At 42.5% G+C, this 1,153,433-nt stretch overlaps 2 protein-coding genes, 1 non-coding gene and 2 pseudogenes across 4 annotated transcripts; 4 read left to right on the plus strand and 1 right to left on the minus strand.

Moving 5' to 3' along the window:
- Nucleotides 1-9,403: 9,403 nt before the first annotated feature.
- Nucleotides 9,404-446,106, minus strand: LOC126483695 (uncharacterized). Of its 2 annotated transcripts, XM_050106783.1 has the most exons (16): nt 445,587-446,106; nt 374,332-374,488; nt 328,137-328,281; nt 85,492-85,610; nt 78,567-83,211; nt 75,843-76,041; nt 61,809-62,044; nt 60,244-60,418; nt 48,372-48,763; nt 46,838-47,007; nt 46,489-46,670; nt 43,029-43,140; nt 40,603-40,782; nt 32,961-33,059; nt 16,350-16,493; nt 9,404-10,751 (listed from the first exon to the last, which is right to left on the minus strand). In XM_050106783.1, the coding sequence occupies exons 2-16, from the start codon at nt 374,479-374,481 to the stop codon at nt 10,671-10,673; spliced, it is 7,029 nt and encodes a 2,342-aa protein (XP_049962740.1). In that variant the 5' UTR covers nt 374,482-374,488; nt 445,587-446,106; the 3' UTR covers nt 9,404-10,670. The 2 variants fall into 2 exon arrangements, with proteins under 2 accessions (XP_049962740.1, XP_049962741.1); XM_050106784.1 differs by lacking the exons at nt 328,137-328,281; nt 374,332-374,488; nt 445,587-446,106 and adding an exon at nt 156,051-156,178.
- Nucleotides 239,434-239,508, plus strand: Trnat-agu (transfer RNA threonine (anticodon AGU)). The gene has a single exon. It is a non-coding gene; the product is annotated as a tRNA-Thr (tRNA).
- Nucleotides 446,107-446,438: 332 nt separating the features above from the next.
- On the plus strand, nt 446,439-525,212 carry LOC126483708 (repressor of RNA polymerase III transcription MAF1 homolog). Its single transcript, XM_050106801.1, has 7 exons — nt 446,439-447,277; nt 454,945-455,091; nt 477,246-477,402; nt 483,576-483,700; nt 487,508-487,627; nt 518,140-518,221; nt 523,641-525,212. The coding sequence occupies exons 1-6, from the start codon at nt 447,195-447,197 to the stop codon at nt 518,207-518,209; spliced, it is 702 nt and encodes a 233-aa protein (XP_049962758.1). The 5' UTR covers nt 446,439-447,194; the 3' UTR covers nt 518,210-518,221; nt 523,641-525,212.
- A 144,834-nt stretch (nt 525,213-670,046) lies between these two features.
- LOC126485322 (5S ribosomal RNA) lies at nt 670,047-670,164 on the plus strand (annotated as a pseudogene).
- A 70,220-nt stretch (nt 670,165-740,384) lies between these two features.
- LOC126485773 (5S ribosomal RNA) lies at nt 740,385-740,502 on the plus strand (annotated as a pseudogene).
- The last annotated feature ends 412,931 nt before the right edge of the window (nt 740,503-1,153,433 follow it).

The following is a 1,153,433-nucleotide window of genomic DNA, read 5'->3' on the forward strand; positions in this document are numbered from 1 at the left end:
GCCCAGTAAAAAGCTATAGTGGCCAAACCTACCTAAGGGTTGACAAATTTTTTACCTAAGTTGACAATGCAGAAGTGTCCGCCTCAATAGCTGACTGGTCAGTTGTCAGAATGAGATGCAATGGGGCCTGGGTTTGATTCCTGGCTGGGTCGGAGATTTTCTCTGCTCGGGGACAGGGTGTTGTGCTGTTTTCATTATCATCATCATCATCATCATCATCTCACCCCCATCAATGCGCAAGTTGCTGAAGTGGCGTCATCTCAAAAGACTTGGACCAGGTGACCAGTCTACCCAATGGGAGGCCCTAGCCACACGACATTTCATTTCAATGCGGAAGTATCCATATGCTGTCCCTTGCATTGATGGTTTCTTTATTGTTGAATAAAAGTAGCTTGAAAACCTGTGAACTACTGGAACTTTTGTCCAGAAAGCAGCTTAAATCCATTCCAACAATATGTAATATGTACATTTTCAGTATGCTCAGCAAATTCTGAAAACCTGATGTGATGCCACTGTCATGTACAGTTTTTGTAGCCTAGTTGGCTTTGTCACCTAATGGCCTAAGCCAGGTGACTGAGAATTATCAGCTACCATTCTCTGTTATATTGATTACAAACAATTTAAGACGGCACTATGTTCAGAAATTGCTCCGGCTGAATATGTCATAATGCTAATTTCCCAGTGTTCTAGGCCACTATGGTGGGCAGCATTCCACATTTGAGTGTACTAAACTCTGAGAATTATATTGTTTCTGTTCATTTACTTTATGGATATCTGATTTTAGATGCTTCGAATAAGTCTGAGAAGTTGCCTCTGCTTATTTTCTCCTCCAACTGAACAACACAAAATCTTCAATAATAAGTCATGTGTATCTATAATACACAATTAATAATCATGTCAAAGCATGGTAATCACATTGATAACAGATTTAGTGGTGTTACAAACTGTGTATCGAGCTAATTCAGATCAACATTCAGTCGGCTGAAGCTAAAAATTTTGATACTCAGTGAATTCATCGAATGGGTTCATTTTCTGATCAAAATCTATTTCTAGCCACTGACATTCATACAATATTGGCCATATGAATGATAGATAACTATTGGTTATATAGCAACTAAGGAACAGGTATGGATCTACTGATTTTAAACATGGCTTGTGTATCAGCCTCTCTGATCCTACATTCAAACAGCTCCATAATTCACTTCATGGGTTCGAATGCATCTCATTCCACATAGAAGAAATTCAGGCAGTTGCTATGAATGGATCCTAGAACCTCAATGTTATTAATGATTAAATGCTACATGGTCGGGAAATTCTGGAACTACAAGTTAGGAAATTTAAGTTGTAAGACTTTCAAATTAATATGCTGTAGTACAGCTCTTTTACAATTGATACTCACTATGAAAAGTCCGCTTGTTCTAATTTGCACACTTTATTAATAACTAGCTGACAAACTCGGCATTGCCTGGTTACTTGTTTTGCCAATTTTCTATTAGAAATGAAAACAAAAAACCTAGTGGAGTATATAAAAAAATTTTCATGTCCATGTTTTCATGAAAACACATGGAGTTATGAAGCAACCACACAAAGAAATATGTGTAATGTTCAAATATACAATATACAAATACAGTATCCAAATTAAGAAACATGATCTTGGACAGTTTCTGTATACTGGGCTCAACTGCTTTGCAATTTTGTAAACATCTCTGTGGCCACACCTATTCATAGCTCTACAGACAGGTATCATTTTCACATACAGCCATTTGCACTTCACAGATGGAAGCTGTCAAAAGTTCTGCCAATTGTCAGGGATTGTTGCAGATGACTCAACTGCAGGGAGTGTCTTCGTAGTAAAGAATATATGTATTAAAACTTCTTGCATGATGTGGCATTTTTTCATGTAATGATATATTTGTATTCAGACACATGTGGATTTTGTCAGTGAAATATGTTGCAATATAGTTAGTAGCACAGAAGTAATATTTTTAAACATCATGCATGATGTCGCAGTTTTTCATGCATCTCATTGTTTGTGACATCATTTCTCCTCAATTTTGATAGGTAGGTGGTTCTTACTCTCACAGTGATTGTTGCATGACAGTAAGGGATATGTGTACAAAGTTTGGCTGAAATCAGCTTGGTGGTTTTGTAGGAGATGTGGGGTGGGATTTACAAAACTCTAACACTCTCTCTCTCTCTCTCTCTCTCTCTCTCTCTCTCTCTCTCTCTTATAATATATCTGGATTCTAGTTGGAATTTCAGATATACAGTGGACAAATCCAACACTACTAAGTGGTCCCGGCTGAAATTTCCCGAGGAACACTGAAGGATATTCAGAGGGGTAAGGAAGGAGCAGTATTCATTTACTGTCCAGTTTCCACAAATATTTTATGTGGGTACATTTAACAATTAATTGAAGTCAAGATAGTAAATGAATGGTTTACATTGATAAAGTCTTAATCATAACCTCTAAGATTATAAGTGGTGTTTTTTTTTAACAGCTCTGTGTATGTGAACAAGATGCATATATTTCTTCATCTTCTGGCAGTTAATTTCATACTGGACAACAGTGCAACACTGGCTCACACATCACCATCTGTATCCAAAGCTTTCCAACTCTCAGCACATCTTCTTTCAATTTAACAATTTAGAAGAATAATGCATGACAACAGGGATTTAATATTTTATTGTTACTTGATCATCACTAAATGTGATCTGCATCTTATTCTTTGGAAATACACTACTTGGTCAAGTAGTAGATGTGGTTCAGACAAAAAAAACACACAGTGTATTCTTTGATAAAAATAACTTTGTGACTGATGTTTCAGTGAGTCACTAACCAATCATATTCTTCCTCATGTGCCACATGCTTGCTGTGTTGCCTGTTTTGTAGGTACACATAGAGAATTAACTAATGTGGCTGGCAACACTGGTTCCCTCCACTAGAGTCTGTCATTTACAATGTTATTTTAATTGGAGTATAAGTATAATGCACAGTAGGTCAAAACAGCTAAATTCCTCAGTTGGCTTAGATTCCCTCATCACACATATAACTAAAAAGGCATTCAGTCTTAAAGTGAAGTTGAGGTCCCCCATGTGTCCTTCGGGAGTTCTGATTACGAACCTGGTGTGTGGGCTCTCAGTTTGGGACATGGCTGTAATTTCTACAACTACATCTACATAGATATGGTGCTTGGCAGAGGGTACCCTGTACCACTACTAGTTATTTCCTTTCCTTTTCCACTCCCAAACAGAGTGAGGGAAAAACGACTGTCTGTATGTGTCCGTATCTCTAATTTCTCATACCTTATCTTCGTGGTCCTTAGTCACACACACTGTATGTTGGCAGCAATAGTACTGAGTTCAAAAGTCTGTTCTTTAAATTCTCGTAACAGTGTTTCTCAAGAAGAATGTCACCTTTCCTCCAGGGATTCCCATTTATGTTCCTGAAGCATCTCCATAACACTTCCGTGCTTTTCAGATCTATGGGTAACAAATCTAGCAGCCCGCATCTGAATTGCTTCTATGTCTTCCTTCAATCCAATCTGGTACAGATCCCAAACACTCAAACAGAGCTCAAGAGTAGGTCACACCAGTGTCCTATATGCAGTCTCTGTGGTCTTCTTTACAGGTGAACCACTCATTCCTAAAATTATCCCAATAAACTAAAGTTGACCGTTCGCCTTCCCTACCACAGTCATGGTCATTCCATTCATATCACTTTGCAGTGTTACATCCAGATATTTAAACAACTTGACTGTATCAAACAGGATGCCAGTAACACTGTATCCGAATATTATGGGTTTGTTCTTCCTACTTATGTTTTTTTCACATTTAGAGCTAGCTGCCATTCATCACATCAACTGGAAGTTTTGTCTCAAGTCATATTGTATCTCCCTACAGTCACTAAACTTTGACACCTTACCATACACCACAGCATCATCAGCGAACAATCGCAGATTACTGCCCATCCATCCACCAAATCATTTAGGGTATATAGAGAACAACAACAGTCCTGCCACACTTCCTTGTCTCTTATGCACACTCACCATCGAGGACAACATTCTGGGTTCTATTACTTAAGAAGTCTTCAAGCCACTTGCTTATCTGTGAACTTATTCCATATGCTCGTACCTTCATTAACAGCCTGCAATGGGGCACCATCAAATACTTTCTGGAAATCTAGAAATATGGAATCTGCCTGTTGCCCTTCATCCATAGTTCGCAGTATATCACGTGAGAAAAGGGCAAGCTAGGTTTCACAAAAGGGATCTTTCTAAAATCATGCTGATTTGTGGGTATTAGCTTCTCAGTTTCAAGAAAGTTTTATAGATTCAAACTGTGAATATGTTAAAGGATTCTGCAGCAAACTGAAGTTCGGAATATTGGTCTCTAATTTTGCAGGTTGGTTCTTTTACCTTTCTTATATATTGGAGTCTCCTGTGCTTTTTCCCAGTCACTTGGGACTTAGTGCTGGGTCAGAGATTCATGATAAATGCAGGCTAGGTAAGGAGCCAATGGTTAAGAGCACTCTTTGTAAAACCAAATTGGGATTCCATCCGGATCTGGTGATTGATTTGCTTTCAAATCTTTCAGGTGTTTCTCCACACCAGGGATGCTTATTACTGTATCATTTATACAGGAGTCTGTCTGATGGTTAAATGACAGTATGTTTGCATGATTCTTATGTGTGAACGATTTCTCGAGTGTAAAATTTAAAACTTCTGTTTTAATTTTGCTATCTTGAACTGCCACATCAGACTGGTCAACAAGGGACTGAATGGAAGCCTTAGATCCCCTTAGTCTATTTTCATAGGACCAAAATTTTCTCGGGATCTCTGCCATATCTTTTGCTAAGGTGTGATGGTGGTGGTAGTTGTATCTTTGTGCACAAATCTTTTCGCAGATACGTGAATCTGTACTAACTTCTGCTTGTCGTCACTTGTGCCTTCTCTTTTGAGTGCAACAATCTCTGCTTCCTCTGCATCTTCCATATTTCACTGTTAAACCATGGTGGATACATTCCACCCTTTATCCTCTTACAAGGCACATAACTTTCCAGATTGTGATTTACAATCTGCTGAAACTCCTCCACATCCATCTAACTAGAACAAAGTGATGTTAGTTCACTGTCTAAGTGAGATGCTAACAACTGCTTATCTGCCCTGTCTAGCAGAAATACTCTCCTAGCCTTCTTGACTGATTTATTAACTTTAGTAACCATAGCTGCTGTAATGACATCATGATCACTAATCCCAGTTTCTATACTGACATTGTCGATAAAGTAGACAGTTTTCAGAAAACATGTTAAAAAATATTTTGTATTACTGTCTGTCTGTAACACTTCCCCCCCCCACCCCCCCCCCCCCCCCTCCTGCCCCTCAATGTGGCCAAGGATTTGGACCACCAATGCAAATATCTAACGTCCAGATAAGCAGCGATATGTGTACAAAACTGTGCTGAGATACGTCATAACCCAAGGGCCATAAGAGTCTGAGACAAGTAATGTGATTAAGCCGGTGCTCCACCAAGGCCTGATCCCTAGGTTAGTTATGAGTTCCATACTTTCAGTAAGCATTTCATGGCCTTACAGGGACTATCAAGTACATTTGAGCTTTCTTTGTTAAAGATTTTTGTATGCCTATGTCAGTTGGATCCACTAGAGAGGAAATTGAGTGTCTATAGACCTATGTGTGCTACATACCATGTGTGAGTTTTGCAGGTGTGTGTCTCATATAACAACCTGAAAATAAGATTTACTGTGTTGTTTGAAGACTTCTGTTTAAAATACCTGATACTGAATTCTGGTGAAACGTGTGATTAACAAGTCTGGTATCACCTACATGTTCTGCATGGTTTGTATTTTTCCTTTTTGTAATAGGAAACCTGTTTCTCAGTGCCCTTTTGACCACAGAAGGTTTTATGAAGGTAAAATGAAACCTGCATTCTCAAGTACAGTGCAGAAAACCATGCTCCGTCTCAAGTCGTGAATGGAATAATGCAGTTTGCTTGCACTGTTCAGTCAGACAACATGCCCCAAATGTGATCATTTCAAGCACATGGACCATGTGCACATTGTTCCCTTAGGGCAAGGAGGATCATCAGTATGCGAAGTTGCTTGCCAAATTGGCTTACACCACAGTGATGTCATTTGAACATTCAATGACTATTGTGAAATGCACAACAGTGAAACTGATCTCCTTCACATAGCAGCTGCTCACAAGCATCAAGCTGATGACCACTACCTGCAAATTATGACTTATACAGAAGATACCTCAAGGAGAATGCAATGGAACAGTGTACTGCCTATTTGGAGGCAACTGGAGGGCTGTGTTGTTTCAGATAGTATACAACCATCTCTACACAATCAATTTGGTTTATAGGTGTCCAATACCTACAAGAGTGTCACATTCTCAGGACCATCATGTGTGATGAAGTTGGGCAAGATAACACTTGAGGTGGAACATGGCACAGTGACATAGAGTTCTCTTCAGGGACAAATGCGGGGTTTGTCTGACACCTGATGTCTCAGCATGCAGTTCTACAGGTTCAGCAAGAAGTTCAGTCAGTCATGTCTTGTGCCAGTACTGTGTATCGATTATGGATGCATTTTGTGATTACAGATGATAATTTGAGATTTGTGCAGCATTGAGATAGGACTCTCCAACCTACTGCTGGGTTCATCTTTCAATACGATAATGCATGCATTCTCCAGTAGGCAGGAATCAACTGAATGGAATGAACTGTTCTATCTGCCGATATGGAACCAGCTGAGCCTGCTTGGGGACCAGTTGAAATTTGCAGTGCATTTATCTAAGAAACTCTTCCCACACATTGGATGACCTCAGAAGTGCAGCCATTGACAAGTGGGACAGTAACTTCTCAACCACCTTTTGGACATGAAACCAAGGAGGAGCCAACCATGAATGCACATGAAATTGAACATTACTCACCAATAGGTTTGGATTTCACAGGTATTTAGTTATTGTTTTGTTTCCATTTCACAGTAAATACACATTTTAGTTTCACAAGATTTTGTTCCTTCAGTCCCTGCTCCCCTTGGTTCTAAGCCCCTACATGCTCACAAGTATGAATGAGGTGCAAAATGTTTTTTAAACAGTTCATTTACATCACAACCAGGAAAATGTTTTAGATGTGTGATCTTCTGTAAGACATTCTCTTATTTTGTATCGTGTGATTGTATTAGTAACACAAAACTCAAATTAATATGCAAGTGTGGGGGAAGGGACGTTTTTGATGACATTCATGTCAGTATCATTCCTGTCTATGTAATTCGTACTTATTACACATTAAGTTGCAGACAGGCACAATTAAAATACACTTACATGAAGCTTTCTGCCACAGCCTTCATCAGCAAAAGAGAAAAACACACCATTCATAAACACAAGCAAGCACATATCATGCACACATGACTGCAAACATCAGCATCACAGGCAAGAATGCCTAAAGATGGAGCAGGGGTGCAATGTGGCAGGAATGGTGTAAATCAAATGGGTATGGTGCAGAAATGGGCAAAATAGGTGTTTATGGTTGGGAGAGGAGCTGGATAAGTGAAAAGACACTTAAGAAATGCATAAAAATGTGTTAGGGCATGCAGAAATGCACACTGATATGCAAAAATACACACAGGTATGTAAAAATACACAAAAATATGTGAAACTGTGTGAACAAACAAATGGATGGACACAGAACGATGACAGACGATCGAGAGAGACCTTATGACGACAACACGCAAGAAGCAATGGGGGTGACAGAGACAACCAAACAAATCCAAGACGTTCACTATTAACGAAATGAAAGAACGATAAACACGCTGTCTTGTCGAGGCAATGTGTCGAGACTCACGCAACAATTAGACTCACTGGCTGAGTGAGAGGCAGGCGCTTAAATACACAATCAGGGGCGCCGTTATTGGCTGGTGGGACCATGTGTTCCACTGTGGCGCCCTCACACTAAATGTGGGCCAGGAGGTGCGCGCCCGCCACGGCTTACAGCACGATGGTGCAGAGACCTCTAGGGGTCTTCGATGTCCATGATGTCTGGCGCAGATTCAAATTCCGTGGTGCGCGGTACCAGAGTTGTGATAAGTGAAGAGAGAGGGAGGGGGATGGGTTAGGTCAAGCATCAAAAGTTGATGTGACATGGGTAGGTGGGGAAAATAAAATGCTAAACTATATCAGGATGAGGGATGAAGTGGGATCAGTAGGAATAAATATAACTATCAGAGGAAAGAATCTGGAGCATCAGATGCTCCATCAGCAATCCACATGGTCACGAAGTCCATGTTGTGTGTGGACAATTGTTGATACAGAATGGCTTGGAAGTCGATGCGGTTCAGAATGCAGTGAATAACACAGGAAAGAAGAGAATGGACAGAAACTGGGAAGAGTAATGCTAGTAGAGAAGGGTAACAAAGGAAAACATCACAGGATTGTAGGGTAGAAGAAAAGCCATTTGGCAAAATCAAACAGTGGAAACTCTAGGTAGGAATATCAGCAATGTAGGAAAAAACAGATTGCTACTTACTGTACAGAAGACACATTAAGTTGCAGACAGGCATTCTGGCCCAGGATGCTGAAGCTGGCAGTTATGTGTGCACGAGGTGTGCTCAATTGTGTGCATGAATGGCATGTGTTTCTCTTTTGCTGATGAAGGCTGTGGCCAAAAGCTTTATGAAAGTGTTTTTTAAAATTGTGCCTGTCTGCAACTTAATGTGTCCTTTTTATGGTAAGTAGCAATATGTTTTTTCCTACATTGTTGATATTCCTACATGGTGTTTCCATCGCTTAATTCTTACTTATTTCACCGTGTCTGCTTGTATTTATTGTTCTCATACAATTTCTCCTTCCTCTTTCCCAACCAACCAACCAATCATCAACATATCATCACAATTTTCTATATATGTCTCTTACTTAATTTTACCATTCATCCTCATGTTTGCCATTTTACTACCTTTTTTTTTCTCTATTTGAGTTATTTATTGTCTCCGTTTACCTATGCATGTATACACTAACATTCATTCACTTTCAATCATTCAGATTTTTAGTTTCATCCAATTAGTTTTAGTAACACTGATGTCTCTGTTGCATAAAGTCACCACTCCTCTCTGGACTTCAGTAGGGTCTACCACATTTCTAGCCATCATGCCTACAAATATCTTCTAGGAAACAAAGTGTGTAAGTCTATTAAAATCTAGTTAGTCTTTTGATGTGTTAAGCATTGTCTACTCTACTTCCTGTCTCTTTATTACTTACCACTTGTCCCTTCCCTTGAGGTAATATGCTTACCATTTTCCCTTGTCTATCGTGCACTGTGGGGTGATGCCAATCCAAAAATCACTTTTATGCCATTTTAATATTGTGATTATTCATGAGGCGATGTATCATAAAATATGGTTTTCATTTTATTTACATAATTATGAAGGGCCATATCTGTACCACATTAAATATATATTTATAAAAAGATATAAGAAACAGGCAGTGAACATTATTTAGTTCATAGGTTAACATTCACAAGTGATAAAGATAACCTCCTGTTCTCTCAACACACATAAGTTATCTGTTTAAGAGTCAAAGTGGTACTCACAATAAAAATTGTATAAAAGAACCTTAATTACCTAATTTCACACAAAACACAGCTTAGGGTATTATCACAGACACAATTCTTCCATTTAAAAAAATTCTATTTACTAAAGTTGCAATGTAATAATTACAGTCCACATTTATCACTTGTTCACAGTGAAACACTGAAGGTTGTCATTAACTATACAGTTGATCATTTTTATACAAGAAAGATAAGACTACATTGTCTCACAAGCATTCAGTCTTTACATTCAAGAGAAAAAAATGCAAAATGTCTCAACAGCCAAACTGGATCAGTTCCACTTGCAATTGAGTGTATCATTAGCATTTTGAGCAGATGTATCAAGTGCAATGTACACAGGTACACACATCTCAACTAGTAACACACCACATGCAAAGTTTATAAGGATTATACATTTTCATTCATGACTTCATCTTGTTCTCCTTGTTTGAAATTACTAATCGCAAAATAGACAATAATTCATAACAATTCCATTTTGTTGTGAATACTATTTGTTGCAAGCAGACAGAGAAGTCAAGCTTGTAATTGTAAACATAATGTTTCCTGTTATCAGCAGTAATGTAATAAATCTGGACAGTCGTCTACAGTTGGAAATGTACACTCACTTAAAATGTAAAAATTCAGCGTCATACATCAAACACCATAGAAATGCACCTGGATGCTATACCCCCCATTACATAAAAATAATCTATATGAAAACAAAAGTAATTATTGGAAGAAGGAAAATAATTTCAGGATGACTGACATTCATAGAGCATACAGCCAGTTCACTGTTGTGTCTATTCCAACTTTTATCATTTACCTCTTGCATCACTGAAATGATTCCATTTTAATTCTTGTGGCTTTTACTAGAATGCCTCAATTGAGATTCATGTTGAAATTAAATTGTTGTACGATTTGGTTAGCTACTCATTTGTGGAAATTATTTAGTGGTGAAGCAGCATTTTGATAATGGCTGGTCTGATACCAGCCCTTGTACCTATTGAGTGAGGAGCATGTTGGAGCTTCCATACCTCGCCATACATTAGCAAGATGTAGACTGCCATTTAGTGGCAGTAGTTACACTTTGGATGACACTTTACTCCATTTACACCACACTGGCATCCACCACTTGTGTCTCCTTTCCCCTAAAAATGAAGAAAAGAGAATAAGTAGGAAAGTTAGGATACATTACACAATTTTCACATTTACTTCACAAGTATTGTAAGTTCAGTATGCTGCCTTCTAAAGGATGACAGAATCATTGTGTGAAACCCATTTATTTATTTCTCCCCCCCCCCCTCCCCCGAAAAAATCAATCTCTTTACTCACCTAGGACTATGCACTGTTGAAATTTAAAAAGAATCATTTTCTATAATACAGAACAATTTTCTTGTACTGTTACCACGTAAGTTTGATGACATTCTATGCTGCTATTGCACAAGCTAAATGAACCCATGGGAGATCAAACAGCTCTTCTTTTCTATTTATTCAAGTAATCCCTCTCAGCAACAATCCATGCTAATTATCAAGACTTCAGTCTTTAACGTCCTTGAAAGAAGCTGATATTTTCCTCTGCACAGCTAGCTCAATAATGTTGTTTCATGTTAAATCATCCTCTATTGATCCCTGTAGATTTTTGTTGGTTGTGACCAACTCCAGTGAAGAGTTACAGACAAACAGAATCAAATTTTACACTATTTATTCTTTTGAGCATTATGTTTTGGTCTAATGCCATTTTTTAATCAAACACTGACCACTGCAATTTTGTCAGAGCTCTGTCATAAGATATATATGACCTCTGAAATGGAATGTTAAAAAAACTTTTTCAACTGATAGATCACTATTATAATATGGTTTCAACAAACAAAGAACAAGTAAGTTCTTGAGTTTATGTAAAACCATATGCAACTCACCATGTGAAGTAAACACTGCTAAATGAAGTTATATAGGAGAGGTGTCAGTATATTTTCTATGGAGAGATCTAAAGGTCTCTATGTATTTGTTTATTTATAATCTTAGGTGTGTGTAAACATGTACTCTTCTCCATAAGTGGTTGCCAGAGTTCCTAACAGATATACATTGTAGCAGCACCATTTTACCAGAGTCCCCTGGGTCTTGAGAGATAGAGGCTGTGTTGGAAAAAGAGCACTCTAACTGCCATGGTGAAAGGAATTGCTCGATGTGTCACATAACTGATTTGTCAGATGCTGAAGTAGCTGTAAACGTGGCACATGAATTGAGGATGGGCAAGATGCCTGATATTAAGGTGAATTAATCATGGCTATCTTAGAGATCATGCAGGCACTGGACTTTTCATGTCAGCCTTCAATAACATATCATTGGTGTCTCATTTTGGTGAAAACAGCAGCCACCAGAAGCAGCTGCCATGAACAGTAACACATTGATGAAGGGGTGACAACTCACTATAGCATATTGTAATAACTAATAATAGATAGCGTGTCCACCATGCAACAAAACAATCAGAATGCTAGACTATAAAAAAACAGAGGAGCCTTATGAGTCAGAGCCACCATCTCAATTTGGAGCACAGAAATCACCCCGTGAGCATACTGTCATCCCATCTTATACAATAGATGAACATTTAAGCAACATGTTGGAGCCTATAATTTGATTTGAGGCATTGTCAACAGAATGTCATTGTTATTAGCACAGACACCAAGCAGTCAGCATGTGTAGTGATCAGTGTAAGCAGTTCGACAGTGCCGTACAGTGATATAAATTGCATTATACGGAACATAGTAAAGTTTCTGCTAATGATTTGTTGCAATGTGGCTTAAATACTATGAAGAATCAGATAAAAGTATTTTTATAGAAGTGTACTATGTTCACTAACAAATGGTAAGTGTTGTTACAATATTTATGTACACACAAACATAAATTATTATCAAAATATTTGTGACTGTATCAACAAGGAACTGCAGTAACATTATGAAGCTGAACTGTGCTTCTTGTATATAAATGTGGTTTACCAACAATACCAGCCAGTACTTATAAACTGTACTGCCACACATACTATTAACAGTTACCAATTGTTAAGTGCAGTGTGAGTGTATTTTTGAGTTATTCGGAAATCATCTTGCCACCTATGTAGTTAACACCTACAGTTACAATCTGTTGCGATGTGGATGTGGATGGTTGCACCTTATCATTGAAAGGGAAGTGGCTGACATAAATTGTGTCATGCTGTGGTTGGAAATTAGTTGAATAATTTGGAAAGTCATGAAGCAATGCATGCCACTTAGCGGACAGGGTACCATTCAGGCAGGTTGTGAAGGAATTCTTGTGTGGGAAATGCTGGCACAGACTGAAATGTGGCTTCTGTTAAATTTGACATTGCATCTTGCTGGCAAATGATGTACATCTATTTTGTTCATCTACAGCAGTCGTCAGGCAACCTGTATCTTCAGCAACAATGTGCACTACGCCACTGCTCCTAAACTGTGTCAGAATTGTCAGAGGAACATTCTAATAATTGTGTTCTGGGATGCCACAGTGCGGGATGTCTAAGCTTGGACCCAGTTCTGACCAAATTTCATTGAACTGTAAGCGTTGGATAAGTGGTAGTGAATCATGTTGTATCCACAATGCTTTAAGTGTCTCATGGAGTCATTACCATGTGATCACAGTCTCTTGAGTGCATGGTTTATTTCCACATGTCCATACTTTCACTTCTACTTCCACAAACAATTTTATCTATTAACATTTCAGTACCATTAGCAAAACTTCCAACCTGTTTGAAGAACACCCCCCCCCCCCCCCCCCCAACCTGATATTGACACTTATTATTCACTGTGGACAATTTAAAATGATTGTTTTGGAGCAACATGTTTCAATTTATTTTCATGGGTGAAACATGTCGCTGATGGAGCTGCCAGCATACAGTACAAGGAAACCAGAGTTTCACAGATTTATATTTTATGTTTGTCTAATACATTCACAGTTACCCAAGACGGCAATCGTGTGTGTGAGTTGCGTTCGTGCTGGCATGTGTCTGTGTTCTTTTACATAATATTGTTACTCACCATAAATTTTTATTTGATTCTAATGGCCATTTATTCACCCATATTATATATGGAAAAACACAACTTCACAATAAGGTCAGAGCATTGTAGGACACATCAAACCTAGTAAAATTTTCCAAATAACAATAGGTTGGAAGTGCACAAATGTTGAGCTACAGCCATAAAATGACATAGTTGTTAATAGTGAAATCTAAAAGACATGTTTTTGCAAACTTACTGAGAGTATGAATCAACTTTTATTATAAGAAGTACAGCATATCAGGTAAGTGGGAACAAATCCAGTAGTGAATGAGAAGAAAAGAAATAAAATTTCATTCATTCTTTTTCTCTCAAATCACATTTTGTACAGTAAATGCTCTAATTTCTGCTTCCAGCAACCCTGCATAGTTGACATCATTGTGTAGTGACACTGCCCAGTACTTCAGCAAAAAAAAATAATAAGTAGTAGTGATAAAGCCATCATAAAGTATTGCTTTAGTGGCCAGAGGCCAGTAGCCACAGTGTGACAACAGGTGGATAAGAATAACATACACTTAATGAGATTGCAAGACAGGGTTAGCTGAGGTCAGCAGACAACCACTGCACAGTAGTAATGACTGTAGCAGGTGGTTGATGTTTCCACACCACGGCAAGTCTCTTATTATGGGCAATGTGATTAGGTGCCAGGTTTTAGTGAAACAAGTACACCTTGAAGTGATATAAATGTGAGGCAGCAGCACTTCTTGTCAGCAGAGTCCAGCAGCAGCAGCACCACCACCACCACCACCACAGTGCCAGGGCCATACCGGGTAGAAAGGCAACTAGGCCTCTTCACCAGCAGCTATGTGTTCATGGATGGGCTGCACATGCTGCCACCAGCACTAAGTTCCTTGAGGGACTTGGTGCGACAGCTCCACCAACCTGCCATCTGCACCTGTGGCCACTGGCACTGAGTTCCTCCCTGGAACTTAATGCCACAGCGCCAGCCGACATCTGACTCCTGCCAGGGGTAGTCGGTCGAATCCTGTTCACAGCAGTCTCCGCATGCTACCATGGTAGCCACATGAAGAGCCGAGGGGCTGTCTCTGGCACTAACACTGATGGAGCAGTAGTGCACTGCTGACGTCACAACTGTAGCCTACACACCATCCTCTCACCAGGATGAAGCTGCCATTTGTACGTTAGTGTTGGCCATGGTCAACAGAGTGAAGCGTGTTGTTCCTTGCCAAATCATGACGAAGCATGTACAGAGATTGATTAAAAGACTCCTTTATTGTCAGCAGTGTTTCTACAGGGCCCTCCAGCTCGTCACCACCACTACTCACTCTGAGTGCAGTTGCTCTCTTCAAATGAGAAATGATTGGTGCTCTGTCTCAAGTTCCTGGCATGTTGCAAATGATTGTTGCAGCCTCAGAAATTCTTGTGACCACCTCTACATGAGTGAAACAGATGACTGGTAGGTGGAGTCCTTCACGAAGCCCCACACAACAAGTAGTTCAGTAGTGTTAGATTAGATTGTCTGGGAGGCCATTCGGAGCAGTTATCACACATGACCTACCTGCATCCGAACACTTCATTCAAATGTTGCCTGACTGCGGGAGTGAAAAGTGGCAAACACTGCAAATAATGGTGTCCATTTAGTTTGTGGGGCAGAGGGGATAGGATCACATATCCAGTCAAGTTGTTACAGGGGGATTTTCATATGCCTACTGATGATGGTTATGGATGTGTTACATACTGCTTCCCTGATGAAAAATAGCCTCATCCATAAGCAGGATAAAGTGGGGATAGTTCATATTGTTAGGACACTGGTGCTACCTGTATGCCCAGGCGCAAAATTTTGCCTTCCTTGGAACCTTTTACTTTCAAAACTTGGATCTTTTGTGCATGGTAAGGATGTAAACCATTGTCCTTTGTGAGATTCCAACATGACACTGAGCTTCCTGTTTTGTTACTCTGATACTGATTTAAGGCATTGTTCTGAAATGCTGGAGCACTTCATCAAATTCCAGACTCCTCTGTTCTTTTCCATCTTGATTTGGCCGCTTAAGGTGCAAATATTCACTTTTATCTCAAGCAGTGCTCCACAACCCTAATAGCAGACTTCTGTTGGGGAAATGTTAAGCATACCATCTTCTTACACCAATAGGATTGCATCCTGCTTCTCTATAAGCTGTGTGAATGTCAGCTAGCATGTAGTTTTGTATGTGTTCATGATAACTCCAGTGCAGTACAATACTCAGCAACAAGTGTGGTGAAGCATAACAACAACAATATAACACAGTAGAAGCATGGCCAGACAAAACCAGACTGCTAGAATCACCTAAAAAAAGTTCACTTACCACACAAACTTTCCATACACTCATCACTTATTGACTGCTGTTTTATAGCTATGTTTCCACAACAGTGCATTTCTGACACAAGGTTCGAAGGAAAATTATGCTCGATTTGACATTGCCTACCTGCTCTGATCACATTATCAGACTGTTTCTCTCCACATTCATATCCTCAGCTACGTATTTCTGGCTGGAACCTCACACAACAAAAATCATAATGTTTTCATACTATTGTCTTATTTAAGAGTTCTATTAAGTGTAGCAGTGAGAAAACAAAATTTCATAGTTTTGTAATAAGGAAACATTTATGTGACCAGAAATCATGTACTGTGGTGACAACAGAAGACAAATATCACTCTGTGCGTGTAGACAGGTAGTTTCTTACCCCTGGGCCCCAGCGAGGTCCTCTCGTCACCCAGCAGATCTCAGTCTTGCACATGGAACATCTCAACCAGTCACATCCCCACTTCTTCATCAAAACGACTTCGCAAGTGGGACAGCTCATTGCTTCCCCACGCTCGAGCATTTCCTATGAAACAAGTGCACATAAGCATTAAATTAGTTTGAAATAATGGCTACAAAAGTATTTGAAAATTTTATCTGTCTAACATAGATGTTCTCAGTAATACGTGGTTAATGTTATGAAGATCACTTCTTTAGACTTTGGCAACCTGGAACACTGCTGACACCAACATAAAAAATAAAATTCAATAAATTCATGCTAGGAACCTGATCCATAGTTATGAACTTTTGTTTGCCTGTATTATCTACTGACAATAGTAGCTTACTGATCTCCATCTCTGGTATTCAGGACAGTTATTTTCAACAATCAGCTCAGTGGGGGTATAAAATTACAAAGCATTATTTATCAGTTATTTATCTCTCATACATTTGTTAATAAAAAGTTTGTAAAATGTTTACTTCTGTTATTAACTTTTGACTGACTGAAGTCTCATTTTCATTTTCAGTGTGGATTCATCTGTTTTGCAATGTGTTATTATTTTGGTATTTTGTTAACTTACTGAGTGGTTTTGAATGTTGATTTTTGTCATGGTTCAGTTTAGTTTCAAATTCAATATGAGCAATGAAATGTACAGGTCTCATTGTATAACTCAAGTGCTTTAGTTTAGTTTAGTTTAGTTTAGTTTAGTTTATTGAGCACCCGTTTTATCATGTACAATGATATGGGATTTGTCATATGTTACATACAGAAAAAATATGAATAACAACATATTATGTAAAAACTATCAGTGAATAATCTGAATTAAATATATAGGCAAAACAATTATAGCTTACATGATATAAATTTGTAACAATATAGGACACAAATAAGTTACATATATTCTGTGTATAATGGACAGCAACAAGAAACAATGATTATAACACTCTATATTGACAGATTAATTAATTTTTGTGTGTACATAAAAGAGTCTACCCCACAACACAAATTTGTATATGAGTAACTTATAAGATAGGTGAAGGCACGCTATCTTTCTGAAGAATTCATATATTCACTAACACTGTAAAAACTATTACTGATTAACATTCTTTTGAGTTCACTTTTAAAACTGCTCAGCTGCTGAATCCTTTTTATTTTTAAGGGAAGAGCACTATAGAGAATTTTGGGTGGTATATTGCACTCTTGTTGTATTGGGCTTTCTTATGCACTTCTCTGTGAAATTCATTACTCTGTCTTGTTGTATAGTCATGGAACTCACTGTTTAAAGAAGAAAACTGGGGGGTGAGACTTCAGAAAGCATATACTTTCATAGATGTAAATGGATGGAAGAGTCATGATTTTATATTCCTTGAAAATTTCCCTACATGGATCTCTAGGTGCAGCTCCTTTTATGATTCTTATCGCTCGTTTTTGAATAATAAAGGAGCGTTTTGCCTGACTTGAATTGCCCCAAAATATGACACCATATCGCAAAAGACTATGCATAAATGCATAATATGTACACAATACTGTTTGATCACTGCAGCAATTTTTGAGCATTCTAAATACATAGCAACATTTACTTAACTTTTTATTGAGCACATCTATATGTTTGTCCCATTTTAGATGCTCATCTAACCAAATTCCTAAGAATTTTGTATTTGGCGTTTGTAGTATGTTCTGTTGGCCTAGCTTCACAGTTATATTGGGCTTCATATTATTTGAAACATGTCTGAGTTGCAGATACACACAACTGTTACACATTATAGCTTTCAACAAAGAAAACACACACTCATGCACACAAGGAGGCACACCTCATACATACATCACTATCACCAGCAGCTTCAGTCTTTGCTGAAGTAGGGTCTGGCTGAAAGCTATAATTTGTAACAGTCTTTTCATAGTGCCTGTGTGCAACTCAATGGGTCATCTTCACGGTGAGTAGCAATCCATCCTTTTCCTTATATGTAACAATCAATCCTTTTCCTTATATGCAGAAATCTATCCTTTTCCTACTATAGTTGATATTTCAACCTGAAGTTTTCGTTCTTTATAAACCTGAATTGATAATTAAACATGTCACATTCATGTCAGGACTGTTATTCTGAAGAAACCAGAAAATACTAGCTGACATTATGCTGGATACCACTGTCACAATGTCGGCAACTAATGACAACCTATCACAACCAATTACAGTTCCTTGTTGTAAACCACAAATTAGTGCATCACCTATTATATTTCACTGCCAAAAATGTGCTTTAACTGCTTGCTCTGCTTAGAAAAATTGTGGTTTGCATGGCGTGTTCTTTTGGTAGTCAGATGTTATTCATGCAGTCACAGGTATGAAGTTATCCTTTCAAAAGTGATCTGACAGATAGGATGAGCAGTAATCTGCAACTGTTTGCTGATGATACTGTACTATATGGGAACACATTGTCATTGAATGATTGTAGAAGGACACAGGATGACAGACAGAATTTCTATTTGGTGTGATAAATGGTAACTTGCTCTAAATGTAGAAAAACGTAAGATTATGCACATGAGTAGGAAAAACAAGCCTATAATATTTGAATGCAGTATTAGCAGTGTGCTGCTTCACATGGTAATGTCTATTAAATATCTGGGTGTAATGTTGCAAAGCAATATGAAATGGAATGAACATGCAAAGACGGTAGCAGGGAAGGTGAAAGATAACTGGGTTATTGGGAAAACTTTGGTAAAGTGTAGCTCATATATAAAGGAGATCACATATAAAACACAAGATCAACCATTCATGAGCATTACTGAAGCACATAGGATCCCCAACAGGTCAGCTTTAAAAAAGACACTGAAGCAACTCAGAGGTGTGCTGTCAGATTTGTTACCAGATATCAGTATTAGGGAGATGCGTTGTGAATTCAAATGGTAATCTCTGGAGGGAAGACTTTTCATGAACCACTCCTGAGAAAATTTAGAGAAGGGGCATTTGCAGCTGAGTGTACAACAATTCTACTGGTGCAAATGTTCATTTCACATAGGACCTTGAAGACAAAATAAGAGAAATCTGGGCTCGTATGGCAGCATACAGTCAGTCACCTTTCCTTCTCCATTTGTGAGTGGGACAAGAAAAGAAATGACTAGTTGTGGTACAAGGTACCCTCCACAATGTTCCATATGGTGGCTTGCAGAATATATATGGGGATGTGAATATCTTGATGACCCTCCCCCAATTTCCGTGCCAACAGTTAGTAATGCCTGACTTTCTCTTGGCTATTTCTAAATGCACCTATAATGAGCCCATTTCCCTTTCACTGTAGCTGAGATTTAATTGAAAATGTGGATTTATGTATAAATGGTTTTATTTTGTCAGTATCTTCCAGATAATTTTCTGACATGGCTTGCCTGGAAATGTGACATCGCTCATTCTGTCTTCTTGAATTATTCACTGTGAAGAAGCCTGCTAAATGGCTCCTTTAACACCCTTATATTACAGAGTCCACTGAACTGCCAATCCAATGTCTCAGGTGCAATACATCACCTACAAAATTTTTATTTTAATTGCTTGGGTAGCTAGCAGTTAAAATGAAATCTCGCACCAGCACCTTACAGAACCCTCAAAAGTTTTTATTTTTGAGAAGGTGCAAAAATTGTTGTGAGGGAAACACACATCACACAAACATCTAAGGCAGTATCTCATGTTTGTGCTTTAGTTCAATTGCAAGAAAAACATTCCTTTATTGAACTACTCTCACAATTTCTTCTTTTATTATCAATTTGTGTCGTTGAATGTGCTATGACAACTTTACTCACTTGTGCATTCACTGCCATAAAGCTTTGTAGATGAAAATGCTTAATATTTTATTTTTATCATTATTGTTTCTTATTCTTTACTGATGATATACAAATGTGATATATTGTTTCTGCTGCTACAAAAACAGTGCTAGTAATTCAGAAAAACTTTATCTTTCCATTATCTTCACAGTTTAGGGTCCCAAAGCACATTTACCATACCTGATCTTTTATTACTTGCATTCAAAATAAGTGTAAATTTCACCACTTGTGAACAGGATCATTGTAACTGTGTAAGCTTTTCCAGAATAGTAATTCATTGTGTTTTTGTTGGGTTGGCTGCTACATCTTAAAACAAACACATAATACGATGGAACTTCAATTTTATGTTTTTCACAATTCTACACCATAAATTTGTAGCCCCAGTGGAAAACCCATAAGATCATTGCTAAAAATTCCCTGATTTTACATTTCTCCCTATTAAGGTTTACCTTGATTGTAAGTTCTTACTCAGTGTCTCACTTAACTTCATCCTGTCTTCTTCCTATTGACATGTGATGCGACTGAACAAGTTATAAGTGGCACAAAAGACTGATGGTTTGCACCACGAGTGATGGTGGAGTTAGAGGAATATTTTAGGGCATTGTGGACAGGGTAGGCATGGGAGAGGAAATGCTGACGTAAGCCACAATTGGTGTTGCCAACACAACTTGCAACATTTAGTTTCACGATGCAGTTATGATACAACTACTGCTCAGTTACAGTGGTAATGGAAAAACAATACAGTCGACTTAAAGGAGGAGGAGATTACTGTTTAACGTCCCGTCGACAACGAGGTCATTAGAGACGGAGCACAAGCTCGGATTAGGGAAGGATGAGGAAGGAAATCGGCCGTGTCCTTTCTAAGGAACCATCCCGGCATTTGCCTGAATTGATTTAGGGAAATCATGGAAAACCTAAATCAGGATGGCCAGATGCGGGATTCGACTTAAAGTGTTCTGGACCAAGCCAATATGCAATGAAGTGGCCCGGCCACCACCTTTTCTTGTGCCACTTATAACTCAATCTCATATTTCTGCATTTATTTCCGATGTACTGTATTCACCAACAATATCAATTGTCAACCTTTAAATTCAAACACTTAGTCTCAAACAATATACTCTGTCATAATTGAGGAAATGCATCCATTTCTGGCTAGTGAACTCTTATTGGCTGGTGACTTGTTAAGTCACCCAATAGCCAGCCCAGCCACGACACCACACTTAACAAATGTAAATGAGCTCACCTACTGGATGTGTGGAGAGGGCAGTGGCCTTTCAACAATGGGAGTGTATGTAGGGCTGAGAGTACTTTGTGAAGTGCTGAAAATATACTTTTTGTGCAGATGATATGCTATGACAGAGATGTCGCACAGAAATAGAACACGGGTCTCACTATAGCACATTTAAAGACTTTCCTCTTCAAATTTGACACGATACAATTGCAACAACTATATACACTAGTCGTGTATATACTTTTCACCACGCATGTCACACTCTGTAGCTCGTAAAGATTAGCAGCAGTGATAGAGGGCATGAAGTGAAACTGTAATGACGGAGCTTTCTTTCAGATTTACATTTTACACAGTGTACAGAAATTCACTGAGCCAACTTCTCATACGCTAGTAATGTCAGTTGGCGAAGTAAACTCACTTTTTCATGTCTGTATTTCTCTCATCAAGCCTAAAATAAAACTTTAATAGTGGTGAGGATATGAAGTGCAGCTCATAAGAAAAACATTAAACAGTAACAGCAATGGTGACAAAGTTTGTCCTTAAGCAGATGTCCACATTTATGATTATGATTTAACAACTTAGCTGCTGTGATGTTTTTGATTTAATTCGTATGGTCATCAATTTTTGCTTTTTTCTTCATGAGCACAAGGGATGATCTCTCAAAACATGCGTTTTGAACTTATAATTTGCGGTCGTAGCATGTCGGAAAATAGCTCAATTGCCTTGTACCCAGTTACCAATTTTTATTTTTTGATGAGTTTTTACTTGCTGTTACACATTTCTGTTTTTTTTAACAATTGAAATTCATTACCACAAATTATTTTATAAACATTGTCTTGTATATTTAATTTTCTCCCCTTAGAAAAATTTTATACAAAGTATTGGAGAGGACAGCAATTTTTAATCATATATGCCAATTACATGTATTTTTGATCTATTTTGTGGGAAGGGGGTTAACATTTTCCTCAATTTTGCATTTTTTTAATGTGTGGACCACATAAAAATGTAAAATAGGGGGTTTCACTGTATTACAACTATCAAACTAGTTGCCATCTTCAGATAGCACACAGCAACAATTCTTTTGTTGCTTAACATCATCAGTTTACTGACTCCTGTTCCCACCTAGAGCTTATCTCACTACTTAGTATTTAAGGTCCTGCATCATTAAACAACTTTACAATGATCTTATACAAAAATACACAGGTGAAATAACATTTATGAATGAAATGGCTACATTGCACTAACTTATGCAAAAAAGAAAGTAAGTTCTGTAAATAGCAAAATATGCTATAAAACATCCATATTTTGCTGTAGTACACAGTTTTGCATTTGTTGGCACTGCAAGGTCTCTGTACCATACATATTATAAAGTCCCACATGGGACACTTCATATTAGTGTATGCTTCTAAATTTGCACTGATCGTGAAAGGAAATGGTGAGAATAGTATTGTTTATGAATGAAAAGTTCAAGGGTTTCCAGCCACATCAAGTAATTAAAATTACATGAGCTTTCAGGCACGTACTCCTTGGCCACTGTCAAGTGGTATGACTGCCAGAGGGCTACTGGTGGACCCTTACATACAACAGCTGCTGGCTGTGACATCATTGGTGCTCATGACGTCAGCATATATGGGCATTAGCATGTGCCACAACAGTAGTTTTGTCAAATTTGATCCAGTGATCATTTTCTGAAGCATGCTCAGCTAAAGCGGATTTCTTGGGGTAGTGTAGGCATAAATCCTGCTGTGTTCCTCCCTGCACTACCCTACAGTGTGTAACATTTGTCCGACATAAGACTGGCCTCACTTGCAAGATAGAATTGTAGACCCCAAGTTTTCTGAGACCTGCTGCATCTTTAACAGCATTAACAGTAACATCCAGTTCACCATGGAGGTAGAAAAAGACAGCACATTGCCCTTCCTTTGACGTCTTTGGTTGCTGAAAATGAAATGGATCCCATGGCTACAGCATCTATAGAAAACCTATCACACCAATCTTACTTGCGCACCATCAGCCATCATCACTTAACACAGAAGAGCGCTATGTTACAAATATTGGTGCATCGGGCAAGAATGATAACAGATGCTTATAGCCTGCCTCACGAGTTGAGCCGCCTCTGCCAGGTCTTCAGGAACAATGGCTACAAAGTTCATCAAATAAAGGAAGTGATTTTGAGCAAGAATCACAATAAGATCACCAATGAGCAGCAGGAAAAGAATCTTGCTTTCTTGCCATTCTGTGGCTTCATGTTGGGCAAGACAAGCCATCTGCTTAAAGGGCACAAGATAAAATCAATTTTCACACCTCCAACAAAAATGTGGCAGTTACTGAAACTAGTTAAAGATGCAGAAGGACTCAGAACACCTGATGTCTACCAGATAACTAGTGAACGTGGCCAGTCTTACATCACACAAATAGTACACAGCGTAGCACAATCAGTGCAGGAAGGAACATGATAGGTTTTATCATTTATACTACCCTGAGAAATTCACTTTAGTTTAGCATGCTTTAGAAAATGGTAACTGGATCAAATTTGAAGAAACCTCTGTTGTTGTTCACATTAATGGCTTCTGGAACTGTGCATTTGAAGAAGCCATTGAAGTAAAAATCAACAATAACAACCTTAACAGAGATGGCAGCCTGCAGCTACAGCACAGAATGAGTTCCAGCAATCACATGGTTGAAGCAGGCACACCGAACACAGAGTTAACGTATGCCCATACATGATGATGCAGTGAGCACCAGTGATATCAGTCAGCAACTAGCATATATAGGGGCATGCTGGCAGCCAATGGCAATCGTAGCACTTGACAATGGACAAGCACTGCTTGGCCGAAAACTTGCGTAATTGTATTCACTTGCTGCAGCTGGAAGCCCGAAAATTTTTTATTCAGTGTCACAGTCTCAAGGTTCTGCATTCTTAAAGAATCATTTTTATTTTAAAAAAGTAAGTGGAAACATTTAGATCCTTTCAAATAAGTAGTCTTTGACAACCTGACCTCCTGCTGTAACTTATGAGACATCTCCATCAACATGGAAAAACGCCTGGCAATAATTATGAGGAAAATTGTATATTCTTTTTGCCCTCCAGATGTCTACTTAACAGTCTACAACTGTCCATTTCACCTACACAAAACACTAATATAAGTAGGACTAACACTTAAAAACCTATGTGCAATCCCCAGTTACTAGCCTCCAAAAATAAAGACAGTAACAGACTAAAACTTATAATTAGCAAAACAGAGGAAACAGATCCACCAGCTATCCCTCATCTGTGCCATCCTCACCCATGTAAATGTTGTGTGGATTTCTGCTAGTGCTTTGCACGGTCCTCTACTACTTTAAAGTTCCAACACTTCCTCAAATTCTTCAACACCATACAATTCTTCTCACTTTCTGTATTTGGCTAACTTCCCACGACCACAACTTGTACCAGTTCATGAATTTCCTACACATCCTCAAACAGCTAGAAGACCTTTGTATACACTACAGCTGCTCTAAAGTTGAATCTCTACACTTCTTTGAGTTATATGTCCTTCAGCATCCTGACCTGCTGTTAAAATATTAACACATCCCACCTGCCTTGCAACACATCCTACATGCCTTGCATGTTCTCATACATCCTAACTATCTCTCTCTCTCTCTCTCTCTCTCTCTCTCTCTCTCTCTCTCTCTCTCTCTCTCACACGTTGGGTAGCAGTGGAGCAGTGGTGGCTGGTAGTCATCTGACGTATCAACATGAAAATATCATTGCTAGAATATTCATTTAACACTCAATAAACTAAAGCAGTTGCAGTTATGCTCAGAGAAGTCAGTATCCCCAGGTTGTAAACTGTAGGTGGCCTGTGAAGAGGTGCAACCCCTGGAATTGTCGCATGGCCAGTAGAGTGATGATGACACTAGTGAACTTGCAGGGCAATGATCACAGCAGTGTATGTAAGGACTGTGCTTGCACTGCAGACTAAAGACTGCTGAGGTGCACCAAATCACACCATGAATGCTGCGTGGATGACATGGCTCATAGCAACATCAATGTCTGTCACATGAGCAATGCAGGGCAGTTAGCAAGGAGTCTGCCTACACAAGCAGTGGTAGATCCACAGAGTATGAGGCTGACAGCAGTTGAAGTAGGCCCCTAGGTGGCCTGCTCCTTGGAGAGCACTAAGTCTGCAGTGCTGGCTTCAATGCAAACAGCAGAGACCAGGGACACAGTTAACAGTGATAAGAGTCCAGAGGTGGTGACTTGCTCACCCATGATGACTTGCAGAGGATGGAAGGCCACCCCCCCCCCCCCCACCCCCCTCCCTCCCGTGACTGATAGCTGGCAAACTGCGATACCTTTAACTAAAAATGACAAGTATTTATACAGACTTGACCCTTACTTGTTTTGCTGCAGCAGCCTTTTCTATCATGTCTGCCACAGCACAAAACTGTGGCTCGGACATGAAGCAACAAGGCCAGCAATGCCACAGCGGCTCTGCCTTTCTGCTATGTCAATGCTATTGTAACTGTGGGCTTCTGGTCATTTGCAGCCTGTGGGAATCACCTCGACATTTTGGGGCCAGTATTTGTCATATCTGCAAGTAGCCCTTGATGTAACTGCATCGTGCCAGCTCCAGCCTGATCCGCTTTCATGGCCTCTTGCATTAGCTGTGACAGTAGCAAGGTAGAAAAATAGTGGTTGTGCTACACACCTTTACTTTTTTGCAGATCCACCTCCAGATCCTATAGCTTGATAACTTTATAGAGTACATTCAGCTTTCCCCTTACAACAGTCATATTAAACCACAAGGTTCACTGCTGTGTACTTAACCTAAACGTCATTCCCATTAAGATACCATTAGCTTATCTTCTTTACACACATGACCATTACTCCATAAAATTTACCACTTGTAAACTGGCAAAGTATATTGGTAGAGTTTTTACTCTTCACCCATTCCTAATGACTACTTAACAATAAATATATTTATTCAATAAATTTCTTATGCTTATCAGGAGTGCCTATACCAAATTTTGCTTAACTATTCCTTACTGGCTGTGTGTAATCTAGTTCATTGGCAGTTGGTCTACTGGAGTTTCATGTGGCTTGGTAGTTCTCCATCTAACGAAGATGAAGACTGCACAAAGCAGAGTCTGAGCCACCACGGTGCTGAGCTACGAAGGTGTTAAATATTGTGACACAGCTGAGACTGTGTGGTGCTGGTTATGTCAGTACTGCTGCATGTGTTGAAGCAACTGCCCTGCAGAAATGCATCCCTCCCAAGCAGCTATAGGTGTTCTGGACTTCCCTCATTTTTCACACATGAACATAACTCAATTGACTCATCATACAAGAAAGCAAAAATAATACTGGAAGAATCTCTCCTTCAAACAAATGTCCTTGACAAATCATGTTTTCACAGTGTTGCGATTCTACTATTTTGTGGTCAGGTCATGCCCTTACTCAACTCAGACATTCCCTGAGGAGCTGGCTACTGCTGAAAGAATTCTAACCACCTTCGAGCATTCTGATACAATGGGCTTGTGATGTGAGTCACATAACCAGGTCATGTGGCGCATATAGGGCACTCCTGGGCACATGTTTCACAGCTAGCTGGCTGCATGCTGATTATCACATCAGCCATCTGGACCTTGTCCAGTAATGAGAGGGGCGTGGTCGCTACTTTACGTAGGCAGAAGACAAAAACCTGAGAGAAATTAAGTGTTTATTTTGATAGTCTTCTTCCTCCAGGGTACCACAAGACCACAACTTTGCCACAGCTCCCGGCTGCCAGCCATCCTGCATTGAAGCCCCCCCCCCCCCCTAACCCCAGGGGTTGGCTTCATTTGACATCAGCAGTGGGACCTTTTACCCCATCACCACATCATTTGTTGACAGCAGAATGAGCAACAACACATACAACTGCCATCTGTGGAAGAAGAAGAAGATGCAGATGAATTTAGGTTCACTTAAAAGAAAGCTATATGAGGTACTGACACTGACGTGTGAGTGGATGAATTCATGTGGGACAAACTGGAAATTTGAGCTGGGTACAATGTGTTATCCGTATAGTGTTGTTATTTATTATAGTGCTATTATTTATTAATGTAAAACTCATTGTAATTGTTTTATAAATTTTTGACATGTCTCCTATACACAAACCAAATGGATTGCAAATGTATGTCATGAGATGAATAAAACACAATTCACTCAACTTGTGTAGAGTTGCAGTGTCATCAACATGTGGTGAAGAGAGTGCAGTAATTTTGTTTGACTGTGAGTATCATGGCAAGCCACGGGAGTCTTTCATCAGATATGTAATTATGTTTATGGGCTCAGTATGGGGCAGGTAAACACAGGCAGATTTCTATGGATGTGGAAATAAGAATATTCATTTTCACAAGAGGTGTTATCACAAGCTAGAGGTTTAGTTCACTCACTAGTAGTATGCAAGCTGTTAACCACAAGTAATGAATCACAAGGTGAAACTAATGAGTAGCCACTGTTCTCGTAATTTGAATTTGTTTTGCTGCATTTATCGAATGGAATTCTCAGGGAACCAGAGTATGAGGATTGTAGTTTGCACTGTTTGGAAAGGCCAAAGGTATAGAGCAAGGAATACGGCCTGTAGGTAAGCATGTAAACTAGTGAGAAATTTGCAACAATAGTACATTTAAGCATTCTTAGCATTTTTGTGTGTGTAGTTTATAAAAGGTAGGCATTAAAAATTGTAAAAGCCAAAGTGGATAAGTTACAAGTGGATAATACAAAGTTGTCTGAGAGACTGGAAGCACTTCAGGAAAGGCAAAAGGAAATGGCTTAATGCAAAACTTTGGAGTTTACAGAGGAGGTGCAGAGAAGATTCGATGATTCTTGTATTGAAAATCAACATCAGGACATGAGGAATAGGATGATTTTAGAGATGATAGGGAGAAGGAGGAAACTGGAAGGGAGTGAGACAGGTCTGGGGATAGTTTGCCTCTTCATGCAGTACATCCAACAACTGTTAATATAGATGAAACTGTCACTCTGGTAAGGGGTAAGACAGAATTTGATGACTAGTGGGACAAGTTGTTGAGAGGGAAGATGACGCAACTAGTCAGAGTAGTGACATTTTGCAAATTCCTTGCAGTTTACACAATGTACAGAAGAATAATATTGTTAAAGTCAAGGAAAATAATATAGAAATAGGAGCTCTGATACCATGTGGAACTGTGGATTTTGGGGTAGAAAAAGTGTGGTCTGTACCAAAGTGAATAAGTGTGTGGATAGCAATGTGGGTGACACAAGTGCATTAATGTCTATCCCACTGGGGTATAATGAGTGTTGCTTATAAACCAAGGTGCTTGACCCAGATGGACAGGGAAGAGCATGTGCTGATGATTTTCACGATATGCAGAGTGGAACTGCTGCTGCTGATGTTATTTTATATGCTATGAGAAATGCAAGGAAGTTTTTGACAGTTGTGTAGCAGACGTTGTGGTCAAAATGATACAGACACATACATTTATTTCCTTAGAAGCAAGGTAAACACAGAGTAAGAAAGAGTTGAAGATAGAGACAATAGGGCTGAATCTGTTGAGGAAAGTAAGCCTGAGGTTTGCAGTGTTGCATTAGTGCAAGGGCTAGATCACAGCCTTGTAGAGCAAACTGCTGATGTGAGTTGCAAGCTGTTTACAATGTCACCACAGTCTGATATGCATGGCGAGTGTAAAGTAGGTGAAGAGTACAAAGCAAACCAGAGAGTAAACCTTCAGCAACGGGAAACTGTTACCAATTTAGAGATGTCATGAGATACATCTGCCATATGGGACAAATCAGTTAAAGTGCTTGCAAGTATGCTAAGATTTAATTCATATGATATAGTGCCACTAAGCACCAGGAAGTTACTTTGGATGGGCAAGGAGTACCAGAAAATCAAGTATTCCTGGAGAAATTCAGTCTGTGATGAGCACTACAATGAGAGTGATAAGTGGGACAATGTTTGGAGTACTGAGTGTGGTAGTACCATATGTGGTTCATGTGTGAGGACAGGTCCAGAAATATGCTTTCTAGGAAAGAAAAAGAGGAACTATTGTTGCAGGGGGAAAGTTCTGAAAGATGTCCCAATATTGGAGGTTAAGAAACCAATGGGTAGACAAACAAGATGCTAAGCTTAGGAGTTGAATGGAGTCAGTCCACCTTCCACGTATCTTTAAAGGTGGTATGTTAAGGATAATTTATTAAGGGTGAAAGAATTCCTTATTGGGCATTTTTGGTTTTTCTGTGTGTGTGTGTGTGTGTGTGTGTGTGTGTGTGTGTGTGTGTGTGTGTGTGTGTGTAAGAACATGGCTACGTGCATATAGTAGTGAAATATGTTTAGGATAATGAGCAGAGCTTTGGGTCCTTGAGTGACGTTGTGAGATAAAGCTACATGAGGAGAGATTCCAAGGTGATGATAGCTGTAGTGGGTGTATGTGAGATACTGTAAAGTGAATGTTGATGGAGGAATGTATTCCCTAGAACTTAGGACAATATGACACCACGAACAAGGTAAAATGATCAATGGCAAATGACTAGCAGGAAGTAAAAAAGTAAAGGCATGATGTGATGCGTGTTCCAAGTCAACTAATAGGCTATTAAATGGAATAGTTTTATGTAACCCAGTAGTGTAAGAGGAAATCTACTAAATAAGATTTGTACTTTTAGTGCAGCCTCTGATGCTTGTGAGTGAGCCTTCCTGACACTCTTGTAGTGGAAACTTGCTCTGTAACAGTTATATGGTGTTCACATGACTTAGGAACCTATGTTATAGATTGGTCTTAAGTGGGATCTCAGGAGTCTGAGTCATCCTGTACAATGGGTCATTGTAGCACCGCTATTTTGTGGGCAAGTCTGTGGGAGTTTAGTGGTAAAGCTTCACAGTAGCAGCTGGCAAGTGTGAAGTGTTGGCATTCACAGCAAGGATTGGCCAAACTCAGCTCTGAAAAACCTGCCAGTGCAGCAGTGAAACACTGTTCTTGCAGCACAGGCAAGGGGATTTCTCCCAGACAAACTTCAGTGATGCTGTCAAGAATCTGACCAGAAGCAGAGCACTGACATAACAGGTGCCTGTATAAATAGCTATTATTTTGATAGCTCATTCATTCACAGCCTAGCAGTACTATCAGGAAACAGGTGCTATGTCTGACAAGGACAACATGGAGCCGCCAGGCAGTCACGAGTTTGGTTCTCCATTGTAGTACCTGCCTCTTGTTGCCATGGTGCGGTAGAGTTATTCTGGGCCCACCCCATCAACGAGCGAGACTACTGCCCAGTGAAGCAGAGGGCTGAGTCCCAGACATGGCAGCCCCCTTCCACCATCCCCAGTGTAGACACAGCTGTGTCTTATGTCCTCGTTCGCTGGGACACAGCCATTTGCCGTGGAGCTCGCTACTGTTGCAAAAATTCTGACTGCCTTTGGGTGCTGCTGATGCAGTGTACTTTTGGCAAAACTATCAGCCAGGTCAAATGGTAGTATTATTATAATACTTCTCATCATAACTTAGCTTCACCTCTTGAAGCACTACACAATGCCAACACTGTATTCACTTACACACGATGAGCCACACCACTTGCTCATGATAAGACATATTGCCTATACTACCCAGGTGAAAACTAATGTTCATATCTACACATCCTGAGAACATCATCTGAGTTTAATTATTTTCTTTCACAAATGAAAATAGAATTAAAAATCTGGCAGAAGATGCACTGACTCAACATGATACTCTGGGTAGGGGTAGGGGTGGTGTGTGTGTGTGGGGGGGGGGGGGGGGGGGGAAGTGGGCTCACTCACCCCAGTGGATTTAGATGCTGCACACTGCAGATACTGACATTTTCCTGGATCCAGCTACAGTCATTAATCCCACCACTTGTAATGGTTGGGAGTGGTCGACATCCACAACAGGCTGTGGTACTGAGCTGTTAGTGTCATGAAGCCAGCAGTACACATCCCTGTGTGGGGTAGCAGTGGAGCAATGTGTGCTGATGTATCAACATGAAAACATCATTGTTAGAAAATTCACGTGTTACTCAATAAACTAAAGCAATCATCATGATGCTTGGAGAAGCCATTGTTTCCAAGATGTAAGCTATAGGCAGCCTGCAAAGAGCTGCGACCATCGGAAGCATCATGCAGCTGATACAGTGATGATGGCAAAAAACTGGCAAGGACGCCGATCAGAACAGCGAGTGACAAGGAGTTTGTCCACAACGCAGGCTAAAGGCAGCTAGACTGCATCAGACAATCCGTACTGAGGCACAGAAAATCATTTGGTGGACCCAGCAAGGATGCGATGGCTCACAGCAGCATCAGTGTCTGCCCACAAGAACAGCAGCAGGCAACAATGAGTTTGCCTGCACAAGTTATGGTGGCTGAGTGGCTGTACAGCCCCATGATTGAACTGTAAACCCACAGGGTAGGAGACCAGTAACAGCTGTCTGCCAGTTGCAGGGCTCTAGCACTTGTCTCAATGCAAACAGCAGGGATGCAGCTAGCAACGGCACAGTTGAGAGGCAGTAACATGGTAAACCACATACAATTGTAGACCATTGTAGATCCTTGCCCCCCTTCCACAATTCCCCCCCCCCCCCTTTCCCTGGAAGCTGCAGACCACTTTTGACTAAAAATGACAAGTATTCATAGGGACTTGGTCCATCTTTGATTCGCTGCAGTACTGGCTTCTATCATGTAAGTCACAGCAGAACCGTGAGTCGAATGTGAAGCAACCAGGTCATCCATGCCACAGTGGCTCTGCCCTTCTGCTGCATCAATGCTATTATGCCTGTGATGCCTCTGCTCTGTTACAGCATGTGGTAACTGCCTCAAGACTTCGGAATCAGTACTTGCCTTATCAGCAGGTAGCCGCTGATGTAACTGCATCTTGCCATCTCCAGTCTGATCCACTTCCATGGCCTCTTGCATTAGCTGCAGCAGTGGCATTATTTTACTCAGCCATGTAAAAAGCAGTGATGGCACTACAGTACCATCAGTTTTATTCCCACCAGTAAAGTCCAATTATATAATAGTTTTTCTAATAAATAAAGAACATAAAATCCTAAAACTCTTTTTACTGTGGCAGAGATTTGTGAGACACAATTACATTCTTGTAGTTCAACTGGTTCAATTTGCACAGTATGACCCCTCGGTTTTCCACCTTCCATGTAGCAAAGCAAAATAATTTTGTTAACAATAATCATCTTCGATCAAATATTCTCCAGTTTGTCAATAACTCTCCTCCTCAACATTTTTCTCACTGTGTGTGTCACTATTGCAACTAGTGAGCAAGCAGTTACGTGTTGTGAAGTATAGCTAAATATTTCGTTTCGGGGTGAAGGGGGGGGGGGGGGGGGGGGAGAGGCAAAGAAGATTAAGATTATCCCATTATAATTTTTAGAACTTTTTTTCTGTTTACAATATTTTTAATGTGCGAACTTGTAACTATTTTCAGCTTTATTTACTTACTTCCAAAAAATCAAGACAAGTTATTACTTGATCTTATTTTAAGAAATATACCTCAAGCATCTCCCTGGTTCTTCGAGCTTCAGCATTGGTCTCTGACTGCTGTTTCACTTGCTCTTGATATTGTCGGCAGTTAATTCCATCATGAATTGCCTGGAAATTTTTAGAGAAAAGCAATATTATTGTAGTAGGCATTTTTATTATCCATCAACAGATTCTGTTACAAATTATCTCAATTTTTAGGTTGAGAAGATATGCCACAAATCATACTTAGTAGGAAAAAATAACCATTAAAGACAGGACTGTCTCACAACAGCCTAATGGTGTCAGTTTTATTCATAACATACACAAACAACTTCATCTTTGTGTCTCATCAATAAATTAAATATATTGTTTTATAGGCTTAATATTTAATACAATCCACCCAGAAATGAAGGTAAGGAAAACAAACACTTACCCTCAAAGCATTTAGTTTTTTTAACTTTTTAATGTAAAAACTGATTAAGAGACTGTACTGCTTAGTTTCTTACGATAAATACAGCTTCTGTATTTTGTCTTGTAATTTGCACACTTCTACTCATTGAGTGTCTGGTATTTGGTGGTTGAAGTCCTAATCACGAGGAAAAAGATATGACTAACTTGTTATAGTCCATAATCTGAAAGATAAGGGTAAGGTTTCCTAGCAAACTTCCATTTTAAGACACGAAAAGCTGAAGACAGGCTGATTAAAAACAAATTCAGAAGAAAATATACTCTAGAGCATGAGACAGAATTTTCCTTTTGGCAGAAAGCTCACACAATTAATAGAAATTTGGTGTGGGCGGCTCAGCCTCTCCTCTGTATCGTGAGTAGCAATAATAGTGTCATTAAACCACTAACATCACTGTTTCCTGATTCCATGGATGGTGACCACTGAAACTGTCTGTACTTCTTTCATGATTTTACTTATATTATTATGTGTGAATGCTGAGTATGTGAAAGCTGCAGTGAGAACGTAATGCTAGGTCATTCGGTTACTTATATGTACAAGAGGAGGAGGAGGAGAAGAAGATGAAATAATGCCCACATTTCATTCCAGCCTGCTGATCTGGCTACAGAGAAAGTAAAAGTAAACATTTCCTTGTTGTTGTTGTTGTTGTTGTTGTTGTTGTGGTCTTCAGTCCTGAGACTGGTTTGATGCAGCTCTCCATGCTACTCTATCCTGTGCAAGCTTCTTCATCTCCCAGTACCTACTGCAGCCTACATCCTTCTGAATCTTACCTCCAAAAATGGAATTTTAAAGATGGGTAAGAGCAATTCCATGAAAAGAACTGAGATTTCACTCACAATTGTTCTGCCTATGATTCACACATTAAAGATAAACTTAAAAAGGAAATTTCTTTGTCATTGATGGTAAACACGTTGAAATTTGAAGAGAAAGATTGTCTCTGAACGAAGGAGCTTTTTCCTGTTTACCAAAATACCTATCCAATAACATCATTCTGGGGAAAATCATAAGTAAGACAACCACATAACAGAAGCTGTGGCAGAAAAAAAAAAAAAAAAAAAAAAAAACCACAGAAGAAGTTGTAATGTCTACTCCCAAAAAAATGGCTCAAATGGCTCTGAGCACTATGGGACTTAACATCTACAGTCATCAGTCCTCTAGAACTTAGAACTACTTAAACCTAACTAACCTAAGGTCATCACACAACACCCAGTCATCACGAGGGAGAGAAAATCCCTAACCCCGCCAGGAATCGAACCCGGGAACCCAGGCGTGGGAAGCGAGAACGCTACCGCACGACCACGAGCTGCGGACTGTCTACTCCCATGCAACAAATTGTACAGAACGAATCACTATGACACTAAGCAACATTTTTACTTAAAAAATAAATTGTAAGAAACTAAGAGTTGTGTGATTATGAAACAAACAGAGAAAATCCTAAACTAAAATTTACTGTGAAAGCAACTTGCAGACAAAGTGGAAGATGGCACTGCCAAAATCCCTTGATTATTATAAACTCAGTAAGAAACAGAAAATCATAATTGAGACAATGTTAAAAAATGAAAATTGAAAAATTTGTTCTGGATAGCATGTGCTTGCTGCTTCCTTCAAATACACAACCCTAGAGTTTAGAAAAGTGTCTTAGTAGCTGATACGGAAATAAAATATATTCTGTGGAAGCACCTGAGTATTATTTTGGCAACAAGTTGATGATAACAAATGCTTAGGCCTGCAGGTTTCTTTATAAACTTAAGCTTCAAAAAGGATTGTAATTAAGTAACACTTTGCTAATTTGGGGGAACAGACTCCGAATGATTGTAATGATGAAGTTCTGAATCTTACTCTAATGTTTGTTCCTCTCCCATGTCACTGGATTCAACAAGTTCCAGTGCAATTACTAATGACATCATCTCACAAACACTGATTCAAGTGATTATCCATCAGGATGAAGCTGGAACAAGAACTACTGGATTCATTTCAGATGTTGATCAACTGAATGAAAATTGTGTTGGAATTAGTGATATAAAAGACAAAGTTACTTGCTCTACACTGAACACAAATGACAAAATAAACATGTTCAGGTGCCATTTGTGTAATGTATAAGGAATAATTTTCATGATACAATTGATGTACTTTTAATGAGGTGACCAACTATTATTTTTACTAACAAGTTTGTCAACAGGATTAATTCCAAGCAACTGCTTAATTAAAAGTTGGCCATAACTAATGTCCACTCCACTTGGATCCATAGCCAATGGCATAATATTCTTCAGGGAAATAAAAGCTGTAGGATTCAAAGGGAAAAGAGTAAATAGGAACATACACAAAGAATGTTATTTTAAACTGTGAGCAACCACAAAGTTCCACATTTTGAAAGAAATAGCCCACAATTGCTGTGAAATACTTTCTACTGAAAGTCATGACCAGTTTCGTGCCACTCGAAGATGCATTCTCAGGTGACAAAGATTCTTTTTAACAAGTTAAGCCTTGTCTGCTGCCACTCAACCACCTTCCAGCTACTTGCACAGTTCTGCTACCCCCTTAATTTTAAATGACTACTGCATTTAGTGCACTGTTTGCTTACAACTTGACGTACATGATGGGGAGTAGCTCTAAGGCTAAAAGAATTTTTATCACTTTAGGATGCATCTTGTAGAGGTGCAAAGCTGATCATAATTTAATTTATTTTTAGTTATTTATTTATCCATCCACAGATAATAAATATTGTATGGATATTGTCTCTTCCCCCCCTCTCCCCCCCTCCCTCCCCGCCAAATAGCTGTACCATAGGTGCAACCACAATGGTGGGGTATCTGCTGAGAGGCCATACAAACGTATGATTTCTGAAGAGGGACAGCAGCCTTTTCAGTATTTGCAGGGGCAACAGTCTGGATGATTGACTGATCTGGCCTTGTAACACCAACCAAAATGGCCTTGGCTGTGCTGGTACTGTGAATGGCTGAAACAAGGGGAAACTACAGCCATAATTTTTCCCAGGGGCATGCAGCTCTACTGTATGGTGACATCCTCTTGGTTAAAATATTATGGAGGTAAAATAGTTCCCCATTTAGATCTCCGGGCAGGGACTACTCGGGGATGTCGTTATCAGGAAAAACAACGCTGGCGTTATATGGATCAGAGCATGGAATGTCAGATCCTTGAATTGGGCAGGTAAGTTAGAATATTTAAAAAGGGAAATGGATGGGTTAAATCTAGATATAGTGGGAATTAGAGAAGTTTGGTGGCAGGAGTAACAGGGCTTCTGGTCACATGAAAACAGAATTATAAACACAAAATCAAATAGGGGTAATGCATGAGTGGGTTTAATAATGAATGCAGATAAGCTACTATGAACAGCATAGTGAACACGTTATTGTAGCCAAGACAGACATGATGCCCACGCCCACCACAGTAGTACAAGTTAACATGCCAACTAGCTCTGCAGATGAGGAGGAGGCAGAGGAAATGTATGATGAGATGAAATAAATTATTCAAACAGTTAAGGGAGACAAAAATTTAATAGCCATGGGGGACTGGAAATCGATAGCAGGAAAAGGAAGAGAAGGAAAAGTAGTAAGTGAATATCGACTGGGAGGAAGGAATGAAAGAGGAAGCCGCCTGGTAGAATTTTACATAGAGCATAATTTAATCATAGCTAACACTTGGTTTAAGAAGCATGAAAGAAGGTTGTTTACATGGAAGTGACCTAGAGACACTGTAAGGTTTCGGATTGATTATATTGTGGTAAGACAGAGATTTCAGAACCAGGTTTTAAATTGTAAGACATTTCCAGGGGCAGATGTGGGCTCTGACCACAATTTATTGGTTCTGAACTGCAGATTAAAACTGAAGAAACTGCAAAAAGGCAGGGATTTAAGGAGATGGGAGTTGGATAAACTGAAAGAACCAGAGGTTCTGACAACATTGTTAGTCCAAATGCATATGTGAATTTTATGTGAAATCATTACAAGGAAATGGAACATACAACTGTGTATGCATAAGCTTAAATGGATGGTGGCACAAAAAATTGACTTAAAGCTAAATACACATAGCAGACAGTTTATATTTATATGGGGATGCATAGAAAGTGATGTAACAGTAATATATATGGGCTTTCAATGCACAATGGGAATTAAGAAACTACAACAAGTACAAACTATAGGCTTATTTCTGTATAGTCCTAACACAACTGACTAACAATTAAATTTATTTCAGTATATAAGACAAGATTAAGAATAGGTAAAAATAAATGTAATGTGTTATTTGATGATTAGTGAAAATGTGTTCTTATTTATTTGGGAAGGTATTTTGGATAGCAATTGTATATTTGTCTTGAAGTACTCATCAACAGAGTAAAAGGTGTGTGTGACAGTTAGTTCTTTTACTTTCTTCCTGAACGACAGCCTTTCACTATTTCTTATGGTTATAGGAAGTTTATTTTACAGCTGAGAGCCTATATTCCTGACACCAGCTTGACACCTACTTAGTCTTTGGAGTAGCAGATGAATGTTCAAATTTGTTCTTGTACTGTGCTCATGTATATTCCTATTTCTCGTGAAGAGGTGTATGGTGTTTTTTTTTTCAGATAAAACTGTTTCCATTATATAAATACAGGATACTGGTAAAATTTTCAAGTCTTTGAAAATTGGCTTTGCTGATAATCTTCGATGTTCTTACTTCATTATCTTTCACAGCCTTTTCTGCATTATAAAGATGTTTTTGTACGATGATCCCCAGAAGGGGATGCCGTATGTTAAAATTGAATGTATTATGCCAAAGTACGCTGTTTTTAATGCATCTATGTTGCATGTTTGGATGAGGATTCTAAATGCGTAACAGAGGCTGCTCAGCTTATTCAGTACTTTTTCCCTTGCACATTCCATTCCAAAGTGTTATCTATCCATATTCCCAAAAATTATGTTGCTTCTACTTGCTTGATTTCATGGTCTTCTATTAGTATTGGTGTCATTTGAATAGGGTGGTTTTTTGATGGATAGAAGAGCATGTGGACTGCATTCAGCAACAGTTTATTTCTCTGAAGCCAGGGCAGCAGCCTCCCCTTTGTATTTGATATTTGATCACTCATTTGTTGCACTGATGTGCTACTGAGCAACCCCAGAACAGAGCCTTGTGGCATATCACAAGTAATCACAGCTTTGTTAGAGCAAGTTCTTTCTTTGCTAGAGACTTCAACTACTTGCATCCTATTTGATAAGTGTGGCTCAAACCATTGATTACATACACTTCGGATGCCATATGTGTCTAATTTCTGAAGAAATATCTGTTGATTAACCAAATCAAATGCTCTGGTTAGGTCAATGAACAATCCAGAGGAGAATTCTCTGTAATTGAAAGAAGAGAAGGTTTGGTCACAGTGCAAAAAGGTAATCTTTGACAGATCTGTGCCTGCTAAACCCATTTGATGTTCAGAAAATCAGTTTTCCTTTATTCAGGAATTCTAACATGACTGCACATGACTTTTTCAATTACCTTTGATTCTGCTGGTAGGAGGGATATTGGCCAACAGTTATTTACATCACGTGGGTCACCCTTTTTGAAAACTGGGAAGACTTTTGAGATTTTGAAGAATTCCGGAAAGAAGCCCTTGCTTAATGAACCATTTATTACAAAGGGATCCAGCAATTTCTGTGTCAATATTTTTATTAAATGAACAGGTTATTTACAACTTGTATAGAAACAAGACTACAGTCTGGGGAAAAAGAAATTTATGGCACAACTTGAGTGAAAGAAGGGACCAACAGATAAAGACACAACTGAGACATGAAGGAATTATCAGTTTGATAATGGAGTGAAGTGTGTTAAGGTAAAAACTGAAGAGAGAGACCAAGGGATGAATACAGTAAGCAGATTCAGATGGATGCAGCTCGCTGTAGTTATTCACAGGATAGAGTAGATTGGAGAGCTGCATCAAACCATTCTTTGGACTGAAGACCACAACATCATAGGATTCATGAATATTGGCTCAGTTTTTTCAAAACCAGTGAAACTGGAAAAACGAAGAAGGAATACATGTTGAAGTAACACTGGTGAACCACCTTCATTTTAGTACATGAAGTTTTGGGATTGCAGCAGTATAATGTTGGCTTCTTGGGACCATTCATTCAGCCATCTTCAGGTGGTGATGGCTGAAAGGTTATTAGTCAAAATATCGTGGCAAGAAATTGACATTATGTGGCTCCAATACAATCCTGAAACTTCCTGGAATACTCTTTATGCCAGGAAACTTTCAAGAATCATCTTCATTTTTGCCAATCACAATGTATTGTTTGCCCCTATTGCAGATAAATTTCAGCAACCCTGAAAACCTATTATACTAAGACTACACATAATATTCATTGAACATACCAATTAATAATGCAATCATAGCATTACTTGTAACTGTTGAGCTTTTGTATTTAGGGCAGTTGAGGTTGAATTGACAAGCAACCAAATGAAAATAAGAGTAAAAATGGCATGGAGTGCTTTTCATAAACTAAATAAGGTTTAAAAACTAATATTTCAAAGAGACTGCAAAAAAAAAAAAAATTTATGATTAGTGTGTTACAGTTATGACTTATGAGTGTCAATGAAGGACCATTAGCATGAAAATTTCAGTGAGCAGTGGAGAAATTCATGTTGGCAATTATTAGAAGAAACAAGGAAACAAACAAATGGATTAGGAAACAGGCTGAAGTGACAGTAACTAATACGAAATTCTTGCGAGTGGATCTTGTCAAGCAAATATATGTTAGAAGGACTAGAGAAGATCTTTGCATGAGTCCACAGTTACACATCCCTTACTCTGTCAGTGGACAAGAGGTCCACTATCAACAGCAGTATATGGAGGAGGAATATCATCATCATCATTATCATCCTCCTCCTCATCATCATCGTCATCATCAGTTCTCTGATACTGATAGCATCTGTAACATGACACCATTCCCTCTTAAGCAGTTTCTTCTCTTTGGCCAAACAGAAGAACATGGTTCAAAAAGCTAGTGGCCTGTCGTTTTTTTCATATCTGTCTGTTTTTAAGATGTAAGCTCTTTTTTTTTTTAAAAAAAAAAAAAGAAAAACTTTATTTTAATGTAGTTTTTTATGGAGATCTCTTTTCAGAGATTATGATTGTTGACAAGGCGGTTAAATATAACATTATGGGAAAGTTAAAAGAATCCAAATGTTCATGTGACAATTACTATTTCAATTTACCTGGCATGTCAGGCAGTTGGTTACAGAACACACTGGACAGCGGAACTCGTTAACATTGTCTTCAAAAATACACCATCCTTTGCAGTCAGGTGTTTTACAGTGAAATGCATTTCCTATTTTATTTTCTGCTTGTGCTACAGATTTGGCCAAATGCTGTTCATACATATCGGCAGGCACGAGCTGCAAACAAAAGAATGTGTAATTTACTATTTTTCTTCATGTATTATTTTTTTAAGATAATAACAGTAGTTTCTTATAGTGGACCAACAGCCAAAACAGAGGCTGCTCTTTGTATAACATGGCATCATGGAAATCACTTAATCTCAACAAGAGACACGCATGCAACGAAACATTTACTTTGCCTGAAACACAATTATTCCCTTGAAAGCAATAAATACTTCTACTGAAAATAATTTTTCTGATCTTGTTTGTAGTTAGATACATTGAATTGGGGCCATATTAGTTTTGGTACACTGTATTTAAAAGAAAATTCACCTGAAAAACTATAAAATTACAAGGAGACAGAAGGAGTGGCTAACACTTACTTTCAGGAGGCAAAAATTCTAAGGACCACTTACAGATATTGAAGCAGCCCTTTTTTCATGCAGTTTTGAAGCTAATTTGGATCACTTGATAACTGTTATGTCATCAGGTAGGATCCATATTTTTAATTTCACCTTACGAGCTCTGCAGTGTGATTATCAACAACTTCACATCAAAGTACTCACTAATAGCATGTCCATCCATTGGTAGTAACATGTATTATCAGTTTGTTTAATTTCAATTGGTAATATTCATTTACAAATGGTTGGATGACAAAAAAAGCATCAAATATAATCTAGTTTATAATGTTAGAAACCTGTAACAGCTCTGTCGATTGTCAGCTTCTGTTCCCATGGATCTGTGATTGTGCGTGAGAAAAGAGGCATCTTGTGGACATATCTTAAGTCTGGAATTGGTGCACATCAAAATGTTTCTAACTGTTACCACTTAAGGTCAAGCAGCTCTATGGCCACATAAAACCTTAGCAAAACCTACATCATTGACAAAAAGAAAACCCAAGTTCTACACTGCTAGCCTATTTGAAAACTTGGTCGTGTGACCCACTGCCCTATACAATACAGCAACTTACAACTTGAGCACAGCTTATTAAGTAAGGCATATTATAACATTTATACATTTTAAAAATATTACAACACATACGCTTGGTTCATTAGCAGCCTCATATCTCATTATTCAGTTTCAGATGTAACAAAATAACTGGCTTTATTCAATTCTATACACCCCAAAAAGAACTGGAGGTAGCCTAGTCAACTTGACAACCTTATTCACCTTCGCATTGCAGTCCTGTGTTAGTCAAATGATGACCTGGAACACATTAAATTATCAAAGTCTCTTTAATCAAACATATGGATTGTGGGATAATGGAAAGCACTCTCATTCTGGCAATAATCACTCATGTACATGTGGAGAAATATTTGTTTTGGCAGCCTTGTCCAGATTATTTGTTTAACAATAATAGAAACAAGCTCATTTTCCAGCTGTAATCAAGATGTATGGAACTGTGTGTGACACATGGCATATATTGTGTATCTGTATCATTTGTTACTAACTTTACAAACAATTTTAGTATAAATGTTAATAACTTTGTTAATAATAATTTTATACACAGCCAATAGTTTTAGTGATCTTGTCTCACTACTGTGAATTCAATGCTATCTTAAGATTTTTTATAGCATGTCTTGGAGCAGGTTTAGTTTTTCAGTAAATATTCAAGTTTCAATTTTAACATTTTGCCTCACTCCCTTAAGCATGCAGTGGCAGCATGCACTCCCCTTGCCACTTCCAGATATCCATGTCGCTGACCTGCTGTAACCTGCCGAGTGGCCCCCATGTCTGTTCACAACTAGCTGCAATAACCTGGGTGCTTTGCCCATCATCACATTTGTCTTATCTGGCCCACGCTCTTCACATCAACTTTCCAGGGACACAACATTCAAATAATTGCTCTGCTTTTTATATACAGTTTTTAGTGAACTCGCTGCTTGTAATGTCACATACTTATCACCGTACTATCTTTGACCTACTACTTTCTTTGATGCTCTTGCTTCAACTTTGTCATTCCCGATTTTTACAAGAGGTGGGTCTCTCTCAGTCTGGGGTCTGAATGACCAGTCCCTCCTTTCTAATCATCCCCATTCTCTCTCTCTTAGCTTCCTCAACAAACAGTTATGGAACGTAGGATAATGTTTCTACTTTTGTAAGTATTTACCAAAAGTATATATACACAGTCTTGGGGCCATCAGTTTTAGTTTTGGTCATTGTGGTCAACAGTTAGAGAGAGCAATCATCTTCCAATCAGACGTGGCAAAGAGGCAAGACTCTGAAAACTGAAGACAAAACAATATTATAGAAAATTTACTTACTGCTTTAATTTCTCTTTCTTGAAGAACACAGTCACAAGCATAGTCTGCATCCCTATAAGGACACTTAACTTCTGCCTCCTCACTAAACTGTACAGTATTCCTTAGGCACTGTCTGCAACAAAACACAGCATAAATGCAACATGAGCCATCGATGATGTGCCATTCACAACTTTGGTATGCAATATTTTAAAGACAGTAATAAAATGAAAAATGAGTTCACCTATGAATTTATTTGCCACCAACAGAGCAATTCAATACAGAGCCTCATTCACTTACTGCTGTAAGATTACTTAGTGCACTTAAAAAATAATCTCATGATGATTACCTAATGACAATTTGCAAAGATCATAAACTGAGACTATAGTTGAATTTTGATCCTCATTTCTATTGTGATTCTGTTATTTCCGTTCAATCATTCATGGTGGGAGGTAAATGATAGCAGAATTAATGCTGTTGCCATATATCAAACACTACAATTATGTTCAAACAACAGTTATTTGATCTAGTCTTACAGTAACTGCATTAATTGATCACATGGCCAGGCACTCTCTGTTTCTACTTTGCCAGTTACCTGCATTCCACAGAATTCATTTTATGAGTTTTGAATTATATATGAATTCTGTCTATGTAATTAAACTTAATTCACAGTGTTACAAATGTGTTATTCCACACAAAGTGGGACAACAGATTGAATCCTCATTGTTTAAACTGTTCTCAATGGCATTGCCATTTATGGCCTCATTTTCAATTCTGTGCAGAAAATGTTTAGCTCATAAGAAGACAGAAGTTGAGTATTACCAAAAAATAATGTATTGCAATGAATTGCAACATTTAGATTATTATTAAATAATCAATGGACCTTCTAATCTCATTACATATTGACTTTCCTGTGCAACAATGTATCTACCTATGTACAAGTAAGATGAAGACGGCTAATAAATGGACCAATTAATACTGCAAATGCATTTAAAACTATAAGCATTCGCCACACACCTTTATTTGCCTCTAGGTTTTCTTGTTCTCATTTGGTAGAAGTCAAATGCTTGGTCAAATATGATATCTGCCTCAACAAACATCACCTATGCTGCCAAACATCACTTTAGGACAGAAACAGCCACAACAGCAATATCAAATATGTCTACCATTAAATATATATTTATATTTATACACCTTTGTCAATAAAAAACTTTCAGTGATATGGAATATCTATTTATGCACTTGTTTTGTAGGTAAACAGCACAGATGCAAAGAATGCATGTCCTCATATCTCAGTACACAAACAAGGCAGTGCTTACTTCCTTCATTTGCTCCTCTCTCTCTCTCTCTCTCTCTCTCTCTCTCTCTCTCTGTGGCTGTCGTAGTGCTGTCTGAAGCCATCTATCTCTTTCTGCTCCTCATACCACCTTTTCAATGAAAAGGACACATTACTGCATTTAAGAAATGCTTCAGTTGTATACCAACATGTGACATGATGATAAGGAGACCATTATTAGAACTGACTTTTGACAAACTGAGTGACATACTAAATTGATAAGATAGTTGAGCTCGTGGAATTACATTTTGCTGGAGACATACGAGTCTCAACTTTATCTTTGACAAGGATAGAAGCTGAAGCAATGAATTAAAATTTCTGCAATGGCCAGGCTTGAACCCCAGTCTCCTGCTAACAAGGCAGGTGATGTGTGGTGGTTAGCACATCTGCTGCATAAGCAGGAGACCTCTGTTCAAGTTGGCACAAATTTTAATTCATTGCTTCAACTTCTACCCTTATCGATGATATGATAGTGACATAAAACTCTGCAGACTCACGACAAAGCAACGTCAATTTCTGTGACTCCTACATGTAACTCATTAATATCTTACTATAAAAACGCATACTTTCTCATTTTATGGTCTTGATGGTTCACTTGCCTTGTCTAGTTATTTAATGAATTAGTCTTAGCAACATAAGAATTGGCATGTGGCTAACACAAATCCAAGGTAACCAATTACTTTAAATTTCCTGACAGATTAAAACTTTCTGCAGGGATTCCAAATTCAAGTCTTGTCTCTCATGAGAAACTCTCTTATCAACTACTGAATATGTTCTATTACCAAACACAAAGCTTTAATGTGAAATCCCTCGTGTCTTCCCTAGCTCTACACAGAAGATCTTCTGCAGACTTCGCTGGATTCTGGGAGAAAGGACACAGCAGAAAATGGCTTCCTCAACATGCTTCAAATAATTTCCATAATGAAGCTTTGTCTCTGCAGTGGTATGTGAATTTTAATGAAGTTTCGGATGACTTATTTGGTAATAAAAGTTAGATTACAGTGTGCGCAAATGCACGCACATGAGTGCGCGGACACACACACACACAAGAAAGGTGACAAAATACTGCATTTTTAGGTGCTAGTTTGGTGTCACAGTTACATCTGACATTGAGAATGACAGACTATCAATATTTCAAATGGTGGTTGCATTGTTATTGTTGTGATCACCTCATAGTTACTAGTGATACAAAATATATAAATATAGATGGGAGTTTTTCTGGAACACATTGTGGACTACCTTGACCAGGATATTGCTGTTACTAAGCAGGAAAAATGCACATAAAATTGTTTAATCACACTGCATACATTTGAAAGATAGGTGGAAGCATCAAATTTGACAGCCAAAAAGTGCAGCCTCTGGCCAAGCTGCCATCTGAATAATGTTGTGCAACCATATTAATCATCCAAGCAATGCACAGCCTTATTTCCATCACTTTGTTAGTGAGACCTTAGTTTGTATTAACAGTAAAATATAGAGGAGTCATTGTATGCATGTATTAACATGAATAATTGTTAAGATGTTGTAAATGGGTTTAGTATTGTCACCAAATTGAAAAAAATAGTGTTAATCAAAGCTAAATGAAAACATATAACACAAAAGAAACCGACAGTTCATTAGTGGACACTTATTGAACAAAAAAAATCTATTTCAGGCAAATAGTCCAAAGCAAATACAACAAATGAAAAATTAGCCTGTTTTAAATCTTCTCCAGAGATTAGTTTGCTTTGATATGTGACATCTCTGTTTACTTCAGCTGTCCATCATGAAATGAAGCTTCAGTAATAGTATAATAATAGAAATTTCTGGTTGGAGACAATATAAAAGGAAATGGGTACAGGCAACTAGTTGTATGCAGACGAATGGTGCCTAAAGTGTTAGTGATTACCTCATCTTTATATAAATGAGTGTGGATCACCGAGTATTGTTCTGTTTTCATTTTTTGTTTGAATTTTTAATAATGTATTTTTATGAAATGGTTTTGTTGTTTGAAAACATATTCTTATTTTTTGCATTTGCAGTGCTTGCATTCCACTCATATCAAATAAATTAGTGCACCCATTTATGTGTTTAGCGATAATTTGTAAAACACATTCCACACAGTCAAGAGAGTTTGCAAACTTAAAGATATTGTTAAAAACAATGCACCTGCAGAATACATGAAGGCATTCTCGAAGAATTACTCCATCACCAGCATTATATGTTACAAGACAGACAGAACAGTCAAAAGCTTCAGTGTTGGGAACCAGATCTGTGTTATCCAGATTTAAGAGTTCCTGATAATGATGATTTTGTTTTTGCTTCTCAACATCTTTCTCTTTTGCTGCTGCCTGCAAATAGTGAAATATGATGATGCAATGATTTTATGAAAAACTGTTATGCACGGCAGTATTGTAGATTTATCACAAAGATAATTTTTAATATCAATTATTTCAAATAAGGAAATACACATTCATCAAAACATATTTAACTTCCATAATAAGAACCGCATAGTAACCTGCTGCATTTCCTCATCCAGTTTTTGCTCACGTCTCATTCTTTGGAATTCCTGTTCATTTGCTCGATATTCTACAGGGACCACATATCGTACAGGTCTTTCGGTTGTACAAGCAGCGCATCCTGGTCTTGTAGGAGAATTGATTAGGGTGCAAACTGGACATTTCCATCCTGGCACGAAGAAGAAGAAGCGTAAGTTCACTAGACAATGGCTTCCACTATCTGCTAATGTTAGCTGCAACACTTATTACTAATAGCTGAATATTGTTCCAAGCTGACAATGTAAAGCTAACAAAGAACACAACAATAGCTTCATTGGGTCATGTTTATGGATGGACAGCAGGACAGTATAAATGATGCTGGAATGGAGGCCAACTCAGAAAATACTCAATAAAAATCCCTGAAAGTGATTTGTTAATGTAAAATATAGCTTCCTTCATGAATGTTAGAAAATGTAGACAAATTGTCCATGACAAAGCATAATACCGTTGGTCAAACCAAGATTCATTCAGAGTTGGATCCCATAAGAAGAATAATGTATAATTGCAGCTAAAAAAGGATTAATATAATCATTGATTCATTAGCATATTTCCTGTACATTCCACCATTAAAGAAAACCTATAGAGATAAGAAACAAAGCAAAGTATAGAGAAGTAGCTGCTGGTGTGGGGGAACCTCAAGCGCTAAGGGATAAGGTTGTGAGAAGGAAGGGAAGGGAGTGTTACATAAAAAAATTTGGTATTAGAGACAAAACCAAGGTGTTTTGCCTTGTTCAGTTGGCTGGTGACAGTCCACATGACATTTCATCCCACGCGGTGTGAGCAGGGACAGAGAGGATGTGAAGTGCAAAGTTAATAAAAAGGAATTGATATTAGTATCAATTTTATATTAGTATCAAATCCACAATTTTTGGGGTCACAGTTTAATTGGTGATAGCTTTGATGACATTTCTCTGCTAGGAATATGGTGGGTGCAGAAAATGGATGACAGAAAATTAATAAAAAGAAAGACAAATATTAGTGTCATACACAATGTTCGGGAATGACATCAATATCCTGCACTGGCTGTTATTGTTATGATTAAACCATCCTTTTATTTCGTACTGTCCACACTAATCCTGACAATAACAGCCATTGTGGCAAACTGATATCATATTGCAGTTTGATATTCGACAACATTCAGGGTTGATTGTTGATACTCCCAGTGACACTTGACCAACAAGAGCCAGTGCAGGGATGGGGGTGGGAAGTCAGAGTGATACGTAAAGCATAATTTTGGAATTTGTGGAACAATTTCAACTCGATTTTGGATAGATATCAGCTAAACTAAGTTTGTTTTTGTACTACAGATGGAATTCATTCCTTTACATATCTAATGTAATATTTTGACAAATAAGTAACTGGGCAACACGGGATAATCAGCTAGTAATGAAAAACACACACACACACACACACACACACACACACACTTGTTTCTGAGGTATCTACCATATTACATAGTGAAGGACAAATATGAAATCAAAAATCAAAACATACCTAAATTCATGGTATCAGTCTTCCTCTCCCTCACACTTGTATTTCCTATTTCATCAATGTGAGGTGCAGATGGTTTTGGCTCTGGAAGTGGTGATACCTTTGAGCGATCAACATGGATTTCTGAAGGTTCTACTACAACAGGTTTCTCATGCACCACAACAGCTGTTGCACCTATCAAGCCTCCTTCATCTGAGTCTTCGTCTTCCTCTTCTACTTCCTCCTCCTCTTCAATTTCCTCTTCTTCCTCTTCCTCTTCATCTTCTTCATCTTCCTCCTCTTCTGCAACATGGTTTACTTTGGGAACTTCTTGCTTTTCAGATGCACCATTTTGAACTGTTTGAGTTACTTGCCTTAATCCTTCATTCACCAACACTTTCTTAGTCTGATCAGGGCTGTAAAATTAATGTTGGTTGATTACTAAATAAAGACTTAATAACAGAAAAATTCTTGCATTATTTATTTGTACACATTAGACCTGCTACTTTCAAGAAAGCTGACTGATGTCAAGAAATATGTGAGGGACAGTTGTACCACTGATTAATAAAGTAAATGGCCAGTGGTCATGGGAGAGTTATCTCATTTGAAGATGTGCTGTGTAAGTCACCTGAATTTTGCATCTATATGTAGCATATTGTGTCAGTGTAGACACAATATCCGAGCAGTCTGTTGCGGACAGGTGTGTACTGAATATGATGAAATGTCATGTGTGAACTGATTTTGAATATGGGGTGATGACTGGTGCAATGCAACAGGAGATTACACAAAAATACAGGTTTTCAAAGTCCACAGTGTTCTAGGCTGGGTCTTCAATATTGCAAAGACATACATGAACAGCCAAACAGAATGACCAGAAGTGTCTGACAAGCAGACATAATGTTGCCGCTGCAGAGCCGTAAGAGGCTATCGATGGTCAGATTGCTGCCGATCTGAATGTGTGACATCAGGAACCCATTTGTATCATAACTGCACAGAGACAAATGCACCACAGATGGTTGAGTAGCTGATGACTGATATCACATCAAGTGCCTTTTCTCATAACTTTTGCCTGCTTAGTAAAGACTGTCATAATTGAGATGTAATTATAAGCTTGCATGTTTCAACATCACACATGTTTCAAGGCAAAAAGATATAGCAGAAAAAAATGAGGACTAAAGTTTTATTCATCTTAGTAAGATATCAGGGGTGACTAAATGTTTCTGTTATTTAACAAGAAATCATAAAACTTAAGTCCTGTTAAAATGATAGGTATTTGTTTCTGGTATGTAACATGTTTTGCAACATAGACATTTGAGATGAAGCACATGTGTCACTGTAAAGTTTACTGAGTATAAGAGGATAATAAATGATTGATGGCAAAAAAATGCAATAGCCAGGGTTCATAAAGTTGTTATTCTTGGACAGATGATGATGCAAACACAACCACCACACTATTGGCAAATGCTCAACCATTTTCATTTGATCACATCTGGAATGCAATGAAGGAATTTTAACTGTCAATCCTTGACAACATTTGTGACCCAACAACTGCACCTATGCAGTCAGAGACATTGCAACATCTGCTACACATCCTCAATATCTAGGGAATCTCTCCCTCTGACATGGACCACATTATCCCCATATTGAAGCAAAGAAAAGAACCTGGATGTGCTAGATCTAATACACCAATTTTTGAAAGCTCATGCAACAAAATTCTGGAACTATTTGTTAAAAGACAACTGGAATGATGAATGGAACACAATTAATTACTGGAATGAATTTTCACTCTGTGGCAGAGAGTCTACTGTTTTGAAAATTCCTAGTAGATAGAAACTTGTGTTCAACTGGGACTCATAATCTTGCCTTTCCCATGGGAGACTTATGGGACAGGATGAGAAGGAAAGACTGATTTTCGAGGACTGCACTGGGTGAGATTTCAAACCCTGAAAGTTTTGAGGTGGAAGATAGGGTAATAAGCAAGACAGAGCTTAAAAGAATAGTTACAGATACAAAGTGCTGAGACTGAAGAAATTAATGGAAATGAAGGCCATGCGGGTGGCAAGAACTAAGGATATGTTGCAATGCCACAACCCACCTGTGAAGGTCTGATAAGGTAGTGTCTAAGGGAAGAATCTATATGGCATGTGCGGTGAAACAGGCACTTAGGTCATGACTGTCATATTGTAGAGTATGCTCTGCAACGTGTTGCCAGTATACATCGACTGCCTATGGCACCATGTTATCAGCAAGGATGAATGGATGCGCACATGGACAGGTGCACACTGGCAACACGTAATATCCCGTCACTGAGCATGCTCTACATCTTGACAATCATGACATTGATGCTATCTGGATTCTTCTCCCAGGAACTAGCTTCTCAGAACTCCACAGGTGTGAACTGGCATGTTCTTGATTCTCACCGTCCACCAGGCCTTAATTTATGTTAATTTCTTCAGTCTCAGCATTTATTTTCGATAACTATTCCTTTCTTTCCCTTCTTGTCTGCCCCTGGGAGCTGAATGGTAAGCGCTACAGAATGTCAGTCCTAAGGGCCTGGGTTCGATTCCTGGCTGGGTCGGAGACTTTCTTGGCTCAGGAACTGGGTGTTGTGTTGTCCTAATCATCATCATTTCATCCCCATCGACGCGCAAGTCGCTGAAGGGGCATCAAATCAAAACACTTGCACCTGGCGAACGGTCTACCCGATGGGCGGCCCTAGTCACACGACATTTAAATTTATTTCCTTTTTTCACTTCCTTTAGTTTTCTATATCTTTTATTTTCTAACATCCCACCTCTACCACATACAATGAACTTAGCTTCCTGCCCTTGTTGACTCTTGCATGATGTTTTGTAATTCCTGTCTTGCTTATTACCCTATTTTCCACCTATAATCTCTCACTTTTTCAAATGTCATCTGATGCAGTCCCCAACAATCAGCCTTTCCTTTTCGTTATGTCCATTAAGTTTCCCCGGCCAGGGATTCTGGGTGACTTTTCCAAACTCTCCCCATTTCCTAAGTCTCTCAGCCCTCTTTCTTCATCGCTCTTCCTGCCCCTTCAACGCTTCTGCCAGAAGGAGCCACCAGCCCCGAAAGCTTGCAAATTTCCTTAACCTTTATAAATGTGTGCTCTCCTGTCACTACTAGTTGAGTAGTGTTTTTATCTATCCAGTTATATATACTTTTGAGATTGAATTTCTCTTCCAACATCTATTAAATTATTATAATATGCAATCCCTATTACCAATGAACACATCTGTCCAGGATATCTCATACAAATTCCATTGTGTTACTGCATTACTTGACAGTTGGCTACTAAAAAATAGTCTAGTTATCATCTTACAAATAACAAGTAATTGGTATATTGACCAATGACTCTCCACAGAGATGACACAGAGTTCTGGGACTAATTTACAATTCATGACTTGACACAATTTGCCCACATTACACATTTGCTTTTGAGGCTAAAACAAGTGGCAAATGTTTTCTGTGTTTTGGTCCAAACGTGATGGGGTACACATCCTGCCACAATGCGCAGCCTGTACGGATCACAGATGTGACGTCAACTGGATTGTAGCACGATAATTTATCATACCAGCAGATAAATTTACATTGTGAAGAATCGAAATTCTTGCGCCCCATTATGAAAAAATTAACGGAGCTGCAGGAGCTTCTTTTGATCAGTTATCATTTCTCTATTGAAATAACAAGCTAAACATGTATTCTGCCTTACTGCCTTACAACTCAATTCAATGGATGAGCCAGTATTAAATTCCCATCTCTCTTTTTTTTTTCTTTTTTTTTTTTTTTTGTTACTGACTTTGTGCAACATCCATCTGCTCTTGTGACGTGAAAAAGCAAACATCAAAAATAGATTCATGACAGCAGTGCAAATGCAGTGGCAAGATGCAATAAATTATCCTCTGTTGGGTTGAAAATAAATGTGGAAAGTGCCTTCTATTGTCCAGATTTTCAAGCAGAATGGTTATACTCTCTTTCTCAGAACACTCCAGTGTTTAATGCAGAAATAGTGGCTTTCATGCAGGTTCAACAGTTCATAGGGCACATGAAACAAACAAGATCTTGACTGAAACTAACTTGTTACATGCACTATCATTTCTCAACACCCAATCAACACAGAAGGAAGGAAAATGAGGGTTTAACAACCCACCGACAACGAGGTCATTAAAGAAGGAACACAAGTTTCAGAGAAAGGCAAAGTTCATCAGCTGTTCATGTGGTATTGTTGATAGCCTGATTATGTAAATCATGTTTCTTGTTACACCATGTTTATGGTGGTGTCTGGATACACTGTCAACCAGTCGAAGGATTGCTAGAAACATGCACCACATCATGAATTCAGGTGGGCTGGCGTAGCATTATGCTATGGGAGACATTCATCTGAGTTTCCATGGGAGCGGTGATAGTAAACAAAGCCTGCAGACAGCTGGGGACTATGTGAGTATTATTGCAGAGCACCTGCATCCCTTCACACTTATTGTCTTCCCCATAGCATTGGCACCCTCCAGAAGATTTACTGTCAGTATTTTAAGGCAAGAATTGTGTTACAGTTATTTGAGGAGCATGCCAGAGAACTCACGTTGCTGTCTTGCTTGCTAGACTTGCCTGATCCGGAATCGATGGAACACATCTGAGACATCATGAGATGCCACCTCTGCACCCACGGACCACTGGACCGTAATTTATGGCCAAGATTTACATGATTTCTGTATTTGCATGACCTGTATGTGATTTGATGCCACATATTTCAGGAAAACTACCAAGGACTTCATGAATCCATGTTACACAGAACTGCCGAAGTACTGTGTTACAAAGCTGGACCAACAAGCTCTTAAGTAGGCAACCATTCTGTTGTGGCTCATTAGTTTAAATACAAGGAGTGTTCAGTAAACAATGCAAAACATTTTTTTTCCTTGGCTAATTTTGGCTGAAAAAATATTCAGTTTGTTGTGGGACATCACGAAACATTTCTGCTTCAGCCCCACAGTTTCATGAAATACCGATAGGTGACGGCACAATACTCTGTCCGAACAGGCCTCGAAAGGCCCAATGGTACCGACCAACCACCATTTCATCCTCAGCTGACAGGCTTCACTTGATGGGGATATGGAAGGGCATGTGGACAGTAAACTGCTTTCCTGGCCATTCTCAATTTCCATGATTGGAGGCACTACTTCTCTGTCAAATAGCTCCTCAATTGGCCTCACAAGGGCTGAGTGTACTCCGCTTGCCAACAGCACCTGGCAGACCCAAATGATCACCCATCCAAGTGCTAGCCAAGCCCAACCATGCCTAACTTCAGTGATCTGACGGGAACCAGTTTTACCACTGCGGCAAGACCATTGGCTGGAGGCACCATATATACCCTTCAAAATGGTGTCTACATTGGTGGGGTGTTCCAAGCAAACTGCTATAGCTGCAAGCAACCGGTAAGCAGTGCACGGCAGAGAAAGGAGCCGTGACCCTGCCAAGTGGAGGACGACTGGAGGTATTACTAACAATGAACAGACAGGACAGATGAATGTGTAGGGGATGACAGACACTATGGCCGACCAGGACGCAACATGAGGCAAGCAAGCAAGAACTGAGGTGATAAACACGGTGAGACAACAACAATGCAGGAACAGTCCAAACAACGACAGTATGTAACTCAACACATAGAAATCGAATGCAGTACGGCTGAGATGCACATGGGAACTACGGCATGTACCAGACTGCTGGGGTAGCACCGCGCAGCCGCCTAAATATGTGACTGCGGGAATCATGATTGGCCGCAGACTTCACAGGGTACAGAGAGTGTCGCACTCACGTGGTGAGACTCACGGTGCAGGCATGCGCTGGACCACAGAGACCCCTGTGGCATGCATTCGACTACCATGCGTCACGACACCAAACAAACAGCTGTGATTTGAGTTTATTTTGGTGGAAAAACAGAGCATTGCAGACATTCATAGGGGCTTGCTGAATCTCAGCTGAGACCTGGAAGTGAACAAGTGCTTGATGAGTCATTGGGTGAGGCATCTGGAATCATCAGAAGATGGTTGCACAAATACACCTGATCTCCAGTGTGCCAGCCAGCTGCACACAGCTGTGACTCCTGCTATGTTGGGACACCCTCAGGAAACTGAAGAAATGACTTCTGCATGTTTGTCACCACAAAAATGCAAACAAACTGCTCTTTATCCACGATAACATGAGGCCTCAACCAAGCTTGTACACCCAAGAGGAGCTCATGAAACTTCATTGGATTGTACTTCCTCTTCCACCCAACAGCCCAGATGTTGCACCTTCCTACTTCGACCTGTTTGGCCCAATGTAGGACACTCCACGTGATGCAATATATGGATGATGGGGAGGTTACTGATGCTGCAAAATGCTGGCTCCAACGTCAACCAGTAGAGTGGCGCCACGCATACAGCACTTCCCAGTATAATTATAATGGCTTAAGGCCGTCGCACAGAACGAAGATTATGTTGAAAAAGAGAACCCTGAATAAAACCAACCAGATTACAGAAAAAAATGTGTAGCATTACTTATTGAATGCCTTTCCAACTTTGTCTATGTCATGAAACTTATGTAACACCTATAGTCAACTTTCTTGTCAGTCTGTTACTCCTATTCCACAACATGTTGATACAATTATGCAGCAGCGACTCGCGAGTATACATTCTGGGTGTTCACAAATTTTTAGAGTCAGATAAATTTGAATGAGTGAAAGTAATAGGATCTGCTGTATAACATTTGTGTTTATCAACAAATTTATACAACTACAGCCACTGCCAATAATAATAATAATAATAATAATAATAGTAATAATGCAGACTTTGCAAACAACAAATAGAAACAGTAGATCACATCACAAGTGGATGTACAATACTAGCAAATACAGAATACACCAGAAGACATGACAATGTAGCAAAAATAATACATCAGCAACTTGTCATACAACATAAACTAATAAAACAACACATTCCCACATACAAGTATGCACCACAAAATGTCCTGGAGAATGATGAATACAAACTACACTGGAACAGAACCATTATAACAGATAAAACAACACCACATAACAACCTGACATCATACTCACCAATAAAAAGAAGAAATTAACACAACTAATCGAAACATCCATACCCAATACAAAAAATATACATAAGAAAACAGGAGAAAAAATTGAAAAATACATCCAACTGGCTGATGAAGTCAAGGACATGTGGCATCAGGATAAAGTTGACATTATACCAATTATACTATCAACTACAGGAGTCATACCACACAATATCCACAAGTACATCAATGCAATACAGCTACATCCAAACGTATATATACAACTACAGAAATCTGTAATTATTGATACATGTTCAATTACCCGAAAGCTCCTAAATGCAATGTAACATATACCATACAGTTAAAAGGAAGTCATGCTTGATCTAGGTCCACGTCACTTTCCATTTTTAACCAGACATAACATCTGAGAAAGGAAAGAAAATAATAATAATAATAATAATAATAATAATAAGGTGCTTAAAATATCTGACAAAAGAAACAATTGTTTTTATAGAATCTTGTCGTTTTGTACATAATTAAGTACAGTTTAGGGCAATAACAAAGTAATGTGTAAGCTTTCGCAATTCTCCATTTTGCATTTTTGTGTAAGTTGGAGTTTTCATGCTTTTCCAGTTTTAAAAATGTACAAGATCCCCAAGGGATGTATTAGTTCACGAATTTTTTATGTTGAATCCACACAACAACTTGCGCTAACTGTACACTTCCTTGTTAAATGTTCACTTGTAGTTATGCTTATTTGATTTTGGTACTCCCTCAATCAAAGGATCTGTTTTTGGAGGCCTTAGTTCCCTTGCGGCTAACTTTTCCTGGTAATTAACTTTTCTGTTCCCAGAATGAATTATCACTCTGCAGCAGGAATGTGCTCTGATATGAAACTTTCTGGCAGATTCCATCTGTGTGCTGAACTCGGGACCTTTGCCTTTTGCGGGCAAGTGCTCTACCGACTGAGCTACCCAAGTGCGACACATGACCCATCCTCACAGCTATACTTTTCTGTTATCATTTAAAACAGATACAACATAGTTCATGTTTACAATGCACATGAAAGCCAATTCCCACCCAGAAAACAACCAACTCCAAATGCAAAGTGTCATTTGTGGAAATGATTAAACCCAAGTAGTAATGTCTACCAACATGGTCACTTGATTAGATTACAAATGAGGCGCTAAGATCCGTAAGAACCTAAAGCACATTGCCAGCAATCCCACATTTAAGTGAACACCAGAGAAATCAGTGATACAGCTTTTCGTGAATTTTCAAATACGCAATGTGGGCCTACAGCAGAGATAAACCTGACTCATTAAAAGATCAACAGATTTCAGAAGCATAAATAAATCCTACAAGGGAAACTCCCCCCCCTCAGCCCCCCCCCCCCCCCCCTCAGTTTTAGTGGTAAGATGGCCCAGTGACTAGTCCATTAAAAATTGAACACATATCAAGCATGAAAACAGGAAGAAGGTGAAGAAAAATAATAATAATAATAATAATTAGAAACAATGAACAGTACAAGCTTAACAAGTGAAATACTAAGCGCACATTCAGAGGCGTGGCGTCATGGTTAATGGTCGTGGTGTTGTACTGTGAAACTGGCGAGCCATGTAGGAAACTCTTTCATGTCATTTGTTTTTTATTTTATTTTTTTCACAACATTATGTACTGTCCATCTGGTCATTGAAATGTTTGTTCTCTTTCTGTAGTCTTGGCAACAGGTTATAGAATATGAGTCATGTGGTAAGAATGCATTACCATCGCAAGTAAACATGATGAATAGTGAGAGCAGGCGAGATACCACATACCGTATTTACTCGAATCTAAGCCCGCACCTGAAAAATGAGACTCGAAATAAAGGAAAAAAGAATTTCCCGAATCTAAGCTGCATCTGAAATTTGAGACTCGAAATTCAAGGGGAAAGAAAAGTTTTAGGCCACACCTACAAATCGAAACAAAGTTGATCCATTGTAATATGAGACACAATTTAGGTCGAATGAATGACGATACAGCTACAGTAGTTTGGTTCGAGTCGTAAGCTTAGCAGTTAAGCTTTACCAGGTAGCCATAGCTATGGGTCAGGCGCTCTGTCTGTATTTATACGGGTACCCTTCCTTTTTCACGTGCTTCGTCTGGTTTGAATCGATTGCTTATTTTGCTTTGATCTGGTAAGTGCCGTTTTCTTTGTTATAGGTGTTTATGCTACTCTAAGCTGAAAATGCATTACTGTACTGTGTCATGCATTGTTTGTCGCATTCGGATAGTGCGTGTTTATGGCCTGTCGCCGCTCCGGGCATGGCTTGTTTTTGTGCGCGCTACCGCCGCTTAGAATTAATAAAAAGAGAGGAATCGTCTCATTAGTGAAACAATGGCAAGAGACTGCTATTTGTTGTTACTTACACTGCTGCTTTCTTTGATAATGATCAACAAGAACCAAATAATAGACTGCGTATGATAGAACATGTTCTGCACGAGAGTTAGGCGAAAATTTTTCTCCCTTTGAAAATCTTTGAGGTCGCTTCTTTAGTGCACCAAATTCTGCACAGAAATTAGTCATCTTAGATTTAAAAGTCTAGTCAGTTGCCGTGCTCCATTTCTGACTGTATCACTATTAGGTATAAGAATAATACGAATATAAACATGACACGATACGTATATTCTTCCGCGTTTGCTGTTGTCTCACTCTAATTTCGTAGTTTATTAGGCAGACAGGATTTAAATGAGATAGCAGCAAACATGAAAGAATACATGGCAAAATGTTTATATTCGTATTATTCTTATGGTGAAGAGAATAGTGCATGTGATTCACATTTCATCAGGTTCCTATTAGCAACCATCTCTTCTCACAGGTAGGAAAAAATCCAGAACGTAGAGTTGGCCATCTTGACAAACATCCCAAACAGTCTTGCCAGTCAGATTTTTGTAGCTCATTGAAATTCTGCTACATTCAAAGATGAACAATACGGAATTTGTATTTACTTCGTTGGATAATGTATGAAAATAGTCGAAACTCGGGGCGGAGAAAAAAAAGCTCGCCTTCCACCTTTTTTTTTAAATTTATTTATTGACGCAGAGGTTTTGGCACCAGTATTTATCTTTGTACCTGCAAAGCATGCCTGTGTAGCGCTACATATATTCGGCAGCAGGAGTTAGTTTTGGCGGCACGTATCAACATTTTTCAAAACTTCCGCTTGCTTTGCACTCGATTCTAAGCCGCAGGCGGTTTTTTGGATTAAAAAAACAGAAAAAAAGTGCGGCTTAGATTTGAGTAAATATGGTAGACATCTCACAGAAATGAAAACAACAAATAAACAGGTGTGAAACATGTTGCAACAAAAGAATTCAAGAGTTGAAACTTCCAAAACAGAACACAACTTCAAAAACATTAAAAATATGTTTTGACGTGGCACAGAGAAACTGTGATTGTGAAACTGTTGTGTTCATTTTTTGCAGCTTATGTGACAAATTATTACGTTTTCATCATTTCCTTGGGAGTGATCACATTCACATTCACATTCACACAGACATCTCATTCGGGTATGGAGGCATATCTCACTCACTTACCAGGCGTACAAATTAGGTGTGTCAGCATGAAATTTCTATTATATGACACACATACGGTCACTAATGCCATGCGTGTATGGCACACCAGACATGTCTTCTGGTGGAGGATTCGGTTGGCTTGTCACCTTGTCATCAAACATTTGTGGTTCCCATTTGAAAGCCACTTCCTTTCGGCTGCTAATAGAGCAGTTGTGCAGAATGATCTGTCATTGTAAATCTCTCCCATACACCTTGCTTTTGCAAATGGATGTTACACCATGACACAGACACAAATCTGAATACAGCGAATAGTGGAAAAGAAGTGGCATATGGTAGGTTTGAACACAGCTCACCTGCCTGGTAATCCAATACTGTGACCATTTAATCATGTCGCCACTGATCTTGCAATTAGCTCTATATTGCACTTCTTTTCCTTGGGCCGCTCACTGTTTCTTATTTTGCTTTTTACTCACAGTTCAGTACACCTTCTTCCTATTTTCATGCTTGATATGTGTTCAGGTTTTGATGGGCTGTCCACTGGGCCCTCTTACCACAAAATCGGAGGGGGCATGATGGTGAGTTTCCCTTGTCAGCTTCTGTGTGATAAAATTCATAACTTAATATACTATTAACTCATTCAGAAACCCATAAAATAGGTTTACTGTCAGTACAACCTTAACATGTACTGACTTCCGATATAATTTTACTACCGTATGTAGCAAGTGAATTAGCATATCTGAGGAGTCTGCTATCATCTCGCAGGATTTATGCTGAGCAAACGGGAATAAAAGTCTGCTGCAATGTGCTACCACCTGTCAGCATTGACATAAACTTCTAGTTGAGTGTCAACGGCTAACTGTACACATTGTGTGTTGTGCACATTACTAGTCAAATCCGTTCTGTATTTGGCCTGAAAGGCAATTATGTCACGTGAATTGTGCACGCACAAAAGCTCCATAAAACATGCACAACTGAAGGTGTAGTCTCGACCCTGTTACCAAGTTTCAGGGAGTGTTGAGGAGCAGTAGAGTTGTAGATATAAGTGCCATATCTTTTAGACTGCAGCAGCTATGTTGCGTATGACATCATTCAAAGAAAAATTACCAATAAATCCATAAAGTGTCAAAAGTTAGTGTCTTCACATGCTTTTGCACAGCACCTGTCATTGCAGTTGTGCATTAGACAACACTATTCTCATTATACTGAAATATTTAGTGTCATAAATTATTGCAGAATTTCAAACAGAATGCAGGTATAACAGTTAAATAGGAATTACCCTGTCTCTTCATCACTTATTTCATTTTCAGAATCTTCACAGTAGCTGTAGTGGTCCTCCTCATAATTGTAATACCAGCCTCTCCCTGGTTCAGTAGGTGGTGGATTTGCTGCCTGCTGCTGTTCAGGTTTTTCATCAGTCACTGTATTCTGTGCCCCAACTTCTTTTTCAGTATCTGTCAAGTGAAATTTGTTTTCCATTAGGCACTGAATACAGTACAGTTCTTAGTTGCTTAAATTGGAGAGAGGGAAATTTTAAATGGAAAATTGGTACTGTAGCTACTTGTAAACAGACTTATAAGCTTGCATTTTTAAGTGTTCAGAATTCCACACAAAAAGATGCAGGCAAAATATCTATGCAACAAGATACGTATTCTGTTCAACATGAAGTGCGCATTGCCAAAGTGCCACAGCCAGGCAGGATACAAGAACTTCGCCACTCCCATCATGCACTGGTGCTGCTGCTCGCAGTGTTGTTGCAGTTGCCTGAGACTGCAGTCATACGTGTGAGCTGAGTTGAGTTGAGTTGAGTTTTTGTGTGTGTGTGTGTGTGTGTGTGTGTGTGTGTGTGTGTGTGTGTGTGTGTGTGTGTCTGTCGTTGACAAAGGCCTTACTGTCCGAAGGCTTTTTTGTGACAGTCTTTTTGTTGTGCCTACCTGCGACTCAGCATCTCTGCTATATGGTGAGTAGCAACTTTCCTTTTCATAATATTGTTAAATTCAAAAGATATTTTAACAAGGGAGGCACAGAATCTAAATTTTCACAAAACTCACTTAGTTAAGGATTTCTGAACTCCATCATCTAATAATGTTACTTTTCGTATGAATCCAGTGCCAGTGTATTAGTAGTACAAATATTTATTCAAAGGTATCCAAACTACCTAATACATTATTTTCGATAGATTCACTATATTTACACTATGGTTTTGTTAATGTGAATAAACAAAAAATACGTGATGTGCAATACTGTACAGTTATGAGCACATAAATTTTACTATTATTACTGAAAAATTTGGTCTAATACTTTACTTTACTTTACTGTAGAAATACTATTTATTTTTGTCTTGTACTGATAGCAAATATTACCAACTCTGAAGTAATTAAAATGTACAAGTTGTAATAGTGGTAAATACAATTTGTCTCATCCACTAGATGGCTAGTTACAAGTAAATAAGAGTAGATAGTTAAAAGTAAATAAGTATAGGCTTAATAGATTTTCAGAGTTACCAGTCATCAATCATTTTCAAAACTTGGAAATTTGTGCCCAGTAGCCCTACTGAATGTTGTACTGTTACAAAGAAAATCCTTTATTATTGTACCTTTTCAGAGATAGCCCTACATCACTGATCACATGGAGAACCTTTGCATTACTATAAAAATACTAGAGATTAAGTAACAGTTAACTCTCAAATAGTAGCATGATAAACTAAGAGTCTTTCTTTGAAGCTGAGAGAGCGAAAAAGTGATAATGGCTTCATAATTATGAAGCAGACTTTACTTAACATTTCTAACGAACTACATACATTTATGACATTCAGCTCAACAGTCATAATTGTCTCATTCCTACCTGGAGCAACGAGGTATAGGAACAGAGGGCAGCCATTGGCATTTATATTATGCTCCTCCAGAGTCTTAGAATCATCTGATGCAAGCTCTTTTCCCAGTATCCATCGCTGCACTCCAGCTGGAATTTCAAACTCCAATTGGACTTTCTGCTTCAGGTCTGCCACTGTCATTTTGGGTGTAATTTGTATTGGTATAGGACCCTGGTGAGATACCTTATCTTCTACATACATATCCACCCTGAAAAATGTAAATACATTGGGCATTCTGAGAAGTGATTTCACAAAGTTTCACATGTATTTGTATGTCACAAAATGGAAAAATGACAGACAGATAATAAATGACCAAAAGTACCACAGATGTTTACACATCAGGTTAGAGTGATTTTTCAGTTCTCATATTTAGAGGTTGCTAATATAGAAAATGATAACAAACAAGAAAAGACAGAAAAGTGACAGGTAAAACTGTGTCTCACCACAACATATCCCAGACTGGAAAATGAAGTTAAGTATTTAGTGTATGGGCAACATTAAACACTGTCTGAGGTAGTAAAGCAGACAATATTTAGCAACAACAATCAATAAAATTACTTTGACAGATCTCAGAGTTTTCATGTTTTCATGTTTTCATCCTTGTATTTACACACTGAGATGACAAAAGTTGTGGGATACCTCTTAATATCGTGTCGGACCTCCTTTAGCCAGGCGTAGTGCAGTAACTCAATGTGGCAAGGACTCAACAAGTCACTGTAAGTCGCTTGCAGAAATATTGAGCCTTGCTGCTTCTATAGCCATCCGTAATTGTGAAAGTGATGCCAATGGAGGATTTTGTGCATGAACTGATTTCTCGATTATGTCACACAAATTTTCAACAGGATTCACGTTGGGTAATCTGGTTGGCCAAATCATTCGCTCAAATTCCCCAGAATGTTCTTCATACCAGTCACGAACAATTGTGGCCCATAACATGATATCGTTGTTAGGGAACAGGAAGTCGATGAATGGCTGCAGATGGTCTCCAAGTAGCCCATTATTATCATTTCCAGTCAATGACCCAGTCCATACCATGTATACACAGCCCACCCTATTACGGAGCTACTACCAACTTGCACAGTGCTTTGTTGACAACTTGTGTCCATGGGTTCATGGGGCCTGTGCCACACTTAACCTTACCATCAGCTCTTACTGACTGAAATTGGGACTCATCTGACCAAGCCATGGTTTTCCAGTCATCTAGCCTATAACTGACATGGTCACGAGCTCAGGAAAGGCACTGCAGGTGATGTCATGATGTTAGCAAAGGCACTCACATCAGTCGCCTGCTGCTATAGCCCATTATCAGCAAATTTCACTGTTGTAACAGATACATGTGTTGTACATCCCACATTGATTTCTGTGGTTATTTATCTGTTAGCACTGACAACTGGAATTAAACATTGTTGCTCTTGGTCATTAATGAAGCCCATGGCTACTGTGTTGTCCATGGAGAGAGGTAATGCCTGAAACTTGATATTCTTGACACTCTCTTGACAGTGTGGTCTCAGAATATTGAACTCCTTAGCGATTTCCAAAATGGAATGCCCCAAGCATCTAGCTCCAACTAACATTCCACTTTCAAAGTCTGTAAATTCCCATTGTGAGGCCATAACCATGTTGGAAACCTTTTCACATTAATCATCTGAGTACAAATGACTGCTCTGCCAGTACACTGCCCTTCTATACTTTGTGTATGTGATACTATTGCCATTTGAATATGTGCATCCCATGACTTCTGTCACCCCAGTGTATCTGACAATTTGAATCAGCTATTTTTGTGATGGCATTTAAAAGCAGAAGACTTTGTAGCACAGTACTATTAAAAAACTTATGTGACATTCAAAGATTATTGCTATTATTAATTTCAACTGCACTTCAGTAATGTGTGATTCACTGTATTAAACTCACAAAAATAAAAGCAAACATGTGTTCTAGAGAACTGTTATTTATTGCTACGCACGGGAGGTGCATAAGCCACCTTACAATTTGCAGTGGATGGTATCTCATGTACCATTATCATTCCCCCCTCCTCTCCCACATCCAGTTGCAAGTGGCATACAGGAAGAACATCTATGTACACACATCAAAAAAAGTTTTGCATCACCCCGGTTCCCAGAAATCCTGAAGAGAGACGTTGACTGTGGGTATTGTATCACAGACACAGTCCCTTTGACTGTTCAGAGAAGTCACTAAACCCACCCAATGATGTAAACATCCATGCAAAAGCAGCACCAATTAGATGGATGGGGTCCAACACCCGATCAGTTCCGGTCATTCCACCAGGAAGGAAGTACACAGCTCTTGTTGTCTGTAGTTCAACCCTGCCTGGACGGTCAATACTGTCGTTCAATAACATCCGCATTGTTACTTTGTGTCAGGAAGGGCTCTCAATAAGGGAAGTGTCCATGCACCTCAGAGTGAACCAAAGCGATGTTGTTCGGACATGGAGGAGATACAGAGGGACAGGAACTGTTGATGATATTTCTTGCTCAGGCTGCCCAAGGGCTACGGCTGCAGTGGATGACTGTTACCTATGGATTATGGCTTGGAGGAACCCTGACAGCAACGCCACCATGTTGAATAATGCTTTTTGTGCAGCCACAGGACGTCATGTTATGACTCAAACCGTGTGCAATAGGCTGCATGATGCACAACTTCACTCCTGTCATCCATGGCGAGGTCCATCTTTGCAACCACAACACCATGCAGCATGGTACAGATGGGTCCAACAACACGCCAAATGGACCGCTCAGGATTGGCATCATGTTATCTTCACTAATGAGTGTCGCATATGCCTTCAACCAGACAATCGTCAGAGACGTGTTTGGAGGCAACGCGATTGGGCTGAACACCTTAGACACACTGTCCAGCAAGCGCAGCAAGGTGGAGGTTCCCTGCTGTTTGTTGGTGGCATTATGTGGGGCCGACATACGCTGCTGGTGGTCATGGAAGGCACCATACAACACGTGAATGCCATCCTCCGACCAATAGTGCAACCATATCGGCAGCATATTGGCGAGGCATTCGTCTTCATGGACGACAATTCGCACCCCCATAGCGCACATCTTGTGAATGACTTCCTTTAGGATGATGACATCACTCAACTAGAGTGGCTAGCATATTCTCCAGACATGAACCCTATCAAACATGCCTGGGACAGATTGGAAAGGACTGCTTATGGACGATGTGACCCAGCAATCACTCTGAAGGATCTAAGCCGAATCGGGGCATTCTGGACGTGCCTTGATGAACTTGTATCAATGCATCATTGCAAGAGGACGTGCTACTGGGTATTAAAGGTACCAGTGTGTACAGCAATCTGGACCACTACCTCTGAAGGTCTTGCTGTATGGTGGTACAACATGCAATGTGTGATTTTCATGAGCAATAACAAGAGTGGAAACGATGTTTATGTTGATCTCTATTCCAATTTTCTGTACTGATTCCGGAACTCTCAAAACTGAGATGATACAAAACCTTTTGTGATGTGTGTATAAGTCTTTGTATAAGCTCAAACAACTCTAATTTTACCTTCATAGTCTTTTTGTGATACATGTGGCAGAAATCACTGTGTTGTCTGACTCTTCTAAGAATGTATGCTCTGGGAATTTTAGCATTAAACCACACTATGATGCATAATACCTCTCTTGTTCTCACAGCCATTGTATGAGCGTCTCCATATTTTTTGTACTCATTAAATGCCATGCCATGCCAATTTCCTCTACATTAGCAACACTCGAGTACTGACTGAGTGAGTGTTTTGTAAGCTACCTCTTTGTGGGTGGACTAATTTTTTTCAATGAAGCTCAGTTCAACTCCTGCCTATCTTATGATTAGTTTCATGTGGTAACTGCACTTTAAATTGCTCCATATGCTTAACTCCCATTACTATTTCAAGGATTGGCAAGAAATCATATAATCAAACAGTAATGGGTATTTCCATCTATTTATATGTAATACACTACATTTATGTTGGGAGTCAACTATCAATTCTTGCATAAAGTGTAGATCCTCCACACATTTTCCCATTTTCCTAAAATTTTCTAGCACTGCAATTTCTCTACAAACACTGCCGGCAGCTTGAGTGCACTGTTTGCCATTAAAATTGCACTACCATGAAGACAGAACTCAAAATACATCAAATTATAAAACTGGCAGGAAGCACATTATGTGCTTGGCTAATGCAAATGATTAGCATTTCAGTGCAACTGCACAGTGCTGGCAGGAGAAATGGCATTTACATTCTGTATATGAGGAAAGATTTGCACTGGATTTCTTATTCTGAAATTGCGTTTAAAATAGATTGTTTCTGAGAACATCATGTTATTCCTTATTTAAGGAGTATCGTAGCCTGTCGAGATGTAGTTTATCAGTCCACGATATTCTACATCTACATCTACATGATTACTCCACAACTCACATTTAAGTGCTTGGCAGAGGGTTCATCGAACCACAACCATACTATCTCCCTACCATTCCACTCCCGAAAAGCGCGCGGGAAAAACGAACACCTAAACCTTTCTGTTCGAGCTCTGATTTCTCTTATTTTATTTTGATGATCATACCTACCTATGTAGTTTGGGCTCAACAAAATATTTTCGCATTTGGAAGAGGAAGTTGGTGACTGAAATTTCGTAAATAGATCTCGCCGCGGCGAAAAACGTCTTTGCCTTAATGACTTCCATCCCAACTCGCGTACCATATCTGCCACACTCTCTCCCCTATTACACGATAATACAAAATGAGCTGCCCTTTTTTGCACCCTTTCGATGTCCTCCGTCAATCCCATCTAGTAAGGATCCCACACCGCGCAGCAATATTCTAACAGAGGACGAACGAGTGTAGTGGAAGCTGTCTCTTTAGTGGACTTGTTGCATCTTCTAAGTGTCCTGCCAATGAAATGCAACCTTTGGCTCGCCTTCCCCACAATATTATCTATGTGGTCTTTTCAACTGAAGTTGTTCGTAATTTTAACACCCAGGTACTTAATTGAATTGACAGCCTTGAGAATTGTACTATTTATCGAGTAATCGAATTCCAACAGATTTTTTTTGGAACTCATGTGGATCACCTCACACTTTTCATTATTTAACGTCAACTGCCACCTGCCACACCATACAGCAATCTTTTCTAAATCGCTTTGCAACTGATACTGGTCTTCGGATGACCTTACTAGACGGTAAATTACAGCATCATCTGCAAACAACCTAAGAGAACTGCTCAGATTGTCACACAGGTCATTCATATAGATCAGGAACAGCAGAGGTCCCAGGACGCTTCCCTGGGGAACACCTGATATCACTTCAGTTTTACTTGATGAGTTGCCATCTATTACTACGAACTGCGAACTTCCTGACAGGAAATCACGAATCCAGTCACACAACTGAGACGATACCCCATAGGCTCACAGCTTGATTAAAAGTCGCTTGTGAGGAATGGTGTCAAAAGCTTTCCGGAAATCTAGAAATACGGAATCAACTTGAGATCTCCTGTCGATAGCGGCCATTACTTCGTGCGAATAAAGAGCTAGCTGTGTTGCACAAGAACGATGTTTTCTGAAACCATGCTGATTATGTATCAATAGATCGTTCCTTTCGAGGTGGTTCATAATGTTTGAATACAGTATATGCTCCAAAACCCTACTGCAATCCGACGTCAATGATATAGGTCTGTAGTTCGATGGATTACTCCTACTACCCTTCTTAAACACTGGTGCGACCTGCGCAATTTTCCAATCTGTAGGTACAGATCTATCGGTGAGCGAGCGGTTGTATATGATTGCTAAGTAGGGAGCTATTGTATCAGCGTAATCTGAAAGGAACCTAATCGGTATACAACCTGGACCTGAAGACTTGCCCGTATCAAGCGATTTGAGTTGCTTCGCAACCACTATGGTATCTACTTCTAAGAAACTCATGCTAGCAGCTGTTCATGTTTCAAATTCTGGAATATTCCATTCATCTTCCCTGGTGAAGGAATTTCGGAAAACTGCGTTCAATAACTCTACTTTAGCGGCACAGTCGCCAGTAACAGTACCATTGGCACTGCGCAGCGAAGGTATTGACTGCGTCTTGCTGCTTGTGTACTTTACATTCGACCAGATTTTCTTCCGATTTTCTACCATATTTCAAGACAATCTTTCGTTGTGGAACCTATTAAAGGCATCTCACATTGAAGTCCATGCCAAATTTCGCGCATCTGTAAATTTTAGCCAATCTTTGGGATTTTGCGTTCTTCTGAACTTCGCATGCTTTTCCATTGCCTCTGCACCAGCATTCGGACCTGTTTTGTGTACCATGGGGAATCAGTTCCATCTCTTACCAATTTATGAGGTATGAATCTCTCAATTTCTGTTGCTACTATATCTTTGAATTTGAACCACATCTCGTCTACATTTGCATAGTCAGTTCGGAAGGAATGGAGATTGTCTCTTAGGAAAGCTTCTAGTGACACTTTATCTGCTTTTCTAAATAAAATTATTTTGCGTTTGTTTCTAATGGATTTGGAAGAAACAGTATTGAGCCTAGCTACAACGACCCTGTGATCACTAACCCCTTATCAGTCATGATGCTCTCTATTAGCTCTGGATTGTTTGTGGCTAAGAGGTCAAGTGTGTTTTCGCAACCATTTACAATTCGCAGGGGTTCGTGGACTAACTGCTTGAAATAATTTTTGGGGAAAGCATTTAGGACAATCTCAGAAAATATTTTCTGCCTACCACCGGTTTTGAACAAGTATTTTTGCCAACATATCGAGGGAAGGTTGAAGTCCCCACCAACTATAACCGTATGAGTGGGGTATTGATTTGTTACGAGACCCAAATTTTCTCTGAACTGTTCAGCAACTATATCATCGGAGTCTGGGGGTCGGTAGAAGGAGCCAATTATTAACTTAGTTAGGCTATCAAGTATAACCTCCACCCATACCAATTCGCACGGAGTATCTACTTCGACTTCACTACAAGATAAACCACTACTGACAGACACAAACACTCCACCACCAATTCTGCCTAATCTATCTTTCCTAAACACCATCTGAGACTTCGTAAAAATTTCTGCAGAACTTATTTCAGGCTTTAGCCAGCTTTCTGTACCTATAACGATTTCAGCTTCTGTGCTTTCTATTAGCGCTTGAAGGTCAGGGACTTTCCCAGCAAAACTACAACAATTTACAACTACAATTCCGACTCTTCCTTGATCCAAGCATGTCCTGTATTTGCCATGCACCCTTTGAGATTGCAGCCCACGCACTTTCCCGAGGCCTTCTAACCTAAAAAACCACCCAGTCCACGCCACACAGCCTCCGCTACCCGTGTCGCCGCCAGCTGAGTGTAGTGAACTCCTGACCTATTCAGCGGAACCCGAAACCCCACCACCCTATGGCACAAGTCAAGGAATCTGCAGCCAACACAGTCGCAAAACCGTCTGAGCCTCTGATTCAGACCCTCCACCCGGCTCTGCACCAAAGGTCCGCAGTCGGTTCTGTCACCGATGCTGCAGATGGTGAGCTCTGCCTTCATCTCGTAAGCAAGACCGGCAGCCTTCACCAAATCAGATAACCGCTGGAATTCAGAGAGAATTTCCTCAGATCCAAAGCGACACACATCATTAGTGTCGACATGTGCCACCACCTGCAGCTGACTGCACCCTGTGCTCTTCATGGCATCTGGAAGGACCCTTTCCACATCAGGAATGACTCCACCCGGAATGCACACGGAGTGCACACTGGATTTCTTCCCCTCCTTAGCCGCCATATCCCTAAGGGCCCCCTTTAGGCGCCTAACATTGGAGTGCCCAACTACCAATAAGCCCACCCTCTGCGATTGCCCAGACCTTGAAGGCTGAGAATCATCCTCTCAAACAGGGCAGGCAGCTGCATCTGGCTCAGCCAGAGACAGTACCTGAAACCTGTTTGTCAGACGCACTGGGGAGGCATTCTGATCAGCTTCCGGGGACATCTTTCACTGCCTGCCACCCCTTGGAACGACCTCCCAATCAACCACAGGCGAGGGCTCAGCCCCACTGCGGGCAGCACATTGGTCAGTGTCCCACAATTGTCAAGGCAATATGGAGTCAATGGCTTCTGGAAGGCCATATCCCACATCATGAAGGAACTTAGTAGCAATGGTGCACCCAACAACAATAGTGAACACAATGGTGTCACAATGTCTTTTTTTTTTTAGTTACAGCATCATGGTGGATGTATCCATGTGTGGAAGTTTTGAGAATAATAAATAATTCTGCTGGTAAATCTTTCAGGGTATAAGGTTGAGGTCCATGAAAGTCTTCTGTTCCTAACATTTCATCCAGAACTGCATTGGGCATCTTCAAGACTGTTGCTCCTCCATTGAGTCTTGTGGACTAATGGGTCAGACATCTGAGAGTGACATATATACTGTAGAAAAGGGGGCATGGCAGGAGTTACACATGATAAGCAAACATGATCCTTGTCAAAGATAAAACTTAACTGTCGACTGTCATCTTGTCAAAGATAAAAAAAAACTGTTTAGCAATAGTGCTGAGCTACTGCTCATATGTCACTAAGTCACTAATACCAAAGAGGAGACCATGAAACTTTTGCATAAAAATTTTACATCCTGTAAACCTCAAAACCATCTACAAATTTAATCACATTCCTTTCCACGATACTGTATAAGCAACACATAATTTTTTTAAAATTTATATCCTTCCTGGTGCTGCAGTTTTAGTGACTGGCAGTGTACAATAGCATCATTTGCAAACAGCTCCACGGACAAGACGGTCCTGGTAAGCATAATGAGTGGGCACTGGCCTTCCTTCCTGACCTTTGTGCTATTTGCTACAGGGCTCCATCACCTGTCGAACACTGGAGCTCCCAAAGATCAGCTAATCCACCCTCTGTGCTTTCCTCCCCTTTCTGAGATATTGGTCCCAGCCTCTACATATGAGGTGTCCATGCTGGTACTTTCAGTACTAGACAAGATCTCAAATCTATTTTAAAGGCATAATAGGATAGCTGTGCAGCTAATATCCAACTCTGACTTCCACCCAAAAACTAAAACCCTCTCACAGTTCGTGCTGCGTCCCTCCTTCAAGACAGCAACCTGCAACACTCTTGTGTCCCATGGGTGGCCACAGTTCAGGCATCATCTGTCATGAGAGGCACAAGTGTCAGGAAGCCAAACAACAATCCACACTCATCCCACATGTTGCTAATGTTCCAGACAACAACAGCAACATGCTGATTTGTTGCATATTAGAGGCTGCTACTCGGGTAGTTGACTGTGTCTGGGGAGCACACAAGGATTTTTTTAGATTAGGCAACTTTCCGTTCAATACAGATAACAGTAGCAGTAGGAAACTTCTAAAGACACAGAGATTACTGCATAATAGGTGTAAAACAAAGTGTTGTGCAATAGATAGAGAGATGCTGAATGAAACATGTTTGGCTGTCAGGAGAGTAATGGGTTTCTTTACAGTGACTGTATGCTATGGAGGGTCCTTGCTTTATGAACTGTTCTACTGGGTACATGTCTATCCAGTGCACAGTCAACTATTCTTTTAAACTTGAGCCATAGTTTCTGCAGATGCTCCTGCCCTGTGCCGAAAGTTTCAAGATCCTCACAGAGATATTACACTACTGATTTTTTACCCAGGTTACTGAACATATATATCTTTCTGCTTGTTTTAGTTGTCCTTCATACTTTGGTAATCATTGTTGCCACAACCACACCATAGTCACTGATACCAGTTTTGATGCATACATCCTCAGAGAGGATAGTTCTATTTGTTGCCATTAGAGCCAATCTACTTTCTTCATGACTGGTGTTCCTAACTATCTATTCTATGTAGTTTTCAGAGAAGGCATTTAGTAATGCTTTATGGGATGTCTTATCACATCTACCACTAACAATACTGTATTTTCTCAATTAATTGTTGGATGACTAAAGTTTCAAGTGAACATTACAGTATGATTGGGAAACTTGCATACAGGTGAACTGAGGTTTTCTCTAAAGTTTTCGGTTACATCTGAAGAGGAGTCTGGTGGGTGACAGAAGGATTCATTTATTATTTTACACCCATTTCTGACACTCGGTCTTGCCCAAACAATCTCACATGCAACGTCAATTTCTATCTCGGTGGATTTGAGTTTCTTGTCTATCTTGACAACTACACCACCTCCATTTCTCATTTGTCTGTCCTTTGGATATACACTTAAATTTTCCCCAAAAAATCTCACTGCTATCAATTTCAGGTTTCAACCGGCTTTCTTTACTTAGTGTTATGTGAGCTTCAATGCTTTTCAGGAGTGCTTCAAACTCTGGGACTTTGTTGCAAATGTTTTGGCAGTTAACTATAAGGATTTTAATACTCTCACAGGTGGGAAACATTTCTTTTGATCTTACACTGATACTTCTGGGTTTCCTACAGCTATTGTTATCTGGATTGAATGGAGAGTTGCCTAATCTAAAAAATCCTTGTGTGCACCCCAGACACAGTCAGCTACCTGAGTAGCAGCCTCTAATGTGTAATGTACACTTGACCTATTTAGGAGGACCCTACAGTTCTCCATCCTATGGCCCAAGTCCAGGAAGTCACAGCCTAGCTTGTCACAGAATCTTCAGAGTCTCTGGTTCAGTCCTTCCACTACACTCAAACCAAAGGACCACAATCAGTTCTGGGGACAATGCTGCAAATTGTGAGCTGTGTTGAAACTCCATGCACAAGGCTGGTCTTCTCAACCTTCTCTGCCAGTCTCTGGAGCAACCAAGTATGATCTCGGAGTCCAGACGACAGGCATCAATTTTTCCAATGTGTGCTGCAATCCGTTGCTATCTGCACCATGTTCCCTCAATGGCTGCTGGAGTAGCCTCTTCAGCATGTTGAATGAGACACTTGGGTGTACACACTTCTGCTGCCATTTCCCGAAGGGGTACCATCATTCGCCATACCTTTTAACTGATGGTGATTAATAGACCCCCCACCCTTTTGCATTTGCCTCACTCCTCTTGACACCAGACAGAACAGGTTTCTCCAAAAAGGTGAAATGGGTCTAACTGGCTCAGTTTGAGTTTCAGTGAAAGACAGCACCTCAAACACGTTGGTTAGAGGGATTGGTGCAGCACCTTGAGTCCTCCCTGGACCCCATCCACCCTGTATAAGATGCCTAGATCTAGCATTGACATGCCACTCACAATCAAGTGGATGAGAAATGATACATCCTGTACTTTCAGCAGAGGAGACAGGATCCACAGGAAAGGATAGTAATTGAGATATCTCTGGTAATGGTATCACAGGTACACAACTCTTAGAAGCTGTTCCAACACACTGATTCACAGCAGCTGCCAATCGTTTGACAGTAGTCAGGGCAGTTTATAGCTGTTGGTTGCGAACATCAACCAACTCGTCCTGTGTTGGAGAACAGCATTCACAGTGGGGCTGCATACTGGCTGGTGCAGTGTATAACAGGGCAGTGAACAAATAACTTTAAATTAAGCCTGCTGATTATCTTTTGATTTGTTGAGCTAAAAAGTTGCTGATCCCTATACAAATTGAAGCACATACACAAAACGAAATTTCTATTCAGGCGGCACAAAAACCTTTGGTAATAGTTACTAGTTTCCTAAAACCTTTTTGAGCTTAATTATAGATGTTAGCAAATTGAAAACAGAGTCAATTTGTGATAAATGCAGATAATATGTAGGGATAACCCTTTTTAAGGGAAAACTAGATGTAACACAATACATTAGTTAGAATATCTGCTACAGTAACTAAATCACGAATGCCAATTTACTACAGATTACTTGTATACAGGGTGTTACAAAAAGGTACAGCCAAACTTTCAGGAAACATTCCTCACACACAAAGAAAGAAAATATGTTATGTGGACATGTGTCCGGAAATGCTTACTTTCCATGTTAGAGCTCATTTTATTACTTCTCTTCAAATCACGTTAATCATGGAATGGAAACACACAGCAACAGAACGTACCAGCGTGACTTCAAACACTTTGTTACAGGAAATGTTCAAAATGTCCTCTGTTAGCAAGGATACATGCATCCATCCTCCGTCGCACGGAATCCCTGACACGCTGATGCAGCCCTGGAGAATGGCGTATTGTATCACAGCCATCCACAATACACGAGCACGAAGAGTCTCTACATTTGGTGCCAGGGTTGCGTAGACAAGAGCTTTCAAATGCCCCCATAAATGAAAGTCAAGAGGATTTGAGGTCAGGAGAGCATGGAGGCCATGGAACTGGTCCGCCTCTACCAACCCAACGGTCACCGAATCTGGTGTTGAGAAGCGTACAAACACTTCGACTGAAACGTGCAGGAGCTCCATTGTGCATGAACCACATGTTGTGTCGTAATTGTAAAGGCACATGTTCTAGCAGCACAGGTAGAGTATCCTGTATGAAATCATAACATGCTCCATTGAGCGTAGGTGGAAGAACATACTGACAAAACTAAAATGAGCTCTAACATGGAAATTAAGCGTTTCCGGACACATGTCCACATAACATCTTTTCTTTATTTGTGTATGAGGAATTTTTCCTGAAAGTTTGGCCGTACCTTTTTGTAACACCCTGTATTATGCAAAGGACAATGGTAGCTTTTGAAAATTCTCGAAAACTCACATTTATTTGCATTGACATACATTGAAATTCAGTAGTGATGTATTCTTTAGCAGTCGCTCTGAGCCAAAAACGCTGATTTGCTATGAAATAGGTTACATACCCAAAACACTCATACCAACAAGTTTTGTAAGTGTCCAAAAATTGTCAAAAATAACCTATTTCTCACTTAAATAAACAGTGAAATTAGATAATGATTGTTTTGAAAAACCACAGGCCTACTGTTCTCAAAAATTTTAAAAGAGCCCAATTAAATTCAAGTCTACACAACTGATGATAAAAACACATTCTAACATATGTTAGCCTGCGGATGACAGTAAGAGCTTTTCGCAACACTCGTGAATGTTTGAAATTTCACACTACAAATAGGTATTGATGCAATCAATGAACCATTATGCAGAAGTGACATGAACAGTAAAATATGTGAATCTAGAACTTCAAATACAAATACACACAGTCTCACAAAAAGCAAAATCCCAAAGTCGGCTTTTATATATAAATAAAAGGGTGTACTGCATAGTTTTTTCACTTAGCTGTTTCTGTGTACAGTTCTACACTGGCATGCAGAAGGAGAACACTGTAGTGTGAGTTTATCTCAATCAAAATTGCTAAATTATGCAGCACCTACAAAGCACATCTTCTGCCTGTTGCAGCTAACAATGCATTTATAGGTGAATGATATTTGTCAGTTTCCTGCAGGTCTCATTCTTATCCCACATCACACCACAAAGCACAGCCACAGTTGCTGCACTATTTGTGGAATGTGGGGCTCTTTTCCTCACAACTGCTAATTAACTACACAGAGCTTGCTTCCTCCATTCCCTGCATCCCCCACTATCAGCAGTGGTGAAAAAGCTTACAAATGGTACAATGATTTTGTGGCCAAAGCAGCTAAATTTTAATAGGGTTCTGGCACTTAATCCAAATAAATCCAGATGAGGAAACTTTTTTTCCACTTTTGAAATTTGGACAGAAAGGAGAAGAAAGGGTGGACATCCAGCTTCCATCCATGAGGTTCTGGGGCAACGTGCCAAGCCCTCTTGCCCTGTCATTCAAAACCAGTATACATGCCACTACTGATGATGAAATGTTCCACGTCTTTTGGCACTACCTCTTTCATCATAGTAATCACAAACACAAGGATGATACTACAAGATTAGCACACTGACAGTAATCAACTCCACAGAACAGTTACACAAACAAACAACATTAATCCTCAGATTCAACCAAGTAATGTTAAATGCCTGTATTTTTAGAGCTATAAGTAATATTTAAATAACATGAAAACTGTTCTTCTTCATTTTTGCTACAATTCAATGGAGCATATGTTCTGTGATAATCTGTGATAAGTTGTTAAAACAACTGACAAACATTGCAGAAATGCTTACATGATTGACGAAGGACTCTTGTCTAAGGCATGTCGCTGTCGGGTTACAGAGCAGCTGATTTTGAGTCGGGCCAGATCTCTAGCGAGCCCAGCTGCTTGGTGATGCTGCCCGCCCGCTATTGCAGCTTCCAGACGACGCAACAGGCGGTTTACTGCTAAAGTGTTCATGTTATGCTCTGGAGGAGATGCCTGCAGGTCAGCTGTTCAAGATACCAGTAATACTCATTACAGTTTGTCACACTAGCAAAACAATTATGAAACTGATGTGGCAACCTTTCTAGTCATTTTTACAGTAAGAATGTAACTACCAAGGAAAAGGAGAGTGGTTCTTGTAATGGCAAAACACAGGACTCAGAAAATGTACTAAGGAGACGTTACTGGATTTTACATCAAAGGGCAATGTGCAATAGCTACTAAAGCACATACCATTGTGTGAATTATGACTGGATGCAGTACAGTATCTCATATTATCATTCTTTTCTTTGGTTTTAGTTGCTAAAAGTGTACAGTGTACTTATTTTCTCTTTGACCATGTTTCTTTAATTTAGCACTGTGTTAGGCAGTTACACTTCTGTCAGTTATTATACTTGATATTTACCAATTTCTATTTAGCTATGTTGAAACAGAGTACTCCTATGATCTAATTACAAACAGAAAAAAACACATAAATCCAATTATCAAAATCTACACAATTTTTGATACATAATTTAGTACATGTGAGGAAAAATTATGAATATTAAGGAATCTTTCTGTTAATAAACAAAAATGAAAATAATTTTTGATATTACTTTTAAATAACACAAATTATTTAAGTTATCATCATTTATAAGATGTAAACAACACTGATGTAAAATACAGGACGGGCTATAATATGTTTATCAGGATAGATCACTGGTAACCAAACTCATTGAAAATTCAAAGAACAAATCTAAAGCTATATGGGTAGTTATCAAAAATCAAATAGCATGTGAAACCAAACAACATTAAAATATAAACTTATGTTAAAAAGGATAAATGATGTCTTGCCCATCAAAAATTTCATAGACTTCCAACAAAAATTTTGCAGACATAAGTGAACAGTTAGTGAGTGGACTGGAAGAAAAGAACAAAATATCACCTCCATCATCCAGTAGCATAAGAAATGTGTCTACATCAGTGTCCCTCTAACCCACCAATACAGAAGAAATCTTATCTGTTATGAAAGACTTGAAAACAGAATACTCATGTGGAATTAATGGAATACCAGATGCAATTATTAAAAAAATGCTGTCTTGCTTTAGCTGACCCCTTGACACAGTTGTGCAACAGCTCACTGGCATCGGGAACCTTCCCTTCATGCTTAAAAATGGCAAAACTGAAACTACTGCTCAAAACAGGAAACCCAGAAGAAATTTCAAATTATAGGCCCTACTGCCTGTATTCTCAAAAATTTTAGAAAATTGTTTTTTTTTTTTTTTTTTTTTTTTTTTTTTAAATAAGAGATTGTCTGATTTCCTAAATAAACATAAAATTCTCTCTTCCTCACAGCATGGTTTCAGGAAAGGCTATTCAACTGAGTGTGCAATATATGAATTTCTTAATGAAATCTATGCTAAAATAGATGAGAGTGAGTTTGTGGTAGGTATATGCCTTGTTTTATCCAAAGCTTTCAACATCATTGGCCATAATCCCTTACTGCAGAAGCTTGACCAATTAGGAATTAATCTTCTGGGGCAAAACAACAACAAATATTAAACTTTTCAGGATGCAAAAGAGAATATTAAGAATTATTGAAGGGGTAAACAAAAGGAAATCAAGCAGACCCATATTCAAAAAATGTCAATTCTTCCTCTTCCTTGCACTTTTATATACAAATCGTCAGTTTTCATAAAAAAAAATATATTGATAGACACCCAGATATCTTATTAAAAATGAAGATATACATGCATACAATACAATACAAAAATCTAATCTTCATATGGATCAGGTGAGAACAAACATTGTGCCAAAAAGGCACTCTGCATATTGGGATCAAAATTTACAATAATCTGCCTAACCATATTAAATCAGTAAGTAAACTCAGTAGTTTTAAGGCTAAACTAAAGGCATATTTAATTGATTATTGCTTTTACAGTCTGACAGTTTCCTAGAAACCAAACAACAAAAATAAATATGCATTATGAATATTCTACTTTGTACGTCGTCTCTAACGTTTATTGTATATATGATTCTTTGCTAAATTACTTAAATAACTAGTCACTAGGAACACAATACAAACTGTATTTTATGTTGTGAAGACTTGTAAAGACTGAAGGTGCAGTGGATAAGCACATCAAAGTGATAACAAATTGTTTGGTAGAAAGACAAAGCACTTCTACAGTGCTAATCGAAATGCACATACACCTGGACAGAGAGAGAGAACAGTAGTCTCTCTCTCTCTCTCTCTCTCTCTCTCTCTCTCTCTCTCTCTCTCTGTGTGTGTGTGTGTGTGTGTTGATCCAAAAGCTAAGCAATTTATCACCCTTTCTAAGCAGCAGTGAGCTCCTCCATGCTTCTTCTCTTTTTGTTTTGCTAAGTAATGATCTATCCCCACATAATATATATTAAAGATGCAAATTACACATTACTGATCATGCAATATCTACCTAGTACAAAAGCTGAGCACACATGACATCTGAATAGTTAATCACATAAGTAGTTTCTGTGGGATGTATTATAAATTACTGACAATTGGGCCAATGATTACCTTTGAAATCAGCCAGTCCTTTGGGTAAAGTTAGCTGTGCTGTGAGACGCTCTATTTCACTGTTGTCCCCACTGCTACTATCTGCAGACCTGGTACTTGCTTCTGATGCTGCCCTACTGTGGTCCTTCACTACATGGCGAGGAGATTTGGACTTTGGTGACTTCAGGCCAGATGTTGATGGAAGAGGCTGATTACCACTCGAAGGCTGCTTCTGATTTTGCTGATTATGATGCACTGGAATGTCTGTCACCTTAGAACCAATTGAATTTTTGTCTGGAGTTGCTGAATGTCTTGACAATGGTTGAGGTGATATGCTGTTCTTGTCCCCAACACTTGTAGCAGTTGTGGTTCCCTGTGCAATAGAATCAACAGAAGATGGTGGATAGTTAGCATAGACATGTGGCATATTAGTTTCATTACCAGTTTTTGTTGCTTCTATGCTTGCAAAATCTCTTGCATGTATTAGCTCAAATGTTCCTTTGCCAATGCGATTGTACTGCTTGCTTGCTGATGTAAACAAGACACCATCTTTAACTGCAGCAGTAGATATCTCTTCTACTGTTACTGGCAATACAGATCCATTTACCTGAGCTCTCTTGACTACTTGCAAATTACTGTCACAGCTTTTTTGTAAGTAGCTGTTAACTGGTTCAGATGTCTGTTCAACTTTCCGTATAACAGAATTTGTTTGAACAGAGGCTGAAACTTTGAGTGGCTTTGAACCGTTGAATTTGTTCATTGTAATATTTTCTACAGTAACTTCAGAACTGTGTGTTTTACTTGTTTTGATTTCACTCAGTTTTGAAGACCCCTCTTCTGTCAACATGCTATTTCCTCTGCTGGCATGGCTGCCTCTTTGTAGTGGAATCTTCTTAATAGCCCCTTGACCGATGGCAAGTTTTGCATTATCCTTTTCATGATTCAAAACATTGTTGTTTTGCTTTAAAATATCAATGCTGGGTTCTGAAGTCTTTGCACTAGCCTGACTGGTAGTCCCTTTTGGGCGTTTTGGGAGAGAATCTTTCATCTCTTTTAACATTTCCTTCAACTTCTGTTTCTCAGCTTCATCTGCAGGCATTTTTATTTTTCCTGTATATATCCTTTCTGTTTTTACAGACTTATTTTCTTTATTTAAAACTTCTACAGAAGGAGAGTCATCGTATTTACTGGTGCTATTGTTATTGCTTCCAGCCTGACCAAAGAATGCAATTCGCGCCTTTCTTACTTCATCAACATCTGGATCTTCCTGAAGTCCATTGACTGTAGATGAGCTACTGTCATTCTTTGAAATCAACTGACTGGTCTGTTTCTGATCATTCTCTGTCTTTTTAATATCAATGGCAGTTGCTTCTACGTTGCTGGTATCATGTAGTACTCTGACATTTCCTGAAGTAGAAATACTATCTTTTACCACTGTCTGTGAACTGTTTGCTTGGGAAACTGCTTGAACGGATGTTACTCCAGCATCAAGACCCAAAGAATCTTTGCCTACTTTTTGCTTTTCTGAGTTACTTGTCCTTTCACCATTTACTGTTCGCTTAGAAACATTCTGATTTCCACTGGGTGGAAAATATCGTTTTAGTTCCTGCTCCCAGTCAATAGCACCTTTAGGCTTATTTACAACTGTATCAGCAACCTCACTTTTCACTTGCTCTTCAACATTTCTCTTAGCTGGACTTTCATCACTGTCTGAAGTTTTCTGGAGATTTAAATCCTTGGTCCCTGCAGGCCTTTCCTCAATATTAGAGGGTTTCCATTTACCACAAGCATCACATGTAAGCCTCCAACGAGGATTCTCAAGTGTACATCTAGGGCATGCCCAGATTGAAAGCTGTCTTGGTTTATGATCACCTGCTATTTGTAATGCTGTTTTATTAGTGGTGGTGTTTTCAGATGGTTTAGCAGAACCATTACTATTATTGGAGGTGTTTGAGGAAACAGGTGTTGCTCTCTGAGGCTGGTTATTCTCTACAATACCGTTGCTGTGCGAAAGGCGGAAATGTGATTTTTCTGTACTCTTTGAGGATGGATGACCAGTTAATATGGAATTGTCAGCATCAGTGGCTAAAGGTAATATCTCTTCTTGAACATTGGGTATATTTACTGGAAAGCCACCACCCTCAGCAAATACAGACTGATGTACTGTAACAGATGTGCTTGATGTAGCTCCTGAAATTATTGAATTACTGGTGGGTTGTTGTTTCTGTTCTAATTCTTCATGGTTTTCAGGTGTCACTTTACTATCACCTTTAACACTTTCACCAGCAAACGAAAATCGTTTTTCTGTAACTTCCTTGGAATACTGTTTGACACCATCCTTTGAAAAAAATGATGAATTCACTGTCACTTTTGTCACATTACTTATAGCATTGAAAAGAGAAATAAGTTCTCTAGCTGAGCTGCGTTTAGGAACCTCCACATTTTCAGATATGGGTTCTTCAACAACTACATCCAATTTGTTTGCATTTACTTCAGGCTGAGTGTAGAATTTTTCATCATGTGCTGCCATAAGTGCTTGTTCTCGTGCATGTTCCTTCTGCACTATCTCTGCAGCCTCTCGATCGAGCTCACTAATACTTGCAAGAATTGAAACTTGTGACTTCCTCTTCTCTGCTTCTTTCTTTTTTTCATCATTTCTTTCTAACCGTGAAAATATATTGAATCTGCTGCTGGTTACAATGCTGCTTCCATCATTAGATATAGCAACATTGTTTATTCTTGGAATACCAGATTCTGGCATCCAGTCACACTCCTTACTTTTATCTTTATCTTTCTTCTTCTCAAGACTTTTCATAAAATCTTTCTTGAATCCTGTTATGCTATTTTCTCTCGACACCAAGCTCCTTTTGTACCACGGACGAGGTGATACAGGTGCAGCTTTCGAATCTGATGACCCCGAATCTATCTTCGGCATTTCTTTATTAGGTTTCAAGACCCCACGTTCTAGTTTTAAAGAATCATTGCAGACTACAGGTTCATTCTTAGCACCCAAATCTGACCTTACAGTTACAGGAGAAGATGGTGGTGATCCCATACTTCTCCTGTCTGCATGTGCTTTCAGTTTTGCAATGTTAGCAATTAGCCTTTCCTTTTCCTCTTGTGATAACCTATTCTCTGTCTTTTTATCATCTGCCTGTATTTCTTTGTCCTTGCTTTTCTTTGCGCTTGTTTCTCCCGATTGTTCTATTGCTGGGGGAGGGGGTGCTGGTCGCTTCTTTCTACCGATACTTGAAAATTGTGGACTGTGCTTATCTATAGGATCCGCAATACCATTTGTTGAATTTTTATTTACCAGGGGGGGTGGTGGAGCTCTTCGTTTTCCTCTCACATGGCAATATGCACCAGCTCTTCTGTCTTTGCAGGACTCACTAGCACTCCTTTTATGACGTGGTTGATTGAGACTACTCACTTCACCATTGTCCATACTATTTTTGTTATGCTTGTGTTCCAATGTATTTGGAAGGCTGTAGTCATTACACTCTGGCTTCACAAACTCGGGAGGAATTGGAGCTCTACGTTTTTTCTTACCAAGTGAATTTAAACTACCTGGAGGAGAAATTGGAATGACATGATTTGCACCATTCAACACATTTGTTGCTCTCTGCCTTCTTGTAGCAAGGACAGGGCTATCATTTGGAGTGTTCACACCACTTCGTAATATTGTATCACTACCATACAATTGGTACTTTTTCTTTAGAGTTAAATACTTTTCCTGTTCCCTTAATCTGTCCCTGTTAAGAACACGTTTTTTGTACGTTTCTGTTTCAGGTCCAATGGCAATCCACTTTTCTGGTGGATTTGCTGAACCAAACGGTCGATATGCTGCAGGAGTAACAAAAGCAAAACTGTTAACTGTAGCAGTGCTAAAAAGTGTATCAATGCTACCACAACTTGAACTCTGTGTCCGTATCAGTTTTGGAGTTGAAGGGATTGATGGCAGCACCAAACCATCTGCAAAATCCCCAACTTCATCATCTTCTTCATCTCCTCCACTTTTGCCTTTCTTGAACCACCGAAGAAAGGAAAAGAATCCACTTGTCCCTTTCTCTTTGCGTGATGAAGATGAAGTCTGCAGAGAAGCAGTAATGGAAGAATGTGACTCCTTGCTTATGCTTCCAGTGCTCAAAACTCTGCTGCCGTGTGCCAAGGGATCATTTGTGTTGAAACTCTCTAGGTCAATTTCTTCAGATGAATTCATTCTTTTGATGAGGTCACCATTCTGAGATGTGTTCAGAGGTGATTTACATTTACTGACATTTGTCAGTGCAGTACATTGTTCTTCATTTGTATCAAATATTCCAACTGGCTCATAGAAATTACTATAGCAATCATGAAAATCATATACAGAATCATCTTTAGCATCATACCACTGATATTCACTGTAGTCACCTGATCTGCATGTTCGGAAAGATCTATATGATTTTGAAGACTTAAGACTTCTCAGGGATCCACTGTATAGTCTATAACTCTCCTTTCTCACTTTGTACAATGGGGTGGTTTGTGGCAATGTTTTAAAGTCACTGTTCACTTCACACTCTGGCTCCTTTGGTTCCTGTATGACTGAAAGCCGCTCAATTTGGCTTGCTGGGCGCTTCTTCCTTCTGGCGGCTGGTTGTGGTTTGGCACACGGTTCGATAGTCACAGGCTGAAATCAGATTACAGCAAATATCAGCATCACAACTGATGCCCAAATAAAGGTTAGTAGTGGCAACTCCATGCAAAATTTTGCACTGCACACAACCAGCCAATGACAAAAGAGCCAGAGGAGTGAATTTTAAGATGCAACCTCATATTCAAGATGAAATCAGAGTTTTAACAAATTTTATTATGGAATACACATGTGTAACATTAAACAGGGGAAAGAAGTGAGAATTATAACCTCCATGATTTGGAGAGAAATCTCTCTTTTAGATGGTAGCTTATTCATATGCCACAGATTCTGCTCTGCTGCATGCAACAAGCACATCCAAGGAGCCTAAAGCTACAAGAATTTTCACATATAGCAGAATGAATGGCCTGACAAATTTTTCTTCATAGTACAAAAATCACGATGTGATACTTTTTAGGGGCTCATTTCATATTCTGTGGTAAAAAAAACAGCAGAAGCAAAACAAGAAAGCGTCCAGTCAATTATACCTGGTGCCATTAGTTGCAAAAGAATAAATCACATTTGAATGGAAACTTGAGCTAATACAGCTAGTACACTAAGGGGTTTAATTGGAGTTATTTCTGCATAAATGTAGTACTTCAGTAATAGCTATGAAATGGAAGGCAGTAGGTTGTCCATGCTGGCAAAACTAGTAAAATTAACATGTAATGTTTTTATCATGCCAAAATTTTAGTGATCTATTATACAACTATGCAACACCACAGTATTTCAAGGGAATGAAAAACATATGTACACAAATATGTTACTTTTTGTAGGTATGGAAATGAACTTACACATGACATTTACTACTAGCCTACACAAAATAAGGAATGAGAAATGAGATTTAGGTTTACAATGACATGAACAATATTTCATTGTGGCTGTTCTTTGCTGAAAACAAACATGAAATTTGTAATGTACTTCCAAACATGAATTACATTTGCTTGTGTAGGACTCAAGCAATAAACAACTGTAATAATTACTGAATACTATATCACAGAAAACTACAAAATATTAACATGGAACTTGAAGCCGACCAGTCATTTTCTGTTTCCTTCTCTCGCTCTCTCATGGGACCTCTATAACACTGTGACTTGATCATAAAGCATGTTCAGGTGAATAATAATTACATAACTAATACAATAATAACTACAGTGTGGCTGTGTAAGGAATCTGTAGTAGAATAATGAAAGGCTGAAAGCAACATATATCATCATTTTCAAAGGCACACATCAATTCCCAGTCCAGTATATAGATTAATTCTTGATAATCATGAGCAAAGAGTATCATCTGTTTGACTTTTGAACTTGGCAAAAATTCCTTTACCACATAGAAATTGGATCTCTCAGTCCGTAACTCAAGTTTCAACAGTAGGGGCAGTTTGAAGTGGAAAACAGAAATGAGCATTTGGCGTCATTGGCCGGGAGGCCCCTTACGGGGCAGGTCCGGCCACCTTGGTGCAAGTCTTATTACATTTGATGCCACATTGGGCGACCTGCGCACCAGGTGGGGATTAAATGATGATGAAGACAACACAACAACCAGTCCTTGAGCAGAGAAAATCCCTGAACTAGCCAGGAATCGAACCCGGGCCTGTAGGATGGCAATACGTCATGCTGACCACTCAGCTATCGGGGTGGACAGTTTGAAGTGAGAATGCTCTGTCTTTAACATCAAATCTCTGTTTCAAAAAGGGCTGCAATGTCCAGCTATCTCTGCTTCTGTTCAGTAGTAAAGCTGTAATGGATTCATTATGAAGAAAGTTTTCTCTGGTTTACATAACATGTAAGACTTCTAGGCACTGAAATTGGTGGAATCCATGTGTACTCAAAAAGTCCTTCACAAGTAACATGGCAGCCTTCTTTAAGAGCATCTGCTAGCAGCTTTATACTTTGTTCATCTGTTCACATACTTGCTTTCCTGGTCTGGTATCACTGTTTATGTTCACTTGATCATAACAAAGATTACTGGTCCAGTGGAAAAAAATTACTAGCCCAGTGGGAAACTGAAATACAGTTTGCTGTTATACCACTGCAAACTTCAGTTAAAGCACTATAGATTTTTGTTCAGTTTTTGCCATAACCGTTATCAATGCTGCCTGTGCAGCCCTTATTCTTCAACAGTCATGGTACCTGAGAACAAGGGAGGTTATATTTTGAATGTGCACCTCAACACATTCTTCTTTCTCATCCCCATCTCTGTACAGGAACAACAAAAAATGATGCTACAGAGTGCTACTAAGGTACTAAGAAGCATGTAAAGGAGTGTATATCTTACCTTCCCCTGAGGCTGTTCTGGAATTTCTGTTTTCTTTGGTTTAGTTTTATTTCTTGCAGGTGGTTCTGGCTTCCCTTCTGAAGATTGATTTTCATCTCTGCCATGCCGTAGATTTTTTTCTGTAAGCACAGAATGCATAAAATTACATAGCTGGTGAGCTCTCTGTAAACAAAATACTTTTAAGAAAATTAATATTGATTTGGATGTTAATTTCTGTAGTACAGGACATGAGGCATACGTGAGCTACAGCTAAGCTGTTACGTACTTTAGTGATCCTTGGGCCTCAAGCCAGATGAAATGTCATAAATCACACAATAGTACAGATATTTAGCATAATGCTACAATCAGATCATCTGATCTACTGAGGGACACAGCACATTGGCAAAGGTCAAACACAGATAGGATTTGACAAAAGACAAAAGCAATAATGCAATTGCACTTTACCTGCAATGTATCATCTAAATTCAATGGAAAGTGAAAGAGCTATAATGTTTAATGTCTCTTCCATACCCCAGTCAGCAACCTGTACTACTCTGCTCTCTCAAATATGATTTTGGCCTTCACTGACCAGGCATTTATCACACTGGTCAGGAAAATCCACACTTGAACAATGACACAAAGAAATTCAGAGCCATACATGGTTCTCGTAATAAAGCAAATCTGAACATTACATTACCAAAGAGTACACAATAAAACACAATTGTCACTCCAAAAATAGGTGAAACCCATTTGCACTTTTTCACATACCATCCTGAAAGCCACGGCTAAAGGCAATGGTATATTTCTTGACTTCTGAAAAGATTTTGACTAAATACCACCCTACCACCTTAAACATTTGACTGAATGAGGATTGTTTATAAGGTAGAATGCAGTAATTAAGTCTGTTGGGATCTTTGATGATCATGTTGTGTAGTATATTAATGATCTAGCAGTCCTTTTTGCAGATTTTGCAATTGTATGTAATAAGGTACGATCTGGAAGTGCTTCATAGGTATTCAACCTGACTTTGTTAAGGTTTGAAAGAGATGTAAAGATGGGCAACTTACTTTAAATGTTCAGAAATATAAAATGGTGCTTTTTACAAAATGAAAAAAAAGTAATATCCTTGATTACAATAACAATTAGTCAGTACTGGAATCAGTTAACTCATGCAAATACCTGGGTATACCAACCTGTGGGGATACAAAATGGAACAATCAAGGAAATTCATGGACAGAGCAATACATAAAATAAGAGAAAAGCAATTACTCACACACAGAAAGAAGACTGATGCATGGAGCACACAGAAACATAACAGCAAAAAGCATTCACACTAGCTTTTGAGCTCTTGCTCTTTTCTAGCAAAAGCACACACATTCACACACAACCAAATAGATACCAAAAACATGCATTCCTGTGGCCAAAGTGAGACTTATTATTGATACACGATTATTGAAAGCTGTTGTCTGAGCTGACAGAGGTGGGGAGGGGGTACAGGAGAATGCAAAAGTTGGGGGGGGGGGGGGAGATAGTGGGAAACAGGCAGGACTTTTGACAAATGACTCAGCTGCTGCACAACAAGATGAAAGGAGTAAAGAGGGTACAGGAAAAAGTGATATAAGAAGAGGGAAATGTCTGTATGGTAGTGGTGGTGCGGAGCAGGGGGGGGGGGGGGGGGGGGGGGGTTGGGCAAGAGAGCAAGAGTGTGTTGTGGGAGAAGACAGTGCATGGAGAGGAAGACAAAGGTAAAGTGGGAACAGGTTAGTGGGGGTTTAGGCCAGGGAGATTGCGAGAACTTGGGATATGGTGCCAAACATCTGTGTGACCCATCCTAGGATATTGCTCAAGTGTGTAGGATCCCTAACAAATGTGATTGACAGGGAATATCGAACGTATACAAAGAAGGTCAGTGTGAATGGTCCCAGGCTTGTTTAGCATCAGATGGTGGAAAAACTGAACTAGCAAATGCTTACAGGTAGATACACAAGTATCTCTGAACTACGCAGATCAGAATTGTCTCAACAGAATATCCTGAGTTCTCGCAATCCCGTTGGCCTAAACGTCTTCTAATCTGCTCCCTCTGCTGCACTTTACCTTTTCCCTCCTCTTTTCTGTCCACACTGCTCCTTCCTTATGCAGGTTGTGCACTTTCTTCTCCCAGGACTCTTCTCCCCCCCCCCCCCCCGCTCCACACCCCCCCCACCCTTCCAAAATGGGAAATCTCCCCCTCTCTCTCTTTCCCTCCATCTCCCCTTTTCCTTTTCTACCCCTCCCCACCATCTCTCCACTTTCTTTATCCCTCTTAACCTCCACCTTCCTCTCCTTTTTTTTCACTTCTCCCTTTCCCCTCCTCTCCCTCTTCCTGTACCTCTTCTTGCTCTACCCTCTGTACTCCTTTCATCTTGTTGTGCAGCTGCAAAGTTATCTGTCCAAAGACCTGCCTCTATCCTGCTACCCTATCTCTGCATCATTACCTAACCCTCCCCACCTCCATCACCTCAGACAACAGCTTTCAAAACCTAAGTATCAATGATAAGTCTCACTGTGGCCACAGGAGTGCATGTTTGGATATCTGTGCAGTTGTTTGTGTGAGTGACTGTGCATTTGGTAGAAAAAGAGCATGGGCTCGAAAGCTAGCGTGAAGTCTGTTTCCTGTTATGTGTCTCTGTGCTCCACACATTGGTCCTCTGCAGGTGAGTGATTGTCTTTCCCACATTTTCCGTAACTGGAGCAATGTTATTGGATCAGATGTAGGTGAAGTCAGTGGCAGACTTCAAATCACTGACAGGACACTAGGGAAATGCAATCAGTCTACAAAAGAGATTGCATACAAAACGTTTTTGTGACCCATACTAGAAAATTGATCAAGTGTGTGGGATCCATACCAAATAAGATTAATCAGGGGATACTGAACATTTACAAAAATGGTCAGTCTGAATGGTCAAAGGTTTGTCTGGTCCATGGAACAACATCAAGGAAATGCTGAAAAAACTGAACTCTCAGCTACTTGTAAGTAGACACAAATTATCATGAAAGCCCACTTAACAATAGTTCAAGAACCAGCTTTCAAGAATCTAGGAATATACTACAAAACCCTAGGTATTACTCCCATAGGCATCAGGAAGACAAGATTAGCCAAGTTACTGCACACACAGAGGTGTTCAACCAACCATTCTTGTTGTGTTTCACACATGAATGGAACAAGAAAAATCCTAATAATTTATATAATGGTAAGTACTCTCTGCCATGCACTTCACAGTGGTTTGCAGACTGTGGATGTAGATGCACAAAACTTGTTATCTACACAACAGCTTGCTAGGTATTTGTTGAAAAAGGTCCACAGACATTCATATTATTGGCAATTTAAAACTGGAGTCAGCAAGTTTCAGCTGAGCAAAGCATCAAAAACTATCTTAGGCTTGCTTAAAGTCCACCAAGGCAGCAGTTACCATTAGGATGTTCAGCAACCATCAGGGGAAGTAACCATGGTCTCATTATTTGAATTCGGAAGTGCTTTTGTTCCTGGTACAGCTTATGGAACATACTACCCCTGCACTTGTGCCTTCCTCGTCAGTAAGTCAAGACATCTGATGATAGCAGCATGGTATATTACTAAAATATTACATGATTTCTATAGTTCCACCAAGCTGAACACTCAGAAAAGAGTAAGGAAAAATAAGAGTTATTACTTTTGAGGATGCTGTATAGTGAGAGCTGCAAACAGCACACAGATAACGATAGTGTATCTTAAACGAAGGCATCAAAAATTTACAAAACATTGTTTCTGAGTATAGAGTAAGATAGCTACAGACCATAGCAAAAACCATTCACCATTTCATCAACACACTTGTGCAGTATAAATATTATGATTAGCTGTATGCCTATGCATGTGTGGTCAAGTGGGTAAGTGTCGGACAGTAAATCTTGAGCTCTAGTATGCAATCTCAAATCTGTAATAGGATTTTTTCTGTCACTTATCACTTCTTCCACTTCTAGCAGTGAGAAGTGTAAAAGAAAAACACCAAGTTAAACAATGTTAGAGTCTGTGTTCATGTAGGTCCCCCTATAACAGGTTGGGGGTCGGAAAGTGCACATCATCCCCAACAGAGCCATGCCTAGTAAAGTGCTGTATCAGTGCAGTGTCCCAACCAACCTTAAGGTCAAGGACAGCTTTACCTTTCGTGTTTAAAATTCAGTTGGGACCATGTCTGTATCTACACGATGGTAAAGGTTTCCGATTTGCATGAACACACACAGATTGTAAAGAATTTGTTTGAAATCTAGTTCCATTATGGAGTGTTTACTTCAGCACCCAAAAGGCTATCAAAACTGTTTATAATGAACTATAGGAGAGCATAAAAACATTTATTCCTTTACTTAGTTTGTTGCAGTATGTTCCACAAATGAAGGGTTGTGGTACAGAATGTGTCAGTGTGCTAGTCAAATTTAATTCTGATTTCTGTTCAAGAACAAAAGATTAGAGCTCTTGCCCCCTCTCTCTTTTCTTCAAGAGTGCATGCAATACTCTACTCCTTTCTCTCGAAAAATGAAGTGTAGTATCAAGGAGCTATAAAGACAAAACAATGTGTTCCACAATACTGGTTACAGTAATAAGAATTTCATAACTATACGATTCAATGTGAGTTTATGCACAGCAAAGAGTATGCAATTAGTATCCTAAAATCAAACATGTATAAGATACAGCTATTTTAAAAATGGAAGATGAATAAGATTTCCTTTTCTTCAAAGTTTGCAATAATTCTTATCTCAAAAGTCACTGGACATAGTGCTTCAGTAAACCCACAGCATAATTTGGGATACAAAGCCTGAAAATAATAAACATGTTTAATAACTTTTTCAAAAATGATAATTACAGTTAGTCTCCTCTCATCATAGTACACTTGTAAGTATGTTCTCTCGTGCCGTACACAATGGAAAAGTACATACAATGAATACAGACACTGAATTAAAAACCAAGCAGCTACACTGTTTGCCATTAAAATAGGCATGAAGTGTACAACATGTATGGATTAGCATTTCAGTGTAACCGCACAAAGCAAGTGCGATTAATGCGATCTACATTCTGTACATAAGGAAAGATCACACAGCAGAATTCTCACTGAGAAATCACATTTTAATGATGGGTGGTTGTGAGATCATGTTATGCCTCATGTTATGCCAGCATGTGTGAGAATTCAACAGTGGCAGGATGGTGGCCTATCAAAACTGCAGGTTATTGTTTCACAATAATGCTGCCTGCAGAGGTCAGGATCACACAACTGTCATGCATATCAGCAAAAGATGAGATCGAGAGAGCCATACTAAGTGCTTTGCAGGACAATCTCTGGAGTGTCACAGACTATCATTACCTCGCAAATAAAACTCTAGACCCAGTCTGAACAGGCCTCAGATGGCCCAACGCTTCTGGCCAACTGCTGTGCCATACTCAGCCAATAGGTGTTGTTGGATGCATACATGGAGAGGCACATGATCAGCACACCATTCTCCTGGCCGCTGTCAGTTTTCATGACCAGAGCTGCTACTTCTCAGTCAAGCAGCTCTTCAATTGGCCTCACAAGAGCTGAGTGCACCCCGTTTGCCAACAGTGCTTGGCAGGCCTGAACAGTCACCCATCTGAGTGCTCGCCATGTCTGACAGTGCTTAACTTCAGTGTTCTGATGGGAACTGGTGTTACAGCTGCGGCAAGACCATTCGCTTTATCCCACAACTATTGTGGAAATAAGAATCAGTTGGTTCAGGAGAGCCATACTCAGTAGCATGCAAACTTCACAAAATCAGTGCCAAAGATGACATGCATATTCTTCACTCAGTCAAGCAGAATCATACTACCACATCATACACCTTGAGTCATGAAATGGGTTTATTTACAGCATGACAAGTATCCATGTGGACAGTGCGATGATGTCTGGAGTAACGTGGACTTTCAGCACGGCAGTCATCATTGTGGCTTTCTTTGAGGCAGCGGCAGGAGTGAGAGGCATGCTCACAGTATTGCACCCAGTGACAACACTGACCACAGAAGTGATGTTACTTCGTCTTTTCAGTTGAATCCTAGTTCTGGGTACAGCCTCACAATAGACATATCCATGTGTGGAGGCTGCACAGAGAAACTGCATCCATCATCATTATAACAGGCCTAGCACCTAGCATGATGGTAGAGAATGTGGTTGGCTAGGCAACATAATCACGTCTGGTTTGCAAAGCCAGAAAATAAGAGTTACAGAATCTTGAGCTTATAATACCTTTGACTAAAATACAGTGCTGCTTTACTTTCTAATGCTTTCCTAAGTGGAAACAACTCCCCCCCTCTAGAGCACACCAGAATCTTAAGTGACCCCTGGGTAAGCCCTTGACTATATCTTTTATTGATCATGTACAATAATAAAAACAGATTAATATACCTAACATTGCACACTGGAGAAAAAAGGGTTGCAGAAACCAAAAAAAGAAAAACATTCAAATATGAGTGCATTCAACATGGTTTGTGTGGAAATTGTAGCCAGTCACTTTATAATGTTTTTAATACTTTTATTTTCCCCATTAACCAGCTTTCAGGTTGATGCAGGCCCATCATCAGATGGTGGATATTTACAAGAACTTCATACACTGGCAGGAAAAATTGCTGTATCAAAAAATAATTAATTTAGAGTAATGAAATTTTGAGAATACATTTGCCTAGGTAACATATGTAAGTGAGTAACATTGCAAAATCACTAGTTAATGTAAGTGCAAGGTAAGCCATTGCAAATGTGAAATGCTGATACATTAATAACAGGCGTAACTGTCAGGATGTTGAATGCAAGCATGCAAACGTGCATGAATTGTGTTGTACAGGTGTCAGATGTCAGTTTGTGGGATTGGGTTATATGCCTGTTGCAGTTGACAGGGGCAGTTAATGCTGGTTGTGGATGACAATGGAATTGCTGTCCAATGATATCCAGTGAGCTCAACTGGAGACAGATCTAGTGGTTAAGCAGGTCACTGCAACATGTTGACACTTGAAGAGCATGTTGGCTTACAACAGCAGTATGTGGGTGAGTGTTATCCAGCTGGAAAATACCTCCTGGAATGCTGTTAACGAATGGCAAAACAACAGGTCAAATCACCAGACTCTCATCAAATTTGTGGTCAGGGTGTGTGGAATAACCATGGGAGTGTTCCTGCTGTCACACCACAAACCATAACTCCAGGTGTGGGTCCAATGTGAATTAGCACACAGACAGGTTGGTTGAAGGTGCTCATCTGGCCACTTCCTAACCAACACATGGGCATCATGGCGCTGCGACACAACCAGCTTTCATCAGAAAACACAACAGACCTCCACCCTGCCCTCCAATGAGCTTTTGCTTGACACCACTGAAGTCAAAAATGGTGGTGGTTTGGAGTCAGTAGAATGCAAGCTACAGAGCGTCAGGCTTGAGCTGTCCTTGACATACCCGATTTGTAACAGTTTGTTGTGTCACAGAGGTGGCAACTGCTGCTCAAATTGCTGTTGCAGATGCATACAAAGCGCCACAGCCATATGCCGAACATTATGGTCTTCCCTCTCAGTAGTGCCATGGGGCTGTCGGGAGCCCAGTCTTCTTGCAACCGTACATTCCCGTGACTACTGTTGCCAGCAATCAAGCAATCATGTACAGTGCCTACATACCTGCCAAGTCTTTCTGCAATACTGCAGAAGGAACATCCAGCTTCTCGTAGCCCTACGAAGTGGAGTAGCACAGTGGTCCACCCACTGGATTCACATTTGCATTCGGGAGGACAATGGTTCAAAATTGCATCCGGCCATCCAAATTTAGGTTTTCCTGATTTCCCCAACTGCTTAAGACAAATGTCAGGCTCATTCCTTCGAAAGGGTATGGCCGCTTTTCTTCTCCATCCTTCCCTAATCCGAGCTTGTCTCTAATGACCTCATTGTCGACGAGCTGTTAAAGACTAATCTCTTCCCTCCTTCCTCTCATAGCCCTATTACACAATCTCGTTCACATTCAGTGAGGTGATGATAGTGGCATCCTTGTCATGTTAAAGGCATTCTTGACTAACACCAACTCACCATGCCCAATCTCGAAGGTAACTAATGCTCACGACCATTGCAGTGTGTATTTAAAGCAAATCTGTTTGCATCCTCATAGTGGCACTACTAACGCCACTCTTATCCGACAGGTGTGAAATTTGAATGGACATCATCTTGTAGCTGTAGAGACCTGACTATGGAAGACAAATGGCGACTTGTAAGTAGCCATAAAAAAATTTCTAGTCCTGACATCATTAAAAAGTAGTGTAATATCAACTTCTAAATTATTTTCTTGAAAGAAAAACATCAGACTATGCTATACTTTTTTTCCTTTCCCTGAGAGCTCAGAGGGTCCATGGCTCCCCTTGCCCCTGGGCAAGATAGCACTACTTGAATTTAATCATTTCCGCAAATGGCAGTTTGTGTTTGGAGTTGGTTGTCTACTGTGCACGAACTGGCTTTCCTGTAGAGTGTCAACATGAACTCTGTTCAATATGTAATAAGCATTAACAGAAAAGAAAATTATGAGGAAAAGTTAGCCACAAAGAAATTAGCGCTTTCCAGACCAGATTCATTGTCTGAGAAAGTAACAACATTAAATAAATGTGACTACAAGTGAACGTTTAACAAAGTAGTGTATAACAAGCGTAAGTTGTTGTGTGCCTGCAATGTAAGAAATCGCGACTTTCAGCCCAAAAGTTAATTCATTAGCTAATACATGAATTAGGGATTTTGTACATTTGTGTGAAAAAGTGAAAAATCACAAGAACTCCCACTTAGACAAAAATGCAAAACGGATAGTAGTGAAAGCTTAAACATTATTTCATTCTTGCCATGAACTGTATTTAGTTATATATAAAATAACAAAATTTCACAAAAACAATTCTTCCCTTTCTTCAGACAAGCCATGCATATTATTACTATTATTATTATTGTTCCCCTTTAGGAGAGCGATTGAACTTGAATTCATAATTTCATCTCTGGATGTTTTCCTTCTTTGCTTCCCAAAAGCTTATCATCCTCTCAGAATGCTCCTTCTTCGATTTACCAGGTTGGCGTGATGTTTATTCCTCAAACTTCACACTTGTGATTTTATTCCGGCACTCAGTGCAGTCTTCGAGATTTTTTTATGTTGATCTGCTGCAGATCCCTCTGGACTTCTTTCAGCCATTCTGTGCTGCATTTACTCTTTGTTATAATATTGAAAAGTTTCCTTGCTGTTCTGGAGTCTTCCGTCCTGTAGATATGTGTATAAAATTTGGCTCGGTGTTTTCTGATTTCATCTGTTACTGTGTTTGGTCTTTATATAGAGCTCGTTTTGTGGTCTCTTCAGCGAAATGCCATTTTTGTTGATTGCCCCATAAATCTTCCTGAGAATTTTTTTTCTTGCTTTTCTATTTCCCTAATTTTTGAACGACCGTCAATCACCATTGTTTCAGCTGTTTAGATTTCTTCTGAAAGAATATTTGCATCTGTTGAAATGCACTTCTTGTTGTAATGCATCCATGTTAGCTTGTACGCCTTCTGGAGCTTGGTGATTCTTTGTTCATTGGTGATTTGATTTAATCCTGAGGACTGTATAGTTTCTCCGAGGTATTTAAAGTGGCAATTTTACCATGTTTTGTGATTAAAGGGGATTTATTTTCTGGCTGTCTTTCCATATATTTGGTTTTTTCATAACATATCTGTAGTCTGGATTTTTGTGAAATTTCATGTAGTTTTTCCACTGCGTGAATTGCTTCTGTTCTGTTATTGGTGATAATTGCTATATCATCAGTGAAAGCAAGGCATTTTACCTTAACTCGGTTCTCTTTTTTTATATCAATTTGGATGCCCTTTATATAGGATTTACATTCCCTCATAATCTTTTCCAGAACAATATTGAAAAGCATTGGGGATAGTCCATTCCCCTGTCAGACTCCAGTTTTGATTTTGAAGGGTTCTGATATTTCACCCATGAATTTCACTTTGGATGTTGTTCCTGTATGTGTCTGTTCTGTGATTTTTTATGTCTTTCGGTCGATCCCAAACTCTTCCATGACTTTAAACAGGGTTTCACAGTACATTGAATCATATGCTTTCCTGAAGTTGATGAATGTAATTACAGTGTTTCTGCATTTCCTCATTTATAATATTGTCTTTAAGCACCAGATCTGTTCCACACATGATCATCCTTTCCTGAATCCGGCCTGGTATTCACAAATTAGTGGATCTGCTTAGGATTCTGTCCTGTTGATAAGTGCGTTGGAGAGGATTTTGTAAGCGACTGAGAGCAGGGAAATTCCTCTGTAATTGTTGATGTCTGTCTTGTTACCCTTTTTATGTAGCAGATGAATTAGAGCGCATTTCCAGCTCTGGTATTTGCTCCGTCATCCATATGTCTGATATTATATGATGTAGTTTCTGCATAAGTATAGGAGCATTTAGTTTCCAAAATTCAGCAATGATGATCCAATCTTCCCCTGCTGCTTTGTTATTTTTCAACTGTTTGACCATCTCCATAATTTCCTCGAGATCCAGGGCATGTGAGTCTGGGTATGTGAATACTGGAGGAGGATGACAAGTTTTTCTTGGGGTAGTTCGCAGTTGAGGACAGAACTTAAATATTGGGCTAAGATCTTGCAGTTTTTTTTTGTATTAGTTTCCAAAGAACCATCGGGTTTCTTGAAGCACAAGCTAGGCACTCGGTATCCCTGTAAGTTTTCTCTGAAAGTCTTATAGAAATTTCTTGTATTGTTTTTGATGAAATCTTGCTGGATTTCGCCAAGTCTATTGTTGTCATATCCCCATTTTTCTTTTCTAATTATTTTTGAGGTCTGTTTTTGGGTTTTAAGAAAGTTCTCCCAGTTTTCTTCAGTTTTGTGACTGCAAAATTTTTTCCATGCAGTTTATTCAGTTGTCGACTGCCTGACCGCAGGTTGCGTTCCATCAGTGATGTTTCCTGGTGCGAGGGGGTTGTCCTAATTTAATGGATTCCTCTGTTAGTTTCTTCCAGTCTGTTGACTTTCCCTGACTGATTTGCATGATGATTTTTCTTTGTTGAGTTTCAGATATTCTGGATCTGGTTTGGTACTTTTGGGTGGCCTTTTTACCGTTCTGTTGGGTTGGAATTTTGTTTTTATTTGAAGGAGATGATGATCTGATTCAAAGACACCTTCGTGGGTTCTGTTGTTTAGAATTTTTTTTGTTTTCCTTGGAAATTGCGACATAGTCAATTTGGTATTTACCCTGTCTAAGATTGGGTGATCTCTAAGTGGTTCATTTATGTGGAGGTTTTTGAAATTGGGTACTCATGACTTTAAGTCTGAAGTTTCTGCAGAAGTCGATTAGTTTTTCACCATTCTTGTTGGTACATTTGTGTTTGGTATGGGGGCCAGTGGTATCTCTGATTTTTTTTCCTTGCCTAACAATGCATTAAAAATCACCTAATAAGATTTTCACGTGTTGCCTTGGTATTTTATTTGTTGTTCCTTCTAGTGTTTCCCAGAAATTGTCCACTGTTTCAGGGTCAATTTTACTGTGGTGATTTGTAGGGACGTGATAAAAGTGTAGGCTTTATTAGCTGACTTTACTGAAAGCAGGGAGACTCTTTACTGGAAGATGTGAATTCAATAACCGAGTCGAGTACGGAAGTATGAACAGTGAATCCAGTTCCAAAAACTAGTAGTTTGCCTCTCACTTTTATGGAAAGTTTGCCCTTGTAGATCCCATAATTTTCTTTGTTAAAGTGTCCTTCATCCATGAATCTTGTCTCTTGCAGTGCAGTGATTTTCAGGTCAAATTTTCCCATTGTGTTGGTGAGTTGTTTTAATTTGCCTGTTTTATTGAGGCTGTTCACATTAATTGTGCCAATTAAGTTTTTATGTTTGATTTTGAGAGTGTGAGAACGGCAGAACGGAGCAATGAAGAAAGTATAAACTTCCCATTTCTTTTGGAAATTTCATTTTGAAGTGATCTTTTTATATTCATTAATAATTTTGTGGGGGCTTTTTGAATAATGGAAATATGAAAACATTTTAATTTGTCTTACTGATATTTGTGTCTGTTGCTACAAAGTCTGTAATTTCAATTTTTATTGTTTCTTATTTATGTTAAGGTACACAGTCAATTGCAGATGGCCAATATACTTTATTTTTGGCTATCCAGTTCATTAATTTGATTTCATCCTTAAGATATTTTTGTGCCTCCAGTTTATACTTTGCTACATTCACCATGCTTCTGTATGCTGCAAATCAATATGTTGTGGGATGGAAAGAGCAACTGTGCAACAGACAGAACAATTCATATGGAATGTTTTCTTATTACCTTGACAGGAAATGTGTCCTAAAAATGGGTATGAGTTTTATTGTAAGACCTGGCATAAAAATGCACTCATTAAAGAAAAGTAAAACAAGTATTTTATCATAACAGCTACACAGCAAAAGACTAGATAAATGTAAGCAACCAGATGTGTACAAGATCATATGTTCAGAACGTCCCAGGCTTTTACAGTGGTAGAACAGGAAGATCATTTTTCATACACTACAATACCGTGAAAATATGGCAACTGTGTATACAACATAAATCTCAACAGCAACAAATGTAATGGGAACAAACACAACTTGCTAGACATCACTTAACAGATCACAATCTATAACATCCAACCTGCTACTATAAGACTCTTTTGAGCTTTATTAGAGGTTCCAGGGATACACAGACAGCAGATCCTACAACCAGATTATGAACACAGCAGACTATACTTCCTGTATTCAGCAAGGACTGCTTCTACACAAAAGAACCCAATGACAAAATGATAATGCATCAATTCAGGTATGAGTGGCCACACACACACACACACACACACACACACACACACACACACACACACACACACACACACACACAGGCTGAGTGTACAATACCAGTGATCCTGCTACGAGATGCCCACTGTTGTCAAAGAGATCAAAGAGTATGTTATTGGGAAAGCATTCTGCATGGATACACAACACGACTGGTGAACTAGTGTTACAGCCTAGAGTAATATGGGTTCCAAGTTATAAAATTTTTAATGGAGTTCAATCACCTTGACGTAAGATAGACTGGTTACACCACGATTAGTGGCGGACCAGGAAGTACAGTGATGCAAGACAGACGGGCTGCATGAAGCTATAGCCACTGCTAGGGAAAACACTCGTAGACCATTTTAACTAGCTGCTAAGAGAGAATTAAAGCAAGAGTAGCAGAATAAAAGATGCCACATGCTGTCATCACTAGTAAACCGCACATCACAGAATTACGGAGAGCTCTTTACATATCGGAGCCCCAGCTCCAAGTAAGAGAGAATGGTTCAGGTCAATGGAAATGATGCAGTCCGTGTCGATGACATTCCCTTCCGTGATCATATTATTTTAGTAAGTCTTGTCACAGATCAACCAGCGCAGTACAGCCAGCAGTGGAGTGCCGCAAAGCTGAACTCCACTGACGAATTTCATGCTGTGTTACATCAACCACTACTGATTGGAGAGCTGATGAACTACCAGCAGCAGTGCAGTACCAGGTGCTGTACTCCCTGAGTGTGGGATGGAGGACGATGACCAGGCCGGCAGTACTGGGTTTAACGCTTGCCGCCTACACTACACTGTGTGTGGGGTGGACCAGGGAAGGAGAGGCACGGAGTGGGATCGAGTGCACTTCCTCAGCCGGTAGTTTTCCAGAATATTACCTGTAGAAGTATGATTGATGCATGAATAATACTGTAAACTCAAAGAGTGCGCCCACCAGTTGGCGTTACAAATGCAGTGCCTCGACAAAATGGCGACAAAGCAAGAAAAAAACTTTTGTGTGTTGAAATATGCGATATGTGCATTTCAAAGGATTTGGGAAAGAAGCACCATGTAAACAGAGCAGTGTGCATTGTCATCGAAAATTTAGGGGCATTGGTCGTCTCCGTAAAAAGAAAGTACTGTTCGATGAAATGTATGAGATGCGGTTGTGGACAGAGTGAGGGAAAGGTCCATGCAAGCCATGTACTTCGAATACCGTACCAACTGTGTGGGGATTTTTGAGACAGAGGTTATATTTCAAACCGTACAGTCTGCAAGTCGTGCAACAATTAAAACCGGAAGATTATGGGCGGCGTCTTCAATTTTGCATCACAGTGCAGGGAACACTTGACGGTGAATATTTCGCGTCCAGCCTGATTCTCATCGACGACGCAATCCTCCCTTCATTTGGAGAGGTTAATCACCACACTGTGGGAGGGGCACAGAACACTCTCACGAAACGGGGCGCATGAACTAGGGTCGCCGAAGGTTAATGTTTCCTGTGCCGTGTCACAGACGGAGCTGTATGGGCCGTTTTTCTTCTGTGAGAAGTCTGTGACGGGTGTGAGATGTTGGAATTGTGATGTTTCCACAACTGACAGCTGATTCCGAGAATTTCATCTTCAAACAAGACAGCTTCTTGGAGCATCGTTGTTTGTCACTACATAAACGACGACGAACTTTCCAACCACTAGACTGGATGTAGTTGTCAACCTGTGGCTCTGTGCTTTGATCCCTTGACGGGTGAAGACCCGTCTAGATCGCTTGACCTAACGCTTTTAGACTTTTTTTTTCCTTTGGGGGAACATTAAGGACCATATTTACATACACCCAATGCGGAGAACACTGGAACAACTCAGAAAACGCTTCACTGCTGTGGTGACGACTGACATTATACTGAGTGCACTATCTGAAAATTACCTCGAGCAATTAAACTCGTGGAGATAACATCTTGGACCTACTGATAACAAACAGACCCGAACTTTTCGACTCTGTAAGCGCAGAACAGGGAATCAGTGATCACAATCCCTGAATATGGAAGTAAATAGGAATATAAAAAAAGGGAGGAAGGTTTATCTGTTTAGCAAGAGTAATAGGAGGCAGATTTCAGACTACCTAACAGATCAAAACGAAAATTTCTGTTCCGACACTGACAATGTTTAGTGTTTATGGAAAGAGTTCAAGGCAATCGTAAAATGCGTTTTAGAGAGGTACGTGCCGAGTAAAACTGTGAGTGACGGGAAAAACCCACCGTGGTTCAACAACGAAGTTAGGAAACTACTGCGAAAGCAAAGAGAGCTTCTTGCAAGTTTAAACGCAGCCAAAACAGACAAACAGAAGCTAAACGATGTCAAAGTTAGCGTAAGGAGGGCTATGCGTGAAGCGTTCAGTGAATTCGAAAGTAAAATTCTATGTACCGACTTGACAGAAAATCCTAGGAAGTTCTGGTCTTACGTTAAATCAGTAAGTGGATCGAAACAGCATATCCAGACACTCTTGGACGATGATGGCATTGAAACAGAGGATGACACGCGTAAAGCTGAAATACTAAACACCTTTTTCCAAAGCTGCGCAATTCCAACAGGGCAAAGAGACACCCTACACGTCCAGAATTGGTACCTAATGGCTCCAGGAACACTCTTCTGAGTTTAAACACTTCCGTTGGCCACCAAACTCCCCAGACATGAACATTATTGTGCATACCTGGGTTGCCTTGCAACGTGCTATTCAGAAGAGATCTCCAGCCCCTCGTTCTCTTATGGATTTATGGACGGCCCAGCACGATTCACGGTGTCAATTTCCTCCAGCACTATTCCAGACATTAGTCGAGTCCATGCCACGTCATGTTGCGGCACTTCTGTGTGCTCGCGGGGCCCTACGCTATATTAGGCAGGTGTCCCAGTTTCTTTGGCTCTTCAGTGTAATTCTTATTTCACCAGCTATCGATGAATCTTCAAAGAATTACATTATTCCATCTTTAAAAAATCTGTTAGTCGCCATTATAGCGCAGTAGATAACAAAGTTTCACTTGTCAGCTATGCGGTAAAATACTCTCTGCTTTGCATGTTATTGTTTGCCAAAAGTTCGTTTGATTGTCTTGAGCCCTGTTTCAGATATGAGGCATATTACGAATATTTAGCTTCCACTCTACCGTTTGTGCACACAATCGGATGTGAGTGCACTACATGTAACCCCTTTTCTCGAGAGTGGCAATAGATAGAGAACTCATCTCAAGTTTAAGGAAAAATTAAGTATGTTAGCTTCATTTCATAGAGAGCAATATGTGATCTAATATGCACCAAACGCAAACTCGCAGTGACCACTATTTTTTATTGTGAACTATTCGAGTTTCGCACCGTATCTCAATAAACACAGAAATATCACTTTAATTATGACTGTCAACGAAATAATCGACCGTTCATCATGAAGCTGACGAATGAGGCACTGAGATGTGTAACAATCAATATCTTTTATAGAATAGTTTCTGTAAAATCGTTTGAGAAAAGTTGCTGTGCAACAAGCGTCCGTATGCCTCCGTTCTCGCAATGCAGCGGAGGAGTTTCCTTCGTAACGGACGAAGCTCACAACTTAGAAGGCGACAGGCAACTGAGGCAGCCAAGCCTTCGGAATAGAGGGATGGCACTCGCCCAGTGCTCAGATCGAGGGCGTGTTTTTGCAGACGGGCCAAGTTATCTTGTGTGACTCTAGCAATTTATCTCTAACGCACGATGATGGCTTACCTCGTGTTTATGACCTTTCTCTTTATCATTGGAATGACATTTTGGTGCAATGGTTTGTCTTCTACGTGCCAGCCCTTTTTTCTACGATTTCCCTTTCTGCTTGCTTTTATTAATATAAATGCAAACCGTAGCGGCAGCTTACTTAACGATTTCATCCTTGTTCACAGGCACGGTCAACGCTCCACACTTCATGCTCACAGACCACTGTGAACTGGTGCCGCGACTTTCAGTGGCCTGTTCAGAAGTGTTCCCTTTAATTGTGACCGAAAACTTAACGGAGTCAGTCCATACGCACTCGGGCCAAATGGATCACTGGTGTGAGCTTGTGTAATTGTTATTTACGGTTACAACAGGTTCCCGTGTTGCATGGAAGCAGGCCACTTTCCTTTCGGAGTATTGTTCACTTATTAATAACAATCTTTGGATGTTACAGGAAAAAAAGAATGGTCCATCGTTATTAAACTACTCTCATGTAGACTGCAGTGGCGTATTACTACTTTCTAACAGCCACATTTACGGCAATGTTGCTGTATTGTTCAGTTAGTACGGATGAACATTGTCTCATCTAATAGTGTTGTGAGATTGCTTCCAATGTTACTGCAGTGTGTAGGTGAATGTTTTATACGGAACCTTGCCCATGAGCTTTCGGAGCATGAGGCACAGCTATTCTCATTCGGCTCTCGGAGACAACCTCCTGCGAGTTTTTACTGCTGTGCAGTTGCACCATCAGTGTCACGTTTCATGGGTCATCATCCGACTGCCTCTAAAGCTGTTGGGCTCAAAGCGCTAACGGATATAGCGTCCTCTTACGGCAGCGCGCCAACGTACAACAACATTCCGAAAATCTGAGCTGAGTGGTGGCGAGGTGAAGGGGGCAACGGTGAGTTTCGCGGTAGACTTTGCAGGTTTGAGATTTCAAAAATACATATAACAATATATTACGCCAAGATCGCTTAATAATTGCAATGTTCACATTACCTGTTTACACAATTTAGTCTCTTTTAATATGTGACGACCTGCTGTATAATTCATTGACATATTTTATACAACTTCTTAATGTTCGAAGTGCATAACTGTAATTGCTTTATATCATGATGAAACTGTTAGTGGAGTAATCACATCTGAAGATGGCTTTCAATTACCAAAACTGGTAATATGAACTTTCCAATTACTAAGCGATTTTAATGTAACAAATTATTATAAAACCTTAAAAGGTGACATACTTCCGTTTGGCGATACGTCACCTCCTGAACAAATGGTTCCAGTATACCGTTACTAGTCTTCATGTACACTGCACAACACAATTAAAGGATCTTTTTTTTTCGACACACTGTAACTGTCTCCCACTGCCAGTTTCTATCAAGTTTGAAATTTGGCACGGTGCCTAAAACCTTCCTCCCTAGGGAACCCTTTTCCGTTTTATTCTGTGTATATCTATGTCGCCCCCCCTTTCATCACACAAAATAGGAGGGCTGAAAATGCAGAAGCACCCTTTGTTGCTTTGTATCATGTTCAGAGTTCATCGAATGGTTTTGAACGGTCCCCGGTGGTTCCAATCTGTACATGAGAGCAAAAATTGGAGTCGCGCTGTACTCCAAAGGGCTGCGACCGCATTCAGTGGGGATGCAGCCCCGCAGTGTCCTCAGAGAAGTGTTCAAACGTCCGGGGTTGTCAGAAATGTCAAAGGTCGTCAAGAATTTCATCCAGTTGCTTTGCAATGCGAACTGTTGTTTTCGACTGCGAAATGTGTGGGAAATAACGCCCCGAGGAAATGGGTGGTTTCTGAAGTTTATCGGCCATGTTGAAAGAAGCACGCATGTGTGTAACATCAGAACAGTAAATATAAATAATAGCAGGCCTACATGTCAGTGACATGCAGTTGATGTGGCGTTATAATGCATGACCACGTTAGACGTATGTAACCGACATCGTGGCGTGCAGTAATTGTCTAATGGTTTTGAAAATTTGAGCCAATAAAGTGGGTGTTGTGTCACCAACAATGGGGTTGAGCGCAGTATGCATTCGGTTTGTTTCACGTCTTTAGCGTCTGCTAGATGGCTCGTGAAAAGTTGGCAATGAAAGTGCGTCGGATTTTATAAGCTTGTAGTGATGCAGACATTTCTCCTGAAAATGCTATTGCGGATCCTATATAGAGTCCTTGCGATTCAGACGAGGAAGGAAATATTGAGATGGTGTAGCCATTGTAGAATCAACAAATGAAGAATACATCCACGAAAATGGAAATGTGGACTACATGGAACACAGGGGTCATCACGTTATTTGTTTTCACAGCAAGTCTGGTTTGCAAAACCATTTCAATAAACAGTTAACCATTTGATGCCTTTTCTTTGTTTGTAGACAATGAAGTTTTAGATGCAAATATATTGGAAGCTAAAAGATATGCGGAAAAAGTTACTCATGTCAGAGAAAGACTTGTAAAGGTCGGATAACGTAGTTTTAGGCGTATTTATGTGGATGGGTTTGAACAAACGTTGCACACTTCAGGCCCGCTGCTGAACCAGACAAATTTACCAGAACGCAATTCCAACAACCATAATGTCTCGCAGCCGATTTGAAAATCCAATTCTCTTCTTGCATAACGATAAACCTAATTCCAGGGGACTGATTAGGAAAAATGGTTTCACTCATACATGCACTGCACAAGAAGTTCCGCGAAGTATTTTATTTAAAAGAAAAGTTTCTCATTGACGACACTTGACCTTGGACAACTAGACTGGTATTCTGTTAATATATATCCAATGAAACTCACAATTACACTATAAAACTTCTCAAACTCTGTTCCGCAAGGGATCACATGGAATAGCAAAATTTACTACAGTTAATCTAAAGATGTACGACAAGGCACAGCGTCTTCCGAGAAAATAATGTGAAAAACTATCACAAAGGCTTCTAAGCCCCGCAAACTACTATAGAATGCATGGTGGAGAATACTTCGACCTAACTGACGATATCGACCTAGTGGCAAATTGGCAAACTGCCCAGCTTACACCTACGGTTGTAGGAAACCTAGAGGTAATGTCCGTCTGCCAAGCGTGCCACAGGCTGGCAGATTCCGCGTTATGCTAAATTTATTCTGTCTCGCCCAGCCGATCAAGAAAGTTCGAAAATGCTTGGTACATATTTAATGAAAATCTATTATCAATATATCAAGAACGGACTGTCAATGAGGAAAACAGCAGAAATGTATTAATATGTCTGTACATACATCTGACTCGGCAGAAAGAAGTCCCTCCTAGCGAGAAATGAGAGGAAATTCCTCACAGATAGTGGTGTAAAATACCGGGGCATTTATAAGTTGGGGCAAATGCCAAAATTCAGCTTTTAAAGTAACTTTTGCACGTCGTGGACGCCAGTTGTTTCATACCACTGAATCTACCAGATTCCAAATTTGGTTTTGTGTGCACTCTACCTCAATGGTCCCATTGGTTAATGTCAACTATTATTCTTGTCACGTTCAGGTCCATTACATTCTGTTAGTGTCTTACGTCACCAGAAGGGCTGGCAACGTACTTTGCAAATAATTTCGATGGGACCATTTGGGGGAGGGTATACAGAAAACAGGTTTGGAACCCAGCAGATATAGTGGCGCGAAACAATGCGCCTCCACGACATGCAAAAGAGTTCTTTAAAAGCTGACCCATGAAAACGATTGTATTTCCGTTTCTGTCTTTGTAGTAAGTAACTGCAAATGTTTTGTAGTGGAACCACTGTAATCTCTGTTTGACGATTAAGGAGCCAGATACCGCACCAAGCAGACTACGTTTAACAGATAAAAATAAATAAGCCTGGACCCAGAATCGAACCCTCGACCTCCTGCATGCTGACAGAGGTAGTTACCGTACATGTGATTACAGTGTTGCCATATTTCCAATCTTTAAAGTTAATTTACTGCCCGAAATACGCACAGGACGAAATTTTGTGAGAGACAATTTTGTATTGCCAGTTTGTGAGGAATCGCACTGCGAAGTCCGAGTGCGCGAAGTTTTATTCACTACACACACACACACACACACACACACACACACACACTATTGTTTAACTATAGCACCAAATATGGTGCTCACCTGGATAATAATTTTTACAAGTAGTAAAATGAGTAATGTTTCGACGATGTACACCAGTTAATACGAAGTTTTTAAATCTTCATTCTTAAATATAAATTTTAAAAGAGTCGCTTTACTGCAGCACGCTGCCTCTCTATTTGGGTGAGAGACAGCAAGAGGCTGAATACTTTCCCGCAACTGTAAATACCACGAAAGAAATTACGATCTACGAAGACTCACCACGGCGTTGCAAAACATTAAAATGGAATAGCGAAAAAAATACCTGTGCAGCCGTGATCTAAAAGCAGAGCTCGTCGAATGCGGAACAGCATTCCAATCGGTGCTATTATTGAGCATGCTTCGGATTCTACACGCACATTGTACTATCGCAGTCCGGTTAATTTCGTAACAGCGGATTACGCGCAGTGTCGTATTTGGAGACCACTGACCTTGTAGTTTCCCACAAGAAAGCAACTAAATAGTATTTCTGTTAATATAGGTAACAAATGTGATAATCCAATGCTGCTGACCTCGAAAATATCCCTATGAGATTGGGTGGTTCACAGTTGCCTTTTTCTGATCACGAAGATGATGTGCGAATAGTTGAGCTTTTGTACACTGTTCAACGCAGTCTGCTGTGGAGACTGTAGCGCCAGGTTATGCTGAACTACAAAAACTCGTTAACACTACTTATTCTTCTAACTGGTTTGATATGGCTCACTATGATATTCACTACTGTGCAAATATCCTCATCTTAGCCTGGAACAACCGTTTTTTTCGGTTACACCGTCTCTTTTCGTCTCCAGTTTGACAATACAGTCAAAACCGCTCAAAATAACCGGTTGCTGAACTAAGGCCGGTATTACACTATCAAATTTCTTTGTCCAATATCTTTATCAAAGAAATTTGATGGTGTAATAGGGAACTTTGTCAAATGGCAAATATTTTATCAAATCTTAAGGCCTCGCTGTAGATTTGATCAAAGAAGTCGCTTGTCTTCTGTTCACTGCAATGTGACATGTTACCACGTGGAGCGCTAGCATCGCTCCAACGTTCTGCCATCTGTAGTGTTTTCATAAACATTGCCGGTAAATACAATTGGTTTCTACCGACAACTACAAAATTAATAGAGATGTATGAAGCTGATGAGGCGCTTTACCACGTGAGGCACGTTGAATACAAAAATAGATTAAGAAGATTGGAGACCTAACCTAAGCTAACCCAACTCTCTCCAGTAGCAAGGAATCGGAGTGTTACAGTGAGCCTGTCTTCTGGAGATGTAGCAGTTCTTGAGTGAGTATTGTGCTTTTTGATATAAGGATACACTTCACTGAGCACATACAGAAATGTATGCTCATCCATTCTTAAGTAATTGATGTATGACTTGATGTCCTCTACTATAAGCTCACGTAACAAGTTTTGTTGAATGCTTTCATAGTGTCGTCGTAAAACCCACGGCCTCTCACAGGTACGTTTCCTTTTTTTTCCCCGCTTCTCTTCCGCATGTGCACACAGTGCAATTGTGGTACAGTACATGCAACTGCTGCGGTTAATAACAAAATGTTGTCGGAGCCATACCCCGTTTTAGCACCACGTCAAAGATCTTTGTCAAATATATTTGACGAACATTTGATCACGTCTTTCATCATATCTTTAACAAAGAAATTTGGTAGTGTAATACCGGCCTAACCGATTTTCGATTTTTTATTGCTATTACTTCCTGTAATAAATGTGCACTTCGAAAAGACAGAAAAATTGCAGTGGAGGTGAAAGAGTTGGACATCACGATCGATTTGGGGTTGAGACTGCGGCGGAAATCGGTCTCATTGTCTCCAGCAAAGACTGCGAAGGCGAAGAACACAGGTGCGGCAAGAGAGGAGCCGAAAGGTCACAAGTCGATGACTTCTCTGCATCGTCACTTGTGGATGATATCAATTTTTCACTCTGAAGCAGCCACAAAATTAAGGGCTCAGTTATTGTACCCAGCTTATAACACGTCAAAACATTATGGGTATATCAATCAAATTTTCCTTTTCTTCCAAGGAACATTGTGGATGTTTTCTCCTTATATGACGTTGCAAGTTTGTTGTGCCTTTTCTCGTTTCTCATCTCTCAAAACAAACGGAGCATTGTACTTCATGTTACCGTACTTCTCAACATACTTCCAAACTAGGGACGTATCGTTCTGCAATACAACTCACGCCCGGAGGATGATAGCGAGAAGCTACCTTATAGACCACATGGGACAAAGTCTTGCACACTGCACGTTTGCGTGCCTCGTCCTTATAGGACATGCTATACGAGGCAGTTACATTATGGTCTCTGCAGTGCTGTACGGATTCTTTTGTTACGTGTGTATAGCTGGTTTCTAACTATAGGCGTTTTTATTAAAACAGTACTGATCGCTTTCCCCAGTTCCTACAATAATCCTATATTCCAAAGCAATGGGAATTTTACGAATGGACATTATTCCTTTTTTTTTTACAAAAAAATTTTATTTATAAAACGAAATTTTAGCATTGCTGCTCCGGCATATAGTTATTTACGTTTTTCACTCGATTATTAGTAAAAAACACCCGTTATAACCGAAACCAAACAAATACCGAAAAATACCGATTATTCAGAACTAATCGGTTTTAACCGGTCGGTTTTTCCCATCCCTGTCTCAGCGTAGCAACTACGCACAGCATCCTCACTTATTTGTTGCACGCATTCCAATCTCAGTCTTCTTCTGTAAATGTTTCCCCTCTACAGCGTCCTCTAGTATCGTGGAGATTATTGCCTGATGTCTTAACACGTCATATTACTTATTCTAGTTAGTGTTTTCCACATATTCCGTTCCTCGATTCTCGAAAGAACCTCTTCATTTCTTATCTTTGTAGTCTACATAAGTTTCAGCTTTGTTCTATTACACCACATCTCAGACACTTCGATTCTGTGTCCCTGTTCTCTCACGGTTCAAATTCGCTTCCATACAGTGCTGCACTGAACACGTACACTCTTAGGAATTTATTTTTTAAACCAGCATACGCTTATGACGCAGATATTTCACGCATACAGCAAAGCTAAAAGAATCATGATTAATGACATCCGCTACAGTCGTAATACATTTTTATTTTCCAATAAAAGGAAAACACAACTACGTTTCAGGGTAACAATCCCATCTTCAGGTGCATAGAATGTCCATATGAGTCATCTAACAAGGGTGAATGTAGTGATTCCGTGGTACCTGGCATGTAAGCAAAAAGTCCATTTCACATATTCCCAAGCCGGACAGAAAACCAATCGAAGAGCAAGGCAATTGTCCAAGCTTAAAGGTGTCACTAGCAAAGTGACGCAGCCGGACTTTTGCACATCAACGCATACGCACCCATCGCTGTGTGGTTGGTACGGTACTAGAGCGGTGTGAATGCAGTACTGTGTGCGAAAGTCCATCTATCTTGCTTGATGCAGGATTATGTTAGTGACACTCTTAAGCCTGGACCATTCCTTGCTCTGTGAGAGGTTTCCCATCCAACCTACGAACACATGAGATGGATTTTCTGCTTACATGCTGAAGTGTTGGCTGAGTTGTTTAGTACACCCCCAAGATACTTCACATTACATCTCAGCTTACCTATGGAGATAGGAAGCTCCCCCCACCCAAAAAAAACAACAAGATCGTGCAACGAATAATGTTTTATTAAGTGAAAATTACGAGGGATGACGCAATTGAACACGAAAATATGGGCACCGTACCTCACACGGACATATTAACAAAGGGATAGTTAACGCTACAAAAGGAAACTAATTATCACTATAACAATTTGATTTAGTGTCAAAATATATCAAATATGATTTACTTTTTGAATCAAGAATACAAACATTTAACAAGTGAACAAGGGATTGCAAATAGGAACTTCTTCGCACAGATGGGTGGATACATAAAAAAAGGGATATAAAGCTATGTCGAGAATATGGCCAATGATTGCGGAAAAGGTTAGTGATTTAAAGAAATATCTCGGAAAAGCATGAACGAACACGAACACTCTCACCTAAGCGCATGACGGGTGCAACTAACTGGCTGTGAAAGTTAAATTAACGAAACCCCGATGCAAATTAACTGACTTCACACTCCCCTCGCCTAGGTGGATGCAATGACTGCCCACGCTTACCACTCTTAAGCTGCGCGAGTGTAGAAAAGGGTTCCAGTAATGGCTGAAAATTCTAAGTTCAGTTCGACGTCTGCTTTCTACACTAAAGACATTTCGCTCTGTAGCTCTAAGACCCAGCGTACTGCCTCAAGCCCTGGAACAAGTGTCATCTATGGCGCCCTCGAAGCAAACATGTTCTAGTCTTCTCTACGAAACACAGCTGGTTCTTCTAGCGTAGGATGCCAGTATTTGTTGCTAGCAAACCGGGACATTTCTCTAAAATTAACTAAAAACGGCCATAATTTGTGAATCATACACCGGAACATTTTGGGACACTTTTCTTAACGGTAAAACAGTGAAACATTTATGCAAATTACTGTTGTTTTCAATTGATTTAGTAAAATTAGTAATTAACTGAACACTTTATACTGTAATTAATTTAATAAAAACCAAAGGAGGGCATTCTAATGGTAATAACATTTTACAATATTAGTACTGGTAACACAAGAATTTTCTATTTTGAAACATTAATACGAGATACAAAATTGTCTACTGAAACACTGTATGCTGAAGTGCAAAAGTTCACATAATTTGTTATCCTACGCCTCATATTTATCTGAATTCTGAGTTTTGGAGAGAAGATCTTACCGCTTTTGATGCATTCATAAAACATGGAGCAACTCATTTGGTCATTAAAAACACATTTAATTCTTGCTTCGACCGTTAATATTTGTAATCTGTTTCGTTCCTCAGTCTACTCCACATTCATGTGAGAAAATACTCGTTCCACGTTTGAATTATGCCCTGGAATACTGAAGACGAATTCACACAGTTTCAGCAACTGAGAATACTGTTTCTCTCCCAATCTGTCGAAGGGTCCATTTCTCCTGACATGATTTACTACCACAGTTATCGCTATTTTTGTTGATTTCTGATTCAGTGAACTGCTTGAGGAAAGAAAACTGGTCAAACAATAAACTATCATCTACTGACAATCCTCTACATTGTACAAATGTTATTGTCCTTGTCACATTGCTCCACTCAGGTTCTGCATCCACCAACATTTATTTAAAAATGGAAAGCTCATTGAAATTTGTTGACCACTTTTGAAAATAAGTTGTACGAGTTTCATAAAACTGTTTACATCAACATGAGATTTTTGAATTTCACTAGTTAATGCAACCTCGCTGTGATGCAAGAGAGATGTCACATTGAGTGGAATAAAACTTTCTTCTTTACGACGTTCTATGACTCTGCTAGTATTTTCCAAAATCGCAACTACTTCTATAACACTGCTTTCTCAAGTTTAAGTATTTCTCTCTGAAACACGCTCAACTGACTGTGCAGGAACCACAGATATGCTCCCGTCAACGGATTCTGGAGGAGGTTGTCAGAAAGTTAGGTGCCTTTTCTTCTAAGAGGAAGAATGATTTAAGAGCATCATACAACTTAGTACTCTCTCTACAGCAACAAACAAATATAACCACCTTGTTTTTGTATGTGACAACAGTGCATGATACTATGTGTCCATAAACTCACAAAGCTCCTTTCGTACTGTGTATTTGGAGAAGTAATCGAAAAGTTTAATTATAAAGGTTTCTGCGTCAACACTCATCGCGTCAGAGGCTGTCTTGGCAGCATTGTGCAGTATGTGAGCAGGGCAGCCAACTCCTAAAAGATTTTCATTTACTTCACTTTTCAGTCTAACAAATACATTGTTTGCACCTGCTCGTCGCACTCCTCCAAAATTTATGTTAGCACTGTCGCCGGCCGCTGTGGCCAAGCGGTTCTAGGGCTTTAATCCGGAACCGCGCTGCTTCTACGGTCGCAGGTTCGAATCCTGTCTCGAGCATGGATGTGTGTGATGTCCTTAGGTTGGTTAGGTTTAAGTAGTTCTAAGTCTACGGGACTGATGACCTCAGATATTAAGTTCCATAGTGCTTAGAGCCATTTGAACCATTTTAGCATTGTCACCGCAAAATGCAATACACTTACTCTTATCAATTTTGTTATCTTCTAATGCAGTAATGCAGTACATACGTATTGTAGAGGCGGTTTCATTTGGCGGCGGAACTATTTCAAGCATGCCGGCCGGTGTGGCCGTGCGGTTCAAAGAAAATGGTTCAAATGGCTCTGAGCACTATGTGACTTAACATCTATGGTCATCAGTCCCCTAGAACTTAGAACTACTTACACCTAACTAACCTAAGGACATCACACAACACCCAGTCATCACGAGGCAGAGAAAATCCCTGACCCCGCCGGGAATCGAACCCGGGCGCGAGAAGCGAGAACGCTACCGCACGACCACGAGCTGTGGACAGCCGTGCGGTGCTAGGCGCTTCAGTCTGGAACCGGGTGACCGCTACGGTCGCAGGTTCGAATCCTGCCTCGGGCATGGATGTGTGTGATGTCCTTAGGTTAGTTAGATTTAAGTAGTTCTAAGGAACTGAAGACCACAGATGTTAAGTGCCATAGTGCTCAGAGCCATTTTTTTATTTCAAGCAATTACACTTGAATGCCATTCTGAGGTGTAAAACATTGACCAATTAATGGAAATATTTTTTGAGTCTTGTGATTACTCGCTTCTCCAGGTATTGAATAATAGCAGACCAATGAAAGGTCGTCGCGTATTTGTTTGACAATTTAAGGTGCCAAAACTGCTTTCTAAAGTGCTGTTGTTTTGGTTCTGCTCAACGTCATACTCTTCGCTGTGACAGAATCGTTAAAAAGATTGGAGGTTAGCCTAGAAGTACAGTCGACAGATTTGAAAGACATATGCCGGAGTGCCCGTGAGGTTCTAGGGGCTTTAGTCTGGAACCGAGCGACTGCTACGGTCGCAGGTTCGAATCCTGCCTCGGGCGTGGATGTGTGTGATGTCCTTAGGTTAGTTAGGTTTAATTTGTTCTAAGTTCTAGGCGACAGATGACCTCAGAAGTTAAGTCGCATAGTGCTCAGAGCCATTTGAACCATTTTTCAAAGACATATGATGTTTAACGGTATAACACATTGTTAATTCCGTTGCCACTGATTGTCTCTGTTTTGATAACTTTGAAATAAAAAAGCTGTCTTTTTTTTTTAAGTGCTAGCAGAGCACATGTGTGATTTATGCTTTTGGCTGCCTGTAATATCTACTCTTCCTCCATGTGAAATGGAAACATATCACTTACATATTCTACATTCCACTTCATAGTCATGTCTTCCTCGTTTTGCTGAAAGATCATTCTTCGGTATATTTATCTTGAAAGGACACTTTAGCTTTGGCATTTGGAGCTCACTTTACACACACGCAAATATGAGTTACGCACAATGAGCCTCGGACAGAGAACCACGGAGCTGCAACGTCTTAACTGAACTGAATCCCAAGAGTAATAATAGAAAGAAGTGTTACGCGCGCAATAAAGGCCCTTGATAGGCGCTGGCAGGTGTAACAGTCAAACAAAAATCATTATTTTGCTTAACAGTGACAGTTAAAATACAAATCCACGCCAGCATTTGGGATGAAATAGACTGTATTAGAGTATTTCTTTGGCATTTATCCGAAACCGGGACCGTCCCGGAAAACCGGGACGTTCTGGCAATCATATTGTAGCGTCGGAATCTCACCAGCCAACTGCAGCAGACATTGCGACTTCTGACAAATGATAATTTAATAAACAAGTTCAACAATGTCCTACTCTTGCGGATTTCGTTGTGGTTACCGAAGAAGTTCTATTTCTTCTGTGCCGCCTAAGTGAAACTTCCCGTCATGAGCCACATAAAAGCCCCAAGGCTGCCGAGATAACAAGGCACCCACACCATACCAAGAGGAATGGAGATAGAGAGAATTATAAATGCAATCATTGGCAATAGTGAAAACTGCTTGCAGTTCTCATGCAGCGTTATTGATTTGACTTGATTGGCTATTGAGCTCTGCATGTTTAATTAAAAAAAGAAATAACAGGTTCCAGGACAGTTTTGGGAATAAATTGCCACTTCACACTGCCATGTACCAGAAAATCACTATACAAACCGCTGTCGGTCGATTCGTAAGGACATTCTACGCACCTGAAGACGGGATGTATGTCCTGAAACTTGGTTGTGCATTTCTTTAACTGGAAAATAAAAAAAATATTACATATGTAGTGGATGTTATCAATCATGTATAGCATACATAACAGCTGTGGATGTCCTGTCAAGAAGAACATGTGACGTTCAACATATTTCACACATATTTGTACACATATTCCATCCGTATCTGTAGCAAATTTCGCCCTGCAGTTTCATCTGAATTCTGAGGAAACTTGTAAGTCTGTTTGTAACTGTGGTACTGAGCGCTGTGGCAAGATCTTTTGCCCGAAACACGATTCCGTTGATGCATTGAACAACGCAAGTAAGAGACAACTGCGCTTCATTGTTTCAAAGTACTCCAAGTCAACCAATTGCAGAAAAGAAATACCAACAGGTCGTTTTCGGACGTTCCTGCATGTCACCCCTTCTCCTCTACACCGCCAACCCTAGCGGTAGTGAGAGTGTGTTACTTCCACAGTATTTTTATGCAAATAATGGATCATGTACATTGAAATTGCACCAGGCGTCCCTGAGTTACGCTTTTACGCCATGGCTTTTCACCGCAAACCCTCAGCTATGGGGATGCTTGGCTGTATTACAACCACTGCAAATATTTCTAGACGGTATAAAATGACTTATATTTTAAGAATATGAATATTTATATACACTCCTGGAAATGGAAAAAAGAACACATTGACACCGGTGTGTCAGACCCACCATACTTGCTCCGGACACTGCGAGAGGGCTGTACAAGCAACGATCACACGCACGGCACAGCGGACACACCAGGAACCGCGGTGTTGGCCGTCGAATGGCGCTAGCTGCGCAGCATTTGTGCACCGCCGCCGTCAGTGTCAGCCAGTTTGCCGTGGCATACGGAGCTCCATCGCAGTCTTTAACACTGGTAGCATGCCGCGACAGCCTGGACGTGAACCGTATGTGCAGTTGACGGACTTTGAGCGAGGGCGTATAGTGGGCATGCGGGAGGCCGGGTGGACGTACCGCCGAATTGCTCAACACGTGGGGCGTGAGATCTCCAAAGTACATCGATGTTGTCGCCAGTGGTCGGCGGAAGGTGCACGTGCCCGTCGACCTGGGACCGGACCGCAGCGACGCACGGATGCACGCCAAGACCGTAGGATCCTACGCAGTGCCGTAGGGGACCGCACCGCCACTTCCCAGCAAATTAGGGACACTGTTGCTCCTGGGGTATCGGCGAGGACCATTCGCAACCGTCTCCGTGAAGCTGGGCTGCGGTCCCGCACACCGTTAGGCCGTCTTCCGCTCACGCCCCAACATCGTGCAGCCCGCCTCCAGTGGTGTCGCGACAGGCGTGAATGGAGGGACGAATGGAGACTTGTCGTCTTCAGCGATGAGAGTCGCCTCTGCCTTGGTGCCAATGATGGTCGTATGCGTGTTTGGCGCCGTGCAGGTGAGCGCCACAATCAGGACTGCATACGACCGAGGCACACAGGGCCAACACCCGGCATCATGGTGTGGGGAGCGATCTCCTACACTGGCCGTACACCACTGGTGATCGTCGAGGGGACACTGAATAGTGCACGGTACATCCAAACCGTCATCGAACCCATCGTTCTACCATTCCTAGACCGGCAAGGGAACTTGCTGTTCCAACAGGACAATGCACGTCCGCATGTATCACGTGCCACCCAACGTGCTCTAGAAGGTGTAAGTCAACTACCCTGGCCAGCAAGATCTCCGGATCTGTCCCCCATTGAGCATGTTTGGGACTGGATGAAGCGTCATCTCACGCGGTCTGCACGTCCAGCATGAACGCTGGCTGGTCCAACTGAGGCGCCAGATGGAAATGGCATGGCAAGCCGTTCCACAGGACTACATCCAGCATCTCTACGATCGTCTCCATGGGAGAATAGCAGCCTGCATTGCTGCGAAATGTGGATATACACTGTACTAGTGCCGACATTGTGCATGCTCTGTTGCCTGTGTCTATGTGCCTGTGGTTCTGTCAGTGTGATCATGTGATGTATGTGACCCCAGGAATGTGTCAATAAAGTTTCCCCTTCCTGGGACAATGAATTCACGGTGTTCTTATTTCAATTTCCAGGAGTGTATGTTTTTGGAGAGAGAGAGAGAGAGAGAGAGAGAGAGAGAGAGATTGATTTTTGATTGCGATTTTTACTTTAAGTCGCAACTGGTAACTGAATTTTGGTTGCTGCCTCATTGAATGATCAGCTTCTGCACCAGTTGGTGACGTATTACAATTTGGAGGAAGTTATTGTTCTTTAAGGTTTAAAATTCGACTCTGTTAGTTACTTGGTCGTATTGCGGATAGCTTTGAACCGAAGTTTTCGTAGCTTTCCATACCTAAGGGACCACTGTTGTAAGTAAATAAGATCAAACAGCAATCTGCTTTTCGTGAGAAAAGGAGATTGCTTGGCACACAAACTCCCTCCAAACTACATCAAAATTGGTCAGTGGAGTTCAGCACCATACTATTGTACAAGAACATAATCCAATTACTGTAATTAAGAAATTATGAGAGGTTGGTACTTATTGAATGAAAACTATAGAGAATGCTTTTCTTTTCCTGTATTTTAGTGAACTTTGTTCACTTAAAATTCTGTCGATTAATAGACGGCGACGACAATGAAGTTCACCTCCTTTTCCAAAAACAAGATCTTTCTATTGTTCACTTGCAGAAAATTTGTATACATAAAATGTTTGGCAACTCTTACACATACTTTACTCGGTTTTATCAATAAAATATCAATTTTCATTAAATGTAACAATACGTTCTGAATGACGGCCTAGCAACACATCCTCTTTCCACAAGATACAGATTAACAGTCCTCTTTTTTTTAATAAATCAATTGTCTTTTTTTATTAGAGTCCATACTCAAAGATTCACAACTACTATCGTTGCGAGGATTACGCGCTAAAGAGTTTCTTGCTGTCCAGCTGCGCTTCACTTCAAGTACTTTTTGAATCACATTTACATGTACAGTATTTACATACATTACTGAGCTTCTCAGAATAATATCAGGCACAAATTAGTAAAAAAAGAAAAGCAGTAAGGCACACATAACATTACAACGGTAAGTGATACGAATGACAATTATGGTAGAAATTCCTTCAGGCACTATAGAGATATTCTGATATGTCACTGTCCATGAGGCCCTGTACCACAACTCTAAGGGTGAAACGTTATCGTGACTACTGCCAATAAGTCTAGCGACCTCTACAGAAACTATGGATTTGATTCAAATACCGGTCGCTATCGAATATTTCCACATGTCTCGTCTCCTCACAAAATTTGACTGAATTTGCTCCAGATGTTCTTGATTTAAATTTCTATACATAGTAAATAAATAATAATTTTCCTGGAGAGGGAAAGCTTCTGTTCACAACTCAATACGATTTTCGAAAGAATCGCTCGTGCTAAACTCAGCTTGCCCTTTCTCATTGAGATCTTGCCAACCATGGATAAAGGGCAACGGGCGGATTCCATATTCCTAGATTTCTGTAACGCATTTAACACGGCCATACCCGCCACAGTAGCCGAGAGCGCTAATACGCTGCTTTCTGGACTCGGGTAGGCGCGCCGGCCCCGGATGGAATCCGTCCGACGGGTTAACGACGATGGCCGGTATGCCGGCCAGCTCGGATGTGGTTTTTAGGCGGTTTTCCACATCCCGCTAGGTGAATACCGGGCTGGTCCCCACGTTCCGCTTCAGTAACACGACTCACAGACATTTGAAAACGTACGCCCTATTTCATGGCTTACACTACTAGGGTACACTACTTACGTCTGGGGGGTTCGGGGTGGCGGCAGGAAGGGCATCCGGCCACCCTCTGCAACTAACACTACTAAATCCGTAATAACACGGCCGACCCCGCGTTGAAGCGGGACAAAGGGGCAAAGAAAGAAAGAAATTTAACATGGTGCCACACTGCCGACTGTTAACAAAGGTACAAACATATGGACTGGGTTCCTAGGTGTGCGAGTGGCTCGAAGACTTTTTAGGTAACATAACCCTGTACGTTGTCTTCGACGGAGAGTGTTAATCAGAGACAAAGGATCGGCAGGTTTGCCCCGGCGAAGTGTGATAGGACTGCTGTCATTGTCTGTATACATAAATGGTCTTGAGGACAGGGTAAGCAGCAGTTTGGGGCTGTTTGCTGATGATGCTGTGGTGTATGGGAAGGAGGTGTCGTCGTTGAGTGTCTGTAGGAGGATAAAAGGCGACTTAGACAAAATTTCTAGTTGGTGTGAAGAAGAGCAGCTAGACCCAAATGTTGAAAAATGTAAGTTAATGCAGTTGAGTAGGAAAAACAAGCCCATAATGTTCAAGTACAGTGTTAGTAGCGTGCTGTACGAAATGGAATGAGCATGTAATAGCTGTAGCAAGGAAGATGGATGGTCGAATTTGGTTCAAATGGCTCTGAGCACTATGGGACTTAACATCTTAGGTCATCAGTCCCCTAGAACTTAGAAGTACTTAAACCTAACTAACCTAAGGACATCACACACATCCATGCCCAAGGCAGGACTCGAACCTGCGACCGTAGCAGTCCCGCGGTTCTGGACTGCAGCGCCTAGAACCGCACGGCCACCGCGGCCGGCTGGTCGAATTTGGTTTATTGAGAGAATTTTAGGAAAGCGTGATTCATCTGTAAGAGACTGCACATAGGACCCATTGTTGAGTACTGTTAGAGTGTTTAGGATCCGCACCAGGTTGGTTTGAAAGAAAACATCGAAGCAATTCAGAGGCGGACTGCTAGATTTGTTACTGGTAAGTTGGAACAGCTCTCAAGTATTACAGAGATGCTTCGGGAACTCTAATGGTAGTCACTGGAGGGAAGCCGACGTTCTTTTTGAGGAGTACTATTGAAAAAAATTAGAACCGGCATTTGAGGCTGATTGCAGAACGATTCTGCTGCTGCCAACGTACATCTCGCCTAAGGGCCATGAACATAAGATAGACAGAGTAGTGCTAGTACTAAGCCAAATAGACAGTCATTTTACCCTCACTCTATTTGCAAGTGAAACAGGGAAGGAAATGACTGGTGGTGGTACAGGGTACCCTCCGCCACGCACCATATGGTGACTTGCGGAGTATGTATGTAGATGTACATATGTCACCCCTTTACACCCTCATCGCTAAGGGTGGTACGTGGTTCTTACATCCACAGAAACCCTAGCGGGCATTAGCAACAACAACTCACCAAAGTGTCATCGTAATCGGATGAATAGTATGGGATTGAATAGAATACGAACAAACAAATATTCACTGACATGAACATTAGTGAGCATATCTAGGATGCCTTGCAACATGCTATTCAGAAGAGATCTCCATCCCCTAGTAGTCTTACGGATTTATGGGCAGCTCTGCAGGATTCATGGTGTCAATTGCCTCCAGCATTATTCAGACATTAGTCGTCTCCATGTCACGTCGTGTTGCGGCAGTTCTGCGTGCTCGCGGGGGCCCTACCCGATATTAGGTAGGTGTACGTTTCTTTGGCTCTTCGGTGTATGTGCATATATTATATACATTGCAAAAATATATAGCCTATGTCCGTCTGACCGTTAGTTAGGGGCTTGTAAAAATTTGCAGTAACCCGGCAAGAAATTTTCGAGTTGCGGTAAGGGCGTTTCCCATTTATATATTATATATATAACTGTCAAAGTGATCGTTTTGCTATTAAAAACATTTGACGGCGGAACAGTCAGACTAAACGCAATTTTTTTTATTTTCTTCTTCATACCAAAAATACCATTACCACGCACAATTACGAACCGAAGGAAAAAAAAATCAGCTAGATCAGTCGGGCCATTCTCAAATGATGATCTGTGTCAATTGACTATCTGTCTCAACTGATTTTAATTTCCGACTTTTCCGATTGATTTTCCAAAAATGTTCCTTCTTACAAACATTGTCCTGATAGTTACGAACACAAAAATGACAAAAATCAACCAAATCTCTCGAGCCGTTCATAACTGATGATATTTCATACATGCGCCAATTGATCTTAATTCTTGACTTTTCAGATGGATTTTCCAAAAATTTTCGTTTATAGAAACCTTGTCCTGACAATAATGAACACAACAAAAAACCAATTATATCGGTTAGGCCTTTCTCAGGTGACGATCTTTCACACATGTGGCAACTAATTTTTACATATATTACTCGTCCTTCCCTACAGCGTATAACGTATATCTATTTTTCTGAGGGTACTTAACATCTTGCACTACTTCAGACGCGTCTGCAAGTCCCAACACTGTACAAGAGGAGAAATGACGTTTTACTCATCTGTACAAATTAACCAGCCACGTGATCAGAAGTTGGATATTGCTAAACATTAGAACTCTTAGAGGTGCAGCAAATGTCTCCGCAACACGATTTACCGAAATATTTGGTGGTAATAGTGCGAGGCAGCAAGATTTCCTTGTCGCTCTTAACGGAACACAATCTACAGATGTAATTTCCGCAATACCCCAAGTAAGTGTGATAGGACCGCTATTGTTTACAGGGTATATTAATGATCTAGCAAAAAGGGTCAGAAGGTCTTTAAGACTGTTCGTAGATGACGCGGTTGTCTATAAGAAAGTAACAACGCCAAAAGGCATTATCGATTTCCAAAATGATCTACAGGAGACCGATGAATGGTGCACTCACTGGCATATGACGCTGAACGTAAATAAATGTAACACACTGCGCATACATAGGAAAGTAAATCCACTATCGTACAACTACACTACTGGAAACACTATATACCGTAAATGTGTAGGAGTAATTATCCACAGCGACGTTGAGTGGAATGACCACATAAAACAAACAGCAGGAAAGGCAAATGCCAGACTGAGAATCATAGGAAGAACCTTGGAAATGTAACTCATCCAGAAATGTAATCATCCACGAAGGACGTGACCTACAAGACGCTTGGTCGACCGATTGTTAATTATTGTTCATAAATCTGGGATTGTTGCCACGTAGGACTGATAGAAGAGACTGAGAAGATTTTTAGAAAAAGTGGTACGTTTCGTCACGGGATCGTTTAGTCGGCGCGGGAGGGTTACCGAGATTCTCAACAAACTCAGTTGGCAAACGTTACAAGACAGGCGTTGAGCATCACAGAGGTCTACTATTGAAATTTCGAGAGAGCATTTTCCATGAAGAGTCGGACAACGTATCACTTTCTCCCACGTACATCTCGCGAAATGACGAAATTAAAAAAAAATCAAGAAATAAGAGCTAATACAGAGGCTTACCGACAATCATTCTTCCCACTCGCCATTCGCGAATGGAACTGGGAAGAGGGGATCGGCTGGTAGCATCTCTTTAGTAACGTTTCTGCCCATCCAGTCTTTTAGTCTTTGTCTTTAATCACCCTACACGAAAAGTCGTCAAGTTTCCTTATGATTTAATCTTCATTTTTACAGCTTTATTTTCGGTGTGTTGGCCATATAGCATTTTAGGCTCCCGTCATCAGTGACGAAATATATCTCAGAAATGTGGTACCAAGATCATTCATGAGACAATTTGAGACATAGACGGCGCTTACCCCAACACGTAACATTAACCATTGGTAACTAGAGTGCTCCTGGGCTTCAGTATCGATTTTTATAGTTGCGACTGGCAGCGACTGGAGACAAAATTTTTTTTGTACGGTCTAGTTACAGTCTTTCAAAGTCTACCTCTTCAGAATAAGATAGCCGTAGTTACAACAAGCACTGCACAGATATGTTCTCATTATCGTCATCAGCCATTTTACAACCACTTCTCGAAAAGTGCTTTTCCATGAATTATAGTCTTCATTTAGACACATTTATGTTGCTTCTGCGCGCTTTCTGCCACCTATCCGTGTTCTTTAGTCGCCAACTAGGTCGTTTCTTATCTCTTGGTATCCAGCAAAGAGCTTCCTCAGTCCATCATCAATTCTCGTAGCACCTTATCCTGTCCATCTGAGTTTCATTTTCAGTAGTCATAGTTATAATTGCACTACTGCTTGTTACCTGATCCATTCATTTGTTTTCCTGTTGCTCCTACTAATTAGTAACATGCTGTTATCCAATTCTCGCAGAGAAACCCCAAGTTTTTGAGAGATGTATTAAAATTCAGTGTCACCACCATACCTCAAAACGCGTAGCACACATTAACTGCTAAGTTTCAATTTCAGACAAAACTGGAATTTAGATTTGCAAGCTCTATTTAGTTTACGAAAACCGCACCAGGCTATCTAAACTTGTTGTTTAGTGACGTTTCTGTCCATCCAGTCTTTTAGTCTTGGTCTTTGATCGCCCGACACGAAAACTCGTCACGATTTCTTATCATTTAATCTTCATTTGTACAGCTTTATTTTCGGTATGTTGGCCGTATAGCATTTTAGGCTTCTGTCATCAGCGAAACGAAATGGCTTCAGATACGTCCTTAGGTTAGTTAGGTTTAAGTAGTTCTAAGTTCTAGGGGACTGATGACCATAGATGTTAAGTCCCATAGTGCTCAGAGCCATTTGAACCATTTTTTCAGATGCGTACCGCTAACATATATTCCTTATTCGTCTTCCCAGTTTAAAGACCTTGGGTTTATGAGAACAGATTCAATTCTGAATTTCCCACTTCCTCAAGAAGATTAATGGAGGCTGTAGCGTCGATATGTGTGCCCTTCCGTATACTGACACAGGTTTAATCACCATAAACAACCTGACTGTTCTACAGGAGATGGACAAAAATATCAAAACACCGCGAGAAATGCACGCTCGAACATGGATGTAGATGCTTGCCAAGCCTGCAGGTGGTGCTGTTGTTTGACAACAAACGACGCCTGTGCAAATCCCTCAACACGTTCCAAGTGTCAGTCGTGGTGAATTCAGTGTTCCGCGTAGTTTGAATGCATTATGAGAGTTAAGTGAATGCAACTGCGAATACATTTCACGTATTTCATAAAGGGTGTAGTCACCGCAGTGCTTTTTTGCATGTCCGCAGGAACATTTCATCGTATTTATGACCAACACAGGCACTACAATATCGAATCAATTCGCTGACACCGGGCAGCGACTTCCAATTAAAATGTCTCCTCCGTACGGAAATATACATGATGAATGTACGAGTGCAGGTTGTAGACACATAATTGACAACACATGGAAGTTTGGGTCTGGTCATGAGGCGGGCTCGGATAACCTAAAGGAGGGCGATCGCTCACCTTAAGCTGGAAATACGGGTTCGAGCACCGTTCCGGCACGAATTTTCATGTCGTCGTTCCATTATACACCTGATGGTTGTCTGTAATGGCAACTGCGAATACATTTCATGTATTTCCGGAGGTATGTGGCACCAGATAGCTACGCACAAGTGACTCATACTTTTGAGGATGCGGAGACGGCGTCAGATAGCATGCCGGATATGTTCCACCGCGTTCAGAACAGGCGAATTTGGTGACCAAGACGTCAACATCAGTTCACTATCTGGCTCCTTCCTGTGTACTCCAGCTACCCCTGCCCGATAGATATCCATTACCACATTGGTGTGTTCCGGGTTGCATAACCCGCAGGCAAGGCCGGGAGCAGCGGCGAGTATCGATGGTCATTCACAGAGGTCGCCTACAGCCGATGCCACACACACATCGGACGCCAACCAGAGGAGGCGATGACATCACCTAGCTAGAAGAGTTAACGTGCGAGGAGTTCACTATCTCCGACTGCGACGACAAATCGTACGGATCCAAGGTAAGCATCCACACGATGTTAACCTGCGGCCCATGTCCTGCAGAAGCGGTTTCAGTTCTATTCCGAATATAACTGCAGTCGCAGTTACGAAGTCACCAGCAAGTGCCGTAGGCTATTGAGAGATGCCATGCTGGAATACGCTGCTGTAAACAGACTTGTTATTGGAATCATCACAGTCATGGCGCTGCATTGCAGCTACGGACTTAGTCTCGGGAGGATATTTACTACTGGAAGTGATAACTTGTCGCGGATTAAGTTTCCGTCTGTATTGAATACTCGGCGTACCAGAATTCATGTTAAGGTATTTTGTGAGTTGTACACTACTGGCCATTAAAACTGCTACACCAAGAAGAAATGCAGATGATAAACGGGTATTCATTGGACAAATATATTATACTAGAACTGACATGTGATTACATTTTCACGCAATTTACGTGCATAGATCCTGAGAAATCAGTACCCAGAACAACCACCTCTGGCCGTAATAAAGGCCTTGATACGCCTGGGCATTGAGTCTTGGATGGCGTGTACAGGTACAGCTGCCCATGCAGCTTCAATACGATACCATAGTTCATCAAGAGTAGTGTCTGGCGTATTGTGACGAGCGAGTTGCTCGGCCTCCTTTGACCAGACATTTTCAGTTGGTGAGAGATCTGGAGAATGTGCTGGCCAGGGCAGCAGTTGAACATTTTCTATATCCAGAAAGGCCCGTACAGGACCTGCAACATGTGGTCATGCATTATCCTGCTGAAATGTACGGTTTCGCAGGGATCGAATGAAGGGTAGAGCCACGGGTCGTTACACATCTGAAATGTAACGTCCACTCTTCAAAGTGTCGTCAATGCGAACAAGAGGTGACCGATACGTGTAACCAATGGCACCCCATGCCATCACGCCGGGTGATACGACAATATGGCGATGACGAATACACGCTTCCAATGTGCGTTCACCGCGATGTCGCCAAACACGGATGCGACCATAATGGGGCTGTAAACAGATCCTGGATTCATCCGAAAAAATGACGTTTTGCTATTCGTGCACCCAGGTTCGTCGTTGAGTACACCATCGTAGGCGCTCCTGTCTGTGATGCAGCGTCAAGGGTAACCGCAGCCATGGTCTCCGAGCTGATAGTCTACGCTGCTGCAAACGTAATCGAACTGTTCGTGCAGATGGTTGTTGTCTTGCAAACGTCCCCATCTGTTGACTCAGGGATCGAGACGTGGATGCACGATCCGTTACAGCCATGCGGATAAGATGCCTGTCATCTCGACTGCTAGTGATACGAGGCCGTTGGGATCCAGCACGGCGTTCCGTATTACCCTCGTGAACCCATCGATTCCATATTCTGCTAACAGTCATTGGATATCGACCAACGCGAGCAGCAATGTCGCGATACGATAAACCGCAATCGCGATAGGCTACAATCCGACCTTTATCAAAGTCGGAAACGTGATGGTACGCACTTCTCCTCCTTACACGAGGCATCGCAACAACGTTTCACCAGGCAACGCCGGTCAACTTCTGTCTGTGTAGGAGAAATCGGTTGGAAACTTTCCTCATGTCAGCACGTTGTAGGTGTCGCCACTGGCGCCAACCTTGTGTGAATGCTCTGAAAAGCTAATCATTTGCATATCACAGCATCTTCTTCCTGTCGGTTAAATTTCGCGCCTGTAGCACGTCATCTTCGTGGTGTAGCAATTTTAATGGCCAGTAGTGTAATAAATAACAGTTTTTGTACTTGGACTAATTTATTTAATAGTTTCAGAACGCTACACTGACACACTCGTTAATATGAGCACACAACAGTAGTGAGGTCAATACTGACACATTCGATAAAGAATGACAACGTAACAGTGACACGGCTCAACAGTAGAACAGAGCACTTCGCAACACTGCTCAAACCAGTTTAGCATGATTTTGGCCTGGTCACACGGACAGATATTCTGCCGTAAGATGGTATCGTTTACATGGAAGACGAGCATGAAGAGATCCAGGTGGTCGGCAATAATGTTCACACAGAACATAGCTGTCACGATGCCTTCGATTACAACCACTGGCCTCAGAAGGTTACGTGAATGTCCCACACAGCATAATACTGCCGCACCGGCCTGCGACAGTGGCGCAGTGCATGTTTCGAGCAGCTGTTCGATTGAATTGCGGCATATCCAGATTCAAACATTGACCTGCTGTGATAAGAAATATGATTCATCCAACCAGGCGACACGTTTCCACTGGCCCATGATCCAATCTCGATGATCCCGTGCTCACTGCAATCGTAATTGACCGTGTCGCTGGGTCAACATGGGAACACGTACGGGTTGTCTGTTGCTGTGCCGCCGGCCGGGGTGGCCGAGCGGTTCTAGGCGCTACAGTCTGGAACCGCGCGACCGCTACGGTCGCAGGTTCGAATCCTGCCTCGGACATGGATGTGTGTGATGTCCATAGGTTAGTTAGGTTTAAGTAGTTCTAAGTTCTTGGGGACAGATGACCTCAGCAGTTAAGCCACATGGTGCTCAGAACCATTTGAACCATTTTGTTGCTGAGCCCCACTTTCAAGAATGCGCACTGAACGAATCGCTCTGAAACGCTAATGCCTGCACCAGCATCGTGCTCTGTAGTCAAGTCTGCCACAGATAGCCCCCTATACGGCTTCACAGAGCGGGCATACCCCTGACCTCCATGTTCAGTGACGTACAACACCTTGTGGCCTACTCGAGGTTACGCCATCCTTCAACCGCTTTTCATATACATTGAATGTATTCGCAGTTGCGAATACGGACAACCATCAGCTGTGTAATAGAATGACGACAATGAAAATTTATGCCGGACCGGGGCACGAACCCGGATTTCCCGCTTTACGCAAGAGATCGCCTTCCACTAGGCTAGCGCGGAGTGGCCGCGCGGTTAGAGGCGCCATGTCACTAATCGTGCGGCCTTTCCCGCCGGAGGTTCGAGTCCTCCCTCGGGCATGGGTGTGAGTGTTGTCCTTAGCGTTAAGTTAGTTTAAGTAGTGTGTAAGTATAGGGACCGATGACCTCAGCAATTTGGTGCCTTAGGAATTCACACGCATTTGAACTTTCCACTAGGCTAGCCGAGCACACTTCACGGCCAGATCAAAACTTCCGTACATCGTTTACCGTATGTCTACAACCTGGTCTCATACATCCTTTATTTATATTCTTGTACAGGGGAAATATTTTAACAGAAAGTCGTTTGCCCGGTGTCGGCGGATAAATATATGTTTCCTGCGTTGTTCGGACATGCACCCATGCATGCTTGTTCCTAGGCGACGGGCCCTTTGTCAAAGTCGTTTATGCCAGTGATTTCCCCATTTGCAGCCTATGTCATCGCTGGAATGGTTCCCCATTCGTCTCTGTCCGGTTGTATACAGAGTGGGAGGAAGATAAAACTGGTCCGAAAAAATATTTACAATTTACTGACCCAGTATTGGCCCTTGTTAATGAACATCACAGAATATTCTGGAAATGGACACCGTTGACGTTGATGCAACGCTGTGTTCGGTATACCAAACTGTGGGAGACACTTAGCAGCTCTGCCTGAGCGATTGCAGTAACGCTGCTCTTATTGTTCTGCTGTAGCTCTTCCAGAGAGTGGGTATTACTTGAGTACACCTTTGCCCCACAGCAAAAAATCACAGGGAGAGACACCAGGCGATCGAGGTGTCCTGCAGATTGCACTGTCTCTAAGGATTGTCTTCTCCTCAAGGGACACCTCATACACTCGTGGCAAGATTATCATTGCTGTGTATGCTGTTGATACGTCTTGCTGAAAATATTCCATCTTCCGTGAGTTGATCCACTTTGAAACCTGATAGTCAATGGAAGGTAGGATTTGGTTACGATTGTGGACGGGGCCGTAATCAGTTACTATTGGTTGCCTTTTACAGTTACACACATTTATTGTTAAAACAGTAATTCCAGACTCAATATTAAATTTAAAAAATACCACACGTTATTAATGAAGGAATAAACAAGTGAGTAAATAATAGTTTTTACAGTGCGTTACAATTTAGCAAATCAGCATAAAATGCAGATACAAATAACGTATTTACAAAAAAAACAAAAAAACAAAAAACAAGCCACTTTGATCACGGCTGAAGGCCTTACACGCCAAGAATGACAATAAATTAAGAATGTTTAAGAACTAGCTGCAATTTACAACTTAAGGTATTGAAATATTAAAAGGTAAGTGGCCACAAACACAGCAGAAGGTATCAGACGCCAGGAATGGCAGTAAATAAGGTTTTAAGGTTTGCTACTAAATCACAAATACCAAATTATGTTTTTAAAGCAAATGACCACAATCACGGCTGAAGGCTTTACACGCCAGGAACGGCAATTATATAAAAAATTTAGAAACCTGCTGTAAAACAGCAAATACGAGCAAAGGTTAATTAAAAGAAACAAGCAACTGACCACCAAACGGGGGAAAGAAGATGATGGTAAACCTTGTTACACAATCCTTACACTGCCAGATTTATTCCAGAAGGCGACTAGAACTAGTAACTAGACACACATAACCTTTAATGAAGGCATTACAAGGTATGGTAATTAATAATACAATAATAAAACACAAGGACCAGTCACAGACGGTGCTCTAGGAATCGACCTCTGAGAAGGTCCGGCAACAAACACTTTCGCGAACGACGAGATAGGCAGCCAAGAGCTGCATTCACTTCAGACCAGTGGCAGTCTAACGAATGACTGATGATAATCTTGCTGAAGCTACCTGACGTCCGATAAATCAAATGCAACGATGGAACAATACGCCAAAGCCAGAACCGGGGGTCAGCACTACGTCCAGAATACTGTGTTTGGAGCGCCCAGAACGAGAAAGGAATCATTACCACTAGAGTAGAAGAAGCAACAACGGGCCTACAATCAAGAAACCTGTCAAAACTATACGCCTTACAGGACAGCAGCGGCAAGGCGAGGAAACATACACTGTCGTTACATACACTAACCCCCAGGGCAGGCAACTGGGGGGCGTTAGCGGCCACCAGGCAAGAAAAATTACCGCTGGTTGAACTTAACAAATTGTAACAAATTGAACGCAGTAAATAGTAGTAAGAAGTCGAGGAAAGCTAATCAGATCCGTCTTCCCCAAGTACTCCACTCGCTGCTCTTCGCCTCGGCGACACTATGAGCAACACGAACCCAAGTCACTGGAGAATCGCGAGATATCACAATGATGGAGGTTTCTCTACTTGGATTGAAATGCGGTCCTCTTAAAGTTCGATGGATCTGGTTTACGACGAAGTCGTGCACCCTCGAGATCACAGCCCTTTCATCTGGCAGTCAATGCGTGCCGCCAGCGGTCCCGGCGGACCTAGCTCCTCCTGAGTCCCCAACTGAACTGGCCCACTCACACGACCCGGAAAAACAACGACGTCGCTCCAAAGATAGGGCAAGAGTTACTACTTATGGATAACCACCGCTGCTGCCACTAGCGGACAGGCAACGCTTGCGAAACCGAGTGGCGCCAGTCAACACGAGAAGAAGACAAACAACTGCAACCACGCCAACTAAGCGATACCGTCTGGCCTGCAACAGAGGGCGGAAACCTACAGACAGCACCAACGCGAGCCGCAGCATGGCTCACACATATGGATTAAACAGTTTCTGGAGCTACTGGACAGCAATAACAGTCTGTCGAAAGAATCATGTTACAATGCGAACACCAAACATTGCACACCAAACACTAATCTTGAATTTATGCAAGGCCTCTTCAAGGTACGGATGGGGATTTTATCTACATCTACATCTACATCCATACTCCGTAAGCCACCTGACGGTGTGTGGCGGAGGGTACCCTGAGTACCTCTATCGGTTCTCCCTTCTATTCCAGTCTCGTATTGTTCGTGATAAGAAGGATTGTCTGTATGCTTCTGTGTGGGCTCTAATCTCTCTGATTTTATCCTCATGGTCTCTTCGCGAGATATACGTAGGAGGGAGCAATATACTGCTGGACTCTTCGGTGAAGGTATGTTCTCGAAACTTTAACAAAAGCCCGTACCGAACTACTGAGCGTCTCTCCTGCAGAGTCTTTCACTGGAGTTTATCTATCATATCCGTAACGCTTTCGCGATTACTAAATGATCCTGTAACGAAGCGCGCTGCTCTCCGTTGGATCTTCTCTATCTCTTCTATCAACCCTATCTGGTACGGATCCCACACTGTTGAGCAGTATTCAAGCAGTGGGCGAACAAGCATACTGTAACCTACTTCCTTTGTTTTCGGATTGCATTTCCTTAGGATTCTTCCAATGAATCTCAGTCTGGCATCTGCTTTACCGACGATCAACTTTATATGATCATTCCATTTTAAATCACTCCTAATGCGTACTCCCAGATAATTTATGGAATTAACTGCTTCCAGTTGCTGACCTGCTATTTTGTAGCTAAATGATAAGGGATCTATCTTTCTATGTATTCGCAGCACATTATATTTGTCTACACTGAGATTCAATTGCCATTCCCTGAACCATGCGTCAATTCGCTGCAGATCCTCCTGCATTTCAGTACAATTTTCCATTGTTACAACCTCTCGATACACCACAGCATCATCTGCAAAAAGCCTCAGTGAACTTCCGATGTCATCCACAAGGTCATTTATGTATATTGTGAACAGCAACGGTCCTATGACACTCCCCTGTGGCACACCTGAAATCACTCTTACTCCGGAAGACTTCTCTCCATTGAGAATGACATGCTGCGTTCTGTTATCTAGAAACTCCTCAATCCAATCACACAATTGGTCTGATAGGCCCATATGCTCTTACTTTGTTCATTAAACGACTGTGGGGAACTGTATCGAACACCTTGCGGAAGTCAAGAAACACGGCATCTATCTGTGAACCCGTGTCTATGGCCCTCTGAGTCTCGTGGACGAATAGCGCGAGCTGGGTTTCACACGACCGTCTTTTTCGAAACCCATGCTGATTCCTACAGAGTAGATTTCTAGTCTCCAGGAAAGTCATTATACTCAAACATAATACGTGTTCCAAAATTCTACAACTGATCGACGTTAGAGATATAGGTCTATAGTTCCGCACATCTGTTCGACGTCCCTTCTTGAAAACGGGGATGACCTGTGCCCTTTTCCAATCCTTTGGAACGCTACGCTCTTCTAGAGACCTACGGTACACCGCTGCAAGAAGGGGGGCAAGTTCCTTCGCGTACTCTGTGTAAAATAGAACTGGTATCCCATCAGGTCCAGCGGCCTTTCCTCTTTTGAGCGATTTTAATTGTTTCTCTATCCCTCTGTCGTCTATTTCGATATCTACCATTTTGTCATCTGTACGACAATCTAGAGAAGGAACTACAGTGCAGTCTTCCTCTGTGAAACAGCTTTGGAAAAAGACATTTAGTATTTCGGCCTTTAGTCTGTCATCCTCTGTTTCAGTACCATTTTGGTCACAGAGTGTCTGGACATTTTGTTTTGATCCACCTACCGCTTTGACATAAGACCAGAATTTCTTAGGATTCTCTGCCAAGTCAGTACAGAGAACTTTAATTTCGAATTCATTGAACACCTCTCGCATAGCCCTCCTCACACTACATTTCGCTTCGCGTAATTTTTGTTTGTCTGCAAGGCTTTGGCTATGTTTATGTTTGCTGTGAAATTCCCTTTGCTTCCGCAGCAGTTTTCTAACTCGGTTGTTGTACCACGGTGGCTCTTTTCCATCTCTTACGATCTTGCTTGGCACATACTCATCTAACGCATATTGTACGATGGTTTTGAACTTTGTCCACTGATCCTCAACACTATCTGTACTTGAGACAAAACTTTTGTGTTGAGCCGTCAGGTACTCTGTAATCTGCTTGTTGTCACTTTTGCTAAACAGAAATATCTTCCTACCTGTTTTACTATTTCTATTTACGGCTGAAATCATCGATGCAATAACCGCTTTATGATCGCTGATTCCCTGTTCTGCGTTAACTGTTTCAAATAGTTCGGGCCTGTTTGTCACCAGAAGGTCTAATATGTCATCGCCACGAGTCGGTTCCTTGTTTAACTGCTCAAGGTAGTTTTCAGATAAAGCACTTAAAAAATTTCACTGGATTCTTTGTCCCTGCCATCCGTTATGAACGTTTGAGTCTCCCAGTCTATATCCGGCAAATTAAAATCTCCACCCAGAACTATAACATGGTGGGGAAATCTACTCGAAATATTTTCCAAATTATCCTTCAGGTGCTCAGCCACAACAGCAGCTGAGCCAGGGGGCCTATAGAGACATCCAATTACCATGTCTGAGCCTGCTTTAACCGTGACCTTCACCCAAATTATTTCACATTTCGGATCTTGAGTAATGGCGCATGTTATGTGATTTCACATACTCTGAGAGGCTGAACCAGGCCTCATCTGAAGAAATGAAAAACTGAGGATCCAAAAGTCCCAAATCCCCTTCGCCCTGAAACGACCGACAGAACTCAACACAATGTGATTTCACATACTCTGAGAGGCTGAACCAGGCCTCATCTGAAGAAATGAAAAACTGAGGATCCAAAAGTTCCAAATCCCCTTCGCCCTGAAACGACCGACAGAACTCAACACTCGAAAGTTCGTCTGGATGATTACATCTCATTCACAGCGGTAAATCTGTGTGGATATAGATGCAGGTCCTTGTTTGATAATGTTTCCACACGACGATCTCTGAATTCCAATTAGCACAGATAAACGGCGTTGAGTTTTCGTCGGAGTTACTTTCATGCCTTCGTTCACTCAGCAACATTTTCTGAGGTTCGAACTGTTTTCGGATAGTTGCGGATTTTATGGGCTACAGAGCCCGTTCCGCGCCATTTTTCCACTGATTTTTACATTGCAATTTTTGCTGGAGATTTTGCCAAAACACTTCCCATGTTAAAACTCTTGCACAAACAGTTCAGCACACGTTTTCCACGAATTGTTTTTCGCATTACACTCGACGAGGAACACGCGCAGTTTTATCGTGTGCGCTTCAGTCCGGAACTGCGCTGCTGCTAAGGTCGCAGGTTCGAATCCTGCCTCGGGCATGGATGTGTGTGATGTCAAATGGTTCAAATGGCTCTGAGCACTATGGGACATAACATCTAAGGTCATCAGTCCCCTAGACTTAGAACTACTTAAACCTAACTAACCTAAGGACATCACACACATCCATGCCCGAGGCAGGATTCGAACCTGCGACCGTAGCGGTCGCGCGGTTCCAGACTGAAGCGCCTAGAACTGCTCGGCCGCAATGGCCGGCTGTATGATGTTCTTAGGTTAGTTAGGTTTAAGTATTTCTAGGTTCTAGGGGACTGATGACCTCAGATGTTAAGTCCCATAGCGCTTAGAGTCAATTGAACCATTTTTTTCGTGTGCGCCATTTTGTGTTGCATTCAGCCGGTCACTTACGACGTATGCTCCTCGCAACTCACTCGGTCGTAATGACACAGCGACGAAGTCTGGACAGAGCATGCGGCAGATGCGCGCATGCAGAAATGTGATGAGCAGCTCTCCTGTTCATTAAAAACTGGCCGATTGCGAGTACGACTCTCGCAGTGAGTATTCCATTCAAACTTATGTGGCTCACAAAGAAACAAGAAAAACGGTATGCAGCGAACTTTTGGAACAGTGCGAGACTGGTGGAGATGTATTTCTTGGAAGAATTGTGACAGGTGATCAAACATAGCTCCATCATTTTTCACCAAAGACGAAGAGGCAATCAATGGAGTGACATCACGCAAATTCACCCAAGAAAAAAAAAAAAAATTCAAATCCACACCTTCTGCTGGAAAAGTTATGGCTACGGTGCTTCTCGATTCTGAGGGACTCTTGCTTGTGCACATCATACCAAGTAGAACCACCATAAATTCTGATGCATATGTGACGACACTGAAGAAAGTTCAAGCTCGACTGAGTCGTGTTCGACCACATCGGCAAAAGCAGGATGTTTTGCTGTTGCACGACAATGCACGGCAACATGTCAGTCAAAAAACCACGGAAGCGATCACAAAACTCGGAAGGACAACACTGAAACACCCGCCTTACAGTCCTGACCAGGCTCCATGTGACTATCATCGCTTAGGGAAACTGAAAGACTCTCTTCGTGGAACAAGGTTTGTAGATGATGACTCCCTTGTGCACGCTGCCAAACAGTGGCTCCAACAGGTTGATCCAGAATTTTACCGTGCGGGTATACAGGCGCTGGTTCGAAGATGGCGTAAGGCAGTTGAGAGGGATGGAAATTACGTGGAGAAATGAAAATGTTGTTCCTAAAGGATGTATCTACACACTGTTTTCCGGGCGGGAAGGAGCGCCTGGTCCCCGGCACGAATCCGCCCGGCGGATTTGTGTCGAGGTCCGGTGAACCGGCCAGTCTGTGGATGAGTTTTAGGCGGTTTTCCATCTGCCTCGGCGAATGCGGGCTGGTTCCCCTTATTCAGCCTCAGTTACACTATGTCGGTGATTGCTGCGCAAACAAGTTCTCCACGTACACGTACACCACCATTACTCTACCGCGCAAACATAGTGGTTACACTCGTCTGGTGTGAGACGTTCCCTGGGGGGTCCACCGGGCCCCGAAGCGCACAATCACCCTGGGTTCGGTGTGGGGCGGCGGTGAAGTGGACTGCGATAGTCGTCGTGGGGTTGTGGACCACTGCGGCTGCGGCGAGGACGGAGGCTCTCCGTCGTTTCTAGGTCCCCGGTTAACATACAATACAATACAATCTACACACTGTACAACTTTCAAACATGTAGAATAAAAGATTGATTAAAAAAAATAGTGTGCATTTCATTTGGAGTGACCCTTGAATGTCCAAAGCATTCTGATTGGAAACAGTCGTGTACGCCATGGTAGATGAACGAATTTCATGTCCAGCATTCCTGGAATTATTCTACGATTGCAGAGTTCGTAAATAACCGATCTTTGCTCATAAATGTGGCAGATGTTTCTATGGGTGCACACCCTTGGTGTGCGACGCCACGCGTCACATTATTGTAAGGTGAACGAAGTCGTGTAAACCATTTCGTAAACTGTGACCTGCGTGCTTTCATATTTTGGTTTTTTGTATACTGGGCTTCCACAGCGGACATGTGCTATCAACCGGCATAAGTCTAAACAGGGGTTGGACATTGTCTAAAAACTATACCACATCAGCGCAGATTCGAACGGAATCTCTCCTACCTGCTCGTCTCGCAGTTTACTATTCCGTATATTGACCTGGCGACGAGTTATGCTTTTGATAAGTGTCGGCTGTTCCTGTGTCACATTATATGCTGTGAAATGTGAACTACTGAGATTGGAACATCTGTTTATTTATTTTTTATCTTGGGTTAACATCTGTTCGTAACATGTTAAAGAGTTACGGGTGTACCTCCAGCCGACAAAGGAGAACGAGAGAGAGAGAGACAGAGGGAGAGAGACAGACAGACAGACAGACAGACAGAGAGAGAGAGAGAGAGAGAGAGAGAGAGAGAGAGAGAGAGAGATGCTTACGCTAGCACGTAAACTATACGTGTCGGGAAGAACTCTATACTCGTGCGACGCCTGCCTTCGAACTGAACGCATTATCTCGTAATGGAGGAGGGGTACAAATTGAAGTGGATTCTCTTTTCGTGACAGTAATAATGGTTTCATTCATGAATACTTACAGATTCAGAGGTTAGCCCCCAAGTAATAACACTTTAGGTCACCCGTGATGTGTATTGACAGCTAAATGAGTATTTCGCCACGCCTACATCTTTACCTGACCAATGCACAAGGACGCAAACCATCGAATCCCTTGAAGTATATGAGGTAGGTATAAAGGAAAAACTTTTTCTGTAGATAGTAAGCCTTCACACGGTCAGGAAGCCAATTGCTCGAAAATTCGTTCTGCAGCTGCAGGACACGACAATGTTACAATATAAATGATCAATTTCCTCGTCGGACCATTGCTGCCGATAATAACGTATATTTTTAATATATATATATATACATATGAAGGTACTAACTGTTCTCGAAAGAACAGATACCATTGATGACTGTGCAGCTTCTCTAGAACAAATCATAATTAATTGAAACCCTCAGCTGCCGACAGCAAATATCCATCAGGTACATTACGTATGTAGATTGTGGACAGTTGGGAATGTGGGTCTCACAGGAAGCGTGCAAGGAAGAAGCCCCTGCAGTCGCGCTATTCATGTGTGTCCTCGGTGGCTTAGCTGGATAGCCAGCACGGTAGCTCAGCGCGTTCGGTCAGAGCGTTTAGCTACCCTCTGTAATAAAAAAACTGAGTGAATGGATCAACGAACAACCTGAACGAGTGTCATCGGACGTCCGCCACGAACAAATTCAACGCACAATATGGAACAAAATGATATAAAAAAAGACAGATAGAGCGTCTATCATGTAAGCAGGTGATCCAGGGTCCGAGTCCCGGTCGGGGCACACATTTCCAGCTGTCCCCGTCGAGGCATATCAACAACACCTGTCGACAGCTGAGGGTTTCAGTTAATTATCATTGATATTTTCAATCATTCTGTGATCTACTGTATTTTCCCAACGCCCTGGAGAAAGGAAATAATTAAACCTCTATCCAAAAAAGAAACTACCACGAGGCTTTAGAATACATAAGTCACGATCAGCTTTACCAGTTACTTAACATTCTGGATTAATACCAATACGGTTTCCGAAAAAATCGCAGCACCACGATTGCCCTCATATCAGTGACTGAGGAACTGAGACAAGCAATGGGCAAAACACTGGCGGCTATTACGTGCTTTTTCGACTAAGCTCTCGACACTGTCGACTTTGGCATTCTATGTGCTAAACTCAAAACTTTTCTTCAAGTGCTGTGCAATGCTTCCACTCATTCCTTACATACCGCCAACAGTGTGTAATGACCGGAACAAAGACGTCACAATGGAAGAATATACTATCAGGGGCCCCAAAGGATCAGTGTTGGTCCCACTACTTTTCTTATTATATGTTAAGGATGTATCTACTACTACCTCCCACTGCAAATATCATTTACATGCCGATGACCTTCAGATATACCTAAGTGGAAGCCCGACAAATATGCGCGCAGCCATCCAGAACATAAATGCGCACTTCTCTGCTTTATCAGAATGGAGGCAGAACATAGGTTTGAAACTTAACCCATCTAAAGCGTAAACAATAGTAGTTGCTCGCAGAAGACTTATTACTCTTCTGTTCCGAAAATCTCTTCCACCCTTAACCCTAAAACAGCACAGAAGTCACCTTTTCTACTTCAGCAAATAATTTAGAATTCTCGACCGTCACCTAGACTGGACAGCACACACAACTGCCTTCTGTAAGAACGTGTGAGCATCAGTGTATTCGTTACAGAAATATAAAAAGAATACTTCCTCTCGAGTTTAAAAAGAAATTCGTAGGGTCACTAACACTCCCCATCCTCGATTGTGGTGATTCGATGCTCCAAGGACTTTCGTATGAGAGCTCACACCGGCTGGAACTGACGGTGTATGCTTGTGTGCTATTCAATTCTGATGTACGCTATTTCGACTATATCACTCCTGCCAACGAAAAACTATCATGGCTACGTGCCGATAAGCGTAGAGATGATCATACCTTTGTTTGCTGCATCGTCTTCTCAGTTACTGCAATACTTCCTATTTATCTTCAACCCTTACACTACTATCTCAACAACACGGCAGAAATACTCGTTCCGAACAAATTGAAATCCTCTCTGTACCAATACACAACACTGATATATTCTCTAAACATTTTTCTAAATCTTATTTCTCAAAATATTAGAGAAATTAAGATTCTTTCAAACTTCAAGAGATAGCTATCTCTTTTGCAGCTCACTCTTTTCAACCATCCATCCCCATCACCTTTCCCTCCCCTTGTCTACAATCTATTGAAATGATCTTGTTTGCTAGCAAACACTGTCACTTCCATTTCAGTCCTCTCCTTTGTCAGTGTCCCTTCCACATTAAACAAGGCTTCAAAGGTGCTAAACTAATGAACATCATTCTTAATTCCTACATTATTTTATCATCATTATTAGTGTTACTATTATTATTATTAGTGTCAATTATTTTCATTAATAATGCAAATTATTATTATTATTATTGTGATCGTCATGTAATATTTTTTTGTATGTAACGTACCTGCTTATATGTAAGAAAGGGCCTTAAGGCCCTGATCTGGACAGACTAAATAAGCAATCAATAAAATAAATAAATATTATTAGCAGAAATAGAATAAACAAATACTGCTTACGGACGCTCTCTAAAAAACAGAAACGCAGATGCCCAAATTATTGCCTATGGATCCTCACTGCATATTTCTTTCAAACAATGTATTTGTGCTACAGTGAATTTTATTTTCAAACGTGTTCAGTTCAGACTTTGTCACTAATAGAATTGCAAGATTCTTCGGTATTCATCCCAGTTGCGGAGAGAGAGATGTGATGAACTTTTTGTTGAGAAGTGTAATATACAAGGTAATATGTAGGTGGACATGCAACGCCTTGACATTTAGATTAATAAAACTGCGATGCTATCACGCGGTAGTGTATCTTGTAGCCACAGCTTCTTCTATGACTAATACTTTCAAAGCTACAGACACACACACACACACACACACACACACACACACACACACACATTGTCTATCACTACAGAAAAAAAACCATGGCGAAGACATAAAGAAGCGAGTAGCATTCTAGACTTGAGCTGACTTATACAGTCCTATGTCTTAAAGAAAAGATTTTTTAATTTTTTGTGTGTCCTTTGGCGTCAGTTTAAATTTTTACAAAGTAATTGTAGCCGTGTAAGTTGTTTCAGTATCGAAATAAATCATTTTAACACTGTTCAGATGTTGTATTAACAATGTTGGGTCGGGAGATATACCCTCCTTCTGTAACATCGGAAGCGAGAGAGACTGCTAGTGGAATCATTCTCCAGTATTCTTCTAAGAATCTTACATATTATAGCAAAGGGTATGGGTTGGTAAATTGACTAGGGAGCAGAAATTGGTTGAACAGCGCGTAGGAGAACACGGAACAGGAAGTGTAAAAAATCCCATGACTCATAGCTAAAACTGTCTGTTCGCATTCGGCAGAGCTCAAGTTCACTCACGTGTTGGCAAGCATCGTTTAGAATCTCGTGTACTAGGCCGGTGCTGCTAATGCTTTCGTCAGTTCGAGCTTCAGCTGACTTCTAGCTTGGCAATCAGGCGGGACAATCAAACAGTGGCACAAAATAGCCACCGACACACATCATTTCTCCACTCCACTTTATTTACGTCAATAGCCAATTTTCTGACTCTGATGATCTGACACAGCGTAAGTAATATTGTAAGTATATTATTAATTTTATGTTGACCTTCAAATTACATGAATTGCTGTTACTCTTTTACGAATATCAGATTTAAAAAAATGCCGAAACTGAGTAAAATGTGCGTTGCCCACTTTTATATCTGTCCTTCATTACTACAACCGACCTGCTCACATTGGCGGCCACTATCCAAAGTTTCTTTGTAAACGAACATGTTGCTGAGAAACTTATTAAAGTCAATATTTTTGCAAGTGATTGTAGTTGTTAAAATCAGACATTCTTCTTTAAATTGCTGATAATCATCATCAACACTCAAAGCATAAAACATTTATGTTACTTGTACATCAGCTTCACAACTATTTGGTTTCACTACATATCTCGAACCTCTATGATGTAACGCATTAAACAACTGTAAAAATAGGAAATATGTAATTAAAGATTATTCTTTTACATCACTAATGGTCCCTAACAGAAATCTGGCGCACTTGTTTCTTGTGGAAAATTGAATAAAAAGGTAAAATCAGTTACATGACGAAATGATAGAAACAATATTCGCAATACGAAGCATGTTACTGATACGAGAAACAGAAAGTGACGAAAAGTACGCAGTTGAGATAATATCAGTTTTATAGGAAACTGACTTTCAGCATTGAAACTGCGTCACAGAAGGCAGTCAGTAATTTAAACCTCACATTAAATTGTTGTTGATAATTTAGACACATTTAATTTGTTTGTAAAACAGCTGGCACTTCGTAACTTTCAGTACTGTTTATTAACATAAATGATTAGACTGGAGAGATGAATACATTTGGTTAATATTTCACCGGATAAAATTTTTATACAGAGCATGTTATCAATGTCAAGGAAACGTGGCTAATGGCCTACTTGCTATGGTGTAGCACGAATTTAGAGATAATGCGGAAGTTAACAGCAGGTATCTAATCATGGTGTACATAATAAATAGTCTCTGTACGGACAGATATACATTAAATTTCAATCTATCACATAAGTCTTTAATTTATAGAACAAGTATATACAGGGTGGTCCATTGATTGTGACCGGGCCAAATATCTCACGAAATAAGCGTCAAACGAAAAAACTACAAAGAACGAAACTTGTCTAGCTTGAAGGGGGAAACCAGATGGCGCTTTGGCTGGCCCGCTAAATGGCGCTGCCATATGTCAAACGGATATCAACTGCGTTTTTTTAAATAGGAAACCCCATTTTTATTACATATTCGTGTAGTACGTAAAGAAATATGAATGTTTTAGTTGGACCACTTTTTTCACTTTGTGATAGAAGGCGCTGTAATAGTCACAAACATATGGCTCACAATTTTAGACGAACAGTTGGTAACAGGTAGGTTTTTTAAATTAAAATACAGAACGTAGGTTCGTTTGAACATTTTATTTCGGTTGTTCCATTGTGATACATGTACCTTTGTGAGCTTATCATTTCTGAGAACGCATGCTATTATAGCGTGATTACCTGCAAATACCACTTTACTGCAGTAAATGCTCAAAATGATGTCCGTCAACCTCAATGCATTTGGCAATACGTGTAACGACATTCCTCTCAACAGCGAGTAGTTCGCCTTCCGTAACGTTCGGACATGCATTGACAATGCGCTGACGCATGTTGTCAGGTGTTGTCGGTGGATCACGATAGCAAATATCCTTCAACTTTCCCCACAGAAAGAAATCCGGGGACGTCAGATCCGGTGAACGTGTGGGCCATGGTATGGTGCTTCGACGACCAATCCACCTGTCATGAAATATGCTATTCAATACCGCTTCAACTGCACGCGAGCTATGTGCCGGATATCCATCATGTTGGAAGTACATCGCCATTCTGTCATGCAGTGAAACATCTTGTAGTAACATCGGTAGAACATTACGTAGGAAATCAGCATGCATTGCACCATTTAGATTGCCATCGATAAAATGTTACCAAGTGTTCGTCTAAAATTGTGAGCCATATGTTTATGACTATTACAGCGCCATCTATCACAAAGCGAAAAAAGTGGTCCAACTAAAACATTCATATTTCTTTACGTACTACACGAATATGTAATAAAATGTGGGGTTCCTATTAAAAAAAAAAGACGCAGTTGATATCCGTTTGAGACCTATGGCAGCGCCATTTAGCGGGCCAACCATAGCGCCATCTGGTTTCCCCCTTCAAGCTAGACGAGTTTCGTTGTTTGAAGTTTTTTCATTTGATGCTTATTTCGTGAGATATTTGGCCCGGTCACTATCAATGGACCACCCTGTATATTTGTATCACATCATACTGCGTGAAACATTAATCGTGAGCCGGCCGAAGTGACAGCCGGCACGGTAGCTCAGCGTGTTCGGTCAGAGGGCTGCGTGCCCTCTGTAATAAAAAAACTGAGTCAATCGATCAACAACGAACATAAATGGATGTCTTACGGCGTCCGCCCCGAGCAGACACAACGAACAAAACCGAACAAAATGAGATTTAAAAAAAAAAAAAAAAAAAAAAAAAAAGTGGCCGTGCGGTTAAAGGCGCTGCAGTCTGGAACCGCAAGACCGCTACGGTCGCAGGTTCGAATCCTGCCTCGGGCATGGATGTTTGTGATGTCCTTAGGTTAGTTAGGTTTAACTAGTTCTAAGTTCTAGGGGACTAGTGACCTCAGCAGTTGAGTCCCATAGTGCTCAGAGCCATTAATCGTGAATTAATGGGTAAGGATTAGTTGTAACATTGTACGATGACTCTTCATATGACGCTACCTACATTTGCTATGACCAAACACGTCGTCCAGTTACATACCTTTAGTTTTTAAGGTTCGGCGCTTGCACACTAGCATCTTTGTCACGGTCACTTACATATTATCTAAATGTCACCTAAGAATACAAAATTTTGTTATTAATATATCAGTGCCAGTAAAACATTCGCCGGCCGGGGTGGTCGAGCGGTTCTAGGCGCTACAGTCTGGAACCGCGCGACCGCTACGGTCGCAGGTTCGAATCCTGCCTCGGGCATAGATGTGTGTGATGTCCTGACGTTAGTTAGGTTTAAGTACTTCTAAGTTCTAGGGGACTGATGACCTCAGAAGTTAAGTCCCATAGTGCTAAGTGCCATTTGAACCATTTAAAACATTCGCATTGCCTGCTTTTCGCCGGTATGTCTTTTTAGTTATACCAGGTGGTTGAAATTAATGTGCAGCTGCTCATAGAGAGGTCCAGTGTGTGCTGTAATTGAGGTATGGCAGCGAAACTTGGTAGATATTCTAATGCGTTAATGCAGAATCGATTTACTTCGGAAAAAGATTAGTTCAATTTTGGCCACCAGGTGCAAATCTGACGCTGTGAATGCAAGAGAGACATAAAAAAATGTTTTCGTATGTCATGGATTAGAAATAGGACATGGGCAGAAAAGGTCAAACAAGGGAGAAAGGCAAAATATTACTTTTATTATTAATCCAAATTTATACTAATTATTTAATATGTTCACCAGAGGCGTCGATGAGATGCTGTACAGCGCCAGATTTGCACCAAGTGACCAAAAGTGGAACTAATTTTTTTCAGCATAAATTATATCAGCATTAACGCATCAGCATATCTACCAAGATTCGCTGCCATTCTATAATTATAGCCCACGTTGGACCTCCGGAGTAACTGCACTTTAATTATAACAATCCGTTATCTTGAGGTATCGTCTCTTTTTTACTTGAAAGATATAAAACAACGCTGATCATTAATGGAATTCTCGCGTAAGAACATAGCTGAGAAAATGGATCGTTCCGAACACCAGAGTGAAGTAGAGACGATTTTCTTTGGTTTCTTGGCAACAGAACGCCTCGGTTCATTTTGCACTCCAAGCCTTCTAGAAACTATTTTAGCAGGCGACGTCGCGGGAAGTTATAGCTTCGGACTGGCACTAAATGCTTCAGGTCCCCGTCCAAACTATCGCTTTCCCTTCGTGCTACGCTACACTCTCTGAACCGAGTTCATGGTCGTTGCCTAGTATTTTGTCTCCTACACCGAGCCTCGAAGCTAACAAAGCAAGTGTGTCCTGTACTCTGCAAGAACTATTCTTCTCTATGTTGTCCCACAAGACTGATCAAACACAGCCAGTTACTGTTATAATACACGTAGCTTTTCACTCCCTGTAATGTATAAGTGTTTTTGTTTGTCGAGTTTGTTGTATTGCATATTTAATGATATATCTTTCTCTCATGTGTCAGTGCAAGGATTGGCTATCCGCTCTTCACCCGATGTAATTCATAAAAAAAAATAAAAAAAGCCATTTCTGGAGACGAAAGTGGTAACACGTGACAGACAGAAATCGTAGATCCGGGATACAGTTCCAACACGGACACTGGATTTACAATCTGAAAGAAGCTTTCCTAAAGGTCTCCTTCTTCTAGAAACATCTTTCCTTTTCGCCTTTTTTCTCTTATTTTTGAATGATTATTCTAAGAGAAAACAAACCTAATTTGCTGTTCCAATCATCTACTATTCTTTCCTCATACTCAGTGATTCTACAATCAAAAACTTCTCACTGCTACATTTTGGTATATTTCCCATTTTTTTGTCTCTCGTATTCGACAATGAAAATTATTGGACGTTAAAAAAACACGTTCGGCATCATCCCCCCCTTTTCCCCAGTTTGCCTCTTCATAGTAATTTTCTGAGGTTCCAGCGTAATTTTGCATCTTAAAGACATTAGCATCAACACGATTACATACGTTCTGCCATTCATTATTGTATTTTCTTCTCCCCCTTCCCCATTTGTCGTTAACAGTTTTTCATGTGAAATAGAACTGCGCACTCAGGGTTAGGGAGGATTTAGCGTTTTGTTGTGATCTGGAACATGGTATTTCCAGAAATCCTTGGAGCAAGCACGCCACAATGGAATATCATAAGATGCAAATTTACAAGGGATTTGTTTCTAATTCGTTTATAACCTACTGTAAAACGGGCCCGTTTGATTTCATACGGACAGTAATTCTTTAACATGCATGGAAAGCTCTACAAAGGCATAGAAAGTGCATGTTCATTTCACTATTTTGTTGTCTGCAAACCAGTGTAGTTAATATAGTAACCAACAAGTATTTTTATGATAAACATTGAAAAACTCATTTGCATGTTTTATCGGGCGTCTGTGAGACACGGGATGAGACAGTTTACAGCTTACTATGAAATTATTTTGTTTTTAAACATATCTTCTCGCTAGGTGCTAACCGATTAACTCACATATCAGTATAAAATATTTAATTTAATAACGAAAAATAAAGATATAATTATGCACTACATTGAGTTAAGAGTTTATATGAAGAAATTCTAATGTGGAGTGGAAGAAAAAACCCAGAAGGAATAACATGACTTCGTTTGTAATCTATGTTTGCTGTCAAGGCGTTTTATATCATTAGGTAAACTGTTAAAGACTTATATAGACAGCATTATACGTCCATTTGTAAACTAAACTTAGTTTAAATTAAGAATAATGGCGAAAGTCTTTCTCCCAGTATTGTAACGTGGGAACTGTTATTCTTCCTACATTCTAGTTGATAATTTACAACAGATTATCTGAGGAAATTTCTTATCGTGAGTCTATAGTCAAAATACCTTACTCCTTAAACGCCTCTTTTTTAGGCTATCGTGCGAATATTATTCTTACATGTAATTTTTGCAGCAAAAATTTTCGTTTCTCAAAGATAAGTTATCTCAGGATATTATTGAACGAAATAAGCAAAGTATGTCAACGTTATGAGTAGTTTCTCCGCCTTAGTTGTAATGATACAAGGTGCAAAATATCTGGTCTGGGTTAATAACAAATTATCATTCTTTTCTAGTTTTAAATTTCGCCAATGTATACAACCAAAACGTTCTTAGAGTCCCTACGGTATAAACTAGTCTTTCATGTAGCACTAATTGATGTAGAGAGGAACAGACAGCAAATATTAAAAAAAATATTAAGAGACGCCATTTGTAAAAAAAAAATCCTAAATAATTCTTCGAAGGATGAATGTAGAATTTTCTCTGCAGCTGTTTTTCTATTCAAATTGATTATAATAATCGAATACTGTAGAAAAGAAACTTTTTCCTTGATGTGCTTCAGCAGAGAGATCATTTATATGTATGGGGAAAAACAGTATTCATCAGTTAGTTCTTAAATTCCTTGTAATAGGAGCCAACACCTGTTAAAAAGAACCATCTACTATTGCGTAGTAGTAAAGGAGATTTTGTAAATGAAGGCAAGATGTCTTATAACTGATTCATGGGTGTGATTTAATCGTCCATCGAATGTAAGTCTACTGGCGATTCATAGCAATATCGATATGTTGTTGTGGTCTTCAATGCACAGAGTGGTTTGATGCAGCTCTCCATGCTATTCTATGCTGTGCAAACCTCTTTATCTCCGAATAACCACCAACTTACATCCTTCTGAAAATGCTTAGTATATTCATCTCTTGGCCTGCCTCTACAATTCCTCCCCCCCCCCCTCCCGCCCCCACACAAACACATCACACCAATTCTAACTTGGTGATACTTTGATGTCTCAGAATGTGTCCTATCAACCGATCCCTTCTTCTAGTCAGGTTGTGCCACGGTTTTCTTTTCTCCCCAAGTCTATTCAGTACCCCCTCATTAGTTACGTAATCTACCCACCCAATCTGCATCATTCTTCTGCAGCCCCGTATTTCAAAATCTTCTATTCTCTTCTTGTCTAAACAGTTTATCGTTAGCGTTTCACTTTCATACATGGCTACAGTCCATGCAAATACTTTCAGAAAAGACTACCTAACACTTAAATCTATATTCGATGTTAACAAATTTCTGTTCATCAGAAACCTGTCTTGCCATTGCCAGTCTACATTGTATATCCTCTCTACTTCAGTCTTCATCAGTTATTTTGCTGCCCAAACAACATAACTCATCTACTACTTTAAGTGTCTCGTTTCCTAATCTGATTCCCTCAGCATCACTTTTCATTCCATTACCCTTGCTTTGCCTTTGTTGATATTTATCTTATGTTCTCCTTTGAAGACGCTGCCCATTCCGTTCAACAGCTCTTCCAAGTGCTTTGCTGTCTCTGACGGAATTACAGTGTCATCGATAGATATAGTGAAAGGATAAAAAAGGATTAGCCATTGATTTGATAGTCCACCATATCAAGAACGTGCAGTGGCTCAGGGGCGAGTAAAGGTAGGCGACAGTGTGGAAACATGAAGTGCACAATAAAACAAGGCTAAGAGAATCAAAGAACAAGTGAACTAAAATAAATCATTGGTGACGACTTACTAAGAGACATGGGGAGACACTGGCCTCCCAAACGTTAGGACCGAGGATCAGTCCGTCAGGCCATCCTGATTTAGCTTTTACGTATTTCCCCAAAATCATTAAAATCAAACGTCCGGACAGTTATTTTGAAAAGGACAGGCCGATTCTATTCTCTGTCCTCCTGTCCGATCTTGTGCTACATCTCTAAAGATCTCATCGTTGTCGGTATGTTAATACCTAATCTTCGTTTCCTTCCCTCTTGACGCTGCAAAATTGGTGAATTTTATTGCAGCACAACTAGATAAATGGAGAATGTTTTAACCTATGAATGAATAATATTCACAGAGAACTGTTTCTGCATTCGTAAATAATGCACCTGCATCGCTTTGAAGTACACACACTGTCGGTCCAAAAAGCTTAGAGTCTGATTTTATTCCTGGCCGACATCAGCGCAGTAACTGCGGTGGCAGTTTGAACTAACAGCTGTAAACAGGTGTTCATTCAACCAGCCGGTTGTGAGCGGGCAGTGTTCAACAGCGAAGATGCTCCCGTTGTGTATCAACGTGGTTGTGTCACAAAGCGCAATAGAACGACACCTGAGTATCAGACGTACAATGCATTCTACGGGAGTTTTGAAAAAGAGAAAAGTGTGTGCAAATGTTGCCCCCCCCCCCCCCCACCTTAACTGCTGAACAGACACGCGGACAGGTGCCGCGACTTGATTGAAATACGGAACGCAGATAATTCTTTTCTGGAAAACATCATCACAGACGACAAACTGCCTATTGGTTTCTGTCTCGGGTTCTTCGGCCGACGTTCATCTAAAGATTAGATGGCAGTTCGTCAACAAGTGGTCACGAAAGCCTTACTAATTTTGTATCATCACAGATGACGAAACTTGGTCTTAACAGTGTGGCCCTACAACAAAAGGACAAAATGCAGAAAGTCATATGAAGGTTCAACGCTTTGAAGACACAGTCGACATTAGGTCAACGTGACGCACGAGTTGAACAACTTCCCAAAGAAGAGCTTTTCTGACTTTCATTTAGCTGCAATCAAGAAGAACACCTGAAGCATTAAAATCGCCATATTATTACTCCAAACTCTGACCATTTTGGACCGCTGTTTGAACTTGTCCCTGAAGTCCACGTTTTCTTTGAAAGCAACCGCTTTGATCTTGTTACAAGGCTTTATTACACTTACTGATTTCAAAGTCTGAGTAGTAAGAGTGATTTAGAAGTCGTTTAGACTTTACATTCAAACTTTCTGACGGATCATCCAGTTATTAAAAGGCCAGACTCTGGGATAAGCTCATAGTGCAGAAGATACGTTGGTGAAATCTGGAACTCTGTGCAACTTCGCACTTTAGAAAAAAAGGAAAAAAAATGGTTCAGATGGCTCTAAGCACTATGGGACTTAAAATCTGAGGTCATCAGTCCCCCAAGACTTAGAACTACTTAAACCTAACTAACCTAAGGACAACACACATATCCATGCCCGGGTAGGCCTCGAACCTGCGACAGTAGCAACAGCGCGGTTCCGGACTGAAGCGCCTAGAACCGCTCGGCCACAGCGGCCGGCTGCACTTTAGACCTAACTACAAACCATACCAAGGCATGAACAAGTACTTATTTGGAAGGCCTTAGACCGGATTACACCGTCAAAGATCCTTCACAAATCTTTTATAAAAGGTATGATCACACTCCCAACGTTTACAATATTTTTCATAAAAGTACACGAACGACTAATGTGGATAGATTTGGCAGTGTCTAGCAAGAAAATTAGGATTGTGTCAGTATATTCGCATTGTGAAGGGACAGATCAAGCTTAGATGGATAGTTTTTATGACGCACTCAGTGATGTAGTTGTTAGAGTAAAGGACAGGGACAGTGTTCTGCTCATGGGTGATTTTAATGCCAGGATTGGAAATCGAACAGAAGGGTATGAAAAGGTTATGGGTAAATTTGGAGAGGATATGGAGGCCAACAGGAATGGGAAACAACTCCTGGATTTCTGTGCCAGTATGGGCTTAGTAATCACAAACTCCTTTTTTAAACATAAGAACATTCACCGGTATACTTGGGAAGGCAAGGGAACCAGATCTGTCATTGACTATATAATAACAGATCAGGAATTCAGGACGGCTGTGAGGGACACACGCGTATTCAGGGGATTCTTTGATGATACTGATCACTATTTAATCTGCAGTGAAATTGGTATTGTGAGGCCGAAAGTGCAGGAGGTCAGGTCCATAAGTAGGAGGATAAGAGTGGAGAAATTTCAGGATAAGGAAATCAGGCACAACTACATAACAGTGATCTCAGAAAGGTACCAGTTAGTTGAATGTATTCAATTACAGTCATTGGAAAAGGAATGGACGAAGTGCAGGGACACAGTACTAGAAGTGGCTAAAGAGTGTCTTGGAACAGTAGTGTGTAAAGGTAGGATGAAGCAAACAGCTTGCTGGAATGACACAGTCAAGGCAGCCTGTAAAAGGAAAAAGAAGGCGTATCAAAAATGGCTACATACTAGAACTCAGGTAGACACAGAAAGTTTTGTTGAAGAAAGAAACAAAGCCAAACAGATAATTGCAGGGTCAAGCTGCTGGGAAAACATTCTGGAGTGTAATTAGCAGTCTTCGAAAGGGAGGTAAGAAGGAAATGACAAGTATTCTGGACAGGTCAGGAAAACTGCTGGTGAATCCTGTTGATGCCTTGGGCAGATGGAGGGAATATTTTGAAGAGTTGCTCAATGTAGGTGAAAATACGATCAGTAATGTTTCAGATTTCGATGTACAATGGGATAGGAATGATGAAGGAAATAGGATCACATTTGAGGAAGTGGAGAAAATGGTCAATAGGTTGCAGTGCAATAAAGCGGCTGGGGTGGAAGAAATTAAGTCGGAACTCATCAAATACAGTGGAATGTCAGGTCTTAAATGGTTACACAGGATAATTGAAATGGCGTGGGAGTCGGGACAGGTTCCATCAGACTGGACGAAAGCAGTAATCACACCAATCTTTAAACATGGAAACGGAAAAGATTGTAACAACTACAGAGGTATCTCTTTAATCAGCGTTGTGGGCAAAATCTTCTCAGGTATTGTTGAAAGGAAAGTGCGAGTACTAGTTGAGGACAAATTGGATGAAAATCAGTGTGGGTTTAGGTCTCTTAGAGGTTGTCAGGACCAGATCTTTAGCTTACGGCAAATAATGGAGAAGTGTTACGAGGGGAACAGGGAATTGTATCTATGCTTTATAGATCTTAAAAAGGCATATGACCGGGTTCCTAGGAGGAAGTTATTGTCTGTCCTACGAGATTATGGAATGGGAGGCAAACTTTTGCAAGCAATTAAACGTATTTACATAGATAGTCAGGCAGCAGTTAGAGTTGACGGTAAATTGAGTTCATGATTCAGAGTAGTTTCAGGGGTAAGACAAGGCTGCAACCTGTCTCCACTGTTGTTCATATTATTTATGGATCATATGTTGAAAACAATAGACTGGTTGGGTGGTATTACGATATGTGAACACAAAATAAGCAGTCTCGCATATGCGGATGGCTTAGTTGTGATGGCAGATTCGATTGAAAGTTTGCAAAGTAATATTTCAGAGCTAGATCAGAAATGTAAGGACTGTGGTATGAAGATTAGCATCTCCAAAACGAAGGTAATGTCAGTGGGAAAGAGATATAAACGGATTGAGTGCCAAATAAGAGGAACAAAGTTAGAACAGGTGGACGGTTTCAAGTACTTAGGATGCATATTCTCACAGGATGGCAACATAGTGAAAGAACTGGAAGCGAGGTGTAGCAAAGCTAATGCAGTAAGCGCTCAGCTACGATCTACTCTCTTCTGCAAGAAGGAAGTCAGTGCCAAGACTAAGTTATCTGTGCACCGTTCAATCTTCCGACCAACTTTGTTGTATGGGAGCGAAAGCTGGGTGGATTCAGGTTACCTTATCAATAAGGTTGAGGTTACGGATATGAAAGTAGCTAGGATGATTGCAGGTACTAGTAGATGGGAACAATGGCAGGAGGGTGTCCACAAAGAGGAAATCACAGAAAAACTGGGAATGAACTCTATAGGTGTAGCAGTCAGGGCGAACAGGCTTAGATGGTGGGGTCATGTTACACTCATGGGAGAAGTAAGGTTACCCAAGAGACTCACGTGGTTCAGCAGTAGAGGGTAGGAGGAGTCGGGGTAGACCAAGGAGAAGATACCTGGATTCGGTTAAGAATGATTTTGAAGTAATAGGCTTAACATCAGAAGAGGCACCAATGTTAGCACTGAATAGGGGATCATGGAGGAATTTTATAAGGGGGACTATGCCCCAGACTGAACGCTGAAAGGCACAATCAGTCTTAAATGATGATGATGATGAGGAGGAGGAGGAGGAGGAGGAGGAGGAGTACACCGTCGAAGATTTTAGAAGACAGCTTTTATTAAGAATGTTAGCAAATTTCTTTTACTGTGCACCACAGACCTTCGTGTGAACTTCTGTAAGGTCTATAGAGAACTGGAAAACATAAGTAGCCTGCAGTTCTTACAACGAAGAAACAGTCAGAGAGACACTCTGGTATTAAATGAAAGAGAGTATTTCTTCAATCTTAAAACCGATTCATATTACGATTTGTATTTTACAGGAAACTAAGAGTATACGACTGTACTGTAATGTTAGCATTACCGGTACTATAAAACTTTAGAATAATGTAAATTTTATTGGACGTAAACACCAGTATCCGTCGGAAGGTGGTTTGAAAATAATAGCGCTTTACAAGGACCGTTAATATTAGAGATTTTAGGGTTTTGTCTCTTCTGATCGGTAATAGAAGTCGGTATTTGTTATATCCACATAGCAGTAGTAAAACCACAACTACTGCAAAAATAAAATAATGCATCTTAGTACGAAGCAGGGACTCAATCCCCAGTCTTTATATTCATTCGCTGATACCACTAAGGCATCAATTGGAACTATGTAGCAGATTACTGGAAATCTCTTACTTACACTTGAGTATAGCGCTGTTTTCTTATTTATTCCTAGAAGGAATGAACAAAATAGTCATTACTCAAATAGAAGTATTCAAGGAATATGACGTCAAAGCTATAGAAATGCGATTCATCGTGGTACTTTTAGTAATAAACCTGATTTGGAGCTGAACCTTTCTTCCGTCCAGTTTATTGGGAATCTTTCACCTGATTGTTGATGTCACTAGCGGACTACTGTATTCTTACTACCAGCCATTCATTGAGGTACGTAGGCAGCTCCCCGTACTTCATTTCTGCGAAAGGAAACCTGATTTACTACTGATCATCTTGCCCAAAAGAAACAGTTGATAATGAAGCTCGAGGCTTCTGCAAGTGATGCAACTGAATGATAAATTATCCGACTACTATGTTGAGACCTTAGGTACATTCATTAAAAATTCTTTTTTGTGGACTTCTGTTAATGTTTTCGTTGCTTCAATGCAAAATTCATGCCAGAAGCAAGAATTTACTTTTGCCATTGGTGTTTTCTATTTGATTCTGCGAAAGTAGTTGAATGCCATTACCTAGGTCATAGGACATCGATTTACGGGGAAGGTATTATGCCATCATCATAGTGTTCAGTCAATTACAACTTGAAACAGTGCAAGAAACTATGAGATGAGGAAATACGCTGATACTACGTAAGAAATTCTGAGTAGCATCCGCACAAACACAAACAGAAATTAGGAAATAAAAATGGTGACAGCGCTGTAGTTAGGTAATTTAACATTCATCGTCATCACCTTTAGAAACGTCAGTGTTAATTAGTGTTTGTGGACATGAAGGCGGTTATGAATGAAGTTGGTACCTAAAATTTAACTTACGTTTTTGAAGAAAAAGCTAGAATGGTGTAGTTCTATTGCACAGGCGGATAAAGGGGACTGAAGAAACAAAAATCCACTGATCTTTGCGTAGAACAAATTAATTAAATATCTATATAAAACGAAACGAAATAATCTGTTGGGAAGGAGGTGTGACTGTTAAGTCCTCCTTCAAAAAAGAAAATTTACGTCGTAAGTAATGTAATATGCACCAATATCCAAACTCTTCTGCGAGGAACTGATTTACAAGGAGTTAAAGGTAAAGCGGACATCACTCGAAGATTGAGTAGAACCACATGTGCGTTTTACTACGCATGGTGTTGTTGGAAGTAATATGTTTCCATCGCATACCCAACCACGCCGAAGGTTGACAGTTTGGCTAAACACGAAGCATTTCCACAACAAAAAGTAACATTAAGTGACTAATAAATCTTCGATTTATAGTCCGATGCTAGCAATTTTTGTGATAGTAAAACATAAGAGCAATTATGATACATACGACCTATCACAGAAGGAAACACATGCCATGACAGACAATGATAGCACAAATATAGGTTTTTCCACATCATGAAAGACTTTTCTCAGCTTTAGGTCTCTCCTTTCACTGGCATCTTCTGTCAGTTTTCGTAAATTTCATGGTTCTACTCTCACGTGGTGTGACTGCCTTCATTCTGTTTTTAAAAAATGTAAAGGGAGTTCTTCACTGAGAATCGAACTCACAACACTAGGTATTTCAAGACCGTTGTACAAGTCCTGTTTTCCTATAGAATTTTTCCTCTCTATGAAATGATTTATACTTTTTGCCTCTCTCTTGAGATTTTTCATGGCATGAAATTAGTAATTCAGCCAGTCAGACACACTTAAAGATAGGAAGACAGACAGACAAGAAGCCTATGATGGTTTCCAAATGTCACGAAAAATCTAAAGCTGTCAAATTGAAACAGTATTCGAACTACGCCCCTCTCGATTATGGGGCAGTACTTATCTGCTAGAGAGCGAATCACATTGTTAAAACTTTATCAGTGGTTGTTAGTGACACCTCCGTTAAGTTACGATTACTCAAAACGCGATTTTTTTTCTTTCACTCATTGTATAATTAGCACAAGGCTACCGTCCTCATGTGTCTTACATTTATGCCTCACAATTTACAGTGTCACTTGCGTCTTTTTGTACAGGTCGACGATGTTTGCTACTTTGGATATTAACGTGCAAATATTACACTATATTCAAACATTCGAATGGTGTGGTATTGACACGGTGCTATATGCGTGTGTGTATGCCTCACAGACTTTCAAAATACCCAACATCTTCAGTCTATGTAAAAGGACGAAGGTGATTTTTGAACTCGTTGACTAATGTAAGTCAAGAGCAAAGCACTTAGGATGTCTCCGTGCTCCCAAAACGCTTCGTGTTAATTAAAGACAGCCGTCTGCTAGTGATTACTAAGGGGTGGATTATAATAAGTCACAGAAACCTTCATTTCCAGAAGGGAAATACCGTATCGCACCGAACGTAAGTCTCACTTTTTCTCCAAAATTTGGACGTGGAGAAATTAGGGTGCGGCCTAGCTGCACGACCCTACAAATACCGATGTATTTTCGCATCATAGGAACTTCAACTGTAGCACTCGTTCTCTGTTCCGAAATGGCGCCACAGCAGCGCTAGCTATTATTTGTACATTAATCATTCAGCATGAGGTGGCAACTCCATAATGAAACAGTTGACCGCCTCGCTAATGGGAGCATTACGAAGGATAGCTTCGCCCAACACTAATCCCGTATATGGATTTCAACTCGGAGGCCAAGCCAGCTGGTTACCACGACTGGAATTGTGAACGGGGCATGCATCCCAGCACTAGAAGGGCGGTCATAGAACTGAACGTCTCTTATCAGCCATGGTTCAGCTCGGTGAAGCTCAGTAGACGTCACGTTACCTCTCTCATTCGCATGAAGCTGGGAAACTAGGGTTACCCCGCCCGCCTATACCGGTTGAAAATCATCGCTTCTGGACAGTGAGATCATACACAACGGCGGTATCGGATCTGAACCACGTCAAACTCGCGTGTACTGAGCACTCGGACGCGCAGGTCTTGTACAAAAAACTGGTCGCTGGGGGCTGTCCCTCCCTGCAAATGTAACTGCTTTACTTCACCGTTTTGATTTATGTACGTGTTATTTGCTCGCGAACTATTTAAAAGACGCCGGTATCCAACTTTACCACCTATCAGTTGAGTGGATCTTGTCCTCCCACAGTATCAGCTCGGTTCGAAAACAGGGACGCCTGTTTGTGTTTTTACTTTGAATTAAGAACTTATCTGTGTAAAAGACGCCGTTGCCCAGTTTTCAATCATAAGTTGCTGTGAATGTCAATTCTCCTTTGGAACCGGCCAGGTTCGAACCCTGGGTCGTAACTTTTTACTTTTTTATTTATATACCGAACTTATCTTTGTACTTCGCTCTCTTATCATTGTTCAATTCTGAAAACTGCACTAACGTTAACTTTGCACTTATGTAACTACTGCTGGCTGGCTGGTGTTCGTCTTTAAGCGATTTTATTTTATACTAAAAACTTATTTTTTGTACATCGAATTTTTTTATTATTCTACTGTGGAAACTGCAATTACTGTAATAGGCACTTTAATTGCAACTGATATAGATAGTGACTACTATTATGCTCACAATTCCCATGTTTCACACGACAGAACAAGCACAGCTTTTCTTTAACTAATGAGTGAAATTTAGTTTTCACCAAGGAGCAGTAAAGTGGAAAGAAAATCGGCAAGACATCGGGACTAGGCGCTGTTACGATGCAAACTTAAAACTAGCAGTTGTTCGTTATGCGAAGAGAACGTCGAATAGAGAAGCTTTCAAAAGGTATGGTTCAAGCAGTGCTTTGTGTCCAATGCCCTGCATGGTAGTAGCAAGGACAAAGTCAGCGTGACGAAAATAGTGACTGTGCTGAAACAAATACGCGGTGGCCAAATTAACTGTGATATCGGTGTAGATCGGTATGTCTACGTAACTTACATAGAAAATAAAAAAATGCGGTTAACAGTGACCATATTGTGAGTAGTTTTCTAAGTGGTTAATGTGACATAAATGGTCCTATACTTAGTTTTTCTCTTCCTCCTCCCCCCCCCCCCCCCCTCAAAGATCAATGTTGCGGCTTATATTCGGGTCACTGCGGAAGTTACGGTAGTCGTTGGTACCACTGTCAACCGATAGAGGGATGCTGGGTTCGAATTCTGTGTTAAATACTGTACATTTTATGTGATTAAAAGGTCTGGAAGAAGAACATCCTGCATCGCGAGACATCGTGAGAAGCTTCTTGAATGAATAAACAGCGATATTGACACCCAACCTACTAGTTGGTGTCAAATCGGAAGGCTTTCGCTAAGCTCTGATCCACGTGAAAATTTATTTAGAGCCTGTTACGCACTGCTGTGGTTAACTGTAGGTGCGACGGTGACTCCTAATGACACAAGGCACTCGTGCCACCAAAGACGTAATTCGATCAGTACAGTAACAGTTCTCGATCGTAGTGTTCGGTATTCTCACAGAACCAGAGAGCACACGCTGCCGGTGGACGCAATGCCGATCAGCGGCCGACAGCCGAAGATGCCAGGCGAGTCCGCTGCGGTGCGTGCACGCGGACATACCTGTGCGTAAGGCGATGCGTGCGGCGGTCCGGCCGAAAATAGCCGCGCGCGGCGCTGCCCGGGAGGCGCTGTGCCCGGCTGCTGCTGACGCTGCTGCTGCTGCTGCTGTTGCTGTTGCTGTTCCTCGGCGCGGCGAGGGCCCCACTGGCGGCCAACAGTCAACAGGGGCGCCACCACCGCCGCCGCCGCCGCCGCAGCCGGCGGAGGTAAATTTAGGCCCCCCACCCCCCGCTCCGCCGCCGGCTACCACACACGCACACGCGTTGCATTTTTTTGCCCGACCTCCGTACTGTGCTGCCGCGATCGCTGACAAAGAAAACGACCCGCGCGGTCCTAAAAGAAGACGGCTCACTCGTGGATTCTGTTCTTGTGTTCCTCGCCCAACGCCGCAAACCAACTGCACTGTTCATGTCTCACCAGTCTAGTTCCATTTCCAAACAGATCCTGGAAATAAATGACTCTCCCTATGCGCGTTTGCTTACAGCGCCAAAATTTCACAAAAAATAACAATAACTCACAAACTTATTTCTCTAATTTGTTACATTTCAAGCAAGACAGGTCCCGCAACGAACGAGATGAAGTTCTTTCGAGTTCAGTAACTGTCTGTTGATGGCGGTGTGTCGGAACTGAGCAGACGTTTCAGTCTGTGTGTCATCAAATTTTAATACTTGCTGAAATGCTAAGGCGTAGAGTTGCGCTCTACCAAAACTACAATTCGGTAGTTGTGGTATACTACATAAATGACTTAGGATTGCCGGTAGCATTGGTAGAGAAAGAAACACAAATGAATGTATACGAGAGAAACTGGAAACTTGTGACTTACCTTTGGTCTTCATCTTTGTTTCGTTGTTTGTTTTGCGCACAATTAGAACCGCACATCACCAGTGTTGTCCATTGTGTGCATTACAGAAAATAAATTGCATTTTATTAGTAAAAAAAGCAAGCCTAATTTAAGCGAAAGGAAAACACCCAAGATTGGCGATCTTTTACAGAAGCTCGAAATTTAGCGCAGACTTCAATGCGAGATGCGTATAATAGTTTCCACAACGAAACTATGTATCGGCACCTGGCAGAAAATCCAAAAAGATTCTGGTCATATGTAAAGTATGCTAACGGCAAGACACAATCAGTGCCTTTTCTGCGCGATAGCTATGGAAATACAGTCGAAGACGATGCTGCTAAAACGGAGTTATTAAACACATCCTTCCGAAATTCCTTCACCAAAGAGTATGAAGTAAATATTCCAGAATTCGAATCTATAACATCTGACAACATGAGTAACTTAGAATCAGATATCCTCAGAGTAGTGAAGAAACGCAAATCTTCTGGTTCAGATAGCATACAAATTAGGTTCATTCAGAGTATGATGACGCAATAGCTCCATATTTAACAATCATGTAAAACCGATCGCTCGACGAAAGATGCACACCCAAAAACTGGAAAGCTGCACAGGTCACGCCAGTATTCAAGAAAGGCAATAGGAGTAATCCATTAAATTACGAGCCCATATCATTAACATCCATATGCAGTAGGACTTTGGAAGATATATTTTGTTCGAACATTAAGAATTACCTCGAAGAGAACGGTCTATTGATACATTGTCAACACAGATTCAGAACACATCGTTCATGTGAAATGCAACTAGCTCTTTATTCACACGAAGTGTTGAGTACTGTCGAGAAAGGATTGCAAATTGATTCCGTATTTCTAGATTTCCAGAAGGCTGTGCCTCACAAGTGGCTTGTAATCAAATTACGTCCTCACGGAATATGGTTTCACTTATGCGACTGGATTCGTGATTTCCTGTCAGAGCGGTCACAGTTCGTAGTAACTGACGGAAAGTAATCGCGTAAAACGGAAGTGGTTTCTGGCTTTCCCAAGGTAGTATTATAGGCCCCCTATTGCTCCTTATCTACATAAAAGATTTAGGAGACAATCTGAGCAGCCCTCTTAGGTTGTTTGCAGATGACGCTGTCCTTTATCGTCTAGTGAAGTCGTCAGAACATCAAAACCAATTGCAGAACGATTTAGATAAAATATCTGTATGGTGATAAAATTGGCAACTCACCCCACATAATGAAAAGTTTCAGGTCATCGACATGAGTGCTCCAAGGAATCCGTTAAACATCGGTTACACAAATCTAAAGACTAGATATGATTAATGGGATACATCGAGACATTTTGGAGAAGAGCAGCACGTTTTGTACTATCGAAAAGTGGGGTAGAGAGCGTCATGGACATGATACTTTGGGATGGACAGCATTATAACAAAGGCGTTTCTCATTGCTAGAGGATATTCTTACGAAATTTCAAACATCAGCTTTCTCTTTCGAATGCGAAAGTATTTCGTTGACCCGACCTACATAGTGAGAAATGAACATAACAATATAATAATAGAAATCAGAGCTCGCACAGAAAGATATAGGTGCTCTTTTTTTCCGCGCGCGATTCGAGAGTGAAATAACAGAGAATTATTGCGAAGGTGGTTCGATGAACCCTCTGCCAGGCACTTTACCTTTCTGTTAAGGTAATTTAGTTTTCTAGCGCTGTATGATACATCTGCATTGTTTTCTTTATTTTTACTACAACATCCCTTTGTTTCACGTTACAAATAATCAATTTTCGAATAAAACCAAAATTAAATATTGACAGTTTCAACTTCGCTATAAATGCTGATTACTTTTAAGTAACAGATATAAGGATAACTACGTAGAGTAAAGATATTCTGTACGTTAGGTGGTCCTTTATACAGTATATCCTCACTCAGTTTCTAGGCGGTACACAGCTTCCGATTTTTAAGGGAATCTAGTAAGATACAGATCGCGTATATAAAGAAAGGGGTCGCTATGAGGTAACGCCAGATAGGTATGCAACACATCCGTCGTATGGGTAGTACAGGTACGACCTTAACTGACCAAAGTTACAAGGAAAACTACCAGACTCTACGCTTACTTGTGACAGTCTGCGGTAGCCTACAACAGTCTTACGATTCTAATAAGGCATTCAACATATGGAGCGTCAGCTTATAGTACTGTATCTAACAGGTAAACTTTAACAAAAGGAGTTCTCGATTACTAAATATTTCAGCAGGTGAGTTCCAAAGTTCCGAGCTTAGACTTTTCTTGTTTATGACTTATGTGAATGGCTTGCCTAGTACTCTACCATGCCAATCTGTTTTTATGACCCCCCCCCCCCCCCCCCGGTGGTCAGTGCGACAGAATGTTAACCATAAGGGCAGGGGTTCGATTCCCGGCTGGGTCGGAGATTTTCTCCGCTCAGAGACTGGGTGTTGTGTCGTCTCAAATCATCATCATTTCGTACTCATCGACTTGCACCCGACGAACTGTCTACCCGACGGGAGGCCCTAGTAACACACCATTTACATCTTTTCTTAATGCTGACGATATTACTCTCACTAGAATGAAAATGAGTAAAGAGAACCTAATGGAAACGGAGAAAACGATCTTGCAGTATCCAGTACCAGGTCAAAGATAACTAATTAGCTTCAAATGAAGATGAAACTGAAAATATAATCTTATTTGCATCTTACGCAACTTTGACACTGATTGTATGTGCTTGGGTAGCTCAGTAGGTTGCCGGCACGGTGGTTCAGCGTGTTCGGTCGGAGGGCTGCAATAAACAAAGTGAATAAAGGAATCAACGATTAAATTGAATGGATGTCATGTGACGTCCACTTCAACTGCACAGCGTCACAACATTATAGAGCCTCTACCTGCTTGAACAGTCGCCTGCTGACATGCGGGGTCCATGGTTTCATGAGGTAGTCTCCATACCCATACACGTTCATCCGGTCGATAGAGTTTGAAACGAGACTTGTCCGACCAGGCAGCATGTTTCCAGTCATCAACAGTCCAATGTCGGTATTGAAAAGCCCAGCTGAGGCGTAAAGCTTTGTGCCGTGGAGTCAAGCTCATGTTGATGATGTTCCGTTGCATGGTTCGCACGCTGACACTTGTTGATGGCCCAGAATTGAAACCTGCAGCAATTTGCGGAAGGGTTGCACTTCTGTCACGTTGAACGATTCTCTTCAGTCGTCGTTGGTCCTGTTCCTGGAAGATCTATTTCCAGCCGCAGCGACGTCGGAGATTTGTTGTTTTACCGGATTCCTGATATTCACGGTCCACTCATCAAATGGTGGTACGGGAAAATCTCCACTTTATCGCTACCTCGGAGATGCTGTGTCTCATCGCTCGTGCACCGCCTATTACACCACGTTCAAAGTTACTTACTTCGAATCGAGAACAGCTGCCAGCATGAGTAACGTAGAAGTAAATATACTGGGGGTAGTGTAGCAACTTAAATCACTTAATAAAAGCAAGGCTTCTGGTCCGGACTGTATACCAATTAGGTTCCTTTCGGAGCATGCTGATGCATTAGCTCCATACTTAACAATCATATACAACCCTTCGCTCGACGAAAGATCCGTACCCAAAGACTGGAAAGTTGCACAGGTCACACCAATATTCAAGAAAGGTAGAATGAGTAATCCACTAAATTACAGGCCCATATCATTAACGTCGATATGCAGCAGGATTTTAGAACATATATTGTGTTCGAACATTATGAATTATCTCGAAGAAAACGGTCTATTGACACACAGTCAACATGGGTTTAGAAAACATCGTTCCTGTGAAACACAATTAGCTCCTTATTCACATAAAGTGTTGAGTGCTATTGACAAGGGATTTCAGATGGATTCGGTATTTCTGGATTTCCGGAAGGCTTTTGACACTGTACCACACAAGAGGCTCGTAGTGAAATTGCGTGCTTATGGAATATCGCCTCAGTTATGTGACTGGATTTGTGATTTCCTGTCAGATAGGTCATAGTTGCCGCGCGGGATTAGCCGAGCGCTCTATGGCGCTGCAGTCATGGACTGTGCGGCTGGTCCCGGCGGAAGTTCGAGTCCTCCCTCGGGCATGGGTGTGTGTGTTTGTCCTTAGGATAATTTAGGTTAAGTAGTGTGTAAGCTTAGGGACTGATGACCTTAGCAGTTAAGTCCCATATGATTTCACACACATTTGAACATTTTTTTGGTCACAGTTCGTAGTAATTCACGGAAAGTCATCCAGTAAAACAGAAGTGATTTATGGCGTTCCCCAAGGTATTTTTATAGGCCCTTTGATGTTCCTTATCTATATACACAATTTGGGAGACAATCTGAGAAGCTGACTTCGGTTGTTTGCAGATGACGCTGGCGTTTATCGACTAATAAAGTCGTCAGAAGATCAAGTTGTTGTTGTTGCTTTTGTTGTGGTCTTCAGTCCAGAGACTGGTTTGATGCAGCTCTCCATGCTACTCTATCCTGTGCAAGGTTCTTCATCTCCCAGTACCTACTGCAACCTACATCGTTCTGAATCTGTTTAGTGTATTCATCTCTTGGTCTCCCTCTACGATTTTTACTCTCCACGCTGCCCTCCAATACTTAATTGGTGATCCCTTGATGCCTCAGAATATGCCCTACCAATCGATCCCTTTTTCTAGTCAAGCTGTGATACAAATTTCTCTTCTCTCCAATTCTATTCAATACCTCCTCATTAATCATGTGATCTACCCATCTAATCTTCAGCATTCTTCTGTAGCACCACATTTTGAAAGCTTCTATTCTCTTCTTGTCTAAACTATTTGTCGTCCATGTTTCACTTCCATACATGGTGTACTCCATACAAATACTTACAGCAACAACTTCCTGACACTTAAATCGATACTTCGATGTTAACAAATTTTTCTTCTTCAGAAACGCTACATTTTATATCCTCTCTACTTCGACCATCATCAGTTATTTTTCTCCCCAAATAGCAAAACTCATTTACTACTTTAAGCGTCTCATTTCCTAACCTAATTCCCGCAGCATCACCCGATTTAATTCGACTACATTCCATTATCCTCGTTTTGCTTTTGGTGATGTTCATCTTATATCTTCCTTTCAATACACTGTCCATTCCTTTCAGCTGCTCTTCCAGGTCCTTTGCTGTGTCTGACAGAATTACAATGTAATCGGCGAACCACAAAGTTTTTATTTCTTCCCCATGGATTTTAATTCCTACTCCGAATTTTCCTTTTGTTTCCTTTAGTGCTTGCTCAATATACAGATTGAATAACATCGGGGAGAGGCTACAACACTGTCTCACTCCCCTCCCTGCCACTGCTTCCCTTTCATGCCCCTCGACTCTTGTGACTGCCATCTGGTTTGTGTACAAATTGTAAATAGACTTTCGCTCCCTGTATTTTACCCCTGCAACCTTCAGAATTTGAAAGAGTGTATTCCAGTCAACATTGTCGAAAGCTTTCTCTAAGTCTACAAATGCTAGAAACGTAGGTTTGCCTTTCCTTAATCTATTTTCTAAGATAAGTCGTAGGGTCAGTATTGCCTCACGTGTTCCAACATTTCTACGAAATCCAAACTGATCTTCCCCGAGGTCGGCTTCTACCAGTTTTTCCATTCGTCTAATAAGAATTTGTGTTAGTATTTCGCAGCCGTGGCTTATTAAACTGATAGGTCGGTAATTTTCACATCTGTCAACACCTGCTTTCTTTGGGATTGGAATTCTTCTTGAACTCGCAGGGTATTTCGCCTGTCTCATAAATCTTGCTCACTAGATGGTAGAGTTTTGTGAGGCCTGGCTCTCCCAAGGCTGTCAGTAGTTCTAATGGAATGTTGTCTACTCCCGGGGCCTTGTTTCGACTTACATCTTTCAGTGCTCTGTCAAACTCTTCACGCAGTATCATATCTCCTATTTCATCTTCATCCTCTTCCATTTCTATGTATTGACTCTCTATATGCTCCTTCCACCTTTCTGCTTTCTCTTCTTTGCTTAGAACTGGGTTTACATCTGAGCTCTTGATAATCATGCAAGTGGTTCTCTTTTCTCCAAAGGTCTCTTTAATTTTCCTGTAGGCAGTATATATCTTACCCGAAGTGTATCTAAAAGCCGTAAATTCAACTAAATACCTTGGTATTACAATTACGAACAACTTAAATTGGAAGAAACACATAGAAAATGTTGTGGGGGAAGGCTAACCAGAGACTGCGTTTTATTGGCAGGACACTTAGAAAATGTAACAGATCTACTAAGGAGACTGTCTATACTACACTTGTCATCCTCTTTTAGAATACTGCTGCGCGGTGTGGATCCTTACCAGATAGGACTGACGGAGTACATCGAAAAAGTTCAAAGAAAGGCCGCACGGTTTGTACTATCGCGAAATATGGGAGAGTGTGTCACAGAAATGATACAGGATTTGGGCTGGACATCATTAAAAGAAAAGCGTTTTTCGTTGCAACGGAATCTTCTCACGAAATTCCAATAACGAACTTTCTCCTCCGAATGTGAAAATGTTTTTTTGACACCGACCTACATAGGGAGGAACGATCACCATGATAAAATAAGGGAAATAAGATCATGTACGGAAAGATATAGGTGTTCGTTCTTTCCGCGCGCGCTATGCGAGATTGGAATAATAGAGAATTGTGAAGTGGTTCGATGAACCCTCTGCCAGACACTTACATGTGATTTGCAGAATATCCATGTAGATGTAGATGTACTTAAATCTTGATAGCCTGGCATTTTAGCAGCAGTAACCGATCTAACAGCTGCGTCAGACACATGTTGTGTTATATACGCATTACCGACCGCAGCGCTTTATTCTGCCTGTTTACGTATCTCTGTATTTGAATACGGATGCCTAAACCATTTTATTTTCCGCTTCAGTGTGTATGAGTAGGTAGAAGGAAAGATAGTAGAAGACAGACGGAATAGAGATATTTTAATGAAGCAGCTTTTTTTTACGTGCCCTTTACCCCGCATCTTCGTGATTTCGGCATTGTTAATTATCGGATTGAGCAGTGTTAATGGTCGCCATAAATATTTGCAAATCTGTGGGTGAGGCGGGCCGTGGGTTAGTACCCACATCCACACCGGTCCTCGTCGTTAATTCACCAGACGGATTCTGGGGCCGGCGCTGCGGTGGTGGTGGTGATTAGTGTTTAACGTCCCGTCGACAACGAGGTCATTAGAGACGGAGCGCAAGCTCGGGTGAGGGAAGGATGGGGAAGGAAATCGGCCGTGCCCTTTCAAAGGAACCATCCCGGCATTTGCCTAAAGCGATTTAGGGAAATCACGGAAAACCTAAATCAGGATGGCCGGAGACGGGATTGAACCGTCGTCCTCCCGAATGCGAGTCCAGTGTGCTAACCACTGCGCCACCTCGCTCGGTCCCGGCGCTGCCATACGAATCCCACAGTGGTGTGCTAACACACGCGGCTCTCTCTGGGAGGGGGGAATGTAATCTAATAGTAACAGTAATACTAATAAAATATAGTAATCCCTATAATAATTTGCTTACATCAGCACTTAGCACATTGCTTTAGCATAACTTCCAAGAAATAAAGTATCTGAAAAGCACTAGTCCAAAAATTCGAGAAGTTCACGTGTACTGAAACTGATTTCAGAACTACACTATAATACCAGTACTATCCCATAACTGTGACAATGCCAGTTGATAATATAAAATCCAAATATGCACTCACCACTATCAGTGTTTGATTTAGCACTACGATTACAGGCCGGCATACTATGGCTATGTGAGTGTCTAAATGAGAGGAATGCTATTTCTTTTGGCCATTTCCATCTACATTCGAGAAAGATAAGTTAGTTTCTTATTAATTGAGGGACTAAAACTTTGTGCCGGACCGAGGCTCGAACTCGGGACCTTTCCCTTTCGCGGGCAAGTGCTCTACCGACGGTAAGTACGGTCTGCCTGTGAATGGGTGCCTTTATGTGGCTGGTATTACACTGAGGCGACAAAAGTCATAGAATACCTCTTAATATCGTGCCGGACCTCCTTTTGTCCGGTATAGTACTGCAACTCTACATGGCATGGACTCAACAAATCGTTGGAAGTCCTCTCTAGAAATATTAAGCCATGCTGCCTCCATAGTCCACAATTACGAAAGTGATTTTGTGCACGACCTCATCTCTCGATTATGTCCCTTAAATGTTCGGTGGGATTCATTTCGGTCGATCTGGGTGGCCAGATCATTCCCTCGAATTGTCCAAAACGTTCTTCAAATCAACCGCGAATAATAACATGAAATTACATCATTGTTTGGAGGGATGAAGTCCATGAATGGCTGCAATTGGGCTCCATGTACCCGAAGACAACTACATCTACATCTACATCTACATCCATACTCGGCAAACCACCTGACGTTGTGTGGCGGAGGGTACCCTGAGTACCTTTATCGGTTTTCCCTTCTATTCCAGTCTCGTATTGTTCGTGGAAAGAAGGATTGTCGGTATGCCTCTGTGTGGGCTCTAATCTCTCTGATTTTATCCTCATGGTCTCTTCGCGAGATATACGTAGGAGGGAGCAATATACTGCTTGACTCTTCGGTGAAGGTATGTTCTCGAAACTTCAACAAAAGCCCGTACCGAGCTACTGAGCGTCTCTCCTGCAGAGTCTTCCACTGGAGTTTATCTATCATCTCCGTAACGCTTTCGCGATTACTAAATGATCCTGTAACGAAGCGCGCTGCTCTCCGTTGGATCTTCTCTATCTCTTCTATCAACCCTATCTGGTACGGATCCCACACTGCTGAGCAGTATTCAAGCAGTGGGCGAACAAGCGTACTGTAACCTGCTTCCTTTGTTTTCGGATTACATTTCCTTAGGATTCTTCCAATTAATCTCAGACTGGCATCTGCTTTACCGACGATCAACTTTATATGATCATTCCATTTTAAATCACTCCTAATGCCTACACCCAGATAATTTATGGAATTAACTGCTTCCAGTTGCTGACCTGCTATATTGTAGCTAAATGATAAGGGATCTATCTTTCTATGTATTCGCAGCACATTGCACTTGTCTACATTGAGATTCAATTGCCATTCCCTGCACCATGCGTCAATTCGCTGCAGATCCTACTGCATTTCAACACAATTTTCCATTCTTACAACCTCTCGATACACCACAACATCATCTGCAAAAAGCCTCAGAGAACTTCCGAAGTCATCCACCAGGTCATTTATGTATATTGTGAATAGCAACGGTCCTATGACACTCCCCTGTGGCACACCTGAAATCACTGTTACTTCGGAAGACTTCTCTCCATTGAGAATGACATGCTGCGTCTGTTATCTACGAACTCTTCAATCCAATCACACAATTCGTCTGATAGTCCATATGCTCTTACTTTGTTCATTAAACGACTGTGGGGAACCGTATCGAACGCCTTGCGGAAGTCAAGATACACGGCATCTACCTGTGAACCCGTGTCAATGGCCCTCTGAGTCTCGTGGACGAATAGCGCGAGCTGGGTTTCACACGACCGTCTTTTTCGAAACCCATGCTGATTCCTACAGAGTAGATTTCTAGTCTCCAGAAAAGTCATTATACTCGAACATAATACTTCCAGTCAACGGTCGGTTCAGTTGGACCAGAGGACCCAGTCCATTCCATATAAATACAGCCCACACCATTATGGAGCCACTACCAGTTTGCACAGTGCCTTGTTGACAGCCTGGGTCCATAGCTTCGTGGGGTCTGCGCCACACTTGAATCCTACCATCAGCACCTACCAACTGATATCGGGACTCATCTGACCAGGCCACGGTTTTTCCAGTCGTCTAGGGTCCAATCGATATGGTCACGAAGCCACTAGAAGCGCTGCAGGCGAGTTGAGCTGTTAGCACAGGCACTCGTGTCGGTCGTCTGCTGCCATTGTCGTTTAACGCCAAATTTCCCTGGACTGCTCTAGCGAATACGTTCACTGTAACTTCTCACATTGATTTCTGCAGTTATTTCGCGCAGTGCTGTTTGTCTCTTAGGACTGACAACTCTACGCAAGCGCCACTGCTCTCGGTCATTCTGCATTGTCCGTGGAGAGAGGTAATGCCTGAAATGTGGTATTCTCTGTACGCTCTTGATACTGTGGTTCTCAAAATATTGAATTTCCTAAAGATTTCTGAAACTGAATGTCCCATGCGTGCAGCTCCAAGTACCATTCGGCGTTCAACCGGCCGTTGTGGCCGAGCGGTTCTATGCGCTTCAGTTCGGAACCGCGCTGCTGCTACGGTGGCGGGTTCGAATGCCGCCGCTGGCATGGATGTGTGTGATGTCCTTAGGTTAGTTAGGTTTAAGTAGCTCTAAGTTCTAGGGGACTGATGACCTCAGATGTTAAGACCCATAGTGCTTAGAGTCATTTGAACCATTCGGCGTTCAAAGTCCATTAATTCCTATGCTGCGGGCATAATCACGTCGCTAACCTTTTCAAACGAATCACCTGAGAACATATGACAGTTCCCCCAACGCACTGCCCATTTATACCTTGTGTACGCGATACTACCGCCATCTGTATGTGCGCATATCACTATCCTATGACGTTTTCACCTCAGCTCACGTTCAACGTGACAGAAATTGCTGCAGATTTGAGTGCTGGGCCATCAACAAGTGTCAGTGTGCGAATCATTCAACGAAACAACATCGATACGGGCTTTCGGAGTCGAAGGCCCACTCGTATAACCTTGATGGCTGCACGACACAAACCTTTACGCCTCGCTTATGCCTCGCCTGTGCCCACCAACACCGATATTCCGCCCCGATAGCTGAGTGGTCAGCGTGGCGGATTGCCGTCCTACGGGCCCGGTATATTCTGTAGTATATGTAAAAAAAAAAAAAAGTTTCTTCCACTTCTGCTCCACCTATCATGGTGACGCTCCTTCATACTGTCCCACTAAACAGTGTAACTAGAGGAAGAGATCAAACCAGAATACACAATGTGCCTATGTCATCACAAGTGCATCACATACAGAAACATAAACTCAAATCAATGCAACGATGCCAAATAAACTGTTATGCCTGTCCTGCAATGTCTACCCCCCTCAAAAAAAAAAAAAAAAGACGACAAATGGCCATGTAAAAGGGTTTAAGGAACAAACAATAAGAGAAAAACGAAAAAGGAAAATATAAAAACGAAAACATATAAAATGACAATAATATTAACCATCACTAGGATAATAGATTAATAGAAAAATGTCTTTTTTTTAAATGTATCGTTGTTAAAATATTTAAATAAATATATATGGTTACAAAAAAAAAAAAAGGTTCGATTCCCGGCTGGGTCGCAAATTTTCTCCGCTCAGGGACTGGGTGTTGTGTTGTCTTCATCATCATTTCATCCCCATTCGGCGCGCAGGTCGCCCAATGTGGCGTCGAATGTAATAAGACCTGCACCAAGGCGGCCGGACCTGCCCCGCAAGGGGCCTCCCGGCCAATGACGGCAAACGCTCATTTCCATTTCCATTAACACCGACATTGGACTGTTGCTGACTGGAAGCATGTTCCTTGGTCGGTCGAGTCTCGTTTCAGATTGTATCGAGCGGATGGACGTGTACGGGTTTGGAGACAACCTCATGAATCCATGGACCCGTCATGTCAGCACGGGACTGTTCAAGCTGGAGGAAGCTCCGTTACGGTGTGAGGCGTGTGCAGCCGGAGTGATATGGGACTCCTGATACGTCTAGATACTATTCTGACAAATGACACACACGTAAGCATCCTGTCTGGTCACCTGCATCCATTCATGTCCATCTTGCTTTCCGGCGGACTTGAGCAATCCCAGCAAGGCAATGTGACACCCAACACGTCCAGAATTGCTACGGAGTGGCTCCAGGAACACTCTTCGGAATTTAAACACTTCCGCTGGCCACTAAACTCCGCAGATATGAACATTATTGAGCATATCTAGGATGCCTTGCAACATGCTGTTCAGAAGAGATCTCCACCGCCTCGTACCCTTGCGGATTTATGGACGTCCCTGCAGGTTTCATGGTGTCATTTGCCTCCAGCACTACTTCAGACATTAGTCGAGCCAATGCCACATTGTACTGTGGCACTTGTGTGTGCTCACGGGGACCCTACCGATATTTGGCCGGTATTACACTATCAAATTTCTTTGTCAAAGATTTAATCAAAGATGTGATCAAATATTCCGTCAAATATATTTGACAAAGATCTTTGACGTAGCGCTAGAATGGGTATTACATTGTCATCATATTTTTCGTCAAAGTTCAAGAGGGCTGACAACAAGAACTTGTTATTATCTGCAGCAATTGCATATACCACAATTGCAATGTGTGCACATGCGGGAGAGAAGCAGGGGAAGAAAAGGAAACACACCTGGGTGAAGCCGTGAGTTTTATGACGACACGATAAAAGCATTCAACAAAACTTGTTTCGTGAGCTTATAGTGGAGGACGTCAAGTCGTACATCAATTAATTAAGAATGGATGAGCATACATTTCTGTATGTGTTCAATGAAGTGTATCCTCATATAACAAAGCACAATATTCACTTAAGAACTGTTACATCTGCAGAAGACAGGCTCACTGTAACACTCTGATTCCTTGCTACAGGAGAGGGTTAGATTAGGTTAGGTTAGGTTAGGTCAGGTCTCCAATCTTCGTAATCTATTTTTGTAATCAGCGTGCCTCACGTCGTAAAGCGCCTCATCAGCTTCATACATCTCTAGTAATTTTGTAGTTGTCGGCACACACCAATTGTATTTACCGGCAATGTTTATAAAAACACTACAGACGACAGAATGCAACGATGCTAGCGCTCCATGTAGTAACAAGTCAAATTGCAGTGAAGAGAAGACAAGTGACTTCTTCGATCAAATCTACAGCGAGGCCCTAGATCTGATCAAATATTGGACGACATTTGACAAAGTTCCATATTACACCATCAAATATCTTTGACAAAGATATTGGACAAAGATATTTGACAAAGGAATTTGATAGTGTAATACCGGCCTTAGGCAGGTGTACCAGTTCCTTTGGCTCTTCAGTGTGGTAAACTGTTCTTTAGCGGGTTGGGTGACCCTATGGCCCCCTCCCCTTCCCCTTGGCTCTGCGCCTGACCAAGAAGGTGATGTGCGTATTCAGATATGTGATAGAAGGGACCTCTCTGAATTTTCAGAAAACCTAAAACTGAAAGTAACAGGGTAAGCGTCTGCTGATGTTATTCGCGCAGCCCGCCTAGTCCAGATTAACGGCAGCGGGTCTGGTAAACATTTGGGCAACTCGCCCGGCGGGCGCAGTTATCGTGTTAATCCGCTGGCTGGTCATAACGGCCCGCGCGTCACGGCGAGGCCGGACTAGAGGGGGAATATGAAGAGGCGGGCCAGCTGCACAAAAGAAGGGGGAGGGGGAGGAGAAGGCGAGGGAAGCGGTGCTCCGTCTGACGCCGTGTGCGTCACCAGCTGCAGGGGCGTGTCTCCACGATGCCAGCGCTGAAGTCGGGCGCGGCACGAGCTCTCGATCGTTACATCGACTAAACTGTTGAATCGGAATCGATAAGAATCGCCGTTTCAGGCGGACTATGCAGCCGCAGTGATTTCTTAGTAGTTCACGTGCATGTTCCCTGGTTGCACTATGCCCTACAAACGTTCAACAGGAAACGAGGCATGGATCCAAGGTTGGACTTTAGGGGAAGGGGTCACTGTCTCTCACTTTCTGCCTCCCTCCCCTCCTAGCCCCGGATCTACGATATTTCTGAACCGGGGCAAAAAACTGATATGGCGCCCCCGCCCCAATCGAGCGTTTGAGATAGGACGTCAGAAATTAAAAAAAAATCGATTTTTCAAACATATGTTCATTTTGTAGCGCACATATTTATGAAGAATTTGATATACAGGGTGGTCCATTGATAGTGACCGGGCCAAATATCTCACGAAATAAACATCAAACGAAAAAACTACGAAGAACGAAACTCGTCTAGCTTGAAGGGGGAAACCGGATGGCGCTATGGTTGGCCCACTAATCGGCGCCCCCATAGGTCAAACGGATATCAACTGCGTTTTTTAAAAATAGGAACCCCCATTTTTTATTACATATTTGTGTAGTACGTAAAGAAATAGAAATGAAGAAATAGAAATGTTTTAGTTGGACTTCTACGTGATACATGGCGCTGTAATAGTCACAAACGTATGAGTACGTGGTATCACGTAACATTCCGCCAGTGCGGACGGGATTTGCTTCGTAATACATTACCCGTGTTAAAATGGACCGTTTACCAATTGCAGAAAAGGTCGATATCGTGTTGATGTATGGCTTTTGTGATCAAAATGCCCCACGGGCGTGTGGTATGTATGCTGCTCGGTATCCTGGACGACATCATCCAAGTGTCCGCACCGTTCGCCGGATAGTTACTTTATTTAAGGAAACAGGAAGTGTTCAGCCACATATGAAACGTCAACCACGACCTGCAACAAATGATGATGCCCAAGTAGGTGTTTTAGCTGCTGTCGCGGCTAATCCGCACGTCAGTAGCAGACAAATTGCGCGAGAATCGGGAATCTCAAAAACGTCGGTGTTGAGAATGCTACATCAACATCGATTGCACCCGTACCATATTTTTATGCACCAGGAATTGCATGGCGACGACTTTGAACGTCGTGTACAGTTCTACCACTGGGCACAAGAGAAATTACGGGACGATGACAGATTTTTTTGCACACGTTCTATTTAGCGACGAAGCGCCATTCGCCAACAGCGATTACGTAAACCGGCATAGTATGCACTATTGGGCAACGGAAAATCCACGATGGCTGCGACAAGTGGAGCCTCAGCGACCTTACGAGAGGAAGTATAATTGGCCCCCATTTTATCGATGGCAATCTAAATGGTGCAATGATTTCCTACGTAATGTTCTACATATGTTACTATGAGTTGTTTCACTGCATGACAGAATGGCGATGTACTTCCAACATGATGGATGTCCGGCACATAGCTAACGTGCGGTCGAAGCGGTATTGAATAGCATATTTCATGACAGGTGGATTGGTCGTCGAAGCACCACACCATGGTCACCGGATCTGACGTCCCCGGATTTCTTTCTGTGGAGAAAGTTGAAGGATGTTTTCTATCGTGATCCACTGACAACGCCTGGCAACATGCGTCAGCGCATTGTCAATGCATGTGCGAACATTACAGAAGGTGAACTACTCGCTGTTGAGAGGTATGTCGTTACACGTATTGCCAAATGCATTGAGGTTGACGGACATCATTTTGAGTATTTATTGCAGTAATGTGGTATTTGCAGGTAATCACGCTATAATAGCATGCGTTCTCAGATATGATAAGCTCACAAAGATACATGTATCACATTGGAACAACCGAAATAAAAAGTTCAAACGTACCTACGTTCTGTATTTTAATTTAAAAAACCTACCTGTTACCAAATGTTCGTCTAAAATTGTGAGCCATATGTTTGTGACTATTACAGCGCCATCTATCACAAAGCGAGAAAAGTGGTCCAACTAAAACATTCATATTTCTTTACGTACTACATCAATATGTAATAAAAAATGGGGGATACTATTTAATGAAACGTAGTTGATATCCGTTTGACCTATGGCAGCGCCATCTAGCGGACCAACCATAGCGCCATCTGGTGTCTTCCTTCAAACTAGACGAGTTCCGTTCTTTGTAGTTTTTTCGTTTGACGCTTATTTGGTGAGATATTTGGCCCGGTCACGATCAATGGACCACCCTGTATGTAAAACATATATGTTCGAGGAAATGTAAGACACGTTATTTGGTCGTAAGTGTGCCAAAGTGCAATGACACGCTTCTTCACACAACATGCTTCTATCGCACGTCACTGTACTTCGCTCTACGGAATTCAAACGTATACCTTTTCCAGTAGAAGCCATCAATCCTATATTCAGGACAGCGGGAATTAAAATGTCCTGGGGTGCCTCGCCTGGTCTCAGTCGGCCGGTTTGACATCCTATCCCCTTTAAAAAACAACACAATTGATACTGGGTGGGATTATTTGTGACTGGAAGAATCTGAACTTTTCAGAAAATTTACACTCTTTATTGGCTATTGGCTAAAAACTTTCTCTTTTGTGTGACATGAAATTAAGTGTAGGAAACATAAAACCAGTAAAGACAAGAGACAAGCAAGATAGTACACATTTCTTCAATCCTTACGTCTCAGCGTCTGTTTTTTTTCCTCTCTAATCTTGCTACAGCTTTACACGGCGTAATTTCCTTTCTGCGGAAGAATCTAATATCTCATCAAAGTTCATCATATGTTTTGCTACATCAAAACTGTGTGTGTGAATTCCTAAGGGACCAAACTGCTGAGGTCATCGGTCCCTAGACTTACACACTACCTAAACTAACTTATGCTAGGAACAACACACACACACACCCATGCCCGAGGGAGGACTCGAACTTCCGGCGGGAGGAGCCGCGCAATCCGTGACATGACGTCTCAAGCCGCGCGGCCACGAAAAATCAAAATGTCGTTACCAGATTGAGATTCACTCTGCAGCGAAGTGGTAGAGCACTAGCCCGCGAAAGGCAAAGGTCCCGAGTTCGAGTCTCGGTCCAGCACACAGTTTTAATCTGCCAGGAAGTTTCATGTCAGCGCACACTCCGCTGCAAAGTGAAAATCTCATTCTGGAAACATCCCCCAGGCTGTGGCTAAGCCATGTCTCCGAAATATCCTTTCTTCCAGGAGTGCTAGTTCTGCTAGGTTCGCAGAAGAGCTTCTGTGAAATTTGGAAGGTAGGAGACGAGGTACTGGCAGAATTGAAGCTGTGAGGACGGGTCGTGAGTCGTGCTTGGGTAGCTCAGATGGTAGAGCACTTGCCCGCGAAAGGCAAACGTCCCGAGTTCGAGTCTCGGTCCGGCACACAGTTTTAATCTGCCAGGAAGTTTCAAAATGTCGTTGTGTAATACTGAGAAAGCTGTTAATACGAATAGTACCCAACACTGGTGTGGTTTCTTGATTTGATTACGTCCGTTTTGTCACTGTCTGCTGGAAAAAAGGAAATATGTCTTTCTAATATTGCAGCAATTGTAACGCACGATAAATAAGCGAGACTATTTTGGCTCAAATGTAGATATACTAGGCGCATTATAGCTTACTTTACGGATGATTTTTTGGTGACAGATTATGTCATATACGTCGTTGCTCCTATGACATCATGTCATGCTCATAACTTAGTTCGAGGTGTTCATGCTATTTTAGGAGCACGTTACTTTCGAGCAGTTGTTGCAAAGCTCTTATATATAACGTACTTAACAGTAGAAAGATTATAATTATTTTACAGAATTTTCTATTTAACTTGCATGTGATTTTGTTCTCAGTTGTATTTAATTATCGTTCATCATCGGCGTAAATATGACTGTATGTAATTTCTTTAAAATAACTTGTAAATATTTGTTCTGTTATTCTTTACAGACGAATGGAAAAACTGGTAGAAGCCGACCTCGGGGAAGATCAGTTTGGATTCCGTAGAAATATTGGAACACGGGAGGCAATACTGACCTTACGACTTATATTAGAAGAAAGATTAAGGAAACGCAAACCTACGTTTCTAGCATTTGTAGACTTAGAGAAAGCTTTCGACAATGTTGACTGGAATACTCTCTTTCAAATTCTAAAGGTGCCAGGGGTAAAATACAGGGAGCGAAAGACTATTTACAATTTGTACAGAAACCAGATGGCAGTTATAAGAGTCGAGGGACATGACAGGGAAGCAGTGGTTGGGAAGGGAGTGAGACAGGGTTGTGGCCTCTCCCCGATGTTATTCAATCTGTATATTAAGCAAGCAGTAAAGGAAACAAAAGAAAAATTTGGAGTAGGTATTAAAATCCATGGAGAACAAATAAAAACTTTGAGGTTCGCCGATGACATTGTAATTCTATCAGAAACAGCAAAGGACTTGGAAAAGCAGTTGAACGGAATGGACAGTGTCTTGAAAGGAGGAAATAAGATGAACATCAACGAAAGCAAAACGAGGATAATGGAATGTAGTCGAATTAAGTCGGGTGATGCTGAGGGAATAAGATTAGGAAATGAGACACTTAAAGTAGTAAAGGAGTTTTGCTATTTGGGGAGCAAAATAACTGATGATGGTCGAAGTAGAGAAGATATAAAATGTAGACTGACAATGGCAAGGAAAGCGTTTCTGAAGAAGAGAAATTTGTTAACATCGAGTATAGATTTAAGTGTCAGGAAGTCTTTTCTGAAAGTATTTGTATGGAGTGTAGCCATGTATGGAAGTGAAACAAGGACGATAAATAGTTTAGACAAGAAGAGAATAGAAGTTTTCGAAATGTGGTGCTACAGAAGAATGTTGAAGATTAGATGGGTAGATCACATAACTAATGATGAAGTATTGGTTCAAATGGCTCTGAGCACTATGGTCATCAGTCCCCTAGAACTTAGAACTACTTAATATTGTAGGAGCACGTCATTTTTGAATAGTTGGTACAAAGTAAATATCACAATTAGTACAATATTCTAATTAGACAGTACTGAGAACCACGACAGTCTAGTAAAAGCTGCTTTATGGTTGCTTGATGTTTAGCATTACAGTCATCTTTATTAATGAGTGTAGTGATAATTTTACATTCTATGCTTCTGTATCACTTCGCCCTAGAACTGGTAGAAAGTTGTCTAGGAATTTAAAACTTTGTCTGACTGATCTTTTAGATGTATGTACATTTCAATTTCTTTCATTACATCCATGACTTTTCCTTTCTGTAGCTTATGTAATATTTAAGGTGATCCATCTATATTAGATATTTTGTGGTTGGTGTCTTTTAAGTGTGCAGCAAATGTGGATGAGTTATTGTGGCTTATTGTCGTGTGTTCTTTAAATCGTGTACTAAATTTTCTTCCTGTTGGTCCAATACAAAATTCTGGGCATTCTTCACAGTTAATTTTGTAGATTCCTGATTGCGAAAACGGCTCTGATTTACGTGGTATGTATCTCAACAATCGGTTTAGATTGTTAGTGGTTCTGTAACTGGTGTATAGTTTTGTATCCTTGAAACATCGAGTAATTTTGTCGGAAATAATACCTAGATATGGCCATACATCCAAATCACAAGTGTCAGTTATGTATCCAATGTATGAAACTTGCGTTTTAGATACTTGAAAATGTCCTAAGGCCGAAATTGTACAATCGTACAGGAAATAAAGAAAATGGCAGCTGAAGGCTTCAAGATATCATTCAAAAAATTTATCGCAGCTGCGGACCCTATCGCATTGAAAATTATAACAACGCTGATAATTCGCACACCCAATCAGCCACATAAACAAACCGCGATTGGCATTCACCCGTTCGGATTTATTCGGCTCGGCTCGTACAGCCCCGTCCCCTTTTGTCTGCGGGAAAGTTTTTTATTTATAGATGCGATGGGGATTCCGCTGGCAGAGACATCACGTACAGTGTGCACACATACAACAATCAACTTTGATTCGTTCAGAAATCAACCTAGAATGTGTTTAAAAACGTCCAAATATCAACAGAGATGCGTTTCAAAATCATATGAATAACCGATAGACCAACGTGAGCCGAATGCTAGGCGCTTCGTGAACAAGGTTTTGTTCTACCAGAATAGGAATTAGGCGGCTCGTGAAATTGCCGCCCGGGGCAGATACCCCGGGTTGCCCCCTTCGACCTGGGCCCGTCCCCTGCTCATTCGTATAAACTGCCTCACAAAAAAGGGAAGTACCAAGAAGACATGGATGGATGTCTCTGTAACTTCGTACACCTGCGGGTATGTAAATAATTACAGCTGCAATTATCTGTGACAGGTAGATGGAAGAAATGAAGATTATGATTTAACGTCCCATCGATGTCGAGGTCATTAGAGATGGAGCAGAAGCTGTCATCATTTCACGGATGGGGAAAGAAAACGGCAATGTCCTTTCTAAAGAACAATCCCACCATTTGCATGGAGTAATTTAAAAGACGGAACACCTAAATCAGGATAATACGACGCGGATTTCAATCATTGTCTTATCTAACGCGAGTCCAGCGTGGTAACCATTGCGCCACCTCGCTCAGTCTGACAGGTAAAACAGCCACCAGAGATCATTAGTATTGTTCGTGTATAGTGTTATTACCTATCCTGGTATCTAGCCTCAGAAACTGAGTGATCACGAAGATGCTGCGTATTCGTGTGAGACTGCTATCAGCACCTGTTTAAAAGGGCATCACTGTGGGTCTTCATCCAGTCAGTTGAATGAATCATGCAATATACAGATCTGTGGGGCATTCGGATGCGACTGTGGCCCGATGTTGGAGTGCATGAGAAAGTAAAGGCAAGCACACTCGTCATCAAAGTTCCAGTTGGCCACGTCCGACCACGTCGTACTGTTTCACCAAGCACACTGAAACCCCTTCACAACTGCGCCTGCCATCCCAGAGCAAGTAATGGACCCCCTTCAACCTTCTGGGTCATCCCACACCACTGGTCGGAGACTAGATGCAGCCGGACGAGGCTGCCGTTGCACCATAACACAACCCGGCGCATTTAGTATCGTGCCCTGAAACGGAGGGTAGAATGCTGATGCATGACGACTCGCGGTTCTGCAGTATCTCGGGTGATCATCGTCAGCAAGATGGCGGCGACCCAGTTGTCCAATGTTTTGGAGAGCAGCTGGCGTCCTGGTGGGGAGAGCATTTGCATCTGACTTCACGTCACAGGTGGTAGCGACTGAGAGGACTTCGACGACACAACAGTACGTCACGGACACTGCATCCTCATGTGTTATCTCTCATGCGACAGTATTGTGATGCCATTTTCAGTAGAACAATGCTCCGTTTACAATAACACGTGGCTCTATGAACTGTCTGAAGTTAATGTTCTCCCGTGGCCAGCAAGACGCCTATGTGTATCCCAGATATAATGTGTGGGTCAGCAACTCCGTCCCAGTGCCAATATCCACAATATCGAGGACCAGTTACAACGGTTGTGAGCCTTCTGGACAGGATAAAACGAAATAATGACACTCTTCCTAGCCGAATCAGTGCATGCATGCATGCCTGAGGGGATGCAACGTCACAGTTGTAAGTGGGCTCACACTGCCATGTTCTTTATACATCTGACTGGGCTTCACCGCAATAACATCACACACCCTCTCAACCTGTGAAGTTTCAATACGTTTCCTTCTTCTCTTTCGGCTGCTTTATCTTTTTTTCAGGCGTTTACAATTTGCTACACTCCTAACTTTAATGTGTGACAGATACTGTAACAATAACACATATAAAATGTTTTGATATAACAAATGGTCAACGGCCTTGTCGCAGTGATAACACCGGTTCCCGTTAGATCACAGAAGTTGACAGCGCTATTGGGCTTGGCTAACGTATGAATGGATGACCATCGGCGTCTGCCGAGCACTGTTGGCAAGCGGGGAGCACTCAGTCCTTCTGAGGACGATTGGCGAACTATCTGATTGAGAAGTAGCGTGACCACATTGCCGCTCCATATCCACATCCAGTAACGTTATGGGCTGAGGATGACACGGCGGTCGTTCGGTAGCGTTGGGCTTTCCGAGGCCTGTTCGAACTGAGTTAGGTTTTAATATAATAAATAATGCCGTGCTTACATTAATGCTTAGTACATTATTATAGTATAATTTACAAGAACGATAATTTACACGATATAAAATCGAACTTTGTATCAAGTATTTCACTTAGCGCTGCGACTGTGAACACAGGTCTGTAGACATTTGCTATGCGAGCGTGTAAATCAGAGGAATGCTGTTTCTTTCAGTCGTTTCCACCGACGATCAGGAAAGTCAGCTTTTCTAATACATACACGAAAAAAGTTTTGCATCAGGCCGGTTCCCAGAACTCCTGAAGAGATACATTGACTGTAGATATTGTATCACAGACACAGTCTCTTTGACTCTTCAGAGATGTCACTAAACCCGCCCAAAGATGTAAACAACCATGCATGAATAGCGCCAATTAGACGGAGGGGGTCCGACAGCCGATCAGTTCCAGTCATTCCAACAGAAAGGAGGTACACGGCTCTTGTTGTCTGTAGTTCAACCATGCCTAGACGGTCAATACTGCGGCTCGATCGCATCCGCATTGTTACTTTGTGCCAGGAAGGGCTCTCAACAAGGGAAGTGTCCAGGCGTCTCGGAGTGAACCAAAGCGATGTTGTTCGGACATGGAGGAGATACAGAGAGACAGAAACTGTCGATGACATGCCTCGCTCAGGCTGCCCAAGGGGTATTAGTGTAGTGGATGACCGCTACCTACGGATTATGGCCCGAAGGAACCCTGACAGCTACGCCACCATGTTGAATAATGCTTTTAGTGCTGACACAAGACATCGTGTTACGACTCAAACTGTGCGCAATAGGCTGCATGATGCGCAACTTCACTCCCGACGTCAATGGCGAGGTCCATCTTTGTAACCGCGACACCATGCAGCGCGGCACAGATAGGCCCAGCAACATGCCGGATGGACTGCTTCATCACGTTCTCTTCACCGATGAGTGTGGCATATGCCTTCAACCAAACAATCGTCGGAGACGTTTTTGGAGGCAACTCGGTCAGGCTGAACGCCTTAGACACACTGTCCAGCGAGTGCAGCAAGGTGGGGGTTCGCTGATGTTTTGGGGTGGCATTATGTGGCGCCAGCGTACGCCGCTGGTGGATATGGAAGGCGCCATAACGGCTGTATGTGAATGCCATCCTCTGACCGATAGAGCAACCATATCGGCAGCGTATTGACGAGGCACTCGCCTTCATGGGCGACAATTCGCGCCTCCATCGTGCACATCTTGTGAATTTCCTTCAGGATAACTTCGTCGCTCGACTAGAGTGAATAGCATGTTCTCCAGATATGAACCATATCGAACATGCCTGGGATAGATTGAAAAGGGCTGTTTATGGAGGACCTGTCCCACCAACCACCCTGAGGGAACTACGCCGAATCGCCATTGAGGAGCGGAACAATCTGGAACAACAGTGCCTTGATGAACTTGTGGATAGTATGCCACGACGAATACAGGCGTGCATCAATGCAAGAGGACGTTGCTACTGGGTATTAGAGATACAGGTGTGTACAGCAATCTGGACCATCACCTCTGAAGGTCTCGCTGTACGGTGGTACAACATGCAAAGTGTGGTTTTCATGAGCAATAGAAGGGGTGGAAATGATGTTTATGTTGATCTCTATTCCAATTTTCTGTACAGGTTCCAGTACTCTTGGAACCGAGGTGATGCAAAACTTTTTTGATGTGTGTATTTGCTTCTTCATTGGAGGGACTTTCCCTCTCTGCCTTGCCTGACTCAACTTCCTTTGGTTTATCGGTTCTATTAACAGCCTCAAGAAGAGCGTCGGATTTTTTGCCGGCAGCAGGAATGGGCAGTCGACGAATGGTTACCTTTTCCTAGCTGGAATGCTTCCTGCAGCCAGTTCAGTCCACAAGCCCAGCCATTTGCGGTAGCCTTCAAGCGAGCAACTACAAAGTGTGCGGTGTTGAATATAGCTTGTAATTATCTGGAATTCGTTGCCATTTTTCGACTGTTTCCATGCTACTTTATTCTACGAAAATTATTTAACAAATCTGGAAACTGATATATGAAAAAATACGAGGGCTGTCCAGAAAGTAAGTTCCGATTGATCGCGAAATGAAAACCACAGTGAAAATCAGAAATGTTTTATTTGCAACAGTTAGCTACAACTTCTAGCTACTTCTCTACGTAGTCGCCGTTCTGACTTAGACATTTGTCGTAGCGTTGTACCAACTTTCCAATACCCTCATCATAGAAGGCAGCCGCCAGAGCTTTCCGCCAATTCTCTACGCTGGCCTAAAGCTCGTTGTCTGTGCCAAAATGTTGTCTTCATAGCCAGCGGTTCGTTTGAGCAGAGATGAAACTCAGTGGGAGACAATTACGGGCTGTGTTGTGGGTAATCAAACATTTCCAATTGAAACGATGCAGGAACATCTTCATTGCCCCTGGAGAATGAGGCTGAGAATTGTCTTGAAGAAGAAACCGCACGACCGTCATGTAATGTTGGTTGTATAGTTTCAGGGGAAATTTCTCACCAGGCCCTCGTACTTGGCGGGAGACACTATTTTCTAGACATCTTCACGCGCTGACTAAGAGCTCTGGAATGAAAAGAGCGACATAATTCTACCTAGAGTCATACTAGAGACACTGCCCAACACATCTTTGCAAAGCTTTATCGGATTTTCATACTCGTTTCCATTTCGCGACCGATCGGAACTTACTTTTTGGACAGCCCTCGTAGCTTCGTCTGTAGTGGCGCAAAATGGTGGCGGCTTGCGATCTCACCCTCGGACATTGTGACGCTTCAAACAGCAAGGTGTCGACACATGCGGGAAAAAGGCCAGAACTCAGTAGTTTGTGTGAGGTGTAAGGCGGGTTTAATGATAACACACAGGTACCAAATTTCACCGCGATTTTGCCCAAAGCCACGGTGGCTGTGTCACACCTCCCACACATCTAACCCCTCCTCTTGACGCCTCATGGACGGAGGTCAGACATCGCGATGCCCAGTGTTCAAACCGCGCTGTTTTCTTATACATGACCGCAGGAAACATTTCGCACAGTCCACTGCTCAGAATCGACACGAAAAGAAGTCAGGAAGTGTCATAAAGGGCGTGAATGAAATCACCCTTTCCTTTCGGGTATTCATTTTCACACAATTCGCAGTCGAAACCGAAAGTTTACTAATTCAGCCTACCTGTATGGACATTTCGGGGCTCCAACTCCACTGAATATGGTTATTTATTTAATATGCATGACGACACCTGGCTTTTTCAAGCATCATTCGAGCGCCGCGCTTTTGCAGTGCGCCGGACGGGGTGGACGAGCGGTTCTAGGCGCAACAGTCTGGAACCGCGCGACCGCTACGGTCGCAGGTTCGAATCCTGCATCGGGCATGGATGTGTGTGATGTCCTTAGGTTAGTTAGGTTTAAGTAGTTCTAAGTTCTAGGGGACTGATGACCTCTGAAGTTAAGTCCCATAGTGCTCAGAGCCATTTGAATCACTTTTTTTTTTTTCCTGTGCACACTTTAGAAGCAGACTGGCGATAACTGAGCGCACGGTTCCGCATAACATCATGCAATTAACCAAACAGGAAAAATTCGATATATCCGCAGGAAGCAAAATGCCGCCGTTTGGACTGGCCACACCACTGCTTATATTATCAACCATCGTCATACAACGCATGGAGAACACTGTGCATATATGGAACACGAACATGCACAGATAAGAGGACATAGTGAATACGTTCACACGTAAGGTAAAAGTTGAAAATTATGGTGCAGATATGAATCAGCTTATTTAGTTTAGTACAAAACAACGTACCCCAAGAACATGGAAAAAGCAGCAAAACTTACAGAACTGGGCTGTGTTAATATACTTAATATTTCCTATTTTTTTTCCTTTATTTGGCAAGCAGCCAATTTTCGTTTCTACAAGAAGACATTTTAAATCATCAGAAAATTACTTGTCATATACCTAAAGCCAGATATCACTTGTCATACAAACGTGTCACTATTCTTTCAGATACGGAAAGGGTAAGAAAAGTACAAGTAGACAAAAAAGAAAATTTCTGTTTCACAACTATCCAGGAGACGACTATTTTGTGAACAATAGCATAGTATTGCTTGAAATTTAACAGCTCCTGCCTCTACCATTACAAGTACTAACATCCTATATTTATATGCAAGACTAATATAAATCAGACTAAGAGCAGCCGACCAGTTGCAAAGGATAAAGTAATCTTTACCTAGGTTTCAATAGATATAAATCTATCTTCTTCAGAAGACGGCAGTATTATAACAACATGAAGTGATATGTCCTTATCGTTTAGGCAAACATCTGCATAGTTGCCTAAATGATAAGGACATATCACTTCATGTTGTTATAATACTGCCGTCTTCTGAAGAAGATAGATTTATATCTATTGAAACCTAGGTAAAGATTACTTTATCCTTTGCAACTGGTCGGCTGCTCTTAGTCTGATTTACGTGGAACCGTTGCTGTAGCGCAGCTATGTTTAAAGTACTCAAGACTAATATAATTTTCAAAAAGAATATTTCAAGATTTGAAAACTAACCACCCCACTGTGGTTTAATGCATTGGTGTGAGGAATATTAAAGATTCTAAAAGGCTGCTTCATACGATCGATGTGTCGCAATCTGTATACAAGTGATTAATTTGCCTTGTGGTTCAGTGATGGAAATGGAACAGTTTATTACAAGGAAATGAATTCTTGACTTAAAGTACTGTTTAACGTTAAACTATTGGATACAGTGAGAAAATAATTTTGGTGAAGGTACTTAATTCTTATAAACTGTTGACCGTTTTGCATTTAGCGCATAATTATATGTTCTCGTATAAAGAAAATTTTCTTATACAGTAAACTAAAGGTGCCGTGTGTACATTTAACTGTTGGATACAGGCTCAAAAACAATATCTTTGTAAATCTAGCACTTATTCTTTAAAAATGTTAATTGTGTGCTTATTCTGTATGTATGTATGTATTAAAATGTTCATACGTAATTTTTAAAAAAAGCAGAGGAAGGTTGAAGGCATTTTCGAGCCAGATTTAGAACTTCCGTGTCGCAGTGGGAGAAAATGATGGGACTTCAAATAGGTGACCTCTTAATTTTGTTGTGCAGTGTAGATATTAGTGACAGTGGCGTTGCGGAAAAGCTGAAATCCACAATATTCAACAAAGCTTCAGAACTGGATTAAATGCCTGTCAGATTCTATACAGAATTTTCGGCTGACTTAGCCCCTCTTTTAACGATAATATACGGTACAACCGTATAATATACAGTATGGTGCAGGGTGCTTGTGAGTGACTAAAAATAAAAAAATTAAGTATATATTAAGTGGGTTACAGTCTTTTGAAACTTTAGAAGCCACTCCTGAAAATTTACATTTTCTGGTGTATTTTTCCCTAAACCTCAGAAACCACTTCGAGTAGAGTATTACATATATTTCCTGAGTCTACTGAACTAAAAGAAGAACATAATGTTATGCATAATTAAAATAATTTAGGATAACGTACAAAAAAAGTACACAAAATTTTAACCGTGTAGTTAAAAAATTGTATTTCCGAAAGCAGTAGCTAAAATGAAATTATTTTAGTTCAGTAGACTCATAACATACAGTTTAATTTCCTGTAAAAGTTTCATGTCAATAGCTACGGTGGTTCCTGAAATAAAGGGAAGCCAAGTCACCAAATTTAACATTGTCGGGATAGGGCGTTCCAACTCCAATTAAGAACAATATGTGGTGCTCCTTCCTCGATCATCTTTTAGACAACTGCAAAATAGGTATTTTAACAGCAGCATCACAGTTTGTATTTTCTGTCATGAAAGGTGTTGTAAATAATCCATTACAATTCAACAATAACGTCCAGATTAGGAGGAAAAATAACTTCCACTACTCTTCATTAAAATTAACGTCTGCTCATTAAGTGGTGAATACTGCTACCAAAATCTTTGATCAAGTACCCAATGATATCAAATACCTGATAAGTAGCAAAATCAAATTTGAAACTATGCTGAGAAAATTGTTTCTGGACAACTCCTTCTATTTGAAAAGAAAATTTTGTAGGTAGGAACATGTAGCCTGTTTTCTGTGGAAGGATTTGGACAAAGAAGCGGAAACACAGCGAGAAATGCATGGTTGGACATAAAAGCCGGTGCTAGCCAAGACTGTAGGTTCCGCAGTTATACACTACTGGCCACTAAAATTGCTACACCAAGAAGAAATGCAGATGATAAACGGGTATTCATTGAACAAATATATTATACTATAACAGACGATTACATTTTCACGCAATTTGGGTGCACAGATCCTGAGAAATCAGTACCCAGAACAACCACCTCTGGCCGTAATAACGGCCTTGATACGCCTGGGCATTGAGTCAAACAGAGCTTGGATGGCGTGTACAGGTACAGCTGCCCGTGCAGCTTCAACACGATACCACAGTTCATCAAGAGTAGTGGCTGGGGTATTGTGACGAGCCAGTTGCTCGACCACGATTGACCAGACGTTTTCAGTTGGTGAGAGATCGGGAGAATGTGCTGGCCAGAGCAGCAGTCAAACATTTTCTGTATCCAGAAAGGCCCGTACAGGATCTGCAACATTCGGTCGTGCATTATCCTGCTGCAATATAGGGTTTCGCAGGGATCGAATGAAGGGTAGAGCCACGGGTCGTAGCACATCTGAAATGTAACGTCCACTGTTCAAAGTGCCGTCAATGCGAACAAGAGGTGACCGAGACGTGTAACCAATGGGATCCCGTATCATCACGCCAGGTGATGCGCCAGTATGGCGATGACGAATACACGCTTCCAATGTGCGTTCACGGCGATGTCGGCAAACACGGATGCGACCATCACGATGCTGTAAACAGATCCTGGATTCATCCGAAAAAATGACGTTTTGCCATTCGTGCACCCAGCTTCGTCGTTGAGTACACCATTGCAGGCGCTCCTGTTTGTGATGCAGCGTCAAGGGTAACCGCAGCCATGGTCTCCGAGCTGATAGTCCATGCAGCTGCAAACGTCGTCGAACTGTTCGTGCAGATGGTTGTTGTCTTGCAAACGTCCCCATCTGTTGACTCAGGGATCGAGACGTGGCTGCACGATCCGTTACAGCCGTGCGGATAAAATGCCTGTCACCTCGATTGCTAGTGATACGAGGCCGTTGGGATCCACGGCGTTCCGTATTACCCCCTGAACCCACCGATTCCATATTCTGCTAACAGTCATTGGATCTCGAGCAGCAACGTCGCGATGCGATAAACCGCAATCGCGATAGGCTACAATCAGACCTTTATCAAAGTCGGAAACGTGATGGTACGCATTTCTCCTCCTTACACGAGACATCACAACAACGTTTCACCAGGCAACGCCGGTCAACTGCTGTTTGTGTACGAGAAATTGGTTGGAAACTTTCCTCATGTGAGCACGTTGTAGGTGTCGTCACCGGCGCCAACCTGGTGTGAATGCTCTGAATAGCTAATCATTTGCATATCACAGCATCTTCTTACTGTCGGTTAAATTTCGCGTCTGTAGCACGTCACGTTCGTGGTGTAGCAATTTTAGTGCCCAGTAGTGTATTTGACCACGAATGGCACTCGTGCAATGTCCTCAATACGTTGCAAGTGCCAGTCGTCGTCATAACAGTGTTGTGTACAGCTGCGAATGCATTGTGTTGTAATTAAGTGAATTCGAACGTGGGTAAATTGTTGCTGCTCTTATGGTGAGTATTTCCGTAACCAAGGTACACGAAGTGTTGTGTACTTCAAGAGTCACTGTATCGAAAATTTATGCCACATATAGCGAAAGCGGAAATGCATCATCCGCTGAGTCACAACACGGACCAAAGTGTGTGCTGAATGACCGTGACAGACGCTCACTGAAGAGAATTGTGATCAAAAATAAGAGGACGACAGCTGTAAAAGTCACTGCAGACTTGAATATCCCGCTAGCGAACCCTGTCAACACAAGAACAATACAAAGCAAGGAGTTACAGAGCGGGCTGTAATTCCAAACCATTCATTGCTCAAAAAATGGTTCAAATGGCTCCGAGCACTATGGGACTTAACGTCAGAGGTCATCAGTCCCCTAGAACTTAGAACTACTTAAACCTAACTAACCTAAGGACATCACACACATCCATGCCCGAGGCAGGATTCGAACCTGCGACCGTAGCAATCGCGCGGTTCCGGACTGAGGCGCCCAGAACCTCTCGGCCACCATTCATTGCTGATGGAAATTCCCGTAAAGGGAAAATGGTTCAAATGGCTCTGAGCACTATGGGACTCAACTGCTGAGGTCATTAGTCCCCTAGAACTTAGAACTAGTTAAACCGAACTAACCTAAGGACATCACAAACATCCACGCCCGAGGCAGGATTCGAACCTGCGACCGTAGCGGTCTTGCGGTTCCAGATGCAGCGCCTTTAACCGCACGGCCACTTCGGCCGGCCCGTAAAGGGAAAACGTGGTGCTGAAGCCATGAGACGTGGACAGATGTTTGGTCGAAAGAATCTCGTTTCTTGCTGTTTCCAACTTCTGGCCCAGTTTACACACTATGAGTGAAACATGGTGGGGGCTCAGTGATGATTTGAGCAGCCGTAGCTTGCTATACCGTGGACCCCATGGGTACTCTGCAAGGTCGCGTTTCTGCCACTGTTATGTGACCATTTTGGATGATCAGGTCCGTCCTATGGTACCATGTTTGTCCCCCAGTGGTGAAGCTGTGTTCCAACACGATAGGACCCCTGTACACATAGGACTGGTTTTCCGAGCACGAGGATGAATTGCCGCATCTCCCCTGCCCACCACCGTCACCGGATCTCAATATCATTGAGCCTTTGTGGTCTACTTCGGAGAGAAGAGTGCGTGATTGACATCTAAATCCGTTATCGTTGCTTGAACTTCCCACTACTCTGTAGGAGAAATGGTATAAGCTTCTCTTGGAAACCGTACAGGACCTGCATTTATCCATTCCGAGACGACTGGGAGCTGTTTTGAATGCCAACGGTTTTCCCATACCATATTGGGCATGGTGGTGTCCTGCGTTTTGGGTGTTTCCATATTTTTGTCCAGCACCTGTACTTGTCATGGAAAACTCTTGGTTTTCCAGGCGGGTGCCATTATTGAGATACCATGACGTTTCGACGAGTGTCATCATCCCTGTCAAAACGTCGCAGTACCCTAACACTGCCGATCAGCTGGAAACAGGACAGCTTTTCATCCTCACTATACCCTGGAGAAGTCCACGTTGTCACACTCTCACCTACATTATTAATCTAAAAATTGTTTTCTATTACGTGAACTCACGTGTGAATGGTCCGCATGCAGCGATATTTAAGTTATCAGTTACTTAATGCTCTCTAAACGGACGCACACCACGACATTGCAGTGTATCGTGCCAAGTGACTCATGGAACATATAACTAACACTTCTTATGTTTTGCATGATTAAGTCCTTCTGGCAACGGTGCCACAATGAAGAAAGCCGTAATTCACTGTGTAATTTATGTTTCTCCCTCTTCATCTGCAGAGCTACCTTACTCGGCTATACATTTCGACCAACTTGTACCTCTCATTCATCTCCCCCCCACTGGTCCTTTAGTGGTACTGTTTCACAAGTTGGTTGCTTCTTTTTCAATTAGTTTTTCCCATTTCTGGCCTTACAGTTGAATATTCAGCTCGTGCCTTACAGCTTTATTCCTCTATCCGTTTAGTAGAAGAAGACCCTCCAATCTTCACAGGAAAGCCATCCCATCTGTCTGTATATTTCATTTTTCCTTTTGAGAGAGGGCCCAGTTTTCATTGCAGTGTAGTGTTGTAGGCATCGTCACTTGTTTATAGAAATCTACACAGTTTGTGTTTTATATCCTAACTTTGAAACACATAATTTGTGAGACTATAGTGTGAGCTTCATAGATTTGGCGATAAATTTATTTCAATTAACTGCAGCGAAAGAGACTGCCCAGTGTATTTGAAATTTTCTTGTTATTAGGACTGCTGGGTTACTAGGAATAACATCACTGTCTCGAGTAGTTTCTCTTCATGGACTGGACAATAATACCCCTCTGTATCAAACTGTACTAGTGGAGGAATCCCTCGCAGATGAAGATATCTACCGCTATGACTCTAGACCTCAATTCGCTGTAAGGTCATATCTAGTACGAAAGCCGTGAAACAATATAGTGCAACAGCATTCAGGGCCTGACTTGGAATAATTAATGTAGATGTAATATTCTATCGAGGTCAAATTTCACGAGATTTAGTGGGCAATAGTTTAATCTTATTCTTTCATTAGAAATACTGTTTTAATTTGTGTGGTTCCCTATTAGCTGTTTTTTTTCGCATGAATTGTTTCTAAATTTGATCGTTGATGAGGTACTTACAGCGTTCTCCTGACCAGTTCTTAAAAATGGAATACAGGACAGGAGAGCTACTATATAATTTGCAGCAGGCAAGGCGTTCGAAAAATTAATATTTATATTGTTAACAATTGCAGTGGTTTTTCCTCAGTCGCTACCTAAATACTGTTTACAGTGCAGCTAAGGATGGATTGGATTGTTTGGGGGAAGAGACCAAACAGCGAGGTCATCGGTCTCACTAGATTAGGGAAGGATGGGAAAGGAATTCGGTCGTCCCCTTCAAAGGAACCATCCCGGCATTTGCCTGGAGCGATGTACGGGAATCACGGAAAACTTAAATCAGGATGGCCGGACGCGGGATTGAACCGTCGTCCTCCTGAATGCGAGTCCAGTGTGGTAACCACTGCGCCACCTCTCTCGGTTGCATCTAAGAATAACTATTAATGTACTTTGAGAACGCAATTTGTGTTATGGTCTTTAGCCGAACACCTAAATGTTTTAGCCATCTTCAGTCGTCTACCAAGAAATAAAGGAGAGTAACTGTAAATGCACTCGATCGGCCACTGTGGCCGAGCGGTTCTAGGCGCTTCAGTCCGGAACCGCGCTGCTGCTACGGTCGCAGGTTCGAATCCTGCCTCGAGCATGGATTTGAATGATGTCCTTAGGTTAGTAAGGTTTAAGTAGTTCTAAGTCTTGGGGACTGATGACCTCAGATATTAAGTCCTTAGAGCCATTTGAACCATTTGTAAATGCACTCGAAAAAAAAAACCCAATAAAGACGTACCATGAACGAATTACCCAATTGCGACGGAAATCGATAGATGTGATGCACATGTACAGCAAACAAATTACTACAATTTCAGAAAAATTGGATGGCTTGTTCAAGAGAAACAGCTTCACAAATTGAGCACAGCAATAATGCATTGGTGCACCTCTAGCCCTTTTGCAAGGAGCTGCTCTACTTGATACTGATTGATAGAGTTGTTGGATGTCCTTATCAGGGAAATCACGCAAATTCTGTCCAATTGGCGGAGTAGATCGTCAAAATCCGGAGGTGGTTGAGGGTCCTGCTCGTAATGCTTCAGATGTTCTCATCTGAGGAGAGATCCGGCGCCCTTGCTGACCATGGTAGGGTTCGGCAAGCATGAAAACAAGAAGTAGAAACTCTTGTCGTGTGCGGGCGGCCTATATTTTGCTGAAATGTAAACCCAGAACGGCTTGCTATGAGGGCAACAGAACGGGGCGTAGAATATCGTCATCGTGCCACTGTGCTGTAATGGTGCCGCAGATAACAACTGAAGGGGTGCTGCAATGAAATGAAATGGCATCCAGGATCATCACTCCTGGCTGTCGAGCCGTATTGCGGGAGACGGTCAGGCTGGCATACCACTGCTGTCCGAGGCGTCTCAGGACACATCTTCGCTGGTCATTGAGGTTTAGTTGGATGCGGAACTCATCACTGAAGACAATTATACTCCAGTCAATAAGATTCCAGGCCGACACTACCGCAAACGGTCTTTCTGAAACACAGAGGTCAATAACAGTCAGCGCAAGAGGCGCTGTGAGTTGAGCCCAGTTTGTGTGAGCCGTCTATTAAAGGTTCGTGAGCTCATAATAAAGGCAAGGCCTCCGGTCCAGACTGTATACCAGTCAGGTTCCTCTCAGAGTATGCTGATAAAATAGCTCCATATTTAGCAATTATATACAACCACTTGCTCACAGAAAGATACGTACCTAAAGACTGGAAAATTGCTCAGGTCACACCAATACCCAAAAAGGGAAGCAGGAGTAATCCGCTGAATTACAGGCCTATATTACTAACGTCGATTTGCACTAGGGTTTTGGAATATATACTGTATTCGAACATTATGAAGTACCCCGAAGAAAACGATTTATTGACACATAGTCAGCACGGCTCAAATGTCTCTGAGCACTATGCGACTTAACTTCTGAGGTCATTGGTCGCCTAGAACTTAGAACTAATTAAACCTAACTAACCTAAGGACATCATACACATCCATGCCCAATGCAGGATTCGAACCTGCGACCGTAGCGGTCGCTCGGCTCCAGACTGTAGCGCCTAGAACCGCACGGCCACTCCGGCCGGCATAGTCAGCACGGATTCAGAGAATATCGTTCTTGTGAAACACAACTAGCTCTTTATACTCAAGAAGTAATAAGTGCTATCGACAGGGGATGTCAGATTGATACCATATTTTTAGATTTCCAGAAGGGTATCGACACCGTTCCTTACAAGCCTCTTCTAACAAAACTGCGTGCCTACGGAATATCGCCTCAGTTGTGCGACTAGATTCGTGATATCCTGTCAGAAAGGTCACAGTTCCTAGTAATTGCCGACCGGTGTGGCCGAGCGGTTCTAGGCGCTACAGTCTGGAACCGCGTGTCCGCTACAGTCGCAGGTTCGAATGCTGCCTCGGGCATGGATTTGTGTGATGTCCTTAGGTTAGTTAGGTTTATGTAGTTCTAAGTTCTAGGGGACTGATGACCTTAGAAGTTAAGTCCCATAGTGCTCAGAGCCATTTTTGGACCCTAGTAATAGACGGAAAGTCATCGAGTAAAACAGAAGTAATATCCGGCGTTCCGCAATGTGGTGTTATAGGTCCTCTATTGTTCCCGATCAATATTAACGACATAGGAGACAATCTGAGTAGCCGTCTTAGATTGTTTGCAGATGATGCTGTCATTTACCGTCTTGTACAGTCATCAGATGATCAAAACTACCTGCAAAATGATTTAGATAAGATATCTGTATGGTGCGAAAAGTGTCAATTGACCCTGAATAAGGAAAAGTGTGAAGTTATTCACGTGAGTACTAAAAGAAATCAGCTAAATTTCGATTACACGATAAGTAACACAAATCTGAAGGCTCTAAATTCAACTAAACACTTAGGGATTACAATTACAAATAACCTAAATTGGAACGATCACATAGATAATATTGTGGGTAGAGCAAACCAGAGACTGAGATTCATTGGCACAACACTTAGAAGGTGCAACAGATCTACTAAAGAGACTGCTCACACCACGCTTGTCCGCCCTATTCTGGAGCTTTGCTGTGCGGTGTGGGATCCGCATCAGGCGGGACTGACGGATGACATCGAGAAGGTACATAGAAGGGCAGCTTGTTCTGTATTATCGCGAAATAGGGGAGATAGTGTCACAGACATGATACGTGAATTGGAGTGGCAAACATTAAAACAAAGGCGTTTTTCATTGCCACGGGATCTTCTCATGAAATTTCAATCACCAGTTTTCTCCTCCGATTGCGAAAACATTCAGTTGCCATCCACCTACATAGGGAGAAATAATCATCACGATAAAATAAGAGAAATCATGGCTCGCACAGAAAAATTTAAGTGCTCGTTTTTCCCGCGTGCCGTTTGAGAGTGGAACGGTAGACATCAGCTTGAAGGTGGTTCATTGAATCCTCTGCCAGGCACTTTATTGTGAATAGCAGAGTAATCACATAGATGTAGATGTAAATGTCATTGAAGCAGCAGTTGCACGTCGGGTCCATGACAATGATGAATCCGGAGCTGTGAGTGCGCCGGCCGGTGTGGCCTTGCGGTTCTAGGCACTTCAGTCTGGAACCGCGTGACCGCTACGGTCGCTGGTTCGAATCCTGCCTCTGGCATGGATGTGTGTGATGTCCTTAGGTTAGTTAGGTTTAAGTAGTTCTAAGTTCTAGGGGACTGATGACCACAGATGTTAAGTCCCATAGTGCTCAGAGCCATTTGAACCCTTTTTTTTTTTTTTTTTTTTTTTTTTTTTTGAGCTGTGAGTGCGTCTCTAATGACTGCTCGGTCCTCAAGTTCTGTCGTCTCTCTAGGTCGACCTCTCCCTGCCAACATCTTCGAACAGTGGCATCGCTCCTGTTCACATACCGAACGATTCGCCGAGTACTCCAAGCAAATATATTATATTAATATTTACATTAATATTAATGCAACGAAAGTGTCGCTAGGAAACTCTACATGCTTAGCCAACAGTCACATACTTAATTTCTATGCGTAAAACTATCTGCGGAAACATGTTTTGTTAGAAACAGTAATAAAAATTCTGTTGTGAAACACAAGTAATCTTATCTACAAAATAAAAGTTGGATAATAAATAAATAGTCACCGCTAAAATAATACCATAAGATCTTGAATCACCTAATGGGGAGAATGTAATTTAGCTGCCAGTAAAATGGTTCAAATGGCTCCGAGCACTATGGGACTTAACATCTTAGGTCATCAGTCCCCTAGAATTTAGAACTACTTAAACCTAACTAACCTAAGGACATCACACACATCCATGCCCGAGGCAGGATTCGAACCTGCGACCGTAGCAGTCCCGCGGTTCCGGACTGCAGCGCCTAGAACCGCTCGGCCACCGCGGCCGGCCGCTGCCAGTAAGAACGTGTCAGTAAAACAATTCTTTTTCTTATTATTGCGCTCATCTTTCGGAACCTAGTGAAAATAAAATGACCTGGAGCTGCAACAGTTTAGTAAATGGTCATACGGACTTCTGACTAGGCTGTTCCATGTGATGGCACTGACGCTCTAGAGAAAAGAAAATCATTTGCAGACAAGGGATATACCCCTGGTCGCTTCTACCTCTGTAGCGGTAACAGAAGCCCGATGAATGAAGCTCCGGAGACGCACCGTGTCACGAAAATAGGAACTCCGAAAACAACTCGCAGAGACGAGCGACTGCCCTTCTCCTGAGTGACAAATCACCGCAGTGAAAGCTTTTAAGTGCTGGGAACTGCCTGGAGGCGAGATAGCGGAGTTAGCAGCCCACATAGTCCACTAATAAACACCCTGTCGATGTATACCGTCCGTGGAAGAGGCTGCTCCTTCAGCGACCAAGAGAGCGGCAAGCAGTGCTGCTGCCGTAGCTCAACTAGTGTGTTAAAAGTACAACAGGCTCAAGCAGACTCTCAGTAAGGCCGACAGGAACAAAGGAGCAAACAGGTCGAAAGAGTGCGTTTCATGTCGTTCAGACGACCGTTCTTACCAAACATGTTTCTACATCTGCGTCTACGTGATTACTCTGCTACTCACAATAAAGTGCCTGGCAGAGGGTTCAATGTACCACTTTCAAGCTGTCTGTCTCCCGTTCCACTCTCAAACTGCACGCGGGAAAAACGAGCACTTAAATTTTTCTGTGCGAGCCATGATTTCTCTTATTTCATCGTGATGATCATTTCTCCCTATGTAGGTGGGTGGCAACGGAATCTTTTCGCAACCGGAGGAAGAAACTGGTGATCGAAATTTCATGAGAAGATCCCGTCGCATCGAAAAACGCCTTTGTTTTAATGATTGCCACTCCGATTCACGTATCATATCTGTGACATCATCTCCCCTATTTCACAATAATACAAAACGAGCTGCCCTTCTTTGTACTTTTTCGATGTCATCCGCCAGTCCCACCTGATGCGGATTCCACACCGCACAGCGTGGTGTAAGCAGTCTCTTTAGTAGACCTGTTGCACCTTCTAAGTGTTCTGCCAGTGAATCGCAGTCTTTGGTTTGCTCTACCCACAATATTATCTATGTGCTCGTTCAAATTTAGATTACTTGTAATTGCAATCCCTAAGTATTTAGTTGAATTTACAGCCTTCAGATTTGTGTGACTTATCGCGTAATCGAAATTTAGCTGATTTCTTTTAGTACTCATGTGAAGACACGTTTCTTTATTCAGGGTCAATTGCCACTTTTCGCACCATAGAGATATCTTATGTAAATCATTTTGGAAGTCGTTTTGATCATCTGATGACTTTACAAGACGGTAAAAGACAGCATCATCTGCAAACAATCTAAGGCGCGTTCTCAGATTGTCTCCTATGTCGTTAATATAGATCAGGAACAATAGAGGGCCTATAACATTTCCTTGGGGAACGCCGGATATTACTTCTGTTTTACTCGTTGACTTTCCATCTATTACTACGAACTGTAACCTTTCTGACAGGAAATCACGAACCCATTCACACAACTGAGGCGATAGGAACGCAGTTTGGTTAGAAGACGCTTGTGAGGAACGGTGTCGAAAGCCTTCTGGAAATCTAAAAATATGGGATCAATTTGACATCCCCTGTCGATAGCAGTTATTATTTCATGTGTATAAAGAGCTAGTTGTGTTTCACAAGAACGGTGTTTTGTGAACCCGTCAATAAATCGTTTTCTTCGAGGTACTTCATAATGTACGAATACAGTATATGTTCCAAAACCTTACTGCAAATCGCGATTAGTGATAAAGGCCTGTAATTCAGCGGATTACTCCTGCTTCCCTTTTTGGGTATTGGTGTGACTTGAGCAATTTTCCAGTCTTTAGGTACGAATCTTTCTGTGAGCGAGTGGTTGTATGTAATTGCTAAATATGGAGCTATTTTATCAGCATACTCTGAGAGGAACCTGACCGGAGGCCTTGCCTTTATTAAGTGATTTAAGCTGCTTTGTTACACCGAGTATATCTACTTCTATGTTTCTCCTCTTGGCAGTTGCTCTTGATTGGAATTCTTACTTGTAAGATTTTGTTTCATGCGTCATTCGCGATACTAAGTACTACGCAGCTTCTGGTACCCCACGTACAGGGTTCGAGTGAAGTGCTTCGGGGAACACGTGAGTTGCGATTAGTTGTATCTAGTAATGCACTTAAGTCTGCAGGGTGTTTAAAGCAAGATTAACCGTACTTCATTTTGCTATAAGGGGTAGTCAAATCAAAGAAAAAAGACGGTCTATGCCTTCATGGAAAAATGTTTGCGGTTGCCTACGGAACCATGATTGTTCTCAGGTGTTCACCTTTTCGCCAGAAGCAAATCGACGGCCGCAAATGTCTTTCTTCAGGACTCCCAAAGTACCGAAATCGCAGGGGGAGAGATTGGGGCTGTACGGATGATGTGTAAGGGGTTCCCAGCGAACATCTGCTGCGAGGTCGAAACAACTGTGGCAACATGTGAGTGGCCATTACCCTGCAACAGAACGACTCTGTCCGTCAACATTCCTGGTTGTTTGGACTTAATGATGTGGTGCAGTTTTTGCAAAGTGTCCACGTACTGGTGTGCTTTAATTGTGGCGCCGTATTGCAGAAAGGCAAATGGCAGCGGGCCCTTTCAATCAAAGAAAAAGCTCTTCACGCCTTTCCCGGGGCTGGCATGCCTGTTGTTTTGACCACGCTGCAGAAGTTTCGCTGGGAACCCCGTACACATCCTCCACACAGTCTCGGTCTCTCCCCATGCGATTTCCATACTTTTTGGAACCCTGAAGAAAGACATCGTCGCCGCCGATTTGCTTTGAACAAAGAGGTGCACACCTGGGTACAATCATGGTTCCGTAGGCAATCGAAACAATTTTCCATGAAGCCAATGACCGTCTTGTCTCACAGTGGGATAAATGTATTAATAGTTAGGACAATTATCTTTGAAATAATAAACAGTTTGTTTGCTTGTTTCTATCCGTCTCTTTCCCATTTGAACTGCCGTTTATACGAGGTGGTATCCAAAATTTTTGGGACTGGTGCTGCCATATGGAAAGTAGGAGTAGTAGATTTTTGCACCGCTAGTTGGCGAGAGCTGCATATCTGATGAGTCAGTGTGCGGAATGGCATTCAGGTGGGAGGACGTGTTGCGTGTCCACAGGGATTTCCGTAACATTCTGGTGTGTGGCGATTATACGATGGATCCGCGAACAGAGCAGCGCGTGCGTATAAAATTCTGTGCTAATCTCGGGAAAAGTGTTACGGAGACCCTTGCAATGATTCAACAAGTGTTTTGGGGACAGAGCATGATCCATCCCAGTGGAAGAGCCCGGGCTCTCCAAGACCCAAAAAAGCGGGACAGGTGAAGAGCAAAGTGAAAAGCATGATCATCGTTTTCTTTCGTACCAAGGGAATTGTGCACGAAGAATTAGTCCCACCCAACCAAACAGTGAATTTCGCGTACTACTGTGACGTTTTGCGATGGCTCCGTGAAAACGTGTGGCGGCGACGTCTCGAACTTTGGCGTCAAGGAAACTGGCTGCTGTATCACGACAACGCGCCTTGTCACACGTCCTTGCTCACCAGGACCTTTTTGCCAAAAAACAACATGGCGGTTGTACCCCACCCACCGTACTCGCCAGATTTGGCACCTTGCGACTTCGCGCTATTCCCATAACTGAAACTCAAGGTGAAAGGATTCAAGAAGCTTCGATGGCGGTGATAAACACCGTCAAAGAACAGGGCTCCCAGAATACTTTTGACCAGTGGCAGAAGCGCTGGGACCGGTGTGTGCGTGTGGATGGGAACTACTTCGAGGGTGATGGTGACCATTAGTTCAAAGGTACGGTTTTCAACAGATGGCAGCACCAGTCCCGAAAATTTTTGGATAGCACCTCGTATGTTTTCTACATGATGAAAGATATAAAACTGATCTGAATTTTGACTTAAGACATTACAGTATAACGACTTTCTTTACAAACCAACCATCCGATTGTACACCAATATGCACCGATAAACCATGACATTATGACCACTTACTTATTTTGATCCACCTTTGGAACGCAACAAAGCAAGGATCCTGTGTGCCATGCATTCGCCTAGTCAATGGTAGGTTTCTGGAGGTATCTACGCACAGGTCACACCAATCCCGTACACTACAGAAAGCTAGTTTGTAGGCGCGGGAACTACCGCCCGATAGCGTCCCAGATGTGTTTCACATGGCTCACGTCAGCCGAATTTAGTGGCCAAGACATCAGTAGGCAGCAGGAATGTTCGATGTTGGCAAATCGTCGATGCTGATTTCGATTTTATCATCGAAGACTAAACATCGATGACTGATAATATTTGACAACAAAATATCGATTTTTAACATCGATTTTAAATGATGAATTTATTAGAACAGCGTAAATAGCAACATATAATTTCACTCTAAGACAAAAAGCAAAGGTAAAAAGGAAGCACTACGAAGGAATTAGTTGAATGGGACGGAAATCGGTAGATGTCGTTGAGCCTTGCTGCGGCTCGCGTTGGTGTTGTTGTAGGTTTCCGTCCTCTGTTAGAGGCCATACTGTATCGTTTAGTTGACATGGTTGCGGTTGTTTGTATTCTCGTGTTGATTGGCGCCACTTGGTTTCGCAAGCGTTGCCTGTCCGCTAGTGGCAGCAGTGGCGTTATCGATATGTTTGGGGTGACGTCGTCGTTCTTTCGGGTCGTGTGAGTGAGAAGTTCGACTTGGGACTCCGGAGGAGTCAGGAGGGCAATGCGGAAACACGCTGGAACCGCTGACGGCATGCATGCATTGCCGGATGGAAGGGCTGTGGTCGCGAGGGTACAAGACCTAGATGTCAACCGGATCCAACAAGATTTAAGTTGGATGGATTTTAATCCTAGCAGTGAAAACTCCAACTTGTGAGATCTCGCGATTCTCCAGTGACTTGGGTTCGTGTTGCTGCTCGCAGTGTCGCCGAGACGAAGAGCAGCAAGTGGAGTGCTTGGGGAAGGCGGATCTAATTAGCTCTCCTCTACTTCTTGTTACTAATTGCTGCATTCTATGTGTTATGAATTGTTAAGTTCAACCAGCCGTATTTTTCCTGCCTGGTGGCCGCTAACGCCCCAGTGACCTGCCCTGGAGGTTAGTGCATGTAACGGCAGTGAATGTTTCCTCGCCTTGCCGCTGCTGTCCGGTAAGGCATGTAGTTATGACAGTTTCCTTTATTTAGATCGGTTGGTGTTTCTTCTACTCTGGTAGCAGTGGTTCCTTTCTCCTTTCGGAAGCTCTAAACACATCTTTCTGAGGACGTAGTGCTGACCGCCGGTTCCCGCTTTGGCGTATTTTTACATCTTTGCATTTGGTTCATTGGACGTCAGGTAGCCTCAGCAAGATTATCATTAGTCATCTGTTAGACTGCCACTAGTCCGAGTTACCATCTTGTGAAGTGAATGCAACTCTTGGCCGCCTATCTCGTCGCTCGTGAAAGAGTTTTTGGCCTGACCTACTCAGAGGTCGATTCCTGAAGCACTGTCTGTGACTAGCCGTTGTGTTTTATTATTGTGTAATTATTTTATTACTGTATTACCAAGTTACCATCATTTGTCTCACCTGTTTGGTGATCAGTTGCTTGTCCTTTTGAATTAATCTTGTTATTATATTTGCAGTTTTATTGTATGTTTCTAAATTTTTTTGATATAATTGCTGTTCTTGGCGTTACAGCAAGTTTAAACGGTTGAGCTACCAAGTTTACTATCATTTTGTCTCAGCTGTTTGTGATCAGTTGCCTGTCTCTTAAATTAACTTTCCTCTTGCCTTGCTGTTTGATAGTATGTTGTTAAACTTTTTTAATAGTTTCCATTCTTGGCGTTAAAGGCCTTCAGCCGTTACTGTCGCTACTTGCCTTACAATTCTAATGTGGCAATTTTATTTTAGCAGTTAACCTTTAAGACCTTGGTGATCTGTTTGCAATATTTTAACAACTGTAGTTTTTAAGTTGCAACAAGTTAAACAATTCTTAATTTATTGCCATTAAGGCCTTCAGCCGTGAAACAATTCTTAATTTATTCCCGTTAAGGCCATCAGCCGTGAATGTCGTTACTGGTCTTAAAATTTTAATTTGGCAATTGTATTTTTGCAGCGTGCTTTAAGACCTCGGTCAATTGTCTTTTATATTTTAATAACTGTAATTTTAAGTTGCAGCAAGTTTAATCAATTCTTAATTTATTGCCATTAAGGCCTTCAGCCGTGAAACAATTCTTAAATTATTGCCATTATTTAATTTGTTGTCGATTTAAATAAATTGTATGTGATGAAAAGAAAAGCCAACCAATAGTAACTGATTACGGCCCGGTGCACAATCGTAACCGAATGCTGCCTTCCTTGACCACCAGGTCTCAGTCGTATGTCATGTACATGTACAGACAAAATTGAAAATTGGATGATTCACAAATTGAGCAAGTCAATAACCCACTGATCAAAAAAAAAAAAAAAAATAAATAAATAAATAAATAAATAAAAATAAATAAAAAAAAAAGAGGTTCAAATGGCTCTGAGCACTATGGGACTTAACTTCTCGGGTCATCAGTCCCCTAGAACTTAGAACTACTTAAACCTAACCTAACCTAAGGACATCACACACATCCATGCCCGAGGCAGGATTCGAACCTGCGACCGAAGCGGCAACGCGGTTCCGGACTGAAGCGCCTAGAACCGCTCGGCCACTCCGGATCTTATGTAAGCAGTTATTCGGCTTGGCATTGATTGGCAGAGTTGTTGGACATTCTCCTGAGGAATGTTGTACAAATTTTGTTCAACTGGCGTGTTAGATAGTCAAAATCCCTTGCTCCAAGCGTTCTCAGTTGGGGAGAGATCCGGCGACCTGCTGGCCAAGGTAGGGCTTGGCAAGCACGAAGTTGCGCAGTAGAAACACTCGCCATGTGCGCGCGGGCGTCATCTTGCTGTAGTGTAAGCCATGAGTGGCAACAAATAAGGGCGCAGAATATCGTCGACGTACCACCGTGGTGTAAGGCCGCCGCGGTTGACAATCAAAGGTGTCCTACGAAAAGAAATGGCATCCCAGGCCACCGCTCCTGTTGTCGGACTGTACGGCGGGCGACAGGTAGGTCTCTGGGGCGTCTGCAGACACGTCTTTTGCCTGGAATCTCAGTGACGGGAGTACACTTGTCGTCAGTGATGAGTCCCACAAAGAAATGAGCACCGCAGACCACTCAATGAGATTTCAGCCCGCAGACTTGGCCTGAGACGACCTGGACACTGGTACGATACCAACCTGACTGTCGCCTGCCACACGGTCCGCCAGCCAGGAGTGATGGTCTGGGGTGTCATTTCATTTCATAGCAGAACCCCTTTGGTTGTCAACCGCAGCACCCTTACAGCACAGCGGGCACGTCGACGATATTCTAAGTCCCATTTTATTGCCCTTCGTGGCAAGCCATCCTCGGAATCCATTTCAGCAAGATAATGCCCGCCCGCACGCGACGAGAGTTTCTACTGCTTGTCTTCGTGCTTGTCAAACCCTGCCTTGGCCAGCAATGTCGCCGGATCTCTCCCCAGCTGAGAACGTTTGGAGCATTAGGGACAGGGCCCTGCAACCAGCTCGGAATTTTGACTATCTAACGCGCAACTGGACAGAATTTGGCACAGTATCCCCCAGGAGGACACCCAATAACTCCGTGAACCAGTGCCAAGCAGAATAACTGTTTGCATAAGTTGGACCAACGCGTTATTGATTTGCTCAATTTGTGAAGCTCTTTCTCTTGAATGAATGATCCAGTTTTTCTGAAATTATAAAAAATTGTTTCCCTCTACATGTACAGCTAGAATTTCCGACCAATTCGTATAACTCCTTCGCTGTGCATTTTTTTACCTTAGTATGTACATCTAACAACACATTTATTAAACAGTACAAGATGTCTTCAAATAATTAGTTACAGATTATTATTGCAAGCCAAGTAACCTTTATTGATTTCTTTGTAAAAGAAAAACAGTTGGAACTTTGCAAGATCCCCTCGCTTCTAAACTGATACTGTTATTACTCAGCTTAGCCGCGAGTCCGTAGAGGGCGGTATATGTGACGTACAGTATAACTGGTCAGCATTTCCACCTGGAATTCGCGAGTGTAAGTCGGACCTTCCTTGATCCGGCTTGGTGGGTCGTGCCGTCGGATTTCCTCCTACCTGTGCGCGGTGCAGCTCTCGTAAATGTCGTCCCGTGCTGATTCTTCATTGGCGCATTGGATGTCTCTGTCGGTGGAAGCTAATTATCTGAAATTGCTGTCGATCAACTTTGGGGTATCCATTTACTTGAAATTAATATTCAGAATGCCGTAATATCACTTTTATTCCTATTAGATCAATAATGAAAAACTCATGTCACAAACTACTCGTAACCGAGAGCATGGCTATCATCGAACAAGACAGGAAGAGCTCTTAACGCCGACTGCCGACTTTGGTGCGCAGTCCATATCTCTTACTAGTTTCGTCACAGTTCGTGGATTTCCGATCAAGTTCGTACTTACTAAGATATGCCTTTGTTAATGAACGGGTGTGAATTTTAACTAGGCAAAATTATGATGAATAGTTTTAAACATCCAGAGGCTCCTCCTAGTATTCATGTTGTCATAAATGACTTTAATAAACAAAATCGGTGGCTCTGGCGCCAAGATGGCGGTACTTCCCGTCATGTATATTTCCCAGGCTGACGCTTGTTGCTATGGTCCAGCGCCGAGCCCCACCTCACTACGCGCGACATATGGTCGCTTCGTCACCTAGCCAGCCAACGTGGGGAATGCTCTCCGACTCATGGCCGGCTACGGACTACAGCACTTCCTAACTATCCTGAATACATCAATAAGAGAGAATAATTTATTATAACTGGTAAAAATGACTTCCTCGCCTAAGCGGCATCTTACAACTTTCCATAAATCTTTGAAGTCCTCAAAGAAAGAAGTCCGCTTGTTCGTCACGGTGCCATCCGAGATCCGTTGTGCGAACGACCTCATCGATGGATAATCAGTTCCCGCCCCCTCCCGATCGTGCAGATGTTCTTTCACCTTGCCGAAAAGGTGGGAGCCTCATAGTGTAAGCTCTGAAAACCCCCGATCAGCACTCATGTCTCTGCGGCCTTGATCAAATTGTATTCACGGTTTCACTATGGATGACGCGACACTGTATTTGGTCCATATGTCGCCAGAATTTCAAAGGGAATCTGCGTGCAGTTTAAACGTTTTGACCACAAGAATCGTACTGCCTCGCTTACTTCAACTTTGAACTACGTTTCCAGTTGCTGCTCCATTTCACTGCCACCTGTAAAGCGTAACGGAGCAGAGCTGTGCCTGTAGGGTACTTGGAACATGTACTCTCTTCCGACACTGCATCGCTCTTTTTGCGTAATGCTCTTATCGTGGAACTACTTGTGGTTGGTTGGTTCATTTGGGTGAAAGGACCAGACAGCCAGGTCATCAGTCCCATCGAGCTGGAAAGGATGGGGAAGGAAGACGGTCGTGTCCTTTCAAAGGAACCGTTCCGGCATTTGCCCGAAGCGATTTAGGGAAATCACGGAAATCTGAATCAGGATGGCTGGACGCGTGTTTGAACCGTCGTCCTCCCAAATGCGAGTCCATTGTGGTAACCGCCACCTCGCTCAGTAACTACACTATGTGATCAAAAGTAGCCGGACACCCCCAAAAACATATGTTTTTCATATTAGGTGCAGTGTGCTCCCACCTACTGCCAGGTACTCTGTATCAGCGACCTCAGTAGTCATTAGACGTCATGACACAGCAGAATGGGGCGCTCCGCGGAACTCACGGGCTCCGAACGTGGTCAGGTGACTGGGTGTGACTTATGTCATACGTCTTCTGTACGCGAGATTTCCACACTCCTAAACATCCCTTGGTTCACTGTTTCCGATGTGATAATGAAGTGGAAACGTGAAGGAACACCTACAGCACAAAAGCGTACATGCCGACCTCGTCTGTTGACCGACAAGGACCGCGGATAGTTGAAGAGGGTAGTAATGTGTAATATGCAGACATCTATCCAAACCATCACACAATAATTCCAAACTGCATCAGGATCCACTGCAAGCACTATGACAGGCGGGAGGTGAGAAAATTTGGATTTCATGGTCGAGTGGCTGCTCATAAGTCACACATCACGCAGGTAAATGCCCAACGACGCCTCGCTTAGTGTAAGGAGAGTAAACATTGGACGACTGAACAGTGGAATAACGTTGTGTGGAGTGACGAATCACAGTACACAATGTGGCGATCCGATGGCAGACTGTGGGTACGACAAATGCCGGGTGAACGGCATCTCCCAGCGTGTGTAGTGCCAACAGTAATATTCGGAGGCGGCGGTGTTATCGGGTGCTCGTGTTTTTCATGGAAGGGGCTTGCACCCCTTGTTGTTTTGCGTGGCACTATCACAGTACAGGCCCACATTGAAGTTTTAAGCACCTTCTTGCTTCCCACTGTTGAAAAGTTATCTGTTTTTGCAAAGAAATGTGTGGCGCTGGTGCCGTCATATAACAAGTTCAGAAGAAGATTCGTTTAAGTAACGAAAATATAATTGATAGTGGTAACATGTAGTGTGTTAGTTTCCTTTCTTTTTCTCTTCCGACGTGTAACGTCGATGTTTTGTCTTTAACGTCGATGTTACGATGCTTCAAATACTTTAATACTGGAACATCGATGTTTAAACTGCAAGATCGATATTTTGTAAGTATCGATGACAATTGAACATCTCTAGTTGGCAGTGGCAGTAGACAAAACACATTCGGGCCCATATCTGGTCGCGGCCTGTACCGATTCCGATCTAGGGAGGCGAGCGCTCAAGCCCCGTTGACAGATGGCCGCGGGCGGGTCTGCTGGAGGCTGCGTCAGCCGGACCAGCTCTGTTCCGCTTCCTGCTCGCGGGCCGGCGCACAGTAAAAATAGCACCGGGTTACGGACCCCGCGTGCGGACAAACACAGGCCCACAATCACACCGTGCTTTGCGTGGCCGAAAGCGCGAACACAACGTCGCGCTGGGGCCACAGCGCGAGTGAGCCACCCGTCTACGAGGGTAGACACGGCACTCAGTGGCCGCAAGGAGATGCAGACTTGAAGCCGCAGCAGATCGTATGTAGAGTACGTATTAGACGTTGAGGGTTGCACACAGAAATCAAGGCGCTGCTTTAACGTCAGTGCTCTTTCTGCCACAGTTCCATGATAATGATGACGAGTTTGAGAACTGTGGTCACTTCATACCCGTCGACTCGTTCCCTCTTACTAATGTGTGCAGGGGTGTGAGGCTAGTCGTGACTCAGTACGGAAGTAGTGTGCATCATCATACTACCGTAAAGTAGCGGTGACACGATAGAAATGACCGACTTGGCAGGAGATGGGCTCTAATGAAGCTACGTTTTGTGAGATCGTGGAGGGCGTAAGACCACTTTTAAATGATGCAGTGTGTACGACTGCAAATGTGCCCCATAAGAGTAGTGAAAGTTCAATGTTACAGTGCACGTTTCAGACGAAAAAATTACAAATTTCGTCTAGTAAAAAAATTATTGTGATCTTGTTTAGTCTACCTCCACCATTAGAAAAACATGTGAGTTCCATCAAACGCAAACAATGTACAAAATGGTTCAAATGGCTCTGAGCACTATGGGGCTTAACATCTATGGTCATCAGTCCCCTAGAACTTAGAGCTACTTAAACCTAACTAACCTAAGGACGTCACACAACACCCAGTCATCACGAGGCAGAGAAAAACAATGTACAGAGCAACGTCGCTGTTACGTCACTACGGCCAAAAAGGAAACTATATGTGTATATTTTCGGTTATGTCAACTTGTGTTTAGGGGATTATGGGGAGTTGTGTAGGTTAGCATTCATTTCTGTGACTTTACTGACAACGTCGCTGTTACGTCACTACGGCCAAAAAGCGCACTATATGTGTATTCTTTCGGTCATGGCAACTTGCGTTTATGTGCTTATGTGTAGGTTAGCATTCATTTCTGCCTTTACTGAAGACTGCTGTAAATTTAGTTTAACAATTAAACACCGTTGAGAGAACAGACGTCATCCTCGTGTCCTGTATTCTTGTACTGTCGAAGCCGGCCGGGGTGGCCAAGCGGTTCTAGGCGCTACAGTCTAGAACCGCGCGACCGCTACGGTCGCAGGTTCGAATCCTGCCTCGGGCATAGATGTGTGTGATGCCATTAGGTTAGTTAGGTTTAAGTAGTTCTAAGTTCTAGGGGACTGATGACGTCAGATGTTAAGTCCCATAGTCCTCAGAGCCATTTGAACCATTTTGTACTGTCGACACATATATCCCATCGTGATACGCAAACATTCGAGGTCATGCGTTGTCGACGTACACAACATTAGCAATTTTGGCTCTTACTGGCATCAGCTATCCAGGGTTAAAATTTCGTGACACAAAGGGTGATTTTTCTCCACCGTGTACAAACTCTAGGAATTTATCGATGAGATGATTCGGAACAAAAAGGGTCTAATGAACTTATGTCGGAAATGCATGGTTTCCATTTTAGAGACCATTTATTCAACAATACATTGTTACAGAGACTGAGGTCTAATGAGCGCTGTACCATGCAGCTGCAGTTAAGAATATGTGTTGAAAATGGTTTCCATGTGCCCCAACGCATGCGTGTAAGCGCCGTAGAATTTTTTTTTAAGTTTTGGAGATGGCAGCGTGGTCAGTGACCGTTTACAAAGTAGCAGTGCCGAAATCTGTGTCAAAAGACTCCTTTTTCTGCGACCGAGGGCTGCTATTGCTGTGAATTTAGCCGTAGCATTTTCTGTCTCACAAGTTCACATCGGCCAGACTGCATCTGAACAGTGTCAAAGGCAGCATGAATACACTGCTCCTGTGTCCCACATTTGGAATGGGCTCTGCATACACGATGCTTTTGAGATGGCCCCATAACCAGAATAGCAGTTGTTGAGATCCGATGCACGACCAGGCCATGCAATTGGGCCCCGTCGTCCCATCCATCGAGCAGGGAAGATACGACTGACTGAAATGCGTTCGGACGTTGGCGGCGAAAAGGGCTGGAGCATCATCATGTAGCAGCCACACAACCCTTTGAATCATCAATCGCACTTCTTCCAGCAGGGGAGGCAAAGTCACCTGCAAGAAACGGCGATAGTTCCGGCCTGTTAGGCGACGTGGAAGGAAGACTGGTCCCAAAATACGGTCGCTATTTATCCCGACCCACACATTCTGGGTGCACCGATGCTGATGTTTCGCTGTCACCGTGCCATGGGGATTCTGCGTACTATCCCACAGATGACTGTTATGAAAGTTGAAGATATGAAGATACCATTCCTCATCTGTGAATAGGATGCACGACACAAATCCCATGGTTGTCTGGTGAAGAAACCAGTGAGAAAACTGCTGCCGATGTGGAAAGACTGTCGCCAGTAAGCCGTGCACACGCTGTAGGTTCTGATGGTAGTAACAATTGCCATGGAGAATATTCCACACGGTCGTCTGGCTTACCCCGTACTGACGGACCAACTGCCTGGTATTGACACGGCGTTTGCCTTCCACAGTGATAATCAAATTTACCTCCAAGTCTGGTGTCCGAGGACTTCGGGTACGTCCTTCATGATCTGCTTCCTGAAAAGACAAACCGCGAAACACTGTTGCAGACATTGAATGCTGTGGTTGTTATCGGCGGGGTAGGTCTTCTGATACAACCTTGCTGCCCGCCGGTCATTGCCATTTGCCTTTCCGTATGTAAGCAACATGTCGGAAAGCTCTCGATTCGAATACGGAATCATTGTGTACAACGCTATATCACATCCACTACAAGGTGAGTCAGCAAAAGGAGTGAATCGGACACAGTATTACCAATTATTATGGCAAGAGAGGGCGCTAGTGCATGACTATGAGGAACAGTACCCCTCTAGGACGAAACTATGTGAACTGTAATAGACGAGCGCCGGAACAAAACCCGATATATCCACTTTTGCTGTATCCGCGTGTCTGAGCTGTAGGGGAGAGAAAAAAATGGTTCAAATGGCTCTGAGCACTATGGGACTTAACAGCTGTGGTCATCAGTCCCCTAGAACTTAGAACTACTTAAACCAAGCTAACCTAAGGACATCACACACATCCATGCCCGAGGCAGGATTCGAATCTGCGACCGTAGCAGTCGCGCGGTTCCGGACTGCGCGCCTAGAACCGCGAGACCACCGCGGCCGGCTTGCAGGGGAGAGATACAGCAGTAATAATACATGCTGCCACAAAATAATTTTCAGCACAACGCGACATCAAGTGTTTTATGGTGTGTGGAGCCGTTAGAGATCACTATTTGTTACTTTCTGTATTAACAGCAAATGCGGATTTATCGGTTTTTGTTCCGGCGCTCCTCAATTGTGGCTGCATGGTACAGCGCGTATTAGACCGCAGAGTCTTTTAAAGTATGATTGAATAGAGATTTGAAGAACCGTATACTAGTTTCAACATAGGATTACACATCCAACCGGTTGCACATAAACAGTAGGTACATTGACCTAGGTTTCGACACCTACTAGGGGAGTTTCATCAGAATGACATTTTGCTAAATCCTATAAAATAATACATAAAAAATTAGGTATGACAAAAAAGCACATTAACCAAGATGACAATTTTCATGACGTGCAAAAGTTACTTACGTAAAATTATATTGCTAAAAAGCAATGGTCAGAATTTAGAGCAGCTATGCTCAAGTCAAAAATGGTCTCTAGCATGGAAACCATACATTTCCGTACGTAAGTTCATTAGACCTTTTTTGTTCCGTATCCTCTGATCGATCAATCCCTAGACGTTACACACGACAGAAAAAAATCACTCTGAATACTAATCGTCACACCCAACGGTTGCGGAGACAGGAGGCAGCGCCGTGGTTACACTTGCAAACTCGTGTGCTCGCTCTCCTTTCTATCCACACATAGTCCTTTTGTACCGGACATCAAACTCAAACGACGAGTTTTCAGTTAAATGGGCACGGTGACGGCGAGTTCGGAGATGACGTCATACGATCCGTTGGCGAGCTTAAAGCAAGTACCCCGACTTACGCAACCCGTTTCATGCAAATCCAGAGTTAGGCGATTCGTCTGTTTGAACGCCACGCACCTCTGTTCTCAAACGCTGCCTACACAGTATTCAGCTAACTACGGGTTCAGACGTGTTTCGTTGGAACTTACGGGCGCTAAACGGCGAGGTTATCAGCGACGTGTTTCGTGTGGAATCGTTTTATCCACGGAGATGCACCAATTCATGAATTCTAAACATGTCATCCAAATGAAGCAACATTTGCGTCAAACAAGAAAAGAGAAACATCATCTCTGGGATGTAAACTTAGTATTATCAAAGACTTTGATGCAAAAATTAAAATCGATTAACTGGCAAAAATGTTTCATCTACCGGAGTCAACAGTCAGAACAATAATAAATGACAAACAAAAAGTTCTTGAAGCCGTAAAAATTGATCAGTCTTTTAATAGAAGTACAATTCGTAAACGTCGGGATATTATCGCTCACATAGAAAGAATGTTAAAATTACGGTGTGATAAGTAAGGGTGAAAAATTGTGCTATTGATCAGAACAGGAGTTGCTCTCAAGCTAAGCTGATTCTCGACTAATAGAAAGAAGAAGATGAGGGGCCGGTCAAAGATGAATTGTTTAAAGCTATTAACGTTTGGTTTCGCCAATTCAAAAGTCGTCATAATTGGCACAGCATCGCAGGAAGTGGAGAGGCGACAAGCGCTGATAAAGAGACTGCTTGGCTCTCTGCGGAGAAACTCAAGGCGGAAGGAGACAAAGATCGACTGACACTGATGGTTGGCGCGAAAGCAGCTGGTGATTGTAAATTAGGGCCTCTCTTAGTTTATCGCTTAGAAAATCCAAGAGTATTAAAACATAGATCTTAAGCTGGATTACCCCTGGTTTGGAAGTCGAACGCTAAAGCTTGGGTGACAGCTTCTCTATTTTGACCGAGCGAGGTGGCGCAGTGGCTAGCACACTGGACTCGCATTCGGGAGGACGACGGTTCAATCCCGCATCCGGCCATCCTGATTTAGGTTTTCCGTGATTTCCCTAAATCGCTCCAGGCAAATGCTGGGATGGTTCCTTTGAAAGGGCACGGCCGACTTCCTTCTCCGTCCTTACTTAATCCGATAAGACCGATGATCTCGCTGTCTGGTCTTCTCCCCCCCCCCCCCCCCAAAAAAAAAAAAAACAACATCAATCTTTATTTTGAGTGCTTGTTTGGCCATCACTTCACACTTGAAGTCGAACGTTACTTCCATTTAAAACAAATCTCATTTAAAGTGATGCTATTAATTGACAACGCACCGGGTCATCCTCCTGTTATTCTAATTAATTTCGACCCACATGTGAAAATTGTATTTTTGCAACTGAACAAAACCAGCTTGATTCGACGGATGGACCAAGGAGACACTAAAAAATTTAAAGCCATCTACGCGCTCTGGCTCTGAGCACTATCGGACTTAACATCTGAGGTCATCAGTCCCGTAGAACTAGAACTATTTAAGCCTAACTAACCTAAGGACATCACACACATCCATGCCCGAGGCAGTATTCGAACCTGCGACCATAGCGGTCACGAGGTTCCAGACTAAAGCGCCTAGAACCGCCCGGCCACACCGGCCGGCAAGAAATCTACACGGCACGATCATCTGCACATCTAGATGAAGCTATGAGAGAAAACAACGATCTCTCTGTTAAGGACTTTTGGAAGCAATTCAGTGTTTTAGACTCCATGAGACTTATTGGAGGACGACGGTTCAATCCCGTCTCCGGCCATCCTGATTTAGGTTTTCGTGATTTCCCTAAATCGTTTCAGGCAAATGCCGGGATGGTTTCTTTGAAAGGGCACGGCCGATTTCCTTCCCAATCCTTCCCTAACCTGAGCTTCCGCTCCGTCTCTAATGACCTCGTTGTCGACGGGACGTTAAACACTAACCACCACCACCACCACCACTTATTGGACAACCCTGGAATGAAATTTCATAAAAAACTTTAAATGACGTATCGAGAAAAACTGGGTCCATTTTTTTTCACCACTGAAAACCGGGAGGAATCGGCACCAGATCCTGATCAAATTGATAATGTGATTGAAGAAATGGTAGATTTTACTAGACAATTAAATTTAAGAGGTGGATGGTGATGTTCAAAAACTGCTGGATGATCACAGCCAGCAGCTGAGAATTGATGAGCTCATAGCAGTGCGTGAGCGAGAGCAAAACATACAACCTTCACCAGCTGCGACATGGTCGCGTATACAAACAATGATCCAATACTGTCAAATGTTTTTTATTTCAGTCTTTGATCAAAATATGACTTCTTTAGACGGTTTCAGTCCGTAATGACCATTCTCATATCTTTTTTACGCCATGTCCTAAAGTTATAAGGCCATAATGGCACCGTCAAGACATAAAAATATAATCAGCATAGCATCGTCATATAGATCTAAAATAAGGTGTAGAATAGGCCGCATCGTCCACACGGTCATTATTGCAACTCAATAATGACCATGTGGACGATGCGGCCTATTCTACACCTTATTTTAGATCTATATGACGATGCTATGCTGATTATATTTATATGTTTTGACGATGCCACTCAATAATGACCGTGTGGACGATGCGGCCTATTCTACACCTTATTTTAGATCTATATGACGATGCTATGCTAATTATATTTATATGGTTCAAATGGCTCTGAGCGCTCTGGGACTCAACTGCTGTGGTCATCAGTCGCCTAGAACTTAGAACTAATTAAACTTAACTAATCTAAGGACATCACACACATCCATGCCCGAGGCAGGATTCGAACCTGCGACCGGAGCAGCAGCGCGGCTCCGGACTGGAGCGCCTAGAACCGCACGACCACCGCGGCCGGCCTATATTTATATGTTTTGACGATGCCATTCAATAATGACCGTGTGGACGATGCGGCCTATTCTACACCTTATTTTAGATCTATATGACGATGCTATGCTGATTATATTTATATGTTTTGACGATGCCATTATAGCCTTATCACTTTAGGACATGGCGTAAAAAAGATATGAGAATGGTCATTACGGAATGAAACCGGTTATCGTCTAAAGATTTCATATTGTGATCAAAGACTGAAATAAAAACATTTGATAGAACAACCTGATTCTTTAGGCGCATTTCAATCAGAAGGTGAAATGACGATCACTACTGCTGGGTATGGCACGCTAGAGGAACTTGTGCACTCCCCTCCTCGCCAGGTTGAGACCATTATCAAGGTTAGAGGCGGCGTTACACGTTATTAGCGTCATGTCTCCTTGAGGTGACTACTCTTTCGCCTGACATGCTTACATGCGCCTCGTGTACGACATGTAGCCTATTTCCCGTACAACCGATTCAGTACTGATTACAGGGACGTCGTGACTGGCAATCTCGAAACAAGTCTGGCTCCGTGAATTTCGATTGTTTGCGGATCAGAAAGGTTTCATCTACATATGTACTCCGCAGTATAGCGCATGCTGCACGCCGTTCCAATTAACCTGACTGCCAGCCAGCAGCCAGGCGCACATGAACACAAGTGGCAAGGGATGGGCGAGACACTGACTGACACGCGAGCAGTTCAGCGGCTGGGCCGAAGCCTATGCGACAATTCTGCAGTTGCCGAGCACACCTGGGCAGGGTTGCCCACGAGGTTGTACTAGCTGCGTCTGTGCCCAACTGAGCTTTAGGCCCTGCGTTTTTTTTTTTGTGTGTGTCCCGCCACGAATTCCTCTCCTCTGCCAACCTTTTAATGTCAGAGTAGCAATTGCAGCTTACGTCCTCAGTTATCTGCTGGATGTATTCCAGTCTCTGTCTTCCTGTACATTTTTTACCCTCTGTTGCTTTCTCTAGCACCATGGAAGTTATTCCCTTACGTCTTAATAGACGTCCTATCATCCCGTTCCTTCGTTTTCCATACGTTCTTATCCTCGACGATTCTGCGGAGAACCTCATTCCTTACCTTATCAGTCCACCTAATTTTCAACATTCTTCTGTAGCACCGCACCTCAATGGCTTCGATTCTCTTCTGTTCTGGCTTTCACACAGTCTATGTCTCACTAACACACAATGCTGTGCGGGAAAGAAAGCATGTGACCACATTTCTGTATGAGACCGAATTTCTCAAATTGTAGTATCGTGGTAATATATATGCTGGAAGAAGGCATGCGTATATTGGAATGTAGGGTCTGTCAGTTTTGTGAGTATAAGACTCCATGCAACGGATATCGTCTTTCTGGTAACGTCTGCCTCTGAAGTTAGTTGAGCATATTGTAACAGTCTCACACTGCCGCGCGGGATTAGCCGAACGGTCTGAGGCGCTGCAGTCATGGACGGTGCGGCTGGTCCCGGCGGAGGTTCGAGTCTTCCCTAGGGCATGGGTGTGTGTGTTTGTCCTTAGGATAACTTAGGTTAAGTAGTGTGTAAGCTTAGGGACTGCTGACCTTAGCAGTTAAGTCCCATAAGATTTCACACACACAGTCTCACACTAACAAAACACACTCTTGACGAAACGTGTAGCTCTTCACAGTACCTTTTCCATCTCTCCCGTTAATCGAAGTTCGTAAGAATTCCCGACAGACGAACAGTATCCAAGAATTGGTTGGATGAGGGTCTTAGAGGCGGTGTCCTTCTTGCGAGGATTACACTTCCTTATGATTTCCCAGTACAAAAGTGTTGAGGCTTTCGTGGCCACTTGTTGACGTACTGCCTGCAGGCTTTTCTCTCGGACCCTTGAGACGCTCTTTGTTCAACTATTTTTCAAACGTTTCGCCAGCCTGAGCGACTAACGAAATGTCAGAAAAACCATTTAACAAATGGCGGACGAAGTTTTTGAGGTAGAAGCCAGTAGGTAGTACGTGATTCTCCCGATAAATCTATATTTAGCACTTACGTTTCGCATGGCTAGATTTATGTGACAGTTCCACATTAACTCCAGACCGAAACTCCTAGATATTTTGGGGTTATTTCTGATAGCACAGTCAAACAATAACATACAAACTAAGGCCAAAAAAAAAAAAAAACAGGACATTACGAAGGAGTTTGCAAATTGGTCATAAACTGATATTCACACAGGTATCGACGGAAAATGCAAAATTGTAAACTTTGACGGCCGATGCATGAACGTGTGACGTACGAGCGCAATTTCACCGCGCAGCTGGCTAGGATAGTAAATAGGGGATATTTTGATACCACGGCATAAACTCTTTGTTAATTAAGTCCTTGTGCTCATCTGAACGATGATTATGCATCGCTTTTACACTAGGATCCAAAAGATGAGCACAACAATAAAAAGAGTTACGTTACTGGCAGCTAGGTGATCAAGATCTCTCAGTATTACTTTAGCGGGGACTGCTTATTTAATACGCAGCCTTTATGCTATTTATCTTGTAGATAAGATTACACGTCTTTCACAAGACAATGTTTATTATTGTTTTTAACAAAACATGTTTCTCCTGATTGTTTTAGGCATATTCTACGACCTACAAAGAAATAAAATTTGTGATTGTTAGTCTAACAATATATATTTGGTTTTGAAACATGTAGAGTTTCATAGCGGCACTATCGTTACTTAAATATTAATATAAATATTGATACAAAATGTTTGCTAGGAGTAATCGGCGAATCGCTCGATATCTGAATAGCACCGATGCCACTTTTCGACTATATTGGCAGGAATGGGTGAACCATGACCGAACACTACGTCGAGAAGGAAGAGATCGATCTAGACTTGCAACTGGTGCTTCATTGACCATATGAAACCTTTAATAGGCGGCTCACAGAAAGGCAGCTCAAATCACGGCGCCCCTTGCGCCGACTACCATTGACTTCTGTACATCAAAAAGCCCGTTTGCAGTGGTGTGGGGCCCATTCGGCCTGAAATCTCATTGACAAGAGTAGAATTGTCTTCAGTGACGACTCCCACATCGAACTGAGCCCCGACGACCAGCAAAGACGTGTTCTGAGACGCCTGGGACAGCAGTGGTATACCACCCTGACTGTTGCCCGCTATACGGCTCGGCAACCATGAATGATGGAGTGCCATTTCATTTCACTGCAGACCACTTTGCTTGTTATCTGCGGCATCCTTACAGCACAGCAACACGTCGACGATAATCTACAACCTATTTTGTTACCCTTCATGGCAAGCCATCCTCGGAATACATTTCTGCAAGATAATGCCCGCTCTCAAACTGCTTGTCTGCTTGTTTGCCAAACCATACCTTGTCCAGCAAGGTCGCCGGATCTCTCCCCAATTTCGAATGTTTGGAGCATAATGGTAAGGGCCCTTCAATCAGCTCAGGATTTTGACGATCTAACGCGCCAATTGGACAAAATTTGGCTGAACGGTAATTATGCCTCGCTGACAGGCGCGTGAACATTATATGCTTATATGAGCACAGTGAACACATTATTGTGGCCAAGATAGATACGAAGCCCACGCCTACCACAGTAGTACAAGTTTATATGCCAACTAGCCCCGCAGATGACGAAGAGATTGATGAAATGTATGATGAGATAAAAGAAATTATTCAGATAGTGAAGGGAGACGAAAATTTAATAGTCATGGGTGACTGGAACTCGATAGTAGGAAAAGGAAGAGAAGGAAACGTATTAGGTGAATATGGAATGGGGTTAAGGAATGAAAGAGGAAGCCGCCTGGTAGAATTTTGCACAGAGCATAACTTAATCATAGCTAACACTTTGTTCAAGAATCATAAAAGAAGGTTGTATACATGGAAGAAGCCTAGAGATACTGGAAGGTCTCAGATAGATTACATAATGGTAAGACAGAGCTTCAGGAACCAGGTTTTAAATTGTAAGACACTTCCAGGAGCAGATGTGGACTCTGACCACAATCAATTGGTTACGAACTGTAGATTAAAACTGAAGAAACTGCAAAAAGGTTGGAATTTGAGGAGATGGGACCTGGATAAACTGAAAGAACCAGAAATTGTAGAAAGCTTCAGGGAGAGCATTAGGGAACGATTGACAAGAATGGGGGAAAGAAATGCAGTAGAAGAAGAATGGGTAGCTTTGAGAGATGAAATAGTGAAGGTAGCAGAGGATCAAGTAGGTAAAAAGACGAGGGCTAGTAGAAATCGTTGGGTAACGGAAGAGATACTGAATTTAATTGATGAAAGGAGAAAATATAAAAATGCAGTAAATGAAGCAGGCAAAAAGGAATACAAACGTCTCAAAAATGAGATCGACAGGAAGTGCAAAATGGCTAAGCAGGGATGGCTAGAGGACAAATGTAAAGATGTAGAGGCGCATATCACTAGGGGTAAGATGGATAGTGCCTACAGGAAAATTAGAGAGACCTTTGGAGAAAAGAGAACCACTTGCATGAATATCAAGAGCTCAGATGGAAACCCAGTTCTAAGCAAAGAAGGGAAAGCAGAAAGGTGGAAGGAGTATATAGAGGGTCTATACAAGGGCGATGTTCTTGAGGACAATATTAAAGAAATGGAAGAGAATGTAGATGAAGATGAAGTAGGAGATATGACACTGCGTGAAGAGCTTGACAAAGCACTGAAAGACCTAAGTCGAAACAAGGCCCCAGGAGTAGACAACATTCCATTAGAACTACTGACAGCCTTGGGATATCCAGGCCTAACAAAACTCTACCATCTAGTGAGCAAGATGTATGAGACAGGCGAAATATCCTCACACTTCAAGAAGAATATAATAATTCCAATCCCAAAGAAGTCAGGTGTTGACAGATGTGAAAATTACCGAACTATCAGTTTAATAAGCCACGGCTGCAAAATACTAACACCAATTCTTTATAGACGAATGGAAAAACTGGTAGAAGCCGACCTCGGGGAAGATCAGTTTGGATTCCGTAGAAAGGTTGGAACACGTGAGGCAATAATGACCCTACGACTTATCTTAGAAAATAGATTAAGGAAAGGAAAACCTACGTTTCTAGCATTTGTAGACTTAGAGAAAGCTTTTGATAATGTTGACTGGAATACTCTCTTTCAAATTCTGAAGGTGGCAGGGGTAAAATACAGGGAGCGAAAGGCTATTTACAATTTGTACAGAAACCAGATGGCAGTTATAAGAATCGAGGGGCACGAAAGGGAAGCAGTGGTTGGGAAGGAAGTGAGACAGGTTGTAGCCTCTCCACGATGTTATTCAATGTGTATATTGAGTAAGCAGTAAAGGAAACAAAAGTAAAATACGGAGTAGGAATTAAAATCCATGGAGAAGAAATAAAAACTTTTAGGTTCATTGTAATTCTGTCAGACACAGCAAAGGACCTGGAAGAGCAGCTAAACGGAATAGACAGTGTATTGAAAGGAGGATATAAGATGAACATCAAAAGCAAAACGAGGATAATGGAATGTAGTCGAATTAAATCGGGTGATGCTACGGGAATTAGATTAGGAAATGAGACGTTTAAGGTAGTAAATGAGTTGCTATTTGGGGAGCAAAATAACTGATGATGGTCGAAGTAGAGAGGATATAAAATGTATACTGGCAATGGCAAGGAAAGCGTTTCGGAAGAAGAGAAATTTGTTAACATCGAGTATAGATTTAAATGTCAGGAAGTCGTTTCTGAAAGTATTTGTATGGAGAGTAGCCATGTATGGAAGTGAAACGTGGACGATAAATAGTTTGGACAAGAAAAGAATAGAAGCTTTCGAAATGTGGTGTTACAGAAGAATGCTGAAGATTAGATGAGTAGATCACATGATTAATGAGGAGGTATTGAATAGAATTGGAGAGAAGAGAAATTTGTGGCACAACTTGACAAAAAGAAGGTACCGGTTAGTAGGACATGTTCTGAGGCATCAAGATCAAGGGATCATCAATTTAGTATTGGAGGGAAGCGCGCAGGGTAAAAATCGTAGAGGGAGACCAAGAGATGAATACACTAAACAGATTCAGAAGGATGTAGGTTGCAGTAGTTACTGGGAGATGAAGCTTGCACAGGATAGAGTAGCATGGAGAGCTGCATCAAACCAGTCTCAGGACTGAAGACCACAACAACAACAATGAGCATTTGAGCGAGGAAGTGTAGTTGGCCTCCAAGAAACCGGTTAGACTAATCAGTGAATTGTTGTACGCCTGAATAGGAGCTATGCCACCGTTCTATGACGTTGGCAGGAACGGTTGAGCCGTCGCCCAACACAGCGTCAAGGAGGAAGCGGTCAACTCAGAGAGACGACAGAACGTGATGACCGAGCAATGGTCAAGGAGGCACTCAGAGCTGCGGATTTATCGTTATCATCCATCCAACGTGCAACTGTTGTCTTAGTGATCACAAAGACTACCAATAGGCGGCTCACAGAACGGGGACTCAGCCCACGGCGCCCCTTGCACAGGCCGCCTCCGTCACCAACAAGACCGTTTGCAGTGGTGTCGAGCACATTCGACCTGGAATCTCACTGACTGGCGGAGCCCCGATGACCAAACCCTCCCACCCCCCTCTCCCAGATGAAGTTGGCATACCAACCTGACTGTCACTCGCCGTAAGCCCCGACAGCCAGGAGTAATGGTCTGGGGTGTCATTTCATTTCATACGAGAATCTCTTCGGTTGTTGTCCATGCGACCCTTACAGCACAGCGACGATATTCTACATCCCATACTGGGAGTACATTTCAGCATGATAATGCCCGCTCTCACACAGCGAGAGTTTTTACTGCTTGTGTGCGGGCTTGCCATACCCAAGCAAGGTCGACGGATCTCTCCCCAGTTGCGAACGTTTGGAGCATTATGGGCAGGGCCCTCCAATCTGCTCGGGATTTTGACGATCTAACGCACCAGTTGGACAGAATTTGGCACGATATGCCTCAGGAGGACAACCAACAACTATGTCAACCAGTGCCAAGCCGGATAAATGCTTCGATAAGGGTCATAGATGGACCAACGCGTTATTGACTTGCTCAATCTGTGAAACTCTTTCACTTAAGTATATCAACTAATTTTTCTGATATTGTAGGCCGGCCACTGTGGCCGAGCGGTTCTAGGCGCTTCAGTTCGGAACCACGCGGCTGCTACGGTCACAGGATCTAATCCTGCCTCGGGCATGGATGTGTGTGCTGTCCTTAGGTTAATTAGGGTTAAGTAGTTCTAAGTCTAGGGGACAGATGACCTCAGATGTTGTCCCATAGTGTTTAGAGCCATTTGAACCATTTTTGAAATTGTAATCATTTGTTTTCTGTGCATGTACATCACTTCTACCAGTTTCCATCCCGTTCAGATAATGCCTTCGTCGTGGGTCTTTTTCTTGTCATGGATTGTATTTTTCTCTGTTTACGCACATTACAATTTTTATTTATGTTTAGGATCGGCTGGCAGTTCATAACAAGCTTTTATATACATTTGCTGTTATCCGTCATCCAACAATGGTTGCACTAGACGTATCATCATCACGAGAAACTCTGAAGATGCGAAGCATCATAGTTGCGCGTGGTATGAGGTGGGCGGTGTGTGCCACGTTCTGTGCTTACGTCGACTCTCTCGGGAAAGCCATGTTGGGTAACAAGTGACACCGTGTGAAGACATCGGCGCTCCCTGAGTAACGCGTTCTATTTGTGGGTTGTCATTGGAGTGGAGCCACCTTTGAAGTTCTTCAATGGCCTATTCTGGGAGATACACTTGCACTGGCTAGAGATTACGCCTTGTGCTTGAGTGGCACTTACGGCTGTAGCTTACTATGTACTCTGTTAATGTGGAACCGACGTGTCGTCTACACGGCGAGTGGTTTATATACAGAAGTGGAGGCAGTTGACCTTATTAGTTCCCTCGAAAGAAAAACAACATCTGCTTATCAAACAGAACGCAGCTGATCGTCATTAATAAGAAGACATCGTCAACATGTAATGCTTCAGGCGTACTCTAGGGAATTATTACAGGATTGATTTTTTTCACTGTGGATAGTGAACCTTCTAGCTAATGTTTACACTTCGTACAACATCACACGTTAAAAGTATTAATAATTTGATTTTACCTGGAAGATTAGTTCCATGAGTAAGTTATGAAAAAAAGCTACCGACTGCTAAATTGATGACATTTTTCTTTCACACATTTCATTTCTTTTCTGTCACCGGTTTCGATCGTTTTGTTCCTCATCAGATGGCAACAAGGTATTTACGGAACGAAACGTTAATCAGGTGTTGAATGCTTTCTGTGCCATGTTGCTAGCGAAGCATTCAAAAGCTGACTGACAGTGATTTGAAGTCGATAATGGCAATAAAGAGCAAAATTCGCTTAGTGGTTGACAGCTGTTTCTGTAACATATAGTACAACCTCAGAACCGCCATAACATCATCTAGTTACAGAGCAGCTGTAGTCCCAAGGGAGTCATAAAGTAATTACTAGCATGTCTTCGTAATTTTATTAACCACCCCTGGAACCACCAACATTGGGGAGTGTGGACTTGCTGCGGTAGCAATTTATTTGCAGTCATTTTTACTGATTTCCACCTTAGCTGGTTCTGCCCTCTTTCAATGAGTTACATGATGTTACATGATACTAGCTGAGCTAGTACATTTGCTATGTTATGTTGTCCTCCATTGATGTTTACCTCAGCCGCGTGGGATTAGCCGAGCGGTCTGGGGTGCTGCAGTCATGGACTGTGCGGCTGGTCTCGGCAGAGGTTCAAGTCCTCCCTCGGGCATGGGTATGTGTGTTTGTCCTTAGGATACTTTAGGTTAAGTAGTGTGTAAGCTTAGGGATGATGAACTTAGCAGGTAAGTCCCATAAGATTTCACACACATTTGAACATTTTTTTTGTTTACCTCACCTTAAATATCACTACTTGTTATTTACGTCGTATAGTCATGGTATACTGGTTGCGTTTTATTTGAACTTGAGTGTCACTTGTTGTTGTTGTTATTGTTGTAGTGGTCTTCAGTCCAGAGACTGGTTTGATGCAGCTCTCCACGCTGCCCTATCCTGCGCAAGCCTCTTCACCTCCGAGTACCTACTGTAACCTACATCCTTCTGAATCTGCTTAGTGTATTCATCTCTTGGCCTCACTGTGAAGAGCGATCACCCTTCTTCTGTAGTGAAACTGAGAACGAGCACAGTCAGTGATTCGTTTACAAGTCCATATGTTTTTTCCTTCCCACTAAACTGCCCAGTACATTGAGTTTTTCAGATATATTCTTCCCAGGATGTAACAAGACTGTAATATTTCTGGCTTTGAAGCCAACATATTCAGCTACTAGAAGCTCTTCTTAGAGCAGTTGAGAAGGCAGCAGTGGCAAGATGATGTAATGTAGTGTGAGGTACCGATGACAGATGGTTTGAAACTTTCTGGCAGATTAAAACTGTGTGCCGGACCGAGACTCGAACTCGGAACCTTTACCTTTCGCGGGCAAGCGCTCTACCATCTGAGCTATCCAAGCACGACTCACGCCCCGTAAGTAAAGCTGTGAGGACGGGGCGTGAGTCGTGCTTGGGTAGCTCAGATGGCAAAGGTGGTAAGCCTGACATTGGAATTAATAAAAAATAAAATAAAAAATAAAAAAAAATAAAAAAATAAAAAACAAAAATTAAAAAATAGGAAAAAAAGATGGTAGAGCGCTTGCCCGCGAAAGGTAAAGGTTCCGAGTTCGAGTCTCGGTCCGGCACACAGTTTTAATCTGCCAGAAAGTTTCATATCAGCGCACTCTCCGCTGCAGAGTGAAAATCTCATTCTGCCGACAGATGGTTTGTTCGATACGGTTATCGTGAGAAAGACCGCCTAACCTGTGGCCCTCCTCCACGATTGGCTACTGTTTTCGGAAGTAGCGCGCCAAAATGACAAACTTCTGTTATTAATATTAGAAAAACTAAACAGTGAATTTACTTGCATTTCATACAAAAGCATCTCGCACTAGCATGCTATCCTTCCATTATTTCAAAAGTGTTAATTACCAGCATAATAATAAACAACTGCTAAAAGAAAAGACAGGCGAAGCACTTCTGAGCTCTTCGGATCGTGCCTAACTTGTGTGACGGGCTAAGTGGTTCAGCTGTAAGATCAGAGCTGGTTCGGCAGTGTCGGAGGACAGACATATTGTCTGCCTTGGTCGATATCGGTTACAAAATTAATTATCAATCTCTGATTATTTGGACATGTAACTGAGAACAGTTTGATAATAATTACGCAGTTCATTATTTCGTTTATTTTCTATGAAAGTGTAAAGAATTGAGATTATTTGTGATTCATAAAGTGGACTACAGTTGTGCGGTTTCTCGTATTCTGTTAATAAAAAGCGAGTGGCATCCCCTTTAAACATACTAATTCAAAATTTAATTATTTATACAATACCAGCTCCTCGCTAACATTTTATTACAGCCTCAAGGTAACGGACGCACGACGTAAGTGGTGTTTTCTGCGCAAAGGCGAACAACTATAGAAGGATGCAAGTTGGCAAACGTTATTCAAAACTTATTCATTCCACTCAGGCGGTGGAAGCAACTAGGCACGCCACGTGTACTGCAGTCTTAATACAAATGAGATCAGTGATACGTCGTCTGTGGTGACTCAGAGCCGATATGAAGGAGGGAAATGTTCGTGGAAAGGGATTTATCGTACACACTTAAATCCCTATCGCAATATCTCACTCTGTCTCTGCCTCTATTTCACTTGCCGTAAGACATACCACTTGGTCTTCGAACGTGTAGTTGTTTCAGGATGATGGAAGTTGTGACCTTCCCACCAATTCTCGGCGAGATTTGTTTTTGCTGTCACAGCTGGCGTGAATTCAGCACCACAGATCCGGTGTTACATAAGAGATGTGGATGCAAATACATCATCCGTCTAAAAAAGTATAAGCGACTGTAGCGCACTACTTATGGTGGCAGCTTGAAGTAAGAATTGTGTACAATGGATGTTCAGTTGGGCAGTCAGTTGTAAGAAGGCAGTGTTAAATAGCGCACGTGCGACCACAGTGTGTGTGGTTTCGTAGTTTCAAAAACTGCAGTGGAGCCATATATCTAAATCCAGTGTTCAAGACGTTCTCCAGAATGTTTTGAGGAAGAGAAAAGTGTGTGCAAAGTTAGTCCTGCACACCTACACTCCAGAAGAAAAACAACGACGCATGGACTCCTGCCGTGAAGTAACAAATGCAAAACGCCGACAATTCTTTTCCGGAAAAGAATCATTTCGCGTGACGAGACTTGGTGTCATCAATACTAACCTGTCGCAAAACGACCAAGTGCAGAAATTCACATGAAGGTTCAACGGTTTGATGGCATAGTCGACATTCGAGGCACTGTGACGTGTGAGTTGAAGAACATCCCAAAATAGAACTTCTCTGACGGTTTGAATTGGTTATGAGTCGTACTCAAGTTCAAGGAGACAATGTAGAACATCTGAAGCATTAAAACTACCATCGTAACGTTTCGCCGTTTTTTATTAATCCAGTCTCGAATCTTTTTGGAATGACAGGGTGTATGCTTCTGTTTGTTCCCGACAATCTCCTCAAAGTCGAAGATACATAAGTTGTTCTTCCAGGTTCGTTACAACTACTTTGCAGTTTATTTATACGTTGGATTAAAAAAAGAAAGTAACTTCTTAAATTCCGTGAATTTCAACTGAAAAATTTAAATTTTTTTGAGTTCTTGCTCCACTGGTTTTGAAAATTTTTGTTGTCCTTCTGAATTACCACATAATCATCACCTACAACATGCCAGACTAACCACGCATTGCTCCTTTGATGATTAATACAATGCAAATATTTCTGTTACATATGCAAAATAGAACTACCAGCTTACGTGACACATTACTTCCTTGGCGTGACACATCTAACGCCTTCACAGAGTCAATGCACTTTTCATAAACTGATTTTGTTCGCAACATAACTGATCATCAAAATGTCATAAAAATACGCAATAGCTTTATTCATTTTCCCTATTTCTTTACAAGCAACACATTTATTTAAATTTAATTTAGCCTTACATATTCCAATGGTACACATAATTTGACTAGAAGTTTTTTTCCTGAAGTCAGTATTACAACTTAATATTGTTTTGCTTGAAACTTCCTGGCAGATTAAAACTGTGTGCCCGACCGAGACTCGAACTCGGGACCTTTGCCTTTCGCGGGCAAGTGCTCTACCAACTGAGCTACCGAAGCACGACTCACGCCCGGTACTCACAACTTTACTTCTGCCAGTACCTCGTCTCCTACATTCCAAACTTTACAGAAGCTCTCCTGCGAACCTTGCAGAACTAGCACTCCTGAAAGAAAGGATATTGCGGAGACATGGCTTAGCCACAGCCTGGGGGATGTTTCCAGAATGAGATTTTCACTCTGCAGCGGAGTGTGCGCTGATATGAAACTTCCTGGCAGATTAAAACTGTGTGCCCGACCGAGACTCGAACTCGGGACCTTTGCCTTTCGCGGGCAAGTGCTCTACCAACTGAGCTACCGAAGCACGACTCACGCCCGGTACTCACAGCTTTACTTCTGCCAGTACCTCGTCTCCTACCTTCCAAACTTTACAGAAGCTCTCCTGCGAACCTTGCTGACTTTGGAAGGTAGGAGACGAGGTACTGGCAGAAGTAAAGCTGTGAGTACCGGCCGTGAGTCGTGCTTCGGTAGCTCAGTTGGTAGAGCACTTGCCCGCGAAAGGCAAAGGTCCCGAGTTCGAGTCTCGGTCGGGCACACAGTTTTAATCTGCCAGGAAGTTTCATATCAGCGCACACTCCGCTGCAGAGTGAAAATCTCATTCTGGAAACATCCCCCAGGCTGTGGCTAAGCCATGTCTCCGCAATATCCTTTCTTTCAGGAGTGCTAGTTCTGCAAGGTTCGCAGGAGAGCTTCTGTAAAGTTTGGAAGGTAGGAGACGAGGTACTGGCAGAAGTAAAGCTGTGAGTACCGGGCGTGAGTCGTGCTTCGGTAGCTCAGTTGGTAGAGCACTTGCCCGCGAAAGACAAAGGTCCCGAGTTCGAGTCTCGGTCGGGCACACAGTTTTAATCTGCCAGGAAGTTTCATATCAGCGCACACTCCGCTGCAGAGTGAAAATCTCATTCTGGATTGTTTTGCTTGTTAACATGACATATTTTTAAACTTTGGTTGGTTGGTTTGTTTTGGGGGAAGAGTCCAAACAGCGAGGTCATCGGTCTCATCGGATTAGGGAACGAAGGGGAGGGAAGTCGGCCGTGCCCTTTCAAAGGAACCATCCCGGCATTTGCCTGGAGCGATTTAGGGAAATCACGGAAAACCTAAATCAGGATGGCCGGACGCGGGATTGAACCGTCGTCCTCCCGAATGCGAGTCCAGTGTGCTAACCACTGCGCCACCTCGCTCGGTTTTAAACTTTGTTTTGATGCTACAAAAATGGCATCAATATTATTTGTGTGAATACACAATTTCATTGTGTTAGACTTATTTTCTGTGAAGGCCAAACAGTTTTAAGAGAAGCTTATTGCATTTCGTGTACTATGCACTCGAAACAGTGGACCGATATACATATTATCAAAAGGCAACAACTTTTTTGCAAATACATATAATTTACAAGTGCATGTTCCACAAAATGTTACATATATTTGTATTTTCTATGAATTTAATTCATTTTTGAATTATTTATGTAAGATGTGGTCATTGTCTAAGTTCATCAAGCCTGATCCATAAATAACTTATTAAATTGTAATATTTAATTACATATGTGATAACAATCATGGTTCTCAGAGCCATGTCGTACGAGAAATTTCTTTCTTTGAGAAATATTCAATAGCACAAAGATAAAATTACAGTTTTCTACTAGTATAAAGTGAAAGGATAATGTTCCGATATGTATTTTCTCATCTGCGGTCTCTGTTTGCCGACATTTAACCACAAAAACAATATATTGAACAGTGGGATACTAGGCCTACTCGTTCACTTCTTCTCACTTTACTTGTATCTATTTGTGGTGAGATGTGAAAGGTCTTGCGTGCAAGACTGAGGACGATCTCTTTGGTAAGCATTCTCGTGCGTGATACCTGAGCTGGTCGAATGGTTATCGTAAACTAGGTGGCTTGTGTCATGATTGCGTAGACACTAGAATACGCCGGATTTAACAGCTGTTGTGGACGTATCGCGTTGTAAAACTAGTGTATATAAATATAAACCACTTTGTTTTACCTTCTTTAGGAAGCTAGCAATGCATTTGAAATTTTCTCGTTTCCGACTCGGCATTGACCAGGCCACGGTTACCTTTCTGAAACTGATACACTTGCCTTTCTATATCACACCTGTTAAATTTGTATCATCATCATTGTGTGTATTGAACTGGGGACCTAGAAACGACAGAAACGCATCGTTCCGCACTGTCGCCTGATAAACAAAGGAAGAATCTACGGAATATCAGACCAGCTGTGTGGCTGGATTGAAGGGTTATTAGCAAACAGAACACAGCATGTTGTTATCAATGGAGAGACGTCTACAGACGTTAAAGTAACCTCCGGCGTGCCACAGGGGAGTGTTATGGGACCATTGCTTTTCACAATATATATACATGACCTAGTAGATAGTGTCGGAAGTTCCATGCGGCTTTTCGCGGATGATGCTGTAGTATACAGACAAGTTGCAGCATTAGAAAATTGTAGCGAAATGCAGGAAGATCTGCAGCGGATAGGCACTTGGTGCAGGGAGTGGCAACTGACCCTTAACATAGACAAATGTAATGTATTGCGAATACATAGAAAGAAGGATCCTTTATTGTATGATTATATGATAGCGGAACAAACACTGGTAGCAGTTACTTCTGTAAAATATCTGGGAGTATGCGTGCGGAACGATTTGAAGTGGAATGATCATATAAAATTAATTGTTGGTATGGCGGATACCAGGTTGAGATTCATTGGGAGAGTCCTTAGAAAATGTAGTCCACCAACAAAGGAGGTGGCTTACAAAACACTCGTTCGACCTTTACTTGAGTCTTGCTCATCAGTGTGGGATCCGTACCAGATCGGGTTGACGGAGGAGATAGAGAAGATCCAAAGAAGAGCGGCGCGTTTCGTCACAGGGTTATTTGGTAACCGTGATAGCGTTACGGAGATGTTTAACAAACTCAAGTGGCAGACTATGCAAGAGAGGCGCTCTGCATCGCGGTGTAGCTTGCTCGCCAGGTTTCGAGAGAGTGCGTTTCTGGATGAGGTATCGAATATATTGCTTCCCCCTACTTATACCTCCCGAGGAGATCACGAATGTAAAATTAGAGAGATTAGGGCGCGCACGGAGGCTTTCAGACAGTCGTTCTTCCCGCGAACCATACGCGACTGGAACAGGAAAGGGAGGTAATGACAGTGGCACGTAAAGTGCCCTCCGCCACACACCGTTGGGTGGCTTGCGGAGTATAAATGTAGATGTAGATGTAGAACTCTCAGAGGTTCACATCCCCACGAAAGGCCACAACAGTACACCCACACCACCGCCGCCCCACACCGAACCCAGGGTTAATGTGCGGTTCGGCCCGCACCAGTGAACCCCCCTTCCCCCCCCCCCCCCCCTCCCCGGGAACGTCACATACCAGACGAGTGTAACCCCAAATGTTTGTGTGGTAGAGTAACTATGGTGTACGCGTACGTGGAGTGGAGATTGTTTGCGCAGCAAACGCCGAAATAGTGTAACTGAGGCGGAATAAGGGGAACCAGCCCGCATTCGCCGAAGCTGATGGAAAACCGCCTTAAAAACCATCCACAGGCTGGCCGTCACACCGGACGTCGACGCTAATCCGCCGGGCGGATTGGTGCCGGGGATCGGCACGCCTTCCCTCTCGGGAAGCAGCGCGTTAGACCGCGCAACTAGCCGGTTGGGCCATCATCATCATCATATCATCATTATCATCATCATGGTAGCACACTGTATACAAGCTGATGAATTCGACAACTCCTTGGAAAGTTCCCAGAGGTATGAGGCACCGGATGTCTGGACTGGACTGATTTGGGGGAAGAGACCAAACAGCGAGGTCATCGGTCTCATTGGATTAGGGAAGGATGGGGACGGAAGTCAACCGTGCCCTGTCAAAGGAACCGTCTCGGCATTTGCCTGAAGCGATTTAGGGAAATCACAAAAAACCTAAATCAGGATGGCCGGACGCGGGATCGAACCGTCGCCCTCCCGAGTGCGAGTCCAGTGTGCTAACCACTGCGCCACCTCGCTTGGTACAGATATCTACACACAGGTCAAGAAATTCGTGTAAATTAAGGGCTGGGGGTTCGTGGCCACAGTGGTGCTGGCGCCCGATAGCGTCGCAGATGTCTTCCATTAGGTTCAGACCAGGCGAATTTGGTGGCCAAGAGATCGACATGAGTTCACTATCATGCTTCTTACATCACGGTAGCACGGTTCTGGCCTTGTGATGAAATAACACATTTGTCACTATAATACACTGCCATTTGAATCATGTAGTACAGTCATAAACAAGTTGCAGTATTTTAAGTGTATTTAGAACAACACAGGAAACAAATTTTTCGTGGCGAAAGTGACCACTAATAATACCTCTTTTGTTGGATAGGATTTTGTTTACAGAACATTAGTGACTGAGATGCATGATGAAATTGAGAACATCCGCTTGAATCGTGGCTTTATTGTATTATACACACGACCGGTTTCGGGAAGACTATATTCCCATCTTTAGATGTACAGATTTACTGAAACAAGGGAGGATGTAAGGCCGTATGATGGCTCTTCTTTCCGGCCACTCACACCGGCCGCTAGTTTACCTTTTACGGCACGCTGTCCGCTCGCACGACTCCGTGCCAAACCGTCAGTCCTCCTGTTTCACAGTGCACTCTGGTGTCCATGGCACGCGACAGCCTCGCAGTTGACTAAACGAGTGCGCTTCCTGTTGTTCGATTTTAGTGCTTGCCACTTTTGTCCGGTTTTCCACACACATACAGGGTTATTACAAATGATTGAAGCGATTTCACAGCTCTACAATATCTTTATTATTTGAGATATTTTCACAATGCTTTGCACACACGTACAAAAACTCAAAAAGTTTTTTTAGGCATTCACTAATGTTCGATATGTGCCCCTTTAGTGATTCGGCAGACATCAAGCCGATAATCAAGTTCCTCCCACACTCGGCGCAGCATGTCCCCATCAATGAGTTCGAAAGCTTCGTTGATGCGAGCTCGCAGTTCTGGCACGTTTCTTGGTAGAGGAGGTTTAAACACTGAATCTTTCACATAACCCCACAGAAAGAAATCGCATGGGGTTAAGTCGGGAGAGCGTGGAGGCCATGACATGAATTGGTGATCATGATCTCCACCACGACCGATCCATCGGTTTTCCAATCTCCTGTTTAAGAAATGCCGAACATCATGATGGAAGTGCGGTGGAGCACCATCCTGTTGAAAGATGAAGTCGGCGCTGTCGGTCTCCAGTTGTGGCATGAGCCAATTTTGCAGCATGTCCAGATACACGTGTCCTGTAACGTTTTTTTCGCAGAAGAAAAAGGGGCCGTATACTTTAAACTTTGAGATTGCACAAAACACGTTAACTTTTGGTGAATTGCGAATTTGCTGCACGAATGCTTGAGGATTCTCTACCGCCCAGATTCACACATTGTGTCTGTTCACTTCACCATTAAGAAAAAATGTTGCTTCATCACTGAAAACAAGTTTCGCAATGAATGCATCCTCTTCCATGAGCTGTTGCAACCGCGCCGAAAATTCAAAGCGTTTGACTTTGTCATCGGGTGTCAGGGCTTGTAGCAATTGTAAACGGTAAGGCTTCTGGTTTAGCCTTTTCCGTAAGATTTTCCAAACCGTCGGCTGTGGTACGTTTAGCTCCCTGCTTGCTTTATTCGTCGACTTCCGCGGGCTACGCGTGAAACTTGCCCGCACGCGTTCAGCCGTTTCTTCGCTCACTGCAGGCCGCCCCGTTGATTTTGCCTTACAGAGGCATCCAGAAGCTTTAAACTGCGCATACCATCGCAGAATGGAGTTAGCAGTTGGTGGCTCTTTGTTGAACTTCGTCCTGAAGTGTCGTTGCACTGTTATGACTGACTGATGTGAGTGCATTTCAAGCACGACATACGCTTTCTCGGCTCCTGTCGCCATTTTGTCTCACTGCGCTCTCGAGCGCTCTGGCGGCAGAAACCTGAAAGCGGCTTCAGCCGAACAAAACATTATGAGTTTTTCTACGTATCTGTAGTGTGTCGTGACCATATGTCAATGAATGGAGCTACAGTGAATTTATGAAATCGCTTCAATCATTTGTAATAGCCCTGTAGTTTGAAGCCTCCACAAACATTTCATTTCCCTTCCCGTGTTCCTTCTTTTCTAAACCGACTAACCTGATCACACTTTCTTGGTTGTGATTGATTTGTAGATTAAAAAGACTGATCTTGGTAACGTTTCTAAATGAATTACCAACGGTAGTTAACTCTTTTACAATTCCATGTAGACTAAATAGACTTATACCATATTTCCTTCTTTGTTTCTGTAGATTTGTACAGCTGAATAAGGGAATATAATTTTCTCGAGACCGGTCGTGTGCACAATAAAACAAAGTCACCACTGAAGCGGATATTTTCAATCTCGCATCATTTGCTCGTTAATCTTGTCGGAGACTTTTCCCGTAAAACTAACAACTGTGTCGTTCACTTACTGCCTGTTATACTGAAGCAGATATAACGACTATAAATGTCACTCTAGTTCTCGAAATTGGATATATATCTCAGTAACGCGCTGGGTTCAACAGAAAAATAAAATATTGCGGCTAAAATCAGAGTACTGGTAGAAAAATATCCCTCACCTAGAAGATACAATAACGGTAAGCTCATGATAAAATATCTGTTAATGATATAAGGTGTAAGTTGTTCATATCAGTAAAAGAAAGTTAATTGCCGTAGATTAGTTTCATTTCTCGAGGTTCTCATTTTAGTTTCCTCTGCCATCTGTACAAACTTAGGGTCAAAGATATCGCACACCCTGTGTACTATGGCCTGATGAAAATACCATCAGCTATTCACTGCAAATCAGTGCGTGCAAACTGTTCGTAGAAGGGAAAAACTAAATTACGAGGCGTGTCCGTAAAGTAAGGTCTCTATTTTTCACATATAAAACAGTTTCATTGGCAGTGAGTATTACATTGATGGAAGGCTACACTTTCAGCTATTTTTCGACGTAATCGCCGTTGCTCTGCAGCCGTTTACGATTTAGCTCCTCCCCACTTCTCCCGACAGGTGCTACTTGCGTACAGTGATCCGTCTTTTTAGCGCCAAGGGCGCTAGCCCTATTGACATTCATCGTCAGTTATGCGAAGTCTACAGGTCACAACGTATGGAGGCCAAAAACGTGGGAAAGTGCGTCAGAGAGTTCAAGGACGTACAGACGTCCATGACGAACAGCGCTCAGGTCGGCCTTCGGTTTCGGCCGAAACAATTGCAAAAGTGAAGAAAGAAATGCTTGAAGATCGGCTTGTGACAGTTCGCGAACTGTGGCAACGGATCCCAGAAGTCAGTCAGATTACGACTGTTAACATTTTGACCAAACACTTGCATTATCCCAGTTCGATTTTACAAAGAGTACTCTACGGCACTAGCGTGTATTAATCGTGAATCTCTCGCCCAGCGCCCGACTGGAAAAAAGCGCAGGTGACCCCAGTATATAAGAAGGGTAAAAGAACGGACCCGCAAAATTACAGACCAATATCCCTCATTTCGATTTGCTGCGGAATCCTTGAACACATTCTCAGTTCTAATATAATAAACTTTCTTGAGGCTAAGCACTTACGTCCACGGATCAGCATGGTTTTAGAAAGCATCGCTCGTGCGAAACTCAGCTTGCCCTTTTCTCAAATGATGTACTGAGAACTATTTCTAGATTGCCGGAAAGCATTTGACACGGTGCCCCATTGCAGGACGTTAACGAAGGTACGAGTTTATGGAATAACTTCACAGATACGTGAGTGGCTCGAAGACTTTTTAAGTTATAGAATCCAGTACGTAGTCCTCGGCGGTGTTCATCAGAGACAAGAGTATCGTCAGGAGTGCCCCAGGGAAGTGTGATAGGACCACTGTCGTTCTCTATATAAATAAATGATCTGGCTGATAGGGTGGGCAGCAATCTGCGGTTGTTTGCTGACGATGCCTTGATGTATGGTAAGGCGTCGAAGTTGAGTGACTGTAGGAAGACACAAGACGACTTAGACAAAATTTCCAGTCGGTGTGACGAATGGCTAGCCCTAAATCTACATCTACATCTACATCTACATTGATACTCCGCAAGCCACCCAACGGTGTGTGGCGGAGGGCACTTTACGTGCCACTGTCATTACCTCCCTTTCCTGTTCCAGTCGCGTATGGTTCGCGGGAAGAACGACTGTCTGAAAGCCTCCGTGCGCGCTCTAATCTCTCTAATTTTACATTCGTGATCTCCTCGGGAGGTATAAGTAGGGGGAAGCAATATATTCGATACCTCATCCAGAAACGCACCCTCTCGAAACCTGGCGAGCAAGCTACACCGCGATGCAGAGCGCCTCTCTTGCAGAGTCTGCCACTTGAGTTTATTAAACATCTCCGTAACGCTATCACGGTTACCAAATAACCCAGTGACGAAACGCGCCGCTCTTCTTTGGATCTTCTCTATCTCCTCCGTCAACCCGACCTGGTACGGATCCCACACTGATGAGCAATACTCAAGTATAGGTCGAACGAGTGTTTTGTAAGCCACCTCCTTTGTTGATGGACTACGTTTTCTAAGCACTCTCCCAATGAATCTCAACCTGGTACCCGCCTTACCAACAATTAATTTTATATGATCATTCCACTTCAAATCGTTCCGTACGCATACTCCCAGATATTTTGCAGAAGTAACTGCTACCAGTGTTTGTTCCGCTATCATATAATCATACAATAAAGGATCCTTCTTTCTATGTATTCGCAATACATTACATTTGTCTATGTTAAGGGTCAGTTGCCACTCCCTGCACCAAGTGCCTATCCGCTGCAGATCTTCCTGTATTTCGCTACAATTTTCTAATGCAGCAACTTCTCTGTATACTACAGCATCATCCGCGAAAAGCCGCATGGAACTTCCGACACTATCTACTAAGTCATTTATATATATTGTGAAAAGCAATGGCCCCATAACACTCCCCTGTGGCACGCCAGAGGTTACTTTAACGTCTGTAGACGTCTCTCCATTGATAACAACATGCTGTGTTCTGTTTGCTAAAAACTCTTCAATCCAGCCACACAGCTGGTCTGATATTCCGTAGGCTCTTACTTTGTTTATCAGGCGACAGTGTGGAACTGTATCGAACGCCTTACGGAAGTCAAGAAAAATAGCATCTACCTGGGAGCCTGTGGGAAAATATAAGCTAACGCGGAAGATCAAACCTGTAATGTTCGGATACACTATTACTAGTGTCCTGCTGGACACAGTCAATCGTTTAAATGCCTGGGCATAACGTTGCAGAGCGGTATGAGGTGGGACGAGCACGTGAGATTTGTGACAGGGAAGGCAAACGGCCGACTTCGGTTTACTGGGAGAATTTTAGGAAAGAGTGGTTTACTGCTCGAGTGTTTGGGATCCGCACCAGGTCGGACTGAACGAAGACATCGAAGCACTTCAATATTGGACTGCTAGATTTGTTACCGGTAGGTTCGAACAACACGTAACTGTTAGGAAGATGTTTCGGGAATTCAAAGGGGAATCCCTGGAGGGAAGGCGACGTTCTTTTCGTGAAACACTATTAAGAAGATTTAGAGAACCAGCATTTGAAGCTGACTGCCGAACGATTCTTCTGCCGCCAACATACATTAAGCGTTAGGACCACGAAGATAAGACACGAGAAATTAAGGCTAATACGGAGGCATACAAACAGTCGTTCTTCCCTCGCTCTGTTTGCGAGTGGAACAAGATGGCTCTGAGCACTATGGGACTCAACTTCTGAGGCCATCAGTCCCCTAGAACTTATAACTACTTAAACCTAACTAACCTAAGGACATCACACACATCCATGCCCGAGGCAGGATTCGAACTTGCGACCGTAGCGGTCGCGCGGTTCCAGACTGTAGCGCCTAGAACCGCTCGGCCACTCCGGCCGGCAGTGGAACAGGAAATGACAAGTAATGGTATAGGATACCCTCCACCACGCGCCGTACAGTGGCTTGCTGAGTATCTATGCAGATGTAGATGCAGATTATCGAAAGATGTGGGTCTCCAAAATTCTCACCGAAGACCATAATCGACAACGCGTTGAAGCGGCCCGCAGATCCCTGGAGCGCGATGCAGAACAGGACGAGGACTTTTTGGATTCCGTTTTCACTGACAACGAAACCTGTGTACACTACAGGACACCTGATATTAAGGAAAAGTTGCGGTAATGGCAGCATTAGAATTCGCCGAAGCCGCGAATTGAAAAGCGAGGTTCCGTCGTACTTCCGAGACGTGGTGGGAGATTTCTGTGACAAGTGTGTACGAAAAAATGCCACAGTGCATGCAGATGTTCTTCGATCGCATAGCTGAAAGTAACATTCATTGTCAATAAACGTGTTTTCTATGTGAAAGAAAATTGGAGTCTATTTTTTCCGGACACGCCTCGTATACTGACTCCACAATTGATTCGGACAACGAGTCTCCTGGGTCTGTTACATCAAAAATGGCGACGCAAGGCGCAGTTCTAACCATTACATGACGTTTAGATGACCGCCTTCGGTGCGTATCCACCACCGTGTGCGGAGACGTGCGTGTCACGCAGAAGAAACTGTGGATCGGTCGGTCGGTACCGAGTCGTCCTCGGCAGCTGCCAGATGACCACTTATTCGTATTCCGGCGAGTTAGGGCGGGTGCCGTCATTGTCGCAGTTAAGCGCTTCGGAACGAGGGCATTCGCCGTCACAGCCGCCAATAGAGCAGGCGCGACCTCTGCGGGCAGCCTATAGACAGCTGGTTGCGCAGGACCCAATCTGCGCGAAGCACGGCCACTGTGGACTCGTGCGCGTGACGGTCTTTAAACAGGGCTCAAGTATGGGCTGGCACAGAGACGGGACGCGGGTGCACCAGCGCGAAAAGGGACAAATGGTACAAGCCGACCTCCGGGAAGTATCGTATAGACACCGAAGGAACGTACGAAAGTCATGGGATAGCGAATGCAGATATACAGCTGGCGGTAGTATTGCGTACACAAGGTATAGATGGGCAGTGCATTGGCGGGGCTGTCATTTGTACACAGGTGATTCCTGTGAAAACTTTCCGACATGATTATTGTCCCATGTCGGGAAGTAACACATTTTGAACGCGTAATGGTTGCTGGAGCTGGATGCATGGAACATTCCATTTCGGAAATCGCTGGGGAATTCAATATTCAGAGGTCAACAGTGTCATCAATATGCCGAGAATACCAAATTACAGGTATTACCTTTCACCATGTACAACGCTACTTAATGACCGTTTACGTAATTATGTAGTAGATAGTAACTGTTCTCGAAAGAACAGATACCATTGATGATCTTGCAGCTTCTCTAGAATAAATGATAGTTAATTGAAACCCTCAGCTGCCGACAGGTGTTGTTGATATACCTCGATGGGGACAGCTGAAAATGTGTGCCCCGACCGGGACTCGAACCCGGGATCTCCTGCTTACATAGCATGGCATGATAGATGTCGCCATCGAGATATATCAACAACACTTGTCGGCAGCTGAGGCTTTCAATTAATTATCATTTATTCTACAGGACCTGCAAGGTCATGAATAGTATTTGTTCTTTTGAGAACAGTTACTATCTACATATATATAGTTAAAAGCTAACCGCCATTGACCTTCGTCTGTGCGAATGCGCACGATTTGCCCGAACTCTTACGGGAATCGTCACCTTAGTGTGCGCGAGTAATGAGTGGATGGGCGAATATCTATTAGGTACATTACGTATGTAGATTGTGGACAGTTGGGAATGTGGGTCTCACGGGAGGTGTGCAAGGGATAAGTCCCTGCGGTCGTGCTATTCATCTGTGTCCTCGATGGCTCAGATGAATAGAGCGTCTGCCATGTAAGCAGGAGATGTCGGGTTCGAGTCCCGGTCGGGGCACACATTTTCAACTGTCCCCATCGAAGTATATCAACAACACCTGTCGGCAGCTGAGGGTTTCCATTAATGATCGTTTACGTAAGTCGTCAGTGCTAACAGACAAGCAACACTGCGTGAAACAACCGTATAACCATTGTGGGACGTAAGACGAATCTATCAATTAGGACAGTGAGGCGAAATTTGGCTTTAATTGACTATGGCAGCAGACAACTGACGCGAGTGCCTTTGCTAACAGCACGACAACGCCCGTAAGCCTCTCCTGGCCTCGTAACCATATCGGTTGGGCCCTAGACGACTGGAAAACCCCAGCCTGGTCAGATGAGTTCCGATTTCAGATGATAAGAGCTGATGATACGGCCTAGTGTGGCGCAGACCCCACGAACGCATGGACCCAAGCTGTCAACAAGAGAATGTGCAATCTGGTGGTGGCTCCGTAATAGTGTGGACTGTGTTTCCAAGGAAAGGGCTGGATCCTCTGGTCCAACTCAACGAATCACTAACTACAAAAGCTTATGTTCGGGCTACTTGTCCACTGCAACTACTCGTGGACTTCTTGTTTATGGATGACAATGCGCCCCTTCAGCGGCCAAAATAGTTCGCAATTGGTTTGAAGAAAATTCTGGACAGTTGGAGCGAATGAGTTGGCCATCCAGATCGCCCTACATGCATCCCATCGAACATTTGTGGGACATAATCGAGAGGTCAGTTCGTGCACAATATCTTGCAGCTGCAACATTTTTACAATCATGGACGGCTATGGAGGCAGCTTGGCTCAGTATTTCTGCAGGGGACTTCCAACGACGTGTTGAGTCCATGCCACATCGAATTGCTGCACTACGCCGGTCGAAAGAAGGTCCGACAAGATATTAGGAGGTATTCCGTGACGTCATCGCAGTGTAGAAATCGTGAAGCAATACTGACCATAAAATTTCTGTTGAAAGATGGGTTGAAGAAAAGGAAACCCACATTTGTAAATTTAGAAAAGCGACTGTCTATGGTGGATATAATACACTCTTTGATATTGTGAAATTATCAGTGATAAAATACAGACGACAATAGTAAGCAAAATAGAAAATAACTGTATCTAACGAATAATACAGGGTGATTCAAAAAGAATACCACAACTTTAAAAACGTGTATTTAATGAAAGAAACATAATATAACCTTCTGTTATACATCATTACAAAGAGTATTTAAAAAGGTTTTTTTTCACTCAAAAACAAGTTCAGAGATGTTCAATATGGCCCCCTCCAGACACTCGAGCAATATCAACCCGATACTCCAACTCGTTCCACACTCTCTGGAGATGTTAGAGAATTGGCTGTTCCCTCAGCTCGAACAAGAAGCACAACAATTCATATTTCAGCAGGATGGAGCGCCACCACATTGGCACTTCTCTGTCCGTAACTACCTGAACGTCAACTACCCGAGGCGATGGATCGGCCGCCAGGCAGCCCGTGACAAGAGCACTTCATCACTGGCCTCCAAGAAGCCCTGATCTTACCCCCTGCGATTTTTTCTTATGGGGGTATGTTAAGGATATGGTGTTTCGGCCACCTCTCCCAACCACCATTGATGATTTGAAATGAGAAATAACAGCAGCTATCCAAACTGTTACGCCTGATATGCTACAGAGAGTGTGGAACGAGTTGGAGTATCGGGTTGATATTGCTCGAGTGTCTGGAGGAGGCCATATTGAACATCTCTGAACTTGTTTTTGAGTGAAAAAAAAACCTTTTTAAATACTCTTTGTAATGATGTATAACAGAAAGTTATATTATGTTTCTTTCATTAAATACACATTTTTAAAGTTGTGGTATTCTTTTTGAATCACCCTGTATATTGTGAGTACACAGCTCGCGAAATGTAGTAGTTAAACAAAATTTGTATTTATACAGGGTAGCTGCAGCATCCAAACTGCAGTCGATGTTTTTAAAGATTTGATAACTGAAGAATGTTTAAATGTGTGTAAATTCCTAAGGGACCAAACTGCTGAGGTCATCGGACCTACAAACTACATAAACTAACTTACGGTAGGAACAACAAACACACACCCATGTCCGAGGGCGAACTCGAACCTCCGGCGGGAGGTGTCGCGCAATCCGTGACAAGGCGCCCTAGACCACGCGGCCTAACTGAAGATATGAATAGTATTATGACAACTGAAGATGGGCGAATGTCCGAAAGGCGTATTGGCACAAATACATGTATACATAAAAAAGCGTCTGGTTGCTGAATTTCTTAAAAGAATGTAATCTAGAGCCACGGAGTTTAATAACCAGTAAAATGCATAAATTAAGAAAGATATGAAAGGTTTTTCTGTAGCTTGTACAGTAACTGGACACCAGTTATGACATTCGATGCAACGAAAGGGAACCAACAGCCGAGAAGGGAATGAGACAGGGTTGTAATCTATCCTCAGCTTATTCAGTCTGTACACTGAGTGTAACAGAAACCAAGGGGAAATTTGAAAATGGAATCAAACTTCGGGGAAAAGAATTAAAAACTTTGAGGTTTGCCAACGACATTGTAATTCTGTCAGAGACAGGAAAGGAGTTGAGCAGTTCAAACTAACGGATAGTGTCTTAAAAGGAGGTTATAACAATAACGCCAATAAAAGTAAAATACGGGTAATGCAGTGTAGTCGAATTAAGTTAGATGATGGTGAGAGAACTGGATTCAAATGATGTGCTGAAAGCAGAGTTTTGCGTTTGATGGCCAAACTAGCTGACGACAGTAGAAGTATAGAAGAGTATGTAGACTCCCATTAGCAAGAAAAGCTTCCCTAAAAAAGGGACATGTTAACATTGAATTAAAGTTAAAATAATGGGAAGCTTTCCTAAAATTACTTTTGTGGAGTGTAGCTGCGCACAAAATAATGCAAGATGCTATAAATTATTCACATACTTAAAGGCGATGAAAATTTAACTGTGGTGGGAGACTGGGAGACACGAAGAGGAGGAAAAATGGTTGGAAAATATGTACTTGAAGAAAGGAATGAAAGAGGACGTCGGGTAGTAGAATTTTGTAGACAGTATAATTTAATCATCACTAACGATTTAAGAATTGGGTAAGAAGGAAAGTATTACACTGAATGTAAAACGGCAAGTCAGAGAATTCTAAACCAGATTTGGAACGGAAAGACATTTCCAGCGCCAAATGTGGACTCTGAAAGTAATATATTGATAGGAAATTAAGGAAATGGAACCTGGATAAATTGAAGGAGCCAGAGGTTGTTAAGAGTTTCAGAGTAAGCAAGCAATACGCAACGCTTGACTGCAACAAGGAAAAGGAATACAGAAGAACAATACGAATGGGTAGCTTTCGGAGATGAAATAGTGAAGGCAGCAGAGGACCACATAGGTCAACAGTCCTTGGATAATACAGGAAATACTGAATTTAATCGACGAAAGGAGAAAGTATAAGAATGCAGCAAATGAAACATGGGAATGTGAAAACAGGAATAACCATCTTCAGGGTTCCAGTCGGACATGTCTGACGACCACAAGAGAGGATCGCCTAATTGTGTGCTAAGAACATCGTAACACATCCAAACCTACGCGTGACATCCGAGAACATGTAAAGGGCTCCCTGTAAACTTCTGTGTCGTACTGCAGCACTGGCAACCGACTACGGTATTCCCTACATGAATGCGTGATGTCCGTTCTTTACGTGTCCGAAAGAACAGATATCACCATGACTACAGCTGAATCGCATCGATAGGCAACGAATCCACCTCTTCAATACGGATGCACAAACACATCCGAAAATGGTTCAAATGGTTCTATGGGACTTAACATGTATGTCATCAGTCCCCTAAACTTAGAACTACTTAAACCTAACTAACCTAAGGACATCACACACATACATGCCCGAGGCAGGGTTCGGACCTGGGACCGTAACAGCCGCGTGGTTCCGGACTGAAGCGCCTAGAACCGCTCGACCTGAACGGCCGACGACACATCCGATTTCCTGTGGGAATCTCACAGTAGCGACCATGGAGCAAATGAACAGTGACTGCGGATAGGTTGCGCTAGACGGGAGTGTGGGTCGGCCGAGAGGCGCGCTGAGTGAGTCCGCGCGATTGCAACAGACACTGCGTCCGGATGGCGTAGTGGTTAACGCACCTGCCTAGTAAGCAGGAGGTCCCAGGTTGGAATCCCCGGTCTGGCACACCTTTTTGCACGCCGCCGCTGATTCTGGCAAGGGGAAGCCACGACGTAAGGATCACGGATTTACTTCAAACTTTGTACACCTTTAGTTGGTCATCAAAACAACGTAATGTGCAAGTAGTCGCCAGCCGCGGTGGACGAGCGGTTCTAGGCGCTTCAGTCCGCAACCGCGCGACTGCTACGGTCGCAGGTTCGAATCCTGCCGCGGGCATGGATGTGTGTGATGTCCTTAGGTTAGTTAGGTTTAAGTAGTTCTAAGTTCTAGGGTACTGATGACCTCAGATGTTAAATCCCGTAGTGCTCACAGCCATTTGAACCATATTGTTTGTTTGTAAGAAATCATTGTGGACAAGTGATTAGCGATTGTCCGTAGTGAGAGGATCCTAGATGAGGCGACGGTTCGAATCCTGCTAACAACTAGTTCTTAATCTATGTTCTTTAATCACTGGTCACATTATTTAATTTATATGACATTGAAGAAATAATAAAATAAAAAACTGTGTACATTTTAGTGAAGTTGTAGTGAATTACATGTTATCTGTCTATTTACTGCCGCAGGTGTGGCCGTGCGGTTCTAGGTGCTTCAGTCTGGAACTCTGGAACCGCGTGGCCGCTACGGTCGCAGGTTCGAATCTTGCCTCGGGCATAGATGTGTGTGATGCCCTTAGGTTAGGTTTAACTAGTTCTAAGTTCTAGGGGACTGATGACCACAGATGTTAAGTCCCATAGTGCTCAGAGCCATTTGAACCATTTTTTGTGGAGGAGGAGGAGATTAGTGTTTAACGTCCCGTCGACAACGAGGTCATTAGAGACGGAGCGCAAGCTCGGGTGAGGGAAGGATAGGGAAGGAAATCGGCCGTGCCCTTTCAAAGGAACCATCCCGGCATTTGCCTGAAGCGATTTAGGGAAATCACGGAAAACCTAAATCAGGATGGCCGGAGACGGGATTGAACCGTCATCCTCCCGAATGCGAGTCCAGTGTGCTAACCACTGCGCCACCTCGCTCGGTTCCATTTTTTTGTCTTTTTACTATTTGTAATTAAATTTCAATTACGAGGGACAGGCTTGGAAAGCCCAAGCCAAACCTCGATAAATAATGATGCGAATGACGTTATTCAGTAATATGGTGAGTCACAATGTGCCAGACTACAACGTAATGTACAATTACTCGTCTGACGTGCTCTCGACATCAGAAGTTGCAGGATGGTATTTGATATACAGACGTGGAAAACATACATTGAAACGGCATCTACTACATCGAATGACTACAGTTTTCTCGCATTTACTTCGTTGCCATTTTGAAAAATTTTTCTTTCTTCCGATAGTGTAGGTTAAAAATTAAGTTTCAACGGGAGACAAATCGTCGCGTCATAACATGTTGGTCTTACGAACCTCGAACGCTACCCACACCCCCATGAACTCTAACATTTGGCACCTACTCACAGATACATAAGGCACATAACTGCCACGTAAAACTTCTCTTGCGATTTTCTCGGAATTGCCAGAATAGCGCATCTTACTACTTGCATATTACTCTGAAGAGCCAAAGAAACTGGTACATCTGCCTAAAATCGTGTGGCAGAGCCGCAACATGACATGCCATGGACTCGACTATTATCAAAACAATTTGAAACGAGACTCGTATTGCTGGATGGAACTGACACCTTGAATTCTGCAGGTCTGTCTATAAATCCGTAAGAGTATGAGGTGGTGGAGAGCTCTTCTCAACAGCACGTTGCAAGGCATCCCAGATATGCTCAATAATGTTCATGTCTGGGGAGTTTGGTGCCCAGCGGAAGTGTTTAAACTCAGAAGAGTGTTCCTGGAGCCACTCTATAGTAAATTCTGGACGTGTGGGACGTCGCATTGTCCTGCTGGAATTGCTCAAGTCCATCAGAATGCACAATGAATGTGAATCAGTGCAGACATGATGGTTACGTACGTGTCACCTTTCAGAATCGTATATAGATGTATCAGGGGTCCCATATCAACACTCCAAGTGCACACGCCCAACACCATTACAGAGCCTCCACCAGTTTGCAAAGTCCCCTGCTGACATGCAGGGTCCATGGATTCATGAGCTGGTCTCCATACCCGTACACGTCCATCCGCTCGATACAATTTTAAAAGAGATTCGTCAGAGAAGGCAACATGTTTCCAGTCATCAACAGTCCAATGTCAGTGTTGACGAGCCCAGACGAGGCGTAAAGCTTTGTGTCGTGCAGTCATCAAGGGTACACGAGTGGGCTTTCGGCTCCGAAAGTCCAGATCGGTAATGTTTCGTTGAATGGTTCGCACGCTGACATTTGTTCATGGGCCAGCATTGAAATATGCAGCAATTTGCGGAAGGGTTGTACTTCTTTCACGCTGAACGATTCTCTTTGGTCGTCGTTGGTCCCATTCTTGCAGGATCTTCTTCCGGCCGCAGCGATGTCGGAGATTTGATGTTTTACCGGATTCCTGATAGTCACGGTACACTCGTATAATGGTCGTATTCGAAAATCCTCACTTCATCGCTACCTCGGAGATGCTGTGTCCCATCGCTCGTGAGCCGACTATAACATCACGTTCAAACTCACTTAAATTTCGGTAACCTGCCATTGTAGCAGCAGTAACCGATCTAACAACTGCTCCAGACACTTGTTGTCTTATATAAGCGTTCCCGATCGCAGCGTCGTATTCTGCCTGTTTACAAATCTCTGTATTCAAGGTCGCGGTGGTCTAGCGGTTCTAGGCGCGCAGTCCGGAACCGCGCGACTGCTACGGTCGCAGGTTCGAATCCTGCCTCGGGCATGGTTTTGTGTGATGTCCTTAGGTTAGTTAGGTTTAAGTAGTTCTAAGTTCTAGGGGACTGATGACCACAGATGTTAAGTCCCATTGTGCTCAGAGCCATTTTCTGTATTCAAATACACATGCCTATACTAGTTTCTTTGGCGCTTCAGTGTATGTTGTTTTAATGACCTACTACAGTTTGAAATAAATCTGAGATACAAACATCGTGGCCTTCACTTGTGAGTGAAGTCCTAAAGCAGCTGATATCAATTGTCACTATCATTTCCTTTCTCTTCCCCGCCTCCACAAAAATGGTTCAAATGGCTGTGAACACTATGGGACACTTCTAAGGTCATCAGTCCCCTAGAACTTAGAACTACTTAAACCTAACTAACCTAAGGACATGACACACGTCCATGCCCAAGGCAGGTTTCGAACCTGCGACCGTAGCGGTCGCGCGGTTCGAGACTGTAGCGCTTAGAACTGCTCAGCCACTCCGACCGGCTTCAGTTTATATATTGCCGTCTAATGTTTAGACTGCCATTAGCTCTATAACACAAAGGCTGTGTTCAGAGTGATCCTGTGACCGGGAAACATGGATTGCTGATGAAAGGTGTCGTACTTCAAATGGCTCTGAGCCCTATGGGACTTCACTGCTGTGGTCATCAGTCCCCTAGAACTTAGAACTACTTAAACCTAACTAACCTAAGGACATCACTCACATCCATGCCCGAGGCAGGATTCGAACCTGCGACCGTAGCAGTCACGCGATTCCGGACTGAGCGCCTAGAACCGCTAGACCACCGCGGCCGGCGGTGTCGTACTGTGTTGAGCGATGAACCATGGTTCTGCACTATTCCGGACGACCATCTTCGGGAAGTATGGCGCCAACCTGGGGAGCTGTCCCATTCTTCCAATGTTTTGGAGAGGAACAGCGGTGTTACTCCCGGTAACATGGCGTGCGGACCCGTCGGATATGGCTTTAGTTAACGGAATGTAGTGATTGAGGGACCTCTGACGGCACTACAGAACGTCACGGACATTCTGCCTACTCATGCATTATCTCTTGTGCGACAGTATCGTGGTGGCTTTTTTCAGCAGGACAATACTCTCCCCCACATGCCACGTGCTTCTATGAAATGTCTGCCTGATGCGGAGGTACTCAAGTAATCAGCAAGGTTCCCTCATCTGTCCCCGACAGAACATATGTGGGACCAGCCTGGACCAACTCCGTCTGAACACCAGTGTCCACGATATCGAGGAACAGTTACAACAGTTGTGGGCCACCTTGCCCCAGATGAGGATACAACGGCCTCATGAATCCTTCCCAAACCCATCAGTGCATGTAATGAGGCCAGAGGGGGTTGCAACCTGTTTCTGATAAGAGGGCTAAAACCGCCAAATTCTTTGTAAATTTGATGAGTCGGCCTCTCAACCCTTGAAGTTTTCTTCCGTTTCCTCCTCTCCTTTTAGATGCTTCACTTTTTTTACAGGTAGTTTATAAACTTATGCTACATGAAGTGTTGAGTGCTGTTGATAAGGGATTTCAAATTGATTCCGTATTTCTAGATTTCCAGAAGGTTTTTGACACTGTACCACACAAACGGCTAGTAGTGAAATTGCGTGCTGATGGAATATCGTCTTGTTGTCATTTATGTGACTGGATTAGTGATTTCTTGCCAGAGAGTTCACAGTTCGTAGTAACTGACGGAAAGTCATCGAGTAAAACAGAAGTTATTTCCGGCGTTCCCCATCATAGTGTAAAGGGCTCCCTCTTGTTCGTTATTTATATAAACGATTTTGGAGACGATCTGAGCAGCCGTCTTAGGTTGTGTGCAGATGACGCTGTCGCTTATCGGTAAGTAAAGTCATCAGAAGATCAAAACAAATTGCAAAACGATTTAGAAAAGGTATCTGTACGGCGCGAAAATTGGCAATTGATAGTAAATAACGAAAAGTGTGACGTCATCCACATGAGTGCTAAAAGGAATCCGTTAAACTTGGGTTACATGATAAATCAGTCAAATCGAAGGGCCGTAAATTCAACCTAGGAATTACAATTACGAACAACTTAAATTGGAAGGAACAAATAGAAAATGTTGTGGGGAAGGCTAACCAAAGACCGCTTTTTATTGGCAGGACACTTGAAAAATGTAACAGATCCACTAAGGAGACTGCCTAAATTACGCTTGTCCGTCCTCTTTTAGAATACTGCTGCTCCTTACCAGACAGGATTGACGGAGTATATCGAGAAAGTTCAGAGAAGGGCAGCACGTTTTGTATTATCGCGAAAAAGGGGAGTGTCACTGAAATTATACAGGATTTAGGGTAGACATCATTAAAACAAAGCCTTTTTTTGTTGCGGCGGAATCTTCTCACGAAATTTCAATCACCAACTTTCTCCTCCGAATGCGAAAATATTTTGTTGACGCCGACCTACATAGGGAAGAATGATCACCATAATAAAATAAGGGAAATCAGAGCTCGCATCGAAAGATATAGGTGAGCCGTGCGTGGCTCGTGTTCCCGCCATCATGTATGTTACACCCGGTTTTTAACGTACTTCCATCTCAGTACGTTAATTTAAATTACTACTGTCACTGAGGTGCTGCTTTCCCTGACCGTGAGGGGCGTTAGCAGCGCGTATCGAAATAACCCCTCTCGTAGTATCTTTGCTAAAAAACACTAATAATCATCATCATCATCGTAGGCTAGTTCGGATAGCGAGTTTGGGTAGCGAGTTCGGGTCTGCCAGTCAGTTGGAACGCGTCTGGAGTGCAGCCCGGACCTGCCAGTCGGGGAGTTGCAATGCGGCACAAAAGTGCGCGTCATTTATGACGGCGGCCGAGTTTAGGTTCGTTCTGCGCATCTGACGTCACAAAACACAGCCAGCCAATGAACAGAGAACGACGTTGCCAGAGCTCGACTGCAGTACAGAGCACGGACGAGTGTCTTAAGTTTTAGAAACGTTCAGTCATAAATAAAGTAACTGAACGAAAGCAATGTCTTGATAGCAGAATTTCTTTTATATAAACTTTGGAAAAAGCATTATTTATACCAATTGCTTCATATTCTATTAATTAATTAAACCAAACAAGCAATAAGCCTCCTAATTCAGGTGATAGCAAGGAAAGGTGTTTGTACCATTCTCACTAACCTCTTTTTCGCAATAAAGAACAGTGGTAATTGTTTATTTCCTATTGTACTTCGACGAAATATGAGTAATTAATAGTCATACCAACAGTGTGTGTCGGTATTTTGCGTCCTAGTTTGAAGTCCTCCAGGAATCATATTGAATGATGAGCTGCGTTAGCATAATGGTTAAAGTGTTTAGCTGCAATATGAAAGGTTCTGAGTTCAAACCTTGTTCTGTGCTTAATATTTTCTTTATTTAAAAACAATATTGTAGTGTCTTACTTCATGAATTTTATTCGTTTGAATGTAATTTTATGAAATTTCTAGAGGCAACTGAAATCAACCATACGGAAAGTATATGCTATGGACTTTTACCTCTGTAAACTCTTCAAAATTTCGTGCAGTGGTTTACTACATTCAATGCTGCACAATAACTGCGTTGAACATCGAAACAAAATTAAGTCATTTATGGGGGGAAGGTAACAGTCAAGAAGATGTGTAAAAATCAAATTTTTGGGCCAAATAGTTTTTGTGAAATCGAATGATAAGTGTGTCAAAGCAGTCGGAACACCATGTGTCTGCACAGGCGAGCAGTGCAGTGATGACAAAATCGCGCACAACGCGGAACACGGGGAGCACGTCTCTGTACTAGCGAAAGGGTTAATGCGGCCGTGGTGGCTTTACTTCATAAACTGCGCGCTCCCCCCTAAACATAAGTTTGCTTGGCGCGTGCAACTGGCAACGCAGCAATCTCCGCGTGTGGACTGGCATGCGCGAACCGCCAAGGTAAAAGAATTGAACTATAGTGCAGTCGGGTTGGAGCAGCAGTGAGGTCTGCGTCGACATGGCTCGCCCGACCATTGCCGCCGCGCATCACTTGAGCCGGGCCACGGTCTTGGTGGCTCGCCGATTGTTCATGAGTCGGCTGTGTGAGTGCATCGACTCCCGTTTGTTTTTGTGCGTGCTTAGTTACTGTTGGGTATCGGTCTGGTCTTCGTGCAAGTGCCTGTCAGCTTGTGTGTGTAGTTGGTGTTATGTCCACTGACGACTATTTTAGACGTTGTCGGCATTCTGAGTGAGTCGATCGGTTGCTGCGGACCAGGGAAGTTATCCCCGCGCGGTGTTGTCGGCTGGGTTTGCTCGCGGTCCCCGTGCTGTGTCGGAGCGTGTGTGGAGCTGTCCGATCGCTACGAGCTTCGTGATTCACCGACCCAGCACGTCAAAGTCGAGTAGCGGTTTCGCAGTCTGGAACCGCAAGACCGCTACGGTCGCAGGTTCGAATCCTGCCTCGGGCATGGATGTTTGTGATGTCCTTGGGTTAGTTAGGTTTAACTAGTTCTAAGTTCTAGGGGACTAATGACCTCAGCAGTTGAGTCTCATAGTGCTCAGAGCCATTTGAACCATTTTGAGTAGCGGTTTCAACTACCCAAGCCACGTCCATTCATGTTGTGGTGTTCGTTTCGGTGGGTCCCTGTTGGGCAGGTTTTCCTGTGAGCAACACCGAGTGTTTCTATTGCTGAAATTTAGCCGCCATGCCGTGCAATTAACTATATTGTTTGTCTACATTTCGAGAGCACCAGCGGAATGTTCTGCCTTGTGGCCGTTAGTGTTCTGGCTACCTGCCCTGGCCACTAACGTAATTTCAGGCAGCGTCCTTTCCTCACCTGTTGTTGCTGCCCAACATGGTGTGTAGTTTTGGCAGCTAAGTTCACATACGCGTTGGTTTGGGGATAGTGATACTTGTAATTTTTTGGGAGGGCCTTGAATTCTCGTGTACTCCATCGTGGCAAGCAAACGGTCGGTTGGTCGGTCCGTGACTGTCCCTTTGTTGGGTTCGCACGAATTAAGTGTAGTTGGACTCACCACCTGTCTCGCCTAAGTGAACGAGGGCAGACGGATCCACCGAAGACTCCTGGGTGTCGTTCTCTTAATTATCCTTTTCGCAGTCTTAATGTTGTAATTTAACTGTGTTTTATATTTTTAAGTTGGCAAGGTTAGTTGTGGGCCTTCAGCCCTGGAAACATGTTCTCAGAGTTTCCTTCAAGTCCAAACATTATCGCCTTCTGCTCCTGAAAGGTTATTGTGATTTCCTCTCAAAGATTTTACAAGTTACTGTAAGCCTTCCGCCGTTGACGTTGTAAAAAGGAAATTTTTAAACTTAATGTATTGTTTTGCCGATTGTTGCAATATATATTTCCTTTATGTGCAGAATTTAACTTCGCGGGCTTCAGCCATCTTATTGCGTTTGTGGGCTATTAGCCCTGTTATTATTTTAAAAATTGTGGCCTTCTGCCTTCAGTAATCATCATAATATATTTGGAATTTTGAAGATTTAATCCAGCGGCCTTGATCCGCTCCGCATGCTGATCTCGTATATGTATACTGTGTGTCATGATTTTTTAAAATTGAACTTATTCTAAAGCATCTGTTTCGAGGCCTTCAGCCGCGAAGCAAATGTAATTCTTTCAAAAGTGTATTTGTGAACTAAATGATAATAAATTACAATTGTTGAGTGAACCTGACCGACACCTTATTTGGCCCTTTCCACAATCCTAATTACCTGTTCGCCCTGCGTGATTTAGTGGGCGTTTGAATAGGTGTTCGTTGTTTCCGCGGGCTGTACGAGATTGGGATAATAGAAAATTATTGTGAAGGTGTTCGATGAACCGTCTGCCAGGCACTTAAATGTGATTTGCCGAGTACCGATGTAGATGTAGATGAAAATAGTGGCGTGGGATTATCTCATTTACAGAAAGTTGGCGTGCGAAATGACATAAGGAGACGGTATTAGTTCATATTGATGTGCCGAACGTCGTAACCAATATGCGGCATGGTGAGGGCGACAGAAAGCAAAGCTGAAGTCGATATCACATCATCACCAACGCACCAAAAGCGAATCTTAATTTTACAGTGGTCTCTCTCAGGTTAAGAACGGAGAAACGGCATGATTACAATGAAACAGGAGTCGACGCAGGTGCTCCTCCGCCTGCAGAAGCGTTTGTCTAATGCGACGACCATTAGACACCTGTTGTTGATGGTTACGAAAGGAAAATTCAGCGGATATGTTACACGTTTCTCGTAACATCTAGGTGGCCGACTAGCTTAGCATTATCACATCGCTTAACCTTATGAGACACTGCCAAGAGCATAAAAACGAAAAATTTTACAGGTCCCCTTTCGGGCTGAACACAACAGGTGAAAACGTCCTCCGTTTTCAGAATTCGAAACGAACTCTTCTGGATCGAGTACCACTGAAGTGAACTGTCGCACTGGTCTACGTAGGCGCAATATCCTGCACCACGCATTTCTATTTCACCTCAAAAACAACTTGTGTTCACGGCTGATTTCTAGACTTGCTTATGCTAACCAGGCGGAAGGCTGCAGTCCGTAGTTGAGGACGCTGACTCCCGCCCGTGTGGGTTTGTTTAGAAACTAAAACTCAGTATACGCCGCACAAAGTTTACTCCTGCTACCGCGGCGGCGTTTACAGATGCGATACCGTTGAAATAAAGTGTTTAATGGGTTACGCTTTTAAGGTGGCGATCCTGTTTCGTTAGAAGGCTTAATTGGAATTTCTCTGTCACCTTCTGCGATTCACATCCACTTCGAGCCATCCGGCGTGTCTTGGAGGTTATATATCGAACCGCTCTAAAGAGACGGCAGCGGCGCGGTGGGTGGGGTACACGCTTCTTGGGGCAGAAATAGACGGAACCCGGGACCGTCGTGTATCGCGGGTTGACGTCCGTCATCGCCGCTCAGTTTACACGTGGCCGCTGCCCTCTGACAGAAACACGTGGCGCGCAGATGCATCACGTCCTCGTCTATTTGGCGCTGGATACACTCGATTTATTTGAGAGCATGCGCTTCCGAACAGATATACAGGCCGTCGCCGATGGCATCTTTCACATATAAGCCCTATCGTGTTGCTCTCGGAGATACTTTTCCTTTGAAATGCCGAGAGTTTTAAATGACACAAACTAATGGAAAATCGTCATTTTTGTGGTTTCCATCGTTCCTTAGCTGCTTCAAAATATATGGAGGTACACTCCGTCTTTGCACCTAAATGAAATACAGTTTAAATTAATTTTATCCGTAGTGGATTCTGTTGAACTCCGTGACTGTTCCTTTATAGGTTGTAGAAAAATTTCCGCTACCAGTCACAATAAAAGGTTATTTATATTGCTGGGGATCACTGTATAAATACAAACAAATTATTTGCTGGTGACTAAAGACATACAAGTGGGACGATTGTAAGTGGCAATATAAACATGTACATGAATGTATAAACACCTGAGGATGGGCGCAAACCCGAAACCGGTCTTGTGACAAATAAATAACCTTTTATTGTGACTGATAGTGAAAATTTTTCTACAACCTAGAAAGGCAGTTTGTTCTTAGTCATATGCATTTCGCTTCTTTTATTTATGCACCATCTTGTTTTTATATACAGGATAATTCTTTCCACTGTGTATAAACTCTACAGATTGATCGATGAGAGGACACGGAACAAAAAAAGGTCTAAAGGCATGGTTTCCGTGCTGAAGACCATTTATTCAATCATACTTTGTTACAGAGGCTGCGGGCTAATATGCGCTGTACCATGCAGCCACAGTTATATTGAAAATGGTTTCCATGTGCCTCAACGCACGCGTGTACTCGCTGTTTTACACGTCTACATCTACATCTACATTTATACTCCGCAAGCCATCCAAAGGTGTGTGGCGGAGGGCATTTTACGTGCCACTGTCATTGCCTCCCTTTCCTGTTCCAGTCGCGTATGGTTCGCGGGAAGAACGACTGTCTGAAAGCCTCCGTGCACGCTCTAATCTCTCTAATTTTACATTCGTGATCTCCTCGGGAGGTATAAGTAGGGGGAAGCAATATATTAGATACCTCATCCAGAAACGCACCCTCTCGAAACCTGACGAGCAATCTACACCGCGATGCAGAGCGCCTCTCTTGCAGAGTCTGCCACATGAGTTTATTAAACATCTCCGTAACGCTATCACGCTTGCCAAATAACCCTGTGACGAAACGCGCCGCTCTTCTTTGGATCTTCTCTATCTCCTCCGTCAAACCGATCTGGTACGGATCCCACACTGATGAGCAATACTCAAGTATAGGTCGAAAGAGAGTTTTGTAAGCCACCTCCTTTGTTGATGGACTACATTTTCTAAGCACTCTCCCAATGAATCTCAACCTGGTACCCGCCTTACCAACAATTAATTTTATATGATCATTCCACTTCAAATCGTTCCGCACGCATACTCCCAGGCTGCAACAGAACAATTTCAATGGCAGCATGAATTCGCTGCTCCAGTATCTCCACATCTTGAAAGCTTGCCGAAATAGGGTATAAAATTCAGACTGACTACAGCAGGAAAAACATTATCTAAAAACAGAAATTTGTTAAATGTAATACATTTAAAATGTAGGAAGTTTCTTCTGAAGATATTTGTCTGGTCTCTACTTTCGTGCGGAAGTGAAAAGCGGACGATAAACAGTTCAGGCCAGAAGAGAACAGAAGCTGTGTTACAGAAGAATACTGACTACTGGATGGATGGATCGGATAACTAACGCAGTGGGACTGAACTGAATTGGGGAGAACAGAAGTTAATGGCACAATTTCACTAAAAGAAAGGAAGGGCACATCATGAGGCATCACGAAGCCGTCAATCTGATAATGAAGGGAAGTGTGGCGGGTACAGATTGCAGAGGGAGACCACGGGTTGGCTATAGTAATCTCGCATTTGTTATGCAGATATGACGAGACTTACACAGATCAGACCAGCAGGGGCAGCTGCATCAAAACACATCACGGGGTGAAGAAGCTGAAAAGTCCAGAATGAGATTTTCACTCTGTAGCGGAGTGTGCCCTGGTATGAAACTTCCTGGCAGATTAAAACTGTGTGCCGGACCGAGACTTGAACTCGGGACCTTTGCCTTTCGCGGGCAAGTGCTCTACAATCTGAGCTTCCCAAGCACGACTCACGCACCGTCCTCACAGCCTTACTTCCGCCAGTACCTCGTCTCCTACTTTCCAAACTTCACAGAAGCTCTCCTGCGAACCTTGCAGAATTAGCACTCCTGGAAGAATTAGCACTTCTGTGAAGTTTGAAAAGTAGGAGACGAGGTACTGGCGGAAGTAAGGCTGTGAGGACAGGGCGTGAGTCGTGCTTGGGTAGCTCAGATTGTAGAGCACTTGCCCGCGAAAGGCAAAGGTCCCGAGTTCGAGTCTCGTTCCGGCACACAGTTTTAATCTGCCAGGAAGTTTCAGGCTGAAAAGTGTTCGCAAATAGGCAGATGTCAAGCAAAACTATTCCAACCACTGATCTGTACCGGATTGTGGGAGAAGCATGGCTCATGCAGTGCCCTATGACGTCTCGAGCACAGCGCCTCTGAGGACAAACCCCAGCCAAAGCGTGGGCAACGTGGGCAGTGTGCTTGTTGCGCTAGCTGGCAGCGTTTCTGGGACACTCAAGTGCTCGTCTCGCTGCGCCAGCACGCGTCTCGCTTGCCTGCCAAATTCATCAACGGAGAGGTGGTCATCGCCAAATGTAAACCGCGACGATGACAAGTGATATGCAGCAGAGCTGAACTCGAGGGTGATTAACATCTCCAATATTGCTGATGTATCGACCATCTGCTTTGTTGGTGATTTTAAAGTTACTTCTGCGTTCAACTGAATAAATGCAACTTACATTCAGCAATACACGGTCTGTGTTGTATGCTACACGGAGCCGGACAAAGATGTCGATACAGTCTGCCAAGTGCCATCGGCGGTGGCGCAGGGTGTCACGTGGGCTCATCCCGCGATTCTCGAAGAAGAATAATAAGGGGCTGAAAAACATGGGTGCAGCCAGTCACTTGTTTATTCATCGATCGACTTTGTCTCTTCTTCTGTCTGCAACTTAATCGTTCAATGACGACTTAGCGTGTTCCTGGGCAGATGTTCCCATAAAAAGGGGCAGGCTGGGGTGGCCGTGCGGTTCTAGGCGCTACAGTCTGGAACCGCGTGACCGCTACGGTCGCAGGTTCGAATCCTGCTTCGGGCATGGATGTGTGTGATGTGATGTCCTTAGGTTAGTTAGGTTTAAGTAGTTCTAAGTTCTAGGGGACTGATGCCCTTAGAAGTTAAGTCCCATAGTGCTCAGAACCAACCACCCAACCATAAAAAGGGGAAAGGGACTCGCTTGAGGGCGTTCGAGCCCTCCAATTCTACCCAACCCCCACCTCGTCGCTATATTAAAAGGAAAGAACCTTATTCCCGTATGTAGTGATACCACTTCACATCGTTCAAACCCATCGAAAAGGACTGAACAGCTGATCGGGCAGCTATCTTGGCGAAGCATTTCACTGTTGAGAGAGGCATAAACTTCGTCATCCAACCCACCATAAGAACAAAAAACCTCAATTTTTAAATACATTTCTACTTCACAATCCGCTATCAGATTTACGAAATAGTTGTATCATCGAATTTGCGTCATTGGGAACAGCTCCACCTTGGTATTTGTGACTTCAGTACTCTCGGTTTCGATTGTTTTTACTGACTAAATTTACTATCGGCAAACAGAGAGAGAATACAGGAGGTGAATTTGGAAGATTTAGTAATTATTACTTTTTCTAAAAACTAGCAAAACCCCTGTTGCTTTTTGTGAAAAGTACTAGATATGTTGGTGTTATTATCGTTTTCCATCACAATGTTCTCCAATTCTGGATTACATCCCTCCTGCCGGCCGCGTGGTCTCGCGGTTACGGCGCTCAGTCCGGAACCGCGCGACTGCTACGGTCGCAGGTTCGAATCCTGCCTCGGGCATGGATGTGTGTGATGTCCTTAGGTTAGTTAGGTTTAAGTAGTTCTAAGTTCTAGGGGACTGATGACCACAGATGTTAAGTCCCATAGTGCTCAGAGCCATTTGAAACCACATCCCTCCTATTATATTCGTAGTTCAGTTATTGCTTCCGCATCGCCAAAGAAATGTGCCATAAAATTTTAACTGGTTCCAAAGCTAATTTTTATGTGCCATCTAACAATTAATACTAAATTTCAATGCCAGTTTCTAATATTAGCAACAGAATTTCTTCGTTTTGTGTTTCAGCCTGATAAATTAGATTTTTTGACGTAACGTATGCATTATGGAATATAGTACTAGTTACTTAACTGCTAATTTTTTTTGTATATTTCATCATTTTGTACCTTACAACCTTCAATAAGAGAAGGAATTTTCTTAGCCCCAGGCCTCTGAAAGTAATGATAAGGTTACCACTGCTCCTGGGACTTGTTTGTTGCCTCCGATGTGGCGTAGTAATCGCGAGAGTATTGGCATTCTAATGGTAGTCGATGGTTACGTACAGTCTGCATTCAACAAGGCCATCAGCGGCTCAGCAACAAAGACTATCTCTGTAAAGTTTGTCAGCTATTCCGCAGCAATAATTGTACGTATGAAATAAGAGTTCCGTTGTTCACCATATCCCCTTTGGTTTGCATTTGGCTACTCTGTAATTTGCAACGTGGATTTCTTCTCAGTTAACTGAATGAATCATGCGTTGCAATATTTTCCGCTATAAAGATTCATCTATGACAGAGCATGTTGAGCTCGTACTACATTTAAGGTTGATTTACTGCTGGTGAAGTTGTTAGCCTACTTTCAACACAGTAAACACTTGTCAACGTACCACGCTTTTTCGCCATTTTATTGTAACATATCTGGAAGTACTGTGTGACGTTTTTTGAAGGGAATTTGCGAGTTTTGAGCGCTCTATGGAACGAAGAAATAAGTGGCGATTATTCGGCCGTAATTCTTGATTTCCAAATGTATTTTGGTCTATAGAAACGGAGGAGTTAGCATTCAAGTGCGCAGAGAGAGTAGGCGATTACGATTACGACTCCCTTTGTGGGTGGTTACTGTGAAAAGGGCCACTGTACGAACTTTGTTGGGTTTTCGAGTAGGCGTCCAGTACTTCTCAGCACCATTCCTGTATTAGAATGAAGATATTATAGCAATCTTGAGAATATTTATTCGAAGGAATGGACTTTGCTAATTTTTGCAGACTATCTCTACTGTTAATTTCAACCTCCTGCATTCATCCAGTTAAATATGAATTAAACCATTTGTGCACTGTCCCACTCATGCCACAATACTTAAGCTTAACTAGAAGGATTTCATGATTCACACAATCAAAAGCCTTTGAGAGATCACAAAATATCCCAATACGTCATGTTCTGTTATTCAATGCATTTAATATTTGATCAGTGAAAGCATACATAGCATTGTCTATAGGTTAAATTTGAAATTAGCATCAGGTTCCCTGTACACTTCATCCCTAAAAATTTTCAATTGTTAAATCATTAATTGAATACACTGTTTTGGAGGACTGTTTTGCATTACTGTATGGAGCTATGTCATGTACTGTAACTAGCTGTGCATCATCATCAGACAGACCATTCTTAACAGGAAAAGTTTTTATTTGATTAATTTTATCTTGGTCTATAAAACAATTATCTATCAGCGTGGTGCTTTCCTGTACTACCCGAGTAGGAAAATCAATAACTGACGTCAAATCGAAAGTACCAAGTAATACTTCAAGGTCAAGCTTTCTATCGGACTCTTTCAGAAAATCTACATTGAAATCCCCACAAACAATAATTGCTTCCCTCTGTGTAACAGATAGCACAACAAAGAATACAAGTTTTTCAAAAATAGCTGAAAATTTCCCAATGGGGACCTATACACAGCTACAATTATAGAAGACATCATTTAGTTTAACTGAAGTTTGTGTTGGGGAGGGCACTCAGCTTAGGTAGTTCGTGCAGCAATGTTGACCATTCTACTGCGGTGGTGTAATGGTTAGCATTTCTGCCTAGCAAGCAAGAAGACCCGGGTTCGAGTTCCGGCCACCGCACAAATTTTAATTTATTTCGTCCGCTTCGATCATTATCATTTAGTTTAAGCTCACACGCACATACTTCTATATGTTGCTGTACACAAAATTTTTTAGTTTCCAAATTCCTCATATTATGACAAATTTTAACGCCTATGGCAACTCCTCTCTCCGTAGTGTCTCTACTTACATGTGCTGAAAGCTTATATCCACCAACCTTTACCATTTCCATACCTGTGACTATATGATGTTCAGACACGCTAATACATCTATTCCACTCTTAGTTTCTAAATCTTCTAAACAAACGAGAAGCTCATCTACTTTGTTTTTTTACTCCCCTGATATTCTGATGCAATATACTAACATTATTTTCCACTGTGCTCTTATGAGAATCTTGTGACACGCTAACATTATTTTTCACTGTACTGTTATGAGAACTTTGTGATATTTTAACATCTCTAGTATCTGCCTGTCTGAGCTTCTCATTAAGCTTAATTTCAGTCAATGGTGGCTGATTGAACACTAAACTTAACCTAAAAAAGAGGTACACTCATGAGTTTCAGTGCCCACCCCCCCCCCCCCCTCCTTAAAGATTTTGCTAGTATCCCAGCCAATTTACCCTTCCCTTTTCTATTGAGATGCAGGCCATATCTTGTGAAATCCTAGCTACCAATACAATCAACAGGAACCAAACCTATGCCTGACAAAGTAGCCACCCGAAGCAGCTGATCTAACGCCGTATTGACCCTCCTCACAGAGCTGTTCAATTGGGGCCGATCATACCGTATCAAAGCAGGAACCAAGTCGACATTTGTATGGTTCGTCGCTATTGTAGCCCTGATCCCCATCAATACTGTTTCCCGCTTCACCCACAACCACTACATGGTCCTGCTTTGTAAAACCCTTGCACAATGAACCAACACACACACAAACCCAGTCCCAAGCGAATAAGATCCCCGATCCGGCTGGGAATCGAATCTGGGGCCTCATGATAGAGAGTAGCAACGCTAACCACAAGAACACGAGTTGCTGACTCAAACATTAATAGGTTTTCATTTTCTCGTTTAGTTGTGGTCCAGGTTTCTGAACCATACAGCGGTGATTGGGGAAAGAACCGACTGTGCTCTTCCATTGCAACAGTCCTGCCATTCACCTTAAGCGATTCAGGGAAATCAAGGAAAACCAGACTCCGCATGGCCGGAGAGAGACTTGTTCCTCTGCATGGCCGGAGAGAGACTTGTTCCAGCCCTCCGTCATATGAGTCCAGTATCTTCTCACCGCACTATGTCGCTCGGTTCGAAGAAATGACTTTGGCTAGGTCGAATAAATTGACAACTAGCTGTGCTCGTTCTGTGAACTAGTGTTTATGATACCGAATTATGCAAAAGGCATTGACCAAAATCAGCTGGAGCTACAAACGTCATGCTACATCTAAGAGTGCCACAGAGCTCAGTCTTGCTGCACATTTGCCCCACCGCCGAACTATGCAGTCTGAATGCGTGGTAGATGTACAGGGGAAAACTGTGAAAACTCTGCGCTTAAATGACAGTGCAGTGGCACTTCATATTACTTGGTTTTATATTTCACACTTCTCAACAACACAGATCAGAAACAAAACAAGTTTTCAGTATTACTTAATTATTTTTGGTGCGCTAAAGCCGTAACATAATTTTTATCTGGTACAGACTGGTGGCATACGGACAGAAACATACAATTTCACATATTTTCGTACTCAGGTTTCCACGTAATCATGACTTACTTAGTTTCGTAATCGAAAAAGATCTTCCACGCACTTATGTTGATCGCAGTACTCTAGTATTTTTGCAACCAAATTAGAGAGAAATGGAAACTCAAAATGAGAAAAGTAACTATGCGTCCTGAACAATTTTAACGTAAAATGGTATGTCTTTAAAATGGGAATTGCCTTGCAAACTAGTCAGTTACATCCGCACATGCACAACGGCGCTTTCAACTGAAATGGTAAATGGTTTCAAAAACAGCACGAAAGCAGATACACAATTGGCAGTTTCCTCAAAACTAGACTTGTAACTTTTCCAAGGTTCAAATGGCTCTGAGCACTATGGGACTCAACTGCTGAGGTCATTAGTCCCCTAGAACTTAGAACTAGTTAAACCTAACTAACCTAAGGACATCACAAACATCCATGCCCGAGGCAGGATTCGAACCTGCGACCGTAGCGGTCTTGCGGTTCCAGACTGCAGCGCCTTTAACCGCACGGCCACTTCGGCCGGCTAACTTTTCCAAGGTCACAATGAATTCTTTAAAGCTTAGGGAACTGGACAGTGTTTGCCAAATTGTGTTCCTTCTATAACGCGGTTTTCTTTTTAAGTACATCGCCATAAAATGAGTAAGAAGTTGTTTCTCACCCTGGAATGTCTTACTGTGGACAGTCTGCAGCCAAGTCTGTTAAAAATGCAAGGTCTGCAATCCGTTTCGGATATTGTAATTTTCATTCCTGTACTCCTTTCTCCTTCGAAGATTCAATAATAGCGAATTTTAAATCGAAAAATCGTTCCTGGCATGCTGCTTGACTTTACCAACGTACTTTGCAGTAATACAAAGTCTCCATACTCTTCGCTGAATGCCACCAAAAACTGTTGCAACTGACAGTGGAATCATGAGTGCGTGCTTATAAAGTTTACTATTTGTACCACTTCACGTGCTGCATGCCTGCAAATTTTGCACAAAGTGCTTCTTGAAAATTAGATCAATCATCCTATCCGTTGTAATCTTTTGCTCTTACATTGTCAACTAAATCCTTAAATTCTTTCTGCCCATTGCTGTTCCTTATCTATATAAACGATTTGGGAGACAATCTGAGCAGCCGTCTTCGGTTGTTTGCAGATGACGCTGTCGTTTATCGACTAATAAACTCATCAGAAGATTAAAACAAATTCCAAAACGATTTAGAAAAGATATCTGAATGGTGTGAAAAGTGGCAGTTGACCCTAAATAACGACAAGTGTGAGGTCATCCAGATGAATGCTAAAAGTAACTCGTTAAACTTCGGTTACACGATAAATCAGTCTAATCTAAAAGCCATAAATTCAACTAAATACCTAGGTATTACATTTACGAACAACTTAAATTGGAAGGAACACATAGAAAATGTTGTGGGAAAGGCTAACCAAAGACTGCGTTTTATTGGCAAGACACTTAGAAAATGTAACAGACCCACTAAAGAGACGGTCTACACTACGCTTGTCCGTCCTCTTTTAGAATACTGCTACGCGGTGTTTGATCCTTACCAGATAGGACTGACGGAGTACATCGAAAAAATTCAAAGAAAGGCAGCACGTTTTGTATTATCGCGAAATATGGGAGAGAGTGCCGCAGAAATGACACAGGATTTGGGCTGGATATCATTAAAAGAATGGCTTTTTCGTTGAGACGGGATCTTCTCTCGAAATTCCAATCACCAACTTTCTCCTCCGAATGCGAAAATATTTTGTTGACACCGACCTACATAGGGAGGAACGATCACCACGATAAAATAAGGGAAATGAGAGCTCGTACGGAAAGAAATAGGTGTTCATTCTTTCCGCGCACTATACGAGATTGGAATAACAGAGAATGGTGAAGGTGTTTTCATGAACCCCCTGCCAGGTACTTAAATGTGATTTGCAGAGTATCAGTGTAGATGTAGATAGATGGTATTGTAATGTCGTTTCATAGCAAATTTGTAGTACCCTTCTGCGACTGCGTAATAGATATTAAGAAATGTCATCCCCCTCTTCTGTCATTCCTGTTCTTTTTTAAAGGCTCGTGACGGTAGTTCGGTAGTCTGCCTCTTTTTGTGCAATCATCCGCGAACAAATAGCACAGGATGAACAGCGCTGACACGACGATTCTTCCGAACTGAAGAGAGGTCTGCCGACCTAAAAATGCCACACCGCAATATAAATGAAATGTCGCGCTGAACTGGGGGTACTTCTGAGGAGGACAGAGCAAAACCAAGACAGACCGAGCCGTGACCTGCACGCGGTCCGCACCCCCGACACGCGTGAAGTTTGGCACGCTGCGGTCGGCCCTGGTCTACATCAATGGTCAGTGCAAGTGTTCTCTGAGAGCGTACAAATACCAGCAGGGCTCAGTCTGGTGGCACACGGACAAGGACTAATAATTAATTCTCTCTCTCCCTTTGTTTAGCCTTAAAGCAAAGACAGTATATCCTACTGAAACAAACTGATGGTTATAACAGTGGAGGAGAGGGTTCGTCAGTTAAATGTCTTCTTTGTCGCGGTTGTGTTATTACACCGCACAGTTTGATGGTGCGTGTTGCACCATGTCTGGCTGGATGGGAGCGAACATTTTTCGATTATGCTGAAGTATAGGGGAATTCATATTCTGCCAGTAATATTGTCCACATATTGTCAGAAACTGAAGGTGGCAGGGTCAAATACAGGGAGCGAAAGGCTATTTACAGTTTGTACAGAAACGAGATGGCAGTTATAAGAGTCGAGGGACATGAAAGGGAAGCAGCGGTTGAGAAGGGAGGAAAACAGGGTTGTAGCCTGTCTCCGATGTTTTTCAATCTGTATATTGAGTAAGCAGTAAAGGAAACAAAAGAAAGATTTGGAGTAGGAATTAACATTCATTGATACGAAATAAAAACTTGAGGTTTGCCGACGACATTGTAATTCTGTCAGGGACAGCAAAGGACCTGCAAGAGGAGTTGAACGGAATGGACAATATCTTGAAAGGAGGATATAAGATGAACACCAACAAAAGCAAAACGAGGATAATGGCTCTGAGCACTATGGGACTTGAATTCTGTGGTCATCAGTCTCCTAGAACTTAGAACTACTTCAAACTAACCTAAGGACATCACACACACCCATGCCCGAGGCAGGATTCGAACCTGCGACCGTAGCGGTCGCGCGGTTCCAGACTGTAGCGCCTATAACCGCTCGGCCACACCGGCCGGCCGAGGATAATGGAATGTAGTCGAATTATATCACATGATGCTGAGGGAATTAGATTAGGAAATGAGACACTTAAAGTAGTAAAGGAGTTTTGCTATTTGGGGAGCAAAATAACTGATGATGGTCGAAGTAGAGAGGATATAAAATGTAGACTGGCAATGGCAACGAAAGCGTTTCTGAAGAAGAGAAATTTGTTAACATCGAGTATAGATTTAAGTGTCAGGAAGACGTTTCTAAAAATATTTGTATGGAGTGTAGCCATGTATGGAAGTTAAACATTGACGATAAATAGTCTGGACAAGAAGAGAATAGAAGCTTTCGAAATGTGGTGCTACAGGAGAATTCTAAAGATTAGATGGGTAGTAACTAATGAGGAGGTACTGAATGAAATTGGGGGAAGAGGAATTTGTGACACAACTTGATTAGAAGAAGGGATCGGTTGGTAGGACACGTTCTGACGGATCATGGGATCATCAGTTTAGTATTGGAGGGAAGCACGGAGGGTAAAAATCGTAGAGGGAGACCAAGAGATGAATCACTAAACAGATTCAGAAGGGCATACGCTGCAGTAGTTGTATTGTATTGTATGCTAACCGGGGTCTAGAAACGACGGAGAGGCTCCGTCCCCGCCGCAGCCGCAGTGGTCCACAACCCCACGACGACTACCGCAGTCCACGTCACCCCTCCGCCACCCCACACCGAACCACTCTTTCAGGGTTATTGTGCGGGTCGGCCCCCGGTGGACGAGTGTAACCCCTATGTTTGCGTGGTAGAGTAATGCTGGTCTACGCGTACGTGGAGAACTTGTTTGCACAGCGATCGCCGACATAGTGTAGCTGAGGCAGAATTAGGGGAACCAGCCCGCATTCGCCGAGGCAGATGGAAAACCGCCTAAAAACCATCCACAGACTGGCCAGCTCACCGGACCTCGACACAAGTCCGCCGAGCGGATTCGTGCCGGGGACCAGGAGCTCCCTCCCATTCTGGAAAGCCGTGCGTTAGACCGCAGGGCTAACCAGGCGGGCTTGCAGTAGTTACTCGGAGATGAAGAAGCTTGCACAGGATAGAGTAACATGGAGAGCTGCATCAAACCAGTCTCTGGACTGAAGATCACAACAACAACATCGTCAGACAGGCGAATCACATGCATTTAGAAAGGGAGACTTCCTTTGATAGCTTCGTAATTCCGCAATTTTAATTTGATCTATGAAGCAATTATTAGCCTGAGTTTCAGTTAGTTCTCCCAACCGTATGCGCCCGTGAAACTGGAGTAACAATGCAACAATTATAATAATCTAAAAATACAAGGAGTGATTTATTAAGTTAGTATCATTTTTAAGTGGCCAGTGCAGCACAGCGCTCGGCTATCCACGCAAGGAAGAAAAGGAAGATTACAGTTTAACGTTCCGTCCACATCGAGGTCATTAGAGATGAAGCACAAGCACCGACTAGGGTAGGACGGTGAAGGAAATCGGCTATGGCCTTTCTAAGGAAACATCGCGGCATTTGCCTGAAACGATTTAGAGAAATCACGGAAAAGTAAGTCTAGGTGGCCGGACGCGGATTTGAATCGTCGTTCTCTCGATTGCGTATCCAATATGCTGACCACTGCGCTACCTCGCTCGGAGAATGCTGACTAGATGCATGAACTGGTTATTCACGGGCGCCATAACGGAAGCATTCGTCTGCGTTCTTTTATTTGTGACCTCAGCTGACTAGAAAACTCGCGAAGTGTGAATGCGCGCAGTGATACATTTTTTGTGTGCTAAAGATGTGAAAGCAGTCGAAATTCATAGGCAGAATAGGGAAGTTCATGGCGAAAACTCTTTGATTTACGGAACGTGTAATTCCACAGTTTATTATCATCGTCACAGCTTCCCGATCTCAGAGATATGTCCTTTGGCTTCTTTTCACTCCTCGTAGCCGTCTTAGTGAACGGATGGAATAAGAGGTGGTGTCTTATGATGTTATTTTAAATACGCTCAATTACACTAATATGAGTATTTACTTCATTCATTAGTATTATTCATTTTATCTTTGTTCTCAACTGATAATTTTTAATTTTTTTCAGCAAATATTCGTTGTTGGTCGTATTAATACGATGACGCAATGGATCGCCGGCCGCTGTGGCCGAGCGGTTCTAGGCGCTTCAGTCCGGAACCGCGCTGCTGCTACGGTCGCAGGTTCGAATCCTGCCTCGGGCATGGATGAGTGTGACGGCCTTAGGTTGGTTAGGTTTAAGTAGTTCTAAGTCTAGGGAACTGATGTCCTCAGATGTTAAGTCCCATAGTGCTTAGAGCCATTTGAACGCAATGGATCGGCCCCCATTGTCGCAGCACGTGCCAGAAAATAAAACAATCTTCATTCCGTTACATTATAACGAAGCATGATGGCCACTTATGAGCGTCATTTTACTGCAGAGTCAATTGTGACGCCCAAAACGGATTATACATCTTCCCACGGTCAAGTATCGTGTCAAAGACTGGCCTACAGGTTTTGAGGATCTTCGACATTTCTCTCTTTTGCTTTTTATATTCACTGCAATCGATAGAAACAACTTACCAAATGGAAAAATTGATTATAAACAAACGTCAACAGAATTGTCTACATTCTGAAAATATTTAAAATACAGAATTATGAAATGCGAAGTGGACGCTTATTAGTCAAAACTGAACACTTGGGGCAGAGGGTTAATTAAAACTTCCTAGCAGATTAACTATTTACCGTAGCGGGTCTCGAAGACAGGACCATTGTCTTCGCAGGAAAGTGTCCTACCGACTGTGCTGACGAAGCAAGACTTGTGTAGTTTCGCCCGTAGAGCACTTGCCCCCGAAACACAAAGGTTCCAGGTTCGAGTCCTGGTACGACATACAGTTTTAATCCGCCAGGATGTTTCAAATAACCGCACACTCCGCTGTAGAGTAAGTATTCATTCTGGAATTGATTAAATGTTGAAAGATATACAGCTTGTTGTTAGTACTTGCGTTAAGAACGACGGGATCACGCAGATGAGGCCAGTTTTCATAATGTACAGCATCCTTTATTTTAATAATTATATTAGTATTAGACAAAATGTAATACACGGAAATTAATCTGATACTGGTCTGTAGACCCTGGAAGTATTGGCAGTATGACATTGGCTGACAAAAAATGGGAATCATTCAGAATGCAGTCAGATGTCAGTGTAACTTCGTACACGTACACACAGTCGACGATACGTAAATGATTACATCTGCAATTCTCTGTACTGGTAGAACGGCCGCCACAGTGCATTAGTGTGTAATGGTCTGCCAAAGGGAGCTCTGCCGAGTTGTTGTTTGCAACCGAAAGCATATACACTGAAGCGCCAAAGAAACTGGTATAGGCATGCGTATTCAAATACAGAGATACGTACACAGGCAGAATATGGCACTGCGGTCGGCAACGCCTATATAAGACAAGTCTCTGGCGCACTTATTAGATCGGTTACTGCCGTTACAATGGCAGGTTATCAAGATTTAAGTGAGTTCGAAAGTGTTGTTATAGTCGGCGCACGAGCGATGAGACACAGCATCTCCGAGGTAGCGGTGAAGTGGAGACCATTTCAGTAGTGTACCGTGAATGTCAGGAGTCCGGTAAAACATCAAATCTCCGACATCGTTGGGGCCGGAAAAAGATCCTGCTAGAACGGGACAAACGACGACTCAAGAGAATAGTTCAACTTGACAGAAGAGCAACCCTTCCGCAAATTGCTGCAGATTTCAGTGCTGGGCCGAAGACCTACTCGTGTATCCTTGACGACTGCACGACATAAAGCCTTACGCCTCACCTGGGACCGCCAATGCCGACATTGGACTGCTGATGACTGGAAACGTGTTGCCTGGTCGGGCGAGTGTTGTTTCAAATTGTATCGAGAGGATGGACGTGTACGGAAATAGAGACAACGTCACGAATCCACTGACCCTGCATTTCAGGAGGGGACTCTTCAAGCTGGTGGAGGCTCTGTAATGGCGTAGGGCGTGTGCAGTTGGTGTCATATGGGACCCCTGATACGTCTAGATACGACTCTGGCAGCATTCCGAAGGACTTGGGCAATTCCAGCAGGACAATTCAAGACTTCACACGTCCAGAATTGCTACAGAGTGTCTCCAGGAACACTCTTCTGAGTTTAACACTTCCGCTGCCACCAAGGCATGAACTTTATTGAGGATATCTGGTATCCCTTGCAACGTGCTGTTCAGAAAAGATCTCCACCCCCTCATATTCTTACAGACTTTTGGACTTCCCTGCAGGATTCATGGTGTCAATTGCCTCCCGCACCACTTCAGATATTAGTCGAGTACATGCCGCGTCGTGTTGCGGCACTTCAGCGTGCTCGCGGGAGCCCTACACGATATTAGGCAGGTGTACCAGTTTCTTTGGCTCTTCGGTGTTATTAAAAATCACGCCGACAACACCTGAGAGACTGCATTAGTGCTGTTCGTGTTAAGAGCTAATAACAGGCCTGGCACGGTATATATGGGGAGTAAACAGCGACAGATGTCGAGTGACCATTGTGAGCGATACAGAAATGTTACCTACTCGTGTGAGGCCACGTGTCAGCACCTGACAGCGTGGGCTTTCATTTGGCTGGCTATATACATTTGTGGGGCATTTGGATGTGACCGTAGCGGTCGCGCGGTCCAGACTGAAGCGCCTAGAACCGCTCGGCCACACTGGCCGGCTTTATGTTCTCAAGAGTCTCTCTACCTGTGGGCATTTACTAATGAGCATTCATTTTGAAGTACACTAAATGTAATATGGCTGCTATCTAAAGCCATTGGTTGGGGCAATTGTTGCTTCTGTCAGTTTTATGTATGAAAAGAGCCGCTCGGCTTCAGCTATTCTAATGTACCATCATGTGGCGTAACAAGTGAGTACCCCTACCTCACAAATATTTTTCTATTAATATTTTGTTATGTTTATAAAAATAATTTTTGTAACTGGTTATGTACATTTTTAGGGCCCACTCCTTCTGAAGAAGATATTTTTAGAAATATCAAAATCTAGGTCAAGGGTTAATAAAGTTTTGTTTTGCAACTGGCTGGCTGATTTCTTCAATCTCTTCATAGTAGCGTTGTTACTGTATAGGCTACGCAGGTGACATCCCTAATGCTTATGTACGTCCTTATCTCGGTGCAGCGGGTGTTGCATTCGTTCCGTAAGATAGCAGTTGTCGACCACGCGGTGTTCCTCTTGCGGTGAGTATCTCCAATAGCAAATAGTTTAGCGCATGAGTGGCCGCCCTATCTCCCGACCTGAATTCCAGAGTGGGTGTTGGCAGAACACTCCGGACGCCTGTTCCTGTTCGCATTCCGCGTCCCCAGCAATGGTATTCTCTTCCTTTGGAGCCAGTATAAACAACTCCACTCATTTCTATGTGCGATGTATTTGAACTCGGAGCAATCACACTTTATCTCTGTGTGCTGTTCTGACACAACACAGCCAAATGTTTCATTCGAAACATTTGCATACGTTGAACACAGTTCCGTACCTGTAACTGTGATTCTACATTTTCCTTATGCCGGGTCGGATGTTCAACATTACAGTTAATATGTACTGTAGTCGTAATGTGAAAATCAATTTATTTGCCAAGGTGGCTATGTTAACACAATTATTGTACACTACTGGCCATTAAAACTGCTACACCACGAAGATGACGTGCTACAGACGCGAAATTTAACCGACAGGAAGAAGATGCTGTGATATGCAAATGATTAGCTTTTCAGAGCATTCAAACAAGGTTGGCGCCGGTGGCGACACCTACAAACGTGCTGACATGAGGAAAGTTTCCAACTGATTCCTCATACACAAACAGCGTTTGACCGGTGTTGCCTGGTGAAACGTCGTTACGATGCCTCGTGTAAGGAGGGGAGATGCGTACCATCACGTTTCCGACTTTGATAAAGGTCGGATTGTAGGCTATCGCATTTGAGGTTTATCGTATCGTGACATTGGTGCTCGCGTTGGTCGAGAACCAATGACTGTTAGAAGAATATGGAATCGGTGGGTTCAGGAGGGTAATACGGAACGCCGTGTTGGATCCCAACGGCCTCGTATCACTAGCAGTCGAGATGACAGGCATCTTATCTTCATGGCTGTAACGGATCGTGCAGCCACGTCTCGATCCCTGAGTCAACAGATGGGGTCGTTTGCAAGACAACAACCATCTTCACGAACAGTTCGACGACGTTTGCAGCAGCATGGACTATCAGCTCGGAGACCATGGCTGCGGTTACCATTGACGCTGCATCACAGACAGGAGCACCTGTGGTGGTGTACTCAACGACAAACCAGGGTGCACGAATGGCAAAAATTCATTTTTTCCGATGAATCCAGGTTCTGTTTACAGCATCATGACGGTCGCATCTGTGTTTGGAGACATCGTGGTGAATGCACATTGGAAGCGAGTATTCGTCCGGCGTGATGGTATGGGGTGCCATTGGTTACACGTCTCGGTCACCTCTTGTTCGCATTGACGGCACTTTGAACAGTGGACGTTACATTTCAGATGTGTTAAGACCCATGGCTCTACCATTCATTCGATCTCTGCGAAACCCTACATTTCAACAGGATAATGCACGACCTTATGTTGCAGGTCCTTTACGGGCATTTCTGGATACAGAAAATGATCGACTGCTGCCCTGGCCAGCACATTCTCCAGATCTCTCACCAATTGAAAACGTCTGGTCAATGGTGGGCGAGCAACTGGCTCGTCACAATACGCCAGTCACTACTCTTGTTGAACTGTGGTATCGTGTTGAAGCTGCATGGGCAGCTGTACATGTACACGCCATCCAAGCTCTGTTTGACTCAATGCCCAGGCGTATCAAGGCCCGTTATTACGGCCAGAGGTGGTTGTTCTGGGTACTGATTTCTCAGGATCTATGCACCCAAATTGCGTGAAAATGTAATCACATGTCAGTTCTAGCATAATATATTTGTTCAATGAATACCCGTTTATCATCTGCATTTCTTCTTGGTGTAGCAATTTTAATCGCCTGTAGTGTATTACTAATTTCGGCAATTGTATTGCCTTTTCAGGTCTCCAAGAAGAAAATATGCCGAGGTTACAGGCTTACAGTCATATAAGAATTTAGCGGGGCATGCATAACAACTGAATGACAAAAATTACATATCCGTAAACCGAACAGTGGTAGTTACATCACACAGTACTTAAACCACTCTGTCACATTAGGACTATACAATATGCTGTCAAATAACTCTTATAAAGTTCTGCTCATATGGACGAGTACAATCCAAAGTCAAAATGTAATAATAAGTAAAATTTAAATAAAAATATACGATAAGAACGACAAGACATTACAATGACATGCCAGGTGTGCTACCATAATTTGTGTAGAACTTGGATTACGAATGGCATGAACAAGACAGACAAATGCTGCATCTTGCCGGTTCGTGCTATAGTGCCATTCTGGCTGCGAGGAAATAACTGACGACTGGATTTGTTGTATAACGGAAGCTAGAGCTGAGAGGTACCACCAAATGACCGTCGGCACCGCATGATGTCAATTACAACTAACGTTTAACACTGAAATTAACAGAGGGAATGTAACGTCAAAGTATTACACACCAAGTACTCACAACGGCAAAGTTTACACAAATTGTATATAAAGGAAAGTGTCATGAGTGGCTGCCTACGCGATCAGATAAAAATTGGAAACATTTCGTGACGTAACGATGACATAATATATTGAATACATTAACAAATTTACGACATACGATATATATGTAAAAGAGTTCGCCTTAGGGGGAAGCTGAACAGACATTTACAGAATTGTGAAATAGGATTTGACATTATTGGTAGGTTCGCTGCAAGCGAAGGATGACAGTTAACAGTTATGTAATAGGAAACTGTAAAACAAGCGCCTACACAGTGTAGGATAGCAATATAAAATACAATTCATGTATAAAACATTTTAATAGAATAATGTGCTAGTAAAAATTACACATAAAATATACGTTTCATTTTTTTTAATATTCATCTTTACATCAACGTGCCATCACTGTATAACTGTAGACGTTTAATAATCATTTCTGAGAACACAAAGTAGGACTACTTATGAGTTATACTTCTGAGCCAACTAAGCTATATATCTGCAGTGATACCTTACTTTCAAATCGTGAATCACTCGGCATCAACAGCAAAATACTTTTCTATTTAATATTCGTATTTTATCTATGATATGTCGTGAGGTTATCAATTACGTACGTATCAGTACTCTGCATTATAAGTATAATGTTATTTTTATTGTCATAAGATCTACGACATGTTGTTGTTGTTGTTGTTGTTGTTGTGGTCTTCAGTCCTGAGACTGGTTTGATGCAGCTCTCCATGCTACTCTATCCTGTGCAAGCCTCTTCATCTCCCAGTACCTACTGCAACCTACATCCTTCTGAATCTGCTTAGTGTATTCATATCTTGGTCTCCCTCTACGATTTTTACCCTCCACGCTGCCCTCCAATACTAAATTGGTGATCCCTTGATGCCTCAGAACATGTCCTACCAACCGATCCCTTCTTCTAGTCAAGTTGTGCCACAAACTTCTCTTTCCCCAATCCTATTCAATACCTCCTCATTAGTTACGTGATCTACCCACATATGCAACTTAAAAACTTGTTATTAATATTTAGGTGTAATGTACATCACAAGATTACATTCCTGCAACATGCTGATGATTTGGCGAAATCGGAGTGACACTTTTTAGCTCCTGGCCTATGCCCTGCATTAAATCCCAAGAGAGTTCTTATGATAAAGTTGAACGTGTATCACAAATGGAGAATATTAGTTTCATATTTGAAGCAACCGTATGCCGCTACCGGGAAAATAAAGTAGACTTTCTAAGTAACAAGGAAATGAATATTGAAGTGTTCAAAACTGTATGTGCAGCTTATCTTAGCAAATTAGTTTTCACAAGAAGACTACAGTACAAATTTATAGATCGCCTGCTGCACTTAATGATCTTGTCAGGTTACCTCTTCAGTTAATTATTTGACACAGAACTTCTGAGCTACGGTTTTCATGATATTTTACTTAATTTTGGAAACGAGAATGAATTAGCAACATTGTACATCTTCTGATTCCTAAAAGTTATTAACACCATGGCTGTAATTACAAAACACTTTGTACGCTGAAGATACGCATTGCATTTAACATAGAGGTTTCCGACTTCCACAATAACTGATACTCCTACAGTCATACCTCCTGTGTTTTGTGAGGCTAAATTCTGGAACGTTTATATCGAACGCCTTTTGCACAGCATATGAGAAAAACCCGACCAAAGGTTAAACCAGGGTACAACTAGAAACGAACGTAAAAGTGCTGCTGGACATGGTTCAGGAATGGTGCAGACTAAGTAAAGTTTCTATCGCACCTCAAAGTCTACGTATACAGAGGATATCATAATTAATAGCCAAAATTGACACGGGTGGAATTATACCATGACAGAAACAAAAACGTTCTGCAAACAAGCCGTTTGCGATATAACTTCAAATGTGTGGTTACGAAATGCCATTGAGTTCGGTATGAAATATGATCCCAGTTAGTGCTAATGTAAACTTTTCGATTAAGTCCTCATCTAACCGGGCTCAAATAACGCCCATCTCCTACCTTAACAGGAAACAGAAAAAGTAACCTTTAACTGAGAGAAATGTTTGATACATTACTGAATGCAGTATATCTTCAAGAGTTATTCCCGCCTAACACTGTTATTTCCCAACGTTCACGTTAGGTGGCATGTGTAAAGGAATTATTCAAACAGTCATGATGGAGTCGTATAATGGTGCAGAGCGTGCACAATGTTGTTTATGGTCTCGCGAATTCAAACCCGCTATTACAGTTCAACGACAACTCAGGACTAAATATCCCAAGCCACCACCTCAGAGACGAACTGTTGTTATTTGATGAAGCATTTATTAACGAATCTGTCACAGCTGCAGTACATATCTTTGGCGACTAGTTTCGAACCATCTGGTTCATTCTCAACCCTGCCCTGCTTGAGACTGCACTGAATGTGTTTGATCTTAATAACAAACATAAAAAAGGGCAATACATGCTCTATAAAGTGTTCGCAGATGGCTGTCACAATCAACATGTGCCTACGTAGCAGGTCGGAATCAAACTCACTTAGCAGGTACATATTGATTGTGACAGTCATCTGAGAACATTTTATGGAGCATGTATTGCCTTTTTGATGCTTGTTATTAAGATCAGATACTTTCAGCGCCGTCTCAAGTAGGCCATGTTTGAGAATGAACCGGTTCTTTCGAAACCAGTCGCCAAACATATGTACTGCAACTGAGACAGATGTAAGTGGGCTGCTTCTGTGTTGGCAGCGCCGTGTAGCGGTTTGCATTGGATCTCTGACTGCGCTTTCTTTGTAACAGACTCTGTGGCTGGTCGGACTCGTTGTTGGAAGTTAATTGCCAGTACTGTTGGGCAGTTGGAAGTTAGTCGCCAGCAGTGATGGAAGTACTGTTAGGCAGTTGGAGGTGAATAGCCAGCCAGCCAGTCAGCATTGAAATATAGCAATACGCAGTCGTCGTCCACGCTTCCCAAGTAGGTGCATCATATACTAAAAATAAAGGTCAGTTCTATGCCTTAAATAGGCGAACAGTGCAGCCAGGAGTGATATGAGTGCCCCGTACGTACAAAGTCCCATTTTTCTTCTTAAAAAGAGTCTCAGTGTAAATGATATTTCAAAAATAAAAGTACCAAAAGATGTGAATTGTAAGAAGATAAATAATATTAATATTTTTAACGTATCTTTTACATTGCGACTGTTTTTTTTTACAAAGAAAGAAGAAACATTGTACATAGGGGACACTCTCATCACTTCTGACCACAATCTGCATCTATTTGAAAGGCAGCATTGACCTTTACTTTCAGTATATGACTCACCTACGTAGAAAGCGAGCATGACGACTACGCCAGTAGGGTAAGGGACTGAGTATATTTTGAGATTATACTCTATGCCAGGCGCAGTTAGCCTTTTTCACGCACTGCCCGCTTTTGTGTCTCTGTTAATAGTAAAATTGTCTAACTGTCCATTGGTTTCACAGTAATGGTGATTTATAAGGTAGGGAAGTAACTTTACCTTATAAAAATGATAAAACTGAATTACAGCAAGTTAAAGCTTAATTACTTGGCAAATATCTTATTTCAAAATTTTGTAAGAACTTAACTGGAATGTTTTTAAAGCCCCTACCGCCTACAGCCCACCATCAGAGCTGCAACGCACACTAGTAGGCGGTAGCGATCAGGTTGAAACTTCCTGGCAGATTAAAACTGTGTGCCGGACCGAGACTCGAATTCGGGAGATTTGCCTTTCGCGGGCAAGTGCTCTACCATCTGAGCTACCCAAGCACGACTCAGGCCCCGTCCTCACAGCTTTACTTCCGCCTGTACCTTGTCTCCTAGTTTCCAAACTTCACAGAAGCTCTCCCGCGAACCTTGCAGAACCAGCACTCCTTTCTGCCAGGAGTGCCAGTTCTGCAAGGTTCGCAGGAGAGCTTCTATGAAGTTTGGAAACTAGGAGACGAGGTACAGGCGGAAGTAAAGCTGTGAGGACGGGGCCTGAGTCGTGCTTGGGTAGCTCAGATGGTACTCAGCATGTTCGGTCAGAGGGTTACCTGCCCTCTGTAATAAAAAACTTAGTTAATGGATCAACGACGAACTGAAACGGGTATAAAAAAACCAACAAAATGAGATTTAAAAAATGGTAGAGCACTTGCCCGCGAAAGGCAAAGGTCCCGAGTTCGAGTCTCGGTCTGGCACACATTTTTAATCTGCCAAGAAGTTTCATATCAGCGCACACTCCGCTGCAGAGTGAAAATCTCATTCTGCCAGCTATCAGGTTGACTATCACTGCTCTACACCATGTGTTTGCTGTTATAAAGATAAAGAATATGTTGTAAATGTTTTGTAAATAATAATTTTAACTATATATCGAGATCTTTTTGGTCACAGGATGACTTGATGACGGTATTTGAAACCGAAAAAGGTAGCCAAAAATGAAAGTGCGACTATATGTTAACGCAAATATTTTTATTTTTCTGATCTGCAACTCTATCTGAAACTCGTAAGGAATGTCTAATGACATTAGCTCCCTGTACACAAGAGAGACGCTACAGACGTTATCCGCCAGGTCATTTGAGTTCAGCTAGAACAGATGTGGCTCAACCACACTGGATGAGTCAGCACACAGGCGAAGCTTTCCTTCCGTTGGAACAGAACAACAGTTTAACATTGCCGTTGAACAATTGTTGCATCGCCGGCGCCAAACTGTCGGGCGGAAGACCTTGATGCGGCCACCACACGAGCAGTCGTCAGAATTATTTCAGTAACAGTTCCTGCAAGCCAGGCAGTGCGCGAGGAATACCCAGTTGGCGGGCAGCCAATCACCACGCACCAGGTGCTCGGGCGAGGTGCAGTCCTTGGGGCCGCTAATTGAAGTCTAGACGCCCAGTGTCCATTTCTCCTAACCTACATAGCTGGAAGGCAAAAGAGTGGGAAGGCCGCAGAGAGCGAAAGCTAGCAAACACTCTACTCCGAGCACTGACGCACCTGCGACAATAGTGCGACAGCACAGACTTTTCCCTGGCCATGGCTGTACCAGATAGCAGACAGTGTGAAGTACTCTGCATGAGTACTAAAAAGATTCGGATAAAATTTAGTTACATGACAAGTAACACAAATGTAGAGGTTGCAGATACAACTACGTCCTAGGAATTACAATTACAAATGACTTAAGTTCGTATCATCACATGACGAAATTTGTGGATAAGGTGAACCGAAGACGGCGTTTTATTACCAGAATGTTTAGCAGACGCAACAAATCTAGTAATGAGACTGCCTCTATGAAACGTTCCTTCGTCCGTGCCTCAGACCTTTCTAGCGTTACACGAAGTCTAGACTAGGGGGCCGCGGGCATGATCCACGTATTCTTGGCGTTGTGCAACGCGAGACAAACTGCGGAACGTACATTAATTACGCGAGCTCAAAAATGAGGGGAGGAAGAGAGGTGCCGCAAAATCTCATCAAATTTCATTAACAGGGGGAGAGGGGAAGCATAGGGTACAATTAAAACCTCACGTCAGTTTTTTAATTCCAACAATATTATACATTATTATAAAGGACAATATTGGAGTGCTCATTAGTCGTTATGGTACGTCTGAACTGAAGTGAACTAATGCTTTGCTGGCCGTTTTGGCTGAGCGGTTCTAGGCGCTTCAGTCCGGAAGCGCGCTGCTGCTACGGTCGCAGGTTCGAATCCTGCCTCGGGCATGGATGTGTGTGATGTCCTTAGGTTAGTTAGGTTTAAGTAGTTCCAGTCTAGGGGCTGATGGCCTCTGAGCCTCTTTTTACAGAACAAGTCAGCCCTTACTAATCCGCAACAGCCGCAGTGGAAAACAGAAAAGTGTTTCAGCAGAATTCGATGCTTAGAGCCATTTGAACTAAATGCTTTACGAGTGTGCATGCCTGGTATTGCCCGATCTGAAAAAAGTGCCGTGCAAGTGTCAGACTTCATTTGGGGAGTGACAGTCAGTGAGTCAGTAATGATATTCTGCACCGCATATAAAGCCGATGTTATTGTGGTGTCACCGCCAGACACCACACTTGCTAGGTGGTAGCCTTTAAATCGGCCGCGGTCCGGTAGTATACGGCGGACCCGCGTGTCGCCACTATCAGTGATTGCAGACCGAGCGCCGCCACACGGCAGGTCTAGAGACTTCCTAGCACTCGCCCCAGTTGTTCAGCCGACTTTGCCAGCGATGGTTCACTGACAACTTACGCTCTCATTTGCCGAGACGATAGTTAGCATAGCCTTCAGCTACGTCATTTGCTACGACCTAGCAAGGCGCCATTATCATTTGCTATTTATCTTGTGATGCATGTACCGTCAGACCGATGTTCACCAATTATGGATTAAAGTTAAGTATTCCAGAAGCTACGTACCTTTTTTGCTAGTCTCAATTCTTTGTCATTTTCCAGACCTCACGCCAGCCTGCGTGAGTTTAAACGCGTGCCCTTCGGCCTCCCGGCCTAGTGGATTGGCTGTCTTGCCAGTCCACAAAAGTTATTGTGTTCAACAAGACTTTGGATCAAAACGTTTACAATGCATATGTTAAATGGTATGCCGACAAGTCGAAACATATGTGGAAGAGATAGATTAAGCTTCAATCGAAGGACGATAAAGTGAAGTTCACTGACAAGAACTCTCTTAGTGGTCATATCAATAAAGAGATTGAAGAGCTACATAACCATACAGTTAAAAGAAAGGTACAAGCAATGTTGTCTTTCATCTGTAAAGCAAGAAAAGTTCAATATTTAATGTATATAATATACCAATAAAAGGTAAATCTTTTATATCAACAACATCTGTCGGCAGCTAAGGGTTTCGTTTTAATTATCATTTCATTCTAACGAAAGCTGCACGGTCATCAATGATTCTGTTCTTTCGGGAACAGATACCATCTTCATATAGTTAAAGGCTACCCGGCCATTGACCTTCTGTGCGAATGCGCACTCTTTGCCCGAACTCTTACGGGACTCGTCAGCTTAGTCTGGCGCGAGTAATGAGTGAATGGGAAAATGTCTATTAGGAACGCTATGAATGTAGGTTGTGGACAGTTGGGAATGTGGGTCTTACGGGAAGCGTGCAAGGGATAAGTCGATTTAGTCGCGCTATCCTCTGTGTCCTCGGTGGTTCAGATGGATAGAGCGTTTGCCATGTAAGTAGGAGATCCCGGGTTCGAGTCCCGGTCGGGGCACACATTTTTCAGCTGCCCCAATTGATGTGTATCAACAACATCTGGCGGCAGCTAAGGGTTTCGATTTAATTGTCATTTCATTCTAGAGAAGCTGCACGGCCATCAATGGTATCTGTTCTTTCGGGAACAGATACCATCTTCATATAAATCTTTTAGGTATCCGTCATACGGTTAATTCGTTTTGTCCGTCTATCTCTGCGTGTCTGTCTGTCCGAGTACTGCTCATCGTTGGCGTGTTTAAAATGTTGTTTTTACTAATGTGTTCTAAAACACAGTTTAACACTTTCTAAATAAAACATAATTTTATTGAACTGTTGTAATCAATTTTTGAAGCACAGATGCTTTCATTTTTACATACTGTTACCTGATTACTGGGTAAGCCTCATGGGAGGGGGAGGGGCGGTCCCATCACATCTCACCAAATTTCATCAAGAGGGGTGGGAGGGGGTCCAAATTTTAAAAGGAACCCCTCAGGTAATTGACGGACGTCCCCTTACGGTACATGGATTTCATCGAGAAAGTTTCTGGCGGACCCAGATTAATTTTGTGCATTGCTACACATGTAAAATCAGTTTAAACAAGGGTCACCAGTCTCACTCTGACCCGAGAGGCAGGGTTGAACTTTCCACAATGCCAGAGTCAATAACTGAAAGACCTGTAGCTATCTACCATCTTTCGGGTAAAATTCCGAGATGTGGCCGTTGGACTGGAATATGTTCGCTGCCAACAGTTCAGTATACCGCATCCAACTGGCTACAAGCCACTTCTGCCGAAACAGGAATAAAGTTAGAACGTTATGTGAATAAAGTCAGAAGGCAATACGGACAGAAGCACATAAAACACGAATCTCAAATTTACACGGAAGCAAATGAAATTTACTGGTGTCAGTTAACCTAGACAAGTCCGTCACTTTTATCTAATAACACATCCAACTGGCTGAGGACTTCCCTCTCTTCTCTGAGCCTCTTTTTACAGAACAAGTCATCCCTTACTAATCCGCAACAGCCGCAGTGGAAAACAGAAAAGTGTTTCAGCAGAATTCGATGCCCGTCCACAGGACCACACTTTTGAATGCTTTGTGGGCTTTGCGCACTGGAAAAGTAACCTCGTTGATCACGACGGATCACTAACTGTGCAGTCTTCCGGAATGCTAACCACCTAAAAACACAATCTTCGTTCTAGATCGCCCACGAGTTGCGACGTCAGCCCCGCGACGGCCTACTCACCGATTCGGCGAGCTTCAAAATGTTATTAAACATACAGGCCTTCCAGCCAATCAGAAGCAGCAGCAGAATGTAGGCATTCTCACTGGACATTTCCCGCTCCTGCCTACAGCGCACTTGTAAGGTGGTGCCTCCTGGCGGAACATTACGAACTTTTTCTGGAACCGACTGCAAACCACCCACCGTTCCGACTACCACCATTTAAGAGGATTAGGGAAAGCCCTACTCATCACATTCAGCCTTTCCCCCTGCAAGCGGAAACTGGACGAGGCGACTACAAAGCGAAACACGGCTAGCACACATGGGTAACCAGGAAATGATATGTTCACCTTAACTAAACTTATCCGTATTGCTGCGCGGTATGGAACCCGTACCTGATAGCATTCACAGCGGGAAATCGAAAACATTCAAAGAAGGCCAGCTCGTTTTGTATTTTCACGAAACAACGGAGAGACTGTCATGGATTTGATAAGCGAGTTCGCGTGGCAGTCATTAAGAAAAGGCGTTTTTTCACTGCGGCAAGATATTTCCATCACCGACTATCTCCTCCGAATGCCAGACAGGTTTTGTTGACTCCTTCCTTCATAGGGAGAAATGGCAATCTTAATAAGGGAAACCAGAGCTCGCGCGGAAAGATTTAGGTGCTCGTTTTTCCAGCGCACTATTTTACAGCGGAAAGATCGAGTAATGGTCTAGGTGGCTCGATGTACCCCCTGTCAAACACTTATTTGTGAACTGCAGAGTAATAATGTAGATGCAGATGTAGGAGGACGAAACAAGGTGTCGACTGGTTCTGAATTTCTGGGGTGGTTTACGTCAGTGCTTGTGATGACTAGAGCTCACTTATCAGCCATTTATCTTTGCTTGCTATCATTTGATAGAGAGAAAGAGACGTGGCTGTAGGGCTATTAGTTTTTGAGGTTATGACCTAAAATCACGTTTGCGTTGCAGAGGATAAAATGTCACAGGACTATGTCGATTTGGTCTGCTTCATCACCTGCCTTTTCGATTGTTTGGGTACAGTATTTCTGCTTATAAAAAGAAATGTACAATTTAAAACAGTAACTAGCAACTACATACGCTATTTTTATGCCTTTCTGAAATATGTTTTGCAGCTACAGATGAAAAAATACATACGGACTTCAAACAGATTGTCATGGAATGCAAGTGCCTTGAAATCTTCCATTACTGTCATTAGAAGGGAGACGACGAGTACCTTCAGACAATACTAGGAGCAATTGCATGCGGCAAGCAGGGCAACATATCAGCCACATTCCGTAACAGACCAGTCTACGCTACCAACACATGAAGAACTCGTAGTTAACAATAAATAAGGCATAGAGGATACAGAGGCGATCGTGAAAACTTATTTCCTGTTGCGTTTTGTGTCGTGATCTAGGATTATCGTTTGTATAATGAGTTTTAAGACGTTTCAGCAGCGCGATTGGCTGTCATTGTCACTAAGCAAACGTCAGCCCAAGATCCCGAGACAAAGGCCAAGAGGCAGTACGTCATCATATGGCCACGAAAGCCTCAATAGTTGTTGAAGAACGGTTTTTCCAAATCCTTCCCGTTGAAATGCGACATAAGGGTGTAGAGCCGACAAGGCAGCGAGCATCTTATTTCTGTACCAAGTCTACCAACACTGAAAGAAAAATGCAACCGAGCAGCTGTGAAGCGACATTTGGTCGTGTTCTAACGACATGATGATAAGGAAAGGACATATATAAATATTTCCATTAATGACGAAGAGGATGTAGCATGAGTTTACTGCTGAGATTCATTCAGCCGATCAAAAGGCAGAGATGTATGCTTGAAATGTATAAGCTATTCAAAACAGAGCCAAGCAGTTTGCACCTCAGCAGACAAAAATAAATAAATAAATTACAAGAAAATCGAGAGTTCCTCCGTCAGTCTAAAAAGTTTCGAGACTGGATTAATAGAAAATAGTGACAAGATTTTACGGTGGTTTCCATGTTTCAGTTGTTCTACATAGTCTCTCTCTACTTGAGTACGACGCACAGAACATGCATATACGCAAGTAAAACTAAAACTAAACTCCTCCCGAACAGGCCAAGAAGGCCCAACGGTACCGACCGGCCGCCGTGTCATCCTCAGCCCATAGGCGTCACTGGATGCGGATATGGAAGGGCATGTGGTCATCACACCGCTCTCCCGGCCGTATGTCAGTTTCCGAGACCGGAGCCGCTACTTCTTAATCAAGTAGCTCCTCAGTTTGCCTCACAAGGGCTGAGAGCATCCCGCTTGCCAACAGCGCTCGGCAGACCGGATGGTCACCCATCCAAGCGCTAGTCCAGACCGACAGCGCTTAACTTTGGTGATCTGACGGGAACCGGTGTTACCACTACGGCAAGGCCGATATAACCAAGTGAAACTGTCAAAAAAGTTCTTCTTTGGGATGTTGTTCATCTCGTGCGTCACACTGGCTTCAATGTCGGTTATGTCGTGACCCTTCGAGTGAATTTCTGCACTTTGTGGTAGGTTCGTGTTGGTAATACCAAGTCTCATCACCCTTATGATTTTTGCAGAAAAGAATTGTCCGCGTTTTGCATTTCAGTCAATTCGCTTTCTGGGGAATGTCTGGAACACTTGATTTAGAGATGTCGCTCCTTTGCGATTTGTGAAACAACAACGTTGGCACACTACGGCCACACGTCCACTACTTAACACTGCCTGCTCATAACAGAATGGTTCAAATGCACGCCGCGCTCGATAGCCGCGCGATCTCAGGCGCCTTGCCACGGTTCGCGCGGCTCACCCCGTCGGAGATTCGAGTCCTCCCTCGGGCATGGGTGTGTGTTTTGTCCTTAGCGTAAGATAGTTTAAGTTAGATTAAGTAGTGCGTAAGCCTAGGGGCCGATGACCTCATCAGTTTGGTCCCATAGCAACTTACCAAAGTTTTCCAGATTTCCAGATCGAATGCACACCTCTTGTTTGTGTTTGTTGGTTCAAGCTACCACCTTAGTTACTGCACTGACATCGCTTACACGCCAGGAATAAACTCAGTCTCGGAACTTTTTGGACGGACGTTGTATGTCAATAAAATAATAGTTGTCTCATTATCTGAATTGGAAATGCTGTCCAGGACTCGTAGATAAATGAAATTTTAAACCCGAGTCGCTTTGAATATAGTTAATGAACACTGTTACTTTCTTAGGATCACTGTTCTAACCTTTAACTCAGGAATTATTTGCTGCAGTTTTATGCCATCGATTTAATAGTAAAGAAACGAATATCTATGTTAAGAAGAAATGTGCATCATTTTGCCACTCGGGGTCGCCAAAATTTTTTGAAATAGTGAATTCACGGGGATACTAATTACTTTATGTTAAACTCTCTTGAAGACGCTATTCTAGCAATATTGATATGATATAAAATTGTATTAACAAAATGTGAACTGCCCTAAGCCAGGTTTGGAATATAAATTATGTTTTAATATTGAATTTTCTCATGTTGAGAAATCAGAAGAAGCGATCTGTTTTACTTGGTAAAAACTTTTTAAAGCGAAGATCACATATATATTTCTTTATTTAAACAAGCCATTTCGACAGACTTTGCTGTCATCTTCAGGTCTTCATAAATTTTTGTTATAAAACGTATTCATTTTGAATTGCAACCTCATGCCACATTGTCATGTTAGTGGCTAAAATGTAGCACATTTCATAAAGGTTTGTCATAAGCAAAACATTTAAAATCAAAAAGCGCCTTTGTATAATGTGCTACATTTTAGCCACTAACATGATAACTTGGCGTGAGATTCCATCTCAAATTGAACACGATTTATAAAAAAAATTTTTGAAGACCTGAAAATGACAGCAAACGCTGAGGAAACTGGTTGTTGTAAGTAAAGATATATTCGTGCGATCTTGGCTTTAGAAAGTTTTTACCAAGTTTAAGTATGTTGTTTTGGGCCGTGTTCCAGTTTTCCTAAGACCACAGTGTTCGTATCTGCATCAGCCAGTTCACTTCGATTGTTGGGTAAAGGCATTCTCCAGACTTTTTCACGCATTGCAGTGTTCAGCTTTACATACCCACGTTGCTCCAACATTTTTTTTTTCCACCTTAGAGGGGTCGTCGACTCCGCCTTTCTTTATCTCTTGGAATCCAACAGCGAACTCATTGGCAAATTCGCGTCATTACATGTCAAACCAATGTTCGTGTCATTTCCATTACAGTCACAGTAACGCCTCCTTATCCATTTGTTACTATCGCTGTCTCCCCCGGTAGTTCTCAATTCGCATCTCTCTCTGCTGCCTGCTGAGCATCACTACATTTGAATGTTTTCCGCGTTGAACGCTATGTACCACTGTCAAGGTCGCAACCGGTCATACACACTGATTATAAAACTTCCCTTTAACACAAGCTGGACTTTTAGTTTTGAAGACTCTGTTTAGCTTACCTAATTCAGTAAAGGCAATTTTTCTTTTCTTTTTACTTTCTTCTGTCCATCAAGTTGTTGCATACCACTCCCCTAAATATAAAAACTCCAATTGGTTCGATGACTTCACGGTCAATTTTCACAAGTACAGTTACCATTATGATTTTTTCGTTGTGAATTATTTTAATCTTCTTGTAACTGATTTTGAAGTCATCTTTAAAAATTACTCTCTTTAGTTCTTCCACTCGTTGTTGAAGTCTATTGCACTAGATGCAAACGCTACAATGCTAGAAGCAAAGCGAAGGTGATTCTAATATGTTCCTTTAACAAGTATTCTTTCCTTTTTTCATAGTTTCCGGGTTTGAAAGTTTCCTCTAGGCAGGGCTATTGAGAATAGGGCCCTGACTCTTTCTTGTGTTTACCATTGACATTTCATCAGTAACATTGCCAGATGCCAAGTTTCACTTCTTTACAGATGATAAAAACATTACAATAAATTATAGTTTTAGAAATATCGCTTAGCGAATTTTTCATGGACAATAGTAAATGGTTCCTATCTTATACTTTGTCACTAAACTTTGAAAAAAAGAAGTTATATGCGTATAGAATCGTCAGAGATATCCACCGCAGCACATGCCTAAAATTTGAACGCAAGCACATAGAAGAAGTTGACAGTGCTAAATTCTTGGAATTACAGATTGATAACAAACTCAGCTGGGAGGAACATACCACATAACGGCTGAAGCGCTTAAATAAATCTCTATTTTCAATGTGGATGTTGTCAGACATAGACCATGCAAAAATAAGAAAGTTAGCCTACTTTTTAAAGTATGATTTGCTTACTTTCATTCCATAATGTCATATGGTATCGTATTTTGTGGTAACTCAACAAGACAAGCTAAAGTTTTAATACGAATTTTTACTGGTGTGAACTCAAGAACAACGTGCTTCCTTAAGGAATGGGGATAATAACTACTGCTTCTCAATATATTTATTCCTTAAAGAAATTTGTCGTTAAAAGTACATCTCTTCTTTAACCGACAACTCAGTTCATGGAGTAACTACCAGAAATGAAAATAACCTTTACAAAGATTTAATGTCATTTACATAGGCCCAGAAAGATGTCCATTATTCAGGAACACACTTATCAATAACTTGCCAGAAGCCATAAAGAGTTTTAACTACTAATAAATTTCAATTTAAGAAGAGCCTAAAGGATTTATTGAAGCCAACACCTTCTACTCCACTGATGACTTTTGCAACAGAACCGACTGATGTGTAAATGTTACTGAAATTTCAAGTGATGTGAGTGTTACGCACAATTTAACATCTGTAAAAATTCAGGGCAGTAATATTGTCAATCAACAGCCTAAGAATTATCATATGCACCACAGTGTGGTGAACATGTACATGTTTTGTGACATGTTTGTTACTGACTTTTAAGTGAAAATATGTTTAAGAGTTTGTGACTTTTCCATATCCATGAGGGTTATTTCCTGTGGGATATGTGGAACGTACAGTAGCATATCTTTTGTTTTCTTTGTAAATATGTATTGTGTATCCTTGTTTTCTGACATGTTCTGCATCCTGGACAATCTCCTTCTTATGGGTCTTTTGCTCTTTTGCAACGACAAGTTCATCTAATCTGTTCTAATTCAGTCTAGAGAATCGCCTTGCCCAAGTTTTCGACTAAACTTTACGAAGGGCCATCTACACGCTGCGTTTGTTTATGGGACAGGGCAGTTGTTGGCCATGCGACTCCGTGCCCAAATGGAGTCAGACAATAGGAGAATAGTACTAGTATGTGCTTAGCCAATGAAGAGCTGTTATAACTAGGTACGTCTTTATGCCGCTAAGATATGAATTACTCATATTTTGTGGCGGCCATTCTTTCACATTCGGTTTTTGAGGCATATTGATGACACATTTCACTGGCTTCCTCTGACAAGAGATACAACCTAATCCTTCTGGACCCAGAATGTCGCCTTTTCTGTGCACTTTATTCGTCAGTTTCTAGAACTTCTCTTTTTGTTTCACTGCCCTGAAACCTGATAACCTTACTACATGATTGAACGTTATTCTGTTCACTTTATACCTGTCTTGAGGCGACAGAATTTTCTCCAGCGAAAAATACAAAGCATTTAAAACAGAGCTAACATAATTTAAATCCACGCTTTTTGTTGGATTCTTTCACGAAGAAGTGCTTGACTAGTCCTTTTGTAGATCTTCACGGTTTCCATTGCCTGTACACGGTGACAGTTACGATAAAACAGTGGATAACATCAGAGTTTAGTGACATATGTGCTGGGATGGAATACGCTGACATTTCTGCGGAGCCCAACAGAGATCAGGTAGTTTCTTGTTTTCGCATTCGTTGGCTTCACCAGCTCACAAACTGTCAGCTTCGAAAATAACCTAGATCTCGGGCTAAGTTACAGATCAGTTTTTCATCAGAACCAAGTTTTCTGCTGTTCCTTTCTTTGGCTTCGCAAACTCACAACCAGACTATCACATACTAACGTAGCCTAGACTTCGTATGAAGATAGGCACACCATCCTGACACTGGTAAAGGCAGGATAAGTTATCACAAGAAATGACTATTCACAGTTTTTTCAATCTTTCATTGCATATTAAAACTAATGCCTAGAATCACATTCCGTGGACTACAGCCCGCTGTGCTACATTGGTACACGATAAACAAAGCCGGCCGGAGTGGCCGTGCGGTTCTAGGCGCTACAGTCTGGAACCACGTGGCCGCTACGGTCGTAGGTTCGAATCCTGCCTCGGGCATGGATGTGTGTGATGTCCTTGGGTTAGTTAAGTTTAAGTAGTTCTAAGTTCTAGGGGACTGATGACCACAGCAGTTAAGTCCCATAGCGCTCAGAGCCATTTGAGCCACGATAAACAAATTCTTGGTGTGCCTGTATGCCACCTGCGAAAAGCCGTTTATCCCAGCAAGAGCGCCAGGCTCCGCAGAAATGTCTCTCCGTTGAAGTATCACTCCACACAAAGGCTTCAACGCCTAACCTCATTATCCCGACACCAGATTGCTGAGTAATTCACCTTTTTTTATGCAAAGATTCTCTAGTCTTCTAAGGGTGATGTATTTCGTTTACCAAGATGATCATGTGACTAGAACTGAATATGTTTCGGAACACTAGATGGTCTCTTCCCTTACAGTAAGTGTCCAGGCACAGAAACTAGGCACCTTATATACCTCTGGCTCCAGGAGGTTATACGCACCCCCTAATCGGCGACAATGTGTAAGTAGTATGTAAGTAGGCTGTTCAGGTTTTTATGTTGGTAACGCCACGTGGTGATCTGTGTAAGTATTGCTGAGTGCGCTGTGTGCAGTCTGTGGCTGGTTGGACCCATCGTTGGAATATTCGCTTGAGTAGTGTTAGGCAGTTGGATGTGAACAGCGCGTAGCGTTGGGCAGTTGGAGGTGAGCCGCCAGCACTGGTGGATGTAGGGAGAGAGATGCCAGAGTTTTGAGCGGATGATCTGGACGTGTGTCCGTCAGAAAAAGGAAATTTGTTTAATTGGATGTCACAAAGTTATGTATGTATTATGACTTTTGAACGCTATTAAGGTAAATACGTTGTTTGTTCTCTATCAAAATCTTTTATTTAGCTGGCAGTATTGGCGCCGCTGTATTGCAGTAGTTCGAGTGACGAAGATTTTTGTGAGGTAAGTGTTTCATGAAAGGTATAGGGTATTATTAGTCAGGGCCATTCTTTTGTAGGGATTATTGAAAATCAGATTGCGTTGCGCTAACAATATTGTGTGTCAGTTTAGTGACGAACAGAATAAGTAAAGAGAGAAATGTATGATTACGTTCAGCTTTGCTCAGCTGTTTGAAAATCGAATAACGTAGAAGTTTACAGCACAGTCATACTTAATTTTCAAAGGGGACGTCTCAAAATGGAATATGATAGTTGCTCAATAAGAATAAAAAAGACCCAACATGAATGGGACGGAAATCGGTAGATGTGATGTACGTATGTAGATAAAAAGATGACAGTTTCAGAAAAATTGGATGATTCACTCAAGAGAAATAGCTTCACAAATTGAGCAAGTCCACTTCTGGATCTTATGAAAGTAGTTATTCGGCTTGGCATTGACTGATAGAGTTGTTGGATGTCCTGAGTAGCGACAGCAAAAAGATTGAAAACAGTATTACGATATCTTACACTGTTTCAGAAGTATTTGACTCATGCTGTGTAAGAATAATGTCTGTATACAGACACGTTTCCCAACGTGTGTGTATAATGCCATTTAGCATTGACCTTACATTCTAATAATGCGCACAAAACGGAAAGAATGAGAGAATTAATCGTTGTAATGAACTGATTATACCATCGAAGCAATTCAGATACGGGCTGCTAGATTTGTTAACGGTAGCTCAAAACAACGCACAAATATTACGGAGATGCTTTGGGATCTCAAATGGGAATCACCGAAGGGAAGGTGACGTTCTTTCGAGGAGCACTATTGAAAAAATTTAGAGAACCGGCATTTGAGGCTGACTGCAGGACGATTCTACTGCTACTAAAGTACATTTCGCGAGAGGATCACGAACATTGGGGCTCGTATAGAAGCATATAGACAGTTGTTTTCCCCTGTCTATATTTGCGAGTGGAACAGGAAAAAAAATGACTAGTGTTCCCTCCGCGATGCACCATATGGTGTCTGGCGGAGCGTATGTACATGTAGATTCACAAAGGCTCGTAAATGAAAATTATCAACCTTGTTTTGGAGCGCTATTCCATTACAGAATACATTACAGTTTTCACTGATACTACTGTGTCTGTATTACGCAAATACATCTTAAACTCTTCAATTGCATTTTAATTTTTTAAGCTTGTAATTTAACGGCAAGTATTTTCTTAAGAACTCTACAATACCGATATGTTTATAGAAATGTTATCAATTGCAGCAATGCCAGTTTAATAAACTCTTGTCGAGAACTGTATGAGGGAGAGTTACAAAACATGATTGGCAAGGGATTTAACTAAAGCTACAGAATAGGTACCGGTACGCCCTTAACATTTAAATTAAAATAATCGTTTAATATTACTTCATTCTTTTTAGAAGTTAAAAACTTTAACAGTGTGTCTAGTTGTTCCAGAACTCAAAAGCACTGGCTGGAGCCAAATACTTCGTGATTATTACTATGAACTTCGCATGAATTTCTACTTCTATGCCACAAGTTTCAAATGCTCCTTACTGCAAAATCTTTGAGTGTCAACCTTCTTAGATTTTTACTCTTTCTTCATATAAGTGGCAACTCCGCCTTCAACTTTGTTTTATAGAGTATCTCGAACTCCCTGAATGGCTATAAATTGTAACGTATTGTACTTTCTCCACGTGACCATACCGAAACGAAACAAAACTCCACAACCATACCCAACAGCTAGACTACACAGTCTCAGCCAGGCAGCCACGTAACGACTAGTCGCATGCGATTTATCAGACTCTTTGGGAGTTATGCGCGATCAGTGATCGATTGTGCTGTAATCTGCGATGTCTCCAGACTTGTGTCATCTACGAAATGATCGCGCGACCTGGCGGCGGACATCTGCGATTTTTCAGATCATCGACTATAATACCAAAAGCAGCTGCAATGAATTACCGCGCGGTTAGAGGCGTCATGTCACGGATTGTGCGGTCCCTCCCCCCGGAGTTTCGAGTCCTCCCTCGGGCATGGTTTTTGTGTGTGTGTGTGTGTGTGTGTGTGTGTGTGTGTGTGTGTGTGTGTGTGTGTGTTGTTCTTAGCATAACTTAGTTTAAATAGTGTGTAAGTCTAGGGACCAATGACACCAGCAGTTTGGTCCCTTAGGAATTCACACACATTCTGCAGTCAATTGACTAGAGTCTTGACGAAATAAACACGAGATGTATCCGGGAAGTTGTGTGTGGAAACTACCGATAGTAAAATAGAAACGAACGAACCATTGTCTTCGGCAGTGTACTTACTAACCCATATGGCAACTCAATCCTCAAGCAGAGAACCAAGAGATAAACGACGTGCGACAGATGTGTATCTGGTTTCCCTGCTGCCTTCACTTCGCGATATCTGAGCAGGCGACTGGACAAAGCATTGCCACCAGGTGGAGTGTCGTGACTCAGGCGATGTCTGCGTGAGTCACGCCCCTCTACAGATGCCAAGAGCCAGCCACAGCCGTTCTTTCAACTGCACGCAACACCAGTTATAAAGTCAACTAACGAAAGAAACATTGTACTAGCCGCAACGAACAGAGCGTAAATCATACATCACGTATAGATGGTGACTGGGAGAAATAAATCGCTGCACCTGTCCCGTGTCACCTAACAGGGGAAACCCCTTCGATTTAGTGAAAATGGCACAGTGGATAGCCCGTCGAAAACTGAACACAGATCAACCATGAAAACAGGAAGAAGGTGTACTGAACTGTGAAAAAAGGAGCAAAATAGAAACAGTGAACGGTCCAAGCCCATGATGTGCAACAGTGAGCAACTCGCAAGGACCACGGCGTCGTGGCTGTGTGGTGACGGTGTGGACTGCAAAGCGAGAGATCCATGTTTAAACTTCTCTCTGCCACCCCCTTTTTTTACAAATTTATGAACTGTCTGTCCGGTTATTGGAGTGTTTGTAGCCTTGGCAATTGTCATACTATACACTGATTACAGAATAAGAGTCACGGGGTATGAATGTATTATCATCGCAAGTAAATGTGATGAATAGTTCAAAAATGGTTCAAATGACTCTGAACACTATGGGACTTAACATCTATGGCCATCAGTCCCCTAGAACTTAGAACTACTTAAACCTAACTAACCTAAGGACATCACACAACACCCAGTCATCACGAGGCAGAGAAAATCCCTGACCCCGCCGGGAATCGAACCCGGGCGCGGGAAGTGAGAACGCTACCGCACGACCACGAGCTGCGGACTGATGAATAGTGAGAGCGGGTGAGAAGCCTCTACACCTCTCACAGAAATGGAAACAACAAATAAACGGGTGTGATCTATGTCATAACGAAGGAATTCAAGAGACAAATCTTCCAAAACGGAACATGTGTCACTTGTGTAGAGCTTGTAGAACAAACAGGACGTCTGGAGATACTTTACACATCGCTGTTGCAAACGGACGCTACACCGCGATACAGAAACAAATTTGAATACAGCGAACAGACACGTCAATGAGCAGACCGACAGTTCATAATTTTGAAAAAAAAAAAAGTGGGACATTAGGGAGATTCGAACCCAATTGTCCCCTTCGCAGTCCAACACCATGACCACATGACCACAACGCCACAGTCAGTCAACGTCGTTCGAAGTTGCACATGCTAATCTTGGACGGTTCACTGTGTCTATTTTACTTCTGTTTTCTGCAGTTAAGTACACGTACACCTTCTTCCTTTTTGGTCTATGTTCAGTTTTGATGGGCTATCCAATGGGCCATTTTATCACTAGATCTGAGGGGTGTGCGATGGGGAGTTCCCCTTGTAAGAATTTCTTGTCGTCGAAGCAGCTAAGTTTTGCTTTTGGTGCCTTCGGTTATGCTTAAGGAGAAAGCGACATTACAGACTACAAGGAGCTAATAGGCTTTACTCGTTCCCTGCGAAACATGCCCACTTTTTAGAGGTGCTAAGCCTCAAGTAATGATCCGATAACATCTATATCTACGTCTACTGATGGGTCAGAGCATTATGACCACCCTGCTTATTAGCGTGTGCTGGGTCTCCCACGAAACGCAATACAGCATGTGTGGTATGAATTCGACAACTCCTTGGTATGTTTCCCGAGATATATGGTACCAGATGCCTACGCATAGGTCACGCAATACCAGTAAATTACAGGCTGGTGGCTGGTGGGCGTGGAACTGGCGCCCATAGCGGCCCACATGTGTTCCACTGGGTTCAAATCTGGCGAATCTGGTGGCCAAGACATAACGAGAGTTGGCTATCACGCTCTTCAAACCACTGTAGTACGATTCTGGTGGGGTGACACCTTCTGCTGGAATATGCCATCTTGGTTTGGGAAGACATCGAGTATGAAGGGATGCAGTTGGTCCACAACAAGGTTCCCGTAGTCCACAGCTGTCACGGTGACTTAGACTACTGCCACAGGTCCCATGGACGCCCAGATGAATGTACCCCATAGCACAGTACTGCCTCCATCGGCCTGCATCTGTGGCGTGGTCCATGTTTCGAGCAGCCATTCACCAGGTTGAGAGTGTATCTGGAATGGCCATCGACCTGGTGCAACAAGAAAATCGATTCATCCGACCAGACGACGCGTTCGCACTGATCCACGATCCAATCTCTATGATCCCTTGCCCACTGCAATCATAATTGCCGATGTTGTTGGGTCAAAATGGGAAAACGAAGAGGTCACCTGGTCCAGAGGCCCATGTGCAACAGTTTGCTCTGAACGGTGTGCTCCGTCGTTTCCATCTGCACCAGCATCGTAATGTCTCGTCAGGTCGACCCATGTCGCCTCCAGTACTGCTTTACGGAGCAGGCAAACCTTCGGCTTCCACGTTCTGTGAAGACGCGACGTGGACGTCCAACACCCTGTCACCCATTCGTGGTTTCACCGTCCTTCGACATCTTCCCATAAGTGCTCACGACAGCACCAGGCAAACAGCCGACCAACTTCCCTGCTTCCGAGATGCTCGTTCCTAGGTGCCGGGTCACTACAACCTGCTCTTTCAAGTCACTTACGTCAGTGGATTTCCCCATTTGTGGCCCGATCGGCGTTAGAATGATTCACCGTTCAGATCTTCTCCGCACAAAGAAGCACAACTCCAACAGATGGCAGTCAGTCTCGCAGTGCGTTTTGGTCGTAATACGAGTTCCCAGCAGATATACTGAGACACGCTGCCTCTATAGCCGTGCATAATTGCGAAAATGTTGCCAGTGAAGGATTTTGTGTACGAACTGACCTCTCGATTATGTCCCGTAAATGTTCGGTGAGGTTCATGTCGGGCGAGCTGGGTGGCTAAAACATTCGCTCGAACTGTCCAGAATGATGTTCAAACCAGTCGCGAAAAATTTTGGCCCCCTGACGTGGCGCATTGTCATCCATAACATGAAGTCCATGAATGGCTGCAGATGATCTCCATGGAGTCGAACATAACGATTTCCAGTCAATGGTTGATTCAGTTGGACCAGAGGACCCGGTCTATTCCATATAAACACAGCCCACACCATTCTGGGGCCACCTCCAGATTGGACAGTGCCTTACACCTTGGGTCCATCGTCACGTGGACTGCGCCAAATCGAACCTTACCGTCTGCTCTCATCAGCTGAAATCGAGGCTCGTCTGACCAAGCCACGATTTTACAGTCGTCTAGGGTCCAGCTGATACGGTAACGAGCTCAGGAGAAGCGTTGCAGGCGATGCCATGCTGTTGGCAAAGGCAATCGTGTCGGTCGTCTGCTGCCATAGCTCATTAACGCCACATTTCACTGCACTATCCTTTACGTTGCTCGTACGTCCCAGATTGATTATTGCGGTTATTTCACGCAGTGTTACTTGTGTGTTAGCAATGACAACTCTACGCAAATGCCGCAGCTCTCGGTCGTCAAGTGAAGCCACTGTGTTATCCATTGTGAGAAGTAATACCTGAAGTATGGTTTTCTCGACGCACTCTTGACACTATGGATCTTGAATTCCCTAACGATATCCGAAACGGAATGTCCCAAGCGTCTAGCTCCAACTACGATCCCGTGTTCACTGTTAGTTCTCGTCGTGCGGCCATAATTAAGTCAGAAACCTTTACACATAAATCACCTGAGTATAAATGACAGCTCCGTCATGCACTGCCCTTTTATACCTTGTTACGTGATACTAGCGCCATCTGTATATGTGCACATCGCTGTCCAATGACTTGTCACTTCTCGTCCACGAGATTGCATTTAATACTGCTCCATTTGTTTCGCATTTGTTTTTCCAGCAGCGTTAGTTTACTTTTACAGAGAGGCAGAGCATTACGGACAGATTTACCGTATAAGAGTTTACCGATATGCACCTCGTGAGTCGGTTTACTGAATACAGGGGATCAACAGCACAACAAAGCGGTTGCTGAGTTGCTCATGCAGTGACAGTAGCCACATCACAGTACCTTAGCATCTGAACGTTGTTTCACTGCTCTGTGTTGTACGTTTTGGTGATAGCATACTACAGGCTTATTGCCAGCCGGGGTGGCCGAGCGGTTCTAGGCGCTACAGTCTGGAACCGAGCGACCGCTACGGTAGCAGGTTCGAATCCTGCCTCGGGCATGGCTGTGTGTGATGTCCTTAGGTTAGTTAGGTTTAAGTAGTTCTAAGTTCTAGGGGACTGATGACCTCAGAAGTTAAGCCCCATAGTGGTTCAAAAATGGTTCAAATGGCTCTGAGCACTATGGGACTTAACATCTGAGGTCATCAGTCTCCTAGAACTTGGAACTAATTAAATCTAACTAACCTAAGGACATCACACACATCCATTCCCGAGGCAGGATTCAAACCTGCGATCGTAGCGGTCGCGCGGTTCCAGACTGAAGCCCCTAGAAGCGCTCGGCCACATAAGTCCCATAGTGCTCAGAATCATTTGAACCAGTTTTGAACAGGCTTATTCACAATTTCACTGAAACGTAGGTAATTGTCATAACAATTTTTCTGTGAAAGGAGCCATCGGAGACCACAAGCCCGTAGTAACAAAATATGTCTCAACAATCTCAGACCTTTTGTCAGCTTTACCCTATGCATATATTGTCAGACACTTGAGATCGTCCTGTGCGCCGGATTACGCGTGTGGAAAACACTGCCTCCCGATATTTAAGATCTATCCTAAATATTGTTGACCTCAGAAAGCCAAATCCTTGTGTAATCTCCGATTTGATTAGATCAGATTGTATTATATCTCCGGGTGATCCGTTGCAGTAGAAGATTTACACAGTCCAGCTACATTAATGTGATCACCACCCACGTTCGACGCCAACGTGCAGCAACCACTCACAAACAGCAGGTGGCAGGACTAGCAGTGGAAAGTATACAGAGTGGTCCATCTGAAGTTTCGGATGAAATTATCTCGAAAACTATACATCGGGTAAAAATAGTGGTTAAGACAAGTTCATCAGCTCAGACGGGGACATCAAATGATACTACACGTGACCCCGAGCCCCCGCCCCCTTGGGTGGGGTGGGGGGAAACTTTTAAATCTTAAACAGAAACACTCATTTTTATTGCAGATTCGTATACTCCATGAAAAAGGAATCAAGTTTTGTCTGAAAAATTTTTTTTAAACCATTGACAGATGGCGCTGAAATAGAGAAAAATTAAAATTAGGGGAAGAACTCCAATTTATTTAGAATGATCCGAGAAGGACGCATCAAATCGATACAAAGTGTGCACCAATTCTTTCATTACGCCAAATTAAGCTATTTTTACAAAATGTATCCTACCCGCCACAGTTTTTGATGGAGGGAGGCGGAATGGTATTAAAATCTCGTTAGGGAACTCTTCTCATTTGACTGTGTCGCTATGCAAATACGTGTGCATTTCTGCCAATGGCCCTTGGAAGTGATAAGAGGTGACAATGAGTTTTTGGATACTTTATGTTCACCGATGAAGCCACATTCAAAGACAATGGCGAATTAAATCGTCGGTTACTTGATAGGACTGCATTTTTTTTGACCGAAATGTTACTGGGGAATCTTTTTTACAACTTCTCCGCGATGATTTGTTGGAGCTAATGGAAGATGTTGATTAAGAAACTAGGCAACGAATGTGGTTCCAAGAAGACGGAGCAGCTTCCCATTACGCTAAAAATGTGCTGAACGTTTTAAATTTACGGTACCCTGGTCGGTGGATAGAACATGGAGAACCAATTCAGTGGCCTCCACGTCCACCAGACCTAACATCTGTTTTTTTTTTGTGGAGGTATTTAAGAAATATTGTTTATGAAAGACAGCCCACAACCAGAAATGATGTGGAGTAATGCATTCGAAGAGCGTGTGCAGCCATGCCACGAGATGTGCTGCTCAAAACTGTGGACGACTTTCGCAGACAGTGGACTTTATGCATTGAAGCAAATGGGGATAATTTTGAACGATTTCTTCGTGGCTAATTGCATTAATTAAGCACCGCAAATTGTGAGAGGCATGGGGACTCACACCAATGAAGCACCCCATGGGAAAATCATTCTAGGACGTCCATGTCGTTGTTCCTGGGTAACGCTAAAAGTAGTACACCGACCTTTATACTGAGCCATAGTTCGCAGTTTGGCCACGGTAGCGCCACAGTCGGGTGAGTAATGCAATTGTGAAGAGTTTCCTAACGAGATTTTAATACCATTCCGCCTCCCTCCATCAAAAACTGTGGCGGGTAGGATACATTTTGTACAAAAATAGCTTAATTTGGGGTAACGAAATAATTGTGGCACATTTTTTATCGATTTGATGCGTCTTTCTCGGATGATTCTAAATAAATCAGTGTTCTTCCCCAATTTTACTCTTTTCTCTATTTCAGCGCCATCTGTCAATGGTTTAAAAATTTTTTTCAGACAAAACTTGATTACTTTTTTTATGGAGAATCAGAATCTGCAATAAAAACTGAGTGTTTCCATTTAAGATTTAAAAGTTGTCCCCCGCCACACCACCGAGCGAGGTGGCGCAGTGGTTAGCACACCGCACTCGCTTTCAGGAGGACGACGGTTCAATCCATCCTGATTTAGGTTTTCCGTGATTTCCCTAAATCGTTTCAGGCAAATGCCGGGATGGTTCCTTTGAAAGGGCACGGCCGATTTCCTTCCCCATCCTTCCCTAACCCGAGCTCGCGCTCCGTCTCTAATGGCCTCGTTGTCGACGGAACGTTAAAAAACACTAACCTAACCTAACCTAACCCCGCCCCACCCAAGGGGGCGCGGGCTGGAGGTCACGTGTAGTATCATTTGATGTCCCCCTTTGAGCTTACGAACTTGTCTTACCCACTATTTTTACCCGATTTATAGTTTTCGAGATAATCTCACCCGAAACTTCAAAAAAATGGCTCTGAGCACTATGGGACTTAACTACTGTGGTCATCAGTCCCCTAGAACTCAGAACTACTTAAACCTAACTAACCTAAGGACATCACACACATCCATGCCCGAGGCAGGATTCGAACCTGCGACCGTAGCACCGAAACTTCAGATGGACCACCTTGTATACAGGGTGTTACAAAAAGGTACGGCCAAACATTCAGGAAACATTTCTCACACACAAATAAAGAAAAGATGTTATGTGGACATGTGTCCGGAAACGCTTAATTTCCATGTTAGAGCTCATTTTAGTTTCGTCAGTATGTAGTGTACTTCCTCGATTCACCGTCAGTTGGCCCAATTGAAAGAAGGTAATGTTGACTTCGGTGCTTGTGTTGACATGCGACTCATTGCTCTACAGTACTAGCATCAAGAACATCAGTACGTAGCATCAACAGATTAGTGTTCATCGAGAACGTAATTTTACAGTCAGTGCAGTGTTTACAAATGCGGAGTTGGCAGATGCCCATTTGATGTATGGATTAGCACGGGGCAATAGCCGTGGCGCGGTACGTTTGTATCGAGACAGATTTCCAGAACGAAGGTGTCCCGACAGGAAGACGTCGAAGCAATTGATCGGCGTCTTAGGGAGCACGGAACATTCCATCCTATGACTCGCGACTGGGGAAGACCTAGAACGACGAGGACACCTGCAATGGACGAGGCAATTCTTCGTGCAGTTGACGATAACCCTAATGTCAGCGTCAGAGAAGTTGCTGCTGTACAAGATAACATTGACCACGTCACTGCATGGAGAGTGCTACGGGAGAACCAGTTGTTTCCGTACCATGTACAGCGTGTGCAGGCACTATCAGCAGCTGATTGGCCTCCACGGGTACACTTCTGCGAATGGTTCATCCAACAATGTGTCAATCCTCATTTCAGTGCAAATGTACTCTTTACGGATGAGGCTTCATTCCAACGTGATCAAATTGCAAATTTTTACAATCAACATGTGTGGGCTGACAAGAATCCGCACGCAATTGTGCAAACACGTCATCAACACAGATTTTCTGTGAACGTTTGGGCAGGCATTGTTGGTGATGTCTTGATTGGGCCCCATGTTCTTCCACCTACGCTCAATGGAGCACGTTATCATGATTTCATACGGGATACTCTACCTGTGCTGCTAGAACATGTGCCTTTACAAATACGACACAACATGTGGTTCATGCACGATGGAGCTCCTGCACATTTCAGTCGAACCCCAGTACCAAATGAAGAGACTCTTCGTGCTCGTATTGTGGACGGCTGTGATACAATACGCCATTCTCCAGGGCTGCATCAGCGCATCAGGGATTCCATGCGACGGAGGGTGGATGCATGTATACTCGCTAACGGAGGACATTTTGAACATTTCCTTTAACAAAGTGTTTGAAATCACGCCGGTACGTTCTGTTGCTGTGTGTTTCCATTCCTTGATTAATGCACCAGAATGACTTTACCGTACTTCGCTGGCCACCAAACTCTATAGATTAAAACCCAGTCGAGAATCTGTGGGATCACCGCGGTCGGGCTGTTCGCGCCATGGATCCTCAATCGAACTAGGGCACTGAAGTCGGAGAGGCTTCACATCCCTGTAGGTAACTTCCAAATCCTCAGTGATTCTCTTCCTGCACGTCCGCGCTGCAAAAGATGGGCATTCACGCCTTTTCGAGGTGATTACATTAATGTAAGCGGACCGACTATGCAATATTTGTTTTCGTGTGCCTTACGATCTACGATGAAAGAGTAATTTCGAGGGGCATACGGCAAATAGTATAGACACTTATACCATACGTGAATTTCCGGACTTATACTCCCTCTCTTTTATTTTTTAGAAACTTTAAACTTCATTCTTGTTACGATTTACACTACTGGCCATTAAAATTGCTACACCAAGAAGAAATGCAGATGATAAACGGGTATTCATTGGACAAATATATTATACTAGAACTGCCATGTGATTACATTTTCGCCGCGCGGGATTAGCCGAGCGGTCTAGGGCGCTGCAGTCATGTACTGTGCGGCTGGCCCCGGCGGAGGTTCGAGTCCTCCCTCGGGCATGGGTGTGTGTGTTTGTCCTTAGGATAAATTAGGTTAAGTAGTGTGTAAGCTTAGGGACTGATAACCTTAGCAGTTAAGTCCCATCAGATTTCACACACTTTTGCACTTTTTTTTAATTACATTTTCACGCAATTTGGGTGCATAGATCCTGAGAAATCATTACACAGAACAATCACCTCTGGCCGTAATAAGGGCCTTGATACGCCTGGGCATTGAGTCAAACAGAGCTTGGATGGCGTGTAGAGGTACAGCTGCCCGTGCATCTTCAACACGATACCACAGTTCATCAAGAGTAGCGACTGGTGTGTTGTGACGAGCCAGTTGCTCGGCCACCATTGACCAGACGTTTTCAGATGGTGAGAGATCTGGAGAAAGTGCTGGCCAGGGCAGCAGTCGAACATTTTCCGTATCCAGAAAGGCCCGTACAGGACCTGCAACATGCGGTCGTGCATTATCCTGATGAAATGTTGGGTTTCGTAGGGATCGAATGTAGGGTAGAGCCACGGGTCGCAACACATCTGAAATGTAACGTCCACTGTTCAGGGTGCCGTCAATGCGAACAAGAGGTGACCGAAACGTGTAACCAATGGTACCCCATACCATCACGCCAGGTGATACGCCAGTATGGCGATGACGAATACACGCTTACAATGTGCGTTCACCGCGATGTCGCCAAACACGGATGCGACCATCATGATGCTGTAAACAGAATCTGGATTCATCCGAAAAAATGACGTTTTGCTATTCGTGCACCCAGGTTCGTCATTGAGTACACCATCGCAGGCGCTCCTGTCTGTGATGCAGCGTCAAGGGTAACCGCAGCCATGGTCTCCGAGCTGATATTCCATGCTGCAGCAAACGTCTTCGAACTGCTCGTGCAGATGGTTGTTGTCTTGCAAACGTCCCCATCTGCTGACTCAGGGATCGAGACGTGGCTGCACGATCCGTTACAGCCATGCGGATAAGATGCCTGTCATCTCGACTGCTAGTGATACGAGGCCGTTGGGATCCAGCACGGCGTTCCGTATTACCCTCCTGAACCCACCGATTCTATATTCTGCTAACAATCATTCGATCTTGACCAACGCGAGCAGCAATGTCGCGATACGATAAACCGCAACCGCGATAGGCTACAATCCGACCTTTATCAAAGTCGTGATGGTACGCATTTCTCCTCCTTACACGAGGCATCACAACAACGTTTCACCAGGCAACGCCGGTCAAGTGCTGTTTGTGTATGAGCTATCGGTTGGAAACTTTCCTCATGTGAGCACGTTGTAGGTGTCGCCACCGGCGCCAATCTTGTGTGAATGCTAATCATTTGCATATCATAGCATCTTCTTCCTGTCGGTTAAATTTCGCGTCTGTAGCACGTCATCTTCGTGGTATAGCAATTTTAATGGCCAGTAGTGTAAATATTGCCAAAATTAAAAAAAAAACAAGCCATCTTTCAAAGCTTACACATAGTAGTAGCTTTGTAAAGAATCGATGTCAAATGAGGTATTTTTGTATCTACGAGTGAGCTGAACAGTTTCCGAGATATGAAGTGATAAATTTGAAGCTATTTCCCAGAGGGGAAAATTTCAATCGTTTAAAAGAAAATAACATAACTCTGTCTCTAATTAAAATTAAGAACAGCTTTTTCACATGTGACAATGTAGACATCTATACCGTACGTAAATAGAGCGTTTTGCGTGATTTTTCTTGAAGGTACAGTCTTTAAAACGATTATCTACAGCAGAATCGTATCGAGGTGATCGTGCGCCCCTGGCAAAACTGCTAAAGCTGCATCAGCCCCCTCTGCTCGTTCCCTTCACCGTGTAAGTATCTGTCCAGATTTAGAAAATTTTATAATTTTGTAAGTAGGTTTAATGATAATGAACCATCACTGAAAAATTTACTTCATGAGTTATATTGATGAAAATATTGCATATAACGTCTACCTCTACGTCTATGTATTACTCTGCTACTCACAATAAAGTGTCTGGCAGAGGGTTCAATGAACCACCTTCAAGCTGTCTCCACCGCTCCACTCTCGAACCGCGCGCGGGAAAAACGAGCACTTAAATTTTTCTGTGCGAGCCCTGATTTCTCTTATTTTATGGTGATGATCATTTGTCCCTATATAGGTGGGTGGCAACAGAATGGTTTCGCAATCGGAGGAGAAAACTGGTGATTGAAATTTCATGGGAAGATCCCGTCGCAACGAAAAACGCCATTGTTTTAATGCATGCCACGTATCATGTCCGCGGCAGTGTGTCCCCTATTTCACGATAGCAAATTAAATATATAATTACAAATTATATAAATTTCCTTAACAACTTGAAAGTAAGGCAAAATCTGTACTAAATCTTATTGTTTACGGCCACTACTTACATTGGTTTCAGTATGATGTATAACAAAGAAAAGATTTTATTTGCTCCTCATATGTTATGAACACTGCATTATTATTAGAAATAAAAAATTTTGAAATTTGTGGTAAGATCTTATGGGACCAAACTGCTGAGGTCATCGGTCCCTAAGCCTACTACACACTGCTTATTCTAACTTACGCTATGGACAACACACAGACCCATGCCCCAGGGGGGACTCGAACCTCCGACGGAGGGAGCTGCACGGACCGTGACAAGGCGCCCTTGACCACGCGGCTACCCAGCACGGCTTAGAAATAAAAGAAAGGGCTATAAGTGAGAATTGAGAAATTATCTCTTTCCAAGAAATGTCTTTTTACTGCAGTTTCAATTTTCATTTCCTTGCCGTAAGCGAAGCAAACTCGTTGATTGCGTCATTGTAACCAGGTGATGTACCATATTCTATCGACGAGGTCACCAAATTTGACAGCCTACTCGATGTTCGGTAGTTTTTATAATCTTTCATTTGCTGAAACAACGTTGACAAGATGGTGCAGCCAATAACGGCATCAAAAATATCCTCAAAACTATTTCGATGTTTGGATAACTGAATAAGCATCTCTTAACCCATACCTCGAAAAAAAAAAAAAAATGGAAAGCCATGTCAGTGCCCTCCATCTTCATTTAGGGCGTATCACAGCAGGAAATTAAAGTTAGATGAAAGAAGAGATACAAGTGAGAGCTGTTTTCCATACCTGCTACAGCAACCATTCCCTAACTTTCGAGATCCTACAATACTGTAGTGAAGTAGCAGCGAGCACTCCATTGTCGAACAAGAGCGGACTGTGTAGATAGAAGCAATACGATCCAAGCGCACTGTTCCCATCTAAACCATGTTACCGCGAGGCGTCTGCTAGATAGCATTCGTTCCTTGATGGCGCTAGTTGGCCGAAATGGAACTGTGGAAATCACTGTGTGACAACATCGTGCGTTGGCAGTCGCAAGACGGGATAAGGGCTTCTTTTCGTAAGCAGGACTCAGGAACATGACGGATAGCAGAATTCACGTACCTCGCCCGGTTAATTCTTCAACCGTCTTGAGTTCTCGTTTTTCTACAACCTTTTTTCTTTTGAGCGGTCCCTCTTGGCGGGAGCCTATCTCGCCACCGCATCGGTGCGGTCTACATCTACATCTACATTTATACTCCGCAAGCCACCCAACGGTGTGTGGCGGAGGGGACTTTTCGTGCCACTGTCATTACCTCCCTTTCCTGTTCCAGTCGCGTATGGTTCGCGGGAAGAACGACTGCCGGAAAGCCTCCGTGCGCGCTCGAATCACTCTAATTTTACATTCGTGACCTCCCCGGGAGGTGTAAGTAGGTGGAAGCAATATATTCGATACCTCATCCAGAAACGCACCCTCTCGAAACCTGGACAGCAAGCCACACCGCGATGCAGAGCGCCTCTCTTGCCGAGTCTGCACCTGAGTTTGCTAAACATCTCCGTAACGCTATCACGGTTACCAAATAACCCTGTGACGAAACGCGTCGCTCTTCTTTGGATCTTCTCTATCTCCTCCGTCAACCCGACCTGGTACGGATCCCACACTGATGAGCCATACTCAAGTATAGGTCGAACGAGTGTTTTGTAAGCCACCTTCTTTGTTGATGGACTACATTTTCTAAGGACTCTCCCAATGAATCTCAACCTGGCACCCGCCTTACCAGCAATTAATTTTATATGATTATTCCACTTCAAATCGTTCCCTACGCATACTCACAGATATTTTACAGAAGTAACTGCTATCAGTGTTTGTTCTGCTATCATATAATCATACAATAAAGAAACCTTCTTTCTATGTATTCGCAAAACATTACATTTGTCTATATTAAGGGTCAGTTCCCACTCCCTGCACCAAGTGCCTATCCGCTGCAGATATTCCTGCATTTCGCTGCAATTTTCTAATGCTGTAACTTCTCTGTATACTACAGCATCATCCGCGAAAAGCCGTTCCTGTCGCGGAGCGCTGTGGCGGATGCCTGCAGACTGTACCTGTCGCGACAACGTCGCAACTTCACACACTAAACGTCAGATGTCGTCTAATTTAAACTATACTGGCTAAATAAGCTCTCCGGTCGCGCTTTGTAGTTTTCAGGATTACGGTGAGCGACATTACGTTTTGTTTAGCCAGTTTCCGTGTGGTTTTCGAGACTCTTGACAGCGTCCGCGGGTGACAGGCACGTTGTTGTGGGTGGGGACGCAGGCAGCCGGTGCAGGGCCAGTGGCGGCTGTCCTGGCTAGGTGCCCGGGCCGGCGTGTGGACCCCGTGTTGCCGGATCTCCGTGAACCGAAATACACCTTCCGACCACGGCTCCCGCGCTAATGCTCTCCAGTTTTGACTGCCTCCAGCCGTTTTTTGGCCCCCACATTCGTGGAGATTCTCCTCGCCCACCAAACGACCCCTCCGCGCGCCCGCAAACAATGCAACTACTGGGAGTGGCTTCTAGCCCAGAGGTTCTCTCGACGCAGAGGAAAACATACCGTGTACGTGGGCTGACAGGCGCCGGGATTGCTTGTTGACCGACGCGCGGGTGACTCAACGACGCAGCCACCTCTCCAGCGTCATGTTTCAGCTGGACAGTCGGATAGCAGGAAGCGCCCCCGATGCGTCACGTAACACAGCTGTGGATCTACACGCAACTGTTAGATTGCTGACACATCAAGTTCTAGTGCAAAAAAGGGCAGCTCGTTTTGTATTATCACGTAATAGGGAGGAGAGTGTGGCAGATATTATACGCGAGTTGGGATGTAAGTCGTTAAAGCAAAGACGTTTTTCGTCGCGGCAAGATCTATTTACGTAATTTCAGTCACCAACTTTCTCTTCCGAATGCGAAAATATTTTGTTGAGCCCAACCTACATAGGTAGGAATGATCATCACAATAAAATAAGAGAAATCAGAGCTCGAACAGAAAGGTTTAGGTGTTCGTTTTTCCCGCGCGCTAATCGGGAGTGGAATGGTTGGGAGATAGTATGATTGTGGTTCGATGAACCCTCCGCCAAGCACTTAAATGTGAATTGCAGAGTAATCATGTAGATGTAGATGTAGATGAGTCAAGTCAATTCACTAACTACCGGGTTGTTATAATTAAACTTTTCTTATTTAACACGTTATAACACGGTAAAATAATTACCGTACGAGGACCAGACTTCGCAGCATTAATATCAAGAACACGGGGAAGAGAAATAATCCAGACTCACTTCAATTTAAACACTTTTAACGCACTGGTACGGTAATCAGACCATTACATACCGGTACCATTACTGCTACCAAAGGGGCTCAATGTGGCGTCCATAGTCTCCAGAAATGTTCAAATGTGTGTGAATTCCTAAGGGACCAAATTACTGAAGTCATCGGTCCCTGCCGGCCGCTGTGGCCGAGCGGTTATAGGCATTTCAGTCCGGAACCGCGCTGCTGCTACTGTCACAGGTTCGAATCCTGCCTCGAGCATGCATGTGTGTGATGTCCTTAGGTTAGTTAGATTTAAGTAGTTCTAAGTCTGGGGGACTGATGACCTCAGATGTTAATTCCCATAGTGCTCAGAGCCATTTTAACCATCATCGGTCTCTAGACTTGCACACTACTTAAACTAACTTATGATAAGAACAGCACACACGCCCAAGCCCGAAGGAGGACTCGAACCTATGGCGGGTCCACAAGAGCCTGAAAGCGCAGGACTGCATTCTGCACAGCAGAACGAAGCATGCCCGTAGGTATGCTGGCTACCTCTCTTGATACTCAGCACTTCAGATCAGCACATGTGTGAATGTTCCCCTGGTAAACCCTGAACTTCAGGTAGCTCCACAACCACAAATAACAGGGAGTGAGATCAGGTGTTCGTGCCGGCCAAGTATTTGGAAACGATCGGCTGATAATTCGATAGTTTCCAAATGTGTTTCGGAGAAGGAGGTGAACTTCACGAGCAATGTGACGTGGGGCCCCATCTCTCCTGAAAACTGTTGAGTTCAGTGCGTCTCTCTACCGTAGGGCGGGTATGACAAACTGGCGAAGCATATCGCAGTAACGCTGGCCAGTCACACTGCACGTCTTTGGTCACTGAGTGCCAACCTGTTCAAAAAGGAATGGGCCAATGATGAACGTATCCGTGAAGCCACACCATACGGTGACACGTTCAGCATACAGAGGCACTTCGTGCACAGTGACTGGAGGTGAAGATCCCCACACTCGGCAGTTCCGTGTGTTCACCTCACCCGTCAAGAAAAATGAGCTTCGTCTGTCCATAGGATGGTCCAGGGCCAGCCCTCGTCAACTTCAGTCCTTGCGAGAAAGTGGAGAGCGAAGTCAACACGTCCTTGTGCGTCCTGTGGTGCAAGCTGCTGTGTGATATGGATCTTGTACGGATACCGTTTGAGAATACCTTAAAAAGAAATTGATGATAAAATGGTTCAAATGGCTCTAAGCACTATGGGACTTAACATCTGGGGTCATCAGTCCCCTAGACTCAGAACTACTTAAACCTAACTAACCTAAGGACATCACACACATCCATGCCCGAGGCAGGGTTCGAACCTGCGACCGTAGCAGCAGCGCGGTTCCGTACTGAAGCGCCCAGAACCGCTCGGCCACAGCGGCCGGCGAAATTGATAATAATGAGCCCCATTTAATTTCTGGGGTAAGGTGTATGGCTCTAGCAATTTATCATCAAGAATGTCTGCCCCGTTGATGGATAAACGATTTTGTTGCCCTCTTTCTGCAACCGGATAGGGATTTTCATCAGCCTACACATGCTGATTATAAAAGTTCACAACGCGATCTTTTGTGAATCCCGTCCCGTTGGTAAATAAAATCTTCGACGAAAAAAAAAAAACAGTGGATCTGCAGCACACTTCTACAAGAGCCACTCACAGAGCTGCACTCTGCTGCGGTGTATGGAATTGTTGAAGATGGTATGGACACAGAAAGTGTTCATGTGGTACCGCCCAGATAAGAGGACGACTAAAAACCTCGGCTGCCGCCGCCAGCCGTCGCGCACTGGTTCTTTCGTCTTTCGTCTAGTAAATATATCACACGCTCCTCCCTCTGACGTTTGGACCGACTTAGGAAGTGCACTTTTCACCTTTTGGGCTACTAGAGAACCTATGTGCTCAAGACGTTGAAAAAGTCGGGCGAACACCTTATCGAATACTACTCTTGCGACATGGCTATTACACTACTGGCCATTAAAATTGCTACACCACGAAGATGACGTGCTACAGACGCGAAATTTAACCGACAGGAAGAAGATGCTGTGATATGCAAATGATCAGCTTTTCAGAGCATTCACACAAGGTTGGCGCCCGTGGCGGCACCTACAACGTGCTGACACGAGGAAAGTTTCCAGCCGATTTCTCATACACAAACAGCAGCTGACCGGCGTCGCCTGGTGAAACGTTGTTGTGATGCTTCGTGTAAGGAGGAGAAATGCGTACCGTCACGTTTCCGACTTTGATAAGGTCGGATTGTAGCCTATCGCGATCGCGGTTTATCGTATCGCGACATTGCTGCTCGCGTTGGTCGAGATCCAGTGACTGTTAGCAGAATATGGAATCGGTGGGTTCAGGAGGGTAATACGGAACGCTGTGCTGGATCCCAACGGCCTCGTATCACTAGTAGTCGAGATGACAGGCATCTTATCCGCATGGCTGTAACGGGTCGTGCAGCCACGTCTCGATCCCTGAGTCAACAGATGGGGACGTTTGCAAGACAACAACAACCTGCACGAACAGTTCGACGACGTTTGCAGCTGCATGGACTATCAGCTCGGAGACCATGGCTGCGGTTACCCTTGATGCTGCATCACAGACAGGAGCGCCTGCGATGGTGTACTCAACGCCGAACATGTGTGCACGAATGGCAAAACGTCCTTTTTTCGGATGAATCCAGGTTCTGTTTACAGCATCATAATGGTCGCATCCGTGTTTGGCGACATCGCGGTGAACGCACATTGGAAGCGTGTATTCCTCATCGTCATACTGGCGTATTACCCGGCGTGATGGTATGGGGTGCCATTGGTTACACGTCTCGGTCACCTCTTGTTCGCATAGACGGCACTTTGAACAGTGGACGTTACATTTCAGATGTGTTACGACCCGTGACTCTACCCTTCATTCGATTCGTGCGAAACCCTACATTTCAGCAGAATAATGCACGACCGCATGTTGCAGGTCCTATAATGGCCTTTCTGGATACAGAAAATGTTCGACTGCTGCCCTGGCCAGCACATTCTCCAGATCTCTCACCAATTGAAAACGTCCGGTCAATGGTGGCCGAGCAACTGGCTCGTCAGAATACGCCAGTCACTACTCTGTGGTATCATGTTGAAGCTGCACGGGCAGCTGTACCTGTACAAGCCATCCAAGCTCTGTTTGACTCAATGGCCAGGCGTATCAAGGCCGTTATTAAAGCGTGAAAATGTAATCACATGTCAGTACTAGTATAATATATTTGTCCAATGAATACCCGTTTATCATCTGCATTTCTTCTTGGTGTAGCAATTTTAATGGCCAGTAGGGCATTACGCCTAAAGGGAACGGTATCGCATGTAACTTCCAGTTACTAACCCCGTAGCAGAAAATCATATCAGCCACATCACCTATAGAGTAGTATGCTTCCCTTGGTAACAGGTCCAAGGGAAAAGAAAATTTATTGAACCATTCGTGTACAGGACAGTACAAAATCACAATAACAGTAAACATAGAAATCAAGCGATTGTTTATAGGCAGATACGACAACACGATACGTACCCAGCGTTGGAAGTAATTTACTGCGCAATAGCACACACTAACAAGATCGAATTACAGTACTTACAACACGACGCAAACAACACAGATGGTTGTAGACTACGCAATGCTCAGACTGGTGCATACACCAGAGTACTTCGATACAGAGAGACCTGAACATTAGTGAACCCTGTTGGCGGATCACCGAGGCTTTGACTGTGGCCTTACAGTACTTGTTTATTCTATGTTTACCTTATCTGTCATGAGGCAGACACATTCACAATCCAAAGGCTGTAGCCATTATGGACTAGCGTACAAATCACGCGAAGTATGGCTTACCGCGCACATATTTATTGGATTTTTCTTGTTTTGATGGTTACTACCACCTCTCAAAACATGCCACACTCTTTTGAACATCCTGTATGTAACATATGCGCACGCGGACGAAGCCACAAGTAAAAAGGTAGTAAAAAAATAAATCAGTACCTGCTCCAGCTCGGTAAAAAAAACGCACATTCTCCTTACAGACGGTCAGATTTTTTTATCCTTTCCCTGTCCTTCATTTGTGTTGTCCGCCCGGTGAAGCCGGGGCACCCTTTGTACACAGAGAACGAAGAAAGATCTATTATATCTACAGAATTGTGGCACCGACATTTTTTTAAATTGAATCATATACTTTTCCTGTGACAACGGCAACAGGCTTTGAAGACTACTTGAACGAGATAACATGTAAGTGGAAGTTGATGAAGTAGTAACGAGATGACAGCGCCATAAACCACCGTTCAGCCATCAGGAGGAAGAGGTCCCAGAAACATCTTCCTTACCGCACAAATGTAATCAATCACTTAACTCGAAAAAAGAAAATTTCAGAGTAAGTCGTTGTTGAACTGTGGGTACACAGCACAAACAACCGTGTTAACAGCGGAACACCTCGGTGGAGAAAAAAACAAGCGAGGGACGATAGTTGCAAAAATTATTCGAATAATAAGGGTTAAAAGAAAAGGAAGGGTAGTCCCGTTGAGTACAAGCTGATTTGGAACGAAGCACATGCGACACCCAGTTTTGAAATCACTCTCTTTGCTTGTGGGTGCCCGAAGAAAACATTTTAGACACACCGTCGCACAGGACTGGCATAAAGGGCGTCAATGAAACCACCCACTGCCCACCAGGGCACACATTTAACGGTCGAAAGCGGACGTTCGCAGTGCGATGGGCAACAGGAACATGTTCCTGACGACCTTTGACACTTCTGGTACACTCCGAAGTTTCAACCCTTCTCTAAGGGTATTATGGGGTTGCATCCCCATTTAACATGATCGCACCCCTTTGGTGTGCAGCGCGACCGCAATTTTTGGTCTCATGTGCAGGTTGGAACCACTAGGTACCGTTCAAAACGGTTCGACAAAATTCGAACGTGATCCAAAGTAGCAAAGGGTACTCACGGTTTCTTAGCCCTCCTGTTCCGCGCCCTGATGTGGCATAATCACGCAGGACTGCAACGTAAATGTGTGCGTGAATAAAACCGTAAACGGTCCGAGTGAGAACCACTAGTTCAGCAACACCTTCGATGCCACCCACGCAAATTTGTTGAGCACGTCACGAGTGTACATGGTGCCTGAAGGTAGGCAAACCCCACCAAAGTGGTGTCGAACAGGTTGCCTAGACCTCAGACGCTAGAGGAGCCGCCAGGCTGAATTGGTGTCGAAGTTTCTGACAGGTGCATTTGTAACGTGATAAACAAAGTTGCGTTGGGGCACCGTCGGTGTTGCCGAACTGAGATGTCATATAGGGACCCTCTGCAGTTTTATTCACGCACTTGTTAATGTTGGACTCTCGCGTGATCGCGCCACACAAGGACGGAAAACACGAGGGTTGAAAAAGCTTGCTGATTCTGTGGTGTCACCGCCAGACACCACACTTGCTAGGTGGTAGCCCTTAAATCGGCCGCGGTCCGTTAGTATACGTCGGACCCGCGTGTCGCCAGTCAGTGATTGCAGACCGAGCGCCGCCACACGGCAGGTCTAGTCTAGAGAGACTCCCTAGTACTCGCCCCAGTTGTACAGCCGACTTTGCTAGCGATGGTTCACTGTCTACATACGCTCTCATTTGGAGAGACGATAGTTTAGCATAGCCTTCAGCTACGTCATTTGCTACGACCTACCAAGGCGCCATATTCTCCAAGAATGTATTCTGAACAAATAATATTGTGAATCATGTACCGTCGAGAGCGACGTTCATCATTAATGGATTAAAGTTAAGTATCGAACTAATTACGGCCGCTTTCTGAATTCTAATTCCTTGTCATGTTCCACACCTCACGTCAGTATGGTTCTTCCTTCCTCAGGCCAGCCTGCGTGAGCTAAAACGCGTGCATTTCGGCCACCTTTAGTAACACGGTGTTGGCTCGTCTGCCAGCACAACAGATTCGATCATGCTTAAATTTCATTGAATGGTTTTGATCCGTCTGTAGTAGTTCCAGCCTATTTACTAGACCAAAAATAGCGGTCATGCTGAACTCCAAAGGGGTGCGATCACGTTCAATGGCGATGCAGCCCCACAGGGTTCTTAGACACGGGTTGAAACATCCGAGCGCATCAGCAGTGCCAAAGGCTGTCGCGAACATCTCCCTGTTGCCTGTCAGACTGCAAACTGTAGTTTTCGACCACGAAATGTATGGGGAACAATGCCACAGGGAAAGAGGTAGTTTCATTGAGGTCCTTTATGCCACCCCCTGAGGTCTTTTCTTGTTGATTCTGAGCAGCGGTGTGTCTGAAATGTTTTCTTCGGCTACCCGTAAGAAAACCGGGTGATTTCAACACTGGGTGTCACAGAGACGTCAAAAGAAGTGATGAAAAGTGGATAAAAGGGGCTGTAACGGCCTTCTCATGGTGTGACACGTCCACGGCAGCTTTGGTAGAATTTTGGTTTGAATGTGGCATCATTAATCCACCTTACAGCACCCGTCAACTTCTGAGCTCTGGCCCTTTTCTTCACATGTGACGACACCTTGCTGTTTAAACCCGAGGGTGACGTCGCAGGGCGCCACGCTTTGTACCATTACAGAAGATGACTTCAGTAACATTTCAGGCTAATTCCAAACTTATGCGTCGGAATGGGAGATAATTAAGTGGCTTCCAATTCTGTTGCGCAGTGCAATTCACGTTTAAGAAAGTTGGTCCTCAAAATAAATTTAAATCGTTGAGCTGTTGCTATTTAGCTTGTAATATTATTGGGATTTCCGTAGTATGAAAGCTGTGAGTACCCTTGGAAAGGCATCCACCTATCTGTATATTAAATGATCAACTCATGAGATGAGACCTATTCTTTGAAAGACATTTGTTTTATATAATTTACGTAACTGTAAAGATGCGCACCTAGCGCGGACGCCTATACATCGATTGCGCAGTCAACAGAAGCTGAACTGAACGTTCCGCTTCGGTCTAAATAAAAGATGACAGTAAAAACTTTTGTAGATCTTCAGATTTTATCGTACATCTGCTTGTAATGTGAAAGCGTAAAGAAGGTCGTCTTTAAGCCATAAAAGTGAGCGGTCTTGCCAGCGTGCAGACAACATTATTAATTAATAAAATTCGAGTAATTTATGTTCGATACTGTAAACCGGCGAGTTATTGTCATGAAGGTGTTGAACAGTGCAAGAATTCTCTTTAAGGAAGGAGAAAAGTAATGACTGTAATTTGTGACAAAAGCATGAACCAAGGAGACAGCACACGACAGGCTGAAATCTGATCGCACCATACAGTTAGAAAAGTACTTATGTAAGTTATACTGTTTATAAATAAGCCCTAATTGCTTGTGAGAATTGTTTGAATATATTTAGTGTTTATCAGATTTCTTATTCTATTCTTTTCCTTTATTTTTTTTTTACCTCCATGTCATATTATTTTTGTAAATATCAAACAGCCTTTACTACAGCAGAGAATACTTCGGCATCCCGGTCGTAAACAGAAGGCCACTCCTTGACTTCTATACAACTCATAGCTGCCCCATTTATTAATGATTTCATTTGCAAATGCAATTATTTTATTGTTTATTGTTAAAGGTCCCTTAGGTAATTATAAAATTCATACTGATTACGTAAAGGAATCCGGGTCGTTCTTTTCCAAATAATAGAAGCCTTTGCGTAATCAAAAACTTGCCTCCTTCTGACAACAATCAGGAGCCACCCAGAAGACGGACGTCTTCGACCGCTTTTGTGTTTCCTGTGGCAAAGCTGCGCCAAACTGAGAACACGACATTCTAGTATGGAACACAATATATATATATATATATATATATATATATATATATATATATATATATATATATATATATATATATATATATATATATATATATAAGCAGAACACAACGCTTTAAATATGTTCACACCCGTCCGCATTTGGCGTTTTCTTAAGGAGAGTAACTAGAACACATCCTAACCACGAAAAACACCCCTACACCATCTACTCTGCATTTCACGGTTGCCACCATACATGATGACACATAACATTTTCCATCTTGCTATCGGATTGGCGCTGGTTACAGCGCGGTTTATACTCCAAATTACTCGTTACCAGTCATCAATTGCTCAGTAGCGTCGCTCTTTACAACACCTCAAGCGTCGCTTAGCACTGACTACAGAAACGTGGGGCTTATGAGGGGTTGCTCGACCACTGTACCCCATTCTTTCAGCTCTCTACAGTCATTGTGCTAGCTGGACTGCTAGTAGCACGTTGGAACCCCGAGTGATTCGTGCCGCAGATTTCATGCGATTTTTTACAATCACCCTTGGCAATGCTGGACTCTTCGTGTCCGTCAGTACATGAGGTCTGCCTTGTCTTGCCTTAGCTGCCTTCCACTTCACAATCACATCACCAACAGTCGACTTCGGCAGATTTCGATGGGCTGAAACGTCCCCGATGGATTTGTTACTCAGGTGTCATCCAATGACTAGCCCACGTCTGAAGTCACTGAGCTCTCCTGAGCGACGACCCATTCCACTGTTACTGCTTCTCTTTTGACGACACAATACTCTCCCCCCTCCTTTAGTTGGCTCGTTGATTTGGGGAGAGAGGACCAAACAGCGAGGTCATCGGTCCCATCGCATCAGGGAAGGAAGTCGGCTGTGCCCTTCCAAAGGAAACATCCTGGCATTTGCCTGAAGCGATTTAGGGAAATCACGGAAAACCTAAATCAGGGTGACCCTGATTTAGGTTTTCCGTGATTTCCCTAAATCGCTTCAGGCAAATGCCGGGATGGTTCCTTTGAACCGTCGTCCCTCCGAATGCGAGTCCTTTGTGCTAAACGCTGCGCCACTTCGCTCGGTCTCCCCTCCTTTTATTTTGGTGGTTCTGCCTCTCGTGACATCAATTCCGAAATTACACAGGTGTGTCCGCATACTTTTGATCAGATAGTGCATCTGGATTTTGCATTTCCGCAATGGAATTTTCAAGCATTTCCTTATACTAATGGACACGAGGTTGTGTTTGAGCCTTCGGTCAAATTGTGAAAAATTTGTGGGGACAGAATTTATTTGCGGCTAAATGTTCGTGCGAAATCGAATATGATGTGTCTTCGACATCCCCTAAGGAGAGCTACACCGCGTCATAAGACACGTGCCGATCCTCTTTAGTTATGCTGCGCACAGAACGATGTTTCTTTGATACAACAACCTATTTTGATCGACCTTCAAGAAATTCGTCTCTGACATGACCACAATCTCGACTAAATTCCGCAAACTTACTGTGCACACTCTTTTCTGAAGGTGACATATCACCAAAGTTTTTTCAAAAAATTTTTAACTCCTTTCGGTTATCACTCATACAGTCTTACAAAGATATTTCAACATTTAAATGCGTTTTCAACGTTTAAATGTGTAACTGCTCGAAAAATTTAATTATCACTTACCTTCATTTAACCTGAATTAAAATACGTTCAATTATACTGATCGTAGGAAATCATGCATCAAAACGATCACGTGAAATTTTTTCACAAGACTCGAAACTGGATGGGGTGGGGATTGGGTGCGAGGTTCTTTCAGTTAACTTCAAACAGCAGTTTGTTGAGTTTGCCCACAGTGCTCAACGAAATCAAAGTCACAATGAGTACGTAGATATACAATTACAACAAAATATATTTCTTATTTGTGGGTTGCCTGGACAAGGAAAAGTTGTAGGACAAATTCAGGGATATTAAAATCTGTGCCAAGTCTGAGTGCAACAATTTTTATTTGCTCTTTGTGATATACAAAATTCACATAAAATTGACAGAGAGCAAAGTCCTCTAAAATCTCAATGGAAATTACACAAAATAACTAACACTGGGTGAGGGGTGTACCAAATTATGTGGAAGACTGTATGGAGAAAACCCAGCAAAATTCTTCATCTGTGGAGCTCCTGAATTTAAAGTTAATGAGGCAAACGAGACCAAAAATTATAATCAAACAACACATGCTGCATGGCACAACAAGTATGTCGCGAGAGGTTTGGCATATGGATCATGGTACTGCAACGCAATTGTAACGCAATTCTCCAAAAATCAGCCAGGGTGCACCAACAAGCGCCAGATAACGGCCAGGAGACGAATAGCCCAGAAACTTCCTTTTCTGCTCTGAACTCTCAAATTAAAAAAAAAAAAAAGAAAGTCCTCCACATGTAGGGGATGACTCAATGCTATTGACAATGTGACGAAGTAGAATATCACATATTTCATAACGAAAGAGGGGAACTTCCAACTTTTGTGTACAAAATGCATACTGACATACAAGAGTTGGCACTGGCCTGAAACAAAGTCCCACCAATTAGCCAAGTTCTTCAGACCAAACAACTCACTCGACTGGATACAGCAAATATTTGGAGCAAAAGCAATCAAGTTTCTCACGCTGGTCACTTGGCGTCACGGTGTCCGTACATAAAAGGCATAAATGTCATACTTAATTATTCTATTGGGACTGCAGTGGCAGTATGGTGGTTTCTAACCTCGTCGAGGACATGCGCCGTCTCAGCCAACAAAAGCATGGAGCGGGTCAAGGCTTCACTTCTGCTCAACATCCCAGGGAAGATCGTCCCTCCTAATGAGACTCACTGACTGCCTGCTGCCGACAAACAGGAACTAGAGACTTCCCAGCAAGACAAATGTAAATCCTTCCACCCAAGCAAACATGCCCAGCTCTCTCAATATGATAACCACAAAACAGTGGCAGAAAAATGAAACAGTATCACATAGCCATGTTACAGACTGTTTCTTCAAACGCTCACTGTAAACAAACTATTCGGCCATTTTCTGAGCAGCCATTGTGTTAGCAATGACAAATGATAAATATTATAATAATGGTAAAATCGCATTACACCAGCACCATGTTGTACTCTAATATAAAAAATTAAAAGGCGATTCCTTTACCAATCTCCAAAAGACTGGAGCTGATCGTATAGTATACAAATGATTCTCGTACACTATCCTGCAACTCAGGGGCCTACACCACAAAGATCTAAAACAAAAGTTTTTGGTTTCACTACTGTGCTGCGGGACCTCTCATTATCGTTTTAGATGCAGACTTAATTATGTTGTACGGGCTTATTCGGCTGAATTTTTTAGTGGACAGCTGGTACGAATTAAGTCAGCATTCAACTTCCATGCCCTATGCTACCTCTCGTCGAATTCCAACGGTACCAAGTCAAAAACGTGGCACTTCTGTTACCAAAACTGTGGCGACTTTTAAAAGAAACAAACTGAATTTTGCTAGTAGTAAATGAGTTACATTTCTCAAAGGCGAACTCTTCCATACTTCATTTCATCCAATACAAGACCCATGAAAAAAGATTTTTCTAATATGAAGATCGGTCTAAGGCTGTACCTTTCACTTATTATCAAAAACAACAGAATTGAAGTTGATCCAAAACAGTCTTCAAACCTCAGTATTAGAAAACAGTCTAGCAGTACAACCACATATGTTAACTCAAGGTTGATACACTGGAAACGTTTGCTGAGTAACGGAAGAGAGACAGAAAACGGACAAAAATCCTTGTATTAATGTTCGTGAAAAATATGTTTCATATCACCATCAAAGAGTGCACGAGGCGCGTCACGGCACCACATACTGGAGAACATCGTACCCAGCTGATCAGCGTGGATGAGTGCAGGCGCGAAATCATCATCAAGGAGCAAGCTGTGCTACACAACCTGTCTGCCGCTGTTTCTTGCAGAATGATGGGCTATACATGAATGTATGATAACAAGGAGAATTCCGATAACATCTGGTAAAACTGGTTCAAATGTGTGTGAAATCTTATGGGACTTAACTGCTAAGGTCGTCAGTCCCTAAGCTTACACACTACTTAACCTAAATTATCCTAAGGACACACATACACACTCCCATGCCCGAGGCAGTACTCGAACCTCCGCCGGGTCCAGCCGCGCAGTCCATGAATGCAGCGCCTCAGACCGCTCGGCTAATCCCGCGCGGCTGGTAAAACTGTTTTATTGATACACAATCGGCTTCGCGGCCTGAAGCCGCATCATCGTGTGCAATCTACAAGGTAAAGAGTAATATACAGTGCTCAACTTTGTGGATATCAAAGTTAATAACGGCAATATCTAAAATGTACCCAATGTTAGAAGATAGGTGTACACATCGCTCCTAGTCAAATTATATTATTCAGTGAATATTGTCTACATTAAATTGGCAAACGAAGGGTGACAAAGACTTGATCCATTAATTTCGTAAAAACTGCTTGTGAGGTCTATAACTACACGGTCCACCGACCAGTAGTTTTTACGAAATTAATGAGTTAGCTCTTTGCTACCCTTCGTTCGTCAATGTAATGTAGACAACACTCACTGAAGAATACATCTCAGCTAGGAACTATGGGAACACCCATGACCTTATAATATTATATTTTAGATATCACCTTCATCAATTTTAATATCAACAAAGTTGAGACACTGTATATTCCATTTTACCATGTACAGTGCACCTGATTATGTGGCTTTAGGCCGCGAAACCGGTTGTATATTAACAAAATAACAATTTTACGAGCTGTCAGCGGAATTCTTCTCAACATCATGCCTTTCGACAGCTATGGAAGTCCAGAATATAAAATATATGAATGTATTGCAGTCAGTCTTTACCTTGCGTCCATTCCTGACTGATGTAACTCACTGAATTTCACTTAAAGGCGGACAGTTAGATAGCATGAAGCGAAATAGCTATATATCTGTTTTCAGAATACATATGAAAGATTAATTTCAACAGTTCACTGTTCCTCTTTAACGTGGTGTGAGGATTTGTGTGACTGTGTGAATTACTATTTCCACTAGAATACGGTACAAATTTTCTTTTAACTTAATAAATATTCCACGTTTAGGGAGAAATAATTATTCTTTGCGTGTGGCGGATTATTTCTTGGAACTGTTATACGCATGGAGCAGCGGAACTATCATTATTATAGGAAGTACGTGATAATAGGCAGACAGAAGCAAATTTAGGGCCTTAGTAATGCTGTGTACTGTATATTTTGCTATATTAGTCTTTTTGGGTGTTAGGCCCCTTTTTATGAACGATTAGCAGTACTGACATTTAGGTTGAAGCGAGCACTCGGTAACTGGAGACTGAATTTTTGTGTGCTAAACCCCAACCTGTTCGGCTATTAAATACGAGAACCGCCACAACAGGCTAAACATTTTCGTTTCCCTCAGTAATGAAAGTAATATTTTAAGTACTGTGGTTTAATTAGTATTAAGTGAAGCTGCAAAAGAATTAGCCAATTTGATTAATTAAAATTTTCATTTTAATTACGATTATTTCAGAAAGTATTAGATTTGAAATGAATGACGGTAAAAATCTGTTTCGTCCTTTTGTTGTCTTGCATTTGGCTAGCAAACGTGGGAGTTATATCTCTTAAAACTGAAGTTTGCTTGGACATATATCTCAAAACTTTAATCTTTTTTAAAAAGGAATAGTTGTTGATGGCTGTGTTTATAAATCTTCTTGAATATTTTAACGATTTTAGTTTTTTGCTCTCATGAATTCATTAAAACCTAAATGTATACTAACTTTAGTGCAATTAAATAATAAAATTTAAATATAGTGTAACAGGATTTTTATTCTAAACTGCTAGGATGCTGTTTGTGCAGGTAAGCTAACACAGAATTTCTCTAGGTAGCGACCCAATACCAAGAAGTTAAACCTAAAGACCTATACAGCCTAAATACGGCCCTGCGCATACGTACCATACTTTAGTGAGCCTTATCATGTTCAGATACTTCCGGATGTCCCACTGTCTCGGGGGCTCCCATGCAGAAAGACGTTGTTTGGACAGATCTGTGGAGGAGCTGCGCCCGATAGCTATGCAGTCAGCAACGCGCTTCAGCGCACAGCAGCTTACATGGAAACGAATACAGCTTGATCTTACTGTGTGTGATTCCGCGCGGAACAATACATTAAATTCTACAAGAAATGTGAAATAACAGTTAAAAACATAACCTAAACGCAGGTCCATCTCTACCAGTTTCCGAGTAAACATAGTGAAGACAACAGAATGTCATAGACATTTGGGGTGGGACACCTTCAGACAACCGAATATTTACAATTTCAGAAAAATTGGATGACTTGTTCAAGAGAAAGAGTTTGATAAATTGAGCAAGTCAATAACGCGTTGGTACAGCTATGCCCCTCATGCAAGCAATTATTGGGCTTTGCTTTGATTGATAAAGTTGTTTCATGTCATCCTGTGGGATATTGTGCCAGATTCTGTCCACCTGACGCGTTAGATCGCAAAAATCGCGAGCTGGTTGGAGGGCTCTGCCCATAATGCTCCAAATGTTATCAATTGAGAAGAGATCCGGTGACCTTGCTGGCCAAAGTAGGGTTTGACAAACACGAAGGCAAGCAACGGAAACACTCGCCGTTGGAGAGCGAGCGTTATCTTGCTGAATTGTGAGTCCAGGATGGCTTGCCAAGAAGGACAACAAAACCGGGCCTCGAACGTCGTCACCGTACCGCTGGGGGGGGGGGGGGGGGGGGAGGGGGTGCCGCCGATGACAAGCTAAGTGTTCCTGCTACGAAATGATGAAATGACATCCCAGACCATCACATCAGATTATCGAGCTGATGGCGGGCGACAGTCAGGTTGGGATCCCACTGCTGTCCAGATGGTACCCAGGCACGTCTTCGGCGTGCACTCTCATTGTCTTCACTGATGAGTCCCGTTTCGAATTGAGCCCTGATGAGCAGCGAAGACAGGTCTGATAACGCCCTGGACGGCGGGAAATTCCAAGCTGACTGTCGCTCGCCATACGGCCCAACAAACAGGAGTGATGATCTGGGGTGTCATTTCATTTCACCTTTGATTGTCATCTGGGAGACCATTACAGCCCAGCGGCACAACAATATTCTACGCCCCTTTTTGTTACCCTTCATAACAAGCCATGCTGGGCTTACATTTCAGCAAGATAATTCACACCTGCAAATTGTGAGAGTTTCTATTGTTTGTCTTCGTGCTTGCCAAACTATATCTTGGACAACAACGTTAAGCAATCTCTCCCCAACTGAGAATGTTTTCAGCATTAAGGGCAAGGTCCTCCAACAAAATCGGGTTTTTGACGATATAACGCGCCAATTGGACAGAGTATGGCACAATATCTCTCGGGTGGACGTCCAACAATTCCTTCAATCAACGCCAAGTCGAATAACTGTTTCCAAAAGATCCAGAGGTGAACCAACAGGTTACTGACTTTCTCGATTTGTGACGCTCTTACTCTTGAATAAATCATCCAATTTTTCTGAAATGCCGGCCGGAGTGACCGAGCGGTTCTAGGCGCTTCAGTCTGGAACCGCGCGACCGCTACGGTCACAGGTTCGAATCCTGCCTCGGGTATGGATGCGTGATGTCCTTAGGTTAGTTAGGTTTAAGTAGTTCTAAGTTCTAGGGGACCGATGACCTCAGATGTTAAGTCCCATAGTGCTCAGAGCCATTTGAACCCAATTTTCTGAAAGAGTAGTCATTAGTTTCCCTACCCGGTTAGCCGAGCGGTCTAACGCATGGCTTTCCGGAGTGGGAAGGAGCGCCTGGTCCCCGGCACGAATCTGCCCGGCGGACTTGTGTCGAGGTCCGGTGAGCTGGCCAGTCTGTGGAAGGTTTTTAGGCGGTTTTCCATCTGTCTCGGCGAATGCGGGCTGGTTCCACTTATTCCGCCTCAGCTACACCATGTTGGCGATTGTTGTGCAAACAAAAAAAATTCTCCACGTACGCGTACACCACCATTACTCTACCACGCAAACATAGGGGTTACACTCTTCTGGTTTGAGACGTTTCCTGGGGGGGGGGGGGGGGGGGGGAGCGAGGGGGGGAGGGAGGGGGGTCCACCGGTGGCCGAACTGCACAATATCCCTGGGTTCGTTGTGGGGTGGTGGAGGGGTGAAGTGGGCTGCAATAGTCGTCGTGGGGTTGCCGACCACTGCGGATGTGGCGGGGACGGAGCCTCTCCGACGTTTCTAGGTCCCCGGTTAACATACGTACAATACAATACAATCATTTGTTTGCCTGTACGTGTACGTCTCATCTATCGACGTCTGTCCCTTTCGGATAATTGCTTCGTGGTGCGTCTTCTTTGCCTTAGAGTGTAGCTTCATCTCTTCAACGTACCAAACAACACAGAATCTGAACAGTAACTGGCAAGAAGAGTGTAGTGTGATTCGATGAATCGTGATTTGGCCTTCATTCAAATGATGCAGGTAGTCTATTGCAGCAACGGCCCAATGAGGCGATTAACCCGCAGGGTGTGGACGTTGTAGTTCAGCCCAGAAGTGGTTCGGTGAGGTTTTGGGGGTACCATGACTTGAGCGCACTCATTAGGTTACCGCGAACATAAACTATTAAATTTATCTGAGCATTCCCAGCAACTAAGTGTCGCCCTCAGTCTCTGTCGGTCCATTATGGCCAGGGGACATCGGCTAGTATGCACTTTTCAATTCAATAAACTTTACCAAAAGCCGTATACTTTAGGTTATTTTATTTTATTTCATTTGGAAAGCAACCAGCTTCGGCAATTCATTTTGCCGTCTTCAGGCGCCATACGCTGTTTTCGAATCAACGAGCTTATCGTATAGCGCCATAAAACTGGATCCCGTGAATCCCAATCGTTCTTTCACGCTTTCGTATGAATCAGTTGCACACCGATTAGGATTCATAATATCCAGTTTTATGGCGCTATACGATAAGCTCGTTCATTCGGAAAAGCATATGGGGCCTGAAGATGGCAAAATGAATTGCTGAAACTGGTTGCGTTCTAAATGAAATCAAATAACCTGAAGTAAACGGTTGTTGGTAAAGTTTATTGAATTGAAAAGTGTCAGCCTTTCTACATCTTCACGATGAGTGTGGTGTAGAAACTCCCGTCTTCCTGGGCGACAACAGTCGTATAGGGCTGCACGCAATCGCCCCTGCTCTGACGAACACTCTGACACCTATCGAACTCCAATTAGCTCGATAAATCGCCCGATCCTAATCCTATAGAAAAGTCTGTGGCTGGTTGGAGCAGCTGGTGAAATGCAGCAGTCAACATCGCCGTAATCTACTAGGTCCACGAAACCAATTTAATAGAGCGGCTTCAGCCAATATGTCATATGCGAAGAAACCCTCACCGAACAGAAGCCATTATCAGGGTGCGGGGCAATGGGAGGATGGTGTTACATGCTGTTGTTGATATCTCCAGGGGTCATTAATTATTTCTTTGGTGTGTTTATGAAGAAGAAAATCCAAGGAGACAACCGTCGGCCGATCCGGATATGCTCTGCAACGTATAACTTCCCCAGTGTTGTGCGGATGTGCTATTCACAAAAGTGTAGCGGGCTGCATACGGGACGATTTTACGGAGCGCACCTCTCGAACACTTGAGAGGGACTTGCTGTGGCGTCACAAAGTCATTTGCAAAACTATTTTGCACCAGCGACCAACCAATTTTATGTACTATGGATTTTTACAAGGTTTATTATGTTTCAAAGTAGATGTGCAGGTGGTGGATATCCCAAATTCACAACATATTACCATGCCTAATACAAAGTACGAAAGCCGTTGGAATTGAAAACTGGTTCCAGTTGTCTCCGAGTGGATAAATACATGTCCTATATGGTTTTAAATGGGAATCCTATACCATTCTTGCTACATAGTGGCAAGCTCAGGTAACGCTGATGGAGGTGGATAGCTATCATGTATACGTCTCTCCACAACAAGCCGCAAAGGCTCGACAATACTGAGATCTGTTGACTGGTGGCGAGGGGAGATGCGACAGTTCATTCTCGAGCTCACAAGACCAGTCCTGCGAGCTGTGTGAACAGGGGCCCTCTCGTCTTCTAACACAGCATCATCATTGGGGAACGTACATTGTACTAGGGAGGAAAAATGATCACCTAAAATGGCCACATAACCCTTGGCAGTAATGCGACGTTGCAGGGTAACCACGGTTCCCGTGGAATACCGGGATATGGCTGCCGAAATCATGGCCGAACCCCCGCCATGTTTCGCTCTTGGGACGTAAACTCGTCCAGATATTCGAAACAGAGTTAAAAAAGCGTCATCCGGCCAAATAACTTTCTTCCATTCCTCAGTAGTCCAGGTTTTATGTCTTCGGCACCACGATTTCCTGTTACGAAATGATAATTAAATCGACACCCTAGCTGCAAACAGGCGTTGATATACATCATTGGGGACATGTTGAAAATGTGTGCCCCGACCGGGACTCGAACCCGGGATCTCCCGCTTGCATGGCAGACGCTCTATCCATCTGCGCCACCGAGGGCACAGAGGATGGTGCGCCTGCAGGGACTTATCCCTTGCACGCTCCCCGTGAGACCCACATTCCCAACATGTCCACACCACTAATTTGTAGTGCGCCTAGCAGATGTTTGCCCATCACACTCATTACTCGTGGCTGATTAATCTACCAAGTCCCGTACGAGTTGGGGCATAGCGTGTGCGTTCGCACAAGAAGGTCAATGGCCGGGTAGCCATATTTTAACTATATATGAAGGTAGTATCTGTTCCCGAAAGAACAGATACCATTGATGACCTTGCAGCTTCTCTAGAATCAAATGATAATTAAATCGACACCGTAGCTGTAGACAGGAGATCCCGGGTTCAAGTCCCGGTCGGGGCAGACATTTTAAACATGTCCCCAACGATGTATATCAACGCCTGTTTGCAGCTGCAGCTGCAGACAGGAGATCCCGGGTTCAAGTCCCGGTCGGGGCACACATTTTAAACATGTCCCCAACGATGTATATCAACGCCTGTTAGCAGCTCCAGCTGCAAACAAGAGATCCCGGGTTCGAGTCCCGATCGAGGCACACATTTTCAACATGTCCCCAATGATATATATCAAAGCCTGTTTGCAGCTAGGGTGTCGATTTAATTATCATTTCATTCTAGTGAATCTGCACGGTCATCAATGTTATCTGCTCTTTCGGGAACAGATACTACCTTCATATATATATATATCCCCCCCATGAACCATGGACCTTGCCGTTGGTGGGGAGGCTTGCGTGCCTCAGCGATACAGATAGCCGTACCGTAGGTGCAACCACAACGGAGGGGTATCTGTTGAGAGGCCAGACAAACGTGTGGTTCCTGAAGAGGGGCAGCAGCCTTTTCAGTAGTTGCAAGGGCAACAGTCTGGATGATTGACTGATCTGGCCTTGTAACAATAACCAAAACGGCCTTGCTGTGCTGGTACTGCGAACGGCTGAAAGCAAGGGGAAACTACAGCCGTAATTTTTCCCGAGGGCATGCAGCTTTACTGTATGATTACATGATGATGGCGTCCTCTTGGGTAAAATATTCCGGAGGTAAAATAGTCCCCCATTCGGATCTCCGGGCGGGGACTACTCAAGAGGATGTCGTTATCAGGAAAAAGAAAACTGGCGTTCTACGGATTGGAGCGTGGAATGTCAGATCCCTTAATCGAGCAGGTAGGTTAGAAAATTTAAAAAGGGAAATGGATAGGTTGAAGTTAGATATAGTGGGAATTAGTGAAGTTCGGTGGCAGGAGGAACAAGACTTCTGGTCAGGTGACTACAGGGTTATAAACACAAAATCAAATAGGGGTAATGCAGGAGTAGGTTTAATAATGAATAGGAAAATAGGCATGCGGGTAAGCTACTACAAACAGCATAGTGAACGCATTATTGTGGCCAAGATAGATACGAAGCCCACGCCTACTACAGTAGTACAAGTTTATATGCCAACTAGCTCTGCAGATGACGAAGAAATTGAAGAAATGTATGATGAAATAAAAGAAATTATTCAGATTGTGAAGGGAGACGAAAATTTAATAGTCATGGGTGACTGGAATTCGAGTGTAGGAAATGGGAGAGAAGGAAACATAGTAGGTGAATATGGATTGGGGGACAGAAATGAAAGAGGAAGCCGCCTGGTCGAATTTTGCACAGAGCACAACATAATCATAACTAACACTTGGTTTAAGAATCATGAAAGAAGGTTGTATACATGGAAGAACCCTGGAGATACTAAAAGGTATCAGATAGATTATATAATGGTAAGACAGAGATTTAGGAACCAGGTTTTAAATTGTAAGACATTTCCAGGGGCAGATGTGGACTCTGACCACAATCTATTGGTTATGACCTGTAGATTAAAACTGAAGAAACTGCAAAAAGGTGGGAATTTAAGGATATGGGACCTGGATAAACTAAAAGAACCAGAGGTTGTACAGAGATTCAGGGAGAGCATAAGGGAGCAATTGACAGTGATGGGGGAAATAAATACAGTAGAAGAAGAATGGGTAGCTTTGAGGGATGAAGTAGTGAAGGCAGCAGAGGATCAAGTAGGTAAAAAGACGAGGGCTAGTAGAAATCCTTGGGTAACAGAAGAAATATTGAATTTACTTGATGAAAGGAGAAAATATAAAAATGCAGTAAGTGAAACAGGTAAAAAGGAATACAAACGTCTCAAAAATGAGATCGACAGGAAGTGCAAAATGGCTAAGCAGGGATGGCTAGAGGACAAATGTAAGGATGTAGAGGCCTATCTCACTAGGGGTAAGATAGATACCGCCTATAGGAAAATTAAAGAGACCTTTGGAGATAAGAGAACGACTTGTATGAATATCAAGAGCTCAGATGGAAACCCAGTTCTAAGCAAAGAAGGGAAAGCAGAAAGGTGGAAGGAGTATATAGAGGGTTTATACAAGGGCGATGTACTTGAGGACAATATTATGGAAATGGAAGAGGATGTAGATGAAGATGAAATGGGAGATATGATACTGCGTGAAGAGTTTGACAGAGCACTGAAAGACCTGAGTCGAAACAAGGCCCCCGGAGTAGACAATATTCCATTGGAACTACTGACGGCCGTGGGAGAGCCAGTCCTGACAAAACTCTACCATCTGGTGAGCAAGATGTATGAAACAGGCGAAATACCCTCAGACTTCAAGAAGAATATAATAATTCCAATCCCAAAGAAAGCAGGTGTTGACAGATGTGAAAATTACCGAACTATCAGCTTAATAAGTCACAGCTGCAAAATACTAACACGAATTCTTTACAGACGAATGGAAAAACTAGTAGAAGCCAACCTCGGGGAAGATCAGTTTGGATTCCGTAGAAACACTGGAACACGTGAGGCAATACTGACCTTACGACTTATCTTAGAAGAAAGATTAAGGAAAGGCAAACCTACGTTTCTAGCATTTGTAGACTTAGAGAAAGCTTTTGACAATGTTGACTGGAATACTCTCTTTAAAATTCTAAAGGTGGCAGGGGTAAAATACAGGGAGCGAAAGGCTATTTACAATTTGTACAGAAACCAGATGGCAGTTATAAGAGTCGAGGGACATGAAAGGGAAGCAGTGGTTGGGAAGGGAGTAAGACAGGGTTGTAGCCTCTCCCCGATGTTGTTCAATCTGTATATTGAGCAAGCAGTAAAGGAAACAAAAGAAAAATTCGGAGTAGGTATTAAAATTCATGGAGAAGAAATAAAAACTTTGAGGTTCGCCGATGACATTGTAATTCTGTCAGAGACAGCAAAGGACTTGGAAGAGCAGTTGAATGGAATGGACAGTGTCTTGAAAGGAGGATATAAGATGAACATCAACAAAAGCAAAACAAGGATAATGGAATGTAGTCTAATTAAGTCGGGTGATGCTGAGGGAATTAGATTAGGAAATGAGGCACTTAAAGTAGTAAAGGAGTTTTGCTATTTGGGGAGCAAAATAACTGATGATGGTCGAAGTAGAGAGGATATAAAATGTAGGCTGGCAATGGCAAGGAAAGCGTTTCTGAAGAAGAGAAATTTGTTAACATCCAGTATTGATTTAAGTGTCAGGAAGTCATTTCTGAAAGTATTCGTATGGAGTGTAGCCATGTATGGAAGTGAAACATGGACGATAAATAGTTTGGACAAGAAGAGAATAGAAGCTTTCGAAATGTGGTGCTACAGAAGAATGCTGAAGATTAGATGGGTAGATCACATAACTAATGAGGAAGTATTGAATAGGATTGGGGAGAAGAGAAGTTTGTGGCACAACTTGACCAGAAGAAGGGATCGGTTGGTAGGACATGTTCTGAGGCATCAAGGGATCACCAATTTAGTATTGGAGGGCAGCGTGGAGGGTAAAAATTGTAGAGGGAGACCAAGAGATGAATACACTAAGCAGATTCAGAAGGATGTAGGTTGCAGTAGGTACTGGGAGATGAAAAAGCTTGCACAGGATAGAGTAGCATGGAGAGCTGCATCAAACCAGTCTCAGGACTGAAGACCACAACAACAACACACACACATATATATATATATATATATATATATATATATAGGGTGAGTCACCTAACGTTACCGCTGGATATATTTCGTAAACCACATCAAATACTGACGAACCGATTCCACAGACGGAACGTGAGGAGAGGGGCTAGTGTAATTGTTTAATACAAACCATACAAAAATGCACGGAAGTATGTTTTTTAATACAAACCTACGTTTTTTTAAATGTAACAACGTTAGTTTTGTTAGCACATCTGAACATATAAACAAATACGTAATCAGTGCCGTTTGTTGCATTGTAAAATGTTAATTACATCTGGAGATATTGTAACCTAAAGTTGACGCTTGAGTACAACTCCTCCGCTGTTCGATCGTGTGTATCGGAGAGCACTGCAATATACATTGCGTTTCTACAGAATGATCTGCCAACGTTGCTCGAAAATGTCCCACTGGAAACGCGTCGACGTATGTGCTATCAGCATGATGGTGCTCCTGCACATTCCGCCATTAACACTAGGCTGACCCTTGACAGGATGTTCTACGGGTGTTTCATAGGACGTGGAGGACGCATAAATTGGCCAGCCCGTTCTCCTGATCTTACACCTCTGGACTTCTTTCTGTGGTGTACGTTAAAGGAGAACGTGTACCGTGATGTGCCTACAACCCCAGAGGATATGAAACAACGTATTGTGGCAGCCTGCGGCGACATTACACCAGATGTACTGCGGCGTGTATGACATTCATTACGCCAGAGATTGCAATTGTGTGCAGCAAATGATGGCCACCACATTGAACATCTATTGGCCTGACATGTCGGGACACACTCTATTCCACTCCGTAATTGAAAACGGAAACCACGTGTGTACGTGTACCTCACCCCTCATGGTAATGTACATGTGCGCCAGTGAAAAAGACCAATAAAAAAGTGTTAGCATGTGGACGTAATGTGCTGTTCCAGTATCTTCTGTACCTAAGTTCCATCACCGTTCCCTTTGGATCCCTACGTAATTCGGTGCTCTCCGATACACACGATCGAACAGCGGAGGAGTGGTACTCAAGCATCAACTTTAGGTTACAATATCTCCGGATGTAATTAACATTTTACAATGCAACAAACGGCACTGATTACGTATTTGTTTATATGTTCAGATGTGCTAACGAAACTAACGGGGTTCCATTTAAAAAAACGTAGGTTTGTGTTAAAAAACATACTTCCGTGCATTTTTGTATGGTTTGTATTAAACAATTACACTAGCCCCTCTCCTCACGTTCGGTCTGTGGAATCGGTTCGTCAGTATTTGATGTGGTTTACGAAATATATCCAGCGGTAACGTTAGGTGACTCACCCTGTATATATATTTTCGTGTTACGGGCATTTACATGACTGATGCGCGGTTTTGTAATTCCAGCTCACCCTGAAATTCGCTTCTTATGGAGCTCCATTCGTATTGTTTTGGTGCTGATGGGGTTTGCGAGTATGACATTCAATTCTCCAGAGACTTTTGCGGCTGTCGTCCCGTTATTTTTGGTCACAATCCCTTTCAATGACTGTCTGTCGCGATCCCACAACACACGCTATCGTCCACGTTGCGACAGAGCGGATGGCGTTTTTCCTCTTCCTCTGTATGCGGCATAATTCCCCAGTACGGTGCCAAACACATCAGCTACCTTGCTTACGGTAGCACCCATCATACGAGCACAACAATCTGCCCACCTTTGAACGCACTGATCTCCGACATAATGAACTCGCAACTACACACAACAGTTTTCTGACCACTACTGAAACTTACAACGTGGTGAGGACATTTCACAGCTGCCGTTCGTTGGCAAATACAACAGCGCAACCTGTCGTCTTGGTTAGCCCCTGCATTTATGTTCAAGCAAGCATTTCTCGTGGCGCCTCAATACTTTTTGTTCAAATACTGTACATTACCAGCGGGGTGGTAGCGTTGATATCTCGCGACGTTTTGGGAAGTGTCTTACTACCCATCTCTTCGTTAGAAGATGGGTAGTATGATACTTCCCGAAACGTCGCGAGATATCAACGCTACAACCCCGCTGCAGACCCGAGAAACCTTCATCAACAGTTTACCCGGGAAAGCCTACAGTTACATATCCTGTAAGTTACTTTCGTAACTACATTCTTTTTTCCGTGTAATTGTCTATCGACGATAGAATGTGTGACACCTCTGAAGACCGAGCTGTATCGTGTGCCTGGTCACCAGCTGCCAATGTGTCGAAGACCGTCGTACGTCAGAGTAGCACTCATGTATTGTCCTTGGGAGTTCCGTTTTCAGTTAAAGCTTGAGAACTTTTGTTCCTAAAAATGAACATGTATAATTTCTGGTTCTATGACGTATGTATGTTATTCAGTGATTACTGTGAACTTGTGGAGTTACGACCAGCTTTACTGTGAAGTTGTCCGCCCCGGAAGCTGTGTGGTCAGCGCGACAGAATCTCACAATCCTAAGGGCCCGGGTTCGATTCCCGGCTCGGTCAGAGTTTTTCTCCGCTCAGGAGCTGGGTGTTGTGTTGTCCTGATCATCATCATTTCATCTCCATCGACGCTCAAGTCGCGCAGTGGCGTCAAATCGAAAGACTTGCACCCGGCGAACGGTCTACTCGACGGGAGGCGCTAGTCACACGACATTCATAATCACTTTGAAGTGAATAAAAGTTACTGTTGGATGAAGTTGGATGAAGTTTGGCCGGCCGTTGTGGCCGAGCGGTTCTAGGCGCTTTAGTCCAGAACCGAGCTGCTGCTACGCTCGCAGGTTCGAATCCTGCCTCGGGCATGGATGTGTGTGATGTCCTTAGGTTAGTTAGTTTTAAGTAGGTCTAAGTCTAGCGGACTGATGACCTCAGATGTTAAGTCCCATAGTGCTTAGAGCCATTTGATTTTTGATGAAATTTGCAGATCTCATTTATGTGCAGTTAAATATTATCTCAGATTTACTGATTTTTGAGAATAATTTATTTGTATTTTTACAATCTGCGAAGAGAAAATTTCTGTAGATTATTTGAAATAGGAGATGATGTTTGGTTTTTCGAAAAGTTTGAATGTATTTCACACGAGCAACGAATTCTAGTTACTGTGATTTATGGAACTAGATATACAATTCAAAATGAATTTTTCACTCCACAGCGGAGTATGTGCTGATATGAAACTTCTTGACTGATTAAAACTGTGTGCCGGACCGGGACTCGAACCCGGGACCTTCGCCTTTTGCGGCCAGTTTTTTCATTTTGTTCAGTAATGTTCGTTGCGCTTGGTCTGGGCGGACATCACAGGACATCCGTTGAAGTTAACAGTTGAGTGACTTTCTCAGTTTTTTTATTACAGAGGGCCAATGCCTCTCTGACCGAACATGCAGAGCTACCGTGCCGGCATCCATCTGAGCTACCCAAGAACGCGTCACCACCCCTCCTCATAGCTTTACTTCCGGTGGTACCTCATCTCCTACCTACCAAACTTCGTAGAAGTCCTCCTATGAAACTTTCAGGATTAGCAGTCCTGGAAGAAAGGATAATGCAGAGACATGGCTTACTCCCAACCTGTACGATGTTTCCAGAACGAATTTTTCACTCTGCAGTGGAGTCGGCAAAGAAACTGTATGCGTAGCACTTCCTGGCAGATTGAAACGGGGCGTCGGACTGGGCTCGAACCCGGGACATTTGCCTTTTACGGAAAGTACTCTACCAACGGAGCTACCCAAGCACAACTGCTTCAGTGTTAGTCACGCAAATCGCGGGAGAACTTCTGTGTAGTTTGGAAGGTACGAGATGAGATACTAGCGAAAGTAAAGCTGTGAGGACAGGTCGTGAATCGTGTTTGGGTAGCTCAGTTCCTAGAGCAGTTGCTCGCAAAAGCCAGAGGTCCCGCTTTGGAGTTCCATTCCGACACACCGTTTTAATATGCCAGGAAGTTTCATACATACAATTTCTTCGCCGATCTGAGACGGATACGTTAATTTATTGCAGAATGTGTTGAAGAAGTCAATCGCTAGCGCCGTCCCTGCTGATCTGCTACCAGCTTCTCTCTCTTGTTGGTAAAAAAGCTGCAATAATACTTCACAATTAATTTCTAAACCAGTAGACATCAGCGAGCTTGGATAACAGCAGAGAGAGTATCTAAATAATGAAATTATTGAGCTTGCTTGATAGATGGAGAAATCTTTATGTGGATTACAAAACACGGTAAATCGGCAAATACATGAATAAATGAACTTAACGTCATATTGCGTATCTCAGGCACTAGGCAGGCAGGCGCTATGCGGGGCTCTGGTCACAATCTTAAGACTGGTCCATACAAGGAGCACGACAGCGCCTACAGTTTATCGGTCCGTACCTTGTGTCGCTTGCGGGCAGCATATCGTCCACTGAAAGCAAGATTGCGAAGCCGCCGCCGGGTAGCCTTAGTCCTAAGAATACATGCTGGTACAGTGCAGGAATAGTTGTGGAAAGACATACCTTTCAGCTGCATAGGCCACTTGAACAGCTCATATTCCGGCATGACCTTAGCGATGGGAACCAACAGGCCATGCTTCGGCTCGCAAGTGAAAAGGTGTCTGTTTCCCCAGGTTCCATCGATGCCACCGTACGGCAGGGGATTGTCCTGAAAAAACGAAGTAACCTTTAATGGGCTTGGTCGTAATACAGGTTGGGCAAAACAGTGCAGGAGTTCGAAACAACATCAACTGATAACCAAGATACGATCACGCGTAGTGTCTTAGAAGATTTGTTTGATGAATTTGTGGCTTACCTAACCCGGCAAGGACGTTCAACAAAAACGAAAGTAGCATCGAACGTAACTGATCCTCTAATGTTCTCAACATACGTGAACGATTAATTAAGTAGAGTCGGCAGCATTACACAGTTGCTCACTGAAGAGGTTCTTGGTTGCATCCAGTATCATCGTGGACGATCGAAAACAGATTCCGGTAGCCTTGAATAAAACCTCCACTTCATGGAATCAACGACAGCTCTCTCTAAATGTACCAGGTGTAAAACTATGAAACCGGAATTTGGTTGCAATAATTACACGTCTGTTGTATGAAACTGATAAACAATATTTTATTCAAAATAATCTCCATTGCTATTTATATATTTCTCTCACCTCTCCGGCACGCTATGAATTCCACAGCAAAAAACAGTTCTTCTTTTGAAGCGAACCATTCAGCGAGCCATGTTCGTACATTTTCACACGACTTAAAGCGTTGTTCAGCGAGAGCGTGTCCGAGTGATGCAAACAGATGATAATCGGATGGACCCAAGTCTAGACAATAAGCCGCATGCCCTAGTGTTTCCCAACTGAACACCTCGATCGTTTCCCTGACCCGTTTTGCTGTGTGTAATGGGGCGTTATCATGGAGCAATATGACTTTGGTTGCCTTTTTCCATATTCCTGTAGTGTTACACGTAATGCTCGATTTAAATCTGCCAAGGGAGAGGTGATCATAAGAAAAGGACTGAATAACCAACGAAAGGATAACGTTCTATGAGTCCAGGGGTGGTGCCCTGTATTGAGCTGTCAAAGAACTAAGGCGATACTTTTACCTCCTGTGTGCAATGCCGTTTACTCTCTAACCCCACAGACTTCAAAAAAACTCTTAGTTCTACCCCTAAATATTTAAAAGCTGTGACATCCTACTAATGGTGTGCCGCGCGTGGTAGCCGTGCGGTCTAGGGCGCCTTGTCACGGTTCGCGCGGCTCTCCCCGTCGGAGGTTCGAGTCTTCCCTCGGGCATGGGTGTGTGATGTCCTTAGCGTAAGTTGTGTGCAGCCACACCAAAGGTCCGAAAATGAGTCATGCTGTGGCATATATATATATATATATATATATATATATATATATATATATATATATATATGTATGTATAAAATGTGACCCGTGGTCGGGGGGGTAGCGTCTTTGAATAATAATCAAAACGTTCTCGGTCCCGGGGTCGAAACCCACCACTGCATAACTTTTCATTAATATTCAGCATTGGCGGCAGAAGACTTCCGGCATAAGAAGTCACCCTTATTCTACCAACGGCCTTGTCAAAGAGGGTGGAGGACCGGTCAGAGGTTCGGAGCACTCTCTTGTCCTTGGGATGGGAAACTGCCCCTCAACGCAGAAGAATCAGCAACGATCAACAGCATGAGGATGCAGAAGGTAATGGAAACCACTGCATTAAAGACAAATACGTGTATCCGTAGGACATGGGCCCTGTAATTGAAAAATTGTCATGATGATCTCTCCATTGGCAAAAGATTCCGGAATAGTCCCCCATTCTGATCTCCGGGAGGGGCTGCCAAGGGAGAGGTGACCATAAGAAAAGGACTGAATAACCAACAAAAGGATAACGTTCTATGAGTCCAGGGGTGGAATGTCAAAGGCTTGAACGTGTTAGGGAAGCTAGAAAATGTGAAAAGGGAAATGCAAAGGCTGAATCTAGATGTAGTACGCGTCACTGAAATGAAATGGAAAGAAAACAACGATTTCTGGTCAGAGAGTACAAGGTAATATCAGCAGCAGCAGAAAATGGTACTTCGGGAGTACGATTCCTTACGAAGAGGAACGTTCGGCAGAGAGTGTCTTTTGCGAACATTCCAGTGATACGGTTATTCTTATCAAAATCGTCAACAAATTAACACCGACAACGATAGTTCAGGTATACATGCGGATGTTGCAAGCTGAAGATGACGAGATGAAGAAAGTATATGAGGATGTTGAAAGGGTAACCCAATACGTAAAGGGAGAGGAAAATATGATAGACATGGGCGACTGGAAAGCAGTTGTAGGGGAAGGAGTAGAAGAAAAAAAATGGTTCAAATGGCTCTGAGCACTATGGGACTTAACATCTACGGTCATCAGTCCCCTAGAACTTAGAACTACTTAAACCTAACTAACCTAAGGACATCACACAACACTCAGTCATCACGAGGCAGAGAAAATCCCTGACCCCGCCGGGAATCGAACCCGGGAACCCGGGCGCGGGAAGCGAGAACGCTACCGCACGACCACGAGCTGCGGACTAGAAGAAAAGGTTACAGGGAAATATGGACTTGGGACAAGGAATGAGAGAGTGAAATGGTATAATTGTAGGAGGATTCGTTATGAATATGAGGATAGGACATTTCAGTGATAGGGTCGCTCTCACCAGAATCGACAGCAAACTAACACAGACAACAATAGTTCACGTACAGTCGTGGAAAAAACGAGCGAGACCCCTCGCCTTTTCGTTATGCTGATCCGCACAGCTTTAAAGTCTGCCTCACAGCATAACAGGCAAGGCAACGAAGTGCTACCAACATACTATGCACAGGCGTGAAATTGACAAACTATCCAAACTTTGTCAGACTGTTTCCAATCATGCGTAAGACTGTATTGATTGTGATAGTATGTTAAACACAACACGTAAATATAACATATAAATGAAAGAAGAAACGCTAATTAGTATAAACTGTACTAATAAAAATTAATTTCAGCTTATCGAGATAACATAACTGTTTTAGTAAGACGAAGTACCCCAGATCGTTACGAATTAGCAAAATATTATGCGCATTCGGCCGCGAAACGGTCTGTGTCAACGTTCAGACCAGTCATACTGGATTACCGTTGCTGACCTAACATGAAAGTGTGGAAATTTAGCAATGCGTGAAGATTCATAACGAAATTCAGCTAATAATCATCCAGTGTCACACTAAAGTCGATTCAATTATTGACTGAAGTAGAAAAAGTAGGCAGTGACAAGTATGAAATTCTACAAGAGTTTCATATTGACATCCACAGGGCGCCAGTACAGAATAATGGTAGCAATAAAACATATTGGGGCGCGAGAATTTCTTAAAATTGCTCTACTGATAGTCTATCTGCCTCCATCGAGATTAAAACCGAAAACAAACCAGACCTCCCTTGCAGGAGCAAACACCTTTCACTAAGTTAGTAGACAACCCAGGCAAACAGCCCTCTATTATTACCCCATACATGAATAAGCCGGCAATTTCGTATTGAAAATGGCAAAATGATCTGCAGTTTCTGTTGCATAGATCTTTCTGGACTAAAAAAACATGAATTTTCTACCTTTATGTCACCGCTTATGTGACAATCATTCGGGATATTTATCGATATAACAAAATACTGTTATTAGCGAGTAAATTTAGGAGGATAATTCTACACCACCCCAGGAAATAAACGGCGATATAGCTGCCAAACGTATTCTAGAATGTTTCGAATTCTCCACTAGACTCGCCACAGCCAGAAAACATTGATTAGCCGAAGTGTTTCTTAAGCTAGCAAGCAATGGGAATGATCGCACTTCTAAAACGCGGTGGCATTAATACTGGGATCTGAATTACCACGTGTATAGGCAAATGGATTTTATTTGCATTCCTGTAAACGTGATTTGGATCGAAAGCGTAGCTACGATTAATATGCTGATGTATCGACTGTAACTAGAACATTTGAGTAAAGAGTAGGGGGAATTATTTATGCGGCCCTCATCTTCAGTAACTGTCGTAGCTGTTTTCGTTGTTAGGATTTCGTCACCTAAATCGGTAAAAATGCAACCTTACTACTCTCACTTTCTTGACCGCCTATCTGTCTACCCAACCCTTAAAACCCGTTCACCTCGACTACGGATAGACATAATAAGCAGAAATGTTTCGGACTTCCTGCGGTATACGGTCCCTTGGTGGTGTAAAAAAGTGAGCTTCTATGTCAACGCAATCTAAAGATACGGCCGTTTATGTAAAGAAGATTTACGCGAAAGGTCAAGAAATGGCTCTAAGAACTATGCGACCAAACTGCTTACGTCATCAGTCCCCTGGACCTAGAACTACTTAAACCTACCTAACCTAACACACATCCATGCCCGAGGTAGGATTCCAACCTGCGACTGAAACAGCCGCGAGGTTCGTGACTGAAGTGCCTAGAACCGCTCGGCCGCCACCCCCTGCGAAACCCTTTTCAAGTCATGTATAATGATAATATACAGGGTGTTACAAAAAGGTACGGCCAAACTTTCAGGAAACATTCCTCACACACAAAGAAAGAAAATATGTTATGTGGACATGTGTCCGGAAACGCTTACTTTCCATGTTAGAGCTCATTTTGTTACTTCTCTTCAAATCACATTAATCATGGAATGGAAACACACAGCAACAGAACGTACCAGCGTGACTCCAAACACTTTGTTACAGGAAGTGTTCAAAATGTCCTCCGTCAGCGAGGATACATGCATCCACCCTCCGTCGCATGGAATCCCCGATGCGCTGATGCAGCCCTGGAGAATGGCGTATTGTATCACAGCCGTCCACAATACGAGCACGAAGAGTCTCTACATTTGGTACCGGGGTTGCGTAGACAAGAGCTTTCAAATGCCCCCGTAAATGAAAGAGGGTTGAGGTCAAGAGAGCGTGGAGGCCATGGAATTGGTCCGCCTCTACCAATCCATCGGTCACCGCTTGAACCACATGTTGTGTCGTACTTGTAAAGGCACATGTTCTAGCAGCACAGGTAGAGTATTTCGTATGAAATCATGATAACGTGCTCTATTGAGCGTAGGTGGACGAAACTAAAATGAGCTCTAACATGGAAATTTTCTTTATTTGTGTGTGAGGAATGTTTCCTGAAAGTTTGGCCGTACTTTTTTGTAACACCCTGTATACTGTCTAGTGACTGTATTCGCCAGCAACTCAGATCGTTTGATCACGGAACTTTTACGGAGCTACATTCAAATTTTGTTGGAAGTCGTCTGCAATATCCACTTATAAACACCCTAGGAACGTCGTATGTGATATCCACTCCTGAAGACGCTGGCAGATACTGCAGTACCACAACAAGTAGTAATTAATTTATTGTTATTGGTCGATGCATGACACTTTATTTCAGTATCAGTTTAACGCACCTAAGTGTTGTCTATGGATGAAAATAATGAACAAAAAATAAATAAACAGCAAACAACTTCGATGTTCAAATCAAATGTAACTCACATGTAGCATATTACAACATAATTTCGTTGTTACGTCTACATGACTACATCTACAGGATTTATTTGCAATCCAGACTTACGTGGCTGGCAGAGGGTTCATCGAACCGCCTTCGGACTATTTCTCTACCGTTCTACTCTTTAACAGCGTGCGGGAAAAAGGACCACTAAATCTTTTCTTTCGAGCCCTGAATTACATTATAACTATGGTCATTTCTCCTGTGCAAGTTCAAGAGGAAATAATGTTTTGGCATTCAGAACACATGTTGGTGAGTGAAATTTCGTGCAAAGATCTCGCGGCAAAGAAAAACGCTTTTGTTTTCATGAATGTCACCCCAACACGCTCATCAAATCTGGGAGTCTCTCTCCCCTATTTCGTGACATTACAAATCGTGCTACCGTTCCTTGGACATTTTTGCGTGCACCATCAATCACGTCTGTGAAGGTTCCCATACCGTGCAGGTATACTATAGCAGTGGAAGGACAAACGTAGTGTAGGCAGCGTTTTCACTAGACTGTTGCGTATTCTTAGCGTGCGGCCAATAAAACGCAGTCTCTCGTTTGCCTTCCCCACAAAAGTATGTTTGCGATCGTTACAGTTTAAGTTTTACTGGGTACTGAGATGAATAGACAGTATTTCGACTTGTGTTTTGTCATGTAACCGAAAGTTAATTATTGTTACTGGACGCAGATTTTGTGTTTAATGTATTCCTCATTCAACAGAGTACAGTTATGTGTGGTATACCACACGTAACTGTTTCAAAGTATTAAATTGTTACTGATATCATCAAGTTGCGAAATATGGCAACTAAGAAGCGGAATATCAAAATAAACAAACATTTCCGGTTCAAGTCGTTACAGTAGGTCTACTACACAGTTACGTAAATTAAGAGCAAAGCCCATTAGTAGATCGTTATCAGGAAAACCAGCCATAATAATGCAAACTGCCACTACTAGAACGAAAGTTTCGAAACGTGTCAATGAGTAGTCGAGGAAAGTGGACGCATTCTGTCTTCTGAATCGCAACGCACGCCACTTACGAGGGGACCCGCCAAGTGTCATACCCCGATGTTGCTGAAGCTTCGCTCAGTGAAAGAGGGGACAAAAATTTGCGAACACGTGTCTCGGCTTATCTCCAAACACTCGACCGCTTCTGGGAAAACGACGGTCAAAGTTTTCAATGCGCTGTTGCTATAGTGTAGATACCTTTTAGCAGCTGAGCCACCGCTTCAATTGAATCCTTACACGCTAAAAGGTCTGGTTTGTTTTCGGTTCTAATCTCGATGGAGGCTGACAGACTATCAGTAAAGCAATATTAAGAAATTCTCGCGCGCCCCAATACGTTTCGTTGCTACCTTTATTCTGTACTGGCGCCCTGTGGATGTCAATATGAAACTCTAGTAGAATTTCATACTTGTTACTGCCTACTTTTTCCGCTTCAGTCAATATCTGAATTGACTTATGTGTGGCACTGAATGATTTTTGGCTGAATTTAGTTATGAATCTTCACGCATTGCTAAATTTCCACACTTTCATGGTAGGTCAGCAAAGGTAATCCAATATGACTGATCTGAACGTTGACACAGATCGTTTCGCGGCCGAATGCGCATAATATTTTGCTAATTCGTAACGATCTGGGGTACTTTGTCTTACTAAAACAGTTATGTTATCTCGATAAGCTGAAAGTAATTTTTATTAGTACAGTTCATACTAATTAGCGTTTCTTCTTTCATTTATATCTTACATTTATGTGTTGTGTTTAACATACTATCAGAATCAATACAGTCTCACGCATGATTGGAAACAGTCTGACAAAGTTTGGATAATTTGTCAGTTTCACGCCTGTGCATAGTATGTTGGTAGCACTTCGTCGCCTTGCCTGTTATGCTGTGAGGCAGACTTAAAGCTGTGCGGATCAGCATAACGAAAAGGCGAGGGGTCTCGCTCGCTTTGTCCACGACTGTACATGTGCCGACGGCGCAAGCACAAGATGAAGAGAGAGAGAAAGTATATGAGAATATTGAACGGGCAGTTCAGTACGTAAAGGGAGATGAAAATTTAATAGTCATCGGGGATTGAAATGCAGCTGTAGACCGGGGAGTAGAAGAAAGGGTTATTGGAAAATATGGGCTTGATGACAGGAACGAAGGAGGAAAAAGACTAATTGAGTTCTGTAACAAATTTCAGCTCGTAATAGAGAATACGCTGTTCAAGAATCAGAAGAGGAGGAGGTATACTTGGAAAAGGCTGGGTGATACGGGAAGATTTCAGTTAGATTACACCATGGTCAAGCAGAGATTCCGAAATCAAATATTGGATTGTAAAGTGTACCCAGAAGCAGATGTCGACTCAGATCACAATGTTCTGATGATGAGCAGCAGGCTAAAGTTTAAGAGATTAATCAGGAAGAATCAATACGCAATGAAGTGGGACACGGAAGTACTAAACAGTGACGAGATACGCTTTAAGTTCTCTAAGGCTATAGATACAGCAATAAGAAATAGCTCAATAGGTAGTACAGTTGAAAAGGAATGGACATTCCTAAAAAGGGCAGTCGCAGAAATTGGAAAGAAAAACATAAGTACAAAGAAGGTAACTGCGAAGACACCATGGGTAACAGAAAAAATACTTCAGTTCATCGATGAAAGAACGGAGTACAAAAATGTTCAGAGAAATTCAGGAATACAGAAATGCAAGTCGCTGAGAAAAAAAATAAAGGGGAAGTGCAAGGAAGCTACGACGAAATGGCGGTATACAAAATTTGAAGAAATCGAAAAAGAATTGGTTGTCGTAAGAACTGAATCAGCATATATTTGGTGCAATTAAAAGCAAGGGTGGTAACATTAGGAGTCAACGGGAATTTCACTGTTAAAAGCAGAGGAGAGAGAGGATAGGCGGAAAGAGTACATTGAAGGTCTCTATGAGGAGTAAGATTTGTTAATAGAAGAAAAACCAGGAGTCGATTTAGAAGAGAGAGGTGATCCAGCATTAGAATTAGAATTTAAGAGAGCTTTGAAGGACTCAAGATCAAATAATGCAGAAGGGATAGATAACATTCCATCAGTATTTCTAAAATCATTAGGGAAATTGGCAACAAAACGACTACTCCCATTGGTGTGTAGAATGTATGAATCTGGCGACAGACCATCCGACTTTCGGAAAAATATTATCCACAAAATTCCTGGAGATTGCGAGAACTGGCAAGTGTGAGAATTATCGCACACTCAGCTTAACAGCTCATGCATCCACGTTGCTGACAAGAATAATATACAGGGGAATGGAAAAGAAAAATGAGGATGTGTTAGATGACGACCAGTTTGGTTTTAGGAAAGGTAAAGGCACCAGAGAGCAATTCTGAAGTTTATGTTGATAATGGAAGCAAGACTAAAGAAAAATCAAGACAAGTTCATAGAATTCGTCGATCTGAAAAAAAGCTTTTGACAATGTAAAGTGGTGCAAGATGTTCGAAATTCTAAGAAAAATAGGGGCAAGCTATAGGGAAAAACGGGTAATTTACAATATGTACAAGAGCCAAGAGGGAATAATAAGAGCGTATGATCAAGAACGAAGTATCCGGATTAAAAAGGGTGTAAGACAGGGATGTAGTCTTTCGCCCTTATAGTTTAGTTTGTAAATTGAAGAAGCAATGATGGAAATAAAAGAAAGTTTCAAGAGTGGAATTAAAAATCAAGGTGAAAGGATATCAATGATACGATTCGCTAATAACACTGCTATCCTGAGTGAAAGTAAAGAAGAATTACGTGATCTGCTGAATGGAATGAACAATCTTATGAGAACAGAATATGTTCTGACAGTAAGTCGAAGAAGGATGAAGGCAATGAAAAGTAGCAGAAATGAGAACAGCGAGAACTTAACATCAGGATTGATGGTCACGAAGTAGATGAAGTTAACGAAATCTACTACCTAGGCAGCAAAATAACTAATGACCGACGGAGCAAGGGCATCAACAGCAGACTAGCTCTGGAAATATGGGAATTCCTGGGCAAGAGAAGTCTGCTAGCATCAAACATCGGTGTTAATTTGGGGAAGAAATATCTGAGAATACGCGTTTAGAGCACAGCATTGTAAGGTTGTGAAATATGGACTGTGGGAAAATCGGAACAGAAGAGAATCGATGCATTTGAGATGTGGTGCTACAGACGAATGTTGAAAATTAGGTGGACTGATAAGGTAAGGAATGAGGAGGTACTGCACAGAATCGCACAGGAAAGGAATATGTGGAAAACACTGATAAGGAGAAGGGACAGGATGATAAGACATCTGTTAAGACATCAGGGAATGACTTCCTTGGCACTAGAGGGAGCTGTAGAGGTCAAAAACTGCAGAGGAAGACACAGATTGGGATACACCCCACAAATAGTTAGGAACGTAGGTGGCAAGTGGAAGGCCTGCACTCATGTCTATTCTTGTGTGTAAAGAATTCAAAGTAAACTAATGCTTTATGGACATTGCATGAAGAACAAAGGTTTCTTCTGTTGTGCTGTGAAAGAACTAAGGTGGTATCTTTCACCATCTGTGTGTAATGACACTCACGCTCTTACTTATCAGACCGTATAGGGACAGCAAAACAACTGCCAATGGCTGAAGTAGATAGGGTAGTAAATGGAGACTGGCGAGAACAAGAAAAACATTTAGCCAAAAGAAAGGGGAAACATGTTAACGTCGAATATAAATTTAAATGTTAGGAAGCCGAGCTCGGTAATGTCTGTCGGTAGCGCTTGACTCATGTGTAAGCCGTTTTGAATACTCGTGGTGGATGGAGTGTTCACTGCCAGTATTTGCCAGTATGTGGAGGACACGTAGTGACGTAAAGTTCCTGATCACAAGACTTTGCGCCAATGTTCTGGATGAAATTCCAAACCTCTCAGTAATGTCTCGTGAAGTGAGGGTATGTGACACTGTTGGTGGCGATCCGTTCGTCAGGTGGGGACATTAAGCTTGGCAGCTACCTTGTGCTGTTCGAAAGGAGCAGGCTACGCGCTGGCACCGGGTTTCACTATCGCCCTTCCCTTAATTCATAACAACACAAACATTCCACCCTATTGTACAAGCACTCGTCACAGTAATGCACACGACACACACAGAAATGCACATTTGACTCTTCATAGCAGGTCGGCAGAAGGCAACGGCAAGCCACCTCAGCTAGGATCTTGCCTCGAACGGCGGTGCAGGATTCCTACATCTGCTCCCCTACGCTCATTCCATGAGTATGGGAATACTTCAACTAAGAGTTTTGTCATTTAGGCAGCAAGGTAAGTTGTGGTGGCCGAAGTGGGTAGATTAGTAAATGTATACTGGCAATTACAAGTAAAGCATTTCCCAAGAGGAGGAAATTTGTTAACAGCGAATATGAATTTAAACATTAGAAAGCATTTTCTGAAAGCATTTATCTGGAGTTCAGCCTTGTACAGACACGATAAACGCTTCAGAGAAGCTGAGTGTAGAAGACTTATAAATGTGATGCTATTGGAGAATACTGAAAATAAGATGGGTGGATTGAGTAACTACTTCTACATCTACATCTACGTGATTACTCTGCTATTCACAATAAAGTGCCTGGTAGAGGGTTCAAGTGAACCACCTTCAAGCTGTCTCTCTACCGTTCCACTCTCGAACGGCGCGCGGGAAATCGAGCACTTAAGTTTTTCAGTGCGAGCCCTGATTTCTCTTATTTTATCGTGATGAACATTTCTCCCTATGTAGGGGGGTGCCAACAGAAGGCTTTAGAAATGGGAGGAGAAAACTGGTGATTGAAATTTCATGAGAAGACCCTGTCGCAGCGAAAAACGCCTTTGCTTTAATGATTACCACTCCAATTCACGTATCATGTCTGTGGCACTATCTCCCCTATTTCGCGATAATACAAAACGAGCTGCCCTTCTTTGTACTTTTTCGATGTCATCCGTCAGTTCCATTTATATGGATCCCACACCGCACAGCAGTACTCCAGAATAGGGCGGACAAGCCTGGTGTAAGCACTCTCTTTAGTAGACCTGTTGCACCTTCTGAATGTTTTGCCAATGAATCGCAGTCTTTGGTTGGCTCTACCCACAACATTATCTATGTGACCGTTCCAATGTAGGGTATTTGCAATTGTAATCCCTAAGTATTTCGTTGAATTTACAGCCTTCAATTTGTGTGACTTATCGCGTAGTCGAAATTTAGTGAATTTCTTTTAGTACTTATGTGAATAGCTGCACACTTTTCTTTGTTCAGGATCAATTGCCAGTTTTCTCCCCGTACAGATATCTTATCTAAATCATTTTGCAATTCGTTTTGGTCATCTGATGACTTTACAAGACGGTCAATGACAGCAGATGGCTACTGAGTTTGTCTGCTATGTCGTTAATATAGTTCAGGAACATTAGAGGGCCTATAACACTTCCTTGTGGAACGCCGGATATTATTTCTGTTTTACTCGACAACTTTTCGTCTATTACTACGAACTGTGACCTTTCTGACAGGAAATCACGAAATCAGTCGCACAACTGAGGCGATATTCCATAGGTACACAGTTTGGTTAGAAGTCGCTTGTGAGGAACGGTGTCGAAAGCCTTCCGGAAATCTAAAAATATGGAGTCAATTTGACATCCCCTGTCGATAGCACTCATTACTTCATGAGGAGGTACTGAATCTAATGGGTCAGGAATGAAATTTGTGGCACAGCTTGACCAAAAGAAGGAATCAGTTGATAGGACAAGTCCTTGGGCACCAAGAATGTGTCAGTTTGGTAATGCAGAGGGGGAAGTGTTGGGGATAAAGACTGTAGAGGGATACCAAGACTTGATTACAATAAGAAGGCTCATATGGACGTAGTTTGCAGCAGACTGGCGTGGAGAGTTGCATCAGTCCAGTCTTTGGACTGAAGACCACAACAAACACAACAACTAAGAAGCGGTATGAAACGGGACGATCGCGCGAGGGGAATGAAACATTTATACTGTTTGGAAGGGTTCCGGGCAAGACCTGTGTGAATCGTATACAAGTCGATAATGTGTTCAATTCTTGACTACTGCTCTTGCGTCTTTTTCGAGTAGGTGTGACAGCAGGTATAGAAAGAATTCAGAGAACCGCTTGTAGGATTGTAATAGGTCTGCGGCACACTAGAACCCTTCCATCACCTCTTACCATCTGAAATCGGGACTATTCGGACCAGGCCACAGTTTTCCAGTCATCTATGGCCCAACTGATACGGTCACGAGGAGGCGCATTGCAAGGAAGCGTCGTGCTGTTAGCAAAGGCACTCACGTCGGTCGTCTGCTGCCATAGCCCATTAACGCGAAATTTGCCCCACTGTCTTAACGGATTCGTTCGTCATACGTCCCATATTGATTTCTGCGCTTAGTTCATGGAGTGTTGCTTATCTGCTAGCACTGACAACTCTACGCAAACGCCGCTGTTCTCGGTTGTTAAGTGAAGGCTGTCGGCCACTGCGTCGTCGGTGGTGAGAGATAATTACTGAAATACTGAACTCGCTAACGACGTCGGAAATCGTAATCAAGTCGAAAAGCTTTTCACATGAATCAGCTGAGTACAAACGACAGCTCCGCCAGTGTACTGCGTTTTTACACGTTGTGTACGCGATATTACTGCAATCTGTATAGGTGTATACCGCTATCCATGACTTTTGCCACCTTAGTGGATATACATTGCCTGTAAAAAACGGCACCCTAAAGGGATGGAGGAAGTGAAATGAAACTTCGCGGATTAAGAAGGAATGTGACGTTATTTAGGTCATTACAAAATTGTCTCAAAAGCTACAAAGAACCTGGTAGCTTCAGCCCACTTGTCAGTATGGCATTACACCCCTTCTAGTCGGGAACCATGCACTGATGCAGTTGGAAATGGTGCCACAAAGCCATTGTATCCTTTCCTAAGGTAATCTGGCCCCAACCGTAGAGTTGTCGTCGGAGCTGGGTCCACACATATTTTGTAGGAGACAGGTTTGGAGATGTTTCTGGCCACAGGAGTACCTCAACACCACGCAGACAGTTCGTAGAGATTCGTGCCGTGTCTGTACGCGCATTGTACTGTTGAAGAATGGCACTAGGATATCGTCGCATGAGAGGTAACACATGAGAACGCAGGATGTTCGTGACATACAGTTGTGCCGCCAGAGTACCCTTAGTCACTAGCACCGTAACCTGAAGTCACACTCAATGGCTCTCCACACCATGACACCAGGACTAGCACCGCTGCGCCTCTCCAAAACGTTGGAAGAATGGGCTCAGGTCGTCGCCGTACTTGCTGAAGATGGTCATCCGCTGTAATGCAGAACCACGATTCATCGCTGAACACAATGCGACGCCACTCGTCACCAATCCATGCTTCCCGATCACTGCACCACTACAAATGCGGCCATTTGTGTTGTGGATTTAATGGTAGCCTTCGCATGGGACAGTAATTCCCTAGTCCGGCTGCTGCTAGGTTCCGACCAATGGTGTTGGATGACACAGAGTGTTGTAGGAAGTCCATTACTTATTCTCGGATGGCAGGTGCAGATGCGAAGGGTTAAGATCTGCTTGGTCCACAATACGGCGACCCTCCCGTGTGATGGTCAGACGTGTTCGATTCGAACCTTGATGAAGAGTACGCCCGCCCTCAAGTTTCCACGCCGTCCAACATGAGGTCACTCTCAAGTTCGTTACACGATAAATCACATAAATCTAAAGACTGTGAATTCACCTAAATACTTAGGAATTATAATTACTTATAACTTAGACTGGAATGATCACATAGATAAATTCGAGGAGAAAGCGAACCAAAGACGGAGATTTATTGGCAGAACACTTAGAAGATGCAACAGGTCTACTGAAGTCACTGTCTACACTACGCTTGTCCGTCCTCCTCTGGAGTATTCTGAGCGGTATGGGATCCGCATCAGATAGGAGTGACGGAGGCCTCGGAAAAATTAAAAAATGGCAGCCAGTTTTGAACTACCGCGAACTAGGGGAGAGAGTGCCATGGATATGATACGCGAATTTGGGTGGCAGTCATTAAAACAAAGACATTTTCGAAAATATTTCGTTAGCGCCAATAATTTTGCGCCGTTAGTGTAATCAAACAAAAGCTGGCCTTTCCGCCCATTTGTATACAACACACTACATTTATGCTAGATGATGAGAGGTAGTTTGTATGTCTGAACGGATGGCCAGTATGACAAAGTGAAGGTAATGTCACCAATAGTGAAGCAATTAAGGACGTGTGTTCATCACTGGAGACTCAGGATCCACCTCTGTTTCATATTCAAACTGCACTGAGAACTCGTCCACATCCATACTCGTAATCGCTCTGGGGCATGTCAAAACTGTTTACACTTCCGCGCTCATTGTACGCCTTTCTTCGAAGATGTTTTGGTGTATGTGATACCTTTGTCTTCATAATTTCTCTGTATACTTTAAGAAGTTACTAGATATGTCTAATACAAGTCTTTACTATCAAAAACAGTCATGATCACAATTTATTTCTTACAGTGACCGGTTTCGACCACTACTGTGGTCATCTTCAGACCAATGAGTAAAAACCTCCTTCTGCTTGAGTAGTGACTCTCCAGCAGGAGGAGGTTTTTACTCATTGGTCTGAAGATGACCAAAGTAGTGGTCAAAACCGGTCACCGTAATAAACAAAATTGTGATCAAGACTGTTTTTGATAGTAAATATTTGTAACGCATTGATCACTGTTCACTCCCATAATGTATTCAAAAGTAATTAATATAAGTATGCCTTTTAAACGTTGACATTTTGTAGGAAGGTGTAAAAAAGAAAAAAAGAGAAAAGAGAAAAGACGCACACGAAGGAATTATCCGAATGGAACGGAAATCGATAGATGTGATGTACATGTACAGACAAACAAATGATTACAATATTAAAAAAAATATTCAGGAGAAAGAGCTTCACAAATTGAGCAGCTGGTTTGAAAACAATGAGTCAAGGTTTGCTGTTATCCTTCACACATTTAAATGACGAAAGTCATGGACCAGAGATATGCACATGTACAGAGGGCGATAGTATCGCATACACAAGGTATCAAAGGGGTGTGCATTGACGGAGCTATCATTTGTACTCATGTGGTCCATATGAAAAGGTTTCCGAGCTGGTTATGGCAGTATGACGAGAATTAACAGACTTTCAAAATGGAATGGTAGTTGGAGTTAGAAGCATGGGACATTCCATTTCGGAAATCGTTAGGGAACTGAATATTCCGAGATCCACAGTGTCAAGACAGTGCCGAAAATAACAAATTTCAGGCATTAGCTCTCACCACGGACAACGCAATGGTCGCAAGCTTTCACTTAACGACCGAGAGCATCGGCGTTCGCATAGAGTTGTCAGTTCTAATAGACAAGCAACACTGCGTGAAATAAACACAGAAATCAATATGGGAAGTATGACGAACGAATCTGTTACGACAGTGCGGCCGACTGTGGCGTTAATGGGCTAAGGCATCAGAAGACCTACACGAGTGCCTTTGCTAACAACACATCGCCTACAGCGCTTCTCCTGGGCTCGTGACCATATCGGTTGAAACCCTAGATGACTGGAAAACCGTGGACTGGTCAGATGAGTCCCGATTTCAGTTGGTAAGAGGTGATGGCAGGGTTCGAGTGTGACGCAGTGCGCCCGAAGCCATGGACCCAAGTTGTCAACAGGCCACTGCGCAAGTTGGCAGGGGCTCCATAATGGTGTAGGCTGTCTTTCCATGGAACTGACTGGGTTCTTTGGTCCAACTGATCCGGTCCTTGACTGGAAATAGTTATGCTCGGCTATTTGGAGAGCACTTGCAGCCATTCACGGACTTCATGTTCCCAGACAACGCTGGATTTTTATGGATGATAATGTCCCATGTCACAACTGTTCGCGATTGCTTTGAAGAACATTGTGGAAAATTCGAGCGAATGATTTGACCACCCCGATCGCTCGACGTGAATCCCAACGGACATTTAGGGGACGTGAAAGAAAGGTCAGTTAGTGCAAAAAGTCCTGGACCAGCAACAATGTCGCAATAGTGTACGGCTATAGAGACAGCATGCCTCACATTTCTGCAGCGGACTTACAACGACTTTTTGAGTCTATGCCATTCCATTTGCTGCACTACGCCGAGCAAAAGGAGATCCGACACCATATTAGGAGGTATCCCATGACTTTTGAAACCTCAGTATAATGACGACCGTACATAACGGAAACGATCAAAACGACCTGATAAATGAACGTCAACAGAATATAGAGTTTTACAAATACTGGCTAAATAAACGTTATTTAAGGTCACACTTGAAAGCTTTTGGAAACGAGCAGTCTTGTTGTTGCTGCAGTCTTCATTCCGAAGACTTGTTTGACGTAGTTCTCCACGCTAGTCTGTCTTGAGCAAATCACTTCAACTTTGCATTAGTAGTGCGACCGACATCCATTTGATTCTCCTCGGTTTTGCTCTACAATTTTCATTCCCAACAATTTCCGCCGTTGCCAAATCGACTATTCCGTGATACCTCGGGACGTATTCTATCATCCGATGTCTTCTTTTAGTCAAGTGGTGGCACAAATTTCTTTTTTCCCCTTTGCGATCCAGTTCCTCTTCAACAGTTATCTGATCTCGTGTCTAACCTTCAGCATTCTTACGGACGATCATATTTCAAAATCGTTTATTTTCCTCTTGCCTGAACTGTTTACCGTTCACGTTTCACTTCCGGACAAGGCTACACTCCAGACAAATACCTTCAGAAAAAACTTCCTAACTCCTAAATTTATATTTGATGTTAACAGGTTTCTCAGAACCACTTTTCCTCCTATTGCCAGTCTGCTTTTTCATCTCTGCTTCATCCATCATCACTCACCAAATAACGAAACTCGTCTACTACTTTCAGTGCCTCAGTTTCTAATGAAATTCTGTCAGCACAGCCTATTTAATTCGACTACATTCCATTAACCTTGGCTCTGAGCACTATGCGACTTAACTTCTGAGGTCATCAGTCGCTTAGAACTTAGAACTAATTAAACCTAACTAACCTAAGGACATCACACACATCCATGCCCGAGGCAGGATTCGAACCTGCGACCGTAGCAGTCCCGCGGTTCCGGACTGAGCGCCTAGAACCGCTAGACCACCGCGGCCGGCTCATTAACCTTGCCTTATTTTTCTTGTGTTCGTCTGATAATCTCTTTCCAAGACAATCCCCATTCCGATGAACTGCTCTTCCAAGTCCTTTGCCGTCTCTGACAGAGTCACCACGTCATCGACAAAACGCAATGTTTTAAATATTGTCCTTCAACTTTAATTCCATTTCTAAATTTCTCCTCACTTTTTTCTAATGATTGCCCAATAAACAGATTGATTAGCATCAGGAAGAGGCGAGAACACTATCTCACTCACTTCTCAGCTACTGCTTTCCTTTTACGTTCTTCGACTCTTATAACCGTAATGTAGTTTCCGTGCAGTTCTAAATAACATTTCATTCTCTGCACTTTATGCCTGCTACCTTCAAAACTTTAAAGACTGTACTCCATTCAACAGTGTCGAAAGCTTTCTCCAAAACTACTAATGCTACAAATGTAAGTTTCATTTCTTCAGCCTATCTTCTAGTAAGTAATAGGGTCAATATTGCCTCTCGTCTTCTACATTTCTCCGCAACCCAAACTGATCTTCCCTGACGTTGGCTTCTACGAGTTTTTCTAGTCTTCTGTAAATAACTTGTGTTATTATTCCGCAACCATGACTTATTAAATGTTGGCTTGGTAGTATTCACACCTTTGAGCACCTGCATTCTTTGGAATTGGAAACGGGCATTACGCTACAGCAATGAAAGTCGCTAACAAATGTTTCGACAGCCGAGACGAAGAATCGAGCTCTCGAATCGAACTTTAGCAAATTGTGCAGAATGCTAGGGGGGAAGTCCTCTTAGTCTGGGACACTTGGACACGAGGCTTAATGAGAGACGCCACACTGCCAGGTCTGATGTAAGGCACTTCAACTACTGCTTGCGTCATTCGGCACTTTGGTTGTGAGTGGAAGTCTGTCAGTGGAAACTGCTGCTGGTAGACACCTGTTCTAGTTGTACCTAGCCGTTGGACCCAGTCTCGTCGTCGTCTGTACGCTATTTTCGCAACGCCCACCGCCCGGAAATGCTTCCATCCCGAGCATGCCACGCTACGACTTCTCGTTTTATTTTTTCAGCACATCGTATGAAACGCCTGCCAACGACAGGCATCAAAGCATTCTAGTAAAACAGCGCTTGTCAATATTTCAGTTGCCTCATACTTGTAACGAAAATCTGGAAAGCGATCTGAGATTTTCGTTAACATAATGGGCATCTTATTGTTTTCTTTCTCAATTGTAGTATGAGAAAGAAATATATTAACGGCCCCAAAATAAACTTTGAAGACAACAACTGCTGTCAGCCTAGCCACGGTCCAAATTATGTGGAATCAAATGATTAATTATAATATACCCTACTTATTAAGAACTATAATATACAGTATTGATGCTTCACAGTAATATTTATTTTATACTTCGTTGTGAACCGTCTCTCGGCTTTCTAGGCCAGCCTCAGACAACTTTAGGCTAAACAGATATTAAACACAACATCAGCTAGAGTTTATAGCTGTACAAAAATGGTTTTTCCAAATATATGTGGCCTTTTACTATAATATATCTAGAAAAAACACAAGCATAATGAAATTCACAAAGAAGGTATCAACAAATAAATCTTATATTACATTATAAAGATTGAAAGTTTAAAAATATATAGGTAAAAAATGGTACACAAGTGACTACTGGAACATGCTAATATATTATATGGATAAAATATGAGGTGAATGTGATGAACAGGCAAAAACAGTGGGCAGGAGACAGCAAGGAGTCAATGGAATGTTGTCAGGAAATAGTTATACTTGTTACATTATATTATGGTGAGAAAAATAATAGCTGGCTGGTGTTGCTTTAGTAAGGGTGATAATGGAACTGTATTTGATCGCTAAAGGATTAAGTCAGGATTCAGTGATAGATGTTTATTGATAGCCAGTTCTTCAAGTAATGTCAGTTTTCTGGAGAACGTTTCATATCATAAGAATGCTTGTTCAGCAGAGGTGCAATCTTCCTTTTGTTGTCTCCAACGTCTTTCATGTCCAGTCTAGTAGTTATAGGGCTAACTGATTCACCTGCCTGTAATTTTCCACGCAAACTACAGGAAATGCTAAAAATTCCACTGTGTTCTATGTGTGAAATCTGTTTTTTACTCTTGAACAGAATGTGGGCAACAATATTCTTAGCATAAAAATTTGGTGTACATTTCATGGATTTTAATTTGATACAAGTACCTGTGAAGTGCTACCTACATACAGTATTGGGGTGCCATTTGTTGTAGGTGTGATTTAGTACCTTCTGAGGGGGATATAGAATTTCTGTTATCCTCTGCCTCCTCTTTGTACTAACATAAGTATGTTATCAGTTAAGGTGGGACTATAACCAATACTATGTGCAATTTCTTTAATTATTTTTAATTCATTCACAAAACGTGATCTGATTTGTGGTATAAATATGGGGCGAGTTGGGTATCAATGAGAGAACTGGCACAAAGCGTCCATTATTCTCCACAAGGTTACATAGACTTTCAAGAACACCCCTTCCCTGGACACGTGGCGATGTCACTGCACCACTGTGAAAGTTCTGGGACAAATAAGCTAGGGTAAGGGCACTCTCCCCCCGCCCCCCGGGCCAATAAGAATAAGGCTCGCCACCCTCCACCCTCACCCACTTTTATTATTGGAGCCTCGTCACTGTTACTTCAGACTCTTTAAGTGAGGGAAAGCAGAGGAGTTATCCTACTTAAAAAATGGCTTCACTAAATGGAAAAAAGAGTGGTCTAGGGACCGACTTTCGCAGTCATGCAGTGCAGATATGCTGTATACACTCCTGGAAATGGAAAAAAGAACACATTGACACCGGTGTGTCAGACCCACCATACTTGCTCCGGACACTGCGAGAGGGCTGTACAAGCAATGATCACACGCACGGCACAGCGGACACACCAGGAACCGCGGTGTTGGCCGTCGAATGGCGCTAGCTGCGCAGCATTTGTGCACCGCCGCCGTCAGTGTCAGCCAGTTTGCCGTGGCATACGGAGCTCCATCGCAGTCTTTAACACTGGTAGCATGCCGCGACAGCGTGGACGTGAACCGTATGTGCAGTTGACGGACTTTGAGCGAGGGCGTATAGTGGACATGCGGGAGGCCGGGTGGACGTACCGCCGAATTGCTCAACACGTGGGGCGTGAGGTCTCCACAGTACATCGATGTTGTCGCCAGTGGTCGGCGGAAGGTGCACGTGCCCGTCGACCTGGGACCGGACCGCAGCGACGCACGGATGCACGCCAAGACCGTAGGATCCTACGCAGTGCCGTAGGGGACCGCACCACCACTTCCCAGCAAATTAGGGACACTGTTGCTCCTGGGGTATCGGCGGGGACCATTTGCAACCGTCTCCATGAAGCTGGGCTACGGTCCCGCACACCGTTAGGCCGTCTTCCGCTCACGCCCCAACATCGTGCAGCCCGCCTCCAGTGGTGTCGCGACAGGCGTGAATGGAGGGACGAATGGAGACGTGTCGTCTTCAGCGATGAGAGTCGTTTCTGCCTTGGTGCCAATGATGGTCGTATGCGTGTTTGGCGCCATGCAGGTGAGCGCCACAATCAGGACTGCATACGACCGAGGCACACAGGGCCGACACCCAGCATCATGGTGTGGGGAGCGATCTCCTACACTGGCCGTACACCACTGGTGATCGTCGAGGGGACACTGAATAGTGCACGGTACATCCAAACCGTCATCGAACCCATCGTTCTACCATTCCTAGACCGGCAAGGGAACTTGCTGTTCCAACAGGACAATGCACGTCCGCATGTATCCCGTGCCACCCAACGTGCTCTAGAAGGTGTAAGTCAACTACCCTGGCCAGCAAGATCTCCGGATCTGTCCCCCATTGAGCATGTTTGGGACTGGATGAAGCGTCGTCTCACGCGGTCTGCACGTCCAGCACGAACGCTGGTCCAACTGAGGCGCCAGGTGGAAATGGCATGGCAAGCCGTTCCACAGGACTACATCCAGCATCTCTACGATCGTCTCCATGGGAGAATAGCAGCCTGCATTGCTGCGAAAGGTGGATATACACTGTACTAGTGCCGACATTGTGCATGCTCTGTTGCCTGTGTCTATGTGCCTGTGGTTCTGTCAGTGTGATCATGTGATGTATCTGACCCCAGGAATGTGTCAATAAAGTTTCCCCTTCCTGGGACAATGAATTCACGGTGTTCTTATTTCAATTTCCAGGAGTGTATTTCCGCCTGCGGAGCGCGCGTACTTGCTGCTATTTACTTTCAGCGGCCGCCACTTGTGTCGCTTACGTGTACTCGAACCATGGGCAATCCTTTTCGAAACCCCACACTACGATTCACCTTGTGTAATGATTACAACCGACCAAAGGCTTTAGAAGTGAAACGCTTCCAACGCGACGAAGCTAAGATCCCAGCATCTGATATTTTCGGCATCTATTTGTCCATCTTGAGCAATACGATGTACATCAAAGGCGTCAGTGACGTGGCATGTGAACGAATATTTCGTGACACCAAAATGGAGTACGCTTTTGCCACGCCAACGGCAATGTCAGCGCGGTCACTGTCGACCACGCAGGCTAGAGCATATGTACCATACGAGTTTTCGAACTATCGTCTGAGCTCCTGGCAGAAGACGTTGTCGCGGCTTTCTGCCCCTACGGCATTGTATATGGTCATACTGCCGAACGCCGCATGCAGTTCCAAACGTACCCCATTCTTAAGGACGGCCAACACAAGACCTATTCCAGATGTGGCAAAGAAGGCCATCTTAGGTCTGATAGTCTTCAGTGGCGCATCACCCAACTGCCAGCTGCTATCATGGCTCTTCCGACTCTGAAGACGGTTTTACCGATCACCTACACGTCGGCACTCTCTTCTTCTTCCACCGACAGTCGTCAGCCGGACCACATACCAGTGTCCCTTCGATCTGCCATGGATAACACTGGGGTCAATGCATCATGCTCATAATCTGAAGCGACTCTGGCGCTACTACCAACAGCAACGACTGCCGATCCCTTCCCAGCTGATGATATGGACGTCACATCTCTCATCGTCCCCACAGTGGGCTTCATCCCAGACTTTCGCAACTCCCTCACCTCTCCCGACACGAGGGCTGGACATGTAAACAACGTTCATCTAAATGGCACAACAGCAGTCGTTGTACAGTCTCGGAACACAAAATAACTCATCCCTCACCCCTCCCCCCCAACGCTTTCGAGGCCGTCCGTCCGACGAGGCCTTGGAGAACCTACACGACTATAAGAATGACGACAAAGCGATATAGGATCTGGCTGCACTAGTACCTACTCTGCCTGCTCGCCCAGGTGCACCTGTACCAATGGACTCCACCGTTATGACTGCTGCCAAGACGTCCTTGACTCCCACGGACAATGTGGAACATATGGACGCCACGATGGCAGCGCCCTCGATGCCGTAGTGTGACGATGTCGATGATGACCCAGACGGAGCTACCCTAGATTGAGACCTAGTTACGCAGACGCCAACACTGGCATGTGTCATACAGCATGGCCACCACTGCCTCGTCCCACCTCATCTCCCATTGATAGTTACCCTTCACAGTGAGGCACAGCTCCAAATGCACCGAGTAGCAATCATCAACACTAACAACATTAGCTCCCAAGTGAAAATCCAACAGTTGCGAGAGACGATATGGGCGTCTAACATCAAAATCGCACTACTGCGGGAAGTACACTTGGCCACACTTCCAGATGTCATGAGCCATACCACTTATCCCTCCCCTGGTGACCATCTCAGACATGTACCTGATGTCACATACTTTCTGTCTGCTACAGAGTGGCAATCACTATCACGGGGACGTGTATCATCGATGCTTACACCTTCCATCTGCAGAGATGAGAGAGCACACTTCTACTCAGAAGAAATCGACTCTTTATTTCTTGGGCGCCGTGACCATTATTTGCTTGGAGGTGATTAATTGAGTCCTGCACTAAAGGATAAAATGCCCCTCTACAACACCTGTCAAGAACTGCGATATGTCATCTGTGATCTGTTGCTCCGTGACACATGGGAAGTTCGGTATAGTAATGTACCTGGACATAAAAGACAGGTCACTCTGCGCGCCGCCCTGACAGGATTTCTCACACGTGCACTCCAAGGTGCAACTTTGGCCCTTGGCCTTTTTGGACCATTGTGCTTACATCTGCAATATTCTCCTCTCACAACACGTGGTATGACGGAATCGTGCACCGTGAAGTTATACATCTCCTACTTCCACGATCCCGACTGTCTTCAAGACATTACCGAGACGTGGGTGAACAGTGAACGTCGCTTGTAAGTACTGCGCATCCTTGACTTGGTGGGTGTATTGTGCCAAACTTGTCATTCGACGTACCTTGATTCAGTATGGCAAAGAAGCAGCTGCGTGGTACGAGCACACTATCGACTATTTCTACGTCGTTCTCCGCGACCTAGATGCCCAGCCGCCCACCCCTGAAACTCAGAGGGTACACAGTTAAGACACAAATCATGACACTGACACGCCGTAGACTGCGGGAGGGGGGGAGGGAGGGAGGGGGAGGTGGGCGGGGTGATGAAGGCCAGACGCCAAGACTCGGCGGAACAGGAACAACGTCTCTGATGGGAAACAACAATGACAACGACTCATCACCAAGATCTACACCTGTCGTGCCCAGCGCATTTACTTGTCAGACGAAATCGTCAATGCCTTTGTAGACCACTACCATACAATGTACCAGGAGAAGTCGACCAACACCTTTGGAGCTCGTGTTATCACACGTCACAAGCGTCGTCGCTGGCGACGAGGTAAACGAGCTGACGAAGCTGGTTACGTGCGACAAGGTCAACGATGCTATGCCGATAGACATTTATCGCGTCTTGCTTGCGCTAATGGCGCCGCGGGGACGACAGTGTTTCATGAACTGCTGACGATCGACAACGCTGTACTATGAGCCTTTGTCAATAGAATTATTACCCCCATCCACAAACCGACACGGGGAGCGACAACCACACATTACCGCACCCCTAACTCTGCTTAACGCGGACTATAAAATTTTTGCATGTGTCTTGGCGACGCGTTGCGTCAAGACATTCCCTTACATTCTATTCCCGGATCAGACAACTCCGGGTGGCTCAGTTAATATACAGATGGCCAAAGGGGAATGTCGCATTTTAATTGCACTAGCGCCGCGGTGTTTGCCATTGATTTAGACAGCGCATTCGACAAGATGCGCCACAGTTTTCTATTCTCCGTAATAGGCCGAACAGGTTTTGCATCAGCCTTTATTGCTATCATCCGGTGCCTGTACAGCAGTGCTGAATCCTTGATTCAGGCGACCATACGCTGCTCCATTAGGCAAGGCTGCCCAATTTCGACACTACTCTGAGCCATAACTCTAAAGCCACTCATCGGAAGACTGACGACTCACGTTACGACAGCACACTTTTCGTTGTCACGCATATGTGGGCGACTTCCTCCTCCTAATCTGCTCATGGATCGAAACACAGATGGTACTCGATTTGATGCTGCTGCAGTCGTGTGGCTAGGGCCTCCCGTCGGGTAGACTGTTTGCGGGTGCAAGTCTTTCGATTTGACGCTACGTCGGCGACTTGCGCGTCGATAGGGATGAAATGATGATCATTAGGACAACACAACACCCAGTCCCTGAGCGGAGAAAATCTCCGACCCAGCCGGGAATCGAACCCGGGCCCTTAGGATTGACATTCTGTCGCACTGACCACTCAGCTACTGGGGGCGGACACTCGATTTGATAAAGAGCGCAACTCCAGCGGGCAGTACCATGAGTATGATGGCTAAATCCTGAGTGATGCCCATTGGATGTGGCCTCTCACAAGGTGGTTTGGCATCCCTCCCGATACCTTGGTATCATTTTCGCTTCCACCGTGTGCCGTCCCACTGCCATCAATTTTCGGTGTACTCTTCAACTTACCCGCATGGCAGTGCAACAAAATCTCCTCTGCTAACTAGATTCTTTACAATGCTTTGAATACCTCAATCAACATGTGGCTTCCAAGATGGTCCACATGGCGCAGATGCTCCCACTGCCATCGACTGTTGGACACAGCCTCCTGGCTGAATACTTTCCTATGGCCGGTTGGCTCTTGAAGGTCTGCCATGAAACGCCCCTCCTGCTCCCACGATCGGGGGTCCTCGGCCTTCTTTGTACATGACCACCATTTACAAGCAGTGGAACGGGGCCAGGGCCACTTCTCTTACGCGCAATTTGCTGGACATTCTTATGCTCAAGTCCATATCCTAACAGGTGGCAGAGGACACATCACGTCCCGTCTGACGCACATTTCTCATTTCATCTTCGACTTTAGTTACGCTCCCACTCACTAAGCGAGCACGCGCTTTCTACACTCCACTACTGCACTGAATGTCCTACAACGACGTCGAACTCAAACGTCCAACGACGTGGTGGCCCATGGTCTGGCGTCATGTCCACCAATCTTTCCTTCCCTCCAGCATCCAGGAAACAGGGTATCATGTCGCAAGTGGAAAATTTGCCAGAAATCAACGTCTTCACGCAATCGGATTGTCCGACACTCTGACTTGTACGATTGCCCACCCCGTGGACGATGATGCCCACCATCTGACTTGTGCTGCCAATGGCGCCGTCTCGAAACTGGGTCGACAATTCGTCGCCTCCTACCTCCGAGTTTCGCCACACTCGACTGACCCTAGGACTTTTACCCGGTGTGAGGACACCCATTTCAGGATGTTGTATGGGTCAAGGGATGGACGATTCATTACCCCTATACTGATGGCGATAATTCACGCCTTGACTTGTGGCAGTACTTACAAACTGCCACAATGAAACGAACACTGACCAAACTGCCGCACATTCTTTGCCAATTACATTTGGGAGATTTTTACGTCACCTACCCTCAGCAGAATCATGTCACAAGCGGTCGGCACTCCTCCGTCCCCAGCCGACGTCTGAGACTCCCCGCACTATATTTCTATATCATACATCACAGCAGGGTAGGCGCATGGACACGCATGCCTTTCTTTTATGCACTACACCAGGTCAAGCTTGGCATTCCCTCGACTCTGCTGTCCCATCCTCCTTGGCTTCCGCCCTCCTCTCGTGCGCTTCTGCCCAGGGGTGGTGTCTGGGACACCGTGACCAGGCTTCGCATGTTGACCCTTGACCACTCTGCTCCTACGCCGAGCAGGAGGATGCCTCGAAGTCTTACTATATACCTGCCCCTTCTCCCCTCTTTATCCATGGCATCACTCATCTAATCTTCCAGTTTTTCACGTTTGCGGATGCACGTATTTTTATTGCCCCCTCCAAATCTTTATAATGAATCGAAGGGAAAATCATCAGAATGGGACTTCCGGCATAAAAAGTCACCCTCGTTCTGCCAACGGCCTCGTCAAAGAGGGCAGAGGAGCGGACAAAGGTTCTGGGCACTCTCTTGCCCTTGCTGTGGGGAAGTGCCCCTAAAAGGTGGAGGAATCAGCAATTATCAACGGCTTGAGAATGCAGAAGGCGATGGAAACCACTGCAAAATGTTTCAAATGGTTCTGAGCACTATGGGACTTAACTTCTCAGGTCATCAGTCCCCTAGAACTTAGAACTACTTAAACCTAACTAACCTAAGGACATCACACATATCCATGCCCGAGGCAGGATTCGAACCTGCGACCGTAGAGGTCGCGCGGTTCCAAACTGTAGCGTCCAGAACCACTCGGCCACTCCAGCCGGCACCACTGCATTAAAGACACATAATGTGTATCCACAGGATATATAGCCTGTAATTGAAAAAGTGTCATGATGATCTCTGCAATGGCAAAAGTTTCCGGACTAGTCCCCCATTCGGATCTCAGGGAGGAGACTGCCGATGGGAAGTCACCATGAAAAAAAAAGATGGATTAACCATCAAAAAGATAACGTTCTACGAGTCGCGGCGTGGAATGCCAGTAGTTTGAACGTGGTAGGGAAGCTACAAAATCTGAAAAGGGAAATGCAGAGGCGTAATCTACATACAGTGCGTTTGAGCCAAGTAAAATGGAGAGAAGACAAGGATTTTTAGTCAGACGATTATAGGAAAATATGAACAGCAGCAGAGAATGGTATAGTTGGAGGGGGATTTGTTATGAATAGGAGGGTAGGACAGAAAGTGAGTTACTGTGAACAGTTCAGTGATAGGGTCGTTCTCATCAGAATCGACAGCAAACCAACACAGGAAACAATAGTTCAGTTATACATGTCGACTTTGTAAGCAGAAGATGAAGAGATAGAGAAAGTATTGAGATCATTGAACGGGTAATTCAGTTCGTAAAGGAAGATGAAAATCTAATAGTTTTAGGGGATTTGAACGCAGTTGTATGCGGGGGAGTAGAAGAAAGGGTTATGGGAGAATACGGGCTTGAACGAGAGAGGAGAAAGACTAATTGAGTTCTGCAATAAGTATCAGTTTGTAATACTGAATACTCTATTCAACAATCACATGAGAAACGGTATAACTGGAAAAGCCCTGTAGATATCGGACAATTCCATTCAGATTACATCATGATCAGGCAGAGATTCGGAAATCACATATTGCATTGTAAAGCTTACCAATGGAGCAGATGAAGTATCGGACCACAATTTTGGAATGTTGAAGAGTAGGCTGAAATTTAGGAGGGTAGACGGGAAGAATCATAGTGCAAAGCAGAGGGATATGAAAGTACTAGGAAATGAAGAAATATGCTTAGAGTTCTCTTAGCCTATAGATACTGTGAGAATGAATAGATCAGTAGGCAGTTCAGTTGAAGAGGAATGGACATCTCTAAAAATGGGGATCACCGAAGCTGGAAAGGAAAACGTAGGTGCAGAGAAGGCAACTACGAAGAAACCATGTGTAACAAAAGAAATACTTCAATTGATCGATGAAAGAAAGAAGTACAAAAATATTCAGGTTAACTCAGGAATACGTAAATACAAAACGCTTAGGAATGAAGTAAGTAGGAAGTGCAGGAAAGTTAAGGAGAGATGGTTGCGTGAAACATGTGAAGAAATCGAAAAAGAAATGGTTGCAAGGACTGACTCAGCTTATAGGAAAGTCGAAACAACCTTCGGTGAAATTAAAAGCAAGGGCAGTAACTTTAAGAGTACAGTGGAAAATCCACTGTTAGACGCAAAGGAAAGAGCGGATAGGTGGAAAGAGTACACTGAGGGGGGAGACTTGTCTAATGACGCGATAGAAGAAGAAACAGAAGTCGATATAGAAGATATAGCGAATCTAGTATTAGAATCAGAATTTAAAACAGCTTTGGACGACTTAAGCTCAAATAAGACAGAAGGGATAGATAACACACCACTAGAATTTCTAAAATCGTTGAGGGAATTGGCAATTAAACTGCTAAGTGTAGAATTTATGAGACTGGAGATATACCATCAGACTTTCGGAAAAATATCAGCCACAAAATTCCGAAGATAACAAGACCCGAAAGAGCGAGAATTATCCCACGATCAGCATAACAGCTCACGTATCCAATCTGCTGACAAGAATAATATACAGAAGAATGGAAAAGAAAACTGAGGATCGGCTAGATGAGATCAGTTTAGCTTTAGGAAAGATAAAGGCACCAGAGAGGCAGTTCTGACGTTGCAGTTGCTAATGGAAGCAAGGCTGGAGAAGAAAAGACACGTTCATAGAATTTGTCGACCTGGAAAAAGCCTTCGACAATGTAAAATTGTGCAAGATGTTCGAAATTCTGAGAAAAACAGGGGTTAGCCATAGGGAGAGACGGGTACCATACAATATGTCCAAGAGCCAACAGGGAATAATAAGAGTGGACGACCAAGAACGAAGTGCTCGGATTGAAAAGTGTGTAAGGCAGGGATGTAGTCTTTCGCCCCTGCAGTTCAATCTGCACATCGAAGAAGCAATGATGGAAATAAAAGAAAGGTTCAGGAGTGGAAATAAAATTCAAGGTGGAAGAATATCAATAAGATCCGCTGATGACATTAATATCCTTTGTGAAAATGAAGAAGAACTACGTGAGCTGCTGAATGGAATGAACAGTCTAATGAGTACAGAATACGGACTGAGAGTAAATCGAAGAAAGCCGAAAGTAATGAGAAGTAGCAGAAATGAGAACAGCGACAAACATCGGAATTGTGGATCAAGAAGTAGACGAGGTTAAGGAATTCAGATACCTGGGCAGCAAAATAACCTATGACGGACGGAGGAAGGAGGACATAAGAAGCAGACTAGAGATGGGAAAAAGGGCATTCCTGGCCAAGCGGGGTCTACTGGTATCAATCGTGGGATTTAATTTAAGGAAGAAATTTCTGAGAATGTATGTTCGGAGCACAGCATTGTATGGGAATGAAACGTGGGCTGTGGGAAAAGCGGAACAGAAGAGGATCGAAGCATTTGAGATGTGGTGCTAGAAAAGAATATTGAAAAGTAGGTGGAATGATAAGGCAAGTAATGAGGAGGATCTTCGTAGAATGGGCGAGGAAAGAAATATATGACAAACACTGGCAAGAAGAAGCGACAGGATGGTAGGACATATGTTAAGGCATCAGGGAATAACTTCCATGCTACTACAGGAAGCTGTAGAGGGTAAAAATGGTAGAGGAAGACAGAGATTAGGATTCATCCAGCAAGTAACTGAGGACGCAGGCTGTAAGTGCTACTCTGAAATGAAAAGGTTGACACAAGACAGGCATTTGTGGCGGTCCGCATGAAACCAGTCAGCAGACTGATGACGCAAAAAAAAAAGAAAAAGTTAAAAAGGAGGAGCCCGCTCCCTGATCGGCCAACACTCTGCCGCCATCTCTATGGAGCTATCCGTTATCGCGGGTGTCAGCCACTGCTCTCCATGCTTCGGCCCGGCCGGCGTCATTGAATAAGTGATAACCAGCCCAGTGCCCAAGGCATCCGACAGCAATGTAAAGAAATGCACTTTATTAGAAAAAGTGCGTGTAACAGTCCCTAGTGTCCACTCGTGACGAGTCAGAAAGCCTAAAGTGAAATGACGGAATCTGGGGCTTTTGCTACAGTGGGCACCTCCCACCCACGTGTGACCCCCCAACCAGGCTCCCGTCACGATAAAAAGGCAGCAGCTCGACGACACGAGACAGGACCACAGTCAGCACCTCTTGGTCAATTGTGGGCGGTTCTAGCCCAGAGCCGGCCGCTGTGGCCGAGCGGTTCCAGGCGCTTCAGTCTGGAACCACGCGACCGCTACGGTCGCAGGTTCGAATCCTGCCTCGGGCATGGATGTGTGTGATGTCCTTAGGTTAGTTAGGTTTAAATAGTTCTAAGTTCTAGGGGACTGATGACCTCAGACGTTAAGTCCCGTAGTGCTCAGAGCCATTTTGAACCAATCTATCCCAGATAATGATCTAAGACTATGTCATCCTCCCCCTTCCCTCTCTGGTCCAATCAGTACCAAGCTCCAAACCCTCTCCCCAGCCCCGTTTTCTCTCTAGAGCATCGTCATATGCACTCCGTAGTGAAAGGGCGAAGAAAGTTAACCTACTAAAGTGATGGCAAATATCCAGTTGTGATGTTCCTCACTATCGATGAAAAAATTAACCACCATAAAATACGTAGGAGATTGTAGCTGGAGTAAGCGAAAGCACAGTCCAGGTTTGGATTAATTTGCAGCAATCGTAAGAGAACGTTCTTATCGTCCTCGAAGGAACTGGGCTACTAAACATCTATTTGGCCGATCTTTTTTAATGGTAGTTGTACGTCGGCCTGAGACCCTTCGTTTTATCGTTATGTATTAACAACGATATTAAAATACAAGAATAGATACTACCCCAGCATAGCAAAGCGCTAATATATGCTTCCCAATTCGATCCTCTCAATACAACACCCACCCATACACCAATTACATACTCTAAGTTTATAATAACCTTAACATTTTTTCTCATTATAACACCTTACAGTTCTCTACGTAAGTATCTAGACACACACTAGAGGCCGTTAATTTGGGAGTGTCCTCCAGTCGACACGCAGATCGTATTAAAAAAAACAGAGAGAATCCAGAGAAAATTGTCCGTTACAAGCCAAGGACACGTGTGTAGGATTTGCAAGAGGAGTTTGCCTGCAATGATTTTATGTTGCAACTCTTCCATTTGGTCCGTGTTTGCATAGAAAAACAGTAATATCAGTAAATTGAGTCCGCCCTGATGCAAAACACCTTGTTATTCGTTTATTTCTTTATTCTCCCAAACTAGTTTCGGCGACAAATTTCATCATCATCAGTGTTTTTTTTTTTTTAATCTACAACATGCAGAAAATAGCAATGTTATACAAACACCGTAGCACATTATTACATTTTTACTATTCGTTTTTTGAAATGTAGTTTTCTATGGATACTTTCATACTATCTTATCTATTGTATGTTATAGCATGTTTTAAGCAATTATTGTCGCTCTTTGCGACATATTTTCTGTGCGCTTTTTTTCTGTTGCCGTTTTTTACTTAGCGATGACATGATGTTCGCTAAGTAAAAAACGGCAACAGAAAAAAGCGCACAGAAAATATGTCGCAAACAGCGACAGTAATTGCTTAAAACATGATGTAACATACAATAAATAAGGTAGTATGAAAGTAGCCGGCCGGGGTGGCCGAGCGGTTCTAGGCGCAACAGTCTGGAACCGCGCGACCGATACGGTCCCAGGTTCGAATCCTGCCGCGGGCATGGATGTGTGTGATGTCATTAGGTTAATTAGGTTTAAGTAGTTCTAAGTTCTAGGGGACTGATGACCTCAGAAGTGAAGTCCCATAGTGCTCAGAGCCACAACCAGTATGAAAGTACCCATAGAAAACTATATTTCAAAAAACGCATAGTAAATATGTAATAATGTGCAACTGTGTTTGTATAACATTGCTATTTTCTGCATGTCTTAGATTTAAAAAAAACTACTGATGATGGTGATATTTGTCGCCGAAACTAGTTTGGGAGAATAAAGAAATAAACGAATAACAAGATGTTTTGCATCAAGGCGGACTCAATTTTCTGCTATTACAGAAGTTTGCCTGTTTCACGGTTCAGTCTTATAGTTGTCCAGACAAGTCCTTCGACTTGTTACCCGTCTCCACAGCAGTACTCTTCAATGGAGGAGGGACAACATAGATCCCAAGAAATTCTGCAGAGTAAATTTTATGAAACACGAGTTTGAGGTGAGCTCCACGATAATTCTACATCAGCCAACGTATATCTCGCATATAAGGCATGGGAATAAGATAAGAGAGATATATGGTTAAAAAAAAAGATTTAACAACTTGAAGTCTGTATTGCTTAACAATATTACACGCAGAACAGCAATATATGTGAACATTTCCCGCTCTGTTGACTTCCTCCCATGGTATTCGAGAGCGGGCTTAATGGTAGGGCAGCATATATCTCTCCTGTCTGCTTCACTAACCTGGAAGCGGTTCGTAGTTCTCCTGATTGATTGTCAAAGAATCCTTTACCTATATTTAACCTGTGCTAAACACAGTACGTGCAATATATCAAATTTCGACTCAAGTAGAGTATATCCTAAGCTTCCCACCCCACACAGATACTCTGCGAACTTGTCTCCCAGTGTGATCTACATATGTATTTTAGGAATTTAAGCGACAGTCGAAGTACAAGAGCTTTCTGAGACAATTCCAGAGTAAATATATGTGGCCTGTGCCGAGAAATAAGCTTTGTAACATCATTTCATGGAAAGAATAGTTGTCAGTAAATATCCATAAGAGACATGTGCGCAAGGAAGTCATATATATATATACTGTCGAAAAAAAACTAGTACAATTGGAAAGACGACGTCGATTTTGATCCGATGACGGCATATCTCACCTGGGGGATAGTAGATAATGGTTTTAACGTCGTCCGCCAACAGACAGAGTAGTGGTATAGTTATTAGAGCGCCGTCTGCGTTTACCCTTTAATAGGGAATGCTCACAGCCAGAAAGTTCAGTGTGATGCAAACGTGTGAAGGAAGATGGCAACCATGCCACGGAGATGCAGTCGTGCTTCCTACAACTAACTGAGCGAGTTTGAAAGGGGTCAGATTGTGGCCTCCCAAGTGGCAGGAAGGTCCTTTCGGAGAATTGCCATACAAGCTGGACGCGCTGCGTCAGTTGTGAAACGATTCTGGTGTCAGTGGTCACGTGAACATTCTCACACCCGCAGATGAAGTTCTGGACGTCCACGCATTACAGACACCCGCCAGGATCGTCGTATTGCAAGGCTAGCATTGGCAGCCCATACAGCTACCACAGTGCAAATAAGAGGGCTTGTGAGCCCAGACGTGTCAACACGAACTGCTGCGAACCGGTTATTAGCAGTGGGACTACTGGCACGCACACTTCTAGCCCGTCTTCCACGCACGCCACAGCGCGATTCAATTGGTGTCTTCAGAGGATCACTTGCAAGATGGAATGGCGCGCCATGGTCATCAGCGATGAAAGCAGATTCTGCCTGCAAGCAAGTGATGGTCGCTTGCGCGTACCACGTGGACCTGGTGAGCGCTGCCTCCTAGACTGCATTCGTCCAAGACACACTGGACCCAACCCAGGCCTTATGGTCTGGGATGTGCAGTACTACGTCACTCCGTAACAAATGTTCCATTAAAAAAGTATTGTTTTCTAGTACATAATCGCCAGTACTCCAGCAAAGTAATAGCACATGGTGGGTAACGTAGATTTCCACCAAAGAGATAATCTACAGAAAGACCCGTCGCTACAGTTTTCTAAGGCATATACACACCCTGCTAAAATATACCACTGATGTATAATATCTTTTTCGTCTGTGCTACCAACCTCCTTCTATTGTGTAGACTTTTTCAATTAAAAAAACTAAATGCAGACAGAGCACTGCTTACAGTCTTTTCTCACTCGTGATAGTCCGGAAGGTGTACCCATACACCAGGCAACTCTTCTGTATTCTTATCATTACTGCAGAACAAGCATAGTGCTATATATAAGTGTTACATTCGAAAGGGGCCAATGCTATTTTGGTAATATACACATTTTTACTTTAATGTGGTGAATAACTTACTGGACTGAGAAGAAACATGTAACAATATGAGATTTATGTGTAATACCTGTGTCGCCTACACAAAGTTGTTGCAGCCAGTCCACTAGAACATCCGTTTGTTTAACATCTCCCAGATCCAAATTGCAGCAAGACCGGACTTCATGCACTGCTGTAGTTGTTAAATTATGGGACACTGACAGGCACGTGCCGGCTTTCTGTCAGATAACTTTCTTGCGTGATCGCTGCAACAGCAGCCCTAACAATACGGATCAATTGTGTCGTGACAGAATTTGATATTTTTTCTATACAGCATACCCCGATACAACACTGAGTCACTACTGGATTACAGGAGCGTACATGTTGCCTCGGGAGTGCTATCCCCACACTGGATAGCACTTGTTACCAGATGACATCGACCCAAATGAATGTATAATACATACACCGCCTGCAATATAATTCGCACCACCACATGTGGGGTGAATGGTAGTAATTCAGTAGTGTGTCAGGGTTTACTGCATGGGAAAAATATCTGATTATGTCATAACACAAGGCATCTGTAATATGCAATTATAATTTCTTGCTGACACCAGTTTATAGATATCCTTAGAATAAGCATTATACAAAGGGAGTAACTAGAATTTGTGGCACAAACTCTATGACTTTGGCTCTGAGCACTATGGCACTTAACATCTGAGGTCATTAGTCCCCTAGAACTTAGAACTACTTGAACCCAACTAACCTAAGGACATCACACACATCATGCCCGAGACAGAATTCGAACCTGCGACCGTAGCGGCCGCGTGGTTGCAGACTGAAGCGCCTAGAACCGCTCGGCCACACCGGCCGGCTGTATGACTTTAATGTAAGCACTAGATATATGGGAGGGATGACCTCACATATGTGTGCTTTAACAGTTGGAAGGAAATCACACTGTAGAGATATGGTTGTTGTTGTTGTTCTGGTCTTCAGTCCTGAGACGGTTTGATGCAGCTCTCCATTCTACTCTATCCTGTGCAAGCTTCTTCATCTCCCAGTACCTACTGCAACCTACATCCTTCTGAATCTGCTTAGTGTATTCATCTCTTGGTCTCCCTCTACGATTTTTACCTTCTACGCTGCCCTCCAATACTAAATTGGTGATCCCTTGATGCCTCAGAACTTGTCCTACCAACCGATCCCTTCTTCTGGTCAAGCTGTGCCACAAACTTCTCTTCTCCCCAATCTTATTCAATACTTCCTCATTAGTTATGTGATCTACCCATCTAATCTTCAGCATTCTTCTGTAGCATCACATTTCGAAAGCTTCTATTCTCTTCTTGTCCAAACTATTTATTGTCCACGTTTCACTTCCATACATGGCTACACTCCATACAAATAGTTTCAGAAATGACTTCCTGACACTTAAATCTATATTCGATGTTAACAAATTTCTCTTCTTCAGAAACGCTTTCCTTGCCATTGCCAGTCTACATTTTATATCCTCTCTACTTCGATCATCATCAGTTATTTTGCTCCCCAAATAGCAAAACTCCTTTACTACTTTAAGTGTCTCATTTCCTAAACTAATTCCCTCAGCATCACCCGACTTAATTCGACTACATTCCATTATCCTCGCTTTTGTTGATGTTCATCTTATATCCTACTTTCAAGACACTATCCATTCCATTCAACTGCTCTTTCAAGTCCTCTACTGTCTCTGACAGAATTACAATGTCATCGGCGAACCTCAAAGTTTTTATTTCTTCTCCATGGATTTTAATACCTACTCCGAATTTTTCTTTTGTTTCCTTTACTGCTTGCTCAATATACAGATTGAATAACATCGGCGAGAGGCTACAACCCTGTCTTAATCCCTTCCCAACAACTGCTTCCCTTTCATGTCCCTCGACTCTTATAACTGCCATCTGGTTTCTGTACAAATTGTAAATAGCCTTTCGCTCCCTGTATTTTACCCCTGCCACCTTTACAATTTGAAAGAGAGTATTCCAGTCAACACTGACAAAAGCTTTCTCTAAGTCTACATATGCTAGAAACGTAGGTTTGCCTTTTCTTAATCTTTCTTCTAAGATAAGTCGTAAGGTCAGTATTGCCTCACGTGTTCCCTTATTTCTACGGAATCCAAACTGATCTTCCCCGAGGTCGGCTTCTACCAGTTTTTCCATTCGTCTGTAAAGAATTCGTGTTAGTATTTTGCAGCTGTGGCTTATTAAACTGATTGTTCGGTCATTTTCACATCTGTCAACACCTGCTTTCTTTGGGATTGGAATTATTATATTCTTCTTGAAGTCTGAGGGTATTTCGCCTGTTTCATACATCTTGCTCACCAGATGGTAGAGTTTTGTCAGGACTGGCTCTCCCAAGGCCGTCAGTAGTTCCAATGGAATGTTGTCTACTCCCGGGGCCTTGTTTCGACTCAGGTCTTTCAGTGCTTTGTCAAACTCTTCACGCAGTATCGTATCTCCCATTTCATCTTCATCTACATCCTCTTCCATTTCCATAATATTGTCCTCAAGTACATTGCCGTTGTATAGACCCTCTATCTACTCCTACCACCTTTCTGCTTTCCCCTCTTTGCTTAGAACTGGGTTTCCATCTGAGCTCTTGATGTTCATACAAGTGGTTCTCTTATCTCCAAAGGTCTCTTTAATTTTCCTGTAGGCAGTATCTATCTTACCCCTAGTGAGATAAGCCTCTACATCTTTACATTTGTCCTCTAGCCATCCCTGCTTAGCCATTTTGCACTTCCTGTCGCTCTCATTTTTGAGACGTTTGTATTCCTTTTTGCCTGCTTCATTTACTGCATTTTTATATTTTCTCCTTTCATCAATTAAATTCAATATTTCTTCTGTTACCCAAGGATTTCTACTAGCCCTCGTCTTTTTACCTACTTGATCCTCTGCTGCCTTCACTACTTCATCCCTCAAAGCTACCCATTCTTCATCTACTGTATTTCTTTCCCCCATTCCTGTCAATTGTTCCCTTATGCTCTCCCTGAAACTCTGTACAATCTCTGGTTCTTTCAGTTTACACAGGTCCCATCTCCTTAAGTTCCCACCTTTTTGCAGTTTCTTCAGTTTTAATCTACAGGTCATAACCAATAGATTGTGGTCAGAGTTCACATCTGCCCCTGGAAATGTCTTAAAATTTAAAACCTGGTTCCTAAATCTCTGTCTTACCATTCTTACCACCAGATGTGGTGTCAAGACGAAACTGTCATATCCCCTACATGTAGACAAAACTGTGGCATCAAGATGCATAAATTTGGAAAAACTGGCAAAGAGACGCTGGAAATATGCCTATGTCCATGTCATAAAAAAGTGTAGTGGTTCGACGTTAAAATGGAATATTGCAGCATCTTTGAGTAGAGGACAGGTAGCTTGTGTATTTGGATAAAATGTAAAATTTTGGTAGGGAATTTTAACAGAATGGTGATGTGTGACTACATAACATGAAACCACAACTTCGCTGTGAAAGCGGAAAACTACCAGGGAAGCAGTAATGTTATTGTAAACAGCGATAAAACTGTTACATCTTTCTTGGCTAAAAATCGTGATATTACCATACTTGAAGCTTCAATTTCAAACCAAGGAATGTACAGTGTGTTTACCCTTGTAGAAGTCTGTATAAATGCATTAAATACCAAAAACTATTGAACAACAGCCTCTGTGGTCCACTGCAAAACAGGATCTGGGACTGATAATGAAAGATATGTTTGTGTGGCTTGCTATTACACATATATTTTGGCAGTAACACCATCAAAGCTTGGCAGGATCTGTCCCACAACTGACTTGCTACCACACACGTGTTTTGGCAACAACTCCATCAAAGTTTGGCAGAATCTACACCACAACAGGAATTGATGGATACGGATATGACGTCATTTCATTCAACTTCTCTGACCACCACGTCATGAACATTAAAAATGTAAAAGGTTTACCTCACCCGAAATTAGCTTGCAGAGAAAGCTGGAAATTATATTTGTAACACATTCCAACTAGCATGGGTACGATTAGACTTTGGTGCTCATTACCAATCATGGGTCAAACCGAAACGTTTCTTTCATGAGGCGGTTGATTTGTGGGAAGATCTCGAGAAACCTGGTATCTGGAGACTATGTAAAAAAATTTCTTCCGACTAAACGACCACAGGAGAAAGAATATCGACTATTACCACCTTTACACTCGTGAACAGCATTTAATAGTATATAACAGGGCAGACCGGGCAAGCGATTTGAAGATAAAATTTTAGAGCTGCAGCAAAGATGATTAAAAGGATTAAGGGGACCTGCCATATGAGACGTGGACGGTTCAAATGACTCTAAGCACTATGGGACTTAACGTCTGAGGTCATCAGTCCCCTAGAAAATGGTTCAAATGGCTCTGAGCACTATGGGACTTAACTTCTGAGGTCATCAGTCCCCTCGAACTTAGAACTACTTAAACCTAACTAACCTAAGGACACCACACACATCCATGCCCGAGGCAGGATTCGAACCTGCGACCGTAGCTGTCACGCGGTTCCAGACTGTAGCGCCTTTAACCGCTTGGCCACCCCGGCCGGCCAGTCCCCTAGAACTTAGAACTACTTAAACCTAACTAACCTAAGGACAGCACACACATCCATGCCCGAGGCATGATTCGAACATGCGACCGTAGCAGCCGCGCGGTTCCGGACTGAAGCGCCTAGAGCCGCTCGGCCACAGTGGCCTGCTGAGACGTGGAGCACTTTAACACCTTACAAGAGTGCGAATATGATGGACGCAGAATAAATATCCGAGGTAAAAAAAAATCTCATGTCAGTCTTCTATGAATTTAATAAATACTTTCTGATCAGCCATCAGGAAAGATCTCATGTAGAGAGCAAGGGAGATACTACGTTGTGGACACCTAAACCCTGGAAAAACCGTACTCGTTTCCCCAAGAAAAATGCTTAACGAATTTCAGGCGTTTAACGTTATTTTGCACACACTCGAAAATCATAGCGTCAGGATTAAAAATAATACCGTCCAGATATCCACGACACGGAGCGAAACCAAAAAAGCATTGTAGGCTTGATTTGTGCACAGCCTCCTTCTCATGGCAGCATAAGGCACAACCATTAGTGCTACCCTGTATCACACTTGCACACCTAAAGAATTTATATGAGGAATTGCTTAAGTATGTACTCGTAATCCTGGTCCGAACGCTAGGCGACTTTATGCTTACAAGTTGGCCGCGTGATCATGATCTCGTTTCCGGTTAATGTTCCTAAATTCATGAACACAACTACATCTGCATTTACATACATCCTTCGCAAGCTGTCATAAGGCGCATGGCGGAGGTTATTTTACACCAATACGAGTCATTCCCTTTCCTACTCGCAAATAGACTGAGGGGAAACGACTGTAGATAGGTTTTCGTGCTCGTCATACTTTCTACCTTATCTTCGCGATCCTTACGCAAAATCTACACTGGCGGTATTGGAATCATTCTGGCAGTTGCCTCAAATCCCGGTTCTCTTATTTTCTCATAAGTGTTTCGTGGAAAGAAGGTCGCTTTCCCTACAATGATTCTCACTGAGTTCACGAAGCGGTTCCATATTACTCACATGTTGATCGACCCTAACAGTAACGTATCTAGCTGACACTACTGATGAAATCGCATTACATGATTGGTTGTTTTATGATGTGTGTAGGTGCTGCCTTCACAGTAAGGATGTGTACGCCTTTGCTCAACATTTCTCTTCTCCAGTTCTGAATTGCCCGTTTGAGTTTTTTCAGAGTCTCACAGTACCTGTCAGCGTTAATTGTACACATTCTCCATGACAACGCTCGCTCACACATCGCTCGGCAAACCGTTGCTCTCCTGCAACAGTTTCAGTGGAACATAATCGCCCACCCATCCTACAGTCCTGACTTGGCGCCCAGTGACTGTCACCTGTTCCCTAGGTTAAAAGAACATCTGGCCGGAAAGCGATTCAGCTCCGACGGCGAGGTGAAAGAAGAGGTTCATAACTTTCTGAACAGCATGGCGACGAGCTGGTATGACATGGGCATACAAAAACTGCCACAGCGTCTACAAAAAAGCGTCGGCAGAAATGGTGATTATATAGAAAAATAGCTAAATCTTCAATCTGTAAACTGATGTAAACCATTGTAGAAATAAACAGGTCTATGTACTTATAAAAAGATAGGAGACCTTACTTTTGGGATTTCCCTCGTACTTCGTTTTCTTAACTTGTGCGCATAACTCTTGTGTTTTCTTGTTCCTTCTCTTTTTTATATACTATACTTTATTAACTAGATAATCTTGCTCATGCACTGGTACGGGGTTTTATCACTCTGTTCTCGGAACGGGGTGCCGCAGGGTACGAGGGACCCTCTGGCGGTGACGTTCCTCTAACCACTTCTCGACTATGCGGCGTTCTGGTGTTATCGCCAACAGAGGAAGCAGATTATATGCGGCAGTCTGTATCTCCCTTTATTTTCCATCGTACAATTATCACTGAAGAACATGTGTACGCCAACAGTAGCGACTTCTGGCGAACTTGCAACACAAACATATTGCGGTTACTGTACAGTAATTTGTTTCGAACAGTAGTACTGCTGACAAGATGAAATCTAGTGTATACTATTATTTATATATGTTTGACGATACTGGCGCTGATTTTGTGTTTAGCATTTGACGATGCCACCATGGGTCCAGTATATTAGGACACGTTTTTATATAACAGGCACGCCTCATCATATTTAAAGCGCACAAATGCACATGTATATCAGTAATATTTCTCATCATGGTCTATTTTATTGTTTTAAGCCGTAGACAGGCTGCTAGTTGTATCTGTGTTTATCCCATATTTTACTGTAGCTCTGAAGATGGTCTTTATAGAGCGAAACTGGTAGCCTGATAACATAAAAAATTTATGGCCATAGACGTGAAGTAAAGGAAACATGTAAACGATGCTGTGTCTGCCTATTGTTTTAGTTATTTGAGTGTAAACTATGTGGATCATTATTGATGTCCTTGACGGTCCCACTATCCTATGACAAATAGAGCACAATTCTTTTATTATTCCAGCATGGTAAGAGTCTCAAGCCGATAGGCGAAGAGTCGTTAAAACACTTACTGCTGATCAAATCTGGGAGCTTATATATACGTATATAGGGTGACTGAACTGCCCCTACTACAGCAATTTGCAAACGCCTTCCAAATCGACATACAATATTTTTCATATTCTCTCGCTCACTAAGCTAAAACATTAGTCGTACAGAGAAAATGAGTAGGCGTTTCTATAGGAAATTTAACGTAGTTAACTTTTCTATCGGGATACATTTCCGCTAGATGCCGTAGTTTTCGAAATATTCAAGAAAATCGTACAAAAGTGACCTTCAAACGCGTTTTTCTTGAACAACTCGAAAACCATGGTCTCCAACGAAAACTACCTCAGTATAAAATTTAACTACATTAAATTTCTTACAAAAAGGATCCCATTAATTTTCTGTAGAACTAATAGTTTGCGTGTAGTGAGAAAGAGAATGTGAAAATCATGCGAGTGATATCTGAAGGCACTGCGGGTTGCACAAAACCCATAGACAGGGGTGTGATTCTGTACACACACACATACATACATACATACATACATACACACACACACACACACACACACACACACACACACACACACACACACACACACACACACACACAGACAGACACATTGATCAGCCAAAACATTATGAATACTTGCTTAATAGCTTGTTTGTCCGTCTTTGTAACGAAATACAGGAATCCGACACTTTGTTGGTATGTTTGTGGAGGTATATGGCATTAAATGTCTACGCATAGGTCATGTAATTCGGTAATTAACGGGCCGCTATTTGCGTACGCGGTGATAGTGACCAATAGCGACCCAGATGGATTCCATAGGTTTTACATCAGGCGAATTTAGTCGCCGAGACATCAATGTGAGTTCACTATAATGCTCCTCAAACCACTGTAGCGCAGTTCTGTTTCAGAGACACGGACAGTTATGCTGCTGAAAGATGACCTCGCCGTCGGGGAAGACATCAAGCATGAAGAGATGCGGGTGGTTTGCAGCTGTCGGTGTGTTTTCGAGTACTACCACAGGTCCCATGTAAGTGCAGGAGAATGTCTCCCATAGCATAATACTGTCCCCACAGCCTGCGTCTGTGGCAGGCTGCACGTTTCGAGCCGCCATTCACCTCGATGACGGCGTTTGTAGAGACGACCATCGACCTAGAGTAGCGAAAATGTGATTCAGAGCCGACACGTTTACGTTGATCGACGGTCGAATCCCGATGGTCTCATGCCCATTTAAATTGCAACGGATGATGCTTTTGGGTCAACGTGTGAACATGTAGGGGTGGTCTGTTGCAGAGTTCTATATTCAATAATGAACAGTGAACGGTGTGCTCTGAAATAATTGTGCGTGCACCAATATTGTGTTCTTTCGGCAGAAATGACACAGATCACCATCTGTCGTACTTTACAGAGCAGGCACGTCTCCGAACCCCACGTTCTATGAACAGTTGTGGACATCCAACCATTTAGTGCCCAGTGGTAGTTTCACTGTCCTTCTACCTCTTTCCGTAGATGTGCACGATAGTAGCACGTGAACATTCGACCAGTTTCGGCGTTTTCGAGATACTCGTTCACAGGCTCTGCGTAATGACAATCTGCCCTTCGTTCACCTCAATGGATTTCCCCATTTGCAACCCACATCTTTGCTAGGGTGGTCCCCCGTCCGTGTCTGCTCCGTTCACATATTTTTGTTACTACGTCACTTGCCTGCGACACCACCTAGCAGCACCATGGCAGTGGTCATAATGTTTTGCCTTATCTGTGTGTGCGTCCGCATGTATATATGGTAAGGTGGGGTAAATACGATGGGTGGGTAAACCCGACGGACCTCTACTTGTGAGAAACGGCAAAGCGGAGCGATTTCGCATTAGCGTACCATATAGAGCATTCGAAATAATGAAAATGTCGTCTTGACAGCTTTGCCGCATTTGTCATTTAGACATTCAAAAGACAACAAGTGTGTTTTCGATTGTTTCAATTTAATTTTTGTGCAAATTGCATCACTAGATTTACCTTATTAAATAAAAGGATCGCAAAACAGACGGTACGTGATTTGGTAGTGCATTTAGTGACCTATTCAGTGTATGCATCGTTTTTGTTGGAAATTTCATGTAAATTGTTTCTATGTGTGTTAAATGAAAAATGGCATGGTGGGGTAAATCCGACCGCTAAATGGTGGGGTAAATCCGACCGCATATTTGTTATCGTTTATGTGTATGGAATTATTTATTTATGGAAACGAAGTGACTTTTTGTTTATTTTTTGGAAAATGGTACCAAATAAACGAAAAACGGCAAAACGCAATCAAAACGATATTCGCCGAGCAGCTGCTGCAATGCAAATGGGAATGTCTTTATGAACTGTCGCTCGTGATTTTAACATACCGAGATCGACATTGCTGTTGCACCGCCATGCAATGAAATCATCTTTTTTCAATTAAAATTTACATTCGTTTAACTTTCAGTACATTTAGTACTCCAAACATTGTTATTTTTTGAATACATTTTGTTCATTTATGTAAAAAACATAATTGCTTATAATTATTTCCCAAAAAAACCGTTCTTTTAGAACTATTTCTGTGCAAAATCAGCCAACAAATAGGGGGTCGGATTTACCCCACCATTTTTGCAAATGGCAAAAATGGACGTTTCTTAAAATACGGATATCTCAAAAACTATTGATGGTATAACAAAAAGAATTTTGCAAACAGTTGCTCCTTTGTATTACCTATAATTTAACGTATATAACGTTAAGATCCGACTTCGGATAAGCGTTATATAGCCACAAGAAATTACTAGGTTGGATTTACCCCATCTTATCATATACTGGCTGTTCTTTGTGTATTTTCTGTACCAGTTGAAATATATCGCACTTAAATGAAGGGTCTCAGGCCAACGTGCAATTACTCGTAAAAAAAGAAGTCTTGTTGGTGTTTAGTAGATCACTTCTTTCATGGATGGTGAAGTACATTCCCTTAAAACTGCTGCAAATCAATCAAAACCTGGAATATGCTTGAGCTCACTCCAGATGCTTACTCCTATGTATTTTTGGTGTAAATTAAATAAACGTTCAAATAAAACAATTATCTGCGTCAGTTACTCTTTTAATTTTACTTCACGACGCGTTTCCAGGGTGGAACAATGATATTGCAGCTGGATGCAGCCAGTTGTTTCTTCTTGTTTTATTTTTAATGTGTTCCAGTGCGCGGAACCCTGAGGCTCGTGAAAAGTATACATTTTTAACTTAATTTTCTCACAGAACACAAAACAATAACACAAACAAACTAAAGATGATCATTGAAACATATCTTGTGGCGCTTTTCCTGCTGCGTGCAAGGGTGAAAGCAGAGCGAGCAGTGAGTGCACCAACTTATACTAAAACCACTGACACAAACAATGTCAGGATGGCAAACAATGAACATTCGATATAAACGTATAGCTGATTCACTTTAACAATAACTAGGTTTGGTAATGGTGCTTATCAGAACACTTGACAGTGAATAGACACTTGGTACGTTGCAAATGTGGGTATTAACAAAATCAACACTACATAAAGTAACTTCATAATGTGAGCCTTAACTAAATCCATCACTCTCTCTTTCCTAGCATCGTAAGTAGTGCACTGTTTTCATGAGTGGACAAATAATTGTATTTTACTTTGCGATGTCCTGGTCACCACAGTCGTCAGTTAACCCAAGGGAAGGGAACCATGTGCGACATCTGTCTATGAACTGTGTAAACTTCGAAACTTTCTGGCTGATTAAAACTGTGTGTCGGACCGAGACTCGAACTCGGAGAGCATCTGTGAAACTGGAAGGTAGGTGACGAGGTGCTGGCAGAACTGAGGCTGTGGGGACGGGTCGCGAGTCGTGCTTGGACATTTAGCCAGCACGGTAGCTCAGAGTAATCGGTCGGAAGGTTAGCAGCCCTCTGCAATAAACAAACTGAGTGAATAGATCATCGATGAACTTGAAGGGCTGTCATGGGACATCCACCCCGAACAAGTACAACGAACAATATAGAAAAATGAGACCAACGAAGACATACAAAAAAGCAAAAAATAGCTCAGTCGGTGGAGCACTTGCCCGCGAAAGGCAAAGGTCCCGAGTTCGAATCGCTGGCACACAGTTGTAATCTGCCAGGAAGTTTCACATCAGCGCACACTCCGCTGTAGAGTGAAAATCTCATTCTCTGTAAACTTTGTTCGATGTGTGATGGTATTTTAAACTGTTTGTGTATCATACTTTCTGAGGAAGCAGTTAGGGACCAGCCCAGCGTTTACCTAACCCAGCTTGAAAAACCACATAAAACTCGCACTCTGGCTGATTGGTGTACCATTAATCCAGCACCCAGACTCGATACGGGTCTGACTCACCTTAACCTCTCTCAAGCAAGCATGCTGCATGTTTAGCTGTACGAACTGGTCACGAGTAAATCAGTCAGTCCAAACACCTTAATACAAAGTTTTATGTAAGACACTTACAAGCTCCAGACCGACTGCCCAATCGGGGCCGATCTCCGGGAGTTTGCCGATCCACCTGACGATGCCACCTTGAGGTAGTCCCGTACCACTGCCCAACCACACGACTCGTTCACCCACCAGAACGGGCGGACGGAACATCCACTTCTCCATCTTAAGCCTGTGGACGGCGAAAGACAGTGAAAGTTAAAAGCGGCTGTCTCAGCATCTAGTACTAACACTGATACATCAAAATATTATCACAGAGCAGAGAGACATAAGAGACACTGTACCGTTGTAAGTCTATGGAGCACTAGGTACGAAATCCCTGAAAGAAATTATTATTTATTTGTATGTATTGCCATAAACTTTTTGACTTGTTACCTGGGCTGTACAACAGGTTTAATATATTACAGTTATGGTGTCACTGATTCGTAGTTAATTTTACAATTACCATCTCATAAAGTTGTTACTTTGTTTGCAACATTTTATGAAAATTCTGTAACTTATGCTAAATGAGAATTAGGAAAGGTACTAAATTAACAACGGTGATTGGTTTTAAGAAGAGAAAATAAAGAACACAGGAAAGGTAGAAGCTGTACGGTGTCCCACCGCCAAAGTAGACCAGATATAGAGAGAGGCCTCAGAAAAACTGGATGACATGTGCTGCCTATGGACCAGACAGACTGTTGTAATACCTCATTCAGGTCTCCACAACGCTATAGCGTATCTGATGTTTACTTATAAGTTTAATTTTTTTTTTTTTTGAATGTGTCCTTTTGGTATACAGTAACCAGGCACGATCTTATTCTAATTATCTACTGTACACTTGCATCTGTATTTTGTTGTACAATACCTGGTAAGAAGTTTGATTTAAAATGTCATGTTCTTTTCATTTGAGTTGAAGAAACCCTGTTGTTGTTGTTGTGGTCTTCAGTCCTGAGACTGGTTTGATGCAGCTGTCCCTGCTACTCTATCCTGTTCAAGCTTCTTCATCTCCCAGTACCTACCGCAACCTACATCCTTCTGAATCTGCTTAGTGTATTCATCTCTTGGTCTCCCTCTACGATTTTTACCCTCCACGCTGCCCTCCAATACTAAATTCGTGAGCCCTTGATACCTCAGAACATGTCCTACCAACCGATCCCTTCTTCTAGTCAAGTTGTGCCACAAACTTCTCTTCTCCCCAATCCTATTCAATACTTCCTCATTAGTTATGTGATCTACCCATCTAATCTTCAGCATTCTTCTGTAGCACCCCATTTCAAAAGCTTCTATTCTCTTCTTGTCCAAATTATTTATCGTCCATGTTTCACTTCCATACATGGCTACACTCCATACAAATACTTTCAGAAATGGCTTCCTGACACTTAAATCTATACTCAATGTTAACCCTATATGTGTGTAATTTACTCTGTCTTTGGTTATACATGTATGTTCGCATAGTCATGTTAGCTTTTGCTTAGCCTGAAAGGGCCCACTTCACTTGGTCTTTAGTTTCATTTATTTTCTGAAAACATTCCAGATCACGAACTAATTTGAAATATTCTGCAATCTTTTTTCACTTTTTATCACTTTAAATTTTCATTCATCCACTCTAATTGATTTCCTAAAATATACAGAAGCATGCATCTTCTCATCACCTATATACACTCTCCTGAGCTGAAACATATCCTCACCACAATACGATAATGGAACTTGCGACACATTCGCGAACATCCTGGAACATTTGGAACATTTTCGAGCGCTCCGGAAAATTCTGGAACTTACTATAATATTCTTGAATATTTTCGAACCTTCTGGAAGATTCTATAACATTTTCCAACATCCTCGAAAATTACATAACATTCTGTCTGGAATATTCTAGAACATTCAGGAGCATTTTGACCAGTCTCGGTCATTTCAACACTATATTCTCAGGATGCTTCACCGACTTCCTATAAGAAGTCCATTGGTAGGATGCTGTCTTTTGACTCACGTTTTGGAACCCAACCCTTGCAGTTCCAAACCGAAACCTTCATGGATGAGGGATGGAGGGCTGCAAGGGGTGATCGATGGAGTTATAGGGGCACACACAAACAAGAAACCCTTGTATTTATTACATAACGGCAAACCCAGAAATGCTACACAATTGCTAAATATGTGTGGCAATAGGATAAACATCCTAAACTCCTTCCCTCCCCCTTCCCTTCTCTCTGCCCATCTCCTCATTGCCCCTATCTTTCTCGATCTTGTCTCCCCCCCGCTTTCCCAATTCACTTCCTCTACCACCTTTTAATATCGACTCCCCATCCGCACCACCCTCCACGTACGTCTCTCTGACCTTGAGCCTTGTTTTCTTTTACTGCAGATGAGACCTTGATTGGGAATTGTAGTCGCTTAAAATAAATGGGTAATTCCGTTTCGGTCATTGGTGTACGGGGTATCAGAGCAGGAGAGTGGATTTTTTTTTCCTCTGGAGGGTGGGAGGGGTCGTTCGCTTCTGTTCCAGTGCAAGACGGCCCTCAGGTCAGTATCCCAAAATATCAGCCTCTGCACTGTCATAAACTGTTTCAAGGTTTATAATTGGAAAACAGGCTGCAGCTACTGAAAATTATGATAGAGAAGAGTAGAAATGATAGCACTGTAGTACACAAATTGCAACGCACATTGATACTGACGTAAATCACTGCGTAAATCGTGAGTATTTAGCGTCTATAAACTGCATGTTACGTTAGAGTAGACTTCAAATGATTTCTTCCCTAGCATAGTTACTCATATATTGCTTACTACACTGCTGGCCATTAAAATTGCTACACCAAGAAGAAATGCAGATGATAAATGGGTATTCATTGGAGAAATATATTATACTAGAACTGACATGTAATTACATTTTCACGCAATTTGGGTGCATAGATCCTGAGAAATCAGTACCCAGAACAACCGTAATAACGGCCATGATACTCCTGGGCATTGGGCGTGTACAGGTACAGCTGGCCATGCAGCTTCAACACGATACCACAGTTGATCAAGAGTAGTGACTGGCGTATTGTGACTATCCAGTTGCTCGGCCACCATTGACCAGACGTTTTCAGTTGGTGAGAGATCTGGAGAATGTGCTGGCCAGGGCAGCAGTCGAACATTTTCTGTATCCAGAAAGGCCCGTACAGGACCAGCAACATGCGGTCGTGCATTATCCTGCTGAAATGTAGGGTTTCGCAGGGATCGAATGGAGGGTAGAGCCACGGGTCGTAACACATCTGAAATGTAACGTGCACTGTTCAAAGGGCCGTCAATGCGAACAAGAGGTGACCGAAACGTGTAACCAATGGCACCCCATACCATCACGCCAGGTGATACGCCAGTATGGCGATGACGAATACACGCTTCCAATGTGCGTTCACCACGATGTCGCCAAACACGGATGCGACCATCATGATGGGTAAGCAGAACCTGGACTCATCCGAAAAAATGAGGTTTTGCAATTCGTGCACCCAGGTTCGTCGTTGAGTACACCATCGCAGGCGCTCCTGTCTGTGATGCAGCGTCAAGGGTAACCGCAGCCATGCATGGTCTCCGAGCTGATAGCCCATGCTGCAGCAAACGTCGTCGAGCTGTTTGTGCAGATGGTTGTTGTCTTGCAAACGTCCCCATCTGTTGACTCAGGGATTGAGACGTGGCTGCACGATCCGTTACAGCCATGCGGATAAGATGCCTGTCATCTCGACTGCTAGTGATATGAGACCGTTTGGGATCCAGCACGGCGTTCCGTATTATCCTCCTGAACCCACTGATTCCATATTCTGCTAACAGTCATGGGATCTCGACCAACGCGAGCAGCAATGTCGCGATACGATAAACCGCAATCGCGATAGGCTACAATCCGACCTTTATCAAAGTCGGAAACGTGATTGTAAGCTTTTCTCCTCCTTACACGAGGCATCACAACAACGTTTCACCAGGCAACGCCCGTCAACTGCTGTTTGTGTATGAGAAATCGGTTGGAAACTTTCCTCATGTCAGCACGTTGTAGGTGTCGCCACCGGCGCCAACCTTGTGTGAATGCTCTGAAAATCTAATCATTTGCATATCACAGCATCTTCTTCCTGTCGGTTAAATTTCGGGTCTGTAGCACGTCATCTTCGTGGTGTAGCAATTTTAATGGCCAGTAGTGTATTTCAAATCAGTCATCATTGTTAAGCTACTTCTATCAACAAACAAACAAATGTCATTTTTAGAGTTCCGTGCCTCAGTCTGTAAAAACGGAATCTTTATAAAATCGCTTTGTTTTCTGTCTGTCTGTTTGTTCTACTGTTAAGAACCCTTTTTCTCAGAAACGCGTAGACGTACGAAGTTCAAATTTATATCACATAATCCCTTGGCAGTGTTAAAATTAAAAATTTTAAGCTTCTAAGTAAATTCAATCAAAAGATACGCCCATTTATGTCATATTTTGATACTCGAAAACTCACTCATCAAAACCTACAGGGTTCTTACCGTTGACCTAGCATCAGGAAGCAAGAAGCAAGGTTACACAGTAAAAGAAAACGAAAAAATCCGACAATTGTTAATTTGTAATTATGTAAAACGAAAAATAGTTTTTTGTCATTTTCCATCCGTCTGTCCGTCCCTCTGTTAAAACCCTATTTTGTCTGTAACGGATTGGCTTATCAAGTTCAAATTTATGTAACATAGTAAAGTCTATGATCCCTTGGCGGTGTAAAACATTTAACGTACTAAGTGAATACAATCAAAAGATTCGGCCATTTACGTCACATGTTTTGAAAATCGCAAAGAAAGTCACCAAGACCTATAGGGTACTTCCAGTTGAAGCAATGTTTCACACTACAAGCAAAGCGAAATAATCTGAAAATTGTCGCATTGTAATTGTTGTTGTTGTTGTGGTCTTCAGTCCTGAGACTGGTTTGATGCAGCTCTCCATGCTAACTCTATCCTGTGCAAGCTTCTTCATCTCCCAGTACCTACTGCAACCTACATCCTTCTGAATCTGCTTAGTGTATTCATCTCTTGGTCTCACTCTACGATTTTTACCCTCCACGCTGCCCTCCAACGCTAAATTTGTGATCCCTTGATGCCTCAAAACATGTCCTACCAACCGATCCCTTCTTCTAGTCAAGTTGTGCCACAAACTTCTCTTCTCCCCAATCCTATTCAATACCTCCTCATTAGTTACGTGATCTACCCACCTTAGCTTCAGCATTCTTCTGTAGCACCACATTTCGAAAGCTTCTATTCTCTTCTTGTCCAAACTAGTTATCGTCCATGTTTCACTTCCATACATGACTACACTCCATACAAATACTTTCAGAAACGGCTTCCTGACACTTAAATCTATACTCGACGTTAACAAATTTCTCTTCTTCAGAAACGATTTCCTTGCCATTGCCAGTCTACATTTTATATCCTCTCTACTTCGACCATCATCAGTTATTTTACTCCCTAAATAGCAAAACTCCTTTACTACTTTAAGTGTCTCATTTCCTAATCTAATTCCCTCAGCATCACCCGATTTAATTTGACTACATTCCATTATCCTCGTTTTGCTTTTGTTGATGTTCATCTTATATCCTCCTTTCAAGACACTGTCCATTCCGTTCAACTGCTCTTCCAAGTCCTTTGCTGTCTCTGACAGAATTACAATGTCATCGGCGAACCTCAAAGTTTTTACTTCTTCTCTATGAATTTTAATACCTACTCCGAATTTTTCTTTTGTTTCCTTTACTGCTTGCTCAATATACAGATTGAATAACATCGGCGAGAGGCTACAACCCTGTCTCACTCCTTTCCCAACCACTGCTTCCCTTTCATGCCCCTCGACTCTTATAACTGCCATCTGGTTTCTGTACAAATTGTAAATAGCCTTTCGCTCCCTGTATTTTACCTCTGCCACCTTCAGAATTTGAAAGAGAGTATTCCAGTTAACATTGTCAAAAGCTTTCTCTAAGTCCGCAAATGCTAGAAACGTAGGTTTGCCATTTCTTAATCTTTCTTCTAAGATAAGTCGTAAGGTTAGTATTGCCTCACGTGTTCCAACCTTTCTACGGAATCCAAACTGATCTTCCCCGAGGTCCGCTTCTACCAGTTTTTCCATTCGTCTGTAAAGAATTCGCGTTAGTATTTTGCAACTGTGACTTATTAAACTGATAGTTCGGTAATTTTCCATCTGTCAACACCTGCTTTCTTTGGGATTGGAATTATTATATTCTTCTTGAAGTCTGAGGGTATTTCGCCTGTCTCATACATCTTGCTCACCAGATGGTAGAGTTTTGTCATGACTGGCTCTCCCAAGGCCATCAGTAGATCTAATGGAATGTTGTCTACTCCCGGGGCCTTGTTTCCACTCAGATCTTTCAGTGCTCTGTCAAACTCTTCACGCAGTATCTTATCTCCCATTTCATTTTCATCTACATCCTCTTCCATTTCCATAATATTTTCCTCAAGCACATCGCCCTTGTATAAACCCTCTATATACTCCTTCCACCTTTCTGCCTTCCCTTCTTTGCTTAGAACTGGGTTGCCATCTGAGCTCTTGATATTCATACAAGTGGTCCCCTTCTCTCCAAAGGTCTCTTTAATTTTCCTGTAGGTAGTATCTATCTTACCCTTAGTGAGACAAGCCTCTACATCCTTACATTTGTCCTCTAGCCACCCCTGCTTAGCCATTTTGCACTTCCTGTCGCTCTCATTTTTGAGACGTTTGTATTCCTTTTTGCCTGCTTCATTTATTGCATTTTTATATTTTCTCCTTTCATCAATTAAATTCAATATTTCTTCTGTTACCCAAGGATTTCTATTAGCGCTCGTCTTTTTACCTACTTGATCGTCTGCTGCCTTCACTACTTCATCCCTCAGAGCTACCCATTCTTCTTCTACTGTATTTCTTTCGTCCATTCCTGTCAATTGTTCCCTTATGCTTTCCCTGAAACTCTCTACAACCTCTGGTTCTTTCAGTTTATCCAGGTCCCGTCTCCTTAAATTCCCACCTTTTTGCAGTTTCTTCAGTTTCAATCTGCAGTTCATAACCAATAGATTGTGGTCAGAATCCACATCTGCCCCTGGAAATGTCTTACAATTTAAAACCTGGTTCCTAAATCTCTGTCTTACCATTATATAATCTATCTGATACCTTTTAGTATCTCCAGGATTCTTCCAGGTATACAACCTTCTTTTATGATTCTTGAACCAAGTGTTAGCTATGATTAAGTCATGCTCTGTGCAAAATTCTACAAGGCGGCTTCCTCTTTCATTTCTTCCCCCCAATCCATATTCACCTACTACGTTTCCTTCTCTCCCTTTTCCTACTGACGAATTCCAGTCACCCATGACTATTAAATTTTCGTCTCCCTTCACTACCTGAATAATTTCTTTTATCTCGTCATACATTTCATCTATTTCTTCATCATCTGCAGAGCGAGTTGGCATATAAACTTGTACTACTGTAGTAGGCATGGGCTTTGTGTCTATCTTGGCCACAATAATGCGTTCACTATACTGTTTGTAGTAGCTAACGCGCTCTCCTATTTTCTTATTCATTATTAAACCTACTCCTGCATTACCCCTATTTGATTTTGTATTTATAACCCTGTAATCACCTGACCAAAAGTCTTGTTCCTCCTGCCACCGAACTTCACTAGTTCCCACTATATCTAACTTTAACCTATCCATTTCCCTTTTTAAATTTTCTAACCTACCTGCCCGATTAAGGGATCTGACATTCCACGCTCCGATCCGTAGAACACCAGTTTTCTTTCTCCTGGCATTGTAATTATATCATATAAAAAACGTCTTTTTGCCATTCTGACATACGTAGGATTCATCATCTCTCAAAAACATAATAGACGAACACTACTGCATGCAAACATAAAATTTAATTTGTAGTCATGTTTTTGTAAGTAAATAATAAAATACTTTATTAAATCTCCTATGAGTACACATGTGAACTGAAGTCCACTGTTCGTTTCTTCTTGTATGCCCCGGCTACATCGAGGAACTACTGTAGAGATTTTGATACGGTCTTGAAATTCCCGGGACCCATACCTTGCCAGTTTCTATATCGAAAACGGGCAAAAAATGTTGAGATTCTCCATTCACAGTGTATATAAATATACACTGAAGACCCAAAGACATTGATACAGCTGCCTAAAATATCGTGTAGGACCCCCGCACGCATAAATGCCGCACCACGAGTGGCATGGACTCGACTTACGTCTGGAGCAGTGCTGGAGGGAACCAAGAACACTGCAGGGCTGTCCATAAATCCGTTAAGACTACGAGGGGGTGCAGATATCTTCTGAACAGCACGTTCCAAGGCATTTCAGATATGCTCAATAATGTTCATGACTGGGGAGTTTGGTGGCTAGCAGAACTGTGTAATTTCAGAAGAGTGTTCCTGGAGCCACACTGTAGCAATTCTGGACGTGTGGTGTGCCGCATTGTCCTGCTGTAATTGCCCAAGCACGTCGGGATGCACAATGGACATTAATGGATGCAGATGATCAGACAGGATGATTTCGTACGCGTCACGTGTCAGAGTCGTATCTAGACGTATCAGGGGTCCCATATCACTCCAAACGCATATGCCCCACACCATTACAGGGCCTCCACCAGCTTGAACAGTCCGCTGCTGCCATGCAGGGTCCATAGATTCATGAGGTTGTCTCCATACCCGTACACGTCCATCCGCTCGACACAATCTGAAACGAGACTTGTCCGACCAGGCTACATGTTCCCAGTCATCAACAGCCCAATGTTGATGTTGACGGGCCCAGGCGACGTGTAAAGGTTTGTGTCGTGCAGCCATCAAGGGTACACGAGTGGGCTTTCGGCTCCGAAAGTCCATATCGATTAGGTATCGTTGAATGGTTCGCACGCTGATACTTGTTGACGGACCAGCACTGAAATCTGCAGCAATTTGCGGAAGAGTTGCACTTTGTCACGTTGAACGATTCTCTTCAGTCGTCGTTGATCCCGCTGCTGCAGAATGTTTTTCCGGCCGCAGCGATGTCGGTGATTTGATGTTTTACCGGATTCCTGGTACTCATGCTACACTCGTGAAATGGTCGTACGGGAAAATCCGCGCTACATCGCTGCCTCGGAGATGCTGTGTTCCATCGCTCGTGCGCGGACACCAAGAACGCCTGAAGATGGCAAGAGGTCAGCTTGCCGAAATATCGCGCTTGTTGGACGACGCTACCCGACTGAATACCCGAGAAATTTTCATGACTTAAGTCTTGATAACCTGCCATCGTTAACAGCAGTAACCGATCTAACAACTCCGCCAGACGCTTGTTGTATTATACAGGCATTGGCGTATTCTGCCTGTTTACATATCTCTGTATTTGAATACGCATGGCTATACTAGTTTCTTTAACGCTTCAGTGCATATATGTATATATAATTACGTTTGTACGAAACCCTCAGTGCGCGAGTAATTGAGAACAAGAAGTGAAACTAGAGCTAGCTTGCTGTATTTTTAACAAATGTTTACCACTTTTTTAGCTCTGCATTGGCTGATTCCAGTTTTGCTATATTACTTTGAAAAGCTGATTTAATTGATGTTCATGAATTTCTTTTTTGAGCTGCTCGATCCATGGCAGTTTCTAAAAGGGGCCGGCCGATGTGGCCGAGCGGTTCTAGGCGCTTCAGTCTGGAACCGCGTGACCGCTACGGTCGCAGGTTCGAACCCTGCCTCGGGCATGGATGTGTGTGATGTCCTTAGGTAAGTTAGGTTTAAGTAGTTCTAAGTTCTAGGGGACTGATGACCTCAGATGTTACGTCCCAGAGAGCTCAGAGCCAGCCTAAAAAGGAGCAATAAACATGTGAAATGTTCAGTGCTTAAATGTTGAGATACAGTAGGGCTAAAACACTCTTATATATTCTGTTTTAAAGGAAAAGAGTGAAAATAGACTAAGTAAGGTGATTTTCTAGAATATGTGTTTTCTAATACGTAATCTGAAAAGTGAGGTTAATACATCGAATGAAATGATTAAAATTGCCGCAGACTGACTATGGTAATTCTTCAGACTGACTTTGGAATACTTCAGACGACAGACCCATTCAAAAAAAGCAGATGACCGCAATTTTTTACTCATTACAACAAGATAACTAACATCTTTTAAGGTATTAGTATGGCAGTCAGTAGATTAATTTTTTTTCCATTACTTAAATAGCTCCGTCGGCTAAGGTGAACCGTGTGATCGGGATTTTCCACTTTGTTTCTATGACTTACACTTACACTTTTTGGGTTTGAATTAAAAAAGTGATTTCCATAGTATAGTTCATGAATAACTCGCAGTTTTTTAATTTAAAATCAAATAGCTTCCCTATCTGAGTGAAAGTAGTGGACATCAACTTACCATTCCCATTTCTTTCACACTCATGAACTGGAGTTCTAAGCAATTATCGAACTATATATGTAAATGTTTGTGTCAAATGCCGTTGCAGTTTCTTACTTCGTCCACTAGGAGTCACTACATTCACATATCATGACCATATTATACAGGGCTGTCAGTAACAATCTGTAAAGCTTGTAAGGGTGTTGCTAGGCAGATTGTGATAAGAAATAATTTTTAAGACAAAAATTGGATACGTTGCGTCGGTGCCGAGTTAATTAGCATTGAATTTAGTCTATCAGACCATTGGGCGCACCAATTCACGTGGCTCCCAGAGACGATGTTGTCAAATGTGTTCTGCACTTGATTTCCTAAATCCGAAGACAAGAAAGATACAAAAATTGGACATGGAGTGTTAGTAAGGATCGAACCCGAGCCAAAGGCTGAGCAGTCTCGTGCGCTATCATCTACACTTATAACTGGTGGGTCTCTCGAATTTCTGCGCGTAACGGCCTGATTGGCTATTAACTCCGAAACGGCGCAACGAATCGAATATAGAAAATTACGCATAAAGTTTATGACGTGCAGTCGACTCCCAATTGATGAGAACTTTAGACAATTGAAAATTGAGCATTTTCATCAACTTACATGGGGTCCGTAAACGCATATTTTCCTAGAAATCGAGCAAAGAATCTTTTCCGATTTTTGTCTCACTTTATCTGGGTGATTGTTCCAATTTAAATTTTTCGTAATTGTAATTCCTATGTATTTAGCTGAATTGACAGCCTTTAGATTTGTGTGATTTATCATGTTTGAAATTTAACGGATTTCTTTTAGTACGCATGTGGATTATCTCATATTTTTCCTTACTTAGAGACAATTGCCACTTCTCGCACGGTACAGCCATCGAGTCTAAGTTGTTTTTGATTTTCTAATGACTTTACTACACTGTAAAAAGAATCCTCTGCAACCTAAGGGGGCTGCTCAGATTGCCTCCTAAATCGTTTATATAAGACAGGATTAGCCGAACGCTATTCATTTTTCAGTTGAAACACACAAGTTCGCCGCACTACTATAGTGCTATAGCTGTTACATCAGTGATGTTAGCAACAGTGATAAAGATAAGAGAGTCGACAAAAAACGTACCAGCAAGAACTAGGGACCCGAAGCTCAACCTAGCATAGACAACTTAAGTATAGACTTTGTGCCACTTCTCGCTCCTGCCGAACTTTGCAATCTAACAATCACTGTATGTGTTCAACAGGCAAAATTTAATCTCATATTTATTACTACTAATACCTGCCATACTTTAAGAGAACGACTTTAAAATCACAAAAAAATTATTCTTTTCGTTGGAGCAGGGGAGTGAGGGGGGTCAATCTACGCCCCTGTACGAGAGGCAGTTCTAGCTGCTGGGTACATGAAGAAATTAGCTTCAATGACACTGTTTTGCGTAGCTATAATCAGTGAATGGGTAGTAGTCTAATCACAAACCAATAAACCATATATTCAACTTTTCTGTTTTCTGTAAAATCCACAGCGAGGTGGAAAACAAAACAGCACATTGTGCATACAATTTTTGTTTGAAAATATACGGGGTAGTCAAATGGTTCAAGTGGCTCTGAGCACTATGGGATTTAACTTCTGAGGTCATCAGTCCCCTAGAACTTAGAACCACTTAAACCTAACTAACCTAAGGACGTCACACACATCCATGCCTGAGGCAGGATTCGAACCTGCGACCGCACAGTCTCACTTTATCTGGAGCAGGGGAGGTGGAAAACAAAACAGCACATTGTGCATACAATTTTTGTTTGAAAATATACGGGGTAGTCAAATGGTTCAAGTGGCTCTGAGCACTATGGGATTTAACTTCTGAGGTCATCAGTCCCCTAGAACTTTAGAACCACTTAAACCTAACTAACCTAAGGACATCACACACATCCATGCCTGAGGCAGGATTCGAACCTGCGACCGCACAGTGGGCCAGAATCTTGAAAACGTGGCCAAAAAGGAAAAAAAAAAGTTTAAAGATGGGGATTATGGACTATCAGGTTGGCAGCAGCAATGCTGGGACAACTGAATGCCGGCTGTGCGGACGACCAGATGTTCATTTGTTCGGTAACATCTCAGGTCAAATGCGGCAGTTCATTGTTAGCGTGCGCGCAGTTGGCTAGGCTACAAAAACAGTCGTGTTGTTGAAGGAAGTTATTTATGTTTTGTGCAAGTGAAACCAATACTTTCAATATGGAATGTATTCCAGGAGGTATGTACTAGTGAAAAAACACTTATATCACTATTAAATCATCAATTATGCACGTTTACATTTCAATTAACGTACTACAGGGAAATGAATGACAAAATCGTAAAATGCGCTTAAAAAATAGAGATAAGTTACGAATTCCACGACATTCCGCTTTCTTTTGCGTTGTGTACGCAAGTATATATTATTACCTTTGTAAATTAAGCTTCAAATCCCGCGACTAGTTGCGACTCTGGCTTTGAGCCACGTTTTAAGCGCCACTTGCAAAATGTCATTGTTCAGACATCTTCAAAAATGACAGTAGAATCAATTAATTATGAGTTTTATTTGTAGAATTTAAATTACAATCGACACGTAGAAGCATTGTAAAGAATAAAATAATTAGAAAAATGACGAAAAGTGTAACACAGATTTTTTTTTTAAATTTCAGTTTCATCTGATCCAGCGTATACCAGAATCGGATTTTCGAGGGAAGATATTTTTCTAATAACAAAAGAGTATTAGTCAAATGATTTGGAAGGGGTCATAGAACATTTGGAAAGGTCGTTGACACAAAAAAGTGGACATACAATTAAAATTCCCTATGATATGAGGCCTACCATTTCGATTTTGTTAACAAAGTTAAGAAGCAAGTATAAGGAAGCAACTGGGCGACAAGGATATTTTTTCAAGAAGAACGAAACCTGGTTAAATACAATAGTATATATTCCGATTGATTCGAAACCTGCAAGTGTGACTAAATCAACAGGCCGACCTGCCACAAAATTTGAAACATTATCTGATAGGTCTAAAAGAAGGAGAACTGAGGATATTCGTACGAAGTTCAGTCCTGTCGAATTATCGTTCGCCGCGCAAATGAGTCTTCGATCCTTGGGGCACCCAGATGCTGCGAAGATTGTGAAAGACGTCACACTCTCAAGTCCATCCAAGGTGAAAAAATACAAGGCAGGCTTGCGATTTTCAACATCATCGCCATCCTCATATGATGCAAATGAAGGTCTAGCACTCCTTTTCGACTTCAAATAGTCAAAAGAATCTTACCAGCATTTGAGAAATGGGGCTAAAGGAAAAGGCTTAAACACACTATATCCACCGTATTCAGCTGTTTTGGTAGCAAAAAAAGCTTGCTGCCCTCCATACGTAACCCTCACTTTTACCGAATCAAAAGCTGAGGTACGGTTGCAAGATTTGTTAGACCACACTGTTCAACGTGTTCTACTGCTGAAATGAGACGATATTTTACATATGAGTGATTCTGAAATGTCTAATATGGCCCTTATTTGTAAGTGCGGCTTTGACGGAACCTCCGGGCAAAGCACGTATAAAATGAAGTTTTCAGATTCGAGTATTTCAGATGCAACTTTATTTTTCACTTCGCTTGTTCCTCTGAAACTTGCAGGTGTAAATGAAGAAACTAAAGAAGAAAAGATCTTATGGATTAATCCGAAGCCGTCTTCAACCCTCTTTTGCAGACCACGGAAGTTAGAATTTACAAAGGAAACAGAGCAAACGACTTTAAATGAGAAAGCGTATTACGACAAACAGATCGAACAACTCCAGTCATTCGAAACAGTTATTCATGGGAAAGACATTTCCATTAAATACAATTTAAGCATGACCATGGTAGATGGTAAAGTGTGCAATGCTATCACCAACACGAAATCTGCGCAACGGTGCTGTCTCTGCAAGGCTATGTCTGCCCAATTTAATAACATTGACGATGTTTTGAAAAAACACGTTACCGCCGATTATCTGCAGTACGGACTATCAACTCTTCATGCCTGGATTCGATGTTTTGAATGTTGTATTCATTTTGCATACCAAATGAAAACAAAAAAGTGGCAGGCACGTAAAGCAGAAGATAAAGAGGAAAAAGCAATACTGAAAGCCAACATTCAAAAAGCTTTCAAAGAGCAGCTTGGAATTGTAATTGACATGCCGAAACAAGGGTTTGGCAGTACGAATGACGGAAACACCGCTCGACGTTTTTTTGAAAACACTCCAACATCAGCGCTGATAACTGGAGTTTCCGAAGAGCTAATCCACCGTTTCCATATAATTTTGCAGACGATTTCGAGCGGACGTCAGATCGACGTTGAAAAGTTTCGAGCATACGCCTTAGCAACTGCCAAGCACTACGTGAAAGAATACCCCTGGTACAACATGCCAACAGCAGTCCATAGATTGTTGATTCACGGTCCAGACATTATTTCTTCGGCCATTTTACCCATCGGTCAACTATCGGAGGATGCTCAGGAATCAACCAGTAAGTTGATAAAGCAATATCGCCTGAGTTTTTCTCGAAAGTTTTCAAGAGTTAAGACTATGGAAGACGTGTTCAGGAGATTGTTGGCAACGACAGACCCCTACGTTTCTTCCTTACGCAAATCTTCGCCGAAGAAACTGAAGAGTTTGTCGCCAGAAGCCGTTGCCCTCTTAGTTCCTGTGGCGGAAGACTATGAAGATTCAGATGCAGATAATGAGGAAACAGTGTTTGAGGATGATGACGATTCAGTTGAAGCAGAAGATGAAAAAGGATAAGAAAATGAAAACTTGTAAATTAAGTTATAAAAAATTTACAAAATAAATAATTGTAATTAAAATGAAATAATTTTTTGTAATATTTTACACCATCTTGTAACCTATATTTGGTCCTTTCTTCGAGTTTTCCACTTTTTTGGTTTATTTTTTAAGCATTAACTACAATAACCCCTAAATACTGACTTTTATATGAATAAAAATATATAAATATAAATAAATAAAAAGACATAGATTTTGACCGCCATCTTGGATCCACCATTTTTAAATTTTTTGAACTCTGTCATCATCAGTAACCTCGATAATTCCCTAAAAATTACTTTTATACGTGAAAAATGATTGTAGTGTACATAGAGCCTGCCATCTTGGGTCCGCCATTTTGTTTTTTTTCACTTTTTGATATCATATTCTGCTCGGCCACTCTGGCCGGCTACAGGGTAGTCAGTTGCAGTCGGAAAAGTTTGTAAGGGTATTGAAGGGTAAGTTGTACCGAGAAATAATTGTTACGAAAAAATTCGACACGTGTGCCGTTTCTGAAGTAATTGCCATTGAAATTAGCCAATCAGGCAGTTCGAGCGCAAACTCAAGCGACCCGCCGGAGATGGTGGCGCCATACTTGTTCTTCGTTTGATATCCTAAAACTGAACAAGACAGCGATACAGAAACTGTAAACTAGACGGTAATAAAGAACTAACGCGTGCCAAAGGGTGAGTAGCTTCGTGCGCTATCATCTACACTATGATAACAACAGACTTGAATTGTATCTGGCACGGCGCTTGCATTGGTTAACTTCAATGGTAATTAACTCGGAAAAAGCTCAACGTATCGAATATTTTTTCTTAACAGTTATTTCTCAGCTCAACCTACTCTGTAATAGCCTTACAAGCTTTTCAGACTCTTTCTAAACACCTTGTGCATAAGAAGAAGGAAGATACACTGAAGCGACAAAGAAACTGGTAAAGGCATGGGTATTCAAATACAGAGATATGTAAACAGGCAGAATACGGGGCTGCGGTCGACAACGGCTATATAAGACAACAAACCTCTGGCGCAGTTCTTATATCGGTTACTGCTGCTACAATAGCAGGTTATCAAGATTTAAGTGAGTTTGAAAGTGGTGTTATAGTCAGCGCACGAGCGATGGGACCCAGCATCTACGAGGTAGCGGGGATTTTCCCGTATGACTATTTCACGAGAACCGTGAATAGCAGGAAGCCGATAAAAACTCAAATCTACGACATCGCTGCGGCCGGAAAAAGATCCTGCAAGAATGGGGCCCAAGACAACTGAAGACAATCGTTCAACGTGTCAGAAGCGCAACCCTTCCGCAAATTGCTGCAGATTTCATTGCTAGGCCATCAACAAGTGTCAGGGTGCGAACCATTCAATGAAACATCATCGATATGGGTTTTCGGCTGAAGGACCACTCGTCTACTCTTGGTGGTTGAACCAAACAAAGCTTTACGCTTCGCCAGGGCCCATCAACACCGACATTGGACTGTTGATGACAGAAAACATGTTGCCTGGACTAACAAGTCTCGTTTCAGATTGTATCGAGTGGATGGGCGTGTACGGGTGTGGAGACAACATCACGAATCCATGGAGCCTGTATGTCAGTAGGGGACTTATCAAGCTGGTGGAGACTCTATAATGGTGTAGAGCGTGAGCAGCTGGATTGATATGGGACCGCTTGATACGTCTAGATACGACTCTGACAGGTGACACGTACGTAAGCATCCTGTCTGATCATCTGCATCCATTCATGCCCATTGTGCATTCCGACGGACTTTTGCAATTCCCGCAGGACAATGCGACATCCCACACGTCTAGAATTGCTACGGAGTGGCTTCAGGAACACTCTTCTGAATTTAAACACTTCCTTTGGCCACCAAGCTCCGCAGACAGGGACATTATTGATCATATCTGGGATGCCTTGGAACGTGCTGTCCAGAAGAGATCTCCACCCCCTCGTACTCTTAAGGATTTATGGACACACCTCCAGGATTCAAGGTGTCATTCCCTCCAGCACTACTTCAGACATTAGTCGAGTCCATGCCACGTCGTGTTGCGGCACTTCTGCGTCGTCGCGGAGGCCCTACGCGATATGAGGTAGGTGTACTAGTTTCTTTAGCTCTTCAGTGTACATGGGACAAATCAATTTGTCTAATGGCTTACAGTTGAAAATGACTGCGAGAAATGGAAATCATACATTTTCACGGCTCAGCATTTTCTTTCTCTCAGTCAGTTTTAACAGAAACCATGTTCCTTGTCGTTCAAAAAGTGGTTAGGGTATTGTCTAAAAATTTGAAGTTAATCGGTAAAGTACTTTCGAGATTTTTGGTAATAACGTAAACAACGATTGCCTTTAAATAGCAGCATAGAAGACAGATACTGATTTTATTCTATGCTACAAGCATGTTTCAAGCTACACCTAAGAGGTATGACTATTAATGGAATGATAGGTACCGTCTGAGAAAGGAAAGAATTAATAATAATAATATGCATAACTTGTCTAAAAAAGAAAGCCTTTTTTAATTCTGTTGTTTTGTACTGAATTAATACAGTTTCGGGCAAGAACTAAATAATGTTTAAACTTTCGCTACTCTCCGTTTCGCATTTTGTGTAAGAGGAAGTTTTCAAGCTTTTTATTTTTTTGGGCAAATGTACAAGATTCCCAACACATTTATACAAATTAGTTAACGAATCAACTTCCGGGCTGAAAATCAGACATTACATTCACACATCTTATGCTTATTATACACTTCTTTGTTGAATGTTCGCTTGTTTGATGTCATCGCTTCCTCAGTCAACGAATCTGGTCTGGGAGACCCTAGCTACTTTGCGGCTAACTTTTCCTGGTAGTTTTCTTTTCTGGTAACGCTTAAAAAAGATTCAACAGATTTCATGCTGAAACCGCACACGAAAGCTGATTTATGCACAGTAAACAACCAAATTCAAAAACAAACTACCGTTTGTGGAACTGATTAAATTCAAGTAGTACTGTGTGCTAACATGGTCACTTGATTAGAATACAAATGAGGCGCTGAGAAACATATGGACCAAAGGCACATTTAGGTGGATATCAGGGAAACCAGTGAGACAGCTGTTCGTGAATATTCACATATATATTATGGGCTTACAGCACAGATAAACGTGACCCCCCATAAAATCAACAGATGTCATGAGCATGAATAAGTGCTACAGTCTCACAATCAACGATGATGGGCTTTATGGTTCTCAGCGCCTCAAATAGATTACTACATGATAAACTCCAAAACTTAGTATATTCTATCTCATTCATAATCTCACAAAACAGATTTCTCTATCAGTATAAATATAACATATTTTGAAGTCCGATCTAATTTTACTATGTAGTGAGTGAATTGGCATATCTGAGGAATGTGCTAATGTCTTGCGGGATTTATGCCGAGCGGACTGAGATAAAATTGCTGCAGTGTGCTACCATCTGGTGGCCTTGAAGTAAACTTGTAGTAAAATGGTAAGTGATAGCTGCACTGTGCTAACACCCATTAGAATTGAAATAAAACTTTAGTAAAATGTTTACTGTGCACGTTGTTTATCAAATCTGTATGTATTTGGCCCATATGGCAATTGCGTCATAACAGTCGCGCATGCGCAAAAGGTCCGTAAAACGTGCACTACTATACGTGTGCTCGCGACCCTGATGCCAAGCTTCACAGAGTCCAGAGGAGTAGCAATGTAGCGTAGCGCGGTAGATTTAGCGCCATGTATTTCAGGTTACCGCATCTACATTACGTTTACCAGCATTCAAAGAAAAATAACCAATAAACCCGCAAGTTGTTCACATGCTCTTGTGCTCTTATACAACAGCAGCCACTGCTTGCTGCCACATTAAAATTGAAGCCAAAACGAGTGTAAAGAGAATAATGAGAGAAGTGTTCAGTGAATGCAAAAGTGAAAATCCAACGAAATTATGGTCTTATATGTACTCAGTTTACTTGTCAACGTAAGCTACTCAGGTGCTAAGTGATCACAGTGACATAGAAACGAAAAATGATACAGAGATGGCTGACTTGCTGAATTCAATTTCATAAAATTATTTCAATGACAATGAGGAATATCGTACAAGAGTTCCTGCTTTAAATTGTATCATGAATAACAAAATGACAGATGTAGGGACATGTGAGTGTAGAATAAAATCAATTGAAATCACTCAACACAGGATAGGCAACTGGTCTTGAAGGGATACCTGTATGATTCTATATAGATTATGTGAAAGCAGCATTTTATCGTAGGACACTGCAAGAACGAAGTGTTCCAAGAGAGTGGAGAAAAGGGACACAAGAGTGTCATAGGAAAATATACACTGTGCCCCACAAGCGGCTTTTTGTGAAATTGCTTGCTTATGGAATATCGTCTCAGTTACGTGACTGTATTTGTGACTTCCAGTCAGAGAGATCACAGTTCGTAGTAATTGATGGAAAGTTATCGAATAAAACAGAAGTTATCTCTGGCGTTCCCCAAGGTAGTATTACAGGCCCTTTGCTGTTCCTTATCTATATAAACGATTTGGGAGACAATCTGAGCAGCCGTCTTAGGTTGTTTGCAGATAACGCTGTCGTTCAGCGACTAATAAAAGTCATCAGAAGATCAAAGCAAATTGCAAAACGATTTAGAAAAGATATCTGTATGGTGCGAAAATTGGCAGTTGACCCTAAATAACTAAAAGGATGAGGTCATCCACATGAGTACTAAAAAGAATTCGTTAAACTTCGGTTACACGATAAAGTCAGTCAAATCTAAAGGCCGTAAATTCAACTAAATACCTAGGAATTACAATTACGAACAACTTAAATTGGAAAGAACACACAGAAAATGTTTTGGGGAAGGCTAACCAAAGACTGCGTTTTATTGGCAGGACACTTAGAAAATGTAACAGATCTACTAAGGAGACTGCCTACACTACGCTTGTCCGTCCTCTTGAATACTGCTGCGCGGTTTGAGATACTTAATAGATAAAATTGGCGGAGTACATCGAAAAAGTTCAAAAAAGGGCAACACGTTTTGTATTATCGCGAAATAGGGGAGAGAGTGTCACTGAAATGATACACGGTTTGGGCTGGACATCGTTAAAAGAAAGGAGTTTTTCGTTGCGACGGCATCTTCTCACGAAATTCCAATCACCAACTTTCTCCTCCGAATGCGAAAATATTTTGTTGACACCGACCTACATAGGGAGAACCTGTCACTATGATAGAAAAAGTGAAATCAGAGCTCGTACCGAAAATCATAGATGTTCGTTCTATCCGCGCGCTATACGAGATTGGAAATAATAGAGAATTGTGAAGGTGCTTCGATGCCCCCTCTGCCAGGCACTTAAATGTGATTTGCAGAGTATCAATGTAGATGTAGATGTAGGATAATTGTTCCTTTAGATGATTGACGTCAGTGTTGTGGAAATGTGGAAGCAGTCCTCTGATTAACTTCTAACCACTGACCAGTTCTTCCTACCTTAAATCGTGCCATGAATAACAAAATGATAGATATTGGGACATGTGAGCGTAGAATAAAATCAATTAAAATCGCTCAACAGACGACAGACGCCTGGTCTTGAAGGGATACGTGTATGATTCTATATAGATTATGTGATAGTAGCATTTTATCGTAGGACTCTGCAAGAAAGAAGTGTTCCCAGCGAGTGGAAACAGGGACACATGATTCCTGTTTTCAAGACGGTCTTAGGAAAGACAGAAATAATTGTTCCATTACACTGTTGACGCCAGTGTTGTGGAGTTATGGAAGCAATCCTCTGATTAACTTCTAATCACTGACCAAATCTTCTATAAAGGATTCTGTTCGGGGAAAGCAATGTACGATCAGACAAACTCAGTACTGATGGAATTAAACAAAAAGTATTACCATTTTATCATCTTCTCTGACCTTGTCAACATCTTCGACTGTGCAGATCATAAAATATCCATATAATCGAAACAAAGTAAAAGAATACCTTAATAACCAATTCTTCTATAATTTTTCAGAATTTTGGATTGGTGTATGCAAATTCCACTTAATACTAATGCAATGTACTAAGAGCATATGATGCAAATGTTGAAAGAGAAGCAGAGTTCTTCTTTCCCGAAAAAAAGGTATCTAATCAGAAACTTTTAATTGCAGTAATCTACAAATCGCCCAAAATCGGTGCTTTATCATCCTTTAAAGTCAGCTGTGTCCTCGCTTGTGTCGTAGTACGAACATGCAACCGTTACAGGAGACACAAATATAAACCTGCAATTAAAATATCGCTCTGCCAAGATTTTAAGGAGACTGTTTCATTCTAATAATACGAGTATTGTGCCTCTGGATCCTACCCATCAAACGCCACACGGCCACACCCTGAAAGACGTAAAATAAAGAAAGAGGGCAGATAAAGTTATTCATGGCACACTTCCACTCAAGAACTTTCTGTTCATCGTGTGATATTCTTAATGTACCGATTGCAGATCACCAGAGAAAAATCTCATCTGTCAACATGCAGAAACGTAAAGCAAGTTAACTATATCTCCCACAGAGGGACTGTTAAGATATCCCATGAGAGGATATAAGAAATGAGCCGACACTAGGCGGTAAAGTCAGGGAATTAAGTCGCAGACTTACAGGATTATATGACAGACATGTCCCTAAACATTCTTTCAAAGTAAAGAGTGCTTCTGCTCCATGACTGACTATAGAACTATACCGTATAACGAAGACACATATATTGCACATAAAAGATTCAAGTGCAATCCAACTCCTGAATTATATTAAGTACACCGGAAACAGCGAAACAAAGCGAAGCTAAATGTTTGCAATCCCAAAATCAGGTATGACCGCTCTTAAATGCAGCATGTCGAATCCGGCAACACTGTGGATAAAACTATGCAGCTTTGGCATGGAAAAGCAAAATCTGATACTTTTCAAGACTCTGTAGAAATTAAACGATTTATTCTCAAACGCATTCATTTCTTAAGTTGCGATAAATTATCATCCACGAGATAACACCTTCTCAACAGACGTATGTTACGGTTAGAACATATTTCTACACAGACAGTACAGAAAGCAAACATGAGAATCCCTTCTGAGGATGGATGGAGATAATGACGGAGTGCACATAGGTATAATTAAAAACTTTGTTGATCCTATTAATCAGAACTCACAGACATCATCAATCTTTGCCTTGTTAGTGGTACATGTTCTACACAGTGGAAACAAGCTTAGATCAACAAATACCCAACAATGATGTGAATGACAACCCAAAATCACCAGATGACTGTACGCCAGTCAGCATATTACATGCGGTCTCTAAAGCCTTGTAGTACATTGTTCATGGACAGTGACAGATTACGTCAAAACTTACAACATTCACGACAGATATCAATCAGGCTTCCGATAATACCATATTAGAACACCTGCATTAATCAAAGTGACTGATGGTATCAAATATGCCACGACAGTTATGAAGATACCACTTTAACAGCACTTTATTTCAGGAAGGATTTTGATACGGTTGATTTCAGTATATTCATTATTAAAATGAAACAGCTGAATTTCTCAAACAGTGCAGTACTGTGATTAAGAAGCTATCTCATAAAAAAAGTCAACGAGTAACCTGTAAATTTGGAGAAGTTATCAGAGAGAAGTGTGCTCTCTGGAATCTGCAGGGCTTCAGCCTTGGTACATTTATTTTATCGTTGTATATCAATGATATGTCATCTATGCTCCCAGTTACTGTTTCGAAAAATAGTAAAAGACGTTGGCCTTGGAGGAGCATCTAAACATGCAATCCAGAAATCATGAAACATATATCCACTTTAAATTATGCACAACAAAAAGTCCAGTATTTAGCCCTCCCAAATCTTTATGACTATGGTGTAGTTCAGCGTGGCAGAAATAGTTAAAAACCTGACAACTACAGCTAAATAATGAATTCTTGCGTGACTATATGTGCAACATTTGTTTATTTCATATCAGTCCTTCCTACATTTAGGTTGGATGGGAAGGGATAAGCGACGTGATTTTCACACACTTTGTTTACTTCATCGGTTTCTTAGTCAATAAGGTTCTCAATACCTCTCTTTGCATATCAAATATCAATCATTATTTCACTACAGCAATACCAGAACAGATATGTCCCGAATCTTGATTGTACCTTTGCAGAACACTATTCCTTTTTCCATCTACTTCTTCATTTTAGCCATACAACTATGGAATAACTACAGTGTAACTTGCACCTTATTCAAGACTACTCTGCTTCAACAGGAGATTAAAACTTTATCTTTTATCATTGATTTAGTTTCTCTCTCTATGCTTTTCTCATCACTTTCTATTTGTTTCCTTCTTTCCATTCCTTCTGCTAATCTTACCTTATTATTACTTGCTCCTCCTCTGACCACTCAAGTTGATCTCCATATCGGTTCCTTCTGCACTACTATCATACGTTTCTGTTAGCAGTTTCTATCCACATTTGACAAGAAGATCATAAGGAAATTGCTTAATGTTAATAAGAGTAACATTTCTTAAATTCTACATAATCATTACACCATGTGTCATTATTATTATTATTATTAACAAGGTGATTCAGAATTCCTGTTATGCAGTTATAGTTATAGTTATAGTAGGTTATCAGAACAGCAACATATGGTGATAAATCCATGTCCGGAAATGCGCCGTTTGGAAGATAAACGATTTTGAAAGAATGTCAAAAGATACGCTGCACACGCATAAGCCGATATTTACCTCTATGAACTATACAACACATGCTTGAAGTGGCGATCCACAATTTCGTTGCAGAGAGTGTACCTTTCAACAATGTTCACATACACTAAGTCCAAAACTTCTGGAGTGTCCTGAAAGACTTCTGCTACAGTTATTACACTGGCAAGGAGATCCTCCTGTGACTCCATAGGAGTCTTGTAAACAACTCTTCATCAGTCCTACAGGTAAAAGTCCAGAGGTCTTAAATCTGACCATCTTGGTGGCCGACAAATCGGTACACCACTACATATCCACCTGTCCCTGAATGTTTGGTGAAGTGCTGGTGGATATCGCATCAGAAGTGGCTGGCACACCATCACGCTGTAACCACATCGTGTGACGGATATGTAATGGCACGTCCTGCAAATGCCGCACCAATATGTCTTGCAAGAAGACCAAACAGCTGTGACCTATTAGATAGAGTGGCAGAATGCCCAGACCAATCAGATGACCACTGATAACACCAGCCCACATATTAATACCAAAATAATGCTGAAATCCATTGGGATGTGTGGTATGAGGTTTGTCCTCATTCCAAATGTGGGTGTCACGATGGTTGCACAGACCCTCGTCTGTGAAATTTACTTCATCTGTGAAAAGAATGGTCTGAGGAAAGTCTGGAACGTCAACACAACGGTGTAGGCACCATGTGCAGTAATCGGCAGTCGGCACAAAATCAGTTGGACCCACGGACTGCACCCTCTGATGGTGGTATGGGCGAAGTTGCTGTTCATGGTGAAATCATCAGATATCTCTCTGGGATATATCCATAAAACCTGCGATGTTGCAGGTGCTCATTGACAGCTTCTGGTCGACCAGTTGGACGACTTCTTCCACAACATCACTGGTGTGGTGCGTCTAGCCACATCCACAGTTGGCCCCAATAGCCTTGAAGGTGTTAGTTTCCTGAAGGCATTGTTCCAATCTTGCAAAAGTGGTATGTGATAGACGGGCACAACTCAGAAATCATTCTTGATACAGCTATTGTGCTAGTCGATCATTTTGTCCACTTTCACCATAAATGAGCACCATGTTCAGAAACGTGTAAGCACCGACTTTCTCAGTCACTCAATGGCAACTGATGTACATGCACACATTATAAAGGACATCATGTGATGCAGGACACCAACCTCTGTCAATCTGTATTGTATTCCATCATTCACAGTCGTTTATCTTCCAAATGGCGCATTTCTGGACATGAGCTTAGTACGGTACCAGATATTGCCGTCCTGAGTCCTCTCTATAGCACCTATAACTGTGTAAGAGGAATTCTGAAACATCTTTTACATTACCTGTGGACCACGCAGATTCTAATGTTAGATGTAATAGAGGGTCTGAAGGCCTTAACCTTGCCAAGTGGAATAAATAAAAATTAATAAATATTATTGGGCGAGTCACATAAGATGCGACAACTCCTATTTCGTAAATGATTCAAGAGGGAAATAAACCAAATATTGAAGGAAATATGTTATATTTTAAACAGAACGATATTTTTAACAACATAGAGAAGCTCTCAGGAGCAAGGGGGGACAGGCAACTCGCACATCGGATGATATGATAATGTCGTAACTGATAAGCAGTAGGTTATCAGAACCAGTCTGGCTTATCTCAAGGTCACTTATCTTAGGGAGGTAGGGCTTATGCTTCTGGTGTCACGGCACACACTTTGGTGACTTACAATCGAGGACGCTTCAACTCCCCTCCTGCCAGGGAATCACCGGCATTTAATCATGGTCATCCAGGAAAACTACCACGTTAGGCAACTGTGCGACATATATTATAGGTTATACAGGGGAATCCTTGTCCTACCTATACACTTTAAGCAATTCTGCAAGGCCATGACGTAACTTGATACTGGTCATATGATATAAAATTGATGGGAGACCTCTGGACCAATGGGAGCAGATTAAAATAAAGGGAAATGCTACCCTTCCCCTGGACCAATAAGATTCGAACTTCCCCTCCTCCCCCTTCTTATCCTTTGTAACTATCTCAACTCTGAAGGCCACTTGTAGGCGTCTGCATTGGAGGTCTGTGCCTCATGGGCAGAAGTTTGTTGTAAGGAATAATTCTTTACTGATAGGGTTTGGAAATAGTAACTATGAAATAAAAAATTAACTAATAGTTCATTATAAACAATTTTGTAACTTTTTGCAATATGTTTTTACGATAATTTGTTGCTGATTAACAATTCTTTTATTTTACAAAGCTGTTCTTATACAGACAGTGTGTTCTTTATTTACAGTCATTTGAGTTTATATCAATAGCTGCACTTGCACACTGTTCACACACACACACACACACACACACACACACACACACACACACACACACACACACACACACACACACACACACACGACTCTGACAAGTGATTCATCCAACTGTTCTACACATGCTCGCACATACATCCACTATTTACAAATAAAAAAAATCATTCAGTGCTTGGTTTGAAGACAGGAGGGTTCCAATCAAATCCTCACAGATGAACCGTTTATCATCATGCCGTGAGAGCCCTACTTTCAGCTGCAGTGCAGAACGTACCCAGTACCTTGCAATCGACAGATCACCTCGCACATCATACATGGAGCAGCCCAATGCCCTCAGTTGCCAGAGGCTTTGAAACTGCGTGATCCACACCAACAGCCAACCTCTAGGTAGCACCTGCATCTATATAGCATGCATAGATTTTCTAACTGCACCCCACAAACTCCACAATCTGTGTATCATTCGCCTCGTCTTTCATCAGGACAATGAGCTTCTTGTTTTACAGTATTATTCCAAATGCACTATCGGCCGCATATCCAGACGTATTAAATTCGGCATGATTGTACCTAATTACTTCATACAGATTGCAGCCTTTCACCCAGTACATAACACTGTCTGTATCCATATAAAGTAATTTGGGATTGGAGAAGTTTGGCTTCACAGACTCACAGTGGAATTTGTACATCTGGAGTCTGGAGAGGTCCAGAACATACATACTGATACAGACAGGCTTCGTGAACTGCAATGAAACATTTGCCATCTCCACAGCAACTAGTCCTTCACTGAAGGTGGTGGTCTGGTTCAAATTTGGCCAGGAAACGTAATCTCTTGTGCCAAACGCCCATTCCACCAATAAGCAAATGAATTTCGCGATAGTCTACATTATTTTCCTTTGTTTTTCCAAAAATTGAATTATTCATTAATTTGTGAAAATCTTTTTCGAAATCACACACAATGAACTCCTTCATCCAGAAATGCTAATTGAGAGAAATGCTGCAGGTGATACTAACAAGTTCCATCCCAATCCTGAGATGTTGCTGCAGATTTCTGTAGTGCTGATATATCTCTGCTTAATCCACAGCGCTGTCAACACCTTCAAGATGGAACCATTTCGTGGAACTAGGTGCTCCAGACACAGCAAGAAGTCGCTGCACGCATCATATGGGATATGCCAGAACATATAACTCACCAACATCCACAACCACATCATGGATCTTTTCCTTTAATCTGGCGATTTCCTCTTTGCACATCCATTGGAACCCTCCAAATGATATACTTTGTTGCGTGGTTTACTCATAAATGTTGTTTACATCCAAGTAAAGATTGAACTTCAATCATCAAATGACTTGTACTCGTCCTCATTTATTCGCAGGATATTCGCCTTGGCATACCTGTGAATCCCGCTTTTAAAGAGAGTAACCTGTTAACACTGGTCAATAGTTTGATGTTGGCAAGTGTCTTCCTTAAGAATGCATCCCACAAAAGCCCTGGCATGGGGAAATGGAAGGCAGGATTCAGACAGTATGTGCCCAGGCATACTTTCCAGAATTTCTTAAAGATGTCTGTGAGCAGCTTTACACTGGTGATCATATATAATGTAGTATATTCTCTTAACTCAGGGCTGTCGAGCTCCTGCCAAACATTTTCTGTAAGCTCATACTCCGCACACACCATGGCGGTGCCTATTACTTTACTGGAGAACGTGGTTATGTCTGGCAATGTGGTTTTCTGGAGTCTCTCCATCGAATCCAAGTATTGGTATAGAAAGACCCCCCTTCTTCATAACAAGCTGAAACTTTGCACCAGTGGAATATATGGCTCTGCTGATATCCATAGCCTCCTGATGCATCTTCTCAGCAAGTTTTTGAAGAGATGCGTGCATGAAGCAAAGTGAGTCCAGGAAACGGACAGTTATGTTTGACGTGATTCTCTTGGGTAAAGGAATGTACTTTAAAATGGTATCAGAAATAACACTGGCCATATCATCTTTCAAAGCGAAATCACCCAAGTGCTGAATGAGAAACTGGGAATCATACCCACTGAAATGGTAAAAGACAATGCGTATGTGATGTGGCAGTTGGTACTTCCAAGTTGCATGCATAGTGAGCTGCACCATGGAACTTCCCCATAAAATGACTATGGTCTCTAATTAATTTTCCGCTTGTCTATCCAATGGCAGCCCGCAAATATGACAGTCAACTGCCTGCCCATACAAGGCATCATTCTCATGCGAGTTGGTCATGAGGATATTGTTGTGATCAATTCCATCAGTTTCCCACACAACTTTTTTTAGCTCAGAGAGCACCCATCTCGTGGTTCCTGGCTTGATCAGTCAATGAGATGCCTTTCTAGAACCTCAGTAGTGGTAAATGGTTGAGGCATCTACAGCAAAAATGTTGTTTATGGTCTTTTTTACTCAATTGGGAGGAAAGTAGGCAGGGCATGATTTTGATCCACATGTAGTGTTGTTTCTCACCCTTGGAGAGTAACAACAAATCTACAAGTTTGGGACGTTCCTGGCCAGGTATTTTAAAAGACAGAGAGGTTCAACTACTTCATGCTTAACTTCTTTTTTCAGCACAACGTGCTAATGGTCTTCATTGTATTGCTTGCTACCATCAACATCCCCACTACATACTTGGACTGAATAATCAGGGTTCTGCCTCAGGGTACTGCAGGTCGTTGACACTTTTAGGGAGCGCCTTCTCCAAAACATCTTGATCGGCATTGAGAAAAGTTGCAGGATCTTGGAAGTTTGCATTCAAGTTACCTGACACTTGAATCAAGTGTGTACGTCAAAAAATTTCGATTACTTCCTACATATTAATACAGGTCTCTTGTATGACGATGTCATATCCAGATTTTACGGTATTTTTGACATTTTTATTATTCTTCCATATTTTCAGATGTTTGCATGTTCTAACGTAAATGTGCAAGTGTATATATAGGGGATAAGCACAATAATGTGAACACCTGTACTTACTTGTGAATGGTTTATTAATAAGGGGTTGGACCCCCGTTTGCCCATAATACAGGTGCGATTCTTCTTGGAATACTGGCATAAAATGATCATATAGTCTTCAGTGGAATGTTATGTCACTCTTTGACCAGAGCCTCTTCTAACTCATGTAGTGACGAGGGAGGGGGTTGGATAAATGTTGAAGTCTGGGGACTGAGCTGGCAGGGAAGACGCTGCAGTTCAGTTTCATGCTCCTCATAATACGATTGTACTGTACAGGCTGTATGGTTGGGTGCCTTATAGTTCCGAAATATGACATCATTGTTGAGGAACAACATTTGAAACATGTTCACATAACTGTTGGCTGTAACACGGCCTTTGAGCGTAATGATGGGAGCACCAGAATCAAGCAATCAGGATTGTAGGCTTCTTTTGGCATTTTCGAGACGTAAACCCGACCCGATGTTGGAAATAAAGAAAACGTTGACTCGTCGGACCACATGACGTATTTCCATTGATCAGCTGTCCAGGATTTATGGTACTGACACCATGGTTTACGCTTCTTTGCGTTGGTTGTCGTCACTAGTGGTTTTCTATATAGCAGCTCGGCCATGAATATTCGCTTTGTGGAGTTCTCGGCGGACAGTGTCAATAGCTACGGGGTCTTGAAGATGGCTATTGAGTTTTGCACTTACTTTAGCCACCGTAGTTTTGTGTTGTTCGACACGATTCGTTTTAGCATACGACAATCTCTGTCATTTAGTTTTGATTTGCTCCCACTATTACATTTACGCGATGATGTCTTTCCATGTTTTGTGTACGCTGTCTTGACTGTTCAAACAGTTGCTCTTGAAACATTGAGTAAGTTGGCTATCTTGGTTGCTGGTGCTTCAGCTAAGCGGGCCTCCACAGTATGCCCTCTTTGAATCTCTGTTACGTCTTTCATTGCACACCGACCTCGGCCTCTGAATGCAAGTACGAAATGCACACTGCTCGTAAACAGCCCACTTCTGACGCCTCGTCTGTACTGAACATGCACAGTACAGCGTGACACGTGCCTTACCTCCACTGTTGACCATCAAACACAACCATCCCATTATACCACTATTCACATTATTTTGCCTATCCCCTGTATGCTCTTAACGCTTACATTGTCAGGTAGGGACTGCTATTTTTACCATCCAACTGAGAACAGAGTCCTAGTCCAGGCAGCGTATCTACTACCTATACTTCTTCCAAAGTCAAAACACATATCATTAAGTGCCAAAGACAACGTTAAAATACATGCACATACATGGATGGCTGTGGGAATAGAGTGTTAATGTATGTTATTTTGTTGTAAACACACACAGTTCAGTTATGCTGTTTTGCGTGACACCTTCCCAGGGGAACCCACCCTACCTCCCGGATTTACTGGAGGTGGATCCATTTCTAGACACAACTCTGGATCATATGTGGGTGGATCCATACTGAACATTTTTGCACAGATGGATCCTCCCTGAATATTAACAAACGGATGCACCCGCAATACGTCTGGGAGGTAGATACACATGCATACAACCTCCTCCCTTCATTCAGCCCCTTGGAAGGCATATCAGGACATGCTGCATGGCTTGAATTCACTTCAGTTTCAGGCTGAATATTAGGTGCTATGAAGCAGCCTTGTGATTGATCTGGCGATAGTGAAGAGGGCCATAGACATCTCTGTCAGGATGACGACATTGTGGGTATATGTATTTGTTTAATATAGGCATCATTTTGTGATTTTTTTTTGTTACAGACGACAGCAAGCCGACCACACTGATGGGAACAATACTTTAAAGTTCCTTATGTAGATAACAAGCACTCTGGAGGCAGTGGGCAGTTTGCAATGGCTGAACCAGCACCAAGAAAGAATAGGGCTGGGATCATAAATATAAGTGTTTATAGACAGTGTGATTATAGTTAAAGTTAAACTTTCAAACCGCTGTAGATATAACACCACTGGTCAAAATGACGTCAAATTGCAACGGAATATATTGGAGAAGGGGGAAAACGTATGGCATAAGAAAAATAAATAGTACAAAATGTAGCAATAGATGACGCTTAAGCATCATAATTTAATAGTAGTCGACTACAAATGACAAATGAATCCTACAACAATGCCTAAGGCGTACTTTTGACGTTAAACAAACTGTACTACTCAGTGTGCATGGGTCTACAGGTGTGATAGTGTTATTTACGTAAGCCCATCCACCGTGGCAAGGTTGTATCACATTGAATGGGAAAAATGGGTTATTAATTGTCTTGACGCCACAAACCCATAAAAAGCATCACTCACATCGATTTTTAATTGTCCTGAGGCCAAAAACCACGTAAAAAGCATCAATCAAAATCAAATCGGATTATTAATTTCCGTGTGGCTGACGCAAAACATGTTCAGTATGCTGTCCCGTTTTCTGCAACAAGTTGAAATCGAGAAGCAGCATGTTCCACAACTGATCGAATTGTTTCCAGGGTCACGTTCAGAATATGTTGTTAATGTGTGCCTTCAATGCAACTAAGTTTGCAATCGGAACACTGAATCCAACATCTTTCAGATAGCCCCACAGCCAGAAGTAACACGGATTAAGATCAGGTGATCGTTACGGCCAGGCTGTAGGGAAGTGGCGGCTGATAATTCTAGCATTTCCCACATGCTCTTCAGCTGCTGCTTAACTAGATTTGTAATGTGCGGAAGTGTACCGTCTTGCATAAAAATGATCCCATCCACACATCCACGCTGTTGGAGAGCTGGAATGACGTTGTTGCGCTAAAGACACCCATAGTGCTTACCAGTAACGGTACAGGTAAGTGAGGATGAAGTGGTACTGGTTGTGTTGCGTGTGGATTTTCCGTGGCCCATATTCGACAATTCTGTGTATTGACATATCCTGTCAAATGGAAGTGGGCTTCGTCTGTCCACAAAATCTTCCACAGCTAATCATTATCCACTTCCATGCGAACAATAAATTCTAAAGCAAAGGTCTGTCTCGCTGGCAGGTCAACATGCAGCAACTCGTGCACATGGGTAACTTTGGATGGATACCAAAGAAGGATGTTTAGTAGGATTTTATGCACCGTGCTCACAGGTATGTCCAATGTTTGGGCAATACTCCGTGCGCTTAACATTGGTACACCACTACTCGTCTCCTGCATTGCTGTAGCCACTGCTCCCACTGACGTCGAATCGTTTCTTTTCCTCCCTCTACGTGGTTGCAAAACAAAAGAACCCCTCTTTTCGAATTTCGGAATCATTTTCTCCAGACTCACGGTAGTCATCGGACCAACGCCTTTTTTTCAAACACTTCAGTGTCCGGAACTTCTGTAGAGCGACGTGTGCACAGTCATCATTCTTGCAATACAGATTTACAAGCAGAGTGCGATCCTGCACTGAGACAATCATGGCGAACATCGCGGATGTGAAAGGAGGAAAAGCCGTGTACGTGGCATGTTTATGCCAACTTCAATGGGTCGTGCGCATAACAGGTGTTTACATTTACGTATTCTGACACATACAGCGCCATCTATTGATCAATTTTCTCACTATTTTTTTCTTCTGCCATACGTTTTCCCCCTTCTCCGATAATATTCCGTTGCAATTTGACGTCATTCTGACCAGTGGTGTTATTTCTACAGAGTTTTGAAAGTGTAACTTTAATTATAATCACCCTGTATATATGTAGCAGTGTGGTTGGTTGGTTGTTTTGGGGAAGGAGACCAGACAGCGTGGTCATTGGTCTCATCGGATTAGGGAAGGATGGGGAAGGAAGTCGGCCGTGCCCTTTAAGAGGAACCATCCCGGCATTTGCCTGGAGTGATTTAGGGAAATCACGGAAAACCTAAATCAGGATGGCCGGACGCGTGATTGGAGTAGCAGTGTGTGACACAGTCAATGACATAGATAGTGATGCTGAGCTGAAGTATACAGGGTGGTCTATTGATAGTGACCGGGCCAAATATCTCACGAAATAGGCATCAAACGAAAAAACTACAATGAACAAAACTCGCCTAGCTTGAAGGGGGAAACCAGATGGCGCTATGGTTGGCCCGCTACATGGCGCTGCCATAGGTCAAAGGGATATCAACTGCGTTTCTTTACGTACTACACGAATATGTAATAAAAAATGGGAGTTCCTATTTTAAAAAACGCAGTTGATATCCGTTTGACCTACGGCAGCGCCATCTAGCGGGCCAACTATAGCGCCATCTGGTTTCCCCCTTCAAGCTAGACAAGTTTCGTTCTTCGTAGTTTTTTCGTTTGACGCTTATTTCGTGAGATATTTGGCCCGGTCACGATCAATGGACCACCCTGTATAGTCTACAACATACCAAACAGCCAACCTCTTGATGAGGAGATGAAATCAGAGTGATACAGTACTGACATTCGTGAAATCTTACAAAAGTACAACAATTATTTTCGTTTGCATATGGTTCTTATCTACTGTGTTTGGAATTATCGCACAGTAATTACCTATTTGGTTTTTTTCCACAGGAATATTTGAATCCTCACAAGGTGGTTTTGCAGCAATACCACGTCAGCCAGGTCTATGACAATCATCCTGTCCTAGATTGACAACAGCACAATTGCCTTAGCCATGATCATTGACATTGGCTACTAACAGTAATAAACCGACCAGCAGTCAGTTTCTTGGCATATTCTTTTAGTGTCAACTAGCATCAGGTATACCGTGCACCAGCTGTAGGTTACTCTGCGATTCGAGGTGCATTTGGGGATAGGATCTCACATGCCTGCATTGACAATTCTATCGCCAGCGACCAATATCCGATATCTTTCCCAAATGAGTGTCTACCCATTCTGGAACGGGTGCTTCCTAAAATCATAAATGATCTGCAGTATGCTGCTGTTAAGTGTAGTGCAGTGCTATACTGTAAACTCACGCAGCAGCCTCAAAACAGGACGGCGAAGAACAAACAATTATGCATATTTGGGGGCGGGGGGAGCAAATATCGTGATATCGCTGGGCACCTTGCTTCAAAGTTTTCATTTTGAGTGTCACACAGGCCCAATTCCCTGGAACGCAGGAAAGAGGGTCCGGCAAGCCACTCAAAAAAGTACTTCACCTTGACGTTCACTTGCAGGTTTTTGACACATTAAATGGGAAATCTTCCTATATCCTATCTTCCAGAGGATAAAGCTACAACACATGTCATTTTAATGTACAGAATAATGCCAACTTTTTCTTCACATTGTGCAAGTAAATACCAAGTGGATGATAATATTCATGGATATTATAACTTTGGTGGTATCAGTCCCCCCCCCCCCCCCCCCCCCCCCATTATGCCTACTACTTGGGGGAAAACTATTCAGGAAAGAATAAACCTGTCCAATCCCTTCACTTCTCCGATTTCGCCGAGTCACAATCTGAAATATGTAGATCTGTTATTATTCCGGCACTGTTGAGCACGTTTTGTAGCAGTCAGTCGTGGCATGCTGGGTAGGGAGGAAGATGACCGCCGCTTCTATGCACGTGATGTGTTGGAGAACCTTGAGTGAGGTCGGTACTGTTCTGTGGTGGTCTCCTAGACAGGACATTATGGATGCTGCTGCTCTGTGCTCACACGTTGGGTAATCTCAGAAGGGGTGAGTTTCGTTTAGAAACTGTCTGTCAGTTCGGTGTGCAACATGGCTGCCTGTAATATGTAGTGCCAATGGTTGCAGGGTAGGCCCTCTTGCAAAGCATATATGCAATCTGCTAACTGTAATTTATGGTCCAATGGGTGTCCTTTGTTGCATATTAAAACAGCTTGGATTTGGCGTGGCAGTTTGCCAGAAATGTCACACATTAATGAGGGTTTCACAGTCGTCCAACTGCCCAGGTGGGTGTCCCTTTAATTGTTCTGCATGGATGGCTTGAAGTACTTCTTGGTCAAGGGTCTTGCACAGTCTTAGGAGCAACGCTTGTTGGGTTCCCTCGAACTTGTTGAATTTAAGTGAAGACAGAACGATGTCGCTGATCATGGTGATGTGTTTGCGTAAATGACAAAATAAAGTCGAATACTTCAATGCTTCTTCAAACGTGTTGTGTGTGGTGAATATTGGTTCAGTGAGTGATCCAAGTATGGAGTTCATCCACTAAGAATGGAGACAGTCTAGGAGGTGTACATGGCACTGTCGAGGTATTTTGGGGGGGGGGGGGGGGGGCGGGAGGGTATTAGTGTTTAACGTCCCGTCGACAACGAGGTCATTAGAGACGGAGCGCAAGCTCGGGTGAGGGAAGGATGGGGAAGGAAATCGGCCGTGCCCTTTCAAAGGAACCATCCCGGCATTTGCCTGAAGCGATTTAGGGAAATCACGGAAAACCTAAATCAGGATGACCGGAGACGGGATTGAACCGTCGTCCTCCCGAATGCGAGTCCAGTGTGCTAACCACTGCGCCACCTCGCTCGGTGAGGTATTTTGGAGAAGGTGTCTGTAGGTTACTATTTAATTATATCATGGGGTAGTGATGTGTGGAATCCCATTGTTCGTATGTGGCATGGTAGGGAAACTGTGAATGATCTGTCATGGCTTGGCCAGCAGGGCTCTGCCACTAGGTAAGACTGGATTTGTTGCCTGAGAGCCTGATGTGGTGGTCCAAGTCTCATTGCATGTGAACACAGGCATCCAGTGGAATGGAAAGGTGACCTGCATGTGTTGGCTCCAGACAGTGCTCTCTAAGGGGTGGGTTGATTTGATCAATTGAGTTGTGTTGAGGCAGCTGGTGCCACAAAGGACAAGGGTTTCTAGAGCACACATGGCAGAATGGAAAAGTCACTTCGCTCGCTTTCTTGTTTGATGTGTCCCGAATTGTTCGTTGCACCATGTAGTTCATGAAGAACACTGTTGGGCCCAATGAAAGGTTCAAAAATTTCCTGTTGGTCACTGGTATTCATTATCCTGGCGTCGTTTTGTGTTTTCCTTACGTATGCAGCAGATATACTGTGGTCTTGAATAACCAATATGGGATTAACATGTAGCTGGTGTCGAGTAGAACGATGTACAGACACATTGGGGAAGTACTCCACACTTCATTGCTGTGAAAATAAACTGAACATGTACAAGAAATGTTATCACATAACCACTGTTCAAGGAACACGTGGAAACTGGCGATCAAAGATCATGAACTTAGGCTAAATGTAAACCATATCCATAGCTGCTGTGGTCAATATGTCAGCTGGTATCGATACTGGTGGTGGATGTCACCACAGATCTATGGGAATGACAACAATGAAGATGTAATGATATCAAAGAAAATCGAGGAGAAATGCTAAACCTACAGTGTAATGAATGTTTAGTGAAAATTTATGCCCAACTTGGTCTTGAATCCAGATCATCTTTTTGAGAGCAGTAGCGTTAAACATTTTCTTGTTCAATATTTGGGTGTCCATCCTCTCCTTCAGCTCTCTCTTGCACCCTCCAAAATCTGCCTTTGTTAGCTTGGCTTCATAGCCATTGCGCATTGAGGGTTTCCGCTTTGCATTACTAAAGAAAACACTTAAAATCCAAGAAAACCAATATGCTGTGTATCTCTACATCTGCCTCAAACTTCCGTTGTGACTTATACTTCCGCCTATTGTTTTTGAAACCACACCAGATGTTCTCCAATGGGGTATGTGGGAATAGCATCACTGGGGAACGGATTTGGTGGAGCACTGTGGCTTACCCTGCCACAAGGAATATAAATATCGGTTGAAATACATTCACTGAAATGAAATGAATACATGACTGAGGACGAAACAATGAAATGACATGAAATATCAGTGAAAACTGATCATAAATGTTGAACTTGCAATGTAACGTGTATCTGTGATACATGGTTGTAGCATTCCAAGACAATAGGAAGAAATCAGTGACAATGAAAATTTGAATCAGCACTCAGATATCGTATAGTTAAGGCGACTCCTCATAAAAAGAAGGAAATTTAGGTGAGAGACCCTGTCCAGCACAAACAGTCATTAGTTACGACGTACTGGACCTGTCCCAGAGCCCATGTAGGACAAGACGGAACAGCACCAGTTCTGCATTCCCTGCTGCATCTCATGAACAATAAGGGCAATAGAAGTTAGGTGGAACCCTTTATCCCAAGATGCTATGTGGCACCTCTACAGTTGATAGCAAATCTGTAGATACAGAAAACTACAAAAGCTACAACAAACGTTCTACCACACAAGCTGTCTGTAGATCTATTATCCTGTCATTGTGATTATAGTGTAATATGTGCATAAAACTGCATCACATTGACCACAGTTTTAGAGCATTCATTTTTCATTTCCCACTAGCAAAGCCATGGGAAAAGAACAAAGTGGTTGATGTTCTAGATTTAAGCTGCACTATACTGTGTTCCCACAGTAAACACCTGAGATGTATGACCTTCGTAGGCTACACATATAGCCACAAAGACCATGATCTGCAGAAGTGATCCTGTGTATCACTGTACTCTGAGGATCGTCACTTTCCTGGTTGTTGATGAAAACGATCATCAGTTAAGTAAAGGTACACTCTGTGCTCATCACAGACACAATTTTGAATCATTCACTCCTCCAGCTGCTTCTTTTGATGCACCATTGGAAGTGATGAGACATGAGAGAAAGTGGTATCCATGCATATAGTACAGTTTCTAGTAGTTTGTTCATGATGGTTCCAGCTGACATTCTGGGTGGAACATAGTCATAATTTGTAATGCAGGCACCTTAAATCAACAATGGCTGCTTCTGCTTTTCTGATGTGGCACTTCATACATAACAATGTGTACTGTTGTAATTCTTCAGGCTTTCCCAGCGAGGCGTTTTCATGTTGATTAATTGAGTTTCTGCTAGTTATTCAAATCTTACTGCGCGTGTTAAGACGTGAATAACCGGCAGAAACCGGAATAACCAACATGACATTCTGCTGTTGCTATCTAGAGCAAGGACATTATGCATATGCAGTTTCGTTTGGATACACAAGACACTGACACCGCGGATTCAACTTGTTGAACAGTTTCTCCGATGGACTACCTAACTTTGTGTATGTCAATGATTCAATCGCACAGAGCAAGAGGTCTTTGTAGTTAAGGCATTGGTCTGCTACACTGGAGCAACAGGGTTCAAACTGCACCTGATTATCGAGATTTAGGTTGATTGCAATTTCACTATACCACAGCGAATGCTAAGATTGTTCCCATGCGCTTGGTTTCACGCTTCATTACTGCCCAGACAGAGCTTTCACTCAGTCTCTAAAGACCTATTCAACGATGAGACATTCAATGCTAATCTTTGCTCCTTTTACAATTAGACTTCATTGAAACTTGACTAAATTGTGCTCCTCGACATCATCATGACCAGAGGATGGAGTTTTAGATGTATTTCATATGTTAGATAATAGATGTATACTGTCTCCATTAATGCATAAAATACGTATTCTATGAACTTGTCCCATTCTTTGAGTAAATATTAAAAGTATGGCATTATATATCAAATTGTCTCAATTGTCCACAGAGTCTTTCGTGGGGGCATGTGTCAATACAGTCTTCTTGATTCACAAGTGATGTCAATTCGAATAAAGCTCTCATGCTTCAGATGGCGATCTTCATTATTGTTGGGAGTAAAACCACTGACTGCTCGGGCTGGCACAGCTAATGGCATATATAACCAATATTGTAGCTTTTGGCACCAAACAGAGAGGGTTGAAATGATGCAGATGCGGAAGGTGAGTTGAGCACCTCATAGCAGCTCCGGTCTGCCGTGAGACCAAGCGACATCAAGTGGCATTAGAGGCCAGTGCCACATTTGACATTGCCGCTCCTTCCTTCCTACAAGTGTCAAACAGTCGTTGTCGCTTCTTTTCGACATCCAAAACCTGTCCCCATGCCCTGCTAAGTGCTTATACCTGGTCTCTGTTAAAGTTGTTGGTGTTCATTCTAATCTCAGCCACCTCTTTTATAACAGAATCCCAGTATGTTGACACCTGAGCCAAGCCCCTCGTGTTTTCAAACTATGTTTTGTGTCCGTTCTCCAGGCAATGCTCAGCTATAGCCGATTTGCCAAGCTACCTTTGTTAAGTATGTCACTTGTGCTCAGTACAACACGCTGCAGCTATGCATAGTAGGCGGGAAAAGTGGGGTCTGGGGTGCTTGTTACTGCAGGTTGCATACACTCAGGGACAAATTTGACTGATTTATGGCCCCCTTCCCTTAACCTATTGTTCTGTTCTGACTTATGACCCCCTGGGGGTTGATTTATGACCCCATGGGGATAATCTGTTCTTCTGAGAACCCTCCAATCCATCCTCCTCCACCCCTCTGGGAAACCCTCTCGCCAATGCAAGCACACTTTTGACATAAAATTAATTGACTAATTAGTTAAATCGATTAATTAATTAACCCTCCCCCTGTAGGAAATTCCACAGCCCTCCGCCTCCCCCATTTCGAAAATGGTAGGAAAAGGACTCAGTCTGTGCTGGAGAGGAAGAATCTTGTGACAGGAAATTCAAATCAGTGTCAATTACATAGCAAAGGATATACTGTTTATTTATAAAATTCAGTTCGCAGGGGTTGGATCTCTCTTTTATTTGGTGAGGAAAGCTCATCATTCTCTGCTGTTTGGGAAGATGAGGGTCTTGTAAAATACATCAAAAAGAAGTAATTAAAAAGATTACTTTTTCCCATCATGCAAGGAATGCTGTCAAGAAATCAATGTCAACATAACTCATCACATGTAATTATACTTTCCAAAAATTTTTTACCATATTTGCACCGACCGCTGGGCAGACATCCCAGCCGGGACATTGTGCACCCACCACTTTGCTGGGCTGCACCATGCGCCAGTGTCTGAGGGGCCGCACTATGCCCACTCTGGCCCCATAACTGCTGTCTACCTGCAATCGTTGACAGCAAACCTCTCCCTACCACTGCCAGTAGAGGACTTTCAATGCAAGTGTGATGACTCAAGTCCATCAATGGAAAACCTATTTAAACACCCTCCTCTACATGAACGAAGACGTATCTGAAGAATTCCATTTCTCTGCCACATCTTGGACATAAATTGAATCTCCTGTTTCATAACTGCAAGGATTCTCAGTTAGCAACAGGGATTTGTGAGGTACTGCAATCCCTGTGTACACATCTGCTTGAGAAATGTTGTGTGTGTGTGTGTGTGTGTGTGTGTGTGTGTGTGGAAGAGAGTGTGTTCTGTTCACAGAGTTAGTGTTCTGTTCAAAGAGTTAGTGGAGCATGGATTTTAATTTCACATATCAAATACTGCTGATATGCACTTGTGCTTATGTTCTACAATCATTTCGCTCTTCCTGGCCCCTTCTTGTTATGAAATTCAGAAACAACAACAATTCTACAGAATTGATAGAACAAGTGATTTACATAAAACGTTTCAAAGCCCTCCTGTCTGAAGCTCCATTATTCATTACTTAAACGTTTCTTCTTCTTCCGTTTCTGTTATATCACTACACTCAAATGTATAAGGGTTTCTTCTGCTGTACACCAATAAGAAGTGATAAATTCCTCAACATGCAAGCATCTAGAGAGATTTTGTGTAATTGGATGGGTGACGTAAATTTTCGTAATTTTATCGATTTAATGTCACTACTGCACATGCAATCATCACATCACTTCTTGCCACATATTCTAAAATTGCATGTAAATGTAAACACTGTTTGTTAGGGTTCAATACACCTGAACAGTCTTGCGCAAACTCATGATCCATTTTGTAGCTGTATATTGCAGTCCCCCAGCTGGTAATAAAAAACTCTTTGGCTAAGGAACAGTCTTTGCAGAACATTAGTTACAGCAGTGGAATGAGAAAACTGGTGTATATCACTAACACTGGTCAGTATAAATTTGTAACATGTGTTATACTCTTTGCAAAAGTAAAATATCAAAGTGTATTGATTATGTGGAACTCAGCTCATTCTGTTCCTTCATGAGACATCGAATTTAGCAGGTATCGTACTCTCCTACTACTGTTCAGTTTCAAATTAAATTGGAGACAGTGTTGCAGGGAGGATGGTTAAAGACAGCGGAAGAGTTACGAGATGCATAGAGAGAGGCAATATAGTTTTATTCAGGGTCTTTAGCCTATTAAAGTTCAGCGAAGCGGTAGCTCATTTCCAATTAGAAGGATGAGTGATAGAGCTCTGAATCTGTGACTTCATCCCACAAACGCGAGAATACTTCGTGACTCCATCCGTATGCGGAGAGGGGGATCGCCAATCTTAATAAAATCTTATCAAATTTATAAAGAGTTTTGGTTAACTACTTCTTCCTACACTACAAAACAGTATTTGTTTCATGTGATGTAGGCTGTGTAACAGAGTTTGCGATACGTCCATATGTATAAGACCTTCACAGAGTAATGGAGGGAGTGGTTTAGCGATGGTACAGGAATTGAGAACCACACTGCACTGTCGTTGGCTGATAGGATCATGAGATCAAGGTGATGAAATGTTTTGTTGACATGACAGTTTGTCGTGAGTGGTGGTTTGGACTTCGAGTAATTGAGTAAAATGCGTTGAAATTACGAAACCCCTGTTAACTTTACGAAAATTTATGGAAAATACGTAAAATTGATGAAAATACGACAAAAAATGTAGAGGGATGAGGGTATTTACAATGCTCGCCTAGATGTATGAAAATCATTTCATTCCTCCACTGGTGGGACTGACAACTAATGCTGCGTACTATCTGCTGTCTATGTGTTTAAGTCCTTCAGAATACCCCCTTGTTCCAAGTTACATACTGTAAGAATGTAGTAACCCAAGGAAATTCTGGTCTTACGTAAAATCGGTAAGCGGGTCGAAGGCTTCCGTCCAGTCACTCACTGATCAGTCTGGCCGGGCAACGGCAGACAGTAGAACGAAAGCTGAAATTTTACATTTAGCATTTGAGAAAGCTTTCACGCAGGAGGATCGTACAAACATACCTCCGTTTGAGTCTCGTACAGATTCCCGTATGGAGGACATAGTGATAGACATCCCTGTGGTTGTGAAGCAGCTGAATGGGTTGAAAATAAATAAATCGCCAGGTCCTGATAGGATTCCAATTCGGTTTTACAGAGAGTACTCTACTGCATTGGCTCCTTACTTAGCTTGCATTTATCACGAATATCTTGCCCAACGTAAAGTCCCGAGCGACTGGAAAAAAGCGCAGGTGACGCCTGTATATGAGAAGGGTAGAAGGACGGATCCTCAAAATTGCAGACCAATATCCTTAACATCGGTTTGTTGCAGGATTCTCAAACATATTCTCAGTTCGAATATAATGAATTTCCTTGAGACAGAGAAGTTGCTGTCCATGCATCAGCACGGCTTTAGATAGCATCGTTCCTGCGAAACGCAATTCGCCCTTTTTTCAGGTGATATCTTGCGAACCATGGATTAAGGGTATCAGACGGATGCCATATTCCTTGACTTCCGGAAAGCGTTTGACTCGGCGCCCCACTGCAGACTCCTAACTAAGGTACGAGCATTGGGATTGGTTCCCAAGTATGTGAGTGGCTCGAAGACTTCTTAAGTAATAGAACCCAGTACGTTGTCCTCGATGGTGAGTGTTCATCAGAGGTGAGGGTATCATCTGGAGTGCCCCAGGGAAGTGTGGTAGGTCCGCTGTTGTTTTCTATCTACGTAAATGATCTTTTGGATAGGGTGGATAGCAATGTGCGGCTGTTTGCTGATGATGCTATGGTGTACGGGAAGGTGTCGTCGTAGAGTGACTGTAGGAGGATCGAAGATGACTTGGACAGGATTTGTGATTGGTGTAAAGAATGGCAGCAAACTCTAAATACAGATAAACGTAAATTAATGCAGATGAATAGGAAAAAGAATCCTGTAATGTTTGAATACTCCATTAGTAGTGTAACGCTTGACACAGTCACGTCGATTAAATATTTGGGCGTAACATTGCAGAGCGATATGAAGTGGGCAAGCATGTAATGGCAGTTGTGGGGAAGGTGGATAGTCGTCTTCGGTTCATTGGTAGAATTTTGGGAAGATGTGGTTCATCTGTAAAGGAGATCGCTTATAAAACACTAATACGACCTGTTCTTGAGTACTGTTAGAGCGTTTGGGATCCCTATCAGGTCGGATTGAAGGAGGACATAGATGCAATTCAGGGGCGGGCTGCTAAATTTGTTATTGATAGGTGTGATCATCACGTGAGTGTTACGGAGATGCTTCAGGAACTTGAGTTGGAGTCTCTAGAGGAAAGGAGGCGTTCTTTTCGTGAATCGCTACTGAGGAAAATAAGAGAACCAGCATTTGAGGCTGACTGCAGTACAATTTTACTGCCGCCAACTTACATTTCGCGGAAAGACCACAAAGATAAGATGAGAGATTAGGGCTCGTACAGAGGCATATAGGCAGCCATTTTTCCCTCGTTCTGTTTGGGAGTGGAACAGGGAGAGAAGATGCAAGTTGTGGTACGAGGTACCCTCCGCCACCACCCTATGGTGGATTGCGGAGTATGTATGTAGATGTATATGTAAATGTAGATGAAGTCATAAAAATGAATGATGCAGTGTGCAAAGATTTCGAGGTCAGGATGTCTACCACATAGGACACCAAAACATCAATCATATACTTTGGTGCAATATGCATCACAAATACGAGGAATCAATACTCATGGTCTCTTCAAAAAATGGAACACCAAGACATCTGCTGCCCCATCACTGTAGAAGATGAAATTAAATGTAGAGATCAGCACTTTTGGACAGCTGCTTGGAAATGCTCCACAATGCTGCAAACTCTTCCAGCTTCCGTATGGTGTAATTTCCTTCACAGTTTAGTCAATAGGAAGCACTGTCTCTGTCTTTTATTTCAACTATCCTGTGTGTTGTGGGAGCAGCATAGTTTACACTACGCAATGTCCAGCTTTCTGAGACAGCTAATAGATCAAAACGTGTTACTGTCAGTTTAACACCATACACAGTCCTCCAAGTTGTGGTGGAAAAACAAAATGTATGGCAGTGTACAAAGCTGTAGTCATACACTTCTTGGGTGTGTTACAGAGAAACAATGTATGAAACTGCTTATGAAAGAATCTTCTCTTGTGATTGATAGTCTGTGGGATATGGTTCTCCTACAATACAGGTGACGAAACTTCGCACTGGTCTGTCTGTGCATCACTGGCCACCTGCTCCAATGGACCAATACCCTTATATTTAATAGGAAGACCACGTACGCTCAATGCCAGCATGCAGACAGTGTTTGTTTACGAAACATCGGAAGTGATTGACGCAGTAATATCTTATCGAGTACTCTACTGGACGACGATGTGAAGTTTTTATAGTTGTTCTCTGTTGGATGGTACAGAATAATGAGCGACAGATTGTTTGGGTGACAGACATGAATACACGCTGAGAGATGCAAAACTCTTTTGGACTGCCGTACCTGTATGTAGTTCGGAAACGTACCACAGTGCAGTAGTAGACTCTTTGTCTTTCTTCCACTTCCCGTATGATGTGAAGTCTTTCTAATTTTCCTGATTAAAAACACCGCTGTAACTGCTCATACTGTCTTTTCTACTCCCTCATGTTGCAGGAGAAAGCTTTGTTTGCTGCTGGCCTTACACATTGTAAATGGTTAGCGGAGCTACGACATGTTCCCATTTCCACTGAATGGTCAAAACACAGTCCTGTCACATTAACTCAGCTCATCTTGTTTCTCCACAAGATGCAAAAGGTAATAGATATAGCGTGCTCTGACTTCTGCTCAGTTCTTACTTAAATTGGAATGATCACTTGGAATAAGCTGCATGTGGGGTGGGGCAGAGACTGAGGAACACTTACAAGATACAGAGAGACAATCTAAAAACATGCTGGAGTTTTGCTTTACGGGGTCCTCATCAGACAGATTCGAAAATGGTGACTCATTTTGATATATGAAAGTGCCACAGATATGATTCACCAGTGGCTGTAATCATTAAAAAGACATCTCCATAGGATCCAATGCAAGTATGTGACTGAATGGAGAGACTTGATTCCAAACTGCATACAGAATTTCAACCAGAAAATGTGACACTATAGATCTGAAAAGCTGACTTCACTCTAGCATTGCATTTTTTAAGTGATTTATCACACAGCACACCGTCTACTGTATGTGATCATTCTCAGCAAACATGTGCCCCCCCCCTCCCCCACCTATAACTCCGTGGATATATTGCAGAACCTCTGTTACACTGTCTACATTGCATCAAGATGGAATGCGTTACAAATACTGATTGTTAGTGTGGGAAATATCTAACAGCGGTGTGAGGGAGTTGCAAATATCAGCTTAATACCACGTTCCTTAACCAAATCACTTTCTAAATTTGATGAGAAGGGTGATTTTATTACGAGTTTACACCTCTGGCAAGGTGCACTGGCACTTTGGAACTGATAATACACACCCCTGTGGTCACTGACTATATTCAGCGTCAATTGTGGAGGAAGAGCCTTCGTTTGCAAGAAGTACCATACCTCGATTTATAAAGCACATATAGTTTTTAACATGGATATCATTAGTGATACTGCTGTGTGCCTGTAGAACCAAGACTGCTTTTTAATGAAGGATGACAGTAACATAGTTATTGTGTTTTTAATAGCTGCTCACTTATAAAATGGTTACATCTCTCTTACGAAGACACAGTGGTGCCACTCGCAAGAAAAACAAATGAGACCCATCCATCCATCGGGGATTTTCGCTCAGTATTGTTTGGTGGCACCAGCATTCAGTTATTGGCGATGTATTATACGTAGTAGGGGATATGTAATAGATTCGCTGTGGTCGACAGGCTTATAAAATGTGTGTTGAGATTTAAAGTTACTTTGGTCAGTGTTCTGACATGTACAAAGAAAATGACTTTGTGCGGTCATAAAGAAAGTATGGATTTGATGTGGAAAATTGTGGTTTCAGTGCTTCGATAGCCATAAGGAGGGTGGAAGATTTTATGTGGAAAATTATATCCAGTCGTAAGGAGGGTACAGATATTGATATTTCAACATGAGTTTCATCCCAGAGCCTCAGCCATCAAGAGAAGATATTTCCTATACTTTGCTCATTGTCGAATGTCACCAGGTTGGGGCTGCAATCATGATTTAATTGTAATTACAGTGATAAATATGTGGCTAGTTTCTTAGGACGACGCTGCTGGCTGTTCGGGTGTGTGGCAGAGGTAGCCGGTTTCTGGAATGAATTGACATTTCCGGCTTAAGGCTGTCGAGAGTGGTGGGTATAAGGAAAAGTTCCAGCTGGCCAGCTAGTTCGTTCTTGCCCGTAGTTGCAGGCATAATCCGCAGCGGCAGCCCTCTGGATAGCTGAATAGCGAACTAATACTCGGTATGGATTGGGCTATCTCCGTGATTGCGTGTTGCACGTATTCTCTGTGGAAAATTGAATGATTCAATATCAATCACTGCCAAGTGTTGGCGCTGGAAATATTGATAAAATCTGAATTCATACCACTACACTCATCCCTTGATACCCTCTATGTCCGGGTGTGCACTCTGGTGTACAGGCTCGTCCACGGCTATGGCTCTGATCACGGCGGGAGTATTCTCCGACCTCTAAGCACTGGTGCTGCACAACGGGACGTATGTGTGAGTGTTTTCAGTTATCTCAGGCATCTAGCTGTAACAACTACTAGAACTGTGGTTTAGTGCTTCTCAATGTATTGCAGTGCACTCTGTCTTGTACTGCTATTTGTTGTTGTTACTATCTTATCACACAGTAGATCCTTTCCCCTTCCTTCTTTGTCCTGATGTAGCTGAGAGAACAAACTTAGGAATTCTATAATGCTTTATAAAATACAGGGTGATTCAAAAAGAATACCACAACTTTAAAAATGTGTATTTAATGAAAGAAACATAATATAACCTTCTGTTATACATCATTACAAAGAGTATTTAAAAAGGTTTTTTTCACTCAAAAACAAGTTCAGAGATGTTCAATATGGCCCCCTCCAGACACTCTAGCAATATCAACCCGATACTCCAACTTGTTCCACACTCTCTGTAGCATATCAGGCGTAACAGTTTGGATAGCTGCTGTTATTTCTCGTTTCAAATCATCAATGGCGGCTGGGAGAGTTGGCCGAAACACCATATCCTTAACATACCCCCATAAGAAAAAATCGCAGGGGGTAAGATCAGGGCTTCTTGGAGGCCAGTGATGAAGTGCTCTGTCACGGGCTGCCTGGCGGCCGATCCATCGCCTCGCGTAGTTGACGTTCTGGTAGTTACGGACAGATAAGTGCCAATGTGGTGGCACTCCATCCTGCTGAAATATGAATTGTTGTGCTTCTTGTTCGAGCTGAGGGAACAGCCAATTCTCTAACATCTCCAGATACTGTAGTCCAGTTACAGTAGCACCTTCGAAGAAAAAGGGACCAAAAGCTTTATTGGCTGAAATGGCACAGAAAACGTTCACCTTAGGCGAGTCACGTTCATACCGAGTTGTTTCCCGCGGATTCTCAGTGCCCCATTTACAGACATTGTGACGGTTGACTTTCCCGTTAGTGTGGAAAGTTGCTTCATCACTAAACACAATCTTTGAAACGAAAGATTCATCTGTTTCCATTTGAGCAAGGATAAAATCACAGAAATCGATTCTTTTAACTTTATCAGCTGCAGACAGTGCTTGAACCAATTTCAGACGATAAGGTTTCATAACTAACCTTTTTCGTAGGACTCTCCATACAGTTGACTGTGGAATTTGCAGCTCTCTGCTAGCTCTGCGATTCGATTTTCCTGGGCTGCGAACAAATGCTTGCTGGATGCGTGCTACATTTTCATCACTCGTTCTCGGCTGTCCAGAACTTTTCCCTTTGCACAAACACCCATTCTCTGCAAACTGTTTATACCAACGTTTAATACACCACCTATCAGGAGGTTTAACACCATACTTCGTTCGAAATGCACGCTGAACAACTGTCGTCGATTTACTTCTGCCGTACTCAATAACACAAAAAGCTTTCTGTTGAGCGGTCGCCATCTTAGCATCAACTGACGCTGACGCCTAGTCAACAGCGCCTCAAGCGAACAAATGTACAACTAAATGAAACTTTATAGCTCCCTTAATTCGCCGACAGATAGTGCTTAGCTCTGCCTTTTGTCGTTTCAGAGTTTTAAATTCCTACAGTTGTGGTATTCTTTTTGAATCACCCTGTACATTCAGCAGACCTGTAGTGGTCGGGAATTCCACAGCTGTGATGGTATACATTCACACCAAAGTTTGAAATTCCAGTTATCATTTTATACTGCACTACTTCCAATCAAGATGTCAAATCCCCGATTGGCCAATTTATTGTTTCAATAGTAGTGCTAAGAGCACACACATCAATCCAACCCCTTCACAGATTGTTTAAGGATTTAGCATGCAACTGAGCTGAAATTTGAAATTCTCAGCTACCTCCAATGTAATGGACCTTCTGCTAAATGACCTAACTGTGCCATTATCCACCACCATGAGGCATGAGGAAAAAAATATCCAGAATGGTCTGGAAACCGGGTAGTTGCATCATCAAATCCAGCCGTACATACCAGTCCTAGTAACCACCAGTAGGATACAAGGAAAAACTGCCCACATAAAATGGGTATTGATTGAATTAATTAATTAGTCAATCATTCTGATAGAGTGAGGGAATATTTCCAAGACATCCACAGCCGAGGATTGGAGATTTAATAGGTATACATCATTACTTTCTTCAGGACAAAGGAGTGGGGTTAATGTGGGCACATGACAGACACTCATTTGACAGGAAGCAGCCATCTGAGAGAGAAGGGGGGGGGGGGGGTATATGTTTCAAAAGGAATTTCCCAGGCATCAGTATCAAAGAGTTGCCGCCACCTGATGCTTTGTCCGACTGGGAGTAACTGGAGGGGTGAGAGGGAGGAGATAAGGGAATTGAAGGTGGGGGGGGGGGGGGGGTGATGGGGGTTGCTTCTTCCAGTGTCCTCTGCTGGTGGTATTGTGAACTAACTGTCAGTACCTGCACAGCAGGGTGACCACATAAGCAGCTTCTTCCACTGACCTGCTATGGAAGGTGTGTGTGTGGGAGCGGATTGTGCACATGCTGCAACCATAAGTAGCCACTTGAGGTGGCAAAGGACATTGCTGTGAACAAAGGGGACCACAGTTGTGGGGGTGACCTGGCTGCTGGATGGTCACAAAAAAATGAGCGGAGTATTCTGAGACGCTATGGTCTGCTGCATTGGCCAAGTTGGTTGGAATTCGCTGCCTTTTGGACTCTGGTGCATGGTGCAGCCTGTCAAAATGGTTGGCATGTGGGCATGGAAGGTCCCATCCAACATTTCTGCCCTGCAGTCAGTGCGAAAACGGGATCAAAAGATTTTTAACACAATAATTATATGCCGTGAGTTATGTTGATGTCGATTTCGTGATGGTATTCCTTGCACCATTGTAAAAAAATTAATCTATTTAATTACTCCTTTTTGAAGTATTTTACATGACCTGCATCTTCCCAAACAGCAGACAATGACAAGCTTATCCCACCAAATAAGAAAGAGATCCAACCCCTGTGAATTGAATTTCATAAATAAACTGTATATCCTCTGCTATGTAATTGACAATGATTTTAATTTTCTGTCATGAGATCCTTCCTCTCCAGCAGAGACTGAGTCCTTTTCCTGCTAATTTCGAGATGGGGAGAGGTTAATTACTTGATTGAGCAATTTAATTAATTAGTCAATTAATTTGATATCAAAACTGTGCTTGTATCAGCGAGAGGATTTCCCAGAGGGGTGGGGGTGGACGAGGATGGGGTTTCTCAGAAGGACAGATTATCCCCAGGGGGTCATAAATCAATTAACAGAACAATAAGTTAAGGGGATGGGTAAGGAGTCATAAATCAATCAAGTTTGCCCTTGAATGTATGCAGCCCGCACATACAACACGCCCCAGAACACACTTTGTTCCCCTGCTAATATGCTCAGTACAATGCTCTGTGACTGTGCAGTCGTACCTGCCGCATTCAGGCACATGAAAGCTATGTTGTCTTTAACAGGGCGCAGCATATCTTGTTATGTTGGGTGTGGGCCAGAACACTGGCCTCAGTCCATGTCTGTGCACCACACATCCTAACTTGCTGCACCTTGCCACACAGTATGGCAGGAAATCAGCTGGTTTGTCCTCTTCTGCCAATTCACACGGCTTCTTACTTCCTTTGCTATGTTTCTTCTGCTACAACCATTCTCTCTGAACAAGTGCTGCAATTTAGATAATGAAAAATAACTTGTGCTTGGTGTATTCAGGTGTTCAGGACTGCTTTCTTGTGTAGAGCATGGTGAAAACATTTGGCATTCAAGTACACAAGAAGCTAATCCCGAACACGTTAATACGAAGAGCAAATGTTATTTCTAATGGTGACCATCTATAATCTGAATTGCAGCACTTGAGACATGTTCAGAGATAATGGTTATAGCAAGAGAGGCATTGCAAACATTTTCAGGTGCCACCAAAGGAGGATGCCTTGTGAATCGGCAGAAAAGGCCAATCCAGCTGCTTTCCAACTATACTATGGGGAAACGCGCAGCAAGTTAGGACATATGCTGAAGATACATAGACTGAGATCAGTGTTCTGGCCTGCCCCCAACATACAAGACATGCTGCACCCTGTTAAAGATGTAGCTCTGTGTGCCTAGTGTGTACGATGTCCCTTGCAAATGCAGCAGTATCTACATTGGTCAGAAAATTCGCACAGTTGCACAGCATTGTACCAAGCACAAATGACATGTTAAACACAGGGAGCTTGACATGTTGGCCATAGATGAGCATTGCCCAGAAAACAGACACAAAATACAGTCTGAAAACATGAGGGTCTTAGCTCATGCGTCAACGCACCTGAATTCCATTATAAAAATGGAACTGGGATTAGAATGAACAGCAACAATTTTAACGAGACCACAGGCACTCACTCAGTAGGGCGTAAGGGCAGGCTTTGGATGTTGAAAGGCAGCAATGATAAATGCTTGACAGTCGTAGCGGGACGGGAGCAGCAGTTTCAAACATGGCGCTGGCCCCTCATGCCACTCAGTCCAGCTGCTTTGAGTTGCCCAGCTTACTTTTGATGGCACGTGTTGTTTCGGTCTTCTCTGATTGGTGCCATGACCAAAATCGTGGCTATATAGGTGGAAAACTGTGCCAGCCTCAGCAGACAGTGGTTTTACTCCTCACAATGGAGGAGATGGCCATCAAAAGCTTGAGAACTTTATTCAAATTGACATTGGATGAAAACCAAGAATATTTTATTAAAATTATCTTGTTCTCATTGTTCCTATGTGAGATACGTTACGGTGACAGGAAATTGTCATAGTCTTTCTCCAGTGGTGGTTCTCTGACATATACAGTAATCCCAAGAACGTGGCTGCTTATTTACAAAAATACCCATTTAAGTTCACAGAACATCTCTGTTCCACATTAGTTTGGGCTATATTGATCTGTTGCAATATTAACAATCTCTCACAGAATTGGTGCAATTTCGGTTATTGGGCTTCCTTGTTTAAGACTTCAAATGTCGTCCATGCAGGGCATCATTCATAAATAGCTGCCACAAAGGTGGTTTGAGAAGAACTGGTGTAGATGTTAATGTTAAGGTGCCAACATGCATGCAGTTAAGTGCACAGCTTATAGCATTTGACATTATGTCAGAGGGATAAACTGTACAAATATTGGTGACAACTATACAACTCAGGTACGCCATTCGCATGTGCGAGAGATGCGTCATTTGTGATGATAAATCACACAGTTGTCTTTGGAATCATGAAGTTTGCACATTCTTGACATTGCCAGTCACCATCATAACAAAATTTTTACCCCAATTGCCTGTTTACAGGGCTGCTGCTCATAAACTTGTCAAGAAAAGTGCAATATACAAAGACTACAAATAATAGAGAATGCTGAAAAAACAGGGTAAAGCAATGTGTTCCACAATGCCAAAATCAGGCCCGATCATTTCTGTGTGTGCTGCAACATGACTCCCAAAATTCAGAGGAAAAATCTCTGTAGCTTGGGTATTCAAAACACAAAATCAGAAACTTTTTTCCCTGGTCTCTGCTGACAAATTGAATGAATTTTTCTCAGCACCATTCAGTCCCCGTACTATAAAGCACTATCACCCACAAAAATCCACAAATCACATAACTAGCCACACCACTTTCCAACAAAAGCACGTAACAGTAAATACAATAAGAAAAGCAATAATGTGAATCTCCTTTGAGGCTACAGGCAATGACAGTATCCACATACCCGTTATAAACAATGTTCCAGGCAGTTTCGCACCTGTCTTAAATGACATATGTAATTTTTCTCTTGTGAATGGAACATAATCCACTCTACGGAAAAGAAGTACAGTCCAACCTACCCAACCTTACGAACGAAAGCCCAACATTACATCGTGATTATCGACCAATTAGGATAATATTCATTGTATCCAAAGCCCTGGAATATATTGTGCTACACAACCATGACTCACGACCTGCTATCAAAGATTCACTTCCACCAGTACTTCATTCCTATCTTCCAAACCTCACCGAAATTTTCCCGCAAACCTTAAGGCACTATTACTACCAAAAGTGCACTCCAGTAAAGGTATATTTGCCCTGAGGAAGCCACGCCTTTGTGTTAGTAGCCTGTGCTGAAAGTTGTCTATTAAGCCTTAATAGATAGTCATCCACCATATGTTACCATTCTGCGGGACAAAAACAGTGAGGATAATATGAAGCATGGCACCTAGAGTTCACTGTAGATATAGATTCACAAAACTAAGGAGTACGACTCTTGCAGTGCGTAATGCTGATCAAGAAGACTATTGTAGATACCAGCAGTATGTCATGTGCCATAAATGCAAAACCAGGAACAAACATGCTCTATTTCATTCTGCTGTTACTATTTTTTAAAAAAGACAAGTGCTTTGTGCATAAATTAGTTAAACTCTTTAATGTCATATGCCAGTGTTTCAAGGAGGTACCAGATTTACAGTTCAAAAGAAAAAGTAAAGAATTTCTGTTAGAACTGAGTCCTTATTAAATTGAAAAATTTTAATTAAGACCAAGAAAATGGTGTGGCTGTAATACATTTGCTATTGTACTCCTACAATTAGGATGCAAGTCATCAGTAAAAGTAACATAATGCAATGTATTGTAAATATTGGATCAATAATACATTGGTGTATGTGTGCATATCATAACTGTATTGACACTTATAATGCCTCAGATAACTTCTGAGGTCTTCAAAGTGACAAAAATTCGATTTGTTTACTGGCACTTAAGTGAACAAATAATGATTAGGACCTATATGACTGACTGTTATGTCCTGAATAATTTTTAATGTCATATTGGATTTGCCATGAGCAATGAATATTGTGGTTTTGAGCTTTTTGCTTATTCCTCCCCCCAGAACTATCTACTTTCTTCTGCTATTAATGTAAATAAGTTACTGGGCCACAAACAAAAGTGATTTGGCTCTACTTGGCTCTGAGCACTATGGGACTTAACTTCTGAGGTCATCAGTCCCCTAGAGCTTAGAACTACTTAAACCTACCTAACCTAAGGACATCACACACATCCATGCCCAAGGCAGGATTCGAACCTGCGACCGTAGCAGATGTTTGGCTCTACTTAGGGTCAGGAGTAGTAAACAGATTAGCATTGAAGATCATTGCAATATTTTCACTAAAAAGCCTTTAAATGTCATAAAAATAAATGCATAATTAGTCACTTACAATTACAGTGTATTGAGTAATGAGACACCATCACCCAGTCATCCACCGGAGTCAAAACCATCAATTATTTTTTGTATGCATTGTAATCTACGCATTCTACAATTATCGCCCTCTACAGCTCCCTCTACTACCATGGAAGTTATCCTCTGATGTCTTGACACACATCCTGCCGTTCTCCCCTTCTTCTAGTGTGTTTTCCACATATTCATCTCTTTGTCAATTATGCGAGTCACGCAGTTGAAATATCTTGCAGGAAAGACGCTAATAACCGGTAGAAACCTGATTAATCAATATGACAAATTTTATTTTGTTGGGACAGGGCATTCCAACTCCTCTTACGAGGGAATGCATGAAATCGCTACCAAAAATTTCATTTCTTGATATTGTTTGCATTCAGTAGTAAATTTTATTGACTACTATTTCTGAAAGTTTCATTTTTGAAATCACATGGAAAGCAGTGAATAGGATTTGTTTTTCAATGTTTTTGAACCATGTCCCATTTCGCTAGTGTCTGTGGAATAACAATTCCTATAACAACAAGAAATGCATTCCTGAATGTGTAATGAATGCTATCAAGCCCACAATTAAGTTCCTACCAAGTCCTCTCCTACTAAGGAAGTGTGTTCATGGTAAAACTCAAAATTTCTAATTATGAATCTCTAAATGTTCTATTTGGAAAAGTTGTCCCAAACATCATTTACATCATCTACAGTTGTAAAATGTTTTAACAGTTGATGCTCTACCTGTTTTAATGATAGAAACACAGGGAGAGAATAAATGCTGTGTCTGGGCTTCAGGGCTGGTGCATTCACTTCATCCATTCGTGAGGAAATTGAACGTTGTTGTGTATCTAGAGCTGAAGTGTCTGTTCAGGACCTATCAGAGGTAACAAGAAACAAGAAGTTAGAAGACAAGTGTTTAGGACACAAACGATCCTAAGTACAGTCTTTGATCACTCTGTGAAGGTATAATTGAAGAAAATATAAATTTAATCTTTAAATTCATTTTCTCGGAAACTACACTTTGTGACACTTATTTGCCTTCTCAGGACACCTGTAATGTAATGCCTATATATTTGGCCCATACATTTCTCACAGTGCAACAAACACACAGAGCGAAATTTTCAAGTGTTTTGTTTAAGCTGAGATATGAAGATAAAGGTGCTGAAATTCCTATACTGTTTCATACCAAAAGACATAAAATGATATAAAATCTTTTCTTTTTTTTAACAAAGATATCCAAAATTGCTCAAATATAATTCTGACATGGATGGAGATATAACACAGTTCAACTTTGGCAGTGATTGGTTTAATAGGTTATGAGGAAAAGGAGCATTAATAATTATAGAGATATTAAAATTGATAATGTTGTAATAATTTCTAAATTCAAATAAAAATTTTAAAAACTGAATTTAAAGTTGCATTATACTATTACTAACCAGCATGCAAAATTATAATTGTTAATCTTTAATACCTTAGGCACTTCATTTGATAATTAGAGTATGTTTTCACACACATACCCCCTTAAAACTTTCATGGACCCCTCTACTACTACAAGCCCAGCACAACACGGTAACACAACATCCTAATTCACAGAAGGACTTAAATGATGACAATCAGAAGATAAAATGTTTAGCACAGCTTGGAAGCCATTCACAACTTAATTTAGCTATATTGACAATGGATAATAAGCACAAAGTATGCGCACAGCGTTCGGAACCGCCGCAGCAAGAAGAAAATGCTACAGCCGCTGCTATTGGTCAGCGCACACCGCGGACAAGAGTGCCAAGTCGCGGAGTGGACCGCAGAGGGAACGCCTAGCACAACGTAGGCATAAATACCAGGCCCGTTCCACACTGGAATCAGTGTCGGACAGCACCCGAAGAAGACTGAGTCACGCAGTTGAAATATCGTGCAGCAAAGATGTGAATAACCAGCAGAAATGCGAATAATAAACATCACAATGCCTCGCCGGGAAAGCCTGAAGAATTACATCCCTGTATTTCTGGAACCACTGTAGCCATTGACATGAAACTTATACAGGACATTAAACTGTATGTTCTGAGTCTAATGAACTACAAAAATTGCATTTCAGCCACTGTTTTCAGAAATACAATTTTTTAATTACATGGTTAAAATTTTGTGTGTTTTTTTGTACATTATCCTAAATAATTTTAATTATATATAACATTTTGTTCTTCTTTTAGTTCAGTTGACTCAGTATATGTGTGTTATTACTCCCCGAAAATTTGAATACTCTACTCAAAGTGGTTTCTGATATTTGGAGGAAAATGCAACAGAAAATGTAGATTTTCAGGAACGGCTTCTAAAGTTTCAAAAGGCTGTAACTCTCTTAATATATGCTTAATTTCTTATTTTTAGTCACTCAGAAGCACCCTGCACAATACTGTATGTCATCCTCTTGATCTTTTAGCAAGTTTTTTCTTCTTTCCTTCTTTCTGGACTCCTTAGTGGCCAACTGCGCTGCATAGTCTGCTTTATCAATGCAAACCTTGTCCATCCATTCAAGTTCTCTGACGCAGTTTGCTCCAGGATTAATTCCCAAATGCTGTAGCACTTTCACCCTACCAATTTTGCCATCATTAAAAGCAATAACAGCTTCACTGACCCCCCGCCCCCTTTAGTGTCTTCATTCCAACAAAAACATTTTTTTGGTAAGCGAGTCCATATAAGATTATTGAACGACTCATTGGGATTTTGAGTCTGACCATGCAGACACTTCTCAGTAATTCAGGATTTGCCAGGTCTCTATAAATAGGTTTTATGATATCCATGACTGCTGCTGGGATGGAATGTTCATGTCTGTATGAACTGTTTGAGTACTGGGCATTACAGTAATTGCACCATGAATCAGGTCCAGGAGGGCAAAGATGGTGTAATGGTTTTTCATCAGTTGACAGTGTGTGGAAGAAGGTAGCCTATACTGGCTGCTTCATTTTCAACAAATCCTCAGTATTATTTCTAATGGCCATCCCATAATGCTGCTGTAGTTCATCAATAATTTTGTCTGCTAGCCTGCCTCTTATGGTTTTACCATCTGAAAGTTTCTTGTCTCTCAAACTTTGTTTCAACTTCCTCACCCTGGTGCCCATCCTCTTCTGGACGTGACAAACACATTCCAGTTTTGTGATAATCTTCTCACCATAAGGCTGAGCAGCTACTACACTGTTATATGCTTTTCAGTCTCCATCACCTAAGAACTTAGTGTAACACATTCCCCCTTCATTCACAGAGTGACTAAAAATTTCAATAGCTGCAGAGGCCTCCATATCACCACTTGTTCGTTCATAATTTCTGTCACAGATATGCCTTTCTTCATTCCCTGATTTACACTTATAACAATATTTGGTTAAAAAACTGGAAATCTATAACCTTTCCAGTATCCACACTGGTCACCTTAGCAACAGAATTCTTAGAACTATAGCCGCACTTCTGCCAAGTGCCGTCAAAAGCTACTCGTATGTCAGTCATATCATCATTTATTTCAACAGCTTCATTTGCAGCACCCTTCATTGACTCACATGCAACAGATTCCACAGCAGCTCCAATAAATCCTGCATGCTTGTCGATTTTACAAGGTTTGTGTGGCATATTCATCACGGCACACATTGTTTCTGCTGAAGTGTGTCCTTTGCCAATAGCTCTGTCCACAGAACCCTCTAACATTTACTTAAAAATAATTATCTTTACACATATCAGAATTTAAAAATGAATGAGTATATTTACTATATAGTGCTTATTACATGTGGTATAGTGTACATCATTGGATCCAACAATCCTACAACACTAAACCCATACTGGTGACCCTGAATTTATTCATGAGTGCTACAATGAACTCTTGTTCCATCAAGCAGTATACAATGGATCGCTTGCTGCCTACTACACCGCACATGCGACAACTAGGTTTTCCAATGGATGCTCCGGCACTGTTTTCCAATTATACACCTTCTGTTCACAATAGTTCGGTGCAGTTTCCAAACACACTGACTAGCTGTACTCAACAGGACAGTGCTTCTACATTCCCACAGCCATGTGTGCCGGCATCAGGTACAAACAATAACTTTTCGTTATCATACATGAATCAGCAGTCGTGTCGCAGTGTCCGATACCAACAGAACGTTTTTCGTGCACAAAACTTCCCAGGCGAACATTTTACATCAAATGTGAACTTTCCACTTATTCCGAGTGCTCAACAACAGCTGACACAATGTGCTCATACACCAGTGACTTTGTTTACAGTTTCCCCAGGTGACAGTGTAAAAAATCACGTGGGTCAGTGGTGGTACAAATCGAGCCAGACACTCAGGACAGGAAATTTCATGTTTATCCCGGAACTCAGGATTATGCACCAGCACCCGCGCTTGACCCTCCCCACCCCCACACTGCTTTATGAGTGTTTCCAACTGTACATGCCGTTCCTGCCGCGTCTACTGTATGTGTTCCACAAACATTAGGTGATTTTAACAGTTTTAATGCACCTGTAGGGGAGGGGCCCAGAAGCTGTACTCCATCATTTCCTGCACATCAGTCGACTATGGCCACTCTTCCGCGCCGGTCCACTCTACACCTGCCGGCATTACTCCGTCAAACGCCAGATTTGTTGATTTCTCGGGCACGGTTGAGAAAGTCGTGCCTACCGTGCTGCGTGCTACTGACAGTGTTGTGTACTGGTACACTGCTACTGCACCTGAGCCAGTTATGCTGCAAAACTATGGACAAGGAGCGATAGTTTCTGACAAACCATTTCACCAAGACCTCCACATTCATTGGCCTAAACTACTGGCCATTCACAAGGACCACCCAAGCACATGGTATGCCTTGGTGAACCATGTCCTGCAGCTACATGGCATTGCTGATGACAGCTCTAAGTTCCTTTGCTCGCTATGTTATCTCCATGATGAAGCAGACCTGATCTGCGATATTGTGGCTTCGCCTCTCACTACAGACAAATATGCGTTTGCACGATGCACCATCCTCAAGCACCTATCCAGATCTACAGAAGAAGCTATCTGCCTCATCATCAGTCACGAGTTGCTGGGTTCCAGATCACCGTCGCAGTTCTGGTGTCATCTTCACGCTACGATTGACACACATCATATGCCGGACAGTACACTTTGGATCATCTGGTTGCTCAAAATTTCTCTGGAAGTTCAAATGCACCTTCTCCATCTAACTTTCGCCCCACTGGACACTAAACTGAAGATTGCAGACTAGGCTTACAACATCCTGCCACCCTCACATACCACCCCCCCCCCCCCCCCCACGGGGGCCCTCAGGCCTCAGGGGTTGGCACACCTGCACTGCAGTTTCCATCGCTTGGTACAGTGTGTGCATGACATGCTCCGCACATGTGTGTGGACCCAACGCCGCCTGGCAGCCACTGCCGTAGCTCCTCCCCTACTGCAGGGCAGCCGTTGGAGGAATCTACAAACATGACCCCCATCACTGTCGCATTGGCCTCAGACAGCTTGACAGACGATGATATGCTTGGTGTTATTTCCATTCCCGATTTGGCAACGCAGCTAAGAAATGATGTTCCCAAACTTACACTGGGACCCCACTCAGGCGCTACGGGCCACGCTGCATAGCACAGATGCCTATCACTAAATACTTCTTCACCTCACACTCCAGGACGCTTGTACGCGAAGGACACAGTGTCTTGCCTTTTGTTTCTAGCCGACACAGGGGCTGAGGTCAGCGCCATACCTTTGTCCACAGGCATTAAATTTGAGCATCAACCTTGCCCCCCACTTTGGGCCGCCAATAATTCCTTGATCCAATCTTATGGCATAACTAATTTAAACCTTAAACTGCAGGACAATAACACTCCCTTACAGTGGACGTTCATTATTGCCGATGGGTAAGAACCCGTGCTCGGGGTAGATTTTCTCTTAGCTCATGCTCTTTTTAACGAACCTACAACCAGGTACACTAATCTTTAACTCCGTATACCGTACCATAGGGTCCGATATTTCTTCCCTATCATCTGAGAGCGCCATTGTATTCTGCGAGCTAGCTGAAGCCGCCATTGCAGTGCTCTCTCTTAAATCACACACTGATGAGCTTCGGGGCAACAACGAAGCTCTCTGCTTACGCATCGCCACCATGCAAGCCAAGCTCACAGATGCTCGTAAGCAGGTCACCCAGCTGTCACAAACGGCCATGCCCCCAGCCCCCGTGACGCCTCCTCGTGCCCGCCGTTGACACCGTGTGACTTTTCTATTGCCCAACAGAAGCTATGTTCGCGACACCACCAAGTACCCCACCAAGCACCACAACAAGGACTACCAGTGGATCACTGCCACAGCTGCTGTTCTGCCAGCCTGGGACACAAAAACATGTACATTACATGTTAGTATTACTTCATCAGGTGCGGGTCCATCATCCTGGCCAGCATTTGCGATCAACAACGGTACTGTCCGCAGAATCAATACCACTGAAGGTTCACTGGTACGCACAAAGGCTAGGCATTTAAACCCGTAAAACCTGAAACATGCCAAAGAAATTATTCAGGAACTTTTGACACTAAAACTATTCGCCCTTTTTCTAGTAGTTGGTTGTCACCGATTCTTTTCGTGCCTAAGAAAAATGACACATTTTGCCTCTGCAGTTACTATTTGGTACTTAACACCAGAACAATTTTAGATAATTAGTTGGAAAACTGGACTTTGTGTATGCGTACCTGGACGATTTGTTAATTTTCTCTTCCTCACTCGAGGAACATGAACTCCACTTAAATACAGTTTTACAATTATTACAAGCAAATGGTGTCATAGTGAACAATGCTAAGTCACAACTCCACTGCACTAGTGTCACTTATCTGGGTCACATGGTTTCTGTCGACGACATCCACCCCCTTCCCAGACAGGTCGAGGCTATTAGTACGGTGCCTTTGTCCATAGACTTTCAGGGCCTCTACCACTTCCTAGGAACTGTAAATTACAACCGCAAACACATTCCCCATGACACCGACATAGAAGCCCCACTGACAGATGCTCCCGCAGGCAAAAACACTTCAAGGTCTCAGGCGGTCATGTGGACTCCAGATATTCACCATGCATTTGATAACCTCAAGTCAGCCTTCCAGATGGCCGTTACGCTTGCCCATCCCATCCCTGATGCTCCTGTCCCTCTTACTACAGATGCGAGTGATACAGCAGTAGGGACAGTATTTCAGCAATCCATGGATTCTGTTGTACAGCCGCTCAGATTTCTCTCCCACAAGCTGTCCACTTCCCAACGTAAATGGTTGACCTTCGACCGGGAACTATTAGCTATTTACGCCACTATCAAATATTTCCAAGAAGGTATTGAAGGTCGCCATCTTGTGGTATTTACTGACCACGAATGACTCGTATACACTTCCCGCAACGCAGGCAAGGACTCATCCCTGAAAGGTTTCTGTCATATGTACCTCATATGCCAGTTTACGAACAACATATGTTACATCAGAGGGGTAGACAACGTTGTTGCCGATTTTTTATCTTGTGTGTCAATATTATCTTCACAACTGGACCTCAGCGAACTTCCTAAATTGCAAACAGATGATACTGAACTTGCCGCATTGCGCTCCGATACTAAAAAAGGACTCAAACTCGAGTTACGGGTACTTCATGGGTTCTCGTCACCCACCTGGTGCAAAATTTCGACAGGATGCATACATCTGGTGATTCCTGCACTTCTCTGCCGGGACTTTTTTAATAGTATTCATGACTTGGCACACTTTAGCATTCTGCACATCTTGTATCCGAACGTTTCGTTTGGTTCGGGGTGATAAAACAATGTCGCAGTTGGGCGCAAGCATGTGTGGCTTGTCAGTGAGCAAAAGTAGGACGTCATGCACAGCCTCCCATGGGTACGTTCGACATGTGGCAAAATGAAGATTTCAACATATACACATTGATATCATTGGGCCCTTACCACCCTCAGGCCCCTTTCATTACATACTGTCTGCCAATGACAGGTTTACCTGCCGGGTAGAGATAATTCCCCTCACTACTATCACAGACGACACAGTGGCCTGAGCCCTTTTATTAATGTGGATCTTGTGCTTTGGCTGCCTCGCTTATATCACCACCGACCAGGGGCGCCAGTTCGAATCCGCCCTCTTCCAGCAGCTTTGTGAACTGTGCGGGCTGAAACGATTTAGGACAACAGCACACCATCCCCAGAGCAATGGGCTTGTCGATCACTGGCACCTAACGCTTAAAGCTTCACTGATGTGCCATGGAGGCGAGTGGGCCGATGCCCTACCATGGGTAATGTTAGGCGTTCGGGCTGCATACAAAGAGGACCTTGGCGTATCTGTGGCGGAAGTACTATACGGAGGACCCTTCACACTTGCAGCAGAGCTAGTCGAGCCTTCACTCCCGCCAGATCAAATCTGTGACTCTACATTCATCGGACATTTTAAGCAGCTAATCAAGAACATTCGCGTGCCCCTCCTCAGACGCACTCATTTCCCCCCATATTCCTCCATAAGGACTTGGCATCATGCACTCATATCATGGTGCGTGATGATACTGTACGACCAGCACTCAGCCCTCCATACTCGGGCCCGCACAGAGTCATCTTGTGGTGTAACAACATCTTGGAAGTGCTCATAAATGACATGCCTCAAACTATATCCGTCTGCTGCCTCAAACCAGTCAGTCCCCACCTTCTGCTACACCCGCCTTGCACGAGGTATCTACCAATAGTCGGCACGTGCCAACCATCCCCGCGCATGTGACATCACCCTACAGAGTGACGCATGTGATGACTCACCCTCCTACAGGCAGCTCCCTGCCTCTTCCCTGTTAGGTTTTAGTGACGTATCAGGGGCCAGCCTCAGCACGTGTGACATCGGCGATGATGATACGTGTGGAGATTCTGTCATCCCTCTACGGAAGGGGTAGTTGATGCCAACACTGATTTCATTTGCAGTTCTAAAGTGTTTTTTTTGTTGTGCATCATGACTATGTGTTTGCATTCTATGAACAAGCCAGCTTCCCCAATGACAACTTGACCCACAATCACCTTCTCCAGTCTGTCCCCTTGCCTGTTGGCACTGACCCATCAACGGTAAGAGTCCTTCATACCGCAACAGGCATTCAGGTTCACTACCCCGGTTCCTCACAATCCACCATCTCCTCTCCGGATCCCTCCCGTGCTGTACAAGGATTCACCCGGTCGGGCAGGACCATCCACCCCCCACACTGGCTTGATGACTTCATTTACTAATGTAATGTATTGTTTCTGTTTAAACACCCTTTTCTTCCCCCCTGGGTGCTCCCTTTACATGTATGCCATCATATTTGTGTTTGTGCTCCACACTCTACAGGAAGGCTAAAGTGTCGACTATTGACCAAGTCGTGTATAATATCTTTGTTTTTCAAGCTCTTTGATATATCATTTTATTCGGAAAATTGCAAATTTTATGAGATAAAAATCCGAAAAATGAAAAAAAAATTCCGTTCCGTTCTAACTCTTAATCACTTACACTTGTTGCCTGCCATATAATAGGAGAACAGACGGGTATTTATTAACCCTGCTTATCAATGTGAAAGGGTTAACCTGCCTGACATATTTGAGGGGTGGGGGTGGGTGGGAAGGGGGAGGATTTCTTGACCAAAAACACGTCAATTACTGGCCAGCCTGATCAGAATGCTTGCTGGAACATTTACAGGATGTTACAAAACACCTTCATTGGATCCTATCACAAATACCCTGTCCTGTTGTACTCTCTCTGCTCAGCAAAACAATCAAAAAAATCAGTAACTGGCACACCTCACATTAGACTCAGCTAAATGTATCAATTATCTATGACTTCAGTAGGGCAAACTAGTACTTTACAAATTACGCAACTCAATTCTACATAGACATTTCATACCAGTGGCTGCATAATGAGACGTATCATTCTTCTCCCACATTGCATGTTTTATACTGTTCGTGATACAAGCTACAATTTATCACATCAAACTGTTTCCTGCATTACTGAGGGTTTAAAAATTTCTTAGCAACTTACTTAATTTACAATGAACCAACATCTGAGATAAATCTGGCTCAAATTATTTTTCAGTAACCTTTACTGTGATTTTGACATTGCTGAAATTGTTTCAGGTGACTGTCGGACAGCCAAGACTGGTCCCCTACCAGAATATCAGCTTAATATTAAACTCCCGTATTTCCAGCAAATAACTGTATCCTGGGGGAAGAATTCTAGATTGCTTAAACTGCCTGTATGGTTTCTATACAGACTGTCACCTGACATTTTTACATTATCTTGTTGTTCTCTTCTGTCCTAAAACTGGTTCGATGCTCTACAATAGTCTATCCTATGCAGGCCTCTTCCATTGAATAACTACTGCAACCTACATTCACTTGAACCTGCTTGCTGTAGTCAAACCTCTGTTCAGTGTGTGGTGGAGGTAGGTGGTGACTGGAACGAATTGTCATTTCTGGCTTCAGGCTGTCGTGAGCGGTGGATATAAAGAAATGTTCCAGCCGGCCAGTTAGTTGGTTCTTGACTGCAGCTGCAGGCAATAGCCCCAGCGGTGGCCCTCTGGATTGCTGAATAGCGAACTAATCTCAGTATGCATTGGGCTGTCTCCGTGATTGTGTGTGTTGCATGTATTCTCTGTGGAAAATTGAGTGATTCGATGACAATCACTGCCAAGTGTTGACACACAAAATATTGATAACATCTGAATTCATACCACTACACTCATCCCCGGGTACCCTCCATGACTGGGTGTGCATTCTGGCATACAGGCTCGTCCAAGACTGTGGCTCTGGTCACAGCGGAAGTATTCTCCAGCCTCTAAGCACTTGTTCTGTATAATGGGACGGGCATGCTGCGTATGGACATCTGTAGAGTGAGTGGGGTGTACAGTCCCCATCTAACCCTGTTATGGATAGCTCGTGATACGTGGCAAATGTGGGTTCAAGTCCTGGTTCAGCACAAATTTCCATTGGCATCATTCAATTCTACAGCTGATGGTTGTCCTTATTCGCAATTGTGAATACATTTAATGTAAAAGGAAGATTGGTTAATTAACTAAGATTTATGACAAGGTCATTAGGTATGGAACATAATCTGAGATTGGGAAATGATGGGGAAGGAAATCTACAATGCCATTTGAAAGGAACTGTCCCGGCATTTGCCCTAAGTGATGTAGTAAAATCACGGGAAACCTAAATCTGGATGGCCAGACAAGCATTTGAACTACTGTTCAGAATGGTCAGCACTATCACCTCATAATTTATATAAGTTTACTCCCAAAACTAATTGTGTTACCAACTGCTGTTTCATTTAGCCTTACAGTCATGCATGAAACGTGGTTCATGAACTGACAGTGTAACCCATTAGCAGCAAGTATTACAAAATATATGACAGGTATCAGAGGATACTCCAGATAAACCACTTACAACTGCAGGAGTATAATGAAGAGCATAATCATTCGTCATTAGCATTGGTCAAACATAATCATACATAAGAATGTGAGCCCCTACAATAAAAAAACAGCATAATAAACCTTAACAGACTTAACAAAATACAGAAAATCTACCTATGCTGAAAAGTTTGACAAGTGTGAGTTGTCACTGCTTCTTGATGGCCTTTTACTGAGAATCAGATTACTTTTTGCCACTGACGATGTCTTCCTTTATTAGATCCAGTTCAGTACTGTACACAGATAAAACAACTTTTCTACACCACAGCCTTAAAGCTTGTGTTGAAAAGACAACCATACAAGCATCCTATTGGTTTAAAGAAAATGGATTCTTGCTGAATTAAAAAACTCAGCAGATCGTTTTTATTCTAAAAGACAAGTTTCCCTCCAATTACCCAAATTACGTTCGTTTTAGGGGTGTATTTAGACGATAAATTACCTTAGGGTCAACATATGAAATTTATTGCTGGTAAGTTGTCTGGCGTAATTTACTTGTTTCGGTGATTTATGGATTGTGTACCTGAAACACGTGTCAGAACATTCATTTTTTCAATGCATAATATCTTATGGTATTATTTTATTGGTAAACTCTTTTTGTGTCCACATCTTAATATTGCAGAAGAAAGCTATCATGGTAATTTATGGTTCTTTAAATATGGCACATTGCAAACCTTTTGCTTGGGGGGGGGGGGGGGGGGGAGACTGTGATAACATATATCCATGATGTAATTTTGCTAAATGGGAAAAAGTGCAGAAAGTGCAGGAAATAAACCCTGGGAAGATATGGAGGCAAAAAAGGTCATATGGACATATGGCCACAAATGTGTTCCAAAGGGAGTTGGAGATCAGGGATCTTTGATAGTGTAGGTTGCAGTGACTGAAATCACACATGAGAACACACCAGGCAAGTGGGATTTTCTGTCTGTACCAATGGTTTACCTCCATCCTCAAGAATGCTGTGTGTTGGAGCATCATTATATCATAGCCACATTACCTTTCACACCACCAAAGGCATGTCTTCCAACAGGGGAGAGAGAGTCAGCTGCAGGAATTGCAAACATGCCTCACCTGTGAGCCATTTTGGAAGGGTGACTGGTCCCACAATTCAGTTGCCAATAATCCCCACCCACACAATAAAGCTAAACAGGTGGTGATCATTAACTGTTACCATATTATGGGGATTCTTCACAGCCCACAGGTGCATGGTGTGAAGATTGGCTTGTCGTAAAGGCAGACTTATTTGTAAATAGGATGTATGATAGAAACCCCAGCACCTTTATGGTCTATGGAATGAACCAGCAACGAATCTGCCACTGCAGGAACAAGTCCATAGGTAAAAAACCTGCATGCCTTGTAACTGATACAGACAGTGATGGCTGTCAATGTTCCAAACAGTTGTCTGTCTGATCCCACACTGGAAAGCCATCTGCCCAGTGTTCATACTGAGTCAGTGTCTATACCAGGATCAAGGTCAAAGATCTTTTGTCTCCAGCTTCAAGCAGGTGTGCCAGCCTTGGAATGCCTTTTCAGCCATTTGTTCTTACAACATTTTTTGCTCCTTAGCCTCTCAGTGACTGTTTTTTGCAGTTTGTTCCTATTTATCAAAATCACTCTGTACACTATGTTTTAATTTATACAAGAAAGAAGCTACCAGAAGCAAACCACAGAGAAAATGTACATTGTTACAACACAAGAAGCAACAGATGCATTGATACTTCATATCGACTGTCAAAATCCATTGACAGCTATGACCTCTTCAGACACAAATTATTTAATAAGTTTTCAAAAATTACAAAAGATCTTCCTGATCATGTGTTCAAACAAACACTGCATGAATGGTTATTCTACGATGTATAGCAATGAAATGAAATGATTGTATGGCATTATTGTCTGAAAGTCCCTATTTAGGGTTCTTTGAACACCTAGTACTAGTCTTTTTATTTTACATCAATTTGGTGACTTGCACATTGATAACAATGAAATGTTATTCCTACTCCTATGGGCGTATGAGCACTTGAGATGGGAAATGCGTCTAGAAGTTTTGAATCAAAAAACCAAGAAAATGTTTTCGTGTGTTAATTCCCCGTAGAAAGGGTACAATAAATAAAATCCACTTTTAAAAATTTAAAATAATATTTCATAAAACAATTACATTACATCTTGACATCCCGAGTGGGTAAAATCTCTGATCCAGCTGAGAATCGAATCTGGGCTGCCCCCAGGGCAGTCAGCCGTACTGACCACTCAACTACAGAGGCAGACATATAAAGTTATTTATTAATTATAATATAACACTGTCAATAAATAACCCACTGTAATTTTGAATTGTCAACTGCACTATACTATGTATGTGGTGTTGTCTATTGCTGTAGTGCCCTAATGACAATAAAATTATTCCATGAAGTTTCGGGATTGCAGCTGGTAACGTTGACTTCCTGCCAAATATTTCTGCTGACAATCATTCAGCCATCTTCAGATGAGTGTTTTGCATTGGAGATTTCTAGTCCACACAGCCTCCTTTATACCACAAAATGGCGTGAAGGCGCTTGCGTAAAAGCAGCCGCTACTACAGCAACCTCTGTCTGTTATACACCCTTTTCAAATATTGCTCCACCTATGGCATGCAGGCACATATGTACTGTTATACTACATGTGCACTATCTGTCTGAATGTGCACTTGTGGAGTTAAAATTCAGATGTAAAAGTTAATACAATCAAATGTCAGTAGACATGTCTTTAGTCATAAAATGTTTGCTTTCTGAAGAAATTAAAGAAATCACAGGGTCCCATGGCTTCTCCAGTTGAAAGCCACCATCGTGATTAATAGTATTTTGCGCAAAACATGTTTCCACCAATTCATTAATAATCAAATCCCAGAAGGATCTCATGGAGGCCAAGAGTAATCCATAAAATGTCCTGTGGAGATATAATGCTCAGTAATGGGTGATTCACTGGGCTGCAAAAGGTGAGTGTGGCGATAATGTTCAATGCATCTTTCACACACTGTGCACGTTGCCTGACCAATGTAAGCTTTGCCACGCTAACAAGATATTCTGTAGATTCCAGCCTTCTGCAATCTCAGATCATCCTTCGTCAAACCAGGAAGAGCAGAAGTCTTTGTAGGTGGGCAAAAGATTACTTTGACATGATATTTTCTTAAGAGTTTGCCTAATTTCAATGAAATACTGCCTGTGTATGTGAGGAACACCCTGGAGTTAAACTTCCTTCTCCTCCTGATCTTGTGGGGTCAAGTTCCTTCATCCTCAAAGTTGTGCTGAACTGATGTGGAGAACATCAATTTTCTTTGAACACTGATTGCACGTGCAGCTGCCTTCCAGCATGCATCTTCGCACCAGTGTTTGGTATAAAGGCAGTGACATGAACTAGCAATCTCCAGTGCAATACACTCACCTGAAGATGATTGAATGGCTGTCCTGTATTTTCCACTGTTTGACATAATAAGCTTCATCTCTTGTACATAATTACGGGAATATAGTCAGACATTTTGAAATTTAACATATCATGTTAACATTATGCACATCAAACAATCAAAGATGCTAGTGTTATGTCACGCAAATTTAACTATGTTACTCTCTGTCTGAAAGAAATAAAACAAAGTGTATAGATATCAATCAATGTTTTCATTAAACAGGACATTTTTTTTCAAATACCACTTAATTTAATGATTGTTTTTGTTTCCCATTGTAACAAGTTAGGAACATTTATGTCTTAGTTACTTGAATGACAGGTATGTATGAAAGCTAATTGTATGTAAAATTCAGGAACTAACATTTTGTTTAAATATGACAACTTTCTAACAGTTAAAGTTGATAAACAATAAAGCAAATGTTAAAACTCAAAATGAATAAAAAAAAAGGTCTTAATACTTGACAACAATATTCTGACAGATGATGAAACTGAATCTGTAAGCAAATCAAAAGCTAAGTAACAGTACTACTTGCTGGCCAATGTAATGTAAGGCTAAATATGTTTATGCACTGCAAACCCAAAACATGTTACTTATTTTTCTGTTCCAAAGAACAACATCGAATTAGAAACTATCTTCATTACAAATGAATGTGGCACAATAGGGAGGCTTTCAGATATTGTGAAATTTCTGCCACACACGCAAGCACCAGAAAAAAATACAACCCATGTGTGGTCACTTGCTGAAGACAGATGTTGCAGTAAAAACATCACATATATGCGACATGTTCAAAGGCATAGGTTATTATTAGGACTATTTAAGAAAAATATCTGATGTGTTACTTTATAAAAAAGTGAAAGGAATAAGAATGTTTCATCTCTGGTACATCACATTAATACTTGTTCTACAGATCACGAACATGGCATTTCATAATGATGTGGAACACATCAGCCTAACAAAATAAATCAGTAACAACACTGCTTCAATATAAAAATATCATGTACCATTTCACATGAAAAAACATGAAAAGTACTACAGAAAAGTTTGATGTTAACAGAATCTTCATCAAGTGGTACAATGTAGCAAGCTTGAACAAAAGCTGTGAGACATCTGATCTAATCAGCCATGATTTACTGCTTATAAAACTAGATTGTTAAGGGGTCCAGCAGCGACTCTTCAAATGGTTCAAGTCTATGTTTCTGATAGACAACAGAGAGTACAAATATGTCTTTAAGGCAAGGAAAATCTTTCAGATCATTTAAAAAAAAGAATTAGCTATGGAATGCCCCAGGTTTCAATGTTAGGCTTATATACATATACAAGATTTTACAAACAATTAGATGGCAGCATATACAGGAAAGCTCAGAGAATGATCAACAGCAGAAAGTCTCAAAGACAGGGATAACACTGGTCATAAATAAGGAAAAATTGTATGAAGGGATGAATTCCAGTAATATCAGAAGTAAAGTTAGAAGCAGTATAAGTGCTGTGTTTGGGAACTACACCTTTGCACAAGCTCCAGGAAAAAAAATTCTACTCCTATGGGAGTATGAGCACTTGAGATGGGAAACGCGTCTAGAAGTTTTGAATCAAAAAAACCGAGAAAATGTTTTCGTGTGTTAATTCCCCGTAGAAAGCCATACAGGGAAATATTTTAAGAATTTAAAATAATGACACTTCCTGCTTTCTGAAAACATGCCAGGAATTTTCAATGTTGAACAATCCAGTTCATTAGAACAAAAAAAAAAAAAGAAAGATGATTTTTCAGTCACCCAACAAAAAAAAAAAACCTTTACCAAAACAGCGTATATTACCAACCCAAAATTTGCCTCCTACAGTAAACAAAAGTAAATAATCTGATACATTCAATGCAGAACTAAAACAATTTTAGACAACACACGGTCTCTATTTCACTGTAGAATGCCAGTATATGAATATGAAAAAATAAAATTATTTACATATATCGACATGAGATGATTGTATTTATATCTAAGTTTGTAAATAAATATGAGAAGTTTTATTTAATTAGTCCTGGATACAAATAGACAAGATCCATACAAAGTAGGCCTATACTGTTAATCATGAGACTCAACTGAATTACTTATAAACTTTTTTTTTTTTTTTTTTTTTTCGTTAGTAATTGCCACCTACAGCAAGTATATGTATTTCAGCACACAAAGTACAGTCTGTGCACATATTAGGGCAGTATTATCAGTTTAATGTTTGAGCCTTACTACTTCAAGCATTACGTCTAAGAGTTTCTATTATTTAAACACAAAGCATTTTTTGGGTACACCGATAACGGTTTACCCCTGAAATATCATTGTACTCATACATACAATACCCTTACTCTGATCGTTGTCAGCATTGACACAATGATGCTCCTTGTTCATGAATGGGAAATAAAGAATATATTCTGTATCAAAGCATAGACCGGGTTCTATATGGCACCTAAAAGGTTTAATCATTTTCTTTTGTTGGGCCGCGAACAGAAAGAGTTTACGTTTTGTATCATGCATGTGTCACAAATACTAATGAATCACTGACCTGATATAGAGTTAGTAAATAAATCAACGTAAACCACCCTCTCGCCATTTCCGCAACTAACGCTTTTGGCACTGATATAAGGTATTCTGAACCATCTATTTTTGTCTACTTTTTCCCGCGCCCCAACCACCGCTACAGCTTCCACTGGTTGTTTATTTGTTTACCGTCTTGTATACAACCGTAGTGTATACATCTGAATCTGAACTTTAGCAACATATCTCGCTACGTTTTCGTTCTTCAACCATAATTACTGAAACATAATTGGCGGTGGTCCAACAGAAGACTATGAGTTCGGTTAAAGCTGGCGACAGCCCAGGAGACATTTAAGTCTTACGTCTTCAGCATCTAAATGAATTTCAGTAGAAGACAAGTACACAAAATTATTTACTACGAAATTCTTCGAATAAGCAGTCCCAATACTATTAAAGATACACATCTTTGTCACAAAACTACTGCGTAGAGTTTACATGTTGGGGACGAACACACAATCAACATAACCGATAATCGGATAAAATATCGCATTTCTACGCCCCATCACAAACTCCATCGTTTGCGCAATAACGCTGTTTTTGAAACCCCGTTTGACGAGAATTCCATTCGTCGCACCAACATAAAAATATTAACCGCATTTTCTGAAAATCAAATTTATGACGTCCTGTAAAAATCAGTCTCATCCGCACATTTAAAAAGAATTTATAAGCTATATTTCTGATATAACTGAATGACAAACTTCATAATCACGCCTAGATCTGGAAGAATATAACTGATTGCAAGCAATATTTCGATATGGTTGTTGGTAGCTCTAGCTGTAGCTGCGCATCAAGGCTAAAAAAAGACAACATTCGGCAGCCATTACGGTTTGAAGGTAGAAGTTGTCAAAAGTTGCCTGTTTACAAACAAAAAGTTGTTGGTTTAACGATGATGCTGTGACTGAAAACTGTGTTGTGTGGTGCTTTCCGACTAATCAATTACTTATGTTAATTTGTATGTGTTAGGAAACAAAATTTTGTTGTGAATTCAAAGGACTTTGAGTTTTGACAAGGACAATAGGACGCTACAAGAACAAGTCAAATTTGGACGTTTGTAGTGTTCTTCAGAAGCAGCACACGAGATGCTGTGATTCTGAAGTGCACTGAATAGTGAAGCACTTCTTCAAGTATTAATTCTGTGGACTTCTGGGAAACCGACCTTTAATTTGCATTCTGCGTGCTTCACTGTTGAAAGGACAGAACAGATAATCAAGAGGGAAGTGCTGGAACGCAGACAGTTTCGCTCCATTGTAATGTGCCCATTGGAAGCATCGTACGGAAAATCGAAAATAGTGAATCTGATGATTGCTTCCCATGTACCATTTCATTCAAGACGAAAAGGATACTTCAGAAATTCAAGTAGAATGTTTATAAACTCTTATTTGCTCCGAAGTCAAGCTAGCCAAGGGCATTGTTGCTGAAGTGTATTCAGATACTGAGTTTTTTTAATTTTTGAGTACAAACTTGCTTGTAGTAACAAAATCAGAATACATATTTGAATGTATTTAGCGTGTTGATTTTGATCAACATCAGGAGAGAATTCAGTTTCACTGTACACTGGTCAACAATACTAACGAGGATGAAGCTGTTAGAAAGCACACGTTTCGAAGCAATCAATAGTGCACTCTGCATTGAAACTGGAGATAGTAAGATTCTTGGAAGGTAAAGGAAAACAGTTTCCTCAGTGGTTTATGTGCATTAATATTTCATATGAATTTTAATTCACTCTTGTTTTGTCGATGAATGTTTCCATGTTGACATGTTTTTTGAAATTATCTGTGAGTGTTCTGTATATTTATTGACCTGTGTTTCTTCATTGCAAACCACGATAGAAATTAGTGGAAAACTTTGTTGTGCCCCCCCACACACACAGATATATTTTAAGACCATGAACGAATTGTAGCACATCAGGTTGATTATAGGTCAGTATAATTGTTTTGTGTTCCTGCTTGATCTTTCCTATTTTGATCCTCAGACCAAATATATTGTTCAAAATACTTTATTTTTCCCTACTCAAAAATTATTGTGTCCTTACTGAGAAGGAGAAGTCGTATTCCACCATAAATTTTATAAAATACACAAATATTTACGCCATATATTTCCCAAATACTGCTCCTGTGTTTGTTCTAGTTTCTGAGATGTTTATCGACAAGTTGTCTCCTAGATGATGGAATAGACACACTGTTTGTAGGTGCATTGGTTGTGATGCAAGATAACAGGTTTCTCTAACAATGAGTACCTGACTCATTATTCCTGATTATTTATTTAAAAATAAAAAATAGGGATAATGGCCTAACAATAATTCCTCATAATGTAGAGACTGGGATAACTGCTATTCAGACAACACTTGAATGCCAACCTAATTCACATAAAGCTTTCTTCAGCCAAAGGTTGGTGTGCACTGCAGTGCATTACTGGGCACAGTCCTATGGGAGGTGGTACACCCATACCTTCCCCCTGCATTTAACCAATTTACCCAACCAATTATAGGGGAATCTGCATATTCAATTTGGACTCCGATCCATGGTGCAACTTCATTTTCGTCACATTAAGGAATCTTTGCCAGAGTTAAAGGGAGCTAAGAATGACAGTTAAAATCCTAGGAGTGAATTGAGATCGAATTCCAAATCTTAGGACGTTAAGTCCGACAATGAGTTGCATATGTTTTATTACATTTTGAATAGTGCTTCATGTTATATATCAATTGATGGGAAAGAAGGCGGTCTCCTTGTTTATCCTTGGTATATAGGCTTGTTTGTGATCTGCCTCCCAAATTAGTTTAGAATCTAGTGAGAACACGTGTGGTCTTGTAGGTACTGGAGATGAGGAAGAGTGTCTTAGGGAAGTCTCTTTTCATTATGATTCCTGCTCCTCCTCCAAGCAATTTATAGACAGACCTGCTGACAAAAAAACTGATTTGTGATCCAATCAAGGAGTCAACATAGAATTTAAGGGGTCAAGGCTCTTACTCAGGACTTGTATTGAAATTCCTATATCCTGCTGTCTGGGGCAGTCTAGCATAGCTTCTGCAAATCTCTGAGTGAGTCCTTCTCCTGTCCTTGCCCATCTGAGCTGTTGACTCACAATTTGAAGGAAGATGGTTCAAACATTTGCCTGGCTATCCTGTTTCAGCTTTTCCATTATTACCCAAAATCACTTGCGGCAAGTGCCAAGTTAGTCCCTTCAAAAGGGTATTACTGATTTCCTTCTCTATCCTTTCCCAATCTGAGCTTGTCTCCATCACTAATAACCTCGTTGTCGATGTTAAAGACTAGTCTGCTGCTCCACCCACCTAGGTGTAACATAATGGGATAATTTTTGTATCATTCTTCTTCAATATACAGAGTAGAGGAGTCAGTTTTCCTTTGTAATAGTTCACATTAGAATCCAAGAAAAAGAACTAAGTGCCATAGTGGCTAAGGAAGCCTGCTGTCAGCACAGAGTTCAACACTGCATATTACCTGCCACCTGCCACCCTTGCATCTTCGTAATAGATGTACAACATGTCTAGGCCATACATAATGTGCACCACAATACTCATTGGAGGTTTGTGTATTATGCAATACAAGCCTAGTACGTAAACAATTATTTGGCATCTATATTCGTTGGCGTCTCTAACTCCCATGCAAAATGTCACATTCAAAAGCATCATACACCTTGGGGTACACTATAGATTAGTGTATCACCACAACTAAGGTTTCATGGGGAGCTACAATCACATTACAGCTGAACATTATACCATTCCATTATGAGTTGTAATGTTTGTTGGAAAGAAGGTCTTGCAAGAGTAGGAGGAAGATTAACTAGAAGTGAGGGACAGGAAACTAGTGGATAAAAACTAGTGTTCCCTGTGACATTCTCCTCCAAGGATTGCATAGAAGTGCAAACTTTTATCTGGCTCTACGTAGGTTGTTTGTCAGTAATATTGCGTTTTGCTCAGGCATTTTGATTGGTTGGTTCACCAGTTAACCTATATTTAGGAGGTGCAAGTTCATAATTCTACCTGCCTGCTCAGGCATTTTGATTGAGGTGTTTCATGAGTTCCCTAAGAAAATTTCAAAATTTCAGAACAGTTGTCTCTGTGATGCTGTCTGTGTTCCTCCTTGATCCTTTCTGTTAAGCTAGTGCTCTGTATCTTAATTACATTTATTTTGTTGGGCCATGAATTCAGTTGCTTGTAGTGACAGAAGTATTTCAGCTTGCCACAGTTTAACAGTTCCATCTTGTATTCTGCCAGAGACCAGCTGTTTATCTGATTAGAGTTATGACTATTATTTTAACTGAAATCAGTGTGTTATACATTTTAAAATTTGGTGTTATCTGAACCTTGGCCTAACTCTGTATTTGAGATTTTATTATGTTGAAGAATGGCCAGCTCATCCAATTTTAGTTTCAAATTGAGCAAGTTGGCGTAGTGGTTAACATTAATCCAGTGAGAACTACATTCAAACCCTTGTCCAGTTATACCGATAGTTTGCTTGAATCATGTAAGGTTAGTTGTGCAATGGTTTCTTAAGCAAAGCAACAGCCAGATCCTTCCTTCATCCTTGTCAAGTCTGGCCACAATATTTACAGGACACCGAACTCTTTATCTTCCATTTCTTTTTTGTATAGTGATCACTGAGCAATATGTGTGTATGCTTACTTTCTGTCTTAGTGTGCCATAGAAACAGCCATGACACTCATCAGTAAACATTTGACAATGTTTCGAAGGACCACAAAACTTTCATGTGTGCCTTCCCCAACCCCATGTACTATATCTTTTATTGTAGTTAATTTCCTCATTTGAGTTGACACATACATGTAATATATGATCATACCTTGTACAGAAGGACAATACATACATAATAAAGCCGTGCAGTGTTTGTACCAATATTGTGATTTGTGGCTGTTTACAACATTTTTTTCTCATTTTTTTCTGTCATTCTGCCAGAATTTTGCCTGTCAGTAAGTACGTACACTGACGGATACCTGACGCAGCTAACTTGGGCCAGCAGTTAGCAGCTCTGGTCCATTCACATTTTTGCGCCACAGCTGCCACAGACTGACATTACTGTTGAACATTTAAACCTTTTGGAGAACTACTGCTTTAAACTATAGTTTGCCGTTTTTATTCCACTGTGTTGAAATAAACTCTTGGACCTCCATTCCTATAGCTAGATGTGTTAACCGCTTGACCACGATGCCTTTGTTTGGTCATCTACATGTTGCAGTTTTTGAATTATGTTAATTTGATCTTTATACCTCTGCTTGTAGTTTAGTACACCATCCCTTTCAGTCAGTTCCCTGGTGTGTTAAATGAATAATAAAATAATATAATAGTAATCCATTTCACAAATCTTTTGTAACCTTGACATCAATGGTTTGTTCCTGTTTGTTCATGGGTCCAGTAACGTGGTCTATTTGATTATTCTAATACTTGTTGGAAGTCTAGTCTTGTGAAGTAATTGCTAGAGATTATCAACACGAGTAACAACTGAAACACTGACTCTGTCCTTGAACGATATACCATTTGTGATCAATGGTTGATGTGTGAAAATTTCTGATAATTTCATCTGTGCTTTACATCATGTGTACCACGTCTGCATCATTTCCTGTGAGAATTTTAACATCATGATCCTGAATTTTATGAATTTCATATTCAAAAATTTTAAGAAAGTGCTCTGAGTGCTCACTCCCCCCACCCCTCTGCCACCTGCCACCTTTCAGATCAAAATGCTGAGAAATGATACTGTCTTATTGTGTAATGAATAAACAGTCATAATCAAGAAATGAAGTTTATTGGTGTAGTTTCCTCATTTCCCATTTAGAACATGGAAATAAGTATGATGTTATGGTATTCATAATTTTGGAGAAAAGGAGCTCATTCACTGAATAACAGAATGGTTGAATCAACATGCTCAAACTTGCTAGCATTCGGAGTAAACACACACACACATACCTGTGCTTCTATATTGTGCGGGCTGGACACAGGGTGCCGGCATTAAATTTTGGCAGATGGACTAGGATGGGATAGGGGTTGTGTCAGGTGAGGTGGGTAGAGGGAGAGAGAGGTGGGAGGCAGGAAGAAGGGTTGGGGATGGGTCGTTATTGCTTTGGAAGTAGGCATTAGAGTTGCTGACTGGAAGGGCGGGAGGGAAGGGTGACACGAACACAGACTAGGCATGTGCCACACGGGTACAGAAGCAGCTGAGGTGCAGTGCACTATGTAGGTGAGATGGAGTTGTAGATTGGGAGGGGGTGGCAGGACAGAGGAAGGAGAAACTGGTGGGTGAAGTCCAGGAAGGTAACAGGAGCAATGCATGTATTGTAAGGATAACTTCAGTCTGCATAGTTTTGAAAAGCTGATGCCAGATGAAGGGATCCAGATGGCCCTGGTTGTGTTGCAGCCATTGCATTTGAGCATGTTCTGCCCAGCTGCATATTATGCCACTGGCTGGTCAACATTGTTTGTTCGATAGATGAAATGGCTGCTTTCACAGGTGGCCTTGCCTCTGATATAATAAGATAAGCCTGTGACAGGACTGAAGTAGGAAGTGCAGGGTGGATGGATTGTGCAGCCCTTACACCTGGATCTTCCACAGGGACATGACCCCTGTGGCAAGGGGTGGACCGTGATGTTGTGTAGGTTGGACAGATGGCTGAATACTACTTTAGGAGGGGTTGAGAGGATTTGTGGTAGGATGTCCCATGTTTCTGAGCATGATGATAGATAATCAAAGCCCCAGTGAAGGATATGGTTCAGTTTTTCCAATCCAAAGTGATATTGGGTGATTTTGGGCGACGGGGGTGTTCCTTCATAGCTAATTCTTTGGGATGGTGGTAGGATTAGCAGTGTGTGAGCATATGGCACAGGAAATCTCTTTGCAGACTAGGTTGGGGCTAGTTCCTGTCTGTGAAGGCCTCCGGGAGACCTTCAGCATACTGAACAAGGGAATTCTCATCACAGCAGATACGCCATCCATGGTTGGCTAGGCAACATGGGAGCGATTTTTTTGTGTGAAATAGGTGACAGCTGTCGAAATGCAGGTAGTGTTGGTGGTTAGTGGGCTTAATTTGGACAGAGGTGTAGATGGAGCTATAAGAGATGTGGAGGTTAGTGTTCAGAAAGGTGTCGCGTTGGTTTGAGGAAGATCAGGTGAAGTGGGTGGGAGAGAAGGTGTTCAGGCTTTGGAGGAATACGGATAATGTGTCTTGGCTCCAAGTCCTGATCATGAAGATATCATCCATGAACCTGAACCAGATAATGAGTTTATGGTTTTGGGAGGCTGGGAGGGTTTCCTGTAGTAGGTGTTCCATGAAAAAGTTGGCATAGGAGGGTGCCATGAGCATGCCTATGGTGGTTACACTGATTTGTTACTATACCTTCCTCTCAAAGGAGAAGTAGTTGTGTGAGAGGATGTACTTGGTAAGGTGTAAGAGGAATGAGGTAGTGGGCATGGAGTCTGTAGGACATTGGGAGAGTTAGTGTTTGATAGGGACAAGGCAAAGGGCATGAGGGATATTGGTGCATACGGAGATGGCGTAAACTGTGATGGGATGGGGATGGTGAAAAGTAAGTGAAGGAGTGGTTACTATGTTTGATGTTGAGAGGCTAGGTTTTAGGCAGTTGGTTGGAGATGTTAGTAATGGCAGATATTCTCTCAGTAGGAGCACAGTAACCAACTATAATGAAGCATCCAGGATTTTTGTGTTTGAAGACTTTGAGGGGCCTGTTGAAGGTGATTGTCATTGGGATAAGGAGGAAGGGACTCGAGGGAAAGCTTCTGTGATGAGCCTAAGGATTTTCGTAGGGATTGGATGTTAATTTGGACTTCTGGTATTGGGTCAATAAGGCAGAGTTTGTAGATGGAGGAGTCAAGGCAGTTGACGGAAGCCTTCCTTTGGGTGGTCACTGCGACTGATCGCGGCAGCCGTGGGGCCTTTGTCTGCAGAGAGGATGTTGAAATTAGAATCTGTTTTGGGGTTTTGAATGCATGTTCTTTTTTCTGTTGGATGTTAGTATAGTCAGGAAGGATCCTGGGGAAAGATGAGGAGGCCAGGTTGGAGGTAAGGTATTGCTGCAGCGTGACCAGAGAATGGGTAGGTGGGAGGATCGTGGTTGGTTGGTGTTATGAACAGGGAGTGGTAGGGTTCAGTGTAGGGAATTTGTCTGGGTTCAGCTCGAGGGAGTGGTAGCAAGGAAATGTTCCCACTGTAAGGATCAGGTGGAGGAGAGCAGGTCGTTGATGCATTCCCTTACATAAGCAACGTACACAACACATTGGTCCATCCCTATCCCACTTCCACTCCAAATCCCTAGCCACAGGTGTCATATCCTGTGGACGACTCAGGTACAAGACCTGCCTAATCCACTCACTCAGCATTTCCTAGTGCAGGCATATTCCAGGCTTATCTTATCCCATCAGAGGAAGGGCCACCTGTGAAAGCAACCATGTCATCTACCAGTTCTGCTGCAATCACTGCGCAGCTTTTTATGTCGGCATAATAACCATCCAGCTGTTTGCCTCGAATGAATGGCCACTGCCAAACTGTGGGCAAGAACAGTGTTGACCATTCAGTGGCTTAACATGCTCAAATTCAATTTCTGCTTCACAACCAGGGCCGTCTGAACCCTTCCCCGATACCAGCCTGTGTGAACTACACAGATGGGAGTTATCCTTGCAACATTTGCTTCACTCGCATAACCCTCCTTGCCTCAGCCCATTCCAGCCCATTCCTGTTCCACTGACCTGTAATCCCCTCCCAGTCCATGCCTACACGTCATCTCCATCGTGTGCGACACCTCACCTGCTCCAGTACTCATGTATCACAGGCCTAACCTGTACACCTGACACCCTCCCCTCCCACAGTTCCAGCCTGTATTCCTGCTGCATCTAGCAGAGCTGCTAGCTACCCATCCCCAACCTCTATTCCTGCCTCCCTCCTCTCTCTCTCTTAACCCACCCCACCTGCTACAACCCCCACCTCACCTTAATCCATCTGGTGAAATGCAATCTTGATGTTGTGTGTCCAGCTGGCACAGTGTAGGAGCACAGGAGTGTGTATGAAGGGGGGAGGGGGTGCATGCTCTAGCTCAGGATATTCCATATTCAAAAAGTAGCAAATTTTCTTTCTCTTTTGCTTGTTGGCAACTCAGCGCTTCTGCTGTTCAATGAGTGGTCTCTTTACCTGTAAGTTATTTACATTCAGCATTAATTTTCCATACTACATTCACTATTTTATGAGCTGTATGCTGATTGAATTGTGAATAAACTAGTATAGTATCAGTGTAACCTCTGAAATTTATATGGTTAGGAATTCCAGCTAAAGTAATTCAATAATTTCAGGATTGAAAGTTATTCCTGCAAAATGGCGGGAAATGCAAAACAATTGTACAAAAGGTACAGAGCAGAAACAGGAGCACCAACTGATCTGCAGGCATTGTCTCCACCGCAAACATCATTGGGAGTTTCTCCAGGACAGTGCCAGTACAGGTATTCCAATAGCGGAATTTCTGCTATTTGCCTATTTTTAACGTGTTTGTGATTGGTATGCAGTTGTGTTGTGTTAATTCTGGGAAGTTTTGCCCTTATGGCTTATAGGTCTTGGGTGTAATTGTGAAAGCAAATGAGTATTTGTCTGTAACAGGGTTTTCAGGCTGTGTATCCTGGCTCTCAAGGGCATAGTAGCCTTACAGGAGGGGTGTCGCAGTATGTCCATAAAAATAATATTTTGGTGTTTTCTGAGTAAATGAATAAGCATAGTATCGATCAGTTCGAAGGTTAGTTTTGTCAGATGCAGATCATTTTTGATTATTGCCTGTGCCTGTGATTTGTCTTTCTCTATCAAAATGGACAATTTTTTTTAAATATGAGTACAGTGTTACATGAGTGTGTTACATGCAGTTTACACACGTCAGCAAATTTCATGGAGATCTTGCTTCCAAGCGTGGTATCTCTAATGTACTATGTGGTTCAAAAGACATGAAAAGACGAAACTGAAGGAAGTATGATGACCATTAATTTTGGTTTTATGTGTACTACTGTTGGGAATGATGAATGGGCATACTGTATCATACGTATCAAAATTGTAGCTACTGAAGGCATGCTTTCTAATAAAATGAAACAACATGTGGAGTTAAGTCACAATAGTTGGTGAACAAACTCTGAGAATACTTTTCCCACAAGGTCTTTTCATTTCCTTTTTCTTTTCCTCCTAAAAAGATCTTACAAAGCAGGGTACAATTAATACAAAGACTCTTCTTTTATCTTAATTTTGCCTGTCATGCAGGAAAGAGTAAGCCAGTTCACATCATAGTGGAAGACCTTATTTTAGCAGCTGCTCTTCAGATGAAGAGTCAGTTGCCAAACAACTGGCAAGTGTGATTTTGTCAGACAAGACAATTAGCCATTTAATATTCAATGTGGCTGTTGGCATTAATGATCATTTGATTGTAAAGCTCAAAGGCAATGTTGATATCGCTATTGAGTTGGATGAAGCTACAGACAACCACACCGAAACTCATTGAGTGTGTTACATGCAGTTTATACATGCCAGCAAATTTCATGGAGATCTTGCTTCTAATCAGTAAATAACTCTTGGAACAAAGGCAGCAGATCTGTTTCAAATATTTACTACACTCTTTATGGAAGAAAACAACTTTAATTGGGAAAATTGTGTAGGTGTGTTTACAGATGGAGTCCTTAGCGTGGCTGGCTGTTATGCCGGATTGCGAGCTCTGATTCGCAAAGAGGAGCGTCTGCAAAAATGTTTCTAAGAGGTGGCAATATTGAAAAGTTTCCAGTTTTAATATAGCTGGTTTAGTGAGTTTGAAAATATGTCGTGCCTCAAGAATTTGACAAGAACTACACAAAACTTGCTTATCTCAAAAGGTTGATTGTTATCTACGTAGTATTTTTAGGGTAGATTACTTTGGTACCTAAGCAGTAACCATATTTAAGTAGTATTAGTGTTATTAATAGGAATACACATACCACCTTTTTCATCCAACAATATGAAATTGTATCCTCATATAATTAAATTCAAAATATCCAACGAGATACGAAATAAAACTAGAAATCATTTACAAAATAATTTCACACTTCCATAATATTAGGTTGAAAGTGACTATTGAAAATCTAAAATAAGAAGAAAGGTGAGAGTAGTTAACAAAATCTTGCTGGAGTTTAACAAAAATCCCGCTGTTTGAAATGGAGAAACATGGAATAAACTTTCAAAAAGACTTCTCAACTTTGATTCCATCTATAATAATTTCTTTGCTTGTAAAACGTCACAGCTGTTCATGTTAATGGATTTGTTGCATTGCTTTCATGACAGTTGACTGACCTAACTGAAATTGAACAAAATGTGTTTTGAAAGCCTCATTTCTTTGGGTTAGTTTGGTAAAGTGTAATGTTGAGTCAATATATGACAAAGTGAATGTGGGAAATCTCCTGGATCACTCTTAGATTGACTGGTAGAGTCAGTTTTTAACACCCTATGACTGCACCAAGACAATCCTCACCTCTTGAGTTTGTCATATTATAGTGTAGTGTGTTAACAGGAATGCTGAATTCTTATAATTGTGACTGTTATGGTGCTGTATTGCATCCATGGGGTTAGAGAAGGTTCCAGTCCTGGTGAGCACATTTTTTCGATCTGTAAGTTTCACAGTGTTTTTCCCTCTCATATACCACATAAAGATTGTATTTTCTTTTTTCGAGTGATGTATTTGGATTAAGTATACTTCTGCACACCAACAATATAGCAAGGCTAGGTTCTTTCCAGTGTACTAAAATAGCTCTGTTGTGCAAAACTTTATGTAGACTCTGAAAGCCATCATGGGTTTCATTTTTCCCACAGATAAAAGTTAAACTACATTTGTGATTCCGTTTTGCATCAAATGAAGGAAGCATTTTTGTTACTGCTACCATGTTTATGTGTTGAGAATCGATGATGTAATCTGTGTGCCAGTGTGTTAGACTGGTTCCTTTCTGTATGTTAGCGAGGGCTGAGCGAGAAAGTGATAAGTAGTTTATTTAAATTAACTCGGTGGTTACATTCTGATGTATGTACAGAAATAAGTTGTGCAGCATAATTGGATCAAAGAGCCTTTCAGTACAGAACTTCAGTCAGTACTTAACCACTGAATAACATGAGCAACTTTTTGATATTTCTTCAAATTCCACCTTCAAACTGAATTTTGTTTCCTCGTCATTGCTTATGTTTTGGGTTGGTAGAGCAGGAGTATCTAGTTGATAGAGCAGGAGTATCTACAGGTAGGTAACAAGCCCCTGAGTTGAGTTTTGCTACTTTTTACAACATCCTGGTGAAGTGAGGTAGAATTTTTAGCATTGTCAGTCAACGTAAAATATAGTCACGAATGAATATAGAGAAAAAGATTAACACTAAAGGGGGAAAATGTAACATTGCTACTATACCATCATACATTTTACTACTCCATATTTTATTCAAAGGAGTAATATTTTATAGTTTATCCACTAGTTAATTATAATTATAAGTTCTACAAAGGTACATCACATACAAAGAAGTACAAATTGTCCTGTTGTACATCCTATACTGACAGTACCAGATTGGCAGGAACCACAGATTGGTACAAACTGCTGTCATACATTTTATGAGGGTTTAGTAATCCAGGGTTCAAGAACTGATTATAAGAACAGAGCTCATCCTTCACGTTGATTTCATTGCAAGAATAAACAGTAATTAAGATCTGTTATGTCAGTGGTTAATATAGAAATAACTACTATTATTTTATTTTTTGCAAGTTAAGTACTATACATTCTGTTGAGCATTGATTTATGGTAGACAAACTTATATGCCATGGAATTCTGTTGATTCAGTACGTTACTTAATATTTTAAGTGATTGCTGTATGTTTCGCATTATAGTAGCAATCAGTATCAAAGCTATATGACAAAATTACTATCATTTTGAGGTAAAATTATGTCAAACTTTATATGATACTCAAGTTACTCAACAGCTTATAAAGTTTTGCTAGTTAATTACGACACCATTTCTTTAAGAAAAGTGCGTTTGTACTCATTTCAGTTGCAGTTATGCCTTTTTCTTTGTTATCTTGAATGAGTGTTATTTGGTTAATTAACAACAATTTTAAGTGTTTTCTGTATGCCCACTTTTGTTTCTGCTTTCATCCATTTATAGGGTCTTTTGGAACCCTGAATCCCTCTTGCAATTGAGAATGCATCACATTGCCTTGTCCATTTTTCATGCCAAATTTTGGCTTCTTTACCTCCCCATTGGACTACCACCTTAGCGTGGTGGGGAGGTTTGTGAGCCTCTGTGATCCGAAGAGCTGTGCTGGCGGGAGCATAAGCTCCTGGTAGGGTCACCCATGCCAGATTGGTCTTCCGGTGAGGGGCCAGACAAAGTGTAGTCCACCATCCTCATTGAGTTTCAATGCACAAACATCTTTTGCGACACATTATCCGTTATGGCATTTTGAATGCTTCCAATTTGTGCAGTCGTCAGTTAGTTCAGTTATAAATTCCTTTTGAAACAGATGTAGATTCTCTCTCTTTGGCTTTATGACATCAATAACAATTTATCATTGTTTTCAACTTCAATTCAGTTTTAAAGAAGTTTAAAAAACAGTTGAATATATATTGTCACATAGAGGAAGGTGTAAGTAGATGAATGATGAACACTAACTTCACTTAATGAAGGTTTATTCAGCACTTGCACATACAAGCGCGCGGAGCGAACTGCCTCCGGCCAGAACACGTACGGTATATATTCAGCTACAGAACATTCCAGTATAATGCTTTTTCCCATTTGTGGATACTTCTAGAAAGTACTTGAACCGAATATAGAAATTAAAATTTTTCAGTTCAGGTGAGTTTTGAACTCACGACCCAACATGCAACATTCTAGTATCATAATCACTACACTACAGCGACTGCGTTACTCGGCTTCTTCTGCGACATTGTTCCCTCCTTAAGAGAACAGCGTCTTGGTGTTATGTCTTCCTAGTCCAGGAACGATCATCGGTCCTGCATACTCCGACTCCCGATGCTTGGTGTTCGCCCTGGGGGTGATCTTGTTAGAACATCCCTTGCCACTATGTTCTTCGTTACCTTACCGATTGTTGCCTGTCACTGGAGCTTCCAATTTACCCTGGGTTGCAGGATCCTTATAGGGCTTCATTCGAAGGACGAGGACCATGTTTCTGATCTTTTGTCATTTTGAGTCGAGATTGAAATCTTCAACTTCATAAGATTGAAATCTTCAACTTCATAATTAACATCAGGAAACGGTCTTACAACCTTATAAGGTCCAAAGTAGTGCCTGAGGAGCTTCTCAGAAAGACCAACCTTCCGAACAGGAGTGAAGATCCAGGTCACTGGGCTGGTAGACAACAGGGCGGTTGCTCGCGTCTTACCTTTGGCGATCATTTTCTTGAGCCTGCAGCATGGGGAGTCGAGCTAACTGCTGAGCTTGCTCAGCTCTGGTTAACACCTGGCCGATGTAGTCGTCGTCCATGTCATCAGGATGTAACGGAAAAACAGTGTCCATCATCATCGTCGCCTCACACCGATGCACCAGTTAAAATGGTGTGAATCCTGTGGTGTCTTGTCTTGTTTGGTGGTGTAGTAGGCATGTCACAAAAGGTAGCACCTCATCCCAGTTGCTCTGCTCAACATTGACGAACATTGATAGTATGTCGGCCAAGGTCCTATTACGGCGTTCAGTGAGCCCGTTAGTTTGTGGATGGTAGGCAGTCGTCATGTGATGAGTAGTGTTGCACCAACGGTTTATCTCTGTCACAAGATTCGATTGAAAAGCTGTCCCTCGATCCGTAATTAAAAACCTTGGGGCAAGGTGTTTTAATTCAATGTTTTCTACAATGAATTTGGCTACCTCGAATGCTTCGGCTGTTTTCACAGCTTTTGTAATGGCATAGTGTATCAGATAATCAGTGCAAACAATAATCCATCTGTTGCCACTAGCAGATGGAAATCGTCCGAGGAGATCAATCCCAACACTCTGTAAAGGCGTTTTGGCTGGTGGAATTGGTATGAGTCGGCTAGGTGGTTTCTGAGGAACTGCCTTTTTCCTCTGGCACTCTCGACAGTGCGACACATAGTGATGGAAACTCCTAAATAAACCTGGCCAGAAAAATCTCTTGCGGATCCTATCGTATGTCTTAATAAATGCTAAATGTCCAGCCTTAGGTTTGTCATGGAATTTCTGTAGAACATGTTAAGCGCATGTGTTTAGGAATCACTGGTAGCCATCTCTTTCCAAACGGATCAAAGTTTTTCTTGCAAAGTAATCCATTAACTAGCTTAAATTGTCGTTTCACATCCTCTGACCAATTTAAGACAAACATATTTGAGATATCTTAGCGTCCTTCTTCTGCTCAGCAGAGAGATCCTGAAGTGCTGCGGGCCAGTCACTCTCTTCATTAAAGTCTTGATGGTCTTGCACAGGGTTTCTTGAGAGACAGTCAGCATCTTGGTGTTTTCTCCCACAATTGTACACTATGGTACTGTCATACTCTTGAAGACGTAGTGCCCACCTGGCAAGTCATCCTGTTGGATCCTTAAGAGCTGTCAACCAACAAAGTGAATGATGGTCTGTAACAACTGTGAATGGTTTTCCATAGAGATACTGTCGAAAGAGTCGAGGGACATGAAAGGGAAGCAGTGGTTGGGAAGGGAGTAAGACAGGGTTGTAGCCTCTCCCCGATGTTGTTCAATCTGTATATTGAGCAAGCAGTAAAGGAAACAAAAGAAAAATTCGGAGTAGGTATTAAAATCCATGGAGAAGAAATAAAAACTTTGAGGTTCGCCGATGACATTGTAATTCTGTCAGAGACAGCAAAGGACTTGGAAGAGCAGTTGAACGGAATGGACAGTGTCTTGAAAGGAGGATATAAGATGAACATCAACAAAAGCAAAACAAGGATAATGGAATGTAGTCTAATTAAGTCGGGTGATGCTGAGGGAATTAGATTAGGAAATGAGGCACTTAAAGTAGTAAAGGAGTTTTGCTATTTGGGGAGCAAAATAACTGATGATGGTCGAAGTAGAGAGGATATAAAATGTAGGCTGGCAATGGCAAGGAAAGCGTTTCTGAAGAAGAGAAATTTGTTAACATCCAGTATTGATTTAAGTGTCAGGAAGTCATTTCTGAAAGTATTCGTATGGAGTGTAGCCATGTATGGAAGTGAAACATGGACGATAAATAGTTTGGACAAGAAGAGAATAGAAGCTTTCGAAATGTGGTGCTACAGAAGAATGCTGAAGATTAGATGGGTAGATCACATAACTAATGAGGAAGTATTGAATAGGATTGGGGAGAAGAGAAGTTTGTGGCACAACTTGACCAGAAGAAGGGATCGGTTGGTAGGACATGTTCTGAGGCATCAAGGGATCACCAATTTAGTATTGGAGGGCAGCGTGGAGGGTAAAAATCGTAGAGGGAGACCAAGAGATGAATACACCAAGCAGAAGGATGTAGGTTGCAGTAGGTACTGGGAGATGAAAAAGCTTGCACAGGATAGAGTAGCATGGAGAGCTGCATCAAACCAGTCTCAGGACTGAAGACCACAACAACAAACAACTGTCGAAATTTGCACATGGCCCAGATCACAGCAAGATATTCTCTTTCTGTAGTTGAGTATTCTCTCTTGGCTTTAGTAAGTGTCCTAGATGCATAGGCTATAACCTTCTCTTTTCCATCTGAAATCTGCACCAGAACAGCACCAATCCCATACCCACTGGCATCTGTGTGTAGTTCTGTAGGTGCTCTCTCATCATACAGACCAAGTACAAGGTCAGTCGTCAGAGTTTTTCGTAGCACATCAAAAGAATCTTGTTGAGCACCATCCCAGATAAATTTAGCATCGGCTTTTAACAACTCTTGGAGTGGCCTGGCTTTGATACAAGTCTTTGATAAAACGACGGTAATAAGAACACACTCCGAGGAAGTTTCTCACATCTCTTATACTTTTAGGAATAGGAAATTCTGTTATAGCTCTCACATTTTCTGGGTCTGGTCACACACCTTCATTTGACACAAGGTGTCCAAGTATTTTGATTTCTTTTGCCCCAAAGAGACACTTTCTTGGATTAAGTTTCAGTCTGGCTTGTTGGAGACACTTAAGAATGCCCCTCCCTCTTTTTCTGTGTTCATCAAATGTCTCTGAGAACACTATAATGTCATCTAAATAACAAAGACACATCGTCCACTTCAGGTGCCGTAGAAGATTATCCATCATTCGTTCAGAAGTTGCTGGTGCATTACACAAACCAAATGACGTTACCTTAAACTCTTACGGGCTCTCAGGGGTGATGAATGCAGTTTTCTCATGATCAGCCTCATATACTTCGATTTGCCAGTATCCCGAGTACATGTCCATAGTTGAGAGAAACTTAGCCCCCTTCAGATAATCTAGTGTATCGTCAATTCGTGGAAGAGGGTTAATGTCCTTTTTAGTTATCTTATTAAGCCTCAGTGTAATCAACACTAAAGCACCCGCTGCCATCCTTCTTCCTGACAGGAACCACTGGTGATGACCATGGGCTCTGTGAAGGCTGAATGATGCCATTCTTTGTCATTTTCTCTGCCTCGTCGTGAATTATTCGATGTTCTGTTGCTGACAGACGTTATGCTCTCTGGCTTATTGGTTGATAGTCTCCAGTGCTAATTCGGTGCTTTACTGTTGATGTGTCTAATTTGCTCTTCACCTGTGGGTTGAAGTATTTTAGAGAACTCGTGAAGAATGGCAAGTAACTTCTTCTGTTGTTCCTTAGTGAGATCTGGTGATAGTCGAGCTAGAAGATCTTGTTTCGTAGTGGTACCGCGAATTTCGCTCACAGACTCAGCATGGGAGGTTTCTATGACACTCAGGTGTTCTACAATTAATGGCTAAGCATTTGCTATGCACATGCGTCTTGGAAGGATCTGCGATTCTCGGCAACAGTTAACTATCCACAATCCACCAAATCTGTTCTTAAACAAGACAACAGAGGCTGGGATGACCAAGTTATTCTTCAGTGGTATGCTTCTCTTAAATTCCACTACAAGATCTCTGGTTTGATGCATGGCATGACACATGACAGCTACCTTTCTAGTGCTGACTGCAGGAATGATCACTTCATGCACCACACATAGTCTCCACGCACTCGGATGTGCATCTTCTTGTCCACAGTATCTTATCTCATCTAGCATAATCTTCGAGCAACCACAATCTATAATTGCTTGAGAAGCTTTCAAAAAGTCCCATCCGAGAATGACGTCATGACTACACTCTTGTAAGATGATGAATTCAAAGGGCTATGTATGGCCACTTATACCCACACGAATGACACATCTTCCTGTAGGTTTTACATATTTCCCATTAGCCACCTTCAGCAGAGATGTTGTGTTGTCGACGAATACGGTTTTCTGCAACTAGTGTCAGTACTTCTCCGAAATGACTGAATATGATGCTCCATAGCCCACAAGAGCTTGGGCTAGTCGGCCATCCACATCCATGAGGATATCGACGTCGTTTCCGTCATTTTTGTAGTGATCGATGGCTGATGATTTTTCTCTTCATTGGCTTCACTTCCAAGGAAGGTCGCACCCTTTAGTTTTCCAGATTGCAGCGGCTAGGTGATCGGCTGGAGCTTCTAAATGGCGATGGAGACCTTGACCTGCATGTTGGGGAGTGTCCTCTCCAGCGACTAGCTTGCAGCGATGGTGACCTACGTTGTGCTGCACCCACATCTTCTTGTTCATCTTTGTTGTCCCAGAGTTGGCGCCGGCTAACATTGGTCTGCTGTCTTCTGGTGCGGGCGTCATCAAATACCCGCCGCCTTTCTCGACAATAGCGCACCACATGTCCTGGTCGTCCACAGTGGAAACATACCAGTTGGTTATCCTGGGTCCTCCAGACATCAGTCTTCCTTGGTGTCCAAACAGGTTCCTCATGCAGCATTGTAGGAACGTAACTTTGTCTGGGTCTTGACTTTTTCACTGTTTTAAAGGGAAATGAAGGGCGAGAGATTGGGTTCAATGTCTGTTCCACTTCCTCCCTTATGACCTCTTGAAGCGTCTCGGTTTTTTGCTTGCCATGCGATCCAAGTACCTTCTGAACTCCCTCTCTCACTATCTGAAGAAGAACATGTGTGAAATCAGTTTCTTCCTCCATCACATACATCGATACGATGTTTGGAAGCCATTCAAACTTCTTGCATGTAGTTCTCTTTTGATGCATTGTCTTGATATACTGGCACCATTTTATGAAGTCGTCTGCTGTCGAAACCTCCTTCAGGAGTAGGGCTTGATACATGTCCTCAGCAACACCCTTCATGAGATGTGAAACCTTATCTTCGTCCTTCATTTGAGGATCCTCTATTTTACACAGCTCCAAGACATCTTGAATGTAAGATGCTGTTGTTTCTCCTGGACGCTGTGCCCTGCACTTTAATTTATCTTCAGCCTTGCACTTCTGTTGTTGTGTGTTTCCAAAATACTTGCGCAGTTCCACCTGGACTACTTTCCAGCTTGTGAACTTCTCCTCGTTCTCATACCAATACTTGGCAGTTCCCTCCGAGCAGAAAAATACGTTAACCAAACACATGGTGTCATCCCATTTGTTAAATTTGGCGATACGCTCATATACCTTCAGCCACTTGTTTGGATATTGGCCATCGTTACCAGAGAACCCGGAAGGATGTCTCATGTGGTGGCACACAGTTGCTGTCATCGTGACGTTCTCTTCTTCTTCTTCTTCCTTCTTCTTCTTCTTCTGTCTCCAATAGATTGCGATCTGTTGAATATGGCTTGAACTTGGGTTTCTCGCCACGTAAACGGCGGCCCTGTCGTGGCCTGATGGGAGCCACTGTGTGGTCCATAATGTGCGGTATCAGAAGTTCCAATACCCAGCGCCTCCACCAGAATAATGTCACAGAGAGGAAGGTGTAATTAGATGAATGATGAACACTAACTTCACTTAACGAAGGTTTATTCGGCACTTGCACATACAAGAGCGCGGAGCGAAATGCCCTGGCCAGAACACGTACGGCATATCTACAGCTTCAGAACATTCCAGTACAATGCTTCTTCCCATTTGTGGATATTTCTAGAATGTACTTGAACCAAATATAGAAATTAAAATTATTCAGTTCAGGTGGGTCTTGAACTCACGATCCTCCATGCAACAATCTATTATCATATCCACTACACTACAGCTACTGCGCTACTCAGATTCTTCTGTGACAGTATTCATAATTAATAGTGTGTTGTAGTATGCACAACAGACCGTGCTATGCAAATATCTCTCCGTGAAGTAAGACTGGAGAAACCTGTGAGTATGATAAATCTGTTCTCCCCAATAGCATAGGTTTCATTTTAAACCCAAAAGCATGGATGCATTGTATTTGTGTCGCTTTGAGATAAATGTCTATTTGTAGAAAAGATTAAAATACGGCATATTTGTGTATTTTAATTAAAGATTATATCTAAAAATAAAGATGCTTTTATTTACCAAACGAAAGCGTTGGTATGTTGATAGGAGACTATAAAATACACACAAAAGATTATAGTGACAAGACCTGTGACTGTATCACAATTGGTGTATTAGTTCAAACATTAATTGTAAGCATGTGTAATAAGATCTCCATAAAGAAAAGAATAGCCAAAAAAAACTTGTCAGCTTTTGACACCTGAGATCCATCTGTCTTGCAATGGAGAGAGGAAAATTTTGGAGAATAACAGCTATTTGAAGTTTAAGAAGCAACAGAGAAGAGCATTTCACTAATCTCACAATTGCTTAGGGAACGCAGTGGTTCCCACACTGGACTTGCATTCAGGAGGAAAGTGGTTCAGTTCCTTGTCTGACCACCCATATTTAGATTTTCAATGGTTTTTTCCTAAATTGGTTAAGGAAAATGCTGTTACAGTTCCTTTGATGAGGGCATGGCCCTGGTTTCCTTCACCATCCTTTTCTAATCGAAGCTTAACTTCATCTCTAATGAGCTCATGGCTGACGGACAATAGATCTCTATTCCTCCTTCCTTCTTAGTCTTATCCTAATCTCCCTGTCTCTATTGCCAGGCAAAGGAACACCGTATGGGGAATGCCATCGAGTCTGCATGCATTTGAACAGTTGTGTGTGTGTGTGTGTGTGTGTGTGTGTGTGTGTGTGTGTGTGTGTGTGTGTGTGTAATGCATGGTAAGTAGTTGTCGTCATCTTTATTTAGTAGTAGTATTAGTAGGAGGAGGAGGCTACAAAAAGATTATTTTCTACATTTTTTAGTGCAGTAATGGCAGCCTGAAGTCACTGTGCTAGCTTAACATTCTTAATTCACTAGTATTTTGATACTATACTATAAGAAAATGAAGACAGTTCCTCATCCACCTGTCACTATGTTCTTTCGGTGGGAAGATGAGTGGCTGAACTTAGCAGTAACATAAGGTAATCAGTCAACCCAGCAGTATGACCATATTGTAGTTCCTACGACTGAAACAAGTGAAGTGCTCTTTGACATGTCTCCATGCAGGAAAATGCTGTTCTGAGGGATGACTTCCTCTTTTGGTGAGACAAAACACCTGTCTCTTGCTTGTGGCATATGACATTTGGTATGCCACACTTCGGTAGGGTGCACCAAGCATCTTAATGTCTGGTGGGGCTTACCCTCTGTTTTAGGTGGTGATAAGCTGTGTCAGATGCATATTAAATTTGTGTTTATCTTTCCAGCTTTTATACATCTTTCACAAACCAGTTGTTCACCAATTTCAAAGCTCTTGGGAATTTTACACCTTTTTTGTGCATGTCCCCCTGTTTTTAGCATTTCCACCAAAGAATTCCAGTTTTGAATTTTAATTGATAATGATGACACTAATGAAACTGACACACTATGAAACTGACACACTAGAGACACTAATGATCATACTGTTGTGCTCTCCTGTCCCTAAGAATGACAACAAACAGTGTTACCTTCTGATTTAGTTGTTGAGAAAATAGACTCTCGCATTTGCCAAGCTTGTCAAAGATAGTCATTGGCATCTCATGCCATCATTCTTGCCACCAGTCAGCACAGCCTTTGGGGACTTCATCCTCGTCAGTGATGCTAAATTTGAGTACGTTGGAATATAATGGACATGTGAAAACAAGACAGTGGCAACAGATTGTTTTTAGATGATAATAGCCTAAACATTGACTACACTGATAGGTGATACACTAAGTGTCGTGTAGAATAAATTTTGAATTACAATACAACTGTTTGCTGTCTTCATGGCTTCCTTAATTGTAGGCACATATTGTGATAGCACATTTGTGATCTGTGCTGTATTTATAACTGTTTCATCCTTCCTTCCCATATGTTCTCTGCCACTGCATACCAAACTGTGGATTTTTGTCAAAACATGCAGTACTGCACAAACACATTCAACACATTTTTAATCCAGTGCCGCAGTGTGTAGTGACCTGTACTGCACCAGTGATCACTTCCATTTTGTGTGTGGAGTAGACTGACTTTCACTTAAATATAATTGTTACTGGTATCACTATAATCTTGATACAGCATAAATATAATATTTTAGTATGAATCCTTCACAAAATTGCAATTTTCACATGCAATAATCCTGTTTGCCAATCTGCTTGTGTGATCTCTCTCACACTCTTGCTACAGCAGGATCCAAGAGCTGCTGCAAAACGAGGGTAGGTGGCTATGTGAAAGGGAGGGGAAGAAAGGTATAGGTGATTCCAACAACTGGTTGTTAATTAGTCTGATGTGACAGACCACTGTACATAGTAGCGGCTCATTAATACATTTTGTGACAAATTTGTTTTGTTTCCAGAGAATACAATGTCAGTCACATTATAAAGCAGCTATTTGTGCCTTGTTAGTGTGCAATTGTTAGGCATGGTGGTTAGTAGTGAAGCATGTGCCTGGAAACCGAGGGGTTGTGGTATCTAATCTCAGTCGGATCATGGAAGTTTTCAATCTGCCTTTATTCTAGCCTTCACTTACATGCAAGTTGCCACTGTATAGACTTGAACTCTTCCACTGAGCTACACTTAATTATTTTTCTACTGTTCTTTTGACCTTGCACTTTATTCTTACTTAGCTATAGATTTAATTTGACTGGCCAACTCAGTGGCAGTAGACAAGAAGTTTACTGCACATGTGAACTTGCACATTGGAAAATGTAGAGTCTTCAAAGCTCCTGCAAGTCTCTTTAGAAACAACATGTAGAAATAGTGTAAAGCTCTTGGGTTTCCAGCTGACTGGCATCATTGAAATGGTGGGACATTTCAGTAGATGTCACTTTCATCACCTTCACTAGAAAATAATGAGATCGATACTTGTTGAAATGTTGCATCATTTCAACCAACTAACTCAGCTGGAAACTCAAGAGTTTAATATTAGCTAAAACCATCTAGAAAGACAATGAAATCATAACTTGTTGGAATATTTTGAGCAGTGTAAGAAATGGATGCAGGTGCATGTTGGCTCCAATGAGTCCTACTTGCAAGACACTATTGCTAATTGAAAATACTTACTAAATACTCATTTTTGCAGCATCAGTCTCATTTTCTTTGTTTAAGACCTCAAGTGATGAAACTTATCACAGTGTAACTACTCCGTTCTAGGTCGAAAGAGAATCTAGCACTAATCTGTCATGACTTACAGTTGCTTAGTAATGTGAGAGATCTCATTTATGTCTTCTGGTGTTGTGTAAACTGACTTTATTGCCAGTGCCAGTGCAAGGAAGCTATTTGTAGAAACATGATGGACCTAATGTCTGATGCAGGTTTGAATTGAATGATGCCTTTCTCTGGAAGTATTTACATCTTACTGATGAAAAAGTTGTGTATGTATGTAAAAGAGTCCAGACACAATCATGGGTGCAAACTTGTTAAGTCAACGAAGTTTCAGTTGAGAGAAAAATGGGAATGAATTAGACTGATCCAAATCAACATAACAGGGAAGTAAAGACAGGTTCTCTACTTCCTGTAAGTCCCAGAAGTGAATATCAGATGTACAGTAGCTAGAGAGAGAGAGAGAGAGAGATAGAGAGAGAGAGAGAGAGAGAGAGAGAGAGCCCTTATTGTAGTGTCTTTTATTACTAAGTCCAATAATAATTCAGGATGTACCCAGTGCCAAAGAAAAAGTAATAAATTTTGGTCCAGAAGCACAACTTTCTCTGTAATGTTACAGGGTGTTTCTTGAACTTGGTGTTGTGTGATTGAACAGAAGACACTAACCATCTGAGATAATTTCTGTATACATCTCTCTTCAGTTTTACAGTATGTTTTTACAATTTTTTTCTCTGTGAAACTGCATTGAATTTTTGCAATATCCTAACTTTCTCGGACAGCTGGTACTCATTGTGAGTGTGTATAGTATTTGTCGCGAGAACAAAGAAGAATTATTTTTTGTCACAAATACATTTTTGAGGCCTGGGTCCAACATTTTTCCCCCCTCGGCTCCTCGTGAAGTACTGAAAACATTTGAATCATTTAACAAAGATTTTTTTTCTTTTCTTTTCTTTTTTTTAATGTAATTTCTGTACAGCTTTCCACTCTTGATGATCCAAGAGCCCATAACCTTTGTACTGAAGATAGTCTAATGCTATTGAGAAGGGAACTAGTTTATGGTCTTTAAAATTTTGAAATGTACCAAACACATACAAATTCAGATACATACTATACACTGGTACGTATTTTGTGGAGAAATATTATAGAGTTAACTGTAAAATCATGAGACTGAGTTTCTGACCAGTACCTACCTTAAGAAGAAATGTCAGTACTGTTGATAGACACACATATATAAAAGTAGGTACTCTGTGTCTCTTGGCGGTACTGACATATCTCTAAAGATAAGCACGGGCACCAATTTTGTATCATAATTTTATGGTTTTCTCAAGGGACTTTTCTGTTTGATACAGTGATATTGTAGTTATGGTGGTATGTATGTTCTTTTCTTAGAAGATTCTGTCTTTTCCATAAGGTCACTTGTTATTAACATAAAATGAGAAAAATATTTACTCTCTTAACTGTGTGATGAGTAATTTTGTTAACAATGAAGACTACATTCAATCTAATATGTGGTGATAGCTGAGAAGGCTGTGTACCATGTGGAGTTGTCCTACCCCCATACTGTTCTAGCTCAAGAGGCTGCCTCAGCTGGGTGCCTGTGGGCAGTAGCGTATGTGGCCATACTGCTCTGGCCAAATGCCTGTGGTCAGGGGTGCCCAAGTGGCTCCGCATGCACAGTACACATGCAGTAGGGCTGTCTTACCATGAACTCTTAACTGCCTGATCCTGCTCACAGGTGAGTTGGCAGGCAGTTGCTGGCACCCTTGCCACATGGGGCAGTGTTGTAATAACTAATCCTGTGTTCAGAATGAGATTTTCACTCTGCAGCAGTGTGTGCGCTGATATGAAACTTCCTGGCAGATTAAAACTGCCGGACCGAGACTCGAACTCGGGACCTTTGCCTACTAGAGCACTTGCCCGCGAAAGGCAAAGGTCCGGAGTTGATGATACACCTCAACAGGGCTGACGCACAGCACACACTCGATGCTATTTCTCATTATGAGAGGGTTCAATGTTTTGCCACACTGAACAAGATGACCCAAAGAAGCTGTTATGCACCATGTCAGCATTGTAATCTCTTGGCAATTGATCTATTGCGATTCTTCAGTACTGTACAAGGCATTCCAAGAGGAAAGATCAATATTCAGGGATATGACAGGAACGATCATTTGAAGCATAAAACTTCATATGCACATATGACCTATTCCGAAAGGTTTCCAAGATAGAACACTCCGTAACATATGTTGTTATTTGTATTCTCAGTTATTCAGTAAATTGCCAGGTTTACAAATGTACACATGTACAACAGTTGTAAACTTTACAATATGTGTTTTACAAAGTATCAATTGGAAAAAAAAAACATATTTTTAACACATTCATCCCCAATCATTGTTGTACGGTTCAGAATAAATGTTTGAATATCTCACTGTCAGCAGCAGCAGGTGCACTACCACTGTAGAAGCCTTAAACATACACCACACCTGCATATTCTTCATTAGTGCAGATGTGTGACATTTTAGTCATTGTATTTATAAACACAGCTACCCAATACTTGTCTCTGATACACCATCAGTTGCTTTATTTCTTCACTCGCAACACACAATGGTCAACTGTGTGTTCAACCAGCTCGTTTTATGGCAGAAAGATAGCTCAAGCAAAAACATTTAAAGCAACAAGATAGGTTGGGCTAGCATAAAATGTCAAAGAGGTTGGGTGTGTAAGATGTGTGTGCAACTAGCCCAAAAACAAACGTACATTAAATGTGCTGCAGCTCAGAAATCATTCGGAATAGAGCATATGCCCATATGCAGTTTTTATGAGTGTTCCTGTCATATCCCTGAATATTGGCCATTCCTCCTAGGACACCCTTTATATTAAAGAACAGTGACCTCCAGTTAAAGCTGGTCTGTAAACTTTATGCCAAGAATTCATCCAGTGTCTCATATTCATTGTCTTTATGTATATGAACTCTGTTTTTTTGCTTAAAAAATAAAGTCTTTAGTCCTAAAGTTATACATTGAACAGTGAGAACATTGTGAATATGTCCGTCAAAAGTAGTTTGTAAGATCATGTGGTGCCATGGTGCCATATGTAAGACATGTAACAAGTGGAAGGATTTGTACTCCTTTTGTATGCTGTTCACTTAATTAATTTGAACTCATATATCAACATGTGGCAAACCGTGAATAAACCCATCTTTAGTGATAAGATAAATATTGCAGACAGTGGTGATGAGGCACGTGGCCAATTTGACAAAACCCAACAATGGAAAGTCCACCAAGTAAAGCACAGTTGCGCACTCTCTCCTTTTAGTCGGTCCATATAACTGTCCAGCAAGGGCATTGTATGATTCTGGCTGTGCCTCCCAGGTACAGATACTTATGCGGAACTAGCAACATAGCACAGTGGTAAGACATATGGCTTAGCTATGTCTATGAGAGGACACCAGTTCCGGTAACCCATATTGGGGTTTACAGTATTCCTCAACCACCGGAGTCAAATTTTGGTGTCATTCCTTTGATCAATCTTTTGCAACCAAAGCTTGAGCTCTGTCCCAAATGACCTTATTGACAAATTTATTGCATGTGTATTGTACTTGTGGAGCCACTTGGAAAGTCCTACCCTCGGACATTGCTATTGACATGGTATTAGACTGTAATATTCCTTCTTTCTTTCATTTATGTGTAAAGTTTCCATTGCTTTTGGCAAGCTACTTCATTGTGTATCACTACCACTGAGCCATGCGGCATGAATTCATTAGTCAATTTAGTGCCCACTTAATGGGGATATACAGGGTGTTACAAAAAGGTACGGCCAAACTTTCAGGAAATATTCCTCACACACAAATAAAGAAAAGATGTTATGTGGACATGTGTCCGGAAATGCTTAATTTCTATGTTAGAGCTCATTTTAGTTTCGTCAGTATGTACTGTACTTCCTCGATTCACCGCCAGTTGGCCCAATTGAAGGAAGGTAATGTTGACTTTGGTGCTTGTGTTGGCATGTGACTCGTTACTCTACAGTACTAGCATCAAGCACATCAGTACGTAGCATCAACAGGTTAGTGTTCATCACAAACGTGGTTTTGCAGTCAGTGCAATGTTCACAATTGCGGAGTTGGCAGATGCCCATTTGATGTATGGATTAGCACGGGGCAATAGCCGTGGCGCGGTACGTTTGTATCGAGACAGATTTCCAGAACGAAGATGTCCCGACAGGAAGACGTTCGAAGCAATTGATCGGGGTCTTAGGGAGCACGGAACATTCCAGCCTATGACTCGCGACTGGGGAAGACCTAGAACGATGATGACACCTGCAATGGAAGAGGCAATTCTTCGTGCAGTTGACGATAACCCTAATGTCAGCGTCAGAGAAGTTTCTGCTGTACAAGGTAACGTTGACCATGTCACTGTATGGAGAGTGCTACGGGAGAAACCGTTGTTTCCGTACCCTGTACAGCGAGTGCAGGCACTATCAGCAGCTGATCGGCCTCCACGGGTACACTGCGAATGGTTCATCCAACAATGTGTCAATCCTCATTTCAATGCAAATGTTCTCTTTACAGATGAGGCTTCATTCCAACGTGATCAAATTGTAAATTTTCACAATCAACATGTATGGGCTGACGAGAATCCATACGCAATTGTGCAATCACGTCATCAACACAGATTTTCTGTGAACGTTTGGGCAGGCATTGTTGGTGATGTCTTGATTGGGCCCCATGTTCTTCCACCTACGCTCAATGGAGCATGTTATCATGATTTCATACGGGATACTCTACCTGTGCTGCTAGAACGTGTGCCTTTACAAGTACAACACTACATGTTGTTCATGCACGATGGAGCTTCTGCACATTTCATTCAAAGTGTTCATACGCTTCTCAACAACAGATTCGGTGACCGATTGACTGGTAGAGGCGGACCAATTCCTTGGTCCCCATGCTCTCCTGACCTCAACCCTCTTGACCTTCATTTATGGGGGCATTTGAAAGCTCTTGTCTACACAGTCCCGGTACCAAATGTAGAGACTCTTCGTGCTCGTATTGTGGACGGCTGTGGTACAATACGTCATTCTCCAAGGCTGCATCAGCGCCTCAGGGATTCCATGCGACGGAGGGTGGATGCATATATCCTCGCAAACGGAGGACATTTTGAACATTTCCTGTAACAAAGTATTTGAAGTCATGCTGGTACGTTCTGTTGCTGTGTGTTTCCATTCCATGATTAATGTGATTTGAAGAGAAGTAATAAAATGAGCTCTAACATGGAAAGTAAGCGTTTCTGGACACATGTTCACATAACATCATATTTTCTTTCTTTGTGTGTGAGGAATGTTGCCTGAAAGTTTGGCCCTACCTTTTTGTAACACCCTGTATAGTGATTTAAACATCAGTTACAAATCACAAATTATGGTTGTCTTTGTGATGAGGAACAGGTAAAATGCAAATAGTGAATCTTGTTGGATGTTTATATATTATCAGTAGTATCTATGGCAACTGGATAAATTATGGTAAAACTGCTAGTGTATGGCAGGGTGTTTGATTGTCATGCTGCACCCTAAAAAGGAGATATGTAAAGTAAAACAGGTGGTGCAACTACTGGCAGCTTACTGTGTTGGAGAAGGAACAAAGAATTTGTTGCAGGTTGCTTATTGCTCGCTCACATCCTTACCAAATTCCACAGACATCTGATGGTATATACCTCAATCCTTGTACCAATAATTTGTCGATTTTGTGCCATAATCTACAGTGCTTTATAAGCCAGAAGTTAAACAAGATACCTTTCAGTAGATGGTTATAATGTTTTGGACATTTCTGTGACAGAGGATTATTATTCAGATTTAGAAAATCCCCTTGATGTATAAACAGTTACTTTATGGTGTGATAATTTTTTTTTATATCAGTAACAGTTATATGTAACACTATTTGGATCATTAAGTTTGTAAAATTATCTTTATTGGTTGAATGAACACTTTCCAGAGACCATTGTCTTATGAGAAACACTAAAGTTAATGTGATCCATTTTACATTTTAAAGCTGTGATTTTAATACTGTAGTCTGCTACAAGGTATCTTGATATGTTAAAGAATTAAACATAGCAGAAATTGTCTTACAGTGTTGTTGTACAAATGTATTCAGTAACAGCATATAGGTTATTTTCATTTTTGAAAAGTCGACTATGAGCAATAGACAAATTTTTAGGCTTAAATAAAACTGTGTCTTCATTTTGTCATTATTTTCTGTTGTATAAATGGCACTTGAGATTTCTGCTTTGTTTATGAGTGGTACTAAAATAGTATATACTTCTTGCTTCACCTACTGTATATCCATTACACAATAGACTCTGTGTGTTTTAGCAGTATGTCGTAATTATCAGTTGTCTGTAAGTTATTCTTTTGTAATATTTCCTTTAAGTGTGAGAGAAATATTAGTAATTTGATGATGAAATATATCCAGTATATCATTAAATGTTTAATATCTTTTCTTCCACTTTGTCAAATAATTTTTTTTTTCTTGGACTTCCTCTGAATCCTTCCTCTCTTTAGTCAGAGGAAGACATATGTAACTCCACAAGGTGATATCTCTATCACCTTTTATTCATCTTTGCTGCCATGTGGTAAGTATAAAATTTTCTGTCAGTGTTTGACTGTGCTTTCATTTTGGATACTATTTTCCATTCAAAGCATATTATATGGCTAGGATTCCAAAGAAAACAGTTATGTAACTAATAATGTATACTATTAATAGTATGGTATTTGACCTTCATTGCTATATTTGACACACTTGAAGGAAGACTTTATTTTATTTTTCGAGAAGCATGATGAATTATTGTTCAAGAGATTGAGTTGGTTTGCAGCTAATAGTGTAGTTCTACTAATGTAATGTTCATGCAGCCAGGTAATGCCCTTGACAGCCAGCGGCAATCCTGTAAGTTATTTGCACATTTGATAGTTCCTCCTGTAAATATTTCATAGCATACCAGATGGAACTTTGGACAGGAGTATTTTCATGGTGATACAATATAGGCCAATCTCAAACAACTGCCTCAATGTGGTAAGCATGCGGTTGTCTGAAGAATTTTCACAGCCACATATTTGTACCTTTTTGTCAACTGAACTGAACAGTCAACAGTTCAAATCAGGGGATACAGGTTGGACCATCACATTACTTCTACTGAATTTTACTCACAGCACCACACACAGGTAAATAATACTCACCGGGTGTCGACTAGGTAAACAAGCAACTGGGTGAATGTCATGTGTTCCAGGACTCGCCACTTGAAACTTTTCTCTACTGTTACATAGTCCAATAAAAGTGTATGAAGCAATCCAAGTGATTTTGCACTTTTCTTGTTGCAGTCATTGGCTTCAGAGCAATTGTACAAGATTAAAAACACGGTCTTAGTTTACTCGTGACAGATTGTGTTTGCATTCTGTCTGCATTTCCTGCAATTTAAATTCTCTGCGATTTGTGACACAAAACGATCGCTGCAGTTCATACAGTATGGGTTGGAGTTTGGTAGTCGCTATTTGTTGCTTCTTAAACCTACAAAAGTAGTGATTGGGATTAATCCCCGTTCCATATTTCCGTTGACTCCTCCTTAACAAAAATTGTTTTTGGTGTTGGTACGACGTATGTACAGTGAGTACTGCATCTCACTCAGTCGGTGTTATCAGAGTTGTCTGGAGGCTTTTGCCACTTGTCGTTACCTTTTTTTATTTGTGATATCCCTGTTTTTTAAGGTCACAAGATAGTGACACCAAATGTTGTAAAAACTTGATTTCTATGTTGTACAGAGGCAAATGTGGGTAAGAAACTTGTAGTATAATTTTTAAAAGAAAGCTAAAATGCAAGTAATGGGAAGATGTTGATGTAAGTTAGTGTTTGTCTATTTTAGCTGCTGAAAAGTAAACCAGTTTGTAAAAAATTACTGACTAAGCATTATTTTTTCTGAGAGGTAAAATGAAAGTGTTAAGAAATAAATGCTTAATGTTTGGAAAAATATTGCATTATTTTTGGAATTAAGACACATTTTGAAATACCTGTAAATTTATTTTGTGTTGTCGACAGCCGCAGCATAAGTGGTGATGAAGATGGCCCATTGTGTGACACGATTAGCAGAAAAACTTTATTTTATCTAATAGCAACCTTGAATGCAGCATTTTATCCAGATTATGACTTTTCTGATGCAAAAAGTCATGAATTTAGTAAGGAGCCAAGTCTGCAGGTAATTTTGACACTGAATTAACTTTTTGTCATAGGATTGTAATGGAAGTGTCAGTTCTGTTAATTTTTCATTGTGCATTTGATTATTTTGATACTGAACTGTTATGATAAATACAGACTTCATAAATCGTTGTGGAGCAAACATTATGTGCATGTGTTTCTATAGGTTATCAGTCTTGGGCTGACGGCAATCGCATTAAGAAGAATTACACCAGATGCATTTCGCTTTATTTACAAAGCATCTTCCGTGGTTATTCTGTAAATTGGCTACATATATTTACACATTTTCTGATTGTTTTAGGTTAAAAAAAGTGTTTCCTTTACAAAGTTGATAAGCAAGCTACTTACTCCTTCCTTCCTTGCTAGCAGTAGTTGGTGTCGACAGGCTTCATTTCATATCTGCACTTCGCAGTTTCTGCGCTGCATTATTTACAATTGACTTTCTTAACTGTTTTTCATTATACACTGCCACAGTGTTTACGCCTATTTGTTTGTTTTTGTACGTGTTGTGAGTGTTGCCAACCTATGAAACGATTTGTGTGTGTGTGTGTGTGTGTGTGTGTGTGTGTGTGTGTGTGTGTGTGTGTGTGTGTAGACAGAGAGAGAGAGAGAGAGAGAGAGAGATAGTGAAATTGTCTTGTATGTAGGTAGAGACTGAGAGGAGTGGTGCTGTTTAATTTTTTTTAATAATTAGATTGCAGTAAGCTCAAGATGCATAACCTATAGTAACATATGTTAACAGCTGCTGCAGAAGATGGCCACCCAAACAAATGTATTATGGACACCTCGTCAGGCATTTCCAAGTGGCCTCCACATGAAGTTTACAAGTATTGTTAAACTATCCAACACATAAAGTTTAATAATACTTGGAGATCAAATAATATTATACCTAAAAATATTATTGTACAGGTTAAAAACAGTTCTCCCAGAGCACATAAAACTAAACAAATTGCTCAAAAAATTTGGCTAAACAAGGAAATCAAGTATCTTTACGCCAAAAAGCAAACCCTAAATTGGGAACTATATAAAGCACATCTTAAGATTAAGAGTGTTCTGAATAATACCTCTGTCTTCTCCCATTTGTTAGCAAGGTTGAAAATCATACATATGCAGTGATAGAAAAAATGAAAAAAAAACCTCACAAAAGAAAGGTTGCAAATTTAAAAGCTAATCAAACACCCAACACAGCCACAAATTACACCCAGTCTAAGGAAAACATCACTTCTATCCAAGACTGGTCAACCTCACTGATACTATTTCGTATACAGAAGAAATAAAACTACTCGAAAAAGGTCTGAAACACAAAGTCAGCACACACATAGATGATAAATACATACAAAAACCCCATAGTGGAATCAGAAAGCATTCTTAAGTAGGAAAACAGAAACTAAAAAAGTGAGATAAATGTTGGTCTGACGAGAGAGCTAGTCAGTAATGAAATCAAAAACATAATAACACAGATGAAAGAAAACAGAGGAAACCGAAACAATACAGATTCTACAACACTGACAAAACTTAGGAAGAAACTACAGGAACACAACACCATCATCACAAAGGCAGATAAAGGAAACACAGTGCTTCTCATGGATAAAGAGCAATACATCAGTGAGACACAAGAGTTCATCACAAAAAATAAATATAAAATCAGATCCAACAGATACCAAATGAAGCTGAGAAACACTCTGAAAGACATTGAACATACAATAGAAAAGAATGAAAAAGGAAAACTGATACAAACAAATCCCAGTGTACCTGCCCTCCGATGCGAACCAAAGCTACACAAGAAAGATCTCCCCGTCACAACTATTGTGAATTATAGAAATGCTCCCACTTACCCACTTGCAAGATACATGTTGAAAATCTTATCAGGAAACTAAAAATTACAAGAAGACAGGACTATAAGAAACACCACACAATTGATTCAGTACATAAAAGACATACAAGTTCCAGGCACAACCACCCTCCTGCCATTTTATGTAGAGAATATGTATTCCAATATACCAATAACTGAAACAATAAACATTATAGAACAAAATCTTAAGATACACAGTACACTTCCACATGAATACACCAAAGAAACAGTCAGGCTTCTAGAGCTAATAACAGAACAGAATTATTTTCAGTTCAGTAATGAATTATATTTACAAAGTGAAGTATTATCAATGGGCTCTCCAGTGTCTGGAACCATAACAAACATTTATGAACCATGTGGAACAGATTATATTTAACAAAATAGTGTCAAATAGGTGCAACATCCTATACTGGATTAGATATATGGAGGACATGTTATGCCTGATAGATGAACCAAACAATAAAATTGACCAGTTACACAGACAAATTCTGTTCGTGATAAGATACATTTCACAATAGAGAAAGAGCAACATAGATAGTTAAATTTTGTGGACATCACCATAATGATTCAAAACAACCAACATCCATTTGCCATATACCAAAAACCGACAACAACCGACAGAATTATATATGAGACATCACAACACCCCAATTCTCAAAAGCAGGCATCACTTAGGTACTTTCTCCACAGACTAAACACAGTACCATTAGATACAGACAATTACAAAAAAGAAATGAATATTATAATACAAATAACCACTAACAATGGATATGAAGAGAACTTAGTAACAAAGCTGAACAAGAAAATAAAGAAACAGAAAAGAACAAACACCCAACTGTCACCAACACAAGGACAAAATCATACACAATTACTCAAAATACAAGAATAGAAACAACACAAAATGTGAAAGAAACAGAAAGTAAAAGATGGTACACAGTGACATACAACTACAAATACACATACAGCATATCCAATATTTTCAAAAAATAAGGCATAAAAATAGCACACCGGACCAGCGATTCAATTCAGAAATACTTCCCAAAAACAATAGGGAAAACTGATCTATATCAGAAATCAGGAATATACCGACTAAAATGTTGTACATGTTATGGAAGACACATAGGTAAAACCAGGAGGACATTTGACACCAGGTACAAAGAACATGTAAGAGCATGGACGTATAGGACAAATCACTCACCTTTTGCAGAGCACTTACACCAACACCAGAATGAAATTACAACCAGAGACATAGACATGGAAATCATAAGGATAAACAACAACAAAAAACACCCTTCACCTTACAAGAAAATTGCCTCATCCGAAAAACCATAACAGAAAAGAAACAACTCATAAATGAACAGATCAACTTGGCAAACCACACACTCACTTAACTGATTGACCCCGTAATGTAACATTAAAAGTACACATGTAACCACATGCTTCATTTACCACTACCATTTCCTCCCAGATTCTGCTCTATAATCACTGTCTAAGCCCTGGTAATCTCTAGTCCCTGAACTCCCTGCTAGGAAACACTTTTCTCTCCCCCCATCCATACCCTGTTATCCCCCCTTCCATGACCCATTGCTCTCCATCTCATTACAGATTGCTGTTCACGTGACAATCACATTCCAATCTAAGTTGCCAGTGGCCGTGGCCATATGTGTGTGAGGTGTGCTTGCTTGTGTGAAAATTTGTGTGTGTTTTCTTCGCTGAAGAAGGCTTTGGCCAAAAGCTATAACGTGTAACAGTCTTTTTTGTTGTGCCTGACTGCAACTCAATGTGTCATCTTTACAGTAAGTAGCAGTTTTTCCTTTTCCTAATATTGTTGTTATTTCCAGTATTGTGAGAAAAGAAATGACTTGTACCTTATGTTATTGTCTAATTTTTTTGGTTGTTGTTGGTGGTGGGGAGTGAGGAGGTAGGGTTTCCTTGTGAATAGCTTGCAAAAGACCAAGGCCATAAATATTTATTTTTAGAGGGAAATGAAGGTGAACAGATGTTCTGTTTTTTTATTGATTTCATAAGACTGTAAGTTTCCATTCCTGTATTGACGGGCAATGCTGGCTTCCACTGCCTCTGAGAAAAGAAGAGTAACAATTGTGAAATTATGACATATTGAAGAATTCTCACCAAATAGTGCAGTGTAATAATAATGATGTTGTGTTCAAATTGTACTTTATAAGTGGACAGATTTGCACTATCTGTGCATCTTGTGACATTACTACATTGTAGACAGAGTAACTGCAATGTCTCTTCTGAAAGAGCTTGGGAAAATAGACTTCAACACCATCATCTTCTCATCATTTCCTGATGATTTTGGCTTTTTGTAATTTCCAAATTTGCTACTTTGTTAGGTGTTATGATCTGCCGCTACTATTCTCATTTTACTCAAAATGTTACCTTTAAACATTTGCAGTGTGTACCTTAACCTTTACTGTAGATGTAATTAGGTTTTGGTAATAGCCAAGATGATTTGTTGTCCACTTCTGTGTACTAGTCATGAGTCTTCTCCTTCCTCTGTCAGTTTAAAAATTTCTTCATTGGATATTTTATTTGTTTAGCTTTTCTTTGTTAGTCTTCTCTACAGCGATACTGCCACCACTCCAAAGAACTTCTTGTCAGTTGTCAACAGCATCCAGCTGCCACAATCTGCAAATATAATGTTCCTCGGATGAAATCTGTAGTAAAATATTTTTTTATTTTCATATTAAGTGACTTGTTTACCAGTACATGTGTTCTTCCTGTAAAAAAAATATGGTTTGCTGCTACAATTCTTCCTCTTGTGTGTGCAGCATTTGTTTTTCTTTTTTTTTAATTGATACTGTGTAAATAAACAATGTTATTTCAGTATCGGCCACTACAGCAATATCATTTGAAAATCTAGTACAGTAGGTGGTAGTACCCATTTACTTCACTTTGGATGTCTTTGTTTTGATAATATTCTTTGGTATAAAATAAATAAATACCAAATATGTATTCCCATTTAGCTCTAGTACCCAGTCGCCATTTATTACCTAAACCCAAATTTGTCATAAATTTTATGCTCAATTTTTTAATATATTTCACTTACCGTTTGCTGTTTTCTTTTTAAATTCTAGGCATATTTACACTGCATGTGCCACTATACTTATGTCTTCTGTTAGTGAAAGAATCTGCTGTATCCTCTTTTCGTGGGTGACAATTTTTTTTAGTGTGTTCTTTGCTGTCCAGTATATTTGCAGTGTCATAAAGTGACTTGCAAATTTGAAAAAGTTCTTCTTTCATCTGTTTGGGGCAGTATGATCAGTAGGATGTAATTTCACATATATGCAGCTCTCTCTCTAATGTCGTGATACTGTGATTCGAGATAGGGTCCACTGTTGACAGGCAGAGAATCTACACTGCTTTATAGAAGGGTGGGATGGTGTGCAATCAGATTAGGTAAAAGACAGCAAAATACGACAGGGATATGTCCGTCGCACTATTCTTATACCAGTGGGGAAGGAAAGCACGCTGGTTCTGTGTTGTTCTGGGTAGAGTGATGGCCTATGCCAAGTCATGTTGAGAGAAAAAATTAGCTCATATGGTGCTATTTCGTGTGTTGAAGGATATGTTAGTGTGGGGAAATAAATCTACTGTGATTACTTTAGGGCTTATATAGAAAATTATCTACACATGTGATTGCACGTCATATTCTGAAGAAATAGTAGGGCATTTGATAGGAAGAATGTACATAATGTTGTGTTTCCTGCTGAAGTGAACACAGTGTTGAACCGTTATCAGTATGACCTGACTTAACATGTAGCAATTTCCACATTGTTTTTCTGAGATTTTGCATCTGGTAGAGTGCTGTCATGAGAACTGAGTTCCAGCATTCTTGACATTGAATTATATACCTTCTTCAGAACAAAGTGTTAATTATGCTTTGTCGTGTGCATGGAAAGAAAATTTTGGTCAGATTTGTGTGAAAGTGTCAGAAATTCTGTAGCCAAGTAATATTTTTCCTCAGTATCAAAGTAACTCTGGAACAACCGTTTTCTTCCATTTGATTTTGAATTCTGTTAACTTCCTCTCTTATTTAACACTTTAGCTCTTGCAAGGCAAAGAATTTTTCTGGGGAACCCAAAGAAAGTAATTTAATAAATACTCTAATAAGAAAGTAAGGAAGACCATACAGATGAAGATCCCTAAAGGGGCTTAAAGCAAATAGTTCTTACAATAGACAGAAAAATTCCTTTTTTTCTTTTTAATAGTCTAGACTTGTCAGTAGCCCCTCTTAAGTAAGCTTGTAATTTGTGTGTGTTACACTTTATTACTTTTTTATGTTATTTTGTTTGTAGTGGGTGATGAACACAGTTGACAGCAATCTGAATGCAACAGCTGGTGAACAGTATCGTACATTGCGAGCTCAGCTGTGGGCTGCTGTTGATGATGAGATATCATTGAATGAGTGTGACATTTACAGGTTAGAAATTGAAATAATAAGGTATCACGAGTTTTATACTCTACTAATATTTTTTTCTCCTCTGCTAGTTAAAGCTTTGTGTACAGAAAAAGTTTTTGATAGTTAGTTCTTAAGTGAAATATTTATAATCCAAAGTTAAAATCTAGTGCATCATTAATAAAACTGTGATCTTAAGATTATGCCAAAGGCTGAGAGAGTGAGTCACTGATTTACTTCATGAATTTGCATAAGACTGTCATTTAGATTAGTTATTTTTATTTTGTGCTGTGCACATTTATGTATTACATTGTAACTACTGAAATCATTAAGAAAGATAATTGTGTATCATAAAATACGTGACTTGAGTCCCAATAGACACTGTGTGTGTGTGTGTGTGTGTGTGTGTGTGTGTGTGTGGGCCGGTGGGGGGGGAGGGGGGCTTTATGAAAAAAATAAAATAAAGGTGGATAAATATATTGTGACTCTAGGTTTTCTAAGTGTGGTAATCCAAGGTGTGTTTGGCTGGTTTGCTGCTCTCAGCAGAGCCAAGAAATATACCACGGGATATACCGTATTTACTCGAATCTAAGCCACACCTGAAAAATGAGACTCGAAATAAAGGGAAAAAAAATTTCCCGAATCTAAGCCGCACCTGAAATTTGAGACTCAATATTCAAGGGGAGAGAAAAGTTTTAGGCTGCACCTCCAAATCGAAACAAAGTTGGTCCATTGTAATATGAGACACAATTTAGGTCGAATGAATGACGATACAGCTACAGTAGTTTGGTTCGAGTTGTAAGCTTAGCAGTTAAACTTTACCAGGTAGCCATTGCTATGCGTCAGGCGCTCCGTCCGTATTTATACGGGTACCCTTCCTTTTTTACGTGCTTCGTCTGGTTTGAATCGATTGCTTATTTTGCTTTGATCTGATAAGTGCCGTTTTCTTTGTTATAGGTGTTTACGTCACTCTAAGCTGAAAATGCATACTGTACTGTGTCATGCATTGTTTGTCGCATTCTGATAGTGCGTGTTTACAACCTGCCGCCGCTCGCGGCATGGCTTGCTTTTGTGTGCGCTACCGCCGCTTACAATTTTTTTAAAAAAGAGAGGAATCGTCTCATTAGTGAAACAATGGCAAGAGACTGCTATTTGTTGTTACTTACACTGCTGCTTTCTTTGATAATGATCAACAAGAACCAAATAATAGACTGCGTATGATAGAACATGTTCTGATTGAGAGTTAGGCGAAAATTTTTCTCCATTTGAAAATCTTTGCGGCCGCTGCTTTAGTACATCAAATTCTGCACAGAAATTAGAGTCATCTTAGATTTAAAAATCTAGTCAGTTGCCGTGCTTCATTTCTGACTGTATCACTATTAGGCATAAGAATAATACGAATATAAACATGACACAATACGTATATTCTTCCGCGTTTGCTGTTGTCTCACTCTATGTTCGTAGTTTATTAGGCAGACAGGATTTAAATGAGATAGCAGCAAACACGAAAGAATACATGACAAAATGTTTATATTTGTATTATTCTTATGGTGAAGAGACTACTACATGTGATTCACATTTGATCAGGTTACTATTAGCAACCATCTCTTCTCACCGGTAGTAAAAAATTCAGAACGTAGAGTTGGCCATATTGACAAACATCCCAAACAGTCTTGTCAGTCGGATTTTCGTAGTACATTGAAATTCTGCTACATTTGAAGATGAACAATACGGAATTTGTATTTACTTCGTTGGATAATGTATGAAAATGCAGTGGTCGAAACTCGGGGCGGAGAAAAAAAAAAGGCTCGTCTTCCACCTTTTTTTCTTTTTTTTAATTTATTTACTGACGCCGAGGTTTTGGCGCCAGTATTTATCTTTGTGCCTACAAAGCATGTCTGTGTAGCACTACATATATTTGACGGCAGAAGTTAGTTGTGACGGCACCTACCAACATTGTTCAGTACTTCCGCTTGCTTTGCACTTGATTCTAAGCCGCAGGCGGTTTTTGGAATTACAAAAACCGGAAAAAAAGTGCGGCTTAGATCCGAGTAGATACAGTATACAGTATTATTTAGTTTTGAGATTTGGATTTCAGTTATGTGTAAAACTAGCTTCTGGTTAGCAGACTATGTTGAGATAGAAGCAAGATTATTCGTTGTCATTTAAACCTAACATTCCAGTCCTTTGGAATGATTACTGGATAATAACCTACAATGGTAAAAAGGTATATGATTTTACTTCATCAACAAAGTTTTTACTGATGTTTGCCATATTTTTCGTTTCCACACAATCTGGGGATTGAATGAATGTACACACATTAAACTGGTGCTTGTACATCCATAAACATTCCTTATAATCGAAACTGAAAGTGTGCAACACGAGTTATTGTAGGTTGTCTATGACCGTTGAATTGAAACAAGAGAGGACACATAATGTCCCACTGTATAGTTTTTTCTTATGGACTAACTTTTTTATTGTGCTTGAATGATTCATAATTTTTACATTATTCTATATTTGTGAGAAACCTACAATAAAGTTCAGATTATCCTTTTGTTACGATAATCACATTCTTTGCAACAAAATATCAGAGTATCTTGTATCTTTCTCTGATTCATATTTTGCAGTAGTTAACTAGCTACGTGTCACCAGTGAGAGACAAAAGTTTCAACTTACTTTCTTTTCTTGTTATGTTTATTTATGCAAAATATGAAAATGAAATTTAGTACAATGTATCACTTCAGCAATGGTGTGTGTGTGTCTATATATATATATATATATATATATATATATATATATATATATATATATATATATATATATATATATATATATAATGGAAGGAAACATTCCACATGGGAAAAATTATATATAAAAACAAAGATGAGGTGACTTACCGAACAAAAGCGCTGGCAGGTCGATAGACACAAACAAACACACAAAATTCAAGCTTTCGCAACAAACTGTTGCCTCATCAAGAAAGAGGGAAGGAGAGGGGAAGACGAAAGGAAGTGGGTTTTAAAGGAGAGGGTAAGGAGTCATTCCAATCCCGGGAGCGGAAAGACTTACCTTAGGGGGAAAAAAGGACAGGTATACACTCGCACACACGCACATATCCATCCACACATACAGACACAAGCAGACATATTTAAATATGTCTGCTTGTGTCTGTATGTGTGGATGGATATGTGCGTGTGTGCGAGTGTATACCTGTCCTTTTTTCCCCCTAAGGTAAGTCTTTCCGCTCCCGGGATTGGAATGACTCCTTACCCTCTCCTTTAAAACCCACTTCCTTTCGTCTTCCCCTCTCCTTCCCTCTTTCTCGATGAGGCAACAGTTTGTTGCGAAAGCTTGAATTTTGTGTGTTTGTTTGTGTCTATCGACCTGCCAGCGCTTGTGTTCGGTAAGTCACCTCATCTTTGTTTTTATATATATATATATATATATATATATATATATATGAGTGTGTGTGTGTGTGTGTGTGTGTGTGTGTGTGTGTGTGTGCGAGTATATACCCGTCCCTTTTTCCCCCTAAGGTAAGTCTTTCCGCTCCCGGGATTCTAATGACTCCTTACCCTCTCCCTTAAAACCCACATCCTTTCGTCTTTTCCCTCTCCTTCCCTCTTTCCTGATGAGACAACAGTTTGTTGTGAAAGCTTGAATTTTATGTGTTTGTTTGTGTGTCTGTCGACCTGCCAGCACTTTCATTTGGTAAGTCACATCATCTTTGTTTTCAGATATATATATATATATAAACTTATTTTTAAAAAATTAACTGTTACTATTGCTGTATTTCTCAGATAATGGTGAGCAGTTACTTTTTATTTGCAGCTATAACCCAGATTTGGCTTCAGATCCTTTTGGGGAGGATGGTTGTTTGTGGTCATTCAATTATTTCTTCTATAACAAGAAGCTGAAACGTATAGTGTTCTTCACATGCAGAGCTATTAAGTGAGTATTTTGTAAACACCAAAAATTTATGACTTTGTTTTCTATGTTGTAACAGTGGGTTGAAACTCTTAAAAGCTTTTGTTACTTTAACAAATCAGTTACTCCAAACAAATGAAGCATAACTTCTGCTTTAAAATTGTGTACTATTCAAGGGACAAACTTGAAAATGGATTATTCAAGAGTACCATTTCCTTGTTGAAAAAGTTTTTTGCCCATATAGTTTGATAAGAAGAAAAATGAGTGTGAAGAGTAGTGAAAGAAAACTATTCATCCTCAGCCATGTGGTCACAGAAATACAATGAAACACATTCAAATAAGACTTCTCACTACTTAACTCTAGTTTGACACATCTGTCCATTAATTTACTCTTAAATTCTTACTCCCACACTCTTGCCCCATGATCTCCCTCTTCGTCTGTCAATGTTGCCATCCCCAAATTCACTCCTGCATTTCATTGTTGCCGCATGCAGATTGTCTACCTGAACCAGGTTGGACTCATTGGTGCCCCATACCCTTGCAACATCTCCTCTCCTAGCTGTCACCTTTCCTCTTCCTTCTTCCTCCTCTCAACCACTTCACATGAGGCAACTTCACTGTACCCCATGTGGATCGTAGTTCAAGATAGTGTGCTTGTTTAGTGTGGGCGGGGGGTTGTCAACTCAACCATAAAGTGAATACTTAAATTCAATTAAGAAGTATATAGACAGTAAATATTAAGGCAAATAAAACTGGGGGAGTTATAAGATGCAGCTGAAATGGTTACTTACATATGCTGATCCAGTCACAGAAGCAGTGTTCTGTGTTTTGGGTTCTCAGTATTATACTGATGTTCCAAAGGAAAGAAGAGAGGTTAGGATTTAACATTTAGTTAGTGATGAGGTCATTAGAGATAGAGCACAAGCTCGGCTTAGGGAAGGGCGGGGAAGAGAATCATACATGTCCTATTTAGAAGAACCATGGTGACATTTACGTTAAGCAATTTAGGGAAACAACAGAAAGCTTAATCTATATGGCAATATGGGGAGTTGAGAGTTGAACCTTTGTACCTTCATTATCCTGAATGTGAATCCATTGTCTTACAATTTCGCCACCTCACACCCTTTGGTATTTCAAGGTATATTTCTGTCTCTGGTGACCTTGATGTCAATGAAATGTTAGACTCTAACCTTCTTTCCAAGGAATGCTTGTTACATTGCTGACAGATTTGTCTTATACTGGAGCACTACCTCACTTCTCTCAATTGCTCTTAAGCCTCTGTGTTAAGCTAAATATCCTAAGCTTTTTTTTTATTTTTTTACATTACTTTTATTGTATGGAGTTCTACCATGCTTCATATTTCACAGTGAACTGTAATCCTTGCATAACTGGTAGTATTCCAGGGTCTCACTTCCCTATAAGCTGGCCAGGTTCCAGCCCTTTTCGGCATTAAATACAATACTGAAAGTACAGTTTTTTGAAATTTGCTTTCAGAGGCTATGAGGAACAAGTGAAACACATCTGCTCATTTTGCAAAGTCTTAATTTGATCCTATGTGAACTATGGAAGTAAGTAGTGTGGGTTTTATAGACCATTGTATGGCTGCTTGTGTCTGTAAATGTGGGGATGGATATGTGTGTGTGTGCGAGTGTATACCCGTCCTTTTTTCCCCCTAAGGTAAGTCTTTCCGCTCCCGGGATTGGAATGACTCCTTACCCTCTCCCTTAAAACCCACATCCTTTCGTCTTTCCCTCTCCTTCTCTCTTTCCTGATGAGGCAACAGTTTGTTGCGAAAGCTTGAATTTTGTGTGTATGTTTGTGTTTGTTTGTGTGTCTATCGACCTGCCAGCGCTTTCGTTCGGTAAGTCACCTCATCTTTGTTTTTATATATAATTTTTCCCACGTGGAATGTTTCCCTCTATTATATTGTATTGAAAAGTATAGATGCATTCACTTGGGAGGGCATCATACTGGCCACTGGTGTCTGTAGGTTCAGTCTAACTCCCGACATCTCTGCTTTTGCCTCTGTGCAATAAGCTTTATAAGATTTTTTCGAAATGATGCTTTCACTCTAATGCAAAGTGTGCACATATTTGAAACTTCCTGGCAGAGCAAAACTGTGTGCCGCACAGAGAATCTAAATTGGAACCTTTGCCTTCTGTGGGCTAATGCTCTACTTAGTGAGGTATTTGGCACAACTTGTGATCTACCCTTACATACTAACATAAGTATGTCTCCCCTACCTTCAAACTTCACAGAAATTTATAGTATGTCTTGTACTAAATGCAATGTGAGGCCATATATTACAAAATCTAGTAAGTGTAACTCCTTTTAAAGGATTAAGTGACGGTGATCGTGCATCTGAAGGGGTAAAGCAGTCAGATTGTTAACCTCTCTTCCTTAACTAGCATTGTGTTAAAAAAAAAAGAGAGGGAATGAAAAACTGTAAACGGGTCTTGAACTGAGGTTCATCAAGCAATAGTAATAGTATGTGATCAGATAAACAAAGTCGGTCATCAGTCAAATCAGACAGCTAATTTCAGAGTAGCTGTCAATAACTTTAAGAAATCAGAAATAAATATAAGCTCATAACCTTGGAATTAAACAAGAACAAGTTAGTGGCATCAGTAAAGCTCCCTACTATTAAGCATCAACAAAGTAAATAAACATTTTCATACAGCCATGTTTACTGGCTGGTCACCAAAACATCTCTGATGAACAACAGAATGCTTAGGATATCAGAACCTTAAAAGTGATTTAACATTCAAAAGCAATTTTTGAAGCACTGATCATACATATAAATGTACAAATAAATTTTGTATTGATAATTTAAGCAAAAGCAATTTCAAACCAGAATGAAAATTTAAACTAACTATTTTAAGCAGCAATTCCATTTTCAGGACACACGGACCCAATTATGTTCTGCATTATCTTTTAGACTAATTGAATAATTTGATTCAAGTCATTGAACACTTTGAGTATTAATGGTATTTAAAAAGTCAAATAATTAATTTTTTGCTTGTATGGATATATTCAGATTTTCAGGATTAGAAACAGGACCCTAACATGGGCTGCATGACGTAGGTCCATGATGTTCTCCTAGTACGTGTGCATTGAAATTCACACATATATTGAATCACCACAGTAAAATAATTGATTCGTGCAGTAGTAGAGCCTTAAACAATCTATACATTGCCTGAGAGGTGACAAAGTGATAATATACTGTGGCAGTTATGCAGGGCTGTGTTAACCCTTTAACTGCTCTGGACGTATTAACGCGCGCGCCTTTGTACCTATCCCCCTGTGTACTCTGAACGTGTTTACACGTGCCACCAGTCCTCCTACCTGGTACTCTGAACGTGTCTGCTCTCATAAATTTATTACTTTCACTATCAGGCTTTTTAGAACATTCCACATTGTGGTGTGATGCAATATGCAGATAAATCTCCCATCCAAGGCTCATTTATAATAACATGCTAGTAATTTTGCCTTGCTTTCCCTCCACGACTTTTACTTCTCAGTAGTTAGATAAATATTGACTGTGCTATTCTTGGCGCACTAACTTGTTGCCCTCACACTTTTCCTTCAGCGTTCTAACACCTCCAAGGCATAGAAGGACTTCCCTCCTCCTTTCCTAACCTTTGCAGTTCTAACTAATTATTACCGACAAATGAATCAGTGAAATTACATTTTTTCCTCAGTTTTAATATGAAACATGGGAATTTTTTCATCTAGGAAAATCCCAGAAATTTTGAAGAATTCCGGGAATTTTTCATTGTTTTAGTTTTCAGTTAAATTTTTGTAATTTTGAGTGGTAAGATCTTATACTCTAACAAAGAATTTTACTTTAGCCTGCTACTGCAGAAAATAACTGCAGCAATAAAGCATAAATGAGAGAATAACACCAAAATAAAACATGAGTTGCAAAGAACATGCGCTGTTTGCAACAACAAAAATTGGTGCACGCACAAGCATCTGCTGACAGCAAAATGTGTGTCAAATGCTTTAAGACAAAGCCTATGCAATACTTCATAACAACAAACTGCTTCTGATGAGCGTGATGTCACAACTGTTTACATTTATAACAGGTCACAGGAAATTATTGTGGGAAAATATTGCGAATGGTGGTTTGAGAAGCGTTACTTGCGCAGTGATTAGTGCGATGGACTAGTTCAAACTCGCGTCTGGCCACACTGATTGAAGTTTTCCATGATCTCCCTAAATAATTTAAGGCAACCGCCGGGATGGTTCCTTCAAAAGGGCCGGCGGCTTTCCTTCACCATCCTTCCTTAATCTGAGATAGTGCCCTGTCTCGAATGACCTCATTGTCAGTGGGGCGCTAAACACTAATCTCCTCCTCCTCCTCCTCCTGAGAATCATTATTTTCAAAGTGAATTTCCTGTTACACAAGATAAGTTATGTTACCTGTGAGAATGTGTGATGAATTTCTTAAATCATCAAGTGTTTGATTCTCATTTGAAACTTAATTCTTTGAGGACCAGCCACTTAGAAAAACTTCAGGCGCAGAAGACCAGTCATGTATGCCATTATGTAAAATTTTGGTGGCACATTTTTGTTTAGGGGGTAAGTGTAACCACATTTTGGCATAGTTCAACTTTGACACCAAATTGCCAACTTGTTATTGAAGATATGATTTTGAAATTTCTCATGCCTAAAGTTTGACTTATTGACTTTTAAACAATATACATTTTGTTTTTGAAAAAAAAATTACATGGTCAAATAATTGTTTTCAAAATTTTGTGTTGTGAGGTTACACTGGCCCCATAGTTCGGGGCAAGTGTAACCTCGCATTGTTGTACCCATACAGAGCATTGTAAAAGAAGCTTGGGGTAAGTGACCTGATTACCCAATTTTTACTGAATTTGAGGATTTTTAAATTATTAAAATATTTTAAATTTTACTCAAGATATGAACTTTTTTGCACACGCCTCTTTGTATATTATGAAATACACAGAAAATGTTAGCTGAACTAAAAAATAAGTGTTAGCCTAAACCATAAAACACTGAAACAGAATGCTTCATAGATGATTTATTTTTGTTTTAGGCCAGTAATTTATTAGTTCAAATTCTACAAAAGTAATATTTTTTCTTTAGTAGGCAATTTAACAAAAATAATAAAATATCTAGCATCAAGAGAAAAGAAAAATTCACTTTATAAGTTCACTTTCTATTATTTTTCATGGTAATTGAACTAAAGTTGTTGGCAATTTGTGTTTAATGCTAAACTGCCCTTATTCAACTTATTATATTCACACTTAGGCCCTAACTATTATTTAGTCACTGAATGTTGTATGAAGCAAATGTAACACCAAATGTCTGGTCTCCCCTGCGACCCAAAGTAGGCTCAGGCAACACTGAAATGACATCAGAGGATGGAACTTCCGTCTCATCTCTTCTATCAGGCCAGTAGAACGTGGTGCCATGCTTTGTCTTATTTTTGCGTCTGAGGAAAACCACTTCTGGATCTCCTAAAGCACTAATTTTGGTAACTTGGCCAATAAAATGAACTTTCTTACATTTTGTTGCAAAAGCTAGCAGAACATAGTTTACAACTGTAATTTTGTCTTTGGCTTCAAAAAAGTTTGCCTCTTTTTCTTCTTCTTCTTCTTCTTCTTCTTCTTCTTCTTCTTCACAGTTTATCATTTCTTTCCTGAGATCGTCCAGTGTTATTATGGTCCCATTTTCTTCATCACTACTTATTAAAGATAGGCCTCCTTCAGTTTCACCTTCTTCACTTGTTAATTCAACTTCCAGTCTTTTTTTCTTGTTACCCACATGAGCAATCAGGAATTTTTTTTCCACAACAATCCGAGATGCCATTTTGGATAAAGTAACAGCACTTTGTTTGGAAGATTTACTTTTCATTACCAAGCCCTTTTTTATGTCGATAATGCTTTTTTGTTTTGCTTTCTTCTTATTATTCTTGTTTCCTTTAAAATCTTTTTCTTTATAGATGGCATCTTGAAAAGTGATAACTTCAGCTGCTGGTGCAATCCTTTTCTTCTTTGTTTTACCAGTGGGACTGTTTCCAATAATAAGTTTCCAAATGACAAATCAGAAGTTCCAGAACATAATGAAACATTGGTTAGCTCGGGAATGGTTGAGAAAGAACTCTGTCTGATACTGGGAGAACTGCAGGGCTCTGTAGATGTAGGCCTATAAAATTCTGGAGGTTGTTCAGCTGGAAGCTTCCCAAAAATCTGAGTACTTTCTGTTAGAGACGTAGCTTCCACACAGTCTATGGCTGCATTATCGTGAGCTGGCAATGGATTTGTTTCTGCCAAAGATTTTGTATGAGCTACATATCTTTTATATGCCTCCGGATCATATTTAGTTTTATCAATTACTTCTCTACTGTAAGGGAATATTCCTGCTTTTTGAAACCCACTTTTCAACAATTCAGGTGGTGTTTCATTCCATACAGCAGTGAGGAGATTGGAAAAGTCATGTTTGTTAATTTTTTACTCCTCGATGATGTCTCTGGTGACGAGTTAACTTTTGGTCCCAAGTAGATTTCACACTCTTAAACACTGCACATCCATTGGCTGCAGGATGTGACTTGAATGAGGGGGCAGCTTTATTATTGTAATATCATTTTCAATAGCACTTTTAATCACATGGTCATCAGTGTGTGTAGTGTGGCCATCATAGATTGGAAGGATAGGTCTATGTGGACCACAAAATTTCAAAAAAGATTTTTCAAAATAATTTTAAAAAATGTCTGACTCCATCCCTTTATTGAAGCAGCATAGCAGGTTTCAGGAAAAGGACGTTGTGGTGGTGGTACCCTTGAATACTATTAAGGCAGGCAGCTTGTCCCCATCTGCATTACCACCAAGCAACGCAGTGGTAGTTTCCCTAGCAGGTCCCGCTGTGATTCTTGGAGAGGGAGAATTAGTTTTACCAGTAACTTTGGTTTTTGTTGGGTCTAGAGAGAAACTAGTCTCATCAATATTAAACATCTGCTTTGGTTTGTTTTCAACGTCTGAGTCTCTGGGTGTTTGTTTTCAGAATATCAAAATACCCCTCAATGATGAAAGGATCAGAGCCTGCTTTTTTTGTGCATATTCAAGGGTCTGTGGCTTTTTTATAGGCAATTTATGCCTTTTCTTGAACCCCAGGAACCAGTCTTCTCCAGGTATACAATTCTTGAACGCGTTTGGTATTTTATTTCTTCTTACATACTTCCCAACCAATTCCAAAACTTCCTTCCTGCTTAGGCCCCACCCCCACTTTTCTAAAGTTGTCAGTTGATTTGCTGATTGCTGCTCTTTTTCATATGGGATTACTGTAGATCGTCCTTGAGAAACACTTTTAACACCATAAGAATCTTTTATGTGTTTCTGAAGTGTTGAGTAGGGTATTTGATATTTAGCACTAGCCTGATGTATTGTACAAATTCTTCTTTGTATATCATCAGTTGAACTGGAAAACTGTTCTTTTGTGTAGGAAGTAGCATGGTTAGTCTTCCTCTGGTAGTTCCTAACCATTTTGGCACTTTATGTTTCACAGATAAAACTTGGCCTACCACACTAAGTCACAAATATGAAATAAAACAGATTAACAATGGGATAGATAAGTTATGAAAGATTAGGTTTACTCATGTGTAACTAATTTTTCTAAGAGAAATACCTTCTAACCTTGCTGATGAGCGCTCAGTAGTCCAACCTCTCAATACACCGGCACACATATGAAAGGACAACACGGAAATGAATTATCATGCTCAACATTGTTGCAGTCAAACAATGCTTCACATACTGTACTACAGTAATTGAAATTGTGGCATTCTTCACAGTTCTGTGTCGTATTTTATAAAAGGAAAAGTGGTTTATAAATATAGTAGACTTAAATAAAAAATAATATATATCTCACACAAACTCAGTAGGCCTACAAATCCAGCACATCAAGTATTCTGGTATCCATATGTACAGGAAGGCCAGTTTTGTTGATCTAGTGTGATAGCAAAAACAAGGTTACGGCTTAAATAAATAAATCTTTTCCAGCAAGTTTGTTTGGGGCAAGTGTAACCCCCCCCCCAGTTACACTTGGCCAACCGATTGGTTACACTTGTCCCACATGGGAAAAAGTTGGAGTAAGTGTAACCATGCCTGGCATATCAAGAGCTTTATCAGTAGAGTAAAACAAATCTCATATTTGAAATTATCATGCAAGAGTTAGTTTGTAACCAAAAAATTGCGCTGTTATCTTTAAAACTGCAAAAATGACAGACCACCAAATTCTGAGCATGTCACTAACTCACAGAGTGAAAATGTAGACGTCAATTCAAGTCCAAAAATTAATTACCAATTTATGTCAGATTTGACAACTTATGGTTAAATATAACAAAGACAGGAGTAAATTAACATGTGTGATAGGTCAGAGGTAAAAGTACAGCTTCTTTAAGGCACCATAAGCCGTGGTTACACTAACCCCATGGTTACACTTACCCTACTTCACCCTAATTTATCTTAAAGGGTAAGATACACTAAAAGGGCCAAGCAACAAGCTTAGTTTTTCATATTTATTTTAAGAGATTTTCTTCTGTAAAATATTTTCTCAGTTTTTAAAATCTTTCTTTTTATATTTTTGGGTTTTTAGGTTTTAAAATTTTGTTCTTGTCTTCCTTTATTTTAATACTTGATTAATTTCTTCAATTTGGTTTGTTTTCTAAACATTCTTTTTTATCATGACAGATGCTGTTCGAAATGTATGTTTAAACATATTTAGGAATTAGCAGGTTAAAATAAATTACTCTTTAATATTCATTTGTTTTAAAAACATTTTCATTAAAGAAACACTTTAGTTATTGTTAGACAATACAACATATCATTAGGAACAATTATTACAGTTTAGGAATTGACATTGGTGAATAACTCACTTCGAGCTTTTTGTGATAACATTGATTCTTTCTGTAATATGTTCTTGGTCTATCTGAGCATTTTGAATGGTCCCCTCAAGTTTTGCCTTCTTCTCTTTAAGCTCTCTGATTTCAGTGTCAGAAATCTTCCTTTAAATCAGATCATCCTTTTCTTCTGGACTCCTTGTCTTTTCGCTTTGTGAGATCTTCAACTTAGGGATCTCACGAGTTTCTTCTGTAGTGAATAAAGGACTGTGTTATAGGCACTTGTTGGACCCCTCCGTGTATCTTGACCATGTTGTACGCTTGGCTGCTGAGAGGTGGGATTGGCCCAGGGCAGGATATATGATTTGGCCTCATCTTCAGATATAGAAAATCAATTTAATTGTTATTTTAAAGAAGGTTTGGCATTTTTTAGATGTAACACGATTTGTGGAGTATTCAAAATACACAAAAAATACTCATTGGCATGAAATATGGAGTAAGTATGAGGTTCATTCAAATGAAACCTGGTCAGTGCATTGCAAGATCAGAGGTTAATGTAAGCACGTGATAAGCCATTGCGAATGTGAAATGCTGGTACATTAATAACTGGCATAACTGCCAGAATGTTTAATGCAAGCAAGCAAATGGCAGGCATTGGGTTGTATAGGTGCTGGATGTCAGTTTTTGGGATGAAGGTCCGTGCCTTTTGCACTTAGTCGGTCAATACAGTGACAGTTAACGCTGTTTATGAATGGCTGTAGAGTTCTCGTCTGATGATGTCCCATACATGCTTGGATGATGTCCCATATGTGCTTGGATGATGTCCCACATGTGCGTCAATGAAGACAGATCTGGTGATTGACCAGGCCAAAGCAACATATCAACACTCTGTAGTGCTTGTTAGGTAACAACAGTGGTATGTGGGCGAGTGTTAGCCTGTTGGAAAAGTACCCTCTGGAATGCTGTTCATGAATGGCAGCACAGCAGGTCGAATCACCAGATTGGCACACAAATTTGCATTCTCTGTGCATGGGATAGCAAGGAGAGTGCTCCTGCTGTTACATGAAATCATGCCACAAACCATAACTCTAGGCATAGGTCCAGTGTGTCTATGTAGACAAGTTGATTGCAAGCCCTAAACTGGCATCCTCCTAACTAACACATGGCCATCACTGGCATTGAGGCAGAACCAGCTTTCATTAGAAAGCACAACAGATCTTTGCCCTGCCCTCCAATTAGCTCTCGCTTAATGCACACTACAAGGTGTCTGGTTCGGAGCTTTCCTTGAAGTAACCAACTTGTAACACTTTGTTGTGTCACTGTGGTGCCAACTGCTGCAGCAGATGAAGTATGATGCGCCAGAGTCATACGTCAAACACTGTGGTCTTTCCTCTTGGTAGTGCCAAGTGGTCATCTGGAACCTGGTCTTCTTGCAACCATACATTCTCACGATCACCACTGCTAACAGTCACGTACAGTGGCTCGATTACTGACAAGTCTTCCTGCCATGTTGCAGAAGGAGCATCCAGCTTCTCATAGCCCTGTCGCATGACCTCATTCAAACCCAGTGAGGTGTTCATAATGGCGTATTTATCACCTGGAAGGCATTCTTAACTAACATCAGCTCACCATATCCATTTTTCAGGGATAATTAATGCTCAAGGCTGTTACACTGTGAATTTAAAGCAAAGTTGATTTGCTGCCTCATAGTAGCACTACCAACATCACTGTACATTTATTTTCATGCTCTCTGTTATTTCAGAAAACCATAACTAGTTGTTATAATACACCTTGTATAATGTTCTGTTGCAGTCTAAATCTTTTGCAATATAGGGAAACAAAAACTGTCATAATCCTTGTCTCCAGTTTTGCACTGCTGCTTTGAAAGAACGCACCAGTCAGATGGTATCTTGCACGAGTGTGCAAGGTTAAATACGAGCATATCGAGAAAGGATACCAGTGCCATAATGCTTTCATCGAGCAGCAGACTGAAAGAATAGTAATGAATATTGGTTTGAGAGGTAGTGATGAACACAGTTATCAGGAGCCCTGGACCACCTTAGCTAGGGAACTGGATTATAGCTTGACCGAGACTGTCATGGCAAGAGGGAAAACTGATTCGGCTGATGAACTTATAAGTTTAACTTTAGATGCTACTCAAGAATAAATTATTGTAATATGTATGTACTCACCATTTAATTTTATTTTTTAGATTTGTTTAATTTACTTTAGCTTCACTTTAAAACAAAAGGCTTAGTATTATATTGCTTTTTACATTGATGAAATTTCTGTTGTCAGTAACTGTGTGACATGGAGTGTTCTGTCCCCGTTCGTACCCTGGCATACCCACAGATTTCAGTAAATAGATATCAGTGCGGTTGCATATAAACCGCAATGAGTTGCGCAGTGGGTAGCATACCATAACGTACTTGCCTATAGTACTATTAATGGCAGTTTGTGAGCCTTTCATTCACCAAATCTGTCGGACGTTTTTGATGCACCTTTTATCTGACTCAGTTTTTAACACGAGCCAGAGTGCTGAAAGACTTCAGCTACAGCCATGGGAGAGTGTAAACATGTGCATAGCTATACATAGGTTCAGAAATGAGCTTGAAATTTGAAGCTCATGCATCTTACACAAGAGGTCTAATTGTTTCAAAGCAACTATACATATTTGGATGTATGAATAGTTTTCAAATATTTAATTTCTTCTAAATCTGTCATGACATCATTACGGTATTCCTTGATAAATAACTAGCCTCAGTGATCTCATCATCAGTCATCTTTGTGTGTTTCCATAAATCCCAAATGTGTCATGGTAATCTTCACTGTTTCACATCAGGTTTTCAAGTTTTGACAGTGAATTATCTTGAATAAATCCTCATATTTTTACATTTGCCACTTCATACCTGGTTTCGTAATGAAATAATTTCCTCTTCTTAGTGTGCACCTCTGGAAATTCGGGATGTCTGGCAACAACTTTAGATTCAGGAAGAATAGTATCCTAATATTCAAAAGATATTTTAAGTTATTAAATAAGCCGGCATGGTGGCTTACCTTAATATTGATGGTAGTATTTCAAGGTTGTAATTTGATTCTGTTGTCAGTTAGTACTAACAACTTTAATGGAATCGATGTCAAGATTAAACATTTAAAAGATCTCCCATAACCCAAAGAAACCTGTACTGCAAAATGTTTTTCAAATTTAACTTAACTTATTGGGAGTTTCAACAGCAGTGGCAACCTTATCCAAGTCAGCTGCAGTTGGGCTTACAGTGTCAACCTGAGCACTCCAGTGGGTATCAGACATGGAATATGAAGAACTTCTGACACATTGTTTCAGAATACCCAATCGTACCGATACAGAATATCCCATTGTTGTTGACTGCAACTGAAGCGGTCGTAAAGAAGTTGAATCACTCTGAAAAAAGTATCTGCTTCGTGACATCTCTCAGCTGCATGCACTCCAAATAAGTTAAGGCTATGACGAGCACACAAAGAGAATTTTGAAAGAGGACTCCACCGAAGGAAACATGTCAGATCTCCTTTATAACACCCTCTCATATTCCTGTCCGCAGCATTCACTGATAGGAACTGAGTGTTTAACAAGTATTGATCAAATTAAATATGCAATAGCAACTCTCGTTTTCTGGTTACAATCTAAGAATTCCAAAGTCGTTCATTTATTTCTTGTTTATACTCATTGCATGGGTTTATTTATATTTTAATTTACCACATTGTGATTGTCAGCTTGGAGTAGTTTGCAAACCCCCGACTTGTTAAATATTCTTATTGATAGAGTAATTTAACTTTTACTAAGAACCAGGACTTGACAACTCTGGTCTTTCAAGGCTTTTATTGCACCTTTACATACAGAACATATTAGATGATAAATACCTTGTTTCATGAGATCTTCTGTGTAACAAATAACAAGCATTTTTTCAATATGTACATATATACATTATTGATATAAACTTCTGGTCAATGTTATTCCTTGACAGCATGGCTGGTGCAGAAGACTCTTTGCTGCCTTTGACTACTTTGCCTGTTAAAACTCCAAGTATGTCTTCAACTCTCTTGGAACGGCATGGAGACTAAGCGAAATACATTATGCAAATAATAAAATACACAAAACAGGACTTGTCCCCTTATAATTCTCCTTACATAACAATTAAAACTTTATTTTCTCAATGATTATTCTGAATAACAAAAACGCATCAAGTCTACTAATAAAGATTGTTCATTTGTATTCAAAATCAGTATGATATTTCACTTCCACTCAACAAAATAATTTATTTCGAAACTTTGGCTGCAAAATATCTGGAAAATCTCACATATAAATTTCCTTATTGAGGTAAATATAACACAGGATGAATGTTGCCTGTTCAGCATCATTTGAATCAGGAGTTGCATCAACAACAATAGAGTAATATTTCACATTTTCCATCTGTTCTAAGATGGCACTACTGAGGCGATGGACGCAACTAGAAATAATTATGAGTATCACTGGAAAGTTAATGCACTTGTATCACTTTCCAGCTTCTTGTCTGTCTCTGACCTGCTACTGTATTTTGCGACAAATGGGTCATAGTGATTCGAGCTCTAATGTTCTGAGGAAATTTCTAGTATGTCGACCTCCAGTTTTCCGACATGAACCTCTGAAAGCCAAACTTGTTTTATGACAAATAATGTTGCATGAAGTAAAGTGAGGGTTCTCATGTAAGTTGGTTCCTCAGTGAATGAACAAAAGAAGAACATTACCACTTTACTTCCTGCTATTAGCATGGCCAATGTACCTCTTTCATGTAATTTCATTTCTTCACTTTTATGATTCATGCAGGACAACTACATACGCCTAGAGATATTTTATTTTCTGTGTGCTCTGGAATGCAAAATATTTTCTCCATATTTTGTGTAAAATCACCTTGTGATGGAATCAGAACTGCCTTATCTTTGAATGTTGTTGGCAATCCTACCAAATTATAACATCATTTACAGCTGTTGCCTTGTACATTTGGTAGGGAAATGTTTTGGTAAGTTTTCTACCAACATTTAAAGAAAGTGCATTTTAGACTCCATTACAAGGAAGGTGGTTTTACCCACAATGTGTAAAGAAAAGTTGTGCATTCAAAATTAAGCAAGAAACAATTGTATGCAGCTGACCTGTAAGAATCGTAACAGTGAAAAAGCAAGAGTTTTACTGGTTAAGCAGGTGCTGGAATAATGTTCTTTTATTTATTATATGATAAAATATTTATTTTTCAGCAGCAATCTGATATTTGTCCATTGAGCACACTGAGGGATATGAAACCTTGAGGCCCTTGCCCCCCCCCCCCCCCCTCCCCCTATGAGGCTTGGGCACCAAGAATTTTGCACCCCAGCCTCCCTCCCCCCACTAGTCGGGCCTTGTGGGCCATTCTTCAGCTTGCCATAAATTCTTCCCTTGTAGTCTCAAAGTAGTTATCAGGAAAAAGAAAACTGGCATTCTATGGATCGGAGCACGGAACGACAGATCCCTTAACCGGGCAGGTAGATTAGAAAATTTAAAAATGGAAATGGATAGGTTAAAGTTAGATATAGTGGGAATTAGTGACATTTGGTGGCATGAGGAACAAGACTTTTGGTCAGGTGAATACAGGGTTATAAACACAAAATCAAATAGGGGTAATGCAGGAGTAGGTTTAATAATGAATAAAAAAATAGGAGTGCAGGTAAGCTACTACAAACAGCATCGTGAACGCGTTATTGTGACCCAGATAGACACGAAGCCCACGCCTACTACAGTAGTACAAGTTTATATGCCAACTAGCTCTGCAGATGATGAAGAAATTGAAGAAATGTATGAGATAAAAGAAATCGTTCAGGTAGTGAAGGGAGATGAAAATTTAATAGTCATGGGTGACTGGAATTCGAGAATAGGAAAAGGGAGAGAAGGACACACAGTAGGTGAATATGGATTGGGGCTAAGAAATGAAAGAGGAAGCCCCCTAGTAGAGTTTTGCACAGAGCATAACTTAACATCATAGCTAACACTTGGTTCAAGAATCATGAAAGAAGGTTGTATACATGGAAGAATCCTGGAGATACTAGTAGGTATCAGATAGATTATATAATGGTAAGACAGTGATTTGGGAACCAGGTTTTAAATTGTAAGACATTTCCAGGGGCAGATGTGGACTCTGGCCACAATCTATTGGTTGTGAACTGTAGATTAAAAATGAATAAACTGCAAAAAGGTGGGAATTTAAGGAGATGGGACCTGGATAAACTGAAAGAACCAGAGGTTGTACAGAGTTTCAGGGAGAGCATAAGGGAACAATTGACAGGAATGGGGGAAAGAAGTACAGTAGAAGAAGAATGGGTAGGGATGAAGTAGTGAAGGCAGCAGAGGATCAAGTAGGTAAAAAGACGAGGGCTAGTAGAAATCCTTGGGTAACAGAAGAAATATTGAACTTAATTGATGAAAGGAGAAAATATAAAAATGCGGTAAATGAAGCAGGCAAAAAGGAATACAAACGTCTCAAAAATGAGATCGCCAGGAAGTGCAAAATGGCTAAGCAGGCGTGGCTAGAGGACAAATGTAAGGATGTAGAGGCTTATCTCACTAGGGGTAAGATAGATAACTGCCTACAGTAAAATTGGAGAGACCTTTGGAGAGAAGAGAACCACTTGTATGAATATCAAGAGCTCAGATGGAAACCCAGTTCTAAGCAAAGAAGGGAAAGCAGAAAGGTGGAAGGAGTGTATAGAGGGTCTATACAAGGGCGATGTACTTGAGGTCAATATTATGGAAATGGAAGAGGATGTAGATGAAGATGAAATGGGAGATACGATACTGCGTGAAGAGTTTGACAGAGCACTGAAAGACCTGAGTGGAAACAAGGCCCCGGGAGTAGACAACATTCCATTAGAACTACTGACGGCATTGGGAGAGCCAGTCCTGACAAAACTCTACTATCTGGTGAGGAAGATGTATGAGACAGGCGAAATACCCTCAGACTTCAAGAAGAATATAATAATTCCAATCCCAAAGAAAGCAGGTGTTGACAGATGTGAAAATTACCGATCTATCAGTTTAATAAGTCATAGCTGCAAAATACTAACGCGAATTCTTTACAGACGAATGGAAAAACTGGTAGAAGCCGACCTCGGGGAAGATCAGTTTGGATTCCGTACAAATGTTGGAACACGTGAGGCAATACTGACCTTACGACTTATCTTAGAAGAAAGATTAAGGAAAGGCAAATCTATGTTTCTAGCATTTGTAGACCTAGAGAAAGCTTTTGACAATGTTGACTGGAATACTCTCTTTCATATTCTAAAGGTGGCAGGGGTAAAATACAGGGAGCAAAAGGCTATTTACAATTTGTACAGAAACCAGATGGCAGTTATAAGAGTCGAGGGGCATGAAAGGGAAGCAGTGGTTGGGAAGGGAGTGAGAAAGGGTTGTAGCCTCTCGCCGATGTTATTCAATCTGTATATTGAGCAAGCAGTACAGGAAACAAAAGAAAAATTCGGAGTAGGTATTAAAATCCATGGACAAGAAATAAAAACTTTGAGGTTCGCCAATGACATTGTAATTCTATCAGAGACAGCAAAGGACTTGGAAGAGCAGTTGAACGGAATGGATAGTGTCTTGAAAGGAGGATATAAGATGAACACCAACAAAAGCAAAATGAGGATAATGGAATGTAGTCAAATTAAATCGGGTGATGCTGAGGGAATTAGATTAGGAAATGAGACACTTAAAGTAGTAAAGGAGTTTTCCTATTTGGGGAGCAAAATAACTGACGATGGTCGAAGTAGAGAATATATAAAATGTAGACTGGCAATGGCAAGGAAAGCGTTTCTGAAGAAGAGAAGTTTGTTAACATCGAGTATAGATTTAAGTGTCAGGAAGTCGTGTCTGAAAATATTTGTATGGAGTGTAGCCATGTATGGAAGTGAAACATGGATGATAAATAGTTTGGACAAGAAGAGAATCGAAGCTTTCGAAATGTGGTGCTACAAAAGAATGCTGAAGATTAGACGGGTAGATCACATAACTAATGATGAAGTATTGAATAGAATTGGGGAGAAGAGGAGTATGTGGCACAACTTGACAAAAAGAAGGGACCGGTTAGTAGGATATGTTCTGAGGCATCAAGGGATCACAACTTTAGCATTGGAGGGCAGCGTGGAGGGTAAAAATCATAGAGGGAGACCAAGAGATGAATACACTAAGCAGATTCAGAAGGATGTAGGTTGCAGTAAGTGCTGGGATATGAAGAAGCTTGCACAGGATAGGGTAGCATGGAGAGCTGCATCAAACCAGTCTCAGGACTGAAGACCACAACAACAACAGTCTCAAAGATGCACTCTTTGTTGACTGAGAATCCTCGTTCCATGCTGCTTGCCCATGTGACAAAGTGAGTGCAATTTCTATTGCCTGCTGCAGTCCATGGAGTGTTTTTTGCTTCCTGTGGTACTTCATCCAAAAGTTATCCAACCTTTCCTCTTTTTGAAACTTCCTCGCAGATTAAAACTGTGTGCCGGTCCGAGACTCGAATTTGGTCCCAAGTTTGAATCTCAGTCCAGCACACAGTTTTAATCCGCCAGGAAGTTTCATATCAGCACACTCCGCTGCAGAGTAAAAATCTCATTTCCTCTTATTTGTTGAATGTCTCGAATTTTGTCTTGCCATTCCTGTTTACAGCAGAAGCATATTGTGCTTCTGCTTTTTCAGCACATTATCCATCCATCCAGTTCCTCCCTACCAAAATATATGGAAAGAAATGGAATCATTTGGGACCAACCTCCCTGCATGCTATGGTGGGCTGAAAGCAGCTAACAGTTTTTGTCAACCCAAAGTATTGGGGAAATTTCTTGATCGAATTTAATCATTCCTCTTCTACAGTTGTTATGGAACTTACTGATCTTAATATCATCACACGCAAAAGATTGGATTGTTTGTCCAAATTAACTGATGATGAGACATTTGTTGTCTAGACAAATTGTCATTGTTGTCTCCATTATCTCTGTCAAAGAAGAATGTTTGGATGTGCTAACAGCCAATTGGATTGTGGATTCCTTAGAAAACGTGTCAAGTCTTCAGCAAGAGTCCTGAAAAAGATGATCTTCCGGTCACGTAGATTGTTCCTGAGGGAATTTTCGACTACCGTATAGCTAGCAAATGTTGATTTGCTTTTGTCTTTCAACTTTGCAGCAAGTATTCTCATAAACAGAAGCATTACAAGAGCTCACTCAGCCAGTGGATCATGCCAAACTTTAAGGGAAACCGTTCTGATTCCGTTGTCAAACTATACAGAGCTCTTCTGGCAGGGGTGTCCTTAGAAAGCTTGTGCAAGGCATGTAAATTCTGAATTATCATCCAGTGTGCTTCCTGTATTGCTGACTTTGAAAATGCCGTGAACAACATGAAGCCCACATGTTCCAATTTCCAATAAAACAGTGTCTACCTGTTCACTTTCATTCAAAACTTTTTTAAGCTCTGTTGAGAATTCAAGGTTGATGTTACGGCTGTCTGTTGGTACTTCTAAAAGTTTTTTTTTATTTTCATCGTTTCACCAGAATTTTTTTCTTTAAGGCCTTGACAGAATTTTTTTCTTTAAGGCCTCGAGTATCTTAGTTGCCACCAAATTGGCTAGAAACCCGAAGCATAGTAATGAGTGCACACTAGTAAAATTTATATTTTTTAATTGTCCAAAACAGCACTAAAACGTCCATCTGTGTTCTCTTGCATACCTTGTTCAGGAATTGATCAAAAGAAACAACAACCAGTTATATATTTATGAGGCCAAATCAAAAAAGGGAGGACAGCAAAAAATTTTTGGTGACCAATATTATATGTGAAAGCTTAGCATTTCTTGTAACTATGCTGTATGTATATTAATTCAAACCATTAAGTTTTCATGTTTGTGTGTTCGCACTACTTAACATTGATGTCCTATGCTCTGAAATCCAGTGTCATTGGCTGGCGAGATCACATCACACAAAAGCGCGTTGCAATCTTGATTTCAATGCTTCGGAAGCTACCATTCTGTATTTTGTGGAATTCATATTTATACTTTATAACACCAAAATATGCAGTGTACATGTTGCTGTGTGTTAAACATATTTGCAAAATGCATTATTTTTTGCTGGGTTTCATTTCCTAAAGTGAATAATGAAATTGCAGCACAGCAGGTAACATTTAAGTTGCAAGATCACAGGTTAGTGCCATTGCACTTGGTCACTCGATACAGGGACAGTTAATTATACTTGTGGATGACACTGGCATTGTCATATGTTCTCGATTGCAGACAGATCTGGAACGCTGTTCATGAATAGTAGCAAAACAGGTCGAATTGCCAGATCGACATACGTCATGGCGTGGGGGTAACCATGAGACTGCTCCTACTGTCATACGAAATTGCACTCCAAACCATAACCTCAGGTGTAGGTCCTGTGTGTGCAGCATGCGGACAGATTGGTTGCAGGCCCTCAGCTGGCCCCTTTCTAACCAACACACATCCATCATTGGCACTGAGGCAGAACCAGCTTTCATCAGAAAATACAACAGACCTTAACCCACCCCTCCAATGAGCTCTTGCTTGTCACCATTGAATTCGCAAATGGCGATGGTTTGGGGTCAGTGGAATGCACACTGGAAGTCATCTGGCGTGGAACTATCCTTGAAGTAATTCATTTGTAACATTTCTTAGTGTCACTGTGGTGCCAAATGCTGCTCAAATTGATGTTTCAGATGCAGTATGATGCGCTAGAGCTATACGCCATACACGATGGTCTTGCCTCTCGGGAATACCAGGTGGGAGCTGGGTCTTTTTGTGACCTTACATTCTCGTGACCACCACTGCCAGCAATCATATGCAGTGGCTACATTCCTGCCAAATGTTTCAGCAGTATCATGGAAGGAACATCCAGCTTCTTGTAGCCCCAGTACACAACTTGTTCAATGTCATTGACGTGTTGATAATGGCGTCTTTGTCACCTCAAAGGCATTCTGGATTAATGTCAACTCACCATGTCCAATCTCAAAAGTAACTAAACCACACGATCATTACAAGGTGTATTTAAAGCGAACCTGGTTTGCATCCTCTTAGGGGTGCCACTAGCACTACTCTCAAGCGACAGGTGCGATATTCAAATAGACTTCCACTTTCAGATGTAGAAACACAAATACCAACTTCCGTCTATGTCACACAACTCCTCCTCAATATTGCAACTTTTCCCCATTAGTGTATACTGTCACTTAATGTGGAAAACCTGTACTTTCCTATGGGGTATAGTGTATTTTCACCAAGGGTAAAAAAATGTACTTTTAACTAGGAAAGACACAGGATCGTAAATTATATATATAATGAGGGAAACATTCCACGTAGGAAAAATATATCTAAAAACAAAGATGATGTGACTTACCAAATGAAAGTGCTGGCAGGTCGACAGACACACAAACAAACACAAACATACACACAAAATTCAAACTTTCGCAACAAACTGTTGCCTCATCAGGAAAGAGGGAAGGAGAGGGAAAGACGAAAGGATGTGGGTTTTGAGGGAGAGGGTAAGGAGTCATTCCAATCCCGGGAGCGGAAAGACTTACCTTAGAGGGAAAAAGGGACGGGTATACACTCGCGCACACACACACATATCCATCCACACATATACAGACACAAGCAGACATATTTAAAGACAAAGAGTTTGGGCAGAGATGTCAGTCGAGGCAGAAGTGCAGAGGCAAAGATGTTGTTGAATGACAGGTGAGGTATGAGTGGCGGCAACTTGAAATTAGCGGAGATTGAGGCCTGGTGGATAATGGGAAGAGAGGATATATTGAAGAGCAAGTTCCCATCTCCGGAGTTCGGATAGGTTGATGTTGGTGGGAAGTATCCAGATAACCCGGACGGTGTAACACTGCGCCAAGATGTGCTGGCCGTGCACCAAGGCATGTTTAACCACAGGGTCATCCTCATTACCAACAAACACTGTCTGCCTGTGTCCATTCATGCGAATGGACAGTTTGTTGCTGGTCATTCCCACATAGAATGCATCACAGTGTAGGCAGGTCAGTTGGTAAATCACGTGGGTGCTTTCACACGTGGCTCTGCCTTTGATCATGTACACCTTCCGGGTTACAGGACTGGAGTAGGTGGTGGTGGGAGGGTGCATGGGACAGGTTTTACACCGGGGGCGGTTACAAGGGTAGGAGCCAGAGGGTAGGGAAGGTGGTTTGGGGATTTCATAGGGATGAACTAAGAGGTTACGAAGGTTAGGTGGACGGCGGAAAGACACTCTTGGTGGAGTGGGGAGGATTTCATGAAGGATGGATCTCATTTCAGGGCAGGATTTGAGGAAGTCGTATCCCTGCTGGAGGGCCACATTCAGAATCTGATCCAGTCCCGGAAAGTATCCTGTCACAATTGGGGCACTTTTGTGGTTCTTCTGTGGGAGGTTCTGGGTTTGAGAGGATGAGGAAGTGGCTCTGGTTATTTGCTTCTGTACCAGGTCGGGAGTGTAGTTGCGGGATGCGAAAGCTGTTGTCAGGTTGTTGGTGTAATGCTTCAGGGATTCCGGACTGGAGCATTATTTTGAACCCAACATTTACGTTTGTTATTGTCGCTGTTGCATTTCGAAATCTTTCCTGTTGTCTTTTTCTCTTTATTTTCTCCTTCTGTTTTTACCAGTAGTCTCACTTTGTATTCACCTTCCCCTTTTTACCGTAATCTACTGTACAATTTTATCCCACCCATATATACTCAATAATACGTAACCCACTTCCAAACCATAACCATAAAAATTTTATTTTCCGCGTTCAACACTACCGCTGCTATAAAATCCACCGTTTCTAGTTCAATAACAGCTGCTTTCACGTATTAAACAACCATTTCGGCTAGTTCTAATAACTTTCACTTTATTTCCACTTCCGTTTTTCGCACATCACTGATCATTTTAGCCGCTCCCCACAGGTTTTAACGTCATTATTTCTTCGTCAGACAATTGTTAGCCCCATTTTCGTAATCTTTCACCACAACACCACTCCTTTTAATACGTTTTTTCGAAATTTTCCCGAATTTCTCCGTCCTTTAACGTGTTTTAGCGGCAACACAACCACCTAACCTTTATGCACATCGCTGTCTACCAACCCAAGTTCACCACAGGATCAACTTAACCAACACTTTTTCGCCTTTTTTCATACCAGATCTCCAGTTGCTTTCTAGTTCACCTTTATCTCTCCCCATATATTTTTATCTTTCATTTTCATTTCAACCTCATGTTAAACTTTCCACCTTCTAATACCATGTCACCCTCACAACACCCCCATAACGACCCCATTAAGTTTTATTTACACTCCCTCTGCAAACATGCCTTCACCCTAGCCAGATTACACTCGCATATTTTATTTTCTCAGGCTTGTCTGACATTGGGCATAACCCCCAAAGGCCTCACACTTAAAGTTCCCATCTCCGGCTGCAACCCTTCTTTCCATCAGTCCCTATACCAGTTCCAAACTGAACAATCCATTGCCCTCACCCACCTAATCCTTCACCTACACATCAACTCAGCCAATGAACACACCCGTCAACTCCTATCCTTAATAAAAGTCCTCAATCTTTCCTCTCCCACATCCACACCGGCTATTCAGAGCATCCTCCTACAGGCCAACCGCAAATTAGAACAGCATGCCACCCTTCACCTCAAAAAACTATCCAATCTCCTGGTTTCCCACCTCCGGAAAGGCAACTCACTCACCCTTCACAACCTTTCCAGCAAACCTCAACCACCTCTCATTGCACACAAACCCAGTCTCTCCCATCTACTCAATCTCCCACTTCCAGCTCCACTCCCTCCAAAACCTCAAAATTCCAATCAACACAATCTGGTACCACAACACCCTAATTCAGTAGTTAACCTTTCCTCCAAACCTCTCTCCCAATCCGAAACTTCTGTCCTATTCAAAGGCCTCACCTTCAGCCCCACTCCCAGATTCAACCAAACGGCCCTCGTCAAAGATTTACTGTCCTACTCTCGTACTCTCTGCTGGAAGTATCACTTTGCCACGAAGAAAAATGATCCTAATCCTACCCCTAATGATCCAACTCCCCAAGACACTATCCAAATTGAACCCTGCCTGGAACAGTTCCGTCCTCCGTCACAGCTGGACCCACCTCCTCTTCCTCAAAATCACCCTCTCCAAACCTTCCAGGAATTTCTGACTTCCAGCCTTGCCTCTCAATCCTTCTTAAAAAACCTTAATCCTACTCCCAACATCACCACTGCTGAAGCCCAGGCTATCCGTGATCTGAAGGCTGACCGGTCCATCGTCATTCTTCCGGCGGACAAGGGTTCCACGACCGTGGTACTTGATCGTCGGGAGTATGTGGCTGAGGGACTGCGTCAGCTTTCAGACAACACCACATACAAAGTTTGCCAAGGTAATCCCATTCCTGATGTCTAGGCGGAGCTTCAAGGAATCCTCAGAACCTTAGGCCCCCTACAAAACCTTTCACCTGACTCCATTAACCTCCTGACCCCACCGACACCCCGCACCCCTACCTTCTACCTTCTTTCTAAAATTCACAAACCCAATCATCCCGGCCGCCCCATTGTAGCTGGTTACCAAGCCCCCACAGAACGTATCTCTGCCTATGTAGATCAACACCTTCAACCCATTACATGCAGTCTCCCATCCTTCATCAAAGACACCAACCACTTTCTCGAACGCCTGGAATCCTTACCCAATCCGTTACCCCCAGAAACCATCCTTGTAACCATTGATGCCACTTCCTTATACACAAATATCCTGCATGTCCAGGGCCTCGCTGCGATGGAGCACTTCCTTTCACGCCAATCACCTGCCACCCTACCTAAAACCTCTTTCTTCATTACCTTAGCCAGCTTCATCCTGACCCACAACTTCTTCACTTTTGAAGACCAGACATACCAACAATTAAAGGGAACAGCCATGGGTACCAGGATGGTGCCTTCGTACGCCAACCTATTCATGGGTCGCTTAGAGGAAGCCTTCTTGGTTACCCAGGCCTGCCAACCCAAAGTTTGGTACAGATTTATTGATGACATCTTCATGATCTGGACTCTCAGTGAAGAAGAACTCCAGAATTTCGTCTCCAACCTCAACTCCTTTGGTTCCATCAGATTCACCTGGTCCTACTTCAAATCCCATGCTACTTTCCTTGACATTGACCTCCACCTGTCCAATGGCCAGCTTCACATATCCGTCCACATCAAACCCACCAACAAGCAACAGTACCTCCATTACGACAGCTGCCACCCATTCCACATCAAACGGTCCCTTCCCTACAGCCTAGGTCTTCGTGGCAAACGAATCTGCTCCAGTCCGGAATCCCTGAAGCATTACACCAACAACCTGACAACAGCTTTCGCATCCCGCAACTACCCTCCCGACCTGGTACAGAAGCAAATAACCAGAGCCACTTCCTCATCCTCTCAAACCCAGAACCTCCCACAGAAGAACCACAAAAGTGCCCCACTTGTGACAGGATACTTTCCGGGACTGGATCAGATTCTGAATGTGGCTCTCCAGCAGGGATACGACTTCCTCAAATCCTGCCCTGAAATGAGATCCATCCTTCATGAAATCCTCCCCACTCCACCAAGAGTGTCTTTCCGCCGTCCACCTAACCTTCGTAACCTCTTAGTTCATCCCTATGAAATCCCCAAACCACCTTCCCTACCCTCTGGCTCCTACCCTTGTAACCGCCCCCGGTGTAAAACCTGTCCCATGCACCCTCCCACCACCACCTACTCCAGTCCTGTAACCCGGAAGGTGTACATGATCAAAGGCAGAGCCATGTGTGAAAGCACCCACGTGATTTACCAACTGACCTGCCTACACTGTGATGCATTCTATGTGGGAATGACCAGCAACAAACTGTCCATTCGCATGAATGGACACGGGCAGACAGTGTTTGTTGGTAATGAGGATCACCCTGTGGCTAAACATGCCTTGGTGCACGGCCAGCACATCTTGGCGCAGTGTTACACCGTCCGGGTTATCTGGATACTTCCCACTAACACCAACCTATCCGAACTCCGGAGATGGGAACTTGCTCTTCAATATATCCTCTCTTCCCGTTATCCACCAGGCCTCAATCTCCACTAATTTCAAGTTGCCGCCACTCATACCTCACCTGTCATTCAACAACATCTTTGCCTCTGCACTTCTGCCTTGACTGACATCTCTGCCCAAACTCTTTGTCTTTAAATATGTCTGCTTGTGTCTGTATATGTGTGGATGGATATGTGTGTGTGTGCGAGTGTATACCCGTCCCTTTTTCCCACTAAGCTAAGTCTTTCCGCTCCCGGGATTGGAATGACTCCTTACCCTCTCCCTTAAAACCCACATCCTTTCGTCTTTCCCTCCCCTTCCCTCTTTCCTGATGAGGCAACAGTTTGTTGCGAAAGTTTGAATTTTGTGTGTATGTTTGTGTTTGTTTGTGTGTCTGTCGACCTGCCAGCACTTTCATTTGGTAAGTCACATCATCTTTATATATATATATATATATATATATAAAATGTGACTTACCAAATGAAAGTGCTGGCAGGTTGACAGACACACAAACAAACACAAACATACACACAAAATTCAAGCTTTCGCAACAAACTGTTGCCTCATCAGGAAAGAGGGAAGGAGAGGGAAAGACGAAAGGATGTGGGTTTTAAGGGAGAGGGTAAGGAGTCATTCCAATCCCGGGAGCGGAAAGACTTACCTTAGGGGGAAAAATGGACGTGTATACACTCGCACACACACACATATCCATCCACACATATACAGACACAAGCAGACATATATGCATATTGTGGAGAAATGGCTTAACCACAGCCTTGGTGAATTTTCATGTTGTGCCCAGAAAGGTCAGCCAGCAGTAGCATTGCCCACGAAAGGCAAAGGTTGCAAGTTCGAGTTTTGGTCCATCACTCAGTTTTAATCTGCCATATAGTTTTACAAGACTTCATTAATTTCTCTTGAATCTGCATTTCATATTGTTGCTGGTCTACCTATTCAGAATGACCTAGTAACTGCCTGTGAGCAACAAAGCATTTAGCCATTTGTATAAGAAAATACTTTGTAGAAATGAATGTGGCAAATATATATTTTATGCCGTCTGTAGCTGTTGCAGCTCTTGCAGCTGGTAGAAAGCATGTTTGGAGTTCAACATGCTGTTAACATAGAAACCACAAGAGATTGAGTATTAGTGTGAATCGCTAAGGGTGGGTAAGGGAACGTGGAATGGCCTTGGTTTAAGAACCATCCTGCAATTCCCCACTCACCTTGAGTGCTTGCAATGTGGATGAGGTGTTGAGGTTTCAGCATTGCTCATTCTAAAAATGCAGCAGTTTTTTAACTACTGCGCTATGTGTCTTATAAGCTGGCAAGTAGATTCAAGCTCATCATGTCATATTGTAGCGTGTATATGCCCTGGAACAGCGAGAAGATCTGGGAAAAACTCAGGAATTTTTTCATGCGGGAGAAAACCTGGAATTTTTTAGAATTCTAGGAATTTTTCATTGTTTCAGTTTTGAGTTAAATTTTAATAATTTTGAGTGGTGAGAACTGATAGGTAACAAAGAATTTTACTTTAGCCTGCTACTGCAGAATAATACTGGAGCAGTAAAACGTAAACAAGAGAGAAAAACACCAATATACTTGCATAGAAAATGTGCCTTTTACAATGACAAAACACAGTGCGTACGCAAGCGTCTACCGACAGAGAAATGTATCAAACACTGTAGGATGAAGACTACGCAGTACTTCGCAACAACAAACAGCTTGCGATGAAGTTGCATATGAGCAGCACATTCTCCTGCTTCTAGCTATTTGATGTGTGGCTGTCAGATGTATAAATACTAGCTGCAAGCAGCCAGATGAAACCCGGAAAAAATTTTCTGGCTTGCCCGAGCTGCCAGACTCATGCGTGCACAGAGCAGTCAGAGTTGTAGTGGAGAATAATCACCAAGTGACAGTGTTGTCAAGTCAGTGGTTTTCCCACTAAAACTAGTTGTTTCTATACATGTCTAGTGTGCAGATTTTGCATCTAGTGACTAGTGGAAATTGTGGTGCATTTTAAAAATGTTTTAGCGGAATTACAGTAAGATTATTTAACAAAAAAAAAAAAAAAAAAAAAAAACAATTGATCCATTCAGTATACAGCAAACAGCACTATTTGCTAATGTCTAGCAGCTTTTAAAGTTGTACGGTCTAAACATTTTTAATATATGGTATTATATCTTTTTTCCCGTATTGTTATGCTTTCTAGTATTAATGCATCTGCAACAGCTTTCATAGTGCATATCTGTAGTCCTGGTGATAATGTAATGTTTTGTATGTCAGTGGATATTGTCTTAGTGTTAGACATCGGTAAAGTAATGGCACAGTATAGCTAAATAATTTATGCTGAATGGCTACACGATAGTAAATTTGCAGACTGGCTAGAAAGAATTCAAGGGATGACACAAGAGCATATTGTAAAGATTGTCGTAGTACTTTGTTAGCATATTATGCCAATGTATTAAGCCAAAGACAAAAATACCTTTCAAAACCTGAAAGAATCTTTAGAAGTGAATCAAGCTGAAAGTTCCCTTGCATTATTTGTTTCCAACATTGTGGGCTCATGCCATGCGGGCACTAAAGTGATTTTTGCAAGAGTAAATTCACAGACAGTGATGTTGCCGGAAAACTTCAGATACATAGAACAAAGTGTAGTGCGGTTATGAAACATGTAGTAAGGTCCAATTCCATTTTGTGGAAAATTTGTGGCAATGTATTGGTGACAGCAGTACATTGTTCCAACTGATGAATCAACAGCCATCATTGTGACAAAATTTTTAGTAATAACAGTAATATATTGCAATGCTATTACCAGTGGAATCATTTCAACATTTTTTATCCTTAAATTAGACTATCTCCAGCATTGTAGTGCACAGTCTATTGTAACAGCAATTGCAGAAATGCTTCAAGAATTCAAATTGGATCTAAACAAGGTGCAGGGTATAGGCACGAACAATGCAAATGTAATGGTCGGTGTTATCAGTGGTGTCCATCAAAATTTGAAAAAAAGACATTCGTCATTTGATTCTTATAAAGTATTTATGCCTAGTTTTACCATGGTCAAATGTGGAAGTGGAAAGATTTTTTAGCCAGATAAACATTTTTCGTGATTTTGCTGTTCTCTCTTCGCTTAGCACAAAATGGATTTCTGCGGCTGGGAGTTATCAAATGAATTAAAATACGCACACATAATTACAGAAGACTGAAATATGTTAATAGTTTCAGTTTTCTGATTTGATTTTATTTCCACTTTATTGGCAGTCAAGCATTACTTGCTTTGCAGAACAGTGACATTATTTTTCTCAGTTTTTGGAAGAAATTTGGCTTTTACTAATCTTTCCTGCAGAGGCAATCAGTTTATTTGAAATGAATCATTCCACACTATTAGCTAGTCTTAGCTGTTCACTGAGTTTCAAGTGCACATTTTCATGTTCTGGCGTGTATAGCATTGTGCCATAATAACGAACGAAACGAGATAAAACAGTGATGGTACTCAAAGAAAATTGTCTTCCTGAAACCCATACCAAAAAGCTTGAACAGAATTTTACATATCTGCCTTCTGTGGAACACAATGTTTTTTGGTCACAAGACATGTTTCAACATTTGTCTGGCACCTGCTCTATGCTTGGCTTTATTTCTTAATTTGTGTTGCTTACATCTTAAATTTATAGAAAGCCATTCTTCATTAAATTATGGACTAGCAACACACCATGTTTTGTGATTGTAACTCTCTCCAAGGCTTTACATTTACTCATGGAGCAGAATGTAAATTGCCACTTATTATACAGTTTCTTGGCTTCACAGATAACCTTGTTAATTTTTATACAGTTTGAAAAACTCATGAAAAGCTTACTGTTATTAGTTATGGTGTATACAAACAACTGTTTTCTTTTATTTTTGTGGGAAATCTGTATTGCTGCTTACTAGCTTTTTACAGTGTTGTGTCGATATAAATTTGACTAGAACTGCTACATTGCAGTAATGCAGAGGGTGGAAAAAAAGTAAGTCTATGTTAAAGTGATTGCTTACCAAAATATTTGGGTTCTTCTAGTTGTAGAGTCTAGTTTTGAAATGAATGTTATGCCCAGGACTGCTTTCTAATTTTGCTTTCCTTAAGTGGATAAGGTATGATAAAGCAATTGCCCTAAGTACCATAACTCCTATGTCGCTCTGCCACACTGCTGCAAATGGTCATGTGATGCCACACTACAAACAAAATTGCAAACAGACGTGCAATGAGAGGTGTACGAGCAGAGCAAATATCTAGCACAGGCTTCCTATGTCATTGCAGCTGCACATACGCAGTAACATCTGTCTCCTGGCACTCTCTGGCAACTGCTCAAATGAACCTAATTAACAGATCACAGGAAAATATTGTGAATGGTGGTTTTAGAAGTATTATTTTCAAACACTTTGAGGACAAGCACTTAAACAATTTCGGGCCCAGAAGACCAGACATTTATGTCATCATCTAAAATTTCAGTGGCGCATTTGTGTTTGACATATCTTAAAGGGAAACATATGCAAAAAAAAAGGGGGGGGGGGCAATATTGCTTTTGAAAGCTTAACTTTTGTTGTAGCAATACTATACTTAATTTAAACCATGAACTTTTCCCGCGTGTGTTCATGCTTCTTAACAGTGATGTTGCTATTGGCTGACTGCACCATGTATCCTGCACTCTGAATATCTGCTGTCGTTTGCAGGCAAGACAATATGATGTGTGCTGTGATTGGCTGAGAAAAGAGCATCACAATTTCGATTTCAGTGCTTCGGAAACTAATGTGCTGCAGTGGATGGAATTTGTATTTATACTTTCTTAATATCAAAAATATGCAGTGTACATGGTGCTGCATGTGAAAAATCTTTCCGAAACGTGTTATTTTTTCCTGCATTTCATTTCTATGCTGGTGAATACAACCTATACCAATCGAAGCATTGGTAAGTTTCACAGTTCCAAGGGAAAGTATACAGTCACTCAACATGCAGGGAAATGTTTATTTTCAACCCAGTGGAAGTGTATTTCTAACAGAGAAATCCGGGAATTTTTTTTTTCTTTGGCCGCGCTTACACCTTGCATTGTCAAGTTTTGGAAGCCCATACCATTCATAGGAAAATAATATTTTGCATGGTCCTATGAAGTGGAAGGGAGCCATTTATAAGGGAAATGAGATGTGATCAGTTTGCCTTCACAGTTTTATTATCATACCTTCTACTTTTTATAATTGGTCTGCTAAACTATTGAGAAAGGTTTTAAAAGTTAACAGATACCTAATGAATAATTACTGTGTTCTTATTGGACTGTATTGTTTTATCATCAGACTGTTATATGAATTTCATGGGGAACTGTGCTGCATGTCTTCAACTTCATCTTCTTTTTCTTTTTCATGTTGATCTCTCCGCCACTCCCTCCATAAGTTCCATCTAGCATAATCCATCTGGTGTGTAAATTTTATTTCTGATCATCCAGAAGTGCTATTAAATGTACGCAATATGTTTTAAGTAGAAATTATTAAAAATTATTTTTAAACCTTTCAGCTGACATTCTTAATGTATGAACTATCATAATTGTTTGTTTATGTTTGCAGTCCAATTTATTCGCTGGATTCTGGCTTCGGCAGTGATTTTGCTATGGACGAGGAGGATGAGATTGACTAAATCTCAAACAAGGTAAATTACATGTAAAGGTAAATTGTTAAAATCACATGCTAAGAAGTACCCACGTTTTATGAGTACAGAGGGAGTCAAAAGCAGCAGCGAGAGGGTACAAGGTCTAATATAGTTCAGAGATATTAAAACACAGTGAGAAATTAAAATAAATTAGAAGAGAAACAGAAAATGAAAAGTGAAAGGAATAATCCAATGACAAAATGTTTCTTCAGTCAGTTTCATGTTTACCTAACTATAAGATGAGGATTTTTCCTCGGATGCATCATTCGAAATGCAGAGGGTTGTCTTATATTTATAGATGAAACATTGGTAGGCAAGGTCCATGTTTTTTACCTTGCATAGTAGCTTATGTTGAACCAGACAGTTACTATTCATTGTTGTTTTGATTTTAAATTAGTTGAATTTCAGTGAATGTCACAATCACATTTCACATGTTCAGCGATAACCTTTGTGAAAATTAGTGCAGCATTCATTTTCCTTCCATTGCCAAAGCTTTCAAAAGCAGTAAATATTAACGGTTGATAATTGGTACAAATAATACATGAATCTACATGTTTGCCATTCACACAGACAATACACATTTTAAGATAATATTACATAGAAGGAGAGGCCACAACAGCCTTAACATAAGAAAAGTAACTGGGGAGAGAATATGTTAGAATATGTCTCAAAAGTGAGATGGACAGGAAGTGCAAAATGACTAAGCTGGAATGGCTAGAGGACAAATGCAAGGATGTTGATGCATATATCACTATGGGTAGAATATGTCTCAAAAATGAGATCGACAGGAAGTGCAAAATGGCTAAGCAGGGATGGCTAGAGGACAAATGCAAGGATGTCGATGCGTATATCACTATGGGTAAGATAGATACTGCCTACAGGAAAGTTAAAGAGACCTTTGGAGAAAAGAGAACCACTTGTATGTATATCAAGAGCTCAGATAGAAACCCAGTTCTAAGAAAAGAAGGGAAAGCGGAAAGTTGGAAAGAGTATGTAGAGGGTCTATACAAGGGCGATGTACTTGAGGACAATGTTATGGAAATGGAAGAGGATGTATATGAAGATGAAATGGGAGATACGATACTGCGTGAGGAGTTTAACAGAGCACTGAAAGACCTAAGTCGAAACAAGGCCTCGGGAGTAGACGACATTCCATTAGAGCTACTGGTAGCCTTCGGAGAGCCAGCCGTGACAAAACTTTACCATCTGGTGAGCAAGATGTATGAGACAGGTGAAAATACCCTCAGAATTCAAGAGTAATACAATCATTCCAATCCCAAAGAAAGCAGCAGTTGTCAGGTATGCAAATTACTGAACAGTGAGTTTAATAAGTCTTGGCTGCAAAATACCAATACGAACTCCTTACAGACAAATTGAAAAACTGGTATAAGCCGACCTTGGGAAGATCAGTTTGGATCCCGTAGAAATGTTGGAACACGTGAGGCAATACTGACCTTACGACTTACCTTAGAAGATAGATTAAGGAAAGACAAACCTATGGTTTTTGGCATTTGTAGACCTAGAGAAAGCTTTTGACAATGTTGACTGGAATATTCTCTTTCAAATTCTGAAGGTGGCAGGAGTCAAATACAGGGAGCAAAAGGCTATTTACAATTTGTACAGAAACCAGATGACAGTTATAAGAATCGAGGGGCACGAAAGGGAAGCAGTGGTTGGGAAGGAAGTGAGACAGGGTTGTAGCCTATCACCAATGTTATTCAATCTGTATATTGAGGAAGCAGTAAAGAAAAAAAAAATAATTAGGAGTAGGAATTAAAATCCGTGGAGAAGAAATAAAACCTTTGAGGTTTGCTGATGACATAGTAATTCTGTCAGGGACAGCAAAGGACCTGAAAGAGCAGTTGAATGGAATAGACAGTGTTTTGAAAGGAGGCTATAAGATGAACATCAACAAAAACAAAATGAGAATAATGGAATGTAGTCAAATTAAATCAAGTGATGCTGAAGGTATTAGATTAGGAAATGAGACACTTAAAGCAGTAGATGGGTTTTGCTATTTGGGGAGCAAAATAACTGATGATGGTCAAAGTAGAGATGATATAAAGTGCAGACTAGCAATAGCAAGGAAAGGGTTTTTGAAGAAGAGAAATTTATTAATATCGAGTATAGATTTAAGTGTGAGGAAGTCTTTTCAGAAAGTATTTGTATGGAGCGTAGCCGTGCATGGAAGTGAAACATGGACGATAACGAGTTTAGACAAGAAGAGAATAGAAGGTTTCAAAATATGGTGCTACAGAAGAATGTTGAAGATTAGATGGGTAGACCACGTAACTAATGAGAAGGTACTGAATAGGATTGGGGGAGAAGAGGAATTTATGGCACAACTAGACGAGAAGACGGAATTGGTTCGTAGGGCACCTTCTGAGTCATCAAGGGATCACCAATTTAGTTCTAGAGGGAAGTGTGGAGGGTAAAAATCATAGGGGTAGATGAAGGGATGAATACACTCAGCAGATTCAGAAGGATATAGTTTGCAGTAGGTACTTGGAGATGAAGACGCTTGCACAGGATAGGGTAGCATTGAGAGCTGCATCTAACCAGTCTCTAGACTGAAGACCATAACAACAACAACATGTAGGGAAGTGTCTGGGGAATAATTTTACAATAAAAATAAGTAAGTCAGTATTTTCTTTTGTAAGGTGTCTAGGACTGATTAACTTCATCATAAAAACAATGAATGAGAGTAAGAATTGTGAGAGACATTTAAAGTATATATTGTTAAATATGTTTACAGATTATGGCTCCTCAAGGACAAGAGGCACTGAGAAGCAAAGAACAGTAAAGTAATTAATTCACACATGAATAAATTGCTTAGTTTTGAAAGTTGTTCTTCAGAGATGTGGACTATCCAAGCAAAAGACCATTTGCGTACGTCTTCCTACTGGCACCCATTCTAACACTCCTTTGCATTTCTTATTCTATGAAATAGAGGGTCACACATGAAATTTCGCACACCTTGTACCAGTTAAACCCTGGCTTTTTATATGGGAATGAGCCCCTTTTCCTAAACCTCACCAGTCCTTTGCCTTCATCCTTCTTCCTTTCCTTTGAACCCTTCTGCCAGAAGGAGCAGCCACTGGCTCCAAAAGCTTGAACGTTTCCTTAACTTTTTTATATGTGTTTTCTCCTGCTGCCACTTGCTGAGTAGACTTCTTACATATCCATTATATCATACGAGCCTTTCCCCTGTGGCTTCACTTGAGTATTGGTTTGACAAATATATGGAGCACACTTCCTCCGCCCCCTCTGTGTACACCTCTTCCTCCTCCTGCCTGTCCAGTTCATCCTCCCATCTTTATCTATATCCTCCTCCACATTTTCTCTAACTCGTCATCTTGTCCTCCCCCTCTCATTGTCCATTTCCTCCACTCCCTCTTCCCTCTCTACCCATATCTTCCTCCCCCTCCCTCTGACCATATCCATTTCCCTCTCTTCCCAACTCCATCTCCCCTTCTTTCCATACCCACCTCCCCCTCTTCCTTTTCCATGTGCCCACTACCCATTTACACCTTCCACCCTGCCCCATGCCCACCCTGCCCCATGCATCTCCCCTTCCCCCCCTCTGCCTGCCCATTTGCTCCTCCCACCCACAATTTCCATCATCTCCTCTGTCCATCTCAACCTGTCTCTGGCCATGTTCTTCGGTACATGTAGCCCCTACAATACAGTTTAATAAAGCAGATTGATACTACTCCCACTACAGGCCAACCTGCATGTCGGGTCCCAGAAAACAGTTTATTGCCTCTGACATGTACGCTGCCCTGCAAAGCTGGTTGATTTGGCAGGCCAATACTGTCCCCACACAATACATCTGTCGTGTAGGGCAACCGTATGCCAGGAACTGTAAAAAAACATTTTTGGCTGTATCTCTGCTCTGAAATGTTTGGATAGATCATAATTGTGAGTATGGTGCATTTAGTATCTATTCTTTATGTTCTGATTGTAGTTTCACATTAATTACAAACTACACTACAGTCAAAAAGACACTATTGTCACTAACCTGTCTATGAAATTTTTGTGGATTAACATTATTATTAATAATAATAATAATAATAATAATCGTAAATATTCAATAGAATTTCATATTTGATGGGTGCATAAGTTCGTAGTGTTTTTATTTTGCATGTTGGTATTCTGGCTGCTGTGGGTTTGTTTATTGATTGTCATTTTTTATTTGTAGTTCACTGTTGCTATTTGAGTTTACACATGGCTATTTTGTCATTTGGAGATACTGAGTGGAGCTGTGGATGCTAGAAAATGGAGCACTAAGTGGAGAAATCAAAAAATTTCTGACATGCTCTTCTGTTTGACTTCAGTAGGGAGATGACATCAGTGGCAGCCAGAAACATTTGCACTGTGTATGGGGATAATGCCATTGGACAGAGTATGGCAAGAAAATGGTTTTCTTATTTTAAGGCAGACCGTTTTGACTTTGCTGACCCTCCACATACAGGAGGACCTTCAGGGTTTGATGAAAATCATTTAAACACATTGATCCACGATTATCCACATCAGTGTAGTCATGAACTGACAAATGTGATGAACTGTGGTCATTCCACCATTGTGTGACATTTGCATCAAATGGGGAAGGTTCAAAATAGGGTACTGCATGCTCTTAAGTCAGAATCATAAAAATAAGCAGTTGGGCATAAGTACATCTCTGCTTGGTCATCATCAATTGGCATGTGAAGAACACCAACCATTCCTATCCTTTATCGTTATTGGTGATGATAAATGGCGTCTTCATTCTAACTAAAGGAAAAGAAAGGAATGATTGAGCCCAAACAAAGTAGCAACTCCCCTTACAATGACCTGTGTGTATCCACAAAAGTTAATGTTATGAATCTGGTGGAACAGCGACAGTGTGGTGTACTATGAATTGCTTCTCTGAGGTATAACTATCACTGACAAAAACTGCTATACAGGAATTGGGTTGGCAAGCTGTTCCACAGTCACATTCTTGATCTGATCTTGCACCATCAGATTCTCATCTTTTCCACTTTCTATCAAACAGCCTTCAAGGATCTTTCTTTCTGGATGAAAATGTGCTCTGAACCTAGCTCGGCAAGTTCTTCATCTCAAAACTATGTGATTTCTACAGCCACGGAATTGAAAAGATACTCCATTGTTGCAGACTTTTCTAATAGTGAAGGAGAACATATTATTGATGACTAAAATCTCTGTTGTGTATATCTGTGTGTGTTCATTAAACTTATGCAAAAATGATATGAACTTGTGCACAAGTCCACACGGCTAATTTGCCTGCAAATTTGTTTTTCACAAACGTCTATTTTTCTCAAATCTTTGTTTCTGTGCTTTGGGCCCTTGCGGTTCTTCATGCCTTAATTCGTTCGTGAAATACGTGTAAAATATCTGGTTAATATGTATTGTGTTACAGGATAAACAACTAATGCTGCTCTTCATTGTTGACATCAGAGAACACTTTAGAAGAAGAGACAGAAGCTTTTTGGCAGTAAAATAATAAATTTCAACTTTTGTGAATTGTCAGAGTGGCTATCCTGTTGTTTAGCATATTACAGAAACATAGCTTACAATTTTTGGACTAATTTTAATGTAAATTTCATGTTGTGAATGCTGAATAGTTTAATTTTTATGGTTATTCTGATGAAGTAAACTTTGACTTTCTGAGTCATTTTAGTGCTAGACAATACAGTACTAGTAGATGTAATCTGTAACTTGCACAAGAGTTTAACTGATAACCTAGGGAAAGATTTGGTATTTGCATTTATACTGAATGACAAAAGCTGTAAAGAATTTGTGTGGAGTGTAAGACTTAATTTCTTCATTCATGTGTTTGTTATCTGTACTTGCTGTAAAAATATGTTATTAATTTGAGTGTTCCATAGCTGCATGTACAGTACCAGAATTTATAGTTCAACATTTACTTGTACTGCAACACATCTCTGTATAAGGTTGTCTTACCTGTATCTCATGTCTTTTTTCCTGTTTTATGCTAAACGACCTGTTTGGATATATCAGAATTTACAACATAACAGCACATGTTAATAAGTAAAACACTGTTCTTTTACTTTGAAAAACTCACGAACTTTTTTAAATTGTAGTAAGTGTTCTTGGTCTTTGTTTTTAGTACATACACTCTAATAAGAATTTCTACATTTGTCAATGGCAGACTTGGTAATTTGTGATCTTGCTACTTGTTACATGTAGCCTGCTGTGCTGTATGTATCTGAGTTATACATGGATCTTTGAACACAATGTTGAAGACAGATACATTTGGCATTGCTGAAGCAGAAGTGAAAGATACAACAAAAATATTTTTTTTTCAGCTGCACCAGTGTGTGGAAAAGTTGATTTATTATTTCATTATTGTATGTTCTGTTTGTATGTAGGTTATAGATATGTTTTCTTATTGACCCAGATGAAAGCAGCAGACTTATGCTTTCCCAATTTGTTAAATATTTGTCAGAATGTAATTTGAATGTAGTAGATAGGAACATTTTCTTGATTTAGTAACATGACTACATATTGTGTGAAGTCATGTATTTATCACAGTTTTCAACAACAAAAGTGCTTTTTATGCGATTATGTCAACCTTTTTTGTTCTAAAGAGGCTATGTAATAAAATCCTTTATTGTAAAGAATAGTAGCGCCTTTGATGATAGCAAAATAAGACTTTATTAGTAGGCTGCTATAATGTTACATTCATGAAGAAAAATGGGAGTTCACTGCTCATATTTGGAGAAACCATAGCCACCCCATTACTTGACCATGGTGACATGCTTTCTTGCTTTGTCTATAATCCTCTCTGGACTGAGTTACTTTTGTGGAAACTTGATGGTATTGTATCAATAATTTAAGGCTCTAGCTGGGCGGGCTTTCATTTATGTTGGTAATGAACTGGCTCATTTATATGTCATTATTGTTGTTTTTGTGTCTTCTTATGTCAGTCTTTATTTAAGGGACAAACAATATAATCTCCATAAAATAAGTATCTTGTACTTATTCTCGCACTTAGGTGTGTGTTAAAATAGTGCTATTGCCAGTATTAGGTATAGAGTTCACAGTACTGCAACAAACTTCACTATCTGTCCTGTATTATTGCTTTGTCCTTTTACTATTAATAATACATAGAAAACTGACCACCAGTATTTTATTAACACTTTCATTATGAGAACTGTGTAGTAGTTATCATCACCATATGATCTGCTGCAAGGTATAGCTTTAGATCAGACATAATTTCATCTGTTGTACGGTAAGGTAGGTTATGTATTCTGTGTTTGGTGTAGAAGTCGCTCAATCCTTTGCTAAGAAAATTTTGTAGATTGTATGATATGAATATACTTTAGTCAGTATCACTTATCTCACAAAAACACAACATTTTTATTTTGTATACTTTCTGAGTCTGACTCACATTGTTAATAAGTGCATAAAATGCTTATGGTAAATCTCCAGTGAAATTTACACTGACTTAAGGTTTATAAATCAAGACTTTGTTAACCTAGTTCAGTAGCATGATAAGCAAATGTTTTATTATTATTATTTGGTTAGAAATATGTACATAATGTAGATAAATTCGTTACTTACATTAATATATGATGCACATGATTAATATATGATGGTAATTTTGATAATTACCTTCCAAAAAAAAGTTAGTACAAATACAATTGCACTGATGTCTACTTTTGCGAATAGTATTGTTATCTAATTTAATTTATATGTACCACCGTATTTTTTAAAATTAAAGTTGTTTTGATTGTACAACTGAAAGAGTTTTATCACACTCATCCCTCTGTCCATTTATGTAAATTGCTGTGCTTTCTCCTTTCTAAGTATTGAGAATATCAACAAACAAAGAACTCTTTTCATTAATACCGTAGATAGTGAAATAGAATCTTGTTTGTTTGTTTGCCACATTCCACCACATTCCAGAAAATGTGTTTTCTTTTGAAGTGTATATTAAAAGACTAAAACTAAACTTGGACAGTTTGATGTAATTTTTTTTTTTTTTTTTTTTTTTTTTTGGTTCGCCATGATTTCCATAAATCACTTGAGATGAATGCTGGAATGATTCCCTTGAAAGGTCACAGTGGATTTTCTTCCTGTTCCTTTCCTAATCTGAACTTGTGCTCTGCCATTGATGACAACATTGTCAGCAGGATGTTAAATTCTAATCTTCCTTCTCTATTATTTGAAAGAGAACATTTATCTAACAGTGATACAAAGTATCTGTGGAGAAATAATAATGTATAAAGACAGTAGTCTGTTATTTACCCACTTGAAAAGTGTAGTATTGCATAAAAAAAATATTATTGTGGTCTTAAGTGGGAGACTAGTTTAATACAGCTCTCCTTGCTACTATATCCTGTGTTTTTCTCTGAATAACTATTGCAACTTACAGCCATTTGAACCTGCTGCTATATTCATCTCCAAGTTATCCTCTATAATTTTACCACCTATAGCTCTCTCCAAAACTATGGTAAAACGGGTCTACTTTAACACCTTTTAAATGCGAAACATTGAAGCAAGTAATCCAGAAATCTATGCAGCTTTATTATGAGAAAAAGATAATTACATCAGGCAACAAAATAAAAATTATGTGGGATATAGTGAACACAGAGTTCAGGCAAAAAAGGAAGAGGAACATATAGCTCTAAAAATTAATGAGACAGTGGTAACAAGTGCATGTAGTGTTGCAAACCTCTTAAACAAGTACCGTATTTACTCGAATCTAAGCCGCACTTTTTTCCGGGTTTTTTTGTAATCCAAAAAACCACCTGCAGCTTAGAATCGAGTGCAAAGTAAGCAGAAGTTCTGAAAAATGTTGGTAGGTGCCACCACAACTAACTTCTGCCGTCAAATATATGTAGCGCTACACAGGCATGCTTTGCAGGCACAAAGATAAATACTGGCGCCAAAACCTCTGCGCCAGTAAATAAATTAAAAAAAAAGGTGGAAGACGAGCTTTTTTCTCCGCTCAGAGTTTCGACCACTGCATTTTCATACATTATCCAACGAAGTAAATACAAATTCCGTATTGTTCATCTTCGAATGTAGCAGCATTTCAATGTACTACGAAAATTTGACTGGCATGACTGTTTGGGATGTTTGTCAATATGGCCAACTCTACGTTCTGAATTTTTTCTTTCCTGTGAGAAGAGATGGTTGCTAATAGGAACTTTTATGAACTGTGAATCACATGCAGTATTCTCTTCATCATAAGAATAATATGAATATAAACATTTTGCTATGTATTGTTTCGTGTTTGCTGCTATCACATTTAAATCCTGTCTGCCTAATAAACTACGAAACTAGAGTGAGACAACAGCAAACGCGGAAGAATATACGTATCATGTCATGTTTATATTCGTATTATTCTTGTGCCTAATAGTGATAGTCAGAAATGAAGCATGGCAATTGACTAGATTTTTAAATCTAAGATGACTCTAATTTCTGTGCAGAATGATATGTACTAAAGAGGCATCTGCAAAGATTTTCAAACGAAGAAAAATTTCCGCTAAACTCTCATTCAGAACTTCTATCATACGCAGTATATTATTTGGTTCTTGTTGATCATTATCAAAGAAAGCAGCAGTGTAAGTAACAACAAATAGCAGTCTCTTGCCATTGTTTCGCTAATGAGACGATTCCTCTCTCTTTTTTTTTTTAAGCAGCGGTAGCGTGCACAAACGCAAGCCATGCCGCAAGCGGCAACAGGCTGTAAACACTCATTATCAGAATGCAGCAAACAGTGCCTGACACAGTACAGTAATGCATTTTCAGCTTAGAGTGATGTAAACACCTATAACAAAGAGAACGGTGCTTATCAGATCAAAGAAAAATAAGCAATCAATTCAAACCAGATGAAGCACATGAAAAAGAAAGGGTACCCGTATAAATACGGACGGAGCGCCTGACGCATAGCAATGGCTACCTGGTAAAGCTTAACTGCTAAGCTTACAACTCGAACCAAACTACTGTAGCTGTATTGTCATTCATTCGACCTAAATTGTGTCTTGTCTTACAATGGACCGACTTTGTTTCGATTTGAAGGTGCGGCCTAAAACTTTTCTCTCCCCTTGAATTTCGAGTCTTCAAGTTTCAGGTGCGGCTTAGATTCGGGAAAATTTTTTCCCTTGATTTCGAGTCTCATTTTTCAAGTGTGGCTTAGATTCGGGTAAATACGGTACTTTGTTTCTGTTACTGACAGCTTGGGCTTATCAGGTTCAGTAAACAGTGCAGTGGAATATCTGAGACCAGTCTTGACAACTAACTTTAGTAAAATTAAATTCCTTAAAATCAGTGTATTCTAGTGGTTATGATATCATATCAATGAGTACTCAATGAGTTGAGTCCTATCTTAAGCTACTTTTGTAATCAATCTCTTATTAGCAGAACATTTCCAGACTGTCTGAAATATGCTGAAGTTAAGCCCCTTTACAAGAAGATGAATAGAGAGATACTGTCAGACTATTGATCAGTTTCACTTTTGCTGGCTTTTACAAAATTATTTGAAAAGGTTGTGTTCAAGTGTATTCTTAAGCATCTAAATAATATATTGTCCAAGTCACAGTTCAGGTTCCTTAAGGATTCCGATATAGAGAAGTCTATTTACACAAACAGTGGGACTGTACTTAATTCATTAGATAACAAATTAGAGGCTACTGGCATTTTCCATGACCTGTCAAAAGCCTTTGACTCTGTGAATCACAGCATCCTCTTAAGTAAATTAGAATATTGTGATGTCCCTGGTACTGCAGTAAAGTGGTTCGAGTCTTACCTAAGTAAAAGGAAACAAAAGGTGTCATTGCATAATACTTGAGAAGTAAGCATTCAGTCTTCATCTTATTGGGAATTAATTACATGTGGTGTTCCTCATGGTTCCATCTTGGGTCCACTGCTTTTTCTTGTGTACAGTAATGACCTCTCGTCTGTTACATTGCCAGATTCTAAGTTTAGTTTGTTTGTAGATGATACAAACATTACAGTAAATAGTACGTCAAGTAAAGATTTAAGAAAGGCTGCTAATAGAATTTTCACTGGCATTAATAAATGGTTGAAAGCTAGTTCACTGTCACTAAATGATGAAAATACCCACTATATGCAGTTCAGAAACTGTAAGAGATTTCCTTCCAGAACTTGTATAACATTTGAAGACATGCCGATTGAAGAGGTTGACAGTGTCAAATCTTTGGGTTTACAACTTGACAATAAATTCAGTTGGGAAGGGCATACCACAGAATTGCTGAAGCCCCTAAACAAGTCGTATTTTCAGCGAGAATGATGTCATATGTAAGAGATATAAACATAAAAAAAACATGCATACTTTGCTTACTTTCATTCTGATATGTCATATGGGATTATGTTGTGGGGTAACTCATCAAATCAAGCTAAAGTTTTTACCCTGTAATAAGACACATTCATGGTGTAAGTTCAAGAACGCCATCTAGAAACCTGTTCAAGTAACTTGGTATTCTAACCACTGCTTCTCGGTATATTTATTCCGTAATGAAATTTGTTGCAAGTAATGTGTGTCTATTTCCAACCAATAGCTCATTACATGAAGACTTACCTTTATCCAGAAAGGGGTCCAATATTCAGGAATACACATTCTCAATAAAATGCTAGCAACCATTAAAAACTTGGTTTCAGATAAAGCACAGTTTGAAAAGAATGTTAAAGATTTTTTGATATGCCACTACTTCTACTCTATACATGAAATATCTTAACAGGGACTGTTAGACCAGCTTAAGTGAATATGTGTGCTGGATTTCAGTTTTGACAGCACTTAGTCACAACAGTCAAGATTCGGTATTTTGTGTGTATTAATTAAGGTAAATATTAGCAGTTCCAGTTTACTGTACTGTATACACATATTTTGACAATCTGAAAAATGAGCAGGGTACTGAGTATTATATTCAAATGTTTTATGTTATACTTTCTGACTTGTTCACAACCGTGACAATCCTCATTTTTGGGTGTATGGAACGAAAACTGAATCTAATCTAAGTGTGTCTTTTTATCTGGCTCGTTCAGATTATCATCGTGAGAATTTTTCAAAGAAGTTCTATGTTCTGATGTAGTTCATATCAAAATTAAAAAATATGAAAAAAGTTATTTTTTTGGATGTCGAAATAACCCCGTATTAGGGGCTACTTGATGAAAACCTTGCTTTATTTCATTTGAAAATAAGTTCTGTACTTAAAGGCTGCTCATGTTACCCCATAATAAAGTAGAAACATGCTTCTTGGGTACATTTTAATTATTCTCAGAAATTGTTTAACAACATTTAAAGTAGCTAAACAAACACAATAGCCATAAATAATGAATTTGACCACAACACCATATAAAATTTTATGTAAAAAGATGAAGAAGCAAACCAGGTCCCCAATGAAAAACACAGACAAACAGGAACAGAAATTGTGCAGATTACCTTTTATAGGGAAAACAGCATAGTGAACGCATTATTGTGGCCAAGATAGATACGAAGCCCACACCTACTACAGTAGTACAAGTTTATATGCCAACTAGCTCTGCAGATGACGAAGAAATTGAAGAAATGTATGATGAAATAAAAGAAATTATTCAGATTGTGAAGGGAGACGAAAATTTAATAGTCATGGGTGACTGGAATTCGAGTGTAGGAAAAGGGAGAGAGGAAAAATAGTAGGTGAATATGGATTGGGGGACAGAAATGAAAGAGGAAGCCGCCTGGTAGAATTTTGCACAGAGCACAACATAATCATAACTAACACTTGGTTTAAGAATCATGAAAGAAGGTTGTATACATGGAAGAACCCTGGAGATACTAAAAGGTATCAGATAGATTATATAATGGTAAGACAGAGATTTAGGAACCAGGTTTTAAATTGTAAGACATTTCCAGGGGCAGATGTGGACTCTGACCACAATCTATTGGTTACGACCTGTAGATTAAAACTGAAGAAACTGCAAAAAGGTGGGAATTTAAGGAGATGGGACCTGGATAAACTAAAAGAACCACAGGTTGTACAGAGATTCAGGGAGAGCATAAGGGAGCAATTGACAGGAATGGGGGAAATAAATAAAGTAGAAGAAGAATGGGTAGCTTTGAGGGATGAAGTAGTGAAGGCAGCAGAGGATCAAGTAGGTAAAAAGACGAGGGCTAGTAGAAATCCTTGGGTAACAGAAGAAATATTGAATTTAATTGATGAAAGGAGAAAATATAAAAATGCAGTAAGTGAAACAGGAAAAAAGGAATACAAACGTCTCAAAAATGATATCGACAGGAAGTGCAAAATGGCTAAGCAGGGATGGCTAGAGGACAAATGTAAGGATGTAGAGGCCTATCTCACTAGGGGTAAGATAGATACCGCCTACAGGAAAATTAAAGAGACCTTTGGAGATAAGAGAACGACTTGTATGAATATCAAGAGCTCAGATGGAAACCCAGTTCTAAGCAAAGAAGGGAAAGCACAAAGGTGGAAGGAGTATATAGAGGGTCTATACAAGGGCAATGTACTTGAGGATAATATTATGGAAATGGAAGAGGATGTAGATGAAGATGAAATGGGAGATACGATACTGCGTGAAGAGTTTGACAGAGCACTGAAAGACCTGAGTCGAAACAAGGCCCCCGGAGTAGACAATATTCCATTGGAACTACTGACGGCCATGGGAGAGCCAGTCCTGACAAAACTCTACCATCTGGTGAGCAAGATGTATGAAACAGGCGAAATACCCTCAGACTTCAAGAAGAATATAATAATTCCAATCCCAAAGAAAGCAGGTGTTGACAGATGTGAAAATTACCGAACTATCAGCTTAATAAGTCACAGCTGCAAAATACTAACACGAATTCTTTACAGACGAATGGAAAAACTAGTAGAAGCCAACCTCGGGGAAGATCAGTTTGGATTCCGTAGAAACACTGGAACACGTGAGGCAATACTGACCTTACGACTTATCTTAGAAGAAAGATTAAGGAAAGGCAAACCTACGTTTCTAGCATTTGTAGACTTAGAGAAAGCTTTTGACAATGTTGACTGGAATACTCTCTTTCAAATTCTAAAGGTGGCAGGGGTAAAATACAGGGAGCGAAAGGCTATTTACAATTTGTACAGAAACCAGATGGCAGTTATAAGAGTCGAGGGACATGAAAGGGAAGCAGTGGTTGGGAAGGGAGTAAGACAGGGTTGTAGCCTGTCCCCGATGTTGTTCAATCTGTATATTGAGCAAGCAGTAAAGGAAACAAAAGAAAAATTCGGAATGGGTATTAAAATTCATGGAGAAGAAATAAAAACTTTGAGGTTCGCCGATGACATTGTAATTCTGTCAGAGACAGCAAAGGACTTGGAAGAGCAGTTGAATGGAATGGACAGTGTCTTGAAAGGAGGATATAAGATGAACATCAACAAAAGCAAAACAAGGATAATGGAATGTAGTCTAATTAAGTCAGGTGATGCTGAGGGAATTAGATTAGGAAATGAGGCACTTAAAGTAGTAAAGGAGTTTTGCTATTTGGGGAGCAAAATAACTGATGATGGTCGAAGTAGAGAGGATATAAAATGTAGGCTGGCAATGGCGAGGAAAGCGTTTCTGAAGAAGAGAAATTTGTTAACATCCAGTATTGATTTAAGTGTCAGGAAGTCATTTCTGAAAGTATTCGTATGGAGTGTAGCCATGTATGGAAGTGAAACATGGACGATAAATAGTTTGGACAAGAAGAGAATAGAAGCTTTCAAAATGTGGTGCTACAGAATAATGCTGAAGATTAGATGGGTAGATCACATAACTAATGAGGAAGTATTGAATAGGATTGGGGAGAAGAGAAGTTTGTGGCACAACTTGACCAGAAGAAGGGATCGGTTGGTAGGACATGTTCTGAGGCATCAAGGGATCACCAATTTAGTATTGGAGGGCAGCGTGGAGGGTAAAAATCGTAGGGGGAGACCAAGAGATGAATACACTAAGCAGATTCAGAAGGATGTAGGTTGCAGTAAGTACGGGGAGATGAAGAGGCTTGCACAGGATAGAGTAGCATGGAGAGCTGCATCAAACCAGTCTCAGGACTGAAGACCACAACAACAACAACAACAGGGAAAACATCAAATAGCATAAGTAACATCTTGAAGGCAAAAGGTTTCTCTGTGTTTTTCTATGTCCCTCAGACAATTGGTGGTTTTTTGTTCAAATTAAAAGAGAAACAACGAGCTATCACAAAAAGTGGGGTTTATAAAATCACATTCCAGGAGTGTCAGTCTTACTACATTGGACAGACAGGAAGGTCAATTTGTACCGGGCTTAAGGGACACCACAGAAGCTGGAGATTGAGGAAGCCTGATTCTGCCTTTGCAGAACATTGCCTGAACAATAATCACAAATACACAATAGATGTACAAGTCCTACACACAGAGGAAAAGGGGGCCAAACTCACCTAATTAGTAATTTTAGAAATTAAAAAAAAAAAAAAAATGCAGATGTGTATATTGCCACAACTAGTATTAAACGAGTAAACCCAATTCAATTATTCATCTCATTTAGATGAGATCACAACCCCAGGATAGAAGCAAAACTTTGGGCTCCAGTCCATCATAGTTAAAAATATCTTAGCTGATGCATAACTTTAGTCCAGTCATTGTAGAATAATTGGTGAGTGTGTAATAATGGATTCAATTTGTTAAAAAAATGGTCATTGATGTAAGTGTACATTAAGCTGTGGATCAATACCTAAGTAGTTGAGATTATCTTTGCCTCGATCATCGTTGGGAATCAGTAATGTACTTGAAAATGCAATAACATTAATAATAAATTGTGAAACAAGGCTAAAAAGAGTGTTTGTTTAGTTAATTTACGATGTTTCACCAAGAACCTACAGTTGATTCATTTAAAGCTTTACATGTATTGAACAAACAAAAATAATAATGAGGATTAAACACACTTGAAATAAATCGAAAGAAATTTGTAATACATAAATGTCAAATGAAGTCAAACTGCTGAAAATAAATCAAAATACTAAAATTCATTAATATTAGGAAACTGTTCAAAGAACTAATATCTAAGAGCCATTAAATGCAGGCACATTGGTGCTCTTTTTGTGATTTTCACTCTGGTATGTAGGCTTAATCCTAGTCACTATTGCCCAAAATTTCATCATATGAATTCTCACAATGGGGGCAGCTGTAGCACAGTTCAGTACTTCCACCACTCCATGGGCCACAAAACTGTCCCAGGCATTTTACACATTCAATCCAATCACATTTGCTTCTATAATATTTCCAGTATATGTGGCAAATACTGTATGTAAATGGTTCGACAGTTCTGCAGCTTACACAAACTGGTCTGTATTTGTGAAGATTTTGAGCACTTCAGGATGAAAGTCATTGTGGCAGGATAATGTCAATGTTGACACACAAAACCTCAGAGGAGGTTCGATTTCAATCTCCCGCACTTACATAGCAGATGCATTTTTTCCTGGTGCTACCTTGTTTCCGTGCTTTTGTGTCTTCTCACAATATCTTCAGTGTTCCTTCAACAGTTGTACCAAACTCTTATTTAAATTTCTTTGTATTTCCTTACTGTCACCATCTAATCCATCAAGAATTCTTTTCAGCGCCTCTATAGGGTTCGGTGAAGACTGGTCAGTAGCTTTAAAACCATACTAACTTTTTCCTCTTGTCATTATGAAATACAAACAGAATACCTGCCCTCCTTTTACCATTGGTCCAGAATTTCTCTCCATTTCCTTTTCATTGGGCAATCACGCAACATTGAGGGGTTATATGAGACGTGTTGCATTTGGTGGGAATGAAATGATACAAATTTTGCCATACCTGCTTGTGTCAGTCACTACAGGAGAAAAGTGGCTAGCAAGACTGTCTCGTAATAACACCATTGTGTCTTCAGGATCACAGGTGGCTTCAACAAGTGGCAACAAAATTTTAAAGAACCGTGTTAGGAAGAGGTTCACATCAAACAAACCACTTGGGTTGCTGGCATATTTTATAGCAGCTGGTCCACCTTCAGTCCAGTTGTCGTACAGATTCTGTGCCTTATACACAACCATAGGAGTAAGTAGATCTTCATGTGTGTCCCTGCATACTATCGGGCTAATTGAACATTGGGAGTGCTCTTTTACCTTTTCTACCCTTTTCATGTTTCTAGGAAGCACAATCTTTCTAGACCCAGGGTTGTCTGTAATGTTGGTCTCATCATAATTGCAGAGATACGTGCTTTTCACTTCCAGAAGAACAAATTCAGCATTACTAAAGAAGTTCAAAATGTCTTTACAATTGAAAGGATCTAGACTGCTTTATATTGGAAGCAATTCTAATGGACAGGTTGTTTCAAGCTATGATGGATCAAGGAAATCTGAATCAGGAGCATTCTCTTTGAAGAAAGGTAACTACTGTTCCCTGTCCATCAAGGTAGTTTTTGACAACATCCCTAACGTCTATCCGCATTGGCGAACTCCCCACTTTGCTGCCATGGCAAGAGTTTCCGCAATGATAGCTTCTTCAGTTTTGCTCAAAACTGTCGGATGCTCAGCAGACCCAATATTCCTTCCAAACAACCTCCTTATGAGCTTTGGCCAACAAGCTCTGAATTTTATTGCAGCCGCCCTCTCTGACATCCCCTCCTTAAAGGCATCTCTGGCCTTTTCCATATCTTCCTTTTTAAAGTTGGCATTTGGTCTTGACCCCGGATTTTCTTCACATTTTACCATTTTTGATGATTAATTACCTGTAACAATGAAATTCATACTTTAATGATGTAAGAAAATTAATAGGTGCCAAATAATATATATAAAATTACTATAGGTTGGCACGTCCAAGTAGCCCTGTGGTGTGCAAGTAGTCTTGTTTTACAATAATTCATATCTGAGAATGTGTGCTATCAACTGATCCCTCCTTTTAGTCAAGTTGTGCCACAAATTTCTTTTCTCCTTTTTAGTTATGATCTTGAGATGTCTTCTGTAGCACCCCATTACAAAAGCTTCTGTTCTTGTCTGAATTGCTTATCGAAAAGATTGTAACTTCGCGAAGTCGTGTTTAAGGCTTAAATTTTGTAAACGTGTTTGTTTCTTGTTTCACGGTAATTTGACTAGTTTCTCGGTAACAAATAAGTAAACTAGCGTAAATAGCGTATAACTTCATTGTTTTAATACAATTTCAGAAAAACAGTGTAACTTTATATCGGAAACTGCTTATGTACATTTGTTTATAGGCCTAATTCTCGTAACGTTTTTGGAGAATCAAACTTAAAGTATCTCGTTTAATTGTCCTTTTTTTCATTCTATCGAGTGAAATATATAATAAATAGCATATACCTTCATTGTTTTAATACAGATCTCAGAGAAACAGCGGAATTTTAAATCAGAAACTTGGTTATATACATTTGTGAATAGGCTATTATTGTAATGTCTTTTTTGATTTTCGGTAATTTAATTGATTTATTCTAGCTAAAGTATTATTTTTGCCATGAGTGAGAAGTGCCTGACTTGTCGTAGAATTGTTAGTTGCGGGGTTTGGTGTGATGGATGCTGTAGTTTTTTTCATTGGGGGGACTGCAGTGGCATGGGTGTCGGGAAAGTGGATCAGGCTTATCAGTGGTTATGTAGGATTTGCAGCAGAGATAGGAAGATAATGGAACAGGAGGGGAAAATTGCTGCCCTTCAGGCTGAGCTAGATCAGGCTAGGGAAGATCTGGACAGGTTAAGGAGGGAGAAGGGCAAAGAGAGGTGGGAGGTGGCAACGGGTAACAGAAGGAACAGGCCTAGAACTAAGTCTGACAGTTTTGTGGTGAATGTCAAAAATAAGTTTGACCTGTTGCTTCAGTTAGAAACTGAGGAGCCTCAAGCAGAGGTAGGTGTAGACAGGACACAACAAACTTTCAATAGGAAATTGAAAAAGAACGTAGGAAAGTCATCAAAAAGGAAGGAAGTTTTGTTGTTAGGCAGTTCTCATGCCAGAGGTGTAGGCCAATGTCTGCAGGAGGAATTAGGACCAGAATACCAGTTCACAAATTTTGTCAAACCAAGTGCTAGTCTGGATCAGGTGACAGAGGATTTAGGTTCACTCTGTAAAGAATTTACCAGGGAAGGCACCGTGGTTATTGTGGGAGGGCCAGGGAACAGTATTGGCAGAGATCCTGGGTACAGTATAGAGTGTGACCTGGTAAAGATTGCGTCAGAATCAAGACACACCAAAGTTGAATTTGTATCTGTCCTGAGATGCCATGACCGGCCTCATTTGAACTCTTCTGTTGGGAGAGTTAATTTGGAGTTGGAACGGCTGCTTGGGTTGGGTGCGGGGGCTCATATTGGTGTGGTTCCTGTTGATTCTCTCAGTAGGTGGGACTATACCAGGCACGGCCTACATCTCAACAGGAAAGGGAGGGGTAAACTGGCTGGGCTAATAGCAGGAAATTTAAGGGGGGAGGCACTGCCATGAATGGTAAAATACCTATGGTTGCAGGTGTTGTAGCAGCACCTTTTTTAGGATAGGTAAGACAGAAAGATGTCAAGTTCTACGAGAGGTCAGGATTGAAACAAATGGTCAGTCTAGGAAAGAAATTAAACAGCACAATTCTAGCACATTGGATCACCAATCACAGCTGTCAATTATAAATTTTCACCAATCACCAGAAATTTTATCTCCACCAAGTTGTATCTCAGTCCTAGGTAATTGCATTGATGAATTAAAGTCACCCAATCCAGTTGACATAATCTGCCTTTCTGAACACCATGTGACCACTGGTATAGGAACTAGGCCTAAGCACAATGAGAAACTCAGACAGGAGAGTACTGCAAATGTTAGAATAAAGAAAGGTTCTCATAAAAGTATAATTAAAAATAATGTAAGTATATTTCATCAAAATATTGGGAGTTTAAAGAATAAAATAGATGAGCTTCTGGTTTGTTTAGAAGATTTAGAAGCTGAGGATGAAATAGATATACTATGCCTGTCTGAGCATCTTATTGTTACTGGTATGGATAAGGTAAATGTAAGTGGATATAAGCTCTCTGCACATGTAATTAGAGAAAATATGGAGAAAGGAGGAGTTGCCATATATGTCAAAAGTTATCATTGTGCAAAAAGTATAGAAACAAAAAAGTTTTGTGTAGAGAAACATATAGAAGCATGTGCCTGTGAGCTTAAATTAAATAAAGGCACATTTATAATTGTAACTGTATATAGGTCCCCATCGGGAAATTTTCATCTATTTCTGAAAAATTTGGACTCCTTGTTGTGCTATCTGTCAGACAGGGGGAAGCAAATTATTATTTGTGGGGACTTCAATGTAGATTCTCTGAAAGAGGGTAATAGAAAAAATGACCTTGAAGTATTACGCGGTTCTTTCAATTTGACACCCATTATTGATTTTCCTACTCGGGTGGTAAAGGATAGCAGCTCACTGATAGATAACTTCTTTATATACCAAGTTAAGTTTAACCAGATAAATGCTCAGCCTGTTGAGAATGGTCTTTCTGATCATGGTGCACAGCTAGTTACAATATATGACATAGCTCCATTCAGCAGTGCTAAACAGTCCTCCAAAGTAGTACGTTCAGTCAACGATTTAACAATTGCAAATTTCAGGGAAAGCCTACAGCAGTTAGACTGGGATGAGGTGTACCATGAACCTGATGCCAATTTAAAATATAATTTATTTCATGACACTTTTGGAAATGCATTTGAAAACTGCTTCCTCAAGAAAATAGTTAAATATACTCGTAAGAAACCATGTAACAAACCATGGCTTACTAAGGGTATAAAAATATCTTGTAACTGGAAAAGGGAAATGTATCCGACAGCAAGAAAGAGTAGTGACCCAGAAACTATCAAACATTGTAAAAACTACTGTGCTATATTAATAAAAGTTATTAAAAAATCCAGAAGTATGTGTATCATGTCTGAAATCAGCAACTCTGATAATAAAATTAAAACAATTTGGAATATTATTAAAAGAGAAACAGGTCAACCAAGAGCACAGGAAGACAGTATTACCATCAAATTGAATGAAAACTTTACGAACAAAAAGTCAGAAGTTGAAAATATTTTTAATAATCATTTTCTAAATGTTGTGGATATAGTAGGATCCAGGTGTTCATTAGAAGATGCTAGGCAGTTAATGGAAGAGGCCATACCTATGCAATTTGATACAATTGAAATCGCACCCACTTCTCCCTCTGAAAATAGGAAAATAATAAACTTGCTCAAAAGCAAAAACTCACATGGAATTGATGGCATTTCCAGCAAAATACTAAAAGCTTGTTCTCAACAGATAAGTAAGATTCTCAGCCACCTGTGTAATAGCTCTCTGGAACAGGGCATTTTCCCTGATAGACTGAAATATGCTATTGTTACACCTTTGCATAAAAAAGGGGATAGATCTGATGTCAACAATTACCGTCCAATCTCCCTTCTAACAGCTTTATCCAAAATTTTTGAGAAAGTAATGTATTCAAGAGTAGCTTCACATATCTGTAAAAATGAAGTACTAACAAAATGTCAGTTTGGTTTCCAGAAAGGTTTTTCAACAGAAAATGCCATATATGCTTCCATCAATCAAATTTTGAATGATCTGAATAACCAAACACCATACACTGGGATTTTTTGTGATCTCTCAAAGGCTTTTGATTGTGTAAATCATGAAATTCTCCTAAACAAGCTCAAGTATTGTGGCATGCGTGGGACAGTGCACAAATGGTTTAATTCGTACCTAACTGGAAGAGTGCAGAAAATTGAAATAAGCAGTCCTCATAATATGCAAAGATCAGCACATTCCTCAAACTGAGGAACTATCAAGAATGGCGTTCCACAAGGGTCAGTCTTGGGTCCTTTGTTGTTCTTAATATATACTAATGACTTACCATCCTATATTCATGAAGAGGCAAAGTTAGTTCTCTTTGCTGATGATACAAGTATAGTAATCACACCTGACAAACAAGAATTAACTGATGAAATTGTCAATAATGTCTTTCAGAAAATTACTAAGTGGTTCCTTGTAAACAGACTCTCACTGAATTTTGATAAGACACAGTACATACAGTTCGGTACAGTAAATGGTATGATGCCATTAATAAATATAGACCTTAATCAGAAGCATATAGCTAAGGTAGAATATTCAAAATTTTTAGATGTGTCCATTGATGAGAGATTAAATTGGAAGAAACACATTGATAATCTGCTGAAACGTTCGAGTTCAGCTACTTATGCAATAAGGGTCATTGCAAATTTTGGTGATAAACATCTTAGTAAATTAGCTTACTACGCCTATTTTCACTCATTGCTTGCATATGGCATCATATTTTGGGGTAATTCATCACTGAGGAATAAAGTATTTATTGCAGAAAAGTGTGTAATCAGAATAATAGCTGGAGTCCACCCAAGATCATCCTGCAGACATTTATTTAAAGATCTAGGGATATTCACAGTAGCTTCTCAGTATATATACTCTTTTATGAAATTTGTTATGTACAACCAAACCCAATTCAAAAGTAATAGCAGTGTGCATAACTACAATACTAGGAGGAAGGATGAGCCTCACTATTCAAGATTAAATCTAACTTTGGCACAGAAAGGTGTGAATTATATTGCCACTAAAGTCTTTGGTCACTTACCAAATAGTATCAAAAGTCTGACAGATAACCAACAAGTATTTAAGAAGAAATTAAAAGAATTTCTGAATGACAACTCCTTCTACTTCATAGAGGAATTTTTAGATATAAATTAAGAAAAAAAAAAATATTAAAAAATTAAAAAAAAAAAAAACAAAAAATAAAGTTGTTATATTAACTTAATTATGTTGTTAAATTTACTTAATTATGTCATGTATTGGAAAATTTGACTCGTTCCACATCATTACGAAATATTGTATTCATGATCCATGGAACTAGTATTAATCTAATCTAATCTTATTGTCCATGTTTCACATCCATGCAAGGCTATACTCCTGACAAATACTTCCAGAAAAGACTTCCTAACTTTATATTAAATGTTGAGAAATTTCTCTTCTTCAGAAATGCTTTTCTTGCCATTGCCAGCCTACATTTTATATCATATCTACTTTTTTCGTCATCAGTTATGTTACTGCCCAAACAGCAACACTCATCTGCTATTTTTAGTGTCTCATTTCCTAATATAATTCCCTTAGCAATGTCTGATTTAATTTGACTGTATTCTATTGCCCTTGTTGATGTTAATCGTACATTCTCCTTTCAGGAGACTGGCCACTCTGCTCAACTGCTCTCCCAAATCCTTTGCTGTCTGTGGCAGAACAACAACGCAATTGGTGAGCCTCAAAGTTTTAATTTCTTCATTGTGAACTTAATTTCCTTCTCCAAATTTTTCTTTGTTTCTTTTACTGCTTGGTCAATGTACACGTTAAATAACATTGGGGATATGCTGCAACCCTTTCTAACTCCCTTCTCAACCACTGCTTCCCTTTCATGCCCTTTGAGTCATAACTGCTGTCTGGTTTCTGTCCTATTCCAATCAACATTATCAAAAGCTTTCTCTAAACTGCAAATGCTATAAAGTTAGGTCTGCTTCTCTTTAACCTATCTTTGAAAGTAAGTTGTAGAATCAATATTGTCTTTTGTGTTCCTACATTTCTCTAGAACCCGAATTGATCTTCCTGGATGTTGGCTTCTGCTAGTTTTTCATTCTTCTGTAAATAACTTGTGTAAGTATTTTGCAAGTATGACTTATTAAAATGATACTTTGATAGTATTTGCAGCTGTCAGCACCTTTTTTCTTTGCAGTTGGAATTATTACATTCTTCTTGAAGTCTGAGGATATTTTGTCTGTCATATACGTAGTGCAAACAAGGTTGAGCAGTTTTGTCATGGCTGGCTCACCCAAGGATGTCAGCAGTTCTGAGGGAATGTCATCTGCTCCAGGGCCCCTGTTTCAGCTTGGGTCTTTAAGTGCTCTGGCAAATTCTTCTCATGGTATTATATCTCTCATATTATCTTCTATTACCAACTCTTCCCTTACTGTAATATTGCTTTTCCCTTTTTTGCTGAGTACTGGTTTTCAATCTGAGCCGCTGATATTCATACAGCTGTTTCTTTTTTCTCCAATGACCTCTTTAATCTTCTTGTAGTCAGTATCTGTCTTTCTTTTAGTTATACAGTACATGTTTCTATAGCCTTGCATTTTCACTCTAGTCAATCCTGCTTGGCTATTTTGCATTTTCTGTCAATCTCTTTTCTTCTTGCATACTTCATCTGCTGCGTTTTTATATTTTCTCCTTTCCAACCGTTTCTACTAGTCCTTGTCCCCCACCCCCTATATGATTCCTTGCTGGCCTCACTATGTAATTTCTCAGAGCTATCCATTCATCTTCTACTGTATTCCTTTCCCTTTTTTGTCGATTGCTGCCTAATACTCCCTCTGAAAACTCTCAAAAACCTTTGGTCCTTTCGACTTATCCACCTCTTTAATTTCATATCTTTTTGCAATTTCTTCAGTTTTAATCTATGGCTCATAAACAACAAATTCTGGTCAGAGTCCACATCAGCCCTTGGAAATGTCTTACAGCTTAAAACCTAGTCCCAAAATTATCATCATATAAACAGTCTGAAACCTTCCAGACCAAGCGTTAGCATTGATTAAATTATGCTCTGTCAAAATTCTACCAGGCAGATTCCTCTTGCATTCTTTTCCCCCAGTTCATAGTCTCCTACCGTTTTTCCTTATCTTCAGTTTCCTACTATTGAACTCCAGTCCCCAATCACAATTAAAGTCTCATAGGCTGAGGGCATGTAGTGGTGTTGATGGTGATTTTTCTGTCAGATTTGAGATTCAGTTGGTAAGAGGGAAAAAAAAGCAGGTATGTAATGTTCTTCTTCAGTTACAAAAATTGTTCAGCTTAATCTCTACTAATGTCAGTGCATTTGAGCCATTCAGACTCCTTTTTAATTCCATTTAAATAGATATTAACTCTTTGTTTCATAAATATTTATTCCTTGCAAACCATTTTTTAATGATTTGGGTAAAATTTGGTCATAGAAGTATTTTTAATTCCAACTAGTGTGTCTTTATCATTAGAAAAGCAGTTGTTGAACAACTACATTGTGTTAATGCAAGAACACTTCTTTGTGTTAATCTTGGTCACTTGTGTTTCACCTTGCCATCCAAATGCCCCTATAACACTGTAGAATAATTCACAGTCCCTGTTAAATCCCTTGCCAATCAATGAATCTTTGTGGGGCTTTGTGAGTCTCAAAAAACATTTACCATCATTTTTCACACCAACACAGTTATTTACCTTCTTTGATGCACATTTGTCAGTCTGTCATTCTTACAGCATGTATTCACGATGTAATGGTGAATCCATATTACATCTACAGCCTTTTTGGGTTATACTTCAGTTTGTCTATGATGTCTGGGATGCTTGTCATGTCCATGACTTTTGATAAGCTACATTTCAGCCATGGATTGTGCCAAATAGAGAACACATTGGGGAACAAAGCAGATCTAGGCTGGGTACCAATTTTGTGAATGTATGGTTCATGAACTATGGACTGGTGAGTACTACCAATCCTTTGTATAGATAAATGAAGAACTGTCTGGACTGATCTTTTTTCCCCTTAGCTGCTTTTGGGATATCCAGTGATCCTACATATTCCATGTTCTCTTTTATCTAGTCAATGACATGCTTAATCAAAGCTTAAATTGCACCAATGATAGTTTTCATTTTGTGTAGGAGTCAATTAGTGAGGCACTACCATAGATCTGCCATCATATTTATCTATACACCATTTTGTTAAACTGATGAAGTAATTCTTTACTCTAAGACATTTCTAAAGAAATAATTCTCAGACATAATCATCAAATAATTTTATGCTATTATTGGTTTCTTCAACATCAATAAAAAAAAAAAAATAAAAAAAAAATACATTGCAGACTGAAGCTACAAAAACACTATGGAGCATCAGCATACCCAAAGTGCAACAATCACACAATAAACAACAGTATAATCATCATATTTTGGGCTTGGAGCCGGATCACGTTGACATCTTGGCACGATATTTCGGCTAACAAACATGCAGCCGTCTTCAGGTGAGTACGAGACTGAAGATTACTGGTGCGCGTCGTTCTATATATACCGAAAATTTGCGCGGCAGCGCCTGCGCAGTGGAGAAGGTTAATACCGTGCCCCCTATCTAATTTGGTGCGCTCTGCAGCAGAAGCGGGCCGCGCATGCATAGTGGTGTACCTACATTTGCGCTATCTGTCGTAAAGCACCTTCGCGCAGCTGAGGCGCGGAAGTCGAAAGTATAAAATCAATTTTCGTCACCCGTCACTCTAGATGCAGACCAATGTCTCTGTGAAGCAATTAAAGAAATTACAGGATCCCAGGCTTTATCCATCTGAAAGCCGCCGTCTCAATTAATAAGATCTTCTGCCAATCGTATCTCCACGGACTCCTTGATAATGGATTCCCAAAAAGTTCTAGTTGTTGCTAAAATTTTTGTTTCACAACAATCCATGGAGTGTCCCATCGAAATACAGTGTTCTGTTATGGCTGATTTGTTGGGCTGCAGTAGACGTGTGTGGCGCTCATGCTCCACGCATCTTTCCCGTACTGTGCGAGTAGTTTGGCCAAATTAGGATTTGCCACATTGACAGGGGATCTTATAAATACCCGCCTTCCTCAGACCCAGATCGTCCTTCACAGAGCTAAGCAAAGCTGATATTTTCGTAGGTGGTCGGAAGATCACTTTAACACAATGCTTCTTTAAATGCTTCTCCTCTAAAATAGGAAGGATTTTAAAGAAGCATTGTGTAAAAGTGATCTTCCGACCACCTACGAAAATATCAGCTTTGCTTGGCTCTGTGAAGGATGATCTGGATCTGTGGAAGGCGGGTATTTATAAGATCCCCTGTCAATGTGGCAAATCCTACATTGGCCAAACTACTCGCACAGTATGGGAAAGATGCGTGGAGCATGAGCGCCACACACGTCTACTACAGCCCAACAAATAGCAGAACACTGTATTTCAGTGGGATACTCCATGGATTATTGTGGAACAAAAATTTTAGCAACAATTAGAACTTTTTGGGAATCCATTATCAAGGAGTCCGTGGAGATACGATTGGCAGAAGATCTTATTAATTGAGACGGCGGCTTTCAGATGGATAAAGCCTGGGATCCTGTAATTTCTTTAATCGCTTCACAGAGACATTGGTCTGCATCTAGTGCGACAGCTGATGAAAATTGATTTTATACTTTCAACTTCCGTGCCTCAGCTGTGCGAAGGTGCTTTACAACAGATAGCGCAAATGTAGGTACACCACTACGCATGCACAGCCCGCTTCTGCTGCAGAGCGCGCCAAATTAGATAGGGGGCCTTCTCCACTGCGCAGGCGCTCCCGCGCCAATTTTCGGTATGTATAGAACGATGCGCACCAGTAATCTTCAGTCTCGTACTCACCTGAAGATGGCTGCATGTTTGTTAGCCGAAATATCGTGCCAAGATGTTGGCGTGATCCGGCTGCAAGCCCGAAATATGATGGACCAATCAATACGCCGGGAAAACTTCAAGATACACAACAGTATAATCATATTCAACACTCAGCCATAATGAGATGATGCACTGCCAAACTGGACTAAATAGGTAGTGTCTCATCATACTTTCATAACATACTGTGTGTAGCCTCCAGTTGCATCCTATGTGGTGTCCTCGGGTCAGTCACTGGTTACTGAAAGGTTCCTGTAGTGACGGATTCCAACAGTGACATGGAGCTGTCTCTGCCACAGATCGTTTCCTAGTTCCAGCGTGCACCATCAGTGGCACTACAATCTGCAAGCTGTCTCCACAAGAAGTGTTCTGGGAAGAGGCCACACCTCCAGAGCTCACTTCACATCACCTGATGGGGCCCAGTGACCTGCAGTTGGCTGTAACTGTGTGTCTGCCATGCAGAGAAATAATTCCCTTGTGTGCTCACTTGAAGGAATGTTCACTGCACAAGCCCCTGTGTGTTGATGACTTTAGCTTTGATCTTGTATTATGTTTAGACTTCAATATTGGCCAGCTGTCTTCTGTTTGTTTGAGATCAAACTTATAAGTTACTGGCTTTATTATACATTTCTACTGTGTCAGTGTACTAAGCCAAATAAATTGTGGTCATCACGAGTCTTTTTGAATTTGTAGTGCATCAAAATATTGGCAACATGTATGTAGAATTCATGAGCAGTGGCTCCAACAACAGCAAGAACTGTGACTTCTCCATCAATAATTACTGGAACAACAAGCAACAGCAATAGACCTTACAACAGCATTCTCTATCAAGAATGAGATGGCTTCAGCAGTTCCACCACATCCTTCATTTTTGGATGGTGACTCCACCATCACTTCACTGCCTACAAGGTAACCGATTCAGATCAGCAATGGTCTTTTTTTATTTCATGACTTTGTCTAGTGTGTTAGGTATGCTCCATGAGTTGGCCTCCATGAAACATTCTGATAGTTTGTCTTCTGCTATTGGATCATTATGGCTGTCAATTGCATGTGGCATTTTCTCATTTGAAATTTTACCAAGTTTGTTACAACTCCAGAATGAGATTTTCACTCTGCAGCGGAGTGTGCGCTGATACGAAACTCCCTGGCAGATTAAAACTGTGTGCCCGACCGAGACTCGAACTCAGGTCCCAAGTTTGAGTCTCGGTCGGGCACACAGTTTTAATCTGCCAGGAAGTTTTGTTTGTAACAACTGTTGGAAACCTAGAAAGACTGTGTCACTAACCTTGTGCATTTGTATGCTCTGAAGAATCATCCTACTGACTGTATGCTGACTCCTAGATTTGCGACTTGCTTCTCCAACATTTACCTGATAAGAAAGTCTGCTTACAGGCTTAACACCTTGTTGATCCACCCTTAAAATTGCTCAGGCTTTTGAAATCACACAGGAAACCAATAGTCAGTGAGAGGCTCAGTCTACAGTGTCCACTGTCACCACCGGAACAATGGTAAACAACTCCTGTTGGCACAACAGGATATCACATACTCGGGTTGGGCACTCCACCAAACACATTATGATGCACTAGCACAGTGTCCTAGAGCCATCAAATGGGGTAGCAATGCATCAAGTGCCTCCAAATGATCTATTCTCTCATAAATCAATTTCAGTATCTTTTACTGGTTCACCATCTCGGTGGAACTCCAATCTGCATTGTCTACCTTCTTGTCCTCAGTGTCTCCACTGACACCCTTGCTCCCTCTGCCCCCATTGATCAGCTACTTGCTTTTCATTCAGCATTAGGGGTCACATTACTAGAGCATGTTGGTTATCTAACATCCAGAACCACTGGTGCGATATGAAGTCCAGCTTTCCCATTTCGATCCACGCAGGATCTGATCACAGTTCTCTTACTGAAGCTGTCCTCGACTGAAACGTTGACTTATTCTGCTATGGATCAACCTCTCAAACCGGTAATCATGTTATGAATGAATGGTCTGTAAGTCCCTTTTCATGTGAATACTGGCATGTCCTCTTCTCTTCTGAAGAGGTTCTCCTCTGCTACAACATTCCCATTGGAGAATAATGGTGTATGGTGGCCATGAAATACATGTGAAAGGTGTTTTTACTATGGAAGTCTCCTAAAAACATGTTTCAAAGGAACTTCCCTTTTTGGTTGTTATTTCTGATAATGCAGAAAGTATCTTTGGGTTAGACACAGTCACACAGTTTGAGTTTTTTATTTCGAAGATTGCGTGTTTGGTTTCCATGGCAGTTCCATCTTGCAACATTAATGACTTAACTTTCTTGTATTTGGATCTGTTTACCCCTAGGTTAGGATGGGCTGCAGATGTAGTTATAAAAAAATTCATTTGAAACAAAGGTCCGTACCCCTTTTCTCGCGTGTCTAGCTCAATTCTGCATGTCCTGTGGAATGCAATTAAGATAATATTGGACAGATTGGTGGTACCTGAAGATATTACCCCTTTCTCATTGAGCCATTGGGCTTCAGCCCTGACAGCTCTCTGCATCTATGTGATTAATTGAAGGCCTTTAATAATCAGTCCATCATCGATACTTTTCCCATTCTCCACCTGGAAGACCTGTTAAGACACATTACAAAATGATGTCTATTCTATTAAGTTTGATTTGTTGGAGGCATGCTTACAGTTGCCACTGCACCCATAATCATGGGAACTGTTTGTACTTAGCACACCCTTTGGTCTCTATAGTTGTATAACAGACTGCCGTTTGGTATTTCTAACGCACCAGCGGTCTTCTGGCATTACTTGGAGCTGCTGAGAAAGGACATTCCTTTGTGCTGCAATTATTTAGGTGACATCACAGTGACAGGGGCCTCAAGTGATGAATACCTTGAGAACTTGCAGTCTTTGTTTTCTCGATTAATCAAAACTGACCTCAAATGCAGCCTCCACAAATATAAATTTTTCCAGCAGCCTTCTGAGTAGCAAACAGGGCATCCGTCATACCAGGCAGCATGCCCATGCCCTAGAAAACAGTCCCAGGCCCCAGAATCATGAGGAACTGCAACACCTCATGGGACAAATTAGCTATTGTGGGCATTTCATTCCCCTTGTTGCAAAATTGTCCTACCTGCTCAATCATTTGCATAAAATACAGTGCAATGCAGCTTTTCTGCATTTAAACAAGCCCTCCAGTCAGCACTGTGTGTCGTCCCATTTTCGTCACAGAAGCCCCTTCTTCTTGCCACAGATGCCTCTCAGCATGGTGTAGGAATGGTCCTGTCACAGAAGGAGCTTGATGGTTCTGGATATAGTATTGCGTTTGTGCCCAAGATGATCGATACTGCTCAACTCATCTACTTCCAGATTGAAAAAGTGGTATTTGGCATCGTTTATGAAATTAAGAAATTTCACACCCATCTATATGGTGTCAAATTCCAGCTGCTGACTGACCACAAGCCATTACTCACATTTCCAGAATGAGATTTTCATTCTGCACATTGTTTAGACAATGTTCTAGCCATGACATCATCTATAAGCTAACCAGCCACCATTCGAGCACTGGTGCTTTGTCCGGGCTTCCAGTGGGCTGTGATCTGGACTTTGACATCCAGAAAGTATGTTATTTTTCAGCTGGATCCCCTTGATGTTACATTGATTGTGGCCCAGACAAGAGCAGACCCTATTCTCGCCACTGTGACTTAGTGGGTTAAGCATCGATACACATCACATCTCTCAGCAAAGGAACATGGTCAACTCAAGACGTTAACTGGAAAAACCAGCTCTCCCTCAGTGATACTGTTCCCCTGCTGCAGATGGAATGTGAACGGCCTTTGGTCATTATACCCCCACCTATGTGCCCCAGGGTCCAGTGGGGCAGGTCCTGCATGAAACAGCTGGCACACTGCCACTCCTACTGGCCAGCCATCGACAAGGACATGTAGACCATGGTCTGGTCTTACACTGTGTGTGCCCTGGGGATGCCTCCACATAGATTCACTGGTCCTTTCTTGCATCAGAAGTTGTTGGTTATGGTATACTCATACTTCAAATTTCCATGTATCCACCACGTAGTCTCCACATCAACAGCAAATAATGATCAAGCCCTTTTTGAATATCTTTGCCATTGAGGGCCACCCACAAGCCATCGTTTCACAAGGAACCCCTTGAGTCCAAAGTCACAAGTTCAATCTTTAGTAACGCTCATTTGAAAGTGCTGTGTTAACAGTTATGACAGTAAAAACATTAACTGCTAATGACTCAACATGTGCATCAAGAGAGTGACAGAAAATGAATGTCCAGGAGGTGCAGAACTCAACCTTCTAAGGGATGTATGTATTACACTTCACAAAATGGATATTGTCAGCATTCATGGATTATTCAGAACAAACCATTAACTTACTCCATGAACACTCAATGAAAAATGGTGTGCCACAGTGATTGCAAAGGTTTGCACCGTCAAAATCAGTGGATCAGGGTGATGAGCTCTTTATGTTGTTGTTGTTGTTGTTGTCATCATCTTCAGTCCAGAGAGTGGTTTGATGCAGCCCTCCATGCTACTCTATCCTGCACAAGCTTCTTCAACTCCAAGTAACTACTGTAACGTACATCCTTCTGAATCTGCTTAGTGTATTCATCTCTTGGTCTCCCTCTACATACGAGGGTTATTCCAAAAGTAAGGTCCGATTCGCCGTAACTATTGAAATTTGGCGCCAGTGACAAAACACGCATGCGCGCCGACTCCCGGCAAGCCTTGCGCGTCAAACGCCGCCATTCGCTTTGTTACTGTTGCTGAGTGTAGTTCACAGTGTCACTTTACAATGTTTAAGACAATTGATCAGCCCGCCGATTGTGAAGTAAGGGCAGTGATACGGTTTTTGTCTGCAAGAAACAATTCAGCGGCGGAAATCCATCGGCAGATTACTGAAGTGTACGGTCCTAACATAATGAGCGACAGTAAAGTGCACAAGTGGGTGCGAGCTTTTAATGAAGGACGGGATAATGTGCACGATGAACCACGGTGTGGCCAACCATCAGTGATTTCAGACGATTTGGTCAATGCGGTTGACAAAAAAATTCGTGAAGATCGCCGATTCACTATTACAGACGTAGACATGCATTTTCCGAATGTGAGTAGAACAACTTTGTACAGAATTGTGTCTGAACATTTGAAGTTTCACAAATTGTGTGCCCGTTGGGTTCCCAGGCTGCTTACTGAGCCCCAACGAATGAAAAGAATGGCTTTTGCTCTTGATTTTTTGGAGCGATATCATAAGGAAGGTGACAGTCTTTTAGACAATGTTGTCACAGGGGATGAGACATGGGTTTCTCACATCACTCCAGAGTCTAAACGTCAGTCAATGCAATGGCGTCACACGTCATCGCCAGTCAAGGTCAAGGCAAAGCAGACAATCTCAACACGTAAGGTTATGGCGACTGTGTTCTGGGATAGACGTGGAGTATTGTTAGTCGACTTTATGGAGAGAGGAACAACGATTAATAAAGCCGCCTACTGCGCTACCCTGACTAAACTTCGACGTGCAATCCAGAATAAGCGACGTGGTCTTTTGTCGTCTGGAATCTTGTTGTTGCATGACAATGCCAGACCCCACACTGCAAATGAAACGCAAGCTCTGATCAAGAAATTTGGATGGGAACAGATGGACCATCCTCCTTACAGTCCGGACCTGACGCCAAGTGATTTCCACCTGTTCCGTTACTTAAAGGAGTTTCTTGGCGGCAAGCGCTTCGACACAGATGATGAAGTGAAAGAAGCAGTTAAGGACTGGTTATCGTCACAGGCGGCCGATTTCTATAACATGGGCATTCAAAAGCTTGTTGAACGATGTGACAAATGTTTAAATAAATATGGAAGTTATGTAGAAAAATAGATAAAGATGTAAGGAATGTAAATAAAACAATTGTTTTGAAAAAACATTTTAGTTTTGATTTTTTTTTTATAACCGGACCTTACTTTTGGAATAACCCTCGTATTTTGCTCTCCGTGCTGCCCTCCAGTACTAAATCGGTGATCTCTTCATGCCTCAGAAAATGTCATACCAACCATTCCCTTCTTCTAGTCAAGTTGTGCCACAAATTCCTCTTCTCCCCAATTCTATTCAATACTTCATCATTAGTTATGTGATCTACCCATCTAATCTTCAGCATTCTTCTGTAGCACCACATTTTGGAAGTGTCTATTCTCTTCTTGTCTAAACTAGTTATCGTACATGTTTTACTTCCATACATAGCTACACACCACACAAATACTTTCAGAAAAGACTTCCTGACATTTAAATCTATACTCGATATTAATAAATTTCTCTTCTTCAGAAACGCTTTCCTTGCTATTGCCAGTCTGCACTTTATATCCTCTCTACTTCGACCATCATCAGTTATTTTGCTCCCCAAATAGCAAAACCCATCTACTGCTTTAAGTGCCTCATTTTCTAATCTAATTCCTTCAGCATCACCTAATTTAATTTGACTACATTCCATTATCCTCATTTTGCTTTTGTTGATGTTCATCTTATAGCCTCCTCTCAAGACACTGTCCATTCCGTTCAACTGCTCTTCCAGGCCCTTTCCTGTCTCTGACAGAATTACTATGTCATCGACAAACCTCAAAGTTTTTATTTCTTCTCCATTGATTTTAAAAGTTACTCCAAATTTTTCTTTTGTTTTCTTTACTGCTTGCTCAATATACAGATTGAATAATATTGGCAATAGGCCACAACTCTGTCTCACTCCCTTCCCAGCCACTGCTTCCCTTTCATGCTCCTCAACTCTTATAACTGCCATCTGGTTTCTGTACAAATCGTAAATAGCCTTTTTCTTGCTGTATTTGACCTCTGCCACCTTAAGAATTTGAAAGAGATTATTCCAGTCAACATTGTCAAAGGCCTTCTCTAAGTATGTAAATGCTATAAATGTAGGTTTGCATATCCTTAACCTGTATTCTAAGGTAAGTTGTAGGGTCAGTATTGCCTCATGTGTTCCTACCCCCACAGAATCCAAACTGATCCTCCCTGAGGTCAGCTTCTACCAGTTTGTCCATTCGCCTGTAAACAATTCATGTTAGTATTTTGCAGCCACAACTTATTAAATCGATAGTTTGGTAATTTTCACACCTATCAACACCTGCTTTCTTTGGGATTGGAATTATTATATTTAACCATACAGTAAAGCATGCCCTTGGGAAAAATTACAGCTGTAGTTTCCCCTTGCTTTCAGCTGTTCGCAGTACCAGCACAGCAAGGCCATTTTGGTTAATGATTCAAGGCCAGATCCGTCAATCATCCAGACTGTTGCCCCTGCAACCTGCAACTACTGAAAAGGCTGCTGCCTGTCTTCAGGAACCACATGTGTCTGGCCTCTCAACAGATACCCCTCCATTGTGGTTGCACCTATGGTATGGCTATCTGTATTGCTGAGGCACATCTTCCAATTCTATAGCACTGTTTCCCTTGAAATCACTGTAATTTATATCGTGCACAATTTGACGTGCATAATGTTGTAGATCACTATCATGCACATCCTATGCATTGTATTGAGCATCCTTGAAATGTGCAAACACCAGTTTTTATAGCAAGTATGCCTTTCCCTCACTTGAATATCCATATAAAAATGCAAATAATCAATTTTTGACAGTATAACGTAATTGGATAGATAAAAAAATACCCATCCACCAAGGGGTGGCAGGAAAACGCACACATAAAAGAATGTTATACCTATGCAAGCTTTTGGAGACAGTACCTCCTTTATTCAGCAGAAGAGTTGAAGGAGAAGGAAGAGGGGTGAAGGAAAAGGGCTCGAGAGGTTTAGGAAATGTGGTAGATCTCAGACACATCATCCAGTATCCCGGGTGAGGGGAGACTACAAGACAGGATGAGAAGGAAAGACTGATTGTTGGGGACTGCACTGGATAAGATTTGAAAACCTGAGACCTTTAGCTGGAAGAAAGGGTAATACTCAAGACAGAGATTACTGCTAAAACATTGTTCATGAGTTAATAAGAGTGAAAAGCTAAGCGAATTGTACATGTAATAGAGGTGGCAAGGGGTGACAAAAAATAGACAGGTCAGAAAATGAAAGATGTAGAAAACTAAAATTGAGTGAAGAAAAGAGTAGTTACTGTTAAGAAATGTTGAATGAAGAAATTAATGTAAATTAAGGCCAGGTGGGTGGCAAGAACCAAGGACATGTTGTAGCACTAGTTCCCACCTGTGAAGTTCTGAGAAACTGGTGTCTAGAGGAAGAATCCAGAATGCATTGCATGTGTGATGAAACATGCACTGAGGTCACAGTTATCATGTTATAGAGCATGCTCTGCAATAATATATTGTGTTTTGCTGGCATATACCCTCTGCCTATGCCCATTCATCCTAAATGATAACCTGGTGGTAGTCATGATGATGTAAAAAGCTGAACAGTGTTTACATAATAGGTGGTATATGAGGTGTCATTTCACAGGTGGGTCTCCCTTCGATGTTTTGTCGGTTACAGGGTTGGTACAGGTGGTGGTAGGAGGGTACATAGGGCAAGTCCTGCAATGGGGATGGTCACAGGGGTAGGAGCCATATGGTAGGGAGATGGATGTAGAAGGAGCATACAGTCCGACGAGGATATTGCGGAGACTGGGAGGTCAATGAAAAGCTGTTCTAAGTGTGGTGGACAAAATAAAAGAATCAATCTCATTTCACAGCACAATTTTAGGAGGTCATGGCCTTGTTGAAGTAGCTGATTAATAAATCCAAGACCAGGATAATACTTAGTGACAAGTGGTGTTCTCCAAAGTAGTTTTTCTGGGGGATCAGTTGTACTACAACTGGATGTGATGGACTGGCAAATCTGCTTTTGAACTAGGCTGGTGATGGAATTATAGCAGTGGAGGTTGAAGTGAGAATTTTGATGTATCGACGTAAAGGATCTGCATTTGAACAAATATATTTTCTTCAAATGCTCAGGCTGTATGGGAGGGAACGTTTGACATGGAAATGATGGCAACTGTCAAAATGTAAGTACTGTTGTTTGTTAGTAGGCTTAATGGGGATAGAACTGTGTAGCTGGCCTTTGGTAAGGACGAGATCAACATCAAGCAAAAGTGGCATGGGATTTGGAATAGGACCATGTGAAATTTAATTGGGAGAAGGTATTTAGGGATTCCAGGAATTTTAACAGGTCAGCCTCACCATGAGTCCATATGGCAAAGATCTCATGGTGAGGCTACCTCTCTAGTCCTTTTTCTTCACACCTTTTCCCTACTAGCCAAATTTTATGCCGGAAGGAGCCTCTACCTCCAAAAGCTTGAATATCCATAATTTTTCTTTTCCCCTTCAACTCTTTCTTTTCTCCTTCAACCCTTCTGCAAGAAGAAGGAGCCACAGGCCCCAAAAGCTTGAGTATCCACTGGATTTCTTATGCACTACATGGTTATATTGCTGCAGACTTATTCAAAAACTGTTAATAATTGCTCCTTTACTGCACTGCGGATGATCTTCCATGTATGTAATTATGTTTAGTACCTGCACCTTGGACAATGATTGTCCTTTACATTTAACTGGAGATGGGATTTGTGATACCCTGTCCTACAAGGATGATGAACTACATGTTTCAACGTCTGTTTCAGTATCACTTCCCCTTGTTAAGCATGTATCATCGTTATTGTGCTCCTCATGTACATTGTCTACTCAGTTGAGCATAACTGACACCACACAATACACTGACTCATATTACAGTAACACTGATATCTCATCTGCCACTTCTTTCTCACTCTGTGAAATTCCTTGGGTTCCTTCCTGATGAAATGTCAATTTGGCAGCTGTTGTAAATATAACACAATGTTTGGTTTATTTATCTTTGCCATACCTCTCCTTTGTATCAACATAACCAGCACTATTGTGAGTTACTTGTTGACTAAGCAGTTCATCTAAGCTCCACAGTCTGACATTCAAATGGTTTCTTGTCAGACAATGGCCCTCAGCTTGCCTCCAATCAGTTTTTCTGTCTCTGTGACATGCACAGCATACAACACCCTCATACAGCACAATTTCATCCCCAGTCCAATGAGGAAGCAGGACAGAAGGTGTGAAACTTCTAAGAGAATCCACGCCATGAGACGATGCCCTCACCTTGTTTTTGGCTACCTATAGCCCCACCCCAAGTGTGAGGAAGAACCTGACTGAAATTGCTCCACAAATGGCAGCCTCACACTCCTCTCTCTCTGCTTTTACCCCAGGACCCTAATCTCTTCTGGTCCTTAGTCTGTCACTGATACTGGCACCCTGTTATGGGTCCGATCATTTGAATGCTATCCAACCTGGATGCTGGCTGTCAATCCAGGGTGCACATGACTGCCAGATGTATGAGATGTCTGGGAGGGTCACCCATGGAGATGCCACCAGAACCAGCTGCACCCTAGGACACTGCCAACAAGTCCATACATCCTGTGCCTCCGTCCTTATCCACCACTAGCACCTCCTCTCCTCTGCCACTGATGCCAGGTACCTGATGACATGTTGGTCAGGGATTGGGCTCCAGTACACCCATTTTCCTCTGTTCCAATGCCCCACACAGCGGACCTGTTTTCAATGAGTGGCATGGACTCTGTGCTGATGGACTCTGTGCTGATGGACTCTGTGCTGATGGCCCCCGTGCAGCCAGATGTTGTCCATGTGGAATGCAGGACCTTCTGTCTTCAGCTTCACTGGTAGCACCACTGGATACTGCTCCAGCAGTGGCACCCCTGCACCTGTGACTCCGACAGTGACATGGAGCTGTCAGACCTGTTGGAGATCGATTCCTACCTCCAGCACACACGTCCGCAGCTCATGGTATAGGGGCTAGTGTTGCTGCCTTTGGATCATGGGGTCTGGGGTTTGACTCCCGGCTGGGTTGGGGATTTTCTCTGCCTGGGGACTGGGTGTTTGTGTTGTCCTCATGATTTCATCATCATTTGTGAGAGTGACTAGATTGGACTGTGAAAAGAAAAATGGATTGTCTAAAAATTGGGACTCTGTATGGGCACTGATGATCGCACAGTTGAGTTCCCCACAAACCGAACATCATCATCATCCAGCCCACACAACTGGTGGTACCGCATCATACAAGCTGTCTCCATCAGAAGCACTCTGGGAAGAGGTCACACTCCTGAGCTCACATCACATCATCTGGAGGGACCCCACGACTTCTGATAAGCTATAACCATGTGTCTACTATGCAGAGGAGTCATTCCTTTGTGTGCTCACTTGACAGACTATACACTGTACCAGCCACTATCTGTGGCGGCATTAGCTTTGATTTTACACAATATTGGCTGGCTATCTCCTGTTTCTATGACATCAAACTTATATGATATTCAGAGTGAAGTAATGAATGAAAATTTGCACCAAGACTGGGATTCAAACCTGGGTCTCCTGCAAACTAGACAGATGCACTAACCACTATGCCACCCTGACACAGTGGCCTTACACAACCTCATGGACTACTCTAGCATGTCTCTCTCCTCAATCCAAATTCCCATTCATGTCTCAGCCCACTTGGTGTTCCTGTTTGAGTTTAGGGGGAACACTAAGTGGGCTGAGGCTGAACTTTATAATCTGCTGTCAGATCACTATGAGTATCATTCCAGATGGCAGTTGCTCACTTGAAACATTACTGACTTTGTAAACAGCAGTTGGGAACCTAAAAAGACTGGGTCACTGACCTTCGGGGTCTTAATTGTCATTGTGCGTTTGTGTGCTCCAAAGAATTGTGTTGCTGATCAAATGCTGACACCTCAATTCAAGGCTTGCTTCTCCAACATTCATTTGACAAGGAAATCTGCTCACAGGCCTTACAGCATGCAGATCTGTCCTTAAACAAAGTCCTTAAAATTGCTCAGCCTTATGAATCCACAGAGGAAACTGAAAGCCAGTGGGAAGCTCAGTCCGCACTGTCCACCACCACCTTCGGTGTGGAGGTAACCACGTCCCATCAGCACAACACAAAATAACACACTTGTGTTGGCTGCTCTGGTAAACATCTTAAGGTGCACTAATGCAGTGGCCTAGAGGCATGCGAATGGGGTGTCTCAAAATCATATCTTCTCTTGTAACTCAATTTCAGAGCCTTTCCCCAGTTCTCCATCTCAATGGAACTCCAGATTGTGTCGCCTACCTTCTCATCCTCAATGTTTCCACTGACACCCTTGCTACTCCCTCTGCCACCATTGATTGAATACTTGCTTTTTGTTGAGAATTATGGGCCACATTACTAGCATCAATCGGTCATTTGACACCCAGGACTTGTCCCTCATGGCATCTCATCGCAGCTCTCCTATTGAAACAGTGCACTCTATTGCAACGTTGACTCATCCTGCTATGAATCAACCTTTCAAACTGGTAATCATGTTATGAATGAATGGTTTGGAAGTCCGTTTACAGGTAAATACCAATGCATCCTTTTCTCTTCTGAATAGTACTACCTACATTGTGTCAGGTTGTCCTCTGTTACAGTCTTCTCTTCAGTGAGTAATTGTGTATGGTAGCCAGGAACTACATGTGGAAGGTGGTTCTGCTATGGGAGTCCCCATAAAAATGTTTTTAGGAAACTTCCTTTTCGGTTGTTACTTCTGGTAATGCAGAAGATATTTTTGGGTTAGAGGCATTCAAACAATTTGAGCTTTCCATTTCAAAGAATGTGTGTTTGGTTTCCATGGTGATTCCATTTTGCAGAATTAACGACTTAACTGCCTCATATTTGGATCTGTTCACTCTTGAGTTTGGGTGGGTTGCAGATGTAGCTGTACATATTCATTTAAAACGGAGGTCCATGCCTCCCTTCTCATGGGCCCTCTTGAGATTGCAAGCCCTGTGGGATGTGATTAAGTCAGTATTGGACAGATTGGAGCCCATTGAGGCGATACTCACCTATGTGGTGATTTTAATGTTGTTAATACCTAGGTCATCATCAATACTTAAAGCGTGTGCATGAATAATACTGTATGGCACATTTTGACATTTTGTAGAATCATGTGGAGTGATGTTGTATACGGCAGTCTTCATCAGATGATGTTGTAGTTGACCTGTTTACTGCCTGAGGGCAGCACTACGAGAGAGAGGAGAGAGTCACAGTTTACGCACCTGTGTGCAAACAATGCTGTATGGTACAGGAATGACAGAGTATAGCAAGATGACACTTACCACAAGTGGTTTGAAACGTGCAAATAATGCACAGAAAAGGAAAATTATCTTCTACAGTTGGCAGAATATTAAGAGGAAAGGACTTCTGATGCTGGATTGGAACATAAATCACAAAAAGGAAAGGTAGTTCCTGTGAGACAGCTTCCAATGCAGGTGAGTGGAATATTGCAGTATCGGTTTTGTAAAAAGGCACATGTCTATAGAGTAGCATATGTGTCCTGTAGAGTACATGGCTCTAACAGTGCACATTATGTGCATCTGCTGAAAACATTACAGTAAAAATATGCGACATGAATAAAATTAACTACAGTTCTGTCTTTATCATTGACGAAAAAATATAATACACACCCTGAACACTGCTATATTATTAAAAGAGAATGTGAGTATGATAATTTAATAATGTAGTTGAATATTATGTAGTAATATTGACTGCTTGATTTAGGATCATGTGTACAGTGCAGAAGTATGTTCAAAAGACTGATGCAAGGACATAAACCTGGAAATTAAGCTACAGCTGTACAAAGAATATCATGCCTTGACACATGATAAGCAGCCCATTTACTTGATAAACTCCATGAAAATAGGTGTGCCAGCCAGACAAAAGAAAGGTAAGGCAGCCAATACTTCACAGAAACAAGCTACTTTCAAATATGAAGTCCAGTCAAAAGAAGTGTGTCAAAAAACATTGCTTGACATATTTTGCATCACCCAGCCATGAATACAGACTTCTTCAACATAAACTGAAAGGTGGAACGACCACGTCTAAAGACAGTCAAGGAAATTGATGACAGTGCTCTGATTCGGGAACACATTTTGAGATTCCCGAAGCAGATGATCCACTACAACAGGAATAAATCATCTAAAGAATGTCTGTACTCTGATCTCAAACTCTGCAGAATGTATCAATTGTTCATGGTCACAGCTTCAGATGACATAGAAATGCACAACATTGAACTTGACTGTTAGTTGCATCATGCAAAAGCAGACCAAGCATACAAAGTGCTAAAAAACGATACAGAAGTGGCTGAAAGGAATAACAATATACATCTTATATGTGTAGACGTACAACAGGTTTTCCTTTGTTCTACATTGACGCATTCCACAGTATTCTGCCAGAGACAGCTGTCATCATATAATTTCATGGTTCATGACTTTGGTACTGGAAACAACACAATAAATTTGTGGGATGAATCCACCACAAGGAGGGGTTCAGCCAAAATAGTTTCCAATCTGCTTAAATTTGTGACACTTGAAGAAGGTATGGAACACAAACTGATTGTAAGGTCTGACTGCTGTGTCAGGCAGAACAATAACTGGAGAGTTTTAGTGCTTTATTTCTATCTGGTCAGCTGCAAGTACTGTACAGAAATACATCAAAAAAATTATGTTTGAGTTGTAGTTTTCTACCTCGTGACAGGAACTTTGCAATGATTGAGGAAAGTTGTGGTTCCTTTAGAATGGAAGCATGTCATTACTTAGGCCTTTGTCAGTCCTTCAAAACTGACCATTCAGGAGAAGATGATGGAAGACTCCAAGGGCATAGGATCCATTGATTTGGTTTCTTAAACGCCACCTACTTTGAAAATTACTGGTGTGGTCTGGCTAAAGCTATGTAGTGACAATCCTCTAGGCATAAGCTTGTGTCGTTATCACAATGTGCTTTGATAAACTGAGTTCTGGAGCAGGGAAACATTAGTAAAATAATTTATTATGTAAATGGTTGAATTGGAGATGTTGGAGATTAAATCAAACAATGGAAAATCCAGGATGGAATGTAACAATATTATGAGATGAAAAGTTGCCACTTGCCATATAGTGGAGATTCTGAGTCGCAGATAGGCACAACAAAAAGACTCAGTTATAGCTTTCGGCCATTAAGATCTTCATCAAACATTGCTCCAGAAGTCTTGACATTCAAATGGTTCTAAGCACTATGGGACTTAACATCTGGGAGGTCGCAGGATTCGAACCTGCAACCGTAGTAGCAGCATGGTTCCGGACTGAAGCGCCTAGAACCACTCGGCCACAGCAGCCAGCAGAAGCCTTGACGTGAATATTTTGAAATTATTTTTATGTTCTTCTCTGTTTTCACGGATTTTGTTTGATTGAAAAGTCTCAAAATAACTCGTTTCTTCACACAAGCCAAACTGAACACAACAGCACTTCTGTTAATAGTAGTAATAATAATAATAATAATGCCATGTGCCCTGTGGTTGCAGCCACCTTCTCATACACACATTTTGACAATTTAAGCAATCTTCGGTATTATTAGAAGTAGTATTTTAAGTGACTTACATTGAACAATAATCTGTACAAAATCGTTTAAGCATGACTAGACACACGACAGAGAAGACGCCATTAATCTTTTAGGAAAATACAGTCTTTTAGTATAAAATGCCTCATGATGAGTATTTTTAACAATTAATTTTGCAATATGCATATTTTCATTACAATCAAATAAATATTTCATTTGTATACAATTGTACTAGTTTGATTGATCAATTCTAAATAATCTATGTAAAACACATCATCTCATCTTATATGGAAAAACAGTAACTAACACAAGTTTATTTTATAAACAATAAATCTTGAGCAAAATTCTTTTAAAGTATATAATCTCAAATGTCATTAAAGAATAATTAGTGTAAGGTGAAAATAAAGATATCATCAAAAGTATTTACATAACCACATAATAAAATTACTATGTATTGTGTTGTTCATTGCCGGCCGAAGTGGCCGTGCGGTTAAAGGCGCTGCAGTCTGGAACCGCAAGACCGCTACGGTCGCAGGTTCGAATCCTGCCTCGGGCATGGATGTTTGTGATATCCTTAGGTTAGTTAGGTTTAACTAGTTCTAAGTTCTAGGGGACTAATGACCTCAGCAGTTGAGTCCCATAGTGCTCAGAGCCATTTGAACCATTTTTTGTTGTTCATTAATCATAAGCATAATATATTACAATAAATGAATCTTGGTCTGTTACATTGTTGTTGTGGTGGTCTTCTGACTGAAGACTGGTTTGATGCAGCTCTCCACACTACTCCATCCTGTTTAAGTCTCACCATAACTACTGCAATGCACATCCATTTGAACTTGCTTACTATATTTATCTCTTGGTCTCCCTCTATAACTTTTACACCCCCTGCCCCCCCCCCCCCTCCCCAACACACACTTCCCCATCGATACTGAAGCGATGATTTTCTGATGTCACATAACGTACCCTTGATGCCTCAGAAGGTATCCTATCGTATGGACACTTCTTTTAGTCAAGTCGTGTCATAATTTTCTTTTCTCCCCAGTTCTACTCAGTGTCTCATTAGCTATGCAATCTACTCATCTAAACTTCAGCATTGTTCTGTTGCACAATACTTCAAATGCTTCTTTTCTCTTCTTTCCTGAACTTCTTACTGTCCACATTTTATTTCAATACTAAGATGCACTTCCAAAAAATCCGTTCAGAAAATATATCCAATACTTACATTAATATTAAATGTTAAAAAATTCATCTTTTCAAGAAATGACTTCTTTGCTATAGTCAGTCTGCATTTTTATCCTCTCTACTTTGACCATTACCAGTTATTTTTCAATTCAAACAGCAAAGTGGTTCTTTTCCTAATCTAATCATTTCAGCATTGCCTGATTTAATTTGACTGCATTATATTACGTTAAATTCTATGGTGAGCTTCATATCTCAGTGGTGTTAGTTGAAATGTTCCAAAAGCTCACTGAGCCTCTCCCTAACACGTGACCAGATTTCTGAGGAAGCATGTAGGTTTGGGTCAAACTAGAACTGTAGAAGCAATATTATGAAAAGGAAAGTTGCTACTCACCATATAGTGGAGATGCTGAGTTGCAGATAGGCACAACAAAAAGACTATTATAAATAAAGTTTTTGACCCATAAGGCCTTCATCAAAAACAGACGACAGAAAACACACACACACACACACACACACACACACACACACACACACACAGGAAAATGCAACTCACACACACATGACTGCAGTCTAAGACAACTATAGCCACACTGCGAGCAGCAGCACCAGTTCATGATGGGAGTGGCGATTGGATGGTGGTAAGAAGGGGGCTGGGGCAGGTAAGGGGAAGGCTAATAGTGTAAGGATGGCAGACAGTGAAGTGCTGCTAGGGAGTGCGCAGAGATGAGGTGGAGATGGTAGGTCAGCTATGTACAGTCGGGAGGTTAGATGGAGGGCAGGGGAGAGGTAGGGAGAGGGGTAGCATAAAAGGAGAGAAGTAAAAATACTGGGTGCGATGGTGGAATGAGGTCTGTATAGTGCTGGGATGGGAACAGCCAGGCTGGATGGATGAGGACAATGACTAATGAAGGTTGAGGCCAGGAGGGTTACGGGAATGTAGGATACATTGCAGTGAAAGCTCTCACCTGTGCAATACAGAAAAGCTGGTGTTGGTGGGAGAGGTCCGTATGGAACAGGCTGTGAAGCAGCCATTGAAATGAAGAATATTATGTTTGGCAGTGTGCTCAGCAACTGGGTAGTCCACTTGTTTCTTGGTCACAGTTTGTCAGTGGCCATTCATGCAGACAGACAGCTTGTTGGTTGTCATGCCCACATAGAATGCAGCACAGTGGTTGTAGCTTAGCTTGTAGATCACATGACTGGTCTCACCTGTAGCCCTACCTTTGATGGGATAGAATCTATGCTCTCGTAGACCAACACATTCAACCTATTACCCAGAACCAACCCTCCTATATAAAAGATACCAACCAGTTCCTCCACCGACTCTCCACAGTTCCTGTTCCTTTACCACACGGTGCCCTGCTTGTCACTATTGATTTCACTTCGCTTTACACTAATATCCCTAATGCCCATGGCCTTACCGCTATTGAACAGTACCTTTCCCAATTTCCAAAAGATTCCAAACCGACAACCTCCTTCCTAATTCTTATGACCCACAATTACTTCTCCTTTGAAGGCATACCTACAAACAAATCCGAGGTATGGCTATAGGCATTCACATAGCACCATCCTATGTGAACCTATTAATGGGCCATCCAGAGGAATCCTTCCTATACACCCAGAATCCTAAACCCCTCACCTAGTTCAGATTCATTGATGACATCTTCGTGATCTGGATAAAAGGTGCTACATCCTATCCACATTCCTGCAGAACCTCAACAACTTCTTCTTCATTAGCTTCACTTAGACCTACTCAGCCCATCAAGCCACCTTCCTAGATGTTGACCTCCACCTAAAAGATGGCTACATCAGTACCTCCATCCATATCAAACCTACTAACCACCAGCAATACCTCCACTTCAACAACTGCTACCCGTTCCATACCAAGAAGTCCCTTCCACACAGCCTAGCCACTTGTGGCCATCACATTTGCAGTGATGTGCAGTCTCTTTCGAAATACACCGAGGGTCTCACAGAAGGCCTTACAGACTGAAATGATCCTCCCAATCTTGTACAAAAACAAATCTCCCATGCCTTATCTTTCCAGTTTCCCACTACCTCCCAAAGTCCAACTGTCCGACCACATAGGAGCATTCACTCATAACTCAGTACCACCCAGGACTGGAGCAACTGAATTACATTCTCCACCAGGGTTTCAACTATCTCTCGTCGTGCCCTGAAATGAGAAGTGTCCTGTCCACTATCCTTCCTACCCCTCTCACCACAGTGGTATACTGCCATCCACTGAACCTAAACAATATACTTGTCCATCCCTACACAACCCCTGCTCCAAACCCCTCACCTCATGGCTCATACCCCTCTAATAGACCTAGATGCAAGACCTGTCCCATACATCCTCCCAACACCACCTACTCCAGTCTGATCACAAACATCACCTATCCCATCAAAGGTAGGGCTACCTGTGAAACCAGTCATGTGATCTACAAGCTAAGCTGCAACCACTGTGCTGCATTCCATGTGGGCATGACAACCAACTAGCTGTCTGTCGGCATGAATAGCTTCTGACAAACTGCGGCCAAGAAACAAGTGGACCACCCGGTTGCTGAGCATTCTGCCAAATATAACATCCTTCATTTCAAAGACTGCTTCACAGGCTGTGCCATATAGATACTTACCACCAACACCAGCTTTTCTGAGTTGCGCAGGTGGGAGGTTTCCCTGCTATATATCCTACATTCTGTAACCCTCCTGGCCTCAACCTTCGTTAGTCATTGTCCTCACCCATCCAGCCTGGCTGTTCCCATTCCAGCACTATCCAGCCCTCATTCCACCATTGCACCCAGTCTTTTTACTTCTTTTCCACTACCCCCTCTCCCCACCTCTCCCCTACCCACCGTATAACCTCCCGACTGCACATAGCTGACCCACCCTCTCCACCTCATTCCTGTGTGCTCCCTAACAGCAGTGCAGTGTCTGCCACTCCTACTCTACTGTCCCTGTCCCTCCCCACTCCAGTCTCCTCCTTACCCCCACCCAGTCGCCACTCCCGACATGCGCTGGTGCTGCTGCTCGCAGTGTGGCTACAGTTACCTTAGACTGCAGTCATGTGTATGTGAGTTGTGTGTGTGTGTGTGTGTGTGTTTTGGTCATCTATTTTTGACAAAGGTCTTATGGGCTGAAAGCTTTATTTGCAATAGTCTTTTCGTTTTGCTTATCTGTGACTCAGCATCTCCACTTTATGGTGAGCAGCAATTTTCCTTTTCATAATATTGTTACTTTCCATCCTGGATTTTCCATTGTTAGAACTGGAGAAGAATGGTCGGGTGCCATTTCTGGATATACTGGAGAAAAGGAGAGCAGGTGGGTCATTTGGCTACAGTGTATATAGGAAATCAGTTGACACTGATTTATACCTGCAAGTTAGAATTATCAGCACCCAGTTCAGAAGAATAGAGTTCTAAAGAAATTGTTCCTCAGGGTACATGCTGAAGTGTTTCAGGTTAGGTTGGGCTGCACAGTGGTTTCTTATACTTCACTTCATGCACCAAACACTTAAATCAGTTGCCACCTGAATACTCCTTTTATATAAAATGAAAGTTGTCTACTGAATATTCGGTTGCTGTTAAGTATTATTTATCAGGGTCCAGCTAGTCTGTGCCCTATATTCATGTGCCTTCTTCCTCCAACTTTGTTAGACTTTGCCTCCTTACAGGCTGCAGATAAAGCTGCTGAAAATTAACTTCTCATTCTCATTTACTCCACCACATAAATAAGAAGTGAGATTCAATTCACCATCTTATATTATCTTCAGAATTGCAACTCAATACATGGTAAATGCAGACAGCTGCCAACTCGTTTACTGATTCTATGTACTATGCATGTAACAGGTCTGATATTCAACTTGATAATTAACAATTACAATACATTTGTTATCTTTGACATTTCACATTCTTTGATTTCCTGGAGCTCTTTCTTCTGGATGACCCACTCCATGGAACTCCTGTCTCCACCTCAGCAGGTAGGGTCATCTGACTGCTACTCACTTCCATACAATCACTGGATCATTAGCTCTGGTATCAGAACCTACAGTCAAAACACTTCCCAACAGTGCGGTACTCACCACTTATCTACTACTCTCAGTCATGGTCATCTTTTCTCTGATATATGTATTTAAGGAAGTGGTACCCTTCATTCAAGGAATGGGATGTGTTACTGCAACAGCTTGTCAGACCAAGATTGATTGACATCAGAAACAGATCAACTATGCTCAGTCTTGTGCAATGAAATGAATGTATCAAACAGATCCAGAAAACCTTTTTCAGCCAGTCACTCTGCCACACAATAGAGAAAAAGAGCAAGGTGAAGTAAAGATTGTTGGCTTCCTGCACTATGTGTGATCTATTTCTGACAAAATCAACATCATAAAATCAAGTGTGTGTTCTGTCTACCAATCAAAATAAGAGGGCCATTCGGAGCTGTGAAAGATAAACTTGGTTTACAAAAACAAGCAGTTTATTATAAACCTTGCCAATGTGGCATATTGTACATTGGCCAAACAATTAGGGCAGTGAACATCAGGTACCAAGAACATCAGAGGCACAACTGGCAGAGGCAGATAACTGATTCAGCCATTACTGATTTCTGTCTGGAATTTAAACACACTATGAGCTATGAAAAACTGAGAATTCTGTTCCAGCCCCCCAGGTATTGGGACAGTGTTATAAGAGACTCAATAGAGACAAAGTTGTGGAAAACCTCATGACTTGTGACTCTGGATACTGTGACCTACTCCTTGTTCTGTTCACTTCAATAATTGTAGTAACAAAGAAATTAGAAAACTTTTGCGTTTGCACACTAAATACGTATTGGTATGAGCAAGTGCAGATAGAATAATCACAGTTTATTATTTGTACTTAACTTTGTACTTGTTGATTTTGAAGTTATTGTTTGGCTGTTTGTCTAGATGGTACATTCTTCTTCCTATGAGACATAGTTGGGTTGTAACTTGAATATATGTATGTTGAAATAATATTATGATGCAGACTATTTTCTTCACGACAGTTTTTAATGAAAGTCAAACTTGTTAGAAGACTAGACAACACATATTGTAGCTTATTATGTAAGGAGGGTATAAGATGAATATCAACAAAAGCAAAACGAGGATAATGGAATGTAGTCGAATTACATCGGGTGATGCTGAGGGAATTAGATTAGGAAATGAGACACTTAAAGTAGTAAAGGAGTTTTGCTATTTGGGGAGCAAAATAACTGATGATGGTCGAAGTAGAGAGGATATAAAATGTAGACTGGCAATGGCAAGGAAAGCGTTTCTGAAGAAGAGAAATTTGTTAACATCGAGTATTGATTTAAGTGTTAGGAAGTAGTTTCTGAAAGTATTTGTATGGAGTGTAGCCATGTATGGAAGTGAAGCGTGGATGATAAATAGTTTAGACAAGAAGAGAATAGAAGCTTTTGAAATGTGGTGCTACAGAAGAATGCTGAAGATTAGATGGGTAGATCACATAACTAATGAGGAGGTATTGAATAGAATTGGGGAGAAGAGGAGTTTGTGGCACAACTTGACTAGAAGAAGGGATTGGTTGGTGGGACATGTTCTGAGGCATTAAGGGATCACCAATTTAGTACTGGAGGGCAGTGTGGAAGGTAAAAATCGTAGAAGGAGACCAAGAGATCAATACACTAAGCAGATTCAGAAGGATGTAGGCTGCAGTAGGTACTGGGAGATGAAGAAGCTTGCACAGGATAGAGTAGCATGGAGAGCTGCATCAAACCAGTCTCAGGACTGAAGACCACAACAACAACAATTATGTAAGCTTGGGAGGATTTCTTACAACCTCAGTCAGCACACCATCTACTGTATGTGATCATTCTCAATCAGCTATTGCCCATAACCCAGTGGGTATATTGTAGAACCTCTCACGTGGCATTGAGACAGAATGTGTTGCAAATACTGGAGAAATTTCTAGCAGCAGCATGAGGAAGTTGCAAATACCAGCTTCATAACATGTCCCTTAGCTGAATCACTTTCTAAATTCTGTGATTTTATTACAAGCTTACACTGTTGGTGACATGCACTCACACTTTTTGTCTGTTAATATACACTCTGGCAATCACCGTCTATTTTCAGTGTTGTGGTATTTGTGTGGAAAAACCACTTCATTTGGAGATAATGCCATAACTCAATTTATAAGGCTTGTATAGTTTTTAACAAGGATATTGTAAGTGATACTTGTGAGCACCTGTAGAACCAAGACCACTTGTGACAGTAACATGGTTGTTGTGATTGTGTTTTTAACATCTAGTGGCTTGTAAGATGATTGTGCCTCTCTTTCTAAGACATTGTGGTAATGCTCACAAGAAAAACTTATGAGACATTTCCATCCATCGCCGATTTTCCCTCAGTATTTCTTTATATCAGCATCATCCAGTTATTGGTGAAGTATAATACTTAGTAGTATGGGATACACAATAGATTCGCTTTGAGCATCAGGCTTTTGAAGTATATGTGTTGTGTGTTCCAATATGTGCATGTCCAGTCGTAAGCAAGGTATGGATTTGACATGGAATTTTGTGATAGCTGCAGAGAGAATGAAAGATTCTTTTTTTTACTTGCAAAATTATGTCAAGTCATAAGAATGGTACAGATATTTCTATTTCCAGAGCCACAGCTATCAGCAGGGGATGTTTCTGATACTTCACTCATTGTTGAATGTTGTCCAATTGAGACCGTGATTGTAATATGTAATATACAGTGATAAAATATAAATGTAGCTGGTTTCCTAGGATGATTCTGCCTGGTGTGTGAGGAGTATGTGGCGGCTGTGGTCCGTGGTGAGAACGGTTCACACTTTCGGCTTGTGGCAGGAGCCATCCAAATGGAAAGGCTGGTTGGGGTACAGGAATGTAGCTGACCTAACCATGTTGCTCTCTAGGTGGCTGAGTAGCAAACTAATACTCAGTATGTGTTGGAAAGCCTTTATGATCGTGTGTGTTATCTGTCAAAATTTGAGAAGATTCAACATGAATGTCTATTTGCGGTGGACCATAATTCCTTCCCATGAAAATTGTCCTGGTGATTGCTTCTGTATATTTCCCATCTTTATTTGGTTGAGAGAACATCGATTATGGTGTGTGCTGTGTGCATGTAGCAGGTGAAAGACAGGTGGAGGACACATGCTGGTTCTCTAGACATGAGAAACACCTTAGTTGACTTTGTAAATTATAATGATGATTTGGAATCTGTTATATCATCGACATTGGTATTCGCGAATGGAAATATCAGTTTCCTCTTTTTTTTGTGTTTTCCAATAAAGATCTTTGCAGAGGGGATAAGTTTCTAGTTACTCAATGGTTTACAGCATGCTGCACCTCGCAAACATTTTGGGCTTCTAGAGAAATAATTTCCAGTCTGTATCTTCAGAATTATACTGTGCAAGCAATCATTAGCATACTGCTATGTGCTTGATATCGAGAAGTAACACATTAATTGTATGATATTCTGGCAAACAATGTGAAAATACATATGTTCTTGTAATCCTAGAGTCTGGGGATGGGTGTAGAAAGCAAGCAAGCCAGCAGGTCAGGGCAGAAACAGTAGCACCTTTGCTCCGAGGGAACTGACCCAGCATTTGTACAACAGTTCGGAGAGTGACCTCGGTCTGCTGAGGGCACTCTGGTCATGCATTAGGCCACTGTGTGCATGAGGGCAGATGACTCGTGACCGTCGGCTGCAGAGGCTGACCTGCTGAGCTAACGAAATACATCTAGTGCTGTGAGGGCTATATAAGGTCCATGTGCATATGCTGTCTGCCTTCCTGGAATACGTACATGTGTCTGATGGTTGATAGCTATATGCAGGAAGCAAAAGTGATGATTTTGTTTGGTGCAGGATATGAATTGTGTGTTTACTACATCGATACGGTATTTGGTGACGTATAGCTGGGTTGGAAATAAGTTTCACGCTGAAATATTTAAGCATCTGTCATCAGTGGTACAGCAGTGTAATTGAGGAAGTGTCTTTCGGTGTTTGACGACCTATACACGACCTTTGCAGGGTTTAACTGTCAGTGCAATATGGTGATCTGTATAAAATAATTTTGGCACTGAAAGTCTCGTCTGCAGAAAGAAATGGCAGACAGTGCTCCCACATTAGCAGCATCAGTAATTTAGTGGGTAAATTCAGTAAGAGCCAATCAGAATGCTCCATTCATTCACAAGACATCCTTTGTGCTGGGACATAGGAACATCTAGAGACTGGTTCGAACAAGATGGAGGCAAGGTACCTACAGAAAGTTCTGAGAGTGACACGATGTCTTCTTTGTTCTAGTGTTCAAAGACAAGTTGAAGCAGATCATCCATTTCTGGTGGGATGTTGCCCTTCATCCACCATTGGGCATTTGGACATTTCCAGAAAAGTAGATGTGGGACACCGAAAATTCCAGCCATTTTCCTCTTCTGTAATGCTTTTATGATTAATAGTGTTTTTGCGAGCATGCACAGACATGATGAAGGCTTTTAGCACTGATAACATGAGATGATGTTTACTGTTTCTGAGACATATGTTGAAAGCAGGATGTTATGATTTCTGGTGAGGGTAGTACATGATGAAGTGGGTGCCTCATTAAGACATCAGGTAGAATGCATTCAGTGTTATTCTGGGCTATTTTCGTAAACAGGTCTTGTTAGGACAAGAATGTCCATGCAGACAACCTGAAATGTCACGAAAGCTCCTGCAACAACAAAAGCAACCGTTAACTATTTCTGTGGCACTTTATGCTTTTCAGGAAGGGTTGATATGTAATGGATGGGCTGTCCCATTAGGATCACTAGAAAGAATGCATGCTGTGTTATTCTGGGTAAACAGTTTCTGAAAGCATTGCAAAAGATTTCTATAGTGTGTCCGGAGGGAGAGTTGGCTGTTATTTACATAGACATGAGATGTCAGTATATCACTGACAACCTTGTAGTTGTGTTTGTGAGGGTGAGTCACAAGACAAACATCTCACTGGGCCCACACGTATGAAGGCTATGCTCATCTTGCCAGCAACGGTCCCTAGGTAAACACATGTTTTGACAGGAATTGCTCAGGAGTCAAGTATGAAAGGATGCTGCTGCCTCATGCTTGCAGGACCTGAATGGTCACCTGTGCTTGGCTCGGCAGCTGACGGCTATGTTGTTGCTTTTGGGGGCCACCGGTGCACTCCAACTCCTGGCAGTGTGTGCGGTGTCATTCTGAGCGGTCCAGTGGATGGTGCATGCTTCGTGATCAAAAGATTTTTACCAGTGTAATTATGTGTGATAGGACTGATGTAATTATTTCTTACAAGATCTGCATCTTCCCAAACAGCAGAGAATAATGAGCAAGAGAAATCCAACCCTCACAAACTTAATCTTTCATAAATAAACAATATACCCTTTAATTTCCTGTTACGATATCCTTCCTCTCCACTGCAGAACCACCAATTTCTGAATAGAGGGGGAGAGAGGAGGTTGCGGAGAGGGGGGAAGGGATGGAGTTGTTACCAGAGGGGGAGGGGTTAATTAATTGATCAATTTTTTTAAGTAGTCAGTCAAATTGATAAGAGTTAGAGGGGGCTATTCGAATGACTCAGACCTGAAAGTGTACCCGTGCCAAGGAAAGGGAGGAAAGGGTGGTGGGGGTGGGATCGATTTCCTGAAAAATTCTTTAAACAAGTAAATAAACTATTTCTATACACTGCCTTGAACCCCATAAATTGTTTAAATAAACAATATTCCACACATTGTCTAAATTGCTTAAACAATATTTCATACACTGCAATCTAATTCCCTTCAAATGACCAATCAGCAGAGTCTTTTTCCCACCAATTTCCTGGAGGGGGGAGGGGAGGGGATGAGGTTTGCCAGAGGAGGAGGGATTAATTAATTGATCAGTTTAATTAAGTAGTCAATCAGACTGATATCAAAAGTGTGCTTGTACAGCTAGGGGGAGGGCAGGAGGGTTGGGGGTTTCCTTAGGGGTTGGAGGAGGAGGAGGAGAGAGGAGGGGTGGGGAGCGGTAGGTTAAGGACCTGTCAATCAAACGGAAAGATATTCCAGGGGGTCTTAATCCATTTAGCAGAACAATAAGTTTATGACCGGTCAGTCAAAGGAGAACAATAGGTTTGCCCCTAAGTGCATACTTGCCCCTGATGTAGGCAATCTGCACTAACAAAATGCACTGATGCCAGCCTTGTTCTCCTACTGTGGATAATTATGACTCAGATGAAGATCTTGAATATGTTCCTGAACATAAATGTGCTTCAGAAGTTGTTACTAACCACGTAAGTGTGAATATTTTTTAGGGAAGTCTCTTACCATAGTTTGCATGAATTTTCTGACAGGGAGATGTTAGAAATGTAAAGGACCAGCCTTAATATTGTTTGCATGCTGTAGGAAGATGCTTGCTAAAATTAGTTTTATATTGTGCTGAGTCATAGATTAATCTTTGAGGTTGATACACTCTGTTATTGCAGAAATTATCAATACATATCTCAGTATCAAACAATGAAACAATTCAGACATTTTATATTCATGTTTTTGAGAGGTTTCACAGTAAAGCTTCGTTAATTTGTCCAGCAAGGAAACAGAGGTAAGTTATTCTAATTTATATTAAGTGCACTCTGTTTGCAAGTAAACAATGTTAAGTACCCATTCATGAATATTTAACAATAAAATTTAGGGTAGAATTTACCGTTTGAAAATATGTCTTTACAGTAGATATGAATAAAAAATCACATTGCATCCTCTTGAAATACTTTTATTTGTGAGAATTTATTGAAACTTTACTACAAAATTTCTCAAAATAATCAACTTCTCTCTCACCACACACACACATACACACACACACACACACACACACACACACACACACACACATATATATATATATATATATATATATATATATATATATATATAAACAAAGATGAGGTGACTTACCGAACAAAAGCGCTGGCAGGTCGATAGACACACAAACAAACACAAACATACACACAAAATTCAAGCTTTTGCAACAAACGGTTGCTTCATCAGGAAAGAGGGAAGGAGAGGGAAAGACGAAAGGATGTGGGTTTTAAGGGAGAGGGTAAGGAGTCATTCCAATCCCGGGAGCGGAAAGACTTACCTTAGGGGGAAAAAAGGACAGGTATACACTCGCACACACACACATATCCATCCGCACATACACAGACACAAGCAGACTCCCGGGATTTGAATGACTCCTTACCCTCTCCCTTAAAACCCACATCCTTTCGTCTTTCCCTCTCCTTCCCTATTTCCTGACGAAGCAACCATTTGTTGCGAAAGCTTGAATTTTGTGTGTATGTTTGTGTTTGTTTGTGTGTCTATCGACCTGCCAGCGCTTTTGTTTGGTAAGTCTCATCATCTTTGTTTTTAGATATATTTTTCCCACATGGAATGTTTCCCTCTCTCTCTCTCTCTCTCTCTCTCTCTCTCTCTCTCTCTCTCTCTCTCTCTCTCTATATATATATATATATATATATATATATATATATATATATATATATATATATACCTCTGTGATGCCTGATGCCCCAATTGTGGCCGTTTCTGGTGCATAGCGGGCTTCTGGTAGTAGTATTGTAGTGCCTGAGTTTTGCCTGTCTTGAGATGCTTCTCTTATTGTAGTGCGTCTATGTGAGTTTGTACATTTTTCAAGTTTTTGATCCTCCAATTTATATGTATTCTCCAAGAGACTTGAATTTTTCCGCTCTGTTAACCAATCTGTGTTTTTGTGCATGCTTTGCGTATTGTTGTTCTTTCTTTCCATACATTGTGTTTTCTCATATGTTATCTGTAACTCTGTTTTAGCAGAGACTTCATGTAAATATTCCAGGGCTTCTTGCACTCCTTCTCCCTTGTTGCTGAGTACTATCAAGTCACCTGCAAATGCTAGACATTTTTTTATTGTCTTGTTTGCACGTGTTCTTCCTAACTGAATTCCTTTTAATTTTTCTTCCCACTGCTTGATAATTTTGTCCAGGATTATGTCGAATAGAAACTGTGAGAGATCATCTCCTTGTCTGACCCCTGTATGTATCTCAAATGGGTCTGAGATTTCTCCCATAAATTTTATTTTGGATATGGTGTCTGTGAGCATCTGTTCTACTAGTGCCCTAGTTTTTCTGTCTATCCCATATTCTTCTAGTGTGTCGAAGAGAGTCTGCCTGTCAATGGAGTCATAGGCCGTCTTTAAGTTCACAAATGTGACTACAGTGTTATTCGCCTGTCTGACCTTAAAAAATGTTAGCAGGTTCCAAATTTGTGCAATACAGGGTCTTCCGTTTCTGAAACCTGCCTGATATTCACCTATCTTTGCATCCACTTGTGGTTCCAGTCTGTTCAGTAGCACATTGGACGGAATATTGTAGGTGACCAGTAATCATGAGATCCCTCTGTAATTATTAGGGTCTGTCCTGTCGCCCTTTTTGTGGAGTGGGTGAATCAGTGCTCATTTCCATTCCCATGTAATTTTCTGTGTACTCCATTTTTCCAAGACAATTTTATGAATTTTCTTTTTAATATTTTGGTCTGTGAGTTTCCAGAGCTCGGCGATAATGCCATCTTCCCCTAGGGCTCTGTTGTTCTTTAGTTGTTTTATAACCTCCTCTACCTCTGTGATTGTAGGCGGCTTTGAGTCTGGGTTTGGTAATGTTTTTGTGAAGTGTAATTTTTATTTTGGCTTCTTAAAGTTGAGGAATTTATCAAAGTATCCTTTAAGAATATTGCAGTTTCCTGTAGTGTTTGTTTCTAGAGGTCCATTTGGTCTTCTGAAGCAGATATTTGGAGGGTGGTAACCCATTATATTTTCTCTGAATATTCTGTAGAAATTTCTTGTATTATTTTCCTTAAAGTCTTCCTCAATTTCATTTAGTCTATTTTTGTTGTATGCCCATTTCACTGCTCTAATATCTTTCAAAGATTGTTTTTGGACTTTGTGACAATCCTGCCATGTTTCTGTTGTTATGTTGCTGCTAAACTTCTTCCATGCCTTAACTCTTCATTCAACTGCCTGATCACAAGTTGCATTTCACCATCTATGTTTGCGTTTCCTGGGAGCCTGACCCCAATGCATTGCCTTCTGAACAGTCTTCGCCAGGTCTGTCCAGTTCTCTGTTGTATTCTGATTAATTTCTTCAATAATTTTATCTTTGTTTATCTCTATGTATTCTGGATCTGGTCTTATAATTTTGTTCTGTGTTTTCTTTCTATTCCTTGGAACTGACCTAATCTTTACTTGCAGCAAGTGATGGTCGGTCTCGAAGATCCTTTGCTAGTTCTCACATTTAGAATTGCACTTGAATTTTTACTTATTATGTCCATGTGGTCTATTTGGAATTCTCCCCATATGTTTTTTGGTGTTTTCCATGTTGTGAGTTTTCATCTTGGTTTCTGAAATTGTGTCAACATAACTTTTAAGTTAAAGTTTTGACACTAATTTATGAAATGCTGTCCAGTCTTGTTTGTACATTTGTGTGCTGCATGTGGGCCAGTGATTTGATTATACTTCTTCTCTTTGCTTAGCTGTGCATTGAACTCTCCTAGTATAATTGTTACATGTCTGTATGGTATTTTGTTTGTCACTCACTCCATGTCTTCCCAAAAGTCTTCGACTTCTTGTGGTCTCTTGCTGTTGTGATCATTTGTAGGTGCATGTGCATTGATGATTGTGTATCTTTTGTTTCCTGAATATTATTATAGAGACTCTTTCTGATAATGAACTGAAATCTATGATGTTGTCTATGACAGATTTATGTACTGCAAATCCTGTGCCTAACATAGTTGGGGTTCCCAACCTGACAGCAGGTTTTCCTTTGTGTACCCTGTTGTTTTCCATGTTGCAATGGTTCTCATCAGTAAAATACATCTCTTGTACAGTGACGATTTTGATGTGCAATTTTTCTAGTACATCAGTATGCTGTTTAAGTTTGCCTATCTTAACCAGTGTAGTAGTGTTGAGTGTGCCAATAAAATCTTTTGTGTACAGTAGATGTGTCAGAAAATGATCCCAAAAAATTAAAACCTCCATTTGGCATTTATTGATTTATAAAAGGCCTATGATTCAGTGCCAAGGAGGTTACTGTGAACATCACTGGAACAGGTTAGAGCAGATGGTGGATTAATAGAGTTGCTCAAACAGATGAATCTCTGATGTGAGGCCATTGCAAAAGTTGGCTGTAAGAAATCGGAATGTTTTGAAACAATTGAAGGATTAAGACAAGGATGTTCTGCTCACCGACTTATTTAAGTTGTATTTAGAAGTTGTTCTTGGTTACTAGAATAGACAGTGCAGAAGTTTGGGTGTGGCAGTACATTATCAGAGTTTACATTCATTACTGTTTGTCGATGATCAAGTACTTATGGCTCTGATAAGGATGATTCCATGTATCAAATGAGAAAGTTAATGAATACTTATAAACAATGGGGACTATCAGTCAGTATTGATAAAACAGAATGTCTTTTTGTTGAAAGTGGGGAAGGTGAGGATTTGGATTTTGAGTTTGACCGAGTAAGAAATGTGTAGGTGTTCAAGTATCTGGGATCACTAATCGATACGACTGGACTGTGTGACTAGTACATATCCCACAGGTTAAGTCAAGCAAGGGTGGCTATTAGATTTTTAAATTGTATCTTTTGTAGTTGGCTCATATCCAGAAGTACAAAGAAACTAGTGTCATGTGCTGTGGTTGAAAGTGTTCTGACATATGGCTCATTGTGTTGGACACCGGACAAGAGGCAAAGGGAGAAAATGGATGTGTTATGGCAGAGCATGAGAATGACCCGCTTGGATCAACTGGGGAATGAATATCTGAGCATGGAGATAGATGTTGTGTAACCAGTCACATATAAGATTGATGCTTAAGTGCTGAGATGATATGGAGACGCTGGATGGATGGAAAAACAATGATGGCCACAGTATTTGCTCACCTGATCTCCACCAGGGACAAGGAGCTGAGGGAGGCCAAGGGTGACGTGGAGGGGAACTATAGGCAAAGCTATGGAAAAGAGAGACCTATCAGAAGAAGACTGGCAGGACAGAAGTTTGAAGCATCTTAGAACAGGCAACTGCTGAGAGGGAACACCTGCTAAAGTAAGTAAGTAGGTAATTTACACCTCACTTGCAGTGTGTCTAAACAAATGAACTTGGACATTACAGTTTTGTAACACTGTCATAACCGTATTTGTACATATATGTCATATTGGGGAAACTGCTGTTTTCCAGAACCGTGTTTGTTAGGATTATTTGATTGTTTCAATGTCCTCTACATCCGCTTTCATTTTTACTTCTATCTAACAGGCACCATGTATAGGAAAAAGCACGATGTGGCTTACCTTCTGATGATAGATGGCAGAGTTACATGGACTGCTGTGAATGCATATGCACTGTGGGCTGGGTGAAGGTGGAGGTTTAAATAGCATGATACGATCATGCTTTGTTGACTTGCTGTCTGCAAGTTTGCCATCTACTCTGTGATAAGTACAGCCTTATTCGCTGTTGGTGTTGCAGTTGAATTGAATATCAAAATTAGTGAGCAGAAAGGAATTAATTTTTACTCTATTTTTTAATTTTGTGGAGGCACTAGCTTTTATTATTTTTAAGTTACTTTCCAGAATATTACAGAAAAGGCACATAAATGTTGCAGAACACTTGAGTGATCTCCATGGAACCACTGGGTTCCATTGAACACAGTTTAAGGAAGTCTTTGCAAGTCCAATGTTATCAACACCACTCTTTGAACCGACGTCCATTTCGCCAAAGTGGCAGGATAATATACTGTGTATATGATTAGGGCCTGCTGATTGTAGGAAGAAATTCTAAATGCACCTGAGATTAGAAGAAAGCTGTAAAAAAATTTCCTTCTACATACACATTTGCTGTGTGGCAGAGGGTGCGTAATATATCACTACAAATCTCATTTTTCTCCTTCCTATTCCCTTCACTTTGGACTGAGGAAAAGATGGTGCCCCTCCTTATAAGGGTAAACTGCCTTGATTTCAGTGTCTTCATAATTAAATGAGGTGTGTCTAGGGGGAAGTAGTATGTTTCTCCCCTAATTTGCATTGTGGGCTCTCATTATTTTGTAAGTAAGATTTGTAATATAATTCTATTGAACTTGCCTTCAGCCAGATTTCAAGCCATGAGGCCGAGGAGATTCGAATAAGGATTCACCATTTTGTTTATGCTCTCACCTTTTCTGCTTTCTGTTGCCTCCCTTCAGCATGGTGCAATCTGGAATCCTCTGACGATGAAGATTTTGGGTGAAATCTTTACAATTACTTCCCTTGATGACTAATAATAGGTGATGTGAAAGTGTTCTAAATATTCTGACAGTTATTTTGCAATCATTCCACGAGGAGGAATTACAGTGATGATAATATGAGGTGATGTCATTGTGCATGGCAACACAAAGGGTCACAGATCAGTTGTCTTTCTTAAAATGAATCTGATTTACTGGATCAAGTAATATCTTTGCAATCTGTCACAGTATACTGTATGTAATTTAAACTTATCCTCATGAACCTCTTGTCGACTCCTTTTCACCAGTCTGGGTATTTTGACATTGGCCTCTCAATATACATATTCTTTACTGTCGTTTCTTGTTACCAATATCAGCTTATTTCGAAGAATTAGCAGGTTTCACTCAGTTAATACTCGGCAGAAATTAAATCTGCATTTGGATCACACTTCCTTAACTCTTGTGCAGAAAGATGTGCAGTATACTGCTGCATCCATTTTCAATAAGCTACCACAAGAACTGAAAAAACTTAGGAGTAATCCACGCGCTTTCAAATCGAAACTGAAGAGTTTCCTCACGGGTCACTCCTATTCTGTTGAGGAGTTCCTTGAAAAATCAAGCTGATGCTTTTGTTATATTGTTGATTGTGTTTACTTAAACTTATGGCTTTTTTGGGTTCATAAATATTTTATTTTTTATCGGTCAATACTTATGTTGTAATTTCATGTACTGACACGTCCCTTGACCTTGGAGGTTTGCTCCTCAGCTTGGTCCTACGGAACTAGACTTGTAAATAAATAAATAAATCTCCTGCTTCATAAACGGTTATTGTCTTGCTGCAATTCGTACCTCGAGAACATGTAATCTCAGTGCTTCCTTTCTAGATGTTCATTTCATTTTGCTTGTACTAAGAATTCATGTTGTCGTTGTGTTCTGTCTGCAGTGTTTTGAGAACAATATTTCAGTTATTTTTAATATTTCTATTAATTAGTTCGCTATCAATTATTTTGCTCGTTAGGGTAGTTGTAGCAAATGCAGCTACTGTCAAAATTTTATCGGTAAATTGTCGAAGTAGGCTAATCGTAATAAAGTTCCCGAATTAGATTAGATTAGATTAGATTAATACTAGTTCCATGGATCATGAATACGATATTTCGTAATGATGTGGAACGAGTCGAATTTTCCTATACATGACATAATTAGGTTAATTTAACAACATACTTAAGTTAATATAACAACTTTATTTTTTGTGTTTTTTTTGTTTTTCTTTATTTTTATTTTTATTTTTATTATTTTTATTTTTTTAATTTTTTTGTTTTGGTTTTTTTTTTTCTTAATTTATATCTAAAAATTCCTCTATGAGTAGAAGGAGTTGTCATTCAGAAATTCTTTTAATTTCTTCTTAAATACTTGTTGGTTATCTGTCAGACTTTTGATACTATTTGGTAAGTGACCAAAGACTTTAGTGCCAGTATAATTCACCCCTTTCTGTGCCAAAGTTAGATTTAATCTTGAATAGTGAAGATCGTCCTTTCTCCTAGTATTGTAGTTATGCACACTGCTATTACTTTTGAATTGGGTTTGGTTGTTAATAACAAATTTCATAAGAGAGTATATATACTGAGAAGCTACTGTGAATATCCCTAGATCCTTAAATAAATGTCTGCAGGATGATCTTGGGTGGACTCCAGCTATTATTCTGATTACACGCTTTTGTGCAATAAATACTTTATTCCTCAGTGATGAATTACCCCAAAATATGATGCCATATGAAAGCAATGAGTGAAAGTAGGCGTAGTAAGCTAATTTACTAAGATGTTTATCACCAAAATTTGCAATGACCCTTATTGCATAAGTAGCTGAACTCAAACGTTTCAGCAGATCATCAATGTGTTTCTTCCAATTTAATCTCTCATCAATGGACATACCTAAAAATTTGGAATATTCTACCTTAGCTATATGCTTCTGATTAAGGTCTATATTTATTAATGGCGTCATACCATTCACTGTATGGAACTGTATGTACTGTGTCTTATCAAAATTCAGTGAGAGTCCGTTTACAAGGAACCACTTAGTAATTTTCTGAAAGACAGTATTGACAATTTCATCAGTTAATTCTTGTTTCTCAGGTGTGATTACTATACTTGTATCATCAGCAAAGAGAACTAACTTTGTCTCTTCATGAATATAGAATGGCAAGTCATTAATATATAATTTACTGCGCTGCAGGGAAGTTCTCGTGCTCAAATTTTTCTTGGGACCGAGAGGGCTGAAACCCGAAGTGGAAAGATCTGAACTATTTAGTGAGTTGTGGAAGGTATATCAGCAAGACACATTAGAGGCCTTATGAGGGCGAGTGTTCATTGCAGTTGACAAAAATATTGTGCCTATTGAGGTCGAAGCTGAGTGTGACAGTGAAGTTATCTGATCGCGTATAACAAGTGCAGGTGAAACCAAGTTCATTGTTGGATGTTTGTCCGGCCACCCGACTCCGCTGTGACAGTTCTAGGGTCATTCAAAGAAAATCTAGTCAGTAGATCGTGCAGTACTAGTTGGAGGCGACTTTAACCTATCGAGTATAGACTGGGATGTCTGTGGATTCACAGCGGGGAGGTACAGACTGACAGTCACTTTTGAACACGTTTTCTAAAAACTGTTTTGAGTAGCTAGCTCGGCAGCTCACGTACAATGGAAATATCTTAGACTCTGTAGCTACAAACAGCCCAGACCTTATCAACTATGTCAGTACAGAAACGGGGATTAGCGACCATGATGTCATTATAGCAACTATGACTACGAAAGTTAATAAATCAGTCAAGAAGGCTAGGAGAGCGCTTCTGCTACAAAGAGTAGATAAGCGATTGTTGGCATCTCACTTAGACAGTGAACTGACACTTCTTAGTTCCAGTAGGATGGACGTAGAGGAATTATGGGCAAAGTGGAAGCAGGTTGTCAATCGTTGTGTGGAGGATTATGTGCCTACTAAGAGGATTAAGAACGCAAAACGCACACTATGTTTTAATAACCAGATTCGGAAAATGCTGAGGAAGCAGAGTTTGTTACGCTCTCGGTTCAAACCAGAATGCGCAAATGTCGTTAAGCAAAGATTAGTAGAGATTCGTGCGCCTGTGAAAAGATCTTTGCGCCAAGCATACGGCTACTACAACTGTCATACCTTAGCAAAAGATCTGGCAAAGAATTCCCGAAAATTCTGGTCCTATGTAAAATTTTTGAGTGGATCTAACGGTTCCATCCAATCACTTACTGACCAGTCTGGTGTGGCAGTTGAAGCTAGCAAACGAAGGCCGAAGTTTTAAACCTCACTTTCAAGAAATCCTTCACGCAGAAGAATCGTACAAACATACTGTCGTTTGATCATTGCACAGACACCCCTATGGACGACATAGTAATAAGCATCTCTGGCATAGAGAAACAACTGAAAGATTTGAAATCAAATAAAGGCTCATGCGTAGGCGTATAGAGAGTCCTTTTCCCTCGTTCTATTTGCGAGTGGAACAAGAAAGGAAATGGCTAATAGTGGTATGGAGTACCCTCCGCCACGCACCGTAAGGTGGATTGGGGAGTATCGATGTAGATGTGAGAGTAGACCGCTTTCTTTAGTTTTTATTTGTGTTTTGAGAGCTGCGAAGCATTGGTGATTTTTTCTGTGAAGCTGACAGAATGAAATAAATGTGATCTTTTTTGTTGTGATCGACGAAACATTTTTGTGAATAGACAGGTAGGCGTGTACAGTTGAGTAGTAACCTTGCAACCAAACTGAGCTCCTTGAATTGGTCTATATACTCTGACGGAAATAGAGTGTGTTTCACTACGAAGACCTTGAGAGAGCGCGCCAAACTGATACTCGTATTTCCATGCTTTTGAGATACTTGATTAAAATGTCATTCTTACGCCAGCTTATTTTCAGCACAGAAAAAATCAGTTCCAACAGATGAAGAATAGTGTGACTCCACGATGGGTATTAAGTGTGTCTAACGTTACTGGAATTTTTCAGGTAGAGATCACAACACAGTATACCCAGAGAATGTTTGCATGGAGCTTATCGCCATCTTTCGGACTTTGAAAAAAAAGTCGATTCATTGACATAAGGAACATGTTCTCATCACACCAACAAATGTCACCGATGGCTATTGCACAATGACACAGAAAGAGTGATGCTCAAAGGACTCCAGACAACACAGTGGCAAAAAAAAGAAAGAAAAAAGAAAGCACGATTCACAACCCGTCCTGGCAGTTTTACATTCGCCAGTCCCTCACCTCCTACCTTCCAAGCTTCATAGAATCTCTCCTGTGAAAAATGCAAGACTTTCACTACTGGAAGAAAGGATATTGTGGAGATGTGGTTTAGCAGCCTGGGGCATGTTCCCAGAATGAGATTTTCACTCTGCAGCAGAAAAGGTTATGTCGGTGCATACTCCGCTGCAGAGTGAAAATCTCCCGAAATCCAGTGCAGAGTGAAAATCTCCAGAAATCTCGGGCAGAGGTCACAGCAGAGTGTTACCACGAACCATTAAGAATGGATTGCTGGAAGCTGGGTTGAGATCTGGAGCTGTTATGAGTCGCCTACCGCTGACACCATACCACAGGCGGTAGATGCTTGCATGGCGTAGAGCGAGGGTCACCTAAAGCACTGGGTGGAGTTCTATGGTGATGAGCAATGAGTCTCCTTGATGTTTGTGGTAGTCAGATCGACACCTACATATCTATGATGGATCTCGTGAGAGGTTGCAAGGAGCAGGTATTCTCGAGAGATATATCTTTTCTCAGCTCTTATAATCACTGTGTGGGGAGCTGTTGGATATGACAACAGGCCTGATAAGGTAACTGTTGAAGGGAGGTTTAATGCTCAACAATATATGGCAAGAATTAGCAGCGTACAAAATGCTACATTACAGCAAGACAAAATAGTATAAATCGACTTATGGGGAGAAAATTTTGGGTTCTGGAGAAATGTAGGAACAGGCAAGGCAATACTAACCCTAAGTCTACTTTACAAAATCGGTTAAAGAAAGGCAAATCTACATTTTGGCAGTGTTGACTGGACTACACTCTCTGACGTTCTGAAGGTAGTAGGGATAAAATACAGGGAGAAAAATGTTCTTTAAATCTTGTACAGAAACCAGACAGCAGTTATAAGAGTCGAAGAACATGAAAAGGAAGCATTAATTGCAAAGAGAGTAGGACAGGGCTGTAGTCTATTCTCCATATTATTTAATCTATACACTCGCAAGGAATAAAGGAAATAATGAAAAAATTTGGAAAGGGAATAGAAGTTCACAGAGAAGAAGCAAAAGCTTTGAGGTTTGCTGATGACATTGCAATTCTTTGAGAGACGGCAAAGGAACAGTTAAACTAAATGATGAGTGTTTGGAAAGGAGGATGTAAGATGAACATCAACAGATGCAAAACATTGTAATGGAATGTACTCGAATTAAATCGAGCAATGGTGAGGGAATTGCATTTGGAAACAAGACACTTAAAGTAGTAGATGAGTTTTGCCGTTTGAGCAGCAAAATAACTGATGATGGCTGAAGTAGAGAGGATATAAAATGTACAATAGCAATAGAAATAACAGCATTTCTCAAATAGAGAAATTCGTTTACATAGAACATAAATTTAAGTGACAGAAAGTCTTTTCTGAAGATATTTGTATGAAGTGTAGCCTCATACACAAATGAAATGTGAACAATAAGCAATTCAGACAGGAACAGAATAGAAGAGTGTTGAAAATTAGGTCGAAAAACTAATGATGAGATACTGAATGGAACTGGGGCAAAAAAGAATTTTGTGTTACAATTTGAATAAAACGTGATGAACAAGAGATTCTTGATAAATGTTAACTAGGTAGCGGACTAATTACACAATATATTCAGTGTAAAATGTATCTGGAATTCCATCAAGCAGCTCTGAGACCCAGACTCTTGAGTGCAAATATCTTCATTGATAGCGATAAACGAACTCTATTACTGCCCTTCGTGCTGTCAATATTACAGTGAATTGGAACATTCATTCATTCATTTATTGCTTCATCGTGTTCTGTAAATCCCACCAGGAAAGACTAGAGTACTAAGTGGCTTATTCCAGCAGGATGCTGCAGGTTCCCACACAAAAGTTCACAATGCAAATGCCTTTAGGAATGTACAGAACCTTAGTGACCCACTGTTTTAGTTTTTGCGTGCCATTGTGTTATACTGTGCCATAATATATCAGGGTTGCCAGAAAGTAATGCACCGCATTTTTTTTTAACAATTCTTTATTGAACATAGTGAGAATTACGAACACGAAAGAATGGTGTTTTATGCAGGCTACACACCCTATTTTTCCACAAAATCTCCATCTCGTTCTATGGCCTTCTTCCAGCGCGAAACAAGGAAGTGTATGCCGTGTCAGTACAGTTCTTGTCCTGGTGGCGGAGCCAGTGCTTCACTGTGTGAATCACTTCCTCATCGTCCTCCAAATGTCTTCCATGAATGGCATCCTTCAATGGCCCAAACAAGTGGAAGTCCGAGGGGGCTATGTCAGGGCTGTCAGGTGTGACAGCCGTGGATGGTCTCCCCGACTGCTGCAAATCGTGGAGCTCCGGCGAACCCACTTCTGATGACCTCACCCTCCGTGTCCAGCGACTAAGTATACTTCTGTTGACAGCAGATGCTCCATAGACTTTGCACAATAGCCTGTGTATATTCCCCATAGTTTCTTTCTCAGCAGTGAGAAATTCAATAACGGCACGTTGCTTGTAACGTACATCACCTACAGACGCCATTTTGAAACTGTCCTGCAGCTACACTATCTGTCGGAAGTGACGGAAACTTGACGCGCCTACTCAAGGGACTTCAAATAACAAATGCGTAATGTTTCGCAATCGTAGCATTGCCTTCAGCTGAGAAAAAAAATGCGGTGCATTACTTTCTGGACAACCCTCGTAGATTTAAGATTGGGCAGCAACGGCATTTCAGTAAAGTTTTCAGAGATGACAAGAAAGTAGTCTCTTTCACTTGAATACTTGGTTTTATTAAGTGAATGGCTTCTTCAGATCTTGGTTAGCACATTTTTATTAAAATAAGCAATTTACATGAATATATCATTCTTCTAGTTTCAGATTAACTCGGATATCTACCTGTTATCCGCACTGCTCACAGCATCTCGCATGATTGCCGCGATTCGCCGGACCTAGGGTGCATCCACAATGAAGATGCCATGAAATGCCATCAGGGTGTAGATATTACTATTACATGACTGATGTCGGTTCTTTCGGACATGTTCGAAAAAACAGTTACCACACATATAGTAGTAATTCAACCATGACTACTGTGTCTCTTCCCATATAGTGAGAGCAGTAAGAACACTTATGTTCAGAAAAAAAGTACATCTTGAATGACTAGAGATAGTATGTTCATATACACAGGACATGTACATTAGTATGTTCTAGAGAAATGATTAGCATTTGAACCACGTTGGCTTGCTGGTTCAAGGTCAACACCGATATCGCGGAGCAATATTACCTACCGGTTAACATGTGCCTGTGCGGGTTCAAGGTCAACATTCATATCGCGGCACAATATCACCTATCGGTAACAGCGGCTCTTTAGAGCAGGCATAACCTCTTTTCCCTAGATTATATTCCTTGACTTCTCAGAGCAATCAAAATTTATTACTGAAGTGTATTCTGTATAGTCAGATAGCGGAACTGCCCCTGTTCTTTTTTTAAGTCAAACTCTAACAAGGACATCTTTTCAGAAACAAGTGCTGGTTACCAACTCGTACGCAATACAAAACAGAAATTCACAATGATGAAAGTCTTTTAACCACGACCTTCTACAGAATGGTGGCTACTAACCAAAGGCTTTCAAGTTTTAAACAGAGTATTGGAGACATGTATATTTATCGTTTGCCTATAGCCCGAGTTCCCAACTCGCACCACGAATTCAGTGTTATTTCCATTCTCGTCGTCTTTCTTCTGTGGCGGCGCTGCTACAGAAAGATTTACCTTATGCCATTCAAAACTGCCTCTTTCGCTTGTGTATGAATTGTTTCTGTTGCAGAGCGTGTGACATGTACCTTCAATAGTAAATAACTATCTCTTGACGTATCCACTGCACGGGCATTCGTCATTTTTGAGAGAACTGAAAGGCAAGGCACACAGTTAAATTTAGAATTTTTGTTACTTACCTGATTCTTTTGCTGGCCTCGTTGTCTCTTCTCCGGCGTACGACTGCTGCCACTGGTTTTTTACCTGTACGAAGAAAATTTGCTGTTTCCACTGGCAGATTTGAAATATGAAACGAGAAAACGTCTTTTCATTTGAACTCATTTGTATTTCTCAGCTATATGCAATCATATCTCTTGATTTCGACTGGCTTCCAAAACGCGCTTTCTTTCAATTACAACAACTCAAAAAGGACACTCTCCCACAACAACTAAGACGTAACTATCTCTGACAACAACTAAAACATGATGAAGAATTACTGCCGTCAACCACACGAGGGCACTGAAGTAATTCAATGGCTCCAAAAGGAAAATTTGTGCCCGACTGGGAGTCGAACCCAGATTTTCTGTTTTACGCCAGCGGTCGCCATAATAGTTTCTGCTATCCGAGCTCACTTCCCATCCAACTCAAATTCCCAGCTTATTGTACACTACTTCCATAGCCCTCCCCCGTCCATTATCCGCACTGCTCACAGCATCTCGCATGATTGCTGTGATTCGCCGGACCTAGGGTGCATCCACAATGAAGATGCCATGAAATGCCATCAGGGTGTAGATATTACTATTACATGACTGATGTCAGTTCTTTTGGACATGTTTGAAAGAACAGATACCACACATATAGTAGTAATTCAACCATGACTACTATGTCTCTTCCCATATAGTGAGAGCAGTAAGAACACTTATGTTCAGAAAAAAAGTACATCTTGAATGACTAGAGATAGTATGTTCATATACACAGGACATGTACATTAGTATGTTCTAGAGAAATGATTAGCATTTGAACCACGTTGGCTTGCCGGTTCAAGGTCAACACCGATATCGCGGAGCAATATTACCTACCGGTTAACATGTGCCTGTGCGGGTTCAAGGTCAACATTCATATCGCGGCACAATATCACCTATCGGTAACAGCGGCTCTCAGCTCTCATTGTAGGTATAAACTGAAGGTAATGGATCTGTGTGGCTTGAGATGAGATGCGGGATGCCTCGCAAATGTATGTCTGAACCGTACCATCAAGTCAGTGTGATCTAATGAGGACGCATTTTTAGTATGAGAGAATGTGATGCATCCATCTGGGAAACTCTGCTCGTGTGGGTCAAGATGTTTCGGCAGTGGAACTGGTGTGTGTCGAAGGCTGTAGAACACGACGAGATGGGTCAGGTTGCACCATCCAGACCACCCCTGAGCAGATCAACACCTCATCCGAATTTCATTGCAAGATAGTTTTGTGCCTCCTCGGCTCTGGCACAACAGTGGAACAGTGTAGCACATCGCACACTATCAGGGGTGACAGCCCGTCGCCGTTTATTAAGGCATGGGTTACGTGCGTGTCGCTCCACATACCATTGACAAATGTGAAGAAATGTGCTAGACGGCAATGGTGTATGGAACGACATCTCTGGGGACAGGAATGGCATCAGATGATGTTTTCGGATGATTCAGGTTCTGTTTGTTTGAAAATGATGGCCGCATTTTGGTTCGCCGCAGACAGGGGTTGCGGCATCACAGTGACTGCATTCGCACAAGATATACAGCACGAACCTTTTGCGTTATGTTGAGGGGTGCTATTGGATAGAACCACAAATCACAATTGATGCATGTCCAGGGCACTGTGACTGGTGTGACCTACGCGAATGGGGTCCAGGGCACGTTGACCAGCGTGAGCTACGTGAACAGTGCCCAGGGCTCTGTGACCAGGATGACCTACGTGAATGACATCCTGCGAACTATAGCCATACTCTTTATGCACAACATCCCAGACGCCGTTTTTCAACAAGACAATGCACGGCCACATGTTGCTGCATGAATCCGTTCTTTCTTGGTGTCACAGGATGTCAGCCTTTTCCTCTGCCCCACCAGATCACCAGACCTGTCGCCAATCGAAAATGTTTGAGATATGGTGAAATGACGAGTACGGTACTATGATCCAGTGCCAACCACCACAGATGAACTTTGGAACCAGGTGGATGCAGCATGGCTAACTATACCACAGGACGCCATTCACGCTTAAGCGCGTCGATGCCATCACGCATGGAACAAGTTATTATAGTCCATAGCGGACCCTGTGCCTACTAGGCAACAGGGCACTTACGGAACATACGTGAGTGAAATGTTAATCATTTCTGCAGAACATGCTAATGCACATGTCCTGTGAATATGAAAGTCCTATCTCTAGTCGTTGAAGCTATTCTGTTTTTTTTCTGAACATGAGTGTATATATGTAGGTCAAAGAGTTTAATTTATGTAGGTATTCAACAAAACCGTTTAAAAGTCCTAAATAAAGTGAGAGGTAAATATTACAAAAAGTTTTTCCAAACGTTTGTGCAAACGACTTTACAAAACTGGCGTATATACAGGGCTATTACAAATGATTGAAGCGATTTCATAAATTCACTGTAGCTTCATTCATTGACATGTGGTCACAACACACTACAGATACATAGAAAATCTCATAAAGTTTTGTTCGGCTGAAGCCGCACTTCAGGTTTCTGCCGCCAGAGCGCTCGAGAGCGCAGTGAGACAAAATGGCGACAGGAGCCGAGAAAGTGTATGTCGTGCTTTTAATGCACTCACATCAGTCAGTCATAATAGTGCAACGATACTTCAGGACGAAGTTCAACAAAGATCCACCAACTGTTAACTCCATTCGGCGATGGTATGCGCAGTTTAAAGCTTCTGGATGCCTCTGTAAGGGGAAATCAACGGGTCGGCCTGCAATGAGCGAAGAAACGGTTGAACGCGTGCGGGCAAGTTTCACGCGTAGCCCGCGGAAGTCGACGAATTAAGCAAGCAGGGAGCTAAACGTACCACAGCCGACGGTTTGGAAAATCTTACGGAAAAGGCTAAAGCAGAAGCCTTACCATTTACAATTGCTACAAGCCCTGACACCCAATGACGAAGTCAAACGCTTTGAATTTTCGGCGCGGTTGCAACAGCTCGTGGAAGAGGATGCGTTCAGTGCGAAACTTCGTTTCAGTGATGAAGCAACATTTTTTCTTAATGGTGAAGTGAACAGACACAATGTGCGAATCTGGGCGGTAGAGAATCCTCACGCATTCGTGCAGCAAATTCGCAATTCACCAAAAGTTAACGTGTTTTGTGCAATCTCATGGTTTAAAGATTACGGCCCCTTTTTCTTCTGCGAAAAAAACGTTACAAGACACGTGTATCTGGACATGCTGGAAAATTGGCTCATGCCACAACTGGAGACCGACAGCGCCGACTTCATCTTTCAACAGGATGGTGCTCCACCGCACTTCCATCATGATGTTCGGCATTTCTTAAACAGGAGATTGGAAAACCGATGGATCGGTCGTGGTGGAGATCATGATCAGCAACTCATGTCATGGCCTCCACGCTCTCCCGACTTAACCCCATGCGATTTCTTTCTGTGGGGTTATGGTTAAAGATTCTGTGTTTAAACCTCCTCTACCAAGAAACGTGCCAGAACTGGGAGCTCGCATCAACGATGCTTTCGAACTCATTGATGGGGACATGCTGCGCCGAGTGTGGGAGGAACTTGATTATCGGCTTGATGTCTGCCGAATCACTAAAGGGGCACATATCGAACATTTGTGAATGCCTAAAAAAACTTTTTGAGTTTTTGTACGTGTGTGCAAAGCATTGTGAAAATATCTCAAATAATAAAGTTATTGTAGAGCTGTGAAATCGCTTCAATCATTTGTAATAACCCTGTATTTTACTGTTAATATAACTACACACATGTTAAATTTGTACCAGTAAAACGGCAGTTCACAAATTCTGTTGCTATGTACAGATCGACAGTAATACGAATTTCTCATTTTGCTATCATACACGAAGTGATCGACAGCCAGCGGTACCGGAGATTTCATGTTTTGCATTAGGCCTGATTGCACAGCAGTCGTGTAGGGCGCAATTCTTAATCTTATGTCCATTATTCTTGAATGTGCTTCTCCTCTTTGATATTAGTCTATTTTTTGTGGAGGGAGTCATTACGTGATATTGAGTGACAATGCTCTTCCCACTAGCGTCAGAGAATGTTCGTATTTGGAGGGCAGGCATTTCCGACTTTACTTACGATGCTCTTGTCTGGTGCAGACGTTCACTTGGCAGTCCTAGTGATTTCCTGTTTTCCTACTGACTCCACTTTCATCTTATTCAGAGGATCAGTAAAGCTTGGGTGACTGCATGTGAAGCTGAAGAATACGTCTTCTATAGAAAAAAATCTCTTTTGGCTCTTAACGGCCATCACAGATCCTTGAATGGCCAGCCCAGTCCCCTGATATATCATCCATAAGGCATGCCTCGGATTCAATGGCAAGAGACAGACTTTAATATTAGTCTTCAGCCAACAATGTTTACGACACGAAAACTGTTTGCTTCCACGTCATTGTGAAGACAAGAGTGTTTAGATTAGATTAGATTAGTTTTGCTAATAGTATTAGTATATACAATACATCATTTGTTTCTATTAAAAAATTCGTCAATGGAGTAGAAGGAGTTGGCCACTAGTAAGTCTTTCAGGCTCCTTTTAAACTGATCTTTATTTGTAACTAAATTTTTTATGTTTGCTGGCAAATTATTGAAGACGATTGTTCCTGAGTAGTGGACACCTTTTTGAACTAAAGTAAGTGCTTGTAAGTCCTTGTGCGGATCATTTTTGTTCCTGGTGTTGTATGTATGAACTGAGCTGTTTGTTGGAAAAATTTCATTAAGGAGTAAAGATACTGAGAAGCATTAGTTAGTATACCCAGTTCTTTGAAGAGGTTTCTACAGGACGTCCGAGAATTTACTCCACAAATAATACGTATTATATGCTTTTGGACTCTGAAAACTTTTGTTTGACTTGAAGAGTTACCCCAAAATATTATACCATATGACATTGTGGAATGAAAGTAGGCTAAGTATGCAAGCTTTTTATCGCCATGATGTTGATGACGGACGTGATCAGTCCTGAACAGAACGACAATTTAATGATTTAATGCCCGTTAAGCCCGTTTCACACGAGCGACTTCCAAAATCGACTGATCCCGGGTTCATGCCAAACACGTCGCGAGTGGATCGGTGACGTCATTATTCTATTGACTATGTCCAATCTAAAATTTCAAGCATGCTGCGGACTCCGCATGCGCAGTAATATCGCAAATTCGTTTATTTTCGTTGAGCTCACTCGTATTGTAGTAACAGATTTTGTGCTTCTGTGTTTTCTTAATCTTTATTTTGTCGTTCGCTTTGTTTTCGTGACGCCTTACAAAGATTACACGAGAATTTGGTATATTTCTTAGTAGTGTTCTCGCACAATAGAGACAAAATATCTGAAAGCATACAGATATTTATATTTTAAAATACCTGAACAAATGAAAAGATTAACCTACTTATAAATAATAACGTAACTAAATTAAAAAAATAATTTCAACAGTAAAAAGTCAGATCTGTTTAACGAGTAAAATGATTTTTGATGTTATTTTACACTTAGAAGGCTGGTCCCGGCGGAGGTTCGAGTCCTCCCTCGGGCGTGGGTGTGTGTGTTTGTCCTTAGGATAATTTAGGTTAAGTAGTGCGCAAGCTTAGGGACTGATGACCTTAGCTGTTAAGTCCCATAAGATTTCACACACATTTGAACATTTCTTTTTACACTTAGAAAGAAAACAAATAAGGAAGGAATAAAATCACCATTTGCTGCACTGTGAAATCTAAATATTGTCTGATGTGTTTGAAGTATACATATATATTGTCAGTCATACAGGTTTCGACGGAAAATGCAAAATTATAAACCTTGGCGACCGATGGGTGATGTGTGGCGCTGCAACGCAATTCCACCGCGCCGTTTGCAACATTGGTAAACAGGCCATAAAGTCTTGGCGAATTTCATATCGTGCACTCAGTTGGACAGTAATTATGCCTCGCAGACAGGTGCGTCAACAGTATACGCAGATGTCAGCAACTGAATGAGGGCGCGTGGTTGGTTTCAAAGAAGCCGGTTGGGGTAATCGGCGAATAGCTCGACTTTTGAATAGCAGCGATGCTACTGTTCGGCGATGTTGGCAGGAATGGGTGAACCATGGCCGAACGCAGCGTCAATAAGTAAGTGGTCGACCCAGAGCGAAACCAGAGCGTAAGGTCCGAGCAGTCGTCAGAGGCACTCAGAGCTACAGACTCGTAGTTATCATCGATCCGATGTGTAAGTGATGCTTCAGTGACCACAAGAACCTTTCATAGGCGGCTCACAGAAAGGGGGCTGAGGTCACGGCGCCCTTTGCGCCAAGTACCATTAACCTTGCAGTTGTGTCGGGCAATTTCGCCCTGAAATCTCACTGACGGGCGCAGAATTGTATTCGGTGATGACTTCGAACTGCGGCTCGGTGACCAGTAAAGGCATGTCTGGATACGCCCCGAACAGTGACTGTTTACATGCCATACGGCCCGAGAGCTGGAAGTGATACTCTGGGATGCAATTTCATTTCATAGGAGAACCCCTTTGTTAGTCATATGCGGCAACTTCAAGCACAGCGGTAAGCCGACGATATTTTACGACCCGTTTTGTTGCCCTTCATAGCAAGCCATCCTGGCGTTACAAGTCAGCAAGATAATGCTCGCCCGCGCAGGGCAAGAGTTTCTACTGTTTGTCTTCGCGCCTGCCAGACCCTACCTTGGTCAGCAGTGTCGCAAGACCTATCCTCAATTGAAAACGTTTGGAGTATTATGGGTAGGACCCTCCAACCAGCTCGGAATTATGACAACCTAATGCGCCAGTTGGACAGAACTTGGCACTATATCCCTCAGGAGTATGTCCAACAATTCTTTCAATCAATGCCGAGCCGAATAAATGCTTGCATAAGGGCCATAGGCGCAGCAAAGGGTTACTGACTTGCTGAATCTCTGAAGCTCTTTCTCTTGAATAAATCACCAAATTTTCTGAAACTGTAATCATTTGTTTGTCTGTACATATACGTGACATCTACTGATTCCCGTCCCATTCGGATAGTTCCTTTGTGGTGCACCTTCTTGTTTTATTTTAAAGTGTGTTTTCTCGAGAAAAAATTAAAATGTTTGGAAATGTTTGGACTACACTTTTCCTATTCTTTCAGTTCTCAGGAGGGTGGAGAATTTACCAGACGAACTTTGTGGATAACATCCACTTATAATTATTCCATAGTCATTAATAAACGCTACTGGCTGTGCTTCTGCCTACCTTCCTTTACTATACAGGGTGGTCCATTGATCGTGACTGGGCCAAATATCTCACGAAATAAACGTCAAACGAAAAAACTACAAAGAACGACACTCGTGTAGCTTGAAGGGGGAAACCAGATGGCGCTATGGTCGGCCCGCTAGATGGCGCTGCCATAGGTCAAACGGATATCAACTGCGTTTTTTTTATATAGGAACCCCAATTTTTTATTACATATTCGTGTAGTACGTAAAGAAATATGAATGTTTTAGTTGGACCACTTTTTTCGCTTTGTGGTAGATGGCGCTGTAATAGTCATAAACATATGGCTCACAATGTTAGACGAACAGTTGGTAGCAGGTAGGATTTTTAAATTAAAATACAGAACTTAGGTACGTTTGAACATTTTATTTCGGTTGTTACAATGTGATACATCTACCTTTGTGAACTTATCCTTTCTGAGAACGCATGCTGTTACAGCGTGATTACCTGTAAATACCACATTAATGTAATAAATTCTCAAAATGATGTCCATCAACCTCAATGCATTTGGCAATACGTGTAACAACATTCCTCTCAACAGCGAGTAGATCGCCTTCTTTAATGTTCGCACATGCATTGACAATGCGCTGACACATGTTGTCAAGCGTTGTCGGTGGATCACGATAGCAAATATCCTTCAACTTTCCCTACAGAAAGAAATCCGGGGACGTCAGATCCGGCGAACGTAGGGGCCATGGTGTAGTGCTTCGACGACCAATCCACCTGTCATGAAATATGCTATTCCATATCGCTTGAACCGCACGCGTGCTATGTCCCGGAAAGACATCATGTTGGAAGTACATCGCCATTCTGTCATACAGTGAAACATCTTGTAGTAACATCGGTAGAACATTACGTAGGAAATCAGCATACATTGCACCATTTAGATTGCCATCTATAAAATGGGAGCCAGTTATCTTTCCTCCCATAATGCCGCACCATACGTTAATCCGCCAAGGTCGCTGATGTTCCACTTGTCGCAGCCATCGTGGATTTTCCGTTGCCCAATAGCGCATATTATGCCGGTTTACGTTACCGCTGCTGGTGAATGACACTTCGTTGCTAAATAGAACGCGTGCAAAAAATCTGTCGTTGTCCCGTAATTTCTCTTGTCCCCAATGGCAGAACTATACACGACGTTCAAAGTCGTCGGCATGAAATTCCTGGTGCATAGAAATAGGGTACGAATGCAATCGATGTTGATGTAGCATTCTCAATACCGACGTTTTTGAGATTCCGGATTCTCGCGACATTTTGTCTGCTACTGATGTGCGGATTAGCCTCGACAGCAGCTAAAACACCAACTTGGGCATCATCATTTGTTGCAGGTCGTGGCTGACGTTTCACGTGTGGTTGAACACTTCCTGTTTCCTTAAATAATGTAACTACCCGGCGAACGGTCCGGACACTTGGATGATGTCGTCCAGGATACCGAGCAGCATACATAGCACACGCCCGTTGGGCATTTTAATCACAATAGACATACATCAACACGATATCGATCATTTCCGCAATTGGTAAACGGCAGCGCCATCTAGCGGGCCAACCATAGCGCCATCTGGTTTTCCCCTTCAAGCTAGACGAGTTTCGTTCTTTGTAGTTTTTTCGTTTGATGCTTATTTTATGAGATATTTGGCTCGATCACTATCAGTGGACCACTCTGTATATTGACTTTTTTGTCAGAAGGATCGTCCTTTATAAACGCACTTTCATCGCTGAAGTGCCAAATTGCTCAGCAGACAACTCTCACAGAACACGCGGCTTTGGCACCTACTGTAAACGAAAACGACTACTTGGAACAGGCGAATCTCAGAACAGAAATAAAACGGCAGTGGCACCGAAGTCTGCTCCCCTGCCAGGAGTAGTTCATTGAGACAAGAAAGTCGCTCATGAAAAAGAGGGTTTATGTGGCCAACACCTCCACATAGTTTGATAACTATCGCAATGGTGTAAACAGATTCCATGTGATGAATCCACTCTAATTTGTCATCCAGTAGGAACCTAAGGAATTTTACGCATAGCGTTTGATTTAGTGTATGGCCATTAAAGTCATTGTTATTAGGGTTCGTGAAAGTGTTACGTGGTCAGATAGAAGCGACAAATCTTTCGTCTGGTGAGCTTAGCAAGATACCGATCACCATTGTAGAGGCAATGAACTGAAGAATGTACGCTAGGGGTGTACACGCTGCTATTAACAGGGAACCGACGTATAAAAGGCGCAGCGGCGAGTGACGCGCTTCCACAACCGGTTCCTGTCCGCCGTTCGGCGGAAATGCCAGGAGGCCAGGCGCGTAATTCGCGCTTTACTGGGGACCCGAGCTGCTCGCTGAACCATCCGGTGCCACGGGCCTCCGCATGTGGGCCTAATTGAGGCGCGGCGGAGTTTTATGCGAAAGAATGCCGTCAGTGGCCGGCTAAAGATATAATGAGCGGCTATCGGCGTCGCGGGAAGGGGGCCCCTCCGCGGTCACTCGAGGCCAGCGCTGCCAACCTAACCGACTTTAAAGCCACTAAAAGAACGCCTTCCGAGCACACTGCAATCAGTACCCGAATTTTGCATTTTGACGGTCTCTGTGAGTAAACTCGGATCTATGACTGCTCAAATCACAGCATCCTTAATAAGGAACGTAAATTTTACGGCTCTGCAGCCAAGTGATACCGATGCAGCCTGCTTATTCTCCTTAATACACTACTGGCCATTAAAATTGCTACACCACGAAGATGACGTGCTACAGACGCGAAATTTAAACGACAGGAAGAAGATGCTGTGATATGCAAATGATTAGCTTTTCAAAGCATTCACACAAGGTTGGCGCCGGTGGCGACACCTACCACGTCCTGACATGAGGAGAGTTTCCAACCGATTTCTCATACACAAACAGCAGTTGACCGGCGTTGCCTGGTGAAACGTTGTTGTGATGCCTCGTGTAAGGAGGAGAAATGCGTACCATCACGTTTCCGACTTCGATAAAGGTCGGATTGTAGCCTATCGCGATTGCGGTTTATCGTATCGCGACATTGCTGCTCGTGTTGGTCGAGATCCAATGACTGTTAGCAGAATATGGAATCGGTGGGTTCAGGAGGGTAATACGGAACGCCGTACTGGATTCCAACGGCCTCCTATCACTAGCAGTCGAGATGACAGGCATCTTATCCGCATGGCTGTAACGGATCGTGCAGCAACGTCTTGATCCCTGAGTCAACAGATGGGGACGTTTGCAAGACAACAACCACCTGTACGAACAGTTCGACGACGTTTGCAGCAGCATGGACTATCAGTTCGTAGACCGTGGCTGCGGTTATAGTCTGTCGGTAAACTGAAGAGCGAGCGCGCGAGTCCCCACTCTGCCTACCCTGCTACATCACAGGTGCTTCTACAGGCTGTTCCACAACGTAGTACAGTCCCTGCCGCGGCGCGCGCTTTAAATCTGTGACGACGCCGTGTACAGATACGTCCTGTCTGCGTTTATTTTTAGACAAATGCGTTAAGAGTATAAGGAAAACAAAAGACGATAGCTTCTTCGAAACAAAACATTATAGAGTAAATAATAACGGAAATAAGAACGGAAATCAGGATTCTACTACAAACATAGAACCGAATGCCTATTCGTATGAATGTATGTTCCTCTATTCGTAAGACGAACCAGATATAGTGCAATCAGTCTGTAGAATTTAAGGCTTGTTCTTACTTTGTGTTTCTACTAAAAGGTAGAAGAAGTTTTCTTTGAAGGGCTGCATTAACAATTCTTGCAACACGAAGAGTGTTTAAAAAGTAACCAGATATTTATAATTACGTGTGTTGTATTAGTTCGACTCGCACTGCTTTTTTTGTCATTGCCTTCGTAAACATGTCTGAAAAGTGTTTCCAGGTACATCCCATTTCACGCAATGTCTTGTGTAAAACATCTTTCTGCAACGAAAATGTACTTTTTGTTTCACGCCAGTGAGTAATTTCCGTAATGAGGGCATTATTTTTTGGTTTATGTCCTCCATCGTTTGTCGAATGACCGATTTTGTGAAACTGTCTATATCGATGGGTTTCCTCCCTAAATTGTTAGTTTTCCTTCGCGGCGATTACAGTAAACCATGCGCCTTGTTTTAGCGTTCCTTCCTTATGCGTCCTATTGTGGCGAGGCTGACGTTTGTATAAACTGCAGCCCTTTGATTGGGACAGGTAATATTAGCCAACAGTTCTTTTTGTGTAGCCTCCTTAACACACGCTGTAGTAACGTTAGAGACGATCGAACGCTCGTTCTGCGCAAATATCTCCTTCGTAGTCTAACATTTTCTTGTAATGCAGGGCGATTATCCATCACTTCCGGATACTGAAGTATATCAGTGAGTACACAAAGTCAACTGACTGGGATTGGCAACTAAGATCCCACGAACTGAAACGACGTATATCACTGCACGCCGAACTGCACCGCTAGATAGGTAACGGCCAACTGATTTTGGGTTGCTCTGTAGGCCAGTGGCAGGGTTCTTCCGGGAAAGGCCACTTCCCCCACCAAGAGCGCTGCTCGCTCTTGAGTTTACAGACAGACTATACCCTTGACGCTCCATCACAGACAGGAGCGCCTGCGATGGTGTACTCAACGACGAACCTGGGTGCACGAATGGCAAAACGTCATTTTTTCGGATGAATCCATATTCTGTTTACAGCATTATGATGGTCGCATTCGTGTTTGGCGACATCGCGGTGACGCACATTGGAAGCGCGTATTCGTCATCGCCATACTGGCGTATCACCCGGCGTGATGGTATGGGGTGCCATTGGTTACACGTCTCGGTCATCTCTTGTTCGCATTGACGGCACTTTGAACAGTGGGCGTTACATTTCGGATGTGTTACGACCCTTAGCGTCACCCTTCATTCGATCCCTGCGAAACCCTACATTTCAGCAGGATAATGCACGACCGCATGTTGCTGGTCCTGTACGGGCCTTTCTGGGTACAGAAAATGTTGGACTGCTGCCATGGCCAGCACATTCTCCAGATCTCTCAGCAACTGAAAACGTCTGGTCAATGGTGGCCGAGCAACTGGCTGGTCGTAATACGCCAGTCACTACTCTTGATGAACTGTGGTATCGTGTCGAAGCTAGGTGGGCAGTTGTACCTGTACACGCCATCCAAGCTCTGTTTGACTCAATGGCCAGGTGTATGAAGGCCGTTATTAAGGCCAGAGGTGGTTGTTCTGGGTTCTGATTTCTCAAGATCTATGCACCCAAATTACGTGAAAACGTAATCACATGTCAGTTCTAGTATAATATATTTGTCCAATGAATACCCGTTGATCATATGCATTTCTTCTTGGTGTAGCAATTTTAATGGCCAGTAGTGTATATCCACGAAGATGCCAAGCTGGTATATATATATATATATATATATATATATATATATATATATATATATATATATATATTCACTTATGAAATTTGTTACTAACAATCCGAAGGAACTCAAAATTAATAGCACTGTACTTGGCTACAACACTAGGAGAAAGGATGATCTTCACTATTCAAGGTTAAATCTAACTATGCCTCAGAAGGGGGTAAATTATGCTGCCACAAAAGTTTTTGGTCACTTACCTAATAGCATCAAAAGTCTGACAGATAGCCATATAGCATTTAAAAGGAAATTAAAAGAATTTCTGAATGGCAACTCCTTCTACTCATTAAATGAATTTTTGGATATAGTAAGTGGGTAATTCCCTCCCCCCTCCCCACCCAAAAAGAATATTAAGTGTCATGTAATATTTTGTGTAATGTAATACCTTGCACAGACACCTTTCATTAACCTGACACGTTCTACATCATTACGAAATGATCTATGGAACAAGTACTAATCTAATCTAATCTTCATTATGGGGCAGCTAACGACCATATTTAAGTCAATTAATTTAGCTTTATCCTTTCTCCAGTACTCTTATATCTGTTCCTTTTTTCCATCTTCTGTTTTTAATTTATCCCTTCTCCAGTACTCTTATATCTGTTCCTTTTTTCCATCTTCTGTTTTTTATTTCTTCTCTTGCTCTTTGGAACTGTTGTCCTTGCAAACCTTCCCAGCACTTAATTTTCTACCCGTATTTTCTACTGCCTTCAATTTCTTCATTGGTTATGATAGTCTGTTCTAATACGTCTAGCACTTTTCTAAGCAACCGATGTTTTCCCTCAAGGTGTCAAAATGTTCCTCAGGTCAGCTTATAAGTCAGGATGGACTCATTCTTTGGTTTTTCCCTTGGAAAGTTAATCTCCTTTTCTGAATTTCATCTGTAATTCTTTGCACATGTTTGTATATCTCTATGCTGCTTGTAAATTTAAAGGTTTCTATTATTTCCCTGTTTCGTAATATTTTCCTTGCAAACTTACTTTCCTTATTCCTCGACTTTTTCATTTTCTTTTATTGATCCTGAACTTAGTATTCCTGATGTGCATGTGCATTTTCTGGCTGCAGTACCGTTCTGTGGTGATGATGACTTTTTCATTTCTCGAGAATGATTTTTTAATACACCCTAAGACAAAAAAGAAAGACGCACCACGAAGGAATTACCTGAATTCCAAGGAAAGCAGTAGAGTTGACTAACGTACACAGACAAACACATAATTACAATTTCAGGCAAAATAGATGCTTTATTCAAGAGAAGGAGCGTCACAAACTAAGCGAGTTAATAACGCGTTGATCCACCTCTGGGCTTTATGCAAGCAGTTGTTTGGCTTACGACGGTTCAAATGGCTCTGAGCACTATGGGACTTAACATCTGAGGTCATCAGTCCCTTGGACTTAGAACTACGCGGGATTACACACACCTTAATGAGTAGATTATGACAGCAAATGGTTCAAATGGCTCTGAGCACTATGGGACTTAACATCTGAGGTCATTAGTCTCCTAGACTTGGAACTACTTACACCTAACTAACCTAAGGACATCACACACATCCATGCCCGAGGCAGGATTCGAACCTGCGACCGTTGCGGTCGCGCGTTTCCAGACGTAAGCGCCTAGAACCGCTCGGTCACAACGGCCGGCTTTTGGCAGCATTTCAGGTTTGTGTATGAAATACTGAAACTCAAGTTTTTGTTGCCCCAGGAAGCTGTTAGATAGGCAGCCTGCAACGATTGTTCGGATTACAGTTTTATCCGTCTATAAACGTACAGGGTGTCCCAGGAGGAATGGTCGGTATTCAGGGATACGACAGGAAAGATCATCCGAAGCAAAAAGGTCTTGTAAATACGGGCTCTAAAATGCTTACCTTAAGATCCATGAACCCCTTTTTCGTTTTCGATACTATGAAATAAATATCTTGAACCGTAAGGTTTTCGCTTTCCATGTGTCTGGAGGAGATAGTATATATAAAAACAAGAACAAATTGTCCAGTCAATATGCTCTAAAATGCATATTTTAACAGCTATGAGCACTTGTTCAGTAGAAGAGATGTGTTTCAAAATATCGAAGGTGAAGAACTGCTCATAGCTCTTAAGGGGGATAGGACGTCAAACGGGCTGACTTGGAGCAGGAGAGGCACCAGAGGACATTTTAATTTCCACTGTCTATACTTTTACAAGTAAATTCATAAAACTTTGTCAGCTTGACCAGGAAGGATTCAGGATTCACATTCGTAGCAGCGGGAGTTCAAAAACATCACAAAATATTTTTTTTACATGTGAAATTTCATCATTTTTTCACTTATTATTGGCTGCATTTGTTGCTACAGGTACACTTTTCTGTTCGATCAATTTTGCACAGCATACAAACCATACTTACAGGTGTCTGAAACTCTAGAATCTATTTAATTTATGAAAAAATGAATGAGCTGTTACGTTTTAAACTTTATGTTTAGAAAAAAATCAAATTTTGTAGTTAATTATCTCAATTTTTACCACAGTTTTTAATAGATTTGGAAAATATTAGAGTTTCATACACCTGTAAGTACGGTTTGTATGCTGTGCAAAATTCATCACAGAATCTCTCTCATTTGTGAAGAAAAATGTACCTATAGTTAGAAATGCAGCTTACAGTGAGTGAAAAAATGATGAAATTTCATATCTAAAAATATATTTCTTTTGTTATGTTTTTGCACTTCCCCTGCTATGAGTGTGAATCCTGAATCCTTCCTGGTCGTGCTGACAAAGTTTTATGAATTTATTTGTAAAAGTATAGGCACTAGAAAATAAAATGTCCTGTGGCGCCTCTCCTGCTCCAAGTCGGCCCGTTTGAGTCCTAACCCCCCTTTAGGTACCCATTTTAGAGCCCATGTTTAGTAGAGTTTTTTGCTTCGAATGATCGTTTCTGTCATACCGCTGAGTGCTGAGGACTCCTCCTGAGCCATCCTACAAATGGAGATTTGCACAAATGCAGTCTCCAGAGTGATGGTCGCAATCACAACAGTAACATCGGACAGTATGGAGTAGTCGCCGGCTGGCTGCAGCTAGTGCTGGGAGCTGTAACAAGCACAGGCGGAGCAGAAGGGCTGGTGCGGCCGCGGCGGCGTCTCCAGACGCCGACGTGGCCGTCCGCCCACGCAAGGTGCGGCGCGCCGCGGTTCGCCGGGTTGCCGCTCCGCGGCGCGTCTGCACTTGCGTCTGGAGGCCCGTCTGGACCAGTCCAGCGCGGCGTTGCCCCCCTGCGGAAGAGCACATCCCGCGCCCAGGCCGCGCACTGACCACGCGCCTGCACCCACGTAACGGCTGCCTAAAGGCCGATTCATACTAGCCGTCACGTCAGGTCACGTCACGTCAAGTCACTTCACGCCAAGTCACGTCACGTCATGTCAATTAAGTCATGTGGTCTCAACTCGCATTGCTGTCCGCAGCTATTTTCAGTCTCTAACGAAAAACGACGAAGAATGAACAACAGAGACTTAGAATAGCAACTGATGTCAACCACGACCTGACGGAATCACGACAAAGCGAAGTATGAAGGATGAGAGAATGGCTCTGTATTGGGAGGAAATGGGTGGGCTTGTGATCACGTGATGAAGAACGGATTATATCAGCCATCACATGATGCATTATCGCGAGATATGTCCTTCTGTTAACGGTTAACAGACATCTGGTAACCATTATACCAATCATTACGAAGGATTTTCATGGTTATCCTTCTTATATATGGGAATTTTGCTCTAGATTGTGTCGAATCTCATATATTTGGATTGATTCCCCTGGTGTGAAGATTTTTCCGTTTAGTATTGAGTACAAGACAACTAGTTCATGTTTCTGTACTCGTTTATATGTACTGCAGAGGTCACCATGTTGTCACTTTGGTGAAAGAACAAGCCTTCCTCAGACAGAATCTATACTTTGACACATTATCATTTCTCGTTTATACGAGTCAGTGCTCTAATCCAGTTTATCCTAATCATTTGATGTGCCTTTTATTCAGTATAGTTTTACCCCCACTCTCATGATAGTTCTTGTAAATGAGTGGATAGTCAATATGTTTAAACTAGTAATTTTATACAAGAACAGGTTTATAAGGATAGGAGAAATGAGTGAGTACTTATGGTGTAATGATAATATAAATGTTAGACTTTAGTCGTTCAAGTAAGTGGGCGATTAGGCGTTTCAATGAATGTTGTTAACTTATGTCAACCCTTGACTAGATTACGTATACCAATATGAGAGTTATACTTCGTATACCTTACTGTGTACTCTTCTTTAGTAATTAGTTATTAGAGGCACTACAAGTATTTTACATATTTGACGAACTGTTTTGACTGACAACACCCTGTTTACTTCTATTTGGAGCACTGTTATGTACTTGACCGTTCTTTTACTAATGCGGGCTTATTAGAATTATATTACTTTAGACCTGGGTTACGGCCTTAAATGAAGCACCGACATTGAAATGGTACATTTTGGTGACATGTTAGCTTACATTTCTCTTGTTGGAATGAGTAGCTTAATGAATTGACTCATATGTATTTATTTTACATCATTGGCTGCCTTTTAATATATTAACTGGGTTCCACATCATTCTTCCAGTTCCTCCTCACTTGTGTGATGTTGTTTCAATAGCCTATTTCACTTTGTTACTTTATAGTGATGACAATACAGTGTTATGCAAACGTAACTCCTTTCCACCTTCCCCACCTTTCACTATTTATAAACAATGGAATCATGCCTTACATATGTGTGATTGGCAATGCATATGTTCCTTCCTGTTATTTAAACTGTGCACACAAAGGGTTTGGGGTATTATTATTCACTTTAAACACAATTTTAGTACTGTTTCATGCCTATATTATAATCTCTAAGAGTAACGGCAGGCCACCTAGACTTATATATACACCCATTTTTATTCAAGTGTCTGGTACTGATCTGTAACTGAAATAACCGTGTATATTTAACATCATTTGTACTTGTTTGTACCATATAAATTGCTAATGTCAAAGTAAATTGCATCTTAATGAAAATGAACGAAATGTAACTACTTTTAATGAATTCATTATTTATATAATATATGTATAATATATTTATTTTGTACAATAGCTCACACACTACATGTAGGGCCTGAGGATGGCGTTGACGCAACGTCGAAACTAGTAGCCAAATAAGTATAAAATCTTAAGTACAGCTGGGGAAGTTTCATTTTTAATAAAATTATACCAGCTGTGTCCCACCATAATCCAAAGTATACATTGGTGTACGAAGATCAAAACTTTGTTCCTGGGAACCCTTGATGGTGAAGTGACATGACAGCCAGTGTGAATGCACAAATTTGAAATGCACTGTGAAGTGTTTTAACGTGCCGTCACGTGACGTGACAGCCAGAGTGAACTGACGTTAATCGTATCAAGTTAGTATTCCTGAGACATACTGAGTCTCACCTTTATCTATGATAATGAGGTAGGCCAAAGCAATGAATTAAAACTTGTACCAGCGCCAGGATTCGAAATCAGGTCCCCTGCTAATGAGGTAGATGTCCTATCCTCTTTCTTTTATTCTTCATTATTTTCATCATTGTTCTCATCATGTGGTCTGGGTGGACGTCACAGGACACCCCTTCAAGTTCATCGTTGAATATTTACCTTCACTCACTTTTTTTAATTTAATTCTATTTTATTTATTTATTTATTACAGAGTGCAGCCAGCCTTCTGAGTGACCACGCTGAGCTACCTCGCCGCCACCATTCGGCCATAGTGGCGCTACAGATACCACAGCTCCACAGACTTCCCTGGTACTACTACTTCTCCTTACAAGGGGAATAGCAATGATCTGAGGCATGACTTAGAATCTATATAGGTGATGAAGATGTACTAGCATGTGTAGTATCTGTACTGCCATTGTAGCATAATGGATAGCATAATTGCCTGGTAACCAAGAGATGCGGGTTTGAATCCTGGTGCTTTCACAAATTTTAATTCATTGCTTTAGCCCAAATCATTATCATGGATGAACTGACCTTAGCAGCTTCCAACAAGTCATCCATTCCAACTTCGAGGGGTTGCGGGAACATTGGATTCCTCACAACTACACTCCGAAACAGATTCCATAGTACTCGTACTCTGGTATGTTTCCAGAATGAATTTTCACTCTGCAGTGGAATATGCGCCGATCTGAAACTTCCTGGCATGTTAAATCTGTTTGTTGGACCAGGGCTCGAAAATGGAACCTTTGCCTTTTGCGGGCAAGTGTTCTACTGACTGAGCTAGCATGGAATGTTGGTGATAATGTAAAAACTGTGCGGGCAGGTTGAGGGTCGTGCTTGGATAGCTCTGCCTGTAGTACACCTGCTCTCAAAAAGCAAAGGTCCCACGTTCGAATCCCTGTCCGGCCTACAGTTTTAATCTGCCATGAAGTTTTAAATCAGCGCACACTTTGCTACAGAGTGAAAATTCACTCTGGAAACAATCTCCTAGACCGTCGCTGCAATATCATTTTTCTCAGGAGAGGTAAATGAAGGAGAACTTCTGTGAAGTTTCGAAGGGAAGAGATGAGTTACTGGCGGAAGTAAAGCTGTAGATCACTTTTGAAGTGCCTATCTGAAGGAGGAGACTCATTTGTTTTAAATAAAGAAATGAAGGCCGGCTTGTTTTATAACTGGAGCCCTTTTTGATTTAGAAGAGACGCAGTGTTTGTTTCAGAAGAGGAAGCTTATTTGCTTTTAGAAAAGGAATTTTGTTTGTTGTAACACAGGAATCTTTCTTGTTTCAGAAGAGTAGTTTTATTAGTTTGTAAGATGAGTACTGGTTTTTTTCGGAAGAGGTATCATGTTTTGTTGTGCAAAAGAGTTTTCCTTTTTGTTTCGACGAGGAATCATGGTTGTGATAATACGTTGGACGTATGTTACCTTCATCCGGTGGAAGAGAATGAATCACTGTGTACCTTGTTAGGAGAACATGGGTTTTAGGACGAACAGTTGTTGCCCAGAGAAGCAGCATGTGTGAACTGTTCTAGGCAGAATTAGTTGGAGCGTTGTCGTGTAGCAGAAACACCCTCTTATGGTTCAAATGGCTCTGAGCACTATGGGATTTAACATCGGAGGTCATCAATCCCCTAGAACTTAGAACTACTTAAACCTAACTAACCTAAGGACATCACACACATCCATGCCCGAGGCAGGATTCGAACCTGCGACCGTTGCAGTCGCGCGGTTCCGGACTTCCTTCGACTCTGTATCTTCACTGTTCTTTGTAAATCCGCCAAAAGATTTCGATAGTATGCCCGTGTGACGGTTTGTCCCTTAGCAGGACCATCTGTTAATACGACACCATGGCAGTCCTAAAAAAGCATTCATGCCCGATGGAAGCTGTGAATGTACCTTTTTCGGTTGTTCAGTCCACGTCTTCCCTCTGCTTGCTGTGCTCCTTTGTTATGGGCCATGCTGTGTATGTTGACCATTCGGATAAAGAAATCATCTGGACTGACCTGAAACAGCTGCCAACATTTCCCATGCACTCTCGATTTGGTGAACTTTTGAATTAGTGTGAGCAGTTACGAAATCCAGAGGGATCGACCTTTGTTATATTCAAAACGACGTGCAAGGTATTCAAAACCGATTGATTTTTCACTTTTCGCACTATCGCCGATAGTGTGATATGCCTCCACTTCTCTTGTGATTCCAGGTTATTCGCAGAGAGATGGTCTGCCACGTCACAGATTTGCTCAACAGTGAGAACAAGGTCACATTCGATTCACAGATTCCCATTTCAGTTTGCCCATTATCTACGACTGGACCGATGTGCTGCAAGCCTAGGAACGCGTCTTTCACTTGGTTCGTTGTCTGCTGTCATGCCTATTTCATAAGAGTTCCAAGCCTAAACAATAAATGCTATTTTGTCTAAAACTGACACGGTGAGACGGTGGCTGTGTACAATTAATGTAGGTTAATTCTTACAAAGAAGAAGACAACAACCAGCCACTATTAATACAGCTATTTATTTAGGTAAATAGCACCGTTACCTGTTTCGAACTGGCTAGTTCAGCATCAGACTGCTGTTCACATGATTTTCAAGATACACTTTACGTTATCGTCCGTTTTTGATTTTTGTTCTTCCAATGTGGCGAAGTATTTTTGGTGTGTTGTTGCCGTCGAGAATTCCGCGCGAATTTGTTGCTAAGTTGCAGGATTGTATTTTTCGAATATTCCAAAATATATCCAGCACTTAATATGTAATTTGTACATCACCATATTGTGCAAAGCACCACACACACACACATACACACACACACACACACACACACACACACACACACACACACACACACACACACCAAAGCATCATGTGAGCAGCAGTCTGATGATGAACTAGCCAGTTCGAAAGCGGTAACGGCGCTATTTACCTAAATAAATAGCAGTATTAATGGTGGCTCGTTGGTGTCTTCTTCTTTGTAAGAATTAACCCACATTAAACAATAAATGTTGCCTTCTAGTATTTTGTTTTACAGAAGTACTGTACGTTCTTGGAAACTTTACAACAAATCCAAGGCTTCCATTTGCTTTCCTTAATACAGATTTAACGTAGCCTCCTATTTCATGTTGCTTTTTACTACTACTTGTAAATACACTCTGGAAATAGAAATAAGAACACCGTGAATTCATTGTCCCAGGAAGGGGAAACTTTATTGACACATTCCTGGGGTCAGATACATCACATGATCACACTGACAGAACCACAGGCACATAGACACAGGCAACAGAGCATGCACAATGTCGGCACTAGTACAGTGTATATCCACCTTTCGCAGCAATGCAGGCTGCTATTCTCCCATGGAGACGATCGTACAGATGCTGGATGTAGTCCTGTGGAACGGCTTGCCATGCCATTTCCACCTGGCGCCTCAGTTGGACCAGCGTTCGTGCTGGACGTGCAGACCGCGTGAGACGACGCTTCATCCAGTCCCAAACATGCTCAATGGGGGACAGATCCGGAGATCTTGCTGGCCAGGGTAGTTGACTTACACCTTCTAGAGCACGTTGGGTGGCACGGGATACATGCGGACGTGCATTGTCCTGTTGGAACAGCTAGTTCCCTTGCCGGTCTAGGAATGGTAGAACGATGGGTTCGATGACGGTTTGGATGTACCGTGCACTATTCAGTGTCCCCTCGACGATCACCAGTGGTGTACGGCCAGTGTAGGAGATCGCTCCCCACACCATGATGCCGGGTGTTGGCCCTGTGTGCCTCGGTCGTATGCAGTCCTGATTGTGGCGCTCACCTGCACGGCGCCATACGACCATCATTGGCACCAAGGCAGAAGCGACTCTCATCGCTGAAGACGACACGTCTCCATTCGTCCCTCCATTCACGCCTGTCGCGACACCACTGGAGGCGGGCTGCACGATGTTGGGGCGTGAGCGGAAGACGGCCTAACGGTGTGCGGGACCGTAGCCCAGCTTCATGGAGACGGTTGCGAATGGTCCTCGCCGATACCCCAGGAGCAACAGTGTCCCTAATTTGCTGGGAAGTGGCAGTGCGGTCCCCTACGGCACTGCGTAGGATCCTACGGTCTTGGCGTGCATTCGTGCGTCGCTGCGGTCCGGTCCCAGGTCGACGGGCACGTGCACCTTCCGCCGACCACTGGCGACAACATCGATGTACTGTGGAGACCTCACGCCCCACGTGTTGAGCAATTCGGCGGTACGTCCACCCGGCCTCCCGCATGCCCACTATACGCCCTCGCTCAAAGTCCGTCAACTGCACATACGGTTCACGTCCACGCTGTCGCGGCATGCTACCAGTGTTAAAGACTGCGATGGAGCTCCGTATGCCACGGCAAACTGGCTGACACTGACGGCGGCGGTGCACAAATGCTGCGCAGCTAGCGCCATTCGACGGCCAACACCGCGGTTCCTGGTGTGTCCGCTGTGCCGTGCGCGTGATCATTGCTTGTACAGCCCTCTCGCAGTGTCCGGAGCAAGTATGGTGGGTCTGACACACCGGTGTCAATGTGTTCTTTTTTCCATTTCCAGGAGTGTAGTTATACGATGATACTTGCCCTATTATATGCATTAGCTTTCATTTATCCACATTTAAAGAGACCTACACTGAAGTGACATGTACATATACAGATGGCGGTAGTATCGCGTACACAAGGTATAAAAGGGCAGTGCATTGGCGGAACGGTTGTTTATACTCAGGTGCTTCACGTGGAAAGGTTCTCGACGTGATTATGGCCGCACGAGGGAAGTTAACAGACTGAACGCGGATTAGTAGTTGGAGCTATAATCATTGGACATTCCATTTCGAAAATCGTTAGGGAATTCAGTATTCCAGGATCCACAGTGACAAGAGTGTGCCGAGAATGCCAAACTTCAGGCATTACCTCTCACCACGGACAACGCAGTGGCCGACGGCCTTCGGTTACCAGCCTAGAACTGCAGCGTTTGCATAGAGTTGCCAGTGCTAATAGACAAGTTTCCGCCCCAATAGCTGAGTCGTCAGCGTGACGGATTGCCGTCCCACGGGCCCAGGTTTGATTCCCGGCTGGGTCGGGGATTTCCTCCGGTCAGGGACTGGCTGTTGTGTTGTCTTCATCATCATTTCATCCCCATCCAGTGCGCAGGTCGCCCAAAGTGGCGTCGAATGTAATAAGACCTGCACCAAGGCGGCCGGACTTGCCCTGAAGGGGCCTCCCGGCCAATGACGCCAAACGCTCATTTCATTTCCACAGACAAGTAACACTGTGTGAAATAACCGCAGAAATGAATGTGCGATGTACGAAGAACGTACCCGTTAGAACAGCGCGGCGAAATTCCGCAGTAATGGGCTATGGCAGCAGACGACCGATGCGAGTGTCTTTGCTAACAGCATGACACGGCGTGCAACTCCCTCCTGAGCTCGTGACCATATCGGTTGGACCCTAGACGACCTTAAAACTGTGGCCTGGTCAGATGAGTCCCGATTTCAGTTGGCAACAGCTGATGGTAGGGTTTGAATGTGGTACAGACCCCACGAAGCCATGGACCCAAATTATCAACACGGCACTGTGCAAGCTGGTGGTGGCACCGCAATGGTGTGGGCTGTGTTGACATGGACCATTGACTGGAGATGGCTGTATTCGGCTACTTGGGGATCATTTGCAACCATTTATGGACATTATGTTCCCAAGCATGTATGACAATGCGCCAAGTCACCGGGCCACAATTGTACGCGATTAGCTTGAAGAACATTCTGGACAGTTTGAGCGAACGATATGGCCACAAAGATCGCCCGAAATGAATCCTTTCGAACATTTATCAGACATAATCGCGAGGTCAGTTCGTGCACAAAATCCTGCACCGGCAGCACTTCCGCAATTATTCGCGGCTATGGGGACAGCATGGCTTATTATTTCTGCAGGAAACTTCCAACGACTTGTTGAGTCTATACCACGTCGAGTTGCTGCACTACACCAGGCAAAGGAAGGCCCTACACGGTATTAGGAGGTATCCTACGACATGTGCCACCTCACTGAAAATTTTTTATATGTGTGTGTGTGGTGGTCTTCAGTCCTGAGACTGGTTTGATGCAGCTCTCCATGCTACTCTATCCTGTGCAAGCTTCTTCATCTCCCAGTACCTACTGCAACCTACATCCTTCTGAATCTGCTTAGTGTATTGATCTCTTGGTCTCCCTCTACGATTTTTACCCTCCACACTGCCCTCCAATGCTAAATTTGTGATCCCTTGATGCCTCAAAACATGTCCTACCAACCGATCCCTTCTTCTAGTCAAGTTGTGCCACAAACTTCTCTTCTCCCCAATCCTATTCAATACCTCCTCATTAGTTACGTGATCTACCCACCTTATCTTCAGCATTCTTCTGTAGCACCACATTTCGAAAGCTTCTATTCTCTTCTTGCCCAAACTGGTTATCGTCCATGTTTCACTTCCATACATGGCTACACTCCATACAAATACTTTCAGAAACGACTTCCTGACACTTAAATCTATACTCGATGTTAACAAATTTCTCTTCTTCAGAAACGATTTCCCTGCCATTGCCAGTCTACATTTTATATCCTCTCTACTTCGACCATCATCAGTTATTTTACTCCCTAAATAGCAAAACTCCTTTACTACTTTAAGGGTCTCATTTCCTAATCTAATCCCCTCAGCATTTCCTTACAGCTCTCCAATGACGATAGTATCCTATACGCAAAAACATTGTCAGTGAACAATTTTATAGTGCTGCTAAATACATCCGATATATCTTTTACGTATAAGGGCGATTAAAAAGTTTCGGTTTGAGGGCGTTACTGCAGCGTATTTGCAATGTAGCGCGGCTCCGATGCAGGTGTATAAGCACCGACAAGTAGGTAAGGGATCATTGTGGCATTCGTGTCTTTCCGACGTGCTTGCGTTAAATGCCTAAACGTGTACTATGACGACATTATTACCATATGCTTCCAAACAGGATCAACGTACTGTTATTCATTTCTTGGCTGCCGAAGGACGAACACTAGTACACATTAATCGAAGAATGAAGAATGTCTGTGGGGCACCATGTCTGTCAAAAATCACCGTTGTGGACCGGTGCGCCAAGGGTAATGCTTCTCCTTAATAACGTGCGTCCCCATATCGCAAATGTCATAACGCAAACGTTATGCCAACACAAGTGGGAGATACTGGAGCACCCAGCCTATAGTCTTGATCTCTCACTATGAGACTATCACCCCTTCGATCTCTTAAAAAATGTCGTGAAGCATCGACGATTCCTGTCAGACGGGGATGTGCAGCAGGCAGTTACGAACTTCTTCTCGCAGCAGGATATGGTGTTTCAGCAAACGGGTATCCTCAATCTGGTGCGTCGGTGGAATGATTGCCTGAATGTTCGGGGAAATTTTGGCTCTTTGGCATACCAGTTTTGGACTGTACGGCCTTACAACTGAAACTTTTGGCTCGCCCCTTATATACCGCAAACATTCGAGGTCCTGTTATTGTTACTTGGGACAAGACAGACGTTTCTATTATACATTAACCGTCTGCTATGAAATGTAGAGGGAGATGAGAAGGGAGATATGATACTGGGTGAAGAATTTGACAAAGCACTGAAAGAAGGCCCCGACAGTAGACAGCATTCCATTAGAGCTACCGATAGCCTTCAGAGAGCCAACCATAACGAAACTTCGTCATTTGGCGAGCAATATGTATGAGACGGGCAAAATACCCTCAGACTTCAAGAATACTATAATAACCCCAATTCTAAAGAAAGCAAGTGCTGACAGGTGTGAAAAATATCGAACTGTAGTGGCACCTTCTGTCTGCATCATAGGGCCCTGCAACGGTGAGGAAGCACACCAGCGGCGCGTGCAATGCAGTGCTGTGTCGAGCTGGCCTTGGCCAGCCACGAAGTTCTGATGGTGTCAGAATGCACCGGCAGCTGACTCAGCTGTCCCCATCCTTGTTGCCCGAGCGCCATTCTAACAAGGGGACCTCGCCATCGCACCCCCCTCAGATTTAGTTATAAGTTGGCACAGTGGATAGGCCTTGAAAAACTGAACACAGATCAATTGAGAAAACAGGAAGAAGTTGTGTGGAACTGTGAAAAAATAAGCAAAATATACAAACAAACTAAGTAGTCCATGGGCCACATATGCAACATCTAGGACACTAGAAACGCAGGAGCTCCGTGGTCTCGTGGTAACGAGAGCAGCTGCAGAACGAGAGGTCCTTGGTTCAAGTCTTCCCTCGAGTGAAAAGTTTACTTTCTTTATTTTTGCATAGTTATTATCTGTCCGTTCGTTCATTGACATCTCTGTTCACTGTAATAAGTTTAGTGTCTGTGTTTTGCGACCGTACCGCAAAACCGTGCGATTATTAGACGAAAGGACGTGCCTCTCCAATGGGAACCGAAAACATTTGATCGCAAGGTCATAGGTCAATCGATTCCTCCACAGGAAAACACATCTGATATATTCTATACGACACTGGTGACGGCATGTGCATCACATGACAGGAATATGTTGTCGACCCACCTAACTTGTACACTTGGCGAATGGGTAAAAAGATTCTTCTACGTTGCCCGATTTAGGTTTTCTTGTGGATGTGATAATCACTCTCAAAAAAGTGATGAAAACATAAGAGTTTGTCACATAAACTGAAAATAAAAAAATTAAATTTTTCACTCGTTGGAAGATTTGAACCAAGGAACTCTCTTCCGCAGCTGCTCACGTTACCACGAGACTATTTTTTTTTTTTTTTTTTGAAAATCTCATTTTGTTCGCTTTTTGTTCGTTGTGTCTGCTCGGGGCGGACGCCGTAAGACATCCATTTATGTTCGTTGTTGATCGATTGACTCAGTTTTTTTTATTACAGAGGGCACGTAACCCTCTGACCGAACACGCTGAGCTACCGTGCCGGCGTGGCTACGGCGCTCGTGGGTTACCAATGTCCTTGATGTTGCATATCTCCCATGAACTACTCAGTTTGTATATTTTGCTTATTTTTTTCACAGTTCCGCACAACTTCTTCCTGTTTTCTCAATTGATCGGCGTTCAGTTTTTCAAGGCCTATCCACTGTGCCAGCTTATAACTAAATCTGAGGGGGGTGCGATGGGGAGGTTCCCTTGTAAGGAGCCACCGAGCGGCCTGCTGACAACTGCAAGACGGTCCGTGCCATGTCCCCTCGCCGGCATGGCTTAGGATGCGGCAACAACAAGCACACATGATCCACACCCGAATCTGGGACACTCGCCCCGGATGTCACCAGTGCATGTTAGGGCCCAGAAGACTGCCCGTGGTAGTGACCTGAAGAGTGGCCTGCATCGACCTCAGAGGGTCGAACCAACGACCCGCCGTGGACTGGAACGCTGGCACACCATCTGCTGCTGCGTGTAGCTGGTAGTGTGACACGCCCCGGCGTCCAGGAGAGCTGCCACACTTGAATGAATCACGTTAGAAACCCGCATCTATTTATGCGTGGCTATGCGCCGCTGTTTTGCCATACGCGCCGCTTCACATCACGTACTCATAACATGGTAGGTGGGCAGTGGGCCCTTTCTCCCTGCGATTTGCGACATGCAAAACCGCTACATATTCTCTTTCAGCAATTTGACGGCCCTGTGGCCTCTATTCTACTTCGCAACTGTTGGTATGTGTAACTCACTGCAATGCGGCCTGCACCTAGCTGTAACTTGTGCTCATAATACTGCACAAAACTAACTTTATCCTAAACGGTGGTGCCACTACATAACTATCAGTTTAATAAGTCACGGATGCAAAATACTAACAAAAAAAATGGCTCTGAGCACTATGGGACTTAACATATGTGGTCATCAGTCCCCTAGAACTTAGAACTACTTAAACCTAACTAACCTAAGGACATCACACACATCCATGCCCGAGGCAGGATTCGAACCTGCGACCGTAGCAGTCGCGCGGTTCCGGACTGAGCGCCTAGAACCGCTAGACCACCGCGGCCGGCAAAATACTGACACTAATCCTTTACAGAAGAATGGAAAAACTGGTAGAAGCCGATTTTCCGTTAAATCAGTTTGGATTCTGGGAAAATGTAGGAACAAGCGAGGCAATACTGTCCCTATGACTTCTCATAGAAGAAAGGCAAACCTACGTTCATAGCATTTGTAGACTTAGAGAAACCTTTTGACACTGTTGACTTGAATACTCCCTTTCAAATTCTAAAGGTGGCAGGGGTAAATTTTAGGGAGCGAAAGCCTATTCACAATTTGTACAGAAACCAGATGGCTGTTGTAAGAGTCGAGGGGCTCGAAAGGGAAGCAGTGGTTGAGAAGCCATGAGACAGGGTCGTAGTCTATCCGCAATGTTATTCAGTATGTATATTGAGCAAGCAGTAAATGTAACAAAAGAAAAAACTTGGAATAGGAATTAAAGACCAGGAAGAAGAAATAAAAACTTTGAGGTTTACCAATGACATTGTAATTCTGTCAGAGACAACAAAGGACTTGGGAGAGCAGTTGAACGGAATGGACAGTATCTTGAGAGGGGAGTATAAAATGAACACAACAAAAGCAAAACGAGAAGAATGGAAATGTAATCGAGTTAAATTAGGTGATGCTGAGGGAGTCAGATTAGGAAATTAGACACTTAGAGTAGTAGATGTGTTCTGCTATTTGGGCAGCAAAGTAACTGATGATGGACGAGGTAGAGGGGATATAAATAGTAGACAGGCGATGAAAATCAAAGCGATTCTGAAGAAGAGGAACTTGTTAACATCGAGTAAATTTTTAAGTCTCAGGAAGTACTTTCTGAAAGTATTTGTATGGAAAGTAGCCATGTATGGAAGTGGAACATGGACGATAAACAGGTTAGGCAAGAAGAGAATAGAAGATTTTGAAATGTGGTTCTACAGAAGAATGCTGAAGGTTAGATGGGTATATCACGTAACTAAGGAGGAGATATTGAAATTTGTGGCCCAACCTGACTAAAAGAAGGGATCGCTTGGTAGGATACAATCTGAGGCATCAAGGGATCATCAATTTAATACTGGAGGGAAGCGTGGTGGGGGAATAAAAATCTCTTGTTTACTTGTGTTCTTTCAAGCTGTTCTTTGGCTCCTCTCCCACCCCTCTCTGTCATTGGCGTCTGCACTTTCAACCGATTCAACCTGACTGTAATATGCCAGTGTTTTAGGAGGAGATGTGCAACATACTCGTATACACACACGAACTTACATTTTTGTAATATGTATGAATTCAAATAAATAAACAGATATATAAATGCATGGTTCGTAAAATAGAGTGCCCACTGCATACCGTGTGAATGTGGTATATTAAACAAATATGTAAAGAACTCAAAAGTTTTACACCCGACTTGAGGAGCCAATTATGTTAGTGGCTGCTAAACACTGTTGGACATTTGAACATGGATGTATTATGGAGATACCACCAGACAACGAACTTCTGGGGCAGTATATGGTTCAAATGGCTCTGAGCACTATGGGACTTAACATCTGAGGTCATCAGCCCCTAGAACTTAGAACTACTTAAACCTAACTAACCTAAGGACATCACACACATCCATGCCCGAGGCAGGATTCGAACCTGCGACCGTAGCGGTCGCGCGGTTCCAGACTGAAGCGCCTAGAACCGCTCGGCCACAACGGCCGGCCTGGGGCAATGTAGTTGAGGAGGTTATAGAAGTTAGAATTGCCGCTAATTTAATTAACGGGGACAGGGGACTTTTCAATAAAGCGAACCAAAACCTAATTGTGGCTGACTGCTGGTGTACTTCATAAGTATTGTGTACGCAATCCGGCTCCCGAGTGAAGGTCATTGGGACGCCTGGAGTTATGGTTCTTACGAAGTCTTCAAAAGAATTAACTGTGTTATTAGGATATGTTGACAACTTTTACTTTTGGATCGTCTCGTTACAACTGAATGAAACTCAATTTTTGCGCCGTTCGCTTTTCGCATTTATTCTTTGCAAGGTATCTTCATTGGCCTGAAATATGTACATATTTTTGTTTATACAGTTTGTTCGCATTTAGGACGGTGTATATCATATTTTACTGCAAAAGTAAGATGATTGGTAAGTTCTAGAATTAACTGGTGAAACCTAAAACTTACCATCACGGTGTGGTAAAAGTCCGAAATTTCTTATTATTTGTGTTACTGTAAAGGTAAGATGATTAGTAAATCCTATATTTAACTGGTGAAACCTAAGACTTACCATCACGGTGTGGTAAAAGTCCGAAATTTCTTATTACATGCATAGATTCCGAACTTTTGCCAAGATATGTACATCTTAGGAAGTACCCATACCAATATATAAGTTATAAACAGTAATAATTTAAATTTCTGCTTACAACTCTCACGGATGATGTTCTGCATGTCGCGTTTTTGTGCCATTGCTAGCGTTGTTCTTCTTCTTATAACTGCCATTTGAAATTTTATTTTCAGACTTCACAGCACTAGGAACTGAACACTTGTTTTGATGTTATTTGTGGTTGGTGTTGCCAGTTGTCGACTGCCGGACGTTATTGCTAATTATCGAGTGTTATTGGCAACTGTTGAATGTGTTTCTGTAATCTATTTGTGTTCATGTGTATGTGTATGTGTATGTGTGTGTGTATGTTCGTGTGAGTGAACTTGTATTTGTTTTGGTATGATTATGTAGCGGTATATATTTCCTCTTTTTTACATTTTATTTTATTTTATTTATTTATTTTTATTTTAAATTTTGTGTGTGTGTGTGTGTGTGTGTGTGTGTGTGTGTGTGTGTGTGTGTGTGTGTGTGTGTGTGTGTGCGAGAGAGAGAGAGGATATGTATTTGTTTTTCTTGTGGCTGTATGGGCAAGTGGAATGATTTTTATTTTATAATTTATTTTATTAAATTTATTTGAGAGTCTGTGCTTTATCACGTTTGTTCTTACCAATAGCTTTCTGGATGTGGTAATTTCCCTGCATTTGTATAAGGCAGTGGTTCTCAAACTTTACGATAACGCGGCCCCCCTCTCCATTCGGAAAGTGATCTGCGGACCCCTTGCAATGCTATCTGAAATTTCACACGGTATTAAAAAAAATGTACTGGTTAGGATTACCACTAACAGAGATAAAACAAGAAAAATAAGTAATTTGTTCTAAGGATGCTTCATTGTTCTTAATGAATGGACTTTCAATTGAAAATACAGCAAACTTACAGTGCGACAGTAACAGTATCGTAATACAGAAAATACAGTAACATCGTGCAGTACAGCACAGTAAATACGATAAGTGAAAATCAGTGTCACTTTTTTTTAAAGGAAATCCACTCGATAAACAATGTTATCAAATGTAGGATCACTAATGTGAGGAATGAAATTGTTTGTGTTTTTCCGTAATTTCACTGAAATCTGGAATAAGATTTATCACCAGCAGTCTTAGGTCCTAATCCACGTTAAGGCGATTTTTAAGATTTTAATAGTGCAAAGAACAGAAAAAAGTCTTTTCACAAAAGTAAGTGGTAGAGAAAGGCCTCAAATGTTGCAATACCTCTTTAGACAACACTTCGTACTCACAGCGCGCACGCAACCAAAAGCTACAAAGTTAATTTTCTTTGAAAACGTTTTTCCATGAAGTATCGCCAGCTAGTTACGATAGCTGCTCTTGTTCGGTGTCAGAGAGATTTATACTTTGTATGTCATGGATTTCTACATTAGTGAAAGGATTTCCAGTCCAACAGCTACCAGATTGTGGGACAGGGAAATGTTCTCGAAAACTTGCAGCTAATGCTCTCAAGTGTCCTACAAATGTTTTGTACACTTCGGGAAAGAGTTTTTTACACGAAGAAACTGTGAAGTCCTTGAGCTCTGGAAATGATGACTAGTTATTGTTTTGTAATCGTACTGCCCACAGCTGCAGTTTCTTAATTGTAGCTTCAACTTAACTCTCATCCTGGAAGATAGTAATTAACATTTCTTCCCTGCAGGTTTACGTTAAGTTCATTGAGAAAGGAGAAAATATCCACCAGATAGGCCACTTCACACAACCAGGCAAAATCACACAGTTTCTCACTTGAAAAAGAATGTTGCTTGTCTAAAAGAAATAAGCACACTTCATCACGCAGCTCAAAGAAACGACACAGAACTTTCTCTCTTGACAACCAACGCACTTCATTATGTACGAAAAGCTGAGTGCGTTCACTGCCATTTTTTTCACATAAACTGTCGAACGACGGGAATATAGAGAACGTGATTTAATGAAATTAACAAGTTTCGTAACTTCATACAGAACACATTTCAAAGCCTCAGTCATTTTTCTCGCTGCTAAAGCTTCTCTGTGCATGAAGCGATGAGTACACTTTACTTCTGGCGCTAAGGGTTTCACTCGAGCCATTAGGCTTGTCTTCAAACCTGTAAAAGCACGTGCTCCGGCCGTAGTTATGACTAAACATTTATATCACCTAATATCGTTATTTACCTTGAACTAATTAAGTGCACAAAACACATCTCCTGCCGTTGTTCGAAGAATCTCCGTATAGTGCAAAAGCTCGTCACAAATTAACTCTTTACACTCAAAACGGATGAAAACCAACAGATTTGATTTTCCGTCTATGTCTGTACTGTCATCAAGATGTAAAGAATAAAATAAGCCACCTTGAATTTTTGAAATTAATTATTCTTTCAGACTGAGCCACATATTGTCAGTTGTTTTAACTGTATGGTTGGAACGGGGAACTGACTTTATTTCCTTAGCAGCTGCAACGCTTTCCATAATTTCACACATAAATTTCGCGGCTGGTATGATTATATTTTCCGCAACTGTATGGGATTTCACAGATTTAGCAATTAGCAATGGCACGTGAGATTTCACAGATTTAGCAGTTAGCAATGGCTCGTGATATGACGCTAAAGTACGCCGAAGAGCCAAAGAAATTGGTACACCAGCCTAATATCGTGTAGGGTGCCCGCGAGCACGCAGAAGTACTGCAACACGACGTGGCATGCACTCGACTAATGTCTGAAGTAACGCTCTAGGAAATTGACACCATGAATCCTACAGGGCTGTCCATAAATCCGTCAGAGTACGATGGGGTGGAGGTTTCTGAACAGCACATTGCAAGACATCCCAGATATGCTCAGTAACATTCGTGTCTGGGGAGTCTAGCGGCCAGCGGAAGTGTTTAAAGGCAGAAGAGTGTTTCTGGAACCACTCTGCATCAATTCCGGACGTGTGGGTGTCGCATTGTCCTGCTGGAATTGCCCAAGTCCGTCAGAAATCACAATGGACATGAATGGATGCTTACGTAGCTGTCAAGAGTCATATCTAGAAGTATCAGGGGTCCCATATTACTCCAGCTGCACACGCCCCACACCATTACAGAGCCTCCACCAGCTATAACAGCCCCTTGCTGACATGAAGCGTCTATGGATTCATGAGGTTGTCTCCATACCCGTACACATCCATTCGCTCGATACAATTTGAAACGAGACTCGTCAGACTAGGTAACATATTTCCAGTCATCAACAGTCCAATGTCGGTGTTGACGGGCTCAGGCACGCCTATAGTAGTTTCTTTGGCAGTTCAGTGTATCTTCCATGTTGTGTTACCAACTACTGCAGTCTCTAACATTATATTTATACTGTGTTACATCTGCTTGCGTTTCTTTATTAAAAAAAGTATCGACTTGCCAACGCGCCTCTCATGTTTCGTCTCCAAATGTCTTCGGAGATTAACAGTTTTCATGCTTTCGTTGCCCAGTACCTCTTAAGACAAGACACATTTAGGCTACTGGCTGTCACCACTGTCTGTGTATGTAAATCCGTAACATTGGGAGTCATCACGATACCTGCGTAGTTTTCTTTCATTCACGTTCACTTGTAGTAGCTTCTAAACATGAAGGCTCCCCTTCACGAGCATTGTCCAACGTAACATCTTCAATAGGCTTTCATATCACTGCAGACGATTGCGATCATCTATCCACTACGAACTTCACTAGTATCGACATACAAAAGTATGTTGAGCAGCCCAGGAAACGAACGGCTGATGACAAATCAGAACAGCTGATGACAAATCAGTGTGCATACATCCTCTGTTCATCCTTCTCCAGTCACGCGGCATATGCCATACCATGAACACGTGATATCTATGATGGTCTCTAATACCTACTGTCTCCAGTACAACTTTTTCAAAAAATGGTTCAAATGGCTCTGAGCACTATGGGACTTAACATCTATGGTCATCAGTCCCCTAGAACTTAGAACTACTTAAACCTAACTAACCTAAGGACATCACACAACACCCAGCCATCACGAGGCAGAGAAAATCCCTGACCCCGCCGGGAATCGAACCCGGGAACCCGGGCGTGGGAAGCGAGAACGCTACCGCACGACCACGAGATGCGGGCACAACTTTTTCCTTCGTCAATTGTCTGATAGAATGTTGAAGAGGAAAAACAGGACTAATGCCATCCGTTGAGGCTAGAGGTGTGTGTGGGGTGACGTCATACTTAAATCCCATTCGAGTTGACAAAGAAAACACGCGTGATAAAGCTTCTTATTGAATCTACCTTCGAAAACACCAGGAGTTGAAACTGTAAAGTGGCCATAAAAACTTGAAAAGGTAAGGGGCAGTTAAATCGTGTTTTTCTTATCTAATCACATCATCTTGCTACTGAAGAAAAAAGAACAACAGCGAGTGTAATTTCTCCTTGGCGCTTAACAATACGGCAAGTCTGAAGTTTTACGTTTTTTTGTATTTTCATTGATCACTCATGGAATTCTGTTCCAACAATAATAAGTGCGAAGTGCAGTATTATTGTTTCAAAGCTGTTCTTACCTTTGCTGGAAAGGAAGCGGTTAAAAACGAACGTGTGTGTATGTCATTTTGATATTTGCAAGCTTTTCACAAATTGATTGAATCAAAGCAACGTTCTTCTTTCTCTGTTGCGATCTATCTTACAAGACAACTTACTTTACCCACACCGAAATTGGGTCAAGAGTTACTCGCAGTGGCGGATCTAGGAACATGTTCCTCTTTTTTTCTTTTTATAATTCCCACAATGAAAGGGGGGGCGGGGTGAGGCTTGATGTTTAGAAAGACTAATGACTAACAATTACTTTTTTTAAAAAGGAGTGGTGGCAGCTTTCCTCCACTTGAAGAGGAAATCCATGAAATATCGAGGTGCTGTGCAGTTAATGTAAGACTACTTTTGGAAAGTGTTCTAACAAAGAAAGAATTTCTTTCAGTTGATGTGGTACTGTAAAACGGTTGACTCGCTTCAGGGCAGAAATTTAGCAACATAGGAAAGCATTAAAATTTACGAATGTAGGTGTAATTTCTAATCGTTTTCTTTTCAGAAACTGAAAGACTACTTCTTGCATAACAACTTGAGTTCGACTTTACTACAACACATCACAATTTTTAGGCTTCGCGGACCTGCTGATTTGGCTCCACGGGATCCTAGAAACACTGGTATTTGTCATTGTTAGTTATTCTTATTATTTTCGTATCTTATCCCATGTTTGTAGGACGGTAGTTCTGGTGTTTTAAGAACTCTGCAAATGTGGAATGATTTGTCTCATACTTCCAGCAACTGAAGTGTTTTATGTACCGTGTTTTAAAACCTTTGCATGTCATGCCTATGTATACTGCATCACAACTTTTGACATTCAAGTTTGCTCATACCTGATACCTGGGAACTGTCCCTTTTTGTTGTTGGTTGGCTTAGTTTTGATTGGAGAGTTCAAATGGCTCTGAGCACTATGAGACTTAACTGCTGAGGCCATCAGTCCCCTAGACTTAGAACTACTTATACCTAACTAACCTAAGGACATCACACACACCCATGCCCGAGGCAGGATTCGAACCTGCGAACGTAGCGGTCGCGCGGTTCCAGACTGTAGCGCCTAGAATCGCTCGGCCACACAGACCGACGATTGGAGGATTCGAACAGTTTCATAGACAGGGTGACAATTGAAGGGACTAATTTCAATAGTGGTACAAGTCCATTTTTGTTCATTGTGAGATACAGAGTCCTAAAGATAAATGAGCACTGAAAAATTTGCAGTCGAGATACCAGAAATATTCAAGCGTATGGCTTCTTGCTAGAGATGGACCTTTCTTTGGATCATTAACTTCAGAAGGATTATAGACAAAAAGCGGAGGTAATGGGCTTGTACCACTATTGAAATAAGCCCTTTAATTACTGAACTGTATGAAATAAAATCGTCGTAATTTCGGAACAGTTCGCATTATGATGATCAAACCGCACAGTTGGCCGCAGGGCATGATGGGAATTAGTATGTGCAGGTTTGGTTTGGTTTAGCGACGAAGTACACTTTCATTTGGGTGGGTTCGTCAGTAAGCAAAATTGGTGTATCTGGGGGACTAACAATTCGCGTTTCGTGATCGAGAAGTCTCTTCACCCTCTACAGGTTACTGTGCGGTGTGGTGTTGAAAGGTGGCTACACTGAGTCACAGCACCAGAGATTGCGCCAAAGAGTTTTATTCCGCCGCCTCCACTGGCAGTGCTTGTTCAGAAGTTGTGGTAGTTAGTGCTGGTTGAGACGATGTTGATAGGAGTACAGGTTGTGAACGTGTCGTGTGCAGTTGTTCTGATGGGCTAGACAGCCGATGCTGTTCGATTGGGGATGTTGTAATAACCAGAGTGTATTTTTCGTCAATATATATGAGGTAATATAAAAAAAAAATTGTATTTCAAATTTCCTAACTAACAATGTCTCTTGGTCACAGGTTCAGTCAACAAAGCATCTGGCTTGTGTTCATGTATTAGAGTGTAATTCTGGTTTCTATGTGCAATCATAGTATTTCTGTTTTTTTTAATTACTTCATGGTGAATGGCGTTTAAAGCATCTTGTCGAAGTGAGGAAGAACCGTGCCAGATGTCTACGTTGAATCACACTTCCACACACAGAACAGTTACACTTGTGCCTTGTTGTTTCGTAGCTTTCATAGTTGCTGGGGACTTAATTAATTAATTGTGTTAACAGAAATTTCCTTTCATTCTTTGTTGTTATTTTATGCAGTCAGATTGCGTACTAATACTAGTCAGGGCCAACCGGTTACGAGACTGCGTAACTGGACAATCAGCAACTAAAAAAATTTAAATTATTTGCATTATATTTAATTAAGCCCTCATGCACGTGGTGACCCTGCCAGGATCGTCCTTTGGAAATCTTCTGATAGTAAAATAGCAGACAGTAGTATTGTTGAAGTAATTTGTAGTTTAGTAATTGTAGTCTATATTGCATGTGTAGATTTGGTAATGAACATTTGTAGTTGTCTTGTGATTCTTCTAATGGTATTTTTGCAGAATTTAATTTTTGATGTTTTGTATACGGGTTTGACAATTTTGTGCAATTATGAAGATTTCAATTGTTCGTTAATCATGTTTGTCGGAAAGCATTTCGTGTGAATGGTATTGTTGGAGATAAAGTGTCATTGTGTGTAATTTTCGTACAGTGACGAGTTTTGTATGTTTTGTAAATGATTACGCGATCGACGAAAAAGGCAAAAATGATGGATAGTGAGAATGACGAAATTGTTAACATGGCGAACTCGCCAACACAGGAGAACAGTATGATGAATAATGAAGTAGAAAACAATTTAATAAGCAGGGAAAATAGTCCAGAACCAGTTCAAAACTTTTCACAATTAAAGAATTTTCAGAATATGAGATTAACGACAGAAGATTTTGGAATAGTATCGAACACAGCTATGGCGAAGGAGGCTGGTTTTGCGGGAAATGTTAGGGGTGGAAAGAATTTCGAACCAGTTAATATGGAGCAGTTGATGAGTGCAATATTAAATTTGGAATCTAAATTAAAAACAGTGGGATCACAAATAGGAACAATTAAAACTGATATGGGAACAAGGGAAACACAGTTAAGATCTGAATTAAAAACAGTGGGATCACGGTTAGACTCACAAATAGGAACAATTAAAACAGAGATGGAAACAATGGAAACGCGGTTAGACTCACGAATAGGGATATGTTTCAAAAATATGAAAGATGAATTAAAGAAAGAAATTAGAGAAGAAGTACAACCAATTTTGAATGCTCACAATAATAGATTAATTTCAATAGAAATTAGACAAAAGGAACAGGGTAGAGAACAGGACATAAGAGATCGCGTGACAGTACAAAAATTTTCAGAGTTAAATTTACAACGTGCACACGATAAGGAAGAAATATTTGAGAGAATCGAGGAATCCATACCAAATGACAGAATAAATAACCTAACACAACAATATGAACAGTTAACTACTAAATGTGTCAATACCGAAACCCGAGTCGCGACACTTACGGAAGACGTAAATAAACAGAAAGAACAAATAGGTGACTTATCGGAAAGAGTTGAGGAGATTTCAGATAAATTGACAAGTCTTAGTTTAAATGGGGACAGAGATTCAGATGATACAGCTCCATTGCCATTTGCAGAAACAGAAGAGTACCAGAACATAAAGAAACATGTTGAAAATCCGGGGAAATTTAATGAACGCCTTAAATGGGAATTTGAGGCGTTACGAAAGCAAGTCAAACAAATAGAAAGCGAAATCGTAGGAAAGGACAGCAGAAGAAATTTAGACTCACAGATAGCAGAGGGCTTTGAAGAAAATAATTTATTTCATTTACGAGATGCAAGAAGAGAGCGCCAGGCGCACGAGCTTGACAATAATCGACATTCGGACTGGGACTGACGCGGTAGGTCTTTGACCTCACAAGGCGAAAACTTTGACTATAAACACTTTTTAACTGTTCGGAAATTTAAGATCTTTCGCAATTCTAAGAATGACATACATCCATGTTCATGGTTAGATCAATATATGTACGCACTTCCACCAAATTGGCCACTAAGTCACAAACTGGAATTTATGTGCGACTATTTAAGTCCTCAGGGGATTCACTACGCTAAGTGAATATGTGCCGTAGCGTGCACAGGGCCCCGAGCTGTAGCAGTGGTATTTCCCTTTTAGTTTTCTGCACTGCTGCCTACTCTTTTACTATTCTTTGTATCTATCCAAACAACTCTTCAACTATCAATCTATCTAGAGAGTCGGTAAAGTATAACCGGATATGACTATTTTACCCAAAAGTGATTTCGGAAATTACCGTTTGGACTTACTGTATCTTCAGCAGCATTCATCCGTAGTTTTTAACAAAATTTTACCTGTTTATCTTCGTGACAATATTACTTCATATGTTGACGATATTCTTATTGCTAAACGTTCTTGGAGTGAGCACAACAAAATTTTGGATTCATTATTACGTATTTTTTGCAAGAGTTGGCATTACAGTGAACTTCGAAAAATCTGAATTTGGTCGTTCTCAGGTGAAATTTCTTGGTCATATTATTTCTACAGAAGGTATTCTTCCTGATCCAGAGAAACTAGACGCTCTTCGTAATTATGCTGTTCCTACTACAAAACGTGATGTTCGTAGTTTCCTTGGTGTCTGTAATTTTCTTAGACGCTTTGTTAGATTGGACAATTTGGCCACACCTCGTTTATGTGAACTATCTAGAAAAAATTCTAATTGGTGTTGGGATGAGGAAGCTCAATCAGAATTTGAACAACTTCGTGATGCTTTAGTTGCTGCTCCACTTCTTTCACATCCGGATTTATCTAATGATTTTTGTTTGGCGACGGACTCATCATACAAAGGCCTAGGTGCACATTTATTTCAAGAGATAGAAGAAAACGGCGTTGTAGTACAGAAAACTATTGCATTTGGAAGTCGTGTTCTCTCTAAATCAGAAAAGAATTATTCGATTACGGAACTTGAAGCTTTGGCTGTTGTATGGGCTTTCACAAAATTTCGCATATTTTGGTATGGCAGACATACTAAGGCCGGCCGCGGTGGTCTCGTGGTTCTAGGCGCGCAGTCCGGAACCGCACGACTGCTACGGTCGCAGGTTCGAATCCTGCCTCGGGCATGGATGTGTGTGATGTCCTTAGGTTAGTTAGGTTTAAGTAGTTCTAAGATCTAGGGGACTGATGACCACAGCTGTTAAGTCCCATAGTTCTCAGAGCCATTTGAACCATTTTTTGAACATACTAAGGTTTACACCGATCATCGAGCTCTGGAATTTCTTATGTCAACAAAATTAACTCATGGAAGATTATCACGATGGGCGCTGTACCTACAGCAATTTGACTTTAGTATTGTTTACATACATGGTTCTTCAAATATTATTGCTGATGCTTTATCACGTGCACCTATAGGTTTGAAACAAAGTGCTGAAGAGGACTGCAAAGATAACGATTACTGTTTGATGTATGTTCAAGGTGTTGCGTTTGAAAATTTTATTTCGTCTTCGCTCCAGGACATCGCTAAGGAGCAAAACAAGGATCCAATCTGGAAGGACATTAAGGAGAAGTGGAGGAGAAAGGAAAGCGTAGCGATTAGACAGTATTATTAAGTTCGCGATGATAGTCTTTTTAAACGAAAATCGGTGGACAACTCTGTTTGGATAGTTTGTATTCCTGATGAGTGGGTTAATAAATTGATTTGGTATACACATTTCAGATATGCACACTTTGGTCCCAGAAAATGCTTTCAAAAATCGCGAGAAAATTGCTACTTCAGTAATATGGAAAAACGTATTCGATCTGTTCTTGCCAAATGCAAATTATGTCAAAAGGCTAAGCCGCCAACTATTTCTCACAGAGCACTGTTGTTTCCTATCATTCCAGCGAAATTAAAGGAGATGGCTGCAGTCGATTTGTTCGCTCCAGTGGTTCGTTCTACTAATGGTTTTGCGTACATTTTGGTAGCAGTGGAATTGACATCAAAATAATTATGTTTTACACCTTTACGCAAAGCAACAGCTCGTTCAGTATCTAACGCTTTCATCAAACATTTTCTTAAAGAAGTTGGTCATGTTGATAAGGTTATATCAGATAATGGATCACAGTTTCGCTCTAAAATTTGGCTTCGTACTCTACGGCGTCGTAAGATTAAACCAATTTTCATTTCACTTTTTCACCCTCAATCTAACGCTTCAGAGAGATGGATGAGGGAAATAAATAGTGTCGACTTTATTGTCATCAGAATCACAGAACGTGGGATCAGTATCTTCATATTTTTCAAAACATTGTGAATGAACTCCCTAATGATTCAACTTCTTTACCGCCTATATTGATATTAAAAAACAAAGCACTGACAAATTGCATTTCTGAAATCGTTCCTTTTCCGCCTTCACGGAAACTGCGGCATTCTGAAGTTGTGAACCTGGCTCTGCAAAATATTGCATCTGCGGCTGCTAGAAGAGAGAAATCAGCTAAACGTCCTGGTCGTTTAAAAACCTTGTCAGTTGGTCAAAAGGTGTTAATTAAGTCTCATCGTTTGTCTCACAAAGGAAAAGGTTTGTGTCGCAAATTTTTTCTGCTTTATAACGGTCCATATAGGGTTCGCAAAATTATTCATGATAACACTGTCGAAGTAGAAACTCTTAAATCCCGACGCTCTAAGGGAATACATCATATATCGAACGTTAAAATTTTTGTGGAATGACATACTTTTGAGAAACTAACAGTTATACGTAAACACGTAGAGAATACAAGGATACCGCGCCGTGTTCCGGCGGCGGCACGTACTCAAAGCAACAGTCAAGTCCGCGCTCCCCACATGGCAGTCGTTTACCGCAAACAATTACTTCCTACGTCACGCGTACCTACAGCTGATCGAGCGCTCAGTGCGAATGCACTGACAGCCGTAAACAGTCTAATTTCTCCGATTAAATTCAGTATAAAGCTATAGTGACTTGATAAATTATGTTATTAACGTTCAGTAGTTTTCAGGATACGGTTGTATAAAATATTTAAGAACTTCATGTAAATTCTATGTGTGTCCGACGTTAAGAGGACTTGCTATCGAGAAATTTTCAGGAAGAATGTAATTTCGAAGAAGAATCTAATAAACTAAAAAGGTAACTATTAATTGAGTTTATTTTTTAGGTAACATATTTCCACTTAGTTACGTACTTTAGACGTAATTTGCTGCTCGCGATTACGTGATTCATACTTCGTGTTAACTGATATTGGCAATGATTGATTAATGAACAGGGTTGTTACTTGTGTATATTATGCATCGCTTGGCTGCTATGCTTTTTCACTGATGTCAAATTTTTTCTATTATGTGCCTGCTGTGCTTATTTATTAAAATTACAATTGTCACCTGATTAATTGTGCTGACTGTGGTTATGTATGTAAGTTATACTTTGTGATTTATCTGCTTGTGCCTTCATGTTTACTTATTAAGATTACATATGAACATTTATTTGCTTATGCTGATATGATGCTAATGACCTGTTTATTATGTAAGATATACATTTGCTGCTTTGCGTATGGATTGCATATTTACACATTTCTGCTTTGTTATCATAACTACTCTTTAATTTTGTATATAGAAATGCTGATATACTGTGTACGAACATGGAGTCTAGGTCACACTATGGTATTAATTACAGATTGTTCGCTTGGCAGAGCCTCGTTATAGGAATTGTGCTGCATCCACTTGTTGACATTCTGTTCTCCACTGGTATATTTACTCGCTATTGCATGTTTTGCTTACGCTCAGTGCCTTATATTTTTAAGATAAGAAAATGAACTGCTATAATTCAACGAACGACATTGGTACAAGAAACTTCGTTGAAGTCACATGAGCTGGAGGTTTTATGGAAGCTGTATAAATTAATGCTAATAGGAAGGAAGCTAACGACATGACATACCAACACTAGGTTTAGACCATTGACAGTTATTACACTGCATTCTTCGTGAGAAATTGAAATAGCAAGTGACATTTGACACAAGAAATACTCCACATGTTTGCTTCTGTTTTGCCGTGATTCTTGAAGTGGTGTACACACTGTGAACAATTATGATCATACACACTCCGTACTCATACTTACTTACTGAAAGTTTTTCAAACTAAAGGCTGTTAGAGGTCATGTATGCATTTCTTTTATTTAATGATGGACAAGGTAACCAAAATGTATTTTATAATTCATAATGAGTAGAAGATTTGGGTCAGATGGATTACACAGAGGTTGTGTGTGGACATTGTGTCTTCGGATTGTATGGAATGATGAATTGAAGTTTGCACTAGGATTTTATCTGTACTTGTTCGAGGAGACTGACTAGAGGAAAGAGTTGTTATGGATGTGAAATGATATTGGTAATAAGGTTTATATGTGTCGACGTATTGAAGAGGTATTAATGAGGTATTGAGATTGTGTGAAGTTGATGATTATTGGAGTTTTGGTGGACAAGAGGTAAGGTAAATGATATTGATGATAAGGTTTATATGTATCGATATAAGAGATATTATTGAAGTATTAAGATTATGTGATGCTGATGATTATTGGAGTCTTGGTGGATAAGAGGTAAAGTAAGTGAGGAGCATATATTTTTGTTGGTTTATATGGAACAAGGAGGATGAAGATGGCAGACTAGAACACTCAAGTGGAAGGAAGATTGTCTACACACACACACTTTGTTAAATCACTAAGCAGCATATACTTTTTTTTGGAGAGAAGAAGCATTTGCATATCTTGGCACACTGACAGTTGTTCAGCAACCGTACATTTTGATTTGGGTTGGCAAACATTGGTCTTGACATGATGACTATGACGTTGACTAACTATTATTGACTGTTATACATTGCTGCCACTACTACTTGATACACATGTTGAACATCAAATTTTGGCAGAATTGCATTTACGCAGTTAACACTATTCAATTACGCAGTAGTACTTAATGTGGATGTAAGATGAGGGAGTGTGTTTGGTGTGTTTTCCTTTCCTAATCCCAAATAATTGGTACCGACCTATCTCCTAAATATTATTTTACTTGTTTATTGTGGCTTGCACTGACACCCATAAATATTATAGGTTTACTGATATTTGTGTATTTGTAATATTTAATATGACAATTATCTGATATCATTTGTGTGTTTATTATAATTTGTATGTTTAGTGTGAGAGCATTGAGCACAATTTTGTAAAAGCAATTGTGTATGCATTCAAACTGTTGTTCATGCCTGCACCTGTTCAACATTAATGGGTGCCACTTAGAAATGTTTAATTTCTGCTGATGAACCCTGATGAACTGTCTGATTAGTGATAGTGAATATTATGGACTGTTACCTGCACTTGTTCAAAATGATGGGTGCCACTTGGAAATGTTTAATTTCTGCTGATGAACTCTGATGAACTGTCTAATTAGTGATAGTGAATATTATGGACTGTTACCTGAACTTGTTCAACATTGCTGGGTGCCACTGACGGAACTGCTTCTACTGACGTAATGCCACTTGTTGGTGTCTGCACCTGCTCAACATTACTGGGTGCCACTGATGGAACTGTTTCTACTGAAATGATGTCACTTGTTGGTGTCTGCACCTGTTCAACATTGCTGGGTGCCACTGATGGAACTGCTTCTACTGACATAATGTCACTTGTTGGTGTCTGCACCTGCTCAACATTGCTGGGTGCCGCTGGTGGAACTGCTTCTAGTGAAATAATGTCACTTGTTGGTGTCTGCACCTGTTCAACATTGCTGGGTGTCACTGATGGAACTGCTTCTACTGGAATGATGTCACTTGTTGGTATCTGCACCTGCTCAACATTGCTGGGTGCCACTAATGGAACTGTTTCTACCGAAATGATGTCACTTGTTGGTGTCTGCACCTGTTCAACATTGCTGGGTGCCACTGATGGAACTGCTTCTACTGAAATGATGTCACTTGTTGGTGTCTGCACCTGCTCAACATTGCTGGGTGTCACTGATGGAACTGCTTCTACTGGAATGATGTCACTTGTTGCTGTCTGCACCTGTTCAACATTGCTGGGTGTCACTGATGGAACTGCTTCTACTGAAATGATGTCACTTGTTGCTGTCTGCACCTGTTCAACATTGCTGGGTGCCACTGTTGGAGCTGTTTAAATACGGCTGATGAAATGATATGAGACTGTTATTTGCACATGTTGACCATTGCAGGGTGCTACTGTTGGAACTGTCAACTTCTCTGAGAAGTGCTACCTGTTTATTGAACTATTGAAAGGGTTTTATGTGAATATTTGCATAAACTGATTTTTTTGTGTATTTACTGTTTATGAAATGTATGAGACTCTTACCTACACCTATTTGTCATTGCTGGTGCCATTGATTGAATGATACTTGTGTAAACTATTATGTAAATCACATGTATGCAAGCATTTGTATTCCTTACTGTATTTTATATATTATGTTATTGAAAGATCAGTGCAAAGCCAAAATTTATTTAGTTATGTGATATTTACTTATTAGTATTATCTTTTATATTTGTCTGTATTTTTTTTGACGAATTTGGTGGTATTTTCACCACCAATGCTGGCAAAAATACCATCAAATTCTAGCCCGTGGAGGAGGGGCATATGAAAGGTGGCTACACTGAGTCACAGCGGCAGAGATTGCGCCAAAGAGTTTTATTCCGCCGCCTCCACTGGCAGTGCTTGTTCAGAAGTTGTGGTAGTTAGTGCTGGTTGAGACGATGTTGATAGGAGTACAGGTTGTGAACGTGTCGTGTGCAGTTGTTCTGATGGGCTAGACAGCCGATGCTGTTCGATTGGGGATGTTGTAATAACCAGAGTGTATTTTTCGTCAATATATATGAGGTAATATAAAAAAAATTTTGTATTTCAAATTTCCTAACTAACAATGTCTCTTGGTCACAGGTTCAGTCAACAAAGCATCTGGCTTGTGTTCATGTATTAGAGTGTAATTCTGGTTTCTATGTGCAATCATAGTATTTCTGTTTTTTTTAATTACTTCATTGCGAATGGCGTTTAAAGCATCTTGTCGAAGTGAGGAAGAACCGTGCCAGATGTCTACATTGAATCACACTTCCACACACAGAACAGTTACACTTGTGCCTTGTTGTTTCGTAGCTTTCATAGTTGCTGGGGGCTTAATTAATTAATTGTGTTAACGGAAATTTCCTTTCATTCTTTGTTGTTATTTTATGCAGTCAGATTGCGTACTAATACTAGTCAGGGCCAACCGGTTACGAGACTGCGTAACCGGACAATCAGCGACTAAAAAAATTTAAATTATTTGCATTATATTTAATTAAGCCCTCCTGCAGTGTCCAGTCACGGAATAATGGGTGCGATATTCCTTGATGGTATGGTGACTACCGAGTGGTACGTGAAGGTTTTGGAAGATGATTTCATCCCCATTATCCGAAGTGATCTTGATTTCAACAAGATGTGATTCATGCAAGACGAAGCTCGACCCCGTCGAGAGAGTGTTTGCTGTCTTGGAGGAGCGCTTTGGGGACCGCATTCAGGCTCTGAGATATCCAGAGGCCACTGGCGTGGGCCTCGATTAGCCGCCATATTCTCCGGATCTGAACACATGCTACTCCTTTTTGTGGGTCTACATTAAAGACAAGGCGTACAGCAATAACCCCAAAACCATTACTGAGCTGAAAACAGTCATTCAGGAGATCATCGTCAGCATTGATGTTCCGTCACTTCAGAGGATCATGCAGGATTTAGCTATTCGTCTGCATCACATCATCGCCAGCGATGGCAGGTATATTGAACAAGTCATAACTTAATTGCGAATATCTACAGTGACGTTTACATGGTAAAAAAAGTGTGTAATTTGTACTAATTTACCTTTTTTCATATTGTTGTTGTTGTTGTGGTCTTCAGTCCTGAGACTCGTTTGATGCAGCTGTCCTTGCTACACTATCCTGTGCAAGCTTCTTCATCTCCCAGTACCTACTGCAACCTACATCCTTCTGAATCTGCTTAGTGTATTCATCTCTTGGTCTCCCTCTATGATTTTTACCCTCCACATTGCCCTCCAATACTAAATTGGTGATCCCTTCATGCCTCAGAACATGTCCTACAAACCGATCCCTTCTTCTAGTCAAGTTGTGCCAGAAATTTCTCTTCTCCCCAATTCTGTTCAATACCTCCTCATTAGTTATGTGATCTACCCATCTAATTTTCAGCATTCTTCTGTAGCACCACATTTCGAAAGCTTCTATTCTCTTCTTATCCAAACTATTTATCGTCCACGTTTCACTTCCATACATGGATACACTCCATACAAATACTTTCAGAAACGTATTCCTGACACTTAAATCTATACTCGATGTTAACAAATATCTCTTCTTCAGAAACGCTTTCCTTGCCATTGCCAGTCTACATTTTATATCCTCTCTACTTCGACCATCATCAGTTATTTTGCTCCCCAAATAGCAAAACTCCTTTATTACTTTAAGCGTCTCATTTCCTAATCTAATTCCTGCAGCATCACCCGATTTAATTCGACTACATTCCATTATCCTCGTTTTGATTTTGGCGATGTTCATCTTATATCCTCCTTTCAAGACACTGTCCATTCCGTTCAGATGCTCTTGCAGGTCCTTTGCTGTCTCTGACAGAATTACAATGTCATCGGCGAACTTCAAAGTTTTTATTTCTTCTCCATTGATTTTAATTCCCTCTCCGAATTTTGTTTCCTTTACTTCTTGCTCAATATACAGATTGAATAACACCGGGGAGAGGCTACAACGCTGTCTCACTCCCTTCCCGACCACTGGTTCCCTTTCATGCCCCTCGTCTCTTATAACTGTCATCTGGTTTCTGTACAAATTTTCGCTCCCTGTATTTTACCCCTGCCACCTTCAGAATTTGAAAGAGTGTATTCCAGTCAACATTGTCAAAAGCTTTCTCTATGTCTACAAATGCTAGAAATGTAGGCTTGCCTTTCCTTAATCTATTCTCTAAGATAAGTCGTAGGGTCAGTATTGGCTCACCTGTTCCAACATTTCTACGGAATCCAAACCTGATCTTCGCCAAGGTCAGTTTATACCAGTTTTTCCATTCGTCTGCAGAGAATTCGCCTTAGTATTTTGCACCCGTGGCTTACTAAACTGATAGTTCGGTAATTTTCACATCTGTCAGCACCTGCTTTCTTTGGGATAGGAATTATTATATTCTTCTTGAAGTCTAAGGGTATTTCGCCTGTCTTATACATGTTGCTCACCAGATGATAGAGTTTGGTCAGGGCTGCTTCTCCCAAGGCTATCAGTAGTTCTAATGGAATGTTGTCTGCTCCCGGGGCCTTGTTTCGACTTAGGTCTTTCAGTGCGCTGTCAAACTCTTCATGCAGTATCGTATCTCCCATTTCATCTTCTTCTACCTCCTCTTCCATTTCCATAATATTGTCCTGAAGAACATCGCCCTTGTATAGACCCTCTATATACTCCTTCCACCTTTGTGCTTTCCCTTCTTTGCTTAGAACTGGGTTTCCATCTGAGCTCTTGATATTGATACAAGTGGTTCTCTTTTCTTCAAAGGTCTCTTTAATTTTCCTGTAGGCAGTATCTATCTTACCCCTAGTGAGATAAGCCTGTATATGACATAAAAGTTTTCTGGGTTTGGTACCGCGTCATAATGTAAAAACTACTGCTGCTATAGAAAAGCCAACGTTTCGGCCACGATTGCAGCGGCCTTCTTCTGGGTCTAATGGCGCGTTCTAGCTATGCAGTGTCCTTTATATTTTGTTGTTAGTGTTCGCTGCGCATGCCATTACGTCATAATTTTAAAAGGTAGTTAGTTTATTGGTCAAATAAGGAAGAAGGAGAGGGAACTTTATTTTAATAGGTTATTGCGATAGGGGGAGAACGTGACCTCTGTTGTCCATTGGCTCTTGTGTTATGTGCCATGATTGGTGGCCACCTTCGAATGAGAAGTTTGCTGCTGTTTACCAACTGCTGGACGTCGGCCGCGCGGCGGCAGCTACTCGCCGCTAGTGCTCGTGCCTCGTGTTGACAGTGCGGTCTGTTGGGCTCTGATTGCTGGCAGCCAAGATGGGGCAAGCCTGACGTAATGGCATGCGCAGCGAACACTAACAACAAAATATAAAGGACACTGTCTAGCTAGAACGCGCCATTAGACCCAGCAGAAGGCCGCTGCAATCGTGGCCAAAACTTTGGCTTTTCTATAGCAGCAGTAGTTTTTACATTATGACGCGGTACCAAACCCAGAAAACTTTTATGTCGACTGACTCTGGCCGCGGAAGCCTACGCAATTATATAAGCCTCTACATCTTTACATTTGTCCTCTAGCCATCCCTGCTTAGCCGTTTTGCACTTCCTGTCGATCTCATTTTTGAGACGTTTGTATTCCTTTTTGCATGCTTCATTTACTGGATTTTTATATTTTCTGCTTTCATCAATTAAATTCAATATATCTTCTGTTATCCAAGGATTTCTAGTAGCCCTCGTCTTTTTACCTACTTTATCCTCTGCTACCTTCACTACTTCATCCCTCAAAGCTACCCATACTTCTTCTAGTGTATTTCTTTCCCACATTCCTGTCGGTTGTTCCCTTATGCTCTCCGTGAAACTCTGTACAAACTCTGGTTTAGTGAGTTTATCCAGGTCCCATGTCCTTAAATTCTCACCTTTTTGCAGTTTTTTTATATAGTTCAATAATTGTCACCCTGTATTAACTGTGCTATTTTGGGTATTTGCTTAACCTTGGACACTATTACGATTAGTGATGTCTATTACGTTGCAAGTCTAGCACGTGTAAAATCCGAACGGCTCCGCGCCTACGGCTGACATGTTTTACTGCCGGACGCGACTGGTAGCTTGGCGTGAGTATTGGGTAAGGTGCGGTCATTCGGCGTGTGCGACTGTGCGGATGAGCGGGCGTTAAACCGAAGCCAGAGAACGCCTGTCGGGGTTTTTGGCACGCCGGCCGGCGCTGGCTGGCCGCTGGCTCCTTTGTGGCGGGCTGAGGCCACAAACCAGTTCCGCGGCTGCTGCCGCTGCTGCATTCCTGCGCCCTCGAACCGGTCGCGGCCGCGGCGTCGGCGCCAGTACAGCCAACCTAGCGCGCAACCACCAATTACCGCTCTCCCAGCGACACCTTCCGCCTCAAACACCACCCATTACCGATAAATCCTATCAGCGCGGGAGCTGACAACTTACTGTACGCCGACGTCCGTGAAATATGCAACCGCGCCGAAAGAACGACACGAATGAATCCAAACTGAAAGGTTCTGCAGAACCACGCACCATCAGTAAGTGATTAATATGGCCGGTATTACACTATCATATTCCTTTGACAGAGAAATGTGATCGAATATTCCTCAAATTTCTTTGACAACGATCTAAGACGTGGCGCTAAAAACGGGTATTACACCGTCGTCATATTTTCCGTCGAACTTCAAGATAGCGAATAACAACTTGTTATTAAGCGCTGCAGTTGCTAGTACCTCAATTGCATTGTATGTGTACTTGGAAGAAAAGCGACGGAAAAAAAGGAAACATTCTTGGATGAAGCCTTAGCTATTACGTCGAGATAACAAAAGCATTCAGCAAAATCTGTTGTGAGAGCTGCAAGAGGAGGACGTCAAGAGTTACATACGACGGTGAGTCAAATGAAAACCTTAAATTTGTAATAAATAATCGAAATTTCGCCCAGTTATCCTGTAAGTTGGTAAGCGTGCTACAAACAGCGTGCAGATTGGCCTGTAGATGGCAGCATAGTGTAGATGCACACATACCGTCGCAGTATCAGTATAAAGGTGCCCGCCCCCACTTGCGACTTGCACCAGGGAAGAACAGCGTTCTGTTATTCGGTTTTTGCGTAATGAAAATTCAGTACGGTGATGCATATTTGTCACAGCAGCAAGTTTACGAATGGAGTAGGAAGTTCGCTAATGGTGTGACTTCAGTGGAAGATGCTCCTCGTCCAGGTCAGGCACAACGAGTTGTGACTCCACAGAACATTGCAGCAGTTGAAGCCATAGTGAAGGAAAACAGCCGAGTGACACTGAATGATATTGCAGCACGTTTACAGATTAGTCATGAGTCAGCACACCAGATTGTGCACGATGTGCTCCAGTTTCACAAAGTGTCTGCAAGATGGGTGCCACGGCAGCTGACTCCTGAAATGAGAGAACGATGTGTAGATGGTCGTGAAGAACTTCTTCGGAGCTTTGAACGAGAAGGTAATGGATTCCTTGCAAGAATCGTTACTGGGGACGAAACCTGGGTTCACTTCCACCAACCGGAAACGAAGAGAGCGAGCAAGGAATGGCGCCATTCATCATCACCAAAACCAAAGAAGTTTCGAAAAGAACCATCAGCAGGGAAGGTTATGCTCTCTTTTGGGACGAAAATTGCGTCATTTTGGAGCATTACATGCCTAGAGGGACCACTGTCACCAGTGCATTATACACAGATTTCCTAAAAAATCATGTGCGGCCTGCAAATAGGAACTAGGCCTAAGCACAATGAGAAACTCAGACAGGAGAGTACTGCAAATGTTAGAATAAGGAAAGGTTCTCATAAAAGTATAATTAAAAATAATGTAAGTATATTTCATCAAAATATTGGGAGTTTAAAGAATAAAGTAGATGAGCTTCTGGTTTGTTTAGAAGATTTAGAAGCTGAGAATGAAATAGATATACTATGCCTGTCTGAGCATCACACTGTTACTGATATGGATAAGGTAAATGTAAGTGGTTATAAGCTCTCTGCACATGTAATGAGAGAAAATATGGAGAAAGGAGGAGTTGCCATATATGTCAAAAGTTATCATTGTGCAAAAAGTATAGAAACAAAAAAGTTTTGTGTAGAGAAACATATAGAAGCATGTGCCTGTGAACTTAAATTAAATAAAGGCACATTTATAATTGTAACTGTATATAGGTCCCCATCAGGAAATTTTCATCTATTTCTGAAAAATTTGGACTCCTTGTTGTGCTATCTGTCAGACAGGGGGAAGCAAATTATTATTTGTGGGGACTTCAATGTAGATTCTCTGAAAGAGGGTAATAGGAAAAATGACCTTGAAGTATTACTCGGTTCTTTCAATTTGACACCCGTTATTGATTTTCCTACTCGGGTGGTAAAGGATAGCAGCTCACTGATAGATAACTTCTTTATAGACCAAGATGATTTTAACCAGATAAATGCTCAGCCTGTTGAGAATGGTCTTTCTGATCATGGTGCACAGCTAGTTACAATATATGACATAGCTCCATTCAGCAATACTAAACAGTCCTCCAAAGTAGTACGTTCAGTCAACGATTTAACAATTGCAAATTTCAGGGAAAGCCTACAGCAGTTAGACTGGGATGAGGTGTACCGTGAACCTGATGCCAATTTAAAATATAATTTATTTCATGACACTTTTGTAAATGCATTTGAAAACTGCTTCCCCAAGAAAATAGTTAAATATACTCGTAAGAAACCTTGTAACAAACCATGGCTTACTAAGGGTATAAAAATATCTTGTAACCGGAAAAGGGAAATGTATCTGACAGCAAGAAAGAGTAGTGACCCAGAAACTATCAAAAATTATAAAAACTACTGTGTTATATTAAGAAAAGTTATTAAAAAATCCAGGAGTATGTGTATCATGTCTGAAATCAGCAACTCTGATAATAAAATTAAAACAATTTGGAATATTATTAAAAGAGAAACAGGTCAACCAAGAGCAGAGGAAGACAGTATTACCATCAAATTGAATGAAAACCTTACGAACAAAAAGTCAGAAGTTGAAAATATTTTTAATAATCATTTTCTAAATGTTGTGGATATAGTAGGATCCAGGTGTTCATTAGAAGATGCTAGGCTGTTAATGGAAGAGGCCATACCTATGCAATTTGATACAATTGAAATCTCACCCACTTCTCCCTCTGAAATTAGGAAAATAATAAACTTGCTTAAAAGCAAAAACTCACATGGAATTGATGGCATTTCCAGCAAAATACTAAAAGCTTGTTCTCAACAGATAAGTAAGATTCTCAGCCACCTGTGTAATAGCTCTCTGGAACAGGGCATTTTCCCTGATAGACTGAAATATGCTATTGTTATACCTTTGCATAAAAAGGGGGATAGATCTGATGTCAACAATTACCGTCCAATCTCCCTTCTAACAGTTTTATCCAAAATTTTTGAGAAAGTAATGTATTCAAGAGTAGCTTCACATATCTGTAAAAATGAAGTACTAACAAAATGTCAGTTTGGTTTCCAGAAAGGTTTCTCAACAGAAAATGCCATATATGCTTTCACCAGTCAAATTTTGAATGATCTGAATAACCGAACACCTCCCATTGGGATTTTTTGTGATCTCTCAAAGGCTTTTGATTGTGTAAATCATGAAATTCTGCTAGACAAGCTCAAGTATTGTGGCATGAGTGGGACAGTGCACAAATGGTTTAATTCGTACCTAACTGGAAGAGTGCAGAAAGTTGAAATAAGTAGTTCTCGTAACATGCAAAGATCAGCACATTCCTCAAACTGGGGAACTATCAAGAATGGGGTTCCACAAGGGTCAGTCTTGGGTCCTTTGTTGTTCTTATTATATATTAATGACTTGCCATTCTATATTCATGAAGAGGCAAAGTTAGTTCTCTTTGCTGATGATACAAGTATAGTAATCACACCTGAGAAACAAGAATTAACTGATGAAATTGTCAATACTGTCTTTCAGAAAATTACTAAGTGGTTCCTTGTAAACGGACTCTCACTGAATTTTGATAAGACACAGTACATACAGTTCCGTACAGTGAATGGTATGACACCATTAATAAATATAGACCTTAATCAGAAGCATATAGCTAAGGTAGAATATTCCAAATTTTTAGGTATGTCCATTGATGAGAGATTAAATTGGAAGAAACACATTGATGATCTGCTGAAACGTTTGAGTTCAGCTACTTATGCAATAAGGGTCATTGCAAATTTTGGTGATAAACATCTTAGTAAATTAGCTTACTACGCCTATTTTCACTCATTGCTTTCATATGGCATCATATTTTGGGGTAATTCATCACTGAGGAATAAAGTATTCATTGCACAGAAGCGTGTAATCAGAATAATAGCTGGAGTCCACCCAAGATCATCCTGCAGACATTTATTTAAGGATCTAGGGATATTCACAGTAGCTTCTCAGTATATATACTCTCTTATGAAATTTGTTATTAACAACCAAACCCAATTCAAAAGTAATAGCAGTGTGCATAACTACAATACTAGGAGAAAGGACGATCTTCACTATTCAAGATTAAATCTAACTTTGGCACAGAAAGGGGTGAATTATACTGGCACTAAAGTCTTTGGTCATTTACCAAATAGTATCAAAAGTCTGACAGATAACCAACAAGTATTTAAGAAGAAATTAAAAGAATTTCTGAATGACAACTCCTTCTACTCCATAGAGGAATTTTTAGATATAAATTAAGAAAAAAAATATAAAAAAAATAAAAAAAATAAAAAAAAATAAAGTTGTTATATTAACTTAAGTATGTTGTTAAATTAACCTAATTATATCATGTATTGGAAAATTCGACTCGTTCCACATCATTACGAAATATCGTATTCATGATCCATGGAACTAGTATTAATCTAATCTAATCTAATCTAATCTAATCAGAGCGACGTGGATTGCTGTCAGCAGGTGTCCTTTTGCAACATGACAATGCAAGGCCCCACCCACACTGCCCGTACAACAGTTGCAACAATCACAGACCAGCATTCTGAGTGTCTTCCTCATCCACCATACTCACCAGACCTTACCCCAAGTGATTTCCATATGTTTGGACCATTCAAAGACCCAATGGGAGGAAAGAAGTTCAGTTCTGATGAAGAGGTACGCCATGCGGTGCATGAGTGGTTGCGCGGACTACCAAAAGAATTTTTTTCTAAAGGAATTTATGCACTTTGTAAGCGCTAGAGGACTTGCATTGAGCGTGGGGGAGATTATATTGAAAAGTGATACAACTTTGTACCACTTCTGCACAATAAATAATATTTAAAAAAATATTTAAGGTTTTCATTTGAGTCACCCTCGAATAAGTTACTTAGGAAAGGATGAGAGTGTAGTTCAATATTTGCTCAGTAAAGTGGCTTCTCATATTACAAAACAGAATACTCTCTTGAGAAACGATATACCTGCAGAAGAGAGGCAAACTGTGACGCTGGGATTTCTTGATTCAGGAGAGAGCTACTCTAGTTTACAACACAGCACTCAAATTTCTTTGGCATAAATATTTGACATATCAACTGCGATAAGGAAATATGAAAGTGTAATACTGGCCTAAGGCCGATTCACAATGGATTAGGGTTGGAATACACTGTCACTTTTCGATAACAGTGTCTGCTGTTAATGCTACGTTTCGGTAACTGCTGTGTTTTAGTCGTGACTTTTAATACTTTTCAATAAATGGATGTAGACAGTCAGGTGGATGTAATATTTCCCGCTTTCCGAAAAGCATTTGACTCAGTACCACATCTACACTTAATATCAAAAGTAGGATCACACGGGATATCAAGTGAAATTTGTGACTGGATTCAGGAATTTGTGGTAGGAAGGACACAGTGTGTTATCTTGGCTGGAGAATCATCACCAGATGTAAATGTAACTTCGGGAGTGCCCTACGGACGTGTGTTGAATCCCATGACATTCATGTTAATGATCTTGCGGACAATATGAAAAGTAACCTCAGACATTTCACAGATGATGCAGTCATCTATAATGCAGTACTGCCCGAAAGAAGCTGTTCAGATATTCAATCAGGTCTTGATAAGACTTGATCGTGGTGGAAAGACTGGCATCTTGTACTATGTATTAAGAAAGGTAAAATTGTGCACTTCACAAAACGAAAAAAATCAGTTTCTTGTGACTGTAATATCAGTGAGTAACAGTTGGAGCCGCTCAATTCATACAAAAACCTAGATGTAACACTTTGAGGAGATATGAAATGCAACAGTGACAAAGGGTCAGTCGTGCGTATAGCATGTGGCAGACTTGGGTTTATTGGTACAATGCTAGGGAAATTCAGTCTACAAAGGAGACTGCATATGAATACCTGTGTGTGGGACATGTGCCATACAGGACCAGCAGGGAATACTTAACGTATACAGAGAAGGGCAGCACGAATGGTCACAATTAATTTGACCCATGTCAGAGTGCTACAGACTTGTTGAAGAAGTTGAAGTTGCAGGCACTTGAAGATAGATGTGAACTGTTCTGAGAAAACTTACAAAGTTTGAAGAAACGATGATAAATATGCAGGTGTACTGCAAATCCCTACGTATCGCCCCCATAGGTTCCGCTACGACAAGATTAGACAAATCACAGTGCCCACAGATGCTCTTAAACAATCGTCCTTCAAGTGGTTCATACACGAATGGAACAGGAACGAGCCTGGTACAACAGGAAGTAGCCTCTGCCATGCACCTCACAGTCTTTTACGGAATCTGGATGTAAATGTAGATCAGATTGTCAGTGTCCGGATAACATTAGAGTTTTTCAAAGATACAGGAGACCTTTAAAATTTTTGCACTAGCTTTGAAACAGTTCATTTTGTTCTTCTCCTGAAATTAGGGACGTCTGATGTAATAGGCTTATACGGACACAGATTCGGTAAGTATTTTCTTTTGCATTCCAGCGGGACTTTTACGGCCACCATGTTGTGCAGGATGTGGAAAATAAAACTGGCCTGGAAAATATTTACGACTGATGAGATATTGATCGTTGTTAATTAACATCCCAGAAGACACTGGAAATGGTTGCTGTTGGGGTTGATGCTGCGTTTGCTCGATTTATCAAATTCTGCGACACGCATAGCCTCTTTATCTGACGGACAGCAGCTATAGTTTTCAGTGTATTGCTTTAGCTCTTCCATTGTGTAAGAAATATTTGAGTAAACCTGACCCTTCAGTTTGCTCCACAGGTAGATAAGACAGGCAGATAACTCAGGTAATCGAGATCGCCACGAGATTGCACTGCCTCTGTTCATTGTTCTCTCCCTTACCGAATACTTTATGAGCTCTAATAAGATATTCAAGGTGCAGGCGGTAGGTACAGTTGCCCAGTCTTACTGAAAACATAAAGATTATCTTTAATCTTCTGTGAGTTGATCCGTATATGGTTGGGTTGATTTGGAGGAAGAGACCAAACAATGAGGTCATAGGTCTCATCGGATTAGGAAGGACGGGGAAGGAAGTCGGCCGTGCCCTTTCAAAGGAACCATCCCGGCATTTGCCTGAAGCGATTTAGGGAAATCACGGAAAACCTAAATCAGGATGGTCGGACGCGGTATTTAGCCGTCGTCTTCCCGAATGCAAGTCCAGTGTGCTAACCACGGCGCCACCTCGTCGTTTCCATATATGGACTAAACAGTTTCTGCACTTACCGATTACCATTAACATTTTGGAGAAAGAAGCATGTTATGTTGCGGACACTTGACAAGGCTTTCCAAACAGCAAACTTGAGACTATCCAATGGCTCTTCAAAGTACTGATGTGATTTTGTGATGCGCAATGACACATGTTCTGTGAATTCACACATCCTGACAGGCTGAACATGGACACATCTGAAGAAACGAGGGGGACAGCAATGAGATAAGCGTTCAATGATCTTGAAAGTAAAATTTTGTCAAGAGATCTGAATAAATATGCTAAGAGGTTTTGGTCTCATGCAAAATCAGTAAGTGGTTCGTAAGAATCTGCTCATTGTTCGTAAGCATCTATTCATTTACTCAGTGACCATACTGGCACCGAAACGGAAGATAGCAGAGAGAAGGCCGAAATACTAAATTCGGTCTTCTCAAATTGTTTCACCGCGGATTATTGAAACACTGGCCCTCCTTTCAGCCAACGTGCGAACGTCGAAATGGCAGGTACTAAGATAGCCGATCGCGAAATAGAAAAGTAACCACAATCGCTTAATAGTAGAAAGGTATCAAGACAAATTGAGAAACTATTAGATTCTCCAAAGCTTATGCGAAAGAACTTGTTCCCGTTGTATCAATAGTTTATCGCAGATCGCTAGAGCGACAAATTGTACCTAGCGATTGGAAAGAAGCTCAGGTCATTCCCGTTTTCAAGTAGGGCCGTAGTATAGATGCACATAATTACAGACCTGTACCGTTGAGGTCAATATGTTGTAGTATTATGGAACATGCTGTATGCTCAAGAATTGTGACGTATTTGCACAACGAAAATCTCCTCTACAAAAATTCACAGGTACTCCACAAACAGAGATTTTGCGAAACTTAGTTCGTTCTGTTTTTCAGCGAGATCCATACCGCTGTAGACAAAGGTACCAATGTTGGTCCCGTGTTCCTTGACTTCAGGAAGGCAGTTGACATCATCTCGCAATGACGTTTTGGTGACAACGTTTCCACTTTATATATTGCGTACATATTTGTATAGCATACATGTTAAAAATATGTAGCCTATATCAATCCGAATGTTCATTGCACTATTGTGTAACAGTTTGAAATAAATTGGTCAAGCACTTTTTTAGATTTTTGGTAACAATGTTAAACAACGACTTGTCCTGACATACTAGTACAGATGAAAGCTGTTTGGAACATGTTGTTAATTCTTTAGGTACAGAAATTTGTGGCAGGTAAAATTCAATACATTTTTAAAACTAGTTATACAATGTGTGGAACGTAAAGCCATACTTAATGGATCGTGTACCATCTTTTACCTTTAAAGAGAAGGTCGTTTACCTTGGCACAAGGGAAATTTGCACATTAACTGAGTTTCGTTAATCTCTCAACAATTTTACCCGTGGAAATTTGTGTTTATGGCCAATAGTTTCAGTTTAAAAATGTGTTTAACTTGTAAATGGTCTTTGTTAATAAATCTTCTTAATTTGATTTTTCTTACACATTTTTGGTGTGTATTAGAGTTGTAATGTAACAGATAGAGGACTAAATACAATATTGACAAGATTTTGTCGATTGCGATGCTATTAAAGTTAAATAGAATATCTGTTCCGGGCTACATGACCATGTTGTACCTTGGAACATGTTTTTACGTTTTTAAAAGCCTTAACTTTCCGGAGCAATTTTTGTAATTTCCGACTGCAGCACATATAAAGTGAATACCAACACTTGAAAATGGAATCAGAAAATATGTTAATGTTCTATTACAGAGCTGGAGTCTGAAAAAACGCCCCAAGCTACGACACTCTTTCTTACATGCAGAGCCATGTATGTAAGCGACACTGGGAAAGATTTCCAAGAAAGATGCAACAAACACATAAATGCCTACCACAGTCATGCTAAACCCGCAATAGCCACGAACATTGACGACACTAGCCCCCCGTTCAGCGATATCGTGATTAACCGGGTTTAACAAAAAGGCATAGCCAAACTTTCAGGAAACATTCCCCACGTTTAGAGGAAGAAATGGAGGAGGGACACCAAATGGACTCGTACGAAGAATTAGAAAAGTTTCAGTCATGGTACAGTACATGGTAAAACGTTGCTAAATGATAAGCTAGAGAGTAACAATGTTAATTTCTTCAAAAAAGTTTCCAGTGTTTAGTGCTTTTCTTATTCATGTAAAGAATTATATCGAAAAATATCGTCTCAACATTACTGAATAACTTATAAATACAACAAATAATTATATATATATATATATATATATATATATATATATATATATATGAAATAAATATGCTTATACAAAAAAAGATTGTATTTGCGTCGTTTGTAATATCTTAGGAATAAGTTTATCCTAGCAGTTAAGAGTCTTTGGATTCTAAACATCTGATTCTGAAAGTGTTAAGTGATTGCATGGATATAGCAGTGCTCTGTGTGTCAAATTCTCAGCAAAAATGTAAGTAAAGACATCAAGGAAGTGATGTTAACATACAGTTAACTTAAGGTATACACTCGACTAACTGAATCTTTTTACACAGAGTTAAATATCGGTACTTAATCTCATTGACACCCAAAACGTAATCCTCGTCAGATTTGCATATTAATATGCTCGTACATGTAACTGTAACGACCCTGATGATGGCAGTGTGCGTCGTGTTAATGCGAGGAGCGTTAAATAAGTAAGGGAGAACATTTTTGTCTCGAAAGCAGGTTGGTCTTATTCAGGATTCAACTACTCCATTATCACTCCCAACTCTTCGCCGGCACGGTATCTCAGTGTGTTCGGTGAGGCATCGTACTACTCGGCTGATGGATGTCGGAGCCAACGTCTTGCTACATCAATAACCTCGCCTTCAAATGGGTCAAATGGCTCTAAGCACTATGGGACTTAACATCTGAGGTCATCAGTCCCCTAGACTTAGAACTACTTAAACCTAACTAACCTAAGGACATCACACACATCCATGCCCGAGGCAGGATTCGAACCTGCGACTGCAGCATCAGCGCGGTTCCGGACTGAAGCACCTAGAACCGCTCGGCCACAGCGGCCGGCGGGCAGATTAAACAAACGGGGACTTCAATATGATACAGGGCAGACAACACAACACACAAAAAACTCAGAACACGGGAGACACTCACACATAAATTCAACGGATCAGGAATATATGAACTCACATGCAACGCTTGTCAGTCAGTGTACATAGGACAAACATGCAGGAACTTTAAAACAAGATGCTCAGAACACCTCAGAGCAGATTTTCTGACCACCTAACAGCGCAAAACTACAATAAAAACAGATATAAAACTATGAAACACTGAAATCCAGCCACAGCTTATACCACAAACTGACGATAGAAGAGAACGTCCACATGCAGAAGGCAATAGCAGGAGGCAAACAGGTTTTAAATGAAAACACTACACTCTGTATAGCCGCATTATTTAACACATTAAAGGAACTTTACAGAAAAAGCAACACAAACGGCTAAAGGAGCCTACAAATGAAAACACTACACTCTGTAGAGCCACATTATTTAACACATTAAAGGAACTTTACAGAAAAGGCAACACAAACGGCTAAAGGAGCCTACACACACACACACACACACACACACACACACACACACACACACACACACACGCGCATACATACATACATACATACATTTATAAAGAAATAAATTACATTAATATGTGTGTGCAGTGTCCACGGAATCCAAAAGGGGAAGGATCAGTCACAACAAAACGTGTGCAGCAACAAATATATACGCAAAACATTTTGAAACGCCAAAAATCACGTTTTTTTAAAAATCAAGAGATGCGTTAACTCGCCGATGAAATTTACATTTACACAGTTTGGTTTGCAGGTGATAAGCCATCAGTGTAGGACACAATACAGTTGGTCCTGCAAAACTACATAGTGTAAAATCACGGTAAGAAGCAAAAAGAACAAAAACTTTATTTAGGTCTTTGTTAAATCAATTATAACCTGAAATATTTTCACTTTTTACAGTTTTCAATAAACAAACAAACCCATTGATGATGGGACAGAGGTGCTGAAACATGTTTGGGTAAAAAGAAAAAGCAGTGTGTTCGCAAAAAGGCGGAACCCAAATCTTATAATTGCGCGCCCTTGTTGCGATGATGACACATGCATGCTTCACCGAACGAATCGCTGTGATTTTGTTCTCTGCTAGGTCACCGCTGACGTTTTGCAAGCGCCTACGAATATTTGTGATGCTCTGGTTTTTCATCAAAGGAATCTCAATGACAGATCTCTGCAAGGACGTAGCCAAAGATGGTGGGGGGGGGGGGGGGGGGGGGGGGAGGGCGGTCCAGAGGGCCGGATGCTCTTATCACCTGAATTAAATTACATACGACGTAGCAGCCGCGTAGTGAAACTGAAAGACAGTTTTATTTTCAATCATACGCACTGGATAGTCAACAAGGCCATCGATGGATTTAAATTATCGATATTCTGGTAGCATTATTAGATATCGCTCATCCATATTTTAGCCAACTACTGCACATTGTTCGTCTTACTTGAGCTCAGTTGTTTTGTTAATCAGTTCCGTTATTACTTGCAGTTTAATTTAATGTAAGTGCAGCTGCTCATTCCTTTTGTTCTGTGTGCTGTAGTGATAGTTTCTTATTACAGGTAAGCTGAAACAAGAAAGAAGAGGAAAACATATTTTGATTCGTCCACTAGAGTTATGGAAAATTAAAAATATGTACGCGATACTATATAACTTAATTATCTATCTATAGCAATTTAATGTTAGCACTGCAGTTGTTATATGGAGACCGATAGAAAACGGCTCTGAGCACTATGGGACTTCACATCTGAGGTCATCAGTTCCCTAGAACTTAGAACTACTTAAACCTAACCAAACTAAGGACATCACACACATCCATGCCCGAGGCAGGATTCGAACCTGCGACCGTAGCAGTCGCGTGGTTCAAGACTGAAGCGCCTAGAGACTGATAGAACATCGGAATTGCAATATTCCAATATTTCTCAAGGCAGCGAAGCGGTAAACATAACTACAAATAACGTTAAATTAAAATCAGTGCTTAGAAAAACACTTCGATTTGCCTGTGTCTCCCAAATATCCCGTTGATCAACAAAAATATCGCCCAAATGCCGATAGCTGCATTTCTTTTTAAAAAAATTGTTCATCGTTCTATCCCATATGGCAAAAATATCGCCCAGTATGGTCACCCGGGTCGTACTAAATTATGAAACTCAGTTCCAAAACGGAACGACGGGGAGAGGTTCGTGAAGTGTGAAAGGAGTATGTGACGACAGAGCAATATGCACTTCGTTCGTTTCTGAAAGATTTTTTCAGCGGGTTTCTTGAATTCGTCAGAGACTGACTGCTGAACCCTGCACATCCTTGACTGCTTCGCCCCCCCCCCCCCCCCCCCCCCTTGCTCTCACCCTGTCGTCCATTACGTCCTTGTAATCCCATTATAACTGAAGCGTTTTCAGATGTTCTAGGATTATCTTCAAACTGGAGTATTTTTAAGTAGTGGAAACAATTAAAAAAATGTTTCGTTACTTTTGTAACAGTACTTATCTTGATTTGGGGAATAGTCATTTCTCAGGCAGGCACTAATATTTATTTCTAATGCTGATTTGCTCAAGATTTCGACAATATGCGTAATTCGGCGATATTTAGACTGGAAAGCAACTAGCGATAGTCATTTTGTTCTATGCATCTATGCACAGAGATGGCTCATTTGTGGAACATGTGTTCAAGTCAAAGACGTTCTGCTGTGAAATGTCATATTCAGAATAATCTTGGAACAGTGAATCCTACTGTCCCGACTCTAAAGTATTTCTAAATCAATGTCATACAAGCAATACCGTATGTTGTACAACACAAAGGAGTTTGTTAGTTTCAAAGACCGCAGAACCTTATTATAATGGATAAAGGTAAACTCATTTGTGAGGTCGCATATATTACAAGTCCAGATGAAACCAAGGCGTGAATCAGTGATAAGATCCCAAAAGTGTAGCTCATAGTATGTGTGTATTCCACTTTGTTTCATAAATAAATTTGACTGCTGTAGATTTAAGTTGGCTGTTGAAATAATAATTTAAAAATAAGTTCCTTGGCCGGCCGGAGTGGCCGTGCGGTTCTAGGTGCTACAGTCTGGAACCGAGCGACCGCTGCGGTCGCAGGTTCGAATCCTGCCTCGGGCATGGATGTGTGTGATGTCCTTAGGTTAGTTAGGTTTAAGTAGTTCTAAGTTCTAGGCGACTGATGACCTCTGAAGTTAAGTCGCATAGTGCTCAGAGCCATTTGAACCATTTAAAGAAGTTCCTTAAGGAAATTGAAGAAATTTAAATACAAGAAGATTGTAGTAGGAGAAAGATAGCTATTGTCAAAAGAGGTTTGCATTCTTTAATGTTAAAAGTTATTTAACCCAACGTTAGGATTCTTCTGCTCTGCGATAGTGAACCTTATATTACAAGACTAAGCTGTGTTTTGTTAGCAAAGAGGCAGTACATTATATTAGAGTTTTAATTCGTTTGGCAATAAAGTGAAGTTTTCATATTGTCAAATAAAGAAATATTTAAATATGCCTCTGGGTATTTTTACTAACGTTTAAGAAACCCCGAAGCGATGTAGGTGATGCTGAGACAAGTAATTCAATGTGAGACAACTGGGATCGCAAATGTACCACAAAAATGGATGAGAAATATTGAATATGTGACGTCACCCCTGACATACCTCGCCACACGTGCAGCGGTTGGTCTTGGGCGTGAATGGATGACTAAGCAATGCAGTACTCGCATTCGAGCAAACGGTGCAAATTTTGAACACTTCTTGTGAATGTGATCCTTTGTAAACAAAGAAGTTACAAAAAACGCATAATTGTCTAATGTTGTGAAATAAGTACTGCCTGCCAGACGCAAGAGTCGAATCCTGAGCCCTCAGCGTGGAAGTCTCTCACGTAGGTCCAGAGCCATACCGACGGGAACCTTGACTTGGGTTGGAAAGATCAGGTGCGAGAAACCGGTACGGTAAGCTCAATCGCTGCGTGTGCGGCGAGGTACGTCATCTGGTGACGTCAGATGTTCAACATCTGTCATCCACTTTTGGAACATTTGGGATCCTACGTCACTTCTGGGATTTTTAAACGTTAATATACGGAGCTGCGGTCGGCAACGCCTAAATAAGACAAGTATCTGGCTTAGTTATTAGATTGATTACTGCTGCTACAATGGCAGGTTATCAAGTTTTAAGTGAGTATGAACGTGATGTTATAGCCGGCGCACGAGCTATAGGACACAGCATCACCGAGATAACGATGCAGTCAGGATTTTCCCACACGGCCATTTCAGGAGTGTACCTACCGTGAATATCAGGAATCTGGTAAAAGATCAAATCTCCGACATCGCTGCGACCGGAAAAAGATCCTGCAAGAACGGGACCAACGACGACTGAAGACAATCGTTCAACGTGACAGAAGTGCAACCCTTCCGCAAATTGCTGCAGATTTTAATGCTGGGCAATCAACAAGTGTCAGCGTGCGAACTATTCAACGAAACATGTTCGATATGGGCTTTCGGAGCCGAAGGTCCACTCGTGTACCCTTGATGACTGCACGACACAAAGTTTTACGCCTCACATGGGCCCGTCAACACCGACATTGGACTGTTGGTGACTGGAAACGTGTTGCCTGGTCGGACGAGTCTCGTTTCAAATTGTATCGAGTGTTGGAAGTATACGGGTATGGAGACAACCACAAGAGTCCATGGACTTTGCATGTCATTAGGGGACTGTTTAAGCTGGTGGAGGCTCTGTAATGGTGTGAGGCGTGTGAAGTTGGAGTGATATGGGACCCCTGATACGTATAGACAGGACTCTGACAGGTGACACGTACGTAAGCATCCTGTGTCATCACCTGCATCCATTCATGTCCATTGTGCATTCCGATGGACTTTTGCAATTCCAACAGGACAATGTGACACACCAGACGTCCAGAATTGCTACAGAGTGGCTTCAGAAACACTCTTCTGAGATTAAACACTTCCGTTGGCCACAAAGCTCCCCAGACATGAACATTACTGAACATACTTGGTATGCCTTGCAACGTGCTGTTCAGAAGAGATCTCCACCACCTGGTACTCTTTCCGATTTCTGGACAACTGTGCAGGATTTATGGAGTCAGTTCCCTCCAGCACTACTTCAGACAATAGTCGAGTCTATGCCACGTCGTGTTGCGGCACTTCTGCGTGCTCGCGGGAGCCCTACACGATATTGGGCACGTGAACCAGTTTCCTTGGCTTTTCGGTGTGTATTTTACAATTATTTAAGGAAAAAAGGAAACTACGCACATAAAATTAAAAACAAATAATTTTATTTCAGAATAAATAAAAGCATCAGGCTTTTCAAGGTTCTCTTTAACAAATAATCCCCGTACTCTTTTCACAAAATCCTGTCTATGACCTTGCTCTCTGTTTGGAACGCATTTTGAAGGCTATAGCGCCGCAGTCTACTGGAACTTCTTGAAACTACGGGGACTGGAGCGGTACTATTTCACGATCTCCCACTGCAAATTCCACACCTCTTCAACCGAAATCGGTCGAAGAAAAAATGTGTTGCTTTATTTATTGAACGCCCCTGTCGAGTATTACTAAAATGTTATTGAAGCAGTAATAATTTTATAACGCAGTCGTGGACCTTAATTATTTCCATACATCGTGGATAACATTAATTGTGGATAAGGTGAACATGTTTTAAGGCGGTATTAAACTATCAAATTTCTTTGTCCAATATCTTTGTCAAAGGAATTTGATGGTGTAGTAGGGAACTTTGTCAAATGTCGTCAAATATTTGATCAAATCTAGGGCCTCGCTGTAGATTTGATCAAAGAAGTCGCTTGTCTTTTGTTCACTGCAATGTGACATGTTACCACGTGGAGTGCTAGCATCGCTGCAGCGTTCTGTCATCTATAGTGTTTTTATAAACATTGCCGGTAAATACAATTGGTGTGTGCTGACAACTACAAAATTAATAGAGATGTATGAAGCTGATGAGGCGCTTCACACCGTGAGGCACCCTGAATACAAAAATAGATTAAGAAGATTGGAGACCTGACCTAACCTAACTCTCTCCTGTAGCAAGGAATCTGAGTGTTACAGTGAGCCTGTCTTGTGCAGATATAGCAGTTCTTAAGTGAGTATTATGCTTTGTGATATGAGGATTCACTGAGCACATACAGAAATGTATGCTCTTCCATTCTTAAGTAATTGATGTTCGACTTTACGTTCTCCACTACAAGCTCACGTAACAAGTTTTGTTGAATGCTTTTATCGTGTCGTCGTAAAACCCACGGCTTCACCCAGGTACGTTTTCTTTTTTTTTTCCACTTCTCTTCCGCATGTGCACACTGTGCAATTGTGGTACATGCAACTGCTGCGGTTAATTACAAGTTGTTGTTGTCAGCCATTTTGAACTTTGACGAAAAATATGATGACACTGTAATACCCCCTTTTAGCGCCACGTCAAAGATCTTTGTCAAATATATTTGACGAATATTTGCTCATGTCTTTGATTAAATCTTTGACAAAGAAATTTGATAATGTAATACCGGCCTTAGGAATGGAAGAGAGAGACGTCGGCACTAGAGAGACTTACAAGGGACTGTAATTAATATTCTGACAGCGGGTGTCACTCAGCGGAGTGATGGGCCGGTATTTAGTTGACGCGTTGCACGTGGACGGTGGGGAGCAGAACAAAGGGAGACGGAAGAACGAGAGGGGCAGATACCGTTACAGGTATGCGATGTGATGTGAGTGCCGGGCCGCGCCGGTTGCGGCAGCGGCGGTTTTGGCGGGAAGCGGAGAGTCGATAGGCTCTGGTCGGCCGCCCACCTCGTATAACGACCTGCCCTCGGCGCGGTCCTAGCTCACTCAGCTCAGGTATGCCGGCCCAGCCCCGGCCTGGCCAGGTAGACAGGGGTGGCCACGGCGCAGCACTGCACTCCACCGCCTGCCTGCACCGACTGCCTGCATATACCACGCTGCAACAGCGTCTGCGTCGAGAGGCGTCTATGAAGGACATACTAGCTGAGCTGTTTTCGGGTAGCATTCATCTCACGCTAGCTGAGCAGAGCCCTACGTCATACTGACGAAACACTACGTCATCGTGACGTAAATAAACCTAAATCGACTTCGTGAGTATGTGTATCGATCTTTGCAGTTGTACTACAGAGGTTGCACGGTAACGTGAAAGCTAAATGGAAATACATGTGTAGAAACGAAGTTACAGCAATTGTGTGGTATGTTCAGCCCAGCTGAATTAGTTATGAAGCTGGAATCCTAACAATTTTGGATGCTATTGTGTGTTTCTTGAACATAATGAATGTCTGAACGAAGGAACTATAACGAAAGAAAAACGAGAAACGCTTGCAGTCATTTTTTTAAATCCGATGAATCGTCCAGAAATCATGTGGACAGAAACGTGAAATAATTAATTATTAAGCTGTAATCCAAAGAATTTGTAATGTTACTGGGTATTTCATGAACATAACGAAAGTCAAAAAAAGCTTGTAATCATTTTTTTAAAAAATCGCATGAATCGTGCGTGATTGTGTCGACAGAAACGTGAAATAATTAATTATTAAGCTCTAATCCCAAGAATGTGGGATGTTATTGTGTGATTCATGAACATAACGAATATCTGAACGAAGGAACTATAACCACAACGAAAGTAAAAAAAAAGCGTGTAGTCATTTTTTTAAAATAATCCGATTAATTGTGCATAAGTCATGTGGACAGACACGTGAAATAGGGAGAAATAGAAGTGTTTCGTATTTTTATATAAGCCAATGGATTGTACATAACTCTTCTGGGCAGAAACGTTAAAGAGAAATTAATGTAGTTCCAAAGATAATTCGGAATGTTGCTGGAATTTTAATTTTGCCTTCATGTTGCAGATCAACTCGGAAAATTTTGCTCTACAGAAATAAATTATTGCTGATTATTATAATGTATAATGTAACCTGTTTATAACAGATGTCATTATTTTTCTTTATACGCTGTGTACTGTGAAAAAACAATGATATTTCGCCTATAATTGTTACATTTTAATATGTATGCAGTATCAACTATAAAAAAAGAAAGTTTCCTAGTAGTTGCCAAATGATGTTGAACACTGGCTGTCACAATGGGTGAGCTATTTGACAAAATAGCCACAAGAGCCCACAGTTTTTAGCAGCACTAAGCGATGTTTCATATGCGATGGTGGAATACTGTGTTTGTTTATTCTCTCAAGAGACATGGTATAAATTTTGTGGGTGTTTGGCATGATTACTATAGCTATTTCCATATTACCTAAGAGTTATACAAAAAGTAGCTGAAAATGGCAACAGCACTCACTGCTTTCAATTGCTTGAAATGCTGGTAAATGCGACTTGCATGTCATTGTTTTTTCACAGTATATAACATATGAAGAAAAATAATGATATGTGTTATAACAGATCAGTACATTATATCATCAGCAATAATTTATTTCTAAAGAGCAAAAGTTTCTGTGCTGATCTCCACGATGAAGGCAAAATTAAAATTGCAGCGACATTCGGAATTATCTTTGGAACCACATTAATTTCTCAGTTTAACGTTTCTGTCCAGAAGAATTACGTACAGTCCATTGGCTTTTATAAAAATACGAAACACTTTAATTTCTCTCTATTTCACGTTTGTATCCACATGATTTTTGCACAATTAATTGGATTTGTTTAAAAAATGACTAGACGCTATTTTTGACTTTCGTTATTGTTATGGGTCCTTCGTTCAGACATTCATTACATCAAGAAACACACAATAACATCAAAAACTGTTGAGGTAACAGTTTAAAAGTAATCCAACTGCTGTCACTACGTTTGTACAAGTCTATTTACATTTAGCTTTCACGTTACCGTGCAACCTCTGTGGTACAACTGCAAATATCGATACACGTACTCATGAAGTCGATTTAGGTTTATTTACGTCATGATGACGTAGCGTTACGTCACTATGACGTAGGGCTCTCCTCACCTAGCGTGACATGACCCGCTGCTTTTCGTGCCCAACGATGTGCCGGGACTGGACCAAAATATTGAAACATCGCGAGAAATGCATGCTTCAACATCAGTGCAGATGTAGTCAAGCCTCCAGGTGGCGCCGTTGCATTTGACCGCGAACGGCAGCTGTGCAGCGTCCTCATAAGTACCAGTCGTGAGGAGAAAAGCATTCTGTGTAGTTGAGTACATCATGCCGAAGCCAAGTGAATTCGAACGTTTGAAAATGGTGCTCGAATGTGCTTCCGTAACCAAGGTAACTGAAGCGTCTAAGCACCGTATCGAAGATTTATGGGGTAAGCTAAGTCACAACGCGAACGAAAGTATGTATTGAGTGATCGCGCCGACCGAAGTGGCGGTGCGGTTCTAGGCGCTGCAGTCCGGAACCGCGAGACCGCTACGATCGCAAGTTCGAATCATGCCTCGGGCATGGATGTGTGTGATGTCTTTAGGTTAGTTAGGTTTAACTAGTTCTAAGTTCTAGGGGACTAATGACCTCAGAAGTTGAGTCCCATAGTGCTCAGAGCCATTTGAACCATTTTTTGAGTGATCGCGACAGACGGTCATTGGAGAGGATTGTGATGAAAAATAAGGGGAGGACTGCAGCAAAACTCACGGCAGAACTGAATTTCCCTCTCGCGAACTCTATCAGCACCAAAACAACGCGAAGAGAGCGCCATAAGCTGGCAATTACAGCGCATGCTGGAATCCCAAAACCGCTCATCAGTGATGCAGATGTCCCTAACAGGAAAAACGCCGTGTCAAAGCCATAAAACCTGGACTACAGAGCATCGGAAGAAAGTCATTTGGTCGATCAGTCTTGTTTCAGACTGTTTCCAAAAAAAATGGCTCTGAGCACTACGGGACTTAACATCTCTGGTCATCAGTCCCCTAGAACTTAGAACTACTTAAACCTAACTAACCTAAGGACATCACACACATCCATGCCCGAGGCAGGATTCGAACCTGCGACCGTAGCAGTCGCGCGGTTCCGGACTGAGCACCTGAACCGCTAGACCACCGCGGCCGGCGACTGTTTCCAACTTCTTGGCAAGTTTATATCCCAAGAGTGAAATGTGGCAGCGGTTTGGTGATGATTTGGGCAGTCATATCATGGTATTCCATGGGCTCTATGGCTGCTCTGCAAAGTCGCATTACTGCTAAGGATTAAGTGACTATTCTGACTGATCAGGTCCATCCCATGGTGCGATGTTTGATCCCCTTGGTGGTACTGTATTGCAAGACGGCAAGGTCCCTGTTCTAACCGCTCGCACCGTCCAGTGCTGGTTTTGCGAGCATTAGGACGAAGTGTCGCATCTTAGTAGTATTGAGCTTTCGTGGTCAACTTCGGAGAGAATTGTGGGTAATTGCTCTTCAGTTCCATCACCATTACCTGAACTTCCCACTATTTTGCAGGAAGAATGGTATAAGATTCCCTTGAAAACCATACAGGACTTGTATATCTCTATTCCTGGACGACTGGAAGCTGTTCAAGTGGTTCAAATGGCTCTGAGCACTATGGGACTTAACTTCTGAGGTCATCAGTCCCCTAGGACTTAGAACTACTTAAACGTAACTAACCTAAGGACATCACACACATCCATGCCAGAGGCAGGATTCGAACCTGCGACCGTAGCGGTCGCGCGGTTCCAAACTGTAGCGCCTAGAACCGCTCGGCCACTCCGGCCCGCTGGAAGTTGTTTTGAATGCCACCTGGTTTTCTACACTGTATTAGACATGGTAATGCGTCTCATTTTTGATGTTTTCTTATGTACAACCCCTGATCACAGGCGAAACAACAAGAAATTTCAACATGCGATTCCGCGAACTAGTAGATAAAAAAAAAAGACTAAGTAGTTCTACATTTGCCTTACATGTAGATAAAGATGAACAGCAAGAAACATACATGGCACACAACGAATCCTACACCTGGCCACCAAAGACTGGAAAATAAACCTACCTCACAGTGGAAAGCTGGTGAGGTTGAAAAATACCTTCTGAACGTCAGGACCAACTTCAACCGAATATTGTATGTACACAACTCATTATTTGTGTAACTTTTCCTATAAAAATACTGTGGGTGTCATATACATGATCTAATTACATTAATGTGACCAGCGGCTGTGTTCAACGTGAACGTGCAATAACCAGTCACAGACAGAAGGTGGCACTACTCACTGTAGAGGGAATATGAAGGTTGTCGGTAAGAGGCGGAAAACAGTCTTACAGCAGAAACGGCGCCATTTATCTGACGTACAAAAGGGCAGATAGTTGGCTTTCGGGCAAAGGGTGGAAGCATTTCCGAAACGGCTAGGCTTCTAAAATGTTCGCGTTCCACTGTGGTTAAGGTATATCGTGCATGGCTGAATGGCGCTATTTATAAACTGGCGGCGAGGTAGCTGAGATGCACGTACCTTCCAGAGCCTCACAGATTCTCTTCCTGCACGTCTCTCGCTGCAGGAAGTGGTTATTCAGGCTTTTGACTGGTGATCACGCCAATGTGACTGGACATTGTAACTACTCCTGTTACTTGTACTAGTGGTTGCCAGATGAGAAATACTGACACGTGAAAATATTCGATAATATCCAATATTGGTATCGAATCTACAGCTTTCAATATCGATGATGTTTTACCGTTAGTGGTGGGGAAAGGGATGCAAAGACAGTGACATATAAGTATATATCTGCAACGCCTGAAGTAGTACCTATCAATCTAAGAACACTTATCACTTGCTATCTGGAGAAAAAAATATTGTGTGACAGTACGCCTGACGGCGGTGGTGAAAAAGAGTGACATAAAAGCATAACCCTGGAACGCATGAAACAATGTCAACCAAATTTGGGATTACCCATGACTCATTATTTGTATAAAAATACTGTGGTTTTGATGACGCAGATGAGAAGATGTGGCATGTAAAAAGTTCGAAAACGAACTGTTGATATTTCCTTACTGTGTTTAGTTAAGTTGAAATACATTACGATAAAAATAGGTTGTTGTTATGTTTGGAAGAATTCCATACCCGTTATTTTGTTAAAAATTAACACTTCCTGCTCCCAGTCACAATTATCTTTTATTTGTGTTCTGTACGACACGTTTCGGGAAATAATGCTCATTATAAAGTGAACTGTTCGTGTATTATGTCAATCTTGACTGGAACGTACTATTTAAATTTCTGAAGACGGCAGGTATAGAAACAGGGAGCAAAAGTTTAAATTTGTACAGAAACCAGACTTCAGTTGTAAGAATCGAAAGGCATCAAGTGGTTGTAGTCTGTCCCCAATGTTATTCACTCTGCACAGTGAGCAAGCTGTGAAGGAAACCAAAGAGTAATTTGGAAAGGGTATTAAAGTTCAGGGAGAAGACTTATAAACTTTGCGGATTGCCGATGACATTAGAATTCTGGTAGTGTAGGTGAGCGCAATGGACAGTGTCTAAAGAGGACGGTACACGACGAACACCAACAAAACGAACGCGATACAATATATTCAAATTAAATCAGGCGATGGTGAGAGAATTCAATCAGAAAATAAGAAATTTAAGGTAACAGGTGAGTTTTACTATTTCGGCAGTAAAATAACTAATGATGACCGAAGTAGACAGGATATAAAGTATAGAATTGCAATGGGGAGAGAAGCGTTTCTGAACAAGAAAAACTTCGTTAATATCGAATATAACTAAGTTTTCGGAAAAGGCACTTGTCTGGAGTGTAGTCTTGTACGGAAGCGGAATGTTGACGATAAGTTATTTACACAACAATAGAACAGAATATTTAGAAATGTGGTGCTACAGAAGGATGCTGAAGATTAGATGCGTAGACCACGAAACTAATGAGGAGGCACTGAATGGTATAGGGGAGAAAAGAAATTACGGCATAACTTGAGAGCGGTTGGTAGGTCACATTCTGGGACATCAAGGAATCACCAATTGAATATTGGAGGGGGGGGGGAGCAGATATAGGGGGTAAAAATCGTAGAGGGAGACCAAGAGATGAATACAGTACGTGGGTTCAAAAGAAAGCAAGTTGCAGCAGTTATTCACAGATGAAGAGGCTTGCACCGGTGTGAATAGCGTGGAGAGCTGCTTCAAACCAGTCTTCAAGCTGGATACCACAACGAAACAGCAACAACACGTCAGTTTTAGGGATGATGTTTAAATGTGTGAGATTCTGCATTATTTCGGTGCCTTTTTGATTTATTGTCTTCCCATTTTACACAAACTTAAGCAAGTTGGAAATCATATCACACATTAAGAACAGAAACATACAATAACAAACAGTCACGAAGATGCCTTATTAATACATATTGTCAACAGAGATATAATTCTAGAGATCATACACAAAATATGTATTCTGTTCTTTTAGTGCAAAGGGTATTTTTCGTATACAGTCCAAACCATTATTTGCTTGTATATTATTTATAAGGGTTCTTATTTCTGCGTATCACTATTTTATTTCCTTCTTTAACGGCTAAAAAAATCCTTAGCTTTATATCAAAATAAAATTGTTCCAGACATGCAGACAATTGTAAAATCATAATGCTCATCGGAATGGCCCTACATAACATTACATGCCAACAAACCAAAGATGACAACTGGTGTACAATCCATAGTGTAGAGTGAGCATTACGTTTTCTGCATGTTATCAACATTCAGCTGGAACTGTCACGTTATCTCAGGACCACATTTTTTGTTTAAGACCTGTTCACGCTGGCCATCGCATCACGTCAAAATATTTTTCATTGCCTTTCAAATGGCGGCATTCACACAGGTCGTGAACGGACCGTCACGTCACATCACAGCACGTTGTGGGTTGTCGGGAAGAAAGTTTTGACGGTATTACAATCTGCTAACAGCGTAAGTTACCTATTTTTGCCAAGCTCACTTATGTTATAGTAGTGGAGATCGTGTTTTTGTGCCTTCTTCAAAATGAAGAAGACACAATTCGTAACAAATCGCAAATGTTCCATGACGACTTGGACATTTTCCATTCAGTGTTCTTACACAAGCGAGGCCATATATATGAAAGAGAAAAATTATGTAGGTATTACTAACAGAACAGACCTGACACCCGCAATGAACGGTATATAAATAAGAACGTAAGTTAATGAAGCAGTTTCATTGAATAACGTTCTAAGTGAAAAGGTCAGCTTTAGTGAAGGAGAAAAACATAGTTGTTTACGACTGTGTTAGTTATGAAAGAACAAAAAAACGAAATAAAGCGTAATGGGTGATGTAAACAGGTTCATTTATTCCTTTATAGCAATTTTTTGTATGTATGTAGTTTCCCTAGCAAATAAATGTCGATGTTCTGAAATGTTGTTTCACTTCTCAGCACTTTAACATACAAAACTGATCAAGAACGTAGTTGTGAAGTTCTCTTTGGCCATTAATAAACGTTGTCGTTGTTAGTTCCTCAATTCCGAATCTATACTCTCACTTATAATATCAGGGATGGTGATTCATAGCCTCACTTTCCCCGCTCGCTACAGGACTAAGCGAATTGACGTGACGTGACATGACGGACAGCGTGAATGCACGCTGAAGTGACATGAAGCCCGTTCATTTTGCTTTCAAAAGCTACGAGCCTACTTATTCCAGATATCAAGTGCAGCTCGTTATGTTGTCTACAAAACCCTATACCGAATCCACAGCATTTACGAAGGGAATCTATCTGTACTAGCCATATAATGATACTCAAAACTTATAGGAGGCATTACGGACAAACCTACTCCGTCTCGAGATAACATGACAATGGTGGCAATGTATGTTGACAACACAAAATCAATTCTGCGCGTCTGAATGATCACTTCAGAGATATTTCTAGTCTATGGTACAAACACGCTACTATTAAACTTCTCGCTGTATCTAATGGCATAAACACAGTCTAACAAAACAGTCTCGACACTACGTCTAGTTTTTGTTACCAACAGCGGTAGCAACACGTCAAACGGCCGGCAAGCGAACTTCTGAATACGATATCGGATGAGTGCGAATATTAACGTTTATATTGATTTGTAACATAATTTTTACAATAGGAAATGCCTGTAATGTCATAAAAATCGACAATAACAAAAAAAGACACCACATTTGTCACTATTCAGTTTCGTAAGAGCCCTGGAAGGTACGAAACGGTACATTACAGGACCGTTTACTTACGATTCTCGTGTAACGACAGACATTTGCAAATAATGTCGTTTTCCAATAGCAAAAAAATTGCTAATAAATATCAGAAGATCCGATGTTTTGCAGAAAGACGTCGTATATCTACCCAAAAAAGCAGAGTTTTGTTCGCTACACTTTCAGCCAAATCAGTGAATGTGAACATTTGAAGCCTTCATGGTATGCAAGACCTACGTTATTTAACGTACCAATTAGGCACCACAACTGTAGCTTAAAGAGAAACCAGAAGGACGTGAATACTGTTTCCCAGCACAGAAGAAAGCAATTCCACAATATTGTTGCTATATCTGAGTCACAACCGCAAGAATCTTCAACACATCCGCTTTTGAAGCAAAAATAATTCCATTTACAAAAAATTTTTTTAGAAAGTCGAGTGAAGTGTAACAATGGGCGAATCATCAGATTCCGTACAAATTTTTTTCAAAGTCGAGGAATGTGCCTGTAAGAATAACAGAAATATACGTTTCTCATGCGTGAAATATCCATTTATGTTCTCTCTCTTGCTTTCAGCAGAATAAGCTGCAAAGATACACATATTCGAGTTTATTTTGCGTGTATAATATTTGGTCATGTCATTCAATCAGATTTTCGTGAGTTTTTAAACGTATTTTAAGATAATTCATATCTCTTAGTGATTTACTAAAAAATATAACAACTTCGTTAATTAAGTAGAAAATAATTAAAAACAAACGTTATTTTTATGGCACATGTCACAGTCTGCTTTCTCACCGCTTGGAGCGCTAATGTCGCTCCAGCTGTCAAACGGTAACAACTTATACACCAGGGTGTATCGTGACAGTATGTATTAGGCTGTGGTATAAACTTAGAGAGTAGTTTTAACAGTAGCATCTTTGTAGAAGAAGAATAATCTTTGGTTTGCTGGCATGTAATGTTTATGATGTGTAATATCTTTAAATTTTGCATTGTGGTTTTCTTGAATTACAATATACCATTTTCCATTTTTCTGCAACTATTTCACAATGGTGCACAGATAAAAAAAATTGGTTTATGCGTAATAGTAACCTATTTCTACTGTAATTTTCTGTGTGTGTAATGTACATAACATTATTTCTGTTAACACCAGATGCAAGAATGCATACAACAACGTATATAGACGTTATAAGGAACAAAGTACCTAAAAAATTAGATCGATAAGATCTGATAAAGCACAATGCTTAATTTAAACGAAGTTTTTTGTGACTGAAAATGGACTGAATACGTTCTGCGGTAACGACGGCATCTGCGTCAACCGCACTGGGAGTAACGCGGACGCTCTCCCTCCCTCCCTCCCTCCCTCCCTCTCTCTCTCTCTCTCCCCAACCTCTCTTCCCCACCGACCTCTCTCTCTCTCTCCCTCTCTCTCCCCAACCTCTCTCCCCCACCGACCTCTCTCTCTCCCCAACATCTCTCCCCCACCGACCTCTCTCTCTCTCTCCCTCTCTCTCTCATCGACCTCTTTCTCTTTCTCTCTCTCTCTCTCTCTCTCTCTCTCTCCACAGACAGCTATGCGAGATGCCACTGTTAAGTCTGATCCCAGAGGGCCGCTCGGCGAACGCCCTTCCAGCGCTGTTGTTCTCCATCGGGTGGCACCATGCATAAAAGCCACCAGATTGCTAGTTGCCATTATCATGCTGGGCATTTGCCCTTATATTCTTTTAAGGTTGGTTCGGCTTCGCCAATATGCCTTCTGTATGAGCTAGGTAGTTTTGAACTGACGTTTTGTTTCACGTGATAGCTTACGTATACTTTTTTGTGTTTTTGTTCTTGTGTAAATTGTTTTATACTCTTAGAGTGCCGAGTTAGTAAATTTTTCGTGCGGTTGTAGTTTTCTTGGAATGTGTCAGAACCAAGTGATGAGATCAGTTAGTGGGACGAATTTTCAGAGGGTGGGTAGAATGACTTGTTTGTTGGATGAGTGAGGTGATGGTGGGCATGTTCATATCTTGCTGGATGACTTTGACTGAGGCGAACTAGGTCACGGGGGTGATGATCTCTAGGATATGAATCTTTTTTAACTGCGCGTCTGCTGCCATCCCCATACTTCACAACTGTATAATAATGAGGGAAAGAGCACCATCTTTCTTATAAGTAATTTTACCAACAGAGAACGCGGAATTCACGTGACCTCACTGCATGCTGTTTACAGCCACAATTAGAGCTCGCCCAAATACCGTGCATCTATATACTTATCAACATTTATTTGGAAGACAGCACCGAGGACAGCACATCAACGTAGCGTGACGCTATTGAACATTGCTGATATTCAGGTTTATGTAAGACTACCGGTAATCTAATAATTCCAATTCCAAAGAAAACAGCTGCTGACAGGTGTGAATATTAACGAACTATCGTTTTAATAAGTTATTGCTGCGAAATACTAACAAAAATTCTCCATATAAGAATAGAAAAACTATAGAAGCCAACCATAGGGAAGTATCAATTTTGATTTCGGAGTAATGTAGGAACAAGCGAAGCAATACTGATACTATGACTTCTCTTAGAAGATATGTTAAGGAAAGGCAAACCTACCTTTATAGCATTTGTAGATATAGAGAAAGCTTCTTACAATGTTGACTGGAACACTCTCTTTGACATTCTGAACGTAGCAGGTGTAAAATCCAGGGATCTTAAGGCTAATTAGGACCTGTACAGAAACCAGATGGCAGTTACAAGAATTGAGCGGCATGAAACGGAAGTGATTGTTGAGACGGAAGTGAGACACCGTTTAGCCTATCCCCAATGTTATTCAATCTGTGAACCGGGAAAGCAGTGAAAGAAGGCAAAGAAAAATCTGGAGTGGGAATTAAAGTTCAGGGAGAAGAAATAAAAACTCTGAGGTTTGCTGGTGACATTGTAATTGTGTCAGAGACAGAAAAAGGACTTGGGCGGGCAGTTGAACATCAACAAAAGCAAAATAAGGATAATGGAATGTAACCGAATTAAATAAGATGATGCTGAGGGACTTAGGTTAAAAACGAGACACTTGAAGTAGTAAAAGAGGTCTGCTGTTTGGGGAGCAAAAATGATGATGGTGGAAGTAGACAGAATATAAAATGACAAGAAAAGCGTTTCTCAAGAACAGAAATTCGTTAACAAGAAATATAGACTTAAATGTAAGGAAGTTTTTCTTGAAGGTATTTGTCTGGAGTGTAACCATGTATGGAAGTGAAACATCGAAGATGTTGTTGTTGTGGTCTTCAGTCCTGAGACTGGTTTGATGCAGCTCTCCATGCTACTCTATCCTGTGCAAGCTTTTTCATCTCCCAGTACCTACTGCAACCTACATCCTTCTGAATCTGCTTAGTGTATTCATCTCTTGGTCTCCCTCTACGATTTTTACCCTCCACGCTGCCCTCCAATACTAAATTGGTGATCCCTTGATGCCTCAGAACATGTCCTACCAACCGATCCCTTCTTCTGGTCAAGTTGTGCCACAAACTTCTCTTCTCCCCAATCCTATTCAATACTTCCTCATTTGTTATGTGACCTACCCATCTAATCTTCAGCATTCTTCTGTAGCACCACATTTCGAAAGCTTCTATTCTCTTCTTGTCTAAACTATTCACTTCCATACATGGCTACACTCCATACAAATACTTTCAGAAATGACTTCCTGACACTTAAATCAATACTGGATGTTAACAAATTTCTCTTCTTCAGAAACGCTTTCCTTGCCATTGCCAGTCTACATTTTATATCCTCTCTACTTCGACCATCATCAGTTATTTTGCTCCCCAAATAGCAAAACTCCTTTACTACTTTAAGTGCCTCATTTCCTAATCTAATTCCCTCAGCATCACCCGACTTAATTAGACTACATTCCATTATCCTTGTTTTGCTTTTGTTGATGTTCATCTTATATCCTCCTTTCAAGACACTGTCCATTCCATTCAACTGCTCTTCCAAGTCCTTTGCTGTCTCTGACAGAATTACAATGTCATCGGCGAACCTCAAAGTTTTTATTTCTTCTCCATGAATTTTAATACCTACTCCGAATTTTGCTTTTGTTTCCTTTACTGCTTGCTCAATATACAGATTGAACAACATCGGGGAGAGGCTACAACCCTGTCTTACTCCCTTCCCAACCACTGCTTCCCTTTCATGTCCCTCGACTCTTATAACTGCCATCTGGTTTCTGTACAAATTGTAAATATGATAGTGTAGACAAAAAGAGAATAGATAATTTTGAAATGTGGCGTTGCAGAAGAATGTTGAAGATTAGATGGATAGGTCACGTAACGAATAGGGAGGTACTGAATAGAGTTGGGGAGACAAGAAATTAGGGGCACAACTTCACTAGAAGAAGGGATAGGTTGACAGGAGACTTTCTTAGGCATCAAGGGATCATTAATTTAGTATTGGAGGGAAGTGTGCAGGGTAAAAATCGTAGTGAGAGATGAATACAATAAGCATATTCTGGAGGACGTGGGTTGCGATAGTTGTTCGGAGGCGAAGAAGCTTGTACAGGACAGAGTAGCATCGAGAGTTGCATCAAATTATACTTCGCTCTGAAGACCACAACAACAACAACAACAACAACGTAAGAATATCAGGGTTCTAACAAGAACGTAACTACCATTTGTATATAACTCACCACTGCGGAAGAACGTGCAGCATTTAGAGTTATGTAAAGTCAGATATTAATCGTTCCTAGCGTAAATAAACTTCTTAATTTGTTAACTTATTATGGATCTGTAACTGTATTAATTGGCCAGTTCAACTATCGATACAACACTTACATTTCTAAAATTTCCTTTCCGCTCGCTGCACCTTACTGCGGGCGGACGATGTTTCGTCCTCATTTGGGCTTATGCAAGGAGCGAGCAGGTGACATTGCGGTACGGCGTGGGACTCGCATACGGGACGAAGGCGGCTCATATCACCCTCTCACTCTCTTCCTGACGTCGTAATAGGATGTTAAACCCTTATCTGCCTGCTGTTTATAGAAGTATGAATGCCACGAGAGACGGTAGCTGTTCTTAATCTACACTCCTGGAAATGGAAAAAAGAACACATTGACACCGGTGTGTCAGACCCACCATACTTCCTCCGCACACTGCGAGAGGGCTGTACAAGCAATGATCACACGCACGGCACAGCGGACACACCAGGAACCGCGGTGTTGGCCGTCGAATGGCGCTAGCTGCGCAGCATTTGTGCACCGCCGCCGTCAGTGTCAGCCAGTTTGCCGTGGCATACGGAGCTCCATCGCAGTCTTTAACACTGGTAGCATGCCGCGACAGCGTGGACGTGAACCGTATGTGCAGTTGACGGACTTTGAGCGAGGGCGTATAGTGGGCATGCGGGAGGCCGGGTGGACGTACCGCCGAATTGTTCAACACGTGGGGCGTGAGGTCTCCACAGTACATCGATGTTGTCGCCAGTGGTCGGCGGAAGGTGCACGTGCCCGTCGACCTGGGACCGGACCGCAGCGACGCACGGATGCACGCCAAGACTGTAGGATCCTACGCAGTGCCGTAGGGGACCGCACCGCCACTTCCCAGCAAATTTGGGACATTGTTGCTCCTGGGGTATCGGCGAGGACCATTCGCAACCGTCTCCATGAAGCTGGGCTACGCACGTCCGCATGTATCCCGTGCCACCCAACGTGCTCTAGAAGGTGTAAGTCAACTACCCTGGCCAGCAAGATCTCCGGATCTGTCCCCCATTGAGCATGTTTGGGACTGGATGAAGCGTCGTCTCACGCGGTCTGCACGTCCAGCACGAACGCTGGTCCAACTGAGGCGCCAGGTGGAAATGGCATGGCAAGCCGTTCCACAGGACTACATCCAGCATCTCTACGATCGTCTCCATGGGAGAATAGCAGCCTGCATTGCTGCGAAAAGTGGATATACACTGTACTAGTGCCGACATTGTGCATGCTCTGTTGCCTGTGTCTATGTGCCTGTGGTTCTGTCAGTGTGATCATGTGATGTATCTGACCCCAGGAATGTGTCAATAAAGTTTCCCCTTCCTGGGACAATGAATTCACGGTGTTCTTATTTCAATTTCCAGGAGTGTACATAACCGATTTAGGAGACAGTCTGAACAACGCTCTTAGGTTGTTTGCAGATGATGCTCAGCTACACCGTGTACCAAAGTCATCAGAAGATGATGAATTGGAAAATCATTTAGACAGGATGTAGAGGGTGCATGATGCGAAAAGTGACAACTGACACTGAACAATGAAAAGTGTGACGTCCTCCACATGAGTACCAACAAAATTACGTTAAATTTCTGTTAAATTGCACAAATACAGAAGGTTGATGATTCAACTAAGTACCTAGGATCTACAATTACGAACAACTTAAATTGGGACTATCACATACAAAATGTCGTGGAGAAGGCGAACCGAAGACTGCCTTTTATTGGCAGAACAGTTAGAAAATGCGACAAATCTTCGAGGGGCGTTCAGTAAGTAAAGCAACACACTTTTTTTCTCTACATCTACATGGATACTCTGCAAATCACATTCAAGTGCCTGGCAGAGAGTTCATCGAACCACCTTCACAATTCCCTGTTATTCCAATCTCGTATAGCGCCCGGAGAGAATGAACACCTATATCTTTCCGTACGAGCTCTTATTTCCCTTATTTCATCGTGGTGATCGTTTCTCCCTATGTAGATCGGTGTCAACAAAATATTTTCGCATTCGGAGGAGAAAGTTGGTGATTGGGATTTATTCCGTCGCAACGAAAAACGCCTTTCTTTTAACGATTTCCAGCCGAAATCCTGTATCATTTCTGTGACACTCTCTCTCATATTTCGCTAAAATCCAAACGTGCTTCCTTTCTTTGAACTTTTTCGATGTACTCCGTCAGTCCTATCTGGTAGGGATCCCACACCGCGCAGCAGTATTCTAAAAGAGGACGGACAAGCGTAGTGTAGGCAGTCTCCTTAGTAGGCCTGTTACATTTTCTACGTGTCCTGCGAACAAAACGCAGTCTTTGATTAGCCTTCCCCACGACATTATCTATGTATTCCTTCCAATTTAAGTAGTTCGTTATTGTAATACCTAAGTATTTAGTTGAATTTACGGCTTTTAGATTAGACTGATTTATCGTGTAACCGAAGTTTAACGAGTTCCTTTTAGCACTCATGTGGATGACTTCACACTTTTCGTTATTGACGGTCAATTTCGGTTGAAGAAACACGGAAATTGTTGTGGGACGACGTGGAATATTCCCGCTTCTGCCTCTATAGTTTTATGAAGTTCCGATAGGTAGCAGCTCTATACGTAGCCTTCAAAATGGCGTCTGTATCGGTGGCGCGTTACAAGCAGTGAGTTGTCGTTGAGTTTCTTTTGACCGAAAACCAGAGCTTCGCAGATATTCTCATAGCCATTTGCAGAATGACTACGGAGATCTGGCAGCGAACGAAAGCGCGGAGTCATTGGCCAGGCGTCCGTCATCATCGACAAAAGGTCCCGCAAACGTTTCCGATACCTCACTTGCCGGCGGGCCGCACACAGCTGTGACTCCCGCACTGGTGGAACGTGCGGACATTCTCATTACAAGTGATCAACGTATCGGAAACACCTCACTGCACAACTGGATGTCTTTGTTGGTAGTAATGACACACTCGTCCACCAGTTGGGATACTCAAAGGTGTGTGCCCGCTGGATTCCTCGCCGCCTAACAGATCATAAATATCAACGAAGGACCATCTGTGCGGAATTACTTGCGCGTTACGATTCCGATGCTGACAATTTTTTATCGAATGTAATCGTAGATCATGAAACATGACAAATTGGAAATTTGCGGTAAGTTTTATGGGACCAGACGGCAACAGCCTTGCCGCAGCGGATACACCGGTTCCCGTCAGATCATCGAAGTTAAGCGCTGTCGGGCGTGGCTGGCACTTGGATGGGTGGCCATCCGGGCCACCATGCACTGTTGCCATTTTTCGGGGTGCACTCAGCCTTGTGATGCCAATTGAGGAGCTACTCGACCGAATAGTAGCGGCTCTGGTCAAAGAAAACCATCATAACGACCGGGAGAGCGGTGTGCTGACCACATGCCCCTCCTATCCGCATCCTTATCTGAGGATGATACGGCGATCGGATGGTCCCGATGAACCACTTGTGACCTGAAGACGGAGTGTTTTTCTATGGGACCAAACTGCTTTGGTCATCGGTCCCTAAGCTTACACACGACTTAAACTAATTTACGCTAAGGACAACACACGCACCCATGCCCGAGAGTGGACTCGCACCTGCGACGGGGCGGGGGTGGGGGTGGGGGGGCGGGGGAGCCGCGCAAGCCGTGGCAAGATGCCCTAGACCGCACGGCTACGCCACGCGGCATGAAACATGGATTTATCACTTCGAACCGGAAATAAAACGGCAATTCATCGGATGGCGCAACATCATCTCTCCTCCGAAGAAAAAGTTCAAAACCGCACCCTCAGCCTGTATAGTGAGGGCGATAGTCGTCTGGGACCATGAAGCGGTTATTCTGTTTGATGTCCTTCCTCATAGAGCAACGATCAACCCTGAAGTGTGCCGGCCGGAGTGGCCGAGCGGTTCTAGGCGCTACAGTCTGGAACCGCGCGACCGCTACGGTCGCAGGTTCGAATCCTGCCTCGGGCATGAATGTGTGTGATGTCCTTCGGTTAGATAGGTTTAAGTAGTTCTAAGTTCTAGGGGACTGATGACCTCAGATGTTAAGTCCCATAGTGCTCAGAGCCATTTTTTTGAACTCTCTAGGTGTATTGTGCTACCGTCAGCGAATTGAAGAAACGACTTCAGCGTGACAGTCGATACAAATACGTAAACGAAGTTCTCCTTCTCCATGACAACCCAAGGCTTCACACAAGTATGTGCACCCAAGAGGAGCTCACAAACCTTGACTGGGCTGTTTTTCCTCATCCACCCTACTGGTCGAATCTGGCACCTTCCGACTTCCATCAGTTTGGCCCATGAAGGACGCTCTCCCCAGGAAGCAGTACCTGGATGAGGGGGTGGTTACTGATGCAACAAGACGTTGGCTCCGGTGTCGACCAGTAGAGAGAGTCATACCATGTGAGCATAGTGACGCTCCCAGAAAGGTGGCGTAAGTCCGTCGCACTGAAGGCAGATTATGTTGAAAAACAGAGTTTTACAGCCAAAAGAGTAGGGAATAATATGATGGCCGAGCGGTTCTAGTCGCTTCAGTCTGGAACCGCGCGACCGCTACGGTCGCAGGTTCGAATCCTGCCTCGGGCATGGATGTGTGTGATGTCCTTAGGTTAGTTAGGTTTAAGTAGTTCTGAGTTCTAGGGGACTGAAGACCTCAGAAGATAAGTCCCATAGTGCTCAGAGCCAATAATATGATGTATTGGAACCATGAATAAAGTCCACCTGCTTTCTGAAAAAAAAAGTTGCATTGCTTGTTGAAAGGCCCTCGTACTATAGAGAGTTTCTACGCTACTCGAAATTAAAATTGCTACACCAAGAAGAAATGCAGATGATAAACGGACAAATATACTAGAACTGACTTGTGATTACATTCACGCAATTTGGGTACATAGATCCTGAGAAATCAGTACCCAGAACAACCACCTCAGGCCGTAATAACGGCCTTGATACTGCTGGGCATTGAGTCAAACAGAGCTTGGATGGCGTGTACAGGTACAGCTGCCCATGCAGCTTCAACACGATACCACAGTTCATCAAGAGTAGTGACTGGCGTAATGTGACTAGCCAGTTGCTTGGCCACCATTAACCAGACGTTTTCAATTAGTGAGAGATCTGGAGAGAGTGCTGGCTAGGGCAGCAGTTGAACATTTTCTGTATCCAGAAAGGCCCGTACAGGACCTGCAACATGCGGTCGTGCATTATCCTGCTGAAATGTAGGGTTTCGCAGGGATCGAATGAAGGGTAGAGCCACGGGTCGTAACACATCTGAAATGTGACGTCCACTGTTCAAAGTGCCGTCAATGCGAACAAGAGGTGACCGAGACGTGTAACCAGTGGCGCCCGACACCATCACGCCGGGTGATACGCCAGTATGGCGATAACGAATACACGCTTCCAATGTGCGTTCACCGCGATGTCGCCAAACGCGGATGCGACCATCATGATGCTGTAAACAGAACCTGGATTCATCCGAAAAAATGACATTTTGCCATTCGTGCAGCCAGGTTCGTCTTTGAGTACACCATCGCAGGCGCTCCTGTCTGTGATGCAGCGCCAAGGGTAACCGCAGCCATGGTGTCCCAGCTGATAGTCCGTGCTGCTGCAAACGTCGTCGAACTGTTCGTGCAGATGGTTGTTGTCTTGCAAACATCCCCATCTGTTGACTCAGGGATCGAGACGTGGCTGCACGATCCGTTATAGCCATGCGGATAAGATGCCTGTTATCTCGACTGCTAGTGATACGAGGCCGTTGGGATCCAGCACGGCATTCCGTATTACCCCCCTGAACCCACCGATTCCATATTCTGCTAACAGTCGTTGGATCTAGACCAACGCGGGCAGCAATGTATCGATACGATAAACCGCAATCGCGATAGGCTACAATCCGACCTTTATCAAAGTCGGAAACGTGATGGTACGCATTTCCCCTCCTTACACGAGGCATCACAACAACCTTTCACCGGGGAACGCCGGTCAACTGCTGTTTGTGTATGACAAATCGGTTGGAAACTTTCCTCATGTCAGCATGTTGTAGGTGTCGCCACCGGCGCGAACCTTGTGTGAATGCTGTGAAAAGCTAATCGTTTGCATATCACAGCATCTTCTTCCTGTCGATTAATTTGGCATCTGTAGCACGTCATCTTCGTGGTGTAGCAATTTTAATGGCCAGTAGTGTATATTACGCGTTTCCGTCCTCTGCTGGAGTATTGCTACGCGGTGTGGGAAGTTTACTAGAAAGATTTGGCAGAGCACATAAAAGATAGAACGGAGGGCAACTTAGTTTGCATTATCGGGAAACAGGGGAGAGAGTGTTCCCGATATGTTTGGGATATCAGTCCTTGAAATGTCACTATTTCAGAGACTGTACTGGTCTCATACAGATATGATTTTATGTGTATAAACTGAAGCAGCCAGTGAAAATTTGTACCAAGGACGGGAATTGAACCCGGGTCTCCTGCTTACTAGGCAGGTGTGCTATTGACTAAGCCATCTCGGCACAGAGGCTCACACACATGCATGGATTACCGTGGCATGCCTCCATCCTGGATCCAAATTCTCACTGCCATCTCAGTCTACTTTAAATTCCCCCTTACTCTCGAACAGACCAGCAAAGTCTCTCAAATTGTGTCATTTCATTTGTACTGTATAAGTAGCTGCACCTGGGTTGCAGACTGGATCCCCCATTTACGTTCGATGTTGAGGCACTATTCCAGAACTTGGAGAGCCTTGGCAGTTCTGTTGACGTGTAAGTGGGAACTGAAAGTAGACTGGGGCGGTAGTGAGAATTGTGATCGATGAGGGAAGCTTGCCAGGGTAATCCGTGCAATTTCCTGTACCGCTGTGCCAGGGAGGCTTGGTCGCTAACGCATCTGCCTACTGAGCAGGAGACCTGGGTTCGATTCCCAGCCTCGGTACAAATGTTCACTCGCGCCTTCAGTCTATACACATAAGATCATTTTATAGTGAACATGTCCTCGGACGCGCTCGCAGTTTCAGTAAGTACAACTTCTGAAAGGTAACACCATCGGGTTTCAAAAAATTTTGATAAGTCATGTAGCACGGTGGTTCCAAAATCTTTATTAAAACTGTTTATATTTGTTTGTTTATTTACAACATGCTCCTTTACACACTATTTGTAATACTACGTGTATATAAACTCATGCTCATAAATTAAGGATAATTGCAGAATGTGGTGCCACACAACGTGGCATTACACAAAACTGGCGCTAATAGCATAGGCACATAGGGAACACACACGACACAGATCTGTAAGTCCGCGGTATTGGTGATAAGTTGAGAAAACGGTCCCGAAACACATGTGCTACAAAACGCCACTGTTTCCTGCGCATGTACCCCGAAATCAATATGGGACATGATCACCATGCACACGTACACAGGCCGCACAACAGGTTGGCATACTCTGGATTAGGTGGTCGAGCAGCTGCTGGGGTATAGGCTCCCATTCTTCCACAAGTGCCTGTCGGAGCTTCTGAAGTGTCGTGGGGGTTTGAAGAGGTGCAACGATACGTCGACCGAGAGCATCTCAGACGTGGTCGATGGGGTTTAGGTCTGGAGAACAGGCAGGCCAACTCCGCTCGCCTGATATCTTCTGTTTCAAGGTACTTCTCCACGATGGCAGCTCGGTGGGGCCGTGCGTTATCATCCAGCAGGAGGAAGGTGGGACCCACTGTACCCCTGAAAAGGCGGACATACTGGTGCAAAATGACGTCCCGATACACCTGACCTGTTACAGCTCATCTGTCAAAGACGTGCAGGGATGTACGTGCACCAATCACAATCCCACCCCACACCATCAAATCACTACCTCCATACAGGTTCCTTTCAAGGACATTAAGGTTCAAATGGCTCTGAGCACTATGGGACTTAACATCTGAGGTCATCAGTCCCCTAGAACTTAGAACTACTGAAACCTAACTAACCTAAGGACATCACACACATCCATGCCCGAGGCAGGATTCGAACCTGCGACCGTAGCGGTCGCGCGGTTCCAGACTGAAGCACCAAGGACATTAAGGGGTTGGTATCTGGTTCCTGGTTCACGCCAGATAAAAACCCTGCGAGAATCGCTGTTCAGACTATACCTGGACTCGTTCGTGAACATAACCTGGGACCACTGTTCCAATGACCATGTACAGTCTTCTTGCCACCAGGCTCTACAGGCACTCCTGTGACCAACGATCAGTGGAATGCACCTTGCAGGTCTCCGGGCGAATAAACCATGTCTGTTCAGTCGTCTGTAGACTGTATGTCTGGAGACAACTGATCCAGTGGCTGCGGTAAGGTCCCGAGCAAGTACTCCGTGGCCGTCTGCGGGCACTGATGGTGAGATATCGGTCTTCTTGTGGTGTAGTACACTGTGAACGTCCGGTACTGTAACGCGTGGACACGTTTCCTGTCTACTGGAATCGTTGCCATAATCTTGAGATCACACTTTGTGGCATGCGGAGGGACCATGCTACGACCTTCTGTGTTTGACCAGCATCCAGTCGCCCTAGTATTATACCCCTTATAACGTCATCAATATGTGTTCGTTGAGCCATTTTCAAAACACAGTCACAATTAGCACGTCTGAAAACGTCTGCACACTTACTCTCTGTACCGTACTCTGACATGCACCAACACACCTCCGCGTATGTGGACTGCTGCCAGCGTCACCGTGCAACGACCGCAGGTCAAATACACCGCATGGTCATACCCCGAGGTGATTTAAACCTGCAAACCGCCCACCAGAGTGTTATCTCACCATGTATCAGCTTTATCCTTAATTTATGAGCATGAGTGTATTTTGTGTGTATGTGTGTTTGTATTGTATGATGATGATGGGTGGAAACCGTGTGCCGGAACACAGACAATTCCTCACGAATAGCGTCAAGGCGGTTGCCAAGCTTCACGTCCCCATCCGACGGACGGATCACCACCAAGAATGTCACATGCTCTCACTTCCTGGGACACCACGGAGAGATTTCGTATTTAACCCAGGACGTTGGCGACAAGTGTGGTGAGCAGCAACTTTACGCCACCGCTTCTCCTCCCCTTGCCGGCCAAATTCTGGCGGTGGAATTTTTTTCCACCACCAGGATTCGAACCGGTTTACCCTCGGGTCGAGCGCCATTGCACAAACGTGCGTTAGCGACCTCGGCCACGGAGGCGGGTTACGCTCTTTCTATTGAGGAACTGGGTGTTGTGGAAATTAAGGAAGACCACTAATACCTCGCGACAAAATTCAAAGGCGAAAAACAAATTGTAATCTGACAAGACAAGCCACAGAAGATGTTTGTGAGAGACCATCAAAGCAAATCTAGAATCAGTTAAGAGGAGAAGATACGCAAGAAATAACAATCAGAAAGTCCACAGATTTCATAAATCTGTTTAACCTCGGGTTCATTAAATTATCAACATGCTAAATTGAGGAAACTACAGACGGGACAAATTTCTTGCTACAGAATAATGCCGAGAAAATGTTGTAGTATTTTGTGGGACTGAAATTCTTAAAATATTTACTCAGTGTGACACAATATATGTTGATGGAACATTCAAGTGTTGCAGAAAGTTTTTTTGCCACCTGTTTGCTATACTCGGGCTAACTAATAGCCATTTAATTCCAATGGTTTTTTTCTTTATTGAACGGCAAGAAAACATCATCGAGTCAGTATGCCATTCAAACAGTTGTCAATAAATGTAATGATCTAAGTCTGAAATTTTCATGGTCGACGATGTTTTCAGACTTTGCAGACAGTAAAGTGAAAACTGGAAGTGAAGTCTGGACTGATATAAGAATAAAGCCAGGCCACATGTAACTCACCGGACCATCCGACCGCCGTGTCACCAACAGCTGAGGATGCGGATAGGCGGGGCATGTGGTCAGCACACAGCTCTCCCGGTCGTTATGATGGTTTTCTTTGACCGGAGCCGCTACTGTTCAGTCGAGTAACTCCTCAGTTGGCAACACGAGGCTGAGTGCACCCCGAAAAATGGCAACAGCGCACGGCGGCCTGGATGGTCACCCATCCGCGTTCCGCCCACCACCAATAGCGCTTAACTTCGGTAATCTGACGGGAACCGGTGTATCCACTGCTGCAAGGCCGTTGCCACGATATAAGAATCCAAGCATGCAAATTTCATTTAACCCAGAGCTGGTGGCGAAAAATACGGACATTGGGACTTGCACGTGACTATTACGCAAGAAAGTAAATTGCAAGGTTTCGTTCTGGTATATTTGGTTTGTGAGTGGTGGATCCCAATATGGTTGGTGACTGTTTTGTTGAGGATTTCTTGTCAGCGATGCCTGCATCGGAAAAACTGAAAACGTTTCGCGATTACTTAGTGGAAACTTACGTAGTATAAAATGCACTGTTTCCACCATCTATATGGGCAGAACTAAGCTGTAATAGACAGCGGACTACCAACGCTTGTATAAGATGATATTCGTATCACGTCTCCTGCCGGAACATGACGTCATCTTGACACAATTAAAAAAATCTTATGGGACTCAACTGCTAAGGTCATCAGTCCCTAAGCTTACACACTACTTAACCTAAATTATCCTAAGGACAAACACACACACCCATGCCCGAGGGAGGACTCGAACCTCCGCCAGGATCAACCGCACAGTCCGATGACTGTAGCACCTGAGACTGCTCGGCTAAATCCGCGCGGCTTGACACAATATTTCGGCTGTCTATCTGGCCGCCATCTTCAGGTGAGTAAGCCGTCGCACTAACTCGCCGGTACTGAAATCAAACCGCTGTGATGTCATTTCAATTCTAGCGAGTTAGTGCGACGGCTTACTCACCTGAAGATGGCGGCCAGATGGACTGCCGACATATTGTGTCAAGCTGACGATGTGTTCTGGCTGGAGACCTAATATGAGTATCATTAATTACTACGCCAACAAAGTTTATGGAGCCACATTGCTTATGAAACTTTGCACATCAAATAACAGTCAGTTCTGGTCCTGCAGTCCATTTAAAGATTTCTTGAGGTCATTAAGCAAATTCAGCTCCACCCCAAATTGGCAATAAAGCTGTCAAAAACGAAGAAAAAGGAAAGGAACTGTCCAGATATTAAATTCATGGTAAACTTAAAAAACTCTGTGTTCTGCCTTAACGGCAGGTCTTGTTATGGGGGAAGCCTCGTCAGAGAGGTCCACCGCATGAGCGTCTAGGGAAGTGATTCCAATGGTGGTTTCCCGTTGCCTTCCACTGATGATGATGATGATGAAATGATAATGAGGACAACACAGTATCCAGTCCCTGAGCGGAGAAAATCTCCGACCCAGCCGGGAATCGAACCCGGGCCCGTGGGCGCTACAGACCGCCGCGCTGACCACTCAGCTACCAGGGCGGACATTCATAGTAAAGCAAGTGGCTACTTTCAAAGTTTGAAAATTTCCGTATTTCAGTATGTGAAATCGGTTTCGTAAAAAACCAAACTAGGAATTACAAAGAAAAAAGGAGATTTTAATTGTGCATATACGTATTAAGATATAAATTAAGAGATTTTGTAAATGTATTTAAAAATACAAAAAAAAGAATATTGCGATTTTAGATGTAGATAGCAGGATATACAAGTGCAATTAAGATATCAATGAAAAAATTTTCTAAATATTTTTAAAAATACAAAAAAATGAAATGTTTAAACATTTTTGGGGTGTGAAAGAGTTCACCTTCTCGTGGTGCACCATGGGTAAAGCTAAACGAACTGGTATTCTCAACGTGCGTTTTCTTTAAGGATGTTTGTTTTTTACATTATTAACTTATTCCCTAGAATTAGCAGCTCCCATTCAATTAATACTAGTCAGAAATTGAAACTGTATTTGGCTCACACCTCCCTAACTCTTGCGCAAAAAAGGTGTATGGTATGCTCTTTCATCCCGAGATCATCCCACCACGAGATCATAGCAGTAAGCGTCGCACTTTCCAATGTAAATTGAAGAGTATCCTCATGGTACACTCATTTTATTATTCTCTTAGTTCCTAGGATGAATTTCAGTCAATTCCCCTGTTATTCCCCTGTTTCATTGGTACTGTGGTTGTTTGTACTCATTATTTTTACGGCCTTTTTACAGCCCAACAGAACTTGACCAGTAAAAAATAAAATTCCCGTCTCACATTTAACCGTATTCACGATGAACGCGGAACAATTTTACAGCTTCTGCTATACGTACATGTGCTGGAAAGCTTTGCATGCCTGGAGCAGCCATAAAGTTTCGAATGACGAATGAGCCGGGATAAGCGCTGTTTTCTGGGCAGAAAAAGCCCGCGCGAGAACGTTAACTGTTCCGCGGGCTGTCCACACACTCCAGCCTCGTCATCCTATGCGCTGAAGAGCCGTCGCCAACTGCAAAAGACACGTCTACCTGCTTTAAACGAGAGGAATGGGTCCCATCCTTTCCAACGCCGTTACGGGCTCGGAAAGAATGGGTCTCACTTTTCTGACCGCGGGAGGAAGGGTCCTGTTCCCGCCCACGTTGTTTGTTTTCTGTATTTTTGAATCCGAATTTGTTTGTTCGTTCGTTCGCTCGTCGTCTTCGTATTTATTTCCAAGGTCAGTTTTTCGAAAAGCCTCAGGAACAATGGAGCAGTATAATTCACGCTCGAAACCGCAAACGCTTCTGACGAGATCTGTAGGTCAGACGTGTTAACGTTGGCTCTATACGATTTTAACTGAATGTTGGCTTCAATGTGTGGGCGCTGTCCCCTAAAATATTAGCTAATGACGGTACCGCCGTTGGCATCAATGTGTGCACGAAGGATAAGACGGTTTTGCGATCTTATCTGTAACAAGCGGAATTATTTTTATTATTTTGAGCTTTTCCTCATTACAGAGACTTATCTCCAACATAATAATTTACTCGGAAATTACAATATAAAGAATGAACGTACTTAAACTATATTTTCTAAATATTCCTCCAGGTGTTTCGATATTGTGCGTCCTCTTCCTCTGCGCCCATTTCCTCATTGTGTGCTGTACATTTTGGAGCCAGGTGGTCATAGATACTCCTCTTCTTCTTCTCCCCTCCGATTCCCTCCTCTATCAACTTTGGTATTCTGGCTTTCTCCATTCGTCGTGCATGCTCGTACCACTGTAATTTCTTCCTATCCATTACGTCATATATTTTTTCTTTTATTTCCATTCTCCTTATTATTTCGGTGTTCCTTATCTTTTCTTTCCTGGAGATTCTTGCCGATCTTCTCCAGAAGTCCATCCCAAGAGCTTGTAATTTTTTGATGTGGTTCAGGTTAATTGTCCAGGTCTCCGTTCCGTACAGAACCACACTCTCTAATATGGATTTGTATATTAATTTTTTAGTTCTGCTCATTACATTCCTGCTCCATAGGGCTGAGTTAAGCATCCCAACGACCTTCCGTCTGCTACTAATTCTTTTATTGATTTCTGACTCTGATTTTCCCTCGATTTCTAAAATGGATCCAAAATAACAGAAAGTGTTAATCTTCTTGATTTTCTTTCCTTCAATGTATGTTGTTGTTGTTGTTGTGGTCTTCAGTCCTGAGACTGGTTTGATGCAGCTCTCCATGCTACTCTATCCTGTGCAAGGTTCTTCACCTCCTAGTACTTACTGCAACCTACATCCTTCTGAATCTGCTTAGTGTATTCATCTCTTGGTCTCCCTCTACGATTTTTACCCTCCACGCTGCTCTCCAATGCTAAATTTGTGATCCCTTGATGCCTCCGAACATGTCTTACTAACCGGTCCCTTCTTTTTGTCAAGTTGTGCCACAAACTCCTGTTCTCCCCAGTTCTATTCAATCTTCAATGTATAGCTCATCTGAATCATTAGTGAAGTATTCTGTTTTTTGGTAATTAATCTTCAAACCCCAAGTTTTGTATGCTACTGCTAGTTGATGGCACATATAGTTGGCGTCATCCCCATCTTGTGCTACGACTACTTGATCATCAGCAAACAATAAATGATGTAGGTAAACTCCATCTCTTATTTCTAATCCTGTACTATTACATTTACGAGACCATGTTCTAAGGGTAATATCTATATAGGTTTAAAATAATGATGGAGGCATGGGACAGCCCTGTAAAAGACCTTTACTTGTTCTAAATTTCTGTGAAAGTTTATTACCAATTTTCACTTGCAAATGTTGTCTTTATACATCTGTTGTATTATTTTAATCAAGGAAGGGTTTATGTTTGCCATATGTAGTGCTCTCCAAAGTAATTTTCTTGGAACAGTATCTTACGCTTTTTCTAGATCTATGAGAATTAATCCTATATTTTTTGATTTTTCCCTATGTTTCTCCAAAATCTGTCGTAATGTGAAAATATGGTCTACACATGATCTCCCAGCACTGAATCCACATTGGTCTTCTTGGCTTCTAAAATTTTTTTCCAGTTTTTTTTTAATTACTTTCGCAAAAATTCTCATTAATGTGTTTGTAACAAATTCCTCGATACTTCGAACAAATTTTGCGATTCCTTTTCTTACAATATGGTAGTAATGTAACCTAGTTTCATCACGTGGGGTATTGAATCTTCATGTATCATTTTGTTGAAGCGCTGTGTTATCAGTTCCACAATTTTGTCACCACCGTGTTTCAGACACTCCAGATTGATATCACTTGGTCCCGGTGATTTACCATTCTTTCCTGTTCTCAACGCCTAAAGTACTTTGAAACGTCCCCTTTGAATAATTATACATGACTGTGCTTAAACTGACACACAATATTTTGTTAGCGCAACGCAATCTGACTTTCAAAATTCCCTACAAAAGAATGGCCCTGACTAACATTAAACTATACCTTTCACAAATCACTTACCTCACAAAAATCTTCGCTGCTCAAGCTACTGCAATACAGCGAGCGCCACTACTGCCAGCTAAATAAAAGATTCAAACTATGGAAGGCACTAACTACTGATAGGGATAGTTAGCAAATGAAAGATATTAATAGAGAACAAACAATGTATTTACCTTGATATCATCATATATAAATATAGCAGTTCATGACAAATTTCAAAACTCCGCCATCTCTCTCCCCACATCCACCACTGCTGGCGGCTCACCTCCAACTGCACAACGCTACGCGCTGTTCACATCCAGCTGCCTAACACTACAATGGCGAGTATTACAACAATGCAAAGCAGCCACAGACTGCACACAGCACAGCCAGTGATTTTCATACAGAGGTGGCGTTACCAATAAAAAAACTTAAACAGCCTACTTACATAGCCCTCATGCTCCCTACAAAAAATTTTACAAATTTTTTTGGGCATTTGCCAATAATAGTTTGATAAAATTTTTCATAATTACAATAACAAAGAAATCAAATGCACACACTTATTGATACAATGTTGGTCAAAAGCTAAAATTTTGTCACAGTCCATAAAGACAGTGCTGATCATTCATCACAGTAACATTGCAGTGTTTTTCTCAAAGTCTGAGCAGTAAAAGAAAATGCACACGGAAGTAGTGGATTTCCATGCAGTCTTGAAGAAGTAGTGTTGTCCTTCCAACGGAAAGACAGTGCTGACTCTTGACATGCAGACAAGTAATGGGCCACAACAGAGCAAACCCACGGCAGAGTCATTCGACGTTTTGAAGAATATTGGTAGGTAGGTCATCACAGAGTAGACCCACTGTAGTCCTGGTAGAGAGTATGGTATTGGTGGGCCACCAGAGGTGCAGACCCACTGCAGTCCTTGTAGAAATAATGGTATTGGTGGGCCATTAAAGATGTAGACCCACTGTAGTCCATGTAGAGACGGCCAGCAGCCATCTGTTGCGACTGTGCAGGTGCACAATCACCATCGAAGAGTCTTGCGGAGAATATAGCAAGTCCATAACCACCACTTGTGCACTCACAAAGTTTTTTAGAATTGTCCTTAGAACGAGCAATGCTGTTATCCAGTCCCTTGCTGAATTATCAACACCCGTGCAAACACTAACAGTCCCTACTTCTCACATATTGTCCATATACTATGACCAACAGAAATGTGTGCAGTGAAATGATACTTAATTTGAAGAACTGGTAACAATTACAATTTGATAGCATAAAAATACAATAACAAAGGTACAAAATACATCATTAAAGAACATAACAATACAGATAACATTTGTAGTACAGGTTTTACAACAGAATAGAACTAACATATACATCAGTGGAATTATGACATGAGTACATACATAAAAGATCACAATAACTTTTGAAACATCAACTTCACACATGAGCATTAAACAGAACAGAACTAATAATGTGTAAGCATATTTATAAGGTAAATAACATATTATTAATGCCAATTATATTTGAGGATAACAGTATTCCTCATCATAGTGAATGTAGCTTAGTATTAGAAGAAGAAAAAATCCTATGAAACTACACAGAGACAGGAAGAAAACAAATACACAAGGGTACACAAACATATAGTGGGATAATACAAAAGGAAAGGACAGGGTTTGTTGTACTGCAGTATTTTGCAAACAAAACTTTCTTTACTTCTTGGAGATCTCCCTTCATTCATCATTATTCACAAAAAGTCCTATCTATACCTGCTTTCTGTATTCTATTCATATTTCTTTCAATATAATTATTTCTCAGTGTACGATACTCATTTTGGCCCAAATCTTTTTCATATAACTTCGCAACGCATTCTTTACCTACTCTCCATAGTCAGTTTCTTATATAGTCTACCCCTCTTAAGCTAACTTAAATCTACTGAGCTCAGATGCTAAACTAAGGGACGAGGCAATGCAGCAGCCCAAAATAAGTAACACAAACAGCAATGACCAAAAATGGAAATTTGCAAAGCAAGCTACAGTAAATCTAAATTACCAAGCAATTCAACATTACAACTAATATGAGGCAATGCGCAGCAAACACGAAAAATAAATCAGTAGTAAACTGGCTTAGCGGAAAAACACAAATTAAAATTCAGTAGCACTATGCCTGGCAAACAGCAGCAACTTATACCTAAACATGACATAGCTCAAGCAGAAAAAATATTACAGTAAAAACAACAATGCAGATAAGGGAAATGTATATTCACATCTTAATGCCTATGTAATTAAAGTGGTGCACCACAACAACTTATTGTAAAAAAAATATTACCATGTACTTAAAAAGAAAATTATGTGTCCAGTTACTGTTACTAGTCCCTTCTTATTGTTCTTTCCTTTCCAAGTGCTCCTTTTTTTTTAAAGAATGTGGATTACAAAATTATCATTTAATAGATCTGTTGACAGAAAGTGTTCACATTAGCAAATGCATCTAAGTTTATTTTATAAAACTAATGCTGTAACACAGCTGGAAAACAGGTATCAAATGAAATAAGCAATTACGCAAACCAAAGCATACAAATATCATTCAATAGTCATGTGACATTTCATAAGTTAGAAGAAATTCTCTCAATTCTCGTAGAAAGACGCTTGTCGTAATCAGGTGTGCAGATGTAAAAATATTTCTCGTCATTTCATTAGGCATTTCAGTAAATATCATAAATTACGAGCTCCACAGTATGCTTTCAACAAGGAAATGTCAATAGCGAGGATAATGGCCTCCCCCCTTTTTTTTTTCTATCTGTACTTCCGGAAAGGCACACCCTAATGGCTTGTTCTCCAGGTGTCTGACACAGTGGTGTGCCGACGACGCACGTGCAGGTGGTCACTTAACTTTCTTACGGAAATATTTACGACAGCAGTTTCCGCTACAGTGACAGTCTCATATAAAAATTTCACAGGTCGAGAATTTACTTTGCAAATGTGTAGAAACAAAATCCTATGAATATAACAGTGTCCAAAAAATTTTCGCCGGCATTGTGATACATTCACGCATTTACACACATTTCATAACTCTTGAAGTATGATTCTTGGTTTCCAACATCCTGTTTCACAAGTCAAGAGTCCCTAACTTCTATTCATTATTCATATACATATAAACACGTAATCACATTCCTCATATATGGTAGCATCATCTTATTGACATAAACATACCTCAACAGCATAATACACATCGTCGTCGTAAAAATAACATCATAACACCTCAGTCAAATCTCAAAAAGGTCGTAGCTTTCTGCAATAATTTCAAACCATAAAAAATATTCTCTGCTCATTTCAATAGTGTCATCTGCCTCAAACGTACTTTAAAAATCATGATCTCATACCAAATACATCATTCAAAGCTCTCGTAGTATCACAATGGTTCCGAAAAATATGAGCAGTTCACAAAGTACAGACAAATACAATTTAATAAGTGTGAAGTTACCCAACTGTGTAATTGCATAAACATGTGTCACTGATGTAGTAAAAAAAAGTTTATCTCTCAGTTAAATGATCAGATAGCTGTGTAATTTATGTTTCTGAGAAATATGGTACCGATGTGTAAAGTTGTATAAGCAAATACCATATTAGCTAGGGTTCCTTGTGCTTGCCAAACACATGGTACACAAAGTAAGCATGTACCCCCCTGAGGATTAATGTAATTATACCCTCAGGTGTTACAGATTACAGCAATGGAATGAAATGTATCATGGAAAACTTTCTTTGTAATTCAAAAATCTTTAAAAATAAATGTTTTAAGTACAACATTAATCACTGAAATGCGTGTCCTGTAGCGCTAAATGTGCGTCTTGTTGTAAGATAATCTCTGTGGAAGTGTCGTAGTTATCGTCCTCCAAAAGCTAAGTTCTGCAGAAGCCAATGTACTTACCTCATGATAAACAAAAGTGAAATGCTTTGCGTATAGCTATCTTAGTTATTACGCTTATTGTTGTGATGATGAAAGTACTGTGCTGTAACGTATTGTTGTGCTATGGAAAAGGCTGTCTCCTTGTAGCTATACCACAAAAGTTACTAATAAAACATGTTTTGCTTTCCAGAAGAATTCAGAAAAACTGTGCAGATATAAAACAGATACACCGCAAAAGCAACAATGTAAATTATGTCACACATTAGTAGTGTCGTAATATAACCGTGTAGCTGTCAAAGAAACCAAATACTAAGTAATCTTTAATCTCACAGAAAGTACTTTAAATCCCAAATGTATTTTCAAGTAAACCAAAATGTTGCATTAAAATCTCATTAACAGTACTGGTAAATGTTCTAATTGTGCAACTAACAAGCAAGAATGTACAAATACAACACTGTGTCGTCTGTCCACAATAACAATGCATTCGTAATTTCTGTTTAAATAAGTTCTCTTGGTTCTTGACTGGATATTTAACTTCAAACATTATTGCATGTTAACAGTTTCTTAAGTCTTACAAAGCATACTAGTAATGTAAAGTGAAAAGTTATATGGCAAAGACAAAGTTAAAAAGCAGATTATTTTTCAATAAACGGTTTTACATATGAAATGTGGTGTAAACCTTTACTCTTCCTGGTACGCAGAGGTTCAAATTTAACACAATTATCAAGTGGTATACGTCGGTAAATAATACTGGAATTTTTCTTAAGGTTAGCGTCTATGTCATTTTTCTCTGAGCCAGCCGGCGCAAGCGGTTGCCTGCGGTGCGAGTCTTTGTCTGTCCCTTTGTTGGCGCGCGTCGTTATTGGGATTAGGAGACCTAGTTTCTACAAATTCACCGTGACGAGAGGGCCCTGCTCTGTTTGAAGCTCGCCAGTTCTGATGGAATTCAGGTCTGTCGTTTTGTCGGTAGTTTACGTAGTTTCTTTTTTGTCGGTCATGTGGTGGAGAATTTCTAACGGAATAGTAACTGCGCGCTGAACTGTTGCGTCTGAAATTACACTGTCTCCCTTGATAATAACAGTTCTGGTTACCATATTGTCTGTTTCTATTATTGTCTCTGTCATATTCATTGCCACGGAAATGCGATCTTTCTCTGTAACTATTATTACTCTGCCAACGGTTGTCATATGGGTGGTGTCTGTTTCGGTCACGATTTATGTTAAAAGAATAGCCTTGTCGTATATTATTTCTGTCATCGCGGAATTGTGACGGATGTGATCTGTAATTGTTGTTTTCTTGTTTTCGCATCCCGCGACTGTCTGTATCAATTTCCAGTTCTTGTAACAGTCCCTGAAAAGCCTCAATGTCTTCTTTGCAACGTCCTGCTAAAATAATATGTCGTAAATGTTCAGGTAATTTGATTAAGCAAATGCGGATGAGTTCTGAGGGGCTGTATGGGTTTGACAGGTATTGATTCTTGTGCAACATGTCTTCAAAATATTTCACAAGACTGGAGAATTCAGATTGTTCGAAATGTTTCATCATTATGATGCCATGTTTTACTCGGTCTTGTGTAGCTTGAGACCAATATGCTGAGAGGAAGGCATGGTAAAATTCTCCTTCACTGTGACAATCGTGAATGACCGATCGCATTCTTACAGCTGGTTCGTTCTCTAAATAGCCACACATAAAATCTAACCTGTGCTCCAATGACCAATTGGGAGGAAAACAATGAGAGAATTGATGGAGCCACGCTTGTGGATGAATGTCGTTGCCAGAATTCTTAAATGTTTTGAATTTACGTGTAGTAATGAACAGCTTATAGTCAAAGTCATCGTGTCAGCGAGTAGCATATCGGTCATTGTTATGTCGTGTCGGCGGTTCCATCACAAAATTCGGTCCACCTTGCCAATTCCTTTCATAATTGCCGAAATGCCCTGTGTTATTATTTTGTGGCTTTTCCGTATTTCTAAGTTCCTCTTCCCGTGTTGGAGCGCGAGTGTCCTCTGAAATACGTAATTCTTGTATTACTTGTGTCAGCTGATCTTGTACTTCCCGGATTTCTCTTTGGTACTGTGTATTGATTTGATTTTGATTTTGTTTGAATTTTCTTATTTGTTCATACTCTTCTGTGTCAGTGAAGGCTACGGGTCTTGTGTCATTCAGATCATCATCTACCTTTGTAGATAAGTTAGTGACCTGATCCGAAAGTTCGGCTACTTTATCCGATAGTGAAATTATTTCCTCTGTATGTTTTTCTGAACCAAGTTTCAGAGTATCTACTGTGTCCTTTAAGTTTTCCTGAGTTTTTGCAAGTTGCGTAACCGAATCAGTAGATGCAACTGAGTCAATTTTAGCTTGCAAGGTGTCGTGATTTTCATGAACAATGGTTTGCAGTTCTTTTATGGCTGCTTCGTGATTCTGTAATACATTTTCATGCCGCGAAAAAATGGGTTGAAAATGCTCACAAATTTGTGTTTTTACGTCATTACAGACTTTTTGACATTTCGATTCAATTTTATGTAACTCACTAGTTAAATCTTCACGTGTTTGTTCAAGTGTGGTGTCTAACTTTTGAAGATTTTGTCCCATTGCGTCTAACTGTTGTTGTGTTTGTCTCTGGTGTTGTTCCATTGTGTCTAACTTTTGAAGCTTTTGCTGTGTTTGTCTCTGATTTTGTTCCATTGTGTCTAACTTTTGAAGATTTTGTCCCATTTGTTGCATTAATTGTAATAACAATGTATTAGTGTCTGGAATCTGTTCCTCTGTTCTTTTTGGCAGGGAATTTGCACCGGCAACATTCACATTTTGACAAGCGGAAAATGTGTCTTGACTCATTTGAGAAAACGGTGAGGACGCAAAACCTGAATCTACAGTATTTGTAAAATTGTGTCCTGTCATTTCGGATTCCTGAGGCGAGCTGTTGCCGACCGATCGATCGATAATGCTTCCCTGTTCACTACCTGTTTCACTGCCTACACCATTATTTGACGCCCGCTCCATTTCCCTGTGCACAGTTACCAAATTACTACTTTGAACATTAGTAAATTCATTACTCGGCGGCGCTGATATGCTACGCTCTTTGTCACTATTATTTCTCAGTTTAGTTTGGTGCCTAGTATTACGTTTTTCACACGCCATTATTGTCACAGTATTTCACACGACAACACAGAAAAACACAATTTGAATAGCAAAAATAAGAGAACACATTAACATAGCACTGAAAATAATATGTAGTTAATTACAAGCGCAGCTGCGAAATACTTGGTGCAAATCTACATGCATACCACAACTGTTTTACAGTACAACAATGAAAAACCACAACTACCAAGGAAATTCTCTCTATAATTACGCGCTAGCAATAAACAAAAGCTACACTAAATACACAAACTACAAGAAAAAAATCAGAAGATTTCAGTGAGGTATCCTGGCAGGGTCGCCATATGAAACGTCCCCTTTGAACAATTATACATGACTGTGCTTAAACTGACACACAATATTTTGTTAGCGCAACGCAATCTGACTTTCAAAATTCCCTACAAAAGAATGGCCCTGACTAACATTAAACTATACCTTTCACAAATCACTTACCTCACAAAAATCTTCGCTGCTCAAGCTACTGCAATACAGCGAGCGCCACTACTGCCAGCTAAATAAAAGATTCAAACTATGGAAGGCACTAACTACTGATAGGGATAGTTAGCAAATGAAAGATATTAATAGAGAACAAACAATGTATTTACCTTGATATCATCATATATAAATATAGCAGTTCATGACAAATTTCAAAACTCCGCCATCTCTCTCCCCACATCCACCACTGCTGGCGGCTCACCTCCAACTGCACAACGCTACGCGCTGTTCACATCCAGCTGCCTAATACTACAATGGCGAGTATTACAACAATGCAAAGCAGCCACAGACTGCACACAGCACAGCCAGTGATTTTCATACAGAGGTGGCGTTACCAATAAAAAAACTTAAACAGCCTACTTACAACTTCACTTTCTAAAATCTGGATCTCATCATCTTGATGTCCTTTTTCCTCCACTGTTCCTTCTTCTAGATATTCTTCTCTGTCCTCATTTAATAATTTTGGAAATACTCTTCCCATTCCTTTTGTGTTATCAGTTGGAGATTGGTTTTGCTTTTTGTATCCTTTCGAAGCCCTTTTAATACTGACCATGCTTCTTTTGCTCTCCCAAATCCTAAATTGCTATTCACCTTGGCACATGTTCTTTCCCATGCTTCATTTTTTACCATCCTTATTTTTTTCATCACTTCATTCTTCTTTTCCTTGTATATTGATCTTCTTTCTTCTGATTTATCATTCAACCACTGAAGGAACGCATTTCGTTTTTTTCCAACGAGGACCTCTATTTCCTCTGACCACCACTCTGCTGCACGGTTGTGGTTGCTAGCTTTTTTACCCAACACCTTTGTCGCTATGATTTTCATATTAGTTTTTATATAATCATATATTTCCTCTGTACTTCCTTCAGATGATTCGACCAGTTTCCTTAACGTTGGCTCTATACGATTTCAACTGAATGTTGGCTCCAATGTGCGGGCACTGTCCCCTAAAATATTGGCTAGTGACGGTGCGACCGTTGGCATCAATGTGTGCACGAAGGATAAGACGATTTTGCAGTCTTATCTGTAACAAGGGGAATACACACCTGAAAAAATATTGCTGTTACGTTCCATTTATTGATGAAATTATTACGGCGAATATTTATCAGACTGGTTCCACGACATAAGGAAGAAAAGTACATATGCGGTATTTGAAGTCTTACCGCCAGCATGGCAACCGCAAACTTTAACCACCGCGCTTTGCACACTTGATCGAATCATAGGAGTACGCATAAGATTTCAAAATGGATTTTCTCAGAAACTAGGGTCCGCCACAAGAATAGCCTTAGCCAAGTACTCAGGACAGGTCCGCCCCCCTTCCCCCCCCCCCCCCCCCCCACACACACACACAAACAAACCTAAGACTCATCAAAATCCATGACTAACAGATTTGATGCTCAGCTTGTAAGACATAGTCTGAGGCTGCAACATTACGGGAAACGAGTCAAAGGATCTATTTAAGCTCCTCTTTCAATGTCCGTAGTTATATCTGAGGCGTTCCAACACTGGATGGTGGCGCAGCAGTCATTCCATCGATATGCTGAGCCGGTAAATGAGTTGGAATGGCATAAAACAGACCGTGAATGGACTTATAGTGGATTCGAAACTAGATCCTCTTGAGTAAAGGATTCATTTTCTAACAACGGCTCCACCTCTTTCAGGAAAAATAAACGTGGAAAACTTTAAAATAAGTTGGAGTCATATAAAGTTTGATGAAAATCTGAGTACAGTTATATTAAAGATGTATACTTTAGTGCCTTTGTTTGTTTTGTCTAGTGCAATAATTATATAGCGTTTCCCCTCCCTCAATCCTAGGTGGTAGTTGTCAGTAGCGATCGATTCGGAGTTAGCGAATCGCGCGCACATCCCATGTCTTTTGGCCATGAAATTTTGCACTCCGGTGGCTACTCCATGGTAGTAGCACCCAATATACAGGGTGTCTCTTCGAAGAGTCGTCAGGAGCATTTTCTCTGATGTTTCGACAGATAATTTGCAATTTAATTTTTGCCACGTGTAGCTAGAGTCAGCCCCATCGTTTCTTTCACGCAACGCCGATTGTCAATGTGATGTATCGGTTTGCCTCTCGTTCAAATAAAGTGATTTTTAAAGTGGAATTTCACTGTCCCATTCGACAGAGTGATCCCAAATTAGTCTAGTGCGATATTCGTTTTATCGATATGTGTTAAAAAACAGGGACTGCGCTAGTTGCTACTGCCACGCAGATGTGCTCCTCAGTCGCTGATGGAATACTGCTGATTGTTTGTGTTTTTCTGTTCCCATTAATACACATCGATAAAACTAAAAACGCACTAAACTGATTTGGGGTCGCTCTATCGAATGGGCACTTAACATTAAGATTAAAAATCATTTTGTTTGTGATGGGAAACAAACCGATGTTTTCCGTCTACAATGGGCGTCGTATGTGAGAGCAGGACTTATTTGATCTGACCCCAGCTACACGATGCAAAAATGAAATTGCAAATCTCTGCGGAAACACCTAAGAAACGCTACTGACGACCCACAAGAGAGGCACCCGGTATAGCAGACAGTCAAATGAAAACGAGGCAGATGGAAGAAAGTAAGTAAACTGTTTATTATTATTTCAACAGTAATCGTCACGTCTGTTAACACATTTATTGCACATTGAGACAAGACGGTCAATGTCTTCATGGAAAAATGTTTGCCATTGCTTACGGAACGATGATTGTACCCAGGCGTGCGCCTCTTCCTCCGACGCTAAGCGACGACCACTAATGTCTTTCTTCAGAGCTCCAAAAATATGGATAACGCATGGGGAGAGGTCGGGACTGTATGGAGGACGTGTAAGGGCTTCCCAGCGAAACTTCTGCAATTCAGTCGAGACAAACGTGGCAACATGTGGCCGGACATTATGTTGGCAGGTTGTTTCAATATTGAATTCCTTAACGATTTCCGAAAAAGTGCCCCAAGCGTCTAGCTCCAACTACCATTCCGCGATCTGAGTCTGTTAATTACCATTGTGCCGCCATAATCACGTCGAACACTTTTTTACATGAATCACCTGAGTACAAATGTCAGCGGCGCCAATGTTCCGCCCTTTTATATCTTGTGTACGTGATACAACCGACATCGGTACAAGCGCATATCGTTACCCTTGATTTTTGTCACCTTAGCGTACAGAAGCCAAGCTGGAAAAATGCGAATAACAGAATGTCGAATATTCGAAAATGCGTGGCTGGCGGAGTACTTTCAAATGGTTCAAATGGCTCTGAGCACTACGGGACTTAACATCTGAGGTCATCAGTCCCCTAGAACTTAGAACTACTTAAACCTAACTAACCTAAGGACGTCACACACATCCATGCCTGAGGCAGGATTCGAACCTGCGACCGTTGCGGTCGCGCGGTTCCAGACTGAAGCGTCTAGCACCGCTCGGTCACAACGGCCGGCGGCGGAGTACTCTTCCAAGAATTTCTTCAGCGGACGGATTGCAACAACGCCATGCCGCATAGAGATGCTCTAACAGCTGATATGTATTTTTCTGTTTTAAGGAATTTGAAGCCATTTCGACTATTTTTCGACCATGTATGTCTCAAGAAATATGTAAAGGGTTTTTTAATTACCTCTACCAGTCACAAACTTTGTCAACTATTGTATTACTTATTAATTTAGCGACATGTTTCGAGGTAATACCTCGTCTTCAGGCTAAATGGCATTACAAAAACAACTTTACAATAAGACCATACTGATGTTACACAGTCTTTTCGTAAATGCTGTGGTCATCCTGTGGAAGAATAGAAAACTTAATAAGAGGTGATGTCACTTTGGAAGCTGGACTAATGTTTGCACGAAAATGTTTCGTAACGGTCACTGGCTTTTTTTCTTCTGGCGTGGCAGTCTCGTTGTGATGGGGTGCCTCCATTTCTGTGGCACTCCTGGTCGCTGTTCACAAATTGTCACTAGCATAACAGCAACTTCGAAACACGGCCACCAACAGTTCTGTAGTGCAGTGGACAAGATGGTGGTCGAAATACAGCTGGTTTCGATTTGACTATCGATTTGTCGATCTATGTGGTATCAGGTGTTTACCTGTCTTCTGCATGTCTTGTTATCGTAGTACAGATGTAGGTAGACGAAATACATTAGAAATTGAGCATCTGTTACAATATTATTGAACACATCATGATATAAACTATTTATTTTACATATGTCCAAGCTATTGCTGGGGCTAGAGTCAAACGACTATGTCTCTAATATAGCAGTAACTTGGAGTCCGCATCTCGTGGTCGTGCGGTAGCGTTCTCGCTTCCCGCGCCCGGGTTCCCGGGTTCGGTTCCCGGCGAGGTCAGGGATTTTCTCTGCCTCGTGATGACTGGGTGTTGTGTGATGTCCTTAGGTTAGTTAGGTTTAAGTAGTTCTAACAAGGGAACGTCCCCATCGCACCCCCCTCAGATTTAGTTATAAGTTGGCACAGTGGATAGACCTTGAAAAACTGAACACAGATCAATTGAGAAAACAGGAAGAAGTTGTGTGGAACTGTGAAAAAATAAGCAAAATATACAAACTGAGTAGTTCATGGCAAGATAGGCAACATCAAGGACACTGGGAGCGCAGGAGCGCCGTGGTCTCGTGGTAACGTGAGCAGATGCGGAACGAAAGGCCCTTGGTTCAAATCTTCCATCGAGTGAAAACTTTAATGTTTTATTTTCAGTTTATGTGACAAACTCTTACGTTTTCATCACTTTTTTGGGAGTGATTATCACATCCACAAGAAAACCTAAATCGGGCAAGGTAGAAGAATCTATTTACCCATTCGCCAAGTGTACAAGTTAGGTGGGTCGACAACATATTCCTATCATGTGACGCACATGCCGTCACCAGTGTCGTATAGAATACATCAGACGTGTTTTCCTGTGGAGGAATCGGTTGACTTATGACCTTGCGATCAAATGTTTTCGGTTCCGATTGGAGAGGCACGTCCTTTCGCCTACTAATCGCACGGTTTTGCGATGCGGTCGCAAAACACAGACGCTAAACTTATTACAGTGAACAGAGACGTCAGTGAGCGAACGGACAGATAATAACTATGCAAAAATAAAGAAAGTAAAATTTTCACTCGTGGGAAGACTTGAACCAAGGACCTCTCTTTCTGCAGCTGCTCACGCTTCCACGGGACCACGGCGCTCCTGAGCTCACGTTCTCCTTGATGTTGCCTATGTGGCCCATGGACTACTCAGTTTGTATATTTTGCTTATTTTTTCACAGTTCTACACAACTTCTTCCTGTTTTCTCAATTGATCTGTGTTCAGTTTATCAAGGCCTATCCACTGTGCCAAGTTATAACTAAATCTGAGGGGGGGGGGGGGGGTGCGATGGGGAGGTTCCCTTGTAAGTTCTAGGGGACTGATGACCATAGATGTTAAGTCCAATAGTGCTCAGAGCCATTTTTTAGTAACTTGTAAACAGTTAGACCGCCATCTTGTCCACTGCGATACAGAACTGTTTGTGATCGTGTTTCGAAGTTACTGCTATGGCAGTGACAATTTGTGAACAGTGACCATGAGAGCCACGGAAATGGAGGCACCCCAGCGCATCACAACGAGACTGCCACACCAGAAGAAAAAAGTGAGTGACCGTTACGAAACATTTTCGTGCAAATATCAGTCCAGCTTCCAAAGTGACATCACCTCTTACTATGTTTTCTCTTCTTCCACAGGATGACCACAGAATTTACGGAAAGACTGGGTAACATCAGTATGGCCACATTGTAAAGTTGTTTTTGTAATGCCATTTAGCCTGAAGATGAGGTATTACTCCGAAGCATGTCGCTAAATAAATAAGAAATACAATAGTTAACAAAGTTTGTGACTGGTAAAGGTAATTAAAAAAAACCTTACATATTTTTCTGTGTGTGTTGTAGTTTCCGCGCAGTTATCTTCTGAGACCGTGGAGGTACTTACGAATAACCCTTAAGTCTCAGCATCTGTTTTCAGTCGGTGGCGTTATGTAAACAGCAGAGCATTGCGAAGCAGAAGCGGCTAGATTAGATTAGTTTTTCGTTCCATAGATTCGTGTTGAGGAGATCCTCGTGTATGTGGAACATGTCAGTTCTTTCTTTTATGCTGAAATAACAATACTAATAGTATGAATATATACAATACACCATTTGTTTCTATTAAAAAATTCGTCAATGGAGTAGAAGGAGTTGGCCACTAGTAAGTCTTTCAGGCTCCTTTTAAACTGATCTTTATTTGTAACTAAATTTTTTATGTTTGCTGGCAAATGATTGAAGAGGAGTGTTCCTGAGTAGTGGACCCCTTTTTGATCTAAAGTAAGTGCTTTTAAGTCCTTGTGCAGATCATTTTTGTTCCTGGTATTGTATGTATGAACTGAGCTGTTTGTTGGAAAAAGAGATATATTATTTAGGACAAATTTCATTAAGGAGAAAATATACTGAGAGGCAGTAGTTAGTATACCCAGTTCTTTGAAGAGGTTTCTACAAGACGTCCGTGAATTTACTCCACAGATAATACGTATTACACGCTTTTGGACTCTGAAAACTTTTGTTTGACTTGAAGAGTTACCCCAAAATATTATACCATATGACATTATGGAATGAAAGTAGGCAAAGTATGCAAGCTTTTTCATTTTTATGTCGCCTATGTCTGCTAACACTCGAATTGCAAATACAGATTTGTTAAGGCGTTTGTGCAGTTCTTTGGTGTGCTCCTCCCAACTGAATTTATTATGAAGTTGTAATCCCAGGAATTTAAGACTGTCAACCTCTTCTATTTGCTCTTCTTCATACTTTATGCATATGCTGGGTGGAAACCTCTTACATGTTCTGAATTGCATATAGTGAGTCTTTTCGAAGTTTAATGTCAGTGAGTTGGCTTTAAACTGTGTATTAATATCCATGAAAATATCATTAGCAGAGCTTTCTAGAACTACACTCGACATACTATTTATTGCAGTACTTGTGACATCTGCAAACAAAACGAACTCTGCTTCTGGCAGTGTAACTGATGAGAGGTCATTAATGTACACAAGCAATGACCCTAAGATGGATCCTTGAGGGACACCACATGTAATTTCTTCCCATTCTGATGATGACTGATGACTTAATTCACTAGTCCCTTGCACTGACACCCTTTGTTTCCTGTTAGCGAGGTATGACTTGAACCATTTTGCAGCACTGCCCCTGACACCATAGAATTTTATTTAAAAGGATGTTGTGGTTCACACAGTCGAATGCCTTTGACAAATCACATAAAATACCTGCTGCTTGTAACTTGTTATTTAATGAATTAAGTACATTTTCACTGGGAGTTAGCTATATCAGCTGAGAGAAGTTTTGGCGGGAACTGCGGGGGGTGGGGGAGTGCGAGACCTGGTGGGGCGTCCCTCGGGAAGATTCCCCGAAGGGGCGGCACCCTGCCTGTGGGTTTGGCGCGCTGGCTGAATGGGCGGCAGGGGGCGGTAGCGCGCGCGCACACACACACATACACACACACACACACACACACACACACACACACACACACACACAGGCGCTACACAGGAGTGGCCGTCTAATGAAGCGGCGAGGCACAAACAGGCCGGCCTGCGCGGCTTTGTGCGCTCCTACCTGTGCTGCACCTGTGCCGCGGCCGGGCTTCTCCCAAGGACATCCCCGAATCGTAACAACAGCGCACAGCTGGCTGCCCCTCTGCCTTTCAGGCGCGCGGAATCCTCCTACAAGGGGAGTACCCCAGCTCCAACTGCTGAAACGTAAGAAAAACTGGTTTTAAAATACGGATGTATGTCTGCTTTATCACCCGTTAGGGCCAAATGTACGGTGGCTCAGTGGAAAGTAGCGCGCCTGCCCTTCGAATGCAAATGCAATATTTCGACTTCGGAAATAGACTAAAAAGCTACAACAAATGACAGTTTTATGCAGTAATTGATTGTTAACATTCTTTTGTCAGCATTTCGGTTTATTTCATCAGTGAGTTAGATGTTGCGGTCTGCAACATGGGGTTGGAACATATACATGTACATACATACTCCGCACTCCACCATACGGTGCGTGGCGGAGGGTACCTCGTACCACAACTAGCATCTTCTCTCCCTGTTCCATTCCCAAACAGAACGAGGGAAAAATGACTTCCTATATACCTCTGTACGAGCCCTAACCTCTCTTATCTTAAAACTTTGAACATAGCTGCTAAGGTTCAGTGACCGTGTCAGAATTATATTGGAACAAATAAGTCCTCGGTCACAACTATTAAGTCAAAAGACCTGGTTTCGACGCTACTATGAGCGTCGTCTTCAGAATTAGACTAACTGTTCTAAAACATATTAGGTATATAGTACATTAATAAAATTAAAGTTTTTACTGACTGGAAAAGATGCAGTACTTACAAGTCACATATTAAAAAAGATCTAAGCCGGAGAGGCGACGTCATAAACAGTTGTGAGATGGCGAGCCGCTAAGGGCTGCTCGTACTGTGAACAAGGGTTGTTTTAGAACAGTTAGTCTAATTCTGAAGACGACGCTCATAGTAGCGTCGAAACCAGGTCTTTTGACTTAATATTTGTGACCGAGGGCTTATTTGTTCCAATATAATCTCTTATCTTATCTTTATGGTCTTTCCGCGAAATGCAAGTTGGCGGCAGTAAAATTGTACTGCAGTCAGCCTCAAATGCTGGTTCTCTAAATGTCCTCAGTAGCGATTCACGAAAAGAACGCCTCCTTTCCTCCAGAGACTCCCACCCGAGTTCCTGAAGCATTTCCGTAACGCTTGCGTGATAATCAAATCTACCAGTAACAAATCTATCAGCCCGCCTCTGAATTGTTTCTATGTCCTCCCTCAATCAGACCTGATAGGGATCCCAAACCCTAGAGCAGTACTCAAGAATAGGTCGTATTAGTGTTTTATAAGCAGTCTCCTTTACAGATGAATCACATCTTCCCAAAATTCTACCAATGAACCGAAGACGACTATCCGCTTTCCCCACAACTGCCATTACATGCTTGTCCCACTTCATATCGCTCTGCAATGTTACGCCCAAATATCTAATCGACGTGACTGTGTCAAGCGCTACACTACTAATGGAGTATTCAAACATTACAGGATTCTTTTTCCCATTCATCTGCATTAATTTACATTTATCTATATTTAGAATTAGCTGCCATTCTTTACACCAATCACAAATCCTGTCCAAGGCATCTTGTATCCTCCTACAGTCACTCAACGACGACACCTTCCCGTACACCACAGCATCACCAGCAAACAGCCGCACATTGCTATCCACCCTATCCAAAAGATCATTTATGTAGATAGAAAACAACAGCGGACCTACCACACTTCCCTGGGGCACTTCCGATGATACCCTCACCTCCGATGAACACTCACCATCGAGGACAACGTACTGGGTTCTATTACTTAAGAAGTCTTCGATCTACTCACATACTTGGGAACCAATCCCATATGCTCGTACCTTAGTTAGGAGTCTGCAGTGGGGCACCGAGTGAAACATTTGGGCGGAGTGTCATTTGCACGGAGCTGGGGCTATTGCCGGGACAAAAGGGTTTTCACAGGTACAGGCACACTAAGAAGTCTAGCAGTTCTGCACGGCTACTCGTGGGAGCTACTTCGCGGTCACAATGCAGCAGTAAGCAACTAAGTATCGCTTACAGAGTGGTTCAGTTAAAATATTTCGTGGTAAATAAAGTTTTAAGACTGTGTAAGAGGTCCGAGCAGATGTAATTTTATGCAAGAGGTCCAAGCAGATGTAATACAGATGTAATTTTATGTAAGAGGTCCGAGCAGATGTAATTTCGATGTATTGCTCATGCGCTGCCTGCGATATGCAAGGTATAAGAGAATCGCTGACCAGAGAGCAGTGTTGACTCAGTAAGAACTGTGTAGCTGTAGCAGTAAGTTGTTGCTAGTCTTCGCTAGTCTGCGCTTGTGTAGAGTCTGCACTGCTCTGGTCTGGTGTATCGTGTTGGCTGGCCGGTCGCGGTGCAGCGATGCCGGAGCCTGAGTATTATTCTATAAGGTAAAAAGCAGCCTCGCGCATATCTAGTAATGTTATGTGAACTCCGATGTAAATGTTTTAAAAATGTCCTAATAATAATCTTTGTGATATAAAGTAATTTTTTTACAAGCATTCATTTCAGTTTAAAGAATTTACTAATTTCTCCAATCCATGAACATTCCGATTGTTGCAAAAGAAAAATCAGTTGCTTCCTTTCATAAATGACAAATCTATCGACCAGCACTGCACAGAGCTGTGCCGGAAAAAGGTTATTGTAAGAGCAGATAGTTGGCGACTTTATTGCGGTAAGAATTTTTGCTTTTTTATTCAGAATGATCTTACAGGGCCATGACGCAGCACTGCTGTCTTCCAAAATTTACCAGGTTACTGAATTTATTTTTTATTACGAGGTTTAGGAATTTTTCTGTTTCGAGCTTACATTAAATGGGAAACAAATTTTGTGTGGAGGTTAAATGTGAATGAATTTCTGTACGGAGGTTATAAATGGGAACCAATTTTGTTCTGAGGTTATACTAAAATTAGAATCAGAATCATATTCATTATTATTATTTATTATAATTTTTGTGGGGAGCTTATACTAAAATTAGAATCATAACCATATTATTATTATTATATATACAATTTTTTGTGGGGAGGTTACACTTGGCGACAACCGGCCAGGATCGTATTCTTTGTGAATCTCTGAGAAGCAGTCATATATCTGCTCTTATTTACTTAAATGTAGTTTGCATCTGGCGCAACGCATTTACTAATTTGTCACTCTTTCTTTCACAGATCATCGGCAATTTATTGCTCTTTGTTGTAATAGTGTTTGTTCCATTTTTGCTTTGACTTTGTTTCATTTTTGTGAATAATTTTGATTTGTGAAAAATGCCGCGAAAAACTGTTAATAGTACATCGCAATGTGCAGTGAGTGAAATAGCCGACTTGAACAATTTGACCGATAATACTAGCGACACTCAGTGTCTTAATGATAGTCCTCTATTTACAGACAATCAGTGCGTACCGACCACTAGTAATGATTTTAATGCTAATTATGAGCAAACAAATTCAATTGTGTCCTCTGTTAATTTAACGACAATTGATGACGCGGCACGTTCTGATACAACGAACGTTGCCCACTTTGACATACCCGATTTGCAAAATTCACGTAGCGAACAGATAATTGTTTCTAATGAAGGTGAACAATGTACTCAAAATATGTCAGATTTATTTGATTCCGGTGTAGTGACCAACAGCGCATATCCAATTGGCGAACCTCCTCAAGAATCAGAGAATGACCAAATGGTTACACAAAACGTGACAAATGTAGATACACCAACACACAGTACAGAGAATAGAGCCGCTAATTTTGGCTGGGATCAAGTTGTAGCATTATTACTACAACTCAAGAAAGAACAAGACGACCATTTCAAACAACTTAATGAATCGTACAAACAACGTAATGAAAATCTCAAACAATGGTTTGAAAAACTGAACAACAGTTTCAAACAGTCGAATGAAAAACACGACAACTTTAATGAACAGAACAAACAACTTAGTGAACAGCCTACAGCCGTTGCCGTGCAACGTCATGATACTAAAGAACAATTACGTGAGGAAATTAAGGCTTGTGCTAGGAATAGTAGCGAAGAGTTACGTGATACACGTGTAGACACAACGAAATTACTTAGAGATGAAAGTAGTGCAGTCACTGAACAATGTTCTGAAAATGCAACACAGTTACGCGACGAGATTAGATTAATGTCAGCAGAACTTTCACGCACCTCGGATGCGAAAGTCGATAGGAAATTTGAACAACAGAACAGCCAACTTGACGAACGTTTTAAAGTGACAGAAATGAAAAGTGTTTAAGTCACTAACGCGTCACAGCATACACCACTCTCCGAACATTTGTAACACTCACACAGCCAGTGTAACTTAGGAGATTTAGAGAGAGTACGTGACTTAGAAGATACCGAACAGACACAGACAAATAGATTGTCATACAATTCTGAACCTGTTCACACATTCAGAGACGATAATTTTTATTATAAGCACTTTCTATCCGTTTGGAAATTTAAAAATGACAGAACACTTTCGACTGGATACGACAATTTATTTTTGTACTTTCACAAGTTTGGCCTGTAACGCAGAACTAGGATTGGACTGGATACAACAACTTGCTTTTGAATTTTCACCGCCATTGCGTGTAATGCAGAAATTAAAATTTATTTGCAGCGCGTAAGAGACCTCAGGGTATTCATTACACTTCGACGAATATGTGCCGTAGCGTGTACAGGGCCCCGAGCCGTAGTAGTGCTATTTCATCTTTAGTTTTCTGCACTGCTGCCTTCTCTTCTACTATCCTTTATATCTATCAAAACAGCTCTTCTACTATCGATCTATCTAGGATTAAGGATAAGTAAAGAAAACCTGATATGACGAGTTTTAACGAAAGTGACAGTTTTCATTAGACGCTCCAGAAATGACAACCACGAGAACTTTAATACCAGACAAAAATTTAATCATCAGTATGTGTAAAATTATCAGCAACAGGAACCACATTTTTGTAACAATAGAGGTTTTCCCCAACAACAGCAACAAAACCAGCCGGTTAGCATACCTAACCAACAATGTAATGTGCAAGGTCAACCAAGCTTTAATGTTTCGCCGCCTACACGTATAGCGTCGGCTCCGCCAAATAGTGACGCACAGCAACAAGGAAATCAGTACGTACAGAAAACACACCATTTCAACTCATATCGCAATGAACTGTATAGAAATGACTATCATGACAGACGTAAAAGTAATGAGCACAATTTTCAGCGTACATTTAATAACAGTCGGTCTTATCAGCAGCAAAAACATCTGCCACAACATATAATCATGAATGAACCAGACAGTAGGTATCATCCAGAGCGTAATACGTCTGCAAGAAATAACAGAACAGTTCAAATAGTCGAAATGCCACAGAATCCTCCTGAAAATAATAACACGTCAGATAGAATTTGGCTAGATACAGTACAGGTTGCATCTTCCAGCAACGTAAGCAATACTTCAGATACACGGAATCTTGTTCACGAAAATGTTATTACTTTTGACGATATCCGAGACACTCTTTTGCAGGAAAGACCAGTTGTTCAAAAAACCATTTCACACCCTGTCATCGAAGTTAAAATTGGATCATCGAAATTTTCAGCAGTAATCGATTCTGGATCACCTATGTCAGTTATAAACGAAGAAACTTTTAACGAGTGTAACAAAGAAAATACCTATCCTACGTTACCTTTAGGCAAAACGAAAGTAAAAGGAGCAGTATCGAGTAAAGGAGTAAATGTAAAATTACAGACACATTTATCATTTTGTATCGCAGGTCATACATTTCACTCAAATTTTTGGATTATTCCGTTATTGACGACAGACATTATTTTAGGTACGAATTTTCTGGTACAACACGATGCCATTATTGACTTTCAAAATTCCTATTTAATGTTGAAGGATGAAAATGTACAACTAGCTTTAGAATTTCAGCACTCATTATCTGCAGAAGAACAAACAATTAATCGTACAGAGGTCATTTCCGTATCACGTAGCGTAGACTGTCATTCCACATTGTTCACAGATACGTACGTACACAACTATAATACTCCAGACGAAGCCGACTATGACGTTATACAGATGATTTCTGATAAAGTTAAACAGAGCAGTGCAAATACACAAAATTCTTTTACAGCAAGCTCCAGTTTTTGACAACGTTCCTGGTACTATGTCCGGTTTTATGTATGAATTTCAAGTTAAACAGCACGACGCATTTAAAGCCAAACATTATCCCATTCCGTATATTCACAGAGAACAAGTTAAGAAAGAATTGCAAGCTATGCTTGACCAAGGAATTATTGAACCGGCAGTTAGTCCGTACATAAACCCGCTCCATATTGTTAAGAAAAAGGATGGTTCACTTCGCCTCGTACTTGATTCGCGTCACATCAATGACATTATTATTAATGAAACAGATTGCCCACAGACACTAGAAGAACTTCTACAGAAATTTCATGGTACTGCTATTTATTCCACATTAGATTTGAAATCGGGATTTTGGCAAATTCAGCTCCATCCGGACTGCAGAAAGTACACGGCTTTTCTCTGTTTTGGTGACTGTTATCAATTTTGTAAATTACCGTTCGGTTTAACTAGTTCTTCAGCAGCATTTATTCGCGGATTGAATACTATACTTCCGACAGAATTAAAAGACAGAACCACAACGTATGTAGACGACATTCTTATTGCAGAAGCTAACTGGTCTGAACACAATCTGATTCTTGAACAACTGTTACGAACTTTTCGTGCACAAGGACTCACAGTTAATCTCAGTAAATCGCACTTTGGCAAGACCTCTATAAACTTTCTTGGACATGTAATTTCAGCAGAAGGCATTGCGCCTGACCCGGAAAAACTTCAAGCTTTACGCGACATTACTATTCCTACGACGAAGGAACAACTACGCAGCTTTTTGGGTTTAATTAACTTTTTTCGTAAATTTATTCATTACTCTGCTTTAGACACCCCTAGATTATGTCAATTGACGGGTAAAAACACTATTGGGTCCTGGGATAGCCAAGCACATTCTGAATTTGTCAATCTAAAACAAGCTTTGTTGAATGCACCACTTTTATCACATCCAGATCTTACTAGAAATTTTTCCATTGCCACCGACAGTTCTAACACCGCTTTAGGCGTACACATTTTTCAGGAAATTGAAGAAGATGGTTGCACAGTAATTAAAAACATCGCCTTTGCGAGTCGCATTCTGTCACCTGCTGAACGCAATTATTCTGTTACAGAACTAGAAACATTATGTGTTGTATGGGCATTTACGAGATTTAGGCATTTTCTTTATGGAAGACACACTACCGTTTACACAGATCATAGAGCTATACAGTTTTTACTTTCCGCAAAATTTACACACGACAGGTTAAGCAGATGGAAACTTTATTTACAGGAATTTAATTTTACAATTGTTCACATTCCCGGTACACAAAATATTGTAACAGACGCACTATCCCGTTCTCTCAGCAACAATCAGCAAGACATCGCAACCAACTTCTGCAACACAAATTTCAGCGTCATGTATATTCAACAAGTTGCATTTGAAAATTTCATTTCGTCGTCATTACGAGACATAGCACAAGAGCAGAGTAAAGACAACGTATGGAAAGAAATTAAACACCTTTGGCAAGATAGGAATAATGTTACCATCAGAAACCATTACACTGTACGCAATAACATTCTGTTACGCCGCTCTCACCCTGACAGCAACAATTGGTTACTATGTATTCCTGACGAGCTTGTTAACAAATTAATTTGGTATACTCATTTAAGTTACGCACATTATGGAGCCAGAAAATGTTTTCTTATACTGAGACAGAACTGTTATTTTGCCAACATGGAGAAACATATACGACGAGTTTTAGCGTCATGTAAAATCTGCCAGAAAGCTGTCAGACACGACTCCACATATTCCTCCGTTACATCCCATTGTACCTGTTAAATTAAGACACACGGCCGCTGTAGACATTTTTGGTCCGATTCCCAGATCTAATAGAGGTTTTTGCTACAACTTTGTCGCTGTTGAACTCACTTCAAAACTTGTTACCTCCACTCCGTTACGCAAAGCTACTGCTAAATCTGTTTCGAAAGCATTTGTAAAACATTTTCTGTTTCATGTAGGGCATGTATTGAAAGTAATTTCCGACAATGGACCACAATTTCGATCTGCTAAATGGGCACGTATGTTACGAGCTAGAAACATTTCTCCGATCTACATATGCAAGTATCACGCTTCTTCGAATCCTTGTGAACGACTAATGAAAGAAATTGGTAAACTATGTAGAATATACTGCCATAAAAAACATATTGATTGGGATACACACATACTGTCATTCCAGGATGTAATTAACTCCATACCAAATGAATCTACTATGTTATCTCCGACTGTTATACTGAAAAATGTTGAACCACCTAACAAAATCAAAGAATTAGTATCCTTTCCTACATCTCGTCGACTACGACACCTTGAAATAATTGACATTGCGCTGAACAACATCAAACGTGCCGCAGAGCGCCGGAGAAGACAGCAAAAACAGGTTCGTACACGCCGTGACATTCACGTTGGACAGAAGATATTAGTACGTACACACTATTTATCGAACAGAGGAAAGAGTAGATGCAGTAAATTTGAGCTTCTATACTCAGGTCCATATCGAATTCGCAGCATTCCTCACCCCAATGTAGTACACGTCGAAACTCTGAGAACCAGAAAAAATAAAGGCAATCACCAGGTCTCCAATATTAAACCCTTTATCGAATGAATATACTTTATGATTTATCACACTGTAATGCCATTTGCAGATATTTATATGAACACTTACTGATGATTATCACATTTTTTTTCTTGGCAAGTGCCCGGCAAGGTAAGGTTAGCAGGTCGCTTTTCTTGTCGTTACACATCAGACCGTGCACATTTTTTCAGATAAACTTACATATTTTATGACCAATTATGCAATTCTATCTAGTGACATATTAATTTTATCAAATTCTTTCTCCATTAAAGTCTTCAACTCTCGCCTCTATCAACTACACAACATACAAGCTGAACACAAAGAAAGTCATTTCTTGTCGTTATATATCAGACCGTGCACATTTTCCATTTTTCATGTATGTATGATTGTTTTCCTGTTTTGTTTGTATGCACTAAGAAATCTTTAAGATGTAACAAACACCAGTTGACTTTGACATTTTTGCCTTATGATATCTCAACATCGTGACTATTTTACATTTTTTTTGCTGCTACATTATGATACTCTGTGTACATTTTTGCACCAGAACACTGTCTACGTTTTTGACATAATACGTTTTCTGTCATGCTATGCTGTATGCTTAATTATATCACTAGAAACCAGTTTTTATTTAATGGGTATATGATTTAAATGCAAGATATTAATCCTTATTCATCATTTTCAGAAAGCAATAACGTGTAAAAGAAATAAATTAAACAAACCACAGTGGATTACTATGAAATGGGAATTTCACCTTCAGAATGAACGAAAGAAGATGCAATACCTCGTCATGATGAGTAAATGGATCTGAATTAACAAGCGTTAACAAGAATATACTATACACATCGTATGATAGCAGTCTTAACTAATTATTTTTCTTTCAGAATACGAGGCGATTGATGCAGGCTGTCAGACAGAACTACACATCTTAGTTTTAGTGATGAAATATGCTAGAAATAAGAAACTCTATACTATGAATAGTTGTATGAAGTAAATGGTGATATGAATAATGAAGTGTCTTTTTTTGCAGATGATAATGAATGGTGATGAATAGTTATATGAAGAATATGCTAATATGAATAATGAGGTTTTTCTTTGCAGGTGATGATAGTAATGAAGTTATGGTAATATGAATAATGAAGTTTTTCTTTGCAGGTGATGATAGTGATGAATTTTATATGGCCACTTAACGCACCACTTTTAAGATTTTCTTTGTAGATGAGAATAATGATGAAGCTTATATATTTACTGTTAGTTAAGAAATGCTATGTAGTTATTTAAGTATTTGTTGCAGTTCGTTTTGACAGTATGTCTTATGTCGCATGGTATAATGACTGAATGTTTTGGAAAGGACAGCTAGAGTACATACATATTGAGTACACGTTTAATTACCTGTTAATTCGAAGTTCACTACTTTTCAGCATAATATGCGTTTCTTCTTTCAGCTTAATAATCCATTTTGTATTTTTTCTAGGAGAAGCCATTCATGAAATTAATGTGCTATAAGCAGTTAGTCATTAAACCTGTTCTAGTACTTGCATTTTTTTTTACCCATTTGTGTGTGTCATTCATGAATGTGATCACATATACTCTTGAGTGACTGCGTGTGAGACCACTCTCTAAGTTTTTATATATTTTTAGGTTTCAGATACACATTTTAACGGTTTTTGTGATAATATTTACTATATAAGTGACTTATTAGTGGTTTCTTCATTCACCTCTGCCTTTCTCGTGTTGTGACCTGATATTTTTGAGTGTTTCGTATCGAGCAACGCAACCTCTTACCTGTGTTTACATTCCGCGCTGACCAGTTGCAGCTGTAGCGGCGCGTCGAAAGCTAAGTACTAATTGTTTGTGTATAGTGGTTTATTTAGGAACTTTAGTACTATTCAACCGGTGTTTTTTGTGTTTTCTGGTGAAATAATTTCAGAAGAACGTTTTGGGAACTGTTTTCGGCTTCTTTACTGTGTCATTAGACGTTTGATTCTCTTTCTGTATTGGTCTTTTGTTATATTCACATTTGTTGTTTATTAATACTGTTAATAATAGTAGTTACTTCCCTTGTACAGTAAGTTTGTGATTATTGTAGTCAGGTTTTTAACATCTTCTTATTGTAGTAGTGGAACTTAGAAAAAGTAAAATTTTACCATGAGTGAGAAGTGTGGGCTTTGTCATAGGTTCGTGAGTAGTGGATTGCGGTGTGAGACTTGTTCGAAGTATTTTCACTGGGGGGAATGCAGTGGGGAAGCCAGTGGGCACTCTGGTGAGATCCTCTCCTGGAACTGCAGGCTATGTAGCAAGAGTAAGTTGATAGAGGAGCAGGCTAGATAGGATGAGGAAGGAGAAGGGGGTTGGGGAATGGGAGCTGGCTGTTGGCAAGAGATCTGCTAGGAGAAGAAGATTTTCATATAGTTTTACTATTGGTGTTTACAATAGATATGACCAACTGTCAGAGTCTAGTGGAGAGGAATCTCTAGTAGCTGTAGATGTAGGAACTATGCAGCAGACCTCAGTAGTTACGGTGGCTAGAACAGTTGCAAAGTCGAAGAGGAAGAAGAAGGTTCTGCTGTTAGGTAGTTCTCATGGCAGATGTGTAGGCCAGCAGTTGCAGGAAGTGCTGGGGAGTGAGTACCAGGTCACCAGCATTGTGAAGCCTAATGCAGGATTGGCTCAGGTGACTGTTAACATAGGGGGGTTATGTAGGGATTTTACTAAAGAGGATCAGGTAGTGATTGTGGGTGGGGCTGGTAATAGTATTGATAGGGATGAGGAGTATGACATAGATGGTGACCTGGAAAAGATAGCCACTCAGACTGGCAACACGAATGTGCATTTCGTGGAACTGTTTCAGCGTCGCGATCGGCCTCATCTTAATACAGCCGTCAGGCGTAATAACATGAGACTTGAGGGTGCGCTGATGACAGAAAGCATGGGTCACATTTCAGTGGTGTCGGTGGAGTCTATCAGCAGGACGGGTTTCACTAGACATGGCCTGCACCTCAACAGGTATGGGAAGGGGAGGTTGGCAAAGCTTATAGGTGACAGCATAGGTGGGGTTGGTGGAATCACTCATGGGAAAATTCCTGCTGTAGTGGGTGTTAGAGCTGCACCTTTTTTAGATTGAAGTCAGCTGATAGGTATTCCTGCTTAAGGGAAGTCTCTTTAACAAAGGAATCACTTTTGGCAAAGCTTAGGTATCCGAGTAATGAGGGAATTAGTATATTTCATCAAAATACACAAGGTATTAAAGATAAAGTTAGTGAACTGCTTATAGATGTTGACTCTGAAATTATTGGTATATCTGAACACTTCTTAAATAAGGAGATAATTCAGAGGCTTCCTTTACCAGGATACAGGTTGGCTGGCAGCTTTTCGAGGAGCTCTTTGCGGTGTGGAGGAGTAGCCATGTATGTGAAAAACGGCATCCCATTTGAGTCCATTGATGTTTCAAAGTACTGCACTGAAAAGGTGTTTGAATGTTGTGCAGGTGTGGTTAAATTTAATGGAGCTAAACTTCTAACTGTTGTTATTTATAGATCCCCAGACTCCGATTTCACGACATTTTTGCTAAAGCTAGAGGAGGTTATTGGGTCACTTTATAGGAAATACAAAAAGTTAGTTATATGTGATGACTTCAATATTACTTGTATAAGTGATTGTGCAAGGAAGAGGATGCTGGTAGACCTCCTTAATTCATATAATCTTATGCAAACCGTATTCTTTCCAACAAGAGTGCAAGGGAACAGTAGAACAACCATAGACAACATTTTTGTTCATTCCTCATTACTAGAAGGGCATTCTGTTAGCAAAAAGGTGAACGGCCTTTCAGATCATGATGCACAAATTTTAACTCTAAAAGATTTTTGTGCTGCAACACGTGTTAAATATAGTCATCAGCTGTTGAGGAAAGCTAATCCAGTTGCTGTAGAGACCTTTGTAAACCTTATCAAGGAACAAGAGTGGCAAGATGTTTATAGCGCTGATACAGTAGACGATAAATATAATGCTTTTCTCAAGACTTTTCTCGTGCTCTTTGAAAGTTGCTTTCCGTTAGAACGTTCAAAACAGGGTACTAGCACAAACAGGCAGCCTGGGTGGCTGACTAGAGGGATAAGAATATCTTGTAGAACAAAGTGGCAATTATATCAAAACGTTAGAAACAGTCAAAATCTAAATGCAGCACCCCATTACAAACAGTATTGTAAGGTGCTTAAAAATGTTATTAGGAAGGCTAAAAGTATGTGGTATGCAGATAGAATAGCTAAGTCTCAGGATAAAATTAAAACCATATGGTCAGTCGTAAAGGAAGTGGCTGGTCTGCAGAGACAGGTCGAGGATATAGAATCAGTGCGTAGTGGGAATGTCCGTGTTACTGACAAGTCGCATATATGTACAGTATTTAATAATCACTTTCTGAATATAGCAGGTGAACTAAATAGAAACCTAGTCCCAACAGGGAATCATATAGCGCTCCTAGAAAAAAGTGTTCCGAGACTGTTACCTGAAACGCTCCTCCATGATACTGACAACAAGGAGATTGAATTAATAATTAAATCACTAAAGACCAAGAACTCTCACGGATATGACGGGGTATCTAACAAAATACTGAAGTATTGTTCTATGTATGTTAGCCCAGTACTTAGCCATATCTGTAACTTTTCCTTTAGGAGTGGTCGGTTTCCTGACCGATTAAAGTGCTCGGTAGTGAAGCCACTTTATAAAAAGGGAGACACTAATAATGTTGACAATTTTAGACCTATTTCTATGCCATCGGTGTTTGCTAATGTTATCGAGAAGGTTGTATATACAAGGTTACTGGAGCATTTAAATACACATAATTTGCTGTCAAATGTTCAGTTTGGTTTTAGAAATGGTTTAACAACTGAAAATGCTATATTCTCTTTTCTCTGTGAGGTTTGGACGGATTAAATAAAAGGTTGCGAACGTTAGGTGTTTTCTTTGATTTAACGAAGGCTTTTGACTGTGTTGACCACAAAATATTACTGCAGAAGTTGGACCATTATGGAGTAAGGGGAGTAGCTTACAATTGGTTCGCCTCTTACTTTAAGAACAGAAAGCAGAAGGTAATTCTCCGCAATATTGAGAGTGGTAGTGATGTTCAGTCCCAATGGGGCACTGTTAAGTGGGGCGTTCCCCAAGGGTCGGTGCTGGGGCCACTGCTGTTTCTTACTTATATAAATGATATGCCTTCTAGTGTTACAGGTGATTCAAAAATATTTCTGTTTGCTGATGACACCAGCTTGGTAGTGAAGGATCTTGTGTGTAATATTGAAACAGTATCAAATAATGTAGTTCATGAAATAAGTTCGTGGCTTGTGGAAAATAATTTGATGCTAAATCACAGTAAGACTCAGTTTTTACAGTTTCTAACTCACAATTCAACAAGAACCGATATTTTGATCAGACAGAATGGGCATATTATAAGCGAGACGGAACAGTTCAAGTTCCTAGGCGTTCGGATAGATAGTAAGCTGTTGTGGAAAGCCCATGTTCAGGATCTTGTTCAGAAACTAAATGCTGCTTTATTTACCATTAGAACAGTATCTGAAATAAGTGACACTACAACACGAAAAGTATTCTACTTCGCATATTTTCATACGCTTATGTCGTATGGTATTATTTTTTGGGGTAATCCTTCTGATTCAAAAAGGGTATTTTTGGCTCAAGAACGGGCTGTTCGAGCTATATGTGGTGTAAGTTCGAGAACCTCTTGTCGACCCCTATTAAATAGTCTGGGAATTCTGACATTGCCCTCACAGTATATATTTTCTTTAATGTCGTTTGTTGTTAGCAATATTAGACTATTCCCAAGAGTTAGCAGCTTTCACTCAGTTAATACTAGGCAGAAATCCAATCTGCATGTGGATTGCACTTCCTTGACTCTTGTGCAGAAAGGAGTGCAGTATTCTGCTGCATCCATTTTCAATAAGCTACCACAAGAACTCAAAAATCTTAGCAGTAGCCCAAACTCTTTTAAGTCTAAACTGAAGAGTTTCCTCATGGCTCACTCCGTCTATTCTGTCGAGGAGCTCCTGGAAGAGCTAAAAAATTAAGCAAATTCCAGTGTTACATTGTTGATTTTCTTTATTTAAACTTACGACTTGTCACCTGAATATGTTTTTTTGTATTTCATTTTATCGTGTTATAATTACATGTATTGACTCGTTCCATGACCATGGAGACTTCTCCTTAATTTGGTCCCACGGAACAATAAATAAATAAATAAAAATAAGTAAACATATACTCTACTTGTTTCATAACCTTGCTACAGCTGACTCATGACGAATGACGTTACCTATCCTCATTTGCAGCAATAAGTCAAAAGCAAATATTGTTTTGCCCCAGCAATTAATTATCGATCCCAACGCAGTGCATTGCTAGCACAAAAAAAATGTATTACCAGTCCCAAATAATGCTACCAGTTTAAGAGTTCTGAGTGATACTGAATGATGTTTTCTAACCACAGACCTTGAGTAATATTTACAGTGTGTTACATTTTAAATATGTCCTATGTCGCTTGAATGATGAGTTATGAGTAATACTGAATGATGTTTTCTGACCACAGACCTTGAGTAATAGTTACAGTGTATGTCACTTGAATGATGAGTTCTGAGTAATAGTGAATGATATTTTTTACTAATGCATACATGCTATGCCAATAATTTCTGTAAATAATATTTTTGTTATACTCTATAAATACTATGCTAATAATTAACTCTCATTTTGAATGATGACTTCTGATGGTTTGTAACTGGCCAATGAGTGCCAATAATTATTTTAAAAATGTCGTATGTCACTTGAATGATGAAAAATGTTTTGTAATATTCAATACTTGCTATATGTTTAGTAACTGGCCAATGAATGCCACTGTTTCTTATATTTTAAATTTGTATTATGTCACTTACATGCTATTATATATGAATACCAGTAGCTTGATGCTACACTCATTAGCTCCTGTTTTGAATGATGACTTCTGATGGTTTGTAACTGGCCAATGAGTGCCAATTATTACTATAACTAGATGAATTATGTAAATGGTATGCCATTAATTAACTCTTGCTTTGAATGATCACTTTTGAATAATGCATAAAATGGTTTGTAACTGGCCAGTGAGTGCCAATGTTCACTGTAATCAGATGACTTATGAATAATATTCTGTAATACTTCATACATAGTACAGAAATGTTGAGTAACTAGGCAATGAGTGCCACCAATTACTCAAATCGGTTGATAGACTAGTGTAATTCTCAATGATGGCTAGCATAAGACTTAATGTCCTTCACCTTCTGACCTAATTACCAGAAATTACTGCAATATCCGTTTGTCCTGTCTATCCTTATGTTCATGGAGCACTATATTTGGTTTCTGCACTAATTCTATGTTGGTGAAAGAGTGTGGTGTTGACACATCATGGTGTCCACCACCTTGAAAAATGGAGATGTTATTATGGTTCCACTGTTTGGTGTACCTAATGTACTACCAAATGATAACATTGAATATTAATACGACATTTCAGTGTCTTGGCTACACTGATTAATACTTCAGGGAAGAGAACTTCAGATTGTCTCATTTGGTGTTGTGCTTCTGTAGAAAGATATGGACTTTCAGTGCAGCTACGTGCAACCTACTGTGCTACAACCATGATGCAATCCTTCCCTTTCCTATCCTAGTTCTTGTAAAATGGTAAAAAAATACTACAGTGCGTGTGCACTTTATGTCATTTGTTAATATGTTTTGTACTCATTGCGTATACGTTTTGTGATTTCTTGATATGTTCTGTACTCAGTGCATGTGCACCCTATTTCATTTCATGTTCTGCACTTATGTATATATGTATATACTCTGTGACTGTAAACTTAGTTAATTAAGAAAAATTTGTTGCTCACAGCAAGTAGTCCAATTGACTCACCATCGCTGCCAAATTTTTACCCCCTCCCCCCCCCCCCCCCCCCTCCAGTGGAGGGTTATGTAAGAGGTCCGAGCAGATGTAATTCTATGCAAGAAGTCCGAGCAGATGTAATACAGATGTAATTTTATGTAAGAGGTCCGAGCAGATGTAATTTTGATGTATTGCTCATGCGCTGCCTGCGATATGCAAGGTATAAGAGAATCGCTGACCAGAGAGCAGTGTTGACTCAGTACGAACTGTGTAGCTGTAGCAGTAAGTTGTTGCTAGTCTGCGCTTGTGTGGAGTCTGCTCTGCTCTGGTCTGGTGTATCGTGTTGGCTGGCCGGTCGCGGTGCAGCGATGCCGGAGCCTGAGTATTATTGTATAAGGTAAAAAGCAGCCTCGCGCATATCTAGTAATGTTATGTGAACTCCGATGTAAATGTTTTAAAAATGTCCTAATAATAATCTTTGTGATATAAAGTATTTTTTTTACAAGTATTCATTTCAATTTAAAGAATTTACTAATTTCTCCAATCCATGATCATTCCGATTGTTGCAAAAGAAAAATCAGTTGCTTCCTTTCATAAATGACAAATCTATCGGCCAGCACTGCACAGAGCTGTGCCAGAAAAAGTTTATTGTACGAGCAGATAGTTGGCGACTTTATTGAGGTAAGAATTTTTGCTTTTTTATTCAGAATGATCTTACAGGGCCATGACACAGCATTGCTGTCGTCCAAAATTTACCAGGTTACTGAATTTATTTTTTATTACGAGGTTTAGGAATTTTTCTGTTTCGAGCTTACATTAAATGGGAAACAAATTTTGTGTGGAGGTTAAATGTGAATGAATTTCTGGTGGTGGTGGTGGTTAGTGTTTAACGTGCCGTCGACAACGAGGTCATTAGAGACGGAGCGCAAGCTCGGGTTAGGGAAGGATTGGGAAGGAAATCGGCAGTGCCCTTTCAAAGGAACCATCCCGGCATTTGCCTGAAACGATTTAGGGAAATCACGGAAAACCTAAATCAGGATGGCCGGAGACGGGATTGAACCGTCGTCCTCCCGAATGCGAGTCCAGTGTGCTAACCACTGCGCCACCTCGCTCGGTATGAATTTCTGTACGGAGGTTATAAATGGGAACCAATTTTGTTCTGAGGTTATACTAAAATTAGAATCAGAATCATATTATTATTGTTATTTATTAAATTTTGTGGGGAGGTTACAACTGTTCTATTAATGGGAAATGATAATGAAATTCAGCACAATGAACAAGGAGCTCACGGGCGCCCACATAATGAGAACTGACAATGATATTCAACATCTCTCTTAATATTTCGTGGACGTTGGCAGCTAAACAAGAAACATGCTATTTTTTACGACTGTTGCAGCCTTATGGTAACTGCCGTCTTGGGACGAAATTTAAATTGTCATATGTATATTTCGTTACCATTTGATTTAATCGTTAAACATAAAGACACAGAATGTCAGCCGGCCGCTGTGGCCGAGCGGTTCTAGGCCCTTCAGTCTGCAACCGCGCGACCGATACGGTCGCAGGCTCGAATCCTGCCTCGGTCATGGATGTGTGTGATGTCCTTAGGTTAGTGTGGGAATGTGCTGCCAGTAAAACTGTTGTGTGTACACACATTTCGAGCAATTTTCGCGTGCGAGTAAGATTTGTGTACTACAGTCTGACGCTTTGCTTCCGGATTATACAGATCTCCAAACAGTTTTTTATTTTTATTTTGGATTAGTTACCATAAAATCTGTACCACTCTTTCGTATGTCATGCGGAATGAGTTTATACGATTAATACCGGTATATGGGGTAGTCCAATACGAACTAAAAAGATGGATAAAAACGAGTAAACTGTTTATTATTTCAAAAGTAAAGCTAATACATTTAATCCACCGTGAGACAAGACGGTCATTGTCTTCATACAAAAATGTTTCCGTTGCCTACGGACCCATGACTGTACGCAGACGTGTACCTCTTTGTCCGAGGTAAATCGATGGCTACGAATGTCCTTCTTCAGGGTTCCAAAAATAGGGAAATCGCATGGCGAGAGATTGGGAAGATGCGTGAAATCTTACCAGAGAAACTTCTGCAGCGTAGTCGAAACAATCTTGGAAACAAGCAACAAATGAACTTTCCGTCCGTCAATATTCCTGCATGTTTGGTCTCGATGCCGCGCTTCTGTGTTTGCAAAGTGTCCACGGACCGCTGTGCTTTGACTGTGACGACGTGTTCCAAACAAGAAATGAACAGCGGATCCTTGCAATGAAAGAAAGAGATCATCCTGACTTTTCCGGAGCTGGAGTGCCTTTGCTTCAGTCCGGAACCGCTAGACAGCTACGGTCGCAGGTTCGAATCCTGCCTCGGGCATTGTTGTGTGTGACGTCCTTAGGTTAGTTGGGTTTAAGTAGTTCTAAGTTCTAGGGGACTGATGACCTCAGACGTTAAGTGTCATAGTGCTCAGAGCCATTTGAACAATTTTAGTGCCTGTTTCGACTGCGCTGCAGAAGTTTCGCTGGGAACCCTGTCCTCCTTACAGTCCCTATCTCTATCCATGCGATTTACTTATTTCTGGAGCCCTGAAGAAAGACATTTGTGGTTGTCGATTTGCTTCAGGCAAGGAAGTGCAGACCTGGGTACAATAACGGTTCCACAGGCACCTACAAACATTTTTCCATGAAGGCATTGAGCATCTTGTCTCACGGTGGGATGAATGTATAAACAATTATGGCGATTACTTTTTAAATAATAAACACTTCACTTATTTTTTTCTGTCTGCGTATTTCTCATTTGGCCGCCTCTTAGAATTTGGTTCCCGAAAAAAATTAGCGATTGAATATATCGCACCAAGAAGGAAAAACAGAAAAAAATCGTCCTTAAAACTACTTCAGTGGATGAAAAATCGCTAATTTCGTGCATGCAGTATTAGTAAATTCGGAGTTTTTAATGGCACAGTTTCACTTTGCGTACCAGGTCCTCTTTTGGCAATGCTGCCGCGGCAAATTGGAAACTTGTGGTAAGGACTATGGGACCAAACTGCTGAGGTCATCGGTCTCTAGGCTTACGCACTACTTAAACTAACTTACGCTAAGGACAACACATACCCATGCCCTAGGGAGGACTCGAACCTCCGACGGCACAGAACAAAATCTAATGACAGCTGTGGCTATTTCATCTTTTACGGTAATACAGTACATAATTATCGATGTACAAACTGTGACATCCGTTGAAGCAAGCAAAATGTCCTTCGATTTTTCTGTTCAGAGTCTTAAGATAATGTTAATTCCAGATATCGAATGCAAATTACGAAGGCGCTTATGAAACGCGCTTAAACATCCACGGTAGTTTAGAATGGGATAGCGAGGCAGTGACACTGAATGTCGATAGAGCACTGAACTTACGTTCACGTCATGTCTCTTTCGTCGACTGCAGACGCACAGGATGGAAAGGACATGCACAAATTTTTTTGGAAAGAACGCTTGTAGGTATGGGCGTTCTCGTGTGCACACGTTGCCTTATTGCGCAAGCAGTCTGCTATGAATCCCATTCTTTGCTTGGAGCTTGTGCTGCGTTTAGAGCGACGAAAAGAGGACAAAGAAACGTAAACGGAAAAGCGACTGTAGATAGAGAAGTATATAAATAACAGTGATACAAAGTGGTGACAATGTTTGTTTGCAAATTTCAAGAGAAGGCCACAGCGAGATTTTAGATTTTTTGCTTGTGAAACTGCAGCGATAAGGCTCGCGATAATTTCGTTAGCTAGCAACCGGCGACTTTTATGTCAGTCTGAACTATTTATTCCGCACTTCAAAATAAAGCATTTCAGTAATTATTCCTTAGACTGAGAAATGCGTAAGGGAGGTTCTTAGTCATTATATGAGGCTTAAATAGATTTCAGTGTTTTATTTGTATCTGATTTTACAAAAAAGTTGTTTACTTAACGTTAGTCATGAAAGATTTATATCTAGGTTAACATACTCGGACTCAACAAACTCGGAAATTTCAGACGTCGGAATTCACTAGAACGAATGTTCTGTTTTCTAATTTTGTGTTTTTTTTATCTACATCTACATCCATACTCCGCAAGCCACCTTACGGTGTGTGGCGGAGGGTACTTTGAGTACCTCTATCGGTTCTCCCTTCTATTCTAGTCTCGTATTGTTCGGGGTAAGAACGATTGTCGGTATGCCTCAGTGTGGGCTCTAATCTCTCTGATTTTATCTTCATGGTCTCTTCGCGAGATATACGTAGGAGGGAGCAATATACTGCTTGACTCCTCGGTGAAGGTATGTTTTCGAAACTTCAACAAAAGCCCGTACCGAGCTATTGAGCGTCTCTCCTGCAGAGTCTTCCACTGGAGTTTATCTATCATCTCCGTAACGCTTTCGCGATTACTAAATGATCCTGTAACGAAGCGCGCTGCTCTCCGTTGGATCTTCTCTATCTCTTCTATCAACCCTATCTGATACGGATCCCACACTGGTGAGCAATATTCAAGCAGTGGGCGATCAAGTGTATTGCAACCTACTTCCTTTGTTTTCGGATTGCATTTCCTTAGGATTCTTCCAATGAATCTCAGTCTGGCATCTGCTTTACCGACGATCAACTTTATGTGATCATTCCATTTTAAATCACTCCTAGTGCCTAATCCCAGATAATTTATGGAATTAACTGCTTCCAGTTGCTGGCCTGCTATATTGTAGCTAAATGCTAAAGATCTTTCTTTCTATGTATTCGCAGCACATTACACTTGTCTACAATGAGCTTCATTTCTATTTCTAGTAGTTTGTTGAGGAGCTTTGCATATTTCATCACTTCTTTTGTTCAGATATCGGGCTCCTCAGTCGTTGTACTTTTAAGTCGCCATAGCATACATACTTGTCATAAATTTCTAGCTTACTCTTCTCTGTTTTCCTCCTACGTAATTTCGTATCTTATTGTTTACAGTAATATGATCGGAGGATTTTTATTTAGTACTTGACGCTCAGGACAACACATCTCCAATTTTTATTCCAATAATCTTCAGAAGCGGCATTCAGTACAACTCTTTTCTTAGTCTGTAATCAGCTATAAAATTATGCGTGCTTTCTTTAGAGTTCAAAAATGGTTCAAATGGCTCTAAGCACTATGGGACTTAACATCTGAGGTCGTAAGTCCCCTAGACTTAAAAATACTTAAACCTATCTAACCTAAGGACATCACACACTTCCATGCCCGAGGCAGGATTCGAACCTGCGACCATAGCAGCAGCGCGGTTCCGGACTGAAGCGTCTAGAACCGCTCGGCCACAGCGGCCAGCTTTCTTTGGAGTCAACAGACATTACTACACATAAATTGCTTCACAGTATAGCAGCAACACACGACACGATGAAACACTCATGGGCCCCAGATGCTTGTCGTCTGCTAAAAAGCGCAACAACTTCCACCGAAGGCGGATAGCAATGCACTTTAGGCAAGGCCTTCATTTCCAGGAAATTATCCGTACATAAATCCGCATGCCTAGTTGCGCTGTTGGAAATTCACGCGCATGCACGAAGTTTAAGACAAAAAAGGCATATTGTGGACGACCTTTAGGGACAAATTCACGATGTGTCGTGGTGATGTGACTATTCGAGTCGTCGCATGATGGCGACAAAAACTCTGCTCTGCACAGATCACTCGATCAATATTTCTACTGTACGTGTGGTGCGCGTTGTTGCGGTACTGCGAAGAGCAGACGCAGCGTCCTATGTGTCAGATGGCGGCGCGCGGCCCGGCCTTGTGCAGCCCTGGACTCAGGTAGAGGACAGAGCGCGTGGGGCAGCGGCGTCCCTCTCACAGATCTGCACCGATACCCGCGTCTCTCTCCTCTCCTGCTCCGCTCGCGTCTGCTCGCTTACCTTGTACCCCAGGCCCCTGAAATTTTATACCGGCCATTAGAATAGCTCGTACACCACCTCTCGGTTGACAATGGTCAAACTAGCGGCACTGCCGTGTAAGAACGCGTGGGCGTGTTAGTTTTATCACTCTGAGAACACTTCGTACAGTCGTCCAGTTAAACAGGGTAGAAGCTCGACTGTAAGTACAAACTGCTGTAATCAGTCACATCGAAACAAATTATAAAAATGGATGTACGTATGTGTATACGTATGTACAGGGTGGGCCACTGATCGTGACTGGGCCAAATATCTCACGAAATAAGCGTCAAATGAAAAACCTACAAAGAACGAAACTTGTCAAGCTTGAAGGGGGAAACCAGATGGCGCTATGGTTGGCCCGCTAGATGGCGCTGCCATAGGTCAAACGGATATCAACTGCGTTTTCTAAAATAGAAACCCCCATTTTTATTACATATTCGTGTAGTACGTAAAGAAATATTAATGTTTTAGTTGGACCACTTTTTTCGCTTTGTGTTAGATGGCGCTGTAATAGTCACAAACATATGGCTCACAATTTTAGAGGAACAGTTTGTAACAGGTAGGTCTTTTAAATTAAAATACGGAACGTACGTACGTTTGAACATTTTACTTCGGTTGTTCCAATGTGATACATGTACCTTTCTGAACTTACGATCTCTGAGAACGCATGCTGTTACAGTGTGATTACCTGTCAATACCACATTAATGCAATAAATGCTCAAAATGATGTCCGTCAACCTCAATGCATTTGGCAATACGTGTAACGACATTCCTCTCAACAGCGAGTAGTTCGCCTTCCGTAATGTTCAAACATGCATTGACAATGCGCTGACGCATGTTGTCAGGCGTTGTCGGTGGGTCACGATAGCAAATATCCTTCAACTTTCCCCACAGAAAGAAATCCGGGGACGCCAGATCCGGTGAATGTGCGGGCCACGGTATGGTGCTTCGACGACCAATCCACCTGTCATGAAATATGCTGTTCAATACCGCTTCAACCGCACGCTAGCTAGCTATGTGCCGGACATACATTATGTTGGCAGTACATCGCCATTCTGTCATGCAGTGAAATATCTTGTAGTAACATCGGTAGAACATTACGTAGGAAATCAGAATACATTGCACCATTTAGATTGCCATCGATAAAATGGGGGCCAATTATCCTTCCTCCCATAATGCCGCACCATACATGTTCCACTTGTCGCAGCCATCGTGGATTTTCCGTTGCCCAATAGTGCATATTATGCCGGTTTACGTTACCGCTGTTGGTGAATGACGCTTCGTCGCTAAATAGAACGCGTGCAAAAAATCTGTCATCATCCCGTAATTTCTTTTGTGCCCTGTGGCAGAACTATACACGACGTTCAATACCTGGTGCATAGAAGTACAGTACGGGTGCAATAGATGTTGATGTAGCATTCTCAACACCGACGTTTTTGAGATTCCCGATTCTCGCGCAATTTGTCTGCTGCTGATGTGCGGATTAGCCGCGACAGCGTCAAAAACACCTAGTTGGGCATCATCATTTGTTCCATGTCGGTGTTGACGTTTAACTTGTGGCTGAACACTTCCTGTTTTCTTAAATAACGTAACTATGGGCAAACGGTCCGGACGCTTGGATGATGTCGTCCAGGATACCGCGCAGCATAAATAGCACCCGCCCGTTGGGCATTTTGATCACAATATTCATACGTCAACACGATATCGACCTTTTCCGCAATTGGTAAACGGTCCGTTTTAACACGGGTAATGTATCACGAAGCAAACACCGTCCGCACTGGCGGAATGTTACGTGATACCACGTACTTATACGTTTGTGACTATTACAGCGCCATCTATCACAAAGCGAAAAAAGTGGTCCAACCAAAACATTCATATTTCTTTACGTACTGCGCGAATATGCTATAAAAATGGGGGGTTCCTATTTTAAGAAACGCAGTTGATATCCGTTTGACCTATGGCAGCGCCATCTAGCGGACCAACCATAGCGCCATCTGGTTTCCCCCTTCAAGCTAGAGGAGTTTCGTTCTTTGTAGTTTTTTCGTTTGACCCTTATTTCGTGAGATATTTGGCCCAGTCACTATCAGTGGACCACCCTGTATAACAGATGAATGTGACTGTTTTCAGCGATTTGTAGTTTCTGCTGATGTTGATAATGGTCACAGTGATGCCAAAACTAAGATGTTTGCATTCAAACAACCAAAACTCCTGAAATGTGGTGCTAAAGTAGAATATTGGAGATTGTGTGTGTAGATCAGACAAATAATAAAAAGGTGCTGAATCTGACTGGGGAGAAGAGAAATTTATTGTACTACTTGACTGAAAGAAAGTATCGATTAATAAGATACTAAAATAGGATACATCCTTAATCAAAGGGGGTGGGAGGGAGGCGAGGAGACTACAGTAAGATGGTTCAAGGGTATTTGGGTTACAGTAGCGACATGGAGATGAAGAGTATTGACAGATTAATGTGGAGAGCAGCATCAAAGTAGTCTTTGGACTAAAGACCACCACAACATGCATAATAATACACTATCTGATCAAAAGTATCAGAACACTCCTACGGAGTGCGAAATTGGACACTAGATGCCACTTAAGGCAGATCCCACAATAAAAAAGGAGGCTTGGAATACTGTGTTGTCAGCAGAGAGGCAGTAACAACAGAATGGTTCAGCTGGGAGAGCTCTATGGCTTCGTACGTTGACTAGTCATTGGGTGTCACCTGAGTCACAAATCTATCACGGGCATGTAAACTCGTCTGAAGTTGCCAAAGTCGACCATTAACGATGTGACTATGAAGTGGAAATGCCAAGGGACAACAACAGCTAAAACAAAATCAGGCAGAGCTCATGTACTGACGAACAGCGATTATCGAGCATTGCGTGGGGTGGTTTCAAAACATTACGTAAAATGAGGAGGAATTACCCATGAGCTCAAGAGTATTACCAGGAGTCCAGATAGCACAATGACTGTGTGTAAGAATGGGACAGAATGCTCTAATAGCTCCCTGTTAGCCACACATTCCTGTAGTGAATACTGAGTGACACTTGAGATGGTGTAAGGGGTGACATCACTAGACAGGGGATGACTGGGAACTAGTGATCTGGAGTGATGAATCACGCTGTACCCTGTGGCAATCGCGTGGAGGAGTTTGGGTTAGGTTCAAAATGGTTCAAACGGCTCTGAGCACTATGGGACTTAACATCTGAGGTCATCAGTCCCCTAGACTTAGAACTACTTAAACCTAATTAACCTAAGGACATCACACACATCCATGCCCGAGGCAGGATTCGAACCTGCGACCGTAGCAGTCGCGCGGTTCCGGACTGCTCGTGGTCGTGCGGTAGCGTTCTCGCTTCCCACGCCCGGGTTCCCGGGTTCGATTCCCGGCGGGGTTAGGGATTTTCTCTGCCTCGTGATGACTGGGTGTTGTGTGATGTCCTTAGGTTAGTTAGGTTTAAGTAGTTCTAAGTTCTAGGGGACTGATGACCATAGATGTTAAGTCCCATAGTGCTCAGAGCCATTTGAACCATTTGGTTCCGGACTGAGCGCCTAGAACCGCGAGACCACCGCGGCCGGCTTGGGTTAGGTGAACGCCTGGAGTACATTACCTGTGGTACCAACACTAAAATTAGAAGGAGGTGGTGTTACAGTAAGGAAGTGTATTTCATGGTTGGGGTTTGGTCCAATTATTGCGCTGAAGGAAACGCTAACTCAGTGGTCGACAAACTGCGGCGCAAGGGCCGCATGCGGCCGGCATTAAGTAGTCTTGCGGCGCGCGGTTCTCAGCCATATTTTATAATAATATGAATGCAGCCACTAACAGTCGATTCCAAAAGCGTCAACTAACGTTAAATGCTTCTTAAGAGTGTAGTTTTGCTATTCAGTAACGAACTAAAATACTTACAGAGATACTAATATTATTTTGACATTCACTTCTGGAAAAAAAGTTTAGAATGTACAAATCACTAAAAATCTAGTTGCCGTCAAAATGGTGCGTGTAAATAGGGCGTGTAAACACTCTACTCCTATTACTATATCTCTCGAAATCCAATTGTTGTCAAACCGGCATACAGCAATTTAAAATTCTTATTCCCTATATTAGACGATTTTCATATCATAAACATGGCTGATCATAGTCACTGTGCAATAATTTTATTCAACGAAGGAATCAGATTCAGTCAACAGTCGGGAATGTCGGGAATGGCAAGTGTGCATCCTTTACCGATAACGGATATACTTTTCCAATTCTAACAGGCACTAATGTTTAACAGCTGCTGAAAAATGATAAGTTATAAACCAGTAAAGGATAAATACTTATCATATGCAACTGTCGACTGTACCACCCTCCTTTGTCGAACAAAAAATATACTGGAGAAATTAAGTAAGCATGCGAAAAGTTTACTGGCCACCTCAGAGGGTAAGCTGGATGCAGGGGTACGTAGATTTGTCGTTGCGGGTGGGGGGGGGGGGGGGAGGGGAGGGGGGACATGCTAGGGAGAATGTTGTATTGTTTGTCATCCATTGTTGACAACTCATAGAGTTGGGTGCAACGTACCAGTCAGCTGGTAAGGTGTAAATTTCAACCGGAAGAAACACGGATTCGGGAATGCACATTATAGAGACGGCCATCTTCAAATGCAGTACATGTTTATAGAGAGGAATATGAAATTAAATTAAGGTTGTTGTAGTACAGCGCAACGAGTAGAAGAAAAATCACTTTTAAAGCATATAGCAAAAATTTGTGATCGTGTCTCATATTACATAATGCATTTCAATATAAGTACGGTTACTGTTATTAATCAATCAATCATCTACTATCACAGCCAACACAGCACTTCGTTGGCAATTACAGTGTCGCAGATTGGTGGTCGCTGAGGGTGAGAGCAATCTGGAACAAAGAATAGTCAACACGAAGTACTGGAAATGGTACCGACTTTTAAAGATCAGTACTTTGAGGACAACGGGCAATATATCGTGCCCTTAGTATAGCCAGCCTATTAGGGACTCATAACATACTAACTTATATAGTTTACCAAGTAATAATAAGAATAAATACCACTATCATTATTGTTATTATTGTCATTATTATTATTATGTCCGCCCCAGTAGCTGAGTGGTCAGCGTGACGGATTGCCGTCCTCTGGGCCCGGGTTCGATTCCCGGCTGGGTCGGAGATTTTCTCCGCTCAGGGACTGGGTGTTGTGTTGTGTTCATCATCATTTCATCCCCATCCGGCGTGCAGGTCGCCCAATGTGGCGCCGAATGTAATAAGACCTGCGATATGGCGGCCGGACCTGCCCCGCGAGGGGCCTCCCGGCCAATGACGCCAAACGCTCATCATCATTATTATTATTATTATTATTATTATTATTACTATTATCACAATCAGTGGCAGCAACAACAGTAGTACAAGTGGTGGCCTACAGCCAATATTAACTTCATTAGTTCATAGGATTACTTGCTTACACTGTCACTATAGACGCTCAAATCATTTTAGTGCTGTTTGTCATATTAAAACTGTTATTTCTTAGGTAACTATGATTTAGAAAAGTACTGTGAGTGTGTAACCCTGGTATAATGCAAGAAAGGGCCTGATGGCCCTTATCAGATCAGGTTAAATAAATAAATAAGTAAATATGTGGCCTGAGACATCGACCTACAACGTCAGTCTTGACTCGTGAGCAAAAACGTTTGACGGCCACTGCGCTAAAGGCATGCAGAGGAATATGAACACAGTTTATAGCATAGCGTAGTGCGTACAGTAGAGAACAGTTCAGAGACGATGGTTGTTTGCATCAGTATGACAATTCACCCTGTCAGAAAGCAGTGTTTTGAGCCAATGGTATGTGGACGATAACATTCCTGAAATAGACTTAGAATGTCGACTTCAATCCTGACCCCTGCGTCCAACGTCACCAACTTCTCTGGTTTTGGCTCTTGAAGAAGAATGGGATGCAGTTCCTCCACAGACATTCAACCACCTCACCGAAAGTGTCCGCAGCAGAGTTCAAGTCGTCATATAAGGGGCGTTCAGAAATAAACGATCCGGAGTCTGAAATGCGAATACCAGTGACATAATGCCTATGATCCTCCAGCTCCTGCACATTCTAGTCGTCAGGTGACACATCATCCAAAGCTAACATTTCGCTTAAGATGGATCCTTGGCCACCAAGGTCCCCAGACCTTATTACTTTGGATTTTTGCCTGTGAGGATGGTTGAAAGGTGACATCTACAAAGAAAAAGTAAATCCACAAGCTGATTTGATCGTTCGGATTATGAATAGAGCAGCCCTCATAGAAGAACGCAAAGACGACCTTAGAAGAGCTACACGTGGTGTTATTAAGAGAAGTCAAAAGTGCATGGAAGTTGGTGGGGGAAGTTTTGAAAATCAACTTTGAAAGTCATTTGTCTTTGCCTTGAGTTTGTAATAGCTGCGTACTATAAGCTGTATCTTTGTACTCAATAAAAAGTAGACACATTTATATGGAATTGTTTGTGCAATTCGTCATACTACCACCTGCTGAAATGTCTACGCCTCCTCCCGAAAAACCCTGTATATGCATAGATGTGTGGTGTCTATTCTTTCGGACATGTCCGAAAGAGGGTCAGGGATTTTTACCTGCCTCGAGATGACTGGGTGTCTGTGTTGTCCTCATCATTTCATCATCATTCATGAAAGTGGCGAGATTGGACTGAGCAAAAGTTGGGAATTTGTACAGGCGCTGATAACCCCGAAGTTGAGCTCCCCATAAACCAAACATCATCATCATCATCATGTCCGAAAGAAAAGACACTACGGATCCGGGTTCGAACCTGGTCAGGCACATATTTTCATCTGCCGCCGTAGCTGTATTTTAACGCCCCGTGACAGCCGGGACATCGGTCCTTGGATACTTAATTAATTAAAAAGGCTGTCTGTTTCGATTCGTAGCGTCTATTCTTTCGGAGGACAGGAATGTTATCGTCCACAAACCAATGGGTCAAGGCACTGCTTTCTGACTGGGTGAATTGTCATGTTGATACAAACAACCATCGTCTCTGAACTGTTCTCTACTGTACGCACTACGCTATGCTATAAACTGTGTTCATACACTCCTGGAAATTGAAATAAGAACACCGTGAATTCATTGTCCCAGGAAGGGGAAACTTTATTGACACATTCCTGGGGTCAGATACATCACATGATCACATTGACAGAACCACAGGCACATAGACACAGGCAACAGAGCATGCACAATGTCGGCATTAGTACAGTGTATATCCACCTTTCGCAGCAATGCAGGCTGCTATTCTCCCATGGAGAGGATCGTAGAGATGCTGGATGTAGTCCTGTGGAACATCTTGCCATGCCATTTCCACCTGGCGCCTCAGTTGGACCAGCGTTCGTGCTGGACGTGCAGACCGCGTGAGACGACGCTTCATCCAGTCCCAAACATGCTCAATGGGGGACAGATCCGGAGATCTTGCTGGCCAGGGTAATTGACTTACACCTTCTAGAGCACGTTGGGTGGCACGGGATACATGCGGACGTGCATTGTCCTGTTGGAACAGCAAGTTCCCTTGCCGGTCTAGGAATGGTAGAACGATGGGTTCGATGACGGTTTGGATGTACCGTGCACTATTCAGTGTCCCCTCGACGATCACCAGTGGTGTACGGCCAGTGTAGGAGATCGCTCCCCACACCATGATGCCGGGTGTTGGCCCTGTGTGCCTCGGTCGTATGCAGTCCTGATTGTGGCGCTCACCTGCACGGCGCCAAACACGCATACGACTATAATTGGCACCAAGGCAGAAGCGACTCTCATCGCTGAAGACGACACGTCTCCATTCGTCCCTCCATTCACGCCTGTCGCGACACCACTGGAGGCGGGCTGCACGATGTTGGGGCGTGAGCGGAAGACGGCCTAACGGTGTGCGGGACCGTAGCCCAACTTCATGGAGACGGTTGCGAATGGTCCTCGCCGATACCCCAGGAGCAACAGTGTCCCTAATTTGCTGGGACGTGGCGGTGCGGTCCCCTACGGCACTGCGTAGGATCCTACGGTCTTGGCGTGCATCCGTGCGTCGCTGCGGTCTGGTCCCAAGTCGACGGGCACGTGCACCTTCCGCCGACCACTGGCGACAACATCGATGTACTGTGGAGACCTCACGCCCCACGTGTTGAGCAATTCGGCGGTACGTTCACCCGGCCTCCCGCATGCCCACTATACGCCCTCGCTCAAAGTCCGTCAACTGCACATACGGTTCACGTCTACGCTGTCGCGGCATGCTACAAGTGTTAAAGACTGCGATGGAGCTCCGTATGCCACGGCAAACTGGCTGACACTGACGGCGGCGATGCACAAATGCTGCGCAGCTAGCGCCATTCGACGGCCAACACCGCGGTTCCTGGTGTGTCCGCTGTGCCGTGCGTGTGATCATTGCTTGTACAGCCCTCTCGCAGTGTCCGGAGCAAGTATGGTAGGTCTGACACACCGGTGTCAACGTGTTCTTTTTTCCATTTCCAGGAGTGTATTTCTCTGCATACATTTAGCGCGGTGGTCGTCAAACGTTTTTGCTCATGAGTCAAGACTGACGTTGTAGGTCGATGTCTCAGGCCACATATGTACAGGGTTATTACAAATGATTGTAGCGATTTCACAGCTCTACAATAACTTTATTATTTGAGATATTTTCACAATGCTATGCACACACATACAAAAACACAAAAAGTTTTTTTTTTGGCATTCACAAATGTTCGATATGTGCCCCTTTAGTGATTCGGCAGACATCAAGCCAATAATCAAGTTCCTCCCACACTCGGCGCAGCATGTCCCCATCAATGAGTTCGAAAGCATCGTTGATGCGAGCTCGCAGTTCTGGCACGTTTCTTGGAATCTTTCACATAACCCCACAGAAAGAAATCGCATGGGGTTAAGTCGGGAGAGCGTGGAGGCCGTGACATGAATTGCTGATCATGATCTCCACCACGACCGATCCATCGTTTTTCCAATCTCCTGTTTAAGAAATGCCGAACATCATGATGGAAGTGCGGTAGAGCACCATCCTGTTGAAAGATGAAGGCGGCGCTGTCGGTCTCCAGTTGTGGCATGAGCCAATTTTCCAGCATGTCCAGATACACGTGTCCTGTAACGTATTTTTCGCAGAAGAAAAAGGGGCCGTAAACTTTAAACCGTGAGATTGCACAAAACACGTTAACTTTTAGTGAATTGCGAATTTGCTGCATGAATGTGTGAGGATTCTCTACCGCCCAGATTCGCACATTGTGTCTGTTCACTTCACCATTAAGAAAAAAATGTTGCTTCATCACTGAAAACAAGTTTCGCACTGAACGCATCCTCTTCCATGAGCTGTTGCAACCGCGCCGAAAATTCAAAGTGCTTGACTTTGTCATCGGGTGTCAGGGATTGTAGCAACTGTAAACGGTAAGGCTTCTGCTTTAGCCTTTTCCGTAAGATTTTCCAAACCGTCGGCTGTGGTACGTTTAGCTCCTTGCTTGCTTTATTCGTCGACTTCCGCGGGCTACGCGTGAAACTTGCCCGCACGCGTTCAACCGTTTCTTCGCTCACTGCAGGGCAACCCGTTGATTTCCCCTTACAGAGGCATCCAGAAGCTTTAAACTGCGCATACCATCGCCGAATGGAGTTTGCAATTGGTGGATCTTTGTTGAACTTCGTCCTGAAGTGTCGTTGCACTGTTATGACTGACTGATGTGAGTGCACTTCAAGCACGACATACGCTTTCTCGGCTCCTGTCGCCATTTTGTCTCACTGCGCTCTCGAGCGCTCTGGCGGCAGAAACATGAAGTGCGGCTTCAGCCGAACAAAACTTTATGAGTTTTTCTAAGTATCTGTAGTGTGTCGTGACCATGTGTCAATGAATGGAGCTACAGTGAATTTATGAAATCGCTTCAATCATTTGTAATAGCCCTGTACTTATTTATTGATGTAACCTGGTCTGATAAGGGCCGTCAGGCCCTTTCTTGCATTATACCAGGGTTGCACACTCCCAGCACTTTTCTACATCATAGTTACCTAAGAAATAACAGTTTTAATATGACAAACAGCATTAAAATAATTTGAGTGTCTATAGTGACAACGTGACACTTTGAACAATGAAGTTAATATTGGCAATAGGCCCCTGCTTGTACTACAACTGTTGCTACTACTGACAGTGATAATAGTAATAATGATAATGACAATAATAACGACAGTAATGGCAGTATTACCAATAACGACAGTGACATCTATACCAATCTTATTATTACTTGCTAAGCTCCGTAAGTTAGTATGATATGAGCCTCTAATAGACTAGATGTACTAAGGGGACGACATATTGCCGCTGTCCTCCGAAAGAACAGACACCACACACACACACACACACACACACACACACACACACACACACACACACACATTTCTATCTTAAGTGCTATTCGGAAAATGTTTGGCAACTCAGTGGAGGGTAATATCGTGGCGTGCGAAAGGAGGTGCGGTTCCGACCAGAGCATGGAAGTTCACAGCCCGTCGCTAGAGGGCACGCGCGCACGTCATGTGACTATACAGAGCAGCGTGCATCGATCGTCCAACGCTGCCAGTCGCATTCCAGACAGTGACTTGGAGGCGTCAATAGAAGAGCAAAGAGGTGTTGTTCGTTTTCTGACAGCGGAAGGAGGAGGAGGAACGGACATTCATTGACGAATGTCACAAGTGTACGGCGGACGCTGCATGTTCCTTGCAAGAGTCAAGGCGTGGCACAAGCACTTCAGGGAAGGACGGGTGTCGTTAGCCGATGATGCACGGTCTGGAGCGCCAGACTACATTACCGATGATATCGTCCAGCTGGTGGATGCACTCATTACCCAGGACCGCCGAGTGACAGTGAAAGCCATAGCTGCCGTGGTCGGACTGAGCGTCGGAAGGGTTCAAACCACCGTAAAGGAACGACTGCACATATGCAAAGTGTGTGCCCAGTGGGTGTCCCACAATCGTCAACCACATCACGAAGCATGTCGAATGGCCCACTGTCTTGCTCATCTGCATTGCTGTGCTCGGGAAGGGAATGCGTTCCTGGCATGAGTGGTGGCTGGAGATGGATGAGTCATGGTGTCATCACTTCGGACCAGAATCAAAACGACAAAGTCTGCAGTGGAGGCATCCAGAGTCACCACCGCCAAAAACAGCCGAGGCCATCCACTCGAGTGCAGGAAAGGTTATGTTGATGTTCTTCTATGACCAAGATGGTCCCCTTCTGATTCACTTCCTGCAGCACGGAACAACAGTGAATGCCCAGCGTTACTCGCAAACCTTGACCACCCTTCGCCAAGCGATCAAATCAAAACGGCCAGACAATCTTATCCGTGGGGTCATTCTGCTCCACGACAATGCAATGCCTCATACGGGCCAACACAGTCGTGGCACTCCCGCAGAAATTCAAATGGGAAGTTCTCGGCCAAGCTCCATACAGTCCAGAACTCTCTCCCTGTGATTACTCCATTTTTTATCCCCTTAAAAAGGCTCTGAGGAGCAAACTATTCACCTCGGACGACGACGTCCAGCTGTACGTGCGGAACTGGTTAACATCGCAGCCCCGGGTATTTAATGAGACAGCCATTCACTGCTTTGTGTCACAGAGGGACCAAGTGTCTCAACAGCCAGGGTCAATACTTCTAACATTCTGTAATTATGCCTCCGGCTCTTTTCTTTTTGAACGCCCCTTTTAAAGGCGAAGGATGGATACACCCCATGGTAATGTCCACTAATAAGTGTCCGGATACTTTTAATCAAATAGTTTATACCATGTCAGATAAGTCGTTTCGACTAGTCTGATCCTGTGCTCCACGTTTTCCTGTCTCGAGCCCATCTTTCCACCACTCAGTGCCTACTACATCCAACAGCCCCTAATCTTTTTTGCATGTTCTGCTTTTTGTCTGCCCCAACTATTTTCTCTCAATACCGCTCCATCCTCGAAGCTTTAGCAGACGTCCCACCAACCTGCCCCTTCCGCCATACTTTTATTGTCACACCTAGTTTGTTTGGCGCTGTCTCATCTCGTACGTTACTAGTTACCACTAGCTTCCGGTTCTGTAAACGAATGAAGTCCCATGGGTGAGTATACTCCGATGTCGGTACCTTCCAGAACACTCTTCCTAGGTGGTTATACAGGCTACTGGCAGGTGGTAATATTAATGTGATTGGACAGTGTAGATCAATACTTTCACACGTAACTCATCATTTACGTTATTTGTTCATTAATTTATTTTGAAGACACTATATACCCATTAACCATTACGTTCATATTATTTACAAGGTGTACAACTGTGCTCCCGCCATTTGCCGATAGGTGGCGACAACGGTAAGTAGCGGTCGAAAGAAACAGATCGCAGACGTCAGGCAGTTAGCTCGGATCTCGGTCAACATAACCTCATTCAAACATTAGTCGATTTGTGTCTGCATCATAAAGCTGTTCTTGATAGAAAATGTCAGTTCACGAGCCTAATTCTCGTCATTCGCGGGAGGTGTTACTGTTGTGTTTCAGTATGAAGAAAACAGCGGCTCAGTCTCATCGAATGCTCTCAAGTATGTATGGTAAGGACGCTATTAGTGAAAGAACTTATCGTGAGTGGTTTCAACCTTTAAAGAACGGTGATTTTAACGTCGTAGACCGGCATAGTGGAAGAGAGAATGTTTTCGCAGATGCAGAATTGGAGACATTTCTGAGTACAGATTCGGGTCAAACTCAAGAAGAATTGAGACAATTAGTGGGAGTGACACAGCAAGCCGTTTCAAAACGTCTAAAGGCTATGGGCATGATTCAGAAAGAAGGTACTTGGGTCCCGTGTGAGCTGAAACCAAGAGACGTTGAACGGCGTTTGTGTGTTTGTGAATACTTTCTTCAGACGCAAAATCGTAAGGGATTTCTGCATCGCATTGTGACCGGGGACGAAAAATGGGTTCATTACGATAACCCTAAACGCAAAAAATCATGGGGATATCCCGGCCATGCTTCCACGTCGACGGCCAAACCGAATATTGGAGGGGCCAGCTCGGGGTCATGTACTATGAGGTGTTGAATCCATGTGAAACAATCACAGGTGCTCGTTATCGAACGCAATTAATGCGTTCTACGAACAATACGAGACTGGAATAGAAGGGAGAACCGATAGAGGTACTCAAAATACCCTCCGCCACACACCGTCAGGTGGCTTGCGGAGTATGGATGTAGATGTAGATGTAGATATTCACGGCTCCAAGATCGCTCTGCTTTTGGTGGGACCAGCTCGGCGTCGTTTACTATGAGGTGTTGAAACCATGTGAAACAATCACAGGCGCTCGTTATCGAACGCAATTAATGCGTTTGAGCAGAGCATTAAAACACAAACGGCCACAATACAGTGAGAGGCACGATAAAGTGATTTTTGCAGCACGACAACGCTCGACCCCACGTTGCAAAAGAGGTCAAACCGTACTTGGAAACGTTAAAATGGGAAGTCCTACCTCACCCGCCGTATTCTCCAGACATTGCTCCCTCTGACTGTCACCTGTTTAGATCAATGGCGCATGGCCTGGCTGGCCAACACTTCCGATCTCATGAAGAAGTCACAAATTGGATTGATTCGTGTATCGCTTCAAAAGATGAACAATTTTTTCGACGCGGGATTCGTACAGTGCCCGAAAGATGGGAGAAAGTAGTGGCCAGCGATGGAAAATACTTTGAATCATCCATGTGTAACCAATTTGTTTCATTAAAGCCTCAAATGTTTGGGAAAAAACGGCGGAAGTAAATTTGTACACCTTATATTAATTTTTATTTTTTGTATTTAAATTTTAGGCCTTGCAAAGCACTGTGTTAATATTTGAATGACTAATGCTGGTTTTCCACATGAAGTCCTGCTGCTGAAAGATATTTTTCTGTTGCTAAATACTCGACATTATCAAAATTCATAAAGCACTGACAACTACAATTGGTTACGAAATGTTACTGGGTACTATTGCTGCGTACTGTTCCTTGCCTTGTTCCGAGTACTTCGAACACTCACACAGTAAAGTCTTCATGACAGTTTCATGCCACTGTTCCTTACAGTAACGAGCCTTAATGATACTTATTTTGACAAGTGAGTTTGTAAGGGCACAAACAGTTAAGGAAGTGATCATTCTCCTAGACCTAAAAAGTCGTTAATGGCTAGATAGTAGCGTAATGTGTGCTCTTTCCTTTTTGTAATATAGCCAGTAATTAAACCGGCCTTGACAGAAATAGCACTTGTTATTGAGACCAATCGTGATTCAATACTAGTATTCCAAAGGTTGTTGCGTGAGCGCCGGCCGTTGTGGCCGTGCGGTTCTAGGCGCTTCAGTCTGGAACCGCGTGACCGCTACGGTCGCAGGTTCGAATCCTGCCTGGGGCATGGATGTGTGTGATGTCCTTAGGTTAGTTAGGTTTAAGTAGTTCTAAGTTCTAGGGGAGTGATGACCTGAGAAGTTAAGTCCCATAGTGCTCAGAGCCATTTGAACATTTTTTTTGTTGCGTGAGCAACAAGTTTCAGCGAAGTAAAAGCCTTATAGGTAAAGAAAAAGTTGATGATGATATTAGCACCGAAACGGAAGACAACAGAGACAAGGCTGAATTTCGTCTTTCGTAATTGTGTAACTGTGAAAGATGGTACTACGGTTCCTTTTTCCAGTCATAGTGCGAACGCTGAAACGGCAGATATTAATGTTTTTGGATAGGTCCGCCTTTAGCAAAACACAATTTTGTTTTTTAACCAAAACTGCAGTTGCAGCAACTTCAGTGGGCTTTCATTTTCCATCTGTTAAAGATGAGTGTTCTTTGTTGTTTGTATACGAGTACATGTAGCTATTAGTTTTTAAATCGTAATTACACATATTTGAAAAAAAACACATAAATTACGAATTCATACCTTTTTACCACATGGTGTGGTTTTTCTGAAGTGTTGTGTTTCTACAGTGACCGTTTTGTTGCACAGTTTGTCATCTGCAGCCACTTATACTTTAAAGTAGACAAATTGTTTAAGCTAAAATTACGATTTGTTAACTTGTTATTTCTGTGCCTGAAATTATTGAATTCAATGTGTGTGTTTACTTACATTTTCCTTTTGATCATCTTCATCACTGTCAAACTCTATATATTGTGTTGCCATTGTCACTGTTACTGTCACTGTAGCTGTTTCACTGCTTTACCAGCTGTAAAAACAAACATGGCGGGCAGTGGAACAATTGAAGGTGTAAAAACAAGATGGCTGACAGTGGAACATTTGAAGGTGTTCCTGGCGGTCTTATCTCTCAGAAGTGTCTGTGATTTTTTTCTATTTTTCTCTTTTCTTTTCTCTCTCTCTCTCTCTCTCTCTCTCTGTGTGTGTGTGTGTGTGTGTGTGTGTGTGTGTGTGTGAAAAGGGAGAGAGAGAGAGAGGGAGAGAGGGAGGGTGACAGTAGGTTTAGGGATTTATTTTATTTTGTTTTATGTTATTTTACTTTTATTTTTTTGTGTGTGTTTGTGTGTGTGTGTGTGTGGGGGGGGGGGCGGTGCTGAGATGATGGGGGGAGGGTGACAGCTCTATTGGTTGGTCTTGTCTAATAATTTCTTGAGGGCAGATATTAAGATAAGTGATCATGGAATGGGTAGTTAGTGGATCTCTGGAGCAACGAATCATTCGAAGGAATCAAAAAGAGGCGCAGCTCGCACCACGTCATCAAGAAGAGTCGTGGGACAGGTTCACGTTGCTGTAGGGCCCAGGCGAATATCGGCCGCGTACCTGTGTTAACCGCCTAGATAGGTAGGCTACCTGTCGAGGACGTTTGCAGTTTCCACTGACGAGCAAGCGTTGCACAATTGAATCTCTTTTTAAAATATTTGTTAATATATTTTGGTCATACCGTACAACCAGCGTCAGACCAAGAAAACCAACGATTATCTTTTACATATATTTAATCTGAACTTAAGTCAAAGGTCTAAGCGAATTAATGTATTTACTGTATTACAATGTATGAAAATATTCGCTTTTTCTATGTTCTTATTTGATCCTCTGTTATCAAATAGTGTAGGATCGTATACACTTTTATGTCTTTTGTTGCTAAAAGGGTTTTAGAACTTGTTTGTAAAGCATTCGCAGAGGTCATCATATGCTGTGTTATTTCCATAGTTTATCGGTATTTTCTGCGGCACCCGAAGTAAATCTGGTTAACACCTTCCTCACTGCCATGTTCACACATAGAAGATGTGTCCATATTGAGGCGGCAGAGATGTCGCCAGAATCTCCCATAATTGCAGCAATCAATATTAAGTTTCTGCAATTTTGGTACCAAGGACGCGATGGGAGATTAGGCACCACCGCGGCATAGAGTCACCCTTACATTTTGTGAGACTGTTGGAGGTTTTCATTCCATCTGGCCTTGATTGTAGTCCTTACAGCATCAAGAAGATAGTCGGGTGGCACTTTTATCATGCGTCACTAAACAAATGTATACAACTTCCTTGGCCAGCGTATCTACTTTTTCATTTCTCTTTATTTCGCTTTGCGCTTTCACCCATAGTATGACCGCCGTCTTATTTACGCGGGATAGGTCCCACACTGCTACATAACGCGATACACTGGATAATTTTTGATATTGTTCACGTCGTAGCATTTTAACAGCAACAGTTCTGAGCGTAGTCTGATAAAATGATGATTGTTTCTTCTTGAACCGCTTTTGCGTATTTAAGTCCCTCTAAAATCGCTCTTAGTCCTGCGGTGAGTATGGACGCAAATTCAGGGAGCTTGCCTCCTTGATTGGTCTCGCCATCTACGAATGCACTTCCTGCCACGTCTTTTTGTTTAAACCCATCTGTGCAGATGTGAGGATGTCCATGATGCTAGACTGTCAGCTGCTTCAGAGCAGTGGATCCAGAGCTTTCTGAGACCTTTAAGTCTAAAAGGGATTAGTCAGCAGCCAATCTCCCCAACAACGTTTATCATTTAGTTCAACATAAGATAAAAAAGTCTAAAATAATGATAAATAATACTTAGTTAATATTGTTAACATTTAGCGACATTCTTCCTCGGCTTCTAATTAAAAAAATGTTTGTCATGTAGATAGGGACTTAACATCTGAGGTCATCAGTCCACTAGACTTAGAACTACTTAACCCTAACTAACCTAAGGACATCAAACACATCCATGCCCGAGGCAGGATTCGAACCTGCGACCGTAACGGTCGCGCGGTTCCAGACTGAAGCGCCTAGAACCGCTCGGCCGCATCGGTGGGCGACTGTTGATTCTGCTTTTAACTAAGCATGTATTATCACCTTTCCTATTAGAGATCGTCAGTGCTCTATGAAGTAAAAAAAAGGATGTTTGTTTAACTATATTCGTACATATTTTGTTACGAAACATGTAGTGTTTTCTGGCAGCATAATTAGGTAATATTATTATTTGAAAATGTAAGATTATGATTTATCACTTATTTTTATTTTTACCACTCTTTTCGTGTGCCATTGGCTCCAATGTAGGCACTAGTTGCAACTATATAACAACAATATGGGATTGTGGGTCCACCTTGATACAAAGCAGTTTCGTTATTTATTTACTTATTCTCAGACTAGTTTCAGCGACAATATTACCACCATTAGTGGATTCTTTAATTCTCGAAAATGCAGAAATGGAACAGAAACCAACATTATTACGTGTGTACTGTTTGGTCCCAAATATTGTTTTCTGTGAATAGTTTCATAATACTTTATTTAATTTTCGTCACAGCATGGTTTTTACGATCGTTGCCGCTGTTTCTGGCACATTTGTTTTGCCATTTTTTTCGGCATACATCATGTCATCTGCAATTGTATGAGTGGCTGTCAGTTACAATTGACTGTACATCAGGGTCAGGTACTTGACTGGACATAACATTGCTTGCTGTACACCGCACTAGACCTTTCTGCATGGCTGAGTGAAGGATCATTCAATTCACTAAAAATAAAAATGAAAATTAAAATAAGTAATGCAGAACCCCTCACCCCATGAACCAAGCACCTTGCCGAGCTGGCGTGGCTTCCAAGCCTCAATGATACATACAGCAGTACCATAGGTGCAACTTCAAAGGAAGAGGGTAGACTGACTCGTGGTTACTGAAGTGATGTAGTAGCATTTTCAGCAGTTGCGGGAACAACAGTCTGGATCATCGACTGCTCTGGCCTTGCAACATCAGCCTACTTAGAATTGCTGTGGTGGTACTGTAGACGGCTGAAAGTAAGGGGAGACCACAGCCTTGAGCCATGCACCTCTACTGTATGACTCAATAAAAATGGTATCCTCATGAGTGAAATACGCTGAACGTAAAATAGTTCCCCACGTAGATCTACGGGTGGGAATTACTCGGAAGGATATCGTCGCTGGTCATTGTGGCTCAGTTTGAAGTGAAACTCATCGCAAAAACAATTCTAATCCAGTCAATGAGATTCCAGGCCGAAGACGTGTCTGGAGACGCCCCGGACAGCGGTAGAAGCCGGCCGCTGTGACCGAGCGGTTCTAGGCACTTCAGTCGGAAACCACGCGGCTGCTACTGTCGCAGGTTCGAATCCTGCCTCGGGCATGGATGTGCGTGATGTCCTTATCTTAGTTAGGTTTAGGTAGTTTTAAGTCTAGGGGACTGATGACATTAGATGTTAAGTCCCATGGTGCTTAGAGCAATTTTGAACCATCGGTAGGATAACAACCTGACTGACGCCCGCCATACTGCAAGAAGCTAGAAATGATGGTCTGGGATGCCTTCTCATTTCATAGCAGGACCCCTCTGGCTGTAATCCGCTGCATCCCCACAATACAGCGTTATGTCGACGATATTATACGCCAAATTTTGTTGCTCTTTTTGCAAGCCATCCTGACCCTACATTTTAGCAAGATAATATGTGGTGTCACCGCCAGACACCACACTTGCTAGGTGGTATCTTTTAAATAGGCCGCGGTCCGGTAGTATACGTCGGACCCGCGTGCCGCCACTGTCAGTAATTGCAGACCGAGCGCCACCACACGGCAGGTCTAGAGAGACGTCCTGGCACTCGCCCCAGTTGTACAGCCGACGTAGCTAGCAACAGACACTGACGAAGACTCTCTCATTTGCCGAGAAGATAGTTAGCATAGCCTTCAGCTAAGTCAATTGCTACGACCTAGCAAGGCGCCATCACCAAGTTATATTGAAATGATAATACTGTATCAACAAGACCAATGTTCCCCAATTGTGGATTAAAGTTAAGTATTCCAGCAGCTACGAACTTTTCTTTGTAGCATTCATTACGTATCCTGTTTCAGACCTCACGCCATCCTGCGTGAGCTTATAGCGTGCATTTCGGCTTCCTCAAACAACACGGTGTTGGCACTTCTGCCTACACTTCATAATACCCACCCGCACCGGGGAGAGTTTCTGCTACTCGTCTCCGTGCTTGCTAAAACCTACCTCGGCCAAAAACGTCGTTGATCTTTCCCCAATTGAGAACGTTTGGAGCATTATGGACAGGGCTCTCCAATCAGCTCGGGATTTTGACGATCTAGCGCGCCATTTGGACAGAATTTGGCATATCCCTTAGGAGGACATCCAACAAATCTGTCAATCAATGTCAAACCTAATAACTGCTTGCGTAAGGGTCAGAGGTGGACAAACGTGCTCATTTCGTGAAGCTGTTTCTGTTGAATAAATTATCCAATTTTTTTGAAATTGTAATCATTTATTTGTCTTTCATGTACATAACATCTACCAGTTTCCGTCTCATTCGGATAATTACTATGTGGCGCGTGGTTTTTTTTTCTTAGAATGTATATCGGGGAAACAGATTAGCTGAATTACCCTTTATAGCCAAATTTAGAAGTAACAATGTTTGAAATCAAGTATATGGAATATATAACAAGTTTTGTGACAAGAGGAATAGAGATAAGATACCTATTTTAAAACCTGGACAAAACTGTGCTATTCTTTTTTGTTGAGGGTCATTCTTGTATTTACAACAACTTGATAGTTACAACTACAGTAAAATATTCCTTTTTTAATAGTTATGAGGGACTGTAGAAATGTATGATGAGATGAAAGAAATCGTTTAGATACTGAAGGACACGAAAATTTAATTGTAACGGGGGGCTGGACCTCGATAGCAGGAGAAGGAAGAGAAGGAAAAATAGTAGGTGATTATGGACTTGGTCATCAACAAAAGCAAAACGAGGATAATGGAATGTAGTCGAATTAAGTCGGGTGATGCTGAGGGAATTAGATTAGGAAATGAGGCACTTAAATTAGTAAAGGAGTTTTGCTATTTAGGGAGCAAAATAACAGATGATGGTTGAAGTAGAGAGGATATAAAATGTAGACTGGCAATGGCAAGGAAAGCGTTTCTGAAGAAGAGAAATTTGTTAACATCGAGTATAGATTTAAGCGTCAGGAATCGTTTCTGAAAGTATTTGTATGGAGTATAGCCATGTATGGAAGTGAAACATGGACGATAAATAGTTTGGACAAGAAGAGAATAGAAGCTTTCGAAATGTGGTGCTACAGAAGAATGCTGAAGATTAGATGGGTAGATCACATAACTAATGAGGAGGTATTGAATAGGATTGGGGAGAAGAGAAGTTTATGGCACAATTTGACTAGAAGAAGGGATCGTTTGGTATGACATGTTCTGAGGCATCAAGAGATCACCAATTTGGTATTGGAGGGCAGCGTTGAGGGTAAAAATCGTAGAGGGAGACCAAGAGATGAATACACTAAGCAGATTCAGAAGGATGTAGGTTGCAGTAGGTACTGGGAGATGAAGAACCTTGCACAGGATAGAGTAGCATGGAGAGCTGCATCAAACCAGTCTCAGGACTGAAGACCACTACGACAACAACATGGACTGGGTGAAAGGAATGAAAGAGGTAGTCGCCTAGTAGAATTCATCACAGTGCATAATTTAATCTTCGCTAACACTTGGTTTAAGAATCATAAAAGAAGGCTGTATACGAGAAGAGAACTGGAGACACCAGAAGGTTTCAGATTGATTATGTGATGGCTACGCAGAGATTTACCAACGGCCTTGCCGCAGTGGTAACACCGGTTCCCGCCAGATTACCGAATTTAAGCGCTGTCGGGCTGGGATAGCACTCGGATGGGCGACCATCTGGTCTGCCTAGCGCTGTTGGTTAGCGCGGTGTACTCAACTCTTGTGAGGCAAACTGAGGAGCTACTTGATTGAGAAGTAGCGGCTCAGGTCTCGTAAACTGACATACGGCTGGGAGAGCGGTATGCTGATGTGCTGACCACATGCCTCTCCATAGCCGCATCCAGTGGCGCCTGTGGGCTGGGGATGACACGGTGGCCGGTCGGAACAGTTGGGCCTGTTCGGACAGAGTTTAGTTTTTAGTTTACGCTGAGATTTACGAACCAGATTCTAAACTGTAAGACAATTCCAGGGGCAGATGTTAATTCTGACGACAATTTATTGGTTATGAACTGCAGATTAAAACTAAAGAAATTGCAGAAACGTAGGAAATTAAGGAGATGGGACATGGATAAGTTAAAAGAACCAGAGGTTTTTGAGAGTTTCAGAGGGAGCATTAGCCAACAGATAACTAGAACAGGGGTAAGGAATACACTAGAAGACAAAAAAATGGCTCTGAGCACTATGGGACTCAACTGCTGTGGTCATCAGTCCCCTAGAACTTAGAACTACTTAAACCTAACTAACCTAAGGACATCACACACATCCATGCCCGAGGCAGGATTCGAACCTGCGACCGTAGCAGCCGCGCCACTAGAAGACGAATGGTTAGCTTTAAGAGATGAAATAGTGAAGGCAGCAGAGGATCAAATAGGTAAAAAGAAAAGGCCTAGTAGAAACCCTTGGATAAAAACAGAGATATTGATTTTAATTGATGAAAAGACAAAATTTGCCCGCATCTCGTGGTCGTGCGGTAGCGTTCTCGCTTCCCACGCCCGGGTTCCCGGGTTCGATTCCCGGCGGGGTCAGGGATTTTCTCTGCCTCGTGATGGCTGGGTGTTGTGTGCTGTCCTTAGGTTAATTAGGTTTAAGTAGTTCTAAGTTCTAGGGGACTGATGACCATAGCTGTTAAGTCCCATAGTGCTCAGAGCCATTTGAACCATTTGAAGACAAAATTTGTTCTCATGATCCATGCGCAAAAAATGCAACTAAGGCAAGATAATGATCGCACAGACCGCTTGGATTCAGATTCTCTAAATTTATCTGACAAGATTTTGCGAGAACTACGCTACATTTCTCCCAAGGATACTTAAATAAGACAGATAATCATTTCTCTTACAGTTTCGTGTAGGCTACAATGACCTGTTACGATTCTAACACTGCATCTCTGAATTCGTAGGATATCTGGTGTTACGCCTACTTCATTATCCCAACACTAGCACTGTTTTCTACAATTTCGTCTCTGTCTGAAAATAGTAGTGGCTTAGGTGGCAGCTGCTACTAGCTTAGAAGACAACTTGAACGCTTGAACACCGTGAGAATTTCTGTTTAGGTGTGAACGAAAGCACACATGTGTATGTGTTGAGAAAGAGGTATGTACCTAAACGCATGGTTCTTTTTGTGTGTGAAAAAGCGCAATCGAGCAGCTGCTAGGCGTAAGGGGTACATACACGCTGTGATCAAAAGTATTAGGACACCTGGCTGAAAATGACTAATAAGTTCGTGGCGTCCTGCATCGGTAATGCTGGAATTCAGTATGGTGTTGGCCCACTGTTAGCCTTGATGACAGCTTCCACTCTCCCAGGCATACGTTCAGTCAGGTGCTGTAAGGTTTCTTGGGGGATGGCAGCCCATTCTTCACGGAGTGCTGCACTGAGGAGAGGTATCGATGTCGTTCGGTGAGGCCTGGCACGAAGTCGGCGGTCCAAAACATCCTAAAGGTGCTCTACAGGATTGAGGTCAGGACTCTGTGCAGGCCAATGCATTACAGGGATGTTATTGTCGTGTAAGCACTCCGCCACAGGCCGTGCATTATGAACAGGCTCTCGATCGTGTTGAAAGATGCAGTCGCCATCCCCGAGTTGCTCTTCAACACTGGGAAGCAATAAGGTGCTTAAAAAATGCCTGTGCTGTGATGGTGCCACGCAAAACAACAAGGGGTGCAAGTCCTCTCCATGAAAAACACGACTAGACCATAACACCACCACCTCCGAATTTTGTTGGCACTACACACACTGGGAGTTCACCGGGCATTCGCCGCACCCGCACCCTGACATCGGATCGCCATATTATGTACCGTGATTCGTCACTCCACACAACGTTTTTCCGCTGTTCAGTCGTTTAATGTTTAGGCCCCTTACACCAAGCGAGGCGTCGTTTGGCATTTACCGGCGTGATGTGTGGCTTATGAGCAGTCGCTACACCATGAAATCCAAGTTTTTTCACCTCCCTCGTATCTGTCATAGTACTTGCAGTGGATCCTGATGCAGTTTGGAATTCCTGTGTGATGGTCTGGATAAATGTCTGCCTATTACACATTACGACCCTCTTCAACTGTCGGCAGTCTCTGTCAGTCAAAAGACGAGGTCGGCCTGTACGCTTTAGTGCTGTACGTGTCCCTTGACGTTCCCACTTCACTATCACATCGGAGACAGTGGACCTAGGGATGTTGAGGAGTGTGGAGATCTCGCGCACAGACGTATGACACAAGTGACACCCAATCACATGAACCCGTTAAAGTCTGTGAGCTCCGCGGAGCGCCCCATTCTGCTCTCTTACGATGTCTAATGACTACTGAGGTAGCTGATATGGAGTACATGGCAGTAGGCGGCACAATGCACCTAGTATGAAAAAAGCATGTTTTTAGGGGTGTCCGGATACTTTGATCACATAGTGTATGTACATGCACCATAAAACCTTTTGCATCCATCGGCACAATGCATCCAGGTACACAATCTGTCGAGTCAAATGAGCCTTCCTGTAGGAAGGGAAGAATTGCATCCATATGCAGGATTTCTCTAGTCAAACAGGTCTTCCTGCAGGAAGTGTGGCATTGCGTTCAGGTACAGGATTTGTTGAATCACGTGGCCCTTGTAGCACTCCAGCCAAGTGCACGATCTCAAGTGTCAAATGTATTTTCCTTGTAGGAAGCGTAACATTGCGTTTGTGTCCTTATCTGCCGAGTAAAACTTTCTTCTTGCAGGAAGTATAGCACTGCATCGGTCGCTCGATCTCATGAGGGGTTCGGGCTGGCCATGGGTGCCTACAGGACCAGCCCCATACCCATTCTCTGTGCTGAGTTTGGGGAACCGCGATACACCATCTGCTGGCAACTCCTCTTTGTGCGTCAGGCATGTAAATTCAACACTGCTCCCAGATCCCCAGCATACCATACTGTTGCTCATCCAGAAATGGAACGCCTTTTGTCCAAATGTCCACGAGCAACAAGGCCGTTTGCGATCTGCCTGAAGCATGTGCTAGAGTCACTTGGTGTGGGACAAGTGTAACAACAAGTATAGGGCTTTAAGCGAATGCCACCATGGTTACTGCAGAGGCTCAGAGTAAGTAATGCGATACAGGAGGGGCTTCACTACTGCATGTGCTTTTAATACATTGTTTTACGACGTTTTAACTGAGTTCTACATCTTCTACATCTACATTGATACTCCGCAAGCCACCCAACGGTGTGTGGCGGAGGGCACTTTACGTGCCACTGTCATTACCTCCCTTTCCTGTTCCAGTCGCGTATAGTTCGCGGGAAGAACGACTGTCTGAAAGCCTCCGTGCGCGCTCTAATCTCTCTAATTTTACATTCGTGATCTCCTCGGGAGGTATAAGTAGGGGGAAGCAATATATTCGATACTGTTATATCCTAGCCAGTAATGCCAACCGAGCCCGCTGCCAAAAGGTTGGCAGCATCAAAGTCCGGACGCCGTCCGCATAAACAGCGCCAGCGATACAGGAAATCGCCGCAAGTCTGCGCGCGCCACCGCTGGCTTCTGGCTTCTTAAGCGCTGGAGTCGCGAGCGCTAGGACAATTCTGTATTCGCCGCTCAGTTGTATACTCGCCACCGAATTGTGTACTGGCTAGTCAGTTGTGTGTTCATCGCAGCCGAGTTGTTGTTTGTCGGCAGCCGACGCTGACCTAGCCGCTCCGACTCGAACTAGACTTCACTACTGTGTTTCTGTATCTTCGTTAATAAAGATAAGTACCGACTTTTATTTAATCAGAGTGTTTGGGTTTTCATCTTTCTGTTCACTGTTCCAGCGGACCGGTCGGCCCGCTATTAAAAGTGTGGCGGTGACTTCGTAAGCCGTTTCTACAGCGAATTGCTTGTCGCTACGAACACCGCCACAAAAGATACCTCATCCAGAAACGCACCCTCTCGAAACCTGGCGAGCAAGCTACACCGCGATGCAGAGCGCCTCTCTTGCAGAGTCTGCCACTTGAGTTTATTAAACATCTCCGTAACGCTATCACGGTTACCAAATAACCCGGTGACGAAACGCGCCGCTCTTCTTTGGATCTTCTCTATCTCCTCCGTCAACCCGACCTGGTACGGATCCCACACTGATGAGCAATACTCAAGTATAGGTCGAACGAGTGTTTTGTAAGCCACCTCCTTTGTTGATACACTACATTTTCTAAGCACTCTCCCAATGAATCTCAACCTGGTACCCGCCTTACCAACAATTAATTTTATATGATCATTCCACTTCAAATCGTTCCGCACGCATACTCCCAGATATTTTACAGACGTAACTGCTACCAGTGTTTGTTCCGCTATCATATAATCATACACTAAAGGATCCTTCTTTCTATGTATTCGCAATACATTACATTTGTCTATGTTAAGGGTCAGTTGCCACTCCCTGCACCAAGTGCCTATCCGCTGCAGATCTTCCTGCATTTCGCTACAATTTTCTAATGCTGCAACTTCTCTGTATACTACAGCATCATCCGCGAAAAGCCGCATGGAACTTCCGACACTATCTACTAGGTCATTTATATATATTGTGAAAAGCAATGGTCCCATAACACTCCCCTGTGGCACGCCAGAGGTTACTTTAACGTCTGTAGACGTCTCTCCATTGATAACAACATGCTGTGTTCTGTTTGCTAAATACTCTTCAATCCAGCCGCTGTATTTATGGATTGCTCTGAGAAAGGGGACTCCTTCGGCTACTCTGTTGTTTTTCCTGTCGTGCCTTTAAGTTCTATCTACCTCAAAGCTCCAATTTCTTTGATGCGTAATTATACGCTATCTTCCATGTACAGGGGCAGATAAGATATGCTGTGAATACTAAATTCCTCGCCTGTTCCGACTATCTGAGTGCCCTTCACCGTCAACAGCACTTGTACCCAGCACTGTAGAATATCCAAGGTACCCTTCTCTGCTCACAAGGGCAGGGAAGGAGGTGACTGTCTGCTGGAAGTCAGGGCACATGAGCATTAAGGGAACTACATGGAGTACGTAGCAGCCAAGGTGACATGTCAAGGTTTTAGACAATTCAGTATGCCGTCCCTTTTCGTGCAGCCATCTCGACATTGAGGTACACAGTAGTGCGTCAATGGGAAGAAGAGTGGTTGGCAGTGACAAACAATAAGCTGTTTCTAGTGAAGTCCTCAACGTGGCCGTGGCGTACAGCGATGCAGATGGGATGAAGTGCTTCCCACTTTTCTTACCATATTACACCTAGTTTGTTGTCCAGCGAGAGAACCCCCCCCCCCCCTCAAATGTACGAGGTGCGGCTAGAAAAAAACCGGACCGATGCTGGAAAAAACATTTATTTACAATTATTTACAATTTCATGTTATCTCCTTCAATGTACTCTCCTCCTCGGTCTCTACACCGCTCCATACGAATTTTCCACTGTTCATAGCAATGCTGCAGATCATTTTCGGTAAGTCCATACATTACTTCCGTCGCTTTTTCTTTTACTGCTTCAACAGTCTCAAATCTAGTTCCTTTCAAAGCTGAATTGACTTTAGGGAAAAGAAAAAAGTCACAGGGGGCCAAATCAGGTGAGTAGGGTGGATGATCTAAGATGGGAATGTTGTGTTTTGCCAAAAACGTCTTCACTGACAACGCACTGTGAGCTGGGGCATTGTCTTGGTGAAGGATCCATGACTTTTTTCTCCACAAATCGTTCCGTTTTCTCCGTACTCGCTCACGTAGGGTAGCCAGGACGCTAATGTAGTAATGCTGATTCACTGTTTGTCCCTCTGGTACCCAATCAATGTGCACAATCCCTTTGATGTCAAAAAAAACAATCATCATTGCCTTGAATTTCGATTTTGACATTCGTGCTTTTTTTTGTCGTGGAGAACCAGGAGTTTTCCAATGCATCGATTGGCGTTTAGTTTCGGGATTGTAAGTAAAAAACCACGATTCATCGCAAGTAATAACATTTTGTAAGAAGGTGGGATCACTTTCAATGTTCTCCAGGATGTCAGAACAAATCATTCTTCGGCGTTCCTTCTGTTCAATTGTGAGACACTTTGGAACCATTTTTGAACACACTTTGTTCATGTTGAAACTTTCATGAAGAATCTGCCTAAAACTTTCCTTGTCAACTCCTGTTAACTCAAGACACTGCTCTGGTTGTTAAACGGCGATCTTGTCGAACAAGTTTACCGATTTTTTCAATGTTTGCATCAGTTTTTGCTGACAATGGTCTGCCAGTGCGAGTGTCATCACTGGTGTCTTCGCGGCCATCTTTAAATCGTTTTAACCACTCAAACACTTGTGTTTGCGATAAACAATCATCGCCGTACACTTGTTGTAACATTACAAACGTTTCACTTGCAGATTTTCCTAGTTTGAAACAAAAATTGATGTTAACACGCTGTTCTTTCTGTACACTCAACATTTTCCGACGCACAGACAAAACGTCAACTACTTAAAACAGACGCCACGGGCAGACTGAGTGCAGGAGGCAGATGAAACTCGAGCAGTAGGCGGAGCGACAGTCACGTGACAGGCCACGCGACTTTCAGCCTTATTGCATTCGTTTTATTGTTTCACCAGTACTAGTCCGGTTTTTTCTAGCCACACGTCGTATGGCGCTAGTGGCATACCGAACACGGAAGAGACCCTATTTGGTATTCAGACAACAGGGCAGCACCTCATTTAGCAACCGGTTTGCCCTTGGTTTTAAGTGACAGTGACATGAGTATGGTACGCTTTTTAAGGTTTTTTTTTTGAAATCTCTGACTTATTCCCTAATTTTAAGGTGACAGTTTTAATGTTTAATCCGAGTGATTGGGTCATCCAGCCACATTTCCTGTGAATCTGTTTTATCTTTTTTCTCATCTTACTTGTGTTTTAATTGACCATTTTAGAACATCCAACCATTTTAATGGTACCATTATGTTATTTCACTTATTTACACATTTCCTAGGACCAAGTTGAGATTAATGTCTCCATGGTCATGGTACTAGTAAGTACATAAAATTATAACGAAGAATGAAATGAAACGTATCTGATTCCTGTGCCGACCACAAACCATACGTTTAAAAAAGATATTCAACAACGTAACAAAGGAATCAGCTCAATTCCAAGAGTTCCTCGATAGAATACAAGGAGTAAGCCACGAGGAAACTCTTCAGTTTAGACATGAAAGTGTGGATTACTGCGAAGATTTTTGAATTCTTGTGACAGCTTATTGAAAATGAATGCATTAGACTACTGCACGCCTTTCTGCGCAAGCGTCAAGGACATGCGTTCCGGGCCGGCCGCTGTGGCCGAGCGGTTCTAGGAGCTTCAGTCCGGAACCACGCGGGTCCTACGGTCGCAGGTTCGAATCCTGCCTCGGGCGTGGATGTTCGTGATGTCCTTAGGTTAGTTACGTTTAAATAGTTCTAAGTCTAGGGGACTGATGACCAGCCGGCCGCGGTGGTCCAGCGGTTCTAGCCGCGCAGTCCGGAACCGCGCGACCGCTACGGTCGCAGGTTCGAATCCTGCCTCGGGTATGGATGTGTGTGATGTCCTTAGGTTAGTTAGGTTTAAGTAGTTCTCAGTTCTAGGGGACTGATGACCACAGATGTTAAGTCCCATAGTGCTCAGAGCCATTTGAACCATTTGACTGATGACCTCAAATGTTACGTCCCATAGTGCTTAGAGACATTCGAACCATTTTGAGATGCATTACAAATGCAGATTGGATTTCTGCCTGGCATTAACTGAGTGAAAGCTCCTAACCCTTGTGAATAAGCTAATATGCTAAACAACAGACGACATGGAAGAAAATATGTGTTGATAGGGCAATGTCAGAATTCCCAGACTACTGAAAAGGGGTCGACAAGAGGTTCGCGAACTTACATCGCATATTGTTCGAACCGCTCGTTTCTGAGCCAAAAATAGCCGTTTTGAATTAGAAGAGTTAATCCAAAAAATAGTACCATACCTTATATGCGAATGAAAATAAACAAAGTAGAATACTTTTCGTGTTGAATTATCACATATTTCAGATACAGATCTAATGGTAAATAAAGCAGCATGTAGTTTTTAACAAGATCCTGGACATGGGCTTTCCAGGACGGCTTACTGTCTATCTGAATGCCTAGGAATTTGAGCTTTTCAGTCTCACTGATCATATGCCCATTCTGTGTAATCAAAATGTCAGTTTTTGTTGAGTTGTGTGTTCAGGTAAGTACAGACTTGTATACAAAATCGAGTGATTTTCAATAGGCATTGTGGATGGACTGTCTGTAGACATGTAGCGTATATAGACTGTCTAGGTAGTTTATCTCTTCTCCACACTTGCATGCCTTGTTCCTCGATGTTTGCCAAATACGACTGACATTGTTAGGATCTTGGATTGTGCAGTGATAATAACAAATACTGAAAGAAATCGAAAGAGGAGACGTTGGTTGTAACGTGAACTGTTTACAGAGGGGCGTCGTTTTGGATGTTATTTATTAACGGTTTTTAAAGGAGAAAACTGCATTTTTTCCATCGTCATTCACTGATAGTTAATATTTTTTGGCCACTTGTACGATACTCAATTTCTTGTTGTTGAGATTTTTATATTCGGAATTGCTGACTTCCTACAAACACGATCTTGCTCGAAGATCTCCGTCAGATGCACCACTTTCTCCGTTGGCAGCATTTTGATAAGTGATGTTTAACAACAAAAAAACAGAAATAATAAAAAAAACTGACGAAGCCTTTCCCACGTTACAAAGAGCATAACTGTATGTCTGTCAACACATCCAAACAACGAAATCTTGCGCAATACTGTGTAGGAATTGTCCGATTTTTCCCATTTCAAAAGGGAGTGACTATTTACGCGATTTTGTTACAAATGAGTGTCTATAGACGAAAAATGTCTCTATGTCTCTCAATTGTTTGTATACAAAATCGCTCGATTGTATGTAGACATTGTCTTGATACAAAAATCGCTCGACTTCGTATACTAGTGAGTACAAGGTCTTAGAAACTACCTTACAGGGTGTGACCCAGGGTGACAGTGCGGGTGATCAAGGGGGCCTATTGGCAGAGAGTGATTTTACCTCAGATTGCTTCTTACGCCTTTTATCGCATTTTATACATTTTAACCATATTCTTTCATACTAATTTTCGTATCGATGCTGATAACCCCGTGGCTGAATGCCCCTAAACAACACACACACACACACACACACACACATATATATATATATATATATATATATATATATATATATATATATATATATATATATATAGGGTGTTACAAAAAGGCACGGCCAAACTTTCAGGAAACATTCCTCACACACAAATAAAGAAAAGATGTTATGTGGACATGTGTCCGGAAACGCTTAATTTCCATGTTAGAGCTCATTTTAGTTTCGTCGGTATGTACTGTACTTCCTCGATTCACCGCCAGTTGGCCCAATTGAAGGAAGGTAATGTTGACTTCGGTGCTTGTTCAAATAGTTCAAATGGCTCTGAGCACTATGAGACTTAACTTCTGAGGTCATCACTCGCCTAGAACTACTAATTTTCGTATCGATGCTGATAACCCCGTGGCTGAATGCCCCTAAACCACATACACACACAGATATATATATATATATATATATATATATATATATATATATATATATATATATATATATATATATCTGTGTGTGTATGTTTCTAAGACCTTGTACTCACTAGTATACGAAGTCGAGCGATTTTTGTATCAAGACAATGTCTACATACAATCGAGCGATTTTGTATACAAACAATTAAGAGACATGGAGACATATAGGGTGTAACAAAAAGGTACGGCCAAACTTTCAGGAAACATTCCTCACACACAAATAAAGAAAAGATGTTATATAGACATGTGTCCGGAAACGCTTAATTTCCATGTTAGAGCTCATTTTAGTTTCGTCGGTATGTACTGTACTTCCTCGATTCACCGCCAGTTGGCCCAATTGAGGGAAGGTAATGTTGACTTCGGTGCTTGTTCAAATACACTCCTGGAAATTGAAATAAGAACACCGTGAATTCATTGTCCCAGGAAGGGGAAACTTTATTGACACATTCCTGGGGCCAGATACATCACATGATCACACTGACAGAACCACAGGCACATAGACACAGGCAACAGAGCATGCACAATGTCGGCACTAGTACAGTGTATATCCACCTTTCGCAGCAATGCAGGCTGCTATTCTCCCATGGAGACGGTCGTAGTGATGCTGGATGTAGTCCTGTGGAACGGCTTGCCATGCCATTTCCACCTGGCGCCTCAGTTGGACCAGCGTTCGTGCTGGACGTGCAGACCGCGTGAGACGACGCTTCATCCAGTCCCAAACATGCTCAATGGGGGACAGATCCGGAGATCTTGCTGGCCAGGGTAGTTGACTTACACCTTCTAGAGCACGTTGGGTGGCACGGGATACATGCGGACGTGCATTGTCCTGTTGGAACAGCAAGTTCCCTTGCCGGTCTAGGAATGGTAGAACGATGGGTTCGATGACGGTTTGGATGTACCGTGCACTATTCGGTGTCCCCTCGACGATCACCAGTGGTGTACGGCCAGTGTAGCAGATCGCTCCCCACACCATGATGCCGGGTGTTGGCCCTGTGTGCCTCGGTCGTATGCAGTCCTGATTGTGGCGCTCACCTGCACGGCGCCAAACACGCATACGAACATCATTGGCACCAAGGCAGAAGCGACTCTCATCGCTGAAGACGACACGTCTCCATTCGTCCCTCCATTCACGCCTGTCGCGACACCACTGGAGGCGGGCTGCACGATGTTGGGGCGTGAGCGGAAGACGGCCTAACGGTGTGCGGGACCGTAGCCCAGCTTCATGGAGACGGTTGCGAATGGTCCTCGCCGATACCCCAGGAGCAACAGTGTCCCTAATTTGCTGGGAAGTGGCGTTGTGGTCCCCTACGGCACTGCGTAGGATCCTACGGTCTTGGCGTGCATCCGTGCGTCGCTGCGGTCCGGTCCCAGGTCGACGGGCACGTGCACCTTCCGCCGACCACTGGCGACAACATCGATGTACTGTGGAGACCTCACGCCCCACGTGTTGAGCAATTCGGCGGTACGTCCACCCGGCCTCCCGCATGCCCACTATACGCCCTCGCTCAAAGTCCGTCAACTGCACATACGGTTCACGTCCACGCTGTCGCGGCATGCTACCAGTGTTAAAGACTGCGATGGAGATCCGTATGCCACGGCAAACTGGCTGACACTGACGGCGGCGGTGCACAAATGCTGCGCAGCTAGCGCCATTCGACGGCCAACACCGCGGTTCCTGGTGTGTCCGCTGTGCCGTGCGTGTGATCATTGCTTGTACAGCCCTCTCGCAGTGTCCGGAGCAAGTATGGTGGGTCTGACACACCGGTGTCAATGTGTTCTTTTTTCCATTTCCAGGAGTGTAGTTCAAATGGCTCTGAGCACTATGCGACTTAACTTCTGAGGTCATCAGTCGCCTAGAACTGAGAACTAATTAAACCTAACTAACCTAAGGACATCATACACATCCATGCCCGAGGCAGGATTCGAACCTGCGATCGTAGCGGTCGCTCGGTTCCAGACTGTAGCGCCCAGAACCGCACGGCCACTCCTTCGGTGCTTGTGTTGACATGTGACTCATTGCTCTACAGTACTAGCATCAAGCACATTAGTACGTAGCATCAATAGGTTAGTGTTAATCGCGAACGTGGTTTTGCAGTTAGTGCAATGTTTACAAATGCGGAGTTGGCAGATGCCCATTTGATGTATGGATTAGCACGGGGCAATAGCCATGGCGCGGTACGTTTGTATCGAGACAGATTTCCAGAACGAAGGTGTCCCGACAGGAAGACGTTCGAAGCAATTGATCGGCGTCTTCTACATCTACATGCTTACTCTGCAATTCACATTTAAGTGCTTGGCAGAGGGTTCATCGAACCACAATCATACTATCTCTCTACCATTCCACTCCCGAGCAGCGCGCGGGAAAAAAAAAAAAAAAAAAGGTTCAAATGGCTCTGAGCACTATGGGACTCAACTGCTGAGGTCATTAGTCCCCTAGAACTTAGAACTAGTTAAACCTAACTAACCTAAGGACATCACAAACATCCATGCCCGAGGCAGGATTCGAACCTGCGACCGTAGCGGTCTTGCGGTTCCAGACTGCAGCGCCTTTAACCGCACGGCCACTTCGGTCGGCCGCGCGCGGGAAAAACGAACACCTAAACCTTTCTGTTCGAGCTCTGATTTCTCTTATTTTATTTTGATGATCATTCCTACCTATGTAGGTTGGGCTCAACAAAATATTTTCACATTCGGAAGAGAAAGTTGGTGACTGAAATTTCGTAAACAGATCTCGCCGCGACGAGAAACGTCTTTGCATTAATGACTTCCATCCCAACTCGCGTATCATATCTGCCACACTCTCTCCACTATTACGTGATAATACAAAACGAGCTGCCCTTTTTTGCACCCTTTCGATGCCCTCCGTCAATCCCACCTGGTAAGGATCCCACACCGCGCAGCAATATTCTAACAGAGGATGAACGAGTGTAGTGTAAGCTGTCTCTTTAGTGGACTTGTTGCATCTTCTAAGTGTCCTGCCAATGAAACGCAACCTTTGGCTCGCCTTCCCCACAATATTATCTATGTTGTCTTTCCAACTGAAATTGTTCGTAATTTTAACACCCAGTTACTTAGTTGAATTGACAGCCTTGAGAATGTACTATTTATCGAGTAATCGAATTCCAACGGATTTCTTTTGGAACTCATGTGGATCACCTCACACTTTTCGTTATTTAGCGTCAACTGCCACCTGCCACACCATACAGCAATCTTTTCTAAATCGCTTTGCAACTGATACTGGTCTTCGGATGACCTTACTAGACGGTAAATTTCAGCATCATCTGCGAACAACCTAAGAGAACTGCTCAGATTGTCACCCAGGTCATTTATATATCCCGCGCCCGGGTTCCCGGGTTCGATTCCCGGCGGGGTCAGGGATTTTCTATTCGTGATGACTGTGTGTTGTGTGATGTCCTTAGGTTAGTTAAGTTAAAGTAGTTCTAAGTTCTAGGGGACTAATGACCATAGATGTTAAGTCCCATAGTGCTCAGAGCCGTTTTTCATTTATATAGATCAGGAACAGCAGAGGTCCCAGGACGCTTCCCTCGGGAACACCTGATATCACTTCAGTTTTACTCTTCGATTTGCCGTCTATTACTACGAACTGCGACCTTCCTGACAGGAAATCACGAATCCAGTCCCACAACTGAGACGATACCCCATAGGCCCGCAGCTTGATTAGAAGTCGCTTGTGAGGAACGGTGTCAAAAGCTTTCCGGAAATCTGGAAATATGGTACCAACTTGAGATCCCCTGTCGATGGCGGCCATTACTTCGTGCGAATAAAGAGCTAGTTGCGTTGCACAAGAACGATGTTTTCTGAAACCATGCTGATTACGTATCAATAGATCGTTCCTTCGAGGTGATTCATAATGTTTGAATATAGTATATGCTCCAAAACTCTACTGCAGACCGACGTCAATGATATAGGTCTGTAGTTCGATGGATTACTCCTACTACCCTACTTAAACACTGGTGCGACCTGCGCAGTTTTCCAATCTGTAGGTACAGATCTATCGGTGAGCGAGCCGTTGTATATGATTGCTAAGTAGGGAGCTATTGTATCAGCGTAATCTGAAAGGAATCTAATCGGTATACAATCTGGACCTGAAAACTTGCCCATATCAAGCGATTTGAGTTGCTTCGCAACCCCTAATGTATCTACTTCTAAGAAACTCATGCTAGGAGCTGTTCGTGTTTCAAATTCTGGAATATTCCATTCGTCTTCCCTGGTAAAGGAATTTCGGAAAACTGCGTTCAATAAATGGTTCAAATGGCTCTGAGCACTATGGGACTTAACTTCTAAGGTCATCAGTCTCCTAGAACTTAGAACTACTTAAACCTAACTAACCTGACATGACACACATCCATGCCCGAGGCAGGATTCGAACCTGCGACCGTAGCAGTCTCGTGATTCCGGACTGAAACGCCTAGAACCGCACGGCCACCGCGGCCGACTGCGTTCAATAACTCCGTTTTAGCGGCACAGTCGTCAGTAACAGTACAATTTTTTTTCTTTTAATCTCATTTTGTTCGTTAGGGCTCGTTGCAATTGTTCGTGGCGGACGTCCCCAGACGCCAGTTGAAGTTCATTATTGATCCATTAACTCAGTTTTTTTATTACAGAAGGCGGCTAACCCTCTGACCGAACACGCTGAGCTACCGTGCCGGCTAGCATCGGCACTGCGCAGCGAAGGTATTGACTGCGTCTTGCCGCTTGTGTACTTTACATACGACCAGAATTTCTTCGGTTTTTCTACCAAATTTCGAGACAATGTTTCGTTGTGGAACCTATTAAAGGCATCTCGCATTGACGTCCGTGCCAAATTTCGCGCGTCTGTAAATTTTAGCCAATCTTCGGGATATCGCGTTCTTCTGAACTTCACATGCTTTTTCCGTTGCCTCTGAAACAGCGTTCGGACCTGTTTTGTGTACCATGGGGGATCATTTCCATCTCTTACCAATTTATGAGGTATGAATCTCTCAATTGCTGTTGCTACTATATCTTTGAATTTGAGCCACATCTCGTCTACATTTGCATAGTCTGTTCGGAAGGAATGGAGATTGTCTCTTAGGAAGGCTTCTAGTGACACTTTATCCGCTTTTTTAAATAAAATTATTCTGCGTTTGTTTCTGGTGGATTTGGAAGAAACGGTATTGAGCCTAGCTACAACGACCTTGTGATCACTAATCCCTGTATCAGTCATGATGCTCTCTATCAGCTCTGGATTGTTTGTGGCTAAGAGGTCAAGTGTGTTTTCGCAACCATTTACAATTCGCGTGGGTTCGTGGACTAACTGCTCGAAATAATTTTCGGAGAAAGCATTTAGGACAATCTCGGAAGATGTTTTCTGCCTACCACCGGTTTTGAACAAGTATTTTTGCCAACATATCGAGGGAAGGTTGAAGTCCCCACCAACTATAACCGTGTGAGTGGGGTATTTATTTGTTACGAGACTCAAATTTTCTCTGAACTGTTCAGCAACTATATCATCGGAGTCTGGGGGTCGGTAGAAGGAGCCAATTATTAACTTAGTTTGGCTGTTAAGTATAACCTCCACCTATACCAATTCTCAAGGAGTATCTACTTCGATTTCACTACAAGATAAACCACTACTGACAGACACAAACACTCCACCACGAATTCTGCCTAATCTATCTTTCCTGAACACCGTCTGAGACTTCGTAAAAATTTCTGCAGAACTTATTTCAGGTTTTAGCCAGCTTTCTGTACCTATAACGATTTCAGCTTCTGTGCTTTCTATTAGCGCTTGAAGCTCAGGGACTTTTCCAGCACAACTACAACAATTTACAACTACAATTCCGACTGTTCCTTGATCCAAGCACGTCCTGTATTTGCCATGCACCCTTTGAGATTGCAGCCCACCCCATACTTTCCTGATGCCTTCTAACTTGAAAAATCGCCCAGTCCACGCCACACAGCCTCCGCTACCCGTGTAGCCGCCAGCTGAGTCTAGTGAACTCCTGACCTATTCAGCGGAACCCGAAACCCCACCACCCTATGGCGCAAGTCAAGGAATCTGCAGCCAACACAGTCGCAAAACCGTCTGAGCCTCTGATTCAGACCCTCCACCTGGCTCTGCACCAAAGGTCCGCAGTCGGTTCTGTCAATGATGCTGCAGATGGTGAGCTCTGCCTTCATCTCGTAAGCAAGACCGGCAGCCTTCACCAAATCAGATAGCCGCTGGAATCCAGAGAGAATTTCCTCAGATCCAAAGCGACACACGTCATTAGTGCCGACATGTGCCACCACCTGCAGCTGGCTGCACCCTGTGCTCTTCATGGCACCCTGAAGGACCCTTTCCACATCAGGAATGACTCCACCCGGAATGCACACAGAGTGCACACTGGATTTCTTCCCCTCCTTAACCGCCATATCCCTAAGGGGCCCCATTAAGCGCCTAACATTGGAGGTCCCAACTACCAGTAAGCCCACCCTCTACGATTGCCCGGACCTTGAAGGCTTAGAATCATCCTCTGAAACAGGGCAGGCAGTTACATATGGCTCAGCCAGAGACAGTACCTGAAACCTGTTTGTCAGACGCACCGGGGTGGCTTTCTGGTCAGCGTCCGGGGACGTCTTTCGCTGCCTGCCACGCCTTGGAACGACCTCCCAATCAACCACAGGCGAGGGCTCAGCCCCACTGCGGGAAGCAACCGGGGCAACCACAGCGGCAGGCCGATCTGGGGACAGACGGGACGAGGTTGACATCCCCGTGATACCCAAGTCCGGCTCCCCAAAGTGGTGCCCATTGGCAACAGCCTCAAGCTGCGCAACCGAAGTCAGCGCCGCCTGCAGCTGTGAGCAAAGGGATGCCAACTCAGCCCTCATCCGAACACAGCAATCACAGTCCCTGTCCATTCTAATCGATGTTGAACAACAGTTACTGAAACACGAGTCCTTGCCTAGATAACGCAAGGGAAACACGCAAAGAATGTATGAACTAACCTGTACAAATGCCTAACGACTCGCTAGAATCTGCCTGAATTTACGGTTACAGTAACTAAAACTCGAAATTACACCTCCAATACGAAACTCACACGCAATTTAAGTAAGAATCTACGAAGTAAACACAGAAAAGAAGCTATATACGTATCTTTCTGCGCTGTCGATGTGCACCAACTGGGAGCTCAGGCCACACTAAAACTATGTAACAAATAAGTGAGATAGGAGTATACGACTTGCTGCTGGCAGCTGCTTATCCAACGGCGGCAGGGAGCACACTGGTTGTGACCAACTGACACTGGCCGTTAAAAACAGAAGACAGACGACTACACGAATTTACACTATTCAGATACTAAAGCGCGATGCTACAACTCTCAAATACTACAATACGCCCGAAATTTATGAATTAAACAATGCAAGCACCCAAAAACACGCAAAGAAATTAAGAATTAAACTATGTAACAAATAAGTGAGCTAGGAGTATACGACTTACTGCTGACAGCTATTTATCTAACGGCGGCAGGGAGCACGGAGCATTCCAGCCTATGACTCGCGACTGGGGAAGACCTAGAACGACGAGAACACCTGCAATGGAAGAAGCAATTCTTCGTGCAGTTGACGATAACCCTAATGTCAGCGTCAGAGAAGTTGCTGCTGTGCAAGGTAACGTTGACCACGTCACTGTATGGAGAGTGCTACGGGTGAACCAGTTGTTTCCGTACCGAGTACAGCGTGTGCAGGCACTATCAGCAGCTGATTGGCCTCCACGGGTACACTTCTGCGAATGGTTCATCCAACAATGTCTCAATCCTCATTTCAGTGCAAATGTTCTCTTTACGGATTCCAACGTGATCAAATTGTAAATTTTCACAATCAACGTCTGTGGGCTGACGAGAATCCGCACACAATTGTGCAATCACGTCCTCAACACAGATTTTCGTGAACGTTTGGGCAGGCATTGTTGGTGATGTCTTGATTGGGCCCCATGTTCTTCCACCTACGCTCAATGGAGCACGTTATCATGATTTCATACAGGATACTCTACCTGTACTGCTAGAACATGTGCCTTTACAAGTAAGACACAACATGTGGTTCATGAACGATGGAGCTCCCGAACATTTCAGTCGAAGTGTTCGTACGCTTCTCAACAACAGATTCGGTGACCGATGGTTGGTAGAGGCGGACCAATTCCATGGCCTCCACACTCTCCTGACCTCAACCCTCTTGACTTTCAATTATGGGGGCGTTTGGAAGCTCTTGTCTACGCAACCCCGGTACCAAATGTACAGACTCTTCGTGCTCGTATTGTGGACGGCTGTGATACAATACGCCATTCTCCAGGGCTGCATCAGCGCATCAGGGATTCCATGCGACGGAGGGTGGATGCTTGTATCCTCGGAAACGGAGGACATTTTGAACATATCCTGTAACAAAGGGATTGAAGTCACGCTGGTACGTTCTGTTGCTGTGTGTTTCCATTCCATGATTAATGTGATTTGAAGAGAAGTAATAAAATGAGCTCTAACATGGAAAGAAAGCGTTTCCGGACACATGTCCACGTAACGTATTTTCTTTTTTTGTGTGAGGAATGTTTCCTGAAAGTTTGGCCGTACCTTTTTGTAACATCCTGTATATATATATATATATATATATATATATATATATATATATATATATATACTACTTGCCATTAAAATTGCTACACCAAGAAGAAATGACGATGACAAACGGGTATTCATTGGACAAATGTATTATACTAGAACTGACATGTGATTACATTTTCACGCAATTTGGGTGCATAGATCCTGAGAAATCAGTACTCAGAACAACCACCTCTGGCCGTAATAACGGGCTTGATACGCCTGGGCATTGAGTCAAACAGAGCTTGGATGGCATGAACAGGTGCAGCTGCCATGCTCGGCCACCACTGACCAGACGTTTTCAATTGGTGAGAGATCTGGAGAATGTGCTGGTCAGGGCAGCCGTCGAACATTTTCTGTATCCAGAAAGGCCCGTACAGGACCTGCAACATGCAGTCGTGCATTATCCCGCTGAAATGTAGGGTTTCGCAGGGATCGAATGTAGGGTACAGCCCCGGGTCGTAACACATCTGAAATGTAACGTCCACTGTTCAAAGTGCCGTCAATGCGAACAAGAGGTGACCGAGACGTGTAACCAATGGCACCCCATACCATCACGCCTGGTGATACGCCAGTATGGCTATGGCGAATACACGCTTCCAATGTGCGTTCACTGCGATGTCGGATTCGACCATCATGGTGCTGTAAACAGAACCTGGATTCATCAGAAGAAATGACGTTTTTCCATTCGTGCACTCAGGTTCGTCGTTGAGTACACCATCGCAGGCGCTCCTGTCTGTGATGCAGCGTCAAGGGTACCGCAGCCATGGTCTCCGAGCTGATAGTCCATGCTGCTGCAAACGTCGTCGAACTGTTCGTGCAGATGGTTGTTGTCTTGCAAACGTCCCCATCTGTTGACTCAGGGATCGAGACGTGGCTGCACGATCCGTTACAGCCATGCGGATAAGATACCTGTCATCTCGACTGCTAGTGACAGGAGGCCGTTGGGATCCAGCACGGCCTTCCGTATTACCCTTCTGAACCCACCGATTTCATATTCTGCTAACAGTCATTGGATCTCGACCAACGCGAGCAGCAATGTCGCGATACGACAAATCGCAATCGCGATAGGCTGCAATTCGACCTCTATGAAAGTCGGAAACGTGATGGTACGCATTTCTCCTTCTTACACGAGGCATCATAACAACGTTTCACCAGGCAACGCCGGTCAGCTGCTGTTTGTGTATGAGTAATCGGTTGGAAACTTTCCTCATGTTAAACACTTTGTAGGTGTCGCCACCGGCGCCAACCTTGTGTGAATGCTCTGAAAAGCTAATCATTTGCATATCACAGCATCTTCTTCCTGTCGGTTAAATTTCGCGTCTGTAGCACGTTATCTTCATGGTGTAGCAATTTTAATGGCCATACTAAAGAGTGAAGTGGGATTTCCTGTGAGAAATTGAACTTTGCATCCGTGTACGCGATGTTCTCCGTCACTTTCGCTTGGTTGAACTTCTACTTGGCTCTCGCATTGTAGTGGAGTGAGGTTTGCCGGCGAGCACATGGAAAAGTAATTGGAGCTGTTAACGAGTCTCTCTGTCTGTTCTCTCCCCCCCCCCCCCCCCCTCTCTCCACAGTGCGGCAAAAAGCACCTGCTGTGGGAGCCGTCACGCTCGCCCTGGCGTGAAGCCGGCGCCACGTGCGCGCCACGTGAGCGGCCGCCTGGCAGGCCTCGCCCTCTTCCGCCATGCGTAACGACGAGCGGTCCGCCGGAGTACTCAGCTGCTGCCACCTGCGAGTGGCGACCCCTGGCGAGTACGAAACACTAAACCAAGCGCGCCAGCTATCTGCATATGACCTGCTTCCGGCGCGGCTACGAGTCGCCACAGCCCCTGATGACATTGGCGCGTCCTCGACGCTTCCAGGCAGTGTGTTAATCAACAGCCGAGCGGTTCTAGGCGCTTCAGTCCGGAACCGCGCGACTGCTACGGTCGCAGGTTCGAATCCTGCCTCGGGCGTGGATGTGTGATGTCTTTAGGTTAGTTAGGTTTAAGTAGTTCTAAGTTCTAGGGGACTGATGACCTCAGATGTTAAGTCCTACAGTGCTCAGAGCCATTTGAACCATTTTTGTTAATCAACAGATGGCGAAAAACGAATGCCGCAGAAAACTCCATGTTTGGTGCCATTCTCTTCCTCAATGTGTTAGTCACATCAACTAGTGCATGTATCTTATTACGGCAAGTTGAAAAAGAGAGAGTGAGAGGGATAGAGGTTGATATTTACGAGCATTTGATCAACCCTTTCCCTCAAAAATATTTCTCTTCTTCATACCTCCTCTGTATTTCCACAGATGACGTGTCACTGGTCTCATACGTGTTAAGATTGCCGTACACGCGAGGTGCTTATTTGCTTCCACCGCCCTGGGTGGAATGCATAAGTTCTAATAAATGTTCACCACCTTCCAGTTTTCTACAGTTGTTATCCCCTGCGCAGAAAACAGCATGTAGGTCGTGAATCCGTTATCTCCAGGCTGTTATTTTAGAAATGATTAAATTTCCAATCAATTTGTTCATACAGGATACATCTACATCTACATCCACATCCATTCTCCGCAAGCCTCCTGACGGTGTGTGGCGGATGGTACTTTGAGTACCTCTATCGGTTCTCCCTTCTATTCCAGTCTCGTATTGTTCGTGGAAAGAAAGATTGTCCGTATGCCGCTGTGTGGGCTCTAATCTCTCTGATTTTATCCTCATGGTCTCTTCGCGAGATATACGTAGGAGGGAGCAATATACTGCTTGACTCCTCGGTGAAGGTATGTTCTCGAAACTTCAACAAAATCCCGTACCGAGCTACTGAGCGTCTCTCTTGCAAAGTCTTCCACTGGAGTTTATCTATCACCTCTGTAACGCTCTCGCGATTACTAAATAATCCTGTAACGAAGCGCGCAGCTCTCCGTTGAATCTTCTCTATCTCCTCTATCAACCCTATCTGGTACGGATCCCACACTGGTGAGCAATATTCAAGCAGTGGGCGAACAAGTGTACTGTAACCTACTTCTTTGTTTTCTGATAGCATTTCCTTAGGATTCTTCCAATGAATCTCAGTCTGGCATCTGCTTTACCGACGATAAACTTTATATGATCATTCCATTTTAAATCACTCCTAATGCCTACACCCAGATAATTTATGGAATTAACTGCTTCCAGTTGCTGACCTGCTATATTGCAGCTAAACGATAAGGGATCTTTCTTTTTATGTATTCGCAGCACATTACACTTGTCTACATTGAGATTCAATTGCCATTCCCTGCACCATGCGTCAATTCGCTGCTGATCCTTCTGCATTTCAGTACAATTTTCCATTGTTACAACCTCTCGATATACCACAGCATCATCCGCAAAAAGCCTCAGTGAACTTCCGATGTCATCCACAAGGTCATTTATGTATATTGTGAATAGCAACGGTCCTACGACACTCCCCTGCGGCACACCTGAAATCACTCTTACTTCGGAAGACTTCTCTCCATTGAGAAGGACATGCTGCGTTCTGTTATCTAGGAACTCTTCAGTCAAATCACACAATTGGTCTGATAGTCCATATACTCTTACTTTGTTCATTAAACGGCTTTGGGGAACTGTATCGAACGCCTTGCGGAAGTCAAGAAACACGGCATCTACCTGTGAACCCGTGTCTATGGCCCTCTGAGTCTCGTGGACGAATAGCGCGAGCTGGGTTTCACGCGACTGTCTTTTTCGAAACCCATGCTGTTTCCTACAGAGTAGATTTCTAGTCTCCAGAAAAGTCATTATACGCGAACATAATACGTGTTCCAAAATTCTACAACTGATCGACGTTAGAGATATAAGTCTATAGTTCTGCACATCTGTTCGGCATCCCTTCTTGAAAACGGGGGTGACCTGTGCCCTTTTCAAATCCTTTGGAACGCTACTCTCTTCTAGAGACCTACGGTAGGCCGCGCGGGACTAGCCGAGCGGTCTAAGGCGCTGCAGTCATGGACTGTGCGGCTGGTCCCGGCGGAGGTTCGAGTCCTCTCTCGGGCATGGGAATGTGTGTTTGTCCTTAGGATAATTTAGGTTAAGTAGTGTGTAAGCTGAGGGACTGATGACTTTAGCAGTTAAGTTCCATAAGATTTCACACACATTTGAACATTTAAGACCTACGGTACACCGCTGCAAGAAGGGGGGCACCACTGGCTTTTTATTGGCATAACAAGAGAAACTGCACAATTACATTCCACTTCGGAGTCACAAAGAATTTCTGTTCTTCAACAAATTAGGGAACTGCGTATTTCTGCGTCGGAGGTTCGAGTCCTTCCTTGGGGCATGAGTGTGTCTGTTGTCATTAGTGTAAGTTAGTTTAAGTTAGATTAAGTAGTGTGTAAGCCTAGGGACCGATGATCTTAGCAGTTTCGTCCCATAGGAACTTACCACAAAAAATTTGCATTTTTCTGCAGTTACAATCACACTGTTCTAAACTACACACATCAAAAAAAGTTTTGCATCACCTCAGTTCCGAGAGTTCCTGAACCTGTACAGAAAATTGGAATAGAGATCAACATAAACATAATTTCCGGCCTTCTTATTGCTCATGAAAACCACACATTGCATGTTGTAGTACCATACAGCGAGACCTTCAGGGGTGGTGGTCCAGATTACTGTACACACCGGTACCTCGAATACCCAGTAGCACGTCCTCTTGCATTGATGCATGCCTGTATTCGTCGTTGCATACTATCCACAAGTTCATCAAGGCACTGTTTGTCCAGATTGTCCCACTCCTCAACGGCGATTCGCATAGATCCATCAGAGTCGTTAGTGGGTCACGGCGTCCGTAAACAGCCCTTTTCAAACTATCCCAGGCATGTGTGATAGGGTTCATACCTGGAGAACATGCTGCCCACTTTAGTCGAGCGATGTCGTTATCCTGAAGAAAGTCATTCACAAGATGTGCACGATGGGGGCGAGAATTGTGTCCATGAAGACGAATGCCTCGCCAATATGCTCCCGATATTGTTGCACTATCGGTCGGAGGATGGCATTCACGTATCGTACAGCCGTTACGGCGCCTTCCATGACCACCAGCGGCGTAGGTCAGCCCGACATAACAGGTCAAAGGAAAAGCTCATCCCTTACGACAAAATGTGTGTGCAGCTGAATAAGCGAACTGAATAACTGGCATGTCTGATGATGTTGCACAAATCAGTCAAATTGGAATGATTTAGTTTGGTTTCTTCTGGGAGCACATATTTTACTGATGATGAGCGAGTTTCTCAGCGTGCAACGGTCGGTTAGGTGTTGGAAATTATTAACAGAGACTGGGAATGTGTCAATTGGATCAGGAGGGTGAATGGAGGCAAATAAGCAGCTACAACTGAACAGTGCGCGTATTGTGTGTGTGTGTGTGTGTGTGTGTGTGTGTGTGTGTGTGTGTGTGTGTGTGTGTGTGTGTATGTGTGTGTTTGCGTGTGTATGCGCGCGTTGTGAAAAGTATCCACACTCTCAAAGTATTGATGTGCAAGCCCCCAATTATTATAGTGATATGCAAATGAAACACATGATGACAGTGAAAATATTTCTAACGCTATCTGAATCGAACAATGTCCCAAAAGTAGTTACACAGCACATACTTTCACATAATTTCGCAACAGATATGAAAGGAACATTCACATCTTAGCACAGAGTAGAATTCGTAATTGCATAATAGTAGTAGGGCAAACTTCGTACAAGCACATTTTGTTAGTATGGGTTGCCTACATCAGGGGCAGGTATGCACTCAGAGGAAAACCTTCTGTTCTCGTTTGATTGACAGGTCCTTAACCTACTGTTTTGGTAAAAGGATCCTGCCTTTTGATAGGCAGGTTCTTAACCTATTGTTCTGCTAAAAGGATCCTTCCTTTTGTTTGACAGGCACTTAACCTATAATTCCCCCAGCCCTCCCCATTCCCCCTCCCCCCACTCATCAGGAAACCTCCCACCTCACTGCTAGAGGTACACTTTCAGGTCTGAGTTGTTGGAATAGCCCCTCTCACTCTGTTCAATGTGATTGACTACTTTATTAAATTGATCAATTGATTAACCTCTCCCCCTCTGGTAAAGTCGCTCCCCTCCCACCCTTTCTCCCAGACAATGGCAGGAAAAAGATTCAGTTGATCGGTCATTTGGAGGGAATTCGGTTGCAGACAATGTATAGAATTTTATTTAATTATTTTTGGCAGTGTATGGAACATAGTGGGTGAATATGGTTCCTGAAGCGGGGCAGCAGCCTTTTCAATAGTTGCAGGGCAACAGTCTGGATGATTGACTGATCTGGCCTTGCAACACTAACCAAAATGGCCTTGCTGTGCTGGTACTGCGAATGGCTGAAAGCAAGGGGAAACTACAGCCGTAATTTTTCCCAAGGGCATGCAGCTTTACTGTATGGTTAAATGATGATGACGTCCTCTTGGGTAAAGTATTCCAAGGGTAAAATAGCCCCCAATCAGATCTCCAGGGGGGACTACTCAAGAGGACGTCGTTATCAGGAGAAAGAAAACTGGCGTTCTACGGATCGGAGCGTGGAATGTTAGATCCCTTAATCGGGCAGGTAGGTTAGAAAATTTAAAAAGGGAAATGGATAGGTTAAAGTTAGATATAGTGGGAATTAGTGAAGTTTGGTGGCAGGAGGAACAAGGCTTTTGGTCAGGTGAATACAGGTTTATAAATACAAAATCAAATAGGAGTAATGCAGGAGTAGGTTTAATAATGAATAAAAGATAGGAGTGTGGGTAAGCTACTACCAACAGCATGGAGAAACGCATTATTGTGGCCAAGATAGACACGAAGCCCATGCCTACTACAGTAGTACAAGTTTATATGCCAACTAGCTCTGCAGATGATGAAGAAATTGATGAAACGTATGATGAGATCAAAGAAATTATTCAGGTAGTGAAGGGCGACGAAAATTTAATAGTCATGGGTGACTGGAATTCAAGAGTGGGAAAAGGGAAAGAAGGAAACATAGTGGGTGAATATGGATTGGGGGAGAAAAATGAAAGAGGAAGCCGTCTGGTAGAATTTTGCACAGAGCATAACTTAATCATAGCTAATACTTGGTTCAATAATCATAAAAGAAGGTAGTATACATGGAAGAATCCTGGAGATACTAAAGGGTATCAGACAGATTGTATAATGGTAAGACAGAGATTTAGGAACCAGATTTTAAATTGTAAGACATTTCAGGGACAGATGTGGACTCTGACCAGAATCTATTGGTTATGAACTGTAGATTAAAACTGAAGAAACTGCAAAAAGTGGGAATTTAAGGAGATGGGACCTGGATAAACTGACTAAACCAGAGGTTGTACAGAGTTTCAGGGAGAGCATAAGGGAACAATTGACAGGAATAGGGGGAAGAAATACAGTAGAAGAGGAATGGGTAGCTTTGAGGGATGAAGTAGTGAAGGCAGCAGAGGATCAAGTAAGTAAAAAGACGAGAGCTAATAGAAATCATTGGGTAACAGAAGAAATATTGAATTTTATTGATGAAAGCAGATAATATAAAAACGTAGTAAATGAAGCAGGCAAAAAGGAATACAAACGTCTCAAAAATGAGATCCACAGGAAGTGCAAAATGGCTAAGCAGGGATGGCTAGAGGACAAATGTAAGGATGTAGAGCCTTATCTCACTAGGGGTAAGATAAATACTGCCTACAGGAAAATTAAAGAGACCTATGGAGAAAAGAGAGCCACTTGTATGAATATCAAGAGCGTTGATGGAAACCCAGTTCTAAGCAAAGAAGGGAAAGCAGAAAGGTGGAAGGAGTATATAGAGGGTCTATACAAGGGCGATCTACTTGAGGACAATATTATGGAAATGGAAGAGGATGTAGATGAAGACGAAATGGGAGATACGATACTGCATGAAGAGTTTGACAGAGCACTGAAAGACCTGAGTTGAAACAAGGCCCCAAGAGTAGACAACATTCCATTGGAACTACTGACGGCCTTGAGAGAGCCAGTCCTGACAAAACTCTATCATCTGGTGAGCAAGATGTATGAGACAGGCGAGATACCCTCAGACTTCAAGAAGAATATAATAATTCCAATCGCAAAGAAAGCAGGTGTTGACAGATGTGAAAATTACCGAACTATCAGTTTAATAAGTCACAGCTGCAAAATACTAATGCGAATTCCTCACAGACGAATGGAAAAACTAGTAGAAGCTGACCTTGGCGAAGATCAGTTTGGATTCCGCAGAAATATTGGAACACGTGCGAGGTGCCGGGGCAAGCAGTGAATTTAACACTAAATTCTTCTAGAATCTACATATGTAAATGATGCTCTAAGCCCCACCTATTCTAAATCCGTCTTTTGCTGTTGCACATGGATTAAAAAATATACGCGAACTGACCGTAATCAACCCTGTAAGTGGAGTAGAAAAGAGTTTGGCACCTGCAATAATTTAATTTGATAAATAAGTTAAATAAAGGAAGTTTTCATTAACGTAGTGAGAAATGATGGGTTGCTCTACCGATTAACAGAATGAAAGTTCTGTCCAAAATAACAATATGATTTATTAAGACTAAACACAAAATAATAAACAGAAACACATGAAACATTTATAATACATCAAATTGGCTCAAATTGGATACTCAAACAAACGCTGTGAAGGTGAAGTTGTCCCTAAACTAGATTGTGAGGTTTATGACGAAGTGGTATGTGGAGCCAATTCCTTGCCACTCAAATCTTAAGAGAGACACACAGCTAATCCAACATTAATTGCTGCTACTCAAGACAGAACAACGTTAGAAAAAGACGAACAGGCGCGCTCTGCTGAGCTCTGATTATCACCTAGGAAAATCCCTATCTGCCGGTGCTCCGGACATACATTACCAAACTGTCTTCTTAACTGCCAGAACACGATCTGGCGTACCGGAGGCGATGGCTGGTTGCTTCGACGTTCTCGACCGAAAGGCGAGAGCCGACTACATAGAGCACCCGTACAGGCCTAACACACAACATTCCCACCCCCACGACAGTGGCCGTGGTTAAACGTTCCAATCAGCAACTCGAAAACCGGCGGAAAATTCCACTCCATTGCTGGAGCACTACCATTCCACCAATGGAGATTCTTGGCGCCAATTTCTACGCTGATTTTGCTACGTCACGGAGCTATGCCCTGAGCAAGCCGATCACAGTTACTATTTTGCAGAAAGCGCGGGAATTTTCCCGCCACAACTGCCTGGGTACACAAGTCATTCCCACGCCTCGCTGGTAGCCCGCCAGAAAGTGTTTTCGCTAAGTTTCTGCGAAGTAACGGAACCTCTAGCCCAGCCGTTACTTCAGGCCCCTCCGGGCGTGTCTTTTGACAATGTCGGCGTCTGGAAAGCATTCACTCGACTCCCTCACACTCATCGGCTTAACCCTCTGGAGATCCGCAGAGCCCGCCTGTCACCGAACCACCTGGGTGACGAGAGACGCTGCGTGGGAAGTCCGCGTGTGAAGGAATAGCAACTTTTCACCGCATGCAATTAGAGACGAAAATCGTAAGATAGAAATATGAGAGGGGGCTCATGCCACCTCTCATAGCCCCTACGCCATTTTAGATTGTAATTGGTGAGCGGTTGGCTTACTTAGGAGCAAGGTAGTGAGTGAATCGTCCAAGAACAATCTTACAAACTGACTCCACATGCCGCACTCTATTAAAAAATCATTGCAACTGAAAAATGCAGCTCATAGAGGGAGGATTATTTATGATGTAGCCAACTTCACCTTCTTAATATGGAACACTAACACTCACATCACACATCCATACCCAGGGAGCCCCTTCCAAACACCGATTCACACAGACATTCATGCTCTAAATATGGCCCTGGCATGTGAGCCAAATATGGAGCAGTTTATTCTTTACAATCAGAGTTAGAGTGCTCCGCAATTAAATGCCCAAGATTTTACAACAATTTGAATCATGAAACTAACCTGAACTCACTCACACATGATACTATTTAAGTTAACAATCTCTTTGTGAGCTTTCAGAATCTAGTTACAACCTCCGATTCATTCTGTCTCCCTGCAGCAAGAATAACCTTTACAAAATGTTCCCTGAACTGATGGTCCATTCAAAATGACGGTGGTGGTATCTGCTTCAGTTTATGTGGACTTCAGGCACACTGTTTGCATACACACAACAATAAATACAAAACACAAAAAACATGGTGTGGAGAACAATACAGTAATTTGCAATAAGAATTACAGTGTAAAACACAAACACATACAAGGTATAACATACATTACAAAAACAACATTAGAGAAAGAAATTTAAGAAAAAAAACAAAATTCATGGGGTATCAAGTTGTGTGTGCACATTGCACAATGTTCACGACTGTGCTGAGAATGAGGCACTAAATCACATTGTTAGAAATATTCGAAGCACTTCACAAATTCCACAGTACTGACATCACATAGGGCTAAACGTCGGGTGTTGTTGCTACGTTGTTGCAACGGCAATAGGGTGTGCTGGAGCACCTGCAGTACTCTGTTGAGATTGCACCAAGACCCACGCATATGATCACGGCAGTACGGTAGGAAGACACAGTGATAGGCTCTCCTCACGTCGATTAATTGTCTCTGAGGTCTACTTCTACATCTACATCTACATCTACATTTATACTCCGCAAGCCACCCAACGGTGTGTGGCGGAGGGCACTTTATGTGCCACTGTCATTACCTCCCTTTCCTGTTCCAGTCGCGTATGGTTCGCGGGAAGAACGACTGTCTGAAAGCCTCCGTGCGCGCTCTAATCTCTCTAATTTTACATTTGTGATCTCCTCGGGAGGTATAAGTAGGGGGAAGCAATATATTCGATACGTCATCCAGAAACGCACCCTCTCGAAACCTGGCGAGCAAGCTACACCGCGATGCAGAGCGCCTCTCTTGCAGAGTCTGCCACTTGAGTTTATTAAACATCTCCGTAACGCTATCATGGTTACCAAATAAGCCTGTGACGAAACGCGTCGCTCCTCTTTGGATCTTCTCTATCTCCTCCGTCAGACCGATCTGGTACGGATCCCACACTGATGAGCAATACTCAAGTATAGGTCGAACGAGTGTTTTGTAAGCCACGTCCTTTGTTGATGAACTACATTTTCTAAGCACTCTCCCAATGAATCTCAACCTGGTACCCGCCTTACCAACAATTAATTTTATATGATCATTCCACTTCAAATCGTTCCGCACGCATACTCCCAGATATTTTACAGAAGTAACTGCTACCAGTGTTTGTTCCGCTATCATATAATCATACAATAAAGGATCCTTCTTTCTATGTACTCGCAATACATTACATTTGTCTATGTTAAGGGTCAGTTGCCACTCCCTACACCAAGTGCCTATCCGCTGCAGATCTTCCTGCATTTCGCTACAAATTTCTAATGCTGCAACTTCTCTGTATACTACAGCATCATCCGCGAAAGGCCGCATGGAACTTCCGACACTATCTGACTATCTATTGTTGGGATACATCACTAGTCTAGGTCTCTTCTCTCGCTGGACAGTACTTTACGTTACCCAATATTGCAGCCCGACGAGGGATGATGGTACGTGGAGTGACTCCACAAGTGTGTGAGGTCATCCATACAGGATCGAACTAGGAGCGACGATTGCTACAACTGCTCTCTAATATGGAGGAGAAGTTAGAAATGAGACCATTCATTTGTTAGTGTGGCACGATACTGCTTTGTGTATGCAGATCGGTCAATGCTAGTGAGTTGTAAAAACCCAAACAGGTGAGTATATAGCGTCCCTTTCTGTCCTGAGGCACATGAGGCGCAGGTTCTGACACGATATGTGATCTTCTTCGTGTACTCACGACAACGTGGTCTGCCGCAGGGAATCCCTCCAAACGGCTGCTGCGACCGGAGAGCTAGCAGGCTGTCGCGTGTGGGTCGCGTGTCAGTGTCAATGGCCAGCCTCACTTTCGCTTGTGGCCCAGCGAGGGCTGTCTACCGCCTAATCCCTCAGGTATACGGCCCGGTGACTGTCAGCTTGTAAGACCGGATGCTCTCACGCCCTTCACGTCAGGTGGCGCGCTGACGCTCTCTTCTTGCAGGTAGCCGATGACCTCTTGTTTTTGCTCTGGCTGGCCTCTGCATTGCCACGATCCCCGTCATCTGCACAATTCTTACAAAAATCTTATGCCTAACTTTCCCCCATGGCCTTCTATGTTATAATAAATTTACATAACGATACATTGATGGTCTGTCATTTCAGACACTCTAATTTTAATTTTATAGTTATTTATCTGTAGCTATCATTATAACAAAATCTCGGTGTGATATTTGTGTAGAGACCGATCTCACTACTGTACATGGTGTGTGACGCTATACTGGATGGACAACTAAATGTGCGGGCCCGCACTAATATTACTATTAATTATATAGATCGACAGTAGACATGCTCAAGAATTAACTACCATTTGCCAACGATCTATATTCTATGTCTTTTAATTAAATTATGTTGTTATGCAGGTCTAAGTTTTACTGTGCTATAAAAAACATGCAACTATGCTACTTTTGCTCGCCCGTCGTCCCTCCATCTCGGGTCTGTGGTTTGGTGACCTGAAAAATAGCATCTCAACAGGCGCGCGCCAAACACTTGTGGTAGAAAACCGCCACAATATTAAGGATGTAGTCATTCTAAAATCCTAAAGTTTAATTTATCCTAGCATATGGTACTCTCTCTATTATTATATATACACTCCTGGAAATTGAAATAAGAACAGCGTGAATTCATTGTCCCAGGAAGGGGAAACTTTATTGACACATTCCTGGGGTCAGATACATCACATGATCACACTGACAGAACCACAGGCACATAGACACAGGCAACAGAGCATGCACAATGTCGGCACTAGTACAGTGTATATCCACCTTTCGCAGCAATGCAGGCTGCTATTCTCCCATGGAGACGATCGTAGAGATGCTGGATGTAGTCCTGTGGAACGGCTTGCCATGCCATTTCCACCTGGCGCCTCAGTTGGACCAGCGTTCGTGCTGGACGTGCAGACCGCGTGAGACGACGCTTCATCCAGTCCCAAACATGCTCAATGGGGGACAGATCCGGAGATCTTGCTGGCCAGGGTAGTTGACTTACACCTTCTAGAGCACGTTGGGTGGCACGGGATACATGCGGACGTGCATTGTCCTGTTGGAACAGCAAGTTCCCTTGCCGGTCTAGGAATGGTAGAACGATGGGTTCGATGACGGTTTGGATGTACCGTGCACTATTCAGTGTCCCCTCGACGATCACCAGTGGTGTACGGCCAGTGTAGGAGATCGCTCCCCACACCATGATGCCGAGTGTTGGCCCTGTGTGCCTCGGTCGTATGCAGTCCTGATTGTGGCGCTCACCTGCACGGCGCCAAACACGCATACGACCATCATTGGCACCAAGGCAGAAGCGACTCTCATCGCTGAAGACGACACGTCTCCATTCGTCCCTCCATTCACGCCTGTCGCGACACCACTGGAGGCGGGCTGCACGATGTTGGGGCGTGAGCGGAAGACGGCCTAACGGTGTGCGGGACCGTAGCCCAGCTTCATGGAGACGGTTGCGAATGGTCCTCGCCGATACCCCAGGAGCAACAGTGTCCCTAATTTGCTGGGAAGTGGCGGTGCGGTCCCCTACGGCACTGCGTAGGATCCTACGGTCTTGGCGTGCATCCGTGCATCGCTGCGGTCCGGTCCCAGGTCGACGGGCACGTGCACCTTCCGCCGACCACTGGCGACAACATCGATGTACTGTGGAGACCTCACGCCCCACGTGTTGAGCAATTCGGCGGTACGTCCACCCGGCCTCCCGCATGCCCACTATACGCCCTCGCTCAAAGTCCGTCAATTGCACATACGGTTCACGTCCACGCTGTCGCGGCATGCTACCAGTGTTAAAGATTGCGATGGAGCTCCGTATGCCACGGCAAACTGGCTGACACTGACGGCGGCGGTGCACAAATGCTGCGCAGCTAGCGCCATTCGACGGCCAACACCGCGGTTCCTGGTGTGTCCGCTGTGCCGTGCGTGTGATCATTGCTTGTACAGCCCTCTCGCAGTGTCCGGAGGAAGTATGGTGGGTCTGACACACCGGTGTCAATGTGTTCTTTTTTCCATTTCCAGGAGTGTATATATATATATATATATATATATATATATATATATATATATATATATATATATTTACCTTATACAACACTCTTACATAATTCCTGTTACGCTGAGATGTCTCGCTGCTCGCCGCTATTGACGACAGTGATGTGCGCGCCGTACGACATGGCCTCCGAGTTCTCACTACGCCTCACTGAAACTCCAGAGACTGGGTTAGCCATGGCTATACAAGACAATAAATTTATAGTTGCAACTTCTTTTTCTATGTTATGCAGTATCGCGATCAAAGCACACCTTTTCAGAGGCAACGTAATATGACCAAGCCAGGACTGGTTCCTGTTGAGGATTCCGTCGCCCACCACACATCAGCTACACAGTATGTCACGAATTTCCAAGTATAATTCCTTGGTTATTCATCTGTGACAGTCACAAGCAGCACGCTAAATCCCCAACCAGCACATTGGCATGGTAAACTTTATGCCCGCATTTCTCTCGTCTAGGGCCCCATTGGAGTCAAACGCTCACAGGTTCACCCCGACTTGCAAGACAACGATGCTGGCGCAGCTCTGCAAAAAAAACTATACTGCCCATATTCATCCTTGAAATCACGCAATATACCACAATCTTGCAGTGCACTGACGCGTGCCTGCAAGCATTGGTATGAACGTCTCACGAACAGGTTGTGACCGCTATGGAGCGTATCATGACTTCTCAGAACGCTTCTAAGAGCACGTTCTTGTATGCGCCCGTTTGTGCGACATCTCGTCACTCATCTTTATCCCTTAACATGGACACCAGATAGGAAAGGACAAAAACATTGCTCATGGAAAGGTAGTGCCTCTTATCGCAACGACAGAGGAGATCGCGAACATAGACAAAAAAGTTAACAGCAGTAAATTCTTATGCGGGAAAACGCAGCATGTTAATACTTTAACAATCTTAATCTATTAATGCAACGATTATTGTTCCCCGAAGAAAGTTTCATATATTTGCCTATTCTACTATGTGCACCACTTAAACTACTATTATTCCACGAACTTCTTCGTGTGAGAGATGTGGTGGAGTCCTATGGACTAGCGCCAATCCCTTGTCAGACCCCCCTCCTCTGACGTGCATTAGGATTTGCGGGTCTAGTTTCAGTCTCCTGGTTCTCCTGTGGTCCTTGATTTCGCTCTCTCCAGTTACGGTCGCTTTGCCGTTCGTTATTCCTCCTGTCCCAGATTCCTTGTCTAGATTGACCCTGTTCCCTGACGTTCTGGTTTCCGTGTCTCTGGTTTCCATAATCTTGAATTGCGTATCTTGATTTCCGTAACCCTGGTTTCCTAACTGACGAGCGCGATTATGCGATCTGTTGTCGTCTGCCTTTGCTGGCCCGTGGTATTTGTTATTTTGCGCCTTCTTCCTGTCCTTTGCGTCTTGTTTATCGAAGACTACTTCGAGTTCGCGCAATAGACTCTTGAATGCTTCTATGTCAGATCCACACTTCCCGACAAGTGTCTGTTGATACCTAACAGGCAATTTGGAAAAACAAAATTTGATGATTTCTCCCTTGCTATATGGACTATCTAAAAATTGATTCTTCTTGAGTAAATCATCAAAAAATTTGGTTGCGCTCCTTTGCCCGGACACTTCCAGTTCAGGACAAAATATTATTTCCTCTTTAATCCTGTCTTGCGTTTCCTTTGACCAGTAGATCCCCAGGAACGCATCAACAAATTCCTGATAAGTCTGACACGTCGGTGCCACACTCCGCATCTTTTCCGCGACTTGGCCTTCGATGTGTCCACACATGAATTCTAATTTTGCCGGGGTTGGCCATGATGACGGTAATGAATTTGTAAACTGCATCACCCAGCTCTTGGGATGCATCGACCCTCCATTATCTCTGAACTTTTGGAATTTTAGTATCGACAGGAAGTGATTGTGATCAAAATCCTGTCCGATCCTCGCACTGGTGTTGTCACTCGTTTCTGATGCTTGCACGTCTGCTGAGTATCCTGATCTATCTTTCTGATAACTGTGCTGTGCTACCTCTGTATCACAGTGGCAGTGGCACTCAGAATTCACTCTCCTAAGTGGGCTACAATTATTGGAGCTATTACTAGGTGTTTCTGCGTGTGCACTGTTAGTTCCGCACTCTGTCACTGGGCTAGAGCACGGCGGGCTTTTCCTCGGAGACACAATTCTGTGTACTCCATCATTGGTATCCGAACGCGCAGTGCTCGTGTGCCCGTTTTGCTCTAGTTTTGCTATCCGACTCTCTACTTCTTTCATTCGTTTCGTGATGTTCGTAACCGCAATATTACCTTGAGTTTTTAAGAACGCTAGGGATTTTGCGTGGGCTTGTGTCGCAAGTCGCAAGAGACCTGCAAGTTGAGAAGTTACTTTTGCGATTTTCATTGCCCCTGTTGCTGCCGTTTTGGCTAGGCCTGCTACTTTTTGTGCTACCATTGACATTTGTTTTGCTTCTCCACATTCTTTCTTTATTGTTAGTAATTCCCCACGAATTTCTCCAATATGCGAAATTATAGTCTGAGTGTCCTTCTTACGCTGTTTCTCATCTTCTTCTTTCATTAATCGTAGGAAGCTCAGTATTGGGTTAATGTCATCTTTTTGATCCTCGTCACACATGGGCGATGTAACTCTGGACACCTGGGCACTAGAGCTCTGACGTGACCGAGCTGGCCCCTGTCTGCTCTCGTTCGTTTGATTATAAACTTCTGCTGCCGTCTCGACCTGTGTGCCTGTCTCTGTTTCATCCTCTACCTCACTATCATAATCACGGTCGCGACGTTGCTCTAAGATCGCGTCCAAATCACCGTCCTCATCAATGACCCTGTCGTCCTGTCCTGCTAAAAATGTGCCCATCTCACCTCCGAACCTATCCCCGTCAGTAACGTGCCCCTTATCCATTATAGTATCCACTTTTGTTTTAGCTTCGCTCACTAATAGTCGTGCCTTACTTCTCGTGATCATTCATGAGAAACAAAATTTATTTAAAATACACAGTAAAAATAATCTACTCCCTGTATTTTTACACATAGACATAAAATTTCAACAACGCCGTTCCAACGCTGTAACTACAAGCACGATTTGTTGTGGTACAGAAACTGCACACAAACCCCACAAGTGTGATGAGGTACGGATACCACATCAAAGACACACAAAAAAAAACAATGAACAAACAAAAAAATATATACACTGAAAACAAAAACTGTAATCATGTGTCGCTAATAAAAACTAATTGCGGAACTACAAGAAAAAGAACTTGGGTACTAATCATAAAAATAGTAGAGAAAAAAAATTTGAATGTTCCTACTAACGATACTGTTTGTTAATCAGTGATTCACAGGAAAGATCCGAGGCTAAGGGTCGCCATTTTATGCGAGGTGCCGGGGCAAGCAGTGTATTTAACACTAAATTCTTCTAGAATCTACATATGTAAATGATGCTCTAAGCCCCACCTATTCTAACTCCTACTTTTGCTGTTGCACATGGATTAAAAAATATATGCAAACTGACTGTAATCAACCCTGCAAGTGGAGTAGAAAAGAGTTTGGCACCTGTAATAATTTAATTTGATAAATAAGTTAAATACAGGAAGATTTCATTAACGTAGTGAGAAATGATGGGTTGCTCTACCGATTAACAGAATGAAAGTTCTGTCCAAAATAACAATATGATTTATTAAGACTAAACACAAAATAATAAACAGAAACACATGAAACATTTATAATACATCAAATTGGCTCAAACTGGATACTCAAACAAACGCTGTGAAGGTGAAGTTGTCCCTAAACTAGATTGTGAGGTTTATGACGAAGTGGTATGTGGAGCCAATTCCTTGCCACTCAAATCTTAAGAGAGACACACAGCTAACCCAATATTAATTGCTGCTACTCAAGACAGAACAAAGTTAGAAAAAGACGAACAGGCGCGCTCTGCTGAGCTCTGATTATCACCTAGGAAAATCCCTATCTGCTGGTGCTGCGGACATACATTACCAAACTGTCTGCTTAACTGCCAGAACACGATCTGGCGTACCTGAGGCGATGGCTGGTTGCTTCGACGTTCTCGACCGAAAGGCGAGAGCCGACTATATAGAGCACCCGTACAGGCCGAACACACAACATTCCCGCCCCCACGACAGTGGCCGTGGTTAAACGTTCCAATCAGCAACTCGAAAACCGGCGGAAAATTCCACTCCATTGCCGGAGCACTACCATTCCACCAATGGAGATTCTTGGCGCCAATTTCTGCGCTGATTTTGCTACGTCACGGAGCTATGCCCTGAGCAAGCCAATCACAGTTACTATTTTGCAGAAAGCGCGGGAATTTTCCCGCCACAACTGCCTGGGTACACAAGTCATTCCCACGCCTCGCTGGTAGCCCGCCAGAAAGTGTTTTCGCTAAGTTTCTGCGAAGTAACGGAACCTCTAGCCCAGCCGTTACTTCAGGCCCCTCCGGGCGTGTCTTTTGACAATGTCGGCGTCTGGAAAGCATTCACTCGACACCCTCACACTCATCGGCTTAACCCTCTGGAGATCCGCAGAGCCCGCCTGTCACCGAACCACCTGGGTGACGAGAGACGCTGCGTGGGAAGTCCGCGTGTGAAGGAATAGCAACTTTTCACCGCATGCAATTAGAGACGAAAATCGTAAGATAGAAATATGAGAGGGGGCTCATGCCACCTCTCACACGTTAGGCAATACTGACCCTACGCCTTATCTTAGAAAATAGATTAAGGAAAGGCAAACCTACGTTTCTACCATTTGTAGACTTAGAGAAAGCTTTTGACAATGTTGACTGGAATACTCTCTTTCAAATTCTAAAGGTGGCAGCGGTAAAATACAGGGAGCAAAAGGCTATTTACAATTTGTACAGAAATCAGATGGCAGTTATAAGAGTCGAGGGGCATGAAAGGGGAGCAGCGGTTGAGAAGGGAGTGAGACAGGGTTGTAGCCTCACCCCAATGTTATTCAATCTCTATATTGAGCAAGCAGTAAAGGAAACAAAAGAAAACTTCAGAGTAGGTATTAAAGTCCATGGAGAAGAAATAAAAACTTTGAGGTGCGCCGATGACATTGGAATTCTGTCAGAGACGGGAGGAGGATATAAGATGAACATCAACAAAAACAAAACGAGGATAATGGAATGTAGTCGAATTAAGTCGGGTGATGCTGAGGGAATTAGATTAGGAAATGAGACACTTAAAGCAGTACATGCGTTTTGCTATTTAGGGAGCAAAATAACTGATGATGGTTGAAGTAGAGAGGATATAAAATGTAGACTGGCAATGGCAAGGAAAGCGTTTCTGAAGATGAGAAATTTGTTAACATTGAGTATAGATTTAAGTCTCAGGAAGTCGTTTCTGAAGGTATTTGTATGGAGTGTAGCCATGTATGGAAGTAAAACATGGACGATAAGTAGTTTGGACAAGAAGAGAATAGAAGCTTTCGAAATGTGGTGCTACAGAAGAATGCTGAAGATTAGATGGGTAGATCACATAACTAATGAGGAGGTATTGAATAGGATTGGGGAGAAAAGGAGATTGCGGCACAATTTGACAAGAAGAAGGGACCGGTTGGTAGGACATGTTCTGAGGCATCAAGGGATCACAAATTTAGCATTGGATGGCAGCGTGGAGGGTAAAAATCGTAGAGGGAGACTAAGAGATGAATACACTAAGCAGATTCAGAAGGATGTAGGTTGCAGGAAGTACTGGGAGATGAAGAAGGTTGCACAGGACTGGAGACAACAACAACAACAACAACATGGAATGTAGTTTATTTATTTAGTTAAAGAATTTGTCCAGAAATCGATTCCTGTGTATGGTATATTGTTTAAACAATTTAGACAATGTGTGGAATATTGTTTATTTTTAACCATTTGGGGGATTAAAGGCAGTGTATTGAATATATGGAAATTGGTGGCTCTTTGGTGGAGAGGAAGGATCTCATAACAGGAAATTCAAGAGTATATTATTTACTTATAAAAAATTCTGGTGTTGGGTTGGATTTCTCTTGCTCATTATTCTCTGCTGTTTGGAAACATGTAGGACTTATAAGAAGTAATTATGTGGGTCAAACATGTTGCATAACCTAATGTCAGGCACTGTACTCTGGGTGTCTTAACCTAATGTTTGGGGTCTTTGTTGGCGCTTAACCTATTGGGTCTATTTTCGTGTATACTGTTAGAATTCTTTGAGTGTTATACTGACGTCACAGAACTCCAAGGCAGCTCACGCTGGTCCCATTGGCAATGACGAGTGTCTTGACCTAATGATTGGTCCTTTGTCAGCACGTAACCTGTTGTTCTGCTAAGTTTTTTACCATGTCACCCCCATTTCCTTAAACGATTGTACCGCCTTTGATACCAAATTAAGTAATTAGTTATGTTCTCCCACCGTTTCCTGGTACACTCTTCAAATTTCACATGCTTTTGAACGCCATTTATGGAGCATTCTTCTTTGTCACCTACCCCATTAAACTATTGTACTGCGTTTTATATAAAAATTATGCAAATTAACCTAGTGTTCTGCACTTAACTGGTTGTTCTGCTCCATGTCACCCACTCACGGACACCCTCACCTTAACTATTGTACTTCTTACACCACCTTGATATAAAAAATTATGCAAATTAATTAAATCGATATTCCTCACACTTATGAGGTAGTTTTCTTAATCAGGGTGCACTGACGGCCCCTGAGAAGTGATGATGCGGCCATCAGTTGCCAAGCCATGCACAGGTGTCAATTTGGGTCTTGCAAGCATGAGGAGACGGCATCCCTTTCATGCTTGACACCTGATAAATTCAAAAAATACGTGTTCACCTAGGACTGTTGCTGGCACATTGACGCATAGCTGCAGTGCAGGTCCAGCACCACGAGATGTTTGCCTAGCAGCCGAAGGGTTTTCAGTGTTATACTGACATCACACATCACATATCTATGTAAATAACAGCCAAGTCCCCCCTCTGGATGCGCTATAGAAATCTGATGCAATGCTTCCCAGAGTAACACAGCCTGCATCGTTCCTAGCGATTCTAATGGGACATGCGAGCTGCATCTAGCTATGCAAGCATGCCTACCTGCCCAGCGTGGCTCATGCATCACCACAAAATGTTTGTCCTGCTGTCAACATACAAATGTTAAACTTTCTCACCACTAAAATCTTTCATCATGTCTGTACAAGTTCATAAACAAAACACTGTTAATCATAAAAGCATTCTTCTTGTTTGGAAAGAGAGCACTGACTAAGCACAGACATGAGGAAATCAGAACAATTACGCAAACATAATTCAAAGTACTGTCTTACAGAAGAGAAAAATGGCGAGAATTATCAGTATCCTACAGCTACTGGTCTCGAGATGTTCTCATGTCGTAGTGGTGGATGAGTGAAGGCATCCCTGCCAGAGATGGACAGTCTGCTTCAACTCGATTTGAACACTTGCTTTCTCAGAACTTTCTGTTGATACCTTGCCTCCACCTTGTTCGAATCAGTTTGTAGATGCCCGTACATCCCGGCACAAAGGATGTCTTGTGAATGAATGGAGCATTATGATTGGCCCTTATTGCCTGGTTGGAGATCGGTTTCACGCTCTAATGTTCAAGCTCCTGTCCTCAGTGGCAGATCAGTGTAATTGAGTAAGTGTCTTTCTGTATTTAACGATCTGTTGGCTACTTTTCAGGGTTAAATTGCAAATTAATGACCAGAGGCTGACAAATGTGCTCAATTATTGACTTGCTTGATTTGTAAAACTCTTTCTCTTGAATAAATCATGCAGTTTTTCTGAAATTGAAATAATTTGTTTGTCTGTACATGTACACGACATCTACCAATTTCCATTCCATTCGGATAATTTCTTCATGGTGCGTCGTTCATTTCTTTGATTTAGAGAGTATTAGGGCCGAGGGTAGATTAAAGGCTCTCTTGGAATATTACTTTTATGTTTTTATTCCAGTTATAGATCACACTTTGTTTTTATCCATGTCATTAATATCTGTCAGTAATGACCACCTTCAGACCTGAGTACACCCAATGCCGTAATTGCACCGAGGCAGCATATATGAAAAAGGTACAGTCAAAGTAATAAACCAAACAGGCTTCGTCATGTCTACATAAAATGAAAGTACCATATACAAAGTTCTAGCAGACATATGGAATCTTTGAAGCATCTTCTTATGCTACTCTTACTTTGGGTGTACCATTCTCACATATGCTGAGTCCCATTGATTAGAAATTTGTGTACAACCAGGTCTGACCGAAATTAATAACATGGATAAAAAATGTGATCCGCAACAGAAAAAAATATATAAATACCTTCTGGACTATGTCGCAACTTGTTAATCTGCTGGAAGTAATGCGTTCAAGATCTGTAGAAACCGCATGCTGCTTTCTTTGCTGTGAGAAAAATCTTCACTGCCTCTGGCACTGAAAAACGAAGGCTTGTAAGGGATTCACCACCCTGCTGGAGCAAATGTAATCTCGATGTATTGCTCACTTGCTAGAACGACAACTCACAGGCGCTGCCTGAGACATGAAATATTTTTGCCCCTGTTAAAAGAGAGCTGCAATAGAGTCGCAGGTCAGAGCAATCTCTGCCGCAGTTGCAGTCACTCGCTGCTACAGTGTAGTTATAGTATGTCACTGGTACAGCTCAGTTTATAGTTAGTAGCTGTTAAAGTCACAGTGTTGAACAAATTGTAAAATTTTATTATATGGAACTGAATTATAACTGTGATCAGCTGCAGAGCTAAATGACACCATGGAATGAGATTATGATGAACAAATGAATAATTGTTAATATAATGACAAATCAACAGTGTAATTAAGTCAACCATATATTGTAAGGTAAATTTTATTATTTTTAATGGCATGCGCGTAGTTAAGTCACTTGTCTGAGATGTTAATATGAATTTGTTTCAATCTTTTCTTTTGTGATTCGACAGCACCAGTTGACCCAGATTTGTAATATATTGAATTTTCCCGTGTAATGGGCTGTAGATCTTTACCAATATCTTAAAAAATTTTCAGAATATAATTGTTTTTACCAGTCAACTATAAAAGTATAATTTCCCCTTAAGTCATTGCCACTCCCGATCAAGTCATTTACCTAAATGAAAATATTCCAGAATCTTTGTCTGATCATAGTTATGTGCTCTTTAGTAATCATACGACCAGCTGTGCAGCTGTCTCACTAAGTAAAGTCAGTTTTTCTAGTTATTCAGATCTCAGACAATTAGTAGATAGGCAAGCATTGCACTAAGCTGTGCCATTTACGAACAGATATATAGACAACATTATCGGGCGATACCATCACGAGGAAAGAATTTTTCAGTTTATTTCTCATGGGCAGATTCAGATTGATTTCACAGGGTCATGGGTTAGCGCTGCTTACGTCAAAATTTATCAATTTTTCATGAGTTAATCTTTATCAGTTTTCAAACGTCAGAATTTAATTATCCAAATTTAATTATTTTTATTTTTATTATCTTTTCGGGAAGGTTACACACCATTACTTTACATTTTTTTATTTATACGGGAAGGTTACAGACTTGTTTGCTTTGCTTGCTTCCCACTCTCGCATCTCGTATGGTGTTATATTCTGAGGCAGCTCTGTGCTCCTGCAAAGAATATTCTCAGCTCAGAAAGGGCGGGCAGACTGATATGCTTTGTCAGTTCGCCAACTTCGTGTAGGCCATTGGTCAGGTGTCCTGGAATGCTAACCCTGCCATCCCTGTGCATATATTCCATGAGATTCGTTGCTGTCAATATTGACTCATTCAATAGAAACTGCAAAATTCATCCAGTGAACACTAGAAGGAAAAATGATATGCACCTGGAGTAATACTTTCTTAAGCATCGTACAGAAAGCTCTCATAGGGCTCGTGAGGATAAGATTAGATTTGTTATAGCACGCACTGAGACATTTAAAAAATCATTTTTCCCGCGCTCAGTAAGTGATTGGAACTGGAAAAATCCCTGATAACTGGTACAGTGAGACGTACCCTCCGTCATGCACTTCGCAGTGTTTCGCAGAGTATATATGTTCAGTATATGTGGATGTATATATCGAAAGATGTGCCGAGTTCGGCATGTTTTACACTGAAGGGCCAAGGAAACTAGTATAGGCATGCGCATTCAAATACAGAGATATGTAAACAGGCAGTATACGGAGCTGTGGTCGGAAACGCCTATATAAGACAACAAGTGTCTGGCGCACTTGTTCCATCGGTTACTGCTGCTACAATGGCAGGTTATCAAGATTTAAGTGAGTTTGAACGTGGTGTTATAGTCGGTGCACGAGCGACGGGACACAGCATTTCCGAGGTAGCGATGAAGTGGGGATTTTCCCATACGACCGTTTCACGAGTGTACTGTAAATATCAGGAATCCGGTAAAACATCAGACGTCCCACATCGCTGCGGCGGGAAAGGATCCTGCAAGAACGGGACCAATGACAACTGAAGAGAATCGTTCAGCATGACATAAGTGCAACTCTTCCGCAAATTGTTGCAGATTTCAACGCTGGGCTATCAAAAAGTGTCGGCGTGCGAACCATTCAACGGAACATTGTAGACATGGGCTTTCGGAGCCGAAGGCCCACTCGTGTACCCTTGAGGACTGCACGACACAACGGTATGCACCTCGCCTGGGCCCGTCAACACCGAAATTGAACTGTTGATGACTGGAAACATATTTCGTGCTCGAAGGAGCCTCGTTTCAAATTGTATCGAGCGGATGGACGTCTAAGGGTATGGAGACAATCTCATGAATATATAGCCCCTCCATGTCAGTAGGGGACTCTTCAAGATGGTGGAGGTTCTGTAATAGTGTAGGGCGTGTGCAGTCGGAGTGATATGAGACCCCCTAATACATCTAGATGCAACTCTGACAGGTGACATCTACGTAAGCATCCTGTCTGATCACCTGCATCCATTCACGTCCATTGTGCGTTGCGGCGGACTTGGGCAATTCCAGCACGACGATCCGGCCTCCAGGAACACTCTTCTGAGTTTAAACACTCCCGCTGGCCACAAAACTCTCCACACATAAATATTATTGAGCGTGTCTGGGATGCCATGCAACATCCTGCTCAGAAGAAGATGATGATGTTTGGTTTGTGGGGCGCTCAACTGAAGGGTTATCAGCGTCCGTACAAATTAACAACCTTTGCTCAGTCCAATCTCGCCACTTTAATGAATGATGAGAAAATGATGAGGGCAACACAAACACTCAGTCATCTCGAGGCAGGTGAAAATCCCTGAACCCGCCGGGAATCGAACCCGGGACCCCGTGGTCGGGAAGCGAGAACGCGACCGCGACACCACGAACTGCGGACCCTGTTCAGAAGAGATCTTCACTCCTCGTACTTCTACGGATTTATGGAAAGCCCTGCAGGATTCATGGTGTCAATTCCCTCCAGCACTACTTCCGACATTAGTCGAGTCCATGCCACGTTGTGTTGCCGCACTTCTGCGTTTTCTCGGGGCCCTACACGATATTAGGCAGGTATACCAGTTTCTTTGGATCTTCAGTGTACTCTCAGCAGGACTGAAAAAAAGTGTGATAATTCTCAAGCATTATAATCCAAGTTGAAACGTTTCCCTGTGGCACAGACGTATTCTGTAAAGGTGGTCCTCGCAATAACTGAGAACTTTGGACAGCAGTTTATTATTTATACGTACGTTCTGTCACAATTTTTTTTTTGGTGTTGTATTAATTCTTTAATTCATTTGTCCATAAATTTTCTATTAAACTTTCTGTGAGATATATAATCACTCGTTCCACAGCCAAGTAGCTTCGGCTCGCCTGGTGTCACGATATCTGATAAATAAATAAATACTATGGGTGTCCACGGGTGCATTCATCCGTGCTGCTCTCTACCAGCGGCCCGGAGTCTTCGTCATTGTCACCAACAACGTGCGACCGTTCCCCAGCTTTAAAGTCGTGTGACTAGGGTTGTCGCCGCAGACAGGATGTCCCGCGTCGCTGCTCGGGCCCTGGCGGTGCGTAATGAGGTGCGTTACGCCACACGACGTCACCTGACATCACGGCGCGGTCTGCCATCGTGCTTAACGACGCACGAAGTGTGCCACCGCCTCCGCACCCTCGCGGCTTTCTGAACTCTCCCCAGGGCGTGTTCCCCGTCGCTGCCGACACCTCCGGCTCGCGACACGCCCCACCCTGCTTGCCCAACTTTGCATCAGTATGAGCAGTCTATTAATTCTGTCGATTTATCGCTTTCCTACAAGGAGTTGGGTTAGTATCGTGTTCCATGTTTCACATTCACGATAAACGTTATCATCGGGAACGTCTCAGCCTAACAGATATAGAGCACTTATTTAAAATACACTACTGGCCATTAAAATTGCTATACCAAGAAGAAATGCAGATGATAAACGGGTATTCATTGGACAAATATATTATACTAGAACTGACATGTGATTACATTTTCACGCAATTTGGGTGCATAGATCCTGGGAAATCAGTACCCAGAACAACCACCTCAACGGCCTTAATACGCCTGGGCATTGAGTCAAACAGAGCTTGGATGGCGTGTACAGGTACAGCTGCCCATGCAACTACAACACGATACCACAGTTCATCAAGAGTAGTGACTGGCGTATTGTGACCAGACGTTTTCAGTTGCTGAGAGATCTGAGAATGTGCTGGCCAGGGCAGCAGTCGAACATTTTCTGTATCCAGAAAGGCCCGTACAGGACCTGCAACATGCGGTCGTGCATTATCCTGCTGAAATGTAGGGTTTCACAGGGATCGAATGAAGGGTAGAGTCACGGGTCGTAACACATCTGAAATGTAACGTCCACTGTTCAAAGTGCCATCAATGCGAACAAGAGGTGACTGAAACGTGTAACCAGTGGCACCCCATACCATCACGCCGGGTGATACGCCAGTATGGCGATGATGAATAGACGCTTCCAGTGTGCGTTCACCGCGATGTCGCCAAACACGGATGCGACCATCAGGATGCTGTAAAAAGATCCTGGATTCATCCGAAAAAATGACGTTTTTCCATTCGTGCACCCAGGTTCGTCGTTGAGTATACCAACGCAGGCGCTCCTGTCTATGATGCAACGTCAAGGGTAACCGCAGCCGTGGTCTCCGAGCTGATAGTCCATGCTGCTGTAAACGTCGTCGAACTGTTCGTGCAGGTGGTTGTTGTATTGCAAACGTCCCCATCTGTTGACTCAAGGACCGAGACGTGTCTGCACGATCCGTTACAGCCATGCGGATAAAATGCCTGTCATCTGGACTGCTAGTGATAGGAGGCCGTTGGGATCCAGCACGGCGTTCCGTACTACCCTCCTGAACCCACCGATTCTATATTCTGCTAACAGTCATTGGATCTCGACCAACGTGAGCAGCAATGTCGCGATACCATAAATCGCAATCGCGATAGGCTACAATCCGACCTTTATCAAAGTCAGAAACGTGATGGTACGCATTTCTCCTCCTTACACGAGGCATAACAACAACGTTTCACCAGGCAACGCCGGTCAACTGCTGTTTGTGTATGAGAAATCGGTTGGAAACTTTCCTCATGTCAGCACGTTGTAGGTGTCGCCACCGGCGCCAACCTTGTGTGAATGCTCTGAAAAGCTAATCATTTGCATATCACAGCATCTTCTTCCTGTCGGTTAAATTTAGCGTCTGTAGCACGTCATCTTCGTGGTGTAGCAATTTTAATGGCCAGTAGTGTAAGATGAAACATACTGGCCACTTACATGTTTTTCTGTGTAAATGACTATTTATTTATATCGAAAAATTCGTCTACGATATGGAGCTCAAGCCGTTCATTCATTGGAGATCCATGTATGCCATTAAGAAGGAGAAACTTCACGAATGTGAAACGAGTCAAGGTATGCATTTATTTTGAGACAAGAACATCACAGAAAAGTAATCTGTATATTGTACTAACAAAACGTTATCGCTATACCGCTTAATGCTATACCGGGTGGTTATAATTAAGCTTTCGTTGGAAATGAAGTCCCATGCTTCTTGACAGAGCGTAGGGGAACGTTGCAGGAGACCCGCACCGCCGTTCTAGGCGAGGTCCTAGTGGAGGTGGTTTGCCGTTGTCTTCCTCCGACCGTAATGGGGATGAATGATGATGATGAAGACGGCACAACAACACCCAGTCATCTCGGGGCCGGTGAAAATCCCTGACACCGCCGGGAAGCGAACCCGGGACTCCGGGCTCGGGAAGCGAGAACGCCACTGCGAGACCACGAGATGCGGACGTTATAGCACGAAACTAATTACCGTTTGAGTACCACACTTGGTGACATTAATGTCCAGAGTATGGACTGCATGATTTTCATGCGACACAGCGCCACCGTCCAGTTCCAACTCTGGCCTATAAATCACGATACCTGATCACGGCATCAGTCGTCGTGATTCGTAGTCTCACGCACCTGGCCAGTCGCAGTGCTCTTGTTGACGTGTCAACGTGAGTTTGGACAAAAGCAATAGGGTATTATTCGTGAAGCTTTATTATCAATCCGGCCGGTGTGGCCGTGCGGTTCTAGACGCTTCAGTCTGGAAGCACGTGACCGCAGGTTCGAATCCTGCCTCGGGCATGGATGTGTGTGATGTCCTTAGGTTAGTTATGTTTAAGTAGTTCTAAGTTCTAGGGGACTGATGACCACAGATGTTAAGTTCCATAGTGCTCAGAGCCATTTGAACCATTTATTATCAAACCAAAGATAATGCTGCAGTTCGACTGCGAGAATATTGCCAGCTGAAAGGATTACGGAAGGGTTCTCTTTCTCCACCTGCTGTTCGGAGCATGATGAAGACGTCTAAGATGTTACTCCAGGCGGGTGTAAAATGAATGTGCACAACGGAAAATACTGAACGCGAAAATGAAGATTTGGCCCTGTCTGACTGCCCCCTGAAGCAGACATTAGGATCTCTTAATGGTGATATTAACTCCTCCTTCTTGCTCTTTAACATATAAATTACAACACAAACATAAATGAATAATTAAGGGAACTAGTAACTACAAATGATTGTTTCTGCTTATACATTTATTTTGGATTAAAACCCCTTTATATATTACAAATGTTTATATGTATCAATATCCAGTGGACATAAAGAGATACAAATGGATTTCCTAACAAATATGATTGATCAACTGCCCAAATGTGCCCCTTTTTATGGATACGCGATATAATATAAATAACGCGAAACGACTGACGTCACCTACGCACCAAACACTAGAAGACATTACTTCCAAAGATGATCTACAGTGGTGTGCAACCTCAGTGGAAATAAAATTTACGTGATCACAGCTGTTTATCTTTATATCCGTAATAAGCCGAAGCAATCAGCAATATCAACGTATGTACAGCGTCTGGTGCGTCGGAGTGGTGATTCTTGTACATGCCTGCAACGATGGAAGAACTCCAGCCACGAAATAAAAAAACTCTTTCAAACTCTACGACGGCAGAAGGCGGTCCTCTGACTAGTATGATCTAATACGGTCTTCTCCTCTCTGTATTCTACAGAGAAGAAACGCGAGCACCCAGCCACAAGGACAGAACTCAGGTAACGTCTCTAATTGAGTATTGACAGAGGAAGTGCTCTCAATCGCTGAACGCTGCGTACTCAACGACGACTTCCTACCCAGAGGCGAAGTCCAGAATCGTTTATGTTCGAAACAGTACAGTGCCTAACCGTTCTAACTATAAAATCTCCTGAGAGCAAAGACAGCAAGTCCGTCTGTACCATCAAAAGCTGATACTAAAGGACCGTCAAATACGGATGCTCAAAACGGAAGACCATTTCTCTCCACTGCTAGCTTCCCAGCAAAGCTCGGCTCCCCTCCCTCGTAACTGGAGAAAGCGAATCATATTCTCGAAACCACGGAATATTATCTCTCTCTCCAGATTCTTCCGAACGCAGACCGACCATATTTTAGTCTTTTGTCGTCCAGCGCGGAAAGTTTACGAGGAAATACCTATACCCATTAATTAGGAATTCATACAGTGTAAAAATCCTTGGAAATAACCCAACCTGCGTGATTTTCGAGGTAACGCTTCCTCGTTCCTCTCTGTGACGTCTAAGATTTTCAGAGTTTCCGAAATATTATCCGGCCCCACTACATACCGGCCGGCCGCCGCTGTATTGTGCTTTTGCACTCAGGTGCCCCGACTCTCCGTCTTGTCTACTTCCTGTGTTAAGCAAGACCAACACACCTGTGTGCACTTTTCCACCCAGGGAGTTACGCCTGCCATTTCATTAACAATGTCGTTCCAACCTGTACTAGTAAACGCAATCATTTATTATGCTGTTTTGATAATAAACACACTCAATCACCGTTAATGCAAAAGGCGTTAACAACTATTTACAACGTGTATGTGACAATGTCAGTCTTCTTTAAACATTCATATATACAGTGTACAACCCATCAAGTGATACCTAATTCCGGTTGTAAATCACGATAAAGTATGTAGATGAGTTTTTGTAAGGTGCGGAATTATAGTCACCTTACAGACGTTCGAATCAACTGGAGAACTGAACGTCGCCCCGGGAAGAGGCTGATGATGGGTTGCACCACAGGTGGTTGATAAAATCGCTGATGATATGGCAGACAACGCTGCGCGCAGTTGTCGATCGCGAGGCATTGCGCGTGTGTCACGTCAGTTGAACTTCCCGTGGTTGACAGTACAGAAGGTGCTTCGAATCAATCTCAAATTGTATCCGTACAAGATCCATATCGTACAGCGGCTTGCACTACAGAACGCATAACGACGTATTGACTTCGCTCTCCACGTTCTGGCAAGGATTGAAGTTGACGAGGGCTGGCCCTGGACCATCCTATGGACAGACGAAGCTCATTTTCCTCTGATGGGAGAGGTGAACACACAGCATTGCCGAGTGCGGGGATCTTCACCTCCAGTCACTGTGCATGAAGTTCCTCTGTATGGTGAACGTTTCACTGTATGGTATGGCTTCACGGCTACGTCCGTCATTGGCCCATATTTTTTGAACAGGTTGGCGCTCAAGGACCAAGGACGTGCAGTGTGACTGGCCAACGTTACTGTGACATACTTCACCAGCATATCATACCCGCTCTACAGGGGAGAGACGCATTAAACTGAACAGTTTTCATACAAGATGGGGCCTCACTCCACATCGCTCGTGAATTCACCAGCTTCTCCGAAACACATTTGGAAACGATCGAATTATCGGCCGATCGTTTCCACATGCTTGGCCGGCACGATCACCTGATCTCATTACCTGTGATTTCTGACTGTGCGGGTACCTGAAGGGCAGGGTTTACCAGGGGAACATTCACACATGTACTGATCTGAAGCGCACCTTATCAAGAGATGTAGCCAGCATACCTACGGACATGCTTCGTTCTGCTGTGCAGAATGCAATCCTGCGCTTTCAGACTCCTTTAGAAACGGAGGGGCGCCATACTGAACCCCTTTTGCAGCAGTAATGATTTGATGTACCGTAACAGCACATTAAACTGTTTCAGTGGAATTGTTTCTGCATTATTTTCCTTCCCCATGTCCTTCACATTAATACTACCAAGATTGGTCCTCGTATAGTAATTAGTTTCCGTGTTATAACGTTTCAAATAGGGAAAGTTTAATTACAGCCACCCGTTATGTGCTGTATACTTTTTAACAATACATTATCACTGCTTAATGATGTCAATGCTTATGCGATCTAAATGTAATCGAGTTAATTTGTAAGAAAACTGCTAATTTGAGAAAAGTTGGTTTCTCCTCAGTTTCATTATATTAGTTTTATTTATTAGCAGCTTTATATTTCTACGTCTACATGTAACATCTACGTGATTACTCTGCTATTCGCAATAAAGTGCCTGTCAGAGGGTTCAATGAACCACCTTCAAGCTGTCTCTACCGTTCCATTCTCGAACGAGCACTTAAATTTTTCTGTGCGAGCCCTGATTTCTCTTATTTTATCGTGATGATCATTTCTCCCTATGTAGGTGGGTGGCAACGGAATGTTTTAGCAATCAGAGGAGGAAACTGGTGATTGAAATTTCATGTGAAGATCGCGTCGCAACGAAAAACACTTTTGTTTTAATGATTGCCACTCCAGTTCACATATCATGTCTGTGACACTATCTCCCCTATTTCGCGATAATACAAAACGAGCTGCCCTTCTTTGTACTTTTTCGATGTCATCCGTCAGTCTCACCTGATGCGGATCCCACACCGCACAGCAATACTCCAGAATAGGGCGGACAAGCGTGTGCAAGAAGTCTCTTTAGTAGACCTGTTGAACCTTCTAAGTGTTCTGCCAGTGAATCGCAGTCTTTGGTTTGCTCTACCCACAATATTATCTATGTGATCGTTCCAATTTATGTTATTTGTTTATTGTAATCCCTTAGTATTTACCTGAATTTACAGCCTTCAGATTTGTGTGACTTATCGCGTAATCGAAATTTAGCTGATTTCTTTTAGTACTCATGTCAATAACTTCACACTTTTCCTTATTCTGGGTCAATTGTTAGTACTCATGTCAATAACTTCACACTTTTCCTTATTCTGGGTCAATTGCCACTTTTCGCACCATACAGATATCTTATCTAAATCATTTTGCAAGTCGTTTTGATCATCTGATGACTTTACAAGACGGTAAATGACAGCATGATCTGCAAACAATCTAAGACGGCTACTCAGATTGTCTCCTATGTCGTTAATATAGGTGAGGAACAATAGAGGGCCTATAACACTTCCTTGGGGAACGCCGGATATTGCTCCAGTTTTACTCGACGACTTTCCGTCTGTTACTACGTACTATGACCTTTCTGACAGGAAATCACGAATCCAGTCGCACGACTGAGGCGATACTCCATAGGTACGCAGTTTGGTTAGAAGACGCTTGTGAGGAACGGTGTCGAAAGCCTTCTGGAGAGTCAATAAGGTTTTGGAAGGTACCGACAGGGACGTGGAGCCATGCCGACTCCGTTATCATGGCCAGCTGATCAAGGTTTCTCGGTTTGGGATCCACAGATTCTCGATTTGGTTTAAATGCGGAGGGTTTGGTGGCCAGGGGAGTACAGTAAACTCTGGTTCTCTTTGAATCACACATGTACACTGCGAGCTGTTTGACATGTTGGTTCAAATGGCTCCGAGCACTATGAGACTTAACATCTCGCGGGAAGCGAGAACGCTACCGCACGACCACGAGCTGCGGACTGTGTTTGACATGTTGCATTGTCCTGCTGGCAGATGCCATCGTGCCGAGGGAAACAAACTTCATGGGTGGACATGGTCCCCAAGGATAGACGCATTCTTGTGTTGATCCATTGTGTCTTCAAATGGTTCAAATGGCTCTAAGTACTATGGGACTTAACATGTGAGGTCACCAGTCCCCTAGACTTAGAACTACTTAAACCTAACCAACCTAAGGACATCACACACATCCATACCCGAGGCAGGATTCGAACCTGCGACCATAGCAGCAGCGCGGTTCCGGACTGAAGTGCCTAGAACCGCTCGGCCACAGCGGCCGGCATTGTGTCTTCCAGAACGACGATACCACCAGTGAATGCCACGAAAACGTTCCCTAGACTATAACACTCCCTCCTCTGGCCTGGACCTAGATGGTGTCCGATTTCAGACGTTTCAAGCCTTTTTGATGGAGCATAAAACGTGATTCATCTGGAAAGGCTACGTTTTACCACTCAGGGGACACCCAGATGCGGTATTGGTGTGGAAATTCCAGCAGTCTTCGACGCCGATGAACGGTAGTCAGCATGGGTGCATTAAGCAGGTCTGCTGCGAGGGCCCACACGCAGCAACGTTGGTGAACGGTCGTTGAGGAGAAACTGTTGGTAGCCTTTCTGTTCGTGTGGGCGGTCAGTTGATCAACAGATGCACCTCTCTTCGTCCATACACGTTTTCGCGGCCGTCGTTACCTCTGCGCTGGCTTTGGATAGCGCCATTTTTCCTTGCACTGTATACTTAAACTACAGCAGCATGCGAATAATTTACGAATTTAGCCGCTTCGAGAATGCTTCTACCCTTGGACTGAAAGCCAATGACTGTGCCCTTTTTTTATGGACGTCAAATAAATCGCTTCGTTTGCACGTTACGACTGCGACTACACTGTTCTCCGCGTCTCCCCGACTCGCTTTACATACTCTCCACTGCTAGTGTTGCCCTCTGCCGTCTGCGAGTGGTTACTGCATGTCGACCTGGTCACATTAATATGGCTGGAACGTGTATGATGTTTGGTGTCACCGCCGGACACCACACTTGCTAGGTGGTAGCCTTTAAATCGGCCGCGGTCCGTTAGTATGCGTCGGACCCGCATGTCGCCACTATCAGTGATTGCAGACCGAGCGCCGCCACACGGCAGGTGTAGAGAGACTTCCTAGCACTCGCTCCAGTTGTACAGCCGACTTTGCTAGCGATGGTTCACTGAAAAATTACGCTCTCATTTGCCGAGACTATAGTTAGCATAGCCTTCAGCTACGTCATTTGCTACGGCCTAGCAAGGCGCCATTACCAGTTACTATTGATGCCGTAAAACATGTACCGTCACGAGCAATGTTCACCAATTGTGGATTAAAGTTAAGTATTCCAGCAGCTACGTACGTTATTGGCTATATTAATTACCTTGTCCTGTTCCAGACCTCACGCCAGCCTGCGTGAGCTTAAACGCGTGCCTTTCGGCTTCCTCATAGTGGCTTGGCTGTCTTTCCAAGCCACAACATGATGTACCACAACTTTTAGCTTATCAGATGACCCTTAGGAAAACTACTTCACACACTTGTCTGTCCTTGCATTAAAGCGAACATTTCTTGGGAAACAGCTACTTTTTTGTCACCTGATTTTACATTAACGATTGACCCTAGTGTCGGAGTTCCCTTTAGCGGTCTGTACATCGCATTAGATGATTCCGGCTGTCTTGCATCTCGGTCTTAGCACACACTGATGTGAAAAGTTTGATCGCCAACTTCAAAGAGGTTTAGAGTCCTCTTAATGTGTTTTGTTCCACTGAAGAGCCTTTGTATGCAGACTGCTATTACGGGAGCATATAAATGGGATGATCGCTGTTTCTCTCTGTCGTCGCCACCCACGATCAGAGACGTCAGTAATTCTTCCAGGGGATTACAAATAACAGCCAGTCAGTTGCAAAATATAGGTTTATTAAACCTTGAACATGTTTTAACCAGTTTTAAAATCGCCTTCTTCAGACGATGTAGTACGTAAAATCACATTATCTACAGTCAATGTGGGAGTCGATGACTCAGTCTGGTACGTTATCCACTTGTTTTCTTTTCCTTTTTTTGAGTCATCAGTCTTCTGGCTGGTTTGATGCAACCCGCCCCGAATTCCTCTCCTGTGCCAACCTCTGCATTTGAGAGCAGCACTTACAACCTGGATTTGCTGGATGTATCCCAGTCTTTGTCTTCCTTTACGCTTTTGCCCTCCACAGCTCCCTCTAGTACCATGGAAGTTGTTCTATGACGTCTCTGCAGATGTGCCATTATCTTGTCTCTTCCCCTTGTCAGTGTTTTCGACATATTCCTTCCTTCTCGCCGGCCGCTGTGGTCGAGCGGTTCTAGGCGCTTCAGTCCGGAACCACGCGGCTGCTACGGTCGCAGGCTCGAATCCTGCCTCGGGCATTGATGTGTGTGATGTCCTTAGGTTATTTAGGTTTAAGTAGTTCTAAGTCTAGGGGACTGATGACCTGAGATGTTAAGTCCCATAGTGCTCAGAGCCATTTGAACTATTTGGATTCTGCGCAGAACCTCTTCATTTCTTACCTTATCAGTCCACCTAATTTTCAACATTCCTCTGTAGCACCACATCTCAAATGCATCGATTCTCTTCCGTTCAGGTTTTCCCATGTTTCACTACCATACAATGTTGTGTTCCAAACGTACATTTTTAGAAATTTCCTCCCCAAATTAAGCCCTTTATTTGATACTAGTAGACTTCTCTTGGGCAGGAATACCCTTTTTGCCAGTGCTAGTCTGCTTTTGCTGTCCTACTCGCATGGTCCGTCATTGGTTATTTTGCTGCCTAGGTAGCAGAATCCCTTAACTTCATCTACTTCGTGTCCATCAATCCTGATGTTAAGTTTCTCACTGTTCTCATTTATGCTACTTCTCATTACTTTCGCCTTTCTTGTATTTACTCTCGGTACATATTCTGCACTCATTAGACTGTTCATTCCATTCAGTAGATCCTGTAATTCTTCTTCACTTTCACTGAGGATAACAATGTCATCAGCGAATCGTATCATTGATATCCTTTCACCTTGAATTTTAATTCCACTGATCAACTCTTTTTTTTTTGTGTCATTGCTTCTTCGACGAACAGATTGAATAGTAGGGGCGAAAGACTTCATCCCTGCCTTACACTCTTTTTAATCCGAACAATTCGTTCTCGGTCATCCGCTCTTGTTATTCCCTCTTGGCTCTTGTATGTATTGTATATTACTCGTCTCTCCCTACAGCTCACCCCTATTTTTCTCACGATTTCGAACATCTTGCACCATTTTACATTGTCGACAAATCCTATGAACGTGTCTTGATTTTTCTTCAGCCTTGCTTCCATTATCAACCGTAACGTCAGAATTGTCTCTCTGGTGCCTTTACCTTTCCTAAAGTCAAACTGATCGTCATCTAACACATCCTCAGTTTTCTTTTCCATTCTTCTGTGTATTAGCCTTGTAAGTAACTTTGATTCATAAGCTGTTAAGCTGATTGTGCGATAATTTTCACAGTTCTCAGCTCTTGCCGTCTTCGGAATTGTGTGGATGATGTTTTTTCCGAAAGTCAGATGCTATGTCGACAGACTCATACATTCTACACGCCGAGGTGTATAGTCGTTTTGTTGCCACTTCCCCCAATGATTTTAGAAATTCGTATGGAATGTTGTCTGTTCCTCCTACCTTATTTGATTTTAAGTCCTCCTAAATTCTGGTTCTAATATTGCATCCCCTATCTCTTCTAAGTCGACTCCTGTTTATACTTCTATCACATCAGACAAATCTTCTCCCTCGTAGCCGGCTTTCAGTGTACTCTTTCCACCTATCCGCTCTCTCATCTGCATGTAACAGTGGAATTCCCGTTGCACTCTTAATGTTACCACTCTTGCTTTCAATTTCATCGAACATTGTTTTTATATATAAGTGCTGAGTCAGTCCTTCCGACAATCATTTCTTTTTCGATTTCTTCACATTTTTCGTCCAGTCGTTTTGTCTTAGCTTCCCTGCACTTCCTATCTATTTCATTCCTCAGTGACTTGTATTTCTGCATTGCTGAATTTCCCTGAATATTTTTGTATTTTCTTCTTTCATCGATCAACTGAAGTACTTCTTCTGTTACCCATGGTTTCTTCGCAGTTACCTTCTTTATTTCTATGTTTCTCTTTCCAACTTCTGTGATTGCCCTTTTTTAGAGAGGTTCCTTCCTCTTTCAATGTACTGCCTAATGAGCTACTCCTTATTGCTGTATCTACAGCCTCAGAGACCTTCAAACGTATCTCGTCATTCCTTAGTACTTCAGTATCCCACTTCTTTGAGTATTCATTCTTCGTGACTAATGTCTTGAACTTCAGCCTACTCTTCATCACTACTACATTGTGAAGTGAGTCTATATCTGCTCCTGGGTACTCCTTACAATCCAGTATATGATTTCGGAATCTCTGTCTGACCATGATGTAATCTAACTGAAATCTTCCCGTATCACCCAGCCTTTTCGAAGTGTTTCTCCTTCTCTTGTGATTCTTGAACAGAATATTCTCAATTACTAGCTTAAATTTATTACAGAACTCAGTCTTTCTCCTCTCTCATTCCTTGTCCCAAGTCCATATTCTCCTGTAAACTTTTCTTCTATCCCCTCCACTTAATCACCATTTAAAATACGTTATATAAAATTAGCAGCCATCAACTGTAGGGCTTTGTCTTAAAACTTTTTAAAATATCTGATATTTTTTAAAAAAATTACAAGGTTTAAGACAAAGCACTACAATAGAAGGCTTTCCTTTTATATAATGTATTTTAAATGGTGATTAAGTGGATGACATGTACTAGACAGAGTCAACGACTCCCACATTGACTATAGATAATGTGATTTTGTGTACAACATATTCTGAAGAAGGCGGTTTTAAAACCGTCGAAATCATGGTCAAGATTTAATAAACCTGTATTTTGCAACTGGTTGGCGGTTACTTCTAATCCATTGAAGTTCTTGCATGCACAGTTGCTGAAGCACAGCCATATTCAAAAGCAGTCTTTTTTTCCAAGATGGAGCATCTTCCCCCTTCTGTCTTGCCTTCGCGCAGCTTCCAGTGGTTTGCCGGTATCGCCTATGGGGTCACGAACCATGTCAGATTTTTTGCCAGTTGCAGGTATGGTCAGACTGTGGCACCTTTTCCTGCCCGTATTGTTTTCTCCAGCAGTCAGGCCGCAAACCATTCCACATGGGCTAATGATCAGAAATAAAACTGAATATTATCCAGTGATGACGGAAGCTTATAATTCTTTAGAATTCCCTTGCCACCTTCCCTCGATCTGCGCCTATCCAGTCAGCCACTGCGCGGTTTCTTTGCTGCTGGCCCATTGAAGGGCTGTGTGCTGCACGAGGTACCCGAAATCAACTCTGCAGTGCAAACAGTTCTTTTTGCAATGTTAGCTCGGCAACTGGTTGTCATGGTCCTGCACTCACTGACAGCAACAATTCTTGTCGGGTTTGAAACCCATTGTTTTGACAAGGCCTCTTTCAAACAGGAGCATCTAACTGCCAATATCCTTTCACCGTATGTTATGGCTGACTGCGTTACATCATTGGTTGTGGATAGTTTGGACAGTTCGCGTTGATAAAACAGCCACATTTTCGCCACGTAGTTTTACATTAACTAGGCATGAGATCCCAGCTTGGTAACAATTACACAGCAATTGCGGATTCCAGCTGCGTTACATCTCGAAAAAAAAAAATGGTTCAAATGGCTCTGAGCACTATGGGACTTAACTTCTGAGGTCATCAGTCCCCTAGAACTTAGAACTACTTAAACCTAACTAACCTAAGGACATCACACACATCTATGCCCGAGGCAGGATTCGAACCTGCGACCGTAGCAGTCGCGCGGTTCCCGACTGTAGCGCCTAGAACCGCTCGACCACTCCGGCCGGCGTTACGTCTCGATTTAGCACGCAATTTTGCGACAAGTTTTAATATGAATTAAAAAAAACGTTGTCTCACTGTATTCCTCTTTTTAAGAGGCTTCAAATGTTCCTAAACTGACTAAAAATGACACTTGCCAAAATATCTCCAATGATACGAGGAGTTAACGATGTTAACCATGCAACTAAATGATTGCTATCCGTTTTCCACAACCCATTCTACTCGATTGTCAGCATTATAAGAAAGCCTAGTTCTCGTTAGTACGGAGTAAGATACAGTCTATTAACTTTATGATTTGATGAGTAATTAAATCAGTTAAGATTACATTGAATCTCTGGAATTTACACCGAAGAGCCAGAGAAACTGATACACCTCCTAATACCTCGTGGGGCCCCCGCGAGCATGCACAAGTGGCGCAACACGACGTGGCATAGACTAGAGACCCACGTCTGAAGTAGTGCTGGAGGGCATTGACACCATGAATCCTGCAGCGCTGTCCACGAACAGCAGATGAAGCCTTGGCTACCGAATCCATAACACAAAGTCCCAGGTGCCGTCTCAGAGACAGCTAGCACGAAAGAAGAGCCAAAGAAACTGGTATACCTGCCTAATATCGTGTAGCGCCAACGCGAGCACGCAGAAGTGCCGCAACACGACGTGGCATGTTCTCAACTAACGTCTGAAGTAGTGCTGGAGGAAACTGAAACCATGAATCTTGCTGGGTTGTCCATAAATCCGTAAGAGTACGAGGTGGTGGAGATCTCTTCTGAACAGCACGTTGCAAGACATCCCAGATATGCTCAATAATGTTCATGTCTGGGGAGTTTGGTGGCCAGAGGAAGCGTTTAAAATGAGAAGAGTGCTCCTGCAGCCACTCTGTAGTAATTCTGGACGAGTGGGGTGTCGCATTGTCCTGATGGAATAGCCCAAATCAGTCGAAATATACACTCCTGGAAATGGAAAAAAGAACACATTGACACCGGTGTGTCAGACCCACCATACTTGCTCCGGACACTGCGAGAGGGCTGTACAAGCAATGATCACACGCACGGCACAGCGGACACAACAGGAACCGCGGTGTTGGCCGTCGAATGGCGCTAGCTGCGCAGCATTTGTGCACCGCCGCCGTCAGTGTCAGCCAGTTTGCCGTGGCATACGGAGCTCCATCGCAGTCTTTAACACTGGAAGCATGCCGCGACAGCGTGGACTTGAACCGTATGTGCAGTTGACGGACTTTGAGCGAGGGCGTATAGTGGGCATGCGGGAGGCCGGGTGGACGTACCGCCGAATTGCTCAACACGTGGGGCGTGAGGTCTCCACAGTACATCGATGTTGTCGCCAGTGGTCGGCCGAAGGTGCACGTGCCCGTCGACCTGGGACCGGACCGCAGCGACGCACGGATGCACGCCAAGACCGTAGGATCCTACGCAGTGCCGTAGGGGACCGCACCGCCACTTCCCAGCAAATTAGGGACACTGTTGCTCCTGGGGTATCGCCGAGGACCACTCGCAACCGTCTCCATGAAGCTGGGCTACGGTCCCGCACACCGTTAGGCCATCTTCCGCTCACGCCCCAACATCGTGCAGCCCGCCTCCAGTGGTGTCGCGACAGGCGTGAATGGAGGGACGAATGGAGACGTGTCGTCTTCAGCGATGAGAGTCGCTTCTGCCTTGGTGTCAATGATGGTCGTATGCGTGTTTGGCGCCGTGCAGGTGAGCGCCACAATCAGGACTGCATACGACCGAGGCACACAGGGCCAACACCCGGCATCATGGTGTGGGGAGCGATCTCCTACACTAGCCGTACACCACTGGTGATCGTCGAGGGGACACTGAATAGTGCACGGTACATCCAAACCGTCATCGAACCCATCGTTCTACCATTCCTAGACCGGCAAGGGAACTTGCTGTTCCAACAGGACAATGCACGTCCGCATGTATCCCGTGCCACCCAACGTGCTCTAGAAGGTGTAAGTCAACTACCCTGGCCAGCAAGATCTCCGGATCTGTCCCCCATTGAGCATGTTTGGGACTGGATGAAGCGTCGTCTCACGCGGTCTGCACGTCCAGCACGAACGCTGGTCCAACTGAGGCGCCAGGTGGAAATGGCATGGCAAGCCGTTCCACAGGACTACATCCAGCATCTCTACGATCGTCTCCATGGGGGAATAGCAGCCTACATTGCTGCGAAAGGTGGATATACACTGTACTAGTGCCGACATTGTGCATGCTCTGTTGCCTGTGTCTATGTGCCTGTGGTTCTGTCAGTGTGATTATGTGATGTATCTGACCCCAGGAAAGTGTCAATAAAGTTTCCCCTTCCTGGGACAATGAATTCACGGTGTTCTTATTTCAATTTCCAGGAGTGTATAAAGGACATGAATGGATGCAGGTGGTCAGACAGGATGCTTACGTACGTGTCACCTGTCAGAATCGTATCTAGACGTATCAGGGGTCCCCTAACACCCCAACTGCACACGCCACACACAAGAGCCTCCATCAGCCTGAACAGTCCCCTGCTGACAAGAAGGGTCCATGCATTCATGATGTTGTCTCCATACTCTAGACGTCCATCCGGTCGATACATTTTGAAACGAGACTCGTCCTACTAGGCAACATGTTTCCAGTCATCAACAGTCCAACGTCGGTGTTGTCAAGCCCAGGCGAGGCGTAAAACTTTGCGTCATGCAGTCATCAAGGGTACACGAGTGGTGCTTTGGTTCCAAAAGCCCATATCGATGATATTTCGTTGAATGGTTTGGACGCTAACACTTGTTGATGGCCCAGCGTTGAAATCTGCAACAATTTGCGGAAGAGTTACACTTCTGTCACGTTGAACGATTTTTTTCAGTCGTCGTTGGTCCCGTTCTTGCAGGATCTTTTTCCGGCCGCAGCCTTGTCGGAGATTTGATGTTTTACCCGATTCCTGATATTTACGATACACTCGTGAAATGGTTGCACGGGAGAATTCCCACGTTATCACTACCTCTGCGACACTGTGTCCCATCTTTCGTGCGCCGACTATAACACCATGTTCAAACTCACTTAAATGTTGATAACCTGCCGTTGTAGCAGCAGTAACCCATCTAACAACAGCGCCAGACACATGTTCTCTTATTATAGACGTTACCAGCCGCATCGTCGTATTCCGCCTGTTTACGTATCTCTGTATTTGAATACGCATGCCTATACCAGTTCGTTTGCGCTTCAGTGTATTTCCCTTGTTAGCATTTGATGAATTTCAAAGAAAACTTTCATATTAACAGCAAATGATATATTAAAAGCGAAATAGTCAGGTCATATGGCTCTGAGGGAGCCAGACAAAAAGGTTCAATGGGTTAAGCAAGTAAGTTCAGGAACACAATTTAGAAATCATTTAATATTTGTTCACGAATAAAATCAATAACTTCAATTACGAACATAATGACTCCTAAAGAAATTGATACTCTTTGTGTAACACAGTAGCTTTTTTTTAAAAAAACTGTATCTTAACAAGTGGGAATGGCCTCGGTTTGGTAAAAGGAAAGATTCATCTCACCTACACGCATACGCACGTTCATCCTAGCAATACATACACAGAAAGGAGAGAACAGAAGGATTAATTTATACAACAGACTAAAAAACACGATGGGCCAAGTAAACGTTAGCTTTACTGATCAAACGCATGGTAGGTAACTCGTGAAGAAGTTCTCCATCTCAGAGGTAGGAAGAAACCGGAATTATTTAGGATAAAAGAAAATTTTCATATGATTCAAAATTCAAATTTAACAAAGAGGTTGAATTATTAATAACCTTGAGCTGAGGGCACTCCACGTGTCGAAAAGGCACTTGGTCTAATTTACATGACCAAAACTACTTAACACCGAACTCACGAAAGTTATTCGAATAAAGCAAAATTTGTACACGGAGAAGGTTAAAAAAAGAAGTCGCAGAAAGAGATCAGATTTGCAGAACTGAAGGCTCCAATGTACTGCATGAGAAGCACTTGTTAAGTATTAGCAATTCACACGCTACAAGAAATCCGAAACTCGCGAAATGAATTTAGAATAGCAACATGGAAAAACATGACAAACGGGAACACATACAACACATTCATGGCTAAAAGGTTCACACTAACGGAAATGAGGCATAGTTTGGACACACCTCTGTCCCGTCGCTAAGTGGCGGTAGGACAAACAATCGCGCTGAACAACTGAAATATTAAAGAGAAAGTTCGCACTCCCTAACTGAGATACTCCGTTATGATTTATCATGGTTATAATTCTGTGGAAGGTATTAGAGAAGGAAAGTTGCTACTCACAGTATAGCGGAGATGCTGAGTCGGCCATTAAGGCCTTTGTCAGCAGTAGACACACATACACACACGCATACACACACTCACGCAAACGAAACTTGCACACACGTCTGCAGTCTCAGATCTCTGAGATTGCAGACGTGTGTCTGCTGCTGTGGTTTCAGTTCTCTGAGACTGCAGACGTGTGTGCAAGTTACGTTTGTGGTTGTGTGTGTGTGTGTGTGTGGGGGGGGGGGTGTATGCGTGCGTGCTTGTGTATATGTGTGTCTACTGCTGACAAAGGTCTTAATGGCCGAAAGCCACAATTGTGTGAATCTTTTTGTTGTGCCTATCGCGGCTCAGCATCTCCGCTATATGGTGAGTAGCAAATTTCTTTCCCTGGTATTGTTACGTTCCATCCTGGATTTTCCATTGTTTGATTGTGGAAGGTATTAGCATCTCAAACACTAATAAGTCCTTATACACTCCAACTACCTAACTTATATTACTAAAGATGACCAAGACAAACACCCTCAACTTCCAAAGACGCAGAGAACAGTGTCGTTCCACGCGACCAGACAGAGGTCCCCATGTAGTAGTGGAAATGGTCAGAGAAAATAACGTTCCGGCTACCTGTACCAACTATACAACAGCTGCTGACCAGTGTCCCCTAATGTCTCTTTGGCGCAGCAGAACACTAATTAAGCTCTAGCAGGCGATATAAAGAAGAGAAACAAGAACACAGAACTGTAAGATAGGATACGAAAACATAGTATGCATACGAAATAAATATGGTTGTAGAAACAGATACACTCTAAGAGGAAAAAAGTCTACGACATACCACGAAGAAATCATGTGAGCGGGACGGAAATCGGGAGATGTGGTGTGCATGCACAAACAAATAAATGATTACAATTTCAAAGAAATTGTATGATTTATTCAAGAGAAAAAACTTCACAGACTGAGCTAGTCAATAAAGTGTTGATTCATTTCTGCCCCTTATGCAAGGAGGTATTCGGCTTGGCACTGATTGACAGAGTTGTTGGATGTCATCCTGAGCGATATTGAGTCAAATTCTGTCCAATTGTCGCGAAGTCGTGAAAATATCGAGCTGGTTGGAGGACCTTCTTCCATGATACTCCAACCGTCCACAATTTGGTAGAGATCCGGCGACCTGGCTGGTCAAGTCAGGGTGTGGCAAGCATCAAGACAAGCGGTAAAAATTCTCGCCGTGTGCGGGCAGGCATTATTTTGCTTAAATGTAAGCCCAGGACGGCTTGCGATGAAGGGCAACAAAAAGGGGCTTAGAATATCGTCGACGTACCACTGTAGTAAAAGGGTGCCGCGGATGACGACCAAAAGGGTCCTGCTATAAAAAGAAATGGCACCCCGACCATCACTTCTGGTTGTCGAGCCATATGGCGGGCGACAGTCAGTTTGGTATCCCACCGTTGTCTGGGGAGTCTCCAGACACGTCTTTGACCTGGATTCTCATTTACCGGAGTAGAGTAAAACTGTATTCAGCGATGAGTCCTGCCTCGGTTTGCCCTCTGATGATCAGCGAAGACTTGTCTGGAGCAGTGTTACACCAACCTGAATGTATTGCGAATACATAGAAAGAAGGATCCTTTATTGTATGATTATATGATAGCGGAACAAACACTGGTAGCAGTTACTTCTGTACAATATCTGGGAATATGCGTACAGAACGATTTGAAGTGGAATGATCATATAAAATTAATTGTTGGTAAGGCGGGTGCCAGGTTGAGATTCATTGGGAGAGTCCTTAGAAAATGTAGTCCATCAAGAAAGGAGGTGGCTTACAAAACACTCGTTCGACCTATACTTGAGTATTGCTCATCAGTGTGGGATCCGTACCAGGTCGGGTTGACAGAGGAGATAGAAAAGATCCAAAGAAAAGCGGCGCGTTCCGTCACAGGGTTATTTGGTAAGCGTGAAAGCGTTACGGAGATGTTTAGCAAACTCAAGTGGCAGACTCTGCAAGAGAGACGCTTTGCATCGCGGTGTAGCTTGCTGTCCAGGTTTCGAGAGGGTGCCTTTCTGGATGAGGTATCGAATATATTGCTTCCCCCTACTTATACCTCCTCCCCCCCTCCCCGAGGAGATCACGAATGTAAAATTAGAGAGATTCGAGCGCGCACGGAGGCTTTCCGGCAGTCGTTCTTCCCGCGAACCATACGCGACTGGAACAGGAAAGGGAGGTAATGACAATGGCACGTAAAGAGCCCTCCGCCACACACCCTTGATAAAATAAACTTAAAATTAAAAAATTAACAAAATTAACTTTTCTTTGTTACCACTTGCAGGTTTTACTGTGAACTCCTGGTTGCCAGAAGCAAATGAAAACAATCTTATTGTTCAGTTTTATCGTGTTGCGACAAGTCAAAATGTCGATTTGTATCTCGCATGAAATGAAGAGATACTGTCAGTAGACATAGTGCTATTTAAGTGAAGAGTGTTGTTGTTTCTGTCTAGTCACGGCTACAAGAGGCTGTATTATTTCTCCAAACAGTTTTTGTTATATCTGTGGTGAATACACTATTAAAAATCAACAGAGAAACATAAGTGATTTTGTGAGGAAAGTTTATCTTGCTCACTTTAAATTATAACTTAGTGATCAAGATAAACCAAGGGCCCCGCATAAAGTATGTAGAAGATGTGAAGAAGATCTTCGTTTGTGGTTTAAGGGTAAGAAAAATGCATTTCGACTTTGAATTCCTATGATATGGCGAGAGCAGAAAAACCATACCACTGATTGCTACTTCTGTTCAGTTGACGTAAAGGGATTCAATTCAAAACACAAAAGAATCATAAGTTATCCTAACCTTGACTCAGTTACAAGTCCAGTGCCCCATAACTCTGAAATACCTAACCCACAGCCACCTTCCAGTTTGGATGAATACCCGAGTGAGTTGGAGGACGAAGTTACATAACCTCCTCAGGGTAAATCAAGCTCATATTTATCTTCAGACGAAGATTAAAGGCCTCAACTGCTTTCTGAAAATGAGCTCAGTGATCTAGTAAGAGATGTAGGTCTTTCAAAAGATGCAGCCGAACTGTTAGGTTCCAGATTAAAAAATAAAAACCTTTCATCATCTGGCACCTCATTCTCATGGTACAGACACCGAGAAAAAGAATTTTCCCAGTTTTTATCAAAAGAACGAAATTTAGTTTTTTTTGCAATGGCGTGGAAGGACTCATGCATTAATATGCAGTATGACTCATCTGAATGGCGCCTACTCATTGATTCATCCAAAACTAGTCTTAAAGCAGTATTATTGGACAATGGAAATAAATTTGCATCGTTTCCGATGGGACATTCTGTGCATATCGACGAAAACTATAACGATTTGGCCATTGTCGTGGAAAAAATCAAATATCAGGACCAACAATGGATGGTTTGTGGGGACTTCAAAATACTCACGATGCTTTTGGGTCAGCAAGCAAGCTATACTAAATACCCATGCCTTTTATGCTTGTGGGATAGTACAGCCAGAGAACAGCACTGGAATAAAAGTGATTGGCCACCCCGAGAAACTTTAAAACCTGGAGAGAAAAGTCTTATCAATACTACTTTGGTACCATCAGAAACGGTTTTGTTGCCCCCTCTCCATATCAAATTGGGGTTGATGAAACAATTTGTAAAATCGCTGCGAAAGGATGGGGACTGTTTTAAATATTTGTGTACAAAATTCTCGAAGCTATCAGAAGCAAAGCCAAAAGAGGGAGTTTTCACTGGCTCCGACATAAGTAAACTTTTAACCGACGCCCTCTTTGTGGAAAGTATGAATGAAAAGGAAAAAGAAGCTTGGGTATCGTTCAAGGATGAAGCGAGAAAGTTCTTGGGAAATACTAAGGATACTCTCTACAAAACCATTGTTCAACGCATGCTAGCAGCATACGAAGCTCAAGGATGCAAGATGAGCTCGAAGGTCCATTTTTTACACTCCCACATAGACAGTTTTCCTGAAAACCTAGGAGCTTACAGCGAAGAACAGGGAGAATCGGTTTCACCAGGATGTCCGTGATATCGAGAGACGGTACCAAGGAAGATGGGATGTCACTATGCTTGGTGACTACTGTTGGATGCTGAAGGGGGAAACTAAAGATGGAAATCGGAAAAGGACTCGGTGAAGATCAAGGAAAGAAGAAAAGTTTTCATAAAAAACATGAATAAGTGTAATATTGTTACTATATGTCTAAAAAAAATTTTTCATTGGTTGTAAAAAAATATTGTTTGATAATCTTGAATAAACGAGAGCTTTTACCAATTTTTTGTGTTTGAATTTGCAAAAAAAACCTTATGTGACAGAAAAAGAAAATGGACATCACTTCTGAAATCAGCGCATTCTAAAACATATAATTCAGTAAAACTATCTCATCCAGCTGACAAAAAATTTTTTTTGTAGACCTGTGTAATCTACGCCCTATTTTGTTGCCCTTCATGACAAGCCACTCTGGGCTTATATTGCAGCAAGATAGCGCTCACCCGTACACGGAGAGTTTCTACTGCTTTTCTTCGTGCTTGACAAACCTTACTCTGATCAGCATGCTCGCCGGAACTCTCTCCAGTCGAGAACGCTTGGAGAATTATGGGCAGGGTCCTCCCGGGATTTGGACGACTAACGCGCCAACTGGACAGAATTCGCCACGGTGTCCCTCAAAAATGGTTCGAATGACCCTGGGTACTATGGGACTTAACTTCTGAGGTCATCAGTCCCCTAGAACTTAGAACTACTTAAACCCAACTAACCTGAGGACAACACACACATCCATGCCCGAGGCAGGATTCGAACCTGCGACCGTAGTCTGTAGCGCCTAGAACCGCTCGGCCACTCCGGCCGGCGGTGTCCCTCAAAAGGAAGTTCAACAATCCTGTCAATCAATGACAAGCCGCATAATTGATTGCAGAAGTGCCAGAGATAGATCAACGGATTACTGACTTGCTCAGTTTGCGGAGCTCTTTCCGTTGAATAAATCATCCAATTTTTATGAAACTACAATCAGTTGCTTGTCTGCACAATACATCACAGCTTCCAATTTCCATCCCATTTGGATAATTCATTCGTGGTACGTCGTTTTTTCTTAAATCTTAGAATGTGTATACTTAATATACGTATAGAAGCGTGAATTGTAAAATATTAACTAATAAAATGCTATATATATGCATGTTATAGTGCTGTTGTGATTATCTAACAAAACTCTCTACTGATCATTCTTTTCTCCGGACTCTAAAGAAAAAATGCACCGACAAACCAACGGTGCAACGACTCACGGAAAGGTTGAAGGAAGATCGATAGAGCCAGTGGAACGACTCATATTGAGACGCTTCAGTATCATTTGGCGAAAACGTCTTCAAGATACCTTGGACTATTCACGAAATAAAAGAGATCTCACATCTTACTGCACTCGCCATGTATAAATCACTTCCACATTATCGTCCGGCTGTCTTATTCGCGTTGAATGCCATTGTCACTGGTGGCTTTAAATTATGCCAGGCATAAAAGACATATCAGTAGACGAATGCAGGGCAAGAAAAAATCGTATACAGAACTCAGGTTTAATTTATTACCATGTTTTGGCAACGATGCCTTGTCGATGTAATCACAATGGGCTTTACAGCTCACAGTAAAATTTTATGGCTTGTCATATCGTTGCGTAAAAGAACGTCTACACAAATGAGAAACTGACAATTCGGTCGCCTTCTACACCCGTGGCACAAGCGCGTTCGCCTTTAGCGAGACACATTTATGAAGAGGGCTTAGCTGTTTATTTGACTATTTGGTTCTTCGTCTGCTAAATACTCATAGCTGCCTTTCATAGGCTGGTCACGCTACCATTTACAGTACCTTTACAAGTTACGGGATGTTCTGTCACGGATTAGGAAGACGCCTGTGTCAATGATCAGTTGAACAGAAAAGCTGTACATGATGAAGTAACCTTTTGTCCCTGCATCGAGCATGATCCATTGTCCATCTGTTCACGTGTGTCTTATGCGCGGAGCAGTAATTTGAAAATAGTCTTTATGGGCGCGGCATCTGCTGCTTCTTTAAAAGCCGTAAACATTTCTGTCCTTCATTCTCAATGGCGCCCTAAAGTCGCGTGCTTTCTTTTGTTTCATTGTTAAGGGCTATAGGAAAATCGGTTAGCCGGCCGGGGTGGCCGAGCGGTTCTAGGCGCTTCAGTCTGGAACCTCACGACCGCTACAGTCGCAGGTTCGAATCCTGCCTCGGGCATGGATGTGTGTGATGTCCTTAGGTTAGTTAGGTTTAAGTAGTTCTGAGTTCTAGGGACTGATGACCTCAGATGTTAAGTCCCATAGTGCTCAGAGCTGTTTGAACCATTTTTTGAAAATCGGTCACTTAAATACAGCGCGACTCACAACGAAGAGCGTTAAATATTTTAAAACAAGAAGAGAAAAATAAGATTCATTATACCGTTGCTTTTTACTGTTCACTCATCGTACTGATCATAGTCTATCATAACTTACCCTGACCGCCCGTGTGTATTAACGCTGTTCGTTTTGCAGTCGATCGAACGATTTGCGCCTGTAGGGAGAAGCGAGATTTTAGAACGAAATTAGAATTATATTACTACCGTCAGCTGCCAACAGGTGTTGACATATATCAACGGAGACTGGTGAAAATGTGTGCCCCGACCGGGACTCGAACCCGGGATCTCCTGCTGAAATGGCAGACGCTCTATCCATTTGAGCCACCGAGATAGCGCGACTGCAGGGACTATCTCGCACACGCCTCCCGCGAGACCCACATTCTCACCTTGTATGTCCACACACTACATTCGTAGTGTCCCACCTCAACACACTCATTACTCGTGGGAGACATTCTTAACAAGTCCCGTAAGAGTTTGGGGAATATGTGTGCATTCGCACAGAAGAAGAACGTTATGGCCGGTATTGCCAGAACTATATACTTACATGGACATGGTGTCTGTTCTTTCGAACATGTCCGAAAGAACAAACACCATATTCATATAAGCGAGATTTTGATCGGTCTGAAGGTGATCTGCCGCTCGTTCCTAATCTTTCTACGTAGATGAGGGACGGAGCCGACTAGGCTGATGTAGATTTTTCCCATAACAGCTGGGTTTACCAACACTCGGAGTGAAAGTTCTAAACTGTTCCCAGGAAGCAGCACCATCAGATGATCTATTAGCGCGAGGAGGAAACCTTTAATGAAAATGCCTAGATTCTGCATCTGATTCTGATTGGCTGGAATGCCTAAGGCTTTAATGCACTATTGTAAAAAAGCAACAACCTCAAGGACTGTGGTCAGTGGCATCGGGGTATAATACTTGTATACTGACGGTTTATAGTGTTAGTAATTCATTTGTCATGGTCATAGGCAATCAGAACGCGCTCAGGAAACCGTTAATGAAAATGCCTAGATTGTGCATCTGATTCTGATTGGCTGGAATGCCTAAGGATTTAATGCAATGTTGTAAAAAAGCAACAAGCTCAAGGACTGTGTTATGACTCTGCGGGTAAGCAGTGTCAGCAGCATTCATTCGAGGGTACAGACATGCCCCATGAACGAGTACGTACCCCTTTCGAACAGGTTTATCCGTTTGAATGTGATCACATTATGGGCCTGTAGGAAGTTGGCTGGACGTCTCGTCGAATTGCTACAGGTGTTGGCCACAGTGTATCAGTAGTGTGTCGCTGCTTTCAACACTGGACACTGGTGTGTGGAACACTCTCACACTGTTAGACCGCGTTCTGGACATCTGCGTAGTACAGGTGCACTTCAAGATTAATGTGTTACACGAGCAGCGGTATCCAACCGAACATTATCCATGGACAAAATCCGGGCACATGTGCACGTGCTCTGTCATCAGGGACCATGGGGTACCGTCTGCTTGCTGCAGGATTACGATCACGTGTGCCTCTGATTAGGCTATCATTGACACCAAGGCACCACCAGGTGTGAATATTCTGATGGTGTCAAAGAGTTGACTGGAAGAGGGATTGGCGCTCTGTCGTCCTCATTAATGAATATAAGTTCCGTCTGTAGGCGAGAGACGGAAGTACATGTGTATGGCACAGCCGTGGAGAGCTGACAATTCCAGACTGCTTTTGCCAACAGCGCACAGGTCCCATCCCAGGCTTCATGGTGTGAAGGGGGGGGGGGCATCAGTTGCAACTTATGGTCACATTTGATGTTTCTGCAGGGTAAAGTAAGTAGTGGCCACTACACTGCACAAGCTGTTATCCCGTACTACCATTTCTTGGAAAGGAACGTGAAGCGCTTTTTCAACAGGACAGTGCACATCCACGAACAGCTGCTACAAAGTGAGCACTTCGTGGTGTACAACAATTACTCTGGCCAGCACGATCACGAGATCTCTCGCCAATTGAATATGATGAAGTGGGAACTTACTCATTCTCTAGGGCCTGCGACAGCCATTGCTGAATTCCAATAAAAAGCGCAAGAAGCTTGTGAATAGGCTGAGTATGCAGAGAGATGAGCCAGTGGGGCCCAGTGACAGACTGGTGGTTGAGAAAAATGTTTATTAGGCTTTAATTACAATCGCAGGGCTCGCCTCGTTGGAGGTTCGAGTCCTCCCTCGGGCATGGGTGTGTGTGTTGTCCCTAGCGTAAGTTAGTTCCAGTTAGTAGTGTGTAAGCCTAGGGACTGATGACCTGAGCAGGAACTTACCACAAATTTCCTATTTTTTTCAATTACACATCCTGTCATTGACAATGTGAGGCAGTCATGCCCCACTGTGACGAGGCAGGCTGGTGATGCCCAGCAGATGTCTTCCACCCTGGTGAAGAGATGCTGACATCAGGCTGAGCAATCGGACATCAGCAGCAGTCTGCTGCTTCTGCCACAATTGCGCTCCACTGCAGAATTTTTAGCCGAACCCGGCGACTCAGCTCGCCTTGTGTCCACTGCAGAGGCGAGTGAAGGCTGCCGTGTGCGGGACATGACCCACTGCCACCTGGCAGCAGGCTGGCGATGTCAGGCACTGACGACAGGTGAGCGGTGCTGTGACACCAAGTCCCTCAAGGAGCCTCAGTGCAGAATGTGGCTGGTCCGACCTCATGTCAAAGCCATGGCTGAAGGTTGTGGTGCCCAGTCGTCCCATCGTCTAGCGTGGCTCTGGCGTCATGGTGATTTTGCTAGACTCAGAAACTCACATCTATTTATAAGGATCTGAGGTACATTTGTAGCACTATTTCCCAGCCCCCATGTACGTAGCTCACAACTTGGGCATTGCACTGGTGTGGTGATGTAGTCCTGCATGCTGGGGCTATTACCATTGCATGGCACCAGTTTTATCGATCACAGCTAACCCGTCTCACAATTCTTTTGTGTATGTGTTATTATGACCTATATGTCGCCACATTGCACTTACCGGCCTGGAGTAGATAACACAACACTCCATGGCGGCTTTCTTACAAATTCATACAAGTTTCATTTAAAACTAGGTGGCGACACTATAGTAGGGACAGTCAATCACAGGATGCCATTGGGAACCTTTAAGATCGATTGAATGCACGAATACATGCCTGCATTGAGCCACTGGGCAACTGTTTGGGCACCATTTACTACAACTTGTGTGTTTCACTTAATCTGATGTTGTAATCATAAACTCCTACAGTGATGAACTACGTGTCACCTCACTTATCAAATCTCTTTAAAGTGTCTTATGCAATCTGCATGCTGCCACCGGATGAAGGACGACTTGGATTCATTGATCTACCAGCTAAATATAGCACACTGTTGATACATAGGACGCTGACCACCTATGAACGCCATCCCGACTCCCATGGCTGCACTCTTCTGACTTCACCAACCAGACTCGCAAGTCACCCAGCTCAGTCTGTCAGTGATCACCTCCCACATAGTTTCTATACGAAAGTTTTTATGCAAAAAAGCTATGTTTTGCTGGAATGTTTTGTAGAGGAACTCCTGACACCAACTACAGAGGAATATTGGACGTGGATGGAAACTGCCAGGATGCGCCGTATTAAATCTCGGCCAAGTTTCCCAATTATTATTTCTAGCTACAGTCCCCCGTCTCTTGGTCTGCGTCACTGGGTCCCGCAATGCTGAGGACACCATTTCGCTGTCTGTGAAATGGCTTGGCGTGGAATGGCTGCCTCAACGACCTGTGCAACACTCTGTGGTGTGTTGGCCTTGTATGGTCGTAGAGTTGTCATGATATCAGGATGCACTGGCAGTCGACTCAGAGGTCTCCGTCTCTGCCGCCTCAGCGCTACCCGCTGGGAGCTGCAAGGCAGCCTGCGGCATGCTTCCTTGTCGGCATGGCTAAGATCACGGCAACAACAAGTGCCCGCAGACTGGCGTCCGAATCTATGGCCCTCGCCTCGGGATGCCTCCGGCGTGTGTTGAGAGCCAACAAGACTGGCTGAAGCAATGAGCCATGGCTTGGCCCGCTGCTGGCTGGCTGCAGACCCTGCATTGGCCTCAGAGGGTCGAACCAGCGACTTGCCATGGACTGGAACTCTGGTGCCCTATCTTCTGCTGCATGTAACCGGTGGTGTGACACGCCCCGCAATGCAGGAGAGCTGTCACACTTGAATGCCTTGTTAGTGAACCAGCGGCCATTTATAGGTGGCTGTGCGCCTCTGTTTTGCTAATGCGCCACTCCGAGTCGTGTACTCGTAACACCTGGGTTGAGCCAGTGGACCCCTTCTGCCTGTAGCTTGCGCCACGCACACCACTGCATTTACTCGTTTTAGCAGGTCTACAGCCCTGTGGCCTCCATTCTACTTCGCAATCGCTGGTAGGGTAACTTACCGTCAACAGGCCCGCACCTGGCTGTAACTTGTGCGCTCCGAAATGTTGCACCGTAGCTAACCTTTTTCCATCTTAAATTGTGGTGCCACTACAGTTTAGAGCCGTGTGTAAGGACGGCGAAGCACTTATACGCGGCTGTTCGAGGAAGACCACCGAAGCACAAAAATGAAATTCGCTACCGACATCGTCAGTGGAAGAAAGTGTGGCAGAGTATCCAAGCTTGCTACCTCTCTCCACAAGTGAAAGCCACCTGGTATAAGGTAGCCAAAAGAACCATTCCAACTAAGGAACAACTACACGGGATAAATCTAATTCCGTCAAATTTGTGTGTCACTTGCAGTGAGGTCGTCACCCTGGAACATCATGTTATGTGCTCCGCCTTCAAGACGTCGTGGGATGTTGCTAGGAAGACGCTAAGACTTGTTAAGCGTGCGATGATCACATGCTTCTTTGCCACGACGATAACAACTCCAGATTTTGCGCCATTTCCCGCCAGCAAAAGAGCGACGACTACTTGAATCGTTACACGTGCAAGCATTCTATCTTTAAGCTAGGGCTCAAGGACCCAACCCAGCTCCTCATGTACGAGGTCTGTTCAAAAAATGCCGGAATATTCGATATTTCGCTTGAAAGGTGTGTAAGGTGGCATATTAAATGAAGGTCAGATCTGCAACTTACATGAGAGCTTTATACATTGCAACGAGAAGGTGAGTATGACACCTAACGTAATTCAGCAGTTATGAGCAAATTTGCCCATCAGTATGTAATGCAAAAAGGGATGACAGTCAATTGACAGTAATTAACACACCGTTCCTATATAATGCATGTCTTTCAGCCGAGGATGGAACAAGAGTCGCTTGAGTTTGAAAGCCAGAGGGGAAAGAGCAGAAGCGAAGGCACGCCGCAGGGGTTACCACAGAAACCATTCACAAGGGTGGCAGGCGGAAAGTCAACGACCCGACCACGTGACTCACGTGGGAGAAACGCATGAAGCGGCACATCTGCAGAGGGACAGAAAAAAGGATTTAGAAAGCTGCGTTTCGGAATTCCAAAGTGATACGAACAAAACCAGTGACGCATTTCGATCACGTGCCCAGCGAGTGTGACATACATGAAGGTCAATGTACTTTAGATGCCTAGAACGGGCACAAAACGTCCGATTGGCGGAAACGCACTAGTAAGGAGAAAAACACTGAATTTTCGACGCAGTTTAATAGAAGGGACATTGCGATTGGTAGAGAGAGTTTCCACAAAATAAGAGGAATGCTCCTATTGGTCGACAAAGGCCGTGACGTGAAGAACGAATGAACCCAGGTGGGGGAGGCAGTTCAGCTATGAGTAAGACAAGAGAGAAATTTTGAGGGACTCTCATCTGAACTGGCGTAAAGTGCAGAACGGAGCGCTTAATGCTCTGTACGACGCAGAGAAGAAATTTGTGTGAACACTGCGTTCAGAGCGGCTGAAATCCAGCTAGAAATTAGCTGTAGCAAAGTTTAGCTCCAACTGTGGAGAAGCGAACCAGCCAATTAGTTAGTTGTTCTTGCGAGAACTGAGAGGGCACTATAATATGCACACTGCTCCAACCATGCTCTTGTATATCGCCACATACTAAGACTGGGGCTGAGTACATGTTTTCTCGCATAACGAGAAACACAGGGAAAGTTTCTGTTGGAAAATTCAGCAAAGGTGTTGTAGGAATTTTTGCGGAAGAGAGCGGCCTAGCAGACGGCAGCTCGTCGCAGCTTAAGGTAAATACCGCGGGTAGAGGTGTAAACTTAATGGTTCACCAGCTTGCGTCCATTGTAAACTCGAGGAGCCTTGTGTAAACTTTCGCTCAGTTTGCCACATAACTAACCATCCACTGTAGTCTTGGTTGACATACTAAATAGTACCGAACTTTGAACTGGAATCGGACGATTTTCGTAGTACTGACCAACATCATAACGTATATGTAGGAACAATTTTGTAAAGAAACTTCTAATTAAACTCTAATTTTGTTGCGTTTAGGATTAATATTCTTTCTGAGAGCTAATATTTAATATTGTTGTGTATAGGATTATTTCAGTTTTTGATGTTGGCAAGGTGCGTTATCCTGACAACCGTTATTATGTTGTCAAATTGAAAACTGTGTATAGCCGGCCATGGTGGCCGAGCGGTTCTAGGCGCTAAAGTCTGGATCCGCGCGACCGCTACGGTCGCAGGTTCGAATCCTGCCTCGGGCATGGATGTGTGTGATGTCCTTAGGTTAGTTAGGTTTAAGTAGTTCTAAGTTCTAGGGGACTGATGACCTAAGAAGTTAAATCCCATAGTGCTCAGAGCCATTTTGAACTGTGTATAAGCGTGTATTTTTGTGCTAAAAATTGCGACATTAAACATGTCATTTCACTTTACACAGTTGTTCTCAATCATAGAATACGTAACCACGTTACAGGTGTGTTGGAGCGAAATGCGGTTGGATTCCCTGTTAGTTATTTATTTTTCAGTGCTGTATTGAGTGGAACGTTGTGTCACACAATTTGCGAATTTCGAGATTGCAGAGATTTAGAACCAACGCATTTGCATTAAATTTTGTGTGAAACTCAAGTAAACCTTTGGAGAGATATACCAAATGATACAGGAAGCCAACGGTGATGAGTGGTTAAGCCGTACTCAGTCTTACGAATGGTTCACACGATTTAAAAATGTCCTGACGGAAGTGAAAGATGACCCTCGTTCAGGACACCCTTCGACGTCTGCCGACGACACTCGTATCAGGAGCGTCCACGAAATAGTGCGTGACAACCGAAGACTAAGTGTCCGAGACGTTGCAGAAGAATGTAACATTTCAGTTGGATTATGTGATGAAATCCTGACTCAGCATCTTGGAATGCACCGTGTTGCAAGTTGGTCCCACGGCTCATAAGTCAAGATCAGAAAAACCTTCGCTTCGCGGTCTGTGAAGAGCTTTTGTATCGCGCAAACGAAAACTAGATTCCCTTAATTGAATCGTAACTAGTGATGTGACGTGTGTCTACGGTTAAGATGTTGAGGCGTCGAAAGGAAGAAGATTTGCAACGACAGACGAGATAAAAGAAAATTCGCAGACGGCGCTTCGCGAGATCCAGCAAAAGTCGCACCATGGCTGTTTCCGGAAGTGGAAACGGCGTTGAGGGCATTGTATCACTTGTGGTAGAATATTTAGAAGGAGACCCTGCAAAATAAGTAAAAGGTAACCGCAAAAAAATTGTGGAGTTTTACAGAGACATGCACGTTATAGGAGACGTTCCAGAACTTTATTGCCGGCCGGTGTGGCCGTGCGGTTAAAGGCGCTTCAGTCTGGAACCGCGTGACCGCTACGGTCGCAGGTTCGAATCCTGCCTCGGGCATGGATGTGTGTGATGTCCTTGGGTTAGTTAGGTTTAATTAGTTCTAAGTTCTAGGCGACTGATGACTTCAGAAGTTAAGTCGCATAGTGCTCAGAGCCATTTGAACCAGAACTTTATTAAAATAGCTCTTCATACATTTTCTCTACATTTGTGGCCCCTGCATGGAGGATATGACGACGACGACGACGCTGAACTAAATATCAGAACACAACGGATCTGGAAATTACGGAATGACTATATCTGTAGTCTTATTTTGCGAAGCACATTAGTTTTCAACGTTTCGAAGCTGTCAGTTTCGTCTGTGAACGTAATTCTCACCGACGAGAAATGTTTTCAGTACAGTGGTTTTGTTTGCCGAATGGGAGTTCCAATTTTGCCTATATGAAGGAACATTTTTCTTTTCTTTTCATTGCCGGCCGCTGTGGCCAAGCGGTTCTAGGCGCTTCAGTCCGGAACCGCGCTGTTGCTACGGTCGCAGGTTCGAATCCTGCCTCGGTCATGGATGTCTGTGATGTCCTTGGGTTAGTTAGGTTTAAGTAGTTCTAAGTCTAAGGGACTGATGTCCTCAGATGTTAAGTCCCATAGTGCTTAGAGCCATTTGAACCATTTTGTTTCTTTTCATTCTTCCTCGCCTAGTTTTCTGCAGAAGAACTTTAGTTTGGTCTTCAACTGTGGTCAACGTCTTTTTGTTCTTGGGGATGAGGATATACTGTGATAATATTTTCATTGGCACGAAGCCAGCTTCTTTGCCTTACTTTTTTCTGTTGCAAAGGACGAGGCCAACCCCGCGGGTTATAGCTGCAGAAGCTCACCGATGAAGGCAATTCTTGGTGAGAGCGATGACGGGTTGTAAGGGGAGCAGGAAGGCCCGTTTTTGGCTTCTTTCCTTCGTTTTCAATGTTGCTGAGCGATAATGATGCAGTGCAGCACACTGACGCTACTTTCGCTTCTCAGTGCGCTAAGGCGTGAACCTGTGGCTACAGAGAAATTAAAGTATCCGTTGTGTGTTTATAATTTTGCCCTCTCCCAGTCGTTTCTCGCGCTTGTACAGTTCATATATGGCCAAATGAAGGCGTCAAAAAAACTTCAGCAAATTCGGTAAAGTAAAGAACTGACCATGTCCTTGAGGTTGATTCATTACTCTGGTAGTGTAGATTTATGGAGTAAGTTGGAAGATCTCGCAGTTGAGAAATCGCCGCGCACTAGTCGGGGTATGGAAGTGTGACGTCGTGGGCCCGATAGGGCGAAGCCTGTGATGTAAATTGATAATCATTTCGTAGGTGTGGAGCTTGTTATCCCTTGTGATGAACGAGGTTACTTTTTCAGTAAGTACAGCGTACAAAAAATTCAAACGTGTGTTCCCATGTACGGGAATCGAATTCTATTAGGTATTTCCCTTTCCTATTTCACAGCGACTATTACAAATTAGTGATCTGGGAAGTGTTGGGTAAAAATAGGCCTCTGGGCACAGTTTGGAGCCCTTAGCTTGCTGGAAGTGGTGTTGGATAAAAATGACGGACCTGATAATGATTAATTCATGCCAATAAGATTCATTTGTTTCTGTGCAATTTTGAGTGTGGAATTTTTGTGTGGCTTTTTCCCTATTGCCTTTGGCCCACATTCCTGTTTTGTTATGATTATCTCTGGCAGTTCCTAGTAACCTGTTGGAGGCGCTGTACTGAAATGATAGCGGTGTTTCAGTCTCCTGGTCGGACCTCGGAATCTTTCCGGAATGTTGTAAGACTGCTATAAAACTTTTCATTATTTGGAGTCGTGGTAGATGTAGCCTTGTCTCGCGGGTCAAAGTGAGGATGACGACCTTTATTTAAAGCGAGTGGATAGCGTGGCAGTGCAGAGAAGTAATCTGGGTTCAGCACTTCCCGTAACTTGTCTCGCGTGCTGCACATTGCCAAGAATATGTGGATTCGGGCCATGGCGCCACTGAAGCTCCTAGGCATGGACGAACAGAACACTTCAGCATGCACGTCATAAGACGTTACTCATTCTTTGACCCGAGTTTCTAGCACACAGATGAGTCAAGAGTGTTTCGCATTCCTCCTAGACGTGACAAGTTCAATACATATTTCCTGATGTACCGTGTGGTAATTAAACTGTCCCTATTTAATACGTTACAACACGGAAACTAACTGCCGTGCGAGTGTCAGACTTGGTAGCATTAATGTGAAGGACACGGGGAAGAGAAATAATACAGAATCAAATCAGTTTAAACACTTTTAATGTGCTCCTACGGTGCATCATACCATTACATACCGCCGGCCGCGGTGGCCAAGCGGTTCTGGGCGCTTCAGTCCAGAACCGCGCGACTGCTATGGTCGCAGATTCGAATTCTGCCTCGGGCATGGATGTGTGTGATGCCCTTAGGTTAGTTAGGTTTTAGTAGTTCTAAGTTGTAGGGGACTGATGACCTCAGATGTTAAGTCCCATAGTGCTCAGAGCCATTTGAACCATTTCAGTTTGTCCCGCAAACAATTACTTCCGAACGAAAACAACGACGCATGAACGCCTGTCGTCACTTGATTCAAATGCAGAACGCGGACCATTCTTCTCCGGAAGAAGTGATCCAAGATAACGAGACTCGATGTTCAGTAGGAACATACCGCAAAGCGACAAAATGCAGAAATTCACAAGAAGGATCAACGCATTGACGACATAACCTGCATTTTGGAAAAAAACGATATTTTGTCTATGGAGTGCGTGATTGATTCTTTAGTACAGGGTGAGGCAGTGAAATGGCACGATTTTGTAAAACCACCAAAGATTTATTTACAAGTAAAATCATAATAGTTGAACATGGATCTCAAGTACAAGAGTGGAAATTAAAGATTTAACTTAAAAACAATCATTTTTTAAATATGGTGTCAGTGAGGTGTCGTCCTTGGTTTTGCACACATAGTCTAAGCCTGAGATGAAATTGTCCCATGACGTTTCGTAGCATCTGTACTGGAATGTTGTTAATTTCCTGTCGAATTCGCTCCTTCAGGTCTTCTTTTGTTCTTGGTGGATTTTCCTGGAAGACTTTGCACTTGAGGTAGCCCCAAAGAAAAACGTCTGGTGCCGTCAGATCTGGTGAACGGGCAGGCCAGGGGAAATCGCCATTCCTGCTGATTAGACGTCGTGGAAATGCAAGTCTGAGCAATTCCATTGAGACATTAGCAGTATGGCTTGTTGCACCATCTTGCTGGAAGAGTGTTTCAGCATCTGGATCATGTCGATCAATTCCAGGCAGACCAAAAATGGTCAACATGTCAGCATAACGTCCAGAGGTTACCGTCACTGTGTTGCCATCTTCATCTTCAAAAAAATAGGGCCCCACGATTCCACGAGATGACATTGCGCACCAGACTGTTACTTTTTCAGAATGGAGAGGTTTTTCATGAAGTTCGTGCGGGTTATCTGAGGACCAATATCTGAAGTTTTGCTTATTTACGTACCCACTAAGATGAAAGTGGGCTTCATCACTCATCCATAAGTTATGCACTCTTTCTTCATTTCGTTCAATAACGTTAAGCATTGACTGGCAAAAGCGTATACGGTTATTGTAGTCATTAGGTTTAAGGGCTTGCACTACCTGAATTTTGTATGGATGATAGTGAAGGTCACTCTTCAAAATCCGTCTTACTGATCGATTGCTGAGACCAAGTTCTGCGCTGTGCCGTCTCGCGGATTTTCGCGGACTTCGTCCCAACGCTTCGCGCACACGATTAATGTTCTCGGGTGTCCGGATTGTTTTTGTGCTGCCGCCTCTTTTCTTTGTTGTGCTAGCAGTAGCTTCAAAGGTTTTAACCCAAAGGAGAATGGCTTTCCTTGATGGCACGGGAGCCCGTGGCGGCAGGTTGAATTCACGACGAAAGGCGCGTTGAGCACCAACCACACTATCCGCGTTTTTGTAATATGCCTTTACGGCATATGCACGTTGCGCACTCGACCAACGCTCCATGGCTACTGAAACTTCCACCACTCTAGACGCCCAAGGTCACTTCCCCCACTCTCGCAACCCCCCTCCGCACCCGACAACCACTATCGAAATCGTGCCGTTTCACTGCCTCACCCTGTAAATTTTTTTGTTTGTTTATAGACGCAATCACATGTTTATGACACAGTCATAACTGGTTTCGACCATGCAGTGACCAGCTTCAGATTCTAAAACAATGCAAAAGAAAATTTATATTAAAACCTAAAACCTAAAAATAAGTGCAATATTTAACCACACTTATTAGTAAGCTAACTGAATTTATGCGAAATACATATAGTTCATACCTAACGGCGGCACGCAACTGAACACAGGTTCATGCGTTGTCAAACTAGCTATAAGATGTAAAACACCGGTCTAAGACCGGCGGTCTTAAATAGATATAAGAATTTTGTTAGATTTTGTTCACCGTCTTCGCGCTAGTCTTAGTTTTTCAAAAGCCTAAAATACACAAATTTACTGTTAATATTTGGGTCTAATGTACATAAAATTTAATATTACAGAACAGATCGTTAAATCAGTAAAATAACATTTCAGAAAAGGAGAAAACATTGCTATAGATGAAAATATTTTGAAGAAGAGAAAAATGTAGAGTGTATTTCTGACGCCCGATGGTCATAGTATGGCCGAAACCGGTTATGACTGTGTGATAAACATGTCATCGCGTCTGTAAATAAACAAAAGAAATTTTAATAACCGGCATTCTTGTCAGTGTGACGTGTGGTTATACAAACATTCTGTAGGGTGTACTCAAGAGGGGGGAGACTATGTAGAACACTCGAAGCATAAAAACCATAATCTTAACGTTTCTCTACGTTTTATTAATCCAGTTGGAGCGAAACAAGTGCTGTATCGTTTGTGAGATACAGAGGTGAGCGAGTGTGCCGGGACTTCCCCCATTTCACTGTTAGTAGCGCCACATCATCATAAGATTAAAGTTAAAATTGCTTTTTCCAACTTTGTCAGCATATACTTTATGTAAGAATGTTTTAAATGTCAAGTCTTTGAATGATTAAATCAGTTGTTTTCATAAATACATCGTTTTAAGATAAAAAATAAGTGGCGCTAAATTTTAAAACTAGAAAGCCACAAGTTGGTAATAATCTGCCAATGTATGTCAAAATCAACTGGTACAAGTCTAAACTTGAATACATAAAAATTGTGGTCAGAATGCACGTTTTTAAGAAAACTTGAAGGCGCTAAATATTAGACTTAGAAAAGTAAAAATTTGCATGATGCTTCAGTTCAGCCTAAAGATAATAACTAAATGATCACATTAAGCTACCTCTCATAGTTTTCGAGTAATTTAATGAAAACTAAATTTGTAACTAAAACATCCCCAGTTATAATAGATTAAGTATCTGTAATTTTAATGCTAGAAAATTTTGGTTACAGCACATGATAAAACCTATTAAATAATGGAGCTATAACAAATTTTACGACCGTACTGTTAATAAATACCAATAAAAGGTCTCTTAGGGCTATAGTTCAGAGGTAACGATTTACTGTCAGTTCCGCTCTCAAAATTCTAGAAGACAAAGTTTTTGAGTAAGCGAGCTGAAACCGTTTCTGTGATTTCAACCAACTTACCTACATGCTTGTAGAAATTAAGAAGATTCTAAATTAATTCATAACTTTGTTATTAAATATTGTGAGTACGAAAAAGCGATCGTTTAGAGACTGCTGCCGTATGCGTACGCCGGATGGCAGCAGATGTTCCCTTGGCCGTCCGCTGCGCCAGATGTATAAATACAGCCCGAGAGGCAAGACGAAGTCGGGAGCGTCCGGGTCCCATGGGCCCAAGCTACCAAGTATCTCGAGATATGGTTGGATAAGAAACGTTTCTTCCACCGCCACGCAGAATACATCACCCATAAAGGTTTAAAGTTGTCAAAGGCCTTGTACCCGCTCTTCTTCAACCGAGAGCTGAATTTAGATACCAAGGTCCGGCTATATCACTCCGTTGTCCTACCCTCACTAACATATGGTTCCTCTGCGTGGGCCACGATTAATAAGTCCCGGATGCTGACGCTCCAGCGCCTACAGAATAAAGTTCTCAGGTGGAGCCTTCACGCCCCGCCTCTCACCGGGATTGTCACTCTGCATGAGGAGACAAACATGGCCCTTCTCAAGACGACCATTCACCGTAAGGCTCGACAACTATACAGTAAAGTGGAAGTCCTCCGTGAGACGGTCGCTGGACTACAAACCATCGGCAGCACAGTTCCAGGGCGCTGGCACCGACACCCCGTTCCTCTCACCATCCTGGAGGACTCGGATTCGGGCCATGACTGACGATAGGCCCAATATGACCACGTTTTTCTGTCCGTTTTCATACTGTCACTACCAGTAGCCGGTTCTCATCCAGCCACTTTTTTTCCTTGACCATAGAGTTGGCGCATTACTGCACCCCCTCCTCTGTACTTCCACCGTCGGAGGGTGGCATGGATCTTAAAAGTTCCACCGCCACATCTTCAACAACAGTTGGACCGGATCTGAACAGGTGACGCTGTGTATTAGGAAACTGCCACAGAAAAGACGAAGTTTCACTTCGCACCTAACCACTGTAAGAAGACGCCATGTCCGTCGATCGAGACGCGAGCGAACGGTTGCATTGCTTGCAATGCAAGCGTTCTATAGAGATACTGTAGTACTAAAACGATATGCTCGGTCCAAGGTTGCTAAGAAGTAAAAGAAGCAATTGCACAGACACTGAAAATGGCGGCCGAGACCCGCATTACTTCTGTAATGATGTAACTCCGACTAAGAACTGCAACAAAATGGACAGCTGAGAGCGTCTTTCGGCAAATTTGTAAACTGGGTCGCCTCACGTTGCGATCTGTTCTGGACAGTGACAGCCCGGCCTACCAGCTCAGAGGTTGGAGCGGCTCAAGTGACGCAAGATCTGCGAAGGCGGGAAAGCCTTGTATTCTTGCTCGCAGATATAGCCGTAACTTGAAATTCTAAGTAACGACGCGGAATCTCACCGAATTTCGACATCTTGCAAATTGTTAGCAATAGTTAATTAGCAGTCCAGAAAATTTCTCCGCATCCACCAACCTCTCTTTATGTGTCCTTATATCAACTAGAAGATAAAATCACTGAATAGTTCATTAATTAACCAAGTCCTCCCCAAAGTACTTTGACACTCGCCATTTAATTAAACAAATCTTTTACAAAACCGCGAGCTTGCCTCTGTTTCCGCTCAGTTGAACATCAACTAGAAGAAGGCAAACAACATCTGCATTTATTATGTACGAGAGGCATTCAATAAGTAATGCAACACATTTTTTTCTGAAAGCATGTAACCTCCCCACCGTAATTTAAAAGAAAAATGACAATACTTAATACAAATGGGAGCCGAGTGTAACCTCCCCACAAAATTTTAAAAAGACAGAATATTATTTAAGAATGCTAATGGTCATTGCTCTATGCGTAACCTGCCCACAGTGAAATGTACTGACAATGGCAACAAAAATGTGAAATTCGCAATCTGACTCAAATATAAATTCTTCACCAAAAAATTAAAGTCCATTCAGTGACAAGAAAATTCAATTAAACCGAAACATCGGTCTTTGGCCCTGTGTAAAACAATCAGAATTAAAGTCTTACCTCAGAATAACTGGATGTCAAATTTCTGCTCTTATTTCTGCGCACGGCTTGGAGGAACTGCATTGCAAATAATAATATTCCTTTTTTCTGTGAATTTACTGAAATTTTTCTTCAAAAGAAGTGGAATGAAATGGGAAGTGCAACGAAATCTTTAGTTCAATAAAAAATAAAATTTTTTGGAAAAATGCTTTTGAAATCAAAATTATTATTGGGGGACTTGTTAGAGATTGATTACAATAAATAAGTTTTACATTGTCTAATGATTATATTAATTAACAGTATACCTCATTCAGCATCTTGACCAGTGTTGCCGACCGCCTACATCACACAACCGCACTGGGCTGCTACTACTGACCGACCGCTCTGCATGACGACTACTAGCGTACTGCACTGCACGACTACACAGAGCTACAGACTCGCAACGACTGCCAGAGTGAGAACCGCTCGCAACACTCGCGCGGTCAAGCGCAAACTCTCTGGTCACAGATGCTACAATGCCTCGCCATCGCTGCTATGTTACATACGTGTTTCATAACCCTCCACTGGGGGGGCAAAAATTTGGCAGCGATGGTGAGTCATTTGGACTTGCCAATCGCGGCAAAATTTTTAATTAACTAATAAACTTCTACAATTTACAGAATAATTAGATGTAGTACATAAAGTAAATGTTGTGCACACGCACTAAGTACAAGATATATCAGACAAAGACAAAATGTGAATACAAAACATAGTAGCAAATCAGAAATATGTATATACAAATTATTTGACAGATAAAGTGCACAGGCACTGAAAAAAATTCTTTAGCATATTCAGAACAAATAAACAGACTGGCAAAAAATATTATGTTGACAAGTGACATGAGTGTACTTAATGAACATATCAGGAAATCATAAAAGTTATACAAATCATATTGAAAAATGAGAAAAGTGCACAGGCACTGAAGTTCAGTAAAAAACATATTAACACCTAACACAAGTGCACATGCACTGTAGTTCAGAAAATAAAAAAAAATGTATATACAATATAAAAGACAAGAGTGTACATATACTGTACTTCAGAACAAATCGAAAAATGTCTTTAGCATTTTGGCAATAAATAAACATAATGGCAAGAAAATCATGTCCAAAGTGCACATGCACTGAAAAATGTCTTTAGCATTTTCACAACAAATAAACATAATGGCAAACATCATGTCGACCAGAGACATAAGTGTACTCGCACTGGAGTTCAGCGAATCGAAAAAAATGTATAACCTATGAACATAAATGATGTTAGCAAAAAATTTTTTTCTTTATGTGACAAGAATCAGGATAGGAAAGGGAAGGATTGCATCATGGTTGTAGCACTTTAGATTGCACACAGCTGTTCTGAAAGTCCATATCTTTCCACAGAAGTACAACACCAAGTGACACAACTTGAAGTTCTTTTCCCATCAGAATTTATCAGTGTAGCCAAGACACTGAACTGTCGTAGTAATGTTCCATGTTTTCATTTTGGCAGTACATTACGTCAACACCGACTCAAAGGAAGGCCTCGGCGCTTGTTTGTGACGTCACGTCAGCTAGGCACGGCGAACGCCAGGTCTGTAGCAGGCATACTCATAATGGTGGTGTCTCCCTCCCTCACACATGAAGATGTGAAACTATTGGCGGTAGTTGACCAACACACATTGTCCTGAGAAATTTCTGCAATCAATTAATTGTGCAATTCATTACACTTCTTAACAAATAGTGTTCTCCTGAACTTAAATTTCCACCTGTTTTAAGGATTGATATACAAAAACAACTTCATGATCCAGCAGCAACAGAATTCGTGATTCTTTACCTTATTTGTAAATCTGAGGAAGTTACGTTTGTATTGGGTTGCTTTTACAAGAAACTGTGAACATATTCGTGCTCTTCTTTAGGTATCTTGATTGACTATGGGGTGAGGAGCAGTGAATGTTAATGAAATATCTTGCGATTGTACACGTTGGGGGAAGGGGTGGGGGGACAGAAGAAGAGGCAAAAGAGAGATACTTGTTTTATCAAATAAATTTTTTTTATCTTATAAAGTTCCTCCTTTCAGTTGCAAGAGGGGAATATTTATCTTTTCTAATGTGCATGTTTAAAAAAGTTTAAGCTCAGCAGTATTTTCGATGTATGAAGTTATTTTGTTTCCTGTTTAGAATTCCTTTGGTTGAAAACAACTGTAGTCTAATGACTGGCAACAGTTGGACATTTACACATGTAAATTAGTTCACATTTCCAGTGACGATGTCAAACGAAAATAAATAAATAAATAAAAGAAACGAGTTCATTGTAAGGGGGTTGGGGAAAGTTTCGATAACAAAATGGATCAAGTAAATATAGTTACTTGAATGTAAAATTTCCGAAGCTTGCAATGGGGCAAAGCATCTTCTCATATTGATCTACGTTTGTTTCGACAGGATTCAGTAATACAGAACTATGATCTTCATTTGTAGCTTTACGATAGTGAGAAAATCTTTCATCTAAATAAAACTGCAGAATCCAAAACAATACCAAACATTCTGTCCAAAAATAAGAGATTTATAGTGATAAGCACGCCCAGGCGTTTCTGCCTGCAACAGACCTGGCGTTCGCCGTGCCTAGCTGACGTGACGTCACCAACAAGCGCCGAGGCCTTCCTTTGAGTCGGTGTTGATTACGTACACCAAACAGTGGGACCATAATAATGTCTTCATCGCTCACGGTGGTGGACAGCATGTCGTGTCAACACCACGCTCTTACAAGGCACACCAACGTAGAATTAGTGCAAAACCAAATATAGTGCTCCATGATCACTAGGATAAACAGGACAAATGGACATTGCAATAATTCAGGGTAGTTAGCTCATGAGGTGAAGGACATTATGTCACATACCATTGACAATTACAGTCTTCATTAGTAGTTTGCGGCATTCATAGCCCAGTTATTGAACATTTCTGTACCAAGTATGTAGTATTACAGAAAAATGTTCATTAATTGTTTTACATAGAATCAGTAGCCTTCTTTTCCTGGTTACAAAGCATTATGAAATAATCGCATTCTTTTCAGTTACAGAGTATAATTAAGAATCATTAACCTTCTCCTAATTACAGTTAATTAATCATTTGTCATTCCAATAATACTCATTATCCTTTTCCTAATTACAGTTGATTAATCATTTGTCGTTAATTAATCATTTGTCTAATTACAGTTAATTAATCATTTGTCTAATTACAGTTAATTAATCATCTGTCTAATTACAGTTAATTAATCATTTGTCTAATTACAGGTAATTAATCATTTGTCGTTCCAATAATAATCATTAGCCTTTTCCTAATTACAAAGCATTATTAAACAGTCACATTCATTTCCAATTACAAAGTATGAACATTGAAAACAAGAGTTAATTAATGGCATAATTAATAACAATTCGTGGAGTGACATTAATTATTGGCACTCAGTGGCCAGCAAGTATTGAATAGAATCATCATTCAGTATTATTCAGATTATTACGAAGTCATTATTAAAAATCAGCTAATTAGTCATAGCATTAATAATCATGGGCATTGTAAGTAGTCTCATTACAATAAACAGTGTTTCTCCTTCAGTAGTATTCAGATCATTACAAAGTCATTATTAAAATCAGTTAATTACAGTCAAATCATTAATAATCACAGGCATTATAAGTAGTCTCATTACAATAAACAGTGGCAGTTATTAGCTAGTGACAAAGCATTATCTTAAATATATACCTTTTTTTTTTTGTCTCATTAAGAAGTCATTACTCAAGTGACGTACTATTCAGAGCTAATCAGTATTATTCAGAATTGTCTCAAACTGGTGTCACTATTTGGGACTGGTAATACCTTTTTTTTTTTTTTTTTTTTTTTTTTGTTTGTTAGCAATGCATTGCGTTGGGATCGATAATTAATTGCTGAGGCATAACACTATTTGCTTTTGACCTATTGCTGCAAACGAGGATAGGTAACGTCATTCGTCATGAGTCAGCTGTAGCAAGGTTATGTAACAAGGCAGTATATGTGATCACATTTATAAATGATAAACACAAATGGGTAAAAATACAAAAAAAAAAAATGCAAGTACTAGAACAGGTATAATAAGTAACAGGTTTAGCAAGTATCATGAAAAGCTTCTCCTGGAAAAAATACAAAATGGATTATTGACCTGAAAGAAGAAATGCACACTATGCTGAAAAGTAGTGAACGTCGAATTAACAGGTAGTGAAATGTGTATAAAAATGTGTTCCATAGCTGTCCTTTCCAAAACTTTCCGTCATCCTACTATGCAATATAACACCTGCTGTCAAAACAAACTGCAACAAATACTTAAATAACTACATAACATAAATACATAACTTCAACATTATCCTCATCTGTAAAGAAAACTTCATTATCCATATCATCATAACTTCACTATTATCATCATCTGTAAAGAAAAACTTCATTATTCATAATACCATATCCTTCATCATTATTCATCAGTATTCATTATGATCTGCAAAAAATGGCTTCATTACTCATTATACAACTATTCCTTATCTCTAGCATATTTCATCACTAAAACTAAGATGTGTAGTTCAGTCTGACAGCCTGCATCAATCACCTTGTATTCTGAAAGAAAAAATTAGTTAAGACTGCTATTCTGTGATGAGTATAGTATAGTCTTGTTAATGCTTGTTAATCCTGATCCATTTACTCTTCCTCATAAAGCTATTGCATCTTCTTTCGTTTATTCCGTAGGTGAAATTCCCATTTCTGTTGGATTTATTTCTTACATACATCATTTCTTTCTGAAATTGATGAACAGAGATTAATGTCTTGCATTTAAATCATATACCCACTAAATAATGACTGGTTTATGGTAACATACTTAAGCATACAGCATAACATGACAGAAAACGTAATATGTCAAACATTGACAGTGTTCAGATGCAAAAATGTACACAGAATAATACAATGCAGTAGCAAAAAAAAAATGTAAAACAGTCACGATGTTGAGATATCATAGGGCAAAAAAAAAAAAATGTCAAAGTCGACTGGTGTGTTATATCTTAACTATTTCATAGTGCATACAAACAAAACTGGAGTACAATCATATACACAAAAAAAAGTGGAAAATGCGCACGGTCTGATGTGTAACGACAAGAAAAGCGACCTGCTAACCTTACCTTGCCGGGCACTTGCCAAGAAAAAATACGATAATCATCAGTAATTAGTCACGTGAAATAATTGCATTAGTAAATGGCATCATAGTGTGTTGAATCATACAGTGGTTTCACTCAATAAACGGTTTAATGTTTGAGATATGGTGATTGCCTTTCGATTTTCTAGTTCTCAAAGTTTCGACGTGTACAACATTGGGGTGAGGGATGCTGCGAATCCGATACGGACCTGCGTATAGAAGTTCAAATTTACTGCACTTACCTTTTAATTTGCTGGATAAATAGTGTGTACGTACTAATATCTTCTGTCCAACGTGAAAGTCTCGGCGTGTACAAACCTGTTTTTGCTGTCTTCTCCGGCGCTCTGCGGCACGTTTGATGTTGTTCAGCGCAATGTCAATTATTTCGTGGTGTCGTAATCGACGAGATGTAGGAAATGTTATTAATTCTTTAATTTTGTTAGGTGGTTCAGCATTTTTCAGTATAACAGACGGAGATAGCATAGTGGATTCATTTGGAATGGAATTAATTACATCTTGGAATGAGAATATGTGTGTGTCCCAATCAATATGTCTTTTGTGGCAGTATATTCGGCACAGTTTACCAATTTCTTTCATTAATCTTTCACAAGGGTTCGAAGAAGCGTGGTACTTGGATATATAGATCGGAGAAATGTTTCTGGCTCGTAACATGCGTGTCCATACGCTACTACGAAATTGAGATCCATTGTCAGAAATTACTTTCATTACATGCCCTACATGAGATAGAAAATGTTTTACAAATGCATTTGAAACAGTTTTAGCAGTAGCTTTGCGTAATGGAGTGAAAGTAACAAATTTTGAAGTGAGCTCAACAGCGACAAAAATGTAGCAAAAACCTCTGTTAGTTCTGGGAATCGGACCAAAAATATCTACTGCGGCCATATGTCTTAATTTAACAGGTATAATGGGATATAAAGGAGGAATATGTGAAGTGGTGTCTGATTTAGCTTTCTGGCAAATTTTACAAGACGCTAAAACTCGTCGTATACGTTTTTCCATGTTAGTAAAATAACAGTTCTGTCTCAGTATAAGAAAACATTTTCGTGCTCCGTAATGTGCGTAGCTTAAATGAGTGTACCAAATTAATTTGTTGACCAGTTCGTCAGGAATGCATAATAACCAATTGTTGCTGTCAGGATGAGAGCGGCGAAACAGAATGTCATTGCGTACAGTGTAGTGGTTCCTAATCGTAACATTATTCTTATCTAGCCAAAGGTGTTTAATTTCTTTCCACACATTGTCTTTATTTTGTTCTTGTGCTATGTCCTGTAATGACGATGAAATAAAATTTTCAAATGCAACTTGCTGAATGTACATGACACTGAAATTTGTTTTGCAGAAGTTGGTTGCTACGTCTTGCTGATTGTTGCCGAGAGAACGCGATAGTGCGTCTGCTATAACATTTTGTGTGCCGGGAATGTGGACAATCGTAAAATTAAATTCTTGTAAATATAGTTTCCATCTGCTTAACCTGTCGTGAGTGAGTTTAGCCGAAAGTAAAAGTTGTATCGCTCTGTGGTCTGTGTAAACGGTGGTATGTCTGCCATAAAGAAAGTGCCTAAATCTCGTAAAAGCCCATACAACACATAATGTTTCCAATTCTGTAACAGAGTAATTTCGTTCAGCAGGTGACAGAATGCGACTTGCAAATGCGATGTTTTTAATTACTGTAGAACCGTCTTCTTCAATTTCCTGGAAAATGTGTACGCCTAAAGCGGTATTGGAACTGTCAGTGGCAATGGAAAAATTTCTAGTAAGATCTGGGTGCGATAAAAGTGGAGCATTCAACAAAGCATGTTTCAAATAACATTCTCGTGAGCAAAATTCTGCGTGTCAAAAGTAATGTTTGCGTTACTGAAATATGAAATCTGTGCTGTATCTGGTTAAAATTTATCGTACGTGTTATTATTTACGGGAGAATGTTGTGGCATATCCACTATATGAAATGTTCTGTTATTTCTTACTGACGTGTTACGTTATGGATGACACCTATTATCTGTTTCATTCATGATTATTTGTTGTTGCTGATGTTGTTGCTGCTCATAAGATCGACTGTTATTAAATGTACGCTGAAAATCGTGCTCATCATCATTTTTTTTTTTTTTTTTTTTTTTTTACGTCTGTCATGATAGTAATTTCTATACGGCGCATTGCGATACGAGTTGAAATGGTGTGTTGTCTGTACGTAGTTATTTCCTTTCTGTTGTGCGTTACTATTTGTTGTAGCTGGTACTACACGTGCACGCGGCGAAACATTAAAGCCTGGTTGACCTTGTAGACTGCATTGTTGGTTAGGTACGCCAAGCGGCTGACTTTCATGCTATTGTGGTGTAAAGGTCTATTGTTACCAAAAATGCGCTTGCTGTTAATTTTATACATACTGATGATTACGATTTTTATCCGTTATTAAAATTACGCTGGTTCTGGAGTGCCTACTGAAAATTGTCACATTCGGTAAAATATTTCTCATATCCGGTTTTCATTACTCGTTTCTTAATACTAGGTAGAGCAATAGTTAAAGAGCAGTTTTGATAGATATAAAGGATAGTAGAAGAAAAGGCAGCAGTGCAGAAAACTAAAGATGAAATAGCACTACTACAGCTCGGGGCCCTATGCTCGCTACGGCACATATTCATTAAAGCGTAATGAATCCCCTGAGGTCAATTACGCACTGCAAATAAATTTTAGCTTTTGCGTTGCAAGCAATAGCGGTAAAATTCCAAAAGTAAATCGCTGTATTCTTGCTAATTCCAGTTTCTGCATAATACGTAATGCTGATGAAAATACAATAGCAAATTGTCGCCTCTGGTTCAAAGCTAGTTTCTGCATTACAGGTAATAGCGGTGAATGTACAAAGATAAATTGTCGTATACAGTGCAAATCGTGTACCTGTACGCTGTCATTATTAAATTCCTTAGATTTTCTTACAAATGCAAATTGCTCGAAATCTACGTTCTCGTCACTCAGTTTGATAACACGTTCAGGTTTGTGTGTGAATCTGTTCGTCTGTGTCATTTCGGATTTCAAGTTGCGTACCTTTTCAGATTTTAAGTCGCGTGGCTTTTCGGATTTTACGTCTCGTAGTCTCTGTAAATTGCTCACATGATACGCGCTGCGTGACTCTGACAAATGCTCGCAACGTGGCGAGTTCTGTGACGTATTGGTGACTGAAATAATTGTTAATTCCGTTACTGTAACACTTTCGTCAATTTGGTTGATCTGTCGTGCAAATTTCTCGTCAACTTCCGTATTCGGAGTGTGTGAAACTTCCACTGACTCTAAATTAACTTCGTCGCGAATCTGTACTGCGTTTTTAGGGCATTGTTCAGTGACTGCATTAATTTCATGTATCTGTGTTTCGTTCGCTGAACAGTGTTCAGTGACTGCATTAGTCTTGTCTTTATGTGATTCTGTTGTGTCTACACGTGTGCTACTTAATTCTTGTGCAACAGTGCCAACTTCTTCATTACTGTTATTAGCACAAGTCTTAGTATCCTCACGTAATTGTACTTTAGCGTCATGACATTCCACGGTAACCGTTGTAATCTGTTCACTAACTTGTTTGTTCTGTTCGTTAAAGTTGTCGTGTTTTACTTTCGGCTGTTTAATACTTTCACAAAATTGTTTGTTATCTTCTTCCAGTCGTTTGTTCCGCTCATCAAGTTTTTCATTAAGTTGTTTATACTGTTCATTAAGTTGTTTGAAATTGTGTATCAAAAATGCCATAATTGGATCCGATGTAACATTATCTACTCCATTCTCTGTACTATTTGACGGTGTATTTGCAATTGTCGCGTTTTGTGTGACCATTTGGTCATTCTTTGGTTCACAAAAGGCTTTCCCTGTCAAATGTACACTCTCATTCACTATTTCGGAATTAAATAACTCCGGCGTACTTTGTGTAGCTTGTTCATTTTCATTAAAAATATTTGTCTGTACGTTACTTGAGTTTTCCAAACCGATTGTGTTAGACTCGGCAGCGCTCATTACAATAGAGCGTCTCGCGTCATCAATTGTCGTCAAATTAACAGACGAGACAATTGAGTTTGTTTGTTCATTATCAGGGTAAAAGTCATCACTAGTGGTTGGAATGCATTGATTGTCAGTGAACGCAGGATTGTCATCATTACACTGCGTGTCACAATTACTATTGGTCACGTTGTTTAAGTCGGTAATTTCGTTCATAATACCTCGCGATACACTATTCACAGTCTTTCGCGGCATTTTTACAATAGTCACAATTATTCAAAACAAATAAGCACAAATGCAAAAGCAACACACAAATACAATAGAGCAACGAATTGCCGTTGACCTGTAGAAAGAAAGTCACAAGTTAATAAAAGCGTTGCGCCAAATCCTAATTATCTAAGCAAATAAGAGCAGATATCTGACTGTCGCTCAAAAGACTCTCAACGAAATACGATCCTGGACTGGGTGTCGCCAAGTGTAACCTCCCCACCGTAATTTAAAAGAAAAATGACAATACTTAATACAAATGGGAGCCGAGTGTAACCTCCCCACAAAATTTTAAAAAGACAGAATATTATTTAAGAATGCTAATGGTCATTGCTCTATGCGTAACCTGCCCACAGTGAAATGTACTGACAATGGCAACAAAAATGTGAAATTCGCAATCTGACTCAAATATAAATTCTTCACCAAAAAATTAAAGTCCATTCAGTGACAAGAAAATTCAATTAAACCGAAACATCGGTCTTTGGCCCTGTGTAAAACAATCAGAATTAAAGTCTTACCTCAGAATAACTGGATGTCAAATTTCTGCTCTTATTTCTGCGCACGGCTTGGAGGAACTGCATTGCAAATAATAATATTCCTTTTTTCTGTGAATTTACTGAAATTTTTCTTCAAAAGAAGTGGAATGAAATGGGAAGTGCAACGAAATCTTTAGTTCAATAAAAAATAAAATTTTTTGGAAAAATGCTTTTGAAATCAAAATTATTATTGGGGGACTTGTTAGAGATTGATTACAATAAATAAGTTTTACATTGTCTAATGATTATATTAATTAACAGTATACCTCATTCAGCATCTTGACCAGTGTTGCCGACCGCCTACATCACACAACCGCACTGGGCTGCTACTACTGACCGACCGCTCTGCATGACGACTACTAGCGTACTGCACTGCACGACTACACAGAGCTACAGACTCGCAACGACTGCCAGAGTGAGAACCGCTCGCAACACTCGCGCGGTCAAGCGCAAACTCTCTGGTCACAGATGCTACAATGCCTCGCCATCGCTGCTATGTTACATACGTGTTTCAAGCATGATGGTTTCATCCAGGATTCTATTATTATTCCCTACTCTCTTGGCTGCAAAACCCTATTTTTGAACATAATCTCCGTTCAATGCGACGACCTTACGCCACGTTATGGAGGGGCTTTTATGCCCACCTGGTACCGCTCTAGTGTTCGACGTCGGAGCCAACAAACACCTTGCTGCATCGTCTACGTACTGCTTCCTGTGGAGTGTGTCTTTCATTGGGGCAAACGCCGGCCGGGGTGGCCGAGCGCTTCTAGGCGCTACAGTCTGGAACCACGCGACCGCTACGGTCGCAGGTTCGAATCCTACCACGGGCATGGATGTGTGTGATGTCCTTAGGTTAGTTAGGTTTAAGTAGTTCCAAGTTCTAGGGGACTGATGACCTCAGAAGTTAAGTCCCATAGTGCTCAGAGCCATTTGAATCATTTTTTTGGGGCAAACAGATGGAAGTCGGAAGGTGCGAGATCGGAGTTATAGGATGGATGAGGAAGAACAGTCCAATGAAGTTCTGTGAGTTCCTCTCATGTGCGCAGCCTTGTGTGAGGTCTTGAGAAGTATGTTTTCATTTTTGTGGCTACGAACGTACTTCAGTGCTTTCATCAATTTGCTGGGGGTACCACAGTACACTTCATAGTTGATCGTTGCACCATGAGGGAGGATATCAAACAGAATAACCCATTCAATACACTTCATAGAATACACTTGATAATTGATCGTTGCACCATGATGGAGGACATCAAACAGAATAACCCATTCAATACACTTCATAGAATACACTTGATAGTTGATTGTTGCACCATGATGGAGGACATCAAACAGAATAACCCTTTCAGAGTCCCAGAAGACCGTCGCCATAACATTAAAAGCTGAGGGTGTGGCTTTCAAGTTTCCTTTGGAGAAGGGGTGATGTGGTTCCACACCGTGGAGTGCCGATTTGTTTCTGGTTCGAAGTGGTGAACCCATGTTGTATGACTTGTGCAATGTTCGACAAAAATTGCCACGATCTGCCTCGTAAAGCGGGAGACATTCCACGCAGATCACCTTTTGTTGCTCTTTATGGTCGCCTTGTAAGCGGCGAGGTACCTAGTGGTCACACACCTTTGATACTCCGACTGGTGGACGAGTGTCCGCACTACCGTCAGAGACGTCCGGTTGTCAGCTAAGTATTTGATTGTGATCAGTCGATCACCTCGAATAAGAGTGTCCGCACGTTCCAACATTGCAGGAGTCACAGATGTGTATGGCCGGCGGTTACGTGGGAGATCGGATAGGCTGCGATGATGACAGACGCCTCGGCCAACGACTCACGTTGCTTATGTCCACTGCTAGGTCTCTGTAGACATTCTGCAAGCACCTATGAATAGCTGCGAAGGTCTTACTTTCCGCTAAAAGAAACCCAATGACAGCTTCCACAATGAGATTTTCACTCTGCAGCGGAGTGTGCGCTGATATGAAACTTCATGACAGATTAAAACTGTGTGCCAGACCGAGACTCGAACTCGGGACCTTTGCCTTTCGCGGGTAAGTGCTCTACCCGTGCACAACTCACGACCCGTCCTCACAGTTTCAGTTCCGCCAGTACCTCGTCTCCTACCTTCCAAACTTCACAGAAGCTCTTCTGCGAACCTTGCAGAACTAGCACTCCTGGAAGAACGGATATTGCGGAGACATGGCTTAGCCACAGCCCACGAAAGGTAAAGGTCCCGAGTTCGAGTCTCGGTCCGGCACACAGTTTTAATCCGCCAGGAAGTTCCAATGACAGCTCTCTGATTGGAACGCACATCAATTACAGACGCCATTTTGAAGGCTACGTATAGCGCCGACATATATCGGAAGTTCATGAAACTATAGGGGCTGAAGCGGGAATATTCCACGATGTATTTTTTCAACCGAAATTGGCCGACCAAAAAAAATACTGCTTGGTTTTTTTACTAAACGACCTTCGTGTTTTAATATAGTCGAAAATGAGACGCAAGCAGAGATAAAATTGCTCACGTGACGCCCCACCTATAGTAAACGATACCTGGCTGCAGTTTACGATTGTGTTACTGCGTGAGCATCCGAGGATCCACCAGCAGCAGCCAGATGGTGCTGATTTTCTGAAGATGATTTCCAGACGAAGTCGAAATCGGTCATTAATAAAATATCATTGCGATCTGAAAGAGTGGCGATTCACTGCGAAGAAGGGCTAAGGGTGTATTAGGATGCATGCAAGCCTCACGCAGCACTGCCTTTAGTGTTTACTTCTGCTCATTAAACAAATGGGAATAAGAGGACAGATTGGCCAATATCTCAACAGGTACTGATTTCCAGATAGGAACTTTTCTTCTACTTCTGATCAATACTACCTCTTGTATCAGTATGTGGTACTTATTTATTTAAAGAGCATGCATTGCAGAGTCTGCAGTTATCTCCTTTCCCAAGGTGGCTTCCGTCAAATCCCCCTCCTGGATGATGCCCTCTCTCCCTCCATTTATCCCTCCTATCAACTCTGATCCTCACGCCCCGTCCTTTCCTTGTCCTTTTACTGGGCTCCCTATTCCCCCCCCCCTCCATCCTGTTTTTTCCCGCCTACCCTCTCTCTACCTCCATTCTCTGCCCCGAGTCCTTTTGCGTTTTCCTTCCTCTGCCTTTCCCCATTCCCTCTCGCATCTACCCTGCTCCCCCCTTCTGAGTCCTCTCCCTTCGTCCCCCCCCTGCCTTTCGTTTTTTCCTCTTCCCCTCCCTTTTCCCTTCCCCCTTCTCTGTCCAAGTCCCCCTCCCATCTGCCCTTGCCTATGGAGTGCCACCTTCGTGCCGACCTTTTAGTGCAGTATTTCTAGTGATTGTTTAGTGTTGTGTGTCTTTCCGAAGTGTTGCAAACAGACATCATACTGTCGCAGGGTGTGATTTTTTTTTCATATGTCTCTTGCGAACAGAATCCAGACTGCCGCTGTGTTTTTTAATTGTCTGCCTACTTTTTACCTGTCTTCTTCCTTTGCATTTTATTATCTTCGCCCACCATCATTTTTATGTTTTAACTTTCCACAATTTTCCGCCGATTTACATTTTACATCACCGTTTTATCGCCTGTTTTTATTGTTTTCTTATCTTCTTATGTTCAAAAAATTCTGTAGGCAGAAGAGTGGCGTACTAAGCTGCTGCCAGCTCGCCCCCTTCGGGGGGGGGGACCGAAATCCAATAAAGGAAAAAAAAAAAGAGTCTGCAATGAGACCTCTGGAAACCGAGGAACTTTGCCATGTCCGAGGGAAGATTTCGCAGGCGATGTTGCCGCGTATCTTTCGCACTCGCAGGGGGCTCTTTGTGAGTGAGCCGACCCCCCCGCCGGCTGTCTTGTTCGTTTTTCGCCATTTTGCCGGCCGTAAAGCACGGCTCCACGCCGTCATTTTCATCAGGAGCGGGGCCAGCCTGTCCCGCCACAACCAGATCCTCCCGCACTCAGCAGCGCTCTCGCTTCCAAATCAACTAGCGACGTGTAGCTGCGTTACTAATCGCGGCCACACAGGACGGTGATTCCGACCTGGGAACAATTACTTCTGCGGCGTAAAAACAAGAAATGGTTCGATTCTGGTTTAGCAGCGACGCAGAACTGTTGTTAAATATAGCCTTTATACAGGGTGGCGCAGGGGAACGGCAAATTTTGAACGTTACAGTTGGCAGCACTGTAGCGCCGGCAGATGTTCGAAACTTGGCACAATTGATGTGAACGCATTGCCATTTAGTAGTCACGGAGAATTGGACTGGTGCGGAACGTGTAGTAGCTGTGAGAGCGTTTTACAAAAATGATGATAGTGCGACTACCGCGCAGAGAACATTTCGACAGCATTACCAGCTTGGACGTCATGGACGTGTCCCATCTGTGCATGCGATTACAACGTGGGTGCGTAATTTTGAAGAAACAGGATCTGCCTTGAAAAAGAAACCTCCAGGTGGCATTCCAACGGTACGTTCCCCAGAGAACATTGCAGCTGCTAGAGCTGCAATCGAGAGAAGTCCTCGCCGCTCCGTTCGACAGCATGCACCTTCGCTAGGGATTAAGCGACGAAGCTTACAAAGAATACCGCACGAATTAGACTTCCATCCCTATAAGTTGCAGATTGTGCAACACTTACATGAACGAGTTCCAGCGTCATGTATGGAGTTTAGTAGCCAGATATTGGCTAAGATCAACGAGGACGCGAATTTCCTTGGTAACTTATGGATATCAGACAAAGCCCTTTTCCACCTGAACGGATTCGTGAACAAACAGAATTTTCGTTATTGGGCACAGGACAATCCTTGTGAGTTTCACCAGCGACCACTACATAGCGCCAAGGTCACAATATGGTGTGTTGTATCGTGTCATGGTGTTATCGGCCCTTATTTTTTTTAACGTGAGGGTGGTAGTGCAGTGACATTAACATCCGCTCGATATGTTGAAATGCTTCAAACATTCTTTACACCGAGACTGTACGAGCTTAATCTTAAAGTCGAAAACATGTGGTTTCAGCAGAACGGAGCCACGTCACACACTGCTCGACAATCGATAGCAGCAGTTCGTCAATTGTTTGGAAGACGCATTATTTCACGTAATGGTGACATTGCATGGCCTACGAGATCCCCTGATCTTAGTGTGTGCGACTTCTTCCTTTGGGGATATCTTAAAGGCAAGGTGTACCGTACACGTCCTGCAACAATCCATGAACTGATGGAGAACATTGGAAACGAAATTACTGCCATTCCCCAAGATTTGCTACACCGCACATTCCAGAGTTTTCATAACAGGCTGTTAAAGTGTGAACGCCGAATGGGAGCACATCTTTCCATCTTAAAAAAGTAAGGAGACACTTTTGGACATTTTGATTGTAAAGACATACTGAATAATGGCATACTGAATACATTCACTTTCGTTAATAAATTACTAGTTTTATGAATTTATTCATGGAAATTATGTTATTTCGAAATTTCCCGTTTCCTTGCGCCACCCTGTAGTTCCTGTGGAATTGTGTCTCGAAAAAGCGTATAAGTTCAGTACCAACGTAAGTAAGACAACAGTAATCGAATGCAATAGAATTAAATCGGCGAGACGCAGGGAATCAGATTACTTAATGTTGTGACCGAAGAAAATTTTAATTTTTATTCTTGCTTTTGTGACCATAATAAGAGTCCAGGCTCCATAGGCAACCAGCCAGCCGACATTAAGAAACAGTCCATCAGGATGTAGGGACAAGTTAAGCGGCGGAGGCTGCCAAGTATGGCTTGTTGATCAAATAACTTAGTATTTGACTTCCTGCCAGAGGAAGCAGCATGAATCAAACTTGTGCAATGGAAGACGCAAACAAAAAATGGTTCAAATGGCTCTGAGCACTATGGGACTTAACTGCTGTGGTCATCAGTCCCCTAGAACTTAGAACTACTTAAACCTAACTAACCTAAGGACAGCACACACATCCTTGCCCGAGGCAGGATTCTAACCTGCGACCGTAGCGGTCGCGCGGCTCCAGAGTGTAGCGTCTAGAACCGCTCGGCCACTGCGGCCGGCAAGACGCAAACACCAGGGCGATAATACAGCAAGAGAGATTGTCAGTCTCGTGCAGAAAAGACTCGTGTGGAACCAAATTAAGTTGTGTGCAGCTAGAAACGAAAGTGTCGTGTGGAACCCAAGGCAGTCTTGCGCAAGCCGACCAATTAAAAACGAGAGTGTCATGTGGAACCATAGGCATTCTTGTGCAATCCGATCACTTAAAAATGAAAGGGTCATGTGAAACAAATTAACTCGCGTGCACCCAAGTACATGAGAAACGAAATAAAAGGCCAGGCAGCGGAATAGCTAGAAGCAGAGATTCAGATGCAGATTCAGAGCCAGTGCCGGCAGTTTGAAGATTCCGCAGCGAGACGCCAGCGGTGCCGAGTAGGCCCATAGCAGCCGATACAGCTGATAAAGACTTCAACTACGAGAAGGCGGTGATAGACTCCGGTGGACACTCAGGAACTGCAGGTAAAGTAGGATTTTTAGAGTTTCATTGGAATAGTGTTGAACAGAGGTTGTCAGTCTTTGTCTCAATCACTTAGAGAGATTTCAGTGCAAACCAAGAACAAGTAATTGTTTGTACTTGTTTCTTATCTGTACTGGCAATTAGCTTTGAAGTAGCAAGTCCGAATAATTAGACTGAATCTTACTAAGGGGTTTATGGTCCAACACCTCACATAAGTATATGTGAGAATAAACTTGATGGAAACTAACCAATCTTTTCTGCCTATTGCAATTTGGTAACCTATTTTCAGGAAACTTATTTGCTTCAAACCAAGGAGATTCTCTCCCTCTCATCTCCGATATAAAGGTTGACAGCAATTTATAACTAACCCATTGTCGTTAACGTCCCAATTGCGGTACGCAGTTCGCACTTACTTCATTCTGGTATAGTGAGGCTGTGCCGGGACGCGACACTCATAAGATATTGACGAAGCAGAGAGGATTTAACATGCGAACTGACAATTCCATTAAAATCATTCCTGTGAAAGTGAAATTTGAAACATCTGGCCGATTACATCTGTGTACCGAACTAGGACTCGAATACGCAACGTTTAACTTTTCAGGCAAATGCGCCATGTACTGCGCTAGCTGGCCACAGCTTGCGACCCATTGTCATAGCCTTAACCCTTAACGTCCCAGGTGAGCTCTCACAGACTGCTAGCGTTTATTGTTACTCTCCTGCTAATGCATAGGGATGGGGTAGGAGATTACAGAGTTATGTAGTTGTTCCTTCCTGAAATTGCAGTGATTTCCTTTGTCAGTAGCCAATTTAATGTGACGTGAGCCGGTGCTACAGTGAAGAGCCAAAGAAGCTGGTATAGGCATGCGTATTCAAATACAGAGATCTGTAAACAGGCAGAGTACGGCGCTGAAGCCGGCAACGTCCATATAAGACGACAAGTGTCAGGAGTAGTTGTTAGATCGGTTACTGCTGCTACAATGGCACGTTATCAACATTTAAGTGAGTTTGAACGCGGTGTTATAGTCAGCGCACGAGTGATAGGACACAGCATCTCCGAGCGATGAAGTGGGGATTTTCTCGTACGAGCATTTCACGAGTGTACCGTGAATATGAGAAATCCGGTAAAACGTCAAATCTCCGACATCGCTGCGGCCGGAAAAAGACCCTGCAAGAACGAGACCAATGACGACTGAAGAGAGTCGTTCAACATGACAGAAGTGCAACGCTTCCGTAAATTGCTGCAGATTTCAATGCTGAGCCATTAATAAGTGTCAGCGTGTGAACCGTTCAACGAAACATGATCGCACGACACAGAGCTTACGCCTCGCCTGGGCCCGTCAACACTGACATTTGACTGTTGATGACTGGAAACATGCTGCCTGGTCGGTTCAAATTGTATCGAACGGATGTACGTATACGGCTATAGAGACAACCTCAGGGGACTGTTCAAGCTGATGGAGCTCATTAATGGTGTGGGGCGGCTGCAGTAGCATTGATATGGGACCCCTGATATGTGTAGACACTGACGGATGACACGTACGTAAGCATTCTGTCTGATCACCTGCATCCATTCATGTCCATTATGCATTCCGACTGATTTGGGCTATTCCATCAGGACAATGCGACACCACACGCGTCCAGAATTACTACAGAATGGCTGCAGGAACACTCTTCTCATTTTAAACACTTTACACTGGTCACCAAACTCCCCAGACACTAACATTATTGAGCACATCTGGGATACCTTGCAACGTGCTATTCAGCAGAAAATTCCATCCCTTCGTACTCTTACGGATTTATGGACAGCCCAGCAAGATTCATGGTATCAGTTTCCTCCAGCACTACTTCACACGTTAGTTGAATCCATTCCACGTCGTGTTGCGGTACTCCTGGGTGCTCACGGGGGCGGTACACGATATTAGACAGGTGTACCAGTTTCTTCGGCTCTTCAGTGCATTACTGCTTCTTTCGTGCCAGCGGTCTCTGAGACCGCACCTGGGACTTTGCGTTATGGATTCCGTAGCCAAGTCTTCATCTGCTGTTCATGTTACGGACCCTGATTTTGAGGACACTGTTCTAAAATGGTCTGAGGACAGTTTAAGAAGTGATGTTGGATCATATAGTGACAACGAAATTGTAAGTGAACATAATTCAGAATAGAAACATTGAGAAAGTGAAGAAGAATTTGTTTTGCCATCTATGAAATCCTTGAATGAAACAAGTGATCAAAGTGATGAAGACTTGCAGAGACTGAATCTTTAGCTATAGGTTCTGCTAGAAATATATTTAGTTGAAACAAATACCTCTGGTCGCCAAAACCTCTTGCAACGATGGCCAATGGCAATATTTTTCCGCGTGTTGTATGTAAGCGGGGTGAATATGTTTATCCTTCACAGTTCCTACAAAACAATACTAAGCAGGATATTTGAGTTTTTATAGCACTAACATTATCTTGTGGAAATTTTGTGTAGTTTTTTGTTTAAATGCGTTTTTTTGTAAAAATAACTTTAAAATTTATTGAATACAGTTTTTGTGTGGTATTAATGTAATACCAAGGTAGTTCAGCGTGTTCAGTCTGGGAACTGACCGTCGCCTGAAATTAAAAAAAAAAGAGTGAAGTTCAAACATGCACATTTGAAATGTGAGTGAAATTAAGTATCTGACGGTAGTGTGGAACACATATGTTAGAATGTGAATGAGTATTTTGTCTCGTTGCTTATTCGCTTTGCCCTGTACTGAACTTTTCTGAGTGCGGGAATGTAAACTGTCAATAGGTTTAAACCAAAGCAAAACTGCATGAATTTACATAACACAAAAACTGTATCTGACTCGACACTATTGATTTGAAATGTGTACTGATAATAAAACAAAACTTGGTCAGTTTGAAAATAATGGTCCCTTTGCTTGATGAATGCTATCCCTGAAATAATAATATTTCTTACCTTTCTGCACAATGGTAATATTCTTCGCCCTGATTTCTGTTAGTAGCTTACCTTAAATTGTACAGTTAGCATACAGCTATTGTGAAAGGCTTTTGCTTAGCATACACTTTAATTAAGTCTAATATGACTGGGACAATAACATCTTGAGCAAAATAGTTAATCGAAAACGACGTGAATCTGGGAACTGGTATTGACTTGTGGTAAGTAACAATATGGCACTAAAAGTACAATATGGCACTAACGATAAAACTCGCTTTTTGACTCTTTGAAAATTAATAATACTCACAATTAACACACAATAAACTGATTATACATTAACAATTAGCGTTACAAAATCATTGGATGTGAGAGCTATAAATTGTTTCAGTCATCACTTATGAATACGTGCACTACATTGATAAACAAAACAACTTTATTTTCCTTAATTAGTTCCAGTATGGTATCTTGCAAATAAAAAAAATCATTACTGCCAATAGCAAGTAAGTATACATCCAGCACACATCAGATACAACACGTCTTTACACTTGAGAATCCGCCATACATCTCTCTACCTAAAGTTACTCTAACACATTACCCATAACACCTTGCACCAGCGATCGCTGTTGAACAGCGGCGCTACTACGCAATTGATACTACATTTCACCATATCTGGTTCAATATAAAATTTTCTTACAAAATTCTACCCTGTCTACATATCTTTCAAAGTTTTCATCGATGGTAACTGAAAAATATCATGTGTCATCAGCGCAGAACCACTCACGAAAAAATGATGAAGAAACATTCTGAAAAAAAGAACACGTGAAATATCCCCGGATTATTTGCCAACGAAAAAGAGCAAACTGTTTTAATGTGCCAGGAAGTCTCATATAGGGGCACACTCCACTGCCGATTGAAAATTTGTTCTGAAAACAGAAATTGATTGTTATAGAATATAAATTTAAGTGTTATGAAGTCTTTTCTAAAGGTAATTGTCTGGAGCATTGCCTTCTACGAAACGGAAATACAGCCAATAAGAATCTCGGATCAGGGTGCGTTTCTGGGGACGGCATCACAGTTAGTTTTTCGCTCTCCCCGCAAAATACAGGATGGTTGTAATTACACTTCCGCTACTGGAGTCAGCGAAAACGGAAAAGTGTTTGCCGTTGGGGGACCCAACTTCATAGGAATGATGTGCTCCAGGATTTGCGTTGTTGGTAGCATTAGTGTCATGACTTGCCGTTAGGCGCCGCTAGTGGTGCGGAACTCGGACGCCAGGGACTTAGGACATGCGGTGTGAACGACACACGTTACTGTGATCTGCTTTGCTAACATGTGATTCGTGCTCTACGATAGAGAGATGCTTTGGACTCAACTGCTTTGAAGCACGGCGGAGCTCCAGCTCACGCTGCTCATGAAATCACTCGGCTACTCAGTAACAGATTTGGAAAAAAACGAGTCACTGACTCATCGTTCAAAACTGTGTGGCCACTAAGATCACCACATATGAACCCATGTGATTTTTGGCAGTGATCAACGGGACAGTAACACACGCTGGAGACTGAAGATGAGCCGGCCGAAGTGGCCGTGCGGTTAAAGGCGCTGCAGTCTGGAACCGCAAGACCGCTACGGTCGCGGGTTCGAATCCTGCCTCGGGCATGGATGTTTGTGATGTCCTTAGGTTAGTTAGGTTTAACTAGTTCTAAGTTCTAGGGGACTAATGACCTCAGCAGTTGAGTCCCATAGTGCTCAGAGCCATTTTTTGACTGAAGATGAGCATAGCGAGGGAAGTAGCCAACACCTCACCTGGGGGTTTCAGGCAGCAGCAGAACACTTTCTTGTGAGGTTCCAGGCTGTCGAGGATGCTGCTGGTGGTCACACTGAGCAACATTTGTGACCTGGAACGTAAACATGGTACGCAATTAACAATTGTTACCCTCTCATGTAGAAATTAAAATACGTTCCTTTCAATGGTTTATTCGTTATTTCTCTTCCGCAAGTCCTGACAAATATTTCCACCAAGTTTCATTGTCCTACTGTCACTCGTTCACGCTGGCCGCGGTGGCCGAGCGGTTCTAGGCGCTTCAGTCCGGAACCGGCGACTGCTACGGTCGCAGGTTCGAATCCTGCCTCGGGCATGGATGTGTGTGATGTCCTTAGGTTAGTTAGGTTTAAGGGGCTCCGGAAAGGCTCAAAATCATGAAAAGTTCAATTTTTACTTTTTTGCGTTTTCTGAATCTGCAGACTATTACCTTTTAATAGATATATAATTTATTCAATTCCGAAGACTACAACTATTTTTAAATTTTTTTTGGAATGTGTTCTACATGGGCGTGACCCACTGTGGCGCTGTTAAACTGCTGTCAAATGGTGTTATTATTAACGTCCGTGTTCATCAGGTACATTTTAGTGATGTGAGATAAAGTATGTGTTGTGGCTAACCTGTGATGGTTCAATATATATCGCTGGTGTGATTGTCGATTGTTTCATGTTTATTTACTCTGTCGTTATCTCGAAAATATTCGTAATTAATTCTGTTTCTTGAGTCTCTGTTTTGTTGAAGTATAATAATGAGTAAAAGTAAAGTTATTAGAAATCCTCTGAAGGCTTTTAAGAAAAGGAGAAATGTTGGAAAGCCAAAGGTATGTGTTATTACTGTAAACATTAAAGACGATAACCAAGTGAGTGAACCTAACCTCTCAAGTACACCTGCCCATAGCAGTCAAAGTGGGAAAGAAAATACTTCACAGAAGAAGCTTGGTTCAATGAGTGAAAACTATGAATGTTTTATGGGCGAATCGGATGTGAATGAAATACACTCCTGGAAATGGAAAAAAGAACACATTGACACCGGTGTGTCAGACCCACCATACTTGCTCCGGACACTGCGAGAGGGCTGTACAAGCAATGATCACACGCACGGCACAGCGGACACACCAGGAACCGTGGTGTTGGCCGTCGAATGGCGCTAGCTGCGCAGCATTTGTGCACCGCCACCGTCAGTGTCAGCCAGTTTGCCGTGGCATACGGAGCTCCATCGCAGTCTTTAACACTGGTAGCATACCGCGACAGCGTGGACGTGAACCGTATGTGCAGTTGACGGACTTTGAGCGAGGGCATATAGTGGGCATGCGGGAGGCCGGGTGGACGTACCGCCAAATTGCTCAACACGTGGGGCGTGAGGTCTCCACAGTACATCGATGTTGTCGCCAGTGGTCGGTGGAAGGTGCACGTGCCCGTCGACCTGGGACCGGACCGCAGCGACGCACGGATGCACGCCAAGACCGTAGGATCCTACGCAGTGCCGTAGGGGACCGCACCGCCACTTCCCAGCAAATTAGGGACACTGTTGCTCCTGGGGTATCGGCGAGGACCATTCGCAACCGTCTCCATGAAGCTGGGCTACGGTCCCGCACACCGTTAGGCCGTCTTCCGCTCACGCCCCAACATCGTGCAGCCCGCCTCCAGTGGTGTCGCGACAGGCGTGAATGGAGGGACGAATGGAGACGTGTCGTCTTCAGCGATGAGAGTCGCTTCTGCCTTGGTGCCAAAGATGGTCGTATGCGTGTTTGGCGCCGTGCAGGTGAGCGCCACAATCAGGACTGCATACGACCGAGGCACACAGGGCCAACACCCGGCATCATGGTGTGGGGAGCGATCTCCAACACTGGCCGTACGCCACTGGTGATCGTCGAGGGGACACTGAATAGTGCACGGTACATCCAAACCGTCATCGAACCCATCGTTCTACCATTCCTAGACCGGCAAGGGAACTTGCTGTTCCAACAGGACAATGCACGTCCGCATGTATCCCGTGCCACCCAACGCGCTCCAGAAGGTGTAAGTCAACTACCCTGGCCAGCAAGATCTCCGGATCTGTCCCCCATTGAGCATGTTTGGGACTGGATGAAGCGTCGTCTCACGCGGTCTGTACGTCCAGCACGAACGCTGGTCCAACTGAGGCGCCAGGTGGAAATGGCATGGCAAGCCGTTCCACAGGACTACATCCAGCATCTCTACGATCGTCTCCATGGGAGAATAGCAGCCTGCATTGCTGCGAAAGGTGGATATACACTGTACTAGTGCCGACATTGTGCATGCTCTGTTGCCTGTGTCTATGTGCCTGTGGTTCTGTCAGTGTGATCATGTGATGTATCTGACCCCAGGAATGTGTCAATAAAGTTTCCCCTTCCTGGGACAATGAATTCACGGTGTTCTTATTTCAATTTCCAGGAGTGTATTTGATATGTCGGTTCTCAAAGGAATTTTTTCAAACTGTGTAAGATGTATTCATTGTAGTGAAGTTGGTCTGGAACTCTCCATAATAAAGCACGTAGGACTTGCTAGTGAAATACAACTGAAATGTGATAAGTGTTCATACATGACCACCTTTTGGAACAGTGTTGCAGTAACTGCAACTGAAGAAAATGGTAGCAAAATCCACGAACACAACAACAAGCGATGCTTGCTTTAGACAAAGAACGCCTTCGGGCTGCAGACAGGGCTGTAAAGAGTCTAGAAATACAAGCAAGAGTAAACAGGAGGAGGAACGAGAGGAAGCTGGAGGAGGAATTTGCAGAGGATGAAGATAATCCATTCTATGGACCTGGAATGCACTAAAAAGTTAATCCAATCTTTGTCGCTCGATTCCCAAAACTTTTATTTTCTCATACTAATTACATGTTTTCTAAGGATCTTCCAAACATATTTGTTTCAAACTTTCAGTAAATGTTACACAGTACCTTCTGCATAATTTAACACAGCCTTTTTCCAAAAAACTGTATATTTTTGAATATATAAATAAAAAATTGCAAAAACAAAATGTTGTGAATTTTCATTACAATTGAAAAAAAATCATCTTTAATAACTGAACTAAAATTTTGTAAAATCCCTGTGTTAAGTTGTAGCCCATATTCCAATAAATAATCTGTAAAAAGTTCAACTTCCTACCTCAAATACTTTGTGAGGAAAGATGTAATTTATAAGCGTTATTTTAACATTGCAAGTATAGGGCGTTCCGGAGCCCCTTAATAGTTCTAAGTTCCGTAGTGCTCAAAGCCATTTGAACCACTCGTTCACTCGTTTTTCTGATGGATGGATGATGTATTGAGAGGGTTGTATGGGCGCACGACGCCGAGGTCTTCAGCGCCCGCTCAGTAACAGATTGAGACGGGTGTCAAGAAAATACTCAGAACAGTACGATAAAACAGAACGTAAAACACAGGTAACAAGCTTGGAAAAATATGGACCTACCCACGCTGAAGCTTGGGACGAAGCATACCGCCAGCAATAAAACATGGACAACACAGGAAGAAAGTGGTAGAGAGAGCTAAAACAATATAGCACATGGAAGTGGCTGGCTGACCGCAAGGAAAAAGGGAGGAGCCAGCCACTGTGCAATACACTAAAACCTTCAGCCTAAAAGTTTAGGCCAGAGTCCAGAGACATCACAAAACTTTAAAACCCTAGACACACGCGTCTCATCATTAGCTAAAACACAAGGCAGATCCCCATCAACTTGTGCTTCTGCCCTTGCATCACGGTATAAAACGCACTCTGTTAAAATGTGGCGGACAGAGATGTGCACACCACAAGCGTCACAAAACGGGGGATCCTCCCGCCGTAATAGAAAGCTATGTGTGAGAGGACAGTGCCCAATCCGAAGACGCGTGAGGGTCACTGCTTCCCGCCTGAGCAACCTGCAGGAGGAACGTTACTGCCAAGTTGTTGACTTCATCAACCGCTGTTTATTGGCCGTCACCGCCGGCCATTCTTCCTCCCACAACTCCATGCACTTCTTGTGGAGTGCAGAAATGACAGACTGCAAGGGAATAGGACACTGGACCACATCCTGCTCTCTACAGCCTGCTTGGCAGCCCGATCGGCCTGTTCATTGCCCCATATTCCTACATGACCAGTCACCCAGCAGAAGGACACCTCCTTACCCCGCCGTTGGAGCAAGTACAGTTGTTCATATATCAGCTGGACCATCTCCTCAGTTGGGTCAGATTCTGAAATGATTGTAAGGCACTAAGAGAATCGGATCAGAGGAGAAATCGATTGCCCCGAACACGATTCATCCTCTCCAATGCCTTCAGGATCGCGTGGAGCTCCGCTGCGAACACGGTATATTCATCAGGGAGGCGAATCCGGGTAACATGATCAGGGAACACTACAGAACAGCCAAGGAAATTCTCCCGTTTGGAGCCATCAGTGTAAACGACGGCAAAACCGTGATGCGCATCTAAAATGTTAAAAAACTGAGATTGGAGTTTAAAATCTGGTGTACTATCTTTTTTAAAATTAGTCAAATCTAAAATAAGTCTGGGTCTCCGGAGGAGCCAAGGTGGAAATCTGCTCCAACCGCGACGGAAAACATGAAGACCAGCCATATCCACCGCAGAGAGCAATCCTGTGTGCGAATCCCATAGGGCCGCGTCGCTCGTTGCCGGTTATGAAATAGCCGTGCCAGAGGAAGCTGAGCAACGGTATGGTATGCAGGTGTGTATGGTGTGGACAAAGTTTTATACGCCTGGCGCACCATAAGTAGCCGCCGCCGCATATGAAGTGGCGGTTCACCAGCCTCTGCACAGAGGCTTTGTATGGGGCTAGTTCTGAACGCCCAAGTGGCCAACCGAAGCCCTTCATGGTGCACAACGTCCAGCATCTTTAAGTAAGAAGGCCTCGCAGACCTATACACCGTGCACCCGTAATCGAGCCGAGATCGCACAAACGCCCTGTAAAACTGGATCAGACAAGCCCTGTCTGCTCCCCATGTACTGTGGCTAAGGCATTTTGAAATACTTAAAGCCTTAAGTGACCGTCGTTTCTGATCTTTAAGATGAGGTAACCACGTAAGCTTAGAGTCGATGAGCCCCAGAAATCTCACCGTGTCTTTAAAAGTAAGGGCAGTGTCCCTCATCCTCAACTCAGGAAAGGTTAAAATCGGCGAGAACGGTGAAAAAGAACACATACGGACTTCTCGGTGGAAAACTTAAAACCACTCTTCTGCGTCCAGTCATCCAAACGTCTAAGAGTAAGATGCAACTGACGCGTTGTCGTTGCAAGGTTTGAAGAAGAGCAAAACAAAGAGAAATCATCCACAAACAAGGAACACTGGACAGGACTTTTCACTGTCGAGGTAATGCTGTTAATAGCGATGGCAAAGGGAGGCCCTCTCAAGTAGAGAAATTTTAATCATAACCACCCTATATAACTTGCTTTCCGCCGCTTTTAATACGCCAATGATGCCTATGATGATAATGAGGTCCCATACTCCTTGTCAGAGCGTAGGGGACGATGTGGCAGACCCGCACCGTCTTACTAGACAAGGTCCTAGCTGAGGTGGTTTGCCGTTGCCTTCCTCCGACCTTAAGGGGGATGAATGATGATGAGGACGACACAACAACAACCAGTCATCTCGAGGCAGGTGAAAATCCCTGACCCCGCCGGGAATCGAACCCGGGACCCCGTGCTCGGGAAGAGAGAACGCTACCGCCAGACCACGAGCTGCGGACAATATGCGTACTATTTTAACAATAATAGCAACAAAATACATATAATATTTTAATACAGAGACAATAAATTATTTAGCTACATCATATACCTTACGATTATGATAATAATAATTGGTGTACATTAGTGGCCGGCTGGGTAGCCGAGGGGTTCTAGGCGCTACAGTCCGAAACCGCGTGACCGCTACGGCCGCAGTTTCGAATCCTGCCTCAGGCATGGATGTGTGTGATGTCCTTAGGTTAGTTAGGTTTAAGTAGTTCTAAGTTCTAGGGGACTGATGACCACAGAAGTTAAGTCCCATAGTGCTCGGAGCCATTTGAACCATTTGTACATTAGTCCATACCACATCACTTGAACATAATTTCTGCAACTTCTATTTCAGAGATATAAAGTATTTGAAAAGCATTCGTCTGAAAATTTGAGACGTATGGATGTCTTGCAGCTGATTTAAGAAGTAAAATAGCAACAAACCCCCATAACTTTGACTACGTCGTAATTTACAGTATATGAAATTGAAATGTGCACTTACAATAATCAGTATTCTATTTAACACACAGGTCTGCAGACTGTAGCTTGTGGGCCTGTAAATAAGGGAAGCTGTCCCTTACATTCGTTTCCGCCTAGATTTGAGAAGCTACTTATTCTATTTGAAACTAACACCTACGCAACAATTGTATTCACTTTCAGGCGTAGCCCCGGACGAAATGAGTCGTGAAGTGGCTGCCAGTATAGAGAGGCAAAAAGTTTGTAACATTTCAGCCCATCCCCTTCGTGAACAACAGCTACCATCAGCTCGTCTGAAGTTCACGAAGAGCTACTTACAGTCTTCTACTCCACTTCAACCAGACTCGAGGAAAGCCGGTGTTGAACTATGGAAACAGAGGTATCCCGATCATCTGGAACGTATCAAAACTGCAGAGCTGCCGCCTTGTCAACAGGAACGATGGTGTATGTGTAAGTCCTTAAAAAAGATTGTGCACAGACGTTGCAAAATCCGAGGACACCTTCAAGAAATGGGGCACTATCAGAGATGGAAACTCACTGTACGAATGTGGCGAGGAACAAACGTTTAGTCTTCACATAAAGGGCCGCATTTGTCAGTTTTCGTGCACAGGGCTGAAAATGGCACTGCAACGTCATCAATAAAGATACACACTGGTCACAACTTGTATAAATATCGTATATAGTGTAAATGTTGCATTATGTGCATTTATGTTCTGTGTTGTAGTTTAAATCCTCCTGTCTGAATTCCATTGCTTATAACTGTCAGTTTCTGAATTTGTCCGTATATGTTTCATATTCTTTACATACAAAGATCCATTTTGTCCCGTACTTCCGATACAAATAAGAAAAGAGGAAGTAGATGGTTTTTTTCCTTTCCGTATTGCCTTACCCAACTTCCTATGGTTTGCCGGATCTTCTTGTGGACTCAACAACCATGTAGCTGGTAGCAGCTACGATCAGCCTGTGAATTCGCGTGTTTTCCTGTCTGAACTGTTCCTTTAATCTTCACGCCCGTCCACGTGGGAAGGCTTCCCACAAGCAGCTGAAAAAGAGTTTCTTGCAAATTATTGAAGCGGTTTCATAAATTCACTGTAGCTACAAATAAATCCCATTAGCGACGGAATTAATTTTTTCGTGATTTTTAAAAAAAATTGCGTTATTATGTCTGTAAAAGGCATAAATTACACAACAGAGTTGTGTCGACGAAAGTCATTACCGCCATTAGCGAGATATTTGATGTTGCCATATGCCAACGCTAGTGCTTTCACTACCTAAATTTATATGGATTACAACTTCAACTAAAATAAGTAGGTTATTGAAATTTCTTATTACATATATAAGTTTTGTACAAATTTATTATTCAGTCTTCATCATACAATTAATACTTTATAACACAATACAATTAATAATAAAAATCAAACCTTGAACTCAGCATTATTTTACATGAAGTGGAATAAAACAGTCAATACACAATCCCACATTACACTTTGCACACATTGTTCTCACAATAGATTTACAGTCCTTGTGTGCACACCTTTTCTTCTTCTTTCCTTCTGTGTGCTGGACGAGGTGGTCAGTCTTATCAAACCTAATTGAATCTGATATGCGGCTGTCGGAACATGCCCTGGATGCAGATGATCTCCCGGCTCCTTTTGGTAAAGCTTGGTGTCTTTGCAAGTACACTGTTTCTACTTCTCTCTTGAAATCAAGCTGAGAAATAGTTTGGTTTCTGGCTTTATTATACAAAATGCAACTGTTTTGTATAGCGACATCTAACATCCATGTAAAGAGACACCAGTACCATTTCTTGCTTCTTATTGGAATGTAATGGTCCGCCCCCAGTAGCTGAGTGGTCAGCGTCACGGACTGTTAATCCTAAGGGCCCGGGTTCGATTCCCGGCTGGGTCGGAGATTTTCTCCGCCCAGGGACTGGGTGTTGTGTTGTCCTAATCATCGTCATTTCGTCCCCATCGACACGAAAGTCGCCGAAGTGGCGTCAAATCGAAATACTTGCACCAGGCGAATGGTCTACCCGACGGGAGGCCCTCGTCACACGACATTATTACTATTATTGCAATGCGATAGCATGCTAGATTCTGATCCATCCCATATATGTCTTATACTTGGCTACCAGTTTTGGTCTGGGAATCATTATATTTCGCTTTCTTAGTTGCGAGAATCTCTTGACTTGGCCAACTTCTTGTGCACCACATGAAGAAGAGATCATTGTGACAACTGAGTTGTCCAGCCACCGCACATACAATAACCCATCATTCTTCTCTATTGCTGTCTCAAAATATTCCCGATCTTTCTTCGCATTATAAAGAATCTCCAGCGCCTCAGCAAGCGAGAAACCTCAACTAAAACAAAAACGGAAAATTCGTCCTTTTACTGAGTACAAGCGCCTAGCGTTACCATATGGCAACACCGACTTTCAAACGGCCTAGATGAACGTAATTTATTTCACAGCAAGCAGTAACCTCCAAAGAATATATATTTGAGTATTTAAAGCACAACCACACTAAAACACCAAAGTACATATCGTAAGTTACATACTCGAACTTATACTCCATTTTTCTTCGTCATTCAGCAAACAACGACTTCCAACACTGTTCACGCCGCAGAATTTAAATGTATTGTTAAAACTGTTGCATTGTAGTGATCTTTACAGTCTTGCGGAACGGAATCGAGTGCTGCCAATACTCTCGCTTCGTTGATGTCGTGGAATCAACGATTTTAAAAAAAGTGTTACAAACGTTACCATATGGTAACGCACAGCGCTAATGGGTTTTCGACACACAACTGAGGTGACGAAAGTCATGGATTAAGTCCTAATATCCTGTCATATCTCCTTTTGGCCGGCGTGGCGCAGCAGCTCGACGGGGCATGGACTAAGTCGTTGGGAGTCCTTGAGAGAGGACAAGTTACTCTCTCACCTACTTTTCATAAAGATTTTGTTGCAACGTTACGCAGCTTGAGCGAGCCTCCAAAAAGTTAACGGTCTGAGCAGGTGTTGATGGAGCCTGGTAGGGCGCTAAAAGCATGAGGTATTTTTATGGTTCTTAGTTCATAGAAACGGCATGTTGCAAGTTGAAAGCAAGTGGCGGCGAGCCCATCCCTCAAAACATTTTGCCGAACAGGCCGCCTTACGCCTCCGCCGCACACATCTCGCCAGCTGCAAGTTACATCGCTGCACGAAGCAAACGGTAACGTACTGCTGCTCCGGCCTTGTCAGGGCGTACAAACCTCAATCGCCACTTGCTCTCAGCTGCACATGTATAGCTTTCTGTAGATTAACGATCAAAGTGTGCTCAGAGTCAGATCAATTTAGATTGCGTTATCCGCATTTTTATGGCCAGAATACTTGACTCACTTCTGCCACTCAGGATCCCTGTCCATTGTGGTCTTAAACCACCTGTTAGTTGTTTACGATATTCTATCATAACGTGTTTAACATAAATTTATGTCTCTCTTTGTTTTTGGGAAAATAAATGTTGTCAGTAAACTAGATTTTGCATACATTCTCTATCATTATTTTTTATATAGCCCAAAACGTGTTAGCTTTCATCCTCTTCAGAAATATTGAGTCATACTGCCTCTATAACTGTCCGTAATTGCGGAGGCGTTGCCCTGCAAGATTTTGTTCACGAACTGATCTCTCGATTATGTCCCTTAAATGTTCAATGGGGCTCATTTCGGGGAATATGGTGGCCAAATCGTTCCCTCGAACTGTCCAGAATCGCGAACAGCTGTGACTCTGTTAGATGGCACACTGTCATCTATTATCATTTCCAGTCAACGGTTGGTTCAGAGGACCCATCCCATTCCATGTTAATACAGTCCATACCATAACGGAGCCACCAGAAGCTTATTGGCAACTTGGGTCCATGTCTCCAAAAATGGTTCTAATGGCTCTGAGCACTACGGGACTTAACATCTGAGGTCATCAGTCCCCTAGAACCTAGAACTACTTAAACCTAACTATAATAATAATGTCGCGTGACGAGGGCCTCCCGTCGGGTAGACCGCTCGCCTGGTCCAAGTCTTTCGATTTGACGCCACTTCGGCGACTTGCGCGGCGATGGGGATGAAATGATGATGATTAGGACAAAACGACACCCAGTCCCGGAGCGGAGAAAAATCTCCGACCCAGTCGGGAATCGAACCCGGGCCCTTAGGATTGACAGTCCGTCGCGCTGCCCACTTTTTTTTTTTTTTTAATCTCATTTTGTTCGTTTTCGTTCGTTGTATCTGTTCTGGGCGGACGTCGAAAGACACCCGTTTCAGTTCGTTGTTGATCCATTAACTCTTTTTTTTATTAAGAGGGAATCTAGCCCTCTGACCGAACACGCTGAGCTACCGTGCCGGCATCACTCAGCTACTGGGGGCGGACTCAAACCTAGCTAACCTAGGGAGGATTCGAACCTGCGAGCATAGCGGTCGCGCGGTTCCAGACTGAAGCGCCTAGAACCGCTCGTCCACACTGGCCGGCCGGTCCATGCCTTGGTGGGGTGTGGGCCACACTCGAATCCTACCGTTAGTTCTTACCAACTAAATCGAGACTCATCTGACTAGGCCACGGTTTTCCAGTCGTCTAGGGACCATCCGATATGGTCACGAACCCAGGAGAGGCGCTGCAGACGATGTCGTGCTGTTAGCAAAGGCACTCACGTCGGTTCTCTGCTGCCATCCTAACGGATACGTTCGTTGTACGTCCCACAATGATTTCTGTGGTTGTGTCAGGCAGTGTTGCTTGTCTGTTAGCACTGACAACTCTACGCAAACGGCGCTGCCTTCGGTCGTTAAGTGAGGGTCGTGGGCCACTGGGTTGTTCGTCGTGGGAGGTAATGCCTGAAATTTGGTATTGTTGTCTCACTCTTGACACTGTGGATCTCGTAACACTAAATTCTTTAACGATTTCCGAAATGGAATGTCCCACGCGCGTAGTCTGTGAATGCTCGTCGTGCGGGCATAAACACGTAGGAAACCTTTTACATGAATCACCTAAGTGAAAACGACAGCTCTGCTAGTGTACTTCCCTTTTATACCTTGTGTGCGCGATACTACCGCCATCTGTAGATGTGCACATCGTCATCCCATGACTTCTGTCACCTCAGTATATTGTCACAAAACTCAACACTTGTATAGAAAAACTGAGAAGGTTTTCATTGTTGGAGCCGCACTTCAGATTTCTGCCACGAGAGCGCAGCAGTGGGCGGTTAGGCAAGATAGCGCCAGGCGTCGAGAAGGCGTGTGCTGTGCTTGAAATGCATTCGCATCAGTCTGTCCCAACAGTACAACGATACTTCAGAATGAACAGGTCCGCCGCGTTGTGTGAAGAAACGGCTGACCACGTGCGGGCGGGTCTCGCATGTAGTCCACACAAGTTGACGAACAGAGCAATCAGTGGGCTGAGCATACCGCAACCGACCATTTGGAAGATGTTAAGGAAACGACTGGAGCTGAAGCCTTACTGCTTGCAATTGCTACAAGGCTTGGCTCCGGATGAGGAAGTTAGACGATTTGAATTTTCGGCACTATTCCAGCAGATTATGGAAGAGGATGCATTTTGTGAGACACCCATGTTTAGAGCTGAAACAACATTTTTTGTGAATGGCGAAGTGAATACTCACGCAGTGTAAGTATGGAGGAAAGAGAATCCCAACGTTGTCATGCAGCACGTTCGAGATTCACCAAACGTTGATGTAATTACAATGAAGTGAATATCCTTAGCTGCCTACAGGCGTTGTTATAAGTCAACAGGGACAGTTGAAAATGTGTGCCCCGACCGGGACTTGAACCCGGGGGTCGCAAGCTTACATGGCAGACGCTCTATCCATCTTTTATTTATTTATTTCTTTTTTTTTGCATTTTGTTCGTTTTTGATCATTGTGTTTGGTCGTTGCGAATTTTTTTTCGATATTGTTTGTTGCGTTTAGTCTGGGCGGACGTCACAAGACATCCGTTCAAGAAGTTGATCGTTGATTCCTTTACTCAGTTTTTTTATTACAGAGGGCGAAAGATGGTCAAATGGCCGGTGAGCCTTATATATATATATATATATATATATATATATATATATATATATATATATATATATATATATGCCGAGCGGAAAAGGCCTTATATATATATATATATATATATATATATATATATATATATATATATATATATATATATATATATATATATAGGGTGTACCAGCTATCTTGTCCACCCAAAATATCTCTGGAACAATAACAGCTATTGGAAAACGACTTTCACCGGTATCAAAGTAGGGCTGCGGCTCATGAATGTACATATATGGAAACATTCTAAAACGAAAGCATATGTGTTTTTTAACACAAACTTATGTTTTTTTAAATGGACCTCCTATATTTTTTCTTCAGCAATCCATAGCATGACAAAGCACATACACAATGGCGTTGATTGCATCGCAATATTCCCATTACATCCCGAGATATTGAGACGCGAAGTTGACGCTTGAAACACCCGACATGCGCTGCTAGCGCACGTCCTGAGGCTCAGGCGTAAACCCCATGCTGCCCGTAATCGCGATGTGATTGACATGTGTAATCACACCTCCATACTTATCAAGAGGTCAGAAACGAATAATACGGTCTGCTGCCATCAACTCTCATAAGCACATATTGGTTTCCCTATTGCACGTTTAACGTATCTACATACACAATATGAACCAGTACCGATCGGTGTAGCCGGCCGGAGTGGCCGTGCGGTTCTAGGCGCTACAGTCTGGCACCGAGCGACCGCTACGGTCGCAGGTTCGAATCCTGCCTCGGGCATGGATGTGTGTGATGTCCTTAGGTTAGTTAGGTTTAATTAGTTCTAAGTTCTAAGTTCAGAACACGTTCTAAGTTCAGAACACGTGCGCATGTCGGGTGTTTCAAGCGTCAACTTCGCGTCTTAATATCTCGGGATGTAATGGGAATATTATGATGCAATCAACGCCATTGTGTATGTGCTTTGTCATGCTATGGATTGCTGAAGAAAAAATATAGGAGGTCCATTTAAAAAAACATAAGTTTGTGTTAAAAAACACATATGCTTTCGTTTTAGAATGTTTCCAAATATGTACATTCATGGGCCCCAGCCCTACATTGATACCGGTGAAAGTCGTTTTCCAATAGCTGTTATTGTTCCAGAGATATCTTGGGTGGACAAGATAGCTGGGATATATATATATATATATATATATATATATATATATATATATATATATATATATATATATATATATATGCCGAGCGGAAAAGGCGCTGCAGTCACGGACTGTGAGGCTGGTCCCGGCGGAGTTTCGAGTCCTCCCTCGGGCATGGGTGTGTGTGTGTTCGTCCTTAGGATAAGTTAGCTGAGGTAGTGTGTAAGCTTAGGGACTGATGACCTTAGCAGTTAAGTCCCATAAGATTTCACATACATTTGAACATTTTTTGCACTATCCTCTGTGTGGCTCAGATGGATAGAGCGTCTGCCATGTAAGGAGGAGTTCCCGGGTTCGAGTCTCAGTCGGGACTCACATTTTTCAACTGTCCCCTTTGACATATATCAACGCCTGTATGCACCTAAGGGTATCCACTTCATTGTAATTTCATTCTAACGAGTTGCATGGACACCGATAGTATATGTTCTTGTCATGTCCGAAAGAACAGATACCATGTTCATATATATAATAAGTTGATGTGTTGTGTCCAGTCTCCCTGATTAAAGTTTACAGGCTGTTTCTCTTCTGCGGAAAGACCGTTACCGGACACATGTATCTGACATGCTGGAAAATTGGCTCATGTCACAATTGGAGACGGACAGTATGGGCGTCTTCTATTAACAGGATTGTATCCACCACTCTTCCATCACGATGTTCATGATTTGTGAAACGTGACATTGAGAAACCGATTGATCGCTCGTGGTGCGGTTGATGGTAATCAATTCATGTCATAGCCTCGATGCATTCCCCGCCTAACCCCTTATGATTTTTTTTTTTTTTTGCGTAGGATTATGTGAATGGTTCAGTGTTACGCATCATCTACCAAAAACCCTACCACAACTGGGAACTCGCTTTTGAACAAATTGATGTGGACATGCTACGCCAAACGAAGGAAACCAGGGCTTGACTACAGTAATGAGATTCAAATGGACGAACGTTGCAACAGTTTTTTAGAGATGAATGGGGTTGTACCTGGTAGACTCGTGTGGAGAGCTGCTTTAAACACTTCTTCGGACCACTAAAGACTATAATGACAAACAACATAGTCAACTCCCTTTTTGAGTCCATCAGCATGGTCAGCATCATCGTCGTCGCTATGGTCATCATGATCCACCTGAAATCCATTGATAGATAAAGGCCTGCTTTAGACTTTTTCAAATGGTTCAAATGGCTCTGAGCGCTATGGGACTTAACATCTGTGGTCATCAGTCCCCTAGAACTTAGAACTACTTAAACCTAACTAACCTAAGGACATCACACACATCCATGTCCGAGGCAGGATTCGAACCTGCGACCGTAGCAGTCGCGCTTAGACTTTTTCGTAGACTGTAGTTTTCTGCGGTACACATCTCTATACTTTTTAAAAACTAACCGTATCATTGACTCAATATTTCTTGCTTTAATCTAAAAATTTGAAAACAAGTCTACATCTACATCTAGATGGATACTCTGCAAATCACATTTAAGTGCCTGGCAGAGGGTTCGTCGAATGATCTTCACAATTCTTCATTATTACAATCTCGTATAGCGCGCGGAAAGAATGAACATCTATTCCCTATTCCCTATTTCCCTTATTTTATCGTGGTGATCGTTCCTCTCTATGTAGGTCGCATTCAGAGGAGAAAGTTGGTGATTGAAATTTTTTTAATCATGTCCAGCCCAAATCCTGTATCATTTCTGTGACACTCTCTCCCATACTTCGCGATAATACAAAACGTGCTGCCTTTCTTTGAACTTTTTCGATGTACTCCGTCAGTCCTATGTGGTAAGGATCCCACACCACGCAGCAGCATTCTAAAAGAGGACGGACAAGCGTAGTGTAGGCAGTCTCCTTAGTAGGTCTGTTACATTTTCTAAGTGTCCTGCCAATAAAACGCAGTCTTTGACTAGCCTTTCCCACATTTTCTATGTGTTCCTTCCAATTTAAGTTGTTTGTAATTGTAATACCTAGGTTTTTATCTGAATTTACGGCTTTTAGATTACACTAATTCATCGTGTAACTGAAGTTTAACGAGTTCCTTTTAGCACTCATGTGGATGACCTCACACTTTTCGTGATTTAGGGTCAACTGCCACTTTTCGCACTATTCAGAAATTTTTTCTAAATCGTTTTGCAATGACTTCTATTTTTTTGAACGTTAACTATATGTTATTTATCCAGGACTATTAAGTTTTTTTACGATCTGAACTTAAATTAGGTGACATTCTACACTGGGCATATTGCCTGATGCTGACGTCCGTCACTTTATCATTGGGCTGTGGAGTTTGGTTTGGTCTTCTCTAGCAGCATGTTATGGGGATTTCAGCATGTACCACAATGGGGGCTGCAAACAAACAAAAATTTAAGTCGTCTAGGTGCCAATATTCCTGGCATACTAAAGTGTAGAGGGAAATCTGGAAAATTTCCACAAATTAATGTTAATATCTTAATTTGTTATCAGTTTAGCTCCAGGGAGGTTTAAATAAAAGTATTTTTCACTGATTGCTCAGAAAAATTGGAGGAAAACATAAGAGAAATTGAAAGTTTGGGACAATCATAGAATATCGGATTTGTATCAATTTTGAACTAGCATACATTTTCATTTGCCATGAGAAATTCACATCATTCCAGGTTAAGCATTTCTGAACGGATTTCGTTGACTTTACATCATGGCACTGTAATATCAATGCAAAATTTAATGCTTAATCCACCTTGCAGCAGAGAAAACGTTGTAATTTAAAAGGATTTGTAAGTATAGTTCCTCATTAAGAAATGAGCTATCGAACATCTTCAAACGTAGGGGAATACCCAAACATCTAATGGAAGTTCTGGAAAACCTCGACGAGAAGTAAAGAAAAACCAAGCGAATTCGTTCATATACTAACACGGGTGTACGACAAAGCTGCTCTTTGCTGCCGATTTTATTTAATTTGTGCATTAACGAGAAAGGAAAAGGCATTTTTATAATTAGATTCTCACTGTGACATAAATGGCGACAATTTTATCTCTGCGGTCTCGTTTCCCAACGATCAGGTTGTTGTTGTTGTTGTTGTGGTCTTCAGTCCTGAGACTGGTCTGATGCAGCTCTCCATGCTACTCTATCCTGTGCTAGCTTCTTCATCTCCCAGTACCTACCGCAACCTACATCCTTCTGAATCTGCTTAGTGTATTCATCTCTTGGTCTCCCTCTACGATTTTTACCCTCTACGCTGCCGTCCAATACTAAATTGGTGATCCCTTGATGCCTCAACACATGTCCTACCAACCGATCCCTTCTTCTAGTCAAGTTGTGCCACAAACTTCTCCCCAATCCTATTCAATACCTCCTCGTTAGTTATGTGATCTACCCATCTAATCTTCAGAATTCTTCTGTAGCACCACATTTCGAAAGCTTCTATTCTCTTCTTGTCCAAACTATTTATCGTCCATGTTCCACTTCCATACATGGTTACATTCCATACAATTACTTTCAGAAATTACTTCTTGACACTTAAATCTATACTTGATGCTGACAAATTTCTCTTCTTCAGAGACGCTTTCCTTGCCATTGTCAGTCTACATTTTATATCCTCCCTACTTCAACCATCATCAGTTATTTTGTTCCCCAAATAGCAAAATCCTTTACTACTTCAAGAATCTCATTTCCTAATCTAATCCCCTCAGCATCACCCGAATTAATTAATCTACATTCCATTATCCTTGTTTTGCTTTTGTTGATGTTCATCTTATATCCTCATTTCAAGACACTGTCCATTCCATTCAACTGCTCTTCCAAGTCCTTTGCTGTCTCTGACAGAATTACAATGTCATCGGCGAACCTCAAAGTTTTTATTTCTTCTCCATGGATTTTAATACCTACTCCGAATTTTTCTTTTGTTTCCTTCACTGCTTGCTCAATATACAGATTGAATAACATTTGGGAGAGACTACAACCCTGTCTCACTCCCTTCCCAATCACTACTTCCCTTTCATGTCCCTCGACTCTTATAACTGCCATCTGGTTTCTGTACAAATTGTAAATAGCCTTTCGCTCCCTGTATATTACCGCTGCCACCTTTAGAATTTGAAAGAGGGTATTCCAGTCAACATTGCCAAAATCTTTCTCTAAGTCTACAAATGCTAGAAACGTAGGTTTGTCTTTCCTTAATCTATTTTCTAAGATAAGTCGTAGGGTCAGTATTGCCTCACGTGTTCCAATATTTCTGCGGAATCCAAACTGATCTTTGCCGAGGTTGGCTTCTACCAGTTTTTCCATTCGTCTGTAAGGAATTCGCGTTAGTATTTTGCAGCTGTGACTTATTAAATTGATTGTTCGGTAATTTTCACATTTGTCAACACCTGCTTTCTTTGGGATTGGAATTATTATATTCTTCTTGAAGTCTGAGGGTATTTCGCCTGTCTCATACATCTTGCTCACCAGATGGTAGAGTTTTGTGAGGACCGGCTCTCCCAAGGCCGTCAGTAGTTCCAATGGAATGTTGTCTACTCCCGGGGCCTTGTTTCGACTCAGGTCTTTCAGTGCTCTGTCAAACTCTTCACGCAGTATCGTATCTCCCATTTCGTCTTCATCTACATCCTCTTCCATTTCCATAATATTGTCCTCAAGTACATCGCCCTTGTATAGACCCTCTATATACTCCTTCCACCTTCCTGCTTTCCCTTCTTTGCTTAGAACTGGGTTTCCATCAACGCTCTTGATATTCATACAAGTGGCTCTCTTTTCTCCATAGGTCTCTTTAATTTTCCTGTAGGCAGTATCTATCTTACCCCTAGTGAGATAAGCTTCTACACCCTTACATTTGTCCTCTAGCCATCCCTGCTTAGTCATTTTGCACTTCCTGTCGATCTCATTTTTGAGACATTTGTATTCCTTTTTGCCTGCTTCATTTACTACGTTTTTATATTTTCTGCTTTCATCAATAAAATTCAATATTTCTCCTGTTACCCAAGGATTTCTACTAGCCCTCGTCTTTTTACCTACTTGATCCTCTGCTGCCTTCACTACTTCATCCCTCAAAGCTACCCATTCCTCTTCTACCGTATTTCTTTCTCCCATTCCTGTCAATTGTTGCCTTATGCTCTCCCTGAAACTCTGTACAACCTCTAGTTTAGTCAGTTTATCCAGGTCCCATCTCCTTAAATTCCCACCTTTTTGCAGTTTCTTCAGTTTTAATCTACAGTTCATAACCAATAGATTGTGGTCAGAGTCCACATCTGCCCCCAGAAATGTCTTACAATTTAAAACCTGGTTCCTAAATCTCTGTCTTACCATTATATAATATATCTGAATCCTGTCAGTATCTCCCGGCTTCTTCCATGTATACAACCTTCTTTTATGATTCTTGTACCAAGTGTTAGCTATGATTAAGTTGTGCTCTGTGCAAAATTCTACCAGGAGGCTTCCTCTTTCATTTCTTAGCCCCAAACCATATTCACCTACTACGTTTCCTTCTCTCCCTTTTCCTACTGCCGAATTCCAGTCACCCATGACTATTAAATCTTCGTCTCCATTCACTCTCTGAATAATTTCTTTTATTTCATCATACAATTCTTCAATTTCTTCGTCATCTGCAGAGCTAGTTGGCATATAAACTTGTACTACTGTAGTAGGCGTGGGCTTCGTATCTATATTGGCCACAATAATGCGTTCACTGTGCTGTTTGTAGTGGCTTATCCGCATTCCTATTTTCCTATTCATTATTAAACCTACTCCTGCATTACCCCTATTTGATTTTGTGTTTATAACCCTGTAGTCACCTGACCAGAAGTCTTGTTCCTCATGCCACCGAACTTCACTAATTCCCGCTATATCTAACTTTAACCTATCCATTTCCCTTTTTAAATTTTCTAACCTACCTGCCCGATTGAGGGATCTGACATTCCACGCTCCGATCCGTAGATCGCCAGTTTTCTTTCTCCTGATAACGACATCCTCTTGAGTAGTCCCCTCCCCGAAGATCCGAATGGGGGACTATTTTACCTCCGGAATATTTTACCCAAGAGGACGCCATCATCATTTAACCATACAGTAAAGCTGCATGCCCTCGGGAAAAATTACGGCCGTAGTTTCCCCTTGCTTTCAGTCGTGCGCAGTACCAGCACAGCAAGGCCGTTTTGGTTAGTGTTACAAGGCCAGATCAGTCAATCATCCAGATTGTTGGCCCTGCAATTACTGAAAAGGCTGCTGCCCCTCTTCAGGAACCACAAGTTTGTCTGGCCTCTCAACAGATACCCCTCCGTTGTGGTTGCACCTACGGTACAGCTATCTGGATCGCTGAGGCACGCAAGCCTCCCCACCAACGGCAAGGTCCATCGTTCATGGGGGATCAGGTATCAGTTTTAAATTCGGAAGGTATACTGTAGTGGGCTGCGTTTGAAGTAATGGAACAGCACAGTTTTGAAATTTCGATACATAAAACAGAGTCCAAGGCATTTTGAAGTCTGTCTCAAGTCTGCTGCAAGTTGTTTATTAGTAGTAAATCCGTTAAAAAGGTCGGTCAGTTTACTTTATTTGGTTGCAGTCTCTCACCTTTTGAAAAACTTTGCGTAGGAAAGAAAACTGAAAAACGAAATTTATGGCACAATAAATAATGGGTGTTCACTAGGCAGGATAAAAATTGAATCCAATCCTCCGAAATGCACGGGTGACAAAGAGGAACAAGAAAAGAAATGAAAATGTAGGCCAGACAATCAAGATTTACAGCTGAAATAACAATATCTTAAAATGTCCACAAAACGGAATTTATATAGAGCGGGCGACCAATGAAAATTTGCCGTAATCGATCTTCAGGTATAAGCCTAGAGGATTACACAGAGTAACAATGAGAAGATGAAAGATCGAGCTTGAAATTTGCACTAGCTCGATGGGCCAAATGCGCGATGAAGAGAGTAACGATCATGATCATTGCATTTAACTGATTTGATAGCCATCGATTCAGTTCATTTCAGTGAAGATAAATCTCAACATTTGTAAGAGCTGTCTTACTTCAATTTGATTATAGTCATCGCTGTCAGTATTGTTATTAATGAAAAATATTTTTGAACTTGAGCGTATGAGATAAGTAAATATTAAAATATTTCTGCAGAGAAATATCTAAACGTGTTTCGGTAAGGGCCTCAAAAATTGTCTTTTGCAAGAAGAATAATAGAGAACTCGGGAATTCAGTAGCCGTAGTTACTCGTATATTGCTTGGTTAGGAGGCCGTTCGTGAGTGAGGTGGCTTAGTGGTTAAGAGACTGGGGTCGCATTTGTGAAGAGTGGGATTCACATCCTCTGGACATTCCGATTTAAATATCCTTCAGTTTTCTTAACTCGCATGTTAGGATTGTTCCTTTCAAAAGAACATTGCTGACACGCTTTCCCAACCCAGGTATGTACCCCCTTCCTAACAACTTCGTCGTCTACACGGACGTTAGACTATAATCTTCCTTTTTTACCGATGCTTCTAATATGTTTAATTATGGTGGTTGAAGGAACTATACAACCTTCCTCCTGAAGCGAATAGCTTCCCAGTAATGAAAGGCACTCAAATACACATTGCTTAATATCAACGATATACTGATCACAGAGGATTCATGGGATACTGTCGAAAAATTAGAACCTAACATCTGGAATTTGAAGACTAACTTCCCCTCTTTGATACAAAGAAACTAATTTATCAATGTATCAAATAACACTAAACAGTGCAACCTATCTGGGTGAAAGGTATTCCAGAATCATCTACACTGAAACAGAAGACCATTTAGCAAAGAGAAATTATCCACCTTACACAGGCTTTGAAGATTTAGCAGTCTGATGAACGGTATCGATTCTCAGATAAAGAAAGTACTAAAATTTTTAGTGCTGCTTCCACTCATTCCTGAAGGAGCATAGCGTTGAGTTCAAATTTGCTCGATGTCATATAACATCAATATAATAGAGAGAAATTGCTACGGCTATCAAATTTGCAACAGATTAAATTTTTAACCTCTCCATATTGCGAAGACTGTCCTTTGGAACTGGTAAATATAAAACATCTACTGCTCAGTTATTGTCATTACGCCAGTGAGCAGACCAAACTCAGAAAAGCAATCGCGAAAATGGCAATTTTTCTGCCCATGAAGTATCACAAACATCGCTTAATAACGGAAAAATCTATGTCCACATCACAAGATATTTTAAGGAACAAAGCAATTTTCCGTTAAATTCCAGGAAAAAAATTTGGAAATTTGTGGTAAGGGTTTATGGGACCAAACTGCTGAGGTCATTAGTCCCTAGGCTTACACACTAATTAATCTAACTTAAACTAAGTTACGCTAAGGACAACACACTCAACCATGCGCGAGGGAGGAATAGAACCTCAGACGGGGATGCCGCACGAACCGTGACAAGGCGCCTAGACCGCACGGCTACCCCGCGCGGCTAAAATTCCAGGAAGGGGAGACACCGTGCCACAGTATCTGCATTATTGAACTGAGTACAAAAAACTTGAAAGCCATCTGTCGCAAACGTCTTTCATGTTATGTATCAATGCGTGAGCTTCGAATCAAAGATCTCTTAGTCCATGGTTTTGTCTTCAGAAGAAGTCTTATCTTTGGGTCGGAAATGAGAAGCGTCAGTCAATCAGGATCTTAATGCAGAATTTCGAGGTCGGTTGGGCAGTGTGTCCTGCTGGACATTCTATTCCTCTCTTCCACTTTGTTTGGTCTGCACTGGACACTGCTTACATCATTCAGAATCCTATCTTGTGAATTACTTGAGATCGGCTTTACTAAGTTACAGCTACTATAAGTGAGGTCAATGTCCATTAGTGCTGCATCGGCGTAATTACGCATTACATGATTTTTGAGTCACTGCTACGGAAAATGCTTTTCATCTGTGTACCCAAGTTAGCAAGGTTAGATTTAGTCCAGATGCGTCTTTGCCAAAGTATGAGAGAATCAATATCAATTTTTCAGTGAATCATCCGAAGATATAGGTCTCCTACCACGTTACTTTCCTACTCTCTAAACAGTACTATAGAGATTGTAATGTATATTGGACTATTTTTCTGCTTTCTGTGAATATGTGGTACTGTGGCATGTGATCTGTTAGAGGACGTTTGTATATGATGTTGATGAATGTCTTATATGGTTTCTGAGTAATAACCGAAGTTAATTTAAAATCTCTCACGAATTATTCCCTTCTTGAAGTGATCTTTCAATCCTACAATATTTTATGCTCGTAAGCACTAGTGCTCAATTATCTTCGTTCACGCTAGCACCAAGTGCAAGTGCAACATATTTAAACAGAACTACTTCCAGCAGAATTAGTATTTCTTTAAACCGCCTTCTGCAGATACAATATATTTCTATTTTATGAAAAAAGTTTCAGCCAAACAAAATAAGTACGAGTTGCAGAGAACTTCATGACACATGCTGCAGCAATATAATGCTTCGGGACTTTACATTACTACGGACCACTTTCTTGGCGGTGGGTTTTAGGATGCACCGTGTGCAGTTACACCTGCATAGCATGCGTCTATTTCACAAGGAGAGACACATTTAGACTCATAAGTTGTATTAGGGCGTTTGACGACCTTGGTTGCAAATTATCTTTCTTTAATTTATATTAAAAATCTCTTTTACATCAAACTAAATTATAGAGTTCCAGAGACCTTTTCACGTCTCAAATATTTATGATGCAGCCCGCATCTCGTGGTCGTGCGGTAGCGTTCTCGCTTCCCACGCCCGGATTCCCGGGTTCGATTCCCGGCGGGGTCAGGGATTTTCTCTGCCTCGTGATGGCTGGGTGTTGTGTGCTGTCCTTAGGTTAGTTAGGTTTAAGTAGTTCTAAGTTCTAGGGGACTGATGACCATAAATGTTAAGTCCCATAGTGCTCAGAGGCATTTTTTTATGATGCATATATGCAGGCTCAAGCGACGAATGAAAATTTGTATCCAGGCTGAGATTCGAACCTGCGTTTCGTGTTCACTTGGCAGATGCGCTAACCACTACACCACCATGGCACAGTGGCGTTTGGCAACTGCATGGGCGCCCATAGCACGCATCCCTCCTCAGTCCAACTTCCCATTCACGCCTCATTTATTTATTCTCATGGCTCACATGCGGGTTAAAATTACAGGTATATAACACTAGTAATACTATACAGGGTGGAGAGTAATTGTGTCACGAAATTTTAACCCTTGATAACTGATGCCAGTAGGAACCAAAATTACTGATGATGTATATGTCGGCAACGCACCATTTTTAAACTACGGAAACTTGGTGCCACCTGTTCCGATTGGCCGTGGGATTGCCCTGTTGCCGTATGCGCTCCGATTGGCCGCGGGATTGCCCTGTTGCCGTTCGTCGCCAGGGCAGCGCCATGGTTGTCGGTTCACACGTACAAACGTCCCTTGGCCCGTCACATCCCCAACGTGACACGCACGCGTGTCGAATAGGTCTTGCTGTGTGTCTCCACCTCACGTCAGAGGCATTCACAAGTAAGCTTCGCTCCGGAGCACACACATGTCACTTGCGCTTCAGTCATACAGTAAGCAAGGCGCCACAGTATTCGTTTGAACGACAACGAGGTATGGTTTTTTTTATGGACTAGTCGACGGTAATGTGCACGAAGCTCGACGGTTGTATGAGGAACGGTACCCAGCAAAACGCCACCCACAACTGCAAACGTTTACAGCAATTCACCGGCGACTTGGCGAAACAGACTCATTAGTGGAATATCTTCGTCATGCTGGAAGACCTCGAACACGACGGGATACTGCATTAGAAGTGATTGTTCTCGAGCGCTTCGAGGAAGCACCTATGACAAGTACTCGAGCTGTTGGACACGACATGGGGGTCACTCTTCAGTGATTCTGGGGGGTTTTGAGGGATGACGGCCAGCATCCATTTAGTTTCCACCCTGTCCAAGACCTAAATCCTGTAGCGGACTACGAACACAGGCTAGGATTCTGGCGTGAGTTTCTGCGTCCTGTTGCACGAGATCCAGACTTCCCCACTATTGTGTTGTTTACCGATGAGTGCACCTTCCACCGGGATGGCCTTCACAAGACTCGGAAAGTTCATTACTGGGCAAGAGGAAATCCTCACGTCACGTACGTCCATGGAGACCAGGAACGCTTTTCGCTCAAAATTTGGGCAGACATTGTGGGTGACCATCTGATTGGGCTCGTCCGTCTACCTCCTCGACTTACTGGGGCAAGTTACCTTAACTTTTCGCAAGAAACTCTTCCCGGCATGCTCGAAGATGTTCCCCTGGAAATACGGCTATGCATGTGGCTGCAGCATGATGGGGCGCCCACACATAACAGTCATGCTGTGCACAGATATTTAAACGAACTCTTCGACGGCCGGATAATTGGCAGAGATGCTCGTAGGACATGGCCCCCGTGATCACCAGTCCTTACGCCACTGGACTTTTTCCGTGGGTATTCTTCTAGGTTCTAGTTCACCCACCCAGACGCGAACCACCTAGAAATGAAGAGGAATTAATGGATCACATTCAACATGCCGCCAATCACATCAGGGCAGTGTCAGGAAAGAGTTCGGCAAAACACCATTCGACGTTACCAAGCTTGCGTTGCGTCAGAGGGTCGCCAGTTTGAGCACTTGCCTTAAGTAAACAATGTCCTAGCTACAAAAAAGGACCTTTTCAAGGTCGACACAATTTGCAAAAGACTTTCTGTACGCGAAGTAACAGCTGTTGATGGATTTGTTCCCGGTACGTCTTGTCATGAAACTACAATGGATGTGTCGGGACCGCAGCGGATTCGCCCCCAGAGTGGAAGGCTGGCGCGCTACCACCGAACGTGCGAGCTGCCTTGCATACATCACTATCTCCAGCAGGCAAAGCCTCGGGCATGGATGTGTGTGATGTCCTTAGGTTAGTTAGGTTTAAGTAGTTCTAAGCTCTAGGGGACTGATGACCTCAGATGTTAAATCCCATAGTGCTCTGAGTCATTTGAACCATTTGATTTTGTAATATATAGACTAAAATACAATATTGAGAAGATATTTTCGAGTGTAGCGCTTTTAAATTTCAATCAAATTGTTGTGTTTGCAGAAGAGCCAACACCGTGTTACAAGAGGAGGCCGAAATGCACGCGTTTTAGCTCACGCAGGCTGGCGTGAGGAGGGAAGAACTATACTGACGTGAGGTCTGGAACATGAGAAGGAATGAGAATTGAGAAAGCGGACGTAATTAGTTTCATACTTAACTTTAATCCATTAATGTTGAACGTCGCTCTTGACGGTACATGATTCACAATATTATCTGTACAGAATAGTAACTGAATATGGTGCCTTGCTAGGTCGTAGCAAATGACGTAGCTGAAGGCTATGCTAAACTGTCGTCTCTGCAAATGAGAGCGTATGTAGACAGTGAACCATCGCTAGCAAAGTCGGCTGTCTAACTGGGGCGAGTGCTAGGAAGTCTCTCTAGACTAGACCTGCGGTGTGGCGGCGCTCGGTCTGCAATCACTGATAGTGGCGACACGCGGGTCCGACGTATACTAACGGACCGCGGCCGATTTAAAGGCTACCACCTAGCAAGTGTGGTGTCTGGCGGTGACACCACACAAATATTTGTTCCTGGGTACATGACTGTGTTATACCTTGGACAAGTTTTCACACTTGAAAAGAAACCTTCATTATTTTTGCAATTTCTGAAAAAGACTGTCGCGCATACAAAGAGAATGCTATCATTTAATATAGAATTCAAAAAGCACTCCCTACTGTGAGTGACATGCGATTTTCAATTATGAACATTCTCAACCGAAGACTTATTTTCGCTTCTTACTGAGAAAATAACTAAATCTATATGTTTTTTTATTCGAAATGGCAACATTTAATTACATCTCCATCTACTTCTGCATCTACATCTATATGGTCACTCTGCAATTTACAATTAACTGCCTGGCAGAAGGTTCATCGAACTACCTTGACGCTGTTAATAGGGAGTCTAACTCTGAACGTATCCAATAACTACGTAGTTTGTGAATATAATAAATAACAATGGATATGGCCAAAGATCTGGGCATCTAGACGTCATATAAAATAAATAAATGAAAAACAGCTGAAGGTACCTCTATGTCACAGTGTGTTGGCATCTGTAGGAAGCCAGCGAAGTCAACCACGGTCAGGGATCTTCCTATCTTTTTTGTCTGCGGTGTGTGTACGTTGAAATCGATCCAATGCAAACACAGGGGAGCACTCTTCCACCGCAGCGGCTGAGCCTCTGGCCGTCGAAAGACTCGGGAGACAAGGGAAGAGCGCTGGTTGTCAAGGCACGGACAGGGTACCGCTGCGATGTGGGCAACGTGAGATCCTTGTTGACACAGGCCGTCAGGTGGGGCCGTGCAGGGAGCTCTGAGGACGTGCTGTCATGGCCCGTCCGCTAACGTGTGTACGTGGAGACGGTGGAAAAGTGACAGTCGCATGATAGAACTTCCGCGGCAATGAAATCACGACGGAAAAACAAAACATTGCAAATATTCGACAAGTACCGCCATGGATGGTACTACTTTTTTCCTAAGTTTGTTGCAGTCTTCAGTCTGGTTTGATGCCACTCTCCAAGCTAGTCTACCCTATGCAAGTATCTTCATATCTGTGCAAGTAGTGCAACGTATGTTAATGAGCCAAAATATTTTGAGCACCAACATTTTGACAGCCTGATTAACAGCGAAATTAGAATTATATTAATACCTTCAGCTGATGACAGGTGTTGATATATATCAACGGGGACAGGTGAAAATGTGTGCCCCGACCGGGACTCGAACCTGGGATCTCCTGCTTACGTGGCAGACGCTCTATCCTTTTTTTTTTTGCATTTTGTTCGTTTTCGATCATTGTGTTTGGTCGTTGCGAACGTCACATGACATCCGGTCAAGTTCGTATGTTGATCCTTCCACTCAGTTTTTTTTTATTACAGAGGCCAACCAGCTCTCTGATCGAACACGCTGAGCTACCGTGCCGGCATACATCTGAGCCACCGAGGGAACAGAGGATATTGCGACTGCAGGGACTATCGCCGGCCGGAGTGGCCGCGCGGTTCTAGGAGCTACAGTCTGGAACCGCGAGACCGCTGCGGTCGCAGGTTCGAATCCTGCCTCGGGCATGGATGTGTGTGGTGTCTTTAGGTTAGTTAGGTTTAAGTAGTTCTAAGTTCTAGGGGACTGATGACCTTAGAAGTTAAGTCCCATAGTGCTCAGAGCCATTTTTTTTTTTTTTCAGGGACTATCTCGCAGCAAGCCTCCCGCGAGACCCACATTCTCAGCTTAAATGTCCACACACTACATTCGTAGTGTCCCACCCCAACACACTCATTACTCGTGGAAGACATTCTTACCAAGTCCCCCAAGAGTTTCGGTTATACGTGTGCATGCGCACAGAAGAGGAAGGTCATGGCCGGTATTGTCAGAACTACACTACTGGCCATTAAAATTGCTACACCACGAAGATGACGTGCTACGGACGCGAAATTTAACCGACAGGAGGAACATACTGTGATATGATAATGATTAGCTTTTCAGAGCATTCACACAAGGTTGGCGCCGCTGGCGACACCTACAACTTGCTGACACGAGGAAAGCTTCCAACCGATTTCTCATACACAAACACCAGTTGACCGGCGTTGCCTGCTGAAACGTTGTTGTGATGCCTCGTGTAAGGAGGAGAAATGCGTACCATCACGTTTTCGACTTTGATAAAGGTCGGATTGTAGCCTATTGCGACTGCGGTTTATCGTATCGCGTTGGTCCAGATCCAATGACTGTTAGCAGCATATGAAATCGGTGGGTTCAGGAAGGTAATACGGAACGCCGTGCTGGATCCCAACGGCCTCGTATCACCAGCAGTCGAGATGACAGGCGTCTTATCCGCATGGCTGTAACGGATCGTGCAGCCACGTCTCGATCCCTGATGCAACAGATGGGGACGTTTGCAAGACGACAACCATCTGCACGAACAATTCGACGACGTTTGCAGCAGCACGGACTATCGGCTCGGAGACCATGGCTGTGGTTACCCTTGACGCTGCATCACAGACAGGAGCGCCTGCGATGGTGTACTAACGACGAAGCTGGGTGCACGAATGGCAAAACGTCATTTTTTCGGATGAATCCAGGTTCTGTTTACAGCATCATGATGGTCGCATCCGTGTTTGGCGACATCGCGATGAACGCACATTGGAAGCGTGTATTCGTCATCGCCATATCACGTGATGGTATGGGGTGCCACTGGTTACACGTCTCGGTCACCTCTTGTTCGCATTGACGGCACTTTGAACAGTGGTCGTTACATTTCAGATGTGTTACGACCCGTGGCTCTACCCTTCATTTGATCCCTGCGAAACCCTACATTTCAGCAGGATAATGCACGACCGCATTTTGCAGGTCTTGTACGGACCTTTCTGGATACAGAATATGTTCGACTGCTGCCCTGGCCAGCACATTCTCCAGATCTCTCACCAATTGAAAACGTCTGGTCAATGCTGGCCGAGCAACTGGCTTATCACAATACGCCAGTCACTACTCTTGATGAACTGTTGTATCGTGTTGGAGCTGCATGGGCAGCTGTACCTGTACACGCCATCCAAACTCTGTCTGACTCAATGCCCAGGCGTATCAAGGCCATTATTACGGCCAGAGGTACTGATTTCTCAGGATCTATGCACCCAAATTGCGTGAAAATGTAATCACATGTCAGTTTTAGTATAATATATTTGTCCAATGAATACCCGTTTATCACCTGCATTTCTTCTTGGTGTAGCAATTTTAATGGCCAGTAGTGTATATACTTATATGCATATGGTGTCTGTTCTTTCAGACATGTCCAAAAGAACAGACACCATTTGTTGTGTCGGTATCTGGGCCGACACCGTGAAGTTGAGATTGCTGAAAATGCACGCTAGACTAAGGCAGACGGGCGTGAAGTCTGGAACATGAGAACTTATAAATGAATAAGAAGAAAAGTATGTGGATGCTTATTACTTATCTTTTAATTAGTCCTTGGAATACATCTCTCTTGAATACTCGTAAGCTATAGGCACTGATACAAATGGCGCCGTGCGAGGTGGTCGCTATTTAACTTAGCAGAGGGCTATTCCACTGTCTATCTCTCGGCAAATGAGAGCAAGGCTTAGCCCGTGCAATCGCTAGCTATGTTGTCCGTACAACTGGTCGGTAGCTTGGTTCTCGTACAACTGGGGCGAGTGCTCTCTCGTATCACGAGACCTGCCTTGGTGGTGGCGCTAGGTCTGCGATTACACAGTGGCGACACGCGGGTCCGACATGTACTAAATGGACCGCGGCCGATTTAAGCTACCACCTAGCAAGTGTGGTGTCTGGCGGTGACACCACACCATTGATCACCTGCAGCCATCTAGAATGAAATTAGAATTATATTAATACCTTCAACTGTTGCCGGTGTTGATATATATCAACGGTGAGAATGTGGGTCTCGCGGAGGCGTGCGTGAGGAAGTCCCTGCAGTCGCACTATCCTCTCTGCCTTCGGTGGCTCAGATGGATAGAGCGTCTGCCATGTAAGCAGGAGATCCCGAGCCCGAGTCCCGGTCGGGGCACACATTTTCACCTGTTCCCAGCAAATGATTTCCCTCGTCAAATAGGCGGAAATATTGCACAGTATTCTTCTTGAGGCATGCAGCGTTCTCCAGTTAATACAAAATAAGATAAGATTGGGTGGTTGATTTGGAGAGGGACCAAATAGCGAGGTCACCGGTCCCATAGGATTAGGGATGGAAGTCAGCTGTGCCCTTTCAAAGGAACCATCCCTTTATTTGCCTGAAGCGATTTAGGGAAATCATTGGAAACCTAAATCTAGACGACCGGACATGGGTTTGAACTGTAATCCTCCCGGATGCGAGTCCAGTGGGCAAACCACTGCGCCACTTCACTCGATTGATCAGGCCTAACTACATATTTACATGATGACAGATCTATGTTGGCCTGATCCACGAGAGGAACAACAAGAGTAGGACTCTGTTTTGTAATCATTGAAATAATATTACATACTCTCTCAACCTGTGAAGTTTAATTTCGTTACCTTTCTAGGTGCTTCACTTTTTTATCAGACAGTTTAGTAATAGAAATAACGAGAAAAATGTGGAAAATATTGATAAGAATAAAAGACAGAATGATAGGAGCCATGAGGGTAAAAACTATAGGGGAAGACAGAGGCTCGAAAACAAACAAAAATAATCAAGGACATCTGCAGCAGTCGGTACTCCGAGAAGAAGAGGTTGGCACAGGTGAGGAATCGTAACATGACATGTTAATCCTGTCAGAAGACAGACGATAATAAAAAAAGGAAACTGTAGTACTAATGATATATCAAGATGCAATTATACTCTAAGACAAAAAAAGAACCACGAAGAAATTATTCGAACGGGACGGAAATCGGTAGATGTGATGTACATGTACAGACAAACATAATGACTATGTTGTTGTTGTTGTGGTCTTCAGTCCTGAGACTGGTTTGATGCAGCTCTCCATGCTACTCTATCCTGTGCAAGCTTTTTCATCTCCCAGTACCTACTGCAACCTACATCCTTCTGAATCTGCTTAGTGTATTCATCTCTTGGTCTCCCTCTACGATTTTTACCCTCCACGCTCCCCTCCAATACTAAATTGGTGATCCCTTGATGCCTCAGAACATGTCCTACCAACCGATCCCTTCTTCTGGTCAAGTTGTGCCACAAACTTCTCTTCTCCCCAATCCTATTCAATACTTCCTCATTAGTTATGTGATCTACCCATCTAATCTTCAGCATTCTTCTGTAGCACCACATTTCGAAAGCTTCTATTCTCTTCTTGTCCAAACTATTTATCGTCCATGTTTCACTTCCATACATGGCTACACTCCATACGAATACTTTCAGAAATGACTTCCTGACACTTAAATCAATACTGGATGTTAACAAATTTCTCTTCTTCAGAAACGCTTTCCTTGCCATTGCCAGCTTACATTTTATATCCTCTCTACTTCGACCATCATCAGTTATTTTGCTTCCCAAATAGCAAAACTCCTTTACTACTTTAAGTGCCTCATTTCCTAATCTAATTCCCTCAGCATCACCTGACTTAATTAGACTACATTCCATTATCCTTGTTTTGCTTTTGTTGATGTTCATCTTATATCCTCCTTTCAAGACACTGTCCATTCCATTCAACTGCTCTTCCAAGTCCTTTGCTGTCTCTGACAGAATTACAATGTCATCGGCGAACCTCAAAGTTTTTATTTCTACTCCATGAATTTTAATACCTACTCCGAATTTTTCTTTTGTTTCCTTTACTGCTTGTTCAATATACAGATTGAACAACATCGGGGAGAGGCTACAACCCTGTCTTACTCCCTTCCCAACCACTGCTTCCCTCTCATGTCCCTCGACTCTTATAACTGCCATCTGGTTTCTGTACAAATTGTAAATAGCCTTTCGCTCCCTGTATTTTACCCCTGCCACCTTTAGAATTTGAAAGAGAGTATTCCAGTCAACATTGTCAAAAGCTTTCTCTAAGTCTACAAATGCTAGAAACGTAGGTTTGCCTTTCCTTAATCTTTCTTCTAAGATAAGTCGTAAGGTCAGTATTGCCTCACGTGTTCCCGTGTTTCTACGGAATCCAAACTGATCTTCCCCGAGGTTGGCTTCTACTAGTTTTTCCATTCGTCTGTAAAGAATTCGTGTTAGTATTTTGCAGCTGTGACTTATTAAGCTGATAGTTCGGTAATTTTCACATCTGTCAGCACCTGCTTTCTTTGGGATTGGAATTATTATATTCTTCTTGAAGTCTGTGGGTATTTCGCCTGTTTCATACATCTTGCTCACCAGATGGTAGAGTTTTGTCAGGACTGGCTCTCCCACGGCCGTCAGTAGTTCCAATGGAATATTGTCTACTCCGGGGGCCTTGTTTCGACTCAGGTCTTTCAGTGCTCTGTCAAACTCTTCACGCAGTATCATATCTCCCATTTCATCTTCATCTACATCCTCTTCCATTTCCATAATATTGTCCTCAAGTACATCGCCCTTGTATAGACCCTCTATATACTCCTTCCACCTTTCTGCTTTCCCTTCTTTGCTTAGAACTGGATTTCCATCTGAGCTCTTGATATTCATACAAGTCGTTCTCTTATCTCCAAAGGTCTCTTTAATTTTCCTGTAGGCGGTAGGCGGTATCTATCTTACCCCTATAATGACTATAATTTCAGAAAAATTGATGTTTTATTCAAGAGAAAGAACTTCACAAATTGCACAAGTTAACAATGCTTTGATCCACCTGTGGTCCTTATGCAAGCACTTATTTCTGACAAGTATGCGTCAGCGCCGTGTCATTCACAGTGGTTGCTCAACATATAGCGCTGATCACGCCCTTCATATACACTATCAGGCTTGGCAACAACACTAAACACGAACAGCACTAATACACTCTAGTGGCCATTTTACCTACCACAGGGAACTGGAACTCTAATCATTTAGATACCCGCCGATGCTGTGTACGTATACGGAGTTACATTGACATCCAGCCGTGTCTTATGGGTGCTTTACTGTTCTTGTCAGGCAGCCTATTATTATGATTAAAATCTTATTATGATTATCTTATCTTATTATGATTAAAATCTTATACGATTAAAATATGATAACTAGAAGGGGACAGGGGTTGGCGCAGGAGTGATCTTCGCCTCTTTCATCGCAGCCCCCCACCCCCACCTCTGCCCCAAACAATGACACCGATGATAATTTATGATCTGAAAACAACTTAAATCATAACCAATCTGGCACCTCTCCCTCGCAGTCACAGGATTAATTCGCTCCTGTCTACTGAGCAGGAATATTCTTGAAGAAACTGTGCTTCTTTACACTTAAAATTACTTTGCTAGCTGTCACAGCTTTCACATTATGCGCTTTTCTTTTAAGAGAAAATTATGGATTGTGATATATAGGGGAAACAAATCAAAGGCTTTTAAGAAGGTATTGTGTTTGATTAATGTCTGCGGAACTTCTCCTTACCTACACACTAAATTATTTGTCACCGCTTACTGCACTTTTTCCAGCTATAGCCGTTGTGCTCTCATCCACTTTGGAAGATGGGAAACATGACATCTCTCTCTTTCGTGGGGAGCATACATAATTAAATTCTCCCATCGTGTATGTCTGTCACGCTCCTGACGTCGAAAGAAATTTCCATCGCGCGCTATAAGCTTTCGAGTTAGTTAGTATGCGCGGGGAAAAACGGGAGGGGGCAGGTAGAACCGGCCGCTCCTGTACCATGTTAGCGTTGGTCCCCTTTCCCACTCCGGTGCGAGCTCTCTTTTAGCGGAGATGAGACACGCGGATAAGAAACCTGATAGAGAGCAGGGTGCTAAAACGAAGGATTTGCTATCTTTTTTTTAAAATTTCTTCTAAATTTACGGGATCTAGAGACAGTCTACATTTACATATCCAATCTTGAAAGTGCTATGAAGTTTGTAGAGGAGCGTAATTCGCACCAATTTCTGTACTGAATTTATTTCTTGAATTCCAGTCTATGATCAGAAACGTAGTCGTCAGACCACCTTCAGACTTGTTTAAACATAGAAAAGGTGAAGCTATCATCACCTTGAATGTTAGTTGGTTTGAATGTCACAGTGCTTTACTAGGAATGGTCCTATTGAAGATGATATGGCGCTGCATTTCTCCGACCTTCCCGTACGGTCTAACACATCCGGCCCATTTTAGAGGGACTTAACAGTTTAACATCGACACCGAAACACAGTGCAACTTGAGATTTTTCACATTAAGTAGCCCTGTCAGAGGTGAAAGTTTAAGATATGTCATAAAATTAAAAAGCCAAAGTGGCACCGTCAAGAGATGTAAACAATATTAGCTAGGCGTCGTCGACATAGCTAATTTTGCTTTTGTTTTGTGATATATCCTTTATCAGGCAGTAGAGAGGAAATGAAAATGATAAAGATAATTGAATCCGCTCAACAGTATGCTGTTCGTAAGTAGTTTGCCGTCTAAAGGGTTCATCACAGAAACGATGGCATTATGTCTTGAATTTAAATCCACACATCAAATTATTAATTAATTTGTTAATTGCTTGCTTGTTTTCCTGAAACTAAAATACCCATTACTTGTCTGATTTATGAGTGTATCAGGCGGTGGGTTTTTCTGCAGGTACCACTGTTTGATTAGTGAAATAACTGTGAAAAGTGGTTAGACACTGGACTCGCATTCGGGAGGGCGACGGTTCAATCCCGCGTCCGGCCATCCTGATTTAGGTTTTCCGTGATTTCCCTAAATCGCTCCAGGCAAATGCCGGGATGGTTCCTTTGAAAGGGCACGGCCGACTTCCTTCCCCATCCTTCCCTAATCCGATGAGACCGATGACCTCGCTGTATGGTCTCCTTCCCCAAAACCAACCAACCAACCAACTGTGAAAAGTGTGAATTTAGTTTCCACCTTAATTAGTGGTAGCAATACTAATTCATACTTTGTACTGAAAAGGTGCAAGTTCTGCTTGGAACGAAATGCTTGAACAGCAGTACGCCATACGCAACCTGTCTTATGGCTTCCATGCATGTCCGAAGGAACATTGCATCGTTTTTCTTAACAACACACGCACTACAATATCGTATTTATCTGCCGATACCAGGCAGCTACTTTCAGTTAAAATTGTTCTCTCCTGTACGGGAATTACATAATGTGTGTGCAAGTACAGGTTGTGACGCAGGAACGATGACATATGGAATTCGCGGTCGGGCCCTGAGTCGTGCATGGGTAGCCAAACCAGTTAAGGCGACCGCTCGCACAGTGCGGGAAATCCGGGTTGGAGTCCTGATCCGGCACAAATTTTCACTGTCGGCATTCCCCTGTCTAGCTGATGCTTGTTCGGCTGTAATTGTGGCAGTACCAGTTCCTTTGGACATGCATGTATGTCCGATGGAACTTTGCACACTTCTTCTCAGTAACACAGTCACTGCCGTATCGTAACAACAAGATAGCTTATCGAATCAGGTTACGCAAATTATTGACGAGGTTTAAAATCAGACTAAGTAGCTAAAAGCCGAGGTTGCTACTCACGGGACCAACGAGCTGAGTGCTGATCTAGAAACCATAACTGAAGACCACCATTAGAGGTTCTCCTGAGTCTGAACTTCGAAATCCACCCTCCAACAGATAGTAATCCATGTAGAGCATCTCTCCACTAATCACAAAAGATTAATTTTAAAGGAAAAGGACGAACAAATTACAGAAAGATTAGAAGCAGAAATACAGAAATCCGCACAGAAAATTATTACTAATGTGAGCTCCAAACAGAGCACTTCTCCACTGGAGGTTAAAGATGAATTAGAACCTATACAGAAAGCTTCGACACAAGATTTTCCTATGTTAAAACTCATCTTAATGCTAAGATAGCAAACGTAGAGAAAGAATGAAACGCGGTAAAGAAACAGGTTGTGAATGACACATCAGAGGCACCTCGGCTGGCTCAGACTAGTGACGTTTTTTCATAGTCCAGTACCCAATGAATATATTCATGCTGATGAAATGTACTGTAGTAACCAGTTGCCACAAAACCATATAAGTAGGAGAATGGGAGCAGAACTCAATCCTTCTATTTTACTAGACCATAGTCTATTAAAAAACAAACAGCGTCGAAAGACCACCTACATGACAAGCAGCAATGATGACAATGACAAAAACTACAATAATAGATGCGGTGCGAGGTATTCCTCGCAGCTGTGTGTAAAGTTTTGCTGGTGAGGCAAGCAATGAGGCGGCCGACACACAGGCCGCGGCCCGCCTTGTATTAATAAATCGATATTGACTGTAACCCTAATGGAAGCGGTTACAGTCCGCCCGGTTATGACATATTCACGATCCAGGACATATTATACACTACTGGCCATTAAAATTGCTACACCACGAAGATGACGTGCTACAGACGCGAAATTTAACCGACAGGAAGAAGATGCTGTGATATGCAAGCGATTAGCTTTTCACAGCATTCATACGAGGTTGGCGCCGGTGGCGACACCTACAACGTCCTGACAAGAGGAAAGTTTCCAACCGATTTCTCATACACAAACAGCAGTTGACCGGCGTTGCCTGGTGAAACGTTGTTGTGATGCCTCGTGTAAGGAGGACAAATGCGTACCATCACGTTTCCGACTTCGATAAAGGTCGGATTGTAGCCTGTCGCGATTGCGGTTTACAGTATCGCGACATTGCTGCTCGCGTTGGTCGAGATCCAATGACTGTTACCAGAATATGGAATCGGTGGGTTCAGGGGGGTAATACGGAACGGCGTGCTGGATCCCAACGGCCTCGTATCACTAGCACGAATGGCAAAACGTCATTTTTTCGGATGAATCCAGGTTCTGTTTACAGCATCATGATGGTCGCATCCGTGTTTGGCGACATCGCGGTGAACGTACACTGGAAGCGTGTATTCGTCATCGCCATACTGGCGTATCACCCAGCGTGATGGCATGGGGTGCCATTGGTTACACGTCTCGGTCACCTCTTGTTCGCATTGACGGCACTTTGAACAGTGGACGTTACATTTCCGATGTGTTACGACCCGTGGCTCTACTCTTCATTCGATCCCTGCGAAACCCAACATTTCAGCAGGATAAAGCACGACCGCATGTTGCAGGTCCGGTACGGGCCTTTCTGGATACAGAAAATGTTCGACTGCTGCCCTGGCCAGCACATTCTCCAGATCTGTCACCAACTGAAAACGTCTGGTCAATGCTGGCCGAGCAACTGGCTCGTCACAATACGCCAGTCACTACTCGTGATGAACTGTGGCATCGTGTTGAAGCTACATGGGCAGCTGTACCTGTACATGTCATCCAAGCTCTGTTTGACTCAATGCCCAGGCGTATCAAGGCCGTTATTACGGGCAGAGGGTCCGCAGCTCGTGGTCGTGCGGTAGCGTTCTCGCTTTCCACGCCCGGGTTCCCGGGTTCGATTCCCGGCGGTGTCTGGGATTTTCTCTGCCTCGTGATGACTGGGTGTTGTGTGATGTCCTTAGGTTCGTTAGGTTTAAGTACTTCTAAGTTCTAGGGGACTGATGACCATAGATGTTAAGTCCCATAGTGCTCAGAGCCATTTGAACCATTTTTGAACAGGCAGAGGTGGTTGTTCTGGGTACTGATTTCTCAGGATCTATGCACCCAAACTGCGTGAAAATGTAATCACATGTCATTTCTGGTATAATATATTTGTCCAATGAATACTCGTTTATCATCTGCATTTCTTCTTGGTGTAGCAATTTTAATGGCTAGTAGTGTACGTGCTATGATACATTACAGAATAAACGGTCCAACATAATGGGTGGTAGCAACTGAATTCCAATTGAGTTACTTGTTAACATATTTCACTATCAAAAATATTTTAAAAAAATTATTCGCACAGAGACGCTAAGAAATACTTTTGCAAACCACACGTAAGAAACTAAAAGGTGAAAAGTCAAAGAACACTCTCAGAAGCTGCACCTTGTTTTCAGCTCAATGATGCACCACTGAACATTCAAACTGAGGTAAAATAAAAGCGAACAGCTATTCCGTAACGGCTATAAAATGAAAGATATCCTATTTATCTCTGAGATACTGTGGTCATATTGCCAGTGATGCTCCACTGAACAAATTGAGGTAGGGAACCTGAGGTCGGAGAAGCTGCTGCGGTCGTAGGATCGAATCCTGCCACGGGCGTGGATGTGTGTGATGTCCTTAGGTTAGTTAGGTTTAAGTATTTCTAAGTCTAGGGAGACCGATGTCCTCAGATGTTAAGTCTCATAGTGCTTAGAGCCATTTGTATCAGAATCGACACGAAAAGGCCTTAGTGTGTATCGTAAAGGACGTCAACACTCTTTGGATGTTGATGCTCATACATTTCGCGGTCGAAAACGACAGTTCATAGTGTGATAAGCGACCGGATGACTTTCTTTTTCAGTGTTCCTTTTTCGTGCCTTTCTGTGGAGGCGGGTCACTGACACATGCGTGAATAAAACGGCAAAGGCTCCCTCTAGGACCATCCAGCTTCGCAGCACCCTCGCTGCCACCTGCCATCATTTGTTGAGCTCCTTCAAGATGTACCTGTGCTGATAGAATACGTGACGAGATTCCTAGGAGCCTGTAGGCAGGGCACGCCTAGTTGCTACCATTGTGGCTGGTGGTAGACCATCCGTTTTGAACGGCCTGCTCCTAAATGGTTGTTATTGAACCAGCATTGTACTCTCTACCTAGATCCCCCATAGATCGGAACCTATCAGGCTTGGAAGAGCCTCCGACCACCACGTTCTGAGATGACGTGTAGCCGACCAACAACTTGTCGCCTTCTCGTAGATTCGTCAGCGTTCAACCATAGATGCTCACAGCGTCGCACGTGAACAGCCGAGCAGCATGGAGATATACGCTTCCAGGCACCGGCCCATAACAATCTACTCTTTGTCAAAGTCCGTTGTGTCAGTGGATTTCCCCATTTGCGGTCCGTATTGTCACTAGAATGATTCCCCATTTGTATCTGTATCATCTATCTAAACTGTGCAACAAAATTACCGAATCACTTTTTCGAAATGTACTAAGCGTCGCCGGCCGCTGTGGCCGAGCGGTTCTAGGCGCTTCAGTCCGGAACCGCGTGCCTGCTACTGTCGCAGGTTCGAATCCTGCCTCGGGCATAGATGTGTGTGCTGTCCTTAGGTTAGTTAGGTTTAAGTAGTTCTAAGCTCTAGGGGATTGATACCTCAGAAGTTAAGTCCCATAGTGCTCAGAGCCATTTTTGAGGTTGAATGTAGGAAGGACCAAAGTGATGAAATTCAGGAAACGCAAAGATTCTGTCAAAGTATCATTGGAATGAGACACTTCGAGTCACGGAAAATATTTTAGATAATTAACCAGAGGAAAATATCTGTGGATAAAGGACTTTTTAAAAAGGTGGAAAGTTTGTTGTCAGTAGAAATAATTCCAATTGGTCGAAGAAAGAGATCCGCCAAGTGTTTGGTCTGGAGTCACAACTTACTTAGTAGCGAACCATTGTCAGTCGAAGGAAGAAAAATACTCGTTAGGTTTGAAAAGTGACTGTCAAGCAAAAAGGACTGACAGAATGAGGAATGAAGAAGAGCAGAGTAGTGAAAACTATTGGCAATGATAAACATGAGGAAAAAAATCTTGACGGGGACTTACGTATCTCGGAGAAGAGAAGGAGAGAAAGACGTCGCGAAATATTGGATGACATTCAAAATGGACGAAATTACCACTAAACTATGGAAAGAAAGGAATAGTCTTATGGTGCTATTGACTGGGAGATCCCATGGAATAGGTTTAGTCGCGTAATCGGTTCTCTTCCTCTGACCACAGGTCAGTTGGTGATACGTCGAAGACGGAAAAAATTACAGCATTTTATTATAACGGAATAGTCTTTCCTGATCACTGAACAGCTTTATCGATTATTATCAGTTTCGAATCTCAGAGTGAGCTACACTGGTGAACAAAATTAAAGCAACAAATTGCTGTTTCCCCGTCCTGTGTCTAATTCATGATGTTAACTATCAACCAGATATCCATACGATCGTGTTCTGCACAGAAGATGGCTTTCTGGTCAACAGACAAGCATGCCAACGATGGCGTCAGGGCACCTATGGAACGAGGAAGTGTTTGCCGGGTAGCTCCGCATCCACAATCGCTGTGTACACAGTCACAGACGTATGGCACAGAGAAGTGCCTACTAAACTCTTTGCGGTACAGGGCCATAGAGAGGAAGGAAGCGGGAGAGTTGCAAACTGATGTGGTCCAACGGCTTAATGTGAATAATTCTGTTGTTTCTCGTATGTGGTGACAGTTTATAGAGTCCGAAACCGTGTCCTGAATACAAAGGCAGGGTCGTCGACATGTGACTTCAGGAGAGAGGACCGTTATTTGCCTGTAAGGGCAGGGTAGTACTGCTTTGGTACTGCACGGAAACTGGCTTGTGAGTTCGCAGCATCCACTGGACATGTTGTATCGAGGCAAACGGTGTGCAGAAGGCTTCGGCAGAATGGCCTTTATTGTCGGAGACCTGCTGTATGATTACATCTGACGCGTCTTCACAGAGGAGAACGTCTGGTTAAAATGGAGTCATCAACATATCACCTGGGCGGTCGAATAGCGGGCCAATATTGTTTTCACAGATGACTCCCGCCGGTCGTCGTGGCCGAGCGGTTCTAGTTCCTTCAGTCCAGAACCGCGCTGCTGCTACGGTCGCAGGTTCGAATCCTGCCTCGGGCCTGGATGTGTGTGAAGCCATTAGGCTAGTTAGGTTTAAGTAGTTCTAAGTCTAGGGAACCGATGACCTCAGATGTTAAGTCCCATAGTGCTTAGAGCCATTTGGTTTAGATGACTCCCGATTTAGTCTGGAGAGTGGTTCTCGATGAATTCGAATCTCGAGGAAACGTGGAACACGATTTCAGGACCAAAACATGGTGGAAAGAGACCAATGTTGTGAAGAGCCCTAATATTGTTGGCAGGGATTGTTCACCACTTGAACTCCTCTTCATGGAATTGTGCAGGTGATCAGGCAAGGTTTAACTGCTATCAGGTATCGTGAGGAGATCTTGAGACCTCATTTGCAGTTGTTGCGATGTGCTGTGGGCACAGACTTCGTATTGATGGACGACAATGCTCAACTTCATAGATCACGACAGATTAATGTTTCCTTGGAAATGGAAGATATTGCACGCACGGCATGATCTGCTCTATTTGAATCCCTCAGAACAAGTCTGGGATGCACTAAGGAGACGGCTTGCATCACGTCAGCATCCACCAACCACTCTCCAAGACTGCGAGGAGCTCGGCAGGTTCAAATGGCTCTGAGCACTATGGGACTCAACTTCTGAGGTCATTAGTCCCCTAGAACTTAGAACTACTTAAACCTAACTAACCTAAGGACATCACACACATCCATGCCCGAGGCAGGATTCGAACCTGTGACCGTAGTGGTCTCGCGGTTCCAGGCTGCAGCGCCTAGAACCGCACGGCCACTTCGGCCGGCAGAGCTCGGCAGGGAGAATGGGCGTAATTGCCTCTACATGAGACTGATGACATTATTTACAGCATGCCTCGTTGTTGTCAGGCCTGTGACGCTTCCATACTGGGTACATTAACCAACTGTCGGAAAGTGTGTGCAAATCCGTTAAGTTGGAAAAAACGAAGCACATTTTTGTCTATCGTTAAGCATGCTGCAGTTGCTTACATTCTGTATTTTTTAGATTGTTTCCACTTTACTATAATCTATTAATATAGTTTTATGGCAAAATAAACGCAACTTTACAAATTTTCCGTTTGTCGCTTTAATTTTGGACACAAGTGTATATTCACGTCAGTATTGTCACTTGAGTACTGGAACGAACTGTTTTTTTGCAAGGAGCTTTTTGATCTGAGAATGACATCTACATCTACTAGTTGATTTTTTCCATAGTGTACAAATTATAGGGATCGATCGATGAGAGGGTACGGGACAAAATAGGTCTAATGAATTTATGTCCGAAAATGCATGGTTTTCATGCTAGAGACCAATTATTCAATCATACTTCGTTACAGAGACTGCGGTGTAATATGCGCTGTACCATGCAGCCACAGTTACGGTACGCATGGTTTCCTCCCAGAGATTGGTACTGTTCCTCATACGACATGCCCTAGCGCCCTCTCTTGCCATAGTAATTGGAAATGTGTCTGATTCACTCCTCTTGCTAACTCAGCTGGTAGTGGATGTGATACAGCGTTGTACAAAATGGTTCCGTATTCGAATGAAGAGCTTGCCGACATGATGTTTACTTACGGAAAGACAAATCGCAACGGGCGGAAGGTAACAAGGTTGTATCAGGTTCAAAAATGGTTCAAATGGCTCTGAGCACTATGGGACTTAACATCGGTGGTCATCAGTCCCCTAGAACTTAGAACTACTTAAACCTAACTAACCTAAGGACATCACACACATCCATGCCCGAGGCAGGATTCGAACCTGCGATCGTAGCGGTCACGCGGTTCCAGACTGAAGCGCCTAGAACCGCACGGCCACACCAGCCGGCGGTTGTATCAGGCAACCTATCCTCGCCAACAACAAACACAGTATTCAATGTTTGCAACAGTGTTTCGCCATTTGTCTGAGACAGGGTCGTTTCAGGAAGCAGGAAATCATGGAGGACGTACTCGAAATGTTCGGACACCAGACTTGGAGGAAACTGTGATTAACACTGTGGAAGGAGACCACCGTGTCAGTACCAGGCCGTTGGCCCGCTGATACAAGTTAAGCCAGACGACCGTATGGAACATTCTCCATGACATTTGGTACTACCCTTATCACTTACAGCGTGTGAAGGGCTTCCTAGCGACAGACTTCCCACATCGGAAGCATTTATGTCACTGGTTTCTTCACATGGCACCCACGATTCCGGGATTTCTGTTTTCCATCCTATTCACTGATGAGGCCACCATTACGCGGAGTGGTATTTTATCTTTGACAACAGTCATCTATGGGATAGCATGAAGAATCTCTATGGTATGGTGACAGCGAATCATCAGCATCGGTGCAACAGAATGTGTGGACTGGGATAATTGCCGACCGTATTTTGGGACGAGTCTTCCTTCCACATTACCTAACAGGCCGGAACTATCGGCGTTTCTTGCGAGTGACTTTGCCTCCCCTGCTTGAAGACGTCCCACTGATAATTTGCAGTGTTATGTGGCTGTTACATGATTGTGCTCCAGACCACTTCTCCATCAACGTCCGGACGCATCTCAATCGTGTCTTCCCTGGTCGATGGATCGGAAGAGGGGGCCCAGTTGCATGGCCAGCTCGTCCACCGGATATCAACCCTTGCGGTTTCTGGTTATGGGGTCATCTCAAAAGTGTCGTGTATGCAGAGCCCGTTCCAGATGTAGTGATACTGGAGCAGCTTATTCATGCTGCCTTTGAGACTGTTCGGGTGCAGCCTGGCCGATGTGAACGCGCGAGGCAGAACTTGCTAAGGTGTGTACACGCATGCGTTGAGGCACGCGGAAACCATTCTCAATACATACTGTGTCTGTGGCTACATGGTGCAGCGCGTATTAGACCGCAGTCTCAGTAAGAATGTATGATTAAATAAACGGTCTCTAGCATGGTTCAAAATGGTTCAAATGGCTCTGAGCTCTATGGGACTTACCACCTGAGGTCATCAGTCCCCTAGAACTTAGAACTACTTAAACCTAACTAACCTAAGGACATCACACAAATCCATGCCCGAGGCAGGATTCGAACCTGCGACCGTAGCAGTCGCGTGGTTCCGGACTGAGCGCCTTAACCGCGAGACCACCGCGGCCGGCCTCTAGCATGGAAACTGTACATTTCCTGACATAAGTTCATTAGACATTCTTTGTTCCGTATACTCTCATCGATCAATCCCTAGACGTTGTACACGGTGGAAACAAATCCCCCTTTATATACGTAATACTCAGGCCACTGTACGGTGCATGGCGGATGGTACCCTGTACCACAACTATCGTTTCCTTTCCTGTTCCTCTTGCAAATAGAACGAGGGTTACAATCTATTTGCCTCCGTATGAGCCCTAATTTCTCGTATCTTATCTTCGTGATCGCTACTCGAAATGTATGTTGGCGGCAGTAGTATCGTTCTGCAGTCTGCTTCCGATGCTGGTTCTCTAAACATTCTCAGTAGTGTTCTTCGTAATGAATGTTTTCTTCCCTCCACGAATTCCCACTTGAGCTCCAGAAGCAAATTCGTAACACTTGCATGCTGATCGGACCTTTCGGTAACAAACCTAGCAGCTCGCCCCTGAATTGCTGCGATGTCTTCTTTCAGTCTGACGTGGTACGGATCCCAAAAACTCGAGCAGTACTCAAGAATACGTTGCACGAGCGTCTATATGCGATCTTCTTTACGGGTGAATCGCTCTTTCCTAAAATTCTCCCAATAAATCGAAGCCGACCATTCGCCTTCTCTACCGCAACGCTCACATGCTCATTCCATTTCATGTTGTTGTTGTTGTTGTGGTCTTCAGTCCTGAGACTGGTTTGATGCAGCTCTCCATGCTACTCTATCCTGTGCAAGCTTTTTCATCTCCCAGTACCTACTGCAACCTACATCCTTCTGAATCTGCTTAGTGTATTCATCTCTTGGTCTCCCCCTACGATTTTTACCCTCCACGCTGCCCTCCAATACTAAGTTGGTGATCCCTTGATGCCTCAGAACATGTCCTACCAACCGATCCCTTCTTCTGGTCAAGTTGTGCCACAAACTTCTCTTCTCCCCAATCCTATTCAATACTTCCTCATTAGTTATGTGATCTACCCATCTAATCTTCAGCATTCTTCTGTAGCACCACATTTCGAAAGCTTCTATTCTCTTCTTGTCCAAACTATTTATCGTCCATGTTTCACTTCCATACATGGCTACACTCCATACGAATACTTTCAGAAATGACTTCCTGACACTTAAATCAATACTGGATGTTAACAAATTTCTCTTCTTCAGAAACGCTTTCCTTGCCATTGCCAGCCTACATTTTATATCCTCTCTACTTCGACCATCATCAGTTATTTTGCTCCCCAAATAGCAAAACTCCTTTACTACTTTAAGTGCCTCATTTCCTAATCTAATTCCCTCAGCATCACCCGACTTAATTAGACTACATTCCATTATCCTTGTTTTGCTTTTGTTGATGTTCATCTTATATCCTCCTTTCAAGACACTGTCCATTCCATTCAACTGCTCTTCCAAGTCCTTTGCTGTCTCTGACAGAATTACAATGTCATCGGCGAACCTCAAAGTTTTTATTTCTTCTCCATGAATTTTAATACCTACTCCGAATTTTTCTTTTGTTTCCTTTACTGCTTGCTCAATATACAGATTGAACAACATCGGGGAGAGGCTACAACCCTGTCTTACTCCCTTCCCAACCACTGCTTCCCTTTCATGTCCCTCGACTCTTATAACTGCCATCTGGTTTCTGTACAAATTGTAAATAGCCTTTCGCTCCCTGTATTTTACCCCTGCCACCTTTAGAATTTGAAAGAGAGTATTCCAGTCAACATTGTCAAAAGCTTTCTCTAAGTCTACAAATGCTAGAAATGTGGGTTTGCCTTTCCTTAATCTTTCTTCTAAGATAAGTCGTAACGTCAGTATTGCCTATTTCATATCGCTTCGAAACGTTACACCAAGATATTTATACGAGGTGACTGTGTCAAGCAGGACACAACTAATGCTGAATCCGAACATTATGGGTTTGTTTTTCCTACTCATCCGTGTTAACTTACGTTTTTCTACATTAAGAGCCATCTGCCATTCATCACGTCAACTAGAAATTTTGTCTAGGTCATCTCGTATCAACCTACAGTCACTTATCTTCGGCACCTTCCTGTACACCACAGCATCATCACCAAACAACCGCAGATTGCTGCCCACCCTGTCTGCCAGGTCATCTAAGCACATAGAAAATAGCAACGGTCCTATCACATTTCCCTGGGGAATTCCTTATGTTATCCCTGTCTCCGATGAACACTCGCTGTGGAGGACAACATACTGGACCGAGCGAGTGGCTAGCACGCTGGACTTGCATTCGGGAGGACGACGGTTCAATCCCGCGTCCGGCCATCCTGATTTAGGTTTTCCGTGATTTCCCTAAATCGCTCCAGGCAAATGCCGGGATGGTTCCTTTGAAAGGGCACGGCCAACTTCCTTCCCCGTCCTTCCCTAATCCGATGAGACCGATGACCTCGCTGTCTGGTCTCCTCTCTCGCAACAACCCAATCCAACAACATACTGGTACTATTGCTTAAGAGGTCTTTGAGCCAGTCACATACCTGGGAGCCTATTCCGTATGCACATACCTTCGTTAACAGCCTGCAGTGGGGTACCGTGTCAAATGATTTTCGTAAATCTTGAAATATGGAATCGGCCTGTTGCCCTTCATCCATAGTTTGAAGTATATCATGTGAGAAAAGAGTAAGATGGGTTTCGCACGATTGATGACGGAGAGAGAAGAAACGAATAAAAGAAAAAAAAATGATATCAGATGCAATAACAATGATGAGTAGCTACAGAAAAAGCTAATGTACGCAGGTGGATAAAGAATAATGAGTTTTACGAAACAGCAGTGCAGGCTGTTCAGCTAGAGTCTTGACCAGTTAGGAAGGTATAACTAGAAAATATTATTGTTAATTTAGGAGATAGGGCATAAGCTGTCTTTTACAGTTGGAGATATGAGTCAGCATGTTGTTAGGGAGATCCTTCCAGAGTCTAATCGCTGCCACAGATTAAGATTTAGAAAACAAGCATTGTGGTGGAATATAATGGAATAGGCTTCGCTCTGTTGTTGATGAATGCCATGCTATTCAGACAATGTTGCTGAGATTGAGGCGAAATAGGATGAATTAATTAGGTGGTAAATTAGATAGAATGCATGGAAATCTGTGCGGTTGTCTGCACGTAACTATGCACCTGCATAGGACCGTGAATTGGGATAATATTGACGAACGTTCCTTATATATGCCTAGCGGACTTTTTTGAGGGGGGGGGGGGGGACCTTACTGTAGCCCGAAGCCAAAAGCCTGTTACGTATTTATAGTTTGCACACTTTAACCGTATGTCCACCCCAGTTTAGAGTTCCCTCTAATTTTGCTCTAAGACTCTTCGCTGAAGAAGAGAAATTCATATCTGGCCTTTTTAACACTAATTAGGGAGAGGAGTGGGAGGGGCGGAGGGCTGGAGATGAGACTTTATTGACCGACAAATAGCGACTGGGCTTACTTCTATGCGGACTGTGAACATTCACAAACCGCTCAACTACCGCTGCCCACCTCTGCAAACTAACCTGCACTCCACGAACAACTCAGTGCCATGTCTTCATGTTCCATTAAGAAAGAACTGAAGCGCTTCCTTTCCTCATCTTCTTAAATTTTTTCTCAAAAATTAACATACGCCGGCATTTTTCTCTGTCAAATAGTGAAGGAAATGCTCACTGCCTCGTCCAATTCGGCTTGTTTCTCTATCAATTTTTCAGTCGGTATCATTGTACTGTTTTTCCCTCTTCTCTTCATTACATATTTTCTGTCACTTCCCTCAGTCTTCCTCTCCATCTATCTTTCCTCTCACTTCATTGCTACCATGGTTAACAGTCTAATTCTACCTATCTTATTATACTCTTCACAAAAAAGTATGTATTATGTTCTTTTCTATTAATTCATGGATTTCCAGCATGCTACATCATTGCATGACAGCAACTTTTGTTAACCAGTTCCATATAGCCAAAGTTGCAAGATTCACTCTTTGTATAATTGATGACTGGCATTTTCAAATTATCCTACGAGATGGGAAGTTGAAATATAATTTATCCGATAAACTGTTACAAATATTACTGAGTGCATGTGAGAGGATACAGAATGTATCTTACCGGGATATATCTTCCAGACTGACAAAACAGTATTCTCCGAAATAGCATATAAACCATATGAAGATTAAACAAACACGTGTAACGAAGTCAAGTTTAACCGTGAACAGTGACAGAACAAACATGTAACAGATAGTCTTCTACCTCCGCTGCCACAAAAAACCTCAGGTATCGGACGCCCCATGAACTGTCATTTAAAAGGATTTCTATAGTAGTGTGTTCTGTTTGGTTCGCTTCTGATTAAGTATTTTACGAGTATGACACATTTAGAAAGGTGATGATGATTTTTCAGCGTTATACTTTTTCGGTTTCTCTCCACACTACTTTATGGTTTACAACGAATGATGTTACGTGTCGGTGTAGCATACGACTTTTCTTTGTATGCGACGTATGTGGCGCTGCTGCTCTTTGCTGTTCGCTGGTTTTAAATGCCCTGCTGTTTTTCAAAAGAACAAAAAAAATTAAAAGGGCTTAATTGTGGTAGTTGACTTGTATCTTTATTGTATTAATTTATTATCCCTGATGATTGGAAGTAGTAACGAAGATACACCCTACATCCTGATAGAGTGCCCCCTGTCTGTTTCCTTGTGGCAGCGGAGAAAGAAAAATATCAGTTATATGTTTCTTCTGTCGCTGTTCATCGTTAAATTTGGCTTCGTTATACATGTATGAATAATCCTGACGCGGTTTATATGCTATTTTATAAACTGTCGTTTTGTATGTCTGCTACATATATCGTGGTACGATAGTTCTGTACCTTGTTATATGCACTCAATAATTTCTGTAGCAGTTTGTCGGATAAATTGTAATTTTAACTTTCCGTCTCGCAGGATGATTTGAAAATGGGTTCAGTTAACACGAAACTAGCGATCAATTAAATGAAATGTGAGTCTTGCAACATTGTCTGTTTCTGTGTCGGTCTATTATTTTAGTTTTTACTTTTTCCGTCATAAATATTTCTCAGTCTTACATATCATAATAAATGTAAGAACTTCTGTAACACTAGTCTCATAACACATTTCTTGACAGAATATTAAAATTCCTTGTTGAATGTAGTAAAAGGCCTTTATGTTGCCATTATAAATAAATTAGACACGCACAGGTCCGCACAGACAGTTCCGATGGTTGTTTTCAAGGTATCTGATAAGGATACAAAGCTGTCATTGGATTGATCAAAATACCCGTTTATACCGTTTGCATTTTCAGATGTGATGCCATTTTCGAATGTTTGAATAGTATAATCCATCTAAACGGCCATTGTTGTGTTAGAGTGCAAACAGTCATCAAATTACACAACAGAAAAAAACACCTGGGTTTCCCAGGGCTTCACTTTTAAAGACGTGAACCAAATGAAGCTTGAATAGCTGTGATGTAGCATTCCACTTAGGTGTGTGAGGAGGCACTGAACTGTGTATAACGAGTATTTATATTTCCCACATGCTGTTCGAGAGTGGAACGGTAGATAAATAGTCTAAAATGGTTCTACGAACATTCTGCAAATCACTTAAATGTGGACAAGTTTTTTCATAGCCTGAAATTTAGTAAAAGATATAACCATTAGCCATCTTGTCTGTTTATGATCAGTCATTTATTTCCACAATCTGTGATCATAATGCAAACAATTATTATTATTATGATCGCAGATTGTGGAAATAAATGACTGATCATAAACAGACAACGCAAACAAAGAAATCCTTGGGTAACAGAAGAAATATTGAATTTAATTGATGAAAGGAGAAAATATAAAAATGCAGTAAATGAAGCAGGCAAAAAGGAATACAAACGTCTCAAAAATGAGATCGACAGGAAGTGCAAAATGGCTAAGCAGGGATGGCTAGAGGACAAATGTAAGGATGTAGAGGCTTATCTCACTAGGGGTAAGATAGATACTGCCTACAGGAAAGTTAAAGAGACCTTTGGAGAAAGGAGAACCACTTGCATGAATATCAAGAGCTCAGTTGGAAACCCAGCTCTAAGTAAAGAAGGGAAAGCAGAAAGGTGGAAGGAGTGTGTAGAGGGTCTATACAAGGGCGATGTATTTGAGGACAATATTATGGAAATGGAAGAGGATGTAGATGAAGATGAAATGGGAGATATGATACTGCGTGAAGAGTTTGACAGAGCACTGAAAGACCTGAGTCGAAACGAGGCCTCGGGAGTAGATACCATTCCATTAGAACTACTGACAGCCTTGGGAGAGCCAGTCCTGACAAAACTCTACCATCTGGTGAGCAAGATGTATGAGACAGGCGAAATACCCTCAGACTTCAAGTAGAATATAATAATTCCAATCCCAAAGAAAGCAGGTGTTGACAGATGTGAAAATTACCGAACTATCAGTTTAATAAGTCACGGCTGCAAAATACTAAGGCGAATTCTTTACAGACGAATGGAAAAACTAGTAGAAGCCGACCTCGGGGAAGATCAGTTTGGATTCCGTAGAAATGTTGGAACACTTGAGGCAATACTGACCCTACGACTTATCTTGAAAGCTAGATTAAGGAAAGGCAAACCTACGTTTCTAGTATTTGTAGACTTAGAGAAAGCTTTTGACAATGTTGACTGGAATACTCTATTTCAGATTCTGAAGGTGGCAGGGGTAAAATACAGGGAACGAAAGGCTACTTACAATTTGTACAGAAACCAAATGGCAGTTATAAGAGTCGAGGGGCATGAAAGGGAAGCAGTGGTTGGGAAGAGAGTGAGACAGGGTTGTAGCCTCTCCCCGATGTTATTCAATCTGTATATTGAGCAAGCAGTAAAGGAAACAAAAGAAAAATTCGGAGTAGGTATTAAAATCCATGGAGAAGAAATAAAAACTTTGAGGTTCGCCGATGACATTGTAATTCTGTCAGAGACAGCAAAGGACTTGGAAGAGCAATTAAACGGTATGGATAGCGTCTTGAAAGGAGGATATAAGATGAACATCAACAAAAGCAAAACGAGGATAATGGAATGTAGTCGAATTAAGTCGGGTGATGCTGAGGGTATTAGATTAGGAAATGAGACACTTAAAGTAGTAAAGGAGTTTTGCTATTTGGGGAGCAAAATAACTGACGATGGTCGAAGTAGAGAGGATATAAAATGTAGGCTGGCAATGGCAAGGAAAGCGTTTCTGAAAAAGAGAAATTTGTTAACGTCGAGAATGGATTTAAGTGTCAGGAAGTCGTTTCTGAAAGTATTTGTATGGAGTGTAGCCATGTATGGAAGTGAAACATGGACGATAAATAGTTTAGACAAGAAGAGAATAGAAGCTTTCGAAATGTGGTGCTACAGAAGAATGCTGAAGATTAGATGGATAGATCACATAACTAATGAGGAGGTACTGAATAGAATTGGGGAGAAGAGGAGTTTGTGGCACAACTTGACTAGAAGAAGGGATCGATTGGTAGGACATGTTGTGAGGCATCAAGGGATCACCAATTTAGCATTGAAGGGCAGCGTGGAGCGTAAAAATCGAAGAGGGAGACCAAGAGGGGAATATACCAAGGAGATTCAGAAGGATGTAGGTTGCAGTAGGTACTGGGAGATGAAGAAGCTTGCACAGGATAGAGTAGCATGGAGAACTGCATCAAACCAGTCTCAGGACTGAAGACCACAACTACAACAATGCAAACAAAGGTGTAAAATCAAACTAGCTTTTAAATTAAGTGTGAATTGCATAATAATTATCAGATACCTGAAAGATTCGCGTTTACGTTAACTGCTAATAAAGAGGTGACTTCTGTCTCAAGAATCGAAAACGCAAAATCATGTAATAAATGCAATTTCTTAGCGAATTTTGTCAGATGAACTACTTGGTCATAGGTGGTTTGAAATATTTGAAATTTTCCGCAAATAAACGTGGACAAACAAAATTTCGATTACTGGTATTACGAAAACAACGCAGAAGTAGATCTTGGAAAGAGAATGTGCGTCTTACGCGTTTAAAAGATAAAGAGCGCACATGTGAGCGAATTTACTTATCAGTCCCTTCGTAAGTATATTCTGGTGCCTATCCTATTGCCTCGCTGGTGTAAGATCCTTACAAGACACAAGCCGCGTGTGGCAACGTAGGAATCAGCCGTGGGACCTGGCATCTTAGAATAAACACTTGGACGCGACCTTCGCCGAGGTCGCTGACTGGAGAAGCTGAATCGATAGAAATCGAAATGCCTTCACTGGTTTTGCTTTCCGGTCAGTAACAACTTAAGGTATCAGACGACGCACGGCGTCCAATATTTGAAAAAATAACACGATTGTAAACCTAATCACGCGCAAAATTTCAGCAATCGATTACGCATTGTCGCCTGAAACATACTGCGATCTGCTAGCTAACGTTCGCAGCGACTTAAAAGCCATCTATACCAGGGGATTCGTTGGTTTCTCTCGATTAAGCTACTCCTATCAGCCACAACGCGGGGAGTGTTCCTGGAACACACGTATGTGGTTAATTTCGGTTCTAATTCAACTCCCATTTTAAATAACTTGTCAGTTTGTCTGTAGTGTCGCCAAATATGGGTCTCGCGGCTATGAATGCACACGCTAGCGCTCTGCAACTTTCTGATCGGGAATTACATGATATGGCTTCAAAACCAGTGTTCAACGGATTTTGTAACTATGGAATTGGCGGGGAAAAGGATGTTAATCACAAGAAACACGTTAGAAGAGAGAAACGCTCTGTTCTCTAACGAGAAAATGCTACTGCCTCTCATCAGTAACAATCGCTATTTGTTAAAGAAAACAAGCGAAGAACGTTTTGAAAAAAATACCTGTTGAAGTTCTTGCAAAAGGAAATATTTCAGCCGAAAAGCTTTTATTATAGAAAATAAAAAGTATTTATTCTCTATTATTAATTAACTATAAGCACCTGTAATTTTCTGAAAATTAAAACTTTTCGTAGGTGACTATCTACGATTGTTAAATATTTCGAAAAAGCGTATTTGCGTGTTTCGGTTATTACAACCACGTTCCCAGGAGAAAAGCAGCGATCAAAAGTACAGTTCGTCGAATACGACCCAGCCAGATGTAGAATATATATATCTGTCATAAAGTCTGTCTGAACACCGTCCGTATAAAGGTGCTTTATCTTGGCACAATCACAGTAACTGTGCCAACATACAGCAGCAGATTTATATGGAATGTGTTCAGGCGGACTGCTGTTACAGATACGTATTTCTACACTTGGTTGTATCGTATTTGAAGGAGATGTATTTTTGATCCATTTATGTACTCAGCTTTTCTTCTGGGAAGATGGTTCTAATAATCGAAATCGGTTAAGAATAAACATATTATTGTGCAGCTAATGGCACAGATTTGCCTTTTTCAAAAATTAATTTTTTTAGTATTACCGATCAATTTCAAAGCACTGTTGATTCATCTTCTGCCACATAACGTGGAAATCGAAATCTTTTACATTCGCAAGTATATGTATGGAACGGCTACAACTCAACTAAGCAGTAACAGGATAGATTATAATAAGTCATGTCAGATGGGGCAAAGTCGGTATTAGTGGAGAAAACTACAATGAGAGGAACGACTCACCACCACCAGCCCATTGAAATGGTTAATCGCATGCAGAATGTAGCAGCAAATTGACGGTTGTCTGTGAGGTAACTGATTAACGAAGTGCGACGGAAGCGTATTAAAGGGGCGCCAGTAACTATAGCTATTTAGTGTGGTACTGTTAGGCACTGTAATGACTCGTACAGCAATACAGACAAACCAGGAGGTGGCGGACGTGATTCTCATCCATGCGGCAGGCATGAGTCAGTGGGAAGCAGCAGAAAAATACCACAGGCGACATCCGACCAGCGTAAGCCTAATCACGGAATGATTGGTCACTTAAGGGAGTGGACCACGGTGACGCTCTATGTTGGAACCGATATTCATGATCTCATTTTTTCAATAAAATAACAAACAAAATACAAAACTGATTTTAGACCATTATTGTACACCCTTAAGATTTTATTATCTATTTTTTTAAAGCAAAAAACTTACACCAAGGGAACACCACACGACATCGACGAAAGACTTTCCCGCCGGCTGGTGTGGCCGAACGGTTCTAGGCGCTTCAGTCTGGAACCACGAGACCGCTACGGTCGCAGGTTCGAATCCTGCCTCGGGCATGGGTGTGTGTGATGTCCTTAGGTTAGTTAGGTTTAAGTAGTTCTAAGTTCTAGGGGACTGATGACCTCAGATGTTAAGTCTCATAGTGCTCAGAGCCATTTGAAAGACTTTCGCGAACTGCGAGGCCGGTTGGTGTGAGGTCCGAAAGTCACAATTTTCAACCCAGAACAAAATTTCAAAAACTGCTTTGAAAATAATCATATTGTCTAACGTAGTACCTAGGGATATTTAAAATAATGGTTTTAACGGACTGGCGGCACTCTGAAATAAAAATAAATTTTTTTCATCAAGAAATTCGTTTTAAAAACGCGTACAAAAATGTAAATTAGAACTTTACGCAAAAATATTACGTACTAAATGGAAAAAGTTACAAAAAGGTGTATGTAGCTGCATTTATGTTTCTTGAGTTATACACCCGCCAAACCGAAAAATGTTGTTTTGAGAAAACAAGCATTTAAAGTTTCAACGTAGGTGTTTTTTTTAATACTGAAATTGGAAATTGAACAAACCTTTAATCGGCAATGACAGCACTGTACAGCTGGACTTTTTTTCGCCGAAGTCGAAGCACGCCAGCTACATATAGTCTGCGCCCGCGAGCTCGGCTTCAGTTCACCGCCGGCAATGGAGGGTGAAGCTTTGGCAATGCCAGCCACTCGTGCTGGCGAAACGTCAGAAAAATCATTAGAATTAGATGAACGTCGGCCGAAGAGCCCGAGACAGAAGCCAATAGGCAGTTTGTCTATAGACAGTGTTCACGACAAAAGACGTTCCGGACGATCACGCACAGCAACAGGGGATACGCAATCAGGTAGTGAGTCCAGCTCGGCCAACGAGGAAGGCAGCACAGGACTGCAGCATCAGCCAAGCCTCTGTACCCAGGATACTGTCCTCTTAAACATTTCCATCCCTATCGAACCCACTTTGTGCAATTGACCGGGCACTGAGGCTGCATTGCACTGTTAAGTTTCAGGCCGTCATTGCCCAATGATGTAGGGGAGTCAATGTTCAACCTAAATATTAAATAAGCCAACTTTATGTACCTTTATCTTTGGAACAGTTGAAAATAACAATCTAAAATATTTACAGATAACGTATCCGTGTTATTTGTGTCTGCTGAAGATACAAAAGAAGCATAGATACAATTTTTTAAAAATTATGCCATTTTATCACGAATATTTGTATATGTAAGCTCCTAGATTCACACCTATTCAAATAACTATCGTGATTGTGTTTCACTAGGTACGGTATGTTATAACAGGACAGGTCACAAACTTTCATGTAGCAGTCACAAGTAGTTTTTGTTATCTAGGCACGTAAAGTGTAAAAAAGTCATTTTGAGTAAATCGCATTTAAAGTTAAAAATGTTAAAAAATCACTCATACTTTTAAATTAAAGCTCAGGAGTATCCATTTTCATCTTATTTCCCACGCTCCGCTCTCTAAAAGCTTCTTCCTTCTTGTTGACATTGCTTCTTTGGTGGTAAATCCGGCTGCACGCTGCCCCTTGGCAAGTCTCGAGTTGTCTAATAATTTCAACCTCTCTTCAGCGTAACAGCCTGGTGTGACGTTAAGATCCTCATGCTTTCATCATTAAATGTTAATACAGCACCGCTAATTCCCCTTTTCAGTGTAGTTAACCCTACAGGCATATTTTTGGGCTCTCTTGTCCAGATAACATTATTGAAAGACTCTTTGGGTTTGGACGTCCGCCCATGTAGATACTTTAGGAGGAGGTCTGGGTGAGTCAGGTTCTTACAGATTCGCTTGATAGCTCCCATAACAGCTTCAGGAATAGAGTTCGAAGCACACTCCTGAAACTACAGCCATCCGAAATTTATGCCACGATTCAGATCCAAATAAGTAAAGTGAATGTATCTGTTTCCTGTCAGTTAAGAGTTTGTGAAAGTATGAGGCGGAGAATGCTTTCTTCATACGTTCTAAATCAGTCCCGATATGCCTGATGGCCATTCCAAAATGCTACTGAAGCCGATCTACTGTTTTATCATTCTGTTGACCCCCTCAGTGGCTTGCCACCTGACGTTGTGTTGGTGCGAAGAGTCAGTTTTAATTTTCTGAGGCGTGTGCCCACCCTGTTTGCACATGTCCACCACATTACAGCTTTTTAAAGGACATCATATTCGCTGTTGGCTGTAGAAATTATTTATTTTACAATTGCAATTTCGGTCTTTGGGCCCTTCTCAAGTAGTACAGCAAAAGCTAAAAGAATACGAAAATGAAGTACCGAGTGTGTCTTAACAATTGCACAAACATGACATGTTGACAGTAACAAATTACAAAAATGATGGAAATTATACATCACTTGTATTTTGCTTTAGCACATATCAGATTCTAAAATCCTCCATCATGAATACATATGATTGTCAAAATAAGCCTTTTCACTGTAGAATCAGAGTAACATTAGACGAGTGCGAAGCTCTGCACATCGTGAAATGGCGTAAATTACGTGAAATATTACCAGTGTTAACATCTTTCACATAAACCGCTGCAATCTTCTAACACATATTTACGTGTGAACTAAGGCCGTTGAAGCGAAAATACGTTGAGAAGTCAGACTGTCTTTGCCTTAATCAGAGATAGTACATTCCAGCGATAACTGTTGTAAGCGTCATATCATAATATCTCTTTTCATCTATTGACTACATACGACTTTGTAAGTGATTGTATAGTTGTAAGGTCCAAGGGAACAAGATAGTATATATGCCGGAGACTTTTAAAGTCTAATACGTTCTGCAGCAAAATTTAGGTGATACGTTATTTTCACCTACATTTTTGTAATGTACTACTGTCTACATGTCATCTTTGTGTAATTCTGTATACACGCTCTGTATTTCGTTATTGTGTTGCTTTAGCTTCTGCGTACCATTTCAAAGAGGCCCAAAGTCCGAAATTTGAATTGTGAAATAAATAATTTCTACAGTCAGTGGCGAATATGATGTCCTCTAAGAAAGTCCACGTGACTGCAAAACCAGACCATGAGAAGTTAATCAGCATTACAGTTTCTTTATTCTCAATTTTTCATGTGGATCTGCTTCAGATACACTATTCTAGGCTTTAGAATCGCATATGAAGAGATGCATGTCCGAATTTAGGTACCTTAGTTTCAGAGATATACAAATAATATAATGAAATTAAAAATTTGATACTTCTGAACGTCACATAAAAGATAAGTAATAAACCATTCTATGCATTAGAGAGTGACAAATATTCTAAGATTTGTTTTGGAAAATGTAAATTGTATTTTTTTTTTTTTTTTTTTTTTTTTTTTTTTTTGCCTGCAAGCTCTCCTTAATACACGAATAGCATCGTTCGTCTCTTTGTATTTTCGATATCTCCACTAGTTAAGAATTTGTCCTATGGGCGAAGACTAGAGAATCACCATTTGTTTCTTGCAAATTTAAAGACCTGTTACTTGATGTTTTAAAACAGGTCGTACACCTTCAGTTTTCTTTTGTCACATTTTTTCTAGTTTTTTCCTTTGTTTTGTTTTTATCTGCAACTTTTGACAAAGAATAATACCTTTTCTTTAAAAAAACAACAATTTGAAGTGGAAATATACATAAAATTTGGTTGTTTTAAGAAGAACGTAAAAATTTGACAGGATAGAAGAGAGATTCGTTAGTGCCATCACCGATTGTGATTGGCGGTGAATACGTCGGAATGGTTTCTGTTGACCGCCAGTCAGAACAAAAATATTTAGTTAGTAGTAGAGAAACGGTTTTCCTAATCCTATGCTTTAACGTTAGGTACTCATCGGTGTACAACTTTGGTTGTTTTCTTGGATAGATCGCCGGCACCTTACACTACAATTACTCTAGTATTCACTGTCCTTATCTATTATTTGACAGAGCTGTACAATTAGTCAATGTATTTTGGCATGTTATGTCGATTCGTAATTCTATGTGTCTTATTTGCTGTTACGTCTCGACGTCCTCTGCCACCTGTTCCTCTTCAGTGTCACTGTTTTCGTTGTCACTGTGGGCGCCGCTGTCCACCCTCTGGAGATTGTTATTACGTCGCATACAGGCATGTCTGTTCTGTCGTTTCTGCAGGTACTCCTCAAGTGTTGTTTCTGAAATACTGTTTGTTAATGCATTTGGTTGTGCTCATTTTTCTTCAACTCTTATTGCTGTGTATATTTCTTTTCCTGTTTCTGTGTGGTCTAAGTGTAGCATATGTCAATTACCAATGTAGGATTTACATGAAATGTAATCGCAGTTGCGAATATGGACAACCGTCAGGTGTATAATGGAGTGATTCCAATGGAAATTTGTGCCGCACCGGGACTCGAACCCGTATATCCCGCTTATTGTGACCTGTCGCCATAACATTTCTCTCTCTCTCTCTGTTCATTTCGTACGTTATTGGTCGTTTCAATTGGTCTAGGTGGACGTTACGTAACACCCGTTCAAGTTCATCGTTGATTCCTTCACTCAGATTTTTTTTTCAACACAGGCCAGTCAGCCCTCTGACCGAACATGCTGAGCTACCGAGCCGGCTATTCGAGCACAACTCACGGGCAGACCTAAACTTCCACATGTGGTCAACCATGTGTGTACAACACCAGCACTCCCACATCCATTATGTATGAAACTTCCTGGCAGATTAAAACTGTGTGCCGGACCGAGACTCGAACTCGGGACCTTTGCCTTTCGCGGGCAACTGATCTACCATTGCTCGCAGTAATAGAGCAGTTCCCCGTGAAAGCCAAAGGTCGCGAGTTCGAGTCTCGGTCCGGCACACAGTTTTAATCTGCCAGGAAGTTTCATATCAGCGCACACTCCGCTGCAGAGTGAAAAATCTCATTCTGGATCCATTATGTATATTCCCGTAGAGGAGAGACATTTTAATTGATAGTGGCTTGCCCGCTATCGGCGGATAAACGCGATACTGCAGTGCTAGAAATGCGACGCAATTTTCATTCGGACATAATTCGTATCTCTGAACAACATAGTATCGTATTTAGCCGTCCAAAGGAACATTGGATCGTATTTATGAAACACACAGGCACTGCAATATCGAATGTAGACTTTGTCCTATGGAATATGAATTTCGAACCACTCTCTATGTGCGCCTAGTCATTTCAAACAGATGCTAATCTGATCAGAAATAAATGCTAATTTTAAAAATAGATGGTACATTTTACAGTTCGAAGTAATGGTATAGCTGCAGATGTAGATGGATGTCTAGGAACGTAGCGGTCTTAGTTCCTCCGAGTAGCAGACTTTGCTCCTCCGAGCTGAGGGCAGCCGCACCAGAGTTGGCGATGCGCCTGGCGGGAGAGACGCCGAAAACGGCCGGATGCCGTCTCGCAAGCGGCGGCTGTTAGTTTTAACGAGGCGACATCTGGGCCAGAGCGGGGCGTGGTGCAGGGCGTGACCCCGCGAGCGGCGGTATAAAAGCCGGCGGCAGCCACCCCGGAGGCATCGCACCACTCACCCCGGTCTCAGCAGCAGCAGCAGCAGCAGCAGACATGACGGCAACCGGAAGGACGGCGAGGGCAGCGGCGGCGGCGGCTCTGGCGGCGCTGCTGGTGGCGGTGGGGGCGGCGGAGGCGGCGGCCGGCTTCCTGGCCCCCGCGGTCGCCTCGCCGGGGCCGCCGCTCGCCTTCATCCCCCACCCGCACCCCGCCTTCAAGGTGGCGCCCGCCTTCACGCTCGGCAGCGGCAAGACGCTGTACGCCAGCGCGCCCTCCGCCGGGGGGCAGGGGGCCGGGGGCCAACAGGGGGGCAGCGGGGGGCAGCAGGGGGGCAGCGGGGGCCAGCAGGGACAGGGGCAGGGACAGGGCCAAGGGCGGCAGGGAGGCGGCGGCCCCCAGTACGTCGTCCCCGGCGCCGTGCCCGGACAGGACGTCGACTTCGACCCGCACCCCCAGTACAGCTACGCCTACGACGTGCAGGACACACTCACCGGTGACAACAAGGCGCAACAGGTACCACAACCACTCATCTTACTGTAGTCTTCTACTAACACATGTTTCCCTTATTCTTACTCGCATTCGGGAGGACGACGGTTCAATCCCGCGTCCGGCCATCCTGATTTAGGTTTTCCGCGATTTCCCTAAATCGCTCCAGGCAAATGCCGGGATGGTTCTTTTGAAAGGGCACCGCCGACTTCCTTCCCCGACCTTCCCTAATCCGATGACCTCGCTGTTTGGTCTCTTCCCCCAAACAACCCAACCCTAATTGGCTCTGAGCACTATGCGACTTAACTTCTGAGGTCATTAGTCGCCTAGAACTTAGAACTAATTAAACCTAACTAACCTAAGGACATCATACACATCCATGCCCGAGGCATGATTCGAACCTGCGACCGTAGCGGTCGCTCGGTTCCAGACTGAAGCGCTTAGAACCGCACGGCCACTCCGGCCGGCCAACCCTAATTCTTATAGCTCCTGCTAGTTTTCTTTTCTATCCTGTTTTTAGTAATACTTCATTCTACTTCATCTTAACATCTATACATGTTACGAGGTGAAGTCTCCCCCTGTGTTTTTCTATCTATGTGAATACTAATCTCAGGAACTACTGTACGCATTTTGAAACAATTTTGACTAGACGACTTTCTGTTTACCACTATATATTATAAGCAAGTAGTCCGCCAAGCAGCAACGGGACAGTAGTCTGCTAGGAAGTCTTTTTTGGTGGTATTGGGCTGGATTGTAGCCTTTAATGGAAACGAAATGTGGAAGAGGAGTAGTTCAGACAAGAAGGGAATGGAAGGTTTTGAAACAGAACAATGCAGAAACTTGCATAGGTAGATCAAGTAAGTAATAAGGAGGTAATAAACCTAACTGGGAGAAAAAAATTATGGCACAACTTGACTGAAATACGGGATCAGTTGATAGGTCACATACTGAGGCGTCAAGGAATTGTCAATTTGGTAGAGGGAGGCCAAGTAGGTTCAAATAAGTGTAGGTTGCAGTTGTTATTCGGGGATGAAGAGGCTAGCACAGGATAAGGTGGACATTTACATAAAACCAGTCTTTGGACTGAAGACGACAACAGTCGTTCTACATCCACCACTACGTTTCCGCTTGTATCTTTTATTTCTTTACATTTTAACCATTTGCTACTCGGCAGCGCTTCGAAAGTATCGAAACATTTCCCCTCTTTCTCTTTGACAGTCTATTTTTTTTTCTTTTTTGGTAGCCGAATAATGTGAAGATTATAGGACAATTACTTTTATGTGTCAGATTACAAAAATACAATATAGACTTCTAGTCGGGACACGTGAATGCAAAATTAAGGAAAACAAGGGGTATGCTGCAGAAGAAAAGGAAAACGACATGCTGCTGAATGTTTTAAGATGACATCAGGAAGACTGTTAGAAATTAACAGTGAAAATGTATCTGACGTAGGTGATTGGAATATTCTCCTGAACACTATCAAAGATTATCGATATCTTTGGATCGAGATCCATTTCATGACATTACAATGTACGATGCAACCTTCATATAACTTTTCATCTTACTTCTTCAATACGTTCTCTCGTATGCTTCCTGTAATCTGTACTTTGTTTGCCCTTCATATAACTTTTCATCTTACTTCTTCAATACGTTCTCTCGTATCCTTCCAGTAATCTGTACTTTGTTTGCTGAACTGGCTTGTTGTTTGTTAGGAACTTAAAGTTTCGCAGAAGAGCTATAAATATTCAACAGCCTAGATCGCATAAATATTTCATTATTTAAGACAACCGGCTTTGGCAGACTTTACTGTCATCTTCAGGTCTTAAGAACCTTTTTGTTGTGGAAAATGTTCTTTTTACGTCGGACTTCACACCAAGTTGTCACGTGGATGAAAATCAGAACATTATAAACGGTCTGTCATAACTAAAATATTTAAGAACGTAAAGTAACTTGTGTAAACGGCCATGTCCATACATGCAGATCGCTGACAGATGCTTGTTATATCACAAAAACATAGTACCCAGTAGCACATCGGTTTACATAAGCTGGATATATTCTAAACAGTGAAAATCAACTTCAAAAGGAACAATGAGCTGGCTTAAGGTCCAACGCAAAGTGAACTCGTTTTACAACAACGAGATTTTTAAGTCCTGAAGATGACAGCAAACTTCGTCGAAAACGGTCGTCTCAAATACTGAAATATTTATGCGATCTAGGCAGTTGAATGTTTTTGAGAAATAAAACAGATCGCTCCTTCGGTATTCTCAAAATGAAGATACTGAATTCGAAGCACAGCTCAGAATAACTGTCGCGATTTGAGGGTTTAGGCGTGAAGTGTGAACAGCGGCGGTACGGTACAGGCTTCGGCAGCCCTTCACTTTCAGAGTGTAGCGGGAGCTAGGAGCAGACGGGTAAAGCTGGAGCGTGTTCCCGCAGGAAAGCCGGGACGGCGACAACGTCCAGGGCAGCTACAGCCTGGTGGAGGCCGACGGCTCTCGCCGCACTGTCGAGTACACGGCGGACCCCGTGAACGGCTTCAACGCCGTCGTCCACCGCGAGGGCGCCGTCGAGGGCGGCCGCGCCGCCGTCGCGCAGCCGCAGGGCCCAGGCCTCAAGCTGCACGCCTTCCAGGCGCCCGCCGTCGCCTCGCCGCTCGTGGGCCGCGGATAGCCGCCCCCCGACACACCACCCTCCGCCACTCACCACTAGCCGCCAGCCCAGCCGCCGACGCGCCGCGCCGCCACCGCACTCCTATTTATTCTTGTAAGCCTCTTTGTAAATAAACTTGCTATGGGTTACGCTCAAAAAAGTCTCTTTACTCGGGCACCCACTCCAACATGTCCACTACCAGAACACTAGCGTACAGGTAACAAAGGCTCTAGAGTCGCAGCGGCATCACCACTTCTTTCATTCACTTTTCGTCTATAATATCGCACAACCTATTTGGTTATTGACAGCTACACACTGAGAACAAAATATTGGAAACCACACCTACAGAGAAACCCATACACTACAACCTAATACACTACTGGACATTAAAATTGATACACCAAGAAGAAAGGCATATGATAAATTGGACAAATATATTATACTAGAACTGACATGTGATTACTTTTTCACGCAATTTGGGTGTATAGATCCTGAGAAATCAGTACCCAGAGCAACCAACTCTGGCAGTAATAACGGCCTTGATACGCCTGGGCATTGAGTCAAACAGAGCTTGGATGGCGTGTACAGGTACACGCAGCTTCAACACGATACCACTGTTCATCAAGAGTAGTGACTGGTGTATTGTGACGAGACAGTTGCTCGGCCACCATTGACCAGCCGTTTTCAATTGGTGAGAGATCTGGAGAATGTGCTGGCCAGGGCAGCAGTCGAACATTTTCTGTATCCAGAAAGGCCCGTACAGGAAGTGCAACATGCGGTCGTGCATTATCCTGCTGAAATGTAGGGTTTTGCAGGGATCGAATGAAGGGTAGAACCACGGGTCGTAGCACATCTGAAACGTAACGTCCACTGTTCAAAGCGCCGTCAATGCGAGCAAGAGGTGACCGAGACGTGTAACCAATGGCACTCCATACCATCACGCCGGGTGATACGCCATTATGGCGACGACGAATACACGCTTCCAATGTGCGTTCGCCGCGATGTCGCCAAACAGGGATGCGACCATCATGATGCTGTAAACAGAACCTGGATTGATCCGAAAAAATGACGTTTTGCCATTCGTGCACCCAGGTTCGTCGTTCAGTACACCATCGCAGGCGCTCCTGTCTGTGATGCAGCGTCAAGCGTAACCGCAGCCATGGTCTCCGAGCTGATAGTCCATGCTGCTGCAAACGTCGTCGAACTGTTCGTGCAGATGATTGTTGTCTTGCAAACGTCTCCATCTGTTGACTCAGGGATCGAGACGTGGCTGCACGATCCGTTACAGCCATGCGGATAAGATGCCTGTCACCTCGACTGCTAGTGATACGAGGCCGTTGGGATCCAGCACGGCGTTCGGTATTACCCTCCTGAACCCACCGATTCCATATTCTGCTAACAGTCATTGGATCTCGACCAACGCGAGCAGCAATGTCGCGATACGATAAACCGCAATCGCGATAGGCAACAATCCGACCTTTATCAAAATCGGAAACGTGATGGTACGCATTTCTCCTCCTTACACGAGGCATCACAACAACTTTTCACCAGGCAACGGTGGTCAACTGCTGTTTGTGTATGAGAAATCGGTTGGAAACTTTCCTCATGTCAGCACGTTGTAGGTGTCGCGACCGGCGCCAACCTTGTGTGAATGCTCTGAAAAGCTAATCATTTGTATATCACAGCATCTTCTTGTTGTCGATTAAATTTCGCGTCTGTAGCACGTCATCTTCGTGGTGTAGCAATTTTAATGGCCAGTAGTGTATTTCAGCATCTTTATGTAGATGACATCTATATCTACATGGGTACTCTGTAAATCACATTGAAGTGCCTGGCGGAGGGTACATCGAACCGCCTTCACAATAATTCTTTATTATTCCTATCTCGTACAGCGCCCAGAAAAAACGAACACATTTATCTTTCGGTGCGATCTCTGATTTCCCTTACTTTATTATGATGATCGTTCCTCCCTATGTAGGATGGCGTCAAAAAAATACTTTCGCATTCAGAGGAACAAGTTGGCGATTGAAAAGTTGGGAGAAGATTCTGCCGCAACGAAAAACATGTTTGTTTTAATGATGTCCACCCAAATCCTGTACTCTCTCCCCTATTTCGCTATAATAGGAAACGTGTTTTTCTTCTTTGAACTTTCTCGATGCACTCCGTCAATCATATCTGGTAAGGATCCCACACCGCGCAGCAGTATTCTTAAAGAGGACGGAAAGCGTAGTGTAGGCTGTCTCTTTACTAGGTCTGTTACATTTTCTAACTGTCCTGCCAATATAACGGCCTTTGGTTAGCCTAACCCATAACATTTTCTATGCGTTCCTTCCAATTCAAGTTGTTTGTGATTGTAATTTCTGGTTATTTAGTTGAATTTACGGCCTTTAGATTTGACTGGTTTATCGTGTAACCGCAGTTTAACGGATTCCTTTTAGCACTTATGTGGATGACCTCACACTTTTCGTTATTTAGGGTCAATGGCCAATTTTCGCACCATACAAATATCTTTTCTAAATCGTTTTGCAATTTGTTATGATCTTCTGATGACTTTACTTGACGATAAACGAGAGCGTCATCTGTCATCTGCAAACAACCTAAAACGGCTGCTCAGTTTATCTCCTAAATCGTTTATATGCACGTAGAATAGCAAAGGGGCTATAACACTACCTTGGGGAACGCCAGAAATCATTTCTGTTTTACTCGCTGACTTCCCGTCAATTACCACGAACTGTGACCTCTCTGACAGGAACTCACGAATCCAGTCACATAGCAGAGACGATATTCCATAAGCACGCAATTTCACTACAAGCCGCTTGTGTGGTACAGTGTCCAAAGCCTTCGGGAAGTCCAGAAATACGAAATAAATCTGAAATCCCTTGTCAGTAGCACTTAACAACACTTCATGCGAGTAAAGAGATAGCTGTGTTTTACAAGAACTGTTTTCTAAATCCGTGTTGATTGTGTATCAGTAGACCGTTTTCTTCGAGGTAATTCATAATGTTCGAACACAATATACATTCCTGATTTTAAAAAAAATTGAAACCACTGGCTTTCGGGCCATGCTCATTAAGCTATCTTAATTGTGGAATGTCAGTTATGACGATATGAACGTAAAGACAACACGACACCCAGTACCCCATTGGCGAAAATCCCCGACCCTACAGAGAAACGAATTGGAGCCCCCCTCGCTTAGCAATCAGTCTTTCTGAGCACGCAGCAACCGAAGTGGACCTGCCTTCTAGATAAAACACTCTACCATGTACAGTAACTCTACACACAGTGAACCCCCAGATAGAATTCACCATAAATTCACAAACCAAAAACTATACACCAAAAATCAAACATTCCGATTACTCACAAGGAAGATGGTTAGCGCCAAATGCTACTTGCGTTGAATAAAACTCCCCTCAGTGACGACAACTAAAAAAAATCAGCTGCAAACAATCAAAATTGTGTATACATCCAGACTGAAGCAACGAGTGAAAGTTGTACGAAGGCTGGGATTTGAACCCAGGCCTCCTGCTCATTCGGCAGACGTGCTAACCGCTACGCCACCCTGTCGCAGTGGCTTGGCGCAATTGCGTGGACTACCCTAGCACGCCTGCCTCCTCAGTCCAAATTCCCATTCACACCTCGGGTCAATTGGTATTCCCCCTAAGCTCGAACAGCAATGCACAGGTTCTCCAACTGCACTAGAATAGAACCACAGCATTAAACGAAACGGGGATCCCGCATGAAACTCTGACATAGCTGCTTTAATCAAATAAAACTATATGGCTCCAAAGGCCTTTTCAACATTCAGACATGTATAATACACTACTGGCCATTAAAATTGCTACACCAAGAAGAAGTGCAGATGATAAACGGATATTCATTGGACAAATATATTATACTAGAACTGACATGTGATTACATTTTCACGCAATTTGGGTGCATAGATCCTGAGAAATCAGTGCCCAGAAAAACCACCTCTGGCCGTAATAACGGCCTTGATACGCCTGGGCATTTAGTCAAACAGAGCTTGGATGGCGTGTACAAGTACACGCAGCTTCAACACGATACCACTGTTCATCAAGAGTAGTGACGTGTATTGTGACGAGACAGTTGCTCGGCCACCATTAACCGGACGTTTTCAATTGGTGAGAGATCTGGAGAATGTGCTGGCCAGGGCAGCAGTCGAACATTTTCTGTATCCAGAAAGGCCCGTACAGGACCTGCAGCATGCGGTCGTGCATTATCCTGCTGAAATGTAGGGCTTTGCAGGGATCGAATGAAGGGCAGAGCCACGGGTCGTAACACATCTGAAACGTAACGTCCACTGTTCAAAGTGCCGTCATAGCGAACAAGAGGTGACCGAGACGTGTAACCAATGGCACCCCATACCATCACGCCGGGTGATACGCCATTATGGCGATGACAAATACGCGCTTCCAATGTGCGTTCCCCGCGATGTCGCCAAACACGGATGCGACCATCATGATGCTGTAAACAGAACCTGGATTGATCCGAAAAAATGACGTTTTGCCATTCGTGCACCCAGGTTCGTCGCTGAGTACACCATCGCAGGCGCTCCTGTCTGTGATGCAGCGTCAAGGGTAACCGCAGCCATGGTCTCCGACCTGAAAGTCCATCCTGCTGCAAACATCGTCCAGCTGTTTGTGCAGATGGTTGTTGTCTTGTAAACGTCCCCATCTGTTGACTCAGGGATCGAGACGTGGCTGCACGATCCGTTACAGCCATGCCTGTCATCTCGACTGCTAGTGATACGAGGCCGTTGGGATCCAGCATGGCGTTCCGTATTACCCTCCTGAACCCACCGATTCCATATTTTGCTAACAGTCATTGGATCTCGACCAACGCGAGCAGCAATGTCGCGATACGATGAACCGCTATCGCGATAGGCTACAATCCGACCTTTATCAAAGTCGGAAACGTGATGGTACGCATTTCCCCTCCTTACACGAGGCATCACAACAACGTTTCACCAGCCAACGCCGGTCAACTGCTGTATGTGTATGAGAAATCGGTTGGAAACTTTCCTCATGTCAGCACGTTGTAGGTGTCGCGACTGGCGCCAGCCTTGTGTAAATGCTCTGAAAAGCTGATCATTTCCATATCACAGAATCTTCTTCCTGTCGGTTAAGTTTCGCGTCTGTAGCACGTCATCTTCGTGGTGTAGCAATTTTAATGTCCAGTAGTGTATATGTATGCAGACTGAAGCGACAAATGAAAATTTGTGTGACGCATGTGTGGGAATCTGGATTAAAGAGGGCGGCATGCCAGGGTAGTCCATACAGTTGTATAAAGCCATTGTGCCAGGGTAGTGTAGTGGTTGGCGCGTCTACCTAGTGAGCAGAAGACCTGCGTTCCAACCCTGCCCTGGATACAAATTCTCATTCGTCACTTCAGTCTGCCTATATACATCATATATGTCTGAGGCTTGAAATGGTCTCTGGAACCACATAGTTTTCGTTTGATCATTGAAAATGGCTACAAAACAAATATGATAGACAGACTAAACCACGAAATTAAAGGAGAAACCAACACACAGCTGCCAACAGATCAACACACGAACAACCACAGGCACACGGGGCATAAAACCACGAACACACACACATTCACACACACACACACACACAAACACACACACACACACACGCATCTGTAAAAGGAACATCCACAACAACAAACATATGGCACACACTCACCTACAACAACACAGAAGCTCACAAGATTCGCAACGTATTCAAAATGTAAGGGCTGAAAATAGCCTACAGAACAGACAACTCTGTACCAAAGAAACTGAGGACAACCAAGATTAACATAGGGAAACAGGACACATCTGTAAGCTACAAATCACATGTCAAGTCTGCAACTCAGTTTAAATTGAACAGACAAGTAGAAATTTGAAGATCAGATACGTTGAACACAGAAAGGTACTTAAGAGTAACAGCAGTAATTCAACATTCGCTGATCATCTCATGGACATGAAACACAGATTGACACACTTAAACACAGATTCAAAAATTTTTAAATGCAGCAACAGCCTTCCACAGAAACTAGTAACAGAAAAAATTTCTGTGTAGTGGAAGAAAAAGAAGTAATGAATGAATACACAGCAGTACCCATTTCTCAGCACGAAAACAGTCACACAACCCCAGTGTCACTGAAAAATTCGAAATTCCCGCAAAGGAAGACAGAAGAAGATGCGGATCAAGTGGACATGACGTAAACAGCGAAACAGTGTGGGTTTGAAGCACAACTTAACATCCCTGTAGAAGCATGAGAACGTAAAATCTACAAAAAGTGAGTACACACAATTTTCATACATTCCCCACTCTTCCCTCCAAACCTAACATTTCACAAAGACTATCAGCACATTTTCCAACACATTTTCGAAAACTGGTGTTGTAACCCCAAAAACAATTGTCAAAATTAATAACAACGACAGTTTGTTGACAACAGAGAGTGAAATAGTGACAGTAAAGCGATACATCTACATCTACATCTATACTCCGCGAGCCACCTTACGGTGTGTGGCGGAGGGTACTTATTGTACCACTATCTGATCCCCCCTTCCCTGTTCCATTCACGAATTGTGCGTGGAAAGAACGACTGCTTGTAAGTCTCCGTATTTGCTCTAATTTCTCGGATCTTTTCGTTGTGATCATTACGCGAGATATATGTGGGCGGTAGTAATATGTTGCCCATCTCTTCCCGGAATGTGCTCTCTCGTAATTTCGATAATAAACCTCTCCGTATTGCGTAACGCCTTTCTTGAAGTGTCCGCCACTGGAGCTTGTTCAGCATCTCCGTAACGCTCTCGCGCTGACTAAATGTCCCCATGACGAATCGCGCTGCTTTTCGCTGGATCATGTCTATCTCTTCTATTAATCCAACCTGGTAAGGGTCCCATACTGATGAGCAATACTCAAGAATCGGACGAACAAGCGTTTTGTAAGCTACTTCTTTCGTCGATGAGTCACATTTTCTTAGAATTCTTCCTATGAATCTCAACCTGGCGCCTGCTTTTCCCACTATTTGTTTTATGTGATCATTCCACTTCAGATCGCTCCGGATAGTAACTCCTAAGTATTTTACGGTCGTTACCGCTTCCAATGATTTACCACCTATGGCATAATCGTACTGGAATGGATTTCTGCCCCTATGTATGCGCATTATATTACATTTATCTACGTTTAGGGAAAGCTGCCAGCTGTCGCACCATGCATTAATCCTCTGCAGGTCCTCCTGGAGTACGTACGAGTCTTCTGATGTTGCTACTTTCTTGTAGACAACCGTGTCATCTGCAAATAGCCTCACGGAGCTACCGATGTTGTCAACTAAGTCATTTATGTATATTGTAAACAATAAAGGTCCTATCACGCTTCCCTGCGGTACTCCCGAAATTACCTCTACATCTGCAGATTTTGAACCGTTAAGAATGACATGTTGTGTTCTTTCTTCTAGGAAATCCTGAATCCAATCACAAACCTGGTCCGATATTCCGTAAGCTCGTATTTTTTTCACTAAACGTAAGTGGGGAACCGTATCAAATGCCTTCCTGAAGTCCAGGAATACGGCATCAATCTGCTCGCCAGTGTCTACGGCACTGTGAATTTCTTGGGCAAATAGGGCGAGCTGAGTTTCACATGATCTCTGTTTGCGGAATCCATAATTTCATGTTAGACCTAAAAATTTGCAAATTACATAACATAAACTTGGAAAAACCCTTATTAATTGCTGATGTCATACTGGAAGGTAGTAATTATAGCGGTACTGAGAATGTCAGACATCCAAGTGAACACCAGTACATAATAAAAAAGGTATATATTTTTCCTGCTAATATTTCTGTTAATACAGTTATTAATATATACCACAATCTCAAAACCTGTCATGTGTAATGATGCAAAAATTCTTTAAATTTTATTTAACAGAGAATAAGTGAGACCCCTGAAGATGGAGAAACTTGTCCGAAACATGTTTGAGTACTAAAACAAGAAAAAATGTTTCTGCTCGAGGCAGAACCACTTTTAGAAATTATATACACTCATGCTCATAAATTAAGGATAAAGCTGATACATGGTGAAACTACGCTCTGGTTGGCGGTTTGTGGGTTTAAATCACGAGAGGGTATTACCATGCGGTGCATTTGACCTGCGGTCGTCGCACGGAGGCGCTGGCAGCAGTCCACATACGCAGAGGTGTGTTGGTGCATGTCAGAGCACGGTGCAGCGAGTAAGTGTGCAGACGTTTCCAGACGTGCTAATGGTGACTGTGTGTTGAAAATGGCTCAAAGAACACATATTTATGACGCTATGAGGGGTAGAATACTAGGGCGACTGGGGGCTGGTCAAACACAGCAGGTCGTAGCACGGGCCCTCCATGTGCCACAAAGTGTGATCTCAAGATTATGGCAAAGATTGCCGCAGACAGGAAACATGTCCAGGCGCTACAGTACGGGACATCCACAATGTACAACACCACTAGAAGACCGATATCTCACTATCAGGGCCCGCAGACGGCCACGCAGTACTGCGGGTAGCCTTGCTCAGGGCGTTACCGCAGCCACTGGAACAGTTGTCTTCAGACACACAGTCTACAGACGACTGAACAGACACAGTTTATACGCCCAGAGATCTGCAAGGTCCATTCCACTGCCCCTGGTCACAGGAGAGCCGGTAAGACTGATGTCAAGAACACAGTACTTGGTCATTGGAACAGTGGTCCCAGGCTATGTTCACGGACGAGTCCAGGTATAGTCTGAACAGCGATTCTCGTCGGGTTTTCATCTGGCGTGAACCAGTAACAAGATATCAACCCCTTAAAGTCCTTGAAAGAGACCTGTATGGAGGTTGTGGTTTGATGGTGTGGGGTGGGACTATGATTGGTACACGTATAACCCTGCGTGTCTTTGACAGAGGAACTGTAACAGGTCAGGTGCATCGGGACGTCATTTTGCACCAGTATTCCCGCCTTTTCAAGGGTGCAGTGGGTTCCACCTTTCTACTAATGGATGATAACTCACGGTCCCACCGAGCTGCCATCGTGGAGTAGTACCCTGAAACAGAAGACATCAGGCGAATGGAGTGTCCTGTCTGTTCTCCAGACCTAAACCCCATCGACCATGTCTGGGATGCTCTCGGTCGACGTATCGCTGCACGTCTTCAATCCCGTACGACACTTCAGGAGCTCCGACAGGCACTGGTGGAAGAATGGGAGTCAATACCCCAGCAGCTGCTCGACCACTTGGGCCAGAGTATGCCAACCCGTTGTGCGGCCTGTGTACATGTGCATGGTGATCATATCCTACATTGATGTCGGGGTGCATGTGCAGAAAACAGTGGCATTCTGCAGCACATGTGTTTCGGGACGGTTTTCTCAACTTACCATCAATACCGTGGACTTACAGACCTGTGTTGTGTGATTTCCCTTTCTGCCTACGCTATTAACGTTAGTTTCGTGTAGTGCCACGTTGTGTAGCACCACATTCTGCAGTTATCCTTGTATTACAAGTATCATTCATGAATTAAAAAAAAAAAATTCATTTGGTTTGGGTTTATAGAAACATACTGCCTGCAGATTGGTGTGATATGATGTGATAGGTGGTTTAAAGTAATTATCGCCCCTACATGAAACAAATACGGACGAGGGTGGTGAAAATAGTAACAGTAAACATTAAAACGAAGCTGTACCACCAAACAAAGATTTAACACGCGTAGTCAATACGGATTCAAAACTATCGTTCTTGTGAAACACAATTAACTCTTTATTCACGCGATGGAATGAGTGCTTCGATAGGGGGCCTCAAATTGATTCCATATTTCTACATTCCCAGAATGATTATGACACCATTCTTCACAAGCGGCTTTTAACCAGACTGCGTCCATATGGAGAATCGTTTCAGTTGTGGTACTAGATTCGTGACTTCATGTCAGGGAGTTTGGCTGGTTGGTTTATTTGGGGGAGGGAACCAAGCAGCAAGGTCATCGGTCCCATAGCATTAGGGAAGGATGGGGAAGGAAGTGGCCCGTGCCCTTCCCAAAGAACCATCCCGGCATTTGTCTTCAGCGATTTAGGGAAATCATGGAAAACGTAAATCAGGATGGCCGGACTTGGGTTTGAACCATCGTCCTCCCGAATGCGAGTCCAGTGTGCTGACCACTGCGTCACCTCGTTCGGTGTCAGAGGTCACAGTTCATGGTGAACGATAGAAAGTCATCGACTAAAACAAAGTGATATTTATCATTGCCGAAGAAATATTCGTAATCTTTATAAACGATTCAGCACACAATTTGAGCATTCGTCTCAGACTGTATGCAGTTGATGCTGTCATTTAACGTCTAGAAAAGTCATCAGAAGATCAAAACCATTTGTAAGACAATTTAGACAAGTTACAAGCATGTCACGAAATATGACAATTGACTCTACATAATGAAAACAGTCAAATCATCCACATGAATACTACAGGGAATCCGTTAGATTTCGGTTAAATGACAAATCACACAAATCTAAAAATTGTAAACTATTCATCTAAATACCTGGGGGCTACAATTACGAACCTTACACTGGAAAGATCACGCATAAAATGTTGTGGGGAAGAGCCGGCCGGGGTGGCCGAGCGGTTCTAGGCGTTACAGTCTGGAACCGCGGCACCGCTACGGTCGCAGGTTCGAATCCTGCCTCGGGCATGGATGTGTGTGATGTCCTTAGGTTAGTTAGGTTTAAGTAGTTCTAAGTTCTCGGGGACTGATGACCTTAGAAGTTAAGTCCCATAGTGCTCAGAGCCATTTGAACCATTTTTAATTGTGGGGAAGGCGAACCAACGACAGCGTTTTATTGGCAGAATACAAGCAGCAAGAACTACTAAAGAGATTCCCTATACTACGTTTGTTCCTATACTACGATTGCCCGCCCTCTTCTGAAGTACTGCCACGATGTGTGGCTTCCTTACCAGATTTGATTGACGGAGGACATCGAACACGTTCAAAGAAGGGCAGCTAGTTTTGTACTATCGCTAAATAGCGAAGAGAGTATGGCGGATAGGATACACGAACTGGGGTCCCAATCATTCAAACAAAGACGTTCATCGTTGCGACGAGGTTTTTCACGAAATTTCAGTCACCGAATTTCCTCTTGGAATGCACAAATACACTCCTGGAAATGGAAAAAAGAACACATTGACACCGGTGTGTCAGACCCACCATACTTGCTCCGGACACTGCGAGAGGGCTGTACAAGCAATGATCACACGCACGGCACAGCGGACACACCAGGAACCGCGGTGTTGGCCGTCGAATGGCGCTAGTTGCGCAGCATTTGTGCACCGCCGCCGTCAGTGTCAGCCAGTTTGTCGTGGCATACGGAGCTCCATCGCAGTCTTTAACACTGGTAGCATGCCGCGACAGCGTGGACGTGAACCGTATGTGCAGTTGACGGACTTTGAGCGAGGGCGTATAGTGGGCATGCGGGAGGCCGGGTGGACGTACCGCCGGATTGCTCAACACGTGGGGTGTGAGGTCTCCACAGTACATCGATGTTGTCGCCAGTGGTCGGCGGTAGGTGCACGTGCCCGTCGACCTGGGACCGGACCGCAGCGACGCACGGATGCACGCCAAGACCGTAGGATCCTACGCAGTGCCGTAGGGGACCGCACCGCCACTTCCCAGCAAATTTGGGACACTGTTGCTCCTGGGGTATCGGTGAGGACCATTCGCAACCGTCTCCATGAAGCTGGGCTACGGTCCCGCACACCGTTAGGCCGTTTTCCGCTCACGCCCCAACATCGTGCAGCCCCCCTCCAGTGGTGTCGCGACAGGCGTGAATGGAGGGACGAATGGAGACATGTCGTCTTCAGCGATGAGAGTCGCTTCTGCCTTGGTGCCAATGATGGTCGTATGCGTGTTTGGCGCCGTGCAGGTGACCGCCACAATCAGGACTGCATACGACCGAGGCACACAGGGCCAACACCCGGCATCATGGTGTGGGGAGCGATCTCCTACACTGGCCGTACACCACTGGTGTTCGTCGAGGGGACACTGAATAGTGCACGGTACATCCAAACCGTCATCGAACCCATCGTTCTACCATTCCTAGACCGGCAAGGGAACTTGCTGTTCCAACAGGACAATGCACGTCCGCATGTATCCCGTGCCACCCAACGTGCTCTAGAAGGTGTAAGTCAACTACCCTGGCCAGCAAGATCTCCGGATCTGTGCCCCATTGAGCATGTTTGGGACTGGATGAAGCGTCGCCTCACGCGGTCTGCACGTCCAGCACGAACGCTGGTCCAACTGAGGCGCCAGGTGGAAATGGCATGGCAAGCCGTTCCACAGGACTACATCCAGCATCTGTACGATCGTCTCCATGGGAGAATAGCAGCCTGCATTGCTGCGAAAGGTGGATATACACTGTACTAGTGCCGACATTGTGCATGCTCTGTTGCCTGTGTCTATGTGCCTGTGGTTCTGTCAGTGTGATCATGTGATGTATCTGACCCCAGGAATGTGTCAATAAAGTTTCCCCTTCCTGGGACAATGAATTCACGGTGTTCTTATTTCAATTTCCAGGAGTGTATTTTGTTGACGTCCGCCTACACAGGGAGAAAAGATCGTGTCATAAAATAAGGGAGATCAGAGATTGCACAGAAATATTTAAATGTTCGTTATTCCCTCGCGCTGTTCAGAAGTGATCGGGAAGTAGTATGAAGGTGGTTCGAAGAACCATGTGCCGGGCATTTAAGTGTGAATTGCGAAGTTGTCACGTAGATGTAGATGAGAAAACAAACTGAAATCAGGAGATTTATGCAAGACAATTCATAAAATTGAGATAGAACACAGCAGAAAATTAGATAAAGTCAAGTAAAAAATTCCACTACAGACACTTCTAAAAGGGGAGAAGATAACTGTTCCTGGCTGACTACTTAGAGATAATGGATGACCATTACCAAGCCACTCTGCGATACACTAATTTCGTCACTTAATACTTTGTGAAGGTGCCCTAACATCACACAAAAAACAAAGACCCGAACCACACTTGCCTTACTATCAGCTAAAATAGAAGCCATGTGAGTAGTAGGGCAACAGGGTCTCCAGTGCGTATTCTTAGTGGGGGGTGCCTTTATCAGGGGCACATATGCAATCATGGACAAACCTATTGTTCTCCTTTGACTGACATGTCATTAACCTAGTGTTCTCCTTTGAGTGACATGTTCTTAACCTATTGTACTGCTAACAAGATCCTCCTTTTTGATTGACAGGACCTTAACCTACTGTTCGCCCCCTCCTAATCCACCCCTCTCAGGAAACCTCCAACCCATAACCCACCCCCTCCCTGTCACTGCTACAGGTACACTTTCAGGTCTGAGTTATTAGATAGTCCCTCTCACTCTTATCAATTTGATTGACTACTTAATAAATCAATCAAATAACTAACCTCTGGTAAACCACCTGCTCTCCCACCCTCCCTCCCAGAAATTGGTGGAAAAAGACTTCATTGATCGGTCATATGTCGTGATTGCTTGGAAATTTGAGAAGATTCAATATTGATTTATGTTTGCACTTGACCGTTATTACCTCCGATGTAAATTGTCCTATTGACTGCTTCTGCATATTTAGCTCCTTTATTTAATTGAGAAAACGTCGATTGTGGTGTCTGCATGTACCAAGTGAAGATGGGTGGAAGATACATTTGCTGGTTCTCTAGACATGAGAAACACCTTAGCTGATTTTGTAACTTATAGGGATAATTTGGAATCCGTTACATCACCGACATCGGTATTCGTGAGTGAAAATATCAGTTTCCTCTATTTTTTTCGAGTTTTCAAGTAAAGGTCTTCACAGACAGGATAAGTTTATAGTTACTCAGTGGTTTATGCCACGCTCCACTTCACTAAAGTTTTGAGTTTCTGAAGAAATAATTTCCAGCCTATATCTTCGGAATTATATTGCACAAGCAATACTGCTATGAAAGGGATATTGCTATGTGCCTGATATCAAAAAGTATCATGTAAATGGTATCATATTCTGCCAAACCATGTGAAATTACATACGTTTTTGTAATCCCAGAGTCTGGAGATGGGTGTAGAAAGAAAGCAAGCAAGCAGCACGGGGCCACAAAACAGCAACACCTTTGTGCTGAGGGTAACTGACCCAGACTTTGAACAACAGTTTTTGCTGTATTTGATCGAGTGTCTGGTGGTCGCTACTGCATGTCCTATCATGAGGGAGTTAAAGAGTAAGGACATCGGTAGTTGTAAGGGGAATGAAAGATTTTTTTTTACTTGGAAAATTATGTGTGCTATAGATACTGAAATTCGTTCCAGAACCAAGACTGTATAGAGGAGACATATCCTGTACATTGCTCAGTGTCAGACTGTGGCAGAAATCCTAATATTTAATTGTAGTTACACTGATAAATATGTGCCTGGTTCCCAATATTCTTGTGAGTCTGGAAATGACAGTAGAAAGTGCAGCAGCAAGCAAGGAGGCTGTGCCTGGAAACAGCATCTCAGCAGACGCCTTTGTTCAGAGCTGGAACTAGCCCAACCTTTGTACACCAGTTCAGAGGGTCTGAGAAAGCTTCCCATTTATGAAAATTTGGCTGGCAGCTCCCTCTGGGTGGGTGAATAGTGAACTAATACCCAGTTTTGCGTTGAGTTGCCTTCGGTACTGCGAGCGCCTCGTTTATACTCTGCGGAAATTTGAGAAGATTCAATACGATGAGTGTTTGCACTGGAAGCATTGATAGTGTTTGAACTTCTACCACTTAGGTCCTCCTGCCTCCCCCCATGAACCATGGATCTTGTCGTTGGTGCGGAGTCTTGCGTGCCTCAACGATACAGATAGCCATACGGTAGGTGTAACCACAACGGAGGGATATCTGTTGAGAGGCCAGACAAACGTGTGGTTCCTGAAGAGGGGCAGCAGCCTTTTCAGTAGTTGCAGGGGCAACAGTCTGGATGATTGACTGATCTGGCCTTGTAACAATAACCAAAACGGCCTTGCTGTGCTGGTACTGCGAACAGCTGAAAGCAAGGGGAAACTACAGCCGTAATTTTTCCCGAGGGCATGCAGCTTTACTGTATGGTTAAATGATGATGGCGTCCTCTTGGGTAAAATATTCTGGAGGTAAAATAGTCCCCCATTTGGATCTCCGGGCGGGGACTACTCAAGAGGACGTTGTTATCAGGAGAAAGAAAACTGGCTTTCTACGGATCGGAGTGTGGAATGTCAGATCCCTTAATCGGGCAGGTAGGTTAGAAAATTTAAAAAGGGAAGTGGATAGGTTAAAGTTAGATGTAGTGGGAATTAGTGAAGTTGAGTGGCAGGAGGAATAAGACTTCTGGTCAGGTGAATACAGGGTTATAAATACAAAATGAAATAGGGGTAATGCGAGAGTAGGTTTAATAATGAATAAAAAAAATAGGAGTGTGGGTAAGCTACTCGTACAAACAGCATGGTGAACGTACGAGGGTCAGTCAAAAAGTAATGCCTCCTATTTTTTTTTCTACGTTTAATTGTCAGGAAATTTAAATGCAATTACATAGGTTGAAAACCACAACATTGAGGATCATTTTGTCATTTTTCAATGTAATCTCCGCCCATCTCTACAGTTTTGGTCCATCTTTGAACAAGGGCATGTATCCCAGCACGGTAAAAATCACAGCTCTGCTTCCTAAGCCATTGACGCACGGATGTTTTGACGGCCTCCTCATCTTCAAAATGAATCCCACGATGAGCTTCTTTTAGTGGCCCGAACAGATGGAAGTCTGATGGTGCCAGGTCAGGGCTGTATGGGGGATGAGGCAAAACCTCCCATCCAATTTTGACAATCTCGTCAGAGGTGTGACGACTGGTGTGTGGTCTTGCATTGTCATGCAAAAGAAGAACATCTGCCATTGATTTTGTTGGGCGAACTCGCTGAAGACGTGCTTTAAGTTTGTTGAGGGTTGTGACGTATTGAACAGAATTTATTGTGCATCCCTGCTCCAAAAAATCAACCAGAATCACACCCTCTGTATCCCAGAAAACTGTTGCCATAACTTTCCCTGCCGATCGCACAGTTTTGAATTTTTTCTTCCTCAGCGAGCTTGTGTGACGCCACTCCATTGACTGCCTCTTTGATTCGGGTTCAAAAAAATGCACCCATGTTTCGTCCCCAGTCACAATTTTTTTCAGAAACTCATCTCCCTCCAAACGGAAGCACTGCAAGTGTTGGGAGGCTATTGTTTTCCTTGCCTCTCTATTCTGATCGGTTAACATTCTTGGAACCCACCGTGCACAAACTTTTGAGTACCCCAATTGTTTAATAATCGTGATCACACTGCCTTTACTAAGAGAAATAATGCGACACACTTCATCTGCAGTCACCCGACGGTCACCACGAATGATGTCATCAACTTGCTGAATGTTGTGTGGAGTCACTGCACTCACCGGCCTGCCGCTCCGCTTTTCGTCAGTCAACGGTGTTTGCCCTTCAGCTTCCTTACAACGACGAACCCATCGTCTAACAGTGCTGACATCCACTGTCACAACACCATACACCTTCTTCAGTCTTTCATGAATGCGTATGGGCGTTTCACCTTCTGCATTCAAGAATTCAATCACACAACGCTGTCTCAAACGAACATCGATGTCGGCCATCTTACAAACTTCTGCTGTGCTGCTACCTGTTGACACAGAAAGTTACTACTGCAGTGGATTGCAGAAGAAGGTTTGAGGAATGGCGCCAAATTCAAATTTTTCACTTAACTTAATTTCTTTAAGTAGAAAAAAAATGGGAGGCATTACTTTTTGACCGACCCTCGTATTATAGTGGCCAAGATAGACACGAAGCCCATGCCTACTACAGCAGTACAAGTTTATATGCCAACTAGCTCTGCAGATGACGAAGAAATTGAAGAAAGGTATGATGAGATAAAAGAAATTATTCAGGTAGTGAAGGGAGACGAAAATTTAATAGTGATGGGTGACTGGAATTCGAGAGTAGGAAAAGGGAGAGAAGAAAACATAGTAGGTGAATATGGATTGGGGCTAAGAAATGAAAGAGGAAGCCATCTGTTAGAATTTTGCACAGAGCATAACTTAATCATAGCTAACACTTGGTTCAAGAAACATAAAAGAAGGTTGTATACATGGGAGAATCCTGCAGATACTAAAAGGTATCAGATAGATTATATAATGGTAAGACAGAGATTTAGGAACCAGGTTTTAAATTGTAGGACATTTCCACGGGCAGATGTGGACTCTGGCCACAATCTACTGGTTATGAACTGTAGATTAAAACTGAAGAAATTGCAAAAAGGTGGGATTTTAAGGAGATGGGACCTGGATAAACTCACTAAACTAGAGGTTGTACAGAGTTTCAGGCAGAGCATAAGGGAACAATTGACAGGAATGGAGGAAAGAAATACAGTAGAAGACGAATGGGTAGCTCTGAGGGATGAAGTAGTGAAGGCAACAGAGGATCAAGTGGGTAACAAGACGAGGGCTAGTAGAAATAATTGGGTAACAGAAGAAATATTGAATTTAATTGATGAAAGGAGAAAATATAAAAATTCAGTAAATGAAGCAGGCAAAAAGGAATACAATTGTATCAAAAATGAGATTGATAGGAAGTGCAAAATGGCTAAGCAGGCATGGATAGAGGACTAATGTAAGGATGTGGAGGCTTATCTCACTAGGGGTAAGATAGATATAGCCTACAGGAAAATTAAAGAGACCTTAGGAGAAAAGAGAGCCACTTGTATGAATATCAAGAGCTCAGTTGGAAATCCGGTTCTAAGCAAAGAGGGAAAAGCAGAAAGGTGGAAGGAGTATATAGGGGGTCTATACAAGGGCAATGTACTTAAGGGCAATGTTATGGAAATGGAAGAGGATGTAGATGAAGATGAAATGGGAGATACGATACTGCGTGAAGAGTTTGTCAGAGCACTGAAAGACCTGAGTCGAAAAAAGGCCCCTGGAGTAGACAACATTCCATCAGAACTACTGACAGCCTTGGGAGAGCCAGTCCTGACAAAACTCTTCCATCTGGTGAGCAAGATATACGAGACAGGCGAAATACCCTCAGACTTCAAGAAGAATATAATAATTCCAATCCCAAAGAAAGCATGTGTTGACAGATGTGAAAATTACCGAACTATCAGTTTAATAAGTTACAGCTGCAAAATACTAACACGAATTATTTACAAACGAATGGAAAAACTAGTAGAAGCCGACCTCGGGGAAGATCAGTTTGGATTCCATAGAAATATTGGAACAAGTGAGGCAATACTGACCTTACGGCTTATCTTAGAAGAAAGATTAAGGAAAGGCAAACCTACGTTTCTAGCATTTGTAGACTTTTAGAAAGCTTTTGACAATGTTAATTGGAATACTCTCTTTCAAATTCTGAAGGTGGCAGGGGTAAAATACAGGGAGCAAAAGGCTATTTACAATTTGTACAAAAACCAGATGGCAGTTATAAGAGTCGAGTGGCATGAAAGGGAAACAGTGGATGGGAAGGGAGTGAGACAGGGTTGAAGCCTCTCCCCGATGTTATTCAATCTGTATATTGAGCAAGCAGTAAAGGAAACAAGAGAAAAATTCGGAGTAGGTATTAAAATCCAGGGAGAAGAAATAAAAACTTTGAGTTTCGCCGATGATATTGTAATTCTGTCAGAGACAGCAAAGGACTTGGAAGAGTAGTTGAATGGAATGGACAGTGTCTTGAAAGGAGGATATAAGATGAGCATCAACAAAAGCAAAACAAAGATAGTGGAATGTAGTCGAATTAAGTCAGGTGATGCTGAGGGAATTACTACTTAAAGTAGTAAAGGAGTTTTGCTATTTGGGGAGCAAAATAACTGATGATGGTCGAAGTAGAGAGGATATAAAATATAGACTGGCAATGGCAAGGAAAGCGTGTCTGAAGAAGAGAAATTTGTTAACATCGAGTATAGATTTAAGTGTCAGGAAGTCGTTTTTGAAAGTATTTGTATGGAGTGTAGCCATGTATGGAAGTGAAACATGGACAATACATACACTCCTGGAAATTGAAATAAGAACACCGTGAATTCATTGTCCCAGGAAGGGGAAACTTTATTGACACATTCCTGGGGTCCGATACATCACATGATCACACCGACAGAACCACAGGCACATAGACACAGGCAACAGAGCATGCACAATGTCGGCACTAGTACAGTGTATATCCACCTTTCGCAGCAATGCAGGCTGCTATTCTCCCATGGAGACGATCGTACAGATGCTGGATGTAGTCCTGTGGAACGGCTTGCCATGCCATCTCCACCTGGCGCCTCAGTTGGACCAGCGTTCGTGCTGGACGTGCAGACCGCGTGAGACGACGCTTCATCGAGTCCCAAACATGCTCAATGGGGGACAGATCCGGAGATCTTGCTGGCCAGGGTAGTTGACTTACACCTTCTAGAGCACGTTGGGTGGCACGGGATACATGCGGACGTGCATTGTCCTGTTGGAACAGCAAGTTCCCTTGCCGGTCTAGGAATGGTAGAACGATGGGTTCGATGACGGTTTGGATGTACCGTGCACTATTCAGTGTCCCCTCGACGATCACCAGTGGTGTACGGCCAGTGTAGGAGATCGCTCCCCACACCATGATGCCGGGTGTTGGCCCTGTGTGCCTCGGTCGTATGCAGTCCTGATTGTGGCGGTCACCTGCACGGCGCCAAACACGCATATGACCATCATTGGCACCAAGGCAGATGCGACTCTCATCGCTGAAGACGACACGTCTCCATTCGTCCCTCCATTCACGCCTGTCGCGACACCACTGGAGGCAGGCTGCACGATGTTGGGGCGTGAGCGGGAGACGGCCTAACGGTGTGCGGGACCATAGCCCAGCTTCATGGAGACGGTTGCGAATGGTCCTCACCGATACCCCAGGAGCAACAGTGTCCCTAATTTGCTGGGAAGTGGCGGTGCGGTCCCCTACGGCACTGCGTAGGATCCTACGGTCTTGGCGTGCATCCGTGCGTCGCTGCGGTCCGGTCCCATGTCGACGAGCACGTGCACCTTCCGCCGACCACTGGCGACAACATCGATGTACTGTGGAGACCTCACGCCCCACGTGTTGAGCAATTCGGCGGTACGTCCACCCGGCCTCCCGCATGCCCACTATACGCCCTCGCTCAAAGTCCGTCAACTGCACATACGGTTCACGTCCACGCTGTCGCGGCATGCTACCAGTGTTAAAGACTGCGATGGAGCTCCGTATGCCACGGCAAACTGGCTGACACTGACGGCGGCGGTGCACAAATGCTGCGCAGCTAGCGCCATTCGACGGCCAACACCACAGTTCCTGGTGTGTCCGCTGTGCCGTGCGTGTGATCATTGCTTGTACAGCCCTCTCGCAGTGTCCGGAGCAAGTATGGTGGGTCTGACACACCGGTGTCAATGTGTTCTTTTTTCCATTTCCAGGAGTGTAGTTTGGACAAGAAGAGAATAGAAGCTTTCGAAATGTGGTGCTACAGAAGAATGTAATGAGGAGGTATTGAACAGGATTGGGGAGAAGAGAAGTTTGTGGCACAACTTGACTAGAAGTAGGGATGGGCTGGTAGGACATGTCCTGAGGCATCAAGGAATCACAAATTTAGCATTGAAGGGTACTGTGGAGGGTAAAAATCGTAGAGGGAGACCAAGAGATGAATACACTAAGCAGATTCAGAAGGCTGTAGGTTGCAGTACGTACTGGGTGATGAAGGGGCTTGCACAGGATAGAGTAGCATGGAGAGCTGAATCAAACCAGTCTCAGGACTGAAGACCACAACAACATCAACAACAACAGGTCCTCCTGGGGTGGGCGCTCGTCCACGGCCGGTTGGCCTCTCTCTGGCTGACACATGCTTCTGCAGCTGCAGTTATGGGCCGTGTTTATGGCGGCAGTTTACTCTGTCGGCACTGCACTGCGGCACAGCGAGTATGTGGGATGTATTTGACGATCTGACAGTGCAATATGATGATCTGTACAAAATAATTTTTGCCGCTGAAAATCTCATCTAAAGGGAAAAAAAAGGCAGACAGTACTCCCACACTAGCTGGAGCAGCAGTTTGATGGTTAAATTCAGTAAGAGATAGGCTGTCCTATTAGGATCATCAGGAAGAATGCAACCGGTGTTATGCTGGGCTATGTTCGTGGACAGGTCCTGTTAGGTTCAGAATTTCCATGCAGACAAGTTGAGGCATCACGAAAGCTCCTACAAAAGCGACTATTAACTATTCCCGCAGCACTTTACTATTTCTGAGAGGCAGACTTGGCTCTTATTTACATAGAGATGTGACATCAGTATATGACCTGCGAGGGTGAGCCGCTATGCAAACATCTCGCTGAGGGTGATACACTATGCAAACATCTCTCTCAGTGTGGACCCACAGCTCTGTGTCATCATGCCAGCAACGGTGCATAGGTGAGCACATATTTCGACAGGTATTTCTCAGGTGTCATGTATGAAAGGGATGCTGCCGCCTCATCCTTGTGGGACCTGAATTGTCAGCTGCACGTGGTTTTTCAGCTGATGGCTGTATCATCACTACACGGGGTCTGCCGGTGCATCCTGACTCCTGGGAGCGTTTGTGATAGTGTCCTGCATGGTCCAGTGGACAGGGGATGGTGAGCGGTGCGTTCTTCACGATCGAACGATTTTTAACTGTGTAATCAGGTGTGATGTGTTTTTCCTGTCGGTATTCCTTGTGCACTCTGAATAAAAAAAGTAATGCGATCAATGTAATTATTTCTCATGAGACTGGCATCTTTCCAAACAGCAGAAAATGATGAGCAAGAGAAATCCATGTCCCGCAAAACCGATATTTTTATAAAAAAACAATATACCGAATTTTCCTTCGTGTGATCCTCCATCTCCACTGCATTGCCGCCAGTTTCCTGGCAGAGGAGGGGAGGGGTGGGCATGTGGTGGTGCAGGTGGTGATCGATTTCCTGAAAAATTCTTTAAATAAATAAATTAACTATATTCGATACATTGTTTGAATGCCCTAAATTGTTTAAATAAACATTATTCCAAACATTGCCTGAATTGTTTAAACAATATTCCATACACAGCAATCGATTTCCAGACGAATTCTGTAACTAAATAAATAAACTATATTCCATACACTGCCGTAAATAACTAAACAATATTCTATACATTGTCTAAATTGTGTAAACAATATTCCATACACTACAGTCGAATCCCCTCCAAATGACTCATCAACTGAGTCTTTCTCCCGCCGATTTCTAGGTGGGAGTGTGGAAGGGAGTGGGTTTACTGGAGGGGGAGTGGTTAATTAATTGATCAATTTAAGTAAATAGTCAATCAAATTGATAAGAGTGAGAGGGCGCCGGCCGCGGTGGTCTAGCGGCTCTAGGTGCTCAGTCCGCAGCCGCGCGAGTGCTACGGTCGCAGGTTCGAATCCTGCCTCGGGCATGGATGTGTGTGATGTCCTTAGGTTAGTTAGGTTTAAGTAGTTCTAAGTTCTAGGGGACTGATGACCATAGATGTTAAGTCCCATAGTGCTCAGAGCCATTTGAACCAGTGAGAGGGCCTAACCAATAATTCAGACCTGAAAGTGTACCTGTAGCAGTGAGGTGGAGGGGGCGAGTTGGAGGTTTCCTGAGGGGTGAGGGGAGTGGCAGGGGGTGGGGGAACATTAAGTTAAGGATTTGTCCATCAAAAGGAAGGATTCTTTTAGCAGAAAAATAGGTTAAGGACCTGTCAATCGAAGGAGAACAACAGGTTAATGATCTGTCAATCACAGGAGAACAATATGTTTGCCCCTGAGTGCATATGTGCCCCTGATGTAGGCAACCCGCACTAACAAAACGTGCTGGTAACCCTGTTGCCCTACTACTCAGATGCTGTAGGTGACTGAGGTGTGCACTCAGATCGTCATATAAAACACAGTAAATTATAATATGTTGAATTGACAGCTGTGTTTCAGTTTTTGACCCTCTGGTGGTTCCTCACAACACAAGAGACAACCATGCATCAGTGGGCAATGTTCCACTATCAGCTTTGTAAGTGTTGGTTCTCCAGTTCTTTGTGGTCGGAAGGAGGTTAGCTACGGTCACAATGACGATTTCACTGACTGCTACTTTTTCTCTGCAGTAGGAGCCACCAAGCCTCCTACCAACACATGGTCTTCTGAGCCAGTTGTAAGGGTAGCAGCCTGGAGGGGAAGTGAACAGCGAGTGGGAGGTGGAACGGAGCAAGCCTCTTTGGCAACTGAGTTCATTCATCAGGATCCCTATGTAGCCTGGATCCCAGCAGATAATTGTTCCTTTTTCCTGCCTTTGCTAGAGAAGGAGATAAAGCAAATAACGTAAAATGATGTAATGTTTCCTTATTTTATAAATTGTACCCTTACTACCATGACAAAATGCATTCGCGCAAATGAGTTATAATCTACGTAATTAAGTGAAACTTGATGACTGTATCGAAATCCAACAAGCCACAATCAATTATAAAAAATAGGATAGAAGATTTGTTTGGAGAAAAGCTCCTTCACATTTTACTCACTCTTGCTTGTTATATAGGAGGTATACGTGTGGTTCTCTTGTAATTTCATTTTCACTGAATAATCAACGAATATATTAGGAACACGTCTACAGTACTACAGTATCTTATAGATTTACCGCATATGCTTTTCTTAACATTGGGTATTTCTGTTCTAGGAAAGATGCCTCAAGAAGGATAATGTAGTACATTTTCGAAAGCTAACATACTGATTGCGTATTGTGTCTTGCTGTTTAAGCATTTCATTTCAATTAGAACCCACACATCTTATCACGAAGTCCGAATTTGTCTTAGTACCACTAATTGAGTGGAAAATAAGTAAACACTTTTTATGGACAACCTTCTTATCGAACAATGGTACGTTCCGCAACACCCACTGTCTGATACAATCGTCGAATAAACCAAGGCGATAGCAATTTTATCCTTCAGAAGTGAATTCAGCTCCAAGCAGGTCATTTATTAATTAAATGATAGACAAAAAATGGCTTTGTATATTTGAGAACCTTCATGACTCCATAAAACAAGAGCACATGTTAGGAGAAGTACCTTCAATTTCAAGGTGTTTTGTTTTGCAGTACTTCTAAGAAACTGCAGGTAAACAACTAGTTGACATCTCCTTATTTTTTATTCTGAAAGTCGCAGAAACAATTATCCTTAATGTCTGCACGAAACGGATGGGAAGAAGTTACAGAATAGTTGATATGCATTCGTAACCGAGCTTCAAGCTGGTGTGAAATTTGCAAAACCAAGAGAGCCACACGTATACCTCCTATATGAGGTCATCCTGACTACTCTTCGCAGGAGAGCTTCTGTAAAGTTTGGAAGGTCGGAGACGAGGTACTGGCAGAAGTAAAGCTGTGAGTACCGGGCGTGAGTCGTGCTTCGGTAGCTCAGATGGTAGAGCACTTGCCCGCGAAAGGCAAAGGTCCCGAGTTCGAGTCTCGGTCGGGCACACAGTTTTAATCTGCCAGGAAGTTTCATATCAGCGCACACTCCGCTGCAGAGTGAAAATCTCATTCTGGAAACATCCCCCAGGCTGTGGCTAAGCCATGTCTCCGCAATATCCTTTCTTTCAGGAGTGCTAGTTCTGCAAGGTTCGCAGGAGAGCTTCTGTAAAGTTTGGAAGGTCGGAGACGAGGTACTGGCAGAAGTAAAGCTGTGAGTACCGGGCGTGAGTCGTGCTTCGGTAGCTCAGATGGTAGAGCACTTGCCCGCGAAAGGCAAAGGTCCCGAGTTCGAGTCTCGGTCGGGCACACAGTTTTAATCTGCCAGGAAGTTTCATATCAGCGCACACTCCGCTGCAGAGTGAAAATCTCATTCTGGAAACATCCTGACTACTAGTTTGACAGCAACGTAGTAGGCAGATTGAAAGGCGCCAACCTCCGCCAATTCTTCCTCAGACAGTCGTCGCACCTACGAGGCGTGTTTTTAAAGTATGTACCGTTTCGAAATCCCACTGCCGCAGCACCGCGTCCGGCATTTGGCGCATGTGTGCTGTATACCACTCTCTGTTTTCAGGCCACAGACGCCATTACAGAGTCATTCGGCGTGTTTACGTTTGACTGTGAGTATTTCAACTGCCTCCTTCGACTGAGAATCCTGTCGACTGTGAAACACACGCTTTGATTCGTTTTCTTAGTACTAAAAGCGTGAAAGCGACTGACATTGATTGTCAGCTCAATAGGGAAAACATTATGAGCGACGGGACGGTATGAAAATGGAAGAAAGCTTTTAAAAATGGCTACGCAGAGGTTAATTAGGAGGCGACTTTCAGTCATTACTGACGATCTGGTGCAGAAAGTTGATGAGAAAGTGAGAGAGAACTGATGCGTTACGACTTTTAGTATCATATTATGAGTTTCTGCAAATGTCAAGACGTGTGCTTCATGCAAATGTTACAGAACGTCTAAACTATCGAAAGTTATGCTCACGTGGCAGTTTTCTGCGAGGCTTGTATTCAAAGCTGGTCGTACGATATGAAAAGAGCCTTAACATTGGTGGGAATTATTTGGAAAAATAGATTACTGTACGAGCTTTCATGTAGAAATAAAATTGCCAAGAAAAGTCTGCTTGTTTTATTTTTATTTCAGAATGGTTTTTACTTAAAAAACATGTCTCGTGTAACTTGAAAGTGGAGATACATTGCAGATCATGGGTTATTAGCAGGAATTGGAAGCAATGCAAACAAAATGTTAAAAGATCAAAGTGAGATTCATGAAGATTATGGGATGAAGAGCAGTAAGAGAAAGAGAATGTGCAAGATGAGCAGGAAGGAGGCAAAATAGCTAATATTAAGATAAGGCACATTAAAATTAGCCAAGCACTAGCTCTCAAGTATTTAGGAAACATGATGACAGAATATGTGTTACACCACAAGGATACGTCAGATTGTGGTAGCTAAGGAAGCTTTCATTAGAAGCAGGACTCACTATGTGGAAAGCTAAATAAACAGCTCAGGTTAAATCTAGCTAGGTGTTTTGCCATGAGTGTGGCACTCTATGGAGCACAAACCTTAAAAAGAGAGGAGGAAAGGAGGATGGGAACATTAGACACGTGGGTGTGGAGCAGGATGGAAAGGCTTAGTTGGGTACAGACAGTAACTAATGAAGATATACTGGAAAGAATGGAGGAGAATAAAAGACTATTCCAAGGTATAAGAAAAAGAAAGAGAAATGGGCTGTGTTACACAAAGCAATAGGAATGTTTGATGCTGAATGCACTGAAAGGGTTAGTGTATGGGACAAGAATGAAAGAAAAAAAAAAGCACTCCGTCTTCAGGCCAAAGTGGCCCATCGGGACTATCCGACCGCCGTGTCATCCTCAGACAAGGATATGGATAGGAGGGGCGTGTGGTTAGCACACCGCTCTCCTGGTCGTTACGGTGGTTTTCTTTGACCAGAGTCGCTACTATTCGGTCAAGTAGCTCCTCCGTTGGCATCACGAGGCTGAGAGCACCCCGACAAATGGTAACAGTACATGGCAGCCTGGATAGTCACCCATCCAAGTGCCGGCGATGCTCGACAGGGCTTAACTTCGGTGATCTGACGGGGACCGGTGTATCCACTGTGGCAAGACAGTTGCCTAAGAATGAAAGAAAAGAGAAGGTAAAAGGTGATGGATGAGATTAAAGTGTCTGTAAGATATGTGGAAATAAAGAGAGCAACAGAAGATAGAGGCACATGGAGTGCCACTGTATGAAGGCCTGCTTTCTTATAGAACACATTGTGATAGTGAAGTCACATATCATTTAGCAACTGTGTTTTCTCAACTTTGCTTGAGAAAATACATAGCTAGTGGCTTCTGGAGTAAGATTCTTAAATTGCTCTTTCCTGAGGCATGCCAGAGTGGATATGTTGTGAGAAGCCTGCGCAGTCTTGAATATGGGATAATTTACAACCCCCTGTTGAGCTGTGGATTTGTAGAACTGCACAGTGGAAAGCTGGCGCCGGCCGGAGTGGCCGAGCGGTTCTAGGAGCTTCAGTCTGGAACCGCGCGACCGCTACGGTTGCAGGTTCGAATCCTGCCTCGGGCATGGATGTATGTGATGTCCTTAGGTTAGTTAGGTTTAAGTAGTTCTAAGTTCTAGGGGACTGATGACCTCAGAACTTAAGTACCATAGTGCTCAGAGCCATTTGAACCTTTTTTTTTTTTGGAAAGCTGGATTGGTTCCATTGCCCAAGCATTGGAATGGGCCTTTGAAATTAGTACCTAGCTACCGCAAGTCCCCAGAATATTACTGGCGTGACGAATCTGCCCATGCTGCAGGCTGTTTCAAACAAGCTAAACTACCATTTTGCCTTCTCCAGTGTGGGGAAAATTTCTGGGTTTTACATTCTGGATCTTACCAGCAAATCATATTGATCAGCAGCAAAGGTGCTGTGATACCAACGACTGACAACACAGCAAATACAATGTACCATCCTGCAATTAGTTGACTGACATATAGTAAGCGATGGTGAAGAAATTTTAGCAGGGTTATCCTGCGTTTTGGTGTATTCAGGAAAACTCTTGCTCGTCACTGTGGCTAAAGTTATGAATCCTCTCCTCTAAATCGTTGGTTTTTTGGGACGGAGAGGGACATAGAGAAGATGGGAAGACTGCGAGCAGATGCATGACCATGAAGTCACATCGAGAGAGAGGCACCCGATCGCCAACCGGCATACATTGCTGAGTCTTGAGGTTCAAATGGCTCTGAGCGCTATGGGACTTAACTTCTGGGGTCATCAGTCCCCTAGAACTTAAAACTACTTAAACCGAACTAACCTAAGGACATCACACACATCTATGCCCGAGGCAGGATTCGAATCTGACTGAAGCTCCTAGAACCGCTCGGCCACAACGGCCGGCGGAGTCTTGAGGAAGTGTCACTTTTAGCGTTAGTGGTCCCTTTGCTCCGAGCAGCTCACAATTTACGAGGTTTATTCCGCAACTTGTGTTGCTGCTTAACTGATTTCATTTATCTGGATCTTCGATCCGTTTTTTTAACTTGTTGCATAGCAATCTTTTATTTATTTTGAGGTGCCTACCACTTGTTAACAGTACATTCTGTGCCTACTGAACTACAGTCAAGCAGTCATTTATTGTGAATTTGTATGTGTCAGTGTGGATCCTGTTGTGGAACTGACTTTATTAAACTCAGTTTGAGATACATAGCATTTTTTTGAGCTCAAAGTAAGCAATCATCTCACTCATAGTTGCTTCAAATAATTAATTGTAAATCATTTAATGGTGATACGAAATTGAGAAAATAAAGTCATACGTTACAACTTAAGATTGTTCAAAATGGTTCAAATGGCTCTGAGCACTATGGGACTTAACATCTTAGATCATCAGTCCCCTAGAACTTCGAAATACTTAAACCTAACTAACCTAAGGACATCACACACATCCATGCCCGAGGCAGAATTCGAACCTGCGACCGTAATGGTCGCGCGGCTCCACACTGTAGCGCCTAGAACCGCTCGGCCACCCCGGCCGGCGATGAGATGGTCAGATGAAGTTAACCGACCACTCATGTTCTGTTATTACCAAGCAACAAACTTAAGAACCAACACAACTGGATACAGATCACAAGTATACACAACATTTATCACCAGATACCCAGAATTAAAATTTTCAAGAGAACAACGACTAGCTGATCAGATCTGTGTAATAATCAAAAATAACAGGATACCCCAATCAGAATTAGAAAACATCAAACAACAAGTACAACAAATACTGGAACAAAAGAATGTGCTATCAGAAGAAGAAGAAAATACAGTAATGGACTCAAACATCCCAGAGCAAACAAACAAAGAAAAACACGCATCAATTAAACAATCAGAGGAAAACGAAATCTTAAGACAGCCACCAGAACAAGCACAAATAGAACACGAAGTGACACAAATGTTAGATACGGAAGAAAAATTTCAGCTGACATATATAGAATACAAAGACACAAATACAGACATTAGACCATTCTTGCATAGACCCCCAAATAACCCACAAGTCGAAACAACAATAAAAACTATCAACACAATCATACACAACAAAATAAATGAAAATACAACTATGGAAGAGTTACAACTACTGGTTTATATAGGAGCACTCACTACACTAAATATACACACTATGCAGAAATCAGAACCAACCAGCACACAGAAGAAACCCACAAAACCAGAATGGCAACACAGGCTACAGATCAGAACAGAAAAACTGAGAAAAGACATCAGACAGCTAACACAATTTATAAGAAATGAAATATCAGACAAAAAACGAAAAAGGTTAGGTAAAATTTCACAGCAAGAAGCGATAGAGCAAACAGATGAAAAGAAGCAGAAATTACAAGCACTGGCCAACCGAATTAGAAGATACAAGAAAAGTGAAAATAGATGGAAACAAAACCAAACATTCAAACAAACCAAAAGAAATTTTACCAGACAATAGATAACACACACATTAAGATAGACAATCCACCAAACATAACGGACAAGGAACACTTCTGGAGCAACATATGGTCAAACCCGGTACAACATAACAGGCATGCACGGTGGATACAAGCAGAAACAGACACATACAAGATGATACCACAAATGCCTGAAGTGATAATTTTGCAACATGAGGTCACCCGAGCAACTAATTCTATGCACAGATGGAAAGCCCCTGGAAAAGATAAAATAACAAGTTTCTGGCTAATGAAGTTCACCTCAATACATTCACATCTAACTAAATTATTTAACAGTTACACTGTAGACCCATACACATTCCCTGATACACTTACACATGGAATAACTTATCTGAAAGCTAAAGATCAAGCAGACACAGCAAACCCAGCAAAATATCGCCCCATAACATGCCTACCAACAATATACAAAATATTAACTTCAGTCATTACACAGAAATTAATGACACATACAACATAGAACAAAATTATAAATGAAGAACAAAAACGCTGTTGCAAAGGAGCACGAGGATGTAAAGAGCAACTGATAATAGATGCAGAGGTGACATATCAAGCTAAAACCAAACAAAGGTCGCTACACTACACATGCATTGATTACCAAAAAGCTTTTGATAGTGTACCCCACTCATGGTTATTACAGATACTGGAAATATACAAAGTAGATCCTAAATTGATACAGTTCCTAAACATAGTAATGAAAAATTGGAAAACCACACTTAATATCCAAACAAATTCAAATAATATCACATCACAGTCAATAGAGATTAAGTGTGGAATATACCAAGGAGACTCATTAAGTCTTTTCTGGTTCTGCCTTGCTCTGAACCCACTATCCAACATGCTAAATAATACGAATTATGGATATAATATTACTGGAACATACCAACACAAAATCACACATTTGCTATACATGGATGATCTAAAACTACTGGCAGCAACAAATCAACAACTCAACCAATTACTAAAGATAACAGAAGTATTCAGCAATGATATAAATATGGCTTTTGGAACAGACAAATGTAAGAAAAATAGCAGTCAAGGGAAAACACACTAAACAAGAAGATTACATATTGGATAACGACAGCGACTGCATAGAAGCGATGGAAAAAACAGATGCCTATAAATATCTAGGATACAGACAAAAATAGAAATAGATAATACAAATATTAAAGAAGAACTAAAAGAAAAAATGGCTCTGAGCACTATGGGACTTAATATCTGAGGTCATCAGTCCCCTAGAACTTAGAACTACTTAAACCTAACTAACCTAAGGACATCACATACATCCATGCCTGAGGCAGGATTCGAACCTGCGACCATAGCAGTCGCATGGTTCCGGACTGAAGCGCCTAGAACCGCTCGGCCACCGCAGCCAGCAAGAACTAAAAGAAAAATATAGACAAAGACTAACAAAAATACTGAAAACAGAACTGACAGCAAGAAACAAGACAAAAGCTATAAATACCTGTGCTATACCAATACTGACCTACTCATTTGGAGTAGTGAAATTGAGTAACACAGACCTAGAAGCACTCAATACACTTACACGATCACAATGCCACAAATATAGAATACATCACATACATTCAGCAACAGAAAGATTCACATTAAGCAGAAAGGAAGGAGGAAGGGGATTTATCTACATAAAAAACCTACATTATGGACAGGTAGACAATTTAAGAAAATTCTTTATAGAATGAGCAGAAACTAGCAAAATTCACAAAGCAATCACTCATATAAATACATCGGCTACACCATTTCAATTTCATAACCACTTCTACAACCCTTTAGATCATATAACATCAACAGATACGAAGAAAGTAAATTGGAAAAAGAAAACACTACATGGCAAGCACCCGTATCATCTAACACAGCCAAAAATTGATCAAGACGCATCCAACACATGGTTAAGAAAAGGCAATATATACAGTGAGATGGAAGGATTCATGATTGCAATACAGGATCAAACAATAAACACCAGATATTACAGCAAACATATTATTAAAGATCCCAATAACACACTTCAGTCTGTAACCGCGTGACCGCTACGGTCACAGGTTCGAATCATGCCTCGGGCATGGATGTGTGTGATGTCCTTAGGTTAGTTAGGTTTAGGTAGTTCTAAGTTCTAGGGGACTGATGACCACAGATGTTAAGTCCCATAGTGCTCAGAGCCATTTGAACCCAATACCACAACAGATAAATGCAAACTTTGCAAACAACAAATAGAAACAGTAGACCACATCACAAGCGGATGTACAATACTAGCAAATCAGAATACCCCTGAAGACATGATAATGTAGCAAAAATAATACATCAACAACTTGCCATACAACATAAACTAATAAAGCAACACATTCCCACATACAAGTATGCACCACAAAATGTACTGGAGAATGATGAATAGAAATTATACTGGAACAGAACGATTATAACAGATAAAACAACACCACATAACAAACCTGACGTCATACTCACCAATAAAAAGAAGAAATTAACACAATTAATAGAAATATCCCTACCCAATACAACAAACATACAGAAGAAAACATAAGAAAAAATTGAAAAATACATTCAACTGGCTGAGGAAGTCAAGGACATTTGGCATTAGGATAAAGTTGACATTATACCAATTATACTATCAACTACAGGAGTCATACCACACAATATCCACCAGTACATCAACGCTACACAGCTACATCCAAACGTATATACGCAACTTCAGAAATCTGTAATTATTGATACATGTTCAATTACCCGAAAGTTCCTAAATGCTATGTAACATATACCGTACAGTTTAAAGGAAGTCACGCTTGATCAATGTCATCGTCACTTTCCCTTTTTCACCAGACATAACGTCTGAGAAGGGAAAGAAATAATAATAAAAGTATTACACTGAATTTTTGAAATCAAGTCTCCAGTACAAACGTCATTCAGTGAATCAACTGGAACGCTCAACATGCAAATATATATAAAAGCAGTACAGACAAGCGAAATGGACATTTTCTATGGGATTAAGATCGCGTGATTTATGCGATAGGCTGCCTGAATGTTAGTCAAATCACAAAAGTGTACCTGAGTTTTCTGTTTGATGCTAGTCAGTTGTCAGGATGAGCATTACTGCAAAGGGCATTTGATTCTAAAGCATTATGTCAGGGTGAAAAACACTAAATAAATTACTTTTTCTCTCTTAACAACATGTGGGCAGGGTGGGTTCTTCCTTGGCTCGGGTATGAGGTAGAATGAAATAGCATTTTTACATAAGATAACTGTTATTGAAAGATTGTACAACTGTTCTCTTACTCGATTGTTCTGGCTGGGAGAGCGGCAGCTGTGTCGTTTGCGAAGCCTCTGCTGCGGCAGCGGCAGCATCTGATTACGCCTGGTGGTGTGTATCTCGTGTCGCCGTCTTGCCCAGTTGACTGGAGACGCGCTTCGTGCGGTGGCCTGTTTAATTATTGAGAACGAAGTCGTGCATCGGATGGTGATACCTTGGATGTGGCGTCCCAGTGTTTCTCTTCTCTGAGCGTCCGCGTGTGTCAGTGTTGTGCGTCGGCCAGCGGAGCGGCGCGTCGGGGGAAGACCAGTGTCCCGGACTCTAACAACGGACTCCAGCTTGCCAGTCTTCGGCTGTCCGATCTTCATCCCAGCTCACAGGTGACAGCTGATGTGAGGCCATCTCCTTCCCGTTCTCACGAGTCACCCGGGTACGTAAAAATCAGTCTTCAAATACCTTATAACTTCTGTCTTTTGGCGGCGATGCTGCTGCTTGCTATTCCATTACAGCGGTGGACTTGGTGCTTCTGTGTACGATGTGGTCTCTTCCTGCATGACGGTCTTCAGCACCAAAAGTGAACTGAAAACTACTTCTCCTCTTCTTGTCGGACCCACTGCGTCTCGCGTATTTATTCACTTCGGTTCACTGGAGGTGAACGACTTCACGGTCATTGCCTCTTCTGTCACGTTGAAAAGCTTCTCGAAGAATCTTCTTAACGTCGGTCATTGGCTCTTGGAATGTAGGCAAGGGCCTTTGATCACATGGGACAACTGAGAAACATGTGAGCCGGTCGGGCGATGCCCTGACGGCTGAATCGACAGCTTCCTGAACGTGATGACTTCATGGTCATTGGCTCTTCTGTCACTGCTGCTCTGCCCGCTGTTTGCCAGTGTGTAATTCTTCTAAACTAAAGTAAGTTTTTTATTTATTTTCTAATTTCTACTTCACATTTTTTCACTAATTTATTTACCTATCTTATGTACCACTCAACAAAAGCATGCGTTTACCCCTGTAAACACAGCTTGGGAGTTTGGAGCGTCCACAGCATACACAACATGAACCTGAAGAAGCCGGCCGGAGTGGCCGCTCGGTTCTAGGCGCTACAGTCCGGAACAGCGCGACTGCTACGGTCGCAGGTTCGAATCCTGCCTCGGGCATTAATGTGTGTGATGTCCTTAGGTTATGTAGGTTTAATTAGTTCTAAGTTCTAGGGGACTGATGACATCAGAAGTTAAGTCCCATAGTGCTCAGAGCCATTTGAATCGTTTTTGAACATGAAGAAATGGTAACACCTTGTCACCGAGCAATTAAACTCCTAGTTCATGTTCATTTTCGTAGTAAACTGATTGATTGGGCTCAAGTCATGATACGAAAAGCACTCCACGAACATCACAGAATCAATTCCAGCCTGATTACACCCTCCACGCATGTCAGGTTAAACGACACATTGCGCTGTTGGTGCAATCGATGTTCTTCCGTAACTGGAAAAAGAAACAAAATCAAAACCCCGCAAACCACGCCACACACTTTGAAAGTCTGCCGCCCAATCTTCCAATAACGTACTCCTTCCAGAAAGCCATGGTCCCGTCTCCCTACTACAAGGTCTCAGAAAAATCCTTGAAATAATAATCATTACTCCACTCTGAAAATCACTCACAGGCAATAACATCCCTGTGCACGATCAGTTCGGTTATCACTCCCACCAACCTACCATCCAACAAGCCCTGAGCTTGCTTGAGCTTATCTGTAAGATCAGGGCAAGGAGAAAGACCATAGGAACAGTTTTCCTAGTTACTGGAAAGCTTCTGCACCTGGCAAGATTTCCTCATTTATAATCTAGACCAGCTTGGATGCACAGAGCACCTATTCTGGATTATCACATCCTTCCTTAGAAAGCTGCAGGTTTTTGCAAGGAATGGTATTTGTTCTAGCCAGATACGATCAATTGAGACAGGAGGTTCAGTACTGTTCTATAGACACTTTGCCGTGATCTACAAACACAATTAGGTATCATGTGATGGGCTGTACATCGTATATATGAATATGTAAAGGAGACTGACATTGTCACGTACGTCTTGTAGATAATTGTTAACGCTTATTGCATGAAAGGTGACGGTGTGTCTTTATTATAAAAACAGCGTAATGAATGATTGCCTATACCAGTAGAGATTGGAATGCCAGTGGAGATGAAACGGCAGGCAGAACTCAAGCTCTGGGTGGATGGCCCGCACAGGTGTTGGTCCTGCTTAAACACAGGCTGTAGCTACACGGACGTCGTGGCACCTCAGCTCTGGAGAACAATAGGGTGACGGCTGGCCGCTATTATAGTAGGGGCCGAAAGAATAACTGGGTAATACTTCCGAAGTCTGAAAATCTTGGGCGCAGGTGAGAGTAACGAAGAAGCGGCACCTCGGAAACCACGCAGGCTGGGTTATTTCCAAGGATTTTTACTCAGAAGCGTACCATTGTACGAGTATAGGTTTTTCCTCGCAAGCTTTCCACGCTGGACGACAAAAGACTAAAGTATGGTTGGTCGGCGTTCGGAAGAATCTGTAGAGAGGGAGAATATTCCGTGGTTTCGGGAATATGATTCGTTTTCGGAATTACGATGGTTGGGAGCCGAGCCTTGCTGGGAAGCCGGCGGTGGAGAGACGAGATTTTCCGTTGTGAGCGCCTGCGTGTGACGATCGCTCGATATCAGCTTTGTTGGTACAGACGGGCTTGCTGTCTGTGCTCTCAGAAGAGTTTACAGTTAGGCACTGTACTATTGCGAACCTATACGATTCTGGGCTTCACCTCAGGGTTGGAAGTCGTCGTTGAGTACGAAGCGTTCAGTAATTGAGAGCACTTCTTCGGCGTATACTTACGTTGAGATGTTATCTGAACTCCGTCCTTGTGGCTGGGAGTTCGTGTTTCTCGTCTGTAGATCACAGAGGGGAGAAGACAGTATTAGAGTATATTAGTCAGAGGAGCGCCTTCTGCCGCCCTAGTGTTAGAAAGAGATTTTTATTTTTGCGGCTGGAGTTCTTCCATCGACGCAGACGTGTACGAGAACCAGCACGCCGACGCACCAGACGCAGTACATACGGTGATATCGCAAATTGCTTCGGCTTATTAGGGCTATAAAGCTAAAGAGCTGTGATCACGTTAGTTTATTTCCACTGAGGTTCCACACCACCGTAGATCATCTTTGAAAGTAGTGTCTTCTAGTGTTTGGGACGTAGATTATGTCAGTCATTTCGCGTTGTTGATATTAGATCGCGCAGTCATAATAAAGGGCAGAGTTGGGCAATTGATTAGTAATTTTACTTAGGAAATATAACATTTGTAATATAAAGGTTTTTGTAAATCTACAATAAATGTATAAGCAGGAACAACGTTTATCATTTAGTAGGATTAGTTGGCTTCACCATTCATTTATGTTTAGATTGTAATTTATAGAATTAAGAGATGCTAAGATCTGCTTCGGAGAGGGGGGGGGGGTTGTCAGACAGGGCCAAATCTTCATTTTAGCATTTATTATTCTCCGTTGCGCACATTAATTTTACACCCACCCCGAGTAGCATCTTGGAGCAAGACTGACACGCCTAAGTAGATCAGCAACTACAATATTAAAAGAGTGTCGCAGTCTTCTTTCTATTCACTGAAAAGTACAGCTACATCTGGGAGAAATAAGCAAGTGGTACAATTTTCGGAAGATTAAAATTAATCCGACCAAATGCTGAGCTACGTAATTCACGAGGAAGTTCAGACTCTCTCACCGTTACCTCTCATTTAGTGGGAGGAATTTGTCTTGGTGTGATTCATATACATATTTGCGCTTTGACATTGATACACATCATAGCTGGAATAGTCACATAATCAAAGCCACAAGCAAAGATTGCCCTTCTCACTATGTCTCTATTCTACGTCCAGGTGATAGGGGCTTATCACGGATTGCAGAACGCTATTCTGGCGCCAGTTCATACCTCTTATCTTTTTATGCGATCTTTAACGTCAGACGAAAACTTTCCGCAGTCGCAAGCAGTCCAGAACAAAACTTTTCTTGTCGACACATATGCTGACAGATACGTCCGCAATACATATGTTAGAGCGAAGATAGAACAATAAACTATTTGCTCCCTTATATCACAAAAATCAATCGAGTTTTTCGAGAAACAGCAAACTTCGGCTCACAACATCATCAAAAATGTAAGCAATTAATCCCTGATGATTCTTGTAAAACTCTTTAGAGACTAACAACCCACACACATCAGAAACAATTACATTCGAAGCACTAACTCTTCTTTATCCCACCTTCTAAATCACGTAGCGCAATTTGAAGTCGAACGTGAATTATCCAGCGACGTTTCCGTTTTACGCAATGTAATGAGTGTGTTGGGTTGACACGATAATGTACATTCTCAAAGCTACAGCTGGTGATGGAACGCTTGTATCACGTCAAGATCCTCTGGCCTGTTTCTGATAGAGTACTTCGCCAGGAACAGTTTGGTCGCAAACTGGTCCAGTGTCGATTACTGCTGGCAAATCGATCTGTGGGTCTGCATGTACTCAACTACGGCAGTTCCGTCGTAAGCTGGGAGTCAAAATAGCGTTTCTTATGACCTCCCCGCCTCTTAGTAGTGATGTACGGTCAGTCACATTAAAGCCAACGGCAATACGACTGTCTAATTGTGGCAATCAGACTCTTATGGTCATGGTGCTTCCTGAAAGCACATTTTAACGGTCTCTGATTGTAGCTGTTAAAGTCCAACCGCTGGCCTGCAATCCCTCACGAAGATTTGTTACGACCATTTCATTTTTCACAAGACCAACGACCGGAGGTATCGGTGTGCATCCAGTAAAGTTTATTGCTGTACCAAACACTGATATTTATGTGAAAGCAAGATGCCGATGTTACTAGGGAAGTGATAACTTGGGTGGAGAATCATGTTTAGTAAATTCTTCTTTCTTTTCGTTTAACATTCAGAACCTTTACAGGAATATTCTTAGCGTGTTGTGGTGCGCACAAGTGCAATGAAATGTCAAAGACACTTCTTGAGGTGCTGGGATTTATTTTATATGTACATATTGATACATAACTAGGGTGATGGTTTTTGGTGTTTCCAGTATTTGATGATATTTCTCGTTAGTTATTTTGAGCTGTGAGATAGGGGATACTCCCGCAGAAGGTGATAATGCGAATATATCTTTTGTTTTTAATACGTGTCGTTTTCTACCCCGAAGCGTAGAGCGAGCTGTTCGAAATCTGAAACACTGCAAAGTCCAGTACCTTTCAGCCGAACGCTATCGACTGGTAGAGGGCTTGCAACGCCATGGTAACGTAATTACTGTGAGATTAATCGTCTAACCATGGACGGCGAATATACAACTTTAAATCAGTTTAGTGGTGGTGGTGGTAGGTGTTTAACGTCCCGTCGACAACGAGGTCATTAGAGACGGAGCGCAAGCTCGGGTTAGGGAAGGACTGGGAAGGAAATCGGCCGTGCCCTTTCAAAGGAACCATCCCGGCATTTGCCTGAAACGATTTAGGAAAATCACGGAAAACCTAAATCAGGATGGCCGGAGACGGGATTGAACCGTCGTCCTCGCGAATGCGAGTCCAGTGTGCTAACCACTGCGCCACCTCGCTCGGTCAGTTTAGTGGCTCGTCTGCTAACACCAGGGATCGGTTGTGCACTGTTGCGTTGTGCCCTTATGAAATCCTTTAAATAACATATGCCCAGCCTAATGAACACTTAGTGACTGATGTATAAAACACATAATAAATGAAAATCATTAAATAAAGGAGATACAGGAATTGTCTGTCGGTACCTAAACACCCACAATTATTTATTTAACTCAGAGACACATTGCGCTGAATGGTGATCTTACACAGACCGGAAAATGAAACACATATGAAACACCTGACATATCAAAGCACATGTGGGCAACGACTAATACAAACCAAAATCATCGTGCAGAGCACCGAGCTCACTAATACGATGGTCACTCCAAAAGAAATGCACACAATTTTTTTTAAAATCCATCTTTTATTCTACATGTTTGAAAATTTTACAGTGTGTAGATACATCCTTTAGGAACAATATTTTCATTTCTCCACATAATTTCCATCCCTCTGAACTGCCTTACGCCATCTCGGAACCAGTGTCTGTATACCCGCAAGGTAAAATTCTGGACTAACCTGTTGGAGCCACTGTTTGGTAGCGTTCACAAGGGAGTCATCATCTTCGAACCTTGTTCCACGAAGAGAGTCTTTCAGTTTCCCAAAGAGATGATAGTCACATGGAGCCAGGTCAGGACTGTAAGGAGGGTGTTTCAGTGTTGTCCATCCGAGTTTTGTGATTGCTTCCACGGTTTTTCGACTGACATGTGGTCGTGCATTGTCGTGCAACAGCAAAACATCCTGCTTTTGCCGATGTGATCGAACACGACTCAGTCGAGCTTGAAGTTTCTCCAGTGTCATCACATATGCATCAGATTTTATGGTGGTTCCGCTTGGCGTGATGTTCACAAGCAAGAGTCCTTCGGAATCGAAAAACACTGTAGCCATAACTTTTCCAGCAGAAGATATGGTTTTGAATTTTTTTCCTTGGGTGAATTTGCATGATGCCACTCCATTGATTGCCTCTTCGCCTGTGGTGAAAAATAATGGAGCCATGTTTCATCACCTGTCACAATTCTTCCAAGAAATTCATCTCCACCATTCTCGTACTGTTCCAAAAGTTCGCTGCATACCGTTTTTCTTGTTTCTTTGTGAGCCACTGTCAACATCCTGGGAACCCACGTGGCACAAACCTTTTTTAACGCCAACACTTTCAGTATTCTGTAAATACTTCCTTCCCCTATCCGAACGTAGCGTGACAATTCGTTCCCTGTGATGCGTCCGTCAGGAGTCACCAATTCGTTAACTCTCTGCACATTGTCTGGAGTGTGTGCAGTACGAGGCCTGCCGCTGTTAGGACAATCCTCAATAATGCCGAGCCCGCTTTCATCACGTAACCTGCTTGCCCACCGACTAACTGTACTGCGATCGACAGCAGCATCTCCATACACCTTTTTCAACCTTCTGTAGATGTTTCCCAACGTCTCGTCTTCACAGCACAGGAATTCTATGACAGCACGTTGCTTCTGACGAACGTCAAGTGTAGCAGCCATCTTGAAGACATGCTGTGACGGCACCACTCACGGGAAGAGGTTGAATTAAGTTTGAAAACAAGCGGGAAGGATGTATATACACACTGTAAAACTTTCACACATGCGGAATGAAAACTGTGTTTTTACAAAAATAGTGTGCATTTCTTTTGGAGTGACCCTCGTATTTACCAGTTCCAAGTATTGTATTTGCACCCTCAAGCAGCGTAGAAAACCACAAAAACCACAACATGTTATAACAAGGTTGTGACCGTACAAACTGTGGCAGGAGATTAGAGCGCCAGTTTCCCGCCGCAGACCACGTGGCTGGCGGTTGCTGCGGGGGCCGTGGCGAGCGGCTAGCGAGTACGTGGCATTGGAAAAACCCGAGTGGACGCTTGGCAGGGGCTCATAATGGCCGTATTTGCGCTCTTGAAGAAATTTATATGCCACAGAAAATTGATAAAAACAGAACTAATTCCGTGTTTCAATACAGTCTGAGAGCCCCTGCAATGTAGCTCGAGTTTAGGGGGACCACCAAGTGGTCTGAGGTGTGAATGGGAATTTGGATTGAGGAGAGAGGCATGCAACAACGAGAGGGAGGATGCCTGGGACATGGTCAAAACAAAAAGTATTTAAGCAAATGTAGACGGCGCTAGGAGAGGTATTTACACATCCAACAAAGCCATTTATCTGTAAAACTCTGCATTTGCACTGAATCTAACAAAGTGAAGATACACGAAGTCATGGTAAGATGTCAAAGTAACTTGGTACATGTGGTATATACACTGAAGAGCCAAAGAAATTGGTACACCTACCTAACATCGTGTAGGAACCCCGCGAGCACGCAGAATCGCCGCAACACCACGTGGCATGGACTCGACAAATGTCTGAAGTAGTGCCTCAAGGAATTGACACCATGGATCCTACAGGGCTGTCCATAAACCCGTAAGAGTACGAGGGGATGGAGATCTCTCCTAAACACCACATTGCAAGGCATCCCAGATATGCTCAATAATGTTATGGCTGGGGAATTTGGTGGGCAGCGGAAATGTTTAAACTCACAAGAGGGATTCTGTACCAATTACGGACATGTGGGGTGTCTCATTGTTCTGCTGCAATTTCCCAAGTCCGTCGGAACGCACAATGGACATCAGTGGATGCAGGCGATCAGACAGGATGCTCATGTACGTGTCGCCTGTCAGAGTCTTACCTAGATGTAACGAGTGTCGAAAAACACTCCAGCTGCACATACCCCACATCATTACAGAAGCTTCACCAGCTTGGACAGTCCCCTGCTGACATACAGGGGCCATGGATCCATGTGGTTATCTCCATACCCAGACACGTCCATCCTCTTGATACAATTTGAAACGAGGGTCTTCCGACTAGGCAACGTGTTTCCAGTCATCAACAGTCTAATGTCGGTGTTGAAGGGCCCAGGTGAGGCGTAGAACTTTGTGTCATGTAGTTATCAAGGGTACAGGAATGGGCCTTCGGCTCCCAAAGCCCATATCGATGATATTTTGTTGAACGCTTCGCACGCAGACACTTGTTGATGGTCCAGCACAGAAATGTGCAGCAATTTGCCGAAGGGTTGCTTTTCTGCCACGTTCAACGATTCTCTTCAGTCTTCGTTGATTCCGTTCTTGCAGGATCTATTTGCGGCTGCAGCGATGTATGAGATTTGATTTTTTACCGGATTCCTGATATTCATGGTACACTCGTGAAATGGCCGTATGGGAAAATCCCCACTTCATCGTTACCTCGGAGATGCTGTAGCCCCATGTCTTGTGCGCCGCCTGTAACACCACGTTCAAACTCACTTAAATCTTGATAACCTGCCAGTGTAGCAGCAGTAACCGGTCAACAACTGCGCCAGACGCTTGTTTTCTTATACACTCCTGGAAATGGAAAAAAGAACACATTGACACCGGTGTGTCAGACCCACCATACTTGCTCCGGACACTGCGAGAGGGCTGTACAAGCAATGATCACACGCACGGCACAGCGGACACACCAGGAACCGCGGTGTTGGCCGTCGAATGGCGCTAGCTTGGCAGCATTTGTGCACCGCCGCCGTCAGTGTCAGCCAGTTTGCCGTGGCATACGAAGCTCCATCGCAGTCTTTAACACTGGTAGCATGCCGCGACAGCGTGGACGTGAACCGTATGTGCAGTTGACGGACTTTGAGCGAGGGCGTATAGTGGGCATGCGGGAGGCCGGGTGGACGTACCGCCGAATTGCTCAACACGTGGGGCGTGAGGTCTCCACAGTACATCGATGTTGTCGCCAGTGGTCGGCGGAAGGTGCACGTGCCCGTCGACCTGGGACCGGACCGCAGCGACGCACGGATGCACGCCAAGACCGTAGGATCCTACGCAGTGCCGTAGGGGACCGCACCGCCACTTCCCAGCAAATTAGGGACACTGTTGCTCCTGGGGTATCGGCGAGGACCATTCGCAACCGTCTGCATGAAGCTGAGCTACGGTCCCGCACACCGTTAGGCTGTCTTCCACTCACGCCACAACATCGTGCAGCCCGCCTCCAGTGGTGTCGCGACAGGCGTGAATGGAGGGACGAATGGAGACGTGTCGTCTTCAGCGATGAGAGTCGCTTCTGCTTTGGTGCCAATGATGGTCGTATGCGTGTTTGGCGCCGTGCAGGTGAGCGCCACAATCAGGACTGCATACGACCGAGGCACACAGGGCCAACACCCGGCATCATGGTGTGGGGAGCGATCTCCTACACTGGCCGTACATCACTGGTGATCGTCGAGGGGACACTGAATAGTGCACGGTACATCCAAACCGTCATCGAACCCATCGTTCTACCATTCCTAGACCGGCAAGGGAACTTGCTGTTCCAACAGGACAATGCACGTCCGCATGTATCCCGTGCCACCCAACGTGCTCTAGAAGGTGTAAGTCAACTACCCTGGCCAGCAAGATCTCCGGATCTGTCCCCCATTGAGCATGTTTGGGACTGGATGAAGCGTCGTCTCACGCGGTCTGCACGTCCAGCACGAACACTGATCCAACTGAGGCGCCAGGTGGAAACGGCATGGCAAGCCATTCCACAGGACTACATCCAGCATCTCTACGATCGTCTCCATGGGAGAATAGCAGCCTGCATTGCTGCGAAAGGTGGATATACACTGTACTAGTGCCGACATTGTGCATGCTCTGTTGCCTGTGTCTATGTGCCTGTGGTTCTGTCAGTGTGATCATGTGATGTATCTGACCCCAGGAATGTGTCAATAAAGTTTCCCCTTCCTGGGACAATGAATTCACGGTGTTCTTATTTCAATTTCCAGGAGTGTATAGGCGTTGCCGACTGCAGCGCCGTATTCTGCCTGTTCACATATCACTGTATTTGAATACACGTGCCTATACCAGTTTCTTTGGCGCTTCAGCGTATAACAGTCACCAGTGCCTTGCTGATATTATTGTTAAGTTTTGGTATGAGGCCCCGTATGGCTTCTAAGGGGAGTGAATGGCGTCAGATGGTGAGTGATCGCTGTAAAGGACTAGGAGATGCTGCGTACTCAGACAGCGTTATCAGCAGATCTGACAAGAGTTTGAAAAGTGCCTCTTTGAAGGCCTCCGTTTGGTCGAATTGCCCACATTGGGATGTGACAGTGTCACGATTTGGATCGCAAGGGAACTTGAGTTCAGGCATATTAGTCGTCAAGGTACTGGTGAACCACATCTGACCACCATAAGAGAAGATTCATATATTGTGCACGAAGTACATTATAACTGCTTCGCAACTGTGCCTTTCATCAGAGAACAAGTAATGGAGTCCCTGCAACATTCTGTGCCATCCCTCATCATTGGTTGGAGTTGGAGACTAACAGCAGCGGTAATAGGGAATTACCGTCCTACGCATAGGCTGCCGTTAACACCGCTACACAAACGGCTTCGTTTGGAGGGGTCCATGACCCGGAACCATGGTCTAATGATGAATCACGGTTCTGCAAAATCCTGGATGACCATCGTCGGCGAATGTGGCGGCGACGTGGGGAGATTATCATTCTTCCAGTGTTGTCGAGAGGGAATACTGTGTTACTCTCGTGGCCATGGTATAGGGCGCCATCGGTTATGACTTCAGGTCACGGCTGGTAGAGGTTGGGGGAGTTCTGATGGCACTACGCTACGTCACGGGCATCCTACGTCCTCATCTACATCTACATCTACATGGTTACTCTGCAGTTCACACTTAAGTGCCTGGCAGAGTGTTCATCGAACCGTTTTCATACTACTGCTCTACCATTCCACTCTCGAATGGTGCGTGGGAAAAAGGAACACCTAAATCTTTCCGTTCGAGCTCTGATTTCTCTTATTTTATTACGATGATCATTTCTCCCTACTTAGGTGGGTGTCAACAAAATATTTTCGTATTCGGAAGAGAAAGTTGGTGATTGAAATTTCGTAAACAGATCTCTCCGCAAAGAAAGCCGCCTTTTTCTCAGTGATTGCCACCCCAACTTGCGTATCATATCAGTGACGCTCTTACCCCTATTGCGCGATAACACGAAACGAGCGCTTCTTCTTTGCACTTTTTGATGTCCTCCGTCAATCCTACCTGGTGAGGATCCCACGCCGCGCAGCAATATTCCAGCAGAGGACGGACACGTGTAATGTAGGCTGTCTCTTTAGTGGGTTTGTCGCATTTTCTAAGCGTTCTGCCAACAAAGCGCAGTCTTTGTTTCGCCTCCCCCACAATATTATCTATGTGGTCTTTCAAATTTAAGGTGCTCCTAATTGTAATTCCTAGTTATTTAGTCGAATTGACAACCCTTAGATTTGTGCAATTTAACGTACACCCAAAATTTATCGGATTTCTTTTAGTACCCATGTAGATGACCTCGCAATTTTCTTTATTTATTGCCAGTTGCCACTTTTCGCACCATACAGAAGTTATCTCTAGATTATTTTGTAATTGGAATTGATCGTCTAAAGATTTTACTAGACGGTAAATTAAGCGACATCTGCAAAAGAATCTAAAGGGGCTGCTCAGATTATCACCTAGACCATTTACGTAAATCAGGAACAGCAGAGGGCCTATGACACTACCTTGCGGAACGCCAGATATTACTCCTTTCTACTCGATGCTTTACCGTCTATCACTACGAAGTGTGACCCCTCTGAGAGGAAATCACGAATCCAGTCACACAACTGAGACGATACTCCATATGCACGCAATCTGATTAACAGTCGCTTGTCAGGAACGGTATCAGAAGCCTTCTAGAAATCTAGGAATATCGAATCGATCTGGGATCCCTTGTCGACAGCACTCATTACTTCATGGGAATAAAGAGCTAGTTTTGTTGCACAAGAACGATGTTTTCTGAATCCGTGTTGGTTATGTATCGATAAGTCATTTTCTTCAAGGTGATTCATAATATCCGAGTACAGTATATGCTCCAAAATCCTACTGCAAATTGAGGTCAGTGATATGGGCCTCTAATTCAATGGGTTACTCCTATTTCCTTTCTTGAATATTGGTGTGACCTTTTCTACTTTCCAGTCTTTAGGAACTGACCTTTCGTCAAGTGAACGGTTCTATATGATTGCTAAGAAAGGCGCTATTGTGTCTGCATACTCTGAAAGGAACCTGATTGGTATACCATCTGCACCGGAAGACTTGCCTTTCTTAAGTGATTTGAGTTGTATCGCAACACCTAAGAAGATATCTACTTTTATGTCACTCATGATAACAGCTGTTATGTTTCCGAATTCTGGAATGTTTACTTTGTCTTCTTTCGTGAAGTAATTACGGAAAACTGTATTTAGTAACTCCGATTTAGTGGTACCATCATCGGTAACATTTCCATCACTATCGCGCAGTGACGGTATTGGCTGTTTCTTGTCACTGGTGTACTTAACATACGACCAGAATCTCTTTGGGTTTTCTACCATATTTTGAGTTACGTTTAATGCGACAGAATCATACTATCATTTTCCAATAGGACAATGCTCTCCCACACGTGCAGCGTCTCTCTATGAACTGTCTGCGTGATTTTCAAGTACTCTCGTGGTCAGCAAGATCCCCCGGTATGTCCCCGACAGAACATGTCTGGAACCAACTATGTACCAATGTTAGTGTTCGGGATATCAAAAACCAGTCAGAACAATTGTGGGCCAGCTTGCCTCAGGAGAAGTTAGTACGGTCTTTGACACCTTTCGCAACTGAACGAGCTCATGCATCCATGCCGGAGGGGATGCAGTGTCATACAGTTAAGTGGGCTCATAATATCAAGTTCTTTGCAGCTTTGGCTCGATTTTGTAATAGCTGAAATAACATCACATACCTGTTGCCTAGGATCACGAACCCTCTAAGCCACTTCACATTCAACCACGGTAGTCATAGGAAGCATCTACATCATTTTGATATAGTCGCATCTCCATTATGCGACTTTGGTGAAGAAGAGGATGTCAGTCACATCTTTGTTGGCAGCAGGAATAGACGTAATGCTACAATTCACCTGCTGCAATATCTGTTCATCATAGGTCACTATTTGCGACGTCACTATATTGCTCTTCTTGAAATCCAAGCCGATGTGGCCGTGCGGTTCTAGGCGCTTCAGTCTGGAACCGCGTGACCGCTACGGTCGCAGGTTCGAATCCTGCCTCGGGCATGGATGTGTGTGATGTCCTTAGGTTAGTTAGGTTTAATTAGTTCTAAGTTCTAGGTGACTGATGACCTCAGAAGTTAAGTCGCATAGTGCTCAGAGCCATTTGAACCATTTTGAAATCCAAGAGAATATATCGTCTGTTATATGCTTTTCCGTTGAAAGAGCAGGTCCACTTCTAATATGATTCTATTGCGATTTTGTATTCATGATGGTGCGCTACGTATTAAAACCAATGTATGCCTTGCTGTTCAATGTGTTAAACCTTGTTTGTATGACGATGATTTATGAGTCCTGCTCAGATGCTGAAATAAAAAAAAAAATTACTTTACCCTCTCAACCCGTGAGGTATCACTTCATTTCCTCTTCTTCGTCTTGGTGTCGTACTTTTTTTTTGTATGCTTTGCTGTTCAGTATGTTAAACCTTATATGCATGATGATGACTTATGATTCCTGCTCAGACGCTAAAATAAAAAAAATTACATTACCCTCTCAACCCGTGAAGTATCACTTCCTTTCCTCTTCTTCGTCTTGGTGCCCCACATATTTTATTTTTTATTTTTATTTTTTGTCAGGGAGTGTATATAATCGATGTTTTAAGGTAAACGAATATGCAGACTATAGAAGCACAAATCTTTGAATAAACGATGTCGTTTAACAGACAATTGCAGCCAGCAGATTCGCAAGAGTCAAAAGGATATAATACTTAGCAAAAAATTATACATTTTATTTATAAAAAACGTGCAGAGCTTACAGAGATTTGCAGTGCACTGCGTTCTTCCCTGATCCGTGCTCGAACTGCAAATGTGGAGTTCCAGTGAAGTGATTAAAACGGAGCATAACGAAACAGTACCAACGCTTTACAAGGACAAATTGCGCACATGCTGCAAAATCTGCGAAGTATCTGCACTACACTACTTCGATAGTAACATCCACAGTGGTAACGTTATCCATTATTCCGTTGTGTTTTGATGACTTCAGTGAAACCCAATAGTGGCACTTCGACAATGAAGTGCTAAAACACGAATTAAAATTGGAGGTCTTAAAGGGCAATCACTTCACAAATCAATTTGACAGTTACAGGGCATACCTAATACGGCCTAAGCAAACAGCTGGCACTCAAAACAGTCGTCTCGGAATGGATAAATATAGGTCCTGTACGGTTTTCAAGGGAGTTTTACACTGAAGCGCCAAAGAAACTGGTATCGGCGTGCGTATTCAAATACAGAGACATGTAAACAGCCAGAATAAGGCTCTGCGGTTGGCAACGCCTACATAAGGCAACAAGTTCTGGCGCAGTTGTTAGATTGGCTACTGCTGCTACAATGGCAAGTTTGTCAAGGTTTAAGTGAGTTTGAACGCGGTCTTATAGTCGGCGCACGAGCGATGGGATACAGCATCTCCGAGATAGCGATAAAGTGGGGATTTTCCCGTACGACCATTTCACGAATGTGCCGTGAATTTCAGGAATCCGGTAAAACACCGAATCTCCGACATCACTGCGGCGGAAAAAGATCCTGCAAGAATTGGACCATGGATGACTGAAGAGAATCATTCAACGTGACAGAAGTGCAACCGTTCCGCAAATTGCTGCAGATTTGAATGCCATCAACAAGTGTCAGCGGGTGAACCATTCAACGAAACATCATCGATACGGGCTTTCGGAGCCGAAGGCCCAATCGTGGACCCTTGATAACTACGCCACACAAAGCTTTAAGCCTCGCCTGGGCTCGTCGACACCGACATTAGACTGTTGGTGACTGGAAACATGTCCCCTGATCGGAAGACTCTTGTTTCAAATTGTATCGAGCGGGTTGATGTATCGGGTATGGAGATGACCTCATGAATCCGCGGAACTTGTATGTCAGCAGGGAACTGTTCAAGCTGATGGAGACTCTGTAATGGTGTAGGGCGTGTGCAATTGGGGTGATACGGGACCCCTGATACGTATAGATACGACTCTGACGGGTGACACGTACATAAGCATCCTGTCCTATCACCTGCATCCATTCATGACCATTGTGCATTCCGACGGACTTGGGCAGTTCCAGCAGGACAATGCGACACCCCACACGTCCAGAATTGCAACAGAGTGGCTCCAGAAACACTATTCTGAGTTTAAACTCTTCCGCTGTCCACCAAACTCCCCAGACGTTAAAATTATTGAGCATCCCTGGGATGCCTTGCAATGTGCTGTTCAGAAGATACCTCTCCTCTCCCCCCCCCCCCTCCCCCATACTCTTTCGGGTTTATGGACAGGCCTGCAGGATTCATGCCGTCAGTTCCCTTCAGCACAACTACAGATATTAGTCGAGTCCATGTCACGTCATGTTTCGGCACTTCTACGTGCGCCGGCCGCGGTGGCCGTGCGGTTCTGGTGCTGCAGTCCGGAACCGCGGGACTGCTACGGTCGCAGGTTCGAATCCTGCCTCGGGCATGGGTGTGTGTGATGTCCTTAGGTTAGTTAGGTTTAAGTAGTTCTAAGTTATCGGGGACTTATGACCTAAGATGTTGAGTCCCATAGTGCTCAGAGCCATTTGAACCATTTTTTTAACTACTGCGTGCTCGCGGGAGCCCTACACGATATTAGGCAGGTGTACCAGTTTCTTTGACTCTTCATTGTAAACCACCCTTCATGCAAAACAGAGGAATATTCAAGAAACGGTAATGGAGGTGGATAGCGATCATGCAACCTTCTCTCCAAAAGACACCAAAAAGGATCAATGATAATGAGATCTGGTAACTGTGGTAGCCAGGGGAGACGCGAAAATTCATTGTCGTGCTCACAAAATCAGTCCTGGACGACGCGAGCATTATGAAGGGGGCCTTGTCGTCTTAGAACGCAGTATAACCTTTGGGGAACAGAAATTGTGGTATGGGATTGAACTGATCAGCCAAAGTGATCACATAATCCTAGGCAGTATTACGGCCTTGTGGAGTAACCGCGGACTTTGAAACATCACGATTTGGCTGCCCAGATCATCACTCTGTGTCTGCTGTTGGGGAATATTTAGAATGTGTACGATGGGTTCGACGTATCCTAAATGTTCCCCCTCTTTCTCACTGTCTACTTCTCCTTGAATGTTAGCTAACAGCCGGTTCATTGACTGTATTGACGCGTATTCTGTCCCTGAATATGCGGCAAACAAACGCGTTTCCTGTGCTCGTTTCGCTTCTAATCTTTGCCATTTCCTACGTGGGCTGTCTATTTCTGGCTCAGAATGTGCCCTACCTGGAATTTCATATTCTGGAAATTCGATGTTCTCATCCCATCGATTCCCATCTGTCTGATCTGTCTCAATTTTATCCCAGTCTAACTGAGCCTGCTGATTCTGCAGCTCCCCGACTGTCCTATTCTCTGATTCACCGTCTGTCCTATTTTCAGGTTCACCTTCTGTCCTATTCTCAATAAGCTCGTTTACTTGTTGTCTATCTGGTTGATTCTCCTCCATCTTGTCTACTTGCAGTCTCTCACGTAACCTTTTGGCTTGTGCTCTCGTTAACATGGAAATTCTTTCAACACACCACAACCCTATCTACAAAACTGTACGACCACTTACCAATTGGTTGAACCAACAACAACAACAACAACGTCGTGACTTCTCTGTCTGCCCTGCTACAGCTCCAATCTCTACCTGTGTGCTTGCAAAGGGAGAAAAATGTTATTTCTTAATTCTAACTTATATGATGCTGCGTCACACTGCGTCTCTGCGTCAATCTGCGTCTGTGCCTATCATCTGAAAATTCTATGCCCTAACAGCTACACAAAAATAGTAAAAAATGCAAAAGTTTCCAACACAATAACACACGCCCTTTTCCCTACAATTCTGCTTTCTTCACTACCTGAATCTATTCTGATCCCAATATTTGCAAATAGCTATTTAATACATGAAAGAAAGTTCTTCAAAGTGCTACTGCTGCGATTTGCCGTACCTAACTATCCTGACACTTTCCTATGCTGGTAGCGTACCTATTTTACCTATCCTGGCAGGGTCGCCATTTTCTGTGAGCGTGGAGTTGGTCTGAGAGTCTGTTATTCTGTGCAACGTAACTATCCAGTGAACGGTCCGGACACTTGGATGATGTCGTCCAGGACACACACCCACACCCTTCCACCCACCCACCAACCCGTCCACACACACACACACACACACACACACACAGAGAGAACTGGACACTGGACAGAATACTGTTCTGACCATGAATGACATTTGCAACATATTAAGGACGTTGCACAGGTGCCGTTTGTAATCTAATACAACAGCGAAAACTGGAGGTTTGGTTAGCATTCGCAATGGCATTCAAGTACGTAGTTCTCGAGGTATTTCAATTTTTTTCTAACTCCTATAGTTTTGATTTACGGTTCAACATAACCTAGATTACCTATCAAAGGTTTCAGTCAAAGTTACCTTTTGCTTAATTTCTTGTAGCGCTGAAGAAATGAAGACTGGTGAAGTAAGGCTTCTTTAATTTCTAGCTTCCTTCATTATTCATATGCATCAATGTGCACCGATTTTAAATATGCCTGTAAAGACGTAGGTGTACCTCCTGCCCATGAATAATTTTTCTTGCAAATTTTACGCCTCGTAGCATTTGCATCAGGTTCTCAGAAGCAATTCCAACTCTAATTTTCCTCAGGATTCATTGTGATCTCTTTGCGGGCTCGGGAATGACTGATACATGCAAACTGCCTCACACGCGGGGGAACTAAATAGCACTACGAGTAAAGACAGACTTCAAAGACTCCCTGTTACGAAAGGTTCTCAGCAGTTTCCAATAATCTTTCCCACAGTGAACATATGGACATACGAGGAGTATGCTTTGTGCGGGCCCAAGACAGCTTGGGGGACAGAAACCTCCCTTCACCGCCCTGAGTATACGGATGGTAGAGATGTCGCTGGTGCGCTAACGGAAGATGTTACACCATGAACGCCTTGGCCAAACGCTACCAAATTAATAGTCCATTATTTTCACGCCTTTGGGACATGTTCATTAAAATTTAATGCTTTTTAAAGCGTATTTTCAGTACGGGAAAACGCAATTCCTGCAGCTGAAGAATGATATGAGTACATTATGGCTGTTGGGTATGCCTAACGTTACTAGAACTTTTTAAGTGGAGATATTTTCTTCACCTACGTTCCAAGTTTAATTGAAATTTATTTTTCCTCGATACCACAAAGTGCAATCCAGCATTTTTTAATACACACTGAGAGAAAAAAAAATCGCAAAACCAAAAAATACTTAATGTAGAGTAATGAAATTTCTGGACTATATTTGTCTAGGCATCATATTTAAGTGGTTAACATTGCAAGATCACAGGTTGATTCTATTTGTGTTTATCTGCTCTGCATAGTAACTAACAGTTCTTGATAAAACTTTACGTAGTTTTCGTGTTAGATTTCTTAGTGTTTTCTTGATCGTTTAGAACAGAAAGCGCCCTAAAACCGTCTTTTGTTTGTTTCGCGGCCGTTAGCCACTAGTCACTTGAATCAGCAGTTGTCTTGTGACAGCCAGAGCGAGAGCACCAGCAGCAGCGAGTATTGTTTGTATAAAGCGTTTTTGTACTTATTTGCTGCGCTTAGCTTTTAAATAGTCTTTCTGGGAAAACCTAGCGTAGTTTTCGCGTCTCGTATTTCAGTGAGTGTTTCTTGATTATCAGAGTAGCTCATCAGAAGATTATCTTGGGAATTTGTCACCGTATAGAGTAGGGTAAACATAGTCATGTGTAGGGACTGTGGTTGTTGTGAGCGGACGCAAGAAGAATTGGCCACTCTTCGGGGGCGGGTGGAGGCTTTGTCTGTTAGGCTCATCGAGCTCGAGGCGCAGGCGTCGGCTCGTAGTGGCGTTGGGGCAACTGTGGTGAGACCTATGCCTACTTCGGTGGCCTTGGAATCACATGGAACCCCTGATGTCGCTGCGTCTTCCGGCAGTGAGCATCTTACCGGTCAGCCATCACTTCAGGGTGAATGGCGGACAGTGGTGGGCTCGCGCGTGCCTGGCCGAAAGGCGAAGGTGGGATCTGGCCGCGTGGCAGCTGCCTTACCCCTTTCCAACAGGTACGGGATGCTTCCTAGTGGTGATGACATCGTTTCCGAGCCACCACAGGATGCCTCGCCTGTTGGGCCAGTGGCCGATTCTCCGGCAAGGTCCCGACAGTCACAGAGGGCGGGCCTATTAGTTATAGGGAGCTCCAACGTTAGGCGGGTTATGGAGCCCCTCAGGAAAATAGCGGGTAGGTCGGGGAAGAATGCCAGTGTGCACTCGGTGTGCTTGCCGGGGGGTCTCGTCCGTAATGTGGAGGAGGCCTTTCCGGCAGCTATTGAACGCACTGGGTGTGACCGGCTGCAGATAGTAGCACATGTCGGAACGAATGACGCCTGCCGCTTGGGTTCTGAGGCCATCCTTGGTTCCTTCCGGCGGCTGGCTGATTTGGTGAAGACAACCAGCATCGCACGCGGAGTGCAAGCTGAGCTTAATATCTGCAGCATAGTGCCCAGAGTCGATCGCGGTCCTCTGGTTTGGAGCCGTGTGGAGGGTCTAAACCAGAGGCTCAGACGACTCTGCGACTATAATGGTTGCAAATTCATCGACCTCCGTTATTGGGTGGAGAACTGTAGGGCCCCCCTAGACAGGTCAGGCGTGCACTACACACCGGAAGCAGCTACTAGGGTAGCAGAGTACGTGTGGCGTGCACACGGGGGTTTTTTAGGTTAGAGGGACCCCCCCTTGGGCGAAACGATAAAATACCTGACGGCTTACCAGAGAGGACATTATCATCGTTGATAAAGAACGTCCGTCCTCAGAGACGAAAAACAGGAAAAGTTAACGTAATATTGGTAAACTGCAGGAGTATCCAGGGCAAGGTTCCTGAATTAGTATCTCTTATTGAAGGAAATAGTGCGCATATAGTATTAGGAACGGAAAGTTGGTTAAAACCGGAAGTGAACAGTAACGAAATCCTAGACACAGAATGGAATATATACCGCAAGGATAGGATAAACGCCAATGGTGGAGGAGTATTTATAGCAGTAAAGAATTCAATAATATCCAGTGAAGTTATTAGCGAATGCGAATGTGAAATAATCTGGGTTAAGTTAAGTATCAAAGGTGGGTCAGATATGATAGTCGGATGCTTCTATAGACCACCTGCATCAGCAACCGTAGTAGTTGAGCGCCTCAGAGAGAACCTGCAGAACGTCGTGAAGAAGTTTCGTGATCATACTATTGTAATAGGGGGAGACTTCAATCTACCAGGTATAGAATGGGATAGTCACACAATCAGAACTGGAGCCAGGGACAGAGACTCTTGTGACATTATCCTGACTGCCTTGTCCGAGAATTACTTCGAGCAGATAGTTAGAGAACCAACTCGTGAAGCTAACGTTTTAGACCTCATAGCAACAAATAGACCGGAACTTTTCGACTCCGTGAATGTAGAAGAGGGTATCAGTGATCATAAGTCAGTGGTTGCATCAATGACTACAAGTGTAATAAGAAATGCCAAGAAAGGAAGGAAAATATATTTGCTTAACAAGAGTGATAGGGCACAAATCGCAGAATATCTGAGTGACCACCATCAAACGTTCATTTCTGAGGAAGAGGATGTGGAAAAAAATGGAAGAAATTCAGAAACATCGACCAGTACGCCTTAGATAAGTTCGTACCGACTAAGGTCCAAAGCGAGGGGAAAGATCCACCGTGGTATAACAATCATGTACGAAAGGTACTACGGAAACAAAGAAAGCTTCATCATAGGTTTAAGAGTAGTCGAATCATAGCTGATAAGGAAAAGCTGAACGAAGCGAAAAAGAGCGTAAAGAGAGCAATGAGAGAAGCATTCAACGAATTCGAACATAAAACATTGGCAAACAATCTAAACAAGAACCCTAAAAAGTTTTGGTCATATGTAAAATCGGTAAGCGGATCTAAATCCCCTATTCAGTCACTCGTTGACCACGATGGCACCGAAACAGAGGACGACCGAAGAAAGGCAGAAATACTGAATTCAGTGTTCCGAAACTGTTTCACTGCGGAAAATCGTAACACGGTCCCTGACTTCAGCCGTCGCACGGACGCCAAAATGGAAAATATTGAAATAAACGATATCGGAATTGAAAAGCAACTGCTATCACTTAGTAGCGGAAAAGCATCCGGACCAGACGAGATACCCTTAAGATTCTACAGTGATTATGCTAAAGAACTTGCCCCCTTTCTATCAGCAATTTATCGTAGATCGCTGGAAGAACGTAAAGTACCTAGCGACTGGAAGAAAGCGCAGGTCGTTCCCATTTTCAAGAAGGGTCATAAATCAGATGCGAATAATTATAGGCCTATTTCGCTTACGTCAATCTGTTGTAGAATAATGGAACATGTTTTGTGTTCTCGTATTATGACGTTCTTAGATAATACAAATCTCCTTCATCATAACCAACATGGACTCCGCAAACAGAGATCATGTGAAACTCAGCTCGCCCTATTTGCCCAAGAAATTCACAGTGCCGTAGACACTGGCGAGCAGATTGATGCCGTATTCCTGGACTTCAGGAAGGCATTTGATACGGTTCCGCACTTACGTTTAGTGAAAAAAATACGAGCTTACGGAATATCGGACCAGGTTTGTGATTGGATTCAGGATTTCCTAGAAGAAAGAACACAACATGTCATTCTTAACGGTTCAAAATCTGCAGATGTAGAGGCAATTTCGGGAGTACCGCAGGGAAGCGTGATAGGACCTTTATTGTTTACAATATACATAAATGACTTAGTTGACAACATCGGTAGCTCCGTGAGGCTATTTGCAGATGACACGGTTGTCTACAAGAAAGTAGCAACTTCAGAAGACTCGTACGTACTCCAGGAGGACCTGCAGAGGATTAATGCATGGTGCGACAGCTGGCAGCTTTCCCTAAACGTAGATAAATGTAATATAATGCGCATACATAGGGGCAGAAATCCATTCCAGTACGATTATGCCATAGGTGGTAAATCATTGGAAGCGGTAACGACCGTAAAATACTTAGGAGTTACTATCCGGAGCGATCTGAAGTGGAATGATCACATAAAACAAATAGTGGGAAAAGCAGGCGCCAGGTTGAGATTCATAGGAAGAATTCTAAGAAAATGTGACTCATCGACGAAAGAAGTAGCTTACAAAACGCTTGTTCGTCCGATTCTTGAGTATTGCTCATCAGTATGGGACCCTTACCAGGTTGGATTAATAGAAGAGATAGACATGATCCAGCGAAAAGCAGCGCGATTCGTCATGGGGACATTTAGTCAGCGCGAGAGCGCTACGGAGATGCTGAACAAGCTCCAGTGGCGGACACTTCAAGAAAGGCGTTACGCAATACGGAGAGGTTTATTATCGAAATTACGAGAGAGCACATTCCGGGAAGAGATGGGCAACATATTACTACCGCCCACATATATCTCGCGTAATGATCACAACGAAAAGATCCGAGAAATTAGAGCAAATACGGAGACTTACAAGCAGTCGTTCTTCCCACGCACAATTCGTGAATGGAACAGGGAAGGGGGGATCAGATAGTGGTACAATAAGTACCCTCCGCCACACACCGTAAGGTGGCTCGCGGAGTATAGATGTAGATGTAGATGTAGATGTAAGTGTGAAATAAGCTTGCAAATGATGAAATGATGGTGCATTAATAACCGGTGTAACCAGCTGAATTTTGAACGCAAGCATGCAAACATGCATATTTTGTGTTGCACAGGTGGCAGATGTCAGTTCGTAGGATGGAGTTCCACGCCTGTTGCAGTTGGTCGGCCAAGAGAGGGACGGTTAATTCTCTTTGTGGTGACGGTGGACTTGTCGTCCGATGATGTATCATATGTGCTTGATGGGATCTGGTGATCAAGCAGGCCAAGGTAACTTGTCGACACTCTGCAGAGCTTGTTGGGTTACAACAACGGTATGTGGGCGAGTGTTATCCTGTTGGAAAACCTATGATGGAATGTTATTCATGAAAGGCAGCACAACTGGTCGAATCACCAAATTGACGTTCAAATTTGTTTTCAGGGCGCGTGCGCTAACAACAAGAGTGCTTCCACTGTCATACGAAATCGCATCTCAGACCATTACTCCAGGTATAGGTCCTCTCTCTAGGACGCAGAAAGGTTGGTTGCAGGCTCGAAACTGACCTGCTCCTAACCAACACACGACCAACACTGCCACCGAGGCAAAACCAGATTTCATCAGAAAACACAACACACCTCCACTCTGCCCTCCAGTGGGCTCTCGCTTGACACCACAGAAGTCACAAATGGCGGTGGTTTGGGGTCAGTGGAATGCACGCTACAGGGCGTCTGGTTCGGAGAAGTCTTTGAAGTAACCGATTTGTAACAGTTCTTTGTGTCACTGTGGTGCCAACTACTGCTCAGATCGCTGCTGCAGATACAATACGATGCGCCAGAACAATGCGCCGAACACGATACTCTTCCGTCTTGGTAATGCAACGTGGTGTGCCGCAGGGGAGTGTCGTAGGACCGTTGCTATTCACAATATACATAAATGACCTTGTGGATGACATCGGAAGTTCACTGAGGCTTTTTGCGGATGATGCTGTGGTATATCGAGAGGTTGTAACATTGGAAAATTGTACTGAAATGCAGGAGGATCTGCAGCAAATTGATGCATGGTGCAGGGAATGGCAATTGAATCTCAATGTAGACAAGAGTAATGTGCTGCGAGTTCATAGAAAGATAGATCCCTTATCATTTAGCTTCAACATAGCAGGTCAGCAGCTGGAAGCAGTTACTTCCATAAATTATCTGGGAGTACGCATTAGAAGTGATTTAAAATGGAATGATCATATAAAGTTGATCGTTGGTAAAGCAGATGCCAGACTGAGATTAAATGGAAGAATCCTAAGGAAATGCAATCCGAAAACAAAGGAAGTAGGTTACAGTACGCTTGTTTGCCCACTGCTTGAATACTGCTCAGCAGTGTGGGATCTGTGCCAGATAGGGTTGATAGAAGAGGTAGAGAAGATCCAACGGAGAGCAGCGCGCTTCGTTACAGGACCATTTAGTAATCGCGAAAGCGTTACGGAGACGATAGATAAACTCCAGTGGAAGACTCTGCAGGAGAGGCTCATTAGCTCGGTACGGGCTTTTGGTGAAGCTTCGAGAACATACCTTCACCGAAGAGTGAAGCAGTATATTGCTCCCTCCTACGTATATCTCGCGAAGAGACCATGAGGATAAAATCAGAGAGATTAGAGCCCACACAGAAGCATACCGACAATCATTCTTTCCACGAACAATACGAGACTGGAATAGAAGGGAGAACCGATAGAGGTACTGAAGGTACCCTCCGCCACACACCGTCACGTGGCTTGCGGAGTATGGATGTAGATGTAGATGTAGACGTAGACCGTCACTAGCCCGGTCTTCTTGCGACAGTAATTTTCGTGTCCACCGCTGCCAGAAATCGTGTACAGTGGTTACATTCCTTTTAAGTATTTCTGCAGTATCACAGAAGGTACGTCCATCTTCTCGTAGCCCTATTCAAAAATGTTCAAATGTGTGTGAAATCTTATGGGACTTATGTGCTAAGGTCATCAATCCCTAATCTTACACACTACTTAATCTAAATTATCCTAAGGAGAAACACACACACCCACGCCCGAGGGAGGACTCGAACCTCCGCCGGGACCAGCCGCACAGTCCATGGCTAATCCCGCGCGGCCCGTAGCCCTATTACACGATCTCATTCAGACTCAGTGAGGTGTTGACAATGGTATCTTTGTCGCCTTAAGGGAATTCTCGAATAACATCAACTCACCTCGTTCAGCCGGCCGATGTGGCCGTGCGGTTCTAGGCGCTTCAGTTTGGAACCGCGTGACCGCTACGGTCGCAGGTTCGAATCCTGCCTCGGGCATGGATGTGTGTGATGTCCATAGGTTAGTTAGGTTTAAGTAGTTCTAAGTTCTAGGGGACTGATGACCTCAGAAGCTAAGTCCCATAGTGCTCAGAGCCATTTTTTTTCACCTCATTCAGTCTCAAAGGTAACTAATGCTCACGACCGTTACAGCGTGTATTTAAAGCAAACCTGATTTGCATCCTCATAGTGGTGCTACTAGCGCTCTTATGCGACTGGCTTGAAATGTGAATAGAGATCATCTTTCGGATGTAGAAAAACGCCTACCAACATTCTTTTATGTCACTCAACTTCTCGGTGTTGTGATTTTTTTCCATCGGTGTTCTTGTTGTGGTCTTCAGTCCAGAGACTGGTTTGATGTAGCTCTCCATGCTACTCTATCCTGTGCAAGCTTCTTCATCTCCCAGTACCTACTGCAACCTACATCCTTCTGAATCTGCTTAGTGTATTCATCTCTTGGTCTCCCTCTACACTTTTTACCCTCCACGCTGCCCTCCAATACTAAATTGGTGATCCCCCGATGCCTCAGAACATATCCTACCAGCCGATCTCTTCTTCTAGTCAAGGTGTGCCACAAATTTCTCTTCTCCCTAATTCTGTTTAATACCTCCTCATTAGTTAGGTGTTCTACCCATCTAATCTTCAGCATTCTTCTGTAGCACCACATTTCGATAACTTCTATTCTCTTCTTGTCCCAACTATTTATCGTCCACATTTCACTTCCATACATGGCCATACTCCATACAAATACTTACAGAAACGACTTCCTGACGCTTATATCTACACTCGATGTTAACAAATTTCTCTTCTTCAAAAACGCTTTCCTTGCCATCAATGTATAACTGTATTTTCTTCGTCTGTGGTACTTACTGCTTCCGTAATCTAATTAACATGTTCTTATTTCTTTCTATTAAACTTCTTCCAAGAAAAAGCAATGAACCAAAGTTATTCTTAAAGAAAAAAAAACAGTGTCTACGTAGTACAGTGAAGTGCGTCTTCCCAATATCTTCGGCCTCCGTGGCAGGCGCTATAGTGACCAGTTTTCGAAACATAGTAAACGATTCAACGGATGTAAGAGTGCAGTCGTCCCCTTGGTGACTCATGTTGATAATGGCCAACAGTTCTGAATGGAATGGAAGTTTCAACGTTTACTGCCCATTATGTGTTGAACATCTCCACAAAGCCTAACGCCGGCCTGTGTGGCCGAGCGGTTCTAGGGGATTCAGTCCGGAATCGTGCGACCGCTACTGTCGTAGGTTCGAATCCTGCCTCGGGCATGGATGTGTGTGATGTCCTTAGGTTAATTAGGTTTAAGTAGTTCTAAGTTCTAGGGGACTGATGACCTCAGATGTTGAGTCCCACAGTGCTCAGACCCATTCGAACCATTTTTGAACAAAGTTTAACAAATATCGGACCTGTGCTTCATAATGTAACATATTTCATTTACGTCATTATATTTTGACTTTGTAATTTTTGAAGTTATAATTTGTATTAGAAACTTTCGCTTTCGGTTAAACTTCTGTTCTAAAATTGTAACAAGTGAAATCGGAGACGCAATTTCTTCAGGAAGTTCCGACCTTCCGGGGACGGAGACTTAGTAAACCAAATCTTTACGCTGGAGCACTGTCGTGATCATTAACTGTTCGCTGTCGTCTATTTGATCACTGTTGTGCAAATACTTGTAATGAGAATTTCAGCCACCAATATTCGAAACTACGGCCTCCGACTCCAGTTCGGCTAAATGTGAAATGCGGTCCGTTTTGAGAGGGCCGTTTTGAGAGGAACTTTGACTCAGAGCAAAAATACCAGGATTACAGGTGTCGCTTGTACTGGGAGCCAAGTTGTCGCGCATTCCAGTATTAAGGGAGGAAATACGGCATTACATTCAAGTTGTAGCTGGGAGTTGTCCAGGAAGGACGGCGGAAGCATTGGCGCAATTGGTTATTCAAACAGCGACTGTCTGACGACGGGCGGTACATAGACTATACACGTATGGAGATGGACTACGGTCAGCCAGCGCATGACTCAGGTCCCGTACAGCAGCGCAGACAGTGATACAAGTGCATCATGAGTTTCTCCAAATATGGTAATGCACATTCCCTTGCCAGCGATGTGCGTCAGAGGGAATGTTTCAGCAACTTGGCGAGCGCTATGAAGAGGGGACTCACTCTGAACCAATGGAGAACACAGTAGGTAGTTATTGAGGCGCTAACACCGATATTATTCAATCTGTATATTGAGGAAGCTGTAAAGGAAACAAAAGAAAAATTCGGAGTAGGTATTAAAATTCACGGAGAAGAAGTAAAAACTTTGAAGTTCGCTGATGACATTGTAATTCTGTCAGAGACAGCAAAGGACTTGGAAGAGCAGTTGAACGGAATGGACAGTGTCTCGAAAGGAGGATATAAGATGAATATCAACAAAAGCAAGACGAGGATAATGGAATGTAGTCAAATTAAGTCGGGTGATGCTGAGGGAATTAGATTAGGAAATGAGACAATTAAAGTAGTAAAGGAGTTTTGCTATTTAGGGAGTAAAATAACTGATGATGGTCGAAGTAGAGAGGATATAAAATGGAGACTGGCAATGGCAAGGAAAGAGTTTCTGAAGAAGAGAAATTTGTTAACATCGAGTATAGATGTAAGTGTCAGGAAGTCTTTTCTGAAAGTATTTCTATGGAGTGTAGCCATGTATGGAAGTGAAACGTGGACGATAAATAGTTTAGACAAAAAGATAATAGAATCTTTCCAAATGTGGTGCTACAGGAGGATGCTGAAGATTAGATGGGTAGATCACATAACTAATGAGGAGGTACTGAATAGAATTGGGGAGAAGAGAAGTTTGTGGCACAACTTGACTAGAAGAAGGGATCGGTTGGTAGGACATATTCTGAGGCATCAAGGGATCACAAATTTAGCATTGGAGGGCAGCGTGGAGGGTAAAAATCGTAGAGGGAGACCAAGAGATGAATACACTAAGCAGATTCAGAAGGATGTAGGTTGCAGTAGGTACTGGGAGATGAAGAAGCTTGCACAGGATAGAGTAGCATGGAGAGCTGCATCAAACCAGTCTCAGGACTGAAGACCACAGCAACAACAACAACACCGTGCCCGTCGTCTCCAGGCTGAGGACTCAGAATATTTAGAGCCGTGTTGGGAAAGAGACAGTACTGAGAAGATAGTCTCGGAACCGTGAGATGGGAAGCAGCTGATTGTTAGAGCTGGGTGAGCCGCATACAGTACCATCGTGCGTTGCACAGATGCGTTGAAGTCAGTTGTGCCAGAAGTGAACTGTTGGTTGAAATGGCACTGAGCACTATGGGACTTAACATCTATGGTCATCAGTCCCCTAGAACTTAGAACTACTTAAACCTAACTAACCTAAGGACATCACACAACACCCAGTCATCACGAGGCAGAGAAAATCCCTGACCCTGCCGGGAATCGAACGCGGGAACCCGAAGTGGGAAGCGAGAACGCTACCGCACGACCACGAGCTGCGGACGAAGTGAACTGTTCTTAAGTTTTGTTATTCGGAGTTTGATTCAGCTTGAGATTCCTTGAGATATACGCCGAATTCTGTGTCTCTGAACACCCTCTTCGCTTGCTATTCTTTACAGTGTGGAGCCCACGTGAAAGTCGTCCTTCGAAAATGTGTGCTCCTTACTTCCTCTCGGGGCATGACACACTGTCGAAGCAAACGCAGAAGGATTCCAGTAACTGAGACTACAATTCAGTGTGAGCAAGGTCCAAGTTATTAATAACACCATGTGGCTCAAAGCGGGCGCATGTCTCCTGTTTCTTGTATACAATGCAAATGGTTTGTCTGTTAATACAACAGCTGTACCATAATTCCTATCGCCCTTAACTCCAATAGAAAAGGTACGGTAAGCAACAATATCTCTGTCATAATAGGCCTCCAAACCTTCAAGTGGCTTATCACTACCTCTCACAATAGCAATTGTCAACCAACTGTTACCAGTAACAACCTCTGTGGTTGTACAAGAAAAATTAATCTTCGCTCCAACAAAATTAGACGCCACTTCAACGACTTTTGTGTCCCTAATGTACCCCAATTATCCATCCGGGGAAAGGGGACCTACAATTTAACGTGGAATCAGAAGCACCTGTCGCTCAGAGCTACTACTCACGCCGTTGACAGGTGAAAGCTAGCTCAAAGGCAGACTGCAAACTTCAGTTGTCTGACCGGGATTTAAATCCGCTACTTCTCGGTTTTCATACACGCGCTTTACCACTAGAACAGCCATCCCCGACAAGAACCAGGGGACCTAATTCCTATTAAACTACCGCTAAGCAACCACAGTTCTCTTTGTGGACTTTGGAGACAGGCCCCTTCACCTCAGTCCAAACTGAAAAGTAGTTGGTTGGCCAGTTGATTTGTGGGAGGGGACCAAACAGAGAGGTCATCGGTCCCATAGGGTGAGGGATGGATGGGGGAGGAAGTCGGCATTTGCCTGAAGCGATTTAGGGAAATCACGGGAAACCTAAATCAGGATGGCTGGACCAGGGTTTGAACCGTCGTCCTTCCTAATGCGAATCTGGTGTGCTAACCACTGCGCAATCTCGCTCGGTCCAAAAGTAGTCAAGTTTGATAGAACTGTATCCTTTAAAAACCTAATTAACGTAACGGCAAAACTGAGATCGAGAAATAATATCACACTAAAATCATACGATACTGCACGAGGATCCTCTGCTGCTGCGTTTCGGTTTTCTGGTTTGGGACCGGTTTACTCTGTGCCGCAATATTTTGCTCCAGCATGGCTGAATAATTGACGTATAGAACGGATCGATGTCCAACAGGACCATACGATGCATTTAATCTCGAGCACACCAAGTCAACCTCACCACTGCTCGTATCAGAAAGTACAACAAGGTTCCTCAAAAGCCACATCTACCAACAGATAAAAATATCAAGTACAGACGAAGTAATAGGCTGTGCTCAAGAATGGACCCTGTAAGAACAGCTGAAAATCTGACAACCACTGATTTCAGCTCAGTACATGAGTAGTAGCGGCTCAAGCACAGCTTCACAACATGTCGTACATATTAATTATCCCAGCCGGCTATGAACTGCCACGTAAGACGTGGTCAACGCTGAATAGGATTTGAACCATACAGGGGAGACGCACTGACGCACTTTGTGATTGGAACATTGTATCTCCCACAAAGTTTAACTATGGCACCAAAGAGTAGACGATCCCCATCGTGAAATACAGCAGTCTGAGAGCATGCACGAGATATGCAAAAGATTTTCTGACAGTGACACCAAATGCAACTGATTGTGATACTTTAGGTATCCAATTGTGAATTTTATGTTAGTTCCTTGATTATTATCAATTGTTAATTATGTTATTTTATGTTTCACATGTGTGTTTTTATCCTGCATCTTTGCAGCATCTTTTATTAACATTGTGTGTTTTGTGATATTTGCCATACGATGAATAAATAAATAAATAAATAAATAACGACTGAAGCGATCTAATAGAATCTCATTGTCATCGCAGACCTTGAGGTAAGCGGCTGTCTTACAAACGATCTTTATGTACGAAATTGCAAGTTTTTATCTCCCGTTACAATGTATTGCCATACTGGAATTGTTTATAAATAAATTTCTGCTACCAGTCACGATTTTCTTTTATTTACGTTTTACACGACGCTTTTTGGGAAATGATTCCCATTTTTAAGTGAGTATTTCTTTGTATTATGCCATTTTTTCGTAATGTTTTCGATGTATAAGAAAGCGCAATTTTCAGTTAGTTATCAATTTTTATATGTAGTTACTGGCGAAATTTGGAAGAACTTGTACTTACAGTTTTCCTATGATCCATTTGTGCAGATTCTCTGACATGTTAAACATCACTCACAACTCTCAGTACACAGTACACATCGAGAACAGCTTATATAAACAAAGAGTTACAAAGATGTTTTTAGATATAGTTGACAGAGATAATGTTACCGATCCTCCACAGATATGCTTTTGAACAGAAGGTATTTATCTTACGAATATGGATTACAAATTACTTGCATCTATTCTACAATGATGTTTATTTATATGTGTTACTACTTTTATTTAAATATATTGTCGAAGCATTTGAAGAAGTTCACCGATTCATTTTCAAATTTTTCGTTTTGCATTTTGTCTTCATATTTTCTGTAATGTGTCTATACCTTGAGTTCTTCTAGCAAATTATTTCATGTCCTTTATGTTTTAGAAGAACGTAAATATATACGCATTACAGAAAATGCGAAGACAAAATGTTAAACGAAGAAACTGAAAGTGAATCGGTGAATTCCTGAATTTCTTCAGACGCTTCGACAATATATTTAAATAAAAGTAGTAACACATAGAAATAAACACCGTTGTAAAATAGATGTAAGCAAATTGTAATCCGTATTCTTAAGATAAAAACACTTCTGTACAAAAGCATATCTGTTGAGGGCCTGTAACATTATCTCTGTCAACTACAGCTGAAAACATTTTTGTAACTGTCTGTTTATATAAATTAGTTTCGATGTGTACTGTGCACTGACAGTTGTGAGTGATGTTTAATATGGGAGAGACTCCGTGCAAATGGGCCATAGCAAAACTGCAAGTACAAGTTCTTCCAAATTTCGCCACTAACTACATATAAAAATCGACAACTAGCTGAAAATTGCGCTTTCTTATACACTGCAGTAAAGTCAACAACACAAAGCAAACACATCGAAAACATTACGAAAAAATGGTTCAAAATGGTTCAAATGGCTCTGAGCACTATAGGACTTAGCTTCTAAGGTCATCAGTCCCCTATTACTTAGAGCTACTTAAACCTAACTAACCTAAGGACATCACAAACATCCATGCCCGAGGCAGGATGCGAGCCTGCGACCGTAACGGTGGCGCGGTTTCAGACTGTAGCGCCTTTAACCGCTTGGCCACCACGGCCGGCACGAAAAAATGGCATAATACAAAGAAATTCACACTTGAAAATGGGAATCATTTCCAGAAACGCGTCGTGTAAAACATATATAAAAGAAAATCGTGATTGGTAACAGAAATTTACTTATAAACAAAGCCATTGTTTTCACAGTCGCAGGCTTTAAAAAAAATTGTAATGGCCAAAATCAAATTATTGCCACACTTTTACCCAAACGCTTTTCGAAATTAAGAAATTATAAGGGATAAAAATACAGGGAGTCAAAGGTTTTCTACAACTTGTACAGAAAACAGACTGCAGTTATAAGAGTCGTACGAAGAAAAGGCAATCGGTAATTGAGAAAACAGTGAGACATGATTAGAGCATATCCTCCGCGTTGTTCTATTTATACACAGAGCAAACAGCAAAAGAAACTGAGGAGATACCTGGAAAATATATTGAAATTTAAGAAGGAAAAGAAAACAATGTTTACCGATGCCACACTTGTTCTACCAGAGACGATAAAAGCTTGGGAGAACAGTATTATGGAATGGATACTGTCATGAAAATACGCTGTAAATTGAACATAAATACAAGTAAAACAGGGGTAGTGGAGTATAATAAAATTAAATCAGGTGATGTTGGGGAAATGAAATTAGGAAATAAAATACTAAGAGTGATGATCTTGGTTATTAGGATAACAAACAAACTGACGAAACCAGAAGAAAAGACGATTTAAAATGAATACTAGCATAGGGAGAAAAACCTTGAAGAGGAGAAGTTTTCGGAAATAAAAAATGTAAATTTAAAGAAGGTGTTTCTGAAGTGAAGTGTAACCGTATACGGGAGTGAAATATACACGATAAGCAGCTCGGAAAAGAAGGTTTTGAAACTTGGAGTTATTGAAAGATGCTGGAGATTAGATGCGTAAATAGGATAACCAATGAATAGGTAATGAGAAAATGGCTACATGGCACTACTTGCGTGAAAGAATGGATAGGTTTACAGCAAACATCTTAAGGCATCGGAGAATAGTTTCTTTGGTAGTGGAAGTGGAGAAAGACTAAGGCTCAGGTATAGTAATCAGTTTCAAATGGATGTGGGCTGCAGTAGTTACGTACAGATGAAGAGGCTTGCACAGAATAAGCTACCGTGGGGAGCTGTACCAAACCAGTCTTCCGTTTGACGCCTACAACAACAACAATTTATACGTGAGCATAGGAGAGTACTGTAGCGGAGTAAATGAAAATAACGCTAGCTAGTCATTGTAACCAATAAGATAACGAAAATAAATGCCGTAAGTGGAAAGGTGCAGCAAACGCTTTTACAATGCACTACGAAGTGAAATCATAATCATCCATTAGCCATCTACTGCCAGACAAAGCCAACTTACATGCCATTCCATGCATTACAGTCGTAAACTCCATACATTCATTTTCTTCTGACAGTGTTCTTTCATTCACCTTCTACTACATGCCAAATATTTATTTACCTTCAAACCATCGATGTTCAAAAGTCTTTTACATTCACGTGTTTTTGAGGGGGTATGTATTTTCTTGTCGAAGATCACTGTGGTCACAGGCATGATACATCTCGTTCATTGCTCTTACACTCATATAAATCGCAGCCTGCAGAAAATGTGCACGCTTTATATTGCACGTACACTAATGTAGGACGGCTGTTCTCCTCGGGAGGGAATGACTAATGTCGATATGACGACGCAGTTAACTGCTATTGGCCAGTCGGCAAACGGCGTTTCTCCGACGATTTACTGTGGATCACCAAGGTCCCTGCGTCGAATGTTATCGGTTCACTCGCATCGAAGCTGTAGCTAGTTTATGAACGCCGCAAATTCTCTTGTCTCGTTTAGTACAATTCCAGTAACTTACAGCCGCTTGCTACCATTTTGCCTTTCGCTGTTCAAGATAGTCACGAAGTCGGATTTTAGTAAAGGATCCTACGCTAAATACAATATCCGATCTTGCTTCGCCAGGGCTAAAGCACCTTTGGTAACTCTACCAATAAACTGAAGCCTGCCGGTTACATTAACTGATATTCAGTCATTGTTTCGTTCTACTTTAAATCTCTACGAATTATTATTCTAAGGCATTTTTATGACATGATTGTTTCAAGTTGTGTCTCACTGTTGTGTAGTCGAAAACTATTTGAATTTTACTTTTCATACAAAAAATCCAATCTCTTAAGCCCCTTAGAGAAAATATAAAAATGCATTAAACGAAGCAGGCAAAAAGGAATATAAATGTCTCGAAAATGAGATCGATAGGGAGTGCAAAATGGTTAAGCAGGGACGGCTAGAGGACAAATGTAAGGATGTAGAGGCTTATCTCACGAGGGGTAAGATAGATACTGCCTATAGGAAAGTTAAAGAGACCTTTGGAGAAAAGAGAACCACTTGCATGAATATCAAGAGCTCAGATGGAAACCCAGTTCTAAGCAAAGAAGGGAAAGCAGAAAGGTGGAAGGAGTATATAGAGGGTCTATACAAGTGCGATGTTCTTAAGGACAATATTATAGAAATGGAAGAGAATGTAGATGAAGACGAAATGGGAGATATGATACTGCGTGAAAAGTTTGACACAGCACTGAAAGACCTATGTCGAAACGAGGCCCCAGGAGTAGACAACATTCCATTAGAACTACTGACAGCCTTGGGAGCCAGTCCTGACAAAACTCTACCATCTGGTGAGCAAGATGTATGAGACAGGCGAAATACCCTCAGACTTCAAGAAGAATATAATAATTCCAATCCCAAAGAAAGCAGGTGTTGACAGATGTGAAAATTACCGAACTATCAGTTTAATAAGCCACTGCTGGAAAATACTAACACGAATTCTGTACAGACGAATGGAAAAACTTGTAGAAGCCGACCTCGGGGAAGATCAGTTTGCATTCCGTAGAAATGTTGGAACACGTGAGGCAATACTGATATTACGACTTATCTATGAAAATATATTAAGGAAAGGCAAACCTACGTTTCTGGCATTTGTAGACTTAGAGAAAGCCTTTGACAATATTGACTGGAATACTCTCTTTCAAATTATGAAGGTGGCAGGGGTAAAATACAGGGAGCGAAAGGCTATTTACAATTTGTACAGAAACCAGATGGCAGTTATAAGAATCAAGGGACATGAAAGGGAAACAGTGGTTGGGAAGGGAGCGAGACAGGGTTGTAGCCTCTCCCCGATGTTATTCAATCTGTATATTGAGCAAGCAGTAAAGGAAACAAAAGAAAAAAATGGCGTAGGAATTAAAATCCATGGAGAAGAAATAAAAACTTTGAGGTTCGCCGATGACATTGTAATTCTGTCAGATACAGAAAAGGACCTGGGAGAGCAGCTGAACGGAATGGACAGTGTTTTGAGAGCAGGATATAAGATGAACATCAACAAAAACAAAACGAGAATAATGGAATGTAGTCGAATTAAATCAGGTGATGCTGTGGGAATTAGATTAGGAAATGAGACGGTTAAAGTAGTAAATGAGTATTGCTATTTGGGGAGCAAAATAACTGATGATGGACGAAGTAGAGAGGATATAAAATGTAGACTGGCAATGGCAAGGAAAGCATTTCTGAAGAAGAGAAATTTGTTAACATAGTTTAAGTGTCAGGAAGTCTTTTCTGAAAGTATTTGTATGGAGTCTACACTCCATGTATGGAAGTGAAACATGGACAAGAAAAGCATTTCTGAAGAAGATATTTGTTAACGTAGAGTATCGTTTAAGTGTCAGGAAATCGTTTCTGAAAGTATTTGTATAGAGTCTACACTCCATGTACGGAAGTGAAACACGGACAATAAATAATTTAGACAAGAAGAGAATAGAAGCTTTCGAAATGTGGTGCTAGAGAAGAATGCTGAAGATCAGATGAGTGGACCACATAACTAAAGAGGAGGTATTGAACAGAATTGGAGAGATGAGAAATTTATGGGGCAACTTGACTAAAAGAAGGGATCGGTTGGTAGGGCATATTCTGAGGCATCAAGGGATCACCAATTTAGTATTGGAGGGCAGCGTGGAGGGAGACCAAGAAATGAATGCACTAAACAGATTCAGAAGGATGTAGGTTGCAGTAGGTACTGGGAGATGAACACCTTCCACAGGATAGAGTAGTATGGAGAGCTGCATCAAACCAGTCTCTGGCTTGAAGACCACAACAACAAGCCCGTAAGTGTTCGGAAGGTTGCTTCTTTGGAAAATTATTGATTTTGTATTGAATCAAAAACTTGTTGCTAATTGTAAGAAGTAACCGCTAGTTAACGCAGTTGATTCCTTACTGCCCAGTTGACCAAACGAAACAGCAGTTCCAGTTTCCTTTTTTTTCTCAGCTACTCACTTCTCCAAAGACCACATATTATCCAAACATCAAATATCAAACATTTCGAACACGTTCTTAATTTCGTTCATCATAATCGATGTTTTTAGAAAGCCTGCACATGTGTGATTCATGATTTAAATAATGAGCAACTGCAGAACCTACTTATATTTTCATGATTAGTACAACACGTTCCGAGGATTTATTATCATTTTCAAGTGCATTTGTTTACTCATATATTTAGGTGATGTTCGCATGTGCGATTTCCTGCCTTTCTTGCGCTGTAATTTTGAGATTATACTGCAGTCGGAAAGTCAAACACTTCAGGATTTATTTGGCAATTTTTCCTATTGCAGTATAACCCCAAAAAGACAACTACAGTGCAAGAGTGGCAGTACATCACACATGCAAACATCGCAAAAAATGTTAATGTAAACAAATACGCCTGAAAATGAGAATAAATTGACGAAATGCGTTGTTCTAAGCATGAAAAAAATAGTAAATTGTCCAGTTTTTCGTTATTTAAGTAATAAAACATATTCACTACAACCGCGCATATACAGTGGCCAGATGTGATTATAACATTCACTGACGGATCAAAAATAACTGCTCATTCATATTCAGTCTGATCAAAAGTATCGAGACACCTAACAGTGGACATTGGTGTGGACTCTGTGCTCCTTCACCTTTATGATACACTATGTGATCAAAAGTATCCGGACACCCCCAAAAACATACTTTTTAATATTAAATGCGTTGTGCTGCCACCTACTGCCAAGTACTCAGTAGTCATTAGACATCGTGAGGCGGCAGATGGGGTGCTCTGCGAAACTCCCGGGCTTCGAATGTGGTCAGGTGGTTGGGTGTCACTTGTGTCATACGTCTCTACGCGAGATTTCCACACTCCTAAACATTCCTAGGTCCACTATTTCCGATGTGATAGTGGTGGTGGTGGTGGTTAGTGTTTAACGTCCCGTCGACAACGAGGTCATTAGAGACGGAGCGCAAGCTCGGGTTAGGGAAGGGTTGGGAAGGAAATCGGCCGTGCGCTTTCAAAGGAACCATCCCGGCATTTGCCTGAAACGATTTAGGGAAATCACGGAAAACCTAAATCAGGATGGCCGGAGACGGGATTGAACCGTCGTCCTCCCGAATGCGAGTCCAGTGTGCTAACCACTGCGCCACCTCGCTCGGTGATGTGATAGTGAAGTGGAAACATAAAGGAACACGTGCAGCACAAAAGCATATAGGCCGACCTCGTCTGTTGACTGACAAAGACCGCCGACAGCTGAAGAGGGTCGTAATGTGTAATAGACAGACATCTATCCAGACCATCACACAGGAATTCCAAACTGCATCAGGATCCACTGCAAGTACTATGACAGTTAGGTGGGAGGTGAGAAGACTTGGATTTCATGGGCGAGCGGCTGCTCATAAGCCACACATCACACCGGTAAATGCCAAACAACGCCTCTCTTGGTGTAAAGAGAGTAAACACTGGACGATTGAACAGTGGAAAACCGTTGAGTGGAGTGACGAAACACGGTACACAACGTGGCGATCCGATGGCAGCGTTTGGGTATGGCGAATGCCCTGTGAACGTCATCTGCCAGCGTTTGTAGTGCCAACAGTAAAATTCGGAATTGGGGTATTATGGTGTGGTCGTGTTTTTCATGGAGGCACCCATTGTTGTTTCACATGGCACTGTCCCAGCACAGGCTTACATTGATGTTTTAAGCACCTTCCTGCTTCCCACTGTTGAAGAGCAATTCGAGGATGGCGATTGCATCTTTCAACACGATCGAGCACCTGTTCAGAATGCGCGGTCTGTGACAGAGTGGTTACACGACAATAACATCCCTATAATGGACTGGCCTGCACAGAGTCCTGACCTGAATCCTGTAGAACACCTGTGGGATGTTTTGGAACGCCGACTTCGTACCAGGCCTCATGACCGACATCGATAACTCTCCTCAGTGCAGCAGTCCGTGAAGAATGGGCTGCCATTCCCCAAGAAACCTTCCAGCACCTGACTGAACGTATGTCTGTGACAGTGGAAGCTGTCGTCAAGGCTAAGGGTGGACCAGCATTACCGCTGGAGGGCGCCACGAGCTTGTTAAGACATTTTCAGCCACGTGTCCGGATACTTTTGATCACATAGTGTAGGTTGAACTCTGTTGGGTGTCTCGTGTATCACTGGAAGAATGGTAACTAATTCTTCCTGAAGAGCCGAAACCAGAGGAGGTAGTGACACTGGACTCTGGGATCTGGAGCTATGTGGAAGTTCCAGATTACCCTAAAGGTTTATCATTGGGTTTAGGTCGCGACTCTTAGCAGGCCAGAGCGTTACCACACAGATGCTGCTTAATGATAACGTGCATTATCATGCTGATGCAATCATTGTCCCAGAAATGTTACTCTGCTGTATGGTGTAAAATGTGTGAATATCCTTCTACATTTAACGTTTTCCTATGCGCTATAGGTCATCACTCCCTACCCATGAAAAACATCTCATACCGTAACATGAGCTCCTCAAAATACACATGAAGACGGGAAACGATCTCCAGACAATCGCCAAACCCAAAACAGCCATAGGTTAAATCGTGATGCAATACTCCAGATCAGCCGTTTCCAGTCGTCCTCTGTCCAGCTGCGTAGCTCTTTACATTAACTCCAGTGTCGCTGAGAATTGACTACAGAAATGGACGACTTTTGAGGAACTGCTCGACCATTGCACCCTATTCCTTTTAACTCTCTATGCACAAACGAAGTGCTACTTGGACTTCTGGTAGCACTCTGGAACTCACAAGTGATTCCTTCCTTCGATTTCATGCGATCTTTTGTATCCATCCTTCACAATTATCGGCGGCCCCTGTTCGTCACCACGTGGGGGTATGCCTGGCCTTCGTTTAGGGTAGCTCTTCCTTCGCGTTCCCACAGTCACGTCAGTAACAGTCGATGATGATGATGATGATTAGTGTTTTAGGGCGCACAACAACGAGGTTATCAGCGCCCGTTTCCAAAATAAATGTTGACAAGTGCAGACAAGATCTGTTAAACAAGGATCAATTCAGAGCCGATCTTTGCGAGAATTGTAAATGTTCAAATTTCAAGATTGGACGTAACACATCAAAACAGGTAGATAAAAGTAAAAGTAAAATACCAGTACAAAACAGGTAAAAATAATTAACTGTGGCATGGTGACCACTTACAAATAATGGGTGACCAAACCACTTTACATCACATTAAGATCTCAATCCCAATATTTTGGGAAGAAGTCCAGACATTACACAAAAACGTAAAACTCTAGCCACACTCGCCTCATTATTAGTTAAAATAGAGGTCAGGTCTGGTGGGAAACTTAAATCTTCCCTCAAACCCGCATATAAAACACACTCAGTAAAAATATGTCGTATCGACAACTGTGTCCCACATGTCTGACTCGTTGGTGGCTCCTCACGACGTAACAGAAGACCATGTGTCAATGGACAATGTCCTATTCGAAGCCGTGTAAGTGCTACTTCCTCAGCTCGTCGTGGTCGGAAGGAGGTAAGCCACGGTCGGACAGAATCCTTCACCGCTCGCAACTTATTATCCCTCACTTCCAGCCACTGAGCCTCCCACCAACGCATGACCTTCCGAGTCACGAATGATGTAATTGCCTGCAGGGGGACGGAACAGCGAGCAGGAGGTGGGTTGGAGCAAGCCTCCTTGGCAGACGCGCCTGCAAGTTCATTTCCAGGAATCCCTTTGTGCCCTGGAACTCAGCAGAAAATTACATCCTTACCCTGCTTTTGCAAGGGCAGTAGTGCGTCCTGCACTTCTTGCACCATCCGATCTGCAGTGTACATCTGTTCAAGAGCGTGTAGAGCACTTTGGGAATCGGAGCAGACGATGAATTTCTTGCCATTATGTCGTCGCATATGCTCTAATGCTTTCAGAATGGCAAACAGTTCTGCATGGTAAACTGAGAACTGCTCTGGGAGCCCTATCCTAATGACAGTATCGGGAAACACAGCAGAGCAGCCCATAAAATCCCCCTGTTTAGACCCATCCGTGTAAACAGTAATGAAACCTGAATGGTGGTCTAAAATCTCAGTAAATTTAATTTTAAAAAGGTGGTCCGGGGTACAATACTTCTAGTAAGCAGCCAGATCAAGAAGTAATCTCGGCCGTTTTAGTAGCCAGGGAGATCCCCTACTCCATCACTGGTTGAGGACCTTAATGCCCCCCAGGTGTACTGACTCGAGACTTTCCTTCGCACAGATGCCAAACGGCTTTGTTGCCTTCGGACGGTGGCGGAAGAAACGTTCCAGTGCCGGCTGTGAAAAGGTGTTGGACGCCAACGAAAAAGGAGTGGACTTGGCCCTGTATGCTTGCCGTACCACGAGGAGAAGACGCCGAATGGACAGCGGAGGTTCTCCAGACTCGACACATAGACTAGCAACTGACTGGTGCGATAAGCCCCCGTTGAAAGCCTAATACTCTCATGGTGAATCACAACCAACATTTTGAGGTACGAAGGTCTTGCAGATCCATAAACTTGACATCCGAATTCGAGTCGAGATCGCACAAAGGCCTTATAAAGTTGGAGCAGACGTGCCCTGTCAGCGCCCCGGGACCTATGACTGACACATTTAAGGACGTTTAAAGCCTTGAAACAGCGGACTTTTAGATCGTTTAGGTGTCGCAACCATGTGAGCTTCTCATCAAAAACAAGCCCGCGATATTTTACTTTTTCCTTAAAGGTGAGAACAGTGTCTCCTAGTTTTAAAACAGGGAGATTAAAAAGAGAACGGGAACGGTTAAAATCTACACGACCTGGGTATCTTTAGAAGGGTTGAAGTACCTCTGATGGATTTGTTATACGCAAGGGGAAGGCGTCAGACACGGTCAACCGATTGAGCTCAGCCGGCCGAAGTGGCCGTGCGGTTAAAGGCGCTGCAGTCTGGAACCGCAAGACCGCTACGGTCGCAGGTTTAAGTAGTTCTAAGTTCTAGGGGACTAATGACCACAGCAGTTGAGTCCCATAGTGCTCAGAGCCATTTTTTTTGATTGAGCTCATACTTGGCTGGTTGCCTGAGCGCAACGTAAACTGAAAGACTAAGATATTTTGTTTCAACCTCCCCCCCCCCTTTTTTTTGAGAAAGCTACCAGTAAATTTCATGATCCTTAATAGGTTCAAAATTGACGGGGACAATAGAGAATTGAAAAGTGAGTATTTCTGATCATCATACGTGGGTGCCGCGTACGCGGTATTTTCCTGGAAATCGAGCGAAGAAACAGGTACGCTGTCGCTTCTATAAGCATAAAGTAAAAGCTGTTCAACGGAAGCGCCAATGGTGTAACGACCAAGGCTCTAGCCGGGTGGGAGAGAACCTGTATTCAATTCCCGCCTGAATTCTGCGTTTTTTTGTTTTTCCCCGTATGTAAATTGGTAGGAATACGGGAATTAATAAGGTCATCAATAAGGCATAATTATAAGGTAGGCAAATAAATTTCACAAATGACTTCGATTACCAAAAACTTAAACTGTTAATCGTGGTCGCCCTGCAATGGCTCTTTCACTCACTGTGTTAAATGTCTTAATTTTATTGCGAACAGCTACATGGGTGGTGCTTGTCATATAAACATTCGAAGGAAATTTACTCGCAGCACGAAGGACATCGAATGAAGGCAGTTTTCGCGCAACTACATCGTTCCTTCCGAAGATGTGGTGGAAAACAGACTTGATTTATGTTTAAAAATACAGGGTGTCCCAAAATGACTTATACACTCTTTGAAACGGAACATCTCTTTAATGAAATGAGTTAGAAATACAATTTGAGTGGTGTTAGGTGCCTCATGATCCGACTTCAGGTGGTAAATGTTCAGACTGATACCCGTCCATCGCAATACATCGTTGACAATGACTTACGACTGAGCGACATGCCAACTTTATTGTTTCCAACGCAACAGCATCACATGCTTGCTCAATTTGCTCTCTGACGTCATCCAGTGTGTGTGGTTTCCCAGCGTAAACTGTATTCCTGAGAGTACCCCACAGAAAGAAGTCTAGAGGAGTTAAATCTGGAGATCAAGGGGGATACTCCACACTCCCTCTTCGTCCTATCCATCTGGCAGGGAATATACGATTGAGAAATGCCCTCATCCATCCAGGTGAAAGTGAGGTGGAGCCCCATCCTGTTGGAAGTAATAATCTTCATTTCCAAACACAACGCTAAGAGCAGGAGTTATCATTTCCAACATTTCCAAGATTGAATCGCCCGTGACAGTGTTGTCAAAGAAGTACGGCCTGATTAACTCCTCCACACCAAACCAGACTATTACTACTGATAGATTAACATGCCTTCGCTCGGTTACGTATGGATTCCTTCTGGCCCAGTACACGTAGTTATAGCGGTTAATTGTTCCACCGAGTTTAAACGTCGCTTCATCTGACCAAAGAATTCGATCTTGGAAACCTTGCTCTTCTTCGTATCTGTTAATGAACCACTCACAAAATTCGCTTCGCCTATCAGGATCATCCTCGTTAAGAGCATGAAGAAGTCTTGGAATGTTAGGCTTAGAGTTAAAGTTCTATGAACGCTGTTTCTGCAGATCCCAGTCTCACGAGAGCATTGTCTCACAGATTTCTTCGGGGATTATGTGTATGCCTGGATCACTGCAACAGCACTCTCATTGTCTGTTGAACTTCTCTTACGTCCGCTATGTCCCTTCTTCATACCGTGCACCGTTCCTTCGACTTCAAACTTACCTCTGATTCTTGTAATTGTTACTCTTGTCGGTGGTGGTGTTCCAAATTCAAATCTCCGACGTCGGCGTATCGCACTCACATTCTCTGTTTTCCAGTAGCACTTTAGCACTCATTTCCGTTGTTCAAACGATAACGCCATGTTTTCTGACAATCCTGAAACAAAAGAAACCATTGTTATGTTTTTCACCGCCCTCTAAATTATTTCCCATAAAAATTGTATTTCTGTCTCCTTTAATTAGAGAGATATCCTGTTTCAAAGAGTGTATACATTATTTTGAGACATCCTGTATTTCTTTTTTAAGAATTAATTTTTAATGCGTACCGCGCATATAATAACATCGCCCGAAGAATCGGTGCTGGAAGTTTGTCACGAATTATGCTATGAAGCGTTGTTGCGCTAGCGCAGTTGTACTATTGTTGCTGGGTTTTTCAGAAACACGTTGCAATTTTGAAACCTCCATAAAAAGTTATGCACCACACCTCGCTATAAACAAGAGTAACACGGTCTGCTGTCTGTGGTCTCTCGTGACAAATGCACAGCAGCATTACTCGGAATTGTTTTCATACAATGTCTCAAAATTTTATTTCTCTACTAATACAACATGTCTGAGAAATTTATTTGTCTGTCGTGTTATTACTCCTTTCTAATTACCTTATTAGCTTTTTCTATCAGTACTAATTTCGATATGGAAAACCACTTAGAAAATAAGGAGGTGTAGAATGCATACGGGAATCGTGCGAAGTTTCTCTCCTCCTCAGTCGCTCGCTACACCAGCGGCGCTTTCGTTGGACAGAGTTTACTTTATGGGTACGTAAGGGACAGCCGTACAGTTTCTTTACTCGATTTCTAGTAAAATATGCGTTGCGGATCCCCTATATGATGATGAAACGTGTTGAGTATTCAGTTATCTATTGATCCTGTTAAATTTGATTCGATTGCGTGTCGTGAAATTTAGGGGTTTTCTCAAAACTGCAGGGGAGTTGAGCCGAAATATCTTGTCTTTTATTTTCGTTTGCACACAAGCGACATGTGAAGTATGAGCCGAATCGGTTGGCCATGTCTAAGGGCCCTTGGCAGGCCACAACCAATGACTACCGCACGTTCGAAGTCACTGAACTATCCTGATCCATGCCTTGTGCTGTTACTATGTTACTTATACTTCTCTACTGACAACACAATACTCTCTACCCCCGAAATAATGACAGGTCAGCTTTCCGTGACGTCTAGTGACCAGTTCCAAGTTACATAGGATTACCTGGATACTTTTGATCACATAGTACATGTGGCGCTGTAATCAGTCTAATCTGATCTACGGAGTCCCTAAGAGGGCTTAAGCATATTCAAATGTTCAAATGTGTGTGAATTTCTAAGCGACCAGACTGCTTAGGTCATCGGTTCCTAGACTTAACACTACTTAAACTAACTCAAAATAGATTATGCTAGGAAGTAGGAGTAATCCACTAAATTACAGGTCCATATCGTTAACGTCGATATGCAACAGGATTTTAGAACATGTATTGTGTTCGAACATTATGAACTACCTCGAAGAAAACAGTCTATTGACACACAGTCAACATGGGTTTAGAAAACATTGTTCCTGTGAAACGCAACTAGCTCTTTATTCACATGAAGTGTTGAGTGCTATTGACAAGGGATTTCAGACCGATTCCTTATTTCTGGATTTCCGGAAGGCTTTTGACACTGTACCACACAAGCGGCTAGTAGTGAAATTGCGTGCTTATGGAATATTGTCTCAGTTATATGACTGGATTTGTGATTTCCTGTCAGTGAGGTCACAGGTCGTAGTAATTGACGGAAAGTCATCGAGTAAAACAGAAGTGATTTCTGGCGTTCGCCAAGGTATGTTATAGGCCCTTTGCTGTTCCTTATCCATATAAACTATTTGGGAGACAATCTGAGCAGCCGTCTTCGGTTGTTTGCAGATGACACTGTTGTTTATCGATTAATAAAGTCATCAGAAGATCAAAACAAACTGCAAAACGCTTTAGATACAGGGTGTTTCAAAAATGACCGGTATATTTGAAACGGCAATAAAAACTAAACGAGCAGCGATAGAAATACACCGTTTGTTGCAATATGCTTGGGACAACAGTACATTTTCAGGCGGACAAACTTTCGAAATTACAGTAGTTACAATTTTCAACAACAGATGGCGCTGCAAGTGATGTGAAATATATAGAAGACAACGCAGTCTGTGGGTGCGCCATTCTGTACGTCGTCTTTCTCCTGTAAGCGTGTGCTGTTCACAACGTGCAAGTGTGCTGTAGACAACATGGTTTATTCCATAGAACAGAGGATTTTTCTGGTGTTGGAATTCCACCGCCTAGAACACAGTGTTGTTGCAACAAGACGAAGTTTTCAACGGAGGTTTAATGTAACCAAAGGACCGAAAAGCGATACAATAAAGGATCTGTTTGAAAAATTTCAACGGACTGGGAACGTGACGGATCAACGTGCTGGAAAGGTAGTGCGACCGCGTACGGCAACCACAGAGGGCAACGCGCAGCTAGTGCAGCAGGTGATCCAACAGCGGCCTTGGGTTTCCGTTCGCCGTGTTGCAGCTGCGGTCCAAATGACGCCAACGTCCACGTATCGTCTCATGCGCCAGAGTTTACACCTCTATCCATACAAAATTCAAACGCGACAACCCCTCAGCGCCGCTACCATTGCTGCACGAGAGACATTCGCTACCGATATAGTGTACAGCATTGATGACGGCGATATGCATGTGGGCAGCATTTGGTTTACTGACGCTTATTTTTACCTGGACGGCTTCGTCAATAAACAGAACTGGCGCATATGGGGAACCGAAAGCCCCATGTTGCAGTCCCATCGTCCCTGCCTCCTCAAAAAGTACTGGTCTGGGTCCCCATTTCTTCCAAAGGAATCATTGGCCCATTTTTCAGATCCGAAACGATTACTGCATCTCGCTATCTGGACACTCTTCGTGAATTTGTGGCGGTACAAACTGCCTTAGACGACACTGCGAACACCTCGTGGTTTATGCAAGATGGTGCCCGGCCACATCGCACGGCCGACGTCTTTAATTTCCTGAATGAATATTTCGATGATCGTGTGATTGCTTTGGGCTATCCGAAACATACAGGAGGCGGCGTGGATTGGCCTCCCTATTCGCCAGACATGAACCCCTGTGACTTCTTTCTGTGGGGACACGTGAAAGACCAGGTGTACCGCCAGAATCCAGAAACAATTGAACAGCTGAAGCAGTACATCTCATCTGCTTGTGAAGCCATTCCGCCAGACACGTTGTCAAAGGTTTCGGGTAATTTCATTCAGAGACTACGCCATATTATTGCTACGCATGGTGGATGTGTGGAAAATATCGTACTATAGAGTTTCCCAGACCGCAGCGCCATCTGTTGTTGAAAATTGTAACTACTGTAATTTCGAAAGTTTGTCTGCCTGAAAATGTACTGTTGTCCCAAGCATATTGCAACAAACGGTGTATTTCTATCGCTGCTCGTTTAGTTTTTATTGCCGTTTCAAATATACCGGTCATTTTTGAAACACCCTGTAAGATATCTGAATGGTGCTAAAATTGGCAGTTGATCTTAAATAACGAAAAGTTGAGGTCATCCGCATGAGTGCTCAAAGGAACGCGTTAAACTTCGGTTACACGATAAATCAGTCTAATCTAAAAGCCGTAAATTCAACTAAATACTTAGGTATTACAATAACGAACAACTTACACTCCTGGAAATTGAAATAAGAACACCGTGAATTCATTGTCCCAGGAAGGGGAAACTTTATTGACACATTCCTGGGGTCAGATACATCACATGATCACACTGACAGAACCACAGGCACATAGACGCAGGCAACAGAGCATGCACAATGTCGGCACTAGTACAGTGTATATCCACCTTTCGCAGCAATGCAGGCTGCTATTCTCCCATGGAGACGATCGTAGAGATGCTGGATGTAGTCCTGTGGAACGGCTTGCCATGCCATTTCCACCTGGCGCCTCAGTTGGACCAGCGTTCGTGCTGGACGTGCAGACCGCGTGAGACGACGCTTCATCCAGTCCCAAACATGCTCAATGGGGGACAGATCCGGAGATCTTGCTGGCCAGGGTAGTTGACTTACACCTTCTAGAGCACGTTGGGTGGCATGGGATACATGCGGACGTGCATTGTCCTGTTGGAACAGCAAGTTCCCTTGCCGGTCTAGGAATGGTAGAACGATGGGTTCGATGACGGTTTGGATGTACCGTGCACTATTCAGTGTCCCCTCGACGATCTCCAGTGGTGTACGGCCAGTGTCGGAGATCGCTCCCCACACCATGATGCCGGGTGTTGGCCCTGTGTGCCTCGGTCGTATGCAGTCCTGATTGTGGCGCTCACCTGCACGGCGCCAAACACGCATACGACCATCATTGGCACCAAGGCAGAAGCGACTCTCATCGCTGAAGACGACACGTCTCCATTCGTCCCTCCATTCACGCCTGTCGCGACACCACTGGAGGCGGGCTGCACGATGTTGGGGCGTGAGCGGAAGACGGCCTAACGGTGTGCGGGACCGTAGCCCAGCTTCATGGAGACGGTTGCGAATGGTCCTCGCCGATACCCCAGGAGCAACAGTGTCCCTAATTTGCTGGGAAGTGGCGGTGCGGTCCCCTACGGCACTGCGTAGGATCCTACGGTCTTGGCGTGCATCCGTGCGTCGCTGCGGTCCGGTCCCAGGTCGACGGGCACGTGCACCTTCCGCCGACCACTGGCGACAACATCGATGTACTGTGGAGACCTCACGCCCCACGTGTTGAGTAATTCGGCGGTACGTCCACCCGGCCTCCCACATGCCCACTATACGCCCTCGCTCAAAGTCCGTCAACTGCACATACGGTTCACGTCCACGCTGTCGCGGCATGCTACCAGTGTTAAAGACTGCGATGGAGCTCCGTATGCCACGGCAAACTGGCTGACACTGACGGCGGCGGTGCACAAATGCTGCGCAGCTAGCGCCATTCGACGGCCAACACCGCGGTTCCTGGTGTGTCCGCTGTGCCGTGCGTGTGATCATTGCTTGTACAGCCCTCTCGCAGTGTCCGGAGCAAGTATGGTGGGTCTGACACACCGGTGTCAATGTGTTCTTTTTTCCATTTCCAGGAGTGTAAATTGGAAGGAACACATAGAAAATGTTGCGGGGAAGGCTAACCAAAGACTGCGTATTACTGGCAGGACACTTAGAAAATGTAACAGACCTACTAAGGAGACTGCTTACATTACGCTTGTCCGTCCTCTTTTATAACACTGCTGCGCGGTATGGGATCCTTAGCAGATAGGACTGACGGAGCACATCGAAAAAGTTCAAAGAAGGGCAGCACGTTTTGTATTATCGCGAAATGTGGGAGGCAGTGACACTGAAATGATAGAGGGTTTGGGGTGGACATCATTAAAACAAAGGCGATTTTCGTTGCGACGGAATCATCTCACGAAATTCTAATCACGAACTTCCTCCTCCGAATGCGAAAATACTTTGTTGACACCGACCTACATAGGGAGGAACGATCACCATGGTAAAAGAAGGGAAATCAGAGCTCGTACAGAAAGATATAGGTGTTCATTCTTTCCGCGCGCTATACGAGATTGGAATAATAGAGAATTGTGAAGGTGGTTCGATGAACCCTCTGCCAGGCACTTAAATATGATTTGCAGAGTATCCATGTAGATGTGGATGTAGATATAGAAGAACAACACACACATCCATGCCCGAGGGAGGACTCGAACCATCGGCGGGAGTGGCCGCGAAGTTAGTGACATGGCGCCTCTAACCGCGCGGCCACTCCGAGGGCGCTTAAGCATATTCCTATATTCCGCTCTTGATAATGGTTCTTGAGCATTGTTAGTAGGCTTTTGTGGAACAGTTGGCGTAAATCTGCAAATGTTTGCCACTAAAGGTTTTTCAGCATTTCAGTTACTCTCTTCCGCGAGTCAAACAAACTCGTGACCATTCGTCCTGGCCTTTCTTGCATATAGTCAATATTGCAGCTACTCATATTTTGTACGGATCCCACACGTTTGAGCAACATTCTAAGATAACTCGCCTTAATATTTTCAGGGAACATGGACCTTAAAACATTCTATTTTGGTGTGTATGTCTTACAACAGGCATCGGCTTGACACTCTCCACTTTACTATGTCCTGTGCTTCTTCCGAAACCTACTGGTACTTTGTCGACTTTTAATACCATACAGCATGCCTTGTGACAAATTCATTTCAGCCAGGGAATCTTTGAGATTATCTATCTGCCTCTGCTTCTAGGCATTAGACTGCTCTTTAGCAGCATCCAGAGAACACGTGTGACTGACGGAATGTCACGGACGTGGACAGTAATGGTTGCGACAAAATTAAAATAAAACGGAAGTCGCATGTTTTCATCTGTCCAACTCACTGTCGTAGAGAACCATTGATCTCTATCTTGAAGGAGACAAACTTCGTCCCAACATGCATCCAAAATACCTTAGGATCACGTTAGATAGGACACTTTCTTTTAAGGAGCAATTGACACGAACATCTGCCAAGCTCAAAAGCAGAAAAAAACATTTTCCATAAACTCTGCGGCACTCGTTGGGAATCGTCAGCAGATACTCTTCGACTACCTGCGCTCGGTCCACTGTCCTAAACAGCTGGGTAGCGTGCGTCTGTCTGGCTTAGTAGGATAAAAAAAGATAGACGCACAACTTAATGAAGCCATGACGTTGTTAGTGGGTCAATATGGTCTACTTCTACATACTGGTTACCTATCTTGAGCCGTATTCCACCTCCTGATATCAGACGGAAAAGCGCGCTACTGCGTGAATACCAGAAGATTACTGGTAACATTACCTTCCAGTACTGAACGACGTATTCCCTGAGAAGCGAAGAAGACTGAAATCAAGATCTCCTACGCTTATCACAGTCAAGACTCTCACGGATACCGAATTCAACCAATATCATCGATGAATGGAAGCGCTGCTGACAGCAAAACTGTTCACCGCAACGCCTGCAATGCTCTGCATCTAGAAGAAATCTCCTGGATTTGACCAGCCACGGGCAATTTGGACTACCCTGAAACGAATTCGAACACGCCATGGAAGATGTGCAGACACTCTCTACAAGTAGGGCAAATCTTCATCACCATCGTGTGACTGTAGTGCAGAACGACAGACAGGTGCTCGCTTTGTATCAACTTGTCCCACACGTGCCTACAAGGGTCCTTTCTAACTCCTCCTCACAGCGACAAGTGGTGTGATAAATACATAAAAGACTTTGACGCCCATATTTCTGTTAGTTTATGTTGCACAACTGTGTTTAACTTTGGCATGTAATGGTTTTGCAATCTTTGTGTATGTATTGCCATATGATAAATAAACCATACACTATTACAAGTCTAGCTCTTCTTCTCCCTCTCTTACTAGAAATCTTTCCCACATTAAATCTTCGTCGCAGGCAATCTTTTCTCAGTAAGTGTCCCAGCCAAGGTGTTTTCCTCACTCTTATAATTTTCACTCGTTTTCTTCCCTGACCTGTTCTGAAATGTTGCTCTTCATCAGTCATTCTGGCTATCCATTTCAGTTTCAGCATTTCTCACCACAACCACATTTCAGAACTACCCAAATGTTTCTAACGGCTCTAAGCACTATGGGACTTAATAGCTGAGGTCATCAGTCCCCCTGACCTAGAACTACTTAAACCTAACTAACCTAAGGACATCACACACATCCATGCCTGAGGCAGGATTCGAACCTGCGACCGTAGCAGCCGCGCGGTGCCGGGCTGAAGCGCCTAGAACCGCTCGGCCACAACGTCCGGCAACTACCCAAAAAATGCTTTTTTTGTCTGTCTATGATTCATTGCCAATACACTCCACACAACAGACTTGTCGAATCTACATCTACATCTACATGGTTACTCTGCAGTTCACACTTAAGTGCCTGACAGAGGGTTCATCGAACCATTTTCATACTACTTCTCTACCATTCTACTCTCGAATGGCGCGTGGGAAAAACGAACACCTAAATATTTTCCGTTCGATCTCTGATTTATCTTATTTTATTATGATGATCATTTCTCCCTATGTAGGAGGGTGTCAACAAAATATTTTCGCATTGGGAAGAGAAAGTTGGTGATTGAAATTTCGTAAATAGATCTCGCCACAAAGAAAACCGCCTTTGTTTCAGTGACTCCCACCCCAACTCGCGTATCATATCAGTGACACTCTCACCCCTATTGTGCGATAACACGAAACGAGCTGCCCTTCTTTGCACTTTTTCGATGTCCTCCATCAATCCTACCTGGTAAGGATCCCACACCACGCAGCAATATTCCAGCACAAGGCGGACAAGTGTAATGTAGCCTGTCGCATCTTCTAAGCGTTCTGCCAACAAAACGCGGTCTTTGTTTCACCTTCCCCACAATATTATCTATGTGGTCTTTCCAATTTAAGTTGCTCGTAATTGTAATCCCTAGGTATTTAGTCAAATTGACAGCCCTTAGATTTGTGCGATTTATAGTACGCCCAAAATTTATCGGATTTCTTTTAGTACTCATGTGGATGGCCTCGCACTTTTCTTTGTTTAGTGCCAATTGCCACTTTTCGCACCATACAGAAATTCTCTCTAGATCATTTTGTAATTGGAATTGATCGTTTGATGATTTTACTAGACGGTAAATTACAGCATCATCTGCAAACAATCTAAGGGGGGTGCTCAGATTATCACCTAGATCATTTATGTAAATCAGGAACAGTAGAGGGCCTATGACACTACCTTGAGGAACGCCAGATATCACTCCTGTTCTACTCGATGATTTTTGCAGTCAATAAACTATTCACTCAAAGACACCCTACTTCTGTTTGCTCCAAACTTCTTATATTTGCTGTCATAAAAATTGCAAAATACCAAAGAGATTATCAGTAAAAATAAAGAACTGCGAACGACGATGAAATCTAGACCTTGATAGACTGATTACAAGATGCGAAGTACGACAGTAAAATTTGTTGTTGTGGTCTTCAGCCTGAAGACAGCTCCGATGCAGCTCTCCACGCTACTCTATCCCGTGGAAGCCTCTTGATCTCTGCATGACGGCTGCAACCGACATTCCTCTTCTCTCACTATTTTTTCCTTCTCTTCATTTCCCTACTATCGAATATCATTTCAACAAGAGAATTAATTTTTGTCTCACTTAACGATCTGAATCGTTTACTTTATTTCATCGCATATGCTTTCTATGTCACCATCTGCGGTGCTTAGTACGCATACACTCTTTTGCCACTGTGGTGGGTGTTGGCTTTGTGTCTATCAACCCTATGGAAATGCGGTCACTATGTTGTTGAGAATAGTTCACCCGCATTTCTAATTTTTGGTTTGATAATACTCCTGTTTGATTTTGCGTTGATAGCCCTGTACTCATCCGACCGTAAGTCTCGTTTTTCCTACCATCGCATTACTCAGACTGTGTCTAACGTCAGCCTATTTATGTCACTTCTTAAGTTCTGTAAATTACCTGCCCGCTTAATCCTTCGAGCCCCACCAATATGAAAAGAAATGTAATTTTAAAATTTTTCACATAAGATGTAAGATATTTGATGTTTTACCGATTACTGATATTCATGGTACACTCGTGAAATGATCGTACTGGAAAATCCCCACTTTATCGCTACGCCGGAGATGCAGTAGCACCATCACTTGTGCGCCTACTATAACACCACTTTCAGACTCACTTTAAATTCTGATAACCTGTCATTGCAGCAGCAGTAATCGATCACCAACTGCGCCAGATGCTTGTTTTCTTATATAGGCATTGCCGACTGCAGCGCCGTATTTTGCCTCTTTACATATTTGAATACGCATGCCTATACCAGTTGCTTTGGCGCTGCAGCGTAGAACAGCCACCAGTGCCTTGGTGACATTAGTGTTAAGTTTTGGCCGCGCGGGATTAGCCGAGCGGTCTGGGGCGCTGCAGTCATGGACTGTGCGGCTGGTCCCGGCGGAGGTTCGAGTCCTCCCTCGGGCATGGGTGTGTGTGTTTGTCCTTAGGATGATTTAGGTTAAGTAGTGTGTAAGCTTAGGGACTGATGACCTTAGTAGTGAAGTCCCATGAGATTTCACACATTTTTTGTTAAGTTTTGGTATGAGGCCCCGTGTAGTTTCTAAGGGGAGTGAACGGCGTCAGATGGTGAGTGATCGCTGTAAAGGACTCGAAGATGCCACGTACCCGAATGAAACAGCGTTATCAGCATCTGACAGAGTTTGAAAAGTGCCTCTTTGAAGACCTCCGTTTGGTTGAATTGTCCACATTCAGATTTGACAGTGTCCCTATTTGGATCGCAAGGGAATTTGAGTGCAGACATATTCGTCGTCAAGGTACTGGTGAACCACATCTGACCACCATAAGGGGAGATTCACATATTGTGCACAAAGTACATTGTAACCGCTTCGCAACTGTGCCTTTCATCAGAGAACAAGTAATGGAGTCCCTGCAACATTCTGTGCCATCCCTCATCATTGGTTGGTGTTGGAGACTAGCAGCAGCCGGACTAAGGAATTGCCATCCTACGCATAGGCTGCCATTAACACCACGACACAAACGGCTTCTTTTGGAGGGGTCCCTGACCCGGAAGCATGGACTGCTGATGAATCACGGTTCACCATATTCATGGATGACCATCGTCGGCGAATGTGGCGGCGACGCGGGGACATTATAATTCTTCCAATGTTGTGGAGAGGGAATGCTGTGTTACTCTCGCGGTCATGGTATAGGGCGCCATCGGTTATGACTTCAGGTCACGGCTTGTAGAGGTTGGGGGAATTCTGATGGCATTACGGTACGTCACGGACGTCCTACGTCCTCATGTGTTACGTTTCACGCCACAGAATTATGCTACCATTTTCCAACAGGACAATTCTCCTCCACATGTGCAGCGTCTCTCTATGAACTGTCTGCGTGATTTTGAAGTACTCTCGTAGTCAGCAAGATCCCCCGGTATGTCCCCGACAGAACATGTCTGGAACCAACTGGGATGTCAACTATGTCCCAATGTTAGTATTCGGGATATCAAGAACCAGTCAGAACAATTGTGGGCCTGCTTACCTCAGGAGAGAGTAATAAGGTCTAATGACACCCTTGGCAACTGAACGAGCACATTCATCCACGACAGAGGGGATGCAGTGCCATACTGTTAAGTTCTTTGCAACTTTGGCTAGATTTTGTAACCACTGAAATAACATCACATACCAGTTGCCTAGGCTCACGAACCCTCTAAGCAGCTTCACATTCAACCACGGTGGTCGTAGGAAGCATCTACGTCACTTTCATATAGTCGCATCTCCATTAAGCGACTTTGGTAAAGAAGAGGATGTCAGTCACAACTTTTTTGGCAGCAGGAATAGACACAATGCTACAATTCACCTGCTACAGTATCTGTTCATCATAGGTCATTATTTGCGACGTCACTATACCGCTCTTCTTGAAAAGCCATGAGAATATATCGTCTGTTATATGGATTTTCGTTGAAAGAGCAGGTCCGCTTCTAATATGATTCTATTGCGATTTTATGGTTATGAACCATCGACCTTGCCGTTGGTGGGGAGGCTTGCGTGCCTCAGCGATACAGATGGCCGTACCGTAGGTGCAACCACAACGGAGGGGTATCTGTTGAGAGGCCAGACAAACGTGTGGTTCCTGAAGCGGGGCAGCAGCCTTTTCAGTAGTTGCAGGGGCAACAGTCTGGATGATTGACTGATCTGGCCCTGTAACAATAACCAAAACTACCTTGCTGTGCTGGTTCTACGAACGGCTGAGAGCAAGGGGAAACTACAGCCGTAATTTTTCCCAAGGGCGTGCAGCTTTAATGTATGGTTAAATGATGATGGCGTCCTCTTGGGTAAAATATTCCGGAGGTAAAATAGTCCCCCATTCGGATGTCCGGGCGGGGACTACTCAAGAGGACGTCGTTATCAGGAGAAAGAAAACGCGTTCTACGGATCGGAGCGTGGAATGTCAGATCCCTTAATCGAGCAGGTAGGTTAGAAAATTTAAAAAGGGAAATGGACAGGTTAAAGTTAGATATAGTGGGAATTAGTGAAGTTCGGTGGCAGGAGGAACAAGACTTTTGGTCAGGTAAATACAGGGTTATAAATACAAAATCAAATAGGAGTAATGCAGGAGTGGGTTTAATAATGAATAAAAAATAAGAGTGCGGGTAAGCTGCTACAAACAGCATAGTGAACGCATTATTGTGGCGAAGATAGACACGAAGCCCACGACTACTACAGTAGTACAAGTTTATATGCCAACTAGCTCTGCAGATGATGACGAAATTGATGAAATGTATGATGAGATAAAAGAAATTATTCAGGTAGTGAAGGGGGACGAAAATTTAATAGTCATGGGTGACTGGAATTCGAGAGTAGGAAAAGGGAGAGAAGGAAACGTAGTAGGTGAATATGGATTGGGGGTAAGAAATGAAAGAGGAAGCCGTCTGGTAGAATTTTGCACAGAGCATAACTTAATCATAGCTGACACTTGGTTCAAGAATCATAAAAGAAGGTTGTATACATGGAAGAATCCCGGAGTTACTAAAAGGTATCAGATAGATTATATAATGGTAAGACAGAGATTTAGGAACCAGGTTTTAAATTGTAAGACATTTTCAGGAGCAGATGTGGACTCTGACCACAATCTATTGGTTATGAACTGTAGATTAAAACTGAAGAAACTGCAAAAAGGAGGGAATTTAAGGAGATGGGACCTGGATAAACTGAAAGAACCAGAGATTGTACAGAGATTCAGGGAGAGCATAAGGGAGCAATTGACAGGAATGGGGGAAATAAATACAGTAGAAGAAGAATGGGTAGCTTTGAGGGATGAAGTAGTGAAGGCAGAAGAGGATCAAGTAGGTAAAAAGACGAGGGCTAGTAGAAATCCTTGGGTAACAGAAGAAATATTGAATTTAATTGATGAAAGGAGAAAATATTAAAATGCAGTAAATGAAGCAGGCAAAAAGGAATACAAACGTCTCAAAAATGAGATCGAAAGGAAGTGCAAAATGGCTAAGCAGGGATGGCTAGAGGACAAATGTAAGGATGTAGAGGCTTATCTCACTAGGGGTAAGATAGATACTGCCTACAGGAAAATTAAAGAGACCTTTGGAGAAAAGAGAACCACTTGTATGAATATCAAGAGCTCAGGTGGGAACCCAGTTCTAAGCAAAGAAGGGAAAGCAGAAAGGTGGAAGGACTATATAGAGGGTCTATACAAGGGCGATGTACTTGGGGACAACATTACGGAAATGGAAGAGAATGTAGATGAAGATGAAATGGGAGATACGATACTGCTTGAAGAGTTTGACAGACCACTGAAAGATCTAAGTCGAAACAAGGCCCCGGGAGTAGACAAAATTCCATTAGAAATACTGACGGCCTTGGGAGAGCCAGTCCTGGCAAAACTCTACCATCTGGTGAGCAAGATGTATGAGACAGGCGAAATACACTCAGACATCAAGAAGAAGATAATAATTCCAATTCCAAAGAAAGCAGGTGTTGACATATGTGAAAATTACCGAACCAACAGTTTAATAAGTCACAGCTGCAAAATGCTAACTCGAATACTTTACAGACGAATGGAAAAACTGGTAGAAGCCGACCTCGGGGTTTCCGTAGAAATATTGGAACGCGTGAGGCAATACTGACCCTACGACTTATCTTAGAAGAAAGATTAAGGAAAGACAAACCTACGTTTCTAGCATTTGTAGACTTAGAGAAAGCTTTTGACAATGTTGACTGGAATACTCTCTTTCAAATTCTAAAGGTGGCAGAGGTAAAATACAGGGAGCGAAAGGTTATTTACAATTTGTACAGAAACCAGATGGCAGTTATAAGAGTCGAGGGACATGGAAGGGAAACAGTGGTTGGGAAGGGAGTGAGACTGGGTTGTAGCCTCTCCCCAATGTTGTTCAATCTGTATATTGAGCAAGCAATAAAGGAAACAAAAGAAAAATTCGGAGAAGGTTTTAAAATCCATGGAGAAGAAATAAAAACTTGGAGGTTCGCCGATGACATTGTAATTCTGTCAGAGACAGCAAAGGACTTGGAAGAGCAGTTGAATGAAATGGACAGTGTCTTGAAAGGAGGATATAAGATGAACATCAACAAAAGCAAAACTAGGATAATGGAATGTAGTCGAATTAACTCGGGTGATGCTGAGGGAGTTAGATTAGGAAATGAGACACTTAAAGTAGTAAAGGACTTTTGATATTTGGGGAGCAAAATAACTGATGATGGTCGAAGTAGAGAAGATATAAAATGTAGACTGGCAACGCCAAGAAAAGCGTTTCTGAAGAAGAGAAATATGTTAACATCGAGTATAGATTTAAGTGTCAGGAAGTCGTTTCTGAAAGTATTCGTATGGAGTGTAGCCATGTATGGAAGTGAAACATGGACGATAAATAGTTTGGACAGGAAGAGACTAGAAGCTTTCGAAATGTGGTGCTACAGAAGAATGCTGCAGATTAGATGGGTAGATCACATAACTAATGAGGAGGTATTGAATAGAATTGGGGAGAAGAGGAGTTTGTGGCACAACTTGACGAGAAGAAGGGACCGGTTGGTAGGACATGTTCTGAGGCATCAAGGGATCACAAATTTAGCATTGGAGGGCAGCGTGGAGGGTAAAAATCGTAGAGGAAGACCAAGAGATGAATACACTAAGCAGATTCAGAAGGATGTAGGTTGCAGTAGGTACTGGGAGATGAAGATACTTGCACAGGATAGGGTAGCATGGAGAGCTGCATCAAACTAGTTTCAGGACTGAAGACCACAACAACAACAACAACATGTTTATGATGGCGCGCTACGTATTAAATCGAATATATGCTTTGCTATTCAATGTGTTAAACTTTTTATGTATGATGATAACTTATGATTCCTGCTCAGACGCTAAATTAAAAAAAAAGAAAATACTTTACTCTCTCAACCCGTGAAGTATCACTTCGTTTCCTCCTCTTCGTCTTGGTGCTTCACATATATTTGCCAGGGAGTGTCTATAATGGATGTTTTAAGGGGAACGAATCTGCAGACTATTGAAGCACAAATCTTTGAATAAACAATGTCGTTTAACAACTATGGCCAGCAGATTCACAAGAGTAAAAAGGAGGTAACACTTAGCAAAAAATTAAACATTTTATTGACAGAAAATGTGTTAATATGTGCAGAGCTTGCAGGGATATATTTCCCGAAATAGGATTTGTAGTGCAGTACGTTCTTCCCTGATCCGTCCTTGAACTGCAAATGTGGACTTTCAGTGAAGTGATTAAAACAGAGCATAACGGAAGAATACGAACGCTTTAAGAGGACAAATTGCGCACATGCTGCATAGTTTGCGAAGTATCTGCACTACACTACTCCGCTAATAAGATCCATAGTGGTAACATCATCCATAATTCCGTTGTGTTTTGATGACTTCAGTGAAACTCTATACTGGCACTTCGACAATGAAGTGCTAAAACACGGAATAAAATAGGAGGTCTCAAAGGGCAATCATTTCACAAATCAATTTGGCAGTTTCAGAGGGTACCTAATATGGCCTAAGCAAACAGCTAGCACCCAAAACAGTCTTCTCGGAATGGGTAAATACAGCTCCTGTACGGTTTTGAAGGGAATTTTACACTGAAGCCCCCCCCCCCAAAAAAAAAACAAAAAAAAACACCTGCTACAATGGCAGGTTATCAAGGTTTAAGTAGTTTGAACGTGGTCTTATAGTCAACGCACGAGCGATGGGATACAGTATCTCCGAGATAGCGACAATGTGGGGATTTTCCAGTACGACCATTTCTCGAATGTACCGTTAACATCAGGAATCCAGTAAAACATCGAATCTCCGACATCGCTGCGGCGGAAAATGATCCTGCAAGTACGGGACCATCGACGACTGAAGAGAATCGTTCAACGTGACAGAAGTGCAACCGTTCCTCAAATTGCTGCAGATTTGAATGCCATCAACAAGTCTCAGCGGGCGAACCAGTCACCGAAACGTCATCGATATACGCATTCGGAGCCGAAGGCCCACTCGTGTACCCTTGATAACTACACCAGACAAAGCTTTACGCCTCGCCTGGACATGTCGACACCGGCGTTGGACTGTTGGTGACTGGAAACATGTTGCCTGGTCGGAAGACGCTCGTTTCAAATTGTATCGAGCGGATTGATGGTACGGGTATGCAGATAACCTCATGAATCCATGGAACTTGTATGTCAGTAGGGAACTGTTCAAGCTGATGGGAGACTCTGCAATGGTGTGGGGCGTGTGCAATTGTAGTGATATGGAACCCCTGATACGTACAGATACAACTCTGACGGGTGACACGTACATAAGCATCCTGTCTGATCACCTGTATCCACTCATGACCATCGTGCATTTCTATGGACTTGGGCAATTCCAGCAGGACAATGCGACATCCTACACGTCCTGAATTGCTTCAGGGTGGTTCCAGAAACACTCTTCTGAGTTTAAACACTTCCGCTCGCCACCAAACTACTCAGACGTTAAAATTATTGAGCATTCCTGGGATGCCTTGCAACGTGCTGTTCAGAAGATATCTCCACCCATCCCCCCGCCCCCCCCCCTCCCCCACCGTACTCTTTAGGATTTATGGACAGCTCTGCAGCCTGCAGGATTCACGGCGTCAGTTCCCTTCAGCACAACAACAGATATTAGTCGAGTACATGACACGTCATGTTTTGGCACTTCTGCGTGCTCGCGGGAGCCGTACACGATATTAGGTAGGTGTATTTCTTTGACTCTTCATTGTAAACCGTCCTTCGTGCAAAATAGTGGCATATTTAACAAACGATAATGGAGGTGGTTAGCGACCATGCAACCTTCTCTCCAAAAGACACCACAAAGGATCAATGATAATGAGATCTGGTAAGTGTGGTAGCCGGGGAGACGCGAAAATTCATTGTAGTGCTCACAAAATCAGTCCTGGACGACGTGCGCTTTGTGAATGGGGGTCTTGTCGTCTTCGAACACAGTATCACCATTGGGGAACAAAACCTGTCATATGGGATTGACCTGATCAGCCAAAATAATCACATAATCCTAGGCAGCATTACGGCCTTGCGGAGTAACCACAGACCCGTTGAAAGACCACGATTTGGCTGCCCAGATCATCACCGAACCCTCGCCACTTTTCACTTTTGGCCTTTTGGGACGTAAACTTCGCCAGAAACTGGAAGCAGTGTGCAACAAGATTCATTGAGCAAATGTCTTTCTTCCAGTGTTCCATAGTCCAGGTTTTATGGTTTCGGCACCACTTTTTTCAGTTACGAGTATTTGTATCACTAATGAGTGGTTTTAGAATTCTAGCTCGCTCCGCAATTCGCAGCTTATGGAGCTCCCATCGTGTCCATTTGGTGCTGACAGAATTCTAGAATGCGATATTCAGCTGTGTAGTGGCTTTTGCAGCTGTCGACCTCTTATTTTTGGTCACCTTCTGTAACGATCACACAAGAGACGCTTCCGTTCGCGCAGTGACTTGGCGCGTGATGTTTTGCCGCTTCCCCTCTGTATAGTATAAAACTTAGATACGGTGCCTGTTGAAATACCGTCTACTTCGGTTACCTTCATTACGGCAGCAGCCACCATACGGGCACCTAACGTTCGTCACGTTTGAATTCGCCACACAACACACACACACACACACACACACACACACACACACACACACAAAACTGGACAGAACACTGTTCTGACCACGAATGACATTTGCAACATATTGAGGACATTGCACAGGTGCTGTTCGTAATCTAATACAACAGCGAAACCTGCACGTTTGGTTAGCTTCCGCAGTTGTATTCAACGGGTAGTTCTCGCAGTGTTTCAATTTTTTTTCTAACTCCTGTAGTTTTGATTTACGGTTCAACGTATCCTACACTATTGGCCATTAAAATTGCTACACCACGAACATGACGTGCTACAGACGCGAAATTTAACCGACAGGAAGAAGATGCTGTGATATGCAAATGATTAGCTTTTCAGAGCATTCACACAAAGTTGGCGCCCGTGGCGACGCCTACAATGTGCTCGCATGAGGAACGTTTCCAACCGATTTCTCATACACAAACAGCAGTTGACCGGCGTTGCCTGGTGAAACGTTGTTGTGATGCCTCGTGTAAAGAGGAGAAATGGGTACCATCACGTTTCCGACTTTATAAAGGTCGGATTGCAGCCTATCGCGATAGCGGTTTATCGTATCGCGACATTGCTGCTCATGTTGGTCGAGATCCAATGACTGTTAGCAGAATATGGAATCGGTGGGTTCAGGAGGGTAACACGGAACGAGGTGCTGGATCCCAACGGCCTCGTATCACTAGCAGCCGAGATGACAGGCATCTTATCCGCATGGCTGTAACGGATCGTGTAGCCACGTCTCGATCCCTGAGTCAACAGACGGGGACGTTTGCAAGAGAACAACCATCTGCAGGAACAGTTCGACGACGTTTGCAGCAGGATGGACTATCAGCTCGGAGACCATGGCTGCGGTTACCCTTGAAGCTGCATCACAGAGGGGAGCGCCTGCGATGGTGTACTCAACGACAAACCAGGGTGCACGAGTGGGAAAACGTCATTTTTTCGGATGAATCCAGGTTCTGTTTACAGCATCATGATGGTCGCATCCGTGTTTGGCGACATCGCGGTGAACGCACATTGGAAGCATGTATTCGTCATCGCCATACTGGCGTATCACCCGGTGTGATGGTATGGGGCGCCATTGGTTACACGTCTCGATCACCTGTCGTTCGCACTGACGGCACATTGAACAGTGGACGTTACATTTAAGATGTGTTACGACCCTTGGCTCTACCCTTCATCGATCCCTGCGAAACCTTACATTTCAGCAGGCTAATGCACGACCGCATGTTGCAGGTCCTGTACGGGCCCTTCTGGATACAGAAAGTGTTCGACTGCTACCCTGGCCAGCACATTCTCCAGATCTCTCACTAATTGAAAACGTCTGGTCACTGGTCGCCGAGCAACTGGCTCGTCACAATACTCCAGTCACTACTCTTGATGAACTGTGGTATCGTGTTGAAGCTGCATGGGCAGCTGTACCTGTACACGCCATCAAGCTCTATTTGACTCAATGCCCAGGCGTATCAAGGCCGTTATTACGGCCAGAGGTGGTTGTTGTGGATACTGATTTCTCAGGATCTATGTACTCAAATTGCGTGAAAATGTAATCACATGTCAGTTCTAGTATAATGTATTTGTCCAATGAATACCCGTTTATCATCTGCATTTCGTCTTGGTGTAGCAATTTTAATGGCCAGTGGTGAAGATTACCTGCCAAAGGTTTCAGTCAAAGTTACCTCTTGCTTAATTTCTTGTAGCGCTGAAGAACTGAAGAATGGTGAAGTAATGCTTCTTTAATTTCCACCTTCCTTCATTATTCATATTCATCAATGTGGACTGATTTTTAATGTGCCTGTAAAGACGTAGGAGCACCCCCTACCCATGAATAACTTTTCTTGCAAATCTTACGCCTCGAAGGATTTGCACCACTTTCTCTGAAGCAAATTCCAACTCTAATTTTCCTTAGGCTTCATTGTGATTTCTTTGCAGGCTCGGGAGTGGCTGATACATACAAACTGCCTCACAGAAGGAGGAACTAAACAGCACGCGAAATACTGCGCGTAAAGACAGGTTTCAAAGACTATTCCGACCCATAAGTGCCACCTGAAAGCCGTTTCTGCGGTGTTTCGAATTCTCGATTACTCTTCCCTGTTACGAAAGGTTCTCAGCAGTTTCCACTAATCTTCCTCACAGTGGACATATGGACATACTAGTATTATCCTTTGTGGGGGTCTGACACAGTTTGGGGGCAGAGACCTCCCTCCATCGCCCTGAGTATACGGATGGTAGAGATGTCGGTGGTGCGTCAACGGAAAGTGTTACACCATGAACGCCTTGGCCAAACGCTACCAAATTAATAGCCCATTATTTCCACGCCTTTGGGACATGTTCATTAAAATTTAATCCTTTTACAGGCGTATTTTCAGTACGGAAAAACGCAATTCCTGTAGATGAAGAATGGGGTGAGTACATGATGTACTGGCTGTTGGGTATGCCTAACGTTACTAGAACTTTTTAGGTGGAGGTATTTTCTTCGCCTGCGTTCCAAATTTAATTGAAATTTATTTTCCCTCGATACCACAAAGTGCACTCCAGCATTTTTAATACACACTGAGAGAAAAAAAATTGGAACACCAAAAAATACTTAATGTAGAGTAATGAAATTTCTGAACTATATTTGTCTAGGTAGCATATTTAAGTGATTAACATTGCAAGATCACAGGTTAATATATGTGTGAAATAAGCTTGCAAATGATGAAATGATGGTGCATTAATAACCGGTGTAACCACCCGAATTTTGAATGCAAGCATGCAAACATGCATGTTTTGTGTTGCACAGGTGCCGGATGTCAGTTTGTAGGATGGAGTTCCACGCCTGTTGCAGTTGGTCGGCCAAGAGAGGGACGGTTAATTCTCTTTGTGGTGACGGTGGATTTGTCGTCCGATGATGTGTCATATGTGCTTGATGGGATCTGGTGATCAAGCAGGCCAAGGTAACTTGTCGACACTCTGCAGAGCTTGTTGGGTTACAACAACGGTATGTGGGCGAGTGTTATCCTGTTGGAAAACATATAATGGAATGTTATTCATGAATGGCAGCACAACTGGTCGAATCACCAAATTGACGTTCAAATTTGTTTTCAGGGTGCGTGCGATAACAACAAGAGTGCTCCCACTGTCATACGACATCGCATCTCAGACCATTCCTCCAGGTATGGGTTCGATCTCTTGGACGCAGAAAGGTTGGCTGCAGGCTCGGAACTGGCCTGCTCTTAACCAAAACACGACCATCACTGTCACCGAGGCAAAACCAGATTGCGTCAGAAAACACTGCACACCTCCACTCTGCTCTCTAGTGAGCTCTTGCTTGACACCACCGAAGTCACAAATGACGGTGGTTTGGGGTCAGTGGAATGCACGCGACAGGGCGTCTGGCTCGGAGAAGTCTTTGAAGTAACCGCTTTGTAACAGTTCTTTGTGTCACTGTGGTGCCAACTATTGCTCAGATCGCTGCTGCAGATACAATACGATGCGCCAGAACAATGCGCCGAACACGATACTCTTCCGTCTCGGTAATGCAACGTGACCGTCACTAGCGCGGTCTTCTTGCGACTGTACATTTTTGTGTCCACCGCTGCCAAAAATCGTGTACAGTGGCTACATTCCTTCTAAGTCTTTCTGCAGAATCAAAGTCACGTCCATCTTCTCGTAGCCCTATTATACGATCATATTCAGACTCAGTGCGGTGTTGACAATGGTGTCTATGTCGCCTTAAGGGAATTCTTGACTAACACCAACTCACCTCGTTCAGTCTCAAAGGTAACTAACGCTCACGACCGTCACAGCGTTTATTTAAAGCAAACATGACTTGCATCCTCATAGTGATGCTACAAGCGCCGCTCTTATACGACTGGCTTGAAATGTGAATAGAGATCATCTTTCGGATGTAGAAACACGCCTACCAACTTTCTTTCATGTCACTCAACTTCTCGGTGTTACGATTTTTTTCCATCAATGTTGTTATTGTTGCGATCTTCAGTCCAGAGACTGGTTTGATGTAGCTCTCCATGCTACTCTATCCCGTGCAAGTTTCTTCATCTCCCAGTACCTACTGCAACCTACATCCTTCTGAATCTGCTTAGTGTATTCATCTCTTGGCCTCCCTCTGCCCTCCAGTACTAAATTGGTGATCCGTTGATGCCTCAGAACATGTCCTACCAACCGGTCCCTTCTTCTTGTCAAGTTGTGCCACAAACTCTTCTTCCCAATTCTATTCAATACCTCATCATTAGTTATGTGATCTATCCATCTAATCTTCAGCATTCTTCTGTAGCACCACATTTCGAAAGCTTCTATTCTCTTCTTGTCACAACTATTTATCGTCCACGTTTCACTTCCATACATGGCTACACTCCATACAAATACTTTCAGAAACGACTTCCTGACACTTAAATCTATACTCGATGTTAACATATTTCTCTTCTTCAGAAACGCTTTCCTTGCCATCAATGTATAATTGTATTTTCTTCATCTGTTGTACTTGCTGCTTCAGGGATCTAATTAACATGGGCTTATTCCTTTCTATTAAACTTTTTCCAAGAAAAAGCAATGAACTGAAGTTATTCTTTAAAAAAAAAAAAAAAAAAAAACAGCATGTACGTGGTATCATGAAGTACGTCTTCCCAATACCTTCGGCGTCCGTGGCAGGCGTAATAGTGACCAGTTTTCGAAACATAGTAAACGACTCAACGGATGTTAGAGTGCATTCGTCCCCTTAGTGACTGTTGTTGATAATGGCCAGCACTTCTGAATGGAATGGATGTTTCAATGTCTACTGCCCATTATGTGATGAACATCTCCACAAAGATTAACAGATATCGGAGCTGTGCTTCATATTGTAACACATTTCATTGTTGTTATTATATTTTGACTTTCTAATATTTAAAGTTAGAATTTGTACACTCCTGGAAATGGAAAAAAGAACACATTGACACCGGTGTGTCAGACCCACCATACTTGCTCCGGACACTGCGAGAGGGCTGTACAAGCAATGATCACACGCACGGCACAGCGGACACACCAGGAACCGCGGTGTTGGCCGTCGAATGGCGCTAGCTGCGCAGCATTTGTGCACCGCCGCCGTCAGTGTCAGCCAGTTTGCCGTGGCATACGGAGCTCCATCGCAGTCTTTAACACTGGTAGCATGCCGCGACAGCGTGGACGTGACCCGTATGTGCAGTTGACGGACTTTGAGCAAGGGCGTATAGTGGCCATGCGGGAGGCCGGGTGGACGTACCGCCGAATTGCTCAACACGTGGGGCGTGAGGTCTCCACAGTACATCGATGTTGTCGCCAGTGGTCGGCGGAAGGTGCACGTGCCCGTCGACCTGGGACCGGACCGCAGCGACGCACGGATGCACGCCAAGACCGTAGGATCCTGCGCAGTGCCGTAGGGGACCGCACCGCCACTTCCCAGCAAATTAGGGACACTGTTGCTCCTGGGGTATCGGCGAGGACCATTCGCAACCGTCTCCATGAAGCTGGGCTACGGTCCCGTACACCGTTAGGCCGTCTTCCGCTCACGCCCCAACATCGTGCAGCCCGCCTCCAGTGGTGTCGCGACAGGCGTGAATGGAGGGACGAATGGAGACGTGTCGTCTTCAGCGATGAGAGTCGCTTCTGCCTTGGTGCCAATGATGGTCGTATGCGTGTTTGGCGCCGTGCAGGTGAGCGCCACAATCAGGACTGCATACGACCGAGGCACACAGGGCCAACACCCTGCATCATGGTGTGGGGAGCGATCTCCTACACTGGCCGTACACCACTGGTGATCGTCGAGGGGACAGTGAATAGTGCACGGTACATCCAAACCGTCATCGAACCCATCGTTCTACCATTCCTAGACCGGCAAGGGAACTTGCTGTTGCAACAGGACAATGCACGTCCGCATGTATCCCGTGCCACCCAACGTGCTCTAGAAGGTGTAAGTCAACTAACCTGGCCAGCAAGATCTCCGGATCTGTCCCCCATTGAGCATGTTTGGGACTGGATGAAGCATCGTCTCAAGCGGTCTGCACGTCCAGCACGAACGCTGGTCCAACTGAGGCACCAGGTGGAAATGGCATGGCAAGCCGTTCCACAGGACTACATCCAGCATCTCTACGATCGTCTCCATGGGAGAATAGCAGCCTGCATTGCTGCGAAAGGTGGATATACACTGTACTAGTGCCGACATTGTGCATGCTCTGTTGCCTGTGTCTATGTGCCTGTGGTTCTGTCAGTGTGATCATGTGATGTATCTGACCCCAGGAATGTGTCAATAAAGTTTCCCCTTCCTGGGACAATGAATTCACGGTGTTCTTATTTCAATTTCCAGGAGTGTATTAGGAACTTTCACCTTCGGTTAAACGTCTATTCTAAAATTGTAACAGACGAAATCGGAGACGCAATTTCTGTAGGAAGTTCTGACCTTTCGGGGACGGAGACTTAGTCAACCAAATCTTCACACTGGAGCACTGCCGTGATCATTAACTGTTCGCTGTCGTCTGTTTCATCACTGTTGGACAAGTACTTGTAATGAGAAATGCAGCCACCAATATTCGAAACTACGGCCTCCGACTCCAGCTCGGCTAAATGATGTGTATGTGAGATGCAGTCCGTTTTGAGAAGGCCGTTTTGAGAGGAACTTTGATTCAGAGCAAAAATACCAGGATTACAGATGTCGTTTGTACTGGGAGATAAAGTTGTCTGCCAAGTTGTAGCGCATTCAAGTATTAAGGGAGGAAATACGGCATTACATTCAAGTTGTAGCTGGGAGTTGTCCAGGAAGGACGGCGGAAGCGTTGGCGCAATTGGTTATTCAAACAGCGACTGCCTGACAACGGGCGGTACATAGACTATACACGTATGGAGATGGACTACGGTCAACCAGCGCATGACTCAGGTCCCGTGCAGCAGCGCAGAGAGTGACACAAGTGCGTCACGAGTTTCTCCAAATATGGTAATGCACATTCCCTTGTCAGCGATGTGCGTCAGAGGGAATGTTTCAGCAACTTGGTGAGCGCTATGAAGAGGGGACTCCTCTGAACCAATGGAGAACACAGTAGGTAGTTATCTGGGACACTAACGCTGTGCCGGTCGTCTCCAGGCTGAGGACTCAGAATATTTAGAGCCGTGTTAGGAAAGAGACAGTACTGAGAAGATAGTCTCGGGACCGTGAGATGGGAAGCAGCTGATTGTTAGAGCTGAGTGAGCCGCATACAGTACCATCGTGCGTTGCACAGATGCGTTGAAGTCAGTAGTGCCAGAAGTGAACTGTTCTTGAGTTTTATTATTCGGAGTTTGATTCAGCTTGAGATTCCTTGAGAGATACGCCGAATTCTGTGTCTCTGAACACCCTCTTCGCTTGCTATTCTTTACAGTGTGGAGCCCACGTGAAAGTCGTCCTTCGAAAATGTGTGCTCCTTACTTCCTCTCGGGGCATGACATTCTGTCGAAGCAAACGCAGAAGGATTCCAGTAACTGAGACTCCAATTCAGTGCGAGCAAGGTCCAGGTTATTAATAACATCATGTGGCTCAAAGCGGGCGCAAGTCTCCTGTTTCTTGTATACAATGCAAATGGTTTGTCTGTTAATACAACAGCTGTACCATAATTCCTATCGCCCTTAACTCCAATAGAAAAGGTACGATAAGCAACAATATCTCTGTCATAATAGGGCTCTAAACCTTCAAGTGGCTTATCACCACCTCTCACAATAGCAATTATCAACCAACTGTTACCAGTAACAACCTCTGTGGTTGTACAAGAAAAATTAATCTTCGCTCCAACAAAATTAGACGCCACTTCAACGACTTTTGTGTCCCTAATGTACCCCAATTATCCATCCGGGGAAAGGGGACCTACAATTTAACGTGGAATCAGAAGCACCTGTCGCTCAGAGCTACTACTCACGTCGTTGACAGGTGAAAGCTAGCTCAAAGGCAGACTGAAAACTTCAGTTGTCTGACCGGGATTTAAATCCGCTACTTCTCGGTTTTCATACACGCGCTTTACCACTAGAACAGCCATACCCGACAAGAACCAGGGGACCTAGTTCCTATTAAACTACCGCTAAGCATCCACAGTTCTCTTTGTGGACTTTGGAGACAGGCCCCTTCACCTCAGTCCAAACTGAAAAGTAGTTGGTTGGCCAGTTGATTTGTGGGAGGGGACCAAACAGAGAGGTCATCGGTCCCATAGGGTGAGGGAAGGATGGGAAAGGAAGTCGGCATTTGCCTGAAGCGATTTAGGGAAATCACGGGAAACGTAAATCAGGATGGCTGGACCAGGGTTTGAACCGTCGTCCTTCCTAATGCGAATCTAGTGTGCTAACCACTGCGCCATCTCGCTCGGTACAAAAGTAGTCAAGTTTGATAGAACTGTATCCTTTAAAAACATAATTAATGTAACGGCAAAACTGAGATCGAGAAATAATATCACACTAAAATCATACGATACTGCACGAGGATCCTCTGCTGCTGCGTTTCGGTTTTCTAATTTGGGACCGGTTTACTCTGTGCCGCAATATTTTGCTCCAGCATGGCTGAATAGCTGACGTGTAAAACGGATCGATGTCCAACAGGACCATACGATGCATTTAATCTCGAGCACACCAAGTCAACCTCACCACTGCTCATATCAGAAAATACAACAAGGTTCCTCAAAAGCCACATCTACCAACAGATAAAAATATCAAGTACAGACGAAGTAATAGGCTGTGCTCAAGAATGGCCCCTGCAAGAACAGTTGAAAACCTGACAACCACTGATTTCAGCTCAGTACATGAGTAGTAGCAAGGCTTCACAACATGTCGTACATATTAATTATCCCAGCCGGCTATGAACTGCCATGTAAGACGTGGTCAACGCTGAATAGGATCGGAACCATACAGGGGAGACGCACTGATGCACTTTATGATTGGAACATTGTATCTCCCACAAAGTTTAACTATGGCACCAAAGAGCAGATGATCCTCATAGTGAAATACAGCAGTCTGAGAGCATGCACGAGATATGCAAAAGATTTTCTGACAGTGACAGCAAATGCAACTGATTGTGATACTTTAGGTATCCAATTGTGAATTTTATGTTAGTTCCTTGATTATTATCAATTGTTAATTATGTTATTTTATGTTTCACATGTGCGTTTTTATCCTGCATCTTTGCAGCATGTTTTATTTACATTGTGTATTTTGTGATATTTGCCATACGATGAATAAATAAAAAATAAATAACGACTGAAGCAATGTAATAGAATCTCATTGTCATCGCAGATCTTGAGGTAGGCGGCTGTCTTACAAACAATCTTTATGTACTAAATCGCGAGATCTTTTCTCCCGTTACAGTATATTGCTATATTGGATTTGTTTATAAATGAATTTCTGCTGCCAGTCACGATTTTCTTTTATTTATGTTTTACACGACGCGTTTCGGGAAATGATTCCCATTTTTAAGTCAGTATTTCTTTGTATTATGCCATTTTTTCGTAATGTTTTCAATGTGTGAGGTTCTACTTTGTTTTGTTGACTTTACTGCAATGTATAAAAACGCCCACTTTTTAGTTAATTATCAATTTTTATATGTAGTTAGCGACGAAATTTGGAAGAACTTGTACTTAAAGTTTTCCTATGACCCATTTGTGCAGAGTCTCTCACATGTTAAACATAATTCACAACTGTCAGTAGACAGTACGCATCGAGAACACCTTATATAAACAATGAGTTACAAAGATGTTTTTAGATATAGCTGACAGAGATAATGGTATAGATCCTCCACAGATATGCTTTTGAACAGAAGGTATTTATCTTAAGAATATGGATTACAATCTGCTTACATTATTCTACAGTGGTGTTATTTCTATGTGTTACTACTTTTTCGTTTTGCATTTTGTCTTCGTATTTTCTGTAATGTGTCTATAACTTCACTTCTTCTAACAAATTGTTTCATGTCCTTTATGTTTTAGAATAACGGAAATATATACACATTACAGAAAATACGAAGACAACTGAAACTGAATCGGTGAATTTCTTCAGGCGCTTCGACAATATATTTAAATAAAAGTAGTAACACATAGAAATAAGCACCATTGTAAAATAGATGTAAGCAAATTTTAATCCATTTTCTTAAGATAAATACCCTTCTGTACAAAAGAATATCTGTGGAGGACCTGTAACATTATCTTTGTCAAGTACATCTAAAAACATCATTGTAACTGTCTGTTTATATATGTTGTTCTCGAGGTGTACTGTGCACTGACAGTTGTGAGTGATGTTTAACATGTGAGAGAGACTGTGTGCAAATAAGCCATAGGAAAATTGCAAGTACAAGTTCTTCCAAATTTCGCCACTAACTACATAAAAAAATCGATAACTAGTTAAATCAAAAAAACAATGTAGAACCTCACACATCGAAAACATTACGAAAAAATAACATAATAAAAGGAAATACACACTTGAAAATGGGAATCATTTCCCGAAACGCGTCGAGTAAAACATATATAAAAAAAACCGTGATTGGTAGCAGAAAGTTACTTATAGACAAACCCATTGTTTTCACAGTCGCATGCTTAAAAAAGCCATTTATAATGGCCAAAATCAAATTATTGTCACACTGTTTTACTCTAACGCTTTTCGAAATTAAGAAATTATAAGGGATAAAAATACAGGGAGTCAAAGGTTTTCTACACTTTGTACAGAAAACAGACTGCAGTTATAAGAGTCGAACAGAGAAAAGGGAATCGGTAATTCAGAAAACAGTGAGACATGGTTCGAGCATATACTCCGCGTTGTTCCATTTTTACACAGAGCAAAAAGCAAAGGAAACTGAAGAGATATCTGAAAAATATATTGAAATTTAAGAAGGAAAAGAAAACAAAGTTTGCCGATGCCACAGTTGTTCTACCAGAGACGATAAAAAACTTGGGAGATCAGTGTACCTGAATGGATACTGTCATGCAAATACGCCGTAAATTGAACATAAATACAAGTAAAACAGGGGTAGTGGAGTATAATAAAATCAAGTCAAGTGATTTTGGGGAAATTAGGAAATAAAATACTAAAAGTGATGACTTTTGCTATTAGGATAACGAACAAACTGACGAGACCAGAAGACAAGACGATTTAAAATGGATACTGTTTATAAGGAGAAAAACCTTGAAGAAGACAATTTTTCGGAAATAAAAAATGTAAATTTAAAGAAGGCGTTTCTGAAGTGGAGTGTAGGCCTAACCATATACGTGAGTGAAATATGCACGATAAACATCTCGGAAAGGAAGGTTTTGAAACTTGGAGTTATTTAAAGATGCTGGAGATTAGATGCGTAAATAGAATAACCATTGAAGAGGTAATGAGAAAATGGCTATATGGCACTGCTTGAGTGAAAGAGTGGAAAGGTTTACAGCACACAGCTTAAGGCATCGCAGAATAGTTTCTTCGATAGCGAAAGTGGAGCAAGACTAAGGCTCTAGTATAGTGGATGTGGGCTGCAGTAGTTACGTAGAGATGAAGAGGCTTGTACAGAATAGACTACCTTGTGGAGCTTTACTAAACCTGTGGTGTCACCGCCAGACACCACACTTGCTAGGTGGTAGCTTTAAATCGGCCGCGGTCCACTAGTACATGTCGGACCCACGTGTCGCCACTGTGTGATCGCAGACCGAGCGCCACCACATGGCAGGTCTCGAGATACGTACTAGCACTCGCCCCAGTTGTACGGACGACTTTGCTAGCGACTACATGGACGAAGCCTCGCTCATTAGCCGAGCCAATAGTTAGAATAGCCTTCAGCTAAGTCAATGGCTACGACCTAGCAAGGTGCCATTAGTAACATTGCATGTATCTAAAGAGTCTCACTTGTATCGCCACAATCTCCAGATGTACCAAAAGGATGGATTAAAGTTAAGTAGTCCAGAAGCTACGTGCTTTTCTTTATAACATTCATTACGAATCCTGTTACAGACCTATAACTTGCCTGCTAAACGCGTGCCTTTTGGCTACTTCCGTGGCGTGGCTGTCTTTCTACGCCACAACAGTTGGCGACGAGTCAATTGAAAGGGTCTTGTTCTTTTTAATTGCTTCCATTTACTTGTGTCATGGCTTCGCCAGATGTACTGTCCGAATTTTATCGCTTGCAGAATCAGCAGACGCAGGCGTTATTGGATGCCCTTGGACAGCTCGTCCAGGGTCAACGTGCACTGCAAAACGATGCGGCCGCCGCCGCTTCACCGCTACCGCAGCCACAACACGCAGTTGCACCCCAGTTTCGGCCTTTTGATTCAGCCCAGGAATCATGGTCGGAGTGGTCACGCCAATTTGGATTTCATCTCGCCGCCTACAGAATTCAAGGTAACGAGCGGCAGCCTCATTTATTGGCGTGTGTAGGGTTGCAAACGTACCGTGTGATAGTGAAATTGTTTCCCCGACGCGACGTAGCAACTCTGTCCTACGAAGAAATTTTGTCGCCATTGGATGCCTATTTCAAAGAAACAGTTAATGTAGTTGCAAAAAGGTATACTTTCTTTCGTACAAAACGTACAGCTGGTCAAACTAATAGGGAGTGGGTTGCAACATTGCAAGGCCTTACAAGGGATTGTGCTTTTGAGTGTGAATGTGGACTCCCTTATTCAGATACAATGGTACGTGATGCAATTGCCCAGAACGTTTCTGATGTTCATGTACGGGAACAGATTTTGAAACTAGTTAATCCCTCCCTTCAGCAAGTGACAGACATATTAGATAGACAAGACACACTTGACTTTGCTCAGGAATCATTTGCAACTTCGCCAGCCGTGTGTAACATTAACCGGCCCGCCGGGCGCGCTGCGCGGACCGATAAACTGCCCTCGCGTACGTCCACGCCGCTGCCGCCACGCTCTAAACCAGGTGTGCCGCGCAAGCATACAAATGCAGTGAAATCATGCCCCCGGTGTGCAACTAGACATTCGCGTGACAATTGCCAGTCACGCCAAGCTATTTGTTTTTACTGTAATAAAAAAGGACATGTTCAAAGTGTTTGCCAGAAAAAGCTCAGATCAGACACTCACAACCATTCCCGGCCCTTTGCTTCACGCCGGAATCGAACCATGGACAATCAGGCTCGTGAACCTTCGTCCTTGGACATTCATGTAGTTAATTCCACTCCGCCCAGTGCCACTTTCTCTAACAGTGACAGTGTTCGTCCCACAAAAAGTGTGCGTCGACGTCGCCGGAAATCACGTCCATTAGCCAGTGATTCTGTACCAGTGGCTGTTCCCGTTGCACGAGACAGTTTTTCTTGTCGTCAGCAGGACAATAAACTTTTTGTAGATTTGGACTTTAATGGCAAGGTCATACCATTCCAACTCGATACCGGAGCTGCAGTTTCATTGCTCAATCATGACACGTACGAACAACTGGGCAAACCTCCGTTGCATGCCGCAAATGTTCAGTTAAATAGTTATTCAGGTCAGCATATCCCTGTGTTAGGACAGTGCACTCTTCTTGCAACATATAAGGGACAAACAAAACTTGTGTCATTTTACGTTCTTCGTTCTTCTTCTGCAGTGAACTTGTTTGGTTTAGATTTATATCAATTGTTTAACTTGTCTATTGTAAATCAGGTCCTATCAGTGAATCAGACTGTGCCTTCAGACAGTGTTTCTCGTCTGTGTGAAGAATTTGCAGACATTTTTGCACCGGGCCTTGGTTGCGCTAAGAACTATGAAGCACATTTGGAACTGAAAGTCAACGCGCAACCGAAATTTTTCAGAGCGCGCAATGCTCCTCACGCATTGTGTGATGCGGTCGCAAGAACATTAAACGATTTCGAATCACGAGGTGTGATTGAACGTGTGCAGACTATTGTTTCCAACAATGGCCCACAATTCATGTCCGCAGAATTTCAGTCATTCTGCCAGGCCAATGGTATTCAACATCTGACATCCGCGCCGTTTTCGCCTCAGTCAAACGGTGCCGCTGAACGATTGGTCCGGACTTTCAAGTCACAGATGTTGAAGTTGAAAGAGTCGCATTCTCGGGAGGACGCGTTGTGGCTCTTTTGTCATCGTCTCGCTCTCAGCCCCGAGATGGTCGCTCGCCGGCTGAGTTGCTCCACGGTCGTCCTCATCGAACGTTGATGTCTTTGCTGCACCCGCCGCATCAGGTTCCTGTGCAGCGGCAGACGTCTCCTTTTGCTCCAGGCGACGTTGTATTCTATCGCAACTATCGAGGTTCACGGCGTTGGCTCGCAGGGCGCATTCTTCGCTGCCTCGGCCGCGCGATGTATTTGGTTTTGGGGGCCTCTGGTGAGGTGCGTCGGCATCTCAATCAGCTGCGCCTCTGTCGTCGCACGGGTTCTGCCGCTCCCCGTCTGCTTTCAGCGACGGTGCCGTCCGGTCTGCGCCCTGGGGACCATCTACTGGCTCGCCTCATCCCCAGGTGTTACCGACGATGCCTTCCATTTTGCCCCATGGCGACGCGCCGCCGCCGCCTCCGCCGCCGCCGCCTGTCCTCCAGCCGGCGCCGCCCGCAGTGGACGCCTCGCTGCAGCCGCCAAGCGCCTCCCTGGGTCACGCGCCGCCGATCGCTTCCCGTGACCAGCTGTCCTCCGCCATGGAACTCTTGCCCGCTCCGGACCACATGACGTCTTCGCGCGTCGGGTACCCCGACGCAATGGAGGTCGACCCTTCGGTCCCTCCTGTCTCTTTACGGGCGCATACACCGCATGTTGACGTGCACCCTGGACTAGGTTTTCAGGCGTTTCCTCGATCCCCTCGGACCGAATGGCCGGGTGCGGGTGGCACAGCCTCGCCTGTTGTTAGGCTCCCCACCTCATCGCATACGTCAACATGGGGTCCTCCCCACGGCGGGCGGAAGCCTTATAACACGACCGTTCGTCGATTTGCGGGGGAGGAATGTGGTGTCACCGCCAGACACCACACTTGCTAGGTGGTAGCTTAAAATCGGCCGCGGTTCACTAGTACATGTCGGACCCGCGTGTCGCCACTGTGTGATCGCAGACCGAGCGCCACCACAAGGCAGGTCTCGAGATACGTACTAGCACTCGCCCCAGTTGTACGGACGACTTTGCTAGCGACTACACGGACGAAGCCTCGCTCATTAACCGAGCCAATAGTTAGAATAGCCTTCAGCTAAGTCAATGGCTACGACCTAGCAAGGCGCCATTAGTAACATTGCATGTATCTAAAGAGTCTCACTTGTATCGCCACAATCTCCAGATGTACCAAAAGGATGGATTAAAGTTAAGTAGTCCAGAAGCTACGTGCTTTTCTTCATAACATTCATTACGTATCCTGTTACAGACCTATAACTTGCCTGCTAAACGCGTGCCTTTCGGCTACTTCCGTGGCGTGGCTGTCTTTCTACGCCACAACAAAACCAGTCTTCCGTTTGACGCCTACAACAGCAACAATTTATACGTGAGCATAGGAGAGTACTGTAGCGGAATAAACAATAAGAAAACGAAAATAAAGGAAGGTAAGTGGAAAGGTGCAGCAAACACTTTTACAATGCAAAAAGACATATTTAAACTGGTTCTTCGGACCCCACTTGTCCTCTTTATACTGCTTAATCTTTGTACGTTTTCACAGAATCATCGTGTTTAACCGTTCACTCATTCGTCAGATCTGGCACCATTCGTAGAAGCAAGCATGACAAGCTCTGCTATTAAACAGCTTTTAGTCGTCATTATACACTTTCCTTTTGTTGCGCACTGCATTTGGGGATCCCGACTGGAAATTACACGCGACAGAAAGCACATTATGAATTACTTCGCGAAATACTACGAAGTGAAATCATAATCATCCATTAGCCATTTACTGCCAGACAAAGCCAACTTACATGCCATTCCATGCATTAGAGTCGTAAACTCCATACATTCATTTTCTTCTGACTGTGTTCTGTCACTCACCTTCTACTATATGCCAAATATTTATTTACCTTCAAACTATTGATGTTCAAAACTCTTTTACATTCACGTGTTTTTGAGGGCGTACGTATTTTCTCGTCGAAGATCACTGTGGTCACAAGCATGATACATCTCGTTCATTGCCCTTACACTCATATAAATCGCAGCTTGCAGAAAATCTGCACGCTTTATATTGCACGTACACTAATGTAGGACGGCTGTTCTCCTCGGGAGGGAATGACTAATGTCGATATGACGACGCGTTTAACTGCTATTGGCCAGTCGGCAAACGGCGTTTCTCCGACGATTTACTGTGGATCGCCAAGGTCCCTGCGTCGAATGTTATCGGTTCACTCGCTTCGATGCTGTAGCTGGTTTATGAACGCCACGAAACCTCTTGTCTCGTTTAGTACAATTCGAGTAACTTACAGCGCTTGCTACCATTTTGCCTTTCGCTGTTCAAGATAGTCACGAAGTCGGATTTCAGTAAAGGATCCCACGCTAAACACAATATCCGATCGTGCTTCGACAGTGCTAAAGCACCTTTGGTAACTCTACCAATAAACTGAAGCCTGCCGGTTACATTAACTGATATTCAGTCCTTGTTTCGTTCAACTTTAAATCTCTATGCATTATTATTCTAAGGCATTTTTATGTCATGATTGTTTCAAGGTGTGACTCACTGTCGTGTAATCGAAAACTATTTAAATTTTACTTTTCATACAGTAAATCCAATCTCTTAAGCCCCTAAGTGATCGGAAGGTTGCTTCTTAGGAAAATTATTGATTTTCTATTGAATCAAAAAACTTGCTGCTAATTGTAAGAAGTAACCGCTAGCTAACGCGGTTGCTTTCTTACTGGCCAGTTCACCAAACGAAACAGCACTTCCAGTTTCCTTTTTTTCTCAGCTACTCACTTCTCAAAAGGCCACATATTATCCAAACATGAAACATCAAACAGTTCAAACACATTCTTAATTTAGTTCATCATAATCGATGTTTTTAGAAAACCTGCGCCTGTGTGATTCATGATTTAAATAATGAGAAACTGCAGAACCTAATTATATTTTCATGCTTAGCACAACGCGTTCCGAGTATTTATTCTCATTTTCAAGTGCATTTGTTTACACACATATTTTATGTGATGTTCGCATGTGCGATTTCCTGCCTTTCTTGCGCTGTAATTTTGAGGTTATACTGCAGTCGAAAAGTCAGACATTTCAGGATTCATTTGGCAGATTTATCTATTGCAGTATAACCCCAGAAAGACAACTACAGTGCAAGGGAGGCAGTACATCACACATGCAAACATCGTAAAATATATTAATGTAAACAAATACGCTTGAAATGAGAATAAATTGTCGAAGTGAGTTGTTCTAAGCATGAAAAAATTAGTAACTTGTCCAGTTTTTTGTTATTTAAATAATGAAACATATTCACTACAACTACGCATATACAGTGGCCAGATGTGATTATAACATTCACTGACGGATCAAAAATAACTGCACATTCATGTTCAGTTTGATCAAAAGTATCCGGACTCCTATCAGTGGACATTGGTGTGGACTGTATGCCCCTTCACCTTTATGATACACTATGTGATCAAAAGTATCCGGACACCCCCAAAAACATACGTTTTTCATATTAGATGCATTGTGCTGCCACCTATTGCCAGACACTCAGTAGTCATTAGACATCGTGAGAGGTCAGAATGGGGCGCTCTGCGGAACTCCCGCACTTCGAACGTGGTCAGGTAGTTGGGTGTCACTTGTGTCATACCTCTCTATACGAGATTTCCACACCCCTAACCATCCCTACGTCCACTATGTCCGTTGTGATAGTGAAGTGGAAACGTGAAGGGACACGTACAGCACAAAAGCGTACAGGCCGACCTCGTCTGTCGACTGACACGAGACCGCCGACAGTTGAAGAGAGTCGTAATGTGTAACAGGCAGACATCTATCCAGACCATCACACAGGAATTCCAAACTGCATCAGGATCCGCTGCAAGTACTATGACAGTTAGGCGGGAGGTGAGAAAACTTGGATTTCATGGTCGAGCGGCTGCTCATAAGCCACACATCACGCCGGTAAATGCCAAACTACGCCTCTCTTGGTGTAAAGAGCGTAAACATTGGACGATTGAACAGTGGAAAAACGTTGAGTGGAGTGACGAATCACGGAACACAATGTGGCGATCCGATGGCAGGGTGTGGGTATGGCGAATGCCCGGTGAACGTCATCTGCCAGCGTGTGTAGTGCCAACAGTAAAATTCGGAGTTGGGGTGTTATGGTGTGGCCTTGTTTTTCTTGGAGGCACCCGTTGTTGTTTTGCATGGCACTGTCACAGCACAGGCTTACATTGATGTTTTAAGCACCTTCCTGCTTCCCACTGTTGAAGAGCAATTCGGGAATGGCGACTGCATCTTTCAACACGACCGAGCACCTGTTCAGAATGCACGGCCTGTGGCAGAGTGGTTACACGACAATAACATCCCTGTAATGGACTGGCCTGCACAGAGTCCTGACCTGAATCCTGTAGAACACCTGTGGGATGTTTTGGAAAGCCGATTTCGTACCAGTCCTCATGACCTGCATTGATACCTCTCCTCGGTGCAGCAGTCTGTGAAGAATGGGGTGCCGTTCCCCAAGAAACTTTCCAGCACCTTATTGAAAGTATTTCTGTGAGAGTGGAAACTGTTGTCAAGGCTAAAGGTGGACCAGCATTACCGTTGGAGGGCGCCACGAACTTGTACGTCATTTTCAGCCAGGTGTCCGGATACTTTTGATCACATAGTGTAGGTTGAACTCTGTTGGGTGTCTCGAGTATCAGTGGAAGAACGGTAACTAATTCTTCCTGAAGAGCCGAAATCAGAGACATTGGACTCTGGGGTCTGGAGCGATGTGGAAGTTCCAACTTACCCTAAAGATTTACCATTGGGTTCAGGTCGCGACTCTTAGCAGGCCAGACCGTTACCTCACAGATGCTGCTTAATAACAGCGTGCATTATCATGCTGATGCAATCACTATCCCAGAAATGTTACTCTACTGTATGGTGTAAATGTGTGAATAACCTTCTGCACTATAGGGGATCGCACCCTACCCACCCTACCCACGAAAAACATCTTATACTGTAACATGAACTCCTCAAAATACACATGATGACAGGAAACAATCTCCAGACAATCGTCATACCCAAAATAGCCGTAGGGTATATCGTGATGCAACACTCCAGATCACTCGTTTCCAGTCGTCCACTGTCCAGCTGCGTAGTTCTCTGCATTAACTACAGTGTCGCTTAGAATTGACTACAGAAATGAGCAACTTTTGAGGAACTGCTCGACCATTGCACCCCATTGCTTTTAACTCTCTACGCAGAAACGAAGTGCTAGTTGGACTTCTGGTAGCACTCTGGAACTCACGAGTGATTCCTTCCTTAGATTTCATTCGATCTTTTGTAACCACCCTTCACAATTCTCGTAGGTCCCTGTCCTTCACCACGTGGTGTATGCCTGGCATTGATTTAGGGCAGCTCTTCCCTCCCGTTACCGCAATCACGTCACCAACAGTCGATGATGATGATGATGATGATTAGTGTTTTAGGGCGCACAACAACGAGTTTATCAGCGCTTGTGCCCAAAATAAATGTTGACGAGTGCAACCAAGATCTGTTAAACAAGAACCAATTCAGAGCCGATCTTTTCGAGAATTGTAAATGCTCAAATTTCAAGATTGGACACAGCACATCAAAACAGGTACATAAAACTAAAAATAAAATACCAGTACAAAATAGGTGAAAATAATTGACTGTGGCTGGGTGACCACTTACAAATAATGGGTGACCAAACCTCTTTACAGCAAATTAAGATCTCAACCCCAATATTTTGGGAAGAAGTCCACACATCACACAAAAACGTAAAACTCTAGCCACACTCGCCTCATTATTAGTTAAAATAGAGGTCAGGTCTGGTGGGAAACTTAAATCTTCCCTCAAACCCGCATATAAAACACACCCAGTTAAAATATGTCGTATCGACAGCTGTGTCCCACATGTCTGACACGTTGGTGGCTCCTCACGACGTAACAGAAAACCATGTGTCAGTGGACAATGTCCTATTCGAAGCCGTGTAAGGGCTACTTCCTCAGCTCGTCGTGGTCGGAAGGAGGTAAGCCACGGTCGGACAGAATCCTTCACCGCTCGCAACTTATTATTCCTCACTTCCAGCCACTGAGCCTCCCACCAACGCATGACCTTCCGAGTCACGAATGATGTTATTGCCTGCAGGGAGACGGAACAGCGAGCAGGAGGTGGGATGGAGCAAGCCTCCTTGGCAGCCGCGTCTGGAAGTTCATTTCCAGGAATTTCTATGTGCCCTGGAACCCAGGAGAAAATTACATCCTTACCCTGCTTTTGCAAGGCCAGTAGTGCGTCCTGCACTTCTTGCACCATCCGATCTGCTGGGTACATCTGTTCAAGAGCGTGTAGAGCACTTTGGGAATCGGAGCAGATGATGAATTTCTTGCCATGATGTCGTCGCATATGCTCTAATGCTTTTAGAATGGCAAACAGTTCTGCATGGTAAACTGAGAACTGTTCTGGGAGCCCTATCCTACGGACAGTAACGGGAAACGCAGCAGAGCAGCCCATAAAAATCCCCCTGTTTAGACCCATCCGTGTAAACAGTAATAAAATCTGAATGGCGGTCTAAAATCCCAGTAAATTTAATTTTAAAAAGGTGGTCTGGGGTACAATACTTCTTGTAAGCAGCCAGATCAAGAAGTAATCTTGGCCGTTTTAGTAGCCAGGGAGATCCCGTACTCCATCCCTGGTTGAGGACCTTAATGCCCCCCAGGTGCACTGACTGGAGACTTTCCCTCGCACGGATGCCAAACGGCTTTGTTGCCTTCGGACGGCGGCGGAAGAGACGTTCCAGTGCCGGCTGTGAAAAGGTGTTGGACACCTACGAAATAGGAGTGGACTTGGCCCTGTATGCTTGCCGTACCACGAGGAGAACACGCCGAATGGACTGCGGAGGCTCTCCAGCCTCGACACATAGACTAGCAACTGGACTCGTGCGATAAGCCCCCGTTGAAAGCCTAATACCCTCATGGTGAATCACATCCAACATTTTGAGGTACGAAGGTCTTGCAGATCCAAAAGCTTGACATCCGTATTCGAGTCGAGGTCGCACAAAAGCCTTATAAAGTTGGAGCAGACGTGCCCTGTCAGCGCCCCAGGACCTATGACTGACACATTTAAGGACGTTTAAAGCCTTGAAACAGCGGACTTTTAGATCCTTTAGGTGTGGCAACCATGTGAGCTTCTCATCAAAAATAAGCCCGAGATATTTTACTTTTTCCTTAACAGTGTCTCCTAGTTTTAAAACAGGGAGATTAAAAAGAGAACGGGAACGGTTAAAATCTACACGACTGGGGTATCTTTAGAGGGGTTGAAGTACCTCTGATGGATTTGTTATACGCAAGAGGAAGGCGTCAAACACGGTCAACCGATTGAGCTCATATTTGGCTGGTTGCCTGTGCGCAACGTAAACTGAAAGACTAACAAGGGAACCTCCCCATCGCACCCCCCTCAGATTCAGTTATAAAATGGCACAGTGGATAGGCTTTGAAAAACTGAACACAGATCAATCGAGAAAACAGGAAGAAGTTGTGTGGAACTATGAAAAAATAAGCAAAATATACAAACTGAGTAGTCCATGTGGAAGATGGCAACATCAAGCAACGTGTGAGCTCAGTAGTGCCGTGGTCCCGTGGTTAGCGTGAGCAGCTGCAATACGAGAGGTCCTTGGTTCAAGTCTTTCCTTAAATGAAGAGTTTAATTTTTTATTTTCAGTTTATGTGAAAAACTCTTACGTTTTCATAACTTTTTTGGGAGTGATTATCACATCCACAAGAAAACCTAAATCGGACAAGGTAGAAGAATCTTTTTACCCATTCGCCAAGTGTACAAGTTAGGTGGGTCGACAACATATTCCTGTCATGTGAAGCACATGCCATCACCAGTGTCGTATAGACTATATCAGACGTGATTTCCTGTGGAGGAATCGGTTGACCTATGACCTTGCGATCAAATGTTTTCGGTTCCCACTGGAGAGGCACGTCCTTTCGTCTACTAATCTCACGGTTTTGCGTAGCGGTCGCAAAACACAGACACTAAACTTATTACAGTGATCAGAGACGTCAATGAACGAACCGACAGATCATAACTTTGCAAAAATAAACTTTTCATTCGAGGGTAGATTTGAACCAAGGACCTCTCGCTCGGCAGCTGCTCACGCTAACCACGGGACCACGGCACTACTGATGTTGCATTCTCCTTGATGTTGCCTATCTTGCGCATGGACTTCTCAGTTTGTATATTTTGCTTATTTTTTCATAGTTCCACACAACTTCTTCCTGTTTTCTAGATTGATCTGTGTTCAGTTTTTCAAGGCCTATCCACTGTGCCAACTCATAACTAAATCTGAGGGGGGTGCGATGGGGAGGTTCCCTTGTAAGATAAAAGTTCATGATCCTTAATAGATTCAAAATTGACGGACAATAAAGAATTGAAAAGTGAGTATTTCTGATGATTATACGTGGGGGCCGCAAACGCGGTATTTTCCTGGAAATCGAGCGAAGAAACTGGTGCGATGCCGCTTCTATATGCATAAAGTAAAAGCTGTTCAACGAAAGCGCCAATGGTGTAACGACCAAGGCTCTGGCCGGATGGGAAAGAACCTGTATTCAATTCCCGCCTGAGTTCTGAATTTTTTTGTTTTTCCCCGTATGTAAACTGGTAGGAATACGGGAATTAATAAGGTCATCAATAAGGCATAATTATATGGTAGGCAAATAAATTTCACAAATGACATCGATTACCTAAAACTTAAACTGTTAATCGTGGTCGCCCTGCAGTGGTTCACTCTGTTAAATGTCTTAACTTTATTGCGAACAGCTACATGGGTGGTGCTTGTCATATAAACATTCGAAGGAAATTTACTCGCAGCACGAAGAACATCGAATGAATGCAGTTTTCGCGCAACTACATCGTTCCTTCCAAAGATGTGGTGGAAAACAGACTTGATTTATGTTTAAAAATATAGGGTGTTCCAAAATGACGTATACACTCTTTGAAACGGAACATCTCTTTAATTAAATGAGTTGTTGTTGTTGTTGTGGTCTTTAGTCCAGAGACTGGTTTGATGCAGCTCTCCATGCTAACCTATCCTGTGCAAGCTTCTTCATCTCCCAGTACTTACTGCAACACACATCCTTCTGAATCTGCTTAGTGTATTCATCTCTTGGTCTCCGTCTACGATTTTTACCCTCCATGCTGCCCTCCAATGCTAAATTTGTGATCCCTTGATGCCTCAGAACATGTCCTACCAACCGATCCCTTCTTCTAGTCAAGTTGTGCCACAAACTTCTCTTCTCCCCAATCTTATTTAATACCTTCTCATTGGTTACGTGATTTACCCACCTAATCATCAACATTCTTCTGTAGCACCACATTTCGAAAGCATCTATTCTCTTCTTGTCCAAATTATTTATCGTCCATGTTTCACTTCCATACATGGCTACACTCCCTACAAATACTTTCAGAAATGACTTCCTGACACTTAAATCTATAGCCGGCCGAAGTGGCCGTGCGGTTAAAGGCGCTGCAGTGTGGAACCGCAAGACCGCTACGGTCGCAGGTTCGAATCCTGCCTCGGACATGGATATTTGAGATGTCCTTAGGTTAGTTAGGTTTAACTAGTTCTAAGTTCTAGGGGACTAATGACCTCAGCAGTTGAGTCCCATAGTGCTCAGAGCCATTTTGAACTTAAATCTATACTCGATGTTAACAAATTTCTCTGCTTCAGAAACGCTTTCCTTGCCATTGCCAGTCTACATTTTATATCCTTTCTACTTCGACCAACATCAGTTATTTTGCTCCCCAAATAGCAAAACTCCTTTACTACATAGTGGTTACATATCTTGAGCCGTATTCCACCTCCTGATATCAAACGGGAAAGCGCACTACCGCGTGAATATCAGAAGATTACTGGTTACATTACCTTCCAATAATGAACGATGTATTCCCTGCGAAACGAAGAAGACTGAAATCAAGATCTCCTACTCTTCTGACGGAAACAGTATTCAATACCATCGATGAATGGAAGCACTGCTGACAGCAAAACTGTCCTCGACAATGCCTGCAATGCCCTGCGTCCAGAAGAAACCTCCTGGATTTGACCAGCGACGGGCAATCTGGACTACCCAGACCGAATTCGAACGCGCCATGGAAGATGTGCAGACACTCTCCACAAGTGAGGCATATCTTCATCATTATCGTGTGACTGTAGTGCAGAACGACAGACAGGTGCTCGCTTTGTATCAACTTGTGACACACGTGCCTACAAGGGTCCTTTCAAACTCTTCCTCACAGCGACAAGTGGTTTGATAAATACATAAAAGACTTTGACGCCCGTATTTCTGTTAGTTTATGTTGCACAGCTGTGTTTAAATTTTGGCATGTAATGGTTTTGCAATCTTTGTATATGTATTGCCATACGATAAATAAACCATACACCATTACAAGTCTAGCTCTTCTTCTCCCCCTCTTACTAGAAATTTTTCCTACATTAACTCTTCGTCGCAGGCAATCTTTTCTCAGTAAGTGTCCCAGCCAAGGTGTTTTCCTCACTCTTATAATTTTCACTTGTTTTTTTTCCTTGACCGGTTCTGAAATGTTGCTCTTCATCAGTCATTCTGGCTATCCATTTCAGTTTCAGCATTTCCCACTGCAACCACATTTCAAAACTACCCAAATGGTTCTAACGGCTCTAAGCAATATGGGACTTAATATCTCAGGTCATCAGTCCCCTAGACTTAGAATTACTTACACCTAACTAACCTAAGGGCATCACACACAGCCATGCCAGAGGCAGGATTCGAACCTGCGACCGTAGCAGTCGCGCGGTTCCGGGCTGAAGCGCCTAGAACCGCTCGGCCACTAGGGCCGGCTTAAGAAGAAGAGATAAGCAGCTTTTGAAATGCCGTGTTACAGTAGTATGCTGGAGCGCCTGCGATGCTGTACTCATCGACGAACCTGGGTGCACGAATGGCAAAACGTAATTTTTTCGGATGAATCCAGGTTCTGTTTACAGCATCATGATGGTCGCATCCGCGTTTGGCGACATCGCAGTTAAGGCACATTGGAAGCGTGTATTCGTCATCGCCATACTGGCGTATAACCCGGCGTGATGTTATGGGGTGCCATTGGTTACACGTCTCAGTCACCTCTTGTTCGCATTGACGGCACTTTGAACAGTGGACGTTACATTTCAGATGTGTTACGACCCGTGGCTCTACCCTTCATTCGCCGGCCGGAGTGGCCGTGCAGTTAAAGGCGCTGCAGTCTGGAACCGCAAGACCGCTACGGTCGCAGGTTCGAATCCTGCCTCGGGCATGGATGTATGTGATGTCCTTAGGTTAGTTAGGTTTAACTAGTTCTAAGTTCTAGGGGACTAATGACCTCAGCAGTTGAGTCCCATAGTGCTCAGAGCCATTATTACTACCCTTCATTCGATCCCTGCGAAACCCTACACTTAAGCAGGATAATGTACGACCGTATGTTGCAGGTCCTGTGCGGGGCTTTCTGGATACAGAAAATCTTCGACTGCTGCCCTGGCCTGCAAATTCTCCAGATCTCTCACCAACTGAAAACGTCTGGTCAATGGTGGCCGAGCAACTGGCTCGTCACAATACGTCAGTCACTACTCTCGATGAACTGTGGTATCGTGTTGAAGGTGCATGGGCAGCTGTACCTGTACACGCCATCCAAGCGCTGTTTGACTCAATTCCCAGGCGTATCAAGGCCGTTATTACGGCCAGCGGTGGTTGGTCTGCGTACTGATTTCTCAGGATCTATGCACCCAAATTGCGTGAAAATGTAACCACATGTCAGTTCTAGTATAATATATTTGTCCAATGAATACCCGTTTATCATCTGCATTTCTTCTTGGTGTAGCAATTTAATGGACAGTAGTGTAGTTATAGTCAGAGCTTCACACGACTTGCTCATTGCGGACGTGAGTTCCGTAGCGCGTTGTCGGCCGACCAAGGAGTGAACCTGGTCCCTAGGGCTGTGCGCGAGAACCAGGGCACAGCCGAGCGGGGCAGAGTTTTTGCTTGGCCGGACTGTGGCGGCGGCGGCGGCGGCGGCGGCGGCGGGCCGAAGCGCTCCCACAGCTAGAGACGTCGCCAAACCGGTCCAGCACACACACTCACACACACGCCACCAACAGCCGCCCACCAGGCTGCGTGAGGCGCCGCTACACACGCTGCTGTTCAATACGCTGGCTCCTCCACAATCTGTTTCACCACCAGCATCTAGACAGGCTGTTTCTACAACCCCATTACGCGACAGGGAGGATGTGGTGCGTGAGCAGTAGCTAATATTTTGAACAGGATATCATTTCCTATGAATGTTACCATTCCACACTACACTTCCAACCAGATTTTTCTGTTTTAAATTCGTGTCAGAAGCACAAACACAAAAAAGAAATTACAAAACAAGTTAAACAAGTAAGTCAAAGTAAACACGTCCTAGTACAGCGTAACATACGTGGCCACTCGTGTGGCCCTGTTCGCCATTGTAATCACATCGCCTGATTTCCGCTTGCACGAAGAAGGGGGATTCTTTCAACCTGGAGCTCATGGGCCGTTTTTTCCTTAGTCTTCCGAAATGGGTGGTTGGTCAACGTCGAGTAGACCTATCTCAAGGGTGAGTCGTTCCCATTATGCCTTGTGTTTCTTCAACACTTGCAGAGAAATTTGTAAAAGTCCTCATTGTTGTGAGTTGTTTGGAGGCAGTTGGAGGCGGTGTATGGAGTGTTAGCGGTGATCCGGTCCCAGTGCCGTGGGTAGGATTTCGGAAACTTTCCTGAAAGTATGAATTTTAAAATTTTGACTGTTCAAACAAATTTCGGTCTTGCAGCTGGTCGTCGTTCAATAGAGCTCATACTGTCTCAGATCTAGATAGCATACCTCAAGAACTTGCCGATCTAAAGACAGTATTCAGAGAAAATGGGTATTCCATCCGGCAGATTAACAGGGCACTAACAGTTAAAACTAAGAAGCAGGAAGTGAATAAAGAGGAGAACATGCCGGAACAATCTTTAGCTTTTCTTCCTTTCCTTGGCAACACTTCGTTTAAAATAGCAAGAATCCTCCTAAAATTTCAGATAAAAGTTGTTTTCCGCCCACCATCGAAGATTTCGGACCTTGTGGGATCAGTTAAGGACAATCTGTTACTACGAAAGCCGGGATTTACAAGATACCGTGCCAATGTGGTATGGCTTACATGGGTCAAACCACACGCACCGTGAAAGAACGCTGCACTGAACATCAACGTTACACCCGCCTTTTGCAGCCAAGCAAGTCCGCTATTGCTGAACATTGTATTTCTACTGGACATTCAATTGAGTATGAGAAAACAATGATTTTGTCCACAGCAACGTCTTCCTGGGACTCCATTATTATAGAATCCGTAGAAATACGACTGGTGGAAAATCTGTTAAACCGTGACAGCGGCTACCAGCTGGACAGTGCATGGAATCCCATCATCTCCACGATTTGCTCAAATCGAAAACGACAGAGTGCGTCGACGGCCGCGGCAAACAGCAACGCAGAGGCGACTGAGTTCCGCTATTCGACCAGCGAGGGCGCTGTCGGCGGGCAGTGTGGCTCATCTATCAAGTCTTCGACGCATGCGCAGTACGCTATATATTGCGGAACGGAGGACGTTTTCGCCACACTCCGCACCAAACGCAACACTGCTCCCGGCCACGACTGCGTTACCTACCGCCACCTCAAACACTGCCCTCCCTCGTTCCTTTCACTCCTTGCCACCCTCTACAATGTCATCCTTGCCACTGGCTTCTATCCCGACCTGTGGCAAACCTCCCGTATCCTGATGTTCTCCAAACCCAAGAAGCCTCCATCTGATGCCTCTTCCTATCGTCCTATCTGTCTCACATCGGTGTTCAGCAAGCTCTTGGAATCCATCCTTTCCCGGCGCATCCATCACCACCTCTGCCAAAACCACCTCCTCCCAAACACCCAATGTGGCTTTCGACCTTCCTTCTCTGCTGATGACCAACTCCTCCGCCTCACTCATCTCCTCTCCCTCCAGCTTAACTCCCATCGCTCCGTCATTTTTGTCTCCCTCGACCTCGAAAAGGCCTACGACTGTGTCTGGCATCCCGGTCTCCTGTTTAAACGCCAAACCTACGCCCTTCCTATCAACTACATCCGTCTGGTGGCCTCCTTCCTCTCCCACCGCCCCTCCTATGTTACCATCCATAATGCCACTTCCTACACCTTCTACCCCTCTGCAGGTGTGCCCCAGGGCTCTGTCCTCTCCCCTCTCCTCTACGTCCTGTACACGGCAGATATGCCCCAACCCCCCCCCCCCCCCCCTCCAGTACACCTCTTGCAATATGCGGATGACACAGCATTCCTCACCCTCGCTCCTACCCTCCAACGGTCCCAACGCCTTCTCCAGAATCAACTTGACCTTTTTGCTGTATGGTGTAACCAGTGGCTCCTGAAACTCAACCCTTCCGAGACCCAGGCAATCATCGTAGGTTGTACCACTCGCTCCTTCCGGCTCCTGGATTTCTCCCTTACTGTCTGCGCCCGTCCTGTCCGCCTCACCCCCACCCTCACCTACCTTGGCCTCACCATTGACCGTCACCTCACCTGGATCCCTCATCTCCGCTCCATCCAATCCAAAGCCCACAACCGCCTCCGACTCCTCAAACTCCCCTCCGGCCGGACATGGGGGTTGCACCCCTCTACCATCCTCCACACCTACAAATCCTTAATCCATCCCATCCTCTGTTATGCCAGTCCTGCCTGGATATCTGCCCCCCCCCCAAAATTCTATAAGTCCTTCCAGATCCTTGAGCGTCATGCACTCCGCCTCGCCTTCCGTATACGCCTCCCATCCCTCACGCGGATCCTTTATGATCTCATTCCTTTCCCCCATCTGCTCCTATTCCTCGAACATATCCGCATCCTCTACACCTCCCGCCGTCTTGAACCCCCTCACCCCCCTGGTTGCTCCTCTCCTCTCCGATCCCCGCCCCCTGCCCCGTCTTCACTGTTGTGTCCCCCCTACCCTCCATCTCTACAACCTACATCTCCTTTCCCAAGGTGGCTTCCATCAACTCCCCCTCCCGGATGATGCCCTCTCTCCCTCCATTTATCCCTCCTATCAACTCTGATCCTCACTCCCCCTCCTTTCCTCTGTCCTTTTCCCGGGCTCCCTCTCCCCCCCTTCCATCCACTTTCTTCCCCACCTCCCCTCTCTTTGCCCCCATCTCTCCCCCACGTTCTTTTACATTTCCCTCCTCTGCCTCCTCTCATTCCCTCTCGCGTCTGCCCTTCTCCCCCTTTATTAGTCCTCTCTCTCCTTGGTTCCCTCCCTTTTCGTTTTTTCCTCTCCTCCCTCCTTGTTTTTCCCCCTACTCCAGGTCCCCCCCACCATCTGCCTCAGATCGGGAGTGCCATCTTTGTGCCGCCTTTTTCGTGCAGTGTTTTACAGTGTCAGTGTATGCTCCGTGTTGTGTCTTTTGGGACGTGTAGCGAACAGCCATCATACTGTCGCTGGGTGTGCTTTTTATCACTTGCAAACAGAAACCAGACTGTCGCCATGTTTTTTTAATTGTGTGTCTACTATGTTACTTGTCTGATTCCTGTGTCTTTTATCTACATTGACGACCCCCTTTTGCTTTCTGTTTTAACTTTCCGCAATTTTACGCCATTTTACACTTTAAATCGCCATTTTATCGCCTGTTTTTCCTTGTTTCTTTCTTCTTCCTTTATTTAAAAAAAGTCTGTAGGCTGTAGAGCAGCGTAGTAAGCTGCTGCCGGCCCGCCCCCTTCGGGGGGAATTGAAAATCAATAAAGAAAAAAAAAAAAAAAACGTTTTCGCCAGTCTGCGACGGCTCACCTGAAGACGACTGGCAGGTGCCCAGTTGAAATATCGTGCGAAGTATTGAACGACGACCGGCTGCAAGCCCGAAACTTGTTTGAACTTGCCTGAAAGTAGTTAAACAGCTACAGGGCTTTCCAGTGTAGGCTTTTGAGTAGTGAAGTTTAAAACTATCTTACAGATTGTAATTGCAGTCGTATGGCATGAATGGCTAGAAGACTTCAAAGGACAGGTTCAGCCGCCTAATTTCAAATGTTTCTCCTGTCGTCCGCACCCGCAGGCATCTTTCCTTCGCGAGGGGTGAGAGTTGTGTGGGTAAGTGTATCTTTTTAAGTGTAGGTGACTGTAACGTGTGTGTGTGTGTGTGTGTGTGTGTGTGTGGTGTCATGTTCGTGCTGGAATGTTGACAGAAGGGAGACGGTGAGACCCCGTGCCTGCTCTACGCAAATAGCACCGAAGGCGCCACCGAGCCCTACGTCTCCGTCCCATGGATGGATGCCCATCAGCAGTGACTTCACGAGACGCTGCAGAAATGTTTGGCATTTAATCCAGGACGCTGGTGCGAAGACTGGTGATCGGGAACGTCAGGCCATCATGTCTCCTCCCCTAGCCGTCAAATACTGGTAGCGAAAATTACATCCACCACCAACTTTCGAACCATCTTACCCCTAAGTCGAATCTCGTAGGTTAAAGTGGTGCTGGTGATCCTTATTTACATTGATTTGTAGCAGTGCAGTCAATTAATCTAGGCCCGCCAATAAACGTCTCCAGTTCAATCTGTGGAGCAGTACGTCGCGTAACTTGGCCCGCACGCAGCCGTGAGTGCGACTTATGCGCCGCCACAGAAGGTCAGAGGCACGGACATAAGAAACGTTGCAATATGTGCACGTAGCATCACAACAAGGGGACCCCGAAGAGGGGAACGTCAACGGGAAATCTATTCCTGCTGGTCAAGATATGAGTATGGGGAGTTCCCTGCAAAATATGCTATTTCTCTACTAGAACCCAGTACTATATACTGGACGGTGAATGTTCCAAAGAAATGATGAGGCAATCAGCGAGAAGAAGGAAACACAGATAGTGGAGCACAACATGTGACAGAGTCATAGTAGACAGAATCGAAGCCTGGAAAAAATTTAACAGTCATAGAACATCCGAAAAACGGGAAGAATTCAACAGGATGCAGAAGACCACTTCGTAAATAAAAAGAGGTTACGAAAACAAAAGATTGAAAGTGTTATCTCAGGACTTCAACAGAAACAACAAATGAAATTTTTACAGAACATTCAGAGAAAATATAACAAGAGATCAACCTCTGAGCTTACGCTTCAAAAGGCAAGACAGAACACTGGAGACAAAATCCAGAAAGAACTGTGAAATATTAGTGCAAAACTTTGACGAATTACTGCAGAGTGTACATTTAGAGAAGCCAGAAAACAGTACACTCAAAATGCACAGACTCATCAAAAATATCTGGGAAACAAAGAAGATATCAGAAGAATGGAAGTCAGTCCCAATAAATCCCCTTCACAAGAAAAGTGACAAAACAGATCTTAACAACTACATAGGACTTTCACTACTGCCAATGTCAAACAAAATTCAGTCCAAAGCCCTTTTAAATCAGTAACGGCCTCAGACAGATGCACAGACAAGAGAATAGCAAGAAGAGTTCAGGAAACGTAGATCATGCAGTGAACAGTGTGATGCCTGAGAACAATATTGAGAACAAGAATGTTCAGGAACACCACAACAACATTCACCGACTTCAAGAAGGCCTACGACTTCGTAGACAGAGAGACACTCTTTAACACAATGGAAGAAATGAAGAGGGGACAACATACTCAGAAAGCTAATCTAAGAAACATTAACAAACGCAACATCCAAAATGGAGTTCACTGGAGAGAGCTCAGAACCATTCGAAATCAAGATAGGAGTGAGACAGGAAAATGACCTGTCATCCATTCTAATGAACTCGGTTTTGGAGAAAATGATCAGGACATGGGACAAATGGGTAAAGATGGGTAGACACAGGGATACAAATGCCCACATAAAATGTCTGGCCTTATCTGATGATATTGCCACCATAAGAAAAATGCACAAAGAAGCTCTAGAGACACTGTAAATATCATCCAAAACGAGGCTAAAAATCTCATATGAAGAAACGCAGAACATGGACAAAAACCCCAGAGACAACCACCCACTGGTAACAAAGTATGGAAAGATAATACAAGTAGAAAGTCTTAGATACCTGGGAGAGATTATACAGAAAACAGGACTGAGCTCGACATCCGAGGAAGAAACGATCACAAAACTGCAAAAAGCATGCAGGCTTACATGGAACCATTACAACAGAGAAGTATTTCCACCAATGCCAAATTAAGACACTATATAGTACAGTAGTCGTATCAGAGGCTTTATATGCCTCAGAAACAACAGTAGTCAAGGTAAGAATTAAAATCAAAGAGATGAAAAAAACAGAGACGAAAATAATATGAAAGATTTACAGGCCGGTTCAGAAAGAGGGGATCTGGATAAAGAGACGGACAAAAGACTGTATGAACAGACAGAGACGATCACAAACAATATTAGGAAAAGAAGGGCAAAGTTCTTTGGACATATACATAGGATGAATGAAAACGGACTGACAAAGAAGATTTTTTATATAGTGCCCGCTAATACAGTGAAAACTATCTGGGTAAAAGAAATCGTAGAAGACCTCAAGAAACTGAACATCTCCACAGAAAACAAGACAGACAGCGACAAATACAGAGAAAAAAAATCAGAAAACAGAAATTTAAGCAAACTCCTAACGAGAATAAACCGAAAAAGAAGTGACCAGAAGAGAGGAATGAGAAATACAGTGAATGTACGGCAGGTTTTTGGTAAAAAATAGGAAAGAGACCGAACAAATGCTATGAAAACTGTTGTGTTTCAGTGCTCTCCTTACGAGGGAATTAACGATAATACACTACTGGCCATTGAAATTGCTACACAAAGAAGAAATGCATATGATAAACGGATATTCATTGGACAAATATATTATACTAGAACTGACATGTGATTACATTTTCACGCAATTTGGGTGCATAGATCCTGAGAAATCAATACCCAGAACAACGACCTCTACCCGTAATAATGGCCTTGACACGCCTGGGCATTGAGTCAAACAGAGCTTGGATGGCGTGTACAGGTACAGCTGCCCATACAACTTCAACACGATACCACAATTCATCAAGAGTAGTGACTGGCGTATTGTGACGAGCCAGTTGTTCGGCCACCAGGGATGTTTCACAGGGATCGAATGAAGGGTAGAGCCACGGGTCATAACACATCTTAAATGTAACGTCCACTGTTCAATGTGCCGTCAGTGCGAACGAGAGGTGACCGAGATGTGTAACCAATGGCGCCCCATACCATCACACCAGGTGATACGCCAGTATGGCGATGACGAATACACGCTTCCAATGTGCGTTCACCGCGATGTCGCCAAACACGGATGCGACCATCATGATGCTGTAAACAGAACCTGGATTCATCCGAAAAAATGACGTTTTGCCATTCGTGCACCCAGGTTCGTCGTTGAGTACACCATCGCAGGCGCTCCTGTCTGTGATGCAGCGTCAAGGGTAACCGCAGCCATGGTCTCCGAGCTGATAGTCCATGCTGCTGCAAACGTCGCCGAACTGTTCGTGCAGATGGTTGTTCTCTTGCAAACGTCCCCGTCTGTTGACTCAGGGATCGAGACGTGGCTACACGATCCGCTACAGCCATGCGGATAGGATGCCTGTCATTTCGACTGCTAGTGATACGAGGCCGTTGGGATCCAACACGGCGTTCCGTATTACCCTCCTGAACCCACCGATTCCATATTCTGCTAACAGTCATTGGATCTCGACCAACGCGAGCAGCAATGTCGCGATACGATAAACCGCGATCGCGATAGGTTACAATCCGACCTTTATGAAAGTCGGAAACGTGATGGTACCCATTTCTCCTCTTTAAACGAGGCATCACAACAACGTTTCGGCCGGCCGAAGTGGCCGTGCGGATCTAGGCGCTACAGTCTGGAACCGAGCGACCGCTTTGGTCGCAGGTTCGAATCCTGCCTCGGGCATGGATGTGTGTGATGTCCTTTGGTTAGTTAGGTTTAATTAGTTCTAAGTTCTAGGCGACTGATGACCTCAGAACTTAAGTCGCATAGTGCTCAGAGCCATTTTGAACAACAACGTTTCACCAGGCAACGCCGGTCAACTGCTGTTTGTGTATGAGAAATCGGTTGGAAACGTTCCTCATGTGAGCACATTGTAGGTGTCGCCACCGGCGCCAACCTTGTGTGAATGCTCTGAAAAGCTAATCATTTGCATATCACAGCATCTTCTTCCTGTCGGTTAAATTTGGCGTCTGTAGCGCGTCATCTTCGTGGCGTAGCAATTTTAATGGCCAGTAGTGTAATTATATTCATATTCACGTTTAAAAACCTCCGAAGCGACGTAGATGACGCTGATACAAGTAATCTAATAAAGACACATGGGGTCCCAAATGTCGAAAAATCCCCCAAAAGTGGATGACAAATGTTGAACATGTGACGTCACCTAAAGACATACCTTGCTACAACGTGCAACGCTTGGGATAGTCGATCCTACACCTGCCGGTAGGGACAATGCTATACGTCGCTTACGCATTCAAGGAAACGGTGCAATTTTCGAGCACCTTTTGCAAATGTGTTCTGTTGTAGAAGTTACAAAATCACTGTCGTCACTGTAACAGAGCAAATGCTGATCTTATTTTGTGTTTATTTCCTTTTGTTCTCTCTTGGTTTGTTGAAAGACATTATTTAGTGAAGAAAACGTAGATCACTTATTGGTAACGCCGCAATTCGAAAGCTTAGACTCATTAACTTGTAGCGTAGTACGGTAGGTTTTTGTTGCACTGTGCTTTGCAATAAACTAGCGGAGACCGTGAGACCAGTAAATATATAAGAAAACACATAACTGTCTAACTCAATGACTATAATACCGTCCGCCAGATGCAAGAGGTGAACCCAGAGTCCCACGTGCTAAAATCGCGCACGCAGATTCGGAGGTTCACCGACACCGACGCGAAGACTTCACTGGGGTTAGGATGATGAGGTGCGACAGGTCGATAGCTCTGTCGTTGCACATGCGATGAGACACATCTGGTGACGCCACATGTTCAACGTTTCTCATCTACTTTTGAGGTATTTAATTACTTTTGAGGCTCCATATATCTTATATTAGATCACCTGTCTCAGCGTCATCTACACCACTTCTGAGGATTTTAAATGCGAATATATATATATATATATATATATATATATATATATATATATATATATGTGTGTGTGTGTGTGTGTGTGTATCTTATCCGCATGGCTGTAACGGATCGTGCAGCCACCTCTCGATCCCTGAGTCAACAGATGGGACGTTTGCAAGACAACAACCATCTGCACGAACAGTTCAACGACGTTTGCAGCAGCATGGACTATCAGCTCGAAGACCAAGGCTGCGGTTACCCTTGACGCTTCATTTTGCTTCATAGACAGAAGCGCCTGCGATGGTGTACTAAACGACGAACCTGGGTGCACGAATGGCAAAACGCCATTTTTTCGGATGAATCCAGGTTCTGTTTACAACATCATGATGGTCGCATCCGTGTTTGGCGACATCGCGGTGAACGCACATTGTAAGCGTGTATTCGTCAGCGCCATACTGGCGTATGGGGTGCCATTGGTTAGACGTCTCGGTCACCTTGAGAGGTGGCGTGAGCCCCCTCTCATATTTCTATCTTACGATTTTCCTCTCTAATTGCATGCAGTGAAAAGTCGCTATTCCTTCACATGCGGACTTCCCACGCAGCGTCTCTCGTCACCCGGGTGGTCCGGTGACAGGCGGGCTCTTCTGATCTGGAAAGGGTTAAGCCGACGGGTGTGAGGAAGTCGAGTGAATGCTTTGCAGACGCCGACATTGTCAAAAGACACGCCCGGAGGGGTCTGAAGTAGCGGCTGGGCTAGTGGTTCCGTTACTTCGCAGAAACTTAGCGAAAACACTTTCTGGCGGGCTACCAGCGAGGCGTGGGAATGACTTGTGTACCCAGGCAGTTGTGGCGGGAAAATTCCCGCGCTTTCTGCAAAATAGTAACTGTGATTGGCTTGTTCAGAGCATAGCTCCGTGACGTAGCAAAATCAGCGCAGAAATTTGCGCCAAGAATCTCCATTGGTAGAATGGTAGTGCTCCGGCAATAGAGTGGAATTTTCCGCCGGTTTTCGAGTTGCTGATTGGAACGTTTAACCATGGCCACTGTCGTGGGGGCAGGAATGTTGTGTGTTCGGCCTGTACGGGTGCTCTAGGTAGTCAGCTCTCGCCTTTCGGTCGAGGACGTCGAAGCAACCAGCCATCGCCTCTGGTACGCCAAATCGTGTTCTTGCAGTTAAGAAGACAGATTGGTAAGGTATGTCCGCAGCACCGGCAGACAGGGATTTTCCTAGGTGATAATCAGAGCTCAGCAGAGCGCGCCTGTTCGTCTTTTTCTAACTTTGTTCTGTCTTGGGTAGCAGCAATTAATTTTGGGTTGGCTATGTGTTTTCTCTTAAGATTTGAGTTGCAAGGAATTGGCTCCACATACCACTTCGTCATAATCCTCACAATCTAGTTTAGGGACAACTTTACATTCACAGCGTTTGTTTGAGTACCCAATTTGAGCCAATTTGATATATTGTAAATGTTTCATGTGTTTTTGTTTATTATTTTTGTTTAGTCTTAATAAATCATATTGTTATTTTGGACAGAACTTTCATTCTGTTAATCGGTAGAGTAACCCTATCATTCCTCACTATGTTAATGAAACCTTCGTTTATTTAAAATATTTATCAAATTAAATTATTGTAGGTGCCAAACTCTCTTCTACTCCACTGGCAGGGTTGATTAGAGTGAGTTCGCGTATTTTTTTTAATCCTTGTGCAGCAGCAAAAATCGGAGTTAGAATAGGGGGGGCTTAGTGCATCATTTACATATGGTCATTGGTGGCCGAGCAACTGGCTCGTCACAATACGCCAGTCACTACTCTTGATGAACTGTGGTATCGTGTTGAAGCTGCATGGGCAGCTGTACCTGTACACACCATCCAAGTTCTGTTTGACTCAATGCCCAGGCGTATCAAGGCCGTTATTACGGCCAGAGATGGTTGTTGTGGGTACTGATTTCTCAGGATCTATGCACCCAAATTGCGTGAAAACGTAATCACATGTCAGTTCAAGTATATTATATTTGTCCAATGAATAGCCGTTTATCATATGAATTTCTTCTTGGAGTATCAATTTTAATGGCCAGTAGTGTAAATCACTCGACTAATCAGCTTACTTCCGAAGCAAAGAACCGATTCGAGACCTATGTGTCTGCCACGAAAGGATCCCAACGACGTTCTATGGTCGCATCGATGAAAGCGCCAAATCGGTGAGTGCTCCTCGCTCCATCACAAAAATCGCCCGTTTAGGGCACGCCGGCCTACTGGCCGCCGTACGGTCCAATTCGTCGGAAGACTCGCCACAGTAGGCGCGTGTCAGTCCACCACGGCCGAGGAGATGAGCACAGCGCCCTCTATATCACCCAGTAATCTCGCCTTGAAATTCACGTTGAGTTAAACGATGTCGTGCCCTTCACGGCACGGAATTCATGTTTGTTAGTATGCAATATGTCATTCTGTTCGAGATACCTCATAGTTGCTGGTGGACCTTCCAGGTTGTGTGGACGTTGTACATGAAACAGTTTTGCTCCTAACATTTCGTGTAGAGCTCCCATGGACTGCTTCAGATGTACTCCTATTCCGATGACTCTTGCTGACTGACGGATAGGGCGTCGGAGAGCGACTTAAATGCCTTGAAAATACATTTTTGATTTGGTCACACGGTACAAAGGCTTAAGAATAATTACTTCGTTATCTGAATAATATAAATCCAAATATACAGCAATATGGAAGTAGAAAATGACAACGGAATATTCTTCTTGACTGTTTTGACTGTGACTCAGAGCGGTGGAAGGTTGGAACATAGTTTTTTTTTCTTTTTTTTTAAAAAAATCGCTCTTACAGACATAAGCTTACATAAGAACTCCGACAACCATCCACAAGATAAAAAGGGTCCCCTTGGAAGTGTTGTCGACAGAGCGAAAAAACGCAAGTACCGGAACACCCACTCGACGAAATAATTCATCTGAGGCAAGATTTCCAGAGAAGTAGCTGTTCAAGAAATGAAGTAGAGATCGGCGACCAAATAACAGTAGGCCGATGGACGAGGATGAAACACGTTGGGAGAAACACTTTCTATCCCTTCTATTAAAAACGTAACATATCGGGTTCGTAAGATTTTACAGAAACAGACGAGGGTTGGAGCTTTAATAGTGGCAACTACTTATTCACAACCGATACAAAAGTGTTACATGTTTGCACCTGTTACAGTCCTTCAAAGTAGTCACCAGCGATGTGTAGAACTGGCTGCCTGCGATGTCGATGTCGTAGTATACCGTTAGCAGAGCCTGTTCCGTTGATGGAGCGAATGGAGAAGTCTAAAGTTATGGTGATTCTCGTATACGACTGTGATGGTGTTATCCTAACGCATTACGTTCCTCCACGGCAGACCGTCAGTGGATAGTATTACTGTTCGTTTTTGGAGCATCACGCGCGACGAGCTTTGCGAAAGAAGCGGCGACATTTTCTGCGCAACCCACCTATCACTTTGCACGACAATGGTCGGGCGCATACAGCGCAAGCTGTGTCTGCTCTGTTCGCTCGATGGGACTGGGAAGTACTGTAATGGCTCTAAGCACTACGGGACTTAACATCTGAGGTCATCAGTCCCCTAGAACTTAGAACTACTTAAACCTAACTAACCTAAGGACATTACACACATCCATGGCCGAGGCAGGATTGGAACCTGCGACCGTAGCGGTCGCGCGGTCCCAGACTGCAACGCCTAGAACCGCTTGGCCACTCCGGCCGGCGAAGGATTTTCGCTTATAGTTTTCGACTGATACATTTACCCTTTTCCATCATCGTTGAAAGTTTGTAACATCATCACAGAATCTGCTGTGTCGACCTAACAAGACACAGCCAGGGAAAAAGCACCACAGACGCAAAGACGCGAGTTGGTGCCAGTGCCATAGTGACTGGCCACTTGCGCGAGTTCCACCAGCGCCACGGGCGACGCTGAGGATCAAGACATCGACTTCGCCTCGGCCAGTTGTCAGCCTAGTACAATCCGCCAGTGACCGGACGACAATGGGCAGAAGCCTAGTCGGAAGTCAGCAGAGCAGCTCTCGCCCACTTGGTTATAGATCATCGTCCAGGGCTGACTTAGGAAACGTCGTTTGATGAACTCTTAGAAGTGAACAGATAGTTGTAAATTGCATTTGCTATGTACTGTGAAGTTTACCTCCGATATTTTGCGCTTCGCCATTGAGGGTCGTTTTGTGTTATATTACATGCAGTGTTGCAGACTTCATTATTCAACAAGTCACCAAGACATTTGTGTGACTATGTTACTAATTTGTAGGACTGTTGTTGATCTTTCGTTCTCCTATCCTGTTATCTGACACTGGTACACATAGCTGTGTAATAGTGGCAGGGAGAAATTGTCTTAGAGGTGTACTGCGCCTGAAGCCGTTTCACGAACTCACAAACTCGACCTACCGTAACAACAATGGCAACTCGGCCTCCGCAGCAGTAGCGACGAGGCCTTTACAAAAATGGCGACGAGGCTTTACAAAAGCCAGTGTGGACAGTAGCTTTGCATATCGATAAATAAGATTTGACTTCAACACGGACATCTGAGAAGGGTTATATTTGTCGTTCTGACGTCCAGCCCGTCAGTCGGCAAGACTGACTTGTCAGTGGAACCAGGAGCTGCTCTGTACGAGGTGCATTCAAGCTCTAAGGCCTCCGATTTTTTTTCTAATTAACTGCTCACCCGAAATCGATGAAACTGGCTTTACTTCTCGACGTAATCGCCCTGCAGACGTACACATTTTTCACAACGCTGACGCCATGATTCCATGGCAGCGGCGAAGGCTTCTTTAGGAGTCTGTTTTGACCACTGGAAAATCGCTGAGGCAATAGCAGCACGGCTGGTGAATGTGCGGCCACGGAGAGTGTCTTTCATTGTTGGAAAAAGCCAAAAGTCACTAGGAGCCAGGTCAGGTGAGTAGGGAGCATGAGGAATCACTTCAAAGTTGTTATCACGAAGAAACTGTTGCGTAACGTTAGCTCGATGTGCGGGTACGTTGTCTTGGTGAAACAGCACACGCGTAGTCCTTCCCCGACGTTTTTGTTGCAGTGCAGGAAGGAATTTGTTCTTCAAAACATTTTCGTAGGATGCACCTGTTACCGTAGTGCCCTTTGGAACGCAATGGGTAAGGATTACGCCCTCGCTGTCCCAGAACAAGGACACCATCATTTTTTCAGCACTGGCGGTTACCCGAAATTTTTTTGGTGGCGGTGAATCTGTGTGCTTCCATTGAGCTGACTGGCGCTTTGTTTCTGGATTGAAAAATGCATCCACATCTCATCCATTGTCTCAACCGACGAAAAGAAAATCCCATTCATGCTGTCGTTGCACGTCAACATTGCTTGGCAACATGCCACACGGGCAGTCATGTGGTCGTCCGTCAGCATTCGTGGCACCCACCTGGATGACACTTTTCGCATTTTCAGGTCGTCATGCAGGATTGTGTGCACAGAACCCACAGAAATGCCAACTCTGGAGGCGATCTGTTCAACAGTCATTCGGCGATCCCCCAAAACAATTCTCTCCACTTTCTCGATCATGTCGTCAGACCGGCTTGTGCGAGCCCAAGGTTGTTTCGGTTTGTTGTCACATGATGTTCTGCCTTCATTAAACTGTTGCACCCATGAACGCACTTTCGAGACATCCATCACCACATGTCTCCTTCAACTGTCGATGAATTTCAATTGGTTTCACACCACGCAAATTCAGAGAACGAAAGATTGCACGCTGTTCAAGTAAGGAAAACGTCGCCATTTTAAGTATTTAAAACAGTTCTCATTCTCGTCGCTGGCGGTAAAATTCCATCTGCCGTACGGTGCTGCCATCTCTGGGACATATTGACAATGAACGCAGCCTCATTTTAAAACAATGCACATGTTTCTATCTCTTTCCAGTCCGGAGAAAAAAAATCGGAGGCCTTGGAACTTGAATGTATCTCGTAGATGCCGCATTCAGCTCTGAACGAAAATTCAGAGGAATAAAAAAAAAAAATCGTTGGGTACGAGCATACAACTAAGACAGCCATTCATGAATGCCTGTTCTGTTGGGTTTGAGCTCATAATACACAGTCTGATCAAAAGTATCAGCAGACTCGTTAGTGGACACTAATATGGGATGTTACATAAATTGGAGGTGACGTGGCGGGTGGGTGCTGGAGGGGGGGGGGGGGGGTTGGCATAGTAAAAGAAGGGGAAGGAACTAATGATATCACCTGCATCAGGAATTTATGGAGAATCAGTAATCAGTGACGACGAGTCAAAATGTTTTCCAGGTCGGGACTCGAACCCACGATCTCCCACTTTCTACGCAGTTCCCTTAACCACTGTACCATCCAGGCTCAGTGTTTATTGCCAGTGCTCGGACTATCTTTGCAGTCACATCCCCATCTGCCGCCACCCCTCTGTAGCCCTCATTCATGTCCTTAGATTTGAGATTTTAGTGGTCGAACGTAAATGTGCATCTGCAATGAAAGTTATGGATTCATTGCTAATCGAAATGAATCGATTCTGCGAATGCATGGTGTCGCTCTTTTGGACATGTCCGAAAGAACAGACAGCACAAACAGACACCACAGCCGCACGGGGTAGCCGTGCGGTCTGCGGCCCCTTGTCACGCCCCGTCGGAGATTCGAGTCCTCCTTCGGGCATGGGTGTGTGCGTTGTCCTTAGCGTAAGTTAGTTTAAGTTAGATTAAGTAGTGTGTAAGCCTAGAGACCGATGACCTTAGCAGTTTGGTCCCATAGGAACTTGCCACCAAATTACAGACACAACACGAAATCTGCAGCTGTGATACATACTATGTAAATTGGAGGTAGAAAGTGGAGAAGGGAAAGGAAAGGGAAGGAAATAATGATATCAGCTGCATCGGGATTTTGTGGGGAATCAGTGGGTACGAGTGAAAATGTGTGCCGGACCGGGACTCAAACATGGGATCTCTCACTAGCTAGGCAGTTGCGTTTACCACTGCACCATTCGCACACAGTGTTTGTCGAAACTGCACGGACTGTCTCGGCACGCTCCCTGGCCGAGGTCCATTCCCACCTAGCGCCACTTAACTGCAGTACCCACCCGTGTCCATGTTCGTTTTATGTAAATTGGAGGCGTCTGGAAGAACATACGCTTTTCATTCACATAATCGATTCACCTCGATAGGCAATGAATCTACGACCTTCTGTGCAGAAGCACATTTACTTTCGACCTCCAGTGGGAATTTAAAGTTAGTGAGCGTGGAGGATGTGGACGAAGAACATGGATAGGCAGCACTGGGTGGGAATGTGAGTCTGCTGGGAAGTGTGCGGAGAAAGTGCACGCATTTGGGATAAACACCGAGTCCGATTGTTACAGTGGTTAAGACAACTTCCTAGAAAGCAGGAGATCCAGAGTTAGAGTATCAATCTGGCACACATTTTCACTCGTCATTGCTGATTCTGCATAAAGTCCAGATGCAGCTGATATCATTAGTCCCTTCCCTTTCCTTTCCTTTCTCCCGCTTCTAAATTCAATTTATATAATGTATATTACAGCTGTGGATTTCACGTGGTGTCTGTTCTTTCAGGCATGCCCAAAAGGAGAGACACCACACATTCGCATAATCGCATAATATGTGATGTATGCACCCCTGACGTTTATGACGGGTTGAGCTCTATTGGGGCTCCTTTCCTTAAAGTGTCTCAATGACTGTGTAGGAATACAGGCTGTTTTTCCTCACAAGTGGTATCAGAGAAGTTACTGGTGTTGGACATCGGGATCTGTACCGAAGTAGGCGTTCCAACTCACAGCAAAGGCGTTCCGCTTGGGTTCAGGTTGGGATTCTCGGCAGACCAGTCCATTTCAGATATTGCCCAGAAACATTATCTCACAAATGCTGCTTTATGACAGGGTGCAGTATTATGTTGACACAATAATTGTCACGCAGCTGTGCACAGTACACAATACTGAAACATCTGTTTACATCAAGCGTTTCCTTAACTGAAATAAGGAGGACCACATCCTAACTAGGAAAAATACCCTCTCCCCCTACAGTAACACCAACTTCTCCGTAGTTCAACACTGGTACCACACATGAAGGCAAGTAACTTTCTCCAGGCATTCGCCAAATCCAAATCCTTCCATCGCACTGACACAGCGTATAGCGTGATTCTTCACTCCCAATCACTCCTTCTAGTCATCCACTGCCCTTTTACGTCGCTCTTTACACCACCGCAGCGCTGACTGCAGAAGTGTGTGGCTTATGAGGAGCTGTCTAAACACAGTCATTGTGCTAGCTGGACTGCTGGTAGCGCATTGTAACTTACGAGTGATACCTTCCACTGCATGCATGTGATATTTTAAAATCACCCTCCACAGTGCTTGATGGTCCCCATCCGCCTGGCCTGCCTGGCCTTGGTTTATCTGCTGTTTTTCCTTCGCATTTCCACCTCACAATCACTTCACCAACAACCGACTTGGTCAGTTTCCGTTGTGTTGAAGTGTCCCTGAAGTATTTGTCAAACACGTGAAATCGAATGACTAGTCCATGTTGGAAGTGACTGAGCTGTCTGTTCTTTTCTGACTCTCTCTGCAGTTACTGCTTGTCTTCTGACAACACAACACTGCTGGTCAAACTGTCGTATTTATGATCGATTCCACAGTACATAGGATTGTCTAGGTACTTTTGATCTTGTAGTTTATGTTATAAAGTTCTACAACAGATGATTATGCAAGATTTTGGAGAGCAGTTTCGTGGATCAGTTCCGGTACCCTTCTTGTTAACAGATGCATAGTGCGCGCAAAATGCCATGGCCACTAGATGCGCAGTAGAATGTGGAGCATGGTGAGAGCGGCAGTGGTGGGGGATCGCTCAGAGCGCTATAGGGGAAATGCTGAGGGCTGGAGGGGAAGTGCCATTCTAAACTGAAGCCTACACTCACAGTTTTTGTAAATTTTAAGTGGGACCCCTCTGTGCCCACACTTCCATGGTGACTATTCAGAAAGATCTACTGTCACCTCTGCTTTCGTTAGTATCTAAAAAGAATTCCGCCGAAAATGCAGCGATTTATTTCACCTGGCTTGTTAACCTTTTGTAACTTTCAGAGAAGCGTCCTGAGTGACGAATTTTGAGTATAACCTACACATTTCTCTGGTTGCCTTGCCAAAATTTTCTTCTTTTGCCAAAACACAATGGAGTTTACACCATCTCACCTCACTAACACACTGTGCAGACAAAATTGCGAAATAATTCTGAAACAGTGGTTTATTAAGTGAGGAACTGAGGAAAAATAAAGTCAGTAGCTTGTGAAAAAGTACATCCTCAGTACAAAAAAGTGTGTACTGTCTTCACATACGTTGTATGTTGTTCCAAAACCCACAGCATTTCTCGTTTCACCAGCAATCGACGGCCGTTAAAAATTACGTTCTTTCGCCAAAGAAGTCTGTGGGTATTGGAATAACACGGTAGATAATCAAGTTTTACATAATAACAATATGGTGAAATACTGTCCTTTTTCTGCGCTTTCATGTGCCAAAATGTCCGCCCCCGGTAACTGAATGGGCAGTCTGCCGCCGGCAGTGCTGCGAGGCGGTCACGCGCCAGAGCGCTGCGGGCGAGGCGCGCACGGTGTGTTTGTGTTTACTTCGGCCGCAAGTGCCATTTTCCTTCTAGACCACCATGGTGCACAACTATCGGAAAAAATGGAAAAGTCGTGTGATGAGGGCCCCCCGTCGGGTAGACCGTACGCCTGGTGCAAGTCTTTCGATTTGACGCCACTGCGGCGACTTGCGTGTCGATGGGGATGAAATGATGGTGATTGGGACAACACAACACCCAGTCCCTGAGCGGAGAAAATCTCCGACCCAGCCGGGAATCGAACCTGGGCCCTTTGGATTAGCATTCCGTCACGCTGACCACTCAGCTACCGGGGGCGGACACAACTATCGGAAGAAGACATTACGTTTCAACTTTCGTTCCGACTTCGCCCGACCCAAGGCCCTGGAGGTAGAACGATTTATTCGCGATGAAGTTAAAATACCAGCAACGGATCTATTAGTATCCACTTGTCCATAGTTAGCAGTACCGTCTACGTCAAAATGATCAACGATGCGGCGTGCGACAAGGTGATTCAAGAGGCAAAACGTGTACTGCGCTTCTGTCATTCCGACGGCAACGTCGGACCCGTTACCGTCGATCACGCAGGTCTCGGCACATGAACGATAAGGATCTTCGAACTGCCGTTAGAACTACCTGCAGACGTCGTCATCGAGGCGCTCCGTCCCTATGGCAACGTTTTGGAACATGTTTCCGAACGACGGATACAATTTCAAACCTAACCCGTTTTAAACGGTGTTAGACAGGTCCGCATCGAGTTGCAGAAACACGTGCCTTCCTATCTACGTATCGGAGGCTGCCGTGCCGGTATAATGTACGACGGCCAACCTCGGACCTGTTCCGGTTGCGGGAAAGAAGGTCATCTACAGTGTGAATGCATTCAACGACGTGTCGCGCAGATCCCGTTGTCGGAAGCGTCCGTCACACCCACGATGACCGCCCTACCGGTCACTTACGCAGCGGCTCTTGCCACGTCTGCAGTTTCGTCCAGTCCGTCGCCCGGTTCTTCCGATCGGCACGTCACACCGTCCCAGTGACCTACGGACGGTGCAGACGTCCCACCTGACAACCTTGCCACCGAACAGGCTCCCGCGCCGGACGCTGAGAAGACCAGTACTTCTTCACAACAATTTAGTTCTACCCACCGACGCCTTCGAACCAGGTCGACGCTCCTCCTTGCCGTCGTCCGACACTGAGGAACACGTGCACAAACAATGCTCGCCACGTGGGCGCAAACGCCGCCGCTGTTCACCCACAGGCTCTCAAAGCGTCGCCACCCATGACGACGAAGACGACACCCAACCAGCCGACATTTCCACGCAGAGGTCGGCGGACAGCTTTCACGATAAAGAAGACGTTTCGCAGGACGGGACCACCATGGAGGTCTCCACGCACAATGTAACGAACGGTGCGCAGGTTGAAACACCTGTCTCGCCGCCGACAGCTCCAAATCTCTACCATGATGCAATTCCCATGAACACTGGACAGACCCACGGCACAGGAGCATGGGCCGACGACGTTGAGGAAGGTACGGCCTCTTCTCCGGATGAGTTGCCTCCGCCAGACGAGAGTGCCTGTTAACATCAAAAGCGAGGCACTCCAGCAGATGGGACGGCACTTCCTGTCGGTGCCCTCCTCATTCTTCCCTTGGTGATGGTAGATGCGCGTCCACCACCACTGAAACAAACGTACCGATTCGCCATACTGAAAATCATCAACATGATCGGCACTGCGCCCAAGCTGCAGCTCCTATGTGACATGCTTTTGGCCTCTGACGTCGACGTCGCCCTTCTTCAGGAAGTACGCGTTGCCACACTACCACCGATCTACGGCTACGACTCATACACGTCCACATGTGATCCATCAGGGCGTGGAGTGGTTTTCTACATACGCGAAGGAATTCCACTCAAGGACACGACAATACTTCCCTCTGGAAGGGGCATGGCTGTTACCATCTTCGACACGCGCGTCATCAATATCTACGCTCCGTCTGGCTCCACGAATCGTCGGCAGCGGTCCACTTTCTTCGGACATGACGTGGCGCCCCTGTTTTCTGGACGCTATAATCGACCTATCATGGGAGGCGATTTCAACTGCGTCCTCCATCCGCAGGACGAAATGCCTGGTTATTCGCCACGCCCGGCGCTGCTCACCTTAATCGAAGATTTCCATCTAGTGGACGTTTGGGAGAAAACTCATGGCAATACTCCCGGTTTTACCCGTTATACAGCACATTCTGCGAGCAGACTGGACAGGTTTTATGTCTCTGCCCACCTTCGTAACGAAGTCGCCCAAGCTGAACGATGGCCCCTTGCATTTTCGGACCATTGCGCCGTCATTTGCTCCATGGCTTTGCCACCTCAGTCAGTACGGCGCAGTAAGGTTACTGGAAGCTTAATACCTCCCTCCTTAATGATTCACACTGCCGACTATGTTTTGCCACTACATGGGCGTCTTGCGAAAGAGCCCCCCGCAGTACACATCCACGTTCCATTGGTGGCTCAAATGTGCCAAACCTGCGATCAGAAAGGTCTTCATGCAATGTGGCAAGGAAGCAGCAGCATGACATCGAGACACCACAAATTTTTTTACTACGTCGTACTCCGTGAGCTCGATGCGTTCCCTCCGTCACCTGAAACCCATAGGGAACGACAGCATACTAAAGCACGACTCCTCTCTCTCCAACGTGCACGACTGTATGGTGTCGTGGTGCGTTCCCGACGACAAGACCTCCTTCACGACGAAACACCATCCACAATCCATGCCGCATCCGACCATCGTCGTCGACGTCGACTTTTCGTCCCCAACATGACGACCTCCGACGGTCTTCACCACACAACACAGGCGGCAGTGGTGTCTGCCTTCGCTGAACATTATCGCCAATTTTATGACGATGAACCAATGGCAACGCCAGTTCCTGACGATCTCCGTCCTTCCCCTGATCGGACCGTCACCGTAGCGGAGTCAGCGTCCATGATATCTGCAATCACCGCAGAAGAGGTGGTAGATGCAATCAACAAGGGGGCCCAAAACAAATCACCAGGAGCAGATGGTCTCCCCGTGGAGTTTTACCGGGCGTTCGCCACATTAATGATTCCTCGTTGGACGGAAATGTTCCAGGAACTCTTTACTCCGTCCTTCCCAATTCCACCTGAATTCGCCACTGGCATTCTTCTACCTGTGCCTAAGCTGAAGGGAGGGTCTCATGTCTCTGCATATCGCCCCCTTACATTAATGAATGCAGACTATAAAATCTATGCACGCCTCTTAGCAGCGCGCATACGCACCGTCTTACCTACGGTCCTTTCACCGGAGCAGATTGCACGTGGTTGTGAGTCCACCTTACAGACAGCACTAGAAGAATGCTGTAATCTCATCGCCCTGGCGGCAGTTTGTCGCCTTCGTGCAGCACTGGTATCCATCGCTTTCACGAGTGCCTTTGATTGCGTTCGACACCCGTTCCTCCTCATGATGGCGTCACGTATGGGGTTCCCATTACTCTTTGTCGATGCCATTCGCCGGTTACTACTTCCCGCGGTCTCGATGGTACAAGTCAATGGGAGGCTCGTAGGACCAATTCCTATAAGCCGCTCTGTGCGTCAAGGATGCCCTATGTCTACTTTACTATATGCTATTGGACTTGAGCCCCTTATCACTGGTCTTACCTCTAGACTGCAGGGTCTCACTTTACGTGACTGCACCTTTCACTGCAGGGCTTATTCGGACGACCTCCTCTTTCTCACCTGCTCCTCCACGGAACTCATTGACGCCATCCAATGGATCCACCAGTATGGACGTCTTTTTGGTAGCATTCTTGATGTCCGTAAATCGACTATGATGCACACTGGGCGCGGCCTCCCAGCTATGGTGCCGACCCCACTCCCAGTCAGTACCACCCTTCGTTACTTCGGTATCGAATTTACGAGCCCCACACACCGCACAGTGGCCCTGGCCTACCGGCGACTTTTGCAGTCGATTCGGCACCATGTCCGCGGTCAAGTGCACCGTAACTTAAACCAACTCCAAAGTGTGTCCTATGTCAACATGTATGTCGCCTCTAAACTGGTACACGTCGCCCAGATCCTTCCAAAGCCGTTACTCCTTGGCTGCCGCATCCTATCAGCCTTTGGATATTTCGTGTCAGCGGGGGCACTTTTCAAAGTCCGCTACAACACTCTAACACTCTCTCCTGCAAAAGGTGGCCTCGGACTCGTCAACGTGCGGGCACGATCTTCTGCACTCTTTGTCCATACTATGTTGCGGCACTGGCGGGGGCCGGTCCCGTCCTTAAGACGCAGTCTCTTAGATGTCCTCCGATCAGCTTCCCTCGATCCACCGATCAATGTGGCACCTATTTCTCCATTACTGTACCACGTCGCCAATTGTTTCTTAGAACTCAGCTACGTTCGGGCCGATCTTCCAGTCACCCGTCCTCCCTGTTCAAAAGATTATTATCGTTTGTTTATGCTGTCCAACCCTGACATTAACTGGTGAACGGTCTGCGGGTGTGTGCATGCACCCTTTTTACCGTCGTCTGTGTCTGCACTCTGGTATGTTTTAGTCTATGGCAAATTCCCGACTAATAGTCGACTTTCAAACGAAACGTACGGCTCCTCATCCAACGAATCGTGGGCTTTTACCTCCGTGCCCCGCCAACGACGGTCACCCAGATTTCTTGTTGCTGCCCCAGACATTTCACTACCCTCTTGCTAAGCGCCATACCCTAATCTGGTTTCGAGGACAGGCTTTACAATACCTCTTTCAGAGTGTTCCGCATACAGTCCTTGACTTCTGGTACAAAGTTGTGACCGCGCATAACACCGTCACCCGAAAACCATCTTCCCGGCAAACTTTTGGCGGTTATCTACGCAGCGTCTTCCTTGACCCCCCTCAAAGTTGGGGTGTGCCATGCCTACCCGTCGCACGATGCAACACGTTCTTATGCATGGACAAAAAGAAAAAGGAGGAAGACAGAATATGTTATATTTTGTTGAATATGTTATATTTTGTTGTATTTAATGTTTTTCTAATATTTTTGTTTAACTGACGATCATTTGTATATGTTTAAATGGAACCTTGAAGAACTGTTGCATTGTATATATATATATATATATATATATATATATATATATATATATATATATATATATACTGTTATTTTGTTCAATAAAGATTATTGCACAAAAAAAGGAAGAAGACAGAAAAAAGTGGTTAAGGCGATGCGAAAACATACTCCAAAATAAAAAAAAATAAAAAAAGTGGGTAGCGTTCAAGCCCTGTAATCCCTGGGTCGCTGGATCGAGTCTCTTTCGTCAGTTTTTTTTTTTAATTTCTAACACAGTCATTTTCTTCACTACTTAAAAAAAATGGTCAGCGTGACGGGTTGTCAATCCTCTGGGCCTGGGTTCGATTCCCGGCTGGGTCGGGGAATTCTTTTCCGCCCAGGGACTGTGTGTTGTGCTGTCATCATCATCATCCTTTCATCCTCATCGACTACAGGTCGCCGAAGTGGCATCAGATTGAAAGACAGGCTCCCGGCGAACCGTGTACCCGACAGGGGGGCCCTGGCCATACGATGAAATGAAATAAATTTGCCAAAATCTCATTTCGATATCTGAACCCGTTTGTGAAATATGAGGAATGTTTGAGTCTGGCTTTATCGCTGGTGACAGATCCAAATATAAAGAAAAATTCAATATGTTAGCTAAATTTTATATGCAACCTCCATTTTTCATTGCACACTTTCCCGATTTTCCGTAGTGTCTCACTTTCACGTAAATATCACAATAACTATGACTGATAACCAATGTGACCATATCATCGTGAACCTGATATAAAAAAACTATTAGTAAAGAAAAAAATGAATTTTTTTACCGAATAGTTACTGCAAAATCGTTTGAGAAATATTGCAGGGTGTGCGCCACGATTCTGTCATCGCTGACCGGCCGAAAGACTGAAAACGCTTATCAGCCTCCCCTTCTGAACAAACGCATGAACTCGCCCAGCGCTTTGAACGAAAACTGGTCACCGAGCATCGGCAACCGTGTCCTGCGCGAGTTACGACCTGCGCTTTCCGCCATTGTTACAAGGTGTGAGGTATAAGGCAACTACACTCTTAAGGGAAAAGACCCCGTTCTGCATACAATAACACCGACTCCTCTGTAAATCAATGTTGGTAGCACGCATGAAGGCAGGTAATGTTCCCCAGACATTCAACAAACCCAAACGCTTCCATCGGTTTGCCACTGCGTATAGCGTGATTCATAATTCCAAATCACTTCATTTAGTCAACCACTGCCCTGTTGCATCGCTCTTTACACCACCTCAACCGTCGCTTAGCAGTGACTACAGAAAGGTGTGGATTATGAGGAGCCACTCGGTCGTTGCACCCATTCTTGCCGCCCACGGTGGCCGAGCGGTTTTAGGCGCTTCAGTCCGGAACCGCGCATCTGCTACGGTCGCAGGTTCGAATCCTGCCTCGCGCATGGATGTGTGTGATGTCCTTAGGTTAGTTAGGTTTAAGTAGTTCTAAGTTCTAGGGGACTGATGACCTCAGATGTTAAGTCCCATAGTGCTCAGAGTCATTTGAACCACCCATTCTTTTTAAATATCTACCCACGGTCACTGTGCTAGCTGGTAGCACAGTGTAACTTGCGAGTGGTTCCTTCCTCTGAGTTCATGTGATTTCTTACAAGCACTCTCCGCAAAGCTCGACAGTCCCTGCCTGTCAGTACGTGAGTTGTGCCTGGTCTTGGTTTATCTGTCATTATTCCTTCATATTTACGCCTCACGAGGACATCACCAACAGTCCACTTGGGCGGCTTTCGATGAGCTTATATTCCAAGATGCTACTCCAGGCGGGTGTAAAACGAATGTGCGCGACGGAAAATACTGAACACGAAAATCAAGATTTGGCCCTGTCTGACTACCCCCTGAAGCAGATCTTAGGATCTCATAATTGTGATATTATTTCCTCTTTCTTGCTCTTTAACATATAAATTATAACATAAATATAAATGAATGATTAAGGGAACTAGTAACTACAAATGATAAATGCTGTTTCTGCTTATACATTTATTATAGATTAAAACCCCTTTATATATTACAAATGGGTTTATATATCAATTTGCAATGGACATAAAGAGATACAAATGAATTTCCTAACTAATATTACTGATCAATTGCCCAAATCTGTCCCTTTTTATCGCGAGATGACTGACATCATCTACGTACCAAACACTAGAAGACAATACTTTCAAAGATGATCTACAGTGCTGTGCAACCTCAGTGGAAATAAAACTTACGTGATTACAACTGTTTAGCCTTATAGCCCTAATAAGCCGAAGCAATCGCAGTAGCACCGTATGTACTGCGTCCGGTGCGTCGGGGTGATGGTTCTCGTACACATCTGCGACGATGGAAGAACTCCAGCCACAAAATAAGCTCTCTCAAACACTAGGACTAGTATAATCTAATACTGTCTTCTCCCCTCTGTGTTCTACAGTCGAGAAACTCGAACTCCCAGACACAAGGACGGAATTCAGATAACGTCTCTACGCGAGTATAGACAGAAGAAGTGCTCTCAATCACTGAATGCTGCGTACTCAACGACGACTCCCTACCCGGAGGCGAAGTCCAGAATCGTAAAAGTTCGCAACAGCACAGTACCTAATAGTTCTAACTATAAAATCTCCAGAGAGCAAAGACAGCATGTTCGTCTGTACCAACAAAAGCTGATACTGAGCGACTGTCAAACACAGCCGCTCAAAATGGAAGACCTCTTTCTCTCCACCGCTGGCTTTCCACCAAAGCTCGACGGCGAATCATATTCTCGAAACCACGGAATATTCTCCGTCTGTACAGATTCCTCTGGATGCCGACCAACCATATTTTAGTGTTTTGTCGTCCAGCGCGGAAAGTTTGCGAGGAAATACCTATCCTCATTAATTAGGAATCAAAATGGTTCAAATGGCTCTAAGCATTATGGGACTTAACATCTGAGGTCATCAGTCCCCTAGACTTAGAACTACTTAAACCTAACTAACGTAAGGACGCATGGAGAGTTGCATCAAACCAGTCTCAGGACTGAAGACCACAACAACAACAACGTAAGGACATCACATACACCCATGCCCGAGGCAGGATTTGAACCTCTGACCATAGCAGCAGCGCGGTTTCGGACTGAATTGCCTAGAACCGATCGGCCACAGAAGCCGGCAATTAGGAATTCATACAATGGCACGCTTCTCAGAGTAAAAATCCTCGGAAATAACCCAGACAGCATGATTTCTGAGGTAACGCTTCCTTGTTCCTCTCTGCTGCGTCCAAGATTTTCAGTTTCCGATTATCCTTGCGGCCTAGCTACAATATCGGCCAGCTGCCACTGTATTGTGCGTCAGACCATCCGGCCATCCGGCTAGGGCTACTTCCTCAGTTAAGCAGGACCAACACTCCTGTGCGGGTTTTTCCACCCAGGGCCTGAGTTATGCCTGCCTTTTCATTTCCACCGGCGTTCCAACCTCTGCTAGTATAGGCAATCATTCATTACGCCGTTTTGATAATACAGACAACCCATCACCTTTCATGCAATAAGCGTTATCAACTATTTACAAGGTGTACGTGACAATGTCAGTCTTCTTTAAATATTCAAATATACGATGTACAACCTATCAAATGATACCTAATTCCGGTTGTAAATCACGGCAAAGTATGTAGATGAGTGCTTGTAAGGTGCGAAATTATAGCCACCTTACAAAATGTCCTAGGTGGATCTGTTACTCAGGTGAAATCCAAAGACTAGTGTACGTTCTAGCAGCCGGCCGGAGTGGCCGAGCGGTTAAAGGCGCTACAGTCTGGAACCGCACGACCGCTACGGTCGCAGGTTCGAATCCTGCCTCGGGCATGGATGTGTGTGATGTCCTTAGGTTAGTTAGGTTTAGGTAGCTCTAAGTTCTAGGGGACTTATGACCACAGCAGTTGAGTCCCATAGTGCTCAGAGCCATTTTTTACGTTCTAGCTGACTAAGCTCTCCCGACTGACCCATTCTGCCGATACTGCTTCTCTATTGACAACACCACACTTCCCATCTACGGATATCACCAAAACGTTGTCAATAAATTAATACGACAGAAACGGCGCGCGAATGCAAGGAAGAATACCGCAAATAATATTACGAGAGTCACAATACCATACTTCGGTGATTTTCTCAAAAAGTGGCTAACATTTTCAAACCGTTTAAAGTCGATACCGCTTTTCAGACCAATAATACGCTGCGGCTTGAACTAAGAAATAATTTGCAGCAGGAAAGCGATAAATATGAGAGAGCTGGGGTCTATAAAATTCAGTGTAACACGTGCATGGCAAGCTATGTAGGCCAAACTAGTAGGTCCTTTAAAGTACGTTACAAAGAACATAGCGATGCTTTCCGGCTTAATAATTTCGAAAAATCAGCTGTAGCCACGCATATTTGGGAAACGGGACACCTCATGTTGGGAATAGATCAGGATCTCGTTATTTTACATAGACAGGACAAAGGCAAAAAGCTGGATCTACTAGAACAGCTGGAAATTACGATACATAGCGTGGATAATCAGAACACACTGAATGAACAGCTAACTGGTGATACAAATAACTTTTTCAAACATTTCACTGGTTTCTTTTAGTAACTACATGTTTAGCAATTGACAGGATACCATCATTTCATGAGGTCCTTGGAACATGTATACGTTATCTGTTTGTATAGACATCTCTGTGATTTCCTTGTTTACTTGCGCGTGAGCTCACTCGCGTGTCAGTATCGTGTTTGACTACGTGGTGTGTGGTATCAACGAAGACGCACGGGCGGTTTACGACGATAGAGGAGAGAGCCATGTGGTTAGATGTTGAACACCATAGGCGACACCATTTTAGAGTTTTTTATATTTTGACGACTATGTGGGGATGCACCTTGGAAGACACGGCTGCGACAGAGGAAGTAGCCACGATGTTTTAATTTTATTGGCTCAAATGGTTCAAATGGCTCTGAGCACTATGGGACTTAACATCTATGGCCATCAGTCCCCTAGAACTTAGAACTACTTAAACCTAACTAACCTAAGGACATCACACAACACCCAGTCATCACGAGGCAGAGAAAATCCCTGACCCCCCGGGAATCGAACCCGGGAAACCGGGCGCGGAAAGCGAGAACGTTTAATTTTTATTATCAATTTTATTGTGGCTGGTGCATGTTCCATTTTAGCGAGTTTTAACAGGTTCTTTTACTTTTTATTATTCTAATAATGGAAGCTTGACTTCCGAAACGCTTCAATCTTAGTGTTTTACACTATAAACAAGTGGTTGAGCCGATATATTTTTTAGCATTGACGTTCACAACCACGACCTCTCATCCAGTATGGATAAAATCAAACTTCCCACCTACTTTTATAATGGCGGATTCGCCTGTTGTGACACCTGGTGATCAGTTCTAGAATACACGGCGGTGTCTAGGGTGCTTTTGATCAGGTAGTTTATGTTCTAAAATTCTACGGTAGATAGATAAGAAAGATTGTGGACTGTAGTTTTGTCGATCAGTTCTGATATCCTTTTTGTGAAAGGATGTAGCCGGTGCTTTCTCCAGCATTACAGCGTGTGAGGTGCACGTTCGTTCTGTTATTTTTAGACAGTGTTGTTTAGCAGTAGCGGAGAAGCCGTTGTGTGGGAGTGCCAGCCAGCGGCAGGCCTTTGTGGCGGGGCGAGTGATTGGCGACGGGTGCAGCCGGCTGCTTCGGAGTCGCGCCGTGGCCCCTGGAGATGGTATCAGGCGCCGCGTGCAGATGCCGCACCGCCATCAGCGGCGCCCGCGCCTTCTGACGGGTGGCGCTACGCCGCTCATTTGCATCGACGCCTCCTGGCTACCAACCGCAACCACTGCGGGAGTGCCGCGATGAGCCAGAGAGGCCGCAGGTTTAAAGCCCTCGCCGCTCAGCTGTATTCGGTGCACAGTGCGTCCAGACCTCCGCATAAGACGGCGGGTGGTGGGGCAACGAATGCCGGACATTTGCCACGCTTACCCCTTCGCCATGTAGCTTGAGTAGCGATCCCTCACGTAAGGGATGCCCTTCCTCGTACTTCTTCTGTCGGCTTTCAAACCGCCGTCTCCACATCTTACTCGATACAACCAGTACGTAAGGGACCTCCTTCTTCGACATCTTGGCCAAATACAGAGCTTCTTTTCCGAAATCGAAATATTTATAACCTTTGGGAAACGAAAGCAATTCCGACGATTATGTCAGTATGTAATTAGCTCTGCCAAGTATAAATATAGATCCCTCTGTCTGTACGGTAGCTACCTTTCACGCTTACTGATTGCGATAGAAACAGCCCATCGCCGTGAGAGCAACAAGAAAGGAACGATGTAAAGAGAATGCGAATGTATGCTAATCATTTCTTTTTGATCACAGCATTTCTGCCTACTCTGCCGTCTCCACATCTTACTCGATACAACCAGTACGTAAGGGACCTCCTTCTTCGACATCTTGGCCAAATACAGAGCTTCTTTTCCGAAATCGAAATATTTATAACCTTTGGAAACGAAAGCAATTCCGACGATTATGTCAGTATGTAATTAGCTCTGCCAAGTATAAATATAGATCCCTCTGTCTGTACGGTAGCTACCTTTCACGCTTACTGATTGCGATAGAAACAGCCCATCGCCGTGAGAGCAACAAGAAAGGAACGATGTAAAGAGAATGCGAATGTATGCTAATCATTTCTTTTTGATCACAGCATTTCTGCCTACTTTAATTACTACAGCTGCATGCCCAAAAGACAATAAGGAAAGTAGAAATGGGTATGTGAATGTTTGAAAAGAAGAACGACATGCTCCATATTAATTTACTCTATAAAATCCGAAATCCCTTGCGGCGAAACATTAGTTAATAAAGTGTAGCGGTCAATGTTCAAAACATGACTGAAGGTACGTTCGTAAACAGAGATAAGAACAACTATGATTGACATGTCATCTAAAGTCGACGTACGATTTTAAAATGTTAGAAATAAAGAAATGAAGTAATACAGAATGCTACGCTTTTAACATACGTTGTTGCTCTACATTGTTTAGCTCTGGTATTTACAGGGTCACAGAGAAAGCATCCTAGGGTTTGGAGGGAAAATCCGTAATTGTAATGATCTCCACTACAACAGAAACAAGAAGCACAACTTAAGGAAAAATAATGTAATGTGTGTTCCAGCTCACAAGCGACTTGAAGCAGGTAGTTCCTGTGACTTAGTATGGACAGAGGTTATATTCAACAACGGGAATAAATTAATAACTGGCTCCTTTTACCGACCCCCGGTCTCAGATGAAACAGTTGCTGAACATTTCAAAGAAAATTTGAGCCTCTTCACAAATAGGTGCCCTATTCATACAATTATAGTTGGCAGTGACTTCAATCTACCTTCCGTATGTTGACAAAAATACATTTTCAGACCCTATTATAGATAGAAAACTACTTCTTTAATTGTTCTAAATGCTTTTTTAAAAATTATTTTGAACAATTAGTTCACGAGGCCATTCAAATTGTAAATGGTTACGAAAACACACTTGGCCTCTTAGCCACAAATAATCCTGAGCATCACGACGGATACAGGGATTACTGAACACACAGTCGAGCGAGGCTCAATTCCATAACAAAGAAATTCACCAAAACTAAACACGAAATATATCTATTTATAAAAGCAACTAAAATTTCGGTTGACGTCTTTCTAAGAGACAGTCTCCAATACTTCCAAACTATATAAGTGGAGACCATATGTGGCCTAAGTTCAAAGAAATAGTGTCAACAGCACTCGAGAGATTCATACCAAAGAAATTAATAAGAGACGGAACTGATCCCCCATGTAAACAAAACACGACAGAAAGCTGCTGCAGGAGCACCGAAAAAGGCACGTATAATTTAGACGTGCGCAAAATCTACAAGATTGGCGAATTTTTACTGAGGCTCGAAATTTAGTGCGGATTTCAATGCGAGATGCATTTAATAGTTTCCACAACGAAACTCTCTCTAGAAATGTGGTGGAAAATCCATAGAGATTCTTGTCCTATGTAAAGTAAACCAGGGGAAAGGCTCAGTAAGTACCTTTATTGCGGGTCGGGCGGCGGGTGAGGAGGAGGAGAAGGAGGAGGAGGGGCAGGAGAGGCCCAACCTTTCGGAGCAGGTAAAATCGTGACTAATGTCCGCCGTGGCAGATGTCCGCACACCGGTGCAACGCGCAGTGGCAAGGAGCGGCGTGCAACGTGACATTCCAGCCAACAGCGGGTGTGTGCAGAACGTTCAGCGTTGATTTTCATTTTATTTTCGTTTGGTGAGTTTACTTAGCTACTATGCCAAATTCAGACGAACGCAAAATCCCCAAGACTGGCAAAGTTTCACGGAAGCTCGAAGTTTAGTGCGAACATCAACGCGAGATGCTTTTAATAGCTTCCACAATGAAATATTGTCTCAAAATACGGCAGAAAACCCAAAGAGATTCTGGTCGTATGTAAAGTACACCAGTGGCAAAAAACAGTCAATACCGTCACTGCGCGATAGCGATGGAAATGTTACCGATGATGGTGCCACTAAGGCGGGGATACCACACTACTGGCCATTAAAATTGCTACACCAAGAAGAAATGCAGATGATAAACGAGTATTCATTGGACAAATATATTATACTAGAACTGACATGTGATTACATTTTCATGCAATTTGGGTGCATAGATCCTGAGAAATCAGTACCCAGAACAACCACCTCTGGCCGTAATAACGGCCTTGATACGCCTGGGCATTGAGCGAAACAGAACTTGGATGGTGTGTACAGGTACAGCTGCCCATGCAGCTTCAACACGATACCACAGTTCATCAAGAGTAGTGACTGGCGTATTGTGACGAGCCAGTTGCTCGGCCAGCATTGACCAGACGTTTTCAATTGATGAGAGATCTGGAGAATGTGCTGGCCAGGGCAGCAGTCGATCATTTTCTCTATCCAGAAAGGCCCGTACAGGGCCGGAAACATACGTTCGTGAATTATCCTGCTGAAATGTAGGGTTTCGCAGGTATCGAATGAAGGGTAGGGCCACAGGTCGTAACACATCTGAAATGTAACATCCGCTGTTCATAGTGCCGTCAATGCGAACAACAAGTGACCGAGACGTGTAATCAATAGCACCTCATACCATCACGCCGTGTGATACGCCAGTATGGCGATGACGAATACACGCTTCCAATGTGCGTTCACCGCGATGTCGCCAAACACGGATGCGACCATCTTGATGTTGTAAACAGAACCTGGATTCATCCGAAAAAATGACATTTTGCCATTCGTGCACCCAGCTTCGTCGTCGAGTACACCATCGCAAGCGCTCCTGTCTGTGATGCAACGTCAAGGGTAACCGCAGTCATGGTCTCCGAGCTGATAGTCTATGCTGCTGCAAACGTCGTCGAACTGTTCGTGCAGATAGTTGTTGTCTTGCAAACGTCCCCATCTGTTGACTCAGGGATCGAGACGTGGCTGCACGATCCGCTACTGCCATGCAGATAAGATGCCTGTCATCTGGACTGCTAGTGATACGAGGCCCTTGGGAATCCAGCACGGCGTCCCGTATTGCCCTCTTGAACTCACCGATTCCATATTCTGCTAACAGTCATGGGATGTCGACCAACACGAGCAGCAATGTCGCGATACGATAAACCGCAATCGCGATAGGCTACAATCCGACCTTTATCAAAGTCGGAAACGTGATGGTACGCATTTCTCCTCCTTACACGAGGCATCACTACAACGTTTCACCAGGCAACGGCGGTCAACTGCTGTTTTTGTATGAGAAATCGGTTGGAAACTTTCCTCACGTCAGCACGTTGTAGGTGTGACCACCGGCGCCAATCTTGCGTGAATGCTCTGAAAAGCTAATCATTTGCATATCACAGCATCTTCTTGCTGTCGGTTAAATTTCGCGTCTGTAGCACGTCATCTTCGTGGTGTAGCAATTTTAATGGCCAGCGGTGTAAATGCAGTTTTCCGTAATTCCTTCACGAAAGAAGACGAAGTAAGTATTCCAGAATTCGAAACCAGAACAGCTGTTAGCATGATTGACATAAATGTAGATATCTTAGGTGTTGCGAAACAACTCAAATCACTTAAGAAAGGCAAGTCTTCCGGTCCAGATGGTATATCAATCAGGTTCCTTTCAGAGTATGCAGATAGCGATCATATACAACCGCTCACTTGATGAAAGGTCTGTTGCTAAAGACTGGGAAGTAGCACAGGTCACACCAATATTCAAGAAAGGAAATAGAAGTAACCCATTGAATTACGGACCCATGTCACTGACCTCAATTTGCAGTAGGATTTTGGAGCATATACTGTACTCGAACATAACAAATCACCTTGAAGAAAATGACTTATTGATACATAACCAACACGGATTAAAAAATATCGTTCTTGTGAAACACAGCTAGCTCTTCATTCCCATGAAGTAATGAGTGCTGCCCATATTCCTAGATTTCCAGAAGGCTTTTGATACCGTTACTCACAAGCGATTATCAATCAAAGTACGTACATGTGTAGTATTGTCTCAGTTGTTAACTGGATTCGTGATTTCCTCTCAGAGAGGTCACAGTTCGTAGTGACAGATGCTAAATCGTCGAGTAGAACAGAAGTGATATCTGGCGTTCCGCAAGGTAGTGTCGTAGGCCCTCTGCTGTTCCTGATTTACATAAATGATCTACGTGATAATTTGAGCAACCCCCTTCGATTGTTTACAGATGACGCTGTAATTTACCTTCTAGTAAAATCATCAGACGATCAAATCGAATTACAAAGTTATCTAGAGAGAATTTCTGTATGGTGCGAAAAGTGGCAATTGGCATTAAACAAAGAAATGTGCGAGGTCATCCACATGGGTATTAAAAGAAACCCGATAAATTTTGGGTATGCAATAAATCGCACAAATCTAAGGGCTGTCAATTCGACTAAATACCTAGGAATTACAATTACGAGCAACTTAAATTGGAAATACCACATAGATGGTATTATGGGGAAGGCGAAACAAAGACTGTGCTTTGCTGGCAGAACACTAAGAAGTTGCGACAAACCCACTAGAGAGACAGCCTACATTACAGTTGTCCGTCCTCTGCTGGAATATTGCTGAGCGGTATGGAATCCTTACGAGGTAGGATTGACGGAGGACATCGAAAAAGTGCAAAGAAGGGCAGCTCGTTTTGTGTTATCGCGCAATAGGTGTGAGAGTGTCACTGATATGATACGCGAGCTGAGGTAGCAGTCACTGAAACAAAGGCGGTTTTCCTTGCGGCGAGATCTATGTACGAAATTTCAATCACCAACTTTCTCTTCCGAATACGAAAATATTTTGTTGACACCCACCTACATAGGGAGAAATAATCGTCATAATAAAATAAGAGAAATGGGAGCTCGAACGCAAAGATTTAGGTGTTCCTTTTTCCCATGCGCCATTAGTGAGTGGAATGGTAGAGAAGTAGTATGAAAATGGTTCGATGAACCCTCTGCCAGGCACTTAAGTGTGAATTCCGGAGTAACCATGTAGATGTAGATAGCGTTCATTGTGGATGACACAAAGCAGACACGACAAGTATTATGTCAACAGGCGACAGCGATAGTTTTCGAGCCTATAAATTCTGTTAGGCAGAGTCAGAATCACAAACAGTGATCGGGTGAACCGCTCACCCTTGTGCTGCCAGTTACTAGGGGAGGCGATGACTGGAGTGTGAAATGTGGGAGAGAGACACTGGCTTCGCCGCAAAGTATTCTGTGTCTCTGCCTGCCCAGAAAACATCACGCTGCAGTCTTCTTAACGTGCACCCATCTATATCACTGACAGGCGCGGATCCAAGGTGAAGGGGGTAGTCACGAAACGTACTCTATTTTTACTCGATTTGTGCTTCCTGCGGACCACATGAATAACTGATTCTGATTTAACTTCAGGTTCTCCCATTATTTTTTCTTTCGATTAGGGTGCCCTTCTTTCCGGCTTTCTGACCACATTGCTCCAGTTTTCTTTCGAAACGGGATTCTAAAACGTTCTTTGAGATCGTATCTCTGATCAAAATTTCATTTTCTTGAATTTTCTTATCTTTTAGATCACTTTTGATTTCTGCGAGCCACTTGCAATAACGAGATGTGAAACTTCCCCTTTGAAAAATTAAGAATGACTGTGCTGGTAAACTTCTACGTTATTTGATACTGAAACAGCTGAGTAAAACTGAACGTACTCAGACAGTTTTCTCTTTACTTATTCTGATCATCACTAAACTGACACACAATATTTTTAGCGCAACGCAATCTGACTTTCAATAATCCCTACAAAAGAATAGCCCTGACTAACAATAACCTATACCTTTCATGAATCACTTACTTCACAAAAATCTTCGTTATTCGAACTACTGCAGTACAGCGAGCGCCAATACTGCCAGCTAAAAGATTCTAACTACTGAAGGCATTAACTACAGATAGGCATATTGAGCAGATGAAAGATTTGATAGAGAACAAACAATGTATTTACCTTAATAGTGTTCAAAAGTCATGTATATCAGCTCGAGACATCCAGTTTTACCAATTTCCTTTTTCTGACGAACACACGTCCAGATCGTCCGCTCATAGTAACCTCTCAAAACTCTGGCATCTCACTCTCCACATTCACCACTGCTGGCGGCTCACCTCGAACTGCCCAACGCTACGCGCTGTTCACATCCAGCTGCGCAATACTACACAAGCGAATATTCCAACAATGAGTCCAACCAGCCACAGACTGTACACAGCACAGCCAGTGATTTTCATACAGAACACTGCGTGGCGTTACGAACATAAAAACCTAAACAACCTACCTACACATGTTCATCGTGTTTTGAGTAATACACTGAGGTGGAAAAAAGTCATGAGGTAGCGATTTTCAGATATACAGACGGCGGTAGTATGACGTACACAAGGTATAAGAGAACAGTGCATTGGCGGATCTGTCATTTGTACTCAAGCTGATTCATGTGAAAAGGTTTCCGTTGTGATTATGGCCTCACGCGACGGGAATTAACAGACTTTGAACGCACAGTATTAGTAGGAGCTGGACGCATGAATCGTTCCATTTCGGAAATCGTTAGGGAATTCAGTATTCTGAGATACACAGTGTCAAGAATGTGCCGACAACACCAAATTTCGTGCTTTACATCTTACCACGGACATGGCCGACGGCTTTCACTTAACAACCGAGAGCAGCGTTGTTTGTGTAGAGTCGTCAGTGCTAACAGACAAGCAAGACTGCGTGAAATAAACGCAGAAATCAATGTGGTACGCACGACAAATGTCTCAGTTAGGACAATGCGGCGAAATTTGTCGTTAATGGGCTATGGCAGCTGACGACCGACGCGTGTGCCTTTGCTAACAGCACCTCTTCTGGGCTCGTGACCATAACGCTTGGACACTAGATGAGTAGAAAACCCTGGCCTGGTCAGATGAATCCCCATTTCAGGTGGTGAGTTTCGAGTGTGGTGCAGACTCCAAGAAGCCACGGATCCATGATGTCAACAAGGCACTGTGCAACATCGTAGTGTCTTCATAATGGTGTGGGTTGTGTTTGCATGGAACCATCTGAACAGATCATTGATGTGAAAGGATTATGTTCGACTACTTGAAGACAATTTCCAGCAATTGGCGTACTTCATATTCGCAAACAACGATGAAATTTAAATGGTTGACAATCGTCACGTCAGCGGGCCACAGTTGTTTTCGATTGGTTTGAAGAACATTCTGGCCACCCAGATCGCCCAATATGAATCGCATCGAACATTTATGGGACGTAATCGAGAGATGAGTTAGTGCACAAACTTCTGCAATAGGCAACACATTCGCTATTATAGATAGCTATAGAGGCAGTATGACTCGGTACATCTGCAATGGACTTCTAACGACTTGTTGAGTCCATGCCACGTCGTATTACTGCACTACACAGGGCAAAAGATGGTCCGAGACGATATTAGGAGATATCCCATGACTTCTTTCACCTTAGTATAAAACACTAGATACTGAGTCAAATGTATGAAGGAATGAAGATATTTGTGGACTTGCTATAGTTATTATTTACAGGAGAAACATTTTAAGAAATTAATCGATTCGCTATGTAGAACGTCATGAGAATTTTTGAAATGAAATGGCTCTGAGCACTATGGGTCTTAACATCTGAGGTCATCAGTCCCCTAGAACTAAGAAGTACTTAAATCTGACTAACCTAAGGACATCACACACATCCATGCCCGAGGCAGGATTCGAACCTGCGACCGTAGCAATCGCGCGGTTCCGGACTGAAGCGCCTAGAACCGCTCGGCCACTGCGGCCGGCGAGAATTGTTTATCCTTACTTTTTTGTGGTGTATACAGATTTCCAACTCCTCCATTAAATTCATTCTATGTGACTTATGGAGGTGCTGGAGTATCTTAAGATCTTCATCTACGTTTGTCAATGAGTGACCAGTGTTTTTTATGACTGATTTTGTGAACTGATTATGTGTGTAACAGTTGATGTGCATCTAATATGAAAGTAAATGGCGCATTGTTTTATTATTTAAATCACAAATGACACAGCTGCAGGCTTTATAAAAACGACGATTATGCTGAGTGAAACAGAGGTACATTATGGTTGGCATGTTCAAAAATGATCTCGCATACCCTGCTTTCATTCATCTAAACCTATGGTCGTAAAGCATCATTCTGCGTTTTCTTACCGTTACTTTTAGTTGCTCAGTTTTCTTATGCAGATCTCGATTACTCTTACTCCTATCTTCATCCAATGTGTTTCGTTGGACTTAACATGTTCCTTAGGATTTTCTATTCTGCTCTCTTAGTGAAATTCAGGTATTCGGTTGCGCACAAACATTCTTGTTTTTTTTTTTACTATTACAAAGAGCTGTAACTTGGCTTGAGAGGAAATAGATTTTTGTCGTCTACATCTTCAGTCAACCGAAAGGCCATTTCCATCTGTCATTCCCTGAGTTTATTAGCCCCCCTGTCATGGCCGTTCTTCTATACTTCCTCACCAAAGATATTTACATTTAATGACTTTTAATTTTTCCATAATCAATGACCATGAAATTTTAAAGATCTTTAGCATTTAACATACGCTGACGGAAAAAAATCGCACCATCAAGAGAATTTTATCTTGGAACTCCTCCATTTGGTCCGTGTTTGCATAGAAAAACAACAATATCAGAAATTGAGTCCGCCTTGATGCAAAACACCTTGTTATTCGTTTATTTCTTTATTTACCCAAACTAGTTTCGGCGACAAATATCACCATCATCAGTGGGTTTTTTAAATCTAAAACATGCAGAAAATAGCACGGTTATACAAACAGAGTCGCACATTATTACATTTTTACTATTCGTTTCTTGAAATATAGTTTTCTATGGATACTTTCACACTACCTTATTTATTGTATGGTACAGCATGTTTTTGAGAATTGTTCTCGCTGTTTGCAACATATTTTCTGTGCGCTTTTTTTGCCGTTTTTACTCAGCGAACATCATGTCATCTGCAACTGTGTGAGCGCATGTTAGTAAACAAAATACTAAAAGGTGAACTTCGTATGTCAGCAATATACACTTGGGGTTGCGGTAGTGTTGTGGAATCCAGTTATTTGGTGTGTACTGAGCTGTTACTTAGTTATTCGTGTACTCATGTTCGTTGGATGATATGTAGCTGATTCTGTACACATAAAAATTCTCAAAAACATGCTGTAACATACAATAAACAAGGTAGTATGAACGTAACCACAGAAAACTATGTTTCAAGAAATGAATAGTAAAAATGTAATAATGTGCCACTCTGTTTGTATAACATTGTTATTTTCTGCATGTTTTAGATTTAAAAACCCCACTGATGATGGTGATATTTGTCGCCGAAACTAGTTTGGGAAAATAAAGAAATAAATGAATAATATGGTGTTTTGCATCAAGGCGAACTCAGTTTCTGATATTGTTGAAAGTTACTAGGCGTGTTTATACGAGGGTTATTCCAAAAGTAAGGTCCGATTCGCCGTAACTATTGAAATTTGGCGCCAATGACAAAACACGCATGCGCGCCGACTCCCGGCAAGCCTTGCGCGTCAAACGCCGCCATTCGCTTTGTTACTGTTGCTGAGTGTAGTTCACAGTGTCACTTTACAATGTTTAAGACAATTGATCAGCCCGCCGATTGTGAAGTAAGGGCAGTGATACGGTTTTTGTCTGCAAGGAACAATTCAGCGGCGGAAATCCATCGGCAGATTACTGAAGTGTACGGTCCTAACATAATGAGCGACAGTAAAGTGCGCAAGTGGGTGCGAGCTTTTAATGAAGGACGGGATAAAGTGCACGATGAACCACGGTGTGGCCGACCATCAGTGATTTCAGACGATTTGGTCAATGCGGTTGACAAAAAAATTCGTGAAGATCGCCGATTCACTATTACAGACGTAGACATGCATTTTCCGAATGTGTCTGAACATTTGAAGTTTCACAAATTGTGTGCCCGTTGGGTTCCCAGGCTGCTTACTGAGCCCCAACGAATGAAAAGAATGGCTTTTGCTCTTGATTTTTTGGAGCGATATCATAAGGAAGGTGACAGTCTTTTAGACAATGTTGTCACAGGGGATGAGACATGGGTTTCTCACATCACTCCAGAGTCTAAACGTCAGTCAATGCAATGGCGTCACACGTCATCGCCAGTCAAGGTCAAGGCAAAGCAGACAATCTCAACACGTAAGGTTATGGCGACTGTGTTCTGGGATAGACGTGGAGTATTGTTAGTCGACTTTATGGAGAGAGGAACAACGATTAATAAAGCCGCCTACTGCGCTACCCTGACTAAACTTCGACGTGCAATCCAGAAAAAGCGACGTGGTCTTTTGTCGTCTGGAATCTTGTTGTTGCTTGACAATGCCAGACCCCACACTGCAAATGAAACGCAAGCTCTGATCAAGAAATTTGGATGGGAACAGATGGACCATCCTCCTTACAGTCCGGACCTGGCGCCAAGTGATTTCCACCTGTTCCGTTACTTAAAGGAGTTTCTCGGCGGCAAGCGCTTCGACACAGATGATGAAGTGAAAGAAGCAGTTAAGGACTGGTTATCGTCACAGGCGGCCGATTTCTATAACATGGGCATTCAAAAGCTTGTTGAACGATGTGACAAATGTTTAAATAAGTATGGAAGTTATGTAGAAAAATAGATAAAGATGTAAGGAATGTAAATAAAACAATTGTTTTGAAAAAACATTTTAGTTTTGATTTTTTTTTTATAACCGGACCTTACTTTTGGAATAACCCTCGTACATATGAAAGACGATGTCTATTCAGATTTCGTTGCAGTTGCATAACAGTGGCACTGACAAGTTTGCTTTAAATAGGATATGTAACGGTCGTGAACGTTAGTTACCTTTGAGATTGGACGTGGTGAGTTGATGTTAATCAAGAATGCCTTTACTGCGACAGACACGCCATTATCAACACCTCACTCAGTTTGAACGAGGTCTTGTAGTAGATCGACGAGAGGGTGGATGTTCCTTATGCAATACTGCAGAAAGACTTGGCATGATTGTAGCCGCTGTACATGACTGCTGGCAGCGGTGGTCACGAGAATGTACGGTCGCAACAAGACCGGGCCACGGACGGGCACGTGGCACTACCGAGAGTACAGAACATCGTATTTGGCGTATGGCTCTGGCGCATCGTATTGCATGTGCAGCAGCAGTCTGAGCAGCAGTTTGAGCAGCAGTCGGCACTACAGTGACACAACGAACTGTTACAAGTTAGTTACTTCAAGGACAGCTTCGAGACAGACGCCGTGTAGCGTGCAATCCACTGACGCTGAAAAACCGCCATTTGCAACTTCGGTGACGTCAAGCGAGAGCTCATTGGAGGGCAAGCTGTAGGTCTGTTGTGTCTTTTGATGAATGTCGGTTCTGCCTCGGCGCCAGGGATGGCTGTGTGTCGATTAGAAGGAGACCAGTTGAAGGCCTGCAGCCAAACAATATGCGTGCTTGACAACACCTGGAGTTATGGTAGATTTCGTATCACAGCAGGAGCACTGTCGTGTTTATCCTACGCACCCTGAATGCATATCTGCGCGTCAATCTGATGATTCGACACGTTGTGCTGCCATTCATGAACAACATTCCATTGGGTGTTTTCTAACAGGATAGCGCTAGTGCACATAACGCTGTTGTAACCCAACATGTTCTACAGAGTGTCGACATGTTACGAGGGTGAGTCGAATGAAAACCTTAAATTTATAATAACAAATCGAAATATCGCGCCGTTATCCTGTAAGTTGGTAAGCGTGCTACAAACAGAGTGCACAATTGCCTGTAGGTGGCAGCATAGTGCAGATACACACATACCGTCGCAGTATCAGTATAAAGATGGCCGCCCCACTTGCGACTTGCATCAGGGAAGAACAGCGTTCTGTTATTCGGTTTTTGCGTAGTGAAGGTGTGAAACATATTGAAATTCATCGAGGAATGAAGGTTCAGTACGGTGATGCATGTTTGTCACAGCAGCAAGTCTACGAATGGAGTAGGACGTTGGCAAATGGTGTGACTTCAGTGGAAGATGCTCCTCGTCCAGGTCAGGCACAACGAGTTGTGACTCCACAGAACATTGCAGCAGTTGAAGCCATATTGAAGGAAAACCACCGAGTGACACTGAATGACACTGCAGCATGTTTACAGATTAGTCATGGGTCAGCACACCACATTGTGGACGATGTGCTCCAGTTTCACAAAGTGTCTGCAAGATGGGTGCCACGGCAGCTGACTCCTGAAATGAGAGAACGACGTGTTGATGCTTGTGAAGAACTTCTTCGGCGCTTTGAACGAGAAGGTGGTGGTTTCCTTTCAAGAATCGTTACTGGGGACGAAACCTGGGTTCACTCTGACCAACCGGAAACGAAGATAGCGAGCAAGGAATGGCGCCATTCCTCATCACCAAAATCAAAGGAGTTTCGAACAGAACCATCTCTTTTGGGACGAAAAAGGCGTCATTTTGGAGCATTACATGCCTAGATGGACCACTGTCACCATTGCATCATACACAGATCTCCTAAGAAATCATCTGCGGCCTGCAGTCAAATCAAAGCGACGTGGATTGCTGTCAGCAGGTGTCCTTTTGCAACATGACAATGCAAGGCCCCACACTGCCCGTACAACAGCTGCAACAATCACAGACCTGCATTTTGACTGTCTTCCTCATCCACCATACTCACCAGATTTTGCCCCAAGTGATTTCCATATGCTTGGACCACTCAAATACGCAATGGGAGGAAAGAAGTTCCGTTCTGATGAAGAGGTACGCCACGCGGTGCATGAGTGGTTGCGCGGACTAACAAAAGAATTTTTTTCTAAAGGAATTTATGCACTTTGTAAGCGCTGGAGGACTTGAATTGAGCGTGGGGGAGATTATGTTGAAAAGTGATACAGCTTTGTACCACTTCTGCACAATAAATAATATTTAAAAAAATATTTAAGGTTTTCATTTAACTCTCCCTCGTACCTTGTCCTGCTCGATCATCAGATCTGTTCTCAATCGAGGACATATGGGATATGGGACATCTTCGTACGATAAACTGAGCTTCATCCACACACGGCATGAACCGTGTTTGTATTGACCGGCCAAGTGAAATAGATATGGAACTTCATCCTGTTCATCCTGCAAACTGACATCCGGCATCTGTGCAATACAATCCATGCATCTTTGTATGCTTACATTCAACAGTCTGGAGGTCACATTCATTATTAAAGTAACAGTATTTCACGTTTGCAATGGCTTAAATTTACCAATGATCTTGCAAATTTACTCACTTAAATATGTCGCCTAGACAAATGTATTCCCGAAATTTCATTACTCTACGTTAATTATTTTTTGTATTGCGATTTTTTCCGTCAATGTATATATCCGGGGTGAGATGTTTTGCTATAAGCATTTACATATTTGTGTAAAACAATTACCAAGTTTCTCAGTTACCTTTCGGAGAGCCAGGTGCCACGAAAACTAAGAGTCTTGAAGGTAGCTATTCGAAGAGCTCCATAAGAGTCTTATGATATATGAATAATTACAAATTTGAAAATTAATTTAGGTTTCTCGGCAGCTTCCAAATGCACTCACATGGTGTACCTGAGATATCGGGATTTTTCTGCCATAATTGCCAGTCTCCAGAATTTGACCACTTGGATACAACCAATAACATAATGTTTACTTATAATTTTCTTTGTCTTAATATTTTCTTCTGATGTTTTCTATCAGGGTTCCTGTTTTCTATAAAGAGGCTCAGTTTTTTATCTCCTCTACACACATTCCAAAGTCGCTCCGAAAAGTTACACAAGGCGTGAGCTATCACGATGGTACATACTAATAATTTTACATTTTACATATTATTTTTCACAAAAATTTCTTTGGCAACCAATTATTTTTAAGAGAGTGTGTTTTGAGTATTTACATAACTTCAATCAAACAATTTTAATATCATGGTCATTTTAAGTAAACTATATCGTTTTCATTTTTCTTCTATAAATGTCAATATGTTTGCACAAACATTGTAAAAGTAATCAGATTTTAATTATTTTGTTTTACAGCTTATAATTATTGGTAACTATTTTCAAATTGTATAAAATCTATAGTTGTAGTGTTATTTTACTTTAATTTGTCGAAATATAGTATTTTGAAAAGTGTGTTAATTTGCAATGAGGATCTGACTTGTGATTAATACGGAATATCGAACAAATGCAGGTTCACAATAAGATAATTAGAAGAACATTGAGGTCCAAATGGCCTCTAAATTTGCAAAAAAAAAAAAGAAATTTTTTCTTGAAAAACGTAGGAAAATTTTTTTTTATATATGTAATAGTAAAGGATCGTTCACATAGCAATTATTTTTATGAAAGTACTCAAAGTGAATGGTTATTTCATATAATAATAAATGACAGTAGCAGAATAACAGATGAATGTACACAGTGTCAAAGCACTCGAAAAACTGCAGCCGCATGACGTCAGTCTAGATGGTAATTCTGTGTCAAACAGCGAAAATTTATTATGGAGTACATTTTCTTACATATAAATAAATAGACTACAATGTCCAATTTCATTGCATTATGAATTCCAGAAAACTGCAAACTTTGTGTAACAGAGAACACTTTTCAGCGATTACTCGTTGGCCCGCGTGTGTGGGTGTGTGATCTGACCAGCAACAGAAAACGTCCCAGCCAGGTCCTTGTGCCTATGCAAAGTATGATCGTACCAGATGCCAAAAAAACAAGTCCGAGGCTGTTCGTGAGCCCACTGGCAGAATCAAGAAACCACAGGAAGTCGAGTAAGACGACAAAGACAAGCGAAGATCCTCCACAAAAAAAAAAAAAAAAAAAAAAAAAAAAAAAAAAAAAAAAAACCCTCCCGAACGTCGTTGGAAACGACTGAAACAAATCGCTTTCGCATCTTTTACACGCTCGTATATCCATAGAGTCCAAACCTATCTTCACCCCCATAGTCCTAAGTGAAGTACACGATATTGGTGAATGCAGATTACCATTCTATATCGTTTGAATTTTGACTTTATTAAATTTCTTCGGTTTGGTACTATAATATCTGTTAAAGCAATTGCACGAGACACGTACTTCGCAAATTTTCGAACATGACAGTGTCAGTCTTCAGAGTGTAGGCGTCTGATTTCAGTGAACAATTCAGAGCTAAGTGAAACAGAATAGTATGCAAATCTGACTACTGCCCCTTTTTTATCCTGAACTAGGTCATCCTGCATCAAGTAGTTCAATATCAAACGACATTCCGATTACATATTCGAACGATGATATTCGTATGTCAACATCATAACCCGATTTTTGACAATCGTATACAACTTCAGCTTACATTTCGGTGAAGAAAGTTCTTTATGTGGCACAGAGTGAAGGCTGATGATGTAATGAGGATCATGTAACTGTACTTGTTGTTTTTCACGTTGTTGGCTTACAAAACCAAAGATCGTTCTCCGTCTCATGATAACGATGTACACACCGCACTACCGAACACTCCCAACGATGGCCTCCTACTGCAGTAATATTATCCATAAAACTTGATTTAAGTAGTTGTTAGTGCAACGCCAACATGACACCATCGAATGACACTAGCAGACAACAGCTGCGTTTCGCACGCGAATCCCTCATACCACAGTTTTTGGGATGAACTATCTACGTCATAAGCACGTTCTCGTGCCGTTCTGAGCATTCTAGGTCATCCACTTCCCTGTGAGCGGTTAAAAGTCACAGGAAGATTTGGTCCACTTGAAGGTGCAACTTGAATGACACCCGAATTTTGCGCTAGATGTGGACCGTATCGCGACTGTAGACAGGATATCTGAAGTCTGCTACAGGCTGTTGTGAAGTGGACGCAACAGCGCCTCGCGAGTTAAGCGATTTTGAACATGATACTCGGTAGAAGACGCATGATTCACGTCATTTAGCAGTTTACACAAGAAGTCTGGTTTGCTGGGACAGCGTAAATCTTAGCAGTGTATGGCCACAAGTGGTTGACGCCCGGCGTCACGTAGCTTCCGCAGATGAACGCTCAACTTTGAGATCGCTACCGATTTGATTGTGGCGCGTCCGGAACCCTTGCTACATGGAACGTACGGAGAAAAACCCACCATATACGGCTTCAGTAGTTGGCAACCTACACATGTCACTTTTCTAATACCTTGACACATGACTCAACGACTCGTATAGATCAGCGATCACCGCCACAAGGTCATGGAACAGGGTTAGCGTGTAGCATGGTCTGGTGAATTCAAGTTCCAGTTGTATCGAGCTGACGAGTGCGTGAGAGCGCGGCGTATCCCAATGGAGCTACATACGCGGCATGTCAATAAGACAGTGGCTCAGCTGTGTTCCAGAGTCACTATGAGGCCCCATTGCCCAACTGCACAGACCGGTGACAGGTGCACTTCATCCCAGCATTCTTACATACCATTTACAACCTTGTCTGGAATGAGAGCACCCTTCTGGAGAAGCCATGTTTCAACAAGAAACGCAAGTGGCATTATGAACACTCAAGTGAATTCAGGAACCGTGGCTTACCATCCCCCCTCTCCCCCACCCAAAAATACCCCAGACCTTAACCCAGTCGAGGGTTTATAAGGAACAGTCAGGTTAAAATGAGGCAGATGTAAAAAAAGGTAAGTAAACTGTTTATTATTTCAAAAGTAATTGACATAACTATTCATACATTATCCCATTATTAGATAAGGTGGTCAATACCTTCTTGGAAAAATGTTTGGGATTGCCTACGGTACCATGACTGTGCCCAGGCATGCACCTCTTCGTCCGAAGCAAATCGGCGGCCACGAATGTCACACATACATTCATACATACATACATTAATACTTGTTCCATAGATCATGAATACGACATTTCGTAATGATGTGGAACGTGTCACTTTAACATAAGTTTTATTTACACAAAATAATTTTTTTTTATAGTTACTACTTCATATCTAAGAATTCATCTATGGAGTAGAAGGAGTTGTCACTCAGAAATTCTTTTAATTTGCTTTGAAATGTCGGTTGGCTATCTGTCAGACTTTCAATACTATTTGGCAAATGACCAAAGATTTTTGTGGCAGCATAATTCGCCCCTTTCTGTGCCAAAGTGAGATTTAATCCAGAATAGTGAATATCATCATTCTTCTAGAGTCGTAGCTATGCACCTCGCTGTTATTTTTGAATTGGGATGGGTTATTAATGACAAATTTCAAAAGTGAATATATTTATTGCGAAGGTACTGTGAATATCCAGAGTTCCTTAAACAAATGTCTGCAAGGTGATCTTGGGTGGGCTCCAGCTATTATTCTGGTTACACGCTTTTGTCCAATGAATACTTTCTCTCTTAATGACGAATTGCCCCAAAATATGATGTCATATGAAAGCAGTGAATGAAAATAGGCATAGTAGGCTAATTTACTGATATGTTTATCTCCAAAATTTGCAATAACCCTAATAGCATAAATAGCTGAACCTAACTGTTTCAGCAGATCATCGATGTGTTTCTTCCAATTCAATTCCTCATCAATGCACACACCCAGAAATTTTAAGTATTCTACCTTAGCAACAGACTTCCGTTCATAGTCTATATTTATCAATGGTGTTATGCCATTTACTGTACAGAATTGTATAAACTGTGTTTTCTCAAAATTTATTGGGAGTCCATTTGCATGGAAACACTTAATTACTTTCTGAAAGACATTATTTGCAATTTTCTCAGCTCATTCTTGCTTCTTGGGTGTAATTACTACACTTGTATCATCAGCAAAAAGAACTAACTTTGCATCTTCATGGATACAGAGCGGCAAGTCATTAATATACAGGCTGATCAAAAAGTCAGTATAAATTTGAAAACTTAATAAACCACTGAATAATGTAGATAGAGAGGTAAAAATTGACATACATGCTTGGAATGACATGGGGCGTTATTAGAACAAAAAAAAAAAAAAAAGTTCACAAAATGTCCGACAGATGGAGCGTGAAAGATCTCTTGCGCGCGTCGTTTGGTGATGATCGTGTGCTCAGGCGCCACTTACGTCACGCTTGGCCTCCCAGGTCCCCAGACTTCAGTCCGCGTGATTATTGGCTTTGGGGTTACCTGAAGTCGCAAGTGTATCGTGAACGACCGACATCTCTAGGGATGCTGAAAGACAACATCCGACGCCAATGCCTCACCATAACTCCGTACATGCTTCACAGTGCTGTTCACAACACTATTCCTCGACTACAGCTATTGTTGAGGAATGATGGTGGACATATTGAGCATTTCCTGTAAAGAATATCATCTTTGCTTTGTCTTACTTTGTTATGCTAATTATTGCTATTCTGATCAGATGAAGCGCCATCTGTCAGACATTTTTTGAACTTTTGTATTTTTTTTGGTTCTAATAAAACCCCATGTCATTCCAAGCATGTGTGTCAATTTGTACCTCTCTATCTACATCATTCCGTGATTTATTAAGTTTTCAAATTTATACTGACTTTTTGATCACCCAGTATATTAAGAACAATAAGGGACCCAAGACTGAACCCTGTGGGACACCATTCTTCATACCACCCCAGTCAGAGGACTCTGCTGGTTTTAGTAGACTAACTGTACTGTTCATTTCAACCTTCTGCATTCTTCCAGTTAAGTATGAATTAAACCATTTGTGCACTGTCCCACTCATACCACAATACTTAAGCTTATCTAGAAGAATTTCATGATTCACACAATCAAAAGCCTTTGAGAGATCACAAAATATCCCAGTGGGTGATGTTCGGTTATTCATTGTATTTAATATTTGACCAGTGAAAGCACATATAGCATTTTCTGTTGAAAAGCCTTTCTGAAAACCAAATTGACATTTTGTTAGTACTTCGTTTTTACAAATATGTGATGCTACTCTTGAATATATTATTTTTCAAGAATTTTGGGTAAATCTGTCGGAAGTGAGATTGGACGGTAGTTGTTAGCATCAGATCTACCCCCCTTTTATGCAATGGTTCCACAATAGCATATTTCAGTCTATCTGGAAAAATGACCTGTTTCAGTGAGCTACTACATATGTGACTGAGAATCCTCCTTATTTGTTGGGAACAAGCTTTTAGTACTCTGTTGGAAGTTCCTTCAATTCCATGTGAGCTTTCACTTTTGAGTGAATTTATTATTTTTCTAATTTCAGTAGGAGAGGTGTGTTGAATTTCAATTTTATCAAACTGTGTAGGTATTGCCTCTTCCATATACTGCCTTGCATTTTCTAATGAATAGCTCGGGGTAGATGTGTAAGGGCTTCCCAGCGAAACTTCTGCAGAATAGTCGCAACAGCAGGCAAGCTGGCTCCGGAAAAGTCATGACCTTTTTCTATGACTGAAAGGGCCTATTGTTTAATGACTTCCTGGAACACCGCGTCACAATTAACGCTCGACGGTACGTGGAAACTGCAAAAATTGGAGCGCGTCATCAAGTCATACGCACAGGAATGTTGACGGACAGCATCGCTCTGTTGTAGGATAATTCTCATCCACATGTTGCCATGGTAGTTTTGAGTACTTGCAGAAGTTTCGCTGAGAAGCCCTTACACATCCTTCATACAGTCTCGATCACTCCCCATGCGATTTCCATATTTCTGGAGCCCTGGAGAATGATATTCGTGACCGCCGATTTATATCGGACAACGAGGTGCACGCCTGGATACAGTCACGGTTCCGTAGCCAACCGCAAACCTTTTCCGATGAAGGCATTCACCGTCTTGTCTCACAGTTGGATAAATTTATTACCAGTTATAGCGATTACTTTTGAAATAATAAACAATTTACTTACATTCTTTCATTTGTCTCGTGTTCATTTGACAGCCCCTTCTAGGATAAGCAGCAAGTGCCGCATGAACTTACAGCTTTTCCGTACCGAATGTTTTGTCATATTCCGGGTTTTCGTTTAAACCAGTTAGATTACTATCGTTGGCATTTTTTATGAAGCACATGCATCATCATCTTGTCGGCAGAGAGAGAGAGAGAGAAAGGGGGAGGGGGAATCTCTTTCCCTTGTGATATACCAAGATATATTCAAACTGTGTGCCATCCACAAGAAACAGACGACTCGTCAACGAATAAGTTTGTCGCCTGCACGCAAACCCAACGGAACTCATTATCAGCGTGGCAGAGAAGCTGCGTATCGAACTGTATGTTACCGAAACTTCCAAGAGGAGATGGGGGTCACAACGTCCCTAGTAAATTTGAATACTTATTTTCTACTAGAGTCGCCGCCGCTATTATGACAAAGTAGGTTCGTGACTTCATATGTGGCCATGAGATTCCTATTGTACGACAATTTAGTACTTTTGTTGTCTAAAGAAGGCTGTCTCCCAGAATCCTATCCAGAACGTGTTTCACAAAAACTTGCCTCACCAAACTTTTATTCTCCAGGCTCCCACACCATCAGCTGCACGTAGATTATACATGACAGTATTTGAACTGTATATGGTTGGTCATGGTCTTCTCAGTTCTGTACATCAGCTGCTTGCAGTCCATACCAGCCGAGTCTAACACTTGGGCATTGGCCACAATTTTTACAGTGGTGGCAGGTGTCAGAGCTCTTGCAGCAATTGTCAAACTTTACATCTGACTGAATACTTTGAGAATTCTGGTAGTTCGTAGTAATTAAAAAAAAAATGAGAAAAACGTGTTCTTTAGTGAATATTTCAATTTTAAATCATAAATAATTACACAGAAAAAGTAATAAAATTAAAGAAGAGTAATTAGTGTCCTCAAAATGTCGAAGAAAAAAAAAAAAAAACGCCATGCCCGCTTTACCTCTGTTTCCAAGATACAAGGTCGTATGGTATCGCCACACCGATCCTGTATGCCCGTTCATGGGAGAGGGATGTAATATCTGCAGACGATACGAACTATATCAAGATGGACCAGATTGAGATCGATAGCAACGAAGCCATCTGCTGTATTACATCACGGGTGGCACCAGACACGCCCACGTCTGCCATTATGCTGGTCACATGAGCGAGAATGGCTTAAGAGACCTGTTGTATCCTATGTATAGAGTGACTGTTTTTTTCAGTAAATTGTGACGATACAGTCCTGCTGTGCAGATTAATTAAAGATATTAGGTACTCGTGTTCTGTGTGTTGCGTTTTGATGTGGGGTGCCTAAGTGGTTCTGAGTACTGGATGCATGTCTAAGACACCAGAAATTCTCGGAACTGTCCACGCAGAAAGACGGAATGTCGCTGTAGTTAGACTTCCGCGAGCAGCAAGGACATATAACGATTCGTCCAGGAAATATCCAGCAAAAACTGCGGCAAATAGTGCCTCAGCATATCAGAGAGCAGAGACAATTGCTGTAATACAGCAACACTTAAAATTAAAGTTTGTAAAATATAAATAGTAGGCAGCCATCGCGATAACACAGGGCAAAGGAAAACATGATTTTAAGGCAAACGGATAGTAGAAATAATGGTAAGAGTAGGTAGCATGGATGGGGGAGGGGAGGGAGATATGGGTCGGGGGATCGCCGCTCAGTGATTGGCTAGCGCACAACGTACCATCTGCGAAGGATTCTCCATCGCCGGCCGCGGTGGTCTCGCGGTTCTAGGCGCGCAGTCCGGAACCGCGGGACTGCTACGGTCGCAGGTTCGAATCCTGCCTCGGGCATGGATGTGTGTGATGTCCTTAGGTTAGTTAGGTTTAAGTAGTTCTAAGTTCTAGGGGACTTATGACCACAGCAGTTGAGTCCCATAGTGCTCAGAGCCATTTGAACCATTCTCCATCACTTCCAGTACAACCGTCTTAATGCTCACTTCCCAGGAGGCCGTGGTAAAGTTTCCAGCCTTGGCAGCATCCATTTCTCATTTTAGCTTGATGAATTGAAGATATGTTACATAAGCGGAGTGGTATGCTGTCTTGCCAGGTGGTAGCAGTCATGAAACTCGTTTCTGCCGCAAAGCTAAAACCACATTTATATTGCTGCTACAGTTGCGACTTGTTTGTGCATGTTGTTACTAGAAACTTATTATACCTGCTGACGTTTGTAATGCTCCGACAGTGCTCAGCTACAAGCCTCAGTAGCGTGGCTGTAGTAAGGTTTAATGTATGCAATCACATGATTTATTAGAGTGTTCACATTCCTGGTCGCTTGGTCGTAATATGAATGTTAATGTAATTATATTTTCAGCCACTTCCCTCTCGTTGCATACCGTGGCCAGACCGGATAAAAGGATATGTACTCAAGTAGAAAACTTTTCTTATTAATGCCACTTACGTTTCCGGGAAACACTACGGTATTTTTCACTGCGGGCTTGTACTGCATTCGGTTTATGAACTAACCCGCCTTACCATCACACTGTCTAATCAAAAGTGCTCGGACATCGGTATGTAATGCGGAATTATCTACGAGATGTTACGAGAGGTGGATCTGCTAGTATAAAAACAGGTGCAGAGTGTTGTGATTTCAGTAGAGAAACAGTAACAACAAAATCAGTCGCGGTCAGAGAGCAAGTGACTTTGAACATTATCTAATCGTTGGATGCCACCTGAGTTAGGAATCCATCGCGGAAAACAACGTCGACCAATGTAGCTCACTCTTGTGATACTACAATAAGTTGTCCTGACAAGACCTTGTCTACACCCAACGACTTAATCGGCGTGACTTGAAGTAATCATCTGTACAAACACAACGACGTCAGGTAAGATTTGATAGTCAGCTTATCACGCTATAAATTACACTACAGATCGCTACGACATCAGTATGCACGAAAGGCTGGACAGCCTGCCGCTCTGGCCGAGCGGTTCTAGGCTCTTCAGTTCGAAACCGCGCAGGTTCGATTCCTGCCTCGGGCATGAATGTGTATGATGTTCTTAGGTTAGTTAGGTTTAAGTAGTCCTAAGTCTAGGGGACCGATGACCTCAGATGTTAAGTCCCATAGTGCTTGGAGCCATTTTTTTGAAGGATGGACGCAATAACACTTATCATGGTATAATGGGGTGAGTGGTAGCTGTATGGATCTTAATTACAACAACGCATCTGACTATTAGCGTTCACTAGATTCGAAAGATACACTACTACCAAAGCTAGTATCCGTCACCAGAAAAATACTAAATGCGGGAGTCTACGGGCATAGGATTAATGTATTTACTTTACCATTAACAGCATCCTAGAGTGAAGCTCACTCTGTATACTCTGTCAACACAACTAAACTATCTCAACAACGTAGGTACCAGAAACGATAGCTGTCGTATATAACTGAAGGGAGAATACGTCAAATAGATCCGTTTCCTCTTGTAGTTGCTCCCCTTTTAAAGCTTCAACTTATAATCGTGTATGCACACAATCATTGTGAACGTTGTAAATGTTTACGTAAATCGGAGAATACGTTCACAAGGCAAAGACATAATTTTATACTGTTTATGTCTCGTTGTCAGTCAACGATAACTTCTATAAGTAGCGCCTTGCTGCAGCAATATCCTTGACTCTATTGAAATTTTATCATAATAAACTATTTCGTTAATCTCAACCTTTCAGAATTAAATGGAATTGCTTTTCATTTATAATTGATCACTTTTCCACTTCCTAGACTGATTGCCTATCGAAGTCGCTGGGTCCAAACGATGCATATCGATCGTGCGATCGGAAATCGAATATGTGACACCAATGGCGGACGTTGTGACCAATTATTTGTGATCGTCATTTTTATCTGTTTTCCGTCGTCCCCTTACTTGCTCTAAATTACATACCTCTGCGAATTATTTGTGAATTGCTAGGGAAACCCAGACGATTTATGTCGTTAGTGAGTGGGATGTCTGGTGTTCTTGACTTTTCTTTGGCGGATTCTCTCACATGGAAGAATCTAATTCCATGTTTATACAGCGTAGAAAATTGTTCGACTTTCTGTAGCAAATATGGAGTACTACCGGACGAAGAAAGAAGGGACTGTGTAGACTGTGGTGGTGCGAAGTGTATAAAACTTCGTAAGAACAGTTACGATGCTGAAATACCGTTACAATTTCATTGCGGACAGTGCGAGAAACAAACGAGTGTCAGGAAGAATACATGGTTAGACTCTGCCAAATTATCCATCCAGATCACCGTATTGGACTTTCACATGACGACAACACCAACGACGAATAAGGTAAGTCGTCTCCTTTGCAATTACAAGTATTTTTGTAACGCTCTTCTTTTGTCGTTGCTGTCGTGCCCAACGTAAACATACTCATAACGCCCGCCAGAGTCGCATGATCGATTTACGATCGCACGTTCGATATGTATCGTTTGGACCCAGCGACTTCGATAGGCAATAATTCTTGGAAATTAACCTTTTCCGTAACACGTAAAACTTACTTTCACTCTCTAAAGATTAACTATCTTTCTTTCCATTGCAGGTCGTTAATTGAAAAATACTATTCCTTGTCTTTAATTTCTTTGAACTTTGCTTTTACCAATATTCCAGTCTTTTACTTTATTGGCCTCTGGATTTACTTTATTCCTAATCTTTGATTATTTTTTCTTGTAATAGTTTGGGAATAAAGGACAAATCAGGTACCGACTCTGTTTAAAACTGTTTTCTTTATTTCCTCCAATTAAATCATTTACAGGTACAAGGCAGCGCTTTATTTTACGAGTTCTGGTTCTCTATTCAAAACCCCACTACGCGGAGAAGAAATAAAAAAATAAAACAAAAAACCTGAGTGTCACCACCACTTTTCAGCTATATGAATTTCAAATAATCAGGCAAAGCTCAAAAACTTTAGGCGTTGACTTCCGCTACCCACTAATATTTAAAACTCAAAACACAGTACTCGATACCTTTTCAGAGAGAATTAGCGTGTTCTCTTTTAAATGGTTCTTGACTTGTCGTTTAGGACCAAAGGGAAAAGCTTTCACATTCTCGATAAACTTCCGATTGTTTCACAATGAATAACTATCACGTAGGACTACCGTTCTCTTTAATGTAGACTACATATTTAGTGGATCCAACGAGATTTCCGGAATTTACTATATTGCGACGCTCATGCCGAAGTCACACAACAAATCCTAGCCAAATATCGATATGTCAGTACTCCTTTGTGCTTGCGTACACCTATAAAACCACAATAATACAATGCAATGCTACTATTCCTTAATGCTTGCTTCAATCCTCAACGACAAAGCAGCTAAACGACTTCGCGTGAACGCGTCCCTTGACATACACCATCCAACGGGAAGTATCACAAAAATTTTGAAATACTGTTCCCCTACATCGCGTGGATATGAAGCAACACAATGCACCATTAATCACAATTAGGGGAAACTACTCTTACACTTCAGTAAGTCGGAGCTTTGCCTCTACCAGAATCGTCGAAATAATCACTTTCTACACAAGCCGATATCTTCTCAAAATATCTTTCTAAACCACTTAGAACTGCTTTGAACGTAGTTGAGTTCTATCACCATTGCAGACGAACACGTATTGTACGTATGAGCCGATCTCATCACACTCTTGAAATAATCTCTCGGAGGTTCACCACTCGAAGAATACTCCTATACTACTGCTTCTCAGATTCTTTAAGGCCAAGCCAAGAACCGCTCTCTGCGAACAGAAATATCACGCTAATTCTCTCTTCAACAGTAAGTGTTTCTTCTCTGCAATCGCCGGCAAACGTATGTATTGGCCAGCTGCATTGTAGTTGTTATCTCTGCTACACGCCGCGATTCAGCAGTCGGCTGGGCGTTGCAAACTCGCTGACTTGACAGGATACAGTTTTTCTAGATCATCAAATGTCACATATCTACAACATTTTAACACAAAAATATAAGCAACGTATATAAACAACTTAATCTCTTCATTCTTCTAGCACCTAAAAATCGATAATAAGTTGAGGCGATACAAACAAGCGATGCGTTATTTTTTTATTTTTTATTTTTTTTTTCGAGCTGGAGATGATTTGGCGCATTACACGGTCCAGCTAGCACAATGGTAGTGGTTAGGGAGTTAAAATGAATGGGATACAATAGTGACGCAATTTCTCATCATCCGCACATTCGTGTAGTCAGTTCCAAGCGACACAGCCAGCGGCTGACAATCCGACGGAAGGGTTTGGACTTGGCGAAAGCTTGAAGAACGTTACCCGCCATCGTGTGTAGTGCCAACACTGAACTATGGACTACAAGGAGGTGTTACGATATGGAGGTGTTTTTCGTGGATATGGTGTTGTCCCTTATTGCACTTAAGTAAATGCTAATTGCGGAATGATATGAGCAACTTTTGTAACATTATATACTGCTTACAGTAGAGGAACAATTCGGAGAAAATGATTGTACGAGCGTGTCAGTGTAATCTGTCCTAAACCAGCATCTGTGAGACAACGGTTTGTGGACTCCTTGCCGAGAAAGCAAATGAAGCTCTCAAGAAAGTTTATGATTGGTCGATAAGTAATAAAGCGACATTGAACATAAAGAAAGCTAATGCCATGAATTTCAGTTTGAAGAGGAAAAATGACATTGTTAAATTAAATGTAGATGGCACCTCTATAGTCTGTCTAACAAATGCAAAATTTCTAGGAATGAATATTGATTCTCAGTTGAAGTGGTGTGAACACACAAAGTTACTTGCAAACAGAATGTAATCAGCATGTTATGCCCTTAGAATCCTATTATCAGTGTTTAACATGCAGTGTCTTTTACTTACATATTATTCATATGTACACTCAATTCTTAGCTATGGCATTTTTTTTTGGGAAGAAATGCACAAAATCCAGAAAAGAGGCATTAGAATAATAACCAAAAGATCTGTTCAGAACACAGGGGATTTTAACTGCTCCATCAAAATAACATTGGTAATTACTGCACAAACACCTCTGTCCATGACCATGCAACAAGAGATAGACTCAACTTACATTTATCAAGAAAAAATAAACATAAAACTCAAAACAGCATTTTCTACCAACGAATAAAACTGTACAATAAATTACAAAAAGAGATTAAAGAAATTGCAAAAATACACTTATTTAAAAAGGCAGCTAAAAGTACCTGTTATGCAATACATTTTATACATTGAAGGATTACTTAGCTAAAACAGGGCAGGGGATTGATAAAAATGTTAAACAGATAAATAATAATAATGATTATAAAATATCCAACATTCCACATAACACCTTCATTTTATGTTTTTTCCCTTCTTTTTTTCTTTCTTTTTTTCCTTTCTAGAAATACTTACCCCAAAGCTATGCATAGCACAATACTAACACTTTTCCTCTTTCTGAGCTCAACATCTCGCTCATTATGGAGGGATGCTGACTCAGTTGGCCCAGAGATCAGCAGTGTGTGTGTGTGTGTGTGTGTGTGTGTGTGTGTGTGTGTGTGTGTGTGTGTAGTCAGTGAAGTGTTATGAAACAATGTGTGTATAGTGTGTGCAGTGACTGATAGTGATATATGAGTGTGTGTGTGTGTGTAGTTAGTGAAGTGTTATGAAACAATGTGTGTATAGTGTATGCAGTGACTGATAGTGATATATGAGTGAACAATGTCGCATTACATTATTTTATAAGTTAATTGTAAAAAAAGTATTGTATACCAGGAGTGTAAATCTGAAGATTGTCTCTAACTAGAAGTCTGCAAATATATGTGTATACGAATTAGCTTATTTTAAACTGATCTGAATTTGTAAACTCTTTGACATGTCCTACATCCTTGTAAAAACAGAGCTACGGATGAATAAAGCTGGCCGAGCGGTTCTAGGCACTTCAGTCCGGATCCGCTCTGCTGCTACGATCGCAGTTTCGAATCCTGCCTCGGGGATGGATGTGTGTGATGTCCTTAGGTTAGTTAGGTTTAAGTAGTTCTAAGTTCTAGGGGACTGTTGACCTCAAATGTTAAGTCCCATAGTGCTTGGAACCATGGGAACTATTTTTATGAATAAAGCTACTACTGCTACTACTACGACATTGACATTCCTGAAATGGACTGGCCTGTCCAGAGTTCCGAACTGAACACAATGGAATACCATTTGTAATGGATTAGAACGCCTACTTCCCTCCAGACCCTAGCGTCCAACATAACTGCCTTCTCTGGCTTCGGCTCTTGAGGAAAAATGGACTGCGATTCCGCCACTGACATTCAGACAGCTCATTCGAGGTGTCCCTATCAAAACCGTCATAAAGGAGAAGGGTGGACAAACGCCCTATTAATAGTCAATAATAGGTGTCTACGCTCTTTTGATCAGGTAGTGTATTACAGACAACTACTTACAGCTTGTTTGTTTTTTTTCTTTGTAAAGAATTGAGTGTAACTGTGTTGTTATTTGTCCAGTAGAGGCATTCGGTGGTAATATACTGCCATGAGAGTCTTAGGCAGTAACACATACCTCGTTAGGCTGCAGAGAATCTACAATGGAGGAACCAGACACAGAGTCGCGGAAATTAATGTTCACGAGGTAAGAAGACGTTAAAATTTGTAAGCACTTGTAATGTTCATCTACACTAAAGCGCTAAAGAAACTGGTTTAGGCATGTGTATTGAAATACGGAGATATGTAAACAGGCAGAATATGGCGCTGCGGACGGCAACGGCTATATAAGACAACGAGTGTCTGTCGCAGTTGTTAGATCGGTTACTGCTGCTACAATCGCAGATTATCAAGATTTAAGTGAGATTGAACGTGGTGTTATAGTCGGTGCACGAGCGATGGGACACAGCATCTCCGAGGAAGCGATGACGTGGGGATTTTCCCGTACAACCACTTCACGAATGTATTTTGAATATCAGGAATCCGATATAACATCAAATCTCTGACATCGCTGCGGCCGCAAAAAGCTCCTGCAAGAATGGGACCAACAACGACTGAAGACAATTGTCCAACGTGACAGAAGTGCAACCCTTCCGCAAATTGCTGCAGATTTCAGTGCTGGGCCATCAAAAAGTGTCAGCGTGCAAACCATTCAACGAAACTCATCGATATGGGCTTTAGGAGCCGAAGGCCCACTCGTGTACCCTTGATGACTGCACAAAGAAAGCTGTACGCCAGAATGAGATTTTCACTCTGCAGCGGAGTGTGCGCTGACATGAAACTTCCTGGCAGTTTAAAACTGTGTGCCGGACCAACACTTGAACCCGCGAAAGGCAAAGGTCCCGAGTTCGAGTCTCGGTCCGGCACACAGTTTTAATTTGCCAGGAAGTTTCATGTCAGCGCACACTCCGCTGCAGAGTGAAAATCTCATTCTGAAAACATCCCCCAGGCTGTGGCTAAGCCATGTCTCCGCTATATCCTTTGTTTCAGGAGTGTTAGTTTTGCAAGGTTCGCAGGAGAGCTTCTGTAAAGTTTGGAAGGCAGGAGACGAGGTACTGGCACAAGTGAAGCTGTGAGGACGGGGCGTGAGTCGTGCTTGGGTAGTTCAGATGGTAGAGCACTTGCCCGAGAAAGGCAAATGTCCCGAGTTCGAGTCTCGGTCCGGCACACAGTTTTAATCTGCCAGGAAGTTTCAAAAGCTGTACACCTCGCCCGGGCCCGTGAATACCGACATTGGACTGTTGATGACTTGAAACATGTTGCCTGGTCGGAAGAGTCTCGTTTTAAATTGCATCGAACGGGTGGACGTGTACGGGTATGGAGGCAACTCCTGAATCCATGGACCCTGGATGTCAACAGAGGACTCTTCAAGCTGGTGGAGGCACTGTAATGGTGTGGGGCATGTGCAGCTGGAGTGATATGGGACCCCTGATATTTCTTGATACGACTATGACGAGTGACACGTACTTAAGCATTCTGTCTGATCACCTGCATCCATTCATGTCCATTGTGCATTCCGATGGACTTGGGCAATTCCAACAGGACAATGCCACACCGCACGCTTCGAGAACTGCTACAGAGTGGCTCCAGGAACACTCTTCTGAGTTGAACCACTTTCGCTAGCCACCGAACTCCCCATATATGAACATTATTGAACATATCTGTGATGCCTTGCAACGTGCTGTTCAGAAGAGATCTCCACCCACTCGTACTCTACGGATTTACGAGCAGCCCTGCTGAATTCATGGTGTTAATTGCCACCAGCACTATTCCGGATATTAGTCGAGTCCATGCCACGTCGTGTTGCGTCACTTCTGCGTGCCCGCGGGAGCCCTGTACAGTATTAGGAAGGTATACCAGTTTCTTTGGGTCTTCAGTATATAACCTCAAAACACAACCGGCTACGTTTAGAATGGTGGCTGACCGGGAAGCGATAAGTGACGACGATATGGGAAGGATGAGGTCATATCCTTCTAATGTTTAGGAGCAGCACAGTGGTGTTAGTCATTGTCTCATGGTACGGGGAGCTATCCAGTATGACTTCTGGTCACAGGTGGTACTGACTGAGGGAACTCTGACACCAGTACAGTACGTGACGGACATTCTGCATTCTCACGTGTTACCACTCACGCGACAGAATCGTGATGCCATTTTCCAAGAGGACAGTGCTCTCCACGTGTGGCACGTGACTCTAGAAACTGTGTGCGTCATGCTGAGGAACATTCGTGGCCAATACGATAGTTAAATCTGTCCTCAACAGAACGTGTGTGGAACCAGCTCGGGTGTCAACTTCATGCTGTGCCAATATCCATGATATTAAGGACTAGCTGCAACAGCTGCGGGCCAGTTTGCCTCAGGAGAGGGAACAACTGCTTTGTCACTCTCCTCACAACCGAATCAGTGCATGCATCCGGGCCACAGGAGGCAACGTCAAACTCATTAGCGAGCTTGTACTACCAAACCGTTTGTGAATTCGTCTCGATTTTGTGATCAGTACCATAACATCACATACTCTTTCAACTGGTGAAGTTTCGATTCGTATCGTCCTCCCGTTCTCGGTGTTTCGCTTTTTCTGTCAGGCATTGTAATTAACAACCACTGACGGCCTGAGCCTTACCTAGTGTGCAGCTGCAACAGGCGGGTGGCTATGGAGTGCTTTTGATTACGTGGAGCCTCAGTGTTACGCCGGCTAAACAGCTTGTCGTCTCCAAACGCCGAGAATTACTAGGTGATCGTCCATTCGCCTCTATGGCCGACTGCCTAATGCAGTCCTATCTATGCAGTGTCGCTCGACGACCCCAATTCGAGGCCATTACAGGAGTATCTTTAGTGGAGGACGTTAATGAAGATGCATTAACATATCAGAGAGCTGCCGCTCCCTTACGAGGCCATGGACATGAGAGATCAGGCGCATTATCCCTCCAGCAAAAGCTACCGACCAGATCATTAAACAACCGAAACAGTGTATGAGGACCTGCACTAGGAACTGTAGAAATTCAACAGCAGTTCACTCAAATTACTGCGTAACGATTCTTCCACTAAGACAGATATTCTTATTGAACGTCGAGCTTTTTACTACAGAAGGAAAACCACAGATAGGAGCTGTAAGAACGTTTCGTTACAAAATCCTTACGAACAATATCAGTATTATTTGCAATTTTGTCATATGATGACGTGGTTGGAGACCGTGGCTGTTACTTGAAGACAAATGTTGATGGTGTTGGGACAGCAACCAGCCACAAATTTACTTTATTCAAAGGGTGCCGTTACCTGTTTCGAATCGTTATGATGCATCTTCAGACAGTTTACATCCTTTTCTTACAACATGTGGTGCGTTTTTTTTTCACAGATTAAGTGACAAATCTAAAGTGTTCAGTGAGAAAAATTTACGTGTGCAACGATAAGAATGCAGTGGGAATGTATTCACATCTGTTGGACAAATGTTATGAAAACAAACACTTCAAACCGACTTTTCACGTAAGTCACATCCAATGAAAATCTGTAACTCAACCATCTGTGTGAGGCGTACTTATAATTATGTATTATTTATATTTTAGGATAGTTAATCTGTAAAAAAGCGCACCTCATGTTGTAAGAAAAGCATGTAAACCGTCTGAAGATGAATCATAACGATTCGAAACCGGTAACGGAACCCTTTTAATAAAGAAACTAAAAGTAAATTTGTGATTGGTTGCTGTCCCAACACGATCAACGTTAATTTTATTTCTTTCGATGAAATGCAGTGCTTTTCATACGTTTTTTAACTTAAATGGATGAAGAGAGAAAAATAACCTCATCTCATAAAATATATTCTAAGTCAAAATACGACGCACCACGAAGGCATTATCTGAATGGGACGAAAACCGGTAGACATGAGGTACATATGCAGACAACAAATGACAACACTTTCAGAAAAACCGGATGATTTATTCGAGAGAAAAAGCCTCACAATCAGAGCAAATCAATAACGCCTTGGTCCACTTCAAACCATTATGCAAGCAGTTATTCGGCTTGGAATTCACTTATAGAATTGTTGGATGTCCTCCTCACGGATATTGCGGCAAATTTTGTCCAATTGGCGCGTTAGATCGTCAAAATCCCGAGATGAGATTTTCACTATGCAGCGGAGTGTGCGCTGATATGAAACTTCCTGACAGATTAAAACTGTGTCCCGGACCGAGACTCGAACTCGGGACCTTTGCCTTTCGCGGGCAAGTGCTCTACCAACTGAGCTACCCAATCACGACTCACGATCCGTCTTCACAGCTTTCAGTTCTGCCAGTTCGAGTCTCGGTCCGGCAAACAGTTTTAATCTGTCAGGAAGTATCATATCTGCGCACACTCCGCTGCAGAGTGAAAATCTCATTCTGGAAACATCCCCCAGGTTGTGGCTAAGCCATGTCTCCGCAATATCCTTTCTTCCAGGAGTTCTAGTTCTGCAAGGTCCGCAGAAGAGCTTCTGTGAAGTTTGGAAGGTAGGGGACGAGGTATTGGCAGAATTGAAGTTGTGAAGACGGGTCGTGAGTTGTGCTTGGGTAGCTCAGTTGGTAGAGCACTTGCCCACAAAAGGCAAAGGTCCCGAGTTCGAGTCTCGGTCTGGCACACAATTTTAATCTGTCAGGAAGTTTTAAAATCCCGAGATGTTTGGAGGGCCTTGTTCATCATGCTCCAAACCTTCTTAATTGGGGGGAGAGATTCTGCGATCTTACTGGCCAACGTAGGGTTTGGCAAGCACGAAGACAAGAGTAGAAACAGTCGCCGTACGTGGCGGGAATTATCTAGCTGTAATGTAAGCCCATGATGGCTTGTCATGAAGGGCAAAGCAACGTGGCGCGGAGTATCGTCGACGTACCGCTGTGCTATAAGGATGCTGCGGATGACAAGCAAAGGGGTCCTGCTATCAAAGGAGATGCCACCCCAGACTATAAGTCCCGGCTCTCAGGCTGTATGGCGCATGACAGACAGGTTGGTATACCGGCCGCTGCCCGGGGCAACTCCACCCATGTCTTCGACCTTAATCTCACTGACTGGGGTAGAATTGTCTTCAGTGATGAGTGCCGCTTCGAACTGAGCCCCAATGAGCAACGGAGACGCGTCTGGAAACGCCCCACATACCAAGCTGACTTTGCCCGCCATTAGGCTCAACAACCGGGCTTGATAGTCTCGGTGCCGTATCAGTTCATAGTAGGACTCCTATGCTTGTCTTCCGCAGCACCATTACAGTACAACGGTACGTCGACGATATTCTACACCCCGTTTTGTTGCCCTTCACGGCAAACAATCCTGGGTTTACATTTCAGCAAGATAATGCCCGCCCGCACACGGCGAGAGTTTCTACTGCTTATCTGCCTACTTGCCAAGCCTTACCATGGCCAGTGAGGTCACCAGATCTCTCCACAGTTGAGAAAATCTGGAATGTTATGGGCAGGACTCTCCAACCAGCTCGGGATTTTGACGATCTGACGCTGCAGTTGGACATAATTTGGTACGACATCCCTCAGGAGGACATCCAGCAACTCTGTTAATGAAGGCTAAGCCAGAAACTGCTTCCATAAGGGCCAGAGATGGACCAACGCGTTGTTGACTTGCTCAGTTTACGAAGCTCTTTCTCTTGAATAAATCATCCACTTTTTCTGAAATTGTAATAATTTGTTTGTCTGTACATGTACAGCACATGTACCGGTTCCTGTCCCATTCGGATAATTCCTTCGTGTTTTGTGTTCTTTTTTATATATATTAGAATACATTAGCCAGCTCATTAAGATATAACTCTGGTCGATTCGCAGAGCTGTAGCTGGTGCAGAACTGGTACCAGGCGGTCATGTGACCAACCAGCGGTGGCGTAATTCATGGCAATTGAGTGGTATGTATATGGAAGTCACCTGTATGGGATCAGCGCAGATCAGTGTGCAAACGTGACAGAATGGAAGAAAGGAGCTGTCGTATTTGGACGTGCCCATGACCACGGCGTCAGCGAAGTTGTCCGATTTGTTTGTTTGTCAATTAAGACCGTCCACCGTGTCTAAAAGAGGTAGTGTAGCCCTCACAGTCATGTAAGACAGCGCAAGAACAGTAGCCTTGAAAAGACTACAACAGGGATCAAAAATGTTCAAATGGCTCTAAGCGCTATGGGACTTAACATCTGAGTTCATCATTCCCCTAGACTTAGAACTACTTAAACCTAACTAACCTAAGGACACCACACATACATGCCCGAGACAGGTTTCGAACCTGTGACCGTAGCAGCAGCGCGGTTCCGGACTGAAGCGCCTAGAACCGCTCGGCCACACGGGCCTGCACGACAAGAGTCAGAAACGAGTATTGTGCCTTGTCAATGACAATTGGCTTCAGATCAGACAGGAACCTATCTCAACCAGTTTCCGAATATACTTTGCGGAAGAAACTGCATCCAATGTAGGAGGGAGAGTCAAACTAAAACCTTAGAATTGTAATTAAGAGGGGCGCTCAATAAGTAATGCAACACATTTTTTTCTGAAATCATGTTGGCTTCATTCAAGATTACAATACGCCATGTTATTTCCGATTCTTTTGGCTACAAAACTTTATTTTTCAACATAATCTGCGTTCAATGCGACAGCCGTACACTGATGATGGAAATGAGCGTTTGGCGTCATTGGCCGGGAGGCCCCTTACGGCGCAGGTCCGGCCGCCTTGGTGCAGGTCTTATTACATTCGACGACACATTGGGCGACCTGCGCCGGATGGGGATGAAATGATGATGAAGACAACACAACACGCAGTCCCTGAGCGGAGAAAATCCCCGACCCAGCCGGGAATCGAACCCAGGCCCCTTAGGACGGCAGTCCGTCACACTGACCATTGAGCTATCGGGGTGGACAGCCGTATATTACATTACTGTGAGTTTTTGTATACTTGTTGATGTCGGAGCCAACGTTTTGCTACATCACTATCCTCCCCGTCACCGACGTACTGCTGCCCGCTGAGTGCTTCCTTCATTGGGCCAAACAGACGTCGTGAAATGTCCCCTTTGAACAATTATACATGACTGTGCTTAAACTGACACACAATATTTTTTTAGCGCAACGCAATCTGACTTTCAAAAATCCCTACAAAAAAAATGGCCCTGACTAACATTAACCTGTACGTTTCACAAATCACTTACCTCACAAAAATCTTGGTTACTCGAACTACTGCAATACAGCGAGCGCCACTACTGCCAGCTAAATAAAAGATTCAAACTACGGAAGGCACTAACTACTGATAGGCATAGTTAGCAAATGAAAGATTTTAATAGAGTACAAACAATGTATTTACCTCAATAGTCATAATATATATAGCAGTTCATGACATCCAGTCTTACAAATTTCAGAACTCCGCCATCTTTCTCCCCACGTCCACCACTGCTGGCGGCTCACATCCAACTGCGCAACGCTACGCGCTGTTAACATCCAGCTGCCGCTGCCCCACACTACAATGGCAGACAACAATGCAAACTAGCCACAGACTGCACACAGCCTATGTAAGTAGGCTGTTTATGTTTTCTTACTGGCAACGTTACGTAGCGCTCTGTGTGAAAATCACTGGCTGTGCTGTGTGCAGTCTGTGGCTAGTTTGCATTGTTGTCTGCCATTGTAGTGTGGGGCAGCGGCAGCTGGATGTTAACAGCGCGTAGCGTTGTGCAGTTGGAGGTGAGCCACCAGCAGTGGTGGACGTGGGGAGAGAGATGGCGGAGTTTTGAAATTTGTAAGACTGGATGTCATGAACTGCTATATATATTATGACTATTAAGGTAAATACATTGTTTGTTCTCTATTGAAATCTTTCATTTGCTATCTATGCCTATCAGTAGTTAGTGCCTTCCGTAGTTTGAATCTTTTATTTAGCTGGCAGTAGTGGCGCTCGCTGTATTGCAGTAGTTCGAGTAACCAAGATTTTTGTGAGGTAAGTGATTTGTGAAACGTATAGGTTAATGTTAGTCAGGGCCATTTTTTTGTAGGGATTTTTGAAAGTCAGATTGCGTTGCGCTAAAAAAATATTGTGTGTCAGTTTAAGCACAGTCATGTATAATTGTTCAAAGGGGACGTTTCAGTCGGAAGGTGTGAGATCCAGGCTGTGGGCATGATGAGGAAGAACAGTCCAGTGAAGTTTTGTGAACTCCTCTCAGGTGCACAGAGTTGTGTGAGTCCCTGCATTGTCATGGAGAAGACGTTCGTTCGCATTTTTGTGGCGACGAACAGGCTGAAGTCATCTCGAATGAGTTATAACATCGCAGGAGCCACAGCTGTGTGTGGCCGGCGCACAGGAGATCGGACAGGTTTGCGCAAATTTGTTGCGACGATGACAGATGCCCCGCCCAACGACTCACCCGTGCTGTTGTTCGCTACCAGGTCTCCGTAGACGTTCTGCAAGCGCCAGTGAATATCTAAGACTCAGTGGTTTTCCACCAAAAGGAAGTCAACGACAGTTCTCTGCTTGGAGTGCACCTCCGTTACAGACGGCATTTTGAAGGCTACGTATAGCGTTGCCACATATTGGAGCTTTATGAAACTATAGGGGCTGACGTGGAAATATTCCACGATGTCTCACAACAAATTCCTCATTTTTTCAACCGAGATAGAATGAGGAAAAACATTAGTTATTGAAAGCGCCTCGTAAAATTCGATGTTTCGCCCCATTGTTCTGTACGTTGACAGTGCTGTTACCAGTGATGCAAGGAATGCTATGCAGGAGGCAGTATACTGACGACAAGCGACCACAATATCAGTGGAAAGTGGCTAGCCCACTTGCAACATGCACCAAGGAAAAACAGCGTTCTGTCATTCGTTTTCAGAGTGGTGATGGTACGAAACCTATTGATATCCATTGGCGAATGAAGGTCCAGTACGGTGATGCGTGTTTGTCACTGTGGCAACTGTATGATCGGAGCGGAATGTTCGAAAGTAGAGTGACTTGTGTGACAGGCGCTCAGCGTCCGGGTTGGGCGCACCGTGTTGTGACACCAGAGTCTACAGCAGCAGTTGAAGCCACTGAAATGCGGAACAACCCTGTGATTATGGATGAAATAGCCGCAGATTTGAAGATTAGCCATGGCTCAGCACATCCCATCATTCATGAAGTACTTCAGTTTCACAAAGTGTTTGCAAGGTGGATGCTACAAAAATTTAATGCAGAACTAAAAGAACGACGCGCTGAAGTCTGTGAAGAGGTTCTGCGGAGCTTTGAAACACAGGGTGATGACTTCTTCGCCAAAACCGTTATAGCAGACGAAACCTGGGTGCACTTACACCTACCCGATACAAAGACAGCAAGCAAGAAATGCGCCATCCTCCGGACGCAGCTATCTGTAGGGAAGGTTTTGCTGAATTTCTTTTGGGGTGAATGACGGGCAGTCTTGGAACATTACACGAACAGGGGAAACTCCATCACCAGTGTGTTATATGCCAATACTTTAAAGAATCAGTTTAGACCTGCAATAAGGCCAAGGTGACGTGGACTTTTGGCTACAGGTGTCGTTCTGCAACATAACAGTTCTCTGACTTTACTGCCCTTGCAACACTTGCAACCATCGATGACCTGCACTTTGATATTCCGGCACATCCACCATACTCATAAGGCATCGCACTGAGTGATTAATTTCTATTCATATTTCGCACCAATGGCATAAGAGTGGCACTATTAGCGTCATTATGACGATGCAAATCAGGTTTGTCTTCAATAAAGTTGTAACGATCGTGAGCCTTAGTTATCTTTGAGACTGCACGTGGTGTGTTTGGCTTATGGCTTCGTCGCATCGCATTCCATCTGCAGCATCAATCTGAGCAGCAGGTGGCACCGCAGTGACACAATGAATTGTAACAAATTGAAACGTCCCCTTTGAAAAATTCAGAATGACAGTGATGGAAAACTCTTACGTTATTTGATACAGAAACAGCTGAGCAAACTGAACGTACTCAGACAGTTCTCTCTTTACCTATTGTGATCATCACTAAACTGACACACAATATTTTTTTTAGCGCAACGCAATCTGACTTTCAATAATCCCTACAAAGAATGGCTCTGACTAACAATAACCTATACCTTTCATGAATCACTTACCTCATAAAAATCTTCGTTACTCGAACTACTGCAATATAGCGAGCACCAATACTGCCAGCTAAATAAAAGATGCTGACTATTGAAGGCACTAACTACTGATTGGCATAGTTAGCAAATGAAAGATTTTGATGGAAACAAACAATGTATTTACGTTAATAGTGTTCAAAAGTCATAATATATATACAAATTTGTGACATTCAATTAAACAAATTTCCTTTTTCTGACGGACACACGTCCAGATCGTCCGCTCAAAACTCTGGCATTTCTCTCCCCACATCCACCACCGCTGGCGGCTCACCTTCAACAGCCCAACGCTACGCGCTGTTCACATCCAACTGCCCAGCACTACACAAGTGAATATTCCAAAAACGTCAACCAGCTACTGACTACACACAGCACAGTCAGGGATTTTCATACAGAGCGCTACGTGGTGTTATCAACAAAAAATCCTAAACAGCGTACTTACAAAATTGGTTACCTCAAGGACAGCTCCGAGCCAGGCGCCCTGTACCGTGCATTATGCTCACCCCAAACCACCGCCATTTGTGACTTCAATTGTGTCAAGCGATAGGTCATTAGATGGCAGGGTGGAGGTCTGATGAAACCTGGTTCTACCTTGGTGCCTGTGATGGTCGTTTGTCGTCTAGGAGGCCAGTTGAGGGCCTGCAATCAGCCTGTCTGCGTGCTATACACACTGGACATGGAGTTATGGTCTGGGGCACGATTTCGTATGTCAGTAGGAGCACTCTCTTGGTTACCCCTAGCACTATGACAGCAAATTTGTACTTAAAACAGCCCAGTGAAGTTTTGTGAACTCCTCTCGGTTGCACAGAGTTGTGTGAGTCCCTGCATTCTCATGGAGAAGACGTTCGTTTGCATTTTTGTGGCGACGAACACGCTTAAGTCACCTCGAATGAGAGTGTCCGCACGTTATAAAATGGATCTGACCACTATGGTACTTAACTTCTGAGGTCATCAGTCCACTAGAACTTAGAACTACTTAAACCTAACTAACCTAAGGACATCTTACATCTTTGTACTTCAATCTGGCGATTCGACCTGTTGTGCTGGCATTCACTAACAGCATGCAACAGGGTGTTTTCCAGCAGTATAACGATCACCCACATACCGCTGTTGTAACCGAACATGCTCTGCAGTGTGTCGACATGTCTCCTTGGCTTGCTCCATCATCAGATCTGTCTACAGTCCAACATGTGTGGGACATCATCGGACGACAACTCCAGTGTTATCCACAACTGGCATTAACCGTCCCTGTATTTCTGGCCGACTACAAAAGGCGTGGAACTTCATGCCACAAACTAACATCCGGCACGACAAAACACATGCTCGTTTGCATGCTTACATTCAACACTCTGGCGGTTACACAGATTATTAATATAGCAGCATTTCACATTCGCAATGACTTACCTCGCGCTTACATCATCCTGTGACTTGTAGTGTTAATCGCTTAAATATGTTGTCCAGACAAATGTATTAGCGAAATTTCATTACTCTACATTAATCACGTTTTGCTGCTGCGATTTTTTTCTATCAGTGTATTAAGAGATTCCTGGAACAAACCCCCCTTTTCTCATATAATCTGCATTGAGTTAGGGAACACAATTATTGCCAAACACAGTTTGCTTTATTCATACACTACATCCTGCAAACTACTAATGCAGCTGAACAGGTAGATTTCGTCTTCCTAGTGAAAGGTGTTAATTACAATCGGAGATCACCCACATATTCTGTTTTGCATAGCTTCGTTTCGTGAAGAATCTTTGAAATTATATCTGCGGCACATTAATCGACTTTCGGTTAATTCGGCTGCTTCGGCTACGCGAGTGTATCCGCCTGGGGTCTTTGAGGCGAGAATGGCTTTGGGCGATGTCTCTCGAGGGCGTAGTCTCCACACACGACTTGCCTCTTTTGAAGGAATGCAACGGCTTCTGCTTTAGTCTATTCCGTTTGCGCTGCTCTGGGGTGACGGTGCGTTTTGCTCGTGTGTGATATGGTGCGCCAACGAGCGAGGCTGCCTTGACATACAGCACTGAGAAAAAGAGAGGAAGTCATGTATGGCAGCCGTCACGTGCTTCTATGCACCTCCACTGCAGCACAACATAATGTGTTTCTTTACTTAACGACCTCGTGAGCTATACTGGAACTGTGTGGTTCCTTGAGGCAAAGTTATCGAGTGAATAGCAGAGTGTCGTTCGTGCTTACAATCATTGTACGGTAGATCACGTTTTACGAAATTTAATCGCTGACTGCAAATTCCAGGAAAACAGCTGTATGAGGTGTACACTGATAAGCCAAAACATTATGACCACTGCCCTCCACGAGATTGGATGTCACCTGGTGGCATTGCGAGAACGTGACACGGTAAGGAAAGTTTATAAGCGGATTATCTACATCTGCATCTACATATATACTCCGCTAGCCACCAAGCGGTGTGTGGCGCAGGGCACAATTCGCGAGAAAAGTCATATTCCCCCTCCCCCTCTGTTCCACTCGCGGATCGCGCGAGAGAAAAGCGACTGTCTGTACTCCTCAGTACGAGCAGTACGAGCTCTAATTTTCCTTATCTTTGAATGGTGATCATTGGGAAATTTGCAAAAATGGCTCAAATGGCTCTGAGCACTATGGGACTTAACTTCTGAGGTCATCAGTCCCCTAGAACTTAGAACTACTTAAACCTGACTAACCTAAGGACATCACACACATCCATGCCCGAGGCAAGATTCGAACTTGCGACCGTAGCGGTCGCGTGGTTCCAGACTGTAGCGCCTAGAACCGCTCGGCCACCCCTGCCGGCGGGAAATTTGCAAGTTGGTGGTAATAATATATGCGCTACATCCTCGGTGAAGGTCGGATTTCGGAATTTAGTGAGCAGCCCCTTCCGTTTAGCGCGACGTCTATCTGCATGTGTGTCCCACTTCAAACTTTCTATGAGATTTGTAACGCTCTCGCGATGGCTAAATGTACCAGTCACGAATCTTGCCGCTCTTCTTTGGACCTTCTCAATCTCTTGAATCAGACACAACAGGTAAGTGTCCCATACAGACGAACAATACTCTAAGACTGGACGAACTAACGTATTGTAAGCTATTTCCTTTGTTGAAGGACTGCATCGCTTCAGGATTCTACCAAAAAACCGCACTCTAGAGTTTGCCTTACCCGTTACTTGTGTAATCTGATCATTCCATTTGACATCATTTCGAATACTCACACCCAGATACTTTACGGGCGTTACCGCTTCCAAAGGCTCGGCATTTATTTTGTACTCGTACATTAATGGGAATCTTCGCCTTGTTAAACGCACTAGGTTACACTTACTAATATTGAGAGATAACTGCCAGTCAATACACCACGCATTTATTTTCTGCAAATCCTCATTGATTTGTTGACAACTTTCGTGTGATACTACTTTCTGTAGACTACAGCATCATCGGCAAACAGTCTAATGCCGCTGTCAATAACATCAACAAGATCGTTTACGTAAATCGTAAAAAGCAGCGGACCTATTACGCTGCCCTGGGGCACACCTGAAGTTACGCTTGTTTCTGTTTAAGTCACCCCGTTCAGGACGACATACTGCTCCCTGTCTGTTAGAAAACCTTCTATCCAACCGCTTATGTCATCGGATAGACCGTAAGCGCGCACTGTTTTGAGCAAGCGACAGTGCGGAACTGAGTCGAACGCCTTTAGAAAGTCGAGAAATATGGCATCAACCTGGGAGCCGGTATCTAGAGGCTGTTGTATATCATGAACAAAGAGGGCCAGCTGTATTTCGCATGACTGCTGTTTCATAAAACCGTGCTGGTTTCTGCAGATGAGCTTCTCAGAGTCTAGAAAGGTCATTATGTCTGAACACAAAATATGTTCCATGATTCTACAACAATCCGATGTCAGTGAAATTGGCCGGTATTATGTGCATCCGATTTTCTATCCTTTTTATAGATTGCTATAACCTGGGCCTCCTTCCAGCCCCGTGGAACTTTCCGCTGTTCCAATGATCTCTGATAGATGATGGATAACAATGGTGCTATATTTGTAGCACAGACAACATATAATCTTACGGGGCCAGATGTCTTCCTGGCGTCTAAGGATCCTAACTGTTTTACAATCCCAGATACACTAAACACTATGTCAGCCATCCTTGCGTTTGTTCGATAATTGAAAGGGGGAATGGTGCTGCAGTCCTCTACCGTAAACGAGTTTTTGAAAGCTAGGTTTAGACTTTCAGTCTTCTATTTATCATCATCAGTTACATTACCCGTACTGTCAGCAAGAGAAGGTATTGAATTATTTGTATCAAAGGCGGATAGGGAATTATTCGAGCGACGACACGTTCCGCAAATGGGGGAATCTACTGACACAAAGCGACTTTCAAGAAGGTACTATTGTTATTACTCAGAGCCCGGGAACGAGTATCCCGAAAACGGCATAACCGGTCTAATGTTCACGTTCTACTGTATTGAGCATCTATGGAAAGTGTTAGAACGAGAGAGAAGCTACCACTTGGCGAAAATGGTTGGACGTTCACGACCTTTCACAGAACTTGGTATTTGGAGGCTTCTTTGCTCTGTAAAGCAGGATAGGTGGCGATCTGTGGCATCTCTGCTGAAAGAGTACAATGGTGGTGCACACATTAAGTGTTTCAGAGCACACCGTTCACCGTACGTTGATGAACACAGGGCTCTGCAGCAGACGGCCCTTACATCTTCACATGTTAACTCAACGACATCGTCAATTAGGTAGGATTACAGTGAACACGGGACCATTAGAATTCGACTATCGATCAATCGAAACGTTTCGCCTCGTCGGATGTATCACGTTTCTGCTACACCGGGTCAAAGGCGTCATCCACGCGAACGATGTCCCGAAATGCGCACCGCACTAAGGACGCAGGCTGGTGGATGCAGTATTACGCTATGGGAGACATTCTGCTGTGCTCACTTGGGATCTGTGGTAGTAATCGAAGAAACGCTGACATCTGTGGACCACATGTCTCTCTTCATGGTTGATGTCTTCCCTGCCGGTGATGTCATCTTCAAGCAGGACAATTGTCCGTGTCTCAAAGCCAGAACCGTTCTACAGTGGTTTAAGGAGAATGGTAGTGTACTCACGTTGATGTTACGTCCACGAAATCCGCATGATGTTAATCCCAAATTACACCAGCCAGCGGCCCGCTGTTTAAGGAAGTTACATGACTTGTGCATGGACATCTGGTATGACATATTTACAAAAATCTACAAACAAACTGTCGAATCCATGATAGGCAGAATGAGTGACTTATTAGGTTCCAAAGGTGGACCAACAAGTTATGAAGCAGGTTGTTATAGTGTTCTGGTTCGTCAATGTAAATCTACTAACTAATAGTGACGTATGAAAATTAGTGCCGGCCCGGAATTCGAACCCAGATCGTCCACTTACTACTAGCGGCCGCTTAAACCATTTCGGCTGCCCGCAAACGCTCTCCCCATCGACTCAAACTTCCATATGTCACACTGTCTACATCTTTATATCGTAGTCTTCTAAATATAACCATGTAGACAGTGTGACATGTGAAAGTTTCGATCAGACAGGGGAGCGTACACGGACAGAAGAAGTAGTTAATGTGACTGCTCATGATGACAGGGAAATTTGGGTTCGAGTCGCGGTCCGGCACTAATTTTCATACGTCATTATTGATTAGTAGTTCTATACCTAATAAAGCTGATGTCATGGAATTCGTAATCAGCGAATAAATTTCGAAGTACTTCGTGCAGCTGTGGAACGTCAACATTGTCTGTTCTTTCAGACGTGCATGAAAGATCACGATTTCTTTACGTGCTGTATCTATTACGTGTTCAGGTTTAGCAAGCCAATACTCATTCATCAAAATGTTTTACATGTCATATGTTTTTAATTTCAAATCCACGTTGTGAAGCAGTTCTTTGTACGACTTTACCGAGGACGCACCATAAATCAGGTAACATCAATCTGAATGTTCTGTGTAAAATGCTTGTGCTTTTTGACATCGAATGATATTCCTCAAGCTAGAACAAAATCTTATGTTTTTGTCGCTATTTCGTTCCTTTTCCCTTTAATAATATTATTAAACGACTTTTACAAGAAAGTGGCACTGAATACTCATGAGGCTTGCACTGATGCCCGATGCAGAGGTAACTGTTGTTGTTGTGTGGTCTTCAGTCCAGAGACTGGTTTGATGGAGCTCCCATGCTACTCTATCCTGTGCAAGCTTCTTAATCTCCCAGTACCTACTGCAACCTACATCCTTCTGAATCTGCTTAGTGTATTCATCTCTTGGTCTCCTTCTACGATTTTTACCCTCCATGCTGCCCTCCAAAATTAAATTGGTGATCCCTTGATGCCTCAGAACATGTCCTACCAACCGATCCCTTCTTCTGGTCAAGTTGTGCCACAAATTTCTCTTCTCTCCAGTTCTATTCAATTCCTCCTCATTAGTCATGTGATCTACACATCTAATCTTCAGCATTCTTCTGTAGCACCACATTTCGAAAGCTTCTATTCTCTTCTTGTCTAAACTATTTATCGTCCACGTTCCACTTCCATACATGGCTACACTCCATACAAATACTTTCAGAAACCACTTCCTGACACTTAAATCTATACTCGATGTTAACAAATTTCTCTTCTTAAGAAACGCTTTCCTTCCCATTGCCAGTCTACTTTTTATATCCTCTCTGCTTCCCCCATCATCAGTTATTTTGCTCCCCAAATAGCAAAACTCATTTACTACTCGAAGCGTCTGATTTCGTAATCTAATTCCCGCAGCATCACCCGATTCAATTCGACTACATTCCATTATCCACGTTTTGCTTTTGTTGATGTTCATCTTATATCCTCCTTTCAAGACACTGCCCATTCTGTTCAGCTACTCTTCCAAGCCCCTTGCCGTCTCTGACAGAATTACAATATCATCGGCGAACCTCAAAGTTTTTATTTCCTCTCCATGGTTTTTAATTCCTACTCCGAATTTTTCTTTTGTTTTCTTTACTGCTTGCTCAATATACAGATTGAATAACATTGGGGGTAGGCTGCAACCCTGTTTCACTCCCTTCCCGCCACTGCTTCCCCTTCATGCTCCTCGACTCTTTTATTAGAACTAGAGAACTATTATCGTGTTTTAATCCGGTCGATAGTTCAACTGGAACCACTTATGCTTCGAGTAATTTATTCAAATATCAAGCATTTCTTAGTGTTTGTAAATTATTTTGAAATCACCGAAGGTAAATTTGTGTCATGAGTTCCAAGACAACCGCTGTATCGTCGTCTCGTTACTGTGCTCTGTGACGTCGCTAAATTACTAGGTTACCATAATCAATAGCAGATCATTTCGAACGCCAAGAGAATTTCCGTTACGTTATATATGCGTGCCTATAATGAATTATTCCTGAGGATAGTCAGATGGCGTAATAATTTCATTTCCGCTGGGCTTTATTTTATTCATTTATTTTACCTGATCTGTTTATGGAGGTCAGGCCTTCTGTGACATCGAACCACGGTTTCACACATGTAGAACCTTTTTTACATCATAATTATAAGACTTTAATTACACGATTTGAATGTCTGTAGAGACAATGTGAATAAATAATACTGACTAGGAATTAATGAATTTAACACTGACAGTACTTCCACTACTGCTGCAGCTTCCATTAATAATAGTGATAATAATAATAATAATGAGAGTAACAACAATAATGGTAGTGGGAGATATTTTCATATCTAAATGCAAAATCAGTAAACCTTAAGACAGCTATCGAGAATAGCAGTATCGATCTGTGTGCAGTGTCAAATTGAGCACATGCTCAACCCATCCAAAACCCAAGCGGTACTGGTTGATCATTCTAGGTTCATTAGCCCAAAAGATTGGGATTTCCGTCCATCTTTAATCTTGAATGAGACAAATACCAACTTCTCTCCCTAAGCAAAGAGTGTAGGAGTAATATTACATGAAAATCTAAAGTGCACTAAACACATAACTGCAATGTACACTAAGATATCAGCTTCTCTATGTACTACAAAAATATGAGAATCTCTCCCCTCTTGACCTGATTGTTTTCATAATTTATGGGCGTGCAAAATAGATGTTTTCTGGTGTACGGAACTCTGGGGAAGGAAAGGAGAATACTGGGAAACGAAGATTTGGTTCGAAAGAACGAATGCGTACGGGCACAGTGGTAGTCATCATTGTTGCTTCAGTAGAAATGCGACTAAATGTTTTCTGAAGTTGGAGGTGTTATTCAGTTCTCTAATATGAGTCAGGAGGCTATTCCAGGGTCGGGTTCCTGCTACTGAGAAGGGCTTCGGGAAAGTGGCTGAATGATGGAATGGGACAGAAATAATTTTGCTCTAATGGGACCAGGAGTTTCTGCCATGTTGTAAAGACAAGAGCGTTAAAGTTGAGGAGAAATATGAGGAACAGAGTACGTTGATAAGGCAGAGGGTATGGAAATCTCAGCTTGTCGTCACGCAGCCAGGATAGCTGTGCATATGGTGATGAAACACCACAGATATAACGAAGACAGGCATTCGTAAACGGTTCCAGGCGCTATTGAGCTTTCTTGAGAAAGGCCTTGCAATAACTGAGAGTATAAGTGTTTCTACAAGTTCCTTTTTCTGGCTCCTTTTCAGATCAAGAGGGGAGAGATTCTCATATTTTTGTAGTTCATGGAGAGAAGCTGATATCTTAGTGTACATTGCAGTTATGTGCTTAGTGCACTTTAGATTTTCATGTAATATTACTCCTACACTCTTTGCTTAGGGAGAGAAGTTCGTGTTTGTCTCATTCAAGATTAAAGATGGACGGAAATCCCAATCCCAATCGTAATGAATCACAGTTCCCTTTAAATGTGGACAGATTTAAGAGAAAGAACTTGATATTGTCTGCTATGAAGATTAGTGACGATCAGATTATTGTCTGTTGTGGAAGATGTAATTATGACGGCAATGAAAATAAACGGAGGTGCGCAGGTATAACAGAGAACTTCTTTGTTGAATTCCAAGAAATGAAGAATGACCTAGACAAATACCTAAAACAAGTTGTTTGAAAGCAGTCAGAAAACTTACAGGAGCAAAACAGATGCATGTCGCTGGAGATCATACTGCACGGGAAAGTCTGGAGAAGTTCTTCATTATCAGTAAGTGTGCAATAGGTGACGATGGCTTTGATAATTGCTGAAGTATTGATTACAAGGTGAAAGACGAAGACCTGTTGCCGACAATGTTTCGCGACTAATCACTGCAAAAAGCCATGGAACTCTCGAGTCATGCTCAACAGACGTGCGTGGTTAGGTCAGGATGAACGTTGTCCAGTTCAACGAGCGCTTCGCAGGTGTCACTCACCCGCCTTGGAAAGTTACGTGCGGTATGCTTGTCTAACACAGAGGCGACAGGCTGGCTTTCTCACACCATCTGCTGACTGGCAGTTGAGCGTGACTTTGCTCCAGCCACCTGGTATTTGCACAGCACGACAAGAATAATTCAGCTTCCAGCTTACTGCCTTAAGTGAAATTCTACTCAATACCACAGTACACAGTTCTACACTACTGGTCATTAAAATTGCTACACCAAGAAGAAATGCAGATGATAAACGGGTATTCATTGGACAAATATATTATACTAGAACCGACACGTGATTACATTTTCACGGATTTGGGTGCACAGATCCCGAGAAGTCAGTACCCAGAACCACCACCTCTGGCGGTAATAATGGCCGTGATACGCCTGGGCATTGAGTGAAACAGAGCTTATATGTCGTGTACAGGTACAGCTGCCCATGCAGCTACCACACGATACCACAGTTCATCAAGAGTAGTGACTGGCGTCTTGTGACAAGCCAGTTGCTCGGCCACCATTGACCAGACGTTTTCAATTGGTGAGAGATCTGGAGAATGTGCTGGCCAGGGCAGCAGTCGAACATTTCCTGTATCCAGAAAGCCCCTACTGGACCTGCAACATGCGATCATGCATTATCCTGCTGAAATGTAGGGTTTCGCAGGGATCGAATGAAGGGTAGAGCCACGGGTCGTAAGACATCTGAAATGTAACGTCCACTGTTCAAAGTGTCGTCAATGCGAACGAGAGGTGACCGAGACGTGTAACCAGTGGCACCCCGTATCATCACGCCGGGTGATACGCCAGTATGGCGATGACGAATACACGCTTCCAATATGCGTTCACCACGATGTCGCCAAACACGGATGCGACCGTCATGATGCTTGAAACAGAACCTGGATTCATCCGAAAAAATGACGTTTTGCCATTCGTGCACCCAGGTACGACGTAGAGTACACCATCGCAGGCGCTCCTGTCTGTGATGCAGCGTCAAGGGTAACCGCAGCCACGGTCTCCGAGCTGATAGTCCATGCTGCTGCAAACGTCGTCGAACTGTTCGTGCAGATGGTTGTTGTCTTGCAAATGTCCACATCTGTTGACTCAGGGATCGAGACGTGGCTACACGATCCGTTACTGCCTTGCGGATAAGATGCCTGTCATCTCGACTGCTAGTGATACGAAGCCGTTGGGATCCAGCACGGCGTTCCGTATTACCCTCCTGAAACCACGGATTCCATATTCTGCTGACAGTCATTGGATCTCGACCAACGCGAGCAGCAATGTTGCGATTCGATAAACCGCAATCGCGATAGGCTACAATCCGACCTTTATCGGAAACGTGATGGTACGCATTTCTCCTCCTTGCACGAGGCATCAAAACAACGTTTCACCAGGCAACGCCGGTCAACTGCTGTTTGTGTATGAGAAATCGGTTGGAAACTTTCCTGATGTCAGCACGTTGTAGGTGTCGCCACCGGCGCCAACCTTGTGTGAATGCTCTGAAAAGCTAATCAATTGCATATCACAGCACCTTCTTCCTGTCGGTTAAATTTCGCGTCTGTAGCACGTCATCATCGTGGTGTACCAATTTAAATGGCCAGTAGTGTATGTTTTTAATTTTTTTGCAATAATTACATAGGTATTTTTCAGTTTCTAATAAAATGGTTGAATAATAAAATATGAATATCTCAGCACTAAAATTAAGTACTTCTTTACTTCCTCGACGAAGATACTGTTGCACGTGGCTTTACGAGTGGTAGGACTCTATGAAACGACATTATGCCACGTGTATACGTCTTTATTTCTTTATTGCTTTATTCTGTACGTGGTGTTCTGCTTGTTCATTATTATTGATAATTTCCATTATTATGTAATTCACGTAACATGTCAGCGTTGTGGAGTCGAAATGCTCCAACAGTAAAAGAGGAGCAAAGACCGGCGTCTGACGCTCTACATACGACTATACAGGATGCACAAAAAAAGTTGCTTATATTTTTGTGCATGTTAGGGTTTATAACTTCATTTGTCCAACATCATATACAGCAGCGCAATCGATATTATGCATGTTGGGACAATTCAATGTGGGCTCCATTTCAGGCTTGACAGATATCGAAACGGTACTCCACTTCTCGCCACAAGTTCATAAGCTTGACAGGTGTTATGGTCTCTACTGCAGCTTAGACCCATTGTATAAAATCTACCAGATCTCGAATCTTTGATCTGTTAAAAATCATCTTGACAAACCGCCATCCGCTGAAATACAGCAGAGTCAGATCGGGAGACAGTAGGCGCCAGGCAATAAGACCCCTCCTTGCGAACCAATGCTGGGGAAACGTCTCATAGAGGAATGGGCTGACATCAGCATGATAGTGGGATCGGGCTGGAAAATGACGTCGGGAGGCATCTGTGGAACTGCACAGTCCGCCAACATGTCGAGATAGGTGTGACATTGTCAGTAGGGTGTCTGTATGTTGGAAGCGCTATAGACTGTGTTAATATCACTGGCAGCACTCTGCGCCCTCGGCAAGAGATTCTGTGGCTGGACGGATTAGCAGTTAGCGAGTGGATAGAGACATGTATGGACATGTTCTTCTTAGTGGAGACTCTGTGTTGGTAGGACATGAATTGTAAAGTGACATGCAAGGAAACGTAAAATGAGAATGGATGTTGTTGGTAGTGTTTGGGTTGCGGAATTATTGACAACTACATAATTTTAAGAACTGGATGTCACATGAAAAAGACCCATTAAATAATAATTTTACGATACACGTTCTTAAAAACGAGCACTTGGAAAGGAAAGAACAATAAGAAGGAGAAAGGAATTAAAACAAGAACTGCATACATAATTTTCTTTTCAAGAACTTAGTAATTTTTTTGGTAGAATAAGTTGCTGTGGTGCACCACTCTAGTGTTAAGATGTGACATAGAACCAGTGCATTTCACATGGGGGATAGTATAGATCTTGTTCCTTGTGCTGGCGTGTTGCATATTTTTCATGATCACAGACGCACACATGCTATTGTAAGCTTATACATCTATTTCCCTTATCTGCATTGCTGACTTTACTGTAATATTTTTTCTGCTTCTGCTTCGTCGTGTTTATGTATAAGTTAGTGCATTTTCTGCTGCTGTTGGTCAGGCAATGTCCTACTGAATTTTACTTTGTATCAACATGCTAAGCCAGTTTTACCACAGATTAATTTTTCTTGTTTGCTGCATATTTCGTTATATTAGTTGTAATGTTGCATTTACTTTGCTAATTTGGATAAGCTGCTGCTTGCTTTGCCAATTTGCATTTTTGTCATTGTCGTTTGTGTTAATTTCTTTGTGCTGCTGCATTGCCCCGTTCTCTAGTTTATGTATCTGGGGTCAGTAAATTTAAATTAGCTTAAGAGGGGGCATGCTATATAAGAAAATGAGTTGTGATGAGTTGGGGAGAAATGCATTGAGGAGCTATAAGGGAAAGGTCTGGTAAAAAAGTATTGTATAATTAGGAACAATTATTCTGAAAGAGGAGATGAACAGATGTAAGTAGGGTACAGTTACAACAGGCTTACGTAGGATTTTCTTGGAAAGGAATGATGAGGTAAGAAAAATATGGAAGTATAAACACTGATTGAAAGTATAAATACAGAAAGCATGCTTGCATAGGACTTTTTGTGGAAACAACTGTTGAAGTAAGAGAGGTCTGCGAGAATTAAATGAAGTTTTGCTTGGAAATGAAGTAGTTTTCGATGAAAGTAAAGCAGGTATGCGCATGAAGTATATTATTAAAAAAGAGGAAAATGAAGAGATTTTCTGTTGGGGCATTCATGTTTACTGTAATGAGATGCACGAGCTCGGCTATCCCATTCACACAGAAAGCAGCAATATTTAGTATACCCAAACTGCATACCTAATAGAATTGCAACCACTTTGAAGTCACCACATATCTGCCATTGAGAATCATTATACTTGATGGCTTCTAGTAAAATTTTCATGTTTTAGCATGACTCTTTCATATGCACACTATGCCCAACTGTAATAGAAGGAAGCAATATGTAAAATCACTGCTTTTAAGCTCAACTTCGATGAATCAATAAAGAGTCTGTATTCATCAGTGTTTTAATTAATTCTGAGATCCTTCATTAGACCATTTATGTCGACACATGCCACAAGACTGTCTTGCATGTTAACAAAAGGAGTGAATTGTTGCCCTCTTCTGTGGCAGAATGAAGCATTTACGTTGCTTTCCAGAAAATTGCGCTGCTGCAATCTTGATGCTAAAATCTCAGCCTTAGCTTTAGAGAACTTCAAATCTCTAATGAGATCACTGAACTCAGTTTGAGACGATCTTTGTGGATCATCGGTTGGTGATATATTTGGAAGAAGCTCTGGATCTTGTGGTGTACACGGTTCAGAACATTCGGAATCCTCATCAGAAGTAATCTCGTACTCTGTCGGTAGTTCAGGTATTGGTAGTCCTTCCCCATGTAGAACTGGACGTATGGCAGATGGTATATTAGGATGGATCACTGTCCGCTTCTTCTTCTTAGATATTCGCTTCTTGATAGTAGGAACCATACAAAAGTAGCAGTCACTGACGTGGTTAGTTGGCTCATGCCAGATCATGGGCACTGCAAAGGGCATTGAACGTCCTTTCCCATATATCCAATTCCTGAGGTTGCTGGCACAAATGTTGCAGATCACATATGGGGCCCAGGGTTTATCCTGGTCACCTATTTTGTACCCAAAATAACAACTGTAAGCGTTTTTAATCAATCGAGTTATTTGCTGTTTTTGTGAAGCAAATGTCACTCATCCACACACACACAGCAAAATGTGTCAGCACTGCTAACACAAACTCTTGGTATTTTTGTTCACTTCACTAGCAGTCAACTTGAATAACTGGTAGTTAATCTGCAAACAAATGTGCAAAAATTATTATATGCATTAATAAAGTCACTGAAGCTGAAGAGGGGGGAGACGAAAAGATCACTAAAATTGGTATCAAAATCTTTATATCCAAAATATTGCACACAAGTAATACGAGGGACAATAATATAATCCATTGTTACTAGTTATTGTGACTTTGACACACCATTATAATATTTGATTTTAAGCTTAACATAAAAATTCGTTTAGAATTATCTCACCATAATAAACAGTGTAAAATGAAAACTAGAGCTAATTTTGAATTGTCTTTGTGATATTCGCGATCAGCACATTAGAACTGATAGGAATTCGCTATTTTCATTCGATTTACATTTTCATTGTTGCACAGTTTTATCAATGCTAGAGCCGGTAATACGTGGCACCAACATGGCCTCCTCTGGGTTACTAATCGTTTGTTTAGAAGGAGGGATTTTGGTCTGCAGCTTAATGAGGTCATTGATAAGAGCAGACATGGTCATTTAATTTGCTATGTGCGATTTGCTGATGACAAAAATAACAAAATGATGGAAGATCTTCATTTTTACAATGAAATATAAGCAGGTACGACAGGCAAAGATTTATTCGAAATAGTGGACAATATCGTGACAGAAAATCGAATTAAATGGGCACACTGTGACGGTGTGTGTACTGATGGTGCGCGATCCATGTCGGGGCGTTAGAGCGGTCCACAAGCACTTATCCGCGGCCAAGCTCGTGATGATATGCTGACCCATTGCATTACCCCGCACTTGCTTCGCAGCATTTGAGCGTTCATCTGAATCAAGTACTGCGAACTGTCATAACTGTGGCGATCCTTATTGAAGCTTGTAGACAACAATGAAATGAAATGAGCGTATGGCGTGGTTGGCCGGAAGGCCCCATCCGGGGAAGTTCGGGCGCCAAGTGCAAGTCTTATTTCAGTTGATGCCCCATTGAGGATGAAAGGATGATGAAGACAACACAACATCCAGTCCCCGGGCGGAGAAAATCCCCAACCCGGCCGTGAATCGAAGTCGCTTGCATGGGAGACGAGCACGTTACCATCTTTTCTTTAAAAAAATCTCATTTTGATCGTTGTGTTTGTTCGGGGCGGACATCCTATTATGCATGTTAAAGTTCATAGTTAATCTATTCACTCAGTTTTTTTATTACAGAGGGCAGCTATGCCTCTGACCAAACACGCTGAGCTTCAGTGCCGGCCCACCCAGTTAAGCAGGCGGACCAGCTTTTACAGAAATGTGTCACGATACGGAGGCTGAACATACATATCCCTTATAGTATATCAGTGCTCCTTGGATTTCCAGCGGAAGTGTGTAATCGCGCATTTTTGAACTTAGGCAATAAGTCCGTTCTTACCTGGAAGCAGAAAATCATATCAGTGTTAGCAATAGGTGCTTTCTAGATACTAAATTTCTATTAAAGGTCACGTACTTTGTAATGCATTTGAGAAGTTAAGTTCACTGAATACGTCTCTGCAAGGAAGTGAAACCCATTTCATTCAGCTTATTGACAAAATTTCAGCTTTCGAAAAGAAGATTGTTCTTTGGAAGAGAAACATGAACGACAGAGGAGAGCTGGGCTACCGTCCGTGTGTGTAGCATTTTATAAACATTGAGACAGTCGTTACGACAGAATTTTTTTCTATAATTGTAGGACATTCATCGGAACTTCATGTTCACTTTGAAAAATATTTTCCTGAAGTGTGCGATAGGTTTCAGTGAGTTCAATAGACCTTCATTAATGATTCTCCTTCTGAGTTCAGTACTACGGAAGAAGAAGGGTTGATAGAACTTTCATCAGATTCTTTATTAATAGTGAAATTTTTATCAATGACATTGCCAACATTTTGGTATGCAGTAAGAAAAGAATTTCCAAGCTGAATCGAGAAAGCACTGAACGTATTAATTTCTTTTTCAACCTGCTATTTTGCGAGAGTGGAGTTTCGACAGTGTCAGTCATTAAAACCAAGTACAGGTCAAGATTTTCTGTGCAGAGGGAAATGAGGGTAGATGAATCTCATTTGATGACAAGATTTCACAAGTTGTGTTACAAGAAGCAAGCTCAGCTGTCACATTGAGGTGAGTACTATTTTATTCGCAAATTTTTATATTAGTTATTTTGGCGTTTACAAGATATACTACAGGGAAGCCACGTAAGCAACATAATTGGTCAGGGGAGCCACGAACTATGAAATGTTGAAAACCATGGCAATAATGCGATGACATCCAGAAGTTTGAGTTAAATTTTCTCCGTTTGTGTCGAAACTGATCAACTCGAAAGAAATTTAAAGCTTCATGTATATCAGGCAGCTTCACACTGAATCGATACATTTTTTTGAGCACTTCAACCACGTCATAATCAGAATTTGATGAGATTGCATAAAATCAGTTATACCACTTGATCCTGTCCTGTTATTAGGAAATATTAAGTAAGTCGTGAGGAGTATTAAGCCGGACAGAGATTGGCAGTTAAGCAAATCTAAGACAAACTGCCAGTAATAGCAGCTGTTTACATAATTTGCTTGCTCTCACTGTGCGGCCTCAAGGTGCAGAATCTCAAGCAGCGGGAAAATTTTTGCCAAAGGAATGGGTTTGCAAAGTAGACTCCCCAATCACTCACGAATCTCTCTCTCTCTGTCTCTCTCTCTCTCTCTGTCTCTCTCTCTCTCTGCCTCTCTCTCTCCTACATACAAGGCTATCGAAGCTGTTGTGATATTTGTGTTTAATGTGGCAACTGTGTCGACGTAATTAGGACTAAGCAGAAGAACTAATTCTGCAAACATCTGCATGCTGTTTTCACCAGCTCAATCATTGTGGCAGCTTATTTAGATGGTCTTTTGTCATGCGTGAGTTAAAAGTTACTGTTGTCGAGGCATTAAGATTTCTGTGGAGGACACTGTATCACGACTAGCGACAGTTCGGTACCTGTATCTACACTGATATTTGGCCAATTCTTCGTATGATAAAACACTGATATTTTGGAAACAGCAGGCACAAACGAGCGAAGAAGTTAATGTTATTCCCAACTAGGCAACTGTATTATTTCGTGAGGTATCCCAGTGAACAACGCTTTTCTGTTTTGCTCTTTCTTTGAGTCTACAAGCAATAATACAAAAAGGTTATTAACGCTGTATCTAAAAATACTGTTATTTTGTTTCCTGTTGTTGTTATTGTAATAACCATCGGTTCGAAGGGTTGAATAAATTAGGCGAAGTCAAACGAAAACGAGTCAGATGGAAAAAGTAAGAAAACTATTTATTATTTCAAAAGTAATCTCCATAATTATTCATACATTTATCCCGTTGTGAGACAAGATGGTCAATGCCTTCCTCGGGAAATGTTTCCGGTTGCGTAAGGAACCGCGATTGTACCCAGGCGTGCACCACATCGCCCGAATCAAATCCATGGCCAACAATGTTTCTCTTCAGGGCTCAAAAAACATGGAAAACACTTATGAAGAGATCTGGACGATGTGGAGGATGCGTAATGGCTTCCCAGCGAAACTTCTGCAGCGTAGTCGAAAAAATGTTAGGAATATGTGGGCGGGCATTATCCTGCAGCAGAAAGATGCCCTCCGTGAACATTCCTGGGTGATTGTACTTGATGACGCGCTTCAGTTTTTGTAAAGTGTCCACGTACGGCTGTGCGTTTAATTGTGACTCCTTGTTCCAGAAAGTCAATGAGCAGCAGGCCCTTGCAGCAAAGAAACTGGTCATGACTTTCCCGGAACGTACGTGCACGCCTTTGGACTTTTTTGGAGGGGGTGAGTCAATTCTTGGCTCTGACGCTTGCTCTCGGCGCAAAGTGACTCAGTGTTTCTCCTCCCTCGACAGTAATGGACAGGAAACGATATTCTTCACCATGATATCGTCCCACGTGCTGCAGTGATGTCGACATTCTGTTCAACTTCTACTCCTCCGTTAGGCTGTGGGGAACCCACCGCTCACAGGTTTTCCGGAACGCAAGATGCTCTGTGATAATGACATGATCGGTATCACAACTGATGCCCCAATATGAGCCGAATGTCTTCCTATTGGCAGCATCCACCGCAGCAGTGACACAAGGGGTAATAACACCATGTATCACCAACTTCCTCTTTGTAAAACCCCAAATATGGAACCCCTAATTAAAACCCTTTGGTAGCAAAAGAAATAGCAAAATTAGTTATCCTGACATTGACGGGACCTACTGACAACAAAATTAACACTATTGCAAGTTTGACTAACAGGAATACTATGTAACTAATAACGTTTATTATGAAGAAAGGACTAAATAGAAAACTATCAGATGATACGAAACCTGAAACTTTAAATAAATAATTCAAAATTTATTCTTTACGAAGGTTAAAGCCCACACCATAAATAGATAAGAGATAACATTTATCCAAGAAGAGAGTTGTAGTCGCATCGAGCTGTAAGTTCGGTGAGACTTGAATGTAACACTGCAATGGAGATGTTAATTCAGTCCCTCTTGTAGAAGTCACATTGGAAGTAAGCCTATTGAACGCTACTAGATTGTTTCAAACCTATCTGAAGTTTTAAAATTTTTCTCATATCGACTTGACGTACTAGTCAGAATTTCGAACAGAAGTAAAATAACATTTACGGTTTACCCACACAACGGAGCAATTATTACATGTGAAAAAAAGTAAATCGTGTGATGCCTGATTAATGCTGGGACTTAGCCTTCGTGATCTGTGATTGTCACGAACATCAAAGGACACAGCAATATACCAACCGCCGACATGAACTCTATTATTAGCCTTCAGTAGGAAACAGCTACACGCGATCACGAAGAACTTACAGTTACGCCGTATTGTCGGAAGCTGTAGTCAATGTCATAGTCGCTGATGCAAATTGATTCAAGACCCTGAATGATAGATCGGTGTGTTTTCAGTGCAGGTTTAAATAATTACAAAGTTCAGTAAACTCCAATATAACCTTAATGCTTCGCGTCGGATACGTCATTTAATGGAAATTTACTGTGTAACTGTGAAATTAACTATTTCTTGAGAGAATGCAGAAGTTAAAGGTGATTTAGTGATTTTATTAACAGTGAACAGCAAGTTTACACCGAAATACGACGCTTTCTGTACGTATTTTATCTCTGGAATTACGTCGTATTAGTTGTTGAATTAACACTGTAGCGACGCATTGACGACGCTATATTAATTAATAAATCAGCATCCTCGCAAAACTAAGATGTGGCATCGGTTTGAGTGATGGACTTTATAATTCAAGATATCCTATTATCTGCGTTTGAACACTCATTTGCAAACCGGGCATAAGAACTACAGTTATCAAGTTTGCGTAAGCTTATCGGCCTGTCGCGAACACGCGAAGCATATTTGGTTAATTGTTTCAGATCAAGGGAGTTGCTGCGGTACCGAGTGATGCAGTCTCTGTGGGTTCGAAGTAAAGAAGACCGACAGACTTCTAACACCAGTACTTCAGTTTTAAACAAGGGCTGCTTACACATTGCTGCGTGCTGCTCCATCGATACGCTGATATCAGTCTATGGGAGATAGTGTCTGAAAATAATCAACCAAGCGAGGAGTTTGTTTTTAACAGTTACAGATAGGAGTCGTCGCGATCGACGGACACTGTTCCATGTCAACCAGACTGGGACAACCATCACCTTCGAGCCGACACAAATAAAACGCCACATCTTCTGAAATTAAGACGGTTATACAGTCTCTCAAAAATAAATTTTGTGGTATATCCAATATAATACCAAAGATCTGTCCCCATATAATTAACCCTGTCTTATCTACGAGACGTAGTGCATCACTAACTCGAGGCAGTTTTTTCAGAGGGACTGAAATATGCCGTTGTCAAACTCCTCTTTAAGAAAGGTGAAAAGAGAGGTGTCAATAGCTACCGACTTGTCATGTGGAATAATCGGGTCTACTGCCGGATGTTTGTGTCGCTCTGGCACAATATTTCGGCCACGTAACTCGTTGCCTTCTTCAGGTGCTACCTGAGACTGCCGTGTTGGAAAAAAAAGAGATGGAGCCCCTCTACGCCCGTACCAACGTGGTGACCAAACCAAAAGTTCTACTGTCACCCCCGTCAACATGTTAGTTATCTAGTAAATGGATCACAGGATGCTGGGCTGTGATGTTATCCCCGACACCGAGGTATTTGACTTTCTCACGGAAACATATTCGGCGTGCATGTAGAGTTATTGGTCTGCAGTATCGGTGTTTGCGCAGTTGCTTCAGTCTTCTAGTGAACAGAACGGCTTCGCACTTGTCGACGTTTACTCTAACAAGCCATTTCTCCAACCAAGACTCAGCCAATCTGAGTGCAGTCTGTAAGTGTGACGTAATGTTTGATGGTTTCCAATCTTGCGCGAGGATGGCTGTGTCATCCGCATAGATTGCCATCGTTGTGTTGTGAATGGTTGGGAGATCGTTTATGTAGAGGTTAAACAGTAGGGGCCCTAGGATATTTCCCTGGGGTACTCCCGCGTGTATACCATGTCGCGTTGATTGTTTTCCCTGCACGTCAGTGTTGAAACTCGTGTCTGTGAGGTATGAGTGTATTAGACGCACCAGCCCGTCGGGGAATCCCGCGTCGCTGAGTTTGCGAGTGAGGCCGTTGTGCCATAGACTGTCGAAAGCCTTTTTGATGTCCAGTAACACCACCCCTGTAGCTTTGTTTATGTTGAAGCCATGTGTTATATGTTCCACGACCCATAAGAGTTGTTGTGTTATGGAGTGGTGATTCCTGAAGCCGAATTGCTCCAGTCTCAGGATGTCATTTGTTATGCAGTGCCTAGTGATGCGTTTGAGGATCACCTTCTCAACAATCTTACTGAGCGAGCTCAGAAGGCTGATGCGTCGGTAATTTTGTGGGAGGCTGTGGTCTTTCCCTGGCTTCCTGAACATCAGGACCTTGGCCATCTTCCAAAAGGCGGGAAAGTGTTGGTGTTTTAGTATGGCATTCGTTATGTGTGTTAGGTACTCAGTAGCTTTATCCGTGAGCTCCTGGAGGACACAGTTTTGAATGCCATCATGACCAGGGGCTTTTCTAGCAGCGGAATGCATTATAGCCCAGGAGACTTCGGCTGTGCTAGCATGTCGAATGTCGTCGCGCGATGGTTGGGCTAGAATGCGTGTAACCTCTTGCTCAGTGGCAAGTGTGAACACTGGATCTGATGGTACCAGGTTCGGTGTGAAAGACGCTGCGAGTGTGCGGGCCGTTAGTTCTGCTTTCTCTTCTGCTGAGTATGCAGGTCTGTCAGGCCCTTGAAGCGTTGGGGTATATATTTTCTCCCTGGTGAAGTGTCGGGCTAGTTGCCACACGCCAGGTCGTGCAGTGTCCAGCCCTTCGAGTTTTTGGATCCACTGTTGTGTTCTATGTGTTTGTATTTTATCGTGTATGATGCCCTGTAGCCTGTTAATGTGCCGTTTGAAGTACTGACGCCTGTGTTGGAGGATCTTAACCAGTATTTATGCCCAGAGGGCGCTGGGTGCTCTCTTTGCCGTCCGCGCCCGCCTGGCGCTGCTTGTAATGTGTTGTATCTCCCCCAATGCTCCCTCGGACGTCCACGCCCGACTTGGGCGCCATCTGTGGCAGCTCTCTGAGGCCAGTCCTGTGTCGGGTATTCCGTTCGCGGCCCGCTCCTGATTTTTTTGCCCCTCCCTGGTGCTCCCACGGACGTCGGCGCCCCCCCTCTCCGCTCCGGACGTGGCAAATAACACAGCAAATAATGCCATCCTACACAGAACAGCAACAACCTCATACATCGTCAGTACTTGTAATCCCACCCCTCCTTCCCCTCTCCTAAGTCCGCTCCTGCTTACTAACGCCACCAACAACCTTTCCAAATACATTCCTTCCCTGAACAAAGGCAAGCAGACGACCCGTCAGCCGACCGCAATCCTCCCCAAACCCACCACCTCGACCCAGCCCTCCACCTGATCCAAATACCTAAAATCCCCCCCACACATGTCCACCTCATCCAAGCAGCGACGTGCAAGTAAGGACCGGAAGGAGAGGCACATAATGAGCAAGAAGCACTCCACCACCCCTGCTCCAACCACTCCCTCACCCTCTGAGGAACCAGTGCCCCCGACAGCACCTGTTGTCGCTCTGGGAGGGGACCAGGAATCAACTGACCTGGAAGGGAACCGTGTAACCAGACAGGACTCGGACGGTTTCGTGCTGGCGAAAAAGACCTTTCGCCAGCCGAGGCTACCGACGGCCCGGGGAGTGAAATCCACCCCGAACAGATTTCAGGCGGTGGCTGATGAACCGGAGACAACACGCGACACAACAGACACACAAAAACCCGCCGGTGGAGACAAAATAAAAGTCACAGTACACACACTCGAACACCACAACACAGTCAAAACACTATTCAACACAAAAAACATACCTCACTACACATTCCCCAAAGCAAAGACACGAAACAAATACATAGTTATTAGAGACCTTCCAAGACGACTGTCCCCCCAGGCAATCAAAACAGACTTGACTGCCCAGGGGTACGTCGTCAAGGTGGTTCAGCAGACGGGCAGCATAGACAGCAAGTGGCCGCTGTACCAGGTAACACTCCCTGACATACCACAAAACAAGAGGGAGATTAAGACGGTCCTGGCTGTGCCTGTCACCACGGAGCTGCTGCGCCGTAAAAACAAGACGGTACAGTGCTTCAGGTGTCAGGGCCTGAACCACATCGCTGCACACTGCACCATGCCAGTGAGATGCAGGAAGTGCGCCAAGACCCACGACACTAGGACATGCACACTAAAACACACGGACCCACAAATAAGGTGCGCACTGTGTGGCAAAAACCACACAGTGGGCTACCAAGGTTGTGAGGTCCACAAAAGACACTCACAGCAGGCAAAGGGCGCAAAGGCCGCCCCCCACACATGTAAACAAAACACGACAAACCCAACCAGTCACACAAGAAAACAAAATACAACAACATACACAGACAAGGCCTGGGTGAAACCAAGACGGGACACACCCAGGGCAACATATGCAGAAGTGGTTTCTCCTCCAAGAAACCATGAAAGAGTGGCCCTGTCACCACAACACCAATCACAGTCACAAGAACAACACTGGGAAACACACAACAACAACAACCAGGTCCACCAAGACAGAGGAAGCTGTAGGGAACCCCACACACAGTCCCCCCCCTCCTCCCCACGGATCAGTTGTTAGGCGTTATGGTGCAGACCATGAACCTCGTCATGGAAATGATGAAGGAATTCAGGGTAGCCCAGAAGCACAACACACAGATCCTCATTGCCCTTCAGGCAGCAGTCCAGCAGTCGCTCCGCTCTGCGACTTCCTCAGTAGTTTGAAAACCCCATCATGGATAGACGACCAAACATCCAAGGCCTGACAATGTGCGTCTTTAACACAGACGGCATTGAAAATCAAGAGGTCGAGTTCAGAGAACTCATGAAGGAGTTCTGTGGTGTCACCGCCAGACACCACACTTGCTAGGTGGTAGCTTAAATCGGCCGCGGTCCATTTAGTACATGTCGGACCCGCGTGTCGCCATTGTGTGATCGCAGACCTAGCGCCACCACAAGGCAGGTCTCGAGATACGATAGAGCACTCGCCCCAGTTGTACGGACGACCTAGCTAGCGACTAGATGTACGAAGCCTTTCTCTCTCATTAGCCGAGAGACAGAATAGCCTTCAGCTAAGTTAATGGCTACGAACTAGCAAGGCGCCATTAGCCTTACAGTGATTGTAATTAAAGTCTCCTGTGTATAGTCAAGAGCGATGTACCACAATGATTGATTAAAGATAAGTATTAATCCAGCTACGTACTTTTCTTCATAGCATTAATTACGTAGCCTGTTCCAGTACTTCACGCCCGTCTGCGTTAGTCTAGCGTGCATTTTCAGCCATCTCGATCTACAAGGTGTTGGCCCAGCTGCACGACACATCAGTTCTCCATCGACATATGCATGATGGGGGAAACCCACCTAAAACCGGGAAAACAAGCGACAGTTCCCAACTACATTAGCTACCGCAAAGACAGACCAAACCAAGGCGGAGGAGTGGCCATATACATAAAAAGAGGGATCCCCCACCACCAGGTATTCTTACCAGCTACCAATAAAATCGAAGCAGTGGCGGTGGAAGTAGCCACTGCCACCGGACCCCTAACAATCATTGCAATCTACCGACCCCCACAAGACCAGAGAGATGAGGGAGACATAGCTGCTCTAGGGAAAATTGAAGGCAAACTCATAATAGGGGGCGACTTCAATGCCAAACATCCTGAGTGGAATTCTAGAGTAACCTCCAGAGCAGGCGCAAGCTTGCTACAACTACCGCGTAACCACCATTTCGAAACATGGGGGCCAGTCGAGCCCACACATTTTCCAAAATATGGAGGCAGGCCCGACGTGTTAGACATAGCTCTCACCAGGAGGATTACGGGGTTTGTGACCGTGAGGACAATCAACAGAATGTCCTCCGACCACAACCCAGTGATTCTAGAGGTCGACGTGGGAGAATGGGTAGCGCTCCCACGGTACCAGACGTCTTACAAACGAATAACTGGGAGCGATACCGAGAAACTGTCGCCTCTGATATCGCTCGCGCTCCGCCACCTACTGCCGAAACAGTAGAACAAGCGCTACAAGACGTAACAGGTACCATCCTGCAGGCAGCAGAAGAGGCCATCCCTCCACATAGGGCTGGCCCACCGCCGCAGATACAGCTCCCGGAACACTTGCTAACTCAAATTCGACATAAGAACAGAGTGGCAAAAGAGTGGAAGATAACCAGAAATCAGGCCACAAGGGGGCTGCTCAATGGTCTACAGAGAGAGTTGAAGGTAGCGCTCAATGAGCACAGAAACAAGCAATGGCAAAACCGCCTCACAGCCCTCAAAGTAGACGATCACACACTTTGGCAAGCAACCAAACAATTCACAAAAAGACGCGCTAGGATGCCGCCACTGCACGGCGAGCGGGGTCAGGCCTACAGCCATGCTGAAAAGGCCAACGCCTTTGCCGACACTTTCGAAAAGCAGTTCCAAGCGGCAGAACCCCAGGATGATGACCATGAAAGAGTGGTCCGTCGTCAACTGGCTGTCTTCCTCAATACTGAGGAGGACCCAGAAGACGAACCCACAGTCTTTGCCCCTGAAGACGTGGCAAAAGTAATTAGGTCTCTCCCCTCCAAAAAGGCGCCAGGGCATGACAGTGTCACCAATCAGTTGGTCAAAAACATCCCACCCACGGCGATCGAACACCTCGCGAACGTCTTCAACGAGATTACTCGTTCCCACGAGTTCCCAGCTTGCTGGAAACACGTGGAAGTGGTCGCGATACACAAACCAGGGAAAGACCCTCTATTCCCGCAGCACTACAGGTCGATTAGCCTCTTGCCAACTCTCAGCAAGATCTATGAGTGCCTCCTGCTAAGACCCATACAGGAACATATTACCAGAGAGCAACTTCTACCGGATTTCCAATTCGGATTCCGGCAGAACCACTCTGCCCCACAACAAACCATGAGAGTGGTTGAAGCAGCCACAGAGGGCTTCAACCACAGAGGCTACTGCGGGATAGTGCTATTAGTCATAGCCAAAGCCTTTGACTCAGTATGGCATAGAGGGCTACTCTACAAGTTGTACACACAAGTGTTCCCCAGGAGCATAGTTAAGCAGATCAAAAGCTACCTCTTGAATAGAACTTTCTCTGTCAAAGTAGAAACAGCCACCTCCACCAAAAGGCGTATTCGTGCTGGGTGCCACAGGGATCGGTCCTGGGGCCCGTTTTGTACAGTCTGTACACTGCGGACACACCAACGGCCCCCCTGGTGCACACCGCACGGTACGCTGACGATATAGCCTTCTACACAAGAAATGCGAACAAGGACCTGGTCATCCGTAGGCTACAAAGGGTTTTAGATGACACAGAAACTTGGGCCCGTTGCTGGTGAATCACCATCAACTCCGAAAAGACGCAGGCTATGCTGATTACCCGTAGGCTCGGAAGGCGCGAACCTCCTCAACGCACCCCCCCCCTCCACCTTCACCTAAACAGAACCCAACTTCCCTGGCGCAGAACCACCAAGTATCTTGGCATAACCTTGGACTCTAGGTCTTACGTGGAAACCCCACATAGACGAGGTCCACAGGAAGGTCTGCACCAGAATTTCCATCCTGAACCCAACCCTCAACTCATCCAGCTCCCTTCCTTGCTCAGTAGGAGTGAACTATACCAGGCCCTGATCTGGCCAGTCATGGAATACACGTGTCCTGTCTGGGGATACGCGGTGAAGCAGCACCTGGACAAACTCCAGAGGCTGCAGAACCGCGCCCTCAGGAGGTCACTGCGTTTACCTCTTGGATTCCCCATTGACGATTTGCACGCCGCTGCCGAAATCCCACTCCTGAGAGAGTGTTTTCAAGACCTGGCAAGGGCCTTCTATGAAGGTTCTTCCAGGTCAAGAAGCACCCTCAGCCACTCACTAGGTCGGTATGACATGTCCTGCGATAAGCACAATCGCCCCATGACGATCTTCGACGACTAAGTCGAAGAGAAAATCCCAATATCCATCCCCAAATCCTGCTCCTACCCAAATAACTACAATTATCTCGCCAAACCTCAGGCAAATACCGGACACACACAGAACAATCATCACATTTCACAGACACCAAAAAGTACAGACATAATCACACACACAAGTACACAGGGGAGTAAAAGCCGAAAGGCTACAAACTCCCCCTCACACTTCCCCAAAGAGGGGAAAGTAAAAGATGAGAGCAAGCAAGCGCCCGGCTCGTCCACCATCTGTGGTCGTGGCAGCTGTCTGGGGCAGGACCCGCGTTTGGCGTTCCGTCCATGGTCTGCGCCCGCTTGGCGCTGCTCCTGAGGTGTTGGCACTTCCCTGGTGCTCCGACGGACGTCCACGCCCGCCTAGTCCACCATCTGCAGTTGTGGCAGCTGTCTGAGGCCCGTCTCTCGTCGGGGGCTCTGTTCGCGGTACGCGCCCGCCTGGCCCTACTTGTAAGGTGTTGTTTCTTCCCCGGTGCTTCCTCAGACGTCCGCGCCCGACTTGGTCTCCATCTGTGGCAGCTCTCTGAGGCCTGTCCTTTGTTGGGGGCTCCATTCGCGGTCCGCGCCCGCCAGGTGCTGCTCCTGATGTTTGGCCCCTCCCTGGTGCTCCCACGGACGTCCGCGCCTGGCTCGTCCACCATCTGTGGTCGTGGCAGCTGTCTGGGGACGGACCCGACTTTGGCGTTCCGTTCGTGGTCCGCGCCCCCTTGGCGCTGCTCCTCAGGTGTTGGCAGTTCCCTGGTGCTCCGACAGTCGTCCGTGCTCGGCTCGCCCATCATCTGCGGTTGTGGCCGTTGTCAGAGGCCCGTCCTGCGTCGGGAGTTACGTTCGCGGTCCGCGCCCACCTGGCGCTGCTCCTGCGGTGTTACTACTTCTTGAGGAGTTTCTGGGTTCATTTCGTTGGGCCCTGATAAGCTCCAGAGCCGGACTCCACGCCGAGCTGAGCTGGTAACCGCTGTCTCAGTTTATTAGGTTGCCTGTGACCTTGAACTCGATGGCCGCCTTTATGACACTGTTCCAAAATCTTCGCGTCTGTGTCACAATTTTGGTGTAGTTGTAGTCCATTGAGTGGCCAAAATCCAGACAATACTCCGCTATGGCAGATTTTGTTGCCTGTCCAAGTCTGGTGTGCCTCTGTGCATAAATACTGAACAAGATCCTCCAACACGGCAGTCTCAGGTAGCACCTGCAGAAGGCAACGAGTTACATGGCCGAAATATTGTGCCAGAGCGACACAAACATCCGGCAGTAGACCCGATTATTCCACATGTCAAGATCTCGCCCGGAAAGCCTGAAGAGTTACAGCTACCGACCTGTTTCACTGCTGACATCATTCTCCAAAATTTTTGAGAAGGTGACGTATTTTAGGACAGTATCTCACCTGAGCAACAATGATATCCCCAGAAAATCACATTTGGATTTCAGAAGAATTGCTGCTAGATAAATTGAGATTTTATGGGATTGATGGTATAGCCAACCAATGGATAATGTCAAATAGAACCAGTGGAATGCAGAATATTGTGCTTCGTAATTCAACTTATGTAACCGGAGAACTGATGGGGAGAAATGATTCCACGAAACTCAGTCTTAGGTCTACTATTGTTTCTCATATGTGTAAACGATCTTCCATGTAAGTCACAACAAGAAGAATTAGTTCTTTTTGCAGATGACACTAGTTTGTAATCAATACTGAGAGGCACCCACATGCCGTGCTCATACTGTGGCATCAAGCAGTCAGGCCTGCAAGATGAGTGGTCTGCCAAGCGAGTGGATTCATTCTTATTTATCGAGTAACATGAACTCTAGTACTCACCCTTACGTTACAAGTTATCCTCCTATATGATTAATACGCAATGGAAACACGCATCTGACAATCAGTAATTACAGAACTCTGACTGTACACTACGCACTGGCAATACCACATTTTCTTTTTGTCTTTTATTTAACGGCTTTTGTCAACACGTGGCCACCGCACTGAACATGAATGGCGCACACATTATAAATTTGGGACATTATGACAACGTACAATTCGAAGGAAAAGTCCACCAATCTTTTTCTTTTCACTATCTTATTTATTCCGACAAATTCTGTAACCTAAACACACAAATTCTATAACCTACAACAATAACACATGAGAAATTCCGCCCAGTGGGCATGGCACCACGTTGATGAATCTCTATATTATGGTCTCGTAATTATTTAACGCTACAGTGCACTTTCTGGATAGGATGGTGGATCTTTCATTATTTCTCACACTTCGACTCTCATAATCATCATCACGAAACTATTCCACAGACCGAGCGGTACCGAAGGAGCAAGCATAACCCACAAATCTTTTGAAACTACCTCGCTACTCTCCCATGCAAACCACACATACCCAAATTACATGACATACACCACTCTACGACATGGAATACAAAACACTAAATAGTCACAACATTATCACTTTCAGCTTTACCACTTCAATTAATATTTATCCCAGTTTCACACGACACTGCCCCACTTCGTAATTCTACTTTCCTACTATGAACCCTGGAGATATATGCACGTCTTCCTGTGCAATGCAAGCCAAGTGGCGTTGCTGGATAGATGGCCGACTCACCTTGCTTCTCTCTCAGAGTTTGAATCTAGCGTCACATGGAATCATATCACGCAAAGTAATATTAAGAACGTATTCATCACACACGCGAGTCCTCAACTGATACCATGGACGAGTACTTCTCTTTATCTTTTGTCTCATACACAGTTTGATACTCACACAGTACTCACCATGTGGAAGTACTCGTCTCTAATTTCAAGTCCTGCACACGCCATTTCTTAAATATTTCAACTTATGGTACACACGCTATTTCTTAAATATTTCAACTTATTGTACACACGCTAGTAATTCAGCTTAACTTAAGCACACGGAAGTATTTCAACTTATTGCTACACGTGGTTTCATTGTGACCGTTGGTCACTTCTGAAGATTACTACAATCCCTTTAATATTACCTGCCTGACATTTAATTCTCCCCACAAAAGTTCCTGAAATCGAGAAATTATTATTTCAAACTACCCTTAAATATTCCACATGCATACCATGTCTCCACTCTTTCGTCATTACGGAGCACAACTAAAACAGGTCTTCACAGCACAAGATCCAGCGGCAGAGTGCTGAAACATGGCCGTTCTTTACGTCATCTCGCACCTCTGTCGAGGCGGGGGAAGACCATGCTACCGTATTGGTCAGCCACATTTCAGGCGCTCAAAGATCAGGTAAATTTCATCTCTTTGGTCCCACCAAAGGTGGCCAAAGGATCGACTCAAAGATGATCATATATTCACGTTCACTATCTGCAGTTAGCAGACGACCATACAGTCATTCATTTCACAGATCTCACCAAACTGGATGTAGGGATTTACTTTGTGGGAGTGCACATGTGATCAATTAAATATATAAATTGTCATTCTTTCCCACACTGGTATCCGGCTTCGCTGTATTAATTGAAATTGAGTTATTTTACAAAAAAATGTGTTGTTCTGACAAAAATAATGAAGTATGTTGTACCTATTTTCAATGTCGGGCGGTACTGTACCCTTTCAATACAAACATGCAAATAGACTCAGAAGAAAAGGTAAACAATATTCTTTAAAAGATCATTGATTAGTTTTCTCGGAACAGTCTCACCCTCAATTTTAAAAAGACGCAATGTATTCAGTTCTGCACATCTCCAGATACTACACTAAATATAAGTGTAATACATGGTGTGGAAATAATACATAGGGTGGAAACTTTAATTTTCTTAGGTACCTATGCTGATGAAAATTTAAACTTGGAGAAAGCATATTTTAGAACTTCTAAAAAACTTAGTTCAGCCGTAATCATCTTGGGGTTGAAGTTCTTTTCGTCCGTGTTTGCTTTAGCATTAGTTCAGCCACATTTGCACTTTAAAATTGAAACGTCCCCGTAGAACAATTATACATGACTGTGTTTAAACTGACACACAATATTTTAAGCGCAACGCAATCTGAAATTTCAAAAATCCCTACAAAAGAATGGTCCTGACTAACATTAACCTATACCTTTCACAAATCACTTACCTCACCAAAAATCTTCGTTACTCGAACTACTGCAATACAGCGAGCGCCACTACTGCCAGCTAAATAAAAGATTCAGACTACTGAAGGCACTAACTACTAATAGGCATAGTTAGCAAATGAAAGATTTTGATAGAGAACAAACAATGTATTTACCTCAATAGTGTTCGAAAGTCATAATGTATATAGCAGTTCATGACATCCAGTCTTACAAATTTCAAAACTCCGCCATCTCTCACCGCACATCCACCACTGCTGGCGGCTCACCTCCAACTGCACAATGCTACGCGCTATTAGCATCCAGCTGCCCAACACTACAATGGCAGACAACAATGCAAACTAGCCACAGACTGCACACAGCACAGCCAGTGATTTTCATACAGAGCGCTACGTAACGTTGCCAATAAGAAAACATAAACAGCCTACTTACATAGCCCCCATGCTCCCCACAAAAAATTTTACAAATTGTTTTGGGCAGTGGCCAATACAGAGTTGAAAAAATTTTTCATAGTTACAATAACAAAGATATCAAATGCACACACTTATTGATACAATGTTGGTCATAAGCTAAAATTTTCTCACAGTCCATAAAGACAGTCCTGATCATTCATCAGAGTAAAATTGCAGTGTTTTTCTCAAAGTCTGAGCAGTAAAAGAAAATGCACACGGAAGTAGTGGATTTCCATGCAGTCTTGAAGAAGTAGTGTTGTCCTTCCAACGGAAAGACAGTGCTGACTCTCGACATGCAGACAGGTAATGGTCCACAACAGAGCAAACCCACCGCAGAGTCAGTCGAAGTTTTGAAGGATATTGGTAGGTAGGTCATCACACAGTAGACCCACTGTAGTCCTGGTAGAGATTATTGTATTGGTGGGCCACCAGAGGTGCAGACCCACTGCAGTCCTGGTAGAGATTGTGGCGTTGGTGGGACACCAGAGGTGCAGACCCACTGCAGTCCTTGTAGAAATAATGGTACTGGTGAGCAGCGAAGATGCAGACCCACTGTAGTACTTGTAGAAATAATGGTATTGGTGGGTCATCAAAGATGCAGACCCACTGTAGTCCTTGTAGAGATGATGGTGTTGGTGGGTCATCAAAGATGCAGACCCACTGCGGTCCTTGTAGAATTAATGGTATTGGTGGGCCATCAAAGATGCAGACCTACGGTAGTCCTTGTAGAGATGGCCAGTAGCCATCTGTTGCGACCGTGTTACAGGTATTATGACATGAGTACATACATAAAAGATCAGAATAACTTTCGAAACATCAACTTCACACATGAGCATTAAATCAGAACAGAATAAATAATGTCTAAACATCTTTACAAAGAAAATAACATATTATCAGAAAAATTCTACAACATAAATCTTATTAGCTAAACACATAAACACAGGAAAAAGACAAATACACAAGAGTACACAAACACATAGTGAGTTTACACAAGGAAAGGACAGGGTTTGTTTTACTGCAGTATTTTGCAGACAAAACTTTCTTTACTTCTTGGAGATCTCCCTTCATTCTTTATTATTTCCAAAAAGTCCTATCCAAGCATGCTTTCTGTACTTTTTTCGTATAACTTCTCAATGCATTTCTTCCAATTCATCGCAACTCATTCTCTTATATAGTCTACCCCCTCTTAAGCTAACTTAAATCTACTGAGCTCAGATGCTAAACTAAGGGATGAGGCAATGCAGCAGCATAAAATAATTAATACAAACAGCAATGAAAAAAATGGAAATTGTCAAAGTAAGCTGCAGTAAATCCAAATTACCAAGCAATGCAACATTACAACTAATATGAGCCAATGTGCAGCAACAAGGAAAATAAATCAGTAGTAAAACTAGCTTAACAGAGTAATAAAAAGTGAAATTTAGTAGCACTATGTCTGGCAAACAGCAGCAGCAAATGTAATAACTTATATCTAAACATGACAAAGCTCAAGCAAAAAAAATATTACACTAAAGATGGCCATGTCTAATACCTATGTCACATCTTAATACTAGAGTGATGCATCACAATTTATTCTGCAAAAGAAATTACCAAGTGCCTGAAAAGAAAATTCTGTATTCAATTCCTGTGAAGTGATATGTCTTTTTGTGCTCCTTCGTTTTTTTAAAGTAGATCATAAATTTCTTATTGACTGGATCTGTAGGCATAAAATAACTATATTAGTACATCTATTAAATTTTATTTTAACCAATGCTGCAGGGCAGCTAGAAACTAGATATTAAACAAATTGAGCAATCTCTCAACTAGAAAGACAATAGATGTAAAAATGCTTCTCATCATTTCATTAGGAATTTTAGTAAATATCATAAATTAAGAGCTCCACAGTGTAATCATATGTTTTCAAGTTTGAGCGTGTCGTATTTGCGATGCTTTCGACAAAGAAATGTCAATAGCGAGGATAATGGCCTCTTTTTTTTGTCTACCTGTGCCTCTGAAAAGGCACACACTAATGGCTTTTTCTCCAGGCATCTGACACAGCTGGCCACTCAAGACGCATTACGTCAAGGTCACCTGGCTTTCTTACCGAAATATTTACGACACCAGTTTGCACTACAGTAACGGTCTCATATAAAATTTCACAGGTCGAGAATTTGCGTTTCAAATCTGTAGAAACAAAATCCTGTAAATATAAGCATCATCTTAATGATCATAAACATATCTCAACATCATAATACACATCGTCGTCGTAATAATATCATAACATCTCAGTCAATTTTCAAAATCATTGTAGCTTCCTCCAATAATTTCAAAACCTAAAAAAAATTCGATGCTCGTTTCAATAGTGTCATCTACCTCAAACGTACTTTAAAAATCATGATCCCATACCAAATACATCATTCAAAGCTCTCGTAGTATCACAATGGTCCCAAAAAAAAAAAAAAAAAAAATATGAACAGTTCACAAAGTACAGACAAAATACAGTTTCATAAGTGTGAAGTTATTCAACTGTGTAATTACGTAAACATCTGTCACTGATGTAGTAAAATAAATGTTTGTCTCTTCCAGTTAAATGATCAGATAGCTGTGTAATTTATGTGTTAGAGAAATATGGTACCGATGTGTAAAGTTGTATAAGCCAATACCATATTAGCTAGGGCTCCTTGTGCTTGCCAAACACATGGTACACAAAGTAGGCGTGTACCCCCTTGAGGATTAATGTAATTATACCCTCAGGTGTTACAGATTACAGCAATGGAATGAAATGTATCACGGAAAACCTTTGTATCATTGTACTTCAAATACCTTTAAAAATTTATGTTTTAAGTACAAAATTAATCACTCAAATACGTGTACTGTAGCGCTAAACTGTGCGTCTTGCTGTAAGATAATCTCTGTGGAAGTGTCGTAGTTATCGTCCTCCGAAACCTAAGTTCTGCAGAAGTCAATGTACTTACCTCATGATAAACAAAAGCGAAATGCTTTGCGTATTAGTTATTACGCTTATTGCCATGATGAAGAAAGTACTGTGCTGTAACGTATTGTTGTGCTACGGAAAAGGCTGTCTCCTTGTAGCTATACCACAAAAGTTACTACTAAAACATGTTTTACTTTCCAGAAGAAGTCAGAAAAACTGTGCAGATATAAAACAGATACACCGCAAAAGCAACATTGTGAATTGTCACTCATTAGTAGCGTTGTGATAAAAACGTGTAGCTGTCACATAAACTAACCACTGTGTCATTGGTATTTCACAGAAAGTACTTTAAATCCAGAATGTATTTTCAAGTAAACCAAAACGTTGCATTAAAATCTCATTAGCAGTACTGGTAAATGTTCTAAGTATGTGAGCCTTATAGTCGTTACGTAATCGTGCAACTAACAAGCAAGAATGTACACACACAATAACACTGTGTCGTTCACAATAACAATGCATTCGTAATTTCTGTTTAAATAAGTTCTCTTGGTTCTTGACTGGATATTTAACTTCAAACATTGTTGCATGTTAACAGATTCTAAGTCTGACAAAGCATACTAGCAATGTAAAGTGAAAAGTTATATGGCAAAGACGAAGTTAAAAAGCAGATTATCTTTCAATAAACGGTTTTACATGTGAAATGTGGTGTAAACCTTTACTCTTCCTAGTATGCAGAGTTTCAACTTCAACGCAATTATCATGTGTTATACGTCGGATTCTATAAGGTCCATTGTAAACTAGAAAGAATTTGTGACTCAAGTGTTTCTTCTTATGTGACAATGAATGAGTTTTAATGAGAACTTTCTGACCAATATATAATTTCTTTGCATTTGCGTCACCGTGTGGTTTTCTCCTTTTGTCTACTGCAGATTTTATATTCATAATAGCCAAATCAATTATGTCTTTGTGTCGAAGTTTACGTGTATTCGGAAAAGGTACAAGCTCTCTGATTCTGTTCGGTGGTTCTTCATTCTTCAGTACAAGAGCAGGTGGTAAAGCAGTGGAGTAATCAGGCATTTCATTCAGCACGTTTTGAAATAAGTGTAAATATCTGTCCCAATGCTGATGCTTTCTGTGCCAATAAAGTCTGTAAAGCTTATTGATTTCTTTCATAATCCGTTCGGAGGGGCTACAATGTGGTGAGTACAATGAAATAAAAACAGGTTTGATTTTATGACTCCGAAGCATGCGTGACCAAACAGCAGATCTGAATTGCGGTCCGTTATCTGAAATGACTTTACTAACGTGTCCAACTTCACGTAAGAAATTTTTAACAAAGGCGTTGGATACAGACCGTCCAGTGGCTTTACGTAACGGTGTGAAGGAAACAAATTTTGAAGTAAGTTCAACAGCGACTAGAATGTACGAAAATCCATTAGATGTTCTGACAAGCGGTACCAAGAGATCAACAGCAGCAAATTCTTTTAATTTAGAAGGAATGATAGGAAACAGCGGAGCACGATGGTTGATAGTAGATGGTTTCGCCTTTTGACAAAGTTTACAAATAGACAAGACTCTTCGAATTCTCTTTTCCATATTGTTAAAATAACAAGTCGTTCGAAGAATATGTGCATAGCTGAAATGAATGTACCAAATGAGTTTATTAACAAAATCGTCTGGAATGCAAAGTACCCATAGCTTGTCATCAACAGTGCAGCGTTTGAGCAGTATGTTGTTTCTAATCAGATAATAATGCCGAATCTGTGTGTGTGTCTTTTCATGCCATTTGCTCTTGATATCTTTCCAAATCGGATCTTTATCTTGTTCATGAGCAATGTCCTTTAAAGATGTGATGAAGTTTTCAAAGGCGACTTTCTGAATGTAAAGAATACTGAAATTTTTCTCGAGGTTGCCTTCTGTGTTACTTTTCTCAAGCCCAGCCGGTGCGCGTGACAGTGCGACCGCAACAATGTTCTCCTTGCCGGGAATGTAGACTATTGTGAAGTGGAATTCTTGCAGAAACAATGCCCAACGTTTTAACCTGTCATGATTTAATTTTGAAGAGACAAGAAATTGTAATGCACGATGATCACTGTATACTTTTACGTGCTTACCAGAAAGAAAGAAACAGAATTTGTTAAATGCCGAAACGATAGCTAAAGCTTCTAATTCAGTAACGGAATAATTTTTTTCAGGTTTTGTTAGCACTCGGCTAGCAAAATCAATGGTTTTCTGAACGGTAGTGTCATTTTCTATGGCTTCTTGAAATAAATGGGCACCAAGACCGACTTTAGAAGAATCCGTGCTAAGGCAGAAATCTTGTGACAGATCTGGATGAGCTAGTATTGGCGTGTTAAGTAGCGATTCTTTCAAAGAATTGAATTCCAACTGTGCTTGTTCGTCCCAGTTCCAAATAGTATTTTTTCCAGTGAGAGAACAAAGTTTTGGTGTAACAAGAATTTGCATATTCAGAAAACGACGCTAAAAATTTACGAGACCTAGAAAACTGCGCACTTGTTTTTTTGTGGATGGAACTGGAATGGCTCTCATTGCTTCTAACTTTTCAGAATTCGGCTGAATGCCTTCAGAAGAAATAATATGTCCCAAAAACCTCACCTTTGACCTACCGAATTCAGACTTTTCCAAGTTAACTGTAATTCCAGATTCTGCAAAAATACGTAACAAACTGTTGAGGATGCGATTATGTTGTTCCCATGAAGCTTCTGCTATTAGAATATCGTCCACATATAAGGTGATGCGACTTTTTAAGAACTCAGGTAATATGGAATTTAGCCCGCGAATGAATGCTGCCAAAGAAATGTTCAAACCAAAAGGAAGTTTCCGAAACTGATAACAAACGCCGAAACAAAGGAAAGCTGTGTATTTTCTACATTCTGGATGAAGTTCGATCTGATAAAAGCTACATTTGAGATCAATGGAAGACAACACTTTTACACCATTAAAATTTTGAAGAAGTTCTTCCAACGTTTGCGGCCTGTCTGTTTCAGGAATAATGATAGTATTGATTTGTCTCGAATCTAAGACAAGCCTGATCGATCCATTTTTCTTCTCAACAACATGTAATGGATTGTTGTATGAGCTTACTTCAGGCTCAATAATGCCCTCATCAATCTTAGATTGTATTTCTGTTCTAACACGGTCCCTATAATGTGCTGGATTTACGTATGGTCTAACACAAAATTTAGTATGGTCACGAACACGAAATTGGTATTGAAATCCCTTGATTGATCCTGTTTCGTGAGTAAAAACTGTGGAATGTGCTTGTAAAATTTCAAAAAGGTCCTGCCTATCAGTGTCATTACAATTCCCGATTGTTTGAATTTTATTCTGAATTAACTCATTAGTTTCAAATATGCCGTCGATATCATCCCTGTCAGTACTTGCAGAGTGATTGTTAGTGTCTAGTTCCGTAGAAAATTCCGAACTGTTTTCTAACAGAAGGTAAAGCTGATTAATTTCCTCGTCATGCTTTGAGAGCCAATCTTCAAATTCCAAAGCTATTGACTTACCTTCTTTCTCTAAACTTATTTCAGCATCGTGAAAGTTTAAGATTGCTTTGTATTCATTCAAAAAGTCTACTCCCAGTATAATTTCCGTCGACAATAATGGAACAATAAGAAAGTTCATAGAGAAGCTGTGGCTTTGACAAAAGAATTCTAAGTTGGTTTGTTGGCGTACATCTACACTTTTTCCAATGATTGCACCTTGTAATTTAATCCTACGTAACGGAAGTGTGGGGCAATCGTTCGATTTGTTGCATTTGCTAAAAGCTGTTTCACTAATTACTGAAATGGGACTGCTAGAGTCAAGTACTGCCGTACATTTTACGTCATTTACAGTAATGTGAATCACAGGATATGCAATGTTGTTATGTTTTACATCGTGTTCCTGGAGTAAGATGTCCCTAATGTCTTCCATTTTTACGTAATTACTAGCTACGGCAGCTGCGTCGTCAGTTCCATAAGTACGTTTTGTGGCTGCCAGCAGTATGAGTCATTGCCTATTGTGTCTTTGTTGGCGCGCGTCGTTATTGGGATTTGGAGTCCTAACTTCTACAAATTCACCTTGTCGAGAGGGCCCTGCTCTGTTTGAATCCCGCCAGTTCTGATGCAATTCAGGTCTGTCGTTACGATCATATCGTCTGTCGTCATGTCGGTAGATTCCATAGTTTCTTTCTTGTCGGTCACGTGGTGGAGAATTTCTCCCTGAATCGTAACTGCGCGCTGGACCGTTGCATCTGAAGTTATTCTATCTCCCTTAATAATAATTATTTTGGTTCCCATATTGTCTGTTTCTCTGATTGTCTCTGTGATAGTCATTACTGCGGAGAGGTGATCTTTCCCTGTAATTATTACTACTCTGCCAATGGTTGTCATACGGGTGGTGTCTGTTTTGGTCACGATTTACGTTATAAGAATGGCCTTGTCGTGTATTATTTCTGTCATCGCGGAATTGTGACAGATGTGACCTGTAATTGTTGTGCTCCTGTTTCCGCGATTGTCAGTGTCAATTTCCAGTTCTTGTAACAGTCCCTGTAAAGCTTCAATGTCGTCTTTGCAACGTCCTGCTAAAATAATACGTCATAAATGTTCAGGCAGTTTGATTAAGCAAATGCGGATGAGTTCTGAGGGGCTGTATGGGCTTGAAAGATAGTGATTCTTATGCAACATGTCTTCAAAATATTTCATAAGACTGGAAAATTCAGATTATTCGAAACGTTTCATCATTGTGATGCTATGTTTTACTCGGTCTTGTGTAGCTTGTGACCAATACGCTGAGAGGAAGGCATGATAAAATTCTCCTTCAGTGTGACAATCGTGAAGTAGCCACACATAAATTCTAACCTGTGCTCCAATGACCAGTTTGGAGGAAAACAATGAGAGAATTGATGAAGCCATACTTGTGGATGAATGTCGTTGTTAGAATTCTTAAATGTTTTGAATTTGCGTGTAGTAATGAACAGCTTATAGTCAAAATCATCGTGTCGGCGAGTCGCACATCGGTCATTGTTACTTCGTTTCGGCGGTTCCATCTCAAAATCCAATGCGCCTTGCCAATTTCTTTCATAATTTCCGAAGTGTCCTGTGTTATTATTTTGTGGTTGTTCCATATTTCTAAGTCCCTCTTCCCGTACTGGAGCGCGAGTGTCCTCTGAAATATGTAATTCTTGTATTACTTGTGCCAACTGATCTTGTACTTCCCAGATTTCTCTTTTGTACTGTGTATTGATTTGATTTTGATTTTATTTGAATTTTCTAATTTGTTCATACTCTTCAGTGTCCGTGAAGGCTACAGGTCTTGTGTCATTCAGATCATCATCTACCTTTGTAGCTAAGTTAGTGAACTGATCTGGAAGTTCTGCTACTTTATCCGATAGTGAAATTATTTCCTCTGTGTGTTTTTCTGAACCAAGTTTCAGAGTGTCCATTTGTGTTGAAATCGTATCTACTGTGTCCTTTAAGTTTTCCTGAGTTTTTGCAAGCTGCGTAACCGAGTCAGTAGATGCAACTGATTCAATTTTAGCTTGCAAGGTGTCGTGATTTTCACGAACAATAGTTTGCAGTTCTTTTATGGCTGCTTCGTGATTCTGTAATGCATTTTCATGACGCGAAAAAATAGGTTGGAAAAGCTCACAAATTTGTGTTTTTACGTCATTACAGACTTTTTGACATTTAGATTCAATGTTATGTAACTCAGTAGTTAAATCTTCTCGTGTTAGTTCAAGTGTGGTGTCTAGCTTCCGAAGATTTTGTTCCATTGTGTCCAACTTTTGAAGATTTTGTTCCATTGTGTCTAACTTTTGAAGATTTTGTCCCATTTGTTTCTGATTTTGTTCAAGCATTGTGTCTAACTTTTGTAGCCTTTGTCCCATTTGTTGCATTAACTGTAATAACAGTGCACTGGTGTCTGAAACATGTTCGTCAGTGCTGTTCGGCAGTGCATTTGAACCGTCAGTATTCGCATTTTGAAAATCAGAAAATGTGTCTTGATTTATTTGAGAAAACGGTGAGGACGCAAACCCTGAATCTACAGTATTTGCAAGATTGTGTCCTGTCATTTCGGAATCCTGAGGCGAGCTGTTGCCGACCGATCGATCGATAATGCTTCCCTGTTCACTAATTGTTTCACTGCCTACACCATTATTTGCAGCCCACTCCATTTCCCTATGCACAATTACCAAAAAATGGTTCAAGTGGCTCTGGGCACTATGGGACTTAACATCTATGGTCATCAGTCCCCTAGAACTTAGAACGACTTAAACCTAACTACCCTAAGGACATCACACAACACCCAGCCATCATGAAGCAGAGAAAATCCCTGACCCCGCCGGGAATCGAACCCGGGAACCCGGGCGTGGGAAGCGAGAACGCTACCGCACGGCCACGAGATGCGGGCCACAATTACCAAATTACTAGTTTGAACATTAGTTAATTCATTAGATGGTGGCGCTAACACACTGCTTTCGTCTTCACTGTCATTTCTCAGTTTACTTTGGAGCCTAGTATTACGTTTTTCACACGCCATTATTGTCACAATATTTCACACGACAATACAAAAAAACACAATTTGAAGAGCAAAAATAAGAGAACACATTAACCTAGCACTGAAAATAATATCTAGTTAATTGCAAGCGCAGCTGCGAAATACTTGGTGCAAATTTACATGCGTGCCACACCTGTTTTAATGTACAACGATGAAAGACTGCAACTACAAAGGAGATTCTGTCTACAATTACGCGCTAGCAATAGACAAAATCTATATTAATTACACAAACTACAAGAAAAAATCAGAAGATTCCAGTGAGGTATCCTCGGCTAAGGGTCGACATATGAAACGTCCCCTTAGAACAATTATACATGACTGTGCTTAAACTGACACACAATATTTTTTTAACGCAACGCAATCTGACTTTCAATAATCCCTACAAAATAATGGCCCTGACTAACATTAACCTATACCTTTCACAAATCACTTACCTCACCAAAAATCTTCGTTACTCGAACTACTGCAATACAGCGAGCGCCACTACTGCCAACTAAATAAAAGATTCAAACTACTGAAGGCACTAACTACTAATAGGTATAGTTAGCAAATGAAAGATTTTGATAGAGAACAAACAATGTATTTACCTCAATAGTGTTCGAAAGTCATAATGTATATAGCAGTTCATGACATCCAGTCTTACAAATTTCAAAACTCCGCCATCTCTCTCCCCACATCCACCACTGCTGGCGGCTCATCTCCAACTGCGCAACGCTACGCGCTATTAGCATCCAGCTGCCCAACACTACAATGGCAGACAACAATGCAAACTAGCCACAGACTGCACACAGCACAGCCAGTGATTTTCATACAGAGCGCTACGTAACGTTGCCAATAAGAAAACATAAACAGCCTACTTACAAAATTATCTTGGGGAGAGACAAATCAGGTAGTTAACATATTTTATGTACTTTCATTCAGTGATGTCATTTCGAATAATGTTCTGTGGGTAACTCATTTTTAAGAAAGAAAGTCTTCAATGCTCAAAAAAGCGCTGTAAGAATAAAATGTGGTGCTCACCTATGGTCATCTTGTAGACATCTGTTTAAGGAATTGGGCTGACTACTGCTTCACAGTAGATTTATTCCCTCATGAAGTTTGTTGTAAATAATCCACTGCAGTTTAAAGGGAACAATAATTAACATTATTACAACACCAGAAAGAAAAATGACATTCGTTGTTCCACATTAAGGTTACCGTTACACAAAAAGGGCTGCACTATGCTGTACCTAAAATTTATGATAACTGACCCAGTGATATAAAACGTCTGACACACAACAAAGTAAAATTTGAAAACAAATTGACAAAGTTTCTTCTTAACAACTCCTCCTATTCCATAGAATTAACTTCTATTACTGTAATGTGTGAAAGGTGGTGCTGGGTAGGAATTACAAACTCAAGCAAAAGAATGTTCAGCACGAAGCTCATTTACGAATTAATTTAGGTGTGAATGTAAAATGACTCGTTCCACATCATTACGATTTATAGTGTAAATTATTCGTGGAACATGCATCTATGAAAATGAGCTTGTCCTGTTTGTCAGCTGTCTTTTAATGACACCCGACTCTCTTGACATCATTCATTCCACGGAAACACACGCGCATATGATAAACTGTGTTCTCCATACACATCAGACATTCGAGCGTGAATGTCATTTGCTGACACTCCTTCCGCATTCAAAAACCGCACCGTTCTTCTGGCGTGACAAAGTGAGTGACCGTTATAAAACATTTTCGCGCAAACATCAGTCTAGCTTCCCAACTGACATCGCCTCTTACTAAGTTTTCTCTTCTTCCACGGGATGATCACAGCATTTACGAAAAGACTATGTAACATCAGTATGACCTTATTGTAAAGTTGTTTTTATAATGCCATTTAGCCTGAAGATGAGGTATAACCCTCGAAACATGTCGCTAAATAAATAAGTAATCCAATAGTTGACGAAGTCTGTGACTGGTAGCGGTAACTTAAAAAAACCTTTACACAGGATGTGCAGCTTTATGTCACGCTACCAAAAATGACCTTTCGTGTGGTTCCTGACTCCAAATGGCCTCCAATGCCCTCCTGGAAACTGGTTGAGATGAACACCTGCATTCCGTCACAGCAGTGATTCCTGTCCGGTTTGAAACCGACCGTCAATGACGAGGCACGACACCCGTCACGAGTTAGGTACTTTTTACGATCCCTTTTATTATGCCGTATCACTTGACAGGGAGTGGCAACTGCATATCACGTAGACATATTTGATAGTACTCGATATACCAAGAAAGCGTACAACTTTATTCACGGTATGGTCAAGGGCGCGTTGAAACATTACAACTCCTTTCTGACACCTTACTGCACTAATTCCATTAGCCGTGTATTTCACCATTTCACGCCATGGCAAACAGGCGTTTAGCGCCAGTTCACTTATGTGATTTACAGATATTATCGTTTCTACGAATGCTATACGATCCACAGCGCTCCAAGACGACCTGTGCGTTTTTTTGAAGGGAGTAACTAACATTTTGACCACTGAGTTTAATCATAGCGTTGTCTAAGTCTTGGAGCACTGTCTCCCACAGCCAGCAATCTGTACACAGTTTCATGAGTTTGCCTAAAGTGTTGTGCCACTGAAGTCTTCGCAGTAGGAGCCTTGTGGCAATGCAAGAAGCCTTTCCGTAGCTACAGCCAGAGTCCAAATACCCTTCCTACACAAGATGTATTGTGTCGTGTATTGTTTCAAAGATTAACTATAGTCTGTTTAAAATGCCTTGATAATTGATGTCTCTCACTTGCTGCTACAGCATTGCCACATCTGCTGCCGGCTCCAGTTCCTAGGAAGAGGTGGCGTTCAAGTGACTGAGGCCCTTTCTTTCCAGCCATTTTCTTATGTTGGTAGCGAAACCCCAACTGACCTTTCTTTAGTGCCAAAATTCAAACTTGGCGCCAGTTCCTAGGAAGAGGTGGCGGTCAGGTGACTTAGGTTAGTGGAGGTAGGCCAGGTGATCTATTTTCCTGCGATTTTCTTAGGTTGGTAGCGAAGCCCCAAGTTAACTTTCTTTACTGCGATAATTCAAACTTGGCACCAGTTCCTAGGAAGAGGTGGCAGTTGGGTGACATAGGTTAGTGGAGGTAGGCCAAATGACCTATCTACCCGCAATTTTCTTAGGTTAGTATAGATAACTGAAGTGTGATGGATTATCCTGTTGAAATTTGAACTTCTTGTCATTTTTCTGTGGGTGGGGAGGGTAGGGGGCGTGGCACTTTCCTGCCAAAATTCAAACTTCCTGCCAATATCCGCCATCTTGAATAATGTCATAGCAGCCATCTTGGATGATGTCTTGCGGTTCTGCCAAGTCTACACGCAGCCATCTTGGATGACGTCATCGCCGCCCTCTTGGATACATCTGGCATAATGTAATGTGGGGTGGTACCGCTGTTGTCCCAATACTTTGGTCACTTCACAAATGCTGTTAATGTCTAAAGCGAAGCTGTGTTGGAAGCGGCTGCCAACAGCTGATTTTAAGCAACCAATGACTGAACTGCAGCAGATGATGGTTACTGTAATGCTGAATTTAAATTCATATCCTAATCGAACTGTAACTTCATAACGTGCAATGTATCCGCGAAAACGGCGATCAATAATCAGCAGCCGAACTAAATTGACGATCGCTTTGTTCACATGTTTTAAGGGTAGACTACGAGTAGGGTGACCATATGTCCCGATTAATCGGGATTGTCCCGTTTTCTGAGGCTCAAAAATATGTCAAGACTTTTTTTTTTAAAGCAAGCAATTTGTCCGCTTTTCAAGGATTATTTTCAGACATTTACAAAGTGGTTAAAATATTTTCTGAGTGTCGATTTTATAAACTATCAATTGAAACTGACATTCCATACGTTGGTACCCCCTGATAATGTACAGCTTAACCACTATAATGGTTGTGTACTCTTATTTTCTTTGCTTTTGCTTGCCATTGTTGTCAGCACTCAGTATCAGTTTCGTGAAATGCTAGTACGTCGTGGCGATGCCGAAACGAAAATCAAAGTTTACGGAAGAGCTTCAGAGGAAATTTCCTTGCTTCACTGCTACAGACTGTTCAGCAAAACGTAACGTATGTAACTGTGCTGCATCCGTGTCTCGTGGTGGTTCTGCAGATCTTAAGCATCATATGGAATCAAAGAAACAGAGGGAGAATCTTCGATCTGAAGGTTTCTCTCAAAAAATGACGAGATATTTTGTAACTTCAAGTACACAGGAACAGAAAAACGTAGCTTCAGCAGAAGGAACCCTGTCATTCCATGTTGTCAAACACCACCAAAGCTATCGTTCTAATGACTGCAGTGTTCAACTAAACAAAAAAAAATTTCCTGATTCTAAGATTGGAGAAAATGGTTCGTGTGGAAAAACGAAGTGTGAAGCAATTATCAACAATGTTATAGCTTCGCATTCCCAGAAACAGGAAATAGCTGCTGTAAACAGTGCAAAATACTTTTCAATATCTACTGATGCTAGCACCCATGGGCATCAGAAAATTTTCCACTGATAGTTCAGTGTTTTTCTGTAAGTGAGGGTGGACTGCAGACGAAATTGCTTGATCTTGATGAATTGCAGAACGAAAAGTCCGAAACAATTTCCAGTTATCTTTCTCATGTTATACAGTCATTCAGTATCATCTCAAAGCGTGTTGCATTTGGCGCAGACAATACTAACTGTAATTTTTGGGGGTTAATGAGGAAAGAGGGTAATAATGTTTTTACGCATCTGAAAGAAAAATTAAAAAACTCTAACATTTTTGGCATAGGTTGTCCAGCACATGTTGTTCATAACACACTTCAAAGTGCTTGTGATGTTTTACCTGTTGACATTGACTGCATTGTCATGAAGTTGTACAACCATTTTGATATTTTTTTCTATTCGTGTTGCAGAACTCACTGAATTCTGTGAATTTGTTGGTGTCACTTACAAAAATTTACTTTCCTTTTCCAAAACAAGGTGGCTTTGATTGTTGCCAGCCATAGAAAGGATCTTGAAAATGTATGAACCTTTGAAACCTTACATTTTGTCACAGTGTAACTCAAAGTGCCCTGCAATCTTAAAGAGTTTTTCCAGTGATCCTATAAATGAATGTTATTTACTTTTTGTACATTCACAAATGAGTGTTTTCCAACAATCCATTATGAGCATTGAGAAACAGAATAATTCCATATGTGAAGTATTAGCAGTCTTAAATAAAGCTTTGACAAGTCTAAATTCAAGGAAACATGAACATTTTGTACCACTAAGTGTAAAAAAACTGCTGAATTATTGTGATGACCAGTCTATTAAGAAATTTGACATAGCAGTATCAACGTTTTATGATGCTTCAGTAGACTATTTATCCTCATGTTTACAGGGAATAGCTGAGTTTTCTGTATTCTCATGGATGATGCTCACAGAACCACCAGAATGGTCAGTAGTTGAAAATACTTTAATGTGGCTAAATGAAAAGGGCATTCTAGTAAACGACAGCCTCTTATTTGATGAAATAGTTCATATACAGTCATCCGTAAAACAACAAGTGGAAACAGACAGTGAACAATGGAATCAGTTGATGGCACCTGAGAAATGTGTAGGTTTTTCAGATCTTGCCAGTGTAATGAACAGTTCAGAGAATCGCTTAATATTGCGCAGTACGTCTTTTCACTCCCTGCCCGCAATGCAAATGTTGAAAGACTTTTCAGCTTACTATCGCCACAGTGGACAGATGAGAGGAATTGATTTACGGTGAGAAGATTTAAGTGTATTTTACCGACCTGTTTAAACTTCAGTAAATACAGTTGTACTGACTTCTATTCATACCTATTAGGCAAACCTGAGTTGCTGAATGAAATTTTATCTTCGAAGAAACATGATTGCAGTGTGGAATCCACAAAACCATAAATTCTTTGTGTTTAGTAAGAACTTTTTTTGTAGTGATTGTTACTGTATGTTTCTACATTCTGTGTTATAAATGTTACATTTCTTAATAAGTAAATTTCTGAAAACTTGAAATGTACTTCTTTCCAGTCTTTCCATTCTTTGTTTGGCTTTCTACACACACACACACACACACACACACACACACACACAGACACAAACAAATATCAGTGAAGGCTATATTTGCAGAGGAAGAAGAAATGTTAGCATTAAAAGTGATATTTAACGAGAAATAAAAATTGTCCCACTTTTTGGCCAAGAAAATGTATGGAAGTCCCACTTTTGTCCAAAGAAAATATGGTCACCCTAACTACGAGCAAACTCAAGACAGAAAAATTTCATAATACAGTATGTTTGTTTGCATAGCCATCTTCGGCAGCAAAATTTCAGTTTTAGCGGTAAAAGCAAACTGTAATTTCCCGCTGTATTTGGTTATCTGAAACCATCCTCACACTGTCTGCACGAGATGCTGCTCTAGCAACCGATGAGCAGTCCTGGTTTGGCACTTGGTTGCAGATTGTAGGCGTCACAAGATGATTCCAAACGATAAAAGAATAATAGGGAGAAAAATAAAATAAAATAAAAAGGTCGACGGTGAAAAAGAGGCGGAAAAGAATTAGGAACAAAAAAATACATTTACACCAATTAATTGAGTAAAAGTGATTAGATGTAGAAAAACAAAAAATTTCGCTGCATTTGACGAGAATCGATTCTTCGATGTTCAACACCTCAAGTTTATGCCCTCACTACTACTCTACTCCATTACACCGAAAAAAAAGCAATTAAATTTATAACTCTGGTGTCCCAGTCGCAACGATTAATTGGACAGCGTTCAAAAATTCGGTTTCAGTCAATATCTTGCGAAGCTTATGTAATGTCAGCTGATCTCTGTAATTGTAATAACTGTATAAACGATGCTGAATCGCGCCTTGTGTGGAACTATCCAGTAGTGTTTGGTTAGTGCTGTGTATGAAACGTGTGTATTTGCTTAGCATCGCTGTTTACGAGTGTGTGTGTGTCTTTTCTTTTTGGTGTGGTTATCATGTATGATGAAAGACGAAACGAAAGGGTCAGACCGAGGATTCAGGATCCAAACACATCAAGAAAGAAAGCCGGATAAGGCATTGGAAGTAACTCATAGTTGTGGCAGTTTGGCAACGGCGAACGACCCGGGCGTGACGTTGAGTTATCTGAGTGGAGGAAACCAGCTACAATGCGTGAAGTGTCAGTTATCACGTAATTTTTATCGGACTGTACGAAGAGTTTTTCAGCGAACGTGCGTCATTTCTCGGCGCCGCTATAGTTCAAAAACTGTCAAATATAGTCGCCTGTCTCGCTTTGATCCGCAAGCAGGGTTCATCCTGTCAGTGCTCCAGAACCTGTGCTTAATGTCCTAAAGCTATACAAACGCGGTGAGAAAGATTCCAAGATACAACCACTGCAATGGAAAACGTACACCGTTAGCGCAAAAGTTACGAGACTGATTTGATTCCTGGCGTATAAGCAACGTCAGCGCAGTAACTACAGAGGCAGCTTGAACGAAGAGCGGTAAACAACAGATGTGCATTCGACCAGTCAGCTGTGAGCAAGCAGTCTCAAGCAGCGAATGTACGATCCTAATGCTCCAACGTTGTTGCGTTACAAATCACATTGGAGTAGCGAGCTGAACATCTACAAATCAAGTGTTCAAAACATTTTCCAGAATGTTTGGAAGATGAGAAAAAAATGGTAAAGTTTGTCCCGCTCACTTTGACTCCGGGACAAAATACAACGACGTGTGGACCCCTGTCGCGACTTGATGGAAGTGAAAAACGCGGTCAGTTCATTTCTGGAAAAAGTCATCACGGGTGACGAGACTTGGTGTCAATACGAATGTACCACAAACCGACAAAAGGACAGAATGGGTCTCTGATGTTTCGCTAAGACCGAAGAAGTTAGGAATGTCATATACGAAATGAACAACATCCCAAAGATGGACTTTCGTGACAGTCTCACGCGACTATATGAACATTTTTATTTTTTTAGTCATCAGTTTGGATTCCGCAGAAATATTGGAACACGTAAGGCAATACTGACCCTACGACTTATCTTAGAAGCTAGATTAAGGAAAGGCAAACCTACGTTTCTAGCATTTGTAGACTTAGAGAAGGCTTTTGACAATGTTGACTGGAATACTCTCTTTCAAATTCTGAAGGTGGCAGGAGTAAAATACAGGGAGCGAAAGGCTATTTACAATTTGTACAGAAACCAGATGGCATTATAAGAGTTGAGGGACATGAAAGGGAAGCAGTGGTTGGGAAGGGAGCGAGACAGGGTTGTAGCCTCTCCCCGATGTTATTCAATCTGTATATTGAGCAAGCAGTGAAGAAAACGAAAGAAAAATTCGGAGTAGGTATTAAAATTCATTGAGAAGAAATAAAAGCTTTGAGGTTCGCCGATGACATTGTAATTCTGTCAGAGACAGCAAAGGACTTGGAAGAGCAGTTGAACGGAATGGATACTGTCTTGAAAGGGGGATATAAGATGAACATCAACAAAAGCATAACGAGGATAAAGGAATGTAGTCGAATAAAGTCTGGTGATGCTGAGAGAATTAGATTAGGAAATGAGACACTTAAAGTAGTAAAGGAGTTTTGCTATTTGGGGAGCAAAACAACTGCTGATGGTCGAAGTAGAGAGGATATAAAATGTAGAATGGCAATGGCAAGGAAAGCGTTTCTGAAGAAGAGAAATTTGTTAACATCGAGTATAGATGTAAGTGTCAGGAAGTCGTTGCTGAAAGTATTTGTATTGAGTGTAGCCATGTATGGAAGTAAAACATGGACGATAAATAGTTTGGATAGAAGCTTTGGAAATGTGGTGCTACGGAAGAATGCTGGAGATTAGATGGGTAAATCACATAACTAATGAGGAGGTATTGAATAGGATTGGGGAGAAGAGGAGTTTGTGGCACAACTTGACAAGAAGAAGGGACTGGTTGGTAGGACTTGTTCTGAGGCATTACGGGATCACCAATTTATTATTGGAGGGCAGCGTGGAAGATAAAAATCGTAGAGGGAGACCAAGAGATGAATACACTAAGCAGATTCAGAAGGATGTAGGCTGCAGTACATACTGGGAGATGAAGCAGCTTGCACAGGATAGAGTAGCATGGAGAGCTGCATCAAACCAGTCTCTGGACCGAAGACCACAACAACAACAGTCTACTGACAGTTTTGATGCGGCCTTGCTCGAATTCCTTTCTTGGGCGAACCTACCGAAGGAGGTGGCCCAGTGGTCAGCACAATGGACTCGCATTTGGTAGGACGACGCTTCAAAACCGCGTCCGGGCATCCTGATTTAGGTTTCCCGTGATTTCCCTATATCGCTTCAGGCAAATGTCGGAATGGTTCCTTTGAAAGGGCACGGCCGATTTCCTTCTCTATGCTTCCATAATCCAAGCTTGTGTTCCGTTTCTAATGTTCGTTGTCGACGGGAGTTAAACATTAATATTCTCCTTCTCCTCCTTGTGCCAACGTCTCTCATCTCGGAGTAGCACAACCCTCAGCCTCAGTTATTTGCTAGATGTATTCCAGTCTCAGTTTTTACCCTCTACTGCTCCCTCTAGTACCATGGAAGTTATTCCTTGTTGTCTTAACAGATGTTCTATCGTTCTGTCCCTTCTCCTTGTCAGTGTTTTCCACATATTCCTTTCCTCTCTGATTCTGCGGGGAACTTCCTCATTCCTTACGTTATCAGCTCACCTAATTTTCAGTACTCTTCTGTAGCATCATATCTTAAGTTCTCCGATTCTCTTCTTTTTCAGTTTTCCCATAGTCCATGTTTAACTACCATACAATGCTGTGCTCCAAACGTACATTTTCAGAAATTTCTTCCTCAAATTGAGGCCTGTGTTTGGTACTAGCAGACTTCTCTTGGCTAGCCATGCTCTTTTTACCAGTTGTAGTCTGCTTTTGATATCCTCCCTGCTCCATCCGTCACTGGTTATTTTGCTGGCTAGGTAGTCCTTAACTTCATTTACTTGGTGATCATCAGTCCTGATGTTAGTTTTCATTTCTCCTACTTCTCATTACTTTCGTCTTTCCTCGATGTACTCTCTATCCATGTTCTGTACTCATTTGACCGTTCATTCCATTCAGCAGATCCTGTAATTCTTCTTCATTTTCACAGAGGACAGCAACGTTATCAGTGAATCATATCATTTGTATTCTTTCACTTTGAATTTTAATTCCTCTCTTGAACCTTTCTTTTACTTTCATCATTGTTTCTGCGATGCATAGACTGACCAGTAGCAGCGAAAGACTGCATCCTTGTCTTACACCCTTTTTAATCTGAGTATTTCATTTTTCGTCCCCCACTCTTATTGTTCCCTCTTGTTTCTTGTATGTATTGTATGTTACCTCTCTTTCTCTAAGGCTTACTTCTATTTTTCTCAGAATCTCGAACGTCTTGCAGCCTTTGCATTTTCCGAACGCATTCGGGAGGACGGCGGTTCAATCCCGCGTCCGGCCATACTGATTTAGGTTTTCCGTGATTTCCCTAAATCGATTCAGGCAAATACCGGGATGGTTCCTTTGAAAGGCTACGGCCGACTTCCTTCCCCATCCGTCCCTAATCCGATGAGACCGATGACCTCGCTGTCTGGTCTCCTTCCCCAAACAACCCAACCCAACATTGCCGAACGCCTTTTCCAGGTAAACAAATCCTATGAACATCTCTTGATTTTTCTTTAGTTCTGCTTCCATTATCAACCACAATGTCAGAATTGCCACTCTTGTGCCTTTCCGTTTCCTAAAGTCAAACTGATCGTCATCTAACATACTCTCTATTTTCTTTTCCAATATTCTGTATACTATTCTTCTCAGCAACTTGGCTGCATGAGCTGATTGTACGATTATTCTCGCACTTATCGCCGTTCGGAGTGGCCGAGCGGTTCTAGGCGCTTCAGTCTGGAACTGCGCGACCGCTACGGTCGCAGGTTCGAATCCTGCATCGGGCATGGATGTGTGTGACGTCCTTAGGTTAGTTAGGTTTAAGTAGTTTTAAGTTCTAGGGGACTGATGACCTCCGATGTTAAGTCCCATACTGCTCAGAGCCCTTTGAACGATTTTTTCGCACTTGTCGGCTCATGCAATTTTCGGAAATGTGTCTATGATGTTCTTCCGAAAGTGTGATAGTATATTGCCAGGCTCATACATTCTACACACCACCGTGAGTAATCGGTTTATTGCCACTTAGACCAATGATTTTAGAAATTTTGATGGAACGCTACCTGTCCCTTCTGCCTTATTTGATCTTAAACCTTCCATATCTCCTTTAAATTCTGTTTCTGATATTAGATCCCCCATCTATTCCCTATAGACTCGTATTTCATCTTCTATCACGTTATCAGGCAAGATGCCTTCAATGTACTCTTTCCACCTATCCGCTCTTTCCTCTGCATTTAATAGTGGAATTCCCATTGCACTCTTAATGTTACCCCCCTTGCTTCTAAACCTTCACCGAAAGTTGTTTTGAATTTTCTATATGCTTTGCCATCCCTTCCGACCATCAACTCTTTTTCGATTTCATCAAATTTCTCATACAGCAATTTGTCCTTAGTTTCCGTGCACTTCCTATTTATTTTATTCCTAAGTGACTTGTATTTCTGTATTCCTGAATTTTCCTGGAAGTTTTTGTGCTTCCCTCTTTTATCGATCAACTGAAGTATTTCTTCGGTCACCCAGGGCTTCTTCGCAGTTATCTCCCTTGCATCTACGTTTTTCTTTCCATTTTCTGTATACTGCCCATTTTAGATATATCGATCCCTCTTTCGTCCTATTCCCTTGCAGTATGAGATCTCTGCACTCCACAGGAAGTGCATGGAGTTGTGGGAGGAAGAATGACTGGCGGTGACGGCCAATAAACTGCGGTTGGTGAAGTCAACAACTCGGCCGTGGCGTTCCTCCTGCAGGTCGCTCAGGCGGGAAGAAGTGACCCTCACGCGTCTTCGGATTGGGCACTGTCCTCTCACACATAGCTTTCTATTACGGCGGGAGGATCCCCCGTTTTGTGATGCCTGTGGTGTGCATCTCTCTGTCCGCCAAATTTTAACAGACTGCATTTTATACCGTGATGCAAGGGCAGAAGCACAAGTTGATGGGGATCTGCCATGTGTTTTAGCTAATGATGAGACGTGTGTGTCTAGGGTTTTAAAGTTTTGTGATGTGTCTGGACTCTGGCCTAAACTTTTAGGCTGGAGGTTTTAGTGTATTGCAGAGTGGCTGACTCCTCCCTTTTTTCCTTGCGGTCAGCCAGCCACTTCCATCTGCTATATTGTTTTAGCTCCCTCTCCCATTTTCTTCCTGCGTTGCCCATGTTTTACTGCTGAGGACGTGCATCGTCCCACGCTTCGGTGTGGGTAGGCACATTATTTTTCCAAGCTTGTTACCTGTGTTTTACGTTCTGTTTTATCGTACTGTTCTGAATATTTTCTTGACACCCGTCTCAATCTGTTAATGAGCGGGCGCTGAAGATCTTGCTGTCGTGTTCCCAAAAAAATACCCAACTACTACTATTACTACTCTTTCATTGAACTGCCTACTGAACTATTCCCTAGTGCAGTATCTATAGTCTCAGAGAATTTCAAGCGTATCTCTTCAGTCGTTAGCACTTCCGTATCCCATTTCTTTTCGCACTGTTTCTTCCTAGCTTGTGTCTTGAACTTCAGCCTACTCTTCATCACCACTGAATTATAATTTGAGTGTTTATCTTTCCTGGGCATGCCTTACAATCCAGTATTTTTCATTATCCAGCCTCGAAACTTTTTCGACTGCTAACAGTCAGTACCTCCAGGTGACTCCTAGCAATTTCCACCCATAATTCCTACAAAGACAAAACAAAAAATTTCAAAGTCACTAGGTAAAAAGTCACACAACAACAGCACTCTTTAAATTTCCATTGAAACTAATATAATTTATTGAATTCAGTTAAACGCTTCCGAGTCCATTATTTTTAATAAACGCCACCTCCAGCCAGCTGACGGCTCTAGGCTCTGATATGTGACCTCTCCGTACCAAGCGTGTGAAAGCGGATGAACACAGGGGACTGGCCTATAAAACCGGGCAATGACTACACACGGAAACGGCCTTTTGACTCTTGAAGTTTTCCTATTTTGTTGCCAACGGCCTTGTCGCAGTGGTAACACCGGTTCCCGTCAGATCACCGAAGTTAAGCGCTGTCGGGCTGGGCTATCACTTGGATGAGTGACCATCCAGCCTGCCGAGCGCTGTTGGCAAGTGGGGTGCACTCAGCCCTTGTGAGGCAATCTGAGGAGCTACTTGATCTAGAAGTAGCGGCTCCGGTCTCGGAAACTGACATAGGGCCGGGAGAGCGGTGTGCTGACCACATGCCCCTCAAATCCGCATCTACATCTACATCTACATTTATACTCCGCAAGCCACCCAACGGTGTGTGGCGGAGGGCACTTTACGTGCCACTGTCATTACCTCCCTTTCCTGTTCCAGTCGCGTATGGTTTGCGGGAAGAACGACTGTCTGAAAGCCTCAGTGCGCGCTCGAATCTCTCTAATTTTACATTCGTGATCTCCTCGGGAGGTATAAGTAGTGGGAAGCAATATATTCGATACCTCATCCAGAAACGCACCCTCTCGAAACCTGGCGAGCAAGCCACACCACGATGCAGAGCGCCCTCTCTTGCAGAGACTGCCACTTGAGTTTGTTAAACATCTCCGTAACGCTATCACGCTTACCAAATAACCCTGTGACGAAACGCGCCGCTCTTCTTTGGATCTTCTCTATCTCCTCCGTCAACCCGATCTGGTACGGATCCCACACTGATGAGCAATACTCAAGTATAGGTCGAACGAGTGTTTTGTAAGCCACCTCCTTTGTTGATGGACTACATTTTCTAAGGACTCTCCCAATGAATCTCAACCTGGTACCCGCCTTACCAACAATTAATTTTATATGATCATTCCACTTCAAATCGTTCCGCACGCATAATCCCAGATATTTTACAGAAGTAACTGCTACCAGTGTTTGTTCCGCTACCATATAATCATACAATAAAGGATCCTTCTTTCTATGTATTCGCAATACATTACATTTGTCTATGTTAAGGGTCAGTTGCCACTCCCCGCACCAAGTGCCTATCCGCTGCAGATATTCCCGCATTTCGCTACAATTTTCTAATGCTGCAACTTCTCTGTATACTACAGCATCACCCGCGAAAAGCCGCATGGAACTTCCGACACTATCTACTAGGTCATTTATATATATTGTGAAAAGCAATGGTCCCATAACACTCCCCAGTGGCACGTCAGAGGTTACTTTAACGTCTGTAAACGTCTCTCCATTGATAACAACATGCTGTGTTCTGTTTGCTAAAAACTCTTCAATCCAGCCACACAGCTGGTCTGATATTCCGTAAGCTTTTACTTTGTTTATCAGGCGACAGTGCGGAACTGTATCGAACGCCTTCCGGAAGTCATGAAAAATAGCATCTACCTGGGAGCCTGTATCTAATATTTTCTGGGTCTCATGAACAAATAAAGCGAGTTGGGTCTCACACGATCGCTGTTTCCGGGATCCATGTTGATTCCTACATAGTAGATTCCGGGTTTCCAAAAACGACATGATACTCGAGCAAAAATCATGTTCTAAAATTCTACAACAGATCGACGTCAGAGATATAGGTCTATAGTTTTGTGCATCTGCTCGACGACCCTTCTTGAAAACTGGGACTACCTGTGCTCTTTTCCAATCATTTTGAACCTTCCGTTCCTCTAGAGACTTACGGTACACGGCTGTTAGAAGGGGGGCAAGTTCTTTCGCGTACTCTGTGTAGAATCGAATTGGTATCCCGTCAGGTTCAGTGGACTTTCCTCTGTTGAGTGATTCCAGTTGCTTTTCTATTCCTTGGACACTTATTTCGATGTCAGCCATTTTTTCGTTTGTGCGAGGATTTAGAGAAGGAACTGCAGTGCGGTCTTCCTCTGTGAAACAGCTTTGGAAAAAGGTGTTTAGTATTTCAGCTTTACGCGTGTCATCCTCTGTTTCAATGCCATCATCATCCCGGAGTGTCTGGATATGCTATTTCGAGCCACTTACTGATTTAACGTAAGACCAGAACTTCCTAGGATTTTCTGTCAATTCGGTACACAGAATTTTACTTTCGAATTCACTGAACGCTTCATGCATAGCCCTCCTTACGCTGATTTTGACATCGTTTAGCTTCTGTTTGTCTGAGAGGTTTTGGCTGCGTTTAAACTTGGAGTGAAGCTCTCTTTGCTTTCGCAGTAGTTTCCTAACTTTGATGTTGTACCATGGTGGGTTTTTTCCGTCCCTCACAGTTTTACTCGGCACGTAGCTGTCTAAAACGCATTTTACGATTGCCTTGAACTTTTTCCATAAACACTCAACATTGTCAGTGACGGAACAGAAATTTTCGTTTTGATCTGTTACGTAGTCTGAAATCTGCCTTCTATTACTCTTGCTAAACAGATAAACCTTCCTCCCTTTTTTTATATTCCTATTAACTTCCATATTCAGGGATGCTGCAACGGCCTTATGATCACTGATTCCCTGTTCTGCACTTACAGAGCCGAAAAGTTCAGGTCTGTTTGTTATCAGTAGGTCAAAGATGTTATCTCTACGAGTCGGTTCTCTGTTTAATTGATCGAGGTAATTTTCGGATAGTGCACTCAGTATAATGTCACTCGATGCTCTGTCCCTACCACCCGTCCTAAACAACTGAGTGTCCCAGTCTATATCTGGTAAGTTGAAATCTCCACCTAAGACTATAACATGCTGATAAAATTTATGTGAAATGTATTCCAAATTTTCTCTCAGATGTTGTGCCACTAATGCTGCTGAG

This window comes from Schistocerca serialis, chromosome 6, assembly GCF_023864345.2.
Source record: "Schistocerca serialis cubense isolate TAMUIC-IGC-003099 chromosome 6, iqSchSeri2.2, whole genome shotgun sequence".
NCBI classification, from domain to species: Eukaryota; Metazoa; Arthropoda; class Insecta; order Orthoptera; family Acrididae; genus Schistocerca; species Schistocerca serialis.

Excerpts from the sequence above, each read along its gene's own strand:
- LOC126483708 (XM_050106801.1), top strand. The coding sequence starts at position 447,195 with ATGAAGCTGTTAGAAAGCACACGTTTCGAAGCAATCAATAGTGCACTC. Across the intron at positions 455,092-477,245 it reads CCAGGACAGTGCCAGTACAG|CCGCAGCATAAGTGGTGATG; the intron begins GTATTCCAATAG and ends TGTTGTCGACAG. Across the intron at positions 483,701-487,507 it reads AATGAGTGTGACATTTACAG|CTATAACCCAGATTTGGCTT; the intron begins GTTAGAAATTGA and ends TTTTATTTGCAG.
- LOC126483695 (XM_050106783.1), bottom strand. The coding sequence starts at position 374,481 with ATGGAGAAGTGGATGTTCCGTCCGCCCGTTCTGGTGGGTGAACGAGTC. Across the intron at positions 62,045-75,842 it reads AAGAGTCCTTCGTCAATCAT|GGTGGATATGTATGTAGAAG; the intron begins GTAAGCATTTCT and ends TACATTTTTCAG. Across the intron at positions 40,783-43,028 it reads AAGAAAGAGAAATTAAAGCA|CTCGTGCCTGCCGATATGTA; the intron begins GTAAGTAAATTT and ends TTTTGTTTGCAG.